The sequence below is a fragment of the Schistocerca cancellata genome, chromosome 3 (assembly GCF_023864275.1).
Source record: "Schistocerca cancellata isolate TAMUIC-IGC-003103 chromosome 3, iqSchCanc2.1, whole genome shotgun sequence".
Taxonomy (NCBI): Eukaryota; Metazoa; Arthropoda; class Insecta; order Orthoptera; family Acrididae; genus Schistocerca; species Schistocerca cancellata.
Window position 1 is genome coordinate 789,717,022 of NC_064628.1, and position 1,153,433 is coordinate 790,870,454.

General features: G+C 43.3%; 1 protein-coding gene and 1 pseudogene across 1 annotated transcript; one reads left to right on the forward strand and one right to left on the reverse strand.

Annotated features, from left to right (window-relative positions):
* The first annotated feature begins 273,934 nt into the window (after nucleotides 1-273,934).
* Nucleotides 273,935-938,871, forward strand: LOC126175844 (neprilysin-1-like). The gene is made up of 13 exons (XM_049922848.1): nucleotides 273,935-275,135; nucleotides 633,069-633,113; nucleotides 719,617-719,778; nucleotides 745,188-745,271; nucleotides 805,450-805,655; nucleotides 814,414-814,593; nucleotides 828,800-829,011; nucleotides 857,444-857,660; nucleotides 869,428-869,610; nucleotides 900,360-900,522; nucleotides 903,886-904,005; nucleotides 920,147-920,343; nucleotides 935,015-938,871. The coding sequence occupies exons 1-13, from the start codon at nucleotides 274,808-274,810 to the stop codon at nucleotides 935,285-935,287; spliced, it is 2,370 nt and encodes a 789-aa protein (XP_049778805.1). The 5' UTR covers nucleotides 273,935-274,807; the 3' UTR covers nucleotides 935,288-938,871.
* Nucleotides 925,272-925,389, reverse strand: LOC126177610 (5S ribosomal RNA; annotated as a pseudogene).
* Nucleotides 938,872-1,153,433: the final 214,562 nt, after the last annotated feature.

Sequence of the window (1,153,433 nt, forward strand, 5' to 3'; positions counted from 1 at the left end):
GTCGACTCCTGGAGCACCGTCTGTGGCCCCTTGGTCCTTGTAAGACATGTATGTTCTAAAAGGAGGTCTGATGGCCAGTAGTTCAGTGTAACGCTCCTTCAGTTCTCGCCTTCTGCGGGTATAATCTGTCTCAGTACCGTTTAAGGAACTTATGTATTGGTCCTTGTGTTTTACTATTGTATTATTTATTACAATACCTTGTAATGCCTACGTTAAATGTTATACATGTCTAGTTCTGGTCGTCTTCTGGAATAAATTTAGCAGTGTAGTGTTCAGTAGATGTTAAGGGTTGTTACAAAGTTTACCATCATCTTGTTTCACCCGTTTCGTGATCAGTTGCTTGTTTTTTTAAAATTAAACTTTGCTATTGTATTTGAGGTTTTACAGCAGGTTTCTAAATTTTTTATATTATTACCGTTCCTGGCGTGTAAGGCCTTCAGCCGTGATTGTGGTCATTTGCCTTAAAATTCTGATGTGGTATTTGTATTTTAGCAGTAAGCCTTAAAACCTTGTTTACTGCCATTCCTTGTGTCTGATGCCTTCTGCTATGTTTGTGTCGACTTGCCTTTAATATTCAATACCTGTAATTTGTAAGTTGCAGCGAGTTTTAAACAATTCTTAATTTATTGCCATTCCTGGCATGTAAGGCCTTCTGCCCGGACCACAGTGGTTTGCTTTTAAAACATTATCTGCTGTATTTGTATTTAATGGTGATTTCCTAAATTGTAACTCACTGAAACCACTATTATTTACACAGTTGTTTATTCCTTCATTAATAACGTGTGGTATTTACTCGTTTAAAAAAATTGTGTTAGCTGTAAGAGACAACCAATTATAATTGATTACGGCCCGTCCACAATCGTAACCGAATCCTGCCTTCCCTTGACTACCAGATTTCAGGTATCTTGGACCTGGTACGTTGGTGGTATGACTGTCTCAACGCTCACGGCGATTTTGTTTGATTGATGTACTGATGCTGGATTGTGTGGTCTTCGAACTGAAACTTTTTGATCCGCCCTTATAAATCTACATTTACAACTATTTTCTGCAAAGCACTGCGAAATGCACGCCTGAGGGTATGTCGCATCCTACCAGTTATTAGCACTTTCTACCGTCCCATTCAAGTGTGGGTCGCTGAAAAAGTAATTACTTAACGTCTCTGTGCGTGATGTAATTAGTCTAATTTTGTCTCAGCGATACCTATGGAAGCGATGCGTCGGGGGTTGCAGTATGCGGTATTCCTTAATTTATCACTTACATTTGGTGCTAAAAACTTCCTAACTAACGTGATAGTTTGCGTCTACCTTCAACCGTCTGCCAATTCAGTTCTTTCAGCATTTTCATGACACACTCCCGTGGCCTTAAAATACTCCGACAATTATTGCTGCCATTCTTTGTATCCATTCGACACCTCTGTTAGTCCTATTTAGTAAGGGTCCCGTACATTTGAGCAATATTTTACTATGGGTTGCAGGAGTGTTTTGTATGCAGTCTCCTCTGTAGACAGATTTCAATTCCCTAGTATTCTACCCATGAACTGCAGTCTACCACTTGCTTCACCTACGACTTAGATATGTGATCGTTCGATTTCATGTCACAAATCGTTGTACCCAGGTATTTGTATGAGCTGCGAAGTTCAAACACCTGTAGGCGAAAAGAAAAGCCGTCTAAAGATTTACGAAGAGACGTTGCGAAGAGACTGTATGCGAAAACAATAGCCGTCTAAAGATCTATGAAGTGGCGTTAGCATAGAGACGACCACAAAATCGCGTTGCAGTTGTAGACATATGTTTGTACAGCTGTTTATTATTTCAAAGGTGTTTTCACGAATATATTGAAATTAAATTTTTTCGATATTACACTGCAAACACAGTTCATTCTTTCTGTTTGTAACAGAAAACTGGCAAAATTAATATCCAGGCAATGCCGGATTTTTCAGCTAGTTACGTAATAACATTAATTAGAGATGAAAATCTTGCTATTAGGTTAAAATAAGATTACGCTGAGCGGGCAGAATTTCTCATACACTCATTTAAATCTTATTTGTGGATACATCTTGACTTGATGCTTAGCATACTAGTAATGGTAATTTTATGAAGAGGCGAGGACGAAGATTTATCAAAAGTTGAAGAATATTATTTATAAAAAATATCATCATCAGGCAAGAACTCGTAAGTGCGATTTCCAGGCAAAATAGACACTATCCTAGGTATCCATTTAGGATACCTTTTGCCCGAGACTCCGAAGTGATCCATATACGTAATCTCAGCCCTTAATACTCTTGAAGAATGTGAAATGGAGCCTATGAGTAATGGGGATAGTTTTGCTGTTGTCCTTACCGAACTGAGTTGAAAAACTGTAAAGTTTGTCAGTTTTTCTCCTGAGAGTGCGACCCAGCAACGCCTGCGCATCTGATTCAAAACAGTTCTCCGGCTGGCCGCCGGATGTCACCTCTGTGGTCGAAATTAACGGCGCAGCTGTGTCTACGTAGCAAGCCCGTAAAGGCCTGTCCTTCGCAATTTGAAATCCGTATATACCCATTTTTTGTCTACGACGAGTCACTTCAGAAACGACGGCCTAAAAATGTACAAACATTAAATTATGGTGGAAACAAAAGTGCAGTGAACAGTTACTCATTTTCTTCCATTAAACCGATAAAAAGTAAAGCGAATAGCCGTTGTTGTTGAAACTTAAGTGAAGGGAAACCAACATGAAGAACTAAATTTATGTACTCCGTATACTGTCTCTGGTCTTTAAATATTTACAGCGTTCGTATTTATAACAGCACATTAGTAATTTCGTCTTTTTTCCTCCTTTTAGTAAAATTGCTTTTCACAACAAATTTAATAGCTGACTACAGTGTGTCTTATTTGTGTTGAAGAAAAGGCTTGTGGATATGAAACATATAGTCATAATGCGTAAGGTCTCGAGTAACCAGTTTCGTAACTAAATTATCTTTGTAAAGCTATATCCATATTTTGTCTGACATACTTCACTTGTCTTTCCCTTCTTTACTTTTCCTCATTCTGGCTTTATGCAGTTTAGAGGTATTTTTTAACGCAAGTGCGTATGAACAATTACAAGCACTAAATTTATTTCCAACATTGTGTAATACTTTATCATTTCTTCTCAGTAACATCCCTTTTATATGTTATTAATAGGCTTTTTAACGGAGGGCACGTGAGTCTTACTGCGTGAAAGCTAATGACCGGCTTGGGCAAATTTTGCTTAGCCGTCAATACGGCTGACTCACTGAAACCGCTACGAATTATAGTAATTACTCACGACCTGCTTGGCTATTTAATTTATGAAGTCCGATGCGCAAGTGCGACAGTATTGGGCACTACAGATATTCGAAGCTAACACGTTCGTGAAAACACGAAACGAAGCCAGTTATTCCCGAAACATATAATATTTCGTGCAAATTGAAGATTTTCCATTCATCGTCAATTTAACTCTCCAGTAGAGTTAAATGTTCTACATCTGTCCAACAACAGGTGGAAAAATCTTTAATATTAACATCGAACACAGGTAATGTGGTATCAGTGTGTATCAATTTCTTTCATCAACACTTAGTAAACATTACATAGTGATATTTTAGCATCATCTGTGCACTTTTCAGAATCCAAACGCTGTCAGTCGAGATCAACTACGCGAAACGAAAATTCTGTCACATTACTTGTTTCTACACTACTGGCCATTAAAATTGCTGCACCAAGAAGGAATGCAGATGATAAACGGGTATTCATTGGGCAATTATATTATATTAGAACTGACATTTGATTACACAGAACTGACGTGTGATTACATAGAAGTGACATGTGATTACATTTTCACGCAATTTGGTTGCATAAATCCTGAGAAATCAGTACCCAGAGCAACCATCTCTGGTCGTAATAACGGCCTTGATACGCCTGGGCATTGAGTCAAACAGAGCTTGGATGGCGTGTACAGTTACAGCTGCCCATGCAGCTTCCAACACGATACCGCAGTTCATCAAGAGTAGTGTATGGCGTATTGTGACGAGCCAGTTGCGCGGCCACCATTGACCAGACGTTTTCAATTGGTGAGAGATCTGGAGAATGTGCTGGCCAGGGCAGCAGTCGAACATTTTCTGTATCCAGAAAGGCCCATACAGGACCTGCAACATGCGGTCGTGCATTATCCTGCTGAGATGTAGGGTTTCGCAGGGATCGAATGAAGGGTAGAGCCACGGGTCGTAACACATCTGAAATGTAGCGTCCACTGTTCAAAGTGCCGTCAATGCGAACAAGAGGTGACCGAGACGTGTAACCAATTGCACCCCATACCATGACGCCGGGTGATACGCCAATATGGCGATGATGAATACACGCTTCCAATGTGCGTTCTCCGCGATGTCACCAAACACGGATGCGACCATCAAGATGTTGTAAACAGAACCTGGATTCATCCGAAAAAATGACGTTTTGCCATTCGTGCACCCAGGTTCGTCGTTGAGTACACCATTGTAGGCGCTCCTGTTTGTGATGCAGCGTCAAGGGTAACCGCAGCCATGGTCTCCGAGCTGATAGTCCATGCTGCTGCAAACGTCGTCGAACTGTTCGTGCAAATGGTTGTTGTCTTGCAAACATCCCCATCTGTTGACTCAGGGATGGAGACGTAGCTGCACGATCCGTTACAGCCATGCGGATAAGATGCCTGTCATCTCGACTGCTAGTGATACGAGGCCGTTGGGATCCAGCACGACGTTCCGTATTACCCTCCTGAACCCACAGAGTCCATATTCTGCTACCAGTCATTGGATCTCGACCAACGCGAGCAGCAATGTTGCGATACGATAAACCGCAATCGCGTTAGGCTACAATCCGACCTTTATCAAAGTCGGAAACGTGATGGTACGCTTTTCTCCTCCTTACACGAGGCATCACAACAACGTTTCACCAGGCAACGCCGGTCAACTGCTGTTTGTGTATGAGAAATCGGTTGGAAACTTTCCTCATGTCAGCACGTTGTAGGTGTCGCCACCGGCGCCAACCTTGTGTGATGCCCTGAAAAGCTAATCATTTGCATATCACAACATCTTATTCCTGTCGGTTAAATTTCGCGTCTGTAGCACGTCATTTTCGTGGTGTAGCAATTTTAATGGCCAGTAGTGTATTACTGTGATTTAATAACAATGTAACTGAGAACATACTCGTTACTCTACGAATTTCTTACTATTTACTACCACGTAGAACAGTCTAAATGATAATGCTTCCTCCATTTGGTTTATTTATTTTATTCTGGCTAAACTATTGCAGTTTCAGTTTTCCAGACACTAATGAGTTATTTATTATTGTCCCTTCAAAACTAGATATATTGGCATTTCATGTCGAAGTACACACCCAAGAATACCGGTACGCATGTGACAGCGTGCGCTACCTAACACGTTCCAAAACGCCGCGCACAAAAACGGGCTTTCTCCGGGTCACATACCTCGGATTCTACAAGTTTATGATAGAAAGGTAGGATCAAGCGTTTCGAATAGCTCTTGGGCTAGGGACTATTTGCAAACCTAACAGAAGGATCGTCTTACTGTAACTACACTCCTGGAAATTGAAATAAGAACACCGTGAATTCATTGTCCCAGGAAGGGGAAACTTTATTGACACATTCCTGGGGTCAGATACATCACATGATCACACTGACAGAACCACAGGCACATAGACACAGGCAACAGAGCATGCACAATGTCGGCACTAGTACAGTGTATATCCACCTTTCGCAGCAATGCAGGCTGCTATTCTCCCATGGAGACGATCGTAGAGATGCTGGATGTAGTCCTGTGGAACGGCTTGCCATGCCATTTCCACCTGGCGCCTCAGTTGGACCAGCGTTCGTGCTGGACGTGCAGACCGCGTGAGACGACGCTTCATCCAGTCCCAAACATGCTCAATGGGCGACAGATCCGGAGATCTTGCTGGCCAGGGTAGTTGACTTACACCTTCTAGAGCACGTTGGGTGGCACGGGATACATGCGGACGTGCATTGTCCTGTTGGAACAGCAAGTTCCCTTGCCGGTCTAGGAATGGTAGAACGATGGGTTCGATGACGGTTTGGATGTACCGTGCACTATTCAGTGTCCCCTCGACGATCACAAGTGGTGTACGGCCAGTGTAGGAGATCGCTCCCCACACCATGATGCCGGGTGTTGGCCCTGTGTGCCTCGGTCGTATGCAGTCCTGATTGTGGCGCTCACCTGCACGGCGCCAAACACGCATACGACCATCATTGGCACCAAGGCAGAAGCGACTCTCATCGCTGAAGACGACACGTCTCCATTCGTCCCTCCATTCACGCCTGTCGCGACACCACTGGAGGCGGGCTGCACGATGTTGGGGCGTGAGCGGAAGACGGCCTAACGGTGTGCGGGACCGTAGCCCAGCTTCATGGAGACGGTTGCGGATGGTCCTCGCCGATACCCCAGGAGCAACAGTGTCCCTAATTTGCTGGGAAGTGGCGGTGCGGTCCCCTACGGCACTGCGTAGGATCCTACGGTCTTGGCGTGCATCCGTGCGTCGCTGCGGTCCGGTCCCAGGTCGACGGGCACGTGCACCTTCCGCCGACCACTGGCAACAACATCGATGTACTGTGGAGACCTCACGCCCCACGTGTTGAGCAATTCGGCGGTACGTCCACCCGGCCTCCCGCATGCCCACTATACGCCCTCGCTCAAAGTCCGTCAACTGCACATATGGTTCACGTCCACGCTGTCGCGGCATGCTACCAGTGTTAAAGACTGCGATGGAGCTCCGTATGCCACGGCAAACTGGCTGACACTGACGGCGGCGGTGCACAAATGCTGCGCAGCTAGCGCCATTCGACGGCCAACACCGCGGTTCCTGGTGTGTCCGCTGTGCCGTGAGTGTGATCATTGCTTGTACAGCCCTCTCGCAGTGTCCGGAGCAAGTATGGTGGGTCTGACACACCGGTGTCAATGTGTTCTTTTTTCCATTTCCAGGAGTGTATATTACAGTACAGGGTCAAAATTTGAATATTACTCACTTCCTACGGCTTAGAAACATAGAGCAAATCGGTTGATTCTTTTTGCATTACGGTCTTAAGGGGTTTCTGGGAGGACCAATTAGTTCATGGGCGGTTCCTATGTAAACTCGAAACAAGTGATTTTCATAATCTAAGTATCTTAATATCCAACCGTTGAAAATTGCTCAATTTTTGTTGGTATATTCTCCAGGCACTTACGTAGAAGTGAAATCTCCTCATAAATTTTTATCCGTTACTGAAAAACAACCCAAAAACGTGATTTTTAGCTACAAAATTGAGTTGCGGATGGCTGCAACTTTTAAAATATATTCTTAAGATACCAATCTCAAATAGCCTTGAAAGTTTTCTTGATATATTTATCAGTTTCCGAGATAGAAGGGTTTAAAGTCACCCTTCTTGTACAAGCGAAACACGCACGTAAAACCCGGTGTGAGACAAAATCGTAGTTTATAAAGTGACGTACCACGGAGAAATGTGCTGTAAAGTGACTCCGTTATCATCAGAAGGGTTTTGAGAACCCCATACTGTTATAGTACTAAAGCACGTGCAAAATTTATCTGCACGTAGAATCCGATGTGATGTGTAACATTATGTAGTTTTGTGTTTAAATTTCACATAAGTAAACTACCAAAACTTTACTGGCCATAAATTTCAATTCATGCCAGCGATACGCCCTGCTGTAACAGAGAAAAGAAGGGAACCAGCAGAAAAATTCTCCTTCTGAACCACAAAAAAGCGAATATGCTCCTGTTCATTGAAAGATTCTGACTGAAACGTGGGTTACCAGATGGCTCATTCTGTGTTCCTCAAATCTTTAAAATTTTTCCAAAAAACTTTGGCCTGCGAACATATTCGCGTTTTTTATGCTCAGAGAGAAGGAAACAGCGATAGTGGGAAGAGGCGGAAAAGCAATAAATACAAGAAGATAGCAGACGGTGGTTGTGGTATAGAAAGAGCGAAGGGGATGATGACGGTGAAAGAGAAAGAGAGGGGAAAAGTGGCAGTTGCATATAGTCAATAGTGAGAGAACAGTTCTAGAAAAAGAGTAAGTGCCAGTGGGCGAGGAATGAAGAGAAGGAGAAAGGGGAAGTTGATTATAAGGGACAGAAATTATGACAATGTCAACGACGAAGAGAGAGGTAATGACAGAGAAAAGAGATAGCATCAGTGGGAAAGAATGAATGAGACAGTAACAGTAAGGGAGATCAAGAGGGAGACCGTAGGGGTGAGAGGAGATAGTGTTAGTAGGCCAGAACGAAGGAGACTGGCCGGCCGGGGTAGCCGAGCTGTTCTAGGCGCTACAGTCTGGAACCGTGCAACCGCTACGGTCGCAGGTTCGAATCCTGCCGCGGGCATGGATGTATGTGATGTCCTTAGGTTAGTTAGGTTTAAGTAGTTCTAAGTTCTATCGGACTGATGACCCCAGAAGGTAAGTCCCATAGTGCTCAGAGCCATTTTTTTTAGGAGACTGTGGCTGTGAGACAGCAGGGAGTGACAGTTAGAGAGACACAAAGACGTAATGACACTGAGTCGGACTGAGTGAGTAAGAGAGGGCCAGTGGGAGTGGATGGGTATGAGCGACTTACAGCGGTAGACTAATGGCTGTGAGTGAGTTACAGTCAGGGGGGCTTCTCTGAGACTGGCGTAAGTTGCACGTTAAAAAAAGCGCGAGTATCTTAGCTTGGCAAAAATGTTTGGGAAATTTTTTAAAGGGGCTGAGGGTTGTAGAATGAGGCAGCCGGTACCCCACTTTTCAGTCAGAGTCTTTAAATGAACAGGAGGATATTCGCCTTTTTTGTGATCCGATAGGAACAATTTTCCGCTGGTCAAATTCATTATTTGATCATACAGAGATCGACACGTTAATGCCATTTGACTGTTTGTTACGGTCTTTTTTTCTTGTGCCTTTATTCCACATCGGCGCAAGATCAGCATGGCTGTTAACGTATCAGGAATGGTTAGTTAACGGGGTGGCCGGATGCCCTTCTTATCGCCACTCCGTTACCCCATGGTGCGGAATATATGTACCCCAACTGCCTGGGTATAGTGAAAGTGAGAGAAAGTTTTCGAAATATTTGAGAATCGTTTAACTGAGGCGGAACATGTGTATCAGCTCGGTATTCACCTGGTGCTATGTGAGACCAGACGTCCGGATTAATCCGGACATGTCCTCCTTTTTAGTTCTTTGTCCGGGGTCCGGGCGGATTTTTACAGTGTCCGGCTTTTTTGCAAAGTTGAGCGTAATACAGTTAAATTTACAATTCGTCCCGTTCTATTGCTCTTTCGTTAAATACTTTAACTATTGGCATAGCCTTCGTGATGAACACGCACAAAGGCGGTGTTAGTAGGTGATCGACCTATAAGCAAATGCAAATATCGATTATTTAAAATTTTCGTTTCGTATCTTCGCTTTGTATTGGCTTGGCTTCCTTTAGTGCACGAGTGATTTGTGAGTGTAATTTTTCACCGAGTGAGTTAGTAAAATATTTGGCTATGCCTAAACGAAAGTGTACATTTTCTGATGTCCTTTCCTGCAAATATCCGGCTTTCAAGAAAGGGAGAAATGAGTTTGAAGGGGAATGTAAGATATGTGGAGCTGGAACGTACGTCTCAGTGACCAATAAAGGTAAGAAATAACTCGACAGATTAACTGTCTGGTTTTATTTCATTGTTTCTTAGTTACTCAATTTATTTGTATTCGGAAGGTTAAAGTGCAGTTTACATGTTGTCAGCTGCTGCTTGAATTGTAGATGTTGGTAGCGGTGCGTCGAATGAAGGGGGGTGAATGATCTTACGTTTTTCGCTTTGTAAACAATTCCGTGTTGTTGACATAACAATTGACGCCACACTGTCACCACAATCAATGTTTTTAATTTTTTTATATTGCTCAGTTAATCACCACCTGACCATCAGTAACAATTAACTACTAGTTTTACCGGTAATTCCCGGCAGTCACGTGACTTGTCTAAAGCTGACGGGTGGTATCCTCATCTGCAGTTGACCCGTTTGATGTGTCCTCTTTTTTCTTCCTTTGTACTCCTATTGAAGCTGTTTGTCCTCCTTTTTAAACAATTGCATCTGTTCACCCTGCTAAAACCACATCGATGCTGGTAGGCACACTGACCGTTGTTGTTAATCCGCCGAACCGAATCGATCTGGGGCCACCGCATCTCCCCGGCACGAAAGCGGCGCTTTAACACGCACAGCTACCCCGGCGCGTTATTCATCGATTGTAACAGTTTGGTCAGATAATGGGTATGATCTTCTTGGCATGTACTTGGACACGAAATATAACTAATTTCGAAAAGACAATTATGAATCATGTGCCAATAGCTGCATTTCCGAAATTGCGACAGTGTATCCAGAAGGAAATAAATAGCAGCCAAATCGCGAAAGCCGTATCATTTAGACAGCGCCCCCTATTCTCGTTGATGATGTGGTCTCAAAGTTCTGCTATATAATCAAGAATATTCTTTGACTGTCCGTAGTCACAGAATGGATATTATCCGCAGGGTAAGAAACTAACAACTTTATTATTTTACGATACATTACTTTGGCAATCTAAATCCACATATCAATTTTATTATTGCAACGTGCTCATGACGGACAACAAGCGATGTATTCGCTGTTTTGCCGTAGTTTTATGTCTCACATTTCTCCCAGAAAAAGTAGTTTCTGAGTACTCGACAACACGTTGTATTTATTTCTTAAAAGAGTAAACCACCATTTGAGTGCGTATTATTATAGTTATCTTTTGTACTATCCAGATTTCTGCTTTTATGCCGTCATCGAGCACAACACTAAAAGATGTGAGACCATTATCGAGTCATGTATTTATGGCAATATAAAGCAGGTAAACAAGGCTAATACATGTCTTTAAGATATGACTTTCAAATAATGTCTTTGATAGTTACATCTTAAGCTGTAACTGTCAAAGAATGTCTTTGACCGTTATGACTTATATGTAAATTGAAGGTGGAGAAGAGGAGAAAGAAAAGGAAAGGGTGAGGATCACTGCTATCAGATGCTTTGGAACATTAAGGAGGAACAGCGGCGACGAGTGAAAAGCTGTAGCGGACGGGGAATCGAACGCAGGGTCTCCTGCTTACTAGGCAGTTGCGGTAAGCCCCTGTACGGTCTATCTTGACACACCTCACGACCGATCCACATTCGCACCACCTCCACCTATTCGCAGCCACTGTCCGATTCTTCCAGATTCACTCTCAGACTTCCATAGGAGGTCGGACGTATGTGTGCGACCCGCACAGAAGAAGAGGGATCCAATGCCCATCTAGACCGATCAGTTATGTGAATGCATGGTGTCTGTTCTTGGGACATGTTCGAAAGAACAAACACCACGCATTTATGTAAAAGATATGGCTTAATAATGTCTAACACCTTTTAGCGTTTTACTTGATAATGGCGTAAAAGCAGAAATCGGGGCAGTACAAAAGACACATATAATAATGCACAGTCAAATGGTGGTTTACTTGTGACTCAGTGTCACAGAAAACTTTTTATCGCTGTTTTAATTCCTTGACACTTGGATCTTAGAAATACGCAAAAAGGGTGTAAATCTTTTCATATCACTTGCGCAATTTACAGCCTACGTACAGAAAAGAACAAACCCTTCTCAAGAAAAAATTTTATGTTGAACTGTGTTACAACGAAAATTTTAGGAGTTCACAGAGGTAGCTTCTGTCAGCGTGTGATATACAATTAGTATGAATAGCACCTTCACATAAAGTTGGAACACAGAATAGCGCGCGAGTTAGTGAACTCATGTCGCAGCGATGTATCTCTAGTCCCTGTCATTGGTTTGCGGTTGTTCATAGGGATATATTTATAGGAAAAGTAAGTCAGGCACAACGCACGTCATTAAGTAAGCCGATTTTAACACTCTGAGGATTTGTGTACTGACATCGCAGTACTTTTAATCTCTCGTGAGAGTAGCTATTGGCAGTGATCACTTCTTAGAAAGGAACGCCAGTGCCTATTCAGTGTACACAATATGGAGAACACATGGGTGTTTGAGTAAATGTGTAGTGGGAAATAGTAATTCAAGTAAAATATTCCACATAACACGTGATAAATTTTTATTGGGTACAGAGATATAGCTGTTAGAATATAACACAAACATATTCCCACAGAAGTTGTTAAGCAAAGGCAAGTTCCAGCCTGATATTCAAAAATTCCACCTCGATTTCATTGTACTTTAGAATTCCCTTGACAGCACCACTTGTCTCTCTTCTCAGGCCATCTTCGCGTTCTTTTATGAGGCAGCACTATTCAAAATCCTAACGATCGTCCCTTGTGTTTACTTATTCTTTGTAGACATCGCATTTCAGGCATCCCCACAGGCAAAATATCTGAAATGACTTTGTTGGCCAAGAAACGTGACCATTTCTGCGCATCCATCATTCGGAGAATGTTGGGCTTAGATTATTTATCACCTTACAATTAGAATGTAAAGGACCACCAAGTCATGCTGGAAGAACTTGTCCGTTCTCGTAGCCAGAGGAACCCCTTCCAGTAAAGCTGGAGGCTCGTTTTCAAGCAAGTCTAGAAAACAAGGGCCCAGTGGGAGGACGTGGTAATATAATAGGCCTAATCAACTGATGGTCCATCGTATCACACTAGGCATTTACACAGAGAAACGTTCTTGAAAATACACTCCTGGAAATTGAAATAAGAACACCGTGAATTCATTGTCCCAGGAAGGGGAAACTTTATTGACACATTCCTGGGGTCCGATACATCACATGATCACACTGACAGAACCACAGGCACATAGACACAGGCAACAGAGCATGCACAATGTCGGCACTAGTACAGTGTATATCCACCTTTCGCAGCAATGCAGGCTGCTATTCTCCCATGGAGACGATCGTAGAGATGCTGGATGTAGTCCTGTGGAACGGCTTGCCATGCCATTTCCACCTGGCGCCTCAGTTGGACCAGCGTTCGTGCTGGACGTGCAGACCGCGTGAGACGACGCTTCATCCAGTCCCAAACATGCTCAATGGGGGACAGATCCGGAGATCTTTCTGGCTAGGGTAGTTGACTTACACCTTCTAGAGCACGTTGGGTGGCACGGGATACATGCGGACGTGCATTGTCCTGTTGGAACAGCAAGTTCCCTTGCCGGTCTAGGAATGGTAGAACGATGGGTTCGATGACGGTTTGGATGTACCGTGCACTATTCAGTGTCCCCTCGACGATCACCAGTGGTGTACGGCCAGTGTAGGAGATCGCTCCCCACACCATGATGCCGGGTGTTGGCCCTGTGTGCCTCGGTCGTATGCAGTCCTGAGTGTGGCGCTCACCTGCACGGCGCAAAACACGCATACGACCATCATTGGCACCAAGGCAGAAGCGACTCTCATCGCTGAAGACGACACGTCTCCATTCGTCCCTCCATTCACGCCTGCCGCGACACCACTGGAGGCGGGCTGCACGATGTTGGGGCGTGAGCGGAAGACGGCCTAACGGTGTGCGGGACCGTAGCCCAGCTTCATGGAGACGGTTGCGAATGGTCCTCGCCGATACCCCAGGAGCAACGGTATCCCTAATTTGCTGGGAAGTGGCGGTGCGGTCCCCTACGGCACTGCGTAGGATCCTACGGTCTTGGCGTGCATCCGTGCGTCGCTGCGGTCCGGTCCCAGGTCGACGGGCTCGTGCACCTTCCGCCGACCACTGGCGACAACATCGATGTACTGTGGAGACCTCACGCCCCACGTGTTGAGCAATTCGGCGGTACGTCCACCCGGCCTCCCGCATGCCCACTATACGCCCTCGCTCAAAGTCCGTCAACTGCACATACGGTTCACGTCCACGCTGTCGCGGCATGCTACCAGTGTTAAAGACTGCGATGGAGCTCCGTATGCCACGGCAAACTGGCTGACACTGACGGCGGCGGTGCACAAATGCTGCGCAGCTAGCGCCATTCGACGGCCAACACCGCGGTTCCTGGTGTGTCCGCTGTGCCGTGCGTGTGATCATTGCTTGTACAGCCCTCTCGCAGTGTCCGGAGCAAGTATGGTGAGTCTGACACACCGGTGTCAATGTGTTCTTTTTTCCATTTCCAGGAGTGTATATGCCCGCAGAGGTTTGTGGATTTTTGATGGATCATCACTGTGAGCTGCGATTGTTATTACGATGCACGGGTCACTCGCTCGGCAGCGCTGCAACCCCTCTCATAACTGCTGTTTGCGGGCGGTCCAACTAGGACGGGGCTACATCGGCAGACGACAGAATTTGAATGACGCACGCTGTCTAGGCCAGCATTAGGCAGTGCGAGCGCCACTGTAAGTATCCGGCCCTGCGGATCTGTTTGTTCCCGCATGCGACGTGATCGCAAATATCTCCTCTACTATCTCAATGCAGCCTGGGTAATTAAGGCGGTGCAATGCCGCTCCGTGCCGGTCTTTCGTCGACCTCTGGGCCAGGCAACAACTGCACCCGCAGATCTTCAGTCAGAACATTTTAGGAATTTTTTGCTACGTTCAACCTCATGGCGTTCGCCAACCACCGCCGATCGAGATAGCTGCTACTGTCTTTCACCATTGCATTGCATTGGCAATGACCAGGACTTGACTATTAGCTGTCATTTTATCTTGATACATAGTTCTTCTACTAAATGAACCTTAGACTGTATCTTCTTCAGTGAACATGTGAATTTCAGACTTCGACTATTACGGCTTCCGCTTAATTCGCATTTGTGTAAATTCAGTGCTAATTACAAACTATCATAAACTATAGTAGTGGTTAACATTTCCCAAAAGACGAGCTTGTGATTGATACATTTATTAATGAAGCAGTTCTATATTATTTACCTGGGTTTCGTTCTCATTGTGCACAAGACATATCAGTTGGTGACGATTTATCGGGCCCAGTGCCTCCTACGGCTCCAGTGCCAAGCTTTGACCCACATCAGATGACGGCGAAGATTTTTTATTCCCCATGTCTCCACCTACAAGATTTGTCCAGTACCAATTTGCTGTAAGGATTTCTCATGCCGTTGTGCCTCAATTGGCTCTGGTAACAAGTTTCGTCGCACAGCGAAGAGATATTTTTCTGTGAACTTAAAGTCTCGCGTACATTCTTCGCTCCAGGTAGACAGGTGTGCATCTGACACCTATGTCGCAAAACTTTGGTAGTGATTCTCTTTACCATCATTTTTAGTTCCCAATTGTTCGCCCTAAAGTGGAAGAAATGCCTCAAGTCCCATTTTTTGCTCTCCAACAATCTGCTGATGCAGAGATGCGTAATGAAACAGTTGGCAGAGACCTCCGTGACACTGTGGGTACCCAGTAAACCATCCTAGATGCTTCTCCAGACTCGGACATCTCCGGACACGTCTTCCACAGCTTTCTGCTTTTAACATTGCTCAACAAACTTGGCCAGTAAGATCAGGCACAGCCTTCGATACTCCTCCAGCGAGAAGCGCAGCCAGATAGCACCGCAGCAATTTTCTCCTTTTACAGCGCTAGAGCATGCATCCACATCTGCCTTCACGCAAAGTCTTTCGAAGGGCTGTTACCATCACGCCTCCAAAGTTTCGCCGATTCCCTCCCATATGGCCCATCCTATACCTCATCCATGCCCAAAACGTATGATCAAATCTTGTGTGTCTAATCTCAGGACACGAATTCTGTCTTTCCGCTCCAGGCATGATCACTGCATTCGTTTTCCTATTTTTCCAATCCTTTCGTAGTGAATTATGCCCTACAAGCATACCCATTTTCCCTACCAACGGGTTCCATATGTAACTAAGCCCTCCAGGCACAAAACTCTGCAAATTTCAAGTGCTTTTGCACTCATCTCTGTTCTCTCGGTACAATCACCTGAACTCAAGGCATAAAAAATTTACATGTCAAGTGCTACTGAACATACCTTTAACTCTTTTCCGTTTTCTGTGCTCATTAATGCCCTTCAGGCCCAACACGGTAATTTTTAACTGGCATCTACACTCAGTGTTGGCTTCTGAATTCCACAATTTTCATTTCCACGTATTCCAGCCCCCACATACACCCTCTGGGTATAACTTGCCCACGTCATTTTCAGAGTGTTTTCGCACCACTTTCAGCCATCTACTTCGCATTTGCGTAGTCATATGTTTTGTCTGTTTACAGCCTCCATCAAGATGGCTCCTGCTCGGTTGCCGCCAGGCTTGATAGCCAGTCCAGGTCTGCACACGCCAGTCTCGCGGAGGGGCCTGGATCCGAGCCTAGAGACACTGCCGCTAGACATACCAGCTACCTCCATTCTTCGACTACCAACACTGGACGCCAAGCGTGGTCACCCCACTATTGGGTCAAGCCGTGGGAGAAGCTACACACCTCCATCATTATCAACATGGAATACCTCTGACAAACACCAACACCTCCTCACCAGAGGATTTTCATGATCTTTTGTAGCAGACTCGGACATCCTGCCCACAGTTTCCTGGGTCATCATTTCAACAGGTGGGCTATGATTGGGCTCGAGATGGGCATCATTATCTAATCTTCCACAGTAGGGAGACATGTGTTGCATGGACTGCTCACCTGGCAGACCTGCAATCCCTCTGACACATCAGGTATGCGAGCAAGGGGTTACAAAAGCAGACGACAGAACTACAATCACGCATGCTGACTAGGCCAGCAGGCAATAGCGAGAGCGCTGTTAAAGGTTGCTGGGCCCTCTGACCTGTCTTCTTCCGTGAGCCAAATGATCGCAGATAGTTCCTCTAGTACTCCCATGTGTCCTAGGTATGAACGGCGGTGAAGTAACACACCCAGCCAGTCTTCCATCTAAGGGTTGGCCAGGTGGCTACTGAGGCCACAGTTCTACAATTCGAATCTCGTTAAGAATCTTTGCTATGTACGATGCAATGCCAGTGTCTGTCACTACTGGCCGCTGCATCGGCAGTGACCAAAATTTGGGTCTCAGCAAGCGAGTTCATCCTCGTACATAGTTCTTGTACCAAGTGCACCTTAAACTTTATATTTTGCTGCGACCAGCTGAAAATCAGACTGTAACTGTTCCACCATTACAGCCTTCTGCCTAATCGAGGTTCTAGGCGCTTCAGTCCGGAACCGCGCTGCTGCTACGGTCGCAGGTTCGAATCCTACCTCAGGCATGGATGTGTGTGATGTCCTTAGGTTAGTTAAGTAGTTCTAAGACTAGGGGACTGAGGACCTCAGATGTTAAGTCCCATAGTGCTTAGAGCCATTTGAACCATTTGAACCTAATCGAGGGTAGCGATTAACTTTTCCCCAAAAAGGAGATTTTGCTTGATGCATTGTTATAAATCTGTTCACCACTGTTTACCTGGACTGTGCTCTCATTGCGTCTCAACCGGAACAAGATGTATGAGTTACCGATAGCGTCATGGGTGAAAGTGACTGAATCAGTACACAGTGCTAACGTGATTACTCTGCTATTTGCAGTGAGCCAACGAGAAAATTCGAATCGTCTACACTCATCTCCTTCTTGAAGGTGTTGAATTTACTGTGAATGATAAGGACAGAGACCAAGCATGAACATAATGTCCTCCATAACTTCGTACGGGTAACTCTGCAGCTAGGAAATTGTCTGCCATATTCTCTACAAGCAGCAACTGAGTTCCTATTACAAAATTAGCACACAAATACCATATCATCATACTCAGCATTTGTAAATACATGTCATATGCTTTAACGACACAATCACAATCACCCTTGCAAAATACAAACGTAATATGATTTGTTTTCAACTTTAAATATGAAACTATTATCGTAGGAAGTGTCGGAAGAATCTAAATAGATTATCTTAGCTATTTTTATTTTATACTTCTGAAAAAAGAGCTTAAACCTAACACTTTATCAGAAGAATTAATACTTATGTAAGTTTTCTGCCATTTCACTGCATTCTATTGGTATACGAATATTATATTTGATTGATGATGTAGAAGATACTCATTTCTGCAAAACCATTCAAACAGCTCAAAGATCTTATGTATTATCGCCACAAAGGGCCTCAATATGCTTTCATGCCTGAGGGTGGTACGCTGACTTCCTATACTATATCCTCAAACCTAATGTATAGTATAGACAAAACTAATCACTGCAAGGGTGCATGTTGATAACTTTGAAAGCTTTATGTTAGAAATGTCTTGCATATTATGTATCGATGTGCGAGTTGTGAGAGACTTGCATTGTTAAATACATCTTTTCCACGCTGTCGTCTGCAAGGAAAGTCAGTCCTCGGTTATGCTGCATGTTTCAGGGGATAAAGTTCGATTCGCTCCCGGAATACCGGGTAATGACGCATCACTGGCTGCGAACACGAAATTCGATAGCAGTCGGCCTACTATGCTGGGAATGACACCTGCTTCTCCCATTTGTGAACGGACGCTTGAAAATATTAGTAGAAGAAACAGCTAAATATTTGTGACTCGGAAAAATAAAAATGTCATTACTCCTCGTTTCACTCGAAGTAATTTAAGCGGTACTCTTCGTTTCCTGCCTAACCATATCCTCGGAAATCGCGTCATTTTCGACAAAAACGGACAAATACTTCTAACAAGTAAGAACATAAATGTCACTGCCGATCGTTTCTATCACTGGAATACCATCTTTAGTTTTTTTTAAGTAGACGTAAGTCACAAACTTGAAGATACTCCTTCCTCAGGGACCGCGCTGTTATACGAAAATAACATCGAATACGGCAGAATATACTCTGTGGCGTACCCCCTATTGATGGAATCGAAAATTTTCCTTACGTGTTTAGCGCATCCGAACTTGGATGTACCTATTTGGAATCGTCGATCGAAGTGGGCACTGCAAAAAGGGACCTAATAACACACATACCCCAGTAATTTGTTAATTGTCTCCGTTAATTAGCCCTGGACACATTATCCAATTATCTGACTTAGTACACATTGTGGTGAGAAATCGGAACTATCGCGACTGCTAAAAACTTCAGCTACTACGGAACCTCTTCCTACCAATAAACAAACTGTCAAATTCACGTCAATATTTCCTTGCACAATGAAAAATGTAACTGAACAGTACTAAACTTCAAGGGCAAACTCAAATAAATCATCACTTCAGATATTAACAGATACACATGCACATCTACAATTCACAAAGTCGCGAACTTCTGTAATGTAGGATTGATATATTATCCATTAAGACAAACTTGTTGCGCCATGATTCCCTATCTAGCTTCAGCGGTTTCGATTTCAGTCAGTAACATGTTGTCTTGCCCAATGTTCTGCACTCTACAGAGTGCAAGACATCGTAGAAGAGTGATTTATAAACACGTATTTAAATGTATTCAATGATCAGCGGACACATTCGGGCGTTCCTTGACCACCGCTGCACTATCGCCGCGACATCGGCGCCTCGCTGCCAATAGCCGGTTACTGTTGCTACTGCGGCCCCAATAAAGCAGCGTGGCTCGAGCTATCATAACATTCTGAAAGAGTTTTAATCTATTTAACACACAGGAAATCTGCCAAATCAGCAGACGTCTTATTAAAAACCTGGAACTAGGCCGTTCCCGGGTTCGATTCCCGGCGGGGTCAGGGATTTTCTCTGCCTCGTGATGGCTGGGTGTTGTGTGCTGTCCTTAGGTTAGTTAGGTTTAAGTAGTTCTAAGTTCTAGGGGACTTATGACCACAGCAGTTGAGTCCCATAGTGCTCAGAGCCATTTGAACCATTTGAACTAGACCGTGTACTCAATTATTAAAAATAGGTCATGATGGTCGATATAGGCCATCCGTCAAAATCCGTATTACAATAATATTGTAAGTAGGCTGTTTAGGTTTTTATGTTGGTAACGCCATGTAGCGCTTTTTCTAATAATTTCTTTTTCTAATAATATGTTATTTATTTTGTAAAGATGTTTAGACATTATTTATTCTGTTCTGTTTTAATGCTCATGTGTGAAGTTAATGTGTCGAAAGTATTATCCTTTTATATTTATTCACTTATGTCATAATTCCTGTAACACTGATGTATATGTTTATTTCTGTTCTTTTGTAAAGCCTGTATTACTACAATTGTCATCTGTGTTATTATGTTCCTTAATGATGGTTTCTGTACCTCTGTAATTGTTTTCTAATGGCATAATTTTGTAATTGTATAGACACCAGTTCTTCAAATTAAGTTTCATTTCGCTGCACACGTTTCCGTTGGTCATGGTATACGCATAATATGTGAGAAGTTAAAAAAAGGGGACTGTTAGCGTTTGCATGTGTGTTGATAATTCAGCAAGAGACTGGTTAACAGCACTGCTGGTTCTAAGGACATTCCAAAAAGTTTGAGAGTGCAGAGGTGGTGGTTTATGGATTTGCTACATTATCTGCAAGACTCTTCGATGGTGATTGTGCTCCCGCACAGTCGCAACAGATGGCTGCTGGTCATCTCTACAAGGACTACAGTGCGTCTGCACCTTTGATGGCCCACCAATATCATTATCTCTACAAGGACTACAGTGGATGTGCACCTCTGGTGGCCCACCGATACAATAATCTCTACCGGAACTACAGTGGGTCTGCTCTGTGATGACCTACCTACCAATATTCTTCAAAAACTCGACTGACTCTGCTGTGGGTTTGCTCTGTTGTGGCCCATTACCTGTCTGCATGTCAAGAGTCAGCACTGTCTTTCCGTTGGAAGGGCAACACTACTTCTTCAAGACTGCATAGAAATCCACTACTTCCATGTGCATTGTCTTTTACTGCTCAGACTTTGTGCAATTCAATTACTACTGTGATGAATGATCAGGACTGTCTTTATGAGATCAATTTTTGCTTTTGACCAACATTGCATCAATAATTGTGTGCATTTCATGTATTTGTTAGCGTTAATATAAATTTTTTAAACAAATATGTATTGGGCACTGCCCAAAACAACTTGTAAAATTTTTGTGGGGAACATGGGGGCTACGTAAGCAGGCTGTTTAGGTTTTTATGTCAGTAACGCCATGTAGTGCTCTGTATGAAAATCACTGACCCCTCTGCGTGGAGTCTGTGACTGGTTGGCATTCTTGAAATATTCACTATTGTAGAGTTGGGCAGTTGGATGAGAACAGCGCGTAGCGATGCGCAGTTGGAGGTGAGCCGACAGCAGTGGTGGATGTGGGGAGAGAGATGGCAGAGTTTTGAGAGCGGACGATCTGGACGTGTGTCCGTCAGAAAAAGGAAATTTGTAAGACTGGATGTCATGAACTGATATATATATATATATATATAATGACTTTTGAACACTATTAATGTAAATACATTGCTTGTTCTCCATCAAAATCTTTCATTTGCTAACTATGCCTATCTGTAGTTAGTGCCTTCAGTAGTTCGAATCTTTTATTTAGCTGGCAGTATTGGCGCTCGCTGTATTGCAGTAGTTCGAGTAACGAAGATTTTTGTGAGGTAAGTGATTCATGAAAGGTATAGGTTATTGTTGGTCAGGGCCATTCTTTTGTAGGGATTATTGAAAGTCAGACTGCGTTGCGCTACAAATATTGTGTGTCAGTTTAGTGTTGATTGGAGTAAGTAAAGAGAGGAATGTCTGGGTACGTTCAGTTTTGCTCAGCTGTTTGAAAATCAAATAACGTAGAGGTTATCCAGCACTGTCATTCATAATTTTTCTAAGCGTATGTTTCAATATGAATGTCGCAAAATCTTTTACAAACTCGAAAGTGGAAAAAATTTAGTAAACTGTTGGATGCCAACCTATTTCCTTGAACTATGTCATTCGATATCTCTAACCACGAGAGCACGGTGAGCACATGCAACGATCAACAATTATATCATTCATCTTAGGATCTCCTGAAGGCTTTTATTGCCGTTGTGTCGTTAAATGATATTTGATTATAATAAATCGCACTGTGAGTGACGTATTTGTGACAAATCTTCAGTGCGCCATAGCCTTGAAACAGCAAACTGTCATAACAATAATTTATAGTACGAACACAATGAAATACGGGGAAATCCAATATGGTATCTCCAAATTTCTTCACTTGTCGACTGCTAACGAGTTTCGTGTTAACATCGAGTTGCACGTCATTTTGATGTCAGTTCCTGGTACGCCGGGAATGACACGAACGCTTTCCCATATCTGCAAGCAACACTTTGAAAGCAGAGTATTGTCAACTAATCAAGTGGCTTGGTGCCGAGTTTCAATAGGGTAGCATGCATTATCAACCATTCTGTACACTTTGTGATGTAATAAAATAAAAGTGATGTTGTTATTCAATGGTAAAGTTGGAATTTGAGATTTATTTTACTGTTTTATCAATCACAATTGGCGTAAGAATCATGGATTGACCATTGTCATCGCATTATGAAATGTGAACAGTCTTTACTTGCAGTTTCGCGTCTCTTGAGGCAGTCGCAGCTAGCGTGCTATTGATTAAGAAATTGCATTATCGTCTTTGTAATTACTTCATGATCGTAGTTACTATTATACCCGGTTGTGAAGTTATTGTTATGAGAAAAAAATTTCCTAAGGGACCAGAAAGTTCTTAAGGGCACAAAAACAACTGTAACATCACACAAAAATGGAATTCAACATTAAAGCTGATGCATGAAGACGATAAAACAGTTTTTTTTTTCAATGTAACACCCGCATTGGACTGCTGATTTTGGTGTCTGTACTCTTAGTAAGATGCATAATTAAAAGGAAAATAATACTCAGGAGATGATAGGAATGAGCCCTGATAAATGATTCAATATTTCCAGAACAAATATTTATTATAACTAAAACATATATCGTACCTTATGCTTAGTACAACAATGACGGTAGATTTTAATGTCCGTTTCATGTCCATTGAGCGCTCTTTTATAGAGCCATTGTCCTCTTGAGTCGCCCGTGGGTCGTCACGATAAGTTATAACAGTTCTTCTTTTTACACTTCACTCAAACTTAGACGGAACACGTTTTTATGCACTTAGAAAAAATTAGATCAGGTCGCCACAAATCTGCGTCCGTATACGTGTTTAGCCCTCAAGGCTTCATTTGTTCTCCAGCGAACAAAATAGTGAAGGATCGCATATCGATCCGTATTCTTGTCAGTTTATATTGCTGCTCGAAGATGACGAATTACATTATTTAGGAAATTCCACCGTCGCTATGCGACGCCTTATTATACATTAATGATTCTTTATAAACAAGCATTCACCTTTTGGCTGAAAGTGTTAACTGTCTGCTGTTTTAATGAAGCCAAAAATATCGAATATCAGAACTTCCTTACTACGCTCGGGGCTGGTGAAACGCTATTTGCGTCACACTGTAGCCAGACGATTTTATAATGCCGGGATATTATTATTTTCTGGATGACTTCAGATAAGTGTTTCTACACTGCAGCTACCAGGAGTTTTGCTAAGAGCGTTGTATGATTGTGTTACGTTGACATAACTCCATTTTACTTGAAATCTGAGGAGCAACTATGCATCCATGAGTGCAAGGTTAGGTCCCTTGGGTGCCGATTGCGTCTTTATCTGAATATGCAAGGATCAGCATCAGTCTTTCATTATGCCATCCACGGATGTAAGTCTGCTTTCACGTTACTTTCTCACTTAGTAAATAATATCACAGGGATCTGAGAATGTATGGGATTAATTTTGTGCTCTTTGTGAATATGGGACATTGTACAAGGGTTATTCGGAAAGTAAGGAACGATCAGTCGCGAAATGGAAACCACATTGAAAATCCCATGAAGTTTTGTACAGGTGTGTTGGGCAGTAGTATGTCCGTCGATCGCGTTACGCCATTCTTTTTAATTCTGAGCACACAGGGAGCACATAAAGGTACCTAGAACAATAGTGTCTCTCTACAAGGACCTGGTAAGAACTTTCGCCTGAAGCTATGCGGCCAACATTACATAACTGTCGTGTGGCTTCTTCTTCAAGACAGTTCTCAGCCGCATCCTGCAGGGGCAATGAAGATGCTCCTGCATTGGAAATGTTTGATTACCCACAATGAAGCCCATAATCGTTGTTGTTGTTGTTGTTGTGGTCTTCAGTCCTGAGACTGGTTTGATGCAGATCTCCATGCTACTCTATCCTGTGCAAGCTTCTTCATCTCCCAGTACCTACTGCAACCTACATCCTTCTGAATCTGCTTAGTGTATTCATCTCTTGGTCTCCCCCTACGATTTTTACCCTCCACGCTGCCCTCCAATACTAAATTGGTGATCCCTTGATGCCTCAGAACATGTCCTACCAACCGATCCCTTCTTCTGCTCAAGTTGGGCCACAAACTTCTCTTCTCCCCAATCCTATTCAATACTTCCTCATTAGTTATGTGATCTACCCATCTAATCTTCAGCATTCTTCTGTAGAACCAAATTTCGAAAGCTTCTATTCTCTTCTTGTCCAAACTATTTACCGTCCATGTTTCACTTCCATACATGGCTACACTCCATACAAATACTTTCAGAAATGACGTCCTGACACTTAAATCTATATTCGATGTTAACAAATTTCTCTTCTTCAGAAACGCTTTCCTTGCCATTGCCAGTCTACATTTTATATCCTCTCTACTTCGACCATCATCAGTTATTTTGCTCCCCAAATAGCAAAACTCCTTTACTATTTTAAGTGTCTCATTTCCTAATCTAATACCCTCAACATCACCCGACTTAATTCGACTACATTCCATTATCCTCGTTTTGCTTTTGTTGATGTTCATCTTATATCCTCCCTTCAAGACACCATCCATTCCGTTCAACTGCTCTTCCAAGTCCTTTGCTGTCTCTGACAGAATTACAATGTCATCGGCGAACCTCAAAGTTTTTATTTCTTCTCCATGGATTTTAATACCTACTCCAAATTTTTGTTTTGTTTCCTTTGCTGCTTGCTCAATATACAGATTGAATAACATTGGGGAGAGGCTACAACCCTGTCTTACTCCCTTCCCAACCACTGCTTCCCTTTCATGTCCCTCGACTCTTATAACTGCCAGCTGGTTTCTGTACAAATTGTAAATAGCCTTTCGCTCCCTGTATTTTACCCCTGCCACCTTTAGAATTTTAAAGAGAGTATTCCAGCCAACATTGTCAAAAGCTTTCTCTAAGTCTACAAATGCTAGAAACGTAGGTTTGCATTTCCTTAATCTTTCTTCTAAGATAAGTCGTAAGGTCAGTATTGCCTCACGTGTTCCAGTATTTCTACGGAATGCAAACTGATCTTCCCCGAGGTCGGCTTCTACTAGTTAACTATTCGTCTGTAAAGAATCCGTGTTAGTATTTTGCAGCTGTGGCTTATTAAACTGATTGTTCGGTAATTTTCACATCTGTCAACACCTGCTTTCTTTGGGATTGGAATTATTATATTCTTCTTGAAGTCTGAGGGTATTTCGCCTGTTTCATACATCTTGCTCACCAGATGGTAGAGTTTTGTCAGGACTGGCTCTCCCAAGGCCGTCAGTAGTTCCAATGGAATGTTGTCTACTCCGGGGGCCTTGTTTCGACTCAGGTCTTTCAGTGCTCTGTCAAACTCTTCATGCAGTATCGTATCTCCCATTTCGTCTTCATCTACATCCTCTTCCATTTCCATAATATTGTCCTCAAGTACATCGCCCTTGTATAGACCCTCTATATACTCCTCCCACCTTTCTGCTTTCCCTTCTTTGCTTAGAACTGGGTTTCCATCTGAGCTCTTGATGTTCATACAAGTGGTTCTCTTATCTCCAAAGGTCTCTTTAATTTTCCTATAGGCAGTATCTATCTTACCCCTAGTGAGATAAGCCTCTACATCCTTACATTTGTCCTCTAGCCATCCCTGCTGAGCCATTTTGCACTTCCTGTCGATCTCATTTTTGAGACGTTTGTATTCCTTTTTGCCTGCTTCATTTACTGCATTTTTATATTTTCTCCTTTCATCAATTAAATTCAATATTTCTTCTGTTACCCAAGGATTTCTACTAGCCCTCGTCTTTTTACCTACTTGATATTCTGCTGCCTTCACTACTTCATCCCTCAAAGCTACCCATTCTTCTTCTACTGTATTTCTTTCCCCCATTCCTGTCAATGGTTCCCTTATGCTATCCCTGAAACTCTGTACAACCTCTGGTTCTTTCAGTTTATCGAGGTCCCATCTCCTTAAATTCCCACCTTTTTGCAGTTTCTTCAGTTTTAATCCACAGGTCATAACCAATAGTCCATAATTACTTACTTTAAATTTAAAGGTCGCGTGTACTATTTCAATATAAGTTTTATAGAATTCTTTAAGCCGATTTTCCGAAGTATTGCATTATGGGGTTGTGTCACAGCTCTTGTCGGGGTGCGATATGTTCAGTGGTACATGTGCTTGTCTAGTCTTTGTTCACAGTAGCAAATGGTGCGAGCACAATGTACTACAAATAATCGATTTTCAGCTTATTGAACACCTGCCTTCAGCAACTGATGTATTTACTTTTTTTCTAGACAATATTCTGCCCAATTGAGGTAAGTCGCTGACTGCAGAGAAGATGAAAACACTACAGCCATGGAGACATCTAGATTTTAGTTTTCATTAACTCGTTCCTGTTGTCATTAGACGGTAGGTATACAAAGGACAGACACGTCCATATTTTACACGTCTTTCCGGTCCTTTCTGCAAGAAGAGAAGCACCTAGACTTACAAGGTGCATTTGGAATGTTGAAGATCTTTGGCTGTAATTTTCTTTTACTTAAACATTCAGGCCCCTTTGTCTACATCTACATACGTACTCAGCAAGCCACCGTCCGATGAATGGTAGAGGGTACCCAGTTCCTTCCCTGTTCCACTAACAGTGAGTGAAGAAGGCTATCTATTTGCCTCCGTAAGGGCCCTAATTTCTCGTATATTATCTTCGAGGTCCTTATGCAAAATGTGTGTTCGCAGAAGTAAAATTGTTCTTCAGTCAGCTTCAAATGTTGATTATCTAAATTTTCCCAACAGAGTTCCTCGAAAACAGCGTCACCTCCCCTCCAGAGATTACCATTTGAGTTCCCGAAGCATCTCTGTTATAACTGTGAGTTGTTCGAATCTACTGGTAACAAATCTAGCAACCCGTCTCTGAACTGCTTCGATGTCTTCCTTTAATGCGAATTGGTGCGAATCCCAAACTCTCGAGCAGTACTCAAGAATAAGACACACTACTGTCCAGTATGAGATCTCCTTTACAAGTGAACCACTCTTTACCAAAATTAACCCAATAGATCGAAGTCAACCACTCGCCTTCCCTACCACAATCATGACTTAGAGAAAGCAGCCATCGGGAAAGGGCTGTATTTGAAACCACAGAAGAAAGGACTAGGTCTCTGTTTCTTCGTGTAGAGCTAGTGCCATTCATCACACCAACTAGAAATTTTGCCTAATTCGCTTGTATCTCTAACAGCAACTCAAATTCGGTACCTCCTCGTACACCGCAGCATCGTCACCTTGTCCGACAGATGGTTTACGTATATAAAAAATAATAGCGGTTCAGTCACACTTCCCTGGGGTGCACCTAACGATACCCTTATCTCTGGTGAACTCTCGCCTTCGAGAGTAACATACTGGTTCTGTTACTTATCAAGTTTTCCAGTAACTCAGTTATCTGGGAACCTGTTGCATGTTCTCATAGCTTTGTTAATAGTCTCCAGTGGGGCGCCGTGTCAAATGCTTTACAGAAATATAGAAATATGGAATATGCATGTTGTCCTTAATCCACAGCTCGCAGTATATGTGAGAGCGGTGGTTTCCAAAACCCTGCTGATCTGGGAGCAAAAGCTGTTCGGTCTCATGGAAATTTATTATATTTGAACTGAGAATATATTCAAACACTCTAATTTTGTTTCGCTATGGACATTCATTTACTGTCTCATATTTCATTAACAGCGGCCAGATCGCATTTTTTTTATTCATGGGTCAAATATTATACAAAATGGGGATATTTCCTAGGCATTGTATAGGAATCGTTTCTTCTATGAAATCATAGGCAAACTATACAGAGGAGTACCTGTAGATGCTTTGAGGTTCATATGTGTTCTACGATTTTGTATTCATCTAAGTGAAGGACATGCAGTACTTCAAATCGCTCTGAGCAGTATGGGACGTAACTGCTGTGGTCATCAGTCCCCTAGAACTTGTTGTTGTTGTTGTTGTGGTCTTCAGTCCTGAGACTGGTTTGATGTAGCTCTCCATGCTACTCTATCCTGAGCAAGCCTCTTCATCTCCCAGTACCTGCTGCAGCCTACATCCTTCTGAATCTGCTTAATGTATTCATCTCTCGGTCTCCCTCTACGATAATTACCCTCCACGCTTCCCTTCAGTACCAAATTGGTGATCCCTTGATGCCTCAGAACATGTCCTACCAAACGATCCCTTCTTATAGTCAAGTTGTGCCACAAACTCCTCTTCTCCCCAATTCTGTTAAATACCTCCTCATTAGTTATGTGATCTACTCATCTAATCTTCAGCATTCTTCTGTAGCACGACATTTCGAAAGCTTCTATTCTCTTCTTGTCTAAGCTATTTATCGTTTCATTTCCATACATGGCTACACTCCATACAAATACTTTCAGAAACGACTTCCTGACACTTAAATCAATACTCGATGTTAACAAATTTCTCTTCTTCAGTAACGCTTTTCTTGCCATTGCCAGTCTACATTTAGAACTACTTAAACCTAACTAACCTAAGGACATCACACACATCCATGCCCGAGGCAGGATTCGAACCTGCGACCGTAGCGATCACGCGGTTCCAGACTGTAGCGCCTAGAACCGCTCGGCCACTCCGGCCGGCGATATGCAGTACTGAAATGTGTCAAGGCAAATAGGAAAAGGAAAAAGAGCGGCAGATTTGATCGCAGAATGAAAATACAGAAAGTTAAAAATAGCCGTATTAATGCAAAGTAGGTCCTCGAGTAAGCGCAAGCTCGCAGAACGGGCTGGCGCTAATCTGGGGGGCTAAGTTTAACCCCGCCGGATAAGGCGGACGGATATTTACGGCGACTGAGCCCCCCTATCTAGCGGACTATTCCGGGCCGCATCCGGACTACAGCCACGGGGCGCGTCCTCTCGTTTCGCCTCCCTCGACCCGCCTCGTAATCTCGGGACCGCCGACACCCGCCCACGCAAACATCAGCGGACGAACTGCCGCCGTCTCCCCCGTCTACGGAAGACCTGGGGCTGTCGCTGCCTCATCATGTTTGGGTCCTAAGAGTAGTTCGTCCGAGTGATCTAGTTCCAGTTAAGGTTGTTATAACTAACTGAAGCCATTTCGAAGATATTCTGTATTATTTGACATACTGTCACGTGACACACGTAAGAGGGCCGTTCAATAAATAAAACAATACATTTTTCTCAATCAGTTACGTTGAAAAAATGCAGAATTTATTGTGCAACATAGTGGAACATTCCCGCTTCAGAGGCTGTAGTTTAATGAAGTCCCAATATGTGGAGACGCTATTCGTAGCCTTCAAAATGGCGTGTGCAACGAAGATACGTTTCAAGCAGAGACTTGTCACTGAGTTTCTTTTGGCGGAAAAACAGTGCATCGTATAAGTTCTTAGACGCTTGCAGAATGTCTACGGATACCTGGTAGTGAACAAAAGCACGGAGAGCCGTTGAGCGAGGCGCCTGTCATCACCGCAAGGTCGCGCAAACATCTCCCACGCCCCGACCGGCCGCACACAGCTGTGACTCCTGCAGTGCTGGGACGTGCGGACACTCTCATTCGAGGTGAATCGACGGTTCACAAAGACCTCGCTACACAACTGGACGTCTCTCTTGGTAGTGCTGACACAGTCGTCCACCAGTTGGGGTAGTAAAAGGTATGTGCCCAGCAGCTTCCTCGCGTCCTAACAGATGACCATTAAGAGGAACGAAGGACCATGTGTGTGAAATTGCTTGCGCGACACAAGGATGATCGTGCCAATATTTTGTGTCGAACGTCGTCACAAACGACGAAACATCACTTCGAAATGGAATCAAAATAGCATCCCATGGAACGGCGACACACCATCTCAATTGGTAAGGTCGTGGCGACGATCTTCTGGGACTCAATAGGGGCTATTCTGTTTAATTTCCTCGCTCTGGTTCAACGATCAGCTCTGAAGTGTATTGTGCTACCCTCAGGAAATTAAAGAAACGATTTCAGCGTGTCCGTCGCCACAAAGAGTGCAGACGAGCATCTCTTCTCCACGACAATTCAAGGCCTCATACAAGTCAGCGTACCAGACCAGCTCACGAAACTTCATTGCAGATCTTCCTCATCCACCCTACAGCAGCCTATATCTCGCACCTTCCGACTTTCACCTGTTTGGCCCAATGACGGATGCACTCCGCGGAAGCAGTACGTGGATGATGAGGATCTTATTGATGCGGCCATACAGGCTTTTCCAGTTACGCGGCGTAAGGCCGTCGCATTGAAAAGAGATTTTATTGAAAAATGGGGTTTTGTAGCCGGAAGAGTGGGGAATAATGTGGTGTATTGAAGTCGTGTATAAAACGAACCTACTTTTAGAAAAAAAAAATGTGTTGCATGTCTTATTAAACGCCGCTCGTAGAAAAACTCAAAAAGTTTTTTTGGCATATTAAAAGTGCTCCATATGTCTGGAGTGTCTTAACATACTGATGTGAAGCGTGGACTCTGGGAAAGGAGGAGAAAAAGAGACTGGAAACAATGGAAATGTGGATATGGAGAAGAATGACGAAAACAAGTTGGGTAGACAGAAAAAATAATGAACAGGTCTTAAGAGAAGTGAATGAGAACAAAACACTGCTACATTATATAGGAAGAAGAAAATCAAAACTGATAGGGCAGATAATGAGACACAACCAGTTCCTAAAGAATGCATTTGAAGGAGAAGTTTTAGGGAAAAAACCAAGAGTTAGGCCAAGAGCAACGTATTTTAATAACATCAAAGAAGATATGGGGATTCGTATGAAGAATTGAAGAGGATGACAACGGAGAGAGGGAGGTGGCTACATCGACAAGGCATAGCCTTTAGCTCATGATGATGATGATATGTCCCCCTCTACTAACTATGTAGATATTAAGACGATAATCAAGTTCTTCCAGCGGTCGGCGCAATATGTTCCTATCAACCTATTGAGAATAACTGTTGGTTCGAGGTTGCATTTATGGAAGGTTTGTTGGTAGTGGAGGCGTTAACACTGCATTTTTCACATAACCCAACACAAAAAATCGCATGGGGCTAGGTCGCGAGAGCGTAGGGGCGATGATATGAATTGATGATTATCAGCCTCACTACGACGGATCCATCGGTTTCTCAATTTCCCGTTTTAAGTACTCACGATGATCGTGATGGGAGTGGGGTGGAACAGCATCATCTTGGTAGATGAAGTGCGGTCGGTCTCCAGTAGCAGCATGGGCCAATTTTCCACAAGAAATGGGACCTTAAACTTTCAACCGTGAAACTGTACAGAACGTATTAACTTCTGATGAATCTCGAATATGGTGCACCGTAGTTGGGGGTTGGGGGTTCTCTGTCCCTCACATTCGCACATTGTCCCTGTTCACTGCATCATTCACAAAAATGTCGCTTCATCACTGTAGATGAGTTTCTCACGTAAGCCGTCCTCTTCCATAACGTGTTGCAACTGTGCTGAAAATTCAGAGCGTCTGGTTTTGTCATCAGGAGTTAGGGCTTGCAGCAACTGCAAGCGGTAAGGCTTGAACTCCAGTCGTTTCCTTAAGTTCCCGCTCGCGGGAGACGCGCTGGGTAGCCGCGCGGTCTCGGGTGCATTGCCACGGTTCGCGCGGCTCCCCCCGTCGGAGGTTCGAGTCCTCCCTTGGGCATGGGTGTGTTAGTTGTCCTTAGCGTAAGTTAGATTAAGTATTGTGTAAGCCCGGGTCCCACAGGAACTTACCACAAATTTCCAAATTTTCCGCACGCGGTCAACCGTTTCTTCACTCACTGCAGGCCGATATGCCGATATCCCCCTGCATAGACATCCTGAAGTTTTAAACTGCACTTAACATCCAAGAATGGAGTTGGCAGTTGGTGAATCTTTGCTGAACTTCGTTCTGAGGTCTCGTTGCACTGTTACGACAGAATGATGTGAAAATATTTCAAGCACAACATACACTTTCTCGGCGCCTTTCGCCATCTTGCCCGACTGTTCACTGCCGAGCTGCCGTGGCACAAATCTAAAGTGCGGCTGCAAGAATACAAAACTTTTTGAGATTTTTCTGTATGAGTGTTGATTTTTGAGACAAAATGTCAGTTAAGGACGCACGTTTCTCCTAATTCAGGTCATCTTCAGATTAGTCGATAAATGTTCATAGCAAGTTATGGATATCAATGATAAAACATTCGCAAAAATAAATTGCCTTCGTCAAGTACAAGAAAAGTACTAGTCGCAAATATATGCCCCATGTATTAAAAGCATAAACGTCCGATAACCTTGTCGGGATGCGTAATGTGGTCCAGTGAATAAAAGGCAGGCGGAAGGTTCCAAATGATTGGAAAAGAGCACAGGTAGTCCCAGTCTTCAAGAAGAGTCGTCGAGCAGATGCGCAAAACTATAGACCTATATCTCTGACGTCGATCTGTTGTAGAATTTTAGAACATGGTTTTTGCTCGAGTATCATGTCGTTTTTGGAAACTCAGAATCTACTATGTAGGAATCAACATGGATTCCGGAAACAGCGATCGTGTGAGACCCAACTCGCTTTATTTGTTCATGAGACCCAGAAAATATTAGATACAGGCTCCCAGGTAGATGCCATTTTCTTTACTTTGGGAAGGTGTTCGATACAGTTCCGCACTGTCGCCTGATAAACAAAGTAAGAGCCTACGGAATATCAGACCAGCTGTGTGGCTGTTTTTAGCAAACAGAACACAGCATGTTGTTCTCAATGGAGAGACGTCTACAGACGTTAAAGTAACCTCTGGCGTGCCACAGGGGAGTGTTATGGGACCATTGCTTTTCACAATATATGTGAATGACCTAGTAGATAGTGTCGGAAGTTCCATGCGGCTTTTCGCGGATGATGCTGTAGTATACAGAGAAGTTGCAGCATTAGAAAATTGTAGCGAAATGCAGGAAGATCTGCAGCGGATAGGCACTTGGTGCAGGGAGTGGCAACTGACCCTTAACATAGACAAATGTAATGTATTGCGAATACATAGAAAGAAGGATCCTTTATTGTATGACTATATGATAGCGGAACAAACACTGGTAGCAGTTACTTCGGTAAAATATCTGGGAGTATGCGTACGGAACGATTTGAAGTGGAATGATCATATAAAATTAATTGTTGGTAAGGCGGGTACCAGGTTGAGATTCATTGGGAGAGTCCTTAGAAAATGTAGTCCATCAACAAAGGAGGTGGCTTACAAAACACTCGTTCGACCTATACTTGAGTATTGCTCATCAGTGTGGGATCCGTACCAGATCGGGTTGACGGAGGAGATAGAGAAGATCCAAAGGAGAGCGGTGCGTTTCGTCACAGGGTTATTTGGTAACCGTGGTAGCGTTACGGAGATGTTTAAGAAATTCAAGTGGCAGACTCTGCAAGAGAGGCGCTCTGCATCGCGGTGTAGCTTGCTCGCCAGGTTTCGAGAGGGTGCGTTTCTGGATGAGGTATCGAATATATTGCTTCCTCCTACTTATACCTCCCGAGGAGATCACGAATGTAAAATTAGAGAGATTAGAGCGCGCACGGAGGCTTTCAGACAGTCGTTCTTCCCGCGAACCATACGCGACTGGAACAGGAAAGGGAGGTAATGACAGTGGCACGTAAAGTGCCCTCCGCCACACACCGTTGGGTGGCTTGCGGAGTATAAATGTAGATGTAGATGTAGATGTAGATGTAGATGTAGATTGGGCCTGTACAATCTGTCAAATGGTAAACGTACTGAAAGCTTAGTGTGTATTTGGGAGCAAGTGCTTAGGAAAGTGCATTTCATCATAAGCTTTTTCTTGTTGTTGTTGTGACGATGGATTACCTACTTAGCGGATGAACTTAGGTGACGTGTCCATGAGATTGCGTGAGTGTTGGAGACGGTTTCTTGAATGGTTGGTTGATTAAGCTCTTTACGTAGGTCACGGATTCTTGCCCACGTCTGTTTTGCAAAGTCTGGACGGCTTTAAAATTAGAGGTGCTGGTTGTACCCCACTTGGAACGACCATATAAAATAACTGGGAGCACTTTTCCTGTGTAAAGATTCAGTTCCGTACCGAATTCATCTGAGAACTGACCAGTAGTGAGTATAGCTGGCGAATTTTGTCCTCTTATCCTGTACATGCAGTTTAGAAAGAAATTTACTGTCGAATGTGAGCCCAAGGTACTGGACCTGATTGCTCCATGGGATTTTCTGATGGTGGAGAACCAGCTTGTCTCTCAAATCCGGGCGGTGACGGTATACATCACCGCTCTCGTCTGCGTTGATAGTAATTGCATTTTCCTTGGCCCAATGTTCTACCATCGTGGGTTGACATAGGAGGCGAGCGAGAACCGCATTGCTCCTCCGGCTACTAGTCAGCAAGGCAGTGTCGTCCGCGAGCTGGGCGAGCAACACCCAAGACGATAGCGAAATACAGGGTTATTACAAATGATTGAAGCGATTTCACAGCTCTACAATAACTTTATTATTTGTGATATTTTGACAATGCTTTGCACACACATACAAAAACTCAAAAAGTTTTTTAGGCATTCACAAATGTTCGATATGTGCCCCTTTAGTGATTCGACAGACATAAAGCCGATAATCAAGTTCCTCCCACACTCGGCGCAGCACGTACCCATCAATGAGTTCGAAAGCATCGTTGATGCGAGCTCGCAGTTCTGGCACGTTTCTTGGTAGAGGAGGTTTAAACACTGAATCTTTCACATAACCCCACAGAAAAAATCGCATGGGGTTAAGTCGGGAGAGCGTGGAGGCCATGACATGAATTGCTGATCATGATCTCTCGGTTTTCCAATCTCCTGTTTAAGAAATGCCGAACATCATGATGGAAGTGCGGTGGAGCACCATCCTGTTGAAAGATGAAGTCGGCGCTGTCGGTCTCCAGTTGTGGCATGAGCCAATTTCCAGCATGTCCAGATACACGTGTCCTGTAACGTTTTTTTCGCAGAAGAAAAAGGGGCCGTAAACTTTAAACCGTGAGATTGCACAAAACACGTTAACTTTTGGTGAATTGCGAATTTATTGCACGAATGCGTGAGGATTCTTTACTGCCCAGATTCGCACATTGTGTCTGTTGACTTCACCATCATGAAAAAATGTTGCTTCATCACTGAAAACAAGTTTCGCACTGAACGCATCCTCTTCCATGAGCTGTTGCAACCGCGCCGAAAATTCAAAGCGTTTGACTTTGTCATCGGGTGTCAGGGCTTGTAGCAATTGTAAACGGCAAGGCTTCTGCTTTAGCCTTTTCCGTAAGATTTTCCAAACCGTCGGCTGTGGTACGTTTAGCTCCCTGCTTGCTTTATTCGTCGACTTCCGCGGGCTACGCGTGAAACTTGCCCGCACGCGTTCAACCGTTTCTTCGCTCACTGCAGGCCGACCCGTTAATTTCCCCTTACAGAGGCATCCAGAAGCTTTAAACTGCGCATATCATCGCCGAATGGAGTTAGCAGTTGGTGGATCTTTGTTGAACTTCGTCCTGAAGTGTCGTTGCACTGTTATGACTGACTGATGTGAGTGCATTTCAAGCATGACATACGCTTTCTCGGCTCCTGTCGCCATTTTGTCTCACTGCGCTCTCGAGCGCTAAGGCGGCAGAAACCTGAAGTGCGGCTTCAGCCGAACAAAACTTTATGAGTTTTTCTACGTATCTGTAGTGTGTCGTGACCATATGACAATGAATGGAGCTACAGTGAATTTATGAAATCGCTTCAATCATTTGTAATAGCCCTGTATCATTGACAAATATGACGAAGAGTAGTGGAGACAACAAAGAACCGTGACGGATGCCGTCTGTGTGGAGTATGAGGCTAAAGGCCGTCCTCCAGTCTTCACTAATGAACGCCTGCTATGCAAAAAGCTGTCGATAACCTTGATGCTGTAGTCCGGGAGCAGTCGTAAGTTCGCCAGTCTGAGTAGTCATATCTCCCGCCAGACTCGACCAGAGGTCATCTCCACGTCAAAAACAATTGCCGCCGTACTGGTGGCACATTAAGGTTGTATGCGATAAATTCCGAGACCCGAAAGAGCTGCAGTACTGTCGACAATGACGGTTGAATGGCAAATACTATCGTTATCGAGGACTGGTTGCCGAACTCAGTTCAATAGTAGCCTTTCGAGGATCTTCCAGACGGTCTAAATTAAGATCACTGGACGATAGTGTTCCAGGCGTGTTAAATCCTTCCCTGACGTTGGTACTGGGACCACATGGGCAGTCTTCCATGTAGCTGGTAAATGTCCTTGCAGCATACGGTTATTATAAATGTTCGTTAAGAGCACAGTTGACTTCCTCGGAAGACGTTTAAGTTGTTGACTGGTAATTCCATTTGGACCAGCGGCTCAGTGATTCCCAAGGTGACCAATGATTTGTTGTACTTCTGCCAGGGTAGTAAGATCTGTGAGCCGTGCTCACTCCCAACTATGCGTTTTCGTGAACTTCCTTGTCTATCTTTGGTTTCCTGCCCTTGTTGCAGTTAGTCATGATTCTTCTTCCTTCTACGTGTGGCAGCAGTGATGTGTATCGATATTTGCGCCGTGTACCATCTTTGGTTTTGTGCATATAGTTTCTGGCTAGGGGGTCTGCAGTGAGTAAGTCGGTTGCTGTGGACCAGGGAAGTTATCTCCGCACGGTGCAGTCGGCTGGGTCCGCTGGCCGTCTCTGCACAGTGTCGGAGCGTGTGTGGAGCTGTCCGATCGCTTCGAGCTTCGTGGTTCACTGACCCAGGACGTAAAAGTTTAGTAGTTGTTTCAATTACCCAAGCCACGTCCATTCATGTTGTGGTGGTTCGTTTTGGGCGAAGTTAACTACACTCCTGGAAATTGAAATAAGAACACCGTGAATTCATTGTCCCAGGAAGGGGAAACTTTATTGACACATTCCTGGGGTCAGATACATCACATGATCACACTGACAGAACCACAGGCACATAGACACAGGCAACAGAGCATGCACAATGTCGGCACTAGTACAGTGTATATCCACCTTTCGCAGCAATGCAGGCTGCTATTCTCCCATGGCGACGATCGTAGAGATGCTGGATGTAGTCCTGTGGAACGGCTTGCCCTGCCATTTCCACCTGGCGCCTCAGTTGGACCAGCGTTCGTGCTGGACGTGCAGACCGCGTGAGACGACGCTTCATCCAGTCCCAAACATGCTCAATGGGGGACAGATCCGGAGATCTTGCTGGCCAGGGTAGTTGACTTACACCTTCTAGAGCACGTTGGGTGGCACGGGATACATGCGGACGTGCATTGTCCTGTTGGAACAGCAAGTTCCCTTGCCGGTCTAGGAGTGGTAGAACGATGGGTTCGATGACGGTTTGGATGTACCGTGCACTATTCAGTGTCCCCTCGACGATCACCAGTGGTGTACGGCCAGTGTAGGAGATCGCTCCCCGCACCATGATGCCGGGTGTTGGCCCTGTGTGCCTCGGTCGTATGCAGTCCTGATTGTGGCGCTCACCTGCACGGCGCCAAACACGCATACGACCATCATTGGCACCAAGGCAGAAGCGACTCTCATCGCTGAAGACGACACGTCTCTATTCGTCCCTCCATTCACGCCTGTCGCGACACCACTGGAGGCGGGCTGCACGATGTTGGGGCGTGACCGGAAGACGGCCTAACGGTGTGCGGGACCGTAGCCCAGCTTCATGGAGGCGGTTGCGAATGGTCCTCGTCGATACCCCAGGAGCAACAGTGTCCCTAATTTGCTGGGAAGTGGCGGTGCGGTCCCCTACGGCACTGCGTAGGATCCTACGGTCTTGGCGTGCATCCGTACGTCGCTGCGGTCCGGTCCCAGGTCGACGGGCACGTGCACCTTCCGCCGACCACTGGCGACAACATCGATGTACTGTGGAGACCTCACGCCCCACGTGTTGAGCAATTCGGCGGTACGTCCACCCGGCCTCCCGCATGCCCACTATACTGCACATACGGTTCACGTCCACGCTGTCGCGGCATGCTACCAGTGTTAAAGACTGCGATGGAGCTCCGTATGCCACGGCAAACTGGCTGACACTGACGGCGGCGGTGCACAAATGCTGCGCAGCTAGCGCCATTCGACGGCCAACACCGCGGTTCCTGGTGTGTCCGCTGTGCCGTGCGTGTGATCATTGCTTGTACAGCTCTCTCGCAGTGTCCGGAGCAAGTATGGTGGGTCTGACACACCGGTGTCAATGTGTTCTTTTTTCCATTTCCAGGAGTGTATATTACCGTATTTCAAAGTCAAGTGTACCAGCAGAATTTTCTCCCTTGTGGCCATTAGCGTTCCGGTTACTTGCCCTAGCCACTAACGTAATTTCAGGCAGCGTCCTTTCCTCACCTGTTGTCGCTGTCGCGCATGGTGTGTAGTTTTGACAGCTAATACATACTTCATTGTGGTTTATCACGTTCGTAACCTTTTCTTTTTCTTTCAGGCTTAAACATTGTGGTCTTCTGCCTTTATAAGATTATAGTAGTATATTTTAAATTTTTGAAACTTAATTGTGGCCTTCAGCCGTTTGTATTGCACTTTGCATATGTCTGTTCTATCTACTTTGCCTTGAACCTTTCCACCTAGCCGTGATGTATGTATTTCTTGAAATTATTTTATTTGCTATGTTAACTGCATTTTTATCTTGTTGAGTTTTAAGCTTTCTATTTTGGAGGCCTTCAGCTGTGAAAGAGTAGCATTTGGTAAAGGTTCGGCTACGTGCCGCTTTAGTTGTAAAGCGTTATTAAATTACAATAAATTACAATTAGAAGATGTAACTGACCCATACTTATTTGACCCTTTCCACAATTCTACACTCCTGGAAATGGAAAAAAGAACACATTGACACCGGTGTGTCAGACCCACCATACTTGCTCCGGACACTGCGAGAGGGCTGTACAAGCAATGATCACACGCACGGCACAGCGGACACACCAGGAACCGCGGTGTTGGCCGTCGAATGGCGCTAGCTGCGCAGCATTTGTGCACCGCCGCCGTCAGTGTCAGCCAGTTTGCCGTGGCATACGGAGCTCCATCGCAGTCTTTAACACTGGTAGCATGCCGCGACAGCGTGGACGTGAACCGTATGTGCAGTTGACGGACTTTGAGCGAGGGCGTATAGTGGGCATGCGGGAGGCCGGGTGGACGTACCGCCGAATTGCTCAACACGTGGGTCGGCGGAAGGTGCACGTGCCCGTCGACCTGGGACCGGACCGCAGCGACGCACGGTTGCACGCCAAGACCGTAGGATCCTACGCAGTGCCGTAGGGGACCGCACCGCCACTTCCCAGCAAATTAGGGACACTGTTGCTCCTGGGGTATCGGCGAGGACCATTCGCAACCGTCTCCATGAAGCTGGGCTACGGTCCCGCACACCGTTAGGCCGTCTTCCGCTCACGCCCCAACATCGTGCAGCCCGCCTCCAGTGGTGTCGCGACAGGCGTGAATGGAGGGACGAATGGAGACGTGTCGTCTTCAGCGATGAGAGTCGCTTCTGCCTTGGTGCCAATGATGGTCGTATGCGTGTTTGGCGCCGTGCAGGTGAGCGCCACAATCAGGACTGCATACGACCGAGGCACACAGGGCCAACACCCGGCATCATGGTGTGGGGAGCGATCTCCTACACTGGCCGTACACCACTGGTGATCGTCGAGGGGACACTGAATAGTGCACGGTACATCCAAACCGTCATCGAACCCATCGTTCTACCATTCCTAGCCCGGCAAGGGAACTTGCTGTTCCAACAGGACAATGCACGTCCGCATGTATTCCGTGCCACCCAACGTGCTCTAGAAGGTGTAAGTCAACTACCCTGGGCAGCAAGATCTCCGGATCTGTCCCCCATTGAGCATGTTTGGGACTGGATGAAGCGTCGTCTCACGCGGTCTGCACGTCCAGCACGAACGCTGGTCCAACTGAGGCGCCAGGTGGAAATGGCATGGCAAGCCGTTCCACAGGACTATATCCAGCATCTCTACGATCGTCTCCATGGGAGAATAGCAGCCTGCATTGCTGCGAAAGGTGGATATACACTGTACTAGTGCCGACATTGTGCATGCTCTGTTGCCTGTGTCTATGTGCCTGTGGTTCTGTCAGTGTGATCATGTGATGTATCTGACCCCAGGAACGTGTCAATAAAGTTTCCCCTTCCTGGGACAATGAATTCACGGTGTTCTTATTTCAATTTCCAGGAGTGTAGTTAACTGTTCTGCCCAGCGTGTTTAGCGGGCGTCTCAGTCTGGTTCCAAACATCGAACACCCTCTGGAGTACTTGTACTCGATGTTTAGTCGTCACCATCATCCAGGCCTAAGGTGTTTTGGGCCTCGTATGTTGCTGCAAAACCACCTCCCTTGCCCAGAAGGTCGTGGCATTGTTGTTCTGGTCCTGAATGGCTAGTTTCAGTGAACGCCGTTGGCGTAACGATAGATCAAGGTGCCAATGGTTCAAATGGCTCTGAGCACTATGGGACTTAACATCTGAGGTCGTCAGTCCCCTAGAACTTAGAACTACTTAAATCTAACTAACCTAAGGACATCACACACATCCATGCCCGAGGCAGGATTCGAACCTGCGACCGTAGCAGTCGCGCGGTTCCGGACTGCGCGCCTAGAACCGCTAGACCACCGCGGCCGGCGCGAGGTGCCAATCACTGTGAGACTGTAGTATGAGGGTCTCCATTTTGTTTTCCCACACACCCTACCTATGCTCAACAGCTCGAAAATGGAGTTCGCATGACGACCTCTTCATTTGTCTTCAGTCTTTGGGGTTACAGAATCTTTTCCATTGTCTGCGAGCTCTATTTTTGAGAGACTTGAGTTCCTGCAACAGCAGGGAAAAGGTTTAGAGTATATGTCGTTCTGACCGATGCCTGCGGGAATGCTCTCTTGACCTTGCCAGCCAGGATTGAAATGGCGTCATCGATGGGTGCTGGGTTCAATACGTCTTCTGCCGATCGAACGCTGTTGCTAAATCAGGACGTGAACTGATGCCAGTTGGTGATGGTGGTCGCTGGGTGGCGGAAGTGTTCTAATACGTCGCTGATGCAGCCGACGGCAAGGTTGTGATCGGATGATAAGTACACAGCGGTGGTGACCTGGAGATCAGTACCGATATTCTTGAGCATGGCTGTGTTAACGGTTTGCTGGAATGTATGCTGGATCTTCGGGTCCAAGAGAAATTGCGCCCAGGCGTTCGTCTATGTCATGCATCCTCTCGCCTCGAGGGTTACTACGTTGGAAATTCCATGCGTAGTGTTTGGTATTAAGGTCCCCACGGAGGAGGACGTTGCCACAGGTGTCGAATATCGATGTAACGTGCTGTTCTTCGAACTGTCTGTTCGGACTTAAGTAGGCTAAAATCAGTGTGATGATGTTTTTGCTGATGAAGATGGCTGTACCTCCAACCCGGCCGTTGCGCCGGTATGTCCAGTACACGATCACGTTCTTCAGTTTGTATGACTGGTAGGACACAAATTTCTCACCGTCAAAATGAGGATATCCACTTTGTATCTGTTGATTGATTCCTCCAGTACTGGATTCTTCTTGCCGACTCTATTGCCATTGTATATAAAAAGTGAAAGGAAAATAAAGAAAGAAAAAGTATTTTCGTCCCCTGGAAGAACCGGAGGCCCTTTCTCTGGTCAGACACTGACTCAAAGTGATATTTTATTGTGTCACCTTCATATACCGCTTTAATGAGTCTAGTGACATGCTTCTTGAACTCAGCATTTAACATCAGATAGCGTATGGTATACTGGACCGTGACAGCCAGTATTTCCGCAGCTGAAGAGTTCGAAGCTTTCGAAGGTCCTGGGGAAGAGGTTTGTGTGTTCCCATCGGTGTCTGGCAGAGCAATAACTTCCATTGGTTCAGCACCGTTATGTAGCGGCTCGTATGTGTTCGACGTTGGGATAGGCGTCTGTTGTCTGTCGTTGTCTTCCGTGGGGTGCGAATTCATTCGTTTACACCCACTTAAGGTGCGCCATCTGAAATTGTTGCTTATCATCGTCGTTTCCATAAGGATCTGGGTCGATTTCCAGATGTTGGGATGTGTCCGAGTCGGACACAGCTTCCTTCCCAGAAAGACGTGGTCGTCATTATCGGAAATCTAGCGGCTGTATCTCTGGCAAGTTGCCGGCCGGAGTGGCCGTGCGGTTCTAGGCGCTACAGTCTGGAACCGGGCGACCGCTACGGTCGCAGGTTCGAATCCTGCCTCGGGCATGGATGTGTGTGATGTTCTTAGGTTAGTTAGGTTTAATTAGTTCTAAGTACTAGGCGACTGATGACCTCAGAAGTTAAGTCGCATAGTGCTCAGAGCCATTTGAGCCATTTCTCTGGCAAGTTGGTCTCGTCGTCGCCGGTATTCATTGGTGACGTGCTGGTCGTTGCTGACCGTTGTTGGCGCGGTTCAACGTCCAGTGCGATATTAACGGCGGCTGGATCGTGTTCCTGCAGAATAACAGTCCTACCCGTGGAGCTCTGCCTGGTTCCATATCTTAATCGTTGCCTTGGAGGACCTGGGCTTACCGGCTTTAGCCGAGCGGTCTAAGGCGCTGCAGTCATGGACTGTGCGGCTGGTCCCGGCGGAGGTTCGAGTCCTCCCTCGGGCATGGATGTGTGTGTTTGTCCTTAGGATAATTTAGGTTAAGTAGTGTGTAAGCTTAGGGACTGATGACCTTAGCAGTTAAGTCCCATAAGACTTCACACACATTTGATTTTTGCTTACCGGCTGCGCCCGGGTCATTCCCCGTTTTTGTCCTGCTAGAATCTACCGTGTCTGAATCCTGTGTTGTCAGTAGCAGTAGCCCTCAAGTCAAAGCCTGATCCGTCATAAGCGGAGCAGCCGATGGGGCCGTTGGCGGGGCAAGCACCATCGGATTCCTGGGCGACTGAGGCTGCTACTTCGCGCATGCGTGCAGGGCAATCCACTCTTGTATGCATCACGCACTAAACTGTGGGGGCACACTGAAAACTTTAACTGTCACTGTCCTACACCATGATGTTGACTGTTGCAGAGTTGGTCTCGAACTGGGGCTGAGCTCTCGCATGCTCGACACTGTATTGACCTCAGCACGAGGGCGCTTCTGTGCTGAAAGGGAGGTGTGGTCTTCCGGAGCCCCTCACACACGTAGTTCCTCATTGCAGCAAGCCCTCGCTAACATATGTGATATCGACTTTTGACGACTTTGGTGTGGGGTCACAGCGATCTCTGAACGATATCACACCCACAGTGTTATTAAATGAGTGGGAAAGTAACATTCGCCTTGATGTGAGTTGCTGTGTATGCGCTAGTTGAGAAGGGAATTCCTAAAGTCACTGCAAATTGTTTATGATTCCTAGATTCCCAAGGCGTGATCAAGGAACTTGATGGTGTCAGTTCATCTCTACATATTCACCCCTTAATGTGACACATTTTTCACAACGATGGATGACTTGCTGGAAATTTTTGTTATACAAGTTTGAATTATGGCTCTAAAGGAAACCTTCAGCCTCGAAAATCACATCACTACTCTGGAATTGCTTGCCACCCAATGATTCTTCATCAGATGACAGAGGAAGAAGTCACTGGCTGTGATGTTAGGAGACTATGAGGGGTGGGGGGGGGGGGGGGTAGAACGAAAATTAACAGAAACAAATCCTCTATGATCACTTCCTGCGACGCTTCGTCTTCATAGCCACTCGATAGCTCTTCTGTCTTGTGGCGGTTTGCCCCTTACGGCGACTTTCTGAATGGTGGTGAATCCTCATATTTTCACTGCTTGTCTTGTTCCTTTGTCATAGTAATGCAATCCGCCACGATAGCTGAGTGGTCAGCGTGACGGGCTGCCGTCCTACGGGCCCGGGTTCGATTCCCGGCTGGGTTGGGGATTTTCTCCGCTCAGGGACTGGGTGTTGTGCTGTCTTCATCATCAGTTCATCCCCATCCGGCGCGCAGGTCGCCCAATGTGGCGTCGAATGTAATAAGACCTGCACCAAGGCGGCCGGATCTGCCCCGCAAGGGGCCTCCCGACCACTGACGCCAAACGCTCATTTCCATTCATTTCCATAGTAATGCACACAGCACCGTCCACGGTGATAATGCAACTAAAGAAGTCTTCTGGATTGAAACTTCCTGGCAGATTAAAACTTTGTGCCCGACCGAGACTCGAACTCGGGACCTTTGCCTTTCGCGGGCAAGTGCTCTACCATATCAGCTACCCAAGAACGACTCACGCCCCGTCCTCGAAACTTTACTTCTGCCAGTATCTCGTCTCCTACCTTCCAAACTTTACAGAAGCTCTCCTGCGAACCTTGCAGAACTAGCACTCCTGAAAGAAAGGATACTGCGGAGACATGGCTTAGCCACAGCCTGGGGGATGTTTCCAGAATGAGATTTTCACTCTGCAGCAGAGTGTGCGCTCATATGAAACTTCCTGGCAGATTAAAACTTTGTGCCCGACCGAGACTCGAACTCGGGACCTCGGGCTTAGCCACAGCCATGTCTGCGCAGTATCCTTTCTTTCAGGAGTGCTAGTTCTGCAAGGTTCGCAGGAGAGCTTCTGTAAAGTTTGCTAGGTAGGAGACGAGATACTGGCAGAAGTAAAGCTGTGAGTACCGGGCGTGAGTCGTGCTTCTGTAGCTCAGATGGTACAGTTCGGCGCTAGCGGCCGTGCGAAGCGGAGGTCCGCTACTTCCGCCTGTGCGGCGTGTGCGACTGTTTGTTTACTTGTGGACTTAGTCTGCGCGCGGGCTAGTAACAACGATCATGGCGAACAAGTACAGGAAAACTACATTACGATTCAATTTCTGCAAAGACTACGAACGACCTTAGGCTTTAGCAGTGGAACGATTCATTCGAGAGGACGTCAAGATACCGCCAAACGATATTGTCGGAATTCATCTGTCCATCGTTAGTCCCACGGTGTATGTTAAGATGGTAAATGACGCGGCGTGTGAGAGAATTCTACAGGCGACAAAAGCAGGTCTCCGATTTTGCCATAGTGACGGGAATGTCGGCACGGTAACTGTAGAACATGCTGGACTGGGTGTACGGACAATACGTGTTTTTGAGCTGCCATTTGAGCTCCCGGCTGACGAAGTTATCGAGGCTTTTAAGCCATACGGCACGGTACATGGTCACACATCAGAACGCTGGACACAATTCGCCACGTACCCAGTTCTTAACGGAGTGCGACAGATCACTATTGATCTTCAGAAGCATGTACCGTCCTATCTGACAATTGGTGGTTGTCGGGCGGTGGTGATTTACGATGGTCAACCACGTACATGTTCTGGCTATGGCCAGGAGGGAAACCTCAGGTCGAACTGTATGCAACGGCGAATTACGCAACTGCCTTCAGAGGTGCGGGAGCCGTCGCCGGCGATGACAGTACTACCGATCACCTATGCCAAAGCCCTCACTGCGTCCGCTGATGACCGAAAATACACAGCCCCGGTGGAAGATCAAGATGGCACTCTCCGAAACCTTGTAGCAGATGTCGGGATGACAGAGGATGCTGCTCCATTGAGCATACACTTTACGGCGACCACATCAGATGAGACCGAACTCTCACCAAGCACACCGATAGTTCACAAAGCAGTTCCAGCCACTACGGATGCTGTTCCGTCTGGAACGCACTCTGTGACAACAACATCAGTTTCGACCGAACTCCAGCCAAATACAACGATGGGACTCGAAACACTTCCTGTTCCTACGAATGCTTTTCTGTCGGGCAGCCGTGATTCCCTACAATCTGAGGACACGGAAGGAAGATCACGCAAACAACGTTCCCCGAAAAGGAGGAAACGGCGTCGTCGCACGACATCTCCTAGTGATGACTCCCCATGCTCCGACGACGATGTGCCTGTGGACCAAGACGACACAACAACCTCTACAAAACGGATGAGGCAATGGAAACTGTTCGATCAGACCCGCAGCGGTCTGTCACATTGACGGTACCGGGACGTGGTGATGCTGAAGAGGAATCACAACCAGTTGGCTCTCCAGACGCAGATGCTGTGGCAATGGACACGAATATATCACTGCCTGCAAAGATGTGGTATGACGATATTGAGGAGGCGCCGGCCGACATACAGAGGCAGCCGGCACTCACGAAGACGGCCTAATAATTGCTGAAGGTGAAGGGAGAGGGCCGAGAGAACGTCTTCTAACTCAGCCCCCAGCGCCGATGCAGGGAGATGTTGTTGCGCATCGACAGAGTGGGATTCAACGCCATGCGAACCGTATTGCGACATTAAATATAAATGACGTGCGTTCACCGGCCAAAATACACCTACTGAAGGAAACGATTTGGACATCTGATGTGGATATTGCTTTGCTGCAGGAAGTCCACATAGCTGCACTCCCATACATCGCAGGCTACCAATCCTATTCGTCACATGGAGATCACAATGGGAGTGGGGTGGCAGTTTACGTGCGAGATGGCTTCCCAGTGGAAAACGTGTGTTACCTTCCGTCGGCCAGGGGAATGGCTTTCACGACGTTTGGGACACGCATTATCAATCTTTATGCACCGTCGGGAAACAATCGGCGGCGGGAAAGGGCACGATTTTATGCAGAAGACATTGCCCCACTTTTCCATGGACGTTATGAATGTGTAATAATTGGTGGAGATTTCAACTGCGTTCTCAGCCAGAAAGACCAATGGCCGCAAGCAAACATCAGCCAGGAGTTGCGAATCGTTGTCAACGACCTTGTACTTAGTGACACGTGGGAATTACGACATGGAGATGCACCGGGATACACCTATATGACAAGTCATTCGGCGAGCAGGTTAGATCGCATTTATATCTCACGGGCTCATGCAAATGATATCCAGGACGCGGAACGCTGGCCATTGGCATTTTCCGATCACAGCGCTTACGTCTGTACGGTGCTTCTTCCCCGTAGAGAGGTGTGGAACAGTAAGGCCCCGTGGAAATTAAACATTCAACATCTACATGATCCTGAATGCCGTCACCGGATCCTTGAGACATGGACGATGTGCGAGCGAAGGGTTGGAAGGTATGCGACGAAGCTTGATTGGTGGCTGACTTGTGCTAAACCGGCGCTTCGCCGTACGTTCATCGCATATAGCAGGGAGATGGCAGAATGGCGCCGCCGTACGACCGACTTTTATTTTGCAGCGCTGCGCGACCTGGACGATGGTCCGCCGGGACAGGACGTGTGGATCGAAAGCAAAAGGATAAAAGCTAAACTAGTGGCTTTAGCTCGGAAACATCTTCAGGGAACCATGGTGCGCGCCAGATGTCACGATACGATAATGCACGAGTTTCCTTCCATGCACCACGTCGTGAATGAACGAAAGCACCGACGACGCGTTTTGGTACGGGAATTAATTACCCGCGAAGACCGAAGAGTGACGCGTCAAGCGGACATTGTCTCTGCATTCGTCGACCATTACCAACACATCTATCGGGAAGAAGCAGCCCCTGTCAATGACCTCGAACGTATAGCCACGTACGTCTCCCGTACACTGACGGTGGAAGCCGCGGGAACCTTACTGGAAGCCATTAGTTGTGAGGAAGTACATGATGCGATCGCAAAGGGTGCGTTGATTCGGTCCCCAGGCATTGATGGACTTCCTGCTGAATTTTATCGAGAATTTCGTAACGAAATGGCACCGCGATGGACGGAAATGTACAACGAGATGTTAAATTCCGATGCGCCTATTCCACCGGCTTTTATGGAAGGCCTCTTGGTGCCAGTACATAAACCGAAGCCAGGAATTACGGTCACACATTATTGCCCCATCACCCTGCTTAATGTTGACTATAAGATCTTTGCAAGGTTGCTAGCGTCCCGATGTCGTATGTTAATTCGTAGCGTTCTCTCTTCAGAACAGACGACACCGGGTGGATCGGTGAATGTGCAAACAGCTACTGGCGAATGCCGTGATGTGATAGCGCTGGCGGAGGAGTGCCGGCTTAAAGCGGCGATGGTGGCGGTTGATTTTGACAGTGCTTTTGATAAGGTGCGCCACAACTATCTGTACGCTGTACTGGAACAAATGGGATTTCCAGACCGTTTTACTGGTCTCATTAGAAGGATTTATGGGGGCGCACAATCCTTGGTACACGTTAATGGGCGTATAGCAGGGCCCATTCAAATTCGACCGTCCATTCGCCAGGGCTGCCCTCTTTCGATGCTGCTGTTCGCGATAGCGTTGGAACCATTAATTGGGAGGCTAACAAATTCTCTTTCTGGGATGGAACTGCGGGGCTACACCTTCAAATGTCGTGCCTATGCGGACGACCTCCTGCTGCTCGTTCGTTCTGAAGAAGAGGTGAAGACGGTCCTTGAACTGTTGTTGGACCACAGTGTGACGGCGGTTAGTGCAGTGAACATGAACAAATCGGCAGCAATGCCGGTTGGAAGGGGCCTTACGCCGGAAGAAATCAGTCCGTTTCCTTATGTGCAACGATTCCGATACCTCATCTGTAAAAAACACTGCGGCAGTTAACTACCGACGTATTTTACAGACAACACGTACCATGGTCCGACAACATCTCCTACGGCGCCTTGATCCTTTGCAGCGAGTCGAATATCTGAACACTTATGTGGTTTCTCGAATGGTGCATATTTCGCAGATCCTACCCCTACCACTCACGCTCGGACGTCGACTTCAATCAGAACTAGGCTATTTTGTGATGATTGGATCGCCCCTCAAGGTGCGATACACAACGCTCACGCTCCCTACGGACAAGGGGGGACTCGGACTTACGAATGTTCACTGCCGAGCGACGCCTCTCCTTCTAGCCACGATGTACAAGCAATGGCGTAGCGGGCGTGATTCCCTTACATCCCGCCTACTGGATCTCCTAGTTCCAGCGTCCCTCACACCTCCGGTAGCGGTGGGCAACATTACGCCACATTTTGCGCATGTATCAACATTTATCGTGGAACTTAGTTATATCAGAGACGAGCTTCCGCGCACGAGACCACCATGCGCGAAGGATTTTTATGTTTGGCTGCTACGACGGATAAGTCGTAATGTCATTGAACTCAAACACCCCAAGTTGCATTGGCCGAAGATTTGGAGACATGTGCACCAAAAATTCCTTCCTACCTTCGTTCGGGCACTGTGGTTCTCTGTCACCTGTGGCAAGTTCAACACCAACCAACGACTCCATGCAATTGGACTAGTGGACACTACAGTATGCCCGAAATGTCGCCAAGTGGATGACGACCATCACCGCTTAACTTGTATCGCGGTGGAGGACGTATGGCTCCTAGGAAGGCAGATGGTGGCTTGCTACCTCCGTGTGACCCCGCAACATATTACACCTGCTTCCTTCTTACATCCGGAGAGTGACTACTTTCCGGCGACTAAATCACACTCGATCATCTGGGTCAAAGGTTGGACGATCGCGTACCTCTATGGGGATGCTGCCAAGTCGCGACTCGACTTTTGGTATTTCTTGCAGCAAGCCCACAATGAGGTTCATAGATGGTCACACTATCGGAAAACCTTTGCCAACTATCTTCAGGCAGTCTTCCTCGACCCCCCACGCAGTTGGAATGTGCCGGTTGCAGTCGGTGTGCCCATTTGACAGCTGATAATAAACCTCGCGCTTCTCTCACCGCTCCATATATAATGCACATACTATACCATGAAATGATCTACATGTTCCTTTTAACAGAGTGATCTTTCTGGAAAATAAATAAATAAATAAATAAAAACAACATCCCTGTTCCTTAACAATTGTCATTTGTTTTACAATTATTTTTTTGTTTTTTTTGTTTTTGCAGAGGATGCATTTCATTTAATGTTTGTGAAAAAAAAGAAAATTATTACTTCTTTCTAAAAAAAAAAAGAAAAAAGATGGTAGAGCACTTGCCCGCGAAAGGCAAAGGTCCCGAGTTCGAGTCTCGGTCGGGCAAAAAGTTTTAATCTGCCAGGAAGTTTCATATCAGCGCACACTCCGCTGCAGAGTGAAAATCTCATTCTGGAAACATCTTCTGGATTGGCCTGACAGAACTGCAACATTTCTGCCGTTACCCCAATCCGGCAAGCTATTTGATTGGCTGCGAACAATCAAGAGGGTTTGCGTCCAGTCCCACTGCATAGATGTAATGGTACTGGCTAGCATGTAGCTACTGAGTTGTAGCTGGATCTAACAGCAAACTAGAAAGTAGCATTATGCTTTAACTACACTTAGTTCATATACGTTTCAATACTCGAATCATATTTCCCAGGTAGCGTTCACATACTTGGTACTAGCGAAACCCGGCAGTATTTAGCAACTGACTGCTAGGAAGAAAACAAACAGCATGTTGTTGTGTGTACAGTTTATATACACAAACAGTTTGTCTAATGATTTAAATATCCTGCAGTCATACTTAAAACTCACTGCAAGAAAACGAACTGCAAATTTTCGTAGCAAGCACAGCACGGCATTCTCTTCTCGCACTTGGTTTTAACAGAAAATTTGTACATCGTGATGTAACAAATATTTAGTCTATGTCCATCTAAATTTTTGTTAAACATTGTGGTATAAAAAAAAATTAACCTCTATCAGTATGAATGTTTATTGCAGTATCGTCTTAAATTTTAGGTACCTTTCGAGATTTTTACGCAGTAAAAATATGTAGACTATGTCTAATCAAACGTTTATCAGAGTATTTTCTAAAAATCTGAAATAAATAAGTCAAGATTTTTCGAAATTTTTGCTAATAACATTTCCTCTTTATAGTCCGCCCCGATAGCTGAGTGGTCAGCGCGGCGGTCTGTCACGCCAAGGGGCCCGGATTCGATTCCCGGCTGGGTCGGAGATTTTCTCCGCTCAGGGACTGGGTGTTGTGTTATCTTCATTATCATTTCATCATCATCAGTGGAAGGCAACCGGAAACCACCACTGGAATCACTTCCCTAGACGCTCATGCGGTAGACCTCTCTGACGAGGCTTCCCCCATGACAAGATCTGCCGTAAAGTAGAACACGAACTTTTTTTTCCCCTCTTTAAGCACAATATTTACACGGGGTGTTCATTTTAACTGAAGTCATTAAAATATCTAGAAAATTACACATCGTATCGAAAGAAAGTTATAATTCCAATTTTCTTGTCTCAGCGGTGGTGGACAACTTTGAAATCTTCGATTGGAACCCCCGTTTTTATTGCAGCCTACGATTCTACTGCAGTATCTACAAACGTTTGTCTGAAGCATTTTCTTCGGTTCACCACAGATGGCACAGTAATCGGAGGAATGGAAATGAGTACACAAGCGTAATTTACAACTTTGTACTCAATGACCCTTGAATATCCAATGGCAAGTGGGACCCCGCCTCCATGCTGCGCAGGTAGGACAGGCAATTGGAAACCCCATACGCAACGTTTTAATCCTCCGACATATCGAACAGAGGACTGCTCGATGCGCCACCGTGGCCGTATAGCGAACTACGACATATAAAATCCAGTAAGTGCACTGCGACCGGAGCTCACGTATCGTGCAGACGTAGAACATATACCGGCTCTAAACTTTACAATACTCGTGCAGAGTTTATCGTCTGTATTCTTACCTATCGTTTGGAGAACAAACCTGCAAGTGGACGATGAATGTTGAAACCATAGAAGAAAAAACTGAAGTGATCCTGATTCACAGAGAACGTAGGAGAAATGTTGAGGCTGCTGTTTTCTTGTATGCCCAGCGTTTTCCAGAGAAAGCTCGCTCTCGTTCGTTCTTTTACAAAGTTGTGAAAGACTTTATGTCTGATAGCAGCGTACAGACCGGCTAAAGGAAGCGAGCAAACGCGTTACAGGAGAAGCTATATAAAATAGCTTCACTAGCGGCAGTGCACGATACACGTAACCCCACAGGTAAGCGCCCGGCAGTTACACCGTGATTCCAGTACGTCTGTGGGTAGTATTGTCACAATATTGCATCGGCATAAGTTTCGTCCATACCACGTGTCACTGCGTCAAGAGCTTCATGGTGCTGATTTCCATAACAGGGTAGTGTTTAAGAATGGGCATCGAAACAAATGCAAACGAACTCCATGTTCTTTGCAGAGGAACTACTTTCCGATGAGTCTACATCCATAAACCATGGCAGTGATAACCGGCATAATATGCATTACTGGAGAGCAGACAATCCCCACTGGTTACGGCAAGTTCACCGTCAGCGTCCTTCGTCGGTTGACGTATGGTGTTGTAACGCCGGAAATGCATATCCTCCTATTTCCATCTATTGTACTATAAATTTGTTTTCCTTATTTTTGTTACCTGAATGTATAACATTTCTGTGTCTTCGTATATTGTAATTGTTTTACTATTTGTATATATATATATATATTTATGCATTTATGTCGATGTATAATTGGTTAGTTTCGTAAATATTATTTGTATTTTTACGCTGGGTCTTGCCTAGGGAAAACTGCTATCGAACGATTACATCGATAGGTCGTGTGAAGAACGAAAGTGTTTAGGATCCTTGGTAGGGTTAACTCTGCCGCGTTGAGCGCGGGCAGAGCAAAGAGGGTCTGGCTGGAGTAGCGAGTGGAGCAGGTGTGTTGTGTGACGCTCCCGCGAGTTGCCGCGCTTTCGGGGTTTGGCAGTGTGTAATTGCGCTCGACTTGCGATGACAGTTTCTGACATGGCGTCGCGGACGGGAAGCATTAGCTGGCGCACATCAAGAGCCCGTTTCGTCTGGTGACCGTGTCGAGAAGAAGGCGCGCCAACATCCAGCTTCTGCAACAGCGACGGCCGACAATGAGTGACTGTCGCAACCTCCTCGATCGACGGCTTCAAACCTTCAATCAACCAACAAGGAAGACTGGACGCATGTAAAGTTTTAGAAGTGTATGGCAGACCTCAGCTTTTAAAACTGTTCAAATCACAAAATTACAGCAACCTAGCATGAACCTTTGTTGCTCATTGTCCCAGTTGCATTACCAAGCAGGGTCCCTTCCTTTTCCGAAATGAATCCGAGTGTTGTTGAAATTCAAACACCAGCATTAAAGTAATATAGCTAATTCTATTTCACTGCTTTAATTTCAAAGTTCAGTTAAAGTATTCATAGCTGGCTACAATATTCAGATTACACAAGCACAAATTAAGAGTGCGAGTTTTGTTACCATATTTTAGCTTACCTGTGACTGCAGCTCAGCATGGTACGTACTAAATTTTACTATTGTTAATTGTTCAGAATCATTTAATTCAAGTTCAAAGTTAAATCTCTTATTTCTAAATTGCGTAGATTCAAGTAGCTTTTGAAATGATTGTTGAGGTAGTGTTTAGGATCCTTGGTAGGGTTAACTCTGAATTTCGATGTGCTTCAGAAAGAAAGCTCACTGTTAACTTCAGTCACTAAATTAACTTTCGATTTTCCGGTTTTATTAATTCTTTTGCTAAATTAAGTCACAGTGTAACGAAATTTATTACTTCTGGCAAACTTTCAGTTTTTACACTACATGTGTCAACCTTCAGTTGCCACGCTTCTAGTGCTAATTATATGTGTAATAACCTTTCTTTTTCAGTTAATATAGTAATTGTCCTTAGGACTGGCGACCGTAATTTCCCCCAAATCTCAAATATCTAATTACCGCTAGTTGATTGTTAACGTAACGGCCGCACATTTACTTTCTTTATTAACTTTACCCCTTTTCAAAATTAATTTCCACCAGTTTCATTAGCATTTTTCCTTTCATTTAGATGTAACCCTTTCCTCCCTCTTTACCGACAAATTAACTTCGGTGACGATTGCTTTTCCCAAATTTCCATTAGGTACACGCGGTCCAATTTTTCACTGTCATTAAGGTCGATAAGTGAGGGGGAGGTTACACGTGGCGACCTAGTGACAGGACAATCTTCAAATTTGAGGTTGTCCTGGACACGAATTTTGCATTGTGCAAATCTCTTAACAAAGTGCTGGTTACGAACAGGCCGTCACGTCAGCGAGAATAAGTAGTGGTTGTAATGCTAATTATATTTGAGATTTGTCATTTATATTGAAAATTATTAAAATGAGTGAAGGCAACAATTACCAAAATTTGGTAGACTTGGATACGGAACAATCGGTCGAACAGTGGGAAACGCGCACCGCGGTACCCATTGTTCAGGGACAGGCGGCTAGCATGAAAGACGCGACCGCCGAAACGCAACAAAGAGCCGAAATGGAATTCCAGACTTTAGAAAAAGTTTCGGAATCGGAAGTGAAAATCAAATCTGAGTCCCTTGATTACGAATACGGGGGGACAATTAAAGAGGAAGCCGCTACGGAAGTAAAACCGGTAGTTTCCGGGAATTTAACTGATTTATTGAATGTTTTGATTAACGAAATCAAGAGTCAATCGGCAGAAATTAAAGCTCTGTCTGCCAAGCAAGAAGATCAGGCTGCCAAGCAAGAAGCTCAGGCTGCCAAGCAAGAAGCTCAGGCTGCCAAGCAAGAAGCTCAGGCTGCCAAGCAAGAAGCTCAGTCTGAAAAAATTGTACGGATGCTAGACAATCAGAACAAAGCTATTAACGTTGTTAACAACAATGTTGGAGTTGTTAACACAAAAGTTGATAAAATCAAAGAAGATATTGTTGTAATTAATACCGAAATCGGTAATCTTAAACAGGAAATGATAGGCGTTCAGGCGGAAATTGCGAGCATAAATACTCGTTTTTATTCCGAAATTAGCAGAATCGAGAAAAGTGTAGGAGAAGCAGTTGCTCCGATCATCGAGAATAAGGTGACGGAACAAATTCAATTAGTGAAAAAGGAGGATCAAAAGAAGGTGGAAACTTTAAAGGCTTTAGTATCCGAAGTAGATACCAAAGTGACGAAGCAGGCTAATACCTGCGAAGAAAAAAAAAAGGGAAGTAGAAACGCTTGCGACAACCACTTGCCAAGTAATTACGAGAGTGTCGGAATTAGAAAAGAAACTTGACGAAAAACAGAGCTATGTGCCAATCTGTGCACATAGTTCGGAATTGTTGACGAAAGAGGAGCGGTTCGACCCCTTGAAAAAAGGCGGTATACACGCGACGGATTTCATTAAGAATTGTGAAAGAGTTTTACCCAGATCATGGACTAATGAGATAAAAATTAATGCGGTTATTGATGTGCTGGCTGGTGATGCCAAGCGTTGGGGCTTAAACCTCAACATTACGAACCTAACTTTTGACGAGTTTAAAAATTTCTTTCTGGCTGAATACTGGTCAGAGCAAAAACAGCAAAGTGTCTGGCGCGAATTTGTCGTATCGAGGCCTTTCGATGCGAATTCGCGCGGTTCGATGAAGGAGTTTTGTGAGGGCTGGATCCGCAAGTTGGAATATTTGCGTGATCGCCGCACGGAATCCGAAATAGTCTGGGAACTCTACAAGAAGCTTCCAGATGATACAAAACGCTACGTAGGAAGCAATTACAGGACAGTAAATGATTTCCTGGAAAGAGTGGAGGACGAGGACAATTGGCGCAATAATCGCGACAGTGGTAGAGGCCGTGGTAACAACGGGGACCACAGCAACCACAACAACGATAACCATGGGAATAATGCATACCGCAACCATGGCAGCAATAACAATAATGGTTCGGACCGTAATAAAAATCGGTACAATGCAAATAATAACAGGAATGACGGAAACCAGTATCATACTAGCGTGATACGGGCTTCGCAGAATAGTAATAACGCCAGAGAGTGTGATCAGCCGCCTCAGCAGCATCCGGGGAGCGTATCTGCTGGGACGAGACAGGGAAACCATTAGCCGCGCCGGTGAGGGGCCGACAGGGCGTGGGGAAATTTTGGAGGCCCAATAACAAGAGAAAACCCAGGTGTCGCCGTTATGAAAATTCCGTATGGAATAATCAACGGCGGGAGAGCGTACCAGTGTTAAGAGAAAGGAGTGCGCCCACAAGTAGTAGATCAGCTGTATACACGGCAGTAGAAAATACATTCACTGTCAGTGAGAACAATTTAGGTAGTGTTCCGGAAATCGACTATAAAGTGGCAGCTGTAATACCCACAGCGGAACCGGAGATTGAGTTTAATAATGATTCACAAGTGTTCATAGAAGATCAGATGTCGGATAAAACGTCCGTCATCGAGCGAGGGGATGCAGAGAGGGATGAGGTCTGGTTAAGGAAGTTCGGTCGCTTATACGACGAACTAAGAGATTATAGGGGCCTGTATGAGAGAAGTGTTTATGGGGAGCGCGTGCAGGATTTTCCGCGTCTCGTCCCGCAGGAAGATAGTGTTTGTGAAATGATAGAAAGTTCTGGCCCTAACCGGCAGACTTTACCGAAAGTTATAGTGGGAGAAGTGGCCGACCCATCCGACGCAAAACTCCAGTTTAAACATTGCGAAATTATTAAGGAGAAAGATTACGAGAATTTTAGTGGAAGCCGGACACGATTGGTAGAAAAGCACGTAGATTACAGCGTTTATGAGGTTAGAGCTGACGTTATACGGTCGGACGATAGCAATGTGGGTTGCGCAGATCTAGAGGAAGTAATTGCAGAAACTGCTGGGCACATTCCTCCAGGTAGATTGGCGGATGACATCAATCTGGCCAAAGAGGAATCAACGAAGGTGACAATTAGTGAAATGATAGCAAAGCAACACTCACTAGTTGACGAGTTACAGGAAAAGGTTTCGGTATTGGAGGCGAAGCTACAGGCTAAGCCTCAGGACAAACGTGTTGAAATTAAAACTGTATGTGAAAAGAGGCTGAAAAAGCCGCCAGATAAGCAGGATTTAGGACCAAAGCCGGATGGTTTTTTTCTGGAATGACCTGGATATAGACGAGGATTTACTGTGGGAAAATAAAGAAACAGTCGAAGACAAGTGTAGACAGATAGTGTCTGTTAATATGCACGACCTACAACTAAACGTGTTGATTGACACTGGTGCAGAATTGAGTGCTGTATCTGGGAAAATATTTGAGTTACTGAAAGACAGACCTGGCATCGTAGTTATACCAGTAACAGGAGTGAAAATTATCGGTGCTACTGGGAAGGCCAGTAAACCGGTCACAAAACAGATTTTTGTCCACTTCGAGATATGTGGGGCACGATTTGAACAAGAGTTTGTCGTCGTGCCAGACTTAACTACAGAAGTAATTATCGGGCTAGATTGGCTATTAAAGTACCGTGCAGTGATTAATTGCGAAAGCAAAACTTTGACATGTACCTCACAAGATAAAACAATAGTAGTTAGCTTTGAAGAGGCAGGAGACGGTGTGCATAGGCAATACCAGCCTATACACATTGTTAACTGGCCGGATGACACTGACGTAGGAATGAATTTGAACTTCCGTAACGTGAGGAATCTCGGCATTGACAAAAGTGTAAGGTGAATTTGATGAGATAATCAAATTCCCTCCACGGATTGACATTAGTATTGGTGTGAAAAAAGATCGTTTGCGAGAAGTAATGAAGTTAAAAGCCGATGCTCGCATACATCGTCATGACGCTAAAGCGCGTTTTGCTAAGTTTGCAATCGGAGACTTAGTACTTGTAAAAGCTCACGAGAAAACGAGCGAGATAGACCATGAAATCTCTAAATTTAAGTTTTTTTATAATGGACCATATAAAGTCATTGGTATACCTCACACAAATGCTTATTGCTTAGAGTATCCTAGCTCTGGAAAACTATTAGGTATACGGAACGTTGTAGACTTGAAATTGTACCAACCTAGGATTGATTAATACCACAGAATGGGTAATTTGTACAGTATGTAATATAGAGTGTAAGATTTAAGGATGTGCCATGTTGCGATGCTTTTGCCTGACCTAGAGGTCATTAAAGAACTTGTAATTAACAAGTAATTAATTTTTGATTAGACGTTTTAACCAAGTGAAAAATCCAAGCTGCTAGTTTAAGTTTTCAGCTGAGTCACAGTAGATTAAGGAATGTAAATATGCTTTTGTAACTAGCTGTCAGATTTCATGAATGTGTGTTTTACTAGTCATTGCCGATGTACTTAGACGCTGTTTTAAGTTTCAGGCTAGTACATGCGTGTGATGATGGACAGTGTTGAGTTATCCACTGTGATAGTATTGAGAGACTCCTTGAGATTACTCGGGAGTGAGTTTTTCCGAAAGAATTCAGTGAAACGGACGTCCTGGAAATGCCGTTACACAGACGAGTGAGATCAAGCGTGCCGCACAGGCGGGCGCAACAATAGTGGCGAGGCGGAGCCGCTGTCGGCTCTTGTGCCGCTGTCGGCTCTTGTGCCGCTGTCGGCTCTTGTGCCGCTGTCGGCATTCTTTGTACTTGCGAGTACGGAAGGCGGAGTTGTTTTTCTTCCCAGACAGCTGATGTGAAAGAATTCTGCTGTCAATATTTATGTTTTTGTCGAGCTGCTGTATATTATTTCTTGTTTAGCGTGGGCTTTCATGGCGAGAGTATTAATTATGAAAAGGTTATATAAAATGTGTGTTCTATGTAATTAATAATTAATTTGCGTATTTTGATCTACCTGTTTTTATGACCATGTACTCTGATTAATTTTGTAAATAGTATTCCATTTCTTGATAGTGTCACGGATTTTGACGATTTTGGAATAGCTAAACCATTTTCTATATTTTCTATGAATTTTAATATGTTGTCAACCTGTTTTATTTTGATCAAGATGACAGAGTGGAATAAGATTAGGAGTGTCTCCACTCAATTATTATCGTCTAAAAATTGGTTTATGGTTAATTAGGCGAATGCTAAATTTTGTTGATGTTTTGAGCATATGCATTTCCGCTGTTTCTTCTTAGGGACATTTTCTGAGTCTTTTTAGGTTACACGAACATCCTCAGACAATGTGGGCACGTGTAACGCCGGAAATGCATATCCTCCTATTTCCATCTATTGTACTATAAATTTGTTTTCCTTATTTTTGTTACCTGAATATATAACATTTCTGTGTCTTCGTATATTGTAATTGTTTTACTATTTGTATATATATATTTATGCATTTATGTCGATGTATAATTGGTTTGTTTCGTAAATATTATTTGTATTTTTACGCTGGGTCTTGCCTAGGGAAAACTGCTATTGAACGATTACATCGATAGGTCGTGTGAAGAACGAAAGTGTTTAGGATCTTTGGTAGGGTTAACTCTGCCGCGTTGAGCGCGGGCAGAGCAGAGAGGGTCTGGCTGGAGTAGCGAGTGGAGCAGGTGTGTTGTGTGACGCTCCCGTGAGTTGCCGCGCTTTCGGGGTTTGGCAGCGTGTAATTGCGCTCGACTTGCGATGATAGTTTCTGACATGGTGTCGCGGACGGGAAGCATTAGCTGGCGCACATCAAGAGCCCGTTTCGTCTGGTGACCGTGTCGAGAAGAAGGCGCGCCAACATCCAGCTTCTGCAACAGCGACGGCCGACAATGAGTGACTGTCGCAACCTCCTTGATCGACGGCTTCAAACCTTCAATCAACCGACAAGGAAGACTGGACGCACGTAAAGTTTTAGAAGTGTATGGCAGACCTCAGCTTTTAAAACTGTTCAAATCACAAAATTACAGCAACGTAGCATGAACCTTTGTTGCTCATTGTCCCAGTTGCATTACCAAGCAGGGTCCCTTCCTTTTCCGAAATGAACCCGAGTGTCGTTGAAATTCAAACGCCAGCATTAAAGTAATATAGCTAATTCTATTTCACTGCTTTAATTTCAAAGTTCAGTTAAAGTATTCATAGCTGGCTACAATATTCAGATTACACAAGCACAAATTAAGAGTGCGAGTTTTGTTACCATATTTTAGCTTACCTGTGACTGCAGCTCAGCTTGGTACGTACTAAATTTTACTATTGTTAATTGTTCAGAATCATTTAATTCAAGTTCAAAGTTAAATCTCTTATTTCTAAATTGCGTAGATTGAAGTAGCTTTTGAAATGATTGTTGAGGTAGTCCAAGACTAACCGTATTTGACTGAATTTCGATGTGCTTCAGAAAGAAAGCTCACTATTAACTTCAGTCACTAAATTAACTTTCGATTTTCCGGTTTTATTAATTCTTTTGCTAAATTAAGTCAGAGTGTAACGAAATTTATTACTTCTGACAAACTTTCAGTTTTCACACTACATGTGTCAACCTTCAGTTGCCACGCTTCTAGTGCTAATTGTATTTGTAATAACCTTTCTTTTTCAGTTAATATAGTAATTGTCCTTAGGACTGGCGACCGTAATTTCCCCCAAATCTCAAATATCTAATTACCGCTAGTTGATTGTTAACGTAACGGCTGCACATTTACTTTCTTTATTAACTTTACCCCTTTTCAAAATTAATTTCCACCAGTTTCATTAGCATTTTTCCTTTCATTTAGATGTAACCCTTTCCTCCCTCTTTACCGACAAATTAACTTCGGTGACGATTGCTTTTCCCAAATTTCCATTAGGTTCACGCGGTCTAATTTTTCACTGTCATTAAGGTCGATAAGTGAGGGGGAGGTTACAGTGTGACATCATGGGGAACACACTCGCTGGTCCATATTTTATCGACGGCAGGTTGAATAGACACAAATATCGAACGTTTTGACCGGCCGCGGTGGTCTAGCGGTTCTAGGCGCGCAGTCCGGAACCGCGCGACTGCTGCGGTCGCAGGTTCGAATCCTACCTCGGGCATGGATGTGTGTGATGTCCTTAGGTTAGTTAGGTTTAAGTAGTTCTAAGTTCTAGGGGACTGATGACCACAGATGTTAAGTCCCATAGTGCTCAGAGCCATTTGAACCATTTGAATCGAACGTTTTTGGAACAGTAACTACCGGTATTACTGCAGTATATTGCCCTGGGCATTCCTCAGCGTATGTAGTTTCAGCATGACGGTTGCCCAGCGCACTGCGCAATTGAAGCATGGGAGGTATTAGACTGTGTTTACACTGGTCGGTGGATCGGCAGACGTAGCCCTATTAATTGGCCCGCTATGTCACCAGATTAGACATCACCGGATTACTTTCTGTGGGGATATTTAAGCGATAAGGTGTGCCAGCAATATGCCAACAGGCCGTGAAGACACAGTCGATCGCATCAGAAACACCTATGCTGACATTCCCGCAGATATGCTTCTGCCCTTGTACGGTCATCTAAAAAGCGGTCATCTTCAAGCTACACTTGAACATTTCGTCTAAATGGAAAAGTTCAATAACGGTCGCCTCGACCCACGGTCACAGTTACGCGCCGAGTAGTCCCCTGTTCGATATGTCGGAGGAATACAACGTTACGAATGTAGTTTCCAATTAGAAGTAATGAAATACTGGCCTGTTATACCCTCGCAGAATGGAGGTGAGATCCCACGTACCACTAGATATTCGAGGGCCATTTAGTACTATGTCGTAAATTACGCTTGTGCACCCATTTCTATTCCTCCGATTACAGCGTCATCTGTGGAGATATGAAGAAAATGCTTCAAACAAAACGTTTGTAGATTTTGCAGTAGACTCTTAATCTGCAATTAAAAAATGGGTGTGCCCATTAAAGATTTCAAATTTGTCCACCGCCACCGACGCACGGGATTGACGGGGGTCGCCTGTGGAATCGTTGGACCCCTCCGAGACAAACAAATTGGCAATATACCTTTTCTTTGATCCGATGTGTAGCTTACGAGATACTTCAATGTCTTCGTTTAAAATGAACTCGCTGAATATTATATGTATTAAAATATGTAGCCTATGCCGGTCCGAAGATCATGTAAAAATTTGAACTAAATCGGTCAAAAACTTTCCGATATTTTTGGAAACAACTTTTCCGCTTATATATTGTATATACATTTACGCAATGTATATATTAAAAATATGTAATCTATGTCTGCCCAAATGTAAAGGAAAAATCTGAAGTAAATCTGTTAACTTTTCAAGGTACTTGCTAGCAACATTTTCTCTTTATATACATTGCCGAAAAAAAAGTACACCTTATCAGAGGTTTCCAATTCATTCAAGATTTATTGTTGCAACAGTGTATATTGAATCATTACATACACAGATCTGTAGCACAAGTGATTCTGAGGTACAAGGTACCGACCCATGCTGAAAGACCCATATTAGTAGTCTCCATGGGTGGCAATGCAGGCGTTGACTCTGGCAGCCAGTCGATCTTACAGGTGGCGAATACTCTTCTGGGGTGCGTTATGTCACACCCGCTCGACCTGTTCACGTAGTTCTGTAAGACTCGTTGGTTCAGGAGTCGCAGGAGTGACTTCTCGTTCCATCACACCCCGGAAGAGCTCAATTGGAGAAATGGCTGGAGATCGTGCTGGCCAGAGAAGTCGCTGCACGAATTGCAGAGCACATTGAGTTTCACAGGCAGTGTGTGGGCGAGCATTATCCTGTTGGAACAAACCAGCACCTTCCTGTTGCAAGAACGGCGAAAGAATGGGTCTAATATTCTGCATGTATGAAGCGATAGTTACTGTCCCCTTCAGAAACACCAAAGGTGAACGAGAGTTATAGCTTATCGCATCCCAGACCAAACGAATGCACTCCACAAGACAGCACTCACTATGTCTACGTCGTATGCGCAAACGACCATCACTTGCATACAGGCTGTATCTACTTTCAACACTGAACACCACGGTGCACCATTCAATCTTCCAAGCGATCCTCTGACAACACCTGTCGAGCCGTGCATGTCGATGCCATGACATGATGGAAGACAGCCTAGATGTATGCGTGTCCGTAGTACCACCGCTAATAACTAGTTCGCAACACGTCTGGTTTCACAAGGCTTCTTACCCGTATCTGTACGATCTGCCACTGCTGCCCTTACAATACGATCCTGGCAGGGGTCTCTGTTGCGTTGGTATCCAGAACCTCTTATATGGGTGTGAGAATGTTCACGTGACCACTCATATCACCATCGTTGGGCAGCTGGCGTAATACGTTGAACTTGTGTGGCAGTTCTCCGAAATGACCATCCCACTACTCGCAAATCCACAATTTAATCCCCTGTTGTGGCAGCTTCTGCCACCGAATGTATCAGGATGACCAAATGTAGCAGGAAGACACCAAATGTAATGGGTGGGATCCAGGAGGTGCCATGTGCCGAATTAAAACTTGGCGAGAAATTTCCAAATTATTTATTTCTTTCCACTACAGTGCTCTATTCACCTCGGTCTGCATCACAGGGCCCCGAAATGCTGAGGAAGCACCCCAGAGCCCTGTGCAACGCAATGCTGTGTCGTGCCGGCCTTGGCCGGCTCGCTGAGTTTCGATGATGTCAGGATGGCTGCGCCAGCAGCCGACTCAGTGCTGCTCAGAGTGGGCCACCGGCTACCAGCTGCATCCTTCTCCTCGCCAGCGTGGCTGAGATCGTGGCGACAAACAAGCAACCCCTATCCGGCGTTCGAATCTACAGCCCTCGCCACGGGAAGTCTCCGGCGTGTGTCGGGAGCTGAGACGACTGCCCGCGGTAGCAAGCCGAAGAGTGGCCTGCCATGGACTGGGACGCAGGCACCCCATCTGTTGCTGCATTATGTAGCCCAGTGGTGTGATACGCCCCGCCATCCGGGAGAGCTGCCACACTTGAATGAATATCGTTAGAAAACGGCACCTATTTATACTCGGCTGTGCGCCGCTGTTTTGCCAAGCGTGCCGCTTAGTGTCACATATCCATAACACTTAGGTTGGCCAGTGGCCCTCTTCCGACTGTGACTTACACTATGGAAACTGCTGTGTGCGCCCTCTCTGGCAGTTCTACGCCACTATGGCCTCTATTTGCCTTCACAACTGCTGGCATGCGTAACTTACTACAATCCGGCCCACACCTGGCTGTAGCTCGTGCTCCGAATATCGCACAAATCTAACTTTCCCTATCCTAAACGGTGGTGCCGCTACATTATTCCCCTCTTCAGAAAGACCTGGTCCCTGGGTCGTCCTATAACTAACTCTTAAACTTGTTTGAATTGGCACTTAGTATAGTGTAACGACGTAAGTTTTTTTATAAATGGTTTTCTTTTGACATATGACCATGTGTAGACTTCGTCACCTACGTCAGTTACAACACACTTCAAAATTATTTATATTCTTTTTAAATTGTCTCAGAATGGTTCTTGAACGAAACTGTAAAACATCATTTGAGTCGTATGCGCAGAATTACGTCACTCAGTCCAATTGGTTTGCGCAAACTTTTTTTAAATTTAGATGTCGTTTGTTTCTCCTCAGAAATTATATTAATGCACGTTATCTGACTTAATAAATATTAGAACCACATTGAATAAACTTTCGAGATTCAAACTCGCGATGAAATTTGTCAAAAATTAATAATCTTGTCAAATATGTTATTAATTCATTCACATAATTCTTCATAAATAAATTCTCGGAACATGTATTTAAACTTTTGTAGCATCCACTAGTTTATTATCTTCCTACATATAGACGTGAACCTGAGCCTTGACAAGACAGGACTGAACATTTACAACATGATTAACTTTCTATGACGTCATTGTTCTACAAACATTACAAATTCTTATTTTTTTCCATTTTTTAGAAGCACGACGCAACAACTCGGTTTCAGGATCTTCTGTTGCTCTTTGGCTGTCGACCCGCGACGTATAGTGGCCAGCAATTTTCTCTCTGGTCCCGACAGTGAAGATGCTGTCTCCGTTCGTTGCGCCGCCCTCTCCGTACATGAAACATAAAAAATAAATACAAAACTTTAGATAATTCACAGCTATTACAAATATTACAAAAATACATAAACAAAACAATAAATTAAACTTATATTCACCTGCAAACTGGGCTGACACTGGTGGATGGGGGACGCTTCAATTTCACGTCCCACTACATTAGGACATACTTACTATTAGAAAACTTAGACGTGGTCTGGTGCTCCTAAGCACATGACATGAGGGGAAAAACATTAAAAAAAGTCCTTAATGGATGACCACTCCGCTGGACGCTCGTTCAACCCCTTACCTACACCCTTGGTATCCAATCTACTTGGAATTGGTTCTCCGCCTGATCAGAAAGAAAAACAACACACAACAAAGTTAAGGCTGCGATGACACTTGGCACAGAGGTGCTCAAAATGATCGTTATTTGCCGTTACCTTTCCCTATACTGAGCGACATGTAGACCAGGCTGTTTGGCTGATATGCACCCCTCTTGTTCTAAAATGAACTGGTTTACGGATCTCCACAGACCTGACTCAAGAGTTTGATTTGGTTTCTGGCCAGTACAGCTGTGGCTGCATAACATTCAATTGCGTAACTCCTGAAATTGACGCTGGCGGATGGAAGGTTGGTCCTATTATGTTATACTATGTTCCATTGATTAAAATTCCGCTTCCTTCGAGCTCTACACGTTTTGCTTCTGTAAACATTCCTTGGTCAAAACAACTTGCTACTATTACTAAATTCCCGTAGGTGGAGAAGATCCAGTTCAAGCTCAATTTTGGCTCCACGATGTCCCTTGGACAGTCTATTCCTTTCCCCCTAGCTAAAAATAACTGCACCGTGCATGTGTTCCACGTTCGTAGCTTCACAGATTCTCCTCCAACATTTACTATTTTTGATCCAAACTCAACACCCATTGTGTGACTACTTTCACCCTTAAATTTATATTATATGAACTGGTGCAATAAACACGACTTTCCTGGGTCCGCACTGTCGATAACTAAAAATGTAAACAGGAAATCGTACGACTCTGACGTCGTTCAACAAATATTTATTACGGCTTTGCCGCAAAATTTACTCCGACGCATTTATTTCTCCAGGACTGCGTTTGATTTCTCCTTCCACAACACTCCAAATACGTCAGACGCTACACTTCCCTTTTCAGTGACCTGAGAACAGGGATCACCATCACCCTTCCTCCTTCTTCAAAAGGACAGCTGCCCCTAGCAGGCCCACAATACTCGAAATCACATATAAAATATAATGCCTAATTAATCTATGCAAACCCAATGATACAGGACACTAAACCAAAAAACAAAAAACTACAAATACTCTACTACTTTCTAGATTGCAAAGCATACCGTACTTCATGCTGTACTCTATCTTCCCGGTTTTCTCTGCGCTTAGCACCTCTCTTCACTCTCTCTTTCTTCCTCTTTCCTTCCTGTGACACACCTTGAATCACATTTGGGCAACCCTTAAATGGCCGTAAACGCCCAAAGTGTACTATCTTTGATCTCGTTGACAGCTGAAGCTTAACATTAACTGGGGATGTGGTTTCAACAAGTTGGTGTGGCCCTTGATACCTCGTGAGGAACTTCTTCGTTTTCCCTTTTTGCGGGTAGGGGCTGGACATCATTACCCATTACTCCACTCTATACTGCTGTAAACATCCTTTCCGCCTCACTGCGCCTTCCTGCCTTTCCAAAGCCTTCGTATTTGCCTTTTGTACCCGTTTCAAAACATCCTGAACTGTTCTAGCGAATTGACGTACAGATTCAACGGTCCTTCCTTTCGCCCGTACTACCTCATATGGAGAAAAACCGGCATTTGTATGGACTTTTGCATTGTATGCGCATACAATATGCCTCAAATACTCGTCCCACTGATGGTGATGAGAATCCACATAAAACTCCGCATTTTTTCGATTGTTCTGCGTACCCGTTCTGTCCTTCCGTTGGCCTGTGGATGCAACGTGCTCATCCTCAACTTCTTCACGTTCAAGAATTTACACAGTTCCTTCATTAAATCCGACATGAAGTTGGTTCGTTGGTCAGTAATTATTGTATCTGGTACACCAAACATCAAAATCCAGTTGTTTACCAACGCTTGCGCGACCATTGCTGCCTGTTGATTTGGCATAGCCACCATCTCCACATACCTCGAAAAATGGTCTATTATTGTCAGAACGAATCTGTTCCCCGTAGGTGTTCGCCTAAAAGGTCCTAAGACATCAATTCTGAGCAAAGAGAAAATCTGCTCGCGGCACACATGGTATACAATTCTTGACATACTGATCCACATCTACTTTCCTACCTCTTCGCCAATACCTTTCCACCATTCTCCTATTCGTCACTCTACACCCTCTATGACCAGATGTGATCATGTGCTTCCTGTAAAACCTCATCCTCCAACTTCGCTGGTACTACTACCCTTGGACCTAACTTCGTTTCCCTGCACAGAAGACCGTACACATTAAACTATGGCTGTGTCCGATACAGTCTATAATCGTTGTCCGCGTCCTGTAATTTTCGCCATACCGCTAGGTCATAACCTACTTTTTCTACCTTCCTACTTAGTGCATCCGCATTACCGTGCTTCTTCCCAGGCTTCTGCACCACCTCGTAGTCGAATTCACTAAGCCTCACAGCCCATCTAGCGAGTCTAGTGGACGGATCCTTCAACGCCAACAACCACTTCAATGCAGCATCATCTGTCACTACCCGAAATCTTCTCCCATATAAATAACATTTAAAATACGTGATTCCATAGATTAGGCTAAGCATCTCCCTCTCTGTTGTTGAGTAATTCCTCTCTGCTTCATTCAACTGCCTAGACGCATAGGCTACAGGATGTTCTCTCCCATCAACTTCCTGACTAAGAACACACCCTAATGCTTGATTCGATGCATCGCATGCTAGTATAATCTCCTTTTCAAAATCTGGAAACACAATAACCGGACTTGATGTTAACACTTCTTTCAGTTTGTCAAACGCTTTCTGACGCTCTTCAGTCCATTCAAATTTCAGATCCTTCCGTATCAATCGCGTCAACGGCTGTGCTAAATCTGCAAAACCCTTCACGAACTTTCGATAGAAATTGCAAATTCCGACGAATGACTGCACTTCCTTAACTGTTTTCAGTTCCCGAAAATCCCTTACAGCCTGTAACAACCTCGGATCTGTTCGCACTCCGTCCTTACTGATAATACGACCCAAATATTATACTTCTTCCAGTGCGAAATGACACTTCTGCAGGCTCAACGTCAAACGAGCTGCTCTTAACCTCATAAAGACTTCCCTTAACCCCTGTCTATGTTGCTCCATAGCCCGCATCTCGTGGTCGTGCGGTAGCGTTCTCGCATCCCACGCCCGGGTTCCCGGGTTCGATTCCCGGCGGGGTCAGGGATTTTCTCTGCCTCGTGATGGCTGGGTGTTGTGTGATGTCCTTAGGTTAGTTAGGTTTAAGTAGTTCTAAGTTCTAGGGGACTGATGACCTAAGATGTTAAGTCCCATAGTGCTCAGAGCCATTTGAACCATTTTTTTTATGTTGCTCCATACTACTTGAAAACACTATAATGTCATCCAAATAGACAAGACACTGCCGTGGTTTCAAACCCCTCAAGACAATCTCTGGCAACCTCTGTAACGTTGCCGGAGCGTTTTTCAAACTGAATGGCATTCTGATGTTCTGGTAATGGCCTCCAGGTGTAGTGAAAGCAGTTTTTAGACGATCCTCTGGAGCCACCTCTAACTGATGATAACCACTTGTCAAATCCATCGTAGAAAAGTGCTGGCACTGTCCTAAGTGATCAAAAGTCTCCGATATGTTTGGAATGGGGTATGCGTCCGTTACTGTCTTATTATTGAGATATCGGTAGTCACAACAGAACCTGTATTTCTTAGTTCCATCCGTAGATTTTTTTGGCACAACGACAATCCCCGCTCCCCAGCAACTATTACTATGCTCTATAATACCGTCCGCAAGCTGCTGATCAATGAAATCCTCCGCAATCTGGTGCAAATACCTCGGTATTCTGTATGGTTTACGGTAAACAGGTGCTTCATTGCCTGTTGGTATCCTATGCTGAACTAATGGAGTTGTTGGTAATGGCCCTTGTGGAAAAAACAAATCCTTAAATTCCCACAATAATTCTTCCATATGCTCTCTTTCTCCTCCTAATTTTGTCACACAATGCAGTTCTATCAGCAGCTAGTGGTTGATTGCTTTGCCTACCCCTCGAACACCAGTCTTCGTCATCTGGCACATCCAAATTTGCTACTAAAACTCCTTTCCTGAAATTCGCGTCTACAACTCTAAAATTATCCACGTTCACGGGTACAACTTGCCCGTCGTTCCCCTCCTGTACGCGTACAAAACTACGTTTCACAAAACAACCCAGTCAACCCAAAACTTCATCATCCTCCAATGGTTCAATAACACATACTGTACCCACAGGTAGATTCGACTTACCCAAAGCGACTTCCCAGTGCCACTAGACACACACTCATGCGAATTAAGCCTTAATGCTAATGTACGCGGATCAATTGGTTTGTTCCTTACGTTGAACGCCCCTCGCGACAGCTCTGCACTGACAACAGTTTCCCTTAGCGGAAATAACATTTCACCAAGTTCCAAAAAAATGGTTCAAATGGCTCTGAGCACTATGGGACTTAACATCTCAGGTCATCAGTCCCCTAGAACTTAGAACTACTTAAACCTAACTAACCTAAGGACATCACACACATCTATGCCCGAGGCAGGATTCGAACCTGCACCCGTAGCGGTCGCGCGGGTCCAGACTGAAGCGCCTAGAACCGCTCGGCCACCAACGGCCGGCCAAGTTCCACAGTTCATTGTCCAAGGTCAATTTTGGCATGATGTTGATGCAAGAAATCTACTCCTAGGATCATGTCGTAGTCCTCACTTACCCATGGTACTCTCCATGTATGCCTTAAATCGGACTTTCCCTAAGAGAAAGTCAGCTGTCAAATGGTTCAAATGGCTCTGAGCACTATGGGACTCAACTTCTGAGGTCATTAGTCCCCTAGAACTTAGAACCACTTAAACCTAACTAACCTAAGGACATCACACACATCCATGCCCGAGGCAGGATTCGAACCTGCGACCGTAGCGGTCGCACGGTTCCAGACTGCACACCTAGAACCGCACAGCCACTTCGGCCGGCAGAAAGTCAACTGTCACCGACCCCAAATGCCTGACCTTCTTATCCCCCACTCCACGCAACCTATAACGTGGTGGGTCTAACTTCCTTCGTCCCGTTATATTCTTAGTAGCCACTGACACTTGCGCCCCTGTGTCCAACAAAATCTTAAACCTTTTAGCTCCTACGGATCCTGATACTGAACATTCCACATCTGCATACGTATTGGTAGCATTGAAATAAAACGGGAGCTCCCTTAAGTGGGTCTTGGGCCCCCTCTGCCGTTTAACGCTTGTCCACCTCTCCTATCTCCACTTCTCCATCCTCCACACTGCTGATTTCCACCCCTTCCTTTATGCCTGGGTGACTGGGTACATTGCCTCTGCACATGTCCCGTATGACCACATTTTATACTCGTCGTAAACACTGTTTGCCCCTCGCGTGCCCCTGTTGCCATGTCTATTTCCTCACATTGAATTGCCAGCTGAATGGCTGAATAAAAATCTTTCGGAGTCCCTTCACGCACTTTCCGTGACATATGCGCCGGTAACCCTCTCAAAAAAAACATCAAGTGCCCTTTGCTTCGCCTCCGCTTTATCGCTCTGACCTAACTCGTAAGTATACTCATTAATTTCCCTTATCCTTTCCGCAAATTTCTCCACTGTCTCCCCTTGTCTCTTTGTCATTGTACTTAACCTCTCCCTAAAGTACCGAGCGCTATTCTGTTTCTCGTACCTTTGTTAAAGCCCTTCCTTTAACGGCTTAAACTGTCCTGCCTTCCGTAAGGCCTCAGAACACCTTACGTATGTTTTCACTTCACCCGTTAATCTAATCTTGGCTATATGTAACAACTGCTCATCAGACCAATTATTCATCACGGCTGAAATTTCCAAGCCCTCCACAAACAAACGCACATCCGCAGATGCCTTGCCAGAAAACGGAATAATCAAACTCGCGGCAGCTGGATCAATCTCCTGCACCCTAAGCAACAACGACTGATCAGATGCTGTTTCCTTCTCACTTCTAGATGCTTTCATTTCTCAACTGCGTTTTGTCTGCTGTCAATTGTGCTACTTTTTCCATCAAAATCCGCACCGCTTCTGGTTCCGTCACACCCACGTCCCTAACCGCAATTGCGTTGCTTTCATTCCCAGTTAGTCCCAAAACAAAATGATCAAGTACAAAAATAATCTGACTTCCTACAGCTCTGTATCGTCATACTCAGTTTCATCAACCAATACAAAAGTAATCAAATGCCACGAAAAAAAATAAAATCTTACTGCTCCAAATACACTAACACCCAGATAGAAAAAAAAATACTATGCCCACGCAAAAGCATCTACAATGTGGCTTTTGACACTTCATGCTCAAAACACAAACAAAAAAGAATGAAAACGTCCAACACTTAAAAAGAACGATTTTATGAGCACTCGCCACATCTTGTCACTGCACTGCAGGTGGTGGGCTCAAACGTCGTACTGAACAGACGACGTCCGCAATTCTGACCCCAAATGTTGTGGCGGCTTCTGCCACTGAATGTATCAGGATGACCAAATGTAGCGGGAACAAATGTAGTGGGTGGGTGCCGTATTAAAACACGGCGAAAACTTTACAAATGATTTATTTGTTTCCACCACAGCTCTCCATTCACCTCAGTCTGCGCCATAGAGCCCCGCAACGCTGTGGAAGCACCCTAGCAGCATGTGCAACGCAATGCTGTGTCGTGCTGGCCTCAGCCGGCCCGCTGAGTTCCGATGATGTCAGGATGGCTGCGCCAGCACGACACAGCACTGTTCAGTGTGGGCTGCGGGTGGCCAACTGCATCCTTCTCCTCGCAGGTGTGGCTGAGGCCACTGCGACGACCAAGCGCCTGCTATCTGGCGTCCGAATCTGCGGCCCTCGCCTCGGGAAGTCTCTGGCTTGAGTCGGGAGCCAAGATGACAGCCCGCGGTAGCGAGCCAAAGAGTGGCCTGCCGCTGCCGCTGCCGCTGGATGGCTGTGGACCCTGCGTTGGCCGCAGAGGGTCGAACCAACAACCAACCGTGCAATGGGACACTGGCGCCCCATCTGTTGCTGCGTGCCGGCCGTGGTGGCCAAGCGGTTAAAGGCGCTACAGTCTGGAACCGCGCGACCGCTATGGTCGCAGGTTCGAATCCTGCCTCGGGCATGGATGTGTGTGCTGTCCTTAGGTTAGTTAGGTTTAAGTAGTTCTAAGTTCTAGGGGACTGATGACCTTAGAAGTTAAGTCCCATAGTGCTCAGAGAAATTTTTTTGTTGCTGCGTGTAGCCCAATAGTGTGATACGTCCCGCCATCCAGGAGAGCTGCCACACTTGAATGAATCTCACTAGAAAACAGCACTTATTTATACTCGGCTGTGTGGCTCTGTTTTGCCAAGTGCACCGCTTCGCCTCACATATGCATAACACTTACACTCCTGGAAATTGAAATAAGAACACCGTGAATTCATGGTCCCAGGAAGGGGAAACTTTATTGACACATTCCTGGGGTCAGATACATCACATGATCACACTGACAGAACCACAGGCACATAGACACAGGCAACAGAGCATGCACAATGTCGGCACTAGTACAGTGTACATCCACCTTTCGCAGCAATGCAGGCTGCTATTCTCCCATGGAGACGATCGTAGAGATGCTGGATGTAGTCCTGTGGAACGACTTGCCATGCCATTTCCACCTGGCGCCTCAGTTGGACCAGCGTTCGTGCTGGACGTGCAGACCGCGTGAGACGACGCTTCATCCAGTCCCAAACATGCTCAATGGGGGACAGATCCGGAGATCTTGCTGGCCAGGGTAGTTGACTTACACCTTCTAGAGCACGTTGGGTGGCACGGGATACATGCGGACGTGCATTGTCCTGTTGGAACAGCAAGTTCCCTTGCCGGTCTAGGAATGGTAGAACGATGGGTTCGATGACGGTTTGGATGTACCGTGCACTATTCAGTGTCCCCTCGACGATCACCAGTGGTGTACGGCCAGTGTAGGAGATCGCTCCCCACACCATGATGCCGGGTGTTGGCCCTGTGTGCCTCGGTCGTATGCAGTCCTGATTGTGGCGCTCACCTGCACGGCGCCAAACACGCATACGACCATCATTGGCACCAAGGCAGAAGCGACTCTCATCGCTGAAGACGACACGTCTCCATTCGTCCCTCCATTCACGCCTGTCGCGACACCACTGGAGGCGGGCTGCACGATGTTGGGGCGTGAGCGGAAGACGGCCTAACGGTGTGCGGGACCGTAGCCCAGCTTCATGGAGACGGTTGCGAATGGTCCTCGCCGTTACCCCAGGAGCAACAGCGTCCCTAATTTGCTGGGAAGTGGCGGTGCGGTCCCCTACGGCACTGCGTAGGATCCTACGGTCATGGCGTGCATCCGTGCGTCGCTGCGGTCCGGTCCCAGGTCGACGGGCACGTGCACCTTCCGCCGACCACTGGCGACAACATCGATGTACTGTGGAGACCTCACGCCCCACGTGTTGAGCAATTCGGCGGTACGTCCACCCGGCCTCCCGCATGCCCAGTATACGCCCTCGCTCAAAGTCCGTCAACTGCACATACGGTTCACGTGCACGCTGTCGCGGAATGCTACCAGTGTTAAAGACTGCGATGGAGCTCCGTATGCCACGGCAAACTGGCTGACAGTGACGGCGGCGGTGCACAAATGCTGCGCAGCTAGCGCCATTCGACGGCCAACACCGCGGTTCCTGGTGTGTCCGCTGTGCCGTGCGTGTGATCATTGCTTGTACAGCCCTCTCGCAGTGTCCGGAGGAAGTATGGTGGGTCTGACACACCGGTGTCAATGTGTTCTTTTTTCCATTTCCAGGAGTGTAGATTGGCCAGTGGCACTCTTCTGCCTGTGACTTTCGCCATGGAAACTGCTGTGTGCGCCCTCTCCGGCGGTTCCACGCCCCTGTGGCCTCTATTTGCCTTCGCAACTGCTGGCGTGCGTAACTTACTACAATCCGGCCCACACCTGGCTGTAACTCGTGCTCCGAATATCGCACAAGACTAACTTTCCCCTTTCCTAAAAGTTGGTGCCGCTACAACCCCTTTCAAACTCCTCAGTTGGCTGTAGAAGGCACGAGTTTCTTGCTTGCTTCACACGTTTGCACCACCTTGAGCTTTCTGGCTATGTGCATTTTGTATTGCAGACGGCGCTCTGGTAGCTATGTCATTACATTATCTGTTGGTGGACGACGCTGAAACTATTATCAGCACATCCACCATCCCCCAGGTGGGATAAACGAAGACCACGCTGTCCCTTTCCCTACATGTCAGTGTTGATATACCCGCATTGGAATCGCGCTGGTTTGCATAAACGCAGCAGCAACGCTCTAAGACATAAACATTTTGGTCGACCCAGTCTACGTTTGTCCGAAGTTTATTAGAGCAAGCATGGGGGCTTTATTAATTATTAATGAAAATGCAAATATTTTTTGTAGCTGTAAGTCCGATTACGCAAGTCTCGTAAACGGCTGGCCCTGACTAGTATTATTACGCAATCTGACTGCTTAGAATGACAACAAGAATGTAAGAAAATTTCTGTTAGCACAATTAATTAATTAAGTCCCCAGCAACTATAAAATCTACGAAGCCAACATAGCACAAGTGTAGCTGTTCTGTATGTGGTAGTATGACTCAACGCACATCTGGCACGGTTCTTCGTCAACAAGACAAGAATTTTTAAATACCAATTATACTGACGTGATAAAAGAAAATTAGAAATACTATAATTGTGCAAGAAAACCAAAATTACACTCTAATACAAGAACACACGCCAGATGCTTTGTTGACTGAACCTGTAATGACACATTATTCAGGTCACTGAAAGAATAAAAGAATAAAAGAAAATACCTCCATATATATTGACGAAATGCACTCTGACCATTACAATATCTCCATTAGAACAACATCTGCTATCTCTCCCATCAAACCACTGCATAAAACATGGAACAACACTCTCCACTACCACATCTCACTCTGACTTCACGACATGCAGTGTCCACCACAACTTCTCGGTAAGAACTGCCTGCCGCTACGTCTCAATAAGCACTGCCAGTGGAGGCGGCGGAACAATACTCTCTGGCGCGATCTTTGGCGCTGTGGCTCAGTGTAGCCACCTTTCATATGCCCTTCCTCCACGGGCTAGAATTTGATGGTATTTTTGCCAGCATTGGTGGTGAAGATACCACCAAATTCGTCAAAAAAATACAGACAAAAATAAAAGATAATATTAATACGTAAATATCATATAACTAGATAAAATTTTGGCTTTGCACTGACCTTACAATAGCCTAATATATAAAATACAGTAAGGAATACAAATTCTTTCATACATATGACTTTACATAATAGTTTACACGAATATCATGTGGTTAAACAATTCAATCGATAGCGTCAGCAATGACGTATATGAGCAGGTAAGAGTCTTATAGCTTTTCACAAACAGTAATACACAAAAATCAGTTTATACAAATATTCACCTAAAATGCTTTCATAACAAGTAGTTGACAGTTCCAGCAGTAGCACCCAGCATTGTGGAACAGGTGCAGACTCCAACAGGTGACATCATTTCAGTAGAAGCAGTTCATCAGTGGCACCCAGCAACGTCGAGTAGGTGCAGACTCCAACAGGTGATATCATTTCAGTAGAAGCAGTCCATCAGTGGCACCCAGCATTGTGGAACAGGTGCAGACTCCAACAGGTGACATCATTTCAGTAGAAGCAGTCCATCAGTGGCACCCAGCATTGTGGAACAGGTGCAGACTCCAACAGGTGACATCATTTCAGTAGAAGCAGTCCATCAGTGGCACCCAGCATTGTGGAACAGGTGCAGATTCCATCAGGTGACATCATTTCAGTAGAAGCAGTCCACCAGTGGCACCCAGCATTGTGGAACAGGTGCAGACTCCATCAGGTGACATCATTTCAGTAGAAGCAGTCCATCAGTGGCACCCAGCAATGTTGAGTAGGTGCAGACACCATCAGGTGACATCATTTCAGTAGAAGCAGTCCATCAGTGGCACCCAGCATTGTGGAACAGGTGCAGGCTCCAACAGGTGACATCATTTCAGTAGAAGCAGTCCATCAGTGGCACCCAGCACTGTGGAACAGGTGCAGACTCCATCAGGTGACATCATTTCAGTAGAAGCAGTCCATCAGTGGCACCCAGCATTGTGGAACAGGTGCAGACTCCAACAGGTGACATCATTTCAGTAGAAGCAGTCCATCAGTGGCACCCAGCAACGTCGAGTAGGTGCAGACTCCAACAGGTGACATCGTTTCAGTAGAAGCAGTCCATCAGTGGCACCCAGCATTGTTGAGTAGGTGCAGACAGCAGTCCATAATATTCACTATCACTGATCACACAGTTCATCAGCAGAAATTAAACATGTCCTAGTGGCACCAGTCATGTAGAAAAAGTACAAGTAACAGTCCATAATATTTACTATCACTGATCACACTGTTCAAGCATGAACAATAGTTTGAATAAACATACAAATGCTTTTACAATGCTCTTACACTAAACATACAAATTCTAATAAACACACAAATGATGTCAGGTAATTGTCATATTAACTATCACAAACATCAGTAAACCTATAATATTTATGGGTGTCAGTGCAAGCCACTACAAGCAAATAAAATAATATTTAGGAGATAGGTGGGTAGGATTAGGAAAGGAAAACACACAAAAAACACTCACTCATCTTTCATCCACATTAATTACTACTGTGTAATTGAATAGTGTTAACTGTGTAAATGCAATTCTGTCAAAATTTCGTGTTCATCATGTGTATCAAGTAGTAGTGGCAGCAATGTATCACAGTCAATAATAGTTAAGTCAACGTCATAGTCATCATGTCAAGACCAATGTTTGCCAAGCCAGATCAAAATGTACGGTTGCTGAACAACTGTCAGTGTGCCAAGATATGCAATGCTTCCTCTCTCCAAAAAAAAGTACATACTGCTTAGTGATTTAACAAAGTGTGTGTAGACAATATTCCTTCCATTTTAGTGTTCTAGTCTGCTATCTTCATCCTCCTTGTTCCATATAGACAAAAAAAAAAAAATGCACCTCACTTACTTTACCTCTTATATACCAAAACTCCAATCAACTTCATATAGTCTCAATACCTCAATAATACCTCTTCAATACCTCAATACATATAAACCTTATTGCCAGTATCATTTCACTTCCATAACAACTTTCCTCTACTCAGTCTCCTCGAATAAGTACAGATAAAATCCTAATGCAAACCTCATCATCCCATACAATCCGAAGACACACTGTCAACACACAACCTCTGTGTAATCCTTCTGACCAAAATCTTCTACTCATTATGAATTATAAACAAAAGAAATGCATACATGACCTCTAACAGACTTAGTTCGATTAACTCTCAGTAATTAAGTACGATTACGGAGTGTGAATGATCCTAATATTTCACAGTGTGTACACCACTTCAAGAATTATGGCAAACAGAAGAAACATGTGGACTATTTCTTGTGTCAAGTGTCACTTCCTATTTCAGTTGCTCACGAAAAATGCAGTGTAATAACTGTCAATGGTCTAACCTAGTTTTGGTATGTCATATCGTTAGCTTCCTTCCTATTAGCATAAATTTATACAGCTTCCATAAAACCTCCAGCTCATGTGACTTCTGTGATGTTTCTTGTACTAAAGTCGCTCGTCGAATTACTGCAGTTCATTTTCTTATGTTAAAATATAAGGCACTGAGCGTAAGCAAAACAAGCAATAGCGAGTAAATATACCAGTAGTGAACAGAATGTCAACAAGTGGATGCAACACAATTCTTGCAACGAGGCTCTGCCAAGCGAGCAATCTGTAATTAATACAATAGTGTGACCTAAACTCTATGTTCATTCACAGTATATCAGCATTCCTATATACCAAATTAAAGAGTAGTTGTGACGACAAACAGAGATGTATAAATATGCAATCCATACGCATAGCAGCAAACATATATCTTACGTACTAAACAGGTCATTGGCATCATATCATCATAAGCAAATAAATGTCCATATGTAATCTTAATAAGTAAACATGAAGGCGCAAGCAGATAAATCACAAAGTATAACTTACATACCTAACCACATCAGCACAATTAATCAGGTGACAATTATAATTTAAATAAATAGGCACAGCAGGCACATAATTAAAAAATATGACATCAGTGAAAAAGCAGTGCAGCCAAGCGATGCATAATATACACAAGTTACAACTCAGTTCATTAATAATCATTGTCAAAATCAGTTAACGTACGCAAGCACGTCGCTTCACAAGTAAATTCATAGAACATGTAATTAGCACAAAGTATGAATCACGTAATCGCGAGCAGTAAATTACGTCTAAAGTACGTACCTAAGTGGAAATATGTTACCTGAAAAATAAACTCAATTAATAGTTACCTTTTTTTTTAGTTTATTAGTTTCTTCTTGGAAATTACATTCTTCCTGAAAATTTCTCGATAGCAAGTCGTCTTAACATCGGACACGCACAGAATTTACCTGAAGTTCTTAAATATTTTATAGAACCGTATCCTGAAAAATACTGAATGTTAATAACAGAATTCATCAAGTCACTATAGCTTTATACTGAATTTAGTCGAAGAAATTAGACTGTGTATTTATTTACGGCTGTCAGTGCATTCGCACTGAGCGCTCGATCAGCTGTAGGCGCGTGACGTAGGAAGTGATTGTTTGCGGTCAACGACTGCCCTGTGCGGCGCGCAGACTTGACTGTTGCTTTGAGTATATGCCGCCGCCAAAACACAGCGCGGTATCCTTGTACTCTCTGCATGTTTACGTAAACTGTTGGTTTCTCGAAAGTATTTCATTCCACAAAAATTTTAACGTTTGATATATGATGTATTCCCTTAGAGCGTCGTGATTTAAGAGTTTCTACTTCAACAGTGTTATCATGAATAATTTTGCGAATTCTATATGGACCGTTATAAAGCAGAAAAAATTTGCGACACAAGCCTTTTCCTTTGTGAGACAATCGATGAGACTTAATTAACGCTTTTTGACCAACTGACAAGATTTTTAAACGACCAGGACGCTTAGCTGATTTCTCTCTTCTAGCAGCCGCAGATGCAATATTTTGTAGAGCCAGGTTGACAACTTCAGAATGCCGCAGTTTCCGTGAAGGCGGAAACGGAACGATTTCAGAAATGCGATTTGTCGGTGCTTTGTTTTTTAATATCAGTATAGGCGGTAAAGAAGTTGAGTCATTAGGAAGTTCATTCAGAATGTTTTGAAAAATATGAAGATACTGATCCCACGTTCTGTGATTCTGATGACAATAAAGACAACACAATTTATTGATTTCCTTCATCCATCTCTCTGAAGAGTTAGATTGAGGGTGAAAAAGTGAAATGAAGATTGGTTTAACTTTACGACGCCGTAGAGTACGAAGCCAAATTTTAGAACGAAACTGTGATCCATTATCTGATATAACCTTATCAACATGACCAACTTCTTTAAGAAAATGTTTGATGAAAGCGTTAGATACTGAACAAGCTGTTGCTTTGCGTAAAGGTGTAAAACACACATATTTTGATGTCAACTCCACTGCTACGAAAATGTACGCAAAACCATTAGTAGATCGAACCACCGGACCGAACAAATCAACTGCAGCCATGTCCTTTAATTTCGCTGGAATGATAGGAAACAACGGTGCTCTGTGAGAAACTGTTGGCGGCTTAGCCTTTTGACATAATTTGCATTTGGCAAGAACAAATCGAATACGTTTTTCCATATTATTGAAGTAGCAATTTTCTCGTAATTTATGAAAGCATTTTCTGGGACCAAAGTGTGCATAACTGAAATGCGTATACCAAATCAGCTTATTAACCCACTCATCAGGAATACAAACTAACCAAACAGAGTTGTCGACCGATTTTCGTTTAAAAAGAATTTTCCAGATAGATCGCAAAAACGAGGTGTGGCCAAATCGTCCAATCTAACAAAGCGTCAAAGACAATTACAGACACCAAGAAAACTACGAACATCACGTTTTGTGGTAGGAACAGCATAATTACGAATAGCGTCTAAATTCTCTGGATCAGGAAGAATACCTTCTGTAGAAATAATGTGACCGAGAAATTTCACCTGTGAACGACCAAATTCAGATTTTTCTAAGTTCACTGTAATGCCAACTCTTGCAAAAATACGTAATAATGAATCCAAAATTTTGTTGTGCTCACTCCAAGAATGTTTAGCAATAAGAATGTTGTCGACATAAGAAGTAATATTGTCACGAAGATAAACAGGTAAAATTTCATTTAGGCTACGAATGAATGCTGCTGAAGATACAGTAAGTCCAAACGGTAATTTCCGAAATCACTTTTGGGTAAAATAGTCATATCCGGTTATTTTTTATCTACTCTCTAGATAGATTGATAGTAGAAGAGTTGTTTTTTGACAGATGCAAAGAATAGTAAAAGAGTAGGCAGCAGTGCAGAAAACTGAAAGAGAAATAGCACTACTACAGCTGGGGGCCCTATGCTCGCTACGGCACATATTCACTTAGAGTAGTGAATCCCCTGAGGACTTTAATAGGTGCACATAAATTTCAGTTTGTGACTTAGTGGCAAATTTGGCGGAAGTGCGTACAGAAATTGAGCTAACCATGAACATGGATGTATGTCATTCTTAGAATTGCGGAAGATCTTAAATTTCCGAACAGTCAAAAAGTGTTTATGGTCAAAGTTTTCGCCTCGTGGCGACAAAGACCTACCGCATCTGTCCCAGTACGAATGTCGATTATTGTCAAGTTCGCGCGCCTGGCGCTCTCCTGTTGCATCCCGTAAATGAAACAAATTACTTTCTTCAAACCCTTCTGCTATCTGTGATTCTAAATTTCTTTTGCCGTCTTTTCCTACGATTTCGCCTTCAATTTGTTTGACTTGCTTTCGTAATGCCTCAACTTCCCTTTTAACGCGTTCATTAAATTTTCCCTGATTTTCAACATGTTTATTTATGTTCTGATACTCTTCGGTTTCTGCAAATGGCAATGGTGCTGTATCATCCGAATCTCTGTCCCCATGTAAACTAAGATTTGTCAGTTTATCTGAAATTTCCTCAACTCTTTCCGATAAGTCACCTAATTGTTCTTTCTGTTTATTTACGTCTTCCGTAAGTGTCGCGACTCGGGTTTCAGTATTGACACATTTGGTAGCTAGCTGTTCATATTGTTGTGTTAGGTTATTTAATCTGTCATTTGGTACGGATTCCTCGATTCTCTCAAATATTTCTTCCTTATCCTTTGCACGTTGTAAATTTAACTCTGAAAATTTCTGCACTATCACGCGATCTCTTTCTTCCTGTTCTCTATCCTGTTTCCTTTGTCTAATCTCTACTGCAATTAATCTATTATTGTGAGAATTCAAAATCGGTTGTACTTTTTCTCTGATTTCTTTCTTTAATTCATCTTTCATATTTTTGAAACATGTCCCTATTCGTGAGTCTAACCGTGTTTCCATTGTTTCCATATCAGTTTCTAATCGTGTTGCCAAAGTTTCCATCTGTGATCCCAGTGATTCTAACCGTGTTTCCATTGTTCCCCTATCTGTTTTTAATTCAGATCGTAACTGTGATCCCAGATTTAATATTGCACCCATCAACTGCTCCATATTAGCCGTTTCGAAATTCTTTTCGCCCCTAACATTTCCCGCAAAACTAACTTCCTTCTGCATAGCCATAAGGCCATCTGTGTTCGATACTATTCCAAAATCTTCTGTCGTTAATCTCGGATTCTGTGAATTTTCTGATTGAGAAAAATTTTGAAATGGTTCCGGACTATTTTCCCGACATATTACATTGTTTTCCACTTCATTATTCATCACACTGTTCTCCTGTGTTGGCGAGTTCGCCACGTTAACCATTTCGCCATTCTCACTATTCATCATTTTTGCCTTTTTCATTGATCGCGTAATCATTTACAAAACATACAAAACTCGTCACTGTACGAAAATTACACACAATGCCTCCTTATGTCCAACAATACCATTCACTCGAAATGTTTCCCTCAAACACGATTGACGAACAATTGAAATAATTGCACTAAATCGTCAAACGCGTATACAAGACAACAAATCAAATTCTAAAAAAAGAAAATACCATTAGAAGAATGACAATTACCAAATCTACACATGCAAAATAGACTACAATTACTAAACTACAAATTACTACAACAATGCTACGGTCTACTATTTTTACAATCAGAAGATTCCAAGGGACGATCCGAAGCAGCAGTCGCCACGTGCATGGGGGCTTTATTAATTATTAATGAAAATGCAAATATTTTTTGTAGCTGTAAGTCCGATTACGCAAGTCTCGTAAACGGCTGGCCCTGACTAGTATTATTACGCAATCTGACTGCTTAGAATGACAACAAGAATGTAAGAAAATTTCTGTTAGCACAATTAATTAATTAAGTCCCCAGCAACTATAAAATCTACGAAGCCAACATAGCACAAGTGTAGCTGTTCTGTATGTGGTAGTATGACTCAACGCACATCTGGCACGGTTCTTCGTCAACAAGACAAGAATTTTTAAATACCAATTATACTGACGTGATAAAAGAAAATTAGAAATACTATAATTGTGCAAGAAAACCAAAATTACACTCTAATACAAGAACACACGCCAGATGCTTTGTTGACTGAACCTGTAATGACACATTATTCAGGTCACTGAAAGTATAAAAGAATAAAAGAAAATACCTCCATATATATTGACGAAATGCACTCTGACCATTACAATATCTCCATTAGAACAACATCTGCTATCTCTCCCATCAAACCACTGCATAAAACATGGAACAACACTCTCCACTACCACATCTCACTCTGACTTCACGACATGCAGTGTCCACCACAACTTCTCGGTAAGAACTGCCTGCCGCTACGTCTCAATAAGCACTGCCAGTGGAGGCGGCGGAACAATACTCTCTGGCGCGATCTTTGGCGCTGTGGCTCAGTGTAGCCACCTTTCAAGCATCGCGTACAAATCTGAAGTAAATTGGGCAAGTACTTTTCGAGATATTCCGTCACAACGTTAAGCAACGCCTTTTCTTTATGAAATAGTAGAGATTCATGGTACTCAGCGCTGAAATGGGATATATTCGTTATAGAACACACGTTTCACGTAGATTTTACTACTGCTCTAGTGAGTTCTATAAAGTACCTTGCGCGTGCATGCTGCAAGTTTTATGTTTGAAATTGATAACGTGAATTTATTGGTAGTATGTTATACCTTAATCTGACTTAAAGAAAATGTGTGGGTTTTATCATTGGAAGAAGGCTGAACCCTCACATTGTATTGATAACTGTGAAATGTGTCTTGAATTTGAAACGACGTCCAAGTTGACATGTAATTATGCACAATGGATATTCTGTGCCCTACATGTTCCGCTTCTCGTGGAATCTTACAGTGATGAAATTACCCGCCCGCTAAAAGAAGATACGTTTATGTGCTAGTACGTGGAATCCATGTAGCATAGCAAATTACATGCTAAGACTGTGGCCGTGGGAACGATAGAGAGGGAGTTTCGGAAAAATGTGTTCGGGGCGTCTAAGAAATATTATTAAACGCACTGACTAAGTATTTGTATTAAAATGTGAAAGAAAAGAAAGTAACTGGGGTTGCAACTACAGACGCCTGTGTGAATTTAGGGTGTCCGGCTTATCTTAACCACTCCAAATAACTTTTGTTTTTTCGGTAGCAAAATAAAAAGTTTACCAAGCAAATGTTGTTTGGATACTACATTAACCAGCATGACTGCCTTTGTTATAACTCTGTTCGTTACGAAGACATGTAAACAAGTAGATGAAATTCGAGTATTATGGAATACTTCGGTAGTTGTATCTCCAAACTGAACTCATTCTTAGCTCTCAAACACGCTTTATCATAAACTTGAATTATTTGGCAGTAAGTATTTGTATTTCCCTTAACAAAATTAAAAAAAAACGTAGTGCCGAAAATAATTTTTAAAGAAAATTGCACTTGGAGCTTAATCTAAAATAGTCGGGAAATATGGAATGGGTTACAAAAATGCGGATCATCATGTAAATTTACGATTGATCTTTCGTTAAACTCTTAAAAAAATTTCTTATCAGTAACAGAAAAAAATAATTTGATTTGGTAACAAATTAATAACTTCATAACAAAGATTGAAACAGTTATATATTTATGTAGTGGAGATGATACGTTTTATATTCATCTATTTGCGTAAGTCACAACTCTAATCTTCGTTATCGGCAGCTGTATAGTCAAGGTAACTGGGCTTTATGGAATACCAAGTATACGTATAATCTTGAACGTCAGGACAAAACAACAGAATTAGCTGTATCCACAGCCACAAATCGAACAATATATAACGATCTCTCTTTTACTTAATAAACTGCATAATTGTAATCGTTAGTGTACATTTTAAATAATTATTGCATGTTATTTACTTACAGAGGGAAAAAAGAGTTTTTAAAGAAAAAATTGAACATAATTAAAAAAATTCGTAACAAATTATTTGTCTGTAAGTTCTGAATCTGCTTCAATAATCTGAAAAGGAGTCATTTAGTACTTTTCAAACATTTCACATCTCTGTCTACCAAAGTTTCTGATATAATGGCTCACCAATATTGCAATTTTAACATTGTAGGTATTGGGTATACTTACTTCCCTTAAGGATAAGATGTAATATACCATATTAGTATTAATACTGAAGTAGCCTAATCTCGATTGTGTAGTTGTAATGAAAGTTTGATCACTAAATCCGGTTTCCGCGTCTGTTATGTTTTAATGTGTTATGTCAGTCGGACAGTAGGCCCATACCAAGTCGAGTGGTAGGGACCACGTAACTAATTTAACTCTTTGGGCACAATGCCAAGGCTGAATAAGAAGTGTACAGGTGAGGGTCGAGGGTAGTGGTTCAGCACTGTCATGAAACAAGCGGTTCAAGTGTTTGGAAGCTGAATTGTCCGAAAGGGCTGCTGCCGATCGTTTTAAATTCCTTGAACTATGCAGCAAAAGCGATTGAAATTATTTTAGAGAATCAGGAGATATCTATGACTTCACGAATGGAGCTTTTCAAGTCAACTTTTGTAAGTTACGAAGAAATATTTGTGGCACAGATGAGAGATTTGCATTGAAGGTTAATGCAGCTACACTGTTCAACAGAATTAAAGGATCACTTTTGCGAAACCCCATCATTCCCACACTTTGCGACACTCTAGTTTGAAATTTGCCTCAAAGATGTCTACACCCTTCCCCTATAACGGTGTAAAAACATGCCACCCTACGACGTCATCCTCGGGCTCTGCGACGCTTCGAACAGCAAGATGTGGAAACATGCGGAAAAAAGGCCACAGCTCAAAAGTTCATCTGACCTGTGATGTGGGTTATTGATGTCGTACTGGCACCAGATTTCACCAGAAGTTTGTCCAATGCCACTATGGACGTGTCGCACGATCAGAAGGTTGTCACATCCTCTCTTACCCACACTCACTTCTTTTGACGCCTCTCCGATGGAGGTCAGAACTGCGACGCCCAGCGTTGAAGTCACGCGATTTTCTTAAGAGCGGCCGAGGAAAACATTCCACACACACCGCCGCTCAGAATCCGCACGAAAAGACCGCAGAGGGTGACATGAATGGCGTCAATGAAACCACCCCTTTCCCTGGGTCGTTGATTGGCACACATTTCGCGGCCGAAAACGACAGATCGTACAGCGATGAGCAACAGGAAAAGGCTCTTCAATACCTTGACACGGATGACACCATCGGACGTTTCAACTTTTCTTTAAGGGCATTATGGGGCTGCATGCCTTTCGAGCGTGACCTCACATCTTTGAGCGCAGCACAACCGTAATGTTTGCTCTCGTGTACGAGGTGCATTCAAGTTTTAAGGCCTCCGATTTTTTGTTCTAATTAACTACTCACCCGAAATCGATGAAACTGGCATTACCTCTCGACGTAATCGCCCTGCAGACGTACACATTTTTCACAACGCTGACGCCATGATTCCATGGCAGCGGCGAAGGCTTCTTTAGGAGTCTGTTCTGACCGCTGGAAAATCGCTGACGCAATAGCAGCACGGCTGGTGAATGTGCGGCCACGGAGAGTGTCTTTCATTGTTGGAAAAAGCCAAAAGTCACTAGGAGCCAGGTCAGGTGAGTAGGGAGCATGAGGAATCACTTCAAAGTTGTTATCACGAAGAAACTGTTGCGTAACGTTAGCTCGATGTGCGGGTGCGTTGTCTTGGTGAAACAGCACACGCGCAGCCCTTCCCGCACGTTTTTGTTGCAGTGCAGGAAGGAATTTGTTCTTCAAAACATTTTCGTAGGATGCACCTGTTACCGTAGTGCCCTTTGGAACACAATGGCTAAGGATTACGCCCTCGCTGTGCCGGAACATGGACACCATAATTTTTTCAGCACTGGCGGTTACCCGAAATTTTTTTGGTAGCGGTGAATCTGTGTGCTTCCATTGAGCTGACTGGCGCTTTGTTTCTGGATTGAAAAATGGCATCCACGTCTCATCCATTGTCGCAACCGACGAAAAGAAAGTCCCATTCATGCTGTCGTTGCGTGTCGACATTGCTTGGCAACATGCCACACGGGCAGCCATGTGGTCGTCCGTCAGCATTCGTGGCACACACCTGGATGACACTTTTCGCATTTTCAGGTCGTCATGCAGGATTGTGTGCACAGAACCCACAGAAACGCCAACTCTGGAGGCGATCTGTTCAACAGTCATTCGGCGATCCCCCAAAACAATTCTCTCCACTTTCTCGATCATGTCGTCAGACCGGCTTGTGCGAGCCTGAGGTTGTTACGGTTTGTTGTCACACGATGTTAATTAAACTGTCGCACCCACGAACGCACTTTCGACACATCCATAACTCCATCACCACATGTCTCCTTCAACTGTGGATGAATTTCAATTGGTTTCACACCACGCAAATTCAGAAAACGAATGATTGCACGCTGTTAAAGTAAGGAAAACGTCGCCATTTTAAGTATTTAAAACAGTTCTCATTCTCGCCGCTGGCGGTAAAATTCCATCTGCCGTACGGTGCTGCCATCTCCCGGACGTATTGACAATGAACGCGGCCTCATTTTAAAACAATGCGCATGTTTCTACCTCTTTCCAGTCCGGAGAAAAAAAAATCGGAGGCCTTAGAACTTGAATGCACCTCGTACAGGTTGGGAACTAGGAAACGTTCAAAACTATTCGTCCAAATTGGTAATTTGTGGTAAGGTCCTGTGGGACCAAACTTCTGAGGTCGACGGTCAACGGTTGCACACAGCTTAATCTAACTTAAACTAACTTACTCTAACATACACACATCCAACGGAGGACTCGAACCTTGGACGGGGGGAGCCGCGCGGACCGTGGCAAGGCGCCTCAGATCGCGGGGCTACCCCACACGGCTATAGGACAAAATTTGGACATGATCATTAGCAGCTAAGGGTACTTAGCAAAACCGTCGGTGGCACCAGCCAACTTTATTGAGAATATTAAAAATGTAACTGTAAAGACAGAATCTGCGACGAAGTCCCGTTTCAGGATTGCGTAGTATCACGCGCAAGGACAGCTGTGTAACGGCCGAAGAGCAGCAGCGTAGCCTGCCTACAAGTACCTAGGACTCCCATCACGGGTGCCATCTGTACAGGTACATTTTTGAAGTCGATCAACAAAGGCGTGTGGGAATGGCACCGACGGTTCTGCCGAAGGGGTGGGTAGCCTTAGAAGCGCACTTTGTTGTTGTATTTATGCATGTATCAATATCGCATCTTCCCATGGTCACGCCACACGAGGACGCGAAACTGGCAGGATGAAGAAGCATAAGCACCCTCCGCTGCTTCGGATTAAGTTTAAATTTCGTCGAAGGGTTTTGAATTGTCCCTAGTGGTTCCATCCTGTGCAGTCGCGCGCGCTCCAAACGGGTGCGATCATGTGCGATGGGGATGCATCTCCACAATATCCTTAGAGAAGGGTTGAAACGCCTGTACAAGCAGTGCCAAAGCTTCTGAAGAACGTCTTCGTGTTGCACATAACACTGCGAACTGTCGTTTTTGACTGCGAAATATGTGGGAATCAACGCCCAAAGGAAAAGGGTGATTTCGTTGACGCCCTTTATGTCACCCTATAGTGACTTTTTGTGCCGATTCGAAGCGGCGGTGTGTCTGGAATGCTTTTCTCGGTCACTCATAACATTTCAATGCAGGGCGTCGCGGTTCTTGCCACTATCGTATAGGCGTCAAAAGAAGAAGTGAAATTTGGGTAAGAAGTAATGTGACGACCTTCCGGTCGCGTAACACGTCCACGCTTGTATTGGGCAGAATTGTACTCAAATTTGGTGCCAATGTGACGACATTAACCCATATTCCACTTTACATGAACTTCTGACCAGTGTCCTCTTTCTTCACGTGTGTCCACACCTTGCTGTTTGAAGCGTAGTTGAGCCCGAAGGTGATGTCGCAGTGTGGCACACTTTTGCACCTTTGAGCCAAATTTCAGACTTAAGCGGTGCAATGGTTGGGAATTACGGGGTTCATAAAACTGACTCTTTAATTCTGTTGCGCGATGTAGCTAAGATTGAGTTTCAAAGGTTGGCCTACGATCTGACTGAAAATTTGTTATAGACTTAACAGAGAAGAACTTTGGCAGGTAACGATCTCTAAAAAAAGTTTATGAAGAAGCATCCAGAAATGTCTTACAGAAAACTTTGAGTTCACAAGTATCATGCTTTGTCACAGATTCAATCGACCAAAACTTTTTTTTATTATCTTGTACTTCTCATACATAAAAAGATTTATTTGTTTGTAAACCAGAAAAACGCCTTTTTTATCTAGAAACTTATATGTTGTTGTATGGCGCCTACTATTCGACACTCTTCTTAATATCTCCAATTGTCCTGGAAAATCTTTCTTTACTGTGCGTCCATATAATTAGAAACATTTTTTGCAACTTACACCAACAAAACTACAAGCAAAGAATGTGTGCAGTTATATAGTATTTCAAGACAAGAAAAATTAATTTTATACCAACTTTTGCTTAACACTGTTGTGGTTGATGCGGTGCATACGTTCCACTAGCGTAATACACAGTTTTGAGCGCTGGGGCGTCTACAGCTCATATCTGTCTAGTGCTAGCACGTAGTGACACGCTTTCGAAACTTGGAGAAAAATACTACGGACCATGAAGTGGATTTAGTGAACGCGGTGATGGACCAAATGGAGCACCGTGTGTTTGTACAGTGTCTGTTTCACGAAAAGCGGATAAAATCACCGTCTTCCCCATTCCAAGAATGTCTGAACTAATTGTACTTTCTTATACACTGACGCGCTAATGAAACTGGTACAAGCATGCGTATTCAAATACAGATATATGGGCCGGCCGGAGTTGCCAAGCGGTTCTAGGCGCTTCAGTCTGGAACCTCGCGACCGCTGCGGTCACAGGTTCGAATCCTGCCTCGGTCGTGGATGTGTGTGATGTCCTAAGGTTAGTTAGGTTTAAGTAGTTCTAAGTTCTAGGGGACTGATGACCTCAGGTGTTAAGTCCCATAGTGCTCAGAGCCATTTGAACCATTTTGAACAGATATACACTCCTGGAAATTGAAATAAGAACACCGTGAATTCATTGTCCCAGGAAGGGGAAACTTTATTGACACATTCCTGGGGTCAGATACATCACATGATCACACTGACAGAACCACAGGCACATAGACACAGGCAACAGAGCATGCACAATGTCGGCACTAGTACAGTGTATATCCACCTTTCGCAGCAATGCAGGCTGCTATTCTCCCATGGAGACGATCGTAGAGATGCTGGATGTAGTCCTGTGGAACGGCTTGCCATGCCATTTCCACCTGGCGCCTCAGTTGGACCAGCGTTCGTGCTGGACGTGCAGACCGCGTGAGACGACGCTTTATCCAGTCCCAAACATGCTCAATGGGGGACAGATCCGGAGATCTTGCTGGCCAGGGTAGTTGACTTACACCTTCTAGAGCACGTTGGGTGGCACGGGATACATGCGGACGTGCATTGTCCTGTTGGAACAGCAAGTTCCCTTGCCGGTCTAGGAATGGTAGAACGATGGGTTCGATGACGGTTTGGATGTACCGTGCACTATTCAGTGTCCCCTCGACGATCACCAGTGGTGTACGGCCAGTGTAGGAGATCGCTCCCAACACCATGATGCCGGGTGTTGGCCCTGTGTGCCTCGGTCGTATGCAGTCCTGATTGTGGCGCTCACCTGCACGGCGCCAAACACGCATACGACCATCATTGGCACCAAGGCAGAAGCGACTCTCATCGCTGAAGACGACACGTCTCCATTCATCCCTCCATTCACGCCTGTCGCGACACCACTGGAGGCGGGCTGCACGATGTTGGGGCGTGAGCGGAAGACGGCCTAACGGTGTGCGGGACCGTAGCCCAGCTTCATGGAGACGGTTGCGAATGGTCCTCGCCGATACCCCAGGAGCAACAGTGTCCCTAATTTGCTGGGAAGTGGCGGTGCGGTCCCCTACGGCACTGCGTAGGATCCTACGGTCTTGGCGTGCATCCGTGCGTCGCTGCGGTCCGGTCCCAGGTCGACGGGCACGTGCACCTTCCGCCGACCACTGGCGACAACATCGATGTACTGTGGAGACCTCACGCCCCACGTGTTGAGCAATTCGGCGGTACGTCCACCCGGCCTCCCGCATGCCCACTATACGCCCTCGCTCAAAGTCCGTCAACTGCACATACGGTTCACGTCCACGCTGTCGCGGCATGCTACCAGTGTTTTAAGACTGCGATGGAGCTCCGTATGCCACGGCAAACTGGCTGACACTGACGGCGGCGGTGCACAAATGCTGTGCAGCTAGCGCCATTCGACGGCCAACACTGCGGTTCCTGGTGTGTCCGCTGTGCCGTGCGTGTGATCATTGCTTGTACAGCCCTCTCGCAGTGTCCGGTGCAAGTATGGTGGGTCTGACACACCGGTGTCAATGTGTTCTTTTTTCCATTTCCAGGAGTATATGTAAACAGGCAGAATACGGCGCTGCGGTCGGCAACACATATATAAGACAACAAGTGTCTGGCGCAGTTGTTGGATCGGTTACTGCTGCTACAATGGCACGTTATCAATATTTAAGTGAGTCTGAACTTGGTGTTGTAGTTGGCGCACGAGCAATGCGACACAGCATCTCCGAGGTAGCGATGAAGTGGGGATTTTCCCCTACGACCATTTCACAACTGTGCCGTGAATATCAGTAATCCAGTAAAACGTCAAATCTCCGACATCGCTGCGGTTGCAAAAAGATCCTGTAAGAACGAGACCAATGATGACTGAGCCGGCCGATTTGGCCGAGCGGTTCTAGGCGCTTCAGTCTGGAACCGCGCGACCGCTACGGTTGCAGGTTCGAATCCTATCTCCGGCGGGCATGGATGTGTGTGATGTCCTTAGGTTAGTTAGGTTTAAGTAGTTCTAAGTTCTAGGGGACTGATGACCTCAGATGTTAAGTCCTATAGTGCTCAGAGTCATTTGAACAATAACGACTGAAGAGAATCGTCCAACGTGACAGAAGTGCAGCCCCTTCCTCAAATTGCTGTAGTTTTCAATGCCGGGGCAACAGCAACTATCAACTTGCGAACCATTCAATGAAACAACATCTATATGGGCTTTCAGCGCCGAAGGACCACTCGTGTATCCTTGATGACTGCACGACACAAAGATTTACGCCTCGCATGGTCCCGTCAATACATCTTGGGCTGTTGATCATTGGAAATATGTTGCCAGGTCGGACGAGTCTAGTTTCAAACTGTATCGAGCAGACGGACATGTATGGGTGTGGAGACAACCTCATGAATCCATGGACCCTGCATGTCAGCAAGGTACTGTCCAAGCTAGTGGAGACTCTGTAATAGTGTGGGGCGCGTACAACTGGAGTGATAAGGGACCCCTGATACGTTTAGATACGACTCTGACAGGTGACAAGTACGTAAGCATCCTGACTGATACCGTGAATCCAATCACGTCTATTGTGCATTCCGACGGACTTGGGCAATTGTAGCAGGACAATGCGACACCCCATACGTCCAAAATTGCTACAGAGTGGCTCCAGGAACACTCTTGTAGGTGTAACCACTTCCCCTGGCGACAGAACTCCTCAGACATGAACGTTATTGATCATATCTGTGATGCCTTGCAATGTGCTGTTCGGAAGAGATTTCCACCCCTCGTACTCTTACGGATTTTTGGACAGCCATGCAGGATTCATGGTGTCAGTTCCCTCCAGCATTATTTCAGACATTAGTCGAGTCCATGCCACGCCGTGTTGGCGGCACTTCTGCGTGCTCATGGGTGCTCTACACGATATCAGACCGGTGTACGAGCTTTTTGGCTCTTCTGTGTACATTATAGACATTACCTTGAAACTTTAGTACCCATCTCACTAATTCTGCTTGTTTGTGCATAACTTGTAAGTAGTGGGACGTACACTGATCAGAACATTATGACCATCTATCTAATAGCCGGTACGTCCACCTTTGGCACGTTTAACAGCGGCAACGCGCTGTGGCATGGAACCAATGAGATCTCTAAAGGTAGTTGGTACCACATCTGCACACACACGTCATCTAATTGCCGTCAATTCTGGCGAGGGAGGGGGGTCGATGAGGTCTGACGTCATGTTCAATCACATACTAGATGTGTTCGATCGGGTTCAGATCTGGCGAGTTGGGGTCCAGCATATCAATTAGAATTTGCCACTGTGTTCCTCGAACCACACATTCACACTATTTACCTTTCGCCATAGCGCGTTATCTTCTTGGAAAATAACACTACCGTCGGGAAACATGATTGCCATGAATGGGTGTACGTGATCTGCAACCAGTATATGATACTCCTTGACCGTCACGGTGCCTTGCAAGAGCTCCACTTGACCGATGGATGCCTACGTGAATGCTCACCAGAGCATAATGGAGCCGCCACCAGCTTGTCTCCATTCCATCGTACACCACAGTTCACCCGGAAGATGACGAATACGCGCCCTCCCATCTGCATGATGAAGAAAGTATCAGGATTCATCAGCCATGCGCCAGCGTCCAGTGCCAATAGTTACATGCCCATTTCAGTCGTAGTTCCGATATCGTGGTATTAACATAGGCACATGCATGGTTCGTCGGTTGCGGAGATCCATCGTTCGGAGTGTACTCTGCTTGGCATTTAAGTGTGATGTTAGGTCCGCCACAGTTCGCCGCCTGTCCTGTTTTACCAATACAGCCAGACTACAACATCCGACATCTGTAATGAGGAGTGGCCGCTCAACCCCACGACGTCTGGTTTCTCCTAGCTTTCGCCACGTGATGAAGACTCCACCACAGCACTCCCCGAATACCTGACAAGTCGTGCAGTTTCCGAAATGCGGAGCCTCTGCGCTATCACAATCTGCCCTCGGTCAAAGAGAGATAGCGTGCCTTCCCCATTCTACACACGGACAGCATCTCACTGATACTTCATGTACTGTCTGATTTGTAGTCATTCTTAGCCAGGTGAAGCTGCTATTATCTGGATGGGTTTATAACGATAGTAGGTGGGTGGTGATAATGTTATGTGTGGTCAGTGTACATGGCCCAGAAAACTTCATAGCATATAAAAAACGTTGGTATGTGGTATGTCAAAACCATCTTCAAATGTTGTGTTGAAAACGCGTGTGGTACTTCACGTTATTCATCGTCGGGAGAAAAAATTTGTTTCGGTACAGATTTGTTATATTTTGTACATAATTGCCATCCTGATAAAATAATTCCAAAAGTACACTACTGGCCATTAAAATTGCTACACCAAGAAGAAATGCAGATGATAAATGGGTATTCATTACACAAATATATTATACTAGAATTGACATGTGATTACATTTTCACGCAATTTGGGTAATAGATCGTGAGAAATCAGTACCCATAACAACCACCTCTGGCCGTAATAACGGCCTTGAAACGCCTGGGCATTGAGTCAAACAGAGCTTGGATGGCGTGTACAGGTACAGCTGCCCATGCAGCTTCAACACGATACCACAGTTCATCAAGAGTAGTGACTGGCGTATTGCGACGAGCCAGTTGCTCGGCCACCATTGACCAGACGTTTTTAATTGGTGAGAGATCTGAAGCATGTTTTGGCTAGGGCAGCAGTCTGTATCCAGGACCTGAAACATGCGGTCGTGCATTACCCTGCTGAAATGTAGGGTTTCGCAGGGATCGAATGAAGGGTAGAGCCACGGGTCGTAACACATCTGAAATACAACGTCCACTGTTCAAAGTGCCGCCAATGCGAACAAGAGGTGGCCGAGACGTATAACCAACAGCACCGCATAGCATCACGCCGGGTGGTACGCCAGTATGGCGATGACGAATACACGCTTCCAATGTGCGTTCACCGCGATGTCGCCAAACACGGATGCTGTCATCATGATGCTGTAAACAGAACCTGGATTTATCCGGAAAAAAGACGTTTTGCCATTCGTGCACCCAGGTTCGTCGTGGAGTACACCATCGCAGGCGCTCCTGTCCGTGATGCAGCGTCAAAGGTAACCGCAGCCACGGTCTTCGAGCTGATAGTCCATGCTGCTGCAAACGTCGTCGAACCGTTCGTGCAGATGGTTGTTGTCTTGCAAACGTCCCCATCTGTTGACTCAGGGATCGAGACGTGGCTGCACGATCCGTTATAGCCATGTGGATAAGATGCCTATCATCTCGACTGCTAGAGACACGAGGCCGTTGGGATCCAGCACGGCGTTCCGTATTACCCTCCTGAACCCACCGATTGCGTATTCTGCTAACAGTCATTGGATCTCGACCAACGCGAGCAGCAATGTCGCGATACGATAAACCGCAATCGCGATAGGCTACAATCCGACCTTTATCAGAGTCGGAAACGTGATGGTACGCATTTCTCCTCCTTACACAAGGCATCACAACAACGTTTCACCAGGCAACGCCGGCTAACTACTGTTTGTGTATGAGAAATCGGTTGGAAACTTTCCTTATGTCAGCACGTTGTAGGTGTCGCCACCGGCGCCAACCTTGTGTTAATGCTCTGAAAAGCTAATCACTTGCTTATCACAGCATCTTCTTCCTGTCGGTTAAATTTCGCGCCTGTAGCATGTCATCTTCGTGGTGTAGCTATTTTAATGACCAGTAGACCAGTAGTGTATTTAACTTTGAAAATCATAGGTTCACATGAAAAAATGTATCCAGTTAGTTTGAGGGACACTTGTGTCCCAGTTCACCGAGTTTCAAAGTCGATCTGCTTAAAAATGTTTCTTGTTGTGGAGGTATATTATTTATCACAGGGGTAGACAGGTTTGACCCTTTGTTTCTCAATTACAGGTATATGATAAACAAATTTTTACGATGGAAGTGTTCTCCTAATTCTTGCCGATGCTAGTCAGGTTGGACAGCCTGCACATTTTAGAACCGAAACAATGTGAGTACGGCACGCGGAGCGCGTAGGTTGGAATGTGCTGTGCAGCGGCGTCCGCCCGTGGCGGCGGCAGAGCGCGGGCCAGTAGACGGCAGACAGTAATCTGGCGCCAGATTGGACGGCGGCGCCGCGGGCAGCCGTAATCCGTCACGGCGCGTCATCGGCAATCCGACGCCCCGAGCCGCGCCAAGCCGCGACGCCAATCCCACAGCTCCGCGGGCGCCTTCCGTCGTCGCATGCCTCTGGACTCGAGAACACTGTGCCATACCGTATCTACACTACTGGCCATTAAAATTGCTACACCATGAAGATGACGTGCTACAGATGCGAAATTTAACCGACAGGAACGAGATGCTGTGATATGCAAATGATTGGCTTTTCAGAGCAGTCACGCAAGGTTGGCACCGGTGGTGACACCTACAGCGTGCTGACATGAAAAAAATTTCCAACCGATTTCTCATATACAAGCAGCAGTTGACCGGCGTTGCCTGGTGAAATGTTGTTGTGAGGAGGAGGAGGAGGAGGAGAAATGCTTACCATCACCTTTCCGACTCGCGTTGGTCGAGATCCAATGACTGTTAGCAGAATACGGAATCGGTGGGTTCAGGAGGGTAATACGGAACGCCGTGCTGGACCCCAACGGCCTCGTATCACTAGCAGTCGAGATGACAGTCATCTTATCCGCATGGCTTAACGGATCGTGCAGCCACGTATCGATCCCTGAGTCAACAGATGGGGACGTTTGCAAGACAACAACCATCTACACGAACGGTTCGACGACGTTTGCAGCAGCATGGGCTATGAGCTCGGAGACCGTGACTGCGGTTACCCGTGACGCTGCATCACAGACAGCAGCGCCTGCGATGGTGTACTCCACGACGAACCTGGGTGCACGAATGGCAAAACGTCATTTTTTCGGATGAATCCAGGTTCTGTTTACAGCATCATGATGGTCGCATCCGTGTTTGGCGACATCTTGGTAAACGCACATTGCAAGCGTGTATTCGTCATCGCCATAGTGGCGTATCACCCGGCGTGATGGTATGGGGTGTCATTGGTTACACGTCTCGGTCACCTCTTGTTCGCATTGACGGCACTTTGAACAGTGGACGTTACATTTCAGACGTGTTACGACCCGTGGCTCTACCCTTCATTCGATCCCTGCGAAACCCTAAATTTCAGCAGGACAATGCACGACCGCAGGTTGCAGGTCCTGTACGGACCTTTCTGGATACAGGAAATGTTCGACTGCTACCCTGGCCAGCACATTCTCCAGATCTCTCAGCAATTGACAACGTCTGCTCAGTGGTGGCCGACCAACTGGCTCGTCACAATACGGCAGTCACTACTCTTGATGAACTGTGGTCTCGTGTTGAAGCTGCATGGGCAGCTGTACCTGTACACGCCATCCAAGCTGTTTGACGCAATTCCCAGGCGTATCAAGGTCGTTATTAAGGCCAGAGGTGGTTGTTCTGGGTACTGATTTTTCAGGATCTATGCAGCCAAACTGCGTGATAATGTAATCACATGTCAATTCTAGTTTAATATATTTGTCCAATGAATATACGTTTATCATCTGCATTTCTTCTTGGTGTAGCAATTTCAATGGGCAATAGTGTATTTTATCAGGGAATTAAGTTGTAAATTACGAAGTGCGTTCAGTAAGTAACGCAACATATTTTTTTCTGTGCCATTTTCGGTTGAAAAAATGTGGAACTTATTGTGGGATATCGTAGACTATTCCTGTCTCAGCCCCTATAGTTTCATGAAGTTCCAATACGTGGCGGTGCTATAAGTAGCATTCGAAATGGCCCCGTGGCGGAGATGCTTCTAAGCAGAGACCTGTCATTTTCTTTTGGCGGAAAACCAGAGCATCGCCGATATTCATAGGTGCTTGCGCAATGCCTTTGGAGATCTAGCTGTGAACAAAAGCACGGTGAGTCGGGGAGTGCCTACTGTCATCATCAGTCACGCTAACCTGTCCATCTTCCGCGTGCCGGCCGACCACACAAAACTGTTACTCCTGCATTGTTGGAACGTGCGGACACACTCATTCGAGGTGGTCGGCGGATATCGATCAAACATCTCGGTGCACAACTGGCCGTCTTTTTTGGTACTCATAGGTGTGTTCCCGCTGGCTTCCTCAACACCTAACAGAAGATCATTAAGAACGACGAAGTGCGCGGACACAGTTTTTTGTCGAACATCGTCACAGGAGTCGCACCACAGCAGCTCTCCTCTGAAGAAAAAGTTCAAAGCCGCACCCTCAGCCGGACTACTGGGACTCTGATGTTCTCCTTCTTGGTGCAACGATCAAGTCTGAACTGGGTCGTACTATCGTAGGAAACAGCAGAAACGACTTCAACGTGTTCGTCGCATACCAACTTACTCTTCTCTATGACAGTGCAAGGCCTCACACAAGTCTACACAGCCGAGAGGAGCTCACAAAACTTCATTGGACTGTTCTTCCTCGCCCACCCCACAGCCCGGATCTCGCACTTTCCGACTTCCCTCCTGTCCGACCTCGTGCATGCCGCCCGGCCGCACACAGCTGTGGGTCCTGCAGTGTTGGAACGTGCGGACAGTCTCATTCGAGGTGGTCGACGGATGAAGATGAAACATCTCCTGCACAACTGTACGTCTGTGTTGGTAGTACTAACACGCTCATCCACCAGTTCAAGTACTCAAAGGTGTGTGCCCACTGGGTTGAATGAATGGCTCTGAGCACTATGGGACTTAACTGCTGAGGTCATCAGTCCCCTAGAACTTAAAACTACTTAAACCTAACTAACCTAAGGACACCACACACATCCATGCCCGAGGCAGGATTCGAACCTGCGACCGTAGCAGTCGCGCGGTTCCAGACTGTAGCGCCTAGAACCGCTCGGACACCCGGCCGGCGCCCACTGGGTTCTTCGCCGCATAACAGAAGGTCATAAAAACTCTTTGACCGGGTGAAGGATGCACTCCGTGGAAAGCAGTACAAAGGTGATGGGGAAGTTACTGATGCAGCAAGCTGTTTGACTACCGTGTCGACCAGTACAGTAATACCATGTGGGCATACAGGCCCTCCCTTGTAAAGTGATGCAAGGCTGTCGCATTGAACGGAGACTATGTTTAAAAATAAGGTATTGTAGCCAAAGGAGTGGGGAAAAATATGGTGATAGATTCCTGAATAAAAGGAACCCACTTTCAAAAAAAAAAAAAAAAGTGGTGCATAACTTACAGAAAGCTCCTCGTAAGATAAAAAGTACCAACCTTCCAATCTCTGTGTGTTCCCGAGACGAGGGGGAGACGGAAATTACTGAACATTATCTCTCCGTACAGCAGTAATTAAAGACCAGTTTAATTTTAGCAGATTGTGAACGGAACCCGACGAGGAGTCGAGCAGCGGCAGTTGGTGGAATAGGCCAGTCTTCCTCGTGCTGAGCGTAAAAACTCGTAGTTAACATTGCGGCTGCTGCACTATGTCGACCTCGATTAAGACCACACAGGGAAGGCTCTCTGCATTGTCCTACCACGTAGTGGTTACCTGTGCTCCACAAAAGCGCTTTGCATGTTCTTGCTCTCTGTTTAGTCCCACACTGCTTTCGTCTGATGCCTGTATCTTTGTTGGCCCACTGCCCTCGCTCTACACACAGGGTGGTAATAATTAAAGTGGAGCTACTCACAGAGTTCAGTGTGTGTTATGACTACCGTATGACAGCGCAACTTGGTAGCTATACTAATGCGTTAATACGGAAAAAACATTAGTTTCAATTTTGGCCACCAGGTGGAAATCTGTTGACGTCTCCAGTGCTCATATTGAACAAATTGTGTAAGTGACGGTTAATAATAAAATCAACATTTCTCAGTTGTTTGACCTTTTTTGCCCAGCTCCCGTACCTCAAATGGAAACTTTTCGACAGAGCGTGAGATTTGCCCCTGGCAGCGACAGTTGGAACTAATTTCTTTTTTTTCCAGAGTAGATCGGTTCCGCAGTAACACAGTAGAATATCTACCAAGTTTCGCTGCCATACGATAATTACAGCTCACACAGGGCCTCTCTGGTAGCTGCACATTAATTATTGCCACTTGGTACTTGCGAATCAGTTCGTCGATTGCGTGGACAGCGTAGTCTGTGGTCGATGTCGATGGCTTTCCTTCGCCACAAGTATCACCGATGTTTTTGTGGCTCTGTTGAAGATATTGGCAACATTTCACTACTATCGGACCCAACACTGCATGTGGTCCATACACTGCCACGATTCCACTGTGCTTGCAGTTTAGGCGTTTTGCCGACAAGTATATTACTGCCTAGCGTTCTCCCACTTTGCAGTAAACTTCCAGTTTCTGCAGAATTTCACTGCCACACTGTGGTGCACCTGTTCTCCCTACCGCAGCGGAATTCTGTCTGCAAAAAACACCGAACTGACGATTCCTCACTCTTGTTCCGCATCCGTCTTAGCGAGGGACGACATTTGCTACCCTCTATTTTCAAGGCCCTTCGTAATTATAATAGCATTACAATAATATTTTTAACTTATAGCGTACAGCATCCCATAGATTCTGAAGATTTCAAAGGCATTAGCTGCGCACGTCATGTTCTGCCGAAAATCGGAGTTCTTAGGCATTGCGAGCATGTTTGTATCTACGCGTCACATATTGTGGAGAACTATTCCCACTGAGTGTTAAATGCAAGAATGTGTGAAATTTGTAAAAAAAATTGCCAGTCTTGAGGGGACTACATTGTGTGTAAGGATTATAGCGCAAACAGGGCAGGTTACGAGGGGCCGAAGTACATGTCATGTTAATTGCCGCCTTCCCGCTGGAGCGACGCTGGAGTGCGGTCGCTATAATTGTAATAAAGTAAAGTACGTCTTCTAACAGTGATTTTTCTTTACCCAACAAGATGCACAAGTTTTAAAAAATCGTAATCTAACACAAAGACTGGTCCTGCAAAGCGGCAAAGAACTGAACGTTAGATCAATCCATAGAAAGCCTAATAAACCACAACTTTTTTATTGCACTTTAATCAACATTATAGATGTTTCTCGCATCCCAGTTTCCATCTCCTACCTTCACAATGTTCTGCCTGCAATTTTTCTCTAACACTCTCCCGACTCCATCTTCCCACGTTGTTTGCGGGTGTCCTCTTCTTCTTCATTTAATTGAAAACCATTCCATCATCTTCTTAGGCCATCTGTGTCACCCAGACTACCCATGTGCCCACACCATCTTTGCTTCGACTGTATCCATTAAAGTTGTGCGCAGATTCATGTTTTCACGTAAGTCTCCAATTTTAATTTTAGCCTCTAATGTCGACCTACAGCAATATCTTCAAAATCCAACCTCCATTGACAGTAAGTTCCTTTTAATCCTTTATTTCCCGTTTTTCTACTCCATATGTCTCCATACTTACTACAATAGTTTTTAAATATCTAATCTTTGTTTCTAAATTATGAAAAGGGAAACTGCTACTCACCATATAGCGGAGATGCTGGTCGAAAGCTTATTTGTGAGATTTTGTTGTGCCTATCTCCGACTCAGCATCTCTGCTATATGGAGTGTAGCAATTTTCCTTTTCATAATATTGTTGCATTTCATCCTGGATTTTCCATGGTTTAATCTTCGTTTCTGATATAATATGCGTGCTCCAAGAAACTCCATTTAATTGTTTGTTTGTTTGTCTGTCTTCACAAACGGGGTTCTTAATTTCGCTCGCACAGAACCCACCTTTGTTAAAAATGATTCCGAAATCATGGGCTGTGCGGCTGGTCCCGGCGGAGGTTCGGTTCGAGTCCTCCCTCGGGCATGGGTGCGTGAGTTGTCCTTAGGATAATTTAGGTTAAGTAGGACTGATGACCTTAGCAGTTAAATCCCATAAGATTTTACACACATTTTTTTGATTCCTAAATATTTGTAACAATCAACAGACCTTACTACCCAAAAATCTGTCGTCGGTACTTGAGACACTCTTCGAAAAACCAACTACTTCGTTTTCCCCAAAATTTATAGTTACAACCCATTTTAGACATTCTATATGCAATTCTTAAACGTTTAACGTGAATATTTTGTAGCCAGCAGTGTTGGTTAGCATTGTGCTGGGTGGTTATAGCTAAAGTGGAGCTGCTCGTGGAGGCCCAGTGTGAGCCGAAACTATCGTATGACAGCGAAACTTGGTAGATATGCTAATGTGTTAATGCGGAACCGATCTACTCTGGAAAAAAACATTACTTCCAATTTTGGCCACCAAGCGCAGATCTAGCGCTGTGTGCTGTTTATATGAGGGTATCACATCCATGCTGTCATTTTATATGTTATAACGTGAGTGAACAGCGTGGCTATCGATAAGAGACTGTGCGCTGTTAGTAAAACTGTTTTATGTGAACGACAGCAATTGCAGTCCAGCATTGTGAGAGTATCTACGACTGGAAGGTCTCAGGAGAGACCCGAAATCAATAAGTAGTTTAAACAAGATCATAATGAAACTGTAAAACACGGGTAAACTTGGTGGGGCACCTGGAATAAAAGACAAAAAATGGTTCAAATGGCTCTGAGCACTATGGGACTTAACTTCTAAGGTCATCAGTCTCCTACAACTTAGAACTACTTAAACCTAACTAACGTAAGGACATCACGCAGGATTCGAACCTGCGACCGTAGCGGTCGCGCGGTTCCAGACTGTAGCGCCTAGAACCGCTTGGCCACTCCGGCTGGCTAACAAGACAAAAGCGTCCTATCGCTGTGGAAGGTGTTGACGAGGTTCCTGTTACTGTAAGTGACCAAGCAGCACTTGCCCGGGTTAGTGCTACTGTTCTTGCAGTCTCACGAAAATTGTCCATTCCATGGTGAACAGTACTAATAGTTCTATGCTCTATTTAACACTGGTACCCGTACAAGATCCAGACGGTGGACCAACTGAGATGAGTAGCAATGGTCTTAATTTGCTCTTCGGTTTCTGGCACGGATCGAAGTTGATGACATGTTGCCGGGAAATATTCTATGGAGTGTGTGTCGTGGGGGGGGGGGTTGCACTACAGGGTGCAATGACTACACAGAAGTGGAGAATGCGGGATACTGTTAAACCGCGTGTTATGTACGAAGAGCCATTCTAATCGCCATATTAACTGTGTGGTATGGATCCATAAGCAGCATTATTCTCGGTCCGTTCTTCTTTGAAGAGAATACACCCAGAGGACCTGTTAGGTGTACCGTGACGGCTGCACATTATCGAGACGTGCAACATGTGATAAGGACACGTTTGCCAGGGGACTCGTCCGGTCTCTGTCTAACATGGAGGCCAGTATACAGGAAAGGGATCTCAGATTACACCAGAGCTGGTGCGAGCAACTGTTGATCAGGTCGTTTTACGGTTGCAGCATCTCGTCGACATCTCTGGTATTTGTGTAGAACAAATTGTGTAAGCAGTGGTTAATAATAAAATCAACATTATGGCTTTCTCATTTGTTTTACTTTCTCTGCCCACGTTCCGTTCCTAATTCATTAAATATGGAAACAATTCTGTACGCCTTTCTCGCGATCACAGCGCTGTATTTGCACCTGTTGGCCGAAATTCGAACTTATTTTTTCCAATGTAAATAGGTTCCGCATTAACGCTTTAGCACATCTACCAAATTTCGCCGCCATACGATAATTTCAGCTCACACTGGACCTTCGTGAGTAGTTGAACTGTAATTATAAGCACACGGTACTATGCAAGTTCAGGTGGCTACCCTGTGAGTAAAAACAATCACAAGCGTTAAACTTATTCTTCCCTTTGAAAGTATTTCGCTAAACTGAGTCAGATGCTCTTCAGTATAATAGCACTGAAACTGTCATAGGCAAATTTGTAGGTCATTTGGGGCTGTACAGGGTACAAAATTTATTTAGTACCCAGAGCAGGTATCTATGGTAGTAAGATCAAGCTTGAATACCAGATTCACTTACGTTAGTCGATACTGTGTCATGATTATGCCAGACTTCATCAATCACAGTGCCTGGGAAGTCGTAGCGAGAGACAGAGTCTCGGCAAGCTGCAACCGTGTGTTTTCAATGTGTGAGAGATCTGGAGATGGTGCTCGCCAGGGTAACAGCCCAACACCCTCTGTACTGAGAAAGTCAGGGCAAGAGATTTAAAAATACGGTTTAATAAAGATGAATTGGTAAGCATGTTGCTTTAAACCAGCGCTCGTCAAACCTTTCGCTTAAGAGCCAGTACTGACGTGAGAGGAGAAAGTACAAACTGGATCGGACTACGAAAAGGAGTAAGACAAGGATGCTCTCTATCACGTACTCTTTTCAACCTCTACTTGGAAAATATGATTGACCAATGCTCAATATATGTCAAAGGAGTAGAAATTGGAGGAAGAAGAGTAGGGCGTTTGAGGTTTGCTGATGACATGGTCCTTCTAGCCACAGGGGAAAAGGAATTACAGGATTTGGTGGACACCATTAAAACTAACAGAAAAAAAATATGGAATGAAAATTAACACAAATAAAATAGAAGTATTGGCACTAGGAGGAAATAAGGAAATAAAAATTATGCTGAATGGTGAAATACTAGAACAGGTGCAAAATTTTAAGTACCTTGGAAGCAAGATAGACACCAACTGGAAGTGCACCACAGAAAGTAAAACAAGGATAGCAATGGCAAAAGAGGCGTTTTATAAGAAAAGGAGAATGTTCTGCAGCGGTCTGGACAGAGAACTCTGGAAGAGACTCATAAAATGTCTTGTATGGAGTGTTCTTCCATATGGCACTAAAACATGGACCATGAGGAAGAAAGACAGAGAAAGGCTGGAGGCTTTTGAGATCTGGACATGGCGTAGGATGGAAAAAATAAGTTGGACGGACAGGGTAAAAAATGAAGAGATACTGAGAAGAGTGGGAGAGGAAAGACAGTTACTATATGTAATAAAGAGAAGAAAAAGAAATTGGATTGGGCATATATTAAGAAAGAGTGACGGACTGATATAAACAGTTTTAGAAGGTTATGTAGAAGGGAAAAGGAAGCGAGGAAGGAAGAGATTCCAGATAATGGATGACATGATGGACGGTACAACATACAGCTGCCTTAAGAAGGAAGTAATGGATCGCAGAAAATGGAGAGGCAAAGGACCTGCTAATATAGCAGATAACTGATGATGATGATGACTGACATTGTGCGTTGACAACTAGGGCAGCATGTCTACAGAGGTTATTATGTCAACTAGTATGTTAAGATCTCCCATTTGACTTGCTATAGTAACGGCCCCCAAGTACTGATCGTTAAAAGTCGACACCAATCAGAACACTTCGTGACGACTGTTCTCTATTCCAGATTTCGGCCACCCTCAGCGGCCACAAAAGCGTGACACAGCAATTGCCCGACGAATAGTTATTGTGTTGTCTGTGTAAGCGGAGAATTATCTGATTAATAACGGTTACTGTACTTGCAGGGTTATTCAGTGATTATGTTAAAAGCTTTCAGGGATGGTGGAGGTGGTTGAATGTATCAATTTGAGGTAAGGGATCTTGATCCAGAAACGACAGAGTCAACAGTTACGAGTGAAATTCTTTCTAACACCTCTGCAGTGGAATAATATACCGGTACTGTTGTCGCTGAGGTTGTGGGGTAGGCAACTTTCAGAGGGGATAGATACTATGGACAAAAACAAGAAAAAAACTTCTAATAAACATGGTCTCTAAAATGCATACCTTAAGAGCTATGAGCGCTAATTCACCTTCGATACTGTAAAACACACCTCTTTTAATGCAAGCTCTTTGGTTTGTATTTTTTTTATAGAGGCAGTATGAACCAATAAATATTGACTCTAAAATCATGTATTAAGAAGTATGGGCACTTGTTCAGTAGGAGAGATGTATTACACAGTAGCTCTTAAAATATGCGCTTTAGACCCCATGTTCTTCTTGTTGTGTTCCATACTTACAATTTTGGAAGTTGCCTACAGTCCTAGCAACAACAGTATCGGTGTCAGAGGTGTCAGGACGAATTCTGCTTATAGCTTTCGACTCGGTCCTTTCCGAACCGGCGTCCCTACCTCAAATTGATACATTTAACCTTCTTCATCATATCTGAAAGTTTGTAACATTATGGAAACACTGCGAATAAACAAATGCATTATGCAATGCGAGAAAAGATTTCATATCTTTACTAAATGTTTTCAATGCCATTTTTCTTCAACTCGTGGCGTTTTATTACAAGACACTTCATTTAATTTCGTTTTAGTTGCTACAAATATCTACTGCATTCGAAGATTACGGTCTCTGTAAGACTCATTGACGAAATCACGCTACTTCCGTGTCGCAGTTTGTATGATAGCAGCAGATAGATACGAATAGCGCATGTCCGTGACTTGTTAGTACAGGAAGACAAACAGTAAAACATTCTCCCTCTCACATGCTCTATCCCCCAAGTTCTTGCGCTAATTATCCCTCTGCCACTGAGGTATGTGATCAAATTTACTTAGCTCATGGCCGAATCTACCAGCCTCAATTAAAATTAAGGGCATCTTAAAACACTACTGGCACTGTAATTATTTATATTTGTTACTAAGCAGTAAAACTACACTATTAAAAAGCTCTTAACCTTAGTTCACGTTTTTGGATTTCGTTGTTAGTTGGTAAATGCATATTATTATAAAATACGGCTAATAACTGCGAGCCGAACGAGTACTTGATTCGCACTGTAGTTTGACGACCACTGTTTTAAAGCGCTTAAAACCCTGTGAGAATGGTTCTTCACATCACGCTCGTCATGCAACCTGCTATAGCATACGGCAGCATGTACTGCATACACACCAGGGGCTATCATACGGGAATGAACAGAATGAGACCGGAAATACCTAGACCTAGGGTCACAGTACGCCGCTGTACAAAAAGCCAGACAGTGCTGACACGCCTCATTTGGCTTTACGCTGAACTATCTTACGCGGTAAAATCGAATAGTTTGTTGTTATTGTGGTCTTCAGTCCAGAGACTGGTTTGATGCAGCTCTCCATACTATTCTATCCTGTACAAGCTTCTTCATCTCTCAGTACCTACTGTAACCTACATCCTTCTGAATCTGTTTAGTGTATTCATTTCTTGGTCACCCTCTACGTTTTTTACCCTCCACGCTGCCCTCCAATACTAAATTGGTGATCCTTTGATGCCTCAGAATATGCCCTACCAAGCGATCCCTTCTTCTAGTCAAGTTGGCCCACAAATTTCTCTTCTCTCCAATTCATTCAATACCTCCTCATTAGTTATGCGATCTATCCATCCAATCTTAAGCATTCTTCTGTAGCGCTACATTTCAAAAGCTATTCTCTTCTTGTCTAAACTATCGTCCACGTTTCACTTCCATACATGACTACACTCCATACAAATACTTTCAGAAACGACTTCCTGACACTTAATTCCATACTCGATGTTAACAAATTCTTCAGAAACGCTTTCCTTGCCATTGCCAATCTACATTTCATATCCTCTCTACTTCGACAATCATCAGTCATTTTGCTCCACAAATAGCAAAACTCATTTACTACTTTAGCGTCTCATTTCCTAATCTAATTCCTGCAGCATCACCCTATTTAATTCGACTACATTTCATTATCCTCGTTTTGCTTTTGTTGATGTTTATCTTATATCCTCCTTACAAGACACTGTCCATTCCGTTCAACTGCTTTTCCAGGTCCTTTGCTGTCTCTGACAGAATTACAATGTCATCGGCGAATCTCAAAGTTTTTATTTCTTCTCCATGGATTCTTATTCCTTCTCCGAATTTTTCTGTTGTTTCGTTTACTGCTTGCCCAATATACAGATTGAATAACATAGGGGAGAGGCTACAAACCTGTCTCACTGCCTTTCCAACCACTGCTTCCCTTTCATGCCCCTCGACTCTTATAATTGCCTTCTGGTTTCTCTACAAATTGTAAATAGCCTTTCGCTCCCAGTATTTTACCCCTGCCACCTTCAAAATTTGAAAGAGAGTATTCCAGTCAACATTGTCAAAAGCTTTCTCTAAGTCTACAGATGCTAGAACCGTAGGTTTGCCTTACCTTAATCTACTTTCTAAGTTAAGTCGTAAGGTCAGTATTGCCTCACGTTTTCCAACAACTCTACGGAATCGAAACTGATCTTCCCCGAGGTCGGCTTCTACCATTTTTTCCATTCGTCTGTAACTAATTCGTGGTAGTGGCTCTGAGCACTATGGGACTCAACTGCTGAGGTCATTAGTCCCCTAGAACTAGTTAAACCTAACTAACCTAAGGACATCCCAAACATCCATGCCCGAGGCAGGATTCGAACCTGCGACCGTAGCGGTCTTGCGGTTCCAGACTGCAGCGCCTTTAAACGCACCGCCACTTCGGCCGGCAATTCGTGGTAGTACTTTGCAGCCGTGGCTTAATAAAACTAATAGTTCGGTAATTTTCATATCTGTCAACATCAGTTTTCTTTGGGATTGGAATTATTATATTCTTCTTGAAGTCTGAGGGTATTTCGCCTGTCTCATACATCTTGCTCACTAGATGGCAGAGTTTTGTTAGGCCTGGCCCTCCCGAGGCTGTCAGTAGTTCTAACATGTTGTCTATTACCGGGGCCTTGTTTCGACTTAGGTCTTTCAGTGCTCTGTCAAACTCTGCACGCAGTATCGTATCTCCTATTTCATCTTCATCTACATTCTCTTCCATCTCTATAATATTGTCCTCAAGAACATCGCCCTTATATAGACCCACTATATACTCCTTCCACCTTTCTGCTTTCTCTTCTTTGCTTAGAACTGGGTTTCCAATTGAGCTCTTGATATTCATGCAAGTGGTTCTCTTTTCTCCAGTCACTTTAATTTTCCTGTAGGCAGTATCTATCTTACCCCTAGTTATATGTGCCTCTACATCCTTACATTTGTCCTCTAGCCATCCCTGCATAGTCATTTTGCACTTTCTGTCGATCTCATTTTTGAGACGTTTGTATTCCTTTTTGCCTGCATCATTTACTGCATTTTTGTATTTGTTACTTTCATCAATTAAATTTAACATATCTTCTGTTACCCGAGGATTACTGTTAGACTTTGTTCTTTTACCTACTTGATCCTCTGCTGCCTTCACTATTTCATCTCTCAAAGTTACCCATTCTTCTTCCAGTGTTTCCCCCATTCTTGCCAATCGTTCCCTAATGCTCTCCCTGAAACTCTCAACAACCTCTGGTTTTTTCAGTTTATCCTTGTCCCATCTCCTCAAATTCCCACAATTTTGCAGTTTCTTCAATTTTAATCTACCGTTCATAACCAATAGATTGTGGTCAGAGTCCACATCTGCTCTGGTTCCTGAATCTCTGTCTTACCATTATATAATCCATCTGAGACCTTCTAGTATCTCCAGGCTTCTTCCATGTATGCAACCTTCTTTCATGATTCTTGAGCCAAGTGTTAGCTATGATTAAATTATGCTCTGTGCAAAATTCTACCTGACGGCTTCCTCTTTCATTCCTTACTCCCATTCCATATTCACTTACAACGTTTTAGTCTCTTCCTTTTTCTACTCTCGAGTTCTAGTCACCCATGACTTTTAAATTTTCGTCTCCCTTCACTATCTGAATAATTTCTTTTATCTCATCATACATTTCATCAATCTCTTCGTCATCTGCGGAGCTACATGGCATATAAACTTGTACTACTGTTGTAGGCGTGGGCTTCGTGTCTGTCTTGGCCCCAATAATGTGTTCACTATGCTGTTTGTAGTAGGTTACCCCTTACCCACACTCCTGTTTTTTATTCATTATTAAACCTCCTCCTGAATTACCTCTGTTTGATTTTGTATTTATAACCCTGTATTCATCCAGAAAGAAGTCTTGTTACTTCTGCCACCGAACTTCACTAATTCCCACTATATCTAACTTTAACCTATCCACTTCCCTGTTTAAATTTTTTAACCTACCTGCCCGATTAAGGGATCTGACATTCCACGCTCCGATCTGTAGAACGCCAGTTTTCTTTCTCCTGATAACGATGTCCTCCTGAGTATTCCCCGCCCGGAGATCCGAATGGGCGACTATTTTACCTCCGGAATATTTTACACAAGAGGACGCCATCATCATCCAACCATATAGTAAAGCCGCATGCCACAGGGAAAAATTACGGCAGTAGTTTCCCCTTGCTCTCAGCCGCTCGCAGTATAAGCACAGCAAGGCCGTTTTGGTTAGTGTTACAAGGCCAGATCAGTCAATCATCCAGACTATTGCTCCTATAACGACTGAAAAGGCTGCTGCCCCTCTTCAGGAACCACACGTTTGTCTGGCTTCTCAACAGATAACCCTCCGTTGTGGTTGCATCTACAGTGCAGCTAACTGTATCGCTGAGGCATGCAAGCATCCCAAACCACGGCAAGGTCCATGGTTCATGGGAGGGGGGGGGGGGGGGGTACCGAACAGTTAAGTGAGCAGAATTTGTCCTCGATGAAAGATATGAAATCACATTGATGGTAAGACGGAGGCAACACGTAAATATTGTCAAACCACATACCTTAATGCTCTGGCGTCACGGTTAAAAGAGAACATCTCATCAGATTGAACAGGTAACTTGCGACGATGCAGAGCAAGTAAAAAGGAAAAAAAGTGCACTTAAAATACAAAAAAAGAAACGACGCACTGAATGGGACGGAAATCGGTAAATGGAGACAAATGAATACAATTTCTGAAAAATTAAATTGTTTGTTCAAGAGAAAGTGCTTCCCAAATTGAGCAAGTTTTGGTCCACCTCTAGCACTTATTAAACGAGCAGTTATATGAGACTTGACATTGATTGAGTTGTTGGATGTCCTAGTGAGAAATATTTGGCGGAGTTCTGTCCACTTGACGTATTAGATCGTCAAAATCACCAGCTGGCTGGAGAGCTCTGTCTACAATGCTCCAAACGTTCTCAGTTTGGGAGCGATCTGGCACCTCGATGGCTAATGTACGGTTGGCGAGCACGAAGACAAGCAGTAGAAACTCTCGCCGCGTATGGGAGGGTATTGTCTTGCTGAAATGTAAACCCAGGATTGCTTGCCATGAAAGGCAACTAATCAGAGAAAAGGATATTGTTCATATGTCGCTGTGCTGTAAGAGTGCCTTGGATGAGAACCAAAGGGGCCCTGCTATGAAAATTAATGGTTCTCTAGACCATTACTCGTGGCTGTCAGGTCATACAGCTGCCCGCACACGGCAAGAATTTCTATTGCTTTCTTCGTGCTTGCCAAGTCCTACCGTGGCAAGCAAGGCTGCCGGATCTATCCCTAGTTGAGATCGTTTGGAGCATTCTGGGCAAGATATACCAACCAGCTCTGGATTTTGATGATCTGATACGCCAGTTGGACAGAATTTAACACGATATCCCGCAGGAGGACATCCAATAAAGCTACAAATAATGCATAGTAAGGGCCAGAGGTAGACCAACGTGTAATTTACTTGCTCAATTCGCGAATCACTTTCTCTTGAATAAATTTTCCTGAAATTGTGTTAGTTTGTTAATCTGTAGTTGTACATCACGTCTACCAATTTCCGTCCCATTCGGATAACTCCTTCGTTGTTCCAGTTCTTTTACTTTTTTATTATTTATTATTTATTATACTTTGAATATAACGGGCTGCAGAATATCAGAATATTGAAGTATCATAGACGTCGTCTTTATCCACGCTGTCATCAGTGCCTTTTGGTTCTTCTCTCTATGAACAACGTACGACAGATTCACCACAACCCTTTTCATCTGGGCATAAAAGTATCGCTGGGCGTTGTCGCTGAGCGGTTCTAGGCACTCAGTCCGGAACCACGCGGCTGCTGCGGTCGCAGGTTCGAATCCTGTCTCGGGCATGGATGTGGGTAGTGTCCCTAGGTTAGTTAGGTTTAAGTAGTTCTAAGTCTAGGGGACTGATGACCTCATATGTTAAGTCCCATAGTGCTTAGAGCCATTTGAACCATTTGAACCACAAAAGTACCCATCATACAACTGATAGTGCCATTGATAATGACGTTGCTAGGGCTACACATGCTTCAGATGCTCCATTATCTATATTGAATTCGAGATATTGACAGAATGCACTTCAGAAAATACGGCCTGGCTATGAGCGTCCTACTCACCACTTGTTTAGTACAGCTTTACTTTCTCCTGAATATCATCGTGTGAGGGTATTTGTTACAAAGAAGTTGGATTGTTCAGTTGCTATTGCACTGATTTCGGATGAATTGACTGATGTAACAGGGAAAATTTCTCATCAACTTTATTATGACATCACCTCAGCCTATATTCTATAAAACTATATGACATGGTGACGAAACGGAAACTGCACAGTATATCGCTTCAGAACTAATTGAAGTTATTAATGACACAGGTATGGAGATGTTTGTAGTAGTGGTCATAGACAACGCAGGAAATACACTTACAACGTGAAACATAGTACAGGCGCAATGTCCACACATATTTCATGTAAGTTGTGTGACATATATGATTAATCTGTTAATAAAGGCCGTTATGTCACTGAGAACGCTGGAAGAGTGCCTCTGTCTACCAAAGACAATAGTAAGATTGTTTAATGAACGCCATGTCCCTGTGCTTTATTGAAAAGCAAGAGGAAATATAGTCATCACTCGGTGACACTAAAACTTCCATGACCATTGGGCAGGTACTGTAATTTGTGTGGAAAGTTTATGTAAGAATAAAGAGGATGTTTTAGAAACTATTGTATGCCCAAAAGTGCAGCGCAACAGAAAACTGATAGCGTCTGTGCTAGCAGACGAAACTTGGTGGCAATGTGATAGGGCATGGAATCTCTTGCGACCATTGTCAGGAGCAGTATGCAAGGTTGAAGCCGATAATGCTGTACCTTCGGGTGTCCATGAAGTCTTTGATAGCATTTCTGGAGAAGTAGAAGTTGTACTCCTAGAATGTAATACACTTGTAGGGTGTCACACAAATAACACACCTTCCATTGAATTCCTGAAACAATTCAAGTTAAATCAATACGTCGCACGATATAGTTACGTGAAAATGTACGAATTTTATTGATAGACAAATCGAATAAATAAGCCAGCATTTCATTAATATAAATCACTAATACTCTTACTAGTAATTGCACGTAAGTAATTCCCCAGACCCGAGCTACGAGACGCAGTTCTGAGGAAAGGAGGATCTTACGACAGCGGGACATCCAAAAGACAATACGGCCACAGAGCCACTGCGTAGGCCAGCACCACACCTGCCCTTGTCCCTGCTTTTAATGACTACTCTTTGAAAAGCCTTTCAGCAGTAACATGGCTGGAATGGCAGAAAAACGTCTGGAGAAGTCCAACTCTAAACACTGGTGACCCACACTGGCCACCTGCATAAAAACCCACGTGGAAAAAAATTGTTTGTCTCAGTATTACGTAGCAGAAGTTAAACTCTGTCCTACGAAAGAAACCACTCATTTGATAGGCTACAGAATCTCTAGTGGGTGGGGTTACAACAAGTAGGAACGCTCTGATTGGCCAGAAAGGAAAAGCGTGGCCACCAGCTTTGACACAGGCAAAATGCAGACACAAGAATACGCACTTCTCTTGTAGCAAATCGTCGAGTGTCTGAGCAACGCGATTCTCGCCGCGCTGAGGCGACTGTGAGAGTAATTACGTGAACACTTGTTAACAAGCTCGTCTTAACTCTTAAAGAAGCTAAACTGCAAAGTCTCCTAGTACGGAGAAGTGAACCAAGCACTGACAGTTTACGCTTGCGAGCGATTTGAGGACATTGACATGCATGCTATTCCAGCCAAATAGCGTGTACCATGCCAATTATCTTAGCTAGGGAATAATTAGGAGTCTCAGCTTCACCGAAGATGTAGGAAATGTATCAGACTGACGCTTAACAGTCGAGAGGGATTTAGAATAGACTCTCAGGTTCACAGCTCGCTCCGAGAGCAGCCGCTGCCGCTGCCGCGAAAGGTCAACACGCGCGCTCTCACTGAACCAGCCAGTGATATTCAATTAACACTCAGAACTACGGTCGTCTCCGTCTCTCCTATTTTTTTGTACATTCAACCATGACCTGTAGTTAAACATATTCACGATGGTCATGCTTAATTGGACGGAAAACAGGCGATATATCCGATCTAACGAAAAGGATTGATCAGTCACTGCAGAGTGCTTAATACTCTGAAGTTATTGAACTGTTTTAATTGTGTAGTTATATTGGCAGTGATATTTACCTACCCTATACTGACCCAATTAATTTTTGGGTATTTTATTTGTGCAGTTTTTAGTCTAATTAATATCGTTGGCCCCAATTGTATTTAATTGGTTTGTATTTTATCGACTCCCACTTACTATTAAAGAACCTTAAAATACTCAAGAATTTCGCTTCACAGTTGTGAAGACTCAATATCATTTTACCATTCAGTATGTATCATAATTATGATTACAGTAATGAAGTCATACTTAGAGAGTAAATAAACCTTAGTAACGAAAATCTAAGCTTTTCAGTTTTGCTAATATACAGTTATGCATGAACCTGTACACTGATTTCTGTTAGCAATTACGTTCCCTTTAGACGGAGTGTTGTGGAACTGACATTGGGATCATTGTCTGATTACATCATTGTCCATACTGCTGAACTCTTCTGAAATCTGCATGGTGAGCTGGTGTCTTCCGACCTTGCAGGCCACAGGATCAACACAAATTCCTAAAACACTCACAGAGCGTCCTTGCACAAATGTGGTATAAACCAGTCTCACACATGTTAGACACTTTCTACAATAGACAAGTATTCCATTAAAGATGTTGTGATCGTGAGGAACGAGTATGCATATTCACGCTGGGGTACTCTTTTTAAGGGGAATTGTCAGTCAGGAAGAGGAAACACAAGCCCCAGACGTCACTGCGATAATGAATGGTCTCGGGATACGACAGTGGCGTTATTATGGGAAATTTGGCGTCATTTCGGGCAGCCAAAGCCTTTTTCCAACGGAATGCTTTATGGATTGCAGGAAAACATGTATCTTCTTCTGTGTGGTGGAAAGGCTTGTGTACTAAACAAATCGTACGTTCACTGGCTTCTACAGTTTTGAATGTAGCACCTTCCTCAGCAGAAAGTCAGCGTTAAATATGATCTCACGGATGAATTTACACTCCATTACCAAACAGACTGTCTCCAGGTACAACTGAAAAACTGGTTTACGTACATTGAATCCTCAGGCAGAAGGTTGACACATAGGTCGTAGAATCATTCCAGTCATCATATGAAGACGAATCTGATTAATGTTATAAGAGACTATCACAAATTAAATTTATGTTTACTCCGGAGGTTAAACAGTCATTTCTTTGTTGCTGAACATTTTCACTGATAATTGTTTCTTCATATTTTGCTGTCATGTACAGCAGTTTATATGTGGTACGTGCTCGACAATGTTTTGCTATAATCTATTTTCCGTTCATAATATTTCAAGTATGGTTGATCCGTGTGCGGCTCGCGTTGATGGCGTTTATAGCTTGGCATCTTGTAATAGCGATAGTGGCGTCTTGTTTTCTTAGTGTGTTCACTGGCGCCACTACGTTTGCTCGCTTTGTCAGTCGACGATTTACACAGGGATCTTTCCCGTGCCTGACTTGAGAGGGGACGACCGTTGGTTGGTCGTTCAGTCGATCGTCGCAGTGGACAACGTGCGTTTGGTCTTCCGACCGCTTCTGGCTTCTCTGTGTTTGTGCCGACTTATAATTCGTCCGTGTTGTTTCACAGTGACTGGTTTTAATATTATGAGTTGTTGGTGGAATTGTTTTCCCAGATCCGTGTGTCTTGTGATTTAAATGAGCAGTTACACTCCTGGAAATTGAAATAAGAACACCGTGAATTCATTGTCCCAGGAAGGGGAAACTTTATTGACACATTCCTGGGGTCAGATACATCACATGATCACACTGACAGAACCACAGGCACATAGACACAGGCAACAGAGCATGCACAATGTCGGCACTAGTACAGTGTATATCCACCTTTCGCAGCAATGCAGGCTGCTATTCTCCCATGGAGACGATCGTAGAGATGCTGGATGTAGTCCTGTGGAACGGCTTGCCATGCCATTTCCACCTGGCGCCTCAGTTGGACCAGCGTTCGTGCTGGACGTGCAGACCGCGTGAGACGACGCTTCATCCAGTCCCAAACATGCTCAATGGGGGACAGATCCGGAGATCTTGCTGGCCAGGGTAGTTGACTTACACCTTCTAGAGCACGTTGGGTGGCACGGGATACATGCGGACGTGCATTGTCCTGTTGGAACAGCAAGTTCCCTTGCCGGTCTAGGAATGGTAGAACGATGGGTTCGATGACGGTTTGGATGTACCGTGCACTATTCAGTGTCCCCTCGACGATCACCAGTGGTGTACGGCCAGTGAAGGAGATCGCTCCCCACACCATGATGCCGGGTGTTGGCCCTGTGTGCCTCGGTCGTATGCAGTCCTGATTGTGGCGCTCACCTGCACGGCGCCAAACACGCATACGACCATCATTGGCACCAAGGCAGAAGCGACTCTCATCGCTGAAGACGACACGTCTCCATTCGTCCCTCCATTCACGCCTGTCGCGACACCACTGGAGGCGGGCTGCACGATGTTGGGGCGTGAGCGGAAGACGGCCTAACGGTGTGCGGGACCGTAGCCCAGCTTCATGGAGACGGTTGCGAATGGTCCTCGCCGATACCCCAGGAGCAACAGTGTCCCTAATTTGCTGGGAAGTGGCGGTGCGGTCCCCTACGGCACTGCGTAGGATCCTACGGTCTTGGCGTGCATCCGTGCGTCGCTGCGGTCCGGTCCCAGGTCGACGGGCACGTGCACCTTCCGCCGACCACTGGCGACAACATCGATGTACTGTGGAGACCTCACGCCCCACGTGGTGAGCAATTCGGCGGTACGTCCACCCGGCCTCCCGCATGCCCACTATACGCCCTCGCTCTAAGTCCGTCAACTGCACATACGGTTCACGTCCACGCTGTCGCGGCATGCTACCAGTGTTAAAGACTGCGATGGAGCTCCGTATGCCACGGCAAACTAGCTGACACTGACGGCGGCGGTGCACAAATGCTGCGCAGCTAGCGCCATTCGACGGCCAACACCGCGGTTCCTGGTGTGTCCGCTGTGCCGTGCGTGTGATCATTGCTTGTACAGCCCTCTCGCAGTGTCCGGAGCAAGTATGGTGGGTCTGACACACCGGTGTCAATGTGTTCTTTTTTCCATTTCCAGGAGTGTATTTTATTGCTGTCTGTGTACTGGATTTGGTGAGGGTTGAGAATGGACATCAGTTCGGCTGGGGCGCAGCAGCGAGCAGGTCCGTGCCGAGAAGGGATTTTCAAATCTTCTATTAATGACTTTGCTATGGAGGGTGCTTGGCTTCCATTGTACAGCACACATCGAGTGAGCTTACTTAGTCCTGTTGGTCACACGATGCGGGCCTGAGGAGTTTGCAAGAAGGTAAGGTTGGATGTAGTTGCGTCTATTTTACTAACAGAAGTGACGTTGCTATGTGCTGTTTTCTTACACGTCGTACCTTCGACGCATATCTACTTGTCATGTGATTTTTTTTTTTACAGTTAGCACAAAAATTCCCTACCCTTCTTCCTGCAGTCTGACATTTTATGTCCTGTGTTTAGGCATAGAAAACATCTATTAGTTCTTTTCAATTTCTGTTTTCTGTTAGTGAAGTCACTAGCTTTATTACATTCTTGGGCCCAATGGCCACGTTCTTCGCAAAAGACGCAAAATGGACCGTAGTCTTTGTTGCCCTTGGATAATGTTTATTTCTGATTAGCGTGGACATGAAGGGCTGCTGCTGTGGGGGTGTAAGTCAACATTTTATTCTCACAGCGAATCTTCTGCGAAGCAAGCGCTGCCTCTATTTCCGTTCCTATAAATTCCGACAACTGAAGTATGTCCCATTCTGAAAGTCTTCGTTACTTGACATGAATGAGCCAGTGTCGGCAGATATCACGAGGGAAAGTTCTGAGAATTTTCGGCGCTAATACGCGACGATAATCATTTACGTCCTCACTGAGCGTGCGCAAAGCTTGAAAGCTTCGGTTGCCCTCGATGAATGTAGAATTAAGGGATTCTGAATTCGGAAATGGAGTGGGTTTAATAGATTCAAAATAATCCAAGTCAACTTGTATAATTCTACTTTTATCGCCACAGTGTGCTATGAGGATTCTCTTGGTTGTTCCATATGAGCCAGAGATCACAGCAGTACCATAAACTGCCAGCCGTGGTGGCCAAGCGGTTCTAGGCGCTTCAGTCTGGAACCGCGCGACCGCCACGGTCGCAGGTTCGAATCTTGCCTCGGGTATGGATGTGTGTGATGTCCTTAGGTTAGGTTTAAGTAGTTCTAAGTTCTAGGCGACTGATGACGTCAGTTGTTAAGTCCAAAAAAATGGTTCAAATGGCTCTGAGCACGATGGGACTCAACTGCTGTGGTCATAAGTCCCCTAGAACTTAGAACTACTTAAACCTAACTAACCTAAGGACAGCACACAACACCCAGCCATCACGAGGCAGAGAAAATCCCTGACCCCGCCTGGAATCGAACCCGGGAACCCGGGCGTGGGAAGCGAGAACGCTACCGCACGACCACGAGATGCGGGCCGTTAAGTCCCATAGAGCCAGTGGCATCAACTAAATATTTTGGTTCCCTTTCTAAGCATCCCCGCAGAAATATGTGTTTATGAATGGTGGATATCGTGGGGTTTTGACCAATCGATTGCTGGAATTGTTCCACAAAAATTAGCAGAGTTCTCAACATTTCCAAAAAACGTCTCAAGTTTTATAGCGGCCAACCTGACATTAGGCGGTGGAACAACTGAAGTCACTGTCGTAACAGGTTGTTTATCACTGATGGTAGTGTGAGTCGTGGAATTCGTAAGTTTCTCCTCTATTCCCGTTGACGTGCGTACAATAGCGCGCTTGGCAGCGCCCATGTATTCGTCACATTTGAACACATCAGCAGCGTAATCAGCGTCATAGAGAAGATCGTGCATTTTGTCGTCAAGATCTGTTAATGTACACAACAGTACCTGCAATCGATCTGTGGAATATTAATAATCTTCAGTGGTAGTTGTCTCATTAAAGTTATGTATTTCGTTCAAAAACGTGTAACATTAGCTCTTGCACCCGTTCGTGCTCTTTTCAAGCGTTGTAACTGATGGTTGGTATCAGCTTTTACCGTTTCAGACATCGTGAAGTGATTGCAATCGTCTAAGGGGATGAAGATAGTACGTAGTTTGGTAAACAACTGACAGATGGAAGCACCCGTCATAAACAATCTACACGCGTAGCGTAAGATCTTCAAAATGGCTCTAAGCACTATGTGACTTAACATCTGAGGTCATCAGTCCCCTAGACTTAGAACTACTTAAACCTAACTAACCTAAGGACATCACACACATCCATGCCCGAGGCAAGATTCGAACCTGCGACCGTAGCAGCAGCGCGGTTCCGGAGTTAAGCGCCTAGAACCGCTCGGCCACGGTAGCCGGGGGTAAGATCTGACAAACCGTTAAAGCACCAATCGCACCGCTGCAATAGCAGTATAGAGGGGCAATAATGTAATCAGTTGCTGTTATAAGTGGCACTACAAAATATGTGGCGAGATAATTCTGTTGTGGCCGAGAGGTTCTAGGCGCTTCAGTCCGGAACCGCGCGACCGCTATGGTCGCAGGTTCGAATCCTGCCTTGGGCATGGATGTGTGTGATGTCGTTAGGTTAGTTAGGTTTATGTAGTTCTAAGTTCTAGGGGACTGATGATCTCACACGCCGGCCGCGGTGGTCTAGCGGTTCTACGCGCTCAGTCCGGAACCGCGAGACTGCTACGGTCGCAGGTTCGAATCCTGCCTCGGGCATGGATGTGTGTGATCTCCTTAGGTTAGTTAGGTTTAAGTAGTTCTAAGTTCTAGGGGACTGATGACCACAGATGTTAAGTCCCATAGTGCTCAGAGCCATTTGAACCATTTGATAATTCTGTTGAACTTAACTGTGTATACAGACGGTTGTCGCCGGAGATTTTGTCGCGTGGGGTGACAAACCCCTGCAGTGAGCTCCTCGTTGTATTTCCGCGTGAAGTACGTTAAAAATTATGTTGTCACAGCAGCAATCGTGAAAATCTCCGTGTTTCGGCACCAATTCGTATGTCGTGAATCACAGTAGCAGGCAGCGATTAGGAGTCTAACCAAATAATTTGTTTACAAGTCACAGAAAATACATGTAACGAAAGAGTTAACATGATATTACGTCTTAGAAAAAGTATCATTAATCGGAGATATAAATGTACCGAAGACTTCAATTGGCAACCTCTATAGTTATGACGTGACGAGACGCACTTAATTTTAGGTACTTTAATCAACATCCACATTTAAGTAATTTTGAGCCTCATTGTAATCACAAAGAAGGCAGAGTTAACTGTGGAAGAATCGCAGTATTCTAACTGACGAAAGCAAAAAAATAATGTTCAGGCATATCGCATAAAATGAAACAAGACCACAGACTCGGTTACAAAAAAATAAAAAGTTTAATCAGCGTTTTCAAATCAAATTAAGCGAAAATATGATTGGATCAAAACGTATTTTGTTCAGTGAAGTAGTTCAAAACGTATTTAATGCATTTTAAAAATAAGAATGGCGCCTTTATGCACTGGGAAATCACCTCAGTCATAAGTAATTATGGGACATAATAAAACACGTAGGTCCTACCGTCGAGAATTTTGACATTTTTTCTTGGATAGGAAGCGAAACGTTTTTCTGCTTCCTGTAAAATTATGGTCTGTGCACTTAATATTATTTGAAACGACGCTCCTCACATGGCCATGACGAATGCGTTATTTGTGCTCTTCGGAGCCTCCGCTTCCACACACGAATAGTAATCGTGATGAGATTTCGTCTGAAATCACGACTTGATACCACACTTGTATCCAATATTGTCGCTAGGCGCATCATTGTCAGCGTGCCTCTCACTGTTTGGGCGTCAAGGAAAGCCACAACAGCGGTCTCCGTGCTGACAATCGAGTGTATTCCAGACGCCTCCTCATTGTACGTGCGGGTACACATCTTGCTGCAAACGAGCTCATTACCTAACTCACGCTGCGTGACGTAGTTGTACGACCCTGCGCCACCGAGTGAATAGTACGTCTTGCTTTGTTCACCGGTACAGGTTAAGTCTCAGGTTCGTTATTGCTTGCGACAAATCTGCCTAGTGGATAAGGACTTGTAATGATTTCTTAAGTTGACAATCTTAAGGCCGTGTTGTCGGCAGACACAAGTGGTCGTAAAACAGCGGAATCTGTGCTTTCAGTGCAAACAGGCAATCCTACTCCATAATCGTATTTCGTCAAGTTAGAAGGCAGCAGTTTGTGTGTGCGAACCAAAAGCGATAAGAAAAAATACTGGATGTAAAGTGCCTGTTGAAACTTGTAGACTTCCTGAAAAAAAAAAGAAGTTGTCGATAATCGATTATTGTCTCTTTGTTAACGTCTCTGATACCATCAACACGTAAATTAAGTTTCACTCAGGGACATCGTGCCATTCAGTCATTAATCACACAGTAGCGCTACCTTTTAGACGCAAAGTGAAGCATACGTCCGCCTTGACATTCCTCAAAGCCACTTAAAAATGTATTTATGTAACACAGTCAGCCAGTGATTATGTCGAGCATCACAAACACCCGAACGCGCTTCTCCATAAATAGTTGTCAGCACTGTTCAGAGTTTTTCTGTACTATCTGACTATGAATATCTATTAGGCTTTAGGAAATCTGTAGTCTATTAGAAGCGTCTTTCACCGAACTCTCATCAAAATAGTTACACAAACTCCAATCATCGATTTTACAGATATGTCATTATGTTGATTGACTGTTCCATCGGCTCTTGATAGAATATTTTATACATCATGAATGTAAACACACACAACACTGGTGCAGTTTTCTACAGTATTTATTATTATTTCACAAACTAGTTTTCGGCTGTTAAGTCACCATCAAGAACAAAAGGTAAGTATGTGGTGCAGTGAAACTTTTTTGGATCAAATATTTTAATCTGAAGATGAAAAATTTTAATGATATGTTTAAAAATAAAACATTAGGGATTATTTCAATGTAAATGCGATATAAGCTTGTTTAACTAAGATAACACATATGACATATTGACAAATAAACTAAATATAAATTACAACAGTTGTTCATAGAAGTTTATTCTTCAATTTATTTCTTGTATGAACAACTGTTGTAATTTGTATATAGTTCATTAGTTGATGAGCCACATATTTGGTCGTAGTTAAATAATCTTACATCGCGTTTACACTTAAATAACCCCTCTTGTTTGCTTCCTAAATCTAACATTACCGTTTCTCATCTCTGGAACTGGAGATACTCTGTTGATGCACTAGTTTAAAATCTTTGATCCAACAAAATTTCATCGCACCACATGGTTACTGTTGTAGCTGATGATGGCGTAACACATGAAAACTGGTTTGTGAAGTAAATAGTAAATTTTGTAGAATATTACACCAGTGTTGTGTGTCTTTTCATTCATAATGTAATATGTTATTACCTGACAACTCATATGAAATTCTCTTACATAGTCGCTGGCCTTGGATCATTATTCCTCTAACACGTCACCGCAGCCTTTCATGACCAGAGAAAACTCCAAAACCACGTAACGAGCTACATACGTTTCACAGTAGCAAAATTCGGTAAAATCACAGACATTGTTTTATTTTTCGTGCTCGTAATAACTCGCACCCAAGAATGTTCATACTTCTTGTAAGATGTATGAGAATCTTCTCTTAGAACTTAAAACTGTTCGTCTGCTTTCTGAAAATTAACTCTCTATGTATTTCGCAACTAAATAACATGTTTTTTCATTATATCTGCTTAATGCATCGAATCTCCACGTTACTTCTCTTCAAAAACCATCTTCAATCACTACTAGTCATAGGACGAAGATTTTTTTTTTTTTTTACAGAGAACAACTTTTTAATGATCTGCTGATTAGCGCAGGTACAAAAGCATTAATAACATTTTTACATTTCACTTTATTTCAATTTTAATCAAAGGAATGGCACAATAATGTCCTCCAACTACGTGGAAGCTCTCTGGCCGCCAGTAGATCTGCAGTATCGTCCAGCTGCCTCTGTCGCCGCGACGCCCATAGCCGGCTGGAACACCTTTCCGTCTCTCATGATGGACATTAAACAGATAAAGCGCATATACAAAATCAATACAAAATTTCTGCAACATTAGCAGTGCCAGAGTGAGCGCCTCCATTGCCGCCCGTATTTCAGCATGGGTCCATAACTGGTACCTGAGAATCGCTTGTGCTATTGATCTGTAAATGTAAACGTTTCATATACTTCATATGCACTGTTTCAAGAATAAGTTTTAAGTGAACTGGAAATCTCTAAAAGGGTGTACTAATTTTTGTTCAGCAGTGTATGTTTCACCTGTTGATCTGCCGACAGGCTACTGCTAAATCGAGAATCATGACGCTGACTGGGAAAAGAATATATTCATAACTCCTGACGGCCTCTGTGAGTTTGATGTTATGCCGTTTAGACTATACAATGCTCCCGCCTCCTTAGAACTTATAATGAACAACCTGTTCCGATACCATTGCTATTGATATCTGGATGACGTTGTCGTTACTTCTAATACATTTGAAGAACTTCAACCATGTGTTCAGACTGCAGATCTCCGCCTTAATTCGAAAAAGTGCCTCTTTGTCGCCCAAGGAATAAATATCTTGCCGTATCTAGTAAATGGCGATGGAGTCCGCCCCAATACCGAGAAAATAACACCAATCACAGATTTTGCAACTCGTCTACACATTCGTGATGTAAGAAGTTTCCTTTGACTGTGTTCTTACGACCAGCGATTCATAGAGGTCTTATGTACCAAGGCATGTCCCTTGCAAGAACTACTGTAGGAGGATGCCAGATTTTCATGGAACGAGGTGCAAGGGAGATCTTTCCTTGTCCTTATGGAAGCCCTAACATTTTCTCGAGTTATAGCATTGTATGACTGGAATGCCAAGGCAGAACGTCACATTGACACTAGCTGGTTTATGATAGCGGCAGTTGTATTTAAAATTCTGGAAAGTGCTATAAGGAGTACTTTCCGAGGCGAACTACTCTACAACTGAGGAAGGGTAATTTTCAATGTTTTGGGCCATCAACAAGTCCTCGCCGTATTTATTTGGTGAATCATTCACCATGGTGCCGGAACGTTGCTGGGTAACTAGCCTGAAGAATCTATCGGGGCGACTGGCGACATGAGCAATGACACTTTAGGAGTATAACGTTACAGTCATATACAGAAGTGGACACAAACACAAGGACTCTGACCGCTTTTTAAGGAATCCTTTGGGGGAACACAAAGCGTGGACGATATCTCAGTCATCGCTGCGTTAAATGGCTTTGCTGCTGAACTGAAGGAAGAGCCAGCATTTCTGAAAACTATAGAAGCCTTGAAGAATGAAAAACCGAGCAAAGTAGGATTCCAATTAATAAACTGAATATTGCGTAAGAGTAACTACGATCCAGTGGAACAAAAATAGCTGCTCGTCATTCCAACGCATCCGTCATTCCAGTTCTGGTGGAAACTTCAAAATTTTTCGGTGTCCGTACCGCTGATGATTTAAACTGAAAAAATAACAAATTTTTGAACTCCTAAAACAACTTATTTCAGCCCCATTTGCACATCGAATCATTGTAAATTTTGTTGAAAACAGTAAGTTGACATATTTTGTATATTTTCATTCAAAAATGTCATATACAGTATTTTCTGGGGTAACTCAGCTTTCGGAAAGCATCTTCTTTGCTCAAAAACGTGCTTTAAGAATAATATGTGGTGCTCAACCACGATCATTATGCAGACATCTGTTTAAGGAGTTTGGTATCTTGACTAGTGCTTCACTGTACATTTATTCCCTCGCGGAGTTTGTTGTGAGTAATCCACTGCAGATCAAACGGAACGATGATGTACATAATTACAATACCAAAAAAAAAAAAAAAAAAAAAAAATCATTACTCTATATTACGGCTGCCTTAGCACAAAAATGGGTGCACAGTGCTGCCACCAAAATTTTTGATCACCTACCCAATGACATAAAATGTCTAACAGACAACCAAGTTCAACTTGAAAACAAACTGAAGAAGTTTCTCCTACAAGACTAATTCTAGAAGTAGTTCTATTACTGTAATGTATAAAATGTGGTAGGTAGTAATTACTAACTCACATCTGTATTCAGAAAATAAATAAAAATATAAAAAATTAAAAAAAACTTGTAAATGGTCTGCATGTAGCTATGTTTACGCACGAATGTTTCATGTGAGCATAAAACGGTTCGTTCCACATCATTACGATTAAACATACAAGTGATCGATGGAACATGAAACTAACCAACCAGTGCAATTACACAAACGTGTATCAATACTTAGCTGGCGTCCTCAGCGTAAATTTTATATTTAATGTCCCATGAGTGTTTAATGCCGCGCGGGATTAGCCGAGCGGCCTAAGTCGCTGCAGTCATGGACTGTGCAGCTGGTCCCGGCGGAGGTTCGAGTCCTCCCTCGGGCATGGGTGTGTGTGTTTGTCCTTAGGATAATTTAGGTTAAGTAGTGTGTAAGCTTAGGGACTGATGACCTTAGAAGTTAAGTCCCATAAGATTTCACACACATTTGAACATTTTTTGAGTGTTTAATCTGTAAACATTAGTCTGTCCACTAGGGCACAAGACGAATGGAGCTGAAGAGAGCATGAATGACGTTAAGTCCCTCCTGAACCCAACGATTCCATGTGCACGTGACTGTCTTGGAGTGTAAATGGCTTTCTCCTAGCTACTTTGTACGGTTTTGCTGAAGTCCTAATGATATGCTTGTCGAAGCATCTAGCGCACTTCATGACAGTTTGATGTACGTTGTATGCAACGTTCATGGAGCTGCAGTTTTAATGACCAGCAACGTATAAGGCGTCGCACTGACTGACGAGGCAGAAACTACACCGCGACTGTCTCAGCCTACGAACTCGCTCTGTTTTTTCATCTACGTACATGTTCCGGAACCCACCATACGGCGCATGGCGGTGGTTACCTTATACCACTACGAGTCATTCAAAAGTTATATTGAGTGGAAGGGCTAGGGTTAAGTGGGTATAATGTATTACTTTTCATGTTGTCTTTATTAAAATTTCAACAGCCAACAAAAACATTTCTTTAACGTAATTTTAAAGCTCCCACTAGATATTTATTTGTTAAAATTTTCAAATTCCAAAATTCCCAGTAAATATCAATTACAATGATTTCTCAGACGATTACAATAAGACAGAATTTTAAAACACTTAATTGCAACTCATAACTTTAGTATAATTTTATGACTCGGTTATCAAAGCTAGAAGCACAGCACAAACGATTTTAGAGGATGCACTCTTTTAATCATGAAAAATTTTTAACGAACAGCATACTGAAATTCACTCAGCTAACAACAACATGCTGTTATCCATGCCTGGACTAACTAGTTCAGCTACCAACTGAGGTAACATTACTTGTTTCAATATTAAAATTCGGCGCCGCTCTCAGTTTTCAAAACGGTCTACTCCACAGGTACGGAGCAAGCAGACAACTCTGCAGCTGTACAGCGAGCGGACCCTGCAGGAAGAACGAGCCAAATAGTCGATACTTCCGTGCCGCAACTTATGACGGTTTAAGGTCGACACAATGTTCCACCTTCGAATGGGGCGAGGGTAAAACGTGTGTAGTCTCCGAACGAGCCCTGATTTCTCTTATCTTGTCTTCCCGGTCCTTGGGTGAAATGTCCGTTGGCAGCTGAAGAATCGTTCCGCAGTCAGCCAAAAGTACTGGCCCTCTAAATTTTCTCAATAGCATTTTACGAAAAGAATGTAGCATTCCCTCCAGGGATTCCCACTTGAGTTCATGCAGATGTCCTACTCGCGTACTGATGGAATCTACCAGTAAAAATGCAGCAGCATGCCTCTGATTTACTTCGATGTGTTCCTTCAATCCGACCTGGTGGGAATCCCAAACTCTTATAGCGCTAGTGTTGTAGAAACGAAGTGGTAATATTTCTGAAAACTTCCGGCAGTTAATAGTTCCTTTATTATAAGATCATACGCTCGATTGGCATCGCTGTGATTTAATCGCAACCTCAAGTGTATACATTTATGACAAACAAAATGAGAATTATTATAGAAAGTACAATAATGGTAAAAAATAAGGTATTTGAACAAGAAAGATATGGGAACTAATACCCACATAACTAATTTAAGATTGGGTGATTAAAGATACACTGTCTCCCAACGTTCGGATGGCGTTCGAATTATGAAAACTTCTTAAATTGGATGGTTACAAAGTGAACCATCTTAAATTCCAATGGGTAGCCGGCGCAGGCAGTGTAAATGAGCCTCAGGTATGGACGTAAAAAGGAGTTCAAATATGACCCCAGAAGAAAACTGTACCGTATGAATTTTTTCAAATGGTTCAAATTGCTCTGAGCATTATGGGACTTAACATCTGAGGTCACGAGTCCCCTATAACTTATAACTACTTAAACTTAACTAACCTAAGGACATCACACACAACCATACCCGAGGCAGGATTCGAACCTGCGACGGTAGCAGTCGCGCGATTCCGGACTGAAGCGCCTAGAACCGCTCGTCCACTGCGGCCGGCTATGAATTTGTGTTTGGATAGAAAAATACAAATACTCACCAGTGATGAAAAATTAAAAAAAAATATGGCCGCAAAAGCTACATGGCGGCGACGTGACTATGTGTGAAGTAGGAAAACTAGGACACCATACAGACCAGTTGACTTAGTGTTCTTGGAACTACCGCTACGTAGTGTGGCAGGGAGAAGCAGCCAACAAGAAGTACGGAAATATGACGCTAGAAGGTGCAAAGATGGTAGAAATACAATTACGTACCAACCGAAGGCTGGTAATCGTCTCGAAATAAATTAAAAGAGGAGAAAGACAGAGTGTAGCACGACCACCTAGCCGCGCGGTCTAACGCACTGCTTTCCGAGCGTGAAGGCGTGCCGGTCCCCGGCACGAATCCGCCAGTCGGATTAGCGGCGAGGTCCGGTATGCCGGCCAGACTGTGGATGGTTTTTAAGGCGATTTTCCATCTGCCTTGGCGAATACTGGCTGCTTCCCATTATTTCGCCTGCGCAAACACTGGCTCCACCTACGTGTACACCATAATTATTTTACCACGCAAAACATTTGGGGTTACACTCGTCCGGTATGAGATGATCGCGAGGGGTATCCTCTGACGGCCGAAACGCACAATAACCCTGGTTTCGGCGTGGGGCGGCGGTGGGGTGGGTGGACTGCTGTAGTCTGTTGTGGGCTTGTGTACCACTGAGGGCTACAGCGGGGACGAAGCCACTCCGTCGGTTCTAGGTCCCCAGATTAATACATACATACATTCATATATACATACAAGACAGTGCGTAATATAACAATACGCAGAGGGGTATTACAGGGCGCGCGATAACATCTCCTAAGATAAAATTAAAAGTACCTTACAAAAACTTCCTGCAATAAAAACTTACGTACCTATAAAATGATTAAAATAGCAAGAAAACCCATCAGTATTAAATGGAGACATGTAACCTTTTCATTGTCATATAACAGTACTAGACATAGAAAGGAAAAATACATACAGGCGCTGTCAAAGAAGCATAAACTTCCTGTAGTAAACCAAGAGTAGGCCCTAATATAAAAAAGAAAGTCATCTATAAAAATGCTTAAAATTGTAACAAAAGCCAATAGGGAAACAATTAAATGGAGATAAATAATCGCTCCATAGTCATAAATTAATAATAGACGTAGGTAGTGCAAAACTCCTTTTTAGGTCCATACACTGCTCCTGCAAACCGCCTGCGCCGGTTACCCTTTGGAACTTTGGACGTTTCGTTTTGTAGCCCTTGAATTTAAGCAGTTCTGACAATTCGAACGCCTTTCGAACTTTGGGAGACTGTGTATCTTTAAGGGCCCGATGTTAAATTACTTCAGTAAGTATTTGTTCCCAAATCTTCCTTATTTAATTGCCTTATCTTTTACCAGTAATGTGCTTTCTAATTCAAATGGTTCAAATGGCTCTGAGCACTATGGAACTCAACTGCTTAGGTCATAAGTCCCCTAGAACTTAGAACTACTTAAACCTAACTAACCTAAGGACATCACACACATCCATGCCCGAGGCAGGATTCGAACCTGCGACCGTAGCGGTCGCGCGGTTCCAGACTGTAGCGCCTAGAACCGCTCGGCCACCCGGCCGGCTTTCTAATTCTTATTGTATTTTTCACAGACATATACACCTGAGGATGCGATCAAATGATCGCGAAACCGGTCTTGTATGATCCTATAATAATGGAATTATTACCAGGTAATGCTGCTACCAGAAGGTTTTAGAACATTTCAACCGTTAAAAAAATTTAAAACATTTCTGTTATACGTCGAAGCTGTGGATACCCAAACCGCAAAATCCTACGTCTCCTTCATAGATTAGCTGCAATTTCCTAAAATTGTCGCAACAAACTAAAACCGAGCACTCGCCGTGCCTGCTGCCGACCTTACATACTCGTTCCATTTCACATCACTTTGCAACGTTCGGCCTAGATATTTAATCGACGTGACTGTTTCAAGCAGAACACCACAATACTGTATTCGAGCATTACAGCATTGTTTTCATTCTCATCTGCATTAACCTACATTTTTCTAGATTGGAGCGAACCGCCATTCATCAGAGCAAACTGCCATTCATCAGACCGGACGTAAATTCTTATGTCACCCTGTGTCCTGCTACACTCAATCAACGATGACTACACCACTGCGACATTAGCTAACAGTTTCAGACTGCTGCTGACCATATCCATCACGTCATTTACGTATGCAGACAACAAGAGCGGCGCTAACACATCTCCCTCCACTTTGATGAACACTCGCCGTCCAGGACAACGTACTAGGTTTTATTCTTATAAGTCACCCTGTGTCCTGCTACACTCAATCAACGATGACACTTTACACCACTGCGACATTAGCTAACAGTTTCAGACTGCTGCTGACCCTATCCATCACGTCATTTACGTATGCAGACAACAAGAGCGGCGCTAACTCATCTCCCTTCACTTTGATGAACACTCGCCGTCCAGGACAACGTACTAGGTTTTATTCTATACGAAGTTTTCCAGCCACTTAAGTATCTGTGAACTTATTCCGTATGCGCGAACCTTTATTAACAGTCCTGCAGAGGATCACTGCGCCGATCACTTTTGGAACTCTAGGAATATGGAATGTGCCTGTTGCTCTTCATCCCTAGTTCGTAGGATAGTGTGCGACACATGACATTTTATGGGGTAGTTCATGCCCGCTCGTTACAGGCCGCATTTTCCACACGCCGCTGTGCAACGGTGCCGCTGGGCCATCAGATATCCACAGAGGAATTAATTCTCTCCCAAGCGATTTTGGGGAAACTGTTCTGTTAAAACACTGATAATTTCTCATCTTATAGTCTAACATTACTGCTTTACGATGCAATTGCTATTTTTTCTCGTTATTGGACATTATGACGCTTCGAATTTAAGAAATCAGTTCGTAGAGTTTGCACCGAGAAACGTCATTTTAGGCTCAAAAAATGGTTCAGATGGCTCTGAGCACTATGGGACTCAACATCTTAGGTCATAAGTCCCCTAGAACTTAGAACTACTTAAACCTAACTAACCTAAGGACATCACACACACCCATGCCCGAGGCAGGATTCGAACCTGCGACCGTAGCAGTCCCGCGGTTCCGGACTGCAGCGCCAGAACCGCTAGACCACCGCGGCCGGCTGTCATTTTAGGCCTGTTGTACTTAAGTTCATAACAAATGTCGCTTACATATCGAAATTATTGGGATGTTAAACCCATCTCAGTTTGAATTTCGGAGAAATGTAGGAACACGCGTGCCATTACTGAGTAAACGACGTAATTAGAAGATAGGTTAAGAAAAGGCAGACCTACGTTTATAGCATTTGTAGACCTCGACAAAGTTTTTGACAGTACTGTCTGGAACACTCTCTTTAAAATTCTGAAGGTGGTAAAATACAGGGAGTAAAAGGCTTGGAACTTGTGAAGCAACCAGACAGCAGCTATAAAACTCGAGGGGTATAACCAGTGGTTACGAAGGGAGTGAGAGACGGTTGTAACCTATCCTCGATGTTATTCAATCCGTACGCTGAGCAAGCAGTAAAGGAAACAAAAATGCAGAGTAGGAATGAAAGTCCAAGGAGAAGAAATAAATACTATGAGGTTTGTCGATGACTTCGTAATTCTGTGAGAAATAGCAAAGAACTTGGAAGAGCAGTTGAACGGAATAGACAGTGTCTTGAGAGGAGGATATGAGATGAACATATACAAAAGCAAAACAAGGATAATGAAGTGTAGTCGAATTAAATCAGGTGATTGCAAGGAAATTAGATTAGGAAACGAGGCACTTAAAGTAGTAGATGGGATTTGCTATTTGGGCGGCAAAATAACCGATGACGACCGAAGTAGAAAGGATATAAAATGTAGACTGACAATGGTAAGAAAAGCGTTTTTGAGGAAAAGAAATTTGTTAACATCAAATATAGACTTAAGTGATAGGAAATCGTTTTTGAAGGTATTTGTATGAAGTGTAGCCATGTACGGAAGTGAAACATGGACGATAAACAGTTCAGACAAGACGAGAAAACAACGATTGAAATGATGTCCTACAGAAGTGTGCTGAAGATTAGATGGTATATCATGTAACTAATGATGAGGTACTAATATAACTGGGAAGAAAAGAAATTTGCGGCATAACTTGACCAAAAGAAGGGATCGGTTGATAGGACACGTTCTGAGACATCAAGATCAAGGGATAACCAGTTTAGTAGTGGAGGGAAATGGGGGGGGGGAGAGTGGGGGGTAAAATCGTAGAATGAGATCAAGAGATGAATATAATAAACAGATTGAGAAGGATGTAGGTTGCAGTAATTATTTAGAAATGAATAGGATTGCACAGAACAGAACAGCATTGAGAGCTGCATAAAACCAGTCTTCAGATTGAAGACCACAACAACAAACCGTAATGTTCCTTCACTCATCCGATTATTTATTTTTTTATTTTTTTTATTTTTTATTATTATTTTTTTTTAGAACTGAGTGCAGAGAAGTATGTGTTTCCAACTAATGCTCTAAAGCTTTTATATTGTAGAGCTATGCCACACCACGTTGCACACGATGCTGCTAACAAACTGCCGCATATGCAATGGCCTACATATCTATACTAGCTGACAGACCCAGCGCTGACCAGATTTTCATTTGGCCCGTTTTCTTTTGGAAGGAGAAACAAAAAGAATTAACTGTATACAAGGTGTAATACCGAAAAATTTGTTTTCCATGAATTCGTGAAAATACCTTTGAAATTACAAAAGAGTGATACAAAGAAATGTGTGTAATGTACGTATGTAGAAAGTACAGTCGCTTTGCCTGTCTACAATATGATTTTGTAAACATGTCTTTGGCGAAGCCTCTTTATAGTGCCATGGACGGGTACTGTTTTCGCTTATAAAAAAAGTGCGCGAAAAATGCCGTGGGTGCTAGTTACGCAGTCGGCTGGGGAAGTACAAGGAAAGTGGCAGAGATGGGCAGTCGCTCAGAGCGCTGTAGGGGAAATGCTGAGCGCTGGAGGGGAAGTGCCATTCTAAACTGGAGTGTACATTTACATTTTTTGTGAATATTAAATGGGGCCCTCCACGTCCACACGAGCATGGTGACCATCAAAGATCTCTACTGTCACCTCTGCTTTCGTTAGTATCTAAAAAGAATTCCGCGGAAAATGCAGCGATTTATTTTCGCCTGACCTATTAACCATTTGTAACTTTTAGAGAAGCGTCATGAGTGACGAATTTTGAATAAAACCTACACCTTTCTCTGGTTGTCATAACAAAATGTTCATCTTTTGCCAAAAAAAGCTGTGTTTACACTGTCTCATTTTATTAACATGTTGTGCAGACACAATAGCGAGAGAATTCTGAAAGAATGGTTGTGCAGACACAATAGCGAGAGAGTTCTGAAAGAGTGGTTTATTAAAGTGAGCCACTGATGAAAGTCAAGTCAGTAGCTTATGATAAAGCACATCTCGGTACAAAAAAGGTGTAATGTCTTCACATATGTTGTTCTAAAACCCGTAGCATTTATCGTTTCACCAGGTATCAATGACCCGTGAAAATTACATTATTTCTCCGATAAAGTCTGTAGCCACTGGAATAATAGGTAGAGTATGAAGTTTTACATAATAACGATATGGTAAAATTCTCTCCTCTTCGCGTGCTCTCATTTTCCAAAATCTCATTGCGATATCTGAAACCATTTATGAAATAATAGGAATGCTGTGGATATTTTACTCTGGCTTTATCGCTGGCCCGGTGCGATCGAAAATGAGTGTGTTACATCAGATCAGTTGTCTCGAGATTGGTGACAGTTAGATACCGCTACCGCTACCCAGCTCTAAAGAAAAATTCATATGCAACAACATATTATGTCATACGTACAAATACAAAATCACAGCGACTCTACTTTTCATTGCACAGTCTTCCGAATTTCGCGCAGTGCCTTATTTTCATCTAAATGACAAAATAACTATTACTATTATCGAAATGATGGGCACATAATGATAAACCTGACATATAAGGCTGTAAGTAAAGCAAAAATGATCTTTTTTACCGAATAGTTCCCATAAAATCGTTTGAGAAGGATTGCAAGGATTCTGTCAAAGCTGACCGGCCAAAAGGTAGAAAACACTTATCGGCCTCTCCTTTAGAACAAAAGAATGAACTCGCCCAGCGCTTTGGGAGAAAACTGCTCACTGCGTATTGGCCACCGTATCCTGAACGAGCTGTACAGTCGTTCGCGTTTCACAGTTGAAAGCTGCCAAAAGTGTTGCCAGGTGTCACGAACTTTCTTAAATGACTCGACTGTGGAAGTGTCGTAGTAGTAAACAATAAATGTGGTAAAATTTCATGCAAGATGCAGAATTTTTTCAAACATTTCAGTGTTTATGATGTCATACCTCTTGAATTATCTATTGTACAATGATGTATTAGTGCAGGTACATTCAACGGCATATGTAGATACTGTCTGCGAAATATTCTGCTAATAGAGTTAGTAGAAAGAAGTAACAAATTTAAACTTCATGCATAATGTGGCAGTTTTTTACGCTTCTTACTGTTTATGACATCATATCTCTTGACATAAGTGTCATACAATCATATACATTTGTATATGCATTCAACGGCATATGTAGATAATGTCTTCAAACTGTGTTGCGGATAGAGTTAGTTGCAAAGAAGTAACAAACTTAAACGTCATGCACGATGAGGCAGTTTTTCACCAGTCTCATTGTTTATGACATCATATCCTCTGAACTATAATAGATAGGTGGTTCTTACCTCGACAGTGATTGTTGTCTGACACATTCTTTCGCTCGTGAAGTGATCTTCTAACCCTTTCATCTCATCCTCATCGACGCGCAAGTGGCCGAAATGGCGTCATATACAAAGACACTTAGACAGGGTCATCCTGCTGTAGCGCAAAAGAATCATTTCATATGTATTCCATCTTGCGTGTAGTGGTAAAGCTTAATTCACAAACCAACATCTGTGAACTGTTCCTCGTGAGTATATGTTAACACCAGTTTTTTTAAAAAAAAATGTAAGTACAGAACTGTTTTATAATGTTCAGTACATGCACTGTTATATCTGAAAGAAACGAGTGCTGTCCTCATTCCTTTGTCCTACAAATACACTACTGGCCATTAAAATTGCTACACCAAGAAGAAATGCAGATGATAAACGGGTATTCATTGGACAAATATATTAATTCTAGAACTGACAGGTGATTACATTTTCACGCAATTTGGGTGCATAGATCCTGAGTACCCAGAACAAACACCTCTGGTCGTAATAACGGCCTTGATACGCCTGGGCATTCAGTCAAACAGAGCTTGGATGGCGTGTACAGGTACAGCTGCCCATGCAGCTTCAACACGATACCACAGTAGATCAAGAGTAGTGACTGGAGTATTGTGACGAGCCAGTTGCTCGGCTACCATTGACCAGACGTTTTCAATTGCTGAGAGATCTGGAGAATGTGCTGGCCAGGGCAGCAGTCGAACATTATCTGTAGCCAGAAAGGCCCGTACAGGACCTCCAACATGCGGTCGTGCATTATCCTGCTGCAATGTAGGGTTTCGCAGGGATCGCAAGAAGGGTAGAGACACGGGTCGTAACACATCTAAAATGTAACGTCCACTGTTCAAAGTGCCGTCGATGCGAACAAGAGGTGACCGAGACGTGTAGCCAATGGCACCCCATACCATCACGCCGGGTGATACGCCAGTATGGCGATGACGAATACACGCTTCCAATGTGCGTTCACCGCGATGTCGCCAAACACGGATGCGATCATCATGAGCCGGCCGCGGTGGTCTCGCGGTTCTAGGCGCTCAGTCCGGAGACGCGCGACTGCTACGGTCGCAGGTTCGAATCCTGCCTCGGGCGTGGATGTGTGTGATGTCCTTGGGTTAGTTAGGTTTAAGTAGTCCTAAGTTCTAGGGGACTGATGACTACAGATGTTAAGTCCCATAGTGCTCAGAGCCATTTGAACCATTTTTTGATCATCATGATGCTGTAAACAGAACCTGGATTCATCCGAAAAAATGACGTTTTGCCATTCGTGCACCCATGTGCGTCGTTGAATACACCATCACAGGCGCTCCTGCCTGTGATGCAGCGCAAGGGTAACCGCTGGCATGATCTCCGAGCTGATAGTCCATGCTGCTGCAAACGTCGTCGAACTGTTCGTGCAGATGGTTGTTGTCTTGCAAACGTCCCCCTCTGTTGACTCAGGGATCGAGACGTGGCTGCACGATTCGTTACAGCCGTGCGGATAAGATGCCTGTCATCTCGCCTGATAGGGATACGAGGCCATTGGGATCCACCACGGCGTTCCGTATTACCCTCCCGAACCCATCGATTCCATATTCTGCTAACAGTCATTGGATCTCGACCAACGCGAGCAGCAATGTCGCGATACGATAAACCGCAATCGCGATAGGCTACAATCCGACCTTTATCAAAGTCGGAAACGTGATGGTACGCATTTCTCCTCCTTACACGAGGCACCACAACAACCTTTCACCAGGCAACGCCGGTCAACTGCTGTTTGTGTATGAGAAATCGGTTGGAAACATTCCTGATGTCAGCACGTTGTCGGTATCACCACCGGCGCCAACCTTGTGTGAATGCTCTGAAAAGCTGATCATTTGCATATCACAGCATCTTCTTCCTGTCGGTTAAATTTCGCGTCTGTTGCACGTCATCTTCTTCGTGGTGTAGCAATTTTAGTGGCAAGTAGTGTATGTAGTAACATGTACGACTATTTCCTTTAATGACATTGTTTTCGTGGATTAAATCCAGCTTAAGCATTTGTGATGGAACAGAAATTTAAGGTATCGTCATATTCAGTAATTCTGTGGCAGCTATCGATTCACGATAATTCGTGTTCTACATTCCTATGTGATTAACAAGAGTCTAAATTGAAAGTAAAATAATCCCACACCATTCATAAAGGAAATCTAAAACCGATTCCTATGTAGATGAACGTTTTTTTGGTCATCAGTCTACTGACTGGTTTGATGCGGCCCGCCACGAATTCCTTTCCTGTGCTAACCTCTTCATCTCAGAGTAGCACTTGCAACCTACGTCCTCAATTATTTGCTTGACGTATTCCAGTCTCTGTCTTCCTCTACAGTTTTTGCCCTATACAGCTCCCTCTAGTACCATGGAAGTCATTCCCTCATGTCTTAGCAGATGTTCTATCATCCTGTCCCTTCTCCTTATCAGGGTTTTCCACATATTCCTTTCCTCTCCGATTCTGCGTAGAACCTCCTCATTCCTTAGCTTATCAGTCCACCTAATTTTCAACATTCGTCTTGAAACGACCCCTTAGAACAATTTTAGAATTACTGTGCTGATAAACCTCTTACATTATTTGCTTTTCAAACAGCTGAGCAAAACTGAACGTACTCAAACATTCACTAAAGTGACACACAATATTTTTAGCGCAACGCAATCTGACTATCAAAAATCCCTACAAAAGAATGGCCCTGACTAACATTAAACTATACCTTTCACAAATCACTTACCTCACAAGAATCTTCATTACTCGAACTACTGCAATACAGCGAGCGCCACTACTGCCAGCTAAATAAAAGATTCAAACTACCGAAGGCACTAACTACTGATAGGCATAGTTAGCAAATGAAAGATGTTAATAGAGAACAAACAATGTATTTACCTTAACAGTCATAATATATATAGCAGTTCATGACATCCAGTATTACAAATTTCAAAACTCCGCCATCTCTCTCCTCACATCCACCACTGCTGGCGGCTCACCTCCAACTGCGCAACGCTACGTGCTGTTAACATCCAGCTGCCCAACACTACAATGGCAGACAACAATGAAAACTAGCCACAGACTGCACACAGCACAGCCAGTGATTTTCATACAGAGAGCGCTACGTGGCGGCGGCGTTACCAATATAAGAACCTAAACAGCCTACTTACAGTCTATAGCACCACATCTCAAATGCTTCGATTCTCTTCTGTTCCGGTTTTCCCACAGTCCATGTTTCACTATCATACAATGCTGTACTCCAGACGTACATCCTCAGAAATTTCTTCCTCAAATTAAGGCCGGTATTTGATATTAGTAGAATTCTCTTGGCCAGAAATGCCTTTTTTGCCATAGCGAGTCTGCTTTTGATGTCCTCCTTGCTCCGTACGTCATTGGTTATTTTACTGCCTAGGTAGCAGAATTCCTTAACTTCATTGACTTCGTGACCATCAATCCTGATGTTAAGTTTCTCGCTGTTCTCATTTCTACTACTTCTCATTACCTTCGTCTTTCTCCGATTTACTCTCAAACCATACCGTGTACTCATTAGACTGTTCATTCCGTTCAGCAGATCATTTAATTCTTCTTCACTTTCACTCAGGATAGCAATGTCATCAGCGAATCGTATCATTGATATCCTTTCACCTTGTATTTTAATTCCACTCCTGAACCTTTCCTTTATTTCCATCATTGCTTCCTCGATGTACAGATTGAAGAGTAGAGGCGAAAGGCTACAGCCTTGTCTTACACCCTTCTTAATACGAGCACTTCGTTCTTGATCGTCCACTCTTATTATTCCCTCTTGGTTGTTGTACATATTGTATATGACCCGTCTCTCCCTATAGCTTACCCCCACTTTTTTCAGAATCTCGAACAGCTTGCACCATTTTATATTGTCGAACGCTTTTTCCAGGTCGACAAATCCTATGAAAGTGTCTTGATTTTTCTTTAGCCTTGCTTCTATTATTAGCCGTAACGTCAGAATTGCCTCTCTCGTCCCTTTACTTTTCCTAAAGCCAAACTGAACGTCACCTAGCGCATTCTCAATTTTCTTTTCCATTCTTCCGTATATTATTCTTGTAAGCAGCTTCGATGCATGAGCTGTTAAGCTGATTGTGCGATAATTCTCGCACTTGTCAGCTCTTGCCGTCTTCGGAATTGTGTGGATGATGCTTTTCCGAAAGTCAGATGGTATACCGCCAGACTCATATATTCTACACACCAACGTGAATAGTCGTTTTGTTGCCACTTGCCCCAATGATATTAGAAATTCTGATGGAATGTTATCTATCCCTTCTGCCTTATTTGACCGTAAGTCCTCCAAAGCTCTTTTAAATTCCGATTCTAATACTGGATCCCCTATCTCTTCTAAATCGACTCCTGTTTCTTCTCCTATCACATCAGACAAATCTTCACCCTCATAGAGGCTTTCAATGTATTCTTTCCACCTATCTGCTCTCTCCTCTGCATTTAACAGTGGAATTCCCGTTGCACTCTTAATGTTACCACCGTTGCTTTTAATGTCACCAAAGGTTGTTTTGACTTTCCTGTATGCTGAGTCTATCCTTCCGACAATCATATCTTTTTCGACGTCTTCACATTTTTCCTGCAGCCATTTCGTCTTAGCTTCCCTGCACTTCCTATTTATTTCATTCCTCAGCGACTTGTATTTCTGTATTCCTGATTTTCCCGGAACATGTTTGTATTTCCTCCTTTCACCAATCAACTGAAGTATTTCTTTTGTTACCCATGGTTTCTTCGCAGCTACCTTCTTTGTACCTATGTTTTCCTTCCCAACTTCTGTGATGGCCCTTTTTAGAAATGTCCATTTCTCTTCAACTGTACTGCCTACTGCGCTATTCCTTATTGCTGTATCTATAGCGTTAGAGAACTTCAAATGTATCTCGTCACTCCTGAGTACTTCCGTATCCCACTTCTTTGCGTATTGATTCTTCCTTACTAATGTCTTGAACTTCAGCCTACTCTTCATCACTACTATATTGTGATCTGAGTCTATATCTGCTCCTGGGTACGCCTTACAATCCAGTATCTGATTTCGGAATCTCTGTCTGACCATGATGTAATCTAATTGAAATCTTCCCGTATCTCCCGGCCTTTTCCAAGTATACCTCCTCCTCTTGTGATTCTTGAACAGGGTATTCGCTATTACTAGCTGAAACTTGTTACAGAACTCAATTAGTCTTTCTCCTCTTTCATTTCTTGTCTCAAGCCCATATTCTCCTGTAACCTTTTCTTTTACTCCTTCCCCTACAACTGCATTCCAGTCGCCCATGACTATTAGATTTTCGTCCCCCTTTACATACTGCATTACCCTTTCAATATCCTCATACACTTTCTCTATCTGTTCATCTTCAGCTTGCTACGTCGGCATGTATACCTGAACTATCGTTGTCGGTGTTGGTCTGCTGTTGATTCTGATTAGAACAACCCGGTCACTGAACTGTTCACAGTAACACACCCTCTGCCCTACCTTCCTATTCGTAATGAATCCTACACCTGTTATACCATTTTCTGCTGCTGTTGATATTACCCGATACTCATCTGACCAGAAATACTTGTCTTCCTTCCACTTCACTTCACTGACCCCTACTATATCTAGATTGATCCTTTGCATTTCCCTTTTCAGATTTTCTAGTTTCCCTACCACGTTCAAGCTTCTGACATTCCACGCCCCGACTCGTAGAACGTTATCCTTTCGTAGATTATTCAATCTTTTTCTCATGGTAACCTCCCCCTTGGCAGTCCCCTCCCGGTGATCCGAATGGGGGACTATTCCGGAATCTTTTGCCAATGGAGAGATCATCATGACACTTCTTTCAATTACAGGCCACATGTCCTGTAGATACACGTTACGTGTCTTTAATGCAGTGGTTTCCATTGCCTTCTACATCCTCATGTCGTTGATCATTGCTGATTCTTCTGCCTTTAGGGGCAATTTCCCACCCCTAGGACAAGAGAGTGCCCTGAACCTTTATCCGCTCCTCCGCCCTCTTTGACAAGGCCGTTGGCAGAATGAGGCTGACTTCTTATGCCGGAAGTCTTCGGCCGTCAATGCCCACTATTTATCAAAATTTAGGCAGTGGCGGGGATCGAACCCGGGACCGCAGACGTTTTGATTATCTGAATTTTCATTACCAACAAGACACAAAAATGAAATATGCATACCATTAAAACGTGTAAGTTCTTCCCAACTCTTTTAAGGATATTAAAAATCATATTATACAGGCGAATGTCTTTAGTGAACAGAATAGAAGAAGCTGACTGAGGGAGATAGTGTCACACCTCCAGCATTGTTTTCAAAAAGTCCAACTTTTCAAAGTCAAATTTGGGACACGAAAACAAGTCGGTTCAGAATCACACTCACTTGCAGGATGTGTTATGTTTATGTCCTGGATGCGTCAGTTAAAACTCAGCCTTCATAGAAAAGATGTCGGTGATTTACGATTTGGAAATCTCATCCGTTTTCTTTGTCTTGCAAAACACAAGCAGAAACTACGCAGGAAAATCGAAAAAGAGTGCAACAACCTTTTTCTGTGAATATTTCAATGCAGCATAAATTCGCAAACTTCTACAGCAATTATAAATTACTGATTAAAAAAGTGAACTGTGTAATTTATCGTGTACATCTGTTGTTTTCTATGTCCTTCTCTAGTTTAACTAACGTTGCAAATGAGGCAAAATAATTTTAATGATTGAAAGCTTACATGACCTTATATGTATACTGCGATAACTGTTGCAAAAAATTAATAAATAAAATAAAATTAAATTAAAAAAACATGTATGATCACTGGACAACTGATCTGATATTATTTGTCAGTTCTAAAAACTGCTGCAACTAGAATAAGCACTTTTGCTTACTAATAATAATAATAATGGCGAGTGACGAGGGCCTCCCGTCGGGTAGACCGCTCGCCTGGAGCAAGTCTTTCGATTTGACGCCACTTCGGCGACTTGCACGTCGATGGGGATGAAATGATGATGATTAGGACAACACAGCACCCAGTCCCTGAGCGGAGAAAATCTCCGACCCAGCCGGGAATCGAACCCGGGCCCTTAGGATTGACAGTCTGTCGCGCTGACCACTTTTTTTTTTATTTACTGTTGTTAATACATTCTTAATGTGGTTTGACTCTATACCACAACAAAAATAAATGTATCTAACACCGCATCGTACTCTGAGAAAAAGAAAACAATATCTCGGCACGTTCCTACACCGAGGTAATGTATATTGGAAAAAAAAGTGCTTCATACAGGATGCAGAAGGGTATGTCGCTACTCTCTTTACGCTTCATCATCCAGGTACGTCTTCACGTATATCATGTTGTTCCACCGAGAATCGAACTTCGTCCTGTCAGCTCACTCGATGGGTATCTTCTCCTACCTGTTGATGATCCAGCTGCGTGGAGGGTCGCGTAGGGCACTCCCTAAGTAATTAGAAAAATACTGTCTGTATTTTGGGTTCCGTACGATCTTGCAAATGACGTTCTTGTAGGTAGTTCCAAAAGTCTAATACATCTTTAGGTCCATCGCGAAATAAGTAGTGTACCGCATGCGCACGGATCCACGTGACAGCGTTGGTCTTGGTGCGCGAGAAATACTGTTGATCCGGAAATAGTAGAAACCGAGGTGTAATGTGTTCCGGAGTCACTCGTAGAAAATAGGGCAAAATTTGTCGCACCAAGCGCCATACGTCTTCTGCCGCGCCACATGTGAGACGGTGTTCGTCCGTGTCTGGCATCCCGCAGTCTACGCAGAGAGGCGATTCCGCCATGTTTATCTTGTGGAGGCGTGATCGGGTGATCTGTTTACCATTGCTTGTGATGTACCATGTGGATCGGACGGCTGTGTCCAGTGAAACCGCGTGAATCGTCTTCCACACCACCTTCCAATTAACCTGAGGGCTTTTGGTCTCCACGATGTTTGGTGGGCGCCTCTGCTGTAGGACATAATATATATCCCGCGCCGACGCCTGTTTCGTCGGTGGTACTGCGATACGGACATAGCTGTGTTCAATGTAAAAGTTCCCGCAGTAGTAGAAGGGTGGGGGTATGTCTTGCGTCGTCAGTGGGGGCATAAGGGAGGGCGGAGCTAAGGACTCCAACAGCAAAACTGTCAAACTTCCCGGGTGGTGGCGCCACAGCTTGATGTGTGAGCTGACATACAGGGCCACAGCTCTGTCGTGGACATGGACTAGACTAAGACTTCCCCTTTCTGGGGGAAGGGTCTGTGACTCATAATTGACTTTGAAGAGCATGCCTGTACTGACGTAGGCTCCGAATGCCACTAATAGACGTCGAGCCATCAGTAACGGTATTGGGAGAACACGCGCTATGTGTGGAAGGCGCGATGCGAGGTAAACATTGACGAAGTGTGTCCTTTGGAAAATCTCGAGGGTCCGCAGACGAAGGGTGACGATCTGGACCCGAATTTTTTGTAATAAGCGGCGGTAGTTAAGAGCCGCAGTGCGCCGTATGTCGTTGTGAAACTCTATTCCGAGACATTTGATAGTGCCACGAAGCTGTAGGGGTTCGACACACGCTGGGGTCAACCCGTCTCCTATGGCCATGGCGACCGATTTGGCAACGTTGAGACAGCTGCCGGAAGCCACACCGTACGTGGTAATCCATTCTAGTGCGCTGTTGACATCGTCGCGATTGCGGAACACGAGAACCAGGTCGTCTGCATATGCTGTACAGCGAAATGTGACGTCACGTAGGGTAAGACCGGTGAGGCGTTGACGGGGACCACAGAGGAGTGGTTCCAGTGCCAGAGCATATAGTAACGTCGACAAGGGGCAGCCTTGACGCACGGAGCGGAAAATCGGGAGGGACTGCGAGAGACGCCCGTTAACGAGCACTTTGGAAGTCGCCCTTCGGAGGAGGCGCATCACGACGTCTGTGAATTGCTGTGGGTACTGCATGTGCTGGAGAACGGACGTTAGGTACGCGTGATCCACTCGATCAAAAGCTTGGCTAAAATCTAGTGATTCCAGCGCTCCCGGGATGCGGCGTGCCCTGGCTAGGGCTATTAAGTCACGGTATCGACACAGTGCTGTGTGGATGTTGATGATACCCCCTAGGGAAGTCTGATCTGGCGAGATGACGTATGGTAGGGTCGGTCGTAGACGGTTTGCTAATAGTCTGGTGAATATCTTCATGTTGCAGTTGACGAGTGTTAGCGGGCGGTAATCTTGTATTCGAGCCCCACCTTTAGGCTTGTGAATCGGTATAATTATTCCTTCTACGAAGGTCGCAGGGAGCGGCACCGCGGGGGACATAAGCTCTCGACAGATGTCTGTTAACTTGGGAGCCAGTAAATACTGGAAAGTTCTATAAAACTCCACAGGGAGCCCGTCGGGGCCAGGAGACTTACTCGCCGCCCCTTTACCGATGGCGTCGATAACTTCGTCTTCCGTAATGTCGTTCAATAATTCAGTTTGTAAATCCCGCGGGACAATGCCGTAAACCAGTTGTGAATCTGCTGTCACTGTTGTCGGGTCAGCACATTGAGCAGAATAAAGTCGTGCATAATGGTCGAAGAAGGCTGCAGCAATATCGCGTTGTGTGGTGTGATGATGGCCGTCCTCAGTGGTGATGGCATGTATCAGCGCCCGTCCTCGCAGTGTACGTTCTCGGATGACGTGGTACATGGTGGGTCGTGTGTGTGTGTGTGTGTGTTGTGGCTTATGGGCGTTTAACATCGAGGTCATCAGCGCCCTGACACACATTAAAAGGAACGAATGTGGACAGACCTAAGAAAACTAAAGCACACACTCAAAGAAAGCAGGGAAAGAAGGAAAATGCTACATAAGAAAGTAAAACCTAAGGAAAGAGGAGACATAGCAACAAAAATGTCACAGGAAATTGTTATTGGCTGGCCACTTACATAAAAAATGGGCGAGCTTGTCACACAGTGAGCAAATTAAAATCCTCTCCCTAAAATCTTTGTAAAAACATTTGACAGGGCACAGAACTTTAAAACTTTAACCACGTTCGTCCGAGTGTTGCCTAAAAGAGATGGCAGGTCCGCTGGCAAGTCAGCCGCGACCCGCTGGTCAGAAAATAAAACGCAATCCAATAAAACGTGGCGCACAGTGACCTGGACGCCACAAGCACCACACATTGGAGGGTCCTCTCGCCGGAGAAGGAAGCCATGCGTCATAGGGCTGTGGCCTATTCGAAGCCGAGTGAGGAGAACCTCGTCCCGTCGATGGGGCTGAAAGGAAGTACACCACACACGCGTTGTGGGCTTGACTGTTGTTGTTGTGGTCTTCAGTCCCGAGACTGGTTTGATGCAGCTCTCCATGCTACTCTATCCTGTGCAAGCTTCTTCATCTCCCAGTACCTACTGCAACCTACATCCTTCTGAATCTGCTTAGTATATTCATCTCTTGGTCTCCCCCTACGATTTTTACCCTCCACGCTGCCCTCCAATACTAAATTGGTGATCCTTTGATGCCTCAGAACATGTCCTACCAACCGATCCCTTCTTCTGGTCAAGTTGTGCCACAAACTTCTCTTCTCCCCAATCCTATTCAATACTGCCTCATTAGTTATGTGATCTACCCATCTAATCTTCAGCATTCTTCTGTAGCACCACATTTCGAAAGCTTCTATTCTCTTCTTGTCCAAACTATTTACCGTCCATGTTTCACTTCCATACATGGCTACACTCCATACAAATACTTTCAGAAATGACTTCCTGACACTTAAATCTATACTCGATGTTAACAAATTTCTCTTGACTATACGGAGCTTATTGTCAGTCACTTCCAGCCACTCATCCTCCCACCGACGCATGACCCGTGAGCTCAACAGCGAGGTCAGTGCGTGCAAGGGGATAGCACACTGAGATTCTTGTGGATCGAGACACGCCTCCTTGGCTGCGAGATCTGCCCTTTCATTCCCAGCAATGCTGACATGCCCCGGAACCCAGCAAAAAGCTACAACCTTCCCCAGTCGCTGTAGTCGGAGGAGGGCATCCTGGATGGTCTGGACAATTTTGTCTGCCAGATACAAACGTTGCAATGAGTGAAGGGCACTGAGTGAATCGGAACAGACAAGAAATGTAGGAGAGGAAGAATGTCTCATGTGCTCCAGTGCCCGCAAGATCGCAGACAATTCTGCATCAAAGACAGTAAAAGTCTGAGGCAGTCGGACCTTGAGGACACGATATGGAAAAACAACTGAGCAACCAACAGAATCCCCTTGTTTCGACCCATCCGTAAAAACAGCTACATAGTCGTGGTGCTCAGATAAAATGGCAGAAAATGCTGCATTAAAAACGGTGGCAGGAGTGCAATCTCTCTTGTACTGCAATAAATCTAAAATCACTCTGGGCCTCTTCAGTAATCAGGGTGGCAGGCGGTTAAAACCCTGGATTTGGGGTTGTATAGACTCCACATCAAGAGACTCTAGTACACGTTGCACACGGATCCCAAATGGCAACGTAGCCCGGGGACGGCGGGAAAAAAGGCGGTCCAAAGGTGGATGGGCAACAAGATGGTGAGCAGGCGAGCTGGGAGCTGCAAGAAACTTACAAGCCTGGCGCACCAGCAGGAGCTGCCGCCGGATGGTAAGTGGCGGCTCGCCAGACTCAGCACAGAGGCTGGGTACGGGACTGGTCCGATAAGCACCCGTGGTCAGTCGGATCCCAGCATGGTGAACAGCATCAAGGATCCGCAAATAAGATGGCCTCGCTGACCCATATACTGTGCAGCCATAGTCCAGCCGTGAACGCACAAAAGCACCATAAAACTGAAGGAGACGCGCCCTGTCCGCGCCCCAAGACCTGTGGCTGAGGCACTTGAGAATGTTCAGTGCCTTCAGCGTTCTGGCTTTCAAGTCACGTAGGTGTGGCAGCCATGACAACCTGGAGTCAAAAATTAGGCCTATAAACCGCACTGTGTCTCTAAAATGTAGGACAGTATCCCCCATATGCAAGGCAGGCAAAGTAAAAAGATGACGAGAACGATTAAAATGAACACAAACACACTTACCGGCAGAAAACCGAAAACCTGTCTTTGCAGCCCACTCCTCTAACTGCCGCACTGTTAGCTGCAACTGACGGCTCACGGTTGCAACACTGGAGGAGGAACAGAAAACAGCAAAGTCGTCCACAAATAAGGAGTACTGTACTGGACTCCTCACTGTAGACGTTATACTGTTGATGGCTATGGCAAAGAGGGTAACGCTTAAAACACTGCCCTGGGGGACACCGTTCTCTTGCTCAAAGCGATCAGACAGTGTGTTACCAACGCGGGTCCGAAAAAACCTCTGAGACAGGAAAGACCGAATGAAAATGGGGAGGCGGCCACGAAAGCCCCATTGATGCATTTGTGCAAGAATACAGTGTCTCCAAGTAGTATCATATGCCTTACTGATATCAGAGAAGATACCGATACAGTGATGCTGACGGAGAAAAGCCTGCTGAATAGCCGCCTCTAGGAGGGTCAGGTTGTCGACCGTGGACCGAAATTTTCGGAATCCACACTGAAAGCGGCTAAGGAGCTGTCTGGTCTCTAACAGCCATACCAGACGCCGGTTAACCATCCGTTCCAGGGTCTTTCCAACACAGCTTGTCAAGGCGATACTACGATAACTACCGGGACATGTGCGGTCCTTTCCTGGTTTGAGGAGAGGGATGAGGATTGCCTCCCTACACGAGATGGGGAACACTCCTGTCTGCCATATGAGATTAAAACATTCGAGGAGGATTTCCTTTGACGCCGCTGGCAGATGTCGAAGCATGGAGTACCGGATGCGGTCGTAACCCGGTGCAGTGTCAGAAGTCTCAGTAAGTGCCGATTCAAGTTCCCACATGGAGAAAGGGGAATTGTAGGCCTCAGAACTGTTCGACCGAAAGTCCAAGGTCGCTCTTTCGACAGTCGCACGGTAGCGACGAAACGCTGGATCCTGATTTGCAGTGGCAGTACTTTGTGCAAAATGCTCTGCCAGCGTCTGAGTAACGGCTCTGGGTGTTGTTTGGAGGCATCCCTGGTTCAGGACAGCAGCTATCGGTAAACGGCTATGTTTACCGGAAATCCTCCGGATGGCTTCCCATACTTTTGTGGAACAAGTGGAACGGTTGATGGAGTCCAGGAACACCTGCCATGACCTTTTCTTGCTCTCTTTAATGACACGGCGTGCCCTGGCTCTCGCGATTCGAAAGGTGGTAAGATTGACCGCTGTTGGGCGGCATTTAAATCGGCGAAGAGCCGCACGCCTGTCCCGGATGGCTGAACGGCACTCTTCTGTCCACCAAGGCACAAGGCGCCGCTTACGAGTGCCAGAAGACTGTGGTATGGACAGGTCAGCAGCATGATGGACCACAAGCGTGATGTGATCCACCCATTCCTGTACGTTATTGTGGCGGTCAAAGACAGCCAACCGAGTGAACAGTGGCCAGTTAGCCCTGCCAATCATCCACGATGGTGGCCGCTGTTCCAGCAATACACCATCCAGGAGATGAATGCGGATAGGGAAGTGATCGCTGGAATGAAGGTCGTCTATGACCTCCCAGTGAACAGAGTCGGTGAGGGTTGGAGAGCAGAAAGATAGGTCAATGGCTGAGAATGACCCTGTAGCAGTAGAGAAATGAGTCGGAGTACCTGTGTTGAGGATGCACAACACTTGAGATGTTAGGAGGCTCTCCAAAATTCGACCTCGAGCGCAAAGAGAAGTGGAGCCCCACAGGACATGATGGGCATTGAAGTCTCCCAGGAGGAGAAATGGGCGGGGGAGTTGGTCGATAAGATCTGTCAGAGCGTCTACGGTCATTGCATCCAGAGGGGGTAAATAAAGGGAGCAAACGGTAAGCCTCCGAGGTGAACGAATTTCAACTGCAACTGCTTGCAGGTCAGTATCCAGGAGGAGAGCAGAGGAGTGGTGGTTATTATTGACAAACACAGCGACTCCGCCTTTGGCCCTTTCTCCAGTTAGGTCATCTTTGCGATATAACGTATAGCCCCTTAGTACAGGAGCATCAGATGGTTTTAAATGCGTTTCCTGTAAACACAAGCACAGGGGGCGTTGCGTGCTAGGAGGTTCAGTTCCTCCACATGTGCCCGGAATCCATTCATGTTCCACTGTATAATGGGAGCCATCTATCAGGGTGGGAGTACCTTCATCCTCACTTTCTGTCGGGGAGGAGAGCCCACAACAGGTGGAGGCTCAGTTTTGGGGCGAGATGATTGCCCCAGTCTGACATCAACCTCCATCGCCTCAGAAGAGGAGTCGAGAGAGACGTCAGAGAGAATGACATCCACATCAGGAGACTGTACAACTGCAGTCTCCTTTAGTGGGCGAGTCTTCACCTTTGTCTTTGGCTTCGATGTTCTGGCCTGAGGTGGCATTGGAGCCAAAACCTCAGAAGCAGTAGGGGGTGTAGCAGCGCTGGGCAGTGCACAAGACTGGACCCGGGAAGGGCAGGAAGTTCCATGATGTCAGCTACCACGGCCTGGTCAGAAGGCCGGGGGGGGGGGGGGGGGGAGGAGCAGCAGGCGTCGCAGGAACGGCAGCAGCACACGTACATTGACAAGCGCAGGTGCTAGTGCTGACGGTAGCAACCTCCGTTTGTGTAGCGGCATCGGTTTTCAAGACTGGTTGTTTGAGAACGGAAGAAAAGGAAGCAGCGAACGTGGGCGGCTGCATGGACTTGTAAATTTTCTTCGTCTCACCATACGGGATGCGTTTTGTAGTTTTTAGTTCCTGGATCTTCCGTTCCTCAAGGAAAACTCTGCATTCCCTACTCCACACAGGGTGATCCCCAGAGCAGTTGACACACTTGGGAGGAGAGGAGCAACCAACTCCCTCATGGGCGGCTTTACCACAATTCCCGCAAGTGGCTTCCACTTTACAGCCGAGAGTAGTGTGTCCAAAGTGTTGGCATTTAAAACACCGCATGGGGTTGGGGTAGTAAGGCCGTACACTGAGACGTAGGAAACCTGCCTTCACATGCTCTGGCAATTTGGTACTGTTAAATGTAAGGATAAATGAGTCAGTCTTTATGAGAGCACCATCCACCCGTTTCATAATGTGTTGCACGTCGACAATTCCTTCCCGGGACCATTCAGCCTTCAGTTCGTCTTGGGGAATGTCAACGAGATCTCTGCAAGTCACAACATCTTTGCTGTAGTTCAAGGTGTTGTGAAATTAGTCTCTATCGCAAACTCCCCAAGAAATTGTGCCTTCTGAAGTTTCTGGACTTGCTGGACGCTAAATGTTTCAACCAAAAAGGTGCCATTTCGCAAGCGCTTTACAGATTTTAATGTGCCAGCAATACCTTCTAAGCCCTTCTGTACTTTTTCAAAACTCCCATCTTTTCTTTTAATTATGAAAAACATGTTCTGTGAAGCAGCATGCGTTCTGTTACTACTACCTGAATCAGGAGGACTGGCTACACGAGCCCTCTTGTTGGATTGGGTGTTAGAACCCACCAGCGGTCCACCCTTTCCGCTGGCAGGAGACGAATAACAGTTCGAGGGTTCCATCTCGGTCCCACGAGCAGCTAGGGAACTAGAAGTCCATCTAGACAGAGCCCCGCGTGCCTAGGTAAGCCTTATACAACTGGGGTGCGGCAGGTGCCCCAGAGGTTGCCCGCTTGCGACTGTTCCACCCCAACAGTCTGTCTTGTGTCCGCGCTCGGACGATCGTCCCTTCGAGGTGTCGGCGCATATAGGCTACGATCTGTGCTTTCGCACGCTGAACTGTCAGCTGTCGTTCCGGTGTAGGTGGCAAGGAGGCGCATTCGCGAAGGACGGTGAAATAAATATCAAGGGTCTGCCGCCTCCAAGCAGCAGTCTCACGACCATACGTAATAAAGGTTCGCCGTAGGGCCGGCTTGGCGCAGGTTAACCACCAACTAATCGATGTAGGATACGTTGGGAGGCGGCGGACGCACAAACTCCACGTATCTTCGATGGCGCGTCGACAATCCGGAGAAGCGAGATGAGCAAGGTTTAATTTCCAGGAATGTCGGCTGCGCCACACCCGTTGGCGACGAAGGGCGACGGCACATACACTCCTGAAAATTGAAATAAGAACACCGTGAATTCATTGTCCCAGGAAGGGGAAACTTTATTGACACATTCCTGGGGTCAGATACATCACATCATCACACTGACAGAACCACAGGCACATAGACACAGGCAACAGAGCATGCACAATGTCGGCACTAGTACAGTGTATATCCACCTTTCGCAGCAATGCAGGCTGCTATTCTCCCATGGAGACGATCGTAGAGACGCTGGATGTAGTCCTGTGGAACGGCTTGCCATGCCATTTCCACCTGGCGCCTCAGTTGGACCAGCTTTCGTGCTGGACGTGCAGACCGCGTGAGACGACGCTTCATCCAGTCCCAAACATGCTCAATGGGGGACAGATCCGGAGATCTTGCTGGCCAGGGTAGTTGACTTACACCTTCTAGAGCACGTTGGGTGGCACGGGATACATGCGGACGTGCATTGTCCTGTTGGAACAGCAAGTTCCCTTGCCGGTCTAGGAATGGTAGAACGATGGGTTCGATGACGGTTTGGATGTACCGTGCACTATTCAGTGTCCCCTCGACGATCACCAGTGGTGTACGGCCAGTGTAGGAGATCGCTCCCCACACCATGAGGCCGGCTGTTGGCCCTGTGTGCCTCGGTCGTATGCAGTCCTGATTGTGGCGCTCACCTGCACGGCGCCAAACACGCATACGACCATCATTGGCACCAAGGCAGAAGCGACTCCCATCGCTGAAGACGACACGTCTCCATTCGTCCCTCCATTCACGCCTGTCGCGACACCACTGGAGGCGGGCTGCACGATGTTGGGGCGTGAGCGGAAGACGGCCTAACGGTGTGCGGGACCGTAGCCCAGCTTCATGGAGACGGTTGCGAATGGTCCTCGCCGATACCCCAGGAGCAACAGTGTCCCTAATTTGCTGGGAAGTGGCGGTGCGGTCCCCTACGGCACTGCGTAGGATCCTACGGTCTTGGCGTGCATCCGTGCGTCGCTGCGGTCCGGTCCCAGGTCGACGGGCACGTGCACCTTCCGCCGACCACTGGCGACAACATCGATGTACTGTGGAGACCTCACGCCCCACGTGTTGAGCAATTCGGCGGTACGTCCACCCGGCCTCCCGCATGCCCACTATACGCCCTCGCTCAAAGTCCGTCAACTGCACATACGGTTCACGTCCACGCTGTCGCGGCATGCTACCAGTGTTAAAGACTGCGATGGAGCTCCGTATGCCACGGCAAACTGGCTGACACTGACGGCGGCGGTGCACAAATGCTGCGCAGCTAGCGCCATTCGACGGCCAACACCGCGGTTCCTGGTGTGTCCACTGTGCCGTGCGTGTGATCATTGCTTGTACAGCCCTCTCGCAGTGTCCGGAGCAAGTATGGTGGGTCTGACACACCGGTGTCAATGTGTTCTTTTTTCCATTTCCCGGAGTGTATATAGGCCTCGTGATCAGAAAAGGCTACTGGCCACACATCCGCGTCACTCACCGTTGCCGCGAGAGAACGGGAGACGTAAATCCTATCGATGCGACTAGACGAGTGACTCGTGAAATGGGTGTATCCCGGCCTATTTCCTCCGACATGTTCCCATGTATCTACCAGCTGGAGATCGCCGAAGAATCTCCCAAGTTCGGGGCACGGTGAATGGCGTGGCAGCTGATCTTTAGGTGCTTGGGTGCAATTGAAATCGCCCCCTAATATCAAGTCATCGTGCCTGCCCTGAAAAAGCGGTGCTATTCCTTCTGCGAAGAAGAGCGATCGGTCACGACGGCGATGTTTAACAAACTCAAGTGGCAGACTCTGCAAGAGAGGCGCTCTGCATCGCGGTGTAGCTTGCTCGCCAGGTTTCGAGAGGGTGCGTTTCTGGATGAGGTATCGAATATATTGCTTCCCCCTACTTATACCTCCCGAGGAGATCACGAATGTAAAATTAGAGAGATTAGAGCGCGCACAGAGGCTTTCAGACAGTCGTTCTTCCCGCGAACCATACGCGAGTGGAACAGGAAAGGGAGGTAATGACAGTGGCACGTAAAGTGCCCTCCGCCACACACCGTTGGGTGGCTTGTGGAGTATAAATGTAGATGTAGATGTAGATTCGTTCCGGAAGGGGCGTGCACATTGATAAACCGGACGCCTTGCACCGTTACGGCCATTCCTCTAGCGTCGGGGAGATATCGGACTTCGTCCGCCTCGAGGCCCTCTCTGAGGAGAATGGCGACTCCACTGTTAGTTGGCGAGGCGTGGGACACATGAGCCGTATAACCATACATACCCGGGAAATCAGCGACGAAGATTTCTTGGAGAAAGACAATGTCAACGTCTGCTCCATTGAGCATGTCTTGGAGCAGCGCCAACTTCGTACGTGTCCGAATGGTGTTAATGTTGATGGTCGTTAAGCGATAGGTCTGTAGATCGTCTCCTGCGGTGGGGGCTGCCGTCAGTGTCGCCGTAAAAGGTGGGGCCTGTGATCTGCTGGCCGCGTCCGCGCCGTCATCTGCTGCTACTCGGGAGGGGCTGAGGCGTGGGAGGAGAGACCCCTCTCCTCATCCACCACAGCGGCCGTAGAATTGTCTTCAATGTCATCCGCCCAAGGTCCGTAAGTTAACGGTGGCTGCGGTAGAACACTTGTGGGCTGAGTGATTAAGGGTGAATCCGCAGTTGGTTCCGGTTGTGTACCAACGGCGGGCGCTGTGCTGGCCATCCGTTTGTCCGAGAGAGCGGAATCGGGTTTGTCAAAATCAGAGTGACAGGTGAGGGCGATCTCGTGTCATCGATTTTCCTCGTCGTTCCGTCGGCCGTCCGGTCGTCAACTGGAGAAGACGTCCGCTGGAGGCAATCGTCTGAGGGTGTGCGACGTCGCTTTATATGTTCTCTCGGTGACCTTTGTTTGCGGACGTGGGTTTCTGTGTCCGAAAGAGTTTGTGGTTCCCGTATAGCATCCCCCTCAAGTAGAAAGGCAGAGGTCGGTACAACCCTAGCGTCGAGTTCCATTCTCTCGTCCGAATCTTCATGTGGAGTCGATGGGCGGCGTTCTTCAACCCTTGCAGATACCGTAATGGTGTTGGTCAATCCAGGACCGGCGACAGGTGCGCATTTTAACGCTTCCTGTCTTCCGGGGGGGTTTTCGTCTGTCATGACGGTCGATCGTGTCACCTCTGCGTAATTGTGGGGGAGGGCCGTGAGCGTAGGGGGTGGTGTCGTGTCATGCAATGGAAGTTGTGTAACTCGTCGTTGAATACACGCCGAGCGCACATGACCCTCCTGGCCGCAACCAGAACAAGTACGAGGTTGGCCGTCGTACATTATTATTGCTCGACAGCCACCTATGACTAAGTAGGACGGCACATGTTTCTTTAATTCAATTTTCACTTGTCGGACGCCGTTGAGGATTTGGTACGTCTCGAAGATGTTCCATTTTTCGGCCACGTGGCTAATTACCGTCCCATAAGAGCGGAAGGCTGAGGTAACGACGTTCGGTGGTACTTCGAAAGGGAGTTCGAAGACTCTTAGTGTGCGTAATCGTTGTCCAGCATGGTCAACAGTAACCTCTCCGATGTGACCATCGGAGTATTTGAACTTTAGAGTGTTCGCGCATCTGTTCACAACTGCGTGACATAACTCGTCATCGACCATCTTGACGTAAACGACGCTACTTGTGATGGATAGGTGTATACCGATGATGTGCTGTGTTGGTATTTGAACTTCGTCACGGATGAATCGTTCGACTTCAAAGGCTCGTGGTCGTGCGTAGTCGGGCTGGAAGCTGATCTTGATGGTAGCTTTTCTGTACGAATGAGCCATGGGGACTCAGTGTTAACGGACGCGAGTATTAGCTGCGGCGAGGAAGTAAACAAACTACGCGCGCTCGCGACTCTGCGGACGGGACGTAAACAAGACGTCCTCGCCGCTCACCGGCCGAAAGCAGACTGACCCCTAGACCACGCAGACTGATATCTTTCTAAATTTGTCTTTCCCAATTTATGTCGTTTTTCTAAATTAGTCTTCAACGTTAACTGACAGCTTTTGTTACCTGAGGCCTAAATGTCTTTCACATATATGAATCCGTTTCTCTTCGTTTCTTCATCTTCTGTAGCAACTGATAATCTTAATTCTTTTGTCCAGACCGTAGTTTATTTCTAGCATGCCACTTTTCCATACAGTTGTAGTCTTAGCTGTATCTGTGGACTGCGGATAACTTGAGATGTTGTGCCAGCATGCACGTATCCTCTTCTGTTTAAGTTTTCAGTCTATCGACTGACAGATACACAAAAAAAGTATTTGAGCTGTTTACACAGCTGCAAGAGATTTTGACATGAGTAATCCGCACTGTTGCTAAACTTCCATCAATTTCTGGAGATGGATTTGCGAACAGAGGGCAATGTCTGAGAACTCCTGGTACAAATGGGGTTGTTTTCAACTCATGCAGAATAATTTAATTATGTCCCAGCAGAATAACCATAGCGCATTGTACAGTAAGTTATTTTTGAGTGATTACATGATGGTATGGCATTATTGTCCAGGAGACCTTGTCTGCGGTTGTTTGCGTGTCTTTCTATTTGGCATCCCTTCGGCAACTTGAGCGCCTGTGAAAATGAGATTAAACGGTTAGGGTAACACAAATACCCAATCCCCATGCGAGAAAATTTCTAATACAGCCGGGAAGAACCCGGCACCCCTGGACTTAAAAGCAACAACACTACCCGCTAGCCGGTTGGGCGGCCGAGCGGTTCTAGGCGATGCAGTCTGGAACCGCACGACCGCTACGGTCGCAGGTTCGAATCCTGCCTCGGGCATGGATGTGTGTGATGTTCTAAGGTTATTTAGGTTTAAGTAGTTCTAAGTTCTAGGGGACTGATGACCACAGAAGTTCAAAATGGCTCTGAGCACTATGGGACTCAACTTCTGAGGTCATTAGTCCCCTAGAACTTAGAACTAGTTAAACCTAACTAACCTAAGGACATCACACACATCCATGCCCGAGGCAGGATCCGAACCTGCGACCGTAGCGGTCTCGCGGTTCCAGACTGCAGCGCGTAGAGCCGCACGGCCACTTCGGCTGGCACCTCAGAAGTTAAGTCCCATAGTGCTCAGAGCCATTTTTTGAACTAACCACTACACCACTAGCTGCGGTCATTAAATATTAACTAATGCATCACAAAGAAACTTAGGCTGATTAGCAAAAGGGTGACTTCATCTTTAAATGCATGACTTCCAATTGAATCATTCACATTCATTGTGACAAAAATACTGTTGACCAGTGTAATAGCAAAATCTGGAATATATATGGCGAAAAGTATGATTATGGCTGACTAAGGAGCATATTTTGCTATGTAGTGTACAAGCCTTCAAGCTCTGGTACCGTCATTGCAAATTTGACCCTCGTCTCAGTTGTGGATTCTGAATCGGTATTATAACACATACAAAATATTAGATCACTTCATTATAATTAGAACAAGATGAAGTACTTAACTTCGTAACGATTCTTAGCAACTGGAATGTCATACATATTTGTCACTGTCACTGAACACTAACATATCACTTGGTACAGGAAACAGCCTCTTCTCTCAAAGTGCAACTGTCTATAAACTTTGCTGTAGTTCTGTCTAATACAACTATCACACTGCTGGCAATGGAAAGACGATGATGTCATCTTCGGCGATAATTGCAGACACAGCAGAGTGACATTTTCGAGCTCCACGAGAAAGAAAAGTCATGGCTCGTAAGACACAGCAAGTGACACTGCAGGTCTTACTAGTGGCAGCAACGTCTCCTGCGAGGAGCGAGTAACTACACTGAAGCGCCCAAGAAACTGGTATAGGCATCCGTATTCAAATACAGAGGTTTATAACCAGGCAGAATACGGCGCTGCGGTGGGCAACACCTATTTAAGACGACAAGTATCTGACGCAGTTTTTAGATCGTTTACTGCTGCCACAATGGCAGGTTATCAATATTTAAGTAAATTTGAACGTGGTGTCATAGTCGGTGCATGAGCGATGTGACACAGCATCACCGAGTTAGCGATGAAATGGCGATTTTCCCGTGCGACCATTTCACGAGTGTGCCGTGAATATCACAGAACCCGTAACAAATCAAATCTCCGACATCACTGCGGCCGGAAAAAGATCCTGCAAGAACTGGACCAACAATGACTGAAGAGAATCGTTTACCGAGACAGAAGTGCAACCCTTCCGCAAATTGCTGCAGATTTCAATGCTGGGCCATCAACAAGTGTCAGCCTGCGACCCATTCATCGAAACATCATCGATATTTGCTTTCGGAGCCGAAGATCCACTCGTGTCCCCTTGACACAAAGTTTTATGCCTCGTCTGAGCCCGTCAACACCGACATAAGACTGTTGGTGATTGGAAACATGTGGGGTCGGATGAGACTCGTTTCAAATTGCATCGATCAGATGGACATGTACTGGTATGGAGACAACCCCATGAATCCATAGACCCTGCATGTCAACAGCCAACTATTCAAGCTGGTTGAGGCTCTGTAATAGTGTGGGGCATGTGCAGTTGGAGTGGTATAGGGCTCCTGATGCGTCTAGAAATGACTCTGACAGGTGACAAGAGCGTAAGCATCCTGTCTGATCACCAGCATCCATTCCCGTCCATTGTGCATTCCGACAGACTTGAGCGATTCGAGCAGGACAATGCGACACCTCAGACATGAACATTATTGTGCACATCTGGGGTGCCTTGCAACACGCTGTTCAGAAGGGATCTTCACCCCCTCGTACTCTTACTGACTTATGGACAGCGCTGCAGGATTCATGGTGCCAGTTCCCTGCTGCACTACTTCAGACATTAGCCGAGTCCATGCCACATCATGTTGCGGCACTTTTGCGTGCTCGCGGGAGCCCTACACGATATTAGGCAGCTGTACCTGTTTCTTTAATTTTTCGGTGTATTTTAGACGAATATAATAATTCTTGACATTGCATTTAAATGCATGCGAGCCTTCAAGAACAAAGATTAAGATTTTTAGTGGTTGCTTTTCAATTACATATTGATTTTCTGTGGGTCCTGTACGGACCCAAGCGTTCTAGTGTGACATGTCGGTTGCAGGGCCCATATTTCCCGTGGGCCACGGATACTTCGCTCTGACGTAAGAGAGCATGTTGCAACTGTGGCGTACGGGGCCCTTTAGGACTTGTCTACACCGACTTCGCTCATTCGTCGCTGCATTTGGCAGCGATTATGCTTACTTGTGGTTCCGTCGTGAGGTACGAATCTTGTCTTTTTAAATTTTTTAAAAATTTATTGGCTTTTAGGACATGTTCATACAGTCATTTCAAAAAGTGTAATGTCAATTATGGCTATACGAAAGGAAGGACGATACAATACCTAGACTCCGAGTGTAGAAAAATCTCCGACCGGATCGAGAATCGAACCCCGGGTTCCTTCCGTTTGACAAACTGCCGCGCCGACCATGCAGCTATCGAGGCATGCCTTGCCTTGCGACTTCGTTCTTCCAACACCACAGCTCTAGTGTGGGCCACCTAATGAAACCACTCCACTGTCAAACAATCGCGACAGTGTGGGGAACATCTAACGCGAAATTGTAGACTATGACCTATGTGGAATACTGCCCACTCGTCACTTATAGGGTGCCTACAAAGCTGTCTTCTCGGATAGCTAGGCAACATATAAGTAAATCATATTAATAGAATTTATTACATTAATTGAATTGACAATACTTAACTTAGTGTCGCAAGCAATTGGCGGCATCCAAATAATCATTGTCCTTCAATAAATACTGATTTCGTGCAAGCAGTTAAAATAAGGCACAAGTCTCAGCTAAACAGCTAGGATGACAGGTCGTCTCCTTGTGCAGCTCTTCTAGTGTGGCTCTTCTAGTGCGAGTCTACTGGTGCGGCCGAGGTTGGCAGGAGCGGCGCTTATATTCTCTCGGATAGAGAGGCCTCTCATGTCGTGGTCCGGTTCTAGTCAGCGTACTATTGGCTGACGTCGTCTCACAGCATTCCCTGCGGTTACGTTCCATGCCGACTTGCTGGCGCTGGAGGGTGGATGCTGCGCTGCAATGGCAGCTGTGACTGCAGCAACGTCAAGCTTCCGCTCGTATCCCGCCATCTGGCCTTCGCTCTGGCGGAAACGTTCGCCAGAAACCGACCAGAATGGTACGCGTCCACCTCCGGAGACCGAGAACCAGATGTAGAAGGCTGCGGCGTGGGCGGGTCCAGCTCCATCAGTAGGATGATGATGATGATGATGATGTCCTCCTCGCCGTGTCCGGCGACAACGACTCCGTCAGTCTTCTCTGTCCATGTTGTGGTAGGCTCGGATGTGACTCGCGAATCCGAATTTCGCTTTGAATATCCTGTTGCATGGAGCACAGTGAAGTTGACCAGCAGAGTTGTAAGTATACGTGTAGACAGGCTTGAGCTGAGGTTTTCGGAGCTCTCTTTTAGCATCCAGGTTCATTAGACGCTTTTGCTCGAATTGTTCGATGCTCTTATGTACAGTTGATCGCCACTCCGATCGGCGCAATGCTAGCTCCTCCCAACGGTTGCTTGGAATGCCACAGGCTGCAAGGTGGCGTTTAATGATGTCTTTATATCGCAGGTGTTGACCACCTTTCCTCCTCTTCCCGCACGAGAGCTGCGAGTAGAACACCGCTTTAGGTAGCCTACTGTCATCCATGCGTACTATGTGACCACTCCATCTCAGTTGATGTTTCATTATTAAAGCTTCAATACCAGCCAGTTTCACGTGGCGCAAAATCTCCGTGTTTGGGACACGGTCTTCCCATTTGATGCGCAGAATTGATCTCAGACATCGAAGATGAAATTTATCTAGCTTCTTAACGTCAGCTTTGTAACAGCACCAGGTTTCCGAGGCATAGAGTAAGGTGGATAATACTACTGCTTTGTAGACTGCAATTTTTGTTTGTAGTTTGAGATCATGTGATTTCCATACTCGGTCATTAAGCTTACCGAAGGCTGAGGCTGCGCTGGCTATACGCGCTGCGATTTCCGTTGTCAGGCTGTTGTCACTTGTAATTTGGCTTCCCAGGTATTTGAAGTTTGACACATTTTGCAAGGGTTTGTTATTTATCTCAATACTGGAGTCATCTGCATTAAGACCTCTAAGTGGCTGTCTGAGAACTTGCGTCTTAGTGATGCTAATGGCTAAGCCAAATCTTCTGCAGGAGGCATTTAGCAGATTTACGTAAGTCTGAAGAGTTTCGCAAGAATTAGCCATCATGCATACATCATCCGCGTAGAGAATCTCTAAGATGGATAGTTTGGTTACGCGACTTTTTGTTCTGAGGCGAGAGATGTTGAAGACACTTTTGTCTGTCCTTGTGTCGAGACTAATTTGATTACTACAGGCTTTGGTCGCGTCTCTCATAACAACTGCGAAGTAAAGTGAGAAGAGTGTGTGAGCCAGAATACAGCCTTGTTTTACACCACATGTCACAGGAAACTGTTCTGAGAGCTTGTCCTCATGGCAGATTTTTGCCATCACGTTTTCATGAAACTGCCGAATCAAACTGACAATTTTGTCAGGGCACCCAGTTTTCTTTAGTATGATCCAGAGAGCTTCCCGTGGGACACGATCAAAAGCTTTTTCCAGGTCTACAAAGCACATGAACAAAGGCCGATGTTGCTCTAAGCTTTTCTCTTGCATTTGTTTGACAACAAATATGGCATCCACTGTGCCTCTGTTTGGGCGAAAGTCACACTGGGTCTCTGGTAGCAATTTTTCTGCAAAGTGTGTTAACCGGGTGTTAATTATGTGGGCAAGGACTTTTCCCGCTGCTGAGAGAAAAGAAATGCCCCTGTCGGAGCTGCAGTCTCATATGTCACCCTTGCCTTTATAGATCTTGGAAATACAAGCATCTTTCCACTCTTGTGGAATCATTTCATACTCCCAAATCCTTAAGATCAGAGCAAACAATGGTTTCTTGATGTTTGGCCTCCCATATTTATATAGCTCTGATGGCAAGTTATCTAATCCTGCTGTTTTGTCATTTTTCAGCTTAGCCAGTGCTGAAATGAATTCATCGTAGGAAGGGGCATCCGCAAGTTGTTCCTCAACTGGCAGGTCTTCAAGTGCTTCTATATATATATGGAATATCGGTTGTCTGATGGTCGGGATTAAGAACGTCATTAAAATGTTCCGCCCACCGAGACAGGATGTCACTCTGTTGCGTCAGCCGACAACTTTTATCTTAGTTATAGACTGGTGCTATCTTCCCAACTCTTGGACCAAAGATAGTTTTCAGGGACTCAAAGAATCTGCCCGTTTGGTGTGTGTCGGCATATAACTGTATTTCATTTGCTTTATTTGCCCACCAACTGTCTTTGAGAGCACGTACCTTCACTTTCAGATTGTAATGCGCTGCTCTACGCTTGTTATCATCAGGGGTGCGAAGAGAGGTTCTGAAATCATTAATTAGCTTTCTGATCTCTGGATCTGAGTCGTCAAACCAGTCCTGGTGCTTCTTCTGAGGCTTTCCCAAGACTTCTGAAGCACAGCCACGCAGTCTGCTAGCGTATGCACTCCACTGTTCATCCACAGGGGCAAATTCAAATATCAAAAGGCCATCGACACCAAATTTTTCATCCAGTTTTGCTCTCATAGTCTGATCATTGGGCAAGATTTTGCAGGACAATTTTGTTGGTATTTTGTGTGAAGCTCGGCGTGGTGCCTTCAAAGTTATCTTTAATTTGGACCTCACGAGTCGATGGTCTGTCCATCCCTGAGCGCCTCTCATTGCACGTGTGACCAGTACGTCACCAAGATCTTTTTTCCGTACTATCACATAATCCAGAAGGTGCCAGTGTTTAGATCGCGGATGCATCCATGTCGTTTTATATTTTTCAGGCAGACGAAAATATGTATTTGTCAGACAGAGTTCGAACTCGGCACATAGAGTTAGAAGATCCAAACCATTCGAGTTGCATTTTCCAATCCCATGGCGACCGAGGACTCCATTCCAAGCACTGAAATCATTCCCAACACGAGCATTAAAATCACCAAGTAACAGAAGTTTATCTGCAGAAGGAATATCCCTAAGGACATGTCGGAGGTCTTGGTAGAACTTGTTCTTCTCTTCATCCGGAGATGGCAATGTAGGTGCGTATACATTGATAAAGTGAACATATTTCTTGGATGCCAGGTGAAGTCTGAGTGTTATTATTCTGTCACTGATACCTTTTGGTTAGTGAGCATGCCAATTTATTGCGTATGGCAAAGCCTACCCCACTTTCCGCCCTTTCAGTGGATGATTTTCCACTCCAGTAGTAAGTATAACCTCCGAGCGGTTCACATAACTGTTCAGAGTCACTAAGATGTGTTTCACTTATGGCGGTAATGTCGATGTTATATCTAGCCAATTCCCTTGCGATAAGTCCTGTCTTTCTCTCTGGGCACTGATTATGGTCGTTATCCTGTAAAGTACGGACGTTCCAGACTCCAATCATTAGATATTTAAGGTAACTGTTTATTTTATTATTTTTTTGACCGCATATGTTAGTGAACAAGTGACCGCAGTTTGTCACTTGTGCTGGGTTGAGACGGGCTATGTTTAGGCCACCTTTTCTAGGCCCCTCGCTGGATTAGGGAAAGCAGAGCGATCCTAAATAGGGCTGCTTTGTCGTCTGACGAGCTGCCGAACCAGTCTTCCCGTCTCTCACGAGTACCAGAACGACCATCACCGTCTGACCGCCTAACGTGCAGAGCACCAACTAAGGTTCAGGTACACCAAACCCTTGCCTCACCATCAGTACTCCATCGCCGCAGGACTTTCAAAGCTCATAGTCCATTGAAACTTTGCCGGAGTCATCTGCGCGTGAAGGTATTTAAAGTGGACAAGCAGTTGCGCAGATGCAGATCCACTCTCTCGTCCTCTGCCTCTGGTTGGCAGTGGATCGTAGGGCCGATACGACTGGCAAGAGGCAGGGGATGCAGTGAATGGCCATATGCCACTGGAAGTATCCTGACATACGCCCTTAAGGCACATCACAGGTGCCTTGCTTCGTCGGTACAGAAGCCGTGAGTGTTTACCTATCGATATTACCCGCCTCCTACACCGATGAAGAGACTGACAGAAGGGAAGAAGGAAAGGGAAGGGACTGGAAGGGAAAGGGAGGAAAGGACGGTAGGTCGTTGTGAGGCACACTTCGTCTGGCTCCTCTGCTGAGACCTGACCGGCTAGGTTGAACCTGCCAGTAGCTACGCTACCACCGGTATAGCTCTCAGCATCACAGGAACACGCAAACTCTCCCACCTGCACGGACAGTGCTACGATAAGGTGGTGCCTCAGTAGGAAGAGAGGAGGCGAAGACCTGGTCGCCATGGGGTCGTCCTGCAGTGTCGTGATGACTCTCTCTGGTGGCTGTTGTGGCTGCGCTGTCCTCTGGCTCCGTGAATCTGGGGGAAGAGACACAGAAAGGTCATTGTGCACAAGACAGTGGTGAAGCTGATTGTGATGTCGGCGCTGCATGCCGTCTAGACCTGAAAAATTATTCATGCAAGCGCCAAGTCGATGGACGATCTCGCCTCGCGCCCACCGTCTGCTGCCGCTAAAAACCCTGTAAAAGAAAATATCATGCGGTGCCAAACGATAATTGCGGCCTTCCTTCGGCTCCGGATGCTGAGGAGGGTGGAGTAGGTGGAGCAGTGTACGATAGCGGCGGCCCTGAAGCGATTCCGCCGGCGATGGTCCATCTCGTGGGTGCGAAGGGTAGGAGGAGAGAAACAGTTGCAATGATTGATCCCTGGTGAGTGTGGAGCGAAGTTTGGCTATCTGCTGCTTGATGGTTCGGACAAAACGTTCCGCTATGCCGTTTGACTATGTATTGAATGTTTCACTAGTTAGATGCTGTATGCCATTGCGTTCACAGAATGTTTCAGATTCATTTGATGTGAACTGAGGGCCGTTGTCCGACACTGTGACTTCATGTAAACCTTAGAGACAAAAATTGTCCTACGTGAAGTTGTCGAGTTCATTGGCACAGCAAATGGAAACTTGATGTAACTCTTCAGGCTTTCCCGGCGATCTAATGACACATCTTGGGTTGTCGGGTGTTCTGCCGGATATCAGCGTCGTACTTGCACGATATTTCGGTCACGTAGCTCGTGGCCTTCATCAGGTGCGACCTGAGACAGTCTCAGGCAGAACACCCGACAACCCAAGATGTAAAATGGAAACTTGCTATACGAGTCAACCACAATCAACCAACGAGTGTTCCAAAAAGGGTGCGCCAAGTCTATGTGCACACGTTGCCATGGTGATTGCGACTTGGGCCAAGCAGAGTATTTCTGTGGCAGAGCGGATTGATTTTCCGCCCATGCGTGACACTGTGAGGTCATGTGTTCTATTTGGGTGTCCATACCCTGCCAAGTACAGCGTCGACGCGCTAACCGTTTCGTGAGAACAATCCCCCAGTGTCCTTGGTGAAGTAACTGCAAAATTTGTTTTTGCAAAGCTTTAGGGGTCAACACACGTGGCTGTCCACTTTCATTTTGAACACGAATCACACCTAATGAGGCTACGCCGACGTGCAAATTATCGGTGCACTACAGAGTTCTTTATGCTAAGCAAAGAACGAGGCCAAGATATGCGAGTGTACATGAGCAAAATGTTCAAATGTTAATCAGCTTCCGTAGCCTGTGCAATTTTGCTATAGTTCAGCAGAAAAGATTGAAGCAATTCAGAATCCTGAGCATCGATGTGACAACAAGATGCAGCAGAAGCGTCACAGTCTTTATCAGGGCCAATCGGAAGACGTGAAAGTGCGTCCGCATTACCATATTGAGCTGTCGCACGATACACAATCTCGTATTGGTATTGACATAACAGCAAAGCCCATCTTTAGCGGCTGGTCCCGGCGGAGGTTCGAGTCCTCCCTCGGGCATGGGTGTGTGTGTTTGTCTTAGGATAATTTAGGTTAAATAGTGTGTAAGCTTAGGGACTGATGACCTTATCAGTTAAGTCCCATAGGATTTCACACACATTTGAACGTTACTAAGTAGAATTTTCTGCCATAGAAATAGAGGTGAAATTTGGTGACACCATATACAATAGCCAGAGCTTGTTTCTCAATTAATGAATAGTTGCACTGACCTGTGGACAACACTTTTGATGCGAAAGCGATAGCCCTGTCTTTATCCCCAATTCTGTGCGAAAGCACTGCACCGATTCTGTAAGAGGAAGCGTCAACTTGCAATAAAATTGGTATGCCAGGATGAAAGTGAACTAAGCATCGACCACTGAGCAATGCATCTTCAAGTTTTTGGAAAGCTACTTGGCACTTATCTGTCCAAAGAAAGGGGACATTCTTGCGACGCAAGCGATGCGATGGAGCCGCTATTTGTGCAGCATTCGCTATGAACGGAATATAATAGTCCATTTTCCTTAAGACTGATTGCAATTCTGTGACATTGCGAGGAACTGGCAAATCTCGTATGGCTAACAAATACGACTGAAGAGGACATACACCTTGACTGTTCAAGACATGACCAAGATACTGCAACTCAGATTTAAAAAAATCACACTTGTCCAGTCTAAACTTTAGTCCTGCATCAGATAATACACGAAACAAAGCACACTAATTTGCAATATGATCTTCAGGTGTACGACCTGCTACGACAATATCGTACAAACAGTTTGAACAGTTTGGTACTTTCGCAGTCAGCTGTTCCAAATACCGTTGGAAAGTGGAAGACGCGGAAGCACACACGCACTTCTTGAGATTCTTCATAGAGTGGTATTTGAAGGTATGCGTCGCGCAAATCAACTTCTGAAAAGCGACGACCAGCGCTTAATCTGTCCATGAGATCCTCTGGGTGTGGCAGTGGATAAGTATCAATCACAGTTTGTGGGTTGACTGTCAAGTCAACACAGAGGCGAATGCGGCCTGAAGGTTTGGGGAGCAAAACTAGTGGACTGATACGGGCGCAATAACTCCGCTATCTTGCAATTCTTTAAGTTCAGCCCCCAGTTTGTCTCGCAATGCAATGTTCTGGCCTGGCAAAATTTCGGCTGAGAATTGTGTTTCAGAGTAATATGTGCAACAAAATTGTTAACCATGCCTAAACCTATGAAAAAGAGTCCCGGGAATTCTTTTAGCAAGCTAGCTACACTGTCTTTTGCATGGAATGCAGACACTGACAACACATTGTCCTGAAAGTTAAAGCCAAACAAATCAAATGAATCAAGACCAAATACGTTCGCACAATCGCATGATTCTAGCACCGTAAAAGTAGTGCTCACGTACGTGAGCGATACATGGAAGAAGAAGTATATTTTCCGAGAACGGGAATGTCTTGTCCATTATAAGCCGTCAGATGCGTGCTAGTTTTAGACAGGCCTGGGGAGCCTAACAGTACATGTGTACGACGATTTAGCAATGTGACAGAGGCACCCGTGTCCAACTGAAATTTCACACGTTTCCCACAAAGCAGTAAATGAACAAAAAGTTTGTTGGACTGGCATATCACTCAAGAAACTGCTCGCCTGCCAGTTTTGCGAATGCCCGTTGCATAATTTGAATATATTGCATTAATAACATCGGCCTTGTGACTAGATTTTTGTGAGTGGGCCGAATTCCTATGTTTGTTCCGTTGCAAACATACGAATTCCCAAGTCCTTTCTGGCGACAAGCAGAACACTGAGCTTGTCAGGAGGGGCAGGCTTGGCATTTGTTGCATGAATAACACCGAGGGCAAGACTTAATTCGTGCGGTAGCGTTCTCGCTTCCCATGCCCGGGTTCCAGGGTTCGATTCCCGGCGGCTCAAAAATTGCTCTGAGCACTATGGGACTCAACTGCTGTGGTCATAAGTCCCCTAGAACTTAGAGCTACTTAAACCTAACTAACCTAAGGACATCACACACATCCATGCCCGAGGCAGGATTCGAACCTGTGACCGTACCGGTAGTGCGGTTTCAGACTGTAGCGCCTTTAACCGCTCGGCCACTCCGGCCGGCATTCACGGCGGGGTCAGGGATTTTCTCTGCCTGGTGATGACTGGGTGTTGTGTGATGTCCTTAGGTTAGTTAGGTTTAAGTAGTTCTAAGTTATAGGGGACTGATGACCATAGATGTTAAATCCCACAGTGCTCAGAGCCATTTGAACCAAGACTTAATTCTGTTCACCTGTGTAGCTGCCTGTTTAGCGAGCTGCTTATGGGAGATGGGGCATTGGTTACACGGTGTGGCGAGCACAAGCTGCCGCTGTATGGACCAATTGCAAACAAAGGACTCAACCCAACAAATTGCTGGCTGCTCAAATTTATTGGCTGACAGGGCACTTGAATCGTACTGATCATGTATTTGCACTACCTGCTGAAATGATGGATCAGACTGTTTCAAAATCTGTTCTCTGAGTTTGAACATGATCTCAGCACACGACATAACATCTGAATATAAAGCACCACAAGCACATTTGAATTTGCATTTTGTCGTCATACCCTGCAAATCTGTTACCCACTCATGATAAGTTGGTTCTGACCGTTTTTTTTTACAATTAAAGAATGAATACCTATCTGCTATCACATTCACTTGTTGGTCATAATAGATATTTAGCGAATCTAGAAGCCATTCATACGAAAGTTCACTCTGAGTGGCATTAGGAAATACACTCCTGGAAATGGAAAAAAGAACACATTGACACCGGTGTGTCAGACCCACCATACTTGCTCCGGACACTGCGAGAGGGCTGTACAAGCAATGATCACACGCACGGCACAGCGGACACACCAGGAACCGCGGTGTTGGCCGTCGAATGGCGCTAGCTGCGCAGCATTTGTGCACCGCCGCCGTCAGTGTCAGCCAGTTTGCCGTGGCACACGGAGCTCCATCGCAGTCTTTAACACTGGTAGCATGCCGCGACAGCGTAGACGTGAACCGTATGTGCAGTTGACGGACTTTGAGCGAGGGCGTATAGTGGGCATGCGGGAGGCCGGGTGGACGTACCGCCGAATTGCTCAACACGTGGGGCGTGAGGTCTCCACAGTACATCGATGTTGTCGCCAGTGGTCGGCGGAAGGTGCACGTGCCCGTCGACCTGGGACCGGACCGCAGCGACGCACGGATGCACGCCAAGACCGTAGGATCCTACGCAGTGCCGTAGGGGACCGCACCGCCACTTCCCAGCAAATTAGGGACACTGTTGCGCCTGGGGTATCGGCGAGGACCATTCGCAACCGTCTCCATGAAGCTGGGCTACGGTCCCGCACACCGTTAGGCCGTCTTCCGCTCACGCCCCAACATCGTGCAGCCCGCCTCCAGTGGTGTCGCGACAGGCGTGAATGGAGGGACGAATGGAGACGTGTCGTCTTCAGCGATGAGAGTCGCTTCTGCCTTGGTGCCAATGATGGTCGTATGCGTGTTTGGCGCCGTGCAGGTGAGCGCCACAATCAGGACTGCATACGACCGAGGCACACAGGGCCAACACCCGGCATCATGGTGTGGGGAGCGATCTCCTACACTGGCCGTACACCACTGGTGATCGTCGAGGGGACACTGAATAGTGCACGGTACATCCAAACCGTCATCGAACCCATCGTTCTACCATTGCTAGACCGGCAAGGGAACTTGCTGTTGCAACAGGACAATGCACGTCCGCATGTATCCCGTGCCACCCAACGTGCTCTAGAAGGTGTAAGTCAACTACCCTGGCCAGCAAGATCTCCGGATCTGTCCCCCATTGAGCATGTTTGGGACTGGATGAAGCGTCGTCTCACGCGGTCTGCACGTCCAGCACGAACGCTGGTCCAACTGAGGCGCCAGGTGGAAATGGCATGGCAAGCCGTTCCACAGGACTACATCCAGCATCTCTACGATCGTCTCCATGCGAGAATAGCAGCCTGCATTGCTGCGAAAGGTGGATATACACTGTACTAGTGCCGACATTGTGCATGCTCTGTTGCCTGTGTCTATGTGCCTGTGGTTCTGTCAGTGTGATCATGTGATGTATCTGACCCCAGGAATGTGTCAATAAAGTTTCCCCTTCCTGGGACAATGAATTCACGGTGTTCTTATTTCAATTTCCAGGAGTGTAGTTTGTTTATAAGGCGGAACACTGCACTTCCTAGCATGGATAAGAAATAGTTCCTGGTAGGTTGTGAGCGAGTACGTGTGCTTCAAATTATTGCAACCAATCGAGCCATTCCTCATCTTGCTCACGGAACTGGCGAAAATGTTTTATAGCTGTAGGTGTTGATGTAAGCGGTACTTGTTCCGTGGGGAGTGCAGCGTTGGCCAGTAGCTGCTGCACCGTGTTGAGCAGGGTAGATATTTGCTGAGTTTGGAACTGAAACATCTGCGTTAGCTGTGTTGCATCTAACACTTGCAGCTGTGGCGCCTGAGCAGGGGGTGGCCATTTTGGAAGAGACAAATGCAAGAAATAGACAAGGCAAGCAAGAAAAATAACTACAAAAGCAAAGAAATTTTCTGCAAAGCCCACCTGGAAACATGGATTAGCAAAATAGACTGTTAAAGCAAGTAAACGCCACTGCAACGTAAAGACAAGAGAGAATTAAGGCGCCAGAAACAGAGAAAAGAAAATTCTATGGCCGCAAGGCGCAGGGTTTGTTTGCAAATCCTTGTTGTGTCAGTGTGGGATCCTGCCCACTCGTCTTTTATAGGTTGCCTTGGAAGCTGTTTTCTCGAATAGACAGACAACATTCAAGCAATGGAGTTTATTACAGGAACTGAATTGACAATACGTAACTCAGCGGATATACAATGATGTGTTGCAAGCAATTGGCGACTTGCAAATAATCGATGTCCTTCGTTATATACAATTTTCATGCAAGTAATTAATACAAGACATAAGTCCCAGCTAAGCAGTTAGGATGACGGTTCGTCTTCCATTGTGGTTCTTCCACTCTAGTGCGGGGCTACTAATACGTCCGAGGCTCGCAGGAGCACCGCTTATAATCTCTTCGGATAGAGACCGGTCCTAGTTAGCATACTACTGACTGACGTCGTCTCACAACCTTCTCTGCGGTTACGTTCTGTGTTGACTTGCCAGCACTTGACGTTACACTGGAACAACCTAGTCGAAATAAATTCAGTAGCAAATTTATGTGACAAATTTGCACTAAATGAAATCCGCATTTTTCCATACGTTTCCTATAGACTGATTTATCACTACCTGCTACTTCATTTTAGGATATTAATAACTTCCTTGGAAATTAAAAAAAATGTTCTTACAGCAATGAAGGAACTCAGAAACAGGACAGGTATTTCAGCTATTTTACAGACGTTGATAAATCCTTCTTACGAAATTATGTGGTAGTAGAGTAAGGTGCTCTATTTTCAGGTGGTAGCGTAATTCCTGTTAGGTGGATATTTTCTCCCTGACAGTGCTGCTGATGTGGAAACTAGCTGAAATCCTTGTGCTTCCGCGACCTGCTAATTGCCGAGCACATCAGTCGCCTTCTGTGCTGGCATTTAATTTTTTCTTAGTATCTTAACATTTGACTGTAATATTTTGTAGACACAACGTTAAGATCCGAACTGCATGGTAAGTAGTTCGATATTTTAATCTTATTTATTAGTGACATATCACGTTTAATGAAACTTATGAGTAGCTTTTGTATGTAAGAATGCATTAAATGTTTCGGTAGTTCAGCCATGTTTCTCAAGCAGTACAGGTGCCTAATTTCAGATACTGCTAGGGTACCTAATTTCGACAATCTAACAAATAGATTTCACTTTTTATTTCTTTTGAGATGGCTGGAAAGAAAATAAAGTGTTGGGCAGAGGAAAATATGAAGAAGGCAGTGGAAGCCATTAGAAACAAATAAACGATATTTTAAAGGTATCTACAATTTTTCAAGTGCTAGACTCTACACTTTTAGATTATGTAAAAGCAGGAAGCTTGGAAGAGTAACTGGACTCTAGTATAACCAGAAAATATGCTTTAGGAATAACCTTCAGATCAAGACAAACTAAAATGGAAAAGGCAATTTTAGAAGAACTAGGGGAATCTTCAAAAAGGGGAAAGCATCAAAGCACCCAAAAGGCCAGTCAGAAGAACACAAAAATGCCTAAAATGAGTAGACGACAAAGAAAATCGACATGTTAGTTATCATCTGCTGAGGATTCCGAAAGTTCTGTTTCCCTTGTCTCGACAGATGATGAAGACAGCGCAAATGAGGAATGGATCTATTGTTCTGTCCCATACCAGGAAGATGGATCTGGAGAAGATTGGATGAGGTGTCCAGGATGTGTGCGTTGGCTGCATGAACTGTTTGCTGGGACTGAGAAATATGGCTGGAAGACGTACACATGTGAAACCTACAAATGATAGCCTCAGTGTAGCTATAAGTGTATCATTATTGTAATCAAACCGGTATATGTCACCACTGTTTTTTGTGCTTTTGTAATAAATCAATATTCGTATAGGTATACAATCTTGAATTTTCCGTGTGAAATAAACCTATTCGAAACTAAGAACCTCACTGTCTGAAATTGCTCCCTCTTTTAGTACACTGTCTTAAATGCGCAAGTTTATTGGACACAAATTATGAAATTTAATCTGTTGACTTTCGCTATAAAAGGTTATATGTAACCAAAATATATTATGTTTTACATACATCTGTCATTTTATGGAGCTTCCAGCTGATTTTTAACTAACCATATCCTTAGATTTCCTTAGCTATCCGAAAATAGGGCACCTTACGCTACGGTGCTACATTTGTCAAACTCTGCGTCGAATATATACGTAACACTACTTTTTATTCAAAATTAGGAGACCTTACTGTAACTGCCTGCCTACAAATCCAAAGGTCTGGAGTTCAGTTCTAGAAATTTTTCCGACTGTTTATGTGATAATTTTACATAAGGAAATATTTCGTGTATGACAAAAAAAAAAAAAAAACTACAAGGTGGTTTGGAAACCACTTTAAACTGAAACTGCTTCTACAACTGGGTGGGTGGTCGAATTTTCACTTTGGAGACAGAATGTTTTTAAAGTGAGCAGTTAACGACTGCGGAAGACCATCAGAGGGAAACAAGAAAAAGGAGACTCCTTTGTGGGACTACAGGATAAAGGAAGCAGTTAAAGAGAAGCAAATGGCTTGTTGGAGTCGGATAGACAGTAACTACTGAAAAGCTAAAAATATGTCGTAAGAAGATAAAAAGAAGGGCTGGGAAAGTTTCACTAAAACTTTGGAAGAGGATGTTAAGGGAAGGAGGAAGGTTTTGTGTAGACTGATAAAGGACAGGGCGAACAGGAGGAAAGAAACAAAATTTGCTGACCTATAGAAATGACAGATACTGAGACAAAGAAATGATATACTAAAAAGATGGGGGGAATACTTCTCAAAATTGCTGTATGGTAAATGCAGTGGGCTGGTAGATGAGAAGGAAGAAGAAGACAAAACCGAAGAAAAAGAACAAGAAAAGGAATCGCCTTTGTTAGGGCATACAGAAAAAGAAGATTGATAAAGCAGGAGGAGTGAATGAGGTGACCACACAAGTGATAAAAGTAGCAGGTATGATAGGGGTTACAGTGACTGTATAGAATATATACCATAATTGTAAAGAAGAAAGAAATCTCAAAACAGTGAGGAAAGCGTAAAATTTTCCTCATATTTAGGAATGTTAATAAAGAAGGAATGCAAGAAATACAGAGAGTTCACCCATACTGCGCATGTAGTTATGATTTCAGGAAAGAGAGCTCAACTTTTGACATGATTTTTACGTTAAAACATTTGATGGAGAAAACATGAAAATTTGGAAAAGTCATGGTGATGTGACTTACAGATTTTGTTAAAGTCCATGACAGTGTGCCTGCTCATTATTGATAGCAGGTGCTAGTTCATTAAGATCCACAATGTCCAAATTTGAGTAAGTTCCGTCAGTTAAGACGCTTCACTATCGTTAGAACTAGTCATTGTAAATTCGTTACTTGAGATGCGCAAATCAAAAATTAAAATTGCTTCTTTCATAATAGTTATACTCTATCATTGATAGTCCACTTTAATATAAAGTCGTCCCACGGAATTACGAAATGCCGCTGAAAATATTGAAATACGGACATTATATTTCAGTAATACCAAGAACCAGAACGACATTTATACGCACTTTCAGTAGTAAAAAAAATTGATATTTCAATAAATCAATGTTTTTAAGAGGATCATTTACCAACAGAGATATTTATTTAAAAACATCGAAGCAACGGGATATTATTGCTTTTGTGTATGATGTTTGCCACGTACTACTGACGTTGACAGCTCTAACACAGTTTTGACTGACAGGGATATACACTTATTACCATTTCTACAGGTGGGTATAACGTGACCTGCTATGACGTCTCTGTCACGGATAGCAAGGCAGACTCCATACGAAGGAATATATAACAATAACTACAAAAAATTAAAATAATATACGCACAGAAATAGTAGGTACGCATTGCTCAAAAGCTTTGCAAGCTATGGCAGTCGTTTTCTGCACTTATAATAAAATTGTCGCCTTGTCCGCCAAGTATTTATTATATTCCTCTAATCCTAACGCGTTTCACTATTAAGTCATTCTCAACAGAACCAAATGAAAAGAAAAAGCGCTCATTTAGAAACATACGAGCAACACCAATGGAATACAATATCTACACACCAGAACTTGCACCTACGAAAATCTACGTGTAAGAAAAAACGACGCTTACAAACAGTACGTTTCGACTTCCGTACATTTCAGTCAAATAGAGCGACATAAGGTTCGCAAATGCTAGAGGAGACACTGTTTCTCTTACGTGAGAAGTAACAAAGGGTCCGTTTCACGATATTGCCGTAGCGGACAAAAGGCACCACGCAAGCTAAGTAAACAGTAAGAAGTGCTGTTTTCTGATGTGACGCTGGTGGCACAGTCACTGTTAAACAGCACCAAGTCGTTTACGTCAACTGCTGGACTAATATTGGCTTTAGTACTTACTACCTCGCCGCTATGTCGTGAATGTTCTGACAGCTGCCAGTCTGGAAATAGTATGCAACTCTGAAAGACATGAATAAGCTCGTTGAGGCGTAGACACAGTTCTTTCCAAATGCCAAAGCGTCCGAAAGAGCATCTTCACTGATTTTATTGTTTCAGAGTGGAGGATAGTAGTTAACTAGGTGGGTACTCCTAACATCTTCTGGTATAGATAAGGAGAACTACTGTCGATCGCTGGTTCTCTGGAATATTTGGATTTGAGCGCGCGTTTTCCAGCAGGGCGCAATTACTGTTACGTTCAACTATGCCCAAGAGCTACCGGTCACGCGCCGGAATACGAGGTGGGACAAGGGATGCAAAATTATGACAAACATCGATATTCGATATGTCGGTGTACTTAGGAAATTATCGATGTTATAGAGAGAGCCTAGAAAACATCGGTGTATTGCGAACATCGAAGTTTTTTCAAATCCTTAAACCGAGCAGAAACTATTAGTTTCTATGTTTTTAGCGTAGTATGAAGTGTGCGTCTGAAGGAAAGTAAGTAAGTGCTGATAAACATTTTGATAAAGTGACAATCAACTAGTTTTTTTATTTGTATTATAAACGTTCAACTAACACAAGTCTCAACACAAGTACAGTACATAACAAGGTACATAATCGCTGAAATTTGTTTTTTAGTATTCTAAGTTGTATTTTACTGTTACGACTGTTTTGAAAGCCGTTTCCTCACAAACGATTATGCTATTGAGTTATTGTCGTTCGCTTGGATGTGACGTTCCTAAAATATGTAAATATTTCAAGGTGTACTAATACAGTCCTGGGAACACAGGGTTCATGCCCTCCCTCGTTTCAGTAGGATACCGAGTAATCAGAGCAACAGCTGAACCAATGTTCATTTAAACTACAGTCTCCTTCGTAGCAGTAGATGACGACTGCTTAAACTTTATACTTCCATAATCAGTAGTCTTCTCTTCTTTTTATGACTCGTCGGAAGAATCGGATTCCTTGCTGATTTTGTTGGCGTTTTCCGCGAATCTGTTTAAGTATGTGACCACTATACGCTTGACCAAAGGATCTTTAAAATATAATAAATTAAACCTTGGGTCCAACGCAGTGGCCAGTGCCATCATCGAGTTGTATTCGATTCTCAAATCATCTTGCCGTTTGTTTCCATAATTCACTTTTTAACTTGAGTACAGTCGTGTCTTTTGGTAAATTACTATTAAGGGTTGCATTCACGCAACTTATTAGCGGTATTTGGTACAAAGGTATACCATAATCTATATTAACCTTTTATAGATAACTTTATTCAGTTGCTCATGGCAATCGGAAATAATCCTAGGGAAATCCATTACCGAGATAAGGAGCAACCAATGTGTTAATCAAGCTCATAGTATCCCTGTGTGCCAAACTTCATCCAAATACGTTCAGCATTTTTAGTAATTTTTTAAAGACAACTCGAATATATAACTCACACATTACTGTACGGCTCATGTGACACAATACAATAAAATATTCCATGAAGTAAAAGAGGAACACACTGGTATTTAGCATATAATTGAGTAATTTCATTGACAGTAAGGAATAACTGTATTCCAAACACCAACAACAACTCAGATATAATGAGCAACAGAAGAGGTATGTACTTACCCTTCAAGAATTAAGATTACACCAGGCATTCATGGTTTTTAAAAAATTAGCAGTTCAAATTATTGTTAATAAATCAGTCTATCGCAGCACCCCTATTTCTAATATTACTAATTTCGCAATAAATCTATAAAAACAGCTAGGAGACAAGTAAACTGTGAATGGCCGCTGACGAACAAGAGCATTGTTTCAAACCTCACACATAAAAATGGTAGAAACCACCGTTCAAAATGACATGGATATATCGATGATTTGTACCTTGAAACATCGGTGGCGGACATCAATATTTTTTTGTTAAAACATTGGTTTCTAAAACATCGATATATTGTTTGTATCCCTAGATGGGGTTCGTATAGAGTTGCCATATCTAGCTGGGACCTCGTCGGGACACTCTGAGATGGGGATGTAGAAATGAAGTAAAAAATTTATTTAATTGATTACTTTTTATTTAGAACACAGTTACATGGAACTTGTTGCGGGAGAAGTAGTTGGTACATCACATTTTTTGGAAGCTTTCACTTTCTTTGGTCAGACTTTTTTCCCTTTTACGTATTTATAAATTTACATGCAAGTCAGCTTGTAGTTACACTGGCACTGTAAGATTGATGTCCCTGGCAGCAGTCTATTTCTTTCATCAGTACACTGGGCCGACGTCAGTGAAAATACTTCCTACAGTGACGTTGTGTGCGGGAATAGAAAACAAATACTTGCATAATTTTGGCACCAGGTATCTGCTTTCAGGATTTTCGGTTTTCTTAGGAAAGTAAATCCATCTTTCTTTCACGGAGTGTTTAGACTTACATTCTTCCCAGTCACGCTTGGTTTCTAAAAAGCTCTTCAGATACATATATTCCTGAAAACAACTGTCGTCTGAAATCTTCACAGCATTTTTAGTCAGGTATATAATAATGTCTTCAGTCATCGCCCATTCTGGGGATTCAGATAATGTCATCCATTTGTTAAAAGATGTAGCCCGTTTCTCTAAGTAATCAAATGCTATTGTACAGAAAGCCATTGTCGCTTCCTCTAATTTCGAAATCAAAATAATTATTTCTTGGTTAGGGTTCCCATTCTTTAATTTGTTCAAATTCATCTTGGTCTGCATGCTAATAAAATTTCCAGTTTTCCTTGCATTCAGACGTCTTTCAGTGTCGATTTATACTGTATATTTCTTATTTCAGTTATCGAGACTTTATTCTTCTCCACGATTTTTATATATTTTGTTTCAAACTGAGCGTAGTATGAATGCGGAAGCATGAACGCTCTTCTGAAATTATTTTACGTGGCCTGTCTTCGGCAACAAAAAATTGTTTTACTGGAATCCAAAGCTTAAGAATTCTCTCATTAGCGGGCAGTAATGACAGGCATCTTGCTTTTGAGTGAGAAAGAAGAGTCAGAAGATTGACATCAACGTATAAGCAGAACTCTTTCAGCTTCTCTGTCCTTACCGTGTCTATAGAAAAATAATAAAATATTTTCACGACTATTATTTCAATATCAACAGTTAAGACTCCAGTAGCGCTTGATACGTTATTGTAGAGAATATAGGTAGGGCTTCCGAATCCTTCTACATTTTTTCCTAGTTGTTCTTTAACTTGCTGAAACGCATTCCGCTGGCCGCGTCGATGATCCCCTGCAAAGTTGTTGTTGGTATTGGCATTGTCTCCACAAAAAAGCGATTAATTTATCTAATGGAATCTGCAATATCTTTAAGTGTCTAGACAACACATTGCAACTGTTTCTGATGTTTCATTATTCAGAGAATCAAACTTCAGCAGTTTCCGTTGGATTCCGTCAGTTTCAGTAAATTTCCTTTGACTCTCCGTGAAGACACGAAAAGTGGTAAAGTGTTTGAACTAGCAACTTATCTTACAGATCTGCTCCTCGCCTTGATCACTCCTATCATAAGCGTTTATTTTGGTAGATGTTAAAATAAAAATAGCAGTGGATGTGTGATTAATCGACTTCTAAGAATAATCTTACTACTTAGGGCCTCCTTTTGTTTATTCTTTTAATCCTCGGGAGCACTGCACAGACCAAATCCCATGTACCGTTGGTTTCTAATTACGAATAAATGCATTCAAACTCGCAGACAACACCCTAATAAATAATGAAAGTTAATGACGTAATTCACCCGCTCAATGTGATCAGCCTAAACATTATGACAGGTGTTGTAATTCACGCTTTCATTTGTGTGTCGTGCACTCGAAACGCTCTTTGGAGAGGATGGCGCAGTTAACCATCGGGGAAAAGAACAGCTCTTTAGAAAGAGCCTCAAGAGACAAAGCACTAAATCCGCCCGCCTTAATCTCAGCGCATTGTTAACTCAGGGTCCCCCTCCCTCTCCGCTATTGTGCCAACTTCGCCATAAATTTCTTTTCCCCGCATTTTTATGGGATAGCGCGTTCTCCTTATATTAATCAGCAGAGTGCCTTAGGCACTACGTTTCGCAGAGCAGATATCACGTTCTCTCTTTTGACGCTAGTGACAAAATCAAGAGTTTTCATAGTTTAAACTGCAGAAATTTGTTGTTTTTCTTTTTTATTTCGTTTATTTAACGTATAGCCTTCGACGTGATTCATTCAGCCAACCTTTGATAATGGTATTTGCTGTAAATGCTAGCCAGTCATGAAACACGAGGTCATCAAGACAGAAAGTACGAAAATGCGTTTCATGAGAAAAACAGTTCGATACTTCAGAAGCGAAGAGAAAAAAGGAGTTACGCGATCAGGAAATAAGTAAAGATAATAATTTGAATAGGGAAGTAGTAAAATACGATATTAACAAAAGCTTTTGAAAAAAAGAAACAGTCGAAGGTTTTGTGAAGTGATTTGTATGTTGTTGTGGTCTTCAATCCGAAAACAGGTTTGATGCATCTCTCCCCCCCCCCCCCCCCCCTACTCTGTCCAACAGAATTTGCCTCGATCCAAGAAATAAAATAGGTTAAACAAACATTTGAGGAACCTTTGAATGATGCTTGAAATCATATACAATAACTGAGATGCTCATACATTAGTAACATAATGAGAAAACTGACAAGGGAATGGTCCAGTTCGACATGATGAAAACTATCCTGAAATTTTTTACACGGGAATGAAATGCACTGTTAAAATTTTAGCTTTAAGGCGCTCTAATGTATTTTTTTTTTTAATGTTAGAGTTAAGCGTCGCCGTAACTAGGGGTTTTGATTGGAACCATGTAGGTCTTCGGCCTCTATGAATGTACACAATCTGATGAAAAGTATCCAGACCCCTAACTGAAAATGACTTACAAGTTCGTGGCGCCCTCCATCGATAATGCTGGCCCCTGGCCTTGATGACAGCTTCCCCTCTCGCAGGCATACGTTCAATCAGGTGCTGGAAGGTTTCTTGAGGAATGGCAGCCCATTCTTCACGGAGTGCTGCACTGACGAGAGGTATCGATGTCGGTCTGTGAGGACTGGCACGAAGTCGGCGTTCCAAAAAATCCAAAAGATGTTCTGTAGGATTCAAGTCAGGACTCTGTTTAGGCCAGTCCGTTACAGAGATGTTATTGTCGTGTAACCACTCCGCCACAGGCCGTGCATTATGAACAGGTGCTCGTAAGTGTTGAAAGATGCAGTCGCCATCGCCGAATTGCTCTTCGACAGTGGGAAGCAATAAGTTGCTCAAAAGGTCAATGTAGGCCTGTGCTGTGATAGTGCCACGCAAAACAAAAAGGGATGCAAGCCCACCCCATGAAAAACACGACCACACCGTAACACCACCGCCTCCGAATTTTACTGTTGGCACTACACATGCAGGCAGATGACGTTCACTCGGCATTTACCATACCCACACGCTGCCATCGGATCGTCACATTGTGTACCGTGATTCGTCGCTCCACACAACGCTTTTCCACTGTTCAATCGTCCAAGCGAGGCGTCGTTTGGCATTTACCGGCGTGGTGTGTGGATTATGAGCAGCCGCTCGACATTAATACAAGTTTTATCACCCCCCCGCCTAACTGTCGTAGTGCTTGCCTCGGGTCCTGATGCAGTTTGGAATTCCTGTGTGATGGTCGAGATCGATGTCTGCCTATTACACATTACGACCCTTCTCAACTGTCGGCGGTCTCTGTCAGTCAACAGACGAGGTCGACCTGTACGTTTTTGTGCTGTACGTGTCCCTTCACGTTTCTGCTTCACTATCACATTGGAAACAGAGGACCTAGGGATGTTTAGGAGCGTAAAAATATTAGGTACAGACTTATGACACGAGTGACACCTCATCGCCTGACCACATTCGAAGTCCGTAGTGTTCCGCGGAGCGCCCCATTCTTCTCTCTCACGATGTCTAATGACTACTGAGGTCGGTGATATGGAGTACCTGGCAGTAGGTGGCGGCACAATGCACCTAATATGAAAAACGTATGTTTTTGGAGGTGTCCTGATACTTTTGATCTCTTAGTATATAACCGCCCATCGGCTCATGTACAGGGAAGGTGTGCATTAGGGAGCCGGTCCTAGTTTGCCCTGACTCCTGGGGCTTCAACAGTCCGGTAGCAATGCCGGTTTCAATTTACTCACTTTTTGCCGCACGAGAACCTCTTACAACAGCGGTAAGTACAGCCATTGCTGCATGACGCGCGAATCGGCGAATAAGCAGACACAGCTGTCACAAGAGAACGTAGCATCCTGTAGCAAATACACATACGCGAATTTTGAGCACTTAAACCATGGCATATATGCCTCAAATCTTTAATTTTTTTAATAACTTGCAGTTCTTATCGTTAGCCAAACTGTTGCAGATGTAAGTGTTACACAAGTAACTAGCAGAGGAAATAAAATCAAGGCAGCGTATGATGTTGCATCACAGACGACTTCCGTCAATTAGAACATTGATATGTTGACATGAAGTATTTTACAATTCCTGCAGCACAGTTATTGTGATAATTTTTGAATAATGTATATTTTACTAACAACGAATCAGTTGATTATTTCCAACCGGCCGCGGTGGTCTCGCGGTTCTAGGCGCTCAGTCCGGAACCGCGCGACTGCTACGGTCGCAGGTTCGAATCCTGCCTCGGGCATGGACGTGTGTGATGTCCTTAGGTTAGTTAGGTTTAAGTAGTTCTCAGTTCTAGGGGACTGATGACCACAGATGTTAAGTCCCATAGTGCTCAGATCCATTTTTTTGATTATTTCCAGTAGTCATCACAAAAACGCGAAGTGTCTGTTAGATGACGAAAAGAAACGTTTTCTTTACACCTGGCACACCTGATAAAAGAAAAAAATTAATGTATTTACGCATGTAAATATCTACTTTTACTTACACAGAACTGGAATGGAGAAAGAAATGGTCGTGTCTGTTGTTCTACATGTTGTGTTGCGTAGCAGGCACACTTGATCAGATTCGTAAAACCTGGTGATGCCAACTGAAATTCCACAAATGAGTGACGTTTAACAACACTATACCTCTGATAAACCTGAAATGACAAAGGACTATCAGAAATTGTACTCTTCCACAATTTTCTGGAAAAATCATTTACAGTGTCGAACGAATCTTTTCGTCGTCCTCCTAAAGGCAGACGTGATGTTAGGTCCAGGCCAAGAGTCCAAAAAAATAAGTAAATTATTTGTTGTAACTGCAAAGACGACGTTCCAGATGTAATATTGGCTATTATTCTCTTCCATTTTTTCCAAATTTTGCTACGTCCATGACAAATAAACAGTCCTTGTTTTTAAATTTTTGGTTGCATAAAGCTGCGAAAACAGTAATTCACTGAATCTTATCACCGGCATTGTTGTGTAGGCATGCGTCAGAGCATTCATCTACTATACAATCGAGTTTGCCTTTCGCTGAAAATTGTAAATTGCAGTTTGCAGTTCTTGCACGAAATCTGACTAATTGGCTTATTACACTGCATCTTAGGGAATAACAAGAATCTTCGTCTTTACGTCAGCCACAAATTTCCCTGCAGTATTGCCTATGAATCACGTCTCCTCTACACGTTTCCTTGAGGTAAACTCTGCTAATTTTCCGACGTCTCTTTCCGTGTAACTTCCTGAATCTGTTTAACTAGGTCGAAGAAACATATAAATCAGTAATGTTAATTTCACTTGCAATGCAGAGGACTCTGTCACGTAGATCTCCATCGGTAACGGTGTATTGACTCTCATTCTTTCGAATAGTTTTTCTTTCACAATTTTATGATTTTCAATTGGCGTTGTTTCTTGCTTTATACACATCTTTATTCCATTTATACAACTTATATTCAGATTTTATGAAACGGAACCGGCTTTGCACACTGCTTAACTTTAAGCGTTTTGTTGCACCTTCGTTTTTTACAGCCTTTTCTTTCACATTGAAAGCTATTACCGTACATGTTTCTTCGGGCTAGTTTCTGTTCTGTTCCGTGATTAGCACAACAGTCATCGTTAGAACCACAATTCTGGTAATCTTCAATTATTTCCTGTTTCTTCTCATGTTTCCAGAATTGCTAACGAAATGTCGACATCATTCGAATGAATGTCCAAAAAATTAACGAATAAATGACACATACATAGGTCATCTGGAGAAGTACATGATTTCGACTGCATACCACTTTCTTCATATTTCAACTTTGCAACGTTAGTAGGCTTCCACATCACTGTGAAACTCTAGAACCTGTACAGACACAAGTGCTATATAGCTAACATATAAGAAGAAAACATAAAGAAAATTAATTCAGTTTTATCTACATTTCTGACAATTAGCGGCACTGCAAAAGCAACTGCTATATATTATGAGTATTAAACGAGTTGCAAATTCAAGAGAATAGTAACTTCGAACAACGGTGTCAGAGAAATTATCAATGGAATCTGAAATTCAGTTTACAAATTACGATCGCGTTTGCCGTGTTATTTGTTTCTTATTTGGCGTCAATGAAGGCTATGCAAAGCCCCCCCCCCCCTCCCCACAGTGTGGTGCGTATGCTGTCTGCCGGTGTATTATTCCCGTATAAAAAAATTTCAGGACAGATTTCGACATGTCGGGTTGGAAAGCTCCCTTCTGAGCGGAATTCCACTAGACAGATTTGCTTTATTACTCTTTCCAACTCGTAAGGTTCTAAGTTAAACATTTACCTTTAACTTCTCAATAGGCACCTCATTTGCTGTATGTGGTTTCAAGCATCATTCAAACGCGTATCAGATCTTTCTTTAATGCATTTGTCTGGGCATACAGCCCAAAAAGATAATGACACAGTACCGCTGGTAGCCGATGCAGGATCTCGTAGGGGCCAAGGCAACGAAAGCCGAAGCAATGTGAGGTCAGTATGACAACCGCCACCACGGCTTGTAGTCAACGGCAACTCGGGACGCGACCGTTGCGACCCGAATACCCGCTGATATGCGGCAGCCGCAACCCTGCGATTTCCATCATTCGACTCCGCTTTAACCATGCCTCGCTTCCTGTATATCTGTATAGAATGACGATTTACGATTCCGCTGCATGTGAGTGTGATTCCGAGTGAAAATCTGGTGTAAACCACATCTTGTTTTCGTTTTCCAAATCTGACAATGAATCATCAGGATTTCTGAAGACTTAGATGAGATGGGTTACTTCCTCCCTCAGTCAGCGTCTCCTCTTTTGGTCTCTAAAGACATTCACCTGTATATAAAGATATTCGGCGGCACAAAGCGATTTTCAGTTTACTTATGAGTATAAACTGTGTTGTTTTAATCATCTTGAAGCTCTTTTTTCCGTGTTTGCTTTAACAATACGTACGTTTTTGGTTAGGGTCCACCTTTAACAAAACACAATTTTTTTTTAACCCTAACATATTTCACTGCAGTTGCAGCGTCTGGCCAACCTTACTCACATACAACTAACTAACCCAGAAATAAATTTTCTAGAAAAGGCCCAAAATACAATGTCAACACACACATCACACACAATACAGTGGAGAATCTTATCACAGAAAGTGAGTACATCATAAAACAACAAGAAAGAAACAATAACCCAAACTTCAATGCAGGTCTGACAAGATAATTAGTCGCAGAAGAAATAAGATGCATAGTAAAGGCAAACAAAAACAACATATTGACAGGAACAAAACCCGAAGAAGAAAAAATATCCAGAAAAATAAAGGACAAACTTAAAAACAATGAGGCACTCATTACGAGATCAGACAAGGGCAGCACCATGATAATACAAGGAAAAAACCTTAAAATTTCTGGAAGGCAACAACATAACAAAGCTAACCAGTGATCCAACACAAAGATACCAGAAAAACACAATAACACTCCTAAAAAATATCTCACACATATTCACAAATCAGAAAGCAAAATGGTTGAAACAAAAGAACCCTCAAGCATCCACATTGAACAGCCTACTAAAGCTCCACAAGGATGGTATTCCGATTCGCCCCATAGCCAATTTCAGAAGTGCATCCCCATACCACTTAGCCAGAGAAATGCACACATGCTTACAGAAACATTACATACACACAAGTAACAGAAGCATACACAACACTGAAGAGCTGATACAACAAATCAAAGACATCAACATACCAACAACAGCCACACTCACATCAGTTGACATCTCATCCATGTAAACCAATATACCCACTACAGAAACCACCAACATCATCAAACAACAATTAGAAGAACAAGCCAAAATTCCCAAACCCCACTTAAAATAAATAGCTAGCATTCTAAAACAATTTTTCACAGAGCAAAACTATTTCTCATTTTACAATCAGTTCTACTCACAAGAAGACAGGCTTCCAATGGGATCACCAGTCAGTGGACTCATAGCCAACATGTTTCTCAGTCACATTGAAAATAAAATATTTGGAACAATAGTAAGACCCAAACAATATCGAATAATACAGGGTGGTCCACTGATCGTGACCAGCTCAAATATCTCACGAAATAGGCGTCAAACGAAAAACTACAAAGAACGAAACTTGTCTAGCTTGTAGGGGGAAACCAGATGGCGCTATGGTTGGCCCGCTAGATGGCGCTGCCATAGCACAAACGGATATCAACTGCGTTTTTTTTAAAAATAGGAACCCCCATTTTTTATTGCATATTCGTGTAGTACGTAAAGAAATATGAATGTTTTAGTTAGACCACTTTCTTCGCTTTGTGATAGATGACGCTGTAATAGTCACAAACATATGGCTCACAATTATAGACGAACAGTTGGTAACAGGTAGCTTTTTTAAATTAAAATACAGAACGTAGGTACGTTTGGCCATTTTATTTCGGTTGTTCCAATGTGATACATGTACCTTTGTGAACTTACCATTTCTGAGAACTCATGCTGTTGCAGCGTGATTACCTGTCAATAACACATTCATGTAATAAATGCTCAAAATGATGTCCGTCAGCCTCAATGCATTTGGCAATACGTGTAACGACATTCCTCTCAACAGCGAGTAGTTCGCCTTCCGCAATGTTCGCACATGCATTGACAATGCGCTGACGCCTGTTGTCAGTTATGGTGTGATGCTTCGACGACCAATCCACCTATCATGAAATATGTTACTCAATACCGCTTCAACTGCACGCGAGCTATGTGCCGGACATCCATCATGTTGGAAGTACATCGCCATTATGCAGTGAAACATCTTGTAGTAACATCGGTAGAGCATTACGTAGGAAATCAGCATACATTGCACCATTTAGATTGCCATCGATAAAATGGGAGCCACTTATCCCTCCTCCCATAATGCCGCACCGTACATTAACCCGCCAAGGTCGCTGTAGTTCCACTTGCCGCAGCCATCGTGGATTTTCCGTTGCCCAATAGTGCACATTATGCCGGGTTACGTTACCGCTGTTGGTGAATGATGCTTCGTCGCTAAATAGAACTCGTGCAAAAAAGCTGTCATCGTCCCGTAATATGTCTTGTGCCCAGTGGCAGAACTGTATACGACGTTCAAAGTCGTCACCATGCAATTCCTGGTGCAAAGAAATATGGTATGGTTGCAATCGATGTTGATGTAGCATTCTCAACACCGACGTTTTTGAGGTTCCCAATACTCGGGCAATTTGTCTGCTACTGATGTGCGGATTAGCCACGGCAGCAGCTAAAACACCTAGTTTGGCATCATCATTTGTTGCAGGTCGTGGTTGACGTTTCACATGTAGCTGAACACTTCCTGTCTCCTTAAACACGTAACTATCCGGCGAACGGTCCGGACACTTGGATGATGTTGTCCAGGATACCGAGCAGCATACATAGCACACGCCCGTTGGGCATTTTGATCACAATAGCCATACATCAACACTATATCGACCTTTTCCGCAATTGGGTAACGGTCCATTTTAACACGGGTAATGTATCACGAAGCAAATACCGCCCGCACTGGCGGAATGTTACATGATACTACGTACTTATACGTTTGTGACTATTATAGCGCCATCTATCACAAAGCGAAAAAGTGGTCCGACTAAAACGTTCATATTTCTTTACGTACTACACGAATAAGTTATAAAAAAATGGGAGCTCCTATTTAAAAGAAAACGCAGTTGATATGCGTTTGACCTATGGCAGCTCCAGCTAGCGGGCCAACCATAGCGCCAGCTAGCGGGCCAACCATAGCGTCATCTTGTTTCCCCCTTCAAGCTAGACGAGTTTCGTTCTTTGTAGTTTTTTCGTTTGATGCTTATTTTGTGAGATATTTGGCCCTGTCACTATCAATGGACCACCCTGTATGTTGGTACCGTTATGTAGATGACATCAACAAAGTATACCCAAAAATAAAATTCACCATAGGAACAGAACACGACAAGGGATTAAACTTCCTTGACCTCACAATACACAGACACAACAACCAACACCAATTCTCAATATTCAGGAAAGTGACCACCACCAGCACAGCCATTGACAAAGATTGTAATGATCCGATTAAACACAAACTGGCCGGCTTCCAATATATGCTACACAGACTGAACAAAACCCCACTCACTGAAAAGGACTACAAGAATGAATTACAGATAATCAGACAAATAGCAGTAGAGAATGGATATGACAGAAACACTATAGATAAATTGAACCACAAAATTAAAACAGAATTGAAAAGGACACCAATACACAAAAACAAAAGCCTCCTCATCAACTTACACATAGAACCCACATATGAGCACACATGATCAAGAAACACCCACAGTGACAAACAATTGGTTCACTCTCACCTACAGCAACAAAGCAGTCCACAGAATAGGCAACATACTCAAAAAACAAGGGGTAAAAATAGCCTACAGGACAGACACTTCAACACAGAGAAAACTAAGGACAACTGACACAAGCACAGACAAACACAACACATCTGGTATTTACCAACTAACACGTCAGAACTGCAAATCAGTTTATATAGGGCAGACAAGCAGAAACTTTTATACCAGATACACAGAATACAAAAGAGCATTAAAAAGTAACAGCTGTCATTCCACATTTGCTGAACATCTCATAGACAAGAAACGTAACCCAACAGACATCAATACTGATTCGAAAATTTTCAAATGCTGCAATAGCCCCCCACAAAAACTAATAATTGAAGAAAATTATCAGATACAAAAAGCCACAGCGGAAGGAAAACAAGTGATAAATGAATACACAGCTCTCTGCAATGGAACTCTGTTTTATGCCCTCAAATAATTATTAGACAAGACCAACCTATAGAGGTCTCACTCCTCCCCCCCCCACTCCAGCCACCCCCCCTCCCCCCAGCCACACACACACACACACACAAATTCACAGACACCTCTAAAAGATTCAGAAAAACCGACAGTAACATTCAACTGTTCCACTGTTAGCCATCTTGTTTTTACCCCTTCAGCTGTTCCACTGCCTGCCATGTTTGTTTTTACAGCTGGTAAACAGTGAAACAGTGACAGTGACAGTGGCAACTCAGTATGTAGTGTTTGACAGCGACGAATATGAGGAAAAAGAATACATAAGTCAAACATTATGTAAATTGACACACACACATAGAATTAATTAATTTCAGGCATAGAAATAACAATTTCAAATCGTAATTTTGGCTTAAACAATTTATCTACTTTAAGGTGTAAGTGGTTGCAGATGACAACCTGTGGAACGTAACAGTCGCTGTAGAAACACAGCACATAAGAAAAACCACAACATGTGGTAAAAAGGTATGAATTCATAACTTATGTATTGCCGGCCGCGGTGGTCTAGCGGTTCTGGCGCTACAGTCCGGAACCGCGGGACTGCTACGGTCGCAGGTTCGAATCCTGCCTCGGGCATGGGTGTGTGTGATGTCCTTAGGTTAGTTAGGTTTAAGTAGTTCTAAGTTCTAGGGGACTTATGACCTAAGATGTTGAGTCCCATAGTGCTCAGAGCCATTTGAACCATTTTTGAACTTATGTATTTTTTTTCAAATATCTGTAATTACGATTTTAAAACTAATAGTTACATGTATACAAACAGTAAAGAACATTCTTTATATTTAAGAGACGAAAAATAAAAGCCTACTGAAAATGCTGTAACCGCAGTGAAACATATTTGGGTTAAAAAACAAAATTGTGTTTTGCTAAAAGCGGACCCTATCCAAAAACATACATATGTGTTGTTTTATTTTAAGTACCTGGAAAGCAAATTTGTTATTTCATTATATTAAACAGAAAAGTTCGGTTTAAAAGTAGAGAGTATCCATAAAAGGATGTCCCAATTTCAATGGTGTATTATAAAAGTTTAATTTAGACTATTGTAATAAGGCTGTTTATGTGTTTGTATGTTGGCAGCACTATGTGGCGCTCTGCATTAATACATTAATAACTCTGACAGCGCTTTGTGCTCTCTGCAAGAGACTCTGTGGCTGGTCAGACTAGCAGCTGTAAGTTAATAGCGGTGATGGAGGTTGGAGGTGAACAGCCAGCAGTGACGAAAGTTAGAGATTAATAATTATCAATGTTGGAGGTTTGCAGTCAGGTTATCAATTTTAAAGCAGTCAGGCAGCGTTGTCCTTGAATATTGTGAGTAATTAATGAATAGGAAAAGTTTGAGTTCTGTGTGTCAGGGAAAATTCTGCAGGTCAGTGTTAATATGATAAAGAACATCAAAGTGACTCTTGCATTCAATTTCAGAATTAAACGACGTAGAAGCTGCACGTTCTCAGTTATTTCAATTGAAGTAAAAAAATTTAAATAAACAAGCTGCACTGTTTACAACAAATCATGCATCAAATTGAAGGTAAACAAATCTAGCTTTCCTCAGAAATGTTCAATATGTACGACTTTAGCTATATGACACACATCCAGCCTAAGTCCGGAGCAATGGAAGCAATAGCCACTTCTATTTTGCTTCTCAATCCGGTGAATCATTAGGTAGTGGCGGAACGGAGACATCATCTTTTATAAGATCCCAAAGGAAAAAATCATATGGCGTGAACGTGGGTTCCATCTGAAAAGAGCTATGTCGGATTGAGCACAACGACCAATACAATGATCAGGGACTTCGACATTCAACCACTCTTGTACAAACATGTGTTTATTGGGAAAGACTGTCAAAGTTTGGAGATTCACCTGACTGGAGAAAGAGGCATTCTTGCGGGGATAAGCCATCCCCGTTACGGTAACTTCAGCGAAAGTTGATGACAGTACACGGTGTACAAAACATTTAATTCTGGGGTAACCTTTTGACATTCACCAAGCTGATGAGGATGTTATGACCCCGGTGCGGACGTAATGGGTATCCATTTTACGTTCTGACTTATATGAACATTTGCCCGATCTCTGAACACACACGATCAACAAAGTCATTGAGCTGCGGCGGTGTTTTGCTATCTTTGGATCCTCTGAATAGCGTCCCTGTAGGAGGCACGAGTGCCGCATAGATTCGCTCGGCTTATCCCTGTTTTCGAGTGAGGAAAAGGCGGGGCCCGTGCCGCGGTTGGCGAGTTGGTGCTAGTCCGAGGCGGTAGCAGGTAGGGACTGAGGGTCCAGTCTGTTCACATGGTGGCCGTTGGGGCCTCTTCCTGTATGCGGAGTCAGCCGTATGCACGACAGAGTCCATTGTAGTTGATTTCTGGGTTATGGAGAGAGAATTCACCAGTAGTTTGCCTTCTCGCCGTGTGCAATTTGGATGTTAGCGGCTGGAATAGCGCTCTGAATGATGGCATATAGAGAAATACAGAAGTTTTGGTGTGTATTGTGTTTGTTCCCTCATTGAACACCACCGGTGGAGTTTGAAACACGAGGTTTTCTTGCAATTACTATAATCTGCACTGAAGAGCCAAAGAAACTGATACAGCTGCCTAATATCGTGTAGGGCCCCCGCGAGCACGCAGAAGTGACGTGGAATGGACTCGACTAATGTCTGTGCGGGAAGGAACTGACACCATGAATTCTGCAGGGCTGTCCCTAACTCTATTAGAGTACGAGAGGCTGAACCCCACGTTGCAAGGCATCCCAGATACGCTCAATAATGTTGATGTCTGGGGAGTTTGGTGTCTAGGGGAAGTGTCTGAGGCACTCTGTAGCAATTCTGGATGTGTGGGGTGTCGCATTGTCCTACTGGAATTGCTCAAGTCCGTCGGGATGCACAATGGATATGAATGGATGCAGGTGATCAGACAGGATTCTTACGTATATGTCACCTGTTAGAGTCATATCTAGACGTATTAGGTGTCCCATATCACTCCAATTGCACACGCCCCACACGATTACAGAGCCTCCACCAGCTTGAATTGTCCACTGCTGACATGCAGGGTCCACGGATTCATGTTGTCTCCATGCCCGTACATGTCCAGCCACTCGATACAGTTTGAAATGCGACTCGTTCGACCAGGCACCACGCTTCCAGTGAACAGTCCAATGTCGGTGCTGATGGGCCCAGGCGAGGCGTAAGGCTTCGATTCGTGCAGTCATCGAGGGTACACGAGTGGTCCTTCAGTTCCGAAAGTCCATATCGATGATGTTTCGTTGAATGGTTCGCACGCTGACAATTGTTGATGGCCCAGCATTGAAATCAGCAGCAATTTGCGGAAGGGCAGCACTTCTGTCCCGTTAGTACATCGTTGGTCCCTTTCTTGCAGAATCTTTTTCCGGACGCAACGATGTCAGAGACGAAATGTTTTACCGGATTACTGATATTCACGGTCACACGTGAAATGATCATACGGGAAAATCCCCACTTCTTCGCTACCTCGGAGATGCTGTGTCCCATCAGTCGTGTGGCAGCTATAACACCACGTTCAGACTCGCTTAAATCTTGATAACCTGCCATTGTTGCAGCAGTAATCTATCTAACAACTGTGCCAGACACTTGTCTTATATAGGAGCTGCCGACCGTAGCGCCGTATACTACCTGTTTGCATATATCTGTATTTGAATACGCATGCCTATACCAGTTTCTTTGGCGCTTCAATGTATTTGAGGCCGCGAATGTAACTTTGCTGATTTGGTTAGTGATTTCTATTTATGTGTGTATAAGACGTGTTCTACGTGCAGGTGGTTTGTTGAAATCTCGGAGCTAGTCTCGGGTTACATGTATGTTTACTTATATGGGCCACTGACTGAAGTGGTAAATTTGTCTTTGAATTGTTCTGCTCCGATTCTACTGGAGACAATGCGCACTGTTGTTTCGATGTGTTCTTTCTTAGCTTTAAGTCATTCCTTATCTCTAGTAAGTGTTGGGAAATGTTGAATTAGCTTTTGATGTTTTAAACAAATGTTCTTTTAAATTTGTTTTAGGTAGGTTTAAACCTTGAGGGTGTGCAACCTCAATCTTATCTGTAAATGTTAAGCCTAAAATCCCTGCCAGGCGGGTAAGCTTGCATCTATTATTCTGAATTTCAACAGAGCATTCGACGTCTGTTGGTAAATCTGCTACTGGTTATCACAAGTCTCTTATCCTTTTATATTACCAGTTTCAGTACAGTAATTGAAATTTCTGCTTGTAATTAAAAGGTTTAAGCCCTATTCAATTAACTTAGAGTTAAGTAATTGCTTAGCGAACGTTACGTCACTTTAAGGGCGTTATTAAGTCTTGAAAGGCCCGACGCTCTTATTGCCGGAGCTCTTGACTTTAATGTAATGTGTGTGCCATTTGTTGATAGCCTTGGCTTCTGAGACGTGACATTGAGATAGACGCGGCGCTTACCCGCGCGTACGTACTCCCGTTTTTCGGCTGTGCACGTACCTGGATGGCGTCTCCAGCGGCTGTTAGCTCTCGCTGGAGTTCTGATTCCAGCTGCAGCTGCTAAACAGGTTAAGTTTTCCGGATATTTTATTTGATGGGTGGTTTTGAGTAACTGTTTTTTTTCGAGCTCGCTCTGGCTTTTGATCTAACGTAACCAACCTAAGAATTTATTTTCTGTACTTGAGTTTACGAATGTTTACTGTACTTAAGTTTTTTAACGTTTAAATTCCATCTGTAATTCATTGCTCTTGATAGCTTGGCCTAACTTGGTTGCACACTTCTTGTAACTCGTTGGAAGATTACCAGACTTAATGTTGTAAATTTGCCCTCTTTCTCGGAGGACTGATTCTTGTTCTTGTTTGTTGTGTAATTTAATTTAGGAACCGTACTTAATTCCACTGTTATGCTTGTGTGGGTTTTATTTCATGTCTTTACAGCCGTTTGAAATTTTGCGTTACTTTTACTTGTTGTCTACTGAGTTTTAAGAGTGGCCCCTGCGGGGGGAAAGGTGGCTTCGGTCTACTTACTGTGATAAATATTAATTATTTCACTTATCTTTTTTCCGTTTTAAATTTGTTTGTGTAAGTGAAGCTTGTAGTTATAACTGATATTTCTCTTGTCTTATATACTGCTTACATGAAAGAAAGTTGTTGTTGTTGTTGTTGTGGTCTCCAGTCCTGAGACTGGTTTGATGCAGCTCTCCTTGCTACCCTATCCTGTGCAAGCTTCTTCATCTCCCAGTACTTACTGCAACCTACATGCTTCTGAATCTGTATAGTGTATTCATCTCTTGGTCTCCCTCTACGATTTTTACCCTCCACGCTGCCCTATAATGCTAAATTTGTGATCCCTTGATGCCTCAGAACATGTCCTACTAACCGGTCCCTTCTTTTTGTCAAGTTGTGCCACAAACTCCTCTTCTCCCCAATTCTATTCAATACTTCATCATTAGTTATGTGATCTACCCATCTAATCTTCAACATTCTTCTGTAGCACCACATTTCGAAAGCTTCTATTCTCTTCTTGTCCAAACTATTTATCGTCCATGTTTCACTTCCATACATGGCTACACTCCATAGAAATACTTTCAGAAACGACTTTCTGACACTTAAATTTCTCTTCTTCAGAAACGCTTTCCTTGCCATCGCCAGTCTACATTTTATATCTTCTCTACTTCGACCATCATCATTTATTTTGCTCGCCAAATAGCAAAACTCCTTTACTACTTTAAGTGTCTCATTTCCTAATCTAATTCCCGCATCATCACCCGACTTAATTCGACTACATTCCACTATCCTAGTTTCGCTTTTGTTGATGTTCATCTTATATCCTCCTTTCAAGACACTGTCCATTCCGTTCAGCTCCTCTTCCATGTCCTTTGCTGTCTCTGACAGAATTACAATGTTATCGGCGAACCTCAAAGTTTTTATATCTTCTCCATAGATTTTAATACCTACTCCGAATTTTTCTTTTTACTGCTTGCTCAATATACAGATTGAATGACAACGGGGAGAGGCTACAACCCTGTTTCGCTCCCTTCCCAACCACTGCTTCCATGCCCCTCGACTCTTATAACTGCCATCTGGTTTCTGTACAAATTGTAAATAGCCTTTCGCTCCCTGTATTTTACCCCTGCCACCTTCAGAATTTGAAAGAGAGTATTCCAGTCAACATTGTCAAAAGCTTCCTCTAAGTCTACAAATGCTAGAAACGTAGGTTTGCCTTTCCTTAATCTTTCTTCTAAGATAAGTCATAAGGTCAGTATTGCCTCACGTGTTCCAATATTTCTACGGAATCCAAAATGATCTTCCCCGTGGTCGGCTTCTACCAGTTTTTCCATTTGTCTGTAAAGAATTCGTTTAGTATTTTCCAGCTGTGACTTATTAAACTGAACCATTGACCTTGCCGTTATGGGGAGGTTTGCGTGCCTCAGCGATACAGATAGCCGTACCGTAGGTGCAACAACAGCGGAGGGGTGTCTGTTGAGAGGCCAGACAAACGTGTGGTTTCTTAAGAGGGGCAGCAGCCTTTACAGTAGTTGCAAGGGCAACAGTCTGGATGATTGACTGATCTGGCCTTGCAACACTAACCAAAACGGCGGCCTTGCTGTGCTGGTGCTGCGAACGGCTGAAAGCAAGGGGAAACTACGGCCGTAATTTTTCCCGTGGGCATGCAGCTTTACTGTATGGATAAGTGATGATGGCGTCATCTTCGATAAAATATTCCGGAGGTAAAATAGTCCCCCATTCGGACCTCCAGGTGGGGACTACTCAAGAGGATGTCGTTATCAGTAGAAAGAAAACTGGCGTTCTACGGATCAAGGCGTGGAATGTCAGATCCCTTAATCGGGCAGGTAGGTTAGAAAATTTAAAAAGGAAAATGGATAGGTTCAAGTTAGATATAGTAGGAATTACTGACGTTTGGTGGCAGGAGGAACAAGACTTCTGGTCAGGTGACTACAGGGTTATAAACACACCAAATAGGGGTAATGCAGGAGTAGGTTTAATAATGAATATGAAAATAGGAATACGGGTAAGCTACTACAAACAGCATAGTGAACGCATTATTGTGACCAAGATAGATACAAAGCCCACGTCTACTACAGTAGTACAAGTTTATATGCCAACTAGCTCTGCAGATGACGAAGAAATTGAAGAAACGTATGATGAAATAAAAGAAATTGTTCAGATAGTGAAGGGTGACGAAAATTTAATAGTGATGGGTGAGTGTTATTCGGTATTACGAAAAGGGAGAGAAGGGAACGTAGTAGGTAAATACGGATTGGGCCTAATAAATGAGAGAGGAAATCGCGTGGTAGAATTTTGCACAGAGCACAACTTAATCATAGCTAACACTTGGTTCAAGAATCATAAAAGAAGGCTGTATACATGGAAGAAGCCTGGAGATACTAGAAGGTATAAGATAGATTATATAATAGTAAGACAGGGATTTAGGAACCAGGCTTTAAATTGTAAGACATTTCCAGGGGCAGATGTGGACTCTGATCACAGTCTGTCGTTTATGACCTGTACATTAAAACTGAAGCAACTGCGAAAAGTTGGGAATTTAAGGAGATGGGACCTGGATAAACTGACTAAACCAGAGATTGTACAGAGTTTCAGGGAGAGCATAAGGGAACAACTGACAGGAGTGGGGGAAAGAAGTACAGTAGAAGAAGAATGGGTAGCTCTGAGGGATGAAGTAGTGAAGGCAGCAGAGGATCAAGTAGGTAAAAAGACGAGGGCTAGTAGAAATCCTTGGGTAACAGAAGAGATATTAAATTTAATTTATGAAAGGAGAAAATATAAAAATGCATTAAAAGAAGCATGCATAAAGGAATACAGACGTCTCAAAAAAGAGATCGACAGGAAGTGCAAAATGGCTAAGCAGGGATGGCTAGAGGACAAATTGTAAGGATGTAGAGGCTTATCTCACTAGGGGTAAGATAGATACTGTCTACAGGAAAATTAAAGAGACCTTTGGAGATAAGAGAACCACTTGCATGAACATCAAGTGCTCAGATGGAAACCCAGTTCTAAGCAAAGAAGGGAAAGCAGAAAGGTGGAAGGAGTATATAGAGGGTCTATACAAGGGCGATGTACTTGAGGACAATATTATGGAAAAGGAAGAGGATGTAGATGAAGATGAAATGGGCGATACGATACTGCATGAAGAGTTTGACAGAGCACTGAAAGACCTGAGCCGAAACAAGACCCCCGGAGTAGACAACATTCCATTAGAACTACTAACGGCCTTGCGAGAGCCAGTCCTGACAAAACTCTACCACCTGGTGAGCAAGATGTATAAAACAAGCGAAATACCCTCTTACTTCAAGAAGAATATAATAATTCCAATCCCAAAGAAAGCACGTGTTGACAGATGTGAAAATTACCGAACTATCAGTTTAATAAGTCGCAGCTGCAAAATACTAACGCGCATTCTTTACAGACGAATGGAAAAACTAGTAGAAGCCGACCTCGGGGATGATCAGTTCGGATTCCGTAGAAATGTTGGAACACGTGAGGCAATACTGACCCTACGACTTATCTTAGAAGCTACATTAAGGAAAGGCAAACCTAAGTTTCTAGCATTTGTAGACTTAGAGAAAGCTTTTGGCAATGTTGACTGGAATACTCTCTTTCAAATTCTGAAGGTGGCAGGGGTAAAATACAGGGAGCGAAAGGCTATTTACAATTTATACAGAAACCAGATGGCAGTTATAAGAATCGAGGGGCATGAAAGGGAAGCAGTGGTTGGGAAGGGAGTGAGACATGGTTGTAGCCTCTCCCCGATGCTATTCAATCTGTATATTCAGCAAGCAGTGAAGGAAACGAAAGAAAAATTCGGAGTATGTATTAGAAACCATGGAGAAGAAATAAAAACTTTGAGGTTCGCCGATGACATTGTAATTCTGTCACAGACAGCAAAGCACTTGGAAGAGCAGTTGAACGGAATGGATAGTGTCTTGAAAGGCGGATATAAGATGAACATCAACAAAAGCAAAACGAGGATAATGGAATGTAGTCGAATTAAGTCGGGTGACGCTGTGGGAGTTAGATTAGGAAATGAGACGCTTAAAGTAGTAAACGAGTTTTGCTATTTGGGAAGCAAAAAACTGATGATGGTCGAAGTAGAGAGGATATAAAATGTAGACTGGCAGTGGAAGGAAAGCGTTTCTGAAGAAGAGAAATTTGTTAACATCTGGTATAGATTTAAGTGTCAGGAAGTCATTTCTGAAAGTATTTGTATGGAGTGTAGCCATGTATGGAAGTGAAACATGGAAGATAAATAATTTGGACAAGAAGAGAATAGAAGCTTTTGAAATGTGGTGCTACAGAAGAATGCTGAAGATTAGATGGGTAGATCACATAACTAATTAGGAAGTATTGAATAGGATTGGGGAGAAGAGATGTTTGTGGCACAACTTGATTAGAAGTAGGGATCGGTTGGTAGGACATGTTCTGAGGCATCAAGGGCTCACCAATTTAGTATTGGAGGGCAGCGTGGAGTGTAAAAATCGTAGATGGAGACCAAGAGATGAATACACTAAGCAGATTCAGAAGGATGTAGGTTGCGGTAGGTACTGGGAGATGAAGAAGCTTGCACAGGATTGAGTAGCATGGAGAGCTGCATCAAACCAGTCTCAGGACTGAAGACCACAACAAAATCAACAACAACAGTTCGGTAATTTTCACATCTGTCAACACCTGCTTTCTTTGGGATCGGAATTATTATATTCTTCTTGAAGTATGAGGGTATTTCGCCTGTCTCATACATCTTGCTCACCAGATGGTAGAATGTTGTCAGGACTGGCTCTCCCAAGCTGTCTGTAGTTCTAATGGAATGTTGTCTACTCCCAGAGCCTTGTTTCGACTCAGGTCTTTCAGTGCTCTGTCAAACTCTTCACGCAGTATCGTATCTCCCATTTCATCTTCATCGACATCCTCTTCCATTTCCATAATATTGTCCTCAAGTACATCGCCCTTGTATAGACCCTCTATATACTCCTTCCACCTTTCTGCTTCCCTTCTTTGCGTAGAATTGGGTTTCCATCTGAGTTCTTGATATTCATACAAGTGGTTCTCTTTTCTCCAAAGGTCTCTTTAATTTTCCTGTAGGCAGTATGTATCTTACCGCTAGTGCGATAAGCCTCTACATCCTTACATTTGTCCTCTAGCCATCCCTGCTTAGCCATATTGCACTTCCTGTCGATCTCATTTTTGAGACGTCTGTATTCCTTTATGCCTGCTTCCTTTAATGCATTTTATATTTTCTCCTTTCATCAATTAAATTCAATATCTCTTCTGTTACCCACGGATTTCTACTAGCCTTCGTCTTTTTACCTACTTGATCCTCTGCTGCCTTCACTACTTCATCCCTCAGAGCTACCCATTCTTCTTCTACTGTACTTCTTTCCCCCATTCCTGTCAGTTGTTCCCTTATGCTCTCCTTGAAACTCTGTACAATCTCTGGTTTAGTCAGTTTATCCAGGTCCCATCTCCTTAAATTCCCACCTTTTTGCAGTTTCTTCAGTTTTAATCTACAGTTCATAACCAATAGACTGTGGTCAGAGGCCACATCTGCCCCTGGAAATGTCTTACAATTTAAAACCTGGTTCCTAAATCCCTGTCTTACCATTATATAATCTATCTTATACCTTCTAGTATCTCAAGGTTACTTCCATGCATACAACCTTCTTTCATGATTCTTGAACCAAGTGTTAGCTATGATTAAGTTATGCTCTGTACAAAACTCTACCAGGCGGCTTCCTCTTTCATTTCATAGCCGCAATCCATATTCACCTACTATGTTTCCTTCTCTCCCTTTTCCTACTCTCGAATTCCAGTCACCCATGACTATTAAATTTGCATCTCCCTTCACTAACTGATTAATTTCTTTTAGCTCATCATACATTTCATCAATTTCTTCATCATCTGCAGAGCTAGTTGGCATGTAAACTTGTACTACTGTAGTAGGCATGGGCTTCTTGTCTATCTTGGCCACAATAATGCGTTCACTACGCTGTTTGTAGTAACTTACCCGCACTCCAGTTTTTTATTCATTATTAAACTTAATCCTGCATTACCCCTATTTGATTTTGTATTTATAACCCTGTATTCACCTGACCAAATGCCTGTTTCCTCCTGCCACCGAACTTCACTAATTCCCACTATATCTAACTTTAACCTATCCATTTCCCTTTTTAAATTTTCTAACCTACCTGCCCGATTAAAGGATGTGACATTCCACGCTCCGATCAGTAGAACGCCAGTTTTCTTTCTCCTGATAATGACGTCCTCTTGAGTAGTCCCCGCCCAGAGATGCGAATGGAGGACTATTTTACCTCCGGAATATTTTACCCAAGATGACGCCTTCATCATTTAACCATACAGTAAAGCTGCATCCCTGGGGAAAGATTACGGCTGTAGTTTTCCCTTGCTTTCAGCCGATCGCAGTATCAGCACAGCAAGGCTGTTTTGGTTAGTGTTACAAGGCCAGATCAGTCAATCATCCAGACTGTTGCCCTTGCAACTACTGAAAAGGCTGCTGCCCCTCTTCAGGAACCACACGTTTGTCTGGCCTCTCAAAAGATACCCCTCCGTTGTGGTTGCACCTACGGTACGGCTATCTGTATCACTGAGGCACGCAAGCCTCTCCACCGGCGGCAAGGTCCATGGTTCGTTATTATATATCTGGTAAAAGAGAAGATTGTGGTTTTAATTATCATTCTGATTGTTGGAATACTTTGAAACAAAATGGTAATTTCTTAAGGAAATTCGCCCTTACACGTATCCTGTCCTTTGTTCATCATATGTTTGAGATAATTTCAGTCATCTTGCCGCTGCAACACTTCACTTGCAAAGTTATAACGTACACCATAGTTATTCGGCTTTAAGGAATGTACCACTGTAACCGTTATAGACGCAAGTGTAAACGTTTTGTTAAAACCTTCCACACTGACGTTCTCGGTAACTGAAGTTCAAGACTTGCTTTCCGAACTGACTTCTTTGGTATGGGAAGGTAAACTGCTCTGATTTTGTCAGTATCCTTTTAAGACACTTTTGGTCGTGTATTATGTATGCATGGTTTTGTTCTTTTGGACATGTCCGAAAGAACAGACACCATACATACATAAAACTGATACGTCTAGTAGAGCAGTCGATCCACCTTCTTCAAAGCGGATGCACAAATACGTCCGATCTCCTGTTTTAAGTCCGAGTAACGAACACGAGTGAAACGTGTAGGGACTGCGGGTAGGTGGCACTCGGTGGGAGTGTGGACTGGCCGTGAGAGTTGACGAAATGGTCCGCGCAGTTGCGATACCGCTGTGTCTTGGATGGCGCACAGGTTAAAGCACCTTCCTAGAAAGCAAGATATTCCGGGTTCGAGTACCATTTCGGTATACATTTTCGATCGTCGCCGCTGATTCCGCGTAATATCCAGCTGCAGCTGACAGCAGTTACCCTTCCAGTTGTGTAATTTTGGTCATAGCGTGATTTTCCCTTTATACACACATCAGGATGTTTCGAATGGACTTTCTCTCAACGGCTGTTATTGCCGCATGGGGGATCACAATTAAACCTTACACGAAGTATAATTTTAACTGAAATTACAAATTCTCCTCTTAGCAAACGGCAGAACACAAAACGCTGTTCGCAGAGGCGTCCCCATTGCCGGCCGCGGTGGCCAAGCGGTTAAAGGCGCTACAGTCGCAGGTTCGAATCCTGCCTCGGGCATGGATGTGTGTGATGTCCTTAGGTTAGTTAGGTTTGAGTAGTTCTAAGTTCTAGGGGACTGATGACCTTAGAAGTTAAGTCCCATAGTACTCAGAGCCATTTGAACCATTTTTAAGCGTCCCTATTCTACGTGTGTGTTGCTACGAACCGGAAAACAACAAATCAGAACTCGGACGTGAGATTATCTAAAACTGTTGTAGTTATTCTTTAATCGAGGCCCTGAACCAACACTTTACAACACCTTTTAATCTTTACTTTAAACTGACCTGTGTTTCGGCTAAATGAAAATGTAGGCTTATATTGTCGAGTGGGGCGGGGGTTGAACAGAAAAGACTAATCGTAAGTTTTTTTTTCCAGAACAAGACCAGATATTTGACGGAGATGATGAACCATCTTCCAATGCTCACTGTTCTCAACCCAAGAGATTACGTTATGGTTGAAGTATGGAAAAAGTAACAAATCACTTAGATTCTATGCATGCATAAAGTTTTGTTTAAAAGGCAAATGTTGTGTCGATGTTGTTTTGAAAAAATCAAGGCTGTTTAAATACATTTACTTTAACAGATTAGGGGTAATTTTTTGTTGACGAGATGTTGCTCGAAAGCTTTCGGTTACTTCTTCGGGTACCTACGAATTGTAGATAAAAAGATATGATATCAGTGGCTTAATATATTAACAAACAAACCAAATTCATCAGTTTAATGTTACAGTAACGTAATCAGAAAAATAATAGTTTATTTGGAAAACATAATAAAAAATCAGTGCAATATTCTTAGTTTTGAACTGAACAAACCTTTCTTTGGGCCAGATGATTCTAATTCTCTAGAAACAAAAGTAGATTTCGACATGTCCCGACTCGCTAAATGCACCAATAAATAGAAACAATAAAAAGATGAACAGCGCTGTATCAATTGACCTCTCTGTTTTATTTTATACGTTATAAAATCGTGAGGTAGGTCCCAAAACTAATTATAAGTTTAAAGTTCGGCACAAGACTCATACCCGGCTGGGGTGGCCTAGCGCTTCTAGGCGATACAGTCTGGAAGCGCGCGACCGCTACGGTCGCAGGTTCGAATCCTGCCTCGGGCATGGATGTGTGTGATGTCCTTAGGTTAGTTAGATTTAAGTCGTTCTAAGTTCTAGGGGACTGATGACCTCAGAAGTTAAGCCCCATAGTGCTCAGAGCCAAGACTCACAAAATTTTGATTTTAAGTTCCCTGCTTAAAATCATAATTTCCTTTACAGCTGAAAACTGTTTCTATTCACACCATTTTAAGTTATTTATATTCTCCCGCAAGCATTAATTACGTTTTTCTCAATGAAACTGATTTCATTCAAGAAATTAAAGCTTTTTGAGAAACTAGACCTCATGCTGGTCAATTTGATACCGCATTTATCCGTTATCTCTCTCTTCGTTTGGATATGAAAATTCGGAGACTAATCGACTGATAATTTGTAGAGAGTTTTGTTTTCGCTCCACCTATATATTTGACCAAAAAGACAGAACGTGAGACAAGACTCAAACGGCCAGTACCACCAAAGACGCTACCGAGCTACACTAACGTAAATTCCTGACACATCGGTACCGACCGACTACCATGTCATCCTCCAACCAATGGCGTCATTGAATGCGGTATGGAGGGTCGTGGGATCAGCACACAGCTCTCCCGGCCGTTGTCGGTTTTCATGAGCTGGAGTCGCTGCTACTCAGTCAAGTAGCTCCTCAGCTGACGAGGCGGAGTGCGTTCCATTCTAGTTCTCCCACCGAGGAAAAGTCCCTGAAAATATCATCAGTCGGCCGCTCTGCCCATTTAGCTGAGGAGGCGGGCCGTACCCACACTGCTGGAAGCTAAAATTTTAGCCCCATGAAGTCGGCTTCCAACAAACGTCAAATCGGTATGTAGGCCCTACCGCACTGCTGGATATGCGATTGATTATCATTTCAACGCAACCAGACGAAGCAAATAGGAGTAATGAAGGCAACATTCTGTATTGAAGGAGAGACTACGTAGTGGGTTTCTTATTCAGTAATCACACTTGAATGGTTTTTCTTCGTGAGAAGATAGTGTTACGCCTCGTGTAGGAAGCCAGCGTATGTCAGAACTCTACAACAGCAGGATCTTGGGGTATCAAGACTGGTTTATGATTCTGCGATATTTTATCCCGTGCTGATTGGTATACCACGTCTGTCAAGCGAATATGGTATCGATGGACAGTTCTCTACACAATGCAACATCACAACGGTCCCATGCATCTAGCGCCTGAGAGGACATGCACATTATTCGGTCGGCAATGGAGGGTAATACAGACAAGTCAAGTGCACTGATTCAGCAAAGAGCCTTCTTTGCAACAAGGTAAGAGTCCACACAATGCGGCGACGTCTGGAGGACTACGGATTGTTAGATTCCCTTGACGTGGCACAGGAAACAACATTGGACACATGAGTGACCCAAGTCGTCTTTCAGACGAGTCTTAGCTATGCGTAATGGATCACTATGGACGTTCCTTTGTGGTTAGTCATAAGTCTTCCGACTGCTTTGATGTGGCCTCTAACGAATTTCTCTCCTGTACCAACCTCTTCATCTTAGAGTAGCGCTTGCAACATACCGGGTGGTTATAATTAAACATTCCCTATTTAGCACGTTTTAACACGGAAAGTAATTACCGTACGAGGACCAAACTTGGTAGCATTAAAGTCAAGGACATGCAGAAGAGAAATCACGTAGAATCGTCAATTGAAACACTTTTAATATGCTGCTATGGTACATCATACTATCACATACCGGTACCATTACTGCTACAAAAGAGGCTCAATATGGCGCCCATCAGTGTCTAGAAGAGTCTGAAAGAGCAGGATTGCATTCTGCACAGCAGAACGAAGCATGTCCGTAGGTATGCTGGGTACCTCACTTGATATACTGCGCTTCAGATCGGCATACGTGTGAATATTCTCCTGGTAAACCATATCCTTCAGTTAGCCCCACAAACAGAAATCACAGGGAGTGAGACCAGGTGATTTTGCCGACCAAGCATTTGGAAACGATCGCCTGATAATTCGATCGTTTCCAAATTGTTTTGGAGAAGCAGGTGAATTTCACGAGCGATGTGCGGTGGAGCTCCATCGTGCGTGAAAATGTTGACTTCAATGCGTCTCTCTCTTGCAGGGCGGGTATGACATGCTGGCGAAGCATATCGCAGTAATACTGTCCAGTCACACTGCACGTCTTTGGTCCTTGGGCACCAACATGTTCATAAAAGAATGGTCTAATAACGAACGTAGTCGTGAAGTCACACCACACGGTGACATTTTCACCATACAGAAGAACTTAATGCACAGTTCCCGGAGGTGAAGATCCCCACACTTGGCCATTCTGTGTGTTCACCTCAGCCGTCAGAGAGAAATGAGCTTCGTCTGTCCATAGGATGTTCCAGGGCCAGCCCTTGTCAACTTCAATCCTTGCGAGAATGTGGAGAACGAAGTCAACACGTCGTTGTGCGGCCTGTCGTGCAAGCTACTGTACAAATATCTTAACAGATGTCCTACCAGTCTGTCCTTTCTTCTTCTTGTCAGTGTTTTCCGTATATTCCTTTCCTCTCCGATTCTTCAGAGAACTTCCACATTCCTTACCTTATCAGTCCACCTAACTTTCAACTTTCTTCTGTGGCACCACATCTCAAATATTTCGATTCTCTTCTTTTCTAGTTTTCCCACAATCCGGGTTTCACCACCGTATGATGTTTTGCTCGAAACGTACATTCTCAGAAATTTCTTCCTCATGTGTCATACCAGTACACTCCCCTTAGCCAGGAATGCCGTTTTTGCAAGTCCGTCTGCTTTTTATGTCCTTCTAGCTCCGTCCGTCATGGGTTATTTTGCTGTCTCGGTAGCAGAATTCCTTTATTTCATCTATTTCGTGATTACCAATCTTGATGTTAGATTTCTCCCCGTTCTCGTTTCTGCTACTTCTCATTACTTTCGTCTTTCTTCAGTTCACTTCCAATCAATATTCTATACTCATTACGCTATTCATTTCATTCAACACATCCTGTAATTCTTTCACTTTACTGAGGATAGCAGTGTCATCAGTAAATATTTTCATTGATATCCTTTCATCTTGAACTTTTATCCCTGTCTTCAACCTTCCTTTTATGTTAGTTATTACGTCTTCAATGTACAGGTTGAACAGTAAGGGCAAAAGATTACATACATGTCTTACACCCTTTGTAGTCCGTGCACTTCGTTCTTTGTGTTCCAGTCATATTTTCCGTTCTTGGTTCTTGGACATATCGTATATTACCCATTTTTCCCTATACATTACTCTTATTTTTCTCAGGATTTCGAACATCTTGCACAATTTTACACTTTTTTTTCCAGGTCAACAAAGCCTGTTAGTGTTCTTGATTTTTCTTTAACCCTGCTTCCATTATCAACTGCAACATCAGGACTTTACCTCTCCTGAAGCCAAACTGATCGTCAACTAACACATCCTGAATTTTCTGTTACATTCTTTTGTATATTATTATTGTTAGCTACTTGGATGCCTGACCTACTAAGTTGATTGTGTGACAATTCCCGCAGTTGTCGGTTCATGCAGTCTTCGTTGTCATACAGGCCCATTACGTGGCGTTATGATAGGGGTTCCATTGGGCACACAATACAATCACCTCTGGTTTTTACAGATAGCCTCGGATATCATAGTAAATTGGATGTCATCCGTTACGTTTCTGACGTGTTGTGGCGGGTGACGGGTTCCTTAAATTTCCGAGACGTCCTTCAACAACTTAACACAAGACCACCTGTTGGCCTTCTCTCCTCACTTACCTCTAAAGAGAGGATGTTTGCCTCTTTCCATGGCCAGCAGATCCTCCCGATCGGTCATGCATGCGAAGTATCTGGTCATGGCTTACCGAGAGAGCGATTCACCATCACTCGCCATCTACAATGATCTATGGTCTCTGGCACAGACTTAGAACAGCATGGAATAACGTACCCTCTCATTTCGACTCGATATCTAGTCATGTTAGAACAGTTGTTGTCGCCAGAGATGGCACCTCTACGCACTAAGTTTCGCACCCACTGATCCCTAAATCACCTACATATTTAATCTCTATTTTTCCTACTAGACTGTACATGCACAGTCTTTCTAGTGTTGCAATATTAATGGCCGGCAGTGTACAAAGAAATAACAAAAAGGAGGAAATGTTGACTCATTGTATGTTTGTACAGGATGTTTAAGCGGGGAAGTAACGCAAGAAGTAAACATCTATTTAAAAAAAATCATAACAGCCATGTTTATCAATGTACAAATCTAAAGCCGACTGGCGTGGCCGAGCGGTTCTAGGTGCTTCAGTCTGGAACCGCGCGACCGAAACGGTCGCAGGATCGAATCCTGCCTCGGTCATGTATGTGTGTGATGTCCTTAGGTTAGTTAGGTTTAAATAGTTTTAAGTTCTAGGGGGCTGATGACCTCAGATGTTAAGTCCCTTAGTGCTCAGGGCCATTTGAACCATTTTTCAACAGATCTAAAATTTTGCATGTGTAAAGCAAAAGAGCTGTGTTTTAACGGAAAAATATAATAAAATACGGAGGATTAATATTTTGTCAGAAATTTTAATTTTAATTTTTTATTGTCTTTTTTTATAAAAAGCCATAACTCAAATTCTAATCATGCAATTAATCTGAAAATTGTATTGTTGTGTCCTGAGAAGGTTAAACGACCACTGAACTACAGTTATTAATTTATGGTACAAATTGTATCAATAAAAGAGTTTTTAATTTGGCACGTCCAAAAATATTTTTTTTTTCACATACAATCATCAAAAATCAGAATTTAATTCCAGAATCTCGCATTTTTTAGTTTCAGGGAGACAGCAGTACGTTGCGGACAGTTCCTGAAAATTTCATGGCATTAGCGCATATACTTTTTGAGAAAAGACTTCTAATAAAGTGAAAAATGTAAAACAGAGAAAATGAGGTTCAAAGATTTTCTTCTCATACTTCTACATGTAATAAGCTTACCTCAAATTTAAAATCTTCCATACCGATACCCCTCATCCTCCAGGTTTCTCCTCTGTCCTCTTCGAACCTGCCTGGCCTGTATTTGCAGGTAAGACACTGATCTGTTAGCTCTTTTGACCCTGCTCTTGTTGATGGTGTACAATACTTTTGTTTTAAACACACTAGGATCTATACCAACTCTCTTCAGAACTTCAATTCTGCCATTATTTCCGTTATTGTAACATAAAACTGCATCATAGGCACGTATTTTGAGTACTTCAAGTCCACAGAGTGTCCTTTTTGAACACCTAATCCAAATTAAATTATTGAGGTTCTCATTTGCATTTTGTGTCTTTCCGTGAAGACATTTCCTCAATAAGTAAGGATTTGCAAGAAACCTGAATGTGGGCTTAATTTCATTAATAACAGGCTCTGGTAATGAGTGTTTATGCAAATACGTCTCATTTCTGTTGTTGAACTTACACCAATCGTCTTTCGGACACAGATTGTGCATTGGTGTTTGGTCAGTGGATAGTTTGATGTAAAAAATTGACCACATGGCACGCATCATTGCTTCTAAATTATGTGTGTTTTTCCTGATAGTTCTCCCATAAAATAACTGAAGAGAATCAGTTGCTTTCAGAGTAAGCCTGCCTTTTCCTCTTTTCTTCTCTTTCGCCTTTCTTCTCTTTCAGCAAGCGACGAAGCCTACCACCAAGCCTCTTTTGGATGTGGCCAACATTTCTATTGTTGTATTGTACGTATTTTTATATGTTACAGCTTTGAATGAAGAGGAGTATATCTAACACCATACTGGCCCTCAGATCTGGAGAACATCCTCACAACTGCAGCATGCCCCCACTTGAGCCACTACAATTTTTAGAGCATGCTACTGCATGCTTTTCTTGCCACAGTTTCTCACTGTCTTCATTGTTGGACATTTTCCTTGTTGCACACTGGTGGCTCTATTTAGACATAATTTATACATCTTAAACTTTACCTGAGTCAATACTAATAACAGATGCAACTCCATACAGAGATGTGTGACCCCTTTTCATTCAGGACCCGTCTACAGACACACATAGGTCAGTAACATTTGTAGGCGATTCACTGTCATGAATATCTACCCCAGGATCTATTTCTTTTTTGTTTATTTCCACCAATTCCTCCACTACTTTCGTCATAGAAACTTGGGCAGTATGGCATACAGCAACAGACATTTCTTTATTTATTTTTTCAAACCTTGTACAAGGTGGAGGCATGTTCAGAAAAACAAACAATAAATTACCTCCTTCCCTGTCCTGTCCAAGACATCTCAGAGCATATGCTAACCTAAAATTGCTAGGAGGAAGATGAAAATTCATAGCCACAAGGATTACAAATTAATTTAAAATCACAAGCTACTCCCACTCTTCTTTCTTCAAGAACAATCATGCATTCCGTATTTTTACAGCTAACACATGAACATGAAAACTTTATAGCCTGGCAGAGAAACTCTAAATCAGTAAGTCTGAATCCAGTGTAACCCCTATCAACATCATTCACGAACCTGTACAATTCTCCTGTCCCAAGTTTCGATGCTGCAGCTGAGAGCTTATGTTCGTTATTTCGAGCTGCTTCCTCTTTTTCCTTAGGAAACCGATTTCCATGAAACCTCCATTTCCTAAACACAGTTTTTCCACTGCCCATTATGCATAAATCTTTACATAATAATATGTGTTAGTACTGTCAAAACGTAAATAAACCACATGCAAGAAAGTTTTCAGGCAAAGATATAGATGCCATCCAGAGATGTAGATGTCAGCCAAAGATATCGAAAGAAAATAGTCTTCACACTGACGAAAATTCCGCTGAAGCAAGCAGTTTCCCAAATGTCGAAACAGGTGGGAGTGGCCGCCAGTGCAGACTTAATCAGTTTAACAATTTAAACGCATTTCTGAAGCTGCTATCACAATAAAACTCACACGCAACATAGATTAAACTGTGTAGATCAAGAAAATAATATTTTTGAAAAATCGATTTTTTGGCCCAAAATCCATTACATCCCCCCTTAAAAAAAAGTGTCGCATATTCATACAGGAGGTAGCACTGGTCAAACCAGAGCAAGAGTTCCTATAATGACATGTCTGGAAACCAATATCTGTCGAGATATGAACAGTTTTATACTGCACAGCACACTCAATAGGGTCACTTTTTCGAAACACCATTGCGACGGAGAAAAATAGAAATTTCGCTCAAAGTGCCTACAACCTTCTCTTGTAATGGTGCAAAAGCGTGGCTCCCTGTGACGTTACTCTCGGGCTCGGCGAGGTCGGCGAGGTTTCAAACAGTAATGTGTCGAACTATGAGAAAAAAAAAGACCAGAGTTCAAAAGCTCACGCCGACTGTAAAGTGGGTTAGTGATGTCTCATTGGTACCAAATTTTACCACAATTCTGCCCAACGCCGTGGTGGAGGTTTCAAAAAACGGTAAGGTCGTTCCAGTTCGGCAAAAGCACCTTTCATGGGCACTTTAAAAATGTGCCTGTATAGAAGAGCCAGTCACTGACCATTGGGCCCTAGTGTGACAGGTAGCCATTCCGTCACACCTGAACCGAGAAGCGCTATGTCGCTAAATTAGCAGTTGCTGGCCACATGCAAACTCTAAGACAGTGGTTCCCAACATTTGTTAGACCATTACCCACGAATGCAATTAGATATTAGCTACTATCTCGCCCTCCAACTGAAACGTCCCCTTAGAAAAATTATTGAATTACTGTGCTGATAAACCTCTTACGTTATTTGATTTTCAAGCAGCTGAGCAGAACTGAACGTACTCGGACATTTCGCTCTTTACCTATTCTGATCAACACTAAACTGACACGCAATATTTTTAGCGCAACGCGATCTGTCTTTTAATAATCCCTACAATAGAATGGCCCTGACTAACATTAACCTATACCTTTCACAAATCACTTACCTCACAAATATCTTCGTTACTCGAACTACTGCAATACAGTGAGCGCCACTACTGCCAGCTAAATAAAAGATTCAAACTACTGAAGGCACTAACTACTGATAGGCATAGTTAGCAAATGAAAGATTTTGATGGAGAGCAAACAATGTAGTTACCTTAATAGTGTTCAAAAGTAATAATATATATAGCAGTTCATGACATACAGTCTTACAAATGTACTGCCTCTGATGGACACACGTCCAGATCATCCGCACTCAAAATTCCGCCATCTTTCTTCCCCACATCTACCACTGCTGGCGGCTCACCTCCAACTGCGCAATGCTACTGCCCAACACTACAATAGCGACTATTGCAACAATGCCGACCAGCCTCAGACTGCACACAGCACAGCCAGTGATTTTCATACAGAGCGCTACGTGGCGTTACCAATAAAAAAACCTATACAGCCTATTTACATAGCCCCCATGCTCCCCACAAAAAATTTTACAAATTGTTTTGGGCCATGGCCTGTACAGATTTGAAAAAATTTTTCATAATTACAATAACAAAGAAACCAAATGCACACACTTATTGATACAATGTTGATCAAAAGATAAAATTTTCTTACAGTCTGTAAAGACAGTCCTGATCATTCATCACAGTAGTAATTACAGTTTTTTTCAGAAAGTCTCATTAGTAAAAGAAAATGCACATGGAAATAGTGGATTTCCATGCAGTCTTGAAGAAGTATTGTTGTCCTTCCAACGGAAAGACAGTGCTGACTCTTGACATGCAGACAGGTAATGGGCCACAGCAGAGCAAACCCACCGCAGAGTCAGTCGAAGTTTTGAAGAATATTAGTAGGTAGGTCATCACAGAGCAAACCCACTGCAGTCCTTGTAGTGATTATGGTACTGGTGGGCCACCAGAGGTGCAGACCCACTGTAGTCCTTGTAGAAATAATGGTATTGGTGGGCCATCAAAGTTGCAGACGCACTGTAGTCCTTGTAGAGATGGCCAGCAGCCATCTGTTGTGACTGTGTGGGTGCACAATCACCATTGAAGAGTCTTGGGGATAATATAGCAAGTCCATAACCACCATTTGTGCACTCACAAAGTTTTTGGAATTGTCCTTAGAAACAGCAATGCTGTTAATGAGTCCCTTGCTGAATTATTAACACAATTGCAAGCACTAACAGTCACTACTTCTCACATATTGTCCATATACTATGACCAACAAAAACGTGTGCAGTGAAATGTAACTTACAAGTTAATAGTTTGATGAACTGGTGTCAATTACAAATTTATAACATAAGAATACAATAACAAAGGTACAAAATACATCATTAAAGAACATAACAATACAGATAACATTTGTAGTAGTACAGGCTTTACAAAATAATAGAAATAAACAGATACATCAGTGTTACAGGAATTATGACACAAGTAAATATATAAAAGGCCTGAATAACTTTCGAAACATCAACTTCACACATGATCATTAAAACAAAACAGAATAAATAATGTCTAAACATCTTTACAAAGTAAATAACATATTACCAGAAAAATTCTACAATGTAACTCTCATCAGCTAAACACATAAATACAGGAAAAACACAAATAAACAAGGGTACACAAACACATAGCAGAATAACACAAGAGGAAAGGGCAGGGTTTGTTTTCAGTGTAACATTTGGTACTGCAGTCCAAGCCAAAACTTCATTCCATAGTTCTTTCGTCTTATTTCAACATTTGTTTCCACCAAAAAAATCCTATCCAAGCATGTTTTCTGTATTTATATGTTCATATATTTCTTACCTCATTATTTATTTTCCATTATCTTACCTCATCATTTATTTCCAAGAAAATCCTACCTAAACCTGCTGTCCCTAAGCCCTACTTTTTGTTCATATCCTCTTTCAAAATACTTTTTTTGGCCAAACCATTTTCTTATAGCTTCTCAATGCATTTCTTCCAATTCATCACAACTCTTTCTCTCATATAGCCTACCCCATCTGAAGCTAACTTAAATCTACTGAGCTCAGATGTATATACTAAGGGACGAGACAATGCAGCAGTACAAAACAATTAACACAAACAGAAATGACAAAAAATGCAAATTGGCAAAGCAAGCAGCAGTATATATAAATTAGCAGAGCAAATGCATATAAACAACTAATATGAGCCAATGCGCAGCAAGAGGAAAAATGAATCAGTAGTAAAACTGGCTTAACAGAGTAATACAAAGTGAAATTCAGTAGCCCTATGCCTGGAAAACAGCAGCAGCAAATACTATAACTTATACCTAAACATGACAAAGCTCAAGCAGAAAAAAATATTACAGTAAAGATGGCCATGTCTAATACCTATGTCACATCTTAACACTAGAGTGATGCATCACCTTGACTTACTCTAGCAGACAAGTTACCAAACCGTTAAAAAATTATTTTTGCAATTTCTTTGAAGGGAAATGTCTATTTGTGCTCTCTTTTCAATAAAAGTACATCATAAAATTATTCTTTACTGGGTCTGTAGACAGAAAATAGTGATATTAGTAAATCTATTAAATTTTATTTTAACCAATGCTGCAGTGCAGCTAGAAACTAGATATTAAACAAAATGAGCAATCTCTCAACTAGAAAGACAATAGATGTAAAATGTTTTTCATCATTTCATTAGGCATTTTAGTAAATATCATAAATTATGAGCTCCACAGTGTAATCACATGTTTTCAAGTTTGATCGTGTCGTATTTGCGATGCTTTCTACAAAGAAATGTCAATAGCGAGGATAATGGCCTCATTTTTTCTCCACCTGTGCCTCTGAAAGGCACACACTAATGGCTTTTTTCCAGGCAACTGTCGCACAGCTGGGTGCCCACGACGCATTACGTGAAGGTCACTTAACTTTCTTACCGAAATATTTACAACACCAGTTTGCACTACAGTGACAGTCTCATATAAGAAATTTCACAGTTCGAGAATTTGTGTTGCAAATGTGTAGAAACAAAATCCTATGAATATAACAGTGTCCAAAAAATTTCGCCGGCATTGTGATACATTCACGCATTTACACACATTTCATAACTCTTAAAGTATGATTCTTGGTTTCCAACATCCTTTTTCACAAATCAGAGTCCCTACCACTACTCATTATTCCTTACCTTATTACACATATTCGTCGACATTTCTTCAATATTACATCATAATAAATATGTATCATAATAAACATTCCTCAACAGCATAAAACATATTGTCGTCGCAATAATAACATCATAGCACCTCAGTCAAATCTCAAAAACATCATAGCTTTCTGCAATAATTTCAAAACCTAAAAAATTCTCTGCTCATTTCAGTAGTGTCATCTACCTCAAACGTACTTCAAAAACCATGATCCCATATCAAATACATCATTCAAAGCTCTAATAGTATTACAAAGGTTCCGAAAAAATATGAACAGTTCACACAGTACAGACAAAATACAGTTTCATAAGTGTGAAGTTATCCACTTGTGTAATTGTGTAAACACGTGTCACTGGTGTAGTAAAAAAAGTTTGTCTCTCTGTTAAATAATCAGATAGCTGTGTAATTCTGCGTTAGAGAAATATGGTACCGATGTGTAAAGTTGTATGAGCAAATACCATATTAGCTAGGGCTCCTTGTGCTTGCCAAACACATGGTACACAAAAGTAGGCGTGTACCCCCTGAAGATTAATGTAATTATACCCTCAGGTGTTACAGATTACAGCAATGGAATTAAATGTATCACAGAAAACTTTCTTTGTAATTCAAAAATCTTTAAAAATAAATGTTTTATGTACAAAATTAATCACTCAAATGTGTGTCCTGTAGCGCTAAATGTGCTTCTTGCTGTAAGATAATTCTGTGGAAGTGTCATAGTTATCGTCCTCTGTAAGCAAAGTTCTGCTGACATCAATGTACTCACCTCATCTTAAACGAAAGTGAAATGCTTTGCATATAGATGTTGTAGTTATTACATACCTTACCATGATCAAGAAAGTACTATAACGTATTGTTGTGCTACGGAAAAGGCTGTCTCATTGTAGCTATACTGCAAAAGTTACTACTAAAACATGTTTTACTTTCCAGAATAATACAGAAAAACTGTGCAGATATAAAACAGATCCACCGCAAAAGCAACAATGTAAGTTGTGTCACATATTAGTAGCGTCGTGATATAATCATGTAGCTATGAAAGAAACCAAATGCTAAGTCATCTTTAATCACACCGAATGTACCTCAAATAAAGAGTATCTTTTCAAGTAAACCAAAATGTTGCATTAAAATCTCATTAGCAGTATGTGTTCTAAGTATGTAAGCCTGATAGTCGTTACGTAATTGTGCAACTAACAAGCAAAAATGTACACACACAATAACACTGTGTCGTCTGTTCACTATAACAATGCATTCGTAATTACTGTCTAAATTTGTTCTCTAGGTTCTAGACTGGATAGTTAACTTCAAAACATTGTTGCATGTTCACAATTTCTAAGTGTGACAAAGAGTACTATTAACGTGAAGTGAAAGATTTTATAGCTAAGACTAAGTTAAAAAACAGATTATCTCGCAATAAACGGTTTTACATGTGAAATGTGGTGCAATCCTTTACTCTTCCTAGTATGCAGAGTTTCAACTTCAAAGCAATTATCACATTGTATTCGTCGGTAAGGAATGCTAAAATTTTTCTCAAGGTTAACGTCTATGTTATTTCTCTCTGACCTAGCCGGCGCACGTGGCTGCCTGCGGTGCGAGTCATTGTCTGTCTCTTTGTTGGCGCGCGTCGTTATTGGGATTAAGAGACCTAACTTCTACAAATTCACCTTGTCGAGAGGGCCCTGCCCTGTTTTAATCCCGCTGGTTCTGACGGAATTCAGGTTGGTCGTTATGATTATATCGTCTGTCGTCATGTCGGTAGATTCCATAATTTCTTTCTTGTCGGTCACGTGGTGGAGAATTTCTCCCTGAATCGTAATTGCGCGCTGAACTGTTGCATCTGAAGTTATTCTGTCTCCCTTGATAATAATTGTTTTGGTTCCCATATTGTCTGTTTCTATGGTTATCATATCATATTCATTACTACGGAAGTGCGATCTTTCTCTGTAACTATTATTCTGCCAACGGTTGTCATAAGGGTGGTGTCTGTTTTGGTCACGATTTGTGTTGTGAGAATAGCCTTGTCGTGTCCAGTTATTATTTCTCTCATCGCGGAATTGTGATGGATGTGACCTGTAATTGTTGTGTTCCTGTTTTCGCGTTCCGCGATTGTCAGTGTCAATTTCTAATTCTTTTAAGAGTCCCTGAAGAGCTTCAATGTCGTCTTTGCAGCGTCCTGCCAAAGTAATATGTCGTAAATGTTCAGGTAATTTGATTAAGCAAATGTGGATGAGTTCTGAGGGGTTGTATGGGTTTGACAGGTACTGATTCTTGTGTAACATGTCTTCAAAATATTTCACAAGACTGGAAAATTCAGATTGTTCGAAATGTTTCATCATTATGATGCTATGTTTTACCCGGTCTTGTGTAGCTTGAGACCAATATGCTGAGAGTGTTTAATGAATTAATGTGCTGATAAACCTCTTACGTTATTTGATTTTCAAGCAGCTGAGCAGAACTGAACGTACTCGGACATTTCGCTCTTTACCTATTCTGATCAACACTAAACTGACACACAATATTTTTAGCGCAACGCAATCTGACTTTTAATAATCCCTACAATAGAATGGCCCTGACTAACATTAACCTATACCTTTCACAAATCACTTACCTCACAAATATCTTCGTTAGTCGAACTACTGCAATACGGCGAGTGCCACTACTGCCAGCTAAATAAAAGATTCAAACTACTGAAGGCACTAACTACTGATAGGCATAGTTAGCAAGTGAAAGATTTTGATAGAGAACAAACAATGTATTTGCCTTAATAGTGTTCAAAAGTAATAATATATATAGCAGTTCATGACATACACTCTTACAAATGTACTGTCTGTGATGGACACACATCCAGATCATCCGCACTCAAAATTCCGCCATCTTTCTTCCCCACATCTACCACTGCTGGCGGCTCACCTCCAACTGCGCAACGCTACTACCCAACACTACAATAGCGACTATTGCAACAATGCCGACCAGCCTCAGACTGCACAAAGCACAGCCAGTGATTTTCATACAGAGCACTACGTGGCGTTACCAATAAAAAAACCTATACAGCCTACTTACACAACCCCTTCCTGTCTGTTGCCGCTCCCCTCCCCCACATTATATCAGCTTTAACATGGAGGTAAACTGTAGAATGAAATATTTTTCTTAGGACACTTTTATTTTTAAAATGATGAAAAATGAATGACATTTAGTTTGTGCGTGTGGGTTATAATGAATGGTGAAGGAATTAGTGGTGCATCGCAAGTGCTACCCACAACTCCTTCTCAGATAGGAAAGCTAACTATCCGCAGTGAGAGTATACACTTGTTACAAAACATGCATCCCCTGCATTACTTCACTCCATTGCGGCACTTGCTTGACCTGCACATTGCTACCCCACTTAAAATCAAACAAGTTCAGATGTGTGCTCTATACTTACTGTTCGGAAATCACCCGATTGATGCACTCCTTACTTGTGAACTGGCAGATATTGGACGACTAGTTACTGATGTGTCGTGCTGTCAATTAATTCATCTGTTTCGAAGCGAGAAAAGAAGCAGTTTCTTGACTACTGCATGTGCTATCTACAATTTGGAGAAGGTATTTCCTTGAGATACTTAGCATTTGTTACGTATATGTCTCACATTTATCACCAGTTACATACGGAACAAAGCATAAAGTATGTTTGCAGTTGATGGTCTGTGTAAGGAACCTACAACCTCAACCGCATTAATGCTACTATTGAACTTAAGTAATCAATATTAGAGTCTTAAAAAATTGTGATAACAGCAATGATCTTCTGAAAATAATTTAGTTTAGTGACTGAAATAATATCGAATAGTTTAGTTTTTACCCCTCAGCAAATTTCATTTTACTCCTCGGGGGCTAATTATGCACAGGTAAGGAACCATTGCTCTAACAAGTGTCGAAAGGGAAGCCTGATACACCAGCGTTAGTATTCAGTGACAGGCTGATTCGGTATAGGCACATTTTTAAAGTTGTCAACAAAGGTGTGCAGCTGGCACCGAGGGTAATGATGCCGATGTTTGGTTTGTGGGGCGCTCAACTGCGCTGTCATCAGCGCCTGTGCTATGTCCCAGTTTTTACGCAGTCCATTTTCTTTTCATAATCCCATCTAGTCACTCTCACTAATAACGACGATGATGAAACGATGAGGACAACACAAACACCCAGTCCCTGGACAGGGAAAATCCCCAACCCGGCCGGAAATCGAACCCGGGCAGCAACGCTAGTCCCTAGACACCGAAGGGGTGCTGAACTATGGGCATCTTAACATCTTAGAGGGACCCTTTGTCGTTTTGTTCACTTATGTGTCAATGCCAGACCACCCTCCCCCCCTCCCTACCATTTCTCCTCATTATCACAGGAGGGCGGGGGGCAGGAGGGATGAAAATGCATAAAAACACTCTGCTGCTTCGGATGACGTTCATATTTTGTCGAATGGTTCTGAACGGCAATTTCAACGCTGGGAATCGCGGCTCTGACCTTCATCGCAGAGGCGTCAAAAGAATCGGTGAAATGTAGGTAAGCAGGGGTGTGACGTTCTTCCCATCCTGTGAAACGTCCACGGTGGCGTTGGGCAGAATTGTGGTGAAATTTGGTGCCAATGTGACGTCATTAACGCGCATTACGGCTGACATGAACTTTTGAACTCTGGCCTTCCTTTCGCATGGGTTCACACCTTGCTGTTTGAAGTCTCGCCGTGGAACAAATACGGGGTTTGGAAAAAGGCACCCTATTAATGATCTTGCGCAGTGTAGTTGGTACGAGTAATGTGTAGAATTCCGTCGCGTACGACGTCTTGCTATTCATCGTGCGATGAGTCACCAGCGCTATCGGAGAACGTAACCTTTGCAGAACGACAACGACTGTGGTTTGTGCACCACAGGGCACCTCGTTTTCTGCGGATCTTGCCACGGGACCTTATCCCAACGTTTCATGGGCTCTGGATTTGTCGGGAAGGTACGACAGCATGGCCATCCCGTTCATCGGACCTGAATCCGCTGGATTTCTGGATGTGGGGCATTTAAAGGCATTAATATATGCCCAACATAACGTCAATTCGTAGACGTTACAGGAAAATATGACCAGTGCATGTGACGCAACCCGTGTGTAGCCAGGTATATTTGGAAGAAAGCGCTTTCACTGCGGGGAAGGGCTGAAGTATGTGTCAAGGTGTGTGGGAACCACATGCAGCACTGCCTACAGTGTCTACTTTTAGGTAATAGACAGATGGGAATGAGAGGACAGATTGGCCCATATCTCCACAGATGTTGGTTTCTGGACTTCTTAGTATAGAAACTTTTCTTCTAGTGTCGACCAGTACTACTTCCTGAAGAAATATGTGGCCCTTTTCTTTAAACAACATGTGTATGAATTAAGACGTATGAGGGCGGATCACTGATGATGATTTCTCGTAATAACTTTCTACGGCCACTGATGAAAATATTATTGAAAACCAAGGGAGTGAATGACTACAGTCTTTAGGTACATTCTTGAATGTACCTAAAAAGTACAGTAAGAAAGAAAAAGCCCTAATTTTTGTAAGTCCGGAGGAAATGTTCCTGTGCTATTGCGATTTTAGCTCCTTTTGGAACATACTGTCGGAACGTGCTGCAGACGAGAACTTCCTGACTGCTAGAGTGTAGAGAGAGAGAGAGAGAGAGAGAGAGAGAGAGTCTGAAACAGAGAGGAAGGAACGGCAAGGGGCGGGAGGGGAATGCTGAAAGGCCTTCTCTTTTTAAAAACTTCTCCAACTTCGTGGCACAGCTCCAGGTTCTCGTGCACCAGAGCACAGACCAGGCGGCACGGCTGTAAATCTTAAGGTTTAGTGCTGCTGCGAAATCTTAGACGTCGCTGATCTTACCGAACGAAGTAAGGAAAAGACGATAGATCCGTGGTAGTAAAGTGGAGATCACGGGGCTAAATCTCTTTCACCGGAAGAAAATAAGTTCTAAAATGTCGGCTCGTATTTTCCCTTGATACTTCACTACTGAAAAATAAAGTTCATGATTTCCAAGCTCCAACAAAAACAGTGAGTATATCTTGCTGCAGAACTCTGTTGTGTGGGGAGCAAACATGCCCATAAATGGGCTAACCATATGGCGCAGTGATACTTTCTTCAGTTTGTAGTACAAATTTCATCGCCAAAGGGATGCAAAAGTTTCAGACACCATTATTCGAACATCTCTCCAGCCTTTGTTTGGAGATTTCCAGGAAAAAGGGACAGAATTGTCAGTTGTGTAAGATATCGTCTTTTCTGTGGACTCACATAGCATTTGAATTTAGCAATGTTCAGAAAATAATTGTCGATAGACGTTCAACCCATTAATACGCTACAGTCATTTAAATTCGCTAACCAAGTACATGTTCCTTTGGGGAAAATTTCGGATGCCGTGTTGATCTGTAAACGACTGGAAAGGCTGCAGCAACAAAGAAAATTGTGCAGTCTAGTTACATGTGAAATAGTCCACGACACAACACCGTGCAGAGAACGCTAACGTTGCGTGTGGTGGCGTTTCTTGACTACTGAGTTATTAATTGTTATTGTGTTCATATTGAATATCATATGAATGCGATTCTCCGTACAAGAGCGGTAACAGCAGAAATCTAGAAAAAATAACATGCCTTCATCAAAAGCATCTGCCTACTGCAGAGTCCGAGTACATAAATGGGGGGAGGCTGCTAAGGTAAACTGCCCCGCCGGCCGAAGTGGCCGAGCGGTTCTAGGCGCTTCAGTCTGGAACCACGGTCTATAACAGTACTGTCCGTCTGATACTGCTATACCATAACCTTAAAGCTGGAGAAAGGTCGTGAAATAAAACTATCTTGTTAAGGCAATTATGGTATAGTGCAACAGAGGAGTGTTACCCTGGAAGGAATTTTGTTATGATGACCGTGTAGTACCTAACGGAGGTGGCTTATCGGAAGTGAAAGTCAGAATTACGTAAATATGCAAACAGTAACAAACAATAATTTACTTATCCACACTGTTCAAAGAAAAAAAACTGTCGCCAGTCTAATTAGGCATGAGAATGATTAACATTCTTGTTTAATAAAGTAGGTATGAGGAGTAATTTTAACGGATAAACACAACCTATATTTTGTCACACGCGAGTGCAATGAACTCAGACACCTGCATATATTAACGTTAAGATTGGAGTTGATAGCTAGAGCAGAACAAACTATTTGCATAAATATAACAGATAACTATACACGCTACTATCTTCAGGAGTTAGTCAAAGTGGTTTCAATAATGTTACTATGACAGTGCACTTTAGAATCAAAACTTGGACATAGGTTCAATATTAGGGGCTACTTTTCAAACATATTCCTATCTGACATAAAATTGTAAATGTAGTTTACTGCAGAATTATGAATTGATCACATATTAAGTCTCTCTCAACTAAATACTATTCTATGTAGAATGAAAGTTAAATGGAATTCACTAACAGGTTACTTCTCACTGTTTTTTGAATAAAGAAATTATTGTTTTCATAAATAGTGGTCTTTCTATTAATTGTTATTTATCATGAGCATAAAGGATAACCTGTGGATCCTATTACACAATTAATATGCTCTTTCAATACACAAAAGAAACAAATGCTTAGCAAGCATGAGTATATAACTTTCCACAATTGCTGTTTTCCACTTTTGCTACACTGAGACACAAAATTAGCATATTTGTAGGATACTGACTCACCTTTTGCGATTTACAACAGGCAGCAATGTGATCATTTACTAAGCAAAACTTTATAAGCCTCAGTCTTAAGAACTATTAATTTTGAAGTTGGCTACAACATATTAATAAGCAGTTTTAATAGAAAAATTATTTTCAGCAAGCATCAATCAGTTTAGTTCACTCTCTTGCCACATTAACTTTAACTTTCTTTTTACTATGTTCAAGAGGCATTAATTAGTTAAAACACTTGGCTTTAATGTTCTTTCAGCAAGGACACTCGGTAATCACTTTAGTTCCAACGGAGAGGAACCTGAGAGGTGTTATGATAAGGAAAAAAATCGAGGTAGGTACATAAATTCAGTTATAAATTACCTTATATTTGAGCACACTAACACATCTAATAAGCTGATCCTTCACTGTACATTACTATAGTGTTCCATTACAGTGATTGTGCAATGTGGTGGCGATTGCGTGTTGGTAGGTGGATTTGCAGGTAGAATTGCTGGACTCTGTCATTTCTTGGTGGCGATGATAGATACCAATTTCAGAATAATTCCAGCTCTTTATCCATCCATCCGAGGCATTGGAAAGCGTCAGGAAAAGCCTCTCTCGGAACAAGCACAATATATAACTTTTACAAGGGCAGTTCACAGTTTGGTAGCTCGTCCCGGCCTGACTCTTGGTTCCACCTTTTCTTCCTATGCCAACCACAATTTGCGCGCTACGTAGTTCCGTTCCCGAGGGGAACCACCACACCTTTTACATGTGACATAACTAAGAACCCTAAGTGAAGATCAGCAGATTACATAACAGCAAACAAACATTTTAAATAAAACAGAACATTTGCATATATTGGCAGTTCTACACAAAATTATTTAAATAAAATTATTTAATTTTAAAGATAACCAAAGAGATTATATGAGGAAAACAAAAGATCATTACAGAGATTATACTTCATTACAGTATCGAATTAATCGTACACTAATTACACAAGTTCAACGATGGGATGTTGAACAAAATAGAAAGCTAAATGAATCAACAAAATGTATGTAATGTCTAAGCTGATACTAAAATGTATAATTTCACGGCCGGAAATATCATGTCCATTATAATTATCCGGGCTGTTATGCCGTGGTCGGTTGATGAATTTTGTCTCAATTCCCAACGTTTCGTCTCCGACTGCGGGAGACATCTTCAAGGGGGTCCGTAGTGGAATGTACAGTTTTATGAGCAAACGGATGGCGTGGCTATGGGAAGCCCCCCCCTAAGTCCCGTAATTGCAAACTTCTTTATGGAGAAATTCGAAGAACAGGCCTTAGGTACTGCCAGCAAAAAACCAAATGTATGGTTCCGATACGTGGATGACACGTTTGTGCTGTGGAGACATGGTAGGGAGGAACTAAGCCGGTTCCACAAACATCTAAACAGCATAAACTCGAGAATTCAGTTTACAGTGGAGGAGGAGGTAGACGACAAATTACATTTCCTCGATGTGCTTGTTTTTAGAAACGAAAATGGTAGTTTGGGCCACTCGGTATACCGCAAACCCACGCACACGGACCGTTATTTGCACCGGGATTCGAACCACCACCCACAACAGAAGCGGGGTGTTATCAAGACGTAGCGGACAGAGCTAGAAATATTTGTGAACCTGAGTTGCTCGACGCTGAGATGGAACATCTCCACAATGCACTAATGAAGAACGGATATTCGTCCGCCGAAATAAAACGTGCGTTGAGGCAGCCACGCAGAAATCTTACTGACGTACAGGCTACTGCAAAATCTAAGGTTTTCCTGCCGTTTGTTAAAAATGTAACGGAAAGAATAGGGAGGATCTTGACGAAGCGGAATATTACCGTAATTTACAAGCCCACCAGGAAGATACAGGAATACCTTAAGCCTGCCAAGGACGCTCGCAAATCTTTGGAAAAAGCTGGAGTGTATAGGATCCCATGCAGCTGTGGTGATACGTGGGTACAACTAAAAGAACTGTTTCAAAACGTTTGGAAGCGCACAAGGGAAATTGTAGAAGACGAGAAACGGAACGATCAGCTGTTGCGGAGCATGCTTACCAGCCAGGGAACCACAATATTCGTTTCGAGGAGTCGCAAGTACTAGCGGCCACAACCGGATACTACGAAAGGCTCTACAGAGAGGCAATCGAAATCGCTAAACACCCAAATAATTTCAACCGAAAGGAGGAGGGCGTGAAATTAAACGGTATATGGATCCCGGTGTTAAAGAAGATGTGTACCACCCGTCCACTACTGGGTGATGGCAACGGCGATCGACGGCGACGGACAGCGGCCATTTTCAAAACACGTGACGTCACACCGCGGCGCGGGAGCGCGCGGACACGGAATTTAGCGGCAGTCAGTAGCGAGCCAGTGGGTGTGTTGAACCTTCCATCGACCTACGGACCCCCTTGAAGATGTCTCCCGCAGTCGGAGACGAAACGTTGGGAACTGAGACAAAACTCATCAACCGACCACGGCATAACAGCCCGGATAATTATAATGGACAATGTCTAAGCTGCGGAGTTACAGGTCGCACGTTCGAATCCTGCCTTGGGCGTGGATGTGTGTGCTGTCCTTAGGTTAGTTAGGTTTAAGTAGTTCTAAGTTCTAGGGGACTGATGACCTCAGACGTTAAGTCCCATAGTGCTCAGAGCCATTGGAACCGTTTTTTAAACCGCGCCATATACAGGGTGTCCCTCAAATATCGCGACAAACTTCGAGGAGTTGTAGAGGTTGTCTTAAGGGAAAAATCTAGGATAGAAATCCGAGTCTGGAAACGCCATCCAACGACGCTACAGAGTGTCGAACTTATAGGCATTGGCGCCTGCCACAAGACCACCCCTTCGACAGCAAACGAGACTACACACTGACGGACAGTTTGTTATGTAATTCAGTTGTTATTTGTTGTTTGTTATTCAGAGATCACGACTGATTTTCACGATTTCCAGTGGAAAAGATGGAACTGGCTGCTATGTAGAAAGGTCTTATCTCCAATAATGCATTGGTCTGTTGCCTTGGTGGGTGATGGTTTCAGATATCGATTTCTGTCTGCAGTTTATTTTTCTTTTGTAACTCGAAAACCATTGGAGATTTTAGAGGATTCCAGGAGAAAAATAAATTGCAAATAGAAACTCGTATCGAACACCGTTATCTACTGAGGCAACAGAGCATTGCATTTATAGGAGACAAAGTCTTTGTATGCAGCACTGGCGATCGTGGTGATCTGTCGTGATCACTCAATAACAAAAAGACATAGTTAGACGTCCCGCCTACGCTCCGACAGTATACAAAGCCACGTTTGCTGTCGATCGGGTGACCTAGTGACAGGCACCAGCACCCATAACTTCGACGCCCTGTAGCGTCGTTGTGTGACGTTTCTGGACACAGGTTCCTATACTCAATTTATTCCTCAAGGCACCCTCTACAACCCCTCGAAGTCTGCCTCAACATTTCTGGGACACTCTGTATATCCAAAAGTAGGAAGTGTATCGAGATGAGGTTTTTACGAAGTTAAAAGGACAACGTGGTGAATTTTCTAACAGATGCAAATGATTTTTAATATTTGTAGCTGCCGAATTGCGCCACCACATTCGCTTTTTTTAAAATCAAATGATATGCTTCCTCTGTGGCATTGGAAAGAGACCGAAGAGGACTACAACGACGTAACACTTTTCTTCTTCCTCCTCCTCTTCTTCTTCTTCTTCTTCATCTTCCCTCTTGATCGAAGTTCTTGATTTTTCCGCCTTTTCCAAGGTCTTCCTAAAGATCTGCTGCCCACTGGGTAATAATTCGTTATTAATTCTCGTATTCTGTCGTCTTCCGTTTCTGTGACATTGTCCTTTCAGTTGTTTCTGTATCCTTCGTCGGCTCATTTAGGCTCTTCATTCCCAGTTCTTCTCTGTTGTCAGCATTCCTCCTCTTTTCGGTCAATGTGTACCCAGTCACTCTTCTGAGAAATCGCATCTCTGATTCTTGTATTCTTTGCTCATTTCTTTTTCTTTTTGTTACGGCCCACGACACACTTTCATATGTCTTAGATACCAATGGCATCGTTTTAGCACTTAACTAAATTTTCCTTTCGACTGTAGTTCTGATACCTTTTCCGCTAACGTAATTAAGTCTCTCTACTTTCATTTGTATGTCCATTTCTACACTCCTGGAAATTGAAATAAGAACACCGTGAATTCATTGTCCCAGGAAGGGGAAACTTTATTGATACATTCCTGGGGTCAGATACATCTCATGATCACACTGACAGAACCACAGGCACATAGACACAGGCAACAGAGCATGCACAATGTCGGCACTAGTACAGTGTATATCAACCTTTCGCAGCAATGCAGGCTGCTATTCTCCCATGGAGACGATCGTAGAGATGCTGGATGTAGTCCTGTGGAACGGCTTGCCATGCCATTTCCACCTGGCGCCTCAGTTGGACCAGCGTTCGTGCTGGACGTGCAGACCGCGTGAGACGACGCTTCATCCAGTCCCAAACATGCTCAATGGGGGACAGATCCGGAGATCTTGCTGGCCAGGGTAGTTGACTTACACCTTCTAAAGCACGTTGGGTGGCACGGGACACATGCGGACGTGCATTGTCCTGTTGGAACAGCAAGTTCCCTTGCCGGTCTAGGAATTGTAGAACGATGGGCTCGATGACGGTTTGGATGTACCGTGCACTATTCAGTGTCCCCTCGACGATCACCAGTGGTGTACGGCCAGTGTAGGAGATCGCTCCCCACACCATGATGCCGGGTGTTGGCCCTGTGTGCCTCGGTCGTATGCAGTCCTGATTGTGGCGCTCACCTGCACGGCGCCAAACACGCATACGACCATCATTGGCACCAAGGCAGAAGCGACTCTCATCGCTGAAGACGACACGCCTCCATTCGTCCCTCCATTCACGCCTGTCGCGACACCACTGGAGGCGGGCTGCACGATGTTGGGGCGTGAGTGGAAGACGGCCTAACGGTGTGCGGGAGCGTAGCCCAGCTTCATGGAGACGGTTGCGAATGGTCCTCGCCGATACCCCAGGAGCAACAGTGTCCCTAATTTGCTGGGAAGTGGCGGTGCGGTCCCCTACGGCACTGCGTAGGTCCTACGGTCTTGGCGTGCATCCGTGCGTCGCTGCGGTCCGGTCCCAGGTCGACGGGCACGTGCACCTTCCGCCGACCACTGGCGACAACATCGATGTACTGTGGAGACCTCACGCCCCACGTGTTGAGCAATTCGGCGGTACGTCCACCCGGCCTCCCGCATGCCCACTATACGCCCTCGCTCAAAGTCCGTCAACTGCACATACGGTTCACGTCCACGCTGTCGCGGCATGCTACCAGTGTTAAAGACTGCGATGGAGCTCCGTATGCCACGGCAAACTGGCTGACACTGACGGCGGCGGTGCACAAATGCTGCGCAGCTAGCGCCATTCGACGGCCAACACCGCGGTTCCTGGTGTGTCCGCTGTGCCGTGCGTGTGATCATTGCTTGTACAGCCCTCTCGCAGTGTCCGGAGCAAGTATGGTGGGTCTGACACACCGGTGTCAATGTGTTCTTTTTTCCATTTCCAGGAGTGTATCATAAATGCGATAGTATTTCCTATGAAATTGAACGAGTATTCCGTGTTTATTTGTTTCATGATCGTTTATTTTTATTTTGTTGGGGATTGGAACTTGGCCGCTGAAAGTCATTACTTTTGTTTCCTGTGAAGACACTAGTGGATTATATAACGTAGCTGATGTCGATAAAATATGAGTAGCTCTTTGGAGCGAATTTTCACTGTCATCAATAAAATCTTGATTTACTTATCCGTTGTCTCCGCATGTCGTCAGGATCCAAAAATAATCAGAGACAGACTTTTCTTACAAACAAATTTGTCCTTATCACAGATTTTCCATTTTCTGCAATGATCTGTCGCACATAATTTCGATCTCGTTTATTACATGCAGAGATATTTCTCATTTGCCCATTATCTCCAACAGCTTTTGTCTGTTTACTTTATCGAAAACTTGTCACGTGGTCCAAGAATCGTAAGCGTTGCATGTGAAAGATCTACCTTTCCTAATAAACCACTGAATAATGTCGATACAGAGGTAAAAATTGACACACATGCTTGGAATGACATGGGGTTTTATTAGAACAAAAAAAAGTATTGCTAAACGCGTGAAAGATCTCTTGCGCGCGTCGTTTGGTGATGATCGTGTGCTCAGCCGCCACTTTCGTCATGCTTCGCCTCCAAGGTCCCTAGACCTCAGTCCGTGCGATTATTGGCTTTGGGGTTACCTGAAGTTGCAAGTGTATCGTGATCGTCCGACATTTCTAGGGATGCTGAAAGACAACATCCGACGCCTGTGCCTCACCATAACTCTGGACATGCTTTACAGTGCTGTTCACAACATTATTCCTCGACTACAGCTATTGTTGAGTGGTGGTGGTGGTGGACATATTGAGCATTTCCTGTAAAGAACATCATCTTTGCTTTGTCTTACTTTATTATGCTAATTATTGCTATTCTGATCAGATGAAGCACCATCTGTCGGACATTTTTTGAACGTTTGTATTTTTTTGGTTCTAGTAAAACCCCATGTCATTCCAAGCATTGTACCTCTCGATCTACATTATTACATGATTTATTCAGTTTTCAAATTTATACTGACTTTTTGATCACCCGGTATATTAAACAATTACTCCTAGTGTTGTGGATTGGCAAGACAGCCAACCAACTATGACAGGAAGCCGAAAGGCACGCGTTTAAGCTCACGCAGGCTGGCGTGAGGTCTGGAACAGGTCAGGGAAATGAGACTAGCAAAAATAGTACGTAGCTTCTGGAATACTTAACTTTAAACCATAATTGGTGAACATCGCTCTTGATGGTACATGTTTTACAGCGTCAATAGTAACTGGTAATGGCGCCTTGCTAGGTCGTAGCAAATGACGTAGCTGAAGGCTATGCTAACTATCGTCTCGGCAAATGAGAGCGTAATTTGTCAGTGAACCATCGCTAGCAAAGTCGGCTGTACAACTGAGGCGAGTGCTAGGAAGACTCTCTAGACCTGCCGTGTGGCGGCGCTCGGTCTGCAATCACTGATAGTGGCGACACGCGGGTCCGACGTATACTAACGGACCGCGGCCGATTTAAAGGCTACCACCTAGCAAGTGTGGTGTCTGGCGATGACACCACATTCCTCCCCCGCAAATCGGCGGACGGTTGTGGCATAAGGCTTCCGCCCGCCGTGGGGAGGACCCCATGTTGACGTATGTGACGAGGTGGGGAGTCTAACAACAGGCGAGGCTGTGCCACCCGCACCCTGCCATTCGGACCGAGGGGAGCTAGGAAACGCCTGAAAACGAGCACCAGGGTGAACGCCAACATGCGGTGTATGCGCCCGTAGAGAGACAGGAGGAGCCGAAGGGTCGACCTCCATCGGGCCGGGGCACCCGACGGGCGAAGACGACATATGGTCCGGAGCAGGCAAGAGTTCCATGGCGGGGGACAACTGGTCACGGGAAGCGATCGGCGGCGCGTAACCCAGGGAGGCGCCCGGCGGTTGCAGCGACGCGTCCACTGCGGGCGTCGCCATGGGGCAAAATTGAAGGCATTGTCGGTAACACCTGGGGCTGAGGCGAGCCAGTAGATGGGTCCCCAGGGCGCTGACCGGACGGCACCGTCGCTGAAAGCAGACGGGGAGCAGCAGATCCCGTGCGACGACAGAGGCGCAGCTGATTGAGATGCCGACGCACCTCACCAGAGGTCCCCAAAACCAGATACATAGCGCGGCCGACGCAGCGAAGAATGCGCCCTGCGAGCCAACGCCGTAAACCTCGATAGTTGCGGTAGTAGACAACGTCGCCTGGGGCAAAAGCAGGTGTCCGCCGCTGCACAGGAACCTGATGCGGCGCATGTAGCAAAGACATCAAGGTGCGATGAGGGCGACCGTGAAGCAACTCAGCCGGCGAGCGACCATCTCGAAGCTGAGAGCGATACGAGGACAAAAAGAGCAATAACGCATCCTCCCGAGAATGCGACTCTTTCAGCTTCAACATCTGTGACTTGAAAGTCCTGACCAATCGTTCAGCGGCACCGTCTGACTGTGGCGAAAACGGCGCGGACGTCAGATGTTGAATACCATTGGCCTTGCAGAATGACTGAAATTCTGCGGACATGAATTGTGGCCCATTGTCGGAAACAATACTCTGTGGAAGACCTTCATTGTAAAAGATAGCGGATAACGCTTGGATCGTAGCAAATGACGTAGCTGAAGGCTATCCTAACTATCGTCTCGGCAAATGAGAGCGTAATTTGTCAGTGAATCATCGCTAGCAAAGTCGGCTGTACAACTGGGGCGAGTGCTAGGAAGACTCTCTAGACCTGCCGTGTGGCGGCGCTCGGTCTGCAATCACTGATAGTGGCGACACGCGGGTCCGACGTATACTAACGGACCGCGGCCGATTTAAAGGCTACCACTTAGCAAGTGTGGTGTCTGGCGGCGACACCACATCTAGTCTCTGTGTTACTAACTTTAGAATATATTTTATACGCTGTGTTTGGGCAACGGCCTTGCCGCAGTGGATACAACTGTTCCCGGCAGATTACCGAAGTTAAGCATTGTTGGGTGTGGCCGGCAGTTGGATGAGTGACCATCCGGGCCGCCAGGCGCTGTTTCCGTTTTTCGGGATGCACTCAGCCTCGTGATGCCAATTGAGGAGCTACTCGACCGAATAGTACCAGCTCCGGTCACAGAAAACCATCGTAACGACCGGGAGAGCAGTGTGGTGACCACACGCCCCACCTATCTGCATCCTCATTGAGGATGACACAGCGGTCGGATGGCCCGACTGGCCACTTGTGGCCTGAAGATGGAGCGCTTTACCCCGTGTTTAGGAGAGAGATACTGCTACAGGTTTTCGTAATTACTTCTGTCTTCTTTCATGCAAGTAGGTATTATTGTAGCTAATTCCAAGTCCTCTATAATTTCCTTACTTGTCCAGCATCTTTTAGCATAGTTGAAAAATCCCAGTTTCTGTATGGGAGACGCATTTTTCATCAGTACTGTGTTAATTTTATCAGTGCCCGATGATTTTTTATTTCTCATTTTACGCACTGCTTCTTCTTATTTCTTAATTTCTATTCTGTGTACTGTTGTTGCTTCCTCTTCCTCCAGATTTTTATTTGCCTACATCGTCTCCGGTTGTCCAGAGTTTCTTACAGTAGTCCAACTACTGTGTCTTGCATATCACTTCTATTCTTGCATCATGTTTTATATTTTTATTCAATTTTTTCGTCATATCGCCGTACAGGCACGTGTTATGGGACATTTTGCGTCCTCGGGAGACGTGGGTGTTTCTTTACAGAGCTGTTGTTTTAATATTCCCCACATACAAAACTCCAGAGGTGAACGTGTAGGCAATTTTGATCCCCGAACGACAGATCCGTCGAACCGCAAATGTTCTCGGAAGAAGGTCAATAATTCTCTGCGCAGAAACGATGGGGCATCCGTCACGATGGTACCACATGGATTACCGCATGTACAGTGGAATCTATTTGGGCTGATGGAGGATGCACTCAATGGGTAGCCGTACGTGGATGATGGAGAGGTTACTGACGCAGCAAGATGTCTCCGACGTCGACCAATGAATTGTTACCATGTGGGCATACAGGCCTTCCCAGTATGATGGCGTAAGGCCGTCGCACTGAACAGAGATTATGTTGAAAAATAGAGTTTTGTTACCAAACGATGGGATGGGGGGAATAATAAAGTGCATTGGAATCCTGAATAAAACCAACCTGTTTTCAGAAAAAAATGAGTTGCATTACGTATTGAACATCCTTCGTCAATAGCTTTGAAACTGCCAGATAAGTTGAAAAACTAGTTCCCTTCTTTTACATCGGTAACTTTGCCCAGGAGATATTCGTCTTTTTTGTCTTGTGATATGATCATTTTTCATTAAGATATTTCTATTAGCTCACTTTGGGTCCTTGTAGTGCTCCGCAAGCTCTTCACAATGACTCTCGCACCTGTATCCTAGCTAAAATAGTTCCCATGCTACAACAGTCAATAGCTTTACACAAAGCTACCTCTTAACTACCACGCTCATTAGCCAGTGGCACGTTGATGTCACAGGCAAAACAAATACTGCTCGATAAACACGTGCTGGCACGATCTATCCTGTGTGGGCCCAACCACCGTTTACGCTTTATTAGTCTCGTAGTTATTAGCGATTCAAATGTGACGGTATTTTGTCATGTAATGAAGTCTGACCGACGAGCGAATACAAGTTCTCATGTGAAAAAAGTCACTTTGCTGCATTAAAAAGTCACAAACATAATTGGGCATGAACAAACGTTAAAAATTAAGTGCGCCTCGATTTGTTCCTTTTGTATCTTTCTGAGGCTGTCTGTATTAATTGCTTCATACTGCGGGGCACTTGGTGGTGTGATTCCGCACAAATGCACAAATTTTCCATGCTGATCTGAAGCCATACTCCAAAATGGAACACGACTCGATAAAAGAGCAACGAAATTCTGGTTTCTGGAACCGGGATGGAGGGCGACAGAAGATGTAGGAGTCGCTTCTCGGCCGGAACAGGTATCTCGCGTCTGCAGCATCCTGAAAGCGGGCTATAATTTACTTACTTTGAATAAAAACAGTCACGGTTAGTTAAATAGGGCTACTGCAAGAACATAAAGACCAGCGTCTACTGAAATGTCAAGGGTACCAACAAAAATATACTTTGAGTGGCTGACGCAAGCATTACACAGAACTGTATTTAGAATTCGAAACCTGGAGACCTTTCAGTGAAGGGCGGGCTTCATTAAGTACTAAATTATTCAAATAATGGCCACACAGATCAAATTAGGTGTAATGACAAGTCATTCAACTTAGAAATGTCATCATGTAACACCTTAAGCCGCTGTTCAATTTATTCTTTATTGTGTGACCGGTTTCGGACAAGACCATTATCCAGCACAGAGTTCCATCCATACACAAAGTCAAAAATATAATGTCGGATGATTCAGAGAGGAAGAACACTTATCAGTTGTTTATTACAGACAGACTATGAAAGATAGAAACACACTTCTCGTATCATTGGGTAGAGGAAGATTCAAAGTTTTGATACAGATGCGCTGTTGTCTGTTTGTAGAAAATGGCAATTACACCATGACAGACATCATATTGTGTGTTGGAATTTGCGCGACATCAATCCATCGTTCTAGTGCAACGTGCACTCCGCGGTCGATGCTGCAGAAAGCTGCGTCTACACAAGCACGTTAATAACTGACATACAAAATTCTTCGAAGTTGGCTGCATGTGCAAAGCGAAGAGCACTGGTGAGCCACACATGTCGGATGAAAAAGTCGAGCGTATCCGAGATGCATTCACACGGGGCCCTCAGAAGCCTACAAGACGGGCAGTCCGGGAACGTCAGTTTCCTCAAACATTTGTGTGGCGTGCTCTGAAGCGACGCCTACGTTTGAAGCCATACAAGATGCAGTTGTTGCACAAGTTGCGTCCCGGCGACCGGAACAGTAGGTACGAATTCTACTTTGCAGTTCTCCAGGATATATTTTTACGAATGACACATTTTTTTCGGATGAATCGCCGGTTCAGTTGTTGGGTTAAGTAAACCGCCATAAGGTAAAAATTTGAAAGTCACAAAATTTTGGCGTCGTCATCGACGTAAAAGAAAAAACTGGTTCAAATGGCAATGAGCACTTAACATCTGAGATCATCAGTCCCCTAGAACTCAGATCTACTTAAACCTAACTAACCTAAGTACACAAACATTTCCATGCCCGAGGCAGGATTCGAACCTGCGACCGTAGCAGTCGCGTGGTTCGGGACTGAAGCGCCTAGAACCGTTCGGCCACCGCGGCCGGCACGTAAAAGAGACTCATCCAAACAGAACGTGTTTTGTGCCATTTCTGTTCACAAAGCTTATGGTCACTTCTTTTCTGCTTAGGAAAGTATTACAGGAATTTCATACCTGGACACGCTGCAAACTGATTGTTTCCTGAACTTCACAAAGATGCCAATTATTTCATTTTTATGCATGACGGAGTCCCGCTTCACTTTCACATTGAGGTGCTGCGTTATCTTACCAGCATCCCACAACGTTGGACTGGAAGAGGTGAACAACAAGATCTTATCCATTGCTTCTGACCTCCCAGGTTACCAGATCTCGCACCTTGCGATTTCTTTTTTGTGGTGGTTCATAAAAATACAGTCTTTGTGCCACCTATGGCAGCTACTCTTTAACAGCTGAGAAATCCAGTTGTTGAGTATGTCTGTTCTATAATTAGGGATCTGTTGATTCGTACGTAGAATGTAATGGACTACCGTTCCGATGTTCCTCGAGCTACTCATGGTGCTCTTGTTGAATATATGGTATAATGTCTGTGCAAATATAAAACTATCAACCTTCTTATATTCACAGACACGAGCAATGTGTTTCTATATGCAGGGTGGTCCATTGATAGTGACCGGGCCAAATATCTCACGAAATAAGCATCAAACGAAAAAACTACAAAGAACGAAACTTGTCTAGCTTGAAGGGGGAAACCAGATGGCGCTATGGTTGGCCCGCTAGATGGTGCTGCCATACGTCAAACGAATATCAACTGCGTTTTTTTAAATAGGAACCCCCATTTTTATTACATATTCGCGTAGTACGTAAAGAAATATGAATGTTTTAGTGTGGTGTCACCGCCAGACATCACACTTGCTAGGTGGTAGCTTTAAATCGGCCGCGGTCCATTAGTACATGTCGGACCCGCGTGTCGCCACTGTCAGTACTTGCAGACCTAGCGCCACCACATGGCAGGTCTAGAGAGGCGGACTAGCACTCGCCCCAGTTGTACGACGACTTTGCTAGCGACTACACGTACGAAGCCTTACTCTCATTTGCCGAGAGACAGTTAGAATAGCCTTCAGCTAAGTCCATGACTACGACCTAGCAAGGCGCCATTAACCCTATCTGGAGAGAGTCTAACTTGTATCGTCAATAGCGATGTACCACAATGATGGAATAAAGTTAAGTATCCGAGGAGCTGCATACTTTTCTTTAGTGTATTCATAACTTATCCTGTTCCAGACTTCACGCCAGTCGGCGTGTGTGTACGCGTGCCTTTCGGCTACTTCCAAGTGGCGTGGCTGTCTTGCTACGCTACAACATTTAGTTCAAATGGCTCTGAGCATTATGGGACTTAACTTCTGAGGTCATCAGTCTCCTAGAACATAGAACTACTTAAACCTAACTAACATAAGGATATCACACACATCCATGCCCGAGGCAGGATTCGAACCTGCGACCGTAGCGATCGCGCGGTTCCAGACTGTTGCGCCTAGAACCACTCGGCCACTCTGGCCGGCAATGTTTTAGTTGGACCACTTTTTTCGCTTTGTGATAGATGGCGCTGTAATAGTCACAAACGTTTAAGTACATGGTATCACGTAACATTCTGCCAGTGCGGACGGTATTTGCTTCGTGATACATTACCCGTGTTAAAATGGACCGTTTACCAATTGCGGAAAAGGTCGATATCGTGTTGATGTATGGCTATTGTGATCAAAATGCCCAACGGGCGTGTGCTATGTATGCTTCTCGGTATCCTGGACGACATCATCCAAGTGTCCGGACCGTTCGCCTAATAGTTACGTTATTTAAGGAAACTGGAAGTGTTCAGACACATGTGAAACGTCAGCCGCGACCTGCAACAAATGATGATGCCCAAGTAGCTGTTTTAGCTGCTGTCGCGGCTAATCCGTACTTCAGTAGCAGACAAACTGCGCGATAATCGGAAATCTCAAAAACGTCGGTGTTGAGAATGCTACATCAACATCGATTGCACCCGTACCATATTTCTATGTACCAGGAATTGCATGGCGACGACTTTGAACGTCGTGTACAGTTCTGGCACGGGGCACAAGAGAAATTACGGGACGATGACGGATTTTTTGCACGTGTTCTATTTAGCGACGAAGCGTCATTCACAAACAGCGGTAACATTAACCGGTATAATATGCACTATTGGGCAACGGAAAATCCACGATGGCTGCGACAAGTGGAACATCAGCGAACTTGGCGGGTTAATGTATGGTGCGGCATTATGGGAGGAAGGATAATTGGCCCTCATTTTATCGATGGCAATCTAAATGGTGCAATGTATGCTGATTTCCTACGTAATGTTCTACCGATGTTACTACAAGATGTTTCACTGCATGACAGAATGGCGATGTACTTCCAACATGATGGATGTCCGGTACGTAGCTCGCGTGCGGTTGAAGCGGTAGTGAATAGCATATTTCATAACAGGTGGATTGGTCGTCGAAGCACCATACCATGACTCACACGTTAACCGGATCTGACGTTCCCGGATTTCTTTCTGTGGGGAAAGTTGAAGGATATTTGCTATTGTGATCCAGCGACAACGCCTGACAACATGCGTCTGTGCATTGTCAATGCATGTGCGAACATTACGGAAGGCGAACTACTCGCTGTTGAAAGGAATATCGTTATACGTATTGCCAAATGCATTGAGGTTGACGAACATCACTTTGAGCATTTATTGCATTAATGTGGTATTTACAGGTAATCACGCTGCAACAGCATGAGTTCTCAGAAATGATAAGTTCACAAAGGTACATGTATCACACTGGAACAACCGAAATAAAATGTTCAAACGTACCTAAGTTCTGTATTTTAATTTAAAAAACCTACCTGTTACCAACTGTTCGTCTAAAATTGTGAGCCATATGTTTGTGACTATTACAGCGCCATCTATCACAAAGCGAAAAATGTGGTCCAAATAAAATATTCGTATTTCTTTACGTACTACACGAATATGTAATAAAAATAGAGGTTCCTATTTTAAAAAACGCAGTTGTTATCCGTTTGACCTATGGCAGCGCCATCTAGTGGGCCAACCATAGCGCCATCTGGTTTCCCCCTTCAAGCGAGACAAATTTCGTTCTTTGTAGTTTTTCGTTTGACGCTTATTTCGTGAGATATTTGGCCCGGTCACGATCAATGGACCACCCTGTATTACAATTTGTCTGTAGTAAACAACTGAGATCTGTTCTTTCTTTTTTATCATCCCATATTTATAAATACTTTTCAGTCATAAAAAGGAGATGAATGGAGTGTATGGAGGTCGTTTGCGCGAAATTAAGCAAGGACGCGCAAGAGGACGCGCAAGAGAACAAAGTGTGGCGAAAAAGCCAGACGTTCGTGTAATTCACAAGCAAGTAAACAACGATCAGAGTTGCAAGACGAGGACTTACTGGGGGGAGATGCACAAATTGTCTGCATTGGCAGTTGACCCATAACTACGTTACTGTCATGGCACCAATACACGTGACTTATTGCAAACCCTGGCGTACGTTAGAGTTGGCCAAGGGCATGCTTCTTAAAAGGGAAACAGAGCCTGTAGTAGAAAACAAAAATTATGGTATGTTGCAACACCTGGATGGTGCAGGAGGCATGGAATGTTTAACAGAACATGGAATCAACAGATGAATATCCAAATACTGCAGACATCGATGATATTGCCTATCAAGTAACCGAACAACCAGATTATCACCTTGAATCATAAAGAGCAGTCAGTCTACTCTCATGGTGCTCACAAACTATGTGAATGAATAGCAGGTTAGAATGGTGGCTCAGCACTAAGCTCGGATGTCGACCATTCAGTTTGGTTTGAGATATTGTTCGGTCACAAGCTAGTTCAACAAACTACTAACATCTAACGATATTTCAGCATAATAGCACCTGTAGCATAGTTAAAGATCCGCCTTTCGCCTTCCCTTCCAAGATCACTTCGAAAAGGTTAAGCGCCACCCCTCCACTTTTGAGGTCACCACCAAGTTGGTTGAAAACTTTTCGAGATTGGGTAACGACGTTAACACTGACTTTGTCTTTGAATAGTAGTGTCGACCTCCTCTTTCTCCATACCCTCATGTAGCTTTGTCACATTTCTGGTTGGGTGTAAATTCAATATGTCGGATGAATCGCACTTATGTTACATAAAATTCAAGATAGTGGAAATAGGTGACTTTTAATAAGTTCAATGAAATATTGTTGGTGTGAAAAAATGCAAGATCTCGGAAATGGCGGGAATCTGGATAGGCGTTTTACATCTACTATTATGTTGGGGACAGAGCCCACTCGAGTTACTTAAAAATCGTATACAGTGGTACAACATTAATAATTTTTAATAATATCCCGATTTGGGTATACCCTTTCTCACACAGATATATCACCATATATCTGATGAAATAGGGTTATTTTACTGAAGAGCATCAGTAACTTAGAGATAAAAAAATCAAATGTAAAGCAAATAGCACAATACTCTAAGCTCAAATGGATGAAAAAATTCAATATGTGGAACCTAAATTCCTCACCTTGTTTGGAACAGTATTTCCAGCAGTCATGGTGCATTGCCATAAAAGTGGGCAACTATGTGTCACTTTTAGCAATTCTTGTAACATAAACTTAAAAAAATGTAGTGAAATATTTAATTACCACATATATGGTATGTTGAAGACATTATGTTTTAATTTGAATAGTAATAAACTTCTTTTATGCAGTGAGCTACTTGGAAAATGGAATATTAACTGTCGCAAGGTTAACCCTGCCCTCCAGCTTAGGACGATGTTGTGACATGAACTCTAAGACAAGTAAAGTAGAGCTAAATTAATCTTTCACGAAGCTGAACACACCTAGTGTTTTCTTACGACACAAAGCTATAACTCTGTTAAAAATTTGCAGAAAAACGTTTTTTCACAAAGTGTGCCAGTTTGATGAGATTTATTTTGCAAATATTCTTCAAATCCATGTAATTATAGACCTATACTCATTGAAACAAAATAAGAATAAAAAAATAACTAACTGAATTAAGCCAGATAATTAAACAAACCTGTCACAAAACTGTATCTGTTTAGTGGAAGTGAATGAGAAAAAAACCTGGCCACAACACCTACATCTAACACAGTATTCTGTAAGGAAGGTAGTTAAATCAAACTGTTAAACAACTGCTTCCAAGTTCAATGGTATCAGAGAAACAAAATCATACATTTCATACGATATTCTGAGTAACTTTATGCTACATTTAATTACAAACATCCAATGCAAAGTAAAGCATAGTCTTTTTAGTAAACTATTTATAAATGTCTTTAATTTCAGTTTCAATTTTTACACATGTTTCTACAAGTTATGTGCTGTCACAGAGTTACTTCTTTAATCTATGGGAATAACTTTGCAGTAGCTGAAGAAACTGTTTATAAAATTTAACTCTGACAGAATAGTCAGCACTTATAACTTATTTATATCGATGCCCATTCACCAGTCAGTTCTTCAAAGGTATTGGCAGTAGAAGAAAATTTCTAAAAAAATCTGCAAACATGTTTCTCCACCTACAAACAGACTATCCTTGTGACCAGTTCAAGTGCAATGCACCTACGTGAAACTTCCACCATTAATGGCATCATTACGCAAGAACACACAAAGCTATCTATTGTATATTATCCCACGTTAGTTTAAGAATAAAAGGCTATTGTGTACTGTTGTCACAAATTATTACCTTAGTCACAAAGTTGCCCACATTTGCAATATATTCTACATATATCATGGAGGTGTCATATGAGCTTTCATTTAATAACAATACTTCTTCCTCTATAGTTGCAAGACCTATAATTCAACTGAAATATTTTTTTACCCTCATAACTGCTCCAGTACTAGTAACCAGGATACCAACGACCAGTTTCGGCAGTTGTGGGTCACCATTGAAGCATACGGAGAATGTATTTTTTCACCTTTTTCATAAATTTCAAAGATACGTTTCATATTATTCAGAGGAAAGTAGGTTTAATTCACAGAATGTATATAGCGAAAACCAGCAAATACTAGATCTACATGTTTTTCATTTTTTAAGAGAAAAGGAAATGTGGTCTTCGCCCTCTGCTCTTCATTTCTTCTTGTCTGTCCTTAGCGAGAAGAGGTAAGTGTAATTGCTCTCTGTAATTTGTAATTATTATTGAATAATGAACTGTTAACTTCATACTTAAAAGGTATTTGCGAACTATCTGTAGGATCATTTAGTTGGTAACATTAATTTATTATATCAGTTTCTTTATGTTTCAGAGGAATACATATCAGGATTATGCACTCATTATTTGCAAGCAGAACGACCGAATGCTATGTTATATCGTTTCGTTTAAATAATGCTTACATACGAAGTCGAACCTGGACATCTTTTCTTGAAGTCTGAACTAATACTTGTCACCACATTTTTTACGCAAAAATTAATGCAATATCCCCACGGTCACAGATTGCTCTTGAACAATGAAGAGTGCAATGGCGGCCGTGGTCTGAGACTCCAAGTGAAGGCAATAGTATGGTAAAGAGTAATCCAGTGAGTTTAAATACAATAATTCAACTTTTGTGTGATGTACACTCCTGGAAATTGAAATAAGAACACCGTGAATTCATTGTCCCAGGAAGGGGAAACTTTATTGACACATTCCTGGGGTCAGATACATCACATGATCACACTGACAGAACCACAGGCACATAGCCACAGGCAACAGAGCATGCACAATGTCGGCACTAGTACAGTGTATATCCACCTTTCGCACCAATGCAGGCTTCTATTCTCCCATGGAGACGATCGTAGAGATGCTGGATGTAGTCCTGTGGAAAGGTTTGCCATGCCATTTCCACCTGGCGCCTCAGTTGGACCAGCGTTCGTGCTGGACGTGCAGACTGCGTGAGACGACGCTTCATCCAGTCCCAAACATGCTCAATGGGGGACAGATCCGGAGATCTTGCTGGCCAGGGTAGTTGACTTACACCTTCTAGAGCACGTTGGGTGGCACGGGATACATGCGGACGTGCATTGTCCTGTTGGAACAGCAAGTTCCCTTGCCGGTCTAGGAATGGTAGAACGATGGGTTCGATGACGGTTTGGATGTACCGTGCACTATTCAGTGTCCCCTCGACGATCACCAGTGGTGTACGGCCAGTGTAGGAGATCGCTCCCCACACCATGATGCCGGGTGTTGGCCCTGTGTGCCTCGGTCGTATGCAGTCCTGATTGTGGCGCTCACCTGCACGGCGCCAAACACGCATACGACCATCATTGGCACCAAGGCAGAAGCGACTCTCATCGCTGAAGACGACACGCCTCCATTCGTCCCTCCATTCACGCCTGTCGCGACACCACTGGAGGCGGGCTGCACGATGTTGGGGCGTGAGTGGAAGACGGCCTAACGGTGTGCGGGAGCGTAGCCCAGCTTCATGGAGACGGTTGCGAATGGTCCTCGCCGATACCCCAGGAGCAACAGTGTCCCTAATTTGCTGGGAAGTGGCGGTGCGGTCCCCTACGGCACTGCGTAGGATCCTACGGTCTTGGCGTGCATCCGTGCGTCGCTGCGGTCCGGTCCCAGGTCGACGGGCACGTGCACCTTCCGCCGACCACTGGCGACAACATCGATGTACTGTGGAGACCTCACGCCCCACGTGTTGAGCAATTCGGCGGTACGTCCACCCGGCCTCCCGCATGCCCACTATACGCCCTCGCTCAAAGTCCGTCAACTGCACATACGGTTCACGTCCATGCTGTCGCGGCATGCTACTAGTGTTAAAGACTGCGATGGAGCTCCGTATGCCACGGCAAACTGGCTGACACTGACGGCGGCGGTGCACAAATGCTGCGCAGCTAGCGCCATTCGACGGCCAACACCGCGGTTCCTGGTGTGTCCGCTGTGCCGTGCGTGTGATCATTGCTTGTACAGCCCTCTCGCAGTGTCCGGAGCAAGTATGGTGGGTCTGACACACCGGTGTCAATGTGTTCTTTTTTCCATTTCCATGAGTGTATATTACACTGATAATTGCATCGTGCCATCGCACTTGTAATGTACTTTTTCTTAAATGCATTCCATATGTTTTTAACATCTTCAGACATTTTTTCCAAATTTTATTCTGCCAGTAACGAAAAGTTAGATGTCACCTTGTCCCAGGAGGCGATCGAACGTATTCATCACAACCTTACCAACAGAAACAGTGCACGCATTCAGCCAGAGCGTGTGGAATGTCATACTAATAAATGGGCTCTTTCTGCGACAACATCACACACCCTCTGCACCTGCGAAGTTTCATTTCGTTTCGTCCTATCATTCCGAATTCTTCATGGTTTTGTCATACACTGTTATTGTAGTTCAAGTCATATGAACATGCAGCCTTATACACTGTAGCAAGTGCTACATACCATTCTGTGAGGATTATTTGTGATGTAATGGGGTTATCCCCACAGCCTGCCGCAGAAACGAGAAGGCATTCAAACTCTGCGTACACTACAAATGGTACAGGCTTCTTGCACGACATTTTCCTAAACTTTAAACAGTCGCCATCTCTACACGTAACTGATCCTGCGTACAGAAATCCCTCTTGTGCTCTGTTAATTGATGTTTTATATAAAATATATTGTGTGTGATTGCTTGCAGTCATTTGATTGGAAACAAGGCACTACAAGTTTTTGATCCAGCATTAATGTTGCTTAGGATCATCAGAGATGACCCAGCTTAATAGCACTTTTACAACATCAGCAGCACACATAAATCTTGAATCACAATGACTATCTTCTTCTTCTTCAGGAAGGTGAAGTTAAAGGACACCCTCAAACCTCCAAGTACGGTGTCGCGGAGTGTTTGTTAATATTGCCCATAGCAATAGCACATAGCAAGCTTTCGCATAACCTTTAACTGCATGGTCAAAGGTTCTGAGATACACTGTCATATCCAGATAGGTCATCCCAGATCGTTACAACGTTTTCTGTGATAGTTGTATGTTAACCATAAGGTTGCTTCTGTGATAGCAGAATGTTAACCATAAGACTGTTTTTTGCAGCTTGCTGAATTTCCCATCTCTGAAAAGTTTCTGTACTGCAGCGTTTGCCATTTGTGAATGCAACGAACGCTGTCTTAAATATGAATACTCTGAATTCATCATAGATGCCTTAAGCAACAATAAAGATATTTCCGAATTAAGGTACCATTGCGAAATGCTTTGGAGGTGCTACTCCCCTTTGTACAATTCCTGTGAGCTGTGTGTAATTAACCACGTGGTCATATAGTATTAATGTATAAACTGCTGTATTTCATGAGAAATTTTCTGAATAATTCGTATTTTACAGGTACATTGACAGGAATCGAATTTACAGATGCATTCTGTTTCAAGCAGTCTATCACAGCACTGAGTGCTAACTTCTTATATTCCCATGGATTAAGCATGCGCCTAAATCATCTTCTATCAGCCCATCATAGTATGAAGAGTGAAACCCTCGTATATATACATAACAGCAAGCCGTTAACGCTGTTACTTGAAGTCCTGTTGTAAATTATCATATGTGTAGAACTCTGAATTATATTAAACATTGGTGTTAGTTCACAGTCGTCGAATTCATTGAAATTAGGTTTCAGTTCATCTTTCTGTCAGTTTTCAGTCTGAGGATAATGAATAGAGGCGTTTCTAGTATAGTTTTAGAGCAGTTTTAGTAGTCCATGTTTATGGGGAGACATTCGGTAGCATGGGGTATTCAAACAATTTCCATGACAGGAAACTGAACTCTTGCACCCAATATCTGTAAAAGCTTTAAGCATTCCTCATCAATTACTTATATATGAGGTATCTTCCATATATGTCTACCAGTCATAATGTTGAATGTAGGCAGTGCCATCTATTGCACATCAAACCAGAATAAGTTCTTTTCTTACATTGATGACAATAACACAACACGTATCATACCATTGAAATATCGATGATCCAGACATTGTTACGTCAGGTGAGGGTTTCAGGGTTCACTTAATTGTTGATCGCTCTGGAGGGCCAGTATATCGGTCCATATGATACCTCTTTTACTTTGTTTATTAAGTTAGTCTGAGTGTACTAGAGATCGTGGTACGTGGTACCTATGCCATGTTAGTCGGATGGTTCTTGTGGCTGACGGCACCTCGCATTTCATCGATTTTTCTCTATAGCTTGCTGCGGTTTCCAATAGCTTCTGAGAATTTTCCATTCGTAATTCCACCCGCACGTCTGCAGTCCCTCTACATCTATTGGCACGAAGTATTCAACTGAGTACCACGTTTTGGAGAAACTATATCTGGGCTATTCGCATCTTGCTGGCTAGCACCCAAATTGAGATGCCATGACCGTAGTTCGGATACCACTGTTGCCTGATACAGTCGGATTTTTGTAGTTGTGCTTAATTTTGTGCTACTAGAAAAGAGCATACATTATTTAGCGATGCAAAGTGACTTATTTGTGAGGCTTTCGGTATGTTTGTCTAATTTGATACCCAAGTAAGTTGCTGTTTAGCTCCAGTGATTTCTTGTACCTTCAGTCCAAGAGTCATAGGTCAAGCACCTTGCATATAGGTTGGGAGTGGACCGGATACAGAACGATTGTCGATTTTCACTACTTGCACAGACTCCATAATAGTCAAGCGCTCGCATAATGAAACATTAAATCACTCCCTGCTACCCCATTCAGACAGCTACCAAGTCCCTGAATTTTTCCTAAAAAGGAGACTGCTAGCTTTTAACTCAGGGAGACGGATATCTTCCTGGATATGGGACTGTACCCGTAGGAATTTTTCAAACTAACTATATTTTATTTCTATAACATCTTTGCGATCTTTCAAAAATTCGTACACGCACAGTTGTCGGTCTGAAGGGCCTTAACCTCGGCGCACTTTTTCAGTTAAACTAACTTACGCAATCTCATTAATGACACTGACACTCAACCAAAGTTTATACTAGATAATCTACAGTTATACGACTATAAAATGGAAACAAAGACGAATAACTGAAAAACTTGACTAAACCCTCATACCAAATTTGATCACATCTTTGATCTACAGCGGAGCTCAATTTCAATCAAATATCGGTAAAATGCTAATAACGAGCGATCTGTTTGTCACAAAAGTATGAAACTCCAGCTCCTGTGGTATTAATACACTCTGAACACAAATCCGTAATCAAAATCATCACAGAATGTAGTCTGAATAATCAAAATGTTTTTTAACAAGAGTGGGGCCGTGAGTAACTTACCGCTGCTGAGTTGCAACAGCCGGACAATCCCTACTAACGGCCAAATAGACGTCGTATTCCAACAATAGAACATGTCTTTACCTTTCAGGGAATAGCTTCTATGGCACTAGAGGGACTGCAAAATTGTAGGGGAAAACAGAGACTGGAATATCTGCGACAGATAATACAGAACGTTATGTGTAGGTGCTGCTCTCAGATGAAGCTGTTGGTACAGGAGAGAAATGACTTGCAAACATATTCAGCTTCCAAAAAACAATACAAATGAACTAAATTATCTTACTCCCTAAACTGAAATTTGGTAGGAAGAAGTGTTCACAAATTGAGGAAGTAACCGCCTGTCTAACAGTCTACTTGAAAAGGTACTAGATCAGTTGCTCTAAATTGCTGAAAAACAGAAAAGAAAGACTGCATGCCTAAGGAAATTAAATTGTCAACTATAGCATTTAAAAATGGAAGCTATTAATTCCAAAACATCACAGGTCAGCCTTTTGTCACTATACGAGTTATTGGTATACCACGATAGGTAACTCAATGTCAGTCAGAAAAGTACAAAAATTCTGAACACAGGGGTATTTTATCGAGGCAATGATATTCATAAAAGGTCGTGTTGCTTTTAGGCTTTTAGGCTTTCACGACCGACTATCCATAAATGTGGTCGGTGGACTTGTGCTGTTCACGGCTTCAGTTCTTTATTGGTTTTTTTTTGAGTTGTCCGTTTACCATCGTCTAATGTTTCCTAAACTGAATTTTTCAGCAGCGCTGAAATATTAGCACTAACAGGTTCAGAAGTAGGCTTAAAAATCTAGGTGAAGTATATCAATAATATGTTTCGCTGATGACATAGCTGTTCTCAGTAAAGGTGAGGAAGAATGACGGGGCATGTTGAAAGGAGCGATGATGACAGGGAAAGGTGTAAATTTTAAGGAAGACGGAAGAGAGAAATTAGCGATAAATTGAAAATCAAAATTGCGGACGAAGTAGTATATAAGATGTCAGAATTCTGCTAGTTTGGACGCGAGGTAATGCTTGGCTTATTAAGAAAGGAAGAAATAAAAAGAGCACTAAGGCAAGGAAAGAGGCAGTACTCTTTTTAAGAAGTCAACTAGTTTCATAGGCCTTAATTCTAGGAAGCAAATTCTACGACTCTATGGACGGAGCTGAGCACTGAACGCAGATTTATCATGGACGATGGGCAAAGCAGAAAAGTGTCTCAGTTGCAGTGTCACAGAAGGATACTGAAAGTTAGATGGACTGATGAGGCAAGAAAACAGGAAGTTCTTCCCATATTTAGTGAGGAATAAAATATGTGGATTAAATCGACAAAAAGAGGGGTCAAAATGACGTGTCATGTTTTAAGACGTCAGACAGTAGCCTATAGCAGTACACACACTTGATTCTTTAAAAAAACTGAACACACCACGCATAAAACAGTTTCAAACGTCTGATTGGTCTTCAAATGATTTAATGCGTTAAAAATTTATATTAAGCACGTAAGCAAGAAAAGTTTCGAAAAGTTTTAAATTTGTGTGTAAAGGTTGTTGGAGCCCGCAAATTGTTCTCTGTCTCAAATGGTGTATGAATAGAGAGTCGCTATTTTCCGTGTCATGATTTACGCTACCTCAAGACAGATACAATTTTTCTATCTATAATACTTGTATTACTGTGTTAAACCTTTGCCAAATCCGCCCCCGCTAGCTGAGTGGTCAGCGCGACAGTATGTCACTCCTAAGGGCACGGGTTCAATTCCCGGGTCCAAGATTTTCTCCGCTCAGGGACTGGGTGATGTGTTGTCCTAATCATCGAAGTGGCGTTAAATCGAAAGACTTGCACCCGGCGAACGGTCTACCCGACGGGAGGCCCTAGTCGCACGACATTTACATCCAAATTTACCTTCCACATACAGTGAGATGACAAAAGTCATGGGACAGCGATATGCACATATGTAGATGGCGGAAGTACCGCGTACACAAGGTATAAAAGGACAATGCATTGGTGGAACTTGCCATGTCGATTTTCAAGAAGTTTTGGCCATAATTATGACGGAAGTTGTGAAATTCATAAATGTACTCAACCCCTATAGAATCGATATAAACATATTCTTTGTAAGTCTCTTTTTGAGACCACAATGTTGGACAGAGAAGTTACTTCTTTTAAAGAGACTAGCAGCCTGTGTTGGACGGTCTGGCAATGTACTCTGTTTGAAAAGGATAGAAACTGGCCTGCCGTGTAGTAGAGGCAGAGTTAATTAACGATTTGGATATAATGTGTTTTGAGGTAAAATATTGAGGAAATCAGGTGATATGAATGGAAGAATGACAAAAGCGCAATTTCTAAGGGAACCCAGTTTTTATACTGTTGTAATAGTATAGCTTAGAACATTGCGTATGGCTCGAGTTCACTGTAGAAATTTTATAATACAACACATGGATTTGTTTTAAACATGTTTAGAATGTTACTGTCAACAGCCGTTAAGTAACGTATTAAATGCATATTTGAATCATCAACAGTTTTTATTTTACACTCAAACATCTTCACGGATGAAGGGTTGAAATGGTTTAAGCCACAATACTGCTTTAGACATTACTTAACATGTGTAGTGCATACCATGGATGTAAATATATGACACAGGACTTTAAAGACAAACATACGTATACTAAATGTATACAGAGCAATACTGCTCTGTGTACACTCAGTATTCTTCTCTTTGCTTTCGAAGTACTGTGTCATACACTATGTAATCAAAAGTATGAAAATGACTTACATATTCCTGGCGCCCTCCGTCGGTAATGCTGGAATTCAATATGGTGTTGGCCCACCCTTAGCCTTGGTGGCAGTTTCCACTCCCGCGGGCATACGTCCAATCAGGTGCTGGAAGGTTTCTTGGGGAATGACAGACCCTTCTTCAAGGAGTGCTCCACTGATGATAGGTATCGATGTCGGTCGGTGAGGCCTGGCACGAAGTCGGCGTTCCAAAACATCCCAAAGGTGTTCTATAGGATTTAGGTCAGGACTCTGTGCAGGCCAGTCCATTACAGGGATGTTACTGTCGTGTAACCACACCGCCACAAGCCGTGTAATATGAACAGGTGCTCTATCGTGTTGAAAGATGCAGTCGCCATGTCCGAATTGCTCTTCAACAGTGGAAGGCAAGAAAGTGCTTAAAACATCAACGTAGGCCTCTGCTGTGATAGTGCCACGCCCCCTCCGTGAAAAACATGAGCACACCATAGCACCACCGCCTCCGAATTTTACTGTTGGCACTACACACGCTGGCAGACGACGTTCACCGGGCATTCGCAGTACCCACATTTTGCCACCGCATCGCCACATCGTGTACCGTGATTCGTCACTCCACACAACGTTTTTCCACTGTTCAATCGTCCAATGTTTACGCTCATTACACCAAGCGTTTGGCATTTACCGGCGTGATGTGTGGCTTATGAAATCCAAGTTTCCTCACCTCCCGCATAACTCTCATAGTACTTGAATTGGTTCCTGATGCGGGCCCTCCTCAACTGTCGACGGTATCTGTCAGTCAACAGACGAAGTCGGCCTGTACGCTTTTGTGCTGTACGTGTCCCTTCACGTTTCCACTTTACTATCACATCGGAAACAGTGGACGTAGGGATGTTTAGGAGTGTGGAAATCTCGCGTACAAACGTATGACACAAGTGACACCCAATCACCTGTCCACGTTCGAAGTCCGTGAGTTCCGCGGAGCGCCCCAATCAGCTCTCTCACGATGTCAAATGACTACCGAGGTTGCTGATATGGAGTAGCCTTCCTGGCAGTAGGTGGCAGCACAATGCACTTAATATGAAAAACGTATGTTTCTGGAGATGTGCGGATACTTTTGATCAAATAGTGTATATCTACATTCATGGAAGGCACTACACATTTGAAGTAATGACTAATGCAATATGGTGGCTTAAACCATTTTTCCCCTTCATCCGTGAAGATGGTCCAAGACCGAAACCGTTAGATGTTTGGGTGTAGAATGAAAACAGTTGGTCGTTCAAATATGCATTTTATACATGTGATTTTGTCTTCTTTTGGAAACAACTATCAAGAAAGTAATACTACACAGGAAAGTTTTTAAGAAATATTTTGCTAATTTGTTAGGTGTGAGAAATTTATGAAAGGGTGTATTGTTTTCATGGTTTAATGAAGGATCGTTAAACTTGGAGTCTTGTTCTCATTTGTCAGTCGTTAAGTTTAGTTCCTCATTTTTCGTTGTCTACTTCCATGATTATGTTTGCATACTCGCATTGCACGTCGCGAGTTGTATACTGAGAAGCGTTTTCTGAAAAGTGGTAAGTTATCGTTTTGCGTCGCACATCGCAAGTACGGCAAATGTAATTTGATTTTTGACAGTCTGAATATGTTCGCAATAGCGGCAGGTTGTAGAGCAGACGAGCGTGCCTTGCGCACAGGTAGGCCAAAAAATTTAATTACCATCAAGGTCCATGTCCATTGTAAGGCACAGTGATTGTCAGAGTGTATTTGTGGAAATAATATCATATCATTTGAGAGGAATAATATCAGTAGAAGATTTCAGTAAAGTGCTGTCTCGTAAATTTTCAGGCAGTTTTATCAGAAAGTTGGATGCGTTAATTTTTATGTTCATTTACTCTTTAATTACAGTAACAGCTTTTGAACAGTGATTGTTTGCGAGACTAAAGATAAAGATTAGCTATATTAAGGGCCAACATTTTAATCTCAGTCATTTGTTTTTCAGTCTGATGATACATATAAATTTATTTGAAAACTGACTGCTTTCTCGTAGGCGAATTGTTTAATATACCTGCTAATATGGATTTCGCATCTTACAGTGCAGAGTGTAAGGAAATCAATGTGAGACGTACGACAAACGCATCCGTTACGACAGTGCAAGTGCCTCTACTAAAAAGCGCGACATCGCCTGCGGCGGCTCTCCTCCGCTCGCTGCTCCCAACCATATCGGGTGGAAAACCGTGGCCTGGTCAGATGAGTCCCGATTTCAGTTGGTAAGAGCTGATGGTAGGGCTCGAGTGTGGCGTAAACCATATCGGGTGGAAAACCGTGGCCTGTTCAGATGAGTCCCGATTTCAGTTGGTAAGAGCTGATGGTAGGGCTCGAGTGTGGCGTGGACACCAAAGAGCATGGACCCAAGCTGTCAACAACGCACTGTGCAAGCTGGTGGTGGCTCCATTGCTGTGTATACAGAGGAGCTCCTAGGTAACAGGACGCAGCATGTTATTCTCAATGGAGAGAAGTCTTCCGAAGTAAGAGTGATTTCAGGTGTGCCGCAGGGGAGTGTCATAGGACCGTTGCTATTCACAATATACATAAATGACCTGATGGATGACATCGGAAGTTCACTGACGCTTTTTGCAGATGATGCTGTGGTGTATCGAGAGGTTGTAACAATGGAAAATTGTACTGAAATGCAGGAGGATCTGCAGCGAATTGACGCATGGTGCAGGGAATGGCAATTGAATCTCAATGTAGACAAGTGTAATGTGCTGCGAATACACAGAAAGATAGATCCTTTATCATTTAGCTACAAAATAGCAGGTCAGCAACTGGAAGCAGTTAATACCATAAATTATCTGGGAGTACGCATTAGGAGTGATTTAAAATGGAATGATCATATAATGTAAAGCAGATGCCAGACTGAGATTCATTGGAAGAATCCTAAGGAAATGCAATCTGAAAACAAAGGAAGTAGGTTACAGTACGCTTGTTCGCCCACTGCTTGAATACTGCTCAGCAGTGTGGGATCCGTACCAGATAGGGTTGATAGAAGAGATAGAGAAGATTCAACGGAGAGCAGCGCGCTTCGTTACAGGATCATTTAGTAATCGCGAAAGCGTTACGGAGATGATAGATAAACTCCAGTGGAAGACTCTGCAGGAGAGACGCTCAGTAGCTCGGTACGGGCTTTTCTCAAAGTTTCGAGAACATACCTTCACCGAAGAGTCAAGCAGTATATTGCTCCCTCCTACGTATATCTCGCGAAGAGACCATGAGGATAAAATCAGAGAGATTAGAGCCCACACAGAGGCATACCGACAATCCTTCTTTCCACGAACAATACGAGACTGGAATAGAAGGGAGAACCGATAGAGGTACTGAAGGTACCCTCCGCCACACACCGTCAGGTGGCTTGCGGAGTATGGATGTAGATGTAGATGTAGATGTAGATGTACAGGGATGGATTGGATCCCTGGTCCAACTGAATCGATCGTTGAATGAAAATGGTTACAAGTTTCCTTTAATTTACGTCTATGGTCACAATCTTTTCTGTTTAACAGATTACCGGTTTCGGTCTTTAATGACCATCATCAGATCTGTATCATAAAATCAAAGTCCTGATGCACTGCAGCCATAGTGGCATAGTCAACTGTTAAATGCGGATTCAGCACCAGCGTCGTCAAATACATATAAATCACATCACATGCACGAGTCACTCACCCCCCCCTCCCACACACACACCCAACCCTATAACCGCTTTTTTAATTGAGAACAATATTATCAGGATTATTCTCATATAGGGGAGAGGTGATCGATGATATCGGGAATAATTAATAGCACTGAAAAAGTTTAAATTAAATTTATCGCTATATAATCTAGTTAGAAAAACGCCCGCAGCAAAGTAGCGCCTCAGTGGAATCAAAGAGGGTTCAACGCTACTATTTTTCTTTCTAAATTCTACTATATTCTACTACACACATCAAAAAAAGTTTTGCATCACCTCTGTTCCGATTGTTCCGGAACGTGTACAGAAAATTGGAGTAGAGATCAACATGAAAACCACACATTGCATGTTGTACCACTATACAGCGAGACCTTCAGAGGTGGTGGTCCAGATTGCTGTACACACCGGTACCTCTCATACCCATTAGCACTTCCTCTTGCATTGCTACATGCCTGTATTCGTCGTGGCATACTGTCCACAAATTCATCAGTGCCCTGTTGATTAATTACTCAAAGACAGTCTTAATCGCATTTATTATTATTATACCGCCAACCTGTTTCAACCCGACGTAGGGGTCATCTTCTGGGCGTTTACACCATTGGTCGACTGCTGGTGGCGTCACTCCTGTCTACATAACGGCCGTTATCCCACGCATGTTCAATAGCCGGCCGGAGTGGCCGTGCGGATCTAGGCGCTATAGTCTGGAGCCGAGCGACCGCTACGGTCGCACGTTCGGATCCTGCCTCGGGCATGGACGTGTGTGATGTCCTTAGGTTAGTTAGGTTTAATTAGTTCTAGGTTCTAGGCGACTGATGACCTCAGAAGTTAGCCGGCCGCGGTGGTCTCGCGGTTCTAGGCGCTCAGTCCGGCACCGCGCGACTGCTACGGTCGCAGGTTCGAATCCTGCCTCGGGCATGGATGTGTGTGGTGTCCTTAGGTTAGTTAGGTTTAAGTAGTTCTAAGTTCTGGGGGACTGATGACCATAGATGTTAAGTTCCATATTGCTCAGAGCCATTTTATTATAACTAGTCGTTCGGTTCATTTTTAAAGATGAGTTCACTCCTAAGAGACGTAGTATTACACGCAAAACATCTGCCTTGTTCCAAAAAATGGCTTTAAGCACTATACTATATGCTCAGAGCCATTTTTGAACCTCAGAAGTTAAGTCGCATAGTGCTCAGACCCATTTGAACCATTTGAGCCATGTTCAATGTCTGGAGAACATGCTGCGATGTCGTTATCCTGAAGGAAGTTATTCACAAAATGTGCACGATGGGGGCGCGAATTGTCGTCCATGAAGACGAATGCCTCGCCTATATGCTGCCGATATGGTTGCACTAGGTCGGAGGATGGCAGTCACGTATCGTACAGCCGTTACCCTTCCATGACCACCAGCGGCGTACGTCGGCCCCACATAATGCCTCCCCAAAACAGCAGGGAACCTCCACCAAGCTCACTCGCTGGACAGTGTGTCTGACCGGGTTGCCTCCAAACACGTCTCCGTCAATTGTCTGGTTGAAGGCATAAGCGACACTCAACGGTGAAGAGAACGTGATGCCAATCCTGAGCGGCCCATTCGGCAACTGTACTGCGCTGCATAGTGTCGTTGTTGCAAAAATGGGTCTCGCCATGGACGTCGGAAGTGAAGTTGCGCATCATGCAGCCTATTGCGTACAGTTTGAGTGGTAACACGAAGTCCTGTGGCTGCATAAAAAGCATTGTTCAACGTGGTGATGTTGCTGTCAGGGTTCCTCCGAACCATGATACGTAGGTAGCGGTTATCCACTGCAGTAGTAGCTCTTGCGAGGCCTGAGCGAGGCATGTCATCGACAGTTCCTGTGTCTCTGTATCTCCTCTATGTCTGTACAACATCGCTTTGGTTCACTCCGACATGCCTGGACACTTCCCTTGTTGAGAGCCCTTCCTGGCGCAAAGTAACAATGTGGACGCGATCGAATCGCACTATTGACCATGTGGGCATGGTTGAACTACAGACAACACGAGCCGTGTACCTCCTTCCTGATGGAATGACTGGAACTGATCGGTTGTCGTCTAACAGGCGCTGCTTATGCATGGTTGTATACATCTTCGGGCTGGTTTAGTGATTTCTCTGAACAGTCAAAGGGACTGTGTCTGTGATACAGAATCCACAGTCAACGTCTATCTTCAGGAGTTCTGGGAACCGGGGTGATGCAAAACTTTTTTTGATATGTGTATTTAAACTACGGTCGGGTATTGCTAGTTCTCTTATCTTGTTTTCTGCGCACTGAATAAGTCTACGTAGCTGCGTCGTGCTATATAGCTGGCATTTCCGTGTGAAACGCTAAGAAGGGATGAGGGCGCTTCTGTTAAACTACAAGAAAAATGATTATAGTTAATTTATACAGGACAGACTTAACGTTGAAATTTATACTGATGTCTATGGAGATCCTTGCCGTAAGGTCACGGACTAAGAATATCTGAGGAATTGTGTGCGCGAGAGAAAGTAGCGCTCAGTATTAAACGTATTACATGGGGAATAACCGATAATAGGATCTGTGGACTATACGAAGGGACGTTAAATTGAAGATAAGAACGGAACTGGACACTTAGCTTTGTAAAAGTAATAGTGTTCGAAGTTTGAATGGCTGTATCGAAGTATAGTAATAGACCATTGTCCTTGTATAATATCTTTGACTGACGAACTATAAAAATCACGGACATTTTACTTACTTAACGCGATCAGGCCCAGAGGACAGCGTCCTGCTACAAGGTTCCTCCTCCACTTGCTTCTGTTTTGTGCCTCCTGGCGCCAATCATTCTCTATTGCAATCTGCAGCAAGTCATGGATTACATCCCTCCATATCTTCTTTGGCCTTCCTAGTGGGCGTCTTCCACAGGGAGTATAACCCACAGCTTTCAGAGGCGATTTTGCCGCGCGGGATTAGCCGAGCGGTCTCAGGCGCTGCAGTAATGGACTGTGCGGCTGGTCCTGGCGGAGGTTCGAGTCCTCCCTCGGGCATGGGTGTGTGTGTTTGTCCTTAGGATAATTTAGGTTAAGTAGTGTGTAAGCTTAGGGACTGATAACCTTAGCAGTTATGTCCCATAAGATTTCACACACATTTGAACATATTTGAACAAAGGCCATTTTAGTTGCCGTAATTGCTGAGAGTAATTGTAGCATGAACCCTCCTTTTCTCTATATACAAAACGCAATCATTCATGATCATTTAATTATTATTAAATGTTGTTAACAAAAAAATAAAGTGATTTCCACAATAGCGTGTGTATTAGTCAATGATAATCATAGGAAAGCTGCAAACAGTATCTCTGGATGATGGAAGTTTCAGTTATGAAATATTACGAAGTGTAAATTGTGGCTTAAAAGCTATTTAACATTTCATTTCCAATCTAACAGAAATAATACAAAATCAGAAACAGTGCGGATAAGTAGTAACATCGAAATAGGAAGCTGAAATAATAACTAACATCCAAAGACGTTATCAACTGTCTACGGTAACGCAGCAACAAATGAAGGGTGATCCACTGTGCAAAAAGTCACCATTAATTATTATTATGAAAAACCGAAATTCAGTCGCCGTTACAGTGAAGATGTTTGTGGCTGCTCCATCTGGTGTGTAGATATAACGACAAGTCGGGCACATACAGTAGATAACCACATCAATATCTTACGTCAGACAGGTCGACGACAGTTGATCGACGGTGTGCGGCTACACCCCCCACAACCACTGCAGGGTCACAGGAAAAGTGCAGGCGAGAGTTGAATGTGGTGCTGTCAACCTTACGAGGCCCTCAAGTCGAGACACGCAAGTCTTCACGCTGCAGAGAGACTGCACGGACGCACAGTACCTCTTACTGACAATACTTTAAATTGTTAAATTCGGTCAATAATTATGACATTTTGAAAGTCAAGCTTTACAACCACTGGAAGCCGGTAGACAGGCAACCTGCAATGGCGTTTGGGTGACTGCGCCCCGGGTTAGACGTTTAGTAATATTGATTGTATTAGAGACAGCTGTCGCGGGAGGAAACTATAGGGAAAGGCTCAGATTGGAACATATCCATCAGGTAATTGAAGACGTCGGGTGTCAGTCCGATTCTGAAATGAAGAGCCTAGTTCAGAGGACACAGTCGTAGCAGACCGCAACAAACCGGTGTTCACAGCAGGTGTGAAATCGTGTTTGCACATATCTCAGTGTCACGGCGTTAATGTTAGAAATAACAAGGTTGTCGCGAGTTCCGCTCCTCAGCACACTTTTGGTCTGTGCACAGGCGTGACCCAGTGGCTCACCCAACGCGAAAAATCCTTGAGTGGGATGACGCAGCTGTGAATGACGCGAGGAAGGTGCGAAAAGGGCACATCCTGGTCGTGTCAAGCGCTGGAGAGCACCCAGCTGTAACGTAACCACTTCAGCTGACCCCGTAACTTAATTTTGAACTTCATAACCGGTGTTTTTAAACTCTGCGACTGTTTCAATAATGGTTTAAATAATAAAGTTACTGCGCCAGTTACGTGAATTTTTTCAGTTGTTTTCTTTATCTACATCTATACTCCGCAAGACTCCTTATGGTGTGTGGCAGAGGGTACTTCTGCTACTACTGTCTTTCTCTAACTCCCCACCCCTTCCCCTCCCCTCCCCACTTCCATTCGTGGGAAAAATTAGGTTCGGTAAAGCTAAGTATGATACCCAATTTCTCTGATTTTGCATCACGGTCACCTCGCGACGCCTAATCGGAGGAACTAAGATATTGCGAGAATCTTCTTGGAACATGCGCCAACGGAATATCGACAGCAAATCTCTCCCTGGTACTCGACGCCTCTCTGGTAATATCTGCTGCCGGGATTTGCTGAGAATTTCCGTAACGCTCTTCAGCCGAGTAAACTATCCCGCCACGAAATTCTCCGCTCTTCGATGGATCCTCGCTATGTCTTCAATTAATCTTACTTGGTACGCGTCCCAAACTTATGAACAAATCTAAAGAATGGATTGCTCGAGTGTTTTGTATACCACTTCCTTCGTGAATGAATTAGATTTCCTTTTGATACTCCGAATGAGTCTCAATTTGACATCTTTTCCTATTATTTGTTTTAGGCTGTCGTGCCCCTACAGCTTTCTTAGAATGGAACACTCTGAGACAAGGATAGCGATGTACCACAAAGGAATTATCCAAGTGAGAAGAAAATTGGTTGATGTGATGTACATATAAAGACAAACAAATGATTACAGTTACAGTAAAATTGGGTGATTTATTCAAGGAAAAGAGCTTCACAGAATGAGGATGTCAGTTACGCGTTGTTCCACATCTGACCTTATGCAAGCAGTTATTCGGGTTGGCAATGATTGACAGAGTTGTTGGATATCCTCCTGAGGGATACCGTGCCAAATTCCGTCCAATTCGCACATTCGAGCTTCAAAATCCCGAGCTGGGTGGAGGGCCTTGCCTATAATGTTCCAAATTTTCTCAATCGGGGAGAGATCCGGCGACCTTGCTGGCCAAGGTAGGGTTTGGCAAGCACGAAGACAATCAGTAGAAACTCTCGGGGTCTGTGGGCGGGCGTTATCTTGCTCAAATGTCAGCCCAGAATGGTTTGCCATAAACACGACAAAACAGGGCGTAAAACACCATGCTGTAAGGGTGTTTCGCATGATAGCAAAGGGGTCTTCCTATGAAATGAAATGGTATCCCAAACGATCATCTTGGTTCTTGGACGGTATGGCATGCGACAGTCAGTTTGGTATCCCACCACTACTCGGGGCGTCTCGGGGAACGTCTGCGGACTGGAATCTTATTGACTGGAGTAGAATTGTCTTCAGTGATCAGTCGCGCTTCGACCTGAGTCCCGATGACCTGCGAAGACGTGTCTGGAGCGCTCCAGGCAACTGTGGGATGCTAACATGAATGTCGCCCAACATACGGCCTGACCAGACGAACAGGAGTGATAGACCAGGATGCCATTTCAGTTCATAGCAGGATCTGTTTGGTTGTCATCCGCGGCGTGCTTACACTACAGCGGTGCTTCGACTGTGTTCTACGCCCCGTTTTGTTGGCCATCATGGCAAGCCAACCAGTGCTTACATTTCAGCACACACGGCGAGAGTTTCTGCCTTGGCCAACAACGTCGCCGGCTCTCTCTCTCCAATTGAGAACGTATGTAGCATTACTGGTAGAACCCTCGAACCAGCTCGAGATTATGACGAGCTGCCAATTGGACAGAATTCGTCGTGATGTCCCTCAAGGGGACTTCCAACAACTCTATTAATCTATGCCCAGCCGAATAACTCCTTGCATAAGGGCCGCAGACGGACCACCGCGTTATTGACTTGCGAGGTGGCGCAGTGGTTAGCACACTGGACTCGTGGTCCGGAGGACGACATTTCAAACCCTCGTCTGACCATCCTGATTTAGGTTTCCCGAGATTTCCCTAAATCACTTCAGGTAAATACCTGGATGGTTCCTTTGAAAGGGCACAGCCGACTTCCTTCCCCGTCCTTCCCTAATCCAATGGGATCGATGACCTCGCTATTTGGCCCCTCCCCTCAAACCAACCAACCAACCAACTTGCTCAATTTATGAAACTCTTTCTGTTGAATAAATCATCAAATTGTTATGAAATCGTAGTCATTTGTTTGTCTGTACATGTTCATCGCATATACCGATTTCCGTCCCATTCAGATAATTCCTTAGTTGTGTGTCTTTCTTTGCCGTAGTGTGTATTTTACGGTAGTTACCGTTTCTAGTGATTTCTTGGCAATAGTGTAATCGAACAATGGTGGACCTCTTCATCTATTTATGCGCACTACGCTATTCCCTGCACCAATCGTCGACTGCCTGCAGGTCTTCCTGCATTTCGCTATGGTCTTCTGACGTTCCAACCTTCCTGTAGATAAAATGATGGAGCGCAAATAGTCCCCAACCCTATTCACTAGATCTTTAATGTAAATTGTTAGCAGTAGCGGTACTGTAAAGCTCCCTCTGGCACTTCTGAAATTTACTTTTGTCTATTTTATTCTGTTAAGAACTCTGTAAGCTCGTATTTTACTCACTGAAAGATAGTGCGGGACTGTATCGACCGCATTCCAGACCTTGTACCTCACATGACAACAATGTGAGAGCCTTTGTCTACGGTCTCTCTGTCTCATGAACGAAGAGAGTGAGCTGAGTTCCTTGTGATCTGTGTTTATGGAGTTCATGTTCATTTAAATAAATGAGATTTGCGTTCTCGTAATGAATGAACATAAAACGTTTCCCGTAACTGTGCGCGTCTATGTGATGGCCTGTCTTGAAAACAGGAATATCGTGCATATTTTTCCGATCGATGCTCCAGTGACCCACGATAAAGTACTGTTATAAGCGGAAGAAGTTCTTTCGCATAACCTTTGCGAAATCTACAGTTATTTCATCTAGTTCCTTTGCCTTTCCACCGTCGGGCAGTTTTACTTAATTTTGTTTTCCACAACAGCTTGTCTTAATATCTACCACTTCGGCATTAGTGCTATGATTGAAAGGAGAAACCATATTACGGCAAGCAAGTTCATTATTTGGCTTTACCTATCTATAATCAGTCACTGATCGTCTCAACAGATGATTTCCATCCGCTTGCTGACTTTACAGAATACCATAACATTTTACGATTTTTAGTCAGGTCATTTGGCAATATATTACTTTGAAATTCATTATATGTGTTTCGCACCACTCTACTCACCCTCGTTTTGATTTCAACCAACATCTGTTTATCTACCAGGTTTTGATTTCACTTAATTCGAAGTTGAAGCTCTCTTTGCCGTAACTTTCTAACATAGCTATTGAACCACGGTGGGTCTTTTCCGTCCCTCACAACCTTGCTCGGTACATATTCGCTTAAGGCATATTACACAATGTTTCTGAGTTTCAACAAACTGTTCTCCACATCTTCGTCCTGAAAGCTGAACATTTGATGATGACTACTTAGGTACTTTGCAACCAAAAATACTTTTATACCTTAAACATTTCTTACAGTACCCATAGTAATTGATACTATGACAGCCTTATGATCACTTATTCCGTCCTCGGCATTATCTTATACGGTGTCTGTGAAAAGCTGTAAAATGAAAATGCAAAAGCCTTTATTTGTAGTGGTGAACATAGGACAAGTAGAAGAGGGAGCGAGACACCAGTAGTTAGAGGGATTTACGTGCGTATGATGAATCCTTTCCCTCGAAACTTTTTTTCTCCTTCATACCTCCGATGTGTTACCACAGATGACGTGTCAGTGAACTAATTTATACTAAGACTGCAGTACACGTGAGGTGTTTAGTTGCTTCTATCGCTCTGAGTGGAATGCATAAGTTCTAATTAATGTTCACCAACCTGCAGTCTTCTATAGCTGTCCCCTGCGCAGAAAACAGTACGTAGGTCGTGAATCCGTTGTCTTGAGGCTGTAATAAACTCTTAGCGAGGAACTGATATTATGTAAATAATTAAATTTTCATTCAGTTTGTTTATACGGGATGCCAATCACTTTTTATTAGCAGAATACGAAAAACTGCACAATTATATTTCACTTTATGGATCACAAATAATTTCCATTCTTCACACTTTCATAGAAAATAAACAAAACAATGAACTGGCATTTTCGCAATTACTATAAAATTGTTCTCGGTTACATGTCCACCTAACCAGAGATTGCTGATTAAATCCTTAACCGATACCGACCACGACAGACAAACTGTCTGTCTTTCGAGAATGCCGAACCACCTCTGATCTTACAGCCGAACCGCTTCGCCCCCCACCCAAATCAGGCGCGATCCGAAGATCTCTGAAATGCTTCATCTGCCTTTTCGTTTAGCTATTGCTTATTACTCAGATCGTAACTAACATTTTTGAAATAATGGAATGACAGTCTGCTGTTGAGAGATGTTTTTATATGAAATGCAAGTAAATTCGCAGTTTACTTTGTGTAATATTAATAACAGAGCTATATCATTTTGGCGTGCTACTTTCAAACGCAGCAGTCAACCGCGGAGGGCCACAATTTAGGCGGTCTTTCTCACGATAACCGTACCCAACAAACCATCTGTCATTGGTACCTCATACCACATAACGTCATCTTCCCACTGCTTCCTTCTCATCTGCTCTAAGAAGAGTTACTTGTAGCTGAATGTGGCGACTGTAAAAAAAAAAAGTGGTTCAAATGGCTCTGAGCACTATGGGACTTAACTGATGAGGTCATCAGTCCCCTAGAACTTAGAACTACTTAAACCTAACTAACCTAAGGACAACACACACATCCATGCCCGAGGCAGGATTCGAACCTGCGACCGTAGCGGCCGCGCGGCTCGAGACTGTAGCGCCTAGAACCGCTCGGCCACTCCGACCGGCGGCGACTGTAAAGCCAGAAGTATTACAAATATTAAGGTTCCAGTTGAAATTTCCCTGGTTAAAGATGTTCTCTTTATGAAGTGAAAGAAGCCCCAAAGAAAACAATTTCACTGCGCGATTTGATTGCTCTGGGACTGGTTCGCCACAGATACACATACTTAGCACAACGGACACTCTTTGAGGCTGAAATGATTTACTATTGATAACTACTCGTAAGTAACTTTACCATTACTAAATCTAAGTTTGGATCCCATAAGCACATCTAGACTTCACTTAATGAGCAGGGTATATACCAAAATCTAGAATTCAGTCACGTATCTGTAACAGTTGTTGAGAGTTGGTAATTTAACGTTATCATAAAACATAGTATAAGTCTGTAGAGGTAGCAGCTACCCTGATGTTAGAGACCATCTTACCTTCCGTTACCTGAAAATAATTTACTAAAGTGAATGAATTCTTTGCTATGTGAATAATTCATACTAGAGAAGTGCTTCCGATCGAACTATTGATTGAATCAAAGACTCGAGATCATTTTTTCCATTACTTCTGGACTTATTTCATTTAATTTTCGGTCCTATGAACATAAAACGTTTACACAGAACGATACAATTAATGTTACTTAACACGTGTGGTGCCCTAGGAACAGTCATACAAAGAATAGACCCTTATTGCAGATTTGAAAAACACATAAGATACAAAATTATTTGGTGAATGTAATACCGGCTTGCTGAACCCAATTACAAATAAAGTACAACATGTAAACAGAACAATATCAGTCCCACGTTAATCGTAGCTGTGGATATCACTCTGCTGTTCTTTCAACATCAGTTCCTAAGAAATCGCACTATTACAATGCGGCTCATCAAGAACGAAGTTGTAAAAAAATATCGTCTTGTGTTCTAAAGTAGATGCATGGAGAACAACTGTATACAATTCCGATTATAACTTCACCAATGCAGACCCACAGCTGCTTTCATACACAGCTCTCTCTCCTCCTCGGTATAACGCAATTCAGCCAAACTCATTAGTGTACCAAATCCCACACAGGAAATGCACACCTACACTCAAGAACTGTGTCGAACAAAATAACACGAAGAAGAACGCTCTGCATCTGTTCAAAATTTAGAAGCCATGTGGAGTGCCTCAGCACCCTTGCTTCTCATTGGCGAAGGCCTTTCTCGCCTCGTAGATAAACTAGCATAGCAGAGGCTGCAGTGTATCTACGGAAATCGGTCAGTGAGACCAGATATGACAGCAAACATTGCTCGCCAGTAGGACACACGTTATAGACATAATGCATGTAAGTTGGCAAATACAACACAGAACCTTGAAACTTCGTGTTTGTTAGTTTTTAGAAGATCTAGACATTGTCTTCATACTTTGGTTCTTTACCTGTCTATTCGATGTAGTTTTCAGGCCAGACATCCAGAACAATCTCACATGAATCACTTTCTGTGGCATCAGTTTTAATTGCGTTACTCTCCTATTCTATTCTGTTTGTTTGTATGTGTAGCACAGCATGTTTTCTTGAAGTTACTTTGACTTTTGAGTTCTTTGAAAGTTAACATAAAATACATCCAATACTCATAAAAACATACATGACTGTGGAACAGGTAGATCCCAACTCGAAGAAAAATTAAAGAAATTAAAACTCTGTGCAGAATCAGAATTCGAACCCAGAATCCTACATTTCAAGGGCTACAGGCATTGCTCTCACGACTGTTCTATTTTTTAAACTGTTTTGAAAAACATTGAAGTGAAACAGTGTACAAATTTGTTATTGATTGTAACTCCTTCTTGAGAACATTTTCTCTGTGATAGTTGATATATTGTTTGAACTGATTTTAGATGTAGATTAAATAAATTAAACAGCAAAACTGCGGAAATATTGTCACAGAATAATATTATTTGTTATCCGAAAATCAGAATTTCACATGTAGTTTATGAAAATGAACATATGATATTTATGTTAAGGAAATAAATGATTTGTTCAGATTTTTTGTAGAGGAAAGTAATTTGTCTAAACGTTTGTTTAACTAAGCTTTATACTTAACAAAAATAAGACATGAAATACGTTATTTTCTTCACTATCTTACAAAAAATATTAATTCTATACTAAATAATAGAAATGCAGTATTTTTTAGACTCCAATAGAGATTGATCTCTTATATTTAGCCTAAAAAAAAAAGACTGCAACAGAGACTGGAATCTTATATTCAGTCTAAAAAATACTGCATTTTTAAGTCTATTTGCTTTGTAGTTTTTTACAACTGTGTTTTTTTGTTTTCAAATGTCTTATTCCATCAGTTTTTTATGTTACGAGTTTGAATGTCAATTCTTCAACATCATTTTAAGTTCTTTACCTATGTCGAGAGTCACAAGTAGATAATTGTGCACTGACGTTCCATATCAGGCTCCGAATCATATTTGTAACTCTAATGTTGCAGTGATAAAAAACTTGTTAATTCATGTGTGTCAGTGCCCTTGAGTTTGCGAGGAAAAATGGAAAATTACTTACATGCCAGACAAAGGCACTGTGTTTAGCATCAGGGAAAAAATCTCCTATCTCACAAGGAAATTTGGTAGATGTTTATCATGTTTTTGACGGTTTTTATGATTACAGAGTTCCTTTTTTTCTCACCCAGTTCCAAAAGGCAATCTTTTTATTGCTTAATGTGAGCCACATTCGCTTCAGTTTTAAACACTTCAAATAAAGCTGAATGGGGTAGTTTAATTTTGTAGTTCTTAGCAAGAGGTGGGTAGTTTTTCGTAATGACGTCTAGTCAAAGAAGCTCTATTACTTATGAGAAAATCTTTGCTTGGACATCTCTACAAAGTTGCGAGCAATTTTGTGTAAAGATATTTGATTGCCATGGATTGCTTAGGAGCGCGTTGGTCTCATTGTGGGGACACTTGCTGAGGCTTACCCTAGTGTGTCCTCTCCTATGCAGCTTCGTTGTATGTAGCAGATGCGGACATCCCTGTAAATTTGATAAAACGGCGACCTGAAACTAAGCGCCGACACGGTCGGAAGATTTTTTTTCTGTGAAGCTTCTTGGGGCTTCTCTGCGCACCTTGTTAGTTTGGTTGAGGAATATTGTCCTGAAATGCTGCTACGGATTATTCAACATCAATCCCTCTTTGATACGTGAGGTGACTGCGTTGAACAAAGGCAGTCTGAGCAAACTGAACCTCCAGAGATGACACGCCACCATGGGAAGTATTAGACTAGCATACTTTTCAGGTGCCGGTACGACTTCACTGGCACGACTCACAACCCTCCCTCACAGGTTTACTCCCATGTCTCTGTCCTATCTTCCAAACTTCAGAGAAGATCTCCAAAATGCAGGGGTTGGGAGTTAGTTAGAAATCTGTACTAGGAACAATCCATTATAAAATCTGACAGTCGTAACATCCCATCAGCTGTAAAATGAAAGATACTGGAAGTTCATAAAATGTTTGTTCGACTTAAAACACGAACGCTCTCAAATGTGCGAAGTGCGTTTGTACTGGCATGCAACTTTTATGGGACGGGACGCAATGCAAGCGATATGTTCAGAGTGTCACACTTCAACACGTCCAATCAAAATTATTTAAGGTTCAAAATTAATGTCTATTAAATTAATCTGTTGTTTGTTGTTGTGGTCATCAGTCCTGAGACTGGTTTGATGCAGCTCTCCATGCTACTCTATCCTGTGCAAGCTTCTTCATCTCCCAGTACCTACTGCAACCTACATCCTTCTGAATCTGCTTAGTGTATTCATCTCTTGGTCTTCCCCTACGATTTTTACCCTCCACGCTGCCCTCCAATACTAAATTGGTGATCCCTTGATGCCTCAGAACATGTCCTACCAACCGATCCCTTCTTCTGGTCAAGTTGTGCCACAAACTTCTCTTCTCCCCAATCCTATTCAATACTTCCTCATTAGTTATGTGATCTACCCATCTAATCTTCAGCATTCTTCTGTAGCACCACATTTCGAAAGCTTCTATTCTCTTCTTGTCCAAAGTATTTACCTTCCATGTTTCACTTCCATACATGGCTACACTCCATACAAATACTTTCAGAAATGACTTCCTGACACTTAAATCTATACTCGATGTTAACAAATTTCTCTTCTTCAGAAACGCTTTCCTTGCCATTGCCAGTCTACATTTTATATCCTCTCTACTTCGACCATCATCAGTTATTTTGCTCCCCAAATAGCAAAACTCCTTTACTACTTTAAGTGTCTCATTTCCTAATCTAATACCCTCAACATCACCCGACTTAATTCGACTACATTCCATTATCCTCGTTTTGTTTTTGTTGATGTTCATCTTATATCCTCCCTTCAAGACACCATCCATTCCGTTCAACTGCTCTTCCAAGTCCTTTGCTGTCTCTGACAGAATTACAATGCCATCGGCGAACCTCAAAGTTTTTATTTCTTCTCCATGGATTTTAATACCTACTCCGAATTTTTCTTTTGTTTCCTTTACTGCTTGCTCAATATACAGATTGAATAACATCGGGGAGAGGCTACAACCCTGTCTTACCCCCTTCCCAACCACTGCTTCCCTTTCATGTCCCTCGACTCTTATAACTGCCATCTGCTTTCTGTACAAATTGTAAATAGCCTTTCGCTCCCTGTATTTTACCCCTGCCACCTTTAGAATTTGAAAGAGAGTATTCCAGTCAACATTGTCAAAAGCTTTCTCTAAGTCTACAAATGCTAGAAACGTCGGTTTGCCTTTCCTTAATCTTTCTTCTAAGATAAGTCGTAAGGTCAGTATTGCCTCACGTGTTCCAGTATTTCTACGGAATCCAAACTGATCTTCCCCGAGGTCGGCTTCTACTAGTTTTTCCATTCGTTAATCTGTAGAAGCTAAATTTCTCTGTCATAATTCTCACCACAGAATTAATTTGAAGTAGATCTATCTAATCAGTAGAACACTTCAGAAACAGACTTCAGATAATCGCCGTAAAAATCTTCAAACTACTTTATTAACACGAAGCTGCCTGGCAGAAAAACATTCACAGTTCATAATTTTGAAACCTTCCGTGGATTAGAGAACTGAGGGACGCGGGCTCGACGTAGGTTCAGTGTCGAATAACTCTACACTTGCTGTGTGTGCTGTTCTTAGGTTAGTTAGGTTTAAGTAGTTCTAAGTCTAGGGGACTGATGACCTCAGATGTTAAGTCCCATAGTGCTTAGAGTCATTTGAATCGTTTGATCTACACTTTCACAGTTCCCGTAATGGTCAAGCGTTCGTCTCATGAAGAGCTCAATCGCTTCCCGCTACCCAATGCAGGAATCTGTCAGCTTCCTGTCTTCTGTCTATAAGCTGTGCCCATAGGAATTTCTCCAAACGACAAAACTTTATTTTCACGACTTCCATATGACACTTCAAAAAGTCGTACTTTCGGCGATATCGGTTTAAAGTGTTTCAAATTTGCCACATGTTCCTCATTTGAACCGCTTTACATAGTTCCATTAATCATTTTGACTCCCGGCCAAACCTTATAGCTAATAATCTACAATTATAGCTCAAAAACGAAACAAACACGAATTAAAAAAATGTGCGTGAAATCTTATGGGACTTAACTGCTAAGGTCATAAGTCCCTAAGCTTACACACTACTTGACCTAAATTATCCTAAGGACAAACACACACACCCATGCCCGAGGGAGGACTCGAACCTCCGCCGGGATCAGCAGCACAGTCCATGACTGCAGCGCCTTACACGGCTCGGCTAATCCAGTGCGGCTCAAAATCTTGCCACGGGAACACTTTCGCAATTATGGACGGCTATAGAGGCAGTATGGCTCAATATTTCTGTAGAGGACTCTCAACGACTTGTTGGATCGATGCCGCGTCGAGCTGCTGTACTACACCGGACGAGAGGAGGTCCAGCACCATATTAGGAGGTAGCCCATGACTTTTTTCGCTTCAGTATAAATTAAACACAGTGTCTCTCTCCTACGAGTCGTCACGCGCATTTTCTCTGGCGCTTCAGCAGATATCTGCAATCTGGTTTTCGCATTGTGTAGCTGCAGTCGGCCTAAATAATGCCCATTATGTATTTCATACGACGGGAAGTCTCGACAGAACGTCGGTTTATTTCCTTTCACAAACAAAATGATTTTCATAGCGGAATTTTATGTGCCCATTCGATAGAACGGTCTTTGATTAATCTAGTGCGGTACTTGTGTTACTGATATATATTGTCAGGGACAGTAAAACCCGAAGAATAATCAATCAATACTGCAACAGCGACAGCACTGCCCCGGCCCGCATTGACTGCTAACGCCGAGCACGCAATGCTACTGAGTCGCTGTTGGAGTCCAACGCAACCTTACTACCGGTGCTACTGGTAAAACTCGACCTGGTAGAAAGATTACCGTCGCTTATCAAGTCATACAGCTCCTGCAAGTTACCATCTCTAGTACAGGTTTAACAAATTCGTGTGGTCCACGAAATTAAAGGCCCCTGCGAGTTACTGCTGGGGTATTAATAATTTCAAGCGGGTGGGTTTAACCAACGGGTTAAAATTAAAGAGCAACGGATAACGCAATCTTTGGAACCAGTACAGAAGGCAGCTATGCAGGGCTTAATAGGCAGCAGAGAGCTTTTATTTACTTTAATTTGTCGAACCAGCGTGCCACTGAAGTAGTGACTAACTTTCACCATATTGTTTATGATGAAGGGAGGAAATAATCAGTCGACATTAAAGATTAATCGATATTTATTTAATACCTGTGGTGTCACCGCCAGACACCACACTTGCTAGGTGGTAGCCTTTAAATCGGCCGCGGTCCGTTAGTATACGTCGGACCCGCGTGTCGCCACTATCAGTGATTGCAGACCGAGCGCCGCCACACGGCAGGTCTAGTCTAGAGAGACTCCCTAGCACTCGCCCTAGTTGTACAGCCGACTCTGCTAGCGAAGGTTCACTGTCTACATACGCTTTCATTTGCAGAGACGACAGTTTAGCATAGCCTTCAGCCTTGTCATTTGCTACGACCTAACAAGGCGCCATATTCAGTTACTATTCTGAACAGATAATATTGTGAATCATGTACGGTCAAGAGCGACGTTCATCATTAATGGATTAAAGTTAGCTATCAAACTAATTACGTCCGCTTTCTGAATTCTAATTCCTTGTCATGTTCCAGACCTCACGTCAGTATAGTCCTTCCCTCCTCATGCCAGCCTGCGTGAGCTAAAACGCGTGCATTTCGGCCTCCACTAGTAACACGGTGTTGGCTCTTCAGCCAACACAACAGTACCTATGGGATTTCAACAACTAGCCATGTATCTGTTGGAATATACATCATCACAACTGGTCTCTCTAGTTAACATGATTCACTTTCGCCACGTAATTAAGGAAAGGGAGAGAGGAGAGCAGACCTGGCCTCAGTTGAATTTTATGCAGGCACCAATTATACTTAAACCCATGCGTTCTATTGATATGACGTTCACGTACTACAGGTCACACAGAACAAGTTCAGCAAAGACACTACCAGCAACCTCGGTCAGGGAGGAAGAGTGGCTGCCCAAATACACTACTGGCCATTAAAATTGCTTCACCACGAAGATGACGTGCTACAGACGCGAAATTTAACCGGCAGGAAGAAGATGCTGTGATACGCAAATGATTAGCTTTTCAGAGCACTCACACAAGGTTGGCGCCGCTGGCGACACCTACAACGTGCTGACATGAGGAAAGTTTCCAACCGATTTCTCATACACAAACAGCAGTTGAACGGCGTTGCCTGGTGAAATGTTGTTGTGATGCCTCGTGTAAGGAGGAGAAATGCGTACCATCACGTTTCCGACTTTGATAAAGGTCGGATTGTAGCCTATCGCGATTGCGGTTTATTGTATCGCGACTGTGCTGCTTGCGTTGCTGGAGATCCAATGACTGTTAGCAGAATACGACAGGCATCTTATCCGCATGGCTGTAACGGATCGTGCAGCCACGTCTCGATCCCTGAGTCAACAGATGGGGACGTTTGCAAGACAACCATCTGCATCAACAGTTCGGCGACGTTTGCAGCAGCATGGACTATCAGCTCGGAGATCATGGCTACGGTTACCCTTGACGCTGCATCACAGACAGGAGTGCCTGCGATGGTGTACTCAACAACGAACCTGGGTGCACGAATGGCAAAACGTCATTTTTTCGGATGAATCCAGGTTCAGTTCACAGCACCATGATGGTCGCATCCGTGTTTGGCGACTTCGCGGTGAACGCACATTGGAAACATGTATTCGTCATCGCCATTCTGGCGTATCACCCGGCGTGATGATATGGGGTGCCTTTGGTTACACGTCTCGGTCACCTCTTGTTCGCATTGACAGCACTTTGAACAGTGGACGTTACATTTCAGATGTGTAACGACCCGTGGATCTACCCTTCATTCGATCTCTGCGAAACCCTTCATCCAGCAGGATAATGCACGACCGCAAGTTGCAGGTCCTGTACGGACCTTTCTGGATACATTCTCCAGATCTCTCACCAATTGAAAACGTCTGATCAATGGTGGCCGAGCAACTGCCTCGTCACAATACGCCAGTCACTACTCTTGATGAACTGTGTTATTGTGTTGAAGCTGCATGGGCACCTGTACCTCCACACGCCATCCAAGCTCTGTTTGACTTAATGCCCAGGCGTATCTAGTCCGTTATTACGGCCAGAGGTGGTTGTTCTGGATACTGATTTCTCAGGATCTATGAACCCAAACTGCGTGAAAATGTAATCACATGTCAGTTCTAGTATAATGTATTTGTCCAATGAATACCCGTTTATCATCTGCATTTCTTCGAGGTGTAAAAATTTTAATGGCCAGTACTGTATTTCAATTTTCGTAAGGGGGTAGCGAGTGGTGCGCTTGACTATGACTGCCAATTTTTGTTTAACCCTCCGTTCGGAAACAACAACACGTTACTGAGCTGGGAGTGGAGGAGGGGAGAACATTTACTATCATATGGCGGGAATATTTTGAAAGTCTTTATCCCATCCATGAGCATTAAAATCTGAACTTTTTCTAGATACTAGAGTTTAAACCACATACTTTTTGTGACGCACTGCAGTGTAAGCAAATCAAATAGTTATGGGGGGACAAGATACATTTACTATCACCTTTGTACTATTCCATACATGTGACCAATCTGCGGTAGCAAACAAAAAAAACGCAAAAATACCGACACACAAAATTATTCCTTCCCTATGTTACACTCACGCATTATCGTGTAGTTATTCACTTGTCTACTGTACATTTTCAGAAACTGCACTTTACCAATGTGGCTGTTGCTCCAACCGACTACGTGGTGGGAAACCAAGTACTCATAGAAAACATATGAAAAATAAAGAAAATCCCCCAAAATATACATTAAATGAGTTAACTTATGTTACGCGCAGAGCAATAAAACGACCGTGAGCTAATTGCTCATGGTGCGTGCCTGACTGAGGTACAAACGCAAAGTTCTAAATGAAATTTGACTAAATTACCAAAATATACTCCCATATGGGGGCTTCGTGGTCGACTCACACCTGATTCACACCTGGACTTTAGTAACAGATTTGATACATTCTAATACCTTTGTTCATATTTCCATATGTCGAAAGCTGCGTCTGCGACGTCAGCCCAGTGCCGATACCCAGGAACAAGTGGACCTGCAGCCACATCGCCTAGCCGTTGCTCGTTCAAAAGGTGTTGGAGGGGGTGGTCCGCCAACCTGACAGAAGGAATACTCGTGCTTTCGCGACCTCTCTGACCTGACTTGCACACTTTCTTCGCCAACGTTGTTCACCTTTAGGGGTTGGTACTATCCTACCACCGAACCACTCTACTCATGCAGTGCTACAACTTCTGACTATAGCTTTCTGCTACTTCACATAATTTCTCATTCATACAGCCCAGGTCGCACAAGGGAAAGGATGCAGGGAAACGTGGCACACACGAAACAAAAATAAATAAATAAATACCGCTTGGTCCATTCTCTCCTGCTTGGTACGTCCTGATTTATTTCTGCAGAGCAAAAACACTCTCGCTATAATTCTCCTGTACCGGGATTTATTGAGAAAAATATGAAACGGGACAATAAGTTCCGTTTCAGGAGTGCGTGTTTTACCGTCTTTGTTAACACATATCGATAAAACTAATATCGGACTAGACTAATTTAGGAGCGCCGTATCTATCGAATGGGCACGTAAAATTCCGATTGAAAAATAGTTTTGTTTGTAATGCGAAACAAACCGATCTTTCTATTGACAATGGGCGTCGCATTACACATGTGACGAGCAGTAATTCTTTGGGCTGTCTCCAGCTACACAATGCAGAAAGGAAATAGTAAAGTTCTGCTGAAACACCAGGAGACACACCCAATGTAACAAAGGAAAAATTTGGATTAGTTTCTCTGCAAAGGTTTCTTCTTGTGCAATGCTATGGTAATATGATACTGCAAGAAGGACTCGAATATATTCACGGTCATCGGATGTTCTGATACTTGATTATGCGTATTACAGTAATATAAAATAGGGAAAATTTTCTGTCTATATATTACGTACTCAGCGAAAGTAGCCTGAACAATTCTTATAATGCTATGGAAATTATGTTTTGTGAACTCTGAACCGCCGGCCGTTGTGGCCGAGCGGTTCTAGGCGCTTCAGTCTGGAACCACACGACCGCTACGGTCGCAGGTTCGAATCCTGCCTCGGGCATGGATGTGTGTGGTGTCCTTAGGTTAGTTAGGTTTAAGTAGTTCCAAGTTCTAGGGGACTGATGACCTCAGACGTTAAGTCCCATAGTGCTCAGAGCCATTTGAACCATTTGAGCTCTGAACTCAAGGGAAGATCTCGTTTCATTGACGCTATTTTCGTGTCCGTTCTGATCGGCGATGTCCGAAATGTTTTTCTCGGCCACTCATTTGAAAACAGCATGATTTCAACGCTGAGTGTCACGGTTCTCCCCTCCATCGTAGAGGTGTCTAGAGAAGGGGTTAGATGTGGCTAAGGAGGGCGATGTGACGACCTTCCCATCGTGTGACACGTCCGCAGCGGTGTTGGGCATTACTGTGGTGAAATTTGGTGACAATGTGACCTCATTATCCCACCTTACACTTCACACGAACTTCTGAGCATTGGCCTTCTTTCCGCACGTGTCGACACCTTGCTGTTTGAAGCGAAGTCAAGTCCAAGACTGACGTCGAAGGATGCCGTGCTTCTGCATCGTTGCAGAGGAAGGTTGTAGGCACCTTTGTGCCAAATTTCACATTTCTGTGTCGCAGTGGGGGAAAATGACGGGGTTTCAAAAAAGTGAACCTTTAATTTCTTTTGCGCAGTGTATATAACTTTGCCTCCCTGGGCTCAGTTATTCAGAGAGAGACCAGTTCTACAGAGGAAATATGGATAATGATGGTGCTTCTCTCGGCTCTCCGGGTGGGAAGGAGCGCCTGGTCCCTGGCACGAATCCGCCTGGCGGACTTGTGTCGAGGTCCGGTGAGCCGGCCAGTTCAAATGTTCAAATGTGTGTGAAATCTTATGGGACGTAACTGCTAAGGTCATCAGTCCCTAAGCTTACACACTACTTAACCTAAATTATCCAAAGGACAAACACACAGACCCATGCCGGAGGGAGGACTCGAAACTCCGCTGGGACCAGTCGGCCAGTGTGTGGAGGGTTTTTAGGCGGTTTTCTGTCTGCCTCGGCGAATGCAGGCTGGTTCCCCTATTCCGCCTCCGCTACACTATGTCGACGATTGCTGCGCATTCTCCACGTTCGCGCACACCACCATTACTCCATTACTCTACCACGCAAACATAGGGGGTTACAATCGTCTGATGTGAGAACCACAGGAGGCCGAACCGCACAAGAGAGTGGTTCGGTGTGGGGTGAAGTGGACTGCGGTAATCGTCGTGTGTGGGGTTGTGGACCACTGGGGCTACAGCGGGGACGGAGACTGTCCGTCGTTTCTAGGCCCCAGATTAACACACAATACGATACATGCAATACAGACTGCGCTGAAATTTGTGGTGTTCCAGTTTTTCTTTATGGGACTGAAACTTGAACAGAAATTGACAGGGATCACAAAAGAATTGTGGACACACAGGAGGTTGGTGAGGATATCATGACTGGATAAACGAACCGATAAATCAATTCTTCAAGAACGAAGGGTAAAGAAGAGATTGTCCTGTATTTGTTTCCAGCAAGCACATAATTGGAACGTTACGAGGGTAACATAGAAAGACGACGATCCAAGGCAAAGTTGAAGGGAAAGGATTACAGGGGAGATCACTGTCGATGAATGCACCACACAAACCAAAGATTTCGTGAACTATTCCGAGATGGAGAAGACCGGGATCAATGGAGACAGACTGTTTAAGAGGATCGTATGACAGATTACCAAGTTTCAACTGTGAAAGATGGAATATTGATGATGTACTTTCTGAAAGGCAAACATACGAAATAACAAGTGGTTAAGGCTCGTCACACCCGTAGTGAGAGATAGAGCAGTACTACAATGAGGTGACAATAGTCAGGGGAAACCTCCTAATATCGTGTCGGACCTCCTTTTGTCTGGCGCAGTGCAGCACCTCGACGTGGCATGGACTCAACGAGTCGTTGGAAAATGGTTCAAATGACTCTGAGCACTACGGGACTTAACACCTGAGGTCATCAGTCCCCTGGACTTAGAACTACTTAAACCTAACTACTCCCGTCGGCTAGACCGTTCGCCGGGTGCAAGTCTTTCGATTTGACGCCACTTCGGCGACTTGCGTGTCGATGAGGATGAAATGATGATGATTAGGACAACACAACACCCAGTCCGTGAGAGGAGAAAATCTCCGACCCACCCGGGAATCGAACCCAGGCCCTTACGATTGACAGTCTGTCACGCTGACCCCTTTTTTTTCATTTTGTTCGTTATTGATCGTTGTGTTTGGTCGTTGCGGACGTCGCAAGACATCCTGTTAAAGTTCGGTGGTTGATCCTTCCACTCAGTTTTTTTATTACACAGGCCAACCGGCTCTCTGACCGAACACGCTGAGCTACCGTGCCGGCTAGCCTAACTACATAAACCTAAGGACATCACACACATCCATGACCGAGGCAGGATTCGAACCTGCGACCAGAACCGCTCGGCCACAGCGAGCAGCAAGTCGTTGGAAGTCCTCTGCTGAGCCGGTCGGGGTGGCCGAGCGGTTCTAGGCGCTACGGTCGCAGGTTCGAATCCTGCCTCGGGCATGGGTGTGTGACGTCCTTAGGTTAGTTAGGTTTAAGTAGTTCTAAGTTCTAGGGGACTGATGACCTCAGAAGTTAAGTCCCATAGTGCTCAGAGCCATTTGAACCATTTGAACCTCTGCTGAAATTTTGAGTCATTCTGGCTCCATAGTTGACCATAATCGAGAAAGTGTTGCCGATGCAGAGTTTTGTGCACGAACTGACCTCTCGATTATGTCCCAAGATGTTTGATGGGATTCATGTCGGATGATTTGGGTGGCCAAATCATTCTCTCATTGTCCAGAATGTTTTTCAAACCAATCGCGAAAAAATGTGACCCAGTGACATGGCCCATTGTTTATCATCCATAAAAAATTAATCTTTCTTTAAAGACGAAGTCCTTGAATGGCTGCAAATGATCTCCATGTAGCGGAATATAGCCATTTCCAGTCAACGATCGGCTCATTTGCACCAGAGCACCCAGTCCATTCGATGTAAACACAGCCCACACCATTATGGAGCCACCACCAGCCTTGTTGACAATCTGGATTCATGGCTTAGTGGGGTCTGCGCCACACTCGAACACTACCATCAGCTCTTACGGACTGAAACTGGGTATCATCTGAGCAGCGCACGGTTTATCAGTGCTGTAGTCTCTAACCGATATGATTCTAGCATTCTGCGTGGTGTCTGTTGTTCTATGTCGAGTCTCCCTATCACTTTCGCGCAACTACGCTCTGAGCGTGGTTTTTAGGGAATTGACTAGTTTGAACCTGCGACCTGTTGCTGGTAATGAGACGCCAGACCACACATGACATGTAGAGTTCAGAAGAGTTCAGTGAGACTAGCGATGGTATAACCAAATACTTAATGATTTCAGCGTCAGCTCCACTGCACTCCCTGTAAAAGAATCTTAATACTAACTAAATTTAGTGGAAGGGGTTCAAGGCTTTCCTATTTTTAGTTAGCTGGTAAAACAACGTCGAAAAAGCAGTTAAGTTTACCATTGGAAATTTTATTCTACTCACAAAACATTGTTTATAAATTGCACTATTGATGAAAGGAAATGTTTTAATACAGGATGATAAAAACCAACTGCGTTCAACAAAAATGTGAACGAATATTCCCTGAATGGGTTTCCAAGTTCTACAATGGATCGAAGGATGACCTATGCCATATCACATCTATAATCTAGGTTTAAATTAAGTTTCACAAAAGAGAAAACTATCAAAATGGTCTACAGTGACCCTCAATTATCTGTAATTACTTATCTAACTTGTCGTAAATTACAGTGGCTGATGTGGCTTCTCAATAATTATATAACAGAAAAATCATCGCGTTTCAGTTTTTAACTTACGTAGCAAATGTGAATATCATGAGCTTTAATTGACGATCGACACTAGTATTACGCAAAACGGGGGTGTAACAGATGAGACTTCTGCAGTTCTGAGTGAAGCTTTATGCGCTGTTATGCGGCATTGCGTGCGTTCATTACCTTGTCGTTGGTAAGGCAGTGTTAGGGGGCGTCGGTCGGCACAGCTCCACGCACCTCGCCGACTCTGAAGCAACTCCTTCCTAACTTCTCCTTACTACAATTTACTGAAGTTGGTTTAAAAAAAAAAAACTATCTGGCTGTGATTTCATCTGACCAATCAGGGTCTCAATGTTAACCTTAAGCACCACCTACAAAAATTCTGTCTATCCAATGAGGAACGTTATACTTTTCGTGGTGGGGCAATGTTTTTAACGTTTGCAACGTAACAGAGCGTAAAAGCCTCACGCTAAAACTTGCAGCTGGTGTGGCCCTTTTAGTGTTATCGTAAGATCTATACTGTTCTTCTGGAGGGCTCTATCTTTTAACATGGGCTGGGGGGTGGTCCTGGTGGTTAGCTGGCAACGGGGGTGTCCATCCCTTATCGTAGGGCCTTCTAGCTTAACACGGTTCTGCTCTCGGCTTCTGTTCTCGTTTATTCCCTCGGAACTGCGTCTGTCTCACGGTGGGAAGGTATGACATGCATTTAGGCATTCTTGTGTTAGTCTGTGTTATTCCATTTGCTCACTCGCTACTCGTATTACTTTGGTTAATTTAATGTCACGATTTATTCGGAGCTATGTGACATACTACTGGGTTTGCTTATCATGTCAGGGTTTTCATGGAAGGTGTTGGATTTGCCTGACACCTTACATGATCACGAGACCAGGAAAGGCGCTGCAGTCGATGTCGTGCTGTTAGCGAAGCCACCTGCATCGGTCGTCTGCTGGTACAGCCCATTAATGTCAAATTTCGTCACACTGTCTTAATGGATACGTTCGTAGTACGTCCCGCATTGATTTCTGGGGTTATTTCAAGCAGTGTTGTAGCACTGACAATACGCAAATGCCTCAGCTCTCGATCGTTAAGTGAAGTCCGTTGGCCACTGCTTTCTCTGTGGTGTGAGATGATGCGTGAAATTTGGTATTCTAGGTGTACTCTTGACACTGTGGATCTCAGACTATTGAATACCCCAACGATTTCCGAAACGGAATGTCCCATGCGTCTAACTCCTACTACCATTCTGAGTTCAAAGTCTGTTACTTCCGACGTGCGGCTACAATCACGTCGGAAACCTTTTTACACGAATCACCTGAGTATAAATAACTGCTCCGCCAATTCACGACCCTTTTATACAATGTGTACGAGGTAGCACAGCCATCTGTATCTGTGCATATCGCTATCACAAGATTTCTGTGACCTCAGCGTGTAATTCGATACGTTGGCAGAGAAACTCAGCAGTTCGAATGCAGGGGCCAGCTGGCGTAGCAGTTGAAGTCTTTGGAGCAGGGTGGTCAGTCGCTCAGTGTTTGTTTACTTCTGAGCGACGCGAAGTGCGCACCCCACGGCCGCCGCAGGGTGGCGACGCTAGTGGGGGCTGCGGCCGGGGATCGATGCCCCCTCCCCCTCCGCCTCCTACTGTGCGCCGCCCCTCCCGCGGCTACCCCAGCCACCTGCGCGCCGCGACTCCGCCGCCGCCTCCGCCGCCGGCGCCGCCGGCGCCAGCTCAGTGCAGCCGGACGCTCGACACAGCCTGCCAGCCCTGTGCGATGTGGTCGCGCGGCCCACGGCCACACGCTGCGCGGGTCGCCGAGCCAGCCCGCGGGCACTCCGTCTGACTGCGCCCGCCGCAGGTCTTTAGCGCTAATTGGATACGGCGACCGCGCGACCCGACTCCTGCCACGGACGCCGCCGGCGTCTCTGTGACACGTCGCGGTCGCACTTGTCACGAGTGAAACGGACCGTGCGCGTAAACCAGTCAGCCGACTGACCCGATTAGACCACGCGGCTGCTGCGGCTTTCGACCGGCGCGTCCAGCGGATTCCCGCGCCACGTACCCTGTCCCCCCTCCTCCGCGCCCCTCCCAACCCTTCGCGGCCGTACCCCCTCCTACGGCTCCCCTCCACGGCCAGAGTGGTGCTGGAGCACGTGGCGCGCGAGTTGCAGAAGCACCGCCGCTTCGCGAAGCGCAGTGTCTACCCGGCTGCCGCAACACGCAGCGGCAGGTGTTTAGTAAACCCCGACGCTTCCACTGCAATTCCTAGAATGCACGTTTTGGACTGCACATTGCTGACAGGAGCATCATACTGCGTTTCATTGTAAGAGAAGGCGAAGTGATCCAATTTAATTCCTGGCGATTTTGTACAAATGGGTGAGCAGAGTATGTTGGCAGCAACTGAACTTTATGTTGATAGGCTGTAGATCACTCTCTTGCTTTCTGATCGAAAACGACTGCAGACTGAAATGCCTAGGAGACAATTCTTAACACCGAGCAACTAGTACGTCAATAGCGTTTTTTGCTGGTATTTTACTAGCTCTGCGAAACATCTCCAGCTGGCAATGTGCTAGATTAACAATAGTGACGACGCTAGACGCTTGCAGCATATCCTGGGTAGCAGACCTGTTTCAGTGATGCTGGAGAGATAGCTAGGAGGAAAATAGCTACAAAGAAAAGACCTCCGCACAGTTTTATTACGATCGAATCGAAGCGAAAAAGTGCTAAACTGTTTACAACGCGCAATGCGTCGGAGGTGATCATGGGAAGGGCAGAGACAGTATACAGAGTTCTGCAGCGTAGTTTGAGGGAAGTGTGAACCCCTGGAATGCTGGGAACCCGCCGAAGAGCGTGCTGAGCGGTGTGCCATGGAGGACGCCAAGCGTTCCTCCGCCAACAATGGTTTTCTGCGCGACGCGGAGAAAGAGACACTGCTGAGGGACGGTGGGTCGAGGCCCGCGGCCGGCGGAGGCGGCGCGCCCGCCCCCGCAGTCAAGTACGCTCCCGCGGGGGCTGTTGGAGCGGCAAGCGTCGTAGTGGTGACGGCGGGAGGCGGCGCCGGCGGCGGCGGAAGCGGAGGCGGCGGCCACACGACGCTGGAGCGTTGCCTCGCGGCTGCCGTGTTAGCCCTGTTCGTCGCCTGCCTCGCCTTCTTGGCGCTCGCCGCGCTATCTTGGTCCTCCTGCCAGCGCACAGGTAGGCCTAGCCTTGCCTAGCCTAATCTATGCTAGCCTAGCCTTCACACGCTGCATGCCCGCACCCGACATCTGCCCGCTGGTGGTGCAGGTGGTATCCGTCACCTCTCAAGGTCAAAGCCGTGTCACGTGATCTTTGGGGAGACACGCTATTTCTTGTGTAACTTAAAGAGCGAAGGAGAATGGGTTTTAATAGAATATACTTCTTTTATAGCTGTCTCTTTGGTTTATTTAACCATACAAGCAACAGCTTTATTCGAGTTGAAAACTATTTGCAAACAACAATCAATAAAACTGCTCAATATATTACGTACTGGCTATCGCAGTTACTAAGTATGTATAGATATTCCTGGAAATTGTGTTAGGACGCACATTTCGGCTCCTCATTGCGACTTCGCCCACGTTGAATGTATGAAACTCGAAATTATAATAAATAATATGTAATGTAGTCAAATTAAGTCGGGTGATGCTGAGGGAATTAGAATAGGAAATGAGACAAAGTATTCGATGAGTTTTGCTATTTGGGGAACAAAATACCTGATGATGGTCGAAGTAGAGAGGATATAAAATGTAGGCTTGCAATGGCAAGGAAAGCGTTTCTGAAGAAGAGAAATTTGTTAATATCGAGTATAGATGTAAGTGCAGGAAGTCTTTTCTGAAAGTATTTGTGTGGAGTGTAGTCATGTATGGAAGCGAAACATGGATGATAAATAGTTTAGACAAGAAGAGAATAGAAGCTTTCAAAATGTGGTGCTATAGAAGAATGCTGAAGATTAGGTGGGTGGATCACGTAATTAGTGAGGAGGTACTGAATAGAATTGGGGAAAAGAGGACTTCTTGGCACAACCTGACTAAAAGAAGGTATCGGTTGGTAGGACGCGTTCTGAGACATCAGATCACCAATTTAATATTGGAACGGTTTCTATTAAAACCGACTCTGAGAAAGAAAACAAAACATCACATTGTTGCCCATACAACTTTTTGAAAACTATACATGTACGGAAATTTTGTGTGTGTGTGTGTGTGTGTGTGTGTGTGTGTGTGTGTGTGAATTCCTAAGGGACCAGACAGCTAAGGTCATCGGTCCGTAGACTTACACTACTTAAACTAAATTACTCTAAGAACAACACACAGACACACCCAGGCCCGAGGGAGGGCTCGAACCTCCGGTAGGAGGGGCCGCGCAATCCGTGACATGGCGCCTCAAACCACGCGGACACACCGCGCGGCGAAACTTTTGTTTAAATGTTTGAAAGCCCAGCTATGGTAGTTAGTACCGACTGCGAGAAAGGATACCGAGACGCACATTTTCACAGCACAGCTGAGGGCAACATAACATTTTATTTCTCGCGCTCGGTTTTAACAGAAAACCTGTACGTTGGGGGATATATGATGATGATGATGATGATGAGGTCCCATACTCCGAGGAGAGTTGGAGGACGATGCAGGAGACCCGCATCGCCGACTAGGCAAGGCCCTCGCGGAGGTGGTTTGCCAATGCCTTCGTCCGACCGTAATGAGGATGAATGATGATGATAATCACACAACAACACCCAGTCATCTCGAGGCAGAGAAAATCCCTGGCCCTTCCGGGAAGCGAGAACGTTACCGCAAGACCACGAGCTGCGGACTGTGGGATATTCAGCCGGACGTAGGATATATACACTACTGGCCATTAAAACTGCTACACCACGAAGATGCCGTGCTACAGACGCGAAATTTAACCGACAGAAAGAAGATGCTGTGACATGCAAATGATTAGCTTTTCAGAGCATTCACACAAGGTTGGCGCCGGTGGTGACACCTACACCGTGCTGACATGACGAAAGTTTCCAACCGATTTCTCATACACAAACAGCAGTTGACCGGCGCTGCCTGGTGAAACGTTATTGTGATGCCTCGTGTAAGGAGGAGAAATGCGTTCCATCACGTTTCCGAATTTGATAAAGGTCGGATTGTAGCCTATCGCGATTGCGGTTTATCGTATCGCGACATTGCTGCTCTCGTTGGTCGAGATCCAATGACTGTTAGCAGAATATGGAATCGGTGGATGCAGGAGGGTAATACGGAACGCCGTGCTGGAACCCAACGGCGTCGTATCACTAGCAGGCGAGATGACAGTCATCTTATCTGCATGGCTGTAACGGATCGTGCAGCCACGTCTCGATCCCTGCGTCATCAGATGGGGACGTTTGCAAGACAACAACCATCTGCACAAACAGTTCGACGACGTTTGCAGCAGCATGGACTATCGGCTTGGAGACCATGGCTGCGGTTACCCTTGACGATGCATCACAGACAGGAGCGCCTGCGATGGTGTACTTAACGACGAACCTGGGTGCACGTATGGCAAAACGTCATTTTTTTCGGATGAATCTAGGTTCTGTTTACAGCATCATGATGGTCGCATCCGTATTGGCGTCATCGCGGTGAACGCACATTGGAAGCGTGTATTCGTCGTCGCCATACTGGCGTATCACCCGTCGTGATGGTATGGGGTGCCATTGGTTACACGTCTCGGTCACCTCTTGTTCGCATTGATGGCACTTTGAACAGTGGACGTTACATTTCAGATGTGTTACGAACCGTGGCGCCACCCTTCATTCGATCCCTGTGAAACCCTACATTTCAGCAGGATAATGCACGACCACATGTTACACGTCCTGTACGGGCCTTTCTGGCTACAGAAAATGTTCGACTGCTGCCCTGGCCAGCACATTCTCCAGATATCTTATCAATTGAAAACGTCTGGTCAATGGTGGCCGAGCAACTGGCTCGTCACAATACGCCAGTCACTACTCTTGATGAACTGTGGTACCGTGTTGAAGATGCATGAGCAGCTATACCTGTACACACCATCCAAACTCTGTTTGACTCAATGCCCAGGCGTAACCAGGGCGTTATTACGGCCAGAGGTGTTTGTTCTGGGTACTGATTTTTCAGGATCTATGCACCCAAATTGCGTGAAAATGTAATCAGATGTCAGTTCTAGTATAATATCGTTGTCCAATGAATAACCGTTTATCATCTGCATTTCTTCTTGGTGTAGCAATTTTAATGGCCAGTAGTGTATATATCTCCTACGTCCGCCCGAAACTCCTGTAGTAGAGTATTCTATAACAATTTGAGGAAATCGATTAAGAGCCTCTTGAGGTTTTGCTAGCAATGTTCCCAGGATGTCCGTCCCAAGTATCAGGTGTGTTTTCTCAGATATATTTGCAATGTCGTTTTGCTTTGTGTAGCTGGCTCATCACATCTTTCATGCAACGTCCAGTGTCGATGGAAGGCGTCGGTTTGTTTCCCGTTCGATAGAGTGGCCCCACGTTAGTCTAGTGCGATATTTGTTTTATCGTTATCTATAACGGGGACGGTAGATTCCGAAGAATAAGTAGCACTGTAGCAACGACAGGATAGCTTTGGCCAGCGCGGGCTGCTACAGCCATGCAAACAGTGCTACTGAGTTGCTACTGGATTGCTGTTTATTCTATGTGTTTTACTGTCTCTATGGTACATATCGATAAAAGAACTATCGCACTGGACTAATCTGGGATCGCTCTGTCGAATGAGCACGTAAAAGTCCTCTTTAAAAATCATTTTATTGGTAACGGAAAAGACACGACACTTCCCGTTCACACTGGACGTCGCGTGAAAGATTTGTTGAGCGCTATTTGTTTGGCTGACGCCTGCTACACAATGTAAGAAGGAAATTGCAAATAACTGCTGAAACACCAGAGAAAATCGCCTGAAGACTCTTGGGGGAGACGCTCTGTATAACCTACGGCCATCTGAATTTTAATTAGAGTACCTTGTATAAATTTGAAGTAAAACGCTTGCCAAGACTACTCTGCAGAAGTTTCGCTGGGAAGCCCTTACACATCTCCCATTCGGTCCCAATCTCTCCCCACACGTTTTCCATACTTTTGGAGCCGTGAAGAATCGCATTCGAGGCCGTCGATTTGCTACAGATGAAGAGGTGCATATCTTTGTAGAATCACGGTTCCGTAGGTAGCCGTAAACATATTTCCGTTAAGACAGTGACCGTCTTGCCATACAATAGGATAAATGTATTAACAGCTATTGCGATTACGTTTGAGGTAATGCACAGTTTACTTTCGTTTTTTCTATTTGTCTCGTTTTCATTTGACTGTCCGTTAATAGATGAGCATAAGATGGGAGATATGATACTGGGAGAAGAATTTAACAGCCCTGGAAGACCTCCATCCAAAAACGGCGCCTTCGTTTAGATGACATTCCTTCTGTGTTATTGGTATCCTTGGCACAGACAGCTATGAGAAAACTATTGAACGTGGTGTGCAAGATGTTTGACAAAGGTGAAGTACCCTCAAAGTTCAAGAAGAATAATTCCAATTCCAAAGAAAGAAGATGCTGACAGGTGTGAATGCTACCGAACTATCGATTAGCAAGTAGGCCTAATTTTTGGAAAATACTGAGATGAAATATTTACAGAACAATTGAAAAAACAGGCAGAAGCCGACCTCGCAGAAGATCAGTTTCGGTTCCTCAGAAATGTAGGAACACGCGAGGCCATACTGCCTCTGCGACTTATTGTAGAAGATAGGGTAAAGAAACTCAAACACCCATCTTTAGCGTTTGTGAATCGAGGGAAATTGTTTAACAATATCGACTTAAATATATTCTTTGAAATTTTAAAGTGAAAGAGATAAAAGACAGGGAGCGGAACGTTATTTACAAATTGTACAGAAACCACGCTGCAGCTATGGTAGCTGAAGGACATGAATGGGAAGGAGTTGTTGAGAAGAGGGTGAGACAGGATTGTAGCCAATCCGCTGTCTTACTCAATCTGTGTATCGAACAAGAAGTAAAGGAAACCAAAGAGAAATGTAGAGAGTGAATTAAAGTTCAGGGGGAAGAAAACAAACTTTGAGGTTTGCCGACTACATCGTAATTATGTCAGAAACAGCAAAGCACTTGGAAGAACAGTTGAAGTGAATGAGTAATGTTTTGAAAAGTAGTTTTAAGACGAACATCAACAAAAGGAAAAATGAATCAGTCGATACTGAGGGAATTAATTAGGGAATGATACATTCAGATTAGTAGATAGGTTTTGTAATGTGGACATAAAAATAACGGATGATGCTCAAGAAGAGATGATATAAAATGCACAGGTCTGAACAGCAGAATACAACACTCAAGTGAAAAATGACTTGCAGAATAGCGCGAAAAAATTGCGACTATGATTAACTGTGGAAGTGGGACTTAAAAGAGATTGTCGCGTTAGAACAATATCAAAAATAAATCTGTATTTTTATGCTCACAAATTTTCTGTGGTGCACGGTTTAAAGCCTCTAGTCTAGCTTGCGCATGTTCAGTTATACGGGTGGTTGCTGAATGAAGTAAAGGGATATTTGGGTACTCAGATAAGCAGTACTTTAGATGGAGCCTGATTCACCTACTCTGAATAAGTAAACTCCGGAATATGCATTGTTATACATCAGAAAGTCCACATTAGCGCGTTGAGCAGACTTTGCATGGTGATAAGGTTGGTGACTTGTTCGCAATTTCAGGGGCAGTTTTATTTTGGCTGCCCTGTACTAGCAATAAATATTATGTACGAGATTCATTGTTTCTCTGACAGTTTTACTAAGGTTGTCTTCTTGGGTTATCTCTCCAATAAAAACATTGGTTTGCAGCAACGTGTGGACAAGATTCCAGCTCATCACCTTGAGCTGACATTAGAGTCTCACATAAAGATGACTTGACGCTGCGTAATTCTCCAGTAAGGATTAAAAAGATTACAAATATTTGAATTTATATGTAGTTATCAGTTCGTTCCTCACAGTTTTCTTACTCTTGACTTATAACTTACATCCGGTGTTACTATACTGCACTTCACTAAATACATTTTCGCATTACGTGAGGTCCTAGTTCGAATTAAAGGTTCTGAGGTCGAGTCCCGGTTAGGCACGCAGCCTTACTCTCCCTGGATGTTTCAAAATAGCGCACACTCTGCTTCAGAGCGAAAGATGAACTCCATCTGCAGGAGCAGCCTGAGAACATAGCCCGATCTTTCCATAATCCTCCTAAATGGATGGCGGTCGGAACTGACTAAGATGATTTCAAGGGCGAGTAATTTTCTTATGATGGCCGGTGCTTCCCAGAATCCATTGCAGAGAAATTTTTAAAAACCATGCCAGAAGCAGCAGCTATTTATGGGCCGTCTTCTGACAGGTTTCATGTGGCCGGTATGGACTTCCTCTCCTATGCCAGCCTTTTCATCTCAGAGTAGCACTTACATCCAACATCCTAAGTTATGTGTTGGTATGTTCCAGACTCTGTCTTACCCTACAGTTTTTACCCTCTATAACTCCCTCTAGTATCATGGTGTTATTCGCTGATGTCCTATCATCCTGTCTCTTCTTCTTCTTCTTCTTCTTCTTCTTCTTGTCGGTTTTATACATATATTCTCCTCCCCGCCGGTTCTGCAGAGAATGTGCTCATTCCTTACTTTCAATAGTCCCGTTAATTTACAAATTCATCAATTCTTTTCTTTTCTCGCTTTCTCACAGTCCATACAGTGTGTAAGAAGGCTGTTTAGATTTCATGTTGGTAACGCCACGTAGTGCTCTGGATGAAAATCGCTGACTGCGCTGTATACAGTCTATGGCTGGTTGGACTAATTGTAGGAATATTCGCTAGTGTAGCATTGGGCAGTTGGGTGTGAAGAGCGTGTAGCGTTGGGCAGTTGGAGGTGAGCCGCCAGCAGTGGTGGATGTGGAGAGAGAGATGGTTCAAATGGCTCTGAGCACTATGGGACTTAACTTCTGAGGTCATCAGTCCCCTAGAAGTTAGAACTACGTAAACCTAACTAATCTAAGGACATCACACACTTCCATACCCGAGGCAAGTTTCGAACCTGCGACCGTAGCGGTCGCGCGGTTCCAGACTGTAGCGCCTACAACCGCTCAGCCACTACGGCCGGAGGAGAGAGAAATGCCAGAATTTTGAGAGGTTACCATGAGCAGACGATCTGGACGTGTGTCCGTCAGAAAACGGAAATTTATAAAACTGGATGTCATGAACTGACTTTTGAACACTATTAAGGTGCCGGCCGCGATGGTCTAGCGGTTCTAGGCACTCAGTCCGGAACTGCGCGACTGCTACGGTCGCAGGTTCGAATTCTGCATCGGGCATGGATGTGTGTGATGTCCTTAGGTTAGTTAGGTTTAAGTAGTTCTAAGTTCTATGGGACTGATGACCACAGATTTTAAGTCCCATACTGCTCAGAGCCATTTGAACAATTTGAACCACTATTAAGGTAAATACATTGTTTGTTCTCTATCAAAGTCTTTCATTTGCTAACTATGCCTATCAGTAGTCAGTGTCTTCAGTAGTTAGAATCTTTTATTTAGCTGGCAGTATTGGCGCTCGCTGTATTGCAGTAGTTCGAGTAACGAAGATTTTTGTGCCGGCCGCGGTGGCCGAGCGATTCGAGGCGCTCATTCCGGAACCGCGCGACTGCTACGGTTGCAGGTTCGAATCCTGCCTCGGGCATGGATGTGTGTGTTGTCCTTAGGTTAGTTAGGTTTAAATAGTTCTAAGTCCTAGGGGACTGATGACCACAGATGTTAAGTCCCATAGTGCTCAGAGCCATTTGAATCATTTTTTGAAGATTTTTGTGAGGTAAGTGATTCGTGAAAGGTATAGGTTATTGTTACTCAGGGCCATTCTTTTGTAGGGACTACTGAAAGTGAGATTGCGTTGCGCTAAAAATATTGAGTGTCAGTTTAGTGATGATCAGAATAAGTAAAGGTAGAACTGTCTGAGTTCGTTGAGTGTTGCTCAGGTATTTCAGTATCAAATAACGTAGAAGTTTACCAGCACAGTCATTTTTTACATTCAAAGGGGAAGTTTCAAGTGCTGTGTTGCTACGTACATTCTCAGAAATTGCTTCCTCAAATTAAGGCAGCTTCCAATGTAGCAGAATTCGTTCACTTGATCTACTTCTTGGTCACCAATTTTGATGTTACTTTCATTGCTAATATCATTTCTGCTACTCCCTATTACTTTCGTCTTCCTTCGGTTTACATTCAAACCATGTGTTCGGTAGACAGTTTATTCCATTTAACAGATGCTGAAATTCTTCCTCATTTTCATTGAGGACAGCAATGCTATCAGCGAATCTTAAATTGATATCTTTTCCTGAATTTTAATCCCAGTCCTGAGCCTTTGCTTTTATTTCCATCATTGATTCTTCGATGTATAGATTGAACAACAGTGGCGAAAATTGCAATTATGCCTTTCACTCATTTTAAACCGAGCACTTCGTCCTCGGTCTCCCATTATCCATTACTCATGCTTAATAACTAAAGCAATGTTGGAAGGAGAGAAAATTTTAGTGACTGGAAAGAAATTACGACTGGAATTCTACAGGGTTCAGTTTTAGGTCCACTTCTATTCCTGACACAGGGTGAACATCAATAAAACCGACAAACTACAGGGACGGATTCCTGAATGGAAATGGAGGAACAAAGATCCTATGAACATACGTCCGGAAACGAAGGTGTACTTGCAACGACAACAAATCGACCCGAAACACAGCACAGAGCTGCATCGCATCCGCGTCACAACAGATGTTCAAATTGGGCTCTATGGGATGCAATCGTCGCATCATGGGCTTCCAAATGCTTTCGTACGTCCGGGCCTCTCTCCAAATAGCGTCACAGGCTTCGTGAAAACGCTGTTTAAGGGTCTGCACATCAGGAACTCGTTCAGCATACACAACGCTTTTGAGATGCCCCCAGAAATGAAATTCCACGGGGTTTAAGTCCGATGATCTAGAAGACCATGCTACAGGGTCTCCGCGTCCTATCCAACGTCCGGGGAAGATGTTGTTGCGGTATCGGCGACCTGTAATGCGGATGTGGGGTAGTGGTCCGTCACGCAGAAACCACACAACTAGTCGCATTGCCAAAGGCACATTTTCAAGCAGCCCAGGCAGAGTCTTTCTCAGGAAATGCAGGTACGTTCCTATGTCAATGCGTTGTGGAATAATAACCGGTCCAATATATGGTCGTCCAGAATTCCTGCCCACACATTGATGCTGGACCGATGCTGATGAGACGCCTCAACCATTCCCCGACGGTTGTGCGTAGCTTACAGATGACGTATGTGCAGCTTGATGATGCAGTTCTGGTAAAAGTTGCTTCGTCGGCAAAGAGGACTGATGACAGAAATCCCACAATTGTGATGGTCTGGTGTAAAAAACATCAACGAAATCCTTCCCATAGAGGGAAATCCGCTGCTGATAATCCTTGAACTGGTTGCAGGTGATAGGGATAGCAGCGGTTGCCGTGCAGGATACACATAATCGTTCTTTGCCTTACACTATGTTGGCGGGTCACATACCTGGAACTTGTACTAGGGTTCGTCTCAGTATCCTGTAGAACCGGATCCTTCAAATATGGTGTACGTACAGCCCACCGCCTGTCTGAAAAAAATGGTTCTAATGGCTCTAAGCACTATGGGACTTAACATCTGAGGTCATCAGTCCCCTAGATTTAGAACTACTTAAACCTAACTAACCTAAGGACAACACACACATCCATGCCCGAGGCAGGATTCGAACCTGCGACCGTACCAGTAGCGCGGTTCCGGACTGAAGCACCTAGAACCTCTCGGCCACAGTGGCCGGCCCGTCTGTCTGAAAAGACACATGAACGCACAAACGCCCAAAAAGGGTTTTAAATGTTGTGTGATGTGACTGGTGTCTGAGAGGGACCTGTTTTTGTATAGCAGTGCTGCCTCTTGACCGTTTCCATCTGGTTGGCTCTTCCCCGATATGAAAACCGGACCATTCTGCTGCTTACAGTACGTTGCGTCAGTAACACAGCCTGCAACATGCAATGAACACACGGCCCGTGCTGAGAGGAACTTTCATTCGCCAGTGCTATCTACTGTGGCAACAATACATTTACGGACCCATTTTCATAGAGCCTTTTTCCCTCTTTTTCCAGTCAGGAATCTGTCCCTGCAATTTGTCGATTTCATTAATGTTCATTTTGCGTATCTGAATGATCTTCACCTTCACATTCATCGAGTAGAATTGCTACTTTTGGAAACGATACTAGTGTTATAATAAATCCGATTAGAGAGGAAGTAACATAGGAAATTGATATTTTTCAATGAATTGTTAAATGTTCCTCTCAAGATGGAATTTCGTGAAATTTTGGGAACTCACATAAATAATCATACCGACAATGGATGTGCCACATGAAACAGGGTAGAATTCTCCAAATTTTTCGAGTAATGTTTGCAGCAATTTTAATCTATTTTTGTTTTAAATTATAATTACAGGAAACAATAACAAGAAGGCAGTATCTTTTCGCGTCCACAGACTGTCGGCTAAGTATCTCTTTCTGACCGGCGATCGTCGGCTCCCAACGAAATATGCTAGCACACGGCCGTGTTATTGCGATCCCTGAGCGTTCAAAACGAAACATAGAAAATAAACGTTTTGGTATTATTTTGCATATCACAATGGGTGCAAACTCCGTAATTATGTTGTAAAAAGAAGTATTTACCTTATATCGTTCAGACAGCAATAGGGTGTCGAAAATTCTGTCGTACTAAAATCTTAGTGAGTTTTGTGTTATTCTTTTGCTACGGTCTTTGAAATGTATTGCTGTTTTGTTGTTGTGGAGTTCATAGGCGGAAGTTGCTAAGAGCCAGTCGGAGGTGTGGTGGGATCTTGGAATCTTTCTGAGAGTGGTTGGGTTGATAAGGGGGTTTTAATTATTGACGCTGGAGTAGTTAGTTTAGCCCTGTCTCTCCAGTCAAAGTGAAACTGGCGACCTTATTTACCTGATAATCCAAAATATAATGACCACTGACCACCGCAATGTACGACGCCATCTGATGGCGCTGCGGGCACGTGACGCGGTAACAAAAGTACGTAAGAGGAACAGAAACGGACGGGGGATTACCATAGCGAAGATACGTGCTGCAAATGGGGAAATCCATTGAGATAAGCGACTTTGACAAAGGAAAGATTATTATTACATAGAGTCTGAGAACGAGTATGTCGAAAACGGCGAAGCTGGTCGAATGTTCACGTGCTACTGTCGTGATCATCTACGGAAAGAGCTAGAATTACCGTGAAACTTCCATTAGGCGCTAAATAGTTGGACGTCCACGACTCTATACAGAACAATGGATTCGGAGGGTTGTTTGCTCTGTAAAATAGGATAGATGGTAGTCTGTAGCATCTCTGCCGAAAGAGCACAATGCTAGTGTTTCGGATCACACCGTTCATCAAACATTGTTGAACGTGGAGCTCCGCAGCAGACCACCCCTACGTCATCTCATAGTGACCCAACAACATCGTAAGTGACGATTGCAGTTGGCACGGGACCATCGGGATTCGACCGTCCATCAATGGAAACGTGTCGACTCTTCGGGTGAATCACGTTTTTGCTACACTAGGTCGATGGTCGTCTCCAGAAACGCCGTGATCGAGGTGAACGGCTGCTCGAAACATGCATTGCGCAACGACACAGGCTGGCGGGAACAGTATTACGCCATGTGAAACATTCTCCTGCGCTTGTATGGGACCTGTGATCGTAATCAAATACACGCCGACAGCTTCATGCTTGAGGTCTTCCCCGACGGCGACGTCATCTTTCAGCAGTATAATTGTCCGTGTCTCGGAGCCAGAAGCGTTCTACTATGATTTGACGAGCATTCTAACAAACACAAGTTGATGTCTCGGCGATCAATTTTGCCTGATGTAAATCCTAAGGAACCCATCTGGGTCACTATTGGGCACCATCACCGCAAAAGCAGATCAGCGGCCCGTTGTTTACGCGAATTACATGACTTGTGCGTACACGTCTAATGCCACTTGTCTCCTCAAATCTACCAACAAACTGTCGGATGCCTGATATGTAGAATCAGTGATGTATTTCGTTCCAAAGACGAACAACAAAACTATTAAGCAGGTGGTCATAATATTTTGGCTCATCAGTGCACATTGGTCTGATAGTATAGCAGAGCAGAGACTTAATCCGGGCCCGCCAATGAACGTCTCCGGTGAAATCCGCGGAGCCGTAAATAGTGTAATTTGTCTTGCAAGTCCCATAACGATACAAGTGTGCGTGAGTTCTGGCCGCGACCCCGAGAGAAATTTCGCGCAACGTCACGTAGGCTCCAGTTTACACACTAAACTAATCTCCAGGTTGCTAAAGGAATGCTTCAATGTGAGAAAAAAACACAGTAATCATTGGAACATGGACATGTCCCATACTATCCAAATCCGGATGTGAAGGCTTTCACCGATCATCGATCGGACTTAACCGGATAACGTTGCTGATCAGCAATAGTCTGATTAAAATTACTTGGCAGGTGACGTCTGTCAGTTGCCGCTACATTGTTGCCACATCGTCTGCCGGCTACCGCTCGGTTATAGGTGACACACAAATGCCGTTAATGTATAACGCAGAGCCATGTTCGAAGCGGCCGCCGCAAAGTACGATGGAAATGCGAATACGCTGTCGATAGCTGATTTTAAGTGACCAATGACTGAACTGCGGTAGACGACGAGTATTGTAACCCCCAGTTTAAACACATGCCCTAACCTCAACACAACCTCGTGATGTGCAACACATTCGAGAAAACGGCGGTCAACAATCTGCAGCAGAAGTAAAATCACGAACGCTTTGTTCACGGTGATTAAAGCTAATCTCCACGAGCAAACTCAAGACAATATCAATGGCTAAAAGAGGGGTGTAATTTCTCGCCATTGTTGGTTACTTGAAACTATCCTCATATGATTACAAGAGTTGCCACATTGCCAAACGATGAACATTCCTGGATTCCTGGTGAGCATTTGGGTGCAGGTTATAGGCGACATAGGCAGATTCCAAACGTAAAGAGAAGGATAGGAAGAAAAATAAGAGCAAATAAAAAAGCCATTATGATGATTAAGATGATGCGGCATAGTATTAGAAATAAAAAAACATATTTAAATCAGTTAATTGAATGAAAGTAATAATCAAAGTCTTTTGATTAAATTCAGAATTAAAAACAATTTCGCTGTACTTGACGAGATTCGAATCTACGACCTTCTACATGTCAGGGGTATATGCTAACCATTGTACTGTGCCACTACATTGTATAAAACTCTTGTATTAATACTGTGGTGATCCAGTCGCAATGATGAATTGCAGCCTTCAAAAATTGGGCCTATTGCGATCTTCAAAAACTCGGCTTCACGCAATGTCGTGCGAATCTTATCTAATGTAATCAGATCTCTGTGATTGTAACCGTATATGTGACGCTGAAATGCACCTCAAGAAAGAAAGCCGGACAAGGAGTTGGAAATGAACTGACCTGTTGTTGTGGCAGTTCGGCAACGGCGAACGGTTCAGGCGCGAAGTTTCTTTCCTTTTGTTTTACTCCCTCACGTTTGCTTCCTTGCCTGTTGCCTTAGTGGTTAGATGAAAAAACTAAATCACGCCAAAAGAAACGGTAATTTCATTTCGCACAACGGAATAACGACTTTTAAGCAGAGAGGTGTTGAAAAGTGTTTGGTGGAGCGCATATAGCACTCAGGCACATTACGCCAGATTCAATTACGACGTGATGAATTATTGAAAGAGGGCACTATGTGACCTATCCTATTCTTTCTCCTAATGCCAGTTCAGATGTGGGAAAAATCTCGGGAATGTTCGGGATCCGTTTCCATACGTGGTGAAATGCGCCCATAATTTACAATAATAGTCATCTATTTCTTAAGACAATGTCAAATGGTTTGGACCATGCGGGAGACCTGCACCGCCGTTTTATAATTCCATTCACATCATTTACAACTACGACGAAGATGCAATAGTTTGTAATTCAGTTCGAAATGTCAAAAATATACTCGTTGGAGGGTATCTCAGGAAGTCGTTTGTCATACGGGAAATATTTTACTTCCTCGCATTCATTGCAGATACACAAGGAAAACATTCCTTCCTACTAATTACTGTTCTTTATAGCGAAGCAATGGTGACAGAGTAAGGAAGGAGCACTGCCTAACACGGAACGAAAAATCCTACGATTTATTTAATCCAGAAGCACACAAAACAACCATAATAACCGTATCCTAAGATGACAGAGGTGAAGTAAACGTAATCGAAAACGAGAAATCACAAAAATAACATAATCTAACACTTTCCTCACGAGACCAGACAAAAGCACTAGACTAGCACATCCGCACATTTACCCGGATCAAAAAAATGTTCAAATGTGTGTGAAATCTTATGGGACTTAACTGCTAAGGTCATCAGTCCCTAAGCTTACACACTACTTAACCTAAATTATCCTAAGGACAAACATACACACCCATGCCCGAGGGAGGACTCGAACCTCCGCCGGTACCAGCCGCACAGTCCATGAGTGCAGCGCCTGAGACCGCTCGGCTAATCCCGCGCGGCTACCCGGATCAGCCAAACGTGCCTGCAAAACAGCGCCGCTAAGAAACTATTCCCTGTCTTCAAGAGTGGGGAGGAGAGATTACTTTTTTATCCTCGTCCTCGACTGTCTCCTTCCCTGCTGTGCCGACTACCATGAAAAACAGAGAGCTGTTCCTCTGTTCACGATGTAGATCGGAGAGACTCGTTGGATTAGAAATGTCAGCCACTCTCTCGCTCCAGGATTCACGTGTTTCTAATCTTCTCATGCTCTGTTCTTTTCTCTGTCGTGTCTAAAACGACGTTGCCTAGCGAACGGTCTCTTGTTTAAAAGAGTTGTCGGGAAAAAGATTCGTTGGATCTGAAACGTCCAACAAACTCTCTCACTGCCTATTATGCGTCCTTTCCCTTCTCTACCTCTAAGCTACATTAATTTTCAAATACACGCTCAATCATTTCATGACGATCACTCGTGGGATACGGGGAAATGAAAATAGCATCCATAGGAATAAATAAAATAAAACACCAGGTGTAGAAGCCTGAAACCTGAATTTCCCTATAGACGGTGCTAGCCGTCGGTGTAGGGCCCGTGAGACCGCGTCTGCAGCGCCGTATGCTTCCTGCAACGGCTGACGACGAATGTCAACGCACAGTAACCCAAGTTCCATACATCGGAATCTGTTTCATCTACGAACTACGATTTGCGGACAGCATTGGTTTTCTGTTACCGTTTGAAGAAAACTGCTGCAAAATCACATCGAATGATTGTCGAAGCTTTCGGCGAACTTGCTCTTGGGAAAACACAGTGTTTCGAGCGGTTCAGGAAATTCAAAAGTGGGGATTTTGACGTGAGAAACGACGAGCGTGGGAAACCACCGAAAAAGTTTGAAGACGACGAATTGCAGGCCTTATTGGATGAAGATGATAGTCAAACTCAACAGGAACTCGCGGAATAATTGAATGTGAAGGAATAGCCGTTTCTCTTCGGTTGAAAGGTATGGGGAAGGTGCAGAAAGTGGGGAAATGGATTTTGCATGAACTGAATAAAAGGCATCAAGGAAATCGAAAGACCACTTGTGAAATGCTGCTCGCCAGATACGTAACAAAGTCGTTTCTACATCGAATAGTGACAGGTTATGAGAAATAGAGAATCTTAAGCTTCGTAAATCATGGGTGAATACAGGCAAACTATCTACATCCAGTGCAAGACCAAATTGCTTTGGAAAGAAGACAATTCTCTGTGTTTGGTGGGATCAGAAGGATGTCATCTATTATGAGCTGCTAAAACCTCGTAAAACCGTTAACACTGATTACTGCCAATAGCAAATGATCGATTGGAATCGAGCGTTACGACCGGAATATGGAAAAAGGCAACACAATGTCATATTGCTCCATGATGACGCCCCATCACACCCAACAAAAGGGGTCAGGCAAACGATCGAGGCGGTCAGTTGGGAAGTACTAGAGCATGCGGCTGATTCTCCAGACTTGGCTCCGTCGGATTATCATCCATTTGCATGACTGGGACATGCTTTCGCTGAACAACGCTTTTTAACGCTTCAGTTCGTATGAAAATGTACTAAAATGGCTCACTAACTGCGTGGCATTCCTAGCCTGCCAGAGAGGTCGGAGAAATGTACAAATAGCAATGGGGATTATTTTTTAATAAAACACTGTTTATCAAATGGTTCAAATGGCTCTGAGCACTATGGGACTCGACATCTGAGGTCATCAGTCCCCTAGAACTTAGAACTACTTAAACCTAATTAACCTAAGGACATCCCACACAACAAATGTGTAATTACTGCAACCAAATTCCAGTTTCATACTTCTGCACCTAGTAGTTTGATCTATCATCTCTCCAGAGGTTACTGTCGACGGGACGTTAAACATTAATCTCCTCCTCCTCCAACAGTTTAGTGTAGTCTTGCCAGGTTAGAATTTGGTGTGGCAAGCTCGATAACAGCGCAATAAACGTGTCGCTCAGGTGACAAATTGAGTCAGGTTATCATCATCTCAGCACAGACATACCACATACCACTAGGTTTGATGTGAGGCTTTAGGCCTAATGGAATTACTAATAAACAGGCAAATGCTCACTAACTGAAATAATAAATTCCAAAGTTTATAGGGATGCCATCCATTTATTATTATGCACATTGCGTGAATAATATTGTATGGGTATCGTACGCCTACAAGAAACGCACGCTAAGCTACAAATCATTCTTATTATTAGAAAATATAATTCATTCTCACTTGCAAACATAGTAGCAAATATTGTTAACATTTCACAAATCAGATTACACTTTCCTATAATCAGTTATTCCCTGCGCTGTTTGCAGATTTGAGATCTTAGACACACGCGGCAACACATCCAACCTAGTACTTCGGTCCCGCCTTCCACTACTGGACCGTTTAGCGCGAATGCGAATAATAGATAATTGTGAAGATGGTTCGATGAACCTTCTGCCGGGCACTTAAATGTGATTTTCAGAGTATCCATGTAGATGCAGATGTAGAATCGCTTCGCTAGGCGGTAATTCCCAGCGAAGCCGATAACACATGAAGTGATTCGGCTTCTTCTGGTTGATCAAATATTCCTAAAATATGTTAATAAAATGATAATATGATCATGTAATTATAGCTTAATGTTAAGAGGTTGTCCCCTACTATTATAAAAGAAACCTGAACGATAATGTAGTTATAAATTAATGAACAAAATATGAAATCTGGCGCGTAGGATAGAGAGTATTTTCTCCATATTTTATCACAGCAACAAACCAGATCGCAAGACGGTTCAAGAATGGTTCAAATGGCTCTGAGCACTATGGGACTTAACATCTATGGTCATCAGTCCCGTAGAACTTAGAACTACTTAAACCTAACTAACCTAAGGACATCACACAACACCCAGTCATCACGAGGCAGAGAAAATCCCTGACCCCGCCGGGAATCGAACCCGGGAACCCGTGCGTGGGAAGCGAGAACGCTACCGCACGACTACGAGCTGCGGACCAAGACGGTTCAGTTGGATGAATTTCCCTCGTAGGTGTAACTGTAGTAGCATTTGTTATTCGTACCTCAGTCAACTTTACGACGTCACGCCCCAGCTGCTGCATCTTTGCTCACCTGCCGTGTGGAACGTGGGATTAAAGCTTATGCCAGAAATGTCACAATGTGCGTCATCTCTGCCGTAAGTTGCCAGTGCTGTTATACAACACTGCTTCATGACTGACGCTTTTCTCGTACAGACGACCACAGACGGGTCATCTGGTGACACAGCACTTCTGCTGTCAAGGTGTGGCTTCAAGGCCCCTCTTCCGGAGGACCAGTCCTCTATTGTTCCACGAGAGGATGAGACAAGTCACCCACAATGTCTCGTAGTGTGAGAGTGGTGTCAGGCAGCGTCTACCAAAGACCTTTTTTGGAGCTATTTTATTGGCTTTGATATGTACAATCACATATAGGGCACAGGTAAAGTAATGTGAACACCTGTACTTACTTGGGAATGGTTTATTAATAAGGGGTTGGACCCCCATTTTCCCGTAATACAGCTGCGATTCTTCTTGGAATACTGGCATTTAACGATTGTATAGCCTCCAGTGGAATGTTATGCCACTATTCGATCAGAACCTCTGCTAACTCCTGTAGAAACGAGAGAGGCGGAAATATGCTCCGGAGTGTGCGCTCCAATGCCGCCCTCAAGGGTCCGATAATGTTCAAGTCTGGGGACTGTGCTGGCCAGGCTCCTTATACCGTGATTGTACTATCCTGGGTGTGTGAATGAGTGCATTATCGTCCTGAAATATGTCATCATTGTTGGGGAAAAACATTTGAATCGTGGGGCGCACCTGATCAACTATAATGTTCACATAATCGTTGGCTGTAACACAGCCTTTGAGAGTAATGATGGGACCAGTAGAATACCATGATATGGCTGCCGACGCTATCACCCTTACATCTCCATGCTTAACCTTGGAATCAAGCAATCAGGATTGTAGGCTTCTTTTGGCGTTCTTCAGACGTAATCCCGGCCCGATGTTGGAAATAACGAAAACGTTGATACGTCGGACCATATGACGTGTTTCCACTGATCAGCCGTCCAGGATTTATGCTCCTGACGCCGTGTTTATGCTTCTTTGCGTCTCGCCATTAATGGTTTCGGTCTAGCAGCTCGTCCATGAATATTCGCTTTATGGAGTTCTCGGCGGAGAGTATCGATAGGAAACGGGGGCTCGAATATGGATACTGAGCTCTGCAGTCACTTTAGCCGCTGTAGTTTTGTGTTGTTTTGACACAATTCGTGTTAGCGTACGACGATATCTATCATTTAGTTTTCATTTGCGCCTGCTATTACGTTTACAAAATGATCCCATGTTTTGTGTAAGCTGACATGATTGTTGAAACAGTTGCTCTTGAAATATTCAGTAATTTGGCTGTCATGGATACCGATGATCCAGCTAATCGAACCACCACAAACTGCCCTCTATGAAACTCTGTTAGGTCTTTGATCGACCTCGGCCTCTGAATGTTAATAAAAAGTATGTACTACTCCTAAACAGCCTGCACTGATGCCTAATCCGTTCTGAAAACCCACAGTCCAACGCGACACGTGCCTTACCTCCGTTGTTGATTGTCAAACACAACCGTCACATTACTACCACTGTTCACATTATTTTGCCTATCCCCTGGAGTTATCTACAAAATATGAGACACGCTCTGGTTTACTCACACAATCACAGCATCGTGTATTCATGTCACATACACCATTCCATTCACAAATGCAGTGGCCCGTTTGTCACGATGCCCTTGAATAACACTGGCTAAGATTATGATTCTCATACAAACACGATAACACATACATATAAAAAAACATACTATACACGCATATCCTACGAGGGTTGGAACTCAAATAGTGGCAACTATTTATTCATAACCGGTACAAAAAGAGTCACATGTTTGCACCTGTTATTGTCCTTCAAAGTAGTCCCCCGCGTTGTGTAGAACGCGTTGCCAGCGGTGTGGAAGGAGTAGTATACTGTTTGCAGAGTCTGTTCTGTCGATGGTGCGAATGGAGTGGTCTACTGCCAGTCGAATCTCTGGAATAGTTGTGAAGCGAATGCCACGAAGTGGTTCCTTCATCTTCGGAATCAAATCAAAGTCACAGGGACTTAAGTTCGGGGAGTATGGTGGATGGTACAGTACTTCCCAGTCCCATCGACCGAAAAGAGCAGCCACAGCTTGCGCTGTATGCGCCCGCGCATTGTCGTGCAAAATGATGAGTGTGTTGCGCAGAAAGTGTCGCCGATTCTTTCACAAAGCTGGTCGCAGATGATGCTCCAAAAACGAACAGTAATACTGTGCATTGGCGGTCTGCCGTGGAGGAACGTAATGCGTTAGGATAACATCATCACAGTCGTACACGAGAATCACCATCACTTTCACCATACTGGGGCTCTGACGCAACTTTCGAGTTTCGCGGCGACCCATAATGACGCCATTCGTTGGATTGGCGTTTCCGTTTTGGCTCGTACGATGTGGCCTATGTCTCATCCAGTGTTGCGATACGGCGTAAGAAAGCCTCTCCTCCGCGCTCATAGCGCTCCAAGTGCCTCTGAGCAGCGTCTTAACGCATCCATTTCTGCATTTCCGTCAAATTCAAAATGGTTTCGATGGCTCTACGCACTATGGGACTTAACATCTGAGGTCATCAGTCCCCTAGACTTAGAACTACTTGAACCTAACTAACCTAAGGACAGCACACACATCTATGCCCGAGGCAGGATTCGAACCTGCGACTGTAGCAGCAGCACGGTTCCGGACTGAAGCGCCTAGAACCTCTCGATCACAACGGCCGGCTCCTTCAAGTCATGCGGAACCCATCGTGATGCAATTTTTCGCATGCCCAGGCGTTCCTTCAGGATACGAAGCACAGTCGTATGCGCTAATCCGGTTTCGTGGGCAAGCTCATGAATCGTATGGCGTCGCTTAATGTCCAATAACGCGGCAGCAGCATGCACGTCTTTTTCAGAGACGCTAGGACTATCTGCCCGATGCATGTCTGCCAGAGTTTGCCGCCCTTCGTTGAAGGCTTTTTACCCAACGTGCCACTGTTCTGTACGGCAATGCCAATTCCCCACATGCCTCTTGAGGACCTTGATGACACTGTCATGCTGTATGACCTCTGGCACATTTAATCTTGATCCAACTCCGTTGTTCCTGTTTCGAAAACATAGTGACACCGTTGCGTTAGACCGCTGGCTCACAAGTGACTGTGTTTTCCTCGATTGTGCGCACGCCGGTGACGTGGGACGAGCGAGTCCATTTGCTCGGAAGTAGGGTTGGTATGTCAACAACGTGTGCTATCAGCGACAAAAAATGGTTCAAATGGCTCTGAGCACTATGGGACTTAACTTCTGAGGTCATCAGTCCCCTAGAACTTAGAACTACTTAAACCTAACTAACCTAAGGACATCACACACATCCATGCCCGAGGCAGGATTCCAACCTGCGACCGTAGCGGTCGCGCGGTTCCAGACTGTATCGCCTAGAAACGCTTGGCCACTCCGGCCGGTTATCAGCGACAATAGAAATTCCATTGCATAGTGTCTCCACAGCAGTGTTGCCACTATTTAAGTTCCAACCTATGTACATTAAAGACTCTTGCCACGTTTTTGTTTCTATTTGTGAAAGCTAATCACATGCACTGCTATTTCGGGGTCAGTGTCGACAGCGGAAGTGTCCTGTTCATGTCCAGGTCATTCCTTTATAGCCACTGGGCCGCAAACACCTCTAGCGTGGGCCCAAGAGGTGAGCCAATCGCGTGGCTCTGGAAGACATGTGGCGGCCGGTGGTGGTGGTTGGGGGCGGGGGGGGGGGGGGAGGGAGGTGTGGTGAAAGGTGGGATTTGGGCATCGAGTCCTGGTGCTGACTATCTCTTCCGCACGCTGCCTCTGCTGCTTCCACATCAGAGCTTTCCTGACGAGAAGATCTGCAAGGTCCTTGACAAAGGTAAAATGCCGAAGACTAATGTTTCGGCGGCAGATCGCAGAGTTATATAAGCCTTCCGTAAGGATAATGACAAGAAAATGTGTAAAGACAAGGATGACTCCTCAACAAGTCAGGACTGGACAAGGATACGGCCAGATGCTGCACCTCAGAGCACCGGTACCATCACGGATTTATGTCAGTCCGATTCCTCTACGTCCGATAGTGGGTGTTATAAATTTGCCAACATATGGAATGTCCAAATACCTAGCACAGCTATTAAAACCTCTCGTGGATCACTGTCCACACTAGATCAAGAAATCTACAGAGTGTGTGAAAGAGCTTCAAGAGATACATCCAGACAAGAGATATATCCGGACGTCTCTTTTCGTGTGGTTACCCCTAGAAGATCCCATGAAATTACTAGATAGTCACTTTGACAGCGATATTGTTTTGACATGTGCCCACCTCCAGCTACTGCGAGTGTAGTGGAAAATTCTATGATCAGACAGACAGAGTCGCCATGAGATCCCCTCTAGCGACAGGTATCAGTAGCCTGTATGTGAAACACTTCGAGGAAACAGCTTTCGAAACTGTGCACCTGAAACCAAAAGTGTTCTACAGATATGCGGACGACATATTTGTGGTTTGTCTGTATGCTGAAGAAAACCTACAACAATTCCTGTTTCACCTTAACAACATGAACGACAACGTCAGATTCACCATGGAGATGGAAGAAAACGGATGCATACCATACCAAGACAGTCTGATAAACGAGAACCCTGATTTCACTCTGTGACATTCCATCCACAGGAAGGAGACACACATGAACCCGCACCTAAATGCTTATAACTGCCACCATCCAGTGTAACTTGAATCTGTGCTCACCGCCGTGGAACACGAAGCGCGAGGCGCAAGCGACAAGGGAAGTCTGCCTAGCGAGCTGTAGCACCTGCACAAAATCAAATCAAAATGGTTCAAATGGCTCTAAGCACTATAGGACTTAACATCTGAGGTCATCAGTCCCCTAGACTTAAAACTACTTAACCCTAACTAATCTAAGGACATCACAAACATCCATGCCCGAGGCAGGATTCGAACCTACGACCGTAGCAGCACGAAATCTTTCGCAAGAACGCCTACTCGACGAAACAAATTATAGTCGAACAAGAAGAAGAAAGAAAATAATCCAGAAGAAGAAGCCAAGCGTCTGGCGTTCCTTCCGTATGACAAACGGGACAGTGGTTCCAGCTGAGCTCCGGATGGGATGTGGCGTTAGCAACGAAGTGTCAGGAACGCTGTGACGTTAAAGCGGCGAAAACAGCGGGCGGAATAAACAGGTAGAATCAGGACTCGACATGCGAACCCTTCTCCACGACAATTGATCTTGAAGAATGTACATAGTTCTGTTTTCACTTGTAATATGTCATGTCGTGTCGCGTTAACGACAATTTCAATTTAGCGTTTTCGCACCCAAAAAATCAGACAAATCATTACACATTTACTTCTGTACTAAAAAAAGTTTGAATATATAACGATTATGTGCGTGACACTGGCCAGCTATTAATAACTTTTATTTACTTTCCAAATCACTGTATAAAATTAAAATGTTTGAAAACAATTAGTTTATTTTACGGAATTAACCTCTGTAAATATAAGCTGTTATAATAAGCATATAGAAAAAAGCCTTAAAACCAAAATTAGTCAGTCAACTTACAAAAATCATATCCAACTACCTTAGAAGTATGTAAATTGTACGTTCAATTTGCTTTGTGTCGAGAATTTGGGCGGAATTGGCTATTAAAGTTTTATCACAGTCTGACGTACAGTCATTCACTGTTGTGCAATTTGTTACTATCTGACAGTTCAAGACACACTAGCGCCCCTAGTAGCAACAGTGCCATTCGTCAGCTGACTTCATACGTACCTTAACATTGATGTTCGTTTTATTCTTTTTCTATCTAATTGAGGGAACAGTTATATTTTTGTGTCGAAACCGCTAGTAAAATTTCAAGAGATCTTTATAATCGTAAAATAATCGAAAACAGAGGCAAAATACATGAATGAAATGATATACCCTACTGTTTCTCCAGTAAGAAGTTCTCTCGAAATTGAATAAAACTGCTGCTTAACCCACTGAAAGCGAAAGGATATAAGCACAGTATTTCATCCATAAGAAGCGTATATTTCTGTTGTTGACTGTTTTTATGATTTCTTTAACACGCAACCACTTTGCACGAAGTCTAAAGATTTGCACATTGTACCATTACACTCGATTCTCAAATTCACGAATATTTCTGTAGTAAAATTACTTCTTCTTCAAAGGACGACTGTGTTGAAAAATTCGGACATATGTGGCTTGATTTAGCGAAAATTGCGGAATTGGTTTGTTTTGAGTCGGGAAACAGTTTTATTGTTTTCTTCGTTTTATAATCACGCGTGTGTGGTAGCTTTCTCTTCAGCTACGGTTATGGTGGCTTACTTGATATAATATAGGCACAGCATTCCAATCTAATTTCCTATTTTACGCTTTCTTAAATGAGTTTAATTGGAAGTGTAATGAATAAAACTTCACGTTATTATGTAGAAGTCTTTCTGCAAATCATTATGTCTCCTTCTGATTACCATCTACTTCTTGTTCCTGACAGGCCGCGGTGACCGTGCGGTTCTAGGCGCTTCAGTCCGGGACCGCGCTGCTGCTACGGTCGCAGGTTCGAATCCAGCCTCAGGCATGGATGTGTGTGATGTCCTTAGGTTACTTAGGTTTAAGTAGTTCTCGGTTCTAGGGGACTGATGACCTCAGATGTTAAGTCCCATAGTGCTCAGAGCCATTTGAACCATCTTGTTCTTGAAAGGAAATGTTATTCGTCACTAAATATATCTAGGTTACGAGAAAATCGCAGCTAAATAGTCCTGTAATGTGCTGTTTAGTATCGCTTAGGAAATCTGTAGAATGACGGATTTGAAGTTAACCATTTGCTATTGCTACAGTTTATTGCGGTACGAATTCTCCTTCTTGTACAAACAATGTTACAAATCATTATAAACATTGTTATTCAAGTTCATCTGACATTGTTTTCAAACGTACGGTTACTGGCCGTCAGCTGGGTTGTTGCCGCAATGTATAACAAAAATCAGCAGGAGTGTTGCGACTGTACACTATCTGATCGAAGGTATCCGGACATCTATTAGTAGGCATTAATATGGGAAGTTTCTACCCTTCACTTTTATTTATCTAGGAAAATCGCCAAAGAGCTATGCAATTGGAGAAATTATTTTATTTTATTTTCGGCAATTCAATATGCTATTTTCAGGCCCTTTGCGCACCTCATTTATAGACACTCCGGAACCGCGGGACTGCTACGGTCGCAGGTTCGAATCCTGCCTCGGGCATGGGTGTGTGTGATGTCCTTAGGTTAGTTAGGTTTAAGTAGTTCTAAGTTCTAGGGGACTTATGACCTAAGATGTTGTGTCCCATAGTGCTCAGAGCTATTTGAACCATAGACACTCAAACGATCGAAATCGGCATACTGAAGCCATCAGTTTCTGGGCGTCGTGAATTCGTATTTCAAGTGTTTCCAGTAACTGACGGCGTCAGTATGCCGATATCGATACACTTGAGTGTCTATACATGATGTGCAATGGGGCCTGAAGATAGCGTACTGAAATGCCGAAACTGGTTGTAAAAATAAAAAATAAAAAATAACTTTTCAAACTGCACGGTTGTTTGGTGATTTTCCTTACTAAACATTGGCTCTAAGCACTATGGGACTTAACATCTGAGGTCATCAGTTCCCTAGACTTAACTACTTAAACCTAACTAACCTAAGGACATCACGCACATCCATGCCCGAGGCAGGATTCGAACCTGCGACCGTAGCAGCAGCGTGGTTCCGGACTGAAGCGCCTAGAACCGCTTGGCCACAACGGCCGGCTATTAAACATTTTCCACCCGTTGTCCCTCGACGAGAATGGATCAACAGAGATTTTAACTTTTATGGCTACTTGAACTCTGCTGGAGACATTTTCAATGAAGTATCTTACTGTCTGTGGAGGAGTGTCAATCCATTCTTCCTCAAGATCCGAAACCAGAGGAGGCAGTGATGTTGCACGCTGAGGTCTGGAGCGAAGTCGACGTTCTAACTCATTCCTAAGATGTACCACTGGCTTCAGGTCGGGACCCTGGACAGGCCAGACGCTGCTTTATGACAGGGTGCATTGTCATGCTGATGGTAACAGTCATTACCTCCGAACTTTTCAGCTACGATACGCAGTACACAGTGCTCTAATATGCGGTAATATCCTTCCACATTTAGCGTTTTCTTAAGCGAAATAAGGGGACCACACACTATTCGCGAAAAATACCTCCATATCCTAACACTACCTCCTCCGTACTTCACTGTTGGCACTACATATGATGGCTGATAACGCCGTGCACGCATTCGCAGAAATCTACCATCGGATTGCCACAGGATCTAGAGTGATTTATCACTCCAAAACACTCGTTTCTTGTTTCCTACTGTCCATCACCTCAAGCCTCACTTAGCACTGACTACAAAAAGATGTGGCTTACGAGGAGCTGTTCGACCATTGTGCCACATTCTTTTTAAACGGACTGCTGGTAGCCCTTGGAACTCACGAATTATTCGTTCTGCTAACTTAATGTGACTTTTTACAACTATTCTCCGCTATGCTCGATGGCCCCTGTGCGACTGTACATGAGGTCTGGCTGGTCATGGATTAGCCGTGAGAGTCCCTTTGCGTTTCCATTTCACAATCACATCACCAACACTCTACCTGGTCAGCTTTAGAACAGTTGAAATGTCCCTGCTGAATTTTTTAGCTACGTGACGTTCGATGACTAGTGCACATCCTAAATCACTGAGCTCTCCCAGCCGACCCATACTGCTGTTAGTGATTCTCTACTTTTCGTGCCACCTTTTACACTGGTGGATATGCTTCTCGTGATACCTAGTGATCAATTCCACATTATATATGAGTATCCGGATACTCTTGATGCGATAGTGTATAAGTCACAATCACTTGTCAGCGTGATTCCAACGTGAACTCCTTTTCCAACTAGATGTCTAGCCTGCAGTTGAAATCTTTGAAAGTTTGTGAAATGTTGCACTTACTTCAACAGTGACTGATGGTACGTCACACCCTAATGCTAGTCCTGTGATAGAAACGACGGATGAGAGAGACAATGTGCTGACCTACCTCCAAGACAGCTCTGAATGTATTTTACTTTGCCGTAGGAATTGCTTTATATAATTTACTCGAAAAGCTCAGGTCATCGAAATGTTTCCGTGACGTTCCTATTAGTTCTGCTCATTCTTGACTCCAAAGAATGGATGACTGATTCTGAATTTCTTGACATCCAGAAAGGCTTTTATCGTGATTCCATACTGTCACATTGTAAATAAAATACATGCATCTGGACGGTTCGAAAAGTTATGAGGCTGGATTGAATTCTTTCTAAGAAGTAGAGTCACAAGATAGTATGATAGGGCAGTTACTATTTGCTGCATTTATAAATGACCTGGAAGATAATATATGTAACTCTACAAACCTAATCACAAACTACACAATGTTACACAGTTCTGACATCGTTACAAAATACAAAAAGACTTCAGATATCAGTACCTGGCCGAAAGGTCTTGAAAATAAATAATTGTGAGGTAATGCGCGTTAGTAGACGAAAACATCCTACATCATTTCACTGCGTGGTCGGTGATCAGTTCAAAATGGTTCAAATGGCTCTGAGCACTATGGGACTTAACAGCTGTGGCCATCAGTCCCCTACAACTTAGACTACTTAAACCTAACTAACCTAAGGACATCACACACATTCATGCCCGAGGCAGGATTCGAACCTGCGACCGTAGCAGTCGCGCGGTTCCGGACTGCGCGCCTAGAACCGCGAGACCACAGCGGCCGGCCCGGTGATCAGTCGTTGGAATTACACAGTAGTATTTAAGAAGATCCGACCACATGCAGGTTTCCTGCACTCTCATATAAATTTATAAGCTATACCAATCGACCCACGAAAGTCAGAATTGTGCTGGGAACTATTAAAGAGTATTAAATTTCCTGTAAACGTGGTGCAATTTTACCGTTGAACTTGGAGATTTTGTGTAAGAAGATGGATGGTCAGATCGTCAAATTCCAGATTTATGGGTCTTCTGACGCGAACTACATGTGAACGACAGGGCACACATACACATTGTCAACGTTCTAGTCGACCATGTGTTTCTACTATAAGGGAGAATCGCAGTAATTGCGCTAAGTGTGTCATAACCACATCTGCGCCTACCGTCCGAGAACAAGTACTGAACTCCCAAAACATCCTGTGTCATTCTGTACCACTGGCCGGAGACTAGCAGCAGCCGGACTAGGGAGTTACCGTCCCATGAGTAGGTTCGGATTAACACCACTGTACGTACGGCTGCGTATTATGTGATGCTGTGACTGGGGAGGATAGACTGTTGATGCACTGTCCTGGATGATCATCGTTGTTGACGACCTGGGGAGAGGTCTCTCTCTTCCAAAGAGTTGGAGAGGCACTGGGGTGTTACTATTGGCGCCATAGAGTGGGGATCCATCGGGTGTGACTTCAGGTCACCGCTGGTAGTGACTGAGGGAACTGTTGACGGTCAATGGTACGTCACAGACATCATGCGTCCTCATGTGTAGCCTCTCGTGCGACAATATGCTGGTGACATTTTTCAACAGGACAATCCTCGTCCACACATGACACTTGTCTGACTGAATTGTCTGAGTGATGCTGATGTACTCCCGTGGCCGGCATGATCCTCAGATATGTCCCATACAAAGTAGGAGTGCGGCACGTCTCACGTCAATTCTGCCCCAGGACAGCAAGGACCAGTTAAAACAGATGTGGGCTAGCATGCATTGGGAGAGGATACAACGTCTTTGGCATATTTTTCCCCCCCAAAAAATCAGTAGATATACCCAGGCCAGAGATGGTGCTACGTCATAACGATAAGTGGGCTCATACTACCAAGTTCTTCGTAAATTTGTCTCCAGTTTGCAGTCACCAAAATAACGTGACATATCCTCTCAACCCATTAAATTTCACTTCATTTTCTCTTCCCTTTCTGACTGCTCCACGTTTTGTCAGGTTATATATATATACCGGGTGATCAAAAACTCAGTATAAATTTGAAAACTTAATAAAACACGGAGTAATGTAGATAGAGAGGTAAAAATTGATACACATGCTTGGAATGACGTGGTGTTTTATTAGAACAAAAAAACACCCCATTTTGCTAGACGCGTGAAAAATTTCTTGCGCGCGTCGTTTGGTGATGATCGTGTGATCAGCCACCACTTTCGTCATGCTTGGCCTCCCAGGTCCCCAGACCTCAGTCCGTGCGATCACTGGCTTTGGGGTTACCTGAAGTCGCAAGTGTATCGTGATCGACAGACATATCTAGGGATGCTGAAAGACAACATCCGACGCCAACGCCTCACCATAACTCCGGACATGCTTTACAGTGCTGTTCACAACATTATTCCTCGACTACAGCTATTGTTGAGGAATGATGGTGGATATATTGAGCATTTCCTGTAAAGAACATCTTTGCTTTGTCTTACTTTGTTATGCTAATTATTGCTATTCTGATCAGATGAAGCGCCATCTGTTGGACATTTTTTGAACGTTTGTATTTTTTTGGTTCTAATAAAAACCCATGTCATTCCAAGCATGTGTGTCAATTTGTACCTCTCTACCTACATTATTCCGTGATTTATTCAGTTTTCAAATTTGTACTGACTTTTTGATCACCCGGTATATATATATATATGTGTGTGTGTGTGTGTACGCCAGTGCAGCTGTGAAATGCCTTGACCAATTTCAGACAAACTTGGTACACAGGTGAATCACCTGAAACTTGCACTGCAGATATTGCGGTACTGGAAAATGCTAATATGTAGTTTTCGTAAAATGGATTGGTATTCAGGAGCTCGTATTGTTAGCCAATAAAAAATATTGTATTAAAACTTAGAAAGTGTGTTTTTTGTGTAGTTATAACCTTTTTTTACATTGAACAATGTCTATTGACGCTAACAAACTAAAAGTAAGCTAGATAAGAATGTCAGTGGTGTTTGTTGTAGGAGTCTAGTTCGAGTCGTTTACGAGCTATCGTATTTTGAAAAGTTAACACGCCGACACTGGTTTGTGCCATTCAACCTATGTACTTGCCAGGTATGAAGTTTGCTTGCAGTGTGCTTGTGTGTTCCTCGACTGCATTGCGACTTGCTAGTCAGTTAGTGTGTGACGCTCCAAGCAGTAGGTCGTGAGTGAGCGAAGGGATTTACCAATGCAGAAAAAACCGACATGCTCATGGTGTGTGGATAGTGTAGGAAGCATGCAGTCCCTTCTTGTACGGTGTATGCGGCAAGATATGACAACAGACGTCAACATCTCGGCAATTATTTATCAATCTCTTAAACTAGTTACGTGAAAGTGGTAGTGTAACACCTAGACAAAATAACAGAAGGAGACAAGTGACGACAGAAGAGGAGGAAATTAATGTTCTTCCTCCTGTTGCTGCTGGTGCGCATGTTAGCACCAGCGGAATCGCACGAGGAAGTAGCACCGGTCAGGCAAGTGTTCAAAAATTGTTCAAATGGCTCTGAGCACTATGGGACTTAACATCTGAGGTCATCAGTCCCCTAGACTTAGAACTACTTAAACCTAACTAACCTAAGGACATCACACACATCCATGCCCGAGGCAGGATTCGAACCTGCGACCGTAGCGGTCGCGTGGCTCCAGACTGTAGCGCCTAGAACCGCTCGGCCACTCCGGCTGGCTCAGGAAAATGTCCTATGCATTCTCCATTGACGTAGGTTCTATCCCTATCACATCTCTCTTAGTCGAGAGAGGCGTGGAAACGATTATGAGAATCGTGTTATTTTCTGTACATGGCCATTAACACAGGATACTCCAGATGTATCATATATCTTGTTTAGAAGTGAAGCCACGTTTACCAATCATGGCCAGGTAAATCGCCGATGCAAGACTTCGTCAGTTGGAACGTCAGCATCTAAGGAGTGTAAACTTGTGGTGTGAGATAGTGCACACAGCTCATAGGCCCGTTTTTCGTAGAGGAAACACCGAACGTAGGTAAGTATCGTAGACTCCTAATAGACCATCTTCCACACATGCCTGAATATGTTCTTCTGCAGACTAGGAGGAACATGTGTTGCCAACATTATGGCTGTCCAGTCCGTAGCGCACGAAGTACTACAGAAAATCTTCACGAATTATTTTTAAATCGCTGAGTTGGACGCAGGGGACCTGCACCTTGGCCGACCTGTTCGTCGGACCTGACGCCCGTAGATTTTTTCCTGTGGGGAAAGCTGAATAACGCTGTCTACGAGAACACAGCAACTACCGCTGATGATATGAAACGACGTATTACTGAAGCCTGCTTGCATAGAAACGCCACAGGCTTCATATGTCCTGTGGCCTCTCAATAATTAAAAAAGATCTTGTGTTCCAGCGATGTTACACGTCCAGTATTATTAAGTAACCCATGAGAGGCGACAGTACGAAGGCGCTCTGTGGCTCCGTAACGAATGTATATGGCCTAGAATTTAGTCATATATTCTGCATGAAAGGGACCAGGCCGAGCAACGTTAAAGTTCCTGATATGCCTGCAAAATATCTTTCTGCAGTCAGAGACCCCAGTTCTTAAGGGTTTCTTGATGAAAATCACTATCAATTCACTGTGGTACGTAGTATGCAGATGTTGCACACTTTTTTAGTAGGCCCTGCTAGTTCGGTGAAATATCGTCTTCCCAGGGCTGCAGAATTCAACAAAATGATACCTAAGGAGGAATGGTCAGTATCTAGGAATACGACACGAACGATCATTTGAAGCGAAAAACTGCAATAAACATGGACTCTGAAGTGTATATCTTAAGCGTTATGAGCGCTTCATCTCTGATACTGTGAAGTACATCCTTCTGCTGAACAAGGGTTCATTACTGTTAAAGTATGTATTTTAGAACCCATGTTTACGACTTTTTTAGCTTCGAGTGATCGTTCGTGTCATGTCCCTGAATATGACCATTCCATCTGGATGACCCTGTATATTAATAATTGAAAACCTGTAGTTGCTTTCTCAAGAGTTGGTTCGCCCTAGAATTTGCTTCTGGAGGGAACTCTAGAAATATTGTATATAATCAAGTTTTGTTTTAATTAATATTTACTAATGTCCAGGATTCTGCAGCAATTGTGTGGTTCACCAGCTTGCAGAGAATCGTCCAAGTTGCAATATTGATTTTCTTTATTACTTGATGGCTAGTTTCGAGCCCAAGTTCATTATCAAACCACTCACTAGAAAATGCAGTAACATGCATTGCTACAGCTACGTGACTGTTCACTCCAGTTAAACACATCTCGTAAATTAGTGCAGGGCTGAACGTCATCCACATAACTAGTTATGGTGAATGAAGTTCAACCCTTTATTCATTTATAAGATGCGTTTAACTACAATGAATATTTATGTAGCTGTCGTAATGGATATTACTGCATAGCTTGGTGGATGATTTGATGATTTGCTTAGGCTCGAATCTGAACATCAAGTAATAAAGAAAATTAATATTGCAACTTGGACAGTTCTCTGCAATTTATTGCACAAGCAGGTTAATTAACACTTTTTATAACTTTGATACTGTGTTGAAAACTAGAAAATAAACATTAGAATGATTTTATTCCGTTTCCTAAAGAATAAACAATGGAGTAACAAGTCAAGGCCTTGGTCTCGTAATGTTTGTGTGTGGGCGAGTGGTTGACGGAATGATCACACAAATGTACCACTCTGTTTCGAACAGCTAACACGTTCTGTGGATATCAGCATCTTTGTCTTATTACGATCAACATGAGCCTAATGAAGTTGTTTTTCACTTGGAAGCGCCTTGTGTCTTCTAATGAACTGATTGCTTAGATATTTGTTTTTGCCCACGAAAAGGCGTGTGACCAGCTTCCTTGCTGACAAAAACAAATGGGTGTGTGTGTGTGTTTGTGTGTGTGTGCGGTATTAGATCGCAGATCAGAGAGCGCGCAGTGGACTATCAGTCGGGTTGTCAGGCAAACCCTACGTGTCGTGCAGCCAAATGGGAATTCATTAATTCCCAGCGGCGGGGCCAGCGTGAGGAAACAGACAAGAGTCATTTAGGGCGCCGTCCACACCATTTATTTGCCTAGCAGCACTTGTGAAACCGCTCCGAATTTAGTTCAACGACTCGTTTAATGAACTGGCTTTACTCCTAGATTGTGTTGTTCTGCGGGGAAAAAAGATCTACACCCCTGATCACAATGAAATCGCTAAATATTCATTCGAAACTGCGATAACAATCAGCTTGTCTGGAAGCAGGGGACAGAAAGCTAAGCTAGGTTTTTGTTGAACTGAGATCATAAGAGACAGAGCACAACGTCGACCGGCCGGCCTGTGTGGCCTTGCGGTTCTAGGCGCTTCAGTTTGGAACCGCGTGACCGCTACGGTCGCAGGTTCGAATCCTGCCTCGGGCATGGCTGTGTGTGATGTCCTTAGGTTAGTTAGGTTTAAGTAGTTCTGAAGTTCTAGGGGACTGATGACCTCAGATGTTGAGTCCCATAGTGCTCAGAGCCATTTGAACCATTTGACAACGTCGACCGAAACACTATTATCCACACACTATTGCCTCACAGATTCTGTTGATAGGGTGTTTAGTTATGATGATAAACAATCATCGTCTCCGAACCGTTCCTCCACTGAACGCAGTGGAGAACGCAGAAACGAGATTGCGAATATCAGCTGAAATGTCAGAGAAAATGCGCCTGACCGACCGTAGGAGACACGCCCGATATAAGGCAATGTTCTGACTGACTCATCATGATCCACCCACAAATCACTAAGGACAGGAACTTGATGTGTGGAGAGGGTGTGGATCTTATACTGTAAGCATCGCTTAAGAAGGAATTGTCTGAAATTCCTCAAGTGGTGAAATGGAGGATGAAAGGCCTTTTGAAAGTATATCTCTATTAAGGGAATTCTGAAGCTAGAACTACGAAAACTGATGTTTGGTTTCTCAGTCAGAAAATAAAAAAATACGTGTTCCAGCATTTTTGGAAATTCGACCACTAGGGGGTAAAATAGATGGTGTATGTTTTTTGAAAATAAATAATTACTAAAGAACTACTAAAGGAATTCTGAGGTTTTATCTACGACAATTGTTATTTTACTTCTCGGTCAGAAATAATAATAATAAAAAAAACGTGTTTCAGTGTTTCTGGAAATACAATTGCTAAGGGAGTGCCATAGGGGATGAAAATTTTTAAGAAACTATTTCGTTACATTAAAAAAATATTTAAAGCAAAATTTATGGAAATTGGTATTTTACGCTCGTTGAGATATAAAGAAATATTTGTTAGGAGATGAAAGTTGCTATGGGAATATCTCCACAAGAACGCAAAAGCCATGATTAACACGAAGATTGGACTCCTGTGCCACAATCGCTTTTTGGTCAGAAGTCCGAGATCCACAGTGTCAACAAGGGTGTGCCGAGAATACCAAGCTTCAGGCATTACCTCTCACCATGGACAACGCAGCGGCCGACGGCCTTCACTTAACGACCGAGAGCAGCGGCGTTTGGGTTGAGTTGTCAGTGTTAACAGACACGCAACACTGCGTGAAATAACCGAGAAATCAATGTGGGACGTACGGCGAATGTATCCGTTAGGACAGTGCGACGAAATCTGGCGTTAATGGCCAATAGCAGAAGACGATCGATGCGAGTGTCTTTGTTAACAGCAAGACATCTCCTGCAGAGCCTCTTCTGGGCTCGTGACCACATCGGTTGCATCCCAGACGACTGAATAACCGTGGGCTGATCGGATGAGTCACTATTACAGTTGGTAAGAGCTGACGGTAGGGTTGGAGTGTGGCGCAAAGCCCAAGGCGCCATAGACCCAAGTTATCAACAAGGCAATGTGCAAGCTGATGATGGCTCCATAATGCCGAGGGCTGTTTCACATGGAATGGACAGGGTCCTCAGGTTATGCTTGGCTACTTCGAGAATCTTTGCAGCCATTCATGGGCTTCATGTTCCCAAACAACGATGGAATTTTTATGAAGGACAATGGGCCATGTCACTGGGCCACGGTTGTTCGCGACTGGTTTGAAGTACGTTATGGGCAAGTCGAGCGAATGATCTGGCCACACAGATCACCCAACCTGAATCCAATGGAACATTTATGGAACTTAATCGAGAGATCAATTCATGCATAAGTCCTGCGGGTGAAACATTTTCGCAATTGAAATAAAAGTTTTCTGGGTATAGTACCGCGTCATAGTGTAAAAACTACTGGTGCTGGAGAAAAACCAACGTTTCGGCCACGATTGCAGCGGCCTTCTTCTGGGTCTAATGGTGCGTTCTAGCTACGCAGTGTCCTTTTTATTTAGTTGTTAGTGTTCACTGCGCATGCCATTAAGTCATAATTTTAAAAAGGTAGTTAGTTTCATTGGTCACTTAAGGGAGATTTAGAGGGAACTTTATTTTAACAGGTTATTGCGGTGGAGGGAGAACGTGACCTCTGTTGTCTGTTGGCTCTCGTGTTACGTACCATGACTGGTGGTCACCGTCAAATGAGAAGTTTGCAGCTGTTTACCAACTGCCGGACGTCGGCCGGTAGTGCTGGTGCCTCGTGTTGACAGTGTGGTCTGTTGGGCTCTGATTGCTGGCAGCCAAGATGAGGCAAGCCTGTCCATCCTCCCTGTTCATGTTGTTAGGGTGTTTAAGTATTTCGATGGCCTCTCTGACTTTGCGTTTCGTCATAATTGGCTGCTTGGCCAACACACAGGCTTCGCTGAATTTTATTTCTATTCCGCAGTCTTGCTGGTGTTCTGCCACTTCGGATTTGTTGTGTTGCCCTAGACGAATATAACGCTCGTGTTCCCGAATGCGCGTTGCTATTGGCCTACCAGTCTCGCCGATGTATGCCTCTCCACATTCGCATTCCACCTTGTAAACGCCTGCAGTGTGTAACGCATCCACCTTGTCCTTAGTGGAGCCTAGCACGTCCTGGATCCTATGACCACTATAGAAGACAGGCTGCAACCCAGCGCGGCGAAGGTGTTTGCCTATTCGGTCAGTAACGTTTTTCATATAAGGTAAGCGCACTGTTGGCTGTAGTTTGCCTATTTATTGCTTATCTTTTTTGCTTGTGTTCGTCGACAAGGCTGTGTTTATCGTCTTATGGCTGTAGCCATTGGCTAGAAACGTTGTGCGTAACGTTTTAAGCTCAGGTGTGATGTTTTGAGCATCACTTAGGCGCTGCGCACGGATTGCCAAGGAAAGAATTACAGAGTTCTTCTGCGCTGGGTGGTGGCAGGATTGGGCGTGCAGATACCTGTCTGTATGTGTAAGCTAGCGATATACTCTGTGCCCCAGTGTGCCCTCCGTTCTCCTGTACACTTCGATGTCTAGAAATTGGATAGCACCATTCTTTTCTACTTCCAGCGTGAACTGTATCCTCCCGAGCATATTGCTCAAATATTCGTGGAACTTGTGTGCTCCGTTTCACCATGAGGCCATATAGCAACTTTCGCAATTTCTGCAGGAACATCCAACTACTTGTTGAGTCCATGCCACGTCGCACTGCTGCTCAACTCCGGGAATTAGGAGGCCCGACACGATATTAGGAGGTATCCGATGACTTTTGTTATCTCAGTGCATATCCACCTTTCAATATCTCCAAAAATTTTAACTTTAAATTGTGTGTCTTTCTCAGTTGAAATGTGTTTGTCGTTTTACCATCGACACCAAAGTCTTCGAGTTTCTGAACAGCGTAATTCATTTATATGGTATTACCTGGCTTTATTTTTGCCGGGTTTTTGGCGCTTTCCCCCCTGCCAAATAGCGTGCGCTTCAGCTCTCACGACCCGTATGTCGAAGCGCCGGCGTCCGCCCCTTTTATTGGCGCGGCTGGATTGGGCCGCTTCGGAATGTAAAGCCCGAGCACAATAAGCGACCTCTGAATGGGAGTGCCGGTCGGCGCCCCTTCTGACCCCGCGCTTCGTGATCGGCAGCTAAAAGCAGTCAGCGCCTGTTTGGAAGTGCTCGATGCCGCACCGCCAGAATACTGCTCTCCAATATAGGGCGCACCGCCATTTGCGCCGTCTGGTCTGCACGTGCACTTCGAGACAATTCTAGCGCTCGAACAGTAAAAACATCTGGGATAAACTTAGAGCAAAGGAAGGAAGGCTTCATGAGCGAACACACTGCAGGGAGAGAGACAACCGCCGTAGAGTTCGGCCAAATCTGTCGCCTCGACTGAAAGAGGAATATGAAGCACACTGCTTGGCTCCGAAAATTGCGTCAAAATTTTACTAGACAAAAAATTATCCCCCCCCCCCCCTCCCCAGCCCGCTACCGAGCGAGGTGGCGCGCTGGTTAGCACATTGGACTCGCATTCGGGAGGACGACGTTCAAAGCCGCGTCCGGTAATCCAGATTTAGGTTTTCCGTGATTTCCCTAAATCGCTCCAGGCCAAATGACAGGATGGTTTCTTCGGAAGGGCACGTCCGATTTCCTTCCGTACCCTTGACACAATTCGCGCTTGTGCTCCATCTCTAGTGACTTCGATGCCGACGGGACGTTAAACCCAATCGTCATTCCTTCCTTCCCCCGCCCACTCCTAGGAGACATCACCATAATGGCCTAATATCATATAGCACGGCTTCCAGTCTTGACAATGGCCTCAATACGGCGGGGAAAAGAGTCCACAATCTTCTTCACTTATGCCATACCCCGTTACAGCTACCCATTGGTGATTAGATCCCGTAGATACCGTGAAGTAAGGAAGATACGAGAGAGGTAGTGATGGAAGTGAAGTTGTGATTGCGGGTTGTGAGTCGTGCTTGGATAGCTCAGTCGGTAGAGCTCTTTGCCCCAAAATGCAACGGTCTGACATACGACTTCAGAAGAGCATACAGATCTAATATGCCAGAAAGTTTCAAATCAGCGCTGAATGAAAATTAAATGCGGAAACAGTCCTCTAGTCTGTGGCTAAGCCATTTCTCCGCTACCAGCAACCATTCCACCCCTGATTTCTTAAAGAATCATATTCGCGTGTACGAAGACGTGCTGAAAAGTAATGCCTCCGAATTTTTTTACATGAAACTCCTAAGGGTTTTCAAATCAAACAAACGTTCCCAGAATGAGACTTTCACTCTCCAGCGGAGTGTGCGCTGATATGAAACTTCCTGGCAGATTAAAACTGTGTGCCGGAGCGAGACTCGAAGTCGGGACCTTTGCCTTTCGCGGGCAAGTGCTCCTTTCTTTCAGGAGTGCTAGTTCTGCAAGGTTCGCAGGAGAGCTTTTGTTAAGTTTGGAAGGTAGGAGACGAGCTACTGGCAGAACTAAAGCTGTGAGGACGGGGCGTGAGTCGTGCTTGGGTAGCTCAGCTGGTAGAGCACTTGCCTGCGAAAGGCACACAGTTTTAATCTGCCTGCAAGTTTCAAAACAAACGTTATTAACATTATAAATCATTATTTTTCAAGTCTGCATATTTGCAGTCCTCTGCCGCTAGTGAGCTCTGAACTGTAGCTTGTAACCTGGCGGTGTGTAACGTAGCTATGTCGGTGTGTGAGAAACAGCGTGCACCCTCTGTATCAGCATGACAATGGCAGAGCACACTCGGGCGCTGCGACATCTGCAACAATCCGACGCATTGGATTCACTGTCATCGATCGTCCGTCACAAAGTTCCATCCGATTTTCATCTGTTACCAAGACTTAAAGTACACCTTCGAGGACTCCACTATGATAGTGATGAAACGGTGCAAGCACTGGTGTGACATACGGCCGGGAGAGCGATGTGCTGACCACATGCCCCTCTATACACGCATCCAGTGATGCCTTCGGGTGAGGATGACACGGCGGCAGGTAGGTACCGTTGGGCCTTCATGGCCTGATCGGGGGAGTCTAGCTTAGTTTTAGAAGGTATCAATAAACTGGTCTCTCGTTGAGAAAAATGTGTTCGTCGCCAGGTTGACTATGTTGAGAAATGAATATATAGACATGATGAATAATGATGTGGAATGTTAATAACGTTTGTTTTATTCAAAAAGCTTTAAGAGTTTTCACATAAAAATTTTCACCACACCTCCGTATAACAGAACTTCAGACGTCTGATTATTTTGATGTCTTAAATATTTGACGTTAAGTATGTTCCATCTTTGTGGTTGAAGACGCAAAATTCTAAGAACTGCACCAGAACATTCTCCATAACTTGCGCTCCGTTTTTAGCAGAAGCTAGTTTTTCAGTAGCACCTCTGACACCATATCTCCTGAACTATGTGGCGTACAGTGATATAATTTTGCAGGTACATTCAGCAGTGTATACGAATACTGTCTGCCAAACGAGTTTGGAATAGAGTTGAAAGTAAGGACGTAACAAATTAAAACGCTATGTCTGATGCTGAAGATGTACTGTATAAACAGCGAAAATGTAATAAGCGGTAAACTTTTTTTCCTTCCGTTATTTTGTGGGGAAAGACGGGTGGCGTGTCATCGAGGAAAAGTTTCGAAAAGTTTGAAATTGTTTGTGAAGTTTGATAGAAATCGCTAAGCGTTCTCATTCCCAAATACTGGATGGACTTGGGTAATTTGGGCGCAATGAGTTAACGCTTCCACAACACATACACACAAACACACATATATACATACATACATACAAACACACACACAGGTTGTTACTTTAATACTTGACTTAATGTGCTAAAACCTTAAGCGCAATATTATATCTCTTAATGAGTAACAACATTCTAAATTTTTACATTCGGTCAGTAACTTTGTGAAATACTGGAAATAAAATTTTCGTAGCCCCTGGGAGCCATTAAATAGGCATACTGCGACCGATTGACAAATTTAGTCCTGTAGATACCATACAGTATCTTCTACTAGTGCTAGTCCCACAAGATATGCAGGACAACTTCTGTGAAGTTTGGAAGGTGGTAGAGGCACTGGCGGCAGTACTGATTGAAGGCAGGTCGTGAGTCCTGTTTCGATAGCTCATTCGGCGGGGCTCTCGACAGCGAAATGCGAAAAGTCAAAGTTCGATTTCGGATCCTGCAAACAGATCCCACAGAAGTACCAGACCGCGGAGATGATGATTTCTACGTTTTGCACTTTTCCAAACGGTCTAAATATATGTATACTTCTTTTGATCCGCTGTGCCTTTCAGAACGATGAGATCACAGAGCGAATATCACGAAATATGGGATTACGAGAGGTGCTTTAGCATGCAGTGGAGTTGGGATGGGGTGTCTGAGAGGTCGTGATACCAGGAATGTATGCGTGCAGCCCTGTGACCATGGACGTCGTCAGCATCCTCAATATGAATGTAGAAGAAAGGGCGGCACATGGCCACCGATAATATTGGAATAAAAATCGTGGTTCATGGTCGCAGAAAATTGAATGAATGGGCCTAGTCATGAAACGAAATACACTTCACAGCAGCATAGAACCACCTACAGCCTGAAGTAAACCCTCTACACACTAAGGCAAAAAAAGGACGCATCACGAAGGAATTACCCGAATGAGACGGAAATCGGCAGATGTGAAATACATATAGAGACAAACAAATGATTACAATTTCAGAATAACTGGATATTCATTTAAGAGAAAGAGCTTCATAAACTGGGCAAGTCAATAATGTGCTGATCCACGTCTGGCCCTTATGAAAACAGTTGGGGTTTGGTATTGGTTGACAGATTTACTGGGTGCCCTCTTGAGGGATATCGTGCCAGATTCTGCCCAACTGGCGTATTAGGTCGCCAGAATCCCGAAGTGGCTGGAGGGACCTGCCCTCATGCTCCAAAAACTTTGAGGAGAGATCCGGCGACCTTGCTGGTCAAGGTGGCGCTTGGTAAGCACGAAGACAAGCGGCAGAAATTCTCGCCTTATGGGGTGGGCATTATCTTGCTGAAATGTGAGCCCAGGATGGCTTGCTATGAGGGGCAGAAAAAGGGGCGTAGCACATCGTCGAAGTCCCGCTGTGCTATAAGGATGCCGCACATGACAACCAAACGAGTCCTATAAAATGAAATGGCACACCAGTCTGTCACTCCTGTTTATCAGGCCGTATGTTGGGCGACAGGCAGGGGCGTCTCCAGACATGTCTTCGCTGGTCGTCGGGGCTCAATACGAAACGGGATTCATCGCTGAAGACAATTCTACCCCAGTCAATGAGATTCAAGGCCACAGATGTGTCAGCAGACGCCGCAAACAATAGTGGGATACCGACCTGATCGTCGCCCGCCACATGGGCCGACTATCAGGACTGGTGCTCTGGAGTGCCATTTCTTTTCACAGCAGGACCCCTTTTGTTGCCACCCGCGGCACATTTATTTACAGCACCATGGTATGCCCTTCATCGCAAGCTATTCTGGTCTTACATTTCACCAAAATAATGTTAATCCATACACGGCAAATGTTTATACTCCCTGTCTTCGTGTTTTCCAAACCCTTCCTTGGACAGCAAGGTCGTCAGATCTGTCCCCAATTGATAACATTTGGTGCATTATGGGTAGGCCACTGCAACTAGCTAGGGAATTTGACAATCTAACGCCCTAATTGTACAGAATTTGGTATGATATCCCACAGGAGGGTATTCAATAAGTCTGTCAATCAATGTCAAGCATTACTGTTTTCATGAGGGACAGTGGTGGACCAACTGACTTGATTAGTCGGTGAAAATCTTTCTCGTGAATAAATAAATTTTTCTGGAATTATGTTGATTTGTTTGTCTGTACATGTACATCACATCTTTCGACTTCCGTACCGTTCGGACAATTTCTTCATGATGTGTTGCTTTATTATGTATGAAACTGTATAATTTCCATTTCATTTATAACAGTAATTTGTAAATTGCACTTGTAGAGCTGTGGTCCCATGGCAGTTTTTGTTATAAAAAATGAATATTTTTGACCAATCTCAATATGTTCTTCCAGTTGATGTTCTTCATCCTTCTATATAATTTACGAATAGTGCACTCAAGAGCAAATTTAAGACATTGTGATTCCCTTTATACAGGGTGGTCCATTGATCGTGACCGGGCCAAATAAGCGTCAGACGAAAAAACTACAAAGAACGAAACTTGTCTAGCTTGAAGGGAGAAACCAGATGGCGCTATGGTTGGCCCGCTAGATGGCGCTGCCATAGGTCAAACGGATATCAACTGCCTTTTTTAAAAATAGGAACCCCCATGTTTTATTACATATTCGTGTAGTACGTAAAGAAATATAAATGTTTTAGCTGGACCACTTTTTTTGCTTTGTAATAGATGGCGCTGTAATAGTCACAAAGATATGGCTCACAATTTTAGATGAGCCGTTGGTAACAGGTAGGTTTTTTAAATTACGAGGTGCATTCAAGTTCTAAGGCCTCCGACTTTTTTTTTTCTCTGGACTGGAAAGAGATAGAAACATGCGCATTGTTTTAGAATGAGGCCGCGTTCATTGTCAATACGTCCCAGCGATGGCAGCACCGAACGGCAGATGGAATTTTACCGCCAGCGGCGAGAATGAGAACTGTTTTAAATACTTAAAATGGCGACGTATTCCTTACTTGAACAGCGTGCAATCATTCGTTTTCTGAATTTGCGTGGTGTCAAACCAATTGAAATTCATCGACAGTTGAAAGAGACATGTGGTGAGGGAGTTATGGATGTGTCGAAAGTGCGTTCGTGGGTGCGACAGTTTAATGAAGGCAGAACATCGTGTGATGAACAAACCAAAACAACCTCGGGCTCGCACAAGCCGGTCTGACTACACGATCGAGAAAGTGGAGAGAATTGTTTTGGGGGATCGTCGAATGACTGTTGAACAGATCGCCTCCAGAGTTGGCATTTCTGTGGGTTCTGTGCACACAATCCTGCATGACGACCTGAAAATGCGAAAAGTGTCATCCAAGTAGGTGCCACAAATGCTGACGGACGACCACACGGCTGCCCGTGTGGCACGTTGCCGAGCAATTTTGACACGCAACGACAGCACGAATGGGACTTTCTTTTCGTCGGTTGTGACAATGGATGAGACGTGGATGCCATTTTTCAATCCAGAAACAAAGCGCCAGTTAGCTCAATGGAAGCACACAGATTCACCGCCACCAAAAAAATTGCGGGTAACCGCCAGTGCTGAAAAGATGATGGTGTCCTTGTTCTGGGACAGTGAGGGCGTAATCCTTACCCATTGCGTTCCAAAGGGCACTACGGTAACAGGTGCATCCTACGAAAGTGTTTTGAAGAACAAATTCCTTCCTGCACTGCAACAAAAACGTCCGGGAAGGTCTGCGCGTGTGCTGTTTCACCAAGACAATGCACCCGCACATCGAGCTAACGTTACGCAACAGTTTCTTCGTGATAACAACTTTGAAGTGCTTCCTCATGCTCCCTACTCACCTGACCTGGCTCCTAGTGACTTTTGGCTTTTTCCAACAATGAAAGACACTCTCCGTGGCCGCACATTCACCAGCCGTGCTGCTATTGCCTCAGCGATTTTCCAGTGGTCAAAACAGACTCCTAAAGAAGCCTTCGCCGCTGCCATGGAATCATGGTGTCAGCGTTGTGAAAAATGTGTACGTCTGCAGGGCGATTACGTCGAGAAGTAACGCCAGTTTCATCGATTTCGGGTGAGTAGTTAATAAGAAAAAAAATCGGAGGCCTTAGAACTTGAATGCACCTCGTAAAATACAGAACGTAGGTAAGTTTGAACATTTTATTTCGGTTCTTCCAATGTGATACATGTACCTTTGTGAACTTATCATTTCTGAGAACACATGCTGTTGCAGCGTGATTACCTGTAAATACCACATTAATGCAGTAAATTCTCAAAATGATGTTTGTCAACCTCAATGCATTTGGCAATACGTGTAACGACATTCCTCTCAACAGCGAGTAGTTCGCCTTCCGTAATGTTCGCACATGCATTGACAATGCGCTGACGCATGTTGTCAGGCGTTGTCGGTGGATCACGATGGTAAATATCCTTCAACTTTCCTCACAGAAAGAAATTCAGGGACGTCAGATCCGGTGAACGTGCGGGCCATGGTATGGTGCTTCGACGACCGATCCACCTGTCATCAAATATGCTATTCAGTACCGCTTCAACCGCACGCGAGCTATGTGCCGGACATCCATCATGTTAGAAGTACATCGCCATTCTGTCATGCAGTGAAACATCTTGTAGTAACATCGGTAGAACATTACGTAGGAAATCAGCATACATTGCACCATTTGGATTGCCGTCGATAAAATAGGGGCCAATTATCCTCCCTCCCATAATGTCGCACCATACATTAACTCGCCAAGATCACTGATGTTCAACTTGTCGCAGCCATCGTGGATTTTCCCTTGCCCAGTAGTGCACATTATGCCGGTTTACATTACCGCTGTTGGTGAATGACGCTTCGTAGCTAAATAGAATGCGCGCAAAAAAGTCTGTCATCGTCCCGTAATTTCTCTTGTGCCCAGTGGCAGAACTGTACACGACGTTCAGAGTGGTCGCCATGTAATTCCTGGTGCATAGAAATATGGAACGGTTGAATCGACGTTGATGTAGCATTCTCAACACCGACGTTTTTGAGATTCCCGAATCTCGCGCAATTTGTCTGCTACTGATGTGCGGATTAGCTGCAACAGCAGCTAAAACACCTACTTGGGCATCATCATTTGCTGCAGGTCGTGACTGATGCTTCACATGTTGCTGAACACTTCTTGTTTCCTTAAATAACGCAACTATCCGGCAAAAGGTCCGAACACTTGGATGATGTCCAGGATACCGAGCAGCATACATAGCACACGCCCGTTGGGCATTTTGATTACAATAGCCATACATCAACACGATATAGACCTTTTCCGCAATTGGTAAACGGTCCATTTTAACACGCGTAATGTATCACGAAGCAAATACCGTCCGGACTGGCGGAATGTTACGTGATACCAGGTACTTATACGTTTGTGATTAGTACAGCGCCATCTATCACGAAGCGAAAAAAGTGGTCCAACTAAAACATTCATATTTCTTCACGTAATACATGAATATATACTAAAAATAGGGGTTCCTATTTTAAAAAACGCAATTGATATCCGTTTGACTTATGGCAGCGTCATCGAGCGGGCCAACCATAGCGCCATCTGGCTTCCCCCTTGAAGCTAGACGAGTTTCGTTCTTTGTAGTTTTTTCGTTTGATACTTATTCCGTGGGATATTTGGCCCGGTCACTATCAATGGACCACCCTGTATAGTAAGTAAATGCCGCTCTCAAGTGCTATTTAAGATACTATTATTTATTTATTTAATATGCTAATGCTACCTTAACTGCAGATTTATTTAATTGTCAAATGCCAAAAAAGTGGACCACTACAATATTTTGTCCGATCTAATGTACTCAAGCCAATGACATATTAGGAAATCTTTGATACCAGCGGTATAGGTTCATGGTTTAAAAAAAAAAAAATGATTCCATAAAAATCTATTTTCGTAAAAAATAATTATTTCATGCTTAAATATCTGTATTCCACATATTTAAAATACAGTTGAAATATTTTACTTGAAGTTTTGTAAATATGTTTCTATTAATTGTGCTACATGTGTACCGGTGATTGTCTCTGACGAAGATGTGAACTCTTTGCTTCGTATAGTATCTGTGTTCTTCTCTATTGTTGACAGATTTGGCCGGAAGTGGTTGATAATGGAAGCTGAATCGTTTGTGAGGCTAAAAAAGGCAGATGTATTACCGGTTGCCCTCGCCCAAACTATGCCGTTACAATATGCCAAATGCTTCAGAATACAGACGTTGAAAGTTAAAATGCTTTAATTCATTCATTACGTCGAGAATTACCAGATTTTCACAATCCTGTAATTGGTGAATTTTCTCCTCACTAGAAGAGGATTTGCGCACGTATCATGCCTCCAAAGAAGACAACGAAGCCAACATCAACACAATCAGCTGAGTAAAATATCTTTCCACATGAGGATGTGTCTTTCGTTGCAGCTCACTTCAAAATAATGACTGGCGTCTGATTTTAAGTTTTGTTTTGTTAGTTTTGGGACGCAAGAACAACTAAGGTCATAAGCGCCCACATCATAGCCTTAGATCATCAAGAAGCAAAAGAACTTAAAAGTGACTATACGTTAAGCCTAATAGACGGAAGCAAAGCGAGCTAAGAACAAGGACAGAGGAAGGTCCACAAAATACCCTGTAGAGACAGTGGAGGTCCCGAACCAAAGATTAAATATCCTACACCTTACTGCTACGACGGTAAAAAGTAAAAAGAGGTCGGCAGTCCGCGATTGGTTCTCTAAACCGGCCGTTAACTCAGACGGCAAACGTGCATGAGGAAGTAAGTGGTTAAAAAAAGGGAATTCCGTCTCAAAATGGCGGACCGTCAAAGGTTGACGACAACGAGCACAAAGTGACGGGTGATCACCACTTAACAATGGCAATGGCTAAAACGACGATTCCCAATACACAAACTGGCTAACATGATCTCGAGAGGGTCGAGATGTGTTCGACCAAGCCGCTGGGAGAAGTTCCCAGGAGCTTGTTTCCGTAAAGAGAAGACCTGTGGTGACGCCAAAGTGACACCACTTATCGAGAGACTGAACAACGTAAATCATCCGAAGTGACGGAAAAAGCCAGCGAACCGAGGTAGGAGGACTGCAGCCTTAGCAGCAGCGTCAGTAGCCTCATTTTCCGTCAGACCGATATGACCAGGAACCCACATGAACATCACAGTGGCTCCGTCAACAGCTAGAGAATGGGAGTTTTCTTGGACCCGTTGTACTAAGGAATAGATTGTGTACAGCACACAGAGGCTATGAAGGGCATTGAGAGAATCAATGAAAAAGCCTTTCTCGCCGGGTGTACTGGGTGGCCTGATATAGGGCAAAGAGCTCTGCTGTAAATATTGAGCAATGTTCTGGAAGCCGACACCGAAAATGGTCGGTGCCAATGACGAAGGCACACTCGACACCACAGTCAGAGCCAGCAGCGTACAGTACTATCGCTAAGTTCCGTGCGAAGGTCTAGAAACTTACAGCGATGGATGGAATCCGGTTTCCTTAGAAGTGAATGAAGTCTAAGATGAATACGGGCCGCCGAAGGAAGCCAAGGTGGTGAAGGATTCGCATCTATCGTCAATTTGGCAGGTAGCGTGAAGATGCTGGATCAATAGCCGAAAGCGGAGGTAACAGAGAGGAAGGACGCGCCTCATACTGGCGGATCTGGTTTGAAGTCGGGTCATTGAATATTCAGCATTCAAGAGGCATATAGCACCGGTGAGATTAGAACAGACTTTTACAGACACTAAGATATCACCAAAAAGAATACACCAGTAACCCCACCGGCCGATTGTTTGAAGAATCGAACGCCAGTGTATAAAATAGCTTCAAACGTTTGAGTGCAAATGAGTTAATTTGTTAAATATATCGCTGAGTGCTCTCATTACCTTCGTGAGTAAAATCTCGGTAATTTGCACTCTTTTTTAAGAAAAACTAGTTTCGGACGCATCTCAATATTTATGACGTCATATCTCTCGAATAAGGAAGATTATGGTTTAACATACCGTCTACATCGAGGTCATTAGAGACAGAGCACGAGCTCGGAATAATTCAAGGATGGGTAGGAAATCGGCAGTGCCATTTCAAAGGAAACGCCTCAGCATTTGCCTGAAGTGATTTAGTGAAACAACGGAAAACCTAAATCTGGGTGATCGTACGCCAATTTAAAACATCGTCCTCCCGAATGCGAGTCCAGTGAGCTAACCACTCCACTACCTTGCTCGTTTTGAACTACGTTTCGTACAACGATATATTTTTGTAGGTACATTCAGTGGCACATGTGCATACTGCAAAATCTGTTGCGAATTCAGTTAGTAGTGTATAAGTAAAAAAATTAAAACCTTACGCCTGATGCTGAAGTTTTACTGCATAAAAAACAAAATTATACTAAACAATGAAGTTTTTTTTCTTTTTACTTTGAGTATTTAGTGAGCGAGAGTGAACGAGAAAAAGTTTCGGTAAAGTCTGAAATTGTGTGTGAAGTTTATCGGGAGTCGCTAAGTGCTCTATTTCTTAAATAATGAATGAGTGTAGTCTGGACAATTTGCACGCCGTCATTTTCACTATCTCTAGTTTCTAACTTTAATACCTGACATGTTGTGTCAATCATCTGACGTAAGATTGTAGCTCTTAAATGAGCAGATTATGACAGCATTTTAAATGTTTCATTTCAGTCAATAATTAGACAAAATACTGAAAATCAAACATTTGTTGCCCCTGCAGGCCGTTAGATAGATATCCTGCAACGGGGCTGACATTTTTACAAGGAGAATTTTTGGGGGTTATCGATGTGCTTGGGTTGACTAATAGGAGTTCTGAACTTCACGTACCACACACATAAAGCAGATACAATAATCCAGCGTATTTTTCCTTGTTAGCGTTTAGTAATAAAGGTTACAGAGAACACAACATTCATGTCGTCATAATCAAACAAACATCTTTTGAGATTTGTGTTGAGTACTACATTTGTAGAAAATTACGGATACCGATGAACTGAAAACCCACAAAGAGAGATGGCGCACTGGTGAGATACTGAACTCGCGCTTCGGAGGTCGACGTTGTAGTCTTTCTTCAATCAGGACTGGTGCCTGGTCCCTAATTACCTCGTCATCAGTGGAATATTAATCCCTAATCTTCCTGTCTTCTTTCGTTCCAGCGCCGGACACACTGCTATGTGTATACTCAGGAGCAACTGAATTACAGATGACTGCTGTGTCGGAGAACGAAAAAACCGGAAAGTAGATTAGGGTTTAACACTTCATCGACGAGGAGACCATTAGAATGAAACACAAGCTCGGGATGAGGGAAGCAACGATCCCGCCATTCGCCTTAAGCGGGTTGGGAAAACCACTGTAAACCGAAATCTGGATGTCAGGATAGGGACTTGAACAGTCGTCGTGCCCATTACAAGTCCTATATCATAACACTATGTCATCTCGCTCGGTTTGTAAAAGGAGAGGAGGAGGGACACAGAGACAGAGAGAGAGAGAGAGAGAGAGAGAGAGAGAGAGAGAGAGAGAGAAAGAGGATGAACGCTCCTGTCGTCGTGGCAAATCGAATATTCTGGCACGTCACACCGTTATATAATTTCATAATAGATTATCGAAGCAAAGTCGATCACGAAAACATCAGCATGAAACTCTTTGACCCTAACCTAAATTTATATCACGTGAATTCGTTTTTTTCTTATACATTAGAAATATTTATGTCAACAGAATAACGTTAAACATTTGCCGGTTGCTTGTTGATTTCACAAATACTGAAAATCGTTCTGAAACTGAATTTTAGGATTCCTATAAGAAATCCGTATTTCGAATGTTGAAACTAGTTTAATTCATCACTCCATATTTTGCTAGTGTGGGCTGAGGATCCGTAACAACTAAGGACCATAATAAGATGGTAGGTTTCAAGGTAGACCTGCTCATTTGGGCAATTCCACAACAGTATGATGTATTTGCAAGGAAAACTGTGGTGCAGTATTAAAATTCAGTTAAACGAGTGTTTTGAAATGTAACGTTCGTTCAACTGGTTCTCGAGGCCAAACGATCATGTTTAAAACATACAAATGTAGCCCAAACGCATCAGCCGAATTAATATTACTATAATATAAATCATAGTATTAAATTACCCTTAACTTCTGAAATATTACAAACTTGACCATTATAAGTCCAGTTTTGAAAGCAGCACGAAAATTCCATTAAGGTAAGGCAATACACTTAACGTATCGTTCCCCAGTTTCAGGACATGAAGATGCTGTGTAGCCTGAATGCTACTGAGCAGAGGCAGGATTCCATCGTGCGAGATTTGTGCACTTTTCAGTCATCTCCGCCCAATATACGTGAGTTGACCGATCTGCGTGAGTTGGGTCCTGCCGTTGAGTGATCATTGATCATTGTGGCACCCCCACGCTCTCGGCGTCTCTTGGTGTCTGTGGCATCGGGCAATAAGAAAATTATACATGACCAGAAAATGTCTCTATACGAGATTCTGTGCAAGAAGATCTCTCGCAGCTGCAAGCGCTGTTGCCAGCTTCCAATTGTGAAGCGCAGACGGCCGCAGGCAAAAGTAATAGTCGTCTGCAAGCTATGGCGTAGTCATAGAAACTTATACAAAATCACATTACGTGACTAGTTGAGAAACACAAACAAAGCAGCCGCACCAATCCCACTGCAACTGTTATGGATCTTTCTCCGCCGACTTCACTGTAGTTCAGCTGCTCATGACATCCAAAAATCATGAGATACTCAGTAACATGATATGTTAGAACTGTATTCCTCACTAGTACTGTTAATAAATCGCAATGTCTGTCTGATACGTCAGTTAAGAAAGAGAATGGAATATAAAATGAATAAAATTATGTAAAAGATCAGAATAGACAGAGAACAGGAAAACAAACTGGACTTTCTAGAAGTAACAGTAGTTATAAAAGGGCTCAACAATGATTTGGTCATTTTCAGAAAAGGTACAACTGCATTAGATCATCTGCACAACTAAAAGATATATATGCCATTTATCAAACGCAGCCACAGCGAAAAATCCACACTAAAAAAGGGAAAGACGCACAATGACACAAACAGCTATTGATATGATAAGGTCCCAGTAGAAACGACGAACAAAACATTACACAAAACAGTCAGAATAACACGACTAAACTACAACAAACTCTTTTAGTTACACCCACAAATAACATAAAAACAGTACAGAATGTGGAGGGGAGTAGTACAAATGGTCCATGAAAATGTCAGACACTAAAATATGAACATATTCTCACACAGGAAGCAGAAAACATCCCGGAAACATACGGTTTTCCTATAGCTTTCAAGACAAAGACGAAATGACAAATTACACTTGCCTATCTACAGGGCCCAAAACATAATAAAAAGACAGACTTGTCATTACATAATAATAATACTAATTCTGAGAGAGTACGCTCCGGATGGAGTTGGGAAACATAGTACTTTCTTACTCATATATCTCGCGAAGTGACCACAACGACACAGACCGAGAAATTATAGCTAATACGAAGATTTACCGACAATCATTTTTCCATCGTGCCCTTCGCGAATGGAACAGGGAAGTGGTACGTGAAGCACTCTTCGTCACACACAGTAAGATGGCTTGCATAGTATAGAAATTGAATAATAATAATAATTATAATAATAATAATAATAGCAAAATACACAAAGCAATCACTCATATAAATACATCGGCTACACCACTGCAATTTCATAACCACTTCTACAACCCCTTAGATCACATAACATCAACAGATACGAAGAAAGTAAATTGGAAAAAGAAAACACTACATGGCAAGCACCCATATCATCTAACACAGCCACACATCGATCAAGACGCATCCAACACATGGCTAAGAAAAGGCAATATATACAGTGAGACGGAAGGATTCATGATTGCAATACAGGATCAAACAATAAACACCAGATATTACAGCTAGCATATTATTAAAGATCCCAATACCACAACAGATAAATGCAGACTTTGCAAACAACAAATAGAAACAGTAGATCACATAACAAGCGGATGTACAATACTAGCAAATACAGAATACCCCAGAAGACATGACAATGTAGCAAAAATAATACATCAGCAACTTGCCATACAACATAAACTAATAAAACAACATGTTCCCACATACAAGTATGCACCACAAAATGTACTGGAGAATGATGAATACAAATTATACTGGAACAGAAGCATTATAACAGATAAAACACCACCACATAACAAACCTGACATCATACTCACCAATAAAAAGAAGAAATCAACACAACTAATCGAAATATACATACCCAATACAACAAATATACAGAGGAAGACAGGAGAAAAAATTGAAAAATACATCCAACTGGCTGAGGAAGTCAAGGACATGTGGCATCAGGATAAAGTTGACATTATACCAATTATACTATCAACTACAGGAGTGATACCACACAATATCCACCAGTACATCAACGCAATACAGCTACATCCAAACTTATATATACAACTACAGAAATATGTAATTATTGATACATGTTCAATTACCCGAAAGTTCCTAAATGCAATGTAACATATACCGTACAGTTAAAAGGAAGTCACGCTTGATCAAGGTCCGCGTCACTTTCTATTTTTAACAAGACCTAAGGTCTGAGAAAGGAAAGAAGATAATAATAATACCTAATAATTACAGTTATTATTATTAATAGTTATAAAGCGCCCATCAGTTCGGTTTCATGACTGTGAAACCGCATACGAGGGTGTAAAGATCACGTAAAACAGTGTGTAAACAAAAGTAACTACATAAAGGCAAATTAGAGCCGTAGCGCCGTTTCTAGAATATACCTGATTGTTATTTATGTTTTACCCCTTACTGTTAGCGATCGAATACAATTTGTTAAATGTACTATCACGTGCTTAAGTCAGACATCAGGGGATATATGGTGTAGATATCTCTTCTAATTAGTTCTAGAAACAGAACAATACAAAGTTGCTATTCAAATTTACAGCCAATGATCATGCCTTAGCAACGTCAGCTAAAGAGGTATGTTTTCAGGTAAACGTTGTTAACAGATTGTAAAATCAGTACGTGTCCTCTTAGAATTCATTGCTAATGTTGCAAGGTAGTGAAGACTGACGAATCACACAGCAAACCTTTTACGCATTAGCAACAACAAGGCTTGATAAAATGTACGTATCTACTTACTTCAAAATTGCTTTCTTATTTGCCAGTAACTTATATCAGTTTCATCCGACAGTTCCACGTTCTCATACTGTTGCCTTTTTTTACACCCAGCACCCAGCAGTCTAAATGAGGAAACCTATCTCAAGCGACTAACGTGAGCAAATGTGTCGATACAACACAGGTTAATCCTTACAAGGACTAAAAAACAGCAACTAGGAACCAGTCACTGTCAAAAATAGTATTTATTAAAAACAAATAGCATCGTTATAGGTTTCGAACTGAAACATTCGCTGTCAGACGCCTGTTAACGTTTGTAATTTATTTAGCTCCTGCTGAATATAAGATGTCGGCTGTTTTTGGTTGTGGCAAACGTGATAGTGCGCTACAGCACGGTCAGATACTAGAATATGTGTATTTCATATGACAACCGTACAAATAAGAACTGAGTTAATTTCGTGCTACTTACATCGAAAACACTGTGTTCTGTGGCAGTCGACAGTTTCTGGAGAGGTCTGCATTTTTTCGATCACAATGTGCAGTGTGATCGTATTTCATTCATAGCTCATCTATACTGCGTCAAGGAGGCATCACTTTTGATAGGAATGCTCATCGGACTCAAAGTGCACTGTTCGAATATTGTTCCTAAGTTTGCAGACGTAATAAAAAGTGTAAAGTTTCTGTTTGCTTCACAGTAACTACTACATGTACCTGAAAATATGACTGCTTATCGTTTACCAGTTATTACTAACAAGCAAGATAGCATTTTTTACCATTTTCATCTGTAAGACAATAAAATAAAAAAAGGTTTCAGTTATCACAACACATTACCCGTTGTCTGTTTCCAGTCAACGTTTCTTCAGTCTTTTTTACAATACTTATTACTCTAAAAGTCCAATTCTGGCTATAACTAAACAACAATATCTGATTTACATCTCGATCTAAAAATCAATAATTCCTATTACAAGATTGTCTCTGGTTCCGCTGCTGCTCTCTGCTGGCAATTGTTTTTAACTTCTCGCCTGAGCTGTTTCATCACATTGTCCATAGAGCGCGACACCATCGTGTAATCAAAACATCTTTCAGCATACTTAGAAAAAAAAATACTTTTAGAATCGTATCAATAATATTTTAGAATATTCGTTCGTAACTCATTTCCATTACGTTACACTATACGCTGGATAAAAAAAAAGAAAGAGAGTAATTGTGTTTTGTTCGGTTATGTCAGACGAAATACGTCCTAACGATCTCCTACAAAAATCGCGTAAAAATGTGAAACTCACTTATGATACAGATCTCCATAGTGTCTAAGCGTGGCAAGAAAATGATCTTAATATTAATTAAAAGTTAATTAAAAGTTATATTCAATTTTCTTAACGGATCAATTTTTTGCGTCCGAGAAACATCTTCAAACTTGTCATATCGAGAAAAAATAGGCTCGTTTAAATACTTTTTTTCGTTGATTCCAAACTATCTTTGTCGCCAACGGATCATTCCAAAGTTTTCGTATCACATTGCATTTGATCTCTGTGAGCTTCGGAAAATGGAATTTTATCAAATTTGTCCATATTTAACAAGTACTAAGTTTTTGCAGAAACCCTATAAAAGTTACGAAATTCACTTACGGTATAGATCTCTACCAGTTACACATCCCCTGCGCCCCAAATTCTTCAAAAAATCTGACTCCCAATCTGCAAAACAGTTTCAGAGGTCTAATTAATTTACAAATCAGTCAATGTGTTAAACATTTGACACGCTAAGTATGCTCATTATAAAACACTAGCTGAGTGTAGTTTGTATAATTTGCGATCTGTTTTTAGGAGATTTGGTTTTTCACTCATCTCGATGTTTATCTGTATGTGTATAAAAGACAATGTCCTTACTGACTGACTCATCATCGTCCAGCCCAAACAGCTGGGAACGGAAACTTGAAATTTTGAGAGGGTGTCAATCTTATACTGCAAACGTCGTTTAAGAAGCGATTATTCGAAATTCCAACCCTAAAGGGGTGAAATAGGGGAGGAAAGGCTTTTTGAAAATATGTCGCCATTAACGCAATTTTTAAGCTAAAACAACGAAAATTGGTCTTTGGTTTTCCAGACAAAAAAAAAAAAAAATAACGCGCTCCAGCATTTTTGGAAATTTAACTACTATGCGAGTAAAATAGTGGGTGAAAGGTGTTTTGAAAATAACTCGTTATTAACGAACCACTAAGGCACTTTTAAAGCTACGTCTATGAAAATTGGTGTTTGACTTCTTTCAGTGTTATTGGGAATTCAGTCCCTAAGGGGTGAAATAGGGAATTAAATATTTCCTTATATTAAATATCATTAGAGCTAAATGTATGAAAATTTGTATTACACATCTCTGTTGGATATAAAAAAAATACGAGTTAGGTGATGATAGTTCCTTTGGGAATATCACCACAAGTAAGCAAAACCCATGATTAAATAAATCCTTGGACTCCAGCTACCAGAATCGGTATTTCATCAGGCGTACATTCGGAAACGACCATGCTTTTAGGCCTTTAGAAGGTGTTGCAGTTTGTAAGCAACATAAAAATTCGATTAAAGAAAAACCAAAACAATCCGTGCACACCATAGCCTACACGAGCGAAGCAGCTAGCGCCAAGCAGGTGACGACATATCTCTTGGACTATGTGTGTTACAATGACATAATTTTGCAGGTATATTCAGTGGTATATGTGGATACTGTCAACCAAACGTGTTGCGAATATAGTACTAAAGAAGTCCTAAATTAAAAGTCATGCCTGATGCCGAACTTTTATTGCCTGAACAGCGAAAAACACAGTAAGCGGTAAACTGGCTTCCTTTCATAGTTTTGTGGTGAGGATTAGCGAGAAGAAGTTCCGAAAATATTTAAAAATACGTGTAAAGTTTGTCGAAGTAGCTATGTGCTCGCATTCTCAAATACTGGATGAGTGTAGTTTCGGTAATCTGTGCGCCGTGCGTTATGCTGCCTCCAGACATATATAAGGTAATGAGACTGACAACAAAATGCGAAAGATTTGGCAGCGATGTGTTGTTACAGGTGTGTTCGTCCCTTCCAGACGCTCACTCCCGAGTTTCGACTCCGTACAGACATGAAGTAGTTTTCGGAATGCCATCAATGAAGTTGCGTTTTTTGGTGTGTTACGAAAATGGAACAGTGGAATTTTGAGCAACGTTATGCTGTCAAGTTTTATGTTAAACTTGGAGAATCTGCGAATGTGACATTTGAAAAGTTGAAAAAGGCCTGTGGGGAACATTCCTGATCACGAGTACAAGCTATTCGCAGGCATAAAGACATTTTTGGAAGGCCGAGAAGCACATTGAAGATATACCTTGCTTTGGCGCGTTCGGGAGGACGACGGTTCAATCCCGCGTCCGGCCATCCTGATTTAGGTTTTCCGTGGTTTCCCTAAATCGCTCCAGGCGAATGCCGGGATGGTTCCTTTGAAAGGGCACGGCCGACTTCCTTCCCCGTCCTTCCCTAATCCGATGAGACCTATGACCTCGCTGCCTGGTCTCTTCCCCCCAAACAACCCAACCCCAACCTCGCTCAGGGAGATATTGAACTTCAAAAACAGACGAACGTGGGAGTTCTCTTGTGAGATCAGACTGACGTTTAACAATAAGAATGATGGGTGATCTGCTACATTTAAACACTTTCACCGTACATCAAATTTTGACAGATGTTTTGCACGTTGGAGACGGATTGTGCATCATGACAACACCTCATGTCACGCAACCAATTCCACCAAGAAATTTTTTACCTGAAAAGTAATTTCTGTTGTTAAACACCATCCTTTTCACCTAATATGATGCTTTCCGACCTTTTTCTTTTCCGCAAATTGAAAAATGCCTTAAAAGTACGTCATTTCGGAACTCTGTAGAACATTCAAAAGAATGTGACCGACATGCTTTCAGCCGTTCGCAGTATCAGCACAGCAAGGCCGTTTTGGTTAGTGTTACAAGGCTAGATCAGCCAATCATCCAGACTGTTACCCCTGCAACTACTGAAAAGGCTGCTGCTCCCCTATTCAGGAACCACACGTTTGTCTGGCCTCTCAACAGATACCCCTCCGTTGTGGTTGCACCTACGGTACGACTATCTGTATCGCTGAGGCACGCAAGCCTCCCCACCGACGGCAAGGTCCACGGTTCATGGAAGGAGGATAAAAACTATGCTAGATAAAAAACAGTTTCATTACTTTCCCACACACCTCGCATACATTTTCTGGCTCTATGGCTCTAAGCACTATGGAACTTAACATCTGAGGTCATCAGTCCCCTAGACTTAGAACTACTTAAACCTAGATAATCTAAGGACATCAAACACATCCACGCCCGAGAGAGTATACGAATCTGCGACCGTAGCAACAGCGCGGTTCCGGACTGAAGCGCCTAGAACAGCTCGGCCACAGTGGCCGGCCCTCAATTTCTGACCTCGATACTTATTGTGTTAAATTTTAATGTGCAGTTATAAACAGATTGTAATAGCATTTTAAATTTTTAAATTATTTCAAAAAATTACGCGAAATATTGAAAATCAATTTTTTGTTGCCCCTGGATGCCATTAGGTACGGAACCGGGTGACTGGGTGACGGGGAGACAGTTTCAGCGTTATGGTATAGGAAGCGGCGTTATGCGTCCTACGCAGAGAGTTAAGGAGAATACCATGGGACGACGCCAGGGTGTTCTTTGTCTCTGTGCAACACCTTAGGCTCCAGCGTGTTCCTGTAACTGGAAAACAGGAGTGAACACTACACCCAGCCACTGTTTCTGTTTTTGATTCTGCCTAGTAGAATTTATACGCCCGAAAAACTATCGCTGGTGCTTCGTAACGGAACCTTACGGTTCCTCAGTAACCTCACCATGCCTAGAGCCGTCCTCTCACTGGGCGTAAAAACTATAAGTGGACGAGGATCAGATGACGTCACAGCGTGGAATTCCATATTTCACCTCATAGCGAAGCGTGAAATGATGAATGTGACATATTAGATTATCATCTCATGGAGAGAAACGTGACCGTTGAGATGCGGCGTTAGTTTTATGTCACAAGCAGAACCTAGCAGCCGCTGTATTGTACAGAGATAAACTCTGTACTTGGTGGGTTTTTTAAGCCGGCCTCACACTGGACGAGCCGGCTAACGTTTACGTGGACGCGGGCAACACATTCGATCTCAGGAGAGACAACGGAGCCGATACACGTGACAAGCTGATTAACGTCATCAGCGATCTCCATCGGCCGTTGTCTGCTTTATTCGGCTTGCAGAATACAGTTTCATTACGCAAATGGACCCGCGTAAAACAACTACGTTGACTCAGTTAGCGATCGTCGAAGAAGAGTGGAGAAAATCGCGAAAAAATTTCTTCACTCATCGATGGTTTGAACAGCTAATTGCTGGTAGAGGAACACTACATACTGCTGTTCAACGATCTAAGATACATACTGGTACAAGTTATTCCCTCAGTCAACTAAATTTTTATGTCGTTTTCGGATTTAAATTGAATATAGTTAAGGTATAGTCTCTAGTGTCATTTCGCACGTGCATAATATCCATATTCTCGACGTTGCATTTACTATTAACACTCTGAAGTAACGTATTAATCTCATAGATTTCGATATCGAGGTTCGTTTTGTTGGTTGACTGGTTGATTTTGGAGGAGGGGGCCAAACAGCGAGGTTATCAGTCCCATCGGATTAGGGAAGGACGGGGAAGGAAGTCGGCGTGCCCTTTAAAAGACACCATCCCGACATTTGCCTGAAGCGATTTAGGGAAATCAGGTAAAATCTAAATCAGGATCGCTGGATGCGAGTTTGAACCGTCGTCTTCGCGAATGTGAGTCCAGTGTGCTAACCTCTGCACCACCTCGTTCGGTCGATTCGTTTTGGAATTTCATTCGACTGAAGAGGAGATTTATTTTAAGCTGCTCGCCACCACTGAAGAAGAATTTATCGGCGAGATACAAACATGAGGCAGTCCATTAACGCAGATATAGGTATATATATTTTACAGGAAGTTTCATAATAGCAAAAACTTCCAGTGTGTAACTAGTGAGACATAGACTGGCAGTCACGTTAAGATTTCTGGCCACTGGGGATACATTAGAGACGCGAACCTGCAATCTTGCTCACTACAACGCGGAGCTGACTATGCTGTCCACTGCGCTACAACTTCGATAGAGACGAACGTCATTATTTTATATTTAATACGCAAATTATACCAGAAAGACGCGCTGTTGATATATCATCATAATGCCGTAGCACTGAAACGGTATGCTTCTGTAGCACGCAAATCATAGCGCTCAAAAAAATCAAATACAGAAAGTCTTTACCAACCCATCTGTTGTTTCCTGTCATTTTATGATAACAAATCGTAGCTAAAACGACGCGTTTTCGAGAGTCGAGAGGTCCTTAATTTGCTAATGTACTGAAACAGCTTATATTCAGACCATATTTTATGCTTCCAGTGTTAGGGCGGATAACTTGTGTGCAGTGAAAGTATACCATTTCAGTGCTACGGCGCAATTATGATCTATCAAAGGCGTGTCGTTTTCGGTTAAATCTATCATAATTAAACATCAACTAATGACATTTGCAGGTACAGCCATTACACACATCTTATTACTAAGGCCCTAGAAATTAAACCTGTAAGGTAGCTTATAACGATGTGAACGATGTAGAACGTAGCAGGTTCACTTATGGCTACTTCCAAATTCAAATTTTTACATTTTCAGTTCTGAATTATTTCACATCTTTCTTACCTTCCGCAGCTCGTGGTCTAGTGGCTAGCGTTGCTGCCCATGGATCACGGGGTCCGCGTTCGATTCCCGGCTGAGTTGGGGATTTTCTCTGCCCAGGAACTGGGTGTTTGTGTTGTCCTCATCCTTTCATCGTCATCATTTGTGACTGTGACTAGATTGTATTGTGAAAAAAAATGGACTGTGTAAAAACCGGGACAGCACGGGCGCTGATGACCGCGCAATTGAGCGCCCCACAAACCAAACATCATCATTTTTCTTGTTAATTTAATAGAAGTATTATATGCAACAGTCGATATTAATTATTTAAATAATTCATTTGCTGTAATTCTTATTGCATACGTCAACGACTGAAATGTTTTTCCAGACGCCAGATGTCATAACGTGACTGCCGGTCTATGTCAGAAAGTAAACACGCATTACACGCTGGAAGTTTTTGTTATTTTCAATCTCTTTGTAAATGTATATACCTTTTTTTGGTTTTATTAACTGCCTCATTTTTGTATCTCACTGGTAAATATCTTTCTCAGTGATCGTGGCCACCTCAAAAAAAAAAAAAAAATCTTCTCTTCCATTCGAATGAAATTGCGAAACGAATCCCGCTCTTGGAAGCTATATGAAAGATGATGGTAGTCAATACAACATTGAAAATATGGATAATACGTACGCGCAAACTGACATTACACACTGTACTTAAGTTACATTCAGTTTTAACCCGAAAATTCTACAAAAATGGTTCAAATGTCTCTGAGCACTATGGGACTTAACATCTGAGGTCATAAGTCCCCTAGAACTTAGAACTACTTAAACCTAACTAACATAAGGACATCACACACATCCGTGCCCGAAGTAGGATTCGAACCTGCGACCGTAGCGGTCGCGCGGTTGCAGACTGAAGCGCCTAAAACCGCTCGGTCACACTGGCCGGCGAAAATGCTACGGAGATTCACGTGAGTTAATGAATAATTTGTATTAGCATGGATGTCACATTGCTGTACAGCACTACGTAATGTTTCTCTATCAGCAGTTCGCTGTTAAGCCATCGACGAATCCAGAATCCTCTTCGCAATTTTCTTTACTCTTCTTCTACAACCGCCAGTAGAGTTAACGCAGCTGTTTTATGCGTCTCCACGTTCGTAAAGAAACTGAGTGTTGTACGCATCAGGCCGGCCGTGGTGGCCGAGCGGTTCTAGGAGCTTCATTCCGGAACCACGCGGCTGCTACGGTCGCAGATTCGAATCCTGCCTTGGGCATGGATGTGTGTGATGTCCTTAGGTTAGTCAGATTTAAGCAGTTGTAAGTTTAAGGGACTGATGACCTCAGCTGTTAAGTCCCAAAGTGCTTAGAGCCATTTGAAGCCATTTAAGCATCAGATGCAAATACGAACAGTGATATCCATAACTACAACACTTCACGAAAAAATGGCTTTTATTACCCTTTACTAAAGATGTCAGTGGGTCAGAAAAGAAGTTCAGTATGCAGTAACAAAAATTTTTGATTATTGTCCAGTACCATAAAAGTCTGACAGCTAACACAGCAAGTTTTAAAGCCAATCTAAAATCATTTTTGGTGGACAACTCCTACTCCATCGAATAATTTGTATTTACAAACCCGAGCAGGACTAAAAAATAATGTTTTCATTAATGTTAACAGCATGTTACCTTGTATACAAGCAAACTGATTGGTTCAACACCATATAGATTAAAGAAATGGACAACGGAATATGTAACTAACTAACTAACATGCTGTATGTAAACTGAAAGTGTCGTGGGGGGGGGGGGGAGGAAGGAAAGGGATTACTGATGTCAGCTGTATCGGGACATTACCCAGAATCAGCTGAGGCTAGTGAAAATGTGCACCGGACGAGGATTCGAACCTGGGATCTCTTGCTTACTAGGTAGGTGCGTTAACCACTGCGCCATCCGGGACACAGCGTTATCGCAACTGCGCGGACTACCTAGGCACGCCTCACGGCCGACCACCGAGCGCCACCTGTCCACAGTCCCTGCCCATATCCTCCACGCTCACTACTCTGACAAGGGGATAAAAAAAATGGTTCAAATGGCTCTGAGCACTATGGGACTTAACAGCTGAGGTCATCAGTCCTCTAGAACATAGAACTACTTAAACCTAACTAACCTAAGGACATCACACACACCCATGCCCGACGCAGGACTCGAACCTGCGACCGTAGCGGTCGCTCCGTTCCAGACTGAAGCGCCTAGAACCGCTCGGCCACTCCGGCCGGCTGACAAGGGGACACTGCATACTGTAAATCACGGATTTTGATGCGCTTCAAATATGTTGTGGAGTAACTTACCATGAGTACCTAACTATACGGTTTTTTAGCGGTTTTTGAGAAAATATATTTTGAAGTTCATTGCTCACTTTGTATATCCGTAACATTACATACATTCCGAGCAAGCCAGCGATAAAAGCTCACGGCTACCGCGTTGGAGGTACTGTGTTCGAATCCTGCACATGTACTTTCTTTTTTCAAAATCGACCGAATTTTTCAATTTTATTTCAACGAATATCAAAAACAGTGCAAGGTGTGTGAAACTCATATTCAGTTATTATTTTTTTCAAATATTCATTCCGTTTGTGGTTCGCAATTGGAGTTCCAAATGTTCGTACAACGGTCGCTTCTTGTATTACATGAAATTGATCTCCGCCCATTATCGTCCCCTCTCCCGTGAATACCGTTAGCCGTAACGGGAACCCCAGCTCCTAGTTGCGCCCAATGAGGTTGCGAGTTGCATTCCTTTAAGTTCGCATCTAACTACAGCATCAGTTGCTTGCAAAGCGTCTCTAATGCCGTGTGTTAGAAAAATTCTGTGAAATGGAAGAACCAAGTGTTTCTGCAGTAGAGCAGCCAGAAGAAGATCCACAAGTAGTGGAGTTGAACGAAGAATCAAAAGACGAAATCACAAATGCCAAAAATACGCCGTAAATCTACACCGCGAGCAGGATTCGAACACGGTACCTCCAGGGCGGTAGCCGTGAACCTTTACCGTTGACTTGCTCGGAATATATGTAATGTTACGGGTATACAAAGTGCGCAATCAACTTCAAAATCGATTTTCTCAAAAACCAAGGCCCGTCGCTAAAAAACCGGAGTCAGGTACTCAGGGTAAGCGCCTCTACAACGTATTTGAAGCGCATCAAAATCCGTGATTTACAGTTTGGAGGGTCCCCTTATGATATTCCCCCAGGATGTCGGACGTATTTGTGCATCCACACTGAAGAAGGTAGATCCACTGTCCATCTACGCAAATACGGTGTCTCTTCTTCCGGACATGTCCGAAAGAACAGTCGCCACGCGTTCATATAACTGACGTGCAGCTGGGAAATTCTGCTAGAAAATGCTAGGGTCGCAAATCACAAAGTGGAGCACGCTCTGTGCGACATAGAAGCTTGTTTCAGAGCATGCAGTAACCACAATGGATCCTATGCCTGGTGTGAGAAACATGCACCTCTTGAGGATGGCTTAAATTAACGTGGAAATCAACGCTAAGTGTTCTAGATGCCACCCAGTGCCCGTCCTACTGGTAGACACGGCAGAGCGACTTTGGTGGCTAGAGCATCACATGGCACACTGCTCCTTCTCACCGTCATCGCCCCACCACCCTTTTCTTATCTGCACACCACTATAAAGTAGCTGGTGTCCATCCTATGACTACTTTCATAACACAATGTAACTAATGCGACCGAGCGAGGTGGCGCAGTGGTTAGACTCTGGACTCGCATTCGGGAGGACGACGGTTCAATCCCGCGTCAAGCCATCCTGATTTAGGTTTCCCGTGATTTCCCTAAATCGCTCCAGGCAAATGCCGGGATGGTTCCTTTGATAGGGCACGGCCGACTTCCTTCCCCACCATTCCCTAATCCGATGAGACCGATGACCTCGCTGTCTGGTCTCCTTCCCCAAAACAACCCAACCCCAACTAATGCGAAAGTAAGTTCTTCTGGAATGGTTCACTGAGATCTGTCAGGCAGAATGATTTCTGCAGCAGAAGTGTTAACACAGTGACAGCTGGCTGTGCCGGGCTACCACTGGTGTATTTCTGGCTGAAACAGCCGAGATCAGTAGATCTCCAATACCACCTCCTTAAAATCGGACTATACAACTAAGGTCTGCGCCGTCATCTGTCGTTTGGAAAAATGTGTCGCTTTTAAGGGTGAATACACGATGCTATCAAAAGTATCCAGTCACCTATTAGTGGAGATTGATATCGGCTGTGTTCGTCCTTCGCCTCTAGGACGCCTTGAACTCTTCTGGAGACACTTTCATAGAGGCATCTTAATGGCTGTGGGGAATGGCAGTCCCATTTTTTCTCAAGAGCCGAAAGCTGGCAAGGCAGTGATGTTGTAACAAAGAGGACATTCCAAGCAAGCGCAGAGGTGTTCCATTGAGTTCAAACCGAGGACTCTGGGCACTTGAGTCCATTTCAAGATGTTGTGCCTCACACATGATTCTTTTTGCTAGGGTGCATTATCGTGCTGATAGATACAATAATCGTCTCCAAACTGTTCCTCTACTCTATGCAGCACACAATGCTATAACGTGTTTTGATATCCTTCCACATTTAACGTTTTGTTAAGCGCCATGAGGGGACTACACCCTAACCATGGAAACAACCCACCTACGATATCAGCACGTCCTCCGCACTTCACTGTTGGCCTACCTACACATAATGGCACGTAACTTTCTCCAGACATTCACCAAAGCCAAAGGCTCCCATAGCATTGCCCCAGGATGTAGTGTGATTCATCAGTCCAATCACTTGTTCCCAACCATCCACTGTCAGGGGCGTAGCTCGTTACATTACTGCAAGCACCGCTTAACATTGATTACAGAAATGTGGGACTTATGAGGAGCTGCTCCACCAATGTTACCTATTCTTTTCACAGTCGTTTAGCTGCTGGTACCACTTTGAAACTAAAGAGTGATTCCTTCAGTTGACTTCATTAATTGTTTACAGCCACCCTCCGTGATGCTCGACGGTCCCTCTCTGATGCTGGCCGGTGTGGCCGAGCGGTTCTAGGTGCTTCAATGCGGAACCGCACTGCTGCTACGGTCGCAGGTTCGAATCCTGCCTCGGGCATGGATGTGTGTGATGTCCTTAGGTTAGTTAGGTTTAAGTAGTTCTAAGTTCTAGGATGTTAAGTCCCATAGTGCTTAGAGGCATTTGAATCCTCTCTGATAGTACGTGAGGTCTGTCTGGAGTTGGTTCAGCTGTGGTTGTTCGTTCGCGCTTACATTCCAAATGGCTCTGAGCACTATGGAACTTAAAATCTGAGGTCATCAGTCCCTTACACCTAGAACTACTTAAACCTAACTAACCTAAGGACGTCACACACATCCATGCCCAAGGCAGGATTCGAACCTGCGACCGTAGCAGCAGCGCGGTTCCTGACTGAAGCGCCTAGAACCGCTCGGCCACAGCGACCGGTGCTTACATTCCAGAATCACATCAGCAACAGTTCACTTGGGCGGCAATAAAAAGGTGAAATGTTCGTGATTTATGGCTTTATGTTGTATGCTGTATGTTAACCGGGGACCTAGAAAAGACGGAGAGGCTCCGTCCCCGCCGCAGCCGCAGTGGTCCACAACCCCACGATGACTACCGCAATCCACTTCACCCCTCCGCCGCCCCATACAGAAACCAGGGTTATTGTGCGGTTCAGCCCCCAGTGGACCTCCCCAGGGAACGTCTCACACGAGACGAATGTAACCCCTATGTTTGCATGATAGAGTAATGGTGGTGTATGCGTACGTGGAGAACTTGTTTACGCAGCAATCGCCGACATAGTGTAGCTGAGGCGGAATAAGGGGAACCAGCCCGCATCCGCCAAGGCAGATAGAAAACTGCCTAAAAACCATCCACAGACTGGCCGGCTCACCGGACCTCGACACAAGTCCGCCGGGCGGATTCGTGCTGGGGACCAGGTGCTCCTTCCCGCTCCGGAAAGCCGTGCGTTAGACCGCTCCGGAAACTGGGCAGGCTGATTTATGGTTACTCGGGTGACATCCAATGGTTAGACCATGTTACAAGTCACTGAGCTTTCTTGAATGAGCCATACAGCTCCTATTGGTTCTCTATTGACAACACAATACTCCCTGCCTGCTTTTAATCTGGCGGGTCCACCTCACGTGACATTGGCATGTTAGTTCTGCTTACATAGGGGTGACCGGATACTTTTGATCATGTAGTGTATGTAGAGAAGGGCCAAAACCGTCACCAGTTCAATGGTCGCAGGTTGACTTCTTGTTAGGCCGGTATTACACTATCAAATTTCTTTGTCCAATATCTTAGTCCAATATCTTTGTCAAAGATATTTGATAGTGTAATTGGGACTTTGTCAAATGTCGTCCAATATTTGATCAAATCTAGGGCCTCGCTGTATATTTGATCAAAGAAACCGCTTGTCTTCTGTTCACTGCAATGTGACATGTTACCACATGGAGCGCTAGCATCGCTGCAGCGTTGTGTCGTCTGTAGTGTTTTTATAAACATTGGCGGTAAATACAATTGATGTGTGCCGACAACTACAAAATTAATAGAGATGTATGAAGCTGGTGGGGAGCTTTACAACGTGAGGCACCCTGAATACAAAAATAGATTAAGGAGATTGGAGACCTGACCTGACCTAACCTAACATAACCCTCTCCTGTAGCAAGGAATCGGAGTGTTACAGTGAGACTGTCTTCTGAAGATGTAGCAGTTCTTAAAGTGAATATTGTGCTTTGTGATATGAGGATACACTTCATTGAGCTCATCCATTCTTAAGTAATTGGTGTATGACTTGACGTCTTCCACTGTAAGCACATTAACAAGTTTTGTTGAATGCTTTTATCGTGTCGTCGTAAAACCCACGGCTTCACCCAGATTAGATTACTTTTTCGTTCCATAGATCCGTGCTGAGGAGAGCCTCGTGGATGTGGAACATGTCGATTTTTTTAAGCTGAAATAACAATACTAATAGTATGAATAAATACATCATTTGTTTCTATTAAAAATTTCGCCAATGGAGTAGAAGGAGTTAGCCAGTACTAAGTCTTTCAGGCTCCTTTTAAACTGATCTTTATTTCTAACTAAATTTTTTATGTTTCCTGGCAAATTATTGAAGATGAGTGTTCCTGAGTAGTGGACCCCTTTTTGAACTAAAGTAAGTGCTTTTAAGTCCTTGTGCAAATCATTTTTGTTCCTGGTATTGTATGTATGAACTGAGTTGTTTGTTGGAAAAAAAAGATGCATTATTTACGACAAATTTCATTAAGAAGTAAATATACTGAGAGGCAGTAGTTAGTATACCCAGTTCTTTCAAGAGGTTTTTGCAGGAGGTCCGTGAATTTACTCCACAAATAATGCGTATTACACGCTTTTGGACCTTGAAAACTTGTTTGACTTCAAGATTTACCCCAAAATATTATCCCATATGACATTATGGAATGAAAGTATGCAAGCTTTTTCATTTTTATGTTGCCTATGTCTGCTAACACTCGAATTGCAAATACAGATTTGTTAAGGCCTTTCTGCAGTTCTGTGGTGTGCTCCTCCCAACTGAATTTATTATCAAGTTGTAATCCCAGGACTTTTAAGACTGTCAACCTCGTATGTATGGTTCCATTTTTTCCCCCACTTCTTTTCCGCATGTGCACACAATGCAATTGGAGTACGTAGAACTGCTGCGGTTAATAACAAGTTGTTGTCAGCCATCTTGAACTTTGGCGAAAAATTTGATGACAGTGTAATACCCCCTCTAGCGCTACGTCAAAGATCTTTGTCAAACATATTGGACGGAATATTGGATCACATCTTTGATCAAATCTTTGACAAAGAAATTTGATAGTGTAATACCGGCCTTAGGGAGGCAACTACCCGACGTGGCTGCGAAGTGTACCCCGCTCTGCGAACAGGGCTCAGTGGGAGATTTCGCGCGACGCCAGCTGGTGGTGCAGCCTGTGGGAATGCCGCAGCTGACAGCGCTGGTGACGCCGCCCGTAGCTCTACGCTACGCCCTACGCTACGCTACGCTGCATCGCATCGCATCGCTCGCGGCGGGCGGAAATCGAAATCCAGCGACGGACTGGTGGCGCGCGATGGACGGCGCGCTCGCCTCCCCCCCCCCCCCCCCCCCCTGTCTGCAGCCGGTGCCGCGCTCGACCGTAAATTCCGCCCCCTGCACACAGCACTCACCCACCTCCCAGTGAGAATCCCGCCACAGGGCACTCGGCAAACGTTCGCACCACCCACTGAAATGGAAGAACGCGACTGCAAACGCTGCTCTTTACGACCTCTGCTGCTGGATATTTCGTAGAACTGCTTCGATATGGACCTCTTCATAATAAGGAAACTTCATCAAGTTCCCAATTGTCCCGTTCTCTGTTCAACTGCATAAATGCGACGATTTGAAATTTAAAAAAAAAAAAATAAAAAAGAAGCCTGAAGGATTCTGATATAAGTACAAGGGTTGCTCAGAAAGAAATGCACCGCAAACTTTTTTCTTCCACAATTATTTATTGAACATAATGAGAATTACCATCTGCCGCGCGGGATTAGCCGAGTGGTCTCGGGCGCTGCAGTCGTGGACTGTGCGGCTGGTCCCGGCGGAGGTTCGGTCCTCCCTCGGGCATGGATGTGTGTGTTTGTCCTTAGGATAATTTAGGTTAAGTAGTGTGTAAGCTTAGGGACTGATGACCTTAGCAGTTAAGTCCCATAAGATTTCACACACATTTGAACATTTTTTTGAGAATTACGCACAGGAAAGAATGGTGTTTTATCTACATACCCTATTTTTCCACACTCTCCATCCCGCTCTATGGCATTCCTCCAGCGCGAAAAAAGGGCCTGTATGTCCTGTCGGTGTCATTCCTTGTCCTGGTGACGGAGCCTGTGCTTCACTGTGTGAATTGCATCCACACCTCCTTTGCTAATTGACAGATGTAGCGCCAACTGCCGAGTCGTAATGAGTTCGTCTTCGCGAATGACAACATCGGCTCGCTACAACACGTCAAGTGTGACAGCCGTGGATGGTCTCCCCGACAGCTGCAAATGGTGGATCTCCGCCGTGCCGCATTCTGATGACGTCACCCTCCGTGCCCAGCGACTAACGGTACTTCTGTCGGCAGCAGATGCTCCATAGACTTTACACAAGCGTTTGTGAATATTCCCCGCCGTTTCTTTCTCTGCAGTGAGAAATTCAATGACGACACGTTGCTTGTAACATTCATCACTTACAGACGCCATTTTGAAACGGTCCTGCAGCTACGCTATCTGTCGGAAGTGACGGAAACTTGGCGCGCTCACTCAGGAGCTTCAAATAATTCATACGTAACGTTTCGCATTCGAATCTTTGTTTTCGGATGAAAAAAAAAAAAAAAAAAAAACGCGGTGCATTACCTTCTGGGTAACTATCATAATACGAACACTTACGAGGGCTGATCGGAAAGTAAGGAACGATAGGTCGCGAAATGGAAACCACAGTGAAAATCAAAACTGTTGTAACATTTAGCTACACCCGTGCTTCACAACATACGTGCTCGCGGAGCAAGCTGTGAGCAGCAAGGCGCGAGCACGGAGCAGCGCGAGCACGCTACCCCCACTACCGGACCAGAGCGGAGAGTGGGGAAAGTCACGTGGGGCACACAGCAGCTGCCGCCAGTCAATGTAAATCCGCGGCCACCTGCAGGGATATCACTCACGAATTATTACTGCGACAAATGAAACAAATAAAGGAGAATGCCACATAATTTTATTAGCTTAGTGTATGCCTCTACATTCGCATTAATTTGTGAACTGTTACACAATAAAAGGTGTCACTGAAGTGTGGGATTCTCGGTTATCTTGTACTTTTTGCCCTTTACAATTGCGTCTATGTTCGGAGTAATTGTTCTTGTGCATTTTAGGCGCAGCGTGCAATTTAAATTTCCATCAGACAATGCGTTTCTCAGGCGCGTCTTGTTACATTTCATTGCAGAGAACAGTTGTTCACAAACATACGTGGAACCGAACATTGATATTATTGTAGCCGCCAGTTTGTGCAAACGAGGAAATCTATCCTGAGGGAAGTGTCTGTAGAATTCCAAAATGTTTTTCTTGTTCTGAAATTTGTCTCTATATTCTCTGTCACACTGCAGATCAATAATTTCTTGCTGCAGCTCAGGACGTATCTCTTAAATATTCGCGGAATATGGAGAGAACAGATCAGAATCACTGTCTAGTGCTGTCAGATCTTGAAAGCGCTGATCAACTAAACTATGTGAATAACGTTCACAGTCTTTGTGAACATCTTGCATGGATGATAATTTAGGAAAATGAGCTAGGTTTCCTGTTTCCAGCTGACTCACCCAAAGTGTCAATTTCATTTTAAAAGCTCGTATTCGATCTATGAAATGAGTAATTAGCAGATCTTTACCTTGTAGTAAAATGTTCAAAGCGTTCAGATGGCTAGTTAAATCTGCTAAGAACGCGAGATCACATTCAAACGTGCGCGTGCGTTTCCCCTCCCTCCCCTCCCTCCCCTCCCTCGCTACTCCGCGACCTTCCACCTGCTCGCGAGCACGTGCCTGAGCAGACGCGGGTACTCGCGCTCAAAACCGGCCATGTTGTTAAACCCTGAGCTACACCTTCCAGCTACTTCTCTACATAGTACCGCTCCGCGTTGTACAAATCTCCCAATATTCTCGTCATAGAAGCCAGTCTGCTGTGCCTTCCTGCAATGTTGTTTTCACAGCTAGTAGTTCATTTGAGCGGAAATAAAAATCAGAGGGAGCCAAGTTCGGGCTATATGGTGTGTGATCAAACACTTCCCATCGAAAACACTGCAGGACGTCGTCGTTGCCCCTGCAATGTGCAGCCGAGAACTGTCATGAAGAAGGAACTGCATGACAGTTCCCTTATGTGGGACTGCATGAAATCAGATGAAATCTGACGGCAGGCACCCATACTTGGCGGGAGACACTATTTTCTAGGCATATTTACGAGCTCACTGTGCGCTCAGAACTAAGAAAAGCGACGTGACGCTATGTACGGGCATACTAGAGACACTGCCCAACACATTTGTGCAAAGCAAAAAAAAAAAAAAAAAAAAAAGGTTCAAATGGCTCTGAGCACTATGGGACTCAACATCTTAGGTCATAAGTCCCCTAGAACTTAGAACTACTTAAACCGAACTAACCTAAGGACATCACACACACCCATGCCCGAGGCAGGATTCGAACCTGCGACCGTAGCAGTCCCGCGGTTCCGGACTGCAGCGCCAGAACCGCTAGACCACCGCGGCCGGCTGTGCAAAGCTTCATCGGATTTTCACTGTGGTTTCCATATCGTGACCGATAGTTCCTTAATTTCCGAACAGCCCTCCTACGCTTAGAAGATATTGTTGCAGATGTGACACATACTTAACCAGCAGAAGATCTTGCGGCTATCCTGAGAGTCGAAACCTTTTTTTTTAAATTTATTATTTATTTTTCATAGTCCAGCTTCATCATGACAACGATGTGCCGTTACACTTTTTTGTGTACTTCATTTTTTGCACATCTGGTCACAGTCTTCAACCTTCTTAAGTATGACTACCTACGATCTCTTTGTCAATATGTACTGCTTTATTTTCAGTGTGTCGATTATACATTCTTTAAGCTGTGTTTTAACCCATTTTAGGTCTTGCTTCCAGCTGTGTGTATTACATATTTCCATTAGCCGTCGAAGTTTGTGTGGGGTTGAGCAGAATGTAGTCGGGTGAGGTATTTTCCAGGGATACATTTTCCTTCTTCAGTTACCCAGTCTAAACCAACCGAAACTTCTTCTCTGCCACTGAAAATAGTTTTTATGACATAGAATTTCCTTGTCTGAGTGCTCTTTCATTTCTATATTTCTCACTACATTGATCAATTCTAATGGAAGCTGCAGCACTGATTTATTGCGCTTCATTACACTCTCATTAGTCTTCTTTCTCAAGGTCTATCAGTAGATATTTTATTGAAAATGTCTCTGAAGATTTTTCAAAATCTGTCAACGCGAGTCAGATATTTCCTATTAATTTCCCTGTTCTACGATTTCCTTCGCGGTTTGCACGTCATCTTTCTAGTTTTTTGTCTTATCTCCTTAAGTAAAACAGCCACAATTTCGTTCAAATTCTAGAGAATAGTTTTCCATCTCAGACATTCCGTAATGTATTTAGCAAGTTAGTTTTGTATTAGTTTGCCTCCTCCTTTAATCATCTTCAAGTGCCTTTCTTTACTTCGTCCTCCGTCGACTTTATAAACGGAACATGACATTACGTTCAGAACATCGTTATTTTCATTAGCAACTATTTGTGTGAAAATGCCTACTGTGTTTTACGTACGTAACTTCATTCCTATATTCCCACCGTACAAACTTTTAAGCATGATCTATGAGAGCTTGCACAGTTTTGTGTGTCATATTGGTTTGCTTTTTATTTATTACTTTCCCAGCTGCAATCTCAAATGATGAAGTATCATGTCTGCCCAAGACAATTTCCGCTTTAATTGTTATACTCTAATTGTTGTGAATTATTTCCTCTTTTTCAGTTGGCTTGTTACATTTGAAATTTCCTTTTCTTTAGCCTTCTTTGTGACTGCGACATATTCTGCTGCTTTCAAATCGCCTGGCTGCACTTTATAATACTTCTTATATTTTTTATAAATTATCATAATATACAGTTTTACCTGATAACTTATGAGTCTGCTCCTTCGCAGTTTTCTATCTACTTTGACTCTGCATACTGCGAATCTATGATCACTGGAAGTTATAAAGTGGTTTAAGACTTTTACACCCTGTGCAATCACTTTATTGTTCGATAAGATATTACCAGTATCCATTTTAGTTCTGTACGTCCTTCCAAAGCTACATTTACTATATTTATTCTTCTAGAAGAAAATGCGAAGATAAAATATTTTGTTTCTCGCAAACTCACTGATTTCTATTATATCTTCTAACACATTCGAAGTTTTTTGCTGAACTATCATTCTTTAGTTTTCGTCCTTCATCCGCATAAAAACGGCACATTATCTCAGTGTGGTGGATTTGTCATCATTCAACACCTCCGTTATCTTTGTAGATGTCATCTAGCTTCTCATCAGCACATAAACATGTAGGATGGATATACCTGAATGATTTCCATGTAATATATTTTGTTTAGGTTTAAAATAAGCATCATATACAACATGAGATTCCTTAAACATCTGTAATATTGTTTTTAATTTTTTTCTTTTCAGTACAGCTTAAAATTGGATTTCCTCTTTGCTTTTTTCCTCTGTCAGAAGACGTATTTCCCAATTTAAATTCTATTTCATCTTTGCTGATGCACTAACTGTGTCCGATTTCATTTAACTTCTCTACCAACGCCGGTACACCTGCCTTCTGATTCTACAGGTCCACAAATTATTATTCCTAAAGAGAAATTTGATGGCCTGTGTTATTTTCTAAAGACTGAAAAATTACTCTACTAAGAGCTGGGAGATGAGCACTTGATTACGGCAGCTTAAAAACTGGTCATCTTAGATTTTCTTCATATACAGAGGATTTTACAGCCAGTACCCAGACGTCAGTTTCATAATGCAGTGCTATGCACTTCTATAAGTAATTTCGAAAAAATCGCCTTTGAAGATTTCTGAGTGCTGTTAAGTAAGAATATTTCGAGAATTTTAACAGAACCGCGTGTAAATGAGTCATAACATAAAAATCTTGTAACTGCAAAGATGCTTGTTCAGATCCTGCAAATAGCGACATTTTTTCAACAAATTTGAATTTTATATTTGTTATCCCATGTAAATGTCAGTTAGTTAAAAATGAATCATAATTTATTAATAAAAAGACCATCTTTAGATTTTTAATTACTTATCACATGAAAATACACTACTGGCCATTATAATTTGCTACACCAGGAAGAAATGCACATGATAAACGGGTATTCATTGGACAAATATATTATACTAGAACTGACATGTGAGTACATTTTCACGCAATTTGGGTGCATAGATCCTGAGAAATCAGTACCCAGCAATAACGGCCTTGATACGCCTGGGCATTGAGTCAAACAGAGCTTGGATGGCGTGTACAGGTACAGCTGCCCATGCAGCTTCAACACGATACCGCTGTTCATCAAGAGTAGTGACTGGCGTATTGTGACGAGCCAGTTGCTCGGCCACCATTGACCAGACGTTTTCAATTAGTGAGAGATCTGGAGAATGTGCTGGCCAGGGCAGCAGTCGAACATTTTCTGTAGCCAGAAAGGCCCGTACAGGACCTGCAACATGCGGTCGTGCATTATCCTGCTGAAATGTAGGGTTTCACAGGGATCGAATGACGGGTAGAGCCACGGGTCGTAACACATCTGAAATGTAACGTCCACTGTTAAAAGTGCCGTCAATGCGAACAAGAGGTAACCGAGACGTGCAACCAATGGCACCCCATAACATCACGACGGGTGATACGCCAGTATGGCGACGACGAATACACGCTTCCAATGTGCGTTCACCGCGATGACGCCAATACGGATGCGACCATCATGATGCTGTAAACAGAACCTAGATTCATCCGAAAAAAATGACGTTTTGCCATACGTGCACCCAGGTTCGTCGTTAAGCACACCATCGCAGGCGCTCCTGTCTGTGATGCATCGTCAAGGGTAACCGCTGCCATGGTCTCCGAGCTGATAGTCCATGCTGCTGCAAATGTCGTCGAACTGTTCGTGCAGATGGTTGTTGTCTTGCAAACGTCCCCTTCTGTTGACTCAGGGATCGAGACGTGGCTGCACGATCCGTTGCAGCCATGCGGATAAGATGCCTGTCATCTCGAGTGCTAGTGATACGAGGCCGTTGGGCCGAGGCCGAGGCACGGTGTTCCGTATTACCCTCCTGAACCCACCGATTCCATATTCTGCTAACAGTCATTGGATCTGGACGAACGAGAGCAGCAATGTCGCCATACGATAAACTGCAATCGCGATAGGTTACAATCCGACATTTATCAAAGTCGGATACGTGATGGTACGCATTTCTCCTCCTTACACGGGGCATCACAACAACGTTTCACCTGACGACTCCGGTCAACTGCTGTTTGTGTGTGAGAAATCTGTTGGAAACTTTCCTCTTGTCAGCACGTTGTCGGTGTCGCCACCGGCGCCAACCTTGTGTGAATGCTCTGAAAAGCTAATCATTTGCATATGACAGCATCTTCTTCCTGTCGGTTAAATTTCGCGTCTGTAGCACGTCATCTTCGTGGTGTAGCAATTTTAATGGCCAGTAGTGTAAATTAAGAAGTGATACAGAAATGCAAAAGTCTTATTGGTAAAAGAAAAAAAATTATATATATATATATATATATATATATATATATATATATATATATATATATATATATCAGTAGTAAGGTTCATGTATTGTGTAAGGCCCGATGCACAAAAGCGAGTAACAGTCGTGCGTGCTCCCAGTGAGATGGCGGCGTCAGAAGTCCTGCCACAGCATACGCGGCGACATCGTGGCGGTAGTTGCGCAGCGGCACTAGACTGGAAGCCATCCAGTAAGGACGTAGAAGAAAGGAGGAAGTGTTTGCTTATTTAGTTTACGAAGAGATTAAGAAACGCAACAACGAGTTTTGGACTCACCCATCGGTTAGTTCACGGCTGCTGAAAGGAGCCTTCGTGACAGTTTAGAAGGAATGTACATTCATTTGATGAATCAACAGTAAACCAGTATCTGTAACGTCAATTGTTCATCTTTTCCAGGTATCTGCAGATATACATATAGCTGCACTGTGATTGATCTGCATTATCAATACAGAATCGGCTACAAAACACCGTGTAAAATAGTAAGGGAAGTTTGAAAACCTGAGTGAGAAGTCTTGAAAAAAAGGTGCATACAGAAATTCACAGACAATAGGTGGCTGAAAAATACTAGAGGATGTGGAAAGCATGGTACGTGATATGAACAATGAAATACCACCAACCCAAGGAGAAAGTTTGCTTAACAGTAAAACAATTTATTTGCTCATAGCGTTATAGACAATGCTGGCAAAGTACCATGACAAGACAAATCTATCGAAATCTGATCAGTACAGTCGAAGCGAACTCTGAATGAATTTATTCACGAACGTGAAAGACTATTCAATTTATATCACTACTGTAATGTGTACTAGTATGTATTTTGTGGCTGCAGTACAATAAAGCATTGATTATACTGAATCGGCTGAGGTAACAGAATTTACTTTAAACTATTAACTGAACTATTGTTAACTGAACATTTATTCACTCAGATGAAATGGCTCTCGCCAGGCAGCTAAACGCTCCCGTGTCGTGTGTTCGCGAACTGCGATGGCGGCTCCATTGTTTCACGTGCACTGCCTGAAAACACTCGGGAAAGGCACTGTGAGCCCACGATAATAAATCGCTCGAGCCTAAGGTGATTTCTTGCATCGTCGAATGGGGGATCTAACGATAATTTCAGGAAGACTGAGCTCTTAGATAGTAAGCTATTACTAGAGTTGCGCTGCACCAAAACTACGGTTCGATGGTTTTGGTACATTACATAAATAAGGTAGTAGATTGTAGGATTTCTGGTAGTATTGGTAGCGTTGATAGGACAATAAACACAAATCATTGTGTAAGTCAGAAAATGGGAACCAGTGACCTCTCTTTCTTTTTTGTTCGTCTGTTTGCTTTGCACATAATTATAATCGCACATATTTCACTGTTAGTGCAGTGTGTATTTTACACCCTTACAGACCATCAGCTGCACTATATAAGTAAGGGAAATTAGTTGATCGTGTAACTTCTGTGCTTTTATGTAACCAAAGCAAATGCTTCTCACGCATGTACAGTTTACATGCACAAACATAAGAAATAAAATGTTCAAATGTGTGTGAAATCTTATGGGACTTAATTGCTAAGGTCATAAGAAAATATATATAACTATTTTTGTTATTCTGTACTCAACAAAATGTTCTTGATCTGGATCAAAGGCAAGAGTTTGCTGCTATTATAGACAAATGCCAAAGTTACTTATTAATAACAGAAACAGGTTTTATATAGTTTGACGACAAACTGAAGACACGTTTGATTTATTGTTGTTTGGCGCTTTCTTTGAATTTTTACTTTTTGTCGAGGACATTGGGTTTTCTAGCGCTGTATGATAAATCTGTATTCTTTCTTTATTTTTACTACAATCTCCGTCTTGTTTGACATTACAGTTTTTGAATAAAACCTGAATTAGACATTGACAGTTTCGGTTTTGCTATAAATACTATTTGTTTTTAAATAACAGACAGTACGATAACTGTGTGGAACGAAAGTGCTCCGTGGGTTAGGCGGCCCTTTATACACTGAAGAGCCAAAGAAACACGTACATCTGTCTTAAATATCGTGTAGGGCCCCCGAGAGCACGTAGACGTGCCGCAACACGATGTGGCTCGACTAATGTCTGAAGTAGCACTGGAGGGAATTGATACCCTGACTCCTGCAGGGATGTCCATAAATCCATAAGAGCACGAGGGGGTGGAGATCTCGTCTGAACAGCACGTTGCAAGGCATCCCAGATTTGCTCAATAATGTTCATGTCGGGGGAGATTGGTGGCCAGCGAAAGTGTTTAAACACAGAAGAGTGTTCCTGAAGCCACTCTGTAGCAATTCTGGACGTATGGGGTGCGGCATTCTTCTTCTGGAATTCCCAAGTATATCGGAATGCACAATGGACATAAATGGATGCAGGTGATCAGACAGGATGCTTACGTACGTATCATCTGTCAGAGTCATATCTAGACGTATCAGGGGTCCCATATCACTCCAACTGTACACTCCCCACACCATTACAGAGCCTCCACCAGCTTGAACAGACCCCTGCTGACATGCAGGGTCCATGGATTCATGAGGCTGTCTCCATACCTGTACACATTCATCCGCTCGATACAATTTGAAACGAGACTCGTCCGACCAGGCAACATGTTTCCAGTCATCAACAATCCAAATTCGATGTTGCGGGTCCAGACGAATCGTAAAACTTTGTGGCGTACAATCATCAAGGGTGCATGTATGGGCCTTGGGCTCCATAAGCCCACATCGAGGATGTTTCGTTGAATGGTTCGCACAGTGACACATGTTGATGGCCCAGCATTGAAATCTGCAGCAGTTTGCGGAAGGGTTGCACTTCTGTGACGTTGAACTGTCCTCAGTCGTCGTTGGTCCCGTTCTTGCTGGATCTTTCTCCAACCGTAGCAATGTCGGAGATTCAATGTTTTACCGGATACCTGTTATTCACGGTACACTCACGAAATGGTCGTATGGGAAAATCTCCACTTCATCGTTACCTCGAAGATGCTGTGTCCCATCGCCGACTGTAGCACCATGTTCAAACTCACTTAAATCTTGATAACATGCCATTCTAGTGATAACACAACAACCGCAGTGCCGTATTCTGCCTGTTAACTCTGTATTTGAATACGCATGTCTTCTTTGGCGCTTCAGTGCAGTGAGACTACCGTAGTCATTGTTTACTTACGATAGTCTACGGTAGCCTACGGTACTTTTACAACTATAACTACCACACAGCCAGAAAACGTGCTTACATGTGTCGCCTAACGTTCCGCCCACAGCGGCGTCATTTCAGAGCAGCAGCATCCGCCAGCAGTTTGTTTCAGAATCTAATGGGCGCCGTCCTAGCTACCGACCGCTGGCTTCTGAGAAGTTGTCGCTAGGACACGGCGTGCGTGGCCTTATTCCAGGCAGGCCAGCTGGTCAGCTGCTCGTTAAAGCCCTTCATTAGCTGGCGTCTCCGCACATATTTCCACGGCCCGCTTGCCTCATTGATTTACCGCCATGTGTGCGGTTTCTCGTCGAGAATGCCGGTTCTGCTGCATAATTCATAGCGCACGCTTCACGTGACGAAGTCTGGTAATAAGTCAATTCACCGGCCGCACACTGGGCTTGCCAGGACGACTGGTGTGTCCTTGAAATTTTGTTTGTCATGCCACGTCGTTATTTGGAACCTTCTGGCCGTAGTATGTGCGACGATGATTGCAAATAATTAGTCGCATTGAATCTTGCTGTAATTCCCAGTAGAAAAAGTACTTTATGCTTACTCATTTCCATTCTAACTAGTAGTTACCAGCATACGGCCATTTACGTTGTGTATTTTCCAGTTCTATAAATACGAAAGTGTACCTATAATTGATCTGTTACGTGTGAAATGTCGAATTGGTCCCATCCTGGCTGACGACTTGGTTTCCATTTCGTGTAGATGAAGTTAACAGCGAGTTTTTACGTTAAGGTGACAAAAGCCTTGGGATGCCTCCTAAGCCGGCTGGAGTGGACGAGCAGTTCTAGGCGCTGCAGTCTCGAACCGCGAGACCGCTACGGTCGCAGGTTCGAATGCTGCCTCGGGCATGGATGTGTGTGATGTTCTTAGGTTAGATAGCTTTACGTAGTTCTAAGTTCTAGGGGACTGATGACCTCAAATGTTAAGTCGCATAGTGGTCAGAGCCATTTGAACCGTCTGATGCCTCCTAATATCGTGTTGAACCTCCTTTTGCCCAGCGTAGTGGAGCAACAATACATGACATAGACTCAAAAAGTCATTGGCAGTCCCCTGCAGAAATATTCAGCCATCCTCTCTCTGTAGCCGACCACAATTGTGAAAGTGTTGCCGATGCAGGATTTTGTGCACGAACTGACCTCTCTATTATTTCCGGTAAATGTTCGATGGGACTCACGTCGGGCATCTGGGTGGCCAAAGCATTTCCTCGAATTGTCCAGAACGTTCTTCGAACCAATCTCGAACAATTGTGGTCCAGCGACATGGCGCATTGTCATCCATAAAAATCCCATCGTTGTTTGGAAACATGTCCAGGAACTCAATGAGTAGTCTCCACGTGGCGGAACATAATCATTTCCAGTCAGTGGTCGGTTCATTTGGATCAGAGGACCCAATCCATTCCACGTAAACACAACCATTCACCATTACAGAGCCACCACTAGCTTGCACAGTGCCTTCTTGTCTTCGAGGGGACTGCACCACTCTCGAAACCAACCGAGCCAAGGCTTCCCAGATGTATGTCAGGAGATCAGGAGAGGCGCTGCAGGCGATGTCGTGCTGTTGGCAAAGGCACTCCCGTCGGTCGTCTGCTGCCATAGCTCATTAACGCCAGATTTCACCGCACTGTCCTAACGGAGATGTTCGTCGTGCGCTCCACGTTGATTTCTGTGTTTATTTCTCACAGGGTTGCGTGTGTGTCAGCACTGACAACACCACCCAACCGCCGCTGCTCTCGGTCGTTAAGTGAAGTCCGTCGGCCACTGTGTTGTTTGTGGTGAGAGGTAATGCCTGAATTACGGTATTCGCGGCACACCCTTGACACTGTGGATCTCCGAGTATTAAATTCCCCAACGATTTCCGAAATTTAGAGTCCAATGCATCTAGCTCCAACTACCATTCCTCGTTCATAGTCTGTTAATTCCCACCGTGCGGCCATAATCATGTCAGAAACATTATCATATGAATCACCTGAGTACAAAAAGTGCATCGTCTAACAATAGATGGAGAATGTTATTCACGATACACTAAGAAACCGACAACACTATTCACTCCCTCTGCATTTGTTGTATAAAATATTATGAAAAATCAGATTTGTCAAAGATATTATAAAACTGACAGATTCTTGGTATTCTGGCTATGCTAGTAGGATGGCTTCAAGTGGACTTTACTGTTCACTGGTATTTTGAGTAAACTCGCAATATCCTCGTATTGAATCGAGAGTAACCAGAAAAATTCCTCCCTGTTTACATATCTCTGTATTTGAATACGCGTGTCTCTATCAGTTTCTTTGGCGCTTCTGTGTATGTTAGTGAAGTAATATTACTAATATTCCAAAGTTGTTCAAAGTAACTTATCGTTTCTTCGCCTTCTCGATGCTTAACCGTTTCATCGAGGTTGTTATGACAGACGTGAGCTTCTTCCTTCGTTGACAATAGTGCTGCCCTGCCGAGGCTTAAATTTAGCGAATGGAGATATGTGGTATTTGAACAAAATGCACATTTCATTTGTGCGCATTTAACAAAGCACTTCTGTTGTAGCTACACAATGGAAATCCTTTTGGCAAGAGGTTATCGGAAAATCGGGTGTTCGTCTCGCTAGGTCATATGCAGAACATCTGCGACCCTACAAAAACAGCTTTTTTGTCTGTATGGCAACGGAGAACCGTTTTCTCACATCTTGCTTTAATTTTTGTGTTTTGATATTTAGTAACAGAATATTAACGGCAGCTATAAAATGTTACGTAATTAGTGTTTTATTTTTCAGTATATTTTTGGAGAAGACGAACGTAATCTTGATACAAACGCTGTCACGGCTACTCTCAGATTTCAGGTATCGAAAACATCATCAGCGTTAGATTTAGTTCGTGAATAATTGCTTTAAATGTTTTACTGAACGATTTGACCAGCTAGGACAGCACATGTAAGACATTATGCCCAATATTTGCGTATCTTGCAATATTTTGTTAGTCATTCACTTGTTATCTTTCTTTGTTCCAACGACTGTATCAGTGCACCTCTTTTCCTGGCTGGCTTCATCCTCTTTCCAGAGAATTTCGAATTTAATGATTCGACTGCTGAGCTCTTCTTTCGTTTTATCTACTGTGATGGCAGTGTTTATTGTGCCTTCTTGATCTGCTTATCAGACCCATATTTTAAAATTTATTGATTACAGACTGAATTTTTGTAATATCACTGACGCAACGTATAACATATTTCTGAGAAGCGAAAGACCATGTAACACAATATGTAAAGTGACGAGCACATGCAACTTTCAGCGGTATGCAACATTACCTTTCGTTTCTGTAAGTACGCCTCAGTTTGCATAAGAACAGATGTAAAACGGGTAAGTACTGCGCAACACGATGTAAAACTTGAATGTGACTCCAAAATGTGATGCCGGCCGTTGTGGCCGAGCTGTTCTAGGCGCTTCAATCATGCACTGTGCTCCTGATACGGTCGCAGGTTCGAATCCTGCCTTGGGCATGGATGTGTGTGATGGCCTGAAGTTAGTCAGGTTTAAGTAGTTCTAAGTCTAGGGGACTGATGACCTCAGACGTTAAGTCCCATAGTGCTCATAGCCCTTTGAACCATCCAAAATGTCTGTGCACGACCCTGCGCTCGACAGAATTGTAACAGAGCTAATTTTCCATGTGATGGTGAAAGCGTGACCGCTGAACCCCGTACTAATGGATCAGTTAATAAGCAATGATTCATGTAAGATACTAAAGTTTGCACCCGTGAAAAGTACCAGAAGTTGAATTTACATTACGAGATCCTGTTGCAACCATGGTAAACAGGGTGACTGAAAAGGCTGCACATAAATTGAAGAAGCTGACAGTGGAGACGAAATACGACAACTTTGGAATTATCATCTCGGAAGTAATCTAAAGGCTATGGAATGTCAGAAACAGTCAGATATTCACTTCTCACAATCTTAAGATTAGCGAAGGTCCCAGGTTCAAGTCTCGGTCTGGCACACAGTTTTAATCTACTGGAAGTTTCAAGGTGATGTACTGTTTACTCAACAGTGTTGTAAATTACTTAACAAATAACACCCTCCGAACATGCTTTGGAGGCCCAACGGCACCGACCAGCCACCATGTCATCCTCAACCCTTAGGCATCGCTGGATGCCGATACGGAATGGCATTTGATTAGCACTCCACTCTCCCGACCCTTGTCAGTTTTCGTGACCGGCCGCTGCTTCTGAGTCACGTAGTTTCTCTATTGGCCGCACAAGGTCTGGATGCACCCCTCTTGCCAACAGCACTCGGGAGACCTGGACGATGACCCATCCAAGTGGTAACCAAGTGCGACAGCGCTTAACTTTAATTATTTGACGGGAACTGGTGTTACTGCTGCGCCAGGGCCCTTGTCTGTACACTTTTTTTTTTTTTTTTCAGTCTACTGACTGGTTTGATGCGGCCCGCCACGAATTCCTTTCCTGTGCTAACCTCTTCATCTCAGAGTAGCACTTGCAACCTACGTCCTCAATTATTTGCTTGACATATTCCAATCTCTGTCTTCCTCTACAGTTTTTGCCCCCTACAGCTCCCTCTACTACCATGGAAGTCATTCCCTCATGTCTTAGCAGATGTCCTATCATCCTATCCCTTCTCCTTATCAGTGTTTTCGACATATTCCTTTCCTCTCCGATTCTGCGAAGAACCTCCTCATTCCTTACCTTATCAGTCCACCTAATTTTCAACATTCGTCTGTAGCACCACATCTCAAATGCTTCGATTCTCTTCTGTTCCGGTTTTCCCACAGTCCATGTTTCACTACCATACAATGCTGTACTCCAGACGTACATCCTCAGAAATTTCTTCCTCAAATTAAGGGCGGTATTTGCTATTGGTAGACTTCTCTTGGCCAGAAATGCCTTTTTTACCATAGCGAGTTTGCTTTTGATGTCCTCCTTGCTCCGTCCGTCATTGGTTATTTTACTGCCTAGGTAACAGAATTCCTTAACTTCATTGACTTCGTGACCATCAATCCTGATGTTAAGTTTCTCGCTGTTCTCATTTCTACTACTTCTCATTACCTTCGTCTTTCTCCGATTTACTCTCAAACCATACTGTGTACTCATTAGACTGTTCATTCTGTACACTACAAAAGGTCTAAAAAGTCAACCATCACACTCAGTATAGCTTTAACATCTTCCTAGGAAATTGTGACGCACGCTACCAAGTACATCAGGCACTGTACGCATCTCATCAAACATTGTTGGCATCCTGGCGAGAGGTTTTCTTTCGTCGAGAACTGGTGGTACGCAAGAGGCGCTACATCACGGAAGCGTGGTGGTCATGCGAATGGACCTTAACTTGAGATCCAAAGCCTGGAATACATAGCATTGAGTGTGTCTGGTACTTACACAGAGAAATGAGAAGGTACTTCGACTGGCTGCATCCACATCTGAGGACACGTGTTAAGTGCTACATCCTCTAACAGTTATATAATTTTTATGTTTATATGTCATGTGGGGTAGAAAATGACTTTTATCTTAATAATATGTATATTTATATATGTGTTTGGAGAGAGAGAGAGAGAGAGAGAGAGAGAGATTGATTTTGATTGAGACTTTAAGTCGTAACTGGTACCTGAATTTTGGTTGCTGCCTCCTTAAATGATCAGCTTCTGCACCAGTTTGTGACGTATTAGAATTTAGAGGAAGTTATTGTTCTTTAAGATTTAAAGTACGATTCTGTTGGTTACGTGTCCGTATTGCGGATAGCTTCGTGCGAAAGTTTTCGCAGCTTATCATACCTAAGGGACCAAGTAAATAAGATCAAACAGCAATCTGCTTTTCGTGAGGAAAGGAGATTGCTTGGCACACAAACTTCCTTCAAACTACACGTCCTGCTACATCATAATTGGTCAGTGGAGTTCAGCACCATACTATTGTACAAGAACATAATCCAATTACTGTAATTAAGAAATTATGAGACTTTGTTACTTATTGAATGAAAACTATAGAGAATGCATTTTCTTTCCTGTATTTTAGTAAACTTTGTACACTCACAATTCTGTCGATTGATAGACGGCGACGACAATGCAGTTCACCTCCTTTTCCAAAAATAAGATATTTCTGTTCTTCACTTCCAGAAAATTTATATACATCAATGTTCGGCAACTCTTACACATACTTTAACGGTTGTATCACTCAAATAGCAATTTTCATAAATGTAACAATACGCTCTGAGCAACGGCCTAGCAACACGTCCTCTTTCCACAAGATACAGATTAACAGTCCTCGCCGGCCGGAGTGGCCGTGCGGTTCTAGGCGCTACAGTCTGGAGCCGAGCGACCGCTACGGTCGCAGGTTCGAAACCTGCCTCGGACATGGATGTTTGTGATGTCCTTTTAATTAGTTCTAAGTTCTAGGCGACTGATGACCTCAGAAGTTAAGTCGCATAGTGCTCAGAGCCATTTGAACCAACAGCCCTCTTTTTTTAAAATAAATCAATTGTCTTTTTTTTTAGAGCCCATACTCAAGGATTCACAACTACTATCGTTGAGGGGATTGCGCGCTAAAAAGTTTCTTGCTGTCCAGCTGCGCTTCACTTCACTTCAAGTAACTTCAAGTACTTTTTAAATCAAATGTACGCTATTTACACACATTACTGATCTTCTCAGAATAAAATTAGGCACAAATTAGTTAAGAAAAGGACACATAACATTACAAGGGGCGGGGGAGGAGGAAGCGCGACGGGGGGGGGGGGGGGGGGTGCATCGACACAGATTTCTCGACCGGTCCGGTGATCATAAACTTTGTGGCTCTGGAAAGAGAGGTCTCGCAGGTGCAGATTTTTTTTTAAAAATAAAGATATAAACATCGCTATCCTTCCCCACATAGTACAAGTGGACAGATCCAAACATAGGGTCATAGGGTGACGCCAGAGGGGGAACTGGACTTTAACGTAAGAGACATAAATACATGATGTCAGAAAAAAACATAGTGGTCATCTCGACCTGACTACTACAATTATTCACACAGATCTATGTGAATAATAGCTTGGGGTAAACATGTAAGTGGTTTTTCATGTAACTGAAAGTCGGTCAATGGGCAAGTTGAGGCTAGTTACTACGTGTAGCATGAAAAACATGTTTATACTCGTATATTCTGGAAATAGTCAACAGGCTCAGACTGGAGAAACAAAAACATCTTTTGTCTGACAGGCAGGCATGGACCCGTAGGGGAAACAAACACCTTTTGTCCCAAGTGTGAACAGCATGCTATGCGAGCTCAGACTGGGACGAGAGCTAGAAAAAATTCAGGAAATCTAGCAACAATGCAGACAGTCCTAGTATTCCAGGTCAGCCATCTTGAATCGCCATATTGGTTTTCGACATAAGAATGCATCATCTTCGATTTCCTACCTTTTTATTCTTAGGACAACAATCCTACATCCACAGTGACATCATAAGAGTGGGGGAAAACTGGTAGCACAATTGGCCTGTTTGGTATTTCCTATCAAATTTAAAATTTCCCACCATTTTATACACAGGGCAATTGGCCTATTAGGAGAATTGTGGGATGACATCATAGGTATAGGGCGATATCTGGCAACAGCGCACTCTATCCTAGAACCTGCAATGTCCTACTATTTACCTTTTGTCCTGCAGCTTCATGATGAGTATGCTGTGGACAGTCCTATCTTCCAAGATGACAACAGGCGCATTCACAGGACTGGTTTGAAGAACGCTGGTCCACAGCTCGTGGTCGTGCGGTAGCGTTCTCGCTTCCCGCACCCGGGTTCCCGGGTTGGATTCCCGGCGGGGTCAGGGATTTTCTCTGCCTCGTGATGACTGGGTGTTGTGTGATGTCCTTAGGTTAGTTAGGTTTAAGTAGTTCTAAGTTCTAGGGGACTGATGACCATAGATGTTAAGTCCCATAGCGCTCAGAGCCATTTGAACCATTTGAAGAACGCTGTGGAACTCTGTTGCACCTTTATTGGCCCACTAATTTACCTGACGTTAATCGAACAGAAAATGTCTGAGAATATTTGGAATAGCGAATGAAACGTAGTAATCCACATCGCTACAATTCTGGTAGCTCTACGGGCTCTGCCCCAGTTGGATGTGACATACCAAAGATACTCTCTTCCTCACTCAACTGAGGGCATTGTCAAGCCTAGAGGCATATTAAACGGTATTAGCTGTATGGTCATGGACCAGCGTGCTTCTTTTTACATTGACGACGTATAAAATTCTAATTGAAGGTATTATTCTATGTGCGACTTTCAGATATGGTCTTCTGGTGAAAGTCTAGCGTGGTGCTGATAACGAAAACTTACTGGCCCGCCAATGGCTGACCGTGCAGGGTTGTTTGCAAATCACTGATAAACCACGCGTAAACGATAGACTGATGTGAAAAAAGAGAACGATTGTTATGTAAACATGACGGGATGGAATTACAACTACAGCACGTCCTGATGTTCATGATAAGCTGTCAGTTGCAGCTGTTGACGTTAACTGTTACGACACTACATACGTTCGCGTGTTTTGTTGGTAAAACTGTGTTCTCTGTAATTACGTAAGAAACGTGACGTAAATCCAATGATACACCGAGCGAGGTGGCGCAGTGGTTAGACACTGGACTCGCATTCGGGAGGACGACGGTTCAATCCCGCGTCCGGCCCTCCTGATTTAGGTTTTCCGTGATTTTCCTAAATCATTCCAGGCAAATGCCGGGATGGTTCCTCTGAAAGGGCACGGCCGACTTCCTTCCCTAATCCGATGAGACCGATGACCACGCTGTCTGGTCTCCTTCCCCAACCAACCAACCAACCAACCAACCAATGATATGGAAACGGAAAGAGAGGTTAATTTGTAGAAACGAAACGTCTTACTTTCAGGTAAAAGTTCATGTATATTACATTTCTTCATAACCCTACCAGTAAATTTATCAAAGAAAGACTAGAAGTAAGACTTTGACGTCCCGACGATAGCGAAGTCATTAGAGACACAGTACAAGCTCGGATTACGAAAGGAGGGAGGGAAAAGGCGGTGCCCTTTTTAGAGGAACAATCCCGGCATTTCCCTGGAGCGATTTAGAGAAAAATTTATCATGCTCTGCAGAAAATATCTTTGATTTTTGGATTCATTCGATGTTATCAGAGTGTCTGTGTAAAATGACACAGAGTTGATCGTTAAGCCTTTGTTTCTGTCTCTAGCGGAGTAATTTGGGATCTACAAAGAGAACCCTTTAAAGGGTACTAAAAAGTGATAAATTCCGCCCTTGACGGAAATGCTTTCCAGGTTTCCGCTCTTGTAATTGCCGAACTGCCATGCATTTGCCACATTTATATTGCCGCATGCTGTGCTTCGACCACAGTGGAGTGGCGGTTATTTAGATTAGATTAATACTAGTTCCATGGATCATGAATACGATATTTCGTAATGATGTGGAACGAGTCAAATTTTCCAATACATGACATAATTAAGTTAATTTAACAACATACTTAAGTTAATATAACAACTCTTTCATTTTTTGTGCTTTTATTTTTATTTTTTTTATTTTTTTAATTTATATCTAAAAATTCCTCTATGGAGTAGAAGGAGTTGTCATTCAGAAATTCTTTTAATTTCTTCTTAAATACTTGTTGGTTATCTGTCAGACTTTTGATACTATTTGGTAAGTGACCAAAGACTTTAGTGCCAGTATAATTCACCCCTTTCTGTGCCAAAGTTAGATTTAATCTTGAATAGTGAAGATCATCCTTTCTCCTAGTATTGTAGTTATGCACACTGCTATTACTTTTGAATTGGGTTTGGTTGTTAATAACAAATTTCATAAGAGAGTATATATACTGAGAAGCTACTGTGAATATCCCTAGATCCTGAAATAAATGTCTGCAGGATGATCTTGGGTGGACTCCAGCTATTATTCTGATGACACGCTTTTGTGCAATAAATTCTTTATTCCTCAGTAATGAATTACCCCAAAATATGATGCCATATGAAAGCAACGAGTGAAAATAGGCGTAGTAAACTAATTTACTAAGATGTTTATCACCAAAATTTGCAATGACCCTTATTGCATAAGTAGCTGAACTCAAACGTTTCAGCAGATCATCAATGTGTTTCTTGCAATTTAATCTCTCATCAATGGACACACCTAAAAATTTGGAATATTCTACCCTAGCTATATGCTTCTGATTAAGGTCTATATTTATTAATGGCATCATACCATTCACTGTACGGAACTGTATGTACTATGTCTTATCAAAATTCAGTGAGAGTCCGTTTACAAGGAACCACTTAGTAATTTTCTGAAAGACAATATTGACAATTTCATCAGTTAATTCATGTTTGTCAGGTGTGATTACTATACTTGTATCATCAGCAAAGAGAACTAACTTTGCCTCTTCATGAATATAGAATGGCAAGTCATTAATATATATTAAGAACAACGAGAGTGTCCGGTTCGATCCCGCCTCATGCAATTATTTATCACTGGGCGATATTGGGATTTACTAATTAATAGAATATTGTAATCTGCTAGAGCATTCTAGTGTGTATGAACAGAAGCACTTTTTGCTGATGAGCAACTTTAGCTGCATCTGTACTTCCGTGTATGTTTAATAAACGTGCTTTAAATGTGAAGTGTTAGTTCTCGTTGACAACAGTGCTACCGTGACTGGTAGTCGATTCTGGAATCTACATGATACAGTTTGGTGGGAAGGCTGGGTATCTCGCCGTTGCTCCAAAAATACTTTGCGTTAAGTCGTCGTCTTCACGGACAGGACTTCTAATACGAACGGTATATACGTCTCACGGTCCACATTGTGAGGCTACCGATGAATACAAAAACATCGGATGACCAGATGCACATCAGGCAACCATTAATGGTTCGGCAAGCACTGGCGAAAATCCATCAGAGTGGATGAAAGAATTCAACCGTGCCACTAAATGCAACATGTGGGACAACTTAATGTGTCTGTCAAACAACTATGTGTATCTCAGCGCCACAGCCCAGCAATGATTTGAGAATAACGAGAAAAAGCTCAAGAGCTACGACAAATTACACTCGGAAATTAAATAAACAATTGGTGGTAACCAGCAACGTATTCGCACAGCCGAAGAAAAACTGAAAATGTAGCCCAGGGCCAAGAGTAGAGGAGATATTCGTATATAGAGATTATTTTGTCGCTGTGTCACACAACGAAATCGAATATGATGAAAGACGCAAAGACATAATGAAGGCTGTGGCAAAGTTCGTCTATTATTCGATTATTCTGAAGGATGTCGCCACAACAGGCGAATGCTTTAAGTGGTACTAGCAATGGCAATGGCAATATAGTAGAAAAAGACTTACCGAAAGGCATCTGACAGATTTCTGAATATTATTTATTCATATTTCTGTCACAGTTGCATAAAGTTTCGTGTTGGTGACCTACTAGGCAGGGCTTTCGGGCTAGTGAACTTGCTTTTGTGAGCAGCCAGTCTTCCCATGCTTCATTATGTAGTACAAAGGGGATTTTCTTAAGCTGCAGTACTAACATATCCATTGTTACAGATATTACGTACCCTTCATCGTAATCCACTAGCCAGCGACAAAGTCATCCAGCTCTGAACGTCCAGTCTCAAACCACTGGCTACATTTCGTTACTTTCGGTACTAGTCACCACCATGGCAATATATGCAAATGTGTTAGAAACCTGAAAAAATAATAATACAATCGAAGTTGCTGGTGTGTTAACCAACAAAATGTTGGAAGTATAAAGATTTCTGCGTGCTTTACCGACGTCAACAATGCACCACCAGGAGGAAATCTTATAGTTAATACAGCAAATAGTAAGATAAGAGCCAGGACGATTTATGACTGTTGATAACAAACCCAGAGCGCAGAAGCAGCAGCGTTGATTGTTGAACCCCGTCAGGAGAAGATAGCATCGCTAATCCAAGAAGAGTTTATCGGTAATTGGCATCAGTCCGACAAGACAAAGCAGCATGGGGAATTGAGTCGGAAACCGAGGTCCAGCAGACAACATTTGACTTTCTAGACGACGCGAATACAACCAGCTCCCCAGCCAAATCAATTGCCGCCCAGTAAAAGGGACATTTGGTTAACAGAGGAAAACACGACGGTACATTACCTTTGTGGACGCCCTGGTCGTGCCGTACGCCATTGTAAAGAAAGGAGAAGAGTGATCGGCGACTATAACGGGACACAGCGTTAAATAGCAGGCCACACTACTCACCTGCAGATGACAACAGGAACACAGACGTTACCGGTCACAGTAGAGAAGGCCCAACCGCCCACACAGCTACCGAAAAGCAGGAAGACTAAACAAGCCGACCATCTACGGAGGTGAGACCGTCGCAAATGAAAATTCTCCACTCACGACAGTTGACTAGGTCTTGGGAAATAACATCGATAATATTATCGACGAGCCAACTGCCCAGGCACCGGTCGATTCTGCGTCTGATTGTCTGTGATATACCATGCTTATCGTCGCCAGTGAGAGCAGATTGGGTTCCAAGATTCTAAGCTCAATCTGTTGAAGCGCCAAAGAAACTAGTATAGGCATGCGTATTCAAAAACAGTGATATGTAAACAGGCAGAATACGGCGCTGCGGTCGGCAACGCCTGTATAAGACAATAAGTGTCTGGCGCAGTTGTTAGATCTGTTACTGCTAGTAAAATGGCAGGTTATCAAGATTTTAGTGAGTTTGAACATGGTGTTATAGTCGACGCACGAGCGATGGGACACATCTCCGATGTACCGATGAAGTGGGGATTTTCCCGTACGATCATTTCACGAGTGGCCATCCTGATTTAGGTTTTCCGTGATTTCCTAAATCGCTCGACGCAAATGTCGGGATTGGTCCTTTGAAAGGACACGGCCGACTTCCTTCGCCGTCCTTCTCTAATCCTATGAGACCGATGACCTCGCTGTCTGGTCTCATTCCACAAACAACCCAACCCAACCCAACCCATTTCACGAATGTACCGTGAACATCAGAAATCCGGTAAATCTCCGAAATTGCTGCGGCCGGAAAAAGATCCTGCAAGAACGGGGCTAACGACGATTGAGGATAGTTCAACGTCACAGAAGTGCACGCAAATTGCTGCAGCTTTCAATGCTGGGCCACCAACGAGTGTCAGGGCTCGAACCATTCAACGAAACACTATCGGTATGGGCTTATGGAGCCGAAGGCCCATTCATGTACCCTTGATGACTGCACGACACAAAGTTTTAAGATTCGCCTGGGCTCGTAAACACCGAACTTGGATTGTTGATGGCCGGCCGGGGTGGCCGAGCGGTTCTAGGTGCTTCAATCTGGAATCGCGTGACCGCTACGACTCCTGCCTCGGACATGGATGTGTGTGATGTCATTAGGTTAGTTAGGTTTAAGTAGTTCTAACTTCTAGGGGACTGATGACCTCAGATGTTAAGTCCCATAGTGCTCAGAGCCATTTGAACCATTTTTTTGGATTGTTGATGATTGGAAACATGTTGCTTGACACATGTTGCCTGGTCGGGCGAGTCTCGTTTCAAATTGTATCGAACGGATGGACGTGTACAGGTATGGAGACAGCCTCATGAATCCATGGACCCTGCATGTCAGCAGGGGTCTGTTCAATCTGATGGAGGCTCTGTAATGGTGTGGGGCGTGTACAGTTGGAGTGATATGGGATCCCTGATATTTCTGGATACGACTCTGACAGGTGACATGTACATAAGCATCCTGTCTGATCACCTGCGTCCATTCATGTCAAAAAATGGCTCTGAGCACTATGGGACTTAACATCTATAGTCATCAGTCCCCTAGAACGTAGAACTACTTAAACCTAGCTAACTTAAGGACATCACACAACACCCAGTCATCACGAGGCAGAGAAAATCCCTGACCCCGCCGGGAATCGAACCCGGGAACCCGGGCGCGGGAAGCGAGAACGTCTATTCATGTCCATTGTGCATTCCGACGGACTTGGGCCATTCCAGCGGGACAAGGCGACAACCCCACAAGTCTAGAATCGCAATAGAGTGGCTCCAGTAACACTCTTCTGAGTTTAAACGCTTCCGCTGGACATCGAACTCCCCAGACATGAACATTATTGAGCATATCTGGGATGCCTTGCAATGTGTTGTTCAGAATACATCTCCACCCTCTCGTACTCTTACCGATTTATAGACAGCCATTCAGGATTCATCGTGTGAATCCCCTCCAGCCCTATTTAAAACGTTAGTCGAGTCCATGCCACGTAGTGTTGCCGCACTTTTGCGTGCTCGCGGTGGCCCTGCACGATATTAGACAGTAAGTCTCTCTGGTTCTTCAGTGTATGACCACGTGCTTAATATCGTGTTGCTCCACCTTTGGAGCCGGCCGCGGTGGTCTAGCGGTTCTGGCGCTGCAGTCCGGAACCGCGGGACTGCTACGGTCGCAGGTTCGAATCCTGCCTCGGGCATGGGTGTGTGTGATGTCCTTAGGTTAGTTAGGTTTAAGTAGTTCTAAGTTCTAGGGGACTTATGACCTAAGATGTTGAGTCCCATAGTGCTCAGAGCCATTTGAACCATTTTTGAACCACCTTTGGAACACAACACAGCAGCGGTTCTTCATGAGATGGATTCTACAAGTCCTCGGCAATTTTCCGGAGGTATGTGACACAAGATGTCTACGCAATTCCTGTGAATTACGGGCAGGTGGTTCCTGGGCGCAGAACTAGCGCCAGATAGCGTGCCACATCGGTATCACATCGGACGAATCTCGTATCCGAAACGTTTCACTATCATGCTGGTCAGACGACTGTAGCAAGATTCTGGCCTTCTGAAATGGACAGTTGTCCTGACAGAACATGCCATTACCCCCGGGGAAAACATAAACCATGAAAAGATGCAGGTGTTCTGCAGTAATGTTCACATAGTCCAGAGCGGTTATAGCGCCTTCAGTGAGTGTCATAGGTCTCATGGAAGGCCAACTGAATGTCCCTCATAGCATAATACTAACGCCTCCGGTCTGTTTGTGTGGCGTGCTACATATCTGTATTCCGAGCAGCCGTTCCCATGGATGGCGGCGTATCACGATACGCTAATCCGAGAACAATTTATCCATCATTGGGACATATCTCGACAAGACAAACCAGTATGGGGAATGGAGTGGGAAACCTAGAACCAGCAGACAACTTTTAACTTTGTCGACGACGCGAATACAACCAACTCCCCAGGCAAATCAACTGCCGTCAGGGAAAACATCAACCACGGAAAGATGCAGGTGGTCCGTAGTAATGTTCACGTAGTCCAGAGCGGTTGTAGTGCCTTCAGTTAATACCATAGGTCCCATGGAAGGCCAACTGAATATCCCTCATAGCATCGCTGTTTCAGTGGCGTGGTGCATATTCCAAGCAGCCGTCTCCTCGGATGGTGGCGTATAACGATACCCAGTAAACTAATGAATGTGGTTCATCCGACCAGGCAACCCGTTTCCATCGATCCACGGTCCAATGTCGGAGATCCCGTGCCCACTGGAATCGTAATTAAAGATGTCGTTGGGTCAGGAACAGCTTGCTAAGGAGCCACACTAAGGAGCCACACGTTCAACAATAAGAGCTGACTGGTGTGTCCAAACAATTGAGCCTACGGCAGCGCTGTATTCTGTTGTCAAATCTGACACAAATCGCCTCCCACCCTGCTTTACAGAGTGGGCAAGCGTCCGTGCGCCACGTCCTGCAATGAAGCATCGACATCCAAAGCCTTGTCGCCTACTCATGGTTTCCACCACCTCCAAAGATGCTCAAGACAGTAGCACGCGAACAAACGACCAGTTTTGCCGTTTCCGAGATACACGTTCCCAACTGCCGCGTCATAATAATCTGCCCTTTGCCAATGTCGCTTTTGTCAGTCCAGTCCATTTCCCCATGTGTGGCCCGCATCACATAGAATGATTCCCCACTCCAGACTTCCGTTTATATACTTTCCATACCGTGTCCCTCGCCCACAACAGCACCAGGCGGCATTTAATCTGGCGTTCGGTACTGGTCATAATATTTTGACTCATGAGTCGATATGAATCTCTGTTGTGAGAAAAAAAAAACATTATTAAAGGGAAACAACTGCCTCCACGAACTCTTTGCCTTCGACGCGAACCTTACGCATTTACAACTCTTTTCAGAAGATTCTTGTCACAAACACACTAATACTCATACGAAATAGGGAAACAATGGTCGCCGTGGTGACAATCCATGGTGCTCCAGGGGTCGTCACACTGTCCGTGTGGATAGTCGTCTTGCTGTAAATAACACCATTATGTGACTCAAGGCGAAGCCCACGAGAAACCCAGGCCGTAGCACTTACGTCACAACACGTGACACTGCAGGTCCTACGAGTGACAGCAGCCGTCTCCGGATGGGAGCGGGTAGCTATTTCAAATGAGTAGTAATTCTTGACTGGGCGTTTATGTGCATGCAAGCTCTCGATAGCACACAAAAAAGGCAAGACCTTTAGTGGCTACATTTTCAATTTACATATTGATTTCCCGTGAGCCCTGCACGGGGCCGAGCTTCCGGGAACTGTTGAGAACAAGACGATTAGTGTGACGTCACCGTTGCGAGGCTCAGATTCCTCGATGGCCCCAGACTGAAGGCACGTGACGTGGCCCTACGATTCAGCATGGTCGAGAGAACAATATGTCTCCTCTTCTTACTCGAGGCAATACACGATCTCCTGACAAACAAACAACATTCAGATACCATTTCTGAATAAGAAACCTGGCGCACAATCTTTGTTATACAGGGTGTTTATAAAATCACTTCCGGTTTTCCATTTAAACACTTTATTCAAAATGGTTCAAATGGCTCTGAGCACTATGGGACTCAACTGCTGCGGTCATAAGTCCCCTAGAACTTAGAACTACTTAAACGTAACTAACCTAAGGACAGCACACAACACCCAGCCATCACGAGGCAGAGAAAATCCCTGACCCCGCCGGGAATTGAACCCGGGATAAACACTTTATTATGGGCTATAAACAACACGAACATGCTTTGAGACATTCTTTAATGCAAACTGAGTCATTTTAATCTAATGGCCTTTTAAATATAATCACAAGTCATATCGTTCCCGTGCAGCCCGAAATACGCTTGCTAACGTTGCTGTGGTTTTTTGTTCTGCAACTTCAAAAACGCAGTTTTTCAAGTGCTGAGAATTATTCATTTTCACATGATACACCTAGGACATGATAAATCCCCAGACAGAAAAGTTCACGGGGGTGAAATCGGGCAAGTGAGTGCTCAAAGTCTTGGCGATGCACGGCATGCCTATTACCTTAAAAAGTGGCATTCCCGCACATAGCCGGTAATATGGACATCATTCATTACAATTCTGAGTGCAAAGATCGGTGCCTGTGCTCTGTCTTTGAGGTGATCCAACTTGTTCATAGACTACAGTACCCGAAATTTCATACTTGGTCGACTACGGTTTCAAAATTATCAGTACGTGACATAAGTCAGTAGGTGACAGAAGTCATGGAATACCTCATTATGTCATGTCGGACCTCTTATTGCTTGGCGTAGGGCAGCAACTCGACGTGGCACGGAATAAGTCGTTGTAAGTCCCCTGCAGAAATAATCAGCCATGCTGCTTCGGTAGCCGTCCATAACTGCGGAAGTTTGCCTGTGCAGGCTATTGTGCACGAACTGTCCTCTCGATTGTGTCCCAAAAATGTTCGATGGGTTTCATGTCGGGCAATTATTTGCTCGAATTGTCCACAATGTTCTTCAAACCAGTCACGTACAATTGTGGCCTGGTGGCGTGGTACATTGTCATCCATAAAAATTTCATCGTAGTTTGGCAACATGAAGCCCATGAATTGATGCAAATGGTCTCCAACTAGCCGAACCTAACCATTTCCAGTCAATGATCGCTTCAGTTGGACCAGAGGACCCAGTCCATTCCATGCAAATACAGCCCACACCGTTATGCAGCCACCAACACCTTGCGCAGTGCCTTATTGACAATTTGCATCCATGCTTTCGTGAGGTTTGCGTCACACCCGAACCCTACCATCAGCTCTTACCAAGTGTAATCGAGATTCATCTGACCAGCCGACGGTTTTCCAGTAGTCTAGGGTCCGAACGATATGACCACGAGCTCAAGAGAGGCATTGTAGGTGATATTGTGGTGTTAACAAAGGCAGTCGCGTCGGTCTTACGCTGCCATAGGCCATAAACGCCCGCTGCACTGTCTTAACGCATTCGTACGCAGTACGTCCCACATTGATTTCTGCGGTTATTTCACGCTTATCATTACCCCATGACTTTCGTCACCTCACTGCATGTGTTAACCGTTACTGTTTTCTCAGCAAACATGAACGTATGTATGTGAATTTCTAAGGGACCAAACTGCGAGGTCATCGGTCCCTAGACTTACACACTACTTAAACTAACTTGTGCTAAGGACAACACACACACCCATGCCCGAGGGAGGACTCGAACCTCCGCCGGGAGGCGCCGCGCAGTCAGTGACATGGCGCCTCTAACCGCACGGCCACTCAAAGCCGCAAACATCAACGTTCCATACACTTTTGATACTGTAATTCTCATCCACATATTTATCTTTGATGTGTCCCGTTGCTGTTTCTGTAATGCATCAGGCTGTTCATCTTCCCAAATCCTATAGTTACACCTACACACACGTCCACAAGTGTGAACTGTTGAATCGTCGCTGAACGGAATGTGTTGCATTACACTTGTATTTATAATGGCATAGAATAAGTCGTAGCACATAGCTTATCTTGTGACAAAGTCGTCGTCTTCAAGTTTATGAACAATTTGAATGTGGTAGTTGCGACGCTGGATTCGCGTGCGTGATAACGCGGTTCAGATATCTGTTTGGTCATCCAGAGTTTGGTTTTCTTTTGTTTTCAAGTTGCACAGGTCACATCAATATTCAAGAAAGTTAGTAGGAGTAATCCACTAAATTACAGGCCCATATCGTTAATGTTAATACGCAGCACGATTTTAGAACATACATTGTGTTCGGACATTATGAATTACTTCGAAGAAAACGGTCTGTTGACACACAGTTAACATGGGTTTAGAAAACATCGTTCCTGTGAAACACAACTAGCTCTTTATTCCACGAAATGTTGAGTGCTATTGACAAGGGATTTCAGATCGATTCCGTATTTCTGGATTTCCGGAAGGCTTTTGACACTATTCCACACAAGTGGCTCGTAGTGAAATCGCGTGCTTACGGAATATCATCTCAGTTATGTGACTGGATTTGTGATTTCCTGTCAGAGAGGTCACAGTTCGTAGTAATTGGCGGAAAGTCATCGAGTAAAACAGGAGTGATTTCTGGCGTTCCCCAAGGTATTGGTATAGGCCCTTTGCTGTTCCTTATCTATATAAACGATTTGGGAGACAATCTGAGCAGCCGTCTTAGGTTGTTTGCAGATGACGCTGTCTTTTATCGACTAATAAAGTTATCAGAAGATCAAAACAAACTGCAAAACGATTTAGAAAAGATATATATGAATGGTGCGAAAAGTGGCAATTGACCCTAAATAACGAATAGTGTGAGGTCATCCACATGAGTGCTAAAAGGAACTCGTTAAACTTCGGTTACACGATAAATCAGTCTAATCTAAACCCAGAAATTCAACTAAATACCTAGGTACTACAATCACGAACTACTTAAATTGGAAGGAACACATAGAAAATGTTGTGGGGAAGGCTAACCAAAGACTGCATTTTATTGGCAGGACACTTAGAAAATGTAACAGACCTACTAAGGAGACTGCTTACACTACGCTTGTCCGTCCTCTTTTAGAATACTGCTGCGCGGTGTGGGATCCTTAGCAGATAGGACTGACGGAGTACATCGAAAAAGTTCAAAGAAAGCAAACACGTTTTGTATTATCTCGGATTATGGGAGAGAGTGTCACAGAAATGATACAGGATTTGGGCTGGAAACCATTAAAAGAAAGGCGTTTTTCGTTGCGACGGAATCTTCTCACGAAATTCCAATCACCAACTTTCTCCTCCGAATGCGAAAATATTTTGTTAACACCGACCTACATAGGGAGGAGCGATCACCACGATAAAATAAGGGAAATCAGAGCTCGTACGGAAAGATATAGGTGTTCATTCTTTCCGCGTGCTATACGAGATTGGAATAATAGAGAATTGTGAAGGTGGTTCGATGAACCCTCTGCCAGGCATTTAAATGTGATTGGCAGAGTATCCATGTAGATGTAGAAATGACACGGTCGATTTTCCCCTCTCCGGTCTTGTACTCCATCTCTGATGACCCCTTCTTCGACGGAATGTTAAAACCTGTTTTTTCCTCGCCCATGTGTCTGTGCAGCTTTACGAGGGAGAAACAATGTACGGTCCAATGAAAACCACCGTCGATGATATCTGTCCATACATTCATGCGGAAGTTTTGCTGAAATCCATTAGACTGTGTGGCGCGGTGGCTTGGCTCATACAAAATGTGACTGTTTGGATCGTATTAGTGTGAATGCATTTCATCGCAACCATGTCTGCAACAGTATCATTTTTAAAGAAACTAACCTGGCATTTACCTCTAGCGGTTTATGGGAAGAAAGAACGGGAAATCTAAATTTCTATGGCCGCACCGAAATTTGAACCACCATTACCCCGAAGGTAAGTCCAGCGTCGTAACAGTCACGTGGTTCTCCTTGGATTAATTGCCACCTTGAACATTTTTGATTGTGATGTACAGACGGTAGCAGAGCCAGGATGGGGAAGGTGTAGGCACATTTATTTTGTCCAAGCCTTGTTGACACAAATTTATTATTTAACAATAATTGGTTATACATCCAAGTTAATACAATTAACAGTTTAAAAGGAAATTTTAGCAAATAAAAAAAATTGTTAAAACATTCTCTAGAAGAACATGTAGCCCCACTCTGAAACATTACATAAAGGCACTGTTAGTAAAAGATATTATATCGTACAATAATGCAACATGTACAAGTATTAACAATTACACCAGAGAAGTATTGAACTTGTGATTTGTACCACATGTAAATCAAACCTTAAAAAAATCCAATTTGGCAAGAGTGCCAAAAATTATCTACTGCCTGCTAAAAAAATTTTTTTACCTCCTGATTTCACTTAAGCTTACGTAAACCCTACACAAATGTCAATGTCATGTGACATCAGTTCACCTTTCGTGACAAATACACAAAATTTTTAAATTATTTTATATCAGTTAAGTAAGCTACAAGACAGAAATAACATTAACGACTGGTGACATGAGTAAACACTTCAAGTTTTCAATTTCACGACGGTTGTGTTATCTAGCAAATCTTCATTTAAATACTCCCCCCACGTGTTCCACAATCAATTCAGTCAGTCAGTCTCGAGAAGAAACACAACTTAATACACAAATATGGCAATATCAAGAAATAGATGGGTTTATCCCAATCAATATTAGTAGAATTAGGAAATTTGCAATTTAAACGCACCAATTTTAACAAAGTCTAATGTAATAATAATTTGGACAGAACTTTCATAAAATGATCGATGATAGTGGATACCGTGCCATACACTATGAAACAAATATCAGATCAGCGCACACTCCGCTGCAGAGTGAAAATCTCATTCTGGAAACGTCCCCCAGGCTGTGGCTAAGCCATGTCTCCGCAGTATCCTTTCTTTCAGGAGTGCTAGTTCTGCAAAGTTCGCAGGAGAGCTTCTGTAAAGTTTGGAAGGTAGGAGACGAGATACTGGCAGAAGTAAAGCTGTGAGTACCGGGCGTGAGTCGTGCTTCGGTAGCTCAGATGGTAGAGCACTTGCCCGCGAAAGGCAAAGGTCCCGAGTTCGAGTCTCGGTCGGGCACACAGTTTTAATCTGCCAGGAAGTTTCATATCAGCGCACACTCCGCTGCAGAGTGAAAATCTCATTCTGGCACTATGAAACAAATTAAGAATTATTCACAGTAGACACCTGGCGCATCATGATATTCTCTGAAGTATTTCAAATCACAAAATGTTGGCTACAAGTACCAACCCCATAATAAAGTAATGATCATGAAATATAATAAAAGAATATGAAAATTTCGGCCTTAGCCAGGTGACGAGAACCACACCAATGCAGTTTCCTGTTACACTCGAGTGCTAGGCCCAACACACAACAGCTGGTCATGGAGAACCACGCTAAGCAAGCGAGCATTCCGTCCTCCCCACATGCTCACAAACAGCCACACTCGTCGCAGTCCTTAATCGCCAGGCACCCGTTGACTCCCCGCCGCTTCCGTCCTGTCGCCATATACCGACCGAGCCGTCCTCCCAAAACAGTTGCTTCGCGCACCAGCGCCAACGGCGCTCAGCGATCACGCCCCCTATCGCTGCGGCGAAATCAAGTGAAATAATCTCGCGGGTAAATAAAAAATGCTGACCCGTGACACGGCTCAGTGATGAAACGTGGCCTCAACACAACTGCGCGGCAACACATCTTGCAGTTTCCGTCCGAGACAATCTGGATGCAGAATGTGGGGATAGTTGGGTGTACTTCAAGGTGTTTCACATGCTTGGCTGACAAGGTTCCCGGACTTGAATTCCTTAGTCACTTTTGGGGCAACTTGAAGTCTTTTTGGTTACGATAGCTCTGGTGTACAAACCTCTTGGATTAGTATATGACCCAGTCCTGTGAGCCTCTGGAGCAATTTAATGTGTTGCTTCATCACCACTCATGACGAGATTTTTAAATAAAAGGGTAAGGTACAGTTATGACACCGGAAATGGAAGTACGGTAATTGAATCTTATCGATGATTACAAGTGCACCTGCAATTCTGTCACTTCTTCCTGCTTTTCGTTATGGACAAATTATGGTTTATCTGCTAAAACTGCCTGCCTCCATGACCACTCTGTATCGGAGCTCGCAACCTACAGCAGTGGTTCAATAGTGGCTTGTCTGAACTTCTTAGTGACAGGTGGAAGGGCTACAGAAGAAAACAGACACATTTCAACAGAGTTCAGGCTCCATATATTGACCTCAAACACACGGGAGATGGTGAGGTAGCCACTGGAACGGCCACGCATCCTCAATTCTGGGCTACAATTGGCACAAACAAAATATCGGGAAAACAATATTTTTTTAAAAAAAAAAAAAAAACATTGTTCCAGCCTTTCGTCTACATCTACTCGACTACTCCACAATTCACAGTTAAGTGCCTGGAAGAGCGTTCATGGAACCACATTCAAGCTATTTCTTTACCGTTCCACTCTCGTACACGGGGCGGGAATAACGAATACTTAAATCTTCCCGTGTGAGATTTGACTTCTCTAATTTAATTACAATGATAATTTCTCCATAAGTAGGTGGGCGCCAATAAAATATTTTCGAGTTCGGAGAGAAAAATTGGTGACTGAAATATCATGAAAAGATCCAGCCGCAACAGAAAACGCCTCTGTTCTCATGAGTGCCACATCAACTAATTCATATCCATGACATTCTCTTCCGTGTTTCACGATAATTGAAAATGAACTTCTTCGATGTCTTCCGTCAAACTTATCTGATGTGAATCTCAAACCGTGAAGCAATACTCAGACAAGGACCGACAAATGTACTGTAGGCAATCCCTTTAGAACAGCTGTTGCACTTTCTAAGTGTTCTGCCAACAAATCGCTGTCTTTGGTACGCTTTCTCCACAACGTTATCTACGTGATCATTTCAATTTAAGTTACACAGGTCTGCGACATAAAAAATTGTTTCAAATTTATTCAGTGATTTTTATAGTGTTTTCAACGCTGATTTCGGGAAAAACAGTGAAAAAAAATTCCATCACGTACAGTTATTTCACAAACTGCTTGTCTAGTTTTAACTTTTTTCGATATTTCAGCACTCTATTGAGTTTGAATTTTGGTTTTTACGATCTCCATAAACTGTTATTTAGCCGTTTTTATACCAGATACACATAAAATAAAGTGTAATTAGGAGAAACCAGCAGTATTTTCATGTCAGTGCCTGTCTCTCACGCTGCCCCTTCCCCCGCCTTCACCAAGCAGTGAGCTTCTGCCATTGTCCTTCAGTTCTCAGTACCTCTTCACTCTGTGCTGTTCACGTGTTGTTGTTACTAGTGCTTTAAAGTAGTGACTGTTTTCTTACATTGTGAAGTTGTTTTATGGACAATGGACAATGGCTACCAGAGGATGTATAAACTCGCCAGATTGCTTCTGCTACGTTTGTGGTAACTATACCGTTAAAAAGCAACAAAGGAACATTTCCGATTTTGCTGAAAGGTATTTTTCGGCTATTTTGGTATAAAGTAAGGAGATCAAGATAAGCCTCGGGCCCCACACAAAGTTTGTTCAGTGTGTGTTGAAGAACTGAGGCAATGGTTTCAACGTAAAAAGCAGTCCTTACGTTTTGGAATACCAATGGTTTGTAGTGAGCCCAAAAATCATAGTGATGACTGCCCATTTTTGTTCTTTCAACGTTCGAGGTTTCAATTTGAAAAACAAAAAGGATATTTCTTACCCTAACACTCAATCAGCCATTCGCCGTGCTCCTCATGGCCGTGAAGTTGTTGACTCCGGGTACATCCTTTTCTTTGTATCGATCGAGGGAAAAGGAGTTTGTATCTTTCTTCTCTCAAGAAGTCGACCTGGTGCTTTGCAGTGATGTTCCTGGGCCTGTGGCACGTTTCAAAACAGAATATGCTCCTGATGAGCGGAGGCTTTTTATTGATTCATTAAAAAGAAGCCTTATAGCAGTACTTCTACACAATGGCAATAACTGTGCATCTATACCAGTTGGTCACTCGGTTCACTTAAAATAATGTTACGAAAACCTTGAACTGGTTTTAAGCAAACTCTGCTATTCAGACAACAAATGGACACTATGTTGTGATTTAAAAGTGATTTCAATGCTGCTTGGTCAACAAAGTGGCTACACAAAGTTCCCTTGCTTTCTCTGTGAATGGGACAGTAGAGGCAGAAAGCAACACAACATAAAAAAAAGCTTGGCCCTTGAGAGAAACCTTACAGGTAGGGAATAAAAATGTTGAGAGGAAAAGCCTTGTGGATCCCAAAAGGCGTTACTTCCACCACTTCACATTTTGTTGGGGCTAATGAAACAATTTGTTAAAGCATTGTCAAAAGAAGCGGAGTGATTCAGATATCTTTGTCGGACCAGACATTAGAAAACTAATGACAGATCCCAACTTTGTGGACAAAATGGAAAAAAAAGAAAAGGCAGCATGGACATCTTTTAAATAAGTTGTTACCGGTTTCCTAGGAAACAAAAGAGATCCACACTACATGACAATCGTCGCAGACATGCTCGACAACTTTAAGGAGCTGGGCTGTAACATGAGCATTAAAGTTCATTTTCTCCACTCACATATTGACTACTTCCCTGCAAACCTTGGTGATGTACGTGAAGAGCAGGGTGAAAGATTCTACCAAGACATCAAAGAAATGGAGAGAAGATATCAAGGAAGATGGAACGTCAACATGATAGCGGACTACTGCTGGATGATAAAAAGAGATGATCCTCAACGAGCCCACAGCCGGAAAAGCAATCAAAGAAGCTTCGACAGGAAGCGAAAGCGTTATTACAAGGACTTATGAGCTTAAGGAGAACCGGAAGTGTACTGGAAATGTAGTTTAACACATGATTTATAAAGAAAACAAAATTTTATAACGTTGTAAAAATGTGATAAATTGCTTAAATTTTGTTATTATACCCAAAAATATTCCCTTTTTTGAGAGAAAACCTGACGTGATAGAAAAAAAATGGATTGCATTTTTCAAATCAACTCTAAAAAGTACATAAAAGTCTGTTATAAATTTTAAACAACTTTCAAAAAATATTTTTTGTAGACATGTGTTATTGGTAATCGTTATCCTTAAGTATTTAGTTCAATTGACAACCTTTTTATTTGTGTGATTTATCGTGCAACCGAAATTTAGCGGATTCCTTTTAGTACGTGTGGATGACTTCACACTTTTCGTTATTTAGAGTCAACTACGACTTTTCGCATGATACGGCTCTCATTTAAATAATTTTAACCTTTTGATGACTTTATGAGACGGTAAATGACAGCATCATCTGCAAATAATCCAGGAGCACTGCTCAGATTGTCTCCTAGTTAGGAACAGCAGGCCTATAATCCTTCATTGGGCAACAACTGATGTCACTTCTGTTCTACTCGATGTCTTCCCATTGCCTACGAACTGTGACCTTTCTCATAGGAAATCACGAAACCAGTCGCACAATTGAGACGTTACTCCGTAGGCGCCCAAGTTGATTATAAGTTGCTTCTGAGGGACTGTGTGAAAAGCGTCTGGAAATCTAGAAGTATAGAATCAATATGAGATACCATGGCGATAGCTCTGTTTACCTCTTATAAATACAGAGCTAGCTGTTTTTCACAAGAACGATAATTCCTGAGTTCTTATTGACTATTTGTCAATAAATTGTTTTCTCCAAAGTAATTCATAATGTTCGAACACAGTATATGTTCCAAAATCCTACTCCAAAGTGACATTAGTGATGTGGGTCTGTAATTCAGCACATTATTCCTATTTCTTTTCTTGGGTACTGAAGTGACCTGTGCAACTTTCCAGCCTTTAGGTACAGATCTTTCGTCGACCGAGCGGTTGTATGTAATTGTTGCAGCATGAAGCTCTTGTATCAGCATACTCTGAAAGAAACATGACTGATATGCAGTCTGGACCGGAGACTTGCGTTTAGTAAGTGATGTAAGCTTCTTTGCTACATCGAGTATACATATTTCTAAGTTAGATTAGATTAGATTAATACTAGTTCCATCGATCATGAATACGATATTTCGTAATGATGTGGAACGAGTCAAATTTTCCAATACATGATATAATTAAGTTAATTTAACAACATACTTAAGTTAATATAACAACTTTTTCATTTTTTGTGTTTTTTATTTTTATTTTTTTTATTTTTTTAAATATTTTTTTGTTTTTTGTTTTTGTTTTAAATTTATATCTAAAAATTCCTCTATGGAGTGGAAGGAGTTGTCATTCAGAAATTCTTTTAATTTCTTCTTAAATACTTGTTGGTTATCTGTCAGACTTTTGATACTATTTGGTAAGTGACCAAAGACTTTAGTGCCAGTATAATTCACCCCTTTCTGTGCCAAAGTTAGATTTAATCTTGAATAGTGAAGATCATTCTTTCTCCTAGTATTGTAGTCATGCACACTGCTATTACTTTTGAATTGGGTTTGGTTGTTAGTAACAAATTTCATAAGAGAGTATATATACTGAGAAGCTACTGTGAATATCCCTAGATCCTTAAATAAATGTCTGCAGGATGATCTTGGGTGGACTCCAGCTATTATTCTGATTACACGCTTTTGTGCAATAAATACTTTATTCCTCAGTGATGAATTACCCCAAAATATGATGCCATATGAAAGCAACGAGTGAAAATAGGCGTAGTAAGCCAATTTACTAAGATGTTTATCACCAAAATTTGCAATGACCCTTATTGCATAAGTAGCTGAACTCAAACGTTTCAGCAGATCATCAATGTGTTTCTTCCAATTTAATCTCTCATCGATGGACACACCTAAAAATTTGGAATATTCTACCTTAGATATATGCTTCTGATTAAGGTCTATATTTATTAATGGCGTCATACCATTCACTGTACGGAACTGTATGTACTGTGTCTTATCAAAATTCAGTGAGAGTCCGTTTACAAGGAAACACTTAGAAATTTTCTGAAAGACAGTATTGACAATTTCATCAGTTAATTCTTGTTTGTCAGGTGTGATTACTATACTTGTATCATCAGCAAAGAGAACTAACTTTGCCTCTTCATGAATATAGAATGGCAAGTCATTAATATATACACTCCTGGAAATTGAAATAAGAACACCGTGAATTCATTGTCCCTGGAAGGGGAAACTTTATTGACACATTCCTGGGGTCAGATACATCACATGGTCACACTGACAGAACCACAGGCACATAGACACAGGCAACAGAGCATGCACAATGTCGGCACTAGTACAGTGTATATCCACCTTTCGCAGCATTGCAGGCTGCTATTCTCCAATGGAGACGATCGTAGAGATGCTGGATGTAGTCCTGTGGAACGGCTTGCCATGCCATTTCCACCTGACGCCTCAGTTGGACCAGCGTTCGTGCTGGACGTGCAGACCGCGTGAGACGACGCTTCATCCAGTCCCAAACATGCTCAATGGGGGACAGATCCGGAGATCTTGCTGGCCAGGGTAGTTGACTTACACCTTCTAGAGCACGTTGGGTGGCACGGGATACATGCGGACGTGCATTGTCCTGTTGGAACAGCAAGTTCCCTTGCCGGTCTAGGAATGGTAGAACGATGGGTTCGATGACGGTTTGGATGTACCGTGCACTATTCAGTGTCCCCTCGACGATCACCAGTGGTGTACGGCCAGTGTAGGAGATCGCAACCCCACACCATGATGCCAGGTGTTGGCCCTGTGTGCCTCGGTCGTATGCAGCCCTGATTGTGGCGCTCACCTGCACGGCGCCAAACACGCATACGACCATCATTGGCACCAAGGCAGAAGCGACTCTCATCGCTGAAGACGACACGTCTCCATTCGTCCCTCCATTCACGCCTGTCGCGACACCACTGGAGGCGGGCTGCACGATGTTGGGGCGTGAGCGGAAGACGGCCTAACGGTGTGCGGGACCGTAGCCCAGCTTCATGGAGACGGTTGCGAATGGTCCTCGCCGATACCCCAGGAGCAACAGTGTCCCTAATTTGCTGGGAAGTGGCGGTGCGGTCCCCTACGGCACTGCGTAGGATCCTATGGTCTTGGCGTGCATCCGTGCGTCGCTGCGGTCCGGTCCCAGGTCGACGGGCACGTGCACCTTCCGCCGACCACTGGCGACAACATCGATGTACTGTGGAGACCTCACGCCCCACGTGTTGAGCAATTCGGCGGTACGTCCACCTGGCCTCCCGCATGCCCACTATACGCCCTCGCTCAAAGTCCGTCAACTGCACATACGGTTCACGTCCACGCTGTCGCGGCATGCTACCAGTGTTAAAGACTGCGATGGAGCTTCGTATGCCACGGCAAACTGGCTGACACTGACGGCGGCGGTGCACAAATGCTGCGCAGCTAGCGCCATTCGGCGGCCAACACCGCGGTTCCTGGTGTGTCCGCTGTGCCGTGCGTGTGATCATTGCTTGTACAGCCCTCTCGCAGTGTCCGGAGCAAGTATGGTGGGTCTGACACACCGGTGTCAATGTGTTCTTTTTTCCATTTCCAGGAGTGTATTAAGAACAACAAAGGACCCAAGACTGACCCTTGTGGAACGCCATTCTTGATAGTTCCCCAGTTTGAGGAATGTGCTGATCTTTGCATATTATGAGAACTACTTATTTCAACTTTCTGCACTCTTCCAGTTAGGTACGAATTAAACCATTTGTGCACTGTCCCACTCATGCCACAATACTTGAGCTTGTCTAGCAGAATTTCATGATTTACACAATCAAAAGCCTTTGAGAGATCACAAAAAATCCCAATGGGTGGTGTTCGGTTATTCAGATCACTCAAAATTTGATTGGTGAAGGCATATATGGCATTTTCTGTTGAAAAACCTTTCTGGAAACCAAACTGACATTTTGTTAGTACTTCAGTGTTACAGATATGTGAAGCTACTCTTGAATACATTACTTTCTCAAAAATTTTGGATAAAGCTGTTAGAAGGGAGATTGGATGGTAATTGTTGACATCAGATATATCCCCCTTTTTATGCAAAGGTATAACAATAGCATATTTCAGTCTATCAGGGAAAATGCCCTGTTCCAGAGAGCTATTACACAGGTGGCTGAGAATCTTACTTATCTGTTGAGAACAAGCTTTTAGTATTTTGCTGGAAATGCCATCAATTCCATGTAAGTTTTTGCTTTTAAGCAAGTTTATTATTTTCCTAATTTCAGAGGGAGAAGTGGGTGAGATTTCAATTGTATCAAATTGCATAGGTATGGCCTCTTCCATTAACAGCCTAGCATCTTCTAATGAACACCTGGATCCTACTACATCCACAACATTTAGAAAATGATTATTAAAAATATTTTCAACTTCTGACTTTTTGTTCATAAAGTTTTCATTCAATTTGATGGTAATACTGTCTTCCTGTGCTCTTGGTTGACCTGTTTCTCTTTTAATAATATTCCAAATTGTTTTAATTTTATTATCAGAGTTGCTGATTTCAGACATGATACACATACTTCTGGATTTTTTAATAACTTTTCTTAATATAGCACAGTAGTTTTTATAATGTTTGATAGTTTCTGGGTCACTACTCTTTCTTGCTGTCAGATACATTTCCCTTTTCCGGTTACAAGATATTTTTATACCCTTAGTAAGCCATGGTTTGTTACAATGTTTCTTACGAGTATATTTAACTATTTTCTTGGGGAAGCAGTTTTCAAATGAATTTACAAAAATGTCATGAAATAAATTATATTTTAAATTGGCATCAGGTTCACGGTACACCTCATCCCAGTCTAACTGCTGTAGGCTTTCCCTGAAATTTGCAAATGTTAAATCGTTTACTGAACGTACTACTTTGGAGGACTGTTTAGTATTGCTGAATGGAGCTATGTCATATATTGTAGCTAGCTGTGCACCATGATCAGAAAGACCATCCTCAACAGGCTGAGCATTTATCTGGTTAAACTTATCTTGGTCTATAAAGAAGTTATCTATCAGTGAGCTGCTATCCTTTACCACCCGAGTAGGAAAATCAATAATGGGTGTCAAATTGAAAGAACCGAGTAATACTTCAAGGTCATTTTTCCTATTACCCTCTTTCAGAGAATATACATTGAAGTCCCCACAAATAATAATTTGCTTCCCCCTGTCTGACAGATAGCACAACAAGGAGTCCAAATTTTTCAGAAATAGATGAAAATTTTCTGATGGGGACCTATATACAGTTACAATTATAAATGTGCCTTTATTTAATTTAAGCTCACAGGCACATGCTTCTATATGTTTCTCTACACAAAACTTTTTTGTTTCTATACTTTTTGCACAATGATAACTTTTGACATATATGGCAACTCCTCCTTTCTCCATATTTTCTCTCATTACATGTGCAGAGAGCTTATATCCACTTACATTTACCTTATCCATATCAGTAACAATGTGATGCTCAGACAGGCATAGTATATCTATTTCATCCTCAGCTTCTAAATCTTCTAAACAAACCAGAAGCTCATCTATTTTATTCTTTAAACTCCCAATATTTTGACGAAATATACTTACATTATTTTTAATTATACTTTTATGAGAACCTTTCCTTATTCTAACATTTGCAGTAATCTCCTGTCTGAGTTTCTCATTGTGCTTAGGCCTAGTTGCTATACCAGTGGTCACATGGTGTTCAGAGAGGCAAATTATGTCAACTGGGTTGGGTGACTTTAATTCATCAATGCAATTATCTAGGACTGAGATACAACTTGGTGGAGATAAAATTTCTGGTGATTGGTGATCCAATGTGCTAGAATTGTGCTGTTTAATTTCTTTCCTTAACTGAAGATTTGTTTCAATCCTGACCTCTCGTAGAACTTGACATCTTTCCGTCTTACCTATCCTAAAAAAGGTGCTGCTCGAACACCTGTAACCACTGGTATTTTACCATTCATGGCAGTGCCTCCCCCCCCCCCCCCCCGCTTAAATTTCCTGCTATTACCCCAGCCAGTTTCCCCTTCCCTTTCCTGTTGAGATGTAGGCCGTGCCTGGTATAGTCCCACCTACTGAGAGAATCAACAGGAACCACACCAATATGAGCCCCCGCACCTGACCCAAGCAGCCGTTCCAACTCCAAATTAACTCTCCCAACAGAAGAGTTCAAATGAGGCCGGTCATGGCGTCTCAGGACAGATACAAATTCAACATTGGTGTGTCTCGATGCCGACGCAATCTTTACCAGGTCACACTCTATACTATACCCAGGATCTCTGTCGATGCTGTTCCCTGGCCCTCCCACAGTAACCACGGTGTCTTCCCTGGTAAATCCTTTACAGAGTGAACCTAAATCCTCTGTCACCTGATCCAGACTAGCACTTGGTTTGAAAAAAATTGTGACCTGGTATTCTGGTTCTAATTCCTCCTGTAGAAGTTGGCCTACACCTCTGGCATGAGAACTGCCTAACAACAAAACTTTCTTCCTTTTCGATGGCTTTCCTACATTCTTTTTCAATTTCCTATTTAAAGTTTGTTGTGTCCTGTCTACAACTACCTCTGCTTGAGGCTCATCAGTTTCTAACTGAAGCAACAGGTCAAACTTATTTTTGACATTCACCACAAAACTGTCAGACTTAGTTCTAGGCCTGTTCCTTCTGCTACCTGTTGCCACTTCCCACGTCTCTTTGCCCTTCTCCCTCCTTAACCTGTCGAGATCTTCCCTAGCCTGATCTAGCTCAGCTTGAAGGGCAGCAATTTTCCCCTCGTGTTGTCAGCTGTTCTCGATTCGAGCTCTGGAATATTTCCTTCGTTTCCTTAGAGAAAATTAGTAGATGCATCGAGTGCTTAAACCAATCGGAAGAAAATGAGTAAGCGATTACAGGGCCAAAGGAGTGGCAGAAGTGGAAGATACATATGGGGAGCGCGTGGGGCGCCCTCCCCCCCCCCCCCTGCTGGGCCACCCACATTGTTACCCGCGCCGCCCCCACCAGTCAGCCCCCACGCTATTCGTTCGTTTCTTTCGTCAGTCGAATTCACTGAATCTGGCTATCGAGTAGTTGTACTTTCCTATCTAGCACCCGCGTCCGTGTCATCGAATTTTATACGTTTCTGTCTGGCACATAGATAGCTAACAATACCTACGAGAAAAGTCGCGGCCATTCTAGTGATCTCGATACGTTATTCTGTCTGGCATTTGTTCGAGAAAAATTACGAATATTCTACTCTTTTCTTGTACAGAGAACCTTTGATACGTAGTGTTATAAATACGGACTATCCGCTGAATAGGAAGCTAGTTTACATTCAGAAGCAGAAATATTAAGACTGAAGAATGAATAAGTAAAAAGTCCTAGTGTCTTTAGCGCCCCTCCTTGAGGTTTTTCTGTATCCGCCACTGAGTGGCAGAGAGAGTGCTTGAGGACGTTACTTAGCACAGAAGCTACGGTTAGCTGGCGACTGGGTGCTTGCAGAACCGGACGCGAACGGATATAGTTAAGCGTTCGCCTAAATAGCGCACATCTTCTAGAGATGTGACCGAATGTCTGTTATCAGTTGGTGGAGACACTACGGAGTTTTTTTTATTGTAGCTTATGGCTACATCACGAGAAATAGTGTTACAGTTATCTAAAACTACAAACTATTATCCAGGCAATGAATATAGTCTCTTGATCCCTCCATCATCACCAGGAACACTGTTGAATCGCCGGGGAAAGCTGACGGTGGACATTCTTGAATGACATGGCGAACCATCTGCTTTTCAGTGGTACAGTCACTACTTGGAGCAGTTATTTTCTTCCACTTGCAGAAAGAGTCGTCACACCTTCCAGCGTTGGTTCTTATTCCGTGAAGATCCGAGCAGATTTTGCGTGGCAGTTCAAAGCCAAGTGGGTTGGTCGAAAGAGTGGCATTAACTTGCCATGGGTGTCTCAACAGTCATCAGTATTAAAGCCATTTCTAACTAACATTATTGTGGTTTCCACGGCTGAGTTACTAGAGCGAAGCCTATCTGCGGTGATGCTTTAACGTCTGTATGAACAGGGGGGTTAGGATTTTTCTGCAGTTTTCTGTACTCCAGTACAGGTGCACTTTCCCGTCACTGAGATGGAGGTGGTATATGGCTACCTATGGGCAGCCAGAAAGCAGGTGCATCTAATAGCGCACGTGAGCATCACTCATCCCTCACTGTGGAGGAACTCCACAAGCAAAAATTAGTTTCTTGTAGCTAACTTAACCAAGACTGGCACTGGCCTTCCTGAGGTGAGGTAGTATGGTGGAAAAGACTCGCTGGCTTTTAAGTTGGTTATTCTGCATTGGCACCAGTCCAACGGCCCTGCGGGATGGAGATCTTTCGCGGAAGTGTGGCGATGAAGCAAGTATGAATACAACGGCCACTGACTTCCTTTTCAACTAATACCCATCTTCGAACCATTTTTAATAAATTGATTTCCAGTAATCAAGCCCCTACCACACAGTAGCGAAGAAGTGAGGCAGCTGTTCCCAAATTGAAGCCGCCATTTGCAGGACGATTATAAATAGTGGCTTAGAGATTTGAAGAGAAGAAAAGCAAGCAACAAAATTAAACAGAATTTACTTCACAGCTCCTACAGAGTAATAAAGTCTCTCTTAAATGAATAGTTATCCAGTTTTCAATGCCTACTCTACATTAAAAGACGAGAAGTTAAAGTCATATATTCAAGAATGTAGGATCCGTTTCTCACAGGTAGGAGTCACGATAGTTGCATGAAACTTAAGAAGTAGCAGAGAGTGACATTGTTTTATCATTTACTAGCTTTTTCACTTTCGATTCTTGTTTAATATTTCCTTGCATATCCATTGCGTCTATATTTTACACTTATTTTTCGGCCTGTAATTTATTTTTGACATGACACAATTTTATCTCCCTTTCATTCCACAATTATACCGTATTTTTCCTTCAGTTAGCTTGTAATTGAATAAGTGTGAGTTCCAGTATACGAAGGCTATTCGGAAAGTAAGATCCGGTAGGTCACAATAAAGAAACGACAGAGAAAATCCGATGGAGTTTTACACAGAGATGTTGGGCAGTGTCTCTAGTGTTCCTCTCGATCGCATCTCGTCGCACTTCTCAGATCTGAGGACACAGTGAGCACTTACGCCTAGAACGTATTCCGTGAAGTGTGGGTTCCCGCTGGGAGGCTTCGCCTGATTTGATGCAACCCCACATAACATATCTGTCATTCATTTCCTTCAACTGCACACTACAATTCTCGGCCGGACATTGCTGGGACAATGAGGAAGGCGCTGCAGAATTCTCGATGGGAAGTGTTTCATCATCCAGCCCAGACTTGGCTCCCTGTGATGTTGATCTCTGTTCACATAAACCGACCGCTGGCTATGAAGACAACATTTTGGCACAGACAAAGAACTGCAGGCCAGCGCAGAGAAGTGGCAGAAAGCACTGGAGCGTGTGTTTTATGTCGAAGGTATTGGAAAGTGGGTACAACGCTACTACAGATGTTTAAGTCGGAGCAGCGACTATGTAGAGAAGTAGCTGGAAGTTCTAGTAAACTTTTGCAAATAAAACATTTTTGATTTACACTGTGGTTTCCATTTCAAGTCCGATAGGATCTTAGTTTCCGAATAGCCCTCGTAACTAGAACAAATCATTTCATTTTCACACTTTTTTCTAACAGGGATACAGATTCCTTATGAACGTTATTTGTATCGGTTAAGTACTTGCGTATTCAATGTTTTATGAGCTATGTGATATCGTTTACTAAGACCAAACACAGCGCTGCCCTGCAAATGGCTACTTCGTTAGGGGAACGCTGCAATAGACCCAGAGAGCGGTCTAGTTACTTTTAATAAATCTATGCCAGAAATTTAAAAAAAGGTACGAGGACTTTCCCTGGCAACACGACTGTCAGTTCTGAACTGTCTGGAAAATAACTTTTTCGGGGAAATTTGCCTATCAATTTTACCAGCTCATTCATTATGTACACAGTCAATTTGCGGTTGCATTCGTTTAGTTCGTAATCTGTTCCACATCTGGAGTCTGCGTTTGTATTCTGTATTAAATACATATTCCTTAACTTTTTTTAGTAAAGACAGGGCGCTAGAGAAGTCTTTTGTTCACGAAGTCCCTATTAATTCGGAGTTAGATCTAGTTGCAAGGATTATACTTGTGGAAGGAACTATTCACCGTATCCTGGAATATTTGATAACATTAATCAGGAGTTCTTACATAGATACAATTTCTGCAACGAACATGGTGGTCTTAATCGGGTTTTGCATTGAAGTAAGTCAATATGAGTGCCAGAGTTAAAAATTTGAGTCAGTTCTGATTTTCTTCGAACGTGGAACAGACGATATCTTTATACATTTTCCTCTATTTGACTTATATCTAGTATATCTTCTCTAGGAGTGTGTAGCAGAAGCTGGGGAATGTGCGCTGTATGTAATTTACTATGCATGTGATCAAGAACCTGTATGCGTCCTTACTGTTTTATATCTCACGTTCTTAGACAAACTTGGGCATATGAACAGAAACATTTCCAAATATTCAACAGTACCTGCGTAGTTGTGGAACGTAGATGTTTAGAAGAAGCTACGCCCGAAAATATTTCGGCATTGCTGCCCCAACAGTGAATTCATTTCGATTCCAGCGTTCCGGAGCGTACGTTCTGCAGCGGTGCGACGATTCTCGTGTGCCTGTGCAGCAGAATATGGCGTCAGTAACAGCAGCACGCACTAAATTCAATTTGCATACATTGCATTTGCATGCGTTTTCTACTCACATTGCACATGAAACAGCATGGAAGTGGGGCAGCTGTGTTGTACTCTGCAGAAATTGCCCCAATATCGGAAAGCCATCGAATTATTAAGTAGCTATGCGGCCTGCTGCCAACAGCTTCATTGGATAACATTTGACCAGTTAATTAAACTAGTGCGCTAAATATCGAATTGTATTAACCGAATGTCGCTGCGAGCCCGTTGCGTATTCCACCAGGTTGTTGCTAATGGAATTTCTAACCTGCCAGTTGTAAGCAGCAAACCTGTTTAAATGAGTTTTTATTTATGAGAACAGCCATCAAAGGTAGTCGTTTACCGCGTCTCTGCAGTGCATTAGAGAGGAAAAAAGTTGCTGAGATTACTTTAGGCAGAAGTACTAATGGTAGACACAAAGTTCTAATTTTCACCTCCAAAGTGTAAGGCTATATAATTCATTTTTTAAATGTACGCACATAGTAATGTTATGCATGTAGCAGATGTTAAATAAAATGTCCTCGTGGTTAATGAATATATTTGAATTACACTTTGAGCGTCTACGCTGTATGTATACTACAAATTATTTATATATTTAATTATTAGCAGGTTCCTCTGTTTTGAGATACAACAGGACGAGAAACGTTAACATTACTGGTTAAAATTTCTATATGAGGTAGTCGTAATTTAGGTGTTGATTGCCTGCGTTGCTTAGACAGCCAACGATAATACACCGATGGAAAAAAGTCGCAAGACACAAAATAATTAATGTAGAGTAATGAAATTTTGCGAATACGTTAGTCTAGGTAACATACAGTACTGGCCATTAAAATTGCTACACCAAGAAGAAATGCAGATGATAAACGGGTATTCATTCGACAAATATATTATACTAGAACTGATATGTGATTACATTTTCACGCAATTTGGGTGCATAGATCCTGAGAAATCAATACCCAGAGCAACCACCTCTGGCCGTAATAACGGCCTTGATACGCCTGAGCATTGAGTCGAACAGAGGTTGGATGGTATGTACAGGTAAAGCTGTCCATGCAGCTTCAACACGATACCACAGTTCATCACGAGTGGCGTATTGTCACGAGCCAGTTGCTCGGCCACCATTGACCAGACGTTTTCAATTGGTGAGAGATCTGGAGAATTCGCTGGCCAGGGCAGCAGTCGAACTTTTTCTGTATCCAGAAAGGCCCGTACAGGACCTGCAACATGCGGTCGTGCATTATCCTGCTGAAATGTAGGGTTTCGCCACGGGTCGTAACACATCTGAAATGTGACGTCCACTGTTCAAACTGACGTCAATGCGAACAAGAGGTGACCGAGACGTGTAACCAATGGCACCCCATACCATCATCACGCCGGGTGATACGCCAGTATGGCGATGACGAATAGACGCTTCCAATGTGCGTTCACCGGGACGTCGCCAACACGGATGCGACCATCATGATGTTGTAAACAGAACCTGGATTCATCCGAAAAAATGACGTTTTGCTATTCGTGCACTCAGTTTCGTCGTTGAGTACACCATCGCAGGCGCTCCTGTCTGTGATGCAGCGTCAAGGGTAACCGCAGCCATGGTCTCCAAGCTGATAGTCCATGCTGCTGCAAACGTCGTCTAACTGTTTGTGCAGATGGTTGTTGTCTTGCAAACGTCCCCATCTGATGACTCAGGGATCGAGACGTGGCTGCACGATCCGTTACAATTAAATGGTTCAAATGGCTCTGAGCACTATGGGACAACAGCTGTGGTCATCAGTCCCCTCGAACTTAGAACTACTTAAACCTAACTAACCTAAGTACATCACACACATCCATGCCCGAGGCAGGATTCGAACCTGCGACCGTAGCAGTCGCGCGGTTCCAGACTGCGCGCCTAGAACCGCGAGACCACCGCGGCCGGCGATCCGTTACAGCCATGCGAATAAGATGCCTGTCATCTCGACTGCTAAAGATACGAGGCCGTTGGGATCTAGTACAGCGTTCTGTATTACCCTCCTGAACCTACCGATTCCATATTCTGCTAACAGGCATTGGATCTCGACCAAGGCGAGCAACAATGTCGCGATACGATAAACCGCAATCGCGATAGGCTACAATCCCTCCTTTATCAAAGACGGAAACGTGATGGTAGGCATTTCTCCTCCTTACACAAGGCATCACAACAACGTTTCACCAGGCAACGCCGGTCAACTGCTGTTTGTGTATGAGAAATCGGTTGGAAACTTTCCTCATGTCAGCACGTTGTAGGTGTCCACACCGGCGCCAACCTGGTGTGAATGCTCTGAAAAGCTAATCATTTGCATATCACAGCATCTTCTTCCTGTCGGTTAAATTTCGCGTCTGTAACACGTCATCTTCGTGGTGTAGCAATTTTAATGGCCAGTAGTGTATATCTAGGAGACATGGTTCAAAGCAAAAATCTCACATCTTTTTTTTTCTCATTGCTGCCAAATACATTTTTCATTCTGATCCTATGATTGAACATCTATCAAGAGAGAATTAAAAATAAGTTTCTCCATTTACATGCAATCAAATATGCAAAACTCAATTATTACTTTTGAAATGTTCACAGCTATATTTGTCTTGTGAGGTCCTGGGGCCCGACAGTGGAGAGTGCAATCCGCATATCACACTCATGTGCTCAACACACAAACGTTACGCAAACTGGTGTAAGACTTACATCGCATTAACCAAGCAAATTGCTAATTAGAGTAATTGAAAATTCTCTGTGATCTCCAAACTGAATGCAAATGAGAGCATTTCTCATTAATCATGTGTCATGCAAGTTAATTTAATTTCCGACTACACACTTATATATGTAACGTTCCATGTAGCGGCTCCTGCTTTACAACGCAATGCCACCACAGTGAGAGTGCAATTCAGAAGTGCGGAGGAAATAGATCATATTTCTTATTTTACGATGGTCGCCTGAACTGTTGAGGATGGAGAAAGGAAAACAAATCAAAAATTTTAATCTCTGAGTTTATTTTTTCCAATTTTTTCGCAATCAGGTGAATGTTTTCTTGTAATTAACATAAAACAAGTCCTCAATGAAAGACAAATTATCTCTGAAAATGTCTAACAAAATTGTATTTCGTAATAAAATGCAAGTTGATGTGCTGAAAAGTACAATAAATGATTGTTTGAGTGAAGCTCACTTGCGACAGACTGATCTACTAACATGTGGTGGACGCCTAAAAGTTGAATAGAAGATTGTTATGGAACCGCGATTGGCTTTCTGAATTCTGTGCAACTCACTAACGTAAGTTAAAAACAGATCAAATATCTAAGCTACGGAATGAACCCCAAAAATTGTGAGATGTTCAGAGAACAGGTAGCGCTAGCGCTAAAAAGCGACAATTACTCGAAGCACTCCTTGATATCACCCCATGGCCGCGGGTCACCACACCGTCTTCCTGTCTTGTTGACGTTCCTCTTCCAGAAACTCATTGCGTGGAGGGGAGGGTTGACAACTTTCGCCGCAGTGGCGACCAAGAATTACGCTGCACACTTTAAACCGTCGGGGAAGCCTGCCAAAATTTCTCCACTAACGGTTACTACGTGCCGATTAGCTGACCAGAGGCTACCCACGCCATAGCACCTATGCTAGTGACCCGTCTGATTGGACGACGATGTCCAGAGCGCTAGATTTTGGAATTTTAGGACACTGAAAATGGCAAAATGTCGGTGTGTTACCATCAGCCTACAGGATGTGCCGATGGACATCGCCAGCAGTACTCAGGGGATCTGCAGTCGCTCTTCTCTGATTCCTAAAGTCCGTACCGCATTGCGGGGAATTGAACTCCGACAGTTTGTGACCCAACAGCTTTGCAAACCAACAGCCCAACAGCGGATCCTGAGCCATGCCGTGTTCAAAGTAGTGAGACGACCCATTTCTCTCACCACAACCTCTCAGGCCTGCCTCAAGGAAGAGAAATTTGCAACTCTTCCTCCAGGAGACACTAGCTATGTATTTTCCTCCATCACAGTTAAGAACATTCAGTTGGCAAATGTACACAGAAGAGCCAAAGAAACTGGTACTCCTGCCTAATATCGTGTAGCACACAGAAGTACTGCAACACGACGTGGCATGGACTCGACTAATGTCTGAGGAAGTGCTGGAGGAAAATTACATGAATCCTCCAGCGCTGTCCATAAATCCGTAAGAGTATGAGGGAGCATGTTGCAAGACATTCCAGATATGCTCAAAACTGCCCATGTCTGAGTAGTCTGGTGGCTAGCGGAAGTGTTTAAACACAGAAGAGTATTCCTGGAGCCACTCTGTAGCCATTTTGGACGTTTGGGATGTCGCATTCTTCTGCTGGAATTGCCGAAGTCCATCGGAATGCACAATGGACATGAATGGATGCAGTTGATCAGACAGGATCTTTATGTACGTGTCACCTGTCAGAGTCGTATGTAGACTTACCAGGGGTCCCATATCACTCCAACTGCACAGGCCCACACCATTACAGAGGTTCCACCAGCTTGAGCAGTCCCCTGCTGACATGCAGGGTCCATAGATTCATCCAGCTGTTTCCATCCACTCGATAAAATTTGACTCGTCCGACCAGGCAACATGTTTCCAATCATCAACAGTCCAATTTCGTTGTTGACGAGCCCAGGCAAGGCGTAAAGCTTTGGGTCGTGCAGTCATCAAGTATACACGAGTGAGTCCTCTGCTCCGAAAACCCATATCGATTATGTTTCGCTGAATGGTTTGCACACTGACACGTGTTGATGGTCCAGCACTGAAATCTGCAGCAATTTGCAGAAGGCTTGCACTTCTGTCATGTTGAACGGTTCTCCGCAGCGATGTCGGAGATCTGATGTTTTACCGGATTCCTGACATTCACGGCACGCTTGTGAAATGGTCGTACGTGAAAATCCCTACTTCATCGCTACCTCGGAGATGCTGTGTCCCATCGCTCGTGCGTCGACAATAACACCACGTTCAACCTCACTGAAATCTTGATAACCTACAATTGTAGCAGCAGTAGCCGACCTAACAGCAAGTGCCGTATTCTGCCTGTTTACATATCCCTGTATTTGAATACGCATGCCTATACCGGTTTTTTTGGCACTCCTGTGTACTTATGATTGCAAAGCGATATGTGAATGTTCTGTCGCACGTTATATTTTTACAAACGCTTAAAATGGGTTTATAGAGCACCAGAGAATACAACGCGATGTCGCGTATAAAAAACTTTAAGTAGGAACATACATGTTGATCTGATTATAGCCACCGGCCGGTGTGGCCGAGCGGTTCTAGGCGCTTCAGTCTGGAACCGCGTGACCGCTACGGTCGCAGGTTCGAATCCTGCCTCGGGCATGGATGTGTGTGATGTCCTTAGGTTAGTTAGGTTTGAATAGTTCTAAGTTCTAGGGGACTGATGACCTCAAATGTTAAGTGCCATAGTGCTCAGAGCCATTTGAGCCATTTGATTATAGCCGGAACGAGAACTGATCACAGCATTAAAATCATTGAATAGATTATTCAAGATTCATTTTGTTTCATTGTACAGCCGTATTCGCAGCAGGAGATTTGGCACGGCTTCGAGTTTGTTCCCGCGGTGGACGGCCGTCGACTGGGTGAATACCAAATCCGGCGACAGGAAATTCAGGCCCCGCGTAGAGACCAGGTGTCAGCGCTCTCCCGATCTCTGCAACTTACGTGGAATTAAAGAAAACAGTTTATAAATTTACTTTAAACAATTATAAATATTAAAAAGCCATTAACATTAAAATGCAATATACCACATGTCATGTTTAGAATATATCGTGCAGTAGGCCAATTCTTTAGTGATACAGCACAAAATGTATATCACTACAAGGTCCATGATTGCAATGCTGGTACAACTGTAATTCACACGCCACAGTACCCTATCACGCCACTAAACCAGCTGCAACTAAATTTCGCAGTCATTGTCACTTTGCCAATGGGTTGCGCCATTTTAGTTTGTCTTCTGTAGTGGCATGCTAAGGTACTGTGGCGCGAGCCTTTCTATGTGTACTAAGTCTCCAGATATGGAACTGCAAGCAAACACAGAATTAGCTATCGTACAGCTCACTCGATCTTTTCAGAACGACAGCCTCTCCCATTGCACCAGGCAACCTCCCGTAGAAGATTCGTGTGTACAGTGATACCTTTGTCGACATTAAGGGATAACTACTGAACAACTCTCCTGTGTTGCCATTAGTTTCATGAGAAATTAATTTAGAGACAGCTACCCAGCAGCGCACAGTACTCAACTTTGTCCTGAAAACGGCACTGTCCCGATGTAGCATCAACATTACTAGACACTGGAAGTCCTCGGGAAACCATCCTGAACGAAATTCACTCAACAGCTGGTCAGAACATGTGTAACATGTCCAAATTGGGTCCAGATTGTATACTTGCATGATCATGTCCCACACATGCTCAAGAATATTGAGGTCTCGTGACACTTGAAGAGGTGAGGAAAGTAGGAGCACAAGAGCTCACCATTCTAAAGCAGACCGCGGGGGTGGCATGGGGCTGTAACGTTGTCAGGAGGCTGGGTGGCCGAGAGGTGAGACTAGATGGCAAACTGATGAGGCTCAGAAAGAAGTGGCTGTCAAAATAAACTCTTTATTTCCAATTTTGATTCAGTGGCGTGGTGGCGAGTCATTCCAACCCCTGCTCCACACGATTGGGCTGTTGGTCGGTCAGCTGGAGCCTAGGGTCCGTCCACAGGCCTCGAACCTGCTTTGGTGACATCTGCACTTGGCGCCGGGCTCACGGCTATGTTGTCCTAGACACAGCACAGATGTCAGTCGCACGTAGTAGAACCTAGCAGATGAATGACCGGCCTGGACAGCCAATGTGAGGAGCAAGAGATACACAGAACGTATTGTCGGAAGGTGGCTGCTGTGACTGAGGTGCGATTCGCTGCGTCCTGGAAGGAGTCTGGCTGCTGCTGGTAGACTGGACCGACAGGCCCGCTGCTCTGTAGCACCAAGTCCAGAGGGCACAGTGAAGGAAACAGGTACCCTGATGGGTACTTGAATCCATGGCTGTGGCTGGTAGCTCCATGTCATATCTTCATTTGGCACAGTCCTGCGTCTGCGTGGTACTGCTGGACTGAGAATGAATCTGTTACGAAAATCAACGATTATCTATATCAGATAGCAACGCAATTTTTGTGCTGCTGTGCCGCTCTGCCGCTCCTGGTCACGTACTCGGCAACACCAGCGAAACCCTAATGATGGAGACATCACTACGCCTGAGCTGCACATTGTCTCTGTGCTGCCAAGCTATGCCCTGCGAGGCTAGCCCGTCTCTCAATACTTTTATGTGCTTCTTATCTTATCCGCAGTGTTGGTACAACGCGTACATCAGTCACTGGCGGCTGAAGCAACGTTCCACCGACCACTTTCACAAATTTTACGCTTAAACTGGTATCGGCGCTACATTTTTTGTTGGTACGAGAAAGATGAGACGATGCAATGTCTTGCTGAAAGTATACGCCGGTGCGTAGGTTCTGGAGGCAAACTAACTGATACACACGATCATACATATATATCGTTTGCCAGTGAGCGATAACGACAGACACATCCAATGTTAACATTCGCCACTGAGAAAGAAAGGGTCATATGATGATCCTCAGAGAGGCAGTGAGCAGCATAGCTGGAAAGATTTTTCTTCCTCCACAAATAGTGGCCCTCTTCCTCACGGATATACACTGAAGCACCAAATAAACTGGTATAGGCATGCGTATTCAAATACAGAGATATGTAAACAGGCATACTACGGCGCTGCGGCCTATATAAGACAAGTGTCTGGCGCCATTGTTAGATCGGTTACTGCTGATACAACGGCAGGTTATCAAAATTTAAGTGAGTTTGAACGTCGTGTTATAGTCGGCGCACGAGCGATGCGACACAGCATCTCCGAGGTAGCGATGAAGCGGGCATTTTACCGTAGGACCATTTCACGAGTGTACGGTCAATATCAGGAATCCGGTAAAACGTCAAATCTCCGACGTCGCTGCAGCCGGAAAAAGATCCTGCAAGAACGGGACTAACGACGACTGAAGAGAATCGTTAAACGTGACAGAAGACAGAAGTGCAACCCTTCCGCAAACTGCTGCAGATTTCAATGCTGACCCATCGACAAGTATCAGCGTGCGAAACATTCAACGAAACTTCATCGATATGGGCTTTCGGAGCTGAAGGCCTACTCATGTGCCCTTGATGACTTCAAGACACAAAGCTTTACGCTTCCTGGGTCCGTCGGCACCGGCATTGCACTGTTGACTACTGGAAACATGTTGCCTGGTCGGACGAGTCTCGTTTCAAATTGTATCGAGCGGATGGACGTGTACGGGTATGGAGACAAAGTTATGAATTCATGGACCCTGCACGTCATCACGGGACTGTTAAAGCTGGTGGAGGCTCTGTAGTGGTGTGCAGCGTGTGCAGTTGGAGTAATATGGGACCCCTGATATGTCAATATACGACTCTCACAGACGAAATGTACTTAAGCATCCTGTCTGATCACCTGCATCCATTCCTGTTCATTGTGCATCCCACGGACTTGGGTAATTCCAGCAGGACAATGCAACTCCCCATCCGTCCAGAATTGGCACAGAGTGGCCCCAGCAACACTCTTCTGAGTTTAAACACTTCCACTGGCCATCAAACTCCCCCGACATGAACATTATTGAGCATATCTGGGATACCTTGCAACTTCCTGTTCCGGAGAGATCTTCACCTCCTCGTGCTCTTACGGATTTATGGACAGCCTCGTAGGATTCATGGTGTCATTTGCCTCCAGCACTACTTCAGACATTAGTCGAGTGCATGCCACGCCGTGCTGCGTCACTTACGTGTGCTCGCGGTGGCCCTACACGATATTAGGCTCTTGTACCAGTTTCTTCGGCTCTTTAAGTGTATTAGAGTTGTGTGTTATGCGTATGTGTTGAGTGTATTTGAGTGTAATGGATGTATGTGTAGTGTGGTGTCACATTTTTGTTTCTGACGATGATGAGTTGAGGGAAACAGTGAAACCCATCGCCGGCACATAACCTACATACCATCAAGACGGTCACCAGGCTTGACGTCCCCATTCGACGGATGGATCACCGTGTCGTGTCCTCAGAGGGAGTAAGAAGGACACGTTTTCATTGCAAGGACTTACCTCGATCGACGTCATCGGTGGGCGACTTTCGCGTGGACATCTCAAGGAATCTCTGGTTGAATTAAACTCCCAGTAGCAGAGTACACAGTATGCTCTGTGAGTAAATCGGAGAAAGACGAAGGTAATGAGAAGTAGTAGAAATGAGAACAGCGAGAAACTTAACATCAGGATTGCTGGTCACGAAGTCAATGAAGTTAAGGAATTCTGCTACCTAGGCAGTAAAATAACCAATGACAGACGGAGCAAGGAGGACATCAAAAGCAGACTCGCTATGCCAAAAAAGGCATTTCTGGCCAAGAGAAGTCTACTAATATCAAATACCGGCCTTAATTTGAGGAAGAAATTTCTGAGGATGTACGTCTGGAGTACAGCATTGTATGGTAGTGAAACATGGACTGTGGGAAAACCGGAACAGAAGAGAATCGAAGCATTTGAGATGTGGTGCTATAGACGAATGTTGAAAATTAGGTGGACTGATAAGGTAAGGAATGAGGAGGTTCTACGCAGAATCGGAGAGGAAAGGAATATGTGGAAAACGCTGATAAGGAGAAGGGACAGGATGATAGGACATCTGCTAAGACATGAGGGAATGACTTCCATGGTACTAGAGCGAGCTGCAGAGGGCAAAAACTGTAGAGGAAGACAGAGATTGGAATACGTCAAGCAAATAATTGAGGACGTAGGTTGCAAGTGCTACTCTGAGATGAAGAGGTTAGCACAGGAAAGGAATTCGTGGCGGACCGCATCCAACCAGTAAGTAGACTGATGGCAAAAAAAAAAAAAAAAAAAAAAAAAAAATCAGAGATCAATGAGAGTTCACTTCTGGCTCTACTGACTGTAACTCATCCGTATACGACTCACTCACCTCTAACAATCAGCTACTTCCTATTTCGCTGCCCTGGGACTATCTGCTCAATACTACCTCTTTCCTGACACAGTTGTAAATATTCTAACACCTCAGCCTGTCGACGATAGGCACATGGGTAACGTCACAGACGACTACCAACTGCGCTCTCCTTTTTGTTCGGGGCGACTCACCTCTTTATAGCGCTCACCAAGTTGCTGAAACACTCCCTCTGACGCACATCGTCGGCAAAGGAGTGTACAATACCATATTTGGGGCAACGCATGATGCACTTCTGTCACTGTGACGGACTGCGCTACGGGTCCTGGGCCCGTCTCCACATGCGTATAATCTATGTATTGTCCGACATCAGCCTGTCTCCATTTGAATAACCGATTGCGCCAACGCTTCTGCCGTCTTCTCTGGGCAGCTCCTAGCTACAACTTGAATGTAATAACCTATTTTCTCCCTGGAACCTACGACAACCGCCAAGAGTGTTACGTGCCCTCATTTCATGTGATACCGTGGAGTGGTTTGGAACTTAATCAAGGACATTGGCAAAAAGTCTCCCGTTGCTGGTAAAAACTGGTAGCGAAAATTTCTTTACAGCACCTGCACTGGAACCGGCTTACCTTCGAATCGAGCGCCGCCACACAAACATGCGTTAACTACGTCGGCTACGGAGGTGCGTTCCATATGAAAACATCTCCTTCACATGACTGAACGTCTCCCTATTTGCGAGCAATCCTATGTGGCTGTCGAAGTATTGGTACCCTGCCGCGGGCGTGTACCAATATGTACTCCAGCTTCGAGTCCACACTTAGAGTGTCCGACAACAATGTTCGTAGCTCCTTGTTAATCTCTAGACTCTGTGACTTGCTTTAAGCAGAGTTAACAGTGTACGCCCGTGGTTCTACAAGCAATTTGTTGTGGATGAGATGGCTGCTCATCGATTGCTGTTGTCCAGTAGTGGACTGGTGAGTCATTTGTTGCACTAACAAGGGAACATTTCCAATTGTCAATAATCGATAATCATCAAAATTGGCGGGTGTGTAGAGGAGGCAAAATAGTGCAAAACGTATTTTTTGTTTGTGCCAAATTTCACTTTTAAGGGGAAAAATACGCCCCATAAGGTAATTTGGCATTTTAGCTTTAGTTTTTCATATAAAGATTGTTGTGTAATTAGTGTTCTTGAAAAGTGTATAATTAGCTTTTTCAATATGAAATTTTCAAAATACTCCACCACCACTAATTAATTTTGGAAAACGTAAACATTTGTTACAACGTAAAGACGCTTTCAAGACACGTACGTCCCTGTGTAATAAAGGTGGATAATGAAATACGTTTTCTGGAAAGTAAGCTGTACACAGTGTACTGTCGGAGTATTTTAAAGATACCTAATTAAAATACCTAAACATTGATTGCTATTCTAATGATTTGACATTTGTTTTATCTTTTAAATTTTTATATTACGTTTTACATCCACATATTTTTTTTTGTTTTTTTAAGTTTACCAGCTCAGATACGTGTATTTTTTAATTAAACATTTTCATTAGTATGATAGAAAATAATTATAATAATGATAATCTGTAAATAAATATAAACACTCAAAACTTAAAGTTTCTTTATAATATGCACATAAAATGAACGAAATTTCTTCGCGATTTTTATATGACGGAGAACACAACATAAAACAAAATTCAGCCGGATTCAAATTCTCACGAGTGATTCTGTAAATACTCTGATCTGTATTAGGCATATTTCAGTACACTGGTAAGCCTAGGTGAAGAGAATTGTCAATGTACTAACGACTGAACCTTGATTATATTGTTTCTCAAGTGTAGACTGACATCACATCATTCAAAAGAACTAGATCTGAAAGTCTTATCACAAAGTTCTTCCAACATCGAAAGACGCATACGTTCCAAAGCTGTGCCTGTGTCGTCGAGCCACACGAGCAAGTTCCTTTTACACTGACCACCGCAAGACTCTAACAATAATACAGCTATTTCTCCATCACTGGGAAAGAAAACTTCTTTCAAATACCTTCTGACCTGGTTAGACGTTTGTTTAGTAGACTTCAATGCTGTCACGAGGATATTTGGAACTTCAAAAAGAGATGTCAAGTTCTCCATCCAAACTCACGATTAGCTTCTTTTAGAACTACGAAAATCCAGGTGACCACGGTGAAAAAGCCGTTTCGAGCGTCGTTCCCAAGGACAAGAAACATGTGACGATCCCAAAGGGCTCGATGACACAGCTACAGCCGTGGAACGTATACGGCTTTCCATGCTGTAAGAACTTTACAAGAAGATTTTCACGTCTAGTTCTGACGAATGATTATGATGTCAGTCTCCACGTGAGAAACAATACGATGAAGTTGCAGTCACTAGTACTTAGTCAATTTTCTTCGCCAAGGCTAACCAGAACACGGAAAGGTGAAGAAATTTCGTTTATTTTATGTGGATGGTGTAAGTAAAAAAGAAGTAAGTAAAAAAGAAAAGGTTATAAATTAAGCATCTCCTTACAGACTATCATCACTGTAATTATTTTCTATCATAATAATGACGTATTTAATATTTTCAATCAACAAATTATACATACGTGAAATGGTAAACTAACAAATGAGAAGAACTATGAATGCAGGTTCTTAATATTTTCAATCAACAAATTATACATACGTGAAATGGTAAACTAACAAATGAGAAGAACTATGAATGCAAAACGTAAAATAACAATTTCATACATAAAACAACTACAAGTAAAATAAATAGCTAGAACAGTAATAATTGTTTAGATATTTATTTTGGTACGTTGAAAATACTTCGCCAGCACATTGCGTACATCTTATGTCCCAAAAACGGTATTTCAGCATCCAACTTTATTACACAGGGATGTTTGTGGCTTCAAAGCTTCTTTAATTTGTGTTGTAACAAAAGTTTTTATTTTTTAAAAATTAATTAATGGTGGTGGTTATTTTGCAAGATTTCAAGTTATTAAAAAATTGATGATACAGTTTTCAAGGACATTAATTATATATCAACTTTTATATGAAAAACATTTGAAAATATCATCATTTCAAAGATATTCTCTCTAAAGCTAAAAAGGCAAATTACCTTTCAGGGTGTGTTTTACCCCTTAAAAGTGAAATTGGACACAGACAAACAAAAAAAGCCTATTGCGCTGTTTAGCTCACGCTACACATCCGCAAAGTTTCATCTAGATCCTTTATTGACACTTAGAAGTGTTATGTTGTGAGGCTCGGTTATTCTTTGTACAGTCCAAGATGATCGACGGTGACTTCTGTCATATCCTCTAGTGACCCCTTGAACGATATGTGATACAGCCTTTCAAATTCCTTAAGCTCGCGAAGTTTGCTGGTATTTGTATGAACGTCTACTATGTCTGATCCGATAAGCTCAGCGCAGTTATTTGTCGTTCTTTTTACGCGCCGGCGTGCCAATAGGGAACGACAGGGAGAGAAGGCTGTGAGAAGTCAGCGAATCGCACACTGTCCGACCCCCCTTCCACAACGACAGCGGCTCCTAGGCGAAGAGGACGTACGCGCCGCGCCCGACTGGTGGCGGCCAACTTGGATAGCAGCGTCAACATTAGGCACTTCGATTACAGTTCAGGAAAGAAGCAGTCACTACAAAGACTCATTATTTCGTATGTCACCCTTTGTTTGTGACACATTTGTGTAATTGCCAAAGTTAAGTATCTGAAATTATCTTTTTGTAACAATTATCTTTTTGCAATAAAACGCATTAATACGACCAGAGGTTGAAAATACCGCTTCAGTCGTAAATTTCGTTTATTATCACGGCCGGTTTCGGGGTCTCATAAGCCCATCCTCAGGTGTCGCAACTGTACTGCGGGCCGAGCGCCGCGGTGGACGTGTACTAGGCGTGGGACTCGCTGTTCTGCGCTCATAGGTAGCACACCGGTTTGATGAATATGCATTTAAAAAGAAAATCACGTTCACGAAGGGACGAATTCTGACAAAAACACAGTCATTTCCCTGAGTTCACTGGCGTTTAAGAAAACACGAGATCTGAAGAATTAATTGTGGCTTGGTTCAAATGGCTCTCAGCACTATGGAACTTAACTTCTAAGGGCATCAGTCCCCTAGAACTTAGAACTACTTAAACCTAACTAACCTAAGCACATTACACACATCCATGCCCGAGGCAGGATTTGAACCTGTGACCGTAGCGGTCGCGCGGTTCCAGACTGTAGCGCCTAGAACCGCTCGGCCATCCCGGTCGGCAATTAATTGTGGCCTCGAAAGAATCCCAAGAATAGTTTCCTAAACATTTTAGGGACGCTTTCAATATAACAGCTGTTTTCGAGACAATCTGCAGTTTCGCTTGTAAGCACCCCTGTGCATTTGAAGAAGGAAGTGGTTGACCTGCAATATTAATCCCGCTCAAAAGATAAATTCTTTTGCGTTAAAACTGTCCCAGACGTCTATGTCATTTTCTCCAGGAAGAGCTTCCCTGTCTCCGTAATGAGGTTTAGAAGGTAATAAAATACGTCGATCAGAAATGGGTGTGAAAGACCTTTTCGATTATCAAAACAAATAAGCCACGATTACGTGGCAACTGCGTGCGAATATCTACGAAATTGTGTGCATCTGTCCATATATCGACAGTTCGTACACATAAAAGTTATATTGTGTCTTCGGCATGCCAAAAATAATTAAATAATGCTAAAAAGTCGTTTTGTTCGTGATCCATGTTGTCGAGAATAAAATTAATATTAAGTATACAACCAAGATGTATGCACTGCCATTTAGATGAGGCCGCCTTCGCAGTCCCCCCTTCTTCCTCCTTCCTTATGTACAGACAGGTGGCGTGATATTGGAGGAAGTTTGCAGGAGGCGAGACAGCTATGGCACGTGCGATAGAGCTCTTCTCGCATGCCAAATTCTTGGCTGTCTTTGTACTACAAAGTAGTTGTCTGATTTTTTTTTTTTTAACAGTAAAGTGTCGTCCTTTGGCTATTCCAACAAGGAGTTATGGCAGCTCTCATATGGATAAATGTGAGATAATGGTTATAACAATGGGGAAGAAGCATGTAGTATGTGATTGCAAGATTAGTGCTGAATATGTTCAGCATGACACATTGTCTAAGTAAAATGGGACGATTTAGTAAAATTAGTATTGCAGATGAGAATGGAAGACTCCAGTTTGTTCGAAGGGATCTGGGAAAACGTCTTATAAGAAATCGAATATGAGATGCTAACGAGATCAATTCTAGAGCTTTTTTCCAGTGTTTGGAGGATTTATCAAATAGGCAGACAATACACATCAGCCGAATTCAGAGACATGCGGATAGGACCGTAACAGGTGAATGTAGCACATACGAAAGTGTAACAGAAACGCTCAGGGAAAGTGAATGAGAATCCTTGGAAGAAGTTCCCACAAAACACTGTTGCATACATTTAGAAAATTCGTATTCGAAGAAGCTTTTGCAACCATTATGCTGCAACGAATGTATTCTATGCGTAGGGATCGTGGGAACAAAATAAGAGACATTAGCGCGCGTAGAAAAGTATGCACAGTCACTTTTTCCTCGCCCAGTATGCGAATCGAGTGGAAAAGAAAATTGATTATGTTGATAGGATATATCCTTCGCTGTGCACTGTGCAGCAGCTTGTGGAGTATTTATGTAGATGTAGATGTAGAGTTCAAGCATGTCTTTACGAAGACAAGATTAGTATTGCTGCGGAGATTATCGCGACGGAAACCTAGTGTAAAAAGTTGCCGGTTAACCTGCCGTGTAAAATTCGGATAAAACTTCAAGCTTTCGATGACTACTTCCACCATCACCGTAAAGGGTTAAGTATGTCGTGAAGACTTACATACCCAGACTACTGCATCTGACTTGCTAGATCATATCGCAGTGGTGGGACGCCTTTAGGTGGCGCCCTCTACGTCCACAGATTGCGCTCGCTGTCCAGCGTCTCTAACAGCGCCACCCATTATATAAGATGGTAAACTACTCGAAGCCTTTCGCCTGTGCGTTTTCTTTTTTGCTAAGTGCATAATCGGTATCTCTGTTGAAGCTGTTTTCACAGTCTAACCAGACTCCTAATAATTCGATGCAGAATTCTAGTATGTTCAAACATAATCTTGTGTTTATTTAATTTTCTGTGATGGGCCACCATCTATTTTTAAAAATTTCTATATTTAAGGTGACTTTGACTTTCAGTGCAGTCACTCGCTGATCCGCCCCATCCTTTACTACGCAAATGTTGCATGGATATCTGCTCTCCAAAGTTCTATAAGTCCCTCCAGATCCTCGAACTCCATGCACTCCGCTTCTCCTACAAGAATCCTTTACCAACTCATAAAATTCCTGCGTTCTGTCACTCACATTGAAGACCTCCAAATAATCTACACCATCCGCAAACTTGACTCCAATAATCCTATAGTTTCTCCTCTTCTTTCCAATCCTCATTTACTGCCGCACCTTTAGCATCACATTCCACCAACCCTACACCTACTGTCCCCATGGCTCTTCACCCATTTACCCCTCCGAGATCATGAACTTTATCTCGGCATTTACACATCCTACGAACTGTAAGATCACTCCACCCATTCGAACTCATCGGGGCTTCCTCTCCCTCCCACCCCCCCTCCCCCATACGTTTCATTAGCTCCTTTTTTCCCCATCTGCCTCTCTTTCCCCACCCCTACCCCCTGTTTTCTCAACAACTATTAGCGTCACCAGTCTCCCCCCCCCCCCCCCCCGTCTGTTCCACCCATTCTTCTGTCCCAACAGCCACTCCTACCCCATCGCTGCTACGCGCCAGTCTTCATTCCTTATACTACCACATTCCTACCTTCCTCATTGACAAACATTTCCCCCTTCTACAACAGACTCCATATCCCACTGAAGGTCCTTCCGACCCTTAATGACAGGAAAGTGCTTCTTCTACATATCAGTGTTTCTACATCAGGTTATAAATGTCGTAAATGTGCGCTTATTGTGTTTCATCTTACCTTCTATTATTACTATTTTAACCACCATTGCAAGAGGTCATATCTAACCGATCCAACAACTGCGCCAGACACTTGTCTTATAAAGGGTGTTACAAAAAAGTACGGCCAAACTTTCAGGAAACATTCCTCACACACAAATAAAGAAAAGATGTTATGTGGACATGTGTCCGGAAACGTTTAATTTCCATGTTAGAGCTCATTTTAGTTTCGTCAGTATGTACTGTACTTCCTCGATTCACCGTCAGTTGGCCCAATTGAAGGAAGGTAATGTTGACTTCGGTGCCTGTGTTGACATGCGACTCATTGCTCTACAGTACTAGCATCAAGCACATCAGTACGAAGCATCAACTGGTTAGTGTTCATCACCAACGTGGTTTTGCAGTCAGTGCAATGTTTAGAAATGCGGAGTTGGCTGATGTCCATTTGATGTATGGATTAGCACGGGGCAATAGCCGTGGCGCGGTACGTTTGTATCGAGACAGATTTCCAGAACGAAGGTGTCTGACAGGAAGACGTTGGAAGCAATTGATCGGCGTCTTAGGGAGCACGGAACATTCCAGCCTATGACTCGCGACTGGGGAAGACCTAGAACGACGAGGACACCTGCAATGGACGAGTCAATTCTTCGTGCAGTTGACGATAACCCTAATATTAGCGTCAGAGAAGTTGCTGCTGTACAAGGTAACGTTGACCACGTGACTGTATGGAGAGCGCTACGGGAGAACCAGTTGTTTCCGTACCATGTACAGCGTGTGCAGGCACTATCAGCAGCTGATTGGCCTCCACGGGTACACTTCTGCGAATGGTTCATCCAACAATGTGTCAATCCTCATTTCAGTGCAAATGTTCTCTTTACGGATGAGGCTTCATTCCAACGTGATCAAATTGTAAATTTTCACAATCAACCTGCGTGGGCTGACGAGAATCCGCACGCAATTGTGCAATCACGTCATCAACACAGATTTTCTGTGAACGTTTGGGCAGGCATTGTTGGTGATGTCTTGATTGGGCCCCATGTTCTCCCACCTACGCTCAATGGAGCACGTTATCATGATTTCATACGGGATACTCTACCTGTGCTGTTAGAACATATGCCTTTACAAGTAGGACACAACATGTGGTTTATGCACGATGGAGCTCCTGCACATTTCAGTCGAAGTGTTTGTACGCTCCTCAACAACAGATTCGGTGACCGATGGATTGGCAGAGGCGGGCCAATTCCATGGCCTCCACGCTCTCCTGACCTCAACCCTCTTGACTTTCATTTATGGGGGCATTTGAAAGCTCCTGTCTACGCAACCCCGGTACCAAATGTAGAGACTCTTCGTGCTCGTATTGTGGACGGCTGTGATACAATACGCCATACTCCAGGGCTGCATCAGCGCATCAGGGATTCCATGCGACGGAGGGTGGATGCATGTATCCTCGCTAACGGAGGACATTTTGAACATTTCCTGTAGCAAAGTGTTTGAAGTCACGCTGGTAGGCCGGCCGCGGTGGTCTAGCGGTTCTGGCGCTGCAGTCCGAAACCGCGGGACTGCTACGGTCGCAGGTTCGAATCCTGCCTCGGGCATGGGTGTGTGTGATGTCCTTAGGTTAGTTAGGTTTAAGTAGTTCTAAGTTCTAGGGGACTTATGACCTAAGATGTTGAGTCCCATAGTGCTCAGAGCCATTTGAACCATCACGCTGGTACGTTCTGTTGCTGTGTGTTTCCATTCCATGATTAATGTGATTTGAAGAGAAGTAATAAAATGAGCTCTAACATGGAAAGTAGGCGTTTCCGGACACATGTCCACATAACATATTTTCTTTCTTTGTGTGTGAGGAATGTTTCTTGAAAGTTTGGCCGTACCTTTTTGTAACATCCTGTATAGGAGTTGCCGACTGCAGTTCTGTATTCTGCCTTTTCACATATCTCTGTATTTGAACACGCATGCCTATACCAGTTTATTTGGCGCTTCAGTGTATAACGCAAATGGGAAACGGCATGTATCGCACTGATCCGTACTCCGCTAAGAGAAATGTGTGGACCCAAACACAGATCCTAAAGTCGCTCTCGGTATGCCATCGCAAAAAAGGTTAAAAACATCGTAGATGTGGAAATATTAACCGTGCTCATACTAAGAATTGCACTAATTTCAACTGACTTACCATTCACCTACAAAAGGCTGCAGTTTCCGGAAAGATTAGCGTACAGTAAGACTATCAATGAAGCACAAGGCAAATACTCCAGTGCTGCGTAGCGTTTTCAGCAGATTCGTATTTCTCATAGAATGTTGGGACAACTAGAAGTATTATTTGTCTTTTTACCCGAAAACAATACACCGCATATACACTCCTGGAAATGGAAAAAAGAACACATTGACACCGGTGTGTCAGACCCACCATACTTGCTCCGGACACTGCGAGAGGGCTGTACAAGCAATGATCACACGCACGGCACAGCGGACACACCAGGAACCGCGGTGTTGGCCGTCGAATGGCGCTAGCTGCGCAGCATTTGTGCACCGCCGCCGTCAGTGTCAGCCAGTTTGCCGTGGCATACGGAGCTCCATCGCAGTCTTTAACACTGGTAGCATGCCGCGACAGCATGGACGTGAACCGTATGTGCAGTTGACGGACTTTGAGCGAGGGCGTATAGTGGGCATGCGGGAGGCCGGGTGGACGTACCGCCGAATTGCTCAACACGTGGGGCGTGAGGTCTCCACAGTACATCGATGTTGTCGCCAGTGGTCGGCGGAAGGTGCACGTGCCCGTCGACCTGGGACCGGACCGCAGCGACGCACGGATGCACGCCAAGACCGTAGGATCCTACGCAGTGCCGTAGGGGACCGCACCGCCACTTCCCAGCAAATTAGGGACACTGTTGCTCCTGGGGTATCGGCGAGGACCATTCGCAACCGTCTCCATGAAGCTGGGCTACGGTCCCGCACACCGTTAGGCCGTCTTCCGCTCACGCCCCAACATCGTGCAGCCCGCCTCCAGTGGTGTCGCGACAGGCGTGAATGGAGGGACGAATGGAGACGTGTCGTCTTCAGCGATGAGAGTCGCTTCTGCCTTGGTGCCAATGATGGTCGTATGCGTGTTTGGCGCCGTGCAGGTGAGCGCCACAATCAGGACTGCATACGACTGAGGCACACAGGGTCAACACCCGGCATCATGGTGTGGGGAGCGATCTCCTACACTGGCCGTACACCACTGGTGATCGTCGAGGGGACACTGAATAGTGCACGGTACATCCAAACCGTCATCGAACCCATCGTTCTACCATTCCTAGACCGGCAAAGGAACTTGCTGTTCCAACAGGACAATGCACGTCCGCATGTATCCCGTGCCACCCAACGTGCTCTAGAAGGTGTAAGTCAACTACCCTGGCCAGCAAGATCTCCGGATCTGTCCCCCATTGAGCATGTTTGGGACTGGATGAAGCGTCGTCTCACGCGGTCTGCACGTCCAGCACGAACGCTGGTCCAACTGAGGCGCCAGGTGGAAATGGCATGGCAAGCCGTTCCACAGGACTACATCCAGCATCTCTACGATCGTCTCCATGGGAGAATAGCAGCCTGCATTGCTGCGAAAGGTGGATATACACTGTACTAGTGCCGACATTGTGCATGCTCTGTTGCCTGTGTCTATGTGCCTGTGGTTCTGTCAGTGCGATCATGTGATGTATCTGACCCCAGGAATGTGTCAATAAAGTTTCCCCTTCCTGGGACAATGAATTCACGGTGTTCTTATTTCAATTTCCAGGAGTGTAGTTTATATCGATATCAGTAACCCCTTACATCTGATACTTTAAACAGACGAACTCCCACTCTAAAACGTCATATTTCGTGAACTAAGCATCGTACAACGATATAATTTTGCAAGCGTTGCGAATAGCGTTACTAATAAAGAAACAGTAAACTGAAACGTCGTACCTGATGCTGAAGTTTTACTGCATGAACGCAAAAAATGTAGTAAAAAAAAAAAAAAAAGAAAGGTCCGCCCGGATGGCCGAGGACGTTAACGCGTCACTTCAGGGATTCAGGGAAGCGACCGTGCCAAGTGTCGAGTTTATCTGTAGGCAGTTTTCCACCGCGACTGTAAATGTTCTTGTTTTTTGTTATCTTTGTATGTTGTTGTAAACTGGACTGGTTGCCTATTCTTAAACTTTCGTATATGTCTGTTTTGTAATGTTAACTGAAACAAAGCAGGAATTGTGCCTACGTAAACGATATCTGATAAGCATCACGAAACCAATCTGAAACTGTATAACTGTACTGCAATTTCCTTTTACCGAAAAACAATTAGAAAACGCTAAACTGTGTACTAAATAAGGCGTCCCGTGAAATCATATATTGTACAATGCATACAACATTGCTACAATGTGTGACGTCACAGTACGTGACTTGCAGTTTCAACACACCAAACTAACAGAATAAAGATTCTACATGAAATTACTAGACGAATTTTGAAATAATAACTGCCGAACATGCTTCTGTTAAAATGCCCTGTAAATTAGTGCACTCACAGTGTCTAAATAAAATTCCAAGCATTAAGTGACACAAATGCAAATGTACCACTGCAATGTAAAAATAAGACTGTCTGCATAAGAAATCAAATCTGAGCACCTCTTTATCCAAACTGAACCTGATAAAATTTTCGAAATGCAAAAATATGTAATAAAAATGGGTGTTCCTATGTAAAAAAAAACGCAGTTTAAATCCGTTTGACCTATGGCAGCGTCATCTAGCGGGCCAACCATAGCGCCATCTGGTTTCCCGTTTCAAGCTAGACGAGTTTCGTTCTTTGTAGTTTTTTCGTTTGATGCTTATTTCGTGAGATATTTGGCCCGGTTACTATCAATGGACCACCCTATATATGTAGGGGTAGTCACGTGAGACCTTACACCCCTTTTATTTCGTGAACGGTTTGACCTATCGAAACGCGTTTTTCGGCAAATGTTAGAATGTCCAGGGGAACGTATTGTATTGTTTGGCTAATGTTTCTCAGCGCTGGTATCAATGGAGGTGTAGAAGTAAGTACGTTTTTTTAAACAGTACCGTATACTTTTTATAACTGTATTCGATAGCTCTTGAGAAGACAATTACAGTGACATAGCGTCAGTTACTGTTGGCATCGAAACATGTGGTAAAAAATAATCGAGAATTGTCCTAGAATTTGAGCGCAAAGCGGCCCGAATCGACGTTAGCGATGCAAACACCGCCAAGGAAACTCTCGTGCTACGCTGTATAAGAACGTCAACACATTTGCCTGTTTAGTTGTCTGCACTGCACGCCGCTCATTTCTGCTTCAACATTCGTTGCGTTCAGACATATACACCAAATGAGGAGCAGTTGGATATACTTCTTTTATTTACTGAATGTAAAAGAAATGCCGTAAAAACAGTACAGCGGTATTCAGCTATCTGTCCGGATCTCCACGTACGACGTATCAGGCAAGTGCACGAATTATTAAGGAGCTAGTGCGGTCAAGTTGCTTGAACGTCAAAAAGAGGACAATAAAGAAGACTGCAGTTGACAGAGAACACGAAGAAGCTGTTCTGTCTACCGAGCTAATGAATCCTCACAGTGAGCAAACTAACATTTACGTTTAGTTTTGTTCTACAATATTACTTTTATTGTTAACCACATCTTGCACAGGAAGCAAAAACGGAAAATTATTCGCCTACTCTATGCCCCACCTGCTTCCCCATCCACTGTCTGCAAGAAATGGTGTACACTACCATTTCTGGGTCAGGTATCACAGATTTTAGCCAAAGCACTGAAATCCTGCAAGTATAGGCTTTTCTACTGTCAGGAACAGGACAGCCCAGTGTGTTTTTAATAGCAAAGATAAGATCCAGTTATTAGGCAACAGTGGGGTATACAAAATCACCTGTTCTAATTGTGACAAATTTTACATTGGTCAGTCAGGCAGAGACATATCAACTAGGCTGGCTGAACATGAACGCAGCTGGAGGTTGCAGAATTCAGACTCTGCATTTGCTGAGCATGTACTGAGTGAGGGTCACAACTATCATCCCAGTGTCACACGTACGTCACTTAGAAAACAAAGGCCATAAACTCAACATGCTGGAAGCCCTGGAAATTAACAAACATGTTGCTCACAGTCCACATCTCATCCTAAATGGTCAGACACAGCTCAACACTTCCCCTCTCCTAAACTTCATATAATCATCTATGTTGTTCATTACTTCCCACACACTCTCTTCCAACATATTCACTTTAAGTTGTGTTGTTGAAGTTGTCTTTGTATTGCATATAGGCTGTAGTTTCAATAGTTAAGGCTTTCTTTTAACTGGTACTTGTATTACTGTCCATGTTTAACACCCCTTGTAGCTGTCTCATCAAATACTGTTCATATTTTACTTTGCTTATTTATTTAATTAAAAGTGTTACATAGCCACTGCTTTGATTATAATCTTAATATTAAAATGTAGTACCAGCACACTCTCAAATTGTAGGTTCCCTCAAACACCTCCATTTTCCTGCATTTATTTATTTCTGTTTATCTTAGTGATATTGCTTAAGTTCCTTAAGTATTCTGATAATTGTCTTTTCTTTTAATTGGTTTGTGTATCACTCTCCATGTCTCATACCTCATGATGTAGCCTCGTCCAGTACTAATTTTATTTTATTTGTTTTGTTTATTAATAGAAACTGTTATGTAGGCATGCTATTCCTATTTTGTGCTAACGGTTTTCCTGTCTACTCCATTGTTATTTATGTACTGTTCAATTTTTACCATTTCATTGCAAAGATGTTACTTACTGTATGTTTCTACTTCAGTCTAGACGTGTTACTTCTCTTCCAATGTTGTTTGCAAATATTGTAACTTCTTTGGTGATAACACTCAGTAAATGTCTGAAGATGGCCTTGTAACCCCAAAACCGGTTAACAATAAAAGTAATATTGTAGAACAAAAGCAAACTGGTGCTTTTCATTTATTATAATGTTGTTCTACCAAGAACCGACGAAAGATTCTGTTAACATAATATTTACGTTTTTATATATATAGATAGAGAAAATGAAATTTTTGCTACCCCTGGGAGCCATTAGCTAGGCACCCGCAACTTGGGCGGTGTACCATTTTAGCTGTTTAAAAATGAAGATACTTCGAATACATTAGATGTTATACAAATTAGATGATTAATTACACATTTTTTCTGCAGTTTAGGAAACTAGTGGAAAAAAGAGCAAGCAAAACAGGTCCAGTTCAGCTAGTACTGAGTAGAAGCTAGTGCGAACTGCATCAAATTCCAGGAGCCGACCAGCCTTCCGGGCGCCGCTACGCTCGCTCCCGGCAGGCGGAGCGGACGCGGCCACGGCCTGCCCCGGCCGCCGGCTTATCCGGGGAAGCGGCTCCCGCCTCGTGTTATACCAAACTGGGCAGCAGCAGCGGCCGCAGGCTGACGTCGTAAATCCGCGCCGCAACCTGTTCTGCTGCTCTCGTTTTGTTTCCCCGCTGTTATCTCACAAACTGAAGACGCTGGGGGAAGAATGCCGGTGGTCACAGACGCTGTTGCCAGCTCGCAGCCCCACGGCCGTCACCAGTCCGAAAGGACGGCACGGTCGCTTTTCCCGTTCCAGCACGTCGCCTAAGGAAGCAACGGGGAACAGGACGTGTCAAATGATCCTTGACACCGTATCGCCGTAAATTCCGCAGCCGTAATCGTCTCACATGCGCCCTAGTTTCCGAGTGTCGTTCTCACTGCCGATACTTTTATACGAGGGTCACTTCAAAAGAAATGCACACTATTTTTTTTAAAGCCATCTTTTATCCTACATGTTTGAAAGTTTTACAGTGTTTAGATACATCCTTTAGGAACAATATTTTCATTTCTCCAAATAATTTCCATCCCTCTCAACTGCCTTACGCCATCTTGGAACCAGCGCCTGTATACCCGCCCGGTAAAATTCTGGACTAATCTGTTGGAGCCACTGTTTGGCAGCGTGCACAAGGGAGTCATCATCTTCAGACGTTATTCCACGAAGAGAGTTTTCAGTTTGCCAAAGAGATGATAGTGACATGGAGCCAGGTCAGGACTGTGAGACTGGTGTTTCAGTGTTGTCCATCCGAGTTTTGTGATCGCTTCCACGGTTTTGTGACTGACATGTGGCCGTGCATTGTCGTGCAACAGCAAAACATCCTGCTTTTGCCGATGTGATCGAACACGACTCAGTCGAGCTTGAAGTTTGTTCAGTGTCGTCACATATGCATCAGAATTTATGGTGGTTCCACTTGGCATGATGTCCACAAGCAAGAGTCCTTCGGAATTGAGAAACACCGTAGCAGTAACTTTTCCAGCAGAAGGTATGGTTTTGAATTTTTTTTTTCTTGGATGAATTTGCATGATGCCACTCCATTGTTTGCCTCTTCGTCTCTGTTGAGAAACGATGGAGCCATGTATCATCACCTGTCACAATTCTTCCAAGAAATTCATCTCCACCATTCTCGTACTGTTCCAAAAGTTCGCTGCATACCGTTTTTCTTGTTTCTTTGTGAGCCACTGTCAACATCCTGGGAACCCACCTGGCAAACCTTTTTTAACGCCAACACTTTCAGTATTCTGCAAACACTTCCTTCCCCTATCCCAACGTAGCGTGACAATTCGTTCACTGTGATGCGTCTGTCAGCAGTCACCAATTCGCTAATTCTCTGCACATTGTCTGGAGTGTGTGCAGTACGAGGCCTGCCGCTGCGAGGACAATCCTCAATATTGTAGTGCCCGTTTTCATCACGTAACCTGCTTGCCCACCGACTAACTGTACTGCGATTGACAGCAGCATCTCTATACACCGTTTTCAACCTCTTGTGGATGTTTCCCACTGGCTCGTTTTCACAGCACAGGAATTCTATGACAGCACGTTGCTTCTGACGAACGTCAAGTGTAGCAGCCATCTTGAAAACATGCTGTGACGGCGCCACTCACGGGAACAGGTTGAACTAAGTTTTAAAACAAGCGGGAAGGATGTATCTACACACTGTAAAACTTTCACACATGCATTTTTACAAAAATAGTGTGCATTTCTTTTGGAGTGAACCTTGTAAATGCCGAGTGTCTCTCCTACGAGATGTCAGGCGCTTTTCATCCGGTGTTTCGGCAGATGTTTGCAATTTAGCTGTTGCAGTGTGTAGCTGGAGTCACACAAACAAACGGTGCTCATCCCATCTTTCATGACGCCCAGTGTCGGTTTGTTTCCCATACAAACAAAATGATCTTAAAGCGGAATTTTTCAGGCCCATTCGATAGACCAGTCCCGAGTTACTGTAGTACAATATTCGTTTTAGCGATATGTATTATCAAGGACAGTACAACCCGAAGAATAACCAGTACTCAAGCAATGGCGGCACAGCCCTGACCAGCGCCAAATGCTGCCCAGGCATGAACCGACAAGCTAGAACGCTGGCCGGCCAACTGGAAAACAAAACGGAACGCCGCCAAAACGCAGTTAATCACTTTTAACCATAGAAACGCAGCACAAAACAAGAAACAAGAACCTGCAGAAGCAGCAGTTATATTGTGGGGACAAACCATAAAAGCAAAGGACACAGCCAAATATGCAAATACATAAAACTGCAACCAGTCACTTTGTTTAATAGGTATTTATTATGCCATGAACGGGTTTTAGAACCTTTTCAGGTTAATCTTCAGGTGGTTTTCTGGAAGTTACATCACTATTTCTATCATTATGCTGGGTGCTGGCTCTGTGACAAGAAGATGGGACACGCCTTAATGTATCGCCATGACCACTGTTTGTCTGTCGGTATCTTCTTCTGATAGAGCCACCACCCAGAATTATGCTAGAAATGGTGATGTAACTTCCAGAAAACGATCTGAAGATGAACCTTCAAAGGTTCGAAAACAAGTTCATGGAATAATAAATAAATGTTCAAAAAAACTGACGGGTTGCAGTTTTATGTATTTGCATTCAATTAACAGTCACAGGTTCGTAAATATCCTTAATGGATTGGTCTAACCACAGTCAAATACTTAGGGCTCACCCTGGAGGAATATCTCAGTTGTAACAAAAACACCAAGACCGTCACAGATAGAGGAGAAATGAGACCAAACAAGCACCGGATACTAAAATGAAGACACAGTCGTGCCAAAAACGACACAATAATATAGACGTATAAAAATGTTATGCGCCCAGCTTTGGAATACGTGGCCCCGATCTGGATGGCAAGTCAAACAAACGCACTAAAACTCTTGGCAACAGTAAGGAAAATACTCAGGATCGCCACCAAGAACCTCAGCGCAACAAACTACGTGGTATATCGAAACACCAATATCAAACCAGTAAGCCAAAGATGCATACAAATTACGGCGAGAATCAGCGAACTGTTTGCTAAACAAAACTGCGACCACAAAACTACCGGAAGAGACATACAGAGAGATCAGATTCTCAAAGAGAAAATAGCCCTATCTGCCCAAAGGCTACCGACACACCAGCAACAGCAGCTATAAATGCAACAGAGATAGAAGAAGACACGAAAGTACACCTAACAAGAACACTCACACAAGATGAACACAGAAGAGTGAAAACACAAGGAGATAACTAGTAGAACTATTCAAATAAGGATACAAGGAAACGCAAATATACAGATCCTTGCTCAGGTTTTAGGAGGGGTTTCCCTCTAGCACTCTGGCGTATGGCAGGGTCATACCGTACTCTCCCGCGTGAGCGGGAAAGAAATTCAAATAAACAGCACACAAGAGATGTTAGCAATACAGAAGGAGAAAATAGAAAATTAGGACAATCCCGTCTGAACAAATAAAATGTGCCAACAGCATAACTTAAGTTAATGTAAGGCACCAAAGAACCCTATGTTCTCCATGTGCTCGCCTTTCCACATCTGAGGTTGGAATGAAAGCTGAAAACAAGAAAAAAATAACACAATGCAGTAGCGCTGCTCATCCGTTGCTGGAGTACTGGCTATTCTTCGAATTTTACTGTCGGTAATACACATCGCTAAAACGAATATGGCACTAGTCTAATTTGGGCGCATGTAAAACATCCGTTTCAAAATCGTTTTGTTTTTATCAGGAAACAAACCGACGCTTTCCGCCGACGCAGAGTACCACATGAGAGAAGTTTACAAATACACTGCTTGACAAAACAAGCTACCCCCCCCCCCCCTAGATGACATGATTGGATGTCAACGAAAGTTTGTACATACCATCATCGGGTAGATAAATTATTAGAGTTCAAATTTTCTCTGACATTTAGGATAGCCACCATACTGTATTATTGTTGTTCGTGTTCATTGTCGTTACCAGACCTCGTAGCGTATATAAGAGGCGTGAACAGAGTCAGATGGTGAGTGATGGCTGTAAAAGACACGGGGATGCCGCGTACAAGTATGGGTCAGTGTTATCAGCACCTGACAGAGAAGCCTCATTATGGGTCTCCATTTGGACAGCTGATCGAATCTTGCAATATCCAGATTTGCGGGCCATTTGGATGACACAGAGTCGGGATGTTGGAGTGCATGGGAGAGTAAAAGGCAGGGATTTACGTCGTCAAGATTCCGGTCTATCACGTGTGACCACCACATCTACTACACACCAAGCACGTCGTAACTCCTTCACAACTGCGCCTGCCGTCCGAGAACAGATAATGCACATCCTCCAATTCTCTGTCATCCCGCACCATGTTCGGATACTAGCAGAAGCCGCACTATGGAATTACCATCCAATACGCAAGCTCTCGTTAACGGAATAACACTAACTGATGTCATTCGAGTCGTGCAGTAACCGCGAAGCATGGGTTACTGGTCAAGGGCGTCGCCTTCTGTTCAGAGATTAATCGCGGCTCTCACAACCTCAGACGACCATCGCCGGCGATAATCACGGAGACCTTAGAGGTCCTTCTCTTCCAATGATTTACAGAGGTACAGCTGCGTTACTCCTGGCGTCACGTTGTGGGGAGCCATCGGGAATGACTATGTGTCACGGCTGGTAGTGATTGAGGGATCTCTTAAGGGCAGAACAGTATGACGCAAACATCCTGCGCCCTCAAGCCACAGCATCGTAGTGTCAAACAGGACAATGCTAGTATACACACGGCAAGTGTCTCTCTGTTTCTCTTTCGTGACCAGCAAGATCTCCAGATCTGTCCTCAGTAGAACATGTGTGGGACTTACTTGGATGTCAACTCTGTCTCAGTGCCCGTACCCAGAATATCAGTTTGTGCCAGTGTGCCTCAGGAGAAGTTACAGCAGATTTGTGACACTCTCCATAACCGAATCAGTGCATGCATCCATGACAGAGAGGGTACAACGTCATACTGATATGTGGGATCATATTGCCGAATTCTTCGTAGATTTGACTCAGTTTTGTTGATACGTCTCTGTGGAGTCGTTTCGTAAGACGCTTGTGTCACTGGACTCTGTGCATCCTATTCTGTCCACCGCCTGATTGCGGTTTAATTTATTAACTCTCCCAGAAAGAATGAGCAACCAAACTAAGGCTTATTAAATGATATTATGTTTGATTTTTTTGTGTTCCATAGCAAATCATCCCCCATTCGGATCTCCGGGCGGGGACTACTCACGAGGATGTCGTTATCAGGAGAAAGAAAACTGGCGTTCTACGGATCGGAGCGTGGAATGTCAGATCCCTTAATCGGGCAGGTAGGTTAGAAAATTTGAAAAGGGAAATGGATAGGTTAAAGTTAGATATAGTGGGAACAAGTGAAGTTCGGTGGTAGGAGGAACAAGACTTCTGGTCAGGTGACTACAGGGTTATAAACACAAAGTCAAATAGGGGTAATGCAGGAGTAGGTTTAATAATGAATAGGAAAATAGGAATGCGGGTAAGCTACTACAAACAGCATAGTGAACGCATTATTGTGGCCAAGATAGATACGAAGCCCAACCTACTACAGTAGTACAAGTTTATATGCCAACTAGCTCTGCAGATGACGAAGAAATTGAAGAAATGTATGATGAAATAAAAGAAATTATTCAGATAGTGAAGGGAGACGAAAATTTAATAGTCGTGGGTGACTGGAATTCGAGTGTAGGAAAAGGGAGAGAAGGAAACGTAGTAGGTGAATATGGATTGGGGCTAAGAAATGAAAGAGGAAGACGCCTGGTAGAATTTTGCACAGAGCACAACTTAATCATAGCTAACACTTGGTTTAAGAATCATGATAGGTTGTATACATGGAAGAACCCTGGAGATTCTAAAAGGTATCAGATAGATTATGTAATGGTAAGACAGAGATTTAGGAACCAGGTTTTAAATTGTAAGACATTTCCAGGGGCAGATGTAGACTCTGACCACAATCTATTGATTATGACCTGTAGATTAAAACTGAAGAAACTGCAAAAAGGTGGGAATTTAAGGAGATGGGACCTGGATAAACTGAAAGAACCAAAGGTTGTACAGAGTTTCAGGGAGAGCATAAGTCAACAATTGACAGGAATGGGGGAAAGAAATACAGTAGAAGAAGAATGGGTAGCTTTGAGGGATGAAGTAGTGAAGGCAGCAGAGGATCAAGTAGGTAAAAAGACGAGGGCTAGTAGAAATCCTTGGGTAACAGAAGAAATATTGAATTTAATTGATGAAAGGAGAAAATATAAAAATGCAGTAAATGAAGCAGGCAAAAAGGAATACAAACGTCTCAAAAATGAGATCGACAGGAAGTGCAAAATGGCTAAGCAGGGATGGCTAGAGGACAAATGTAAGGATGTAGAGGCTTATCTCACTAGGGGTAAGATAGATACTGCCTACAGGAAAATTAAGGAGACCTTTGGAGAAAGGAGAACCACTTGTATGAACATCAAGAGCTTAGATGGAAACCCAGTTCTAAGCAAAGAAGGGAAAGCAGAAAGGTGGAAGGAGTATATAGAGGGTCTATACAAGGGCGATGTACTTGAGGACAATATTGTGGAAATGGAAGAGGATGTAGATGAATATGAAATGGGAGATACGATACTGCGTGAAGAGTTTGACAGAGCACTGAAAGACCTGAGTCGAAACAAGGCCCCCGGAGTAGACAACATTCCATTGGAACTACTGACGGCCTTAGGAGAGCCAGTCCTGACAAAACTCTACCATTTGGTGAGCAAGATGTATGAAACAGGCGAAATACCCTCAGACTTCAAGAAGAATATAATAATTCCAATACCAAAGAAAGCAGGTGTTGACAGATGTGAAAATTACCGAACAATCAGTTTAATAAGCCACAGCTGCAAAATACTAACGCGAATTCTTTACAGACGAATGGAAAAACTAGTAGAAGCCGACCTCGGGGAAGATCAGTTTGGATTCTGTAGAAATACTGGAACACGTGAGGCAATACTGACCTTACGACTTAACTTAGAAGAAAGATTAAGGAAAGGCAAACCTACGTTTCTAGCATTTGTAGACTTAGAGAAAGCTTTTGACAATGTTGACTGGAATACTCTATTTCAAATTCTAAAGGTGGCAGGGGTAAAATACAGGGAGCGAAAGGCTATTTACAATTTGTACAGAAAGCAGATGGCAGTTATAAGAGTCGAAGGGCATGAAAGGGAAGCAGTGGTTGGGAAGGGAGTGAGACAGGTTTGTAGGCTCCCCCCGATGTCATTCAATCTGTATATTGAGCAAGCAGTAAAAGAAACAAAAGAAAAATTTGGAGTAGATATTAAAATCCATGGAGAAGAAATAAAAACTTTGAGGTTCGCCGATGACATTGTAATTCTGTCAGAGACAGCAAAGGACTTGGAAGAGCAGTTGAACGGAATGGATGGTGTCTTGAAGGGAGGATATAGGATGAACATCAACAAAAGCAAAACGAGGATAATGGAATGTAGTCGAATTAAGTCGGGTGATGTTGATGGTATTAGATTAGAAAATGAGATACTTAAAGTAGTAAAGGAGTTTTGCTATTTGGGGAGTAAAATAACTGATGATGGTCGAAGTAGAGAGGATATAAAATGTAGACTGGCAATGGCAAGGAAAGAGTTTCTGAAGAAGAGAAATTTGTTAACGTCGAGTATAGATTTAAGTGTCAGGAAGTCATTTCTGAAAGTATTTGTATGGAGTGTAGCCATGTATGGAAGTGAAACATGGACGGTAAATAGTTTGGACAAGAAGAGAATAGAAGCTTTCGAAATGTGGTGCTACAGAAGAATGTTGAAGATTAGATGGGTAGATGACATAACTAATGAGGAAGTATTGAATAGGATTGGGGAGAAGAGAAGTTTGTGGCACAACTTGACCAGAAGAAGGGATCGGTTGGTAGGACATGTTATGAGGCATCAAGGGATCACCAATTTAGTATTGGAGGGCAGCGTGGAGGGTAAAAATCGTAGGGGGAGACCAAGAGATGAATACACTAAGCAGATTCAGAAGGATGTAGGTTGCAGTAAGTACTGGGAGATGAAGAAGCTTGCACAGGATAGAGTAGCATGGAGAGCTGCATCAAACCAGTCTCAGGACTGAAGACCACAACAACGACAACAGCAAATCATGACCTCTATTTATTACGTTTTCCCTTCACCCTACCCTATGCGTCCGGGAATGTGAGTGAATGAGTGTTTTTGCGTGTGGTTTCGGGTTTCTTTTGTGGGGGACGCTGAGTTGGTTGTCATCTGCTAGGAGCAGGTGATGTTTGCTTCTCGTTTGGAGGGTAGCACAGGATAACCAACTTAGGATGGCAGTACCTGGACAGAGAGATTTACCCCTTTTAGTCTGAGGTTGGTTTGTCTGTCAGGCTGGTAGCGGAAGTTTACACCTCTGGTAGCTTCATTTGCACCGGTAGTTAGGCGAAGCTCGGTGGAGAAACGATACTGCAGCTAGCGCTTAGTGAGTACAGTTCGTAGGTGCTAGAGAAGGTTTCTGCTGATAGGAAGTAGGTCAAATTAGATCTTCCCTATGTTAAACTTATGGAATATTCAAGTACTTCAGCTTAACTGAAGAGTGTGTAGTTATGTATTTTCGGAATGTGGCATAATTATTTTGTTAAAAAAATCGGCGATGATGGTGGTTGAAATTAGCGTTGCCGAATTAATTTTATTTCGTGGCGGCAAAATCATTCTGATATTGCACCATTAAAATTTCTTACAATTGTGCTTGGTTTAATGTCTAATTTCTGAACATTTAACTCGTAATTAAGTTTACCACGTGCTAAAGTTCGTCCGTTCGCACGCGGCAGGCGCGGCTTCTACATCGTATATCTACTCTACAAAACCTTGCGAATCGGATAAACCTCATTCCAAGCTAGTGCATGAGCATAATGGTGATAGTTATCTCTATGAACTGTTTCTGTCGTGGGTATGTAGATGGAATGATTGAATTATCGTGTACCACTTCCCTCTTGCGTGTTTTTCCTTTTTCATTGCGCTACTCTACCATTTTTGGGAAATATTTAGTTAAATTTTTTTTATTCAGGCACCAGTTATGTGTATTCATAGGATGCGCATCAAATTCAGTCATGAAATAAATGTGCTACGTAAAAGATAAATTCTGCGTCCTTTGTCTTTCTCATAGATGCCACTTTTCAAATTAACATTTTATTTCCTGATTTTTGTAAAGTTAATCTGTTTGCTTGTGATGAACAGAAAATGGGAGACAAAATCAAAGTGAACGGTGTTCTGTCTCAAAATTAAGGAATTCACATTTAACAAAACAAGCTCATTGATGTACGACATACAATGCTGTTCATCTTGTCGGTTTCTCTGAAAAAAAAAATTGCATTCTTATAATTAAATTCTTAATTAAATTAAACTGATAATTTCCAGTTCGGTCTTTTCTTAATTGTTAGGAAGGCCTTGGGCTGGTGGTGACCCTGTAATGTTTTTAAATTTAAAATTGTCCTTATGAGGTGGCTTAACCAGAAATTGCGCTCAAAGGTTACATTTCCATTACTCTTGGTACGTAACGTATGTCGAGCCTTGGGTAGGATCGGTTTACAGTTCTACATGCATACTATACATTGTAATCACTGAAATAACCTCACATGCCCTCTCAGCTCTCTCATTTCGTTTCCGCCTCCCCTTCTGGATGATTTACTCTTTTTGTCATACTCAGTGTGAAACATTTTCTTTGTGAAAATATGATTCCATGTTGGCCATTTACTTACCTGGATTTAAAAAAAAATCTGCAGCAAAATTCGATGAATGCAAGCCAACCACGTTAACATAATCAGACTATTACGATCATGTTAACTGAATTCTCCGTCGGTTCTTCGTAGAACGTTATAATAAATGAAAAGCGCTGGTTTGCTTTTGTTCTACTGTACTACTTCTATCGTGTTAACTGGTTTTCGGCTTACTAGCCATCTGCAAACATTTACTCACTGTTGTCGCCAAAGAACTTACAATGTTTGTAAACGACTCTGGAAAAGAAGTCACACATCTAGATTGAAGCAGAAGCTCATAGTAAATGACATGTTTGACATTATGGTGCTATTTCAATGTGAAAAGTAAAAAATTTGAACAGTAAATAAATATAAATGAGTAAACAGGTAAAAGCATTAACATAAACCTGGAACAGCGAGACTACATTAACAGTTTATATTAATAAACAAAACCAATAAAATAAAATAAAATTAGTACTTGACAAGGCTACTGCATGGAGAGTAATACACAAAACAATTAAAAGAAGAAAGAATTATCAATGTGACTACAGAATATTTAAGGAACTTAAGCAATATCAATAAGATAAACAGAAATGAATAAATGCAGGAAAATGGAGGAGTGCGTTTACGCCGTCAGATTTATTTCTGTTCAAATTTTTATTTTTTACATTGTATTACCATCACAATCCGCCACGGTAGTCGAGGGCGCTAATGCGCTGCTTGCTGGACTCGAGTAGGCGCGTCGGCCCCAGATCGAATGCGCCCGCCGGATTAAGACGAGGGCTGGTGTGCAGGCCAGCCTGGATGTGGTTTTTCGGCGGTTTTCCACATCCCACTAGGTGAAAACCGTGCGGGTCCCCACGTTCCGCCACAGTTACACGATTCGCTGACATTTGAAAACGTACGCACTATTTCATGGCTTACACTAGACACAGACAGCTGGGGTACACTAATTCTGTCCTGGGGGGGGGGGGGAGGGGGGGATTTGGGGTGGCGTTAGGAAGGGCGTCCGGCCACCCCGTGACACCAACATTGCCAAATCCCTAGTAACAAGGCCGACCCCGCGTTGAAGCAGGACAAAGGCACAATGTCAAAGATGTTATTTACTGTACGTTTCTGCTTCAATCTAGATGTGTAACTCCTTTTCCAATGTCGTTTGCAAACATTAGTCAGTAAATGTCTGAAGATGACCTTATAAGCCGAGAACCGGTTAACACAATAAAAGTAACACTGTAGAACAAAAGCAAACTAGCACTTTTCACTGATTATTACAATCATGACTTCAACTCCTATGAGTCGTTACATGTGACTTCGAAGTAAATCAAGTTGCAAGGTAATATATATATATATATATATATATATATATATATATCTTGTTACTATCAGAAGACGAGATAGAATACACTTCAATGGAAACAGCCTGTCACAATTAAAAACTTAAAAAAAAGAAAAGTAATCTCACAATTTGATTCGGGACTGCTTGAATCAAATTGTGAGATTACTTTCGTTTTTTTGCTGCTTGAATGCAGCAGTGAGGCTGACTGTGAAAAAGGAGCCCTAGTCAGATGTGCATGTTAGTCTGTTTCTCTTAGCTGTGAGCACATCACTAAAATCCCACAGCTGCACATTCAATCTAAATAGATGTGCAACAGTATCAGAAGAAAAAAGCTTGTTGTTCATATGGAGCAATTATTTAAAACAGAGAGAAATATAGCAATAAATCAGAACACTAAAATACGTGTGTTTCTGTTCCTATTATATCGATTTTTTGTTGTTCACGTTGCCAAAGTTCCTCTCCTAGACCTTAATTAGGTGATCATTCAAATATCTCTCGTGCTGAGAAGCACAGTTTTGCAAGTGAATGGCTCATACCAGTATTTTCTGAATGAGCGATGTATATTCCAAGCACATTTTCGTCGTGCGGTTCTGAGCGCTGGAGATCATGTACTTTCAATGTTAGAAGGAAGTAGCGATTGTCAACTTTTCTAACATTGTGGTCAATGAGGGGTAAGTTTTCCTTCGATTTCAAATTGAAGTTATAGGTTGGGATGTTGGCTATAATCAACGAAATTCCAGCTCTGTCTGATTATTAATTACTGAGAAATTTGCAATTTAGCGCAAAGAAAGTATCCAGGGTTTTAGTCCACGGAATGGCGTAAAGCCCAGCAGTGCGGGTCTTTGTCCCATTTAAAATAAACATTAATAAAAGAAAAGATGATTTCATAATGAGAATACTTGAAATAACACTTTGTAACTTTAGTATTCAGTAGTCGAGCTACCCAATGCAATAATGAAAAAGTCTCATAAAATTGAACAAAATACTTGTACAAAAATTATGTTTACTTCTTCATGAGGGGAGGATTACTAGGGTACCCTGGAAGTGTTCAGTGAGCGAGGCTAAGCTATTTAGGTACCTAGTAAATAGTGTACTTTGTTAGATCCTTTGCCGGCCGGAGTGGCCGTGCGGTTCTAGGCGCTACAGTCTGGAGCCGAGCGACCGCTACGGTCGCAGGTTCGAATCCTGCCTCGGGCATGGATGTGTGTGATGTCCTTAGGCTAGTTAGGTTTAATTATTTCTAAGTTCTAGGCGACTGATGACCTCAGACGTTAAGTCGCATAGTGCTCAGAGCCATTTGAACCATTTTTTGTTAGATCCTTTGAAAAATTGGTTGCGTTATGGAACTGTACTGTGTTCATGGCTGTGGGTTTTGATAGTTTCATTACCACATTGTCAGTGACACTGAATGAGTCTTCCTGTGTCACGGTTAATTTATAGGTTCCTGGAAGCTTTTCTGGTTGGTTGGTTGTTTTGGGGAAGGAGACCAGACAGCGAGGTCATCGGTCTCATCGGATTAGGGAAGGATGGGGATGGAAGTCGGCCGTGCCCTTTGAAAGGAACCATCCCAGCATTTGCCTGGAGCGATTTAGGGAAATCACGGAAAACCTAAATCAGGATGGCCGGACGCGGGATCGAACCGAAGCTTTTCTGTAAATCGCACCTTCATAGCCACCCTCCTGGTAAATTGAAATTATACTGGTCACAAAGAGCCGAGAAAGGCTTTTGGTTTTCCCTGCTCTTTTACTACAGCTATCACTAAACGATAAGGAAATATAATTCTCCCTTGAAGTCCCAGTCTCTAGTTCCTTTTCTTCGGATGCTTCTTCACCGAATCGGAAGTCCATATCCACAAATTAGGTGAGTTCTTGTTACAAGCTGAGGAGTCTGAATTTGACTCTGAAGAATAATCAGCTGGCTGCTTGGCCTCATTTTTTTTCACTGATATAGTGAAATGTACCTTACGTCATTCTGTTTCTGTAGCACGTTGTTTTCTTTCTTTGGTACGTGTTTCCTTCTCAATAACAAGCTTTGCTCGTACTTTCCCCACGGATTCGTTTTCCGTTCGTTCCTTTCTGGGTGTCTACGTTTTAGTGTTTTACCTCGACGTTTCCTATTAATCATTTTACGCAGCGCCTTGATATCCGCAGGTGAGATAATCTCACGCAGTGTGGGTTGAATCTCATCTCTTGAGAAGGTTTTCATTGAGGAATTGGGTCGTCACATTGTTGGAACTGAGGGGATTTACCATATTTCGTCATTTTCTGAAATGTGCGCCTTGTTGATTTTGGGGATCAACTGGAGCAATTATTTCGACGCGCAAGTGAAGGTTAAATGCAGTAATGACAACGAGTAATTCGTTGATTCTTCTTTTCAAACGTTACAGTACACAGTGTTCTAGTAAAACATCTGAAAATTTACAAGTAAGTAGTAGAAAACAGACTCACCTCATTTCCTCATCTCTGGAGGAGCCTTCCGGCACGGACTTTCATGGATAATAAGTTACTGGGTTGGTTCGTAGCGTTTTTCCATAAGTTCAATAAACAAAACAGATACACATCATAGAGTCTTCTGTCACCAGAAATATGTTCTGTTTACAATAGTATGCTAACGCTGGTGTAACTTTTCGATCCCGCTACTGTAGAAATCACGTGGTTTTGAGGCGAAGAACTCTTTGAGCCATGTTCAGAACGCATTTTCATCCGTAAAGAAGTTTCTTGGAGCGGAAAAGATGAAAATCTGAGGCCGAAATATCAAATGAATAAGGCTGATGCGGAATGACTTCCCAACCCAACTCTTGTATCGTTATCGTGGAGTATCATTACTTCACGCAGTCTTCTCTGGTCGTTGTTCTTGGATTGCTTCCGCGATACGTCTCGTTCCAGTTGTTGACAATAACTTCCAGATGGTTACACCACGGGAAAGCAGTTCGTAGTAGACCGCATCGTCGATGTTCCACCAGATTATTATCTATTATAGATACGCGCACATATTTGTACGGGGAGTTGCTGCTTTGTTTGGTCTCAGGCATTCCTTTCTTTTCCTTACGTTAGCATAAAGACATCACTTCTCGTCACCAGTAACGATACAGAATAGGAATGTTTGGTGTTGTTCACGAGCTAGCTGATGACGAGCATTCAGAGATGCACATATGGCCACCCGCTGCTTTTTGTGATATTTGCTTAGAGCATGTGGTATCCATACACCCGATTCCGCATTGGATGCAAATGTTACACGATGGTGGAATGATCACAGTTGACCACATTCACCAGTTGTCGAGTACACTGGCGTGGATCATTGTCGATTAATGCCTTTAAATGATCTTTATCAAACACCGAAAGTCTTCATGAATGTGGAGAGTCACTAATATCAAAACGATTTTCTTGGCGTGCTCTGTGCAACACCATTATCCCCATTCACGGCATATATCTTTCTGGTTGACTCCACTGGCCTCGGGCATGGATGTGTATGATGCCCTTAGGCTAGTTAAGTTTAAGTAGTTCTAAGATGACCTAAGATGTTAAGTCCCATAGTGCTTAGAGCCGTTTGAACCATTTGACTCCGCTGGTGTCATATCTCTATTGAACTCAAACAGAGGAAATGTTCCGATTTCTACGCTTGGCATTCCATTTCCTAGCTTCAACAACTCCACTCACAATTTTCAAATGACAAAATGACGATGTTGGTGTTGTTATGGTCTTCAGTCCAGAGACTGGTTTGAGGCAGCTCTCCATGCTACTCTATCCAGTTCAAGCTTCTTCATCTCCCAGTACCTACTGCAACCTACATCCTTCTGAATCTGTTTAATGTATTAATGTCTTAGTCTCCTTCTACGATTTTTACCCTCCACGCTGCCCTCTAATACTAAACTGGTGTCCGCAGCTCGTGGTCGTGCGGTAGCGTTCTCGCTTCCCACGCTCGGGTGTCCGGTTTCGATTCCCGTCGGGGTCAGGGATTTTCTCTGCCTCGTGATGACTGGGTGTTGTGTGACGTCCTTAGGTTAGTTAGGTTTAAGTAGTTCTAAGTTCTAGGGGACTGATGACCATAGATGTTAAGTCCCATAGTGCTCAGAGCCATTTTGAACTAAACTGGTGATCCCTTGATGCCTCAGAATATGCCCTACCAACCGATCCCTTCTTCTAGTCAAGTTGTGCCACAAATTTCTCTTCTCTCCAATTCTATTCAGTACCTCCTTATTAGTTATCCGATCTACCCATCTATTCTTCAGCATTCTTCTGTAGCGCTACATTTCGAAAGCATCTATTCTCTTCTTGTCTAAACTATTTATCGTCCACGTTTCACTTCCATACATGGCTACACTCCAGTCTACATTTTATATCCTCTCTACTTCGACCATCATCAGTTATTTTGCTCCCCAAATAGCAAAACTCATTTACTACTTTAAGCGTCTCATTTACTAATCCAGTTCCCGCAGCATCTCCCGATTTAATTCGACTACATGCCAGTACCCTCGTTTTGCTGTTGTTGATGTTCATCTTATATCCTCCTTTCAAGACACTATCCATTCCCTTCAACTGCTCTTCCAAGTCCTTTGCTGTCTCTGACAGAATTACAATGTCATCGGATATTAATCCATGGATATTAATTCCTACTCCAAATTTTTCTTTTGTTTCCTTTACTGCTTGCTCAATATACAGATTGAATAACATCGGGGACAGGCTACAACCCTGTCTCACTCCCTTCCCAACCAGTGCTTCCCTTTCATGTCCCTGGACTCATAACTGCCATCTAATTTCTGTACAAATTGTAAATAGCCTTTCGCTCCCTGTATTTTACCCCTGCCACCTCCAGAATTTGAAAGAGAGTATTCCAGTGAACGTTGTCAAAAGCTTTCTCTAAGTCTACAAATGCTAGAAACGTATGTAAACTCAAATAGCAACAGTGGACTACAATAAAATGACGATCCATAAATAGACCCATAACAACAGCAATACCAACATGCAAATCAAGAACGCTACGAAGTTAAGCATCAACCTAATACAATAAGACACACCTGCCACTTGGTGCGGGTGTTTACCTCACCTGCAACTTTACTCCCACGTACCCTAACTGTTCAGGCGCGCTTAAAATCCGATTCCAGCTTCGCAGATTACCTTCATGTTACCACATCAGCTGGCTCATAAATATCAGTACACTTTTAACAATCTGCTACTCCTCTTCTTAGAACCAGCTGCACGGCGCACGAAGTAATTGCACCATTGTCGGCGACAGAATTGTTAACTGACGGACCCGGATCTATTCTCAGAACACCAACTTTAGCTAAAAAGTTTTTGAAAACCAGTTAAACAGCCATTCAACCAGAACATCTACATCCTCATCTACACGGATACTCTGCAAATCACATTTAAGTGCCTGGCAGAGGATTCATCGAACCACCTTCACAATTCTCTATTATTCCGATCTCGCATAGCACGCGGAAAGAATGAACACCTATATCTTTCCGTACGAGCTCTGATTTCCCTTATTTTATCTTGGTGATCGTTCCTCCCTACGTAAGTCGGTATCAACCAAATATTTTCACACTCGGAGCAGAAAGTTGGTGATTGGAATTTCGTGAGAAGATTCCGTCGCAACGAAAAACGCCTTTCTTTTAATGATGTTCATCCCTAATCCTGTATCATTTCTGTGACACTCTCTCCCATATTTAGCGATAATACAAAACTTGCTGCCTTTCTTTGATCTTTTTCGATGACTCCGTCAGTCCTGTATGATAAGGATCCCACACCGCGCAGCAGTATTCTAAAAGAGGACGGACAAGCGTAGTGTAGGCAGTCCCCTTAGTAGGTCTGTTACATTTTCTAAGTGTCCTGCCAATAAAACGCAGTCTTTGGTTAGCCTTCCCCATGACAAAAAAAAAAAAAAAGAAATTGTTTCAAATGGCTCTGAGAACTATGGGACTTAACATCTATGGTCATCAGTCCCCTAGAACTTAGAACTACTTAAACCTAACTAACCTAAGGACATCACACAACACCCAGTCATCACGAGGCAGAGAAAATCCCTGACTCCGCCGGGAATCGAACCCGGGAACCCGGGCGTGGGAAGCGAGAACGCTACCGCACGACTACGAGCTGCGGACTCCCCACGACATTTTTATGTGTTCGTTCCAATTTAAGTTGTTCGTAATTGTAATACCTAGGTATTTAGTTGAATTTACGGCTTTTAGATTAGACTTATTTGTCATGTAACCGAAGTTTAACGAGTTCTTTTAGCACTCATGTGGATGACCTCACAATTTTCGTTATTTAAGATCAACTGCCACTTTTCGGACGATTCCGATATTTCTTCTAAATCGTTTTGCAGTTTGTTTTGATCCTCTGATGACTTTATTAGTCGATAAACGACAGCGTCATCTGCAAACAACCGAAGACGGCTGCTCTGATTTTCTCCCAAATTGTTTATATAGATAAGGAACAGCAAAGGGCCTGTAACACAACCTTGGGGAACGCCAGAAATCACTTCTGTTTTACTCGATGACTTCCCGTCAATTACTACGAACTGTGAGCTCTCTGACAGGGAATCACACATCCAGTCACGTAACTAAGACGACATTCCATAAGCACGCTATTTCACTACGAGCCGCTTGTGTGGTACAGTGTGAAAAGCCTTCCGGAAATCCAGAAATATGGAATCGATCTGAAAACCCTTGTCAATAGCACTCATCACTTCCTGTGAATAAAGAGCTGCTTGTGTTTTGCAAGAACGATGTTTTCTAAACCCATATTGACTGTATGTCAATAGACCGTTTTCTTCGAGGTAATTCATTATTTTCGAACACAATATATGTTCTAAAATCCTGCTACATATCCTCGTCAACGATATGGGCCTGTAATTTAGTGGATTACTTCTACTACCTTTCATGAATATTGGTGTTACCTGTGTAACTTTCCAGTCTTTGGGTACGGATCTTTCGTCGAGCGAACGGTTGTATATGATTGTTAAGTATGGAGCTAATGCATCAGCATAATCCGAAAGGAACCTAATTGGTATACAGTCTGGACCAGAAGACTTGCTTTTATTAAGTGATTTTAGTTGCTTCACTACTCCGAGGATATTTACTTCTACGTTACTCATGTTGGCAGCTGTTCTTGATTCGAATTCTGGAATATTTACTTCGTCTTCTTTTGTGAAGGCGTTTCAGAAAGCTGTGTTTAGTAACTCTGCTTTGGCAGCACTGCCTTCGATAGTATCTCCATTGCTATCGTGCAGAGAAGGTTCAAAAATGGTTCAAATGGCTCTGAGCACTATGGGACTGAACTTCTAAGGTCATCAGTTCCCTAGAACTTAGAACTATTTAAACCTAACTAACCTAAGGACGTCACGCACATCCATGCCGGAAGCAGGATTAGAACCTGCGACCGTAGCGGTCGCGCGGTTCTAGACGCTAGCGCCATCCCGGCCGGCTGCAGAGAAGGCATTGATTGTTTCTTGCTAACATACTTCACATACGACCAGAATCTCTTTGGATTTTCTGCCAGGTTTCGAGACAAAGTTTCGTTGTGGAAACTGTTACAAGCATCTCGCATTGAAGTCCGTGCTAAATTTCGAGCTTCTGTAAAAGATCGCCAATCTTGGGGATTTTGCGTCTGTTTAAAGTTTGCATGTTTGTTTCGTTGTTTCTGCAACAGTGTTCTAACCCGTTTTATATACCAAGGAGGATCAGCTCAGTCGTTTGTTGATTTACTTGGTATAAATCTCTCAGTTGCTGCCGATACTATTTCTTTCAATTGAAGCCACATCTGGTCTACACTTATATTATTAATTTGGACTGAGTGGAGATTGTCTCTCAGGAAGGGGTCAAGTGAATTTTTATTTACTTTTTTTGAATTTGTATATTTTTTGCTTATTTTTGGCTTATTATTGTGGTGAGAAACAGAGACGGAAAAAAGTGGTGTGTTCTCAAAGCCCTGTGGCTCTTTTTGTTTGACGACAGGCCTCAGTCTAACAAGGATCTCGGTTGTCTTCTTCGCGAAAGGTGGAGGAGGTGGAAGTGGAGGCAATTGAGGCTGCAGACCAGGGGATAGCGAGCGGTGCAGTGGTAGCCAACTGCTGCCAATTGGGCAGGGGCCGAGGGGAGACGAACTCTAGCAGCCTGGCCTCAGCGCCGACACGGGGACTGGGAGACGGGCGGTGTAACTCAGCCACTGTGTGTGGGTGTGAGCGCCGCAAGCGGCGTGTCGGGTAACAAGCCAATTAGGCGGGGCGCCGAGCCGCCGGGCCGACGTCCCTTCAGACGGAGCGCTCGCACCCCACGGGGTGGGCGTCTGTACCTCTACACACCGCCCTCCTCGCTCGTCATCCCCCCAGGGCTCTTACTGCGACACGTGCTGCCTCACTTCTCCTCCCCGCCCTTCTTTATCGTCGTGGCTCTTTATGCAGGAAGCAACAATGACAAAAAGGTACAGCAAGACTTTGCTGCTCACATTTGTAAACCTGAGACATACTGGGAAATCTTAGCACCTTGGATTCCAGTCCCATGCACAGAAATAGTATCTAAGGGGGGACGTTGATGTCAGTTTTCGTGTCGTAACGGCGACCGGAACAGTCGCGGCGTTGAAGTGATGGAAACGCGGCAGGACCCGCGGAGCGGCCCGCAAACAACAAGACAACGGAGAGGACGGACACGACCAACGAAGGACCTTACGACAACAACAAGGACGAGACTACAGAGTCAAGAAAATCGATCTAGACAACCACGTACACTCTTAAACAAAACACGAAAGTAAATACGCCGTCTAAGGCGAGGCGATAAGTCCAGAGACGTACGCAATGTTTCTTTATTGAATTTCGATTCCCCCCGAAGGGGGCGGGCTGGCAGCAGCTTAGTATGCCGCTCTTCAGCCTGCAGACTTTGTTTTAAAAAGGTGAAGATAATATATAATAAAAACAGGCGATAAAATCGGAGACTGAAATGATTGTTGTTGTTGTGGTCTTCAGTCCTGAGACTGGTTTGCTGCAGCTCTCCATGCTACTCTATCCTGTGCAAGCTTCTTCATCTCCCAGTACCTACTGCAACCTACATCCTTCTGTATCTGTTTAGTGTATTCATCTCTTGGTCTCCCTCTACGATTTTTACCATTCACACTGCCCTCCAATTCTAAATTGGTGATCCCTTGATGCCTCAGAACATGTCCTACCAACCGAACCCTTCTTCTGGTCAAGTTGTGCCACAACCTTATCTTCTCCCCAATCCTATTCAATACTTCCTCATTAGTTATGTGATCTACCCATCTAACCTTCAGCATTCTTCTATAGCACCACATTTCGAAAGCTTTTATTCTCTTCTTGTCCGAACTATTTATCGTCCATGTTTCACTTCCATACATGGCTACACTCCATACAAATACTCTCAGAAACGACTTCCTGACACTTAAATCAATACTCGATGTTAACAAATTTCTCTTCTTCAGAAACGCTTTCCTTGCCATTGCCAGTCTACATTGTATATCCTCTCTACTTCGACCATCATCAGTTATTTTGCTCCCCAAGTAGCAAAATTCCTTGACTACTTTAAGCGTCTCATTTCCTATTCTAATACCCTCAGCATCACCCGACTTAATTCGACTACATTCCATTATCATTGTTTTGCTTTTGTTGATGTTCATCTTATATCCTCCTTTCAAGACACTATCCATTCCACTCAACTGCTCTTCCAAGTCCTTTGCTGTCTCTGAGAGAATTACAATGTCATCGGCGAACCTCAATGTTTTCATTTCTTCTCCATGGATTTTAATACCTATTCCGAATTTTTCTTTTGTTTCCTTTACTGCTTGCTCAATATACAGATTGAACAACATCGGGGAGAGGCTACAACCCTGTCTCACTCCCTTCCCAACCACTGCTTCCCTTTGATGTCCCTCGACTCTTATAACTGCAATCTGGTTTCTGTACAAATTGTAAATAGCCTTTCGCTCCCTGTATTTTACCCCTGCCACTTTCAGAATTTGAAAGAGAGTATTCCAGTCAACATTGTCAAAAGCTTTCTCTAAGTCTACAAATGCTAGGAACGTAGGTTTGTCTTTCCTTAATCTAGCTTCTAAGATAAGTCGTATGGTCAGTATTGCCTCACGTGTTCCAATATTTCTACGGAATCCAAACTGATCTTCCCCAAGGTCAGCTTCTACTAGTTTTTCCATTCGTCTGCAAAGAATTCGTGTTAGTATTTTGCAGCTGTGTCTTATTAAACTGATAGTTCGGTAATTTTCACATCTGTCAACACCTGCTTTCTTTGGGATTGGAATTATTATATTATTCTTGAAGTCTGAGGGTATTTCGCCTGTCTCATACATCTTGCTCAACAGATGGTAGAGTTTTGTCAGGACTGGCTCTCCCAAGGCTGTCAGTAGTTCTAATGGAATGTTGTCTACTCACGGAGCTTTTTTGCGACTCAGGTCTTTCAGTGCTCTGTCAAACTCTTCACGCAGTATCATATCTCCCATTTCATCTTCATCTACATCCTCTTCCATTTCCATAGTATTGTCCTCAAGAACATCGCCCTTGTATAGACCCTCTATATACTCCTTCCACCTTTCTGCTTTCCCTTCTTTGCTTAGAACTGGGTTTCCATCTGAGCTTTTGATATTCATACAAGTGGCTCTCTTTTCTCCAAAGGTCTCTTTAATTTTCCTGTAGGCAGTATCTATCTTACCCCTAGTAAGATAAGCCTCTACATCCTTACATTTGTCCTCTAGCCATCCCTGCTTAGCCATTTTGCACTTCCTGTCGATCTCATTTTTGAGTATTCCTTTTTGCTTGCTTCATTTACTGCATTTTTATATTTTCTCCTTTCGTCAATTAAATTCAATATTTCTTCCGTTACCCAAGGATTTCTACTAGCCCTCGTCTTTTTACCTATTTGCTCCTCTGCTGCCTTCATCTCTCAAAGCTACCCATTCTTCTTCCACTGTATTTCTTTCCCCCATTCCTGTCGATTGTTCCCTTATGCTCTCTCTGAAACTCTCTACAACCTCTGGTTCATTCAGTTTATCCAGGTCCCATCTCCTTAAATTCCCGCCTTTTTGCAGTTTCTTCAATTTTAATCTGCAGTTCACAAGCAATAGATTGTGGTCAGAGTCCACATCTGCCCCTGGAAATGTCTTACAATTTAAAACCTGGTTCCTAAATCTCTGTCTTACCATTATATAATCTATCTGAAACCTGTCAGTATCTCCAGGCTTCTTCCATGTATACAATCTTCTTTTATGATTCTTGAATCAAGTGTTAGCTATGATTAGGTTGTGCTCTGTGCAAAATTCTACCAGGCGGCTTCCTCCTTCGTTTCTTACCCCCAATCCATATTCACCTACTACGTTTCCTTCTCTCCCTTTTCCTACTGACGAATTCCAGTCACCCATAACTATTAAATTTTCATCTCCCTTCACTATCTGAATAATTTCTTTTATTTCATCATACATTTCTTCAATTTCTTCGTCATCTGCAGAGCTAGTAGGGATATAGACTTGTACTACTGTCGTAGGCGTGGGCTTCGTGTCTATCTTGGCCACAACAATGCGTTCGCTGTGCTGTTTGTAGTAGCTTACCCGCATTCCTACTGCTTTATTCATTATTAAACCTACTCCTGCATTACCCCTATTTGATTTTGTGTTCATAACCCTGTAGTCACCTGACCAGAAGTCTTGTTCCTCCTGTCACCGAACTTCACTAATTACCACTATATCTAACTTTAACCTATCTGACATTCCACGCTCTGATCTGTAGAACGCCAGTTTTCTTTCTCCTGATAACGACGTCCTCTCGAGTAGTCCCCGCCCGGAGATCCGAATATGGGGGACTATTTTACCTCCGGAATGTATTACCCAAGAGGACGCCATCATCATTTAACCATACAGTAAAGCTGCATGCCCTCGGGAAAAATTACGGCTGTAGTTTCCCCTTGCTTTCAGCCGTTCGCAGTACCAGCACAGCAAGGCCGTTTTGGTTAGTGTTACAGATCAGTCAATCATCCAGACTATTGCCCCTGCAACTACTGAAAAGGCTGCTGCCCCTCTTCAGGAACCACACGTTTGTCTGGCCTCTCAACAGATACCCCTCCGTTGTGGTTGCACCTACGGTACGGCTATCTGTATCGCTGAGGCACGCAAGCCTCCCCACCAACGGTAAGGTCCATGGTTCATGGGGGTAGGACTGAAATGGTAACATGGCGAAAAAATCGTGGAACTTAAAACATAGAACAAAGGGACGATGACGCCAATAAAATACATATGAAACAGACAGGTAAAATAATAGACAGACAATTAAAAAAAAACACGGCGACAGTCTGGTTTCTGTTCGCAAAAGACATAAAATTCACACCCAACGACAGCATGGTTTCTCTTCGCAACACTTGGAAAGACGAAACAACGCTGAACATTCACTGGAACACTGCACTAAAAGGTTGGCAAATATGACGTACCACACCCAAGAGCAGGTGGAGGGGAAACTGGACAGATGATGGGAAAATAAAAAAGGGGGGAAGGAGAGGAAAACCGAAGAGGGGAGGGGGGAAAGGAGACAATGGTGGATGAGGCCCCATAAGAGGGGTTGGGGGTGCTGGGCAGACGCGACAGGGAGTGGAGAAGGCAGAGGAGGGGTATACAAAAGGACTCGGGGGGAGAAGGGAAGTAGGGAGAGATTAGGCAGGGAGAAACACAGGATGCTAGGGGGAAAGAGAGAGCCCAGGGAAAGGACAGAGGAAAGGAGGGGGGGGGTAAGAATCAGAGTTGATAGGAGGGATAATGGAGGGAGAGAGGGCATCATCCGGGATGGGGAGTTGATGGAAGCCACTGTGGGAAAGGAGATGAAGGGTGTAGAGATGGAGGGTAGGAGGGGCACAACAGTGAAGGCGTGGCAGGGGGCGCGGATGGGAGAGGAGAGGAGCAACCAGGGGGTGAGGGGGATCAAAGCGGCGGGAGGTGTAGAGTATGCAGTGATGTTTGAGGAATAGGAGTAAATGGTGGAAAGGAATGAGGTGATAGAGGATCTGCGTGGGGGATGGGAGGTGTATATGGAAGGCGAGGCGGAGTGCATGATGCTGAAGGATCTGGAGGGACTTATAGAATTTGGGGGGGGGGGGGTGGCTGAGCTTTTTTTTCCTTTATTGATTTTCAATTCAGGGCGTGGGCTGGCAGCAGCTTAGTACGCTGCTCTACAGCCCACAAACTTTTATTTTAAAAACGGAAGAAGAAAAGAAACGAGAAAAACAGGCGATAAAACGGTGACGTCAAGTGTAAAATGGCGGAAAAATGCGGAAAGTTAAAAAAGAAAGCAAAAGGGGTTGGCAACGTTAATAAAAGACACAGGAATCAGACAAGTATCATAGTACACACTCAATTAAAAAAAACACAGCGACAGTCTGGTTTCTGTTCGCAAGAGATAAAAGGCACACCCAGTGACAGTAAGATGGCCGTTCGCAACACTTCCAAAAAACACAACACGGAACTCTCACTGTAAAACACTCACTGTAGAACACTCACTGTAGAACACTCAGTGTAGAACACAGCACAAAAGTGGCGACACAAAGATGACACTCCCGAGCCAAAGGCAGATGGGGGGGGGGGGGAACCTGGAGGAGGGGGAAGAACAAGGAGGGAGGAAGGAAAAAAACGAAAAAGGGGGGGGGAACCAACGAGGGAGAGGACTAATAAAGGGGGAGAAGGGCAGACGCGAGAGGGAATGAGAGGAGGCAGAGGAGGGAAATGTAGAAGGACTCGGGGGAGAGAAGGGGAGGTGGGGAAGAAAGAGGATGGTAGCAGGGGTGAGGGAGCCCGGGAAAAGGACAGAGGAAAGGAGGGGGAGTGAGGATCAGAGTTGATAGGAGGGATAAATGGAGGGAGAGAGGGCATCATCCGGGAGGGGGAGTTGATGGAAGCCACTGTGGCAAAGGAGATGAAGGGTGTAGAGATGGAGGGTAGGAGGGGCACAACAGTGAAGACGTGGCAGGGGGCGGGGATGGGAGAGGAGAGGAGCAACCAGTGAGTGAGGGGGTTCAAGGCGGCGGGAGGTGTAGAGGATGCGGATATGTTCGAGGAATAGGAGCAGATGGGGGAAAGGAATGAGATCATAGAGGATCCGCGTGGGGGATGGGAGGTGTATACGGAAGGCGAGGCGGAGTGCATGACGCTCCAGGATCTGGAGGGACTTATAGAATTTGGGGGGGGGGGGCAGATATCCAGGCAGGACTGGCATAACAGAGGATGGGACGAATTAAGGATTTGTAGGTGTGGAGGATGGTAGAGGGGTGCAACCACCATGTCCGGCCAGAGAGGAGTCAGAGGCGGTTGTGGGCTTTGGATTGGATGGAGCGGAGATGAGGGATCCAGGTGAGGTGACGGTCAGTGGTGAGGCCAAGGTAGGTGAGGGTGTGGGTGAGGCGGACAGGACGGGCGCAGCTGGCTGAGCGAGAGGCAGGCGCTTAAGTACTCTGTCGGGGACGCCGCTATTGGCCGCTGAAACCACGTGTTCCACTGTGGCGCCCTCACGCTAAATGCGGGCCAGGAGGCGCGCGCTGCCACAGCTTACGGCGTGATGGTGCAGAGATCTCTAGGGGTCTTCGACCTCCATGGCGTCTGGCGGGGATTCAAATTCCGCGGCGCGCGGTACCAGATTTCGATTTATTTTTTATTTGTTAGTACAACTCATGGACAATAAGTACCCAAAGTTTCAATGTTGAAATCGCATCCGAAGTGTCTGAAAATTAATTAAAAGTGTGACGCGGCCTCCCTGCCAAGCCCACGTTTTGAAGCAGCACTTCAATACCAGCTCAGTGAACAACGATTCTGTGTATTACTTTCAACCAAACGTGTGGGGGATACATCTAGAAGGCTGTGATGCATACTCTTTGGCTTTATAGATCATCTTTGGCCGATCCTGCACTTCCCAAAAAGTGCGTTCATTGCAATACCCAAAATCCAGATCAGTCTCTAAATTCTCTTATATGGAAACGATGCTCTAAAAACACATTTGCATCTGCTATAGTTGTCAGAGTTGCAACTTATGAAGCAATTATTGTATTTAATGCTGGGAACGTCGGGAGGATGAAGGTATTAGAAAGAATGGACTTCAAGATAGGAAATTTTACTCAAGACATCCTGAGAAAAATAGATTCACAGTGCGTCTCTGCAGCTGAAAAGTCAGTTGAAGACCTTGTAAAAGAAAGATGACGGACAACAAGAAAACAGAAGAGAAGCCTTTGGGGGAGAGACGACCCAGAGAACAAATGTGGTTCAAATGGTTCAAATGGCTCTGAGCACTATGGGACTTAACTGCTGTGGTCATCAGTCCTCCAGAACTTAGAACTACTTAAACCTAACTAACCTAAGGACATCACATACATTCATGCCCGAGGCAAGATTCGAACCTGCGACCGTAGCGGTCGCGCGGTTCCAAACTGTAGCGCCTACAACCGCTTGGCCACTCCGGCCGGCACAAATGTGGTGCCTTCTGAAGAAGTGACATAAGGAAAAATGTTAGGTTGAACTTTAAATTACGTTTCCTGAGAAATTTGTTTTTTAATGTTTATGTACCTTTGCCTCAGATTCTATGAATACTAGAATTATGAAATTTTGTACACATATTTCTGTAAACCTCATAAACGTTGACTCAAGAGAAAATTTTGAAATTATGATTGTAAGCTGAGATATGGGGCAAAGTGCTTGGAATTTTGCATGAATTTAAAATGGTACTTGTGGAATTATAATTAAAAATTATGGAAATTCTCCTATTTGACCTATTCCAAAAACATCATAAGAGAAGCTTACAACATATAAAGAGATGAAACAGAGAAATTTTTGTATGAATCTCTTGAATACTTTCTGAGGAAAAGGAACATACATAATGTTTTGAAAATAAAACATCAAATTTCATTTTTAAAAAAGTTGAATACATATAATCAAAGGATTTTATATGTAAATGTGTTACTTTCATGTAAAGCATAATACAAAATGTCATTGCCATATCTCCAAAACAGTGGATTTTTCGCAATTTTGAAATAGTGTGTTTTTCATCAACGTCGCCCCTTAATTAATCACAAACTAATGCAACAGGTGAGAATTGTACCTAGAGGGCAGTGTACCTAGGAACTCATGATGCCCTTCGGTCGGTACTTTAGTCACTGATTTTAGAATCACATGAAGAAATACACACTAGACACTACATGAACATTCGACCTGGAATCTCATTGATTGGACCAGAATTGTCTTCAGTGATGATTCCCTCTTCGAATTCAGTCCGTATGACCGGCGAAGACGTCTGGAAGCGCCACGACAAGTGGTGGGGTACCAACCTGACTGTTGCGCGCCAAGCCGGCCGGTGTGGCCTTGCGGTTCTAGGCGCTTCAGTCTGGAACCGCGTGACCGCTACGGTCGCAGGTTCGAAACCTGCCTCAGGCATGGATGTGTGTGATGTCCTTAGGTTAGTTAGGTTTAAGTAGTTCTAAGTTCTAGGGGACTGATGACCTCAGATGTTAAGTCCCATAGTGCTCAGAGCCATTTGAACCATTTTTTTTTTTGTTGCGCGCCATACGGCTCCAGAACGAGTGATGGGCCTGTATGCCATCTCATTTCATAGAAGGATCCCTTTAGTTGTCATCCGCTGCACCCTTACAACACAATACGTCGAGAATGTTCCATACGCCGCTTTGTTGCCCTTCATGGCAAGCCATCCTGGGCTAACATAATGCCCGCCCGCCCACAGCGAGAGTTTCTACTGCTCGTTTTCGTGCTTGCCAAATCGCACCTTGGACAGCAAGGCCGCCGGATTTCTTCCTAACTGAGAACGTTTGGAGCATTATGGGCAGTCTGCTGCAACTAGCTCGCGATCTTGGTGATATAGTCCGCCAATTGGACAGAATTTGGCACGATATCCCTCTGAGGGAACTCTGTCAATCTATGCCAAGGCGAATAACTGGTTTTATAAGCTCCAAAGCTGAACCATCGTATTAGGTCTTGCTCAGATTGTGAAGCTCTTTCTCTTGAATGAATCATCCAACTTTTCCTGAGATTGTATCGCCGGCCGGAGTGGCTAGCGGTTCTAGGCGCTTCAGTCTGGAACCGCGCGACCGCTACGGTCGCAGGTTCGAATCCTGCCTCGGGTATGGATGTGTGTGTGGTGTCCTTAGGTTAGTTAGGTTTAAGTAGTTCTAAGTTCTAGGGGACTGATGACCTCAGATGTTAAGTCCCTTAGTGCTCAGAGCCATTTGAACCATTTGAGATAGCAATGATTTGTTTGTACATGTGCATCACATCTACCGATTTCCGTCCCATTCGGATAATTCTTCGTGTGGAGAATTGTTAGCATATTGCAGTCCCGTCAGCAACTGTGATAGATTAATATTTTGAGAAATCAGCCTCAGTTGCACAAATTTTCCGGTCTTTACCAGGTTTCGGCTAAATTAATCTAGCCTTCTTCAGAAGCATAAAATTACTATAACATGACAGAGTTGACTGTGCGTTACTCTGGCATCTTATAGTAATTTTATGCTTCTGAAGAAGGCTGGATTAATTTAGCCGAAACCTGATAAAGATCAGAAAATATGTGCAACTGAGGCTGATTCCTCAAAATATTAATTTTTCTTTTTTTTCTTTTTTTCCCCCCCTAGAATTCATTTCATATTCTACAATTTAAGTGCTCCGTGATATATTAAAGCTTTCTGGAATATATTATTAACTCTTCAGGTATAAATTTTATGGCGAATAAAATGCTGTGTATTTTAGAGCTATTTATGTAATACGTTCAGAGTTAAGCCGTATTTCGTTGATCGTGCATCATACTGTACCTTTAAGCAGAAGGTCTTTTACCACAGAACATATGATGACGGCAAGTGAACTGACTTTCTTCAATGTGCAAACAAGTTTACCGGTCTTGAAAATGGAAATTTGTATTAGTTTGCAACAGCTGTTTCAAAATGTATGCAACTTGTAATACTTCAGCTTAATTTCATTTCACTTACTGGTTATTGTTATGTAGTAGAGTATTGACATGACTTTCTCCATTTCAGTGCTTTTAAATTTCAATCTATGTTCCTAGGTACATGACCATGCTGTTCCTTGGAACATGTTTTACGTTTGGAAAAACCTTAATTTTCTGGAATAATTTTTGTAACTATGTAATGACATAAAAAGTGAATGGCATCATTTAAAAATGAAATGAAAAATATATTAAACTTCCATCACAGGGAGAAGTCTGAAAAGTATTGCAAGGTACAATACTCTCCCTTACAGTTAATTACACTTCCAATGATAGTAATTATCACACTGTCAATTAACCACTCGATAAACTTAGTCCGAAAATTTATACTTTAATGTTAATTTTCTCGCGCCGTTTGGATTGACAGACGTGTTGCCCAGTTAAATTAAATATGATGTCGCCCGAAGAATGAGGGACCTCGTCGAAGCTGGTATCTCACGGCGGAACCACAAGTAAGGAATGTCAGTATCAGTGAAATTCTCCAACGGCAGTGTAACTGAGATGTTATTTTATTTTATTTTAACGACAACCAGTTTCAGCATTCCACTACGCCATCTTCATGCCCAATATGCATCTCCCAGAATAAACGATAATGCCATTCAGTACCATATATCCCTGGATTTCGCGAATTCAAACCGTTTCAGAAGTGGTACGAGGGACGTGGAAGTTGTCTTCTGGCTGCGGCGGTCGCTGGAACAACGACTTGGAGCAGCAGAGCCGTCAAATGTTTCTAGAAGGGGTTCCGTCTGTCGAAGAGTAATAATTTGTGAGCGCAAAGACTGGTTCGTTCGTACAGATGCAATTGCTGCAGAAAACGAAAAAAATACTTAACTTTTTCAGGGAACGCCTTAATTGTAGCTTCGATGATATTGTTCATTTTTTCACTGAAAGCCTGGTGCTGTTGCTAACTCGTGGTGGATTCATATTTCGGAGAATAATTACATACACGCCCATTTTCAATGGTAATAAGTACAGCGGCATGCTTTTGACACGAAGTGACTTAAAAATTCAGTTGGAGAATTGTCTTCATTTCTTACAGTATCAATGGACTAATACGTTGTCGCTAGGCCTAGTGTTACGGTTTGAATGCTGAAATTGATGCCATTAGCGCTGTTGTTTTCGGCTGCTAATTTAGCACGTACTCTGAGCCACTGATGATTTTTATAATTTTGAGCGATTAGCTGGTCCGTGGTTCTGTAATTTTACAGAAGTTTGTTGGCAATGTGATAGAATGAAGCGCCAAAGAAACAGGTATAGGCGTGAGTATTCAAATGCAGAGATATGTAAACAGGCTGAATACGGCGCTGCGGTCGGCAACGCCTATATAAGACAACTAGTGTCTGGCGCAGTCGTTAGATCGGTTACTGCTGCTACAATGGTAGGTTATCAAGATTTAAGTGAGTTTGAACGTGGTGTTATAGCAACGCACGAGCGATGGGACACAGCATCTCCGAGGTACCGATGAAGTGGGATTTTCCCGTACGAACATTTCACGAGTGTGTCGTGAATATCAGGAGTCCGGTAAAACATCAAATCTCTGACATCGCAGCGGCTGGAAAAAGATCCTGCAAGAACGCGACCATGACGACTGAAGAGAATCGTTCAGCGTCACAGAAGTGCAATGCTTCCGCAAATTGTTGCAGGTTTTAATGCTGGGCCAACAACAAGTGTCAGCGTGTGAATCATGCAACGAAACATCATCGATATGGACTTCCGGAGCCGAAGGCCCAGTCGTGTACCCTTGATGACTGCACGACACAAAGCTTTACGCCCCGCTTGAGCCTGTCAACATCGGCATTGGACTGTTGATGACTGGAAACATGTTTCCTCGTCGGACGAGTTTCGTTTCAAATTCCATCGTGCAGATGGACGTTTACGGGTATGGAGACAACCTCATGAATCCATGGATCCTGCATGTCAGCAGGGGACTGTTCAAGGTGGTAGAGGCTCTGTAATTTTGTGAGCCGTGTGCAGTTGGAGTGATATGGTACCCCTGATACGTCTAGATTCGACTCTGAAAGGTGATACTGCATCCATTCATGTCCATTGCGCATTCCGACGGACTTGGGCAATCCCAGCAGGACAATGCGACACCTCACAGGTACAGAATTGCTACAGAATGGCTCCAGGAACACTCTTCTGAATTTTAACTCTTCCGCTGGCCACCAAACTGTCTAGACACGAAACTCATTGAGCATATCTGGGATGCCTTGCAACGTGCTGTTCAGGAGAGACATCCACCCCTCGTACTTGTACGGATTTATGGACAGCCCTGCAGGATTCATGTCCGTTCCCTCCAGCGCTACTTTAGATATTAGTCGTGTCCATGCCACATCGTGCTGTAGCATTTCTGCGTGCTCACGGGGGCCCCAAACGATATTAGGCAGCAGGGGCGCCGACTTATTAAAATTATTGGGGGGGCGCGTACTGGGGGGTTTTGCCCCGGGAAATTTTCTGAATTTTAGAAGAAAAAGCTAGTTTTAAAGTTTTTTAAGTGTTTTAGAGTCATATGATCAACATTATAACCCCGAAAACTGGACTCTCGATAATTCGGCTCTCCGGGAACCTCAACAAGCCTAACACATTTTTTGGATTTGAAAAAAGAAACAAAACATAAACACGCGCCGTATTTTCGTAAAAAGCTTATTTAATTTACAGAATGGTGAATATATAGCTCTGAAAAGATTGAAATTATATTTAAATAAATCCTAACCTATTATTTAAAAAATGGTGCAAATGACTCTATGCATTATGGGACTTAACATCTGTGGTCATCAATCCCCTTGACTTAGAACTACTTAAACCTAACTAACCTAGGTACAACATACACATCCATGCCCGAGACAGGATTCGAAGCTGCGACCATAGCAGCAGCGCGGTTCCAGGCTGAAGCACCTAGAACGGCTCGTCCACAGCGGTCGACTATCATTAAAGAATAAAACATAAATATTGGTGTCGCACAGTAATAGCACTTTGATCAATAAGTGAAATAGCTAATTTAAGCTTACTATGAATAAGGCTCAGGGTTCATTAAATAAAAACAATATCTCAAAGTTAATGCTTTAATACAGTTAATACAGTATGCGTAATACTTTCTGTCAAAAAGTATGTAAATAGCGAGTTTTAATCGGGTCTTACACCCTAAAAATATTGAAGTATTTGAAAATAACTAATACAGCACTAAACTAGTACTAATATTTCGAAACTAAAAATTTAACATTATGTATGAGTTTAATTCTCTGTTGTATTAAGATTTTTAATATTGCTCTAAATGCCATTATTAGGGCTAGAGTGTCTTTAGAAAGGTGCAAATGTCGACCGCCTGAGTGGATTACTGAGTATGAAGTCGTTGATGACTGGCCGGATATCCAATTCATGATGAAAAACAGTCAAGGTGTTCAACCCCTTATATCCCAGTGTTGATTGGAGATATGACTTCAGACGTCTAAGGTCGCTAATTGACCGTTCTTCTGTTGCTGTCGTGATTGGAACTACTTGGAGAAGCTTAATGCACTTCACTACTTCACATAACATTTCTCCAACTGCAGGCCATTGTGTAATGTACTTTCTTACATCACACATGTTTTTAAGACCAGTTGTTTTTTATTAGCAATATCGGCTAACATATTCAAGTATAAGCGCAGTCACTCAGTGTATAGGTCATTTTAGAAAAACACAGTTGATTTTTCCAAATTTGTTTCACATCTGTTTACTAAAAGCAAGCACTCTTGTTCAACTGCAATGACCTGTGTGAGTCCAGTTGAAGCAAACCGCTCAGTAAAACAAGATTGCACCGTTTCACAAACTTCAGTGAAAATAGCTTTGTAGTAGGCCTTTGGGATTTTGAAAGTGTGCGGTGAGCTGGCTTCGTTGTTTTCACACTTCTTTGGTATACTTCGATTCCGAGGAAGCGAAGGATCATCTACTTGTGAAGGTTTTTCTTTTAAACACAATTCCCAAAAGTGTTCAAAACTATCGCGCCTTCCATTCAACATACAAATCAAGCCTTCATATATTTTTTCCACATCAGCAACACTTAGATGAGGGTACTGAAATTTTTTCATTGACATCCTCTGCTGGGTTCATTGCATAGCAATAAAGATGTGAAAAGAAATAAGTCTTGAATTGTAACATTGACTCAAGGTCGCCTGCACATTTGTAACCTACCTCTGCGAAAATGTTTCAAAAAACCCTAGAAGTTCTTCAAAGTTTTGCAATATTCTCAAGATACTACTCGCGTAGTCCATCGAGTCAGGCAAAGGGGTCATAGACCAGCTTGGTCGTTGGCGCTCTCACAGCGTATGCTTCTGAAAAGTCCCATCCTTTTGTTGGATTCCCTAATGCCACAATATTCCTCGTAGACGTAAGATGGCGGAGACTGTCTACAACTGCCAAGTTTAAACCGTGAGCAGTGCAATGCACATAACATGCTTTTGGTTGTATATCCAAAACTAACTTTCTTAGTCCTTTGAACATATTCGAGGCACCATCATAACACTGTCCTCTTAAGTTATCCATTGACAAGACGACCAAAAACGTCTTTTAAAATACTAAGCGGAGTTTGTGATTCAGTGTTGGGAGTCTCGTATAAGCCAAGAAAGTCTTCCTTGATGATTAAGGAATCATCGTCAGTACGAATACAAAATGACACTTGTTCGTGAATCGAAGAATCACTTGTTTCGCCAACCGTAATCAAAAAGTGTTCAGTCTTCTTGATTGAAGCCAATACCTTTCTCAACACAGACTTTCCTAGTACATCAATGATCTCATTTTGAATATCGTGGGATGTCCACTTATACCCTGAAAGCCATGATCAATCTTTAAACTCAGGTGTGTCATTCTTTTAGTGTTCCAACAATTGAAAAAAAATTGAGTTTACACCTTCGTGTTCTCTAATTGCTAGTCCTTGTCAGCACAGAAATTGCACGGTAGTAAAAATTGTCTAAAGAGCTAAACGGCCTTTTTTTTCATATCACTACCCAACTGTTCATTCAATTGGAAACCACACTTCGGTTAGTGATAGAATTTAGTTTCAGAACACCTTCTTTATGCGTAAACGTATTTCATGAAGACGGAATTTTTCCAAAGCCTTTTTCCAGTTAGAAGGCCCTACGCAAGTAAAGCATCTTCTTTTTTTGAAGAAAATTGTTATAGATTTTTGGCATCTGCCTCTTTAAAGGTTTTGCAAAAAACTTTTTCGGTAGATGCTTCATATTCTAGTCATGTATATTTGATCAACCAAGACTTCTGAAATGATCTTCCCTTACTAATCATCGATCGATATGAATAGTAATCCATGGTACTGAGTTTTTTATTCGTTTCCTAACCATTCTTTTATCAATTTTATCTTGAAATGGTATCGATCTTCTGCTTACCAAAATAAAATCGCATATTGCAATCCATCACATGGGAGACGAATTTCTGAACATTACCATTTTTGCGATGAAGAATTATAAACCCGATTTTTTCGCCAAACATAACGATAGCCACGTTATGAATCGTTGGTGCACTGTACCATCTTTGGTGCTGGCCGATAGATGTTTTTTCTCTGCTATCTACAACTCTGTAATTATCAGCTGGCACTTGTTCAAGGGCAATTCTGAACAATCGAATTAATTCGCTGTGTTGACCGAATAAAGTTTGAAATGCAGCGTCAAATTCCAATTTAATGCTAGTATTAAATCGACAACGTTGATAGATTTGTTCATTAGTTTTTCGCTTCAAATGAATTTGAAAAACTTATGATCTGCGATTGGCAGTAGTAGTAGTGATCCTGTACGATGATCAATTTGCCCTTGCACTCTGAATGTTGTCATGTAATTCTCGCGCACGGTATTTGTTGCCCCGAAATATGTCATTTGGAGACATGAATTGTACTTTCGAATGTTCGTCAAGGATTGGTTGGATTGCATTGTGTCACCTGATGCCAACGTTTCCAATGTTTCATTCTTAAATTTGAGGGCACCATAATACACGCATAACTTATCCATTTTTCAGATACGTACACTTGGATGAAGACTGTAATCTTAATTCGCATCGTAGCGGAATGCAGCAAGATGTAAATCACCAAACAGTGTTCGTTTGCATGGAGCATTGCGTATTTGAGCGATTTCCAATTTTGCTTCCCGTTGCTCTCTGATTCTGGAGTTTGGAATACCGCTTCCTTGTGTGCTTAAGGTGTAGCTCAAAGAAACATAATTGATTTCACAGAGAAAGTACAGCTTTGTGACCATTATTAAAAATCCACTTGTAAAAAGAAAAGAAAATACCGCTACGGTCGCAGGTTCGAATCCTGCCTCGGGCATGGATGTGTGTGGTGTCCTTAGGTTCGTTCGGTTTAAGTAGTTCTAAGTTCTAGGGGACTGATGACCTCAGAAGTTAAGTCCCATAGTGCTCAGAGACATTTGAACCATTTTTGAAGCTGTGGTAGGAGGGGGAGGAGGAGGAGATTAGTGTTTACCATCCCGTCGACAACGAGGTCATTAGAGACGGAGCACAAGCTCGGATTAGGGAAGAATGGAGGAGGAAAGCGGCCGTGCCCTTTCGAAGGAAGCATGCCGGAACTCGACTTCAGCGATTTAGGAAAATCACGGGAAACCTAAATCAGGATAGCCGGCCGCGGGTTTGAGCCGTCGTCCTCCGGAATGCGAGTCCAGTATGATAACCACTGTGCCACCCCGTTCGGTAAAATGGCTGTGGTTTTTATTACCCAGTGTCAACCGGCAATTGTAACTTCACGATGGTTGGTTGGTTGTTTGGGGAAGGAGACCAGACAGCGTGGTCATCGGTCGCATCGGATTAGGGAAGGATGGGGAAGGAAGTCGGCCGTGCCCTTTTAGAGGAACCATCCCAGCATTTGCCTGGAGTGATGTAGGGAAATCACGGAAAACCTAAATCAAGATAGCCCGACCCGGGATTGAACCGTCGTCCTCCCGAATGCGAGTCCAGTGTCTACCCACTGCGCCACCTCGCTCGTAACTTCACGATTAACACCACTTGTTGTGTCACACACAAACTGAAATGTTGTTTTTTTATTCATTGCAGTAACGTCACGCGTGCACTCTCATACACTAAAAAAACACAAACTGCCGCATAACTAAATGAACGTAGTTCCTGAAACGACTAGCGCACCACCTACTGTAAAATGGATGCACTAATTCAAAAAACTTGGCGAGCGTGTGCACAACTCATCAAAGTTTCATTGCTGGAACGACTCGAACGCCACCTGTTGCTGCACCTATTGCTGCACCACGGCCATAGAGTGAGAGGATTTGTATTGTAAATGGTTGTACCAATTCTGAAACCTTCGCAGGCATGCGCACAGCTCAGCGACGTTTCATCACAATCGAATAAACTCAACGGCCCTACCTCACAGATTTCCTTTCACCAGTAGCTCCCTTTCCAAACTTCACAAAAGTTCTCCTGAATACTTTGCAGGACTATCTCTCCTCGAAGAGATAAACATTGTGGGGAAATGCCTTGGGAATTGTTGGCTGAATGGATCGTTCACTCTGCGCAGATTAAAACCTTTTGCTATACTGGAACCAGTATACTTGAAGTATCTAGTGTTAACCGAAACAGGAAATTAAAAGCGATCATATGGTATAGTCAAAAGTGTGTGAGTTATGCCACATGAGGCACAATGTTTAATATGTTTACACTAAGGCCTGGAAAAACAAAGACATTATCGTTTGAAGCAATCGATTAACTATGGTTTATGTCCTTGCTCTCGGCCTTTCAGTATGGAAAGGCTTGGATCAGCGTGAATTTTATCAGATTCGAAAGCCAGTTGCCAATTCTGAATTTGTGACATTTTGTTGCTAGACTTTTGTAGAATTTACGAACGCACTGCGAATGAAGTGAAGAAAAACCGTTATTACACAAGTAGGAAACATTGTATATTTTTTTAATGAATTTAAAAAGAACACAGAAAGGTAGCCGATGGTAAGATTGTAATGTAGCTGCCAATATTTGGTAGTATTGGAAAACACGATACCCATTAACAGATAACTCGATATCATGTATATTTTTTCGCATCTACGTTAGTTTACTAACAACACATGCATCTTTTTATCACTTTGAGCTACAATTAAATGTTGTCTTTATAAGTTATACTTTTTGGTTACTTTATCATGTTAGTTTCGTCAAAAGTTGCGTGCAAATAAAAGATATGGATTGTTTCAATAGCTTCCGAGTAAACTTTCAGGAATAACAAAAACGTTATTTAAAAATCTTTTATAAAGATTTGTAAAGATACCAATGTATCCTTGTGAAAACATTAATAATTATTTTAGAATGAATTTACATCTGAAATAATCAACACTAAAAATGATTCGTAAGTGACAAACCGTTATGAATTTTTCTAGTTAATTTTCGATATTTACAAACAACTGTTCTTTCAAATACTGATGTTGGAATTAAATTATTCAAAAGCACTACGGGAAGTAGTAAATTAGGTGCATATGACCTTCTGACAATGGAGTCAACTATTATATTATTAAAAATTTTGTAAATGGCTCAGCCATGCGTAACTTCAGGACATCATTTGAGTGGCAGTATGTAATGAGCTCAGAATTGTGTTAAAATGTCGCTGTTAACTTGCTAAGTGAGTCGGAGTTTGTGACTGAAGGTATCAGCAACTGACTTGTGCCTAGAAAAAAAGTGAAACGTAGTGAAAAAGAGGGTGTCACATTATTGCTGTATGGTAATAGCCCAAGCAAAGTTTATTCTGCGTAGAAGTTGACTAAAATAAATTTTGGTCGTCTTGTCAAGAAAACCAAATTAATCCAATTCTATGAAATTATTTAATTTTTGAAAATGCAGAGATGAAATAGGATTACGTAGGAAAGTCCAAGCAATTGCCGTGGCAGCAGCGAGCAACCACTAAATTTCGATGCAACGGCTGCAAATGAGCGTGCACTCGCAGAAAACGCACTTTCGTGTTTAACGGCAAATTACAAGGCCGGCAGTAACACGGGCTCGCTGCAGGTGCATGTTTTACTGCCGGCTGCGCCACAAATTACAGCGGACGGCGGGCAGCAGGTGTGGGGATGATTTGTCGCCGGTAGGAGCGCGCGACACGCCGGGCCGGCGCGAGGAGCGAGCGGCGAGTAAATTAGTCAGCCTCGCTGCCGGCAGCCGGCAGCCCCACCACCCCGTTAATTACACTGCGCGCCAGCGCTGCAGGCAACACATCCTGCTTCACTGCGTGGCGGGTAGTCCGCTTTTCAGGCGCTCGCTCTTTCTCTGTCAGCTACACGAAAGCTGTAGCGCATTCTGACCAGTTACGAGTAATGCGAAACATCCAGAGTTTTGTCGTCACTTAGAAAAATATCTCAAGAATCTGACGCGGGAAAGACCTCAAATACAATATTACACCGTAGCTAAAGAGCAATAACATGCATGCTACTCGAAATTGACATGTGACATAGCAAACGTTAACAATGACGAAGAGATTAGTATGGGATAGTAAAGTTAAGAATATCGTTCAACAGAAAGCCCACAAAACGCAAAACACGTAATTGTGCAAAAAATTATTGCTAACTGTTCAGAAACGTTAATACAAAACTGTCCGAAAGCAAAGCTTTTATAACGAAAGCTGTTAAAAGGAATCCAGCAGTAGTAACATTGGGCTAGTGGATAATTTCGTAGCGGGTTTCCGTTGATTAACACAACAGATACATATAACAGAGGCTTTAGTCATCTATAATTTATTCTGTTTCACTATTAGGGGAACACGAACACGCAAAGCGAAAGCCCTACGAACTTACACACCAAACTAATAATTATTGACTGAACTAAAAAATTTTAAATTCATTCGTAATCTACTGATTACTTGAATGTTTAACACAGTAAATCAGGTATTAAAATTAGAAAATGCGTATGTATTTTCAGGCAGTGTAACTCAAGGCGCTCAAATTACCCAGACTATATCCATCCAGTACTTAAGAATAAAGGTGCCACTTTCAACAAACTCTGCACATAATTTCATACCTTTTCTAAACTTTTTCTCGCTCACAGCCCAAGAAATTTTATACATCGAAGTTCGAGTCTTTAAAAATCTTGGGTGAATTTACCGTTTACCTATCTATCCAACTGCGTTTATATATCTTGTATGACAGCAGCAAGCTGTGAGTCTTCGTCGTGACGTTTGAGAGATGAGCCTTATCTCGAAGAACATCGTCATGTTTGACCTTAGAATATACTTTTGAAGCTAGTAAGAAAAGGGCGTCAGCAATATTGGCCTGTAATTCTTTGCATCCGGCAAAGATCTCTGATCTCTGATTTCAAGACAAGGCTTATTTTCACGTATTACGATTGCTTTGAGGAATAGATGGATTTTTCTCTTTTCTCCTTTTTGTATTCACTTATACCATACTTCGCAGATTTTGTTCGTTACCACTTTCGTACTCCTTTGTACAAGATTTATAAATCTGAAATAGTTTTTTCTGCTTAATTTTATCTGTAATGGATGCTGTTGAACTTCGTGACTTTTGCTTTAAAGGGTAATGTTGTTGGAAATCCGTCATTAATCAAAATTGAAGCCGGTTTGTATAAGAGACAAACGTTTTTGTTCATCACGATCAGATAACAGCAGCTTACAAAATTTCAGTAGTTTCCTTAAGTTAGAAGGAAATCAAAAGCATTTCAGTAGTTTGCTTAGCTTGACGTGAAATTCGAGAGTTGGGTCACTCCGTATTTCATGTATATTGTTTTTATTGAAAAATTTCAAGGGTTTTGTTGTTATATTCAGATTCAAATATTAGGTTGGTGCATAAGTTCGTAGCGTTTTTTTTTTTTTGCCTGTTGGTATTCCGCTTGCTATGGATTTTTTTATCGATTGTAATTTTTTATTTGTAGTTCGCTATTGCTATTTGAGTTTGCGTATTGCCATTTTGTCTTTTGGAGGTAGTGAGTGAGTTTTAGATGCTAGAAAATGGTGTGCCAAGAGCAGAAATCGGAACATATCCAACATATTCTTCTGTTTGAGTTCAATAGGAGGTGACAGCAGCGGAGACAGCCAGAAAACTTTGCATTGTGTGTGGAATTAATGCCATTGGGCAGAATATAGCAAGAAAATGGTTTTCTCGCTTAAAGGAACATCGTTTCGACATCAGTGACTCTCCACGTTCAGGAAGGTCGTTTGATGAAGATCGTCAAAAGCATGATCCACTTCAGTGCACTCGAGAATTGGCAAGTGTGATGAATTGTGATCATTCCACCATCGTACGACATTTGCTGGCAATGGGGAAGGTTCAAAAACCGGGTGTACGGCTACGGCGTGCTCTAAGCCAAAATCACAAAAATCGGCGGGTGGCAATGTGTGTGCATCTCTACTTGCTCGTCATCAGTTGGCTGTAAACAACACCGATCATTCCTATCCTGTATCGTTACTGGTGTTGAAGAATTGTGTCCTTATGCTAACATACGGAAAAGAAAGGAATGACTGCGTACAAAACAAGCGGTGACTTTGTAAGGGGTCCGTGGGCCCTTACTGTAAGTTTGCACTCGGCACAGGTCGATAGGGCAAACAATCGATTGTGTCGTGTTGCTAGAGCGAGTGTGAGTTGAGTCAGTCCCATGTTGCGGGCCGAGCTGTGTGGAGGCCAGTTGTTGTAATGCAAGGCTTTACCGACAAAGGGATTGGCCATCGCCGCGGTTTAACCCCTTTGTGCTAGAATAATACTGGGAAAGTGAAGTAGTATGATTACGAGAGTGATCAGTGATATTTATAGTGCCGATATTTTGATTTCGCGTCTACCGCGCCGGCATCATTTTGGATTGCAGTGTTGGATTGCAGTGATGGATTAGCGTGTGACGATAATGAATAACAAAGAAGCCTGTGCTGAGATTAGCCGTAATTAGATATGTATGACGAAGGCAGTGGCTGTCTCCTTCTCTTTGTGTTTTTGAGACGAATATAGGTTCTTGACTAGTGAAACTGTGTTGGTGTTCTCCTTGTTACCAGACATTTCATTATTACAGCATTTGAGAAGGACAGACTGGAAAGTAACAACTCCGTAGCAGTCAATTCCGATTGCCAGCCCCATTAGGTACACGGTCACATTAATTAATAATTATTGGGCTGCTATCAGATCAGATCAGATCGGGTCGAAAATTTAAATCGGAGGTGTTACAACTTACCCGTACAAAGACGTGCGCGTATCCACAAAAGATAATGCCACGCTTCTGGTGGAACAGCGGCGCAGTAGGGTACTTCGAATAACTTTCCCGAGATGTAACCATCTGTGCTGACATTTATTGTCAACGAGTGAGGAGAGACGTCTTGCGCACGCAGTCCAAGAACAACGACGATGAGGACTGCTGAAGTAATGTTACTCAACGCTTGTGCCCGTCCGTATACTTGTAGACTGACAAAAAACACTACTTAGGAGCTGGGTTGGGAATTCGTGCCATACCCAACCAATTTCATCTTTTCCGCTGGCTATCAGAAAACCTTCAGGGAACTTCCTTTCCGGAAGAAAATGCGCTCCAACATGGCTCGAAGAGGTCTTCGCCTCAAAACGAAGTGATTTCCGCAGTCGCGGAATAGAAATGGTACCCCAGCGTTGGCAGACTGCTGTAAATAGTGGAGAAGAATATGTTGTTGGCGACTAAAGTTTCCGTACGTCGAGGAAGCAATGATGGAAATAAAAGAAAGGTTCAGGAATGGAATTAAAATTCAAGGTGAAAGGATATCAATGATACGATTCGATGATGACATTGCTATCGCGACTGAAAGTGAAGAAGAATTACATGATCTGATGAACGGAATGAACAGTCTAATGAGTACAAGTATGGACTGAGAGTAAATCGAAGAAAGACGAGAGTAATGAGAGCATCGGGATTGATTGTCACGAAGTAGGTGAAGTTACGGAATTCTGCTACGTAGTCAGTAATATAAACAATGACGGACGGAGCACGGAGGACATCAAAAGCAGACTTGCAATGGCAAAAAGGGCATTCCTGGCCAAGAGAAGTCTGCTAATATCAAATATCGGCCTTAATTTGAGGAAGAAATTTCTGAGAATATACGTCTGGAGTACAGCATTGTATGATAGTGAAACATGGAATATGGGAAAACAGGAACAGAAGAGAATCGAAGCATTTGAGATCTGGTACTACAGACAAATGTTGAAAATTAGGTGGACTGATAAGGTAAGGAATGAGGAGGTTCTGCGCAGAATCAGAGAGGAAAGGAATATGTGGAAAACACTGATAAGGAGAAGGGACAAGATGATAGGACATGTGTTAAGACATGAGGGAATGACTTCCATGGTACTGGAGGGAGCAGTAGAGGGCAAAAACTCTAGAGGTAGGCGGAGAAATAGTTCAAATGGCTCTAAGCGCTATGGGACTTAACATCTGAGGTCATCAGTCCCCTAGACAGAACTACTTAAACCTAACTAACCTAAGGGCATGTCACACATCCATGCCCGAGGCAGGACTCGAACCTGTGAACGTAGCAGTGGCGCGGTTCCGGACTGAAGCGCCTAGAACCGCTTGGTCACAGCGGCCAGCAGGTAGACGGAGATTCGAATACATCGAACAAATAATTGAGGACGTAGGTTTGCAAGTGCTACTCTGAAATGAAGAGTTTAGCACAGGAAAGAATTTCGTGGCGGACCGCATCAAACCAGTCAGAAGACTGATGATTTAAAGAAAAAAAAAAAAAAGAACAGGTATCTCTGTTGTGAACTTAAGGGAAAAATGCTAGGAATTTATGCGCCAACCCAATGTATGAAATAAAATCAAAGTTCGTTGCACCTGGAAGTCATTAGACCACCTGCAGCTTGGTCTGTGTGGCCGTCCTTGTCATTTACTGTTATAGGTGTCTTCCGATATTTCCGAACGGCTTTTGACATTGTACCACATCGTCCGCTAAGAACCTAGAGACGATCATAGGGAATGCAACAGCCTTGATGAGTATTTGAGTAGTAGAACTCAGGATATCTTATCGAGCGGAGTATGTTCAATAGAAACTGCATTAACAGCCGACATAATAGGACCTCCAGTGTCCTCAATATAAACTGCCGGAAGAAAAATAGTGCACCTTTTTGAGGTTTCCAATTCACTCAAGATATATTTTTGCAACAGTGCATATGGAGTTCATGAAATGATTACATTTACAGATCAATAGAAAAAACGATTCTGCGGTACTAGACATTGACCCATCCTGAAATACACATATTAATACGTGGTGTAGCCTCCATGGTCGGCAATGCAGGCGCTGACTCTCGCATCCAGTCGATCGGACAGATGGCGAATACAGTCCTGGTATACGTTATGCCATGCCTGCTCTAGCTGTTGACGTAGGTCTGTAAGAGTTATTGGTTAATGAGTCGCACGAGTCACTTCTCGTCCCTTCATATCCCACACATGCTCGATTGGAGACAAGTCTGGAGATCGTGCTAGCCAGCGAAGTTGCTGCACAACTTGCAGAACACGTCGAATTTCACGGGTAGTGTGTGGGCGAGTGTTATCCTGTTGGAACTGCACATTTCCGTCCTGTTGCAAGAACTGTAAAAGAATGGGTCTAACAACATTCTGAACATACAGAGCACTGGTTAGCGTTTCCTCCAGCAACAGAGAAGGTGAACGAGAGTTGTAGCTTATCACTCTCCAGACCATAAGGCAGGGGCGGGCAAACGTTACACGCGGCTCATGAGCGCACAGCGCTGCACGTGTGCTGCTCGCGTGCAATCGTCGACTGGAGCAGTGGCGACAGCCGGCAGGTTGCGGCAGTGTAGTACCAGGCTAAGCTGCGGACGTTGATGCGTAGCGACCACTACGTAGTCAACGTTGTATTTCAAGAACCGGAAAATGCAGAGTGAAATAAGGAAACGGAGAAGTGGACATTTGCTATCTTTTAAAAAGTAATGGGAGAATCATTTTTTCTTTGTGCAAAAACGTGAAAATTCAAAATGTTTAATATGTGGCAGTATTCTCGCTGGTCAGCGGAAGTTTAGTATTGAAGGCCATTATAACAAATTTCACAAGGACGAGTACAATTTATTGTCGGATTCTGAGCGGATGAGGAAATTGACTGAGCTTAAGATGAGCGACCTGACGATACTAGATGAATCTGTCGTAGTTGCTGTGGTCACGAGAGATCTGCGACTTCCTTTCGTCATGTCTCTCATGTAACTGATTTATCATTTTATGGAGCAGTTTTCAATTTTTCAGGACGACAACAATAATAGCCCAGCGGTACGAGCTTAACATAGCGAGAGCTGGAAAACCATTTGCTGAATTAGTAAGTGTCGGTTAAGAGCAAACATCAGTGATGAAAATTTAAGTAACTGCTTGCGTTTGTGTGTATGTAGAAATTTTGTTCCACTCCACCTGTGATAATTAAATAAAATGTATCGTAGGTAATAGGTACTCTTTCAAAACACGATATCTTTCAAGCACTACTACTACTAATCTTATTCCTACATTCAATAAAGCAAGCTAGGAAACAAAACGCATTGCAGAGGAAGGAGCGGACAAAAGGTATGGTGGGGAGGGGAGATAAGCGGGCGACCAGCTTGCCCCTGTGTGCACGCAGAACACCTGTTAACTGCACGCGTGCAAGTGCACCGCACACGTGCAGGATTCCTGCCCGCCCGTGCCATAAGGCTTGGGATGGGCCAGCGTGTCTTGGAAAAATGCAGTCTACGAGATAGCGCTCACCAGGTCTATGTCGTACGTGCAAACGACCATCAGTTGCATGCATGCAGAACCTGCTTTCATCGCTGAAGACCACGGCACTCCGTTCCATCTTGCAAGTGATCGTCTGGCGGCACCAGTCGAGATGTGTACATCGATGCTGTGTCGTGAGTGGAAGACAGGCCACAGGTGTGAGTGCCCGTAATCCCATCGCTAATAACGGCAAGAGCTGACAAGTGCGAGAATTATCGCACAATCAGCGTAAAAGCTCATGCATCGAAGCTGCTTACAAGAATAATATACAGAAGAATGGAAAAGAAAATTGAGAATGCGCTAGGTGACGATCAGTTTGGCTTTAGGAAAAGTAAGGGGACGAGAGAGGCAATTCTGACGTTACGGCTAATAATGGAAGCAAGGCTAAAGAAAAATCAAGACACTTTCATAGGATTTGTCGACCTCGAAAAAGCGTTCGACAATATAAAATGGTGCAAGCTGTTCGAGATTCTGAAAAAATAGGGGTAAGCTATAGGGAGAGACGGGTCACATACAATATGTACAACAACCAGGAGGGAATAATAAGAGTGGACGATCAAGAACGAAGTGCTCGTATTAAGAAGGGAGTAAGACAAGGCTGTAGCCTTTCGCCTCTACTCTTCAATCTGTACATCGAGGAAGCAATGATGGAAATAGAAGAAATGTTCAGGAGTGGAATTAAAATACAAGGTGAAAGGATATCAATGATACGATTCGCTGATGACATTGCTATCCTGAGTGAAAGTGAAGAAGAATTAAATGATCTGCTGGACGGAATGAACAGTCTAATGAGTACACAGTATGGTTTGAGAGTAAATCGGAGAAAGACGAAGTTAATGAGAAGTAGTAGAAATGAGAACAGCGAGAAACTTTACATCAGGATTGATGGTCACGAAGTCAATGAAGTTAAGGAATTCTGCTACCTAGGCAGTAAAATAACCAATGACGGACGGAGCAAGGAGGACATCAAAAGCAGACTCGCTATGGCAAAAAAGGCATTTCTGGCCAAGAGAGGTCTACTGATATCAAATACCGGCCTTAATTTGAGGAAGAAATTTCTGAGGATGTACGTCTGGAGTACAGCATTGTATGGTAGTGAAACATGGACTGTGGGAAAACCGGAACAGAAGAGAATCGAAGCATTTGAGATGTGGTGCTACAGACGAATGTTGAAAATTAGGTGGACTGATAAGGTAAGGAATGAGGTGGTTCTACGCAGAATCGGAGAGGAAAGGAATATGTGGAAAACACTGATAAGGAGAAAGGACAGGATGATAGGACATCTGCTAAGACATGAGGGAATGACTTCCATGGTACTAGAGGGAACTGTAGAGGGCAAAAACTGTAGAGGAAGACAGAGATTGGAATACGTCAAGCAAATAATTGAGGACGTAGGTTGCAAGTGCTACTCTGAGATGAAGAGGTTAGCACAGGAAAGGAATTCGTGGCGGGCCGCATCAAACCAGTCAGTAGACTGATGACCAAAGAAAAAAAAATAACCTTTTCGCAACAGTTCGTGTTGACACGTCTGGGATCACAAGCCTTCTTATTTGTACTGCCGTAGCAATACGATCTGCCACTGCTGCCTTTCCAATACGAAGATACTGGCGCGCATCAGTGCTGTGTGGACGTCCAGAACCTCGCCTACAGGTGTAAGAATGTTCACGTGACCACTGATACCAGCATTGGTGCACAAACGAGCATGTCCAACTTGTGTGGCAAATCTCTGAAAGGACCATCCCGCTTTTCGGAAAGCCACGATTTGACCACTTTCAAACTCGCTCAGTTAGCTGTAGGAAGCACACGTGCATCCCTATTGCACGGCTGCCTGCTTGCTTCACACGTTTGAACCACACTGAGCCTTTTAACGTTGAGCATTTCCTGTTAAAGGGTAGATACAGATAGCGCCTGGTAGCTATGCTAATACGCTGTTGGCGGACGATGTTCAGACCATTATCAGTACAGCTACTATCCCCCAGGTGGCATATGTCGTCATCGGATCAAAACTGACGCCGTATTTGCAGTTGTACTACTTTTTCCCCGGCAGTGTATACAAACGATGATCAGCAGTACTATCAGAATGTTCGCTGACGATGCTACTATGTACACACCATTGTCGTCACTGGACCGTCGTAAAGGGTTGCAGAAGGAACTGAAGCAAATTACCACAGGGTGTAACGAAAGTCAGCTCTGTAAAAATGGATTAATTCGGAATAATGACTATAGGAAAGTGGAAGAATCCGATAGTATCCGATAACAGGATTAGTAGCGTACATCTGGAGTTCGTTACATAGCTTAAACACTTAACAGAAAATTAAGAAGGTATATTAAATATGATGCACACGTGAGAACAGTACTAGAAAAGTCGAAAAGAAGCCTTCAATTTGCTGGAACAGTTTCCGAAAAGTGCAGTACGTCTGTAGTAAGAAATGTATACGAAGAAGAATATCAGCCGTAATAATGGAATAATAAGGAATACACATAACAAGCTTTTCAACATCTTCTGCAAACGAAAATTCCTCCTGCTTCCCAAAAGTTCTGTTGAAATTTCATATGACTCCAATTGAAATCTCAATCCAAACAGCATTTCCGATTAGCTTGACAGTCAGTGACTACACCTCTTTCTTTTTTGTAAAGGGACGTATACCCAGGACTGTAGTGACAAACTGTGGGTGCCAGTGTAAGCTCTATATAATGTGTGACCACAACGAATATGCTGGCTATGAAACTGCCGCTTTTGTGTGGGTGTATATTTTGTTCATATATGAAGTCCTTTTGAAAGTATTAAAACTATATTAATTTTGATACATAAGCTTAGTTAAATAATGAGAAGCTCCTTATGTAATTTGCTACAATTAATAGTAATATATTACTTGAAAAGAACACGCTTCGCCTAATAATTTTTTCCATTTTTTTTAAATGGAAAAAATCACGTTTTCTTGAGTTGTCTGTGAGAGAAACACGATTCTTTTAAATTCACGCACCATTGGTATGTCTGACCTTGTGCTTTATTGGATAGTTATGCTGTACGATAATCTTATCGACAGTTGAAGCGTTTTAAATTTGAATGAAAATTAGCTGAAATGAATGTAATTCATGGTATGAATACTGACTTGCCTTTTTCTATTCCTGTTGATATTTCCGCTTATATGACTTCGTTTCAAGCCTTTTTCGCGGAGGTATACCCGTAAAAATGAGTGAATTCATGAATTCTGTTACGAAGTCTGATCTTTGGAGTTAGCTGATTATTGTAACAAAAGATTAATGTATTTTTCTTTCCCTGGTATGGTGTCCCATAGATGATTTGTTTGTTGTAGCTCATATAATCATTATTTGTTTACGTATTTTCTCCTATACATGGATATACTTTTTGATGAGTTGTTTTTATGTCTTTAGAACGTTGCACAACTCGTACTTTAGTGGATTTTACGGAGTGGGGATCAGTGCGACATTTGTCGTTTCCGAGTTTTATTCTAGAAATTCGAGAATATACTAGGGTCATTCGTTAACATTTAAAATATTCGGAAGAGCTCGAGAACATTATAGGACAATCCCGAATAGTTCCCTTTGAAATATACATTTATTCCAAAGAGACAGAGAATGCCCTGTGACCAGCTCGATGTGCTGGCAACCACTACAAACATTCGTATCTCCTGAACCACAAGAGCTGCACTGCACTGTACTGCACAATCACTATGCTGCACAACGAGAGAAACAAGCAAAGAATCAGACACAAAAAAGCAGTGATTGGTGATGGTGATTTTGGGGGTATCGTCAATTTCACACTCAAAACATTTTGTATACATATGGATTTAATAAAGATCCATTTTTTTTTAAATAATCCCATGGAGCGCATATTACTTGCACAACTTCTTTTTACAGATTGTATACGGTATTTTGAAACAAATCACATTTGTTGAATCATACGTAACAAGTCATAAAGGGTATGTGAACCAAGGAACAGGCGAGTGGTAATACAGCGCCACAGAAACTGCTATAAGCATGCACATTAAAATACCGAAATATGTAAACAGGCAGAATACGGCGCTGCGGTCGGCAACGCCTATATAAGAAACAAAGTGTCTGGTGCAGTTGTGCATCGGTTACTGCTGTCACAATGGCAGGTTATCAAGATTTAAGTGAGTTTTAACGTGGTGTTATAATCGGCGCACGAGCGATGGACACAGTATCTTCGAGGTAGCGACGAAGTGGGGACTTTCCTGTACAGCCATTTGACGAGTGTACCATGAATATCACGAATCCGGTAAAATATCAAATCTCTGACATCGCTGCGACCGGAAAAAGATTCTGCAAGAACGGGACCACAGACGACTGAAGAGAATCTTTCAGTGTGATAGAAGTGCAACCCTTCCGCAAATTGCTGAAAATTTCATGCTGGACCATCAACAAGTGTCAGAGTGCGAACCATTCAACAAAACATCATCAATATGAGCTTTCGAAGCGGAATGTCCACTCGTGTACCCTTGACAACTCCTCGATACAAAGCTGTACTCCTCGCCTTGGCCCATCAACACCGACATTGGGCTGTTGACGACTGGAAATATGTTGCCTGGTAAGACCAGTCTCGTTTCAGATTGTATCGAGTGGATGGTCGTGTGCGGGTAGAGACAATCTCATGAATCCCTGGATCCTACACGTCAGCAAGGGATTGTTCAAGCTAGTGGAGGCTTTGTAATGGTGTAGAGCGTGTGGAGTTGGATTGGTATGGCACCACTGATACGTCTAGATACGACTCTTACAGGTCACACGTACCTAAGCATCCTGTCTGATCACCTGCATCCATTCATGTCCACTGCGGATTGCGACGGACTTGGACAATTTCAGCAGGACAATGCGAGATCCTACACGTCCAGAATGGATATAGAGTGGCTCCAGTAACACTCTTCTGAATTTAAACGCTTCCGCTGGCCACCAAACGCCCAAGACATGATCATTGTTGAACATATCTGGGATGCCTTGCAACGTGCTGTCCAGAAGAGATCTCAACCCCCTCGTACTCTTGCGAATTTATGGTTAGCCCTGCGGGATTCATGGTGTCAGTTCCCTCCAGCACTACTTCAGACATTGTTCGAGTCCATGCCATGTCGTGTTGTGGCACTTCTGCGTGCTCACGTTGGCCGTACACGATACTAGGCAGTTGTACTATTTTCTTTGACTTTTTAGTGTATCTACTCAGTGTGTTTGAAGTACAGAGAATTTCAATTGCGCAGGTGCGGATTATTCTGTTTGCGTTTTATTCGTGCGTAGTTAGTCGATGTTTGAAGAAATAAAAAACGAAGGATGAAGTATTCTGGTATAATTAGAATATTTTTGCTTGTGATACACTGTTATCCATGTGACACCTGTTTTATCGCCGGAAGACGTTACGAGCTCTAATCCCACTGTCGAATACCCCTTAACTACATCCCTGTTGTCTCCCATTTAATTTTCAGGGAAATGCCGAGACGCCACCTTTGTAACAGGTTCGCGGCCGATTTCCTGTCTACATGTTTGCCTGGTCCTTTCCCCACGATAATTTCCAAAACGTTGTTTCGTACGACTTTCAAATATGACATGTAACTAGTTTTGTAAGAACAGTAAAACAGCAGTTCACGGTAATAATATACGTATTTTGGGTTATCCGTATTTTGGGTTATCCGTATTTTGGGGTTATCCCTGTAGTCTCGCAACCACATTAACCTCTATAGCTGAGAAATTACTCACTATACCACCTCTTCCTATACTTGGATCATCTGAAAACGGAATAATATTTGCATCTCCTAACAATGGAGGTGGAACCCATTCATGTGTATCAGAAGCTACAAAAGACACAAAATAGAACCTTGCAGTACACCATATCATATTGCTTCAAATTAATTGTTATCATCATTTACATCAGGGGGTGGGCATTTTTATTCATTCCGTCTCTTTCAAAATTGCTCAAGTTATCTCTTTACTCGTCTTCCTAAAAATCTTTTGCCTCGTGGTTTGTATTGTTTTATTGATCCTCACGTCTGGCATAAGGTTTATAAGTTCTTTCTACACTCCTGGAAATGGAAAAAAGAACACATTGACACCGGTGTGTCAGACCCACCATACTTGCTCCGGAAACTGCGAGTGGGCTGTACAGGCAATGATCACACGCACGGCACAGCGGACACACAAGGAACCGCGGTGTTGGCCGTCGAATGGCGCTAGCTGCGCAGCATTTGTGCACCGCCGCCGTCAGTGTCAGCCAGTTTGCCGTGGCATACGGAGCTCCATCGCAGTCTTTAACACTGGTAGCATGCCGCGACAGGGTGGACGTGAACCGTATGTGCAGTTGACGGACTTTGAGCGAGGGCGTATAGTGGGCATGCGGGAGGCCGGGTGGACGTACCGCCGAATTGCTCAACACGTGGGGCGTGAGGTCTCCACAGTACATCGATGTTGTCGCCAGTGGTCGGCGGAAGGTGCACGTGCCCGTCGACCTGGGACCGGACCGCAGCGACGCACGGATGCACGCCAAGACCGTAGGATCCTACGCAGTGCCGTAGGGGACCGCACCGCCACTTCCCAGCAAATTAGGGACACTGTTGCTCCTGGGGTATCGGCGAGGACCATTCGCAACCGTCTCCATGAAGCTGGGCTACGGTCCCGCACACCGTTAGGCCGTCTTCCGCTCACGCCCCAACATCGTGCAGCCCGCCTCCAGTGGTGTCGCGACACGCGTGAATGGAGGGACGAATGGAGACGTGTCGTCTTCAGCGATGAGAGTCGCTTCTGCCTTGGTGCCAATGATGGTCGTATGCGTGTTTGGCGCCGTGCAGGTGAGCGCCACAATCAGGACTGCATACGACCGAGGCGCACAGGGCCAACACCCGGCATCATGGTGTGGGGAGCGATCTCCTACACTGGCCGTACACCACTGGTGATCGTCGAGGGGACACTGAATAGTGCACGGTACATCCAAACCGTCATCGAACCCATCGTTCTACCATTCCTAGACCGGCAAGGGAACTTGCTGTTCCAACAGGACAATGCACGTCCGCGTGTATCCCGTGCCATCCAACGTGCTCTAGAAGGTGTAAGTCAACTACCCTGGCCAGCAAGATCTCCGGATCTGTCCCCCATTGAGCATGTTTGGGACTGGATGGAAATGGAAATGAGCGTTTGGCGTCATTGGCCGGGAGGCCCCTCGCGGGGCAGGTCCGGCCGCCTCGGCGCAGGTTTTATTACATTCGGCGCCACAGTGGGCGACCTGCACGCCGGATGGGGATGAAATGATGATGAACACAACACAACACCCAGTCCGTGAGCGGAGAAAATCTCCGACCCAGCCGGGAATCGAACCCGGGCCCGGAGGACGGCAATGCGTCACGCTGACCACTCAGCTACTGGGGCGGACTGGGACTGGATGAAGCGTCGTCTCACGCGGTCTGCACGTCCAGCACGAACGCTGGTCCAACTGAGGCGCCAGGTGGAAATGGCATGGCAAGTCGTTCCACAGGACTACATCCAGCATCTCTACGATCGTCTCCATGGGAGAATAGCAGCCTGCATTGCTGCGAAAGGTGGATATACACTATAATAGTGCCGACATTGTGCATGCTCTGTTGCCTGTGTCTATGTGCCTGTGGTTCTGTCAGTGTGATCATGTGATGTATCTGACCCCAGGAATGTGTCAATAAAGTTTCCCCTTCCTGGGACAATGAATTCACGCTGTTCTTATTTCAATTTCCAGGAGTGTATCTTGTCATCATTTCTATCTTCATCCATTGAAGTGTTTGCAGCCATGTATCAAGGAAGTTCATTTAAGATGCTTCTAGTCTCTTTTGATCTCTTTCGCATCCATAGGAAAGTGAAGGTATAGCCATAGCGCTATAGATCTTCAATAGAGTATCTGTGATTTCCTTTCCCAAAGCTCTGTATATCACTTCATAGAAATAGTTGAATAGATATAGCATTTTGTATTTCAGTATTCGCCCCGTATGTGATATTGTACACGACATATTTAAATGTTTAACTTGCTGTATGATCTGCTTGTCAACTTCGATCTTACTTCACATGGATGATGCCCTAAAAATGTTACTAATTTTCTCTACGTAACGGAGATGTTCTGGTTGTATTATCTACCTTATTTACTTCAATTAGAAACAGCCGGTCATAGGTCATTTTCTTTCTGACTAACCATTAATTGACCGTCAGCAAAATGCAGTGTACTAGGAACTACATTATTTATTCCAAAATATTTTACTATCCATGCATGCATCTTCGACTTAAATGTATTATGAAGAATGGCTAAACGGGGACACATTTGTCTAACTCCTTCGTTTCTTTCAGCCAAATTACGTCTGCTGTCCGCTGTTTTTATTTGTGTTGTTGTATTATTCATATATAAACCATATAGGGCTCTTATAAGATGAAATGGCATCCGCTCTATTTGTTTCGGTTTACTTCATCACACGCCTTTTCATATCAGTGAAGCCGAGAAAAGTTGGTAAATTGATTGAAGGTGTTCTTTTGTTAGTTGTGTCATAGTGGGTCTCTGAAAGTATAGTTTCAGCGATTGGGTGAAGTCGTTTTGTGGAAATTCTAGCATAAATACGTAACACGTATTTACAAGGCTAATACCCTGTGGTTCTGTTTCAAGTTCTGAGTGTCTATTGTCATGTAATCAACATGGAGCTGATCCACATTGCTTTCTGTAATGCAGATCAGGTAACAGCCATTGTGTCCGCTAACGATTATACATTTGCTTGGTCGCCAAAGTTCTTTGTTTATTTTTAACTTCTCATGACGCGTTTCATGTTATCCCGTAATCATATGTGTGACACAAAAATACAATTTAAGATAAATAGAATTGCAGTAAATGCCCTTGCTTCCTCCTTCCCGTATATTTTAAGCCTTAGATTTTGTCGTTCAGTGTTACACGCTGTGCAATTCGATGGCTTGTTACAGTAATGTTTGCATTATTTGTAAATATCTGGTATTAAATCGTGGTTCTATAAGGTATTTAGAACTGCATTATGTGTTTCCAAGAATACGTTTAGTGAAAAATAAACTGCTTTCGTTTGGCAAATTGCAATGTAAATATAATGGCAGTTGAGACACTACAAATATTTTCAGCCGTTGGGCTGTATATGGCCGACGTCCTTTGTAATTCGAATGGTATCCCCTATTCCCATCATTGAATTGCATTAATTTATTGTAATTTGATTTACCAAGTATCAGCTGCATTTATATACAGCAGCTCCTGTACTATTTTTTGTATAACTGAAATTAAATAATACATATACTTTTAATAAGCGTTGACATGTCAGAGATATGCCTGTTGTCGTAGGCATTTTGATGTCTCTAACGACACGCAGTGGCAAATATTGTTTACCGTATAGCATGTTGTGCTGCCTGGGCTATGATGTAATGGAATAAGTGATAGGATATTGTGTATCGATGTTAATGTATGCTTCATTGTAATTTTTTTTCTATTTTGTCTTACATTGTAGTCTTACGTCAGAGATTTGACCATGGGGTAACCCATGGGATGACCCGAAACGCGTCATAAGACGTTACTGCATTATGTGTTTCCAAGAATACGTTTAGTGAAAAATAAACTGCTTTCGTTTGGCAAATTGCAATGTAAATATAATGGCAGTTGAGACACTACAAATATTTTCAGCCGTTGGGCTCTATATGGCCGACGTCCTTTGTAATTCGAATGGTATCCCCTATTCCCATAATTGAATTGCATTAATTTATTGTAATTTGATTTACCAAGTATCAGCTGCATTTATATACAGCAGCTCCTGTACTATTTTTTGTATAACTGAAATTAAATAATACATACACTTTTAATAAGCGTTGACATGTCAGAGATATGCCTGTTGTCGTAGGCATTTTGATGTCTCTAACGACACGCAGTGGCAAATATTGTTTACCGTATAGCATGTTGTACTGCCTGGGCTATGATGTAATGGAATAAGTGATAGGATATTGTGTATCGATGTTAATGTATGCTTCATGGTAATTTTTTTCTATTTTGTCTTACATTGTAGTCTTACGCCAGAGATTTGACGATGGGGTAACCCATGGGATGACCCGAAACGCGTCATAAGACGTTAAAAATCTACATTCACATCTACGTAATTACTCTGCAGTTCCCAATTAAGTGTCTGGCAGAGGGTCATCGAAAGCTTTCAAGCTATTTTTTTACCGTTCCACTCTCGAATGGCGCGTGGGAAAACTGAGCACTTAAATTTTCTCTTATTTTACCATGATCATAATTTCGCCCTCTGTACGTGGGCGCCAACAGAATATTTTCGCAACCGGAGGGGAATCTGGTGACTGAAATTTCACGAGAAGGTCCTGCAGCAACGAGAAACGGCCTTTTTTTAATGATTTCCACCCCAAATTCTGTATCATGAGCGTGACACTCTCTCCAGTATTTAGCAACAGTACAAAACTAGCTGCCCTTTGAATTTTTCCGATGTCCTCCGCCAGTGCTGTCCGTTGAGGATTCCACACCAGCAGCAATATTGTGGAAGACGGTCTACAGGCGCGGTGTAAGCAGTCCCTTTACTAGACCTGTTTCGTCATCTAAGTGTTCTGCCAATAAATCGCAATCTTTGATTTTCTTTACCTACAGCGTTTTCTATGAGATATTTCCAATTTAAGTTATTCGTAATTGTAATCCCTAAGTAGTTAGTTGAATATTCAGCCTTTAGATCAAGAAATAGTTTTTGGTGACAGAGACAAGTGAATCCTCATTAGTGCCAACACGGTCGCAGAGCCCTTCAAAGCCTTCTTATGTAAGGTGATGAAGTACTGCGTCCGCTATATGGTGATGTTTTATCTACTGCATGAAGGTATCACGCTTCCCAGCACTGCTCACAGATCAGGCATGTTAAATGAGAAACTGTTATCAGGTAACAAATTAATCTACAGACTCTAGTTGTTCGAATTTGAATTAAGCATGAACGCACTGCCTCTGCTGCACTGAAGAGTCAATGACGCAGGCTGACACTGCCTGTGTCGGTGTTGATTGTGTTACGCCGCCTCCACGTAACATCACAGGGAGGTTCGTACAGTGTGTAAACTTTAAGATGGCAAACCTCTCCCTAGTCCTGAATCGCCAGAACTCGGTAAACGTCGGGAGGCTTCGGTAGGCACGCAGTTTCGACTGCTGCCAACATTACGTAGCTGACTGTGTTGTACAAGGTAGCCATTGTCGTCTGCTTCGTTATTGTTTTGCGCTGTACTGTTCTGCGTGTTTTTATTGTGCAGTTGTGCTAAAGATTGTCAAAATGAGTGAAGAGGCAGTTGCTGGCCCATCTCGGGAGTCGCCAACAACCCCTACCGGTAGGCCTACGGTTAGAAGGAACCAGTATTATATAGCCATGCTCGCAAAATTATATTGCGTGTGATTGAATGCTGCGAAAGGGGAAAGGGAGTAGAAAAAATTGCTTCTCCCCATTTACAAATCTTCAGTGAGAGCTGCTACATACACAGGACAAAGCATGCGTAGCATTGGAAGATTCAAACAACTTTCCAAGAATCATCCTGGCGTATCACCACAAACGCCTGGCAAGAAAAGGTGAGTTTCCATTTCAGATATTTTGTTCGCGATCACTTTGAAGGAATCACCAAAATTTCATTGCAATCGGATGAATGGTTTTGGAACGCACATAGGGCAGACATACAGGGTGTTTCAAAAATGACCGGTATATTTGAAACGGCAATAAAAACTAAACGAGCAGCGATACACCGTTTGTTGCAAGATGCTTGGGACAACAGTACATTTTCAGGCGGACAAACTTTCGAAATTACAGTAGTTACAATTTTCATCAACAGATGGCGCTGCAAGTGATGTGAAAGATATAGAAGACAACGCAGTCTGTGGGTGCGCCATTCTGTACGTTGTCTTTCTGCTGTAAGCGTGTGCTGTTCACAACGTGCAAGTGTGCTGTGGACAACATGGTTTATTCCTTAGAACAGAGGATTTTTCTGGTGTTGGAATTCCACCGCCTAGAACACAGTGTTGTTGCAACAAGACGAAGTTTTCAACGGAGGTTTAATGTAACCAAAGGACCGAAAAGCGATACAATAAAGGATCTGTTTGAAAAATTTCAACGGACTGGGAACGTGACGGATGAACGTGCTGGAAAGGTAGGGCGACCGCGTACGGCAACCACAGAGGGCAACGCGCAGCTAGTGCAGCAGGTGATCCAACAGTGGCCTCGGGTTTCCGTTCGCCGTGTTGCAGCTGCGGTCCAAATGACGCCAACGTCCACGTATCGTCTCATGCGCCAGAGTTTACACCTCTATCCATACAAAATTCAAACGCGGCAACCCCTCAGCGCGGCTACCATTGCTGCACGAGAGACATTCGCTAACGATATAGTGCACAGGATTGATGACGGCGATATGCACGTGGGCAGCATTTGGTTTACTGACGAAGCTTATTTTTACCTGGACGGCTTCGTCAATAAACAGAACTGGCGCATATGGGGAACCGAAAAGCCCCATGTTGCAATCCCATCGTCCCTGCATCCTCAAAAAGTACTGGTCTGGGCCGCCATTTCTTCCAAAGGAATCATTGGCCCATTTTTCAGATCCGAAACGATTACTGCATCACGCTATCTGGACATTCTTCGTGAATTTGTGGCGGTACAAACTGCCTTAGACGACACTGCGAACACCTCGTGGTTTATGCAAGATGGTGCCCGGCCACATCGCACGGCCGACGTCTTTAATTTCCTGAATGAATATTTCGATGATCGTGTGATTGCTTTGGGCTATCCGAAACATACAGGAGGCGGCGTGGATTGGCCTCCCTATTCGCCAGACATGAACGCCTGTGACTTCTTTCTGTGGGGACACTTGAAAGACCAGGTGTACCGCCAGAATCCAGAAACAATTGAACAGCTGAAGCAGTACATCTCATCTGCATGTGAAGCCATTCCGCCAGACACGTCGTCAAAGGTTTCGGGTAATTTCATTCAGAGACTACGCCATATTATTGCTACGCATGGTGGATATGTGGAAAATATCGTACTATAGAGTTTCCCAGACCGCAGCGCCATCTGTTGTTGACAATTGTAACTACTGTAGTTTCGAAAGTTTGTCTGCCTGAAAATGTACTGTTGTCCCAAGCATATTGCAACAAACGGTGTATTTCTATCGCTGCTCGTTTAGTTTGTATTGCCGTTTCAAATATACCGGTCATTTTTGAAACACCCTGTACATACATTCATTTTTATATATAGAGATTGACAGTTACGTTGTAGTATATGACCTGTTTAAGTATATTTAAATTTTATAATTAATAGTTTAACATTGCGGGGAATGAAATAAAATGAAAAAAAAATTGCGAGATGTGGGAATCGAACTTTTTTTTTTTTTTAAATCTCATCATTTTGTTCGCTTCATCTGCTCGGGGCGGACCTCGTAAGACGTCCATTGAGGTTCGTAGTTGATCGATTAACTCAGTTTTTTTTATTACAGAGGGCACCTAACCCTCTGACCGAACACGCTGAGCTACCGTACCGGCTCCTAATCAATTGCGCTACGCATATAACGGTGACCTAACTGTTGAAACATTGTTGATTACTGTTTTCGGGCGTTCGGAGATCAACTCGCCAAAGTTTCATTATATATATATATATATATATATATATATATATATATATATATATATATATATATATATATATATATTAATGTACATGACGATTTCAGTTTCGTTTACGAACAGCATTTCGTGTAAGCATGACGCGCAATTTGTAGTGCCAGCACTGCAACTGGTAGGTGTGCCTTGTCCCCCCCAACGGCTCCTCTCCCCTCGCCAGCCAACGCTTGCTTTCTCCTCTCCCCGCACTACCCTCACAACTCTGCCGTCTTACAGTTAACACACTGTAATGTTCTCTCGCAGGCTAGTGGCGCGTAGGATGCAGCGGGCGCCGGCCGCTGCGAGGCATTGCGCAAAGAGCTGTTGCGGCTTTCACCAGCTGGCGCGATGAAATGTGGAGGCCGATCAATCACCGCGTCCCAACGGCCAGCCGCTGGCCGCCGGCTGCCACTCAGAAGAGCGTGGGAGAGTGCGCCGAGGAAGGCAGCGCACGCAGGAGCCTCTGCCCGCAATTGCTCCGTTCGTTCTGTTGTAACAACCTCTCCGTACGTCTTTGCAGATGGCCGGCACACAAATACACACATACTCATATACACTGGAGCGCCAAAGAAACTGGTATAGGCATGCGTATTCGAATACCGAGGTATGTAAGCAGACAGAATATGGCGCTGCGCTCGGCAACGCCTGCCTATACAAGTGTCTGGCCCAGTTGTTTGATCGGTTACTGCTGCTACAATGGCAGGTTATCAAGATTTAAGGGGAGTCGTACCGCCCTATCTCGACAATGTTAAATTGACTAGATAAATGCCCCGTTTTCTCAGGAACTGTTGAGTTTATAAATGTGGAGTTTTTATCACTTGTTCTCTCATATTTTGTGACTGTATTGCTCTATAATCACTTTAAAACGAAACTGGAAAAAAGTTATGATTTTTCCCCTAACATATAATTTTTTGGAGTAAATTTGCACAATTTTAATTTCTTGAATTTTAACTATTAGGGTAAATAATACTAAAGTAGAGCTACAACATTGTTGTACTATCTATATTGTGTCGTAAATAATTCACTGATGTAGATTCGGAAGTTTCTGAGAAAAAGGGGCTTCTATACTGAAAAATTTCATATTGAGAAAATTGCGTTTAAAGAAAAAATTTTAATATACAGCCAACTGATACATAAAACAATATCTTCGAATCCTCCTGGATGGTACTCCTCATCTCCTCCTTCATCTTCCTCGCCCAGTGCTGCCCTCCTTCTCTTGGATCTGGCGTCTTCTGACATATTGTTTGTTGCGATCTCTGTCTTCATGATTCGCAGTTCGTCCGAGTCCATCACACTTTTAGTGGTGTTGTAACCTTTATGAATGCCAAGATATTCCATATCCTGTAGTCTTCCAGAATAGCCATCATTAAAAGTAAGAACAGCATCTAAAACCCCAAGTTCAAAGACTGACCTTCCAACAAACACATTTTTTGGTATCCTTGACCATACATTGTTAAATGATTCATTCGCATTTTGTATTTTGATCTTGAGACATTTCTTCAACAGCTCTGGTTGGACAAGATCCTGAAACACAGGTTTCATGGTAAGCATAACAGCATTTTGGATAGTAACTTTGTGCGAGAAACCGTCTATTTTACCCTCCTTTTTTGCCTTCTAGTATTTACACCATTCAGTGGAACATAGGTTGTGTATTGGTTCAGCATCTGAAGACAGCTTGTGAAAATGAATTGCCCATACAGCTCTCTTCATACCATCTAAATTATCTGTGTTACTTCTAATAGCCATACCATAATATTGTGTAATTTCATCGATTTGTTTGTCAGTCAGTCGACGTCTTATACTTAGACCATCAGATAACTTGGTACTTACCAACTGCTGTTTGAGTCTATGTAGTCTCGTGCACATCCTCTTTTGCACATGATTAATGCACTCTAGTTTTCTAATTGACAAATCACCATAGGGTTTAATCTCCACCACTGCCTTATACGATCGTGAGTCTCCATCCCCAAGAAAACCCATGTAGCAAACAGCACTGTCATGCTGGGAACGTTGGAACATTTTCACTGCAGAAGCAACCTCCATCTCCCCACTAGTTCCTTCATAGTTTCTCTGACAATTCATTTCATGCTTAGTTTGCTTTTCAGTGCTTTTGCCTGCTTGCCTACAACCCTGACAGTACATGGTCAACACATCAACATCCAACACTTTCCCATTGTCGATGATGATAATACATGCGCATGAATTCTTTGACTGGAAACCTCTTGTTTGCCAGGATCCGTCGAATGATATTGCTATGTCAGAACTACCATTTTCTGCTACAGACTGCCCTGCTGCTGTAGTCATTGACTCCATAGCACATGCCTTGACACTACTTCTTACTATGGAGTTGTATTTGATACACTTTGTAGGGGCACTAGGGAGGTTCAGCAAGCCACAAAGAACCTTACCAGCGTAATGGCCTTCTCCTATGCATCTCAGTCCATAGAAGTAGCTTAGATTAGTGTCAAAAAGTCGATTCTTTACACTTACTTCTGAAGTCTTGAAAGTCTTTTCGCTTTTACAGTTCAAACACATTATTTGTAAAGTGCACACCAGACCATTGCATTGAGATAGCTTTTCAGAAATTTCCATTTCCCCTCCACATATACGATAACACAATATTTCACACAAAGCTGAAATAAGTATATGGAGATTAATAATGATATTGCAGTTTGTTTCACTGTCTGAAGCTGCGTTGTATTTTACATCATAACCCAGCAGTTTTTTCTTGGAAGCACTCGGAGGAGTAGAAGGACTGTCAGTATTTACAACCAAACTATCACGCCCTTCGGCGCTAACCACTCTTTTTACTGCTGCTGTATTTGTTCTGTAGTTTTCTTTGTTTCGTATTTTTTCTAACACTCCTTTTGGTTTAGTCATGACGAAAACTATCACAGGAAACACAAAAACTAAAACGCGGCTAGTGGATAACTGTTGTTCTCGAGCACAAAAAAATGTACAGTTCGAAGAGTTTACTGCGAAGTACCGCCAGTGTAGGCAACTTATGAAACGGACAGTTCTCTACAAAACAAAAGAAACCACAGCCTTCTACACTATATAGTTCCAGAGAAAAATGCCAATATGCGAAATGATGGAAAACAAAATTCTCGGAAATGTCATTGCATGATTATTTTCAAATATTTATTTAAAATAGCAAATAATCGAATATTTCAATAAAACCAACACCAAATTAAGCACAATCATCCTTATTTTCATAATTTGCGTAAAAGTAAAAATATCAAATTTTGTCATCTTGTCCCCTTAAGTGAGTTTGAACGTAGTGTTATAGTCGGCGCAAGAGCGATGGGACACAACGTCTCCGAGGTAACGATGAAACAGGGACTTTCTCGTACGACCATTTCACGACGTTATCTGTCCTGCAACACCGTTATGATGACGTGTCGATCTTCTCTGGGGGTGGTGCTAGCTGACCCATCTCGTCGTGTTCTATGGCCTTCCATGGGCCATTCTGCACACACCCGTTGCACTGCCGGAACACTTCATCCCACATCAGCAGAAATTTCCCAGATGGATGCATTGCTCTCTCTCATGCCAATAGCTCACCCTCTTTCAAACTCACTGATTTGATGGTACGGTTTGTGCATACACCTGCAAGGCATCCTGCAAGTCTGCTCAAGTCACCCTGTTCATCTACTTTCGGTTTATAGCAACGATGACAGCTGCAGGCACATTTTACTAGCGGGTAGTCTTGCATTGTGATACCGACGTTGATGTTGAACTTGCGGGCTGACATTTTTCAAATGTTAATCGTTTCTGCAGAACACATTAATGTACATGTCCTGTGAATAGGAACATCCTATCTAGTGGTTCAAGGGGTTTTTATGAACACGATTGGGCGCAATGGCTATAAGTGCAGATATTTTTATATGTGGTACTCTAATATGAACACCCATCAGTGTTTTTTCTCTCTCTCTGCAACGAACATTCTTTCCATAAACACATCATACACTTTACGACCTTATTTTTTCTGCATGGCCGTAATCCACCACAAGCTGGACTACATCTGTCACTATAGACTGCACATTTTGCGTCCAAGCGAGTACAGTTCAACATTTAATTTGCCTTACTTTCAGTTTGTTAATGTCAGTAGTCACTGTCCCATTTAAAAATGTGTACGATTGCTCAAAAAATACGCTTTATAAGAATTATTACAATCTGTTGACTGGCTAACAATGCGATCCCCTGAGTACCAATCCACTCTGTGAGAACCGCTCATCAATAGCACTTTTCAACTTCTGCAATATTTGTAGTACAAGGTTTAGTTGATTAACCCCGTATATAAAGTTATTATGTTTCAATCTTCGAAGTTTCAAACCAGCTCTCTTCTTTTCTCCATAGATTCCTTTCCTTTCTTCAGTCCGCTTTGTCCCTGATCTAGGGCTGACTTGGCAGTACTTCCGACCACAAGCTATTTTTTGTCTGCATAGGTTTCTGTTGGAAATGTTTAATGCGATTCTAAATCCATTTTGACATGCTGGATCCATGATATGATTCTGAGTTGTTCAGTTTTGTAAGTAAGTCTCGTTGTTGAGAATCTGTGATATGTCCATAAAATTTCAGACTTCTTTTTCTGATGTCTATAGTTTATCGCGATTGAGTACCTGATTTTGAGATGTGTGGACATATAATTTTTGTTGCGGATTTTGTAGATTTTATCGTAAGCTCTTCTAAGTTTTTGGATCCGAATTTTCTGTTACGTTTTCTCACTCTCTGCAGATTCTAGAACTCCGCCTAGTAAGTATGGAACTCTTTCAATTTTTCCATATTTTGTGGTCAGTTCTTGAGTACTGTGTTTTGAGCAGATGTACTTGGTTTTTTGGAAGCACATAGAGTTCTTTCAGCGCATTCCTTGAGAGTCACTTCTGATTAATTTCTGTCATTTCGTCGTCTGCTAGTATTGCCAGATTATCTGCAAAAGCTAAGCAAGAAATCTGGAAGTCATTTTTACGTCTTACAAGTCGTATGAGTTTTCACTAGTTTTGGGTTTAACTTAATTTTTCCACTCTCGGATGACCCGGTCCAAAACGATATTAAAGAGGGATGGAGGTAGACTGTCTCCTGCCAGACGCCGCATACAGGATGAGTCACTAACCATTGCCACCAATAATAACTCCGAAAGTATGATAGGAGCTGAAAAGTTGTGGGACAAATGTTGCATGGGACAACGGGGGACATAATATGACGTTGGTTTTTTGTTGCTGGGTGGAATCGCTTCAGAGATATGAAGGTGAACTTTGTTTTTGAAATGGGATGCTATAGTTGGGTATTTATTTTCTGATACCGGCTATCGAGACGAATCCAACGATATGTAAGGTCTTTGAAGGTCAACGAAGGTCACAAAGGTGGCATGAACGTCCATTTACAGAAGATGTTCGAAGTGGTGACCATTGGTATCAATGAAGTGCTGCAATATCCTTATCATGTATTGACTGGTATTCCTTATCACTTCGGCACTTATCGAAGCACATGCTCTGACAATTATCTCTCGTATATCGTGAAAATAGCAAATGTTCGCCGAATACGGCGTATCTATCTAACGTGCCGACATGTAAACACCTTCGGCGGTTTCGCAATACAACATTAATAGGAACGGTAAGACTAGTATCGTCGAATCAATTGAATGTGAATGATGTATTCCTTCGAAGAACAAGTCGATATGCTTCTCATTTACGGAGAATGCCAACGAAATTCAGTGAGAGCTAGAGACTTATACGCTGAAAGATATCCTCAACGTACTCACCCTACACGTCGTACATTTAAATATATGTATGATAAATTGAGAACAACTGGACCTTTAACTCATCGGAAATATATCCGGAAAAGGGAAGTTACTAACGAGGGAACAGAAATTGGTACTCTTGCCACTGTGGTTCGAGATCCTTGTGTTAGTTCGCGTCAGATCGCGAGGGAATCTGGCATGAGCTATAATAGTGTTGTTCGTATTCTGCATCGTCATAAATATCATCCTCACCATATCAGTCTCCACAAAGAATTAACTGGTATGGATTGTAAGCGTCGCATTGAATTCTGCCAATGGGCTCAACTTCAGATTCAGATGGATGATACATTTATTAATTTGATTTTATTTACTGACGAGGCTACATTCACAAACCATAGAAATGTTAATTTACATAACATGCAACTGAAAATCCATGTTGGCTGCGCCAAGCTGCACACCAAAAACCGTGGTCGATGAATGTATGGTGTGGGATTCTGGAGGACAGACTTAGAGGTCCCTATTTCATCGAAGGAAATCTTAATGGTAGGAAGTACACCACATTCCTGCAAGAAACATTAGGTCTGTTATTGGAAGAAATACCTTTAAGAACAAGGAACAGAATATGGTGTCAACACGATGGGTGTCCGACACAATTTTCTCTGAAAGTTAGAAATGAGTTGTAGAGACAATTTCCAAATCGTTGGATTGGACGCAGAGAGAGGTGTCGTGGCCGGTTTGTTCGCTAGACTTCACGCCCCTGGATCTTTTCTTGTGGGGATTCGTAAAAGACATTGTTTATAAAGACGTTCCAATTACTCCTGAAGATATGCGAGAGAGAATTGTCGCTACGGTCGCAGGTTGGAATCCTGCCTCGGGCATGGATGTGTGTGATGTCCTTAGGTTAGTTAGGTTTAAATAGTTCTAAGTTCTAGGGGACTGATGACCTCAGAAGTTAAGTCCCATAGCACTCAGAGGCATTTGAGAGAATTGTCAGAGCTTCTACTTTGATAAGTCCCGATGTGATAAGGAATACCACTCAATCCATGATAATAAGATTGCAGCATTGTATCGATACCAATGGTCATCACTTCGAACACTTTCTGTATATGGACGTTCATGCCACCTTCGTGGCCTTCGGTGACCTTCAGAGTGCAACCTGAATTTCTGCCCCTCCTTGGCAGCCCGTTGAGGATATGGTCCTAGGGGGCCCCATTACATGCCCGACATTGGAGCTCCCAGCTACCACTACTCTCAGCGTCTGTGACTGCCCAGATCTTACAGGCTGAGATGCTTCTCTCGAGGCAGGGCAAGCGACTGTATCTGGCTGTTGCTGTTCATTAGGCACAGACAATGTCTGAAACCTGCTTACCAGACGAACTGCGGAAGGCTTCGGTTGGCCCCTCAGAAAGTCTTTCGCTACCTGTCACACCCTGGAACGACCTCCCACTCGACAACAGGTGAGGAGTTGTGACGAATTAAAATTATTTTTATTGGTTGTCGCATCATGGCGATATAATTACATGGTTTCAATCTTTTGTAATAGCAGCCGAGAAGTAAAATAAGGAAAAGAACGTGATATTTATCATTGTAAGTAAAGTCTATGTTGATGCATATGTTCTAGAAAAATCCGTACTGTATCAAGCCATGCAAGTATTAGCCAGAGACGGCAAAGTTCATCTGTGCATCGCTGGCAGAGCTTGGCCGCTCCAGAGATCATCCTGGGCGAGCTGGTCGCAAGAAGAGCTACTGACGACCACGAGATTCTCTATTTTAATTGTTGAGAAATAACGGTAGCACCCTGTATTTGTCTGAATTAATAGTGACCCCCCCCCCTCATGAACCATAGACCTTGCCGTTGGTGGGGAGGGTTTCGTGCCTCAACGATACAGATAGCCGTACCGTAGGTGCAACCACAACGGAGGGGTATCTGTTGAGAGGCCAGACAAACGTGTGGTTCCTGAAGAGGGGCAGCAGCCTCTTCAGTAGTTGCAGGGGCATCAGTCTGGATGATTGACGGATCTAGCCTTGTAACACTAACCAAAACGGCATTGCTGTGCTGGTACTGCGAACGGCTGAAACCAAGGGGAAACTACGGGCGTAATTTTTCCGGAGGGCATGCAGCTTTACTGTATGGGTAAGTGATGATGGCATCCTCTTGGGTAAAATGTTACGGAGGTAAAATAGTCTCCCATTCCGATCTCCGGGCAGGGACTACTCAGGAGGACGTCGTTATCAGGAGAAAGAAAACTGGCGTTCTACGGATCGGAGCGTGGAATGTCAGATCCCTTAATCGGGCAGGTAGGTTAGAAAATTTAAAAAGGGAAATGGATAGGTTAAAGTTGAATATAGTGGGAATTAGTGAAGTTCGGTGGCAGGAGGAGCAAGACTTTTGGTCAGGTGACTACAGGGTTATAAATACAAAATCAAATAGGGGTAATGCAGGAGTAGGTTTAATAATGAATAAAGCAGTAGAAATGCGGGTAAGCTACTACAAACAGCACAGCGAACGCATTGTTGTGGCCAAGATAGACACGAAGCCCACGCCTACGACAGTAGTACAAGTCTATATGCCTACTAGCTCTGCAGATGACGAAGCAATTGAAGAAATGTATGATGCGATAAAAGAATTTATTCAGACAGTGAAGGGAGACGAAAATTTTATAGTCACGGGTGACTGGAATTCGATAGTAGGAAACGTAGTAGGTGAATGTGGATTGGGGTTAAGAAACGAAAGAGGAAGCCTCCTGGTGGAATTTTGCACAGAGCACAACTTAATCATAGCTAACACTTGGTTCAAGAATCATAAAAGAAGGTTGTATACATGGAAGAAGCCTAGAGATACTGACAGGTTTCAGATAGATTATATACTGGTAAGACAGAGATTTAGGAACCAGTTTTTAAATTGTAAGACATTTCCAGGGCCAGATGTGGACTCTGACCACAATCTATTGGTTATGAACTGCAAATTAAAACTGAAGAAACTGAAAAAAGGTGGGAATCTAAGGAGATGCGACCTGGATAAACTGACTAAACCAGAGGTTGTACAGAGTTTCAGGGAGAGCATAAAGGACAAGAACGGGGGAAAGAAATACAGTAGAAGAAGAATGGGTAGCTTTGATGGATGAAGTAGTGAAGGCAGCTGAGGATCAAGTAGGTAAAAAGACGAGGGCTAGTAGAGATCCTTGGGTGACAGAAGAAATATTGAATTTAATTGACGAAAGGAGAAAATATAAAAATGCAGTAAATGAAGCAGGCAAAACGAAATACAAACGTCTCAAAAATGAGATCGACAGGAAGTGCAAAATGGTTAAGCAGGGATGGCTAGAGGACAAATGTAAAGATGTAGAGGGTTATCTCACTAGGGGTAAGATAGATACTGCCTACAGGAAAATTAAAGAGACCTTTGGAGAAAAGAGTACCACTTGTATGAGTATCAATAGCTCAGATGAAAACCCAGTTCTAAGCAAAGAAGGTAAAGCAGAAAGGTGGAAGGAGTATATAGAGGGTCTATACAAGGGCGATGTTCTTGAGGGCAATGTTATGGAAGAGGATGTAGATGAAGATGAAGTGGGAGATGATATACTGCGTGAAGACTTTGACAGAGCACTGAAAGACATAAATCGAGACAAGGCCCCGGGAGTAGACAACATTCCATTAGAACTACTGACAGCCTTGGGAGAGCCAGTCCTGACAAAACTCTACCATCTGGTGAGCAAAATGTATGAGACAGGCGAAATTCCCTCAGACTTCAAGAAGAATATAATAATTCCAATCCCAAAGAAAGCAGGCGTTGACAGATGTGAAAATAACCGAACTATCAGTTTAATAAGCTACGGCTGCAAAATACTAACGCGAATTCTTTACAGACGAATGGAAAAACTAGTAGAAGCCGACCTCGGGGAAGATCAGTGTGGATTCCGTAGAAATATGGGAACACGTGAGACAATACTGACCCTACGACTTATTTTAGAAGCTAGATTAAGAAAAGGCAAACCTACGTTTCTAGAATTTGTAGACTTAGAGAAAGCTTTTGACAATGTTGACTGGAATACTCTCTTTCAAATTCTAAAGGTGGCAGGTGTAAAATACAGGGAGCGAAAGGTTATTTACAATTTGTACAGAAACCAGTTGGCAGTTATAAGAGTCGAGGGACATGAAAGGGAAGCAGTGGTTGGGAAGGGAGTGAGACAGGGTTGTAGCCTCTCCCCGATGTTATTCAATCTGTATATTGAGCAAGCAATAAAAGAAACAACAGAGAAATTCGGAGTAGGTATTAAAATCCATGGAGAAGAAATAAAAACTTTAAGGTTCGCCGATGACATTATAATTCTGTCAGAGACAGCAAAGGACTTGGAAGAGCAGTTGAACGGAATGGACAGTGTCTTGAAAGGAGGATATAAGATGAACATCAACAAAAGCAAAACGAGGATAATGCAATGTAGTCGTATAAGTCGGGTGATGCTGAGGGAATTAGATTGGGAAATGAGACACTTAAAGTAGTAAAGGAGTTTTGCCATTTGGGGAATAAAATAAATGATGATGGTCGAAGGAGAGAGGATATAAAATGTAGACTGGCAGCGGCAAGGAAAGCGTTTCTGAAGAAGAGAAATTTGTTAACTTCAAGTATAGCTTTAAGTGTCAGGAAGTCGTTTCTGAAAGTATTTGTATGGAGTGTAGCCATGTCTGGAAGTGAAACATGGACGATAAATAGTTTGAACAAGAAGAGAATAGAAGCTTTCAAAATGTGATGTTACAGAAGAATGCTGAAGATTAGATGGATAGATCACAGAACTAATGAGGAGGTATTGAATAGAATTGGAGAGAAGAGAAATTGGTGGCGCTACTTGACTAGAAGAAGGGAGCGATTGGTAGGGCATATTCTGAGGCATCAAGGGATCACCAGTTTAGTATTGGAGGCCAGCAAGGAGGGTATAAATCGTAGAGGGAGACCAAGAGATGAATACACTAAACAGGTTCAGAAGGATGTAGGTTGCAGTAGATACTGGGAGATGAAGAAGCTTGCACAGGATAGAGTAGCATGGATAGCTGCATCAAACCAGTCTCAGGACTGAAGACTATATTTACAACAACAATAGTGCTGAAGGGGTTTTAGTAGGTCACTACTGAGGAGCTAGCGACGTACGTGTTACTACATGTGACTCAGGACACATTTACAAGTTTCGTGATCGATACCTATCTGGCGCAAAAGGTATCGATTATTTCGTCAGTGTGGAACTTTCCGCAGTTTCATTGAAATAGTATAGGAAGCTGTTCTTGGACTGAGTTGTGTTTAAAATGTTGTGTTTGAAGTGTGCAGTAACTGGTCTAGGGCATGATGAGAGTAATTATTTTCTGAATTTTGTCAGAGTTAGACTACTCGTATTTTTCGTGACATTTGACGAAAAGTCGACTGATTTTATGTTGGTACGTGCTTAGTCAACAGTTGCTTGTACGCTATGTCGGTATTTGATATTATAAGTCGCGAGTCGTTAAAATACGACGGTAGTATAGTTCTGACTTACGCCAGTGGAGCTGGGTGTTGCAATTGGTTAGGGACTATTTATGAAGGCTCACTTTAACTCAATTGAGTGTCAACAGTGACTGTATGCTTTTGCGTGTATAAATTCAATTAGCTCTGAACACTATGGGACTTAAGACCTAAGGTCATCAGTCACCTACAACTTAGAACTACTTAAACCTAAGTAACCTAAGGACATCACACACATCCATGCCCGAGGCAGGATTCAAACCTGCGACCGTAGCAGTCGCGCGGTTCCGGACTAAAGCACCTAGAACCGCTCGGCCACCGCGGCCGGCTTTGTGTGTATAGAATCGTGCTACGGGATAGTAACGTTGTTATGTATGTGGAGTTATTGCTTACCCAGCATTATCCTCGTAGCTTTTCTGGATCTACGAATCCAGCACAGAAAAACAAGGATCAGAGGTGAATTATTATACACAACCAATTCTGATCGTACGTATCGTTAGTGATATAAACATTGAGACCACATTGCCCTATTTGAATCATTTTAAAGCCGAAATTCGATCTGTTACCCTTATTTCAGTAGTAAAAGTAACGAGCGACTTTACATTTTGTATGTGGGTAAGTGAGAGGCCAGCACCTGAAGAGAAATTTTGAAAATCTGAAGTTTACGTTGAGATATAAAACGTTGTTGGCACCTAGGATTTATTTTGAGCTTTTTGGTATTTTCCATCTCTCTTAGTGTGGGGCTATTAGTTTTTTGGCAGTCACTCACTTACAATCGACGTTTGATCATTGTAAAAGCGCTTACATTTAAAGAGAAAAGAAAATAAACTTTCATTAGTCAAAAATAAATTTTAATCCCAGAGTTATCATTTACCCACGACGATCTTTCGATCACTGATTTTGAAAAGGAAGGAATTTAAAAGAACAGCAAAAGTTATAGTTCTGACAATTAGCAAGTAGCGCAAGCACGCTCATGTCAACGATCAGATCAAGACAGTTGAACTGAGAATAGTAAATCAAAGAAGATCATTTTCAAAGACTAGAGCCTAATCTCTTAAAACATTAAAACGATTTCATTAGCAGTTTTCATTGAAATATTACAATCTGTTAAATACAAGATTTGGCGAGAATATTTCTAAAAGGTCTACTAGAGGAATAAACTAATATGTATCTAAAGATTATGTTAAACATTCATGAGTAGCGGAGCTAGTAACCAGAGGTGCTGCTTAAAAAAAAGTTTATTTGCGTTGTCTTAATAACAATTTTTATGTCTGGAACTGGATGTCAAAAAATATTACGAAAATACTTTAATTCTAAAACTTTCCAATACTTTAGGGATTGTTAAGTGATTGATGGTATATAAATGTTTAAGTCTAAACTGTCATGATACTGAGGTCATATTTTAATGCGAGAAAAGGTATTTTAGCTATTTAGTGGAATATTGCTACGTGCCAACTTATGTATCCATATGATACGTATATTCAGTAAATTCTTCACAGAAAGAAAAATACAGAGACTCGGAAGTTTGAATAAATTAAATGATACAACTGAACATCAATTATTACGTTATTTACTGCTGAGTAGTAATTAAAAGTGTATTCAAATATCACTGACGAGTGTTATAGTCAAGCAGTCGCTTCGTTAATACAGTGTTGACTTGTTCACTCATTCCATAATATATATCGATGTTTTTTTGTGGATAAGCTTAAACTAAATAAGATCCACACAATCTAAGGTGTTTTATAGTGCTTTGAGGTAGAATTACCGATTCGATCAAACATACGATTACTTATTGATCACATTGTTGCTCATACAGTATTTTTATGAATCTGTGCTCTTCTGAGAATTTGTATAGAACTCTGCTGCGCCTCTCCACGAGTAATTATAAATTTCACTTGCTTTATATTTCTTGCTAGATTTTTCGTGTGCTGGGATGGGGTGGTGCCTGAACATTTTAACAGGGCTAGTTACTTGGACACTAGTAGGCTTCAATTCCAGTACAGTGCACTGTCAACCTCTGCTCCCCAGGGTGCTACCCATTTGCAACAGCCTCAAGCTGCATAGCCGAAGCCAACAGTGCCTGGAGCCGTGAGTGGAGAGTCACCAACTCAGCTCACATGTGAACATAGCAGTCACAGTCCCTATCCATACTAGAGAGGGCGTGATTGAACTCTTTACAAAAGAAGAATACAGATACCTGGAAGTCTGAATAATTTAAGTGCTACAACTTAACATCAGTTACTATATTATTTACTGCTGAGTAGTAATTAAAAATACACTCAGATATCTCAAACGAGTGTTATAGTCAAGCAGTCGCTTCGTTAATAGTGAGTTGGCTTGTGCACTCACTCCATTATATATTGATATATTTTTGTGGATAAACTTAAATTAAATAAGATCCATATATTCAAAGATGTGTTATTAAAGTGCGTTTGTGTGCATGGTAAACAGAAAAACACACAGGAAATTCGCTTCTTATTAGAAGTTGTGACGACTCACAAACGGAACGGTGTGCTTCGATCCGCTGCTGTAGGGACAGAAGCTACCACTCAACTGAAGAGAGTAAGAATAGTAACTGGCCCTTCAAACTAAAACAACCGTATGTTGCGACGCTGTGTGCTACACATACCCGCAGATCCCCTTCCCTTCGTCCATAACAAGACGATCACTCGTCACAGTCATTCGCAGGACACATTTTACGCTTCATAATAGGTCGGAAAAAGGCAATGACAAACCATATCCGCTAGAACCTTGCCTAGAATGGCTGTGCAGGACTCCTGCATCTGCTAGCCTATGCCTATTTCTTGGGTATGGGTCTACTTTGACTTGATCATTTGTACTCTTCGTAAACAGAAGCGATGTGTGTTACTTTCCAGTTTCATGGGACTATTCGCTGAGCAATGCATTTCAGATAAGTATGAGCTAGGAGAGGCGGTAATTCTGCGGCGTATTCAGTGACAAACTATTAGTCCTTCCCGCAAGGCATCATGACTTCTTCGTTTTGAGTAGTCTTAATTCTTTTTCAATACCAGCACTGATTATTACAATATCTTTCATTTTGTACATGTGCACAGCGGTCAATAAATTAGTGAGGCAGTAACATGTTTATGTTCTAGGTTTCGCCCACTGGTTGTAGCACAACTCCTCCTGAAGTCTCCTTTCTGCAGGGAAATATTATTTGTTGTTCATTAAGAAGTCCCTAATCCGAAATGGACGGAAGCGACCGTAGAGGCAAATGTCTTTCTGCAAAGACTGGACTTGAGGTGACACTGATTTTGTCGTGTGCCCTAAAGGGACTGGAGTGATGGTAATTACCCTTCAACTTTGTCCTTGCAACCACTTCGTATGTCGTTCGACGTTTAATTTGCATATCACACTACTCAGGTCGAATTTCAGTGTGATTAACTTGCAAATGGCCTAGATATGCAAATTAATTGCCATAACTAATTTTGCATAGCCCCGATGACCTCATATATCTTAAGGCCCTTGAGAACTAGTTTGAACCGTCAACAATGATTTATTATAACAATGAGCTATCCTTTAAATAGTCCAGATTGTCCTCTTACTAGCCTATAGACCGACTGATAAAAAACTCATAAACTGCAAACTCCGTGTTTTCCCGTTTTATCCCAACTAAAATTAAAACATTTTATCTTGAACTGGTAATGAAGTGCTGTTTTCCTGATATCTGTTGCACAGATAACGCAGTGTGATCCAAAAAGATATTACAAACTGTAAAAGACAGCAACACATTGTGCATGCCACTTGATAGAGGAAGGTTCAAAGTTTTGACACAACTGCGCTGTTGTTTATTTGTGACAACGTTGCGAATTCACCACAAGAGAAATGATAGATTGAATTGGAAGAGGTGGACAAGATTTTTTTCGTTGCTTCTGTTTTTTCTGTGGTGGTACATAAAAGACGGAGTCTTTTTCCCATTTGTGGGAGCTTCTCTTTAAGATTTGAGAAACAGAATTATTGCAGCTATCGAGATTCAATAAACAGGTGCCTGTTGATTGGTGCGTCGAATGTAATGGACTATTGTTTCGATGTTTCTCGAGCAATGCGTGATGCTCATTCTGAGTGCCAAGACAAAACTTTGAATCTTTCTCTATCTAGTGATATACACAATGTGTTTCTATCTTTCACCGTTTATGTGCGGTAAACAATAGAAATCTGGTCTCTCGTTTCGAAGCATCCTGTATTCCGTTTAGGATGCGAGCTTGTTTATTCGAAGATATTTAGCATTTCAGGTGATTCCCATGCCCATCAGGTCCACTTGAAAATGGAATACAAACAATTATATGACAGATGGGTGGCTGACAACAGCGAAAAGTTTGTGTTCTTACAAGAGCTTTATTTTGCATTTTTCAGGCAAAATCGCGCTTTTCTTTATTTCAATAAACCGTAATAAGATGGACATCGTAACACAGCGGTCCGGATATTCAGTGTAAGCACCTCAATTAACGTCGCAGGAAAGATGGCTGGCCTAACTGAGCTATTATCATTAAACACTGATGTGCAAAACTAAAGGGCATTTTAAGTGGAATTGAGTGCACACTGCCCACAGTGCAAGGTAACTTGTTTCCTATTGGAGGGGTGCTTTTGAAAAGAAAATCGCGTTGTAGAAGTGGCATACTCTGACACAGTCCAGTTGTCTAAGCTCAGTGGGGTTAAAGAAAATGCGGGGTTTGAAGAATTCATTGCGGCCTTGAAATAATTACAAGGATAGTTTTATAAATATTCAGAGGAAACTGTCAATCTTACATGTTTTCGAGTTGTGGTGTCAGTTGAAAGCGCCCCTGCGCATGTGCAGATGTAACTGATTGAGCTGGAACGTAATTGCAGCTTTACTGACAAATCTTTTTACATTGAAACTGTCCAGGACGTCTACGTTGCTTTCCCCAGGTAGAGTTACCAATAGGGTTGCAGAAGTTCTACAATATTTGTATCGACATATTTGTCTGAAACACCTGTTTTCGATTACGAAACTAAATAAGTCACGATTACGTGGCAGCTTGAGTTTCAAAACTCTGTCCGTACGTCGCCAGTTTGAACCAGACAAACATATCTTCAGCGCTCCAGAAATAATTAAATAATGCTGAAAATTATCTGTGTTGCTGAGAAATGTTAAATATAAAGCTAAGTCATATGCACTGCGTTTTTCACTGCCATTTAAATGTGACACATACGCATATTCCCCCTCTTCCCCCTCCTCGCCCTCAAACAACATGGTGTGGTGGTGGGGGAAGGTGCCGTGCGGGATTAGCCGAGCAGTCTGAGGCTCTGCGGTCATGGACTGTGCGGCTGGTCCCGGCGGAGGTTCGAGACCTCCCTCGGGCATGGGTGTGTGTGTTTGTCCTTAGGATAATTTAGGTTAAGTAGTGCGTAAGCTTAGGGACTGATGACCTTAGCAGTTAAGTCCCATAAGATTTCACACACATTTGAACATTTTTGGTGGGGGAAGTGTGCCAGCCAGTCTGAGTACTTGGGCGCTCGTGTTCACGCAAGGTCCGCCAGCCGAAATCTTCCTGCCCCTGGTCTAGATCTTTCTTCTCTTTTCCATGCCCTCCTCTCTACTGGACCACGCAATACGTTATTAAAAAAAAAAAAGCTAAATGCGGCGTAGAACAGACTCGGAATTTTACGCCCCATTCTTAGCATGTATAGTGCCAAATAAGTTACTGAAGTTTTGTGTCTGTCATTCAGACATTTTTATTAGGAGTTTAACACATCAGAGTCACTAAATAAAGAGCCACTCAGACTGTTTGTAGCACGGCCAGGCCGGTTTAAAGGAAAATTTTGGAGGGCCCTTCTTATAGAGTTGACAAATTGAGAGAAGAGAAGCTTGTTGACAATATCCTTATATAAAAGAAAAATGTCTAACCAATTAAAAGGTGTGTAGGCATATTAATCGGTTTGATAAGTGTTACGAAAAGACACCACAAACAAATAATATTAAGTGGGAGTCCATGAGAGAAGAGGACGTTTTTTTTAGAGAACGCTACTGACAAAATTCAGAGAACATTTGCTCTGGATTGCAGAGGTTCAACTGCTTGTAACAAACATCCAGCGACAGTATAAAGTACCTGTCGCCCATTTCCAGGAAACATTCAAAAATTGCCATTGCTTACATAATTGGTTCGAACAGTTTCAGATAGTGTTGTGCCCTAAGAACTTAATTTTGAACTAAACCTACAGTACTATTGTATTTCAACATTTTTAACTAGACACTGAATGTTTTTGAAGATGATTTCTTTGATACCGAAAAAAGCACGTCAGTTGATTGTAATAATATGGGTGCCACCTTTTAGGTTCAACGATTTCTTATTACATCATTATACGATTAAATGCATCCTACCCAACCTGTTAGCAATAAAGCTAGAAAATGTTCTCATCTGCTTTTTTATTCATGTACAAGCAGTGTAGGTTTGACACTGAAAATTAAAAATTTGAAATATAAAAAATCTGGCCTCAGAATGGATAATCAGGAAAAACCAAAAATTGCTTATTTAACTCTGGCGCCATTTATAACCTTTTCTTGTGTATAATACTTACCATGTTAATGGCTTTATTTTGATTATTTTCTCGTTTTCTATTTTTTAATGCTGACTGGCATAATAAAAGCTGAACTTTTGAAATCTATATTTTAGGTTGTTTGGGTAAAGGATAATCCAGAAGCGACGAATTTAAAAAACCATCCATAGAAACCCTGAGACTGGCCAGTAAAACCAACTCTTAACTGCTTAAGACTGAACCAAGACAGTTTCATATGCTCAGTTTTTTACAAACTATTGTTTAATCATGCCAAAAAGGACTGCATAGTTAGTAACTCTACATCTGTCTTTTCACTGTGTTGCAATTATACAGTACGAGAACATCCAAAACTATAGAGAGATGACCATTACGACCTTGATATGTCTCAAATTTTTTTTCCCTTTTAACACACAAACTGGTACTTCTCCTTGGTGACTGGTGTATTTTGCTCCAAAGATGAAACGTGGTTCAACACACGAACAATGTAGCACGGCCGTCTACTACGACAACGGTCCCGTCTAAAACTGAATATAATCCCAGAAAGCCTCGGTGGAATTTCTTTGCCTGCAGATTAATAGAAAACCACTTTTGTGAATAAGATGTACGGTAGGGGAATGAGATGTGCCATTTTCAGAATTGGATAAGGATGTTATACAGTTATCTACAGACTTTTCTTAGTTTGTTATCTGTGTTGGGACGGCCCCTTTCTGCAAATCGATAAGGGATTTATGAGAAACTGACAGAGGAAAAATTAGGGACGCTACACCAGTGATATCCAGCCAAGAATCAGCGAACAGTCACCGTACAAGAAAACGGTGTAATTTACTGTGAATAGCCTGACAGACAAACAAACCCATATTATACAGTATAATGCTAAACATAGTATGCTGTTAGTAGCAGCACTGACAATCATTTTTAGAAATCCCAAGGAATTTTGTAATGAATAAGAAGTCTGTATCCCAAGTGCCCACATTTGCGTTCGTTTATGCCTTCGTAATGCACTGCACAGTAGCTCACAGAGCATTTACTGTTTATTTAGATGTAGATTTTCGGAGATGGAACGTTGGCTTGAGGCGTCAGATACCGCGTCACATGTGAAAGAAAAGATCATTTGGAGAAGGATGTCCAGGCATATCTTTGGACAGAACGAAGCCAAAGTAAAACGATTTCATTTATGAAATGCAGTATGTGTGATACGCACTTTGGAAAACAAATACTCGTGTTATTTGTCAACCATATAAAAATACATCCGGGCTACAACATGTAGGAGGCCAGAGACGCCGAAATATGCCCTGATCTTCAACGCAGATTACGTTGAGAAAATTAAAACCTCAAGTTGCTGTTAAGCTCCGGTGGAAAGGCAAACAGTGAATGGCGCTACCTATTGTGTGTGCATGTGCGCACGTTTACCAGGCAGGACGTCCATTACTTATTCAGTGGCACGAACGCCGCGGCAGTTGTTTTTCGAACTTCACAGGGCAAAGACGCAGCGGCTCGAGTGGTCAGCAAACGACCACACGTTTTCACGCTGACGTTGATCCCAGGTGTAAACTGTCAGGCTGTTGCTTCACACTTCGGCTAATTTAAACGAGAATGGCGCTGCGATGATGATACTAGTAGTAAAGGAACAAATATAAATGAAGGAAGGAAGGAAGTGTAGTTGTGAAACAGCTATTTCCACAAATACACATTATCAGCTATAGATTCATATACGCAATTTGATTAAAAGTATCAGGACACCTATTAGGGGACATTAATATGGAGTGCGTCCACTTTTCGCCTTTATGAATTCTGTTGGGGATACTTTCAGTCAGGTGTCTCAATGTCTGTGGAGGAATGACGGCCCATTCTTCGTCAAGAGCCGAAGGCTGAGAAGGTCTGGAGCGAAGTCTGGAGCGGTAGGGCATCATTAGGTTGTCAGAAAATACAAGGGGAGTACAACATTACAATTAATCAGGCGTGGACCTGTCCTGGACTACTGTGAAAGCAAAATAAGCTTCAAACACCGACCGAATAAAGCTACATAGAGAAACGTAATGTAGCTAATGTCAAAACGTCAGAAATTTTCTGCCAATAATCATCCGTCAGAGAAGGTATAATACCGAATGATACGTACTAAAAGGCAACCTACACGGAAAAAAAATTAGTAAATAAAAGCATCGGGATCAGGCATGAATAAAAAACGAAGGAGAAACCGAGAAATGCGGATAACCTCGTGAATGTTACGACACGGATATCAGCGCAGAACAGAACCTCGAGCGCAGACTGTAAACACAGCCGTACTCTAGAATGGCGTCTGATACACATAGCGCATACATATGAATGATAGAAGCTCATGCAAGGGCTTTTAAAATTCGGTTTAAGGAGAATTTGCTCACGAAGAAGAGACAGGCTATGCACGATTCCGCCTTCGATAAGCACCTTAAATCCAGTGGATACCAGCCACCTCCACTCGGAACCTTGAAGATTTTACACCACGCCCCCAAAGGAAGGGTGGTCAGTTTGCTTTGGGAGATCGAAATCGCTAAACATTCACACTATAAGGAGGAAATGTTACTCAATGACCAGATATCAGGCAAAAACCAGGTTTTCTATGATTGCATGTTTCCCATTTTTAAACAATATATTAGTTTATTACCAGCGCCTTGGTCGTTTGTTAATTGTGTGCAGTTGTATATTATCTTTTTAGTAATGTAACCTTTTAGCCTTACATGTGTAGTCAAATCTTAATTTTATTGCTTTACGTATTCATTACCCGTATACACTACCCTTGAGCATAGTTGTCTTCTGGCAGTGATTAAGGTGTTGCTTACTATCTCAAAGACAGAAACAAACAAAATTGCATTTTATCATTCCTTTGAGGCACTATGATAACCACAAAGGCATGTACAGTCTGTCACCAATTTTGAGCAGAGTTATAGCACATAATCTTTCATGAATTTTGGAACAGAGCAAAGAGGTTTTTTTCAGCTCCGTTGAAGTGGCACAGCATGGTGTAATGCATTTGACTGTGACAAGGTACCATGTCACGTATGGTAGACAATGTTGAATACAGCTCTTACATGGAGATGGGAGAGTTGTGTGGTTCCTCACTGTTGCAACTATAACTCCAACTGTTTACTTTGTTGATAATTCTGTGCAGGGCTGTCTTTAACCTGTTGGAGGCCCTGGGCATATTAGGATAATGGGGCCTCTATGACCTCGACAGAGCACTATTTTTTATCAGAATAGACAAAGAAAGTAGATAAGCAAGGTTCTAGATGTATTTTTATTTCTTTGCAGTCATATTAAATGAATAGATAATATAATATAACCCACAAAAGTAACTCTTTTAGCACGCAGATGACACTGTAATTTACCGTCTAGTAAAATCATCAGACGATCAATTGCAATTACAAAATGATCTAGAGAGAATTTCTGCAAAAAGTGGCAATTATCACTAAACAAAGAAAAGTGCGAGGTCATCCAGATGGGTACTAAAAGAAATCCGATAAATTTTGGGTATACGATAAATCGCACAAACCTAAGGGCTGTCAATTCGACTAAATACCTAGGAATTACAATTACGAGCAACTTAAATTGGAAAGACCGCATAGATATTATTGTGGGGAAGGCGAAACAATGACTGCACTTTGTTGGCAGAACACTTAGAAGATGTGACAAACCCACTAAAGAGACAGCCTACATTACACTTGTCCGTCCTCTGCTGGAATATTGCTGCGTGGTATGGGATCCTTACCAGGTAGGATTGACGGAGGACATCGAAAAAGTGTAAAGATGTGCAGTTCGTTTCATGTTATCACACAACAGGGGTGAAAGTGTCACTCATATGATAGGCAACATGAGGTGGCAGTCACTGAAACAAAGGCAGTTTTCTTTGTGGTGAGATCCATTTATGAAATTTCAATCACCAACTTTCTCTTCTGAATGTGTAAATATTTTGTTGACACCCACCTATGTAGGGAGAAATGATCATCATAATAAAATAAGAGAAACCAGAGCTTGAATGGAAAGATTTAGGTGTTCCTTTTTACCACGTGCCATTCGAGAATGGAATGGTAGAGAAGTAGTATGAAAATGGTTCGATGAACCCTCTGCCAGGCACTTAAGTGTGAATTGCAGAGTAACCATGTAGATGTAGATGTAGATGTAGATGTCTTTGTACGTAGCTTTAGATCTAGCATGTCCTGCACTGTGTACATTCCCATATGTTCTATTACGTTTTTATTTATTCCTCAGTTTATCCATTACTATTTGAATTTTACGCCTTTATCACACTGCACATCGATGGCAGCGCCGCATGGCGCCTATCATTATTACTAGCCCAATGCTTTGCATGAGTTCCTACCATTCACATGTATGGACTGTGTGAATATGGTTGGGCCTCTGGCACCGTTCTAGTGTACGGCTGGGATTACAGTCTGGGCACGAGGTTCTGTTCTGCGCTCATATGTTTGCCGTCGCCTTCACGAGGTAATACGCATTTTTCGGTTTGTCCTTCTTTCTCTACACCTGCCCGATCCCTGTGCCTTTATTTACTAACTTCTAATATTTTTTCCCTATAGGTTGCCTTCTAGTACATTTTATTCAGCATCACACCTTCTTCGATGGATGCTTTTTGGTAGGAAATTGCTCATGCTCTAACGTGAGTTATATCGAGTTTCTCTATGTAGTTTTATTCATTGGGTTTTTTGAAGCTTATTTTGCTTTTATAATAGTCTAGGACAGGACCACGCCGGATTAACTGTAATTTCGTACTCCACTTATATTTTAAAACAACTTGATGATGCCCTTTCCGGACAAACGTGTCGTTCTCCAGCTAATAAAGAACGTTGTGCAACCTACGACTATTTTTTAAATAGTAACAATAGAGGGGCCCTGGACCATTACGCCAAGATGGAATGGAATAATTTTCAACGTTCCAACTCATCCCAAAGGTGTTCCATTTAGTTGGGTTCGAGATTCTGTACAGTCCAGTCTATTTCAGAAATTTTTTAGTTTCAACCTTTTGTTATTACAGGGCCAGTAACCATTCTTAATATATCATGAAATGTTTGTTAACAAATCTCTCACACTTGCAGTACATATTTTGTGACTAGTTTCGAACCGACTGGCTCATACTCAAGTCTGACCTAATGAGGTTACAAAAAATGGCGCATAACTACCGGTGAACAGTGAATACAAACGCATAATTACAATACAAACAGATCAAACGTAACCGAAATTAATTATTTGAATTATTCAGACATACCTGCAATGACAGAGCCTGATCTTAATAGCAAACATCAAAATGGCAATACATGCTTTACAAAATGCTCGCAGATCACTGTCACAATCAACATGTTTCTGAAGCTTTCTGGCAAATTAAAATTGTGTGCCGGACCGAGGCTCGAACTTGGGACCTTTGCCTTTCGCGGGCAAGTGCTCTACCATCTGAGCTACCCAAACACGACTCACGATCCCTCCTCACAGCTTCAATTATGCTGGGTAGCTCAGATGGTAGAGAATTTGCCCGCGAAAGGCAAAGGTCAACAGTTCGATTCTCGGTCCGCCACACAGTTTTAATGTGCCAGGAAGTTTCATATCAGCGCACACTCCGCTGCAGAGTGGAAACATGTTTCTGAGGGGGTCGAGATCTCTTCTGAAGAGAACTTTGCAAGGCATCCCAGATATGCTCAATAATGTTCCTGTCTGGGAGATTCGTTGCCAGCGGAAGTGTTTCAGCTCAGAAGAGTTTTCCTGGAGTCACTCTGTAACAATTACGGACGTGTGGGGTGTCGCATTGTACTGTTGGAATTGCCCAAGTCCGTCGGAATGTACAATGGACATGAATGGATGCAGGTGAGCAGACAGGATGCTTACGTGTCACCTGTCAGGTGTATCAGGTCTCCCATGTCACTCCAACTGCACACGCCTCACACCATTACAGAGCTTCCACCATCTTGAACAGTCCCCTGCTGATATGCAGGGTATAAGGATTCATGCAATTGTCTCCATACCCGTACACGTCTATCCGCTCGATACAATTTGAAACGAGACTCGTCAGAACAGGCAACATGTTTCCAGTCAACTTTAGGATTGGTTTTCGCAAAGAGCAACATGAGTAGCTAAGCAGATACAAAATTATTCATGTCGAATCTTAACATAAAGACATGATCCATTGGAAACTGCCTCCTTTGCCAGCTGGTCAGCCTTGTCATTGCTGGTTGTATCACTGCGGCTGCTACTTTTACTGTCTGACTGTGGCTTCTTCGTACTATAAGTTCCTGTATTCTTTTCATAATACACTCCTGGAAATTGAAATAAGAACACCGTGAATTCATTGTCCCAGGAAGGGGAAACTTTATTGACACATTCCCGGGGTCAGATACATCACATGATCACACTGATAGAACCACAGGCACATAGACACAGGCAACAGAGCATGCACAATGTCGGCACTAGTACAGTGTATATCCACCTTTCGCAGCAATGCAGGCTGCTATTCTCCCATGGAGACGATCGTAGAGATGCTGGATGTAGTCCTGTGGAACGGCTTGCCATGCCATTTCCACCTGGCGCCTCAGTTGGACCAGCGTTCGTGCTGGACGTGCAGACCGCGTGAGACGACGCTACATCCAGTCCCAAACATGCTCAATGGGGGACAGATCCGGAGATCTTGCTGGCCAGGGTAGTTGACTTACACCTTCTAGAGCACGTTGGGTGGCACGGGATACATGCGGACGTGCATTGTCCTGTTGGAACAGCAAGTTCCCTTGCCGGTCTAGGAATGGTAGAACGATGGGTTCGATGACGGTTTGGATGTACCGTGCACTATTCAGTGACCCCTCGACGATCACCAGTGGTGTACGGCCAGTGTAGGAGATCGCTCCCCACACCATGATGCCGGGTGTTGGCCCTGTGTGCCTCGGTCGTATGCAGTCCTGATTGTGGCGCTCACCTGCACGGCGCCAAACACGCATACGACCATCATTGGCACCAAGGCAGAAGCGACTCTCATCGCTGAAGACGACACGTCTCCATTCGTCCCTCCATTCACGCCTGTCGCGACACCACTGGAGGCGGGCTGCACGATGTTGGGGCGTGAGCGGAAGACGGCCTAACGGTGTGCGGGACCGTAGCCCAGCTTCATGGAGACGGTTGCGAATGGTCCTCGCCGATACCTCAGGAGCAACAGTGTCCCTAATTTGCTGGGAAGTGGCGGTGCGGTCCCCTACGGCACTGCGTAGGATCCTACGGTCTTGGCGTGCATCCGTGCGTCGCTGCGGTCCGGTCCCAGGTCGACGGGCACGTGCACCTTCCGCCGACCACTGGCGACAACATCGATGTACTGTGGAGACCTCACGCCCCACGTGTTGAGCAATTCGGCGGTACGTCCACCCGGCCTCCCGCATGCCCACTATACGCCCTCGCTCAAAGTCCGTCAACTGCACATACGGTTCGCGTCCACGCTGTCGCGGCATGCTACCAGTGTTAAAGACTGCGATGGAGCTCCGTATGCCACGGCAAACTGGCTGACACTGACGGCGGCGGTGCACAAATGCTGCGCAGCTAGCGCCATTCGACGGCCAACACCGCGGTTCCTGGTGTGTCCGCTGTGCCGTGCGTGTGATCATTGCTTGTACAGCCCTCTCGCAGTGTCCGGAGCAAGTATGGTGGGTCTGACACACCGGTGTCAATGTGTTCTTTTTTCCATTTCCAGGAGTGTAAGTTCTCTGGACTAGTTCCTTGATTTCAGTGCTTTCACTAAGGACAATGACTCTGTTAATATCAATAACTTTTTTACTGGAGTTCTTATAACGATTTTCAGTGCTGTTATTATCACGATGCTTCGACTGTAAACATAGAAGATTCTCGAGAAACCTGAAACACTTTTCTTTCCGAAATCAGGGGATGCGGAAAGGAACACCGTTCATGACTTTCACCTCTTATTATCGCTTCATCTGTGTAATACGAAAAATAGTCAGACCAACGTACGATTCATTGTAAGAGAGACGTCTCGAATTACATTTCCTTCTCTTATATTAGTTGAACCCCGAAACATTATTACAGAATTTCATACTCCATCTACATTTACATTACTCGGCAAATCACACAGAGGCTACATAGAACCACTTTCAAAGTGTTTCTCATTGTTCCACTCTCACATAGAACGTGGGAAAAATGGTCAGCTAAATCTCTTTGTACCAGTTCCGATATCTCTTAGTTATGTACGATGGTCATTTCTCCATGTGAAGGTGGCAGTAAAGAAAATATTTTGGCATTCTCAGGAACAAACTGATGATAAGAATTTCGTGGAAAGATCTCGCCACAACGAAAAACGCCTTTATTTTAATAATTGCCACCCCCAGTCGCTAATCATATCCGAACTTCTTTGAACTTTTTTGATGTCTTCCGTCAATCTCATCTCCTAAGGTTCGCATACCGCGCAGAAGCTTTATTGGATTTGTTGCATATAAGTCTTCCGCCAATGAAACGAAGTCTTCGGCTCGCATAACCCGCACTATTTTCTGTGTAGTGGTTTCAATTTAGGTTTTTCGTAATTGTAATTCTTAGATATTTAGTTGAATCTATAACCTACAAATTTATATGATTTATTGTCTAATCGAAATATAACTTAATTTCTTAGTACTCTCGTGAAGGACCCAACACTCCTTATCGTTCAGAGTCAACTGCCGCTTCTCGCACCATGCGGATGTCTCTTATAAATCATTTTGTAATTCGTATTGATCTTCTGACGAGTTTACTAGACTAGACATGACAGCATCATCTGCAAACAAAGAGGACTGCTCAGATGGCGTCCCAAATCATTTATATAGCTAAGGGGTTATAACACTCCCTTGGGGAACCATTGATATCACCTCTTCTTCACTCGATGACTTCCCGTCAGTTGCTACGAACTTTGCGTTTTCTGACAGAAAATCACGAGCCCATTTGCAAAACTGAGACAATGTTCCTTACGCACAGAATTTGATTAGAAGGCGCTTGTAAGGAACGATTTCAAAAGCGTGCTGGAAATCTAGAAATATGGAATCAACTTGAAACCCCCTGTCGATAACACTTAGATTCGTAGGCAAACAATGCCAGTTGTGTTTCATAAGAACGATATTTTCAAAATCAGTGCTGGCTGTGACAAGAAATCGTTTTCTTCTAGGGGTTCCATAAAGTTCGAACATCGTACACGTTCCAGAATCTTACTGCGAAATTGTCAGTAACATGCATTTATTATTCAGCGGATTACTTTGATTTCCCTCCTCGAACAGCGAGTGCTAACACAATGGATGATAAAAAAAAGAAGTGAAACACCCAAGAAATACGTTCAGATGTCAGTCTAACTTTGTACATATACACACCACCAGTGGGTACGTAAATCATTAGAGCTGCAAGTCTGTGACAGATTGGCTACCAGGGTGCATTAGTTTTGTTCGTGTTTAGTGTTGTTACCATGCTTGGTGTGGTATGGAAGGATCGTGAACATCGTCAGGTGTTGAGCGATCACTGTCATGGACACTGAGCTGCCGTGTACGTGTTTGAGGTAGCGTTATCAGCAACTGACAAAGTTTGAAAATTTTGGCTCGCCGTTTCGCCGACTGGTCGAATCATGCAATATTCATATTTATCGGGCATTCGGATGTGATATTGGTCTGATGTTGGTCTACTTGGAAATCAGACGTCAGGCATACTGGTCGACAAGTCTCCAATCGACCACGTTTGACCACAACAAGGGAGGATCACCGTAATATGCACCGAGCGCATCATAGTCCCTTCGCATCTGTACCTGAAACCCAAGAACAAGTAATAGACTACCTGCAACATTCTTCGTCATCCCAAACCATTTATCGAAGCCTAGAAACAGACCGACTAGGTAATTAATTCCGATACGTAGCCTGCAGTTAACACCACAACACCAACGACTATGACAGGAAAACATGGACTGACGATGAACTGAATAGTTTTGAACTCAGCCATGAATGTCGGTCCTGCTTCACACCGGATGGCTCTGGCATGGGGAGAGGTCCCATTTTTTTGACCACTTGGCACAACGGTACATCTTGAGCGTGCCGCGTCCTCATGTGTCACCTCTCATGAAACAATATCATGGTCCTATTTTTCAGCAGGACAATGGTCGCTTAAACATGGCTTTTGTCTGCATGAATTGTCTGGGTGATGATGAGGTACTGCCGTGGCCAGCAACATCCCCAAATCTGTCCCTAATACAGCATGTGTAGGACCAGCTGGGACGTCAACTTTGACTCAGTGCCATTGTCCAGGCTATAAAGAACCAGTTACAACAGTTGTGCGCCAGATTATCTCAGGAGGGGATACAATGGCTTTATGACATCTTTCCCAACCTAATCAGTGTATATATCCATGGCAGGGAGGGTGTAACGTCATACGTAAGTAGGCTCATACTGCCAAGGTGTTTATAAATTCAACTCGATTATATTATCACTGAAGTTCCTAAGATATACTCTCGTACCATGAAGTTTCATATCATTTTCTCGTCCTCTTCTTGATGTTTCACATTTTTGTCAGACAGTGCGGATGGTTCAACGTGATTTAATTTAGATTTGATGCTGCCAGGTTTTGGACTTGTATTTTCGTTTAGTACGGACGCAAATGCCAGTATTTTTAGCTAAGCTTTTAGGAAGTACAATGACGGATAAAAATCGCATCACAGTGAATGCAGAGTACTGAAATTTAGGAGATTCATTTGTCTAGGTAATACATTTAAGTGATTAACATGCAAGATAACAGGTTAACGCAAGTGCGAGATGTTGTTGTGTTGTGGTCTTCAGTCCTGACACTGATGCAGCTCTCCATGCTACCCTATCCTGTGTAAGCTGCTTCATCTCTCAGTACGTACTGCAGCCTACATCCTTCTGAATCTGCTTACTGTATTTATCTCTAGGTCTCCCTCTAAGATTTTCACCCTCTACGTTGCTCTCCAACACTAAATTGGTGATCCCTTGATGCCTCAGAACATGTCCTACCAACCGATCCCTTCTTCAAGTCAAGTAGTGCCACAAAGTCCTCCTCAATTCTATTCAATACCTCCTCATTAGTTATGTGATCTACCCACCTAATCTTCAGCATTCTTCTGTAGCACCACATTTCGAAAGCTTCTATTCTCTTCTTGTCCAAACTATTTATCGTCCATGTTTCACTTCCATACATGACTACACTCAATACAAATACTTTCAAAAACGACTTCCTGACACTTAAATCTATACTCGGTGTTAACAAATTTATCTTCTTCAGGAACGCTATCCTTGCCATTGCCAGTCTACATTTTATATCCTACTTCGACCATCATCAGTTATTTTGTTCCCCAGATAACAAAACTCCTTTACTACTTTAAGTGTCTCATTTCCTAATCTAATTCCCTCAGCATCGCCCGGCTTAATTCGATTACATTCGATTATCCTCGTTTTGCTTTTGTTGATGTTCATCTTATATCCTCCTTTCAAGACACTGTCCATTCCGTTCAACTGCTCTTCCAAGTCCTTTGCTCTGTCTGACAGAATTACAATGTCATCGGCGAACCTTAAAGTTTTTATTTCTTCTCCATGGATTTTAATACCTACTCCAAATTTTTCTTTTGTTTCCTTTACTGCTTGCTCAATATACAGATTGAATAACATTGGGGAGAGGCTACAACCCTATCTTACTCCCTTCCCAACCACTGCTTCCCTTTCGTGCCCCTCGACTCTTATAACTGCCATCTGGTTTCTGTACAAATTGTAAATAGCCTTTCGCTCCCTGTATTTTACCCCTGCCATCTTTAGAATTTGAAAGAGAGTATTCCAGTCAACATTGTCAAAAGTTTTCTCTAAGTCTACAAATGCTGTAAACGTACGTTTGCATTTTCTTAATCTGTCTTCTAAGGTAAGTCCAAGGTCAGTATTGCCTCACGTGTTTCAATATTTCTACGGAATCCAAACTGATCTTCCCCGAGGTCGGCTTCTACCAGTTTTTCCATTCGTCTGTAAAGAATTTGCGTTAGTATTTTGCAGCCGTGAATTATTAAAGTGATAGTTCTGTAATTTTCACATTTGTCAACACCTGCTTTCATTGGAATTGGAATTATTATATTCATCTTGAAGTCTGAGGGTATTTCTCCTGTCTCGTACATTTTGCTCGCCAGATGGTAGAGTTTTGTCAGGACTGGCTCTCCCAAGGCTGTCAATAGTTCTAATGGAATGTTGTCTACTCCCGAGGCCTTGTTTCGACTTAGGTCTTTCAGTGCTATGTCAAACTCTTCACGCAGTATCATATCTCCCATTTCATCTTCATCTACATCCATTTCCATAATATTGCCCTGAAGTACATAGCCCTTGTATAGACCCTCTATATACTCCTTCCACCTTTCTGCTTTCCCTTCTTTGCTTAGAACTGGGTTTCCATCTGAGCTCTTGATATCCATGGAAGTAGATCTCTTTTCTCCAAAGGTCTCTTTAATTTTCCTGTAGGCAGTATCTATCTTACCCCTAGTGAGATAAGCCTCTACATCCTTACATCTGTCCTCCTGCTTAGCCATTTTGCACTTCCTGTCGATATCATTCTTGAGACGTTTGTATTCCAAGATAAGCCATTGCAAATGTGAAATGCTGGTACATTAATAACAGGTATAACAGGCGAAATATTGAATGCAAGTATGCAAACGTGCATGCATTGCTGTGTACAGGTGCCAGATGTCAGTTTGTGGGATGGAGTTCTATACGTGTTGTACGTGGTCGGTCAATGCCGGGATGGTTAGTACTGTTCGTTGATGACTCTGGAGTTGTTCCATATTTGCTGGATGGATACAGATCTAGTGGTCGAGCAGGCCAAGGCAACATGTCCACACTGCAGAGCATGTTGGGTTACAACAGCGGTAGTGACCGAGCGTTATCCTGTTGGAAAACACCCCCTAGAATGCTGTTCATGAGTGACAGTTCGACAGGTCGAAACACCAGATTGACTTACGAAGTTGCAGTCATGGTGCGTTGAATATGCACAAGAGTGCTCCGTCTATCATACGAAGTCGCACCACAGATCATAACTCGAGGTGTAGGTCCACTGTGTGTAGTACGCAGACAGTCACTTTGCAGGCCCTCAACTGGCTTTCTTCTAACGAAAACACGGGTATCATGGGACGGAGGCAGAACCAGCTTTCATCATAAAACACAACAGACCTCCACCCTGCCCTCCAGTGAGCTCTCGCTTGACACCACTGAAGTCGCAAATGGTGGCGGTCTGGGGTCAGTGAAACGGACGGTACAGAACATCTGGCTCGGAGCTGTGTTTGAAGTAACATATTTGTAACCGTTATGTCATTAGGGCGCCAGCTGCTGCACAAAGTACTGCTGCACATGCAGCACGATGCGGCAGAGCCATACGCCGAACACTTTGGTCCTCCCTTTCAGGAGTGCCACGTGGCTGCGCTCTCTTCTTGCGACTGTACATTCTCGTGGCCAGCGCTGCCACTAATCATGTACAGCGGCTTCATTCCTGCACCATCGGAGAAGGATCATCCAGCTTCTTGTAGCCCATTACACGCCCTCATTCAAACTCACAGAGGAGGTGATAATGGCATCTTTGTCGCTTTAAACTCGTTCTTGGCTATCATCAGCTTACCACGTCCAATTCAAAAGTAACTAACAGTGAAATCCATTACCGCGTGTATTTAAAGCAAACATCATTTGCATCCTATTAGTGACGCTGCTATCTCCACTCTTACGCGACTGGCGCGAAATTTTAACAGACATCTTCTTTCAGAATTATAAAGACGCCAACTTTCCTTTGCGTCGCGATTTTTTTCCGTCGTTGTGCGAGGGTGAGTCAAATGAAAACCTTAAATATTTTTAAAATATTATTTATTGTGCTGAAGTGGTACAAAGCTGCATCAATTTTCAACATAATTTCCCCCACGCTCAATGCAAGTCCTCTAACTCTTACAAAGTGCATACATTCCTTTAGAAAAAAATTCTTTTGGTAGTCCGCGCAACCACTCATGCGCCGCGTAGCGTACCTCTTCATCAGAGCGTCTTTGAATGGTCCAAACATATGGAAATCACTTGAGGCAAGGTCTGGTGAGTATGGTGGATGAGGAAGACACTCAAAATGCAGGTCTGTCATTGTTGCAACTGTTGTACGGGCAGTGTGGGGCCTTGCATTGTCATGTTACAAAAGGACACCTGCTGACAGCAATCCACGTCGCTTTGATTTGATTGCAGTCCGCAGATGATTTTTTAGGAGATCTGTGTATGATGCAGTGGTGACATTGGTCCCTCTAGGCATGTAATGCTCCAAAATGACGCCTTTTTCGTCCCAAAAGAGAGTCAGCACAACCTTCCCTACTGATGGTTCTGTTCGAAACTTCTTTGGTTTTGGTGATGATGAATGGCGCTATTCCTTGCTCGCTCTCTTCGTTTCCGGTTGGTGGAAGTGGACCCAGGTTTCGTCCCCAGTAACGATTCTTGCAAGGAAGCCATCACCTTCTCGTTCAAAGCACCAAAGGAGTTCTTCACAAGCATCAACACGTCGTTCTCTCATTTCAGGAGTCAGCTGCCGTGGCACCATATTGCAGACACTTTGTGAAACTGGAGCACATGATGCACAATGTGGTGTGCTGACCCATGACTAATCTGTAAACATGCTGCAATATCATTCAGTGTCACTCAGCGGCTTTCCTTCACGATGACTTCAACTGCTGCTATGTTCTGTGGAGTCACCACTGGTTGTGTCTGATCTGGACGAGGAGCATCTTCCACTGAAGTCACACCATTTGCGAACTTCTTATTCCATTCGTAGACTTGCTGCTGTGATGATGAATTTCAGTAGATTTCACACCTTCACTACGCAAAAACCGAATAACAGAACGCTGTTCTCCCCTGGTGCAAGTCGCAAGTGGGGCGGACATCTTTATACCGATAGTGCGACGGTATGTGTGCATCTGCACTATACTGGCACCTACAGGCCATTCTGCACGCTGTTTGTAGCACGCGTTCCAACTTAGAGGATAACGGAGTGAAATTTGGTTTTTTTATTACAAATTTAAGGTTTTCATTTGACTCACCCCCGTATTTATCTGGTACCGATTGTGTAATCGGTCATGTGATGTACGGAAAGCAGGAGAAAGTTTAGTCTGGGTAGCGGGACAGGGGTGTGGACCCCAATGCAGTGCAGCGCCTGCGCCAGGTGAGTGAGCAGCCGGCAGGAGCAGTGGGGCCCGCTGGGGGTGGATGGCGGTCTGCATTCCGGCGGCTTACCTCCGGCCAGCCCCACAAAGAGCCCGGCGCCGGCTTCGCCGCCACCCCCGCCGCCTCCACCGCCGCCGCCGCCACATTTCAAGCCATTGATTAGCTGCATCCAACGGCTTAAAGCGGAGATGTCCACGGCGGGCCTCCAGCAGGCGGTCATTGCCAGCAGAGGGACGGCTGGCGCCGCGAGACAGCGAGCACATGGCTTCAGAGCACTGTCTGCACACTTGCGCTCCACGTCTGCCGAAGTTCACGTTAATTACTTCGCTGAAGGATGGAGAGTCTTTCTAAGTCAATTACTCATCTACAGCGGCCGTTCATTCATGACAGTGGCGAGATTGGACTGAGCAAAAGTTGGGACTTTGTACGGGCGCTGATACCCGCGCACTTGAGCGCCGCACAAACTAAACGTCATCGTCATCATTATCATCACCGTCGCCAGACGTGACACGATGAAGCTGATCTGTTCCCAGTTCAGAAGGTGGCAATGAGAGAGCTCTGCCCTGTTTCGTATTGTTATTGTAGGCATCGGTCTGAAGGCTTCGTTGATGCACATCTCCAGGCGAGTCTATCACTTACAATTCTTTTCACATCTTCAAATCTCCCGCAACTTTCGTCCATCCGAACCTGTTCACTGCGGTCAGGTCTTAGTCTGCCTCTACTAAATTACTACAGCTCAATTCCTCATGATGTATCTTGTCACCTGTTTATTCCTTTAGTTAGGTTGTGCCATAAAACTTTTCTCTTCAGTTCCATTCAGTATCCGCTCACAACTTTATTCTGAAGTTTTAGTGTCTCAGTTCCATTTTTTCCCCCTCCACTGCTTGTGTCGGGATCGCAGCGCAAATCTCAAGAGCTCGAGTACAATAATAAGTAATAAATAATGAGTATCGATAGGTAGGTACAAATTTCGCCAGGCTACATTAAATGTCATTATACTGCCACTAATTTATGACGCACCACGAAGAAATTATCCGAATGGGATTGAAATCGGTAGATGTGATGTTTATGAGACAAATAAATCATTACAGCTTCATAAAGAAAAAGAGGTGCAGCCGCTCCAAGTCCACACCGCCATGATGGCCAACTCAAAAGGTCTACTGCCATTTCTGCATAAGGGTTAGTTTTCATTAAAGTGAGGTATCGCAGGATGTGGGTACTGCGATGTTTGCGTACGTCTGGTTAAGGTTAACCAACAATAGGCGCTCATCTGGAGATAGATGGGTCGAAAGTCGAGCGAAGGGTAGCGGTTTGAGGGGCAGAGGAAAAAAAAGTGGCAAGGCAAGAGCCAAGGGCAAAAAACCTCTGCGATAGTTAGGTCTGGTGGTAAGAGCAGTAGTGTATGTCTTGCTGCCTGCGATAGCTCATGCAAAGGTACGCTTTGTTAGTAGTGGGTATCACGCATGTCGATAGCTTTGACGTTGTGTGGTGCTGCTGCTCGGCGGCTGCCACTGGGTGACGGTGTTGAACTCTCAGTCAGGGTCAGCAACCTGCAACAGTTAGATTTATCATCGTTTTGTGTCCGATAGGTCATATATCAGATGCACAGTGTAGGGTGATATGGGCGATTTGTTTGTGCGTCAGTGGACGAGCTCGTCGGTTCATAAAAATTGGATGATTTGTTAAAGAGACAAAGCTTCACAAATAGAGCAAGTCAGTAACGCACTGGTCCACCTCTAAGCCTTACGCAAGAATTATCTTCCTGACACGTAAGCCCAGGATGGCTTGCCGTGAATGACAACAACACGGAACGTACAATATCATCAAAATCCCGAGATGATTGCAAAGTCCTGCCCGTAACGCTCCATAAATTCTCAATTGGGGAGACATCCGGCTACCCTGTTGGCCAAAGTAAGGTCTAGTAAAGCACGAAAACGAGCTGTAGAGACTCTCAGCGTGTGTGGGCGGTAATGCTAAAATGTAAACCCAAGATGATTTGCCATGAAGGGCAACAAAACGGAGCGTACAATATCATCGACGGACCGCTGTGCTGTCAGGGTGTCACGGATGACAGCCAAATGGATCCTGCCGTGGAAACAAGTGACACTGCAGACCATCATCTTGGTTGTCGACGTGGTATCCTACCACTGTCCGGGGCGTATCCAGATACCTCCGCTTTGATTATCAAGACTCAGCTGGAAGCGAGGCTCATCACTGAAGACAATTCTGCTTCAATCAGTGAGATTCCAGACCGTCTAGGTCCGCCTTGTTGCCCTTTGTGGTAAGCCATCCTGGCCTTGCATTTCAGCAATACGATGTCCACCCGCACATGGGAGAGTTTCTATCGTTTGTCTTCGTGCTTGCCGAATCCTACCTTGGGCAGAAAGTTTGCTGTATCTCTCCACAACTGACAACGTTTGCAGAATTATGGGCAGGGCCCTCCAACCAGATTGGGATTATGACGTTCTAGCGCGGCAGTTGGACAGAATTTGGCACGATATCCCTCAGGTGAACATCAAACAACTCTTTCGATCAATGCCAAGGCGAACAGCTGCTTGCATAAGGGACCAACGCGTTACTGATTTGCATGAAGTGTGAAGCTCTTCCTCTTGAACAAATCACCTAGTTTTTCTGAAACTGTACATGTACATCAAGTCTACCCATTTCCGTACAATTCGGGTAATTCCTCCGTGGTGCGTCTTTATTTTTCTTAGAGTGTAAATAATAGGACAATAGTCTCTACAAAGTATAAAATGTGGTTTATGTTACAGATAGCTACATAATCTGCTAAGCAGACAGCAATACTTCGTCATAGGAATAAAACAGTTTTAATGTACCAGAAGGCTGTGAAATGACAAACGACAGAACCTATATGAAATGTGTAATCAATATAGGTTGTTCAGAGTAGAATTTATCCTATGAAAATACGGAGTGCACGAAAGGGAAAGTTAAGAAGCGTTGTAGTCGATAGATGGGTACCATGTGTGCATATGCTGCTAGTAAACTTACGTTCGAAAACGGTTCTTATGCTTGTGAGCAGCTCTGGAATGTGGAGAAGGCCGCAGGAGATTTGTATCACATGGGCTAGGAAAGGAGTAAAGGAGATAATATGTATTACTTCAGTAAACACCAGTTTAATTCACCTGAAGGTGCTCAATAAGATCGCTACCAACTTTGACAGATATTGTATATCGCTTGATGTCTTGCCAAACCTTTAAGATTCTCGGCATACCAGGATGACTGCAAATATGGCTTGTATTCGTGTCGCAAGTTTTTCATGTATGCCCAGAAATGGAAAAATCTTGATATTAAACTTAGATATAAGATGCAGTCAATGATATTTACAGTTGTATATTTATTTCGACCGCACCAAATAAGTGTTTGTCCACATGCAAAAAAAAAGTATGTAAAACAAATATTTAGCGACATTAACCACCATGACTGCCTTTCTTGTATCTTTGTCCAAGAAGAGCAATATTTCTTTTTTAAATAGCAACCTTTATTTTCTTATTCGGTAATTCAGTTCCTCTCATCAAGACCTGTTCAAATCCGTATCGAAGTGTACAGTTTACGTAAACAGGACGCTAGTAAAAACGTAACACAAAACTGACTTGGACTCCCGTATATTAACACACAGTGATTTTACGCGGATAACGTAACTTGCTGCAGTTAACAGTATGCAAATAGAAACAAAAGTAAAACGTGCGTGGATGAAAATGAGCACCTAAATCTGCTCGTGCGAGCTCTGATCTTTCTTATGTTTTCACGTATGATGAAGGTGGTGATAGAAATTTCGTGAAAATATCTCGCCGCAACGAAAAAATTGTTTGCCTTAATGACCCCCATCCGTACTCGCTTATAAGACTTGTGACACATGTAACGGCGAGCGCTTGTAGTTGCAGTTCTGATTACTGCAAAATTGATTCTGATTACTCCATAATTGTCGCCATGTTTTTTCCTATCACTTTGTGTTTTACGTTACTTGTATAACCATTGTTGACAGACTGCACTTTTCTGTACCCCACGTGAAGATCATCCGCAGTGCAGAATGAAACCGGTAGTCGGTAATAAAAAGTTCTGAGCCAGACAGTTTCTGTTTATTTATTAATAAATAGTAATATTTCACAATACAGTTGAACCGCATCATTTCGAAATTGCAGCATGCAAGAAAGAAACGCATGCATTCACACAGCTGATTGCGTCTAATAACCACTCACACAGCATTCAGACGTACACGTAGCAACAGTATATAGATACAGTAAATACTGCTATCAAACAGTACATATTGCTACCAAATAATGGCAAATCAGCCGTAAAGGTGCAATGTTTCGTGTTCATTTTAAGTATACTTTTCAATGAAATGCAGCATCAAAATTAATATAAGAAAAAGCCTTCAATATCCAAGTTCGCATAAATCAGTCTTCATTCTTAACAACCATTATCGACAGTTGTATCTGTTATTTTCTGGTCTTCAAAGAAGTTTTCTCATAAAACGTGTTCCATTTTGAGATAGTAACTCATGCAACATTGTCATTATCGTAGAAAAAATACAGCAGATTATATACAGTTTTGTCGATACTAAAAACATTTACAGTTAAGAAATACCTTGTGCTTTGGGCATGTTCGCATACGTAGCACTCGCAGAGGTTTATTATTTCTTAAAACGCACAATATACAGAAAAATGCACATTTTACATATTTTTATGTTTGTGTAACATGTTACATACATCGTGGATGCACCTTAGGCTTTTTACCAGTTTTATTGTCAACAAACCATGATGACAACATGAAATGAGCTACTAACTCTCGGTGGAACACGTTTTACAACAAGAATTTCTTTAAGACTAGAAGATGGAGCTATAGCTATCGAAACCGGTCGTCAACAATAAAGATTAATTCATACGGTCTTGTGGAATGAAGGGTTTTGCCCCAAAAAATGGCTCTAAGCACTATGGGACTCAACATCTGAGGTCATCAGTCCCCTAGACTTAGAGCTACTTAAACGTAACTAACCTAAGGACATCACACACATCCATGCCCGAGGCAGGATTCAAACCTAGGACCGCAGCAGCAGCCCGGTTCCGGACTGAAGCGCCTAGAACCGCTCGGCCATAGCGACCGGCGTTTTTACCCAAAAAACCGTACATCGCTTCTTCTACGTTCTCACTCAAGAAAATTGAGTGATACTAAGGCGACTGCAAAGCATTAGAAAAAGAGCTGTGGTGTTAAGCATTTTGGTATTGGCAAAGTAAATTTAATGTGGTACGAGGTCCATTCAAGTTCTAAGGCCTCCGATTTTTTTTCTAATTAACTACTCACCCGAAATCGATGAAACTGGCGTTACTTCTCGACGTAATCGCCCTGCAGGCGTACACATTTATCACAACGCTGACGCCATGATTCCATGGCAGCGGCGAAGGCTTCTTTAGGAGTCTGTTTTGACCACTGGAAAATGGCTGAGGCAATAACAGCACGGCTGGTGAATGTGCGGCCACGGAGAGTGTCTTTCATTGTTGGAAAAAGCCAAAAGACACTAGGAGCCAGGTCAGGTGAGTATGGAGCATGAGGAATCACTTCAAAGTTGTTATCACGAAGAAACTGTTCCGTAACGTTAGCTCGATGTGCGGGTGCGTTGTCTTGGTGAAACAGCACACGCACAGCCCTTCCCGGACGTTTTTGTAGCAGTGCAGGAAGGAATTTGTTCTTCAAAACATTTTCGTAGGATGCACCTGTTACCGTAGTGCCCTTTGGAACGCAATGGGTAAGGATTACGCCCTCGCTGTCCCAGAACATCGACACCATCATTTTTTCAGCACTGGCGGTTACCCGAAATTTTTTGGTGGCGGTCAATCTGTGTGCTTCCATTGAGCTGACTGGCGCTTTGTTTCTGGATTCAAAAATGGCATCCACGTCTCATCCATTGTCACAACCGACGAAAAGAAAGTCCCATTCATGCTGTCATTGCGCGTCAACATTGCTTGGCAACATGCCACACGGGCAGCCATGTGGTCGTCCATCAGCATTCGTGGCACACACCTGGATGACACTTTTCGCATTTTCAGGTCGTCATGCAGGATTGTGTGCACAGAACCCACAGAAATGCCAACTGTGGAGGCGATCTGTTCAACAGTCATTCGGCGATCCCCCAAAACAGTTCTCTCCACTTTCTCGATCGTGTCGTCAGACCGGCTTGTGTGAGGCCGAGGTTGTTTCAGTTTGTTGTCACATGATGTTCTGCCTTCATTAAACTGTCGCACCCACGAACGCACTTTCGATACATCTATAACTCCATCACCACATGTCTCCTTCAACTGTCAATAAATTTCAATTGGTTTCACACCACGCAAATTCAGAAAACGAATGATTGCACGCTGTTAAAGTAAGGAAAACGTCGCCATTTTAAGTATTTAAGACAGTTCTCATTCTCGCCACTGGCAGTAAAATTCCATCTGCCGTACGGTGCTGCCATCTCTGGGACGTATTGACAATGAACGCGGCCTCATTTTAAAACAATGCGCATGTTTCTATCTCTTTCCAGTCCGGAGAAAAAAAATCGGAGGCCTTAGAACTTGAATGCACCTCGTACTACAATGAGGTGACAAAAGTCATGGGGTAGCAGATGTAGGCAGTATCGGGTACACAAGGTACAGAAGAGCAGTGCATTGACGAAGCAATCATTTGTACTCAGACGATTGATGTGAGAAGGTTTGCGACGTGATTATGGTTACACCAAGGGAATTAACAGACCTTGAACACGGGATGGTTGCTGGAGCTAAACGCACGGGACATTAAATTTTGGAAATAGTTAGGGAAATCAGTATCAATAATGTGCACAAAATACCAAATTTCAGGCATAACCTCTCACCACTGGCTACGCAGTGGCGGAGGACCTTTATTTAACGACCGATAGCAGCGGCATTTGCGTAGAGCTGTGAGTGCTAACAGACAAGCAAGAGTGCTTGAAATAATCGCAGAAATCAATGTGGGACGTACGACGAACGTATCCTTCAGGACAGTGCGGCGAAATTTAGCGTCATTGGGCTATGGCAGCAGACGACCGACGCGAGTGCCTTTGCTAAGAGCAAGGCATCGCCTGCAGCGCCTCTCCTGGGCTCGTGGCCGTATCGGTTGGACTCTAGACGACTGGAAAACTGTGGCCTGCTCAGGCGAGTCCCGATTTAAGATTATAAGAGCTGATGGTAGGGTTCAAGTGGCGCAGACCCCACGAAGCAATGGACTCAAGCTGGTTAACAAGGCACTGTGCAAGCTCGTGATAGCTGCATAACGTCGTGGGCTGTGTTTACATGGACTGGTTCAACTGAAGCGATCAGTGGCTGGAAATGGGTATATTGGACTACTTATTGAGACCATTTGCAACCATTCATGGACTTTATATTCAGCGTTTTATATATACAGGGCTATTACAAATGATTGAAGCGATTTCATAAATTCACTGTAGCTCCATTCACTGACATATGCTCACGACACACTACAGATACGTAGAAAAACTCATAAAGTTTTGTTCGGCTGAAGCCGCACTTCAGGTTTCTGCCGCCAGAGCGCTCCAGAGCGCAGTGAGACAAAATGGCGACAGGAGCCGAGAAAGCGTATGTCGTGCTTGAAATGCACTCACATCAGTCAGTCATAACAGTGCAACGACACTTCAGGACGAAGTTCAACAAAGATCCACCAACTGCTAACTCCATTCCGCGATGGTATGCGCAGTTTAAAGATTCTGGATGCCTCTCTAAGGGGATATCAACGGGTCGGCCTGCAGTGAGCGAAGAAACGGTTGAACGCGTGCGGGCAAGTTTCACGCGTAGCCCGCGGAAGTCGACGAATAAAGCAAGCAGGGAGCTAAACGTACCACAGCCGACGGTTTGGAAAATCTTACGGAAAAGGCTAAAGCAGAAGCCTTAGCGTTTACAATTGCTACAAGCCCTGACACCCGATGACAAAGTCAAACGCTTTGAATTTTCGGCGCAGTTGCAACAGCTCATGGAAGAGGATGCGTTCAGTGCGAAACTTGTTTTCAGTGATGAAGCAACATTTTTTCTTAATGGTGAAGTGAACAGACACAATGTGCGAATCTGGGCGGTAGAGAATCCTCACGCATTCGTGCAGCAAATTCGCATTTCACCAAAAGTTAACGTGTTTTGTGCAATCTCACGGTTTAAAGTTTACGGCCCCTTTTTCTTCTGCAAAAAAAACGTTACAGGACACATGTATCTGGACATGCTGGAAAATTGGCTCATGCCACAACTGGAGACCAACAGCGCCGACTTCGTCTTTCAACAGGATGGTGCTCCACCGCACTTCCATCATGATGTTCGGCATTTCTTAAACAGGAGATTGGAAAACCGATGGATCGGTCGTGGTGGAGATCATGATCAGCAATTCATGTCATGGCCTCCACGCTCTCCCGACTTAACCCCATGCGATTTCTTTCTGTGGGGTTATGTGAAAGATTCAGTGTTTAAACCTCCTCTACCAAGAAACGTGCCAGAACTGCGAGCTCGCATCAACGATGTTTTCGAACTCATTGATGGGGTATGCTGCGCCGAGTGTGGGAGGAACTTGATTATCGGCTTGATGTCTGCCGAATCACTAAAGGGGCACATATCGAACATTTGTGAACGCCTAAAAAAACTTTTTGAGTTTTTGTATGTGTGTGCAAAGCATTGTGAAAATATCTCAAATAATAAAGTTATTGTAGAGCTGTGAAATCGCTTCAATCATTTGTAATAACCCTGTATAAAACGGTGAAATTTCTATGGGTGACAATGCGCAATGTTACAGGGCCACAACTGTTCGCGATTCGTTTGAAGAACATTCTGGATAATTAGAGCAAATGATTTAACCTTTCAGATCGCCCGACGTGAATCCCATCGAACACTTGTGATACATAATCGAGAGGTCAGTTCGTGCTCAAAATTCTGCACCGACAACACAATCGCAACAATGGACGGCTATAGGGGCAGCATGTTTCAATATTTCTGCAGGGGACTTCCAACGACACTATGCCGGGCAAAAGGAGGTCCGACACATTTTTAGGAGGTATCACATGACTTTTTTTATATCGATGTATTTTTAATGCTTATTCCAGTTTCTCTGCATGGAGTAATTACTTTCAGAGGCCGACAGAAAACGGTCTAAATGAAAACACGAATTCGCTTCGTACTTAAGTCTGAGACATTGATGAGAGACCAAACTTACAAAGGCGCTAGGCTCTGTCTAAAGCAACAGATCACTGCCGACGTATTGCGGCACGCAGGCGTTATGGTACGTGTTGATTCCGTCGCCTCCAGCCACGCAATTAAACGGCCCAGCTTCTGCACTGCATTGCACGCCCTTCATACATCAATGAGCCTTTGCAGCACGCTTATTGCACATTAGAATCAATACCATTCCTCTCGTCCATCTCAATGGAAAATTAATCTGGGACGCTGTCTGTGCTCCTAGCTCGAACAGCGCCACACGCTTCAGGCACCAACAATCGCGAATTTGAAACGACGGCAAACCCCTGACGCACTCGCAATAGGAAACACGTGTTACAAATTTCACCCACAGATAATGTCTTGAAACATGTTATTCTTGTTTCATCCTTGGGGAAACTAAAACAGTAATCGAACGTATGCATTTGCCACTTCATAGGTACTAGTACAATACTTCCCGCTGTGACTGATATAAAATGAGCATAATACTTGTTTAATGCAGACGAAATGACTCAAATTGTCACGCATAAATCTTACCTGTAGGCGAATATCTTTCAGAATGTCTCTACATTCAACGGATTGACTGTCAGCATACTCCCACGCTACTGATTTTATCTATCACTCCTATAGTAAATATAATGTTACAAAGTCACGTAAGTAGTCATTAATGTTAGACTGTGTTTCAATGATAATATTCACGTGTAGCGCCTGTTACTGACCATTAAAATTGCTACACCACGAAGATGACGTGCTACAGACGCGGAATTTAACCTACGAGAAGAAGATGCTGTGATATGCAAATGAATAGCTTTTCAGAGCATTCACACAAGGTTGGCGCCGGTGGCTACACCTACAATGTGCTGACATGAGGAAAGTTTCCAACCGATTTCCCATACACAAACAGCAGTTGACCGGCGTTGCCTGGTGGAACGTTGTGATGCCTCGTGTAAGGAGGAGAAATGCGTACCATCACGTTTCCGGCTTTGATAAAGGTCGGATTGCAGCCTGTCACGATTGCGGTTTATCATATCGCGACATTGCTGGTCGCGTTGGTCGAGATCCAATGACTGTTAGCAGAATATGGAGTCGGTGGGTTCAGGAGGGTAATACGGAACGCCGTGCTAGATCCCAACGGCTTCGTATCACTAGCAGTCGAGATGACAGGCATCTTATCCGCATGGCTGTAACGGATCGTGCAGCCCCGTCTCGATCCCTGAGTGAACAGATGGGGACGTTTGCAAGACAACAACCATCTGCACGAACAGTTCGACGACGTTTGCAGCAGCATGGACTATCAGCCCGGAGACCATGTCTGCGGCTACCCTTGACGATGCATCATAGACAGGAGTGCCTGGGTTGGTGTACTCAACGACGAACCTGGGTGCACGAATGGCAAAACGTCACTTTTTCGGATGAATCCAGTTTATGTTTACAGCGTCATGATGGTCGCATCCGTGTTTGGCGACATCGCGGTGAACGCACATTGGAAGCGAGTATTCGTCATCGCCATACTGGAGTATCACCCAGCGCGATGTTATGGGGTGCCATTGGTTACACGTCTTGGTCACCTCTTGTTCGCATTGACAGTGGACGTTACATTTCAGATGTGTTACGACCCGTGGCTCTACCCTTCATTCGATCCCTGCGAAACCCTACATTGCAGCAAGATAATGCACTGCCGCAAGTTGCAGGGCCTGTACAGGCCTTTCTGGATACAGAAAATGTTCGACTGCTGCCGTGGCCAGCACATTCTTCAGATCTCCCACCAATTGGAAACGTCTGGTCAATGGTGGCCGAGCAACTGGCTCGTCAAAATACGCCATTCACTACTCTTGATGAACTGTGGTATTGTGTTGAAGCTGCATGGGCAGCTGTACCTGTACACGCCATCCAAGCTCTGACGCAATGCCCAGGCGTATCAAGGCCGTTATTGCGGCCAGAGTTGGTTGTTCTGGATACTGATTTCTCAGAATGTATGCACCCAAATTGCGTGAAAATGTAATCACATTTCTAGTATAATATATTTGTCCAATGAATACCCGTTTATCATCTGCATTTCTGCTTGGTGTAGCAATTTTAATGGACGGTAGTGTAGTATGGTAACTGTTATTCCACCTTCGCGACACACTACGCGATCAAAAGTATCCGGACACCCACAAAAACGTAAGTTTTTTTATAATAAAGTGCATTGTACTGCCACCTACTGCCCATATGAGCGATCTCAGTAGTCACCAGACATCGTGAGAGAGCAGAATGGGGCGCTCCACGGAACTCGCGGACTTCGAATGTGGTTACGCGATTGCGTGTCACTTGTGTCATACGTCTGTACGTGAGATTTCCACACTCCTAAACATCCCTAGGTCCTCTGTTACCGATGTCATAGTGGAGTGGAAACGTGAAGGGACACGTACACCATAAAAGCGTATAGGCCGATCTCGTCTGTTGACTGACAGAGACTGCCGACAGTTGAAGAGGGTCTAATGTGTAATAGGCAGACATCTATCCAGACCATCACACAGGAATTCCAAACTGCATCAGGATCCACTGCAAGTACTATGACAGTTAGGCGGGAGGTGAGAATACTCGGATTTCATGGTCGAGCGGCTGCTCATAAGCCACACATCACTCCGGTAATTGCCCAACGCCACCTCGCTTGGTGTAACGAGCGTAAGCATTGGGCGATTTAAAAGTGGAAAAACGTTGTGTGGAGTGACAAATCACAGTACACAATGTGGCGATCCGATGGCAGGGTGTGGGTATTTCGAATTCCCGGTGAACATCTGACAGCGTCTGTAGTGCCAACAGTAAAATTAGGAGGCGGTGGTGTTATCGGGTGGTCGTGTTTTACGTGGAGGTGGCTTGCACCCCTTGTTGTTTCGTGTGGCACTATCACAGCACAGCCCTGCATTGATGTTTTAATCATCACCTTGCTTCCCATTGTTGAAGAGCAATTCGGGGATGGCGGCTGCATCTTTCGAGCACCTGTTTATAATGCAAGGCTTGTGACGGATTGGTTACACGACAATAACATCCCTATAATGGACTGGCCTGCACAGTCCTGTCCTGAATCCTATAGAACACCTTTGGGATGTTTTGGAACGCCGACTTCGTGCCAGGCCTCACCGACCGACATCGATACCTCTCCTCCGTGCAGCACTCCGTGAAGAATGGGTTGCCATTCCCCAAGATACCTTCCAGCGCCTGATTGAACGTATGCCTGTGAGAGTGGAAGCTGTCAGGAAGGCTAAGGGTGGGCCAACACCATACTGAATTCTAGCATTACCGATGGAGGACGCCACGAACTTGTTAGTCATTTTCACTCAAGTGCCCGGGTACTTTTGATCCCATAGTGTACGAACGAAAAGTAACTTTTCCTACTTTCACGAATTTCAGTTTGCATACCACAGCAAGACAGTTCAAAATAAATGTTTGAAAACGGGGAAAAGTTTCTGCCTTAGCGCAAATGATAAACAAGAACGTCAGAGTCAGGCGATTCCTTCGACTTGGTGTTGGTGACATGCGCATTACGTTACGCTGACTCCATAAACATTTCTATTCTTATATAAAGCCATAGTGTATCCCTCTGAAACAATCGTATATGAGGAACATTAAGTTGATAAATAACAGGCATGTGAATTTGAATATGAAATAATCTACAGTAGTGTTAAATACTTGATTTCAGCTTCGCTGTTGGTGCACGATGAAGTTGCTGGACGTTATTTCATCGTAATGATTAAATGCCATCACAACAAACATATGCGCAAAATCATTGGTCACATCATCTGTCTTCTCCCAAAGATGTTCATCAAAGTAGTTCTACTCAATAGATATACACTCAAGCGCCAAAGAAACTGATATAGGCTAGCGTATTCAAATACAGAGATATGTGAACGGGCAGAATATGGCGCTGCCGTCGGCAACACCTATATAAGACAAGACTCTGGCTTAGTTGTTAGATCGGTTACTGCTGCTACAATGGCAGGTTACCAAGATTTAAGTGAGTTTCAACATGTTGTTATCGTCGACGCACGTGCGACGGGACACAGCATCTCTGAGGTAGCCATACGAGCATTTCACGAGTGTGCCGTGAATATCAGGAATTCCGTAAAACATCAAATCTCCGCCCTCACTGCGGAAGCAAAAAGATCCTGCAAGAACGGGACTGAAGTGCAAATCTTCCGCAAATTGCTGCAGATTTCAATGCTGGGCCATCAACAAGTGTCAGCGTGAGAACCATTCAACGACATGTCATCGATATAAAGGCCCACTCGTGTACCCCTAATGGCTGCACGACACATAGCTTTACGCCTCACCTGGGCCCATCATCACCGACATTGGACTGTTGATGATTGGAGACATGTTGTCTGGTCGGACGAGTCTCGTTTAAAATTGTATCGAGCGGATGGACATGTACGGGTATGGAGACAACCTCATGAATCCATGGACCCTACATGTTAGCAGGGGACTGTTCAAGCTGGTGGAAGCTCTGTAATGGTGTGGGGGTGTGAAGTTGGAGTGATATGGGACCCCTGATACGTCTAGATACGACTCAGACAGGTGACACGTAACCATCCTGTCTGACCACCTACATCCATTCATATGCATTGTGCACTCCGACGGACTCTGGCAAATTCAGCGGGACAATGCGACACGCCACACATCCAGAATCGCTACAGAGTGGTTCTAGAAACTCTCTTCTCAGTTTAAAGACTTCTGCTGGCCACCATGCTCCCCAGAAATGAACATTATCAAGCATATCGGGGCTGTCTTGCAACGTGCTGTACATAAGAGATCTCCATCTCCTCGTACTCTTACGGGTTTATGGACAGCTCTGCATGGTGTCAGTTCCTCCCAGCACTACTGAAACGTCTCCTTTGGAAAATTATGAATGACTGTGCTGATAAAACCTCTTAGGTTATTTGATTTTCAAACAGCTGAGCAAAACTGAACGTACTCAGACATTTCTCCCTGCCGCCGTTGGATAAGCAGCTGCAGCAGCAAGTCGTATACTCCTAGCTCACTCATTTGTTACATAGTTTAATTCTTAATTTATTTGCGTGTTTTTGGTACTTGCATTGTTTAATTCATAAATTTCGGGCGTATTATAGTATTTGAGAGTTGTAGCATCGCGTTTTAGTACCTGAATAGTGCAAATTCGCGTAGTCGTCTGTCTTCTGTTTTTTTTTTTTTTGAACGGCCAGTGTCGGTTGGTCACAGTCAGTGTGCTCCCTGCCGCCGTTGGATAAGCAGCTGCAGCAGCAAGTCGTATACTCCTAGCTCACTCATTTGTTACATAGTTTAATTCTTAATTTCTTTGCGTGTGTTTGGTACTAGCATTGTTTAATTCATAAATTTCTGGCGTATTATAGTATTTGAGAGTTGTAGCATCGCGTTTTAGTACCTGAATAGTGTAAAATCGCGTAGTCTCCTTCCGCCGCCGAGCAGTGTGTCGGCAGTGCACAAGTGGCAGCATTACTGCATTTACTAGGCAATCTTGTATTTTAATAACCGTTTAAATTTTGTGTCGATTTGTTTGCGCTCTCTGTAGATTAGTTCAGACGTTCTTTGCACAACAGTTTTTAGCATGGATAGGGACTGCAACTGCTGTGTTCGGATGCAGGCTGAGTTGGCATCCCTTCGCTCCCAGCTTCAGGCAGTGTTGGCTTCGGTCACACAGCTTGAGGCTGTTGCCAATGGTCATCACTGCGGGGGTCCGGATGGGGGTTTGTCGGGGACAGCCAGCTCGTCCCACGCATCCACCGATCGGACTACGACTGTGGTTGCCCGGGATACTGCCCGCATTGAGGCTGATCCCTCACCTGTGGTAGAGTGGGAGGTCGTCTCAAGGTGTGGCAGGGGGCGAAAGACATTCCGGAGGGCTGAGCGGAAGGCCTCTCCAGTTTGTCTGACGAACCGGTTTCAGGCTCTGTCTCAGGCTGATACTGATCTTCGGCCTGACATGGCTGCTTGTCCTGTTCCAGAGGTTGCCCCTCAGTCTGCAAGATCCGGGCGGTCGCAGAGGGTGGGCTTACTGGTAGTTGGGAGCTCCAACGTCAGGCGCGTAATGGGGCCCCTTAGGGATATGGCAGCAAGGGAGGGGAAGAAAACCAAAGTGCACTCCGTGTGCATACCGGGGGGAGTCATTCCAGATGTGGAAAGGGTCCTTCCGGATGCCATGAAGGGTACAGGGTGCACCCATCTGCAGGTGGTCGCTCATGTCGGCACCAATGATGTGTGTCGCTATGGATCGGAGGAAATCCTCTCTGGCTTCCAGCGGCTATCTGATTTGGTGAAGACTGCCAGTCTCGCTAACGGGATGAAAGTAGAGCTCACCATCTGCAGCATCGTCGACAGGACTGACTGCGGACCTTTGGTACAGAGCCGAGTGGAGCGTCTGAATCAGAGGCTGAGACGGTTCTGCGACCGTGTGGGCTGCAGATTCCTCGACTTGCGCCATAGGGTGGTGGGGTTTCGGGTTCCGCTGGATAGGTCAGGAGTCCACTACACGCAACAAGCGGCTACACGGGTAGCAGGGGTTGTGTGGCGTGGGCTGGGCGGTTTTTTAGGTTAGATGGCCTCGGGCAAGTACAGAAAGGGCAACAGCCTCAACGGGTGCGGGGCAAAGTCAGGACATGCGGGGACCAAGCAGCAATCGGTATTGTAATTGTAAACTGTCGAAGCTGCGTTGGTAAAGTACCGGAACTTCAAGCGCTGATAGAAAGCACCGAAGCTGAAATCGTTATAGGTACAGAAAGCTGGCTGAAGCCAGAGATAAATATTGCCGAAATTTTTACAAACGTACAGACGGTGTTTAGAAAGGATAGATTGCATGCAACCGGTGGTGGAGTGTTCGTTGCTGTTAGTAGTGGTTTATCCTGTAGTGAAGTAGAAGTGGATAGTTCCTGTGAATTATTATGGGTGGAGGTTACACTCAACAATCGAGCTAGGTTAATAATTGGCTCCTTTTACCGACCCCCCGACTCTGCAGCATTAGTGGCAGAACATCTGAGAGAAAATTTGGAATACATTTCACATAAATTTTCTCAGCATGTTATAGTCTTAGGTGGAGATTTCAATTTACCAGATATAGACTGGGACACTCAGATGTTTAGGACGGGTGTTAGGGACAGAGCATCGAGTGACATTATAGGAATATAAAAAAAGGGAGGAAGGTTTATCTGTTTAGCAAGAGTAATAGAAGGCAGATTTCAGGCTACCTAACAGATCAAAACGAAAATTTCTGTTCCGACACTGACAATGTTGAGAGTTTATGGAAAAAGTTCAAGGCAATCGTAAAATGCGTTTTAGACAGGTACGTGCCGAGTAAAACTGTGAGGGACGGGAAAAACCCACCATGGTACAACAACAAAGTTAGGAAATTACTGCGAAAGCAAAGAGAGCTTCACTCCAAATTTAAACGCAGCCAAAACCTCTCAGACAAACAGAAGCTAAACGATGTCAAAGTTAGCGTAAGGAGGGCTATGCGTGAAGCGTTTAGTGAATTCGAAAGTAAAATACTAGGTACCGACTTGACAGAAAATCCTAGGAAGTTCTGGTCTTACGTTAAATCAGTAAGTGGCTCGAAACAGCATGTCCAGACACTCCGGGATGATGATGGCATTGAAACAGAGGACGACAAGCGTAAAGCTGAAATACTAAACACCTTTTTCCAAAGCTGTTTCACAGAGGAAGACCGCACTGCAGTTCCTTCTCTAAATCCTCGCACAAACGAAAAAATGGCTGACATCGAAATAAGTGTCCAAGGAATAGAAAAAACTGGAATCACTCAACAGAGGAAAGTCCACTGGACCTGACGGGATACCAATTCGATTCTACACAGAGTACGCGAAAGAACTTGCCCCCCTTCTAACAGCCGTGTACCGCAAGTCTCTAGAGGAACGGAAGGTTCCAAATGATTGGAAAAGAGCACAGGTAGTCCCAGTCTTCAAGAAGGGTCGTCGAGCAGATGCGCAAAACTATAGACCTATCTCTCTGACGTCGATCTGTTGTAGAATTTTAGAACATGTTTTTTGCTCGAGTGCAATGTCGTTTTTGGAAACTCAGAATCTACTATGTAGGAATCAACATGGATTCCGGAAACAGCGATCGTGTGAGACCCAACTCGCTCTGTTTGTTCATGAGACCCAGAAAATATTAGATACAGGCTCCCAGGTAGACGCTATTTTTCTTGACTTCCGGAAGGCGTTCGATACAGTTCCGCACTGTCGCCTGATAAACAAAGTAAGAGCCTACGGAATATCAGACCAGCTGTGTGGCTGGATTGAAGAGTTTTTAGCAAACAGAACACAGCATGTTGTTCTCAACGGAGAGACGTCTTCAGACGTTAAAGTAACCTCTGGCGTGCCACAGGGGAGTGTTATGGGACCATTGCTTTTCACAATATATATAAATGACCTAGTAGATAGTGTCGGAAGTTCCATGCGGCTTTTCGCGGATGATGCTGTAGTATACAGAGAAGTTGCAGCATTAGAAAATTGTAGCGAAATGCAGGAAGATCTGCAGCGGATAGGCACTTGGTGCAGGGAGTGGCAACTGACCCTTAACATAGACAAATGTAATGTATTGAGAATACATAGAAAGAAGGATCCTTTATTGTATGATTATATGATAGCGGAACAAACACTGGTAGCAGTTACTTCTGTAAAATATCTGGGAGTATGCGTGCGGAACGATTTGAAATGGAATGATCATATAAAATTAATTGTTGGTAAGGCGGGTACCAGGTTGAGATTCATTGGGAGAGTCCTTAGAAAATGTAGTCCATCAACAAAGGAGGTGGCTTACAAAACACTCGTTCGACCTATACTTGAGTATTGCTCATCAGTGTGGGATCCGTACCAGATCGGGTTGACGGAGGAGATAGAGAAGATCCAAAGAAGAGCGGCGCGTTTCGTCACAGGGTTATTTGGTAACCGTGATAGCGTTACGGAGATGTTTAACAAACTCAAGTGGCAGACTCTGCAAGAGAGGCGCTCTGCATCGCGGTGTAGCTTGTTCGCCTGGTTTCGAGAGGGTGCGTTTCTGGATGAGGTATCGAATATATTGCTTCCTCCAACTTATACCTCCCGAGGAGATCACGAATGTAAAATTAGAGAGATTAGAGCGCGCACAGAGGCTTTCAGACAGTCGTTCTTCCCGCGAACCATACGCGACTGGAACAGGAAAGGGAGGTAATGACAGTGGCACGTAAAGTGCCCTCCGCCACACACCGTTGGGTGGCTTGCGGAGTATAAATGTAGATGTAGATGTAGATGTACTTATTCTGATCAACACTAAACTGACACACAATATTTTTAGCTCAACGCAATCTGACTTTCAATAATCCCCACAAAAGAATGGGCCTGACTAACAATAATCTATACCTTTCATGAGTCACTTACCTCACAAAAATCTTCGTTACTCGAACTACTGCAATACAGCGAGCGCCAATACTGCCAGCTAAATAAAAGATTCTATCTACTGAAGGCACTAACTACTGTTAGACATAGTTAGCAAATGAAAGATTTTGGTAGAGAACAAACAATGTATTTACATTAATAGTGTTCAAAAGTCATAATATGTATAACAGTTCATGACATCCAGTCTTACAAATTTCCTTTTTCTGACGGACACACCACACACGTCCAGATCGTCCGCTTTCAAAATTCTGCCATCTCTCTCCCCACATCCACCACTGCTGTCTCTGTTCCACAACTGCACAACGCTACACGCTGTTCACATCCAACTGCCCAACACTACAATAGCAAATATTCCAACAATGCAAACCAGCCACAGACTGCACACGGCACAATCAGTGATTTTCATGCAGAGCGCTACTTGATGTTACGAACATAAAAATCTAAACACTCTACATACACTGCTACAGACATCAGTCAAGTCTATGCCACGTCGTCTTGCGGCACTTCTGCGTGCTCGCGGGGGTCTACACGATATTGGGCAGGTGTACGAGTCGCTTTGGCTCTTCAGTGTACTGTGCTATGAAATCAAAGTTGATTTAAAACAATTTACAGTTATATTACAGATAAGGTTAATATTCGTGGGAAATGGTGTTTCAGTAATTAATTTTACAGGAAGCAGGTGAAGATAAGATAAACATCAAAGAAAGTCGTTGAGAATTGCATTTATTGTGTCTTTCTTTTCATTTAGTATGTCATTTGATTGTTTTATGTTAGAACGTTTCTGTAGTTTCTAGATATTAATGTCAGTAACTGGTCAGTCTTTGTATAGCTTTCATTTCTTTAGAACGTAAAATTTGCATCACTGGCGGTATGTGTAAAAAAAATTGTAATTTCCTTATCAACAACCCCATTTGCTGTACACGTTTGTATTTTGTAGTCTCCTTTAAGTTAAAATATGCAACTGTACTATCTTACATTGTTTCATTTTGTACTTTTCTGAAGCTGCTTGCGCTATCACAAGGATGCACGAACCTACACAGAAAGACACTTCTAGAAGCAGTAAAATTCAAATATCGGAAGATTGATCCAGGGTATCCGAGATGTCATAGTGCATAATTTAAAATAGTTATTTTTACTTGTAGTTTCTTCTTTTGATTGATTTCGTAATGCATTTCTTATTAACTGCGAGAACATGAATCAGAAATAATGACCGTGAAGTGCTTAAAGTTTACACTGAAATAAAAAAAATCAGACTGTTTTCTAGTAAGTGCGATAATTACCTCGACTAATGATTTTTAAGGTATCGGTTGCTAACGAATGCCGTAGTCTGCTGGAGCATAGCCCATAAGCGCCTGCTAAGGTGTTTCCAGTAGATTAAGTGCTCCATTAAAGCGGAAGTGTGCGTCTTCCAATATTTTAGCGCCGCTGGCTCACGTAAAACCCGCTCGGAGCCAATATCGACGTGTCGGCACTTTGATCGTCAGACCGCGTGCGATACTCAAGAGGAAAGGGGAATGCCTCGTAGGAGATATTCTGTGTCAGGGAAACGGAAGACGTCTCGCAGAAAACTGCAGCATCGAATGTTTTCCTCGCGTGACTAGAGTTGCGCACTGAAAAAACTACGGTTCGGGAATTCTGGTACACCATGTAAATGACGCAGTAGATGTTAGGATTACGGATAGTATTTGTGGCATTCGTAGAGAAAGTAACGTAAGTGAATGTAGAAACTGGGAGCCAAAGACTTCTCTTTGTTTTTTCTTCGTTTGTTTGCTTTGCACTTATCAGAACTGCAGTTAGGTCAGAGTAAGTTCATTGTGCACTTCATATCCTTAAAAAATGCAAATTGCGTTTTATAAGTAATATAAATTAGTTGATCGCGTAGCTTCGGCGCTTGTATGTAACTAACGCAATTACTTTTGGCGCAAGTACAGTTTATAGCCACAAACAAAAATTTATTATTATTATTATTATTATTATGTGCGATTAGACCCTGTTGGATCACGCAAAGCATCTTGATTCTTTATCGTGTTTTTTTCCACACTGCTCTCATTTTTTCTGCATGGGCTCGCTTCCTTTCCTCTGTTCATTTTGTTCCTGCTTTCTTCGGAGGTTCGTTCTTTGACTTAACTTCCCATCTGTCAACTTTCTGCTTAAATACATTTCTGTTCAAAATATCTGAATAATTTATCTGAGCATTTTGTAGGTCCTATTTTGACCTCTTGTATCCAGGGTATAGTTTTAAGTCCTCGTATGTATTTAAGAATTTTGTGCGTAAGTCTTGTTTTGGGAAGCATAGAGACGTGCACATAAAATTTTAATCGCCGTTTTCTAATGTCTAATGCAAGGTTGGACAAATTCTCTGTTGTTCGACGAGACTGTAGTCTATAGCCCTCTTTTGTTTTCTTTGACCCTAGTATCTTTCTGATGATTTTATGTTCTTCCTTTAATAAGTTTCCTAGGTCAACTTTTATGTGGACTGTCAGGATTTCACTAGGATACAGGACTTCAGGTTTCACTACTGTATTATAGTGCCTAATTTTAGTATTTTTGACAAGCATTTTTTATTACAACCCTGTAGGTTCTTCAATAGGCTCTCTTTAGTTTTTGGAGGCGAATGTTTTCTGCTATTTTCTCTCGCCCCGTAGGTTCAAGGACTTAACCTAAGTATTTAAAATATCGACTCTATTGATATGATCGAATTTTGTAGTTAAGTTTTGGGTGTCAGTTTTTGTAGCAATGAACTCTGACTTTAGGAAAGATATTTGCAGACCAACTTTCTCTGCACATTCTTTAAGGGTTTCGACCTGTTCGATTACTGTTATCTCATCATCCGCTAGTAAGTCTATGTCGATAGCAAAAGCTAAACATGAAGTTCTTATGTCATCCTTGACTCGCCCCATCTGTATATGTTTCCAGCAGTTTTTATTCTTTAATACCTTTTCTCATTCGCAGATGATCTTATCCAGCACAAGGTTGTATAGAACAAAAATTTATGTAGTTATTATTGTTAGTTTGTACTCCATGGAACGTTCTTCAGCATGACCAAAGGCAAGAGCTTCATGTTATTATTTATCAGTGCGGAAGTTCCTTACGAATATCAGAAACATATATTACATGACTTGAAGTGATGCTTGATAGGGACATCTAGTAAGATACTGATCACATACGCAAATAAAGCGATCGAAAGGGGGAACGCCGATTGGTGTGCAACACACCTAACGTACAGGCAACGCAGTTACGAGCTTACGCACCGCGGCTATAGGAAAATTACCATAGGTTATGCTTACTTATCATAATCTACCGAAACCTCTACTAGTGGCAGTCGTTAGCCAGTTAATTTTTCCCAGCACGTCATAAAAACAACCCGCAGTAACCGCATTGTAGTTTATTATTATCAGTTGAAATTGGTTCAAATGGCTCTGAGCACTATGGGACTTAACTTCTGAGGTCATCAGTCCCCTAGAACTTAGAACTACTTAAACCTAACTAACCTAAGGACATCACATACATCCATGCCCGAGGCAGGATTCGAACCTGCGACCATAGCGGTCGTGCGGTTCCAGACTGTAGCGCCTAGAACCGCTCGGCCACTCTGGCCGGCATTATCAGTTGACAGGAAAATATTACATGAAATGCATTTTCAGGAGTTCATCACTTGATTATTTTGCTAATTGATGTGTTTATAGAGGGTGACTATGGACAAAGTTTCGGAGGTTGTACAGATATTTTAAGAGGTTTTTGTTATAAGGAACCCGTTGTCCGCGTTGGGTCGACACAGTGATGGCATTTCGTTTGGACAACAATGGTTTGGTCGTCGTGATCTTGCTCGATAGTCATTGTGATAAAAGTGTACGTATTTGGTCTGAGAGTTGTTGCATTACTCTGTATGTTAAGTTGTAGGCTTTGATGACTGATTTTTAAAAACGTTTTTCAGTGTTGTGCAGATATTTTCACAGAAACAATGCTATTACTTTGGCCCAACAGAGACTTTATTCATTAACATACGTTTAGAAAAAAAAAAAAAAAGAAACAGAACACCTTGAACGGCTATAGATAGGATGTTCATATTCAATCGATATGTATATTTGTAGGTCGTATGTTCTGCAGGAATGATTAGCATTTCAGTCACCTCGGTTCAGCATGTGTTCTGTTGCCTAGTAGGCACAGAGCCCGCCATCGGTTCTGATAACTTGACCGTGCGTGATGGCATCGACGCGTATAAGGCGCGAATGGCGTCCTGTGGTATAGCCATCCATCCTGCACTCATCTGATTGCAAAGTTCATCTGTGATGGTTGCCATTGGCATTGGGTCACAGTGCTGCAGCCATCGTTTCACCATACTCCACACATTTTCGATTGGCGACATTCCTGGTAATGTGGTAAGCCAAGGAAAAGGGCTGACATCCTGTGACACCCATGAGGCACGTGTTCGTGCAGCAACATATGGTCGTGCATTGTCTTGCTGAAAAAGGGAGTCTGGGGTGTTGAGCACAAAGGGTATGGATAAGTGACATTCACGTAGGTCACACTGGCCACAGTACTCTGGACACGAACCAATTATGATTTGCGGTTGTACCCAATAGCAACCCACACTATAAGGACTTGAGTTGTCGCTGTTGTACGTCTTAAGCGAATGCAGTTACTGTGACGCCGCTCTCCGTGTCTTTGGCGAACCAAAAATGCGGCCGTCATTTTCAAACAAACAGAACCTTAATTCCTATCTGATGCCATTCCCGTTCCCAGTGACGTCGTTCCACACACCACTGCCGTCTAGCATATTCCTGCACGTAAGGCATGCCGTAATAAACGGCGACGGACTGCCAGTCCTGGTAGTGTACGATGTGTTCTACCGTTGCAACAGAGCCGAGGAGGACGCAGATTTGTCTTGCAGTGCTATTCGTATGTGTTGATCTTTCCGGGAGGTGGTCTCGGTGCTGCCACATGACCCATCTCGTCGTGTTCCACGGCGTTCCGTGAACCATTCTGCACACACCCGTTGCACTGCCGAAGCATTTCGTCCCACACGAGCAGCAATTTCCCGGATGGATGCATCACGTTCTCTCATGCCAATAATCTGCCCTGTTTCAAACTCACTGATTTGACGGCACGGTTAGCGCATACGTCTACGGGGCATCCAGCACGTCTGCTCAAGTCACACTGATTCATTACTTTCCGTTTATAAGGACAACGTGAGCCGCAAGCACATTTTACCGGCAGGTAATGTTGCGCAGCGATATCGATGTTGATCCTGAACTCGCGGGCCAACATCGTTCAAATACTAATCATTTCCTCAGAACATACTAACGTCCTATCTCTAGTCGTCCAAGCTGTTCGTTTTTTTTCTGAACATTCTCGTTCACTGTTTACAGCAGTCTGCCAACGCTGGGGTAACTTTTCGATTCCGCGACTGTAGAAATCACGTGGTTTTGAGGCAAAGAACTCGTCGATCCATATTCGGAGCACATTTTCATCCGTAAAGGAAGTTCTTTGAAGGTTGTTGGCTAGGGAGCGGAAAAGGTGAAAATACGAAGGCGCAGGATCGGGTGAGTAAAGTGAGGGCGGAATGACTTCCCAACTCAACTCCTGTATAGTTTTTTTTATTATTTTATTTTATTATTATAGTGGAGTAGCATCACTTCACGCAGACTTTCTGGACATTATTCTTGGATTGTGTCTGTAAGACGCCACAGTTATTGACATTTCTTTTCATTATGTTAGCACCAAAACAGTATTTCTCGTCACCAGTAACGATACAAGATAAGAACAATCGGGGTTGTTCACTCGCCAATTGATGACGAGCAAGAAGAGACGCACATATGGCCAGCAGCTGATTTTTGTGATTTTGGCTTCGAGCATACAGTACCCATATGCCACATTTTTTAATCTTCTCTTCCCACGCCCGGGTTCCCGGGTTCGATTCCCGGCGGGGTCAGGGATTTTCTCTGCCTCGTGATGACTGGGTGTTGTGTGATGTCTTTAGGTTAGTTAGGTTTAAGTAGTTCTAAGTTCTAGGGGACTGATGACCATAGATGTTAAGTCCCATAGTGCTCAGAGCCATTTTTTTAATCTTCTCCATTACATGCAAATGTCGCACGATGGTGGAATAATCACAGTTCATCACATTTGCCATTTCTCGAGTACAGTGGCGTGCATCGTCGTGAATTAATGCGCTTACACAATCTTCGGCAAAGCCTGAAAGTCTTCCTGAACGTGAAGGTTCACCAATATCAAAACGACCCTCCTTGAAACGTGAAAACCATGTTGTTGCCGTGCTTTGTCAAATGGCGCTACCTCCATACAGGGCGCATATGTTTCTGGCGACCCCGACTGCTGTCATCCCTGTAGCGAAATCAAACATAAGAATATGTCGGAAACGTTCCGATTTTTCCACAGCTCCATTCTCAATCTCGAATTGGCAAAATGAGAATACGAAAAATCACATAAATAAAAATGACATTCGATGAGTAAACCCTTAGCATCCGGAATACTGACACGCACAACAAAAACACTACGAGGTTATGCTGCAAACTAATAATTTGGGTAATAAACCGAATAAAAGATAATTACGTAGTGACTAAAGAAAAAAATTGTTAAATGGCTCTGAGCACTGTGGGACTTAACTTCTGAGGTCATCAGTCCCCTAGAACTACTTAAACCTAACTAACCTAAGGACATCACACACATCCACGCCCGAGGTAGGATTCGAACCTGCGACCGTAGCGGTCGCGCGGTTCCAGACTGAAGCGCCTAGAACCGCTCAGCCACTCCGGTCGGTCGTAGTGACTTCAGAAAGTAATTTACACATGCAGTCCCACGCTAACACCATTGCGCAAAAAAAGTGACGCACTGTCAGAAGAGAGTCCCTGTTTTGGGTTTCGTACAGAGACGTTTCAGCTGTTGTACGGGTGAACTGGCGTGGCAACTGCATACGTACTCCTAAGTGGAAGTACACGGGGCAGTACGATTGCTGTTAGCAGACCGTCTAAACTGCACACAGATTCACCGTGAAATTCTGACGGTACATGCATCAAATGCAGTGCCTCGTCCATCCGTAGTTAAATGGTGCCAACTATTTGAACAAGAGCTTGCAGACGTGGGTGATGGTGGTCGGGAAGAAAGGCCATCGACATCGACCCCGGATGACGATGTTCACGCAGTCAAGGTACTGATCCTCAGCAGTCGCAGAGTCGCGATCGCGCACATTGCTCAGCAAAAGCGCACCCAAACAAGCGATGCTCATTACATCGTCCGAGATCGTCTGCAGTACCGGAAGCTGTGATCGCGCTTGGTTCCACCAGTACACAAGAGTGGGAGGTTTGTGGCGCCTCTGGCGCTCAAACCCTTGAGCATTAATCTGTGAATATACGAGGAGCATTCAATAACACATCTATTTGCTCGACAAATTTCCTTTGAAACAATTAAATGCGACATTTGTTGTGGGACGACGTGGAATATTCCCCTTTCAGCTCCTGTAGTTTCATGAAGTTGCGATAAGTGGCGGTGCTATACGTAGTCATCAAAATGGCGTCTGAAATGGAGGTGCGTTCCAAGCACAGAGCTGTCACTTATTTCCTTTGGCTGAAAACCAGAGCGTCACAGATATTCACAGGCGCTTGCAGGATGTCTACGGAGATCTGCCAGTGAACAAAACTACTGTGAACAGTTGGGCGAAGCGTGTATCATCATCGCAACAAGGCCGCTAGACCTGTCCTATCTCCCGTGTGCCGGCAATGGCTCCTGCAATGCTGGAACGTGCGGACACTCTCATTGGAGGTGACTGACGGACGACGATCAAACACGACGCTGCACAACTGGACGTCACTGTTGACAGTGCTGTCACACGCGTCCACCACCTGCGGTACTCACAGGCGTGTGCCCACTCTGTTCCTCGCCGTCTAACAGAAGACCATAAAGAACAACGACGGATCACCTGTGCAGAGTTGCTTGCGTGTTACAAGGCTGATCGTGACAATTTTTTCTCGAACATCGCCACAGGCGATGAAACATGGTTCATCATTTCGAACTCGAAACAAAACGGCAATCCATGGAGTGGCCTGATCTCACACCTCTGACTTCTATCTGTTTGTCCCAATGAAAGATGCCCTCCGTGTGAAACAGTACGTGGATGATGGGGAGGTTATTGATGCAGCAAGACGTTGCCTACGATGTCGACCAGTAGAGTTGTACCATGTGAAATTAAGGCCCTCCCCGTAAGGTGGCATAATAACATCACACTGAACGGAGATTATGATGAAAAATAGGATTTTGTAGCCACAAGTCTGAGGAATAATATGGTGTATAGGAAACCTGAATAAAACCAACCGCCAGTCAGAAACTAAGTATGTTGCATTACTTATTGAACGCCTCTCATAACTATGATAAACTGCATACAAGTTTTGGATGGCGAGGGTACAAGTTTTCTTTTCTTTTGGTTGCTGTGAGAGTAATTTTTGTAGTACTCCGAGATTAGGTTCTATTTATTCACGTGGAGTGTTAGGGGGACGTTTACTTCGCCTAAGTCACGAATATTAGTCAACAATTTCATTTAAAAACAGGAACATTAATGGCCATCTTCAATAGTGCATACGAGGGGCGTTCCATATTGATCTACACTTTACTTTTCCCATAATTCATGTTGTACCATTTGACTCATCTTCGCAGTTGCAAATATGTAGTCCAATCGTAAGTGGCAGGACAATCATTACAAGTGTAATCCATGCACAATTCAGCCACTTTTCCCAACTGCTGTCATTACGTGAGCGGACAGCATGGTATGTGAACTTCAAGGACAATGCCGGACGACTCAATTTTTGTGGGACAAGGATGTAAAAACTGCTGGTATTGACTGGCGACTGATGACAATGTGTGGAGAGTGAGCACCATCGCGAAAAGTGCTTTTGCAACACGACAAAGCTCGTCTCCATACAAGTCGGAAAACCATGGCTGCCGATGCTGAAATGGGCTTCCAGGTATTGCCAAACCCACCGTACTTTCCTCAGTTGGCCATTCCTGAGTACCACTTATTTTGGGCCATGAAGAAATCTCGAGACGGACATCATTTCGCACATTTCCGGCAACTGCGAGAAACTGTTCTACGGTGGGTGCGACAGACTCAAAACAGCGTTTCGAGGAGAACCTACAAGAGTTAAAGGGTACAAGTATAAACGAACTGAAGAGATACCAAGACTCGTCATTGGACGATTGGAATTTCGAAAGAATTACGTTACTTGCTGTGAAATACATCGTCAAATTTGGAGCTGTTATTTTTAAATGCACTTCTGCCATGACTTTTGATGATTCATTTTGAACACGAACAGGATTATCGTAGCTCATTTCATCACGTCGTCGAATACAGCACGGAACTCGGTGGCCTGTGTTGGCCACAAGAGGGCGTGTCTTTCGCAATTAAGCTTTCACGCTGACGTGTTGCCTTATCTGCTACATGCGCAGCGTGTGTGCCAAGGGAGGAGGACCAGCCATTTATCTCCTCCCTTCTGCCCTTCACACGCACACACAAGTCACACACACGCGCGCGCTGGTTCCTCCCCCCCCCCCCCCCCCCCTACTCACACACACGTGCAAAGGCTCTCTCTTCTAATGAAAGGCAGATTCCACAACAACAAACCACAGTACGTTACGGCGTAAACTTCCTCTTTTTTTTACTCTGATGTGCTTACATGTGACATTTCGTTTTGCATGAAACTGGTGCATAGCAACGCCGCAGTTACAGTGAAATCCCACTCATTCTGCTCTAAGAAATGCAACTGAGTGCTCTCCATGTGCAAATATATGCACTAACAACTGGACTAGCAGGCAGTATATTTATTGTTCTTTTTAAATGGTTCTTTTCTTTACTTATTCAGCGTAGTATCTAACTAAGAGCATACTGTTCCAGAATAACCGAAGAGAGTGCAAGTATGAGAGTTTGCTATACCAGCTGATGAACAGGTAATGCGTACTCTCGGAACACAGCACATAACCAGCACACCAGCTAGCTTGCTGTTATTAATCGTTCGCATTAAGAAGACCCTCGGCGCGCTGGCAGACGAGAGTACGTACGTGTTTTGATAGAGGTCAGAAGACGGTGTATGACTTCGGACGGCTATTGTCTTGTTTCTGGTCGCAACGGACCTTATCTTTCAATACGATATGCAAAGAGTATCTGCATCGGACACATCAATAAATTTTAACCGTTTCTAACTCAGCGACGTACACTGTAAGACCAAAAGAAAGACGAACCACGAAAGAATTACCGGAATTATCCAGGAATCTGAATGACTGTAGTAGAATTATCTTCTCTGATGCGTCTCGCTTCGAACTGATACCCTGTGACATCTACATCTACATCTACATGGATACTGTGCAAATCACATTCAAGTGCCTGGCAGAGGGTTCATCGAACCACCTTCACAATTGCAAAAACAGACATAATGTCTTATGGGATAAACAGCAATCACTGATTTTATAATGTTACTTAAAATCCGTCTTGATTGCAATTTTTTTTTATTATTCATATGAATAAAAAAAATTGCAATCAAGACGGATTTTAAGTAACATTATAACCTTCACAATTCTCTAATATTCCAATCTCGTATAGCGCGCGGAAAGAATGAACACCTATATCTTTCCGTGCGAACTCTGATTTCCCTTATTTTATCGTGGTGATCGTTCCTCCCTATGTAAGTCGGTGTCAACAAAATATTTTCGCATTAGAAGGAGAAAGTTGGTGATTGGAATTTCGTGAGAAGATTCCGTCGCAACCAAAAACGCCTTTCTTTTAATGATTTCCAGCCCAAATCCTGTATCATTTCTGTGACACTCTCTCCCATATTTTGCAATAATACAAAACGTGCTGCCTTTCTTTGAACTTTTTCGATGTCAGTCTTATCTGGTAAGGATCCTACGCCGCGCAGCAGTATTCTAAAAGATAACAGACAGGCGTAGTGTAAGCAGTCTCCTTAGTAGGTCTGTTACATTTTCTAAGTGTCCTGCCAATAAAACGCAGTCTTTGGTTAGCCTTCCCGACAAAATTTTTATGTGTTCCTTCGAATTTAAGTTGTTCGTAATTGTAATACCTAGGTATTTAGTTGAATTACGGCTTTTAGATTAGACTGATTTATCGTGTAACCGAAGTTTTAACGAGTTCCTTGTAGCACTCATAACGATGACCTCACACTTTTCGTTATTTAGGCTCACTTTTCGCACCATTCAGATATCTTTCCTAAATCATTTTGCAGTTTGTTTTGATCTTCTTATGACTTTTTTAGTCGATAAACGACAGCGTCATCTGAAAACAACAGAAGACGGCTGCTCAGATTGTCTCCCAAATCGTTTATATAGATAAGGAACAGCAAAGGGCCTATAACACTACCTTGGGGAACGCCAGAAATCACTTCTGTTTTACTCGATGACATTCCGTCAATTACTACGAACTGTGTCCTCTCTGACAGGAAATCACAAATCCAGTCACATAACTGAGAGGATATTCCGTAAGAACGCAATTTCATTACGAGCCACTAGTGTGGCGCAATGTCAAAAGCCTTCCGGAAATCCAGAAATACGGAATCGATCGGAAATCCCTTGTCAATAGCACTCAACACTTCACGTGAATAAAGAGCTAGTTGTGTTTCATAGGAACGATGTTGCATGGGGGCTAAATTAAAATTAAATATGAATGCAAATATTTTTAGTAGCTGTATGTCCGATTACGCAAGTCTCGTAAACGGATGGCCCTGAGTAGTATTATTACGCTATCTGACTGCATAGAACAACAACAAAGAATGAAATGAAAATTTCAGTTAATACAATTAATTAATTAATTAAGTCCCCAGCAACTATAAAATCTACGAAGCCAACAAAGCACAAGTGTAGCTGTTCTGTGTGTGGTAGTGTGACTCAACGCACATCTGGCACGGTTCTTCTTCAACAAGACAATAAATTTTAAATACCATTTATACTGACGTGATAAAAGAAAATTAGAAATACTATAATTGTGCAAGAAACCCAGAATTACACTCTAATACAAGAACACACGCCAGGTGCTTTGTTGACTGAACCTGTAATGAAGCATTATTCAGGACACACAAATAATAAGAAAATAAAGAACAGTAGTTAGTTACCTTAATTTATATTGACGAAAAGCACTCAGATCATTACAATATCTCCATTGGAACAACATCTGCTATCTCTCCCATCAAATAACTGCATAAACATGGAACCACACTCTCCACTACCACATCTCACTCTGACTTCACGACATGCAGTGTCCGCCACAACTTCTCGGCCAGCACTGCTTGCCGCTACGTCTCAATAATCACTGCCAGTGGAGGCGGCGGAACAATACTCTCTGGCGCGATTTCTGGCGCTGTGGCTCAGTGTAGCCACCTTTCAATGTTTTCTAAACCCATGTTGACAGTGTGTCAATAAACCGTTTTCTTCGAGGTAATTCATAATGTTTGAACACAATAAATGTTCTAAAATCCTTGCTGCATATCGACTTTAACGATATGGGCCTGTAATTTAGTGTATTACTCCTACTACCTTTCTTGAATATTGGTGTGACCTGGGCCACTTTCCAGTCTTTGGGTACGGATCTTTCGTCGAGCGAACGGTTGTATATGATTGTTAAGTATGGACCTAGTGCATCAGCATACTTCGGTAGGAACCTAATTGGTATACAGTCTGGACCAGAAGACTTGATTTTATTAAGTGATTTAAGTTGCTTCAAGTGACCAGCGTAGACGTGCCTGGGACGCGCTGGACAGCCGTGGTATACCAGCCTGAAAGTCGTCCTTTTACCGAGCGAGGTGGCGCAGTGGTTAGCACACTGGACTCGCATTCGGGAGGACGACGGTTCAATCCCGTCTCCGGCCATCCTGATTTAGGTTTTCCGTGATTTCCCTAAATCGCTTCAGGCAAATGCCGGGATGGTTCCTTTGAAAGGGCACGGCCGATTTCCTTCCCCATCCTTCCCTCACCCGAGCTTGCGCTCCGTCTCTAATGACCTCGTTGTCGACGGGACGTTAAAACACTAATCTCCTCCCCCTGAAAGTCGTCCACCAAATGGCCGGACAACCACGAGCGATGCTACGGGCGCCATTTCTTTTCATAGCACGACCCCTTTGGTTGTCATCCACGGTATCCTTGCAGTACAGCGGTACGCATTCGGGAGAACGACTGTTCAATCCCGCGTCCGGCCATCCTGGTTTAGATTTTCCGTGATTTCCCTAAATCGCTCCAGGCAAATGCCGGGAGGGTTCCTTTGAAAGGGCACGGCCGAATTACTTCCCTGTCCTTGCTTAATCCGATGAGACCGATGCCCTCGCTGTCTGGTCTCCTCCCCGAAACAACCCAACCCAACAGCGATACGTCGATGATATTCTACGCTCCGTTCTGTTGCCCTTCACGGCAAGCTATCCTGGGCTTACATTTCAGAAAGACAATACCTTCCACACAGGTGTGAGAGTTTCTACTGCTTGTCGGATCTCTCCCCAATCGGGAATGTTTGGAGCATAATGGGAAGGGCCCTGCAACCAGCTCGGGATTTTGACGATCGAAATCCCCAGCTGGACAGAATTTGGAACGATATCCCTCTGGATCTACAGATTTCTGTGCCCCGAAAAAGCTGTCAGTAAGCACCGAGGGCATTCTACTTCTGTCGATAGAGCTACTCCCTTCAGCCACCGAACAGTTTTGTGCAAAGAGTAGTTTGTGGTCCCCGCAAAAATTACGTAATTATAGTAACAGCTGCAGCACCCACATTGTCATCTACAATAAACGCAGCCAAAACCTCTCAGACAAACAGAAGCTAAACGATGTCAAAGTTAGCGTAAGGAGGGCTATGCGTGAAGCATTCAGTGAATTCGAAAGTAAAATTCTATGTAGCGACTTGACAGAAAATCCTAGGAAGTTCTGGTCTTACGTTAAATCAGTAAGTGGATCAAAACAGCATATCCAGACACTCTGGGATGATAATGGCATTGAAACAGAGGATGACACACGTAAAGCTTTTTCCCAAGCTGTTTCACAGAGGAAGACGCACTGCAGTTCCTTCTCTAAATTCTCGCACGAACGAAAAAAATGGCTGACATCGAAATAAGTGTCCAAGGAATAAAAAAGCTACTGAAATCACGCAACAGAGGAAAGTCCACTGGACCTGACGGGATACCAATTCGATTCTACACAAAGTACGCGAAAGAACTTGCCCCCCTTCTAACAGCCGTGTACCACAAGTCTCTAGAGGAACGGAAGGTTTCAAATGATAGGAAAAGAGCACAGGAGGTTCAAGTTTTCAAGAAGGGTCGTCGAGCAGATGCGCAAACCTATAGGCCTATGACATCGATCTGTTGTAGAATTATAGAACGTGTGTTTTGCTCGCGTGTCATGTCATTTCTGGAAACCCAGAATCTACTCTGTAGGAATCAACATGGATTCCGGAAACAGCTGTGTGAGACCCAACTTGCTTTATTTGTTCATGAGACCCAGAAAATATTAGGTACAGGCTCCCAAGTAGACGCTATTTTCCTTGACTTCCGGAAGGCATTCGATACAGTTCCGCACTGTCGCCTGATAAACAAAGTAAGAGCCTACGGAATATCAGACCAGCTGGGTGGCTGGATTGAAGAGATTTTAGCAAACAGAACACAGCATGTTGTTCTCAATGGAGAGATGTCTACAGACGTTAAAGTGACCTCTGGCGTGCCACAGAGGAGTGTTATGGGACCATTGCTTTTCACAATATATATAAATGACCTAGTAGATAGTGTCGGAAGTTCCATGCGCCTCTTCGCGGATGATGTTGCAGTATGCAGAGAAGTTGCAGCATTAGAAAATTGTAGCGAAATGCAGGAAGATCTGCAGCGGATAGCCACTTGGTGCAGGGAGTGGCAACTGACGCTTAACATAGACAAATATAATGTATTGCGAATACATAGAAAGAAGGATCCTTTATTGTATGATTATATGATATCGGAACAAACATTGGTAGCAGTTACTTCTGTAAAATATCTGGGAGTATGCATACGGAATGATTTGGAGTGCCGGCCGTGGTGGCCAAGCGGTTAAAGGCGCTACAGTCTGGAACCGCGCGACCGCTACGGTCGCAGGTTCGAATCCTGCCTCGGGCATGGATGTGTGTGATGTACTTAGGTTAGTTAGGTTTAAATAGTTCTAAGCTCTAGGGGACTGATGACCTTAGAAGTTAAGTCCCATAGTGCTCAGAGCCATTTGAACCATTTTTTTGATTTGAAGTGGAATGATCATATAAAAGTAATTGTTGGTAAGGCGGGTGCCAGGTTGAGATTTATTGTGAGAGTCCTTAGAAAATGTAGTCCATGAACAAAGGAGATGGCTTACAAAACACTCGTTCGACCTATACTTGAGTATTCCTCATCAGTGTGGAATCCGTACCAGGTCGGGTTGACAGAGGAGGTAGAGAAGATCCAAAGAAGAGCGGCGCGTTTCGTCACAGGGTTATTTGGTAAGCGTGATAGCGTTACGGAGATGTTTAGCAAACTCAAGTGGCAGACTCTGCAAGAGAGGCGCTCTGCATGGCGGTGTAGCTTGCTGTCCAGGTTTCGAGAGGGTGCGTTTCTGGATGAGGTATCGAATATATTGCTTCCCCCTACTTATACCTCCCGAGGATATCTCGAATGTAAAATTAGAGAGATTCGAGTGCGAACGGAGGCTTTCCGGCAGTCGTTCTTCCCGCGAACCATACGCGACTGGAACAGGAAACGGAGGTAATGACAGTGGCACATGAAGTGCCCTTCGCTACACACCGTTGGGTGACTTGCGGAGTATACATGTAGATGTAGATGTAGGCGAAGTGATAATTCACAACTACGTTAATATATCTTCTTCTTCATATCAAGGTTTTGCCTCTTTCACAGCGTTAACCGCTTATTTCGATTTGTTTCGTCTTCTGGGCGGAGGCTAGCGATCTTTATCCTCATGACTTTAGTTGTGTCACTTCCGTTTAAGCGAGCACGGCTGCGCAGTGGTTACCACGCTGGACTCGCTTTCGGGAGGACGACGGTTCAAGCCGCCTCTGGTCATCGAGTTTTAGGTTTTTCGTAATTTCCCTAAATCGCTCCAGGATAATGGCACGACCGATTTCCTTTCCCATGTTTCTGTAATCCGAGCTTGTGCATCGTTTCTAATGACCACACTGCCGATAGGACGTTAAACTCTGATCTTCCTTCCTTCCTTAAGTCCTGTTTAGTTCGGATACATTGTCGACAAGCCATTATCCCATATATTTTAATAACTGCTAAATTTTGTGTGTGAGTATATTCGTTACTCCTTCACGTTGAAACGTCTGGACAGATTTGCAAGAAATTTGGAATGGAATTAGCTTTTGCCCTGAATTAACACATAGGCTGCTTTTAAAAGTATGTGGTACAAGAAAGCAGTGGAACAATAATTAGTCTTAAAAAAGGCAATTTACTCTTTCACCTTTGAACTGCGTCGTGTTTGTCAAAATGCTTTTACTGTTTAATATGTCCTACGTAATACGATTCAACGTAACGAATACAATGCTTATAGAATCCTCAAAGTGTTTAATCTATACGTTCATACAAGTCCGTTGCATTTTAGCCGCTGAGCGTCTAGCGTATGTTATAGCTTCTGAGCTGTTATTTAAGTTCTGTACGAATCAGAGACGTCGTGCCCTTAGATGTAGCGCGTGGCAGGCTTTGGTTGTGGCTGCATTCGATTATGATTTGCGAGCCTGTTCGTTGATAACTGGCACACACGTGAGGGCAGATGACGTTGTTGCACGTACAAATATTATAAAATTTTCTCTGCACCGAACTAGAAACTGCTTACTTTCTTTTTTCGTCGCGTTAGTATGTTTTTTACTCCTTCACGCTGACACGGCTAGACTGAATTGGACGAAGTTTGGAGTGGAAATAGGTTACCTTTTATTCCGAAAAATCACTATTCCCGTGGGATGGTGCATGTGTCTAAAATTTCATCAACAAAATTAGCTATCATCCCATCAAACTTGCCTTTCGGTTCAGATGGTTGCAGTTCTCTTTCAAAGCGGCCTTCTCGATCACTTGTATAAACAAGAATCAAGGACAAACGTTGGAAGTGGCAGGTATTCATTTTCGCACGGACAACTGTACGTTGGCTGCTCGCGTGTATCAGTAAATTTCTGAAATTCCATACGCACAAAGACAATTGTGATCTTTTCCGTGCTAGGCACGTCACAAACGGTAGTGAAATTATTTACTCCTTTTCTTGGCAAATATTGCAATTAACTACTCGGTCGAGTAATTAATTTTTTCCTTATGTAAAAGAGTGAGTTGTAAGCCATATCTATTTGTTAACTTCTCCCATTGTCTCGAAATTTGGTATTTTTTTCCGACGTGCGGTGTGCTGGGCCGCAAGTGCTCGCAGCTCAAAAACTCCAAGAGACAACTTTTGTGATAGCGCATAGCGAGTTTTGGCATTAACATATTACTTACAAATAACACAACAGTCAAAAAGACGCTAGTCCTATTACCCTACATATGAAAATTTTGTGGATTAACATTGATAATGCAAGCGGCCTTGACGCCGTGCTAGCAGTCGTCCCCTTTAAATCACCGAAGTTAAGCGCTGTCGGTCTGGGCTAGCATTTAGATGGATGACCATCCGGTCTGCCGGGCGCTGTTGGCAAGCGGACTGTACTCAGCCCTTACGAGGCACTTGATCGAGAAGTAGCGGCTCTGGTCTCGTAAACTGACAACGGTTGGGAGAGCGGTGTGTTGGCCACATGCAGCTCCATACCCGCATCTAGCGACACCTCTAGACTGAGGATGACACAATGATTAGTGCCGGCCTTTGTGGCCGAGCGGTTCTAGGCGCTTCAGTCTGGAACCGCGCGACCGCTACGGTCGCAGGTTCGAATCCTGCCTCGGGCATGGATGTTTGTGATTAGGTTTAAGTAGCTCTAAGTTCTAGGAGACTGATGACCTCCAATGTTAAGTCCCATAGTGCTCAGAGCCATTTGATCCATTTTTTTTAACAACGATTAGTCAGTACCGTTGGGCCTTCCGAGGACGGAAAATAATAATCTAAAATATTAATTCATATTTCACAACATAAAACTGGAAAATGATTTTTTATAGGAAGTACAGGATGCTGAGGCTTGGTTAGAACACAAATCTACATGATCAGTGACCTACAAATATCTGTTTCTGTCAAAACTGTGTACCTATGTTTTGGCCTCTTAATGTTCCCCATCCTTCCCTCACCCGAGCTTGCGCTCCGTCTCTAATGACCTCGTTGCCGACGGGACGTTAAACATTAATATCCTCCTCCCTCCACTGTAATTTAGACTAGAAATCGCGCAGTTCCGGCACTAAATAAAATTTAATGAAAACAAAATATGATTCCTTTCCACAAAATAAATTACTAATAAATTTTATATTCAAATCCCCTTCTGGCTGCTTTTTACAAAATCAAGTTCACTCGGACCTACATCAGAAATACCCATATTGCACAACAGCTTTGTCACATGCGTTTATATAATTTTAATAAAATGTCACACTCTCACTTTCTATGTCCTTCATTCACTCTCTGTTTCTCCAAAACACTCACACGACCAAAACACGATAAAATAATAATTTTCTAAAGTACTTTTAATTACGTGAGAAATCTGCGGTAATGAAACTAAAGAAAATTCCAGAAAATTAGATTATATGAATCTATCCTCTTGGTTGTAGTTTCAATTGATACTTTAGATGAAAAAATTACACTCTTATCTCCGTTTTACGATTCCAGCACAGTTATTTGTGTTTTAATTAAAAAAGTATATCTGCGAAAAAATTGAAGTTATTGATTTGAAATTTTAACAATATAGTTGTGTTATCCACAGAATTTAGTGTACTAACAAGGGAACCTCCCCATCGCACCCCCCTCAGATTTAGTTACAAGTTGGCACAGTGGATAGGCCTTGAAAAACGGAACACAGATCAATCGAGAAAACAGGAAGAAGTTGTGTGGAACTATGTAAAAAATAAGCAAAATATACAAACTGAGTAGTCCATAAGCAAGATAGGCAACATCAAGGCTAATGTGAGCTCAGGAGTGCCGTGGTCACGTGGTTAGCGTGAGCAGTTGCGGATTGAGAGGTCCTTGGTTCAAGTCTGCCCTCGAGTGAGAAGTTTAATTTTTTATTTTAAGAGAATTATCAAAGTTCAGGCACTCACACATAATCAACTTCGCTCTCCAAAATTCCAGGACATGTTCAGATTTGCTTGGACATATGCGGGATTTGACGGTATACACACGGAAAAATTTGAAAACGTTAAAAACATATGTTTTGACAGAGCACAGGGAAAACTGTGCGACTGTGAAACTGTTGCATTCATTTGTTGCAGTTTATGTGACAAACTCTTATGTTTTCATCACTTTTTTGGGGGTGATTATCACATCCACAAGAAAACCTAAAGCGGGCAAGGTAGAAGAATCTTTTTACCCATTCGCCAAGTGTACAAATTAGGTGGGTCGACAACATATTCCTGCCATGTGACGCACATGCCGTCACTAATGTCGCATAGACTATATCAGACGTGTTTTCCTGTGGAGGAATCGGTTGACCTATGACCTTGCGATCAAATGTTTTCGGTTCCCATTGGAGCGGCACGTCCTTTCGTCTACTAATCACACGGTTTTGCGGTGCGGTCGCAAAACACAGACACTAAACTTATTACAGTGAACAGGGACGTCAATGAACGAACGGATAGATCATAACTTTGCGAAAATAAAGAATGTAAAATTTTCACTCAAGGGAAGATTTGAACCGAGGACCTCTCATTCCGCAGCTTCTCACGCTAACCATGGGACCACGGCGCTCCTGAGCTTACCTCCTCCTTGATGTTGCATATCTTGCACATTGACTACTCAGTTTGTATATTTTGCTTATTTTTTTTCATAGTTCCACACAACTTCTTCCTGTTTTCTCGATTGATCTGTGTTCAGTTTTTCAAGGCCTATCCACTGTGCCAACTTATAACTAAATCTGAGGGAGGTGCGATGGGGAGGTTCCCTTGTAAGTATGAAAAAGATCGATTAATATTTAATAGTACTTCTTCAGATTCGCAATGCATGCACCGTTAGGCCGGTATTACACTATCAAATTTCTTTGTCCAAGAAATTTGATAGTGTAATGAGGAACTTCGTCAAATCTCGTCTGTGGTCAAATAAATTTGATCAGATCTAGGGCCTCGCTGTAGATTTGACCAAAGAGGTCGCTTGTCTTCTGTTCACTGCTATGTGACATGTTACCACGTGGAGCGCTGGCATCGCTGCAGCGTTCTGTCATCTGGAGTGCTTTTATAAACATTGCCGGTAAATACAATTAGTGTGTACTGACAACTACAAAATTAATAGAGATGTATGAAGCTGATGAGGCGCTTTACAACGTGAAATAGATTAAGAAGACTAGGGACCTGACCTGACCTGACCTAACCTAACTCTCTCCTGTAGCAAGGAATCTGTGTGTTACAGTGAGCCTGTCTTCTGCAGATACAGCAGTTCTTAAGTGAGTATTGTGCTTTGTGATATAAGGATACACTTCACTGAGTACATACTGATATGTATGCTCATCCATTCTTAAGTAATTGATGTACGACTTGACGTCCTCCGCTATAAGCTCACTTAACAAGTTTTGTTGAATGCTTTTATCGTGTCGTCGTAAAACCTACGGCTTCACCCAGATAAGTTTCCTTTTTCTCCCCCGCATGTGGACACAATGCAGTTGTGGTACATGCAACTGCTGCGGTTAATAACAAGTTGTTGTCAGCCATCTTGAACTTTGACGAAAAATATGATGACAGTGTAATATCCCTTTTTAGCCCCACGTCAAAAATCTTTGTCAAATATATTTGACGAATATTTGATCAAATCTTTGACAAAGAAATTTGATAGTGTAATAACGTCTGAGACAAGTAGACGGCTCGCTCGGCCCAGTAGCCAGTCAGCTGTGCCAGCGTGAGAACCAAAATCTGCTCTCCTTCCGGTTCTACGGCAAGCTAACCTTTCAATGCAAGATGACGTAATAATTTGCTACGTTACATGGTCTTGAGGAAGAATGAGCTGCCATTCGCCCACAGATTGAATGTTTCCCAGAAGAGTTAAAGCCGTCATAAAGTCATAGGAGTCTGGATAATTCTGATTAAACACTGTATCTCTAGTCGAAAGCCTTGTTTCGTTACCTCGAATCATTTGTCATACACTACTGGCCATTAAAATTGCTACACCAAGAAGAAATGCAGATGATAAACTGGTATTCACTAGACAAATATATTATACTAGAACTGACATGTAATTACATTTTCACGCAATTTGGGTGTATAGATCCTGAGAAATCAGTACCCAGAACAACCACCTCTGGCCATAATAACGGCCTTGATACGCCTGCACATTGAGTCAAACAGAGCTTGGATGGTGTGTACAGGTACAGCTGCCCATGCAGCTTCAACACGATACCACAGTTCATCAAGAGTAATGAATGGCATATTGTGACGAGCCAGTTGCTCGGACATCATTGACCAGACGCTTTTAATTGGTGAGAGATCTCGAGAATGTGCTGGCCAGGGCAGCAGTCGAACATTTTCTGTATCCAGAAAGGCCCGTACAGGACCTGCAGTATGCGGTCGTGCATTATCCTGCTGAAATGTAGGGTTTCGCAGGGATCGAATGAAGGGTAGAGCCACGGGTCGTAACACATCTGAAATGTAACGTCCACTGTTCAAAGTGCCGTCAATGCGAACAAGAGGTGACCGAGACTTGTAGCCAATGGCACCCCGTAGCATCACGCCGGGTTATACGCCAGTACGGCGATGACGAATACATGCTTCCAATGTGCGTTCACCGCGATGTCGTCAAACACGGATGCGACCATCATGATGTAAACAGAACCTCGATTCATCCGAAAAAATGACGTTTTGCCATTCGTGCAGCCAGGTTCGTCGTTGAGTACACCATCGCAGGCGCTCCTGTCTGTTATGCAGCGTCAAGGGTAACCGCAGCCACGGTCTCCGAGCTGATAGTCCATGCTGCTGCAAACGTCGTCGAACTGTCCATGCAGATGGCTGTTGTCTTGCAAACGCCCCCATCTGTTGACTCAGGGATCGAGACGTGGCTGCCATGCCATGTGGATAAGATGCCTGTCATCTCGACTGCTAGTGGTACGAGCGCGTTGGGATCCAGCACGGCGTTCCGCATTACCCTCCTAAACCCACCGATTCCATATTCTGCTAACAGTCATTGGATCTCGACCAACGCGAGCAGCAATGTCGCGACACGATAAACCGCAATCGCGATAGGCTCCAATCCGACTGTTATCAAAGTCCGAAACGTGATGGTACGCATTTCTCCTCCTTACACGACGCATCACAACAACGTTTCACCAGGCAACGCCGGTCAACAGCTGTTTGTGTATGAGAAATCGGTTGGAAACTTTCCTCATGTCAGCACGTTGTAGGTGTCGCCACCGGCGGCAACCTCGTGTGAATGCTCTGAAAAGCTAATCATTTGCATATCACAGCATCGTCTACCTGTCGGTTAAATTTCGCACGTGTAGCACGTCATCTTCGTGGTGTAGCAATTTTAATGGCCAGTAGTGTACATTGTGAAATGCATCGGTATCGTCAGCTAGTTGAACCGATCGGACAGCACTCGCACAGCAAGTGTAGCCCCTGTACAGTAGCCTTGTCAGACTCCTCATTGACACACGAGCTTACAGTTCCGCAGTACCCTAGCAGTGAATCGGCGCCTGTCATTTCCTTTCAACCGCAACTGAACTCGTGGGAGCATTTCATTTCCTAGCCCGCTGCTTTGTTACTCGCAGGTTTTTGTTTTGTTCTTTCGGCGACGCGTCGTGCCTTTTGAATACGCTCGTCTTTTGATTTGTCTCTGCTTCAAGCTTTGAATCACCATTCATTGGCAGCAGCAGATAACTACGAAACGTTGTGTCAGCCTTATGCATGACTTTAAATTTCAGTACACATTTCAAGCGGAGCCGTGTTTGCATTTCCAATGAACTGTAACAGTACCACCACAAGCCCTTATCTTTTACCGCATCCCGCTGAGCCAGCAGTCACATTAGACGGTAATTATCTAGTCACCACCAATCAACTCAATTCAAGAGACATTTCGCTTAAGATATCAAACACAGCTAGCGCGTGATTATATTTCGGCAATGAAACTGTATTACCATTACTTAGGATATTTTGTTATTTGACATACCAGTTTCAAGGATGATGTTTAATTTGATGTACGAACTTCTTTCTGTAGCAGAGAAGAGAAATCTCTTTCTCCAAGAGGTCATTGGACGCAAAAAGTGGCTCTGATATCATAAACGTTAATTACACTTCTCTGGTGAGTTACAAAAACTTTCGTGTAAGTTTTGCCGAAGCGTACGTTCAACGATTATAGAAGGCTTGCTTATCACGCTGCCAGAAGTTTATTTCTTCGCCGCTTCATTGTATATTTCAATGAATGTTTTGGAACTGTAGATAACCTTGAAAGGAAGGCAGAAATTATGAATTGGAAAGTAAAATAATATGAACATTACGCTAATGTTACAATACCGTTCTTTCGGGAATCAGGAGACAGGGTCTGTCCTATTTGTAGATGATACAGGCAGCGTTGTGAAGCGCATCAGAGGAGAAAATTAACAGGAAAAACAGTAAATGATGTTTTTATGAAAGTCACTGACCGGTTTGGAACAAATGGGCTAGCTTTGAACTGCGAAAAACCACAGCTCATCCAGTTTTGCACTGTCAAAAATATCCCCTTCGCTTTGTCTTAGTATACGACTAGAAATAGACAGGGTAAAAGTTCTAAGTTCTTAGGTGTGCCTATTGATGAAAACTTAAAATGGACGAAATGTCATATAGAACACATGCTTAAAAATCTAGTTTCGATTATTTTTGCCGTAAGAATAACTGCCAATTTTGTGAATATAGAAGTCCGTCATTTGACGTATTTTGCATATTTTCATTCGCTGATGTTTTCTGGGATTTTCTGGGGAAGCTCCTCACTTACACAAAAATTATTCATTGCAAAAAGTAAAGTAATTAGAATTAAGTGTGGGATCCACACAAGTACGTCTTGCAGGCATCCCTTTAAGCACCTTGGATTATTAACCACAGCTTTTAGAGCAAGGCTGCTAAAGCTTTTAGCTTACCTTCCCCGCATTGGATGATGCGTGCGCACACGCACACACACGCACACGCACACACACACACACACACACACACACACACACACACAAAAGAGGTGTGGAGTCATGAGAGGAAGAATAATATCGTGTAGCTGGAATTTCAACTTGAAAATGTTCAATTTTTAACTTTACATAAAAGGAATTGTATATAATTTTATTCTATCGATTCTAACTTCCTGGACCGCATCGATACTTGTTGTGGGCTGCAAGCCGTCCGTCGGTTGGACAGCCCTGCTTTAGAGCGATATTTATAAAAACAACGCTATAAGGAGAAATGATCTGCTTTCCCCTTTAATCAATATAACTTTGGCACAGGAATTTGTGAAATATGCAATTTTAAAATTCTTTGAGAATCTATCCATGGGTACAAAATGACTGACAGCAGATGTGTTTTTTAATGTATATTAAAGATTTTGCCCTTAGTAACTCCTCCTATATGATAGAGCAATTCTTTAACGGAAATAATTAGTCCTTTATACAGAAAATAAAACCTACAACTGCCCAGCATGAGCTTTTTCATTAAAAAAAGTGTTCTGTGTTTGTCCAGCTGACACGTCGACATTATGACGTTTATCATGAATATGATTTATGGAACATGTAACCAATATCCAACTAACTTCTTTTGTTATAAAACTACACAGCCTTGCAATTTATTTCTCTATGAGGTGGTGGTAAAGCGAAAGAGGTGATTACAATCCGAGGGAAAGTGGCGCGTACAATTACCATCAAGGCCAGCTCCAGGTAAACACAACTCAATAGCTTGATCTCAACGGAGAGGAGTGATCAGATGTGTACGCGCTTCGGGTGCGATCCATTGTGAAGTATTGCTCAGTTGTGTGGGATCCTAACCAAATAGGAGTAACTGAGGATGTTGACCGTATGTAGGGAACTGCAGTACAAATGGTCACGTATTTGATTCACTCATCAGGAACCGTCACGCAGATGCTGACATAACTGTAGTGACAGACGTTTGAAGATAGACGCAAGCAATCCCGTGAATGCCTACTTACAAAATTTCGTGAATTAACTTTAAGTAAGGAATATACTACAGCCCCACACGTATTGCGAAGACAAGGTTAGACTAATTGCAGTATGCTTAGAAGAGTCTAAGCAATGATTCTTCTGTTGCTCCATATGCGAATGGAATCTTAGTAAATGGTACAGTGTGAAGTACCCTCTGTCATCCACTTGCGAAGTACAGTTGTAGATGTAGAAGGTCTGCAGAGGATCAACGTCGATGGTACTCGGAGTTGACTTTCTGAACAGGTAAACGTAATGTACTGTACGTGAACTGGAGGAAGATGCATTATTGTTTGAATAAACTGGAAACAATAACCAGTGTCAAATATCTGGTTCAGATTAAACGTGGACAGAACAAAACAAATCTAGTTCTAGAAAAGGTAGATACCAGATAGAGATTCATTGGAAGATCCCTCAGGAAGTACATCTACGGAGGAGGTATGTGACAAAACTCTCATTCGATAAATTCTTGGGTATTACTGGCTAGTTTGGGACTTTTGCCAGGTTGGTATAATTGAGTAAAAAAGCAAAGATTCAAGGAAGAGCTGTGCATAGAGTCACTGTACCGTTAAATAGTCATCAAGTTGAAGTTATTATTGATTTTAAGTTCTTATTACTCCCACATAGCTTTTGCAAATATCGTAGATCGGTCTTCTGCCTCCGTATTTTATTGCGATTCATTCTTAGCACGTAGAGTTTACAACATGCGCAGCGGCCTTACCAGTCTAGAGCTTACAAAATTTCCCTGGAAGACTTTTCCTACAACTGCTGAGTGCAGGGTCCCTACCAGCTTTTTCTGAGACCAACTTGATATTTATCGAATTTCTCTTCAGTAATAATTGCAGACAACCTGAAGAGAAAGAAATATCGCCAGCAAGTGGACATGTTCCTGGACGGAGAGTCCTGACCCTTTTCAGTGGTGAGAGCAAAAACAGTTTACTTTCAAAAAGTAATTTTGTTTGAATATACAGGGTGTTTCACAAGTCATGTTACACACCTCTAAAGGTTGTGGAGGATACTTAGTAGACAAAGTTTTACCCAGTCTGGAAACGGTTCATTTCCATGTTACAAGGAAAACAAGAGCTATTCAGTCACGCTCTAGATGTTTCTTACGCAGTTCGACTATTATGGAAGGATAATCACATACATGACTTTTCCTATGACACGATGTCACGTGACGCCCTCTGCTTCCATCTGCCTTGTTCTCATGCTTCCTGGTGATGCGTCAGTTGACATGCGCTGACTACTACTGCAATAGTGGGATGTCTCAGTACACGTTTGCAGAGTTCAGTGATATGTTGTTAATTTACGGTGAAGCTCGCCCTAACGGGACTTTTGTATCACAAGTATTTTCCAAGTCATGTAACTCCACCTCATTCCATGTTTGCCATAGCAGAACAACAGCTGCGAGAAAGTGGAACATTCACAAGCGATAGAGCAAACCGTCGTGCTCCAAGAAAGTGGCTCACTGTCGTATTGGAACAGAAAGTGCTTCATCAAACTGAAGAGTACCCAACGACGAACACTCGAGCCGTTGCACGTCACTTGCACGTGCCTCACCCATCTCTCTAGCGTATTCTGCATGAACAGCAACTCCACCCATATCACGCTCAGAAGGTACAAGCCATGCTCCATGCGGATTTTATGCCACATGTCAATTTCTGTACAAGGATTTTACACCGTTGTGTAGATTTTCCTGTTTCCAAGGAGAATTTTGTTTACCGACAAAGCATAGTTCAACAGGGAAGGTGTTCTGAACGCTCGAAGTAGCCGCATTTGGGATCGAAAATCCCAAAACCAAGTGTAGACGAAGATTTCAGCACATCTTCGGCATCAATGTCTGGGCAGGTATCTGCCATGGTCGTTTGATTGGGCCGTACATCCTGCCTCCCCTCATAACGACTGGAAGATACTTGACGCTCCTGCAACACGTGCTGGCGGAGTTTTTGGAAGATGTGCCGCTGAACTTTCGGCACGAATTGTGGGTCGAACACGATGGCACCGCAGTACGTTTTGCAGTTCGCGTCCGAAACCATCTGAACATAGTCTTCAGAGACAGGAGGAGCGGGCGAGGTGGACCACATACTGGGCCAAGAAGATCCGCAGATTTAACCTCTTTGATATTTTTCTTTTTGGGCCATATGAAAAGTCTTGATTACGAAAGCCCTACCCAGTCGGAGGAAGATCTGGTTGTACAGATCATTGCTGCGGCAGAAGTGATAAACCATACACCACTCGTGTTGGACAGAGTTTATGCAAACTTAATGCGTAGACACAATGTATGCATCGAACTCGGTGGTCGTCATATCGAACAGTTATAATGTCTCAGTAAATGGGAGTGAAATTTGTACATCTTGTTTTCCTTGTAACATGGAAACGAACTGTTTCCGGACATGAGTTTCTGTGTAAAACTTGATCTACTAGGTCCCCTCTACAACCTCTAGAAGTGTGTAACATGCATTGTGAAGCATCCTGTATATTCCTCACTTTCGGTTTATTGTTTCCATTCAGTACATGAAAATACTGCACATAATATTGGAATTGTGAATTACTTGTTAATTCGGAAGTACTGCTCTCGTAGATACCCTTCTTATTCCCAGTTTGTCCCATTCGCCTCCGAACGTGGCTTACATTTGTAACATAAACCATATAATAGTAAAATTTTAACGGAAAACAATTTCAGTAGAATGACTGCAATTAATTGCTCTTTCTCTATGTGTATGATTAAATAACGATGATAATGAGCTCAATTAAAACGAAATTAGTTCAGCGTAATGGGACTAATAACAAACGTTATTTGCATCGAGGAGAGCTTTTAATAATTGTATTAAGTTCTGTTAGCAACAGTATTTTATGGTACTCCATCGGATTGCAATTAATTTTCAACAGAATTTCAAGTATTTAGAGAGCATATGTTTTCACTGTGCAACGAACCATGTCTCTAGAACTTTAAATTTAATAAACAAGCAAGGGTTGTTTTCAGAAAAAGTCTGATGTCAAATAATATTTTCCCTCTGTTCTTCTCCAAAAAATTATTCGCTCTTAGTCACTGAAGTCACAATAGTCATGAGATGCCGATAACCACATATAGATGGCAGTAGAATCGCTTACACAAGGTATAAGAGGGCAGTGCATTGGCGGAGATGTCATTTAGATTATTCACGTGAACAGGTTTCCGATATGATTATGGCTGCACGAAGGGAATAAACAGACGTTGATCGCGGAATGGTAGCTGGAGCTAGACGCATGGGACATTCCATTTTGGAAATCGTTAAGGAATTCAGTATTCCGAGATTCACAGTCTAAACAATGTGTCGAGAATACAACATTTCAGGCATGACCTCTGACCACGGACAATGCAATGACGACCTTCACTTGACGATCGAGAGCAGCAACACTGCGTGAAATAACCGTAGAAATCAATGTGGGACGTACGACGAATGTATCCATTACGACAGTGCGGCGAATTTGGCGTTAGTGGACTATGGCAGCAGACGACCGACGCGAGTGCCTTGCTAACAGCACGACATCGCATACAGTGCCTCTCTTGGGCTCGTGACAATATCGGTTGGACCATAGACGACTGAAAAAACGTTACCTGAGTCCCGATTTCAGTTGGTAATAGCTGATCCTAAGGTTTGAGTGTGGCGCAGCCCCCCCGAACCCATGGCCCCATGTTGTCAACAGGCACTGTGCAACCTAGTGGTGGGTCGATAATGGTGTAGGCTGTGTTTACACGAAAGGACTGGACCTTCTGGTGCAACTGATCTTATCATTGACTGGAAATGGTTATGTTCGGCTACTTGGAGACCATTTTCAGCCATTCATGGACTTCATCTTCCCAAATTCGTCATCATGCCACAATTGTTCGCGATTGGTTTGAAGAACATTCTGGACAGTTCGTGCGAACGATTCGGCCACCAGATCGCACGACATGAATTCCAGCGAACATTTATGGTATATAGTCTCGAAGTCAGTTCGTGTGCAAAATTCGACATCGGCAACACAGTAGCAATTATGGACGGCTATACAGTCAGCATGGCTCAGTATTTCTGCAGGGGACTTCCAACGGCTTGTTGATGGTTCAGATGGTTCAAATGGCTCTGAGCACTATGGGACTTAACATCTGAGGTCATCAGTCCGCTAGAACTTAGAACTCCTTTAACATAACTAACCTAAGGACATCACACACATCCATGCCCGAGGCAGGATTCGAATCTGTGTCCGTAGCGGTCCCGCGGTTCCAGACTGTAGCGCCTAGAACCGCTCGGCCACCCCGGCCGGCCGGCGTGTTGAGTGCAGGCCAAGACGAACTGCTGCATTACGCCCTCCGAAGGAGGTCCGACACGATATTAGGAGCTATCCCATGACTGTAGTGACAACGGGACGACATGGAAGTCGGAGTTTTGTATCTTTTCATATTCATTATACGTCAGATTCATAATTCAGATACCAACCATCAAACGCAGTTTAATGGAACTCTCGAAGATTCTCGATAAAATCGCCTTTAAAATTTTCCGATCGTTTTTAGTATGCTAAAGCAACGTCAGGTTTTTCCGGAAAGGTCGGGTGGCTGTGTGTTAGAATGCTCGACCACCGCGAGTATTGTACAGGTTCAGCTTCCAGCCCCGGCAAAATTTTGAACGAAAGTGCATGTTTCATGAACGTTTATCGGTCTTAAGATACCTAAGGACGAAAAAGAATGTATTTTTTTCAAATTTATACAATCTTTTATAAAAGATGAGTAATTAAGAATATATATTTGCAATAAGAAAGTATTTTTCAAAAAGGAGCAATTAGGTACCTCTTATTTAGCATGTATTTGACGAATTTTGTATTTGCAAGACGTAGGTATTAGAATTTAACGAAAGAAAAAAAAGGAACAGTAGTGACCGAAACGAAACACGAACCAGCGATTACAAATCTCGAGCGCTACTGAATATTTTCCAGCTTCATGTATTCTAAACATCACGGAATTGATACCAGAACCGGCATCTCTGTTTGAAAATTTGCATCAGCCGTAAATCGAACCTAAAACCCCTGTGTGTCATCTGAACATTCTACCACAAAGCCACATCGCCTATCGAGAGGAATCGACCTTGCTTTAGCATATTAATGACGGTCGGAAAACATCAATGTCGATATCCTCGACAATTTTTGAGAGTTGCATCAAACTATTTCGAGTGATTAATATTTGCGTTCTGAACTTCAGGTACCATAAATATAAAAAATTACAAAAATCCATTTGCTGTGTGATCCCCTCGTGAGGCAGAGTAACTTTGCCTTCTGCTCCACAATCTTCCGTAACGCTCAGTCATGTGAAACATCTTTAGGGCCCAAAATTTGGACAATTAGGGGAAATGAACATGGATAGTGAGAAGTTGAGCAGTTACTGCATGTTACAACGCTATTTCCACGCAGTCCGGAAATGTGTTACTTATTGTAAGCGCCCCCACCATTTGTATCGTAATACAGTTCTATAGTTCACTCACTGTTCATGTAATTTGAAGATAATCGCATCTTTCGAAGGGAGAAAACTTAGAAACAGATAACACGTCCGACAAAGAATGGAACTGCGTGCCTTCTGCCTGCGACGTGTCTGTGATTAACAACCACACAAAATTAATAACCAGTGATGCAGTAAAAGACAGTTTTCACCGATTTAGTTTCAGAACCTTTAAACAACAGGACAGGCCCAACTTCTTTCTTCACACTCACACTGATCTAAATCACAGATCAAAGTCCGTTTATTCCAGAGTGGTCAGAGTTCGTTCAGTTTGGTTCACTACGAATCCGATTATAAAGAATTTATAATACCATTGTGTGAACATAGGAACGTGTAGGGGCTGTCTGATGCTGATGCTGAGCCGTTTCTCCAGCAACGTGCGCTGGGCGGCGAGTGGTCTGCAAAGTACTGATGTAGATATAAATGCGAAGATGCCTGTTGTGCCACCTGACAGTTGTCCCCCTTTTTTTTAAGTCTCACAATAGATTAGCGATTTAAGGAAGCGTCTTAAACGGTTCACTTCAGTTTACTATATTCAGATACTTGAATCAGCACTATAGTTGCCGTCGGATCTGCCGTACTTCACAGATCAGGCGGGAGTCCGACCTCCACGTTCAACGATGGGGCGTGGATGTCCTTACCGCCCACTCGTAGTTTCACTGTCCTATCCACTGTCCATAGAGGCTCACAGCAGTAGGACATGAACAACCGACCAGCTTTGTAGTTTCCAGAAGATGGTTCTTAGACGTCGGCACATCACAATATTCCTCTGTGAAAGTCGCTTATGTTTGTGGGTTTCTCCATTTGCCGCCAATACACTGATGAATTAAAACATTATGAGCACTTGTTTAATAGCGTGATGTTCCACTTTTAAAACACAGTACAACAGAGACTCTACTTGGCATGGATTATACAAGTCCTTGACAGGATTCCAGAGATGTGTGGCACCAAACGTCTACGCACAGGCCAAGCAATTCCCGCAAATTACGTGATGAGGTTTACGGGCACGCAGCTGGCGTCTGATATGTGTTCCAAAGGGTCCAGATCAGGCACATTTGCTGGCCGAGACATCAATTTGAGTCCACAGTAATACCCCTCAAACCGCCGTAGCTCGGTTCTGCCCTTGCAACACGGTTAGATATCCTGCTGGAAAATGTCATCGCCATAGGAGGAGACTTCAAGCATGAAGCGATGCAGGAGGTCCACAATAATCTTGACGTTGTTCACTGCCTTCGGCTACCACCACAGATCCCAGGGAAGGCCAGTTCACTGTACTCCATAGCATAATTCTGCCCTCCCTGTCCTGCGTCTGTGGCGCGGTGCATGTTACGTGCAGCCATTCGTCTGGATGACGGCGTGTAAGGATCCATTCATTCGACAGGCGACACGTTTCTACTGATCCACGGTGAAAACACAATGAAGCTGTGCCCCCCGCAGTCATAGCTGACGATGTCGCTGGGCTAACACAGGAACGTGTAGGGGTCGTGTAATGTGGAGCTCCACGTTCAATAATGGCCTTTGAATGGAGTGCTCCGAAACACTTGTACCTGTACCAGCATTGCCCTCCGTCATCAGATCTGCCACAGATCGCTGCCTATCCTGGATTACACAGCGGGCGATCCTCCGGCGTCTGCGTTCTGTGATGAGACATGGGCGTCCAGTACAGTATGGTCTACTCGTTATTTCACCACCCTTCAACCACTTCAACCCTTCAACTGGGCGTCCAGTACAATATGGTCTACTCGTTATTTCACCACCCTTCAACCACTTCAACCCTTCAACTGGGCATCCAGTACAGTATGGTCTACTCGTTATTTCACCACCCTTCAACCACTTCAACCCTTCAACTGGGCGTCCAGTACAATATGGTCTACTCGTTATTTCACCACCCTTCAACCACTTCAACCCTTCAACTGGGCGTCCAGTACAATATGGTCTATTCGTTATTTCACCACCCTTCAACCACTTCAACCCTTCAACTGGGCGTCCAGTACAATATGGTCTACTCGTTATTTCACCACCCTTCAACCACTTCAACCCTTCAACTGGGCATCCAGTACAGTATGGTCTACTCGTTATTTCACCACCCTTCAACCACTTCAACCCTTCAACTGGGCGTCCAGTACAATATGGTCTACTCGTTATTTCACCACCCTTCAACCACTTCAACCCTTCAACTGGGCGTCCAGTACAATATGGTCTATTCGTTATTTCACCACCCTTCAACCACTTCAACCCTTCAACTGGGCGTCCAGTACAATATGGTCTACTCGTTATTTCACCACCCTTCAACCACTTCAACCCTTCATCTGGGCGTCCAGTACAATATGGTCTACTCGTTATTTCACCACCCTTAAACCACTTCAACCCTTCAACTGGGCGTCCAGTACAATATGGTCTACTCGTTATTTCACCACCCTTCAACCACTTCAACGCTTCAACTGGGCGTCCAGTACAATATGGTCTACTCGTTATTTCACCACTCTTCATAGATGGGCACGACAGTAGTACGTCAACAGGCGATCAGCTTCAGCATTTCAGAGATTTTAGTTTCCAGCCGCAGCGCCACAACAATGTGCCCTTTGTAAAAACACATTATATCAGTGGATTTTCGCATTGGCGACCCGTATCTTCGCTATAATTACTGCTCGTTCGCCTCTCTTCCGCTCCATTCTTTCCTTACTGCATCACGTGCCCTGGAGGCATTCAACCTCGCGGTGGGCAGTGGTCGTAATGTTTTGGCTCATCAGTGTACAGCTCACAGATTAATGTGGCCACTGAGTAACCGCGTTTTGTAGCGCGAGACGTGGAGGAAGAGAGTCCGTGAGGCTCTGGAAGGTACAGACAGGGATGTGGAGTCATGTCGACTCCAGTTCCGTGGCCAGCTACAGTAGGTTTCTCGGTTGAGGGTCTATAGCGCGAAGAGCGCGATCGAAGTAGTCCCATAGAATCTCGATTGGGTTTAAGTCCGGGGAATTTGGTGGCAAGTTGAGAACTCATCCTGGTGATCTTCGAACCAGGCACATACACTGTGAGCTGTGTGACAATGCATTGGCCTGCTGGTAGATTCCATCGTGCCGAGGAAAAACAAATCGTATGTAGTTTTGAGTTTGAAGTTCTCTAACGCTATAGATACAGCAATAAGGAATAGCGCAGTAGGCAGTACAGTTAAAGAGGAATGGACATCTCTAAAAAGGGCCATCACAGAAGTTGGGAAGGAAAATATAGGTACAAAGAAGGTAGCTGCGAAGAAACCATGGGTTGTTGTTGTTGTGGTCTTCAGTCCTGAGACTGGTTTGATGCAGCTCTCCATGCTACTCTATCCTGAGCAAGCTTCTTCATCTCCCAGTACCTACTGCAACCTACATCCTTCTGAATCTGCTTAGTATATTCATCTCTCGGTCTCCCCCTACGATTTTTACCCTCCACGCTGCCCTCCAATACTAAATTGGTGATCCCTTGATGCCTCAGAACATGTCCTATCAACCGATCCCTTCTTCTGGTCAAGTTGTGCCACAAACTTCTCTTCTCCCCAATCCTATTCAATACTTCCTCATTAGTTATGTGATCTACCCATCTAATCTTCAGCATTCTTCTGTAGCACCACATTTCGAAAGCTTCTATTCTCTTCTTGTCCAAACTATTTACCGTCCAGGTTTCACTTCCATACATGGCTACACTCCATACAAATACTTTCAGAAATGACTTCCTGACACTTAAATCTATACTCGATGTTAACAAATTTCTCTTCTTCAGAAACGCTTTCCTTGCCATTGGCGGTCTACATTTTATATCCTCTCTACTTCGACCATCATCAGTTATTTTGCTCCCCAAATAGCAAAACTCCTTTACTACTTTAAATGTCTCATTTCCTAATCTAATTTCCTCAGCATCACCTGACTTAATTCGACTACATTCCATTATCCTCGTTTTGCTTTTGTTGATGTTCATCTTATATCCTCCCTTCAAGACACCATCCATTCCGTTCAACTGCTCTTCCAAGTCCTTTGCTGACTCTGACAGAATTACAGTGTCATCGGCGAACCTCAAATTTTTTTTTTCTTCTCCATGGATTTTAATACCTACTCCGAATTTTTCTTTTGTTTCCTTTACTGCTTGCTCAATATACAGACTGAATAACATCGGGGAGAGGCTACAACCCTATCCCACTCCCTTCCCAACCACTGCTTCCCTTTCATGTCCCTCGACTCTTATAACTGCCATCTGGTTTCTGTACAAATTGTAAATAGCCTTTCGCTCCCTGTATTTTACCCCTGCCACCTTTAGAATTTGAAAGAGAGTATTCCAGTCAACATTGTCAAAAGCTTTCTCTAAGTCTAAAAATGCTAGAAACGTAGGTTTGCCTTTCCTTAATCTTTCTTCTAAGATAAGTCGTAAGGTCACTATTGCCTCACGTGTTCCAGTATTTCTAAGGAATCCAAACTGAGCTTCCCCGAGGTTGGCTTCTACTAGTTTTTCCATTCGTCTGCAAAGAATTCGTGTTAGTATTTTGCAGCTGTGGGTTATTAAACTGATTGTTCGGTAATTTTCACATCTGTCAACACCTGCTTTCTTTGGGATTGGAATTATTATATTCTTCTTGAAGTCTGAGGGTATTTCGCCTGTTTCATACATCTTGCTCACCAGATGGTAGAGTTTTGTCAGGACTGGCTCTCCCAAGGCCGTCAGTAGTTCCAATGGAATGTTGTCTACTCCGGGTGCCTTGTTTCGACTCAGGTCTTTCAGTGTTCTGTCAAACTCTTCACGCAGTATCTTCATCTACATCCTCTTCCATTTCCATAATATTGTCCTCAAGTACATCGCCCTTGTATAGACCCTCTATATACTCCTTCCACCTTTCTGCTTTCCCTTCTTTGCTTAGAACTGGGTTTCCATCTGAGCTCTTGCTGTTCATACAAGTGGTTCTCTTATCTCCAAAGGTCTCTTTAATTTTCCTGTAGGCAGTATCTATCTTACCCCTAGTGAGATAAGCCTCTACATCCTTACATTTGTCCTCTAGCCATCCCTGCTTAGCCATTTTGCACTTCCTGTCTATCTCATTTTTGAGACGTTTGTATTCCTTTAACCATGGGTTACAGAAGAAATACTTCAGTTGAGTGATGAAAGGAGGAAGTACAAACATGTTCCGGGAGAATCAGGAATACAGAAATACAAGTCGCTGAGGAATGGAATAAATAGGAAGTGCAGGGTAGCTAAGACGAAATGGCTGCAGGAAAAATGTGAAGACATCGAAAAAGATATGATTGTCGGAAGGACAGACTCAGCATACAGGAAAGTCAAAACAACCTTTGGTGACATTAAAAGCAACGGTGGTAACATTAAGAGTGCAACGGGAATTCCACTGTTAAATGCAGAGGAGAGAGCAGATAGGTGGAAAGAATACATTGAAAGCCTCTATGAGGGTGAAGATTTGTCTGATGTGATAGAAGAAGAAACAGGAGTCGATTTAGAAGAGTTAGGGGATCCAGTATTAGAATCGGAATATAAAAGAGCTTTGGAGGACTTACGGTCAAATAAGGCAGAAGGGATAGATAACATTCCATCAGAATTTCTAAAATCATTGGGGCAAGTGGCAAGAAAACGACTATTCACGTTGTTGTGTAGAATATATGAGTCTGGTGATATAACATCCGACTTTCGGAAAAGCATCATCCACACAATTCCGAAGACGGCAAGAGCTGACAAGTGCAAGAATTATCGCACAATCAGCTTAACAGCTCATGCATCGAAGCTGATTACAAGAATAATATACAGAAGAATGGAAAAGAAAATTGAGTATGCGCTAGGTGATGATCAGTTTGGCTTTAGGAAAAGTAAAGGGACGAGAGAGGCAAGTCTGACGTTACGGCTAATAATGGAAGCAAGGCTAAAGAAAAATCAAGACACTTTCATAGGATTTGTCGACCTGGAAAAAGCGTTCGGCAATATAAAGTGGTGCAAGCTGTTCGAGATTCTGAAAAAAGTAGGGGTAAGCTATAGGGAGAGACGGGTCATATACAATATGTACAACAACCAAGAGGGAATAATAAAAGTGGACGATCAAGAACGAAGTGCTCGTATTAAGAAGGGTGTAAGACAAGGCTGTAGCCTTTCGCCCCTACTCTTCAATCTGTACATCGAGGAAGCAATGATGGAAATAAAAGAAAGGTTCAGGAGTGGAATTAAAATACAAGGTAAAAGGATATCAATGATACGATTCGCTGATGACATTGCTATCCTGAGTGAAAGTGAAGAAGAATTAAATGATCTGCTGAACGGAATGAACAGTCTAATGAGTACACAGTGTGGTTTGAGAGTAAATCGGAGAAAGACGAAGGTAATGAGAAGTAGTAGAAATGAGAACAGCGAGAAACTTAACATCAGGATTGATGGTCACGGAGTCAATGCGGTTAAGGAATTCTGCTACCTAGGCAGTAAAATAACCAATGACGGACGGAGCAAGGAGGACATTAAAAGCAGACTCGCTATGCCAAAAAAGGCATTTCTGGCCAAGAGAAGTCTACTAATATCAAATACCGGCCTTAATTTGAGGAAGAAATTTCTGAGGATGTACGTCTGGAGTACAGCATTGTATGGTAGCGAAACATGGACTGTGGGAAAATCGGAACAGAAGAGAATCGAAGCATTTGAGATGTGGTGCTATAGACGAATGTTGAAAATTAGGTGGACCGATAAGGTAAGGAATGAGGAGGTTCTACGCAGAATCGGAGAGGAAAGGAATATGTGGAAAACACTGATAAGGAGAAGGGACAGGATGATAGGACATCTGCTAAGACATGAGGGAATGACTTCCATGGTACTAGAGGGAGCTGTAGAGGGCAAAAACTCTAGAGGAAGACAGAGATTGGAATACGTCAAGCAAATAATTGAGGACGTAGGTTGCAAGTGCTACTCTGAGATGAAGAGGTTAGCACAGGAAAGGAATTCGTGGTGGGCCGCATCAAACCAGTCAGTAGACTGATAAAAAAAAATAAAATGTAGGGGTAGAATGGTACCCAAAGATAGATGCGTACTTGTGTTGACTCACTGTGCCTTCCAGAATGTCGAGATCACCCAGGGAATACCACGAAGGGATTACCACGAGAACATTCCCCAGACCATATTGCTCCCTACTCCGGCCTGGACACTTCGGACGATTGTTGGAGGCTGTTTGCTTTCAGACTTTTCACGCTGATAGAGAATAAACGTGATTCATCTTAAAAGGCCACCTGTCGCGTCTGTCGCGGTACTGTCGTGCAAATTGCAGCCTTCGCCGCTGATGAACAGCAGTCAGCATGGCTGCATGAACCAGGTGCCTGCTGCGGTGGCCATACGCAGCAACGTTCGCTGAACGGTTGTTGACGTGAGGCTGATCGTAGCTCCTTGTTTCATCTGGCCCGTCAGTTGCTCAAGAGTTGCACTATTCACCTGTAAACGTCTGCGCAGACCTCATTCACCCCTATCATCTATGGCTCGTGGTGCACCATAGTCCCTCAGCTCCGGTTCTGGATAGCGCCATTTTGCTTTTAAGGTGTACTTTTACTGCGACGGCAAACGAATAAATTACAAAGTAAGGCGTTTCGGAAATGATTCCGACCTTGGCCCGAAAGCCAATTATCATGTTCTTTCGGACGTCAGCTAAATCGCACTGTTTCCGCATCAGGACGACAGCGTTGTTTTCCGCGTCCCCCGGCACGCTTTATATACCATCCACTGATGGTGCTGCTACCTGCCATCAGTGAGTGGTTACTGCGCGTTGACGTGGAACGTAGACGGTTGTTACATGAGTGAGACTAAACCGTTTAGAATGTTCCCGCATTCCTCTCTGCTCTGTTAATGTACAAGGTGGTTATAATTAAACTTTCGCTATTTGAGCCAGTGTAGAGGGAAAGCTCTTTGCCTTACTGGTACTCAACTTCATAGGAATCAAAGGAATACGGAGAAGTCCACTTTCCGCACCAGGATTGATGAAGATGATTCGGAAGTTCAAATTAACCCTTAAATATTCTCGCTGATGTTCCGAATGCCCCACTTGCCCTGCTTATTCTTTGAAGAAACTGTGTTTCTGAACCTTGGCTACTTACTTATCATATCAATGAAGTTTGCAAACTTGCCTTGTATGGTAAAGTTTCCATTTATATTCATTGCTTTTCATTATGTTATTACTGAGCCCTTCTTTGCTGATCAATTTGTTTACAAAGTAAACTCGGTGTATATCTACAACAGCTATAAATAGTCGAACTTACATAATTTTAGGCCCTAAAGTGGTAATCAGAAGGATGGTGAGTGCAGTCCTAAAGCATCGACTGCACACCGACCAGCACCGCGCCGCGATACGGCATCAAGAAGACGCTGATCGACGTGCCAATGGAAAGAGCGTCCAGGGCCACATCTATAGGAAGGCACAGTTCAGCAGCTGCTGTCAACGTCTACTTAACCAGCCGCCGACTTCGGTAGCGTCAATACTAAGTAACTGAAAAACGATACTTAGCCTGCGTTCTGGGAGAAATATTATTGGGTAAAAGTAACTGCAAGTAGGAGGCAAAGGGACATCAAACCACCTCGAACCAAGAAGTTATGTTTCTGTTCTTTTTGAAATAAAGTCTCCTATTAATTAGAAAGTTTAGTGTACACATCATTTTGGGTTCCTAACATCAGCAATCGCGTCTTCACTCCTTTGTTTGTGTCCGTGATAACTCCCACAGTAGCAGACACAATTTGCTGTACACAGCACATCATGTGAGCAATAAAGAAACAAAAAGAGGCGATGTTACTTTAGGGTTAACAGAGCGATTTGGGAGTTGCTGTTGGTAGAGGCTGAAATTGTTGAAGCAGCTACTCCTGTCATGGCTGAGCTTACTACACACAATGTGCGATCTTCAAGAAGTGCACAAGTGTGTCACGACAGTTGAACTCCCGTGGTCCACTGTTCGAAAATTACTTGCAAAAAAATTGTCAAATAGTTTCCCTAGTGCGATTCCAGGCTGCCATGGATGCGGATGATCGTCACATTGGGCATCGTCTGTAATCTGGAACGTAAACATGGTAAGCAATTAACAAATGTTACCTCTCTCATGTAGAAATTAAAATGTGTTTGTTTCAATGGTTTACTCGCTATTCCTCTTTCCCATGTCTTCACAAATGCTCCCACAAAGTTTCACTATCCTATGATCACTCATTTTCATGGGAGCCATCTCAAGCTGTTTGAATTACTCCGAAGAGCCTAAGAAGCGTATTCAAGTGCAGAGATATGTAAACAGGCAGAAGACGGCGCTGCGGTCAGCAACGCCTATATAAGACAACAAGTGTCTGGCGCAGTTGTTAGATCGGTTACAAAGGCAGATTATTAAGTGAGTTTGAACATGGAGCTATAGTCGGCGAAAGAGCGCTGGGACACAGCGTCTCCAAGGTACCGATATCGTGAATGTCAGGAATCCGGTAAAACATCAAATCTCCGACATCGCTGCGGCCGGAAAAAGATCCTGCAAGAACGGAATCAACGACGACTGAAGAGAATCGTTCAACGTGACCGCAGTGCCACCCTACCGCAAATTGCTGCAGATTTCATTGCAATCAACAAGTGTCAATGTGCGAACCATTCAACAAAACATCATCAATATGTATTTTCGGAGCCGAAGGCCCAATCGTGTATCCTTGATGACTGCATGACACAAAACTGCCTCGCCTAAGCCCGTCAAAAGCGACACTGGTTGTTGACTGGAAACATGTTGCCTGGTTGGAGAAGTCTCGTTTCAAATTGTATCGAGCGGATAGACGCGTACAGGTATGGAGACAACCTCATGAATCCATGGTCCCTGCATATCAGCAGCAGACTGCTCAAGCTGGTAGAGACTCTGTAATGGTGTGGGGCGTGTGCAGTTGGAGTGATACGGGACCCTGATACGTCTAGATACGACTGTGACATGTGACACGTAGGTTAGCCTCCTGTCTGATCACCTGCATCCATTGATGTCCATTGTGCACTCCGACAGACTTGGGCAATTCCAGTAGGACAATGCGACACCCCACACGTCCAGAATCGCTATAGAGTGGCTCCAGGAATACTCTTCTGAGTTTAAACACTTCCGCTGACCACCAAACTCACCAGACATGAACATTATTGAGCATATCTGGGATGCCTTGCAACGTGCTGTTCAGAAGAATTTCCACCCCCTCGTACTCTTACGGATTTATGGACAGTCAATTCCCTCCAGCACTACTTCAGACATTAGTGGAGTCCATGCTTCATTGTGTTGATGCACTTCTGCGTGCTCGCGGGGGACCTACACGATATTAGGCAGGTCTACCAGTTTCTTTGGCTCTTCAGTGTATAACCGCCCTGTGCATTCTTTTCCGCCTCACGAGCCCACGACGCCACCAGGCGGCATTGAATCCCCCAGTGAGCTTAGAGAGCACGTAGAACTAGTTAGTTAGTCATACTGTTCTTATCCTACCGTAACTTTTTCAGTCACTGGGTCTGCCCAAGTGATGCAGTTTCAGACTTATTTTGTTACCTGTTTCGAGGTAAACTTACGAGAATCGATCTTGTGGCTGTATGTCGCATGTGTGGTTGTCAGTGAGTCACTAACGGCTTCATTGAGAGCCTCTTGGGTGTCGGCTGGATATCGCATTTAGATTTTTCATTTTACGTTATTGGTTAATCTTGATCGTTCATTCGTGCCAAATGTCCAGTAAATTTCAGTCGTCTTTTCTATGCCATGGGTCTCTCTCTGATAAAGTCGAAAGCTGGCTTGGTGAAAGGATGGTGAGAATAAGGGTACATCTATTTCGGCCTAAGTGCCAACACTCAATAATTTTCCGGAAAATAATGGTGAAACCTCCGACGCGACTTTGTCAATCCACTAGGAGAGCGAAAAACCAAGTAACGTAATAGCGCCCCTTGTTAAAATCAATGTTCTTTTTTTTCCTTTTGTTGTCAAATATTTTTGTAGCATCGTAAATAACAATGGAATTATTGACAAAAGAGATAAGCATTTCAAATCTTATTAAAAACATAATGTATCATCACAATTAACAGTAAGTGAAATTTAAAAATATAAAAATTCTTGTATTTGAGTTTTCTCTTTTTACTTTTACGCTTCACTAGAACCGGCGAATTCATGAAAGCATTCAAAGCATAAGAATTCAGAGCACCGCGAGCGATGTGCGAAACAAAGTAAGCGCAGACGCTTTATTTTGTGTATCATTAGAATAACAATATCGCGATATACCGATAATTTCACGGTGAACGACGCATATCGATACATTTTCTCCAAAACTGGAGCCTGCAACTGATTATGGATGAAGGCCGGTATTTTAATTGCAGCGCTTCTACTAGTGATTTTGCTTTGCTGTACGATGAGAGTAGGGCACTGCTGTAATCGGCGAGTATAATTCTTCACCTATCAGTAGAAGTAGAAGTCGGAAGCTTTACATAATGACATGCTCTTTGGCGGAAGTATCATTTACGAAAATATCGGTATTCCAATTTCGTCGACAAAGGGCCCATCGTATGAGGGATGATCGTTTTGTCCAGCCCACGAGTCAATAACGTACAGAAAGGGCTCCATTTTTACATAAGATCACAAAAACGTGTTTAGAAACAGATGATAGTGAACTTTCCAGGTTTTGTGGCTGTTGCGTAGACATTTTGATGCCGTTCCATTAATTTGTTTTCGTCTTGATGGAATCGCTAACTTATCGGAGACAAACGAAAACTGTTGGTAGCAGTTTTCTGGATGTGACATTAATTTCATTGTGTTTCACGATGTGGTAAAAATATTAATGTAGCTTACTTCGGTGACAACAAAAGAAAAAAAGCATAAGATTAAAGCCGAACAGGGGGTGCAAAATTTCGAGCCTGTGCTGTTAGCCACTGCGATACCAACGATCTTCGTTTAAAGAAGTGCGAGAAGCCTGATGAAGCCACATCGAAAGTGTCGCCGTCATTTCTTCGGAAACTATTGCGTGTTGGCACCCAAGCCAATATCAGGCCAATACCTCGAACATGGCTTTGCTGCAAAATCCTTCAACAAATTCTCAGTTCGCGTATGTTAAATTTATTTCAAATGTTCAAATGTGTGTGAAATATTATGGGACTTAACTGCTACGGTCATCGGTCCCTAAGCTTACACACTGCTTAACCTCAATTATCCTAAGGACAAATACACCCATGCCCGAGGGAGAACTCGAACCTCCGCCAGGACCAGCCGCACAGTCCACGACTGCAACGCCTGAGACCGCTCGGCTGATCCCGCGCGGCAAATTTCCTTGAGACGGAGAAGCTTCTGTCCATGAAACAGCACCACTGTAGAAAGTGCCGCTCATGCGAAACTCAGCTTACTCTTTTCTGGCGTGATATACTGCGAACCATGGATTAAGGGCGACATGAAGGGTCCACACTCCTAGATTTCCGAAAAGGGTTTGACTCCGTGTCCCTCCACAGACAGTTAACGAAGGTACGAGCTTACGGGATAGGTTCTCAGATATGTGAGTGGTTCGAAGACTTCCTAAGGAATAGAATCCAGTATGGTGTCCTCGACGGCGAGCGTTCATGAGAGAGAAGGGTATCGTCAGCAGTGCTCCAGGGCCGGCCGGTGTGGCCGAGCGGTTCTAGGCGCTTCAGTCTGGAACCGAGCGACCGCTGTGGTCACAGGTTCGAATCCTACCTCGGGCATGGATGTGTGCGATGTCCTTAGGTCAGTTAGGTTGAAGTAGTTCTAAGTTCTAGGGGACTGATGTTAAGTCCCATAGTGCTCACAGCCATTTGAACCATTTGAACCAGTGCTCCAGGGAAGTGTGGTAGGACCGCTCTTATTATCCATACACACAAACAATCTGATGGACGGTGTGGGCAGCAATCTGCGGCTATTTGCTGATGATGCCGTGTTATACTGGAAGGTGTTGTCGTTGAGTAGGAGGATCTACATCTACATTTATACTCCGCAAGCCACCCAACGGTGTGTGGCGGACGGCACTTTACGTGCCACTGTCATCACCTCCCTTTCCTGTTCCAGTCGCGTATGGTTCGCGGGAAGAACGACTGTCTGAAAGCCTCCGTGCGTGCTCTAATCTCTCTAATTTTACATTCGTGATCTCCTCGGGAGGTATAAGTAGCGGGAAGCAATATATTCGATACCTCATCCAGAAACGCACCCTCTCGAAACCTGGACAGCAAGCTACACCGCCATGTAGAGCGCCTCTCTTGCAGAGTCTGCCACTTGAGTTTGTTAAACATCTCCGTAATGCTATCACGGTTACCAAATAACCCTGTGACGAAACGCGCCGCTCTTCTTTGGATCAAGATGACGTACAGTAGATAGAATTTCTAGTTGGTGCGATGAATGGCAGCTGGCCCTAAATGTAGAAAAATGTAAGTTAATGCAGATGAATAGGAAAAAGAAACCAGTAATGTTCGAATGCAACATTAATAGCGTGCTGCTTGACAGAATCACGTCGGTTGTATATCTAGGTGTAACGTTGCATAGCGATAATAAATGGAGCGAGCATTTAAGGATTGTAGTAGGGAAGGTGAATGGTCAACACCGGTTTATTGGGAGAATTTTAGGAATATGTGATTCTCCTTTGAAGATCAGTTCTTGATTACTGCTTGAGTGTTTGGGATCCATACCAGGCAGGATTAAAGGAAGACAGCGAAACAATTGAGAGACGGGCTGCTAGATTAGTTATCGGTAGGTTCATCTACATCTACATCTACATATATACTCCGCTAGCCACCAAGAGGAGTGTGACGGAGGGCACAATTCGCCCCGCCCCCCCTACCCCGTTCCACTCGCGGATCGCGCGAGGGAAAAACGACCGTCTGAACGCCTTACTGCGATCTCTAATTTCCCTTATATTTGAATGGTGATCATTGCGCGATTTGACAGTTGGTGGTAATAATATATGCTCTACATTCGGCGAAGATCGGATCTCGGAATTTAGTGAGCACCCCCTTCCGTTTAGCGCGTCGTCTATCTGCAAGTGTGTCGCACTTCTAACATTCAGTGAGATTTGTAACGCTCTCGGGATGGCTAAATGTACGAGTCACGAATCTTGCCGCTCTTCTTTGGACTTTCTCAATCTCTTGAATCAGACCCAACTGGTAAGGGTCCCATACAGACGAACAATACTCTAAGACTGGACGAACTGATGTATTGTAAGCAATTTTCTTTGTGAAGGACTGCATCGCTTCAGGATTCTAACAATGAACCGCAATCTAGAGCTCCCCTCGCCCGTTACTTCTGTAATCTGATCATTCCGTTCGAGATCATATCGAACAGTCACACCCAGATACTTGACGGATGTTACCGCTTCCACAGATTGGGCATTTACTTTGTATTCGTACATCAATGGGGATTTTCGCCTTGTTATACGCAGTAGGTTACACTTACTAATATTGAGAGATAACTGCCAGACATTACACCGAGCATTTATTTTCTGCAAATTTTCATTGATTTGTTCACAGCTTTCGTGTGATACTGCTTTCCTGTAAACTACAGCATCATCGGCAAACAGTCTAATGCCGCTGTCAGTACCACAGTACCATCAACCAGGTTCGAACAAAACGCAAGTGTCAGGGAGATGCTTCGGAAACTCAAATGGGAATCCCTGAGCGAAAGGCGATGTTCTTGTCAACGAACGCTTGTGAATTTAGACGGCTGGCATTTGGAGCTGACTGCAGAACGATCGTACTGACGCCAAACCACATTTCGCGCAAGGACCACGAAGGTAGAGGGCTCGTGCGGGGGCATATATATATATGGTCGTTTTTCCCTCGCTATGTTTGCCAGTGGAACAGGCAAGGCAATGACTAGTAGTAGTACAGAGTGCCTTCCGCCATGCACCGTACGGAGGCTTGCGGAGGATCTACATCTACATCCATACTCCGCAAGCCACCTGACGGTGTGTGGCGGAGGGTACCTTGAGCACCTCTATCGGTTCTCCCTTCTATTCCAGTGTCGTATTGTTCGTGGAAAGAAAGATTGTCTGTATGCCTTTGAGTGGGCTCTAATCTCTCTGATCTTATCCTCATGGTCTCTTCTTGAGATACACGTAGGAGGGAGCAATATACTGCTTGACTCCTCGTTGAAGGTATTTTCTCGAAACTTCAGCCAAAGCCCGTACCGAGCTACTGAGCGTCTCTCTTGCAGAGTCTTCTACTGGAGTTTATCATCTCCGTAAAGCTTTCGCGATTACTAAATGATCCTGTAACGAAGCGCGCTGCTCTCCGTTGGACCTTCTCTATCTCTTCTATCAACCCTATCTGGTACGGATCGGACGTGCGGTTCTAGGCGCTACAGTCTGGAACCGCGAGACCGCTACGGTCGCAGGTTCGAATCCTGCCTCTGGCATGGGTGTGTGTGATCTCCTTAGGTTAGTTAGGTTTAAGTCGTTCTAAGTTCTAGGGGACTGATGACCTCAGAAGTTGAGTACCATAGTGCTCCTAGCCATATGAACCATTTTTGGTACGGATCCCACACCGGTGAGCAGTATTCAAGAAGTGGACGAACAAGTGTACTATAACGTACTTCCTTTATCTGCTTTACCGACGATTAATTTTATATGGTCATTCTATTTTAAATGACTCCTAATCCCTACTCCCAGATAATTTATGGAATTAACTGCTTGCCGGCCGCGTTGGTCTAGCGGTTCTGGCGCTGCAGTCCGGAACCGCGGGACTGCTACGGTCGCAGGTTCGAATCCTGCCTTGGGCATGGGTGTGTGTGATGTCCTTAGGTTAGTTAGGTTTAAGTAGTTCTAAGTTCTAGGGGACTTACGACCTAAGATGTTGAGTCCCATAGTGCTCAGAGCCAATTAACTGCTTCCAGTTGCTGACCTGCTATATTGTAGCTAAATGATAAAGAATCTTCCTTTCTATGTATTCGCAGCACATTACACTTGCCTACATTGAGGTTCAATGTGGATGTGTGTGGATGTAGAAGCCGAAGTACGCGTCGCTTTATTTTCATCCTTCTATCACCGTGCCAAGTTCGACGGTGTCAGAGAGAGACATATGGCAGGTTCGCGGTTCCAAAAAAAATGGCTCTGAGCACTATGGGACTCAACTGCTGAGGTCATTACTCCCCTAGAACTTAGAACTAGTTAAACCTAACTAACCTAAGGACATCACACACATCCATGCCAGAGGCAGAATTCGAACCTGCGACTGTAGCGGTCTCACGGTTCCAGACTGCAGCGCCTAGAACCGCACGGCCACTTCGGCCGGCTTCGCGGTTCCGTCAGGGAATACAGTTCTCCTGAGCTTTTACGCATCCACATACCGCCTTCGATTTTGGCTCCTGTTTTGATTATTGTTTTGTTTTTAGTTCACAGTAAAGTTATGTTTTTTAGCCTACATATTCCTTCCCGCACGCTTTGGCAGATATGCGGGGGGAGCAAAACGTTTTGGCGCATTTTATGTGAATGATCGGACGACGCCGAAGGAGGGAACGTAATAAAGTCTGGCGCGGCTTCTGGTAACGTAATGGAAGTGGGAAGGCCACTTCATCGCCGGCCCGTCATATTTACCGAGTGGCGGCGCCGAGGAAACGGGGTCAGCCGTAGGCAGAAGGCAGGCAGAGCGGAGCGCGGGCCCGCAGCCCCCACGGCTGCGACGCGTTGAATGGAGCCTGGGGACGGCGCGCGGCATGCATATTTCATGGCGCCGCCCCGCCTAGCCCCGCCTTCTGGAAACGCTGCCCCCTGCCAACCGCCGCCATCTCCACACCGCTCCCTCCGTAAGTAAATACATCCAACTAGCTGCCCGCCTACTGCTCCCTCGGAGCGCTTCGTTACGCGCAAACTCCCACAATATTACTTTAAGACCGATGAGCTGTCATCTATGCTAAAAGACTGCTCTGGTGCCAATACAAATAATAAAGTCCATTAATTAAAGACACAGTTATTTGATTTAGTCTAGCCCCCTGTTGCCCACACTGAAACTAAGAAGACAGCGATGCAGTTTCGTGGCCTTAATGTTGACACTAGGAGTCCTTGGCATCGTTAATAGACAGTGCTACGCCTTGCAACGTTCACTGAGCAAATTCTCTGTCGCGTATTTCTTCTACAGCGGTGTTAAACTATCGTAGGCTGCCGTAAGTAAGTGTAAAGAACTGTAGTTTCTGAGGCCCGGTTAGCCGTGCGGTCAAATGCACTGCTTTCCGGTCTCTGGCACGAATCATCCCGGCGGATGAGTGTCGAGGTCCGGTGTGCCGGCCAGTCTGTGGATGGTTTTCCATCTGCCTCGGCGAATGCGGGCTGGTTCCCCTCATTCCGCCTCAGTTACGCTGTATCGGCGATTGCTGCGCAAACACTATCTCTACGTACGCGTACACCATAATTACTCTACCATGCAAACATTGGGGTTACACTCGTCTCGTATGAGACGTTCCTGCGGGGTCCACTGGGAGGCGCACAATACCCCTGGGTTCGGTGTGGGGCGGCGGTGGGGTGGGTGGACTGCTGTAGCCTGTTGCGGGGTTGTGAACCGCTGAGGGCTACGGCGGGGACGAAGCCTCTCCGTCATTTCTAGGGCCCCAGTCCCATACAATACGGTAGTTTCTCTAGTAGTTTGGTCAGTTAAGATCGTAACTGCGTTGCTTGAACGTTAGGTGTGTTGCATACCTATCGGGCGTTACGTCATTTCGATAGCTTTGTTTACATATGCGGCCAGTGTCTTACTAGAGTTTCAAGAAACTGGAATCGGTGAACGGTCTAGAAACTGAGTGAGGATATATACAGGGCTGTACAACCTGCAGAACATTTTTGTTCTACATACTTATCCCCCTGTCCATTATCTAAAAATAAACTGTATTTATGGCAAAATTGAAATTGTCAATGTTTAATTCAGGTTTTATTCGAGAATTGTTGATTTGCAACGTAAAACAGAGGGATGCTGAGCTGGAAAACCCAGTTTCGTCAAAAAAGATAAAATTAAAAAAAAAAGCAGATCAAAAACATATAAAACACCATTTCAAAACTTCGTTGAGCTTATATAAAACATTTTTCTCTTATTCATATCTTATGAATAATAAAGATAGCCGGCCGGAGTGGCCGAGCGGTTCTAGGCGCTACAGTTTGGAACCGCACGACCGCTACGGTCGCAGGTTCGAATCCTGCCTCGGGCATGGATGTTTGTGATGTCCTTAGGTTAGTTAGGTTTAAGTAGTTCTAAGTTCTAGGCGACTGATGACCTCAGCAGTTAAGTCCCATAGTGCTCAGAGCCATTTTTAATAAAGATAAACTCTGGCCTTTGACCATGATGAAGAACGTCCTATTGACTGTAAAATAAAGATTTTTTTATGTTTGTGCATGTAAACTGTACTTGCATAGAAAGTAGTTGATTTCGTTACATAAGAGCGCAGTAGTCACGCGGTCAATCAAGCTCTATTACTTCTAAAATGCAATTTATTTTTTGTAAGGATTAAACAATGGACTAACTTCGAACGATGTGCAGTTCTAATTATATGCAGAATACAAACAAACAAACAAACAGGAAACAAAAAGAATTCTACGGTTCTCATTTTTTCTCCCTTACATTTCTTTACGTTCTTTTCCTAACAATGCTACCAATGCTACAGGTAACCGTACCATTTACTACGTTGAAGTACTGCACCGAAATTACCGAGCCGTAGTTTTCATAGAGCGCAACTCTAGTCTTCTGCCTCCTACGCGAACACTGTTAAAGCCAATGTCCGGCTTTATCTTCCTCATCCTTTCTATACCGCCCAACGGCCTCGCCGCAGTGGTAACACCGGTTCCCATCAGATCACCGAAATTAAGCGCTGTCGGGCTGGGCTAGCACTTGGATGGGTGACCGTCGAGAGCGTGTGCTGATCACATTCCCCTCCATATCCGCATCCAGTGGCGCCTGTGGACTGAGGTTGACACAACGGCCGGTCGGTACCGTTGGGCCTTTATCGCCTGTTCGGGAGGAGTTCAGATCATCCTTTCTATATTGTTAACATTAAAGCATTTACCGAAACAATCCTATAAAGCTCCAGACACTGTGGGTTCTATTATTTTCATCTTCATCATTTTCATCATCAGTTCCACCATCTTCACATTCATCTACCTCATCGACTTCATGTACCACTATGTCTTCGTTTTCAGTGTCACCATTAACAACACAATCATTATTTATTTAAATATTTATTTATTTAACCTGATTGGATTAGGGCCTTCAGGTTCTTTTACTACTGATCATGGTTCCCATACACACACATATTTTCATCACAGCTTAACTGAATACAAAAAAAGTCTATAGATTTCTCAGTTCAAATATTTCATCGAAACCGTTCAACAGACTGGCGTAGAATAGAATGGCTATATAAGTCGTTGACGAAAAAAAGGGACAATCATCAAACTTACAAAAGGGGTGGGAAAAAGGCATCTTAAAATACAGAAAACTGGGACACTGCAACAGGTCACCGAAAACCAAAGTCCCTTAATCGTGCTGAAACTGTCGTTTTAAAATGGATACAAAAGAAAGAACGAAAAATAATCAGAAACGTTCTGGGCCCAAAATACTCCGAAGAGGGGTCATGCAAAGAGAAAAAAGGAAGTTCAAAAGCATACCAAATTAAAGGTGGATACAAGAAACGCAATCGATAACTATACAGTGTGAAAGAGTGGAACTGCCCAAATTTTTGGAATTCTACGGTATTTTCACAAGGGAAGTGTGTGGCTTCAAACGCTCAGAATAGCACGAAAATGTGTTTTAGATTATAAATCGTTCATCCAGAAACAGTGGTATGAGACATTCGTATGGGAAACTGCGCTTCTTATCACGAGAGATATTTCAATAACCTCTTACTCGAAATGTAAAAGGAGTACTTCGGGAACGCGGAGGAACGAAATATCGATGTAATAGGACCAAAACACATTTCAATTTCATGACTTATTGCTGTATTTGTCTCTGCTTAAAATAATTGTAGTTTACACTGTCTGAACAAAGAATTTTTTTACTGACTTCATAATGTTGCACAGCTATTCATAGTACAGGTGTGTTCAAGGCAAAGTGGAACAGAACAATATTTACATCTGACTAAAGCCACTTTTTCAAATCCAAATTACTTTTACATTCAAGTAGTGCAATATCAGACACCACGTCTGAAAATGCAAACACAGTAATTTGGTGTTTGATACTGGACTGTTTGAACGCAAAAAGTCAGATGTGGATCTTGTTCTGTTCCACTTTTCTTTCATCACATCATTCAAATCTCACAACTGCACCTTGAAGACTGAAAAACTGTGCAACACTATCACGTCAACAGAAAAATTTGTTGTCCGGACCGTGTAATCTTTTTAATCAGACGGCAACACAACAGGAGTCTACCGCACGCTTTTTTTCGCTTTCAAACGCCAGCAGGGAAGTGGCTTATTCGCCTCCAGTAAGACGTGGAGGAGCGGTGCAGATCTCGAGCTGAAGGAGTCACTTCAGAACGCTGCAGAGAACCACTCCACACCTTGGCCAAACCGCAGCGTGTACACCAGCTCTAACATAGAGCTTCCTGCGGAACGTGCGCCAAGTCTAGTAGCTACGGCCTTCCTGTCAGGTCGTGCACGTAGAGTCGGTAGACACGATCGACAACACGCAAATGTTCTTTCCTGACCACTCGTCTTGGCGATTCTCACCACATTTAAATTTTTTTTTTCTTCACTATTGAAGCTAAATCCACCAGGACGAACTTTTTAAACTGTCGGAAAGCCCAGTCTAACTGCTTCGAGGCTCAAAAGAAGTTTTGATTTGAATTTTTTGTTTAATTATTGACCAAATTTAAAAATTTATAATCCTGTCATACTCTTATGCATTAAGAGAACTAACCTTACGTTAAAGATATGACACAATAAGACAACTTTTGAAGTTAGAAACTATGTATAATTCTTGACACAGCGTAAATTATCTAGAATATATTCATCCAGTATTTGAGAATGAGAGCAGTTAGCGACTTACAACAAACTTTACACATAATTTCACATTTTTTGAAACTTTTTCACGACCGACAAAATGAAGATAGGCACAAGGCTGGCGCTTAATATATTTTGCTGTTCATGCAGTAAAATTTCGTTATCAAGCATGACGTATTAATTTATTACTTTGCTTTTACTACTTCTACTCGCAAGACTTTTGCAGGCAGTGTCCACATATACCACTGAGTGTAGCAGCAAAACTGAATCATTCTACGACACATATCTTAGGAGCTATGAGATCATAATCATTGAGGTGCGTGAAAAACTAACTTTTCTGAAAACAAAGCGTATATTACTGACTTTGCTATTATACCTTGCTTTTCCTATGACCCAGTCAAAAATTAACTGTCTGACCGTATGCACTATTTGCCAAAAAGGTTTTACGCGAACATATAGGGGGCTTATTACTTTTGTTTAGTTTACCAATTTTGGTTTTGATTTTTTCGTAAGTTGTGCCTGAATAATCCGACACCAATAGAACCAACATAATTAGGGTTTTGCTTCTGCAACCAAAAGGTTTTACATGCTTAACATCAAATACTTAGCACATTAACTGATTTGTAAAGCAGTGAGACGTTTGAAGCTGCCGGCCTCTGAGGCCGAGCGGTTCTAGACGCTTCAGTCTGGAACCGCGCGACCGCTACGGACGCAGGTTCGAGTCTGCCTCGGGCATGGATGTGTGTGATGTCCTTAGGTTAGTTAGGTTGAAGTAGTTCTAAGTCTAGGGGACTAACGACCTCAGATATTAAGTCCCATAAATTTAACGTTTGAAGCTCTTTTATCCATGGAAATATGATTCTTTAAAGAATTTGGGTAGGGAGTTATTGGTAGTGAACGGATTGTAATAAATATACACATTTAGTATACATGTATACATTTACATGTATATAGTATATATGCTGGTGTTTTATGGCGATCAAATTCTGGAGGTAAACATATTCTCGCATTAGCAATGGGTGTTACGTACGAGGTGCATTCAAGTTCTAAGGCCTCTGATTTTTTTTCTAATTAACTACTCACCTGAAATAGATGAAGCTGGCGTTACTTCTCGACGTAATCGCCCTGCAGACGTACACAATTTTCACAACGCTGACGCCATGATTCCATGGCAGCGACGAAGGCTTCTTTAGGAGTCTGTTTTGACCACTGGAAAATCGCTGAGGCAATAGCAGCACGGTTGGTGAATGTGCGGCCACGGAGAGTGTCTTTCATTGTTGGAAAAAGCCAAAAGTCACTAGGAGCCAGGCCACGTGAGTAGGGAGCATGAGGAATCACTTCAAAGTTGTTATCACGAAGAAACTGTTGCGTAACGTTAGCTCGATGTGCGGGTGCGTTGTCTTGGTGAAACAGCACACGCGCAGCCCTTCCCGGACGTTTTTGTTGCAGTGCAGGAAGGAATTGGTTCTTCAAAACATTTTCGTAGGATGCACCTGTTACCGTAGTGCCCTTTGGAACGCAATGGGTAAGGATTACGCCCTCGCTGTCCCAGAACATGGACACCATCATTTTTTCAGTACTGGCGTTTACTCGAAATTTTTTTGGTGGCGGTGAATCTGTGTGCTTCCATTGAGCTGACTGGCGCTTTGTTTCTGGATTGAAAAATGGCATCCACGTCTCATCCATTGTCACAACCGAAGAAAAGAAAGTCCCATTCATGCTGTCGTTGCGCGTCAACATTGCTTGGCAACATGCCACACGGGCAGCCATGTGGTCATCCGTCAGCATTCGTGGTACCCACCTAGATGACACTTTTCGTGTTTTCAGGTCGTCATGCAGGATTGTGTGCACAGAACCCACAGAAATGCCAACGCTGGAGGCGATCTGTTCAACAGTCATTCGGCGATCCCCCAAAACAATTCTCTCCACTTTCTCGATCATGTCGTCAGACCGGCTTGTGCGAGCCCGAGGTTGTTTTGGGTTTGTTGTCACACAATGTTCTGCCTTCATTAAACTGTCGCACCCACAAACGCACTTTCGACACATCCGTAACTCCATCACCACATGTCTCCTTCAACTGTCGATGGATTTCAAATGGTTTCACACCACGCAAATTCAGAAAACGAATGATTGCACGCTGTTCAAGTAAGGAAAACGTCGCCATTTTAAGTATTTAAAACAGTTCTCATTCTCGCCGCTGGCGGTAAAATTCCATCTGCCGTACGGTGCTGCCAGCTCTGGGACCTATTGACAATGAACGCGGCCTCATTTTAAAACAATGCGCATGTTTCTACCTCTTTCCAGTCCGGAGAAAAAAAATCGGAGGCCTTAGAACTTGAATGCACCTCGTAATTCACCAAAGTAATTGACAAATACTTCCAGCAAGAAATACAGTTCGAATGCAGGAGAAATGTGTCACGCTCCATTTTTCATCTCACTATTAGACGCTCGACTGCAATATCCAGATACAGTACTCGATGTTCAATCTCATTACGTTGAGATTGGGTGTTCGAGGTGGCCACGTTTGTTAGCTTTCATTGTGAGCGGATTTACCATGCATGATACCAAAAGCTTCTGTAAGCAGCGTACTGTTAGTACACATGAAGAGTCTGCAAAATTATACGGCTATACCGTATGAGGGGGCGTAGCGATAAGACACTGTATTCGGATTCGGGAGGACGACTGCTCAAGTCCCCGCCCGGCTCTCCAGGTGTAGCTTTCCCAGGATTTCCCAAAATCGCTTAAGATGGGTGGTCGGAATAGTTTCTTCGGGAGGGCACTGCTGATTTCCGACCTTATCCTTAGCCCATCCGATTTTGAGCTCCGTCTTCTATGTCTACGTCGTCAACTGGACGTTAAATCCCATATTTATTTTTTCCTTCTGTGCCTATTATGCAAAAATCAATAGCTATTGTGCATTTACAATTACGTAAAATTGTAGAACTTATGAAAGCTCGTTTACTTTCTAAATTGTTTCTGTTCAACATCTCGACTGGCCCCTAAATCAACCCATCTTAATTCCACAAAAAATGAATGGGGCTATTTGGAACAGCCGGTGAAATGTAGCATTCACCATGCTCACACTCTGGTAGGTCTAGAGGATCTGATCATCGAAGAGTGACTTCAGCTATTCACCGTCTTATCAAAAGTATCCGGACATCCCTATGTAAGGCGGAGTTCACAGCTATGTGTCACGAAGTCGTTTCCGCTTCTATAAAAGAAGGTGGGGAATATTATGTTGTCAGCAGAGAACTAGAAACAGCAGTATGGGTCGGTTGCAAGAGCTCAGTGACTTCGATTGTGGACCTGTCATCGTGTGTCACGTAAGTAACAAATCCCTCTGGGACATTACAGCTTTTCTGGAAGTGCTCAACGTTAAACGGAAAAATGAAGGAATAAACACAGTTAAACTAACACCAGGCAGACTTCATGTGCTGAAGCGCTTGCAGACTGGGATTTTCGAACATTGAGGGGGGTGGGAGGGGTGTTGGAAAAATACATCTGAAATCAACGGCGCGAATCACCTTTGAGTTAGAAAGTGCTCCCAGCAGTCCAGCTCGCATTTTAAAAAGACAGGGTCCAAAAACCAAGCAGCTCCTCGTAAGGCACGTATTTCTGTAGCCACTGTTAAGTGATGCCTGAGGTGGCGTAAATTGCGACGTCATTGGACAGTGGATGACTGAAAATGAGTGACATGGAGTAATGAATCACGCCATACTCTGTGGTAGTCGATGGAAGGGTTTGGGTTTGACGAATGCCTGATGAAGATTACTTGTCATCATGTTCAGTGCCAACAGAGGAGGTATTGCGTTATGCCTTTTCAAGGTTAGGGTGTGATTCCCTCATTGCGGTTCAGCAAAAGCTAAATGTGGGAGGTTGTGAACATGTTACAGCATTTTGTAATGCGTGGAGTAGAGGAACAATTCGGAGACGGTGGTTCTTCCTGTCAGCGTTACGACGCATTCTGTTATAAAACAGCGCCTGTGACGAAATGGTTTGACAACAATAAAATTGTTGAAGTGGACTGGCCTGCTCAGAATACCGATCTGAACCCAATGGCAACTATGGCGATAAGCTAATTCGTCGACTTCACTCCAAACCGCAGCATCCGACATCACTACCTTCTCTGGTTTCAACTCTTAAGGATGAATGGGACACCAGACATTTAGACACTTCATTGAAAGTGTTTCCAGCAATCCTGTACTGTTTACTATGTTTATTCCTCGATTCATTTATGAAATAATAATCGAAATTAATAATGTAACGAAAACTAGTAGGAATTCATTTTTTAAGAAAAATTGTAAACCCTTTGGAATATAGTTATTTCCGCACAGTGTGAGAGTCGTAAGCTTGCCTCTGATGTGACCTGACGTATTTTTGTATAATAGGTGCGAACAATGTAATTTCGGCTTTTTTAATGTGAAAAACCAAAATACTGTATGATACACTAAAATGTGAGAAAATCAGTGGAAAATATATTTCTGTAAAAAATTCTGCAACAACAATCTCCAAATTTATTTAGTTCAAGCCAACCGTGAGGATCTGATGTTAGATTTTAAGCTTTAACAATCAGACCCCTAGACAAGAAGAAATGGAGCCATCTCGGTATGACAAGCTAAGTAAACTTGAAAGTTTATTGTAATCTTCGCTTCCTTAAATCTTCGTAAAAGACTTTGCTTATTAATTACTTGGACTGGGCATTGTTTGATATGGACAATAGATGGAAGAAGGGAGGAGGGGGAAGATTACAACCTGGATCACAATGAAAAAGGTATCGACAACTAATTAACTACTTGTTTAGAGGACAGGTACCACAGCAACAAGCAGTCAGAGAATGGGGCTGGTCACACGTTCAGTTCTGCTCATCGTTCTCATATCTCAGTTGCCAGCTGCTGTAGACCAGTGGTCATCAAACTGCATACTGCTCGGATCAAGCGTTCGTGAGACCCGCGGTTCTCAGCTGCATTTAACAATAATATGCTTCAAGCAACTAACAGCAGAATCCAGAAACGTCAGCTAAAGTTTGAGCTTAAAGAGTGTAGGTTTCTTGCCCAGTAACAAACAAAAATATACAGAAACAGTAATATTTTAAGATGTGCTAAATTGTAATTGACTTTGGTAAATTCGGCCGTGAGCTAACCGTTAAGTTCGGCGCTCACCTCAGTGGTAGAGTGGTATGTAGATCGGCCACTGCGTGCTTTAAGGAAGTGAGAGGCGATACGTTTTATTGTGTGTTATCCAAAGCTGACAACTCACGAGCGTGCCCAAGTACACCGATCATCTGCTGTGGTAGAAGTGTCAGTCGAAAGTAACATACAGATTAGACACATTTATCGTCAAATGTGGTACATGTTTGGAGCTAGTAATGTGATATCAAATGAAGGCCATCGTCATATAATGCAATGAGTAAAAGGAAAACGAGATTCTAAACATTTAGTAAACACTTGTGATCGAGTCTCATATTGCAGTTACCGTTATTAATTAATATACCGTATTAGGTTGTCAGTTAATAGTAATATCGGTTGGGGAAGGTTTGGGGTAAAGTGGCCAAGACGGGAAAAGTGGCCATTGCTTATTTTTTTTTGTCCCGAAGAACGCTGTTGCCCGCCGAGAAGTGGTGAGACTAGTTCTAATACACATAGCCATTGTTGTCAGTGAGATTGACTGAGTAGCTTGCTCGTCTGCTTTTCGTGAAAACTTTTTTGTTTTTGAGTCGTCTGATGTAAGATAAGTCATTTATATTATTCTTATTACCTCACTTGTAGGGAGAGTAATAAGTTTCTACAGTATCATTGTTTAAACAACGTCTTTTGGCCTACAAATGCAGTTACCGTCCGTTTATTTCAGTTTGATAGTTTTTTCTGTGGATCACTAAGGCCGAAATGGCGTCCGATCGGAGAAAGCGGACGCGCAACTCGTCGGGAGAAGTGGCCAACATGTTAACCCCACTCAGATTTGCTTACTTCCAAGAAACACGCGTAACACAACAGATATAACTGACTGCTAAACCGTTTTATATAAAAAGCAGCTATCTCCCGCAATTCTATTCCTTTGTGAAAATTTTGAATTAATTAAGTTATATTATTTAAAACCGTCGCTGCCATTGACCCTCCCCCTTCACGCCTCCCACCCCACTCCTTTCCATGTGGCCGAGGTGTTGCTCTACGCCGGCCGGAGTGGCCGAGCGGTTCTATGCGCTACAGTCTGGAACCGCGCGACCGCTACGGTCGCAGGTTCGAATCCTGCCTCGGGCATGGATGTGTGTGATGTCCTTAGGTTTAAGTCGTTCTAAGTTCTAGGGGACTGATGGCCTCAGAAGTTAAGTCCCATAGTGCTCAGAGCCATTTGAACCTTTTTTTTTTTTTTTTTTTTGCTCTGCAATGTTGATATTGGCTCCTAGGTAAAAGTTTTGACGACCACTGCTGTAGACAGTTATTAACGACGTTTGCGACCAGTAACGTAACAATCGTCAACAGAAAAGTGATAGGAGTAATCCCATCTCCTAAACGAAGCGAATACTGAAATGAATTGAATGTAGGATATCAAATTAAACGCCTTTCACCGTCTCTAATGACCTCGTTGTCGACGGGACGTTAAACGCTAACCACCACCACCAAACGCCTTTCAGCCGTCTCCTTTCGAGAATTAATTTATTTGTCTACCAGTTTCACCGATTTACTACGCTATCTTCAGGCCCCTGACCGACGTATAGGAAGATTCCACCTCGGTTCTGATGAAAACAGGAGCCAGTAATACTGGTATTAGTACACTACTGGCCATTAAAATTGCTACACCAAGAAGAAATGCAGATAATAAACGGGTAGTCATTGGAAAAATATATTATACTAGAACTGATATGTGATTACATTTTCACGCAATTTGGGTGCATAGATCGCGAGAAATCAGTACCCGGAACAACCACCTCTGACCGTAATAACGGCCTTGATATACCTGGGCATTGAGTCAAACAGAGCTTGGATGGCACGTATAGGTCCAGCAGCCCATGCAGCTTCAACACGATACCACAGTTCATCAAGAGTAGTGACTGGCGTATTGTGACGACCCAGTTGCTCGGCCACCATTGACCAGACGTTTTCAGTTGGTGAGAGATCTGGAGAATGTGCTGGCCAGGGCAGCAGTCGAACATTTTCTGTATCCAGAAAGGCCCGTACAGGACCTGCAACATGCGGTCGTGCATTATTCTGCTGAAATGTAGGGTTTCGCAGGGATCTAATGAAGGGTAGAGCCACATCTGAAATGTAACGTCCACTGTTCAAAGAGCCTGTCAATGCGAATAAGTGGTGACCGAGACGTGTAACCAATGGCACCCGCACCATCATTCCGGGTGATGACGAATACACGCTTCCAATGTGCGTTCACCGCGATGTCGCCAAACACGGATGCGGCCATCATGATGCTGTAAACGGAGCCTTGATTCATCCGAAAAAATGTTTTGCCATTCGTGCACCCAGGTTCGTCGTCGAGTACACCATCGCAGGCGCTCCTGTGATGCAGCGTCAAGGGTAACCGCAGCCATGGTCTCCGAGCTGATAGTCCATGCTGCTGCAAACGTCGTCGAACTGTTTGTGCAGATGGCTGTCGTCTTGCAAACGTCCCTATCTGTTGACTCAGGGATCGAGACGTGGCTGCACGATCCGTTACAGCTATGCGGGTATGATGCCTCTGATCTCCCTCTCATCTCCCGAACCCACCGATTCCATATTCTGCTAACAGTCATTGGATCTCGACCAACGTGACCAGCAATGTCGCGATACGATAAACCGCAATCGCGATAGGCTACAATCCGACCTTTATCATAGTCGGAAACGTGATGGTACGCATTTCTCCTCCTTACACGAGGCATCACAACAACGTTTCACCAGGAAACGCTGGTCAACTGCTGTTTGTGTATGAGAAATCGGTTGTAAACGTTTCTCATATCAGCACGTTGCAGATGTCGCCACCGGCGCCAACCTTGTGTGAATGCTTTGTAAAGCTAATCATTTGCATATCACATCTTCTTGCTGTCGGTTAAATTTGCGTCTGTAGCACGTCATGTTCGTGGTGTAGGAATTTTAATTTCCAGTAGTGTAGATTTGTTGTTGATACAGCGGTACCATCAACTGTCGAAGATGGCAAGCATAAATCTACTAAAACCAGTATTGCTGGTTCCTGTTCTGATCGGAACCGAGGTGGAATCTTCCTACACGTCGGTCAGGGGCCTGAAGATGGCGTAGTAACACGCTGAAACTCGTAGCCAAATAAAACAAGTTAGGAAACTAGATGGGTGAAAGGTGTTTAATTTGACGTTCTGCACCGAACAGCCGAGTCTCGCTATCTGTGAAAAGATGGACATACAGTACAGAGACTTTAATTTACGCAGACCGGAAACGCCCGACAACATCGCCCTTAATATGCGCGATTGTGTATCACTTTGTTATTTTGATCAAACAATAATTTTTTGTTCGCTACGATTACGTAAATTCAGCTGGCTGTGTAACAATCACACACAGTGGTTACTCAGCTACGGAAGCGAATGTCGGCGTTGAAGCGGAAAGGATCAGCTGCCGTAGTGCTGTTGGTGGAGGGATTGGAGAGCGGTGGCGCGTCCACGGCCACGTGCGTGTCCACGCCGCCGCGCAGGCTGGCGGCTCGCGCTCTCGTCTGGCTGCGAAGGGGCGGGGAGGTCCAGGAGGAGGAGGAGGAGGGGGAGTGTCAGAGGAAAGAGAGTGGGGGAGGGGGGGCGCGTCGGCCGCCGCGTCGCCTCGGCCAGCGCACGCGCACGCGCGCCGCACGCAAGGTCGTATCGACCGCGCGGCGCGGCCGTCCTCGACACGCCGCCGTGGCCGTCGCCCCAGGGCACACTCGCACTCCAGCGCGCCTCCGGCACCCTCCCTCCCAGCTGCTCCGCCCTGCACGAGCAACACTGCTTTCTCTGGCCTCTTCCTCTGGAGTACATCCAACCAGTACGGCGCTGCAGCTACGGTCTTTGAGTCGGGCGTCTATTTTTCCAAGTTGTAAAAGGTTGTACAGTCCCACTGCGGTGCCAGTAAATGTCTCCTTTCACGAGATCATTCAACTTTAAATTCCTTCAGTCGACATACGTACGTTACCTGACAAAAAAGGGAAACATTTAGATGGGAAGGAGTAACCGAAATGAAATTTCATGGGTTGAGGTGGGATCTGATGTTATTTCAGTGCTTACAATAGCGAGTCAAATATATGTAGAACTCGGCAATATAAGCCCACGTATCAGTACCACGTTCAACCCCTTGCAGGATTTCGTTGCATGAACTGACCTCTCAATTATGCCCTATTAATGTTAGATCGGGTTCATGTCTGACGACCTGGGTAGCCAAATCATTCGCTCGAACTGTCGAGAATGTTCTTCAAACCGGTCGCGGTGACATGACGCACTGTCATCCATAAAAATTCCATCGTAGTTTGGGAACATGAAGTCCGTAAGTGGCTGCAAATGGTGTCCAAGTAGCCTAACCCAACCATATGCAGTCAATGGCCGGCACAGTTGGACCGGATATCCCAGTGCATGCCATGTAAACACAGCCATAACCATTACACAGCTACCACCAGCTTGCACAGTGCCTTGTTGACAACTTGTGCCCACGGCTTCGTGAGGTATGCGCCATACTCGAACCCTACCATCAGCTCTGAAATCGGGAGTCATCTGACAATTGTCCAACCAATAGGTCACGAGGTGCTTCAGCAGATGTCGTGCTGTTAGGAAAGACACTCTCTCGTCGATCGTCTGCTGTCATAGCCCTTTAACACCAAATTTCGCCTTACAGTCCTAATGGATGCTTTCGTCATACGTCCCACATTGATTTCTGCGGTTATTTCGCGCGGTGTTGCTTGTCTGTTAGCATTGACAATTCTGCGCATACGCCGCTGCTCTCGGTCGTTAAGTGAAAGCCGTCAGCTCGTGCATTGTCTGTGGTGAGAGGTAATGTCTGAAATTTGGTATTCTCTGGACACTCTTGACACTGTGGCTCTCGGAATATTGCATTCCCTAACGATTTCGGAAATGGAATGTGCCATTCGTCTAGCTCCACTTACCATCCGCGTGCAAAGCGTGTTAATTCCCATCGTGCGTGCATACTCATGTTAGAAACCTTTCGACGTGAATCACTTATGTGTACAAATGACAACTTCGCCAATGCACTCCTCTTTTATAGCTGATGTACGCTTCACTACCACCATCTGCGTATTTGCATATCGCATCTCCATGAGTTTCATCACTTCAGTGTAAATGGCCATCGATATCCTGGATACTGGCTCTGGGACAGAGTGACATACGTGCCACTCCCAGACGTGTTCTATCGGAGAAAAATCTAGGGACTGTGATGGCCACAGGAGTATCTGAACATCATGCAGGTGGTTCATAGAGACGTGCCGTGGGTGGGTGAGCGTTGTCCTGTTGAAAAGTGGTACCACGACACTGTTGTGTGAAACATAACACATGAGGATGAAGGAAGTCCGTGATACACCGTTAAACCGTAGGAGTTCTCTCATCCTGTACCAGCCATGACCTGAAGAAATAGCCAATGGCTTTCCACACCTCGACGTCAGGAGTGGTGCCACTTTGGCGCTCCAAAGCATTAGAATCATGGGACCTTATCCCAGGTCTTCATACTTCTTGTTCACAGCACCACTCCAAACGCAGCTGCTCGTATTATGCTGTTAACAGCAGCCTACAAATGGTTCAAATGACTAAGCACTATGGGACTTAACATCTGACGTCATCAGTCCCCTAGACTTAGAACTACTAAAACCTAACTGACCTAAGGACATCACACACATCCATGCCCGAGGCAGGATTCGAACGTGCGACCGTAGCAGCAGCGCGGTTCCGGACTGAAGCGCCTAGAACCGCTCGGTCACAGCGGCCGGCCACCAGCCTACACATGGAACAATAATTGCCTAGTCTGTCTGCTGCTAGTCTCTGACCAGTGATGTGGGACGGCACAGAATGTTGCACGGACTACATTACTTGTTTTCGGATGGAGGGCGAGATGTGAAAGGGATATGATGCGCTTGGTCTACAATGCGGCAGTCCTCCCTTGTGGTGGTCAGATTGGAACCTTGACGTTCCCACACTGTCACATCTAAGTGCCCCACAAATATGGGTCCTGCAGAATTCGACCAGCCCACCAAATGGAGACCTGCAACGATGCCCCTTTCAAACTCTGTCAGGTCTCGCACGAGTACACGGCATCTCCCTGGACTTCAAATTGATCACTCAACAGCTGACGTCGTTCACATACCTTAACAGCCCTGGTAACTGCACTAAACATGAGCAACATTGATGCACCCTAGTAGCCATCTGGTGGCCATTCTACCTGTCACATGAAAACTGCAACTCGTATCTTAGTTACATAAGCGCTCCTGATGCGTAAGTGTACGAAGTTATGCGACTACTTTTGGGTGGTTCACCATTTCTTGTCAGGCAATGTATGAAAAACATTCCTTTCGTGATAATGTCCACACACTACATTCCTAGTACCCCTGCCGATTACACTCATTACTCAGGGCAGACAATCTTACCGAGTCCCGTAAGAGTTCGGGCAATGCGTGTGCATCCAGCACAGAAGGGGGAGGTCAATGGCTGGTTAGCCTTAACTATAAGAAGATGGTATCTGTTCTTTCGGACATGTGTGTGGACATTAAGTTGGAGATGTAGGTCTCACGGGGAGGGTGCAATGGATAAATCCATGCAGTCGCACTATCCTCTGTGCCCTCGGTGGCTCAGATGGATAGAGCGTCTGCCATGTAAACAGGAGATCCCGGGTTCGAGTCCCGGTCGGAGCACACATTTTCACCTGTCCCCGTTGATGTATATCAACTCCTGTCGACAGCTTAGGGTCTTGATTTAATTATCATTTCATTCTAAGCGAGCTTCATGGTCATCGATGGTATCTGTTCTTTCGGCCATGTCCGAAAGAACAGATACCATCTTCATAAAGGATTTACTGTCTCCTAGCGGAATGGTCCCTTTCCAAGAGTGTTTTTAAGTATCTTCGTTGAGCGTAGGTGACTGCAACGGATGTGTGTGTGTCCCGTGTTTGTGTTCTATGATGATCGTAGAAGGAGAAGGTGAAAACCGGTGCGAGGCTTTACATCCGCATCCGCGTGACAAGTCACTATCAACAGTTACATGCCCCGACTGTATGTCACATCGTGGAGATGTTTGTGTAATACGGGACGTTGGCGCGAAGTCGGTTGACGGGATCTTCACGCCACCACCTCCCCTTCGCTTGCCGGCAGTATACTACACCTCCTCCAGGATAGCAACTGACCACCTCTGAACTGTGCGACACTGCACAGGCCTGCTTCGGCGACCTCGGCTCTAGTAACTGTCATCACCGAAGTTTGGTCATAGAAATTCTGGAGTCGGGGGAAATTTTAATCGTCAATATTTAGCCATCATGGTGAAGGCAAGTAGTAGCGCACCAGTTATGTTCGCAAGATTGCAACAATTTGTAAAGTAAAAACTCCAAACGTTCTTGCAGTTTCTAGTATAACAACGATCGTGACAGCGTTGACGATGAAGTATCTTTATAATTGTGCCGTTTATCTCGAATCTGATTAATTTCGAGAAGAGTACGCTGTATGCCAGCAACAGATTTCACTTTCTCACTTTCTTCCATTACATACTCATCCACATGTGCAGAACACTTCACCGCATATTGATAATCAAAAAATGGCTCTGAGCACTATGGGACTTAACATCTGTGGCCATGAATCCCCTAGAACTTAGAACTACTTAAACCTAACTAACCTAAGGACACACATCCATGCCCGAGGCAGGATTCGAACCTGCGGCCGTAGCGGTCACGCGGTTCCAGACTGAAGCGCCTAGAACCGCACGGCCACACCGGATGGCTATTGATAATCCTTCAGTTATTCTCACACTTACAAGTGCTCTTTATTTTTATGACCGGTACTATACGCCCTATAATATTAATTGCTGCTGTGTAGTATGACGGATAGTTCAAATTTCAGTTTTGGTCATTATTTGTGGTGTCAAGTGTACGCAGTACTAGCATATACAAGTCGGAAACACATATCTGAGCGCAGTTCCTTGGTTGCGGATTAGGCCTGTGGATATTGGTAATCTGAACCATTCCCTGCTTTGAAATCAATGTTCCATATTTAGTCTTTGAATATGGAGACATACTATTCCTATAAGCGTTAGAAGACACTCGTATTAAAGCTGCGCCTCGTCAACAGTTCCAAGAATTGTTCACTAACACAATAGCCCAAGAAAATTTACATTTGTATATTTGTCCCTCGTTTCGTTTTTCACAATCCTTTCTTTTCCTGAAACTCAACGTTCTCGTATAACATAATTCTTTAAATGTTCCGGTGTATACAGGTGATGGTCACTGCTAGCTGTTAAGTTTAATGGCAATATATAACGAAATGATTGTGCCATTTTCTCCCCATTAATGTTTGAATTCCTTCAGTGGCTGTTCGTAAGAATGAGAGGGTAGCCATAAAGTTTTAACTATCACTGCGAAAAATAAAGTTACGTGATTAATTCTGTGTTTGCCTGTTGATGGATTTCTGCAGACCTGGTGAACATTGAACCAAAACAAAATGGTACAGCCCGCTGACAAAGTGTAGTATTATGTAATAATTCGTGTCCTGCATTTGAAAGAGGACAACGCAACAACAGTCCACGGTGACCTGGTGCATGTTTTCTCTCTGAAGAATCGCGAGTCACATGGCATGAGGAGGCCTATAACAATCGAGACTGCAATGAGAAAAGTGAAAATGGATCAGTTTGCAGCATGTTTCACAACATTTTCAACATGAAAACTATCGCAGTGTACTCGGTTCTACAACTGCTCACACACACATTCAAAAAGCCCGTCGAACCGAGACAGTAGCGGAAATGGATCATTGCTATTGTTTAACTATGACGCCGAAACAAAGTAGCAAAACAAACACAGGAAACACGTGGATTCACCATTCGCCAATGCCGAAAAAGACAAAAACTCAGCCAGCAGCGCCCAAGATGGTGATGATGATGATGATGATGATGATGAGTGCTTTTTGGGATTGCTATGGTTTCGTGCTAAGTCATCCATAGTTGGGAAGAAAGTGTTTCATTGAAGGGTGTATATGTAAGGAAGTATTAACACCATCAACAAATGTGATGGTCTCAGCTCGATTTTTTCAAGATTTTAATTACAACTGTATGGCTACCCTTAATACAATTGTAAATTTGACGATAAAGTTGCTTCCTTTTTTGCGCCGGTGTTTGTTTATTTTTACATCATCTGTAAACTTACTCCTCAAACTGCTGATGTTAGACAATTTTTTTATCTTATTATCAGACAAACTTACTTGCGGGGAAGTAATTTACCGAAACAGTATTTCACCACCAAAAGGAAGGAAGGTTGTGAAATATAGTTTCTCTTTCCAGGGTTAAATCCCAGGTCACCCAGTATTGTCTCATTGTGCGACAACATGTCGTACATCGAGGTGACAAAAGTCAGGGGATAGCGATATGCACTTATACACGTGGAGGTACACAAGATGTAAAACGGCAGTGCACTGCCGGAGCTGTCATCTGTACTCTGGCGATTCAGTGGAAAGATGTCCGGTGTGATCCGGACTCACGACGGAAATTAACAGACTTTGAACGCGGAATGGTACTTGGAGCTAGACGCATGGAACAAGCCATTTCAGAAATCATTACGGAATTTAGTATTCCACGAATCGCAGTGTCAAAACTGTGCCGGGAGTACCAAATTTCATCCATTATCTCTCACCACGGACAACGCAGTGGCCGGCTGGATTCACTTACCGCGGGCGTCGTCGTCTGTGTAGAGTTGTCAGTGCTAACAGACTAGCAACACTCCACGACATAACTGCAGAAATCAATGTAGACGTACAACTAACGTATCCGTTAGGGCCCTGCTGCAGAATATAGCGTTAATGGGCAGCAGAATACCGACGCGAGCGCCTTTGTTAACAGCACGACATCACTTGCAACGCCGGTCCGCTCCTGACCATGCCGGTTGGACCCTAGCCGACTCGATTTCATTTGGTAAGACATGATGGTAGGGTTTGAGTGTGGCGCAGGTCGTACAGAGCCATGGATAAAAGTTGTCCACAAGGCACTGTGGAAGCTGGTGGTAGCTGCATAATGGTGTGGACTGTGTTCACATGGAATGTGTTGCGTCCTTGATCCAACTGAACCGATCATTGACTTGCACTGGTTGTATTCTGCTACTTGGGAAACATTTGCAGCCAATCATGGACGTGGTCCGGGCGGAGGTTCGAGTCCTCCCTCGGGCATGGGTGTGTTAGTTTGTCCTTAGGATAATTTAGGTTAAGTAGTGTGTGAGCCGATCATTGACGTGAAATGGTTGTATTCTGCTACTTGGGAAACATTTGCAGCCCTCACGGACGTGGTCCCGGAGGAGATTCGAGTCCTTCTTCGGGCATGGGTGTGTGAGTTTGTCCTTTGGATAATTTAGGTTAAGTAGTGTGTAAGCTTAGGGACTGATGACCTTAGCAGTTAAGTCCCATAAGATTTCACACACACACACACACACACACACACAAGGACGTCTTGTTTCGAAACAACGATGTCATGTCACCAGGCCACAATTGTTCGCGATTGGTTTGAAGAACATTCTGGACAATTCGAACGAATGATTTGGCCACCCAGATCGCCCAATATGATTTGAACTGAACATTTATGGGACATAATCGAGAGATGAGTTGTTGCACAACATCCTGCACCGGCAACTCTTTCGAAATTATGGACGGTTATATAGAGAGCATGGTTAAATATTTCAGATAGGGAAGTGCCAACGACTTCTTTTTTTTTTTATAACTGAGCTATCTTTTTTTCGGCTCTTTTTTTATATTCTGTTTTTAATACATTCTTAATGTCGTTTTACTTTATATCACAACAAAAATAAATGTATCTGGCACCGCATCGTGCTCTGAGAAAAAGAAAACAATATCTCGGCACGTTCCTACACCAAGGTAATGTATATGGGGAAAACGAAAAAAAAGTGCTTCATACAGGATACAGAAGGGCATGTTGCTACTCTCCTTACGCTTCATCATCCAGGTACCTCTTCACGTATATCATGTTATTCCACCGAGAATCGAACTTAGTCTTGTCAGCTCATTCAATGGGTATCTTCTCTACCTGTTGATGATCCAGCTGCATGGAGGGTCGCGTAGGGCACTCCCTAAGTAATTAGAAAAATACTGTCTGTATTTAAGGTTCCGTACGATCTTGCAATGACGTTCTTGTAGGTAGTTCCAAAAGTCGAATACATCTTTAGGTCCATCGTGAAATAAGTAGTGTACCGCATGCGCACGGATCCACGTGACAGCGTTGGTCTTGGCGCGTGGGAAATACTGTTGGTCCGGAAATAGTAGAAACCGAGATGTAATGTGTTCCGGAGTCTCTCGTAGAAAATACGACAAAATTTGTCGCACCAAGCGCCATACGTCTTCTGCCGCGTCACATGTGAGAAGGTGTTCGTCCGTGTCTGGCATCCCTCAGTCTACGCAGAGAGGCGATTGCGCCATGTTTATCTTGTGAAGGCGTGATCGGATGATCTGTTTACCATTGACTGTGATGTGCCATGTGGATCGGACTGCTGTGTCCAGTGTAACCGCGTGAATTGTCTTCCACACCACCTTCCAATTAACCTGAGGGCTTTTGGTCTCCACGACGTTTGGTAGGCGCCTCTGCTGTAGGACATGATATATATCCTGCGCCGACACTTGTTTCGTCGGTGGTACTGCGATACGGACATAGCTGTGTTCAATGTAAAAGTTCCCGAAGTAGTAGAAGGGTGGGGGTATGTCTTGCGTCGTCAGTGGGGGCATAAGGGACTGCGGAGCTAACGACTCCAACAGCAAAACTATCAAACTTTCCGGGTGGTGGCGCCACAGCTTGATGTGTGAGCTGACATACAGGGCCACAGCTCTGTCGTGGACATGGACTACACCAAGACCTCCCCTTTCTGGGGGAAGGGTCAGTGGCTCATAACTGACTTTGAACAGCATGCCTGTACTGACGTAGGCTCCGATAGCCGCTAATAGACGTCGAGCCATCAGTAATGGTATTGGAAGAACACGCGCTATGTGTGGAAGGCGCGATGCGAGGTAAACATTGACGAAGTGTGTCCTTTGGAGAATGTCGAGGGTCCGCAGACTAAGGTTGAAGATCCGCAGTGCGGCAGTGCGGCGTATGTCGTCGTGAAACTCTATTCCGAGACATTTGATAGTGCCACGAAGCTGTAGGGGTTCGACACACGCTGGGGTTAACCCGTCTCCTATGGCCATGGCGACCGATTTGGCGACGTTGAGACAGCTGCAGGAAGCCACACCGTACGTGGTAATCCATTCTAGTGCTCTGTTGACATCGTCGCGATTGCGGAACACGAGAACCAGGTCGTCTGCATAAGCTGTACAGCGAAATGTGACGTCACGTAAGGTAAGACCGGTGAGGCCACAGAGGAGTGGTTCCAGTGCCAGAGCATATAGTAACGTCGACAAGGAGCAGCCTTGACGCACGGAGCGGAAAATCGGGAGGGACTGCGAGAGACGCCCGTTAACGAGCACTTTGGAAGCCGCCCCTCGGAGGAGGCGCATCACGACGTCTGTGAATTGCTGTGGGTACTGCGTGTGCTGGAGAACGGACGTTAGGTACGCGTGATCCACTCGATCAAAAGCTTGGCTAAAATCTAGTGATGCCAGCGCTCCCGGGATGCGGCGTGCCCTGGCTAAGGCTATGAAGTCACGGTATCGACACAGTGCTGTGTGGATGTTGTTGATACCCCCTAGTGAAGTCTGATGTGGCGAGATGACGTAAGGTAGGGTCGGTCGTAGACGATCTGCTAATAGTCTGGTGAATATCTTCATGTCGCAGTTGACGAGTGTTAGCGGGCGGTAATCTTGTATCCGAGCCCCACCTTTAGGTTTGTGAACCGGTATAATTATTCCTTCTACGAAGGTCGCAGGGAGCGGCACCGCGGGGGACATAAGCTCCCGGCAGATGTCTGTTAACTTGGAAGCCATTAAATACTGGAAAGTTCTATAAAACTCCACAGGGAGCCCGTCGGGGCCAGGAGACTTATTCGCCGCTCCTTTACCGATGGCGTCGATAACTTCGTCTTCCGTAATGTCGTTCAATAATTCAGTTTGTAAATCCTGTGGGACAATGCCGTAAACCAGTTGTGAGACTTCTGTCACCGTCGTCGGGTCGGAACATTGAGCAGAATAAAGTCATGCGTAATGGTCGAAGAAGGCTGCAGCAATATCGCGTCGTGTGGTGTGATGACGGCCGTCCTCTGTGGTGATGGCATGTATCAGCGCCCGTCTTCGCAGTGTACGTTCTCGGATGACGTGGTACATGGTGGGTCGTTCCGTTGCGAGTCTGTCTTGTGTTCGCGCTCGGACGATCGTCCCTTCGAGGTGTCGGCGAATATGGGCTACGATCTGTGATTTCGCACGCTGAACGGTCAACTGTCGTTCCGGTGTGGGTGGAAAGGAGGCGCATTCGCGAAGGACGGTGAAATAAAAATCGAGGGTCAGCCGCCTCCAAGCAGCAGTCTCACGACCATACGTAATAAAGGTTCGCCGTAGGGCCGGCTTGGCGCAGGTTAACCACCAACTAATCGACGTAGGATACGTTGGGAGGCGGCGGACGCACAAACTCCACGTGTCTTCGATGGCGCGTCGACAATCCGGAGAAGCGAGATGAGCAAGGCTTAATTTCCAGGGATGTCGGCTGCGCCACACCCGTTGGCGACGAAGGGTGACGGCACATATATAGGCCTCGTGATCAGAAAAGGCTACTGGCCACACCTCCGCGTCACTCACCGTTGCCGCGAGAGAATGGGAGACGTAAATCCTATCGATGCGACTAGACGAGTGACTCGTGAAATGGGTGTATCCCGGTCTATTTCCTCGGACATGTTCCCATGTATCTACCAGCTGGAGATCGCCGATGAGTGTCCCAAGTTCGGGGCACGGTGAATGGCGTGGCAGCTGATCTTTAGGTGCTTGGGTGCAATTGAAATCGCCCCCTAATATCAAGTCATCGTGCCTGCCCTGAAAAAGCGGTGCTATTCCTTCTGCGAAGAAGACCGATCGGTCACGACGGCGATTCGTTCCGGAAGGGGCGTACACATTGATAAACCGGACGCCTTGCACCGTTACGGCCATTCCTCTAGCGTCGGGGAGATATCGGACTTCGTCCGCCTCGAGGTCCTCTCTGAGGAGAATTGCGACTCTACTGTTAGTTGGCGAGGCGTGGGACACATGAGCCGTATAACCATACATACCCCGGAAATCGGCGACGAAGACTTCTTGGAGAAAGACACTGTCAACGTCTGCTCCATTGAGCATGTCTTGGAGCAGCGACAACTTCGTACGTGTCCGAATGGTGTTAATGTTGATGGTCGTTAAGCGATAGGTCTGTAGATCGTCTCCTGCGGTGGGGGCCGCCGTCAGTGTCGCCGTAAAAGGTGGGGCCTGTGATCTGCTGGCCGCGCCCGCGCCATCTGTTGCTATTCGGGAGGGGCCGAAGTGTGGGAGGAGAGACCCCTCTCCTCATCCACTACAGCGGCCGTAGAATCGTCTTCAATGTCATCCGCCCGAGGTCCGTAAGTTAACGGTGGCTGCGGTAGAACACTTGTGGGCTGAGTGACTAAGGGTGAATCCGCAGTTGTTTCCGGTTGTGTACCAACGGCGCGCGCTGTGCTGGCCATCCGTTTGCCCGATAGAGCGGAATCGGGTTTGTCAAAATCAGACAAAGTAAAAGGTGAGGGCGATCTCGTGTCATCCATTTTCCTCGTCGTTTCGTCGGCCGTCCGGTCGTCAACTGGAGAAGACGTCCGCTGGAGGCAATCGTCTGAGGGTGTGCGACGTCGCTTTTTATGTTTTCTCTGTGACCTTTGTTTGCGGACGTGGATTTCTGTGTCCGAAAGAGTTTGTGGTTCCCGTATAGCATCCCCCTCAGGTAGAAAGGTTCAAATGGTTCAAATGGCTCTGAGCACTATGGGACTTAACATCTATGGTCATCAGTCCCCTAGAACTTAGAACTAAAACCTAACTAACCTAAGGACAGCACACAACACCCAGCCATCACGAGGCAGAGAAAATCCCTGACACCGCCGGGAATCGAACCCGGGAACCCGGGCGTGGGAAGCGAGAACGCTACCGCACGACCACGAGATGCGGTCTCAGGTAGAAAGGCAGAGGTCGGTACGACCCTAGCGTCGAGTTCCATTCTCTCGTCCGAATCTTCATGTGCAGTCGGTGGGCGGCGTTCTTCAACCTCTGCAGACACCGTAATGGTGTTGGTCAATCCAGGACCGGCGACAGTTGCGCATTCTAACGCTTCCTGTCTTCCGGGGGGGAGGGGGGGGGGGAGGGGGGGTTGTCGTCTGTCATGACGGTCGATCGTGTCAAATGGCCCTGGAGCACTATGGGACTCAACTGCTGTGGTCATAAGTCCCCTAGAACTTAGAACTACTTAAACCTAACAAACCTAAGGACATCACACACATCCATGCCCGAGGCAGGATTCGAACCTGCGACCGTAGCGGTCGTGTGGTTCCAGACTGTAGCGCCTTTAACCGCTCGGCCACTTCGGCCGGCTCGATCGTGTCACCTCTGCGTAATTGAGGGGGAGGGGCTTGAGCGTAGGAGGTGGTGTCGTGTCATGTAATGGAAGTTGTGTAACCCGACGTTGAATACACGCCGAGCGCACATGACCCTCCTGGCAGCAACCAGAACAAGTACGAGGTTGTCCGTCGCACATTACTATTGCTCGACAGCCACCTATGACTAAGTAGGACGGCACATGTTTCTTTAATTCAATTTTCACTTGTCGGACGCCGTTGAGGACCTGGTACGTCTCGAAGGCGTTCCATTTTTCGGCCACGTGGCTAATTACCGTCCAATAAGGGCGGAAAGCTGAGGTAACGACGTCCGGTGGTACTTCGAAAGAGAGTTCGAAGACTCTTAGTGTGCGTAATCCTAGTCCAGCATGGTCAACAGTAACCTCTAAGATGTGTCCATCGGAGTGTTTGAACTTTAGAGTGTTCGCGCATCTGTTCACAACTGCGTGACATAACTCGTCATCGACCATCTTGACGTAAACGACGCTACTTGTGATGGATAGGTGGATACCGGTGATGTGCTGTGTTGGTATTTGAACTTCGTCACGGATGAATCTTTCGACTTCAAAGGCTCGTAGTCGTGCGTAGTCGGGCTGGAAGCTGATCTTGATGGTAGCTTTTCTGTACGAATGAGCCATGGCGACTCATTGTTAACGGACGCGAGTATTAGCTGCGGCGAGGAAGTAAACAAACTACGCGCGCTCGCGACTCTGCGGACGGGACGTAAACAAGACGTCCTCGCCGCTCACCGGCCGAGAGCAGACTCGTCGACTTGTTGAGTCCATGCTGCGTCGAGTTACTGCACAACGCCGGACAGAAGGATGTCCGAAATGATATTGGGAGATATCCCGTAACTTTCGTCACCTCAGTGTACACACTTTGCAAGCCACTACACGGTGCATGATAATAGATACCTTGTATCGTCCTCTTCTGTTCCACGCGGAAATCGAGCAACAAAAAAATGACAGTCTATGTTTTGGAGCGAACCCTAATTTGTCTTATCTTTACGGTCCTTAGACGGAGTAAACGTTGGCGGCAGTAGGATCGTTCTTCAGCCAGCCACAAATGCTGATTCTCCAAATTTTCTCAGTAGTGTTTTGCGAAATGAGCATCGTCTGTCATCCAGGCACTCCCATTTGATTTCACGCAGCATTTCCATAAAAGTCGCGTTTTTGTCGAACCTACAGGTAATAAATCTAGCAGACCGCTTTTGAGTTGCATCGATATGGCGGAGCGGTTCTAGGCGCTTCAGTCTGGAAGCGCGCGATCGCTACGATCGCAGGTTCGAATCCTGCCTCGGGCATGGATGTGTGTGATGTCCTTAGGTTAGTTAGGTTTAAGTAGTTCTAAGTTCTAGGGGCATGATGACCTCCGATGTTAAGTCCCATAGCGCTCAGAGATTTATGAACCATTTTTGCTTCGATATCTTCCTTTAATTCGATCTGATAGGGATCCAAAACTCTTGAGCAGTACTTCTCCATACGCGGTCTCCTTTATGGACGAACGATACTTTGATAGAATTACGTAAATATATCGAGGTCGACCAGTCGCCATGCAGCTTTACACCTAGATATAGAGTCGACTTGTCTGTTTCTAGCAGAATACCCCTAGTACTACACTGCTGGCCATTAAAATTGCTACACCACGAAAATGACGTGCTACAGACGCGAAATTTAACCGACAGGAAGAAGATGCTGTGATATGCAAATGATTAGCTTTTCAGAGCATTCACACAAGGTCGGCGCCTGTGGCAACAACTACAACTTGCTGACATGAGGGAAATTTCCAACCGATTTCTCATACACAAACAGCAGTTGACCGGCGTTGCCTGGTGAAACGTTGTTGTGATGCCTCGTGTAAAGAGCAGAAATGCGTACCATCACGTTTCCGACTTTGATGTAAGTCGGATTGTAGCCCATCGCGATTGCGGTTTATCGTATCGCGACATTGCTGGTCGCGTTGGTCGAGATCCAATGACTGTTAGCAGAATATGGAATCGTTGGGTTCAGGAGGGCAATACGGAACGCCGTTCTGGATCCCAACGGCCTCGTATCAGTAGCAATCGAGATGACAGGCATTTTATCCGCATGGCTGTAACGGATCGTGTAGCCACGTCTTGATCGCTGAGTCAACAGATGGGTATGTTTGCAAGACAACAACCTTCTGCACGAACAGTTCGACGACGTTTGCAACAGCATGTACAATCAGCTCGGAGACCATGCCTGCGGTTATCCTTGACGCTGCATCACAGACAGGAGCGCCTGCGATGGTGTACTCAATGACGAACCTGGGTGCACGAATGGCAAAACGTCATTTTTTCGGATGAATCCAGGTTCTGTTTACAGCATCATGATGGTCGCATCCGTGTTTGGCAACATCGCGGTGAACGCACATTGGAATCGTGTATTCGTCATCGCCATACTAGCGTATCACCCGGCTTGATAGTTTTGGGTGCCATTGGTTACACGTCGCGGTGACCTCTTGTTCGCATTGACGTCTGTTTGAACAGGGGACGTCTGTTTGAACAGTGGACGTTACATTTCAGATGTGTTTCGAACCGTGGCTCTACCCTTCATTCGATCCCTGCGAAACCGTACATTTCAGCAGGATAATGCACGACTGCTTGTTGCAGGTCTTGTACGGGCCTTTCTGGATACAGAAAATGTTCGACTGCTTCCCTGGCCAGCACATTCTCTAGATCTCTCACCAATTGAAAACGTCTGGTCAATGGTGGCCGAGCAACTGGCTCGTCACAGTACGCCAGTCACTACTCTTGATGAACTGTGGTATCGTGTTGAAGCTGCATGGGCAGCTGTACCTGTACACGCCATCGAAGCTCTGTTTGACTCAATGCCCAGGCGTATCAAGGCTGTTATTACGGCCGGAGGTGGTTGTTCGCGGTACTGATTTCTCAGGGTCTATGCAGCCAAATTGCGTGAAAATGTAATCACATGTTAGTTCTAGTGTAATATATTTTTCCAATGAATACCCGTTTATCATCTGCATTTCTTCTTGGTGTAGCAATTTTAATGGCCAGTAGTGTAAATTCAAGCATTAGATGATTGTCTTTTCTGCTGAACTCTATACTCATGATTGCTGAGTTTAGCTCTTTAGCTTCCGAGAGGCGGACCTGCCATTACAAAAGGGGGCTGGGAGTGTTGTGTTGTCAGTACAGGAGCAGCAACAGTAGGATGGGTCGGTGAGAAGAGCCCAGTCACTTCTAATGTGGATTAATCATTGGATGTCATCCGTCTAACAAATGCGTGAGGGACATTTCAAGCTGCCCAAGCCGACTGTTGGTGATGTGATGGTGAAGTGGAAACGCGAAGAAAGGACCACAGTGAATCCAAATCCAGGCAGGCCTCTTGTACTGACGGACAGGAACGGTTCATGTTTGTAAAAAGTCGCATATAGTCAGCAGAAGGTATCACTCGTGAGTTCCAAAATGCTACCAGCAGTCCAGGTAGCACTGTGACTGAGGGTGGGGGTGGGGATGGGGTTACAGTGGTCGCGCAGCTCCTCATAAGCCACTCTCTCTTGTATTCAGCTCTGAGGGAAGCTTGAGGTGGTGTAAATAGCGACGCCACTGGACAATGAAAGACTGGAAACGAGTGTTTTGGAGTGGTGAATCACGCCATACCCAGTCAGTAGAGGAACAATTCGGAGAGGATGATGTTGGAAACAGAACTACAACGCACCCTATCATAAATCAGCATTTGTGAAGTAACGGTTTGTGAATAATAACATTTCTGAAATGGACTGGAGAGTACGGACGTAAAAGACCGCCCTGTTGGCCGCACGGCTTTCCGGGCGGGAAGGAGCGCCTGGTCCCCGGCAAGAATCCGCCCGGCGGATTTGTGTCGAGGTCCGGTGAGCCGGCCAGTCTGTGGATGGTTTTTAGGTGGTTTTCCATCTGCCTCGGCAAATGAAGGCTGGTTCCCCTTATTCCGCCTCAGCTACACTATGTCGGCGATTGCTGCGCAAACAAGTTCTCCACGTACGCGTACACCACCATTACTCTACCATGCAAACATAGGGGTTACGCTCGTCTGGTATGAGACGTTCCCTAGGGTGGTGGAAGGGGGGGGGGGGGGTCCACTACGGGCCGAACCACACAGTAATCCTGGGTTCGTTGTGGGGCGGCGGAGGGTTGAAGTGGACTGCGGTAGTCATCGTGGGGTTGCGGACTACTGCGGCTGCGGCAGGGACGGAGCCTCTCCGTCGTTTCTAGGTCCCCAGTTAGCATAACATAACATAACGGACGTAAACCTAAGGGAACACCACTAGGATGAGTTAGAACGTTGACTTCACTCCAGACCACAGCGTCGAACATCACGACCTTTTCTGGTTTCGGCTCTTGAGAAAAAATTGGCTGCTATTCCTTGACAGACATTCAGACACAAATGATTCAAATGGCTCTGAGCACTATGGGACTTAACATCTGAGGTCATCAGTCTCCTAGACTTAGAACTAATTGAACCTAAATAACCTAGGGACATCACACACATCCATGCCCGAGGCAGGATTCGAACCTGCGACCGTAGCAGCCACGTGGTCCCGGACTGAAGCGCCTAGAACCGCTCGGTAACAGCGGCCGGCTCATTCAGACACACTGAAATTGTCCCCAGCAGAGCTAAGACATCAGGAAGGCGAAGGGTGAACATATTAATGTGCAGCAATAGGTGTTCTGAGACTTTTGATCATGTAGTATACACTTATCTAGACTTGCTCCTATGATTCTTTCCTTTCGCCATTCTTGCAACTGCAGTTTCCAACAACGACCCATTTGTCGACTCTGCACTGACGTAAAAACAAGACAAATTGTCCACAAATAAGAAAAAAGACAGCCTGTCGTTTTCTAGGAATCTAAAGCACATGAAGCCTTGAAAAGTTAATTCTTGCCGCTCTTATCACTCCCTAAAATGCTGTTTTTGCAGAAAAACGAAACAGGTGTGCAGTGAAACCTTAGAGATTTCGCAGGCTTCAGCTGTTTAGTAACGGCGCCGGTTTACTTCTTACAGCTCACTTTTGTCAGTGGAATCGCAACAACGTGCACGGGACAGGTTTCAGAAGTTAAGAGAAACGAGAATTTGTTGACTGACGTCTGCGCCATTAATAGATTGAGGTTATCGAGAAACGTGGATCTGGTTTTTCCCTCGGACGTGTTATCCTCTAGATATTTTCGAACAAGCAGTTCTGCGCAACCGTGACAGAAGAGTGTCAAGCGCTGCTAAGCCGGATTTGCTTGCGCAAAATGAGCAATCGCGAGAAACGGTCCTAGGGTCACGGTATCGAACGATAAGTATCAATATTCTACTTATTAGTAGTATTACAAGAAAACTATTGTATTCGAAAAGTATCGATACCTTGAGGTTTTTTCGCAAAATGGTTACAGTAGATACAGTACACTGGTTCCAGTCCATTTCTGTTTGTATGATCTATCTATGACAGAGAGAGATAATCGAATTTCACAAGTTTAAAAAGACTAATAAAAACTTTAAATCAAGAAATGTATATATTATCATTGTAGATTACAATTTTTTTAAATGTAGAACTTGAAATATGAAATTACATAACAGATGATAGGAGCTGAATAGTACTTAATCTTTCCATTCCTCTTCCGTATAGAGATGATTGGGTGTTTGTGTTGTCCTAATCATTTCATCATCATTCATGAAAGTGGCGAGATTGGACTGAGAAACGGTTGGGAATTTGTACGGGCGTTGATAACCACGCAGTTGAGCGCCCCACAATCCAACCATCATCATCATAACCTCTAACCAGCCATTTCGCAGATAATTTATTAAGCGTCTTTTATAACGTGCTGTCTGACTGAAAATACGTGCTCGGAGGGCACCGATGTCTGTGGAATCATCGAGTACCCGTTGGCTAGTTTTTACAACTGGCGGCTGTAACTCATGTCTTTACATTGTACCAAAGGATTAGGGCACAGTGATGATACGGATTATGCGAAATAAACGCTCATTCCAAATTTTTCTTAAGCCAATGCAGGTTCAAGAGAAACGAATTTTTTTTGTGTGCTGTGTGCTAAAGTCTTACGTTAACTCCAAAAGTCACGCACTGTATCAAGAGAAGGATCACTGTCTGGTTCATTGCTGCTGGTGCCAGCGGCAGCAGCAAAAGCTGTTGCTAATAAACGTCTTATTGTAGATATTGCCCATGAGACTAGTAAAATTAACTCCGAAAAGGGGGTTTCTCTTCCAAACATTTGCCTAGTTCTTGAAATTTAAGCACGCAAGTAGGTGTCCCGATTTTTGAGTGGAGCTCAAGCCACAATGAAAAGAAAATTTCTGACTTGTTCTGGCTTTTTTTCAAATTACTTCGAAACCAAGAGTTTAATCGAAAAAGCAAACGTTACCAAAAGTGCAGAGCACCACATTCAGCGTTGATTATGTACCAAACCTATATTATTAATTAAGTTTTTCTGTAGAAAAATTATTAGAAAACGGTAATCTTTCACATTTTTCGAAAAGTACTCCTTTCGTCGCTACAAAACGCCCAGCATCTGAGCATTGACCAATTTGATGCAAAGTTTTGCAGGAGGAAAATAGTAGAGTATCAAATTGTATTTTCAAAGAAAGTTACAAAATACCTGGGTAGTAAGTAGATATCGCTATTTTTCAGTTATAGGTCTAAGTAAATCACATGGTTAATGACCAACATCCGCTTTCTATTTTCTGTTCAGTGAATTATTCCAATATTCACTTTTTTATTTTTTTTTCTAGTGCATAATCTCTAACCTAAACGTTATCGAGATAATAGTTTTGAAAATTATGAAATTAGTAGAGTAATATTATATAGAGGACAAAAAATGTTTATAAAGGTATTAGTGTAAAGAAAGACGATATGTTTATTATTTTCAGGAGTAGAGTAATTTACTTCAATCAACAATAAATTGTATTACATATAAGTATACAAAATTGCGTTAAAGTAATGTAATAATGGTTCAAAAACCGAAGGTCGGAAAATTTTTTGACAGAACTTTGGTCTGATGTGACACTCGAACAAGCCTTAATGCGTATAATGAAAAGGTGTGGTGATTTAATGCATGGTAGAGAGTTAGCAGCACTCTGACCAGACGGACTGCTTCGATGCCTGCAGCAGTTATTATCATTGACCAACTTGAGCATTTTTGTGATGTTTCATTTGCAACTACTGAGCAAAAAGGCTCTGAGCACTATGGGACTTAACATCTGTGGTCATCAGTCCCCTAGAACTTAGAACTACTTAAACCTAGCTAACCTAAGGACATCACACACATCCATGCCCGAGGCAGGATTCGAACCTGCGACCGTAGCAACATATGGCTGCAAGAAATACAAGAATACTAAGAAATGCAGCTAATGCCAAATAATTGTATGATTTTCGTCACATGACGATTTTGCTCTTCATGAGCATGTAATGCCCATTAGTACTGGGATAGAAGGTGATAACATCGATTGCCACAAATCTGATGACCTTGGCAGTTTAAGCATTCGAAAGATTATTGTTATCAGTTTTGACTGTGTGAAATTTCAATAAACGCGAGTCCGATCTCTGAAGTATATGAAGTCTAAAATCACAGTGCATAGTGGCCGAGAAGGTTATTACAATCAATACTAAAATGATTTTTCGCAGCATCGCGCTCAAAAAATAAATAAATAAATAAAATAAAAAAAGAGGAGCTTCAGCACTATTTTGAGTACAAGTTAACCCCATATCCTGTGTCTATGTACGACAACGTAGGTATGTAGGTATGCGGGAAACATAAAGTTGTATCATGCCTTTAACGACACAGTCGACTTCGAAAAGGCGTCTACAGCCACGTTTAATGAAACAAAGTCAGTAATCATGGCAAAAGATTTCCTTCTGTCGAACGAACAAAATAAAAATGGACTCATTCCTTTATTGACTGCACAACTTGCAAGTGAGCAGTTTAATATTAAGCTACCTGCTGAGGAATCTGATACTCTAATTGTAGCTACTTCACGTTGCTCAGCGCTCCAACTGTATTGTTGTCACTGGACAGAACACCGACCTTCTTGTGATTCTGATCACTTCAGCCCCATTGTCGTCTAACATTCTTCTACTAAAGCCAGGCAAAGGCAGATAAGGCGACTTAGTCTACAGCCCCCTAAATTTCAAGTTGTCCCAAGTTGTCTTCGTGTCTTCAGTGGATGTGATACAATTTCGTTGTTTTTCGGCAAAGAAAACTGAAATTTCTCAAGGTGTCGGTAATTAAAAACAACCTACAAACAGGAGCAGAGATCTTCAGCAATTTCAGTGCAATTGCTATGAAAATTGATGAAGCTGGACAGAAGTTCATAGCAGATCTATGCTGCAAAGATGAAATTAAGGTATTAAATGTGCTTCGCTATCAAATCTTTGAAAAAAGTGTATCAAAGGCATCATCCAACATCTCCTTTTTGCCTCTTTCAAAGCAGGTACTCGACAGAATTCCGTAAGAACGTATTTGCAGCTGCTAGTTTGGAAAAGCAACCCACTAGATCCACTGCAATTGGACTGGAACTCTTCAGAATTATTTGCTTTATTTTTTTTACTTCAACACAATTTTATATAATCGTATGTAACTCAACTGAATGGTAACTCAATTATGTTTCTTTATGCCTAATAAAAAAATAATAAACCTACCGTATTTCTTGCCACTTACAACCCTGAAACAATTTTGTTGTCCTTCATATAATATTATTCTACTAATTTCGTAGTTTCCAGAATTATTATGTCGATAACGGGAGGATTAGCAACAAAAATAAAAAAGTGAATACTGGCATAATTCATTACCTGGAAAGTAGTAAGATTATGTTGACAGTTAACCACGAAGTATACATATAATTGAATAATGGCTATATTTACTTACCAGCTAGTTTTTTTGTCACTTTCTTTGACTTTATGAAAACACAGTTTGATGCTTTACAACTTTTCACCTGTACAGTTTTGCGTAAAATTAGCCAGTTCACATTTTCTGCACGTTTAATAGCGAAGAAACGAATGTTTTTTTCTAAAAGTGTGAAAGATTGTAAGTAGACTGTTTAGGTTTTGATGTTGGTAACGCCACAAAGCGCTCTGTATGAAAATCACTGGATGTGCTGTGTGCAGCCTGTAGCTGGTTGGCATTGTTGTAATATTCGCTATTGTAGTGTTGGGCAGTTGGCTGTTAACAGTGCGTAGCGTTGCGCAGTTGGAGGTGAGCCGCCAGCAGTGGTGGATGTCGGGAGAGATATGGCAGAGTGATCTGGACATGTGTCGTCAGAAAAAGGAAATTTGTAAGACCGGATGTCATGAACTTATATATATATATTGTGACTTTTGAACACTATTAAGATAAATACATTGTTCGTTCTTTATCAAAATCTTTCATTTGCTAATTATTCCTATCAGTAGTTAGTGACTTCAGTAGTTAGAATCTTTTATTTAGCTGGCAGTATTGGCGCTCGCTGTATTGCAGTAGTTTGAGTAACGAAGCTTTTTGTGAGGTAAGTGATTCATGAAAGGTATAGGTTATTGTTAGTCAGGGGCATTCTTTTGTAGGGATTATTAAAAGCCAGATTGCGTTGCGCTAAAAATATTGTGTGTCAGTTTAGTGTTGATCAGAATAAGTAACGAGAGTAATGTCTGAGTACGTTCAGTTTTGGGTAGCTGTTTTAAAAGCAAAAAACGTAGGGGGTTTACCAGCACAGTAATGCACTAATTTTTCTAAGGGGACGTTCCAAGATTACCGTTTTCGGACGTAGCTTTTCTGTAGAAAATTTAATCAATAAGCAAAGCTATGACACTCAACCCCTACAGAATTTAGTGATCTAGAATTTTGGTAACCTTGACTTTTTAGATTAAATGCTTAGTTCAGGAGTAATTTGAGAAAAAAAACAGAACAGTTCCGAAATTCTGGAGGTATTCTTTTCATCATGGCTGAAGTTCCACTGCAAAATCGTGGCAAACTCAGCTTATTCGTATAAAAGGCTCACTTGGGCGGTTAAAATAATTTCCAGAATTCCGCTAATATTTGGAAGACGAAACTCTAACTTACTCGTTCCACTGGCACAAGCTCTGGGATCACGAAAATGTATATTTTTTAATCTTAGGTCAAGCAAGCAGGGCATGAACATCTTCAGTTTGTCCAATTTGTTTATTTAGTTCATCTTTTACTGCATCTGCTACACTGTTATCGGTGCTTAGATCGGGCTTACTTAAATAATTTATTTGCGGTTTTAAGCGGGTGGCGTTTAGTGTAAGCCACTGCTTAGCTGTTTCGTAACACGTTCTAGTAGCTTCTAAATATTAAGTAACAGTTTAATACTGATATTTAGCATCGCAATTTGATGCACTATAGGAGGTAGTTCATGTGTCAAAAGTTTGGGTAAAAAATAAAAACGTAATAAATCACTACTAGAATCATTTGATAGGATACCTGGTATAAATCACTGGTATCAGTAAAAGAATCAGTTGAAAAAAAGTATCTAGTAAAAAAGTGTTGGTATCGAGATGAAAGTACGCGATGTCAAGAATTATCGATATGCTCTCCACACAGGGCGGTTTTCGGCAACCTATTTTTGCGTGCGTGTGCACTTTAAAAACGGAAGTGCAAAAATAAACACACATAACAAAATAATGTTTTACCTCTTCTCGCGAATTGTCGGGAATGTTTCAGACACAGTTGGAGTCATCATTTTTTGTTGCTTCTAAGAAAAAGTGATGATTGTTTTATAAACACTTTGCTTGGTCAGACCATCTTTACAGAAGATAGCTTTAAGAAATGCTTCTTTCGCAGAGAAAAAAGGAAATAAGTACCGAGTGAGTACTGGGGAAAGGAAAGAGAGCCATGACGGACTACTATCCGACGGGAAATAACGGAGCTCTACGTCATAACCACACAGAGGTGATGAGGTTGTACTTCACACTGTCCAAATGCTGGTAGTGGAAGACGTGTTCATCGTGGAGTTTAAATGATAAAGGAAGGAAGGGTGACAGTGTACGTTTGATGATCACTGATTCTTCTCGAAGGTTTGCCTGTAGTCGCATACGAGAGCAGGTTTATAAGGATGAAAAAGTCCATAATTTTTAAACGCTAATGAACCACAACCACATAAAGTTAAGCTTGTTTGTTAATTTAATTACGCATTTCGGAAAGTAGTTTTCATCTTCAGATTGTAAATTTTCGATTGCTTCACTTGTGCTATTCTGTTACACCCCAATTCAACATAAATTCTGAAGCTATGTAAAAACAAAATTGATGTAACTTTCTCTATAACAAAGCTATACAGTGATAGGAAAAAACGGTTGGAAATAACACATAAAAAATTACAGCTTTTGTCTCACATTTATGAGTACAATCATATGCTATTACTTCATGTTTAATAACCAAATTCATTATCATCTCTGTACCGTGTGACACAGATATAACAACATCATTCTTCACTATTTGCTTGTGAAGATTAGCTAAATAAAACTAGTCGTTTTTTAAAATCTCTTTCAACGGAAATTACATAAAAAATGTTGCACAGGACTTAATGCTGAACTGACTTGGCAGAAAACAACACACGTGAAGTAATTGAAAATATGCCTCCTAAACACAGAGGTTTCTCTCCAAAACGAATGGCGAAAACTAAAGCAAGCTTAACCGAGACTATTTACCATGTTCCATTTTTCTTTCAACTTCGTAAAGTTACAGACTCGGACTAAATCTATGGTTCTATAATAATAATGTTCAAAGTTAATAAAATTTTTGTAAAAATAATAATTTGTTTTTAATATAATTTCCGTTGAGCTCAGTACAACTGATTCAGCAAGATTCCCTCAGAAACCCTAAAATGTTTGAACAAAATTGCTACAAGAACAACGACAACCAACGTTCACGTCGTTTAACAGAATTCTCCAAATTTTTTTTCTAAATTTACGATACGTGTCATTCCATTACCGTTAAATTCGTAACCTCATCATGAAGTGTTCCAGTGCCTTTGATGAAGACATATGGCGAATGTTAATGTTTCAGTGTCAAAGTTCTTTAAGAAGAATGCGTGAAAACATGAGTGTACTGGTTGTCAGACCAGTTACCAGTGGAGCGTAAAAATGATTAGCTGACATGCAAGCAGAAGGCAGCGATAAGTCTAGGTCCATGTAGTAAATGCCAGAGTGAAGTTAAATTTGATGGAAAAGCATTCGCCGGTGCATGTGGGCGTGACGTGCCGCCTGTAATGCTAATGAACCTGTCTCAGATTTCAATACTTAGGGACAGCGTCGCCTTAATGGATATTTGACGGTTGCACAATCAGCCGTCTAGGTCGATGCCCGAAGATTTAGCACACCAGTCAGGTCCGTCAAGAGAACCGCTCTTACAGCTAACAGATGGAGCAGACACGGTTCGAATCAGTGTTCCGTGCTAACGACTACTTGTCTGACGGGTAGGTCCGCGAATGAATAAAAGGATGGAGAACTAATGTTTAGCGTTTCTTCGACGACAACAACGTTATTACAGTCGAAATCAGCCATGCTCATACAAAAGAACCATCCCGGCATTCGCCTTTATGCAGCTAAGGGAAATCACTGAAAACCTAAATCTGGATGGGCTGTCGGGGGCTTGAACTTCCGACCTCTGGAATATGAGTACAGTGTCTTACCACCGAGCAGCACCACTAGGTCACGTGCGTATGCTTTTTAGGCAATTTACGGCATTTGGTTGCACGAAATCAACAACGCGAATCTGCAAAGACAATGTGCACTAAGGTGGCACTTGTCATGGGATAGCGGTATGCACATATAGAGATGGCGATAGCGTAGCGTATACAAGGTGTAAAGGGACAGCGCATTGTCGAAGCTGTCAGTTGTACTCAGGTGATTCTTGTGGAATGGTTACCTACGTGATTATGGCTGCACGACGAGAATTAACAGACGTTAAACACGGAATGGCAATAAGAGCTTGATGCATGGGACATTCTATTTCGGAAGTCCACAACGTCAAGGATGTGCTGACAATACCAAATTTCAGGCACTACTTCTTACCATGGACAACGCAGTGGCAGATGGTCTTTACTTAACGACCCAAGCAGCATTGTCGGCGCTAACAGACACGCAACACTGTGTGAAATAACCACAGAAATCAATGTGGAACGTACGATAGACGTATCCGTTGATAACGACGTTCGGATAATCAACATATCACTAGTGATTAATATTGTATTCCAAATGTAAGTAGCATAGTGCACTTCAGTAATTATAGTTATGATTAACGCTATTGTGATTTCATTATTTGTTTAATCCATGATCCTAAAATTTCAACATTATATTTAAACTGTAATTTCAGTATTTATCTCATTTTAGCTGAGAAATAACGTGGCCCACGAACGTCCTTCTTACGGCAACGAAATTCTCAAAGCATTCGTCCGATGCCACCTTATCATGGTTTAAATATATTCACTGATTTTTGAATATTTCCATCCATCTCAATTAGATTCAACAAAAATTATATAAAAAAACTAAAATAATATAAATAATCATATTTACATACATGTATATATTTTTTAATTTAATTACTTACATTGGACGGTGCGGTGAAATTCGGCGTTAATGGGCTACGGCAGAAGACGACCGACGTGTATGTCTCTGCTAACAGCACGACATCGCCTACACCGTCTCTCCTGGGCTCGTGGCCGTATCGGTTGACCGAATACGTGGGCTGGTTAGATGAGTCTCGATTTCAAGTGGTAAGAACTGATGGTCCGCTTCGAGTGTGGCGCAGACCCCATGAAGCCATGGACCCAAGTTGTCAACAGGGCACTGTGCGAGCCGGTGGTGGCTCCATAATAGTGTGGGCTGTGTTTACAAGGAATACACTGGGTCCTCTCGTCCAAATGAACCTACCATTGACTGGAAATCGTTGTATTCGGCTTCTTGGAGACTATCTGCAGCCATTCAAGGAATTCATGTTCCAAAACAACTACGGAATTTTTATGGATAACAATGCGCCATGTGACGGGGCCACAATTGCTCGTGATTGGTTGCAAGAGCATTCTGTACAGTTAGGGCGAATGGTCTGGCTACAGAGATCGCCTGTCATAAACACAACAAACATTTGTGGGACATAACTGAGAGGTCAGTTCGAGTACAAAATCCTGCACCATCAACACATTCGCAGTTATGGACGGCTATGGAGGCAGCATGGCTCCGTATTTCTGCAAGGGACTCCCAACGACTTGTTGAGTCCATGCGGCGTCGCGTTGCTGCATTACGTCAGGAAAAAGGAGTGCCGTCACGATATTAGGCGGTATCTAATGACGTTTGTCATCCCGGCGTATATGCGCATTTTGTTAATGCCTTGGAACCTCCCCATAGCTAATCTAAGGGAGTAAGTGTAGGTGAATTGAAAAGTCATGCTACTGGACCTCTTCGACCAACCCATCACCAATTAATGTTTATGTTAGACATTGTCGTAAGAGGCGCAGAAAATAAGGTACTGTCCCATCTGTTGTCTTTCTCCAAGGTAACGATCTGCAGCAATGTGGGTAACTGATCACAGTGGAATTGGTGAGGAACAATACTTGTTAGTTTCTCCAGTAAAGTGTGTGGCGCTTTGGGTCTGTCACTGTCAATTCATGCTCACATATGAGTGCTAAATCGAAACTGATGCTTTGTGTCCACGGTCTCTCGAGGATTTGGACCTGACCACACTTCGGTGTTGTGATAATTTATTATCCCATTTGTATGACTCCTGCCTCATCTGCAAATCAAGCTGTGGACTGTGCAACTTTGCATTCCATCTTAGAGTCCATTGGCAAAACTGTTATCTAATATGGTAATCTTGTGGCATGAAACCTAGAACACTTTATAAATGATGTGGCTAAAGTAACTGCTTGTGCAGAACAGGTCGTACAAGTCTTCAGCAGGCTCGTTTTTTCGTACACTTATTCCAGGATCATTTTTATACTCTCCACAACACTCACCACACAGTATTCGGCGTGCGAACTATTCTACACGTACTAAAATCCCTTGTCATTGTTGCAAAACATCCACCAACATCGTGGTGAACATTTGTCAGATGGAGTACGGTGACGCTATTGAATATGTCGTTCGGCGCACATGGCACCTGCACTTCTATTATACCTGTTGGCCACATTGTACCAGAATACCATAGCTTCCATTTCGAATAGGACACCATCTCACTGTTTACGTTGTTCACACTCATTTACTACTCTTGTTCTGATGCGAGCACTACCTGAAAACGATGTGTAAGATGTGGCTGAAGTAGGGGAAAGTTTTAAGTGGAATGTCTGACAACATCACAATCACATGACTACATCTACATCTACATCTACATACTCCGCAATCCAGCATACGGTACGTGGTGAAGGGTACCTCGTACCACAACTATCATCATCTCTCCCTGTTCCACTCCCAAACAGAACGAGAGAAAAATGACTGCCTATATGCCTCTGTACGAGCCCTAATCTCTCTTATTTCATCTTTGGGGTCTTTCCGCGAAATGCAATTTGGCGGCAGTAAAATTGCTGGTTCTCTAAATTTCGTCAGTAGCGATTCACGAAAAGAACGCCTCCTTTGCTCTAGAGACTCCCACCCGAGTTCCTGAAGCATTTCCGTGACACTCGTGTGATGATCAAACCTACAAGTAACAAATCTAGCAGCCCGCCTCTGAATTGCTTCTATGTCCTCCCTCAATCCGACCTGATAGGGATCCCAAACGTTCGAGCTGTACTCAAGAATAGGTCGTATTAGTGTTTTATAAGCGGTCTCCTTTACAGATGAACCACATCTTCCCAAAATTCTACCAATGAATCGAAGACAACCATCCGCTTTCCCCACAAATGCCATTACATGCTTGTCTCACTTCATATCGCTCTGGAATGTTACGCCCAAATATTTAATCGACGTGACTGTGTCAAGCGCTACACTACTAACGGAGTATTCAAACATTACAGGATTCTTTTTCCTATTCATCTGCATTAATTTACATTTATCTTTATTTAGAGTTAGCTGCCATTCTTTACACCAATCACAAATCCTGTCCAAGTCATCTTGTATCCTCCTACAGTCACTCAACGACGACACCTTCCCGTACACCATAGCATCATCAGCAAACAGCCTCACATTGCTATCCACCCTATACAAAAGATCATTTATGTAGATAGAAAGCAACAGCGGACCTACCACACTTCCCTGGGGCACTCCAGATGATACCCTCACCTCCGATGAACACTCACCATCGACGACAACGTACTGGGTTCTATTACTTAAGAAGTCTTCGAGCCACTCACATACTTGGGAACGAATCCCATATGCTCGTACCTTAGTTAGGAGTCTGCAGTGGGGCACTGAGTCAAACGCTTTCCGGAAGTCAAGGAATATGGCATCCGTCTGATACCCTTCATCCTAGACTAAGAAGGAAGGGCGTTCAATAATTAACGCAACACTTTTTTCCGCGGCCAATTTCGGTTGAAAAAAGCGGAAGTAGTTGTGGAACGTCGTGGAATATTCATATTTCAGCCTGTATGATTTCATGAAGTTACGATGGCTGGCGGCGCTAATTTAGCTTTCAAAATGGCGTCTGTAACGGAGGTGCGTTCCAAGGAAAGAGCTGTCATTGAGTTTCTTTGGCGGCCAACTGGTGCATCCCAGATATTTACATGCGCTTGCGCTTGCACAATATCTACAGAGTCCTGGCAGAGAGCAAAAGCACGGTGAGTCGTTGGGCGAGGCGCCTGTCATCATTGCAACAAGAGCGTGCAAACCTATCCAACCACCTGCGTGCCAGACGGTCACTCTTGCAGTGTTGGAAGATACAGACACTCTCATTCGAGGAGACGGGCGGATCACAATCAAACATCTCGCTGCTCGACTGGAATCTCTGTTGGTAGTGCAGACACACTTGTCCACCAGTCAGGGTACTCGAAGGCGTGTGCCGTTGGGATCCTCACCACCTAACAGGAGACCATAACGAGCACGTATTTGGCCCAATGAAGGATGCACTCCACAGGAAGTAGTATGTAGGTAATGGGGAGGTTATTGATGTAGCAAGACGTTGGCTCTGACATCGGCCAGTAGAGTGGGCACAGACGCCCTCCCAGTAATGCGGCGTTGAATGGAGGTTATGTTGAAAAATATGGCTCTGTAACCGGAAGCAGAGTGGGGAATAATTTGGTGTATTGGAATCCTGAATAAAGTCAACCAGCTTTCAGAAAAAAATTAGTTGCATTTCTAATTTAACGCCCCTCATAATAGAGTACTGAATCCTGTTGAGTGAGCAGCAGTCATTCCCAATACACGCGGTTCGGTCTCACTCGCTTCCAAGCAGTCGAGCACTCTGAGGGTGCGATCTAACGGACGCGTGGCCTGTTTCGCGTGGCTAAGGAAACATGGCAAGTACACTACTGGCCATTATAATTGCTACACCACGAAGATGACCTGTTACAGACGCGAAATTTAACCGACAGGACGAAGATGCTGTGATATGCAAATGATCAGCTTTTCAGAGCATTCACACATGATTGGTGCCGGTGGCGACACCTACAACGTGCTGACATGAAGAGAGTTTCCAAACCGATTTCTCATACACAAACAGCAGCTGACCGGCGTTGCCTGGTCAAACGTTGTTATGATGCCTCGTGTAAGGAGGAGAAATGCGTACCATCACGTTTCCGACTTTGATAAAGGTCGGATTGTAGAATATCGCGATTGCGGTTCATCGTATCGCGACATTGCTGCTCGCGTTGGTCGAGATCCAATGACTGTTAGCAGAATATGGAATCGATGGGTTTAGGAGGGTAATACGAAACGCCGTGCTGGGTCCCAACGGCCTCGTATCACTAGCAATCGAGAGGACAGGCATCTTATCCGCAAGGCTGTAACGGATCGTGCAGCCACGTCTCGATTCCTGAGTCAACAGATGGGGACATTTGCAAGACAGCAACCATCTGCACGAACAGTTCGACGACGTTTGCAGCAGCATGAGCTATCAGCTCGGAGACCGTGGCTGCGGTTACCCTTGACGCTGCATCACAGACAGGAGCGCCTGCGATGGTGTACTCAACGACGAACCTGGGTGCACGAATGGCAAAACGTCATTTTTTCGGATGAATCCAGGTTCTGTTTACAGCATCATGATGGTCGCATCCGTGTTTGGCGACATCGTGGAGAACGCACAATGGAAGCGCATATTCGTCATCGCCATACTGGCGTATCACCCGGGGGGTGGTATGGTGTGCCATTGGTTACACGTTTCCGTTACCTCTTGTTCGCATTGACGGCACTTTGAACAGTGGACGTTACATTTCAGATGTGTTACGACCCGTGGCTCTACCCTTCATTCAATCCCTGCGAAACCCTACATTTCAGCAGGATAATGCACGACCGAATGTTGCAGGTCCTGTACAGGCCTTTCTGGATACAGAAAATGTTCGACTGCTTCCCTGGCCAACACATTCTCCAGATCTCTCACTAATTGAAAACGTCTGGTTAATGGTGGCCGAGCAACTGTCTCGTCACACAACGCCAGTCACTACTCTTGATGAACTGTGGTATCGTGTTGAAGCTGCATGGGCACCTGTATCTGTACACGCCATCCAAGCTCTGTTTTGACTCAATGCCCAGGCGTATCAAAGCCGTTATTACGGCCAGAGGTGGTTGTTCTGGGTACTGATTTCTCAGGATCTATGCACCCAAACTGCGTGAAAATGTAATCACATGTCAGTTCTAGTATAATATATTTGTCCCATGAATACCCGTTTATCGTCTGCATTTCTTCTTGGTGTAGAAATTTTAATGGCCAGTAGTCTAGATACATCAAATACAGCACGGGGCTTACGGCAACGTCGAAGCCTTTGCGATCTGCGTGATATCCGCGTGGAAGTGCAAGCCGAGCGAGCAGCTATACCATCAGTCGACATAGGGTCCCTCGTATTTGGCAACGTCCGCCAAGCTGTGCGAGGTTTAATCTTGTGTCATAGGGGGCGATTTTTGTCGCTGCTACTACTTGCAGCCAGTTCATGTAGCCATCACTAGCTATTCACACCGAGCTGTTGGCTTTTGCAACTAGGTAGTAACCAGTCAAGTGTCATATAAACCTCATTTCTCGCTTGCAAGATGCGTGAGAAAATAATGAGATTGGTTTTTATCTACCAACATTTTTATTTTTTCAAACAACAGTATTGTTCCCTGCGGAGGAGTTGTTGCTCCCAGCCTTGGTAGCAGCGCTGAAAGGCTTCAACTGATAGGGTTCTTAGTATGTCGGTCACATTCTTAAAAGTTCTCTGGAGTCGCAAAATGACTCTTTTTAAGATATTTTTCAATTTCGGGGGAAAATAAGTCTCTAGCATTCAGAGCAGGTAAATAGCGGGGCTATGGAACAACAGGAATGCTTTTTGAGTTCAAAAGCCGGCCGGTGTGGCCGAGCGGTTCTGGGCGCTACAGTCTGGAACCGCGCGACCGCTACGGTCGCAGGTTCGAATCCTGCCTCGGGCATGGATGTGTGTGATGTCCTTAGGTTAGTTAGGTTTAAGTAGTTCTAAGTTCTAGGGGACTGATGACATCAGAAGTTAAGTCCCATAGTGCTCAGAGCCATTTGAACCATTTTTTGAGCAAATATTCCGTGTCATGGAGCGTTATCAGAGTGCAGCATCCACTTGCCTGCAGTGTTCGGCCTCACTCGGTTCACCGTTATCCGGAGCCCTTCAACGATATCTTAGTAAAACACTTCGTTGATAATTTGTCCTGCAGGAACAATCTCACAAGACCAAGCACAAGTTCGACGTTTTCCTCAGTTTTTGAAGCTGAAGGTCTCTTTGAGCGACGTTCATCTTCAACGTGTTCTGGCCTTCCAAAAATGATTCGTGCCAGCGAAGAAATTGTGTTCTTGATTAGGAATATTCCCCACAGGCGTGTATCAACTTTTCCAACATTGCGCTCTGGGGATCCCCAAGTTTAATACAAAACTTGACTGGTATAACGGTGTTCTAAATACTGCTGTTCCATTTTCGTAGCACACAACAAAAACGTAACTTAACTTATGCCGCTCTCAAAACTCACGAGATGGCTGTGCGGAGCTGAAACTCATACTGAGCATCTGGAAGAGGTGAACACACTGGTCTATACAAGTGAACACCCTACAGCATTGCCAGATCGCTCACACTGTTGTTAGTCTTATTACTTTTCTCATTTTTTTTTTTTTTTTTTTTGGTCATCAGTCTACTGACCGGTTTGATGCGGCCCGCCACGAATTCCTGTCCTGTGCTAACCTCTTCATCTCAGAGTAGCACTTGCAACCTACGTCCTCAATTATTTGCTTGACGTATTCCAATCTCTGTCTTCCTCTAGAGTTTTTGCCCTCTACAGCTCCCTCTAGTACCATGGAGGTCATTCCCTCATGTCTTAGCAGATGTCCTATCATCCTGTCCCTTCTCCTTATCAGTGTTTTCCACATATTCCTTTCCTCTCGGATTCTGCGTAGAACCTCCTCATTCCTTACCTTATCAGTCCACCTAATTTTCAACATTCGTCTATAGCACCACATCTCAAATGCTTCGATTCTCTTCTGTTCCGATTTTCCCACAGTCCATGTTTCGCTACCATACAATGCTGTACTCCAGACGTACATCCTCAGAAATTTCTTCCTCAAATTAAGGCCGGTATTTGATATTAGTAGACTTCTCTTGGCCAGAAATGCCTTTTTTGGCATAGCGAGTCTGCTTTTAATGTCCTCCTTGCTCCGTCCGTCATTGGTTATTTTACTGCCTAGGTAGCAGAATTCCTTAACCGCATTGACTTCGTGACCATCAATCCTGATGTTAAGTTTCTCGCTGTTCTCATTTCTACTACTTCTCATTACCTTCGTCTTTCTCCGATTTACTCTCAAACCACACTGTGTACTCATTAGACTGTTCATTCCGTTCAGCAGATCGTTTAATTCTTCTTCACTTTCACTCAGGATAGCAATGTCATCAGCGAATCGTATCATTGATATCCTTTCACCTTGTATTTTAATTCCACTCCTGAACCTTTCTTTTATTTCCATCATTGCTTCCTCGATGTACAGATTGAAGAGTAGGGGCGAAAGGCTACAGCCTTGTCTTACACCCTTCTTAATACGAGCACTTCGTTCTTGATCGTCTACTCTTATTATTCCCTCTTGGTTGTTGTACACATTGTATATGACCCGTCTCTCCCTATAGCTTACCCCTATTTTATTCAGAATCTCGAACAGCTTGCACCACTTTATATTGTCGAACGCTTTTTCCAGGTCGACAAATCCTATGAAAGTGTCTTGATTTTTCTTTAGCCTTGCTTCCATTATTAGCCGTAACGTCAGAATTGCCTCTCTCGTCCCTTTACTTTTCCTAAAGCCAAACTGATCGTCACCTAGCGCATTCTCAATTTTCTTTTCCATTCTTCTGTATATTATTCTTGTAAGCAGCTTCGATGCATGAGCTGTTAAGCTGATTGTGCGATAATTCTCGCACTTGTCAGCTCTTGCCGTCTTCGGAATTGTGTGGACGATGCTTTTCCGAAAGTCAGATGGTATATCGCCAGACTCATATATTCTACACACCAACGTGAATAGTCGTTTTGTTGCCACTTCGCCCAATGATTTTAGAAATTCTGATGGAATGTTATCTATCCCTTCTGCCTTATTTGACCGTAAGTCCTCCAAAGCTCTTTTAAATTCCGATTCTAATACTGGATCCTCTATCTCTTCTAAATCGACTCCTGTTTCTTCTTCTATCACATCAGACAAATCTTCACCCTCATAGAGGCTTTCAACGTATTCTTTCCACCTATCTGCTCTCTCCTCTGCATTTAACAGTGGAATTCCCGTTGCACTCTTAATGTTACCACCGTTGCTTTTAATGTCACCAAAGGTTGTTTTGACTTTCCTGTATGCTGAGTCTGTCCTTCCGACAATCATATCTTTTTCGATGTCTTCACATTTTTCCTGCAGACATTTCGTCTTAGCTTCCCTGCACTTCCTATTTATTTCATTCCTCAGCGACTTGTATTTCTGTATTCCTGATTTTCCCGGAACATGTTTGTACTTCCTCCTTTCATCAATCAACTGAAGTATCTCTTCTGTTACCCATGGTTTCTTCGCAGCTACCTTCTTTGTACCTATGTTTTCCTTCCCAACTTCTGTGATGGGCCTTTTTAGAGATGTCCATTCCTGTTCAACTCTACTGCCTACTGCGCTATTCCTTATTGCTGTATCTATAGCGTTAGAGAACTTCAAACGTATCTCGTCATTCCTTAGTACTTCCGTATCCCACTTCTTTGCGTATTGATTCTTCCTGACTAATGTCTTGAATTTCAGCCTACTCTTCATCACTACTATATTGTGATCTGAGTCTATATCTGCTCCTGGGTACGCCTTACAATCCAGTATCTGATTTCGGAATCTCTGTCTGACCATGATGTAATCATACATCTCGTATAATGCCGATGAAACTTAATCGTATAGTTTTGAAACTATTAATTCGTTCGGTTTGTGCTGAGTTGAGTAAACATTTGTTAAGTGCAATATGAATACCTCGAAAAAAAAAATAAAAAAGTTAAAATGGATTCGCAACTGGATTAGTCGAAGAGAGAAATGCGTGTTTCTTTGTTGCTTTTGAGAGAACTACCTTCGAAGGATCCACTTGTCTACAGAAATACGAGTTGTGTACGGTTAACTGAAGAAAGGTCTGAAGAATTACACTAATTGGTTACTCCCCAACTTATGAAAAATGTACTTTGATGAAAAGTGCGATTCCCTGTAAGACCAAACGAAAATAGCTCTGTGTTACTTGGCAAGTAGTGGTGGTCTGAAATCTTTTAAGTATTTATTCAGAGGTCTTTACAACAAAATATCTTTCTGCCATATATTTTCAATCCATTTACAATGCCTTGGTACCACTCATCACGGATTTATGGTTATTTGTGTACCTTATTCATTCTAAATATGTTTTTCTAGGTTAAGTGAAGACATGCAATTGAACAGAAAACTTTATTGCTTTTCTTAACATTTTTTATAAGTTTTATAAGTTCAGTTTTCTGAACTACATTAAGAAACAAATAGGCGCAATTAAAACGAACTTTGATCAGTATCATGCGTAGAAACGAAACAAATAAAAACCAATGAACAAACCAAAAATGTTGAACTCCACGTTTGATAACAAGAGAGCGACTAGCGACTGAAATGTCAGACGAGGAGAAACATCGCTGTGTAGAGGCGAATAGGTCACATGACCGCCTCGCACGGCTACTAGATTGAACATGCTCAGACCAGCCGCCGTTAGTTTTTGACAGCTGCTAGTCGAGTCATAAACAGTGAGTACTTTGTCACATGAAGCGATTAGTCGCTGCTGTACAAGTTCAAATGGTTCAAATGGCTCTGAGCACTATGGGACTTAACATCTGTGGTCATCAGTCCCGTAGGACTTAGAACTACTTAAACCTAATTAACCTAACGACATCACACACATCCATGCCCGATGCAGGATTCGAACCTGCGACCGTAGCGGTCACGCGGTTCCAGGCCTAGAACCGCTCGGCCACACCGGCCGGCGCTGTACAAGTAACCCCGATAAAAATCACCCCGTCTCACACAGCATTCGGTCTCACTCTCGCACGCTGCAGCTGCCTAAATAGCATGCGGATCGGGCACGCGCTTGCAGTGCTCTACTAGCAATAAAACGCGAGCCACCAACTTGACCTCGTATTTTAAGAAAAAATCAGCCATAGCAATTGATCACACCCGAAAATTTGGACCATAATATTGCCCAGTGGAAAAATGCTCCTGTACGAGCACGAAAAATGCGTATTATGTTCCTGTTCATTTAAAAGACTGACTCTAAAGTGCGATCCCAGCTGCCTCATTCTACCTTCCTCTGCACCCTGAAGAATTTTACCAAAAATCTGGCATCTCAACATATTCGTGTTTTTTTAAACATTCAACTGACCTCAGACTCCGACAAGATCCTCTAACTGTGACTCACTCAACACCCACTAGTTCGTCGCTTAAGTCGCTCATGCCCATGAACTCCCAGTTGTCCTTTGTCACTGACTCATTCAGCCCAAATCATTGTCAGTGTCTCTTCGTGTCTCTCTATCACTGTTTCCTGTATCATAGCCACAGTTCTCTTCACTCTGTCCTGTTACTTCAATCTCCTCTCACTCTTACTCTCTTGTTCTCTCTTACTCTAATATCTGACTCCTTCCTTCCTACTACTGCTATCTCTCACTATCTCGCTCTTCCTTGTTGTCATTCCTATATACGCTGTCTCTCATCATCACTGGCTCTCACCCACATTCACTTTCTCTTTCTTTTTATTCCTCCCTCCCCTCTCCCCGTGGCGTTGTCTCCTCTCTTTTCCTTGCACTGTTCTGTCACTGTCACCTATGTTCCACTACCAGAGTGTCCTTCCCTTTCCCTCATACTGCCATTGTCTCCTTCGCTCTTTCTACAACACAACAACTGTCTACTGTCATAGAGTATTTATTACTTTTCCGTCCCTTTGCCGTTGCCACTGTCTTCTTCTCTTTCGGCATAAAAAGCGTGGATATGTTTGTACGCCAAAATTTGACAAAATTTTTAAGGGTGCTGAGGAAAGTAGGACGAGACAGCTGGTACCCCACATTTCAGTCAGATACTTTTAAATAAACAGGAACATATTCGCATTTCTTGTGCCCTGATAGGAGCATTTTTCCACTGTTTCACTTCTTTCCCCATTGCAGGACGGCGTGTAACTAGTATGGAAAGAAATGTATTGGTCAGTAAAATTTAGGTCGTACTTAAGTTAAATTGAAGTAACGCAAAACTAATTTTACACCTCAGACTGCATTTTACGTGCAAAAAAACTGTATGTGCCTCAGTACTACAGCTTGGGATTTACAGATGATAACAGAGACACTTTATAGCATATTTCTCCGTGCTATGTCATTTTGTAAACAATGTTTTAACCCCACACCGGATTTTACGTTTACGAGTAGGGAAATTTTGATTCTCTGTATCTCGGGAACGAATAAAGATATGAAGAAAGCAATTTTCTGCTGTTATTTATTATTTAGATTGTAATGTTGGCAATGACTGCTATTCTCTTAAACTGTTCCCTTTGGTCCATGCTCCCGCTACATTTGACTTCCATTCATACGCATGCACACTCATACAGGATGGAACAAGGAGTATACATATAAACGGCGTGTGACCTCTTTGTGAAATGATGAAAAAAAATAAACAAATGCGTCAATATTCCTTTACCCAGCGAAGTATTGAAGCTGCTGGCAATCAAAGAAAAACTTATATCTCGATATAGAAAACGTTATTACTTCCTACTGTAAACTGAGGCAAAACGAAAGTAACGCCTCACTATACTCGATGTTAACAAACTTCTCTTCTTCAGAAACGCTTTCGTTGCCATTGCCAGTCTACATTTTATATCCTCTCTACTTTGACCATCATCAGTTATTTTTTGGTTTCTGTACAGATTGTAAAATGCCTTTCGCTCCCCGTATTTTACCCCTGCCACCTTCAGAATTTGAAAGAGAATATTCCACTCAACATTGTCAAAACCCTTCTCTAAGTCTACAAATGCTAGAAACGTAGGTTTGCTTTTCCTTAATCTATCTTCTAAGGTAAGTCGTATGGTCAGTATTGCCTCAGGTGTTCCAATTTCTCTACGGAATCCAAACTGATCTTCCCCGAGGTCGGCTTCTATCAGCTTTTCCATTCATCTGTAAAGAATTAGCGTTAGTATTTTGCAGCCGTGACTTATTTAACTGATGGTTTGGTAATTTTCACATCTGTCAACACCTGCTTTCTTTGGGATTGGAATTACTATATTCTTCTTGAAGTCTGAGGGTATTTCGCCTGTCTCAGTAGTTCTAATGGAATGTTGTCTACTCCCGGGGCCTTGTTTCGAATTAGGTCTTTCAGTGCTCTGCCAAACACTTCACTTCACGCAGTGGTTCAAATGGCTCTGAGCACTATGGGACTTAACATCTATGGTCATCAGTCCCCTAGAACTTAGAACTACTTAAACCTAACTAACCTAAGGACAGCACACAACACCCAGCCATCACGAGGCAGAGAAAATCCCTGACCCCGCCGGGAATCGAACCCGGGAAACCGGGCGTGGGAAGCGAGAACGCTACCGCACGACCACGAGATGCGGGCCCTTCACGCAGTATCATATCCCATTTCATCTTCATCTACATCCTCTTCCATTTTCATAATATTGTCCAAAAGTACATCGCCCTTGCATAGACTCTCTATATACTCCTTCCACCTTTCTGCTTTCCCTTCTTTGCTTAGAACTTACCCCTAGTGAGATATGCCTCTACATCCTTACATTTGTCCTCTAGCCATCCCTGCTTAGCCATTTTGCACTTCCTGTCGATCTCATTTTTGAGACGTTTGTATTCCTTTTTGCCTGCTCCATTTACTGCATTTTTATATTTTCTCCTTTCATCAATTAAATTCAATATTTCTTCTGTTACCCAAGGATTTCTACTAGCCCTCGTCTTTTTACCTATGATCCTCTGCTGCCTTCACTACTTCATCCCTCAAAGCTACCCATTCTTCTTCTATTGTATTTCTTTCCCTCATTCTTGTCAATTGTTCCCTTATGCTCCCCCTGAAACTCCGTACAACCTCTGGTTTAGTCAGTTTATCCAGGTCCCATCTTCTTAAATTCCCACCTTTTTGCAGTTTCTTCAGTTTTAATCTACAGTTCATAACCAATAGATTGTGGTCAGAGTCCTCATCTGCCCCTGGAAATGTCTTAAAATTTAAAACCTGGTTCCTAAATCTCTGTGTTCCCATTATATAATTTATCTCATACCTTCTAGTATCTCCAGGCTTCTTCCACTCTTGAACCAAGCGTTAGCTATGATTAATTTATGCTTTGGGCAAAATTCTACCAGGTGGCTTCCTCTTTCATTTCTTACCGCCAATCCACATTCACCTACTACGTTTCCTTCTCTTCCTTTCCCTACTATCGAATTCCAGTCACCCATGGCTATTAAATTTTCGTCTCCCTTCACTATCTGAATAATTTATTTTATCTCATCATACATTTCATCAATTTCTTCATCATCTGCAGAGCTAGTTGTACTACTGTAGTAGGCACGGGTTTCTTGTCTATCTTTGCCGCAATAATGCGTTCGCTATGCTGTTTGTAGTAGCTTACCCGCAAATTGGTAAAGACATGAAAATTTTATAGATTGTTCGAGATCTGAATCTTAAGAATATATCGTAAAAATTTAATCAATTTGCTGTTCATAGCCGTTTTGGAATCCTCGGCTGGGATTCTGGTTCGCTGGTGACAGCGAAATTATAATAAAATAACCATTTTCTTGTGGTTTTCCGAGGGACCGCCCATGTATTAACGGTGCCACCCTAAGTCCCATCAAGCCAACCGTAGATCACGTCAAGTGCAAAAAGAACCAACCGGTTTGCTCCATTTGCCTGTGCAGGAGGAAGTGTGTCATTCTCATATTTTGACACTTTACTGTACGATAGTGACACCAAGACGATCGCTCCGTTGGGTACAGAAATGCTGTCGCATGGACACCGATACGCACTTATGATTTTATGGAAGTACAGCTTTTAAACTTCAACTTGCAGTGTAAGCACAAAGCATGTTACCAATATGAAAACAGTATTTCTCAAACCAGTTATTCGCTCCACTATATGGTAATTCGAGCTCGGGCAGCTGCAGTGGGGCGGAGAGAGTGACAAACAAACAGTGCGCGCGACAGTTTAAAAGCTGTACTTTCAGGAAGCCATAACTGTGTACTGTCCCAATTACGACACAAATTTTCACGCAGAACGGATTGCTTTATCTGATATCTAGTTATAATGTGCTTTTTTCTCCTTAAAATATGAAGTCAGGTTGGTGACGTTTCCGTAAAAGCATACAGACAGGCACAACCAAAAAATTAAGTAATGAACATCAACAGCCAACGGTACTGAGAACTGTTCGCTCACGATATAGGTAAAATGATACACTTCTGAAAAAGAAATTCTTTTTGGACATAAATTATTGTTACTTTTATTCTTGTTTCGACCAATGCTCTTATAACAATTTGGGGCATTTTAAAGTCTCTATATATTGTAACAGAAAATCGGAAATTTGGAAATTTGTGTTAAGTTCTATGGAACCAAACAGCTGAGGTCATCGGTCCATAGGCTTACACACTGCTTAATCTAACTTTAACTTACGCTAAGGACAACACACACACCCATGCCCGAGGGAGGACTCGAACCTCCAACGTGGGGGAGCCGCGCGAACCGTGGCAAGGAGCCCTTAGACCACGCGGCTATTGTAACAGCAAGATGGATGCAAACGCGCGGAGCGTTGTGCGTGAGTTGGTGTACAGTTTTGAAATATATATATGTATTGGGATATACTACGTTGAGACAATCTTAAGAAAACAGCAATAAAATACCACATTTTGTAAATACAGACCAGACTCGAACATCAGTGTGAGTACTCGAGCCTTCGAATCCTGCCTCGGTCATGGATGTGCGTGACGTCCTTAGGTTAGTTAGGTTTTTTAGTAGTTCTTAGGGGACTGATGACCTCAGAAGTTGCGTCCCATAGTGCTCAGAGCCAGTACTCGAGCCGATATAAAAACACAAACTAATAACCACTGATATGGTAGACTCAAACCATCCTTCAACGTATCAGCCATAAACTTTCTCAATAACGCACAAATAACTAAAAATTCACGTATGCAACAGAAAATTAACCATTAACTGACATTAACAAGAAACCAGTCAAAAGGCCACAGAATTACTCACTCTTGATATGCGCATTAACCTTATAAGCGTGAGAAATGGATTTAACGAAACCTCTGAAATCTAGCAATTCTCAAAGTGGAAAATTAATAATTAACATCAACGCATTAGAAAACTCTTAGGAAAATCACAATATCAAACAGTCAACAAATCAGTCTTAGCGAAATAATCGTACATTGCCACCATCTCTTTGAAATGCACCGGCTTCAAGAATCCACAACAGGGAAATAACACGAGTGTATTGAAATGGTTCCGTCGAATACATCGTCACACCGAATATCTCCTGAATAAGTGTACGCTAAAATATTACCCTAAAGTTTAAAAGACAAAACGTATATTAATCTCTGCGTGGTGATAAGAGGCCGAGTTCCTCCGACAGCCACAACGTGTCCGCACCAGATGTGTCTCACGGAAGTTGCACGACTTCCGATATATGCTGCTTTTCCAGCGTGACGTCCGTCCAATACTTATAAATGCAAGCGAGTAGCCTTAACTTGTCTGTGTGTTATCGTAAATACAAACCTGGGAATGTGAACTGACAAATGTGATACTGAGCTCAAAGGCCCATCACTTACATGAAATTGAAAAGAATCCCGTGTGTGTGTATGTGTGTGTGTGTGTGTGTGTGTGTGTGTGTGTGTGTGTGTGTGTGTGTGTGAAAACCTATCTTATTCATAAGCAAATGAATAAGCAAACCAATAATTTCACGCTCAGTAGACTTGGTCAGTGGGAAGTATTTGAAAAAACTTAACTGTATATAAAAAAACTGTAAGTCGACCTGTATAAGGATGTGACGTGAAATATACAAAATTTCTGCACTTTCCTCTGGCCCTGGTAAAATAAAGGAACTGACAGTACCTACATTACGCAAAAGAAACGAAACAGTCACCTATTGTGAATCTCACCTGCAAAATAAAGTACTAGGAGAAACAGCAACGCAGCCCTACTCCACAACAGGTAAAAAAATATTGCTAAAACTAACTACAGTTGATCCAGGAGAACTGGGTTCATAATCTTGACACAGAATGCCAATAAAACACATGACTCAACCTTTAAGTTCTGAAATTTCAGTTAGGAAGGAACTTACGAAAGAAAACAATTGTAGACTCTAATATGAAAATTCATTTAAGCTAATAACATCCATGGAATAGCAAATTAAATCAGAAGAGCAATCAATAGAATAATCATAAAAAATTCGACTGTAACGAGGGTGAAGTGGACCAACAATGCAAGTCTACAAAACTAAAAACTATCTTTTTACCTCATCAAATAATAACTTGTTCTTCATTTCAAAGCCTTTTTTTCCGTGTGCTATGCAGCCTTTGTTCTGAGTCATCATTCCCCCTCGTTATAAATATGCAACTCACATAGTCCCAAAAGTGCGTCCATGCAGTACACTGTACGCTCAACGAATAACCCGCCTGCTGCACACCGCAGCTATCCACTACTGACTGTCAAAGAATGTACGACTCCACAGTGCTGCCATCGCAGACACGGATACTGTTGCCTAACAACTGTTTCTCTGACCACAGTTCTTCAAATATATCATTTTCCTTTACAAATACCCACATCATAAAAAGTTTTGCATCACCCCGGTTCCCAGAACTTCTGAAGATAGAAGTTGTCTGTGGATATTGTATCATAGACGCAGCTTCTTTGACTGTTCAGAGATGTCACTAAACGCGCCCAAAGATATAAACAACCATGCATGAGCAGCGCCTATTAGACGGAGGGGTCCGACAGCCGATCAGTTCCAGTCATTCCAGCAGGAAGCAGGTACACGGCTCATGTTGTCTGTAGTCCAACCATGCCTAGACGGTCAATACCGCAGTTCGATCGCGTCCGCATTGTTACTTTGTGCCAGGAAGGGCTCTCAACAAGGGAAGTGTCCAGACGTCTGGGAGTGAACCAAATCGTTGTTGTTCAGACATCGAGGAGATACATGTAGCCAGGAAGTGTCGATGACATGCCTCACTCAGGTCGCCCAGGGGCTACTACTGCAGCGGATGACCGCAACCTATGGATTATGGAGGAACCCTGACAGCAACGCCACCATGTTGAATAATGCATTTCGTGCAGCCACAGGACTTCGTGTTACGACTCAATCTGTGCGCAATAGGCTGCATGATGCGCAACATCACTCCCGACCTCCATGGTGAGGTCCATCTTTGCAACCACGACACCATGTAGCGAGGTACAAATGGACCCAACAACATGCCGAATGGACCGCTAAGGACTGGCATCACGTTAGTTTCACCGATCTGTGTCGCACATGCATTTAACCAGACAATCGTCCGAGACGTGTTTGGAGGCAACCCAGTCAGGCTGGACACCTTACACACATTGTCGAGCGAGTGCAGCAAGGTGGAGGTTCTCTGCTGTTTTGGGGTGGTATTATGTGGGGCTACGTACGCCATTGGTGGTCATGGAAGGCGCCGTAACATCTGTACGATACGTGAAAGGCATCCTCCGACCGGTAGTGCAACCATATCAGCAGCATATTGGCGAGGCATTCGTCTTCATGGACAATTCGCGCCCCCATCGTGCACATCTTGTGAATAACTTCCTTCAGGATAACGACATCGGTAGACCAGAGTGTCCAGCATGTTCTCCAGACATGAACCCTATCGAATATGCCTAGGATAGATTGAAAAGGGCTGTTTATGGACGACGTGACCCACCAACCACTCTGAGGGATCTACGCCGAATCGCCGTTAAGGAGTGGGACAATCTGGACCCACAGTGCCTTGATGAACTTGTGGATAGTATGCTACGACGAATACAGGCATGCATCAATGCGAGACGATGTGCTACGGGGTATTAGAGGTACCGTGCGTACAGTAATTTGGACCACCACCTCTCAAGGTCTCACTATATGATGGTACAACACGCAATGTGTGGTTTTCATGAGCAATAAAAATGGCTGAAATGATGTTTATGTTGATCTCTCTTCCAGTTTTCTGTACAGGTTCCGAAACTCTCGGAACTGAAGTGATGCAAAACTTTTTTAGTGTGTGTACTAACATATCCAACAGCATCATCAAAAAATAGCCATCTTACACAAGTCTGAAAGCAACAGAATGGCCCACTAAATAAACGGTATCACTTCAGCCAGGGCTAATTCACGCCTCTGAGTACAACCGTCACACACCGTTTTCGGAGCTGTTCCGTCAAACCACCAGGACTGATAGCTTGGGCACGTAATTCCAGGGACCAGCAGCAAGTCCCAACGCACAGTCCACAGTCCGTCCAAGTTCACTGTCACGTCGTAACTGTCCACCTCCGTCACGGCTAGGACACCACTCTTCACCCGCCACCATGTCCGATAGCGCGCGCCGGCGCCAAGCGTCGTCGTCATGCCATCGGGCCGTTCAGACCATTGCATCCTTACAGAATGAAGAAAACACAAAACGGACGGCACCACCATGCAGGATGTCTCTTGTTGCCCGCCCCGTTGGCCGTGCGGTCTAACGCACGGCTTTCCGGGCGGGAAGGAACGCCTGGTCCCCGGCACGAATCCGCCCGGCGGACTTGTGTCGAGGTTCGGTGAGCCAACCAGTCTGTGGATGGTTTTTAGGCGGTTTTCCATCTGCCATGGAGAATGCAGGCTGGTTCCCCTTATTCCGCCTCAGTTACACTATGTCGGCGATTGCTGCCCTATCAAGTTCTCCACGTACGCATACACCACCATTACTCCACCACGCAAACATAGGGGTTACACTCGTCTGATGTGAGACGTTCCCTAGGGGGGCGGGGTCCACCGGGGGCCGAACTGCACAATAACCCGGGGTTGGGTGTGGGGTGGCGGAGGGGGAAGTGGACTGCGGTAGTCGTCGTGAGGTTGTGGACCACTGCGGCTGCGGCGGGGACGGAGCCTCTGCGTCGTTTCTAGGTCCCCGGTTAACATACAATTCAATACATACAATGCCTCATGTTTTTATGGTTTTGCGTAGTTTGAGACTGTCAACAGCAAAAAATATCACCGGAGTGAATAGTGCACAGAAAGAGGACTGACTATAAAAGATGATTCCACTAATTTGAAATCCCTGGAACATATACTGCAAACCGTTGGAGCATTGTGAATTCTAAGCCTCCAATCTCAACAACAACAACAACAACAACAACAACAAAATAATTTCAATATGTATTTTGACGTTAAGGGTAGGAGCAGCAGCTGAGAAATAATTAGCATCGAGGAGACTGGTAAGTAGAAAGTATGGGCTGTGAAGAATGTAGAGAAATACTTGGGATGACGCGAAATTAATAGGCGATTGCAGCTTTGTACTAGTAAATTATGTGAATGAGGAATAATATAAATCCACTCCTGGAAATTGAAATAAGAACACCATGAATTCATTGTCCCAGGAAGGGGAAACTTTATTGACACATTCCTGGGGTCAGATACATCACATGATCACACTGACAGAACCACAGGCACATAGACACAGGCAACAGAGCATGCACAATGTCGGCACTAGTACAGTGTATATCCACCTTTCGCAGCAATGCAGGCTGCTATTCTCCCATGGAGACGATCGTATAGATGCTGTATGTAGTCCTGTGGAACGGCTTGCCATGCCATTTCCACCTGGCGCCTCAGTTGGACCAACGTTCGTGCTGGACGTGCAGACCGCGTGAGACGACGCTTCATCCAGTCCCAAACATGCTCAATGGGGGACAGATCCGGAGATCTTGCTGGCCAGGGTAGTTGACTTACACCTTCTAGAGCACGTTGGGTGGCACGGGATACATGCGGACGTGCACTGTCCTATTGGAACAGCAAGTTCCCTTGCCGGTCTAGGAATGGTAGAACGATGGGTTCGATGACGGTTTGGATGTACCGTGCGCTATTCAGTGTCCCCTCGACGATCACCAGTGATGTACGGCCAGTGTAGGAGATCGCTCCCCACACCATGATGCCGGGTGTTGGCTCTGTGTGCCTCGGTCGTATGCAGTCCTGATTGTGGCGCTCACCTGCACGGCGCCAAACACGCATACGACCATCATTGGCACCAAGGCAGAAGCGACTCTCATCGCTGAAGACGACACGTCTCCATTCGTCCCTCCATTCACGCCTGTCGCGACACCACTGGAGGCGGGCTGCACGATGTTGGGGCGTGAGCGGAAGACGGCCTAACGGTGTGCGGGACCGTAGCCCAGCTTCATGGAGACGGTTGCGAATGGTCCTCGCTGATACCCCAGGAGCAACAGTGTCCCTAATTTGCTGGGAAGTGGCGGTGCGGTCCCCTACGGCACTGCGTAGGATCCTACGGTCTTGGCGTGCATCCGTGCGTCGCTGCGGTCCGGTCCCAGGTCGACGGGCACGTGCACCTTCCGCCGACCACTGGCGACAACATCGATGTACTGTGGAGACCTCACGCCCCACGTGTTGAGCAATTCGGCGGTACGTCCACCCGGCCTCCCGCATGCCCACTATACGCCCTCGCTCAAAGTCCGTCAACTGCACAAACGGTTCACGTCCACGCTGTCGCGGCATGCTACCAGTGTTAAAGACTGCGATGGAGCTCCGTATGCCACGGCAAACTGGCTGACACTGACGGCGGCGGTGCACAAATGCTGCGCAGCTAGCGCCATTCGACGGCCAACACCGCGGTTCCTGATGTGTCCGCTGTGCCGTGAGTGTGATCATTGCTTGTACAGCCCTCTCGCAGTGTCCGGAGCAAGTATGGTGGGTCTGACACACCGGTGTCAATGTGTTCTTTTTTCCATTTCCAGGAGTGTATGAACATTTCAACAGTTATGAAATATAATGAACGTGTTGACTAAAACTGGTTGAGTACGACGAATAAAAAAGTGTTTATAAAGAGTACTATACGGCATTGCCCCGTACCTAGCCTGCGTTTATAGTGAATCCCTCGCCCAGCACCAAGTCCCAAGCCACTGGAAGAAAGAGCAGCTTACTCCAATTTACAAGTACTCTGAAAGGACGGTCCAGCAAAATTACAGACCAATATCCCTAACTTCGGTTTGCTGCAGAATTCTTGAACATATTCCCAGTTCGAATACATTAAACCTTTTTGAGTGTGAGAAGCTTATGTCCACGAAACAGCATGGTTTTAGAAAGCATCGATCGTGAGAAACTGAGCTTGCGCTTTTCTCACATGATATACTGCAAACTATGGATGAAGGTCAACAGGCAGATGCCATATTTCTAGATTTCCGGAAAGCATTTGGCACCGTGACCCATTGCAGGCTGCTAACGAAGGTACGAATGTATGGATTAAGTTCACTCGAAGACTTCTTAAGTAACAGAACCCAGTATGTTGTTCTCGATGGCGAGCGTTCATCAGAGACAAGGGTATCGTCAGGAGCACCCCCTGGGAAGTGTGATATACATAAATGATTTGGCGGACAGGGTGGACTGCAATATACGATTGTTTGCTGAAGATGCCGTGGTGTACGGTAAGGTGGCAAAGTTGATTGACTGTAGGAAGGTTCAGAACGACTTAGACAAAATTTCTAGTTGGTGTGATGAACGGCAGCTAGCTCTAAATGTGTAAAAATGTAAGTTAATGCGGATGAGTAGGAAGAACAAACCTGTGATGTTCGGATACAGTATTACTGGTGTCCTCCTTGACGCAGTCAAGTCGTTTAAATATCTGGGCGTAACGCTGTAAAGCGATATGAATGGGAACGAGCATGTGAGAACTGCCAGCCGCTGTGGCCGAGCGGTTCTAGGCGCTTCAGTCCGGAACCGTGCTGCTGCTACGGCCGCAGGTTCCAATCCTGCCTCGGGCATGGATGTGTGTGATGTCCTTAGGTTAGTTAGGTTTAATTAGTTCTAAGTCTAGGGGAATGATGACCACAGATGTTAAGTGCCATAGTGCTTACAAGGGAGAACTGTGGTAGGGAAGGCAAATGGTCGACTTCGGATAATTGAGAGAATTTTAGAAAAGACTGTTTCACCTGTAAAGGAGACCGCATGTAGGATGCTAGTGTGACCTATTCTTGAGTACCGATCGAGTGTTTAAATCCGTACCAGGTCGGACTGAAGGAAGACATCGAAGCATTTCAGAGACAGGCTGCTAGATTTGTCACCGGCAGGTTCAAACAACACGTAAGTGTTACGGAAGTACTTCGGCAACTGAAATGGGAATTACTGGAGGGAAGGTGACGTTCCATTCGAGAAACACTATTGCGAAAATTTAGAGAACCGGCATTTGAAGCTGACTGCCAAACGATTCTACTGCCGGCAACATGCATTACGCGTCAAGACCACAAATATACGAGAAAGCAGGGCACGTAAGGAGGCATACAGACTCGTTTTTCTCTCGCTTTATTTACGAGCGGAACTGGAAAGGAAATGACTTGTAGCGGTGTGAGGTACTCTCCGCGACGCACCGTACATTGGCTTGAGGAGTATCTATGCAGTTTTACTCGTAGATGTAGATGTCAAAAGAAAAACTTGAGGGTACAACACTAACTTTTGTATTAAGAGTCGTGCTATCGTTTAGAACACTAATGATGTGAACAAAGTCAGGATGAATACTTTAGCAAAACAAATTATCAAATAACGGCCCGAGATAGTTGTCCGAAGTAATATTTTAGTTCCATATTCCAACAACAGCTTCCGTTTAACAAGGATACATTATTCGAAGCCATTTAATATCCACCCGTTTCATCTTACTTCTCTCAGTCCGATTACAGTTTGTAATCTTACAGAAAATTGTTTGGTAGGGAAGAGCAGACCAACCATCAGAAATTCTTTACTTCAGTTTATACAGTTTTATACAGAAATGTCAAAAATATTCTAGTCTCATGTAGGTGAGTGCACGTACATCATCATGTGGCACTTACTTCAATAAATGAAACTAACTTTAAAGTGATTACTATTGCCTGAAGCTTAATTCCACAAACTAATTTTTCAGGCGCAGTAACCGAATTATTCTGTATTCTCTCTCTCTCTCTCCCTCTCTCTCTCTCTCTCTCTCTCTCTCTTTTTTTTTTTTTTTTTTTTTTTTTAGTCAGCTCACAGCGGAGTATGCGCTGATATGAAACTTCCTGGCAGATTAAAACTGTGTGCCGCACCAATGTAGAGTGATAATTTCATTCTAGAAACATCCCCTAGGCTGTGGCTAAGCCATGTCTCCGGAACATCCTTTCTTCCAGAAGTGCTAGTTCTGCAAGGTTCGCAGGAGAGCTTCTGTGAAGTTTGGAAGGTAGGAGACGAGGTACTGGCAGAAGTAAAGCTGTGAGGGTGGGGCGTGTGTCGTGCTTGGGTAGCTCAGTTGGTAGAGCACTTGCCCGCGAAAGGCAAAGGTCCCGAGTTCGTCTCGGTCCGGCACACAGTTTTAATCTGTCAGGAAGTTTCAGCAGATATTTGTTTCTCCCTTTCCTGCCAGCTGCGGTAAGTGACAAAGAAGCTGAACCTTCAATTTGAGCAACTCAAAACACTCATTCTTGCTTTACAACTTTTGCGGCTGCTGTATCTTAGTTTTTGTTGCGAAGTCAGGCTATGTTTTATAACGTGACCTTTCTCTGTTCCAGATGAGACGAGTAACATCTGTCTCACCGAGGAATGCGTGCGGACAGGTGAGTACCTCGCAGTACGCCTTGCTAGTTGATTACACTTGTTCGTGCTGCTTAGCAATAGAGGTGTCACAGGGCAAAAAACATTTTTCTTGAAACCCATCTATCACTTCGGTACAACCTATCAACCTTGTTATTCGTCTATAAATAGCATCTTTAATGTGGCGAGCTTGTTCACCAGTGCCTCACTGAGGGTTGAGAAACGTTGTTTCGTTGGTTTCAGACCAGCAACTAATCCGTTGTTTCGTTTGTTTCAGACCAGCAACTCGTAATCTAATTGGGAACTCAAACACTTGCTGAAAGACATCATATAACGTGTGAGCTTGTCACTCATCATGCCTAAATCACATGTTTCGCCATGTTTTGTATCGTAGGTACTATATCTTCTACAAACATATGCACTAATATACTTAATAAGTGGAACGCTCTTTGCTTGTTTGCGGTATTGGAAAATACCTTCCATCACTTAACGTTGGATGAAGGGTTCCATTTTATGATGTTACAGCCATGTCGAGGGTACATGAAATAATTACTATAACATTGATGTTTAACGCTCCTTTAATAGGTTCCTTGGTAATTTCCCAGAGCGAATTAAAGCTAGTATACGCATTCCGCGGTTTATACTTCCACAATTCCGTAGCGCAGAGGTAGCGTTAGCACCTACCTACCCCTCAAGGGGGCCCGGGCCCGATTCCCGGCAGGGGACTGATTGTTGTGTGTTCCTCATCATCATTTTCATTATCACTGACACGCAAGTCGCCGAAGTGGCGTCAACTAAAAAGACTTGCAATACGGCGGTCGAACCCCGACAAGGATATCCTGGCCAACAAATGCCATAAGATCATTTTATTTCACTTTTACAATTAAAGTGATAATGGCGTTAACCCACTGCGATACGATCTGCTTCGTCTAACCTTTCCTCTCCGGCAGTTGTCATCTCTTAACGCAAAATTATTTTTTTTTATGTAGCATAGTTTTGACCAGATCGTTCAGTAGCTACTAGGGATTTATTAAACTTCATTCTTTAAGGCGTCACCCTTGGAGCAGCAATCGTGACAGAAGGATAGTTGTATTTTATTTGACTGCATACATCCAGCATTTTGTGACTGGCTGTAATTGCCTGACCCCTCAGGTAACAGCAGTCGGTGCTGTTGAGGATAGAACCATAGCAACAGTCACTATTGTATGGCGAATTTTATAGAACGCATGAGCCTACGGTATCGTTTTATTTCTCGCACAGTCGACATTCCTATTGTTCTGGATTCCGTCACAGTATGTAAGAAACTGGAATTTCTCACTACGGTGGATGAATTTCGACAACTACCTTCGCGTAAACGGTAGAAATGACATTAAATACGCGAAAATAAATGCATGATGTTTACTTTTAGAACTTTGTGAATTGTATAGTTTTCTCACATATACTACATTTGTATATTGTCCACTGCTTTGAAATATAAATACTAACTCTACGACATAAAAAATACAGCAATTGATGCAAATAATTTAGAGATGTATTGTATAGATATTTGACAATACATGTACCATCTTTAACCTTTCAATGCTCTCTCTGCCGTCACAAAACCTTGTATACCACTTAAAAACGTTGTTACGACTCATTTCCTCACAACGACAAAAGGCTTATACCGTTTCAAAAGTGTTCATGGCAGTTTTTCCAATTCCAAATAAAACTTTATTTTCACAAGTTCTCCATTGCTCCTTTCACGTCCGAGGTTGAAAACATACTGTTAAATTTCGGTTATTATAAGTAGTTTGTGATGCCAGAGCTATTAAATTTAAAACTGAAAGCCGGCCGGGGTGGCCGAGCAGTTCTAGGCAGTACAGTCTGGAACCGCGCGACCGCTACGGTCGCAGGTTCGAATCCTGCCTCGGGCATGGATGTGTGTGATGTCCTTAGGTTAGTTAGGTCTAAGTAGTTCTAAGTTCTAGGGGACTGATGACCTCAGAAGTTAAGTCCCATAGCGCTCCGAGCCATTTTTTAAAACTGAAAGTAGTCTAAACAACATGTTAATTAATTGAAGCAGCCGTTCAACATGGAATGAAATGAGTCACCTTCCCTATCGGACAGACTGTGGACTAATCGAAAGGCTATTTACATTCAGCTTCTGCAGAAGGTCGTGGAAATATGCTCTGTGCACGCTATTCCTGGGTACCTTCATCCCAGAAATTGGTTTACAGTAACAACACTTAACATATATGTACTATGTGCTGTATCCGTTGACAACAGCAGAGGAAAGTGTCCTCATTTACTTAGCTGAATTCTGTAGCTGCTTCGCAATAGCAAAGAACTTGCAATAAAAGAAATGTGTTTCACAGTAACGAAGATGAATAAGCACTCGTGGCTCGTAAGGTATACATTTTAGAGACTTGGTCATTTTTGTCTTGTTTTGGTCCATACTATCGCCTCTAAAAATATGCAGTACTTTTTTCTACAACCTGTATTTCAGATGTACTAAGAAAAGACGTGGCCCTTGCATGGAACCTTGAGGAATTTTGCACGTTATTGTACAGTTGGACACATTCTCACTTACTGATATGTGACCTTCCAAAGTAATTTTGTACTAGGTATTCTTTGTGTAAGAGCGAAGTTGTCATGCTTCTTTTGGGTTTTTACGAAAAGAATAAATGAAATTCATCATCCGCCACAATATCTTTTGCTGCTAATGCTACCGGCTTCTGCGTATGAATCCCCCATTTTCAGTTACGTATCAAAGTCATCGACAGAGTCTACTCACAAATTAACTTAACATTATTAAATTGACATGAATGTTTTAACAGTGTAAGCTTTTCAATAAATACAGAACTTACATGGTAAGAAAGAATAAGAAACTAACCTTCTTGTATACTTGCCCCACAGATATCAATTAAATATAATTAACTGTGTCAATTAAAAAAAATGTTTCAAATGGCTCTGAGCACTATGGGACTCAACTGCTGTGGTCATAAGTCCCCTAGAACTTAGAACTACTTAAACCGAACTAACCTAAGGACAGCACACAACACCCAGCCATCACGAGGCAGAGAAAATCCCTGACGCCGCCGGGAATTGAACCCGGGAACCCGGGCGTGGGAAGCGAGAACGCTACCGCACGACCACGAGATGCGGGCTGTCAATTAAACCTTTAATCCTCAAAACCTCAGTAATTCAGTGCACAATACAGCAACAGTTAATTATAAGACATTACCACGACTCAAAGCTCAATGATAATGATACTTAATAAACTTGAACTGAATAACCGCAGTCATGTCAAACCGTACAAGTTAAACTTTACGCCTAAATATAACCTACACCCGAATCATAAATACCTAAAGGAAACACCAAAATGACTAAGTATATCAACGCGCAATTAAAGCTCAGTTACTCTCTTATGGAGATTTTCACACCGTAAATCTCAATTTTTCCAAAAACCGTGTCCAGTCACAAATGTAATCCTTTAAGAACATGACAAATAAAGATTGGCTGTTGATAGAGAAAATAACAAAACAAAAAGATTGAAAAAAAGTTTTACTGTTAAGAAAATAATTTAATTTCCGTAAAATAGCTTCGTGTAAGTCATACCTGTAGATGGATGCCATACTGCTGCCATTATCAGCATGGTGAATTATTCCAGACCTTTGAGTAACGTCAAAGAGGCTCTCCTGACCGTCTTTTAATTGACTGACGAGGAACCCCTTGAATACAAGGTCGTAGAAGGCCAATGCTGTTTACGGCATTCGACGCTCCACATACTGTCTACCATGCTAACACCATACTGGTTGCTAATGGCAAGAGGGGGCGGGATTGGAGGTATCTCATGGTGAACACAGCATGAGGCTACGGTGCGTAGTTGAAGTGTTTAGTCGACAAGTAACTCACAGCAGTGCTACAGTGCTAGTGGTGTTGATACAAGCAGTGCAATGGCAACGATAAACAAAGGAAACATTGCATTGTATCTACAACAACAGTTGCCGAAGTTACAATTCGTCAAAAAGGAACCGAAGGGATTTCACAGAGAGAGGAATAAGCGGTAGATGAAATAGGAAGCGGAGCTTCCTGATAGTTTGAAACTGAATGCTGGACCGAGACTCGAACTCGCAACGTTTGCCTTTCGTGAGCAAGTGCCCTACCATCTTGACCGCGAAAGGAAAAGGTCCCGAGTTCGAGTCTCGGTCCGGCACACAGTTTTAATCTGGCAGGAAGTTTCGTATCAGCGCACACTGCGCCGCAGTTTGAAAATTTCACACTGGAAACATCCCCAGGCTGTGGCTAAGCCATGTCTCCGCATAATCCTTTCATCCAGAAGTGCTAGTTCTGCAAGGTCTGCAGGAGAGTTCCTGTGAAGTTTGGAAGGTAGGAGACGAGATAACAGCGGAGTTAAAGCTGTGAGGACGGGTCGTGAGTCGTGCTTGAGTAGCTCAGATACTTTCCTTAGCGCGTAACGTGACAGTGTTGGAACAGAGAGGATTTTATTTTGGCGAGAACGAGTATTTCTTCTGTGCTGTTTAGATAGTAGTGCAAAAGAAGGAATGCAATGATTGAGAAGACGATGGAGCAAACATACAGTATGATACTCTTATCGGCACGTAGCTATTATAATTATTCGTAGGCAGGAGTAATATTGTATGAATAGTGTAAGTCTCAAATGTATCGTAAACAAGCATTCAATTCCAGTTCTAGCTTGCGTGAGCATTCGTACGAGAATCCTTGAAGAATGAATTGTAAATTTGTGGTAAGACCTTATGGGACCAAACTGCTTAGGTCATCGGTCCCTAAGCATACACACTACTTAATCTAACTAACCTACGCTATGGACAACCACACACCCATGCCCGAGGGAGCACTCGAACCTCCGACGGGGGGACCTTGAAGAATAGCATCACGCTAGTCAAGTTTGGAAGCATTAGTGGCAATACGAGCGTCTGTTTAAGATCGAAAGGAAATCCTTTTTTATATTTCTGTAGTGAATGATGTGAGGCTGACGCCATGTTAGAGACTTCAGTTGTGTTTTCAGTCCAGTCTATGTGATTTTTTTGCATAAGAGGAATAGGTTATTTGTGGGCCGTTTAGCGTTAAGGGTGGAAATATCCCTTAACTGCATGGTAATAAGTCTTTTGTGAGGGACTAAGATTGCTTGCGAATTAGATGGGTTAAGTTGCAAACACATGTTCAGCACCCACTCTGATAAGACAAGTAAATCACCGTTTACATGCTAGATGGCTGGTTCATTGGGCTTGTACTTAGATGTTATTGAAGGTCATCAGCTTATGAGTGATATTAGCAATGAAAAGGTGCACTATCATTAACAAATAATGAGAAAAGTAGTGGGCCAATAGTGATCCTTCTAGGATCCCTGAAAATACATCCCTCCACTGTGACCTATTAGTTCCCATCATTACACACTGTTGGCGGGATGTAAGGTATAAGTGAAATCGTTGCGCAGCACTTGAAAAAATATTTTGCCCTGTGTTTGGAAGTAAAATTTCAAAGTTACCAGTATCGAAAGCTTTTCCAAAATACGAAAAGCACGCAATAGTCGCCCGATGTTTGTCCAAAGCTTTTTTCATTTTGTCAGTCACTTTTACAAGAGCTGTCGTCGTGCTGATATTTTGCCGGAAACCAGACTGATATTCATCTGAAAGGTTATCTGATGTTAAATAATTACTAAGCTGTTTGTGTACTACATATTCTAATGCCGTGGATAATGCTAGTAGAATGCATATTGCCCTATAATCCAAAGGTTGCTTGTCATATTCCTTTTCTGGTAATGATTCTGTAAATCCTTGCTTCCAGGCATGTTAGGAATATGCTGACGGTCATAAATTAGTTAAAAATGTCAGTTATTTTACCTCTTTCCAAAACCTCTTCATTCTTTAGCTGTGTTCCTGTTTCCTCTCCTATGCCCATATTTTGTCGGTTTTCTTCCTTTCTTTAACTTCAAATTTCGTGTTCATAAATTTGTTTCTGAATCCGTCTCTTTCATTTGTTATTTAAATACTGATCCTTGCTTGTTTTAGGTCTTTTTCTATTTCTTGAAACCAATCAATTTTTTTTCTTTTACCATCTCTGTGTGCTACTCCAAATCTTTTTCTGAGGATTTTACGTTCTATTTTTTTCTGTCTCTATGCTGGCTGATGCTCCGATTGTGGTCGTTCATAAAGCGCAGAATGCTTCTGGGTAGCATAACTGTACTGCATTGCTTGAGTTTAGCCTGTCTTGAAATATTTCTTTTATTGTAGTTCGTCCATGTCAGTTTGTACGTTTTCTGAAGTTTCTCTGTTCTTTGTATGTTGGATGGCTTGTTTGATCCTCCGATTTGTATATATTCCCCAATATATTTGAATTTTTCCACCCTGTTAACTTTTCTGTATTTCGTGTTCATGGATTGATAGTTATTGTTATTCTTCCTTTCTGCATATTGCGATTTCTCATACGATGTCTGTTTTGGCAGAGACTTCATGTAGGTATTCCAGTACTTCTTGTGCTTCTTGACTGTTGTTGCTGAATCTTGCCAGGTCATCTGCAATTGCCAGGAATTTTATGATCGACTTGTTTGCACACGTTCTTCCTAACTGAATTCCTTTACTTTTTTCTTTCTATTATTTGAACATTTCATCCAAGGCGATGTGGAATAAAAGAGGTGAGAGAACATATCTCCTTGTCTGACTTGGTAATTAGCTACCTTTGTATCAGCTTGTGGCTCTAGTCTTTTGAGTAATGCCTTGGAGAGAACTTCGCAGGTGACCGGTAAAAGATACTTCTGTAATTATTAGGGGTCTGTATTGTCATCCTTTTTGTGGAGTGGGTGAATCAACGCGACTTTTCCATTCCTGAGGAATTTTCTCTGAATTCCATATTTCTGTAAGAATTTCATGGATCTACTTTGCGACGATTTGGTCTTTGAGTTTCCATATCTCGGAAATAGTGCCGTGTTCTGTTGGGGCTCTCTTGTTTTTTAGTTGCTTTATAACCTGTTTTATCTCTGATATTAAAGGCCGAGACGTGTAACCAATGGCACCCCATACCATCACGCCGGGTGATACGCCAGTATGGCGATGACGAATACACGCTTCCAATGTGCGTTCACCGCGATGTCGCCAAACACGGATGCGACCATCATGATGCTGTAAACAGAACCTGGATTCATCCGAAAAAATGACGTTTTGCCATTCGTGCACCCAGGTTCGTCGCTGAGTACACCATCGCAGGCGCTCCTGTCTGTGATGCAGCGTCAGGGGTAACCGCAGCCATGGTCTCCGAGCTGATACTCCATGCTACTACAAACGTCGTCTAACTGTTCGTGCAGATGGTTGTTGTCTTGCAAACGTCCCCATCTGTTGACTCAGGGATCGAGACGTGGCGGCACGATCCGTTACAGCCTTGCGGATAAGATGCCTGACATCTCGACTGCAAGTGATACTAGGGCTTTGGGATCCAGCACGGCGTTCCGAATTACCCTTCTGAGCCCACCGATTTCATATTCTGCTAACCGTCTTTGGATCTGGACCAACGCGAGCAGCAATGTCACGATACGATAAACCGCTATCGCTATAGGCTACAATCCGACCTTTATCAAAGTCGGGAACGTGATGGTACGCATTTCTCCCCCTTACACGAGGCATCACAACAACGTTTCACCAGGCAACGCCGGTCAACTGCTGTTTGTGTAAGAGAAATCGGTTGGAAACTTTCCTCATGTCAGCACGTTGTAGGTGTCGTCCCCGGCGCCAACCTTTTGTGAATGCTCTGAAAAGCTAATCATTTGCATATCACAGCATCTTCTTCCTGTCGGTTAAATTTCGCGTCTGTGGTACGTCATCTTCGTGGTGTAGCAATTTTAATGGCCAGTAGAGTAATTTACTGGTAATATACGTTCTCAAGGCTACTCAAGTACTTGCAGTGGGACGATTTTTCTCTCCATGACACTTTTAGTCGTACTTGATTCTCATTCTCATTGTTACGAAGTATGCGTGAGTTAATCTCTTTTCCTCTGTAATATTAGCATGATTGTTTTTCGTATTTATAGTAAGCAAGTGAGGAGAAGATGAAAGTGAAGAATGATATAGAGGTAATGGAAGAACACAACTAGCAGACAGACCTAAAGTATCCCGAGTATTGCTACTTACAAACTTTCAAGAACAGGCTTTAGATGATGACTCTAGGAATATATTACGACCCGCGACATATCACTCGTGAGGATAAGATTATATTAATTACTGTACGTAAAGTCGCGATTAAGCAATTGTTAATATAACACTGACCGCTTTTCTAATTTTAAATAAATATAAATTCAACGAATCAACATTAATCTTTTTTTAAAAAGAAGTTTTATTTAAAAAGCAAAAAAAATTAACACCGTTGCTTTGGCAAACTGATCCATCAGCTTTTACCCAGTTATTAGTGAAAATAAAAAATACCTGTTACAACCGAAACCAAAGAAAGAAGAAAAATTACCGGTTTCGGTTTTAACCGATCGGTTTTTCCATCGCTACCGCGCGAATGTTCCACTAGAATTACGTTACAGTCAAATATTAGAGACGTTTGCAATTGTTCGAAAACGAACGCAGCCGTTGGAAACTAGCTGCCATTAAATATTACCTACAACTGTTACAGAAAACTGAATAAATAATTAATAAATTAAGTTCCTGGTCCCTTATGCCAACGCAACGTTGGAATTTCTCGAACAGAAAAGTGTCTACCATACATATCCAAATACAAACACTTATCTGATTGCTATAAAAACACAATACTCATTATTTAGTAGGCGCACATAATCCGTTTTTACTTTATTCTTTGCGTCTTCTTTCCTGTGTATAAACTTGACCAATAAGTGTGTAGATGCCTGTATATATGCATTATGATTTTTTTGTTCTTAAATGGTAATATCAAGAAATGTCCAAGATCCGTGTAAAAGTGATTTACAGCTGACTCAATCTATTACTACCACTACTACTTCTACTACCAGGTGTTCAATAACGTCGAAAAAACCGCTATTTTTCTCCTTCAATACAGCCGACAGTTTCACCGTTAGACTGATTCTTTTACTGTTGTTTGATCTGTTTAAACTTTTACTTGTGCGCGGTGTAGGCTTTTTCTTTTGATGGGTATTATAAAACGTAAAACAGGTAGTTCACCTCTTCAGTCGGAGAATACTCATTTTGCGGCCTTTCAAATAAAATGGTGAAAGGATGTGAGGTGGTGGTCCTCAACTACGTACCCTCAGACTCAGAGTTGAAATATTAAAAGTTTTGGCTGGTTTCGTTGTCTAGGGGCTGGGATACGTAGTTGTCGCATTACAGGCCAAATACTACTGAGTCTACAGTGTACAATACGAATACACACATGAATCGAATGGTCGAAGTTTCCTGTCACTCGGGCATCCGCCAATGTAACGTAGAAATTTATAAATAAATGACTGAAATTAATAAAATCTGCAGGTACTATCTTAACGATTTTAAATGATGAGTATGATAGTAGAAATACTTTTGAGAAGTTGGTATATTTCTACAAAACACTTATTGGTGTCGATGGTCCAGCAACTAAATAAAATATAAGTTGAATAACAGAGAAACAATGGATTCACACTGCGCGTAATTAGTTATGAACGACAACATAGCTCGCGAGATATTCACTTCTGAACGCATACTAAGTCTTCACTGTAGAAACTTCGGAAATCTCACAAGTTCACAAGTCCGCCCTCCGAAGTATTTCTACCTCTCGCGACCACGTGCAAACCGCTCCACACTCCAAGTCTCTCTCGCGACCGTGCGTCCCTCGCGCCGTTCTGTTCCAGACTATCTCGTGTCCTCTCCCGTCCTCTTCTCCCACTTCCATCCAGTCTCCCCATTCACGAGCGCTGTGATTGGCTGGAGCGCTCCCACCATGTCTTCAAGCCAACGCAGATTCACAAACATAATGAAACCCATTCTAAATATTGGAATTACATTTAAATAACTTGAAATTAAATAAATATTCCTACGGCTGCACCATAAACACGCTCTAACATACCTTATTAAACACATGAACAAATTAAATAAACATGTATCATAGGAACAGCAAGCAAAAGTAGGCCAGTAGCCAAATCTCTCTGTGCTTTCTAAAAAACAGTAAATATTTGACCAATTTCTTCGTGAATAGTATATATCTGATATAAACAAAGACATAGATGAATAAATATATTTATAAGCATGCTGCTACCGATTTTTCGTGTAACTGTGGAGTACTTATGGCCTGACGCGATCGATAGTAATCGGCAACTTTGCCCTCCAATAACTCATGTACTATGTCTGTAATTTATACCAATTTAGGGTTACACTAAAAGCTTTCTAAATACACGTCGATCGACAAAATCGGATGAACCGTTTAGATTCGTTGCTGTGTGTTACTTGTATAATTTACAAATACTAAACTTTAAACTAATAAAGATATGGAAAATCTGATTACACCATCAGAATCATCGTGCAAATAATGGCAATGTACATGTTTCTTTTTAAGGTGTCATGATTCCTCTGGCTACTATTAATTTCTATATGAACTGCGAAATGTCTGCCATTACGGTTTCACAAAGTCCGCCATCTTTGGCTCTCCCGGTGTACATGTCTCTTTCATCGACACAGCGTCACCAGCCACGTGCTCGGCCTGGACCACACACTGGGGCTACCCGTCTTGTCCGCCACATGTTTGCTGCCGAGCCCCGGCTTACCGAGCAGTCCGTGCGGAAACGCCAACTCCGAACTTACAAGGGAACCTCCCCATCGCAACCCCCTCAGATTTAGCTATAAGTTGGCACAATTGATAGCCCTTGAGAAACTAAACACAGATCAATCGAGAAAACAGGAAGAACTTGTGTGGAACTATGAAAAAATAAGCAAACTGTACAAACTGAGTAGTCCATGTGCAAGATATACATCAAGGAGAGTGTGAACTCAGGAGCGCCGTGGTTAGCGTGAGCAGCTGCGGAATGAGAGGTCCTTGGTTCAATTCTTCCCTCGGATGAGAAGTTTACTTCCTTTATTTTTGCAAAATTATGATCTGTCCGTTCGTTCATTGAAGTCTCTGTTCACTGTAATAAGTTTAGTGTCTGTGTTTTGCGACCGCACCGCAAAACTGTGCGTTTAGTAGACGAAAGGACGTGCCTGTCCAATGGGAGCCTTGCCGGCCGGAGTGGCCGAGCGGTTAAAGGCGCTACAATCTGGAACCGCACGACCGCTACGGTCGCAGGTTCGAATCCTGCCTCGGGCATGGATGTGTGTGATGTCCTTAGGTTAGTTAGGTTTAAGTAGTTCTAAGTTCTAGGGGACTTATGACCACAGCAGTTGAGTCCCATAGTGCTCAGAGCCATTTGAACCATTTTTTTTCCAATGGGAACCGAAAACATTTGATCGCAAGGTCATAGGTCAACCGATTCGTCCACAGGAAAACACGTCTGATATATTCTATACAACACTGGTGACGGCATGTGCATCACATGAGAGGAATATGTTGTCAACCCACCTAACTTGTACACTTGGCGAATGGGTAAAAAGATTCTTCTACCTTGCCCGATTTAGGTTTTCTTGTGGATGTGATAACCACTCCCAAAAAAAGTGATGAAAACGTAAGCGTTTGTCACATAAACTTAAAAAAAAAGTTACACTTTTCACCCGAGGGAAGGCTTGAACCTAGGACCTCTCTGTCCGCAGCTGTTCACGCTAACCACATGACCACGGCACTCCTGAACTTGCTATTTCCTTGTTGTTGGTTATCTTGCGCATGGACTACTCAGTTTGTGTATTTTGCATATTTTTTCATATTTCCGCACAACTTCTTCCTGTTTTCTCGATTGATCTGTGTTTAGTTTTACAAGGCCTATCCACTGTGCCAACTTATAACTAAATCTGAGGGGGGTGCGATGGGGAGGTTCCCTTGTTAGAATATTTCCAGGGCGCCACAATTCGCCCATCACCTCACAATTTGCAGAACAAGTCCTCATGCAACCTTCGCAGTTAATCGAAAAAAAAAGTAGAGTCAGACAGTAAAATTAATATGAAGAAGACACAAATCTACTACTACAACATCAATGAGCGCAGAAGAGTAAATTAGTTTCCGATGTTAGCAAACGACGACACTGGCTTTCCACCTATCAACATCAACGCCACAATTTTCTTCCGAAGAAACATTGACGGCCTGCATCAGCCAACGGAAACCAAAAGAGGTCCATCGCGGGAAAAAATCGGGCAGTCGCAGATTTTTGTGCATTGGTAAGGATGAGTGTGATGAACAGCATACTGAATACGATATCATAAATAGATACCAGCCACACCGTCGTCTCACAATTGGCAACGAAAAGAGACGTTCCCATCGCCAGTAGCGGCCCCGCGGGGACCCGGCGTATCCAATGATGCGGACCCCGGAGCCACGCCTTGAGCGCCCTCTGCCACCACGATATAGGGTACCAGCGGCAGCTACAAGGCCACTCTCAAAAGTCTTTGATAATCTTCAGTCTTAGTCAGCCTTCGAAATTAGCTCGTGCAATAGTTGCCGAAGCGTCACACTGCACGACGCTCTTTAGTCGCTTCTTTTAATAACTGGTTCTTTTGACAGGAAGTGCAAAATGACTAAGCAGGGTTGGCTAGAGTACAAATGTAAGGATGTAGAAGCTTATCTCACTAGGGGTAAGATAGATACTGCCTACAGGAAAATTAAAGAGACCTTTGGAGATAAGAGAACCACTTGTATGAACATCAAGAGCTCAGATGGAAACCCAGTTCTAAGCAAAGAAGGGAAAGCAGAAAGGTGGAAGGAGTATATAGAGGGTCTATACAAGGGCGATGTACTTGAGGACAATATTATGGAAATGGAAGAGGATGTAGATGAAGATGAAATGGGAGATACGATAATGCGTGAAGAGTTTGACAGAGGACTGAAAGACCTGAGTCGAAACAAGGCCCCCGGAGTATACAACATTCCATTGGAACTACTGACAGCCTTGGGAGAGCCAGTCCTGACAAAACTCTACATCTGGTGAGCAAGATGTATGAAACAGGTGAAATACCCTCAGACTTCAAGAAGAATATAATAATTCCAATCCCAAAGAAAGCAGGTGTTGACAGATGTGAAAATTACCGAACAATCAGTTTAATAAGCCACAGCTGCAAAATACTAACACGAATTCTTTACAGACGAATGGAAAAACTAGTAGAAGCCGACCTCGGGGAAGATCAGTTTGGATTCCGTAGAAATACTGGAACACGTGAGGCAATACTGACCTTACGACTTATCTTAGAAGAAAGATTAAGGAAAGGCAAACCTACGTTTCTAGCATTTGTAGACTTAGAGAAAGCTTTTGACAATGTTGACTGGAATACTCTCTTTCAAATTCTAAAGGTGGCAGGGGTAAAATACAGGGAGCGAAAGGCTATTTACAGTTTGTAGAGAAACCAGATGGCAGATATAGAGTCAAGGGGCATGAAAGGGAAGCAGCGGTTGGGAAGGGAGTAAGACAGGGTTGTAGCCTCTCCCCGATGTTATTCAATCTGTATATTGAGCAAGCAGTAAAGGAAACAAAAGAAAAATTCGGAGTAGGTATTAAAATCCATGGAGAAGAAATAAAAACTTTGAGGTTCGCCGATGACATTGTAATTCTGTCTGAGACAGCAAAGGATTTGGAAGAGCAGTTGAACGGAATGGATGGTGTCTTGAAGGGAGGATATAAGATGAACATCAACAAAAGCAAAACGAGGATAATGGAATGTAGTCGAATTAAGTCGGGTGATGTTGAGGGTATTAGATTAGGAAATGAGACACTTAAAGTAGTAAAGGAGTTTTGCTATTTGGGGAGCAAAATAACTGATGATTGTCGAAGTAGAGAGGATATAAAATGTAGACTAGCAATGGCAAGGAAAGCGTTTCTGAAGAAGAGAAATTTGTTGACATCGAGTATAGATTAAGTGTCAGGAAGTCATTTCTGAAAGTATTTGTATGGAGTGTAGCCATGTATGGAAGTGAAACATGGACGGTAAGTAGTTTGGACAAGAAGAGAATAGAAGCTTTCGAAATGTGGTGCTACAGAAGAATGCTGAAGATTAGATGGGTAGATCACATAACTAATGAGGAAGTATTGAATAGGATTGGGGAGAAGAGAAGTTTGTGGCACAACTTGACCAGAAGAAGGGATCGGTTGGTACGACATGTTCTGAGGCATCAAGGGATCACCAATTTAGTATTGGAGGGCAGCGTGGAGGGTAAAAATCGTAGGGGGAGACCAAGAGATGAATACACTAAGCAGATTCAGGTGGATGTAGGTTGCAGTAGGTACTGGGGGATGAAGCAGCTTGCACAGAATAGAGTAGCATGGAGAGCTGCATCAAACCAGTCTCAGGACTGAAGACCACAACAACAACATTTAATAACTGGATTTTATTGCTGTTTGTTCTGTTCTAGAGTTTTTTTGCTGGACCTGGAGAAAGCTACATGTAAAATTTCAGTTTGCTGTTTTTACCTGTTGGCTAATCATTTCTGCTCCTGTCCAGCTTCCATATGACGACAGCTGCTGAAACACTCTGTAGCGCACGTCTCCTTACCGTTGTGTACGAACCAGTAGACAACATTAGAAACCCTGACTGGTGGGATATGAGCGTGAGGGTGGGGGGACGTTTGTAGGTCAAATTTTATGTTTTTCTTGAATATCTCGAAACCCGTGGTTTCTAGCGAAAATGTTTCCCAGTACAAAATTAAAATACACTAAGTTTCCTACAATAAAGTCAGATTCATTTTTTCTCTAGAACTAATAGTTTCTGCGTAGCAGGGGATGGAAACATTGCAAATAGTTGAAAAAATATTTTAATGGTATAACATTGATGTTGATAATAAACAGTTTATAGTTAGTGAAGTGGGTTAAGAACAGATATGAAATGTGTGTATCGCATCCAAGTGCAGTAGGACCGTATTATAGCCGCTGTAGCCGAGCGGTTATAAGCACTTCATTCCGGAACCGCGCGACCGCCACGGTCGCAGGTTCGAATCCTGCCTCGGGCATGGATGTGTGTGATGTCATTAGGTTAGTTAGGTTTAAGTAGTTCTAAGTTGTAGAGGACTGATGACCTCAGATGTTAAGTCCCATAGTGCTCAGAGCCATTTGAGCCATTTGGACCGTATTAAGGAATGAACTGGAGGTGTGGCGGCTGGAAGGGGTGGGGCAGGATAGAAGCGTCAGAGGAGGCAATTCGCCAAATTGCCATTCATGCACTTCCCTACTTTTTTTAGGTCTGCGAAATGAAGAGCGAGCAGGTGTGCCCCATTTTCTCTACCACGCTACGCCACAAAAAGCCAGTAAACGATATTTCGCGAAGCTATACCGACACTTCTGCAGCTCGGAGCGCAGTGCACAGACACTCCCGAAGGCGATGTTTATCTTCCGCAAAGTGTGTTAACACTACGTTCAATACACATATGAGTTGTTAATAACATTAACGATGGAAAAGCATATGAAGTGATTCTACGTAAATCGCGGTCATCCTGTACGGTAGCTGTAGCGTTGTTAAAGGGAAGGCGACTTCCTCCACCACCAGGGTTGCTCGAAGTTTACGAACAGATGATACCTTACCAGCACTTTCTGCTCAGTTATCTTACGTCATTAGACAAAATAACTTCACTGAGCTTATATATTGTTGTTGTTGTGGTCCTCAGTCCAAAGACTGGATTGATGCTGTTCTCCACTCTATCTTCTCTCTGTCGGAGGTTCGAGTCCTCCCTCGGGCTTGGGTGTGTGTGTCGTCCTTAGCGTAAGTTAGTTTAAGTATGGTTAAGAAGTGTGTAAGCTTAGGGACCGACGACCTCAGCAGTTTGGTCCCATACGACCTTACCACAAATTTCCAAATTTTTCCACTCTATCCAGTGCAAGCCTCTTCACCTACGAATTTCTTAATCTGCTTACTGTATTCATCTCTTGGTCTCCTACGATTTTTACCCGACACGCTTCCCTCCAGTACTAAATTGTCGATCCCTTGATGCCTCAGAATGTGTCCTATCAACCGATCCTTTCTTTTGGTCAGTTTGCACCACAAATTTCTCTTCTCCCCAATTCTCTTCAGTAACTCCTCATTAGTTACGTGATCTACCCATCTAATTTTCTGCATTCTTCTGTAGTACCACATTTCAACAGCTTCTATTCTTTTCTTGTCTAAACTGTTTATCGTCCATGTTTCACTTTCATACATGGCTACATTCCATACAAATACTTTCAGAAAGCACTTCCTGACACTTAAATCTATACTCGATGTTAACAAACATCTCTTCTTCAGAAACGCTTTTCTTGCTATTGCTAGTCTACATTTTATATCCTCCCTACTTCGACCATCATCAGTTATTTTGCTTTCCAAATAACAAAACTCACTTACTTTAAGTGTCTCATTTCCTAATCTAATTCCCTCAGAATCACCTGATTTAATTCGACTACATTTCATTATCCGAGCTGTTTACATAGTGGTGTTATTTTCAGTTTATTAAATGAGTACTTTTGCAGCTGTTATGTCAGCTTTTATGTAAAATATGTTAATATAAACAATGGCTAATAAGTGCTTAATTCGTGAGTGTGATGTCAGTGACCTACGTAGTGCTGGTGGGAAACCGATCGGATCAAATGTGACATCTTGCTACCGTCAGTTGTTGACAGAAAACTGCAAAGAAATGTAACTGTGTTTTAGCCACTTCGTGGACAATTAATGAATGAGCAGAAAGTCACTGCATTTCTCTCACCTCTAATTGTGTTACTGGTAGACTGCATAAATCTCTTATAGTCATAAATTGCGGAACAGATAGGTAACTTACATCTGTTACAGAGAGAGCCAGTTTAAGCGTCTGGAACTCTTCAGATATTTTGAGAGCTGAGGATGTGGAAATTAGCTGGTACCCCTCATGCTGCGAAAAGTATTCCAACCACTGATAGTGAAGATACTAAAATCAACATTTTAGAATATACGTTGAAGCGCCAAAGAAACTGGTATGGTCATGCGTATTCAAATATAGAGATATATCAACAGGCAAAATACGGCCCTGCGGTCGACAACGCCTAGGTAAGATAACAAGCGTCTGTCGCAGTTGTTAGATCGGTCGCTGCTGCTCCAGTGGCAGGTTCTCACGATTTAAGGCTGTTTTAACGTGGTGCTGTAGTCGGCGCTCGAACGATGGGACACAGCATCTCCGAGGTAGCGATGAAGTGAGGATTTTCCCCCACGATCATTTCACGAGTGTACCGTAAATATCAGAAATCCGCTAAAACATCAAATCTCCGACACCGCTGCTGCCGGAAAAAGATCCTGCAACAACGCGACCAACGACGACTGAAGAGAATCGTTCAACGTGGCAGAATTGCAACCCTTCCGCAAATAGCTGCAGATTTCATTGCTGGGCCATCAACAAGTGTTAGCGTGCGAAACATTTAACGAAATATCATCGATATGGGCTTTCGGAGCCGAAGACCCTCTCGTGTACCCTTGATGAGTGCACGACACAAAGCTTTAGGAGCCGGCCGAAGTGGCCGTGCGGTTAAAGGCGCTGCAGTCTGGAACCGCAAGACCGCTACGGTCGCAGGTTCGAATCCTGCCTCGGGCATGGATGTTTGTGATGTCCTTAGGTTAGTTCGGTTTAACTAGTTCTAAGTTCTAGGGGACTAATGACCTAAGCAGTTGAGTCCCATAGTGCTCAGAGCCATTTTTTGAACAAAGCTTTAGGCCTCTCCAGGGCCCGTCAACATCGTCATTGGACTGGAGACATGTTGCCTGGTCGGACGAGACTCGTCTCAAATTGTATCGAGCGGATGGACGTGTACGGGTATGGAAAGAACCACATGAATCCATGGACCCCGCATGTCAGCAGGGGACTGTTCAAGCCGGTGGAGGCTCTGTAATGGTGTGGAGCGTGTGGAATTGGAGTGATATGGGACACTGATACGTCCAGATACAACTCTGACAGGTGACGCCTACGTAAGCATCCTGTCCGATCACCTGCATCCATTCATGTCCATTGCGCATTCCGACTGACTAGGGCAATTCCAGCAGGACAATACGACACTCACAACTGCTACAGAGTGGCTCGAGGAACTTCCTTCTGAATTTAAACACTTCCGCTGGCCACCAAACCCGCCAGACATGAACATTATTGAGCATGTCTGGAATGCCTTGCAACGTGATGTTCCGAAGAGGTCTCCATCCTCTCGTACTCTTACGGATTTATGGATAGCCCTGCAGGATTCATGGTATCAGTTCCCTCCAGCACTACTTCAGACATTACTCGAGTCCATGCCATGTCGTATTGCGGCACTTCTGCGTGCTCGCGGGGCCCTATACGATATTAGGAAGGTGTACCAGTTTCTTTGGATCTTCACTGTATATTGCCAGCGTGTTAGACTTACGATTGGTTCTTCATTGTGTGGTAGACATTGACAGGTGCAGCCGCGCAGCCTCTTTAACGTAATACGAGTAGCTCACTTAAGAGCTGCAAATAAATACTTACTTAACAAACTGAAAGTAACTTCACTATATAAGCACGAACTCAGTGAAGTTACTTTGTGTACTGTGATGAGAAAATTCAACAGATATTTATGATAAGCTGCCGTATGGAATGACCAAGAATCAATTTCCCCTGTAGCAGTCTAGAAAGTGTGCAGCGATTTACATGGATTCTGTCCATGTCCTTTTCTTACGTTTGCATTATTATCAATTCTCATATCTGTATTCCACGTAGTTTAACGTACTTTGTGGAAAGTTAACACCCCTAGGCATGTCTACACATTGCATCGCCAGTGATTTGTAAGTCGAGCTGCGGAAGGGTCGGTATGACTTCGTGTAACACCCTGTAGTTGCTTTTGTGACGTGCGATTAGCGTGGTAGAGAGAATGGGGAGTTAGCTGGCCGCTCATCAGTTTGCAGTCCTATCTTCCCTCGCGCTCCTAAATTCCACCCGCCTCGTCTTTCCACTCTCAGAATACAGTTTATCCCTTGATTTAGTTTCTAATACTCCCCGACGCTCCTGTACGAACATTTGCGAACAATCGAATTTTTCCGCTAATTTTCCTTCGTTCTAGTGACGTTCCTTCGCCTCCCGTTGCGGTACGAATCGGAAAGAAGCCAGCACAGCTTCCAGGTGTTCTCCCACAGAAGCCGTGTCGTCCATAACGATCGCGCAACAGCCACAGCCAATGCCGTATCTATTCGAGGATCGAACTCTTTCAGAGACAAAAACATGTATAAGAATGAAGTCTAAAAGTAACAATGTACAAAAATCAAACGCTGGCTGCTGCGTGTGTCGTTTCCAATGAGTGTTGATGCCTCTACGTTTAATGCGCTCCTGAGTGCCCAGTGGAGACGAGTCCTGCGTTTTACCTCTGTAAATTAAAACGAGCATGAATATCCTAGCCCGCTGTCTTGACCGATGTCTAAAGTCTTAAACTCTTCTTTTACTTCGGACATCGAGTATGATTGCGAAACTCCCGTGCATGTTAAGTTATCCTAACCCAGAAAGCTAAAAAGTGAGCTGACCACGCCTTTAACATCCATGCTACGAGTTTCATGTACACAACTTAAATAGATATTTTAGAGGGTGACAATTATTGAACTCTATGAAATAAAAGAGTCGTAACTTCTGAACGGTTTGCGTTACGACGTTCAAACTGCACGGTTAGCCGCGGGGCATGATGGGAATTAGTTTGCGCATGCGTACACGCCATGTTGTTGTCGGCCATTTGCTCGTGAAAATTTCACTGCCTGAGCGTGTAGCACTTGTAAAGGCCTACTATGCGAGCAATAACAGCCCAACTGCGGCTCAAAGGAAGCTTGTGACCGAGTACAAGCTGAAGACAACTGGTCCAGCTGTGCTAACAATCAAGAATTTGATTCGCAAGTTTGAGGGAACGGTTAGTGTTCGTCATGACAGTGTTGACAATGCCGGCCGCAGTGGTCTAGCGGTTCTGGCGCTGCAGTCCGGAACCGCGGGACTGCTACGGTCGCAGGTTCGAATCCTGCCTCGGGCATGGGTGTGTGTGATGTCCTTAGGTTAGTTAGGTTTAAGTGGTTCTAAGTTCTAGGGGACTTATGACCTAAGATGTTGAGTCCCATAGTGCTCAGAGCCATTTGAACCATTTTTTTTTTTGTTGACAATGGCGGCCGTCCAAACAGGGTGAAAACCTCTGAAAACGTCGAGAAGACACGCGCTGTGTTTCAAACAAGCCGCAGGAGATCGATCAGACGAACTACAGAGCAAGTGGAAATCAAGCGGGAGACACTACGATTATTGGAGACCTGCATCTCTTCCCATACAAAATTCAAACTCATCAGCCATTAAGCCACAGGGCGATGCAAGAGCTCTCCACAGAATTGACGAACAGGACTTTGCTGTGAATATTGTTTGGTTTAGTGACAAAGTCCACTTTCATTTGGATGGGTTCGTCAATAAGCCAAATTGGCGCATTTGTGGGACTGGGAATCCGCATTTCACGACCGAGGAGTCTCTTCACCTGCAAAGGGTGGATGTGTGGTGTGCAATGTCCAGTCACAAAATAATCGGTGCATTATTCCTTGATAGGACGGTGACTACAGAATGGTACATGGAGGTTTTGGAAGATGATTTCATCCCCATTATCCAAAGTGACCCTGATTTCGACAAGACGTGGTTCATGCAAGACTGAGCTCGACCCCATCGAAGCATGAGAGTGTTTATGTTCTGGAGGAGCACTCTGGGGACCGCATTCTGGCTCTGGGGTACCCAGAGGTCACTGGCATGGGCCTCGATTGGCCGCCACATTCTCCGGACCTGAACACATACGACTCCTTTTTGTGGGGTTATATTAAAGACAAGGTGTACAGTAACAACCCCAAAACCACTGCTCAGCTGAAAACAGGCCATGCAGGAGGTCATCGACAGCATCGACGTTCCGACACTTCAGCAGATCATGCAGTTTCGCTGTTTGTCTGCGCCACATCATCGCTAATGATGACAGGCATATAGAACATCTCACGACCTAAATCCGAATATCTGTAGAGACGTTTACATATCGAATAAAGGGCGTGACCCTGTAGTTTGTAATTAATTTTATTTTTTTTCCATAAAGTGCAATAATTGTCACCTCGTAGTAGCCCTAGCTATAGATCCTAAAGTAGGGATTCGCACATAGAATAATTAATTTGAAGGAAATATGTCTAACAGAAAGATTATATCGTTTAAACACATTATTTAATCCACTGAAGCCATCAGTCATATACATAAATAATGAAAAAATTTGAATGGTTTGCAAACACAATTTCCAGACATCTAATCAGTGACTCGAATTGATAAGCAGTGTTACTGAATTGGACGAGAAAGTATGGCCTACTGACGCTGACGTCTATCAGAAAATCAACCCCAAAGCCAGTTAATCTCGCACCAGAAACAATGACTTAAACCTAGTGTTGCAAAGATCAAACATTCAGCACATCAAGGATGAATTTGGAGCAGGTAATCGTACAGAAGTCCTCAAGCGAGGACCAAGATTGCCATTTGATGCTGCAACCGTTCGAATGACTCTCGATCGAAGACGGGTGTCCCTTGCCACTTCTGCAACTCCAGGGCCTGCTTGTCAGCTAAAATGAGCTGATCTCCATCTCCCATGTACGCAGCTGACGTGCACAAGATGCGCACTGCAGCACGTCCCCGTAAGAAGACTACATGCTGTCCTTCTTTATTATCTCACAAAAAATATATTTTAATGGTTCAAATGGCTCTGAGCACTATGGGACTCAACTGCTGAGGTCATTAGTCCCCTAGAACTTAGAACTAGTTAAACCTAACGACATCACAAACATCCATGCCCGAGGCAGGATTCGAACCTGCGACCGTAGCGGTCTTGCGGTTCCAGACTGCAGCGCCTTTAACCGCACGGCCACTTCTGCCGGCTATATTTTAATCTGTCTGCCTGGAATGTAATTACAATATTAATGCCAAAGTCTGTTATATGTAGCAGAGCGCACTCCTTTCTGGCAATGAATTTCTGCAACTCGTCCAGTTTAGTATTCTTCTACCCGATGTCCAACTGCTAAGTTCGTCGTAGGCTACAGTTCAGAATTAAATTATACTACTTGTAATAGACCGTTTGGAAGTTGTCGCAGCAACGACATGATTCTGGATTACAATCTAGTAAGCATTATCAATCCTAGGAAAACTTCGAAAGGATTAAAAATTCACCCAAGAAAGTTCTGACTGTGCGCAGGCTCCAAGACTGCTACCGAAAGCCATCTGTCCCAGCGTCTATTCCGATACGCAACACATCGGGATTCATATATTCTGTATTACTGGAAATAAAAAAGAGTACTTGCCTTTTCACATTAAAAAATGATATAATCTCCTACATTCTTCAGATACGGCCGCAATTATCCTTTCTATCTACTCTGAAGACCCAAAGAAACTGGTACACCAACCTAATATCGTGTAGGACCCGGCGAGCACGCAGAAGTGCCGCAACACGACGTGGCATGGACTCGACTAATGTGTGAACTGGAGGGAACTGACACCACGAATCTTGCATGGCTGTCCATAACTCTGTACAGCACGAGAGGGTGGAGATCTCTTCTGAACAGCATGTTGCAAGGCATCCCAGATATGCTCAATAATGTTCAGGTCTGGGGAGTTCGGTAGCCAACGGAAGTGTTTAAACTCAGAAGAGTGTTCTTGGAATCACACTGTAGCAATTATCGACGTGTGGGGTGTCGCATTGTCCTACTGGAATTGCTCAAGCCCGTCGGAGCGCACAATGGACATGAATCGATGTAAGTGATCAGATAGGATGCTTGCCGGCCGGTGTGGCCGTGCGGTTAAAGGCGCTTCAGTCTGGAACCGCGTGACCGCTACGGTCGCAGGTTCGAATCCTGCCCCGGGCATGGATGTGTGTGATGTCCTTAGGTTAGTTAGGTTTAATTAGTTCTAAGTTCTAGGCGACTGATGACCTTAGAAGTGAAACGTCCCCTTAGAACAATTTATACACGACTGTGCTTAACCTGACACACAATATTATTTAGCGCAACGCAATCTGACTATCAAAGATCCCTGCAAAAGAATGGCCCTGACTAACATTAAACTATACCTTTCAGAAATCACTTACCTCACAAAAATCTTCGTTGCTCGAACTACTGCAATACAGCGAGTGCCACTACTGCCAGCTAAATAAAAGATACAAACTACGGAAGGCACTAACTACTGATAGTCTTAGCAAATGAAAGATTCTAATAGAGAACAAACAATGTATTTACCTCAAGATTCATAATATATACAGCAGTTCATGACATTTTTCAAAACTCCGCCATCTCTCTCCCCACATCCACCACTGCTGGCGGCTCACCTCCAACTGCCAACGCTACGCGCCGTTCACATCCAGCTATAGCAATTCATGACAACAATGGCAGGCAACAATGCAAACTAGCCACATACTGCACACAGCACAGCCAGTGATTTTCATACAGAGCGCTACGTGGCATTACCAACAGCCTACTTACATAAAGAAAACATAAACAGCCTACTTACATAGCCCCCATGCTCCCCACAAAAAATTTTTACAAACGGTGTTGGGCACTGGCCAATACAGATTTGAAAAAAAATTTTCACAATTACAGTAACAAAGATATAAAATGCACACACTTATTGATACAATGTTGGTCAAAAGCTAAAATTTTCTCACAGTCCATAAAGATAGTCCTGATCATTCACCATAATAGTAATTACAGCTTCTCATTAGTAAAAGAAATTGCACACAGAAGTAGTGGATTTCCATGCAGTCTTGAAGAAGTAGTGTTGTCCTTCCAACGGAAAGACAGTGCTGACTCTTGACATGCTGACAGGTAATGGGCCACAACAGAGCAAACCCACAGCAGAGTCATTCGACATTTTGAAGAAGATTGGTAGGTAGGTCATCACAGAGCAGACCCACTGCAGTCCTGGTAGAGAGTATTGGTGGGCCACCAGAGGTGCAGACCCACTGTAGTCCTTGTAGAAATAATGGTATTGGTGAGTCAGCAAAGGTGTAGACCCACTGCCGTCCTTGTAGAGATGGCCAGCAGCCATCTGTTGTGACTGTGTAGGTGCACAATCACCATCGAAGAGTCTTGCGGACAATATAGCAAATCCATAACCACCACTTGTGCACTCACAAAGTTTTTTTTTTTTTCTAATTGTCCTTAGAACCAGCGATGCTGTTATCCAGTCCCTTGCTGAATTATTAACACACGTGCAAACACTATCAGTCCCTACCTCTCACATATTGTTCATATACTATGACCAACAGAAAAGTATGCAGTGAAATGAATGCTTACAAGTTAATAATATGATGAACTGGTGTCAATTACAATTTTATGACGTAAGAATACAATTACAAAGGTACAAAATACATCATTAAAAACATAACAATACAGATAACATTTGTAGTAATATGGGCTTTCCAACAGAATAGAAATAGACATATACATCAGTGTTACAGGAATTATGACATAAACGATCAGAATAACTTTTGAAACATCAACTTTACACATGAACATTAAAACAAAACTGAATAAATAATGTCTCAACATCTTTACAAAGTAAATAACATAGTATTAGAAAAATTCTACAACATAGCTCTCATCAGCTAAACACGTAAAGACAGGAAAAACACAAATACACACGGGTACCCAAACACATAGTGGGATAACACAAAAGGAAAGGACAGGGTTTGTTTCATTGCAGTATTTTGCAAACAAAACTTTCTTTGCTTCTTGGAGATCTCCCTTCGTTCATCAACATTCCCAAAAAGTCCTATCTATACCTCCTTCCTGTATTCTATTCATATTTCTTTCAAAATAATTATTTCTGATTGTACAATACTCATTGGGGCCCAAATCTTTTTCATATAACTTCTCATTGCATTCTTTACCTATTCTCCATAGTCAGTTTCTTATATAGTCTACCCCCTCTTAAGCTAACTTAAATCTACTGAGCTCAGATATATATACCAAGGGACGAGGCAATGCAGCATCACATAACAAATTAACACAAACAGCAATGCAAAAAAATGGAAAATTGCAAAGCAAGCTACAGTAAATCTAAATTACCAAGAAATGCAACATTACAACTAATATAAGCCAATGTGCAGCAACAATAAATATGTCAGTAGTAAAACTAGCTTAACAGAGTAACACAATTTAAAATTCAGTAGTACTATGCCTGGCAAACAGCAGCAGCAAATTATATCTAAACATGACAAAGCTCAAGCAGAAAAATATTACAGTAAAAACAACAATGCAGAAAAGGAAAATGTATATTCACATCTTAATGTCTATGTTACCATGTACTTGAAAAGAAAACTATGTGTCCAGTTACTGTTACTAGTCCCTTCTTATTGTTCTTTCCTTTCCAAGTGCTCCTTTTTTAAAGAATGTGGATTACAAAATTATTATTTAATAGATCAGAAAGTGTTCACATTAGCAAATGCATTTTATTTTATAAAACTAATGCTGCAACACAGCTGGAAACCAGATATTAAACAAAATGAGCAATCTCTTAACTACAAAGACAATAGATGTAAAATGTTTCTAATCATTTCATTAGGCATATCATAAATTACGAGCTCCACAGTGTAATCATATGTTTTCAAGTTCGAGCATGTCACATTAGCGATGAAAGGCACACCCTAATGGCTTGTTCTCCAGGTGTTTGACACAGCTGTGTGCCGACGACGCACGTGCAGGTGGTCACTTAACTTTCTTACGGAAATATTTATTTAGCTGGCAGTAGTGGCGCTCGCTGTATTGCTGTAGTTCGAGTAACGAAGATTTTTGTGAGGTAAGTGGTTTGTGAAAGGTATAGTTTAATGTTACTCAGGGCCATTCTTTTGCAGGGATTTTTGAAAGTCAGATTGCGTTGCGCTAAAATTATTGTGTGCCAGGTTAAGCACAGTCGTGTATAATTGTTATAAGGGGACGTTTCATATGGCGACCCTGCCAGGATACCTCACTGGAATCTTCTGATTTTTTCTTGTAGTTTGTGTATTTAGTGTAGCTTTTGTTTATTGCTAGCGCGTAATTGTAGAGAGAATCTCCTTTGTAGTTGCAGTCTTTCATTGTTGTAATGTAAAACAGTTGTGGCATGCATGTAGATTTGCACCAAGTATTTCGCAGCTGCGCTTGTAATTAACTACATGTTATTTTCAGTGCTATGTTAATGTGTTCTCTTATTTTTGCTATTCAAATTGTGCTTTTCTGTGTTATCGTGTGAAATATTGTGACAATAATGGCGTGTGAAAAACGTAACACTCGGCTCCAAAGTAAACTGAGAAATGACAGTGAAGACGAAAGCAGTGTGTTGGCCCCACCATGTAATGAATTAACTAATATTCAAAATAGTAATTTGGTAACTGTGCATAGGGAAATGGAGCGGGCGTCAAACAATGGCGTAGGCAGTGAAACAGGTAGTGAACAGGGAAGCAATATCGATCGATCGGTCGGCAACAGCTCGCCTCAGGAATCCGAAATGATAGGACACAATTTTGCAAATACTGTAGATTCAGGTTTTGCGTCCTCACCGTCTTCTCAAATGAGTCAAGACACATTTTCCGCTTGTCAAAATGTGAATGTTGCCGGTGCAAATTCACTGCCGAAAAGCACTGAGGAACATGTTTCAGACACCAGTGCATTGTTATTACAGTTAATGCAACAAATGGGACAAAGGCTACAAAAGTTAGACACAACGCTTGAACAAAATCAGAAACAAATGGAACAAAACCAGAGACAAACACAGCAACAGTTACACACAATGGAACAAAATCAGAGACAAACACAGCAAAAGCTTCAAAAGTTAGACTCATTGGAACAAACTCTCGAACAAACACGTGAAGATTTAACTGCTGAGTTACATAACATTGAATCGAAATGTCAGAAAGTGTGTAATGACGTAAAAACACAAATTTGTGAGCATTTTCAACCTATTTTTTCGCGGCATGAAAATGCATTACAGAATCACGAAGCAGCCATAAAAGAACTGCAAACCATTGTTCATGAAAATCATGAGACCTTGTGGGCTAAAATTGACTCAGTTGCATCTACCGATTCGGTTACGCAACTTGCAAAAACTCAGGAAAACTTAAAGGACACAGTAGATTCGATTTCAACACAAATGGACACTCTGAAGCTTGGTTCAGAAAAACACACTGAGGAAATGTGTTCATTATCAGAGAAAGTAGTTGAACTTTCGGATCAGCTAAATAATTTATCTACGAAGGTAGATGATAATCTGAATGACGCAAAACCGGTAGTCTTTAATGACACAGAACAGAGCGAACAAATTAGGAAACTGAAACAAAATCTGAATCAAATTGATACGCAACACCAAAGAGAAATCCGGGAAGTACAAGATCAGCTGACACAGGTAATACAAGAATTACGTATTTCAGAAGACACTCGCGCTCCAACACGGGAAGAGGAACTTAGAAATACGCAAAAGCCACAAAATAATAACACAGGGCATTTCGGTAATTATGAAAGAAATTGGCAAGGTACACCGAATTTTGAGATGGAACCGCCGACACGACGTAACAATGACCGAGATGCTACTCGACGACACTATGATTTTGACTATAAGCTGTTCATTACTACACGTAAATTCAAAACGTTTAAGAATTCTGCCAACGACATTCATCCACAAGCGTGGCTCCATCAATTCTCTCATTGTTTCCTTCCCAACTGGTCATTGGAGCACAGGTTAGAATTTATGTGTGGCTACTTAGAGAATGAACCAGGTGTAAGAATGCGATCGGTCATTCACGATTGTCACAGTGAAGGAGATTTTTATCATGCCTTCCTCTCAGCGTATTGGTCTCAAGCTACACAAGACCGTGTAAAACATAACATCATAATGATGAAACACTTCGAACAATCTGAATTTTCCAGTCTTATGAAATATTTTGAAGACATGTTGCATAAGAATCAGTATCTTTCAAACCCATACAGCCCCTCAGAACTCATCCGCATTTGTTTAATCAAACTGCCTGAACATTTACGACATATTATTTTAGCAGGACGTTGCAAAGACGACATTGAAGCTTTTCAGGGACTGTTACAAGAATTAGAAATTGACACAGACAGTCGCGGGATGCGAAAACAGGAAAACAATCACTACAGGTCACATCCGTCACAATTCCGTGACGACAGAAACGATAACTGGACGCGACAAGGCTATTCTCACCACACAAATCGTGACCAAAATAGACACCACCCGTATGACAACCGTTGGCAGAGTAGTAATAATTACAGGGAAAGATCACCTCTCCGCAGTAATGACTATCACAGAGACAATCAGAGAAACAGACAATATGGGAACCAAAATAATTATTATCAAGGGAGACAGAATAACTTCAGACGCAACGGTCCAGCGCGCAGTTACGATTCAGGGAGAAATTCTCCACCACGTGACCGACAAGAAAGATACTATCGAATCTACCGACATGACGACAGACGATATGATCGTAACGACAGACCTGAATTGCATCAGAACTGGCGAGATTTAAACAGAGCAGGGCACTCTCGTCATGATGAATTTGTAGAAGTTAGGTCTCCAAATCCCAATAACGATGCGCGCCAACAAAGAGACAATAGGCAATGACTCACTCCGCTGGCAGCGACAATACGTACTTATGAAACTGACGACGCAGCTGCCGTAGCTAGTAATTACGTAAAAATGGAAGACATTAGGGACATCTTACTCCAGGAACACGACGTAAAACATAACAACATTGCATATCCTGTGATTCACATTACTGTAAATGACGTAAAATTTACGGCAGTACTTGACTCTGGCAGTCCCATTTCAGTAATTAGTGAAACAGCTTTTAGCAAATGCAACAAATCGAACGATTGCCCCACACTTCCGTTACGTAAGATTAAATTACAAGGTGCAATCTTTGGAAAAAGTGTAGATGTACGCCAACAAACCAATTTAGAATTCTTTTGCCAAAGCCACAGCTTCTCTATGAACTTTTTTATTGTTCCATTATTGTCGACGGAAATTATACTGGGAGTAGACTTTTTGAATGAATACAAAGCAGTCTTAAGCTTTCATGATGCTGAAATAAGTTTAGAGAAAGAAGGTGAGTCAATAGCTTTGAAATTTGAAGACTGGCTCTCAAACCATGATGAGGAAATTAATCGGCTTTACCTTCTGTTAGATAACAGTTCGGAATTTTCTACGGAACTAGACACTAACAATCACTATGCAAGTACTGACAGGGATGACATCGACGGCATATTTGAAATTAATGAGTTAATTCAGAATAAAATTCAAACAATTGAGAATTGTAATGACACTGATAGGCAGGACCTTTTTGAGATTTTACAAGCACATTCCACAGTTTTTACTCACAAAACAGGAACAATCAAGGGATTTCAATACCAATTTCGTGTTCGTGAGCATATTAAATTTTGTGTTAGACCATACGTAATTCCAGCACATTATAGGGACCGTGTTAGAACAGAAATACAATATATGCTTGACGAGGGCATTATTGAGCCTGCAGTAAGCTCATACAACAATCCGTTACATGTTGTTGAGAAGAAAAATGGATCGATCAGACTTGTCTTAGATTCGAGACAAATCAATACTATCATTATTCCTGAAACAGACAGGCCGCAGACGATGGAAGAACTTCTTCAAAATTTTAATGGTGTAAAAGTGTTGTCTTCCATTGATCTCAGATCCAGCTTTTATCAGATCGAACTTCATCCAGAATGCAGAAAATACACAGCTTTCCTTTGTTTCGGCGTTTGTTATCAGTTTCGGAAACTTCCTTTTGGTTTGAACATTTCTTCGGCAGCATTCATTCGTGGGTTAAATTCCATATTACCTGAGTTCTTAAAACGTCACATCACCTTATATGTGGACGATATTCTAATAGCAGAAGCTTCATGGGAACAACACTACCGCATCCTCTACAGTTTGTTACGTATTTTTGCAGAATCTGGAATTACAGTTAACTTGGCAAAGTCTGAATTCGGTAGGTCAAAGGTGAAGTTTTTGGGACATATTATTTCTTCTGAAGGCATTCAGCCGGATCCTGAAAAGTTAGAAGCAATCAGAGCCATTCCAGTTCCATCCACAAAAAGACAAGTCCGCAGTTTTCTAGGTCTCGTAAATTTTTACCGTCGTTTTCTGAATATGCAAATTCTAGTTACACCAAAACTTTGTTCTCTCACTGGAAAAAATACTATTTGGAACTGGGACGAACAAGCACAGTTGGAATTCAATTCTTTGAAAGAAACGTTACTTCATGCGCCAATACTAGCTCGTCTAGATCTGTCACAAGATTTCTGCCTTAGCACGGATTCTTCTAAAGTCGGTCTTGGTGCCCACTTATTTCAAAAAGCCATAGAAAATGACACTACTGTTCAGAAAACCATTGCTTTTGCTAGCCGAGTGCTAACAAAATCTGAAAAAAATTATTCCGTTACTGAATTAGAAGCTTTAGCTATCGTTTGGGCATTTAACAAATTCCGTTTCTTTCTTTCTGGTAAGCGCGTAAAAGTATACAGTGATCATCGTGCATTACAATTTCTTATGTCTTCAAAATTAAATCATGATAGGTTAAAACGTTGGGCATTGTTTCTGCAAGAATTCCGCTTCACAATAGTCTACATTCCCGGCAAGGAGAACATTGTTGCGGACGCGCTGTCACGCGCACCGGCTGGGCTTGAGAAAAGTGACACAGAAGGCAACCTCGAGAAAAATTTCAGTATTCTTTACATTCAGAAAGTCGCCTTTGAAAACTTCATCACCACATCTTTAAAGGACATTGCTCATGAACAAGATAAAGATCCGATTTGGAAAGACATCAAAAGTAAATGGCATGAAAAGACACACACTCAGATTCGGCATTATTACCTGGTTAGAAACAACATACTCTTCAAACGCTGCACTGTTGATGACAAGCTATGGGTACTTTGCATTCCAGACGATTTTGTTAATAAGCTCATTCGGTACATTCATTTCAGCTACGCACATTTTGGCCCACGAAAATGTTATCATATTCTTCGAACGACTTGTTATTTTAACAATATGGAAAAGCGAATTCGAAGAGTCTTGTCTATTTGTAAACTTTGTCAAAAGGCGAAACCGTCTACTATCTCACATCGTGCTCCGTTGTTTCCAATTATTCCTTCTAAATTAAAAGAATTTGCTGCTGTTGATCTTTTGGGACCCCTTGTCAGAACATCGAATGGATTTTCGTACGTTCTAGTCGATGTTGAACTTACTTCAAAATTTGTTTCTTTCACTCCGTTACGTAAAGCCACTAGACGGTCTGTATCCAACGCCTTTGTTAAAAATTTCTTACGTGAAGTTGGACACGTTAGTAAAGTCATTTCAGATAACGGACCGCAATTCAGATCTGCTGTTTGGTCACGCATGCTTCGGAATCATAAAATCAAACCTGTTTTTATTTCATTGTATTCACCACATTGTAACCCGTCTGAATGGATTATGAAAGAAATCAATAAGCTTTGCAGACTTTATTGTCACAGAAAGCATCAGCATTGGGACAGATATTTACACTTATTTCAAAATGTGCTGAATGAAATGCCTCATGATTCCACTGCTTTACCACCTACTCTTGTACTGAAGAATGTAGAACCTCCGAACAGAATCAGAGAGCTTGTACCTTTCCCGAATACACGTAAACTTCGACACAAAGACATAATTGATTTGGCTCTTAAAAATATAAAATCTGCAGCAGACAAAAGGAGAAAACTAAACGGTAAAGCAAATGCAAAGAAATTATGTATTGGTCAGAAAGTTCTCATTAAAGCTCATTCATTGTCACATAAGAAGAAACACTTGAGTCACAAATTCTTTCTAGTTTACAATGGACATTACAGAATCCGACGTATACCACATGATAATTGCGTTGAAGTTGAAACTCTGCGTACTAGGAAGAGTAAAGGTTTACACCACATTTCTCATGTAAAACCATTTATTGACAGATAATCTGCCTTTTAACTTTGTCTTTGCCATAAAAGTTAAATATCCAGCCAAGAACCTAGAGAAATTATTTAAACAGAAATTACGAATGCATTGTTTTTGCGAACAGACGACACAGTGTAATTGTGTGTGTACATTCTTGCTTGTTAGTTGCACGATTAGAACATTTACCAGTACTGCTAATGAGATTTTAATGCAACATTTTGGTTTACTTGAAAATACATTCCGGATTTAAAGTACTTTCTGTTAGATACCAGATGAGACAATGGTTAGTTTATGTGACAGCTACACGATTTTATCACGACGCTACTAATGAGTGACAATTTACAATGTTGGTTTTGCGGTGTTTCTGTTTTATATCTGCACAGCTTTTCTGTATTATTCTGGAAAGTAAAACATGTTTTAGTAGTAACTTTTATGGTATAGCTACAAGGAGACAGCCTTTTCTGTAGCACAACAATACGTTACAGCACAGTACTTTCTTCATCACGGCAATAAGCGTAATAAGTATGATATCTATACGCAAAGCATTTCACTTTGTTTATCACACTTCCACAGAGATTATCTTACAGCAAGACGCATGTTTAGCGCTACAGGACACGTATTTGAGTGATCAATTTTGTACTAAAAACATTTATTTTCAAAGATATTTAAAATACAATGATACAAAGGTTTTCCGTAACACATTTCATTCCATTCTTGTAATCTGTAACACCTGAGGGTATAATTACAATAAACCTCAGGGGGGTACACGCCTACTTTGTGTACCATGTGTTTGGCAAGCACAAGGAGCCCTAGCTAATATGGTATTTGCTTATACAATTTAACACATCGGTACCATATTTCTCTAACACATAAATTACATAGCTATCTGATCATTTAACAGAGAAACAAACTTTTTTATTACGTCAGTGACACATGTTTACGCAATTACAGACTTGGATAACTTCACACTTACGAAATTGTATTTTGTCTGTACTGTGTGAACTGTTCATATTTTTTTGGTACCATTGTGATACTATGAGAGCTTTGAATGATGTATTTGGTAAGGGAGCATGATTTTAAAGTACGTTTGAGGTAGATGAGACTATTGACATGAGCAGAGAATTTTCTTTAGGTTTTGAAATTATTGCAGAAAGCTACGACGATTTTGAGATTTGACTGAGGTGTTATGATGTTATTTTTACGACGACGATGTGTATTATGCTGTTGAGGTATGTTTATGTCAATAAGATGATGCTACCATATATGAGGAATGTGATTACGTGTTTATATGTATATGAATAATGAAAGAAGTTAAGGACTCTTGACTTGTGAAAAAGGATGTTGGAAACCGAGAATCGTACTTTAAGAGTTATGAAATGTGCGTGTAAATGCGTGAATGTATCACAATGGCGGCGGAAATTTTTTTGGACAATGTTATATTCATAGGATTTTGTTTCTACACATTTGCAACGTAAATTCTCGACCTGTGAAATTTTTATATGAGACTGTCACTGTAGCGGAAACTGCTGTCGTAAATATTTCCGTAAGAAAGTTAAGTGACCACCTGCACGTGCGTCGTCGGCACACAGCTGTGTCAAACACCTGGAGAACAAGCCATTAGGGTGTGCCTTTCATCGCTAATGCGACACCCTCGTTACTTGAAAACATATGATTACTCGCACTTTGTGCTAATTACTGAAATGCTTATGAATTGATGGGAAATATTCGTACATCTGCACACCTGATTATGACAAGTGTCTTTCTCCGAGAGTTGAGTGCTACTGACTTACGAAATGCCACATGACTATTGAATGATATTTTTATGCTTTGCTTTTCATAGTTGCTTATTTCATTTGATGTCTGGTTTCCAGCTGTGTTGCAGCATTGCTTTTATAAAATGAAATGCATTTGCTAATGTGAACACTTTCTGTCAACAGATCTATTAAATAATTATTTTATGATCCACATTCTTTAAAAAAAGGAGCACTTGGAAAGGAAAGAACAATAAGAAGGAACTAGTAACAGTAACACATAATTTTCTTTTCAAGTACATGGTAATATTTTTTTACAATAAGTTGTTATGGTGCACCACTTTAATTACATAGACATTAAGATGTGAATATACATTTCCCTTGTCTGCATTATCGTCTTTAGTGTAATATTTTTTCTGCTTGCGCTATGTCATGTTTAGGTATAAGTTGCTGCTGTTTGCCAGGCATAGTGTTATTGAATTTGACTTTTGCTAATTTATGCTGCTAGCTTTGCCAATTTGCATTTTTTGTCATTGCTGTTTGTGATAATTTGTTATGTGATGCTGCATTGCCTCGTCCCTTGGTATATATATCTGAGCTCAGTAGATTTAAGTTAGCTTAAGAGGGGGTAGACTATATAAGAAACTGACTATGGAGAATAGGTAAAGAATGCATTGCGAAGTTATATGAAAAAGATTTGGGCCCCAATGAGTATTGTACAATCAGACATAATTATTTTGAAAGAAATATGAATAGAATACAGGAAGGAGGTATAGATAGGACTTTTTGGGAATAATGATGAATGAAGGGAGATCTCCGAGAAGTAAAGAAAGTTTTGTTTGCAAAATACTGCAGTAAAACAAACCCTGTCCTTTCCTTCTATTATTCCGCTATATGTTTGTGTACCCTTGTGTATTTGTGTTTTTCCTGTCTTTATGTGTTTAGCTGATGAGAGCTATGTTGTAGAATTTTTCTAATACTCTGTTATTTTCTTTGTAAAGATGCTTAGACATTATTTATTCTGTTTTGTTTTAATGCTCATGTGTGAAGTTGACGTTTCAAAAGTGATTCTGATCTTTTATTTTTGTACTCATGTCATCAGTCCTGTAACACTGATGTATATGTTTCTTTCTATTCTTTTGTAAAGCCCCTATTACTACAAATGTTATCTGTATTGTTATGTTTTTAATGATGTATTTTGTATCTTTGTAATTGTATTCTTATGTTATATTATTGTAATTGACGCCAGTTAATCAAATTAAGTAACTTGTAAGCATCCATTTCACTGCACATGTTTCTGTTGGTCATAGTATGTGGACAATATGTGAGAAGTAGGGACTGTTAGTGTCGTGAACTGCTGTATGTATTATGAATCTTGAGGTAAATACATTGTTTGTTCTCTATTAGAATCTTTCATTTGCTAAGACTATCAGTAGTTAGTGCCTTCCGTAGTTTGTATCTTTTATTTAGCTGGCAGTAGTGGCACTCGCTGTATTGCAGTAGTTCGAGCAACGAAGATTTTTGTGAGGTAAGTGATTTCTGAAAGGTATAGTTTAATGTTACTCAGGGCCATTCTTTTGCAGGGATTTTTGGTAGTCAGATTGCGTTGCGCTAAAATTATTGTGTGCCAGGTTAAGCACAGTCTTCACTTTGACACATTGAACGATTCTCTTCAGTCGTCGTTGGTCCCGTTCGTACAGGATCTTTTTCCGGCCGTAGCGATGTCGGAGATTTAGTGTTTTACCGGATTCCTGATGTTCACGTTACACTCGTGAAATGGTCGTATGGGAAAATGAGAAATCCCCACTTCGTCGCAACCTCGGAGATACCGTATTCCATCGTTCCTGCGCCGACTATAACACGACGTTCACACTCACTTAAATCTTGATAAGCTGTCATTGTAGCAGTAGAACCGATCTAACAAATGCACCAGACACTTGTTGTCTTATATAGGCGTTGCCGACCGCAGCGCCGTATTGTGCCTGTATAGATATCTCTATATTTGAATTCGCACGCCTATACCAGTTTCTTTGGCGCTTCAGTGTAATTTAATACGACTATCAAATCGCCAAATTTTTTTAATTTCAGATTTTACGAGTGCGCTAACTTTCAGCAATACATTCATTTACCTTCAGACAAACACCGAATGCACGTCTGTTCAACCAGAGAACTAACACCAGAGTGTCAAATTACAGTTTCTTAATTGCTTCATTACGAAGTCTAAAGAGAACCACTGCTCACCACAGAGCTCATAGCTTCTCTCTTGCAGTCAGAGGTTGTCTGTTACTTAGAACTTTTTAATTAAAGTTTAGGCGACACGGACGTCACCGTGTACTCATTAGATTGTTTGAAATCTCATGCGATGCCACAGGAATTTCTTTCACAAAAACGTAAACTCTCGTTCCCCACAGCAGGAAAATTATTAAGGGAATGGTATATTACACTCCACAATTCCCCAAGGACTCTCTCCTAAAAGTCCTTAAAATCTACGGATTCTAAAGCCCTGTTGTCTTTTCCCGCCTAACCGTGCTTGCATGCCAATAGCAGGAAATGCAAAATACAGGTGTCCAATAGCGCGGACCTTTCGGCATATGAAATCTCACCACACTCAATGTGTCGCGATCTCACACACATCACGCCACAAAACGCCCTCCTTCTACTAAAAAATTGGCCGCTACAGCGGAGTCTCCGTGACGTCAGTGACTAATATACAGGGGCACATTCTCGTGACCAACAACTATACTCTGTTCATCATAAGAATAAAGCAAACACGAACACGAAAGCAAACAAACACGAACGTGATGATTGGTCAGAAGCCATACGAGCGAAAACTGGTGTTCCTACGGCCTTGGAAGTAGGTCCTACTTACGTATTAGATAACTTATTACTAAGTCACGGTAAACGTAACTTTAAGATAGTCTAATGTATTAACAGCCGTCAACGTTTTTCTTAATCACGCTTTAACTACGTAGTTTTCATTTCAAAAATCGTATACAGTCATAGTCTTTGTACTGCTGTGTTCTGAGTCGCGCGGCATTAGCCGAACGGTCTTGGGCGCTGCGGTCCACAGCTCGTGGTCGTGCAGTAGCGTTGTCGCTTCCCGCGCCCGGGTTCCCGGGTTCGATTCCCGGCGGGGTCAGGGATATTCTGTGCCTCGTGATGACTGGGTGTTGTGTGCTGTCCTTAGGTTAGTTAGGTTTAAGTAGTTCTAAGTTCTAGGGGACTGATGACCATAGCTGTTAAGTCCCATACTGCTCAGAGCCATTTGAACCATTTAAGGCGCTGCAGTCATGGACTGTGCGGCTGGTCCCGGCGGAGGTTCGAATCCTCCCTCGGGGGGCATGGATGTGTGTGATGTCCTTACGTTAGTTAGGTTTAAGTAGTTCTAAGTTCTAGGGGACTGATGACCTCAGCAGTTAAGTCCCATAGTGCTCAGAGCCATTTGAACCATTTGAACCTCCCTCGGGCATGGGTGTGTGTGTTTGTCTTTAGGGTATAGGTTAAGTAGTGTGTAAGCTTAGGGGCTGATGACCTTAGCAGTTAAGTCCCATAAGATTTCACACACACTTTTTTTTGTGCTCTGACTGTTGCGTTGTTAATACGCAGTATGAAAACGGCTGAGACTGCTTCCTGCTTCGTAGTGAAACGCTCTTGTGGAACGCGGCTAAAAAATGCCGAGAAATGGGTTGCAATTGTCGTAGGCTGGAATAAAGTGTTTATGCAGCCACTGAAGGTCGTATTAGTTCATCTGCAACTTTCAGACACCATAGTTTGGCACAGTCCACATGACGTGTTTAAATTAACGTTCCACATGCTATAATTTGCCAATTGCCAAGTTAGACAGTCCATCTGCTGTTAATATTCATGGTTCACGATAACACTGTTCCCGCGAAAACAGTCACAGTTCACAGTTGCCACATTGGCTGTTAGTGTTTTAGCCTACGTCATATATCGTAGTCAAGAAAATGAGCGATATTAAATTCACAGTTTATGTAGTGCAGCTCAATTCTAAACCGACGACAATACTGTCTGTTCACGAGTGCATTGTCACTGCCAAAAGCATCACTCTGCGAAAACCAATAGCGTTTGCGTAATACCACGTCCGTTTAGAATACCCATCACATTGTCAAATTTCAAACCGGTCTAACACAAGAAAGTCCGATATTAATATCGCGCTAAACGCACGCCATCACTACACACAGTAGTTGCTTTCGTATCGCTAGGCTCATGCGCAATCCGCGACTGACTGCTGCACACTGTTCGACCCGACAACTATCGATACCTCACTCGCTGCACACTTCTACCTACTGCATTCTGTTTCGCACGAAACATTTAATAAAACTATTTGAAAGATCACCAGAAAAAAATCCAAGTCTTTACATAAGGAACTCGTATAGAAAATAGCACAGTAAACATAGTCATACACAGACTTCATGTTCTATACACCCATCATCACAAATAAAGTCAATTACAAAGCTTTACGCATTAATTGATAAATCCAATTCTCTATTATTGGCCTCAAAGGTTTTCTATACTTTTATTCCTCTTCTTATTTATAAAACTCCGCCATTCGTAGACAGAGTTGCATCATAGTACTATTACCGCTTTGACAAGAAACGTAAGTGGAAGGGGCACATTCTGACTCTCCAGGCTCACCAGTGAGGGAAGAGAAGTGAGGGAATAAATGAAGAAGGAAAGAGCACGCCTCACGCAGTTCACTGCAGCAGGCGCTGACATCGCTAAGCAGATCAGCGATCTGCGCCGGGACTAACGCGATTTACGGCAGCGGGAACGAAATTACAGCAGCAGGCAGCACCCCCTGCCGCCTGGCCTCGCAGCGGACCGCAGCTTCGCGCCTCCTCGTTCTGTCCAAAGTTTAACCAAGAACGATGTCGTTTGTGGCTGTTGTTATGATACAGTGCGGTGACAAAAGCCGTGGGATGCCTCCTAGTACTCCTCTTGTCATTAGATGGTAGGTATACAAAGGACAGACACGTCCACATTATACACATCTTTTCTACAGGAAGAGAGGCACCTACACTTGCACGTTGTATTTGGTATGTTCAAGATCTTGGTTGTAATTTTGTCTTACTTTAACTTTTAGGTCCCCATATCTACATCTACACTCATGCTCATAAATTAAGGATAATTGCAGAAAGCGGTGCCACACAACGTGGCATTACACAATACTGGCGCTAATAGCAAAGGCACATAGGGAACACACACGACCCTGATCTATAAGTCCACGGTATTGGTGATAAGTTGAGAAACCCGTCCCCAAACACATGTGCTACAAAACGCCACTGTTCCCTGCGCATGTACCCCGACATCAATATGTGATATCACCATGCACACGTACACAAGCCGCACAACGGGTTGGCATACTCTGGATCAGGTGGTCGAGCAGCTGCTGGGGTATAGCCTCCAATTCTTGCACCAGTGCCTGTCGGAGCTCCTGAAGTGTCATAGGGGTTTGGAGACGTGCAGCGATACGTCGACCGAGAGCATCCCAGACTTGCTCGATGGGGTGTAGGTCTGGAGAACAGGAAGGCCACTCCATTCGCCTGATATCTTCTGCTTCAAGGTACTCCTCCACGATGGCAGCTTGGTGGGGCCGTGCGTTATCATCCATCAGGAGGAAGGTAGGGCCCACTGCACCCCTGAAAAGGCGGACATACTGGTGCAAAATGACGTCCCGATGCACCTGACCTGTTACAGTTCCTCTGTTCAAGACATGCGGGGGCGTACATGCACCAATCAGAATCCCACCCTACACCACCGAACCACGACCTCCATACAGGTCCCTTTGAAGGACATTAAGGGGTTGGTATCTGGTTCCTGGTTCACGCCAGATGAAAACCCGGCGAGAATCACTCTTCAGACTATACCTGGACTCGTCCGTGAACATAGCCTGGGACCACAGTTCCAGTGACCATGTACTGTGTTCTTGACACCAGGCTCTACGGGCTCTACTGTGAGCAGGGGTCAGTTGAATGCACCTCGCAGGTCTCCGGCTGAATAAACCATGTCTGTTCAGTCGTTTGTTGACAGTGTGTCTGGGGACAACTGTTCCAGTGGCTGCAGTAAGGTCCCGAGCAAGGCAACCTGCAGTACTCCGTAGCCGCCCTGCGGGCACTGATGGTGAGATATCGGTCTTCTTGTGGGGTTGTACACTGTGGATGTCCCGTACTGTACCGCCTGGACACGTTTCCTGTCTGCTGGAATCCTTGCCATAATCTTGAGATCACACTTTGTGGCACACGGAGGGCCCGTGCTACGACCTGCTGTGTTTCACCAGCCTCCAGTCGCCCTAGTATTCTACCCCTCACAACACCAATATGTGATCTTTGAACCATTTTCGACAAACAGTCACCATTAGCACGTCTCAAAACGTCTGCACACTTACTCGCTGCATCGTACTCTGACATGTACCAACACACTTCTGCGTATGTGGACTGCTGCCAGCGCCAAAGTGCGACGACAGCAGGTCAAATGCACCCCATGGTCATACCCCGAGGTGATTTAAACCCGCAAACCGCCCACCAGAGCATTGTTTCACCATGTATCAGCATTATCCTTAATGTATGAGCATGAGTGTACATACACACTCCGCAAGCCACCGTCGGTGGGCGAAATGTATGCCACCAGCAGTAGAATCGTTCTGCAGTCAGCTGGGAACACCGCTTCTCTAAATTTTCTCAACAGTGTTCGCGAAAAGAACGTCGCCATCCCTACAGGGATTCCCACTTGAGTTCTCGAAGTTATCTCCGTAACACTTCAGTGTTGTTCGAACCTACCAGTAACAAATCTAGCATCTCACCTCTGAACTGGTTTGATGTCTTTCTTTAATGCGACCTGCTGCGGATCCCAAACACCCCAGCACTATTCAAGAACAGGTCGCACTAGCGTCCTATACTTGATCTCCCTTACAGATGAACCACACTTTCCCAAAATTCTCCCAATAAACCGAAATCGACCTTTCGCCTTCCCTACCACAGTCCTTACAGGTTCGTTCCGTTTCATTTAGCTTTGCAACGTTAAGCCTAGATTTTTAAGCGACGTGACTAAATCAAGCAGCACATTACTAATGCTGTATCCGAACGTTACAAGTTTGTTTTTCATTCTCAGCCACATTAACTTAGATTTTTCTACATTCAGAGCTAGCTGTCATTCATCCCACCAACTAGAAAATTTGTCTAAGTTGCCTTGTATCAACCTGCAGTCAATGAATCTCCACATCTTCCTGTACACTATAGCATCATCAGCTGTAATATACTGATTATTCCTTGCCACTGTAGAGTTATGATGAAGCTGTGAGAAAGGAGGACAGGCGCTCCAAGGCGCGGGAGCAGAGATGATGCTGAAGGCAGACGAAACTAGGAGAGATATCGTTACATGAAGTAAACCGTAAGGGGAGAGCCTTGCGAAAACGTAGATGTCCCCAGACGCGGTCACAGGGCGCTAGTTACTCTTCAAGGAATTAACATGTAACTTCATATGTCGTCTAGACGCTGTGGTAGGTTGCCACTGTAGAACTTTGTAACCAACAGGCACGTATTAGCGATAATGCCAGCTTGACACGAGCCCTGAGAAGAGCAACGTGAGTAGGCACACAAGGGTTAGAAAGAGAGCGAAAACGCCAAAAAACTGTTGACGTAGCAGTCTCTATTCCGGGGAACCCGAGGGGCGGGGCTAAATGACGTATAACAATAATGTTGCAAACCTTATTTGGCAGAGCAGTTACGTTTAGCTTTGAGCTGAATAATGATGATACCAAATACAGACTTAGTTAGTGCAACTGCATTGACATCCCCGCCTTAGGAGCAGTAGAGGAGAACTAACTAAACCGTGATTGGCAGGCGCCTGCAAGAGACCTGCGGGATTGGCTGGGTGGCTTTAAATGGCAAAAACAGTGCCCGCACGCGACTCTTCAAAACCCCTACATTCCGCATTTTGGCGGAGTTCTCAGTCAGACGATGTGGGCGCCGAATCCGCGTCCGTCGACTCCAGTCTCGGTCCAGCTCCGCGTAAATCTGTTCTCTCACTTGGAGTGCCTCAGTGAACAGTGTCACATTCCGTATGTTTTGTTTTGCAAGTAAGTTGTTGCCCTAAGATGATGCTAGTGTTTGCTGCTGTGGTTAGCATCCACTCCTGGGACTTCTGCACTGGCTTCTGTTGTAACAGTGTTTTTCATGCTTTTTCTAACCCTAGAACTAGCCTCCAGCGTATTAGTTAGTCCTGTCTGGAATAAACAACTATTTCAAAACCCTGTTTGTCCAAGAGTCTCCACAACGAGTTCATTGCGAAGACTCGCCACCTGCATTTCTAGTAAATGCCTGTATCAGTGTTGGCTCAGAAGAAAACAATCAAATGCCTTCACTGTGATTTATCCTTCTTCTTCTGCTCTGTACCGCTCTGGAGCGCAGACTGACCAGTAACCCCTTTTCTCCCTCTCCCACCTATGTCAGGACACGACACAGCAAACAACCGCAGTTTGTTGCCCATCCCTCAAACAAATAATTTATATACATAGAAAATAATAGTGGCTCCATTACACTTCCCTGGAGCACTCCTGATGATATCCTTGTCTCTGATGAACACTCACGGTCGAGGGCAACAAATTGGGTTCTATTACTTAAGAAGTCTTCGAGCCACTCATATATACACTCCTGGAAATTGAAATAAGAACACCGTGAATTCATTGTCCCAGGAAGGGGAAACTTTATTGACACATTCCTGGGGTCAGATACATCACATGATCACACTGACAGAACCACAGGCACATAGACACAGGCAACAGAGCATGCACAATGTCGGCACTAGTACAGTGTATATCCACCTTTCGCAGCAATGCAGGCTGCTATTCTCCCATGGAGACGATCGTAGAGATGCTGGATGTAGTCCTGTGGAACGGCTTGCCATGCCATTTCCACCTGGCGCCTCAGTTGGACCAGCGTTCGTGCTGGACGTGCAGACCGCGTGAGACGACGCTTCATCCAGTCCCAAACATGCTCAATGGGGGACAGATCCGGAGATCTTGCTGGCCAGGGTAGTTGACTTACACCTTCTAGAGCACGTTGGGTGGCACGGAATACACGCGGACGTGCATTGTCCTGTTGGAACAGCAAGTTCCCTTGCCGGTCTAGGAATGGTAGAACGATGGATTCGATGACGGTTTGGATGTACCGTGCACTATTCAGTGTCCCCTTGACGATCACCAGTGGTGTACGGCCAGTGTAGGAGATCGCTCCCCACACCATGATGCTGGGTGTTGGTCCTGTGTGCCTCGGTCGTATGCAGTCCTGATTGTGGCGCTCACCTGCACGGCGCCAAACACGCATACGACCATCATTGGCACCAAGGCAGAAGCGACTCTCATCGCTGAAGACGACACGTCTCCATTCGTCCCTCCATTCACGCCTGTCGCGACACCACTGGAGGCGGGCTGCACGATGTTGGGGCGTGAGCGGGCGACGGCCTAACGGTGTGCGGGACCGTAGCCCAGCTTCATGGAGATGGTTGCGAATGGTCCTCGCCGATACCCCAGGAGCAACAGTGTCCCTAATTTGCTGGGAAGTGGCGGTGCGGTCCCCTACGGCACTGCGTAGGATCCTACGGTCTTGGCGTGCATCCGTGCGTCGCTGCGGTCCGGTCCCAGGTCGACGGGCACGTGCACCTTCCGCCGACCACTGGGGACAACATCGATGTACTGTGGAGACCTCACGCCCCACGTGTTGAGCAATTCGGCGGTACGTCCACCCGTCCTTCCGCATGCCCACTATATGCCCTCGCTCAAAGTCCGTCAACTGCACATACGGTTCACGTCCACGCTGTTGCGGCATGCTACCAGTGTTAAAGACTGCGATGGAGCTCCGTATGCCACGGCAAACTGGCTGACACTGACGGCGGTGGTGCACAAATGCTGCGCAGCTAGCGCCATTCGACGGCCAACACCGCGGTTCCTGGTGTGTCCGCTGTGCCGTGCGTGTGATCATTGCTTGTACAGCCCTCTCGCAGTGTCCGGAGCAAGTATGGTGGGTCTGACACACCGGTGTCAATGTGTTCTTTTTTCCATTTCCAGGAGTGTATGTGAACCTCTTCGATATGCTTGCACCTTCGTTGACAGTCTGCATTGGAGCACCGTGTCAAATGCTTTCGGAAATCTAGACACATCAGATCTACGATATTCCAGGGCCGGTGTTGTTCAGAAGTATGATGCAAAGTGTCGTCAGATATTCATGTATGTCCGAAGGAACAGGTACTGGAGCGACGAAAGCCGTTATGAATTACTTGAAATGTATTCGCATGGACAACCATCAACTGTATAATAGAATGACGACAATGATAATCGTTGCCGGACCGGGACTCGAACCCGGATTTTCCGCTTATCGCGAGCTGTGGCCTTACTATTTTTTTCTTCTTTTGTTAACTCATTTTGTTCGTTACAGTTCGTTGCAATTGTTCGTGGCAGACGTCCCCTGACGCCCTTTATTGTTCGTTCTTGATCCGTTCACTCCATTTTTTTTTTATTACAGAGGGCAGCTAACATAACAAACGCTTTTTCACAGGTCAGCACGTTACCACAGTCCTTGCGAATAGGTATGTACCATTAGGCTCTCCGTGCAAATCGATGTTAGGGATATTCCCCTGTAATTTTGCGGGTCCATTCTATTGCCCCTTCTTACAGTATATACAGCAGTCATGTGTTCTTTTTTCCTGTCGCCTGGGACTTTCAGCTGCGCAATACATTTGCCATAGATGCAAGTTAGGTAAGGAGCAAAGGTCGAAAAGTACTCTTTGTAAAATCCGAATTGGGATTCTGTCCGGACCTGGCGACCTATACAGTATGTCTTCAACTCTTTCAGTTGTTTCTCTATGGCAGAGATGTTTATTACTATCTCGTTCATACGAGAAACTGTTCGATGGTCAGTAAACCGCAGTGTGACCAGTTGGTACCGAGCTGCTTGATCACATGTGCTTCTGCCGCAACTGAGTGTCATGCGCCCCGTGGCTTCCGTGGTGAAAGGTTGCATCATCGATATCAAATCGAGCGTTTTCACACAGTCGTATAACAACCATCCACGTCGTACCTTGCTAATAACCACCAACCCGATTGAGAAGGGACTTGCACAGCCGTATTTCATAGGTTCATTGATAATGATACGACTATCTGAGTTCTTTATCAATCGGGACGGCGGCTCCCAGTCCTGTCACACAAAAATTTCATGCTCTACGAGGTGCATTCAAGTTCTAAGGCCTCCGATTTTTTTTCTCCGGACCGGAAAGAGATAGAAACATGCGCATTGTTTTAAAATGAGGCCGCGTTCATTGTCAATACGTCCCAGAGATGGCAGCACTGTACGGCAGATGGAATTTTACCGCCAGCGGCGAGAATGAGAACTGTTTTAAATACTTAAAATGGCGACGTTTTCCTTACTTGAACAGCGTGCAATCATTCGTTTTCTGAATTTGCGTGGTGTGAAACCAATTGAAATTCATCGACAGCTGAAGGAGACATGTAGTGATGGAGTTATGGATGTGTTGAAAGTGCGTTCGTGGGTGCGACAGTTTAATGAAGGCAGAACATCAGTCAGCTCAATGGAAGCGCACAGATTCACCGCCACCAAAAAAATTTCGGGTAACCGCCAGTGCTGAAAAAATGATGGTGTCCATGTTCTGGGACAGCGAGGGCATAATCCTTACCCATTTCGTTCCAAATGGCACTACAGTAACAGGTGCATCCTACGAAAATGCTTTGAAGAACAAATTCCTTCCTGCACTGCAACAAAAACGTCCGGGAAGGGCTGCGCGTGTGCTGTTTCACCAAGACAACGTACCCGCACATCGAGCTAACGTTACGCAACAGTTTCTTCGTGATAACAACTTCGAAGTGATTCCTCATGCTCCCTACTCACCTGACCTGGCTCCTAGTGACTTTTGGCTTTTTCCAACAGTGAAAGACACTCTCCGTGGCCGCACATTCACCAGCCGTGCTGCTATTGCCTCAGCGATTTTCCAGTGGTCAAAACAGACTCCTAAAGAAGCGTTCGCCGCTGCCATGGAATCATGGCGTCAACGTTGTGAAAAATGTGTACGTCTGCAGGGCGATTACGTTGAGAAGTAACGCCAGTTTCATCGATTTCGGGTGAGTAGTTAATTAGAAAAAAAATCGGAGGCCTCAGAACTTGAATGCACCTCGTACATAGCTGACGTAGTTCTACAATTTTAGTGATATCAATGAAGCGAGTTTTCGCTATGGAGAACGCGCAGCACAGCGCACTGAGCTGCAGAAGGAGCACATGCGCTCAATCTCAAGCAATGCCTGCACAAAGACAACTGGGTACACCAGGGGCATGTGTCACTGGAGTCTCAAATAGAGGAGCTCTCTTCATTTTCGCCAGTATTCACCAGAAGACGGTCATAAGGCTCTGTGCCGATATATAGTGACACCATGTTACAAACGTCCGGCAGTTCGCCCGAATTTTCATGGAACAGTTAAAGGTTCACCGTCCATTTGACCATCTTCTTCTGTGCGGATGCACAGACAGTGCCCGAACTCTTGCGGGAATCGGCAACGAGCCGCGAGTAATGAGTATAACGGGCAGGGGCACTATGAATATAGTGCGGGACAAGTTGGGAATGTGGTTCTCACGGGAGGCGTACCAGAGATAAGTCCCTGCAGCCGCACAATCCTCTGTATCCCCGGTGGGTCAGATGGATAGCCGGCACGGTAGCTCAGCGTGTTCGGTCAGAGAGCTGATTGATCTCTGTAATTAAAAAAAAAAAACTGAGTAAAAGGATCAACAAACGAACTTGACCGCATCTCATGTGACGTCCGCAACGACCAAACACAAAAAAAAGATGGATAGAGCGTCTGCCATATAAGCAGCAGATCCCGGGTTCGAGTCCCGGTCGGGCACACATTTTCAACTGTCCCCGTTGGCTTATATCAACACCTGTATGCAGCTAGGGGTATTCATTTCATTGTAGTTAAGGAATAGCCAAATCCTTAAGGGACCGGGCATTCCATTCGTTGAACATTATAATGTTGACAATGCAATTTTTGACGATTTACGCGTGTGCGCTGATCAGTAGTTGGTCGGAGTCGATCTTGCCAGTAGATCGCGTTAATAGGGAAGTTCAGAGGTAGTTTGTCCACACAACACATGCGGGACGTATGCTGTCCGGAGTCTCTCTCATCACAGCGTATTTTTGGGAAGAAAAATAAACCAGTAGCACTTTTCAATTGAAAATAATGACACTGTTTAATAGTCAGTGCTCATTCTAGTGCAGTATTTTTAAATTACTGCAAATAGAGAGGTTGAACAAAAATATGGAAACACTGCTATAAATGCGTGTTTCGACAAAAATGCACATGCTAGCCGATCATGCAGCTGCGATATCGTATTTGACCACGAACAGCACCTGTGCAATGTCCCAATATGTTGCAACTGTCGGTCGTGGCCAGAACAGTGTTTTGTGTTGTTGTGACAGCATTACGTCGGAACTAAGTGAATTCGAACTTGGGCGAATTGTTGGTGCTCTTTTGATGGCTGCTTCCGTACCCAAGACAGTCGAAGTGTTTGCTGTCTCAAGAGGCATCTTATCAATAATTTATCCCGCATACAGGGAAAGCGGTAAAAGATCATTCGTTTACTCACAACGCGGACGAAATTGTGTGTTGAGTGACAGTGAGCGACGGTCGTTGAACAGGTGTATGACGAAAAATAAGAGGACGACAGTTGTAAAGGTGCCGCCAGAAGTGAATGTCGCACTCGCGAATCTTGTCAGCACCAAACCAACACGAAGCGAGCACCAAAAACAGGGAACTGCATGCTGAGCTGTAATCTCAGAACCATACGTCAGCGATGCAAGTGCTCGCAGCAGGGAAAAGTGGTGCCGAGACCATAAAACCTGGGCTATGGAAGGAAGTCACTTGGTCAGACGAGTCTTGCTTCACACCGTTTCCAAATTCTGTACGAGTTTGCGACCCAGGAGTGATGCACGGCGGGGTTCAGTTATAATTTCGGCAGCCATATCGTGGAATACCATGGTCCCACGGTTACTCTGCAAGCTCGCAGAGCTGGTCAAGTTCATCCTAGAGAATAATGTTTATTCCCGAGTGGTGATGCTGGGTTCCAAGACGACAGGATACATTTTCACACAGCGCCCCAACGTCCAGGACTGGATTTGTGACCACGAAGGTAAATTGTCGCACCTGCCCTGGCAGCTACAGTCAGCCTTTGTGGTCCATTTTCTAGAGAAGTGTTCGTTATAGGTATCCACCTCCACCGTCGTTACCTGAGCTTGCCAGTATTATGCAGGAAGAATGGTATAACATTCCACTGAAAGCCGTACAGGACCTGTTTTTATCCATTCCGAGACGAAGCTATTTAGGTTGCCAAAGGTTTTCCAACACTGTATTCGGCGTGGCAATGTGTTATATTTCTGGCGTTTCCATATTTTTGTGACTCCCCCCCACCACCACCATCCGTGTAAATTATTGGTGCCAAATTGGATGTATTTTCGAAAGCCCGAAGAATTCTTTCGATGTAACTGTTCTCAGTAAATTTCATTTTACGTATTACATGTTGACACAAGATCTTCAATTGCATTTTCTGTTCCACGTTGATCTGATGTGCATTATTACGAATTTGTACCACAGTATTGTCGTCGGGGGTTATAGGCTGCACATTGTGAAGAAAATTCTCCTTAAAATCGTTTGTTGATGTACTCTCATAACAAGCGATGTAGGCCGTCAAGTGAAACAGTCGGCCAATTAGATTATCCTCAAAGCCTGGCAGGTATTCGGTTGAATAAAAAATTTTAAGTATAGTTTGGTTCGTCCGCAAGTCGTGGTCTCGCGGTAGCGTTCTCGCTTCCCGAGCGCGGGGTCCCCAGTTCGATTCCCACCGAGGTCAGGGATTTTCACCTGCCTCGAGATGACTGGGTGTTGTTGTCTTCATCATCATCATTACGGTCGGAGGAAGGCAATGGCAAACCACCTCCGCTAGGATCTTGCCTAGTACAGCGATGTGGGTCTCCCGCATCGTCCCCTACGCTCTGTCAAGGAGTATGGGACTTCATCATCATCATAATTTAGTTCAGATTGTACTGTTTTCTTTTTGCGATCATGTTTTATGTTCTGCTGTGTCCACCTCCACATACGGTACACAACACAGAGGGCGCCACCAGCCAGGCATTCTCCAGCACCATGTCAATAACCCGATCAGATACCACACGGAGGGCGCACGCAACTGGACCACACGACTTACAGATAGTCTGCTCCTTCTCCCAGTAGTTGCCAGCCGCAACAAAGAGTGCTCATACGAGGAACTAACTTTCCTCATCCACAAAACAGATAGCAGATGGACAACATTGTTCCGCCGTTCGTGCATAAATGACGATTCACAGTTTCACTCGGAGAGCTGCCAAGCAGTTATTCCTGTTCTAGCAGCCACCACCAGTTGTAGATCATCATGATACCTTTGCACATACCACTTTCTCGAAACGATACACCATTACAGTTCGGAAGGTCTGAGTAGCAGAATGGACCGATTCACACACAGTTGCACTTACATTGCATATTTACTTTCCAAGAACATCGCAACACACTAATTTGTATTTTGCACCCACACAATGCATTAAGAATTCTTTACTAAAGCCAAATATTACTTTGGACACAATAGTAGGTTGACCAACTGCCAACAAAAGTAATTTTCATTGAAAATTATCATTTTTGTCCTTTAAAGAAAAATTTTAAGAAAATTATTAAAAGTTAAGTTTACAAAACTTGAAAGTTTTGAATATCTTTTGCAACAAGGATGATTTTTAACATGGTTCTGCATCTCAAACGTGGACTCGATTTTAAGCAGTTTGAACAAATTCAAGCATCTCTCAACAATGCAAAGTAAATTAACATTATGTGGAATCTGCAAAAGAATTCGTACTAATAATATATAATCAACAGGAAGTAACTTGCGCTGTACGCGGTTGATGCGAGTTACACATTAATGACATAACATGTAAACCCAGCTGTGGTAATAATTTACAAAATCTAGCATACAGTAACTATGCTAAAGCTATCCCGGCAACTTTGCTTTGTTTGCTACTCGCTCACAGACAATTAATGCCACTGAATAATATGTTCACGTCATAATTCGTACAAGGGAGGCACGCATTAGCTAAACTCAAATGACATACATGCAGTCCACTTCAAAGACACATCACCGTGTAGCCTCGACGCCTAATTCTCTCTTGGGGCCCATTGTATGTGTATTCCAAAAGTGGTGATGAATTAAATTCCAAGTTACATGTTGCAAGGCAGACCTGTTCGACAAGACGTATCACTAACCAAGGCATGAATATAACTTCAACCAACACCCGTTATTCGAAGTGCAATTCCATCACACTTCACATCAAGAGAAAGCAGAGTACCGTCACAATATTGTACCTTATAATTCACTGCTGCTGAACACACGACTCACACATCTCGTAAACAACTACCACAGTCCATACTATCCACTCTTGTACTTTTCCGCATGAAATTCGTCACAGCAACAAAACAGCTCCAAGACCCACTGTCCATCGGCATGTGCTAGCGGCTTCTAAAGTAGCTGTCTCTTCTTCACAAGCCACAACAGCTCTCTCACTGGAGACGGGCTCACCGTAACGACTATTCCCAATAGAGGACTTCCTACAGACAACTGATCGAGTGGCCGATTCAAAATACGCGCGCCAATCAGTAGGCGCAGCTATAGCCCATCCACTGTCAACGAGCCATCAAAGGACTGTAACCACCGTGTCAAACTGTTTAACGCCGCGCGGGGTAGCCTTGCGAAGGCGCCTTGCCACGGTTCGCGCGGCTCTCCCCGTCGTAGGTTCGTCCCCCCTTGGGCATGGGTGTGTGTGTTGTCGTTAGAGTAAGTTAGTTTAAGTTACATTAAGTAGTGTGTAAGCCTAGGGATCAATGCCCTCAGCAGTTTCGTCCCATAGAACCTACCACAAATTTCCAAAATTTCAAACTGTCTAACTTCCCATAGCTCGAACAGACTCTCAGCCGACAGCCGACACACTGAGGTGACAAAGTCAGGGTCTACCTCCTACTATCGTGTCAGACTCCTTTTTTTCGGCACAGTGCAGCACCTCGACGTGGCATGGACTCCACAAGTCGTTGGAAGTCGCCTGCAGAACTGCTGAGCCATACTGCCTCTATAGCTAACCGTACTTGCGAAAGCTTCGCTGGTGCAGCATTTTGTGCAAGAGCTGACCTCTCTATTATGGCCCATAAATGTTCGATGGGACTCTGGGTGGCCAAATCATTCGCTCGGACAGACCAATTCTTCTTCAGACCAATCACGACCAACTGTAGCCTGCTGACTTCGTCATTCACAAAAATTCCATCACTGTTTGGGCACACGAAGTACATGAACGGATGCAAACGGTCGCCAACTAGCCGAACATAATCATTTCCAGTCAATTATCAGTTCAGCTAAACCAGAGGACGCAGTCCATTCCATGTAAACACAGCCCACATCTTTATGGAGGCACCACCAGCTTGCACGATGCCCTGTTGTTAACTTGGGTCCATGGCTTCGTGGGGTCTGCGCCACACTCTAACCCTACCATCAGCTCTTACCAACTGAAACTGGGAGTCATCTGATTAGCGAAGGTCCTCGCGTCGGTCATCTGCTGCCATAGACCATTAACGCTCCATTTCGCCGCACTGTCCTAACGGATACGTTCGTCGTACGTACACATTGATTTCAGGCAGTGTTGCTTGACTGTTAGCCCCGACAATTCTATGCAAACGCCGCTGCTCTCGGTCGTTAAGTGAAGGCCGTCTGCCATTGCGTTGTCTGTGGTGAAGGGTAATGCACACTTTTGACACTGTGGATCTCGGAATATTGAATTCTCCAACGATTTCCGAAATAGAATGCCCATGCGTCTTGTTCCAAATACCATCGCGTTTTCAAAGTCTGTTCATTGCCGTCGTTCGGTCACAATCACGTCAAAAACCTTTTAACATGAATCGCCTGAGTCCAGAAGACAGCTTCGCCAACGCACTGCCCTTTTATACCTTGTGTACACGATACTACCGCCATCCGTATACGTGTATATCGCTATCCCATGACTTCTGTCACGTTATTGTAGGTTATCAGTGAAGAAATTTAATTCAGTCTATATATCCGCATCACACTAAGGTTACTATTATTACAGTATAGACTTCTTATAAATGATTGTTCCCTGTTTCACATTATGTTGCCCTTATTATTTCTGTTAGAGTATTAATTGCTCTGTGACGAGTATACTTCCAAGCGTGCAAGCACCTTCGGTACATCTGCATATTATTTTATGTTAGGCGCCACACTTATTTCGTCAACATAACATGTCGTTTTCGCTAATTTCTATTTCAGACACACTGTTACTTACACAACGTTTGTTCTCTATGTTTCAACGTGTTTCTGTAAAGTTTTCTTGCATGTATAAACCTTTCAGATATGCCAACAATTTCGTTTTCTGACGCTGAATGCTGCAGTGTTAGGTTTCGCGCTTCCATCACCAAGCGCAGCGTTGATTAGGCTTCCCAAACATTGTGTAGCAACGTTATACTGTGTGGCACACAGATTTGGAGTATGTCGGGAAGCTTTCCTCTGTCCAGTATTCTAAACGTCATAGGATTAAAATACGACGCCCTTTACTTTCTAAAATAAGCTGTAATACAAGGTGTTCGTAAAAGAACTTTACCAGCTTGGAAAGCCATACAAACTAATTTGTATGGCATACAGACGTAGGCGCTGACAATGCAGGAATTATGGTGGCAAAAAAATGGCTCTGAGCACTATGGGACTTAACATCTGTGGTCATCAGTCCTCTAGAACTTAGAACTACTTAAACCTAACTAACCTAAGGACGTCACACACATCCATGCCCGAGGCAGGATTCGAACCTGCGACCGTAGCAGTCGCGCGGTTCCGGACTGAGCGCCTAGAACCGCGAGACCACCGCGGCCGGCAATTACGGTGACAGATTGTATGTTATCGTCCAAAGATCGCGATGCCACACCAAATTCAGCAACGCATATCGATACCACTGATTTCGCTGCAATCCTCGACAATGAATGGCAGGCGCTCCTGAAGACCGCTCCTCTCCATCAGCACTGCAGCGCCCTCGCACAGAAGTCAGTATAGAGCCGAACTTGAAAGCGGGACATCAGATGAAGAAGTTAACATCATCGAGTAGGATTCAGACAGAAACATGCTTTGGAAATATTGAACAATGTACTTCAAGGAAACAGTTTGTTAACTAGTGCATGAAGTGATGATTTAATACTCAGTGACAGCTGTAAATTATCAAGCACCCCTGTGGCACAGAATTGTATCAAGCAAAGTAAATATTTTCATTCATTCATACATGTAATACAGTGAAGTAATATTTCAAATGTTGTGGCTCCAGTAAGCTATCTCCCGGAGCAATTAAAGCTCCCACAGTTATGGCCAAACGTTTGTTGTTTTGTGTGGCCATAATAGCTTGAGCCAACAGCTATGAAAATAGACAAGTGAGTTGTGAGCAACCAGTGTTAGTGGATGTGCGAGCCTTGTTTCACAAATCACAATGAAACAACATCTCTAAACCAAGTGTTCAAGATATCATCCAGATTTAAGAAACAAATGAATCACAGATGTTGGCTGCGAGTGAACATTGATGTAAATCAATGGGGAAAGTTGAAAATTTGTATCAGACCGGGATTCGAACGCGCATCTCCTGCTTACTAGGCAGTTGCTCTGACCACTACACCACCCGGACACAGTGGTCATCGCAAATGCACGTACTATCCCAGCACGTCTCTAGCCCGACCCAAATTCTCAACTCATCCAAATACGACTGATATAGTGCCGCTTGCCCATTATCCCCAATACTCGCGGCATTTCGTCTGTTCCCGTTAGAGCTCGAGCTTGAAGAGATCATTGGCCGTTCCCGTCTTAATTAAATATTTGTCGTATCTGTTAATTCGGACATGGCCGAAAGAACAGACGCCTCATATGTGACCACCAGAATGTTTTGAAGAAGAGAAATGTGTGGAAAATATTTCCCACACACCTTTACTCACAAACGAAAACAAAGACTGTGGACGCTTGTCGCGGCTTGATAGATTTACAAAATGCTGAGAGTAATTTTTTTAAAAAAATCATCGTGGGTCAAGAAACTTGTGTTATCAATACGAACCTACCACTAAAAGATGAAGTGCAGAAATTCATATGAAGGGGACACAAAACACCGTTGCAGAAACAACAAAAAAAGCATGCCAAATTTAAACGAAAGCAAAATCTGCAAGACTGGCGATCTTTTACAGAAGCTCCAAATAGCGTGTACTTTCTGCAAGATGCTTATAATAGTTCCAGAACGAACCTTATCTTGAAACCTGGAACAAAATCCAAATAAATTCTGCTCGTATGTCAAATATGCTGGTCACAATATATGCAAGGCATAATCGATGATTTCTCTGCGCTATAACTATGGAAAAACTATCGACGACAGCGTGTCAAAGCAGAGTTACTAAACATAGCCTTCCGAAATTCCTTCACCAAAGAAGACAAAGTAGATATTCCACAATTCGAATCAAGAACAGCTGCCAACATGAGTAACTTAGAATTAGATATCCTCGGAGTTGTAAAGCAACTTAAATCGCTTAAACGCCAGTCTTCCGATCCAGGCTGTACACCAATTAGGTTCCTTTCAGAGTATGCTGATGCTATAGCTCCACACTTAACAATCACATACAATCGCTCGCTCGACGAAAGATCCGTACCCAAAGACTGTAAACTTGCACAGGTCACATGTGTGTTCAAGAAAGGTTGTGGTGTCACCGCCAGACACCACACTTGCTAGGTGGTAGCTTTTAAATCGGCCGCGGTCCGCTAGTATACGACGGACCCGCGGGTCGCCACTGTCAGTAATTGCAAACCGAGCGCCGCCACACGGCAGGTCTAGAGAGACGTCCTGGCACTCGACCCAGTTGTATAGCCGACTTAGCGAGCAATGGTTCACTGACAAATACGCTCTCATTTGCCGAGACGATAGTTAGCATAGCCTTCAGCTACGTCTGTTGCTACGACCTAGCAAGGCGCCATTACCAATTGAAGGAGATTGCACTTATGTATAATCAAGACCTATGTTCTCCAATTATGGAATAAAGTTAAGTATTACTTCAACGACGTACTTTATTTGCTATATTAATAACCTTGTAATGTTCCAGACCTCACGCCAATCTGCGTGAGCTTATCGCGTGCATTTCGGCCTCCTCTAACTACAAGGTGTTGGCACTTCTGCCAACACTTCAAAGGTAGTAGGAGTAATCCACTAAATTACAGGCGCATATCATTAACGTCGATGTGCAGCAGGATTTTGGAACATATATTGTGTTCGAACATAATGAATTACCTCGAAGAGAACGGTCTATTGACACACGGTCAACACTAATTTAGAGAAGATTGATGTTGTGAAACGCAACTAGCTCTTTACTTACACGAAGTGCTGAGTGCTACTGACAAGGGATTTCAGATTGATTCTGTATTTCTAGATTTCCAGAAGGCATTTGACGCCATACCTCACAAGCAGTTTGTAATCAAATTGTGTGCTTATGGAATATCGTTTCAGTATTGTGACTAGATTCGTGATTTGCTGTCAGAGAGGTCACAGTTAGTACTAACTGACGGAAGGTCATCGAGTAAAACAGAACTGATTTCTCGCGTTCCCCAAGGTAGTGTTACAAGCCCTCTGCTGTTCCTCATGTACATAAACGATTTAGGAGACAATCTGAGCAGCCATATTAGGTTGTTTGCGGAGAATTCTCTCCTTTATCGTCTAGTAAAGTCATCAGAAGATCAAAGCAAATTGCAAAACGATTTAGAAAATATATCTGTACGACGCGAAAATTGGAAGTTGACTTCAAACAATGAAAACTGTGAGGTCATCCACACGAGTGCTTATGGGAATCCGTTAAACTTCGGCTACTCGGTAAATGAGTCAAATATAAATTCAACTAAATACCTAGGAATTACAACTACGAACAACTTAAATTGGAAAGAACAGATAGAAAATGCTGTGGAGAAGGCGAACTAAAGTCTGCGTTTTATTGGCAGAACACTTAGAAGATGCAATACATCTACTAAAGGGACTGCCTGCAGTACACTCGTCCGTCCTCTTTTGGAGTACTGCTGCGCGGTGTGGGATCCTTACCAGACAGAATTAACCGAGTACATCGAGAAAGTTCAAAGAAGAGCAGCACGTTTTGATCGAGAAAAAAATGTGAGAGTGTCACGGACACGATATAGGATTTGGGCTGGACATCATTAAAACAAAGGCGTTTTTCTTTGTGTCGGAATCTTCTCACAAAATTTCAATCATCAACTTTCTCCTCCGAATGTGAAATCGTTTTGTTGATGTTGACCTACATAGGGAGGAACGATCTTCATAATAAAATAAGCGAAATTAGACCTCGCACGGAAAGATATAGGTGATAGTTTTTTCCGCGTGCTGTTCAAGAGTGGAAATTTGAAATTTGTGGTGAGTTCCAATGGGACCAAACTGCTAAGGTCATCGGTCCCTAGGCTTACACACTAACTTAATCTAACTTGAACTAACTTAGGCTAAGGACAACACACACAGACACCCATGCTTGACGGAGAACTCGAACATCCTACGTGGGTAGGCGCGCGGACCACTGCAAGGCGCCTTAGATCGCACGGCTATGCTTCGATGAAGCCTCTGCTATACACTTAAGTGTGATTTGCAGAGTATCCATGTAGATGTAGAACGTTTTGGCGACATAACCGACATTCAGGACAGTGTGGCGCGCGATATGAATAATATCAAGAATTTTCTGACAGTTTCACATAGTTTGTACAACAGTTCTGTGCGTTGTACTCCAAGTGGACGGAAACCTCGAGCATTAAAACCACCATCTTCAATTTTCTCTGTTTTTTATTAATCCAGTCTCTAAACTGTTTGAACGGACGGGGTAGATTATACACTCCTGGAAATTGAAATAAGACCACCGTGAATTCATTGTCCCAGGAAGGGGAAACTTTATTGCCACATTCCTGGGGTCAGATACATCACATGATCACACTGACAGAACCACAGGCACATAGACACAGGCAACAGAGCATGCACAATGTCGGCACTAGTACAGTGTATATCCACCTTTCGCAGCAATGCAGGCTGCTATTCTCCCATGGAGACGATCGTAGAGATGCTGGATGTAGTCCTGTGGAACGGCTTGCCATGCCATTTCCACCTGGCGCCTCAGTTGGACCAGCGTTCGTGATGGACGTGCAGACCGCGTGAGACGACGCTTCATCCAGTCCCAAACATGCTCAATGGGGGACAGATCCGGAGATCTTGCTGGCCAGGGTAGTTGACTTACACCTTCTAGAGCACGTTGGGTGGCACGGGATACATGCGGACGTGCATTGTCCTGTTGGAACAGCAAGTTCCCTTGCCGGTCTAGGAATGGTAGAACGATGGGTTCGATGACGGTTTGGATGTACCGTGCACTATTCAGTGTCCCCTCGACGATCACCAGTGGTGTACGGCCAGTGTAGGAGATCGCTCCCCACACCATGATGCCGGGTGTTGGCCCTGTGTGCCTCAGTCGTATGCAGTCCTGATTGTGGCGCTCACCTGCACGGCGCCAAACACGCATACGACCATCATTGGCACCAAGGCAGAAGTGACTCTCATCGCTGAAGACGACACGTCTCCATTCGTCCCTCCATTCACGCCTGTCGCGACACCACTGGAGGCGGGCTGCACGATGTTGGGGCGTGAGCGGAAGACGGCCTAACGGTGTGCGGGACCGTAGCCCAGCTTCATGGAGACGGTTGCGAATGGTCCCCGCCGATACCCCAGGAGCAACAGTGTCCCTAATTTGCTGGGAAGTGGCGGTGCGGTCCCCTACGGCACTGCGTAGGATCCTACGGTCTTGGCGTGCATCCGTGCGTCACTGCGGTCCGGTCCCAGGTCGACGGGCACGTGCACCTTCCGCCGACCACTGGCGACAACATCGATGTACTGTGGAGACCTCACGCCCCACGTGTTGAGCAATTCGGCGGTACGTCCACCCGGCCTCCCGCATGCCCACTATACGCCCTCGCTCAAAGTCCGTCAACTGCACATACGGTTCACGTCCACGCTGTCGCGGCATGCTACCAGTGTTAAAGGCTGCGATGGAGCTCCGTATGCCACGGCAAACTGGCTGACACTGACGGCGGCGGTGCGCAAATGCTGCGGAGCTAGCACCATTCGACGGCCAACACCGCGGTTCCTGGTGTGTCCGCTGTGCCGTGCGTGTGATCATTGCTTGTACAGCCCTCTCGCAGTGTCCGGAGCAAGTATGGTGGGTCTGACACACCGGTGTCAATGTGTTCTTCTTTCCATTTCCAGGAGTGTATTTTGAATGACGTAGTTCGCTAGTATGGGTCACAGCACCACTAATGCTAGCGACAGTTATAGCAAAAAGGACTGCCCTCTCTGGTCCTGTGCATGCTCCCCGTGTGCTTTTGTTTGAAAGATCAAAGCCTGCGACAAGTGTCAACGTTATTTCCATACCGAGTACGGTAGAGATCCTGTCAGACGGCCTACCAGTTATGGGAGGCATGGCAATTTTGTTGGAACTGACTGCTTGGTAAGCCATAAATGTGACGATGTCCAACAGCAAGTGAAGCAAAACTTTGTTAACTGTTCTGTGAGACGGACCTGGTGTGCCTCTTGGAAGCTGGGCGTCTCGCATATAGCTGTTCGCTGTAAGACATTTTCGTCTCAAACTATAGAAATTAACGATGGAGTAAGAACTCAAAGATAATGATAGGTTGCTCGTAAGAAATTAGCGGGGAAATGTTACATCGATTGGATGAAGACTAAGATTTCATCGGAAACGTTATGTTTAGTGATGCTCCACTTTTCTCTTAAACCTACGACAAACCTTGAAACGTGTGGGTGATAGCTCAGAGGTCAATATCTTTCGTGCTTCGAGAAAGAGAAATGTTTATGTTCCACTCCTTTTCCAGGAGAAAGCAATCAACAACATAGCGTACTTAGATGTGTTGGAAAACATTGTAATCGCGCTGATTGGCGACGATGGCCAAAAACACAGTGTACACTTCATGTTAGAAGGCGCACCACCGCCGATTACCTCAAGAACTGCTTTCGAGGTAAACAGATTGATCGAGGTGCGTCGACTGTATGGTTCCTACTTTCATCAAACCTCGCATTTTTTGTGCGACTTCATAATGTATGCCGTGTTTGTACCACCGTTACCCTCTTCTCCGGTAGAGCATAGCAAGAATCTATGTCGCAATTGAAGAAGTAACGTCCAACATGCTGCAACGAGTTTATAAAAAAATAGACTCCAGATGAAATTTTTACCACATAACCAAGGGAAGTCAAGTTCAGTCTGTTTAGTTATAACATAAAGAAGTAATGTACTTTACGGAAAAAATCAGGTCTCTACTATTGGGGAGAAGTAACTTGGGTAAAAATCGTAGAGAGAAGCCAAGAGACGAATGCAGTAACGAGATTGAGAAGGATGTACGAGATGCATTCAAGTTCTAAGGCCTCCGATTTTTTTTCTGATTAACTACTCACCCGAAATCGATGAAACTGGCGTTACTTCTCGACGTAATCGCCCTGCAGACGTACACATTTTTCACAACGCTGATGTCATGATTCCATGGCAGCGGCGAAGGCTTCTTTAGGAGTCTGTTTTGACCACTGGAAAATCGCTGAGGCAATAGCAGCACGGCTGGTGAATGTGCGGCCACGGAGAGTGTCTTTCATTGTTGGAAAAAGCCAAAAGTCACTAGGAGCCAGGTCAGGTGAGTAGGGAGCATGAGGAATCACTTCAAAGTTGTTATCACGAAGAAACTGTTGCGTAACGTTAGCTCAATGTGCGGGTGCGTTGTCTTGGTGAAACAGCACACGCGTAGCCTTTCCCGGACGTTTTTGTTGCAATGCAGGAAGGAATTTGTTCTTCAAAACATTTTCGTAGGATGCACCTGTTACCGTAGTGCCCTCTGGAACGCAATGGGTAAGGATTACGCCCTCGCTGTCCCAGAACATGGACACGATCATTTTTTCAGCACTGGCGGTTACCCGAAATTTTTTTGGTGGCGGTGAATCTGTGTGCTTCCATTGAGCTGACTGGCGCTTTGTTTCTGGATTCAAAAATGGCATCCACGTCTCATCCATTGTCACAACCGACGAAATGAAAGTCCCATTCATGCTGTCGTTGCGCGTCAACATTGCTCGGCAACATGCCACACGGGCAGCCATGTGGTCGTCCGTCAGCATTCGTGGCACCCACCTGGATGACACTTTTCGCATTTTCAGGTCGTCATGCAGGATTGTGTGCACAGAACCCACAGAAATGCCAACTCTGGAGGCGATCTGTTCAACAGTCATTCGGCGATCCCCCAAAACAATTCTCTCCACTTTCTCGATCATGTCGTCAGACCAGCTTTTGCGAGCCCGAGGTTGTTTCGGTTTGTTGTCACACGATGTTCTGCCTTCATTAAACTGTCGCACCCACGAACGCACTTTTGACACATCCATAACTCCATCACCACATGTCTCCTTCAACTGTCGATGAATTTCAATTGGTTTCACACCACGCAAATTCAGAAAACGAATGATTGCACGCTGTTCAAGTAAGGCAAACGTCGCCATTTTAAGTATTTAAAACAGTTCTCATTCTCGTCGCTGGCGGTAAAATTCCATCTGCAGTACGGTGCTGCCATCTCTGGGAAGTATTGACAATGAACGCGGCCTCATTTTAAAACAATACGCATGTTTTTATCTCTTTCCAGTCCGGAGACAAAAAATCGGAGGCCTTAGAACTTGAATGCACCTCGTAGATTGCAGTAGAGCCTTGTAGAGGATAGAATAGCATGGAGGGCTAATTTTAGCGTGGCTATTTCGTAAAATTGAGCGTATACAAAGCTTAACGCAGCTCCTACATCGTCAATATTATTGCACACTATTTCCTAGCAGTGAGAGATTGTGCAATAATGTTGAGCATATTAAAAATTTTTGAAATATACTGCGCTGCCTGAGAAAAATTGTATCCGCTATAAGATGTACTGACAGTACCCTCCCCAGTCGTTCGTGTGCTTCGTTGTGTTTGCTGTTGTGTTTATCTACAAGAGTAAGTTCAAAATAAGAAGAAAATGCAGTCTGCATTCCTTGCAAGCAAACTATGTAAGTGTAGACGAAATCTGGCTTAAATTAAAAGAAATGGAATTGACGGCAATTGAAAGTTTCATACCAAGTAAATTAGGAACAGATACCTTAAGGTATACAAAATAGATCGCGACACTAGTGCAGAGGTAACGAAAAAAGCATGTAGATATAAAGGAACTCAAAATCTACAACACTGGCGATGTTTTACAGAAGCTCGAAATTTAGTGCGGCTTCCAATACATGATGTTTTTAGTAGTTTTCTCAATGAAACTCTGTCTGGAAATATGGCAGAAAATCCAAAGAGTTCCTCGCTCAGCGAAAGATAGGCACTAGGCACCTAAAAACTGGAAAGTGTACAAACCCACCAGTCACAAGAGAGGAAACAGAAGCAATTCGCCGAAATGTAAACCCATACTATTGCCATCGATTTGCAGTAGGATTCTGGAATATGTACGAGTATATTGCCTCCTCCTACAAAGTCTTGCGAAAAGACTTCGAAGGTAAAGCTGAGTGATTCAAGCTCTGACGGTGACTTATTAACAATCGTTCCTCCGCACGCTATTCGGAACTGGAAAAGGTAAACGGTGAGGTGACAGTGGTACACAAAGCAAGTCCCTCCTCACACCATAAAGTAACTCGCGGAGTTTAGATTGTCGTGCAGATGTAGATAGTTCGCAATTGCAGCTATCTAACGCACGGTAATGGTAGCGTGAGATAATCCACTTCAAGCTGTCATGATTTAACTGAAAAAACTGCGTCAGTGGAAACATGCACACGTCACACGGAATTAAATGAGCAAGATGCTTTCTATCGTGAGCTAGACGAAAATATCAGGAACTGACAGAACACAGTTCGGATTTAGAAAACCGTACTCGAAAATTCATGCGAAATTAGGTCCACGTATGAACATCCTACCTGTTGTTACGCTTTAAACTGTTGGTTTGCGCAAAAATTAAATAGATCTTAATGTACCAGACAAGTTGACGGTTCAGAACGTAATAGAATAACAAGACAGATGAACGATGCCGTAGATGTAATGCTATCACACAGAGAAATGGCACAGAGATGAAATATTTATAACAGAAATTTAGCTCATGCGCCATATATGTTGTTTTGATTAAGTTTATGTCATTTAAGGAAGTTGCTGAAGACTTAATTGATATTAACAATTTATGTTCAAAGTGAATAGCGTTGCTGCACTTTTGTACATGTAAGATTTTCTGTACTACTGTAAATAACATTGTTTAAGTGATATCATTTTCCGGTTTTGGCTGCAACTTTTTTAGGTTGGTTGATTTGGGGAAGGGGACCAAACAGCGAGGTCATCGGTCCTATCGGATTGGGGAGGGAAGTCGGCCGTGCCCTTTCAAAGGAACCATCCCGGCATTTGCCGGAAGCTATTTAGGGAAATCACGGAAAACCCAAATCAGGATGGCCGGACGCGGGTAACTTTTTTTTGTTTTGTTTTTGTTTTAAGCTTCTTGTATACATGCAGATATCATAGATGTCTGAGACCTGAAAAGGACTGTGGAACCATACAGTTTTATTTGAAGAAAGGCGTTACGCCTAGGTATCAGGTAGGATCATCCGTTTCGTTCGATGCTGAGACGCTATTCCAATACGGCTGGAGAGCCTCTGCAATACCTTTAGAGCTTAGGGGTGGGCTGAGGCGTGGATGGGAATTTGAAATGAGGACGGAGACGTGCTAGGGTAGTCCGCACAGTTATCACAAGAATAAAAATTAAACTGTTAAATGTAACCTGTTTGTCAGTTGGAATAAACTGACAAACATGCTACATTTTTACAGTTTAGTTTTTATTCTTGTGATAATGTCAATTTGACAAGAACATTTTTGCTCTGACGTTTTTCACCTATGATATGATTACATGTAAGTACACTTTTTGTACATTTTATGGAAGTAATCGTATTAAGTATTTTTGAGCCATGTCATATTTTCTTCGTAATCCTATGTAATTTTTATTCTGATGAAGACCGCCTTAGTACTGTGGAAACCATGGTCAAATTGACAACAGTCTTATGCAGCCAAGGTGGCTGTAATTAAGTTAATGCACGGTTGCTCAACTTCAGCCAATAATAGTGTTTAAAATTTCAAAAACCCTTACAAGTCAAATACAGAGTTAGAGTGTTTGAAATGAGATACAGCTGTTTGTATGACCATGAACTTTATATTTAAATCTATAAAAATAAGAAATCTTCAAATGAACCGACTATAGATATCCTGGGTTAGGATCTGTAGTTGTAGAGCGCTTCAGACAGAACTTGCAGAATATCATTAGCAATTTTCCTGATCATGCCGTTGTAATAGGGGACGACTTCAACTTACCACGTGTAGATTGGGAGTGTTACGCCATTAAAACTGGTACCAGAGAGAGAATCGTGCGGCATTGTTCTGGATGTCTTGTCCATAAACTATTTTAAGTAGATAGAGAACCAACTCGAGAGGGTAACGTCTTAGACTTCCTGGCAACAAACAGGCCTGAACTTACCGAATCAGTTAACGTAGAGGAAAGTATCAGTGAGAAAGCGCAGGTCATTCCCGTTTTTAAGAACGGCCGTAAGATAGATCCACACACTTATAGTCCTATATCGTTGATTTCAATGTGTTGTAGAATTATGGAACGTGTTTTATGCTCAAGAATTAAGACTTTTTGTAAAATGAACACCTGCTCTATAAAAATAAACACGGATTCCGCAAACAGAGATCCTGCGAAACTCAGCTCGTTCTGTTTGTCCATGACATCCACAGCGCAGTGAACAACGGCGCTTATGTTGACGCCGTGTTCCTTGATTTCAGTAAAGCATTTGACACCGTCCCGTATTGCCGCTTATTAAAAAAAAAAAAATACGAGCTTACGGAGTATCGGAGCAGACCTGAGATAGGATTCAAGACTTTCTTGCAGACGGAACCAAACACGTCGCTCTTAACGGAACAAAATCGAAAGATGTAAAGGTAATATCCGGAGTACCACCGGGAAGTACGATAGAACCGTTGCCGTTTACAATATATAAAAATGTTCCAGTGGAAAGCGTCGGATGCTCTTTAATGCTATTCGCAGATGATTCAGTTGTCTATACATAAGTAGCAATGGCAGAAGATAGTAATAATATGCAGAACGACCTGCAGAGTATTAATGATTGGTACAGGCTCTGGCAGTTGACCCTGCACGTAAAAATATGTAACATATTGCGCATACATACGAAAAGAAATCCACTACTGTACAGCCGTGTTAGAAAAGCGCTACGTGAGCAAAGAGCACTTCATCTGAGATTCGAGAGAAGTAAAAACCTAGCTGACAAACAAAAGCAGAACGAAGCGAAAATGAGATAAAGGAGAGCAATGAGAGAAGTGTTCAATGATTTTGAAAGTAAGGAGTTGTCAACCGAGTAAAAACCCTAAGAGATTTTGGTTGCATGTAAAATCAGTACGTGGGTCAAAATCACCTATTCATTCTCTCAGCGACTACACCGGCACCGAAACGCAATATAACAGCTGGAGACAGCGTTTTCCATAAAATATCCTTAAGTAGAATGACCGTATAAAGCAGATACTAGAAAAAGCAGACATCAGACTTAATGACATCGGAAGAATCTGAAGGAATTGTAGCTCAATCACGAAAGACGTGGCTTATAAGGCGCTTGTTCACCCGATTCTTGAGTATTGTTCATCTATCTGGGATCCCTAACAGGTAGGGCTGATAGAGGAGATAGAGAAGATCCAACGAAGAGCGGCGCGTTTCGTCGTGGGGTCGTTTAGCTGGCGAGAGAGCGTTACGGAGATGCTAAACTCCACTGGCAGACTTTACAACAGGGGAGTTGTGCATCACGGAGAGATTTACTATTGAAAATCCGGGGCAGCATTTTTCAGAAGGAGTCGGAGAACATATTACGTCCACCTACGTACTTCTCGCGTATTGACCATGAGGAGAAAATTCGAGAAATTAGTGCCAATAGAAATGGTTCAAATGGCTCTGAGCACTATGGGACTTAACTTCTAAGGTCACCAGTCCCCTAGAACTTATAACTACTTAAACCTAACTAACCTAAGGACATCACACACATCCATGCCCGAGGCAGGATTCGAACCTGCGACCGTAGCAGTGGCGCGGTTCCAGACTGTAGCGCCTTTAACCGCTTGGCCACTCCGGCCGGCTTAGTGCCAATACAGAGGCTTGCCGACTCTCATTCTTCCCACGCACTATTCGCGAGTGGAACAGGGTTGGAGGGATCAGAAAGTGATACCGAAAGTACCCTCCGCCACACACCATTAGGTGGCTTGCGGAGTATGTTGTAGATGAGGATGTAGATGTAAGTCAGAATTACAGTATTTGCAGTGAGATGCAGGTGTTTGTATGCCTGTAAACTTTTTATTTAAATTTAAAACAATAACATACCTTCAAATGAACTGAAGTCAGCAGTCCTTTTGAAGGTTTGTTATTGTTTTAAATTTAAATATAAAATCCGTTGTCATACAAACAGCTGCGTCCCATTGCAGATACTATAACTCTGTATTATCTTAGTCCTGGGTATTCATGTTAATGCCAATCTTTATAACAGTTTTTACTCATAAATTGACTGTATTATACGTTAGTATACGAATCGAAATAAGATATCAGATCACTTGAAGTTTGTTCTTGTAGTAATTCATTTATTTTTTTATATTATGCTCTCATGTTAACCCCAGTCTGATTAAAGTATGCCGGCCGTTGTGGCCCCGTGGTTCTAGGCACTTCAGTCCGGAACCGCGCTGCTGCTACGGTCGCAGGTTCGAATCCTGCCTCGGACATGGATGTGTGTGATGTCCTTAGGTTAGTTAGGTTTAAGTAGTTCTAAGTCTAGGGGATTGCTGACCTCTGATGTTAATTTCCATAGTGTTTAGAGTCATTTGAACATTTTTTTTGATTAAAGTATTTTCTCGTTTGTCGACTTTAATACATGTAACCAAGAAAAAATTACACCTCTGAGCAATGTAGACCTGTGCCATATCTTTTTGTCAAAATCTTAGTTACAAGCGACAGTTGTATGGCATATGCTGTATGCTGGCAAAGTATTCCTATCACGGTGAAAATGCATACAAATTGTGTAAAAGTGTGTGAGATAAACAATATTCATGGCGATTCATTAAAGCGTGTTCCATCTTCTTGTGACAGAGCATTATGCTAGAAAGAGTGACGTAACTTCCAGAAAACCTTCTGAAGATGAACGTGAAAAGGTTTGAAACCCGTTTCATGGAATAATAAATAACTATTCAGCAAAGTGACTGGTTGCATTTTTACGTATTTACTTTTTATATGCTCTATAATCGTACGTTGGTTAGTAGTCGGCTATGTGATACAGTATCGAATACCTTTCTGGAATGCAGGAAGACAAAACCTATCTATTCACCAGCATTTATTGGTACCAAGATGTCGTCCACAATTAAAACGAAATGTGTTGCATTAACACTAACGTTCTTCAGAAGAATTATGCTTAGCATAAATTAATTTTTAGGGAACCTTTACATTTTATTGTGTAATGACGGCCTGTAGCTTAAAAATCGAAGAAGAAAGTGTATGGCCAGCTGCCTCATCAAGTGGTAGGATCCGGACAGCTTTATATACAAAGTTGTAGATGCAGAAACGTTGCAGTTTGAATGGAGCGTGATTATTTCACAAATAATAACTGAAACAATGAGAAATAGCACAGCAGAATTAATATTAACAAAAAGGATACAAATTACAGTGGAATATTCCCAGGTTCGCAGAATAAATAATGCAGTATAGACCAGCACGGAAGCGCGAGGAGAGGGCAATTGTTTGTCGATTAATACGGACAATAACGGAAACTGTATCGCTATATGAATTTCTAACCGCTATAAAACAATACAGTGGCGTTATTTGTAGTTCAGATGTGAAATCCATGTTGACAATTGCCGCGGCGTGCGAAGTAATCTGCATTTGATTTGCACAGTGAATTGCGCGCGCTTAATGCAGACTTTTCAGATAGCTGTGCAGCACAGCGCGCACACACCAGGCTGCAGCGCAAAAGCGCATTTTGTCGGGAGAGAGAAATGGACGCCGCAAAAAAGGAACGGCCGCGGGTAAAGCGAAAAAGCGGAACCGGCAGCGGAACCGGCAGCGGCAGATAATAGAGAGCGCTGCTAACGATCTTGTGAAGCTTGAGCTCTCCATCCTGATGAGAAGAACCTGGCAAGCGGAATGGGCTATTGTGTCCCCCAGGGAGCTTTTATTTACTGCTACGCCGTGAAGGAGGAGCGTGCGGTTGCAGACGTGTAAGACGAGGAACGCTAACACGTGTTCCTGCTCGTTCACAGGCATGAGTGATGAAACGTAGCATAAAAATAAAAGTATGTCCCCAAAGAAACATGTTAGATCTATGAACTGTGAACTATGAACTGCGAGGTGGACGGCTTTTTCGTCGTATCATAATTTCTTCCTGCACCGCTTCTAGATGGAGAGCAGCGAAGAATCGTAGTCTAGTTTCATCTTCGCAGTCTCCACAAGAACGATACATGCGAGAGGCGGGAGGAGGGGGGATCATTGCGATGTAGTGGTACGAGATTGATATGCTAATTATATCCTAAAAATAGTATTTCTGAATTTTCTAAGTAGCCTATCAAGGCATACTATAGGCATCTTGCTTCTTGAAAGTGCCAGGGGAAATTAAAAACACGACTGTGACCATAGGCGATTGTTGTCTTCAGTTCGATGCACCCTCTTTCGAATCCTGAACGATTTGAGCGGAACGTGAAGTGGAAGTGGTTCAAATGGTTCAAATGGCTCTGAGCACTATGGGACTTAACAGCTATGGTCATCAGTCCCCTAGAACTTAAAACTACTTAAACGTAACTAACCTAAGGACATCACACAACACCCAGCCATCACGAGGCAGAGAAAATCCCTGTCCCCGCCGGGAATCGAACCCGGGAACCCGGGCGTGGGAAGCGAGAACGCTACCGCACGACCACGAGATGCGGGCGTGAAGTAACAAACGTGTTCTAAACAATACCTTTCGCAGAGTGAACATTATTTCCTAGTATCCTGCTAATGTAATAAAGCCAGCAATGTACTTTAGCTACAGCTGAGTCAAGTATTCGTTCTATTACACTCCATCAATTCACGCATTATTTTTCCAGTCATAAATAACCACCCTCTCTCACTTATTGATTCTGTGCTCAAACGCTATTACAATTTTACGTTTCACGAGAGCAAAAGTTTATACAGTGCTGTATATTAAGAGCCGCCTCTCACAATCTTGTCATTGTGGGTGCATGTGCTCCTGAAGTTGCGGTTATTATTCTACACTCTATAAAGGAATCTCTTATCTATCTTTGTTCTCTATATTAAGAGCCTTTGGATCATTTTGTGCAGAATTGAATGGAGATTACTACAATTTTTATCGGATGTAGAAAAATAACTATAGCGTCACAAGAGAAGGTGATTTCAAATAAAACACAACCGATTTCGTGCTTCGGTCCATCTTACAGGTAGTTTACATTCCTGTACATGCTTCCATAATCAGTGTTGGAGATCACTGTTTAAATCAAAAACAAATAATGTAATGGTGATTAAATAGACAAAGTAAACATTTGGAAATGGCTAAGCGACAGGTGTTGCAAAATATTATAAAACTTACATATTGCTGGTGTTACCTGTAAATTAGTCAACGTGCTAATCGTTGGTGCTACCATATTATTTATTTGGCGTTTTGGATGGTAGTAACTTCAGAATTACATGCATTCACAACATCCAACATCTCGTGGGTGCATGTGCTCCTGAAGTTGCGGTTATTATTCTACGCTCTATAAAGGAACAGTCATGAAGTTGAGCTGCATCCATTATGGATAAAATACATTTAATTTTTATCGGGTAAGAGTGTGACATTATTGCTAATACTACCCGCCAACTCTTTGATGTACAACGTGTACAGCAATGGTCGTACTACACTTTCCTGTGCCGCACTTGTAATTAACTCTCCACGTAAGATTTAAGACAATATTAATTGTTTTAATTGCTGTTGTAATCCCATACACTGGGCTAGCTTTGAGATTGTACTCAAGACTTTGTTGCAGATAGAACTCACTACGTCATTCTTAGTGGGACAAAATCGACAGATGTGGAAGTACGAGGAGCGTTCGGAAAAGATTCACCGTAGTAGCTTTCTGTACTTTATTTATTAATGAACATGAGTCAGTGTACATGCGATCTGTCAATATTCTCCCCAGCGACGCCAACATACCGCTGAGACAAACCTTGTAACTTCATTATTGAGTCACGGAAACATTTCTGCCAGCGATTCTTCGTTGTTGCTTAACCTTTTACACCACAATGCGTTTTCCATATTACCGAATAAAGCATAGTCAGACTGAGCGAGATCCAATGATTATGCCGAGTGTGGCGGAACAATGAACCTCAGTGATGTCAACTTCGCTCATCATTCCTGTGCGGATGGTGTCTCATAAATAAGAGCTTCTTGGCCACTAACCGCAGTTAAACGTTTAGGAAACCTGTTGTTTTGACTTCTTCTTTCCGTTAAAACGATGCGGTCCATCTTTCTCCCTCATAGTCACCTTCCATCTTCTCCATAGCTTTCTCTACTTAACTACAAATTAGCGCTCTCTTACATCTACATATATACCCGGCTAGCCTCGAAGCAGTGTGTGACGGAGGGCACAATTCGGGACAAAATCATATTTCCCCCCCTCTGTTCCTCTCGCGGATCGCGCGAGGGAAAAACGACTGTCTGAACGCCTCAGTACGAGCTCTTATTTCCCTAAAAAAAAAAAATTGTTCAAATGGCTCTGAGCACTATGGGACTTAACATCTGAGGTCATCAGTCCCCTAGAACTTAGAACTACTTGAACCTAACTAACCTAAGGACATCACACACATCCATGCCCGAGGCAGGATTCGAACCTGCGACCGTAGCGGTCGCGCGGTTCCAGATTGAAGCGCCTCTAACCGCTCGGTCATACCGGCCGGCAATTTCCCTATCTTTGAATGGTGATCATTGCGCGATTTGAAAGTTGGTGGTAATAATATATCCTCTACATCCACGGTGAAGATCGGATTTCGGAATTTAGTGAGCAGCCCCTTCTGTTTAGTGCGCCGTCTATCTGCAAGTGTGCCCCACTTCAAACTTTCTATGAGATTTGTAACGGTCTCGCGATGGCTAAATGTACCAGTCACGAATCTTGCCGCTATTCTTTGGACCTTCTCAATCTCTTGAATCAGACCCAACTGGTAAGGGTCCCATACAGACGAACAATAATACTCCAAGACTGGCCGAACTAACGTATTGTAAGATATTTCCTTTGTTGAAGGACTGCATCGCTTCAGGATTCTACCAATAAACTGCAATCTAGAGTTCGCCTTACCAGTTACTTGTGTAATCTGATCATTCCATTTGAGATCATTTCCAATAGTCACATCCAGATACTTGACGGACGTTACCGCTTCCAAAGACTGGGCATTTATTTTGAACTCGTACATTAACGGGGATTTTCGTCTTGCTATACGCAGTAGGTTACGCTTACTAATATTGAGAGATAACTGCCAGTCATTACACCACGCATTTATTTTCTGCAAATCCTCATTGATTTGTTCACAACTTTCGTGTGATATTACTTTCCAGTAGACTACAGCATCATCGGCAATCAGTCCCAGGCCGCGGTCAGTACCATCGTAGATCGTTTATGTAAATCGTAAAAAGCCAAGGACCTATTACGCTGCCCTGGGGCATACCTGAAGTTACGCTTGTTTCTATTGAAGTCACCCCGTTCAGGACGACATCTGCTCCCTGTCTGTTAGAAAACTTTCTATCGAACCGCATATCTCATCGGATAGACCGTAAGCGCGCCCTTTTTGTAGCAATCCACAGTGCGGAACTGAGTCGAACGCCTTTCGAAAGTAGAGAAATATAGCATCAACCTGGGAGCCTGTTGTATATCATGCACAAAGATGGCCAGCTGTGTCTCGCATGATCGCTGTTTCCCAAAACCGTGCTGGTTTTCGCAGATGAGCTTCTCAGGAGTCTAGAAAGGTCATTATGTCTGAACACAAAATATGTTCCATGAGTCTACGAGAAATCGATATCATTGAAATTGGCCAGTAACTACGTGCATCCGATTTTCTTCCCTTTTTATAGACTGCTATAACCTGGGCCTTCTTTCCGCCGTTCCAGTGATCTCTGATGGATGATGGATAAGAATGGTGCTATATTTGTGTCACAGTCAACATAAAATCTTACGGGGATACCGTCTGGGCCAGATGCCTTCCTGGCGCCTAACTGTTTTACAATCCCAGATACACTACGCACTATGTCAGCCCTCCTTTCGTTTGTTCGATAATTGAAAGGGGGAATGGTGCTGCAGTCCTCTACCGTAAACTAGTTTTTGAAAGCTAGGTTTAGAATTTCGGCCTTCTGTTTATCATCGTCAGTTACCCGTACTGTCAGCAAGAGAAGGTACTGAATTTTTGTATCGTTCATAGATTTTACGTAAGACCACAATCTTTTGAGGTTACTTTTAGAATCTGCAGATAAAATATTGCTTTCAAAGTTAAAAGAATCTCTCATAGTCCTTCTGACAGCTGCTTTCATTTCAAATAATATCTGTTTGTCAGCGGGAAGGTGACTACGTTTAAAACGACTGTGCAAAATTTTCTGCTTTCTCAGCAACTTCCTAATATGTTTGTTGTACCAAGGTGGATCCTTTCCCTCCCCTATATTTTTGCTAGACACATACTTCTCTAGCGCATGGTGGACAATACCTTTAAATTCCGACTAAAGATGCTCAATATCTTTGTGTCCAGCGGTGACTGCTTGGAGCTGACTATGAAGATATTCATTAATGGCACTTTTATTTGCTTTCCCAAAAAAGAAAACTCTACGCTATTTCTTTGGTTTTTTTGCAACTTCCACTGACACAGAAGCCCAACGATATTGTGGTCGCTAATACCTTCTTCTAGATTAGCTTCCTCAAAAAAGATCAGGTCTGCTTGTCGCGAAGATATCTAATATGTTCCCATCTCGAGTTGATTTTCTAACTAATTGCTCAAGCCTGTATGTTGAGAGCGCTCCTAGAATAACTTCACACGAATCTTTGCTTCTTCCCCCTGTGATAAACGTGTAGTTTTCCCTGTCAATGGATGCTAGATTATTACTATACACACTGTTTGCAGCTGCCTTATAACATCTGCTGGATGTACTAGAAGCAGTTCATCGTCTTAGGGAAGGACATGCCAGCAGTTTGAACGGCATTAGTAAAACAAGGAATTAAACAATTTTCGAACGCCCCTCATACTTGGAAATTGGAAATTTGTGGTAAGGTCTTATGAGACCAAACTGCGGAGGTCATCGGTCCCTAAGCTTAATCACTACTTAACCCAACTTAAACTAACTTACGCCAAGGACAACACACACACACACACACACCCATGCCGGAGGGAGGACTCGAACCTCCGTTGGGGGGAGCAGCGCGAGCCGTGACAAGACGCCTGAGACCGCTCGGGTAACCTGTGCGGCCCCTCGTACTTTCAGGGTGTTTCCCAGTGGAATGTTATTGCGTCGTTACTGTTCTCAATATATATAAATAATTTGGTGGATTACGGTGGAATCTTGGTGTGGCTGTCCGAAAATGCGTCTATTGCGTGTAGCAGAGTCGCAAGACCAGATAGTTGTAGCGAAATTCAGAAAGACCTGCGGGGGAGCGACCTTTGGTGCGGGGACTGCCGGTTGATTCTCGACATACGTAAATACATTATATGATCAAAAGTAACCGGACACCTCTACATGTCGTCGAATTTATCACTAGACGTCACGAGAGGATGACTCGCCAGTGTAAAAGGAAGTGAGGAGAGTCATGTTGTCAGTAGAGAAGCAGTAACAGTGGAATATTTCGGACAGGAGAACACAGCATCTTCGAATGTGGACTAGTAATTGGACTTCACCCGAGTAACAAATCCATCAATGATATTTTAACCTTTCTAAAGCTGCCTCAGTTGGTGAGGTGATTCCAACAAGAACAGCGATCATCGAGCATTGCAGAGGATGATTATACAAAAAAAAATCGAATAAAATCAGCAGAATGAATCACTCGTGAGGTCTACACTACTACCAGCAGTCCTGACAGCACAATGACAGTACGTATGGCACTAAAAAGAATGGGGTACAGTGGTCGTGAAGCACCTCGTAGGCAACACATCTTGTAGTCAATTGTAAGCAACGCTTCAGCTGGTGTAAAGAACGACGCTGCTGGCCAGTGAATGGCTGGGAGCAAGTGATTTGGAGTGATACATTGCTCTATATCAGCCGTTGTCAAACTATGGCCTACGGGCCGCAAGCGCCCCGAATCAAGTATTCAAGCGGCCCGCGGTTCTCAGCAGTATTTTATAATAATATGCATCTAGTAAGTAACAACCAAATCCAAAACGTCAACCGGCCGGCCGCGGTGGCCGAGCGGCTCTAGGCGCTTCAGTCCGGAACCGCTCGACTGCTATGGTCGCAGGTTCGAATCCTGCCTCGGGCATGGATGTGTGTGATGTCCTTAGGTTAGTTAGGTTTAAGTAGTTCTAAGTTCTAGGGGACTGATGATCTCAGATGTTAAGTCCCATAGTGCTCAGAGCCATTTGAGCCAAAAAGTCAACCCACGTTAATATCTTCTTAAGAGTGTAGTTTTCCTGGTCTGTAACATACAAAAACATTTACAACGACAGTAATATTTTACGACATGCTTGATTTGAACTAACGCTGGTGAATTCGAACGTGTGCTAAGTTGGATTGGATTGCGTTGTGTGGGGGAGGAGACCAGACAGCGAGGTCATCGGTATCGTAGGATTAGGGAAGAAAGGGGAAGGAAGTCGGCCGTACCCTTTCAAACGAACCATCCCGGCATTTGCCTGGAGCGATTGCGGGAAATCACGGAAAACCTAAATCAGGATGGCCGGACACGGGATTGAACCGTCGTCCTCCCGAATGCAAGTCCATTGTGTTAGCCACTGTGCGACCTTGCTCGGTGTGCTAAGTTGGCTGCATACCTCGTAGGCAGAGGGGTTAGTAGGGCTGCTGACAAAATATCGATATAACGGTATCTTTCAGAAAGTATCGATCTGCGTCGGCACACTTTTCCCCGATATATCGATATCAAAAGGGCAATATCGAGTGCTGATTTTTTTATCTTATATTACATTTTTTTTTACAGTTGCAAGAAATGAACCCTCGATTACTACACTCCTGGAAATTGAAATAAGAACACCGTGAATTCATTGTCCCAGGAAGGGGACACTTTATTGACACATTCCTGGGGTCAGATACATCACATGATCACACTGACAGAACCACAGGCACATAGACACAGGCAACAGAGCATGCACAATGTCGGCACTAGTACAGTGTATATCCACCTTTCGCAGCAATGCAGGCTGCTATTCTCCCATGGAGACGATCGTAGAGATGCTGGATGTAGTCCTGTGGAACGGCTTGCCATGCCATTTCCACCTGGCACCTCAGTTGGACCAGCGTTCGTGCTGGACGTGCAGACCGCGTGAGACGACGCTTCATCCAGTCCCAAACATGCTCAATGGGGGACAGATCCGGAGATCTTGCTGGCCAGGGTAGTTGACTTACACCTTCTAGAGCACGTTGGGTGGCACGGGATACATGCGGACGTGCATTGTCCTGTTGGAACAGCAAGTTCCCTTGCCGGTCTAGGAATGGTAGAACGATGGGTTCGATGACGGTTTGGATGTACCGTGCACTATTCAGTGTCCCCTCGACGATCACCAGTGGTGTACGGCCAGTGTAGGAGATCGCTCCCCACACCATGATGCCGGGTGTTGGCCCTGTGTGCCTCGGTCGTATGCAGTCCTGATTGTGGCGCTCACCTGCACGGCGCCAAACACGCATACGACCATCATTGGCACCAAGGCAGAAGCGACTATCATCGCTGAAGACGACACGTCTCCATTCGTCCCTCCATTCACGCCTGTCGCGACACCACTGGAGGCGGGCTGCACGATATTGGGGCGTGAGCGGAAGACGGCCTAACGGTGTGCGGGACCGTAGCCCAGCTTCATGGAGACGGTTGCGAATGGTCCTCGCCGATACCCCAGGAGCAACAGTGTTCCTAATTTGCTGGGAAGTGGCGGTGCGGTCCCCTACGGCACTGCGTAGGATCCTACGGTCTTGGCGTGCATCCGTGCGTCGCTGCGGTCCGGTCCCAGGTCGACGGGCACGTGCACCTTCCGCCGACCACTGGCGACAACATCGATGTACTGTGGAGACCTCACGCCCCACGTGTTGAGCAATTCGGCGGTACGTCCACCCGGCCTCCCGCATGCCCACTATACGCCCTCGCTCAAAGTCCGTCAACTGCACATACGGTTCACGTCCACGCTGTCGCGGCATGCTACCAGTGTTAAAGACTGCGATGGAGCTCCGAATGCCACGGCAAACTGGCTGACACTGACGGCGGCGGTGCACAAATGCTGCGCAGCTAGCGCCATTCGACGCCCAACACCGCGGTTCCTGGTGTGTCCGCTGTGTCGTGCGTGTGATCATTGCTTGTACAGCTCTCTCGCAGTGTCCGTAACAAGTATGGTGGGTCTGACACACCGGTGTCAATGTGTTCTTTTTTCCATTTACAGGAGTGTATTTTATATATGACATGTAAGTACTGCCTCTGTCGTTTATCGTTATTCGGTACTTACACTCTTTATATAAAAATGACATACCCTATAGCTCTGTGACTATGTTATAGGCCACTTTAATTGTTTTCAATTCTGATGAAGGCACTCCTGGTAGTGTCGAAACCAGGTTAATTAAGTCTAAAAATACTCATTTCTTGCAATTGTAACCCAGAAACGGTCTCTGAACGTGCAGCCATGTTTAAAACTTTGCATTTTTTTACAATTTTCGGTAAATATTTGAAATTTGTCGTTTGAAATTGTAGTAGAACATAGTTTTACTTTGATTGTGTGAAGGAGTCTTGGTAATTGTTGAGATTTCTTCGCGTCCAATCTTTCTCTTTGTCTATGGCACAAAAGAAGTCCGTTTGTACTGCCAGGGTGGGGACGCTGTGAAGGCAATAACAACAATTTTTAACGCGACTAGTGTGCTAATTCTTCACATCGGCGTTCTTCATAAACAGATGACGAACAAACATCTGGATGACAGGTTTGGTGTTTGCGCAGGGGGAAGACGTGTGAGTGGAAATGCTGAAGTAGTCGGCGCTCGGCGGTACGGGCAGAAATTGCAACGTTCAGCCTCACCATTCAATTTTGACGCTGCAGCTGCTGGGTCGCTGTCGTTGGCAGAAATGAAAAAATAGGGAAGTCGACATTAAGTGTTGCAGACAAATCCGATGTATGACGAAACCGAACAACGAACCCATCGGACACATTTTATTGTGCCACTTACACGCAGTTACAATTTCTTGCAAAGTGGTTATCGGCAAGCGCGAACGCGCATCGTTTTCCTTTCAGGTCTTGCTTTAACGGGGACAAGCAGACCGCTAGCTTGTTGATGTACAGAATATCTAATAATAAATCAGTACTTAAATATACAGCTCTAAAACCGGCAGTATATTTACAATGTGCAGCCGATAATTTCATAGGCGGTAGGTCGATATCTTTACCGTCGACACGTCGATATTCTTTTTCGTCGTATCGAGAGCCCCCACTCCTTAAATATCGATGTATCAGAAACCCACTTTTTAAAATATCAACACTCCTAGTACGTAGCGCGATCACTCTGGCGCTAGAGGATGTGACAGGGGGCATATTTTATTGTTTAGCTTCCACTATTGACGACTTAAGAAGCGTATGCGACTCGCGCGTAACAGATGCTACGATACAAATTTCAAACGCAGGTAACATAGGTTCGTGGTCGCGTGTTACAGAGATGGTCGTCTTCCCATGGAGTAAATGTTTATTGAAACGAATATGAAATTAAATTAAGGCTGTCGTAATAAAAAGTAATGAGAAGAACAGAAAATGAGATTAAAAACATTTAGTAAACATTTGTGATCGTGTCTCATATTGAATAATGCAATTAAACGTAAGTATAAAATTACTGTTACAAAATAATTAACCATTTGCTCCCATAGACAACACAACAGCACTTCGTCAAGAAATTACGGTACCAAAACTTTGGGATCGGTGAGGGTGGCAGCAATCTGAAACACGATGTTTTCCGATCGTTGCCGATTTCCAACGGTCAGTATTTGGAAGCTGGCCGTCAACTTATCACACCGTTATTATAACTAATCTGTTGGGTGCTCATAACATACTAATTTAAATGGGATACCATGTAATAATAAGACCGGTACTTATACAGCCCGATGTGCCGTGCCGCAACGTCGATATTGGCTCTTGAGCGAAACCCTATGATAACCACTGCCCTATATTCTGTGACATTCCGATGGAAGAGTTTAGGTTTGGCAAAAAGTTGGAAAATGCTGTAAGGTGCAAAAAGTGAAATGGTGTGTTTTTCGTGGTTATGGTGAGGTCGCCAGTGTATATCTGTGTAGCCATCAGTGGTTCACAACTCGAAAACAGTCTACAGCAGTCCACTAACCCACCGCCGCCCCACATCGAACCCAGTGTTATTGTACAGTTCGGCCCCCGGTGGACCCCCCCCCCCCCCCTCCCGCCTAGAACGTCTCACACCATACGAGTGTAGCCCCAAATGTTTGCGTGGTAGAGTAATTATGGTGCACGCGAACTGGAGACAGTGTTTGTGCAGCAATCGCCGACAGAGTAAGTGAGGCGGAATAAGGGGAACCAGACCGCATTCGTCGAGGCAGATGGAAAACCACCTTAAAAACCATCCACAGGCTGGCCGGCACACCAGACCTCGGCACTAATCCACCGGTCGGGTTCGTGCCGGCGACCGGCACGCCTTCCCGCTCGGGAAGCAGCGCGTTAGACCGCGCGGCTAGCCGGGCGGACCAGTGACGTCCCCTACTTGCGCTTAAGGAGACTAGAAATGAGGTCGAATGTGAACATATTTTACGGCACTTTAGACGGACAGTTCAGGAACGAGGATTGTATCAGCATGACAGTGCACCCTGTGATAAAGCAGCAGCTGTGAGGCAGTGGTTTCTGGACAGTAACTTTCCTGAAATTGTCTGCACAGAGTCTCAGCTGAACACAGTAAAACACGTTTGGGATGATTTAGAATGGTGCGTTAGACTCTAGCGTCCCAAATCACTACTTTCTATGGTTTTGGCTCCTGAGGAAGAATGGGCTGCCACTCCTCCAGACATTCAGACACCTCATTGAATGTGTTCCCTGCAGAGATCAGGCTGTTGCAAAGACGAAGCGTGGACACTAATAGATGTCCGGATACTTGTGGTCGGATACCGTGTTCACAGCGAATTGTGCACAGGTAGGAGGAAAGACTCGCTATTCTTTGATGAGACGATTGCCAGAAAGTCTTTGGCAACGCTCGGAACATTAAGCTATCCAGGAGCGTCCATTCGGGGAGATTTGAAGTGGAACGGCCAACCAAAACTTGGAAGATCCATAGAAGATGTAATGCACCCACAAAACTGATACGTTCAATAGAGGAGACAAAGAAGATACAAATAAAATCGGTGCATTTCATTACAGGTTACTTTAATAACGACAAGAGCACCACGCGAAGCTCCAAAGGCAAATGCTGCAAAAGAGGCGTTGTACTTCACGGAAATGTTCTGTATTAAAACTCAGGCAACATATTACTTTCTCCTACAAACCTCCTGCGAACTGGCCATGACGAGAACAAAGAAACTCGAACTCTTGTGACATTTTTTTCAGGCATCATTTTCAAGTGGAACAGGACTGGGCGAAGTGAGGGATGGGGTAGGGGAAGGAGGGTGTTAAATATGAATCTATTGTGCAGCATTAGTGCTGTTATGAAGAAATAGATACTAGTATCAGCTGCCTGATACATTCTGTCTCTCCGAATCTGCATTACTAAACTGCTAAACGGTCTTCCAGTGCCACTTGCAGAATGCCTATCTAAGTCTTCGAGGGACAACAAAAATTGTTTCTCAGCATTTCATACAATTACTGAATTTTCAGTATTTCACATAATTACTGACCAATTTTAAAAATTTAAAATGCTGTCGTAATCTGGTCACAAAGACATATAAACTATTCTTAACGGTTTGACACAACAACACAAGTATTAAAGTTAGTACTCTGTACATGCCTTGAACAGTTTACGGCGCTCCGTGTTGTCCTAATTATGTTCAACCAATATTTCAGAATAATGACACTTAGCGACTTACAGCAATATTTACAAATAATATTCAACCTTTTCGAAACTTTTTCTCGCCGATAACCCCAACAAAATAATGAAAGGAAAATTGTATCGGCTACTACATTTTCGCTGTTCATGTAGTAAAACTTCAGCAACAGCGATGAAGTTTTAATTTATTACCTGTTTACTGCTGACTATATTCACAACGCATTTTGCAGCCAATAATCACATCCAGGGTGAATCACCTAAAACTTGAATCGCAAATGTTGCGGAAATGGAAGCCTCTATTTATGTGCGGTTTTCACAGAATGGACTGATAGTCAGGGGCTCGTATTGTTAGCCAATCAACAGATTGTAATAATATTTATAAAGTACATTTTTGTGCAAACATACACTTTTTAAATGAAACAATGCCTCTTAACATTAACAAACTAAAAGTAGGGTAAATTATAATGTCAGTGGTGTTTGTTGCAAGATTCTAGTATCAGTCGTTTATGAAATATCGTATTTTGAAAACTGCACACCGATACTTGTACAATGCCAGTGGTAGCACATATAAAATGTTCAAATGTGTGTGACATCTTATGGGACTTAACTGCTAAGGTCATCAGTCCCTAAGATTACACGCTACTTAACCTGAATTATCCTAAGGACAAACACACACACCCATGCACGAGGGAGGACTCGAACCTCCGCCGGGACCAGCCGCACAGTCCATCACTGCAGCGCCATAATACGTCGTTGCATATCATCGGGTATGCCCTTGTGGACAGCGTCTTTCAACTTTTCCCCACATAAAAATTCAAATCTGGGGAATGGGGCGGCGAAAATACAGATCCTCCGGGCTGGACAGTCATCATCTTGGTACCACAATTTCCTCTTGGTCCGCACAATGACCGTCTTCTAGCATCCATGAAAGATGACCTCCTAGAACGCTGCGATACTTGTGCGCGTTCAGTGCATCGTCTATGAAAAACGGGCCTATTAGCTGATGTGTCACTACCTCACTTCATACGTTTACACTCCGTGGAAGCTGACGTTCTACGTGATGAAGCCAACAGCGATTGTCAACAGACCAATAATACATATTTTGCCCGTTTACCTGGCCATGATTGGTAAATGTGGCTTCATCACTAACCAAGATACATGATGCATGTGGAGCATCTTGTCTTACGGCCATGTACAGATATTAACACGGTTCTCAAGCAGCTCCTGATGGACAGAGATGTGATAGGATAGAACCTACGTCGATGCGGATCAACTGCAGGAGCAGAAAGACCATTAATTGCCCCGCTTCTGTTGTCAGTTGCTTCCTTCTGTTACTTTGTCTAGGTTTGAAGAGGTTGATAATTAACTGCGAGATGGTTTGACGCCTATTGGGATATTCTGCCGCATACACCGTCCAAGGACGAACTGCAGTCTTCCGACACTCTCCATACACCATAAACATGTCGACTTTTTCTCAAGTCGCAATGCACTCAAGGAATACAGAAACACACTGTAAGCAAACATAACAACATCGCACCAGGCAACTATGGAGACCGAATGGCGCAAACAAGCGTCAGTGTGGAAACTTTTCAAAGCACGAATGTCGTAAACGACTTGCAGTAGAATTCTGCCATTCTAATTTAGCCCACCTTTATTTTATTACTGTCAATAGGCAATGTTCCATTTAAAAAACGTTTATGTTTGCACAAAAAGTAGAAAGTATCCTTACAGTCTGTTTATTGGTTAACAATACGAGCTCCTGACTACCAAACCACTCTGTAAAAACCGCACATCAGTACCACTTTCCATTTTCGCAATATTTACAATGCAGGTTTTAGGTGATTCACTCTGTACACCACTACACCTGCAAAATTATATCATTGTACGACACAAAGGTCAGGAGATATGACGTCATGAACACTGAGATGCGTGGAAAATTAGCTTCTCTTAAAATGGTGCTGTTTCATACGTGGAAGTTCGATGCTTTAAAGAATCCGGGGTGAAGGAATACTGATTGTTTATAAACAATGACACTTGTGGTTACCGCAATGCAACGGCATGGGTAAGCTATTTATGTCTACGACTGATTCTGCAGTATTCTAACGTCTTTAACAGATAACTGTCAAGATCACACGAAGGCGTCGCGTTTTGCTCAGCCACTACATCGTTGTGGTGTAAAGAAAAAATTATTTATTCTTGCTGATGGAATCAGCTTTTTACCTTTTTAGCAACAGCAATTATTGGCAAGATAATTAATGTAAACCGTCTCCCAGAATTCCTCTACCAGTTCATTCAATGCTCTGTTAACAGTGACCATGTCTGATAAATATTTCTGTTAACATGAGACTATTAGAGGCAGGCTGTAATCTAATTCTGAGTCTAAAGCAAAGCCGTTTCCATAAGTGGTGTACGTTTCAATGAACTGCCTAAAAGCCGACCATGAAGTACTGTACATGCAGATAGTATACTATAATACCTATAGTTAAGATTTAGTACATTAATATTATATTGAATTACTTTGCATATAGTCTGACTTTGCCTTTACATATTACGAAGTATTACCTTATTACTGTCATTACTTTTAAATCAAACTCACCTATGGTAATTATGAGGGTTGGAACTTCAATAGTGGCAACTATTTATTTACACCTCGTAAAATATAGATAGTGTTTCAAAGTTTGACTGACCTTCAGAGTGGTCACCAGCATTGTGTATAACCCGTTTCCAGCGATGTGGAAGTCGTAGGACACTCTTAGCAGTGCCAGTTGTGTTGACAGTTTGAGCGGCGCGGTTTATTGCCCGACGAATTTGTAGAAATTCTGAAGCGAATGCCGTGAAGTGTTTCCTTCAGTTAAGAAATCGAGTTGAACTTACGAGGGCTGAAGTCAAGGGAGTGCAGTAGCTGGTACAGCACTTAGCAGCCCCATCAGTCAAACAAATCAGTAACAGCTTGCAATGTACGTGTTTGAGCATTGTCCTGCAAAATAATGGCCAGGTCCTGCAGAAAGTGTCATCACTTCTGTCTCTATACTGTTCATTTTTTCATTTTTGAAACACAACCTACGACCAGCTTAGAGGCAGAAGTTATGACACTTTCTGCAGGACCTGACCATCATTTGGAAGGACAATACTCAAGCACGTACAGTGCAAGCTCTTACTGATTTGTTTGACTGATGGTTCTGCTAAGGGCTATACCACCTACTGCACTCCCCTGACCTAAGCTCTCGTGAGTTCAACTCGATTTCTAAACTGAAGGAAACACTTCACGACATTCGCTTCAGACCTGCTACAACGCAATAGGCCGCACCGCTCAAACTGTCAACACAACTGGCACTGCTAACAGTATCCTACGACTTCCACATCGCTGGCAACGGATTATACACAATGCTGGTGCCTACTTTGAAGGTCAGTAAAACTTTCAAACACGTATCTATTTTGTTCTAGCTGTAAATAAATAGCTGCCACTATTAAAGTTCCAACCCTCGTAATACGTTTCTGGTTACATAATAATATGGTTTCTGTTGGTTATTTATTACGGAGTGAACCACAATTTTTAATTTTTTGTATAGTATGCGAATTGATACTATTCAAAGTTCATCTATAAATAGCTAGTTTCACATATTTTGCGTAGAGCATTTGCGTTACTAAACGTTGAAATTAAGGTCACAGACCTTACTTCCTTACCCGTTGTACAGTTAAAACACTGCTGGTTCATTTTTGACTTCCCGATGCATTTACTCATAATTCCACCAGTGAGACATTTGTACTTGCTGCGTCAAAATACCGGATTCACATAAAAAATTCCCACTAATTAGTGTTCACTATGAGGTACAATTGTGGTTTGTATACGAATCAATACATTTTAGCTTCTGGAAAGTAGGTCGCTAGAGGGAATTACCACCACATCTGCACACACAAGTCACCGAATTCGCATAAATACAAGGTTTCGTCTTGGTTTTCCCACGTGTTGAAGACACTCATCACAGCACTCCTAGCCGGCCGCGGTGGCCGAGCTGTTCTAGGCGCCTCAGTCCGGAACCGCGCTGCTGCTGCGGTCCTAAGTTCGAATCGTGCCTCGGGCATGGATGTGTGTGATGTCCTTAGGTTAGTTAGGTTTAAGTAGTTCTAACAAGGGAACCTCCCCATCGCACCCCCCCTCAGATTTAGTTAGTAGTTGGCACAGTGCATAGGCCTTGAAAAACTGAACACAGATCAATCGAGAAAACAGGAAGAAGTTGTGTGGAACTATGAAAAAATAAGCAAAATGTACAAACTGAGTAGTCTATGCGCAAGATAGGCAACATCAAAGAGAATATAAGCTCAGGAGCGCCGTGGTCCCGTGGTTAGCGTGAGCAGCTGCGAAGCAAAAGGTCCTTGGTTCAAGTATTCCCTGAGGTGAAAAGTTTATTTTCGCAAAGTTATGATCTGTCCGTTCGTTCATTGGCGTCTCTGTTCACTGTAATAAGTTTAGTGTCTGTGTTTTGCGATCGCACCGCAAAACCGTGCGATTAGTAGACGAAAGGAGGTGCCTCTTCAATGGGAACCGAAAATATTTGATCGCAAGGTCATAGGTAAACCGATTCCTCCACAGGAAAACACGTCTGATATATTCTATACGACACTGGTGACGGCATGTGCGTCACATGACAGGAATATGTTGTTGACCCACCTAACTTGTACACTTGGCGAATGAGTAAGAAGATTCTTCTACCTTGCCCGATTTAGGTTTTCTTGTGGATGCGATAATCACTCCCATAAAAGTGATGAAAACATAAGAGTTTGTCACATAAACTGCAACAAATGAATGAACAGTTTCACAGTCGCACAGTTTTCCCTGTGCTCTGTCAAAACATATGTTTTTAACATTTTCAAATTTTTCCGTGTGTAGACCGGCAAATCCTGCATATGTCCAAGCAAATCTGAACATGTCCTGGGATTTTGGAGAGCGAAGTTGATTGTGTGTGAGTGCCTGAACTTTGATAATAATCTGAAAATAAAAAAAATTAAAGTTTTCACTCGAAAGAAGACTTGAACCAAGGACCTCTCGCTCCGCAGCTACTCACGCTAACACGGGACCACGGCGCTCCTAACTTTGCAATATCCTTGTTGTTGCCTATCTTGCGCATGGACTACTTTGTTTGTATATTTTGCTTTTTTTTCATAGTTCCACACAACTTCTTCCTGTTTTCTCGATTGATCTGTGTTCAGTTTTTCAAGGCCTATCCACTGTGCCAACTTATAACTAAATCTGGGGGGGGGGGTGCGATGGGGAGGTTCCCTTGTAAGCTCTAGGGGACTGATGACCTCAGATGTTAATTCCCATGGTGCTCAGAGCCAATTGAACCAATTGAACAGCACTCCTCGAACACCCAACAAGTTGTGCCGTTTCCGAAAAGCTCGTGCCGAGCCTCCGGGCCATCACAATCTGCCATAGGTCAGTCTCAGATAGATCGTGCGCTTTCGCCATTTTGCACACGGACAGCACACTCGCTGGTACTACATGCACCGTGCGTGTGTCTGACTAGCAGTCATTCAGCGCCAGGTGACGCTGCTATCGCCTGGACGAGTTTATATCGATAGTAGGTCGCTCTGTCATAAAGTTATGGCTGATCAGTGTAGGTCACAAAGAGCCACAGCATATATTGTTACTACTAACAAGGGAACCTCCCCATCGCATCCCCCTCAGATTTAGTTATAAGATGGCACAGTGGATAGGCCTTGAAAAACTGAACACAGATCAATCGAGAAAACAGGAAGAAGTTGTGTGGAACTGTGAAAAAATAAGCAAAATATACAAACTGAGCAGTCCATGGGCAAGATAGGCAACATCTAGGACACTCTGAACTTAGGAGCGCCGTGGTCCCGTGGTAACGTGAGCAATTGCGGAACCGGAGGTCGTTGGTTCAAATCTTCCATCGAGTGAAAAGTATAATTCTTATTTTCAGTTTATGTGACAAACTCTTATATTATCATCACTTTTTTGGGAGTGATTATCTCATCCACAAGAAAACCTAAATCGGGCAAGGTAGAAGAATCTTTTTACCCATTCGCCAAGTGTACAAGTTAGGTGGGTCGACAACATATTCCTGTCATGTGACGCACATGCCGTCACCAGTGTCGTATAGAATATATCAGATGTATTTTCCTGTAGAGGAATCGGTTGACTTATTACCTTGCGATCAAATGTTTTCGGTTCCCATTGGAGAGGCACGTCCTTTCGTCTACTAACCGCACGGTTTTCCGATGCGGTCGCAAAACACAGACACTAAACTTATTACAGTGAACAGAGACGGCAATGAACGAACGGAAAGATCATAACTATGCAAAAATACAGAGAGTAAACTTTTCACTCGAGGGAAGACTTGAACCGACGACCTCTCGTTCGGCAGCTGCTCACGCTACCACGGGACCGCGGCGCTCCTGTGCTCACGTTATCCATGATGTTGCCTATCTTGCCCATGGACTACTCAGTTTGTATATTTTGCTTATTTTTTCACAGTTCCACACAACTTCTTCCTGTTTTCTCAATTGATCTGTGTTCAGTTTTTCAAGGTCTACCCACTGTGCCAACTTATAACTAAATCTGAGGGGGGTGCGATGGGGAGGTTCCCTTGTAAGCAACGTACGTCCAATGTTGCTGGCACTGAGAGGGAAGTCTTGTCGGAGACTGTAACGATAAGGTTCTGACTTGTGTTAGCTTAAATGATGCAGCCAACACGTAAAATTTCACTCACCAATATTTATTGTTTATGTAATTCTGCAGTGATCAGATAAAAATTTTATACGTAGAATCGGTCATTCCAGGCTCAACGTTTGCTTTATTTACGATTTCAGCCTAGCGTAACTTACGCTGCATTAGTTGCTTTTTTCTTATAAGCTTCTTTCAACAACATATACGCAAAAGAGGAAAGCCTGTATAAGCAATTATTCTGCCGTAATACCCGGTGCTAGAGAAAAAAACAAATAATTGCACAAACTGAAAGCTGTATTATTTTATAACTATGGTAACAGGACTGCCATTCCTGGTGGACGCGGCATGACATCACAAGACATAGTATCTCCACCCGGCTATCGGTGTGATATGATCCCTTTGAACAGTCAGTTTATTTCCATGTTGCATAGTCCAGTCACTATGATCCCGAACAAGCTCAGCGGCTGCAGCTATAGAAATAGTGTGTGCACCAGTATCTCAGAGTCCTACACATGGGGGTCCTGCAGTTGTAATTTGCTCTAAGTGTATCAGTTCGCACTATTCGAGCTTTCCTTCAACGCGGCTCGTATTTGCGTGTTTCAGCATCGTCGCTGCTGGCCGCCATGGACCGGTCGGCCAACCCGTGCGTGGACTTCTTCCAGTACGCGTGCGGCACGTGGAACAAGAAGCACGTCATCCCGGAGGACCGCAGCAGCATCAGCACGTTCGAGGTGCTCGCCGACCAGCTGCAGGTCATCCTCAAAGGTCAGCCTCGTGCTCGTTATATTTATTTTGTACAGACGTAAATAATACAATTCACTGCCATAGATGTCGCCTTCGGATCTGGGATGTCAGTCTAACTCTTGGCATCTGTTAACAATCCATACACAGCGTAGAGGTCAGCTCCTTGCTCTAGAGCGGGGTCCCAGGCGGTCGGTAGGTTGGTGCAGGTCCCTTGCAGTGATGAGTAGCTGGGAGTTAAGGGCCAGAGGTTATCGCTGGTGCCTTGCTTCAAAACACCGCGCCTGCGTCAAAAAACATGTGGTTGACAGGGGTGGCAATTCCCACGTCTGGTCTCTGGGCTGCCAGGCGGAGTGGCCGAGCGGTTCTAGGCGCTACAGTCTGGAACCGCGCGACCTCTACGGTCGCAGGTTCGAATCCTTCCTCGGGCATGGATGTCTGTGATGTCCTTAGGTTAGTTAGGTTTAAGTAGTTCTAAGTTCTAGGGGACTGATGACCTCAGCAGTTAAGTCCCGTAGTGTTCAGAGCCATTTGAACCATTTTTTTTGTTCTCTGGGCTGATAGCGTTGAAATAAGAATGAGAGGGCAAAAGGACTTGAGTTTTGGTGATGCAGGCCTCCTCCAGCTACCTGATCAACCCTAGTGAAATTGGCTAGTAGAACATAGGGTACCATGGGGCAGTCTGAGGTAATAGAGGTTCGTCATTCGTCGTTCAGTAATTATCGCTCTCGAATACAACACACTTGAGATCCTCCAAAGAGAAATAATTCGTGGATGTGCGTCTTGGATGCCACCCGACCTGTAAAACAGCACGAGAGTACCGTCCGGTACAGAGTACAGTCCGGTAAAATATCAAATCTCCGACACTGATGCGGCCGGAAAAAGATCCTGCAAGAACGGGACCAACGACGACTGAAGAGAATCGTTCAACGTGACAGTTGTGTAACCCTTCCGTAAATTGCCTCAGATTTCAATGATGGGCCATCAGCAATTGTCAGTGTGCGAACCATTCAACGAAACATCATCGATATGGGCTTTCGGAGTCGAAGGCCCACTCGTGTACCCTTGATGACTGCGCGACACAAGTCTTTACGCCTCGCCTGAGCCTGTCAATACCGACGGGAAACATGTTGTCTCGTCGTTCGAATATTGTTTCAATTTGTATCAGGCAGAGGGACGTGTACTGGTATGGAGACAACCTCATGAACCCCTGGATCCTGCATGTCAGCAGAGGACCGTTCATGCTGGTAGAGGCACTCTAATGGTGTGGGGCGTGTGCAGTTGGAGTGATATGGGGCCCCTGATACGTCTAGATACGACTCTGACAGGTGACGCTACGTAAGCATCCTGTGTGATCACTTCCATCCATTAATGTCCATTGTGCATTCCGACGGACTTGGGCAAACCAGCAGGACAATGCGACACCCCACACGTGCAGAATTGCTACAGAGTGGCTCCAGGAACACTCTTCTGAGTTTAAACATTTCCGCCGGTCAGAAAACTCCTCAGACATGAACATTATTGAACACTTCTGAGATGCTCCTCGAACTCTTCCGGATTTATGGACAGCCCTGCAGGATTCATGGTGTCAGTTCCCTCCAGCACCACTTCAGACATTAGTCGAATCCAGGCCATGTCGTGTTCTCGTGGGGGTCTTACATGATGTTGGGAAGGTGTAACAGTTTCTTTGGCTCTTCAGTGTATAAAAAGAAGCAGTTGCTTTCAATTAAAAATATGAAACTTGAGACGAGAAATACATTTATGAAAAGCTATGGTTGTAGAACATTTGCCTGTGAGCATGCTTATTTATTTTCCTTGACCGTATAAATAAGCCAGAAAATTGAGCTGAAACGGCCCTATCATTAATTCTGAAAAGGTCTCCTAGCGTGCGCGGTTCATACAGCAGGTGGCACTGCGACAAGTGAGTGAGATCTTGCACAGCAGGTTTACTTCACCCACAAGGAGGCCCCCACTTCTGCATGTTGGTCTCATGCTGTTCAAAGTCCTCCACACGGTGTAGGTATTCCCACTGTCAACTACCACCGTCATTTCTCTTGCGCGCGTGCACAGGTTCTCCAGTTCTGTCCTTCATCTTTCCATGTGGTGTTTCTGATGGTTACCCGCTGAAGACTGCATTCCACCCAGGAAGCTTTTCCTGTATCTCTGGCGTCTCCCAGTCAGCTGCGATCCTTGTATTTGGTGGCGGAAATTGGTTTACTTTCCTCATCTGACGCAGACTCTTGGCGCATCCGAGAGGGTGCAATGCAAATGAGCAGGTACAGTTTCTGCAGTATTGCCGCCTTCAGACATTCCGTTGCAACCTCACTGATTTGTTCATTGCAGTGTCCGTCTTCTACGCCTGTGGAGACACGCTCCAGAGCGGAGCAGCGTACTTGGCAGCGAACACGGACTGTGCTCTAAGTCGTGGACCAGCATCCCATGTCCTGCTCGCCGGTAATCTGATCATGTTGTTGCCGGCACCGACCTTACGTTTGGTGAAGATGCAGTGTTTTCTGATCGTCAATGCGCGATCGAATGCCCCACCGAGGTTTATCAGCTAAGGGCAAAATTTGAAAATTTGTGTTAACGTCTTAAGGGACCAAACTGCTGAGGTCATCGGTCCCTACGCTTACGCACTACTTAATCTAACTTCAACTAACCTACGCTAAGGACAACACACTGACCCATGCCCGAGGGAGGGAGCCGAGCGGACCGTGACGAGTCGCTTCAGAACGCGCGCTACCCCGCGCGGCAGCTAAGAGCTTTACATTGAGTTTGCAACGCACTAGCCTGCAGTCACTCCTTAGAGCTTTGGCAGTTCGAAGGGTTTATTAAATGCGTGACCAGTTTAATGTTCGTTGTCTACGTTTGCAACTAGGGGACAGCCGGCCGAAGTGGCCGTGTGGTTAAAGGCGCTGCAGTCTGGAACCGCAAGACCGCTACGGTTGCAGGTTCGAATCCTGCCTCGGGCATGGATGTTTGTTATGTACTTAGGTTAGTTAGGTTTAACTAGTTCTAAGTTATAGGGGACTAATGACATCAGAAGTTGAGTCCCATAGTGCTCAGAACCATTTGAACCAACTAGGGGACAGCCACACCCTTGCTGCAGTGCTTTGTAAACTGTTCCGTCAACTTATACTAATATTATCGACTGCAGCTAGGGTTATGGTCAGTGGTGTCAATAATGTTCCAAGCACCATCTGGTTACCGTTTGGATACAAATTGTTTATTAAACTTTTGTTTAATACCGTGAAAGAAACAACGACAGATATAGTCACTAGTTAGACTACGAAAGTCGCACTACGTTACTCTTCTGAGTTGAAGTTCATGAAGCTGTGTGGAAAAACTGAAAAGTCCAACCGCGACGCTGTTTAAGTTAAAGTCTACGAAAATAACCGTCGAAAAATTCTTAAGTCGAAACGCGATGCAATTCAAACTAAAATTTCACTACGCTCGCTGTCGAAAGTTTTTTTTTGCATTTCAGAATTTCTGCAGAAAAATTTGTAAGTCCGAACACGATGCTGCTCAGAGTAACGACTCCACGACGCTGACTGTCAAAACTTTCCTAAGTTTCTAAATTGCTGATCTAAAAGATTTCAGTCACCTTAGTCACTACCGGCACTTACGTCCATCCCTGCAGATCGCTCACTTTGACCTTATTAGAAAGCCCCTTCTCTCTCTTTGGCTGTGCAGGTTAAATCCAGTGCTCTATACTTGCATTTCCTTTGTATGGGGTTTTAATGCTTCCTGTTTCTGTGTGGCTGGTCCCGGCGGAGGTTCGAGTCCTCCCTCGGGCATGGGTGTGTGTGTGTCTGTACTTAGGTTAATTTAGGTTAAGTAGTGTGTAAGCTTCGGGACTGATAACCTTAGCAGTTAAGTCCCATCAGATTTCACACATTTGCTTCCTGTTTCTCCTCTCTTACACTAGAGCAGTTTATGAAGGGAAAAGAAAAAATTATCCTGTGTTTGCTACGAGACTGTTCAGTGTTGTAACGGGTGGGGCTATCGACTGGGCCCCTTCCTCTATCCCTGGTTGCCCGGATTTGCAATAAGCTTGATTTCTGACTGCTGCGAACTTTCGTAAAAGTGTCGCGCGGTCAGCTTGAATCGTTCCCGCAACGTCGTGTATTCCCGTGATGGAAGATCACGAGGAAGGTGCGTGGCAGCGAGTATAGCTCTGCCTTGCAGCTCTTGGAGACGACGGATTTGATTGTCGACTACATTTTCGTACACTACGTCGTCTTATCCTTGCACTTGTCGGACAAGTGCCCGATATAGCGTGATGCCGCAGCGTAAGAGCAGAGTGGACTGAGTTCAGTAAGGGGTGCAGCGCCCGTAGACGGCCAAGTGGTCTCTGATATTCTATTGAGGTGCCCGTCTATGGTCAGCCCCAGATACTTCGAAGTATGAGGCCATGGAATGGGGCTTCCCACGATCTGCATTGGCTTAAGAACCAAAGGCACACTACGCTGCGTGATAATCACAGTCTGGCTTTTAGTTGCATTAAACTTCAGACGACACTTAAAAGCCCAGACTCCTAGGACGTCGCATGCCGTCTGCAAACAGCGCAGGACGTGTACCCTAGGCAGCTTGCGTAGAGTTGGTGTCGTCCGCATGGAGTACCAACGCCACTCTCTGTCTTCGATATATTTGAGGTACTATATACTAACTTGGCAAAAAATCCTAAGAAATTTTTGTCTTATTTTAACGCGGTAGATGGATCAAAACAAAATGTCCAGACACTCTGTGACCAAAGTGGTACTGAAACAGAGGATGACAGACTAAAGGCCGAAATACTAATTGTCTTTTTCCAAAGCTCTTTCACAGAGGAAGACTGCACTGTAGTTCCTTCTCTAAATTGCCGCACAGATGAAAAAATGGTAGATACCGAAACAGATGACAGAAGGATAGAAAAACAACTAAACTTGCTCAGAAGAGGAAAGGCCGCTAGACCTGATGGGATACCAGTTCGATTTTACACAGAGTACGCGATGGAACTTGCCCCCCTTCTTGCAGCGGTGTACCGTAGGTCTCTAGAAGAGCGTAGCGTTCCAAAGGATTGGAAAAAAGCACAGGTCATCCCCGTTTTCAAGAAGGAACGTCGAACAGATGTGCAGAACTATAGACCTATATCTCTAACGTCGATCAGTTTTAGAATTTTGGAACACGTATTATGTTCGAGTACAATGACTTTTCTGGAGACTAGAAATCTACTCTGTAGGAATCAGCAAGGATTTCGAGAAAGACGGTCGTGTGAAACCCAGCTCGCGCTATTCGTCCACGAGACTCAGACGGCCATAGACACGGGTTCACAGGTAGCTGCCGTGTTTCTTCCGCAAGTTTTCGATACAGTTCCCCACAGTCGTTTAATGAACAAAGTAAGAGCATATGACTATCAGACCAATTGTGTGATTGGATTGAAGAGTTCCTAGATAACGCTGCATGTCATTCTCAATGAAGAGAAATCTTCCGAAGTAAGAGTGATTTCAGGTGTTCCGCAGGGGAGTGTCGTAGGGCCATTGCTATTCACAATATGACCTTGTGGATAACGTCGGAAGTTCACTGCGGCTTTTTGCAGATGATGCTGTATTATATCTAGAGGTTGTAACAATGGAAAATTGTACTGAAATGCAGGAGGATCTGCAACGAATTGACGCATGGTGCAGGGAATGGCAGTTTAATCTCAATGTAGGCAAGTGTAATGTGCTGCGAATACACAGAAAGAAAGGTCCTTTATCATTTTGCTACAATATAGCGGCAACTGGAAGCAGTTAATTCCTTAAATTATCTGGGAGTAGGCATTAGGAGTGACTTAAAATGGAATGACCATATAAAATTAATCGTCGGTAAAACAGATGTGAGACTAAGATTCATTGGAAGAATCCTAAGGAAATGCAGTCCGAAAACAAAGGAAGTAGGTTACAGTACACTTGTTCGCCCACTGCTTGAATACTGCTCACCGGTGTGGGGTCCGCACCAGAGGGGGTTGACAGAAGAGATGGAGAAGATACAACAGAGAGCAGCGTGCTTCGTTACAGGATCATTTAGTAATCTCGAAAGCGTTACGGAGATGATAGATGAACTCCGGTGGAAGACTCTGCAAGAGAGACGCTCAGTAGCTCGGTACGGGCTTTTGATTAGAGCCCACACAGAGGCATACCGACAATCTTTCTTTCCACGAACAATACGAGACTGGAATAGAAGGAAGAACCGATAGAGTCACTCAAGGTACCCTCCGCCACACACCGTCAGGTGGCTTGCGGAGTATGGATGTAGATGTAGATGTAGATGTAGATACAGGGAGTACGGCAGGGGACAGACGCCTGTGGCACTCCCGCTAGGATAGGCCTCGGTTTTAATACCCCCTCCTGTGTGGCCGAGCGGTTCTAGGCGAATCAGTCTGGAACCACGCGACCACTACGCTCGCAGGTTCGAATCCTGCCTCGGGCATGGATGTGTGTGATGTCCTTAGTTTAGTTAGGTTTAAGTAGTTCTAAGTTCTAGGAGACTGATGACCTCAGATGTTAAGTCCCATAGTGCTCAGAGCCATTTGAACCATTTTTAATACTCCCTCTTCATTGAAAGCAAGATGTCGGAGGGAAGACGCGATGAGTTTGATTTGCAGTGTCGGTACGAACAGTAAAAACAGTCTGGAAAGGGGCCGTCGTGCCAAATGTAGTCGAAGGCCTTTGAGACGTTTAGAAGCGTCGCCCCGCTCCAAGCCGCCGGTGACGTCCTCTTCAAGACGCAGTACTTGCTGTTGCGAACTATGCCCGTGCCGGAAACCAGACTGTTCTGGCGCTACTGATTCCTCATTGCTGGTGTATACCACGAGTCTTTTAACATACAGTCGTCCGAAGACATTTACAATGGCAGGAAGGAGACGTATAGGCTTGTAATTCTATGGCAGTCTTCCATCTTTTTCCTGTTTAGGGATGGCAGCTACCTCTGCGTCTTTCCGAATACTTCCTTACAATATCAAGTCTGTGGTGGAACGAAGAACGGCAGATGGTGGCTGTTTCAGCATTACGTATTCCACTTGATCACAGCCTCAAGCCTACCTAGGGTTTAGTGAGTTGTTCCACCTCCCCCTCATAGCAACATGTTCAACATTTCCCGCAAGAAATACCGGTAAAAGTTGCTGCACTAGACGAGCGTGTTCTTCATCTATCACATCCTTTACTGGCGCGAAGTTGCCTGTGAATACGTCAGCCAGGACAGTAGGCTTGGCGTCAGGATCGCAGACAACTCGGCTTGCAGGGGAGGGATACGTTGCCCCTTCCTAAGAAATTGTTTCGTTGTCCTCCAGGCAGTGTCATCATCAAGGTGAAGTGTGGCCAAATTGCCTGCCGAATCACTATTTCTACGATCTACCAAAAAAAAAAAAAGTTCAAATGTGTGTGAAATCTTATGGGACTTAACTGCTAAGGTCATCAGTCCCTTAGCTTACACACTACTTAACCTAAATCATCCGAAGGACAAACACATACCCATCCATGCTCGAGGGAGGACCAGCCGCACAGTCCATGCCTACACCGCCTCAGAGCGCTCAGCTAATCCCGCACGGCTGATTTTCCACCGCCACCTTAATCTCAGGCCTCATCAGATTTAGGTGACGTTTGATGGCAGCAGCATGTGTCGTCAGTTGCCACTCTCGGAAGACTCTGTTTTGCGGGAGATTGCTTCCTCCAACCCAGCGGACAGCTGGCGAGATCGATATCTCGCCTATTCCGTTCCCGTGGGTGACGAAACATCTGCTGTCTGTAATATCAGATCAGTTCATTGACGAATGGTTTTGGTCAGCTCCAACGGCATTTGGGTCTGGAACAGCATTGAGAGAGTTTTGCAGGCTCACTCTGGGCTCTTTCCAGTTCACTTTGCCTACGCCGTTTTAATGGCTTTACGCTAGTGGTCGTCAAAATTTTTTCATCAGGAGCCAAAACTGTCATTGTGGAGCGGCAGCTCCAGACACATATATGTTGTTCTTATTATTAATAGGTAATCTACATAAATTACTATGCTATGAGTGCCAAGTAGACTAACTACGCTAAGTTACGATAAGTTGGCTGCTGGTCCCCAAGTACTGATCGCTGAATGTCGGCATACTTCGTGTTGGCTGTTTATTGTTTCAGACTGCTGCCCCCCTCAGGGACCCCAAAGTTGTGATACCGTAATTGCCTGACGAAATGTCTTGTGTTGTCTGTGTGAGCGGATGATTTACTAATTAATAACTTATTTAAACGTATTATGCAACATGAGACACGATCACAGATTTTTACTAAACATACTGAGCGTCATTTTATTTCTATTCATTTCACTGTCTTACAACAGCCTTAATGTAATACAATATTCCTTGCTATAAATTTGGGGCGCATTTGAAGATAATAAGCTCTGGAAAGCGCATTCGCGAATCCATGTTACTTCCGTTTGAAAATTATACTACAGCAGCTGATCAATACGAGTAGCACATGCCCGTGAGTTGTCAGTTCTGGAAGGCAGGGAATAAAACGTTCCCCCTCTCACTTCCTGTTCGCAGCTCATGGTCTAGTGGCCTAGCGTTGCTGCCTCTGCATCACGGACTCCCGGGTTCGATTCCCGACCGGGTCGTGGATTTTCTCCGCTCGAGGACTGGGTGTTTGTGTTGTCCGTCTCACTTCATCATCATTCATGAAAGAGGCGAGGCTGGAGTGTGTAAAGGTTGGAACTTTGTACGGCTGCTTATAACCGCGCAGTTGAGCGCCCCACAAACCAGACATCATCAACATCTCACTTTCCCTAACCTCGCAGTGGCCGCTCTGCTTATCTCTCTGCCCGCGAGGTAATCGACCAGTTTCACTTAGCTCTCGGCCAAATTTACCAACGTCAATTAAAATTCAGCACATCTTAGAATATTGCTGTCTCCATGTGTGTTTTTTTCGTTAGTGAGCAGAATTCGCTCAGATGGGTATCTATGTTACTAAACGACTACTTAGGCACACGGTGATCCCGTCCAAGATATTTTCATAGCACAGTAACACAATTTATGCAGTTTGGAACTGTGTGTCGACTTGAGGGAGCGAAACTCACGGCCTTCAAATACCCAGCCTACATTCACTCAGTATTTGAGAATAAAGAACATGTTGCGAGTTCCAACAAACTTTACTCCTAATTTCAAACCTTTATGATACTTTTTATCTCTGTTACCCCCACAAATCGGCGAAAGGAAAAAAAAGAACTTTACCATTTACTACTTTTTTGCTATACATGCAGAGAAACTTCAACGTTAGGCAAGACGCTTGAATTTATTACTTCTTCACTACTAACAAGGGAAACACCCCCCCCTCCCCCTTCGTGGTAAGATGGCGCAGTGGATAGCTCGTCAAAAACTGAACACAGATCAAGCATTAAAACAGGAAGAAGGTGCACTGAACTGTATAAAAAAAAAAAAAAAAAAAGCGAAACAATGAATTGTCCCAGCCCGAGATATGCAGCATCGTGGGAATCGGAATGCCGTGGTGGTTATGTGGTCACGGTGTTGAACTACGAACCGGCAGACCCATGTTCGAATCTCCCAAATGCTTCAATTCTTTTCACGTAATTATGAACTGTCCGTCTGGTCATTGACGTGTCTTTTCGCTGTATTCAGATTTGTCTCTATGTCGTGGTGTATCTCCCGTTTGCAACAGCGAAGTGTAAAGAAGGGACCTCCAGACGTGCGTACCTCCCATTTGTTCTACGAGGTGCATTCAAGTTCTAAGGCCTCCGATTTTTTTTTTCTAATTAACTACTCACCCGAAATCGATGAAACTGGCGTTACTTCTCGACGTAATTGTCCTGCAGACGTACACATTTTTCACAACGCTGACGCCATGATTCCATGGCAGCGGCGAAGGCTTCTTTAGGAGTCTGTTTTGACCACTGGAAAATCGCTGAGGCAATAGCAGCACGGCTGGTGAATGTGCGGCCACGGAGAGTGTCTTTCATTGTTGGAAAAAGCCAAAAGTCACTAGGAGCCAGGTCAGGTGAGTAGGGAGCATGAGGAATCACTTCAGAGTTGTTATCACGAAGAAACTGTTGCGTAACGTTAGCTCGATGTGCGGGTGCGTTGTCTTGGTGAAACAGCACACGCGCAGCCCTTCCCGGACGTTTTTGTTGCAGTGCAGGAAGGAATTTGTTCTTGAAAACATTTCCGTAGGATGCACCTGTTACTGTAGTGCCCTTTGGAACGCTATGGGTAAGGATTACGCCCTACCTGCCCCAGAACATGGACACCATCATTTTTTCAGCACTGGCGGTTACCCGAAATTTTTTTGGTGGCGGGGAATCTGTGTTCTGGCGCTTTGTTTCTGGATTGAAAAATGGCATCCACGTCTCATCCATTGTCACAACCGACGAAAAGAAAGTCCCATTCATGCTGTCGTTGCGCGTCAACATTGCTTGGCAACATGCCACACGGGCAGCCATGTGGTCGTCCGTCAGCATTCATGGCACCCACCTGGATGACACTTTTCGCATTTTCAGGTCGTCATGCAGGATTGTGTGCACAGAACCCACAGAAATGCCAACTCTGGAGGCGATCTGTTCAACAGTCATTCGGCGATCCCCCAAAACAATTCTTTCCACTTTCTCGATCATGTCGTCAGACCGGCTTCTGCGAGCCCGAGGTTGTTTCGGTTTGTTGTCACATGATGTTCTGCCTTCATTAAACTGTCGTACCCACGAACGCACTTTCGACACATCCATAACTCCATCACCACATGTCTCCTTCAACTGTCGATGAATTTCAATTGGTTTCACACCATGCAAATTCAGAAAACGAATGATTGCACGCTGTTCGAGTAAGGAAAACGTCGCAATTTTAAGTATTTAAAACAGTTCTCATTCTCGCCGCTGGCGGTAAAATTACATCTGCCGTACGGTGCTGCCATCTCTGGGACGTATTGACAATGAACGCGGCCTCATTTTAAAACAATGCGCATGTTTCTCTCTCTTTCCAGTCCGGAGAAAAAAAGGCGGAGGCCTTAGAACTTGAATGCACCTCGTACACAAGTTCCATTTTGGAAGTTTTTTACTGTTGTATTCCTTTGTTGTAACACTGTTTGTCGTTTTTCTTTCTGTGAGAGGTCTAAGCTGTATCTCACCTCCTCTCACTATTCCATCACATTTACCCTGCGACGGTAATATATTCTTTCCACATGACTCATATTCTATAACCAATATATAATATGACAATTGCCAAGTCTGCAGAAGGAGAACAGACACGTCAATGATCGGACGGGAAGTTCATAAATTTCTGAAGGCGAAAGAAATGGGGCACTTTGTAGTCCAACACAACCACGACGTCGTTGTTATTTGAACTCGTTCGATGTTGCACATCTTGAGCTTGGACCATTCACTGTTTCTGTTTTGCTTTTTTTTGTCACAGTTCAGTACAGCTTCTTCCTGTTTGCAAGCTTTATCTGTGCTCGGCTTTTGACGGGCTATCCGCTGGACCATTTTACTACTAAACATGAGGAGGGTGCGATGCACTGTTTCCCTTGTTAGTCTATTCGCTACATATTTGGAGACAGTATGCACATATACCACTGAATGTAGATGCGAAATTATATGATCGTCCGATACATAGTTCAGCAGATAAACATTGAAATGCTTGAAAAACTAGCTTCTGCTTGAAACGGATCCCAAATTACACAGACTATACCCCATCCAGTATTTCGTAAATTAGAGCACTTGGTGACTTCCAACAAACTTTAAGCATAATTTCAAACAATTTCTAAACTTTTTCTTGCTGACACGCTTAACGTTAAATATTTAACGCGTTAACTCCTTTGTAAAGTAATCAGATGCTTGAAACTGCTTTATACATGGGAGCTCAGTTCTTTACAGAACTGCAGGTTTACTGCTTATTATAAAATAAAGTTGAGAACCACGGACCGTAGCAGTGCTTCACTGGAGCCGCATGCGCCCCGCGGTACGTAATTTGACGACCAAAGCTCTACGCCATTGCTCTCCACCTCGAAGATGATTGTGATATAGTCCGACGATAGATCGCACCTTGTCGTGGCGGCTGTGAGGTGTCCGACACGCTCCAGTGTCGCTATGTCAAGCACATCAGCACGGCTGTGGTTGTTGGGTTAAATACGAGGGCTGTCCAGAAAGTAAGTTCCGATTGATCGCGAAATGGAAACCACAGTAAAAATCAGAAATGTTTTATTTGTAACAGTTAGCTACACCTTCCAGCTGCTTCTCTACGTAGTCGCCGTTCTGATGTAGACGCTTGTCGTAACGTTGTACCAACTTTCCAATACCCTCGTTATAGAAGGCAGCCGCCAGTGCTTTCCGCCAATTCTCTACGCTGGACTACAGCCGGTTGTCTGTGCCAAAATGTTGTCTTCATAGCCAGCGGTTCACGTGAGCAGAGATGAAACTCAGAGAGAGACAATTACGGGCTGTATTGTGGGTAATCAAACATTTCCAACTGGAAACGATGCAGGAGTCCCTGCAGAATGCGACTGAGAATTGTCTTGAAGTAGAAACAATACGACAGTTATGTAATGCTGGCTGCATAGCTTCAGGCGAAATTTCTCACTAGGCCCTCGTAATTGGCCTGAGATACTATTTTCTAGACATCTTTAAGGGCTCACTGTGAGCTCGGAAACGAGAAGAGCGACGTGATGCTATCTAGGGTCATACAAGAGACACTGCCCAACACACCTGTGCAAAGCTTTACCGGATTTTCCCACTGGTTTCCATTTCGCGACCGATTGGAACTTACTTCCTGGACACCCCTCGTACTAGGGACATGTGGCCCCACGATGACCATATTATGCTGTCTAGCGACTCGCTGTAGACGACACCCACTCGTACTTGTCATCTCGGAATTCCATTCCGATTGTTTGGCACTGAAGTCCCCGGCGACAAAGAGTTTTCCGCTTAAGAACGTCAGTGCCACGAAATCTGTTGGGTCGAGGAGACGTCGCGGTGGCCGATATGCTGCCACAGAGGTGATTTGGCCTAATGATGTTACTGCGACAGGAGTGGCTTCAAGTTGGTGAGTTGCGGCAGCTGCGCAATATGGTGCCTGCGAGAGGTCTTAAAATAGATAGCCGCACTTTCTCCTGCCGTCAAACAGATCAGCAGGTCGTGTAGTCGCTCTTCTGGTAGCTCCGTGCCGTAATGTGACAGATAAGATCCGCCATATAAAGTTGACATAATCTTAGTCGAAAAGGCTAGTTACTGGAAGACGTAGTTTTTCTCTGGTGGTACGTACACGGAGATGAAGCACTACTGGGGTGTGCGAATAGATTATGTTCACACCCGGCCTGACGAAGATCTCACTATCGTGCGGGTCGTGTGGTCACGCTATGATAGGTTCCATGCCAAAGGTGTTGGGTCGATGTCTCGAAGAAACTGCTTCGAATTTCCTGCCCTACGAGGACATCGTATACGTGATCCTAGCACATACCAGCTTTTAAAATACAAGTTTTTTTCAAAATGAGTATACGGGTTTGAAGGCTTTGTAGCGTTTATTACATTCAACTTAGAATTATAAATAATACATAAAATGAAAGGGCATCTCATACAGTTTTTCTTACAATTTGTCAATGTGAACATCATTCACCCACACATCTAGGCGATAGGTGAGCACTTTCCAAACCTTAATCGGTGTGTGTGGAATGGTTTTTGCAACAATGCTGTTTATATAAGTTCTAAAGTCGGGTAGATCAGCTTGTGGCCGAGGCACATACACACGATCCTTTATGAACACCCTAAGGTAAAAATCGCATCGCGTCAGTTCCGGTGTAAACGTGGATGTTACGTAAAACAGGCTCTGTCATTCGACCCCTTACGGCCAATCGAGCGGTCGGACACAACATCGTTTAAAAAAATTGAGTACTGAGTTATAGCAGTGAGGTGGCGCATCATCTTGACGCCAAATAAACTACTAAGAATAATCATGGTTTTATTATTTAAGCAAATAAACCTATTTTTCATAAACCAGATTTATTCAGCCAGAAATGTAAGAACTGAAATTAAATTCATAATATTCTTATCTTTCCTATCTCTAGGTGGTTTACCACCATTTCTTGGATTTCTACCAAAATGAATTGTAATACAATCGTTAATAGAAAACACAGTTCTGTGGTTCAGCTTCTTCCAATTAAGGAAAGAGCTAGAGCTATACGCATAAAGATAAGAAACACCAGTTGCAGTTGCTTCAGCGAAAAAGAAAGGACCATAAAGTTTCCGCCGCGGTATGGCACCACAAACATTTAATTTAGTGAAGTCTCGTTGCAGCTGTACCATCTCGTGGGGACTTGCTGTCCCTCAGACGCGTACATTACATAATTTGGTGTCTCCACTTAGGTGAGACGTCGATTTATCACTGAAAACGACAAGATCCAGAAAATCTTGATCGTCATGGGGCAACATTTCGTTTGCGAAGTTAGCTCGTAAACTGTAGTCTGTAGGCTTTGGAGTTTGTAACAGCTGTAAACGGTAAGTATGTAGTTGTAAGCGCCTACTTAGAAGTTTCCACACAGATGTCGCTGGAACTGCTCATTCACGACTAGCCTTCCGAACTATTTTTTTTTTTTTTTTTGGGCTACGCGCGAAAGATTCTCACTCGTCCAACACGTTCTTTAGTAACTCTTGGTCGAAAGAATCTATTACCTCATTAAATTTCGTCAAATGTTCTGCTACATGAAAAATCAAAATATCGTTGTCTACTACTGAAAAAGCTGTTAATACGAATGGTACCCAAGACTGGCGTGGTTTCTCGATTTGAATACGCATATTTTGTCACTGTTGTCGCTGTCTGCTAGATAAAACGAAATAGGTCTTTCTAATATTGGAGCAGTTGTAACACACGCCAAATAACCGAGACTATTTTGGCACAAATGACCATTTTTATCTACCTCATTTACGTAAGTAAAACGATACAATATAATTCACGAAGTACCAATATCAAATGCACATTAGGCCTACTTCGAGCAAAAAGTTATATGTTAGGAAATAGTTTGAGATTTTATTCATATGCTCCACTTTCTCAAGCATCAGATCGAAAAGTAGTACTAGTACGAAATTTTTATATAACTCTCGAATCGTCATATTTTTCCCTATAATTTCTGTGATGATCCCGTTTCTTCTACTTCCTATTTCTAACAAACAATCTTGTCATCGCTAATTCTGTAACTGTTCCTGCCATTGTCAAAACTTATTCTCCGGTTAATTTTACTAACCCTGTCAGGGTCACTGGTTCAGTTGTCCAGTGTTTATTCTGCTGTTAGGCGTTATGTCTGTTCGTACAACGCTTTTTGCCCGCTATTCCGAGAACAGAACTTAAGCGTCTGTTACCTGGGGACTGTACAACTGGACCTTAGTACTCGTAGTGTAGCGACCTGGCAAAAATTTTTTGTCAAAATTTCATTTTCTTAGCTACACCGAGAAAATTATATGATATACTCTGTTCTCTCCCGGTGACGTGAAACAGAAAATATAAAGACAGTTATGTAGCTCAGTTAACAACTTTGAAGCTAATATGTTAAAGGCATCAATTTAAAAAATAAGACAAACTCACGTGATGTCACTCAGCTCTCTAGGAACGTATTGCGGTAAACGTTTTGGCAAACTACACGAACACTTTCCTGGAGCCAACCTGGTGGACAGAGAGAGGGGGGAGAAGGGGGACATGCAGGAGGAAGATGGAAGGTGTAGAGGCGTATTGGGTAGGTGGAAAACGATGAGGTCGGAGAGGAAATGAACAGAGAGAGGGGAGACGGATATGGTCAGACGGAGGGTCGAGGAAGATACGGTCAGAGAGAATGGGGAGAGGACAAGGAAAGGGAGAGAAGGTGAGGGAGATAGAGAGTCGCAGGAGGAGGCGAGGAGGCGAACAGATAGATATGGGATGATGAGGTAGACAGATGGGGAGAGGAAGAGGTGGACACTGAGAGTAGGGGTTTACTCACGAGTATTTTAATGCGTTTGGAAGCTAATCACACATTAAAAATGGGTTAAAAAATGTAAATGTCGTGTGACTGGGGCTTCGCTTTGGGTAGACCGTTCGCCTGGTTCGTTTTGATATGACGCCACTTCGGCGACTTGCGTGTCGAAGGGGGTGAAATGATTATGATTAGGACAACACAACACCCAGTCCCTGAGCGGAGAAAATCTCCACCCCAGCCGGGAATCGAACTTGGGCCCTTAGGATTGACATTCTGTCGCGCTGACCACTCAGCTTCCGGGGGCGGACAAAAATGTGTTCCACAGATGAAGAAGTATAGTGCTAAATTATGGTGGACTGATCCTCGTAAGTCTGCCTGATAAACGCTTACTATTCAGTGATTCATTTGCCTCCTCTCTTGTTACCTGTAGTTGCATGTAACAGAATTGCCTCGGAACACTAGCTCTAAAATTCTCCATAATTATCTACAAAAATGAAATTATTTAACAGGCGAACTATAGACAGGAAATGCTTATAAAATATTTTGCACGGCTGAGGCTTACCACTAACACCACTATTCTCCAACAGAAGAGCTGTGGTGTGTTGTTTACCCACATTCCGCCGGATAATTCTTTAGCGATATCTTTTTTTCATTCTGAGTACTAAGCGACATTTTTCAGCACATTGTTGTATTGTCTGTCGTGAAATTCTGTACCTCGGCTGTGACTGTCCTTCGTTTTGTATTACAGCTCCCGTTTCCACCTACATGATATTCAAATTCCATTAGTTATCCAAATGGTGTGCTTATTACCACTGCATTTCTTCCACCATTTTGTTAATTGGAAAGATATCTCAAAGGAGATAATTAAAGTTTGCAGAGCTCTGTCATATCCTGGTATTAGCTCCATATTGGAGTGAATTACTTAGTTTTGCTACCAGTTTCAAATATAAACAATCGCCCGCACATTAAATGCTATCACCTTAGCATCCACACATAGATTACTCGTATTTACATGGAATTCTGATGGCACTAAAGGTAATTACACTCTATGTCGCTATAGACAATCAAGCCGCCTGGTAAGTATTAAAGACAGATGAATGTGAGGGGTTTCTTGAAGCTCCTACAACACCATTTTCATGAGGACTATTGTAGATAATGATTGCTTGAGAGAAACACATCACTAAACTGCTTTCATTGGCCCATTGTCCTCAGTGTCACGTTTATACATTTTCTGATATTTTTGTCATTGTGCATCAGTGAGAAAGACATTTTATTACGACATCCAGACTTCGGCTATTAATTTCGATTGTTGTGACTGCGATCTGTATGTGTCTCGAAATCAGAATCTGCTTTCGTTTTATGTGAGAGTGGTTCGTAATTTAAATTCATAGACTTCCAGGGCCAGTGTCAGTTTTTTTCCTTAATCTTCTATTATACATAATAACCCCCTACCTTATAAAATTAGTGGGTCCTAAAATTATTAAAATTACTTTTTGCAGCTGGTTTACAATGAACTACAAGTAGTGCTAGTACTTTTATTACAATGGGCAAGATACATTACTGTTGACATTTGTCTACTTACTCTAGTGATATACTTAAAAACTAACCTCTACACTACCTGGCACTGGGCAGGCCCAAGATGTCTTGACTATTGTTTATTTTCTTATATCTAAGTCATACTTAATAGGAAAACCTAATCCACGTCAAATCCGGTGCGTTGTCTAATTCGGAGTTGTTGTACTCCACCTAATCCTAGACGTCGCTGATTTCGACAGTAACAGCTGTCGGCCTGTCCACGCCCAGGAGGTACGGGATTGGGGTGCTGTAATACATTATTATTTGTCGTTAATCGCGGTTGTCCCTCACATATTGTAGAAGAACCTTTTGTGATACCTCGTTGGCCAGGTCGTTCAGTACTCGAAATGTATCCTCGTGTCGTAGCAGGGTAAAGGTGTCGTGGTTCGATAGTTGCTGTCTCATTCTATTGGGGGCACTCGTAAACCACATGGTCGAGAGTTGCACCACAGTCGCACGAAGGCGTAGTCCTTCTCCCAAACCGACACGGGTATATCGGGTAAGGCCCTGGACCAGTGAGAAAATGGAACAGTCCCCTTGTCGGCTTAAAGTATCACGAACCTAATCGTTCTCTTACGTCTGGTAGGAATTGTAAAGTTCTTCGTTCGGTGCTATCAGCTTCCCATGCTTCCTGCCACAACTCTACACCCCTTCTCTTGATTACACCCTTATACCCAGCCTGAATACCCAGAATATCCCTTGTTTTCCCGATCTCTCCCTTCTTCGCCCAGAACTATGCAGCCTGTTCCCTAATTCTGAGCACCGAGCGAGGTGGCGCAGTGGTTAGACACTGGACTCGCATTCGGGAGGACGACGGTTCAATCCCGCGTCCGGCCATCCTGATTTAGGTTTTCCGTGATTTCCCTAAATCACTCCAGGCAAATGCCGGGATGGTTCCTCTGAAAGGGCACGGCCGATTTCCTTCCCTAATCCTATGAGACCGATGACCACGCTGTCTGGTCTCCTTCCCCAGACAACCAACCAACCTAATTCTGATATCAAGGAAGCAAAGCCCCATTATTACCAACAAGGCCCCACCTGGAGATGTCCTGTAGGCCGCAACTGACCTTAATAACATATTTCTCTGTACCGTTCTCACTGCCATGGCAGGCACCACCCTTGTGAGCCTGTGTGCCCAGACTCTCGAGCCATAATCCACTATTGATGTTAGTATACTGTTGTGATATAACTTTATTAGTTCAGGGGGGAGATAGTAACTTTAGTGTCCAATGCATATGAAGTTGTTAAGCACTTTAAGGCACTTTTAGTTACAGCTTCAATGTGCCTTGCGGAGTTCCACCTTTCGTCAATGATAACTCCCAGGTAACGCGCCTCTCGTCGTCGGAGAACTGGTGAGCCCTCGATTCTAACCGTTGTATTCCTAATTAATTGTCCTTTCAGCAGAAGATAGGGTGACTTATTTGGTGATATTTTCATTTTAGTGTTATGGCACCACTGTTGTAATATATCCATAGCCCTCTCAATCTTTGGCTGGGTGTCTTCGCGGCTACGGCCACCCACCAATAGGAGGAGGTCATCCGTGTAGGCTATCACCTTTAGTACATCTTCACTCTGTTGCATACTGTCCAGTAGCGGTTCCATGTGGATGTTGCAAAACAAGGGGCCTGATACAGAGCCCTGGGGGCAACCCTTTATTATTGATTTTCTAACCCTCCCGCTAGGGGATGATAGCCAGACCTCCTGATCATCGTAATAACTCCTCAGACGACCGTATAGTGGCCCTGGACAATCCTCCTCCTGTAAACAGTAGAAGAGTGAAGGCCACCACAAGCGGTCAAAGGCGCCACCGATGTCCACCATGATGCCAACTATGTACTTGAACGAGGCTGAGTCACAGACCTCGGCGATTGCGTCAGCTGCCGACCACCGACACCTAAAGCCGAACTGCCTGTCACTCATCCCGCACAGTACTCGATGTGCAGCCAGTCTGTCAGCCAGCAGTTTCTCGAACAGTTTTCCGAAGAGATCGTATAAACATATCCGTCTGTATGACTTGGTATCAGTTGGATCTTTTTCTGGTCCTTTCTTTATTGTGACCACATTTGCTGTTTTCCAGATTTTGGGAAATTTTTGCAATCTGAGGCGCTCGTTGTACAATTTTGTGTGAGGAACCTCCGCAACAATGCCGTCTGGCCCAGGAGCTTTTCCTCTCTTTAAAGATTTTGTTTGGGCAGCCACCTCCTCTTCAGGCTGTCATTTGTATATCCTACAAGACCAGCTATTCTCATGTGGCGCTGGCCCTCCGTTTCCCCTTCCTCTCTATCGTCAGGCAACGGGGAATGGAGGAAGACCTCAGCAGTTTCCTGCCAGGATTCCGTCATCCTGTCCTCATATATGACTGTGGATAATACCATTGGAGAACAAATCTTCTTCCTCACCAACTTATAGGGGATTCCCCATGGGTCTCTCCGAATCTCCTCCTGGAGTGTTTCCATTAGTTCCCTATATTGTTGCAATCATTGTTTCCTTTCCCACCAGACGACATCGCGCAGGAAGTGCCTCCTTACTCTTCTGACAGACTGTCGCATATGCTCCAGTTCGGCGGACCATGGTGACAGAGGCCACTATGGCCATCCTCCTTGTTGGTATGGCTACCTTCACTCCTCTAGTAATTGCCCTCACCAGCTCTTCAGCGTACCTATCCACATTTATATTTTGGTATTGGTTACCTTCTGGTAATGCAGGAATTTCACACTCCCTTGCTAGGCGCTCCCAGTCTATTGTAATTCAATTACACTTCCCACCCCATGTTTCAGTGGCACCTTCTGTTACCTAACATGAATGTAATCAGATTGTGGTCACTTGTGGTGGCCTTATCTTCTACTTTCCCATTTCTCACGATGCTTACGGCGTTAGGTGTTGTAAGTGATACATCGTGCCTTGTCCCCCTCCTGTTGTATAGGTCGGAGGGTTACCAGGTTTGTTGGCCACCACAAGTTGCAAAGCCATAATTGTTCCTTCCACCTTGCCTCCGTTTGTGTCTCTTGTGCTACTGAACCATAGGGGGGATCTTGCATTTATGGCAGCAGTCACTAATCACTTTTCGGTCCCTCAACGCCGTGATTACCCGAGTGATGGTTCAAATGGCTCTGAGCACTATGGGACTTAACATCTATGGTCATCAGTCCCCTAGAACTTAGAACTACTTAAACCTAACTAACCTAAGGACATCACACAACACCCAGCCATCACGAGGCAGAGAAAATCCCTGACCCCGCCGGGAATCGAACCCGGGAACCCGGGCGTGGGAAGCGAGAACGCTACCGCACGACCACGAGATGCTACCCGAGTGAGATGGTTCAGATGCTGCTCGATGTCGTCTCCATATTGAAAGTACATATTGACGAGAGATAGTACTCAACTGGAAGATTGTATCTCCACGACGTTGCAGTGACTGTTTGATAGCTGCGAGATAACTATTATTCGCAATGAAACTTTCTGGCAGATTAAAACTGTGTGCCGCACCGAGACTCGAACTCGGGACCCTTGCCTTATGCGGGCAAGTGCTCTACCAACTGAGCTACCCAAGCACGACTCACGCCCCGTCCTCACAGCTTTACTTCTGCCAGTACCTCATCTCCTACCTTCCAAACTTTACAGAAGCTCTCCTGTATTATTCGCAATGCTTTGTTCGTTATTATTATCGCCGCTCTCGGCTCATCTCCGCTACTGACTAACTGCCATGTCGCGGCTGCAAAAGCTATTCGCCTAACTTGGGAATATGGCTCCTGCAGGCGGAGCACATCTAGTCTCTTCTCCACCACCTTGCGCAGCTCCTGCATCACTAGTGTGCTATTACGTGTATTTAGCTGTCCAATAGCTATTGTAGTCATTATGGAAAGTAGGTATGTACACGATTTTCTGGCCAGTTTTTTCACCAGTCGAACGCAATGCGCCCATTAACCAATACTGATTTACAAAAATCTCATCTAAATCAAACTCTTCACCTCTTCTTACGAATACTTTCTTGACTAGATCTCGCAGCGCTCCTAAGTCGGAGATTCATTGACTTAAGCTGTATTCTGTCAACAGCCTCCATCACCGAGAAGTTGACTTTCCTGCCATATTTATGCCGCACCCGGACCACATGTCGCAACGCAGTGGTCAGAGTAATCGGCTGCTCCAACCTAGTTAGTTGCATGGAGTGTTCGAGATTTGGGTACACTTTGACAGGGTCTACAGGTGGTATTCTAACAGGAGAGGATTCTTGCATAGATGGAGGCACACTAGTACTTGTTATTGTATTTTCCTGGATTGCATATTGTCCCTCAAAAAAATGGTTCAAATGGCTCTGAGCACTATGGGACTTAACATCTGTGGTCATCAGTCCTCTAGAACTTAGAACTACTTAAACCTAACTAACTTAAGGACATCACACACATCCATGCCCGAGGCAGGATTCGAACCTGCGACCGTAGCAGTCGCGCGGTTCCGGACTGAGCGCCTAGAACCGCTAGACCACCGCGACCGGCGCATATTGTTCCTCTCTGCACGTTTCGCTCCTCTGCATCAACACTGGTCAGGCCACAACCACAGGATGCCCTTGCTGCTATTAGTCTTCAGTCATCATATGTCCCCGGCTTTGGGAGGAGGAAGCTTCAGCTGGTGTCGGCAGCTCTGTTTGTATTCCAGTGTCAGTTTAAGTAAAATCATTGTCAATGTAAGTTCGCTCCGTTATTAAACGCTAAAGTACGAGGGCTGTTCGGAAACTAGGATCTGACCGATCACAAAATGGAAACCACTGTGAGAATCAAAAATATTTTATTTGCTATAGTTAGCTACACACTACAGCTATTTCTTTACATAGTCGTCGCTCCGACTTAGACATTTGTCGTTGAATGGTATCAGCTTTCCAATACCTTCATCATAGAAGGCAGCCGCCCATTCTTTCCACCATTTGTTTACGCTCGTCTACAGCTTGTTGTCTGTGCCAAAATGTTGTCTTCATAGCTAGCTGTTGATGTGAGCAGAGATGAAACTCAGGACGAGCCAATTACGAACACAAACACTGCAGGAGCATCTTAATTGCCCCTGCAGAATGCGGCCGAGAATTGTCATGAAGAACGAGACGCATGACAGTTATGTTATGTGAGCTGCATGAGATCAAGCGAAATCTCTCACGAGGCCCTCATATTTTGCGGGAGACACTATTTTCTAGACATCTTTACATGCTCAATGTACGTTCAGAACTGCAAAGAGCGACGTGCCGTGATCGACAGGAATACTAGAGACACTACCCAACACATCTGTGCAGAACTTAATCGGATTTTCCTGTGGTTTCCATTTCGCGACCGATCGGGACTTAATTTACGAATAGCCCTTGTAGGTATACCAACAACGTCTCGACTGTTTTTGCAGCGGTCCTCTGCAGAGTGATTAAACTGCAGTTTATTGGAAACCTCCATGACGAGCCAAGGGGGAAAAGAGTTAAGAACAGTAAAAGGTTTTTTATATACACGGCCAGAAAAAAAATGCAACATCCTCGAGGGTTGTGTTCAGTGGCACCAAGGTATAATATGTGCACACTGAGGGGTTGTAGTATTAATGATTTATTTGTCATCGTCATCGGCGATAGGATGGCACTCAGGAGCCCAGTCTATGCACCCTCTATTTTGATTCTGCAGCCAGTAGCTATGCTCAGTATGAGTACATACTACTGTTATGCAGCTTCAGTCATTTGAACGAGATCGGATTGTTGGTGTCCAGGAAACTGGATGAAAGTATCGACGGATTGCTGCATATGTTGGGCACAATGCATCGGTGGTGTGTCGCTGCTGTCAACAGTGACCTGTGGAACGTTCCAACATTCGTAGACCAGGTTCTGAACGTCCGCGTAGTACGGATGCACATTAAGATCGACGCATTGCATGAGTAACACTAGCCGCCCAAACGTCATACAGGGACCAAATCTGGCCACGTGTTGCACCTTCCGTGTCATCAGGTACCATTGGGAACCGTTTGCTTGCAGCAGGATTAAGAATGAGCGTGTCACCGGCCAGGCTTCCACTGACACCACGACACCGCCAAGCATGGATACTCTGGCGTCGTGAAAGACTTGATAGTAGAAGGACGCATCGTTGTCTTTAGTGATGAAAGCAGGTTTTGTTTGCATGCGAGTGATGGATGTACACGTGTATGGCATAGGCCTGGTGAGTTGCCTATTGCAGAGTGCCATCCCAGGTTTCATGGTGTGGTGCGGCTATCAGCTACAACTCCCGAGTACATTTGGTGTTTTTGCAGGGTAAAGTGGCATTTAACCGCTAGATTAGACAGGCTTTTATCTCCGTGCTACGTTATTTCTTTGAGAGGAAGGTGATGTGCTTTTTAGCAGGGCAATGCACGTCCACATACGGCTGCTGCGACACGACGTGTTCGTTGTGGTGTATAACAATTAGCCTGGACAGAAAGGTACCAGATCTCTCGCCAAGTGAACACATATGGGACATGATGACGCGGGAAGTTACTCGTTCCCTAGGGCCTGCAAGTACTATTGCCGAACTGCAAGAAAAGGCGCAAGATGAGTGGCACAATGTATGCAGGATGCCATTCGCGACATTGCTGTTCGCGTTGGTCGAGATCCAATGACGGTTAGCAGAATAGGGAATCGGTGGGTTCCGGAGGGTAATACGGAACGTGCTGGATCCCAACGGCCTCGTATCACTAGCAGTCGAGATGACAGGCATCTTATCCGCGTGGCTGTAACGAATCGTGGTTCAAATGGCTCTGAGCACTATGGGACTTAACTTCTGTGGTCATCAGTCCCCTAGAACTTAGAACTACTTAAACCTAACTAACCTAAGGACATCACACACATCCATGCCCGAGGCAGGATTCGAACCTGCGACCGTAGCAGTCCCGCAGTTCCGGACTGCTCGCCTAGAACCACTAGACCACCGCGGCCGGCAACGAATCGTGAAGCCACGTCTCGATCCCTGAGTGAACAGACGGGGACGTTTGCAAGACGACAACCATCTGCACGAACAGTTCGACGACGTTTGCAGCAGCATGGACTATCAGCTCGGAGACCATGGCTGCGGTTACCCTTGACGCTGCATCACAGACAGGAGCGCCTGCGATGGTGTACTCAACGACGAACCTGGATGCACTAATGGCAAAACGTCATTTTTTCGGACGAATCCAGGTTCTGTTTACAGCATCATGATGGTCGCACCCGTGTTTGGCGACATCGCGATGAACGCACATTGGAAGCGTGTATTCGTCATCGCCATACTGGCGTATCACCCGGCGTGATGGTATGGGGTGCCATCGGTTACTCGTCTCGGCCACCTCTTGTTCGCAATGACGGCACTTTGAACAGTCAACGTTACATTTCAGATATGTTACGACCCGTGGCTCTACCCTTCATTCGATCCCTGCGAAACACTACATTTCAGCAGGATAATGCACGACCGCATGTTGCAGGTCCTGTAAGGGCCTTTCTGGATACAGAAAATGTTCGACTGCTGCCCTGGCCAGCACATTCTCCAGATCTCTCACCAGTTTAAAACGTCTGGTCAATGGTGGCCGAGCAACTAGCTCGTCACAATACGCCAGTCACTATTCTTGATGAACTGTGGTATCGTGTTGAAGCTGCATGGGCAGCTGTACCTATACACGTCAACCAGGCTCTGTTTGACTCAATTCCCAGGCGTATCAAGGCCGTTATTACAGCCAGAGGTGGTTGTTCTGGGTTCTGAATTCTCAGCATCTATGCACCCAAATTGCGTGAAAATGTAAGCACATGTCAGTTCTAGTATAATGTATTTGTCCAATGAATACGCGTTTATAATCTGCATTTCTTCTTGATGCAGCAATTTTAATGGCCAGTAGTGTATATACTTCATTAATATATAGTGTATACTGAGTACGTTTTTGATCTGGAGCCTGAATGCGATTTCTGAAATGTTGCAGGGGTACTCGAGGAGCCCATCAACGAGCTGGACAGCGAGGCGACGCAGAAGGCTAAGCGCTTCTACAACTCCTGCATGAACATCCGTAAGTACACCACGGCTCACTGTAGCGGTAGCAGTAGCGCCGTGGCACTAACCGTAGGTGAGCAAGCCCCTTCATCTGCCAGTAGCTACTTCCATTCCTGGCTCTAAATACACATATGTATAATATGTCCAACACAGAAAAGATTCTATTTTTACTACTTACTGTATGCTATAACAAGGCAAGGTTTAGGAAACAGCGTTAGTTTTCGTGTCCATGACGATAGCGATATCCTGAGAACAGGTAAACAAAAATGGCCGTAGGCTGTGTACATTCATTAAATGGAAATATAGTGCAAGAAATAAAAAGAAAAAAGATACATTGAAGCGCCAAAGAAACTGGTCCAGGTATGCGTATTCAAATACAGAGACATGTAAACAGGCAGAATACTGCACTGCAGTCGGCAGCGCCTATATAAGACAACAAGTGTCTGCCACAATTATTAGATCGGCTACTGCTGCTACAATGGCAGGTTACCACGATTTAAGTGAATTTGAACGTTTGTTCTAATCGGCGCACGAGCGGTAGGACACAACATCACAGAGGTAGCGATGAAGTAGGGATTTTCCCATACGACCATTTCTCGAGTGTACCGTGAATATCACGAATCCGGTAACACATCAAATCTCCGTCATCGCTGGGGCCGGAAAAAATCCTGCAAGAACGGGACCAACGACGGTTGAAGAGAATTGTTCAACGTGACAGAAGTGCAACCCTTCCATAAACTGCTGCAGATTTCAGTGCTCGGACATCAAGAAGTGTCAGTGTCAGAACCATTCAATGCAGCGTCATCGCTATTGGCTTTCAGAGGCGAAGGCCCAGTCGTGTACCCTTGATGACTGCACAACATAAAGCCTTACATCTTGCCTGAGCCCGTCAACTGCGACATTGGACTGTCGATGAACGGAAACGTGTTGCCTGGTGGACCCAGTGTCTTCTCATATTGTATAGAACGGATGGACGTGTACGGGTACGGAGACAACCTCGTCAATCCACGGACCCTGCATGTCAGCAGGGGACTGTTGAAGCTGGTGGATGCTCTGTAATTGTGTGGGGCGTGTGCAGTTTGAGTGATATGGGACCCCTGATACGTCTAGATACGACTCTGCGTGGTGATACGTACGTAAGCATCCTATCTGATCGCCTAAATCCATTCATGTCCATTGTGCATTCCGACGGACTCGTGCAATTCCAGCAGGACAATGCGGCACTCCACATGTCCAGAATTGCCACAAAGTGGTTCCATGGACACGTTTCTGAGTTTAAACACTTCCGCTGGCCACCAGACTCTCCAGACATGAACATTAATGAGAATATCTGGGATGCCTTGCAACGTGCTGTTCAGAATATATCTCCACCGCCTCGTACTCCAACGGATGTAGGGAGGGCCCGACAGGATTCATGGTGCAAATTCCCTCCAGCACTAGTTCAGGCATTAGTCGAGTCCATGCCACGTCGTGTTGCGGCATTTCTGTGCGCTCGCAGGGGCCCTACACAATATTAGGCGCGTGTACCAGTTCCTTTGGCTCTTCAGTGTAATTTGATCGATGGGGCCAGGAAATCGGTAAATTCGCATTCTAAGCATTCTATGTTGCTTACCTTGCCACAAGTGATATACATGAGGCAAACGTTCGCTGAAATGTAGTAGCGTCGTCCACGAACAGCTTCACGGAGCTGATAAAAGAAGAAAATATGATGTTGCTCGACTCTTCCTAGAAGAACGCTCGACGGTAAACTTCTCCGTGGCGAACAAGGCCTCTACTGTACTGGAGTTTATTGAGCACCTGCCTAACGTTCACGCGCTTACTAAACGATCTTCAAACGAAACTGTCCCGCTCGTTTAGTAAGAGTAGTGTCTGGAGATAAATTTAAACTCACTGTTGTTGATACTGTAATAAAAGTCGGCGAGTGGGAAGCCTGCTGCTTCGGCTGCAAGGAGAGTGGCTGGATGGATGGCGGTGTCCGCTGATAGTGAGGGTGTCTGGCCGCTCGCAGTGTGACGACAGACCTGGGAACGATGGACACAGAGAACTTGCCCCACTCTCGGATATGCTTATCAAGACGCCTTGCGACCCGCAGTCACTGGAACCCGTGGCTGGTCTGGGAACTCCGAGGCTCTTTTGAAAACCCGGAATGGAGGTGTGTAGGAGGTTTCCAAGTCTTGCTGTCGCGTAGACAGTAATAGACGTGGCTATCGGGCCGCCGTTATATCGGTAAATTCGTACAAAGGAGCAAAAGAGGTAGTGGGGGTACCAGTGACCAATGACAGTTCGTCCTTGAGTTTGTTTATGAGACAGCCATTCGTAAGAGACCGGGAGAGCGGTGTGCTGACCCCACGCCTCTCCTATCCGCATCCTCCGCTGAGGATGACACGGCGGTCGGATGGTCCCGTAGGCCACTCGTGGCGTGAAGACGGAGTGTATTCGTAAGAGGGCAGAGACCTAGGCTTATGTACCAGACTACAGGAGTGGAAAGAGTAGTGAAGGCAGTGAGGTTCGTCCGTAGTCGAGGCCGGTGTGAAGTGGCGGCGGCGGCGGCGGCGTGAGGAGTCGAAAGCACCTTGCAGAAAGAAGGTGGCAGGTCAGCAAGGTCAGGTAGAGAACGGAGAGGCGCAGCGCTCACTTCAGAGCTAAGGCGCCGTAGTAAACTTTCTATAGTTTCACTTATGGGTGGGAGCAAATGCATTTCTGTTGAGTAGACTACTATAGGACCGGTAGTTCGTGGGTTTTGAAGGACTAAGGGTGGAACAGGGTCTAGTCTAAATCTTATTGGTCATAGTGTAAAGAAGCAAGAGACTAGAGAAGGACTTATTTGTCGAAGTGTAAAAGGATGGAAATGGATATTAAAGCATGTAAACAGAAACCCTTTTTAATTTTAATTTAAACTGCCATGTCCTTTTAACAGTTAGTCTCTCCACCTGCAAGTGTTAACTGTCCTTTGTGCCGTCCTGCCCTTTCTAAGATCCGTCATAATCTTTGTGTGATGATAATCATGGCTTGTGTGTATTGCCTGTATTTTACATTAGTTTTCCAACTGTCAGATGGGCCACTGATTTTTGTTTACAATGATTTCCCTTGTCTCACGGGATGAACCTCCAGTAGTGTGGCTGGCAATCGAAAATAATAAGAGTTTTCAGTGTTGGACGAGTTGATATTAAAAGCTACCGAGATCAATTGCATTTGAGTTGATTAAGTATCACTCTTAAGGGAGGGAACATTGCAAAACGTGCCTATCTTCATTGGATCATCTATGTGTTTCTATTAAGCAACATGATAAAGGCCCCAGGTTGATGAATTATACTCAAGAATCGATCGACGAGTGTTTAGTAAGCTACTTCTTTCGTGGATGAATTACATTTCCTTTAAATTCTTCCAGTGAATCTCAACATGGCATCGGCTTGTCCTACAGTTACTTTTATGTAATCATTCCATTTTATGTGGCTCCGAATGGTACAGTAGTTAGTGATTGCACAGATTTGTAGCTGAGACGCCCTGCTAAACCCGCAGGGCAGGACAAGCAGTAGGAATTGTGGAAGGGAGCCAAAATGACTGGCTGTCAGTTACACTCCAAACATAACAGTTTATTTAGTTGCCCAAACATTAAAGCGCAACTTCTAAGTTCGACTATCGACATAAAACGTCTTTACTTCTAAAACGGCTGAAGGCCCATGAATTAAATACAACTGCTATAATAGTAATAATAATAATAATTATTATTATTATTTCTATTTTTCTCAGACCTTAGGTCTGGTTAAAAATGGAAAGTGACACGGACCTTCATCAAGCGTGACTTCCTTTTACCTGTACGGTATATGTTACATTGTATTTAGGAACTTTCGGGTTATTGAACACGTATCAATAATTACGGATTTCTGTAGTTGTATATATACGTTTGGATGTAGCTGTATTGCGTTGATGTACTGATGGATATTGTGTGGTATGACTCCTGTAGTTGATAGTATAATCGGTATAATGTCAACTTTATCCTGATGCCACATGTCCTTGTGTTCCTCAGCCAGTTGGATGTATTTTTCAATTTTTTCTCCTGTTTTCTTCTGTATATTTGTTGTATTGGGTATGGATATTTCGATTAGTTGTGTTAATTTCTTCTTTTTATTGGTGAGTATGATGTCAGGTTTGTTATGTGGTGTTGTTTTATCTGTTATAATGGTTCTGTTCCAGTATAATTTGTATTCATCATTTTCCAGTACATTTTGTGGTGCATACTTGTATCTGGAAACGTGCTGTTTTATTAGTTTTATGGCAAGTTGTTGATGTATTATTTTTGCTACATTGTCATGTCTTCTGGGGTAGTCTGTATTTGCTAGTATTGTACATCCACTTGTGATGTGATCTACTGTTTCTATTTGTTGTTTGCAAAGTCTGCATTTATCTGTTGTGGTATTGGGATCTTTAATAATATGCTTGCTGTAATATCTGGTGTTTGATTCTGTATTGCAATCATGAGTCCTTCCGTCTCACTGTATATATTGCCTTTTCTTAGCCATGTGTTGGATGCGTCTTGATCAATGTGTGGCTGTGTTAGATGATACGGGTGCTTGCCATGTAGTGTTTTCTTTTTCCAATTTACTTTCTTCGTATCTGTTGATGTTATGTGATCTAAAGGGTTGTAGAAGTGGTTATGAAATTGCAGTGGTGTAGCCGATGTATTTATATGAGTGATTGCTTTGTGTATTTTGCTACTTTCTGCTCGTTCTAGAAAGAATTTTCTTAAATTGTCTACCTGTCCATAATATAGGTTTTTTATGTCGATGAATCCCCTTCCTCCTTCCTTTCTGCTTAATGTGAATCTTTCTGTTGCTGAATGTATGTGATGTATTCTATATTTGTGTCATTGTGAACGTGTAAGTGTATTAAGTGCTTCTAGTTCTGTGTTACTCCATTTCACTACTCCAAATGAGTAGGTAAATATTGGTATAGCATAAGTATTTATAGCTTTTGTCCTTCCTTGCTGTCAATTCTGTTTTCAATATTTTTGTTAGTCTTTGTCTATATTTTTCTTTTAGTCCTTCTTTAATGTTTGTATTATCTATTCCTATTTTTTGTCTGTATCCTAGATATTTATAGGCATCTGTTTTTTCCACCGCTTCTATGGAGTCACTGTCGTTATTCAATATGTAATCTTCTTGTTTAGTGTGTTTTCCCTTGACTATGCTATTTTTCTTACATTTTTCTGTTCCAAAAGCTATATTTATATCATTGGTGAATACTTCTGTTATCTTTAGTAATTGGTTGAGTTGTTGATTTGTTGCAGCCAGTAGTTTTAGATCATCCATGTATAGCAAATGTGTGATTTTGTGTGGGTATGTTCCAGTATTATTGTATCCATAATTTGTATTACTTAGCATGTTGGATAGTAGGTTCAGAGCAAGACAGAACCAGAGAGGACTTAATGAGTCCCTTGGTATATTCCACGCTTACTCTGTATTGGCTGTGATGTGATATTATATGAATTTGTTTGGATATTAAGTGTGGTTTTCCAGTTTTTCATTACTATGTTTAGGAACTGTATCAATTTAGGATCTACTTTGTATATTTCCAATATTTGTAGTAACCATGAGTGGGATACACTATCAAAAGCTTTTTGGTAATTAATGTATGCGTAGTGTAGCGACCTTTGTTTAGTTTTAGCTTGATATGTCACCTCTGTATCTATTATCAGTTGCTCTTTACATCCTCGTGCTCCTTTGCAGCTGCCTTTTTGTTCTTCATTTATAATTTTGTTCTGTGTTGTATGTGTCATTACTTTCTGTGTAAGGACTGAAGTTAATATTTTGTAGATTGTTGGTAGGCATGTATTATTATTATTATTATTATTATTATTATTATTATTATTATTATTGGGACAGAAGGCTCTAGGCTTTAAATAATATTTAAGGCCAAGCGATGTAAGTCTTGACTAGTCAGGTAGACTAAGTTTATAAAAGCGGCTGAAGGCCCATAAATTTAAAACAACATAACTACAATAACCTTTCAATAGGCAGAAGTCCCAAGCTTTATGACCAATAAGAAACCTTACTTCAAACGGCTGAAGGCCTTTGCTTAAAAAAAAAAAAAAACTGCAACCAATTTTCCAAGGCAGAAGGCCCAAAGGTTTCAACCTTAAATAGTATTTAAGCCCAAGTGATGTAAGACTTGATAAATAAGAATGTTAAAACTTAAAGTGGCTGAAGGCCTATGCCTTTTAAAAACAATACAACGACCATAAATTTTCAACAGGCATAAAGCCCACAGCTTTATCTTCCAAAAGGTAGTATTTGATAAGTAGGATGCTTAAAACTTAAAGCGACTGAAGGCCCATGCTTTTAAAAACAGCCGGCCGGGGTGGCCGAGGGATTCTAGGCGCTACAGTCTGGAACCGCGCGACCGCTACGGTTGCAGGTTCGAATCCTGCCTCGGGCATGGATGTGTGTGATGTCCTTAGGTTAGTTAGGTTTAAGTAGTTCTAAGTTCTAAGGGACTGATGGCCTTAGAAGTTAAGTCCCATAGTGCTTAGAGCCATTTGAACCATTTCTTTAAAACAATACACTACAGTAAATTTTCAACAGGCAGAAAGTCCAAGCTTTATCTTCGGACAATGTAAGACTTGCCCAATTTAGAAAAAAATTACTTTTAAAACGACTGAAGACCTTTGATTTTAAAAACACAATTACAAGCATAAAAATTCCAATCATCGGCTATGAGTCATTAAAAATACACAATTAAACGCCAACAAGAAAGGCAGTATAGGCAACGGCGCCCAGAAGTTTCCAGGGGGCTCGGTCTGCCCTTGAAATCTTAACGTCCGCTTAGGTGAGACTATACTCGATCCGCCAGTAACACAACCAAGGGACAGTCAGGGACGCACCAACAAAACGACTTGCTAACCACCGACCAGTATACGATAATTCCAAAGCCAAAACGTTACAGACATAGCCGCCCACAACCAAATATACATTAAGCTGTCAAAACTACACACCGTGTTGGACAGCAACAACAGGTGAGGAAAGGACGCTGCCTGAATTTACGTCAGAGACCAGGGCAGGTAACCGGAACACTAACGGCCACAAGGCAGAAAATTCCGCTGGTGCACTTGAATTTCAAACGACAGATATAGTTAATTCCACCACACAGCAGCTAAATCTTCACCAGCTCGAACACTCGCTGTTGCTCCCAGGAATACCGTCTACAGCGAACCACCAACCAAGGGGACAACATGAACAGACGTGGCTTCGGTAGTTAAACCACCACTCAACTTTCATGTCCTGGGTCGGTGAGCCACGAACCTTGTAGCACTCGGAACAGCCCCCACACGCTCCGACACTGCATAGAGACTGCCAGCGGGTCCGGCCGACTGCGCCGCGCGGAGACTTGCTTACTGATCTGCTCCAACCGACCGACTCACTGCCTGTACGCTGACAACATTTAAAACAAGTTGTCAGTGGAAATGACACCAACTACACACACAGTTTGACAAACACTTGCACGAAGACTTGGAACGACACTCAGCAATGGCTGTGCAATCACGAAGACAAATCGGGAATCTATACAGACACACAGCGATCGGCGAACCAATTCACGTCGTCCAATAGGACGACCGACCAACGATCCACGAAGACCGTGCCCGGCTTAAGTGATGCGTGGTGACAACGGTTGGGCGAGCCATGGACGTCCAGGCATCACTGCTGCTCCAATCCGACTAAACTAATGCCGCATTCCAACTCCACGACTGGCAGGTCCGAACTGCCCTCCTGGCGCGTTCCATCTGACTCTACGACGGACGACAACCGGGAAGTAATAACTGTGCAGTGAAGACAACACGTGAGGGCTATATCGATAGGCGCTGTTGCTGCCGCTGACGGGCAGACAAAGCAGCAACTTAGTGACAACAGAAACTAAAACTAACAAACGAGGTGGCAACACGAAAAAAGAAAACCAGGAGGTAAAATAAGAGATGGCTCGATCGCGAGCCACTCGCGGCTCAGTAGCCAATAGCGTAATCGAAAACTAATTGCTCTCTTCTCCTATGCATCCCCAATATATTAGTTTCATTTATATTCAGAGCCAAATGCCAGTCCTTGCATTTCGCTGCAGTGTTCTAGCACTGCAGCTTTCCTAAAAACAATATTATCGCCGGTAAATAGCCCCATGGAACTTCCTACGTTGTCCACTGCATCATTTATAGAGGGCCTCTATCCTAAAAGTCGTCAGGCGCATTTTCTCTGGTGTTTCAATAGATATTTTGAATTTCGTTTTTACATTGTATAGCTGGAATCAGCCCAAGCAAATAGTTCTCATCATGAAACTTCCTGGCAGATTAAAACTGTGTGCTGGACCGAGACTCGAACTCGGGACCTTTGCCTTTCGCGGGCAAGTGCTCTACCGACTGAGCTACCCAAGCACGACTCACGACCCGTCCTCACAGCTTTACTTCTGCCAGTACCTCGTCTCCTATCTTCCAAAGTTAACAGAAGCTCTCCTGCGAAAGGCAAAGGTCCCGAATTCGAGTCTCGGTCCGGCAAACAGTTTTAATCTGCCAGGAAGTTTCATGTCAGCGCACACTCCGCTGCAGAGTGATAATCTGATTCTGGAAACATCCCTCAGGCTGTGGCTAAGCCATGTCTCCGCAATATCCTTTCTTTCAGGAGTGCTAGTTCTGCAAGGTTCGCAGGAGAGCTTCTGTAAAGTTTGGAAGGTAGGAGACGAAGTACTGGCAGAAGCAAAGCTGTGAGTACCGGGCGTGAGTCGTGCTTCGGTAGCTCAGATGGTAGAGCACTTGCCCGCGAAAGGCAAAGGTCGCGAATTCGAGTCTCGGTCCGGTACGCAGTTTTAATCTGTCAGGAAGTTTCATATCAGCGCACACTCCGCTGCAGAGTGAAAATCTCATTCTGGAGTTCTCATCATGTCTTTCATGTGACCCCTCATTTTCGATGGAAAACGGCGAATTGTTTCCCGTTAGAAAGAAAATGATTTTTAAAGCGCAATTTTACGTGCCCATTCGACAGAGCGGTCCCAGATTAGTCCAGGGCGATATTCGTTTTATCCATATGTATTAATAGGGACAATAAATCTAGAAGAATAACGAGTAACGCAGTAGCGACAGTACTGCCATGGCCCGCACTGAATGCTAGCGCCGAATATCAGCGCTACTGAGTCGCTGCTGGAGCAATAGTTATTCTTCGTGTTTGACTGTCACTGTCAATGATGATGATGAGATCCCATACTCCGAGGAGTGTAGGGAACGATGCCGGAGACCAGCACCGCCGATTAGGCAAGGTCGTAGCGGAGGTGTTTGCCATTGTCTTCCTCCGACCTTAATGGGGATGCGTGATGATGATAAATACAACACAACAACACCTATTCATCTCGAGGCAGGGAAAATCCCTGACCCCGCTGGGAATTGAACCCGGGACTCAATGCACGGGAAGCGAGAACGCTACCGCAAGACCACAAGCTGCAGTGTCAACAGATAAAACAAATACCGCTAGACTAATATGGGTCCACGCTATCGTATGGATACGAAAAATTGCGCTTTATAAGTCATTTTGTTTGTATTGGGAAAGAATCCGACGCCTGCCGTCGGTACTGGGCGTCGCATTAAAACGTGATGAGTATCATTTTTTTGGGCTGACTCCAGCATCACAATGCAAAAGCGACATTGCAAATATCTGCCGAAACACCACAAAAAATGCGCCTGACGACCCTTAGGAGAGACACCCTGTTTCTTTCTTATACAGGAACATTTCCTTAGGGTATTTCCACAAAGACTTTCACATTGTCCATTTCGAACCGTTAAGAACAACGTGCTGAGTTCTATCAACAAGGACGTCCTGAATCCAGCCATTAATCCGGTTTGATGTTATTATTCAGCTTATCGCTAAAACAATTTGTCTACGAACTTCCAGCACACTGAAGGAGCCGTTGGTCAGCAACCGCTGTTAATCAGCACAATAAAAAGCCAGTCCAAAGTTGCAAATTTTACTTTTTTTTGTTCACTCGATGACTAGTTTCGGGCCGAGATCCATTTTCAAATCATCGTAACATAGTGAAAAATGGTATTTCCGAAGATATGTAAACCATATCAAAAATATGGAGCCAACAGATGCAGCCCATACAATTATCTGTACTTTGGAGTGGTTTATCATTGTACTGACACAATTTTTTATCGTCAACAGGAACATAAAGATATAATGGGCGATTTTTCCACTGTGTACAAACGCTAGGGATTGATCGACGAGGGGATACGAAACAAAAAAGGTCTCATGAACTTAAGTCCGGGAATCTATGGTTTCCATAGCAGAGACCATTTATTCAACCATCCTTTGTTACAGAGACTGCTGGTTAATACGCGCTGTACCATGAAGCCACAGCTACAGTCTGCATGGTTTCCTCGTAATGGGTGGTACTGTTTCTCATACGTCATGCCCTAGCGCCTTTTCCTGACACAATAATTGGTAATCTTGTGTCCGATTCACTTCTCTTGCTGACTCCCCTCGTAGTGGATGTGCTACAGCGTTGTACAAAATGGTTCCGTATTCCAGTCGAGAGCTAGCCGACATGGTGTTTACTTACGGAAAGGTAAATCGCAATGGACGACGGGCAGCAAGGTTGCATCAGGATACCTATCCCCGCTGACGACAACCACAGCATTCAGTGTTTGCAACAGTGTTTCTCCGTTTTTCTGAGGCAGGGTAGTTTCAGAAAGCAGGAAATCATGAAAGACGTACCCGAAATGTTAGTACACCAGACCTGCAGGAAAATGTGATTAACACAGTCGAAGACGACTGCCTTGTCAGTACCAGGCAGTTGGCCTGCCAGTACAGGGTAAGCCAGACGACCGTGTGGAACATTCTCCTTGACAACTGTTACTACGCTTATCACTTACGGCGAGTGCAGGGCGTACAAGCGACAAACTTTCCACACCTGGAGCAGGTATGTCACTGGTTTCTTCACCAGGCAACCACGATACTGGGATTTGTGTCATCCACCCTATTCAGCGATGAGGCCTCCTTTATGCGGAGTGGTATCTTCAACTTTCATGACAGTCATCTGTGGAGTAGTATGCAGACACACTGTTACATCTTGACTCGAGTCAAGATGGTGTACTCAGTAATGAAACAAAGCAGTAGGCTCTGCCAGAAATATGGACTCTTAGACAGTGTGTCTAATAGTATATTTTAATACGGCAGTATGACATCTTAGGCAATTTATAACACGTAAAACACTTGATAATGGCACTTTGAAGCCGAAATCACGATTGTGTAAGTGTAAATGTAACACTGTAAATACACAACAGTCTAATGGCGGTACTGACTTTAAAGAAATATATTATGACTGGGTTCCCGCATTATGAAAAAATTATAAAATAAATTTATGAGATGGTTTTACATTGTAGTTTTATCTTTTCATGTACCAACATAATGAAAGCCGTTATTCCACACAAGAAATGACAAACGGGAACATATTTCATGGTCTGGCAATTCGAAGCCACCGTCGATCCTGTGTCTTGTATCTACATCCACATATGCATGATTACGCTGCAATTCATACCTAAGTGACTAACTAGAGGGTTCATCGAACCACCCCTAGACTGTTTATCTACCGTCTCACTCTCCAACAGCGCGTGGGTAAAGCAAACACTTTCATATCTCCGTGCGATCTCTGATTGCTCTTACTTTATTACAATGATCGATTTCAAATGGCTCTGAACACTATGGGACTTAACATCTGTCCCCTAGACTTAGAACTACTTAAACCTAACTAACCTAAGAACATCACACACATCCATGCCCGAGGCAGGATTCGAACCTGCGACCGTAGCAGTCGCGCGGTTCCGGACTGAAGCGCCTAGTACCGCTGGGTCACCGCGGCCGGCGAAGATCGATTTCAATACGTATATGGGCGTCGTACTTTTTACAAGCGTTCCGTTTTAATTTTATTTACGTAATGGTTCCCCGACGGGGCGACGCTTGGATCAAAATATTACTGGTTATATTGAAATTAAAGGCTCAATGCATATTTTTTACTTTTTAGTCGCCTTTTGGGTATTTTTTAAATTTTTAATTTATGTTTTATTTCATGCTGTTTAAACGTTATAAATTTATATTAGACCCGATACGATCGACACTTGGTCCCCACAATCATACAGTTACTTTCCGGGACGAAACACGAAACTGCTATGCGAGCTCTTGCCTCGCCGAAATCTGCATAGATGTATTTTCATAAATATTATCACAGTAATAAGATTTTGGCAATGCGATGTCGCACGTGCGGTTATGAATTTCAATCTGTAATTATTATTGCGACTTTTGTCTTTTCTTTTATATTTTGTTCGCTTATGCGATTTGCATACTTCTTTTTTTAATTCACACATATATCCATTTACTATGTTTTAGTACATATTTCGATAATTTAGGTAACAGTCAGAAGAAAGTGGTCTGCCATTGCGCTCTCTTGTAATAGCCTTGAGCTCGTTGGTGACGCACCGCATCCTGTACTCGTCCATCGCAAAGTTATAACACCTGTTGACGGGCATGTAAGGGCCAGAAACCTGTCGTGTTTAAGTACTGAAAAATAAAAAGAACTGGAGCGGTATTTTCAGCCAGTGCTCTGCCTAAACTATTAGGGAAAAATCATTTGATTTAGTACTGAATTATAGACCTCAAGAAACTCCAAAAAAAGTCTGCGAGAGCATGTGTTTATGTTCTACAATTGAGTCACAATCATCCTTTTTCTGCTTTGTAGGTGCTGCAGAGAGCGGCTTCAAAAGACAAAAATCATCATTTTTGGTCAGCTGTGAAATCTAAACATAAATTCTCGCCGACTTTTCTTGAGCTCTACAATCTGGTAATTCGTAACTTGATGTAGCTCTTATGTATTACGTAGCGTATACCAAGAGAGACAGCTGGCGGAAAACTTTTTTACTTAATTTCACTGATGAAACCTAGACAGCTGAACGGACTTTCATGGGACATAATTAAGAATCATCCCGATTAAAAAAGCTTTAAAATAAAAAAACAACATCTTTTAATCGGACCTTTCGTTTGGAAGGTACGACGGCACGGAGAGATACACAGATGCACGAGTACACGTTAAACCCGTAACACCCCTCTATTTGCAGTCAAGGGTTCTACATCTACGTCTACATAAATACTCCGCAAATCACATTTAGGTGCCTGGGAGAGGGTTCATCGAACCACCTTCACAATAATTCTCTTTTATTCCAATCTCGAACAGTGCACGGAAAAAAACAGCACCTATATCTTTCCGTGCAGGCTCTGATATCCGTTATTTTATTATGATGATTGTTTCTTTCTACGTAGCTCGCCGTCAATAAAATATTTTCGCATTCGGAGGAGAAAGTTGGTGACTGAAATTTAGTGACAAGATTCCGCGGCAATGAAAAACACCTTTCTTTTTAATTATGACCACCTCAAATCCTGTAACTGCCCTTCTTTGAACTTTCTCGATGTACTCCGTCAGTCCTATCTGGAAAGGGTCCCACACCGCGCAGCAATATTTAAAAGAGGACGGACAAGTGTAGCGGAGGCAGTTCCTTTAGTAGATATGTTAAATTTTCTGCCAATAAAGCGCAGTCTTTGATTAGCCTTCGCCACGACATTTTCTGTGTGTTCCCTCTAGTTTAAGTTGTTCATTATTGTAATTCCTAGGTATTTAGTAGAATTTAGATTTGACTGATTTATCGTGTAACTGAAGTTTAACGGAATTCTTTTAGCACTCATGTGGATGATCTCGCACTTCTCGTTATTTATGGTCAATTGCCAATTTTTGCACCATACAGATACCTTTTATAACTCGTTTTGCAGTTTGTTTTGATTATCAGATCACAGTATCTGACGACAGCGTCATCTACAAACAACCTAAGACAACTTCTCAGATTGTCTCCTGAATTGTTTATACAGATAAGGAACAGCAAAGGGCCTATAACACTACCTTGGAGTTACGAGGGTGACTCAAATGAAAACCTTAAATCTGTAGTAACAAATCGAAATTTCGCGCCGTTATCCTGTAAGTTGGTAAGCGTGCTACAAACAGCGTGCAGAATGGCCTGTAGGTGGCAGAATAGTGCAAATGCACACATACCGTCGCAGTATCAGTATAAAGATGGCCACCGCACTTGCGACTTGGACCAGGGAAGAACAGCGTTCTGTTATTCGGTTTTAGCGTAGTGAAGGTGTGAAACCTATTGAAATTCATCGACGAATGAAGGTTCAGTACTGTGATGCATGTTTGTCACAGCAGCAAGTCTACGAATGGAGTAGGAAGTTCGCAAATGGTGTGACTTCAGTGGAAGATGCTCCTCGTCCAGGTCAGGCACAACGAGTTGTGACTCCACAGAACATTGCAGCAGCTGAAGCCATAGTGAAGGAAAACCGCGAGTGACACTGAATGACATTGCAGCATGTTTACAGATTAGTCATGCCTCAACACACCAAATTGTGCATGATGTGCTCCAGTTTCACAAAGTGTCCGCAAGATGGATGCCACGGCAGCTGACTCCTGAAATGTGAGAACGACGTGTTGACGCTTGTGAAGAACTTCTTCGGCACTTTGAACGAGTAAGTGATGGCTTCCTTGCAAGAATCGTTACTGGGGACGAAACGTGGGTTCACTTCCACCAACCGGAAACGAAGAGAGCGAGCAAGGAATGGCGCCATTCCTCATCACCAAAACCAAACAAGTTTCGAACAGAACCATCAGCAGAGAAGGTTATGCTGACTTTCTTTTGGGACGAAAATGGCGTCATTTTGGAGCAGTACATGCCTAGAGGAACCACTGTCACCAGTGCATAATACACAGATCTCCTAAAAAATCATCTGCGGCCTGCAATCAAATCAAAGCGACGCGGATTGCTGTCAGCAAGTGTCCTTTTGCAACATGACAATGCAAGACCCCAGACTGCCCATACAGCAGTTGCAACAATCACTGACCTGCATTTTGAGTGTCTTCCTCATCCACCATTCTCACCAGACCTTGCCCCAAGTAATTTCCATATGTTTGGACCACTCAAGGACGCAATGGGAGGAAAGAAGTTCCGTTCTGATGAAGAGGTACGCCACGCGGTGCATGAGTGGTTGCACGGATTACCAAAATAACTTTTTTCTAAAGGAATTTATGAACTTTGTAAGCGCTGGAGGACTTGCATTGAGCGTGGGGGAGATTATGCTGAAAAGTGATACAGCTTTGTACCACTTCTGCACAATAAATAATATTTAAAAAAATATTTAAGGTGTTCACTTTACTCACCTCGTAAAAATGACTTTCACAAGGCTACACGTTTTTCGTAACTGAACGTTCAATTCTTCAATGCAGTGCCCTGGCATCCTTTAAGCTACACGTGCCTCCCGGCTAGCGGTAAATGAATATGAGCGATAGAGGCAGCCAGTGTTGTGGACTGGCAAGACAGCCAACCCACAGTGACGGGTAGCCGAAAGGCACGCGTTAAAGCTCACGCAGACTGGCGTGAGGTCTGGAACAGTTAAGGGAAATTATAGTAGCAAATAAAGTACGTAGTTGATGTAATACTTAACTTTAATCCATAATTGGTGTAAATCTCTCTTGACTGTACATGCTTCAATACCTCAATATTAACTGGTAATGGCGCCTTGCTCGGTCGTAGCAAATGACGTAGCTAAAGGCTATGCTAACTATCGTCTCGGCAAATGAGAGCGTAGTTGTCAGTGTAGCATCGCTAGCAAAGTCGGCTGTACAACTGGGACGAGTGCTAGGACGTCTCTCTACATCTGCCGTGTGGCGGCGACCGGTCTGCTATCACTGACAGTGGCGACACGCGGATCCGACGTATACTAGCGGACTGCGGCCGATTTAAAAGGCTACCACCTAGCAAGTGTGGTGTCTGGCGGTGACACCACAGCCAGACCATCGACTGCGTCTCCTGGCATTCGTACGCAATTGAAAATTAAGCTAATCTGGTCCTAGACTAGGCAGACTCACGTTTTGTTAAGTAAACGACCGCGCGAAACTGCATGTAATTCCTTCCGGAAGTCAAGGACCATGCAGCCAACCTGGGCACCTTTGCCGGCGGCACGCTCATCCTCTGGCGACGCCCCTGCGCTCGGAACACCTGTTGGCAGCGTCTCAGACTCGGCCGGCGTCGCGAGTCGTGCCACCGCTTAGCCGGCTGGCGCTGCGCCCCTGGCGTCGTCTCTATTAGTGGTGCCGCCGCAGATGGGGGCGGCGTGGGAGGTGGCGCGAGCCGTCATTGATTGGCAATCAGGCCGCTAATGACGGGCCATCAAAGCCCGCGGCCGCCTAAATTTGTTTCGCGCTAATTGAGTCACGCAGATCGCCTGCCAGTCACAGCTGCCGCGGCTTAAAACCGGCCGCGCGTACCTCGTTATCGGCCTCTCGCTGTGACGACCGCGGCACGTCCGCTCGCCATTGACGGCCAGAGTCCTCACCGCCGTCCCGCTCTGTGAATTAGCGCCATTTGCAGCGCTACAGGGTCGACCGCAAATTCACGCACGAGCAGGAAACCGCCATCAATTCCGTCTGATTGATATCGCCGAAAATCGCCATTGAATGTGATTGATATCGCTAAAAATCACCAAGTACGTGACTAGCACAAGTCTGTTTAAGCGATTATTACTTTAATCCCTAATGATCAGGCGGGACTTCTCAGTCTCATTCTAAAAAGCTCTATAAAGGTTGGAGCATACGTTTGCAGCTTTTTTGTTTTGCTAGCTGGTATTCCTGTTGCAATGGGATTATTTATCGATTGTCATTTTCAGCGGCGGCTCGTGAGTATACACTCTGGGTGCTCAAAAATTTTTAGATTCAGTTAAATTTGAGAGTGTGAAGCTAGTAGCATCTGCTGTATAACAGTATTAGTCCAGCGGTCTGGGGCGCTGCAGTCCTGGACTGTGCGGCTGGTCCCGGCGGACGTTCGAGTCCTCCCTCGGGCATGGGTGTGTGTGTGTGTGTTTGTCCTTAGGATAATTTAGGTTAAGTAGTGTGTAAGATTAGGGACTGATGACGTTAGCACTTAAGTCTCATAAGATTTCACACACATTTGAACATTTTTGGGTTATGCTTATCAACACCTTCATACACTGAAGCGCCAAAGAAACTGGTATAGGCATGTGTATTCAAATACGGTAGAATACGGCGCCGAGGTCGGCAACGCCTCTATAATACAACAAGTGTATGGCGCAGTTGTTACTGTAGATCGCCTTATTGCTGCGACAGTGGCAGGTTATCAAGATTTTAAGTGAGTTTGAACGTGCTGTTACACTCGGCGCACGAGCGATGGGATACAGCGTCTTCGAGGGAGCGGTGAAGTGGGGATTTTCCCGTAAGACCATTTCAAGAGTGTGCCGTGACTACCGCGAATCCGGTAAAACATCAAATCTCCGTCATCGCTGCGGCCGGAAAAAGATCTTGCAAGAACGGGACCAACGACGACTGAAGAGACTCGTTCAACGAGACGGAAGTGCAACTCTTCCGCAAACTGCTGGAGATTTCAGTGCTGGGCCATCAATAAGTGTCAGTGTGCGAACTATTCAACGAAACATCATCGATATGGGCTTTTGGAGCCAAAGGCCACTTGTGTGCCCTTGATGACTACACGGCACAAAGCTTTACGCCTCACCTCGGCCAGTCCTCACCGACATTGGACTGTTGATGACTGGAAACATGTTGCCTCGTCGGACGAATATTGTTTGAAATTGTATCTAGCGGATGAACGTGCACAGGTATGGAGACCACCTCATGAATCCATGGACGCTGCATGTCAGCAGCGAACTTTTCAAGCTGGTGGAGGCTCTGTAATGCTGTGGGGCGTGTGCAGTTTGAGTGATATAGGACCCCTGTCACGTCTAGATACGATTCTGACAGGTGACACGTACATAATCATCCTGTCTGATCACCAGCATCCATTCACGTCCATTGTGCATACCGACGGGCTTGGATAATTCCAGTAGGACAGTGCGATATCCCACACGCCCAGAATTGCTACAGCGTGGCTCAAGGAACACTCTTCTGAGTTTAAACACTCCCGCTGGCCACCAAACTCTGCAGATATGAACATTATTTAGCATATCTGGGATGCCTTGTAACGTGCTGTTCAGAAGAGATCTCCAGCCCCTCGTACTGTTACGGTTTTATGGACAGCTCTGTAAGATTCATGATGTCAGTTCCCTCCAGCACTACTTCAGATATTAGTAGAGTCAATGCCATATCGTGTCGCGACTTTCTGCGTGCTCGCGAGGGCCCTACACGATATTAGGCGGATGTACCATTGTCTTTGGCTCTTCAGTGTATAGCTGCAACCACCCTAGAAGGAAAACAAAGACAGAGGATGAGATGGTCAGATGAAGTTAACCGACACCTCATGTTCTGTTATTACCAAGCAACAAACCTAGGAACCAACACAACTGGAATCAGATCACAAGTATACACAACATTTATTACCAGATACCCAGAATTAAAATTTTTAACAGAACAACGACTAGCTGTTCAGATTCGTGTAATAATCAAAAATAACAGGATACCCCAGTCAGAATTAGAACACATCAAACAACAAGTACAACAAATACTGGAACAAAATAATGTGCAATCAGAAGAAGAAGAAAATACAGTAATGGACTCAAACATCCGAGAGCAAACAAACAAAGAACAACACACATCAATTAAACAATCAGAGGAAAACAAAATTTTAAGACAGACACCAGAACAAGCACAAGTAGAACACGAAGTGACACACATGTTAGATATAGAAGAAAAATTTCAGCTGACACATAGAATACAAAGACACAAATACAGACATTAGACCATTCTTGCATAGACCGCCAAATAACCCACAAGTCGAAACAACAATAACAACTATCAACACAATCATACACAACAAAATAAATGAAAACTCAACTATGGAAGAGTTACAACTACTGATTTATATAGGAGCACTCACTACACTAAATATACACACTAGGCAGAGATCAGAACCAACCAACACACAGAAGAAACCCACAAAACCAGCATGGCAACACAGGCTACAGATCAGAATAGAAAAACTGAGAAAAGACATTGGACAGCTAACACAATTCATAAGAAATGAAATATCAGAAAAAAACGAAAAAGGTTAGGTAAAATCTCACAACAAGAAGCGATAGAGCAATTAGATGAAAAGAAGCAGAAATTACAGGCATTGGCCAAACGACTTAGAAGATACAAAAAAAGTGAAAATAGAAGGAAACAAAACCAAACATTCAACACAAACCAAAAGAAATTTTACCAGACAATAGATAACACACACATTAAAATAGACAATCCACCAAGCGTAACAGACATGGAACACTTCTGGAGCAACATATGGTCAAACCCGGTACAACATAAGACGCATGCACGGTGCATACAAGCAGAAACAGACACATACAAGATGATACCACAAATGCCTGAAGTGATAATTTTGCAACATGAAGTCATCCAAGCAATTAATGCTACTCACAATTGGAAAGCCCCTGGAAAAGATAAAATACCAAATTTCTGGCTAAAGAAGTTCACCTCAACACATTCACATCTAACTAAATTATTTAACTGTTACATTGCAGACCCATACACATTCCCCGGTACACTTACACATCGAATAACTTATCTGAAACCTGAAGATCAAGCAGACACAGACAACCCATAACATGCCTACCAACAATATACAAAATATTAACTTCAGTAATTACACAGAAATTAATAACACATACAACACAGAACAAAATTATAAATGAAGAACAAAAAGGCTGTTGCAAAGGAGCACAAGGATGTAAAGAGCAACTGATAATAGATGCAGAGGTGACATATCAAGCTAAAACTAAACAAAGGTCGCTACACTACGCATACATTGGTTACCAAAAAGCTTTTGATAGTGTACCCCACTCATGGTTACTACACATATTGGAAATATACAGAGTAGATCCTAAATTGATACAGTTCCTAAACATAGTAATGAAAAATTGGAAAACCACACTTAATATCCAAACAAATTCAAATAATATCACATCACAGCCAATACAGATTAAGCGTGGAATATACCAAGGAGACTCATTAACTCCTTTCTGGTTCTGCCTTGCTCTGAACCCACTATCCAACATGCTAAATAATACAAATTATGGATACAATATTACTGGAACATACCCACACTAAATCACACATTTGCTATACATGGATGATCTAAAACTACTGGCTGCAACAAATCAAAAACTCAACCAATTACTAAAAATAACAGAAGTATTCAGCAATGATATAAATATGGCTTTTGGAACAGACAAATGGAAGAAAAATAGCATTGTCGAGGGAAAACACACTAAACAAGAAGATTACATATTGGGTAACCACAGCGACTGCATAGAAGCGATGGAAAAAACAGATGTCTATTTTAGCTAGGATACAGACAAAAAATAGGAATAGATAATACAAATATTAAAGAAGAACTAAAAGAAATATATAGACAAAGACTAACAAAAATACTGAAAACGGAATTGACAGCAAGAAACAAGACAAAAGCTATAACTACTTATGCTATACCAATATTGACCTACTCATTTGGAGTAGTGAAATGGAGTAACACAGACCTAGAAGCACTCAATACACTTACACGATCACAATGCCACAAATATAGAATACATCACATACATTCAGCAACAGAAAGATTCACATTAAGCAGAAAGGAAGGAGGAAGAGAATTTATCGACGTAAAAAACCTGCATTATGGAGAGATAGACAATTTAAGAAAATTCTTTCTAGAACGAGCAGAAACTAGCAAACTACACAAAGCAATCACTCATATAAATACATTGGTTAGACCACTGCAATTTCATTACCACTTCTACAACCCTCTAGATCACATAACATCAACAGATACGAAGAAAGTAAATTGGAAAAAGAAAACACTACATGGCAAGCACCCATATCATCTAACACAGCCACACATTGATCAAGACGCATCCAACACATGGCTAAGAAAAGGCAATATATACAGTGAGACGGAAGGATTCATGATTGCAATACAGGATCAAACAATAAACACCAGATATTACAGCAAGCATATTATTAAAGATCCCAATAGCACAACAGATAAATGCAGACTTTGCAAACAACAAATAGAAACAGTAGATCACATCACAAGCGGGTGTACAATACTACCAAATACAGAATACCCCAGAAGACATGACAATCTAGCAAAAATAATACATCAACAGCTTGCCTTACAACATAAACTTATAAAACAACACGTTCCCACATACAAGTATGCACCACAAATTGTACTGGAGAATGATGAATACAAATTATACTTGAACAGAACCATTATAACAGATAAAACAACACCACATAACAAATCTGACATCATACTCACCAATAAAAAGAAGAAATTAACACAACTAATCGAAATATCCATACCCAATACAACAAATATACAAAAGAAAACAGGAGAAAAAATTGAAAAATACATCCAACTGGCTGAGGAAGTCAAGGACATGTGGCATCAGGATAAAGTTGACATTATACCAATTATACTATCAACTACAGGAGTCATACCACACAGTATCCACCAGTACATCAATGCAATACAGCTACATACAAACTTATATATACAACTACAGAATTCTGTAGTTATTGATACTTGTTCAATTACCCAAAAGTTCCTAAATGCAATGTAACATATACCGTACAGTTAAAATGAAGTCGCGCTTGATCAAGGTCCGCGTCACTTTCCATTTTTGACCAGACATAACGTCTGAGAAAAGAAAGAACAATAATAATAATAATATCCTTAACTTATCTGTCAGAAGAAATAATTGTTTTTGTTTAATTTTGTTCTTTTGTACATAGTTAGGTACAGGTTAGGGCAATAACGAAATAATATAAATGCTTTTCAACTCTCTGTTTCGCACTTTTGTGTAAGTGGGAGTTTCCGTGTTTCTCAATTTTTCGGAAAAATATTGCGACGCGGCACATTACTTTTCTACCACCCTGTCAGTGTCCAGCAACGTTCATTTGTCTAGCTAAAAGCTGTAGTAGAAAATACTAGACCACTACTGTCTATTGCAGGTCGCAACATACATAGAGTTGTCCGGTAAATGAGATGTGGCTAGCGACTGAAATAAAAGTTTTAACTTGGCAATCTAAATTTTCAGGTGTATTTTCACGATAAAGATCATAGTTCATACTGCCAAGTCCGTACTAAGTGGCAACACAATGTTAAGTTCACACGCACACGACAATCACACATGTAGCCAGTTTATGGTATTTACACCCGTTACCGAAATTAACAGAGTTCACCGGATCGTTTAGTTATGAAAATGCTCGCTCAAATGTTGTGCACTCTGCTCTACACATAATACCTGTTCCAGTCTTAGATCGCACAACACGCCACGCGGTTTTAACTAACAGTCAAATGCAATAATTTTGATATTCCGTCCGAAATTCCACACCACTTATTATACCGTTCACTTAAATACACTTTGTACTACTTCGCGAACTCGTAACTAGCACAAAGTCTTGCCCTGAATATAACAATTTATTACAGAATGACCGTTTGGCATAATAAATTGCATTTGATGCCTTACATAGGTTAGTGTTGCTAATTTTTTTTAAGACCACTTACGTTAGTAAACCTCTATGTGTGCTCCCTTGGTAGCTCGGAGAATGTCGAGGCAGTATTCCAGTTCCAGCCAGGTGTTTCGTAACATGTGTTCTGTCACAGTACCCACAGCAGCTTGTATCCTAGCCTTCAGTTCGTCGACATCAGCAACTGGTGCGACGAAGACTCTGTCCTTCATATAGCCCCAGAAAAAAAGTCAAGGGGCATAATGTCTGGAGACGGGGTGGCCAGGGTGTTGGACTGTTCCTCCCAATCCACAGATCCGGAAATGTTTCATCCAGGAAATCACGCACTATGAAAGCCCCACATTTAGAAGAATATCAACCACGGATAATTTTCCAGCAAGATGGAGCACCTCAGCCCCCTCCCCCCCTCCCCCACTGGCCTTTAATAGTGCTTGGCAAACCACTAAGAAGTAGTCATGTTCCAATGTCCCTTCTGATATGTCTGTTTAAGCAGAAGAAACTAACGATTAAAGTCCGAAAACAATTTATTGGACTGTTCAATTAACCAAAACAAATTCTCCAAGTATAACACCAATACAAACTGTGATCCGTCTTCGAATCACAGCTACATACAAGAATAATATAGAAAACAACTGAAATAATTTCCTACTAGTCTCCGTCAGAGACTTCTCCAATATACCAAGCCTAATCCAGAGATCAGCGAGAAGATCCAAGCCAGGCTGCTGGGGTGGCAGCTATCCAAGTCTGCTGGCAGTCGACGAACTGCCGATGTGCGGCCGAGCGCCGGACTTTAAGGTGCTTCGGTGGATGAGTACCTCGGAACTATTTTCCATCACGTGGTTTGACGTGTGAAAATAGTTCCGGGATCTGCAGCGACCTCTTCTTTATGTTTATGTGGGCTGGTAGTGGCCCCTGGCGGCCGCTGGCGTCTTTGCTGTGTTGTTGTTGTTGTTGTTGCCGTTCATCAATATTTACTGTCGGTTGTGTAGTGCTTCGGTGTGCCTGCGAAGTGGGCAACCTGCGGCTGCAGGCTGTCAGTTTGGTTGCTGATACTCTAGGCGCTGTGGTGTCTGGTGGAGAAGGCCACAGCACCTTCACACTCCAGGGTCACTATGAATCTTCTTTTAGTCTGAATTTGACTTGAGGAAGTAATCAGGAACAGACGAGCGCACATTTTTTGGGACACTGTGATTTTATCCAAAGGATCAGGAATTATTCAACCTTAGGTTTTCCAACTTTCCTAGCTTAAGTATGCGTCCCTCACTTCTTGCAATCTTAGGAAGATCATTTTTTTGCATTAAAAATGTCCCGGCAGACATAAAAGCCTAAATCAGCAGAATTTACGTAATATTTATTTTTTGTATGGCTTTTAGCGCCGGAAGTCTCCAAAGAGACGCCTTTGATGCAGTTCTTTTCAACCAAGCAGAGGAGCTGCATGTTTAAGGGAATCGGAATCTGTCAGGAAAGAAAGGTATTCGGAAGGATTGTCTTAAACCTACAACAAAGGCCGAACATCGTCATTTGCGTAAACAGAAAATGGGAAACCAGAGAAAACTAGTTTCAAGATTGCCAGCCGATGGATTCGAATCATGTCGTGTCCTGAAGCCAGGGATTGCTACCTCAGCGGCTGAACACGCAGAACTACCCCAAGTCGGTGGAGAATTTGGAAAACTGGTTGTTGTACGTTGCTTTAAAACAAAACAAAATAAAATGCATCACAACAAAAGATTGAATTCTGACACTGCCTGTTTTTCTCTGAATTTTGCATGTTTAGCCATTTGATAGTGCATGAACATGAATCCATGCATATTTTAAGATTTATTTGTGCACAGAATTGCTGGCTTCAGTTATTACAGTACTACAAGAGCGTAAATACGAGGGTTGCCCAGAAATTAATGCACCGCATTTTTCTTCAACAATTCTTTATTGGACACACACGAAAGAATGGTGTTCTATCTACCCACCCTATTTTTTGCGTAATCTCCATCCCGCTTTATACCCTGCCTTCAGTTTGAAACAAGGGCATGTATGCCCTGTCGGTACCAATCCATGTCCTGGTGGTGGAGCCAGTGCTTCATCGTCCTCAAAATGTCTGCCAACTGCCGAGTCGTAATGCGTCTGTCCTCGCGAATGACATCAGCTCGCTGCAACATGTCAGGTGTGACAGCCGTGGATGGTCTCCCCCACCGCCGCAAATCGTGGAGCTCCGCCGAACCGCTTCTAATGACCTCACCCTGCGTGCCCAGAGACTAACTGTACTTCTGTCGACAGCAGATGCTCCACAGACTTTGCACAAGTGTTTGTGAATATTCCCCACAATTTCTCTCTCTGCAGTGACTAATTCAATGACGGCTAGTTGCTTGTAACGTGCATCATCTACAGATCAAATTCTGAAACGGTCCTGTAGCTCCGCTATCTGTCGGAAGTGAAGGAAACTTGGCGCGCTCACCCAGGAGACTTGAAATAATACACACGTAACGTATCGCATTCGTAGCATTGTTTCTGGCTGAGAAAAAAAATGCGGTGCATTATTTTCTGGATAACACTCGTAGATGTTAGACAAAAGGGGAAGGGAGGGATGCACGGCGCAGTCGACTCGGTCGAATTCAAGGAGCCCGCTGATCTTTCAGAAGCGAACGAACCACAGAATGTGCTTTCATCCCGTATCCCTTCTGCTCTCCACAAACCCCTCCCTATCGTTCGGTATCGGGACCCATTTTCATAACTGAGTACCGCCCGGGTGACCAGATTGGGCGATATTTTGCCATTGGAGCTGCTAATGATAGAATATTGAACAAATTTTTTAAAGAAATGCAACAATCGCCGTTCGGGCGGTATTTTTGTTGATCAACGCGATTTTTGGGCGATACAGACAAATCCAACTGTATTTTTGTACACTGATTTTAAGTTAATGTTATTCGTAATGATATTTACCACTCGGCTGCCTTGTGAAATAATGAAATGTTGCAACCCCAAAGTTCTACCGGCCTCCAAATAACGAATTCAGTGCTATCATTAAACTGCTATAGATAGGTAATTAGGCTATTAAAGTAGTGCGTACACATTTTTAACGTGCCATAACGCTACCGGATAAATCAAAATCGATTTTCCTTTTCTACCTCGTTACAAACTAATCCTAATGGGAAACTATCTGAACACCACACAGCACAAAACAATAAGCGATAGCACTTACATTAAATTCAAGTGCGGGTTAACTGGATTGATTAACAAAGGAACAACTGAGCTCAAGCAAGGCCAACAAATGGCCTTGGCTGCAATAGGGATTGGCGATAGCCGATAGTGCTATGGTAGTATACATCGTTTAAACCTATCGTTGGCCTTGCTGACTATCGATAGTGCACATCCCTTTTTCGACGTTTGATTGAAAACCAAAATATCTTCCAGTTTTACTGCACGGCAGCTAGGTCGTGTGTAATTTCGTTTAGCTGATAGAGAGGGGGTGGGGGGGTTCCGGACTCCTGGACCCCCCATTTGGCTACAGCCTTATATCCTCTATCCATTAGAACTCTCCGTGCGAATTTTCCATTGGTGGAAACGGTGCCGGAAGTCTTTCTCTGTAAGCTCGTTGACGACACATGCCGCTTTGTCTTTCATTGCTTCAACGGACTGAAATCTCGTTGCTTTTAATGCAAAGTTAAGCTTGGGGAATAGATGCGTCACATGGTGCAAGGTCAGGAGGAAAGGTGGACGGTCTAGTAGTGGGATTCTGTGATTCGCTAGAATCCTCTTAACAGACAATGCGGTATGAGCCAGTGTATTGTCTTGATGCAGAACCAGTGACTTGTTCTTCCACAATTCGGGTCGTTTTTTACCTTATTTTCCCACTGAGTTGAGCAAGAAGCTCAAGGTACTAATGTTGCCCTTCAGGCTCCCAGTCAAGATACAAAAGTCCTTGACTATTGCAAAAAACATCGCTTTGAATCTTTATTCGCTCATGCGAACTTTTTCGCTCTTCATGAAGTTGGGACCTTCCAGTGGGTCTGGTTTCTGGATCATAAGTGAAAAACGAAGATTCTCCAGATGTTATCAATTTTTCTAAGAAATTAGGATGATTTTCAGTGGTATTCAGATTGTCAGTACAAAGATTTTCACGAGCATCTTTTTGTTCATCGTCAGAATTATTGGCACCAGTTTCACACACACTTTTCTCAAGTCAAATTGATTCTATAAAATTTGCCTTACGCATCCTTCGTCAATGCCTACACTTTCAGCAATCCACAGAATACCCAACCGAAGCTTTTATCTAATCATGTTAGGGTGAAACCTCTCGAGAAGACCACCACTTTAAGCAGACCCTTGTCTAAACGATCATATTTTTAAGAAACTTTCATAAGACCAATTCATCTTTATTCCCTTTCATCCCCTTCCTCCACCAACGATCACTCTTTAGATGACAATGTCTTCCCTTTAAAACGACCACAAACAACCATAGAAGAGGGAATTAGCATACTGTCTTATTGTTAGGTTTCTCGTCGACAATGTTACAGAACAATCTCTAAATTTTTTTTGTCATTTGTACTTCTGATAGCAAACAGTTCTGTTTTTCCGCTGAAGGAAACAGTCATGGCTACTTCAAATGAAAGAAAACTTGTCGTTCTTTTTACTAGAACTCCGAATTTCTGTCATTAGAGACAGTGAAAAATGAAAATCTTAGCGTCAGTTAACGAGTGAGTGTAATTTCTGGATAAAGTCACGTACAGAATACAAATGCAAATCGTGGCAGATATGTTAAGGAATGGGAAAAAGCGCAATAAAGCCATAGAAAAGACGCTGGCAACCATTTGAAGACGTTAATAATGCTATTTTACAGTGGATGGAGCACGCGCCAAAGTATTGCCTATAAGTAGACCGATGCTACAAGAAAAGGCTCTTACATTTGTTTCTGATCTTAATCCTAATTTCGGTGCAAGCAACGGCTGGTTTGAACCGATTTCGTGTACGACACAGTATTGTTTTCCGAGCAGTCTGTGGAGAAAGTGCAGAAGTTAATAAATATGTTATATTCGACTGGGAATTGAGACTTAGTGTAATCCCAAGTGCCTGTTGTGCTAGAGGCATTTACAACATGGATGAAAATGGTCTATTTTTGAAGCTATTCCAGACAAAACAGTAGCTGTGAAGGATGATTAGTGCAAAGGCAGCAAAATGGTAAAACAAAGATTAACGATCGGTCTTTGTGCCAGCCTCTGCGGTGAAAAAGATCAGCCACAAGTGATACGTACAGAAAATCGTCCACAGAGCTTCAGAAACAATGACATGAAAATAAAAATGCATGGCTCACGTGTGATATTTTTCGTTCTTGGCTGAATAAATTAAATTCAAAAATGAGCATTCATAAACGTAAAATCCTGCTGTTCGTAGATAATGCACCGTTTCATTGCAGCGAAAAGTTACTAAATATGGGAAGTAAAATTTTTTCCTGCCCATACAACATTGTGTGTTCAGCCTCTTGACCAAGGAGTGATCCGGTCTTTCAAATTAAATTACCGATAGTAGCTCCTCCGTTGCCTAGTTGCGCATATGGACAATACCACATCTGTCTATGACCTAGCTGAGACTGTGGCCGTAAGTGTTCCTGTCAGCTGGACTAAAAGTGCGTGGAATGAAGTGAAAAACGAAACAGAAAAGCTTCATTCATTCAGCTTTCAGTCTTCACTAACTGTGGGCGCTGGAGAAGAAGAAGGTGGCGATGAACCGGTAAATATCCGCAGTCACCTGTGCGATGCTGCCAATTTTGAATTGGACATTTATGCAGTGAACGAAGAAATTGAAGATGTCGTCACGGAAATAAACCCATTTCCTCACTGTAGTGACAACCAAAACAGTGATAGTGAAGATGACGCAATTCCTGTAGAGGCAATCCCATTAGGCGATGCTTTACATAATACTGTTGGAACAAAGTCCCCTGCTTATGAGCTTTCCAACCAGAAACTGATGTACGTACTATGTGAGGTGGAAAAGGAATATGAGAATGTGATAGCAAACAAACGTGTGAAAAAGTGTGTGCAGATGCAAATTTCCGCGCATTTTGCTATGTACATGATTAGGTACGTGCTGTATTATTATTACGGTTAATAACACGTAACATCTTTCATTGTGACAGTTGCTGTCATTAATTGTGTTTAAAAGATTATGTTCAGGATCACATTTTACCTTATCCATCTTTTAAGAAGATCACTCCTCCAATCGAACACTTTCTCATAAAAATTCAAGTGGTAGGTTCCAAGAGGTTTCGCTGCAGCTACTTTTTCGATATTTTCAACAGTTTTTGATGTTGAAGGGCGTTCCGGGCGCGAGTCATCTTCTACATCCACATATACGTCTACGTGATTACTCTGCTATTCACAATAAAGTGCCTGGCAGAGGGTTCAATGAACCATGCTGTCTCTCTACCGTTCCACTCTCGGACGGCACGCGGTAAAAACGAGCACTTAAATGTTTCTGTGCGAGCCCTGATTTCTCTTATTTTATCGTGATGATCATTTCTCCCTATGTATATGGGTGCCGATAGAATGTTTTCGGAATCGGAGGAGAAAACTGGTGATTGAAATTTCATGAGAAGATCCCGCCGCAACGAAAATGCCTTTGTTTTAATGATTGCCACCCCAACTCACGTATGATGTCTGTGACACTACCTCCCCTATTTCGCGATAATACAAAACGAGCAGCCCTTCTTTGTACCTTTTCGATGTCATCCGTCAGTCCCACCTGATGCGGATCCCACACCGCACAGCAATACTCCAGAATAGGGCGGAGAAGCGTAGTGTAAGAAGTCTCTTTGGTAGACCTGTTGCACCTTCTAAGTGTTCTGCAAGTGAAAATGGTTCAAATGGTTCTGAGCACTATAAGGTCATCAGTCCCCTAGAACTTAGAACTACTTAAACCTAACTAACCTAAGGACATCACACACATCCATGCCCGAGGCAGGATTCGAACCTGCGACCGTAGCGGCCGCGCGGTTCCAGACTGTAGCGCCTTTAACTGCTTGGCCACCACGGCCGGCGTTCTGCAAGTGAATCGCAGTCTTTGGTTTGCTCTACCCACAATATTATCTATGTAATTATTCCAATTTAGGTTACTTGTAATTGTAATCCGTAAGTATTTAGTTGAATTTACAGCCGTCAGATTTGTGTGACTTATCGCGTAATCAAAATGTAGCTGATTTATTTTAGTACTCATGTGAATAACTTCACACTTTTCTTTATTCAGGGTCAATTGCCACTTTTCGCACCATACAGATATCTTTTCTAAATCATTTTGCAAGTCGTTTTGATCATCTGATGACTTTACAAGACGGTAAATGACAGCATCATCTGCAAACAATCTGAGACGGCTACTCAGATTGTCTCCTATGTCGTTAATATAGATCAGGAACAATAGAGGGCCTATAACACTTCCTTGGGGAACGCCGGATATTACTTCTGTTTTACTCGATGGCTTTCCGTCTATTACTACGAACTGTGACCTTTCTGACAGGAAATCACTAATCCAGTCGCACAACTGAGGCGTTACTCCGTAGGCACGCAGTTTGGTTAGAAGACGCTTGTGAGGAACGGTGTCGAAAGCCTTCTGGAAATCTGGAATCTGGAATCAATTTGACATTCCCTATCGATAGCACTTATTACTTCATGAGTATAAAGAGCTAGTTGTGTTTCACAAGAACGATATTTTTTAAATCCTTGCTATGACAATAAATCGTTTTCTTCTAGGTGCTTCATAATGTTCGAATACAGCATATATTCTAAAACCCAACTGCAAATCGACGTTAGTGACATAGGCCTGTAATTCAGCGGATTACTCCTAATTCCCTTTTTAGGTATTGGTGTGACTTGAGTAATTTTCCAGTCTTTAGAAACGGATCTTTCTGTGAGCGAGTGATAATTGCTAAATATGGAGCTATTTCATCAGCAATACTCTGAGAGGAACCTGACTGGTATACAGTCTGGACCGGAGGCCTTGCCTTTATTGAGTGATTTAAGCTGCTTTGTTACACCGAGTATATCTACTTCTATGTTTCTCATCTTGGCAGTTGTCCTTGATTGGAATTCAGGAATATTTACTTCGTCTTCTTTGGTGAAGCAGTTTCGGAAAAGCGTGCTTAATAACTATGCTTTAGTGGCAATGTCATCAGTGACTTCACCATTGTTATCGCGCAGTGAAGGTATTGATTGCGTCTTGCCACTGGTGTGCTTTATGTATGACCAGAATCTCTTTGGGTTTCCTGCCAGATTTCGAAATTATTAAAAGCATCTCGCATTGAAGTACGCGCTGTATTTCGAACTTCTGTAAAACTTTGCAAATCTTGGGGATTTTGCGTTCTTTTAAATTTGGCATGCTTTTCCTCGGCCACCTTGGAAACTCTTGAACCAATCAAAAACTCGCGTACGTAATAAACAGTCTTCACCATACACTTCTTTTAGTGAAAGACAGGTTTCGGTAGCACTGTTCCAAATTTCATGAGAAACTTCACGACAGTTCGTTGCTCTGTTGTTATAATTATCATGTTTCATGCAAAACAGTATAATACTGTAGCTCTTACAGGAACACACGCACTTACGGCCGCACTGATTTACCTACGGACACCAGGCAGTCGCATTCGGGTGAGAAGGCTTCACACTTCACAGCTATTGTTCGTTCGTCTTTGGCGCATGCGTACTTACTCTGTGACAGCATCAATCCCATTTGATAGCCACACCTCACATATTAGGCATCAGGAGAATACTTCCAATTAGTTTCCAGAAGGCGAAGAGATTTTTCACTTTCAAATGAAATTCGAACACAAAATCTTGGAGCTCACGTCCAGATTTTATTGCTAGTCCTCCGAGATGTGAATAGCGTGCTATTTATACCACATAATACAGGCCTCATTCTAAATGTTCACAATGAAAGATGTTTTTTGTGCCAGTGAGAGGAAATACTGTATTCATCAATACCACTTCCCATGAAATAACGTTATTGATGATTATACTATATGACCTAATGTGATTCTCAAGTCCCTTTAAAAATGAAATGATGATGAGGTTCCATACTCCGAGGAGCGTAGGGGACGATGCGGGAGACCCGCAGCGCCATAGTAGGCAAGGTCCTAGGGGAGGTGGTTTGCCATTGCCTTCCTCCGACCACAATGAGGATGAATGATGATGATGATGATGACGACACAATAACACCCAGTCATTCCGAGGCAGGGAAGAATCCCTGACCCCGCCGCGAATCGAACCCGGGACCCCGTGCGCGAGAAGCGAGAACGCTACCACAAGACCATTGTCCAAAATCGTATTTCTTTGGTTTTCTTCGTGCTATAGAATTTTCCGGGCCGCTATGATACAAAAAATTGAGAATCTTCAAAAAAAAAAAAAAAAAAAATTCAGGCCATAATGGGTACCAATATTTAAGTAAGGTCATGGTATTACACCTACATAAGGTAACATACGTTACAAACATTTACAAAACAAGCCAAATTATGAACGTGGACGATGAGATGGAACGAATAAATTGTTGCATTGATCGAATATAGATAAATAAATTGGCAATTTGGTTTTTCGGATGTGTGCAATAATTCAGAATTGTTCGATACACTGGTACTCATACCGTAGCATATTGACTATAAATTTATTTTGTTGCCAAAAGAAGTTATATACTGCACATACGTAAAAGTAAATCATGTGAAATGAAGTCGAATTCAGTCAGCTGAAGCTGAGGAATACGATTGGGAAATGAGCCACCGAAAGTAGTAGACGAGGTTTGGTTCTTTGAGCAGCAAAATAACTGACCACGTCATTCGTAAACAGCATACGCAGAGTGGCAATAACAAGAAAATCTTTTCTAAGAAAGATAAATGTGTTACAATTAAAATGTTAGAAATTCTTTTAGGAAAGTACTTCTGTAGAGTATAGTCTTACAACAGAAGTGAAACGTGGACGCTAAACACTAAGGACAAGAAGAAAATGAAAATGTTTTAAATGTCACAGAATAATGCTGAGGAATCGAGGGGTTGAGTGAGAAACTAAAAGAAGTTGTTGTTGTTGTTGTTGTGGTCTGAGGATTGGTTTGATGCAGCTCCTTCACGATATTGTGTCTTGTGCAAGCCTCTTCATCTCTGCTTAAATACTGAAACCTACCTACATTTGGTCCTGCTTACTATAACCAAGCATTGGTCTCAGTTGCCCTCTCCCCCTCCCCCACACACATACACAAACACTTCCTTCCATTACCAAACTGACGATACCTTGAGATTGTGTCCTATGAACCGACCCCTTACTTTAGTCAAGTTGTGCCATAAATTCCTTTTTCCTCAATTCGATTTTGTTGTGTTTGACTTCATACACAACAGTAGGCAGAGGTGGGCTACAGCGTTTTGCGGCAGACGGCGTCGCAGGAAAAATAAACAGGAGCAGAAAGGATTAGTGAACAAATAACACAGCAAACAGAAGATTTACTTAACCCGTATTTCTCCAGCTACTTGAAGACTCCATACAGATAATGTGACAAAAAACAGACCATTTGTGTCAACGTCCACAAGGAAAAGTCTCTCTGCACTAAAGCACAAACTATGAAGACGCAGCCGTCACAAGGCGGCATCTGCGTGGCGTCCCTTAGAGAAGTGGTTCTGAGTGCGAGTGGGTGGGTTGCAGCTGTCGACAGTCCTACGAGGGTAATCCCAAAAGTAAGGTCTCCTACTTTTTTATAAGTACAGAACTCTGTTTGTGTGGCAGTTGGTCACACTGTTATGAAGAGTACTTCACGCGTTTTGTGTAAACATGCGCACGCCGCGCTGAGGCGCTCAGTCTTGGCTAGGCAGCCGTTGAGAATGGAGCTCCCGTTGGATGTCACCGTCAAGTGCGAATTGCGCGCAGTTATTAGGTTTTTCAACGCAAAGGTCAATCGACGGAAGTGTATGGTGACTCGTGCATGGATGTCAAAAATGTTCGTAAGTGGTGTAGAGAGTTTGCAGCTGGTCGGACCGAAATTCACGACGAACAAAGGAGCGGGAGACGTTGAAGGTTGAGCAAAGCATGCATGAAGATCGGTGGATCACCATGGATGTTTCCTGCACGTTGGTTCCTGAGGTTTCCCGAAGCACTGCTCACAGAATTTTAAGGGAAACATTGAACTACCGGAAGGTGTGCGCAAGATGGGTTGCCACGCATGCTGACTGAGGACCACATGCGGCAACGAGTTGATGCTTCCCGCGCATTTCTTCACCACCTTACAGCCGAACAGGGCAACTTTCTGGATTCAATTGTCACGGGTGACGAAACCTGGGCATACCACTTAACACCTGAGACCAAGCAACAATCAAGCCAATGGCGACATCCTTCTTCGCCAAAGCCACGGAAATTCAAACATAGTCTGCCGGTAAAGGAATGACAACCGTTTTTTGGGATTGGAAAGGAGTATTGTTGGTCGACTTTATGCCCACTGGGACCACAATTAACGCTGACAGGTACTGTGAGACGCTGAAAAAACTCAAACGGTCAATTCAGAACCGGAAAAGAGGAATTTTGAGCAAGTGCGTACACATTCTCCATGACAACGCTCGCCCACACATCGCTCTGCGCCGACCGGAGTGGCCGAGCGGTTCTAGGCGCTATAGTCTGGAACCGCGCGACCGCTACTGTCGCAGGTTCGAATCCTGCCTCGGGCATGGATGTGTGTGATGTGCTTAGGTTAGTTAGGTTTAAGTAGTTCTAAGCTCTAGGGGACTGATGACCTCAGAAGTTAAGTCCCATAATGCTCAGAGCCATTTGAACATCGCTCTGCAAACTGTTGTTCTCCTGCAACAGTTTCAGTGGAACATAATCACCCACCCACCCACCCTACATCCTGACTTGGCGCCCAGTGACTATCACCTGTACCCTAGGTTAAAAGAACATTTGGCCGGAAAGCGATTCAGCACTGACGACGAGGTGAAAGAAGAGGTTCATAACTTTGTGAACAGCATTGGGCGGGCTGGTATGACATGGGCATACAAAAACTGCCACAGCGTCTACAAAAATGCATCGACAGAAAAGGTGATTATGTCGAAAAGTAGATAAATGTTCAAGCTGTAAACTGATGTAAACCATTGTAGAAATAAACAGGTCTATGTACTTATAAAAAAATAGGAGACCTTACTTTTGGGTTTACCTCGTATATTGTGACGGCAGAGAACGCTCGAAGTACAGAGCTGCTGGAGGTGTGACTCAGTGGGTGTGCAAAATTGAGTCCGCCTGGTTCGTAGCGACTACTATCGGCGTCAGACGGAAACTTGCAACTGGGTTGCTATGACGCCAGTGGGGTCGTGTCAATACGTGATACCACAGATTTAGTACCTCCTCATTTGTAATTCGATTCTCAACATTCTTCTGCAGCACCAATTTTCAGGCTAGTCAAGAGGTACTGAAGAGAACTGCGGAAAATACTTACTTTGTGGCTAAAGGAAGAGATGGGCTGATACGACTCATCATCCAGAGCTATCAAGGAATAATTAATTTTCTAATGGAGAGCAGAGGCGGAGGTGATGTAAGATTGTGGAGTAACAGTAATATTTGAATATAAAAGCAGGTTTCAATGGATATGCAATACAGTTACCATGCAGAGAGCTGAATTAAATATCTTAGAACTGATGAACAAAACAAAAAAATTTAAGCCTGTCAGTTTTTCGCCCGTATTATGATATTACAGCTACACAATTCAACGTATGTGACCGGCGTTTATAAAATTTGACGGCTGTGATGTATGTAGGGTCGATGGTAATAACGGTGGTAGCTATTATATCGGACAAACCTGCCACTCTTTTGATGGAAGGTTTACGGAGCATTTACAGCCAAGTAACAAAACTGCCTTCGTATCACACGTAGCAGAAATCAGCCATATTATATGGAGCATTGAGAAAAGTATGCGTATTCTACCCCGTGCGAAAAAAGGTCGTGCCCTCGATTTATTGGAAGAGCTTGAAATTTATGAAGCCAATAAACAGGAGCTACCAAAAATCTTCAAGGGGCAACGAGATATTACACCCAGTGCCTATTTTACATTGATTACTGAACGCCTCTCTCTCCTTACATAGTACAGAGGGCATCACATATTTGCTCCATTTTCTTACGTTGTTCTTGTTCTTCTCGCATTCGATTGTCCCTTCTCTGTATACGTAATACATTTCATTACCAAGATAATCTTATTAATTGACTGCTATTTTATTTCATTATACTTTTCTTGGGAAGACGTGTTGCAGGGTACGTGAAGCCCTCTGGCGGTTACGTTTCTCCGACTTCTCGCCTATGCTGCATTATGGCGGTTACGCCATTACTTACTGTAGTGCTTTGTTTTCATCCTTTTCGCTTCTTTCCCTTGTTATTCTATCAAATTTATATTATTTTATTAGTTCCACTCGCTTGTTCTTGTGTACATTATCATTTTTATCTAAAATGACCATAAGACCGTCTCAGAATCACATATTATCACTTAATTATTTCCTTTTAACAACTTTAAATTTAGCTTTATTAGCGTTTTTAACTATTGCGTTTTATCACCGTAATAACGTATACATTTGGTAAGCCCACTGTAGACTTTACCTATTGTACCCTTCATTTATTGTGTTTTGTACAGTTTCATAATCGACGAATATGCGCAGACTTAAAGTAGCGACACCTAACGAGCTTCCGCCACAAACATATGTTATGGCTACTGTACTGCACTGTAGATTGTTACGAACAGTAGCGCTATTGACATATGATTCGACGGGCCCTGTGGCCTAGTTTACACTATATCTTAAATTTGATGCTAAGCCGATTTTGTGTATACGTTGTGACGATGCCACTATGGCTTTACTATGTTAGGACATGTAATAAAACAGGTATGCCTCGTCATATTTTAAGCGCTTGTTTCCACATCCATGAAAGCAATAATTTTTCTTTATGGCACAGTTTATTGTCTTAAGATGTCATTTGTCTCTTAGTTGTACTGCATTTCCCATTTTTACTGCAGATCTGAAGATAGTCGTTGCTGACCGAAACCGTTAGTCTAAGAACCAAACCTTTTGCCAACATTGACGGAAATAAAAGAAATTTATTCTAAGTTTATGAAAAGCCTAAGAATAAACACTTTCCAAAGCTGCGTCCTGCAAGATACCGGTTATTTCTTTTCTCAGAAAAGAAATTCTATAGACACGGACAAATGTTTATAATAGTATGAGTGTGTGAAGAAAACTATGAGAGACTGAAAGCTCTAAATATAAATGGGCGAAGAGTTCAAGTGGTTATGGAAATGTACTGAGGCAGAGCGGCATAAATAAAAAGTTGACCAGTAAAGTCAAAATATCAAAAAAATATCGACTCAGGTTTGTAGTGTGTCGCCCTTCTTGCTCAGTTCGTATGCGGATGTGCTTTCTGAAGAAGGAATGTTAACAGTGGAAAAATAGTTGTCCCTATCAAGGACGTTAAACTTTTTTCATTTCGTTATGCAGATGATCGTTATTCACTTGCGCGAAATGAATAGGTCCCTCTGTTTACGATTCGACGTTCATTTCCGGAGAATAAAAATATCCTGGCTACAGATACGTTTCACAAAGACTGAGAATATTATACTGAACAGTGACATTAGGTTTGATATATGCGCCAGTGATGTCATTTCTTTTCTGAGAAAAAAAATAACCAAAACCTTGTCGGACACAGCTTTGAAAAGCTTTTGTTCTGTGGCTTGTTTTACAACCTTACAATAAATTTCTTGCATTTACGTCAATCATGACAAAATGTTTGGTTCTTAGACGAATAGAAAAAACTAATATTATTTGCACATATCGATTAAAAGTGACCAGCAAATACAGAATGATCCAGAGAATACAACAAACCAGAAGAATAATATGATGTTAACACTTTGATTTGGAGAAATATGCTCATCTCAAATAAAAGTAAGAAAAAAATGGGTAGGTTGCTGATTGAATCTACCCAACGTTGTGGATCAGAAACATAGACTTTATTGCGATGTAGTTAGTTATATGTTTCACAGATCCTTTGAACGACATTTTTATCGAAATGATATGAAACTAGTAAGTTTACAGGATATGCCTGCATAATTAACATCAATGAACATACTATCGTCCAGTCTTACTCATGCATTTATACTCAAAACAATGTTTTCATCAGACTACCAGTTATTAAATAATTATACGTGTAAAAAATGGAAGGAGTTGGGAGTTGTCCACAAAAAAAAAAAAAAGATTTTAGGTTAGATTTAAAACTTGCTTTCCTACCTTTAAGGCATTTTATATTATTAGGCGAATGATCAAAAATTTTTGGTGATACGTATTGAAATTTCTGAGCGACCCACAGCCTTAATAATGGATAATAAACATCACTTTTTTTGTATATATGTTGCAAAATACATTGAAAATGCCTAACTTCTTGAAGAGGTATGCTCAAGATGACGGTGGATGAACTCCAAATATCATTCATACTCTTCGCTTTTGTGCAATCATTACTTCTTTCCATGTGAAAATTATCGCAAAAAATTCGTGCTTAAGATGTTATTGACTGAAAATATGAATCAGTTGTTGGCAGTAGTGGGGCCAAGTTAACCTACTGATCTCTGCACCCCCCCCCCTCAAGAAACCTCCCCCCCTGCTACAAGTATTAATTAATTAACCCCTCAATATGGAAGTGTGTTTGCGCTGAACCATTATTCCCTCCCATGTAAATTGTCCAGTTGACTGCTTCTGCACATTTCAGGCCTTTATTTAGTTGAGAGAACATCGATTGTGGTGTGTGCATCTAGCAGGTGAAAGACGGGCGGAAGACACGATTGCAGGTTCTCTAGGCATGAGAAACACCTCAGGGATGATTTCGAATCCGTTACATCATCGACATCGGTATTCGCGAGTGGAAATATTAGATCTAGACAGGCCTTTATCAATAAGTCACCATTTCTCGCACATGTAAGAAACAAAATTTTTGATTGATGCTCTAATAGGCTTCTTTGATTTTTTGAAACAAACTCAATTTTGCCAGCTAAAACAACAGATTCGTCTTGCAGTGATCCTGCTCCTGTTCCAAAGTGTTTGACAGGTACAGTGCTTGCAACAGAAACTTAAAAATGTGCTTAGACTACAACAGCTTTGCGGTTCTCCACCCATATCCCCGCGCCCCGGTTCCCGGGTTCGATTCCCGGCGCGGTCAGGGATTTTCTCTGCCTCGTGATGACTGGGTATTGTGTGATGTCCTTAGGTTAGTTAGGTTTAAGTAGTTCTAAGTTCTAGGGGACTGATGACCATAGATGTTAAGTCCCATAGTGCTCAGAGCCATTTGAACCATTTGAACCGACATGTCACCAGGCGTTTGTGGGAACTAATCAAACTACTAATCACGTCAGAAAAATTATGTATGTCTAGTCATAAGTGAAGGATGAATTTGACGTGGTGATGTAAGGGATGATAGATTCATTTCATAAACTGCTCCACAATATAGCAATGCAGGGGCTCAACTGGACTTGCTACATTGTACAAACAGGACAGGCAGTATGGCTGTAACAAAACATCTCCTCATCAGCAGCCCTAAGCTTATCCTTGCGTTTTCCTTTGCAATATCGACAGTGACGTTGATTACAGTACACTAACTCATATCACTGATGTCTTTCCAGTCCTTTCTTCCGCAGGAATGTTGTTGATTATCACACAGTGCTAGACGCCCATGCTTTGTAACACTTATTTGAGGGAGTCTGGTAGGATGCAGCACCTTCCGGAAGCACTGACTGGAAAACTTAAACGTCAGATACTTTCCTAAGATTGAAGAGAATCGAGACACATAGCTGATGTGTGTGTGTGCATACCATAATTTTTTCGGGCGCTGTACACATACACTCCTGGAAATTGAAATAAGAACACCGTGAATTCATTGTCCCAGGAAGGGGAAACTTTATTGACACATTCCTGGGGTCAGATACATCACATGATCACACTGACAGAACCACAGGCACATAGACACAGGCAACAGAGCATGCACAATGTCGGCCACTAGTACAGTGTATATCCACCTTTCGCAGCAATGCAGGCTGCTATTCTCCCATGGAGACGATCGTAGAGATGCTGGATGTAGTCCTGTGGAACGGCTTGCCATGCCATTTCCACCTGGCGCCTCAGTTGGACCAGCGTTCGTGCTGGACGTGCAGACCGCGTGAGACGACGCTTCATCCAGTCCCAAACATGCTCAATGGGGGACAGATCCGGAGATCTTGCTGGCCAGGGTAGTTGATTTACACCTTCTAGAGCACGTTGGGTGGCACGGGATACATGCGGACGTGCATTGTCCTGTTGGAACAGCAAGTTCCCTTGCCGGTCTAGGAATGGTAGAACGATGGGTTCGGTGACGGTTTGGATGTACCGTGCACTATTCAGTGTCCCCTCGACGATCACCAGTGGTGTACGGCCAATGTAGGAGATCGCTCCCCACACCATGATGATGGGTGTTGGCCCTGTGTGCCTCGGTCGTATGCAGTCATGATTGTGGCGCTCACCTACACGGCGCCAAACACGCATACGACCATCATTGGCACCAAGGCAGAAGCGACTCTCATCGCTGAAGACGACACGTCTCCAATCGTCCCTCCATTCACGCCTGTCGCGACACCACTGGAGGCGGGCTGCACGATGTTGGGGCGTGAGCGGAAGACGGCCTAACGGTGTGCGGGACCGTAGCCCAGCTTCATGGAGACGGTTGCGAATGGTTCTCGCCAATACCCCAGGAGCAACAGTGTCCCTAATTTGCTGGGAAGTGGCGGTGCGGTCCTCTACGGCACTGCGTAGGATCCTACGGTCTTGGCGTGCATCCGTGCGTCGCTGCGGTCCGGTCCCAGGTCGACGGGCACGTGCACCTTCCGCGGACCACTGGCGACAACATCGATGTACTGTGGAGACCTCACGCCCCACGTGTTGAGCAATTTGGCGGTACGTCCACCCGGCCTCCCGCATGCCCACTATACGCCCTCGCTCAAAGTCCGTCAACTGCACATACGGTTCACGTCCACGCTGTCGCGGCATGCTACCAGTGTTAAAGACTGCGATGGAGCTCCGTATGCCACGGCAAACTGGCTGACACTGACGGCGGCGGTGCACAAATGCTGCGCAGCTAGCGCCATTCGACGGCCAACACTGCGGTTCCTGGTGTGTCCGCTGTGCCGTGCGTGTGATCATTGCTTGTACAGCCCTCTCGCAGTGTCCGGAGCAAGTATGGTGGGTCTGACACACCGGTGTCAATGTGTTCTTTTTTCCATTTCCAGGAGTGTATATAAACTGCACTGTTTGTCTGAAATGCTTGTATGTCGCAGTGTAAAGTTACTGTGGCTTATGTTCCGGCATGTGCAGAGAAAATGACTGTGTGTCCTATCATGAGGCAAGTATAGATTCAGCACATCGAGAGCTGTAAGGGGAAAAATATATATATTACGTGGAAAATTATGTGCACTATAGATATTGAGATTCGTTCCAGAACCATGGCCATGAATATGAGACACTTCCAGTACATCGCTCAGTGTCAGACTGCAGCAGCAATCCTATTTACTTTCAGTTACACTGATAAATAAGTTTCTGGTTCCCAATATTCTTGTGAGGCTGGAGGTAGTAGAAGCAAGCCAGCAGGTCGGGGCCGAAAACAGTATCTCAGCTGACGCCTTTGTTACGAGCTGGGTCTTATGCCAGTTCAGAGAATCTGAGAAAACTTATGACTTATGACAATTTGGCTTGGGGCTCCCCCTGGACAGGTAAATAGTGAACTAATACCCAGTTTGCGTTGAGTCGCCTTCAGGACCACGATTGTCGTGTGTATAATCTACAGAAATTTGAGAAGACTCAATATGACGAGTACTTGCGTATTGATAGCATTCAAACTCTTATTACTCAAGTCCTCCTGGGGTGAGGGATCGTCCATGGCCGCCTGGACTCTCTCTGGCTAACACACGCTTCTGCAGCTGCAGTCATGGGCTACGTTTATGGTGGAAATTCCCTGTGTCGGCACTGCACTGTGGCACGGTGAGTACGTGGGATGTATTTGACGATCTGTGGACAATTTTTGCTGGGTTTTAACTGTCAGTGCAATATGGCGATCTGTACAAAATAGTTTTGCCGCTGAAAGTCTCGTCTGCAGAAAACAATGGTGGACGGTGCTCTCTGACTGGCAGTAGCAGTAGTTTGATGGGTAAACTCAGTGAAGGGTGGGCTGCCTCGTTAGGATCATCAGGAAGAATGCATTCTGTGTTATTTGGGACCACTTTCGTTAACAGGTCCTGTTAGGACAAGAATTTCCTTTCAGACAAGCTGAGACATCATGAAAGCTCCTACAAAAGCGACTGTTAACTATTTCTATGACACTTTATGATTCCTGGGTAGGGACTGATATGTAATGGACAGGCTGTCCCATTAGAATCGCTAGGAACAATGCACCCTGTGATATTCTGGGAATCATTGGAACAGATTTCTATAGTGCAACCTGTGACGTCAGTATCCATAGGTAGAAAGGGATTACACCAGCGGCAGCGCCTAGGTGAACACGTATTTTGACAGGTATTTCTCAGGAGTCATGTATCAGAGGGATGTCGCCACCTCATCCTTGCGGGACCGGAATTGACACCTGCACGTGATTCGGCAGCTGACAGTCACGTCGTCACTTTGTGGGGAGCATGTGCAATAGCGTCCTGTGCGGTTCAGTGGACAGGGGATGGTGGGCAGTGCGTGCTTCGCGATCGAAAGATTTTTAACTGTGTGTAATTACATGTGATGTGTGTTTCATGATGGTATTCCTTGTGCAGTCGGAATAAAAGAAGAAATGCGATCAATGTAATTACTTCTCACAAGACTTGCATCTTTCCAAACAGCAGATAATGATGAGCAAGAGAAATCCAAGCCCTACAAACTGTTTTTTTTTTTTTTATAAAAAGACAATATACCGTTGAATTTCCCGTTGCGAGATCCTTTCTCTCCACCACAGAGCCGCCAATTTCCAGATAGAGGAGGGGAAGTGGGAAGGGGGTGAGGGGGGCAGGGATGGGGTGGCGGGGGTGGTGATCGATTTCCTGAAAAATTCTTTAGATAAATAAATAAACTATAAACTATACAATGCCTTGAATCCCCTAAATTGTTTTAATAAACATTGAGTAAATTGTTTAAACAGTATTCCATGCACAGCAATCGATTTCCTGACTAATTATTTAACTAAATAAGTAAGCTATATTACATACACTGCCATAAATAACTGAACAATATTCCATTCATTGTCTGAATTGTTTAAACGATATTCCATACAGTGCAATCGAATTGTTTCCAAATGACCGATCAACTGAGTCTTTTTCCTGCCAATTTCTGAGAGGGGGGGGGGGTTACCAGGTAGGGAGGGGTTAATTAATTGATCAGTTTAATTAAGTAGTCAATCAAATTGATAAGAGTGAGGGGGCTATTCGAATAACCCGGACCTCAAAGTTTACTTGTAGCAGTGAGGTGGTATGTTTCTTGAGGGGGGATGGAGGGGGGAGGGTTCAATAGGTTAAGGACCTGCCAATCAAAGGGGAACAACAGGTTAGTGACCTGTCAATCAAAGGAGATCAATATGTTTGCTCCTGAATCCATACCTGCCCCTGATGTAGGTAACCCACACTAACAAAATGTGCTGAAACGAACTTAGCGCTACTACTGTTGGTATGAGTCTGTCTGTTGTATACAGATCTGAATATAGCGTCTTTCCTAAATATTAAGGGCGAGTCCATTTTCAGAGAACCAGTTAATAAATCTTAGAAAAACATCACTAACAACTTTTTCTTTTGTTCTCTCGCTAGTGAGATTAGTTATAACATGAATTATCGTTTGGAAAAAACATCTGTTCTACCTGATGAACACCAAGTGGAAGACATTCTCATAATTATGTAAGAAATAGAAGTAGACTCAAATTTAAACCCTGTGGGATTTCGTTATTGTTAAGAAATTGGAATAAACTCATTAAATCCTGTGGGAGTCGATCATTTATTTCCAGCCACTAACATTTTCTCTTCTTCCAGCCGTGATGAATTATTCAGCACAAAATTTTGCATTCTGTTTGTTAGGTAATATTCAGACTAGTTGTTTGCAAAATTATCGATTCCATAAAACATTAGTTTTTGTAACATAGTCAACACAGACAGCTTATAACGATGACAAAAAATATTATTTAAGGCTTGTAATATTTGGTGAGTGGATGAATAAATAGTATTCTATGTTCGGCATCCCTTCTAGAATCCAAATTGTGATGGGCTAAGTAAACTGTTTCTACTTAAATGTGCGAAAACGTTCTGGTATATTACTTTTTGGATATTTTAGAAAAAGATAACAATAACGAATCTGATGACAATTATTTAAGTCTTCCTTGTCACCTTTATTATAAATAATTTAACAATGGCATACTTTAATCAGTCAGGAAAAATTCCCTGTGCCATTGATGCATTACATGTGACACTAAGGACGTTATTTATTAAGTGGAAACAAATTCCCAGAAATCTGTTTGGAACTCCAGCAGCAGCACAGAAGCTTTTTTGGAGATCTTTTAGAATTATATTAATTTCAGTAAAGGATGTTGTTGCTATTTTGCGTAGCTTCTAGTTTTGTGGAATGACGTTTTAACTTGCTTCTTCAACTGAACCATTTAACCGTATTTTTGTTCTTGCGTCCTAAAAATGATTGTTGAAAATACTCGCAGTTTATGAATTATCAGTCACAACATCGTCATTCCGTTTAATTGTGATAATATCTTGAGCACTGACTGGTTGTCCTGTCTCCTGTTCGATAAAATTTCATACATGTTCAGTCTTACTCTCTGCATAACTAATTTCTGTCGCGATGTGCATATTTATAGACATTTTAAACTTCCTTTGAATTTTTCGGCACTCTTTGCAGAATGCAAGTGATATTCTGGCCTTCATATAAATTTCCCTTTTCCTCTTACATGATAGTTATTAACCTTAGTTATTCACAGATTACATGTCTTAGACTTTATATAGAACCTCTTAAGGAAAGCTATTTTCAGATAAGGCAATGTACAGAGTCGACAGAAAGACTAAGGAGGAAATAAGTGCAAGAATGAGCAAGGATGAAATGGTAATCGACTGAATTGGAAGGTGATCGGTATATTGGTATGGACATTGGTAGAGGACACCAGAGCAACGAGCAACGTTAGGAAGGACTTCATTCGCATACTGATTCTTCTTTGCAGGTCTTCACCAGGATGCAATGACCGAGCAGGGAGGGCGCAGTGTCTGAGACTGATTCACAGAAAGCCTTCAGGTTTAAGTTCTTCCCTAAATCGTTGCCGGCTCCTCGTTTCCATACATGTGTTTTCAAAATACACCCTGTCCGATTTTGCTGGATGAACTGTTGTCTTGAAATCTGCATAAGGAATCGCATGCCAACCTCCAAGTGCGTCATTTTTTCTTCACCCTGTATAGGCCTATATAATATATAAAAGGGCAAGCGATGTTCGCAAAAAAACAAGAAGTTCTTGAGCGATTTACTTCAGATTTTTACACGATACTCTAACAAACATTTGGATAGACACAGGCCAAATTATATTCTAATATATATGAAATATAAACGTCTATAATATACAATAAGGAAGAGTTGTTAACAAAAATCTGGAAACCATATTGACCGACTTACTTCAATTTTTACACTATACTCTAATAAACATTCATATGGACATGGAAGCAAGGCTAAAGAAAAATCAAGACACTTTCATAGGATTTGTCGACCTGGAAAAAGCGTTCGACAATATTAAATGGTGCAAGCTGTTCGAGATTCTGAAAAAAGTAGGGGTAGGCTATAGGGAGAGACGGGTCATATACAATATGTACAACAACCAAGAGGGAATAATAAGAGTGGACGATCAAGAACGAAGTGCTAGTATTAAGAAGGGTGTAAGACAAGACTGTAGCCTTTCGCCCCTACTCTTCAATCTGTACATCGAGGAAGCAATGATGGAAATAAAAGAAAGGTTCAGGAGTGGAATTAAAATACAAGGTGAAAGGATATCAGTGATACGATTCGCTGATGACATTGCTATCCTGAGTGAAAGTGAAGAAGAATTGAATGATCTGCTGAACGGAATGAACAGTCTAAAGAGTACACAGTATGGTTTGAGAGTAAAACGGAGAAAGACGAAGGTAATGAGAAGTAGTAGAAATGAGAACAGCGAGAAACTTAACATCAGGATTGATGGTCACGAAGTCAATGAAGTTAAGGAATTCTGCTACCTAGGCAGTAAAATAACCAATGACGGACGGAGCAAGGAGGACATCAAAAGCAGACTCGCTATGGCAAAAAAGGCATTTCTGGTCAACAGAAGTCTACTAATATCAAATACCGGCCTTAATTTGAGGAAGAAATTTCTGAGGATGTACGTCTGGAGTACAGCATTGTATGGTAGTGAAACATGGAGTGTGGGAAAACCGGAACAGAAGAGAATCGAAGCATTTGAGATGTGGTGCTATAGACGAATGTTGAAAATTAGGTGGACTGATAAGGTAAGGAATGAGGAGGTTCTACGCAGAATCGGAGAGGAAAGGAATATGCGGAAAACACTGATAAGGAGAAGGGACAGGATGATAGGACATCTGCTAAGACATGAGGGAATGACTTCCATGGTACTAGAGGGAGCTGTAGAGGGAAAAAACTGTAGAGGAAGACAGAGATTGGAATACGTCAAGCAAATAATTGAGGACGTAGGTTGCAAGTGCTACTCTGAGATGAAGAGGTTAGCACAGGAAAGGAATTCGTGGCGGGCCGCATCAAACCAGTCAGTAGACTGATGACAAAGAAAAAAAAATGGACATAGATGATGTTGATGATGATTGGTTTGTAGGGCGCTCAACTGCGCGGTTATCAGTGCCAGTACAAATACCCAACCCTTACTCAGTCCAGTCTCGCCACTTGCATGAATGAAGATGAAATGATGAGGACAACGCAAACACCCAGTCATCTCGAGGCAGGTGAAAAATCCCTGACCTCGCCGGGTATCGAACCCGGCACCACGTGCTCGGGAAGCGAGAACGCGACCGCGAGACGACGAGCTGTGGACATGGACATAGAATACAAATCTTTTTCTTAACAACAATGTGCAAGTTATGTGTTAATACCAACTGGAAGGAAGCTAATGTGCTCTGCTGTGCGTGTTGTTTTCTTTTCTTTTCTTTTTCCATTCTCGCAGTCATTTTTGACTACAATAGCAGGGCATTTAAACCATTAGACAAATTATTTCTCCTGTATATATTCACTCTTCTTATGCACACAGCTATGTGCTATTTTGTTTTCTTTCCTGCAATCGGTTTTAAAAGAAAACAGGAAAGCGGTATTTATGGTTTATCGGCGTATGACTAGAACACTACTACGGAATCATAATCGTCTGAAACTTCGAAATCCTATCCGTTTGAGGATTAAAACAGTGCGAAATACTGTCACTGAAACAACTATCCTCACAGATCCGAACGCTGCACAGATCTCTCATATACCGTATGGCAATCGTCACAACCAATTCACCCACTGCTTTTAAGGAACCAATTCCAAATCAAGGTATCGTTGGCAATAACAATAAAAAAGACTTAAGGTAAATGAAAAATGGGGAAGAGGAGATAAGCAGAGAGGGGAATGGGTGAGGAAACGGACAAAGAGAGGGGGAGGGGACGGAGGAGATTAGGATGCACAGCAAATTACGAAACAGATTTCAAATTGCGAAGCATTGTCGGGTTCACTAGTTGATTGTAAGTGCCAGTATCGTCACTCGCCTCTATAAGGAAATTTTATCCAGTATTGTGACGGAGTATTGTTTTTTGTTGGATTTATATAAGACTATCCATAATTTAGCTACAAGATGAAAAATACCCATTGACTTTCATTGAAACAGCGCCATACATTTCCTCATTTTTTATAAAGTGTCGGCTCCCAGCTTACAGTGACTTCCGTTTGGGCCGGCCGATGCGGCCGAGCGGTTCTGGGCGCTACAGTCTGGAACCGCGCGACCGCTACGGTCGCAGGTTCGAATCATGCCTCGGGCATGGATGTGTGTGATGTCCTTAGGTTAGTTAGGTTTAAGTAGTTCTAAGTTCTTTTCTTTCTTTTGTAGTTTGTAAGTAAATCACAATTTTTATCGATTATTGGCTTCATTTGTGTGATTAGAATATTAGCTGTTTGTATTTGTTTCACGAACCACAAGCAATAACCGACGTATTTACGAAATTTAATTTCGAGCCTATGCGCTAAACTTCGTCCACCTGTTCGCTGAACTAACAAGATTGTAAACACGGTAGCTGTAAGGTACGCTCAGTTGGTGAGATTATTGCCCGCTAAAGCTAAGACTTCGGGTGTGTTGGGTTGGGTTGTTTGTGGGAAGAGACCAGACCGTGAGGTCATCGGTCTCGTCAGATCAGGGAAGAATGGGGAAGGAAATCGTCCGTGCCCTTTCAGAGGAACCATCCCGGCATTTGCCTGGAGCGATATAGGGAAATCACGGAAAACCTAAATCAGGATGGCCGGACGCGGGATTGAACCGTCGTCCTCCCGAATGCGAATCCAGTGTGCTAACCACTGCGCCACCTCGCTCGGTCGGGTTTGTTCTGCGCCACGGACGGAAGCTTGTAATATACCAGTTCAGTACTGATTACACAATGAGTTGGCCATAGAATGGACGTTTGTCATTATTCTACATTGAAGGATATATTCACTTTACTAAAATACAGTTCTTACATAGCTGATTGTCTTGAAGATTACACCGTTGTCTTCTTATAGAGATATGATAATTTCGGAGTTCTGCTTTCTATGAAGAACATCCACTGATGCTAGGTTTCTGAAAGTCCGGCAAATCTCTGTCTACGAAATGAAATAAATATCTACACTTTGAATATTTCTATTTTAACTGTTCAGACATCGGAATAACAAAATGTAGCATTCATTCTCTTTCAAGAGTTATCAGTTACAACCACAAAGTCTGCTTTCTACCGCATTTTGAACACATGTCTCCGTTCTCCACAACTTCTCGCTAAGTGTTCACAAAGAAGAAGTACAAAGATAACTTTCAAAGCAAAGAGGTTCACATCGTCGTCAAAGATGTAACGAATAACTATGAACCAAAACTTGGTAGATTTAAATATACAGATTTTTACGTTAAATCTTCAAAATTTATTCTAAACATATGGGATGTAAATAGTTATCTATGAAATAATGAATTTATTGTCTGTAGTTTTATACAAACATCTAAATTTATGAACCTAAATTACCGATACCTGATGAGAATTCTGAATGTCTCAGGCTTTGACGTGCAAGTGCACCCAACCTAAGATCGAAATTCGCAATAACATTTGGCATATTTTGGCTTTTTATCGTTAACAACATTAGGTATAAAAAATAAATATGTGATGAAAAGGCAAAATACCCTTCCGAAATTGCTCCTTTGTGAAGGTTGTCGACTCTTCACGTAACATGTTATATTTTGAGTTAAACGACTTCCCGCCTGCAGGGCCGTGATAAATTACTCAGAACACACTACGCTTCAGAGCAAAGGAATTAGTAACAATTGATTCCAAAGTAAATACTTCAGTGGTCTCTCAGTGTCTGCAGTAAACCCAGTATCTGCTGTTTGCAAATCTTGGCTGCACAAGTATAGCGACATACAGAGCTGGAGTCAGTGATATTGCCAAATCGAGCCTTGGTCTGCGAAAATTCGAAATATGTTTTCACAGGAAATCCACTCGTGGGTTCCGCGAGCAAGGCAAGCAATATCATAACCGTACGTGACCTGGAGTGGAATTCCGGAAAGAAGGAAGGGACGCTTATTGGAATGGCGACAGATGTCTCAGAAGAAGACTCCAATATTGCGTCCCCCAACGCACTGTAACAGAGGAGAGGAGGACTGGTCCAATATGGATACTTCTTGGAATCGTCTGCTGCGAATCCTACCACTATATTAATGTACCTTGTATTACAATACTTCCCGGTGCGACATTGTTATTGTTAGAATCTTCAGTCTAAAGACAGATTTGGTGCGACGTCCCATGCTGGGCAGTTTTATACACATCTGGTCAGCTCTGCATGACTGTTGTAGACTACAACCTCAAGAAACTGCTTTTTGCATTCAAGACTTTGTCTCTTTCTACAATTTTTTCACGCCACACTTCGCTTGACAAACAAATTAACTATTCTTTGATGCCTCAGGCCGTGTCCTGTGCCATTAGATCTCTTCTGCTCAGTTCGATTCAGTGCGTCTTCATGAGGAGTTATCCGACGTACCCACGTACTCTTTGCCATTTTATTGTAACACTACATTGTAAAACCTCCTGCTCTCTTCCAGTCTATACTGTACTTCACCTACGTTTCTCTTCCCTGTAAGATTACACTTTAGGCAAATACTTTCAGAAAATACTACCTGACTCACATGGGGGCCCGGAGAAATTTTTCCGAGAGAGAGCATATTTCCAGTTTTCATGTAAGTGAGTCTGCGAGTTTGAAAACGCAACATTCCTCAAAACCTGTATTTGCAAAGAAATCCGGAAGACTTATTGTACGTCAAAAGATCAATAGTTGTCTACATAATATTTTAAAGGGAAAAAGACCACACAGGAATACCTGAAAATGAACAAGTAGATGTGCTAGCAAGGCAACCATCTCTGTATGGAGCTATTAAATACGATAAACTCGTCCTCAGAGATATGATACCCATGCTCAAACTGTGGTTGCCATCCGGGTGGAAAGAGGAATGGTCGAGGGCATCTAAAATAAAAGAAAGCCATAACGTACTAACTCATCCCACAATTCCATTCGTACCATGGGATAATAAGGCACAAACATCGAGAGACTACACGACCGTTATAGCACGACTGAAATTTTATCATCGGAAGTGGGACAAACACCTCTGTCGGCTCAGCTTAAGCGCCACCCGTCCATGTGTTTGCGGAGAGCGAGAAGATCCATATATTGCTACAGTGTCCTCGAAACACATATCACATAAACGTACTTACCAGTAATTTTCGGGCTCTTGGTCATCCGCTCCAAAGAAATCTCCAAACATTGTTAGCATCCAACGACACAAATGGTTCAAATGGCTCTGAGCACTATGGGACTTAACATCTGTGGTCATCAGTCCCCTAGAAATTAGAACTACTTAAACCTAACTAACCTAAGGACATCACACACATCCATGCCCGAGGCAGGATTCGAACCTGCGACCGTAGCGGTCACGCGGTTCCAGACTGAAGTGCCTTTAACCGCACGGCCACACCGGCCGGCTCCAACGACACAGCAACGTACAAAATACTCTACGAGTTAGTCAACAATGCCGACATCTCGATATAGCTCCCTGGTCTGCTGATCTAATGCTCTTGGTAATTAGAATGCCAATGAAAAATCAAAACGTAGTTGACGATATTACCATATGCTGCTCTGTAGCATATGGAACACTCAGGCTACGAATATATGTCACTATGAACCTCCTAGATGTATGTGTCTTAAGATTGGTGTATATATAAGTATGGCTGTACTCCCCAAATCTGCTTCTTTCTGAATCTGTGTTCTCATGTTCTGTCTAGATAGTACTTATAGGACTGCACAGATAATTCAGTTCTCTATCCGCAGTTTTTGAAAGATTTCTTACTGGACATATAAATGAACATTTTATTATTAATTTAGATACATAGTCGTCAACAAGGATGGAATTGGGAATATCGCTAAAATATACCAACGGCGATTTATTATTTATTATTGTTTTACCAGTAGGATTTGTACTGCATACTACTTCTGCATGTGCTATGTTACGAGCATTTTTGTCTTGTTTACCTGTTTGAGTATACAGTCGATGTAAGATCTGTTTTATTTCTGTGAGTGTCCTTTGTTAAGCCTATGTAACTTCGTTCCAGGGTACGACTTAAACTAATGTATACTCTCACTGGCAAAACGAAGTTTCCAGTGATGAGATAACTGCATGGGCACGTTCCGAAAGCCAATAATTTAAAAAAATATATTTTAATTGTAGATTATTTTGGCACCACAAAGATAAGTATATTTCGACAGTATATGCAAAGTACATCTTCGTTATTAATATGAATATGGATGCCTTCTTTTTGATTCAACAATGTGGAATTACATCCTCAATTGTTTAAATCCAGAGTATCCAAAGATACAACCAGAGAATAGTAACAAAAATTAATACCGTTCCCTTTACTAAACCGAAAATAAAAAATTGGAAACAGGGAAAAAGTCAGCACGATTGAGAAAATGTCAGATTAATTCTTCTCGATGCGGACGAACAGGGAATAAACTTTGAAATAGTCTTATTCAACTTTGATGCCTGCCGCATCTTTGTTTGCTTATAAAACTTCATATCTGATCACTTTAACGTATTAATGGCATTACTTTCATGCTTTATAGTCTTTATTGTGAATGGCATAACTGTACGCGGCTTACAGTAGAATTCCTGAAAGAAGATGAGTAGGAGAAACAAAGCCATCACGTTCGAATACAGCATTAGTAACGTCCAGCTTGTCATCGTTACGTTGTTTAAATATCTGGGCGAAACGTTGCAAAGTGATATGTTGCCTCGTCACTAAACACTAAGTGTGTAAGAAAACCGTCATCCCCATCTTGCCAAGAACGAAGTTACAAAACTCCACACGTTGTTGTTTGCAACCTTCACGAAGAGCTTGCAGTAGCTGAATTTTGTATGGTTTCATGTGGAAACGTCGACGCAACACATGCCAGACGGGCATGGGGGCATGTTGATCTGTCGAGCTGCAAGGCGAACGGATTTCTGCGAACTCCTTGTGAAACTATGGCGGATGCGTTCGACGAATCAGACACTCGCGGACGGCCCGGCGATTTGCTTTTGCACAAACAATCTGTTTCTCGGAGTTGTTCATGCCATCGTCTAAGTGCTGTAGGAGGACCCACACCACACCTAGTACGAAAGTCACGCTGAACAGTTATTACTGACCCGCACTGCGCAAAACGTAGAACACAAAACGCTTTCTGTTGTCTTGACACCATTTTTACTAAAACTGATGTTGACGTACACTGCTGCTACCTAGCGGGAAACATCTAAAACTCGAGAGTCTGTTCTTTCCAACAGTATGTTGGTCACACACGTATCTCAAATAACATAATAGTTACGATTTTTTAAAATTTGATGATTGTTTTTGTTACATTCTGTATATTAAAATTTTCAGCTTGGTAATGTGAGCTCCCTTATCGGTATGCTCTGGCCTTGCTGCATGCACTGGAAGGGTTGTCATAAAGCCGTTGTATTCTCTCGTGCCCCACATCTGTTGTAACTGGTCCTTGATGTCGTCAATAGCGACACTGGGACTGGGCTGATGTCCGAGCAGGTCCCCACGTATGTTCTATTGGGACCACATCTGGATATCATCACACAGACACGTGCCTTGTATGGAGGAGCAATGCCGGCCGTTGTGGCCGAGCGGTTCTAGGCGCTTCATTCCTGAACCGCGCTGCTGCTATGGTTGCAGGTTCGGATCCTGCCTCGGGCATGGATTTGTGTGGTGTCCTTATGTTGGTTAGGTTTAGGTAGTTCTACGTCTAGGGGACTGATGACCTCAGATGTTAAGTCCCTTAGTGCTTAGAGCCATTTGAACCATTTGAACCACTTGGAGGAGTAATGCCCTCTTGATAAATAAAGAGACCACGAATCTGTCACGTGAGGGGTGAAGCTTGAGTACACAGTGTACCTGTGACATACTGCCGTGATGTGCAGTCATGTCCGATGTCTGCGCACACCACGACGTCTGAAGCAGCACAGCTGTGCCTCTCCAAAACAATGGAAGAACGGAACCTCTCCGCAGGTTGCTGACATAACATGCTGATGATGGTCGTCCAGGGTAGCACAGAATTACAATTCTGCCCCAAAAACAAAGACACCATTCATCAGCAGTCCATCGTTCCTGGTCACAGCAACACTCCAAACGCACCCGTTTGCGTTGTGGTGTTAATGCCAGCCTACGCGTGGGATGGTAATTATGTAGTCCAGCTGCTGCTGGTCTCCGAGCAGTGGTGAGTGGTGACACTGAATGTCGCAGGGAGTCCGTTACTTGTTCTCATTTTCTCGGATGGCAGGCCAGATGTGAAGGGGCATAATGTGCTTAGTGCACAATACGGCGATCCCCCCTTGTGCTAGTCAGACTTCATCAACCAGAACCTTGATGATGAGTATGCCTGCCCCCACGTTCTCATTCGGTCCAACACCCGGACACAATCACACACGAATGTCCCACAAACTTGGATATTGCACGACGACAACAGCCGGCCAAATGGAGACCCACCGTGGGGCCCTTCTTAAACACTGTCAGTTGCTGATAACGTTGTCTCGCACGAGTACCTCTGGCACCTCCGTCTCGTTCACAGTGATAACTCAACCTGTGACGCCATTCGCGCCCCTTGCATACCCTACCACATCTGGTAACCACGCTAAATAAAAACATCACTGATGCAGTCTGGTGGGTCTTCTATCACAGCCAATAGCAGCTCTTAATCATTTACATACCTGTCGATAGCAAGTACAAGTACGAAGTTACACTGATTTCGAACCATGTCATCCGGCTGCTTCACATTTTTTGTGAGGCAGTGTATGTAAATCAATAGGGGCATTACTCCTTGATTTTCCGTATTAGACATCGCTGTTGAGTTGTATCTTATAGCTTTGCCACGGTTGAAGGCAAAGGCATCGATGACAGAGACTACGGTCATAGTTGATTTGACAATTCTTCCGCAAGCGGCGCTAGATACACTATGTGGTAGTCTATCACGCAAGCCAGACGCCTGAGGAACTAAGAAAACGGCGATGTAGCCGGCCGCAGGGCAATCGGAAGTTCTCTTCGGGCAGCCATCCCAAGCAGATCTGTCTTCTCACCGCCACGGCCGGTAGATTCGAAGTAAAACATCGCTGTGCTCTGGGGGACCTTCCCGAATTCGTCGTCTGGTCCTGTTGTACTGCTGCGAGCCTTTCTCAGCAGTGCTCGACTAGAGGTGATAGACTCTGAAGCATTTCCTCTGGGTATCTGTGCTACCGTTGTCCATGGTGTGTGGAGCACGCAGAACTTGCTCATGTTATTACCAAGTGCCTCTGCTTGCATTCTGCGATAGACGCCGACCTTTAGTGGTATGATAGAAGCTTTAGGAAGTTGTAAAGTACCGTGTTAACATTATTTCAGACATCTTTTTAAAATAAATTTATTGACAAGAAATTCCTACTCAACATTTACAAAAAAACATATTGCCCGACCTTTTTTATTATATTTTTGAAAGGTAACCATTGCAATATCCTTGATTAAATATTAACTTTTATCCAGTACTGATGGCAAATAATGGTGATACAATGATGCCAAATTTAAGGTCAAGACAGTTACAACGAGATCAATTAAAAGTTTCAGCTAAAACTGGGTAACTACTTGCAACTAAATTTTATATCCCCAACCCTACCTTAAAAATCCATATACTAAACCCTTAAATAGAATTTATGACGATAAACTGACATCAGTTCAAATTTCAAAGCAATCAATTTAGGAACAGAAATCAATTTAGGAACAGAACTGAAAATCCACAATATCAATTACAGGGAGAGCCATACTCACAATTTTTTTCCACACCAATTTCACTCGTAGCACAATTTAATATTTACTCAAGTACTGTACGGAAGCACCAGACAATTTCAAAACAAGCCCAGGCGCAGAGCGCCTTCAGATCAATGCCAAATAAGGATGCGCGAATTGCTCAGTTACAAAAGGTGATCACGTAACTCAAAGATTGATATGGAGCATTACAATTCACCCACGGCTACCTCAGTAGGTTTACAGTACCGAGGCGTGCGATCATACTTAATTTCACACTTCATTCCTGCGTACAGTTCTTCGTAATACAGTAAACACGTCATTAAATTGGCATGATAAGACCTGAAACACACGTCAGTTACTACCGGTCCCACACGTACACGTAACACCAATCCCGCCCACGAGGGCAGACTCAGTGACACCCTTGAACATGAACACATGAAGTAAACAGATCACCAGCTATTGAGTAGTAGAATTACTCCGCATGGAGTGAACAAATACTCGTCCATCAATGCAACTGGGGTGCAGCGATAGTGCAGTGAACGCTGCACAGACTTTCCAGCCTTACTTTGTCCGACAGTGTCTTCTGGACAACGGACACATGATGCGAAAGCGTAGCCATCATTCACTGTCAACACGTCTACGAATACCAATACAGTGATAGCGAACATTTGAATCCAGAAGAGGTGGTTCATTTCAAACAAATGGCCCTTAACCCCAGCAAGGCGAACCGCGCGACCGCTACCGTCGCAGGTTCGAATCCTGCCTCGGGCATGGATGTATGTGATGTCCTTAGGTTAGTTAGGTTGAAGTAGCTCTAAGTTCTAGGGGACTGATGACCTCAGAAGTTAAGACCCATTGTGTCCAGGGCCATTTTTGAACCCAGCGAGGCCGCGCTGTGACTCATGACTCCAGATCCTTTCAAGATGTTTCCGACACAAACACGGGTCAGTTCCCAGCACCGGCCCGGCCCGGCTCGCCACCTTCGCTGACCCGCACGCGCCGCTTAGCGGACCATCCACACACGGTAAAAATGGCTCTGAGCACTATGGGACTTAACATCTGAGGTCATCAGTCCCCTAGAACTTAGAACTACTTAAACCTAACTAAGCTACGGACATCACACACATCCATGCCCGAAGCAGGATTCGAACCTGCGACCGTAGCGGTCGCGCGGTTCCAGACTGAAGCGCCTAGAACCGCTCGGCCACACCGGCCGGCGACAGCAATCTCCGGTTGCTTGCTTATGATGCCGCGGTGTGCGGTAAGCTGTCAAGTTGAGTGACTGTTGGGAGATACACAATGTGATCAAAAGTATCCGGACACCCCCAAAAACATACGTTTTTCATATTAGGTGCATTGTGTTGCCACCTACTGCCAGGCACTGCATATCAGCGACCTCAGTAGTAATTAGACATCGTGAGAGAGCAGAATGGCGCGCTGTACGAAACTCACGCACTTCGAACGTGGTCAGGTGACTGGGTGTCACTTGTGTCATACGTCTGTACGCGAGATTTCCACACTCCTAAATATCCCTAGGTCCATTGTTTTAGGTGTGATAGTGAAGTGGAAACGTGAAGGGACACGTACAACACAAAGGCGTAGAGGCCGACCTCGTCTGTTGACTGATAGACCACCGACATTTGAAGAGGGTCGTAATGTGTAAAAGGCACACACCTATCCAGACCATCACACAGGAATTACAAACTGCATCAGGATCCACAGCAAGTACTATGATAGTTAGGGGGAGGTGAGAAAACTTGGATTTCATGATCGAGTGATTCCTCATAAGCCACACATCACGCTGGTAATTGCCAAACGACACCTCGCTCGGTGTAAGGATCGTAAACATTGGACGATTGAACAGTGGAAAAACGTTGTGTGGAGTGACGTATCTCGGTACACATTGTGGCGATGCGATGGCAGGGTGTGGATATGGCGAATGTACGGTGAACGTCATCTGCAAGCGTGTATAGTCTCAACAGTAAAATTCGGAGACGATGGTGTTATGGTGTGATCGCGTTTTTCATGTAGGGGGATGGCACCAATTGTTGTTTTGCGTGGTACTATCATAGCACAGGCCTATATTGATGTTTTAAGCACCTTCTTGCTTCGCACTGTTGAAGAGCAGTTCGGGGATGGCGATTGCATCTTTCAACACGATCGAGCACCTGTTCATAATGCACGGCCTGTAGCGGAGTGGTTACACGACAATAACATCCCTGTAATGGACTGGCCTGCACAGAGTCCGGACCTGAATCCTATAGAACACCTTTGGGATGTTTTGGAACGTTGGCTTCCTGCCAGACCTCACCGACCGACATCGATAACTCTCCTCAGAGCAGCACTACGTGAAGAATGGACTGCCATTCCCCAAGAAACCTTCCCGCAACTGATTGAAAATATGGCTGCGAGAGTGGAAGCCGTCATCAAGTCTGAGGGTGGGCCAACACCATACTGAATTCCAGAATTACAGATGAAGGGCGTCAGGAACCTGTAAATTTTTTTTAGCCATGTGTCCGTATACTTTTGATCGCATTGTGTATAAGAGGACTTAGGCAAAATTCCCAATTCGTGTGAGGAATGGCAGTTAGCCCAAAGTGTGTAAAAATGTAAGTTAACACGGATGAGTTGGAAGATCACACCTGTAATGTTCGGATACAGTATTACTAGTGTCCTGTTTGACACAATAAAGCCGTTTAAATATGTGGGCATAACGTTGTAAAGCGATATGAGTTGGAACGAGTATGTGAGAACTTTGGTAGGCAAGGCGAATGGTCTACTTCGGTTTATTGGGAGAATTTTAGGAAAGAGTGGTTCCCCTGTAAAGGAGATCGCATATAGGACGCTGGTGCAATCTATTCTTGAGTACTGCTCGAGTGTTTGGGATCCGCACCAGGTCGGATTGACGGAAGACATCTACGCAATTCAGAGGCGGGCTTCTCGATTTGTTACCGGTAGGTTCGAACAACACGTAACTGTTACGGAGATGCTTCCGGAATTCAAATGGGAATCCCTGAAGGGAAGGTGAAGCTCTCATCGAGGGACACTATTGACAAAATTTAGAGAACCGGCACTTGAAGCTGACTGACGAAAGATTCTACCGCTGCCAACATACATTACGCGTAAGGGGCCACGAAGTTAAGATACGAGAAATTAGGGGTCATACGGAAGCAGTTGTTTTTCCTTCTCTCTATTTGCCAGTGGAACTGGAAAGGAAATAATGAGTAGTTGTACAGGGTGTCCTCCACCACGCACCGTACGGTGGCTTGCGGAGTATCTGTGTAGATGTGGGTATAGAAGATGTAGATGTGGGAGCACAAAGTCGGCAAAATAAGAAATAACGTCAAATGTCAGCTCATTTATACTTTATTTTCTTTTAAACAACTTTTTGTCGGATACAAGGATTTTGCGATTGATGTTGTATTAATGTACTCTCATGCTCATAAATTAAGGATAATTTCAGAATGTGGTGCCACACAACGTGGCACTACACAAAACTGGCGCTAATAGCACAGGAACACACACGACACAGATCTGTAAGTCCACAGTATTGGTGATAAGTTGAGAAAACCGTCAAGAAACACATGTGCTACAAAACGCCACTGTTTCCTGCGCATGTACCCCGACATCAATATGGGATATGATCACCATGCACACGTACACAAGCGGCACAACGGGTTGGCATACTCTGGACCAGGTGGTCGAGCAGCTGCAGGGGTGGAGCCTGCCATTCTTGCGCCAGTGCCTGTCAGAGCTCCTGAAGTGTCGTAGGGGTTTGGAGACGTGCAGCGATACGTCGACTGAGAGCATCCCAGACGTGCTCGATTGGGTTTAGGTCTGGAGGACAGGCAGGCCACTCCATTCGCCTGATATCTTCTGTTTCAAGGTACTCCTCCACGACGGCAGCTCGGTGGAGCCGTGCGTTATCATCCATCAGGAGGAAGGTGGGACCCACTGCACCCACAGGCTGGTGCAAAATGACGTCCCGATACACCTGACCGGTTACAGTTCCTCTTTGAAAGACTCGCAGGGGTGTACGTGCACCATTCATAATCTCACCCCACACCATCAAACCACGACCTCCATACAGGTCCCTTTCAAGGACATTAAGGGGTTGGTATCTGGTTCCTGGTTCACGCCGGTTTAAAACCCGGCGAGAATCACTGTTCAGACTATATCTGGACTCGTCCGTGAGCATAACCTGGGACCACTGTTCCAATGACCGTGTACTGTGTTCTCAACACCAGGCTTTAGGGGCTCTCCTGTGACCATTGGTCAGTGGAGTACATCTTGCAGGCCTCCGGGTGAATAACCCATGTCTGTTCAGTCGTCTGTAGACTGTGTGTCTGGATACAGCTGTTCCAGTGGCTGTGGTAAGGTCCCGAGCAAGGCTACTTGCGCCGTCTGCGGGCACTGATGGTGAGACATCGGTCTTCTTGTGGTGTTGTACACTGTGTACGTCCCGTACTGTAGCGCCAGGACACGTTTCCTGTCTGCTGGAATCGTTGCCACAATCTTGAGATCACACTTTGTGGCACACGGAGGGGCCGTCGTACGACCTGCTGTGTTTGACCAGCCTCCAGTCGCCCTAGTATTCTACCCCTCATAACGTCATGGATATGTGTTCTTTGAGCCATTTTCAACACAAAGTCACCATTAGCACGTCTGAAAACGTCTGCACACTTACTCGCTGCACCGTACTCTGACATGCACCAACACACCTCTGTGTATGTGGACTGCTGCCAGCGCCACCCTGCGACGACCGCAGGTCAAATGAACCGCATGGTCATTCCCTGAGGTGATTTAAACCCGCAAACCTCCCACCAGAGCGTTGTTTCACCATGTGTCAGCATTATCCTTAATTTATGAGCACGAGTGTATGATGTGTAGTAAATAGTGCAGCTCTAGAAGCGTTTGCTGGTCGGTGCGGGTGGCAGTGGTGTGTGGGACTGAAGCGCGTGGTGGCGGCGGCGGTGTTGCAGAGCAGATCCGACGTCTGGGGGACGAGCCGCTGCGCGGGGTGCTGCGCGCGCTGGGCGGCTGGCCCGTCACCGACGAGCAGTGGGCGCCGCCCGCCTTCAGCGTCGAGGTGCTGCTGGGCCGCCTCCGCGGAGAGTACAACGAGGGCGTCCTCATCGAGCAGTGGGTCGGCCCCGACGACAAGAACTCCTCCGTCAACATCCTGCAGGTACTCACTCACTCACTGGCGGCGCTCCGACACTGAGGTGACGAAAATCGTCAGATACCTCGTAACATCGCGTCGGACCTCCTTTTGCCCGCAGTACTGCAGGAACAGACGTGGCGTGAGTTCAGCAAGTATCTTCAGAAATACCTAGCTATGCTGCCCCCCCCCCCCCTTTTTTTTCTCTTGTATGTCCATTTTTGTGATTGGAGATCTGGGAGACTTTGGCGCCTCACTCATGTAAGAATATGAAACACCTGTGGTTATGATGTCATTTATTGTACGGCTACCAGTTTCGGTACTTTTTTGCACCATCTTCAGGCCTGAGCAGATACTCAAAGGGTTAACACCATCCGTATACACGATGCATGGGTGGCCAACATCTACAAGTTGTTTTCGCAGACTACCTGTAACCGCGATGTTGTTTCTCCTACCATCAACTATCAACTCTCATACATGCTGCCTCTGTAGCCGTCCATAAATGTGAAAGTGTTGCAGGTACACAATTTTGCTCACGAACTGATCACTCAATTATGTCCCACCAATATCCGTTGGAACTCGTTTCGGACGATCTGGGTGCCCAGATCATTCCCTCGAATTGTCCAGAAAGTTATTCAAACAAATCGCGAGCAGTTGTGGGCCAGTCAGATGTTTCGAAACATGAAATCCATGAATAGCTGCAGATGGTTTCGAAATATCCGAACATAACCATATTCAATCATTGAAATGAAATGAAGTGATCGTATGGCATTGTTGGCCGGGAGGCTCCATGCGGGGAAGTTTGGTCGCCGTATTGCAAGTCCATTTTAGTTGACGCCAGTTCGGTGACTTGCGAGTCAATGGTGATGAAATGATGATGAGGGACACACAAAAAAACACCCAGTCATCATGAGAAAATCACTGACCCCACCGCAAGACCACGAGCTGCGGAGATCCAATCAATAATCGGTTCCGTTGGACCAGAGTCCCCAGTCCTTTTCATGTAAAAACAGTCCATATCATTATTTAGCCACCACCAACTTGCACAGTGCCTTATTCACAACTTGAATCAATGGCTTCGTGGCGTCTGCGCCACACTCGAATCCTGCCTCTTACCAACTGAAATAGTAACTCATCTGACCATGCAACGGGTTTCCGGTAGTCTAGGGTCCAACCGACATGGTCACGAGCGCAGGAGAGGTGCTGTAGGCGATGTTAGCAAATGCACTCGCGTCGATCGTCCGCCAAATTTCGCCGCACTGTCCTAACGGATACGTTCATCGTTCGTACCACATTCATTTCTGCGGTTACTTTACGCAGTTTTGCTTGTTTATTGGCACTGTCAACCCCGCGCAAACGTCGCTGCTCTCGGTCCCTAATTGAAGGCCGGCGGCTACCGCGTTGACTATCATGAGCGGTAATTCCGGGATTTTGTTCTTCTCGGCACACTCTTGACACTGCATATCCTGTATAACTTAATTCGCTAAACATTTTCGAAATGGAATATTCCATGCGCGTAGCTCCAGCTACCACTCCGCGTCTCAGTAGCCTTAATCACGTCGGAAGCCTTTCTACATGAATCACCTGACTACAAATAACAGCGCCGCCAATGCACTGCCCTTTTATACCTTGTGTACCCGATACTACCGCCATCTGTAAATCCGGATATCGCTGTCCCACTACTTTTGTGAGCTCAGTGTATGACGGCATAAACTCTGCTGGGGTCCCTTTCATTGAAGTGTCTCAATCTTTGTGGAGTAATTATAGCTCGATCTTCATCAAGAGTCCAAATTAGAGAAGTTAGTGATGTTGGATTTTCGGTCTGGAACGTAGCAGACGTTCTAACTCTTCCCAAAGGTGTTCCACTAGGTTCAGATCGGGACTTTGCACAGAACAAGCCTTCGACTCAGTATGGCATAGAGGGCTACTCTACAAGTTGTACACACAAGGGTACCCCGGGAACATAGTTCAGCAGATCAAGACCTATCTCACAGAAAAACTTTCTCTGTCAAAGTAGAAACTGCCACCTCCACCAAGAGGCGTATTCGTGCTGGGGTGCCACAGGGATCGGTCCTGGGGTCCGTTTTGTACAGTCTGTTCACTGCGGACACACCAGTGGCCCCCTGGTGCACACCGCACAGTACGCAGATGACACAGCCTTCTACACACGAAATGCAGACAAGGACCTGGTCATCCGTAGCCTATAAAGGGCTTTAGATGACACAGAAACTTGGGCCTGTCGCTGGCGCATCACCATCAACTCTGAAAATACGCAAGCTATCCTGATCACCCGGAGGCTCGGAAGGCACGGACCTGCTCAACGTCCCCCCCCCCCCCCCCTCCAACTTCACCTACACGGAACCCAACTCCCCTGGCGCAGAACCGCCAAGTACCTTGGCGTAACCTTGGACTCTTGTCTTACGTGGAAACCCCACGTAGACGAGGTCCACAGGAAGTTCTGTGCCAGAATGTCCATCCTATACCCAGTCCTCATCTCAACCGGCTTCCTTCCCTGCTCTGTAGGAGTCAATGTTTATCAGGCCCTGATACGGCCAGTAATGGAGTATGCGTGCACTGTCTGGGGATACGCGGCGAAGCAGCACCTGGACAAATTCCAGAGGCTACAGAACCGCGAACTCAGGACGGCAGTGCATCTACCCATCGGATTCCCTACCGATGATCTGCACGTCGCAGCTGAAACCCCACTCTTGAAAGAGCGTTTCCAAGATCTGGCAAGGGCCTTCTTTGAAAGATCTTCCAGATCAGGAATAGTCCTCCTCCACTCCCTAGGTCGGTGTCTGTCAGTAGTGGTTTATCTTGTAGTGAAGTCGAAGTAGATACTCAGTGCGAATTGGTATGGGTGGAGGTTATACTTAACAGCCGAACTAAGTTAATAATTGGGTCCTTCTACCGACCCCCAGACTCCGATGATACAGTTGCTGAACAGTTCAGAGAAAATTTGAGTCTCGTAACAAATAAATACCGCACTCATACGGTTATAGTTGGTGGGGACTTCAACCTTCCCTCGATATGTTGGCAAAAATACTTGTTCAAAACCGGTGGTAGGCATAAAACATCTTCCGAGATTGTCCTAAATCCTTTCTCCGAAAGCGGGCCGGTGTGGCCGAGCGGTTCTAGGCATTTCAGTCTGGAACCGCGTGACCGCTACGGTCGCAGGTTCGAATCCTGCCTCGGCCATGGATGTGTGTGACGTCCTTAGGTTAGTTAGGTTTAAGTAGTTCTAAGTTCTAGGGGACTGATGACCATAGATGTTAAGTCCCATAGTGCTCAGAGCCATTTTTTTTAGCTTTCTCCGAAAATTATTTCGAGCATTTAGTCCACGAACCCACGCAAATTGTAAATGGTTGCGAAAACACACTTGACCTCTTAGCCACAAACAATCCAGAGCTAATAGAGAGCATGCGAAGTTCAGAAAAACGCGAAATCCCGAAGATTGGCTAAAATTTACAGACGCGCGAAATTTGGCACGGTTCTCAATGCGTTTTGCCTTTAATAGGTTCCACAACGAAACATTGTCTCGAAATTTGGTATAAAATCCGAAGAAATTCTGGTCGTATGTAAAGTACACAAGCGGAAAGACGTAATCAATACCTTCGGAGTTACTGAACGCAGTTTTCCGAAATTCCTTCACCAGGGAAGACGAATGGAATATTCCAGAATTTGAAACACAAACAGCTGCTAGCATGAGTTTCTTAGAAGTAGATACCTTAGGGTTTGCGAAGCAACTCAAATCGCTTGATAAGGGCATGTCTTCAGGTCCAAATTGTATACCGATTAGGTTTCTTTCAGATTACGCTGATACAATAGCTCCCTACTCAGTAATCAATACAACCGCTCGCTCAACGATAGATCTGTACCTACAGATTGGAAAATTGCGCAGGTCGCACCAGTGTTTAAGAAGGGTAGTAGGAGTAATCCATCGAACTACAGACCTACATCATTGACGTCGGTTTGCAGTAGGGTTTTGGAACATATACTGTATTCAAACATTATGAATCACCTCGAAGGGAACGATCTATTGATACGTAATCAGCATGGTTTCAGAAAACATCGTTCTTGTGCAACGCAGCTAGCTCTTTAGTCGCACGAAGTAATGGCCGCTATCGACAGGGGATCTGAAGTTGATTCCTTATTTCTGGATTTCCGGAAGGCTTTTGACACCGTTCCTCACAAGCGACTTCTAATCAAGCTGCAGGCCTATAAGGTATCGTCTCAGTTGTGCAACTGTATTCGTGATTTCCTGTCAGGAAGGTCGCAGTTCGTAGTAATAGACGGAAAATCATCGAGTAAAACTGAAGTGAATCAGGTGTTCTCCAGGGAAGCGTCCTGGGACCTCTGCTGTTCCTGATCTATATAAATGACCTGGGTGACAATCTGAGCACTTCTCTTAGGATGTTCGCAGATGATGCTGTAATTTACCGTCTAGTAAGGTCATCCGAAGACCAGTATCAGTTGCAAAGCGATTTAGAAAAGGTTGCTGTATGGTGTGGCAGGTGGCATTGACGCTAAATAACGAAAAGTGTGAGGTGATCCACATGAGTTCCAAAAGAAATCTGTTGGAATTCGATTACTCGATAAATAGTACAATTCTAATTGCTGTCAATTCATCTAAGTACCTGGGTGTTAAAATTACGAACAACTTCAGTTGGAAAGACCACGTAGATAATATTGTGGGGAAGGCGAGCCAAAGGTTGCGTTTCATTGGCAGGACACTTAGAAGATGCAACAAGTCCACTAAAGAGACAGCTTACACTACACTCGTTCGTCGTCTGTTAGAATATTGCTGCGCGGTGTGGGATCCTTACCAGGTGGAATTGACGGAGGACATCGAAAGGGTGCAAAAAAAAGGGCAGCTCGTTTTGCATTTTCGCGTAATAGGGGAGAGAGTGTGACAGATATGATACGCGAGTTGGGATGGAAGCCATTAAAGCAAAGACGTTTTTCGTCGCGGCGAGATCTATTTACGAAATTTCAGTCACCAAATTTCTGTTCTGAATGCGAAAATATTTTGTTGAGCCCAACCTACATAGGTAGGAATGATCATCAAAATAAAATAAGAGAAATCAGAGCTCGAACAGAAAGGTTTAGGTGTTCGTTTTTCCCGCGCGCTGTTCGCGAGTGGAATGGTAGAGAGATAGTATGATTGTGGTTCGATGAATCCTCTGCCAAGCACTTAAATGTGAATTGCAGAGTAATCATGTAGATGTAGATGTAGATGTAGATGACATGTCCCGCGACAAGCACAAACGCCCAATGACGATCTTCGACGACTAAGTGGAAGAGAAAATCCTTATATCCAATTCCTAAACCTCCTCCCTCCCCCATAATATCAATCATTTCGCCAACCTCAGGCAAGCACCAGACACACACAGAACCATCATCACATCTCGCAGACACCCAGAAATTACAGAAATAACCACACACACAAGTACACAGTGGAGTAAAAGCAGAAAGGCTACAAATTCCCCTACACACTTCCCCAAAGAGGGGAAAGTATTAGATGAGAGCGAGAGTTTGGACAGGACAGTCCATTTGAGCAATGCTGTTGTCCACAGACAATTGTCTCAAAGATACTGCTTTATGACAGGGTGCACTGCCATGCTGATACAATCATCGTCCCTGAAATGTTCCACAACTTTCTGCAATTCAATCTTGTGTGATGTAATGGGATTGTGGCTGGTCGAAGACTTGAAGACTGCCGTGGATTTAGTTAATAATTTTATAGGTGCCTTATTGCCACCATCTTCAGGCTCCTGTACAAATCTACAACATCATCAAGTTTACGATAGAAATCTAACCCGTTGAGCAACAGCAATTGTTATTATTTAAAATAAGTTTGACGTACATATGCAGTAATAGAAACTATAAAAAAGAGCCACACACCATTACAGAGCCTCCACCAGCTTGAACAGTCCCCTGCTAAGACGCAGGATCCATGGATTCACGAGGTTGTCTCCATAACCGTATACGTTCATCCGCTCAATACAATATGAAATGAGACTCGTCCTACCATGCAACACGTACCAGTCATCTACAGTCCAATGTCGGTGTTGACGGGCCTAGGCGAGGCGTAAATCTTTGTGTCGTGCAGTCATCAAGCGTACACGAGTCAAGCTTCCGCTCCGAAAGCCCATATCGATGATGCTTCGTCTAATAGCTCGCTCGCTGACACTTGCTGATGGCCCAGCATTGAAATCTGCCGCAGTTTGCGGAAGGATTGCATTTCTGTCACGCTGAACGATTCTCTTCAGTCGTCGTTGTTCCCGTTCTTGCAGGATCTTTTTCCGGTCGCAGCGATGTCGGAGATTTGATGTTTTACCTGATTCCTAATATTCAAGGTACACTCGTGAAATGTTCCTACGGGAAAAATCCCCACTTCATCGCTTTTTCTGATATGGTGTGTCCCACCGCTCGAGCGCCGACTATAACACCACGTTCAGACTCAATTAAGTCTTGATAACGTGGCATTGTAGCAGCAGTAACCGATCTAACTGCACCTGACGCTAGCTGTCTTATAAAGGCGTTGCCAACTGCAGCGCCGTATTCTGTCTGTTTACGTATCTCTGTATTTGAATACGCATGCCTATACCAGTTTCTTTGGCGCTTCAATGTACATTTTGTGTATGCGATACTACCGCCATCTGTATATGTGCGTATCCCCATCCTAATTAATTTTTGCCTCAGTGTGTGTTACAAATACGGCTTTAAATAAAATGGTGAGACAATGGAAATTTATTTATTTAATCGTATGGTGATTTTATACAATATACAGTCGACATAAGGCAAATGATTTTATGCAATATACATATAAGACAAGATTAAACCTTAAAGCCCGTGTTTTTCAACCAGCTAATTAAGCTGAGTGTGAGAGTGAACAAGTCATCGGGACTTCCAGGGTATGAATGAAGTGGGCAGCATTGGACTAAATGTTCAATTGTCTGCTCTTCTTGATTACATTCACACATTGGTGAACTGATCCAGCCCCATTTGTACCTGAAGTAGCTAGTAGCTACAACAACCATGTCCAGTCCTTAACCTGTTGAGGCGGCACCGAAGTTTCCTCGGTAGGTCAAAACCTTTTGGCTTCTTTGTGGGATCAAGGTGATGGGCTCTTGTTCTGAATGTTTTTGTTGACCATTCATACTTCCAGTTTTCATTCAGATCAAAACTATCCGCGATGAGTTGTCCTGCAGTAATACTTGCTGGTCTTCTTGATCGCAATCGTTGCTGCGGCGGATGACAGAATTCCTGGTGCAGTGGTAGAGAAGGTGATGCAGAGATTTTCTTGGCCTCCCTCAGCAGAGCTTGTTTCCGCCTTAAATGAAGTGGAGGGATGTGACTCAGTACAGGTAACCAGTGGCATGGGATTGATTTTATGGAACCATTAATGCAGCGCATTGTGTCGCTAAGTTTTGTGTCTACCTTCTTCACATGTACACTTTCCAACCAGACAGGTGCACAGTACTCGGCAGCAGAGTACACAAGACTGATGCCAGTTAAACGCAGGCAGTCAGCAGAGGTTCCCCAGATGGTACCACTGAGCTTATGTAGTATGTTGTTCCTTGCAGCAACTTTATGGGAAAGCTTGGTGATGTGCTCTTTGTAGCTCAGGGTTCTATCTACAGTGATTCCGAGATATTTTGGGAAAGGATTGTACCTCAACGTTTGTCCATTGAGCAGAACTCTTGGTTTGTAGTTCGCAGCACGATTCGCTAGATGGAAACAAGTTAATTCGGTTTTTGATGTGCTTGGGATCAGTCTCCAGGTCTTAAAGAAAGCTGACATCTTCTCCAGATCCTCCGTAAGAATTCGTTCACCATCTTCGAAATTACTGCTCTGTGCTACCAGTGCAATGTCATCAGCATAGATGAATTTAGCTGATATTGTGGTTAGTAAATCATTAATGTATAAATTGAATAGTGATGGGGCTAAATCAGATCCCTGTGGTAGTCCATTATTTAGTTTCCGTTTGTGGCTTTTAGAGCTGCCTACAAACACTTCAAATTGCCTTTCACAAAGCATTCTGGATATTAGATCCACAATTTCTCGACTTGGTACAACTTGCAGTAGCTTGTAGATCAGTCCCTGTCGCCAGACAGCGTCATACCTGGCTGCCAGGTCAATGAAGACAGCTGTTGATTTCAGATGGCCTTGAAAATCTGCTGCAGTATGGGTAGTCAGGGCAAGAACTTGAGCGGTGCAGCTGCGTCCTTGCCTGAAGCCAGGTTGTTCAGGAGGGGCAGCAGCCTCGATGAATGGTGCTATTCTGGTTAGGAGGACTCGTTCCAAAAGTTTGAATATACAACTGAGCAGTGCTATAGGGCGGTAGCTTTCTGGGCTGTCTTCAGGCGGAGGTTCGAGTCCTCCCTCGGGCATAAGTGTGTGTTTGTCCTTAGGATAATTTAGATTAAGTAGTGTGTAAGCTTGGGGACTGATGACCTTTGCAGTTAAGTCCCATAAGATTTCACACACACTTTTTTTGCAGGCTTGCCAGGTTTGAGAGTGGCTATAACTTTCGACAGTTTGAATTGTCTGGGAAGTTTGTTCTCTTTGAGTCACTCCCGTACGTATAACCTAAATTACCGTACACGTGACCCCTGGGTGGTGCTAAACGGGCAACAGTGTCATAGGTGATATACAATGGAAATGAAAACGACTGAAAACTGAGAAGACAGTTGTTGTGACCGAAGTTGCATAAAAGACTAACGCTTAGTTTTCGTGAGCGTGTTTCCAGAGAAAAGTGTGGACTGTGTGCTGTGTGCAGCTGGACCAGATGACGCTGGCGCTGCCGAGCCGCGACTACTACCTGAAGGCGAGCTCGGAGGGCGACCTGCGCGCCTACCACCGCTACATGACCGAGGTGGCCCTCCTGCTGGGCGCCAACGCCAGCCGCGCCGCCACCGAGCTGCAGAGCGTCATCGACTTCGAGCGCCGCCTCGCCAACGTCAGTACCAGTTCCATAAAACAAATTATCTTCTTTGGAAAGAATGTTTCAGTGTATATGTTTATGTTGTTGTTGTGGTCTTCAGTCCTGAGACCGGTTTGATGCAGCTCTCAAAGCTACTCTATCCTGTGCAAGCTTCTTCATCTCCCAGTACCTACTGCAACCTACATCTTTCTGAAACTGCTTAGTGTATTCATCTCTTGGTCTCCCTATACGATTTTTACCCTCCACGCTGCCCTCCAATACTAAATTGGTGATCCCTTGATGCCTCAGAACATGTCCTACCAACCGATCCCTTCTTCTAGTCAAGTTGTGCCACAAACTTCTCTTCTCCCCAATTCTGTTCAATACCTCCTCATTAGTTATGTGATCTACCCATCTAATCTTCAGCATTCTTCTGTAGCACCACATTTCAAAAGCTTCTATTCTCTTTTTGTCCAAACTATTTATCGTCCATGTTTCACTTCCATACATGCCTACACTCCATACAAATACTTTCAGAAACGATTTCCTGACACTTAAATCTACACTCGATGTTAACAAATTTCTGTTCTTCAGAAACGCTTCCCTTGCCATTGCCAGTTTACATTTTATATCCTCTCTACTTCGACCATCATCAGTTATTTTGCTCCCCAAATAGCAAAACTCCTTTACTACTTTAAGTGTCTCATTTCCTAATCTAATTCCCTCAGCATCACCCGACTTAATTCGACTACACTCCATTATCCTCGTTTTGCTTTTGTTGATGTTCATCTTATAAATAATAATTTTGGTTGTAGCAATTGTAATGGAAAATGACTGTTCGCTTCTGATAATTAACACTGCCACCACCCTACAAGGCCTGCATTAACCTATAATACAGTGTGTCCACTTGAAACGTCTCTAATTATCAAATGCAATTTTAAAAACTTTGTGACATAGATACTTGTGGTTTGTGCCCTCATGTAAAGTAACTCTAAAACTTTTGTACAAAAAACACAGGCCTGCAAAAAAATATTTTTTGGAAGTTGTTTGAAACTTGATAACTCACTTTTATGTACTGGGTGATCAAAAAGTCAGTATAAATTTGAAAACTGAATAAATCACGGGATAATGTAGATAGAGAGGTACAAATTGACACACATGCTTGGAATGACGTGGGGTTTTATTAGAACCAAAAAAAATACGAAAGTTCAAAAAATGTTCGACAGATGGCGCTTCATCTGATCACAATAGCAATAATTAGCATAACAAAGTAAAACAAACCAAAGATGATGTTCTTTACAGGAAATGGTCAATATGTCCACCATCATTCCTAAACGATAGTTGTAGTCGAGCAATAATATTGTGAACAGCACTGTAAAGCATATCCGGAGTTATGGTGAGGCATTGGCGTCGGATCTTGTCTTTCAGCATCGCTGGAGATGTCGGTCGATTACGATACACTTGCGACTTCAGGTAACCCCAAAGCCGATAATCGCACGGACTGAGGTCTGGGGACCTGGGAGGCCAAGCATGACGAATGTGGCGGCTGAGCACACGATTACCAAACGACGCGCGCAACTGATCTTTCACGCGTCTAGCAATACTTTTTTTTTTTTTACTTATAAAACCCCATGTCATCCCAAGCATGTGCGTCAATTTTTACCTTTCTATCTACATTATTCCGCGGTTTATCAAGTTTTCAAATTTATATTGACTTTTTGATCACCCGGTACTTTTCAGCACTGATTTCAGAAATGCAATTCATATTTTTCTATCACGTCAGATTTTCTCACAAAAAGGGAGTATTTTTGGGTATAATAACAAAATTTAAGCAATTTATCACATTTTTTCCAACGTTATATAATTTTATTTATAAATCATGTTCTAAACTACATTTCCAGTATACTTTCATTTCTCTTTAAGCTCATAAGTCCTTTTCGCTTTCTGTCGAAGCTGTGGACTCGTTGAGGATCATCGCTTTTTATCACCCAGCAGTAGTCCGCTATCATGTTGACGTTCCATCTTCCTTAATATCTTCTTTCCATTTCTTTGATCTCTTGGTGGAATCTTTCGCCCTGCTCTTCACTTACATCACCAAGGCTTGCAGGGAAGTAGTCAAGATGTGAGTGGAGAAAATGAACTTTAACGCTTCAGAGCCATTGAGGAACAGGGCGAATGGCTGATTGAGTGTTAGGGTAAGAAATATCCTTTTTGTTTTTCAAATTGAAATCTCGAACGTTGCAAGAACAAAAATAGCAGTCATCACTATGATTTTTGGACTCACTACAAACCATTGGTATCCCAAAACGTAAGGACTGCTTTTGACGTTGAAACCATTGCCTCAGTTCTTCAACACACACTGAACAAACTTTGTGTGGGGCCCGGGGCTTATCTTGATCGCCTAACTTTATACCAAAACAGGCGAAATATACTTTTTCAATAAAATCGGAAGTGTTTCTTTGTTGCTTTTAACGGTATAGTTACCACAAATGTAGCAGAAGCACTCTGACGAGTTTATACATCCTCTGGCAGTCATTGTCCATAGTCCATAAAACAACTTCACAACATAGGAAAATACTCACTACTTTAAAGCACTAGTAACAACAACACGTGAACAGCACAGAGTGAAGAGGTACTGTGAACTGAAGGACAATAGCAGAAGCTCACTGCTTGGTGATGACGGGGGAAGGGGCAGCGTGAGAGACAGGCACTGACATGAAAATTCTGCTGGTTTCTCCTAATTACTCTTTATTTTACGTATGTCTAGTATAAAAACGGCTAAATAACAGTTTATGGAGATCCTAAAAACCAAAATTCAAAATCACCAGAGTGCTGAAATGTCGCAAAAAGCTAAAACTAGACAAGCAGTTGGCCGGCCGGGGTGGACGAGCGGTTCTAGGCGCTACAGTCTGGAACCGCGCGACCGCTACGGTCGCAGGTTCGAATCCTGCCTCGGGCATGGATGTGTGTGATGTCCTTAGGTTAGCCAGGTTTAAGTAGTTCTAAGTCCTAGGGGACTGATGACCTCAGAAGTTAAGTCCCATAGTGCTCAGAGCCATTTGAACCATTTTGACAAGCAGTTTGTGAAATAACGTTACGTGATCGAATTTTTTCACTATTTTTCCCGAAATCAGCGCTGAAAGCACTATAAAAGTCACTTAATAAATTTGAAAATTTTTATGTCGCAGACCTGTGTAAATTAATGCGCTTCTATGTGGGCTCCTTTCGTAAGCTGTAAAATGTCTGGACGATGCTCTATCTCAATCCCTGTGCGTTCCAGTATGTATGGGATGATGGACGTTACTGCATCCATAATTCTTAGGCGGAGGTCACCGAGGTCACGTACAGGCGGGAGATACACAATGTCTTCCACTTAACACCAGTGGAAGGAAAATGCAGAGACAGTTACGTCTGGAGATCGCGTGGCCGCTTTGGTGGTCCATCATGTGTTCCTCATCCCTATAGAAATGTTCGGTCCAGGAACTCAAGAACATGTAAACTTCAGTGCGGTAGTGCACCATCCTGTTCGAAGATCGCTTTCGTCTGAAGGCGAAGGAAATGAAGGACAGCGAGTTGCTCAAGCATGTGCAGAGAAACTGTTCCTGTTACTGTAAACACAGTCTTCGGCGGCCATAGTGCGACGTTTCGGCCACTGTTGCAAGTGACTTTCCTTAGCGCTTTGTGCTGAGCTGAGTCGAACAATTTTATACACTCCTGGAAATTGAAATAAGAACACCGTGAATTCATTGTCCCAGGAAGGGGAAACTTTATTGACACATTCCTGTGGTCAGATACATCACATGATCACACTGACAGAACCACAGGCACATAGACACAGGCAACAGAGCATGCACAATGTCGGCACTAGTACAGTGTATATCCACCTTTCGCAGCAATGCAGGCTGCTATTCTCCCATGGAGACGATCGTAGAGATGCTGGATGTAGTCCTGTGGAACGGCTTGCCATGCCATTTCCACCTGGCACCTCAGTTGGACCAGCGTTCGTGCTGGACGTGCAGACCACGTGAGACGACGCTTCATCCAGTCCCAAACATGCTCAATGGGGGACAGATCCGGAGATCTTGCTGGCCAGGGTAGTTGACTTACACCTTCTAGAGCACGTTGGGTGGCACGGGATACATGCGGACGTGCATTGTCCTGTTGGAACAGCAAGTTCCCTTGCCGGTCTAGGAATGGTAGAACGATGGGTTCGATGACGGTTTGGATGTACCGTGCACTATTCAGTGTCCCCTCGACGATCACCAGTGGTGTACGGCCAGTGTAGGAGATCGCTCCTCACACCATGATGCCGGGTGTTGGCCCTGTGTGCCTCGGTCGTATGCAGTCCTGATTGTGGCGCTCACCTGCACGGCGCCAAACACGCATACGACCATCATTGGCACCAAGGCAGAAGCGACTCTCATCGCTGAAGACGACACGTCTCCATTCGTCCCTCCATTCACGCCTGTCGCGACACCACTGGAGGCAGGCTGCAAGATGTTGGGGCGTGTGCGGAAGACGGCCTAACGGTGTGCGGGACCGTAGCCCAGCTTCATGGAGACGGTTGCGAATGGTCCTCGCCGATACCCCAGGAGCAACAGTGTCCCTAATTTGCTGGGAAGTGGCGGTGCGGTCCCCTAAGGCACTGCGTAGGATCCTACGGTCTTGGCGTGCATCCGTGCGTCGCTGCGGTCCGGTCCCAGGTCGACGGGCACGTGCACCTTCCGCCGACCACTGGCGACAACATCGATGTACTGTGGAGACCTCACGCCCCACGTGTTGAGCAATTCGGCGGTACGTCCACCCGGCCTCCCGCATGCCCACTATACGCCCTCGCTCAAAGTCCGTCAACTGCACATACGGTTCACGTCCACGCTGTCGCGGCATGCTACCAGTGTTAAAGACTGCGATGGAGCTCCGTATGCCACGGCAAACTGGCTGACACTGACGGCGGCGGTGCACAAATGCTGCGCAGCTAGCGCCATTCGACGGCCAAGACCGCGGTTCCTGGTGTGTCCGCTGTGCCGTGCGTGTGATCATTGCTTGTACAGCCCTCTCGCAGTGTCCGGAGCAAGTATGGTGGGTCTGACACACCGGTGTCAATGTGTTCTTTTTTCCATTTCCAGGAGTGTATATTGGCTATGCAGTCAGTAGCCCAGAAGAATTTTATTGACTGTTCCTGTTTTCTCGACGAAGAAAAATGACCCAACTATGCCACCTTTCGTCAACGCACTTCTAACATTCTCCTGTGCCCGAAAATCTTAGATGTTTTCCGAACCCCAGATGCGAATGATGTGCGACTAACCTTCCCACATGTGTGCAAGGTTCCTTCGTCAGTGAAAAACAGTATTTCGTAGACAGTTCAGGTTTTACCCGATCCAGTTCAGCATCTCAATAGCAAATTCGAGGCGAAGTCATTTCGCTTCAGTGATTGCACAATTTTACCTTTTAAGCTTCTGAGCGAAGTCTTTCATGCCGCAGCTTGTGAACTGTTGAGAGAGGGATGGTGAGCTCTTGAGAACCTTGTTGAACTGACTGTGCTGGGCGTGTTTGGAAAATCTCTCTGATATCTACCATTTTATCAAATGTGCGTTTGCTGCCAGAACATGACCGTCTGTTCACACTCGCTGTGGGTAGGAACTTGTCATAGCAAGACTTAATTGTCTTAACGTCTGGTGGCTCCTTTTGGTATTCACGTCGGAAATTTCTTTGGACTGCAATGGATGACTTCGTTTCCGCGTACCACACAACGCCTTGGGCCCTCTCTTGAGGTGCAGTCGTTTTCGGAAATCGCCTCAATCAAAACAAAAGGTACAGTTTGGAAAAAAAAATCTGTCCAAAATCTTTTAAATTTCTTTAACTGAAGCTGCAAACACTGAAGGTCTATGTCTCATACTCCTTTTTATTTTATTTTTTTATTGCATTAGTGCGGATTGCCTGTGCTACATTTCGTGCGATTCCTGTAATGTACAAATAACGAGAAACTCAGATGAGTTATAAGCAGGTCAACACTATAATAGGTTTAGGTATGTCACAATGACGGGTCTTTCAAACGACGAGGACTCATTGACAACTATTTCATCAGTTATGAACCTCCACGAAACAATCACCAAACTTAAAGTCAAAGACTAATGGAAAATGATACAATGAAGACTTTCATGGCCGGTGTTTACTTCAGTTAAAATTTCCGGACGTCCTTAGAGAGAAAACGGTAGCTGCAATTTCCATTTCATCTCTGAAGATAACTCTCGCAGATAGGAACGAAACATTAGTAAATATTTTTGTTCATCGACGACGGCCTCTCACCTCGAAATTGTTAGCTGTGGTAAAGCGAATTTTCTACAACCATCCTTCTCACTGAGCTAAACTTATTTATCATTGATTTTTTTAACACCGTGGCTGAGTATTATCTGATTTTTATTTGCATCAAAGCGGAACGAGTCACTTAATGAAATTTTCTCACTGAACTAAACTTACACCTCATGGATTTTTTTAGCACTGTGGCTGAGTATTATTTTATTTATAGCTACATCAAAGCAGAAACAAGTCACTGAGTGAAATTTTACTTTACAACTAGTTTCAGGTCATTTCAGATTAATTTTCAGATCAGAATGCAGAGGTTTACACCGTTATTGTCAATGCACCATACTGGATGGTAGAAGTTGCTTCACTACGGCAAAGGATAGTAAACAGTTTTAGCTGCCTCAGGAAATGGCTGGTTGACAAACCTACCCTAGCCAATCGGCATGAAATGCCCACCTTAAAGATCAGACTTTTGGAACGCACGTGTCTGAAGCGTAACGTTCAGTGCGATGGTCTGGTCGCTCTGAGATCCGTCTGTGTTCGTGTTCTCCCTACGACGCTGCACTTTTTTCTGAACACAGCTTATATACTATCTATTCAAAAATAGCCGGGTAGATATCAGTGAACGGAGCGCGTATACCGTTCGCCATTATGACAGCTTGAACTCTGCTGCGTATACTTTCGGTGAAGTGTGTAAATGTCTGTAGAGGAATGCCAGTTCAATGATCCGCAAGTGCCGAAACCAGAGACGTGATGTTGGACGCTGTAGCCTGTAGAGAATTCGACGTTCTAGTTCATCCCAAATATAGTCCATTCGGTTTAGGCGTAGGCTAGTCCATGCCGGGAACGTTATTATCCACAAACTATAGCCTCATATATACTGCTTTAGGACGGGATGCAGTCATGCTAATGCAGACAGACATCATCCCCAAACTATTCCTCTACTGTACGTAGTTCACAGTGCTGTAAAATAAGTTCAAATACTTCTGTATTTAATTTTTTCTTAAGCGCAATAAGGGAACTCCACTTTAACAACGAAAAAAAAAACATACTGTAACACTACCTCACACGTGCTTCAGAGCTGCCACAACATAATTATGATGGCAGGTAACGTTCTCCAGGCTTTCGTTAAACACAAACTTCTCCATCGGATTGCGGCAGGGTATACAGGGCGTATCAAAAAGGATGGTGCAGACTTACACGGCTGAAAGTACACAACAATACCCTACTGGCCATTAAAACTGCTACACCAAGAAGAAAAGCAGGTAATAAACGGGTATTCATTGGACACATATATATTATACTAGAACTGACATGTGATTACATTTTCACGCAATTTGGGTGCATAGATCCTGAGAAATCAGTACCCGGAACAACCACCTCTGGCCGTAATAACGGTCTTGATACGCCTGGGCATTGAGTCAAACAGAGGAGGAGGAGAGGAGGGAGGAGATTTAGTGTTTAACGTCCCGTCGACAACGAGGTCATTAGAGACGGAGCGCAAGCTCGGGTGAGGGAAGGATGGGGAAGGAAATCGGCCGTGCCCTTTCAAAGGATCCATCCCGGCATTTGCCTGAAGCGATTTAGGGAAATCACGGAAAACCTAAATCAGGATGGCCGGAGACGGGATTGAACCGTCGTCCTCCCGAATGCGAGTCCAGTGTGCTAACCACTGCGCCACCTCGCTCGGTGAGTCAAACAGAGCTTGGATGGCCTGTACAGGTACATCTGCCATGTAGCTTCAACACGATACCACAGTTCATCAAGAGTGGTGACTGGCGTATTGTGACGAGCAAGTTGCTCGGCCACCATTGACCAGACGTTTTCAATTGGTAAGGGATCTGGAGAATGTGCTGGCCAGGGCAGCAGTCGAACATTTTTTGTATCCAGAAAGGCCCGTACAGGACCTGCAACATGCGGTCGTGCATTATCCTGCTGAAATGTAGGGTTTCGAATGAAGGGTAGAGCCACGGGTCATAACACATCTGAAATGTAATGTCCACTGTTCAAAGTGCCGTCAATGCGAACAAGAGGTGGCCGAGACGTGTAAACAATGGCACCCCATACCAACACGCCGGGTGATACGCCAAGTGTGGCGATGTCGAATACACGCTTCCAATGTGCGTTCACCGCGATGTCGCCGAACACGGACGCGACCATCATGATGCTGTAAACAGAACCTGGATTCATCCGAAAAAATGACGTTTTGCCATTCGTGCACCCAGGTTCATCGTTGAGTACACCATCGCAGGCGCTCCTGTCTGTGATGTAGCGTCAAGGGTAACCGCAGCCATGGTCTCCGAGCTGATAGTCCATGCTGCTGCAAACGTAGTCGAACTGTGGCTGCACGATCCGTTACAGCCATGCGGATAAGATGCCTGTCATCTCGACTGCTAGTGATACGAGGCCGTTGGGATCCTGCACGGCGTTCCGTATTACCCTCCTCAACCCACCAATTCCATATTTTGCTAACAGTCATTGGATCTCGACCAACGCGAGCAGCAATGTTGCGATACGATAAACCGCAATCGCGATACGCTACAATCCCACCTTTATCAAAGTCGGAAACGTGATGATACGCATTTCTCCTCCTTGCACGATGCATTGCAACAACGTTTCACCAGGCAACGCCGGTCAACTGCTGTTTGTGTATGAGAAATCGGTTGGAAACTTTTCTCATGTCAGCACGTTGTAGGTGTCGCCACCGGTGCGAACCTTGTGTGAATGCTCTGAAAAGCTAATCATTTGCATATCACAGCATCTTCTTCCTGTCGGTTAAATTTCGCGTCTGTAGCACGTCATCGTTGTGGTGTAGCAATTTTAATGGCCAGTAGTGTTGAAGCACAAATGTCCCAATAAACACGTGGCCGCAAACGAGCCGCTTGCGAGATAATCAAGACAGTATGGTTCCAAGCCGCCACTGACGGCATTGGTTGTAACGTCGTCCGGTTTCCCCCTTGCGCAAATGCCGTTCACGAATCACCACATCAGCAACGTTTCTCACTGAATGTGTGGTTAGGTGTACTAGACGATCAACTCATTGGGCCACACATTCTTCCACCACAACTTCATGGACGGAGGTACCTTAGCTTTCTGCGGCGTCATCTTCCAGGAGGATGTTCCCCTTCAGCAACGTCAGAGTATGTGTACATGCTTGATGGAGCTCCGGCTCAATTTGCTGCTGGTGAAAGACGGCATCTAACGCGCATATACGGCCAAAGATGGATAGGTCGAGGCGGACCTGTACCTTGGCCTCCAAGATCACTTGATCTAAATCCTTTGAACTTTTTGTCTGGGGTCACGTCAAAAGCAAAGTGTACAGCACACCCGTTAAGACTGTTGAAGAACTGGAGCAGAGAGTTGTACATGCTTGTCAAGAATTCCGGAATGATCCAAGGGTTTTCGAAAGGATTCGAAATTCATTACAGAGACGGGCACAGTATTGCATCCAGATACAAGGAAAACACTTCGAACACCTCTTTAACAGGTACCCCATACGTGAAATGTGAACTAATTGCGATGCACAACCCAATAGTAAATTCTAAGTTTCAAATTAATGTGTACTAACTAGGGCGACGTTTACAATGACGTCAGTGGCGGCTTGGTACCATACAGTCATCATTATCTCGCAAGCGGCTCGTTTTGCGGACCAGTGTTTACTGGGACATTTGTGCTTCTATTATCGTGTACTTTTCGCCGTGTAAGTTTGCGTCATCCTTTCTGACACACCTGTAGAGCGATGTATCACTCCAAGTCACTCGTATCCGGTCACCTCAAGCACGGCTTAGCACTAACTATGGAAATATGTGGCTTATGAGGACCTCCTCCTGTTCTTTTTAACTCCCTACCCAGAATCATCGTGCTAGCTGTACCTGTGAAATCTTTGGAATTCACGAGTGATTCCTTCTGCTGGTGTCATGCGATTTTTATAACCACCGTCCGCAGTGTTTGATGGTCCTTGTCTGTCAGTATATGAGGTCTGTCTAATCTTTGTTTAACTATGGTTGTTCCTTTACGTTTTCGCATCATACTGGCAGACGACTTGGACAGCTTTACACTGAGGTCACAGAAGTCATGGGATATCTCCTAACGTCGTGTCGTACGTCCTTTTGCCCGGCGTAGAGCAGTTACTTGTCTTGCAAAGAACTCAACGAGTCGTTGGGAGTCTCCTGCGGAAATATTGTGCCATACTGCCTCTACAGCCGCCCATATTTGCGAAAGGATTGCTGTTACACGATTTTGTGCGCGAACTGACCTCTCGACCACGTCCCATAAGTGTTCCATGGAATTCATGTCGGGCGATCTGATTAGTCAAATCATTCGTTCGAATTGTCCAGAATGTTCTTCAGACCAACCGCGAACAATTATGTCCCGGTGACGTAGCACATTGTCATCCACATAAACACAGCCCACACCGTTACGCAGCCACCACCAGCTTGCACAGTGCCTTGTTAACAACTTGGGTCCATGGCTTCGTGGAGTCAGCGGCACACTCGAAACATACCATCAGCTCTCACCAACTGAAATCGAATCTCATCCGACCAAACCACGATTTTCCAGTGGTCTAGGGTCCAACCAATATGGTCACCAGCCCAGAAGAATCGCTGCAGGCGACATAGTGGTGTTAGCAAAGGCACTCGCGTCGGTCGTCTGCTGCCATTGCCCATTAAAGCCCACCGAGCGAGGTGGCGCAGTGGTTAGCACACTGGACTCGCATTCGGGAGGACGACGGTTCAATCCCGTCTCCGGCCATCCTGATTTAGGTTTTCCGTGATTTCCCTAAATCGCTTCAGGCAAATGCCGGGATGGTTCCTTTGACAGGGCACGGCCGATTTCCTTACCCATCCTTCCCTCACCCGAGCTTGCGCTCCGTCTCTAATGACCTCGTTGTCGACGAGACGTTAAACACTAATATCCTCCTCCTCCCATTAAAGCCCAATTAGGCCGCACTGTCATAATGGATACGTTCGTCACACGTCCCATATTGATTTATGCAATTATTTCATGCAGTGTTGCTTGCCTGTTCGTACTGACAATTCCAAGCGAACGCCGCTTCTCTCGGTCGTTAAGTGAAGGCCGTCGCCCACTGCACTGTCCACGGTGAGAGGTACTGCCTGAAAGTTTTTATTCCCGGCTCACTTGTGGCAATGTGGATCTCGGAATATTGAATTGCCTATCGATTTCCGAAAGAGAATGTCCCATGCATCTAGCTCCAACACCATTCTGCGTACAAAGTCTGTTAATTCCTGTCATTCAGCCACAATCACGTCGGAAACCTTTTTACATGAGTCACTTGAGCTCAAATGACAACTCTACTGCCGTTTTATACCTCATTTAGTCGATGCTACTGCAACCTGTCTTTTTGCACATCGCTATACAATGTCTTTTGTCACCTCAGTCTATATGGGTCAAAACCTTCCTTGATGCATTTGCTAGTCAGGTAATATCCAAGAAGCAGTCCGGGGTCGAAATCACTGAGATCTCCAGCCTGAATGATACTACTGTTTCTGCTTCTTTATTGATCACGCAATACCCCCTCTCCCCCCCCCCTCCTGACTGCTATTATACCGGCGGGTCCGCCTCCAGTGACATCTAGTGGTTAAATCCGCATTACGTAGGGGTGTCCGGATACTTTTCAAAAATGGTTCAAATGGCTCTGAGCACTATGGGACTTAACTTCTAAGGTCATCAGTCCCCTAGAACTTAGAACTACTTAAACCTAACTAACCTAAGGACATCGCACACATCCATGCCCGAGGCAGGATTCGATCCTGCGACCGTAGCGGTCGCGCGGTTCCAGACTGTAGCGCCTAGAACCGCTCGGCCACTCTGGCCGGCGATACTTTTCATCAGATAGTTTAGATTACATAAAAGGTTCTTGCAACACGTATTGCATTTGCCACAAGGAATCAATGTGTATTTGGCCTAAATGTGATTGTATTGTTCTGGTCGCCTGAGGGTGAGGTTTATGGCTCACAAAATCTACAGGGTGAACCAGAACTCCACCGCCAAACTGTCAGAGGTTATTCAGGGATACCTTCTGAGTATTTTATTGCAAGGGACCTTCGGTCGCCGGCGACTCATTACAGAGTTATTGCATTTTGTTCCAATTAACTTTTTATCCTCATTGCATTGAAAATAGTGCACAACACTGCAAATATCGATGGTATTCGCTGTGTGTCTTGTTTCCTTTTGCTCACGGTGCCTAGTGTTGGTTAAGAACAATAAAGCGCTACTTACCTCGTTGCCCTCAAGTCTGCATTCAGCACTGCTCCGTTCAGTGTAGTTTTGTTTCTCGGCCGTGTTAGTTGTGCATTGACCGTGATATACCGCAGTACTACGGATAGGTTTACTGATGAGGGTTTGGCCGATATGCAGCTCGTGTGTGGGCCGACTGAATACAATGAGAGAGCAGCACAACGACACTGAGCTGGACTATCCCCGAGACGGCAACCACATCACAGTACTCTGAGTGTTGTTCCCATTATGCTGTTTTGTGTTGTACGTTTTGGTTATTGCATATTACAGGCTTCTTCACTGTTGTGAATGTATTTTCACAGAAACAAGTGTGATAGCGATAACAAACCGAGTAAACCATAATCACATTATCACTCTGTAACGCTCCGCTGGAGACAGTGGACCCTTTATACCGAAATAGTCGGAAGGCATCCTTGAACAACCTCTGAAAGTTTTTCGGTGGAGTTTTCCTTCACTCAGTATAAATTAAATTTAAGGAAAGTACCAATAACCTGTGACTAGTAGCTGTTACAGTAAATCTACGTATCAATTTTAATATTCAAGATTGAAAAGCAACTAAAACGGAGATAGAAGCAGAATTTTTGTCTTTTTTTATTTATTTGAAATTTACATTCCCTCCCAAGGAGGAAGACTGGATAACGGCTAGTTGATTCATTTCCATGTTTGAATAAAAACAAATATAAATACTTCAAACAACTTTAGAAAAGAAATGGTTGAAGCTTGGTGACATTCTTGTTATGTGAATGTTTTTCAGTCCTGTAGAGATTATGATGTAATAGGTTCGTTCCTAGTGACTTTCTATGTCAGCGATTTGGCTCCAGATGAACAGAAAGATTTACATAAAAAGTATGTGGGATAAATGTTGGGAAGGGTCAAGAGGGTGTATGTAGGTCCTATCACTACAGTCTTGACTGGAAAAAGTGGATTGGAGCCTTCTTTCCGAAAAGGAAGAGATGGGGCAGGCTGTATTTGACAACACGGCTATATCTCAAATTTATTTATTAATCTGGGCGATAAAGGCTGTTAAAATTGCCCTGAAAAAGTATGTGGAGTGTATGGAGAAGGTTGGATGTGGCGACAGAGAGGACTACGTTCTTAATGACACCGGGAGACAGTGTGGTCAAGGAATTCGACAAAAGACTGCCGAAGGTATTCCGAGTGTAAAGATGTTGTGGGAACTTTATTACCTGGTACAGGGGAGCGCGATCGGATATAGAAAGCGAATAGAGTGCGTGTAATACGCATGGTTCGGGACGGGATGGATGAGGGTGTTGTAGATATTTATAATGGTCGTGATATTTAATTCCCACGTTCGGCCAGTAGCAGTTTTAGTGTGTTACGAGTTTTCGTTTTGACGGTCAGTACATGGGGGTTCCAAATTAACGTCTGATCAAGTCCAGTTGTACAATTGGAGATTTTGTGGTTTTTTGTGACATTATTAGGATGTTGTTGTAGGGGTTATTGATATGAACAGAGAGTTGAATGGACAATAACGATAAGTGTGTCGTTAGCATGTTAATTACCTATACAAGAGGGGTTTGGGTAGGAACACAAGCTGTCTGTACGAGATAAGGCGACGATGAAGAGACGAATTCTTGAGGTAAATCTGTATTTGGGTGGAACATACGGGATAGTGCCTCGTTTACGGCTGAGTGGGTTGGTGTGTGTCCGTTGTGCGCAGGCGTCGCTGCCGGAGGCGGACCGGCACGACACGAGCGCCATCTACCGCAAGCTGACGCTGGCCGAGCTGCAGGCCGAGGTGCCGCAGCTCAACTGGCTCGAGTACCTCAACGCCTTCCTCGAGACCGACATCGACGACCAGGAGCCCGTCGTCAGCTACGCCATGCCTTACTTCATCGAGATGGGCCGCATCCTGCAGGAGACTGAGCGCAGGTCATTCCCCTCTCATTCTGCTCCTATTATTTCTGCTGTATAATATCTGAGTGCTTTTTAGGACGTCGACTCCCTTACCATCTGCTCCCGTCCTGTCCGCTTCTCCCCCACCATCACCTCACCCGGGTCCCTCATCTCCACTTCCAATCCACAGCCCACAACCGCCTCTGACTCCTCAAACTCCTCTCTGGCCGGACATGGGGGTTGAACCCCTCTACTATCCTCCACACCTACAAATCCTTAATCCGTCCCATCCTCTGTTATGCCAGTCCCCCCTGGATGTCCGCCCCCACCCCCCAAATTCTGTAAGTCCGTCCAGATCCTCGAGCGCCATGCACTCCGCTGCGCCCTCCATATTCGCCTCTCGTCCCCCACACGGATCCTCTACGACCTGATTCCTTTCCCCCATCTGCTCCTATTCCTTGAACATATCCATGTACTCTACACCTCACGCTGCCTTGATCCCCCTCATCTCGTGGTTGCTCCTCTCCTCTCCAACCCCTGCCCTCTGCCATGCCTTCACCGTTGTGTCCCCCCCCACCCTACCCTCCATCTCTACAGCCTTCATCTCTTTTCCCAAGGTGGCTTCCGTCGACTTCCCCTCCCAGATGACGCCCTCTCTCCCTCCATTTACCCTTCCTAGCGCCTCTGATCTTCACCTCCCTCTCCCTTCCTCTGTCCTTTTCCCGGGATCCCTGCCCCGCTTCCATCCTGTTTTTCCCCACCCACCCTCTTTCTGCCTCCCTTCTCACCCCTGAGTCCTTTTGCATTCCCCTCCTCTGCCTTTCCCTACTCACTCTCACATCTGCACTGCTTCCCCCCCCCCCCACTTATGAGCCCTCTCCATCCATCGGTTCTCCCTCCCCACTTCGTTTTTCCTCTCCTCCCCCTTTTTTCCCCCTCATCTGTTCAGGTCCCCCCCCCCCAATCTGCCCTTGACTGTGGTGTGTCATCTCCATGCCGACTTTTTAGTGCAGTGTTTCCAGTGACTGTTAACTGTTGTGCATTTTTTCCAAAGTGTTGCAAACGGAACTCATACTGTCGCTGCGTGTGATTCTTATATCTCTTGTGAACAGAAACCAGGCTGTCGCCGTGTTTTTTTAATTGTCTGTCTACTATTTTACCTGTCTGCTTCCTGTGTATTTTATTAGCCATCGCCAACCGTTTTATGTTTTAACTTTCCACTATTTTCCACCATTTTACAATTTAAGACAACGTTTTATCGCCTGTTTTTATTGTTTATTATCTTTTTCTTATGTTTTAAAAATTCTGTAGGCTGAAGAGCGGCGTACTAAGCTGCTGCCATCCCGCCCCCTTCGAGGGGAATCAAAAATCAATAAAAGAAAAAAAATAGGACGTCGAACAGTCGCCGTCTGTCAGACTGTTTGCGGTCGACAGCGACAGAGATACGCAATTCGGGGAAATCTTAGAGGAAGTGCCCAGAAGGGCAGGAGGAAAAAAAGTGAAACTTCGCAGGTTGAGAGGGTATGTGATGCTGCTTAGATAATAACGAAATAGTCAAATTTATAAAGAACTTCACAGTAAGAGCCCTTCTTACCAGAATGACACTCAGCTTCTCAGCACTTGACAGAATTTGAAAGGGGTCTCGCTGCGAGTCTCTATTTCGTCAGCTGGTCGAATCGTGCAACATCCAGATTTGTAGGACATTCCAGTGTGACAGTGGCCCTCTGTTGTACTGGATGAGAACGTGAGGGTAGGCATATTCGTCGTCAAGGTTCGAGTCCACCATGTCTGATCACCACAGGGAGAATCGCCGTATTGTGCACAAAACACATTGTAACTCCTTCACAACAGCGTGTGGCATCCGAAAACAACTAATGGACACTCTGCAACATTTTGAGTCGCCCCGCACCGTAGATCAGAGACTGGGAGCAGCTTGACTGGGCATTTACCGGTCCTGCACGTGGAGAGGTGTCGTGACTGGGAACCATGTACTACTGGCGAATGGCTTCGTATTATGTTCAGGCATGAATCGTGGTTCTGCATAACCTTGGATGACTATCGTCGGTAGTATGGTGGCGAAATAGAGAGAGGTACTACTCTTCCAGTGTTCTGGAGAGGCACAGCGGTATTACCTCTGGCTTCATGAAGTGGAGGCCATCCGGTGTGACTATACATCATGGCTGGTAGTGATTGAGGACCTACAACAGCACAGTGGTACGTCACGGACATCCTGCTTCATCATGTGCTATCTTTCATGTGACAGTATCGTGGTCCATTTTCCAACAGGACAATGCTCGTCCATACAGGGTACGTATCTCTATGAATGAACTGCCTCCGTGACGATCCGTAGATCTGCCCCTATAGAATATGTGTGAGACCAGTTCGGAAGTCAACTCCATCAAAGTTCCTATATGTGGGATATCAAGGACCACTTATAACAGTTGTGGGCTAGCTTGCCTCAGGAGAGGATACAATGGCTTGGTTTCACGACACCTTCCCAATTGAATCAGTGCATAAATTAAGGTTAGCGTGGGTGAAACGTCATATTGATAAATAAGCGCATTCTGCCAAGTTCTTTGTAAATTTGATCCGGTGTTGTAATCATTGTCATAACATCACATAGCCTCTCAACTCATAAGGTTTCTCTTCTTTTCTTCCTTCTTGTCTGGGTGCTTCCCTTTTTTGTCAGGCAATATTATTCATAAATGTTAGTACATTAAATCATTTACTTAAAATGTTAGTATTACACACTTTAATGGGTACTGTGTTTCACCACCTCTTAATTTAGTAGCATGCAGTGGAAAATAGGTAATGGCATAATTTTTTTATGGAGTGTATATCCATACAAAAAGTTGGTAGTTTTTTAACAAAATTGTATATTTAATCTTGTTGATTGTGTTGCAGTGTACATATGTTTCTGAGTTGGTTCTGATAACTCATCTTACAGAATGGCAGTGAACACTGCAAGTTTGTAGTTAGCCTTGATACATTAGTATTTCAACTGACATAATAATAGAATTCGTATCTTGTTTTAACATTTATAAGAAGTTCTGACCCTGTCATTCATATCTTAGTTTCAGTTTAATGTAAAATCAACTGTTGGTTTCAGATCGTGAATCTCTTTTATAAAATGTATAATAAATGCTGTGGTCTCCAGTCCAAAATCTGGATTGATGAAGCACTCTAGGCTACTCTATATTGTCCAACGTTCTTCACCTCCAAATAGCTACTACAACCTACATCTATTTGAACCTACATACCGTATTCATTGTTTCGTCCCTTTCTAAAATTCTTACCCTCCATAATGCCCTACAGTACTAAACTAACTTTTCCTTCATGAGTCAGGATGTATCCTATCAATTGATCTCTTCTTTTACCCAAGTTATACCTAAATTTCTTTTTCTCCAATTTGAGTCACTACCTCCTCGTTACCTACTCCACTTGGCCATGTAATCTTCAGCATTTTTCCGTAGCACATTATTTCTCGTCTGCACTGCTTACTGACAAAGTTTCCCTTAAGCGCTGGGCTACACACCAGAAAATAGCTTCAGAAATGGTTCAAATGGCTCTGAGCACTATGGGACTTAACTTCTGAGGTCATCAGTCCCTAGAACTTAGAACTACGTAAACCTAACTAACCTAAGAACATCACACACACCCATGCCCGAGGCAGGATTCGAACCTGCGACCGTGGCGGTCGCGCGGTTCCAGACTGTAGCGCCTAGAACCGCTCGGCCACTCCGGCCGGGAATAGCTTCAGAGAAGGCATCCTAAGACTTACATTTATATTGGATGTTAACAAATTCCTCATTTTCAGAAATGCTTTTCTTGCTATTGCCAGTCCATATTCTATGTCCCTTCCACTTTAGCCATTAGCTGTTATTTTGTTATCATTAACAAATCTCACCTACTGTTTCTATTGTCTGATTTCCTAACTTAATTCCCTCAGAATCACCTAATTTAATTCGACTACACTCCTACGACGATGTTTTAATTTTGTTGATGTTCATCTCCTAAGTTCTTTTCGAGACATCCATTTCGCTTAGCTTTGTTGTCTCTGACTGAATTACACTCCTGGAAATTGAAATAAGAACACCGTGAATTCATTGTCCCAGGAAGGGGAAACTTTATTGACACATTCCTGGGGTCAGATACATCACATGATCACACTGACAGAACCACAGGCACATAGACACAGGCAACAGAGCATGCACAATGTCGGCACTAGTACAGTGTATATCCACCTTTCGCAGCAATGCAGGCTGCTATTCTCCCATGGAGATGATCGTAGAGATGCTGGATGTAGTCCTGTGGAACGGCTTGCCATGCCATTTCCACCTGGCGCCTCAGTTGGACCAGCGTTCGTGCTGGACGTTCAGACCGCGTGAGACGACGCTTCATCCAGTCCCAAACATGCTCAATGGGGGACAGATCCGGTGATCTTGCTGGCCAGGGTAGTTGACTTACACCTTCTAGAGCACGTTGGGTGGCACGGGATACATGCGGACGTGCATTGTCCTGTTGGAACAGCAAGTTCCCTTGCCGGTCTAGGAATGGTAGAACGATGGGTTCGATGACGGTTTGGATGTACCGTGCACTATTCAGTGTCTCCTCGACGATCACCAGTGGTGTACGGCCAGGTCCCAGGTCGACGGGCACGTGCACCTTCCGCCGACCACTGGCGACAACATCGATGTACTGTGGAGACCTCGCGCCCCACGTGTTGAGCAATTCGGCGGTACGTCCACCCGGCCTCCCGCATGCCCACTATACGCCCTCGCTCAAAGTCCGTCAACTGCACATACGGTTCACGTCCACGCCGTCGCGGCATGCTACCAGTGTTAAAGACTGCGATGGAGCTCCGTATGCCACGACAAACTGGCTGACACTGACGGCGGCGGTGCACAAATGCTGCGCAGCTAGCGCCATTCGACGGCCAACACCGCGGTTCCTGGTGTGTCCGCTGTGCCATGTGTGTGATCATTGCTTGTACAGCCCTCTCGCAGTGTCCGGAGCAAGTATGGTGGGTCTGACACACCGGTGTCAATGTGTTCTTTTTTCCATTTCCAGGAGTGTATATCGACAAACCTAAGGTTTTTATTTTTTTCTGCCTGACCTTTACTCTCCTTTTCATATTTCTCTGTGGGTTCCTTGACTACTTGCTCAGTGTAGAGATTAAATAACACTGAGAATAGATTAGAATCATACCTCACTCCCTTCTCAATACTGTTTCCTTTTCACGCCTTTCGAATCGTATAAATGCAGTCTGGTTTCTGCTTAAGTTGGAGATAATATTCTGCTCCCTGTATTTTATCGCTAATACCTTCATAATTTCAGAGTGTGTGTTTCAGTCAACATCAAACACTTTCTGTAAATCTACAGATACTATAAACGAAGGTTTGTCTTTCTTCATCATACCTTCCAATATAAGTCATATGGTCAGTATCACTTTGCATGCTCTTAACATTTCCCTGGAACGCAAACTGATTTCATAGAGATCGGCTTCTACTAATTTTTCTATGTATATGTGAATAATTCGTGTCAGTATTTTGCAACCAGGATCTATTACACCGATATTTCGATAGTATTAGCATCGGTCAATACCTGAATTTTTTTGGAATCGGAATTATTACGTTATTCTTGAAGCGGGAGGGCATTTTGTTTGTCTCAGGTACCTTGCACACCAAATGGAGTAATACTGTCATAATTAGCTCTTCAAAGAATCTCACTAATTCTAAGGAAATTTTGTCTGTTCCAAGAGTTTCTTTACGACTTAGGTCATTCAGTGCTCTGTCAAATTCGTCTCGTATTATCATACTGCCCATTCATCTACTACCTCATACCTTTCTATGATATTGCTTTCAAGTACGTTTCACTTGTATAGCCTCTGTGTATATTGTTTCCACCGTTCAGCCTTCCGTTTTTCCTGAGTATGTGCTTACCATATTCGATATTTATACATGTGCTCCTCTATCTTTAATTTTGCCACAGGCAGCATCAGTTTTTCACTAGTTATGCCTGCTTCTGCAGCCTTGTCTGGTTAGGCATTTTTGCACATTCTGTCAATCTCATATATGACGTGTTTTTTTTCCCTTTGAAATGCTTTACTCTGCCTCGTGATGACTGGGTGTTGTGTGATGTCCTTAGGTTAGTTAGGTTTAAGTAGTTCTAAGTTCTAGGGGACTGATGACCATAGATGTTAAGTCCCATAGTGCTCAGAGCCATTTGAACCATTTTTGAAATGCTTTATTTCCTGCATGTTCATATTATTTCTTTCGCCAGTTAAATTTAATACCTCCCACAACATCCAACGATTCCAGATCTATGCGCTATATTTTTACCTATTTGATCTACTGCCTTCATTATTTCAGTTTTGAAAGCTAACCATTCATCTTATATTTTATTCCTTTCTCCTGTTTCACCCAATCAGTGCGTTATGCTCCTTTTGAAATTCTCAATAACCTCTGGTTCTGTACAGGGTAACAGCCATTCAGGAAATATTGTAGGGAACTGGTTTAAAAATTTTTATTTCAAAGCGCCTCTCCTTCCGTTGCGTACTTCAGTTAGTTGTTCGACCTCCTAGACTGGCCTAAACCTAGTTACTTTACAAGTTTTCTCCGATAGCAACTTTCGCTGTGCCTACGTGACATAATTTCCTTGCCTTTCAGAACCGAGGCAGTTCTGTACAGTTAAAGCTGCTGACAAGAGACGCCCTAAGCCCTCTGCTGTAACTGCTGGCGAATTCACGCCATCGGTTTTAGCCAATAGCGTACGTGGGATACAGGTCACGTGTGTGGGTACTGGAGGATTCTGCACTGCGGAACACACTCTTCTCTCTCTAGTCAACCAGACCTCGAGCAGAACAGACGTCTTTCTTAGGAGGCAGAGTCTCCCGTTACCGACATCAGTTAACAAGAAGCGGCTCCCGCTGCCCACTTCATTTAGTTGTTCGACCTCCTAGACTGGCCTAAAGCTGGTTACTTCCGACGCTAAGAGCGCCCTTGTATACCGCACACTGAAATATACACTACTGGCTTCAAATGGTTCAAATGGCTCTGAGCACTATGCGACTTAACTTCTGAGGTCATCAGCCGCCTAGAACTTAGAACTAATTAAACCTAACTAACCTAAGGACATCACACACATCCATGCCCGAGGCAGGTTTCGAACCTGCGACCGTAGCGGTCGCTCAGCTCCAGACTGTAGCGCCTAGAACCGCACGGCCACTCCGGCCGGCTCACTACTGGCCATTAAAATTGCTACACCAAGAAGAAATTCAGATGACAAAAAAATTGGACAAATATATTATACTAGAACAGACATGTGATTACATTTTCACGCAATTTGGGTGCACAGATTCTGAGAAATCGGTACCCAGAACAACCACCTCTGGCCGTAATAACGGCACTGATACGCATGAACATTGAGTCAAACAGAGCTTGGATGGCGTGTACAGGTGTAGCTGCCCATGCAGCTTCAACACTATACCACAGTCCATCAAGGGTAGTGACTGGCGTATTGTGACGAGCCAGTTGCTTGGCCACCATTGACCAGACGTTTTCAATTGGTGAGAGATCTGGAGAATGTGCTGGCCAGGGCAGCAGTCGAACATTTTTTGTATCCAGAAAGGCCCGTTAGGACCTGCAACATACGGTCATGCATTATCCTGCTGAAATGTAGGGTTTCGCAGGTATCGAATGAAGGGTAGAGCCACGGGTCGTAACACATTTGACATGTAACGTCCACTGTACAAAGTGCCGTCAATGCGATCATGAGGTGACCGAGACGTGTAACCAATGGCACCCCATACCATCACGCCGAGTAATACGCCAATATGGTGATGACGAATACACGCTTCCAATGAGCGTTCACCGCGATGTCGCCAAACACGGATGCGACCATCATGATGCTGTAAACAGAACCTGGATTCATCCGAAAAAATGACGTTTTGCTATTCGTGCACCTAGGTTCCTCGTCGAGTACATCATCACAGGCGCTCCTGTCTGTGATGCAGCGTCAAGGGTAACCGCAGCCATGGTCTCCGAGCTGATAGTCCATGTTGCTGCAGACGTCGTCGAACTGTTCGTACAGATTGTTGTTGTCTTGCAAACGTCCCCATCTGTTGACTCAGGGATCGAGACGTGGCTGCGCGATCCGTTACAGCCATGCGGATAAGATGCTTGTCATCTCTACTGCTAGTGATACGAGGCCGTTGGTATCCAGCATGGCGTTCCGTATTACCCTCCTGAACCCACCGATTCCATATTCTGCTAACAGTCATTGGATCTCGACCAACTCGAGCAACAATGTCGCGCAGCAATGTCGCGATACGATAGACCGCAATAGCGACAGGCTACAATCCGACCTTTATCAAAGTCAGAAACGTGATGGCACGAATTTCTCCTCGTTACACGAGGCATCACAACAACGTTTCATCAGGCAACACCGGTCAACTGGTGTTTGTGTATGAGAAATCGGTTGGAAACTTCCCTCATGTCAGCACGTTGCAGGTGTCGCCACCGGTGCGAACCTTGTGTGAATGCTCTGAAAAGCTAATCATTTGCATATCACAGCATCTTCTTCCTGTCTGTTAAATTTCGCGTCTGTAGCACGTCATCTATGTGGTGTAGCAGTTTTAATGGCCAGTAGTGTATTTGCTTATTTTACCTAATTTCCTGTCTGTCATTTAACGGCAGCCCTGGATGCCCACTTACAAGTCCTGACCGTTCAATCTCCTGTACATTGTCGTAATAAGCCGGACGTCGCAGCCTCCTTCGCTCTTCCCTGTCCATGTACACTTCTTTCAATTCATTCAGTTCTCATCTACAGTTTAAAATTTATTTCGATATCTATGTGTTGCTGTTACGTAATGAATCTGAAACTTTCCAGGTCTCTTTATACAAACATCTTACATGATTCTTAAACCAAGTGTGCGTAATTATTAAATGATGCTTCGTGCAGACGTTTGCCTGGCAGTTTCCACTTTCACTGACGTTGACGTGCTGTTCCACATTCCCACCTACTAGCCCTGACTGTAGTGCACACCCGTCATTTCAGACACTGAATACATAGTTGTGATGCGACGTGATGGAAGTTGCTATGAGGCAGAACAAACGACAATCAGAGAAAAGAAAACAAATGTCACGACCAATTGTAAACAGGAAAGTCGATTAAACACACACATTTGTGGTAAATTTCGCAGCCACGAGTCATTTCAGGAAATTCCTTTCATACTTTCAAACGAAAGATTGTCAGACCCATATTCATAAGTACTTTTTGTAATGCTTTGACGTCAGGAGAAAATTCGTGAAGCTTGTGACACATATTTTTTATACAACCTGTATAGAGTTGAAAATGTTAGCACAGAGTAGAATGCTGTGGAGACGTACTCGTATTAAAACCTGTCTAAACACAAAACACAGCCCTTAGAAAAGTAGGAACCGAAATACATTTTTAGAGACAGAGAGGAAGAAACGAGCGCTGTGTGCGGTGTGGTGGCGTGTCCCCTGAGGGGGAGGCGGCGCCGTGGCGTGACCAGGGCAGAGGGCGGCCCCGGGGAAATCACGGTGCTTTGTCTTCCCAGCGGGCCGCTGCCGGGCCCAAAGCAGAGGCACGCATCGCCAGCATCACGCGGTTCTCCACACGATCCTTGTTTCCTCTATATTTTAAATAAACTGCAAAAAAAAGTGTTGGTGGATCAGCACAACGCCAAATGTTGTGGGCTTAGATTCAAAGGGACTAAGAAATGAGATGAGAAGCCTTTTGAAACTAAAAATTAATTTTGCTGTACAATAACCAAAGTAAAGACAACCTTGCATCGCCTGTTTTTCATTTCATTTTTATTTTCCCAGTACTATGTCTATTCGGGAATGTTGTATACATATCATAAACACATCATTAGAATACAAATTGAGGGCCGTTTTTCCAAAACTCGCTTTATGCAAAAAGTTGAATTTTACAGGAATCGAATTTATTTAACAAGCAAGTTTCCAAGGAAAAATTGTTTACTATTAGCAAAGTTTGTACAGTTTTGAACATATTTTAGGACAGTATTTGCAGATACATAAAATTGTAGATAGCTTAACAACCACTGTGAGTAGAAAAACAGTTTTTTTTTTTTCAAAACTCGCTTTATGCTGAAACTAGATCAGTGCTATCTAAATATTAAATGGCAGTTTCAAACATTAAAGTTTTGGTGTAATATTTGGTTTTCTTTTCTAAACAAATTCAGGGGACTCTTGGTCCTCATAAATTCTCTGTGAGCTGTCATGACCTTCATGCTTCTCACCACTTGCAAATTTTATGTCGTCGTAGAAACTTGCAGCATTCTTAGGAACAGTAAAGAAACGCATTAGCTTCATTACATCCTTCCTCTTTTCTGCACTCACATAGTTTTTCTTGGGAATAATCACAGCACCTTTCATGGCTTTGAACGAAGCAATGTTCTTCTTCAATACATCACAACATACTTCTGATCCAGAGAAATGAGTACTTTTAACAGCACATTGAATATTACCACTGGTTTGTCTGTATGTTATTGCTCATACATCCATCATTTTGAAAGGCACGGTAGACTTCAATATTTCCTTAGAAATCTGCTTGAAGTCGTAAGAAAACCAGTCTTTTCCCCACACAAGCACCTTTCCAAACTTTGCTAGAATACTCTTGTATTCGTTAGGTGATATGATCTCTTCTTTCTTCCGATATTCCTTCTCAATTCTACCAAATACACGATCTGGTGACATGAAACTATGTCCACAAATAGGGAAATAGTGGGTAAGTTGAGAGAACACTTTAGTGTGTTCCATAAAATGTGCCAGCATACAGAGCATTATACACTCCTGGAAATTGAAATAAGAACACCGTGAATTCATTGTCCCAGGAAGGGGAAACTTTATTGACACATTCCTGGGGTCAGATACATCACATGATCACACTGACAGAACCACAGGCACATAGACACAGGCAACAGAGCATGCACAATGTCGGCACTAGTACAGTGTATATCCACCTTTCGCAGCAATGCAGGCTGCTATTCTCCCATGGAGACGATCGTAGAGATGCTGGATGTAGTCCTGTGGAACGGCTTGCCATGCCATTTCCACCTGGCGCCTCAGTTGGACCAGCGTTCGTGCTGGACGTGCAGACCGCGTGAGACGACGCTTCATCCAGTCCCAAACATGTTCAATGGGGGACAGATCCGGAGATCTTGCTGGCCAGGGTAGTTGACTTACTCCTTCTAGAGCACGTTGGGTGACACGGGATACATGCGGACGTGCATTGTCCTGTTGGAACAGCAAGTTCCCTTGCCGGTCTAGGAATGGTAGAACGATGGGTTCGATGACGGTTTGGATGTACCGTGCACTATTCAGTGTCCCCTCGACGATCACCAGTGGTATACGGCCAGTGTAGGAGATCGCTCCCCACACCATGATGCCGGGTGTTGGCCCTGTGTGCCTCGGTCGTATGCAGTCCTGATTGTGGCGCTCACCTGCACGGCGCCAAACACGCATACGACCATCATTGGCACCAAGGCAGAAGCGACTCTCATCGCTGAAGACGACACGTCTCCATTCGTCACTCCATTCACGCCTGTCGCGACACCACTGGAGGCGGGCTGCACGATGTTGGGGCGTGAGCGGAAGACGGCCTAACGGTGTGCGGGACCGTAGCCCAGCTTCATGGAGACGGTTGCGAATGGTCCTCGCCGATACCCCAGGAGCAACAGTGTCCCTAATTTGCTGGGAAGTGGCGGTGCAGTACCCTACGGCACTGCGTAGGATCCTACGGTCTTGGCGTGCATCCGTGCGTCGCTGCGGTCCAGTCCCAGGTCGACGGGCACGTGCACCTTCCGCCGACCACTGGCGACAACATCGATGTACTGTGGAGACCTCACGCCCCACGTGTTGAGCAATTCGGCGGTACGTCCACCCGGCCTCCCGCATGCCCACTATACGCCCTCGCTCAAAGTCCGTCAACTGCACATACGATTCACGTCCACGCTGTCGCGGCATGCTACCAGTGTTAAAGACTGCGATGGAGCTCCGTATGCCACGGCAAACTGGCTGACACTGACGGCGGCGGTGCACAAATGCTGCGCAGCTAGCGCCATTCGACGGCCAACACCGCGGTTCCTGGTGTGTCCGCTGTGCCGAGCGTGTGATCATTGCTTGTACAGCCCTCTCGCAGTGTCCGGAGCAAGTATGGTGGGTCTGACACACCGGTGTCAATGTGTTCTTTTTTCCATTTCCAGGAGTGTAGAATTCTTGTTCTGGCTGCCGAGTCTGAAAAAAGCTCAAGTGTCAATCTCCTCGTACCAATATTTCTAGTTCTCACTTCTAAATAATTTAAGAGGAAATGTTGTAGTGCAGAAGCGATTTCATTTGCACCTCTTCCAGCTCCTGTTTCACACCAAATATACTGAAATACGTTGTCGTTATCTTGTTTTGGTTCATGTATCACCACAGTCAGGTTATAGAACCATACCTGTCGTGTGTAAAACACTTCTCCAATAGAGAGCTTTGGCAGAGGTTGTGTGGTGTCACCGCCAGACACCACACTTGCTAGGTGGTAGCTTTAAATCGGCCACGGTCCATTAGTACATGTCGGACCCGCGTGTCGCCACTGTGAGTGATCGCAGACCGAGCGCCACCACACGGCAGATCTAGAGAGACTTACTAGCACTCGCCCCAGTTGTACGGACGACTTGGCTAGCGACTACACTGACGAAGCCTTTTTCTCATTAGCCGAGAGATAGTTAGAATAGCCTTCAGCTAAGTCCAAGGCTACGACCTAGCAAGGCGCCATTAACCATTTATAGAGAGAGTCTCACTTGTATCATCAAGAATGCTGTATACAAATGATGGATTAAAGTTAAGTATTCCAGCAGCTACGTACTTTTCTTTATAGCATTCATTACGTATCCTGTTTCAGACCTAACGCCAGCCGGCGTGAGTAAACGCGTGCCTTTCGGTTACCCGTCACTGTGGACTGGCTGTCTCGTCAGTCCACAACAGGTTGATTTTGTTGCATGTCAAAGGCCACTTTTACAATGTCTTCAGAGTACTTGTTCATGCTACTGTGGAATCTCTTTGCACGAGCCTTATGGAAATGCAAGTTAATTTTACATACTTCCTGAAATTGTTTGGTTTCTGCGACCTTTATTTTCAGTTCAAGCTCCTTGCATGTTGAAAAGGTGTCACCGTGAGGATTACCGAAGCCGAGTTTAAAATTCTTATAGAACACAGTCTTAAATTTTGACACAGAACAGATTTTATTACATGCTTCTCTTTGTTCTTTGCAAAAATTTTCCCACATTATATTTACATTTAATGTTGGGCGCAAATCTACTCAGTTTCCTTCTGCTATAATGACACTCTCTACGCTTATACTTCAAAATGTGCGCTTTCACTTGTTGGGTCATAACTACGTCGGCTTGAGTTTCTCTTGAGCCACCTCTTCGTTCCGGTAATGCACTCCCATGTTCTTGATTCTGCCAAGCAATCCGGGCTAAGCGATCCTGCGATACACCTGTTATTTTTTGAAATGTAGCAGCACAAACTGGTACTTGGGACCCATCTCGAAGTTTTATTTTATACTTGATAGACACTGATTCAGTGGGATCCACAACATACCTACCTGGTACTGATATGTCCATGTATGACAGAAGGAATGCCTCTTGCTTGCTCTTGTCTCCTGCAGAATATAACAGATTATTGAAATGTTAAGTCCGCGTAACTGAGTTTGCCTGCATGACAGTCTTTCCCTCCACTGTCCGCAGCTCGTGGTCGTGCGGTAGCGTTCTCGCTTCCCACGCCCGGGTTCGATTCCCAGCGGGATCAGGAATTTTCTCTGCTTCGGATGACTGGGTGTTGTGTGATGTCCTTAGGTTAGTTAAGTTTAAGTAGTTCTAAGTTCTAGGGGACTGATGACCATAGATGTTAAGTCACACAGTGCTCAGAGCCATTTTTCCCTCCACTGTTGCTTCAGTCACTCCTTTCAGCGTGCCGGCAGTCAATATCAGGCGCAGTATTTTGCTGTAAACATCGTGATGATTTTGCTCTGGAGATGTTAGTCTGCTTTGTTCCTCTTCTTTGCCGCCCACCAAGTGTTCCACTCACAGGAGTATTATATTCACCATCACTTTCCATCGTCACTATAAACACGAGTCTAGTCGTCTACACGCAACTTCCACGAAACGGCGATAACTGGTAACCAAAACACATAACAGCTATCGTCAACAAACGGAGAAATACTGCCTGTGCAAAGTACGTACACGCGTGCGGCAGCGGCTGACTGGGGCTCCCATCAGCATCTGCTCCATGCCCTGCCATCTACCGCCAAGCACAACAATTTCTCCAGGAGTGCTATTACACAGTCGGAAAGGTACTTGGCCTGACATCTATGGCACAGCAAACAAATTATGAGAAGACGCAGCACTACCTATAACATCTTTGGCAAAAAAGTAGCATAAAGCGAGTTTTGGAAAGACCCCAATATATGCACGAGGCGAGTTTTGCAAAAACCGGGCTGTATTCTCTGTGCTATAAGTGCAGAATAAAGCAAGTTTTGCTTAAGCCGACTGCACAGGCGTGTAGAGCTAGCCGAACAGTATGTGTTAAGGTAAAAAAAAACCTATTTTAAATGTTTTTTTATGGCATAAAGCGAGTTTTGAAAAAAAGATCCTCAATTAGAAAGTAACCATTTACTGCAGTCTGCCGAGGCCAATGGCGTTGTCGCTTTAGGAACACCGGCTCCTACCTGATCAACAATGTTAAGCAATATTAGGCCTGGTTAGTATTTGGATGTCTGTGTCTGGATACACCAGGTGCCGTTCGCGCAAGAACAACACTTGCACTATGCTCGTGGTTCATACGACATTATTTTTGTCAGTTATTATAGTCAACAGAATAAAATCAGACTAAACAGAATAAAAATGGCACCTACAGTGTTTAACCAGTTAGCTATTTATGTTTTGATTTAGTCCCTTTCTTGGGCTGTCTGTTGTTGGCCTGATACATTATAAAGTAGATAAGAATTAACACTATATAAGTACAAGTAAAAATAGCAAGTATCCGATAACTGAAAACGACATATAATAGAATGGTTTACCACATTACCGGAATTGAAAGCTGTAGGCGTGATATTTGGCAGAGTACAAATATCAGTATACAGCCAAGTCATTAGTAGTGTGGCAGTGTATGTTAGGTGCAGAAAAGTGCTGAAATCAGCAGTAGCACTTTCTTTTTCAGTGGAGTCATATTACAGCTGCTACAAATGCGTATGTCATATTCTGCTGACATCAGCAACCGTACTTACTTACCTCCAAAGTCATTCCAGGAATCATGTCATCCAGCCGCGTGCTGGGTGTGGGGGCAGGTGGCCCACCGCCGCTGCACTTCTGCAAATTTTGCACCCCCACCGTTCCACTCTCCCTCCGTGGGCTGTCCTCCTCCGTGAATCCCGCCGCCTCTATCGCTCCTTCCTGCACACTCGTGACAGGGATACTCTCCAACGCCACCGGCAAATACAGCGACACGTATGGAACCTTGTTACAGCAACGAAACGCCGAGAGCGGCGCCAGACCCACACATGACTCAACGCCACCCTCCCTCTCAACTCCTCCTAGTACTGGTCCATCTTCTATCGCCTTAATGGTTCCCATTCTGCTCCTCACTACCCCCTTCTCCATAACGACCGCCCCTTTCAGACGACCTCAGTAAGGCCAATCACTTCGCTTCCCACCTTTCCAAGGTCTTCTCCATCCCAGATGATCCCCACTTTGATCATTCTCTTTTCCCCACCGTCATAGAACGCGCCGATACCTCGGTCACTCCACTTGCTTCTAGTCTCCAGTACTTGGGGCAGTTGCCCCCCTCTGACATCAACACTCCAATCACAGCACAAGACATTATACTTATCCTCCGATCCAAATGTAACACAGCCCCTGGTCACGACTGTGTCACCTACTGCCACCTTAGAGAAAGCTCGTATTCTTTCCTGATGCCCTTGACCATCTCTATAACGTCATCCTCTCTACTGGCTTCTACCCTGACCTGTGGAAGACTTCCCGCGTCCTCTTATTCCTCAAACCCAACAAACCCCCTTCTACTGCGCCTCTTCCTATCATCCCATCTGCCTCACCTCCCTCTTCAGTAAGGTCTTCGAATCCATTCTCTCCCACCATATCCATCAGCACCTTAATCAATACCACCTCCTCCCCGTTACCCAGTGTGGCTTTCGCCCCTCCTTCTCCACTTAACCTCGTTCACCTTCTCTCCCTCCATCTCAACTCCTGTCGCTCCATCATTTTTGTTTCCCTCGACCTCCAAAATGCCTATGACCGTGTGTGGCATCCTGGTCTCCTCTTCCAACTTCAAACCTACGCCCTGACTATCAATTTTGTCCGTCTGGTCGCTTCCTTCCTCACGCTCCATCCTTCCTATGTCACCCTCCACAACACCAACTCACGTATCTTTTATCCCACTGCTGGCGTCCCCCAGGGCTCTGTCCTCTCCTCTCTCCTTTATCTCTTGTATACGGCTGATATGCCCAAGACACCCCCACCTTCTCCAGTATGCTGATGACACTGCCTTCCTTGCTCTCTATCCCACACTTCAATGGTCCCAACGCACCCTCCAAACCCACCTTAACCAGTTCACCACTTGGTGTAACCAGTGGTTCCACTGTCACAACCTCTCCAAAACCCAGGCAATCATCATAGGCCGCACAACCCGCTCCTTCTGTATCCATGATTTCTCCCTCACCCTTTATGGTCATCCCATCCAACTCATCCCCACCCTGAGATACCTTGGCCTCACCCTCGACCGTCACCTCACCTGGACCCCTCACCTCCAGACCATTCAGCAGAAAGCCCATTCCCGCCTCCGCCTCCTGAAACTCCTGTCTGGCCAGACATGGGGATTGCATCCTTCCACCATCCTCCACACTTACAAATCCTTCATCCGTCCTATCCTCTGTTATGAGAGTGTTGCCTGGATCTCTGCACCCAACCGCTTTTACAAGGCCCTCCAAATCCTTGAATGCCATGCGCTCCACCTTGCCTTCCGTATCTGCCTTCCTTACCCCACACGGCTCCTGTATGAACTCATCCCCTTCCCCCACCTCCTCCTGTTCCTCCAACATCTCCACATCCTTTACGTTGTCTGCAGGCTTGATCCCCCCCACCCCCTGGTTTCCTCCTTCCTCTCCACCCCCTGCCTGTTGTCGCGCTTTTATCGCTGTGGCCCTCCCTCTCCCCACCTCCACACCCTCCATCTCCTTCATCAGGGCAATTTCCAGCACCTCCCCCTCCCGGATGATGAACTTCGCCATGACATATACGCCCCTTCCTTCCAACCATAACCTAGCCTTGTTCCCCCCCTCCACAGGGCCCCCTTTTTTCCTCCCCCCTCCTTCTCCTTAGAGCGGATTTTCCGCCCTCTCTGGCGCGCCCCCCGCCAATCTCCCCCCTCTCTTCCCCTCCCTCTCTTCTTCCCTTCTCCCTCATCTCCTTGTGCCTGGCAAATCCTCCATTTTGATCATCGTCCATGTGGCACGTCAATGTTGTGTTTAGTGGTGTTTCTCCTGTGCATTGAGAGGTGTGATTTTAATTGTGTGTTGGCCGTGTACTTAGTGTTACTGTCAGTGTTCGTTATGTGCTACTCCATCCATCGATACTTTTATGCTCCGGTCATACTGCACCTTGTTTTTTTTTTTAATTGTCCCAGTGTGTGGTTTTTTTGTGTGTGCTACTTTTTTACGGTTTTTATCTCCATTTTACAGTCATTCCTTTATTGTCTATTGTCTTCCATGATGTCCCCCTTTTCTGTATCTATGTTCACCGTGTTTTCTCCTTTGTTATTGTTAAATGTCTTCTATTGTTTGTTCTATGTCTTTTGGCTGAAGAGCAGCGCATATGCTGCTGCCAGCCCGCCCCGATGGGGAATTGAAATACAATGAAGGACAAAAAAAAGCTAGGAACATTATAAACGAAGCTATTCATTGCCAATAATTGCAATTGTTACAGATGACACAGACCTACCAAAAGCAATGTAAATAATAGCAGTTTGTATTCAATAGAGTCCGTAAAAGCTTTATAGACTGTATTCGTCCGTTATTATTGCTGATAGTATTATAAAAAGTATGTCAGCAGCGCTGTTCACATAGTGGAATACATAAAGTGAGTATTCGAATTGTGCAGTTGCATTTCCACAAACAGTGGTTCGCAGGAACAAAAGCCAGTAACCAACTACACCACCCCAAACACACACACATAACATAGTAGTCTTATTAGGAAAGAATAAGGTGTTATCTATTATCAAATATTTTACGTAGGCACCAGAAGAACGTGTACGTGTTTGGAAACACGTGAGCAAAGATGGTAACAGTGAGAGATGTGGCATTTCCGAAGACAATATCAGAATCGATATCTCAGAAAAAGCGACTACCACAATATATTTCTAGATGTCTCATACTTTTCATGCACAAATTAAGTATTGCCGCATCTAAAGTATCTGTATAATTAACTATGTTTATTGCAAAATAAGCTAAATCGCGGCGAAAATCCGATTTCTTACGCCTTGCATATACAAAGAGGTATCATAATAAGCTTAACGCCTAACGCAAGACTTTGTATGGCTACCTTTCATTGCCTCGAATCCTAAACAAATTCCACAAAAATGCCACACACATATTAAAGTGATGTTATTTTCTATATCGAATAGACATATGGAGGTGGGTATGTGAGTGGTTGTGTTCTGCAACAACTTAGTGGATCATAACTGGAGCCCGCATCTCGTGGTCGTGCGGTAGCGTTCTCGCTTCCCACGCCCGGGTTCCCGGGTTCGATTCCCGGCGGGGTCAGGAATTTTCTCTGCCTCGTGATGGCTGGGTGTTGTGTGCTGTCCTTAGGTTAGTTAAGTTCAAGTCGTTCTAAGTTCTAGGGGACTGATGACCATAGATGTTAAGTCCCATAGTGCTCAGAGCCATTTGAACCAAGCCATTTCATAACCGGAAATGACAATAGAGCTTCTTCCAGATCATATGCTGCCCCAGTTGGAATATACGCTTAATATCAATCCCTCAATCACATCGTTCACGTTAGAACTTCCAATAAGCAAAGCTTAAACAAAATTGCTGTAAATATTACGGGGTATGGTACCTCGACATTGCAGTGTAACAGCTTCACACTGACGATTTGCAGTAACGAAGATATCGACGTCGTAATACAGGAAAATCAGAGAAGACATAATTTGATTACAGCAGTAACAGCAGTATGGAATTACGAATAACTGCCGAAGAGATTTAATTATATTCCATAACAGAGTAGTTGAAAAGGATGATACAGATGGTTCAAATGGCTCTGAGCACTATGGGACTTAACTTCTCAGGTCATCAGTCCCCTAGAACTTAGAACTACTTAAACATAACTAACCTAAGGACATCACACACATCCACGCCCGAGGCAGGATTCGAACCTGCGACCGTAGCGGTCACGCGGTTGCAGACTGTAGCGCCTAGAACCGCTCGGCTACCCCCCCTCCCCGGCTGATACAGATCATCAAGTACATACCTAATCAGCCTTGTACAGGGAAATACCACAGGACCCATTCTTTAGTGGTCTCCAGCCGGATATGCTCCGTCACGTGTATGATCACTTTACCAACGATGGTGCCCGTTCGTGGACTTGCAATTTGACATACATAATAATTTATATAAATTTTACTCTATAATTGGATGTCACCCACGTTAAACTGTCAACCCTAACTGTCTTATCGTATAGCATAACCGTAGGCGTCGCTATAATGCGAGATGTCACCTCCAACCGAACACTACGCTCCACCTGGGAACAACTTTATAGAACCACAGAAACAGTCTCGTTCCGTTAATGTAGATTTAGAGTGTAGTTTCATGAGGTAGAATACGTGCACTGCGTATAAATCTGTGGCATTATAGCATGTTTCGGAAAAAAAAAAATGCCAGCGCATAATAACGTCACGGGATAATTTAATGATAAATTCCCGCGATTCGTGTGATAGACTACCAGACTGCGACAGACAGTTTGTACCGCTGACGGTACTGGCGAGAGCAAAGCTTTCACTATTTTAATATAGCACGTCTGTCGGAGTCAGAGTAGATTATTATAGCTAGCTGTAGGCAGATAGACTACACTCATGTGACAAAAGTCATGGGATAGCACTATGTACATATGCAGATCGCTGTAGATCACGAACACAAGTTATGAAATCGCAGTGCAGTGGCAAAGCTGTCATTTGTATCTGGTCACTCATGTGCAAAGGTTTCCAGCTTGATTATGGCCGCACCACGGGAATTAACAGACTTTGAGCGAAGGATGGTTGTTAGAACTAGATGCATGGGACATTCCATTACGGAAACCATTAGGGAATTTTGTATGCCGAGATCCAGAGTGTCAAGAATGTGCACCGAACACCAGATTTAAGGCTTTGCCTCCCACCATGGAAAATGCAATGGTCGACGGCCTTCACTTAACGAACGAGAGCAACGACTTTTGCGTAGAGTTGTCAGTGCTAACAGACAATCAACACTGCGTGAAGTAACAGCAGAAATCATTGCGGGACGTACGACTAACGTATCTGTTAGGACAGTGCGGTGAAATTTGGCGTGAATGGGCTATGGCAGCAGACGACCGACGCGAGTGCCTTTGCTAAAGCACGACATCGCTTGCCGCGCCTCTGCTGAGCTCGCCACCATACCGGTTGAACGCTAGACGACTGTTCACGGTTGGTTTCAAGAACATTCTGGACAATTCGGGCGAATGATTTGGCCGCCCAGATCGCCTTAAATGAATCCCGTCGAACTTTTATGGGACATAATCGAGACATAAGTTCGTGCACAAAATCCTGCACCAACAACACTTCCGCAATTGTGGACGGCTGTAGTGGCAACATGGCTCACAGTACTCCTGCAAGGGAGTTCCAACGACATTTTGAGTCCATGCCAATTCGAGTTGCTACACTACAACGAGGGAAAGGATGCCTGATACGATGCTAGGAGGTATCCCATGACTTTTGTCACCCCAGTCACCTTCTAGGCGTGCTGTCCACGAGACGTTGCTTCTAAAACCTGTCTCAGTCTTCGACCGTGGCCCTCACGTTGTCATTCAGTGTTTGAGGAGTTCAATTAGTTCCCTGCAAGATCAATCGGGTATACTCTTGTACGCTATTCGACGAGATGGCGCTCGGAATTCGTTCATAATCGTCGCGAAAGACGAAACCAAAGCCGAAATGTTGACTCTAAGGCCGTACAGTAAGTTGAAACTTCCTATCCTGATACTGTACGGCCCGCAAATTGTTCCCGGTAGCCATGAGGGCCATCCGACATTTGCGCTATGGACACTTCAAGGGGCGTCCGATATCTGTGCTGTTGACACATCACAGTCTATTATGTATTGTTTTTGAAGGTAGCTTCACTAACGTCGTTGCGTGAATGCAAACCGTTTGCAAACACGTGCTTCACACCCATCCATCATTCAAGACCTCTTATAGGTTGAAATGCTGATCATTGGCTCCTTTTCTGAAAATTGTTTAAGATTTCCTATGGCATTTGTAATTTTGGCCCTAGGGGTCTGGGACATCGTGTGTATAGTCTCTTTCCTTTCCTTCATATATGAACGTATAGGGGCATAGAAGTGTCTAATATCTATCATTAAATTGCCACATAAAGAAAGAAAAAATAACGAAATTTTACTTATCGTGGGTATATAGTTTAGTAGGACGATTACATTATTAAATTTGTAGGTGATTTGGGCTTCTAAAGGCTGAGAAATTCAGTTCATACAGCTGCCATCACAAGCAACAACAGTGGCTCTAACTTGGCTGAGCATCAATATCAGATACGGGGACTTTATTCGACGTTCCAAGGCTGCTTCAACTCTTATTGCCAGAGATCATCAACCGTAATGACTGATTGATGCTGTTGTGGACTGGCAAGACAGCCAATCCACAGTGACGGGTAGCCGAAAGGCACGCGTTAAAGCTCACGCAGACTGGCGTGAGGTCTAGAACAGTTAAGGGAAATTATAATAGCAAATAAAGTACGTAGTTGAAGTAATACTTAACTTTATTCCATAATTGGTGTAAATCTCTCTTGACTGTACATGCTTCAATATCTCAATATTAACTGGTAATGGCGCCTTGCTAGGTCGTAGCAAATGACATAGCTGAAGGCTATGCTAACTATCGTCTCGGCAAATGAGAGCGTAGTTGTCAGTGTAGCTTAGCTAGCAAAGTCGGCTGTACAACTGGGGCGAGTGCTAGGACGTCTCTCTAGACCTGCCGTGTGGCGGTGCTCGGTCTGCAATCACTGACAGTGGCGACAGGCGGGTCCGACGTATACTAACGGACCGCGGCCGATTTAAAGGCTACCACCTAGCAAGTGTGGTGTCTGGCGGTGACACCACAGATGCCATACATGTCTTTCAACAATCCAGGACCAGATGTTTTCAGTAAGTGGGAGGTAAGGAAACATGATGGACAGGTCATCATCCGAACTCTCTGTGTATCGAGATGGGAGGAAAAGCACGGCCAGTATCTGGTCTTGCGTTATTTTGTTGGAACATAATGTCACAGAGATCTGGAAGTTTTGGCACAGCCACCGGCTTTAACGCGTCAAAATTGTAATGACTGCTGACACAGTTGCCACTTACGTGAACGAGAGGTGATCACGTTGTGTATCCAGAGCCATCCAATACTATCACGTCGGGTGCTGCGGTCGTATGACGATGATGAATGCACTCTGGGAAAGTTCGTTTTCCTCTGTGTCATAATTTGGAAGCAATAAACGTTAAATACGACTCGCGTACATTAGAAAATTCGCCATATTGTCTGCTACAACTTAGCAAGAATCACAGCTGGACACACACACACACACACACACACACACACACACACACACACACACACATACAAGAGGGTTTTAGGGACAGGTCCCTTACACCAAACTAAGAAAAAATGTCTGATAAACAAGGGCTCTAAAACCCACACCTTAAGATATATGAACACTTGTTTATCTCGGATGCTATGAAACATCTCTTCTACTGCAAGCTCTTTGCTTTTCATATTTTGCGAGGAGGTAGTATGGACCAAAACGAGAAATAATATCTATAATCATGGGCTCTAAAAGACATACCTTAATGAGTAAGTGTTCAGAAGAGATGTGTTTCACTCTTGCGAAGATGAACAAGTGCTAATAGCTCTTAAGGTACGCATTTTAGATTCTATATTTAATAGATACCTTTGTCTTGTTTTGGTCAATACTTCCTCATACCCGAAATATGGAAAGCAAAGATCTTGCAATAGAAGAGATCTGTTTCATCGTAACGAGGTCGAATAAGTGCTCATACCTTTTAAGGTGTGCATTTTATAGCCTCAATTTACTCAACATTTTTTTATTTATTGCTATAGACCTGTCCTTAAAGTTTGTTGGTGTTTTCTTGGGACACCTTGTATACATAGAGACATGGTGTAACGGGCATAAGAGTAGATATTTCCGTTGGTGGCTGAGGGCGGTGTAATCAACAACACTACATCAGTATTTTCTTCATTTGCAAACTAATAATTATAGGTATTACGGGTAGTATGTTTACAGCTTGATTAGTATCTCCAAATACATGAGGCAACAGCAACACATTATTGCTTATTTTCCCCTGGATGGCATGTGAGGTGTTGAATTGTGGTCACGTGGACGCTAAATGCTTAGTCTATACTAACACGCGAAGTCCACTGAGTGGTGCAGTCACAACGGCGCACAACAGGTCTTAAAATTTGTGACGTGTTTGTGGAAAGATTGTTTTGTGCAAAAAAAAAAAAAAAAAAAAAAAAAGGCAACTCTCTGATGCGTGTACTTATTAGTTCTGTATACGCACTAGTCTGCCTCAGAACTCACGGACGAAAGTAACTTTCGCATGATGTGTGACTGTTAAGTAAAATAGCTCGATGAAGGGCCACGGGTAGAAAGAATTGCTATAGAACAGTGCAGTAGTGTACGGTTCGGTACGCTACGGAAGATAATTGAAATAAATACGCAATGAATCGAACATAAATGACAGTTTTGTTCAAATACATTAATTACCCTGAAGTAACAGCGACTCTTGATGTTTTCCTGGACATTACAAAAGGGTGGGTGGGGTGTGGTTCTTAATAGGGTGTGTGATCACCACGAACGGAAATGCATTCTTTGCAACGTGCTGCCACGCTGGCCACAAGGTTGTTACGGCGTTTTAGTAGTACGACGGCCCATTCTTCCACCAGTGCGTTTGACAATTGCTAGACGGTTGTTGGTGCATGTGGACGTGGTACAAAACGTCTCCACAACGCATCCAATAGGCACTCGATGGGATTTAAGTCGGAGCGAATGGGCAGGCTAGAACATCCGCCGAATATCCTCTTGTTCCAAATTCTCCTCCACCCGCCCTGTTCGATGCGGACGCACATATTCTAACATAAAAATGAACTCATGGCGAAATGCATCAAAGAAAAGACGTCGATGGCGAATGAGTACCTTGTCACGATGACGTTGACTGGTGAGATTTGGAGGTCAGTAAGCTCATGCATCATTATGCCTTCTCGCCACACCATAACAACTATACCACGAAAATCTGGAACCGCGCGACCGCTATGATCGCAGGTTCGAATCCTGCCTCGGGTATGGATGTGTGTGATGTCCTAGGGTCAGTTAGGTTTAAGTAGTTCTAAGTTCTAGGAAGTGAAACATGGACGATAAATAGTTTGGACAAGAAGAGAATAGAAGCTTTCGAAATGTGGTGCTACAGAAGAATGCTGAAGATTAGATGGGTAGGTCACATAACTAATGAGGAGGTATTGAATAGAATTGGGGAGAAGAGGAGTTTGTGGCACAACTTGACAAGAAGAAGGGACCGGTTATTAGGACATATTCTGAGGTACCAAGGGATCACAAATTTAGCATCGGAGGGCAGTGTGGAGGGTAAAAATCGTAGAGGGAGGCCAAGAGATGAATAAACTAAGCAGATTCAGAAGGATGTAGGTTGCAGTAACTACTGGGAGATGAAGAAGCTTGCACAGGATAGAGTTGCATGGGGAGCTGCATCAAACCAGTCTCAGGACTGAAGACCAGAACAACAACAACAACAACAACAAGTTCTAGACCACGAAAACGATCATGTCCGACATAAATGGACGCACCCTCGCATGACGATAAGTGGAACATGTAATCCACCAAGGAACAGTGTCAAACATGAACCTTGCGGCCAGCATGGTAACACGTTGCAGAGAACGAATTGCCGTCTGTGATGATCACACACCCTGTTAAGAACCATGTCCCAACTTTTGTAATGTCCATGGAACCATCATGAATCGCGGTGACTTCGGTGTGATTAATGTCTTTCAATAAAAGTGTTATTCCGGTCTTGTCATTGCTTCTTTCTTTTAGTCATCCTCTTACTTTACTGTAGCTGGTCTTTCTATGTATCGTCCAAGTTTTCTCGAGCTATATCCCTTGACAGTGATCCATAATACCAAGGTTACCTTCGTCCCTAAATTTTGCATATCAGTATATTTGGGGTGGCATATCTTAGCTTTCTCGCCGTGTATGTAATGGCGATTAGTGTACAGGCTGATACAAAAGTCATGTCCCATAGGACAAATATAATGAGGGAAAACTCCACCGACAAACTTTCATAGGTGGTTGTATGGACCAAAACAAGAAAAAAATGTTTAGTAAAGACGGCTCTAAAATTCATAACTTACGAGTCATGAGCACTTGTTCATCTTCCCTGCTGTGAAATACATGTTATCTACTGAACAAGTGCTAAAAGCTGTAAATATATGTATTTTAGATCCTTTGTTTACTGAACATTTTTCCTTGTTTTGGCCCATACTAGCACCTCTCAAAATATGGCAAGCAAAGATCTTGCAATAGAAGAGATTAGTTTGACAGTATCGAAGGTGAATAAGTTCTCGTAACTCTCAAGGTATGCAATTTTAGAGTCCATGTTTACCGAGCATTTTTTCTTGTTTTGGTCTATGCTACCACCTAGGAGTTTTTCAGTGGAGTTCTGTTTCATCCTGTTTGTCCTACGGAACACGACTGTTGAATCACCCTGTATGCACTGAAGTGACAAAAATCATGAGATACCTCCTAATATCGTGTCGAACTTCGTTTTGCCCGGCGTATTGCTGAAACTCGACGTGGCATAGGCTCAAGTCGCCTGCAGAAATATTGAGCCATGCTCTTTATAGCCATCCATAATAGCGAAAGTGTTGCCGGTGCAGGATATTGTGCACGAACTGACTTCTCCATGAAGTACCATAGGTGTTAAATGGGATTCATGTAGGATGATCTGGATGGCCAAATCATTCGCTAGAATTGACGAGAATGTTGTTCAGACAAATCGCAAATAACTGTAGCCCGGTTACATGGCACATTGTCACCTATGAAAATTCCATTAAGTCCGTGAATGAGTGAAAATTGTCTCCAAGTAGCAGAACATAATTATCTATAGTCAGTGATTCGTTGAATTGAACAAGAAGAGACAGTCCATTCCATGTAAAGAAGGCCCACACCATTATGGAGCTACCACCAACTTGCACAGTGCCTTGTTGACAAAATGGTTCAAACGGCTATGAGCACTATGGGACTTAACTTCTGAGGTCATCAGTCCCCTAGAACTTAGAACTACTAAAACCTAACTAACCTAAGGACATCGCACACATCCATGCCCGATTCATGATTCGAACCTGCGACCTTAGTGGTCGCGCGGTTCCGGACTGAAGCGCCTAAAACCGCTCGGCCACTCCAGCCGGCCCTTGTTGTCAAATTGGGTCCATGGCTTCGCGGCGTCTGGGCCGCACTCGAATGCTACTGTCAGCTACCAACTGAAATCGTATCTCATCTGACCAGGCCATGGTTTTCCACTCGTCTAGAACCCAACCAATATGGTCACGGGCCCAGGAAAGGCGCTGCAGGCGATGTCGTGCTGTTAGCAAAGGAACTCGTTTAAGTCGTCTGCTGCCATAGCGCATTCACGCCACATATCGCCGCACTGTCCTAACGGATACGTTCGCCGTACGTCCCACATTGATTTCTGTGGTTCTTTCACGCAGTGATGCTTGTCTGTTAGCAGTGATAACTCTGCGCAATCGCCGCTGCTCTCGATCATCAAGTTGTTCGTGGTGAGAGGTAATGCCTGAAATTAGGTATTCTCAACATATTCTTGGCACAGTTGATCTCGCAATATTGACTTCCCTAAGGATCTCCAAAGTGGAATGTCCTATGCGTCTTGCTTCGACTACCATTCCGTGCTCAAAGTCTGTTAATTCCCGCCGTGCGGTTATAACCACGTCGGAGACCTTTTCACATGAATCACGTGTGTACGAATGACTGCTCGTCTTTTTTTTCCTTTATTGAATTTCGATGCCCCCCGAAGGGGGCGGGCTGGCAGCAGCTTAGTATGCCGCTATTCAGCCTACAGACTTTGTTAAAAATATGAAGAGAATAAATAATAAAAACAGGCGATAAAATCGGAGAATTAAATAGTAACAAGGCGAAAAAATCGTGGAACTTAAAACATAGAACAAAGGGATGATGATGCTAATAAAATACATACGAAGCAGACAGGTAAAACAATAGACAGACAATTAAAAAACACGGCGACAGTCCGGTTTCTGTACGCAAAAGACATAAAATGCACACCCAGCGACAGCATGGTTTCTGTTCGCAACACGAGAATGACGAACAACACTGAACAATCACTGGAACACTGCACTAAAAAGTTAGCAAATGTGACATACCACAGCCTAGAGCAGGTGGGGGGAAACTGGGCAGATGATGGGAAAATAAAAAAAATGGGGGAAAGGAGAGACTGCTCGTCCAATGCAGTCCCCTTTTATACCTCGTGTACGCGATGGCACCGCCGTCTGTATACGTGCATATAGCTGTCCCGTGACTTTAGTCACCTCAGTGTGTATCATGTCGGAAACCTGTCTTCCGCTGCGCCGTGTGGGCGCGCGGTTTGATGCATCATGTCACGGACTGCGCGTCCCCTCCCGCCAGAGGTTCGACTCCTCCTTCGGGCATGGGTGTGTGTGTGTTCGTCTTGGCATAAGTTAGTTTAAGTTAATTTAATTAGTGTGTAAGTCTAGGGACCGATGACCTAAGCAGTTTAGTCCCTTAGGAATTCACCTACATTTGAACATTTGTCTTCCCTCAGTAGCTTCGTCTCTCAGTCCCTCTTCGTTGCCGGTGATGAGACGTTAGGCAGTTTCGGAAAAGCGGAACCAGGAGAAATCACCGATTCTTTTTTCATTTCCAGACCGGACGACAGTGCTTTATCTAGATAAGCACACCATTACTGAAATACATCTTCATATCGTACATATCACTTGTCATGGATGTGGTTGGGTACGACAGACAGCCGGGCGTGATACGAGGTTTGTGTTGTGGTGCGCAGGGTGATCCACAACTACGTGCTGTGGCGGCTGGTGATGGACATCATGCCGCACATGATCGACGACTACCAGCAGAAGCGCGTCGAGTTCCGCAAGATCCTGCTGGGCATCCTGAGCGAGCGCAACCGCTGGAGCCAGTGCGTCGAGTGGACCAACAAGAAGCTCGGCATGGCCGTCGGCGCGCTCTTCATCCGAGACAACTTCAACCACGAGAGCAAGGTCTGAGCCTCTGTAGCGCATGTGCTTCCACACACGTTGTAAAACTGTAAGAATGGTCTCCAGGAAATTAAGCAGTACCGTGACGCGCATCCGGGTTCAGGGAATAAAATAAATCTGACGGCTCTTATTGATAATACCTCACTTATTACATATCATTTCAACATGTTTATGGATATTAGAGTTTAACAGCGATGAAAAGTAGTCTACAAAACGTTAAATTATTCGCAGTTGCGAATATGGAAAACCATCAGCTGTGTAATGGAATGACGACAATGAAAATCTGTGCCTGTACGGGACTCGAACGCGGATTTCATCTCGTGCGCCGGCTATAACGTCGGGTTCAAACTACGTAAATCTTGATAACAAAAAAATGGTTCAAATGGCTCTAAGCACTATGGGATTTAACATCTATGGTCATCAGTCCCCTAGAACTACTTAAACCTAACTAACCTAAGGACATCACACAACACCCAGTCGTCACGAGGCAGAGAAAATCCCTGACCCCGCCGGGAATCGAACCCGGGAACCTGGGCGCGGGAAGCGAGAACGCTACCGCACGACCACGAGCTGCGGACAAATCTTGATAACCAACCATTGTAGCAGCAGTAACCGATCTAACAACTGTGCCAGACACTTGTCTTATACAGGCGTTACCGAACGTAGCGCCGTATTCTGGTTGTTTACATATCTATCTGCATTTGAATCCTGCATGCCTATACCAGTTTTTTGGGGCTTCTGTGTAGTATAAACAGGCCTTTATATGGGAGGAAAACAGCCTTATAAGAAAGGTAAGGAAAATCGTGAAATTGTAGGGAACTTATTACTGTATGACTGTGTACATCGAAGCAGTCAAAGTAGTTAATTTATAACTGAATGACGGCTGCAGATGCATCTAATGAAATTAATAAGAGTACTTCACTATAGCCGACCGCTATGGTGGAGTGGTTCTAGGTGCTACAGTCCGGAACCTGATCATATGGCTATCCGTGCACTACTCTTGGCCACACCCAAACTTTCATACGTCGTCAGACATGTGTTTACAAGCTGTACGCGTACATCAATTATGTTGTTGTTGTTGTGGTCTTCAGTCCAGAGACTGGATTGATGCAGCTCTCCATGCTCCTGTGCAAGCTTCTTCATCTCCCAGTACCTACTGCAACCTACATCCTTCTGAATCTGTTTAGTGTATTCATCTCTTGGTCTTCCTCTACGATTTTTACCCTCCATGCTGCCCTCCAATACTAAACAGGTGATACCTTGATGCCTCAGAATATGTCCTACTAATAGATCCCTTCTTCTAGTCAAGTTGTGCCACAAATTTCTCTTCTCCCCAATTCTATTGAATACCTCCTCATTAGTTATATGATCTACCCATCTAATCTTCAGCATTCTTCTGTAGCACCACATTTCGAAAGCTTCTATTCTCCTCTTGTCTAAACTATTAATTGTCCATGTTACACTTCCATACATGGCTACACTCCATACTAATACTTTCAGAAAAGACTTCCTGACACTTCAATCTATACTCGATGTTGACAAATTTCTCTTCATCAGAAGCGCATTCCTTTCCATTTCCAGTCTACATTTTATATCCTCTCTACTTCGACCATCATCAGTTATATTGTTCCCCAAATAGCAAAACTCATTTACTACTTTAAGCGTCTCATTTCCTAATCTAATACCCTCAGCATCACCCGATTTAATTCGACTACATTCCATTGTCCTCGTTTTGCTTTTGTTGATGTTCACCTTATATCCTCCTTTCAAGACACTGCCCATTCCGTTCGGCTGCTCTTCCAGGTTCTTTGCTGTGTCTGACAGAATTACAATGTCATTGGCGAACCTGAGAGTTTTAATTTCTTGTCCATGGATTTTAATTCCTACTCCGAATGTTTCATTCGTTTCCTTTACTGCTTGCACAACATACAGATTGAATAACATCGGGGATAGGCTGTATATTACTTGAAAGTCGCTTGTCCAAAGTCGGTGGATAAATGCATTCATGCGTGTCCAAAGGAATACTGCATCTTAATTCGGGATCACACAGACACTGCAATATCGTATTTATCCGCAACACCGGACAAGCGACTTTCAAGTAAAATGTCTCCCCTGTATGGGAATATACGTAATGGATGTATGAGTACAGATTGTAGCACATAGATGGATGACATATGGAAGTTTGGGTCTGGCTAGAAGTCATATCCAGGTAGCCAAATGGTAAGGCGACCGCTCGCTATAAGCGGGAAATGCGGGTTCGAGTCCCGGTCCGGCACAAATTTTCATTGCCGCCATTCCATTATACAGCTGATGGTTATCCATATTCCCAATTGCGAATAAATTTAACGTATTTCATAACGGCTGTAGCCGCCTGAGTACCTGTTCCTTCGGATATGCATGCATGTCCGAAGGAGCATTGCATCGTATTTCGGAAGAACGCAGGCACTACAGTACCGTAAAGCCTATAAAGCCGGCCGGAGTGGCCGTGCGGTTCTGGGCGCTGCAGTCTGGAGCCGAGCGACCGCTACGGTCGCAGGTTCGAATCCTGCCTTGGGCATGGATGTGTGTGATGTCCTTAGGTTAGTTAGGCTTAATTAGTTCTAAGTTCTAGGCGACTGATGACCTCAGAAGTTAAGTCGCATAGTGCTCAGAGCCATTTGAACCATTTGAAAGCCTATAAAACAGTGTCTTCGAATTTGCAAATGACTAAGTAGTGTGGATATTTCGCTACTCACCCTTATAGTCTCCTGCCTATGATGCCAAAAACACGCCCAAACACTTGATTTGGTACGGCAGTGGCTTCATGGCGAAACCTGCCATTACATACGTCCACTATACGTGGTTCGTTTCCATACGTCCTAGATTTGAGGTATCACGAAAACACGAAACAAACCAAGTGTGCTTAGGTGTGAGGAATGTGCAGGCCAAACAGTTTTAACATTAACAGTTACGAGAGCAGGGAATTTAACCTTAAAAGAATTCATCTCGATATAATCTGTCTGATCAATTCCGTTACCTTATCTTACTGGAATAACATTCCGTTGTTATTTGGGTGTCCTGTTCTTCGTTCGGATACCACAATTTTTTCAAATATTTCCCCGAAATAGGTATCCACCAATTACGCACTTCGTCATAATTCCATCCCTTTGTATTGTATTGTAATGGATTGTATGTTAACCTGGGACCTAGAAACGACGGAGAGGCTCCGTCCCCTCCGCAGCCGCAGTGATCCACAACCCCGCGACGATACCGCCGTCCACTTCACCCCTCTGGCGCCCCACACCGAACCACCCTTTCAGGGTTATTGTACGGTTCGGTCCCCGGTGGACCCCCCAGGGATCGTCTCACACCAGACGAGTGTAACCCCTATGTTTGCGTGCGAGAGTAATGGTGGGGTACGCTTACTTGGAGAACTTGTTTGCGCAGCAATCGCCGACATAGTGTAGCTGAGGCGTAATATTAGGAACCAGCCCGCATTCGCCGAGGCAGGTGGAAAACCGCTTAAAAACCATCCACAGACTGGCCGGCCCACCGGACCTCGACACAAGTTCGCCGGGCGAATTCGTGCCGGGGACAAGGCGGGCTTTCCATCCTATACTATCATTTTGTCAAGGAGACGTTCATGCATGCTTTTAAGGTTTTTATCTATCTGACTGATCCAGTTCAATGGACTCATCATCACTTCAGGTGTTCGTTCTGAAAATATTACGAGTTTTGCCTAACTTTGGGGCTTTATCTGCTGTACCACGGGAGTTTTAAATGTGAACCGTGGTTACGAGCTGGTCGGTTGTGACAAACCCGTGCGGCGTGTCTTAGTCGCTAACTGTTTTCTGGTGTTCTGATTGTCGATGGACGACCCTTTGGGTTTACATCTGAAACTCTTTCTCTGAAATTAGACACACATAACAAAATTGTGTTAGGGACGGGACACGCCCTCCTCCATTCACATTGAAATAGTGCTAGAATGGACGCTGAGCTGCAACGCAAGAATCACCAGTTTAGAAAAATGCTCCCATGACAAATGCACGCTACTTCGCGGGCACAGATCCACAGCTACTGAACTGCATCACATGGACAACAGTAAGGCGCTATGCGAGAACTAATATATTCTGTAATAAATAAATATGATGCAGTGCGTGTAGAGAGACGAAAATATCATCGTTTGACGTCACTGAAATCGTTCACAGCTGCCAACTACTTGTCATTATCTTTACAGAGCGAATTGAGGGAGGACGAGCACGTATTTGCAGCTGTGGAGAAAGGAGGTGTCAGATTGAGATTTATCAGGCGAATCCTAATGTAGAGGGTTGATGAGTAATGAACGCTGCAGGAGAGAGGGGGAGGGGGAGGGCGAGGCTGAAGAACCGCTCTTGTGGTTTGTCAGGTTGGCATTCGGCTCTCCAATCTGGACGCTATGGGCTCTATGGGTTGGTGAGGGCTACAGGAGCCCGTCAGATGAGTAAGGTGGCAGCACAAGACAGACGGCATACATGAAAAGTCGCTACCGTTCGTTCCAAAAATCTTGAACAGCTACAGGTGCACGTCCCTCTCTGGAGGCACAGCCTGGCGTCGGTCCATGGCGACAGTCTTCCGCCGAGTGGTCAGGCGTCGATATCGCGTTCCACGGCGGCGAACGTTGTGGCTGGAAAGGCAGTAGCTGCTACACTTTAGGCATCTTCCTATGTGAGCGAACTGTTTCGATCGCGCAATCATATCAGACACTCGTCAGCGGTTCAATCGTCCTACATGAGAGCACACACGCGCAACATCGTGCGACTCACGTGGCGACGAAGCGGACGCGATCAGTCGGTTTGCTACGAGGTGCATTCAAGTTCTAAGGCCTCCGACTTTTTTTCTAATTAACTACTCACCCGAAATCGATGAAACTGGCGTTACTTCTCGACGCAATCGCCCTGCAGACGTACACATTTTTCACAACGCTGACGCCGTGATTCCATGGCAGCGGCGAAGGCTTCTTTAGGAGTCTGTTTCGACCACTGGAAAATCGCTGAGGCAATAGCAGCACGGCTGGTGAATGTGCGGCCACGGAGAGTGTCTTTCATTGTTGGAAAAAGCCATAAGTCACTAGGAGCCAGGTCAGGTGAGTAGGGAGCATGAGGAATCACTTCAAAGTTGTTATCACGAAGAAACTGTTGCGTAACGTTAGCTCGATGTGCGGGTGCGTTGTCTTGGTGAAACAGCACACACGCAGCCCTTCCCGGACGTTTTTGTTGCAATGCAGGAAGGAATTTGTTCTTCAAAACATTTTCGTAGGATGCACCTGTTACCGTAGTGCCCTTTGGAACGCAATGGGTAAGGATTACGCCCTCGCTGTCCCAGAACATGGACACCATCATTTTTTCAGCACTGGCGGTCACCCGAAATTTTTTTGGTGGCGGTGAATCTGTGTGCTTCCATTGAGCTGACTGGTGCTTTGTTTCTGGATTGAAAAATGGCATCCACGTCTCATCCATTGTCACAACCGACGAAAAGAAAGTCCCATTCATGCTGTCGTTGCGCGTCCACATTCCTTGTCAACATGCCACACGGGCAGCCATGTGGTCGTCCGTCAGCATTCGTGGCACCCACCTGGATGACACTTTTCGCATTTTCAGGTCGTCATGCAGGATTGTGTGCACAGAACCCACAGAAATGCCAACTCTGGAGGCGATCTGTTCAACAGTCATTCGGCGATCCCCCAAAACAATTCTCTCCACTTTCTCGATCATGTCGTCAGACCAGCTTGTGCGAGCCCGAGGTTGTTTCGGTTTGTTGTCACATGATGTTCTGCTTTCATTAAACTGTCGCACCCACGAACGCACTTTCGACACGTCCATAACTCCATCACCACATGTCTCCTTCAACTGTCGATGAATTTCAATTGGTTTCATACCACCCAAATTCATAAAACGAATGATTGCAGGCTGTTCAAGTAAGGAAAACGTCGCCATTTTAAGTATTTAAAACAGTTCTCATTCTCTCCGCTGGCGGTAAAATTCCATCTGCCGTACGGTGCTGCCATCTCTGGGACGTATTGACAATGAACTTGGCCTCATTTTAAAACAATGCGCATGTTTCTATCTCTTTTCAGTCCGGAGAAAAAACATCGGTGGCCTTAGAACTTGAATGTACCTCGTATTTCCGCGCGATGTGGACGCGGTTTGTGATTTATGTTTTAAATTACAATGACTGAAATTTTGACGAATTCTGTTCAAGAACATTGTGTACATCTACTTACATCTGTACCCTGTAAACCACTGTGAATTGCATGGCAGAAGGTATGTCCCATTGTACCAGTTATTAATTAACACTTTTTCCCGTTCCACTCACTATTTCTACGCAGGGAAGCTTTTTCTGATGGCTGCAAATATCATGCAACCATACGCACGACTATGAGAAGTGGCACTAATTTCATATGAAACTATTTTAATTATTATGTGTGTTGGGCATTTACGTTGATCAAAAGCATTATTTTGGCAATCAACTGGCGAACCTAGCACTGTATCATAAGAGCTGAAGTGCACCGTGTCATCCCTCTCTTGTACCACGTGCGAAGGACCACAGTTACCATCCGTGTGTGAGGGCTATCCACAAAGCCATAAATTAACGTCCATTAGTGTATACATAAAATAATGGAACACTTAAAGCAAATTTATTAGAAAAAATCTCAAAACTGCACCTCTGTATTGCTTCTCTAGGTGATCAACTTCCAGATTTAAGCATTTACCGCACCATTCCAAACTTCGCAGAAGCTCTCCTGTAGACCTATCAGAACAAGCACTCCTGGAAGAAAGCATATTGCAGAGACGTGGCTTAGCCACACCCTGGGGGATGTTTCCAGAATGGAATTTCACTCTACAGTGGATGTGAATTTTCCTGGCAGATTAAAACTGTGTGTTGGATCGAGACTCGAACTTGGGACCTTCGCCTAAACGCGGGCAAGTGCTCTACCAAGAGCACTTGCTATACCAAGAGCAATTGCCCCTGAAAGGCAAAAAGTCCAGAGTTCGAGTCTCGATCCGGCACACAGTTTTAATCTGCCAGGAAGTTTCACATCAGCGCACACTCCACTTTAGAGTGAATTTCATTCTGGAAACATCCCCCAGGGTGTGGCTAAGCCACGTCTCTGCAATATCCTTTCTTCCAGCAGTGCTACTTCTGCTACGTCTTCAGGAGAGCTTCTGCGAGGTTTGGAAGGTTGAAGACAAGGTACTGGCGGAATTAGTGCTGTGAGGGGAGGTGGTGAATCGTGCTTGCGTTAGCTGAGATGACTCGAGAACGGTAGCTCAGCGTGTTCGGTCAGAGAGCCGACTGGCCTCTGTAATACAAAAAACTGAGTGAAAGGACCAACAACGAACTTCCATGGATGTCATGTGACGTTCGTTACGACAAAAAAAAAATGGTAGAGCACTTGCTCGCGATAGGCAAAGGTTCCGAGTTGGAGTCTCGGTGCGACACACAGTTTTAATCTGCCAGGGAGTTTCATATCAGCACACACTCTGCTGCAGAGTGAAATTTCATTCTGGATTTACCATAAGTTGTCAAATGTGGCCCCAGGAGTTTTAGAATTGATCCGAATTCCCTAATTATTCAGTCACATTCTCGTCGCAAACATTTCGTGAAATCTGTGATAAGGTGTCCGATAGTTGAGATGAAGTGAAACTTCGGTTTCCACGGTTTTTGTCATCAGTTTACTTTATCAATTGCTTGTTGATTACAGACGGATGGCCACTTGCGTTGTCGTCATCAGCTATCTTATTGCTCTTTTATACAAGTGTCACTGATGACTTATAATATCTTCACTCAACACATTCCGTCGTCATTGAACACAAACTTTGCAGTCAGTGTCAACAGTGAGCGGTGCTTTTGCACTGAAACTCCTGTTACACAATAAATTTCACGTCTGAAGTTTTCGACTGCAATGCCAGTTGTGAGCTCCTAATGCAGGATAACGAGAAGCGATGAGGTTTTCTCGCGCTCTCAACACTAAACCCACTAACTTGCTTGCACCAGTGTAGCGACTATTCCGTTTCCCAGAATTCTCTGCCTGCTGCAAGAAGGTAGGAAGGACCGTTACAGTTTGACGCCCTGTCGACAACGGCATCATTAGAGACGAAGCACAGGCTCTATTTGAGGAAGGATGAGGAAAGATATCACCCGTGCCCTTTTCAAAGAAATCATTCCGGAATTTGCCTGGAGCGATTTAGAAACATCAAGGAAAATCTAAATTGAATGGCCGGCGCTACAGGAAAACGAAGTTTACTTTCCCCATACCCTCGTATACAGAGTGTCTCAAAAGTAACAATTCATTTTCATGAAAAACGTGTTTAATACGGCAAACATATGCCTGTACAACAAGGTCACATATGAGGCATTAAAATCGTTGAAGTTCAACGTGACCACCCTGCATCTCAACACAAAGAGGCCACCATTACGCCGTAGTCCAAAAAGGTTGTGTAGTTGGCCAGGTGTGACCCTGTTAACTGCCTCCACAATCTGATCACGCATTTGGTGCAGGTTACTGATTTTAATCCTGTGCACGTGGGACTTGACGTAACGTCACGCGAAAGGACCATGGCCAGGAGCCGAAACACTCGGTGAGCCTCTACCGATCCACCGCCCAGGAAATGTGCGCTTGAGGTAATCTCGAAGAACGACGGCATAATGGGGAGCAGCCCCGTCCGTCTGGTACACAACTAAATACAGAATTCCCTTAGACTCCAAATACAGCGTCAGGAACAGCTCAAGCATGTAAGGTAAACGGTATCTGATATCGTTTGCTCTGAAAAAAAAGTCGTTCATGAATCGTAGTGTCGATCATCGATAGCCATACGCTCAATTTCGGGGTGTTCTATCCCATTCTTACACCTCGTAAGGGTTGTTGTCGGCCCGTGTCCAGCAGGTGTGACGGTTCGCAAAACCGAATGTGTGAAACGTGGCCTTATCAAAGCAGAGGAAGTTATGTAACAGCTTTTCATTTTCCACGGTCTCCAAATGGTCAGTCTTATTTCCTTACGGGTCGCATAATCTTCCTACTCTATGTGATGCAATAGCTGGATGCGATACGCCGTCTTCTTCAGCTTGAAACGGAGAGTACTCCAGACAGGAGTTCGTGGAATGTACAGCTCACAGCTCAACCGGACGAAAAGAAGCACGTACGCTCCTTCCAGTGGCCTCCTCAATGCTGTGTACTGCGTTGTCAGAAGATGATGGTCGTCCAGGACGTTCCTCAGTATGCACACTTCCTCTTTGTCTGAATCTGTTGAAAAGAAGTCTGATATTGATCCTTGTTACTGGCTCTTTCCCTTATCTTTGACGGTAAAGCTGTTCTTTATACTACACTCATGCTCATAAATTAAGGATAATTGCACAATGTGGTGCCACACAACGTGGCACTACACAAAGCTGGTGCTAATAGCATAGGCACAAAGGGAACACACACGACACAGATCTGTAAGTCCACGGTATTGGTGATAAGTTGAGAAACCCGTCCCGAAACACATGTGCTACAAAACGCCAATTTTGCCTGCGCATGTACCCCGACATCAATATGTGATATCACCATTCACACGTACACAGGCCGCACAACGGGTTGGCATACTCTGGATTAGGTGGTCGAGCAGCTGCTCAGGTATAGTCTCCCATTCTTGCACCAGAGCCTGTCGGAGCTCCTGAGGTGTCGTAGGGGTTTGAAGACGTGCAGCAATACGTCGACCGAGGGCATCCCAAACGTGCTCGATGGGGCTTAGGTCTGGAGAACAGGCAGGCCACACCCCGCCTGATATCTTCTGTTTCAAGGTACTCCTCCACGATGGCAGCTCGGTGGGCCCGTGCGTTGTCATCCATCAGGACGAAGGTGGGACCCACTGCACCCCTTAAAGGCGGACATACTGGTGCAAAATGACGTCCCAATACACCTGACCTGTTTCAGTTCCTCTGTCAAAGACATGCAGGGGTGTACGTGCGCCATTCATAATCCCACCACACACCATCAAACCACGACCTCCATAAAGGTCCCTTTCAAGAACATTAAGGGTTTGGTATCTGGTTCCTGGTTACGCCAGATGAAAACCTGGGGAGAATCGCTGTTCAGACTATACCTGGACTCGTCCGTGAACATAACCTGGGACCACTGTCCCAATGACCATGTACTGTGTGTTCTTGACACCAAGCTTTACGGGCTCTCCTGCGACCAGGTTTCAGTGGAATGCCCCTTGCAGGTTTCTGGGTGAATAAACCATGTCCGTTCAGTCGTCTGTAGACTGTCTGGAGAAAACTGTTCCAGTGGCTGCGATAAGGTCCCGAGTAAAGCTACCTGCAGCACTCCATGGCTGTCTGCGAGCACTGATGGTGATATATCGGTCTTCTTGTGGTGTTGTACACTGTGGACGTCCCATACTGTAGCGCCTGGACACGTTTCCTGTCTGCTGGAATTGTTGCCATAATCTTGAGATCACACTTTTTGGCACACTGAGGGCCCGTGCTACGACGTGCTGTTTGATCAGCCTCCAGTCGCACTTGTATTCTACCCCTCATAACGTCATCAATATGTGTTCTTTAAGCTATTTTCAACACACAGATACCATTATCACGTCTGCACACTTACTCGCTGCCGGCCACTGTGGCAGAGCGGTTCTAGGCGCTTCAGTCCGGATCCGCGCTGCTGCTACAGTCGCAGGTTCGAATCCTGTCTCGGGCATGGATGTGTGTGATGTCCTTAGGTGAGTTAGCCGGCCGCGGTGGTCTAGCGGTTCTAGGCGCTCAGTCCGGAACCGCGCGACTGCTACGGTCGCAGGTTCGAATCCTGCCTCGGGCATGGATGTGTGTGATGTCCTTAGGTTAGTTAGGTTTAAGTAGTTCTAAGTTCTAGGGGACTGATGACCACAGATGTTAAGTCCCGTAGTGCTCAGAGCCATTTGAACCATTTTGAACCTTAGGTGAATTAGGTTTAACTAGTTCTAAGTCTAGGGGACTGATGACGTCAGATGTTAAGTGGCATAGTGCTTAGAGCGATTTGAACCATTTTGAACTCGCTGACATGCACCAAAACACCTCTGCGTATGTGGACTACTGCCAGCGCCACCGTGCGACGACCGCAGGTGAAATGCACCGCATGGTCATACCCCGAGCTGATTTAAACCCAAAAACCGCCCACCAGAGCAATGTTTCACCATGTATCAGCATTATCCTTAATTTATGAGCGTGAGCGTACATTGAGCATCTCAGAGACCTGTGAAACGTGGACTAGTTACAAATGTTTTCATGCACAAGAGTCATTGCGTTTCGGACACCCTAAATGCCGAAACACGTTTGTTTCAGGCAGAATGTACTGTGGTACATCCGCCTCCACAACAAATAATTAAACCTGCCCTCAAGCTGAAGATTGCTTTGAAGACTGCAGTGATTTACTAGGCATGTTACTCTTGGACGTGGTAGAGCCTTCCCATCTTCTGACCTTTGACCTATCGAACTACGATGGAGTCTGGCATGTTCACGTTAAAAAGTCACTGCGGAGGTTGAAAGAAGCGATAAATGAAACAAAAAACAAACCTACGACTGATTGAGGATCGAACCATAACACATTGTGGCACATTTTGTGCTACATCTGTATCTTATAGCAAGTTTGTTGAAATATTTAGTCTTGGTTTTGATCCTAGAATCATTACCCTACCCCTACCCGCTCCACACTCAATTGCAAGTACAAACACACACTGTGGTGTTCTCTGCCGCACGGGCCACTTACGCGGCAGCTGCCTTGCGCTGTGTGCAGGAGACGGCGCTGGAGATGATCCACACGATCCGCGAGGCGTTCAACGAGCTGCTGGCCGAGAACCACTGGATGGATGACGAGACACGGGCCGTCGCCAAGGAGAAGGCGGACGCCATGAACGAGCGCATCGGCTACCCGGAGCTGCTCACAGACCCCGACGAGCTCAGCAAGGAGTACGTCATGGTGAGTGCACGCCGCCAGTCATCATAATTATAACAACCATTCTGATGCTGTTCATATCGATTCCCCATGGTTTTATTACAATAATAAGCATAACCACCAATTCCGCATGCACTGTTAGATGAAGGTCATCTCTAGACTTCTCAGTTATCTATGCTGCTTCTTCATGTCTTCCAATGTCATCTATCCACCATCCATTAGGTCGCCATTTCGGCCTGTTATTATCTCTTGGAATCAAGCAAAGAACTTCCCCAGTCAATCTGTCGTCCATTAAACAGGCTACATATTGTGCACAACTGCCTGATGAAATCTCCAAGGGCTATGTGGTATTATGTTGCCGCAATGTTTCGACGAATTTGCAACTCGTCATCTTCAGGCGAAGTGTTGGGTTCGTTTCTGGATCGTTCCTTTATTGCTACTGCTCCACAGACTCTTCTTCCGAGGACGAAACGGGTGGCTCCACTCGCATGACCACGGAAGAGATCTCGCTGCATCCGGTGGCGGGATGGCCCTCCAGCGGGGAGGTGTCTGGACTACCTGTCTGTTCTCCCCTGCTGCCTCCGCCGGTTTCACATTCCTGACGTATTACTGGTAATGCCTCATCCCATACGCAGCCCAGTTAAAAACAGCTGTCCCGGTTGACGTGACTGTCGTTTACTCTTACTTCTAGTGCCTCTTTGATGACCGAATCACAAAACCAGTATGGCGCGGCCCAGCACCTGTGTCCGATCAGAAATAAACATGTGGCCTTCGATGATGCTGTGCTGTGCCACTGTATAGTTGTCGCTTTGGCCGAGGTGAACCGCTCTTCACATGACCTGAACAGTGTTCCGAGATGTATCGCTGTGTCTGGCCGATGTGCTGTATGCCACACTCGCAAGTGATGCTGTAGCCCTAGTTGGTCGCGCCCTGTGTTTGGGTAGGTTTCCTCCCCGCCTTATGGCCAGTCAGTCCACCACCTGCCGCGACATCTCTTCTGGAAGCCCCCGTTGGTCCTTCGGCGGACGAATCTACGGGCCAGCTGCTCTAAAGGGACAAACGGACATGAACCCAACGATTTGCCTGCAGTAAACGTTGCGGCAACACAACGCCGCGACTTGGCTGATAACTCGTGAAGATTTCACCAGGGAAATGGGTCTTAAAAGACTGCGGTCCAGTACCGCTCCACTCTCTTCCACTTTCGTTGCAATCACAACAGCGTCTTTTACTCTTGTTTGTTTTCCTCTCTCTTCTTGTAATTCCTAGTGTGTGTTTCTCCGTTTGCACATTGATAGTTCTTAGCTTTTTAAATATTTTTCGAATTAAAAATCCACCTCTTACCGATAAAAATCAAAACTGATAATACACACAAAATGTAAACTTTCCGTTCCCCACACAATGGAATTTTCGTTTCGAAATGCCTTCACAAACAAAGACGAAGTAAATATTCCAGAATTCAAATCGAGAACAGCTGTCAACATGAGTAACGTAGACGTAAATATGCTCGGAGTAGTTAAGCAACTTAAATCACTTAATAAACGCCAGTCTTCCGGTCCATACTGTATACCAATTAGGTTCCTTTCGGAGTATGCTGATGCATTAGCTCCATACTTAACAATCATATGCAACCGTTCGGTCGACGAAAGATCCGTATCCAAAGACTGGAAAGTTGCAGAGGTCACACCGATATTCAACAAAGGTAATAGGAGTAATCCACTAAATTACAGGCTCATATCGTTAACGTCGTTATGCAGCAGGATTTTGGAACATATCTTGTGTTCAAACATTATGAATTACCTCGAAGAAACCGGTCTATTGACACACAGTCAACAGAGGTTTAGAAAACATCGTTCCTGTGAAACACAACTAGTTCTTTATTCACGTGAAGTGTTGAGTGCTGTTGACAAGGGATTTCAGATCGATTCCGTATTTCTGGATTTCCGGAAGGCTTTTGACACAAGCGGCTCGTAGTGAAATTTGCTTGGTTGTGGAATATCGTCTGAGTTTGGATTTGTGATTTCCTGTTAGAGAGGTTACAGTTCGTAGTAATCGACGGAAAGTCATTGAGTAAAACATAAGTGATTTCTGGCGTTCCCCAAGGTAGTGTTATAGGCCCTTTGCTGTTCCTTATCTATATAAACGATTTGGGGGACAATCTGAGCAGCCGTCTTAGGTTGTTTGCAGGTGACGCTGTCGTTTATCGACTAATAAAGTCATCAGAAGATCAAAACAAATTGCAAAACGATTTACGAAAAATATTTGAATGGTGCGAAAATTGGCAGTTGACCCTAAATAACGAAATGTGTGACGTCATCCACATGAGTGCTAAAAGGAATTCGTTAAACTTCGGTTACACGATAAATCAGTCTAATCTAAAAGCCGTAAATTCAACTAAATACCTAGGAATTACAATTACAAACAACTTAAATTGGAAGGAACACATAGAAAATGTTGTGGGGAAGTCTAACCAAAGACTACGTTTCAATGGCAGGACATTTAGGAAATGTAACAGATCTACTAAGGAGACTGCCTACACTACGCTTGTCCGTCCTCTTTTAGAATACTGCTGCGCGGTGTGGGATCCTTATCATATAGGACTGACGGAGCACATCGAAAAAGTTCAAAGATGGGCAGCACGTCTTGTATTATCTCGAAATATGGGAGAGAGTATCTCTGAAATGCTACAGAGTTTGGGGTGGACATCATTAAACCAAAGGTGTTTCTATTGTGACGGAATCTTCTCACGAAATTCCAATCATCAGCTTTCTCCTCTACGAAAATATTTTGTTGACACCGACCTACATAGGGAGGACCGATCACCACGATAAAATAAGGGAAATCAGAGCTCGAACGGAAAGATATAGGTGTTCGTTCTTTCCGCGCGCTATACGAGGTTGGATTAATAGAGAATTGTGAAGGTGGTTCGATGAGCCCTCTGCCAGGCACTTAAATGTGATTTGCAGAGTACCCATGTAGATGTAGATAGCTCCATTTAGTTAACCGAAATTATTTGAGCAATTTTTACTCTTCCGTTTATTTCTATTATACCCCAGTCGCTGTACTCAGCAATGGCAGTAATGGCAATTGAATCTCAATGTAGACAAGTGTAATGTGCTGCGAATACACAGAAAGATAGATCCTTTATCATTTAGCTACAAAATAGCAGGTCAGCAACTGGAAGCAGTTAATACCATAAATTATCTGGGAGTACGCATTAGGAGTGATTTAAAATGGAATGATCATATAATATTGATCGTCGGTAAAGCAGATGCCAGACTGAGATTCATTGGAAGAATCCTAAGGAAATGCAATCCGAAAACAAAGGAAGTAGGTTACAGTACGCTTGTTCGCCCACTGCTTGAATACTGCTCAGCAGTGTGGGATCCGTACCAGGTAGGGTTGATAGAAGATATAGAGAAGATCCAACGGAGAGCAGCGCGCTTCGTTACAGGATCATTTAGTAATCGCGAAAGCGTTACGGAGATGATAGATAAACTCCAGTGGAAGACTCTGCAGGAGAGACGCTCAGTAGCTCGGTACGGGCTTTTGTCAAAGTTTCGAGAACATACCTTCACCGAAGAGTCAAGCAGTATATTGCTCCCTCCTACGTATATCTCGCGAAGAGACCATGAGGATAAAATCAGAGAGATTAGAGCCCACACAGAGGCATACCGACAATCCTTCTTTCCACGAACAATACGAGACTGGAATAGAAGGGAGAACCGATAGAGGTACTGAAGGTACCCTCCGCCACACACCGTCAGGTGGCTTGCGGAGTATGGATGTAGATGTAGATGTAGCCTAAATACAAACACTGAGTACAGATGTTATCCTTTTCTTATACGCTCGTATTTACTCAGACTTCGCGCCAGTTGCATAAGAGTGGCGCTAGTAAAGTCACTGTGAGGATACAATTCAGATTTGCTTCAAACGGTGGTGAGCGTTAGTTACCTCTGGGACTGGACGTGGTAAATTGATATTAGTGAAGAATGGCTATAAGCCGATAAAGAACGGGGTCGTGTAACAGCTCTGCCAGAAGCTGGATATTCCTTTCGCGATACTGCAGAAAGGCTTGGCAGACATGTAGTCACTGTACGTGAATACAGGCATAGAGCAAATATCTCTGGAGTGAGCACTCACATGCGCAGAACAGATTTTATGTTGTCAACATACATTGCCGGCCTGGTCGCGTGATCTCGGGACGTCGTGTGTTTGTCCGTATAGCGCCCTGTATATTTAGAATGTCACTACATCCCTAGAACAGACGGATTCTTTTCGTACGTGTCGTGGATTATTTATATATATTGCGCAGACATATAACAGTATCCATTTGATACCGGGAATAAACCAGCTACGTAACTTTTAAGGGCAAGTGATATTACATTCAGCTTCTTTGCGATAGGTGTCATAGTTCAGATGCACTCAATTTTTGGTAGTTTTTGGTATGATACCGCACTTTATAGTATTACAGAGCCTGACGTACATTTTTGCAGTGATAAGTCCTGCAAAACGACTTGACAGTACGTTAGTACTTTCGGACGAATTTACCACACATTAGCGATTATATCCCTGCTAATTCGTCCTTCTTTCTTGTATTTCTGCGTATTTATTTTCTCGTTTTTGCGACCTAAAGCACAATTTTTCTTACTGGTGGCACTTTGAGGTATTTCTTTAACGCATTTTAAGTACTTGCTCCCAGTTCATTACATAAATAGTATACTGCGTAATCTGTATACATAATTGACAAGTCACTGATAAATGCGTGGAGGATAGTTACTATCCTTCCTTTCACATATTTTTCTTTGCATCCGTAGCAACAACAGTAATTCACCATCGCTATTACACTATCAACAAACGGCGAAACACGACAAAATCTCTTGGTATTATAAACTTCAAACGCTGCAGAAAGCACACACGCACAGCGAAGTCCCGAGATCACGTGACAATCCTGGTTTAATGTTGACAACATGCGCAGAACGCAATGCTCACTCCAGAGATATTTACCCTATGAATACAGGCAGCGGTGGTCATGAGAATGTACGGCGGTAAGTGACCTGGGTTCCGGACGGCCATGTGGCACTACCGAGAGGAAGGATCATCGTGTCCGGTATATGGCTCTGGCGCATCGCACTGCATCTGCAATGGCATTCTGAGCAGCAGTTGTCACCACAGTGACAAAATGAACTGTTAAAAAACGGTTACTTCAAGGACAGCTCCGTGCCAGACGCCTTGTAGCGTGTATACCCACCACCACCTAAAGAGAAGGCCGCGGCGCGCTCTTGTGACGTCACGCAAAGCGGGCCGGGGTTGGCTTGGCGCTGCGCTTAAAGAATCGAGACGCACGGCCTGCAAATCATTGTCAAACGGTTTTACAGAACCTATTCCGTAAAAAATAATTAATTTCTGATATACTTTTAGCTTTATATGGCAGCTTCATGATGAAGTGCCAATCATTTCGATAATGGTCATAACTATTGTGGTATTTCACAGATGAGTATCAAATTTGAGAACGTTGCCATCAAAAATAGGGGTCGCTATGAATTTGTGTTTGATGCATATTACACATTCTATTGCTGAGTATGAAATACAGATGAGGTTTTGAAATTTTTGTAAAACTTTGGATCAATATCTGCTTCCAATCTCGAAAAAATTGAGCATCTGCAGCAACTTCACTTCCGATCGCAACGCGCGGGAATGAAATATTCATAACGCCTGTCATGTCTCGTAAACCGCTGGAGATAACGAAACGAGATCTTGGCAAACAAGAGGAGAGTACTTTGCCGAATGGTTAAAATAAGTAACTTTATCAATCGCGATATAGCAGAAACTATAGTTTATAATTCTTTTTTACCGGTAATGTAATTGCATAAGACTTATCAATAGCCAGTGAAAACGTACGAGTGCGGGATGTAAATAATATTGCGATATACATGGTAAAACCAGATACATTTGTGAAAAATGCACTGTGATAAAGTACATTCTTTCTGGACCAGACAACTATTATTTACACTCACTTGAAAAATTCTGCACTAATACAGTGTATAATATTAAATTCCTCTGCCTTCAGTATCCTAAATAAATTTTGTGTAACTGTTTATAGAGCTCCCTCAGGAAAGCTGGGTACATTCCCCAAGCAAACAATCACTTTCAACTCACCTCACAAAAACAATTATGCGTTGTTATTGTAATGTAAATTTTCTTTCCTGTAAAAATATGGCAGATTTTGAGCATAAGTCAACAGTGAAAATCTACAAATCTTCAGCAGACATTTGCAGCAGTTGGAATGAAACAATGTGTCAAGCTAAAAACGTCAATAATAAATTCAACCTATTTCTAGATTAATTTGTTCCATTGTTTGACACATTGAAAAATAACACAGATATGCTTCATACAGAGAGATCGCTTTTTAAACATGAAAACAGCAGTTTCAACATTCGTTAGCACTCATGCTAACTAATGCGAGAGTGAAAAACAACACCTACTCACAAATAGAGAATAAAATGTATCGGTAATGCGTAATAAAATACGAACTGTAGAGAAATTTAAACACGAATAAAAAGTAACACGAGCCACAAATTTATATTTCGTTTTAAAAATCAAAATAAAGCCACTTGATAACGAATACTAGGCCTATTTACTGCGAACTTTTGCTCACAATTTTAGTCAAATGTATCCAAAATGCAAGATATTCCACCAGAAAAAATAACAATTGTACTAGGTATATAGTTTTTACATACCTTCGTGTCCTCAGTGGGTTGGAAATTGTCCCGATGAATCGCTGAAAGACATTTCCAACGCAGATTCGCATCTTTCGGAAAGGAAAACAACATTACTTTTGGTCGAGTTCCGTAATTCCCACGACACCTTGGCACACAACACTTGTAAACCATGTTCACAGTAGCTTCACTACACGTAAACACTGTAATCGCTAGTTTTAAGCATGAATATAGCACTCGATCCAACAAACGTGTAGATAAACAAACGCTTCGAAACACAACATGGTGGCCCGCTTGGAGTGACGTCACGACCTGCTATGAATTTCGCGCCGCGGCCTTGTCTCTAGGTGGTGGTGGTATACCACGGGCCTCAAGCCATCGCCATTTGTAACTTCAGTGGTGTCAAGCGAGAGCTCATTGGAGAGCAGGGTGAAGGTCTGTTCTGTTTTATAATGAAATCTCTTCTGCCTCGGTAGGCCAGTCGAGGGCTGTCAACCAGTCTGTGTGCATGCTAGACACACAGGACATACGAGGTGCATTCAAGTTCTAAGGCCTCCGATTTTTTTTCTAATTAACTACTCACCCGAAATCGATGAAACTGGCGTTCTTCTCGACGTAATCGCCCTGCAGACGTACACATTTTTCACAACGCTGACGCCGTGATTCCATGGCAGCGGCGAAGGCTTCTTTAGGAGTCTGTTTCGACCACTGGAAAATCGCTGAGGCAATAGCAGCACGGCTGGTGAATGTGCGGCCACGGAGAGTGTCTTTCATTGTTGGAAAAAGCCATAAGTCACTAGGAGCCAGGTCAGGTGAGTAGGGAGCATGAGGAATCACTTCAAAGTTGTTATCACGAAGAAACTGTTGCGTAACGTTAGCTCGATGTGCGGGTGCAATGTCTTGGTGAAACAGCACACGCGCAGCCCTTCCTGGACGTTTATGTTGCAGTGCAGGAAGGAATTTGTTCTTCAAAACATTTTCGTAGAATGCACCTGTTACCGTAGTGCCCTTTGGAACGCAATGGGTAAGGATTACGCCCTCGCTGTCCCAGAACATGGACACCATCATTTTTTCAGCACTGGCGGTTACCCGAAATTTTTTTGGTGGCGGCGAATCTGTGTGCTTCCATTGAGCTGACTGGCGCTTTCTTTCTGGATTGAAAAATGGCATCCACGTCTCATCCATTGTCACAACCAACGAAAAGAAAGTTCCATTCATGCTGTCGTTGTGCATCAACATTGCTTGGCAACATGCCACACGGGCAGCCATGTGGTCGTCCGTCAGCATTCGTGGCATCCCCCTGGATGACACTTTTCGCATTTTCAGGTCGTCATGCAGGATTGTGTGCACAGAACCCACAGAAATGCCAACTCTGGAGGCGATCTGTTCAACAGTCATTCGACGATCCCCCAAAACAATTCTCTCCACTTTCTCGATCATGTCGTCAGACCGGCTTGTGCGAGCCCGAGGTTGTTTCGGTTTGTTGTCACACGATGTTCTGCCTTCATTAAACTGTCGCACCCACGAACGCACTTTCGACACATCCATAACTCCATCACCACATGTCTCCTTCAACTGTCGATGAATTTCAATTGGTTTCACACCATGCAAATTCGGAAAACGAATGATTGCACGCTGTTCAAGTAAGGAAAACGTCGCCATTTTAAGTATTTAAAACAGTTCTCATTCTCGCCACTGGCGGTAAAATTCCATCTGCCGCACGGTTCTGCCATCTCTGGGACGTATTGACAATGAACGCGGCCTCATTTTAAAATAATGCGCATGTTTCTATATCATTCCAGTCCGGAGAAAAAAAATCGGAGGCCTTCGAACTTGAATGCACCTCGTACACCTAGAGATATGGCCTGGGGTGCGATTTCATATTATAGCAGGAACACTCTGATCGTCCTACACACCCTGACTGCTAATATGTCGGTAAATCTGGCGATTCGGCCTGTTGTACTGCCATTCATGATCATCATTGGAAATCTGGAAAATATTGTGGTAAGATCCTGTGGGACCAAACTGCTGAAGTCATCGGTCCCTAAGCTTACACACTGCTTAACCTAACTTAAACAAACTTAGTAAAATTTCACGAGATAACATTGTGACACTCATTTTTCTCTGACATTTTGTGCGATTCGATCTTACAGCGGTCGTAGCCGTAAATTGTTAATTCCACGTTTCAGTATCTCTTGCATAGCCAACGACTTGAATTAAATTTCGTAAGATGTAATTGTGGAACTGAACGCTATTCAACAAGATAGCTAAAATACGCAACAAACGGTATCACATATGTAAATAATACATATCAATGTTTTCGTGGGGCTGTATCACAGAGGCTGAAACACTAGACTAACTTACACACTAGATCATACAGTATGCTTTTTTATGGTAGAAAATCAGTAAGCGCTGTAATCACTTTCGGATAGTCGTGACGGAAGGTTGCGCTTACGTGACGTATCACAGAAGAACGTTTTCGTGATGTTATTTTTATGCAGATGTGAATAAAACTACCCATGACCAAATCTCATTTTCAAATGTCCTTGACGACTTACTGCCTTTAGACTAGGAATTTTATGGGTTTGTAGGTTGCAGCTGCGTGTGTTGCCTTCCAAAACTACTTTCGACATGTTCTATTCTTCTCGCTGTCAATACGGATTTCTAGAAGTCAGAGGACTCTGAAATTCACTATGCGTGGTACGTAACTCATTTTTAGTTGTCCCCTTTGGCAACTGTTCAAAATATTCATTAACAGTTATTCCACAGCGACTCTAATCCAGTGTAATTCTTCTACTTTGTTGCTTTATACGTTTCATAAGCTCTTCTAATATTTTTACATCAAAATAGCCGTTTTCTTGCTCCAATTTCTGGCTTCAAGCGCTTTCACCACAGACGTCGAATTGACAAGATGAAAAATTTAACACAAATTGTTGTAACTATCTTAGGTGCATTACATTACAACTATATTTCAGGAACACTGCACTCAGAAAGTATTACTACTTTCTTTGAAATCACGCCTACCTTTCTATTTGTGTCTCACAGTAATAAATTCCGTCAGTTTTGATAACAGAGCCGTTATCAACCATGGAAAGTAAGTGCGTGGTGCAGGACAATGGACAAACAACTCCTGCGGCCATTACACTGGTCACTGAATGGGACCTAGTCAGTACCTTGTTTCTACAAAAGTTAGAGAACATTCCATCGCAGACAAAGAGGAATTTGTAATATCTACATGATCTGAGCACAGCAAAATGAAACTTCATAATCAACTATGGCTACTACAGTATTACTGAAGAAAGTATTGTTACAAGCTGTTATGACTTCCTTGCACACCGTGTCGTTCTTTAGTGGATACAGAAGCGAGGAATAGAAGCTGTTCATGGGCAGAGAATTCAGATGTTGATTTATTCCACTTTTAACGTCAAATACGCTGAAGCTCCAAAGAAATTGGTATAGGCATGCGTATTCAAATACAGAGATATGTAAACAGATAGAATACGGTACTGTGGCCGGCAACTCCTATACAAGACAACAAGTGTCTGGAGCAGTTGTTAGATCGGTTACTGCTACTACAGTGGCAGGTTATCAAGATTTACGTGAATTTGAACGTCATGTTGTAGTCGGCGTACGAGTGATGGGACACAGCATCTCCGAGGTAGCGATGAAGTGAGGATCTTCCCGTACGATCATTTTACGGGTGCACCGTGAATATCAGGAATCCGGTAAAACTTCAAATCTCCATCATCACGGCAGCCGGAAAAAGATCCTGCAAGAATGGGACCAACGACGACTGATAAGACTCGTTCAGCGTGACAGAAGTGCAACCATTCCGCAAATTGCTGCAGATTTCACTGCTGGGCCATAAACGAGTGTCAGCGTGCAAACCATTCAACGAAACATCATCGATATGGGCTCTCGGAGCCGAAGGCCAACTCGTGAATCCTTGATGTCTGTATGACACAAAGCTTCACGTCTCGCCTAGGCCCGTAAACATCGAAATTGGACTGTTGATGACTGGAAACATGCTGCCTGGTCGGAAAAGTCCCATCTCCATTTGTATCGAGCGGTTGGACATGTACCGGTATCAAGACAACATCATGAACCCGTTGACCCCACATGTCAGCAGGGGAATGTTCAAGTTGGCGGAGGTTCTGTAATGGTGTGGTGCGTGTGATGTTGGAGTGATATGAGACCCCTGATACGTCTAGACAGGACTCTGACAGGTAACACGTACGTAAGCATCATGTCTGATCACCTGCATCCATTCATGTCCATTGTGCATTCCGACAGACGTGGACATTTCCAGCAGGACAATTCGTCACCCCTCACGACCAGAATTGATACAGAGTAGCTCCAGAAACACTCTTGTGAGTTTAAACAGTTCCGCTGGCCACCAAACTCCCCAGACATGAACATTATCGAGCATATCTGGAATGCCTAGCAACATGCTATACAGAAGAGATTTCACCCCCTCGTATTGTTAAGGATTTATGGACAGCCCTGCAGGATTCACGGTGTCAATTCCCCCCAACACTACTTGAGACATTAGTCGAGTTCATGCCACTTCCTGTTGCGGCACTTCTGCGTGCTTGCGGGGGCCTTACACGATATTAGGCAGATGTACCAGTTTCTTTGGCTATTCAGTGTATAGCCGATAATGATGATATTCAGTTACTGAGCACTATAGTCTGAATTCTAATCGTAAATCCAAGCCATGGCCCGTAAAGAGAATTACCTCTATGTCAGATAAGTGACCTGGCCATAGATACTTAATGCTACCTGCGCATGACCATAATAGGTCTCTAGTCACTATGTGACTTGAATTTTTGCCGCACAATATCTGATCAAGTGAACATCCGCAACTGAGGAACATATTAGTAGAATAAAAATCCGCTTCAGTTGCCAATAATTTCTTAATTTATTGCACGAACGGTTTCGATGCGTAAAGCTTCATCTTCAGGTACCACCAAATAATTATGGGAACATAAATGGTTGGCGGTCGGACCAGTCAGTCATTGGGAGGGCAGGGGGGGGGGGTCACATCCGCGTCAAACAAACGTATGGGAGCATAGGACCAGGAACCACAGCGGCCGCTTGGACAGGTTTTATTTTTACTGGAATGGATTTGCATATCACACTCTACACAACATGAAAACACAAATCCATTCCAGTAAAACAAAACCATCAACATACACGTGCCCAGGTATATATAAAATCAGTTGTAATGGCTGTGAAAAATTCTATACAGGTGAAACAGGACGAAACAGGACCAAGCAGTGAAAACACTACATGTAATACCTATATGTTGTTGTGGTCTTCAGTCCTGAGACTGGTTTGATGCAGCTCTCCATGCTACTCTATCCTGTGCAAGCTTCTTCATCTCCCAGTACCTACTGCAGCCTACATCCTTTTGAATCTGTTTAGTGTATTCATCTCTTGGTCTCCCTCTACGGTTTTTACCCTCCACGCTGCCCTCCAATACTAAATTGGTGATCCCTTAAAGCCTCAGAACATGTCCTACCAACCGATCCCTTCTTCTTGTCAAGTTGTGCCACAAACTCCTCTTCTCCCCAATCCTATTCAGTACCTCCTCATTAGTTGAATGATCTACCCATCTAATTCTCAGCATTCTTCTGTAGCATCACGTTTCGAAAGCTTCTGTTCTCTTCTTGTCTAAACTATTTATCGTCCATGTTTCACTTCCATACATGGCTACACTCCATACAAATACTTTCAAAAACGACTTCCTGACACTTAAGTCAATACTTGATGTTACAAATTTCTCTTCTTCAGAAACGCTTTCCTTGCCATTGCCAGTCTACATTTTACATCCTCTCTACTTCCACCATCATCAGTTATTTTGCTCCCCAAATAGCAAAACTCCTTTACTACTTTAAGTGTCTCATTTACTAATCTAATTCCCTCAGCATCACCCGACTTAATTCGACTACATTCCATTATCCTCGTTTTGCTTTTGTTGATGTTCATCTTATATCCTCCTTTCAAGACACTGTCCATTCCACTCAACTGCTCTTTCAAGTCCTTTGCTGTCTCTGACAGAATTACAGTGTCATCGGCGAACCACAGACTTTTTATTTCTTCTCCATGGATTTTAATACCTACACCGAATTTTTATTTTGTTTCCCTTACTGCTTGCGCAATATACAGATTGAATAACATCGGGGACAGGCTACAACCCTGTCTCACTCCCTTCCCGCTACTGCTTCCCTTTCATGCCCCTCGACTTTTATAACTGCCATCTGGTTTCTGTACAAATTGTAAACAGCCTTTCGCTCCCTGTATTTTACCCCTGACACCTTCAGAATTTGAAAGAGAGTATTCCAGTCAACATTGTCAATAGCTTTCTCTAAGTCTACAAATGCTAGAAACGTAGGTTTGCCTTTCCTTAATCTTTCTTCTAAGATAAGTCGTAGGGTCAGTATTGCCTCACGTGTTCCAACATTTCTACGGAATCAAAACTGATCTTTCCTGAGGTCGGCTTCTACCAGTTTTTCCATTTCCATATATCAGCACCTGCTTTCTTTGGGATTGGAATTATTATATTTTTCTTGAAGTCTGAGGGAATTTCGCCTGTCTCATACATCTTGCTCACCAGATGGTAGAGTTTTGTCGGGACTGGCTCTCCCAAGGCTGTCAGTAGTTCTAATGGAATGTTGTCTACTCCAGGGGCCTTGTTTCGACTTAGGTTTTTCAGTGCGCTGTCAAACTCTTAACGCAGTATCATATCTCCCATTTCATCTTCATCTACCTCCTCTTCCATTTCCATAATATTGTCCTGAAGTACATCGCCCTTGTATAGACCCTCTATATACTCCTTCCACCTTTCTGCTTTCCCTTCTTTGCTTAGAACTGGGTTTCCATCTGAGCTCTTGATATTCATGGAAGTGGTTCTCTTTTCTCCGAAGGTCTCTTTAATTTTCCTGTAGGCAGTATTTATCTTACCCCTCGTGAAATAAGCCTCAACATCCTTACATTTGTCCTCTAGCCATCCCCGCTTAGCCTATTTGCACTTCCTGTCGATCTCATTTTTGAGACGTTTGTATTCCTTTTTGCCTGCTTCACTTACTGGATTTTTGTATTTTCTCCTTTCATCAATTAAATTCAATATTTCTTCTGTTACCCAAGGATTTCTACTAGCCCTCGTCTTTTTACCTACTTGATCCTCTGCTGCCTTCACTATTTCATTCCTCAAAGTTATCCATTCTTCTACTGTATTTCTTTCCCCCATTCCTGTCAATTGTTCCCTTATGCTCTCCCTGAAACTCTGTACAACCACTGGTTGTTTCAGTTTATCCAGGTCCCATCTCCTTAAATTCCCACCTTTTTGCAGTTCGACCATATATATAAATAAAACTAACTGAGTCAGCGCTACAAATACAATACGGAGATATATTTGACAGCTGCAACGTCAACGATGACATGCGGAAATAAGTACTCGGCATACTGTTACGAAACGAATTAGATATATAAAGTAAAAATTGTATACAGTAATAGCGCTATGTAATTGAAGATCGCTTGAAAATGACTATGCAAACTAAATAAATTTATCGCCTATCTGTACAACTCTTGAATAACGCTTAAAAAAATGGCAGTGTCCTGGTATAAATAAAGTGTCTTTAATTATTTTGGATAATTAAAACAGGAAATGTTTGAATTAATGATCTCCAAAACACACAATTATTTAAAAATTCTGAAAATTTTGGAAGTATTTTCGCCCACTTTTAAATCGAAATGTAAAGACGTTCTCCCCACCCTACGCTAAGTAAGAGAGACTAGAATGCGCTGATAGAGCAGGAAGTCTTCAAATCCAGAAAATGAAGAAGAGCTCGCGGTCCCCGCCTCACAAAAGCCGCTCTCGTTCTGGAGTGGCCTCATTCCGGGTCTCAGACGAGAAGCAGCCCCGCTATTCAGACCAAAGCCTCGGTCCTTCTCATTACCATCGTTTGCGGTGGAGCTCACTCTGCAGCACGCCGCTGCAATTGGAAATTCTTTCTCTCGCTTCAGTTGCAGTCCTATTAATCAAACCATTATCTCTTCGAAAGGTCAGGGAATTTCACAGAGCCTAATATTTTCATAACTTCTAAATGGGAATAAAGACGAAATCCCGAGCCACATGTCAAAATAACATCCTTTAACTTCTTATCATAAAACAATTATTAGTCTTATGTTGATAAATTGCAAGTTATGTCCATGTTCGGATACAGTATTACTAGTGTCCTGCTTGACACAGTAAAGTCGTATAAATATCTGGGCAAAGCGATATGAAATAGAATGACCATGTGAGAACTGTGGTAGGGAATGCGAATCGTCGACATATTCTTGAATACTGCTCGAATGTTTGGGATCCGTATCAGATTGGATTGAAGGAAGGCAGCGAAGCAATTCAGAGGCGGGCTACTAGATTTGTTATGGGTAGGGTCTAACAACACGTAAGCGTTACGGAAATTTTCGAGAACACAAATGAGAATCCTGGAGGAAAGGCAATGTTTATTTCGAGAAACATATTTGAGAAAATTTAGAGAACCGGCATTTGAAGCTGACTGTCGAACGATTCTACTGCTGCCAACACACATTGCGTCTAAGGAGCAAGAAGATACGAGAAATTAGGGTCATACGGAGGCTATAGACAGTCGTTTTTCCCTCGCTCTATTTGCGACTGGCACAGGAAAGGAAATGACTAGTAGTGGTTAAGTACCCTCCGCCACGCACCGCACGGTCTCTTGCAGAGTATCTATGTAGATGTATGTGCAACTGAAAAAGCCGATTTCACCATGGCATAACGCGTTTTGTCTTTATTTTTTTTTTAAAGACATCATCAGCAACTGCCGGCCGGAGTGGCCGTGCGGTTCTAGGCGCTACAGTCTGGAACCGAGCGACCGCTACGGTCGCAGGTTCGAATCTTGCCTCGGGCATGGATGTGTGTGATGTTCTTAGGTTAGTTAGGTTTAAGTAGTTCTAAGTTCTAGGGGACTGATGACCTCAGAAGTTAAGTCGCATAGTGCTCAGAGCCAGCCATTTCATCAGCGACTCGAAATATACTGCCTCACAAAAGAAAAAGTGAAACACGCAGAAAACATGGTCGGATGTAATGTAGCTTCGAATACGTACACACCATCAACAGGTATGTTAATTCTGTGTAACAGGTAGATCGGCCACTGGAGTGCATTTAGTGTTGTTCTTGTTTAGTGTTGTTAGTGGACCTCGTAGGGCATATAAGTGTCATGAACAGTGTCAGATGCTGAGTGATCACTGTGAAAGACATTGACATGCCAGGTAGTCTTCCAAAACAGCCCGACCAGCAGCTGACAGAGTTCAAAAGATTGTGGGTCTCCATTTGGTCGGTTGGTTGAATAGTGCCTGACCCAGATTTGTGGGGCATTCGTATGTGACAGTAGCCCAATGTTGTGCTGCATGGGAAGGTGAAGGCAGACATAGCCGTCGTCAGGGTTCCAATCATCCACGTCTGACCACCACCAGGGAGGATCGGCGTATTGTGTGTCAAGCACATCGTAACCGCTTCACATGTGCACCTTTCATCCGAGAAGAAGTCCCATCCGACGACGATGTGTCATTGGAGATGGTTCACAAACTCCAATTAAAAAGAATCGGACAGAAAATAGGTCGTATCCTTTTCAAAGGAACGAAGAGGTATTCGCCTTACGCGATTAAGGCTAATCCTGGGAAAACCTACACCTGTATGATCAGATGGGATGTTCTACATATCCTTCCGAATGTGAGTCCATTGTATTAGAGTCCTTGCACGATGCAGTGGCTGATGCGCAGTGACCAATTTGCGTCCAAGGCGCTGGGCGAGTTTGTTCTTTTGTTCGAAAGAGGAGGCGGTTAGTACACTACTGGCTATTAAAATTGCTACACCACGAAGATCACGTGCTACAGACGCGAAATTTAACCGACAGGAAGAAGATGCTGTGATATGCAAATGATTGGCTTTTTAGAGCATTCACACAAGGTTGGCGCCGGTGGCGACACCTACAACGTGCTGACATGAGGAAAGTTTCCAACCGATTTCTCATACACAAACAGCATTTGACCGGCGTTGCCTGGTGAAACGTTGTTGTGATGCCTCGTGTAAGGAGGAGAAATGCGTACCATCACGTTTCCGACTTTGATAAAGGTCGGATTGTAGCCTATCACGATTGCGGTTTATCGTATCGCGACATTGCTGCTCGCGTTGGTCGAGATTCAATGACTGTTAGCAGAATATGGAATCGGTGGGTTCAGGAGGGTAATACGGAACGCCGTGCTGGATCCCAACCGCCTCGTATCATTAGCAGTCGAGATGACAGGCATCTTATCCATACGGCTGTAACGGATCGTGCCGCCACGTCTCGATCCCTGAGTCAGTAGATGGGGATGTTTGCAAGACAACAACCATCTGCATGAACAGTTCGACGACATTTGCAGCAGCATGGACTATCAGCTCGGAGACCATGGTTGCGGTTACCCTTGACGCTGCATCACAGACAGGAGCGCCTGCGATGGTGTACTCAACGACGAACCTGGGTGCACGAATGGCAAAACAGCATTTTTTCGGACGAATCCAGGTTCTGTTTACAGCATCATGATGGTCGCATCCGTGTTTGGTGACGTCGTGGTGAACGCACATTTTAAGCGTGTATTCGTCATCGCCATACTGGCGTATCACCCGGCGTGATGGTATGGGGTGCCATTGTTTACACGTCTCGGTCACCTCCTGTTCACATTGACGGCACTTTGAACAGTGGACGTTACATTTCAGATGTGTTACGACCCGTGGCTCAACCTTTCATTCGGCCTCTGCGAAACCCTATATTTCAGCAGGATAATGCACGACCGCGTGTTGCAGGTCCTGTACGGGCCTTTCTGGATACAGAAAATGTTCGACTGCTTCCCTGACCAGTACATTCTCCAGATCTCTCACCAACTGAAAACGTGTGGTCAATATTGCCCGAGCAACTGGCTCGTTATAATACGCCAGTCACTACTCTTGATGAACTGTGGTATCGTGTTGAAGCTGCATGGGCAGCTGTACCTGTACTCGCCATCCAAGCTCTGTCTGACTCAATGCCCAGGCGTATCAAGGTCGTTATTACGGTCAGAGGTGGTTTTTCTGGGTACTGATTTCTCAGGATCTATGCACCCAAATTGCGTGAAAATGTAATCACATTTCAGTTCTAGTATAATATATTTGCCCAATGAATACCCGTTTATCATCTGCATTTATTCTTGGTGTAGCAATTTTAATGGCCAGTAGTGTATTTGCCACCTTTCGGCCAGTTGACGATGACAGAATAGAGACGCACACCCTGCCATCTTTGTCACACGGTTTCTGCAGAAACTATTTAATAAAAAAAATCATTTTCGGGTTACCTACAGCTTTATATGTCAGGTTCGTGCTCATCATTTCGTTAATGGTCATAGTTATTGTGATATTTATGTGGAAGTAAGACACTGAGCGAAATTCGAAAAAGTTTGCAATGAAAAGCAGGGGTCGCTATGATTTTGCATTTGGTGCATATTATATAAAATGTTACTTTGTATGAACCTAACATACTGAATTTTTCTTTAGACATGGGTGATGGTCTCTCTCTGTCATCAGTCTTTAGAAAATTGATGTGATGTAGTACACTCATTTGCCATCGCACTCTGACAGCGATAAAGCCACAGTGAAACATTCACAAGATTCCAAATGCTTCCTAAACGGTTAGAGATCTCGAAATGAGATTTTAGCAAATGATAACACACAAGGAGGAAAGTATTTTGCTGTAAGGTTATTATGCAAAACTTTATACTCTACCGTGTTACTCTGCCATATTATTCCGCTAATTACAGACTTTTTCGATGAAATAATGTAATTTTAAGGGCCATCGATATCTGGTGAAACGAGAAATGCTATGGGTTTTGGAACAACGTAAGTGAAGACTTAGAAGTTTAATTTTTATCAAGGATAAGCTTTTTCAGAAGGTACTGACCTTACTTTTCCTGAGTTTTTCACTTCATAAACCACTGTTTCTATATTCTGTCGCAATTGCGTTTGCACAACGTGTTAGTGAGGTGACACTGTGTAAACTCCTCTGTGTTATGGCAAAAGAAGCCAATTTTAACATGGCAACAAGAGAAACATGTAAGGTTTACTCAAAATTCGCCACTCATGGCGCTTCTCCAAAAGTTTCAAATGGTTAACAAGCCGGACGAAAATATATCGCTGCTTTTGTTGCATTTTCATCGTAATTCTTTTTGGATGCTAAACGTAGTAGAGCTGACAGTGGATCTTTTTGAATGGTGACCATGCAAGTGTAGATGTGGAGGGGCTCCATTTAATACGAGGGTCGTTCAGTAAGTAATGCCCCACATTTCTTTCTCAGAACATATTTATTGTTAAGAGTCAGAATTTGGAGACAATATACACTCCTGGAAATTGAAATAAGAACACCGTGAATTCATTGTCCCAGGAAGGGGAAACTTTATTGACACATTCCTGGGGTCAGATACATCACATGATCACACTGACAGAACCACAGGCACATAGACACAGGCAACAGAGCATGCACAATGTCGGCACTAGTACAGTGTATATCCACCTTTCGCAGCAATGCAGGCTGCTATTCTCCCATGGAGACGATCGTAGAGATGCTGGATGTAGGCCTGTGGAACGGCTTGCCATGCCATTTCCACCTGGCGCCTCAGTTGGACCAGCGTTCGTGCTGGACGTGCAGACCGCGTGAGACGACGCTTCATCCAGTCCCAAACATGCTCAATGGGGGACAGATCCGGAGATCTTGCTGGCCAGGGTAGTTGACTTACACCTTCTAGAGCACGTTGGGTGGCACGGGATACATGCGGACGTGCATTGTCCTGTTGGAACAGCAAGTTCCCTTGCCGGTCTAGGAATGGTAGAACGATGGGTTCGATGACGGTTTGGATGTACCGTGCACTATTCAGTGTCCCCTCGACGATCACCAGTGGTGTACGGCCAGTGTAGGAGATCGCTCCTCACACCATGATGCCGGGTGTTGGCCCTGTGTGCCTCGGTCGTATGCAGTCCTGATTGTGGCGCTCACCTGCACGGCGCCAAACACGCATACGACCATCATTGGCACCAAGGCAGAAGCGACTCTCATCGCTGAAGACGACACGTCTCCATTCGTCCCTCCATTCACGCCTGTCGCGACACCACTGGAGGCAGGCTGCAAGATGTTGGGGCGTGTGCGGAAGACGGCCTAACGGTGTGCGGGACCGTAGCCCAGCTTCATGGAGACGGTTGCGAATGGTCCTCGCCGATACCCCAGGAGCAACAGTGTCCCTAATTTGCTGGGAAGTGGCGGTGCGGTCCCCTACGGCACTGCGTAGGATCCTACGGTCTTGGCGTGCATCCGTGCGTCGCTGCGGTCCGGTCCCAGGTCGACGGGCACGTGCACCTTCCGCCGACCACTGGCGACAACATCGATGTACTGTGGAGACCTCACGCCCCACGTGTTGAGCAATTCGGCGGTACGTCCACCCGGCCTCCCGCATGCCCACTATACGCCCTCGCTCAAAGTCCGTCAACTGCACATACGGTTCACGTCCACGCTGTCGCGGCATGCTACCAGTGTTAAAGACTGCGATGGAGCTCCGTATGCCACGGCAAACTGGCTGACACTGACGGCGGCGGTGCACAAATGCTGCGCAGCTAGCGCCATTCGACGGCCAACACCGCGGTTCCTGGTGTGTCCGCTGTGCCGTGCGTGTGATCATTGCTTGTACAGCCCTCTCGCAGTGTCCGGAGCAAGTATGGTGGGTCTGACACACCGGTGTCAATGTGTTCTTTTTTCCATTTCCAGGAGTGTACGTCAACACGTCATGTGCATGTCCTATTTTTTAACGTAGTCTCCATCACGCTCTATGGTTGTTCGCCAACGTTGTGGAAGAGGATGTATACTCTGCTGGTAAAAGCTCTTGTCCTGTAGGCGTAGCCATGTTTTCACTACAGGAGTGATGCTCCCGTCATCTTCAAAGTGTGTTCCCCATATAGAATCTTTAAGCAGCCCAAAGAGGTGGAAGTCCAAGGGTGCCAGGTCTCGACTATAGGGTGGATGAGGCAATGATGACCAACCCAATTTGGCGATGTGTTCCCGGTTTCTCGACTTGAGTGTGGGCGTACATTATCGTGTTGGAGCAAGATTTATGCTGGATTCTTTTCCGACTGAACTCGTCGAGAACGGTTCTTGAGTTTATTCGGAGTATTCACGTATGCCTCTGAATTGATGGTTGATCCTCTTGGCATCACATCCACGAGAATGACCCCATCACAATCCCAGAAGACTGTCACCATGACTTTTCCAGCAGAGGAGGGGGGGGGGGCAAGGGGAAGGGGTGTCTTGAATTTCTTCTTTCGTGGTGAATGAGGATGATGCCACTCCATGGACTGCCTTTTTGTTTCTGGTGCAAAGTGGTGCACCCAGATTGTGTCCCCCGTAACAATCCGTGTCAGAAGGGCCTCTCCATCAGTCTCAAAACACTCCAACAATTCAGATGAAATGGCCTTTCTTTGAATCTTGTGGTCCGCTGTGAGCATTCGTGGAATCCATCGTGAGCACCTATTTCAATATCCGAGAGTCTCGATCACAGCAGATGCACTTCCAATGCTGACTGACAACAGTAGAGACAATTGTCGATTTGTGATGCGCTGGTCGGTGCGAATAATGGCATCCGCACGATTCAGCATGTCTGGAGCAATGGCTGTGACAGGACGCCCGGAGCGAGGCTGATCATGGAGCTCAGTTTCTGCATTTCCTGAAGCTGTAATTTCTTTAGCCATTGCCCAACAGTACTCCTATCAACTGCAGCATCGCCATACACTGCACGCAAACGTTTATGGATGTTCACCACGGTTTCTTCTTCTGCACACAAGAATTCAATAACAGCACGCTGCTTGTAACGTGAGTCGTATGTGGACGCTATTTTGACGCTGTACTACGGCTCTGTCATCTACCAGAACGGTTCGAAACTTCACCGACGCACAGAACAAACATCAAATGTGAAGCACCAGCAAGGACATTGGTCTATGTATATTAAAGGCTTCTTTGAAAAAATGTGGTGTATTACTGTTTGAACGACCCTCGTATTTCCAAAAAATATGAGCGTAGGTTTCAGTTTAAAATGGCTCTTCCGCTCCAGCGCTCGGCATTTTCCCTACAGCAACTACTGGTAACCCCCACTACTACTGCTGTCCCACGCATTCCCTGCCGACTACACACCTACCGGCCACGGTGCACGAAAATGGTTCAAATGGCAATGAGGACTATGGGACTTGACATCTGTGGTCATCAGTCCCCTAGAACTTAGAACTACTTAAACCTAACTAACCTAAGGACATCACACACATCCATGCCCGAGGCAGGATTCGAACCTGCGACCGTAGCGGTCACGCGGCACGGTGCACGGGGCGGACTCTTCCTATGCGCCCACTAACTCACCCTGCAAGCCTCACCATTGCATTGCTTATACTGAAGCTCCTCATAACCTGTTTTAACACGCCTAGAAAATTTTATAACTTGTCTGTCATATTACAGCACTATCTCTAACATCTTTGCATATAGTTCCCAAAATCAGACACAGGTGTCGATGATTATATTTTCCTATTCCGAACACGCCTGTTGTAGTGCACACAAACTCCTGCAAACTCCTGTAGTTATCTGAACTATAACTCCCTTTACGAATAACCCCACTCGTACACTAGATGTAGATATACTGTACATGTCATGAAAGATACCACCTTTACTCTACTGCTCACATAAACAGATATTCTAAAATGCACTAGTGCTTCAAATGGCTCTAAGCACTATGGGACTTAACATCTCAGGTCATTAGTTCCCTAGACTTAGATCTACGTAAACCTTACTAAGCTAAGGACATCACAAACATCCATGCAGGATTCGAACCTGCGACCATACCAGCAGCATGGTTCCGGACTGAATTGCCTAGAACCGCTCGGCCACAGCGATCGGCACTAGTGCTTCATCTTTTGGTGTGGAACATATTGTCTCAGTATAGTATTTGCCAAATATATCTACTGGGCTATTATAAATGATTGAATCGATTTCATAAATTCACTGTTGCTCCATTCATTGACATATGGTCACGACTCACTACAGATGCGTAGAAAAACTCATAAAGTTTTGCTCGGCTGAAGCCGCACTTCAGGTTTCTGCCGCCAGAGCGCTCGAGAGCGCAGTGAGACAAAATGGCGACAGGAGCCGAGAAAGCGTATGTCGTGCTTGAAATGCACTCACATCAGTCAGTCATAACAGTGCAATGACACTTCGGGACGAAGTTCAACAAAGATCCACCAACTGCTAACTCCATTCGGCGATGGTATGCGCAGTTTAAAGCTTTTGGATGCCTCTGTAAGGGGAAATCAACGGATCGGCCTGCAGTGAGCGAAGAAACGGTTGAACGCGTGCGGGAAAGTTTCACGCGTAGCCCGCGGAAGTCGACGAATAAAGCAAGCAGGGAGCTAAACGTACCACAGCCGACGGTTTGGAAAATCTTACGGAAAAGGCTAAAGCAGAAGCCTTACCGTTTACAATTGCTACAAGCCCTGACACCCGATGACAAAGTCAAACGCTTTGAATTTTCGGGGCGGTTGCAACAGCTCATGGAAGAGGATGCGTTCAGTGCGAAACTTGTTTTCAGTGATGAAGCAACATGTTTTCTTAATGGTGAAGTGAACAGACACAATGTGCGAATCTGGGCGGTAGAGAATCCTCACGCATTCGTGCAGCAACTTCGCAATTCACCAAAAGTTAACGTGTTTTGTGCAATCTCACGGTTTAAAGTTTACGGCCCCTTTTTCTTCTGCGAAAAAAACGTTACAGGACACGTGTATTTGGACATGCTGGAAAATTGGCTCATGCCATAACTGGAGACCGACAGCGCCGACTTCATCTTTCAAAAGGATGGTGCTCCACCGCACTTCCATCATGATGTTCGGCATTTCTTAAACAGGAGATTGGAAAACCGATGGATCGGTCGTGGTGGCAGTAAAATTGTACAGCAGTCAGCCTCAAATGCTGGTTATCTAAATTTCCTCAGTAGCGATTCACGAAAAGAACGCCTCCTTTCCTCTAGAGGCTCCCACCCGAGTTCCTGAAGCATTTCCGTAACACTCGCGTGATGATCAAACCTACCAGTAACAAATCTAGCAGCCCGCCTCTGAATTGCTTCTATGTCCTCCCTCAATCCTACCTGATAGGGATCCCAAACGCTCGAGCAGTACTCAAGAATAGGTCGCACCAGCGTTCTATAAGCGGTCTCCTTTACAGATGAACCACATCTTCCCAAAATTCTACCAATGAACCGAAGACGACCATCCGCCTTTCCCACAACTGCCATTACATGCTTGTCCCACTTCATATCGCTCTGCAATGTTACGCCCAAATATTTAATCGACGTGACTGTGTCAAGCGCTACACTACTAGTGGAGTATTCAGACATTACAGTATTCTTTTTCCTGTTCATCTGCATTAATTTACATTTATCTACATTTAGAGTTAGCTGCCATTCTTTACACCAATCACAAATCCTGTCCAAGTCATCTTGTATCCTCCTACAGTCACTCAACGACGACACCTTCTCGTACACCACAGCATCATCAGCAAACAGCCTCACATTGCTATCCACCCTATACAAAAGATCATTTATGTAGATAGAAAGCAACAGCGGACCTACCACACTTCCCTGGGGCACTCCAGATGATACCCTCGCCTCCGATGAACACTCACCATCGAGGACAACGTACTGGGTTCTATTACTTAAGATGTCTTCGAGCCACTCACATACTTGGGAACCAATCCCATATGCTCGTACCTTAGGAGTCTGCAGTGGGGCAACGAGTCAAACGCTTTCCAGAAGTCAAGGAATATGGCATCCGTCTAATATCCTTCATCCATGGTTCGCAAGATATCATGTGAAAAAAGGGCGAGTTGCGTTTCGCAGGAGCGATGCTTTCTAAAGCCGTGCTGATGCATGGACAGCAACTTCTCTGTCTCAAGGAAATTCATTATGTTCGAACTCAGAATATGTTCGAGAATCCTGCAACAAACCGATGTTAAGGATATTGGTCTGTAATTTTGAGGATCCGTCCTTCTACTCTTCTTATATACAGGCGTCACCTGCGCTTTTTTCCAGTCGCTCAGGACTTTACGTTGGGCAAGAGACTCGCGATAAATGCAAGCTAAGTAAGGAGCGAACGCAGTAGAGTACTCTCTATAAAACCGAATTGGAATCCCATCAGGACCTGGCGATTTATTTATTTTTAACCCATTCAGCTGCTTTACAACCCCTAGGGATGTCTATCACTATTTCCTCCATACGGAAATCTGTACGAGACTCAAACGGCGGTATGTTTGTACGATCTTCCTGCGTGAAAGATTTCTCAAACGCTAAATTTAAAATTTCAGCTTTCGTTTTTCTGTCTTCCGTTGCCAGGCCAGACTGATCAGTGAGTGACTGGATGGAAGCCTTCGACCCGCTTACCGATTTTACGTAAGACCAGAATTTCCTTGGGTTTTCAGCAAGATCTTTTGCTAAGGTATGACGGTGGTAGTGGTTGAATGCTTCGCGCATCGCTCTTTTTACTGCAGCACGAATCTCTACTAACTTTTGCCTGTCCTCATTCTCCTGATCTTTCTTGTACCGCAAGTGCAACTGCCTTTGCTTCCTGAGCATTCTCCGAATTGCGCTGTTAAACCACTGTGGGTCTTTTCCGTCCGTAACCCACTTTTTCGGCACATACTTGTCCAATGCGTGATTTGCAATGTGTTTAAAATTTGCCCATAATTCTTCCACGTCCATCGTACCGGAAGTAAATGAAGTCGATTCATTTACTAAGTGGGTTGCTAACAACTGCTTATCTGCTCTTTCTAGTAAGAATACTCTCCTAGCGTTCATGACCGACTTACATAGTCGTAATGACAACATCATGATCATTAATCCCTGTCTCAACACTGACACCGTCGATGAGGTCTGGTCTGTTCGTGGCTACCAGATCTAAAATATTTCCATTGCGCGTTGGCTGTCGATTTAGTTGCTCAAGACAGTTTTCGGATAATGTGTTCAAAAGTAATTCACACGACGGCTTGTCTGTACCACCTGTAATGAATCCATAGACATCCCTGTCTATTCTAGGTAGGTTGAAGTCGCCTCCGACTAATATAGCATGATCCGGGTACTTCTGCGATACAGAATGTAGACTCCCTTTGAATTATTCTAGAACTGTCACGGTGGAACCTGGTGGCCGGTAATAAAACCCCACAATTAACTTTATTTCCCCTAGCCCTGTTAAACGTGTCGAGATAACTTCAAAATCACACTCTACTTCGACATCAGCGACCTTGGCAGCGACATAAATAGATGGCAGGAAGAGAACCCTGTACCACAGAAAGTGGTTTCTGTTAGGAGGTGGCATGCTTGTACACAGCACCTATAAATCCTCGCCACAGGGTCAAATAGGGTTAGCAACAGCTAAACGAAAATACGAGAGGAGTTCAAAAAGTAAGTTAGGCATTATTATGGCCTAAGGTGTAGAAAAATTTCCGCTATTAGTCACAATAAAAGATTATTTATTCGTTACACGACCGGTTTCTGGATTGTGACCATCCTCAGGTGTTTATAGATTCATGTACATGTTTATAGTGGTGGAGATCATTGTTTGAATACAAAGAAAATTATTTACTGGTGATTAAACAGATACAAGTGGAACAATTGTAAGTGGTAAGGCAGCATCTGTCGGAAATATATCTGTACTTACATAAAGATGAAGCATCATTATTATAATTACGCTGTGGTAACAGTTTTTTTTCACTCAGTTGCACATCTGTTACCATTTTCACGTCCATGTTTAAGTTTCTTTTAAAAAGCTGAAGACCATTTGCAGCTATTTATGGACTTCATATTCCCCAACGACAATGCCATTTCATCGGCCCTCAATTGTTCGTAATTCGTTTAAAGAACATTCTGGACAATTCGAGCGAAAAATCTGACCATCCAGACATGAATCCCTTCGAATGTTTATGGGACATAATCAAGAGGTCAGTTCGTGTATAACGTTTTGCAGCGCCAACACTCTCGCAGTTATGGACGGCTGTAGAGGCAGAATGGCTGCGTATGTCTGCAGGGGATTTTCAAAGACTTGTTGAGTTCGTGCTTGACCTGCCAGGGTAGCCGAGAGCGCTAATGCGCTGCTTCCTGGACTCGGGTAGGCGCGCCGGCCCCGGATCGAATCCGTCTGGCGGATTAACGACGAGGGCCGATGTGCAAGCCAGCCTGGATGTTGTTTTTAGGCGGTTTTCCACATCCCGCTAGGTGAATGCCGGGCTGGTCCCCATATTCCGCCTCAGTTCCACGGCTCGCAGACATCTGAACACTTTCACACTATTCCATGAAGTACACTCGACACAGAGAGTTAGGGTACACTAATTCCGTCCCGGGGGTATGGGGTGGCTGCAGGAAGGGCATCCGGCCACCCCTTCAACATTAACATGCCAAATCCGATTAACTATGGCACCCTGCGTAGCTGCGGGACAAGGCTCAAGCGACAGATAGATAGATGGAATAGTGTGTGTGTGTGTGTATGCTCGTGAATGGTTACACACTATGTATGTGCATGTTTTGTGGCCAGCCTTGATTAATTTTGAGTCGTCTGTAGTCAATAAGTGTGAGCGCCTTTATTTATTGTGAGATTGTAGTTTGTTTCTTGAATGGAATTCTCTTTGAAAACAGGGTTTTCAAGTATGGCTTTGTTTAGTTTCATTTGGTGGAAGGCATATAAGTCTATAGGTGTGTGCGTTTTAGCTAGATAGATGTACAGGTAAAGCGGAATATTTGATTCCAGTTGTGTGATTTTGAATTTTCTTTGTCCTTTCTGGGCACATCGAGCGCCCAAGTTCCCGGGTTCGATTCCCGGCGGGGTCAGGGATTTTCTCTGCCTTGTGATGACTGGGTGTTGTGTGTCCTTAGGTTAATTAGGTTTAAGTAGTTCTAACTTCTAGGGGACTGATGACCATAGATGTTAAGTCCTATAGTGCTCAGAGCCATTTGAACCATTTTTTGACACGTGGAGATGTGTCAGTTTTCGAGTATCTTGTTTTATGGTGGAGCGTCTTGTACCGATATATTCGTTTGAGCTAGCATAGATTAATCGAAATATTCGATTCCAATTTTGTTTTCTGTATTTTTTTCTTTTGGTTTATTCTAAGGGAATTTTTGTGCGCGATTTTTTCTATGTTTTTATTACTTTGATATGATCTTAGTTTCACTGTCTTTTTTTCAGTTTATACCCGCACCAAATCCCATTTTTCACACTGTTATCACGTTAGTTTCGTTTCATTAGCTGACTGACATATTTCAGGTTTTTTTATGTTTGTTTTCGATCGTAGTGACCTAACTTGTGGTCGCCACCTCCAAGTATGTAATCAGCCTGTCATTAAATGTTATCTGTGGCTGTCTTACAATCTTATCTAAAACTATGCTGTTTACTTGAAATATGACTAAGTTACCGTGAATTATCGAAATTCGAGAATGTCGACTTTCACCGTTGAATGTCAACAGATACCAAATATGTCGGTGAAAGATCGAATATTTCATTACATTGTTGTTCATTCGGACCCTCTCCGTTGTGTGTCGACAATCACAGATTGGCTCTGGCGGTGGTCCAAAACAGAAGAGTCAAAAAACAAGCGACTGGCTCTCTCCCGCCAAATCCTTTTTTCTGCTCTGTTAGTCTTACGCAAGCTTTGATAACGCGAGCAACGTTATCTTAATTTTTTTCCGATACCCTATTTTATACTAAATGGATACTGCAGTAAATCGTGATCTTTTTCATGAAAAGTTAAATGCATTAATTCGAGTAAACGAGAAGACAATTGTTTTTATGTTTCTCACTTTCTGAAGTGGTTTCTGCTAAAATTAAATGCAACACGCCTTTGGATTACAGACGATTAAAACGTTTTGATGTTTTAAAAATTAATGATGAAGAGAAGTTAATTGTACCATTAAAACCAGGGGAAACGAACATACAGTATTATGTTACCAATGAAGAATTGTACGGTATACTATATGAAACTCACATCAGAATAGACCAGGGAGGAAGAACACGTATTCTTAAAGAGTTGCAAGTTAAATACAAAAATATTGCATATGAAGTTGTAATGTTGTATTTAAATTTATGCAAAGAGTATCAAATGAAACACAGTGCACCTAAGAAAGGTATTGTTGTGAAGCCAATGGTTCTGAATTAAACTCAAATGTCAAGTTGATGTGATAGATCTGCAGCCAAACAGAGATGGCGAATATAAGTTCATAATGGTGTATCAAGATCATTTAACTAAGTTTGTCCAGCTACGACATTTTGAAAATTAAAAGAGCTGAAGAAGTAGCGCATCACGTCCTTTCAATATTTTTAACATTTGGTGCACTAGCAATATTGCAATCAGATAATGGTAGAGAATTTAGTAATCAAGTCATATCCGAAATATGCGCTATGTGGAAAGATGTTAAAATAGTTCATGGAAAGCCTCGTCACAGTCAAACACAAGGCTCAGTTGAAAGGGCCAATCAGGATATACATAATATGCTAACTGCATGGATGAACGATAACGATACAAATAAATTGTCAGATGGTTTATCCTTTGTTCAATTTGCCAAGAACGCTACATACCACGAAGGAATACGCCAAAGTCCTTATCAAGCCATGTTTGGCGTTAAAGCAGAAAGAGGCATAGCATCGTCTTTTTTGCCTGGCGAACAAATAGCAAATATGAAACTGAAGAACAACTCGAAGAAATTGCCAATACTTCTGAAACCGAAGAACAGCTTGAAGAAACTGTTAATGCTCATAAAAAAAATTTGAGCGGTGGTCATACCGAAAACCATATTCCAAAGAAAACTACTGAAGAGGACCTACAACCTACAACGTCTTCACATCAAATTCTGTCTGAAAACACGAGTTGATTTCTAAAAAAAAAGAGCGGCCGCGAACGAAAAGCTTCCACTGCAAGTAACAAAGATGTCACGAACCTCACAAAAACAATTTCCTCCTGCTCAAATTGGTGATAATGTACGAATGCAAGTCCCTGATGTCGACCGTGGTCGTACAGATAGCCGAAATATGTTAGCGGTTGTTTTTGGAATAGAAGACTCCAACTTCTATAAACTGGCAAATAAAAATGGTACCCTCAAGCAGCTTTACACACGTAATCAGTTCGTAACTTGTAAAGAAAAGTTACTTTCCATAGATGATATTTTTTTTTCAAGAAATGTCGCTGAGAGAAGCAGCTGGAACTAATCCGAGAAGCGGGGGACAAGGCTATACACGCTGTCATTGCAAAAGGAAGTGTTCCACTAATACATGCAGTTGTAAAAGCAAGGGACTCTTGTGCAATTTAAAGTGTCATAATAATTTAAGTTGTTGCAATAAATAAGATTTGAATCACATAAGTAAGTAATTTTTTTATAACTATTATTTTCTTTTCTCGTGTAGAATGTACTGTGTATTTTAAATTCTTGGTCATTCCTTTCAGAAAGAGGGGCGAAAAAGTTACGTCACCCTTGTAACGTTTTATAGCGACTGAATTACGGAGAAGAAAATATAAATCTCCAGCATGCTGAACATTCACCTTTAGTGCATGGTGAATTTCAACATTTACCGGTGTAAGTCATAAATAAGGGTATTTAGCAAATATTTCGGACATACACTAAGCGACTATGTGAATGTTGACATTCATCGGTGAAAGTCGGCATTCTCCAGATTTCGGTGTTTCACTGTAACAACATCATGGATGAAAGAAAACAGGTGGAATCGGACCATGCTCTAATCTCGGAAATGCCCTCCCAGATATTCCCAGCTGGGGTCCCCTATGCCCCAGTATCGATTAGCTTGTTATTTAGCTGATAATGATTGCGCTGTTTGGGGGTCGGAAGTCGAACAGTCCATTCTGCCCTCCAGATTCACGCCATATTTTACTTTAAATGCATAGCAATGTCTTTCTGCAGCTGAACGTGACGGAGGACCAGTTCCTGGTGAACATCCTGAACGTGCTGCGGTACGACGCCTACCACAACCTACAGAAGCTGCGCCAGCCCGTCAACAAGGACAAGTGGTCCACAGAGCCCGCCGTCGTCAACGCCTTCTACAACCCCAACAAGAACGATATAGGTAAGAGGCACTCTTTCCTTCTTCCTGGTAATCTCCTTCTGCTGGGAAGCACCTGTGACAAAGCTTTTTGTGATGTAGTTTGTAACGTGTAAGACATTACTCACAAGGGAACCTCCCCATCGCACCCCTCTCAGATTTAGTTATAAGTTGGCACAGTGGATAGGCCTTGAAAAACTGAACACAGATCAATCGAGAAAACAGGAAGAAGTTGTGTGGAACTATGAAAAAATAAGCAAAATATACAAACTGAGTAGTCCATGTGCAAGATAGGCAATATCAAGGATAATGTGAGCGAAGGAGCGCCGTGGTTAGCGTGAGCAGCTGCGGAACAAGAGGTCCTTGGATCAAGTCTTCCCTCGAGTGAAAAGTTTAATTCTTGATTTTCACTTTATGTGACAAACTTTTATGTTTTCATCACTTTTTGGGAGTGATTATCACATCCACAAGAAAACCTAAATCGGGCAAGGTAGAAGAATCTTTTTACCCATTCGCCAAGCGTACAAGTTAGGTAGGGCGACAACATATTCCTGTCATGTGACGCACATGCCGTCACCAGTGTCGCATAGAATGTATCACTCGTGCTTTCCTGTGGAGGAATCGGTTGACATATGACCTTGCGATCAAATTTTTTCGGTTCCCATTGGAGAGACACGTCCTTTCGTCTACTAATCGCACGGTTTTGCGGTGCGGTCGCAAAGCACAGACACTAAACTTATTACAGTGAACAGAGACGTCAATGAAGGAACCGACAGATAATAACTTTGCGAAAATAAATATAGTAAAATTTTCGCTCGAGGGAAGACTTGAACCAAGGACCTATCATTCCGCAACTGCTCACGCTAACCACGGGACCACGGCGCTCCTAGCCTCAGATTATCCTTGATGTTGCCTATCTTTCACATGGACTACTCAGTTTGTATATTTTGCTTATTTTTTCATAGTTCCACACAACTTCTTCCTGTTCTCTCGATTGATCTGTGTTCAGTTTTTCAAAGCTTATCCACTGTGCCAACTTATAATTAAATCTGAAGGGGGTGCGATGGGGAGGTTCCCTTGTCAGATGAAATAATGCACCGTGATCCCATATCAGTCGTAAGGAGATCAGTATTACAACAAGACCAATACACATTGTCACAAACAAATCGACTCACTTTTTAAACTCTCGCCTTAATACTATAGTTTCTAACGTTGTTTTTCTGCGCGACATGCTAACCACTACGAATATTTACATGATACACTCACATCGACGTCACATAATGTCCTGTATTTATAAGGAGACATCCTTGATGCTGGTTTGAGTGGAACAGACACCTTACACCTCTCCTAACGTATTATACACTGAAGCGCCAAAGAAACTAGTATGGGCATGCGTATTCATATACAGAGATATGTAAACAGGCAGAATACGACGCTTCGTTCGGCAATGCCTATAAAAGACAACAAGTGTTCGGCTCAGTTCTTAGATCGGTTACTGCTTCTACAATGGAAGGTTATCAAGATTTAAGTGAATTTGAACGCGGTGTTGAAATCGGCGCACGAAAGATGGGACACAGCATCACTGAGGTAGCGATGAAGAGGGGATCTTCCCATACGACCATTTCACGAGTGTACCGCGGATATCAGGAATCCGGTAAAACATCAAATCTCCGGCATCGCTGCGGCCGGGAAAAGATCCTGAAAAAACGGGATCAACGACAGCTGAAGAGAACTGTTCAACGTGACAGAAGTGCAACCCTAGCGTAGCATGCGAACCATTCAACGGAAAATCATCGTTATGGGCTTTCGGAGCCGAATGCCCACTCGAGTACCCTTGATGACTGTATGGCACAAAGCTTTAGGCCTCGCCTGGGCCCGTCGACACCGACATTGGACTGCTGATGACTGGAAACATGTTGCCTGGTCGGACAAGTCTCGTTTCAAATTATAAAATGGATCTCAGCACCATGGGACTTAACATCTGAGGTCATCAGTCCCCTAGAACTTAGAACTACTTAAACCTAACTAACATAAGGACATCACACCCATCCATGCCCGAGGCACGATTCGAACCTGCGACCGTAGCGGTCGCGCGATTCCAGACTGAAGCGCCTAGAACCGCTCGGTCACAGCGGGCGGCTTCTAATTATATCTAGTGGATGGACGTGTATGGGTATGGAGACGACCTCATGAATCCATGGACGCTGCATATCAGCAGGAGATTGTACAAGCTGGTGGAGGCTCTGTAATAAGTGTGGAGCGTATGCAGTCGGAGTAATATGGGACCCCTGGTACGTCTAGATACGACTGACAGGCGACACGTACGTAAACATCCTGCTTGATCACCTACATCTATTCATATACATTGTGCACTCTGACGGACTTGTGCCATTCCGGCAGTTCAATGCGACACCCCGCACGTCCAGAATTGCTCACAGAGTTGCTCGAAGAACACTCTTCTGAGTTTAAACACTTCAGCTGGCCACCAAATTCCCCAGACATGAACATTATTCAGCATATCTGGGATGCCTTGCATCGTGCTGTTCAGAGGGGATCTCCACCCCCTCGTACTCTTGCGGATTTATGCACATCCGTGCAGGATTCATGGTGTCAGTTGTCTCTAGGACTACTTCAGATATTAGTCGAGCCCAGGCCACGTCGTGTTACGGTACTACTGCGTGCTCACGGGGGCCCTACACTATATTAGGCAAGTGTACCAGTTTCTTGGGCTCTTCCGTGTAGATACCTGATTTTTCTGCAAGAAATATTTAAGAGGTCCTGGAAAATGTGGCACTGAAACATTCTTGAAGGGAAGTGCTTGCAACACGATGGCGCGGCAGCTGATTTTAAGGTCTCCCTTCGACAACATCTCCACGCGATATTCAGGTAAAGCCTGATTCGTCACTAACATTATGGGATTTGACTGCTTTAGTCGATTACTTGTGAAGCTACATAAGGAGTCTTGTTTACGAGATCCCTGTATATCCAGAGATAGACCTTGATACGTGAGCTATGGATATGGAAGAAATAATTCACCATTCATGAAGTACTTTTTGTCTCGGTGTGTCATACCTGATAGCGCAGAAAAAATCTGTGGAGCGAACCTGCTCGTCGTCATATAGAAGAGCTTTTAATTACATACGTAAGTAACATCAATATTAATTAGAGAGTTAAAATATGAGTCGATTTTGTTTTCCTCCTAATACGCAAACGGACTTCTTTGGCTGATTATTTCACACGTTAAATGATACAATCTACATCATCTGTACAACTGATAAAAGTGTGCAGTAGGAATTCGATACAAGTTTCCGCGATGTTTCAGAGAGCGGCATGCGCTGCAATCCTAGACTGAAGGCGCTTCTGAAGGAAGGATTTTCTGTGTTTCAGTGTTCCCGGCGGGCATATTGCAGCCGTTGTTCTACAGCCAGCACTTCCCCAAGTCGCTCAACTACGGCGGCATCGGAGTCGTCATCGGCCACGAGATCACGCACGGGTTCGACGACAAGGGTAAGTCCTCAACTGAGTAGCGCATTTCTGACGGAAAGAACAACGGACAAGAAGTGCCAAGGCAGATTACAATGACAGGCGCAAACACTATGAGCACTGCCCGCTACGAGACTGAATTCCGCCTGGAGGCATGGGGCACGTGACGCGGTAAGGAAAGGACGTAAGAGGCGAAGAAACGAATAGGGGAACGTTGTAGCGACGGTAAGGGAGGCAGATGGCGAAATCCAGTGGCATTAGCTTCTTTAAACAAAGGAAAGATTGTTACGGCCGAGCGCCTCGGAAAGAGGATCTAGGAACGCAGATGTTACTCGGCTGTTTTCATTGTGAGCCTCTATCGAAAGTGGCCTAAGTACGGTAAAACCACAAGTAGACGATAAGGTGTGGGACACCCACGCTCGGTCGCAGCCTTGCCCGATCTGTAAAGCAAGATAGGTGTTGACCTGTGTCAGATCTCACGACAGAGGACATTAACGTTTGGAGCACACTCTTCAACGCACATCGTTGGGTATGGCAATCCACAGCAGACGACCCGTATGTGTCCTCATGTTCACACAACGAAATCGTGAATTACGATAGCAGCGCGAACGGTATCATCGAAATTGGACCACGGATAAATGGAAACTTGTCGTCAGGTCAGATGAATCACGTTTCGTGATACATCAGGTCGATGGTCGTGTGGGGATGCAGTGGCCTCCAAGGGAACGGCTGCTCGAGACATGCACCGCGTCATGGACGTCGGCTGTTGGGGGCAGTGTAATGCTATTGAAGACGTTGATCTAGATCTCCATGGGTGCTATGGTAGTAACCCAAGGCACCAACACAGCAGCAGACTACGCAAACACTGTTGAAGACTTTCTTCAACCCTTCATGCTTGATTTCTTGCCCCACGGCGGTTGCATTTCCCAGCAGGATAACGGTTCGCCTTACAAGACGATAATCCTGATATAAGATTTTCAGGAGGATAATGATGAACTCACATTGATGTCTTGGCGGCCGAATTCGCCTGATCGATGAACACATATAGGACGCTATACGACGCCAGTTGCACATCCACAAACTACCAGTTATTATTTTATCGGAATTCCGTAGCTTGTGGTTAGACATCTGGTGCCACGTACCTCTGGAAACCTACCATGGTCTTATCGAATCCATGCCGCGCAGTATCGCTGCTGTACTGCGTTCCAAATGTGGACCAACATGTTGTGAAAGCAGTTGGTCATACTGCTTAGGCTCATCAGTGTGTGTGTGTGTGTGTGTGTGTGTGTGTGTGTGTGTGTGTGTGTGTTACACGTCCTGCTACTTCTTTAACTCAGCACTGTAAATTAGTTTACACATAATCATTGAATGGAGTCTTCCAGCGTACACCACGCATGGACCAAAATCTGTCTTCTGGCATCTATTTTGAGATTTTCGTCATTTCTGTGTTGAAGCCATGTTCGTAATTTCTGTGCTGAAGGTGGCTTGGGTACCTCCTCTGCATTCGACTTTTTGTCTCGTGCCAGCTGTCACATGGCTGTAGCAACTATCCCGATCGCTGTGTTCAGTACAGATATATGATATAATAAAAGCAAACATAGGAACCAAATATCGTTTGAAGAAGGTTAAAATTTATGTCGCTCCATGGATAAGCGGACATTAAATGTATTGACACAGACAATGACATAGCAAGGACGGCCACTCAAAGAGGTACAAGTATTAAACTGCTACCAAAAATGGTTCGAATGGCTCTGAGCACTATAGGACTTAACATCTTAGGTCATCAGTCCCCTAGAACTTAGAACTACTTAAACCTAACTAACCTAAGGACATCACACACATCCATGCCCGAGGCAGGATTCGAACCTGCGACCGTAGCGGTCGCACTGTTCCAAACTGAAGCGCTTAGAACCGCTCGGCCACCTCGGCCGGCAAAACTGCTACCATCAGACCTAATGTAGAGTCTTATACCACAAGGAAGCAAGGGAGGGGATCTTGTTATGAGTATTATCCTCTTTCTACAACACAAATACATATGTGGATTAATACAGTTCTTTATTTACATGAACTGAACAGTTTACTTCGCTTGAATAGAGCCCATGTGTTGTGGTACAAGCTCATCAGTAATAGTCCTTTTGCAGACCGATGAAAAAGCACAATAATTCTGGTTGAGGTGAACTGGTCCCACTATAGTTACTAATCTGATCGCTATGGACTGTTGTACCCCCGTGATGAACTAAACCAGCTCTGTGAATAAACTGTCAGATGCCAAACTGGATGACTGAGTGAGTGCGTGAGTGAGTGAGGACCTCTGGTCAGCTGCATGCTGTCAAGAGAGCGTTGGTGGCGTGTTGCTTGTCGGTGTGTCTCTGCCCTTTCTCGTGATAGGTGTGCTTAACCCAGCACCAACTAATCGATCTTCGCTTCATCTTTGCTGACCAGTGTGCTGGCAATAGCTTACGCCACCACACCTAAAGGTTACTTTGCAAGGAGGAGCAAAACACCAGTGCAAAGAGTAATTTCATGACTTAAAGGATGGGAAATAGAAATACCTTTGTACACTTCTGGCCATTAAAATTGCTACACCACGAAGAAATGCAGATGATAAACGGGTATTTATTGCACAAATATATTATACTAGAACTGCGGTCGTGTATTATCCTGCTGAAATGTAGGGTTTCGCAGGGATCAAATGAAGGGTAGAGCCACGGGTCGTAACACATCTGAAATGTAACGTCCACTGTTCAATGTGCCGTCAATGCGAACAAGAGGTGACCGAGACGTGTAAACAATGGCACCCCATACCATCACGCCGGGTGATACGCCAGTATGGCGATGACGAATACACGCTTCCAATGTGCGTTCACCGCGATGTCGCCAAACACAGATGCAACCATCATGATGCTGTAAACACAACCTGGATTCATCCGAAAAAATGACATTTTGCCATTCGTGCACCCAGGTTCGTCGTTGAGTACACCATCGGACGCGGTCCTGTCTTTGATGCAGCGTCAAGGGTAACCGCAGCCATGGTCTCCGAGCTGATAGTCCATGCTGCTGCAAACGTCGTCGAACTGTTCGTGCAGATGGTTGTTGTCTTGTAAACGTCCCCATCTGTTGACTCAGGGATCGAGACGTGGCTGCACGATCCGTTACAGCCATGCGGATAAGATGCCTGTCATCTCGACTGCTAGTGATACAAGGCCGTTGGGATCCAGCATGGCGTTCCGTATTACCCTCCTGAACCCACAGATTCCATATTCTGCTAACAGTCATTGGATCTCGATCAACGCCAGCAGCAATGTCGAAATACGATAAACCGCAATCGTGATAGGCCACAATCCGACGTTTATCAAAGTCGGAAACGTGATGGTACGCATTTCTCCTCCTTATTCGAGGCATCACCACAACGTTTCACCAGGCAATGCCAGTCAAGTGATGTTTGTGTATGAGAAATCGGTTGGAAACTTTCCTCATGTCAGCACGTTGTAGGTGTCGCCACCGGCGCCAGCTTTGTGTGAATGCTCTGAAAAGCTAATCATTTGCATATCACAGGATCTTCTTCCTGTCGGTTAAATTTCGCGTCTGTAGCACGTCATCTTCGTAGTGCAGCAATTTTAATGGCCGGTAGTGTACATCGCTTCGGAGCATTTGCTCAACACAGTGCAGCAAATAAAAAAGTTATAAGGCAAGTGTATATTGTTTACGCTTCAACGTGAAATCCTTATTAATAAACTTACTACTGGAAGCCACAGTCAACATTTAACGTAAACATGTCGCACCAAATACTGTGGTGGATCAGTCAGTATAGGTTTAAATCCTAAAGTGCCTCATGGAAATGTGTCGGAATCTTGCTGTTCATTTCCACAAAAGATTAGTCAGGAGATCTCTTTGAATTCGAACGTGGACCAGTCATTGGATGTCACCTGAGTAACAGATCTATCTAGAAAATTTCAACCTTTCTAAAGCTGCACAAGTCGACTGTTGCTTATGTGAGTGTGAAGTGGAAATGCGAAGGAACTACCAAACCAAGACCAGACAGCAGGTAGACGACATGTTTTGACGGACAGGAACCGTTGAGCATAGCAAAGGATGGTTGTAAAAAATGGCATGAAATAAGCGGAAGGAATAATTCGTAACTTCCAAAGTGTACCAGCAGTCCAGCTAGCACACCTACTGTCCATAGGGAGTTAAAAAGTATGAAGTTCACTGCTGGAGCAGCTCCTCATAAGCAATACATTTCTGTATTCAGTGTTAAGCGATGTTTGACGAGGTATAAAGAGCGACGACACTGGGTAGTGAGTGACTGAGAACGAGTGATCTGGAGTCATGAATCAAGCTATACGCTGTGGCAATCGGATGGAAGGATTTGGATCTGGCTTCTTGGTGTTGGGGCCTATCATTTACAACTCGAGGTCAGATTTGGTGTTTCTGCAGGGTAAAGTAACCGATTTTCGCACAGGCTGTTACCCTGCGCTACTCCTATTTCTTCGACAGGACCGCGATGTACTTTTTAACAGGTAAATATACGTCCACATACCGATGCTGGGACTCAACGTGCTCTTCTTCGTGCACAAGAACTGCCCAGACCAGCAAGATCACCAGATCTCTCGCCACACATATGGGACACGATGAAGTGAGAACTTACTCGTTCTCCAATTCCTGCAAGAACCATTGCGCGAATTGCAATAAAAACCGCAAGAGGTTTGGGACAGTCTATCACCAGATGGCATTCGGCACCTTTATGACCGTTTTCATGCGAGAATATGTGTCTGTGTTGCCGCCAGAGGGGGTTACATTTGTCACAGAGTGATGTACTTCTCGCAAGTGAGAGACTGTTTGTTTACTCTTAGGACAATGTATCTTTGACTTGTATTGCATGTTCTGTGACTATGTAATAAAGTTGTTAGACTGCTAATCGCTGCTCTACTGTGATTCACGACATAAGAATTTGGTGCCGAAACCCGGGATATACTTTGCCCGAGACAACTTCCATGATTGCCGTAGTGAACCGAATTCTGGACGCACGTCACGCGGCAATACTACGACGGGGTTTACTGCAGCGATTTGTTACACCACGCAACAAGCTCTTCGACGACAACCGCCATCATACACAGCTAAGTTCAATTGAATTATCACGCAACATGTTTTGTAGTGCCGTTTGTAAAGGCAACTGATTACATTATTGCCGCTGCGTACTGCTATTGTAGCTGTTCGATTAGCGCTTTAACGAGTTATCAGATCCTACGCTACGCCTGTAGATTGTTTATGACTAGTGCTGCCATCTAGCGACCATCAATTGAACTACTTCGACTAGCGATCCAAAGATAACGCCTTACTAGGACCAGCTGATCGCTAGCCGACACTGCTTTAAACTTTGGAGTAATCGGACGGAATGGACGTGCCAGACCACAAACCAGAAGCGCAGTTACACTCTCTAAAGAGAAAACGTATGAGAGAAAGAGCAAACATTACTCGACTCGTAGCGGAAGTTGCAAGGTTGTCCGCACACATCGGAAATCGCGGATTATAAATATTACAATGACAGATTGGGAAGCGTTCTGGACCGCCTCGTTAAATTAGATTAGGATATTCACGAGTTGTTAGACGATGACGAATACGAAGAAGATGTTCTTAAATGCGAAGATTATATAGACACCGCGAAACTCACAATTTCTCGATTGTCTCACGAAATAGAGAAACAGCTTGCGAAATCGGCAGCAGACATAAAGATTCCCGACAATCCGCCGGTACAATCTGTAACAATGAGTGTTCCCACAGTTTCAGTAAAACTCCCGCCGATCAAACTTGAGCCTTCTTCAGGCGATATTGAGACATGGGCGCGATTCTGGGAGCAGTTTGAGCAGTAACTACAATCAATAAACACATTTTTCTTCGCGGCTATCTCTCGGGAGAACCAAAGCATTTAGTGGACGGTATTGCGGTGACGGCCGAGACGTACGCAGAAACGAAGAGGCTTCTCCGAGCGCGTTATGGCAACAAGGATCGAATAATTCAAGCCCACTTAAATTATCTCGAAGCCATAAAACCAATTAAGCTGTCCACCCCAGAGGAACTTAATTCAACATTCATTGAATGCCAGCGACGTATTCAAGCTCTGCGGGCACTTGGGGAAGACGTGAACGGATACGGTCGAGTCCTCGCGCCGAAAATTTTACGCGCTTTTCCGGATGATATATGCCGCCGCTGGATAATTCACGCCAAGCGTACAGGAATATCCGAAGGGGACATTTTGCAACTAATGGAGTTTCTGAACGAGGAAGTCGACGGGGCGCTTACCACGCAGAAGATCCGCGGTGAATTTTCAAGCACTTCTAGTAACCTTCCCACAGCGTCCACACTTCACGTACACGCGAAATCTAAAAGATCGACTCCGAAGGATACCAGCGTAAAGGAACCATTCTGCGTCTTTTGCGAATCTGGCGGTCATTGGGCGCAAGACTGTAAGAAGATCGTACGCGTTAATGATCGAATAGATAAATTGAAACTAGCAAACAGATGCTTTCTTTGTCTGCAACGTGGGCACAAAGTGTCAAATTGCAAAAATAAGGAAAAGGCTCGGTGCGTTAACTGTAAAACACTGCATCATAAGTCCATTTGTGAGGAACGAAAGGATATTAGGGGTCCTGCGGGTCAGACAAACGTTACTTCCGTGGGAAAGGTATCTGTCGCTCCCCACGGATACACGTACCTTCAGACAGCCCAAGTATGCGTCTCAGGTCCTACAGGATTGAGCAGGACAACGCGATGTCTACTGGACGCAGGCAGTCAGTCCAGCTTCATAGCAAAATCGCTGATTGATGATCTCAAACTGCAAACGGTAGATCGACAAGAACTAACCGTTTGTTCCTTTGAATCAAACCCTACACGCCCACGCCACCGCAGGCTTGTTCAGTTTAATATGAAGGGGCTTTGGCAGAATTCTTCAGTGCCACTTACTGCCTTCGAAAGTACTCACGTTATTTCTCACCAGCCTTCAGTTCCACACCATATAAAGAGTTTACCAGATGCCCGTAAGATTAAGCTAGCAGATCCGAAAACCGATTCAACAGAAGATCTTCCCGTGGAGATTCTTGTAGGAGGCGATTTTTATTGGAAGATAGTGAAGCACACCTCCCCATGAACCATGGACCTTGCCGTTGGTGGGGAGGCTTGCGTGCCTCAGCGATACAGATAGCCGTACCGTAGGTGCAACCACAACGGAGGGGTATCTGTTGAGAGGCCAGACAAACGTGTGGTTCCTGAAGAGGGGCAGCAGCCTTTTCAGTAGTTGCAAGGGCAACAGTCTGGATGATTGACTGATCTGGCCTTGTAACAATAACCAAAACGGCCTTGCTGTGCTGGTACTGCGAACGGCTGAAAGCAAGGGGAAACTACGGCCGTAACTTTCCCGAGGGCATGCAGCTATACTGTATGATTAAATGATGATGGCGTCCTCTTGGGTAAAATATTCCGGAGGTAAAATAGTCCCCCATTCGGATCTCCGGGCGGGGACTACTCAAGAGGATGTCGTTATCAGGAGAAAGAAAACTGGCATTCTACGGATCGGAGCGTGGAATGTCAGATCCCTTAATCGGGCAGGTAGGTTAGAAAATTTAAAAAGGGAAATGGATAGGTTAAAGTTAGATATAGTGGGAATTAGTGAAGTTCGGTGGCAGGAGGAACAAGACTTTTGGTCAGGTGAATATAGGGTTATAAATACAAAATCAAATAGGGGTAATGCAGGAGTAGGCTTAATAATGAATAGGAAAATAGGAATGCGGGTAAGCTACTACAAACAGCATAGTGAACGCATTATTGTGGCCAAGATAGATACGAAGCCCACACCTACTACAGTAGTACAAGTTTATATGCCAACTAGCTCTGCAGATGACGAAGAAATTGAAGAAATGTATGATGAAATAAAAGAAATTATTCAGATAGTGAAGGGAGACGAAAATTTAATAGTCATGGGTGACTGGAATTCGAGTGTAGGAAAAGGGAGAGAAGGAAACGTAGTAGGTGAATATGGATTGGGGCTAAGAAATGAAAGAGGAAGCCGCCTGATAGAATTTTGCACAGAGCACAACTTAATCATAGCTAACACTTGGTTTAAGAATCATGATAGAAGGTTGTATACATGGAAGAAACCTGGAGATACTAAACGGTATCAGATAGATTATATAATGGTAAGACAGAGATTTAGGAACCAGGTTTTAAATTGTAAGACATTTCCAGGGGCAGATGTGGACTCTGACCTGTAGATTAAAACTGAAGAAACTGCAAAAAGGTGGGAATTTAAGGAGATGGGACCTGGATAAACTGAAAGAACCAGAGGTTGTACAGAGTTTCAGGGAGAGCATAAGGGAACAATTGACAGGAATGGGGGAAAGAAATACAGTAGAAGAAGAATGGGTAGCTTTGAGGGATGAAGTAGTGAAGGCAGCAGAGGATCAAGTAGGTAAAAAGACGAGGGGTAGTAGAAATCCTTGGGTAACAGAAGAAATATTGAATTTAATTGATGAAAGGAGAAAATATAAAAATGCAGTAAGCGAAGCAGGCAAAAAAGAATACAAACGTCTCAAAAATGAGATCGACAGGAAGTGCAAAATGGCTAAGCAGGGATGGCTAGAGGACAAATGTAAGGATGTAGAGGCTTATCTCACTAGGGGTAAGATAGATACTGCCTACAGGAAAATTAAAGAGACCTTTGGAGATAAGAGAAACACTTGTATGAACATCAAGAGCTCAGATGGAAACCCAGTTCTAAGCAAAGAAGGAAAAGCAGAAAGGTGGAAGGAGTATATAGAGGGTCTATACAAGGGCGATGCACTTGAGGACAATATTATGGAAATGGAAGAGGATGTAGATGAAGATGAAATGGGAGATACGATACTGCGTGAAGAGTTTGACAGAGCTCTGAAAGACCTGAGTCGAAATAAGGCCCCCGGAGTAGACAACATTCCATTGGAACTACTGACGGCCTTGGGAGAGCCAGTCCTGACAAAACTCTACCATCTGGTGAGCAAAATGTATGAAACAGGCGAAATACCCTCAGACTTCAAGAAGAATATAATAATTCCAATCCCAAAGAAAGCAGGTGTTGACAGATGTGAAAATTATCGAACAATCAGTTTAATAAGCCACAGCTGCAAAATACTAACACGAATTCTTTACAGACGAATGGAAAAACTAGTAGAAGCCGACCTCGGGGAAGATCAGTTTGGATTCCGTAGAAATACTGGAACACGTGAGGCAATACTGACCTTACGACTTATCTTAGAAGAAAGATTAAGGAAAGGCAAACCTACGTTTCTAGCATTTGTAGACTTAGAGAAAGCTTTTGACAATGTTGACTGGAATACTCTCTTTCAAATTCTAAAGGCGGCAAGGGTAAAATACAGGGAGCGCAAGGCTATATACAATTTGTACAGAAAGCAGATGGCAGTTATAAGAGTCGAGGGACATGAAAGGGAAGCAGTGGTTGGGAAGGGAGTAAGACAGGGTTGTAGCCTCTCCCCGATGTTATTAAATCTGTATATTGAGCAAGCAGTAAAGGAAACAAAAGAAAAATTTGGAGTAGGTATTAAAATCCATGGAGAAGAAATAAAAACTTTGAGGTTCGCCGATGACATTGTAATTCTGTCAGAGACAGCAAAGGACTTGGAAGAGCAGTTGAACGGAATGGATAGTGTCTTGAAGGGAGAATATAAGATGAACATCAACAAAAGCAAAACTAGGATAATGGAATGTAGTCTAATTAAGTCGGGTGATGCAGAGGGAATTAGATTAGGAAATGAGACACTTAAAGTAGTAAAGGAGTTTTGCTATTTGGGGAGCAAAATAACTGATGATGGTCGAAGTAGAGAGGATATTAAATGTAGACTGGCAATGGCAAGGAAAGCGTTTCTGAAGAAGAGAAATTTGTTAACATCGAGTATAGATTTAAGTGTCAGGAAGTCATTTCTGAAAGTATTTGTATGGAGTGTAGCCATGTATGGAAGTGAAACGTGGATGATAAATAGCTTAGACAAGAAGAGAATAGAAGCTTTTGAAATGTGGTGCTACAGAAGAATGCTGAAGATTAGATGGGTAGATCACATAACTAATGAGGAAGTATTGAATAGGATTGGGGAGAAGAGAAGTTTGTGGCACAACTTGACCAGAAGAAGGGATCGGTTGGTAGGACATGTTCTGAGGCATCAAGGGATCACCAATTTAGTATTGGAGGGCAGTGTGGAGGGTAAAAATCGTAGGGGGAGACCAAGAGATGAATATACTAAGCAGATTCAGAAGGATGTAGGTTGCAGTAGGTACTGGGAGATGAAGAAGCTTGCACAGGATAGAGTAGCATGGAGAGCTGCATCAAACCAGTCTCAGGACTGAAGACCACAACAACAACAACAGCGAAGCACAATTCGCCCATACGCACCTCTGAAACCTTAGTGTTAGTTCCTTCTCTGTTTGGCTGGATACTTAGTGGTAACAAGTCACAAGCCTGTGTTCATGCAACCGTGGTAAATTTTGCTCAGACTGACCGATCTCCTCTGCACTCTGACAATGATTTCAGACGCTTTTGGGACTTGAAAACTATAGGGATTACTGCCGATCAGGATCTACCTGTGAACAACAAGGATACGAGACTTCTTGAAGAGTTTAGAGCATCTTTCTCTATAAAGGATCATCGAGCAGTCGTCACACTTCCCAAAATGCAACATAAAGTGCTTTCGAGTAACAGACCTATCGCCGAAAAACGATTCAAGCGCCTCAGGGAAAGATTTCAACGTCAAGAGACATTTAAGCAAATGTATTTCGATCTTATGCTAGACTACATTACGAGGGGGCAAGTAGAGGTCGCTCCCACCCCACTCTCAGGAAAGGACCTATTTTATCTCCCTCATCATGCAGTGAGGAAGGAGAAATACGGAACCACTAAGTGGAGAATAGTCTTTGACGCCTCATCTCACGAAAAGGCATATGGAGCAGCTTTGTACATTCGTACTGTCTACGTCGTAACCCATTTAGTCTGTAGCAAGAACAGACTTGCTCCTATTAAGAAGGTGACTTGCCTCGACTCGAACTTTTAGCAGCAGTAGTTGGGACCAGACTATTGTGTTACTTTTGCCGCGCAACAGACTTTAAAATTGCCCATGCGATATTGTGGACGGATTCTACAATAACACTAAGTTGGATTCGCTGTGATCCTAACAGATGGAAGACCTTCGTTTGTAATCGGGTAACTGAGATAGAAACACACACGACTCCCACGCAATGGAAACACTGCCCAGGACCAGACAATCCTGCTGACCACCTCTCACGTGGACTCCTCGGCTACCAAATGAATTCTTTGGACATTTGGTGGCATGGGCCGCCTTGGCTTACACGCCCTCCGGAATGCTGGCCAAACGATACTGCAACGATGGTACGACTTCCTCCCGAAGAAAAGAGGAAGAAAACCCAGAGCCAAGTTTTGTCGATACCTACGCCAACCAGCCTTTTGAACTTACTTAAATTCAGCTCGTACTGGAAGCTCATTCGTATCACAGCATGGACTCTCCGTTTCCTACACAACATTCGTCAGAAGAATAAATCTTCAGGGGAACTTACAGCCACCGAATTATCAGCTGCCAAAATGTATTGGATTCGAGTGGGCCACAGAGATTCCTTCCCCAACTAATTACATGCACTTCAGAATAACTTACCGCTGCCAAGAGAGTAAAAAATCGCACGATACAATCCGCTCCTAGAAGATGGACTGATACGTCTAGGAGGTCGACTGCAGTGCACTAGCCTAAATAGGGAACAAAAACATCCTGTACTCCTTGACGGTTCCCACCACTTCACACAACTGGTTATTCGAGAGACACACATCCGCCTCCATCACTTTGGTGTTCGTTCTGTACTATCCGAACTGCGAACTGAATTTTGGATCCTTAGAGCTCGTCAGGCCATCAAAAGAATCCTACACTCATGCCTCGCATGCAAGATCTTGAAGAATCCACGAGGGCAACAGATCGAAGCACCGCTGCCACCTGAACGAGTTTCACCTGCCAAACCATTTGCTATAACCGGAATAGACTTTGCTGGCCCACTATTCATCAAAGTGGGGAAGGAAACGCACAAGTCATATATCACTCTTTTCACATGTGCTACCACACGAGCTGTACACCTCGAACTCTGTACAGACTTGTCAACGGACAAGTTTCTTATGGCACTTCAGCGATTCGCCGGAAGACGCGGACTACCCCACACGATATATACAGATAACGCGAAAACATTCCACGCCACGAATATGGAACTAGCCCAACTTTGGAAGGCATTAACCACCACAAAATCTTATCAGTTCCTCGCCCACCACGGTATTACTTGGAAATTCATTGTCTCCCGTGCGGCTTGGTGGGGAGGATGGTGGGAAAGAATGGTGGGCAGTATAAAGCGTTGCCTACGGAAGGTATTGGGACTCGCAAAGCTCACTGAGGAACAACTGAACACCACCTTGATCAGTATTGAAGCCGCGGTGAACTCCAGGCCCATCACAACAGGAGATGATTGTGATGCACTCACACCATCCCATTTTCTGACGGGAGAAAAACTTACGACTATTCCGATGGGACCAGAGCCTTTAGCGAGCACGAATTTAAAAAAGGAATTCCAACTGAGACAGCGACTCTGTGACAGTTTTTGGAACCGTTGGGTTAAAGAATACCTACTGGAGCTCCGGAACTACCATGAAGTTAAACGCCCATCGGGACGAGTCATCCCCTTTCGCCCTGGCGACATCGTGCTGATCCAAGAGGACCTTCGTCTGCGACATATGTGGAAGAAGGCCAGGATAGAAAAGGTACTACCAGGAAGAGACGGCAGGGTAAGAACGATAATACTCCGGACACCAGAAGGTCACATCATTAGTCGTCCTGTGCAGCTGGCCGTAACTTTGGAGGTCGACCAGGGTGGGAAGGATGTCACAGAGTGATGTACTTCTTGCAAGTGAGAGACTGTTTGTTTACTCTTAGGACAATGTATCTTTGACTTGTATTGTATGTTCTGTGACTATGTAATAAAGTTGTTAGACTGCTAATAACTGCTCTATTGTGATTCACGACAACATTGTGTACTGATACAGTTGTCTGGGCAGTCTTTAATGTGACATGTTTGTTTCATTTGGTCTGAATTTGTTATCATTCACTTTTGCAATGACGAACTACGTGTCACCTCATTTGTCAATAAAATTACCGTGTCCATGATGCTGTCGCATTTTTATTTTCTGTCATTATAAATGTGTGACGTAGGGTGGATGCCTAGCATTGCTCTTTGTGGGATCCTGCCCACTGTCTAGGAAGCTGTTTCCTCGGATAGCTGGACAATATACGAGCAAATCATATTAATGGAGTTTATTACAGTAATTAAATTCACAATACTTAACTTCCGTTTTTACATGATGGATCGCAAGCAATTGGCGACAAGCAAATAATCAGTGTCCTTCGCTATATACAATGTCCATGCAAGTTAATCACACAAGTTAATATGGATCACAAGTCACGGCTCTTCTAGTGCTCTCTTCTATTCCGGGTCCAGTATGCGGCCGCGGCTTTTATTCTCTTCGTGTAGATGCCGCTCCTGTCGTGGTGACGTCCTAGTCAGCGTGCTGTTGGCTGACGTCGTCTCCCAACCCTCTCTGCTGTATCGTTCTTCATCTTCGCGCTGGCGCTTGCCGTTAACACTCTTGAGTCCAGTACGCCATGTCTGTAGTCCAGCCTCAGTCGTAGGCCACTTGTCGTTCTTCCAAGTAGGCTGTGTCCCGTAACTTCCGGAGGACACTGCAATACCGAAGTGTTGCGTATAACACTGCTGTACAGTAACACAGCGACGTGACTGAAAATACAGTACAACACAACTCGAACCACACAACTGGCTGCGAACTACCTAATGCCCAGACTAATGTATAACTAAAATACCTTCTATGAGCAAGCGCTGAAACCAAGATTGCCGATCTTTTACAGAAGCTCGAAATTTAGCGCGAACTTCAGTGCGAGATGCTTATAATAGTTTCCACAACGAAACTTTGTCTCGAAACCAGGCAGAAGATCCGAACAGATTCTGGTCGTACGTAAAGTATGCTAGCGGCAAGAAACAATCAATGCTTTCTATGCTCGATAGCAATGGAAATACTACCGAAGACAGTGCTGCCAAAGCAGCCAAACAGCCTCCCGAAATTCCTTCACCAAAGAAAATGAAGCAAATATTATAGAATTCGAATCAAGAACAGCTGGAAACATGAGTAAAGGAGAAATAGATATCCTCGGAGTAGTGAAGCAAAATAAATCACTTAACGAAAGCAAGTCTTCCGGTCCAGACTGTAAACCAGTTTGGCTCCTTTCAGAGTATGCTGATGCAACAGCTCCATATTTAACAATCATATATAAAACCGCTCGCTCGACGAAAGATCCGCACCCAAAGATTGGAAAGTTCCACAGGTCACACCAATATTCAAGAAAGGCAGCAGGAGTTAATCCACTGAATTACAGGCACATGTCATTAACGTCGATATGCAGCAGAATTTTGGAAGATATATTGTGGTGGAACATTATGAATCGCCTCGAAGAGAATAGTCTATCGTTCTTGTGAAATACAACTAGCTCTTTACTCACACGACGTGTTGAGTGCTATTGACAGGGTATTTCAAATTGATTCCGTATTTCTAAATTTCCAGAAGGCTTTTGATACTGTACCACACAAGCGGCTTGTAGTAAAACTGCGTGCTTATGGAGTATCGTCTCACAATTAGTTATGTGACTGGATTCGTGATTTCCTGTCAGAGAGGTCACAGTTGGTAGTAATTGACGCAAAGTCATCAAGTAAAACAGAAATGATTTCTGGCGTTCCCCAAGGTATGTTGTTGTATTATAGGCCCTTTGTGTTGCTTATCTATGCAAACGATTTGGGAGATAATCTGAGCAGCCGAGTTAGGTTTATTGAAGATGATGCTGTCCTTTATCGTCTAGTAAAGTCATCAGAAGATGAAAACAAATTGCAAAACGATTTAGAAAAGATATCTGTACGGTGCAAGAATTGGCAATTGACGCTAGATAACGAAATGTTTGAAGTCAACCACATGAGTCCTAAAAGGAATCTGTTAAACTTTTATTACACGATAAATCAGTCAAATCTCAAGGCCGTAAATTCAACTAAATACCTAGGAATTACAATTACGAACAACTTTAATTGGAAGGAACAGATAAAAAATGTTGTGGGGAATAGAACCAAAACTGCGTTTTATTGGCAGGACAGATCTACTTAAGACATTGGCTACACTACGCTTGTCCGTCCTCTTTTGGAGTACTGCTTCGTGATCTGGGCTGCTTACCAAACAGGATTAACCGACTACATCGAGAAAGTTCAAAGAAGGGCAGCATGTTTTGTACTATCGCGAAATAGGGGTGAGAGAGTATCACGGACATGATACAGGATTTGGGGTGGACACCATTAAAGAAAAGGTGGTTTTCGTTGCGGTGGAATCTCCTCACGAAATTTCAATCACCAACTTTCTCCTCCGAATGCGAAAATATTTTGTTGACTCCGACCTACATAGTGAGAAACGATCATAATAATGAAATAAGCGAAATTAGAGCTCGCACGGAAAGATATAGGTGTCCTTTTTTTCCGCGCGGTGTACGAGATTGGAATAATAGAGAATTTGAAGCTCTTTTGACTATTTTTCGACTGTGACTGTCTACATGTTTCGAGGTAACCCTCATCTTCAGGCTAAATGGCATTACAAGTTCTTTTTGTAATGTCCTTTAGCCAGAAGATGAGGTTTACCTCGAAACATGTCGCTAAATAAATAAGTAATACAACAGTTGACAAAGTTTGTGACTGGTAGCGGTTATTTAAAAAAACACTTTACATAATAGAGAATTATTGGGAAGGTGGTTCGATGAACCCTCTGTCAGTCACTTAAATGTAATCTGCAGAGTATCCGTGTACATATAGATGAAGATGTAGATGAAACCTCAGAAAGTATCGGTTTCCGGACCCACTTCTATTCAATCTGTTTTTCCTCTCGCGCTGAGTGCTACCACCTCACAGAATATTCGACACCTGTTTGACTCCCTGGATGTACTTGGTGAGCCTGGTGGCCGGGCTGACGGCAGTAACTGTGTTGCAGGCCGGCAGTTCGACAAGGACGGCAACATGATGCAGTGGTGGAACAACGCTACGGTGCGCGCCTTCCGCGAGCGCGCGCAGTGCATCATCGACCAGTACTCGCGCTACAAGCTGGACGAGGTGGGCCTCTTCGTCAACGGCCGCATGACGCAGGGCGAGAACATCGCCGACAACGGCGGCCTCAAGCAGTCCTTCCGGGTGAGCGCCCCCCATCTGTGTCAACGCGATGTCTAATGCTTTTCCAGCTTGTAGATTCCATCACTGAAGCGTGATTGAGAAAAGGGGTGCAAATTGTTCATATACTGCTGGCATAGTCCCGTCATTGGACTCAAAACGTCTTACAGCGATTACTATTCTCAGATGTGAAAACAGGTAGAACTCTGAGGCTGTCAAACCTCATAGGATGGATGTTACAATAACTAAGACAAATTTCTCAATTTTCCCTTTCCTTTATTTATAGCGTGTGGTTCCTGAAGGGGGGCAGCAGCCTTTTCAGTAGTTGCAGGGGAACAGTCTGGATGATTGACTGATCTGGCCTTGTAACACTAACAAAAACGGCCTAGCTGTACTGGTACTGCGAACGGCTGAAAGCAAGGGGAAACTACAGCCGTAATTTTTCCCGAGGGCATGCAGCTTTACTGTGTGGTTAAATGATGATGGCGTCGGGTAAAATATTTCGGAGGTAAAATAGTCCCCCATTCGGATTTCCAGGCGGGGACTACTCAAGAGGACGTCGTTATCAGGAGAAAGAAAACTGGTGTTCTACGGGTCGGAGCGTGGAATGTCCGATCCCTTAATCGGGCAGGTAGGTAAGAGCATTTAAAAAGGCAGATGGATAGGTTAAAGTGAGATATAGTGGGAATTAGTGAAGTTCGGTGGCAGAAAGAACAAGACTTTGGTCAGGCGAATACAGGGTTATAAATACAAAGTCAAATAGGGGTAATGCAGGAGTAGGTTTAATAATGAATAAAAAAATAGGAATGCGGGTAAGCTACTACAAACAGCATAGTGAACGCATTATTGTGGCCAAGATAAATACGAATCCCCCGCCTACCACAGTAGTACAAGTTTATATGCCGACTACCTCCGCAAATGACGAAGAGAGTGATGAAATGTATGATGAGATAAATGAAATTATTCAGATAGTGAAGAGAGACGAAAATTTAATAGTCATGGGTGACTGGAATTCGATAGTAGGAAAAGGAAGAGAATGAAACGTAGTAAGTGAATATGGAATTGGGATAAGGCACGAAAGAGGAAGCCGCCTGGTACAATTTTGCACAGAGCATAACTTAATCATAGCTAACACTTGGTTCAAGAATCATAAAAGAAGGTTGTGTACATGGAAGAAGCCTGTAGATACTAAAAGGTTTCAGATAGATTATATAATGGTAAGACAGAGATTTAGGAACCAGGTTTTAAATTGTAAGACATTTCCAGAGGCAAATGTGGACTCTGACCACAATCTATTGGTTATGAACTGTAGATTAAAACTAAAGAAACTGCAAAAAGGTGGGAATTTAAGGAGGTGGGACCTGGATAAACTGACAGAACCAGAGGTTGTAGAGAGTTTCAGGGAGAGCATTAGGGAACGATTGACAAGAATGGAGGAAAGAAATACACTAGAAGAAGAAGAGTGGGTAGCTTTGAGAAACGAAATAGTGAAGGCAGCAGAGGATCAAGTAGGTAAAAAGACGAGGGCTAGTGGAAATCCTTGGGTAACAGAATAGATACTGAATTTAATTGATGAAAGGAGAAAAAAGAAAAATTCAGTAAATGAAGCAGGCAAAAAGGAATACAAACGTCTCAAAAATGAGATCGACAGGAAGTGCAAAATGACTCAGCAGGGATGGCTAGAGGACAAATGTAAGGATGTAGAGGCGTATATCACTAGGGGTAAGATAGATACTGCCTACGGGAAAATTAAGGAGGCCTTTGGAGAAAAGAGAACAACTTGTATGAATATCAAGAGCTCAGATGGAAACCCAGTTCTAAGCAAAGAAGGGAAAGCAGAAAGGTGAAAGGAGTATATAGAGGGTCTATACAAGGGCGATGTTCTTGAGGACAATATTATGGAAATGGAACAGGATGTAGATGAAGATATAATGGGCGATATGATACTGCATGAAGAGTTTGACAGAGCACTGAAAGACCAGAGTCGAAACAAGGCCCCGGGAGTAGACAACATTCCATTAGAACTACTGACGGCCTTTGGGACAGCCAGTCCTGACAAAACTCTGCCATATGGTGAGCAAGATGTATGAGACAGGCGAAATACCCTCAGACGTCAAGAAGAATATAATAATTCCAATCCCAAAGAAAGCAGGTGTTGACAGATGTGAAAATTATCGGACTGTCAGTTTAATAAGCCACGGCTGCAAAATACTAACACGAATTCTCTACAGATGAATGGAAAAACTGGTAGAAGCCGACCTCAGGAAAGATCAGTTTGGATTCCGTAGAAATGTTGGAACACGTGAGGCAATACTGACCCTACGACTTATCTTAGAAAATAGATTAAGGAAAGGCAAACCTACGTTTCTAGCAATTGTATACTTAGAGAAAGCTTTTGACAATGTTGACTGGAATACTTTCTTTCAAATTCTGAAGGTGGCAGGGGTAAGATACAGGAAGCGAAAGGCCATTTACAATTTGTACAGAAACCAGATAGCAGTTATAAGAGTCGAGGGGCATGAAAGGGAAGCAGTGGTTGGGATGGGAGTGAGACAGGGTTATAGCCTCTGCCCAATGTTATTCAATCTGTATATTGAGCAAGAAGCAAAGGAAACAAAAGAAAAATTCGGAGTAGGAATTAAAATCCGTTGAGAAGAAATTAAAACTCTGAGATTGGCCGATGACATTGTAATTCTGTCAGAGACAGCAAAGGACCTGGAAGAGCAGCTGAACGGTTTAGACAATGTACTAAAAGGAGGATATAAGATGAACATCAACAAAAGCAAAACGAGGATAATTGAATGTAGTCGAATTAAATCGGTTGATGCTGAGGGTATTCGATTAGGAAATGAGACACTTAAAGTAATAAAGGAGTTTTTTCTATTTGGGGAGCAAAATAACCGATGATGGTGGAAGTAGAGAGGATGTAAAATGTAGACTGGCAATGGCAAGGAAAGCGTTTCTGAAGAAGAGAAATTTGTTAACATCGAGTATAGATTTAAGTGTCAGGAAGTCATTTCTGAAAGTATTTCTATGAAGTGTAGCCATGTATGGAAGTGAAACGTGGACGATAAATAGTTTAGACAAAAAGAGAATAGAAGCTTTCGAAATGTGGTGCTGCAGAAGGATGCTAAAGATTAGATGGGTGGATCACATAACTAATAAGGAGGTACTAAGTAGAATTGGGGAGAAAAATTTGTGGCACAACTTGACTAGAAGAAGGGATCGATTGGTAGGACATATTCTGAGGCATCAAGGGATCACCAATTTAGTATTGGAGGGCAGCGCGAAGGGTAAAAATCGTAGAGGGAGACCAAGAGATGAATACACTAAACAGACTCAGAAGGATGTAGGCTGCAGTAGATACTGGGAGATGAAGAAGCTTGCACAGGATAGAGTAGCATGGAGAGCTGCATCAAACCAGTCTCAGGACTGAAGACCACAACAACAACAAGCTGATTTCCGTCTTGTTTCGTGAGACTGTGCAAAGGTTTCTTAAAGAATGCTTCACCTGTTCTGCTACGACATGTGCCTTTAACTGTGTGACAAAACACATGCTTCATATACGGTGGATCTTCTCCTCATTTCAGTTGCTGTTCGTGTGCTTCTAAATAACACATCGCGTGACGGATAGGTAGAGGCGGACCAATTCCTTTTCCTCCTTGCTCTCCATACATAAACCCACTAGTCTTTCTTTTGTGGATGCATTTGAAATCTCGTGTGTACGGAACCCCGGTACAAGATGTACAGACTCTTCGTGATCATATTGCCGAAGGCTGCAAAACAATATACAGTTCTCCGAGAATATATAAGCTCAACAGGGATTCAGTGCGACGACGGGTTGATGCATGGATCATTCTAATAGAGGGAATTGTGCACATTTCAGTCAGTAAAATGTTCCATATTCAAAGAGTTTGCTGTAATGCTAGTACATTCTCTTTCTCTCTATTTCTCATGTTTACTGTGATTATGAAGAGAAGTAGAAAATGAGCTGTATAGAAAATGAGCTCTAACATTGAAATGAAGGGTTTCCAGACACATGTCCCTTTAATATGATTTCTCCTGCTACGTGTGAGAAATGGTATCTGAGAGTTTGGCAGTACCTTTTTGTTACACTCTATATGTTACCGAGACATGAGTAAAACGTAAACACCACTAGGGTTTAGGCCTTAGGCCTGTTCCAACTTGGCCGACTGCTATCTACAGTATAAGGCAGTACGAAGAGCGATCTGCACTGAGATGACAAGTCACGGGATACCTCCTACAGTCATGTAGGACCTCCTTTTTCCCGACGTGCGGTTCGAAACCCACAACCGCTTAAATTTTGATTAATAATCGGAATTTACGGTTGAAGACTTCCGTCATAAGAAGTCACCCTAATTCTGTCAACGGCCTTGTCAAAGAGGGCGGAAGAGCGGATAGAGTTTCAGGGCACACTCTTGTCCTTGGGGTGGGAAAACTGCCCCCAAAGGCGGAAAAATCAACACTGACCAATAGCATGAGGATGCAGAAGGCAATGGAAACCACTGCATTAAATACACATAACGTGTATCCACACGACATGTGGCCCGTAATTGAAAAAGTGTCATGATGATCACTCCATTGCAAAAGATTCTGGAATAGTCCCCCATTCGAATCTCCGGGGCGGGACTGTTAAAGGGGAAGTGACCATGAGAAAAATATTGAATAACCAACGAAAGGAAAACGTTCTACGTGCCGGGAGGTGGAATGTCAGTAGTATGAATGTGGTAGCACTCCGTCTTCAGGCCACGAGTGGCCTACCGGGACCATCCGACCGCCGTGTCATCCTCAGTGGAGGATGCGGATAGGAGGGGCGTGGGGTCAGCACACCGCTCTCCTGGTCGTTATGATGGCATTCTTGACCGAAGCCGCTACTATTCGGTCGAGTAGCTCCTCAATTGGCATCACGAGGCTGAGTGCACCCCGAAAAATGGCAACAGCGCATGGCGGCCTGGATGGTCACTCATCCAAGTACCGACCACGCCCGACAGCGCTTAACTTCGGTGATCTCACGGGAACCGGTGTATCCACTGCGGCAAGACCGTTGCCATTGAATGTGGTAGGGAAGCTAAAAAATCTGAAAAGGGAAATGCAAAGGCTCAATCCAGATGTAGTAGGGGTCAGTGAATTGAAATGAAAAGAAGACAAGGATTTATGGTCAAATGAGTATAGGCTAATATCATCAGCAGCAGAAAATGGTATAACGGGAGTAGGATTCGTTACAATGGGAAGGTATGGCAGAGAGTGTGTTACTGTGAACAGTTCAGTGATAGGGTTGTTCTTATCACAATCGACAACAAACCAACACAGATAACGATAGTTCTGGTACACATGCCGACGTCGCAAGCTCAAGATGAAGAGATAGAGAAAGTGTATGACGACGTTGAAAGGGTAATACAGTATGTAAAGGGAGATGAAAATCTAATAGTCATTCGGGGCTGGAATGCAGTAGTAAGGGAAGGAGCATAAGACGAGGTTACAAGAGAATATGGGCTTGGGACAAGGAATGAGAGAGGAGAAAGACTGAGTTCTGTAATAAATCTCAACTAGTGATAGCGAATACTCTGTTGAAGAATCACAGGAGGAAGAGGTATACTTGGAAAAAGCCGTATTATACGGGAAGATTTCAGTTAGTTTACATTATGGTCAGACAGACATTCCGAAATCGGATACTGGATTGGAAGGTGTACCCAGGAGCAAATGTAGACTGAGATCACAATGTAGTAGTGATAAAGAGTAGGCTGAAGTTTAAGAGATTAGTCAGGAAGAGTCAATACGCAAAGAAGTGGGAAACGGAATTACTAAGGAATGACTAGATACGCTTGAAGTTCTCTAATGCTGTAAACACAACAGTGAGGAACAGCTCTGTAGGCAGTACAGTTGAAGAGAACTGGACATCTCTAAAACGGCCAATCATAGAAGTAGGAAAGGAAAACATGGGTACAAACAAGGTAACTGCGAAGAAACCGTGAGTAACAGGACAAATACTTCAACTGATCGATGAAAGAAGGAAGCACAAAAATGTTCAGGGAAATTCAGGAATACAGAAATATAAGTCGCTGAGGAATGAAATAAAAAGAAAGTGTAGTGAAACTAAGATGAAATGTCTGTATGATAAATGTGAAGAAATAAAAAAAAAGTGATTGTAGGAAGGACTGACACAGCATACAGGAACGTCAAAACAACCTTCGGTGAAAATAAATGCAGAGGAGAGGGCTGATAGGTGGAAAGAGTACACTGAAAGCCTCTGTGAGGGGGAAGATTTGTTTGCTGTGATAGAAGAAGAAACAGGAGTCGATTTAGAAGAGATAGGGGATCCAGTATCAGTATCAGAATGTAAGAGAGCTTTGGAGGAGGGAAAATCAAGTAAGGCAGAAGGGATAGATAACAAATGTAATGTATTGCGAATACATAGAAAGAAGGATCCTTTATTGTTTGATTATATGATAGCGGAACAAACACTGGTAGCAGTTACTTCTGTAAAATATCTGGGATTATGCGTACGGAACGATTTGAAGTGGAATGGTCATATAAAATTAATTGTTGGTAAGGCGGGTGCTAGGTTGAGATTCATTGGGAGAGTCCTTAGAAAATGTAGTCAATCAACAAAGGAAGTGGCTTACAGAACACTCGTTCGACCTATACTTGAGTATTGCTCATCAGTGTGGGATCCGTACCAGGTCGGGTTGACAGAGGAGACAGAGAAGATCCAAAGAAGAGCGGCACGTTTCGTCACAGGGTTATTTGGTAAGCGTGATAGCGTTACGGAGATGTTTAGCAAACTCAAGTGGCAGACTGTAAGAGAGGCGCTCTGCATCGCGGTGTAGCTTGCTGTCCAAGTTTCGAGAGGGTGCGTTTCTGGATGAGGTATCGAATATATTGTTTCCCCCTACTTATACCTCCCGAGGAGATCACGAATGTAAAATTAGAGAGATTCGAGCGCGCACGGAGGCTTTCCGACAGTCGTTCTTCCCGCGAACCATACGCGACTGGAACAGGAAAAGGAGGTAATGACAGTGGCACGTAAAGTGCCCTCCGCCACACACCGTTGGGTGGCTTGCGGAGTATAAATGTAGATGTAGATGTAGAACGTTCCCTCAGAATTCCTAAAAACATTGCGGAAAGTGGCAATAAAACGACTATTCATGTTGGTGTGTAGAGAGTATGAATCTGACGACATACCATCCGATTTTCGAAAAATATCATCCACAAAATTCCGAAGACTGCAAGAGCTGACAAGTGCGAGAATTATCGCACAATCAGCTTAACAGTCCATGCATCCAAGTTACTTACATGAAAAAAATACAGAAAAATGGAAAATAAAAATGAGAGTGTGTTAGATGACGATCGGTTTGGCTTTAGGAAAGATAAAGTCACCACAGAATCAATTCTGACGTTGCTGTTGATAACGGAAGCAAATTTAAAGAAAAATCGAGACATGTTAATAGGATTTATCGACGTGGAAAAAGCGTTCGACAATGTAAAATGGTGCAAGATGTTTTAAATTCTGTGAAAAATAGGGATGGAGCAAGGAGGACATCAGAAGCAGACTAGCATCGGCATTCTTGGCCAAAAGAATTCTATTAGCGTTAAACATAGGCCTTGATTTGAGGAAGAAATTTCTGAGAAAGCACGTTTGGAGCACGGCATTGTATGGACGTGAAACATGGACTGTTGGAAAACCAGAACAGAAGAGAATCGAAGCATTTGAGATATGGTGCTACAGACGAATGTTGAAAATTAGATGGACTGATAAGGTAACGAATAGCGGGTTTCTGGGCAGAATCGGAGAGGAAATTAACATGTGGAAAACACAGACAAGGAGAAGGTTCCAATGGCTCTGAGCACTGTGAGACTTAACTTGTGAGGTCATCAGTCCTCTAGAACTTAGAACTACTTGAACCTAACTAACCTAAGGACATCACACACATCCATGCCCGAGGCAGGATTCGAACCTGCGACCGTAGCGGTCGCGCGGTTCCAGACTGTCAGGGAGAAGGGGCAGGATGATAGGACATCTGTTAAGACATCAGAGAATGACTTCCATGGTACTAGAGGGAGCTGTAGATGGTAAGAACTGTAGATAAAGACAGATATTGGAATACATCCAGCAAGTAATTGTGGACGTAGGTTGCAAGTGCTACTCTGAGATGAAGAGGTTGACACAGGAGAGAAATTCGTGGCGGGCTGCACCAAACCAGTCAGGAGACTGATGACTCAAAAATAAAAAGTGCAGCAACTGGACGTGGCATGGACTCAACAAATCGTTGGTAATCCCTAGCAGAAATAACGAGCCATTCTGCCTCTGTAGCCGTCCATAAATGCTAAAGTGTTGCCAGGAAAGGATTTTGTACACGAACTACCTCTCGATTATGTCCCGGAAGTGTTCAGTGCGATTCATGTAGGGTGATTTTGGCGACGAAATCATTCGTTCGAATTTCCCAGAATGTTCTTCAAACCAATCGCGAACAAATGTGGCCACGTGACGTGACGCATTGTTTTCTATAAAAATTCCAACCATGAATGGCTGCAAGTGGTCTCCACGTAGGCGAACATTACCGTTTCCAGTCAGTGGTTGGTTCAGTTGGACCACAAGGCCCAGTCCGTTCCACGCAAATACAACTCACACCATTATGGAACCACCACCAGCTTGCACAGTGTCTTGTTGATACCCTGGGTCCATGGCTTCATGGGGTCTGCGCCACGCTCGAACCCTAACATCAGTTCTTACCAACTGAAATCGTGACTCATCTGACCAGGCAACGGTTTTCCAGCCGTCTAAGATCCAATCGATGTCTGATGAGGAGCCCAGGAGAGGCACTGAAGGCGATGTCGTGCTGCTACCAAAGGTACTCGCGTCTGTCGTCTGCTGCCACACCCCATTAACACCAAATTTCACCGCAGTGTCCTAACGGATACGTTCGTCGTACGTCCCACGTTGATTTCTGCGGTTGTATCAAGTAGTGTTGCTTGTCTGTTAGCACTGACAACTCTACGCAAATACCGATGCTGTCGGTCCTCGACCTTTGCGTTATCCTTGGTTACAGGTATGGCTTGAAATTTGGTATTCTTCGCACACACTTGGCACTGCAAATCCCAGAATACTGAATTCCCTAACGATTTCCGAAATGGAATTTCCCACCACCTAGCCTCAGCTACCATTCAGCTGTTAATTTCCGTCGTGTGGTCATAATCATGTCGGCACCTTTTGACATCAATCACCTAAGTGCAAATGTTAGCTCCGCCAGTTCTCTGTCCTTTTATACCTTGTGCACGCGATACTACCGCCTTTTACATACGTACATATCGCTATCCCTTGACTCTTGTCACCTCAGTGTATGGTCGTGGGACGTGTGATTATTGTGTTTCCAACCCCTGCAGTTTTTATTGCCAGTACAGCAGGGGTTTCCAAACTTTCTCTTTAAGGAAACACTTTGAGAATCCTCAGTTTGATGGCACACTTTACAATCGGAGCTAAGGGAGAGGGGTGGGGACAAGTTAGTTTCGCGCTGAATGACTAAATAGTTTTCAGGTTTCACGACAAATGCCTGTGCCTAAACTTACTACCAAACAACATTCATTCAATAATGTCTTGTTCCATCGTATTCTCGTATAACTTATCGTTGAGGATGGAAGTGTTTGTTGCATCTAAGCGTATAAGGACAATATGTAGTGTCCACTCTAGAACCTCTTGTACGCAGCCCTTTAAACGGGTGGGATTACTGAGGACAGAGTTACAGTGCATTTACTCACTTGTCAGGTTTGTTGACAAATATAAGTTGCAGCTTGGAAACAACAGTAACGTTAACAAATAACCTGGTGTACGTAACTTAAGGGCGAAAGTAACTTTTTCATTATCTGTCACTATCAAGTAACATAACTCGATCGAACTTGCGCCATACATAGAAAGAACTGCTGCCATATACTGCAGAAGGTAATAAAAAGAAATACGCAGTGAGACGAACAGAAATCGCAGTTTGATTAACAGACAAAAATTAAACTGAAGTCGCCACGACTCCTGGCCGGGTCGAAGATTTTCTCCGCTCGGAGACTGGCTGTTGTCCTTACGTTCGTATCGTCATAATTGATATTCTACTGTTGATATGGCTGCATGTGCATGACCCAAAATCCAATGAATTAAAAAAAAAAAAAAAACAGCTGCTGGATAGTCGTTCCCGCGACTTAAATCCTAACGAGCTGGTGTGGGATGCGTTGGGGTGATGCACTGCAACACGTCCACTTGCACCAACGACCATACAGCAGTTTTCAACTGCACTCGTGGAGGAATGGATCGCCCTGTCACAAGAACTCCTTTAACAGTCTAGTGGCCTGCGTGAGAACATACATGGCAGAGCATGCATTGCCATCTGTGGTGATCACATACCATATTAAGACTCATTCCCGCTTTGCGTACTGACCAGGGAATATATATAAATGACCTAGTAGATAGTGTCGGAAGTTCCATGCGGCTTTTCGCGGATGATGCTGTAGTATACAGAGAAGTTGCAGCATTAGAAAATTGTAGCGAAATGCAGGAAGATCTGCAGCGGATAGGCACTTGGTGCAGGGAGTGGCAACTGACCCTTAACATAGACAAATGTAATGTATTGCGAATACATAGAAAGAAGGATCCTTTATTGTATGATTATATGATAGCGGAACAAACACTGGTAGCAGTTACTTCTGTAAAATATCTGGGAGTATGCGTGCGGAACGATTTGAAGTGGAATGATCATATAAAATTAATTGTTGGTAAGGCGGGTACCAGGTTGAGATTCATTGGGAGAGTCCTTAGAAAATGTAGTCCATCAACAAAGGAGGTGGCTTACAAAACACTCGTTCGACCTATACTTGAGTATTGCTCATCAGTGTGGGATCCGTACCAGATCGGGTTGACGGAGGAGATAGAGAAGATCCAAAGAAGAGCAGCGCGTTTCGTCACAGGGTTATTTGGTAACCGTGATAGCGTTACGGAGATGTTTAACAAACTCAAGTGGCAGACTCTGCAAGAGAGGCGCTCTGCATCGCGGTGTAGCTTGCTCGCCAGGTTTCGAGAGGGTGCGTTTCTGGATGAGGTATCGAATATATTGCTTCCCCCTACTTATACCTCCCGAGGAGATCACGAATGTAAAATTAGAGAGATTAGAGCGCGCACAGAGGCTTTCAGACAGTCGTTCTTCCCGCGAACCATACGCGACTGGAACAGGAAAGGGAGATAATGACAGTGGCACGTAAAGTGCCCTCCGCCACACACCGTTGGGTGGCTTGCGGAGTATAAATGTAGATGTAGAATGTAGATGTAGATCAGAAATCACAGTGACTTCAGTGTAATTATTGTCTTTGAATAAAAGTGTAAGTTCTGTTCATTTCTTTGCGTATTTCTTTCGGTTGTCCATTGTACTATTCTGTGACAATTACATCTATCTTTCTATATTAACGCGCCACCCACTGATCTAAACAATAACTTCAAACACAAACTGAAATAATACGTGAACGAAAAGTTCTCTGGTTTCCAGCCGTGTCAAGTGATTAAAATTACTTGAGCTTTCGTCCAAGCGCCCTTTGGCCATTGTCGAGTTGTATAACTGTCAGTGGGTTGCTGGTGCGCCATTGTACACAAACACATACACACACACACACACACACACACACACGCACACACGCACACGAGGCGGGCTATGACGTCACTGCTGCTAGCGGCATCGCCATATATGTGCATACGGCGTTCGATGTACCCACTTCACACGCAAATGCTGGATCCGATTCCGAGCTCAGCTGCAGGCTACCGTCTCTATTTGGGGTGTTGTCGGATTTTTATTTCAATGGCTACTGTAACTACACAGTCCCAGAAGCCGTTAGTGCGAGCTACGACAGAAGTTTCGTCTAATTATATCCGGTGAACTTTTTATAAATCACGCTCAGCTAAGTCGGATTTATCGGAGTAGCGTAGGCCAGACATCATCTTATACTACTTCCTGCATTGTACGATAGTTCGTTCTTTTTGTCCAACTGAAGATTCGCCACATTCACAAGGTATCTTATTGACTTCAGGTGTTCTGAGACCTTCTGCGTCTTTAACTGGTCTCAGATTTTTATCAGAAGCTTGAAGATTGATTTGATCTTGTTTCTTCCCAGCAACCTGCTTATCTTGCCCAACACGGAAGCCACAGAATGGAAAGAAAGCAAGTTTCTTTTCCTGCTCCTCGTCAGTGTTCTTACTGCTCGAAATCACTTCATTTATTTGATGAGCGTTATAGTCGTTGTTCCTGAAGACTTTTCAAAATGGTTCAAATGGCTCTGAGCACTATGGGACTCAACTTCTGAGGTATCAGTCCCCTAGAACTTAGAACTACTTAAACCTAACTAACCTAAGGACATCAAACACATCCACGCCCCAGGCAGGATTCGAACCTGCAACCGTAGCGGTCTCGCGGCTCCAGACTGTAGCGCCTAGAACCGCACGGCGACTCCGGTCGGCTGAAGACCTTTCGTAGGTCGCTCGGCTCATGGGGCAGGTTATCAGATTCTGATATCATTCTCGCACGATGCACCAACGTCTGGCAGTGCTCTTCTGTGCCGGGTGATAGCCACAGCGTTTATACAAAACCCACCTACACGGATCTGTACTCGCGTACCACCATCCATCATCACCTGGAACAGAAGCGCACTCAGTTACAAACGTTGGTGCGTCTTGCAAAAATTTTCGCTTGAACTAAGCTCTCGATTATGTCTCATAAATGTTCTACTGGATTAATGGCGGACGATCTGGGTGGACACGTCATTCCATCGAATTGTCCAAAATATTCTTCCAACTAATTGCGAACAACTACAGCCCGGTGACATGGAGCACTGTCATCCATAAAAATTTCATCGTTATTTGAGAACATGAGGTCTGTGAATTGCTGGAAATGGACTCCAAGTAATTGAACATAACCATTTGCAGTCAATGGTCGTTTCAATTGGATCCGAGGGCCCAGTCCATTCCATGTATACAAGGCCCATACAGTTATGGGGTCACTACTAGTTTGCACAGTGCCTTGTTGACAACCTGGGTCCACGTCTTCGTGGGGCTGCGCCATACTTGAGCCCTACATTCAGCTCTTACCAGCTGAAATCGGAACCCATCGAATCAGGCCACAGTTTTCCAGTCGTCAACAGTACAACCGATATGGTCACGACCCCAGGAGAGGCGCTGGAGGCGATGTCGTGCTGTTAGCAAAGGCACTCGCGTCAGTCGTCTGCTGCCAATGTCCATTAACGCCTAATTTCGCCGCACTATCCTAAAGGATATGCTTGTCGCACGTCGCACATTGATTTCTGCGGTTATTTCGAGCAGTGTCGCTTGTCTTCTGTTTGCACTCACAAGTGTACTCAAACACCGCTGCTCTCGGTCTTCGGAAATTACGTTGTCCACGATGAGAGGCAATGCCTGAAATTTGGTATTCTCGGCACACACTTGATACTGTAGATTCCGGAATATTGAATTCCCTAACGGTCCCGGAATTTCCCACGTGTCTAGGTTCAGCTACGATTCTGCGTTCCCAGTCTGTTAATTACCGTCGTGTGGCCATAATCACGTAGGAAACCTTTTCACAGGAATCACCTGAGTGTGAATGTCAGCTCCACCAATGAACTGCTCTTGTACCTTGTGTATACGGTACTACCGCCATATGCACCGGGTGATCAAAAAGTCAGTATAAATTTGAAAACTGAATAAATCACGGAATAATGTAGACAGACAGGTACAAATTGGCACACATGCTTGGAATGACATGGGGTTTTATTAGAACCAAAAAAATACAGAAGTTCAAAAAATGTCCGACATATGGCGCTCCATCTGATCAGAATAGCAATAATTTGCATAATAAATTAATACAAAGCAGAGACGATATTCTTTACAGGAAATGCCAAATATGTCCACCATCATTCCTCAACAATAGCTGTAGTCGAGGAATAATGTTGTGGACAGCACTGTAAAGCAAGTCCGGAATCATGGTGAGTCACTGGCGTCGGATGTTGTCTTTCAGCATCCCTACAAATGTCGGTCGATCACGATACACTTGCGACTTCAGGTAATCGCAAAGCCAATAATCGCACGGGCTGACGTCTGGGGACCTCGGAGGCCAAGCATGACGAAAGTGGCGGCTCAGCACACGATCATCACCAAACGACGCGCGCAAGAGATCTTTCACGCGTCTAGCAACATGGGGTGGAACGCCATCGTGCATAAACCCCATGTCATCCCAAGCATGTGTGTCAATTTGTACCTCTCTATCTACATTATTCCGTGATTTATTCAGTTTTCAAATTTATACTGACTTTTTGATCACCCGGTATATGTGCGTATTGCTATCCCATCACTTTTGTCACCTCAGTGTACTTAAACGGCGAATCCGGCGTGCAGTGGCAGAAGACGAACTTCCGTCTCAGGCCGTCGGCGCTATACACGCCGTAATTTGTTTGTTGGTGAATTGGGCGGGGGGTGGGGGGGGGGGGGGAGGGCGTCAGACTGTCTCGTGGTGATCATGTCCAACCAACTGCTCGACAACAAAAATTGGTCGGTCGGTTGGCCAAAGTGCTTACACACGCCCAATTTTGGTTGGTAGGTCGGTTTGTCCATGAGCAGAGCCCTTTAGTTGCCCACTGGTGTAACGGAGGCGGTGCGATGTTTCAGGCTTACCGCAAGTGGGTGTCGCGGCACGGCGAGGAGCCGCTGCTGCCCGGCATCAACTTGACCCACGACCAGCTGTTCTTCCTCAACTACGCGCAGATCTGGTGCGGCTCGATGCGGCCCGAGGACGCGCTCACCAAGATCCGCTCGTCGGTGCACTCGCCGGGCCCGGTGCGCGTGCTGGGACCACTGAGCAACTCGTGGGACTTCGCTCGCGCCTACCACTGCCCGCCCGGGTCTCCCATGAACCCCACCAACAAGTGCTCCGTCTGGTAGGCCCAGCTGCTGCTGACCTGTCGCGTCAACTGTGTCGCTGCTCACGTCGAACAGCTTTCAGTTCACTGAAGCCACACGTGTACCTGATATCAGGGTGGACTAATAGGACACCTCAACAACCCTAACTTCCAGGAGTTCGCGCCCTACGTCTCTCTGCCCACTCCCGCAATGGCCCTTCCTTCCCACGCTCTATGAATCTGCTGCGTGTGAGAGCTTCTGAGGTGACTTATCCTTCTTCACTATAAAAGTACCGTCTTTTATGAAATCACTGTATTGTCTGCAGACTGTAAGGGATATGATGTGCAACTAATTCCGCAAAAATTTCGGCATACAAGCCGTCAACTTCTGAAGTGCCTTGGGACAGGTCTTAATCTAAACTCGTGCCGTAATACTAGACATAATCATAGCTAATGACAGTACACAAGATCTTCAAGTGTAGCATTGGTGTTACCTTGCATAAACTTCAAACCATTTGGAAATGTCGTTTATGCAGATCGTGGGAAGAAGTGGACATCATAAACAGAAGGGGGACCTCACTTACGGTGCAGTGTACACCGTAAGTGAGGCTGGCAGATTTCTCACAATGTCACAGTCGCCTATAATTGGGCGCTATTTACCTGCCATTTTTTCAAGGCCCGACTACAGCATTTCTGCCATATTGAATGGGTCATTACCCTATTACCAGGATTACACCCAACCTGTGATGTCATCATAATGTGGCAGTAATGCACACTACAGTATAAGTGAGATTCACGTACTCCTAGCATATCTCTTACTGACGTCTGCTGAAAATGTTCTTATTTCATGAATACAATACAACAAACCTAAGGCGCCAACTGGAGTAAATATATCGAAAAATACTGTCTTTTAGATGAGTGTTATTAACATTATTTTGCCATAGCTGAAAGAGTGAGTACATAAATAAAAGAACGCCTAACTTAATCTTGAAATGTAAGAGAAGATTCTTTTATGGATAAATTTCCTATTTGGGGATAAAGCAGGGTATTTGCTATAAAAATTACACCAGCAAGTTTCACAAAGGACAGGAAAGCTGCAAAAGGTGTCATGTTAACAACATACTTACTCTAATCGTATTCGACCGACTAAAGGTAATCAACACTTTTTTTAATCGACGTGGATACAGTTCAGTTCCATTTCTAGGTGTTCTTCCTACACTGTACCTGAAGTATCCAGCAATAGCTGCTAAACAGAAATTTTCGCGATAAGTGCGTATTGTCTTATAGGCCTCAGGACCACAGGTATTGGCTTGGGTTTAATTATTGGCTTCACCATTTACCTCCTGCAATGGATGACAGCCAGAGCCACTGGACAACCAGGTATGATTTTCTGAGACTAAATTTTTTCCCAAATTTAATTATTACTATAGAATAATGGATAGAGGAATATAAAATATTTCTGGACGTGAAACAAAAGTACCAAGAATAGAGGAGGTCTCAAATTTTACAGGTTGTAAGTAGTAGCATTAATAAAACTGATACTGCTTACTATTTCCACATATGTGTTCAGAACGCTCTTCAACTCTACTAACAGCTGTCGGCCAGCGTTTGGATAACATCGCAATGCGGTGGCAGTTGTGCAGATACGAAGATCATTGTTCGATATGCCATCAGGAACGAGGTTTCTGGAGAAACACAGAAAACAAAAACACAATGGATAAGGGTTGAGAAGGAAAATTGACATTAAAAAAAATCATTTCAACCTGTAGTAGTTTTGAGAAACCAAAGAGAATCTAAATTTCAGTGGCAAGGCAAAACTCAGTTCCGTTAAACGTGAATCCTTTCTAACAAGTAAACAGATTAGCTCTTCTGGCTATTGTGACAAGTAAACTGTTCGAAGATTTTTATTTAAAAGGCAATTAACGTCTATACCTACCTCAAAAACCTCTGATGGTTTCTCCTGTGACGAAATATTAGGTATGTAATTATGCTTAAGACTATGCCCTAAAAGAAATCACCAAGGCAATGTCCATAAAACTGACAAACAAGAGAAAATATTAACTTTAGAGCCACTAAATTATGGAACTTGATAAGAGAAAAAATTTACAATGTGTTTTATGTTAATAACAGTATAAAATTTGGAAGCACTCTAGTTCACTGTTTTCCCTTTAATAAACAGTTAGCATTAGTATAAAGTTTGGGATACCCCCTGACACATATTTTCACAATAATATACATAGGTGTCTTAAGTGAAAAATGGTAAAAATTGCATCACAGTGTTCAGCGAAAAATACAAAATTTGACAAAGTTAAATACATTTCTTCAACCATACTTATCAACATCAATCCTGTCTATAGAAGAGAGTTACAATAATAAACGTGTGTTTCGTCATGGATACAACTAAATCGGAAAATTGTCTGAGACACATACATAATTTAGCATTTTGCACCCTTAAAACGTGAATTATAAAATGTTTACACATTCTGACAGTGACAGAGAAGATTTTATACATAGGGATTTATTCTGTATAATAAAGGAAAAAAATAATGAGGACTGAAAACAATTTGAGATTGATGAACTTTTTCATTGCATGTCAAATCTGAATTTAATTAGGTCACTAATACACTGGGTGATGCACCAACTATTTCAGAAATGATTGTGGAGCTCTGCGTATTCAATGTGGATAAACTGATCCTAACTTCTACAGAGTTCAAAAAAGATAGATGTAAAACACATCATTGTTGTATGAGAAACCATCTCAAGCATGTTATGGGTGACAATAATTTCGTTATCTGTTGTGCTAAATTTCGAGCAAAAATGCTTCTCAAAAGTACACATCTCACATTTTTACTGGTAAGCTCAGCCTGATAACTGTTGGTATCTTTCTCATAAAAAATTTGTTAGCAAGTCAGTTTGACACAAAGAGAAATTAAGTTGCTCTCATTCTCACATTCATTTTGTGTAATATTTTAAAAGCTCCTAAATGATTAAAATATAGATGGTGGAGAAGGGCGACAGCGAATTAAGATAGCCTTCTTTGTTTAACTGAAATTATAATACGAATTATAGTGCTAACATCCATCTCATAAAATAGCCAAATGGAAACCTGTAAATGGTCTTTAATTGTATTTTTTAAATAACAGAAAGGTATGAGCGGACCAACCCGTTTTTTCTACTCAAAAATTCGTCAAAATGGGAACATTTTGACACTCACAAGTGATACACAGATTATTCCGAATCTTCTATCTGTGCAAGCCTTTCTGATATTTTTCATTTTTAGGATGATGGATGTACTTTAGCAGGCTCTGTCACGTGCTCATAACATTCTTATTAATCTTGGTCAGCTAACTATGTGCAATTTTCATGTTTCATTAGACTACAAGACCATAAACTCAAAATGTGTTTGAATCTATATGTAAGCTTGGGACAGTCCTTATGTCAGTTACTGAAACTAATTCCTTCGTTTTATATAAAGAATCTGATGGATTTTCTAGTCTGACTGGAATTTATTTATACAGCCTTTTTAACAAAATAACACAAAAGTGATCCTTCTCGGTGGGCAAGTTAGCTACTGTACTGCATCCATTCAGTTCAAGTGCTAAAATTCATACTTGACCTGGTAGTAGTATTACAATCAAAATATCCACGGGTATGCTGCCGGTCTATAGTGTCCAACGGGCACAATATTTCGGCAATCAAACATGTCGCCATCATCAGGTGAACTGACGGACTGAGCTCCTGTGAACGTACCGGCACGGAGATCCGTACGCTATGGCTGCTTAGAGGGAACTGGGTTCGGTCGCGGCGGCGGCCGATTTAAATACCCTCCGCCCGCGGCGCGCTCCCTCCGCCGTCCGCGCCCAGCGCCACGGTCGCGCGGTGGAACAGATTGCGACGGCGTCTGAGATGACGTCGGTGTGATGGCTCTGTCCGCCGTGGTCGTCACAACTATACGTCTGCTCGATTTACTCTTGATTAACCCGATCGCTAGTTCCCAAGCCTTGCTAAGATTATAGCCATAGTCCCGGTTTATGAGGTCGTCATTGGTGCGAATTTCGATGGCCTCTCTAACAACGCTGTCCCAGTATCTCGACGTCTGTACCAGAATCCTCGTGCGGTCATACTCCACGGGAGTATGACCGCACGAGGATTTTGGTACAGACGTCGAGATACTGGGACAGCGTTGTTAGAGAGGCCATCGAAATTCGCACCAATGACGACCTCATAAACCGGGACTGTGGCTATAATCTTAGCAAGGCTTGGGAACCAGCGATCGGGTTAATCAAGAGTAAATCGAGCAGACGTATAGTTGTGACGACCACGGCGGACAGAGCCATCACACCGACGTCATCTCAGACGCCGTCGCAATCTGTTCCACCGCGCGACCGTGGCGCTGGGCGCGGACGGCGGAGGGAGCGCGCCGCGGGCGGAGGGTATTTAAATCGGCCGCCGCCGCGACCGAACCCAGTTCCCTCTGAGCAGCCATAGCGTACGGATCTCCGTGCCGGTACGTTCACAGGAGCTCAGTCCGTCAGTTCACCTGATGATGGCGACATGTTTGATCGCCGAAATATTGTGCCCGTTGGACACTATAGACCGGCAGCATACCCGTGGATATTTTGATTATCAAATACGCCGGGAGAAACTCAAGAATCACAGTAGTATTACAGTTCTGGTGTCAGTTTGCAGGAGAAAACCTTTCATTTACAAATTATCAAGGCATGTTATACTCCAGTTCTTAGCAAATTACGAAAGAAAGCTTTTTCCAACACTATAATGTCAATAACTTCATCATATTCATGAAAGCCTATTCCTCCTTTAAATTTTGTTAAAATGAAGTGAGTTTATGTGCTGTCTCCAGCTGAACCTGTAGGTTGTCACATGGGACTAATTCATGCTGTACCTATGGGAATCGTCAAAGAACACTTTTGATTTAAGAGCAGTGCTTATAGTACAAAGTTCTAATTCTGAAAATGTGGTGCCTTACTTTGTGTGTTCAAACATAGTAATTAATTGATTTGAATGTTTTTCATTAATGTATCAAATTAACAGTCATTTTATTGAAGTGCTCCATGTTTTCAGGAAAGTGTAAGTGGGCAACATATTAATGCCCAAAAATGTTACAGAGGGTAATTCTGTCTCTCTGACAAATCAAATTTTAGGAATAATTGAAGTATTCTCATTTATTACAAGTACATGACTGAATACACACCTATAGTAATTTGTTAGATGCTTTGTTGTGACTATTACTCAGTAATCAAGTGATAAAACATAGGATTCATAGCTTGTAGCAGAGCATAACTCAGTATTAATTACACAACTAATTGTGAATGTTGATAATAAATAACTCCCCTGATATTTGGACAAAAGACAAATAGTGAACTTACACACCAGAATTCAGTCACAGTGAAACCAATATAATTGAGAACAGATAGAGATGATTCAATAAATACTAAAACATTTGAAGTATTTCACATAAATATGCACTTACTTGTCAGTTTGTAGGTACTAAATCAGTGGTTATTAGTATTACTTTGATATCACATTTAAATGCTTGTGAGATAGAAATATGTGCTGGATCTATTGTTACACGTTCTGTATTGTTAAAATAAGTTCAGTTTCTATTTTTACACAACCTCTTCCATAATTTTGTTTTGTGATATATTTATTGATATTTTATTTATTTAATACAATATGTGCCGATTTTCACAAGTTTATAAATAATCAGGCACTAAAACAACTGTTCTAATCTTTTCTACTCATTATTGTTGATAACACAAGTGAACAGTGAATGACATAGCTCAAATGATAGTCGAAAATTTTGCTTATAGCATGAAAAGGTTATTTTTCTCATCTCTTTCGTGGGGTGACCTCTAAGGTAGTCCAAACAGACAGTAATGTGCATTTATGTGTACAGACAACTTAATATTTGGTCTGTAGACAGAATTCTTGAGAAACTGTAACAGTTCAACCCCCTAAGTTATGCAGATACTTGGCCTTCACATAGTCCATATTCAGTGTTGCTTTTAGAGTTATGCTCTGCTTCGAAGGACACTACCAATCATAAATTTTTTATCTGCAATAGATATAAGATCTGCTTAAGTTGATTATACATACAGGGAATATAGTTTATTTGTAAAGAGAGTCTTTTAACATTTATGTAAATCTGATGGACATTCCATTATTACTATTGGGGAAATACACAGAGAAAAACAGATTTTTAAATACTTGAGAAAGACAATTCCATTACACATTTATGAGTAAATAAAAAAGTAAATCTTGACCTGCAAATGCGGCATCCCATTGTGGATATGTATTGCAATAATACAAAACCAACAAAACAATTGTGATATTTAATGATTTAGATTTTTGGATGAATATCTGTATGTGTCAACACAAAACATAAAAGGACTGATGTGTTAATGTAACTTAGCACTCAAAAATATTTTCAGTGATACATCATCATAATTATATATATATAAGACTTAATCCACATATCACTGGAAGACTTTTCTTAGTATTACAATTGTCTAAAGTAATTTCCATGCAGAATTTTAACATGGCAGCTTGAAATATGACATTCATACAACAAGTGGCCAACTTCCATTTATCACAAGTGACATTTATACAAATATATGCATCATGTACAAGTAATTTATTTATGTCATTTCTCAACACTGTTAATCCTGGAGGCATTAAAGTAACTAATTTATTCATATTTGCATACAATATTTTGTTACTGTATATCTGAATCATAAACAATCTTTGTCTTCTACCCTTCACTGCATTCCTCTAAGATATTTTCCTGTATGGTCATCAGGATTTTTGCAAATATTTATAAAGCCTAGAAGAATTTTGCATGATCATTTGTACAGCTTAGCTTCAGCAATGTTAAATAAACTGAATGCTAAAGAAATCGATGATACTTCTTGTAAATAATCTTGCAATTTATGATATTGGCAAACTGAATTTTATGTTATGATATGCCTAAGTAATGTGGTCTTTAAATTGTTCACATACTTCTGAGTTCCTCACTAGGAATAATAATAAAATAGCTGATAGAGACAGATATAGGTAAAAATTTAAGTTTCTAAATACCAACTCTGTCTTTAGGCATATAACAATTGCTAAAAACCTGTTTACAACATGGAAATAATATTTACATATTAAACATACTTAGAAAATCTGCCTGACAGATGTATAATAAAAATAATGTATATTTTCATATACAATTTTCACAAAGATGAAATGACTAGGAAATTTAATTTACATTGCTGTATTTTGAAAATTAAAACATGTGTGAATAACAGCTTATGAAGCATATTGTTAATATATGGAGACCACCATCTTTTGTGCTTGGTACTCCTGGCACTGGTGTCAATGTGTTTTCAAACAGTATGTCACAATTTAGAAAAATGCCTTTGCATTTTTTCTTTGTTTGAACTAACAATTTATGCTCTGTTATTAGTAGACCAACAGTTAAACATCATTTACTGATATGGAGTAAATGTTCCCTATCTTTGGAAAGTCTACAAAGAGATGCAACAGACAGTAAAGTGATAACACAAATGTCAGGCAATATGTGACTAGCCAGCAGTTACAAATGGCGATAAGATATTTACATTTCTTGCTATTATTATAGATTTTGTGATATTGCAAGGAAAAAATTAATTTCATTCATTTTTTATAATTATGCAAACTAGACAATAGCAGTCCCTTCTTTCATACAGAGTAACATATAACCATTTTCAGATGATTGTAGATGTAAATTTGGCATGTATTTTCCAAGAAAATCTCTTCCAGAATTGTATCTTCACAACAGAAACCTGAGATTAAAAACCAGTACCTACATTGGAATATGTTGTATTCATTTCTGCTATTGGTAGCACATACAACCACTTATATGTCCTTCTGTTTTACTTACACTGATAATTTAAATTTCCAATACCACTACAGATTTTTCAGAATTGTTTGAGCTTATTGATGAAAGAAATTATTTACAAAGGTCCTTGACAATCTGCAAGATAAAGAAAGGATTTGTACTTAGCAGCCAGCAGACTATTTTTGCCCACTGGTTTGAAGAAGAGATAAATGCACTAATTTTGAGGATAAAAAGTTATTAGAAAAATACAGAAATAATAGCATTCATTGAATAATTTCTTTTTGTTTAAGATGTTGCACAAAAGCAAAATATGTTAGCTATGTTTCATAGGTCATATGTATGTACCCTACTTTCAGTCACATCAAGGACACATAAAGGATGCTGGGTAGATAATGATGAAACTATAACCTTTTGTGATTGGTACTCCCAGCACTGGTATTGATATATTATTATTAATAAGCCAACAGTTAAACATTTTAGAAGCCCTACAAGAAAATGGAGCCAACAGTATTGTAGTGAGTGAGTGAATGTGTGTGTGTGTGTGTGTGTGTGTGTGTGTGTGTGTGTGTGTGTATCTAACAGCAGTAAACTGTTAAAGAAAAAAAGACCCTAAATGTTTAATTTTATGTGTTAATCTTCTGCGTTATTTTTTAAGTAAACTGTTAAAAGAAGAAGAGAATCTAAGTGTTTAACTTTATATGTTAATCTTCTACATTTTTTTTTTACTTTTGGACAGTTAACTGTAGTATCTAAGTACAGGATAGAGTACTTGTCATAAGAGATAAATAAGATCAATGTGGATATTTCAGTGACATCAGATATGTGAAAATTAAGAAAAATTACAATTAAAATCAAATCATGTGTTTTACTTCATAGGAATAGACCATACGAGCAAATCAAGTGAAGGTTTTATTGTGGACAAGAAAACTAAAAATATTTTACTTATATTGAAGGTATTGCAGAATATCTAGACTATTTTAAAAAATAAACAAAGTCTAGTCCATGATAGCTGTGAAAGTACATCCATCAATAGGGTCACATTCTTATTATGAGTGAGGAGAAATAAATTAAGAGCTGACAAATGGTGTAAACCCTGTTATAAGATCATAATGAAACATTTGACTAATAAGGTACAATAAACACTGAAGACTGGTCCTCGAGTGTTAAACATCAAATGTGCTTCCAGAAATGACAGCTTCAATAGAAATTGCTGAAAAGATAAACATGTTTGCCCTTTACACATCCTCATTGAATGAGATAGTGAGAAAATGGAACTACAAATGAAAGAAAGAAAAACCATAATTCGTTAATTTATAATCAAATAATAATGAAACTGTAAAACGTGATAATCTCAAATCACTTCAAAATTGGAAATTAAAATATACTTTTAACAGGGAGAGTAAAAAGAGACATAAAGCTAAATAGAAGCAAAATGCGTATTAAGAGAATTTGTCCAGAAACTGGGAGCTATAGAGAAGAGTGGGGGAATTTGGCACAACAGGTAAAATGACACATCAATATGTCTTTAAATATTAGGGTTAGTCTTCCCTGTTCGGTACTGCCATCTGGTGGTTTGCTATACAAATATGTATACAGACTGTGGGAATAATTGTTACTTGCCAGTTTTTTGCACAAGAAACAAGAATGTGTTTTATCTTTGTTTCTTCTAATATTTGATGTCTAGTTTCTAAGAGGTAACCTATACCCGTGTTATGTTAAAATAAAAGTTTTTGTTGTTATGGCTATCTCTGCACAATCACACTCACGATTATGTAAGTATTGTTTCTCTTAAGCAAAACACAAGTGTGGGACTATAGTTTGATAAGCCATGCTGGTTGGGGTGATTTGATGCACAGAGGCCAAGTGCGTCATTTTACTCTACTTCAGTTTCGCGCTAATGAAAGTAAGCAGCTAGATGAGATTTAATGTAAGTCAAAATAGGGTAATGCATCGCTTTTATAAAAATGGGTTCCTCTACTCATATGCTGCAGACATACACCCACAAAACAGAGAGAGCTTCTTGGACAGGTGAATTAAGAAATGCCATCAGTGCTGTTCATAATGACGCTTCTAATAAACAGAGCGCCATCCAGCACAACATACCACAACATACACCTGTGTCTAGTATGTGGTGAATTCAGCAAAGATGACGAGGAATGATACTGGTGTATTTATTGTGCTTTTTCGAGTCATTCTGAATGTAGTGGGTGGGACAGTCCTGAAAACTATAGCTGTGACTCCTCTCTGAAGAGGCATTAGTAGTTTTACGAATATCCAAGAGGCCAATTACTGAATAAGCATATACTCGAGTCGTCTTCTTCATTTTTGTTGCTATTTTATTAAAAAATTATTATCGCTTTTTTCCACAGTTAATTAAATTAATAGTTTGCTATTTTCGTTTTGTAAACTATATTGTTCAGTGTTTTGTTAAATGAACATATTATTCAGTACATATATTTTGTACTATAGGATGCGTGGAATTAAATACATTATAGCATTCCTTACACTAATTACCCCACTTACTGATTCATTTTACCTGGTACATCGGGTAAAATGACGTAATGCAATAATGTCATAATCATCAGTTTTTTTCTAAAACGTGTAGCTATATATTTACGGTTTAAAGATATGTTACAGTACGTATTTACAGCAAACACATGCAGCTAATGCTATACGAAAATATAGATATTATAGAATAAAGGTTATAGTCAAAATGCCTTAGGTACACCGGATTCCCCATTTTCCACTACTGGACTATATAAAGCAACAAATTCAGCATCATAAAAAATAAAAGCTATGAAAACAGAGCAAATTGGTGAATTATATGAAGAAGTTGTCATTTAAAAGAGCAAGTGATGTTGCACATATGAAGGAACTAAAAGAAAACAAAATCTCTCATGAACTGAGGCAGCTATTACAATGATCAGGATTTCAAGCAAACACTAATAGGAACATGGTACCACGTGCTGTACTAACGAGAAGTGTGATATATATATATATATATATATATATATATATATATATATATATATATATATACAGGGTGAGTCACCTAACATTACCGCTGGGTATATTTCGTAAACGACATCAAATACTGACGAATCGATTCCACAGACCAAACGTGAGGAGAGGGGCTGGTGTAATTGATTAATACAAACCATAAAAAAATGCACGGAAGTATGTTTTTAACACAAACCTACGTTTTTTTAAAAATGGAACCCCGTTAGTTTTGTTAGCACATCTGAACATATAAAAAAATACGTAATCAGTGCCGTTTGTTGCATTGTAAAATGTTAATTACATCCGGAGATATTGTAACCTAAAGTTGACGCTTGAGTACCACTCCTCCGCTGTTCGATCGTGTGTATCGGAGAGCACCGAATTACGTAGGGATCCAAAGGGAACGGTGATGGACCTTAGGTACGGAAGGGACTGCAACAGCACATTACGTCCACATGCTAACACCTTTTTATTGGTCATTTTTCACTGACGCACATGTACATTACCATGAGGGGTGAGGTACACGTACACACGTGGTTTCCGTTTTCAATTATGGAGTGGAACAGAGTGTGTCCCGACATGTCAGGCCAATAGATGTTCAATGTGGGGGGCCATCATTTGCTGCACACAATTGCAATCTCTGGCGTAATGAATGTCGTACACGCCGCAGTACATCTGGTGTAATGTCGCCGCAGGCTGCCACAATACGTTGTTTTATATCCTCTGGGTTTGTAGGCACATCACGGTACACATTCTCCTTTAACGTACCCCACAGAAAGAAGTCCAGAGGTGTAAGATCAGGAGAACGGGCTGGCCAATTTATGCGTCCTCCACGTCCTATGAAACGCCCGTCGACCATCCTGTCAAGGGTCAGCCTAGTGTTAATTGCGGAATGTGCAGGTGCACCATCATGCTGATACCACATACATCGCGTTTCCAGTGGGACATTTTCGAGCAACGTTGGCAGATCATTCTGTAGAAACGCGATGTATGTTGCAGCTGTTTGGGCCCCTGCAATCAAGTGAGGACCAATGAGGTGGTCGCCAATGATTTCGCACCATACATTTATAGTATACGGTCGCTGTCGCTCTAGCTGTCTGAGCCAGCGAGGATTGTCCACGCACCAGTAATGCATGTTCCGTAGATTCACTGCCCCGTGGATTGTGAAACCCGCTTCATCGGTAAACGGGTAGATCTGCAACGCATTCTCTGTTAATGCCCATTGACAGAATTTCACTCGACGATTAAAGTCGTCACCATGTAATTGCTGATGTAGCGACACATGAAACGGGTGAAAGCGGTGACGATGCAGTATGCGCATGACACTACTTTGACTCAGTCCACCGGCTCTCGCAATGTCCCGTGTACTCATGTGTGGGTTCATGGCAACAGCAGCTAACACACCAACTGCTCCCGCTTCTCCTGTGACGGGCCTGTTACGGACCCGTTTGTGTGGTACGACCATACCTGTTGCATACAGTTGGAGGTAGATGTTTTGCAATGTGCGGCACGTTGGATGCTCTCTGTCCGGGTACCGTTCTGCATACACCCTGCAGGCTTCAGCTGCATTTCGTCGACACTCGCCATAGATGAGTATCATCTCCGCCTTTTCAGAGTTCGAATACACCATGGTGTCAGTTCCTACAACACTACACTATCACAGACGTCTGGTAACACGGTGTACTACAGTTGGTCTGCGTGCGGAGACGAATGCAGAATAACAATAGCAGCAAGCTCTACATGCGGACACTGCGACAGCAAGACCAAACCACAACAGTGCCCTACAGCCACACTTGTAAACACGGTCGTCATCGTAAACATGTCCCTGCAGATGCTGCTCGCCGAATGTGGCCCGTGTTTGTTACAAAACGCAACTGAACGTCGGAGGTTTCAAGCGTCAAGTTTAGGTTACAATATCTTCGGATGTAATTAACATTTTACAATGCAACAAACGGCACTGATTACGTATTTGTTTATATGTTCAGATGTGCTAACAAAACTAACGTGGTTCCATTTAAAAAACGTAGGTTTGTGTTAAAAAACATACTTCCGTGCATTTTTGTATGGTTTGTATTAAACAATTACACTAGCCCCTCTCCTCACGTTCGGTCTGTGGAATCGGTTCGTCAGTATTTGATGTGGTTTACGAAATATATCCAGCGGTAACATTAGGTGACTCACCCTATATAATATATATATATATATATATATATATATATATATATATATATATATATATATATATATATATGTATATATATATATACAGGGTGAGTCACCTAACGTTACCGCTGGATATATATATATATATATATATATACAACTATTTTCAAGAAATGATGGAAGAGATTTTGAAAATTTTGTGTGAGGGCGTGCATTATCGTGTTAGAGCAAGATTTCTGCTGGATTCTTGTCTGATCGAACATGTCTGAAACGAATCTTGAGTTTTTTAAGAGTCTTCATGTATGGGTCTGAATTGATGGTTGATCCTCTTGGCACCACATCCACGAGAATGACGCCATCACAACCCCATAACAATGTCACCATGACTTTTCCAGCAGAGCGGGTCGTCTTGAATTTCTTCTTTTGTGGTGAATGAGGATGATGTCACTCCATGGACTGCCTTTTTGTTTCTGGTGCAGAGTGGTGCACCCAGCTTTCGTCCCCCCTAACGATCCATGACAGAAAGGCCTCTCCGTTAGTCTCAAAACGCTCCAACAACTCAGATGAAATGGTTTTCTTTGAATCTTGTGGTCCGCTGTGAGCATTCGTGGAATCCATCGTGAGCACCTCTTTGAATATCCGAGAGACTCGATCATTGCAGACGCATTTCCAATGCTGACCGACAACTGTAGAGCCAATTGTCGGGTTATGATACGCCAGTCGGCATCCGCACGATTCAGTATGTATGGAGCAGTGGCTGTGACAGGACTTCCCGAGCGTGACTGATCATGCAGCTCTGTTTCTGCATTTCTTGAGCCTGTAACTTTCTTTAGCCATCGCCCAAATGCACTCCTATCAACTGCAGCATCGCGATACACTGCACACAGCATTTATGGATGTTCACCACAGTTACTTTTTCTGCTCACAACAATTCAATAACAGCACACTTGTAACGTGAGTCTTCTGTAGACACCATTTTGACGCTGCACTACGGCTCTGTCGTCTGCCAGAACGGTTCGAAATTTCACCAGCGCACAGCATAAACATCAAATGCGAGGCACCAACAAGCATATTTGTCTATGTATATTAATAGCTTTTTAAAAAATGTGGGGCATTATGTATTGAACGACCGTCGTATTTCACACATATTATGTCTGATTACTTTCCCACCTGCATCACAACCCCTTGCCCTTCTCCCACCGTCTGTACTTCTTCCCCCACCCTCCTCATAGCCTACCCCTCTTCCAACTATCTCCTCACAGACTCTCCCACTTCCACCTACCTCTTCATTCCCTCTCCCTGCCACTTCACACCTTTCACCTGCCACCAAGGCCTCACATTCCTCCCACTTCTCCCTGCCACTCTCCTCCTCACCCCTCTCTCTACCAGCCTCCTATTCTTTCTTCTTTTTCTGTCCAAATCCTCCTGCTTGTTTGAGTGAGGTGGTGCAGTGTTTTAACCCACTGGGCTTGCATTTGAGGGGATGAAGATTCAATACCACGTCCAGCCATCCTGATATAGATTTTCCATGAGCTCCCTAAATCGCTTCAGGTTAATGCCGGGATCGTTCCTATGAAAGGGCACAGCTGACTTCCTTCCCCATCCTTCCCTAATCTGATGAGACCAATCGCCTCACTGTTTGGTCCCCTACCCTGTATTATCTAACGAATCCTACTCCCTTTCTTTATCCGTCTCCTCCTTCCCATCTCTCTATCCAACACATCCCCAGACTCTTTGTGTTCATTTCTTCCTGCCCTCTTTCTATCTCCTCCTCCTCCTTCTCCCTGACCATCTCCTGCTACCCTCTCTCTGTTCATTACTACTCTTCATCTCTCTTTCCATCTATTTCTCTTCCCTCTTTCTGTGAAACATCTCCCCCCTCTCTCTGACTATCCTGCTCCCTCTCTGATAGTATCCTCCCCCTCATCTCTTCCCATATGTACCTCCCACTTATCTCTGTTCATCTACTCCTTCCCCATCTCTGTTGGTTGGTTGGTTGGTTTGGGGAAGGAGACCAGACAGCGAGGTCATCGGTCTCATCGGATTAGGGAAGGACGGGGAGGGAAGTCGGCCGTGCCCTTTGAAAGGAACCATCCCGGCATTTGCTTGGAGCGATTTAGGGAAATCACGGAAAACCTAAATCAGGATGGCCAGACGTGGGATTGAACCATCATCCTCCCGAATTCGAGTCCAGTGTCTAACCACTGCGCCACCTCGCTCGGTCCCCATCTCTGTCAGTCTCCTACTTTGCCCTCTCAATCTGTCTCCTCCCACTTTCGATCTCCTCCTCCCTGTTCTGTACCTATCTACACCTCCCCCTCTCCCCACCTTTCTATCCCTGTCATCCTTTACATCTCTCTGTCCATTACTTCTCTGCCCTGTATTTCCATCTCCCTCTCCTCCCTCTTTCTATCAATCACCTCCTCCTGTCTGCCCACCCTCTCCATCTCTGCCCCTCCCTTCTCTGTCCTCCCCCCCTCTCCCTGTTCATCTTCTCCACCTCACTGCCTACGTCCAACTCCTGTTATTCTCTCTCTCTTTGTCTCTCCGTCTCATCCCTCTCTCTGTTCATCTCCTCTTTGCCTCTCTATCCATGTCCTCCTCAATTCTCTCTCTATCTCCTCTTCCCCCATATCACCCCTCTCTCTGTTCATCTCCTCTCTGCCTCTGCATCCATGTCTTGCTCAATCCTCTCTGTAACTGTCTCCTCTTCCCACTCTCTCTATCCATTTCCTCTCCCTTCTGTCCATGTCCTTCACCAACTCTCATTTCATCTTCTCCTCCTCCCTCTCTCTGTGCATCTCTCTCTTGTGCATCTCCCCTCTCTGCTCATCTTCTTTTCCTCTCTGTTCATCTCCTCCTCCTCACTCTCATTTGTTCATTTTCTCCTCCTCTTTTCATCTCCTCCACTTCCTACTCTATGTCCACCTCCTCTTTCCCTATCTCTCCTTCCATCCCATTCTTCCCCATCTCTCTGCCCATCTTGTCTTTGCATCTCTGTGCTTCTCCTCATCTGTCCTCTCTCTGTCCACCTCCTCTTTCCCCATCTCTCCTTCCATCCCATCCTTCCCCATCTCTCTGCCCATCTGGTCTTTGCATCTCTGTGCTTCTCCTCATCTGTCCTCTCTCTGTCCACCTTCTCCTCCCCCTCTATCTTTCTATCTCCTCCTCCTCTCTTTCTCTCCATCTCGCATATTTATTTCTTCTTCTCCCTCTCACAGTCAATGTCACCCTCATCCCTCTCTGACTTTCTCTTCCTCCCAACAAGTCTTACCATCACACCCTCCTCTATCTCTGTACAGCTCGTCATCACCCTCACTCTCTCTGTCTGTTTCTTCCCTCCATCGCTGACCATCTCCTTCTCCTCCCTCTTGCTAATCTCCTCATCCAACCTGTCTCCTTCAGTCTTGTCTTCACTGCTCTGTTCATCTCTTCCTCCCCCTGTCTATGTCGATCCTTTCTGCCCTCTTTCTCTATTAACAGCCTCCTCAACCCTCTCTGTCCATCTTCTCCTTACCCATCTCTGTGTCATCATGTCTTTCCCCTCTTTCTTTCCATCTCCTCCTTCCCAATCTAAGTGTCATCTCCTCCTCTCCTCTCTCGAGTTTCATTGTTTCCTTCCCATCTCATGGCAAATCTCCTATCCCTCCCCTCCTTGTACACTTTTCTCCCCTATTTGTAACAATTTCCTAGTCCCCCTCTCTTTCCATTCTGCCTCCCCATCTCTCTGTCCACTTCCTCCTCCTCTCTTTCTTTCCGTCTGCCCCTTCTCCTCTTTCTGTCGAACTCTACTCCCCTCCCTTACTTTCAATTTCCTCCTCCACACCCTCTATCTCTATCTGCTCTCTCACCCCCACGCTGCCCAACTCCTCCTCCCTCTCTCTCTTCGAATCTCCTTCCCCTTCCCCCTCTCTTTTAATCTCATCACTTCCCTGCCTCTCTGTCCTAGTCTCCCTTCCCATTTCTCTCTTTATCTCCTCCTCCTCCATCTCTCTGTGCATCTCCTCCTGCCCCTTTTCTCAATCTCCTGTGTCATCCTATTTTAGACTCCATCTCCACCCCCATGGGAATTTGTTCTTACTCTCATTATATTTGCTTCCACACAACTGTTTTAGGAGGAGGTGTGGAACACTGCAAACACACTAATACATCTTATTTTCTTTATCTCATTTTTGTTGTGCGATTGTCCCACATCATCTCAGCTATGGCATGGTTAATAACGGATTTGGCTTGCTTAATTTATTTTATGACCATATGCGCTTCCTGTCGCAACCCAGTTACCCCCTGGGATGGAATATTTGTTCAAATGGTTCTGAGCACTATGGGACTTAACATCTGAGGTCATCAGTCCCCTAGAACTTAGAACTACTTAAACCTAACTAACCTATGGACATCACACACATCCATGCCCAAGGCAGGATTCCAACCTGCGACCGTAGTGGTCATGTGGTTCGAGACTGAAGCGTTTAGAACCGCTCGACCACTGCGGCCGGCGGAATATTTGTACCCCAACTGTCTGCATGTAGCGTTATTCATGCGAAAGTGAGCGACAGTTTTGTAAACATTTGCGAATCATGTAACTGAGGAGGGATTTGGGTACCAACCTGCTACTCAGCTGGGAAGAAGTGGGAAACCGCCCAAAAAACACATCCAGACTGGCCGGAATACCAACGCCCATTGTTAATCCATTGGGGAGATTCGATCAGTGGAGACTGCATCTCCCCTTCGCAGAAACTGCACTTTGACATGGATGAATATCTGAGTAGGTCTACAGAGAGATACATCAACTTTTATAAATGTACTATACCTATGGCTCCATCTATGTTCACATTGTCACATATATTGCACTCATCTCCTCCTGCTCCCTCTTTCCAACCATGTACCTCTACCCTCTCTTTGTTCATTTGCTCCTCCCTCCTCTGACGATCTCTACATTTCCTCTGGCTCTGGCCATCCCCACTTCGCCTTTCACTTTGTATAGCCCCTCCTGCTCCTTCTCTCTGTCTATCTCCTCCTTCCTCTCTGTCTTCCTATCTCCTCATGCCCTGTCTCTTTGTTCATCTCCCTCTCACTTTCTTGCCATCTGCTCCTCCACTCTCTCTGTCCATCTTATTCTTTTCTCTCTCTCTGACCATCTCCTCCTTCCACCTCTCTGTGCATCTTTGCCTGTGACATCTATCTGTCCTTCTTCTCCTCTCCCTGTCTTTAGCCATGTCCTCCTTCTGCCCCCCCCCCTCTCTCTCTTTGCTCAGGCATGCCCACCCAAATGCTTGCCCCCCTCCCCCCCCCCCGAAATGCTGGCTGATACTACTCACACAACATGCGGCATGCAGGGCAACCTAGATGTCAGATCTCACCAACCCTTTTACCCTTCCCCCCACCCTATCCCTAGAGAAGCTAGGTGATTCTTACCCCTTCATGCTTCTTTCCAGACAATATGTTTTCTGTGTGCCAATTTGTTGAAGCCAATCCATTGGTTTAGGAGGTGATGCAGAACATACAAATACACTCAGATCCATCCATTTTCATATTATTGTATTATATGACAAGGTAGTGTGGGGTAACATCTCTGCAGATGCAAATAAAATCAACTTACTGCAGGCCATAGAAGTCAGCAGTCTTCATATTTTAGATGATGCATCTCCTATAGTGGTTTCTATGTCAAAACAAAATACCACTGCTATATACATCATTTGTTTTCAACACATGATACATCAAAAAGATTCTGATCACTTTACAGTGGTGATAATAATAACAATTTATGTCTGCTGTCCGTAAATACTTCACCCATCTTCCCCATGCAAAACTGAATAGCCCTTTAAGTTACACCATACATCAATGTTATCATAATCAGTTAATGCACTGGTGACATATTGTCACTTTGGGTGTCATATGATGCATTGCTCTTACTTTAAGACAATGCACACACTTCCATCTCTCAGAAGATAAACTACCACATTATCATCATCATGATCATCAAGGGCCTTCCTCATGATTGCTATGATTCTAGCATCTCTAAGACAGTAATAAAATATCATTTTCCGTTAAATGAGAGAAGGTTATCACTGGTTATACATGTGCAAATACAGATCTGATCTCAAAGTCAATGATAAGACAAGGGGGTACATATCTGGTGTTAGGTACACATCTGGGCGACTTATTTTCAGGGTCACTACCAACCCCCTCAGAGAACCACTAAGAATTGATAGAGGTCATTCCAGGGAACCCCAACCCCTCCCCTCCACCCTGTCTCCACTCACGTCCCTCCTCCCCCTCTAGCTATCCCACCCTGCCACCTGGACCAATGAGATTGAAGCACTTCTCCCCATCTTCATCTTTTATAACTGGGGCCCTTGAGTAGGTGGGATTCACTGTGAAACCACAGGTAGAAAATGATGCTGTGTACATTTGTTAATAGCAGATTACTTTAAGCCATGTCACTTGTGGTTTTTTTGTTAATAACAATTTAATATTACGTCATTCAAGCCACCAGGAGAGACCACACCCACACGAATTTTACGAATTTCTCCACATTTGCTGCATCTTTCCAAATATTATGTGTTTGATCGAATCACGAGAGTTCCATCCCATTGCTGTCGAAACTATGTCATCATTGTGTCGACATCATGATGCTCTAAGCCAGTCATGATGTCATATGTGATCACCATAACATAGTGTATGAGTTAGAAACGATCACATTGTTGGAAATAATGATGTCATAGTAAATTCTATGACTACTGGCATTTTACAAATTGCCAAACAAAGGTATAGTATGTACAGGAAATATCACACTGTAGTAGATAAACCGAAATGTCATACTGTAATAGATAAACCCATGCTAAGTCACCTCTGCATTACTAGATTGTGAGAAATCATAGCAAAATTATATATAAGAATTAGTACAGTCTACAAAATACACGTCTAGAGACATGTCATTGTTCCAAACATGATTCTTCCGAATTATTAGATGTCTCGCAGAATGTTAGTCCATCCACACAGCTACGTGAACAGTGTGCATCCATCACTCAAGTGAGGTCAGCTTCGTGAGAATGCCTAGCGGAAATATCTTAGCTCAATTATAAACTCTTACAGTGCCATCCCTACAGTACTCGGGTGTGTTACAATGAGTTCGTTATCATATTGGTGGAAATAATGACATCATAGAAAAATTATGATGCTTACAACCAAACATACTGTGAATATAAGAAATAACACAGTTCTACGAAAAATACGCACTTAGAGAGTTGAGAAGTATCTCAAACAATCCCCAAAGCACCTTGTAGCGTAGAGCACTCTTCGAACTATGATGTGTGGATTACAGCCGCAAGCTCCAACCCAGCAACGCCCGAGAAAGTTGCATAATTATAGGTGTAATCGTCCCTGACTTGGTTCTCTCTGGACCAATAAACAACAAGCTTCCCCTCCTACTGTAACCATCATGCTTTTAAAACTAGCGCTTATGTGCTGGGGACCCAGTTTCAGCCAAACAGACAGATTGAAGACATATAATTATGATATCTAGACAAAATAAAGCCGGCAATATTATTAGTATATTTGACATTTAATGGAATTTCGACTGACCTATAGAATTCCACCTATCATATGCAGTATTTAAAAAAATTACGGCTACGGGAAACTTACCTGTGCATTACAAATGAGTGACATCACATATACATGTATGCTTTGATAGCTGTAAGTTAATGCATTACTACTAACTTGCCATCACACAGTATTTATACAAATAATCCCTGCAATATTAGTAGTATGTGGCGATGCTCTAAGACTCGCAAATAGAATCCAACAAGCACACTATGATGGTGAGATCTGCCAGGGCTCCCAGGCAGAATGTAAAGATATCTAACGCTCTCAATTGTGCGTAAAATCTCTATAGGAGACGTAAATAGATATGTAGTATATATACACATCCCTTTCAACCAAATGATACTGTGCAATGGCCATAGTGCAGCAAAAATAGACTATTTCAAATCACAGAGCTCATGACACCTCTCTAATACACGATAAAATGCTAACTAAGAGAACTGTAAATTTCGAGCGTCATCTGTCAATAAAGCTATTCAACACAGACGCACCACAATCAGGAATTAACTTGCGAGCAACACACAATGCAGTGAGGGCTGGAGAAAACGGGCTGCACATACCTGATAACAGCAGAAACACCACCGTCTTTTCTTGATTCCTGCAACCACTGCAAGGCTCCGCGTGACTCTCACGCGTTGCAACGTAAATGAAAACTCTAATCCTGGGGAAGAACCACAACAGTCTTAAAATGCAGTCATTGGCTGATGGTAAATGCCGGAAAACATCCTACGCAAGCTAGTGAATGGGAAGAATCACCGACCTAATAATTGTTCAGAATTCCTTTCAGCAGCTCGCAACACGTGCAACTGCTTTCGCCAGGTAACTCACGTCGCCTCTGAAGATGGCCGCCAGATATACACTACTGGCCATTAAAATTGCTACACCACGAAGTTGACGTGCTACAGACGCGAAATTTAACCGACAGGAAGAAGATGCTGTGATATGCAAATGACCAGCTTTTCAGAGCATTCACACAAGGTTGGCGCCGGTGGCAACACCTACAACGTGCTGACATGAGGAAAGTATGCAGCCAATTTATCATAAACAAACAGCAGTTGACCGGCGTTGCCTGGTAAAACGTTGTTGTGATGCCTCGTGTAAGGAGGACAAATGCGTACCATCACGTTTGCGACTTTGATAAAGATCGGATTATAGCCTATCGCGATTGCGGTTTATCGTAACGCGACATTGCTGCTCGCGTTGGTCGAGTTCCAATGACTTTTAGCAGAATATGGAACCGGTGGGTTAAGGAGGGTAATACGGAACGTCGTGCTGGATCCCAACGGCCTCGTATCACTAGCAGTCGAGATGACAGGCATCTTATCCGCAAGGCTGTAACGGATCGTGCAGCCACGTCTCGATCCCTGAGTCAACAGACGGGGACGTTTGCAAGACAACAACCATCTGCACGAAGAGTTCGACGACGTTTGCAGCAGCATGGACTATCAGCTCGGAGACCATGGCTGCGGTTACCCTTGACGCTGCATCACAGACAGGAGCGCATGCGATGGTGTACTCAACGACGAACCTGGGTGCACGAATGGCAAAACGTCATTTTTTCGGATGAATCCAGGTTTTGTTTACAGCATCGTGATGGTCGCATCCGTGTTTGGCGACATCGCCGGTGAACGCACATTGGAAGCGTGTATTCGTCATCGCCATACTGGCGTATCACACATCGTGATGGTATGGGGTGCCATTGGTTACACGTCTCGGTCACCTCTTGTTCGCATTGACGGCACTTTGAACAGTGGACGTTACATTTCAGATGTGTTGCGACCCATGGCTCCACCCTTCATTCGATCCCTGCGAAACCCTACATTTCAGCAGGATAATGCACGACCACATGTTGCAGGTCCTGTAAGGGCCTGGATACAGAAAATGTTCGACTGCTGCACTGGCCAGCACATTCTACAGATCTCTCACCAATTGAGTACGTCTGGTTAATGGTGGCCGAGCAACTGGCTCCTCACAGTACGCCAGTCACTACTCTTGATGAACTGTGGTATCGTGTTGAAGCTGCATGGGCAGCTGTACCTCTCCTCGCCATCCAAGCTCTGTTTGACTCAATGCCCAGGCGTATCAAGGCCGTTATTACAGCCAAAGGTGGTTGTTCTGGGTACTGATTTCTCAGGATCTATGCACCCAAATTGCGTAAAAATGTAATCACATGTCAGTTCTAGTATAATATATTTGTCCAATGAATACCCGTTTAACATCTGCATTACTTCTTGGTGTAGCAATTTTAATGGCCAGTAGTGTAGGAGCCCACACGCACAGACAGAAATGTTTTCTGGCTCTCCAAAACCTGTATGATGATTACCTTAAAACTTTCTAAAATTATTTTTATTAGACGGCTCTTGTATGTCGTTGGACATTAATATTCTGCCACGAATCCACCCCACTCCTGGTTCTCATGCATCATTAGAGTTCTAACAGTGCCCATCGACAGCTGTTATCAGAGTCAAGTTCAGAGCCTGATGTTGCCGAGATGAGAACGCTGTAGATAGGTTATTACCAAGTCTCGTTTTCGTTCTCTTGGAAATCGGTAAATGTGATAACCCGTTTGGAAAACGCCCATAATCCTTACATGAGATGTTTTCTTTTTATAGCGCTCTGCTGGTTAATTTTTCTGAGACCATACGCTTAAGATAAGGTGCGTGATAATTATATCCCACATCTATTAATCCAATCAGGTCTGGACTCAGACTGATGAGTAAATCCCGTATATTTGTCGTAATACACTACGAAACCGTAAACACCTTTCACATGTGATAAATAATTCTAGGTTCAATGAGTAATCGTAGGTATTCATTTATAAAACCACACTGACATGAGCGCTGTCTGGTGGAACCATAACACATACGGAAAGGCTACGTTTCTGCAACCATAGCTGTGAGTGCATAATACAGCACGCTTCCCAGTCTTGATATTATAGAAATCAATGCCCCAGGCGAACTGATTTCGGTCATCCGGCAGAGTAACTTTGAATTCCACCATAAAATCGTCTACAAAACAACTGCCAGTACCACTGTTTCATGTTAAAAAATGGTTCAAATCGCTCTGAGCACTATGGGACTTAACATCTGTGGTCATCAGTCCCCTAGAACTAAGAACTACTTAAACGTAACTAACCTAAGGACATCACACACATCCATGCCCGAGGCAGGATTCGAACCTGCGACCGTAGCGGTCACGCGGTTCCAGACTTAAGCGCCTAGAACCGCACGGCCACACCGGCAGACTGCTGTTTCATGTAGTCGATGTCCACGTTTAAAGTAGAATATCGTGACATGGAATTGCGTCCTGCCATAATTGAGTTGTCCATTAAAACTATAGTCTTCCACAACATCTAGCTAAAAATTTAACACTCATGTATTCTTAATTTAGTAGCTATAGGAAGAAAAGACGTCAGGAACACATTATGAACATCACATGTGCCAGTATAATACCCCAGTAGGCAAAACTGCAGCTTGACCTTAGGATTACATATACCAAAACTGTAATAAGTAATGGTCTAGGTCTGCCCGCCATACATTGCCTCCTTTATGGATAAGGAAGGAATAATTTATTCTATATCGTTACCAGCAAGACAGTCAGGAGTCTCCTTTGCATTCTCAGATTTAACGTCGGTAGAATTTCCCACATTCTTAACACTCCCAAAACAACATCTGAGAAGGTATTGTATCACAGACAGATTTGCTTAAGACGAATAGACAGTCATCCGCCCAGAGATAGTCCACAGCAGAACTGTCAGCATCGCTGTTTGGTAGCTCATGTAATGTAATTCCAGATTAAATAATTAAAACTATAGATATACAGAGCATAGTTTTATAATCAATTACCGATCTTGATTACCTGAAATATATGTACATCCATACAAGTCAACAGTAGTTACTTTAATTCTCTCGCAGATGCTGGTTTAGATTCCACATCACTCAGTCTTAGTAATCGCAAATGTATAGGGCAAACACTGGAACGCATCTTACCATAGCAATATTATCACCAACAGCAAATGCTTTTTTTACTGTTGATGTTTATTCATACTAGTAGGACAAACGTTCGGGTAAAGGTCATGATAACAGCACTTCCAGTCATGTGATCCGATCTTACCTTCTAAATGTGATTTGACTTGCAATCCAATTACACTGTTTTCTGTGTGCTGCAAGATGGATACCCCTGCCCATGGGGTCCAGCAACGACAAGAAACTTGCATAGTGCCTCTCTGTCCACCAAAAACTCATACTTAGCGGTGTATATTTACTAAAGTTAGAAAGAAGTATGTAAAAAAATGCGAGATGCCACTTCCAAGGTCAACAACCGTATAGAGTTTCGAATTCGATGAGTTCGGGCACACATGGAGTACCCTCTCCTTTAACATGACCATGCCAGACCTCACCCATGCGTTGCCACATCTGTAGCAATCCAATTCCATGGGTTCACTGTCATCGATTACCCTCCATGCAGTCCTCACCCATTAGATCATCTGTTTCCAAAACTTAAAAAACACCTCTGAGGAATGCACTTTGATAGTGATGAAGCGATGTGAGCAGAGATGTGGTTGTGGCTCAGTCTACTAAGTCAGACCTTCTGCTGTGACGGTATCAAGAACCTGGTTTCTCCTTGGGTGAAATGAGTTCATTGCCAGGGTAGCTGTGTTGGGAAATAAATATGTAGGGATAATTGGATGCATTACTTTTCAACACGCCCTCGTAGACCTAAGACGGGTATTTTGATGAAAGAATATGCAGACAGTCTAGATTTCGGTCCTCAGTCCTGAAGCTATACACCCTCTGTAGCTGTAGTAAACGTCTCAGAATACATGATTTCATACACTGAAAAGCCAAAGAAACTGGTATGGCCCCCGCGAGCACGCAGAAGTGCCGCAACACGACGTGGCATGCACTCGATTAACGTCTGAGTACTAAAGCGAATTGACACCATGAATCCTGCAGGTCTGTCCACAAATCCGTAAGAGTACGAGTAGGTGGAGATCTCTCCTGAACAGCACGTTCATGTCTGCTGAGTTTGGTGGCCAGCGGAAGTGTTTTCATAATGTAACATAAGCGACTACAGAAACCCCTTCAAAAACTGATCATTCCTAAACAAGCAGTTGAGTGATGTTGATTCGGAATTACTAGAGGGAGAGGAAAACAAACCAGTTGATTAGATAGCAGACTGGAACAGAAAACTTGATTGGAATCTTAATGAAAAAGAAGTGGGGGTGGGTGAAGCACATGGCCGTGCAAATGGATGTAGGATTTCAAGATATCACAGAAGTCTGTTGAGAAAACAACCTCAAGAAGATAAGTAAATGGTATATGCGATGCGGTCTTTCTCGGCGTATTCCACTTATGAATTCTTCTCGGGTTATCAGCCGAGTTGTGGCGTCGTCTTGTCGCAACGTTTCAATGAGTTTCGTATCCATCATCTTCCGGCGAAGTGTCGGGATGCTGCCGGCTCACTCTCATCTGATACTTTCCCCTCTTTGGGGAAGTGCTTTGGGGAGTTTGTAGCCTTGCGGCTTTTACTCCTCTTGTGTGTTTATTTCTGTGATTTTGGTTGTCTGTGTGATGTGATGATTGTTCTGTATGTGTCTGGTACTTGCCTTGTGTTGGCGAGATGATTGATATTATGGAGGAGGGAAGAGGAACAGGAATTGGTGGAACGTTAATTCTTTTTTGAATTGCAAATTCCTTAACCTTTAATATAAAGGGAGTGAAAGGACTTGACCCATACAGTGACCATTTCATTTCAACATATTTATTTGCATCATAGATAAATGATTAAGAGAATTACAATCATAAATCGGATAATAATTTCTTTAAGAAACGCCATTCAGGCAAACTTTACAAACTGCTTGTTATATAAATCCACAAATGAATTAATCTCTTTGAAAACATTTAAAAACCCGCCACTCAGGCCAATTTTATAAACTGCTTGTTGTATGAAACCACAAATGAATTAATCTCTTTGCAAACATTTAAAAAACCGCTACTCGGGTCAAGTAAATCATTTAAAATACACTTTACATCAAATAACCAGGAAATCAATTATTATTTCCACATAGATTGAAAACCGCACATACCGGGCGAGATATTACCAAACAACTTTACAAAGTTATAGACAGTTTGATCAATAATAACCCAGTTATTTCCCCATCAAAACTGACATACGCAACTAAGGCTGAATTGCACCGCAATTTTAGAAAACGGTTTCAATTAAGACACATTCTTGTAGAAAGCCCTCAAAATTCTTAAGACAAATATTTAAAACATTTAACCCGGGCAACCTTGCAGAGCCACCACAGGTTTTAGAAAACTGCAGCTTGTACAATAACCGAGGCCCGAGATTGTGAGACCGCGACTTGGCCACGAACGGTGGAGGCGACTGAGTACTTATCTTCGAATTTAGATGTGGACTCCGTTTGTTCTTCCACCCCGTTCAGAACACCGAAATCGGAACCAAACAGCACACGCGAGCTCAGGCGAAGTCCACCGCCAATACGCCCGCTAGTAATTTAAAAGGGGAGGCTCTGCACTTCGGTGGCCCACTGCTTCCGATCTCTGAAACATAAATCAGAAGCAACAACAGGGAACCAAACATCCTTTCCTTCACCTCAATACTCAAACTTATACAGAAAACTACTTCCACAAATTTGACAATAATAAAACTGATTTCATTCTTTTAAGCAGAACCACGTACACGAATGATGCAAACGGAACTGGCTCATTAAAACCCAAGTATCACATGGAGCACCTTATGTGGGCCTGTAAGGTACCCCACGGCAATCTTTACACACGGAATATAGATCGTTCGGTAAGGCTGCGTACACGTATCGATGTTTTAGACACTTGCCAACTGAAGTAAGAACAATACTATCAAGGAGCGAAGCACACATTTAATAAGGGGCATGAAATATCACATCACAGTCCTAGCAACGCTTTGCTGCCTCAAGAGCAATCATTATATTTCACTAATCGTTGGTAGGACTTGAATTACTTAACTTGATGCCAGCTGCTGGATCAATGTGGCGAAGACACCAGACGTTGCTTAGTCCGACAGTAACAGCGTGTTCCTTCATGGAAGGGGGCACGTGCATAGCTTCACGAGGTTGCCAAGAAGCCACAGCGCCGGCCCGCTGTTACTAACCCCAGCACGATCAGGCGCCAACTGCCGCCCGAACTCAGTCAGGCACACCGTGCTCGCTGTCGTCTCTCCAACGTCTCGCTAATACGCGCACTCCCGCGTGCCGTGCCCAGTGTTGTTGTCACTTTCCAATCTGTACTGCCCGCTATATCCTGAGCCGGCCCAGGCTGGGGTGCCACAGGGATCGCTCCTGGGGCCCGTTTTATACAGTCTGTACACTGCAGACACACCAACAGCCCCCCTGGTGCACACCATACAGTAAGTTGACGATACCGCCTGTTACACTCGTAATGCGAATAAGGACCTGGTCATTCGTAGGTTACAAAGGGTTTTAGATAACACAGAAACCTGGGCCTGTCGCTGGCGCATCACCATAAATCCTGAAAAGACACAGGCTATGTTGATCACCCGGAGACTCGGGAGACACACAGAACCCCCAACGCCCCCCCCCCTTTCACCTGCACCTACATGGATACCGACTCCCCTGGCACAGATCTGCCAAGTATTTCAGCGTAACCTTGGACTCGAGACTAACGTAGAAACCCCATATAGACGAGATTCACAGGAAGGTCTGCGCCACAATGTCCATCCCATACCCAGTCGTCAACACAGCCAGCTCCCTTCCCTACTCGGTAGGACTAAACGTCTATCAGGCCCTCCTATGGCCAGTAATGGAGTATGCGTGCCCTGTCTGGGGATACGCGGCAAAGCAGCACCTGGACAAACTCCAGAGGCTGCAGAACCGAGCCCTCAGGAGGGTACTGTATGTGCCCATGGGATTCCCCACTGACGATCTGCACGCCACTGCTGAAATCTCACTGCTCAAAGAAAGATTCCAGGATCTGGCAACGGCTTTCTATGAGAGCTCTTCCAGATCTGGAAATAACCTTATCCAATCCTTAGGTCGGTATGACATGTCCCGCAACAAGCACAAACGCCCCATAACGATCTTCGACGACTGAGTCGAAGTCAAAAATCCCAAAAATCTCCAAATCCTAACCCCAATCCTTAATTCTTAAAACACCCAACATCTCACCAACCTCAGGCAAGTACTAGATACCACCAGAACACCAACACAACACACAGACAGCCAAAATAGTCAAAGACAATCATACACTCACAACACACATTCTGGAGTAAAAGCCAACAGGCTACAAACTCCTCTATATACTTCCCGAAGGAGGGGAAAGTAGAAGGTGAGAGAGAGAGAGAGAGCATCCCAACACTTCGCCAGAAGATGATGGGTACGAAACTCATTGAAACGTTGCGACAAGACGACGCCACCACTCGGCAGATAACACGAGAAGAATTCATAAGGAAATGGTATTAGAAGAAAGGCAGAAGCTTGCTGAGGTATTGTAATTGTTGTTGGTGATAATGATAATAATAACAGTGACGATGATCATGATGATGACTCTGCAGTTCACGTTTCCATATCATTGGACTGTGTTCCAAATTAATAGTTACGAGATTCCCAGTAAATCACAATTACTCTTTGACCTTAGCTGGTACAGGACAGTGGCTCAGAAAAAGCACCTCCAGAAATGGGTTTGCATTCATACTATTCATCGAATTAATGTCGTTTATTATTACAAATTAATAATTACGAGATTCCCAGGTAATTACTGTTACTCTTTCACCTCAGCTGTACAAGAGAGTGGCACAACTCAGTGTCTCAAGAACGTCTGCTTCTACAGAAATTTGTGCTTGATACAATCAAACGAAACTGTATTTTACATACAATTTGATACCAAAGCTACTTTTCTATGTAGCCAACGTTCACATTTACGCTCTTGCCATATCTTTTTACTAGCTTTCCTGTGCCTTTTGCATACTCAGTTGCCGCCAAGTTGTTTAACCACTGGTTAACGGCTTTTTGAAGTTCATCATTACTTCTATAGCGTTGCCCACTCAAAAAGTCGTTCAGTTTGGGGAATAAGTGATAATCACTCGAGGCTGAGTGCGTTAGTATACGTCGGACCCGCGTGTCGCCACTATCAGTGATTGCAGACCGAGCGCCGCTACACTGCAGGTCTAGAGAGACTCCCTAGCACTCGCCCCAGTTGTACAGCCGACTTTGCTAGCGATGGTTCACTGGCTACATACGCTCTCATTTGCAGAGACGACAGTTTAGCATAGCCTTCAGCTGCGTCATTTGCTACGACCTAGCAAGGCACCATATTCAGTTACTACGAATGTATTCTGAACAGATAATACTGTGAATCATGTACCGTCAATACCGACGTTCATCATTAATGGTTTAAAGTTAAGTATCAAACTAATTACGTCCGCTTTCTGAATTCTAATTCCTTGTCATGTTTCAGATCTCACGTCAGTATAGTCCTTCCCTCCTCACGCCAGCCTGCGTGACCTAAAACGCGTGCATTTCGGCCTCCACTAGTAACACGGTGTTGGCTCTTCTGCCAACACCACAGCTGCATTTATGGTCTCACCTTTACGCATGTGGTCGACGAGCAGGACACCCTTACGAGCCCAAAACACCGTGGTGTTCAAAATTTGTTTTGCTTTTTTCAGTTTCGTTGGAGATGTGAATGATGCCATTCCATGGATTGGTCTTTTGTTTCTGGTGTGAGATGTGATATCCAAGTCTCATCACTAGCGACTGAGAAATGTCAGTGCAGTTGCCATTCACTTGGTTTTGTGTTCGTATGACCAAATTCGAGAAACCAATCTGGCACACACATTTTTGTAGCCCAGATCTTCAGTAACAATTTCGTACAACACAGTCCTTGAAATGTCTGGAAAGAATGAGTGCAGTTCATTGATTGTGAAATCGACGCTTCGTTCATCGCTTTATCATAAACCTCAGTTATCTGTCTATAAAATGCAATAGATCTGACTCTCTGCTTTTTTAAAAGGCAGATAACACTGACACTTGGAAGGACGTCAATTTTGTCAGACAGCTAAGCAGTAAGCAACCGTCTTTGATCGTAGCTGCCGCCAAACTGCAACGGATGAGTACCAAGGTCAGTGGTCTGTCGATGGTGGTTGTGGTATTGGTGGTGGTGGTGGTGGACGCTGTCACGTATCAAAACAAAACATTCTTTAGTTTCCAAATGACCCTCTTATACACTAGATCAGAGTAGAGGCCAAACACGAGAACGTGGTTCATTGTCGATTTTTTCAAATTTTCTACATGCTTTCAGAAGACGGTGACACAAGACGCAAATCGTAAATCAATATTGTGATCAAATAGGCGATAAATAGACTGTCTTACAAAAAAAAGTGAAGCACCCGGAAGAGGAGGAGAAAATCAAATAAAATTACATGGATGGACAGGGTAGCATATACTTCAGTTTCGTCGTTTCGTGGGTTCCCGAGTCATGTCTGAAATGAAAGTTTTGGCAGCTGCACATCGCACGAGTTGTGATGAAGTTAAAGCATGTTGCGTAGAATCGCTGCATAAGAAAAAAATAAGAAATGTGTTTCGATTCGCGACTAAACGAAGAAAAGACGTCAGGTCGGTGGCTCAGCATCCTTGCTGAAATAATTTGTAAAGGAAGACCCAAGTTCTTTTACTTATCTTAGAACGACACCAAAATTGTTGGCGTTTCTTCTAAATAGAATCAACTATGCGATACGTAATAAAGATATTGTAATGCATGCAGAACTGAAATTACATATCACATTGCATGCATTACAATCGAGAACACTCGGCATGCTATAAGATGTGGTTTTAGTTGGTGATGACGCTTTTTTATTAACACCGATAATTATTAACAGTAATAATTTTAACATTAGCAGCAGTAATTATTCGGAGCTGGCCGCATTAAGAAGAGAATGGTTTGCAAACTACTCTCTTGAAGATATATCTGTACAGTAGCAATATTTCAAAATTCAAACATTTGTGAATGGGGACCACTGCTGCGACGTTTTAAATAGATGAATATTGAATACAGAATGTAGCTTCTTGATTTGCGTAGCTCCCTCCTGTCAACAATATTCCTTAAAAAAAAAAAGAGTGGGCCAACTCGAACAATGGGATTTTAGTGTTGTAAACAAGAGCATTTCTGGAGCTAGATTTACATTTGCTTGTATTTTTCTTAATTCAATTGTATATGTGCTCCTAATTAAATAAATTTTGCCCTGCGGCTCAAACTATCTATGTACTGATCGCACATGACGTTCTCAGGAGCAGCAATATGTTGTTTATTTTTGTAAGCAGCGTAACTGAAATCCCACAAACACCAATGCAAAGCATAGATATCCAAAAAGCGAACATTATTCTCCGTTCCCCGCTTCATATTTCAGTTTGCCTACACGCTACGAACACACATAACGTCAAAACACATGCAGCTAGTGTCGCCGAAGTTGGAACACGCCGAAACTGAAACTTCCTGGCAGATTAAAACTGTGTGCCCGACCGAGACTCGAACTCGGGACCTTTGCCTTTCGCGGGTAAGTGCTCTACCAACTGAGCTACCGAAGCACGACTCACGCCCGGTACTCACAGCTTTACTTCTGCCAGTACCTCGTCTCCTACCTTCCAAACTTTACAGAAGCTCTCCTGCGAACCTTGCAGAACTAGCACTCCTGAAAGAAAGGAGAGCTTCTGTAAAGTTTGGAAGGTAGGAGACGAGGTACTGGCAGAAGTAAAGCTGTGAGTACCGGGCGTGAGTCGTGCTTCAGTAGCTCAGTTGGTAGAGCACTTGCCCGCGAAAGGCAAAGGTCCCGAGTTCGAGTCTCGGTCGGGCACACAGTTTTAATCTGCCAGGAAGTTTCATATCAGCGCACACTCCGCTGCAGAGTGAAAATCTCATTCTGCACGCCGAAACTGTTTAGTTTCACCGAATAGTTGCGCACTGGCCGGTAGCGCAGTTGCCGGCAACCTAGTGGCGTCGTGTAAACTAGGCTTTACAAGCAATGTACCGTCATTGAATTTCTCACTGCAGAGAAAGAAACTGTGGGGAATATACACAAACGATTGCGCATAGTCTAAGGGGCATCTGCTGTCGACAGAAGTCCAGTTAGTCGCTGGACACAGAGGGTGAGGTCATCAGAACGCGGTTCAGCGGAGCTCCACGATTTGCAGCGGTCGGGGAGACCATCCACAGCTGTCACATGTTGCAGCGAGCTGATGGCATTCGCGAGGACAGACGCATTACGACTCGGCAGGTGGCGCCGCATCTGTCAATCACCAAAGGAAGTGTGTGTGTGCAATTATCCGCACTCTTGGATATTCAAAAGGGGGGGTCCCGCGGTGTCTAACGGTGGATCACAAATCACACAGAAAAAACATTTGTCTTGATTTGTTAGAACGTGCCGGCCCGTGTGGCCGAGTGGTTCTAGGCGCTTCAGTCTGGAGCCGCGCGACCGCACCGGTCGCAGGTTCGAATCTTGCCTCGGGCGTGGATGTGTAACTGTGCGTCTCGTCCATACGTAGGCAATGTATTAGGATATGCAGAATGCAAAACCTCGGGTGAATACCCTGTCTGTAAGGGAGCGGTAAAAGGTGGATGGCAGGCGAGCGCGGGAAAATGCGCGCGGGCACTGCACGGCACAACGGGCTCAGCAGTTGGAGTTTGGCATTGGTCTGAGCAACACCTTCTGGAGCGAGGAGGCTCTCCTGGAAGACGTAGTTTCACTGAGCCTCGGGAATGCCGTTCCAAATCCCACACAGCATGGCAAAATTCGATAGGCACTAAATGGAAAAGTATTGCGACGCTAAGAAGAATTAAAATGCCGATACGTCAAGAGCCATAGCTGTGGTTGTATGTGTGCTCTGTGCCTCGCCATCTCGCCGCTCGCCAACCGCCGCATCGATACAAGCAGGTTGAAACTTTTAGTACTGTATTCGTATGGACTATAGAGTGAACTGTTCAATAATAACCTAAATTTTACCAGAACTTTTCCCTCATTTAATTATCCTCACAACTAACCTAGACAGGGTCCTTTCCAAATGTTGTGCAATCCGAGTGTCCCGAAATGAAAAATTAAATTTTGTGTTAATAATAGTTACTTGCAGACCTAGTTATGTTAGAGTGGTGTTTAAAGAGCTGTTTTATTAACGAACCAGTAAATGAATAACGAAGGCCTAACGAAGTTGAAAGATAACTTTAATATTGCTATAGTAATGAAGTTTAATTGTTTCGAGACAGATATAAAGGTATTTAAATGAGAAGTAAATAAGATAAAAAGAGTAGTAACTCATATACTGGAAATCTTGAACGCATGATAATTTCAGTAATCAATTTTTTTAATATAGTGATCATAACAGTTTCAGGGTCCTTCCCCCCCTTTTTATTCATTTGAATTCTGAAGTGTTCCACATTGATTTGACCAGAAAAAGTTAAAGTCAATATATATGTCAAAATTTATCATTGTTTTATCTTTATCAAAATTGACATTTTGTGTGTGGTTCGAAAGTGCTATTTCTAGGGTAACCTATGCCCGATTTTAATCAGATCAATAGACAGTACGAAGTTTTGTAGTATACGTTATAGTGTAGTGTTATGTATTCATGGTTTTTCCATTCAGTACAGAACGTGAAACTATCAGTTCAATAGATTTTCTGGTTCTAAAATTCTGCTATATTATGCAGTGCTACTACTTGTTGTTTTGCATGAATATATGTCAATTTGTACAGGGAAGAAACTCAGTTAATGCCTAATTAGGCTGGCGACTGTATTATTATCAAATTGGTAGCATCTTCAGTGTTGCTTTTGGTACATACTGACGTGTAATTGCATTTTGAACTTACTTGACGGATCATTGTTATTACACAGTGGGTGTAAGTCTGATTTGCCACCATTCAGGTACACGCGGTCAATATCTGTACGAAAATCCTGTCTCGTAAGGTGAACCCCGCTCACTTACCATAGTACAGGCTTTAATGAGTATTGTGTGCCCCACGCGCACGTTACAAGTTCGCCATTTTGAGCCAGAAACAAAACGATAGTCGATGGAATGACGCCATTCCCAATCCCCACAGAAGAAAAAATTCAAAGTACTGCCTCCGCTGCTGAGGTTACGATCACCGTGTTCTGAGATTGTGATGCTGTGATTCTCATTTATATGATGCCAAGTGGCGGTACCCTTAATTGAGAAGCATATGTCAACACATTAACAAAACTCAAGACGCGCTTCCGGCGGCTTCGGTGCCACAGCAACCCAGGAGATGTTTTGGCGCAGCACGACAATGCTTGGCCTCACACAAGTATGAGGACTGCTGAACACATCGCAAGACAGGTTTGGAGAGTGTTACCCCATCCACCCTACATCCCTGACTTAGCCCCCTCGGTCTTCCACTTGTTTGGGTCATTAAAGGATGCCATTCGTGGAATACATTTTCAGGACGATGAGGAGGGGATTAACACAGTGAAGCACTGGCTCCGCCACCAAGACAAGGATTGGTACCGACAGGACATACACGCCCTTGTTTCCCGCTGGAGGAAGACCATGGAATGGGATGGAGACTACGAGGAAAAAGAGGATGCGTAGATAAACACCATTCCTTCATGTGTGTAATCCTCATTATGTTCAACAAAGAATTGTTGAAGAAAAAATGCGGTGCATTACTTTCTGGGCAACCCTCGTAGTTCACAACTGTCAGGGGGTCTTCATTCACCATCCTTCAGCCAGTTTCCATACATGCTCACATCAGTACTTAAACAGCTCCGGCATTCCGAGATGCTTGTTTCCAGACGCCAGGCCACAATTATCTCTCCTTTGGCAAACTCGCTTAATTAAATGGCTGCCCCTATTTGTGGTCCTATAGTCAATAGAATGATTCGTCATTTGTCTCTACTAAACTTATATACTTATCTTTACAGTGCCACATACTGCCAACGTCTCCAGATAGCATTCAGCCTTGCGGTGGGTAGTACTCAAAAAGTTTAGGCTCATCAGCGTGTATACAGGGTGGTCAGAAACAGTATGTAAAGCTTGTAACTGTGTTGCAGGGTAGACTATGCTGAGATGTACAAAGTGAGTATAATTAAAGTTAAACTTTCAAATCGGTGAAGAAATAACACCACTGGTCAGAATGACGCCAAATTGCATCGAAATATTATCGGAGAAGGGGGAAAACGTATGGCAGAAAAAAAATAAATAGTTACAGCACCATCCATTGCTGTATTTTGTGAGTGTCATAATTTAATAGTGGTCGACTACAAATAACAAAAGAATCATACAACAATGCCTAAGGTGTACGACTGACATTAAATTGTACTGCTTAGTGTGTACGGGTGTACAGATGTGATTACTGTTAGTTACGTAAGCCCATCCACCACGGCAAGGTCATGTCACATCGGATGGGAAAAATCGAGTTTTAATTGTCCTGAGGCCACAAACCAAAACCGCATAAAAAGCATCAATAACATCGGTTTTTAATTGTTCTGAGGCCAAAAACCGCATAAAAAGCATCAATCAAAATGAAATCGGATTATTAATTTCCGTGTGACTGGCGCAAAACATGTTCAATATGCTGTCCACCGTTTTCTGCAACAAGCTGAAATCGAGAAACAGCATGTTCCACAACTGATCGAAGTGTTTCCGGGTTCACGTTCAGAATATGTTGTGCAATGCGTGCCTTCAATACAGCTACGTTTGCACTCAGAACACTGAACACAACATCTTTCTGATAGCCCCACAGCCAGAAACCACACGGATTAAGATCAGATGATTGGGACAACCAAGCTGTAGGAAAATGGCGGCTGATAATTCTAGTATTTCCGAAATGGCGCTTCAGCAGCTGCTTAACTGGATTTGCAATGTGAAGAGGTGCTCCATCTTGCATAAAAACGATCCCATTCACACATCCACGCTGTTGGAGAGCTGGAATGGTGTGGTTGCGCAAAAGACGCTCATAGCACTTCCAAAGTCGGTACAGGTAAAAGGACTGGAAGCACCCGTCTCTTCGAAAAAATGTGGCCTTTTCAGGATGAAGTGGTACTGCTTGATTTGCCTGTGGATTTTCCGTTTTTCCGTTGCCCATATTCGACAATTTTGTGTATTGACATATCCTGTCAGATGGGAGTGGGTTTCGTCTGTCCACTACGGCCAGTCATTGTCCACTTCCATGCGAGCAACAAATTCTAAAGCAAACGACTTCTTGCTGGCAGCTCAACAGGAAACAACTCGTGCACATGGGTAATTTTGAATGGATAGCAAAGAAGGATGTTTCGTAGGAATTTACGTACCGTGCTCACGGGTATGTCCAACGTTCGGGCGATTCTCCATGCACTACACGTTTGCACACCACCACTCGTCTCCTCCTGCATTGCTGTGGCCACTGCTTCCACTGACGTCGAATCAATTCATTTCCTCTCACTACCAGGTTGCACACCAAAAGAACCCGTCTTTTCGAATTTCCGAATAATTTTTTCCAGACCCACGGCAGTCATCGGACCAACGCCTTTTTTCAAACCCTTCAGTGTCTGTAAATTCTGCAGAACGACGTGTGCACAGCCATCATTCTTGTAATACAGCTTTACAAGCAGAGCGCGATCCTACGTTGAAACAGTCATGACGAACGTCGAAGACGCGAATGGAGGAAAAGCCGTGTACCCAGTTTCTTTTTTTCCTTTATTGTATTTCGATTCCCTCCAAAGGGAGCGGGCTGGCAGCAGCTTATTACGCTGCTCTGCAGCCTACAGACTTTTTAAAACGTAAGAAAGTAGATAAGAAACAATAAAAGCAGGCGATAAAACGGGGACTTACATTGTAAAACGGCGGAAAATTGTGGAAAGTTAAAACATAAACAAAGGGTTGGCAAAGCGAATAAAATACACAGGATGCAAACAGGTAACATAGTAGACAGACAATTAAAAAACATGGCGACAGTCTGATTTCTGTTCGCAAGAGATATAAAATCACACCCAGCGACAGTATGATGGCCGTTCGCAACACTTCAGAAAAGACACACAACACTGAACACTTACTGCAAACACTGCACTAAAATGTCGGCACAAAGAGGACAAACCATAGCCTAGGGCAGATGGGGGGGGGGGGGGGTGGACCTGGACAAATGAGGGGGAAAACAAGGAGGGAGGAGAGGAAAAACGAAAGGGGGGGGAACCAAAGGAGGGAGAGGACTCATAGGGGTGGGAGGGGCAGGGCAGACGCGAGAGGGAATGGGAAAAGGCAGATGAGGGAAATGCAAAAGGACTCGGGGGAGAGAAGGGGGCCAGAGAGAGGGTAGGTGGGGAAAAAAGAGGATGGAAGGGGGGAGAGGGAGCCCAAGAAAAGGATGGAGGAAAGGAGGGGGGGGTGAGGATCAGAGTTAATAGGAGGGATAAATGGAGGGAGAGAGGGCATCATCAGGGAGGGAGAGTTGATGCAAGCCACCTTGGAAAAGGAGATGAAGGGTGTAGAGATGGAGGGAAGGGGGGACACAACAGTGAAGACGTGGCTGGGGGCGGGGATGGGAGAGGAGAGGAGCAACCAGGGGGTCGGGGGGATCAAGGCAGCGGGAGGTGTAGAGTATGTGGATATGCTTGAGGAATAGGAGCAGATGAGGGAAAGGAATGAGGTCATAGAGGATCCGCGTGGGGGACGGGAGATGTATACGGAAGGCGAGGCGGAGTGCATGACGCTCAAGGATCTGGAGGGACTTATAGAATTTGGGGGGGGGGGGGGGGCAGATATCCAAGCGGGACTGGCATAACAGAGGATGGGACGGATTAAGGATTTGTAGGTGTGGAGGATGGTAGAGGGGTGCAACCCCCATGTCCGGCCAGAGGAGTTTGAGGAGTCAGAAGCGGTTGTGGGCTGTAGACTGGATGGAGCGGAGATGAGGGATCCAGGTGAGGTGACGGTCAATGGTGAGGCCAAGGTAGGTGAGGGTGGGGCTGAGGCGGACAGGACGGGCGCAGACTGTAAGGGAGAAATCCAGGAGCCGGAAGGAGCGAGTGGTACGACCTACGATGATTGCCTGGGTCTTGGAAGGTTTGATTTTCAGGAGCCACTGGGTACACCATGCGGCAAAAAGGTCAAGGTGATTCTGGAGAAGGCGTTGGAACCGTTGGAGGGTAGGAGCGAGGGCGAGGGTGTACCCAGCGTGTTTATACCAACTTCAATAGGTCGTGCACATGACAGATCTTTTCATTTACGTATTCTGACACATACAGCCCCATCTATTGATCAATTTTCACACTATTTTTTTATTCATCTGCCATACGTGTTCCCCCTTCTCCGATAATATTCCATTGCAATTTGACGTCATTCTGACCAATGGTGTTATTTCTACAGCGTATTGAAAGTTTAACTTTAATTATTATCACCTTGTACACTGAAACTAGTATAGGTATGCGTATTCACATACCTTACGCAAACAGGCAAAATACTGCGATGCGGTCGGCAACGCCTATATAAGACAAGTGTTTGGCGCAATTGTTACATCGGTTACTGCTACAATGGCAGGTTATCAATATTTAAGTGAGTTTGAACATGGTGTTATAGTCGGCTCACGAGCTATGGGACATGGTGTCTCTGACGTAGCAGCGAAGTGGAGATTTTCCTGTACGACCATTTCACGAGTGTACCGTGAATATCGGGAATACGGTAAAACATCAAATGTCCGATATCGCTGCGGCCGGAAAAAGATCCTGCAAGAACGGGACCAACGACGATTGAAGGGAATCGTTCAACGTGACAGAAATGCAACACTTCTGAAAATTGTTGCATATTTCAATGCTGGGCCATCAGCAAGTGTCAGCATGCGAACCAATCAACGAAACATCATCAATATGGGCATTCAGAGCCGAAGGCCCACTTGTGTACCCTTGATGACTGTAGCTTTACGCCTCGCCTTGGCCCGTCAACACTGACTGATCATCTGATGACTGGAAACATGTTGCCCTGTCGGATGAGTCTCGTTTCAAATTGTGTCGAGCAGATGGATGTGTTCGGGTATGGAGACAACCTCATGAATCATTGGACCCTGCATGTCACCAGGGGACCGTTCAAGCTGGCGGAGGCTCTGTACTGGTGTGGGGCGTGTGCAGTTGGAGAGATATGTCCCCTGATGTGATTTGGTATTAAAAAAATAACATAAGAACATATTACAGACTGCACGAAATAAGGGAAAAAGAATTTTCAATATTTTGAATGAAAATAAAATCATTATTGTGACAGTCTGCTTTGACTACCAGCAGAATCAACCTTTACCCAAACTGTCCACTGGACAAGTCTTTTACCCCAGACAGGTCTCGTTGTATAGTTGTACAATCTTAAAATATTCAGAAAAGAAAGCAAACAAAGTACTTAAACACATATGACTTGAGACTGTCTCAGGGAAGGGGAGCAAATAAATTGCACCTGCTGTGAAAGGCTATTTAAATTCTTTAGAGCATATTATAATGAAAAGAACACGCAGAAAGTCTCAGGCTATTTTCCGATTCTTGTGGCCCCAAACCAAAACCTCCACACCGGTGTCAATGCTTATGAGTTACATTGAAAGCTCGAACGTATTTAAAGGATTTCACCATTATTTTCCAACATGTGGGCATACCTACTTGGCTTTGGTCAGTGTTTTGTATTTATTGAAAAAGAACTGGGAAAGCATGACACCATCACTCTTTCTCAGAATGTTATGATATTAAGGGAAAGTTGGGAACCTTAAAGTTTGAGGTAAGTGCTGGTATAGTTACAATATAAAATCAGTCTTCAAATTGTCTTTTAAGAAAACTGAGTTAAGATAACTACATTACGTAATAAAACGTAAGAGTGGGGCACAACGCCTGCTTGAGCAGTAGACATTGAGCTGCTGAAGCCTGGAAAAAGAAATGCTTCAGTAATGTCTGAAGTACCTCAACTTCCATCGGGGAATTACATGAGCTAAAATAAAGCTAATTATATGAAGAAATTGATGTGTTATTTTGAAAATAATTCAGACGATAGTAAAGAGTGCTGTTCAAAACTTGTATGAGGGAATGCTCATGATTCTGAATGCAAAATTCTGTGTTATGGAGAACCTTTGCATTAAAGGGGACTCTGTTTCAGTATTGTTTTGGATTTCACACAACAGAAAATCTATAAACATTGTGATCAAAATACGTTCTATTGTATCAGCTGATATTTAAAAGTTTTTTAGTAGGTTTAAGATGAAACAGATTTTGTTGTTGTGGAAACTGGTTCACGCATTAACTTAAAAGAAACATATATATTTATTAATACATTTTTAACTTCTTATCCTGATATTATTCACAGAATGTAACGTACTAAAGAGCCCATTAAATTTAAATTCTTAGAATGTATTTTTATAATATCTAGCTTACTAAAGTAAAGAAGAAACATAAATGACAAAACGGATATGTTGAGTTTTGTAAATACTTGTAACTTGCATTATTTTTTTCTCAATAAAGGCCATTAATTGCGAACTTCAATTATTCCTTCATCAAACCCTGTCTACATGTATGTCACATTAATTATTTGGATCAATGATACTGAGTATAGCTAAAACTACCACTCCTGTAAAATTATGTAAATGACGTTTGCTGACTTTTGTTGAAATGGCTCTTCAAATGTATGTGGCTGGCCGCTTGAGCTTACGCGTGCAACGGCCTGGTTGGCTAACTTAAATATTAATTAACTTGGATACGACGCAGCCTACCAAATTTTTTTTTAACAGTTATTTCTCAGCACAACGCACTTACAAGGGTTCCAGACTGCTTCTGATCACCCTTTATATGCTTGAACATGGATCGAAATTTGTACTGGTTGGTCTCTTGGGAAATGTAAGAAAATTTTATGTGAATCTAAAGTTCGAATTTGTGGTCATGGAACATACATAGCGGTTGGGAGAATTTTTGGTTGGAAGCCGAGGAGACCAAGCGGAATTCATAACTGCTCGCTTTCGATGGATTTGCACGCACGAACAGCAGCGTAATTTAATTCCGCATTCTCTATTTGTTGTTTCGCTTATCGCTACGAGATTGATGCGTAATCGTATCATGTATTATGAAGCCCGCTGTTTCATTAGTTGGCGGTTGATGAGGTTTTCAATAATCCCGAAGCCCGTCAGATTAACTCCGCTGAGAGAATTATACTGCTTACTCGAAGCCCTTCATTATTATCCAGTATATTATAACGCTTAATCTTTCATTAACATTTCTGTTTGAATTACCTTGGAATACATTGTTATTGGTTATCTTTCGTTCTTTTTAAACTAAATTATTTGTTCTACTTAACATTGTAAAGTAACTAAAGAAAAGCTTTTTCTTGTTGATAGCCGCAATAATTCCTTAAACAATTTTATTTTCAGTCAGAATCGCGAACAACATTTACAGCTTTTACCGCTTTCGATGATCACATCTTCAGATATCTAGAAACACACACACACACACACACACACACACACACACACACACACACAGAGGGAGAGAGAGAGAGAGAGAGAGAGAGAAATAGTTCACTTCTATATACTACAATATTAAGGAAACAAAGAACTTAAAAATAACATTGCTAAAATCCTTAGCTTATCAGTAATGAAGAAATACCGTACGTCAGTCACGTTAAATCCTCTTGTTGTGGACCTTGATCTGTTTGGGACTCAAAAGTGTTCACTGACCTCCCGCAGCTGAACACGCAGGAAAAGAGTCTGTAGCGTGGACAATGTGTTTTCAATTACAAAAAGAAATAAACAGCAGAAACAAAATTCTTAATGGATGTTATAAAATATTCCGGTAGTCTCTCAAACTTTGATGACGAGTGAATTACGTAGATATTAGTGTCAGTGGAGTCGAGAAAGAGTTGAAATCGAAGAAATTCAACAAAGCTCCAGGGCTCGAGGGAATCCCTGTCAGATTCAATACTGAATTGGCAGCTGAGTTAGCTCCTCCTTTAACTGTAATCTACCAGAGACCACTCAAACAGTAAACCTTGTCCAGTAGGCCTACTTGGGGAAAGTGCAGATCAGGCACGTTCACAAGAAGTGTAGCACAAGTGATCCACAATACCGCACCCTATTAGTTCGTTTCTTTCGTCAGTCGACTCGACTGAATCGAGTTATCGAGTAGTTGTACGCGTGTCCGCGTCACCGTATTTTATACGTTTATGTGTGGCACATGGATAGCTAACACATACCTAAGAGAAAAGTCGCGGCCATTCTAGTGATCTCGATACGTTATTCTGTCTGGCATTTGTTCTTTATTATTTATTTGTCCGTGGATCATTTCTTACAACGATATTGGACACTTCATGTTTACATAAATCTCGCATATACATAGCTAGTTACGAAAAGATAGTACATATACATATATTTTATAGAATTTTCACAGACAATGTAATTAAAGTACATTATAAAAAATGTATTCTGACACACTGTTTAACTTTTCATTTCAAGATATTCTTTAACACTGTAAGGGAAAATATTGATCAGATGTCTTTTTAATTATCTTTTAAAAAGAGTCATGCTTTCTATCATTTTTACACATTGTGGTAAACTGTTCTACAGTATGCGCCCAGCATCTGCAGGTTTGTGGCTATTACCTGTCTTAGAGTGGTAATAACACACTTTAGACGTCGAATATCCATTTATTTAGTACAGGAGTAAGCGAATACAACATGGTAGTACAAACGCAGCGCCCCAAGTGAACATAGACAAAAATAAATCAAAGATAATCGAGTCCAAAGATATGGCGCTTTAAGCCAGAGGCGCCACAGAGCCCCCCCCCCCCCCCCCAACCATCTCACTTCGGAGCATGATGGAGGGAAGCTTTCTCACTCGAACACAAAATCATCGTGCCAGCGCGGCGGTTGAAAGCGGCGTCCAGTGCGTGAAGTGGGCGCATCAGAAACCGCGCCAACAGAGTCACATGTGTCAGACTGCTGCGTAGGTGGCGGAACGTTGCTCGAGGTCACGTCGGTGGCGTCAGGAGGCATGGAGGTGAAAGCAGGCAGATCGGGAGCGTCAGAATGCGGTTCAGAGAGGGACCACGCCAGTTTTAAGTGGTTAACAGAAACTGTTTGAGGTCGTCCATTGAGATGTATTATGAAAGTATTGACTCCGTGACATAAGACGTGGTGTGGGCCCGAATAAGGCGGTTGCAATGCCGCATGCACGGAGTCGTCATGCAGCATCACAAATTCACACGATGCCAGCTCCTTGTGGACGAACACTGGTGGTGTGGTATGAGGGCGAGGCAAGGCGGGGTGCGGCGTAGGCGAGCGACGTGTGCACGCACCCGTTCCACAAGGGCCGGAAGGTCGATGGCGTCAGCCACAAATTCTGCTGGCAGGAGGAGGGGTCCTCCATATAGGATCTCCGCCAGCGGTGCATTCAGGTCCTCCTTATGAGCGGAACAGATGCCGAGTAAGACCCAAGGGAGGGCCTTGGACCATAAACCACTGTGGCACATGAGCGCGACTTTTAGAGTTCAGTGCCATCGTTCAACCGGGCCATTCGCCTGGAGGTAATAGGCCGTAGTGTGGAAGTTTGAGACACCGCAGAGCTCGCACCATCTAGCAAAAAGTGTGGACTCGAATTATCATCCCTGATCAGTAGGGAGTGAAAGAGGGCAGCCAAATCTCACGCAGATAAGAAAATGTGTCCTATGGACTCTGCTGTTATGTTGACGAGAGGGACTGCCTCGACCCAGCGGATTATGCGATCGATTATAGATAATATATGTTTGTACCCCTCGGAAGGGGGGAGTGGACAGACCACATCGATGTGGACATGCCGAAGGCGTCCCCTTGGGACAGCGAACTTGCCTAAAGGAGGCTGCACGTGTCTGCAGACTTTACTACATTGGCATGGAACACACGCGTGGGTTCAAGTGCGGCAATCATGCCACACGCCGGGTCAGACAAAGCGTTCAGTGACTAGTCTCGTCATTGCTCGCATTCTGGGATGGACGAAGTTGTTTAAAGTGTTGAAGATCCCATGCCAAAGAGCGGGCAGTACCAAGGGGTGGGGGGGAGCCCATAGATTTGTCCCAAGGGACCGGGATCAACGACCTGTGCACGTCGAAAGCTAGGATAGCGAGCAACTCGTTGTCCAAAACTAATCGCTGTGTATTGATGTCTTCGGTCTGGGGTCAGGCAAGGCCATCTAACTTCAAGGGTGCGGTAAGCACCGAGATACAAGATTGTCAGCTACAACATTTTCCATACTGTGGCTGTAGCAGGCATCTGAGGAATGTTGGCAAATATAGTCCATATGCCGGAAATGCGGCGGAAGGTCCTTCACTGGGTTGCCATTGTGTCCATGAGAGGCTTGTGATCTGAGTAGATAGTGAAAGGGCACCCATCGAGGTCGCTCCAGAAGTTTTCGATTGCCTCATAAACTGTGAGAAGCTTGCGATCGAAAGCCGACCACTTGGACTGGCTCCTGGTTAGTTTTTTTGAAAAGAAGCGGAGCAGCTGGACGGAGTCAGCGGTTGCTGTTGTAAAACAGCACCCACAGCTGACTTGCTTGCATCATTTGTAATAGAAACACGGGCCTCAGGATCGGGGTGGGCAAGAGTGACGGCTTTTGCAATTGTAGTTTTGAGATTACCAAATGCATCGAGCATGGGTTTGGTCCAGTCCAACTTTTGTTTCCCTGTGGTATTTTTACCGATGAGAGCATAGGTAAGGGCCGGTTGGACGGAGGCAGCCTGAGGGATATGGCGTCGATAAAAGTTTACCACACCCAGAAAATGATGGAGTTGAGCATAATCTTCAGGAAGAGACAGTGTGAGAAAGGTTTCAACACAAGAATCCGTTGGTCAATGGCCACCGGCTGAGACATTACGGCTAGAAAACTAACATGTAGAACAGAGTTGAGATTTATCGTGGTTGATCACCACACCATAGTCCGTGAGAGCCAAATGAGCTGCATCAAGGTGAACTGGTGCTCCTCAGCAGAGGAGAAAAAAATCAGAATGTCATCCAAATAAGCAAAACCGAATGGCCTAGGTAGCAAAATGGAATCAATGAACCTTTGCCATGTCTGCGCAGCATATTTCAAGCCACAAGGCATATAACAGTATTCCAGTAGGCTGAAGGGTGTGATGATGGCCATCTCCAGAATGTACGGCAGGTGCATAGGAATTTGGTGATACACCTTCGAACGATCTAAGACAGAGAAGAACTTCAAGCCATGCAGTAATTGCATGGATATGAGAAACGAAATAGTTATCGATAATTGTCCAAGCATTAAGGGACCTGTAGTCCCCAGACATGTGTAATGAGTTGCCCATCTTAGGAACAAGGTGGATAGGTGAATATCAGGTGCTGTCCAATGGTCGGAGCACCCCAGAAGCCAATAAATCCTGAACGATTTCTTTCACACACGGAAGTTTGGAAGCGTTAAGATGCCTACTTTTATAATGTACAGGTGGGCCATCCATGGTGCGGATTGTATGACAAGTGCCATTGCTGATGGCCAATACCCATGAAGGGAGGCAGGAGGGGGGGACGAGAGGGGGGGTCTGGTGTGATGACAGTTCACTGACCTTGGCGGGATGGAATGGCATGAGTGGGGCGTTGGCAGCAGACGACAACGGATGTCATGGTGCGGTAGGCATGCAGTGTGAGGAATCCCATGAAGCAAGAACATGAGAGTCCTATAGATTTGCCTGCAACAATGTCGACACGGCAGCAGGTGGAGGGAAATTCGACACAGGAACGATGTAGTGTGAAGGTGCAGTAGATGTGAGTGATGGCTCTATATGTTGCAGTTCTGTTGACAGGTTGTGAATCATACTCCTTTTGTGTGATAATTCAGCAGAGGCACTGACAATGCGAGTGGGTAATGCCTCATTATGTGTGCGGAGCTAGTCAATTTGTGTACGCACATCCCATAAATCAGAGAGGCATGCAGTAATATGCTTGAGCAGAAATGCAAATGTGGAAAGTGTAGCCAAGGAGACAGAGAGCGGAGTTGTACTGAACTCGTTCGAGCACGGAATGGTAGAACCAGACACATGGCAGAGTGTGGCGGCCTGCAGGTCTGGTGAAAGTTCGTAATGCTGTAGGAAGTCCAACCCAATTACAGGTTCATCCATGTCGGTAATGTGGAAAGTCCAAGGGAAGGTAGAGACTGGTGATAGGCAAAGCGACATCTTGATGGAGCCAAGCACTGCAATAGAAGAGTGATTTGCAATGATCAAAGCAAGGTTAGCAGGAGAAAGCATGTTGCCCATGTGCTTGGCCGGGATAATACTGATGTCGGTGCCAGAGTCGATGAGAAAGCAAATGCCCGATGAAAAGTCCGTGACGTAGCGCATTGTGCCACTGGAGCAAATGGTGTGGTGTCAGATAGTAGGTACCATGAAGGATCGTGGTGGGACATGGTACCTAAATGTGCCCACCGGAATCCTTTGGGTACGTGTAAGGCACACGGCAATTGTGAGCAGCGTCCCCGCAAGTGGCATGGTACCAGCATAGCAGATAAGCTTGGAGGCGAGGCAGTGCGGAGTGGGAGGGGAACGCTAAGATCATTCCATACTTCACCTAAGTTTTTCACTTGAAATTGCTTAGATAGCAAAATCTTGATTTTTTTTTTTTTTTTGTATTTTGCTTTTGCTTTTACAACAAACACAATTATGTTGTTGTTGTAGTCTTCAATCTGGTGACTCATTTGATGCAGGTCTCCATGCTACTCTATCCTATGCAAGCCTCTTTATCTCCAAATAACAATATATAGGTCATATAATTTACAGTCATCAATACATATAAGATATAATCATATTTACTCAATATCTTGTGGCAAATTAAAACAGTGTGCCAGATTGAGACTCAAAATCAGTACCTATGCCTTTTGCGGGCAAGTGCTTTACCAACTGAGCTATCCAAGCACAATACATGACCCATTCTCATGACTTTACTTCCCCCAGTACCTCATCTCCTACCTTGTACAGGGTGTGGCTAAACCATGCCTCCACTATATTCTTTTTTCCAGGAGCGCTAGTCTTGCAAGTTTCGCAGGAGATCCTCTACAAAGTTTGGAAGGCAGGAGGCAGGATACTGGTGGAAGTAAAGCTGAGTCATGCTTGGGTAGCTCAGTTGGTACAGCACTTGCCTGCAAAATGCAAAGGTCCTGAGTTCAAGTCTCAGTCCGGCGCACAGTTTTAATCTGTCAGAAGTTTCATATCAGTAAATACTCCACTGCAGAATGAAAATTGATTCTGGAATTGTTTTTACTTCTTTTAAAACGTTGACTTTTAAAAAACTCATCCAAATAGTCATATACCATGGTCAGCAACTTTCTGTGATACCATGTTATGCTTTGAATAACTTCCAAAAATTTATTTATTTAGCGCACATATTATTACATTCATGATGCTGGACTTGTCAAAGTACAGAACAGTATAAAATATTACATATTTACATAATGTACAAAATCTTATCATTGGTATCAACACATCTTTATAACAAAAACATTATTCTGCTTATTGGATTATAAAATTATATATGTAGATTCAGATAGAATAAAAGCTAGAGAAACCCCTTGGTTGATTTTACCAAAACTATTAAATACCAGTACTTTAGTTAACTAGGCATAGTAACATATGGCACAAAAGCTAGGTGCATAATTAGATACATACATGGATGAAAGAAGTTCGGTTTTATCTAGGAATGGTTGATAATTATGAATTTTTATTTAGAGAGCTATGAAGCAGACCTACAGATTTGAGCAAAATTCCAGGTATTCATTACTGCTGTAGAAACTTTGTTTATTAGTAGATTTTTTTAGTTCTTTTTGAATGAATTAATGTTTGGCATTTTTTATGTTATTTTTACAGAATTTTTGGTCAGTAAACAGCACTGTCCTGATATATTGATTTTCTGTGCACATCCCTATAAGAGTCATCCTGTTCCTTGTTTGATAGTTGTGGATCTCACTATTCAAAACTGAAATTTGATGGTTTTAATGAATCAGATGCTTTCAGATATAAATATAGATGGCAAGGTCATGATTTTTAATTCCTTTAAGATACCTCTACATGGTGCTCTGCAAGAACATCACTTATTAATCTTACAGCTTTCTTTTGGAGCTTAAAAGACTGCTTTGCAAAGGAGGTGTTTCCCCAGAACACAATACCATACTTCAGGAGACTATGCATGTATGCGTAATAACCACTTAACACTGTTTTGGTATTGCAGCAATCTTTAAACACTTTTAATATGTAACAGTACTTGCTTAATTTTTTGTTAAGCATTTCTACATGTTTTTTCCCAACTTAGGTGCTCATCTACTGGTAATCCTAAAACTTTTATGTGATTCATTTGCTGAATTTGGCTATTTGATAATGTGAAGTTTACATTGGTCCTATTTTTGTCCTTAATGGTTGAAGCCGGCCGCGGTGGTCTAGCGGTTCTAGGCACGCAGTTCGGAACCGCACGACTGCTAAGGTCGCAGGTTCGAATCGTGCCTCGGGCATGGATGTGTGTGATGTCCTTAGGTTAGTTAGGCTTAAGTACTTCTAAGTTCTAGGGGACTGATGACCACAGATGTTAAGTCCCATAGTGCTCAGAGCCATTTGAACCATTTTTTTACATGGTTGAAGTTCATCCATACAGTTTTCTTCTCATTGACAACTAGACAGCTATCTTTAAACCATTTTTCTGCCACTTTTTGCTGTATTGTTGACTTTTTGCTGCATATCATATTCATTCTTCCCTTTTATAATAAAGCTGGTATCATCAGAAAATAATAGGGTGTCAGCTGTTGAAAACTGTGCAGTAGGTGATCAATAAAAATCAAGATTAACAATGGTCACAATACCAAGACCTGGGGCACCCCATAATTAACTCTTCTATATTCAAAATGGGACACATTTCCATCCTGAGAAATTTGTACTCTTCGTTTCTTATCAGTTAAATATGACTTGAACCACTCATAGCAAATACCATGGGACACCATAATTATACAGTTTTACAGCAGTAGATTATGATTTATAAGATCAAATGCTTTAGAAAGGTCCAAAAACAACCCACAGATCAGTTCCTTGTCCTCAATAGCTTTGTAAACAAGTTTTAGCAAACTGAAGAGAACAGTTTGTGTAGATCTGTGTTTTCTAAAACCATTCCGTGCATTTACAAGAATTTTATTTTGTTTAGTATGTCTAGCAATTTTTCTTTCAATTATTTTCAAAAACAGAGATAATAATGATAGTGGTCTGAAATTTTTAATGTCAAACTTGTCACCACTTTTATAAACTGGTATTACTGTTGACTGCTTAAGTTTACTAGGAAACACACCAGTTTCAAAATAGTCATTGATTATGCCCACAAGTTGAGAGACATCATTATTGGTACTATATTTAATAATTTTTTCAGGAATACCATCAAATCCGCAGGTCATTTTGCTATTTATTTTGCTGACAGCAAAATACCTCTTTGGGTGTTACGGGATACAGGTACATTACCCTTTCATTTATTGGAGTTAATACACTACTGGCCATTAAAATTGCTACACCAAGAAGAATTGCAGGGATCCAGGTACATTATCCTTTCATTTATTGGAGTTAATACACCACTGGCCCTTAAAATTGCTACACAAAGAAGAAACGCAGATGATAAACGGTATTCATTGGACAAATATATTATACTAGAGCTAACATGTGATTACATTTTCATACAATTTGGGTGCATAGATCCTGAGAAATCAGTACCCAGAACAACCACCTCAGGCTGTAATAACGGTCTTGATATGCCTGGGTATTGACTCAAACAGAGCTTCGATGGTGTGTACAGATACAGCTGCCCATGCAGCTTCAACACGATACCACAGTTCATCAAGAGTAGTGACTGGCGTATTGTGATGAGCCAGTTGCTCAGCCACCATTGACCAGATGTTTCAATTGGTGAGAGATCTGGAGAATGTGCTGGCCAGGGCAGCAGTCGAACATTTTCTGTATCCAGAAAGGCCCATACAGTACCTGCAACATGCAGTTGTGTATTATCCTGCTGAAATGTAGGGTTTCACAGGGATCGAATGAAGGGTGGAGCCACGGGTCATAACACATCTGAAATGTAATGTCTACTGTTCAAAGTGCCATCAATGCAACAAGAGGTGCCCGAGACGTGTTACCAATGGCACTCCATACCATCACGCTGGTTGATACGCATTACGGTGATGATCAATACACGCTTCCAATGTGCGTTCACCGTGATGTTGCAAAACACGGATGCAACCATCATGATGCTGTAAACAGAACCTGGATTCATCCGAAAAAATGACGTTTTGCCATTCGTGCACCCAGGTTCGTCGTTGAGTACACCATCGCAGGCAGTCCTGTCTGTGATGCAGCATCAAGGGTAACCGCAGCCATGATCTCCAAACTGATAGCCCATGCTGCTGCAAATGTCATCAAACTGTTCGTGCAGATGGTTGTTGTCTTGCAAACGTCCCTATCTGTTGATTCAGGGATCGAGACATGCCTGCACAATCTGTTACAGCCATGCAGATAAGATGACTGTCATCTCGACTGCTAGTGATATGAGGCTGTTGGGATCCAGCACGGTGTTCCGTATTACCCTCCTGAACCCACCAATTCCATGTTCAGCTAACTGTCATTGGATCTCAACCAACATGAGCAGCAATGTCACAATACGATAAACTGCAATCATGATAGACTGCAATCCGACCTTTATCAAAGTCAGAAATGTGATGGTACACATTTCTCCTCCTTACATGAGGCATCACAACAACATTTCACCAGGCAACGCCAGTCAACTACTGTTTCTGTATGAGAAATCAGTTGGAAACTTTTCTCATGTCAGCACGCTGTAGTGGTCACCACCGGCGCCAACCTTGTGTGAATGCTCTGAAAAGCTAATCATTTGCATAGCCCAGCATCTTCTTCCTGTCAGTTAAATTTCACGTCTGTAGCACATCATCTTCATGGTGTAGCAATTTTAATGGCCAGTAGTGTACCTTTGTCATGGGGTTATCTCTAGCGGTGATCAGATTTTGGGCTACATTAATGTAATGATCATTAAATATATTAGCTATTAGAAGTGGATCATCAACCATTTCATTTCTGTGTTTTATGGTGATTTTATTACTTACTGTATGATTACTAATAACTTTCCACATAAATTTCATTTTGTTGTTACGCTTTCTGATATATGAAACATTGTGCTTCTTTTTGGAGCAACTATAGCTTCCCTATGCCTTTCCCTATAAAACTTTACATATGGTTTCAAGATAATATTTTGCTTTGCGCAGTTATATAGCATTGTGAGACTTTCTGATGACTCTTTGATATCACTTTTATCCATGAATTTGATTTTTTGTTTATTTTCATTCTCTTCAGAGGGAATGAAATATCATAGCAGTATTTATAATTTGCCCCCCATGAACCATGGACCTTGCCGTTGGTGGGGAGGCTTGCATGCCTCAACGATGCAGATAGCCGTACCGTAGGTGCAACCACAATGTAGGGGAGGCCAGACAAACATGTGGTTCCTGAAGAGGGGCAGCAACCCTTTCAGTAGTTGCAGGGGCAACAGTCTTGATGATTGATTGATCTGGCCTTGTAACACTAACCAAATATGCCTTGCTGTTCTGGTATTGCGAACGGCTGAAAGCAAGGGGAAACTACAGCCATAATTTTTCCCGAGGGCATGCAGCTTTACTGTATGATTAAATGTTGATGGCGTCCTCTTGGGTAAAATATTCCAGAGGTAAAATAGTCCCCCATTGGGATCTCCGGGCGGGGCCTACTCAAGGAGACGTTATCAGGCGAAAGAAAACTGGCGTTCTACGGATCGGAGTGTGGAATGTCAGATCCCTTAATTGGGCAGGTAGATTAGAAAATTTTAAAAGGGAAATGGATAGATTAAAGTTAGAAATATTGGGAATTACTAGTAGAATTTTGCGCAGAGCGTAACTTAATTATAGCTAACACTTGGTTCAAGAATCATAAAAGAAGGTTGTATACATGGAAGAACCCTGGAGATACTAAAAGATTATATAATGGTAAGACAGAGATTTAGGAATCAGGTTTTAAATTGTAAGACATTTCCAGGGGCAGAGTGGACTCTGACTACAATCTATTGGTTATGAACTGTAGATTAAAACTGAAGAAACTACAAAAAGGTGGGAAGTTAAGGAGATGGATGGGACCTGGATAAACTGAAAGAACCAGAGGTTGTACAGAGTTTCAGGGAGAGCATAAGGGAACAATTGACAGGAATTGGGGAAAGAAATACAGTAGAAGAAGAATGGGTAGCTTTGAGGGATGAAGTAGTGAAGGCAGCAGAGGATCAAATAGGTAAAGAGACGAGGGCTAGTAGAAACCCTTGAGTAACAGAAGAAATATAGAATTTAATTGATGAAAGGAGAAAATATAAAAATGCAGTAAATGAAACAGGCGAAAAGGAATACAAACGTCTCAAAAATGATATCAACAAGAAGTGCAAAATAGCTAAGCAGGGATGGCTAGAGGACAAATGTAAGGATGTAGAGGCTTATCTCGCTAGGGGTAAGACAGATACTGCCTACAGGAAAATTAAAGAGACCTTTGGAGAAAGGAGAACCACTTGTATGAATATCAGAAGCCCAGATGGAAACCCAGTTCTAAGCAAAGAAGGGAAAGCAGAAAGGTGGAATGAGTATATAGAGGGTCTACACGTCCGCCGCTCATGGTCTCGCGGTAGCGTTCTCGCTTCCCGAGCACGGGGTCCCGGGTTCGATTCCCGGCGGGGTCAGGGATTTTCACCTGCCTCGAGATGACTGGGTGTTTGTGTTGTCCTCATCATTTCATCATCATCCAGGAAAGTGGCGAAATTGGACTGAGCAAAGATTGGGTAATTGTACGGGCGCTGATAACCACGCAGTTGAGCGCCCCACAAACCAAACATCATCATCATCATAGAGGGTCTACACAAGGGCAATGTACTTGAGGACAATACTATGGAAGTGGAAGAGGATGTAGATGAAGATGAAATGGGAGATATGATACTGTGTGAAGAGTTTGACAGAGTACTGGAAGACCTGAGTCAAAACAAGGCCCTCGGAGTAGACAACATTCCATTAGAACTACTGACAGTCTTGGGAGAGCCAGTCGAGACAAAACTCTACCATCTGGTGAGCAAGATGTATGTCACAGGTGAAATACCCTCAGACTTCAAGAAGAATATGATAATTTCAATACCAAAGAAAGCAGGTGTTTACAGATGTGATAATTACCAAACTATCAGTTTAATAAGTCACAGCTGCAAAATACTAACGCGATTTCTTTACAGATGAATGGAAAAACTGATAGAAGCCGACCTCAGGGAAGATCAGTTTGCATTCCATAGAAATGTTGGAACACCTGAGGCAATACTGACCCTACAACTTATCTTGTTGTTGTTGTTGATGTTGTCTTCAGTCCTGAGACTGGTTTGATGCAGCTCTCCATGCTACTCTATCCTGTAGAAGCTTCTTCATCTCCCAGTACTTACTGCAGCCTACATCCTTCTGAATCTGCTTAGTGTATTCATCTCTTGGTCTCCCTCTACAATTTTTACCCTCCACACTGCCCTCCAATGCTAAATTTGTGATCCCTTGATGCCTCAGAACATGTCCTACCAACCGATCCCTTCTTCTTGTCAAGTTGTGCCACAAACCCTCTTCTCCCCAATTCTATTCAGTACCTCCTCATTAGTTACGTGATCTACCCATCTAATCTTCAGCATTCTTCTGTAGCACCACATGTCAAAATCTTCTATTCTCTTCTTGTCTAAACTATTTATCAGCCACATTTCACTTCCATACATGGCTACGCTCTATACAAATACTTACAGAAACGACTTCATGACACTTAAATCTATACTCGATGTTAACAAATTTCTGTTCTTCAGAAACGCTTTCCTTGCCATTGCCAGTCTATATTTTATATCCTCTCTACTTTGACCATCATCAGTTATTTTGCTCCCCAAATAGCAAAACTCATTTACTACATTAAGTGTCTCATTTCCTAGCCTAATCTGATACCCTCAGCATCGTCAGAGTTAATTCGACTACATTCCATTATCCTCGTTTTGCTTTTGTTGATATTCATCTTATATCCTCCTTTCAAGACACTGTCCATTCCGTTCAACTGCTCTTCCAAGTCCTTTGCTGTCTCTGACAGAATTGCAATGTCATCGGCAAACCTCAAAGTTTTTATTTCTTCTCCGCGGATTTTAATACCTACTCTGAAGTTTTCTTTTGTTTCCTTTACTGCTTGCTCAATATACAGATTGAATAACATTGGGGAGAGGCTACAACCCTGTCTCACTCCCTTCCCAACCGCTACTTCCCTTTCATGCCCCTCGACTCTTATAACTGCCATCTGGTTTCTGTACAAATTGTAAATAGCCTTTTGCTCCCTGTATTTTATCCCTGCCTTCTTTAGAATTTGAAAGAGAGTATTCCAGTCAACATTGTCGAAAGCTTTCTCAAAGTCTACAAATGCTAGAAACGTAGGTTTGCCTTTCCTTAATCTATTTTCTATGTTAAGTCGTATGGTCAGTACAGCCTCACGTGTTCCAACATTTCTGCAGAATCCAAACTGATCTTCACCGAGGTCGGCTTCTATCAGTTTTTCAATTTGTCTGTAAAGAGTTTGCGCTAGTATTTTGCAGCTGTGACTTATTAAACTGATAGTTTGGTAATTTTCACATCTGTCAACACCTGCTTTCTTTGGGATTGGAATTATTATATTTTTCTTGAAGTCTGAGGGTATTTCGCCTGTCTCATACATCTTGCTTACCATATGGTAGAGTTTTGTCTGGACTGGCTCTGCCAAGGCCATCAGTAGTTCCAATGATATGTTGTGTACTCCCGGGGCCTTGTTTTGACTTAGGTCTTTCAGTGCTCTGTCAAACTCTTCACGCAATATCGTATCTCCCATTTCATCTTCATCTACTTCCTTTCAATTTCCATAATATTGTCCTCAAGTACATCACCCTGGTATAGACCCTCTATATACTCCTTCCACCTTTCTGCTTTCCCTTCTTTGCTTAGAACTGGGTTTCCATCTGGGCTCTTGATATTCATACAAGTGGCCCTCTTTTCTCCAAAGGTCTCTTTAATTTTCCTGTCGACAGTATCTGTCTTACCCCTAGTGAGATAAGCCTCTACATCCTTACATTTGTCCTCTAGCCATACCTGCTTAGCCATTTTGCACTTCCTGTTGATCTCATTTTAGAGTCGTTTGTATTCCTTTTTGCCTTCTTCATTTATTGCTTTTTTATATTTTCTCCTTTCATCAATTAAATTCAATATTTCTTCTGTTACCCAAGGATTTCTACTAATCCTTGTCTTTTTACCTACTTGATCCTCTGCCACCTTCACTACTTCATCCCTCAGAGCTATCCATTCTTCTTTTACTGTATTTCTTTCCCCCATTCCTGTCAATTGTTCCCTTATGCTCTCCCTGAAACTCTGTACAAGCTCTGGTTCATTCAGTTTATTCAGGCCCCATCTCCTTAAATTCCCACCTTTTTGCAGTTTCTTCAGTTTTAATCTACAGTTCATAACCAATAGATTGTGGTCAGAGTCCACATCTGCCCCTGGAAATGTCTTACAATTTAAAACCTGATTCCTAAATCTATGTCTTACCATTATATAATTTATCTCATACCTTTTAGTATCTCCACTTCCTCTTTCATTTCTTAGCCCCAATCCATATTGTTTCCTTCTCTCCCTTTTCCTACTCTCGAATTCTAGTCACCCATGACTATTAAATTTTCATCTCCCTTCACTACCTGAATAATTTCTTTTATTTCATCATACATTTCATCAATTTCTTCATCATCTGCATTGCCAGTTGGCATATAAACTTGTACTACTATAGTAGGTGTGGGCTTCGTGTCTATCTTGGCCACAATAATGCATTCACTTTGCTGTTTGTAGTAGCTTACCCGCACTCCTATTTTTTTTATTCATTATTAAACCTACTCCTGCATTACCCCTATTTGATTTTGTATTTATAATCCTGTATTCACCAGACCAAAAGTCTTGTTCCTCCTGCCACCGAAATTCACTAATTCCCACTATATCTAACTTTAACCTATCCATTTCCCTTTTTAAATTTTCTAACCTACTTGCCCGATTAAGGGATCTGACATTCCACGCTCCGATCTGTAGAACACCAGTTTTCTTTCTCCTGATAACGACGTCCTCTTGAGTGGTCACCGCCCAGAGATCCCAATGGGGGACTATTTTACCTCCGGAATATTTTACCCAAGAGGACGCCATCATCATTTAACCATACAGTAAAGCTGCATGCCCTTGGGAAAAATTATGGCTGTAGTTACCTTTTGCTTTCAGCCGTTCACAGTACCAGCACAGCAAAGCCGTTTTGGTTTGTGTTGCAAGGCCAGATCAGTCAATCATCGAGACTGTTGCCCCTGCAACTACTGAAAAGGCTGCTGCCCCTCTTCAGGAACCACACGTTGGTGTGGCCTCTCAACAGATACCCCTCCGTTTTAGTTGCACCTATGGTACGGCCATCTGTATCGCTGAGGCATGCAAGCCTCCCCACCAACGGCAAGGTCCGTGGTTCATGGGGGTAGGCGACTTATCTTAGAAGAAATATTAAGGAAAGGCAACCCTACATTTCTAGCATTTGTAGACTTAGAGAAAGCTTTTGACAATGTTGATTGGAATACTCTCTTTCAAATTCTGAAGGTGGCAGGGGTAAAATACAGGGAGTGAAAGGTTATTTACAATTTGTACAGAAACCAGATGGCAGTTATACGAGTCGAGGGGTATGAAAGGGAAGCAGTGGTTGGGAAGGGAGTGAGACAGGATTGTAGCCTATCCCCAGTGTTATTAAATCTGTATATTGAGCAAGCAATAAAGGAAACAAAAGAAAAGTTCGGAATAGGTATTAAAATCCAAGGAGAAGAAATAAAAACTTTGAGGTTTGCCGATGACATTGTAATTCTGTCAGAGACAGCAAAGGACTTGGAAGAGCAGTTGAACGGAATGGTCAGTGTCTTGAAAGGAGGATATAAGATGAACATCAACAAAAGCAAAATGAGGATAATGGAATGTAGCCGAATTAAGTCGGGTGATGCTGAGGGAATTACATTAGGAAATGAGACACTTAAAGTAGTAAAGGAGTTTTGCTATTTGGGGAGCAAAATAACTGATGATGGTCAAAGTAGAGAGGATATAAAATGTAGACTGGTAATGGCAAGGAAAGCGTTTCTGAAGAAGAAAAATTTGTTAACATTGGGTATAGATTTAAATGTCAGGAAGTCATTTCCGAAAGTATTTGTATGGAGTGTAGCCATGTATGGAAGCGAAACGTGGATGATAAAAAGTTTAGACAAGAAGAGAATAGAAGCTTTCAAAATGTGGTGCTACAGAAGAATGCTGAAGATTAGATGAGTAGATCACATAACTAATGAGGAGGTATTGAATTGAATTGGGGAGAAGAGGAGCTTGTGGCACAACTTGACTAGAAGAAGGGATCGGTTGGTGGGACATGTTCTGAGACATCGAGGGATCACCAATTTAGTATTGGAGGACAGTGTGGAGGGTAAAAATCGTAGAGGGAGACCAAGAGATGAATACACTAAGCAGATACAGAAGGATATAGGCTGCAGTAGGTACTGGGAGATGAAGAAGCTCGCACAGGATAGAGTAGCATGGAAAGCTGCATCAAACCAGTCTCAGGACTGAAGACCACAACAACAAAATTTATAATTTGACAGTAACGTGTTGATTTTTATATCCACAGAACTATTGCTTTCCATATCCCAGTTTACTTCTTTGAACATTAGATTAAAGAGCTTAATGCTGTCACCATTAATTAATCTTCTCTCAATATATCTCCTCTTGTTACTTTTCTCATGAGATTTCTCTAGAGTCAGTTTAACTGCCTGATGATAAGAGAAACCTGTATCCAATACCTCAGATTTAAAGTCACATTTTGATTTGTCAATGACTATTTGGTCTATAGTACTTTCTCTTTTTCTGCTGTATCTGGTGGTATCATCTACTATTTTGTGACATCCATTGTCAAACCAAATGTTCAATTGAAATATGTTGTTCATAACATTGAAGAAAAGGTAAAGGACTTCAATAAATTTGACTGTGTTATTGTTCTGGCTGAAACAAATGATGTAGAATCAGATATCAAGGATTACCCACTCACTGTGAACTTGCTACTCACAAAAACTATGAACAGTAAAGTAATTCTGTGTATAGCACCATACAGATTTGACAGGGTGGACTGGAACAACAAAATATACAATATGAACACATTCTCAATGGAATATGATGCCCAGTACAATCACACTAAGGAACTAGATGTTAATCTGTTTTTAAGGAGGACTGGTTATACGAAGCATTTGCTACATTTGGTGCTGAAAGCGAAAGAAAAACTATGCAGGAATCTTCATTTTTCAGTCATGATTCAGCCCACCACACTGTCACTGATCTCTGTTACTGCTTGCAACAGGCAAATCAGTCACTCGCTGGAACTGTATGCTTACAATATGAGAAAATAACAGAAGATGAAACCAAAAAATTAACAGTAAATATGCATACTATGGAATGAACAAGTGACAAGGAAGCAACACTCAAGACAATATCACCACAGTATACGAAAATAACAGAAGAAGAAACCAAAAAGTTAACAGTGAATATGCCTGCAGTGAAATGAACAAATTACAGGGAACCAGCATGGAAGACAATATCACCATGTAGAAAGACTGAGGAGGAAGCTGTACCAGAGTGGACAGAAGTCAAAAACAACAGATCATGATGAAGCACCAGGCAGAAGTTAGCATCCAAACAACATACGAACAATTTTTTATGGCCCAATCCACTGCAGAAGAAAACAACTAAGAAGAAGTCCAGGACTCCCAGGAAGTAAAAATCATGTTAGAAGCGAAAAGAAGACTAGGGCCTACTCTTCAAAGAACAAACCAGGCAAGAAATATATCTCTCATCAAATTGAAAAATTCTTTAACTCTCCTATGTCATAATGTACAGGGCTTAACCAGTAAGCAATATGAGCTAGAGGTCCTTTTGAATGGTTCATTGAAGAAGATTTCTATCTTGTGTGTAATTGAAGACTGGCTGCAAGAAATACAAAAATGTGCACTGGAGATTTCAGACTTACAGTTGGTCAGCAGCTTTTGCAGGGAAACATACAGAAGGGGTGGAGCATGTACATATGATATTAAATCAAAGGAAATTATGTTTAAAAATGTTTGCTGTATTGAAAAAACGATTTTGAATATTGTTTATGCGAACTAACAGTCAGTAAAATTATAATTGCCTGTATATATAGCTCCCCATCTGGCAATTTTGAACTGTTCTCTGAAAATTTGGAAAATCTTCTGAACTATCTAAATAGTCAGTCAAAATACATAATTGTGCTTGGGGATTTCAATGTTAATGACAAAATATGTATCCATCATTACAAGCCAGAGATAAATTGCAATGTATGGAATGGAAGCATCCAAATTTGCCACGCAAGAAAAATTTCAAGACCCAACTGTCCGCAGGAAAACTGATGCTTACATTTTTTGGGACGCACAAAGTCCAGTACTGGAATATTATGGGGAAAGGGGCACAACATTAAACAGTGTATGTTACAGTGAGATGCTTACTGCCAGGCTCCATAAACTCAAATTTGAAGTACTGGAGCATCCTCCATATAGTCCCGATCTTGCCACTTCTGACTATCACTTGTTTGGTGCAGGCATTAAGGGGCTGTTGATTTGCCTCGGACGAAGCAGTGAAAGAAGCGGTGCATTCCTGGCTTGCAGCACAACCAAGAACTTTCTTTTATGAGGGCATCAGGGAGCTTGTACAACAATGGGCCAAGTGCATTGAAACGCAAGGAGACTATGTCGAAAAATGGTGTTCTTGTAAGTTACCTATTTGATTACAATACAATTCTATAGCTACTTTGCGTATAATAATTGACTTACCCTCGTAAATTCCAGCACAATTATGCTACACTACAGTCAAATATTCTCTAAAGACAAGAATTAACTGAAATTCATTCATTCCCTTGGTAGGAACCCAGGAGAAATCTTCGCAATTAGTGAAGGTAAGTATTAAAAGAGTGAGGTATGTCATGATAACACCCATTTATAAAAGTGGAGATAATCAATAGAACTCTAGCTACAGAACCATCACCCTTGAATTTGTATTCACAAAATATTTTGGAATATTGTAACACTGAACTACGTTTCTAAGAATAACCTGTTGACAAACATCTCAATTGGCTACTGTAAAGGTTTCCCTGCACAGGAAGGAAAATATGTTCTTAAAAATTCATTTCTGGTAGAACTAAACAAGAAATATTACTGTTTGCACTTCATGTTATCTTGCAAAGGTTTTTAATTGCATAGATAATAAAATTTTCATAGGGAAACTTAAATCATATAATGTTAAGGGCAATCTCCTTTCGTGGCTGGAGTTGTATCTTACAAGTAGAAAGTAAAGGGTTATTATATCAAATGGTAACATAGGAACAAGACTAAATTAGGAAATGGGTAAACATCAAATACGGTATCACATAGTGTTCAGTGCTTGGTCCTATTGTGGTCATGATCTACACAAATACCTTGTAAGGAATAGAGAGGACTCTTCAAAACTGTGACACTTACTGATGACACAGTTATATCGATCAAGGATCCAAATACATCAGTACCAGACACAGCCAGGATAATAATGGAATGGGCTTGAAACATAGCAAGTTGTAGAACTTCCTTTATCTGTTATATTTTCTTCTCCAAAGAGGAGTTAAAATTCTTTCTGTCTCTTATCCTATATCTAACACAGCTGCACATGTAACATGTAATATGTACAGATATATTTTGAATTGTTATTTATGTGAAATTCCATTAAATCTACAGTCCAATTGTTTATGCTTATCTCCTTGATTACAACTGGTTTTACTAGAAGCCATAAGAGTTATGGCTAACTGAAGTTACAAGATAGTCTTATGATGAGAAAAATTTTGAGCTAATAGATGGCATAGGATGTATTGTTACCACTCATTCAAAAGTAGACATTCCCAACTTTTTAAGGACATATTTTGAATTATCTGAAATTAATTAACTTGTGGAATAATGGAGATTAAAAGTTCAGACCCTAAAAAATTCAATTGCTTATTTTGTGTTAATGCCTTCAATGTTCTGAACTCTGACAATATATTTTTATTAATAATTTTTTGTAGTTGGATAACACATTTCTCTAATTAATTCAGTTAGTAATTAAGATTTTGACTAACTTAGGATCATAGCAGATTTGTTTCAATAAGGATGCCACACCTGTAAATAATGGGTTTCAGAGTAGGGACGAATAATAATGTTCCATGTACTTTTATGATTCACTACCCTGAAACATTTTTCTTAAGCCAGATAATAGCAAAGTCTTAATAGTTCATGCAGAACAGTAAAATCTAACTTAGCCAAATATCAAAACATTAAGTAGTTTCAGAAATCACATCATATTCTTAAGCCTGTCTTTAAATAGTCACATCTTCTCCAAAATTGCCAGTCTATGACCACTGAGTAAACAGATGGATATCTCTATGTCAGTTCATGTTAGTGATTTGGTTCAGTAAGTGAACACACAAAAACTATGTCAGTTAAAATGACAATCTGAGCCCCCACCTCATAGGTACAACAAATATGTATTGTAAAGAGTATGAAACATTGTAATATCTTCATGTCTTAAAATTTTGGGCAAGTGAGTAAATACGTAACCCAAAAGTGCTAATGAACCACATACCATATGTAATGAACAGTGTGATTAATTTTGTTGATTACATTTCAAGTAATTTCTACTACTTTCATGTGTTTACCACTGTGTATTATGCCACTGTGAAGGTCAACAAGTACTGTGTCTCTGACTAATAATTGACTTAGTTCTCCTCTGAATATGTTTACAAAGGAAGAGATGTGTGTCTCTTTACAAATGGGATCTGCAAAACTGGAAATGGCCATCAACAATGTTACAGAGCTAATAAAATACAATGAGCCACTTTTAAAATTCACCTGTTATCCGGTTACATCATTTGGCACTTCCTTCACAGTTAGCAGTTCATACAACATCTTTTCAATACATCACAATCTGATACTTCAAGATTCATGAAAACGAGCTCAACAGCAGCAACAACAGGTAACAGGGTACCAAACATCGCAGGCTCACAAATAGTTCACAGGGTAGCAGCTAAGATCTCTGCTCCTCAGTGTAGTGTAGTGTAGTGTTGTGTTGGGCTGTGAATGCTTATTTACATTGCACTGTTAAAATATCTTTGTGCCAGCCACCAGAGACATTGTGTTCCTATGAAGAAACAAGAAACCTTTTACCTTCCTTTTAATAAATCTTAGTAACAGGCTAATTGCATTGTCAGTTCTTTTTAGGGATAATTCTACCATAAACTAAAACTTCTCAAAGCTGTATTCTCTGTCAACAAGATTTGCCTTCCTGTACACAGATGAACAAAATATTAAGAATTGTTCTTGTTCGAGAGTGTCACAATTCGAATGCCAGCTGACTATATTGAAACATGAATGGTAAATTGGTCAGACAGTCTCTCATTCACAGCCACTCCAAAACATGTGATCTCAACATGATGAGAACTGGAAGGACAAGTTCATAACATGATAGAACCACTAAGCCTGTACGTGTGGTCTCTATGCTCACTGCATGCTTACCATTGTAATGGATGTGGGAGATGTGTTATTTTCTACTGGATTTGTCGATACCAAATTGTAAATGTTTTCTTATATTTTTGTCAGAATTTTTTATTGTAATTTGCCTTATAATATGCTAATTTACTTATATTTTTGTGAGTGACAGCATATTGATTACTATTAGTAAATGTGACGAAGAATATCAAAGAGACTGGTTACAAGTGGAAGCTTGTGTGTTGTGTAAAATGTCTTTGACACTGGATTTGTCTTTGACTGTAGTCAGTCAGCAGTGAACTCTTCGTGTGTGTTGATGGTAGAACAGTGTGCAGGTCACTGTTATAAATAATTTGCTAGTGAACAGGAAAAAATGAATTATGTTACTATTTTTTATATAAACTTTAAGAAGAAACCACATTCAAAGAAATGGTATTTGAAGCACCAAAAATGAGGCAAACGCATTGAACCAGGTCATTTCTGCAGCTGACAAAACTGCATTGTGGAATCATACTTCCACTAGACGACTGAAGCCAAGACAAATATCATCTTGTAACCATTTCACAGAAAAGGTACTGTCATGAAATATGCCAAATTTAAGTAAATAAAAATAGTGAGCATATTTCACCATCCTTCTGGCCACATAATCCGGCATTGTGGTTCATGCAAGTGGAAGCCAGTTTTCTCTATGGAAACATTACAGTGGATTCCACCAAATTTGTGATCATGGTAAGTCATCTGGACCATAAATATGCCACAGAGATTGAAGATGTGATCAATGCTCCACCTATGATGGATACTTACAAACAACTGAAGATGGAACTGATCCTTAGGGTGTCTGTGTTGAAAGAAGAATGCATCCAGCTAGTTTTGATGCAAGAGGACATTGGCAACTGGAGAGCAATGCAATACTTGAGACACTTATGAAATAAGGTTGACACTGGCACCATACATGATAGTCTTCTGTGTAAATTCTGGAGTAGCCATCTGCTGCATTTAATGAAAGTTATTATAGCATCTCAGTCCAACCTGGCCTTGCATGCAGTGGCTGAATTGGGCGATAAAATATTTGATGCAATAATGCCCACACTGGTAACTGCAGTGACGGCATCATGAAACAATTTGTCGATGCCTGTGGTTACATGTGCCAATTATGACATTCTGGCTGCCAAAGTAGATTTGTTGACTAAACAGAATGGTAAATTTTAATTCGTTGGGATCACAGCAAAGACAGAGACTGTTGCCTCAACTATCTCCTCAATGCTGGGACAGGCCTACATTGTCCATTAGGACCACAAAAGATTTGGAGACCAGGCTTTTAAATGTGTGGGGTGGTTATAATTAAAGTGCAGCTAGTCATGGGAGTCCAGTGTGTGCTGTAATTATCATATGGCAGTGAAACTTGGAAGTTATGCTAATCTGTTAATGCAGAACTGATTTACAATGGAAAACAAATTCCTTCCAAGTAGGACCACCAGGTGCAAAACTGGCACTGCACACTATTAGTATGACAGTCACAATGTCAGTTGACAAACTATAATAAGTGTGAACAGCATGGTTATTGGGAAGGGAGATGGTGCACTGATAATGAAACTGTTTTATGCAAACAGCAGCAATTACAATGTTGCAGTGAGAGAGCACCACCAATTAAAAGATCTGAGGAGAGGCCGAACATAATTAAATGGTATAAAGAAGTCATAATGAAATTTGAAAACATGGGTGAGCTTGGTGTAGTGCCAGGAAGAGTAAATTAAAGACAAGTTGCTGTTGCTGTAAATAACCATGCAGCACGTGCCTCAGGTAATGCTAGTGTTCATACAGTGTCAAAAAAATTGTCCATCTCATGGTCAGCAATACAGAAAGTTTTGTGGCCTATTTTACTCTGGTGTCTGTACAAGATCCAGTCAATGCAGCAACTGGAATCTTGTAATCTGCAGCAACATTCTGAATTTGCTCTTCAGTTTCTAGCATAGATCAAAGTTCAAAGTTCATGACATGTGATCAGATAATATTCTATGGGATGATGAGTCACATTTTACACTATAGGCTGCATCAAATACACAGAACTGCTGAATTTGGGCTACTGTTAAACTACATGTTGTGCTCAGAGAGCCATTGCACTCGCCTTATGTGACTGTGTGGTGCAGATCCACTAGAACGTTTATTCTTGATCTGTTCTTCTTTAAAGAGAATACACCCAGACGGCCTGTCATGTGTACTGTGATGACTTCATGTTAAGAAGATAATAAAATTCAAAAACATGGATGGACTTGGTGTGGCTCCTAGAAGATGGAGGTATCCTATCCCCATGCAAGTTATTGATAAGGTTGCTGTGTATAATATATGATTCCTGCTTTGGAAGAGCAGAGCTATGTAGGAACCTCTGTTTTCATGCAAGAAGGGGCAACACCTCATTTCACTCACCCAGTGACAGATCTGCTTAATGCAACCTTTCACAAACATATTGTCTCCAAAAGTTTTCCAGATGCGTGGCCTAAAAGGTCAGGTGATCTGAATCCATGTGACTTTTGGCTGAAGGAATATCTAAAGAACATGTTTATCTGCAACACTTTCAGTCCCTACCTGATCTGAAGGCCAGTATACAGAGACACATAGCTTGGATTCCACAGGAATGGCTGCGAGCAACTGTTGATCATGTTGTTTTAGAGGTGCAGCATCCCATCAACATCTCTGGTGCTTTTATTGTAAGGGGCAGTTGATAATAAAAATTAAATTATGCCTTTCTCACTTTTTTGACCTTTCCTACCCATTTCCTGCTGCTAATCCTTCCATATGGAAACATATCTATACATCTGTCTTGCATTCACAATTACACATTTGCACCAGGTGGCCCAACCCTCTGGTGGTAGGGGCTGCGCAATTCGTGACATGGCACCTGACTTAGATATTTGAATGGTTATAACAGTACAGCATAGTTTTGAACACTGTCAAATGTATCTTTGGTCGGTTGCAGATTAACTTCCTTGGCCATAAGATCTCACCATCTGGATCTCTACCTAGACCTGAGAAAATTGAAGGCATCTTGCAAACCACACAACCAAGAACCTTTAAAGAATTGTGTTGTTTCCTCAGTGTGCTTAATTTCTATCATTAACACTTGACACATGTGGCAATATTGCAAGAATCATTAACAGCCACACTAACTGGCCCCAAGAACAAAAGCAACTTGCCAGTTTCTTGGACAGACAACATCATGTGCCCTTATGAGGTAGCCAAGCACAGTGCAGTGGATGCTGCATTACTTGTGCACCCAAGCTGAATGGACACTTGGTGTTAGTGGTCAATGTGAGCCAAACAGTGACTAGCATGATGCTACAACAACTGTGGGATGGCACGTGGTGTTTGCTAACTTTCTTCTCCCAGAAGCAGCTGTCGTCACATTGTAAATAGAGTGCTTATGACAGACAGCTTCTGACTATCTATGAGGCTTTTAAATACTTTTGGTCACAACCAGAAGCCTGGTAGGTCACCATTTACACTAACAATAAGCCACTTACATATGCTTATATTGCTCCCCTCGGTAGCACAGCCAACTTGTACAGAAAGCCTAGTTCATCATGGGTGTTTGACACATTTCTGAGATAGAGAACATAGTAGCCAACTGCCTGTCCTATGTCAGCATCATCTCACATTCAACTGACATTGCCCAACTTGCCAAAGCACAACAGACAGATAGAGAACATAGTAGCCAACTGCCTGTCCTATGTCAGCATCATCTCACATTCAACTGACATTGCCCAACTTGCCAAATCACAACAGACTAAACAAGAGCTACAAAACTGGACTTCCAATTAGTTGATGTTCCTGGGGTTGACATCAAGTTATATTGTGACATATCAAACATTAAAACTTGTCCTTTCCTGTCAACCACATTCTGAAGATGTGCATTCAATAGGCTACATAATCTATGCAAACCTGGAGCCTGAACAACAACTAGCCTAGTCTCACCCTGCTTTTTGTGACCAGGCATCCAAAAAGGTTGCCAAGAATGGAAACAAACATGAATCAGATGTCAACACAGCAAGTTAACCACCATGTGCATACACCAGTTTGAGTCTTTCTGGACATATCCATATTGATGTTGTAAGCCCTTTACCTCCATTCAGTGGCCAGCATTACCTATTGACAGTAATCAACCGCTTCACTCACCGACCATAAGCAGCACCAGTGGATAACATTTCAGGAGAGACTTTAGTTTCCACCTCTGTTTCCACCTGGATGTTGCATTTTCTCTGTCATCCTCTGCACATCACAAATGACCTTGGATGCTATTTGAAGTGCTTCCTGCCCACCAAGTTCACTAAATTTTGTGCCACAGTACACAATAAGTCCACAAGTAACCACTCAGCCAGTAATGGGATGATACTTTACTTGGCATGAGAAATACCTACAAACCAGTTTTAGATTCTTCAGTAGCTCAATTAGTAAATGGCAGAGCATTACACCTAAAAGAGTTTCTGGATGCAAATTCCCTACAGCTACCCAACCACAACAAGCGCAAATTTATTAATTAACTGATGAAACACATTTCTCGCATTTGTCCTCAACAAGCATCAAGGCACAACATGATTTCCAGCTACTAGACCAGGATCTAGATAAGTGCATGCACATCGTGCTTCATACCAATGTTGTTAAGCCTACACTACAACCACCATATGCAAGCCCACACAAAGTCACAAGACAGGGAGCGTGCACTATCAATGTACTTGTTAACAACAAGCCCCCTAGTGTCTCTCTTGACCAGATGTTTTTCAAGAAGAGCTGCCTACTGGTGTACCATGATGCTCACATACTGAAACACCAATACCAACACCAAAACCTTCACAAGCTAGTGCAGACAGACCTCCAGCATGTACAACAAGATTGGGTTGACGTGCCCACTTCTCTGAGTGCCTGATGTAGCAGCTGAGATCACCACTCCTTAGTGTAGTGCAGTGTTGTATGGTGCCACAAGTGCTTATTTATATTGGGCTGTCAAAATATTTACATGGAATCCAACAAAGGGGCTGCACACAATGACATCACACTTACTCTTAGACTGAGCCTTTTACCTTTCTTGATAATAAATAATTCTTAGTAACTGATCAGTTGTCTTGTCAGTCTTTTTAGTGATAATTCTACTGTAAAGTAAAACTTATCAAAGTTGTATTCTTTGTCAACAAGATTTGCCTTCCTGTGCATGTGTGAACAAAGTATTAAGAATTGTTCTTGTATGAGAGTGCCACATTTTGTACTTGAGCCAAAAGATTTTGCAGAAGCCTCTTCAGAAGCCTTTAGGTACTTACACTAATATGCCAAAACATTTACTCTCTAATGGTATTTGGATTAATAATAAGTTTTATATTGTGATGTGGTAGTCTCCTCAGGGAGTCACACCTAGTGATACATGGCTGGTGACCACGGGGCCCCGAGCTGAGTCCTGGCATTGCTTCCACTTACTTATGCCAGGCTCCTCACTTTTATCTTTCCTATCTGGCCACCCTCGGCCAGCTCTTGTTCTTTTCCGACCCTGACGCTATTAGGTTTCGAGGGCTAGGGGTCTTTCATTTTCCAACCTATACTTCTCATGCAGCGTCTGACCTGGAGCGGGCGGCTGCAAAAGGCGTCTGTATCCCATGTTAGGGGTGGCCTCCAGAACTGCCGAAGGCAATGGAATACCACCGCAGATTATCTTCCCTGCATAATGCAGTCTCCATTTTATGCACAAAAAATGGCTTCCTCTCACATTAAATCAGTGTCCAGTGGTAAAGTAGTCCCCCATTCAGAACTCCGGGGGGGACAACTTGAAAGGAGGCAAAAAATCAAAACGAGAATTGGTACCTGGAATGTCAGAACTCTGCTACAAGCAGGAAAACTAGAAAACCTTAAAAGAGAGATGGAAAAGAATCATATGGACCTCGTAGGAGTTGCTGAGGTAAGATGGAATGGACATGGAGAGTTGCAGTCAGATGAATATGTATTCTACTACTCAGGAGGAGAAGTAAAAGGAATTAATGGAGTAGGAATGATTATGACAAAGGAATTGGCTAAATGTGTGGAATATGTAGACTATGCAAATGACCGGGTTATTGGTGTAAGGCTGAAAGGAGCACAAAAAGATTTACTGATTGTCCAGGTGTATATGCCAACTTCAGAACATGATGACCAAATTGTAGAGGAAACGTACAATGTAATATAGAGAATAATGGCCGAAAATAAAAAATGCTACAAAATAGTAATGGGAGACTGGAACGCCATTGTGGGAGAAGGGAAAGAGGGAAACATAATAGGCAGTCATGGTCTTGGAAAGAGAAATGACAGAGGTGAATGGTTAATTGACTTCTGCAGGGAAAGGCAGCTGATAGTGGCAAACACACGGTTCAAGAACTATAAGAGGAGGCTCTACACTTGGAAATCACCAGGGGATAAATACAGAAACCAAATCGATTTTATACTGGTAGAAAAAAGATACAGGAATGGAATCAAGGAGGTGCACATATTACCAGGTGCAGATATTAATAGTGATCACAACTTACTTATGGCAGAAATAGAAATAAGAATGAAAAAAACTGAAAAAGGCAACGATGGTGAAGAAGTGGGATCTAGAGAAGATAAGATCCAACAAAGAACAAATTACAGAAATGCTGTCTCGGGACTTTCTAAACACATTACGAGACAAAGAAGCACCTGATAACGCCAACGAGTACTGGAATATGCTGAAAGAAGGAATCATTAAAGCAGGACAGCAAAATATAGGATATGTAAAAGGGAAAAGGTCAAAAAAACCATGGGTCACACAAGAAATGATTTCCAAGATGGAGGAGAGAAGAAAATTGAAAAACAAGAACACTGAAGATGCAAGAAAGATATACCGAAGGTTAAATAACAAACTGTGAAGAGAAACAGAGCAGGCTAGGAAAAAATGGCTAAAAGAGGAATGTGATGAAATTTAAGAAGTGGACAGGAAGGGAAGATATGACTTACTATACAACAGAGTAAAGACTATGACATGGGAAAAAAACAGAGCAGGAAGTGGTGCTATGGAAATTTTGAGTAAAGACGAAGAGGTAGTGTACAAAGATCGTGACGATGTCCTCCAGAGATGGGAAGAATATATAAAAGAGCTATATGACACAAATAGCAAACCGGAAACTCTGGAACTTGAATCACACAGCAGTGTAAGTGGTGAAGAGAAAGGACCGACCATCATAATGGAAGAAGTAAAGTCTGCCATTGCTGCAATGAAAAATGGCAAAGCAGTAGGTACAGATACAATACCGGGAGAAATACTAAAATGCTTGAACCACAATGGAATAAAAGAAATATTGAGGTTATGTAATAAAATATATGTCAGTGGTGAATGGCCTGAGGACTTTTTGACAACAGTAATGATTCCATTACCGAAAAAACAAGGAACCAAGAAATGCAGCGAGCACAGGACAATCAGCCTCATTTCACATGCAGCCAAAGTGATGTTAAGAATAATTAATAAAAGACTTGAAAAAGTAATAGAGGAGAATCTCGGCAAGGAGCAGTTTGGCTTTAGATGGAATACGGGCACCAGAGATGCAATAGGGCTCCTACGAATCTTGGGAGAAAGGTTTATTGAAAAAGGAAGAGACCTGTATATGTGCTTCATCGATTTAGAAAAGGCATTTGACAATGTAGTTTGGGACAAGCTGGCGACTATAATGAGGGAAAAGAGAGTGGACTGGAAAACCAGAAGACTTATAAACTCATTATATCTTAATCATAAAGTTTCAGTTAAAGTGAGAGGAGAAAGTACAAACTGGATCAGACTAGGAAAATGAGTAAGACAAGGATGCTGTTTATCACCTACTCTTTTCAACCTCTACTTGGAAAATATGATTGGCCAATGCTCATTAGATGACAAAGGAGTAGAAATTGGAGGAAGAAGAGTAGGGTGCTTGAGATTTGATGATGACATGGTCCTTCTAGCCACAGGATTTGGTGGACACCATTGCAACTAATGGAAAAAAATATGGAATGAAAATTAACACAAATAAAACAAAAGTGTTGGCACTAGGAGGAAATAAGGAAATAAAAATTATTCTGAATGGAGAAACACTAGAACAGGTGCAAAATTTTAAGTATCTTGGAAGCAGGATAGACACTGACTGGAAGTGCACCACAGAAATTAAAACAAGGATAGCAATGGCAAAAGAGGCGTTTTATAAGAAAAGGAGAATCTTCTGCAGCAGTCTGGACAGAGAACTCAGAAAGAGACTCATAAAATGTCTTGTATGGAGTGTTCTTCTATATGGCACTGAAACATGGACTATGTGGAAAAAAGACAGAGAAAGGCTGGAGGCTTTTAAGATCTGGATGTGGCGGAAGATGGAAAGAATGAGTTGGATGGACAGAGTAAAAAATGAAGAGGTACTGAGGAGTGGGAGAGAAAAGACAGTTACTAGATATAATAAAGAGAAGATAAAGAAATTGGATTGGGCATATATTAAGAAAGAATGACGGAATGAAAAAAACAGTTTTAGAAGGTTATGTAGAAGGGAAAAGGAAGCGAGGAAGGAAGAGATTCCAGATACTGGATGACATGATGGATGGTACAACATACAGCAGCCTTAAGAAGGAAGCAATGGATCACAGAAAATGGAGAGGCAAAGGACCTGCTAATATAGCAGATAACTGATGATGATGAGTACAGTTGTCATCTTGTGTGGTTAATGAAAAATTTCTAATAGTGAATGCCAAGAAAAATTAAAATTCTATACTTCAGATACATCAGTTTACACGTACATCAGTGTTGTATTAACATAATAGCTTTTGATACGATCTGATATTTGTGTTGCTGAAACATTAGATGTATTTGACAAAATACATACTGATAAATTGCCATCCCATTCATCCATATTCAATAAATAAATGACCTTTGCAAATTTGTGCAGGAATAACAATCATTATCATAATGAATGACCAATTATATATTAAATGCAACATCACAATGCCTACGAGAGAAAATACTCAATCCTGCATTGTAACTTTAAGCAAAAGAACAGTATTCCGACGAAGAAAGCAACATGCTGCTGTTATTGAGTTGAATGGTAGTGCAGCAGAATCATTTACAAAAGATAAGGACTAATAAAATGTAAGTGTAACTGATGTATTTCTCAAACCGAAAGTGGTATGTCGCCATTGGCACTGCCAGTAACGACATCTGAATACAATGAATACAACACTCTTATGCACACAGTAAACATGATGTGTCGTCTGCATATCCAGCTTTACCACATTTACGTAAAATGTTAGGGATAGTAGAAGAAAATGTAAATAAAGTATGTAGAATAATAGGAGGACCATTCTGTTGTAAACAAAACGTGAAGAAATACAATGATCAACTCTAATCCTTGTAGGTGTCAGTCTACAGATTTCACAAAAACTGTAAATCCTGCGAGGACTCGACATATAAATATAACATCTTGCTAGTGGTGCCTGAAAGTATATTCCAAACTCATTTTTGGATTGAACATCGACTTACCTACCACATTATGCTTAATGTATGCCTGATACCTTCTGCTTTCTACTTCAAATCTTCTTTCTTGTTTCTACTTTATTCTCCAAAAATATTTAATTTTTTCTTTTTTTTTATGCAACGTGCACCATTTGTCTAAAAAGTTCTGAGGCTGATTTTTTCCTTGACATATAAGTGACATCAGCATAGTAACTACAGTGGCAGCTTGAACTAACAAGTGTATACAACATATGTGCATTCACCCAGTTGGTTGTGAGCAGGCAGTGTTAAGGGGCAGACGTGCCACCGTAGTGTGTCAACATTGTTGTATCATAAGTAGCAATACAACAATATCTCGAAATAGAGTGTTCAGGATATTCTCCAGAATGTTTTTAAGACGAGAAAAGTATGTGCAAAGTTTGTCCTGCACACTTTGACTCCCAGAAAAAAACAACACATGGATGCCTCGGTGATTTGATTGCAATGCAATATGCAGACAATTCTTTTCTGGAAAATGTTGTCACCAGGGTTGGTGTTATGAATTTGAACATAGCACAAAGTGACAAATTGCACATGTGAAGGGTAGATACTATGACTACATAACTGATATCCAAGCCAGTGTGATTCACAAGTTTAACAGCACCCTAAAGAAGGACTTTTCAAACAGTTTCATGTGATTGTATGGATGTTTTTACGAGTACATTGTGCTTAAGTGGGGACAGACTGTAGAATACCTGAAGCATAACAGCAAACCTCATAATTTTTCCTATGTTGTTGTGGCAGGGTACAGTTTGAACTTACAATGAATACCTGAATCTTATCACCTCTCATCAGTGATCTTCTCACTTAATGCTAATACTCAGTTATAATCACCAAATTCTATATGAAAAATCACACATTTTAGATAAATCAACATCAGATAATGGTTGATAATCAAAGTCTTTGCAGTTAGTTCCAAATTGCCCACAAAAATCATTTCTATATTCTTCCCATAAATTCTGCTCTAGCCATGAATTAAATTTAAAAAGTTTCTGGTTTGTATACAGGATGGTCCATTGATAGTGACCGGGCCAAATATCTCATGAAATAAGCATCAAACGAAAAAAGTACAAAGAACAAAACTCATCTAGCTTGAAGGGGGGAACCAGATGGCGCTGCCATAGGTCAAACAGATATCAACTGCATTTTTTTTACAATAGGAACCTCCATTTTTTATTACATATTCGTGTAGTATGTAAAGAAATATGAATGTTTTAGTTGGACCCCTTTTTTTGCTTTGTGACAGATGGCGCTGTAATAGTCACAAATGTATAAGTATGTGGTATCATATAACATTCCGCCAGTGCGGATGGTATTTGCTTCGTGATACGTTACCTGTGTTAAAATGGACCGTTTACCAATTGCGGAAAAGGTCGATATCGTGTTGATGTATGGCTATTGTGATCAAAATGGCCAACAGGCATGTGCTATGTATGTTGCTCGGTATCCTGGATGCCATCATCCAAGTGTCTGGACCGTTTGCCGGATAGTTACATTATTTGAGGAAACAGGAAGTGTTCAGCAACATGTGAAACATCAACCACGACCTGCAACAAATGATGATGCCCAAGTAGGTGTTTTAGCTGATGTTGCGGCTAATCCGCACACCAGTAGCAGACAAATCACGTGAGAATCAGGAACCTGAAAAACGTCGGTGTTGAGAATGCTACATCAACATCAATTGCACCCGTACGATATTTCTATGCACCAGGAATTGCATGGTGATGACTTTGAACGTCGTGTACAGTTCTGCCACTGGGTACAAGAGAAATTACAGGACGATGGCAGATTTTTTGCAAGCATTCTTATTTAGCGATGAAGCATTATTCACCATCAGTGGTAACGTAAACTGTCATAATATGCACTACTGGGCAACAGAAAATCCACGATGGCTGCAACAAGTGGAACATCAGCAACCCTGGCGGGTTAATGTATGGTGTGGCATTATGGGAGGTTGGATAATTGGCCCTCATTTTAGGTACATGTATCACACTGGAACAACCGAAATAAAATTTTCAAACATACCTACGTTCTGTATTTTAATTTAAAAATCCTACCTGTTACCAACTGTTCGTCTAAAATTGCGAGTCATATGTTTGTGACTATTGCAGAACCATCTATCACAAAGCGAAAAAAGTGGTCCAACTAAAACATTGATATTTCTTTACGTGCTACACTAATGTGTAATAAAAAACAGGGGTTCCTATTTAATAAAACGCAGTTGATATCCGTTTGACCTATGGCAGCGCCATCTAGCAGGCCAGCCATAGCACCATCTGGTTTCCCCCTTCAAGCTAGACAAGTTTTGTCCTTTGTAGTTTTTTTGTTTGACGCTTATTTCGTGAGATATTTGGCCCGGTCACAATCAGTGGACCACCCTGTATATTGTTCACAGTCAGTATCTGATGAAAGAGATGTATTAACAGATGATGCAGTATTTTGCTGTATCTTTGCATAACGGAGCAAAAAGTATGACATTTTTAGCATTCAACACTCAAAATGGTTGACTGAAAAAGGGTTAATATATGTATTTTACTTTTTTCAAAAGACGCCTTTATGTTGTGTGTGTTGAAAATAACCGACGTGACAAACTGTACTATATTTACTGCAGACCTCCTGTCACCCTGTAGTTTTGGAGTAATACCACTCAGTTTACTCACAATGCACAGAAATTGTTGTGGAGAAATGGTATAACAATAACTTCCACTTCCACTGCTTGAGAGTACCAGACGCATTCTTCTTCTCGTGCCACCTCAAAATCACCAGAAACAGCTGGCAACAAGAAAAAGAAAACTAGGAGAAAGAAGTGCAGTGAAGGAGAGTTTCTAGAGACATGTTTTCAATGAGAGATCCAACTTGTTCCATGCCCCAGTGAAGGATTCCTGTGCTACATGTGACTCCTTAAAGATGAGAATTTTGACTGCAGAAGAGCCACTTAAATTGGCATTAGTGCAAAAACAAAATGAACATGGGAGAAAGCAGATATAGCATAGCAGTGTGTGGCTGAGGACACCAAACCCAGTCAAGGCAATGTGAATATCATAACCATAAGTTTTGATCTCCAGAAAGCATTGTCTTTCCCTAAAGTTTCAATATCAAAACGTTATTGTTTGAATAACTTATATGTATACAACTGCAGCATTCATGATCTCAAAACGGACAAGGCTTTATGTACATTTATGATGAGACTTCGGCATCAAAAGGCTCCCAAGAAGTAGGTTCCTACCTTCTAAATCATGTAGAACTCCATACCCACAATGCTCATTACGTAACAGCATACAGTGACCCAGCAACTGATCAAAATCAGAATCCGAAACTTGCACAATTTGGATAGAGAGTGTAAAGAACTCAAGAAATGGGATCTGTAGAGTTGCCCATAAATATTTGTTATTGGGACATTCCTTTCCGCCAAACAATCAGGATTTCAGAGTTATTGAGACAAAATCAAGATCTGCTCAAATTTTTGCTCTGGATGATTGGTGTAATGTCATTCAAAAGGCAAAGAGAAAACAACCCTTTACAATTTGTAGAATGGCCCTTTATGATTTTGGCTCAACAAAGGATCTAGAAGAAAGTGTGACATTTAGAAAGAATAATACGCCAAATGGAAAGTTCAATTGGCTTCACATTCCCTGGCTTCTTTTCCATAAAGAGTGCCCACATCTCATTTTATACAAAGAATCTCGTGATGCAGGAATCCCTTTGAAAACTTTGAATATTAAAACTTCACATCATGCTCGTGGCCATCCTCGCTTGTCTAGTGTTCATCTCATCCGTCTAAACAATGCTGTGTGACCTGTCACCAAGGCAAAAATGTAGAGACATGATAACACTCCCCCCCCCCCCCCCCCTACATCCCTCGGGTGCACTACGCTTTCATCATCCAGCTGACAACTACAAGTTTGGCTCAGGAGTCTGGACGTGGGCATGTTGGCTGTTTAGCGGCAGATGATGACGTGAACAGTGAAGTTGAGTAAACAGACATGCTCCATTATAAAGTGTCTCAAAATATCAGCACGACAAGAATTACAGTTTAAGAAACTTCACTATTTAAAAACAGTAATTTGTAATCTGTTGATGAATGCACTGCTGAACTAAACTAAAATGTTTGTAGTAAATGTAATTATAATATTTCATTTGTACATTTCATCAAATGAATCGCAAGTTATTGTAAAGCATGAATTTACATTAAACAAAGTGCAAAACTTTTCATTTCTCAGAATTAGGAAAAACTGAGTTATACGACTTTGACTCTCAGCAGTTCGTGTGTGTGTCTCAATGGTGAACTCCACATTTGCTCTCATTTATCTCCTTTATAATATAGTTAAAAAGATCAACCTCAAAGTTTCTTGCAATAAATAATGTAATGTTTTTGGATCTCTATAGCTGTTACTTTTACTAATAAGCACATCCAAAACTTGCAACTTCATTGTTTATCTCTCAGCCTTGTATGGCCTGAAACATTTTTTGCCATCTCGTATCTTTTCAGATCACATTTGCACACAGTTCCTATTTAATTATGAGTTTCCTCACAAGTGCAAAACCAAACTGTAACATAAGCTTCCATATTTCTCTGGAACAATAGCAATCATTTTTCATTTACATAACAGTTATAGATGCAATTTAAAGAACAACTTCATTTATCACATTTTTTTTGTGACCTGTGAGGTGCAAAATGTACAATATTGCATTGTTTACAAACTTTTAATGTTAAAAGTAGTTTGCCATGACACACTTTGGCAACACAATGCCATTTTCAGAAGCCCATATACACTCCTGGAAATTGAAATAAGAACACCGTGAATTCATTGTCCCAGGAAGGGGAAACTTTATTGACACATTCCTGGGGTCAGATACATCACATGATCACACTGACAGAACCACAGGCACATAGACACAGGCAACAGAACATGCAAAATGTCGGCACTAGTACAGTGTATATCCACCTTTCGCGTCAATGCAGGCTGCTATTCTCCCATGGAGACGATCGTAGAGATGCTGGATGTAGTCCTGTGGAATGGCTTGCCATGCCATTTCCACCTGGCGCCTCAGTTGGACCAGCGTTCGTGCTGGACGTGCAGACCGCGTGAGACGACGCTTCATCCATTCCCAAACATGCTCAATGGGGGACAGATCCGGAGATCTTGCTGGCCAGGGTAGTTGACTTACACCTTCTAGAGCACGTTGGGTGGCACGGGATACATGCGGACATGCATTGTCCTGTTGGAACAGCAAGTTCCCTTGCCGGTCTAGGAATGGTAGAACGATGGGTTCGATGACGGTTTGGATGTACCGTGCACTATTCAGTGTCCCCTCGACAATCACCAGTGGTGTACGGCCAGTGTAGGAGATCGCTCCCCACACCATGATGCCGGGTGTTGGCCCTGTGTGCCTCGGTTGTATGCAGTCCTGATTGTGGTGCTCACCTGCACGGCGCCAAACACGCATACGACCATCATTGGCACCAATGCAGAAGCGACTCTCATTGCTGAAGACGACACGTCTCCATTCGTCCCTCCATTCACGCCTGTCGCGACACCACTGGAGGCGGGCTGCACAATGTTGGGGCGTGAGCGGAAGACGGCCTAACGGTGTGCGGGACCGTAGCCCAGCTTCATGGAGACGGTTGAGAATGGTCCTCGCCGATACCCCAGGAGCAACAGTGTCCCTAATTTGCTGGGAAGTGGCGGTGCAGTCCCCTACGGCACTGCGTAGGATCCTACGGTCTTGGCGTGCATCCGTGCGTCGCTGCGGTCCGGTCCCAGGTCGACGGGCACATGCACCTTCCGCCGACCACTGGCGACAACATCGATGTACTGTGGAGACCTCACGCCCCACGTGTTGAGCAATTCGGCGGTACGTCCACCCGGCCTCCCGCATGCCCACTATACGCCTCGCTCAAAGTCCGTCAACTGCACATACGGTTCACGTCCACGCTGTCGCGGCATGCTACCAGTGTTAAAGACTGCAATGGAGCTCCGTATGCCATGGCAAACTGGCTGACACTGACGGCGGCGGTGCACAAATGCTGCGCAGCTAGCGCCATTCGACGGCCAACACCGCGGTTCCTGGTGTGTCCGCTGTGCCGTGCGTGTGATCATTGCTTGTACAGCCCTCTCGCAGTGTCCGGAGCAAGTATGGTGGGTCTGACACACCAGTGTCAATGTGTTCTTTTTTCCATTTCCAGGAGTGTATTATGTTTATATGTGCGTGTCACCTCTAATGCACAATATAACTCAAAGAGAGGTTCGTTTGATAGGATACATCCTGAGACATGAAGGAATTTTCAGTTTGGTATTGTGTTTGTGTGTGTGTGTGTGTGTGTGTGTGTGTGTGTGTGTGTGTGTGTGTGTGTGTGTGGTGGAGGGGGGGGGCAGGGGGTAGAAATTGTAGAGAGAGACTGAGACATGTATACAGTAATCAGATTTAAATGAATGTAGGTTGCAGTAGTTGTGAAGAGTCTTGCTCAAGATAGACTAGCATAGAGAGCATCTGTTTTTCAGTGTGTCCTGCATACTTCTTTTCAGTGCTATGGCTTTTACTGGGGGTGCCAATTAGAATATTTGATGAGCTGTAGATAGTAATTCCATGAATTTCACTGCAGCTGAATGCATGTTTCATTACTAACAAAAACACTAAGTCATAAAATCTGCCATAATGTTAATATGTATGTATAATAATGTCTGTGTTTTTTATAGCTACAAATGGACAGATTACTCAGCAAGTTATAAATGTAGACTATACGAATTTATTTATGAATAGGATGATATGCCAGACTAAATAACCAGAAAGGTCAGCATCTTAGAAAATAAAGGCTACACAGGTATAGGTGAAAGAGGCAGTTATTTAAAGGAGGTACTTTTGTAAAGATTAGAAGATTTTACAAGTAGAAGATACCAAAGGAAAGAAAATCCCAAGTCGTGCAAGGCAGCTATAAAAGAGGAAGCAAGAGTTTCTAGCACATGACGTAATACAAGGGAGTACTGATAAGTCCTTGGCTTTATAAATAAAAAATGGTGTTATGGTTTTGAAAAAGAAATTATTTACTCAACATATTCCCCCTTGAGCTCAACTCATTTATAGCATCTTTGTTCCAGCTTGTTTAACCCATGTTTTTCTTAGGGGAAAAAATCTAAATAAATAAAAGAATTGTGCTGCAAACTAATCATCTACAACCGTTCTGGCTTCCTCAGTGTTTAGAAATCATCTTCCCTTGAGATGTTTCTGGAGGTTTGGGAACAGATAATAGTCTGAAGGGGCCAAGTCAGGTGAATGGGATGTATGTCTGAGGATTTCAAAGTGAAGATCTGACAGTTCTTGCTGTGTGAGGCAGGGCATCGTCTTGCAGAAACAAGATTCCTTTTCTCGGCTTTTTTTGATGTTCAGAGACCAATCGTTGCTTCAGTTTGTTTAGTAGTTCAACACAGTACTTTGCAGCCATGGCTTTACCAAGATGCAAGTAGCCAACACGTATAATTCCATCTTTATTCCAAAAGACTGACATGAGCAACTTGTCTGCTGATCTTTGTGTTTTGAACTTCTTTGGATGTGGAGAACTACTCCGTGTCTATTCTTTAGTCTCTGGATCATATGTGTATATCCATGTTTCATCCATGGGGATGAGACGCTTCAAAAATCCTGCAGGATCCCAGTGAAACTGGACTGAAAAGGTATTATGAAGCAACTCTGGCTCATGAGTTTAGTCTGCACTGAGACATTTGGTAACCCATTTTGTACCTGCCATATCATGATAAATTTGTTTGGCCGTTTTCTCTTGAAGAAGAAGAAGAAGAAGAAGAAGAAGAAGAAGTAGAAGAAGAAGAAAATACATACATAATCACAGCCAGGCTCTCTTTCATTGTGAATTCCCTATTTTCTTGCTCCATGTTCGCTTCAAATCTGCACAGAAAAATAAAAACTAATGTTTCTGCTATGCAATTAATAGATATAATGTAAAGAATAAAGTTTAATGCCAAAACATCAGAATTAATCTATAGCAGGTTTAACTAGTAAAAGCTGATGACTTATCAGCATCCCCTTGTATGTGGAAATAAATATCACTGTTCAGAAATATCTACAAGAAGAGGTGAGATGAACAGCGAATATTTGATAAGAGAAAAAATGGAAAACACTGAAAGTATGAAGAAAACAAAGCAGTGGATTCTCTCTGTAATATGCAAGGTTTTCACTAAAATTATCATCAATTGCTTATAAAAACATTGGTTTTTAAGCTTGGAGAGGAACAAGTTGACCTCAGAAGGGTCATTTGCAAGTGACAAAATTTTAAGAGTGGACTCATGATAATGGATTACCACTTTATGTGGGATTCATGTATATTGCAAAAGTCTTTGACTCAGTTAAAATGAAATCTTCCAGCAAACTGTGTTAGGATATTGAAAAATTTAGAATTGAAAGAAGAACCTAGAAGGAAATCGCATATCACCAAAACTATTCTGCTAGAGAGAAAGTTTTCAATCTTTGATGTGGAAAAAAAATTGTATATGCCAATCTGTACTTTTCTTTTGGTAACATTGTATTATTTACCTCTGGTACAGATGATAAACATCAACAACAATTTGTGAAACTTAATAGACCAAGTTCAAAAGTAGGTTTGAAAATAAGATTAATAACATGTAAGAAAACTGGGCTATACAAGAAAGGACAGGAAAAGGGCAAATGACAGCTGGTCTGTGACAAAGGTTAATGACATCTTAGAGACAGTAGGTTCCTCAAAATGGCAGTGGGCTGGCCACGTCGCAAGAAGAAAAGACAACAGATGGACGAAGCTAGTACTGGAGTGGAGTCCGAGAGAGCACCGGAGGCCTAGAGGAAGACCACCAGACAGATGGGACAAAGACATCAAGGAGATCACTGGTAACACCTGGCAGAGAACTGCCCAAGACCGTTCCACTTGGAGAAGACTGCTGAAAGCCTACCTGAATCCATGACTTGAAGAGGCCACATCATTTAATGATTGAATTGGCTGCTGCTGCTGCTGATGATGATGATGATGAAGAAAACTGGAAAAATTAACAATATAGTCATAGAATCAATTGGTGATGGACAGCAAAAGAAATAAACAGAAGAGTAAATATTATCTGAAGTGCTTTCAATAAACTGAATAGGATTTTTGAAATGAAGATTCTGATGTATGTAAAAAGGAAAGTTTACAATCTGTGTGTTACCATTTTTGATTCATAGCAGTATCACATAAATGTTTAAAAGAAAGAATCATTCAAAAACTGAGGTTTGCTCAGTGAGCAGAGAGAGGTGCATCTTGGAAATTACTTGGAAAGATAGCAAAACAAGTAAATGGATCAAAGAATGGTGTGCAGTGGAAAATATAATTATAAATAATGAAAATCAAGTAGAAGCAGGCAGAACATACAGTCAGGCATATGTGTCGCACATATACCGTGGAAGTTCTTTATTGGATTCCAGAAGATGAGAAATGATTGTGATGACTACCTAATGGAAAGTGGGTGGACAATTTTTGAAAACTTGCAGGTTCAGTGGTTGCCTGTAGCTGAAGACATTTTTACTGTGCACTGGATGTCAATTTTCTGCTAAATGTTTGTGTCCATAGTAAGGAAGTGAGAATTTTTAGAGTGCCATAAATTAATTGTGTGTTCTCCTCAGACATAAGTCAGTCTTCCCATGAAACATTATAAAAAGCACAACTTGATGCAAAATAACAAATGTTAATACACTTTATAATTAACAATATGTGAGCTTATGCAATGTGCAGCTGAAATGCATCACACCAAACATTATTTGTTGGTTACAGTAACTAAAGTTGAAAATGTGTTTAGTTTTGTAATTTAAGACGTAAAACATATTACAGAAACTGTCATTGGCATTTTATTTGTATGCGTCTCCGTGCAGGGGTTCTTACTGTTTTTAGCCAGTAGTTATTTCTGAATACCTATGTTTGTTTTCCTGATATATTGCTCTTTCAGAGAAGTGAGTTGCTTAACTGAATTATTCATCATAGTGGAACAAAATATTTTCTTCAGAAATAGTTGATACCATGTTAATTGTTAGTTATTGGGTTTGTTACTGCATTTTCATTTTGTATAGTATTAGTAAATTATTCTTAGCCATGTAACACTTAATACAACTGATCAACATATTTTCATATCGTAACGAACATATATTTAAAATTATATTTGGCTTATGGTGCATCAGAGTTAAAATTTTAAGTATAAGGTAAAATATTATGTATTGTTATTTTTTCTTTTAGATGATTGAGACAGAATGCTTCAAGGAACTAAATGTATTTGGTCCAAACAACACTGCAACTCCAGACCTTATCAGTGATGCTTTACCAGAACCTGATAAAAAAGGGTGCTTTCCTTTTAGGAGAAAGGTATGTGTGTTTCTGCTGTTAAACTCAATGATAAAAAATTTTGTAGGGCACTGCAGCCCAAAACTGTTAACATACATCACTGAAAAATCTGATGCAGCTTGATCCTTATGGAGAGGCATTTCATATTTAAATTACCCTTAATGCTAGAAGTAATGATGCCCTACAGTTTCCTCTTGAAAGAGTGTATATGGTAATGAGTGCTTCTTTTGCTGCTGTACATATACAAGTTGTAAGAAAAATAGCCTTGAAATTATATGGGAATTACACAGAAATAGTGGTCTCCATGATAATTTTAGGAAGGAATGTAAAAGACACCAAGGGATCTCTGTGTTAAGAGAGGCTGCAAGACTGAAGGAGAAGGAAATTTGATTAATCTGTAGTAGTGGTTGCTCTGAAACTTGTCACTTTTTGTTATCAGCCAGTTGTTGTAATGAGTACAGTTAACTAAGTTAGCATTTATTTAACCAGATATTTTCCTGTTGTACTACATGACATGTGCAAGCAAATTGGTTAATTTGTGTTCCATTGTCAGTTTAATTTATTATTGTATTATCCAAAAACATGGATTAGTTTTTTGTAACTTCGAAACTCTGTAGCTACACTCACACTACCATCTGACAAAAAATTGAGAAAGCAATCATATCAGTTCATCAATGCTTCTGTTGATTTTTCCCCCTTTACATGTCCTATATCCTAAAGAGATCTGTGGATGAATAAAGCTGTTGCTACTACTACTACTATTGCCTTCGTAGTTTTATGTAAGTCAACTTATTTTAGTGTGTTCAAAGTAGGCGATATAATGAGATGCAGCAATGTGAATGCCAGAAAAATTTTGGGAACAGACTTTATTGTTCATTCTTCATTGTCTTCTAATAAGAGAATCACATTCATGTTCAGTTACGTGACATGCAAATTGCAACACAGCTTTAATTATTCATGTAGATCTTGTATTACTAATTTCTGTTTAACCACAATGGTTAAAAAGTGAGAATGAAAACTGATACTCTAAATATAAAGGTATTCCAAAAAAGTAATAAGTATCTTACATGCAGTAGGATTTGAAACATGAATAAATGACCAAAAAAAAATTAATATTCTCTCAGAACAACACCACCGTATCTTCACCTATAATTAATTGAAACATTATATTAAAAACCACAGTGTTTATTAGGTCATCGTCCTGTTAGAGATAGTGTGATCTTCATTTTCCTGTAGCTGCTAACCAGAGCACCAACCCCGGTATGAAAGAATCTGCTGTTTAATCTGTTATTTGATCCACAGTATCATATGGCGTTTGTTACATAAGATTGAACACTGCCAGAGGTGTATGTCATGTAAAGTGCCAGAAACAAATCCTATGATCAACCAGAGATCAAACTCCAGCATTTTGGCCGCAAATGGCAACTAACACCTGTTGGTAATGCTACATCGGATCAAATTCTCACTATATGTGAAATGATGTTATGTATTGATAACTTTCATACCATATATGAATGTCATCATCTAAAGGGTTAAAGGTGCAAATTTATGCTTTTGTTGATTTTGTTCACAAACACCCTTCTATCCACCATGGAGAATGGTACATTCCTTCCAGTATTATATGTGTTAGTTTGTAAATCTTGTAATGCTTTGAGGACTACTCAAGGCATATGTCCTTTTTGGCTGACTATGTGCAGTTTCTGGCTCTCAGTATTGCTGAGTCATGTTCAGATGTAGTGTACATTGATTTGTAAATTATCAGTGGAGTAACCTTTTTGTATATTGCACCTACCTTTCTTCAGGCAGATTAATTGAAACAGATTCATTGTTGTCATTTTACATGCATGTATAAATATTAATAATAGAGACTGTGGAACATATGACATTTCTGGAACCAAAAACCATTAGTCCCTTATGTGGTTCCGATATATTGATGATATATGTTCTGTGTTAAAGCTGAGCTGTCAAATTTTATAGAACATATAAGTCCATTGATATAGTTGAAATTGAGCTGGTACTATGCTTATCTGATAAAATTTTCAGACCACCACTATAATTCACTACATGTTAAGTCCATCAACAGTACATGCACATTGACAATTGGTATCCTTACCATGTTACACAGTTATCAACCAGTTATAGAATTCTGCTGCTGACAGTATGCCAAAGTGCTGAAGAATGTCATCAGGCAGGTTAAAGCAATGCATTACAGCAAAAGAACAAGTAGATCTCAATGTTGCCATCTTCACTGTGAGTAATACCCATACTAACATTTAGTGAAACCCTGAAGCTTGATTACTTTGCTTACTACACACCCATAAAGAAGATTCTTAGCTCAGAAAAAGGACAGAACAGTCTATGGTGCCAGTTTGTGACTTTTATGGAGGTCGCTGTGCTAGCAGTTAAAGATTCAAATACACCTTGATGAACATATGGTAATGGAAAGTAAAGTCCTTGGTGGATGGGATATCTGTAAAATGAATAGTTGAAGTGCCAAGTCATCCCCAGGTACTATATGACTGAGAACACTGCTAGCTTTCAAGTGAACTGCCCTTACGAGCTGTAGGGTACACATGTATACACACCTGTACTACTGCATTGTTCTGGTTGACCACATTGTGCTAGCAATGCAGTTGGGGTGAGGGTTTTGTGTCACGGGGGTTGCAGAGAAAGGAGACCAGGGGCCTGGGATAGAAATGTGACACCAGTGAGTTCGTTCTGGCCCCAGGCAGTAGGAGTTGTGCTCAGTGCACTATATGACGTGTGACGTGGGGGAATAATTTTTTTTTTTGGGGGGGGGGGAGGGGGGGACAATGGAAAATACGGAATTAAGGATACTCTGGAGAAGAGGATGAGTGAAGTTATGGTCTTGGGGCAGGAGTGGGTGTTCGCATGGGGCAGGGTTTAATGAAGATTGAGGTCAGGAGGATTACAGGATTGGAGGATGTGTTGAAAGGGCAGCTCCCATCCCCATAAGTCAGTGAAGTTGGTATTTTGCATGGGAGGGGATCTAGGTGACATAGTTTATGAAGCAGCCATTGGAATTAAGTACATTCAGTTTGGCAGTGGCCATTCATTCAGGTGCACAAATAGTTTATGGTCATTCCAACATAAAATGCTGTGCAGGAATTACAATGGAACCGGTATGTTACATCACTGCTTTCACAGGCTGTGTTAAAGCTTAAAACAAGTTTTCCACCTGGATTGTCATCAGAAATTAAAAATATGTATGTTTAGTGCAGGCATCTTACGTCTGTTGCACCATTCTCAAATTATGTAGTAATATGCATGTCAGAGGCATTTCAATAACCTCCACCCCTCATATTAATTTTGGCTAGGATTGCATTGAGCACAGGAGCACACTTACAGTAGTGAGCAGCAAGAGATAATGTCAGCATTTGTGCTACTGTTAACAGTATATAACTTGGACCAGTTGACAGCAAAACAGGCTACTTTGTTTTTTCACATTATCTCTTGATGGCACTTACCACTGTGCATGTGCTCAAGTGCTTGATGTGTGCCTAACCAAAATTAATTAGTGGGTTGTACTGAAATGCCTTTAATATGCATCATAGTATATCACTTGAAAATGGCACAATAGTTGAAACAAGCCTTTAATGAACAATAATAAATTTTAATATTTCCTGTCCTGTCCTGGTGGAACAGTGACTTTAGCCTTTAACAGAATCTTGAACAGTTGGGAACACAGTGTAAAGAAAATGATTTCATAGGCTGCCCTGCCCCACATAGAATAAGACTGTGACCAGACCGAAATAAGATATCCTGTGTGTGTATCAGACAGGTCTTAGACCTACATCTGGCACATAGTTATGATGCATGTGGCAAATGCCATATTTACTTCCAACACCATGCCATGTAGGTCAATTTGTTGATCTATTTTTGGATCCAACAGCCATTAGAGGGCATACTTCAGATTTGTAAGTCAATCGTGCTCACTTCACATCTCTTGTAGAGACAAATTCATCAATGTTTTCACAGCTTATTTTTTGAGACTGAGTTACAAAGGGATGTTCAACCATTAATTCTATAAAAATGCTTTGCAGTGGATATTCCAGTGTGTGTCACAGACATAATTTCTGATTGAATGGTCAGATAAATAATCCAGAACAGTTGTAAGCAGCTCATTATTGTGCTTTCGTATGTAAATGGATGACTTCCACTGCATTTTTATGGGCAAGAATGTAGTAGGGTAGGTTTGGGTCACTGTAATTCTTACTTATGAAATGTAACACAATCATATAGTTTGGAAAACATTGTGTTTCTTTCAAGTTAAAACAGGGATATTCCCAATATTCTTCTATGGTCAGAGGAACCTCTGTGTGTGTAACAACATATTTGCAGTGAAATTTCAAATCCCATCACATGCTGAAGTCAGAACAAGTAGCAGTACACTCTATTTGAGGAACTTTTTTCTCTTGATAAATGAGTTCTCTTGGTTGTAATATGACATTTTGCACTTGATGCACACTTTGTTGTTATAACTCCAATGTCATCATTGACCAGGTGACAACTATTGTTTTGTACATTTTTGGTAATTTACCTCAGTTTGCAGCTTAACTAGCAAAGACTGTAGGAGCATTAGAAGTTTGAGTATTACATTTCTGATTGTGCTCGTTATTATGGTTTAGCAGAACACACACTAACAACATTGCCAAACTCACCCGAATGCACTCACCCACATTTAGAATGTCATCACATCTGCAGGTGGGTGCCTAAGGCTGACTGTGGTTGTAAGGGGGGGGGGGGAGAAGGAATATGTACTTACATTAGATAAAGACTAGTAGCTGAAAAACCTATTAGATTTTTGTACTGCAATATGTGTCTTTGCTACACCAGTCAGATGTAATTGAGTGGTTGCCTTTTCTAATTTTTGCCTTTGTTCTTTTTTGAGTTTCATTAAATAAGAGAAAAGTCAAGTAATCTCATAACACCGTGCAACAATGAAAATGTAAATCGAATGAAAATAGCCAATTCCTACCAGTTTTAATGTGCTGACCATGAATGTCACAAAGACAATTCAAAATTAGTTCTGGTTTTCATTTTACACCGTTGTATTATGGTGAGATAATTACATACAGATTTTTATGTTAAGTTCAAAATCAAATATTATAATGGTTTGTCAGAGACATAATAACTAGTAACAGTGGATTATATTACTGTCCCTGGTCTTACTTGTGTGCAATATTTTGGATATACCAGTTTTAGTGATCCTTTTGTCCCATTCCTCTTCAACTTCAGTGACTTTATTAATGAAAGTGGTTGCACTGCTATTAGGTATGCAATTAAGGTATACTAAATATTGCTGCTTTCTCTTTGAATGTGATAGCTGAGCTCACGCATCTCATTACAGTAAACATGAATGGCCCACCACAGAAACTGTCTTCCACCAGGTATAAAGAACATTCAGAGTGTACCTCTAGTAGACCATGAAAAGATTCTGCTCCCGCCCTTGCACATCAAGTTGGGTCTCATGAAAAACTTTGTTAAGGGAATGAACAAATATGGTGCCGTGTTTAAGGACTTCAGGCAAAAATTCCCATACTTAAGTGATGCCAAAGTAAAGGAGGGCATCTTCGTAGACCCACAGATTTGAGAGAGCTTTTTGGAGGCCATACTTTTGATAGAATCATGTAAGGTGATGAGAAGCATGCATGGAAATGTTTTAAGACAGTCTATTTACAGTTCTTACGGAACAAATGAACAATAAATTACAAGGAGATTGTAGATAACATGTTGACATCTTATGAAAAACTTGGTTGTAACATGTCATTGAAAACGCATATCTTACATGGTCATCTTGACTTCTTCCCCAAAGATTGTGCTGGAGTAAATAATAAACATGGGGAGCGATTTCATCAAGATATCGCCACATTTGAGAAGAGGTATGCCGGAAAGTGGAGCCCTACCATTTTAGGAAATTACTGCTGGACTGTCATAAGGGATGTTCCAGAGTATGTGTATAAATGTCAAGCCAAGCGAAAATGGTCATCTTTTGAGTTTATCTCTGAACAAAATATGTAATTGTATGTACTGTACATATGGACATTTAACATTTGTAATTCTTTATATACATTTGTGACCAGTTAATTTATACATTTTCTTTTGTGCTTTACATAGTTCTGGTGAAAAGTAGATTTACAAAGTATTTTCATTCATGTAATATTATTTTCATTTTTCTTAATATTTTACTTTTGTACTTCCATAATGGCACTGAAATTTATCAATGCAAAACACACAACATAATTCAAGTAATTATTCACTTAAAATTTGTTATACTAAATCTTGGAACACGAATACATATTTAGTTAGTGAGTTATTTATACAAAAATGTAGATTACTTAAAAAAACTAGAGCTAAATATTCAAGAAGATGATTTTGTATCATTTTATACTGAAATAAACTTAACTAACTCAAAATCGTGCAATTTACACAATTTCACTTCAAATTTGTTAATCGATTTGTTTTGCAATTTTTTGTTCTCAGAAGAAGCAGTCTGCTCGCACGTGGCCTGTGACTGTGGTAGATCAGACACCTGCTGTGCCAACAGAAGAAGTCAGAAGCTGATGACTGTTGAGCAATAGTTGTGCATCAGCAGGGCAGCTGTAGATTTCTTACCTATGTTCAGACTGAAGAATATGTCTGCAGTACCTGTTAATAGTGGCATATGAGATGTGTTATCTCCTGGCCGGTTTACGGTTCATGTAGCTTTTATACATGTTAAGAACACCAGCATTACTCTATTATTGATAGCTCATGAGCAGTGATGTTAGGGCTTGAGATTTGACTCTGTTACTGTTCTTATGGTGTGACATTTCACCAAGATTTTATAGACGAGTTTTGATTATAATGTTATTTCTGTGTGCCATAACATACAAGTTTGAGAGTTAGATTGCAAATGTAAAATTAGCCATACTTTTTATGAATATGTAAAATGAGATTCAGTAATGCAGAGCTATTTCTTACAATGCTTTAAAACAACTCGTGCCAACTTTGGTTACATTTACATTTCTCTGCACCCTGTTACATTACTGCTGTGACTCACAGAGGTCTGTTTCATCACTTTGAGTTACTTTTTAGATTTCATGTTTAGACAAAATGTGCTCTGCTAAATGCAGAGTTGTGAAAGCTTATGTTTTTTGTTCCAGGTGAGACATTATTTTGCTGTTAGAATGAACTATTCACCCTTTGGACAACATGAAACAAAACTTTTTGAATTTGTTGCAGTTATTTGTATATTTTGTTAACAGATTTCAATGAGACACGGTTTTGCTGTGTGTTGAATTAAATGCTGTTAAGGGAAGAAAAATCATAAGTGCAAATGGACAACTTTGAATGATAGCCTTAAGACTAGTGGATTACAGTCATAAGCATTAGGATTCATTTTCCTGATTGGATGAGAAACACCAGAGAGACATCCATTTTTTATCTACCTTTTAAAAGAGCATTTATACTTTTTGTTGTATTATCAGAATCCAAGTAAAATGTTAATACTTTGGAGTTCATTGTATAGTGATGCATAGAAATGATATTAAAGCATATTGTGAGGGAGTGACTGAATTAGTGTGTATTTTTGAAAAGTAAAGTTTGTGTAGTGCATACAAATAAGACAGAGAGAATCTGTACTGATGTAAATGTGTTCCTTAGAGTCTGTGTCTCGAATGAAATTGTTTGATTGTTTCATTTCATAGAGAAAGACTGCGCGTATGAAATGTGAGCCGTGTAGGCTTATTTTGTAATGTAGCCATCTTTACAGTACATATTGCATATAATCAATATTTGGTTAAATGTCAATTGAATTAGGTGAAATGCACAACAAAACTTTATATAGTGCCAATGTCATTCATTACAGTAGGTATTTATAAATTTAATATAATACTGATTCCTCACTTTGAAAACTTTTTTAGTTGCGTTTTGTCTATTCTGATTCATTTTGTTCAATAGCATTTATTTGCTGTATGCAGGATACTTTACAAGCACCATAGAAACTTAATGTTTCATATGTTTCAATTCTCTTTAAATGTAATATATTTCATCACAGTTTACTTTACTGTTTTGAGGGTCTTCCCCATTTTTTACAGAATTTCCTCCAGTTTTGTCACAGCATAGTTTTTAGTTTACACGGGTTAAAAAGCTCGAAGCTGTGTTGTCACATGGTCTTAAATAACTAAGCCAACAGGCACTTGGAAAACATTAATGTAATGGGGAACTCTGTGGGCTACAAAGCATATTACTTAAGATTTGTATACTCTATAATTTAAGGCTCAACGTTTGGCTGACATTATTTAAAAACACTTCTTGTTTTTGAGAGGAGCTGTATTGTCATTTGTGTGTGTTGCTGTTTTCTGATTTGCTTGCTTTTTTTATATGTTAGTGTCTTTAGTTAATAACATGAGCACATGCAAGTAATTTTAAGCAACAAGAACTTGAAGAGACATAGTAAATGTAAAAGGCTGAAACCATGAGCAGACTTAATAGCCAGAAGCTCAGTATAGTGAAAACCAGAACTTGATGTAGTGTAATTTCTCATTTGTCTTTCTTGTTTTCATGATGCATCATGTATAAATTATGTAGTCCAGCCATAAGTAACATTATTATTGCACACACTAAAAAGATTGAATCTGAGCCCTTTCATTTCTAAATATGATTGAATTGTACAGTTATTACATCAGTTGTGCTAAATTTTTCTGCAAAGTAACATTTACCCAAAACAGTAAACAAAAATAAGAGGGATTGCTGTATCCTCATTCCTATGTGTTACTCAGGAAAGCTTTCTGCTGATGCCAGTCGTAGTAGTTTATGTTCCTCATATTTGTTGCTAGTTATCGCAGTTTAGTGGCAGATATGTGTGATATTAACTGATGTTGTTTATAGGTATTTATTGAAAACAGTATCATGCATATTATTTAGCTTGTCTAACTTTTTCCTTGTGTTTATATTTACATCATATCATTTTGTCTGTAATCTGTGAAAACTTATCATGGTTTTCAATTATCTTATTACCATGAATTTGATGCTGTAGATACTACACAAATATATGTTTGTAATTTGTACAGATTGCACATTTCATCGCTGTTATGGGCCACCAAATACGAGACATAAATCTTCGTTTCACTTTGTTTCACATGTGTTAATCATATCCTAGTCATGCATTGTTCCCTTATTTTGTATTTGTTCAGCTGTTTGCACGTGAATGCCATTATCACTTAAGTAATGTAATTTCAGTTTTTCTTTTGTGACAAATGTCTAATATAGTTTTCTTTTTTCTGAGTGTATTATGCCATATTGTACTTTGCGTAGTTTCTTTATATGAGAGATGTGTCTCTTAAACTTGTAAACTCACCAAGAACTATTTATTCATTTACTTTTATTCACATTTTCCATCCCTTTTGTTCATTGGATTGACTGTTACATTTTGATGCAGTCTTCTCATTAAAGACGATAACTTGCTGTAACACCCTGAAAATACTCTTTACAGAAACGGTTTCAGGTTTTCCCCCAATATGTCTTGTACTTCTTAGAACATTGCAACCATTTATCTCAACTTTTTTGGAGAATAGCAGTTTAAGATTAAGTGTTTGAAAATTGATTTCATTCTCTAATTTCTGCTGTATGTAAAATTATCCCAGCTTGTGGAAGATAGATGTGAAATATTATGTCCTGTATTCTAAATGTGTTTGAAACTAGGTTTCCGTTCACTCAGGTCTTCCATAGCACTGTTGATAAAATTTAATTTGGGTATTCTGACTTTTACTTTCCTCCTCAGTTGTATGTGTAAATTTTCATTGTAATCGTACATTTTGTGACAGGTTATTTGTGTCAGTCACAAAATATTTTTTCAGCAAATCAAGCTAACTTAATTGAAAGCTTCTGTTCCTGATGCCCTTTTTCATTGTATGATGATTGGCAGAAGAATCTCTTTTCTATTTTTGTAGGAAATTCTCTGGTTGTAAGTAAGTATTATTCAGTATCTGCTACACATTGTCTTTCTTTCACCTTTTAGTCTGTACTGCACCATAACTCCTTCACTATCTTATAAAGAATTGAATTCTTTTTAACATTCATAACAGCCACATAATTCCTCATTCTGTGCTTCTTTTTGTCATTGCTACACATAGCTTGTTGCGTAGATGATTTACCCATTAATGTTGTAATGAATTATCCTTCTCTCTTTTTTCCTTTCTTTTTTCCCCCTCCAAATGCAGTAGGTTCGTGATTTGAATGGTTATAAGATCTGTACAGCATTGTAATTGCATCTCATGTGTAATGGACTGATATGTAGCACAGAACAGAAAACAGTATTCAAACTAGCTTTCGAGCTCTTGTTTCTTTTCTAGCAAACCTCCACACATTCACACACACAACCACACAGGCACTCTGACACACATTCCTGTGGCTGCAAGAGTGTGCATTTGGGTGTCTGTGTGGCTGTATGTGTCAGTGTGTGTACTTTTTCTAGAAAAAGAGCAAAGCCTGAAAGCTAGTGTTAATACTGTTTTCTGTTACATATATTGCACATATGTGCACTATAAATGACTGGTTGCCTTTCCCTATTTTACGCACTGATCCATCTAAAAATTTCCGTTATTATAATGTAAGGTTATGGAATTGGTTTCATATGAAAATAGTAATTACAAGCATAATAGCCAATTAATTACTTTAGTTTCATATTCAGCTATTTGCTAGGGAACTTCATAGCCAAGTTGCATTTCTCAGGTTGCTACATGCATTTTAAAAAACATTGTTCCTTACACTGTTTGAGTAACATTAGGTATCATATGCCCATCAGAGGCTTCAATCTCTCTCTCTCTCTCTCTCTCTCTCTTGTGTGTGTGTGTGTGTGTGTGTGTGTGTGTGTGTGTGTGTGTGTGTGTTGTCCATAGAAATAAGTGGAAAAGAGATATTGCCTCGAGTGAAATCGTTTTAACATTATGGTATCTAGTCTTGCTGGGATGAAATGTTTCACAAATTGCTAATGGATGAGTGATTTGCTGGTTAAATGTGTTAATACTGATCAGAGGATCTTGTCACATCTATTGGGTTTTTCAAAAGACGAAGGAATGCAGTTTTGTGCATAATTCATTTCATAATTATATTAAGATGTCAGCCTCTCAGGTACATAAATGCAATGGAATATGTGCAAACGCTTAAGACTATAAAGTTTTGTAGCTTCTACATGGTTCTATTATCAGTATTATTCCTGAGGAGCTATCCTGGAACTATATCGTGCTCCCATGACGTCCACTTCGGAGTCCTTTGCAATGGTACACAACATTCCTTCCTTGCATGAGATTTATAGAAGGATCAACTCTTAAACTAGTAGTTAGTCATCATGCAAAACATTAATGCATGATTAAGTTTTGAGATGTAGATAATTGAATTTTAAATTCAGTGTGGCCTGTTGCCATACTACAGTTATGAACTTTCTCTAATTTTACTATATATTACATTTTTCATTTCTATTTAATCTACAAAATTATAAACTGCTATGTAGGCAATGTCAATTTAATAATAACTGATTAACTGTATCGCAAAAGTTGTATTTATACATATGAATGACTGAAGAATCAGTGCAAAATATCCTAACTTCATTGGGTGCCATCACTTTTTGCTCCCTATTCTTCCAGTTAGTACAAATGATTCTACATTTCTTTGTACTAATGAAATAGAATTTCACTGTGTGAATACTATTTGGCTAATTCAACTCCTTGTATTTCGAAAGTAGAAAGTATTTATATCCACTGTATGACATCGTGTAACGAACTGGTTGATATTTGTTGTGGTTTACTCATGTTAACTTAAGTGATAGTGTAATATGCTGTAACACTGTATTTAGATGGGAAAGGTACTGGTCACAAGATCTTGAAGTACATATATTTCAAATACAGTAATGTGCCAAAGATTGATTGTATTGTTCCAGTGGTTAGTTTAGCACACTTTTTTCAAGAGCTTGAAAACTCAGGATCATTTCATTTAAGTTTTTTTTATTAGTTTCTTACAGGTATGTATCTTATTTTGGGAAAATTAGGTTTTCAGAACATCTTATGTGCAATGTAGCACATTAATATGTGTAAATGTACTGTAGGTCGAGGGTTATGACTTCAGGATGGGCAGGGACCGTGATGTACATGTGTGCATGTAAAAGCACAGGCATTTGTGTACTTGTATGAAAGTGCATGTTTGATTATGTGTCTGCTAATACACTCATACACGTCCATCAGAAATTGAGACATAAAGCTGTTATAGATGCTGACTTCCTTAAACCAGTGTAAGATTTTGTTTGTTTCCATTCATCTTTCAAGTATCTGCTCATAGGTAAAAAGTTATATAACCCCAATGTGCCATGAATTGTAATATAATGGTCTGTCCTTGCCATACACTGTGAAAATAAAAAATCTGTCTACCCATATTTTTGATGGTGCATTGTTGGATTTATAGTAAATTTTCTGTTACTTATCTGCGGTATTTATGCCTTTGGTTTTGCCAGTTGATGCCCAAGAAAAGTATTTAAACATGAATAAAATCAGCCTCAGTTTTCCAGTGGAAACCTTTGTTTCTGCTCTTCTTAAAGTGCTTTGCCTTCTAAAACTTTAGCCACTTTTGCTGTAGAGTAGCCAACATTAGCAGAAAAATGCATATTATAGTTATGAATGATTGTGATTATTTATTTTGCTCGTTGGTTGTTTTATATGTAGTTGACTTAACAATGTCAGCCGATGATAGACAGAGTTTCGTTAAATTCAAGTAATGGACTTTTAAGGGTGCAGATTTGTTAATTCAGTTTCACCAAAAAAAAAAAAGAAAAAAAAAATCAGTTGCTGTGTATAGTTGTGCAAACTCAAGTCATCAAAATCATTAGATTCCATAAGCTGAATAATATTTATGGGTTAAGAAGACTAAAATTAGCTGCCTTCAAGTCTCTATTGTTAATTTTGTATTTGTAAGAAATTCTTTTGTTTTTCACTGCTCCTGAAATGTTGTCCACTTGTTTAACTTTCTTATTTATAGAATATCTTACATTTAACACTAAGATCGGAACAATATTTGCATCAACATGGCTTAAAATAGGATGTTAAATGTGCCTCATGCCAGTAAGTTAATTTCTCCGTAATATTCTGTGCATTTTGCATGCTGAGATTGTATTGAAAACATTTAGACAGTAACATAGCTGACATTCAAAGTACATCATGCCTCATGATGTTATATAAGCTTTGTATAATAAGATCCAGAAACTGAAGAAGGGCCTTGTTTATTGAGTGTGTGCGATGTAAGTTACACCTTGATTTTTCTCATACTTTAAGTACTTGAAAGTCTCTTTAATCCAGAACTAAAGGCAGACAAACTATTTTCTTCTCTTTTTTGTTATACTGGACATCTGCTGGACCTCAGTTTCATTAAGGATCTAGAAGGAATCAGCCAAGAATCAGTTGATGGAACTGTCAAGAATCAGTTGAAGTAATCATTTTGGCATTCAGTTGGATTCACAGGAACAAAAAAATCTATTGAAAGACCTGCAGAGTTTTCCTAAAAGAAACTCAAAATGCAGTCAGATTATAAGTTAATTATTTGTGTTTATAACTAAAATTGAGATTTAATTTCATGATCCACATGTAAATACTACATTTACAAAGATATACATGTCATTTACACATATAAATTATGTGCTTGAACACTTTTTTCGTAAAATTTTGATTAGAGCCTCATTTGGATGCAGAAACGTATGACACTGATTTTTTTATTTAGTAAATACTTGTTGTCACTGTATAGGTGTTTAACTATACTTGTTTGCAGTAATACTTTATTTATTGGGGGGCTTACACTCGGTGCAAGTACTTTTAGTTGATTGGGCAGGTCTTGTGTTATATATCGTAAACTGTGACTGTCTCATAGAGGTGACTGCGTTGAGTATGTGACTTGCGCAGTGTCATGTTTGCATTATTGTTGTTGATGATGAGAGAAGACTACTACTCTCAAATATCATCAAGGGAAGTTTAAGATCTCCATCCAGTGAACAGGCCACCATCAACAATTCGTTTGGCCAAATTTACAGCACAAAGGAAATTAAGTAAATGAGCAATTAACCTTTGACTTTTATATTTGCACATGAAGTTCTTGAACTCAGTAGCAGTCCATACAACCAGTATAAGAGGAGGTTTATAATTTTAACTAAATCAAGTTACAACTTGATTTTTCTCACACTTAAAGTACTTGATAGTTTCTTAAGTGAGCCTAAAAAATTCTAGGACTGAAAGAACTTGTAGTATCCAAATTCCTGACAAGCCTCCGCTATAATTTTAAATCCTTATCATTGTTTCAAAATGAATCGTAACATTTCCCATTGTCTTCCGAGTGAGAAGAAGAAGAAAGGTGATATTGACACACTAATGGCAAGAGGCACATTTAGTGTATATCCTCTCCAAAATTTTTGTGACTTATCTTTGTTATTTAAAAGAAATATTAGAAGTGTAAAGATACCACTCCACCACTGAAGTTACTTCTGCAATTTGTTAGAAAACTGTTTACAGTTTTTTATTATAAAATATGAATTACTGTCATATGTGGATAGTTCAGTTTGAAGTCTGTTAGTTTGTATGAATTGTGAACATTTTGCGATGATAGGTAGAAGGCATATGTATTTCCAATAAGCTGCTCATTGCTTTGATATTGTTTAGTACTTCCAAGACCTTACAATCTGTTGTGCAACAGGCTTGACGGTACTAGAAATAGATGTACCAGATAAATCCTGTTGACATTATTATTATTATTATTATTATTTTTCTTTCCTATCTCAGACTATTATTATTATTATTATTATTATTATTATTATTGTATTGGGGAGGGGGGGGGGGGGAGAAGTTAACTGTTAAAGGAAATGAGGTAAAAGGAAAAATATTGTTTTGTGTATGAAATTATTATATTTGTTGCATTGTATAAACTTGATTTTATTGTATTTTAGAGATACATTTATAAGCATGTCTCTATCAACTTTTATTTAAGATTACTATCTTTTTACTAGTACAAAATATTTTTCATTGCTCAATTCTAATAAATTTTGTATATACTGCTGGTCAGTACTCACTGATATATTGTGTATATTAATGTGAAATTTGAATATAAAAGTATTTATTTGGTACACAAAGTACTACTTGTTTCCAAGTCTTTGTTCTTGCCATTTTTACTGTAATCATATCCTCATTTTAACTTATTATACTTTTCCTTGTATAAAATAGGTATGTTTTCTGTTTCATGTTTCCTCTTTATGAGTGTCACACTTTTGTTCATATTTTGTCTGGGCTCTTTATTTCGATTGCTCTTGTGTTCTTTATACAGGACTCTTTGAAATAGACCCCTGTCCTATTATTTGTTTATCAAAACAGTAGCACTTTTATTATCCAGCTTCTTCAGTTCATGTTTGCTATATTCTTCGTGTGGGTCTCTGAAATAGAGCATTGTTCCATCCCTTGTCTTACCAAAAGCAGTAGTCTTTTTCACTTTGGTGAAGCGGAAGTCCTATAGCTTTTATATTCTCGCCTTTGCCCTTGTTATGATATAATGATGGATTATAGTACATTATTTTATAGGATTTCATCATGTGCTCAACTACCCCAGCTAGCAAGTCTTTACCTTGGTACTGACAGGCCCTGATTGTGTAATGTTTTGTGAGAACGTATGACATGATTTTTTTGATATGAGTGTGCTTAGCTTGGTTTCATTTGGTGCAAATATACAGAGCAAAACAGAAGGAGACAATGTAAACAAGTATTAAGAAGACAAACTAACTAAGGTTTTACTGAATACTCAACACTGGACATCATACATTATTTTCATTTACATTAAGTCTGCAATGTGTTTGTAGGATAGTTATAGAGGTACAATGCCACTTATATTTGAAAATAAATTTTTCAGTTTTGTATAAAATCCACATCATTTTTTGTCTTAAATGTTTACATTATTGTAGGATTTTGTATTTCATTATGCACATTTGAAAACATTTTCTTCTTTCATCTCTATGGATCATGAGTTTTCTTAAATTGATAAATGTAATGTTTTGATCTTAAACACTCAAGAAGGTAAACTGTAAAGTTTAGTCATTAGATAAACCACACTACTGAGGATGAATATTTAATCTTTATAGTTTGTTAGGAAAATGTTCATTTTAATTTCATCTATAGCTGTGGCATTCAGTATCACACATGGTACTGAAGGAGGCTACTAAAATGTATTTAAAATTTACATAATGAAAGGAAATTTATGAAGACAATGAGTACTCCAACATCTTTGCCATATTCATTCAAAAGTTAACTACTGCTTATAAATTTGTTACTAAATATATTCATTAGCTATATGCACAAATGACTGCACTCAGCTTGGAGTGATCAACAATTTGAAAATTTTTGTGTGAATAAACTTGAATTAGGGAAGTGCATCAGGTTACATACAATGCACATTTATACATAGGAAAGGTGCTCAATATGAAATTTGGTGATTTAATATGAAAACGTATAATCAGTTATCAAGAAGCAAATTACAGTGGTGTCACTACTATCTGTGAAGAAATTATTTTGTTGGATTCATGCATCAAAAATATAACAATGTATTTCATATTTGCAGAGATAGAGTGTTCCACAATTTGAAGACAACTGTGATTTGTGTACGTAGTTTCCCTACGTCATTCTTCAAGGCATGTGTACACTTGTATTTTGATAGAGTTGTAGAAATTGCATTGACTGCCAGGTGCATTTTGCTATTGTGTGTCAGGGAAGACAATGCCAGAAGCTTGTTGTAACTGGGTATATAAGACAGTGCAACTCACCTGATAATAGCAGATTCATTCATTTAGCAGTTCTGACAATGGCAATGAGAAGTGGTCTGGAAGTACTGCATAACTGCAGAAACTAAACAGAACTCATTTAAATATATATCAAAATTTATATTGACTCTTTTATTGAACACATGGTCGAAACCTCATATCATCTTATGGCATGTGGCACTAATAATATTTCTTTAATGGCAAAATGCAGTCATATTGGTCCCTGTGCTAATGCAGTGCTTGATTAAATACCCATTTTTTGCAATAAATTAGAATCATTAAACAGGATTTCTCTGCTAGGGTTCAATAAGTTTTCCATACCTGTAACAAAATGCAGAGGTAATAGAAATTTTGTGTGAGTGTGTGTGTGTGTGTGTGTGTGTTTACTCCATGTGTTTTGTGTGTGTGCTCCATTCTTGTGGAAAATAGTGTATTTTAATATTTGTTTATTCTTTTCTGATTTCCATGACTTTTACTATGTAATACAAAGTGATTATTATTATTTTATTATGTAACATTATGGACTTTTTTGCATATTTAAGTGCCTTCTCATTCAGCACATGTTATTCGCAAATTTGTGGAAAACTTTTAGTGTACATTCCACTCTAGTATAAGGAGAAAGAGATGTGAGGATTGTTAAAAATTTTGTATCTATAGTAATATTTAATTAGCTGTATTATTGCTGCTTATCTGGTATAAAAATATTGCATCTGTTTTCTAATTTTATTGAGATAGTTTGTAAATTTCCCTCCCTTGTATATTAGAAGTACCTGTATGCTTGAGCGTGATGTGTACTTTTATCAGATAGCCTATATTTTTAGCATGGAGTTCTGTTTTGTGATTAAGTTGTTAGAAAAGACTATTGCAATAAACTTATTTCTGTAAGCTGCAGCAACATAGGAAACTGTAATTAAGCTTAGTTCCTTCAACTGTAAAAATACAGTAGTACTGTATTGACCTATTTTTAGTAACTGGATTCAGTGTTCCACATTGCTGCAACTCTCACATATTGTATTATATATTAATGGGAACTAATCCATAACACTGGTAATAAACGTTCGTGCACTCAGGACATACTGTTACATCATTTTTTTTAGTTGTTTTCCTTACTTAAGAAAATGAAATATTGTGTTAAAACTAGGTGGAAACTTGTTACAGGATCTGTGTTTACAAGCTGTCAACTTCTTGCAGGCACAGTATATAATTATAAAAAGGATGAGCTCATTGTACAAGTATTATGCTCTCTTAGCATACCAGAACTTAAATTAGAATCTGTACTGTAAATAAATTACTGCATCGCTTAGAAATTAACACGTGTGTAAAAGAAAGAATTTATAGTAATTCAATTTAGGCTGCATGCTCATTCTCTCTCTCTCTCTCTCTCTCTCTCTCTCTCTCTCTCTCTCAAACACACACACACACACACACACACACACACACACACACACACACACACACAGAGAGAGAGAGAGAGAGAGAGAGAGAGAACATTCATGGATTATGTATCAACATTTTAAGACATGGTGGCTGTGATATTTGGACAGTTAATTGAGGAATTGTGAGCCAGGGAAGGTACTGACTCTGGCGTGATAGGACGATTTAAGAAGCTACTTTTAGAAATCTTCTCATAATAAGCCATTTTAGAATCCATGGTATTTATCTGTGCATAGTGTAAACACAGAAAACTGGAACCAATCTTTCTTTCTCCCCCCACCCCGCCTTTCTTTGTAAAATGTTCATTTATTCCCCTAACTAGTTTTCAGTCCTTTTCCATCTCGTCTTCAGCTGGAGCTCATGGAAGTTACATGTTCATTGCATCATGTTGTGAAAATAATCTTGTAACTTCTATATGCCCCATCTGAAGAAGAGCCTGAAAAGGATAGAAAACTAGTTAATGGAATAAAAAATAATTCTAAGAAGCGACTGATTTTTCTGTACTTATATTCAATAAATAGTCATGGGTTCTACATTTTTAGTGAAAAAGATTAATCAAAGCATAATTCTACACATACAGCCCATATGCACGTAGAAATGACAAGTAGTGATAATTCAGAACTCCCCTCTCGCCTGATTAAGTGTGGTATACTTCAGCTTGCTCCCCTATAGCTTATTATTGACTTCCTGCCAGTGGCCTATATTTATACACATCCATTTATTTGTAAAGGTAAAAGTAGTTGTCTGCATTGAACTGCAGTAGTTGACTTGAAGTCTATTTCACACCACAATACTGTTTGCGATTACCTCTGTACTTGAGGAAATATAAAGAAGTGATTAATATTCTTTGAATATCAAATTAGTTCTGTTTCTTTGGATTTGAGAAGCTAAGAAAGAAAGAAATTAGGGACGTAGTAGATTAGGATACACTTACACAGCTTCAATGTCTTTTCTGAAGGTCAAAACCATTTTGGCCATTTTCAAATGCAGCTTTCATGTCTTCAGGAGCAGGGATATGAGATTTGACTAATTTTTCCTGTATAGTCTGTGAATGAGAGTGTTACACTGATAGAAAGTACTCTTCGCAAATATTTTTTCTGCCCCTATAATCAGGTATTCAATTAGTCATATGTTTAAACCATGTTCTGTGCCAAGTCATACATGATGATTTAAATGCCCCCCCCCCCTTCCCAACACACACACACACACACACACACACACACACACACACACACACACACACACACACTACACACACACACACACACTATACACAAGGATGTAGTTTGCTGTCTCTCACATTAAGAGATGTTTAGATAATTAAATGTACTTCTTGTTGTTAATATAAAAACTGTTAGACATCTTCTTACTTTCAACAGTTGACTCAGGAATGCCAGATTTTGTTTATACAACATTTATACCAAAGACATATGCAGCGAAGATAACATCATAAAAACAGATGCCGTGCTTTTAAAGGAAGTGGCTTTTGGTTAACAATTGTTTTTGCCATTATTTCTCGTATACCTTTCTGTTAGTTTCCGCATATTCAGGTTTGCAGTCTCAGTGTATTTTCAGAAGTCAAAACCAATTTGGCCATTTTCAAATGCAGCTGTAATATCCAGCTTCAAAATAGCAATAGATGCTCTTTGCCTTAAATATGGTGGCATACATGTCATCAGTAAGGTACAATGTAAGTAGTTACAACTGCTTTTATAAGATATATTGTAAGAATTAACATTTTTCAACTTAAATAAGTTTTTTGATGTTGGATATTACAGCCTGCATTTGAAAATGGCCACAGGCTGAAACCTGCTAGTAATGGAAAGTAAATGTTGAAGTAAGTTCATTGTGTTCCAGTAATTTAGACAGTCAGTTGCATTATTGAACTTCTACTGTTGAAATAGACACACAGTGACTGCCGATAAGCTTCATATTTGACATTGTGCTCCTAATATACTTTCTCTGCTGGCCTGGCTATTTCATTTTGTTACATTACATTGTATCAGCCTATTAATAAATTAGTGAAATCGAAGTGAACTAGAAATTAGAATATAAATGGAAAACTTGGTTTAGTTTGGAGAGTTACATACTGGCTCACAGCGGGCCGAACAGCAGAGACAATGACCGTGAAGTCAGCAAGTTCCACATAAGCGGGCGCTGTCGATTCAGCCGTCAGGGCATCGCCCGACCGGCTCACGTGTTTCTCAGTGGTCGCATGTAAGCAAAAGGCCCTCACCTACATCCCAAGAGCCAATGACCGACGTTAAGAAGATTCTTCGAGAAGCTTTTCAACGTGACAGAAGAGGCAATGACCGGCTCACGTGTTTCTCAGTTGTCGTATGTGAGCAAAGGCCCTCGCCTACATTCCAAGAGCCAATGACCGACGTTAAGAAGAATCTTCGAGAATCTTTTCAACGTGACAGAAGAGGCAATGGCCGTGAAGTCGTTCACCTCCAGTAAACTGAAGTGAATAAATACGCGAGACGCAGTGGGCCCGGGAGATGTAGATGAGATGTAGATGAAGACGAGAGGAAGACGAAGGCGAAGACGGAGACGAAGACGGAGACGAGCGACGAAGAAGACGAAGAAGAAGCGTAGCAGTTGTTTTAAGTGAGTTTCGGTGCTGAAGACCGTCATGCAAGAAGAGACTACCTCATGCACAGACGCACCAAGTCCGCCGCTGTAATGGAATAGCAAGCAGCAGCCTCAGTGTCAGAAGAAGAAGTTAAAAGGTATTTTGAAGTCTGATTTTACATACCCGGGTGACTCGTGAGGACGGGAAGGAGACGGCCTCACTTCAGCAGTCACCTGTGAGCTGGGATGAAGACCTGACAGCCGAAGACTGGCAAGCGGGAGTCCGTGGTTCGAGTCCGGGACACTGGCCTTCCCCCGCCGCGCCGCTCCGCTGGTCGACGCACAACACACGCGGCCGCTTAGAGAAGAGAAACACTGGGACGCCACATTCAAGGTATCACCATCCGATGCACGACGTCGCTCGCAATAATTAAACAGGCCACCTCGCGCTGCGCGTCTCCGGTCAGCTGGGCGAGACGGCGACACGAGATACACACCGCTACGCGTAATCAGACGCCGCCGCCGCCGCCGCCGCCGCCGCTGCCGCAGCAGAAGGCTACGCAAACGACACGGCTGCCGCTCTCCGAACCAGAACGTCCAGTAAGATAACAGCTGTACGAAACTTTCAATAAAAGTTATCTTTTGTAAAAATGATGTTTCATTCGACCTCATACCCGAGCCAAGGAAGAACCCACCCTGCCCACATTTTGTAAGAGAGAAAAATTTATTTATTTAATATTTTCACCCTGACAGAATGCTTGAGAATGCTCATCCTGACAATTGACAGCATCAAAAGAGAAAACCCAGTTACATTGAGTGACAGAAGTGTCACATTTAGTAACCACAACTGTTACATTTGATGTCAGAAGCCGTAGTAGTTGTTACATTTGGTGTCAGAGAAAAAACCCTTGGCTCAATATGAGGTGTGAATGACAGTCACTAAAGATCCACAGTTAGTATTGTTTAATGTGTGAAAGGATAGAGGTTTGCATAGCAGTCGTAATATTTTCTTTCTTTAGAAGTGTATATTCTCTCATGATTTTAAGAGTTTGTCGAAAATTTTTAAACATCTTTTTAATTCAGTGTAGTAAGATTGTGTAACTAATAGTTGTAAAATGATGACACGAAATCGTACAAAGTCAGAGTCAGCACCACAAGTGGTTTCTACTGAGGAAGCTATTCAGAGCTTAGTTAATCAAATAGCACAGCTTAAAAATGATAATAATGCATTATTCAAACAGTTGTGTGAGGTTAGGCAAACCAGTTCAGTCCCTCCTACCCTAGATTCCTCAGCAGCGGCCTTGGTAACTCCTTTTTCAGGTAAACCTGGCGAAGACATAACAGCCTTTTTTGATGATTTAGTAGCAGCTGCAAAGTTAGGATCATGGTCAGATGAACAGCTCTTACAAATGACAAAGTTAAGATTGCTAGGAGAGGCTAAAGCACACGTATTATACCATGAAGAATTACGGAATGCTCCAACATTTGAGGAATTGAAGAAAGGATTAGTTAAACGTTTTCAAAAACAGAACAGCTGTAGATTTTATAGAGAAAAATTACACACTATCACTCAGAAGCAAAACGAGTCATTAGAAAGCTTTGTAGATAGGATTAGAAAAGTTAATATTAACACCTATCAGTTGACAACTAGTGATGAAGCAAATAAAGTTATTTTACAAGAGGCAGAAGATAGAGCTCTCGATACATTTTTACGTGGGTTACCTCCTGAAACGTCCCGTCGTGTCAGGGCAGAGTTTCCTAAGAATTTAGCAGAAGCTGTATCTGTGGCGACAGCTTTTGAAGAAATTGACATTGCCACCAGATACAAGGAGAAGCGAAATGTATTTTCAGCAGGAGTACGATGTTTTAGGTGCGATCGACAAGGCCATATAGCAAAAAACTGCAGACAACCTCAATGCACTAATTGTCAAAGAATGGGTCACACATTCAAGGAATGCAGGTCTAAGAAAGTTTTTGGAAATAGAAATCAGTTAAACTCAAACGGGAATGTCGGAGCCGCCGCCAGGCATTCCCAATAAAATTTCATGCCATTAAGGCGAATGTGAAGGCGGAATGCTGGTTATCTGCTACCATACGGGATAAAGAGGTAAGGATACTGGTGGATACAGGCGCAAACGTATCAATAGTGAGTAATGAATGTATTGGAGAAAAGAAATATGACCCTCCAAGGTATAGATTGAGTGGAGTAGGAGGAGGTACAGTGAAGTCATTAGGATGTACATCATTGATTTTCTATATTCACGGTGTACAATTTCAAGAAGATGTAGAAGTGGTAACAAAGATAACTGACGGGTACGACGCGATCCTAGGGTTGGATTTCCTGAATAAACATCACGCTAAAATTGACCTCAGACAGCAAACTGTAGAACTTAGCGGAATAGTATTTCAGCTAGGTGACACCGCTGCAAAGGGCCCTCTGCCGCAAGATTTCCCTAACCGGAAGGCGAAATCAACTACACTGCGTGCAACGTCCTTGAAGGTTGATTCGCGGGATCAGATACCATCTGGCTCAGGAAAACTTCTCTGGATGACCGTTGACCCCGAGGTACCTATAAATACAGTATGTCTAATAGAGCCACTAGAGGAAAATGAGGAATTAGATGTATCACATTGTTTTGTACGTAGAAGTGTTGTACGGGTTCAAGACGTTGAGGGAGAAAGAAAAGTACCGGTACATATTGACAATTTTGGAGTGGAGGACAAAGAGTTGCATAAGGGAATATTAGTAGCTACAGTCAGTACTTTTGAAGAAGAAGATTTCATTTGGTCAGATATTAATGATGGTCAGAAACCAGACGCCTATAAAACCGCATTACGCCAGAAGATTGAGCATTTGCAAGGAAAGGATAGAGACACGATAGAAGCAGTTTTAGTTGAGTTTCAAGATTTATTTAATGCAGAAGGTCCACTGCCAGCAACAGATATCACACAGCATAGGATCCCAACAGGAAATAGCCCCCCAGTTTATAGAAAGCCTTATAGAGTTGCGCATCACTTACAGCCAGTACTGGATGAATTTTTAGAACAGCATCTAAAAGATGGAATCATAGAATATTCTGATTCGCCTTATAATTCAAATATTGTAATTATTCCAAAGAAGTCTCCCGACGGTACGAAACGATATAGATTTTGTTGTGACTACAGACACCTTAACAAACAAACTATCTCAGATGTTTATCCTCTTCCAAACATTACAGATATCATTGACAGTTTAGGTAACAGTAAATACTTTTCAACAATCGATTTACGTAGCGGATATCATCAATTGGAAGTTGCACCTGAAGATAGGCATAAAACAGCATTTTCTACCCCTGGAGGCCACTGGCAATTTAAAAGAATGCCTTTCGGTTTGAAAAATGCACCAGCAACTTTTCAAAGACTACTCGATGGAGTATTGCGAGGACTAAAAACTCAGCAATGTTGTGTATATCTAGACGATATTATTGTATTCTCCAAAGACATTAATGAACATGCTGTGCGTCTGCGTAATGTTTTTCAGAGACTTAGAAAAGCTAAATTAACATTAAATATGGAAAAATGTAGTTTTGCATTGACAGAGGTTACATACCTAGGGCATGTCATTAGTGAAAAAGGAATTAGAACAGATCCTCGATTAATTTCGGCAGTTAAGGACTTCCCAACACCACAACGCGTTAAGGAAGTACAAAGTTTCATTGGTCTCGCATCGTATTACCGAAAATATGTTCAAAATTTTGCTGAAATTGCCCGACCCTTAACCCAATTATTGAAAAAGGGTGCAAAATTTCATTGGTCTGAAGATTGTGAATCAGCATTTCAAACCCTTAAAGATAAGTTAACACACAGTCCAGTATTAGTCTACCCAGATTATAACAAAGAATTTATTTTATCCTGTGACGCAAGTGGTCATTCAGTAGGAGTTGTTTTGAGTCAGAATATTAATGGCGCGGAACACCCCATAGCCTACGCTTCGAGACAACTAACAACAGCAGAAAGAAATTATTCCACAACAGAGAAAGAATTGTTAAGTGTTATTTATGGCATCAAATACTTTAAATGCTACTTGTATGGTAGGAAATTCAAGGTTATTACCGACCACGCAGCTTTAAAATGGTTGCTTGGGTTAAAGGATCCATCTAGTCGTCTCACGCGTTGGGCCCTATGTCTTTCCGAAATGGATTTCGAAGTTATCCATAAACCAGGCAAAAAACACACGAATGCAGATTGTCTAAGTCGGAAAATAGCACTTTTGGAAGCAACAGGCCGAGATACTGAGGACTGGAGAAAGGCACAAAATGAGGATACAGAATGCAAAAAATATGCATCTCAAAAACAATTTTGCTTTGAAGATGGTGTATTATGCCGTAAAACAAAACTTGGACCGCGAATTGTTGTTCCCCAACACCTTAGACAAGAAATAATGGCAGAGGCCCACGATCATATCCTTGCAGGACACGGTGGACAACGGACAACCGAAAGACGTGTAGCAGAGCGATTTTGGTGGCAAACCAGAAAGCAGGATGTTGCGCAGTACGTTCGTAATTGCATTGCGTGCGCACAACGAGCTGAACTTTCTCGTTCAAAAATACCCTTACAGAGGCTCCCCGAGGCTTCATGTCCATTTCAAATCTGCGGAGTGGATCTCTACGGGCCATTTCATAAAACACCTGCTGGTAATAAGTATGTTCTTACAATTATAGATCACTTTTCACGCTATCTAGCTATGGTGAGTCTCCCAGATCAGCAAGCAAATACAGTTGCCCAAGCTTTAGTTAACAACTGGATACTTAAATTTGGCGTACCTGAAGCTATTATCACAGATCAGGGATCTAATTTTATGTCTGAACTAATGAAACAGCTATGCCACTTACTAAAAATACGTAAATTACGCACCACTCCGTTACACCCTCAGTGCAACGGACGCACAGAAAGAGTTCATCGGACAATTGGCAAGATGCTTAGTTATTATATTAACGAACAACATTCTAATTGGGATACGTATTTACCAATAATCGTGTCGGTATACAACGCCAAAACGCATGAAGCAACTGGCATGTCACCTTATGAAGTGGTCTATGGGAGAAAAATGCCGTCCCCTTTTGATGTAATCAGGCAGAAAAACGGAAAAGTCGGAGAAACAGTAAGAGATTTCAGTCGAATGATGAAAGATGTATGGAAAAAGGTTCAAAAATCTAATACAAAGGCTTTGGAACGACAGGAAAGATTAGGTAATACCCAAGTTAAATATCCAAATTACAAAATCGGTCAGTGGGTTATGCTTTCAACTCCTTACGTAGCGAAAGGAAAAACAAAGAAATTTGTAACAAACTACAGAGGTCCTTATCAAATTATTGAGATCACGTCACCAGTCAACGTTAAATTGCAACTGCCCACCAGAACTACTGTTGTGCATGTAAGTCGTTTAAAACCTTTTAAGGGCGCTCCAGATGTAATTCCTTCAACAATAGTGTCTGCTTTTCCGAAGGGTGGAGGAAGTATCCGAAAAGGAAAAAGAGTGGCCAGGCCAGCACAACATACAGACATGGCACCATACAATCTTCGACCAAGAGTGCGAATGTCCTAGTGGAATCTCAGTAGACTGTAGATAGTATACATATGTAAATAATTAATAAATGATAATGGTTTATTTTTTAAGAAAAAAAAGTTGACCGTAGAAACAGGTAGATCTTGTAGTTAACAATGTATTCCTTCTTTTTCTTGTTTTTGTTTTTACTAGGTTGGTAGGTCCATAACCATGTTGTTTGCTTTTTTCAGAAAACGCCATGCAAAGCATTTCCTGCACAAAACCTGTCCTACCTCAATGACTCCCTTGACAGTTCCCTTCTGAAGTCATTAGATACGCTCATAAACTCACAGCAAGACAAAATTGATGCCCATGTTATGATGCAACATGTCTTAAAATTAAAAGGTGAACACAAAACTAAAATTATAATGCTAGGAACGGGTATATCTGGAACCTTTGTGTTGGTGTTTCTGCTTTGTACAGTTTTCTTTTATTTAAGACGAAAAAATAAGCCAAATAACAATATACCACTTCATCAAATCCCTGTTAATTGGATACCACACTCTTAACTGGTGTACTTCAGTAGTTACTTTTGAGCATTAGTGTATTAATTTTGTTTATTGTACTTCATTCTTCATTAAACAGTCTCTTGTTAAAATAAACAATACTATAGAATAGATATTCTTGCATTAGTATAGCGTAGATTAAACAGCTGTTGCTATGTAATTTTCTAAGTGAAAAATCTATTTTTTGTTTATTCATTCTCATCAAGATTTGTTACTCTTATTATAACCATTTATGTGTAAACTATGTGATTCATGAGCGCACAGGGCTTTTATAAAGTGATACAGTATTTTCAACATACTTAATGTGACGCATGTGTAAGTTGAGAGTTTTCAGTGCTTGTGTTTTTTCCGTGTGAAGAGTGGAGGAATGTTGAGTGGTAAATTCGAGGGCGAATTTCTCCGAAGGGTGGAGGAATGTTGAGTGGTACTTAAGTAAATAAATTAGTGAAATCAAAGTGAACTAGAAATTAGAATATAAATGGAAAACTTGGTTTAGTTTGGAGAGTTACATACTGGCTCACAGCGGGCCGAACAGCAGAGACAATGACCGTGAAGTCAGCAAGTTCCACATAAGCGGGCGCTGTCGATTCAGCCGTCAGGGCATCGCCCGACCGGCTCACGTGTTTCTCAGTGGTCGCATGTAAGCAAAAGGCCCTCACCTACATCCCAAGAGCCAATGACCGACGTTAAGAAGATTCTTCGAGAAGCTTTTCAACGTGACAGAAGAGGCAATGACCGGCTCACGTGTTTCTCAGTTGTCGTATGTGAGCAAAGGCCCTCGCCTACATTCCAAGAGCCAATGACCGACGTTAAGAAGAATCTTCGAGAATCTTTTCAACGTGACAGAAGAGGCAATGGCCGTGAAGTCGTTCACCTCCAGTAAACTGAAGTGAATAAATACGCGAGACGCAGTGGGCCCGGGAGATGTAGATGAGATGTAGATGAAGACGAGAGGAAGACGAAGGCGAAGACGGAGACGAAGACGGAGACGAGCGACGAAGAAGACGAAGAAGAAGCGTAGCAGTTGTTTTAAGTGAGTTTCGGTGCTGAAGACCGTCATGCAAGAAGAGACTACCTCATGCACAGACGCACCAAGTCCGCCGCTGTAATGGAATAGCAAGCAGCAGCCTCAGTGTCAGAAGAAGAAGTTAAAAGGTATTTTGAAGTCTGATTTTACATACCCGGGTGACTCGTGAGGACGGGAAGGAGACGGCCTCACTTCAGCAGTCACCTGTGAGCTGGGATGAAGACCTGACAGCCGAAGACTGGCAAGCGGGAGTCCGTGGTTCGAGTCCGGGACACTGGCCTTCCCCCGCCGCGCCGCTCCGCTGGTCGACGCACAACACACGCGGCCGCTTAGAGAAGAGAAACACTGGGACGCCACATTCAAGGTATCACCATCCGATGCACGACGTCGCTCGCAATAATTAAACAGGCCACCTCGCGCTGCGCGTCTCCGGTCAGCTGGGCGAGACGGCGACACGAGATACACACCGCTACGCGTAATCAGACGCCGCCGCCGCCGCCGCCGCCGCCGCTGCCGCAGCAGAAGGCTACGCAAACGACACGGCTGCCGCTCTCCGAACCAGAACGTCCAGTAAGATAACAGCTGTACGAAACTTTCAATAAAAGTTATCTTTTGTAAAAATGATGTTTCATTCGACCTCATACCCGAGCCAAGGAAGAACCCACCCTGCCCACATTTTGTAAGAGAGAAAAATTTATTTATTTAATATTTTCACCCTGACAGAATGCTTGAGAATGCTCATCCTGACAATTGACAGCATCAAAAGAGAAAACCCAGTTACATTGAGTGACAGAAGTGTCACATTTAGTAACCACAACTGTTACATTTGATGTCAGAAGCCGTAGTAGTTGTTACACTATGTTTCATGACATTAAATAGTTATTTCTTCACCTACAAACATTGATGTTGGCAATATTAGATCTATTGATTAAATGTATTAAATAAGTATCAGTATAAGTGAAGGTCAGGCTATCAGATCCCAGTCAACCAATTTTTCTGACCTACATCTCCAGCAAGTCAGTGACTTGAAAAAACATGGAAGGACTCACCAGGACTAATATACTTGAAGATGCTGGAGTCTGTACAGCACGGGAGCATCAGATTGGCCATGGGAGCCTACAGGACAAGCCCTATACTGAGCTTATGCACAGAGGCAGGTGAGCTGCCTCTATCTGCTTGGCAAACATTTCTTGTGGTTAAACAAGCATTCGAGCTGTGTTCATTTCCAATCTCACTGACTTTCCTCTGTTACAAGTAACATCTGTGTTCCCTGGGATGACTCTAGAAATTGCATGCAGGGAATAATAATGTTCAGTATAGAGGCAAATTCTGGAAGAATCCTGGAGATACTAGAACGTATCAGATAGATTATATAATGGTAAGACAGAGATTTAGGAACCAGGTTTTAAATTGTAAGACATTTCCAGCAGCAGATGTGGACTCTGACCACAATCTATTGGTTATGAACTGTAGATTAAAACTGAAGAAACTGCAAAAAGGTTGGAATTTAAGGAGATGGGACCTGGATAAACTGAAAGAACCAGAGGTTGTACAGAGTTTAAGAGAGAGCATAAGGGAACAATTGACAGGAATGGGGGAAAGAAGTACATAAGAAGAAGAATGGGTAGCTCTGAGGGATGAAGTGGTGAAGGCAGCAGAGGATCAAGAAGGTAAAAAGATGAGGACTAGTAGAACTCCTTGGGTAACAGAAGAAATATTGAACCTAACTGATGAGAGGAGGAAATATAAAAATGAAGTAGGCAAAAAGGAATACAGACGTCTCACAAATGAGATCGACAGGAAGTGCAAAATGTCTAAGCAGGGTTGGCTAGAGGACAAATGTAAGGATGTAGAGGCTTATCTCACTAGGGGTAAGATCGATACTGCCTACAGGAAAATTAAAGAGACCTTTGGAGAAAAGAGAACCACTCGTATGAATATCAAGAGCTGAGATGGAAACCCAGTTCTAAGCAAAGAAGGGAAAGCAGAAAGGTGAAAGGAGTATATAGAGGGTCTATACAAGGGTGATGTACTTGAGGAGAATATTATGGAAATGGAAGAGGATGTAGATGAAGATGAAATGGGAGATATGATACTGCATGAAGAGTTTGACAGAGCAATGAAAGACCTGAGTCGAAACAAGGCCCCGGGAGTAGACAACATTCCATTAGAACTACTGATGGCCTTGGGAGAGCCAGTACTGACAAAACTCTACCATCTGGTGAGCAAGATGTATGAGACAGGCGAAATACCCCCAGACTTCAAGAAGAATATAATAATTCCAATCCCAAAGAAAGCAGGTGTTGACAGATGTGAAAATTACCGAACTATCAGTTTAATAAGTCACAGCTGCAAAATACTAACACGAATGGAAAAACTGTTAGAAGCCGACCTCACGGAAGATCAGTTTGGATTCCGTAGAAATATTGGAACATGTGAGGCAATACTGACCTTACAACTTATCTTAGAAGGAAGATTAAGAAATGGCAAACCTACGTTTCTAGCATTTGTAGACTTAGAGAAAGCTTTTGACAATGTTGACTGGAATACTCTCTTTCAAATTCTAAAGGTGGCAGGGGTAAAATACAGGGAGGAAAAGGCGATTTATAATTTGTACAGAGACCAGATGGCAGTTATAAGGGTCGAGGGGCATGAAAGGGAAGCAGTGGTTGGGAAGGGAGTGAGACAGGGTTGTAGCCTCTCCCCGATGTTATTCAATCTGTATATTGAGCAAGCAGTAAAGGAAAGAAAAGAAAAATTCGGAGTAGGTATTAAAATCCATGGAGAAGAAATAAAAACTTTGAGGTTTGCCAATGACATTGTAATTCTGTCAGAGACAGCAAAGGACTTGGAAGAGCAGTTGAACGGAATGGACATTGCCTTGAAAGGAGGATATAAGATGAACATCAACAAAAGCAAAACGAGGATAATGGAATGTAGTCAATGTAAGTTGGGTGATGCTGAGGGAATTAGATTAGGAAATGAGACACTTAAAGTAGTAAAGGAGTTTTGCTATTTGGGGAGCAAAATAACTGATGATGGTCGAAGTAGAGAGGATATGAAATGTAGACTGGCAATGGCAAGGAAAGCATTTCTGAAGAAGAGAAATTTGTTAACATCGAGTATAGGTTTAAGTGTCAGGAAGTCATTTCTGAAAGTATTTGTATGGAGTGTAGCCATTTATGGAAGTGAAACACGAACGATAAATAGTTTGGACAAGAAGAGAGTAGAAGCTTTCGAAATGTGGTGCTACAGAAGAATGCTGAAGATTAGATGGGTGGATCACATAACTAATGATGAAGTATTGAATAGAATTGGGGAGAAGAGCAGTATGTGGCACAACTTGACAAGAAGAAGGGACCGGTTGGTAGGACATGTTCTGAGGCATCAAGGGATCACAAATTTAACACTGGAGGGCAGCGTGGAGGGTAAAAATCGTAGAGGGAGACCAAGAGATGAATACACTAAGCAGATTCAGATGGATGTGGGTTGCAGTAAGTTCTGGGAGATGAAGAATCTTGCACAGGATATGGTAGCATGGAGAGCTGTATCAAACCATTCTCAGGACTGAAGACCACAACAACAACATAGAGGCAAAGCTGCATTTAATGAATCTTGTGTATCTCTGATAAACAGAGCACCATTGTGGCTGTTAATGAAGCCTAGTATAATATTAATCTTGACAGGAGTGCAAAGAACTGTTTACTCCAAACTATATTTTTAAGGACATTTTTACCATTTTAAGTGAGTGCCATGATTTTAACATTGTATACACTAATGAGACCAAATGGAGGGGGGGGGGGTCATTACTGGTTGTTCTGTCATTTGTCCTGCCTGTGTCTTCAGAATCCCCCTGCCCCATGAGTTTACTATACTTTATGCAGAAATCTATGCGATTCTTAAAACTATACAAGATGAAACATGATTGTGCTTTGAAAATCCTGATCTGCTTTAATTCACTCAGTGGTCTGCAGACCACCCAGCATAGGTACTCAGCACATAAAATTGTCAAGAACAGATAGGATACCCTTCTCCAATTGCAGATACAGAGATTAGTAACAGGACATGTGAGGATTTGTGGCCAACAGATAGCCAGAACCACAGCCAAAAAGGCTTGCACCCTTCCAGACATAATCCGCATTCCTGTTTCTCGGCATGCTGCCTTGTCATTGCTGAGAAGGTCTGTCATGAGCCTGGGCTGGGAATGATGTGATAGATAACAAACTGCGATCATTGAAAGAGACTATAAGATCAGTGAACACCACCTTCTGGCCAGTTAGAAGTGATTGAGTTTGCTTAACACATCTTCAAATAAGTTGGAGACTCCTGACACGTAGCTTCCTTCTCAGATGGACCACCTGTTTGTGATATGTTTGGCATGCTGCTTACAGTTTGCCACATTTTAACTGAGTGTAGTTTATATAATGATTAGAGGGTATAAGCCAGTTTATTAGCACACCCTCTTCAATTTTAAGTGTAATGAGATGAGTGTGCCACATATTCTAAAATTTTGTGTTTTATCTGGTCTTCTACCCAAGCTGCTAGACAGAATGTTTTGGTGTGTGTAGAGGTCGGTTGGGTCACCCTGTTATCATGTTAATGGTCAGCGAATCATGTCTTCTGGTCTTGCTACTCAACTTGTGCAAAAGAACTGCTACCCTGTTGACAACTTGTGGCTAGCTATAAGTGGAAGCCCCTTAATGGGCATGCATCTGAGTACACTGAATGGTTGCTGGAAGAGCTAACTATCAACAACTTGGTTTGATGTTTGGCACCAACTAGCAACAATCTTGACTAGAAGCAATCTTGAACTAGAAGACTGGTATACAGGTGCCTGCCATTTATAACACCGTCCTAACAGTCTTCACTGATTGGTTACCTGGAGGGTTTTCATTGGTCATTGGTGGTGATGTTCAAAGTGTGGCTCATGATGGCAGCAAGAATCTTCAAGGCATTGGCTCTGACACTATTAATAAGCTATGAGCTTGGAGTGCCAACCCCCCTCCCCCTTATCCCCCCCCCCCCTCGAAACACCTCACTGTCACCGTAATGACTATTTCTGCAATGATGGTGGGGAGAGGTGTGGATGCAGAAAGCATTGAGGAGACTGGAGCCAAAGCTGTATCTGGTGCTGAGCTCCTGTCCACACCCCAGTATTTGACTTGAGACTTATGCAGAATGCCACTGAGAAATGAGAGAGGGGGTGCACTCCTGCATCTAGCAATGGTGTAGTGTGTTCTGGTGTTCTAATTGCAACAGCATCTTGAAGTGATTCAGAGCCTCAAGACTGGCTGTGGAATGGAGGGGACCAAAACTTGTGGCGTCTGCTGCCCGCTTGCAACAGATGAGGTTTACGGTCCTTATCGATCAGTTCGGGGCCAGCTACTGGTGATGCAGGACCCCAGACAGCCAGAGGGGATGTAGGCTGCATCATCTGGGGAGCAGTGAATCTCGGAACAAAGAGTCTGTGGCAAGATCATGGAATTTACTATGCAAAGTTGATTCAGATTCCATTGCTGCGATCTGCATGGACCATGTATCAGAGCAACTTTGCGACAGTGCCACATTCCCACTGCTTTTAATTACTGTATGATCTGGAAAAAAGAAAAAGAAAAAAAATGAGTCATAAAATTGATACATTGTCTGAGTGGATAGAGTAGGTGCCGGCAGCTGAGGTGGGTGCAGCAACTGGAGCAACGTGCGGTGGCACCATTCATGAAACAACTTCACCAACGATGCATCGTTGTGAAGCTGGGAGCAATAGGGTTACAAGAAGAGCAGCAAAGCTCGGTCCTGGTGGATGCGTAGTTTATCCATCTGTTGCTTAAAAGTGCAAATGAAGCATTGCTCTACTCCATTGGAATGTGGATGAAAGGGCATGTTGGTAATGTGACAAATCACATTGGCTGTACAGAACTCCTTGAAATTCTGCAAACACAAATTGAGGTCCGTTGTCAGTCACAAGCAACTCTGGTAGACCCTCAAGGCACAATATGGATTGCAAGGCTTGAAGGGTGCCACATGCCTTTGTAGGGTGCATGGGAACCACAAAAAGGAATCTGCTATATGTAAACCAATGAGTGTTCCAGTACACTCCAGCCAAGACCAAATTCAAACATTGCCTAGGCACTTCAGGCTGTGGCCAACAAAGAAATGAGGAGAGGCTGCCGGGTGTACCACACAAACATGGCACTGGCACTGAGCCATCGTCTGCTGTATTTGCGAGTCCATGCCAAACCGTGTTCAATGTCAGTGAGGTAATTGTTTGTTGTGAACCATGCCCCAGTGACCCTGATGAAGGAAACTAAAAACATGTCTCTGGCATCACCACACGTGATTGTTCTGATTCAGTGCATAGCAGTAAGACACCTTTTAGCATAGACACTTCATGCCAACAGTATCAGTGAACCACTAGGCTAACAATTTATTTCACAGTGTAAGGCCAATCAGTGCAAATATAGCACAAAAGAATCTGCAAGTCCGGATCTGCTGCTGTTGACTGGGTGATCTTCCCATGATCTGATGGAAACTGGTCCACCGTGTCTGAGTCGTGCATCAATGTGGCAACAAGATGCTTCTGATGTGTCAAAATCTGCATCCTGTCCCGAGTGTGTTTTCATTGTCATGCTTGGATGTGGGCCCATACATATTTCATATTGATAGTGCAATAAGATTAGAGCCCAATGTTGTAATTTCTGTCCAGTGATCCGGAATGGGCTTCGCCAGCTTGAAAAATGACTGCAAAGGCTTGTGGTCAGAGCCCAAGTAGAACTTTATTCCGTACAAATACTGATGAAATTTAGTCAGTCCACAGATAATGGCGAGTGCTTCCTCTATTTGCAAATAGTTGATCTGCATTTTTTTATGCAATTTGGAGGTGAAGCAGAACCAATCCTGTGTGAGAGTACAGCACCAGTGCTGTACAAAGATGCATACGTGGCCAAGACAACAGGTTTGGAAGGATCGAAATTAACTAGTCAACAGTCACAGAGCAAAGCATCTTTGACCTATCGAAAAACTATGTGACATTCCTGGGACAACACAAATGGTACATTCTTGCATCAAAGGTGGTGTAATGGTGCCGCAATCTGAGCTGCTCTTGGAGTGAAATGGATGTAATACATCAGTGTTCCTAGAACTGACTGTAACTCAAGTAACGTTCCTTGGAGTTTTGGGGTCACAAATGGCATGCAAGTGCGACTGCATTGGATGAACACTGAGAATTAATTGCGTGCCCTAAGTACTTGATCTCAATATGAAAGAAGACACATGTCTGTGTAGCATTTAAAACCTGCTTCTGATAGCACTTGGAACAGGGTGCACAAATTCCTAAGGTGCTCATCTGCTATGTGACCTGATATCGCCATATCATCCAAATAATTGTACACACAAGCACAGATACAGTTAATTTTTCCAAATAGTACTGGAAAATTGATGGTGCAAGCGTACTTCTGAAAGGCAAATGAAGAAACTTTCAAGAGTCCCCTTTGTATATTGCTGACAAACACTTGCTGTAACTGTTCATCTAAAGGGATCCATAAGTTCACCAGGTCAAGGTGAAGGAAATGAGTCAAATCACTTTTTTGGGATTCGCTTTTTCTTTAAAGTCTGCACAAATACACAGTCTGCTTGAAGTCTTCTTGATGAGCACTAACGGAGATGCCCACAGACTGGCTGTGATGGGTGCAATAATGCCACTGTCCTGCCACTGTGAAAGTTCCTGAGCAACACGTACAACGGAAGCCTTGTAGATATGAGACTGTGCAGTGTCTTATGCACAACAAAAGTAGAAGCTTTGCCTAGGCCATCAGCAAACAAGTCTTTGAATTCAGCACACAACTGAACAACACTGTCCTTCAAACCAAAGGATGTAACTGACAACACATTGTCTATCACATGCAACCAAAACAAATCGAGACCAAATATATTTGCACAGTTCCATGAATGTGAAGCCTGAAATTTCACAGTCTGTGCCAGATTCCAGCTAACACAAGATCCACAAATCGTTTGTTAGAGTGGTATTGCACCAAAGAAGAGGCTGCTGATTTCTTGAATTGAAAATTGCTATACTTCTGTATCACACTAGAAGCTCTAGTTGAGCAAATTTTGATTTCTGTGGGTGTATATTAGGAGGGGTCCTTCTGTTTCTGTAAGATTGCTTCTGAACACATCCGTTCTTGCCACATGAAAAACAAGTTGTGTTTTGTGATATGAAGTGATGCTTACGTTCTGACAAGGGAACCTCCCCATTGCACCCCCCTCAGATTTAGTTATAAGTTGGCACCATGGATAGGCCTTGAAAAACTGAACACAGATCAATCGAGAAAACAGGAAGAATTTGTATGGAACAATGAAAAAAATAAGCAAAATATACAAACTGAGTAATCCATGAGCAAGATAGGCAACATCAAGGAGAGCGTGAACAGAAGTGTGCCTTGGTCCCGTGGTTAGCGTGAGCAGCTGCGGAACAAGAGCTCCTTGCTTCAAGTTTTCGCTCGAGTGAAAACTTTAACTTTTTATTTTCAGACAATTATTATCTGTCCATCCGATGCGAGGTAACTGCGCTGTAGTATGGGGACGCTACACCTAAACAAACATCGAAACACGCGTCAGTCGACTACAGCGCACGGAAGAGAGAGGAATCAGTTGACCTATGACCTTGCGATCAAATGTTTTCGGTTTCCATTGCAGAGGCACGTCCTTTCGTCTACTAATCGCACAGTTTTGCAGTGCAGTCAAAAAACACAGACCCTAAACTTATTGCAGTGAACAGAGACGTCAATCAACGAACGGACAGATCATAACTTTGCGAAAATAAAGAAAGTAATATTTTCAATCGAGAAAAGACTTGAATCAAGGACCTCTAGTTCTGCAGCTGCTCACGCTAACCACGGGACCACGGCGCTCCTTAGCTCACACCCTCCAAGATATTGCCTATCTTGCACATGGACTACTCAGTTTGTATATTTTGCTTATTTTTTTCATAGTTCCACACAATTTCTTCCTGTTTTCTCGATTGATTTGTGATCAGTTTTTCAAGGCCTATCCACTGTGCCAACTTATAACTAAATCTGAGGGGGGTGCGATCGGGAGGTTCCCTTGTGAGAAGCAGGCAAGACTCCATGCTAGTACCTTGCTGGCCTGGCCTTTTATGTGACTGGCTATGCTGAACCCAAGTAGGGCACTGTGCGCTTGACTTGGAAGCAGCCTGTTTATGTGGCTGCACAAATGTTTATTGATTGAAAACTATACACGGCATTGCCACAATATTCTCGATTGTCAGTAGTTTGCAAAATTTGCTGCAAGGAAGGGCTGTGATACTTGAGAATATGTTTCCGTATTCTATTATCAGACTTGTCTCAGTCACATTTAAACTTACACTGTCTAGTAAACCATTGTGAGTCTGTCACCCACTGTCTACAACTTTGTCCTGACTGCTTCTTTAGTCTGGAAAATTTAGACCTGGCAGCCGCCACATGGATTACTGCATCATAGTATCTATTCAAAGCACAGATTAATTCCTCACAGTTCACAAGTTCTGGCCGCAAAGTGGGCTGCCAACTGCATTTGAATGTAGCCTCCCATCACCTCGGTAAGCTGCATCATTTATTGTGTCTGGAACTGAAGAAGCTGTGTTAGATCTGCAATGGTGCCAAACACACTTACAATTGTGCCATTGTTGAGTGCATGCCATTGTTGAGTGCAAGGCTGGTACGTGTGGAGCTCGGGGTAGTGAGGCGGTCGTGGCAAAACAAATATACTAAAGCTATAACAATATGTGGCAGCACAAACAAGTAACTTGAACAAACTGGCAAGCACAGCTCTGAAACAGAAATATCCACAAGCCCAATGGTAAAAGCAGAAACAAAAGTGTTCGGAGTGATAAAAGAAAGTAGGTGGCAATGGGAGTGAAATGATTTGGTGTTGTAGATTTGTCGAGGCTTGTTGCCAGACATTACAATGTGAATTGGCACCTGCTACATTCCGAGGAGCCAAATGTTACACCCTTGCTGCTGAGATAAATTTGTGGAGGGTGGGAAAGGATTTGTCACCGTAGGAATCTGGACGGACAAGCAAAAGATTAGTAGACATTGTTGTTGTTGTGGTCTTCAGTCCTGAGACTGGTTTGATGCAGCTCTCCATGCTACTCTATCCTGTGCAAGCTTCTTCATCTCCCAGTACCTACTGCAACCTACATCCTTCTGAATCTGCTTAGTGTATTCATCTCTTGGTCCTCCCCCTACGATTTTTACCCTCCACGCTGCCCTCCAGTGTTAAATTTGTGATCCCTTGATGCCTCAGAACATGTCCTACCAACCGATCCCTTCTTCTGGTCAAGTTGTGCCACAAACTTCTTTTCTCCCCAATCCTATTCAATACCTCCTCATTAGTTACGTGATCTACCCATCTAATCTTCAGCATTCTTCTGTAGCACCACATTTCAAAAGATCCTATTCTCTTCTTGTCCAAACTATTTACCGTCCATGTTTCACTTCCATACATGGCTACACTCCATACAAATACTTTCAGAAATGACTTCCTGACACTTAAATCTATACTTGATGTTAACAAATTTCTCTTCCTCAGAAACGCTTTCCTTGCCATTGCCAGTCTACATTTTATATCCTCTCTACTTCGACCATCATCAGTTATTTTGCTCCCCAAATAGCAAAACTCCTTTACTACTTTAAGTGTCTCATTTCCTAATCTAATACCCTCAACATCACCCGACTTAATTCGACTACATTCCATTATCCTTGTTTTGCTTTTGTTGATGTTCATCTTATATCCTCCTTTCAAGACACCATCCATTCCGTTCAACTGCTCTTCCAAGTCCTTTGCTGTCTCTGACAGAATTACAATGTCATCGGCGAACCTCAAATTTTTATTTCTTCTCCATGGATTTTAATTCCAACTCCAAATTTTTCTTTTGTTTCCTTCACTGCTTGCTCAATATACAGATTGAATAACATCGGGGATAGGCTACAACCCTGTCTCACTCCCTTCCCAGCCACTGCTTCCTTTTCATGCCCCTTGACTCTTATAACTGCCATCTGGTTTCTGTACAAATTGTAAATAGCCTTTCGCTCCCTGTATTTTACCCCTGCCACCTTTAGAATTTGAAAGAGAGTATTCCAGTCAACATTGTCAAAAGCTTAGTAGACATAGAGCACATAGAGCAGCTTAGTAGACATAGAGCACTTTAAATAAATATACTGTAATCGATATGTGCAAAAGAACTGCTACATGTTTAACAACTTGTGGCAGACACAGCTAGCTGTAAGCAGAGGCCTGACTAAGTGCACTGAATGTTTGCAGGTAGAGCTAACGTATCAACAATTCTGTGTAACATTAGGCACCAACTAGCAACACAAGTAATTTTGACAAGATGCAACCTTGAACTAGAAGACTGGTGCCCGAGTGCCATTTGCTTATAGCACCATCTTGGTGGTCTTCGTTGGTTGGTGTTCTGTAGGTTCTTCATTGGTGGCGATGTTCACCGCTTACAGCGCCCAAAGGAATCTTCGAGGTACCGGCTTTGGAAGTATCAATAAGCTGCAATACAACAAACCGGTTTTCACTTTTGCACCTTTCAGAGTAAAAGTGTGTGCTAAAGTGAGAATAAGTGTGAGAGTGCAATCATGATCATTGTGGCATTCTTGCATATCTGCATCGTTTATGATTTAACCTACTTCATCCTGTGCAGTGATTAAAAGGGTACTGATAACCATGGTGTTGAATACCCTAAACAAACACACACACAACAACAACATCTCTAGTGTAGAGAAATTTTGACGTTCTTGTTTACCCATACTCTCTTCTAAATGGAAAACTGTAATGCCTTGTTGTAATTTACCGGTTGATCAAAAAGTCAGTAGAAATTTGAAAACTTAATAAACCACAGAATAATGTAGATAGAGAGGTAAAAATTGACACACGTGCTTGAAACGACATGGGATATTATTAGAACCACCCCATATTGCTAGACGCGTGAAAAATCTCTTGCACGCGCCGTTTGGTGATGATCGTGTTCTCAGCCGCCACTTTCGTCTTGCTTGGCCTCCCACGTCCCCAGACCTTAGTCCGTGTGATTATTGGCTTTGGGGTTACCTGAAGTCGCAAGTGTATCGTGATCGACCGACATCTCTAGGGATGCTGAAAGACGACATCCGACGCCAATGCCTCACCGTAACTCCGGACATGCTTTACAATGCTGTTCACAACATTATTCCTCGACTACAGCTATTGTTGAGGAATGATGGTGGACATATTGAGTATTTCCTGTAAAGAACATCATCTTTGCTTTGTCTTACTTTGTTATGCTAATTATTGCTATTCTGATCAGATGAAGTGCCATCTGTCAGACATTTTTTGAACTTTTGTAGTTTTTTGGTTCTAATAAAACACCATGTCATTCCAAGCATGTGTGTCAATTTGTACCTCTCTGTCTACATTATTCCATGATTTATTTAGGTTTCAAATTTATACTGATTTTTTGATCACCCGGTAGATTCCACATTAACTTGTTGGCCCCCTCATACCTCTTTGGGAAAGCAGGTTTACAGGCTGCAGCGAAACATGGATAAACTGCTCAAAGTAGGATCACACCTTGTGAAGAAATATAGTATTTATTCCAACATTCAGCTCACTAAACGCTTCACTTTCTCCCAGTCGTCAAGAGAAATATTAAACTTTTATCTCATTGGGTGTGTGCTTCATTCAAATTAATTTGCTGATGAAAGAAACAGATCATGGTGTTTAGAGGTTTTCTATTTTAATATAAAGCCTATTCTTTAATTATATGTCATAATTATATTTTGCAACAAAACAATATGGTTGGAGGTCTTTGTAGTTTTTCTTGTCGGTATTTGATTTTTGGTTTCAAAGATATTAATTAATATATATACTAGAGGTTTTTACTGTCTGCAAAGATACACCTACACTGTGAGTGAGGACAAGAGGTTTGAGCACACTCATTGTGGGACCTCTGTTCACATTGTCATTTTTGATATTTGTTTTAGGCTGTTATCAAAACTGGAGCTCTCCTTAATTTTCAGTGCTCCTTGGCTGTATATAGTCTGGTGCATTTTTGTTAAATGCCCAATCAACCAAACATATATGAAGTGAAGCAGTCAACTGATCATCAAATTTTTATTTTTTATTTATTTATTTATTGTAAAGAGAGATACTGAATTCAACAACATATTTCTTTAACCATTGAAAGTGAAGGAGCATATGTCTTCCAAAACTTTGCCAACTCTGAATGAATTTCCATATGGAGAAAAGAAACAAAGCAAGGGATTTTATAATAGAGCCTAATATTCCTATTGATTTTTTTGTGAGAAATAAACAGAACTGTTCTACAGATCAAGTCGGCACTTGACTTGTATTATTATGCTACACATACCAACACAACAAAACCAAAGTTTCATTTGTATGAAAGCCATCTATGTGCGAAATGGACAACTTTCAGTTTTATGCTCAAAAGAATCCAAATTACCATCTCTCTTTACTACCATCACTAGCTGTAGTGCTTTTTCCCACTATGGAGTTTGGTTGGGCCATTGGGGCTGAAGACATTGGACTTCCACTCAGGAGGATCCAGACTCAAATTCCATCTTACCACAAAAATGTAAGTTCACCATTTTCTCAAATTATGTAAAAATGGTTCCTTTGAAGAGGTCTTAGATGATTTCCTTCCCTAATCAGAGTAATGCTCAGTTTCTAATGATATCATTACCATCTCTTTCCCCTTTCACTGCATTGTATCAGTATCTGATCTGGAGGTGGTCTTCTTGGCATGTAGTCAGTAAAGGTAAATATGACTTATTGTCGCAGGACAATTCCAGTGTGTCAGAATTTTGTTGCAATAAAAAGAGAATGTATTCTCATTTGTTGCCCAGGAAGATCTTGATGGAACAGTAGGGTCTTAAAACAAATGCCAAGAGGTCTAAGGGAAGCCTTCTGGGAGAAACCTTGACGTCACAGCAAGCAGTCAATCCTCTGAACGTAAGGCAAGTCATTGATTACCCCATTGTAGACAAACTACTTCCTGCACTTAATTAGAGTAAAAGTGTAGTGCCCTGCAGTGATTCCATCTATTTTCACACTGTAGAACCTTTCAAGAGGACCAATGAAAGTGTCGTCAAATGAGTTGCACCCCGCATATGGCTGCATTTGGAAAACATACTGTATTTACTATTATTTGTTACTCTAAAATCCCATGAGGTATTTGAAATGGTAGAAGTTTGAACACAGCATTGAATGGTGTAAATATCAGCCTACATGTGGCAAAATGTGGTCAGGCAGAACACACAAAAGGACAGGTGTGCTCTCCTCATTGAACTATGTGATAACTATCAGACAGGTCATCCATTATGAAACAGGAAACACCCAGTATTCCAGGATGAGAGCAAATTACAAGAATTAGTGTAGTAGCTATTTTTCCAAGGATCATTTTAAGATGATTTAAGATTTGTCAGCATAATTTGAGCAGGAAAAAAAGTAAGATTTATAGACATATAAATACATACTCAAGCAATCAATGAGGAGAGGAGAAGTGGTGAGCCATGGCCTGTTTTAGGGAATGATTGCGGCATTTGCTTGCAGTGACTTAGATTCACACCCAGAGATGCTTTGATGTTTACACATACTTCAAGCAATTCTATATAATAAGATGGGGAAATGGTTACACAAAGCTTAGTCTTGAAATATTAGTACCGCCCTCCGCCTCTTCCCTCCCCCCCCCCCCCCCCCCCCTCCCACCACCATCCTCCACCAAATTGACTGGCAGACAGGCAGATTGGAATAGGTTGATAGATACTATTAACTATTGGTTTAATTCCTATGTCAAACTCTGACAGAACAAAATATTCACAAAAGCACAACTCTCGCACACATCGCCACTGTTACCTCCAGACACCAAATCCCAACTGCATCTGAGATGAGTTGTGATGTTTGCTGGGAAAGGTATTGGGGTTCCAGAACAAGTGTTGGATGGGCGAGGTGAGAGATTGCAGGGCAGGGGCAGGGGAAGATGCTAATGCTGCCTGTGGGAGTGTGCAGGGACCAATACAACATCCGGAGGCTGTGCTGGGGCTGGGGAAGGGGGGGGGGGGGGGTGGAGGGGGGCAGGGGGGGGGCAGCAGAAAAGGGGAGAGGAGGCAAAAGGACTCTATAGGTGCACTGTGTACTGGTAGGATAGAAAGCATATGGACAACTGGAGTGGCAACAAGGAAGGGGATAGGCAGTTGGAGGACAAGGACTGGTGAAGGTTGAGGTTACAGGAACAAAGGATACGTTTCAGAGAAAGTTCCCATTGCATATATTCAGACAAGCTGGGGTTGCTGGGAAAAATCGAGATAGCACAGTCTGTGAAGTAGTTGCTAAAGTTGAAGATTTCCAGTTGGGTGGCATGTACAGTTCTCACATTCACTTTGTCCATGCATTTTCATCACACTATCCATTCGCGTTGCAAATGCTCATCTTTGGGAGAACCAGGGTAAATAATGTTTGTCTTTCGAGCAGTATTGATGGATTGTGCCATGGTGCAGTTTGTGAGAGACATGAAACAATTATTTTCTGTAGGTACACACCACCATTTCCGGGTTCTGCTGTATGCATGGTCATGAAAGTCCTCAAAGTGACTTTAAGATGTGCAAGGGTATCTGGGGATTTTGTGCTTACCAGGCATCGAAATGGCTTACCTTATTTTTTATGTACATTGAGCTCAGCTGCCACCATTTCTCTCTCCAAGACCCTGTGTAGGCCCTTGTCTTGATCAAAAGCCAACTGCATTTGTTTCCACAGCTATTTACAGTCTTCTGGGCTGGACCATGGCCGGGGTAATGCATCAAGACCGCACAGTGTGCCATATGCACATTAACCAGTTGTGACCTCGACATGGTCCTCTTCCTAGGTCCGGTAGTCTAACCATCATCTTTCATTTCAGAGGCAGAGTTTTACACAATGCCTTTCCCAGACACTGCTGGCCTTTATTAGCCCCAGCCTGCTGCTGTCTCCCTGCAGGGGCCCTCAGCTACTCCACATGCCACACTAGCACCAACACTGATGGAGGGAGACCAGCCCCTTCCATGTTGACATGTGCTACCACCTATCCTGCCCTTTAGGCATTGGGGGAAATGCTGCATCGAGGTCTTGTCCCTACTCACCAACAACCGGCAATACAGGCGAGTTATGCAGGCACAGACCTTCCAGGGGACAGCTCTCCAATTGCCAGACAGGGGATGGCCACACTTGGCAACCCAAGTGCCACCAGAGACACGGGGTGGACCTTTTCTTTTTCGTGGTCCACGTGACCAAAAGCAGAAAAACAGCATGCTGGTGCCCAGGCAGTATTTACATCAAGCCTGGGCTATGTTCTGGGAGTTTCCTGGTCCATGTGCTGACTGTGAAAGCATACCCACAACCAGGACCAGGATCTGGAGCTACTGCTACGATGATGCCACCACTGCCCATATCAACCTTCACAATGAGGAGCTGCCTGCTATGTACCTACACCTTTCATGGCTGCCTATGCCATGACCAGCAGTTGGCTTTTTTAATATTTGCCTTTTTTTCGATTGGCTATCTGCTAAACTTAAACTTTTGTTCGTCCTCACAGTAATTTAACTTTTGAATGGCCCTTTCAGACTTTGATTGCACTTAGTGTATGGACATTGGATTTTGGAACCTTTGGTTTACTGTGACCTTTTCCGGCCTTCAACTTCCCGATATTAATATTGTTTCAATACTTGAGCAAGTGGCACATTTTCAATTATTGTGTTCCAAACCAACTCCCATTGTGGAACATTGTTTGTGCATGTTACAATAAACTTCGTATTTATCTTATACAGGTATTTTATCTGTGCTGCCTTTGGCGGACACATTACTAACCACCAACAATATCTCCACTTTGACAGCTGCCAACTATTCCACACCAAAAAGCCCCTCCATACAGTCTAGCAACACATGGTTATCACATCTATAGTGATGAGCAGCTCCTCTCCACATATGCAAAGAGTCTCACTGAGCTCTTCAAAGACAAAAATTATACTCCCCATTTTCACCAGAAACCAATCTCCGGTACTTTTTCTCGCATCATCTACCATCTCCGACATACCCACTGTGATCAGTTTCTTTTTTGTTTGAAGATGTGGACAATCTGTTTGTGATATGACTGACTGTTAAGTTTATGGCAGCTGCTGCCAGATGCACCTGGAAGTCAAAGTATTCTAACAAACTGGACTTCAACGTGTCATAGGACAGAGTGTGGGGTTCCAGTTCTAGATTAAGTTTTAGCAGAGAGTGGAAAACATCAGGGCCCATTTATGCCAGAAAGAAGGTGCACTGCTGAGTATGACCTCTGATGCTGTGAATTGTTCCATGCTTGTGACATAGTTTGCCCATGGCTTGATCTTCTTGTTGAACTGCTGGAATGGTGGGGGAGGGGAAGTGGGGTGGAAGCCCATGACCCTGGAGTTGATCCCGAAGAGGCTGTTGGAGAGCTCTGAAGGTGACATGGAGATGGCCACCAGCTGCTTGTGGATGCACTGCATGTATTGGAACAGTAACATCTGGACAAAGACAGCCAAAAACATATCTTGTCAGCAACTGATGTGCCCGCCGAAGGCAGCGCTGGCATAAAATGAATATGAAGTTCATTGTAACACATAAACAAACTTCTTTGATGGAAGTTAGTTTGGAATTCAGCAATTCAAAACAAGTCACTTGTTCAAATGTTGAAAGAACAACAATATTATCTGAAAGTTGAGGGCCTGAAAATGTCACAGCAAATTGAAAGTTCCAAAATCCTATGTTCATACACTAAGTGTCACTATCAAACTCTAGAAGGGGCTTCCAAAAGTTAAATTACTGAGAGGACAAACAAAAGTTTAAGTTTGGCACATTGCTCATGAAAAACAAAGGAAAATATTACAAAATCCAATTGCCGACCACAACATTGGAGGCCATGTCTCTTCAGTGTAGAAGCTATGAATGGTGTAGTTCCATAGCTAGGAGCTTCTGGAGGCGAAGATCAATGTGGATGGTGTCGTCTCAGCAACAGCTTGAAAATGAGATCTTGATTGTGGGAATACTTTCACAATCAACTCCTGGCACAGGAAACTCATTTGGAGCAAACTAGGGACTGATGACCTCAGCAGTTTGGTCCCTAGGGAATTCACACACATTTAACCTTTTTTTTTGGGGGGGGGGGGGGGGGGGGGTGGCAGAGCTCTGGAGTGCAGTCGAAGTGCTGCCCTAACTGCTGCCTTGGTGCCAGGATACTGTAGATGCTTTTTTCCATCATGTGGCTCATGGAGGAGAAAATGTCCTTGGGTTCAGTGACCTCTGGTTGCACTAAAGTTGCTGCCTGGTGGCTGGGTGGAGTGCGGCCATCCATTGTGTGGCATCTACAGAGCTGTGCAAGGTCTGTGCCCACATAACCCATCTGTATTGTTGGTTTCTGATTGAGTAGGCGCAAGGCTTCAACATAGAAGTTAGTAGGTTTCATGTGGACAGAGGCACAGATGTAGCCATCCTTGGGGCGAAGGTTGACACCAAGGATGGCGGCTTGTTGGGCTGAGGAGGACCAGGGGTGGCAAATGGGGTAAAGGCATTAAGATTCTGGAAGAATGTGGATAGGGTGTCCTCGCCCTCAGTCCAAATCATAAGTATGTCATCAGTGAATCTGTACTAGGTGAGGAATTTATGGATAGTTAGGAAAGATTCCTCTAGATGGCCCACGAATTGATTGACAAAGGATGGAGCCATGCGGATGCCCATTGCTGCACTATGAATTTGTTTGTAGATGCTGTTTTCTAAGGAGAAGTAACTGCGTGTGAGGATGTAGTTGGTCATAATGACCAGGAAAGAGATTGTAGCTTTGGAATCAATCAAGCAATGGGACAGGTACTGTCCACTAGTGGCAAGACTGTGTGTATTGTGAATGTTAGTGAAGAGAGATGTGGTATCAATAGTAACAATCAGGAATCCGGGTGGCAAAGGAACAATAACTGTGGACAGTCAGTAGGGGAAATTGAGTTTTTCATTTAGAACAGTAGGTTAGTGGTAATAAGCTGAAGGTGTTGGTCCACAAGGGCAGACATTCCCTCTGTGGGGACACAGTAAGAAACCACAATGGAGTGTGTAGAGTGGTGGGGTTGAAGAGAGAGAGAGAGACTCTCAGCGGAGAGGTTCTGATATTGTCCTAGGGATTTGAGAATGAATAGAAACTGTTGCAGGGCTTGTAGATGGATGTTAATGACAGCTTGTGGAGTTGTTCTACCAGGTAATCCGTGCAGTTCATAACTACAATGGCGGAGCCGTTGTCAGCATGTGGGGTTGTAAGGTCAGGATCCAGTTTTGGGTGGTGGTTGTGGTTTTTCCTGCAGATACGAGATTGGTTTCCCTTTTGGTCTTTGGGAAATGATGGTAATGCAAGGCTCAAGGTTAGAAAATTCTGGAAAGTTAGCAGGTGATTATTTGGGGTTATTGGAGGTGGATTATGGTTAAATGGAGATGTAGGGTTTTAGGTTGAATCTAACAGGTAGGGTTAGCAGCAAAGAGGTGTTGCTATCACATGGAATGGGGTAAGTAGAGGGGGCTTGTAATAAGCCCAGAATGATTAAATTTGGGAATTGGTCAAAATTAAGGTCTTTGATAAGGACTGATAGTTCTGTTAAACTGAGACTTGTGGACAGCTGGTTCATGACTGTGTGATAGTTCTGTTCAACCTTTGGGTTCTTTGGGGTGGTGGGAGGTAGTTTCTGAGTGTGTGTCAAATATAATATGTCTGCAAGCAAGGGTTTGGCAGCTATGAAGGGGTGCGGATGAGATCTGATGGACGCTCTTGTAGTGGTGGTTGTGGGTAGTGGTAGTCCAAGTTGGAACTATGAGATGAAGAGATTGAATAGTCTTTTAAGGTGTGTTGAGCATATTGTTCTCGTTCATGGAGGGCAAAGGTTTCAGTCAGGGAGAGAGGGTGTTGGAGTTTGGGGTTGCAGAGGCTGTGGATCGACCGAATTTGAATAGATAGAGGTCGTTGTGGAAGGATGGGTTGCAGCTGGATATGTTAATTTGATGGTCACACTGTTTGAGGGAACTCTGTGAGGCAGGCAGCAATAAACGAGGAATAGTAGGTGGGACCAGGTTATCTCTAGGAACAGGGAAACTTTTCTGTAATGGTGTAGATGGAAGGAACAAGGATCCATAACGGAGAATAAGGAAACATATAAGAATATGTAAAAATACATGGGAATTAGCGATCAAAAATGGAATGAATCGAAAGCTGAGGGTTGCATACATTTGAAATCAAAATGCTTCTGCTACATCAGTGTTACATTGGTTTCCTTCCCCCCAGCTGTAATTGCTTGAGTATGATAAGTCAGAGAGTTGGTGGCATTTGGTCACTTTTTACTTGTTAACTCGTTCCCTCTTAGTAAAGCGTGGAGGAGTGTAGAGCAATGATATAGCACAGAAGAGGAGTGCACGATCATGCTGATGTAGAATGGCACTGACATGGTGAGAAAGGCCAGCTATCATGATCAGGTGTCCTCCAATGAAGCTCTGTTTTGTAAGACTGTGGAGGGTGTAAGACAAAAATTAAATGATGCAGTGTACACAATTGCAAATTTGCTCTATAAGAGGAAGAGTGATATCTAGAAAAAGTTTGATGGTGCAGCCCACATTTCACAGGGAAAATAAACATAGTTTGTACAATGCAAATAAAATGGTTCTCTTCTCATTTAGTAAGAAGGTAAGTCAACAAGTTCTACACTGGTTTTGATCAGGAAATGTTCTGACACCTCACCCAAGAATCTTACTTCGGAGGGTGTATAGAGGTGTGTGTGTGTGTGTGTGTGTGTGTGTGTGTGTGTGTGTGTGTGTGTGTGTGTGTGTTATTTGATGAGGTTTAGGATTTTTGCATCAAGCGCTTATTCCTTGAGGAAGATAAAAGGGGTATGTTTGTACATGTGTGTATATACATGTAAACAGAACAATACTCACTACTAACATGATTCACTGCTAATATGTTGGTCAGTAATAGTCATGCCCAACATTTGTGTATGTAATGAGAGTGACACAAGTCCTTGGTTATACTTACAAATTCATGTATTCGTCCACCTTTCTACACTGATAAAGTCCACTTGTACCCAACAACAGATCCATGTGATAAGGTTGCAGTTAAATGGGCAGCAGCAGAAACTGACGAGTTGAGTCTTTGAGTGTATGGAGATGGCAAGTTCAGAGATGATAGCAAAGGATCTGCTGATGAATTATACAACCTCATTCCTGATATATAGTAGGAACACCACAAAAAAACAGTACAAAACAGATGACGTATAGTGAAAAGAAAGTGATTTGAGGGGGAGGGAGGACCAGCTGTTAGATATGAGGTGCAATAAAGTATGTGTGATTCCGGGAGTACCAGGAAAACTTGTGAAAATACGCATGGGCGAAAAGAGGTAGTGGGATCAGGGCTGGTTTGAGAATATATTTCTGCACACAAATGACTTATCATTTGGCACCACCCCTCCCCCCATTCCTTTTATACACTGTCGGCCAGGTCTGGTTTTGCTACTGACCATGATATGCACTGTATACAAATCTTGCACTTGTGCCCCTGGTGGCTACTACTAATTTTGATACGTCTTGTATAAAATTCTCGCAGTTGTTGCACTCCTCTCAGCTTGTCACCCCAATCAGGGGCTTGTGTTGCATGGACCTCAAACCAGCCCTGGATGGGATTGGTTGGAGGGACCAGGCAGAATGTAGGGACAGAAGGTGCTGCACCTACAGTCTGTGGGGGGCACATAGCTGTTCATTGTGCATGGATCAGAATGTATGTGGAGTGTTGTTTTAGTTCTCACTTTTTTAATTAATCTGTGCTATTGTTTTCTAAGTAATCTTTAATTATGTAATATACATTAATTAAGTAATAACTCTTGACTGCCTATATAAATAAATTTAGTTGAGTTATCTCCTTGGTCAAAGTATTATATAAGTTTAGTATCCAGTTAAAAATGCTGGTATGATTTTTTCATTTGTTTTATCTAGCTAAGTTTCCAGGTTCATCTGTCTTTAACAAATGGAGAATAAATACAAGTCTTTACTGATGGTTGTACCACAAAAATAAATATAATTTCCAACCATCACTAACACATGAAAAATTCAAACATCCAACTAATGTACACAACTGGAAGTGTCACAAGTTCTCAGAAATACACAGTCCAAGAAAGCAACAAATATAATCACAGTCCGAACTACAACTCAACTGTGAAGTTTTATTACAAATAAGTCCGGACTTCTCTCTGACTACTTATTGTTGGGCACAAATTATCTCCAGTACAAAATTACAATTGCTGTATTCTTAATGATAATTAAAATTAATTACACATGAAGATACACATTTCTGTGCCGATTAATTTGATTTATCACAGTTAAGCTATGGTAGTTCATCCACAATCAGTGAGTTAGCAAGTTTGCACAGTTATACTACATTATCAATAGTGCCAAAAAATTATTACTATCAAACAATGTGGAACATCATTCTTCCCAAAAATTCCTTCCTCTTTCTGCTGGTACAGGCAGGCTACTCATAAATTTAATAGAATTTAAGTTACAGGTGATTTTGGTTACAATTTCAGTATGCTCACCAGCGGATATATATACATATGGTTGCAGATGAATTGGCATGAGTCTCATGGAAGAATGGTGTATAAAGCTATTAGAGAGGATGTGTAGAACCATTGACCCAGGTGTTTACTTGCTGGCACTGATAGGATGAGCCAGTCAGTTCTTACACTGAGACTGACTAACATAGACCTTGCTTTTGCATCATGCCATGTTCTTGGTCCTGTGTGTTAGGTGTTTTGATCATTCATGCTGGTAATGTATTGTGCTCGAATTGTGTGCTTTTCTCCATGGCAGCCTCTACTCAGTGTCTAGACACTCTGCAGCTCCATAGATTGACACGCACATCGAGTTTTTCCTCTTCCGGTGTCCAGCTCCCCGGCCTCCGGGTCATGCACTCACCGTTGGCCGGAACACTGATGTTTGTACTCTTTTTCTTTTTTATTTTTCTTCATAATGTTAATTTATGCCCAATGGGCCCAGCACACTTGCAGTGCTGGCAGGAACAGTTGCACCTTCAGAAACAAGTGAGCAGGAATAGCTTCAGGTGCTGCACTTACAGAATGCAGGATTGATGTGCTCTCATGTCATGCCAATGGCCAGGTGCCTGTTCACCACCCCTGAAGCCTTTTGCTGTTTTCGACGAGTCTTTGGAAGGTGGAGAATTACCTGTGCCTGCTCTTGCTGTCCTGTTAGGGAAGGCGTATCACAGATCCAGCTGATAAGGCCACCTTGTTGTTGTCCAGGAAGGTTGTATGAAACTATGCACCACTGGAGCACTCTACCATATCAGAGAAACTTATGTTTAAGGATCTCTGTCAGTTGCTCACACAGTATTTTGGACATCAAACTGATATGGTGGCAGCACGGTTGCACTTTAATCAGCATCACAAATGCCCTGGGCAGTCATATGAGGCCTGGATCACCTACCTACAATATCTGTCACACAGGTGTCAGTTTGAGTATCCCCAGTGTGCTACCTTGTATTTAGACTTGCTAATTAGGGACATGATCATATGATTAGCATCCAACTCCAAGGTCAAAACTAGGTCATTGACCTCATCTGATTCATCTTTAGCTAAAGTTGGCAAGACTCACATGATCTTAGGGCAGTGCAAGGGATTTTCTTACTGACAATTGGCAGGTGGCGAAATAAGATACATGCAGAAAACTGCCCTTGGTACCATGAAGGGTTGGCCTGGAGACCTTCCCTTCCACTGAGCTGCCATGTGATGAAGCCATTGACGATTCGAGTGCAGTGACATCATGGCATTGCCTGTCTTTACCCGTAGTGAGCTGCCAGGTACAAGTAAATTGAACAGATGTGACCACTATTAGTGACATTTGCCAGCCCCTTGGCATTGCTCTCCTTTCATGTCTGTTTCCACTCAATGGGCAAGTCGTTGGCCCTGCCCTGATTTTCATTTGTTGCATATGTTCATAGCATTTTTGTTGTGCATGTTGCTAGTCCAGTTGCTATGTGTTTATTTATTGATTGTCATTTTTTCTTTGTAGTTCACTTTCACTTTTTGAGTTTACATATTGCCATCTGGAGATAGTGAGTGGAGCTGTGGATGCTAGAAAATCAAGTGACAAGTGGAGAAATGAACATTTCTGACATATTCTTCTGTTTGAGTTCAATAGAGGGGTGACAGCAGTGGAGACAGCCAGAATTATTCACGCTATGTATGGGGATAATGCCAATGAACAGAGCATTGCAAGAAAATGGTTTTCTCATTTTAAGGAGGATTGTTTCAACATCATTGGCTCTCCACATCCAGGAAGAGCTTTGGTATTTGATGAAGATTCTTTAAACACATTAATCCACAATGATCCGCATCAGTGTGTTTGAGAACTGGCAAATGTGAGGAACTGTGATAATTTCACCATAGTGTGACATTTGCATGCAATGGGGAAGGTTCAAAAATTGGGTGTATGGATACCACATGCTCTAAGCCAAAATCACAAAAATCAGTGGATCACCATATGTGCATCTCTGCTTGCTCATCATCAATTGGCCCGTGAGAAACACCAACCATTCCTAGCCTGTATCTTTACTGGTGACGAAAAATGGTGTCTTTATGCTAACGTAAGGAAAAGAAAGGAATGGCTGAGCCCAAACAAAGCAGCAACTCCCTGTACAAAGACATACACACATCCACAAAAGATGTGCAACAGCAACATTGTGGTGTACTATGAATTGCTTTTCCTAAGTATCACTATTACTACTGAAATTTATTGTCAACAACTGAGATGTCTTGCAGATGCAATCCAAGAGAAATGACCAGGTAGAGTGCGAGAAGTGATCCTACTATGTGATAATGCTCACTTGCATTTTGCTAAACTGACAAAAAAAGCTATACAGGAGTTGGGTTAGGAAGTCATTCTGCACCCACCTTATTCACCTTGTGCCCTCAGATTTTCATATTTTCCACTCTTTGTCAAACAACCTTCAAGGAACTTCCTTTCTAGATGAACATGGTCTCTGAACATAGCACAACATGTTCTTCATGTCAAAACCACTCAATTTCTACAGTTGCAGAACTGAAAAGTTACTTCAACATCAGCAAACTGTTGCAAATATTCAAGGAGAAAATATTATTGAGGACTAAATTCTCTGTTGTGTGTATGTGTTGTGTTTATTATACATTTGGAAAAATGCTACAAGCTTATGCACCAGCACAATACATTACCCACATGTAGATACCAAGTGTGGTGTATGGTGGAAAGCAGACCATTTGATGTCAGTTTGTGACTGACGGTGAGCCACAGTATGGTCAACGGAGGCCCCAGTGTTTTCCCTGGAATCGGAAGCTGTCTCCAAACCCCATGAGCCCCAAGCATATTCTGCTAACACTGGTTACGGGCAGGCTACCAATTGAGTTTCAAGTAGACATGGAGGCAACAGTCAGCCCAATTAACTTAGATATGCAAAGCCTTTTCTGCTGCCTGCATTCCAACAACTGCTTGATTAAGAAGTTTCTTACAGTAAACAGTGTACCCCATTGCTGGGTAAGTTCTCCATCTCAGCAAATTATAAGAATGTTGTTAGTGGTAAATTCACTGTAGTATTTATTATTTTGGAAGTAAGTAGACAGGATCAATGCTTTGCTGGAATAAGAAGGCTCAAATTGAATTAGGCTGCAGTAGTTACTCATACACGAAAAGACTGGGACAGGATAAACTAGTGTGAGGAGCAGCATTAGAGTGCCCTTTGGACTGAAGAACACAACAGCGGCTAAGAGCTGAGTGTATACAGGAACAGTGAGTCATCACAAGCTATGGACTGTTACATACTAATGATTTAAGGAGATAACGTGCTGATGAAACTCTGTATTTGCTACACTGTCATTTATGTTTAAACATAACAAGGGTTTTCTCACTTGATGCTATTTGTTATCTTCATGTTCAGTGTTACTTTATTGCCTACTGTCCAACTGTTAACATCCTTGAGGTCTACATTTGCCTTCTTAACTAGGAGTTTTCCTGGTGTATCTGTGGCTGTATTTTAACTACTATCATGAAAGAGAATTGTTTTTCATTGTGTTTTACTGTCTGCGACATCATCGATATATATACCAAGAACAAATCCAGTCCTAATATATGTACTACACTGAGAAATACCAATGTTAATGTTTATTGAGCCTGAACATTGTTGACTAAAAATTAAGCATCATCTGAAGTGTAGGCTTTTTGTACCTTTTGCGTGTTATTTTCCAGGTATGATTGGAATCTTTCATTAGCAATTCTTCTTATACCTAGTGCTTCTAGTTTCTTTAACAATAACCTGTGAGCAGGTCTAAAAACACGCTACTAACACACTCATTACTACTGGGAGAATTAAGTACCACTTTCATAAACTCTGTTATGATCAGTACTGTATTTCTGCAAAGTATGCTTTGTTAAGAAGGTTGAGAATAAGAAAATTGGTCTGTAGTTTTCAGTATGTTCCATTTTATCTTCCTGTAATTTGGGTGCTTAGATACTCTAAGAAAACAGCTGAACTAAAAGACTCTTTTATTATGTCTGTTGATACTTATAGTTTATTTTTTGTGCATTGATAGGTTTCACATGTTCTGTTGCAGAAATAAACAAATATCTTGGAAATTTGTCATTTTATACATGAAATAATTCTGTTGTAATGTTTACTTATAATATTTTTACTCACTGATGTATGATAGCCTGCATTGATTTATGTAACAGTCTAGCACAAATAGAGAAAGCCTGTAATCTAATTGTTTTTTGTCATACTGCTAATATTAATAAATAATACATTTAGAAGAACTGAAGATTAATTTTTTTTAGTTCATCTATGTTAAACTCACTGCATAGAAATATTAGAATATTTATACATTATTGCAATGCTACATCTTAGTCTGTATGTTTTCTTCTTAATTTCAGCACTACACTTTGTTTTCCTTTTCTTTCTTTCAGGAAAATTTGATATTCCAATTTACATTTGTCCTCTTGCCAACAACTACTGTTTCACCTTGTACCACCATCCGTAGATGAGGTGTTCCTTGAGTTTTCTTTTGAAGGTGCTCTGTTCCTTTATACTCTTGATGTTAGATGGTAATCTGTTATAAAATGAGCTTCCTGCAATTTTAGGGTCCCTGTTTGTCATTTTCAATCTTTTTCTGCAGATGTGGCAATTTTCTCTGGTTCTTGCGGTGTGGTCATGAAAGTCTCTGTTTAGAGGTGCTGTACAATTTACCATTAGAAGAAGTATTGTCTGATGTATGTACAAACTTGGTACAGTTAATATTTTAAATTCCTTGAATTTATTTTTGCAGTATTCCCGAGGTGTTACTTTGCCTATACATCTAAGAAGTTTTAGGATTCTTTGCACATGTACATCTGCTGCATCACCTCATATTGGGTTGCAGTATAATATGTGTGGAAAAATAAGTCCGTACTACATTCTAAGCAAGGTTTCTGTGTCCACCGCATATCACATTTTTTTCATTAGAAATATATTTGTACTTATTTTGGAAGAGATCTTGTCAATGCGGTTTTCCCTTGTTGGAAATTTGTCCACATTTATATATCCCCAATACACAGAGAAAATTCCTCTGCTCTGTTGGTTCTGTTTGTTTCAAATTTGTACACATAGTTTTCTTCCTGTTGATCAATACGTTATTTTCTCTAAAACACCTTTCTGCCATTTGCAAGCTCTCATTGACTCTTTTTTCCAACTCCCTCATTGAGTGACTACATACTAGCAAAGTTGTGTCATCAACATACATGAGCACTTTTTCATTTACAGCAGTGGGCATATCATTTATATATAAAATAAAGAGCAGAGGTCCTAGTGCTGAACCCTGAGCTACTTCATATTTTACCTGCAGAAAATCAGAGTAGATATTTCTCTCTGTATTTCCAGATCTATGTTTAATTTCAATGCACTGTTTTCTGTTTCCAACAAACTTTTTATAATATCAGCAGCTTTCCCTCTTATGCTATAGCAGTCCATTTTCTGTAAAGACTTTTATGGCAGACACAGTTAAAAGCTTTTGAAACATCTAAATAGATACTAGATACTTTCGTTTGATGACCCAATGCCTCACTAATGTGAGTTATAAAGTTTGTCACTTTGGCCTTGGTGGATCTTCCCTTTTTAAATCCATGTTGTGCATCATTTAAAATGTTATGCTTCTCTATGAAATTTATAAATCTATTTTTAATCACTGCTTCTACCATTTTAGACAGAACAGGTGTGATCATTATGGGCCTATAGTCTCTGGGCTCTTCTTTATTACCTCCTTTGAATGCTAGCACAACTTTACTCATCTTTAAACATTTCAGGAATACTCCTTGCTTCATTACTAAATTTACCAGGAATGCTAGAGGCTTAGCAAGATATCTAGCACAGTGATTGACTGTTTTGCAGAGATGCCTTCAAGTTCCAGTGATCCAGTTTTTTTTTAAGAACTTCTGATTCATCTGTAGGGAGGAGGTATAAACTCTTGGCCACCTTTTCGGGACTTTCCATTCTTTTTGGTACTGATGTATCTTGTTTTAGAAGTTTCTCCACTATAGCTATATAGTGCTGGTTGAAAATATTGCACACTTGTTATGGATCAGTCACTTCTTTCCCTTCCCTTCAGTGCTATATTTGTATCTTTCAAGGCATGTGATTCTTTTGTTTTCATTTATATACGTCCAGACTGTTTTAGAGATGTTAGAAGAAGATTGATTTTTCTGGCTGGCATTTGCTTCTCTTATCTTTCTAGTTCATGCTTTCTTCTTACATTTGTAAGCCTCATGACTGACCTGACCATTTCCTTTCTGATATGTTTCAAAGAGTTCAATCAGTTCATCTTTTTTTAATTTCTGTGGTGAACCATTTTTTGTTTGGTTTACTCCTAATAGTTCTGCATATGTGGTGTCTTAATACAACACAGAAAGATTCCTAGTTCTTTTCTACACTGTACTCTATGTACATATCATCCAACTTTTCTTCTTTTATCAAAAATTCTAGCCTGCTCAGATTTCTAACATCAGTTTGTTTAAATTCAGCCACTACATTTTCCTCGATTTTTATGTGCTCTTTCAGCTCAAATGTTTGTCCAAAAGTGTCTGCAACTACAGTATTTATAATGTGAACTTTTTGTCTGTGTGTCTGTATGTATATTTGACAGAACATGGTCTATTAATGTGCTAGATTCTTCTGTATGTCTTGTTGGATTTGTTGCACGAAAACCGGAGATAGTATATCCTTATGATGTCTTGTGTAGCCACTGACTTTAAGCATATCTATATTTAAGTCACCAGCTATTATTACATAAGTGTACTGTTTCATGACTTTATGCAGTAACACATCAATTTCCAATAAACATCTTTTAATGCATGAGCTAGGTGATCAGTATATTCCCATTACAAGGAATTTTTCCCACATGAACTTTATTTGTACTGCTGCTGATTCAAAGCAAAATTGTGTACAGTTTGTGATCCTCTGTGGAGAGCAATCCCCTGTTGTTGGATGTATATTTAACATTTTGATGCAGTATTTTTAAATTTAATTTCTTTGAATCTATTTCTCTACTTGCTATACTGATTTTTTCCCTACCTCTGGATGTCAAAAATTTTGATTCTTTTGTGAGGGCTTCCTGTTCTTGGTGCTTCTTAACATGGGTCCAGGTGCTGCTGCTGCTGCTGTCAGAAGATCTACTGCTGGTGTTTGCACTGCTTTTGTTGTTGATACTGGAAATACTATTTCCCTGGACACTAGTGTGATGGCCCTTTACTCTCAAAAAAGCTTCTTGCTTGTAATCTAGGGCAATAGGATCCTCTTCTTTTTTAGGTTTGTCAAATAGTTCACTCAGCTGAGGAGTGCGTGTAAGCTATGTATGCATGTCTTCAGAACAGATTGGCATTTAATCTATGCCTGATGACATTATTATTATTATTATTATTATTATTATTATTATTATTGTTAGTCCTGACTTCTTACTCTGTTGGATATATCGTCACTGTATTGACTATGTAATTCATTGTGGGTGCCATACCTGCTTTAAGGATATTTGTTGGAGCTTCTCAACAATACCTGAAAAATAGTCATTTATACAAACCGGTAGTTACTGTGGATTGTCTATTAACTTACTCCCATCTTTGATTTGTATGTTATTGTATTTGTGGTTGCCTTTTTTCCAATTTCTTGTTTTATGATGTCTCATACTGTTCTATTTTTTATGTTACATATTATTTTATTGTTAAATGATTCTTCTTTTGGGTAGCAGTAAACTCTAATATATATTTTTCTATGTGTTACTAATTTATGAACTTTGTATTAGTATAGTGCTTTTGTAAAGATCTTAGATATTTAAGTGTTTCAGATGACTTTCTAATACCCATAGTTTGTTTACCTTAGCTGCTGCTTCTGCTCCTGAAGTGGCCGCCTTCTGAAATTATTTATTTAAACAATGTGCAGAATTTTGCATCTACACTATTTTCTGTACACACTTCATCACAGCTTTTGTTTCCAGACCCTTAAAAAGTATGTATTTTACAATTTTGTAGCTTTTATGACTGTGTTATATATCAAAAGCATTCGAAATGTTTTGGAAGTTTTTACCAATTTCATCCTTAACACTTGTGTTCACATCTCCACATAAGGTTATGTTGGTATTAGAAGCTGAGATTCTGTACAACATATTGGTTAATCTGTAAAAATATATCTCCAGGTAGATGGGCACTATACACACAAAATGATTAAATTCTTATGGATGGCAAGCTTAGTTCACTAAATGTGATCAGATTTTACCTATCTTTAAAGTACATCGCATTTCTGATAACCCCCCCCCCTCCTCCCTTTTTAACAGTCCTAAAGTAATAACTGGCCCTTTGACATGATGATACCATTACTTGCAGTATTTCATGTTTGTATACCTGTTTTCTGTAATGCATCCACTGTGCTGTTCCAGGTACTTTATTTTATTTTTAATAGACTACATATTTGGATGAAGGCTTAATAATTGTGAATACAGTTGTATCATGTTAGTCTTTACTATTTCTTTTTCTTTCCACTTACTGATGAGTGTGCTCTCCAGTGTGGTTCATTGTCTTCTCTCTACCTGTTGCCATAATCTCCAAACTGGTTGAGACATTTATCAGGCAGGGGAACCTGATATCATGATCTGTCCTAAAAAGTAAACTGCTACATCTCTTACCAATGACAACAAGGGTTTGTCCATGTGCAGCTTGTGGGGACTTTGCAAGTGATACTGGCAATGGAGAGATAAGACTCTCTGACCAGTGCACCAGTGGCCATGAGTGGAATATCTTGAGAGGAGAGTAGTGTGCTTTGAGATTGACACCTGTATGGACCATATCAAACTGTACTGCTTTAAATAATAAAGTGAATTTTATCTGCAACCGAGCCATTATTAATCATTGTCTTTATCCTTTTCTGGGGTAAAATTCACATTGGTGATCAGTGATAACCTTGTGCAATTTGGACCCGTCTGCATTCTGCAAACCAGCTACTGCACATTGAAGATGAAGTCATCTCGCAACTATCATGTACTTGAATTTTTACAACAAGGCAGTGACTTTCATACAGATGAATTCACTGCTTTGCATTAACATGTACAATAGCTGCTGCTTGTGAAAGAGGAAAATGAAATGTTTCAGAGCAATGCTATATGTCTTATTGTGCTATCTACAGTACTGAACAAGGGGTACGTATGGACAATCCACTGGGTGACTTTGTCCGTGACTATAAACTGCGTGCATACCATGAGGACAGTGCAACAGACTGCTGTAAATGCAAATCATGGTATGTCCTCCAATACTGTTGTGCTCACCACTCCACATACATATCCAATCAATCTGTTCATACTGCACAATGTGGTCCAGCTGATTTGACAATTTATCGACATCCTCACCAATGTTAAAACTGGGCCATGTCCAGAAATTGAGAGTTGGTCCTATCGTGCCTTACTGGACACTGTCGTAACCACAAGCACAGTTGCACATGAAGGGCACCCTGTAAGCTTTAGTTCACAGCTTAAGTTACCACCATTCCGTCCAGACCAAACGGTTATGTGGTTTGCGATTGCTAAGTGCATACTTGCCACCCACGCCATTTCCAACAAGAGACAAAAATTTGTTGCAATACTGTCCAACTTAGATGAACATGCAGACATTATCAGTGATATCATTATTGCATCCCCAAATGACAACAAATACAGTGCTGTGAAGTCAGCACCACTCCAACGCCTTTCACTGACACTGGAGCAGCAATTAAAACAAGTTATACATGACGAACGTCTGGGAACCAGGACACCTTGCAACTTTAGTGCTTGTTATGTATTCTTGTGGACATGAATCTCATGCCCAATCACACACTTTGAACTCTGCATATCATCAAACTGCCATTCAAAGTACAAATAGAAATAATTTTCCACAAATGAAAATCATTGGAACAGAAACTAATATTGGTAGTTAGGATTTTTACAGTATTACAATGTAGACAATGTATCATTGTCATCAACGACAGTGCTCTGCACCTGAGACACACAGCATCTACGTCACGCCAAGCAGCAAGAAGCAGCCAAACTGACCCAACTACACCTGACTGCCACCGAGAGCAATGTCAACCCCACCCATGGGGCAGCAGCCTCCAGACAATATAGCATGCCCTCGCACAGACAGCAACAGTGCCCCATGCAGGGCCAAGGCTGTGGCTCTGCTGGCTTCAAGCACAATTTGGTGACACAGTGTGGAACTGTAAACCTGTGTGTGAGCACCCAAATGAAAAGTGTAATTGGCAATAGGTGTGCAGAATAGTAACAGCAGTTCAATGGGCCTAACTCTGCAATGCATCAGCAAAACATCCTGCTCACTGCCTTCTCACCAGGGTGGCAGACTCTACATCCTTGACCACATTCAGAACCACTATTTCCCCATTCACATGAGTTCAGAAGTGAGAACCTCACCTCCTGAACACTTACCAGCAATGACAGACGTATGTTCCATACACTTACCAGTGATGATGAACGTAGCTGCTGTTTAACTCTGAGTATTGAATGATCGTATTATTTGCATCTATGCATCCTCACCTCACACCTTAGATCTCAGCTTTGAGGATACATTTCTGTGGAACTTTCCCATTGCAGATGTCAAGGAACTGGTGCTCAGGGTTGATTTACTCTGCCTCATTTCTCTCTCTCCAGATCTAAGAGGTGGCTCACTTCAACATAAGGTCAGTCTATCCCCTACATCATCAGCTCCAACAAAAAATTCACATGGTGATGGAGGAACTTGCTATTACGCATTCCCACTTGGATAACATTACAATGGAACAACCTCAACTTTCTGATTCCACTGACTTCAGTGAGGCAAGGCACACACAGCATCATCCAACAGGGACACCTACAATGGCAGTACACATGGCAACACCTGCACCACATGCAATCCAGGTTAATATGGTTCACCCTGTCAATGTTTCTTCTGCATGTATTCCACCACGTATCTGCAAGTGCTATTTACTCAGAGTACTGTATGAAACAGTACTGTCCATAAAATTATGACCACACCAGTCTACCTAGTCCAATATAAGATGTGGAGACCAGTACCAGACAAACTTCATGTGGCTAAAGCAATTGTTGATGAACTATCACAAACTGGCATTGTGAGACCTTCCTGATAATTCGTATACTTCATCTACAAATGAGTAACCTAGACAGATGGTACTATTAGGCTATGAATCGACCACCAGGCTTTGAACTCCCACATGTTGCAGAATAGTTATCTGATTCGAAACATACAAAAGTGTGTGTGTGTCTACGCAGATCTCAAGTAGAACATTCAAAAGGCATCTGTTATAACACCCTTTGGACTATATAAATTTCTGTATATACTTCATGGCCTCAAAAATGCAGCCCAGATATGGAAATGATTCATAGACATTATTCTGTTGAAATGACATTCTGGATGACATTCTGATTTTCTCTGCTTCACAGGAAGATCATAAACTGCATCCAAAATAAGTTCCTTATACTCTTAATGACTCCAGTTTCATCATCAATGGTGGTAAGTATCAGCTTTGCCAACATCAAGTTACATTGGCCTCAGGACTTCCATGAATTTTGCTGTTTCCTCGGTGTGTTAAACTTCTACTATTGACATCTGGCACAACTGAATAAAGTACTATCAGGGAAGAACACAACTGGAAAACACAAGATTAGAATTGGCTTCATGAATGCAGCATGCTTTCAACAAAATCAAGGATTTTCTTACACACACTACGACATTAGCACAACCATTCCTAAAAAAACTGACAACCATTTCAGACGTGAGCGACTTTGCCATCAGAGCAGTGCTGCAGCAGGAAGTGATTGGCATACAACAACTCCCATGCTTCTTTTATTGCAAAATGACAGACTCTCAGCACCAGTGGTCAGCCCGTGATAGCAGTATATGAGGCAGTTTGTCAGCTTAAAGATGACATCAAAAGACTCCTGTCCCTGACAGTTCTCCCATTTGGACAACACAGCACAACTCACAATGGATGTCAGACACCTCCACAGAGCAGACAATGTTGTAGAAGACTATCTGTTGAGAATCAGTGCCCTTTCTATGCATACTGAGTATGACAAATTATCATAGGTGCAACTGCATGACAAATTATGGACCTTCTTCATGACAATACAACTAGTATACATATAGAACAACATTCAATCCCTGGACCCATTATATAAGTGTTGTGTGATGTTTCACAAAACTGGATCTGACCTCTTGTACCTACACTTATGAGAAAGATCATATTTGACCAGTTACACAGTCTATCTCACTCCAATGTATGCCTATCAATGCAATTTGTAACATTTTTTGTGCGGTCCAACATCAAAAAAGACTGCTGAATGTGGATGCAGACACGTATGGCTTGTCAGTGCAGCAAAGTTTATTGTCACACACAGCCACCACTCGCTCCTATGAGATACTGAAAGATTGATTTCAGCACATCCATCTCGATCTGGTAGATCCTCTCCCAGATTCTGAAGGCTTTTGTTACACACTGTCTGTCACTGACTGTGTGATGTGATGGGTTATATCCATGGAGAACATAACAGCAGAAACGATGGCAATAATATTTGTTGATATATGTATATCATACTTTGCCTTTGACCAAGGGCATCACTTCAAAGTGGCACTATTTAATGAACTGTGTAACCTTTGTTGTGTACACCATTATTGCATAATGGATAATCACCTGCATAGCAACAGATTTGTGGAGCACTGGCACCATACACTTAAGGCTGCACTCGTATCATGATGGCCACTGAACTGAGCATTACCATCGATGTTGCTAGGTGTACGTTCCACGTAGAAAGACCTCCACATCTACCTGGCAGAGGCTCCACGCAATGGGTTGCTTACTCTGTCCACAGACTCTGTGATGCCTATACAGCCACAAGAGATCAAGGAGCATCCTGCTCTCATAAAACAAGTTAAACAGCTTGTTCCATGGCTCAAAAAACATTACCACCACAGATGCACAGCCCACTGAAAATTTTTGTTCATAAAGCACTGGCAGACTGTGACTGTGCCATGTTACTGGATGGCGCCATGTGATCTCAACTCTGCAGCCTCCTTATTCTGGCCCCCACTAAATCGTCAAATGAGGTACCATTTCTTTTGATACAGTTCTCCATGGGAAGCATACCACCATGACTGTCAACTGTTTTAAACCTGTTTGAATCTTGTGCAATGTTACTCATACCAATGATGTGGAGGCCACACAGCTTGATGCCACCACTCATCATTTCAGAACCCAATCGTGCGTTGTCCACTCTGAATACTGACAACACATTCATGGTACAACCTGATATACAGCAGCAATTCCTGCAAGGTGACATCTTGGTCAAGTTGGCAGATAAATTCCTCATGGTTGAAGGGAAGAATGAGAAATGGAAAGCTGACAACAGCTTTATCACCAGACATCTCACTTGCAGCTCCAAACTCTCAAATGATGTAGATTTAGCAGCAATTACATCCAGCTCTTCTACTGAGGGTTTTCTTATCATTATGGCATCCAGAAAACCATGATCACTTGCTGCCATTCCTACAGATGCTAATGTCACTGCTGCTTCCACCCCACCACATGCACAAACCAGCTTCGCACCGGCACAGAGCATGTCTGGTGTGGCCTTCCATTTCAACCTCCACCCCACCTCAGCCAATACCACCTACATTCAACAATACAATAACAACAAATGACAGTGAAATTGAAAATGTCGGTCATCCTATTGACTTCTAACTTTACCCTTTAAATGCTATGGACACAAACAACAGCAATGTTGTAATCTGTGATGCTACCATGATTACAGTAGACAAAATGGCTTCTTAATTTTCACTGGGATGCATTTTCTACATGGTGAGAATGAAAGGAGTGATAGTGCAGATTCATTAAATTACACTTTTCCTATGACACAGACACCTAATGGGAATATAACTGAACGAAACATGGTGGGCACACCCTGTACCATGAACATGATGCAATTAATGCAAGAGATAATGAGATACTTTGATGCAAAATTCAATACACAAGCATGACAATTCAGTGATTTAAAAATAATTTTACAAAGGAACAAAAGCAAACATTTGACCAATTTGCTGAAAAACAAACACAAAATTTTAACACTCTTAAAAATGAACAAAAACAGGCAATTTATGGTCTTAAAGTTAATTTAACACAGCAGTTTGCTGACCTGAATTAACAGGTAAACTTGTAAACATAAGAAAGGAATTAAAAGCAGAGTAGCTCACTGACTTACCCCACAATATAAATAACTTGAATCAAAGAGTGTCATCAGTAGACAAGACACAAGGCCAATTGGTAGATAAGTTAAAAGGTGTAAGTGATTAGATTAGATTAGATTAGATTAGATTAATACTAGTTCCATGGATCATGAATACGATATTTCGTAATGATGTGGAACGAGTCGAATTTTCCAATACATGACATAATTAGGTTAATTTAACAACATACTTAAGTTAATATAACAACTTTATTTTTTGTGTGTTTTTTATTTTTCTTTACTTTTTATTTTTTTTATTTTTTTTCTTAATTTCTATCTAAAAATTCCTCTATGGAGTAGAAGGAGTTGTCATTCAGAAATTCTTTTAATTTCTTCTTAAATACTTGTTGGTTATCTGTCAGACTTTTGATACTATTTGGTAAGTGACCAAAGACTTTAGTGCCAGTATAATTCACCCCTTTCTGTGCCAAAGTTAGATTTAATCTTGAATAGTGAAGATCGTCCTTTCTCCTAGTATTGTAGTTATGCACACTGCTATTACTTTCGAATTGGGTTTGGTTGTTAATAACAAATTTCACAAGAGAGTATATATACTGAGAAGCTACTGTGAATATCCCTAGATCCTTAAATAAATGTCTGCAGGATGATCTTGGGTGGACTCCAGCTATTATTCTGATTACATGCTTTTGTGCAATAAATACTTTATTCCTCAGTGATGAATTACCCCAAAATATGATGCCATATGAAAGCAATGAGTGAAAATAGGCGTAGTAAGCTAATTTACTAAGATGTTTATCACCAAAATTTGCAATGACCCTTATTGCATAAGTAGCTGAACTCAAACGTTTCAGCAGATCATCAATGTGTTTCTTCCAATTTAATCTCTCATCAATGGACATACCTAAAAATTTGGAATATTCTACCTTAGCTATACGCTTCTGATTAAGGTCTATATTTATTAATGGCGTCATACCATTCACTGTACGGAACTGTATGTACTGTGTCTTATCAAAATTCAGTGAGAGTCCGTTTACAAGGAACCACTTAGTAATTTTCTGAAAGACAGTATTGACAATTTCATCAGATAATTCTTGTTTCTCAGGTGTGATTACTATACTTGTATCATCAGCAAAGAGAACTAACTTTGCCTCTTCATGAATATAGAATGGCAAGTCATTAATATATAATAAGAACAACAAAGGACCCAAGACTGACCCTTGTGGAACCCCATTCTTGATAGTTCCCCAGTTTGAGGAATGTGCTGATCTTTGCATGTTACGAGAACTACTTATTTCAACTTTCTGCACTCTTCCAGTTAGGTACGAATTAAACCATTTGTGCACTGTCCCACTCATGCCACAATACTTGAGCTTGTCTAGCAGAATTTCATGATTTACACAATCAAAAGCCTTTGAGAGATCACAAAAAATCCCAATGGGTGGTTTTCGGTTATTCAGATCATTCAAAATTTGACTGGTGAAAGCATATATGGCATTTTCTGTTGAAAAACCTTTCTGGAAACCAAACTGACATTTTGTTAGTACTTCATTTTTGCAGATATGTGAAGCTACTCTTGAATACATTACTTTCTCAAAAATTTTGGATAAAGCTGTTAGAAGGGAGATTGGACGGTAATTGTTGACATCAGATCTACCCCCCTTTTTATGCAAAGGTATAACAATAGCATATTTCAGTCTATCAGGGAAAATGCCCTGTTCCAGAGAGCTATTACACAGGTGGCTGAGAATCTTACTTATCTGTTGAGAACAAGCTTTTAGTATTTTGCTGGAAATGCCATCAATTCCATGTGAGTTTTTGCTTTTAAGCAAGTTTATTATTTTCTTAATTTCAGAGGGAGAAGTGGGTGAGATTTCAATTGTATCAAATTGCATAGGTATGGCCTCTTCCATTCACAGCCTAGCATCTTCTAATGAACACCTGGATCCTACTATATCCACAACATTTAGAAAATGATTATTAAAAATATTTTCAACTTCTGACTTTTTGTTCGTAAAGCTTTCATTCAATTTGATGGTAATACTGTCTTCCTCTGCTCTTGGTTGACCTGTTTCTCTTTTAATAATATTCCAAATTGTTTTAATTTTATTATCAGAGTTGCTGATTTCAGACATGATACACATACTCCTGGATTTTTTAATAACTTTTCTTAATATAACACAGTAGTTTTTATAATTTTTGATAGTTTCTGGGTCACTACTCTTTCTTGCTGTCAGATACATTTCCCTTTTCCGGTTACAAGATATTTTTATACCCTTAGTAAGCCATGGTTTGTTACAAGGTTTCTTACGAGTATATTTAACTATTTTCTTGGGGAAGCAGTTTTCAAATGCATTTACAAAAATGTCATGAAATAAATTATATTTTAAATTGGCATCAGGTTCACGGTACACCTCATCCCAGTCTAACTGCTGTAGGCTTTCCCTGAAATTTGCAATTGTTAAATCGTTGACTGAACGTACTACTTTGGAGGACTGTTTAGTATTGCTGAATGGAGCTATGTCATATATTGTAACTAGCTGTGCACCATGATCAGAAAGACCATTCTCAACAGGCTGAGCATTTATCTGGTTAAACTTATCTTGGTCTACAAAGAAGTTATCTATTAGTGAGCTGCTATCCTTGACCACCCGAGTAGGAAAATCAATAATGGGTGTCAAATTGAAAGAACCGAGTAATACTTCAAGGTCATTTTTCCTATTACCCTCTTTCAGAGAATCTACATTGAAGTCCCCACAAATAACAATTTGCTTCCCCCTGTCTGACAGATAGCACAACAAGGAATCCAAATTTTTCAGAAATAGATGAAAATTTCCTGATGGGGACCTATATACAGTTACAATTATAAATGTGCCTTTATTTAATTTCAGCTCACAGGCACATGCTTCTATATGTTTCTCTACACAATACTTTTTGCACAATGATAACTTTTGACATATATGGCAACTCCTCCTTTCTCCATATTTTCTCTCATTACATGTGCAGAGAGCTTATAACCACTTACATTTACCTTATCCATATCAGTAACAATGTGATGCTCAGACAGGCATAGTATATCTATTTCATTCTCAGCTTCTAAATCTTCTAAACAAACCAGAAGCTCATCTACTTTATTCTTTAAACTCCCAATATTTTGATGAAATATACTTACATTATTTTTAATTATACTTTTATGAGAACCTTTCCTTATTCTAACATTTGCAGTACTCTCCTGTCTGAGTTTCTCATTGTGCTTAGGCCTAGTTCCTATACCAGTGGTCACATGGTGTTCAGAGAGGCAGATTTACACACTGTGGTGTTCTGCCTACTCATCTAATAAGGGGTGCCTAGGAAGCTGTTTTCTCAGATAGCTAGACAACAATTGAAGCAAATAATATTAATGGAGTTTTATTACAGTAAACTGAATTGAGAATACTTAACTTGGATTTATAATGAGGTGTCACAAACAACTGGTGACTTTCAAATAGCCAATGTCCTTTGACATATACAATTTCCATGCAAGCAAATCACACAAGTTCATAAGTCACTGCTATCGGGTTTGTATCACAGTTCATCTTCTAGTGTGTCTTCTAGTGTGGCTGAGGCTAACTGGAGTGGTGATTATATTCTCTTTGTATACGTGCCACTCCTATCGTTTTGTCGCCCTAGTCAGTGTTCTATTGGTTAACGTCATCTCTCAGCCTTCTCTGCTGCAATATTTCGGGCTGATATGATGGCGCTTGATGTTACATCAGAACATTCCTCCCGCCCAAAGCAATGGACAATCATATCATGTACGGAGCGTGACAGCAGTGAGGGAGGCTGGAGGGTGGACACTGCACTGGAATGGAAGCTGTAGCTGTAGGGGACATCAAGCTTCTGGACATACCCTGTTCACAGAATGTTTCAGATTCATTTGATGTGAACTGAGGACCATTGTCTGACACTATGACTTCAGGTAAACCTTCGAGGCAAAAATTATAGGGCAACACCTGAATTGTGCTATGTGACATTGTCAAGTTCATTGGCACAGGAAAAGGAAACTTGGTATACGAGTCAACCACAGCCAACCAACGAGTGTTCCAAAAAGGTCCCGCAAGGTCTATGTGCACACATTGCTGTGGTGATTGCGACTTAGCCCAAGCAGAGAATTTTTGTGGTGGAGCAGACTGATTTTCTGCACATGTGTGACACTGTGACATCATCTGTTCTATTTGGGTGCCCATACCTTGCCAAGTACAGTGTCGGTGCACTAACTGTTACGTACGAACTATCTCCCAGTGTTCTTGGTGAAGTAACTGCAACCCTTCTTTTTGCAAAGCTTTACGGATCAACACACATGACTACCCACTGTCATTTTGAACAAGAATCACTTCTTTCTATATAGTGAGGCCATGCCGATGTGCAAAGTATTGGCACACTAAAAAGTTCTTTATGCTATGCAAGGAATGAGGCCAATATGTGTAAATGTGTGTTAGCAAAGTGTTCAAATCAGCAGAGAAGATTGAAGCAATTCAGAAACCTGAGCATCAATGTGACAAGAAGATGCAGCAGAAGCATCAAAGTATGTATCAGGGCCAATTGGAAGATGTGAAAGTGTGTTTGCATTATCATGTTGAGGTGTTGGATGACACACAACCTCATACTGCTATTGAGACAACAACAAAGCCCATCTTTGCAAATTTTGGGCGATTCATACAGGAATCAGTTTCATTGGATGAAACAAGGACTGCAAAGGCTTATGATCCATTACTAAGTAGAATTTTCTGCCATACAAATAGTGGTGGAATTTGGTGGCACCATACACAATAGCCAAAGCCACTTTCTCAATTTGTGAATAGTTACACTGAGCTTTGGACAACACTTTTGACACAAAAGCAGTAGGCCTGTCTTTATCACCAATTCTGTGTGAAAGCACTGCACTGAAGCCATAAGAGGAACTGACAAATTGCAATACAACTAGTTTATCAAGTTTGTCACGAACAAAGTGAACTAGGCATCGATCACTGAGCAATGCATCCTTAAGGTTTTGAAAAGCAACTTGGCACTCATCTGTCCAAATAAAGGGGACATTCTTGCAACACAAGTGATGCAACGAAGCTGCAATTGTACAGCATTCAGTATGAACTGTATACAAGCTGGTCCATTGATAGTGACCAGGCCAAATATCGCAAGAAATAAGCATCAGATGAAAAAACTACAAAGAACAAAACTCGTCTAGCTTGAAGGGGGAAACCAGATGGCGCTATGATTGGCTTACTAGATGGCGCTGCCATAGGTCAAACGGATATCAAATGCATTTTTTTAAATACGAACCCCCATTTTTTATTACATATTCATGACTTCAGCCGTCGCACGGACGCCAAAATGGAAAATATTGAAATAAACGATATCGGAATTGAAAAACAACTGCTATCACTTAGTAGCGGAAAAGCATCCGGACCAGACGAGATACCCTTAAGATTCTACAGTGATTATGCTAAAGAACTTGCCCCCTTTCTATCAGCAATTTATCGTAGATCGCTGGAAGAACGTAAAGTACCTAGCGACTGGAAGAAAGCGCAGGTCGTTCCCATTTTCAAGAAGGGTCATAAATCAGATGCGAATAATTATAGGCCTATTTCGCTTACGTCAATCTGTTGTAGAATAATGGAACATGTTTTGTGTTCTCGTATTATGACGTTCTTAGATAATACAAATCTCCTTCATCATAACCAACATGGATTCCGCAAACAGAGATCATGTGAAACTCAGCTCACCCTATTTGCCCAAGAAATTCACAGTGCCGTAGACACTGGCGAGCAGATTGATGCCGTATTCCTGGACTTCAGGAAGGCATTTGATACGGTTCCGCACTTACGTTTAGTGAAAAAAATACGAGCTTACGGAATATCGGACCAGGTTTGTGATTGGATTCAGGATTTCCTAGAAGAAAGAACACAACATGTCATTCTTAACGGTTCAAAATCTGCAGATGTAGAGGTAATTTCGGGAGTACCGCAAGGAAGCGTGATAGGACCTTTATTGTTTACAATATACATAAATGACTTAGTTGACAACATCGGTAGCTCCGTGAGGCTATTTGCAGATGACACGGTTGTCTACAAGAAAGTAGCAACATCAGAAGACTCGTACGTACTCCAGGAAGACCTGCAGAGGATTAATGCATGGTGCGACAGCTGGCAGCTTTCCCTAAACGTAGATAAATGTAATATAATGCGCATACATAGGGGCAGAAATCCATTCCAGTATGATTATGCCATAGGTGGTAAATCATTGGAAGCGGTAACGACCGTAAAATACTTAGGAGTTACTATCCGGAGCGATCTGAAGTGGAATGATCACATAAAACAAATAGTGGGAAAAGCAGGCGCCAGGTTGAGATTCATAGGAAGAATTCTAAGAAAATGTGACTCATCGACGAAAGAAGTAGCTTACAAAACGCTTGTTCGTCCGATTCTTGAGTATTGCTCATCAGTATGGGACCCTTACCAGGTTGGATTAATAGAAGAGATAGACATGATCCAGCGAAAAGCAGCGCGATTCGTCATGGGGACATTTAGTCAGCGCGAGAGCGTTACGGAGATGCTGAACAAGCTCCAGTGGCGGACACTTCAAGAAAGGCGTTACGCAATACGGAGAGGTTTATTATCGAAATTACGAGAGAGCACATTCCGGGAAGAGATGGGCAGCATATTACTACCGCCCACATATATCTCGCGTAATGATCACAACGAAAAGATCCGAGAAATTAGAGCAAATACGGAGACTTACAAGCAGTCGTTCTTCCCACGCACAATTCGTGAATGGAACAGGGAAGGGGGGATCAGATAGTGGTACAATAAGTACCCTCCGCCACACACCGTAAGGTGGCTCGCGGAGTATAGATGTAGATGTAGTACGTAAAGAAATATGAATGTTTCAGTTGGACCACTTTTTTCACTTTGTGATAGATGGTGCTGTAATAGTCACAAACGTATAAGTATGTGGTATCACGTAACATTCCTCCAGTGCGGACAGTATTTGCTTTGTGATACATTACCCGTGTTAAGCCGGGCGGGGTGGCCGAGCAGTACTAGGCACTACAGTCTGGAACCGCGCGACCGCTACGGTCCGCAGGTTCGAATCCTGCCTCGGGCATGGATGTGTGTGTTGTCCTTAGGTTAGTTAGGTTTAAGTAGTTCTAAGTTCTAGGGGACTGATGACCTAGGATGTTAAGTCCCATAGTGCTCAGAGCCATTTTTGAACCTCTGTTAAAATTGACCGTTTACCAACTGCAGAAAAGGTTGATATCGTGTTGATGTATGGCTATTGTGATCAAAATGCCCAACGGGCGTGTGCTATGTATGATGCTTGGTATCCTGGATGACATCATCCAAGTGTCCGGACCGTTCGCCGGATAGTTAAGTTATTTAAGGAAACAGGAAGTGTTCAGCCACATGGTAAACATCAACCACGACCTGCAACAAATGATGATGCCCAAGTAGGTGTTTTAGTTGCTGTCGCAGCTATCCGCACGTCAGTAGCAGACAAATTGCGTGAGAATCGGGATTCTCAAAAACGTCGGTGTTGAGAATGCTACATCAACATTGATTGCACCCATACCATATTTCTATGCACCAGGAATTGCATGGCGATGACTTTGAACATTGTGTACAGTTCTGCCACTGGGCACAAGAGAAATTACGGGACAATGACAGATTCTTTGTACACGTTTTATTTAGCAAGGAAGTGTCATTCACCAACAGTGGTAATGTAAACCGGCATAATATGCACTGTTGGGCAATGGAAAATCGATGATGGCTGTGACAAGTGGAACATCAGCAACCTTGGCGGGTTAATGTATGGTGCGGCATTATGGGAGGAAGGATAATTGGCCCCCCATTTTATTGATGCCAATCTAAATGGTGCAATGTATGCTGATTTCCTACATAATGTTCTACCGATGTTACTAAAAGATGTTTCACTGCATGACAGAATGGCGATGTACTTCCAACATGATGGATGTCCGGCGCATAGCGTGCATGTGGTTGAAGCGGTATTGAGTAGCATATTTCATAACAGGTGGATTGGTCATCGAAGCGCCATAGCATGGCCCGCACGTTCACTGGATCTGATGTCCCCAGATTTCTTTCTGTGGGGAAAGTTGAAGGATATTTGATATCGTGATCCACTGACAATGCCTGACAACATGCGTCAGCGCATTGTCAATGCATATGCAAACATTACAGTAGAAATGTGATACATATTGGAAATCCTAATAAAAATTTGCTGTTTAAATAATTAAAACGAAAATTTTGAAACAATAACTGAAAAAAAATTGGAAAGTACTCGGGATAGCAGCTATACATCTGACATCCACTGACAAGGTCAGTTTCTTGCCCAACATTGTCGAGCACAGAAAATTTATGTTTTTCTGATGATTTTGAGCACAGAAAATTCATGTTTTTACAATGTTGTTGAGCACAGAAAATTCATATACACGAAGTATTGTCATTTTTTTAGTTCATCCCGTGCACACCCACATCTCTCTCACACACACTTAACACTTTGCAGGCAGGTTTCATATGTTTTTGTGCTTTGTTTTTGAGCGTCTTTCATACCGTTGCATTATGCAAAATTTCTGTAGTGTCCTTTCCACATACTATACACATGACAAAAATAATAAAAATACAGCTACAAGAATAAACTTATGCTGTTCATTTGCTGACATGCCATTATCATTGCTTATATACATTACAGTCTGATTATCATTTTGTTTAGTACATTTTGTTAAATTATAATTTTGTTACATTGTTCAATTTCAATTATATGAGTACACTTCTTGCTCTTGGTTGGTTTTACATTCTTTACATAACATTCATACAATAATAGATTCTTTTTTCCTTTATGGAATAAATTGACATACATTTCATTTCCAATTTACAGTGACTTCTTGTCGGAGCATATTTATCAAGTTCAAAGAATTAAAGAAGTAAACAATAGTCACTACAACAGACTCTACGAGCTGCGTAAGTAACTACATGTAGCCTCACCTCTCTAGCATTCTCCAGCAAGGGTATACACACTACAGCGTTGAGGAAATTTCACGGAAAGGCATTTATGCACTCAGTTACAACTCATTGCGGAATTGCGGAAAATGACGAGGGCATAGGCATAAATTGACCGAATATACACCGAAATGCAGGGAAATTGCAGTACTACTTGCATATCTTCTGGTTCGCGCTGAACAATTTGCACATGGGAACAAGAGGAATCCGGGAAAACGATGACATCAAAATGAGGGGAATGAGGGAGGTGGTCAATTTCTTTTCCACTGAGGCAGTATTATAGTGTATGTCTATTGAGGTACCAGTGATATACGCGAGTTGACTACTGTATTTGGTGCTTTTCAGGATGATAGAGAATCATTCACCTCTACATTTACTTGCAGCTCTAAAGAATAACAGAGAGTGGACGGGTTGATTGATTTAGAGCTGTAACGAGATGCGATTTAATGGCTGACTGATTCATTCTAGAGAAGGAGAAGTTGCTGTAGATCACTTTTTTCCCAGTGTTCTGTTCGGAGGCATCGGTCACGTGACATGGCCAGCGTTCTACTCGTATACATCTATGTGTTCTGTATGTGCTTTAAAGCACTGTCTACTTGCAATCGTTAACGGTAAACCTGTCAGTCGTGAGAAGAGTTCCATCTCATGTGTGATGAAACTTGACACATTCCTCTAAACAATACTTGATTTTTTGCGACCCCTCCTGTCGCATGTAAAATCGAGTCTTCAGCGTAATAACTAAGTTAGCAGTAGGAGCTTGTGAGGCGCTGCAATCCCCGTGTACACATTTGCCTGACAGATGTGCTGTTTACAGAATGACTCGTAATTTTCACATGTCGGATACTGATGCTGTGCGTTTATGTGTTTCCTTGTAGGATGTATCCGCCGCTACTAACTATCATTTTATATAGGCCTGATGCATGCACTGTATAATTTCTGAACCGTGATCAGATGTGAACAGTGGACACTATACGTCTCCGCAAAGCTATATTGTGCTCGTGTCATGCAAGGCAATTGTTTTACGGATGTAGTTTTTTCGTTTTACGATCCGATAAGATAGTTCAGCGTAGAGATACTGGGAAGGAGGATGTACGTCTGTTAGGTCGGAAACGTATACGATCTAACATTATAGCTAGTTTTTAAGTGGAGAACGTTGTAGTCTTAGGAGTGCGTGTGTTTTGTTCTCTCTGTCTTACCAATACCTTCCAGGTACCGATCCTAGACCCAAAAAAAATACTTTAGAGTTGATAGCTTGAATGATTTACGTAAAAATGTGTGGAACTCCATTCGTCTGGAACTCGATCGTGTATAAAAATCAGTCGTTTATTCTTCTTCTTAACTGTATGCTGTTTCATCAATGCACTTTGAATGTTACTATACATCGATAAGGGGTGCTAAGCTCCTCTACTTGGTCACATCTCAAGAAATCTCATGCACTTGGATGGGTTAGGACTCGGAAAGCTCTATTCATTCACGAGACGTGGAGTGTAGCGGTCTTCTGATTGGTTGCATATTAATTCAGTGACGGTGCTGCGGGGCGGGTTGGCCAATGACAATATGATGATGGTCTTTTGCCTAAGACGGCGAGAATGCTCAGTGACTCCCACACGCAGAGAAATGGATCGTAAATTAAGTATGTGGTGTCACCACCAGACACCACACTTGCTAAGTGGTAGCCTTTAAATCGGCCGCGGTCCGCTAGTATACGTCGGACTCGCGTGTAGCCACTATCAGTGGTTGCAGACCGAGCGCCGCCACACGGCAGGTCTAGAGAGACGTCCTAGCACTCGCCCAGTTGTACAGCCGACTTTGCTAGAGATGGTTCACTGACAAATTACGCTCTCATTTGCCGAGACGATAGTTAGCATAGCCTCCAGCTACGTCATTTGCTACGATCTAGCAAGGCGCCATTATCATTTGCTATTTATCTTGTGATGCATGTACCGTCAGACCGATGTTCACCAATTATGGATTAAAGTTAAGTATTCCATCAGCTACGTACTTTATTTGCTACTATAAATTCCCTTAACTGTTCCAGACCTCACGCCAGCCTGCGTGAGCTTAAACGAGTGCCTTTCGGCTACCGGTCATAGTGGCTTGGCTGTCTTGCCAAGTCACAACAAAGTACTATGCTCGAGATCTTAGAAATATGTAGAGCGCACTCTGGTATACTTTGATAATTTATGTGTTCGAGAATTAACTGTGAATGTGCTTGCCGAATGACCATCTATCCATGTTCGCTATAATACTTGCAAAGTAGAGAAGGGATTCTTTAGTTATGATACTGAAATTGGGGAAACATGCTGCCACATGATTGGCTGGTGTTGGAGTTAATGTAAAATTCTTCGCATTATCAAGTGTGTTGCTTAATATTAGAGTACATTGGCAGTGTCTTTTTCATCGCTTCCTTGCATTGGTTATCACATAATGATTGAGTTAGATCGCTTGTTTGAGTTTGGGAAGAAGTTTTGTGGATGGGTGACAACTTCTGGGTGTTGCTAGCAGCTAAACAGCGATCGCATACAGGAGTGCAAAATTAAGAATAACTCGAAATGGAACGTGGAGCCATCACCTATTCCATCACTGTGACATATGAGTTTAAATGTAGAGGTCGTCAATCACTTTCGGACTATAGTTTGGAAACTCTCCACAATGTTGCCAAACTATTCTAGTTTCCTTATGTTGTAAGCGTGTTTTATTTAAAAATGATCCATTATTATGCTATCTGCCGTAAGAATATTATTTATACCCTGCGATGTCTAGTTTTCTGTGAGAGGTCATGGATCAGAGAGTCTTAATGTCATTTGATCTGACACAGACCTCGAAGTCATGGCAGAAAACGAAATGTTTGGCAATGTACAAAAGTGTGTTAGAAAACAGTGTTTGAATCAGGACCAGATGGAGCGTGTCATACGATAATTCGCTTAGAGTATAAGTGATGAAACTTTAAAGTGGTCTCTGTGGTGTCTGTATATTTAATATGATCGTGTCCACATAGGCAGCTGCAGTTTGAGGTCTCGGACTTGGTGAACCGTTAGGAATGCCTGGATGGCTGGACGCTACGCTATTCAGGGGAAGTATTGTGAAATCTCTTTCTTCGCGCCGGAGGCCCACCGTAGCTATATGTCATTGCACTCACATCGACGCCTAGGTGACTTGTAAATAGGATGAGCTCTTATAGTTCGTAATTTTTTTATGTTGGGGTGAGTATAGAATAACAAAGATAGCATGTCGGAGATCTGTAGTACTTGTATCTAGTTTGGGAACGTACGACATTGCGCGCATTTCCATCGAATGCTCAAAACACGGAACTGTTGCAATAACGCAGCTCGATCTGTTTCTACAGGGGTTGCAGAAAGATGTTGGACATGTCTTTCTCCGACTTAAATTGGAACTAGCACTTGCGGAAAGCTGTAGAAATGGGATCAGTTGCAGGACATGTAGGGGGTGATTAAAACCATGTTGTAATTTTACTGTAGAAGCTAGGTTTAGGAAAGGTGACTCGTTTAGAGATATGAGAGTGCGACAAATACGATTGAGTAGTGGTTGTAATTCGATACAGGCATGTGTTTGAATGGAGAGAGGGGATTCTAAATGATTGACATCATTTTGAACATATACCGGAACAGTAGAGATCCGAGAAGCTAGTGTACATTTTTCTTCTTACGACCTCAGTCAGCACATCATCTACTACTACTGTTTGTGTTCCTTCTCAATCAGTCATCGCCTATAACTCGGTGTATATATAACAGAACCTCTGATATGATGTCGAGACAGAGTGCGCAACAAATACTAAAGAATTATCTAGTTGGGTGTGGTGTGATAGAGTCACAAATACCGTGTACATACCACGTTCCTTAGCCGAATCACTTGCAAAGCTCAGTGATTTTATCCCTAGGCTGCATCCTCGGCTCTTAATAGACACATTTCTACAATCATCATCACGGTATTTATCTGGAAAACACCACCTCATTCAGAGGTAATGTCGTACTTTGATTCGTAAAGCGGGGTTACTTTTTAACACGGATGCTTGTGTGCACCTGCAGAACTATGACTGATTGTGAGTAACATGCAGTAGTTGTTGGGATCAGGATTTTTTTCTTTATCATCTGCTTGATTACGTCTAGGACACGGCGGTAGAACTCGAAAGAAAAACTTAAGAGACATGCACACCCATCGTTGATTTTCGGTCAGTATTATTTGGTATCGTATGCATCCAGTTATTAACGAGGTAATATTATACTTAGTATTAGTGCTGGGTGTGTGATATGTTCGCATTTGAGCATCAGGTTTATAAAGTATATGTGTTTGTGTAAAGGAAATGCCTATGTGCTGTTGTACGAAGGGTATGGATTTGACTTGGAGTACAGTGATAGCGAAGGGAAGAGTATGTCTAGTCGTAAGGAGGGTACAGCTGTTTCCAGAGCCACTGCCGACAAGAGGGTGTATTTCAGATACTTCTCTCATTCTCAATTGCTGTTCAATACACAGCGCGATAGTAACATTTAATTGTAAGTATAATGATAAACATATATGAGACCAGTTTTCCGGAATGAATCTGTGTATGAAAAGTCTTTGGAGGTAATGATTCACGTTTCCTGTTAACAGCAGCATCCGTGCGAATGTAGAGGCCTGTTGGATTGTAGGAATGCATATGAGTTAACTTTGCCCTTGTCTAGACGGCCAGATAGCGAACTAATACTGAGTGTGTGTTGAGCGGCTTTTGTGATCAAGTGGAAAATTGAGAAGATGGTATGATTGTGATGGAGTGTTATTCCCGCCCATGTAAATTGTTCAGTTGACTGTTTGTGCACATTTCCCGCCTTTATTTAGTTGAGAGAAGATCGAATGTGGTGTGTGGAAGATACGTTTGCCTGTTCTCTAGACATGGGAAGGACCTTAGTTGGCTTGTAAATTATATGGATGATTTGGACTATGTTAGATCAGAGAGATCAGTATTCGTGGTTGGAAAAATGATTTTTCATATGTTTGTTTCTAGTTACTCAGTGGTCTAGAGGACGCTCCACGTAGCTAAAGTTTAGTGTTCGTAGAGAAATGATTTGGAGTCTACATGTCGGGGAATTATGTTGCGTTAGCTATCGCGAGGTAAATAAATTAGTGAAAACAATGTGAAGTGAAGTAGAAATTAGAAAATAAATTAAAAACTTAGTTTAGTTTAGAAGAATTACAAACTGCGGACAAAGCAGCAGTGGCAATGTCCGGCGCTTGCAAGTCAGCATAGCACGTTTAGAAGAAGCCATCGCCCTCCCCACATAAGCGGAAGCTGTCGATTCAGCTGTCAGGGCATCGCCCGACAACCTCACGTGTTTCTCAACTGTCACATACTATATTCCAAGAGCCAATGACCGACGTTAAGAAGATTCTTCGAGAAGCTTTTCAACGTGACAGAAGAGGCAATGACCGTGAAGTCGTTCACCTCCAGTGAACTGAAGTGAATAAATACGCGAGACGCAGTGGGCCCGACGAGAGTAGCAGTAGTTTTCAGTTAGTTTCGGTGCTGAAGACCGTCATGCAAGAAGAGACTACATCATACACAGACGCACCAAGTCCGCCTCTGTAATGGAATAGCAAGCAGCAGCCTCGGCGCCAGAAGACAGAAGTTAAAAGGTATTTGAAGTCTGATTTTTACGTACCCGGGTGACTCGTGAGGACGGGAAGGAGACGGCCTCACATCAGCAGTCACCTGTGAGCTGGGATGAAGATCTGACAGTCGAAGACTGGCAGGCGGGAGTCCGTTGTTCGAGTCCGGGACACTGGCCTTCCCCCGCCGCGCCGCTCCGCTGGCTGACGCACAACACACGCGGCCGCTTAGCGTAGAGAAACACTGCGGCACCACATCCAAGGTATCACCATCCGATGCACGACTTGGCTCCCAATAATTAAACGGGCCACCTCGCGCTGCGCGTCTCCAGTCAGCTGGGCGAAACAGCGACATGAGATACACACTGCCTGGCGTAATCAGATTCCGCCGCCCATGCAGCAGAAGGCTTCGGAAACGACACAGCTGCCGCTCTCCCGGCAAGAACAATCGAGTAAGGAAAGAGTTGTACAAAACTTTCAATAAAAGTTATCTTATGTAAAAATGCTGTTTCATTCTACCTCATATCCGAGCCAAGGAAGAACCCACCCTGCCCACATGTTGTTAAGAGAGAAAAATTAATTTACACTCCTGGAAATTGAAATAAGAACACCGTGAATTCATTGTCCCAGGAAGGGGAAACTTTATTGACACATTCCTGGGGTCAGATACATCACATGATCACACTGACAGAACCACAGGCACATAGACACAGGCAACAGAGCATGCACAATGTCGGCACTAGTACAGTGTATATCCACCTTTCGCAGCAATGCAGGCTGCTATTCTCCCATGGAGACGATCGTAGAGATGCAGGATGTAGTCCTGTGGAACGGCTTGCCATGCCATTTCCACCTGGCGCCTCAGTTGGACCAGCGTAGGTGCTGGACGTGCAGACCGCGTGAGACGACGCTTCATCCAGTCCCAAACATGCTCAATGGGGGACAGATCCGGATATCTTGCTGATCAGAGTAGTTGACTTACACCTTCTAGAGCACGTTGGGTGGCACGGGATACATGTGGACGTGCATTGTCCTGTTGGAACAGCAAGTTCCCTTGCCGGTCTAGGAATGGTAGAACGATGGGTTCGATGACGGTTTGGATGTACCGTGCACTATTCAGTGTCCCCTCGACGATCACCAGTGGTGTACGGCCAGTGTAGGAGATCGCTCCCCACACCATGATGCCGGGTGTTGGCCCTGTGTGCCTCGGTCGTATGCAGTCCTGATTGTGGCGCTCACCTGCACGGCGCCAAACACGCATACGACCAGCATTGGCACCAAGGCAGAAGCGACTCTCATCGCTGAAGACGACACGTCTCCATTCGTCCCTCCATTCACGCCTGTCGCGACACCACTGGAGGCGGGCTGCACGATGTTGGGGCGTGAGCGGAAGACGGCCTAACGGTGTGCGGGACCGTAGCCCAGCTTCATGGAGACGGTTGCGAATGGTCCTCGCCGATACCCCAGGAGCAACAGTGTCCCTAATTTGCTGGGAAGTGGCGGTGCGGTCCCCTACGGCACTGCGTAGGATCCTACGGTCTTGGCGTGCATCCGTACGTCGCTGCGGTCCGGTCCCAGGTCGACGGGCGCGTGCACCTTCCGCCGACCACTGGCGACAACATCGATGTACTGTGGAGACCTCACGCCCCACGTGTTGAGCAATTCGGCGGTACGTCCACCTGGCCTCCCGCATGCCCACTATACGCCCTCGCTCAAAGTCCGTCAACTGCACATACGGTTCACGTCCACGCTGTCGCGGCATGCTACCAGTGTTAAAGACTGCGATGGAGCTCCGTATGCCACGGCAAACTGGCTGACACTGACGGCTGCGGTGCACAAATGCTGCGCAGCTAGCGCCATTCGACGGCCAACACCGCGGTTCCTGGTGTGTCCGCTGTGCCGTGCGTGTGATCATTGCTTGTACAGCCCTCTCGCAGTGTCCGGAGCAAGTATGGTGGGTCTGACACACCGGTGTCAATGTGTTCTTTTTCCCATTTCCAGGAGTGTATTTAGTATTTTCACCCTGAGATAATGCTTTAGAATCAAATGCCCGTTGCAGAAATGCTCATCCTGCCAATTGACTAGCATCAAAAGAGAAAACCCAGTTACATTTAGCGTCAGAAGTGTTACAGTAAAGATAGTACGGTTTATGTTATGGCATGACTAGAGAGGATGACTGTATGTCCTATTGTGAGGGATATATAGATTGAGCAGGTTGATAACGATGAGGGTATGAGTGAGAATTTTTAAGTGGCTAATTATACTCGCTATAAATACTGAAGTACAGTCGTCAAGACGAGAGATTACATGTACATTGATTAGTGTCAGAGTGTAGCAGGAATAATAATATTTAATTGTAGTTACAGTGGTAAATATGTTCCTGGCTTGCAATATTGTTGTGAGTCTGGTATGTATTTGATAATGGCAAGACAATTTTGCGGGTTCAACTGTGAATGCAGTTTAGTTATCTGTGTAATATAACAGCTGAAAGCATCAGAAAGAATAGGTGGATGGTGCTTTGATACCGGCTGCATAAGCAATTTGGCGTGTAAATTGGATAAGAGCAAATCAGAATGCTCCATTGTTTGTGCTGGGATATAGGGGTCTGAACATAGCGGAGGGAACGTTTGCATATGTTGAAATCTGGAGGGGAAAGACGTTAGGAGAGGTGGCATGAGTGCATTCGATGTTATTTTCGTAAGGAGGTTCTGTTAGAATAGGAATTTATGTGTATACAAGCTGGAACATATAGAAAGCTAGCATTAACTATTTCTCAGAGAATATACAATTCCGGAGAGGACGAGTTGGCTATTATTTTTCATTACAAAGCAATGTGACGTAAGAATAAGATTGGGAGTGTTGTTACATGGCGAGCAGCAACGGCGACGTTTCGCCGGCAGACGCGGTGTGAGCCTTGCTGTGGCAAGCAAGCACAGCTGAACACGACATGTATGTTCCGTTAGATGGAAGCACGCTGCGCTATTCTGCCATCTGCGGTAAAGACAATGCTGGCTTGAGGTGTCTGGAGTATGGGGCTGCACCTTGCAGTTCTGTGACGTGGGTATAAGGTAAACTGTATAGACGCAACTTTCACCTGCGTTCGGGGTCAGCTCGCAGCTGCATTCCCGCTCTATCACGTCAGCACGTGCGTCTAGGCGAACACGTATTTGGACAGGAATTTCTCAGAAATGAAGTATGAACGAGATGTGGCCGCTTGCGGGACGCGGGCAGGGGCCTTTGCTTGCTTTGACAGTTGACGGCTACGCCACATCGTTGGGACTGTCTGTGCACTCCACTGGCAGAGGGTGCTTCTGGGCATTGATTGAATTATTTTGCGAACAGGTGTGTAGGCTGTGCTATGAGTTATTTGGACAGTTTGCGAGTACTGAGCGTGTCTAGACATATCTGTGCTGAATTATTTTCGATGAATGTGAATGTCTGTAATTAAATTATCTGTGTAAATTAGGAGTTGCCTGTGTGACTGCAGAGTGTGTATTGTGAGCGCAAGGATAAGATGGAGAGTGTTTTGCCTCAGTATGATAAATATATTCGATCTCTAAATAAAATGTTCGAAAGTAAATAGAGTGGACTCCTTCCTTACTCCACCCCAGCAACATAACGCAGCCTGAGTAATTTTAGCATAATTGTCGCCCCTACAGACCACAATCTGGGATTAGGTCATAGGAGGGATGACAGTACGATCTGATGACAGTAATGTGTATTATGTCAGTTGGACAGTAAATCTCGTGGTGGAGACACTGCATGTAAAATAAAGACTCGTGTTCAGATCTGTTTTCCCACCATTTCGCCCCACCATCTTGGATGACGTCATGTGCTGTGCATGTTAGTACAGTGCATGTTAGCACACGTTAGCCCACCAACATGTGTCAGTAAGGGGACATGGTGATGGGTTGAGGATCGTGGTGGAGACTTTAACTATTTGATTCCAACCCCAGGTGGGTGTGTCATTGGTGAAAATTGATTCCAAGTCCTAGGTTCTGTGAAGTCGAATCATGTGACTAATGTAGTAGCCAATAGGAGTGCAGCATTCTAGGGGTGGGGGGTGCTAGGTCATGAATGAACACTGCGCTGATGGTTGGAAAATGTGGAACTTCTCAATTGGTCATTGAATATTGAACTTGTAAATTGACTTATTGAATATGATTAAAATTGAAATGGAATTAAGTACTTACGTAATTGATAGGTTAGAAGCGTGATGTGGTTGTTACTTTAGTTAGCATACTTACAGAAGACTATGTCCCGCGGGAGTATAAAGGTGCAGGCTTGAGGTTGTGATGTAAGCGATCACTCGCGGGCTGCTGACACGCGCGTCTTATTAACGCGCACGAGAGAGAGAGAGAGAGAGAGAGAGAGAGAGAGGGAGAGAGCAGCCAGTCTTGTGTCAACACCCAACTTCACGGTAGCGCCCTCTGGTGGCCATGATATGCACTAAGTCATTTGGGTTCTGGAGCTCGTGGTGATGTCACTGGGTACAGCCATCTTGAATAACGCTACTTGTATCATGATCTGACATCAGGAGAGCACTGTCTGGTCGCACTGATATGAACTAAGCCAGTTGGCCTCTGGAGCTCATGGTGAACACACTGGGTACAGCCATCTTGAATAATGCTACTTGCATCATGATCTGATGTCACGGTGGCGTCCTCTGGTGGCGACGATATGAACTAAGCCAAGTGGAGTCCAGACCTAGTGGAGAACACACTTGTCTGGTTAAATAATAGAGACAAGTCCTTTTTTCCCGCCATTTTCTTTGCTTAGTGGAGAGAAGTGTGGTGTGATGCATTATCATGTTGGAATTTGAACTTAGCACCATTTTTCTGGGCGAGGGAGGCATGGCACTTTCCCGCCAAAATTCAAATTTCCTGCCAAAATCCGCCATCTTGATTTACGTCAACGCCGCCATCTTGGATGACGTCATCGCCGCCATCTTGGATAATGGTACTTTGGAATAGAACTGGCCTAGACCCAATACTATTGCATACAACATGCTCCCTGCTGAGTAATGCCGACTCCAGTAGTTGTCTCGCTATTTGGGTGGGAGCAGGGCTATTGCATAAGTCTTGAGGCCATTGTCAAAGTCATTCTGCTAATGTACATCTACCATATTTCGCAGCTAAGGTCACCGCAAGGAACCTCTCCTGGGAGGCCAGTAGTTTGTAACCGATGCACCGCTGCCCGTTTACTGTAACCCTTGAACCCTCACATTGATGATGCAACACAGCAATTTCTTTGTGACTGCTTACTACAGGTTCCCTTCCTACTTCCCTCCAAGAGGCGAATGCCACCCTCAGGATTTGTCTCGCCATTAGGCAGGTGCTGGCTATTGCATAAGTTTCGAGAACATTGTCAGAGTCATTCTGCTAGTGCACATCCCTGATACAGCTCTAGACCGGCAGGCAATGTGCAGTAGATATATTTATAGCCTCGGACGTCGGTATTCTTTTCGTCGATAAGGTGATACTTTTTAGATGTGCTGACGGTTGACAACAATACTTTTTTAAATATATCAGATTCCCGATACTTTCAAAAATGCCAATAGTCCTAACCAGTGCCGAATACAGAAAAATATCATGGAGGGGGCACTAAAGATGTCTTGAGCTACTTTTACTTTTACCATAATAAAAAATAATCAAGTCACATGCAAAGTATGAGAAAGTTTTATTTCAACTGATTATACACACATACAAATACCTACTGCGAAATCGACAAGCCAATACGTACCTAACGACGTATAATATAAGGGCGAGGTTCCAGTGATGACATCATCTGGCAATTTATGCCTGTGGAACCTTTATTGTCGATTCCATTCCTTTCTAGTGCATTTGATAGAGAGCCTATATAGAAACAGTGCGTTTTTTTGCAATTTTCTCGAAATTCACTATTACTGTACATATACACATCAATAGTTTGCTATATCTAACTGGTATTACGAATTTGGTAATGGATACTATTTTTACATTATTAATAAAAATATTATTAAGAGTGTTGTAACAATATTTTTACTGAGAAATTATTATGAATTACTGTTGTTAATACTTCACAATCAATTGATAACTCTCACTCTTGACTAATTTTCACACTTGCACTTGCTACAACTAGGACTTTTTACTTATTCTATCTCTAGTCTTAATATACCTGCTTCTGAATGTAAACTAGCTTCCTATTCGGTGAATAGTTCGTATTTATAACGCTACGTATCGAAGGATCTCTGTACAAGAAAACAGTGAATTGTTGTGTACATAGTTCCGCGTAGTCAGCGTGTACACAACTTTCCCACTAGAGCGCGCCCCGCTAAGCACAACAGCGCAGGCGCAGCGCTCGTCTGTCTCCGCACTACGAGATGGCGCTGCCTTAGAGACGGACCAAATTCTGCTTCCGCCGATCCGCGTATTAATATGTAACGCAGCCAATGAGATTGCTGCTAACGTAGAACCTTTTCTCCTCAAGGATCACACCCGAGCAGTGATACCTGAATGCGCGAGGTATTATAACGAGTGTACAGATCTCCAATTAGTCAGTCTGCATTAGTCTGCATTTGTCTGCACCAGTCTGTACCAGTCTACATTTGTCTGTACCAGTCTATAGTCAAGTTTCAGTCTGCGTCTAATAAGATTACCATACTCCTGTACATAGCCATGAAGATAAATGAATAGACACTTTGTCAAGTATCAGATATATGTGAGAATAAGATTAACGTACCAAGACCAAAGGAACTTCAGATCGTCAGTTGTAAACAGCATCCAGAATCAAGTTACGTAATGTCTATGCTTTTTATTATTTTAATAAATGTGTGTCAAAATTAATCAAGTTCTGTTTAAAATTGGTCACTGTCAATCTGCTACTCTAAGCGTGCAAGTGGCATTTCTATTGTCTGACCTAACGGCAGAAGATAAACACGCCACGATAAGACCACGAGACATATTGCTGACACTCGCCTACTTCGTTATAGTGAAAAGTCAAATAATCGGATGGTGTGTGTACCGAAGGTCTTACAGTTCGCACACCACATGAATATTCGCGACTTTTCTCGAACAAATGCCAGACGGAATAACGTATCGAGATCACTAGAGTGGCCGCTACTTTTCTCGTAGGTATATGTTAGCTATCTATGTGCCAGACAGAAACGCGCGTGCTACATAGGAAAATACAGCTACCCGTCGAGTCGACTGACAAAAGAAACGACGAATACCGTGCGGGCTGACTCGCGGGGGCGGCGCAGGTGGCAATGCGGTCGGCCCAGCAACGGGGCTTGTGGGGCGTCCCCCCCCCCCCCCCCCACCCGCTCACCCACCGGCATAACGTATCCGCCTCTGGGCCTAGCCCAGACACTTGGAACTTCATTCAGGGTGCGGTCTGCCCCCTTGTAAGGGGATGCCAACGATGCTGCTGACGCCACGGCGCTTGCCCCAGCACACTGCATGAGAACAACGCTCTCGCCAAACATAACTCGCGACCTCGCCGACCGCAAGCGAAAGTGGAGGAGAAAGGGCACTAAATGGGACAAGTGCCGGGTAGGACCAGTGTCAGAGTAGTGCATCGCCATCAGAGACAGTCATAAAAGGGCTTTGTGACTCAAAAGTTAGCAAAGTGAAAGGAGAGAAGTCTCCAAGTCAAGTGCAAAGCAAGGTAATTGAATGAGATAAAATTTTGTAAAGAGTTCTTCGAGATGGGACAGTCACCTCGAGGATCGAAATTACGGTAAAGTGTGTACTGTAGAGGAGCTCAGTTTCGATGTAAATAGTTTAGTTTGACTGAAACTGATTTTGTTGTATCGAGGTAGTGCCGGAGGATAGAATTTCTTTAAGGTACTGTTCGTTTTATTGTAAATAATTTCAGTGTCGACGTATTTTAGGAAAGGATTTGAAATTTCTTTAATGTTTGAATATTATTACTGCCAGTAACGTGTGTAACTCAGAGGATACTGCACCCTTAATGACGTGTTTCTGACCTGTGAGATCGCTTTGTGGGGGCGTTGCAGAGCAAAGAGAATGTGTTTACACTTCGCGACGTGCAGTTGCAGCTGTAGTGGTTCTAAAGTACTGACAAACCTATCTGTGTACTATATTCTGTTACTAAATTTAATACTTTTCAACGGTTTCTAGTGCTGTTTCTGGAGAAATAACGGGTGAATAAACTTTCGGAATCTTCCGCTCCGTGCGTTTCATAAAGTTGTTCGCGCGTTGTAGTCATTTATTAAATTTAGTACGGTAGTTTTCAGGCGGTGTTTCTTGATTTTTCTAGTGAAATACTTCATGTAAAAACTTTCGCTCATTGTGTTTAGTTTCGTTGAGTGTTCCGGTGTAGACTTCAATTTTTTGTTTTACACAAGAAGTTTTCCTGATTGTGGTATTAATTGTGGTTTAGTATTAGTAATATAAGGACTTTCTTTCTTAGTACAGAGCAAAATTCGAGATCACTGTTGTTCTTTAAATCGTTCTACTGTAGTAACTGAACTTAGGTAACGTAGACATATAGATTTTTCAGTATTTGTAAATCTTTTACTACGAGTGAAAAGTGTGGGCTTTGACGTAGGTTTGAAAGTATTGGGTTACGGTGTGAGATCTAATTAAAGTATTTTCATTGGGGGGGGGGGGGGAGGATACACTGGGGAAACCAGTGAGCATTCTAGCGAGATCCTCTCCTGGAAACGCAGAATTTTTAGCAGAAATAAGTTAATAGAGGAGCAGTAGCGAAAGGTCTGTGTTCTTGAGGTGCAGTTACAAATCGCAAACGAGGTAGGTTGAGGAGGGGGAAGAGTGTTGGGGTGTGGCAACGCAGTTGGTAAGAAGACTGCTAGGAGGAAGAGATATTCAGACAGCTGTATTTTGCGTATCACCAATAGAATTGACCAACTGTCGGATTTTAATAGGAAGGAACCTCTTGTAGCCATACGTGTAGGAAACATGCAGCACACCTCAGTAGCTAAAAACCCTAAGACAGCCACAGTTTCAAATAGAAGGAGGTTCTGCTACTAGGGAGTTCACATGGCAGAGGTGTAGGCAAGCAGGAAGTGTTGGGGAGTGAGTACCAGACCACCAGCATTGCGAAACCTAGTGCAGGGTTGGCGCAACTGACAGTCAACTTAGGGGAGTTATGAAGAGTTTTGTGAAAGAAGATCGGGTAGTGAATCGTGGGTGGAGCTGGGCATAGTTTTGATATGTAGAGGGAGTATGATTCAGGTGGTGACCTAGAAAAGAATGTTGCTGTTAGGCGTGTTAACATGGGGCTCGAGAAGGCATTGGTGGTTGAGAGCACGGTTCAGGTTTTAGCGGTGCCTGTAGAGCCTATCGATAGATCGGGTTTTACAAGGCGTGTACTGCACTTCTATAGGTATGGGAACGGGACGTTGCCGGCCGTTGTGGCCGAGCGGTTCTAGGCGCTTCAGTCCGGTACCGCGCTGCTGCTACGGTCGCAGGTTACAATCCTACCTCGGGCTTGGATGTGTGTGATGTCCTTAGATTAGTTAGGTTTAAGTAGTTCTGGGAAGTTCTAGGAGACTGATGACCTCAGATGTTAAGTCCCATAGTGCTCAGAGCCATTTTTGAAATAGTGTGACAACTCAGAGGCTTCCTTTGCCAGGATACAGATTAGCTGGCTGTTTTTCAAGGATTTCTTTGTTGAGTAGGGGCGTGGTCATGTACCTTAAAAGTAGTATAACATTTGAGTCCATAGATGTATCGAAACACTACATTGAACACGTATTTGAATGTCGTGGAGGAGTAGTTGAATTTAATGAAACTTAACTTTTAATTATAGTTATTTATAGGTCCCCAACTCTGACTTCGTAATATTTCTGCTCAAGCTAGAGAGGTTTCATGGTCCACTTTATAGGAGGTACCAAAAATTAGTTTATGTTGTAACTTCAGTATTCATTTTGCACATAATTGTGCAAGAAAAAGGTTGTTGCAAGATCTCTTACATTCATATGATCTCATGCAAACTGTATTTCTTCCAACCAGGGTGCGGGTGAACAGTAGCACAATCATAGATAATATTTTTATTCATTCATCGTTACTAGATGGGCATTCTGTCAGGGTGAATGACCTTTCAGGCCATCATGCACAAATTTTTGTACTCAGACAAATGTTGTATATAATTCCAAACTATACAGAAAAACTAATCCAACGGCAGAAGAGTGTATATTAAATGTCATTAATGAACAAGAGTTGCAGGACAGATACAATGCTTTCCTTAACACATTTATCATGCTCTTTGAATGTTGCTTTCCATTAGAACGTTGAAAACAGGTCACTAGCAGTAAAAGGCAGCCTGGATGGCTGACTAGTAGGATAAGAATATCATGTAAAATAAAATGGGAATTATACCAAAATGTTGTAAGTAATCAGAAACGAGCTAAGTAGCCCATTACAAGCAGTACTGAATGGTACTTAAAAATGTTGTTAGGAAGGCAAACAGAATGTGGTAAGCAAAAAGAATTGCTAATTCACAGTGAAAAATTAAAACCAAATCGTCAATCGTGAAGCAAGCGTGTGGCCAGCAGCATAATGTCGAAGATATTAAGTCAGTACGTAGAAAAAATGTTTCTGTTATTGATAAGACAGATATAGATACAGTATTTAACAATCAGTTTCTGAACATATCTGGTGAATTAAATAAAAACTTAATTTCCACAGGGAATCATATAACTCTTTTGGAAAATGGCTTTCCGACACTGATATCTGAAATCTCCTCCATGATACTGACGATGGGGAGACTGAGTCATTAATTAAATAACTGAAGACTTAGGACATTCATGGATATGACAAAATATTTAGCAGAATACTAAAGTACTGTGCTGCACACGTTAACCTTGTACTTAGCCATTTTTGTAACTTTTCATTGAGGAATGGTAAGTTTCCTGAGCGATTAAGGTACTAAGTAGCAAAGCTGCTTTATAAAAAGGGAGAAGGGGAAAAGAGATAATGTAGAGAATATTAGACCTGGAATGAGATTTTCACTCTGCAGCAGAGTGTGCGCTGATATGAAACTTCCTGGCAGATTAAAACTGTGTGCCGGACCGAGACTCGAACTCGGGACCTTTGCCTTTCGCGGGCAAGTGCTCTCCCATCTGAGCTACCCAAGCATGACTCATGTCCCGTCTTTCTTTCAGGAGTGCTAGTTCTGCAAGGTTCGCAGGAGAGCTTCTGTAAAGTTTGGAAGGTAGGAGACGAGGTACTGGCAGAAGTGAAGCTGTGAGGACGGGGCGTGATTCGTGCTTGGGTAGCTCAGATGGTAGAGAACTTGCCCGCGAAAGGCAAAGGTCCCAAGTTCGAGTCTCGGTCCGGCACACAGCTTTAATCTGCCAGGAAGTTTCAATCTTATACCTGTTTCTGTGCCATCTGCGCTTGCTAAAGTATTACAAAGGCAGTGTGTGTAAAGATAACTGATCATTTCATTTCACATAATTTGCTGCTAAATGTTCACTTTGCTGTTAGAATATAGCATTCACAATTGTCGAACGACTTCTCTTTTCTCTGTGAGGTAATGGGTGGATTAAACAAAAGGTTTCGAACGCTGCGCACCTTTTTTGATTTAACTAAAGCATTTGATTGTATTGATCACAAAATATTGCTCCAAAAGTTTGGCCATTGCGGAATATGTGGAGTAGCTCACAATAGCCTGACCTCTTACTTTAAGAGCAGGCAGTAACAAGTCATTCTCCACAGTTCTGAGAACGACTGTGATGTGGGGTCCAAGTGGGGCAGGTTAAACTGGGGTTGGGGGGAGGGGGGTGCCCCAGAGATCAGTGCTTGGGCCACTCCTGTTCGTCATTTATGTAAACGATATGCCTTCTAAAATATTTATCTTTGTTGATGACACTAATGAAGGATGCGTGCAGCACTGCCCCTGTTTCAGATAGCGCAGTTAAAGACTTAAGTTCATGGCTTGTAGAAAATAAACTAACACTAAATCACAATAAGACTCGATTCTTACAGTTTTTAACGTACAATTCAACAAATCTTGACGTTCTAATTACACAGAATGGGCAGTGAGACTGAAATGTTCAGATAGATAGTAAACTGTTGTGGATCTTGTTGAAAGACTTAATGCTGGCGTTTTTACTATCAGAACAGTATCTGAAGTAAGTGCTAGTTCGACACGAAAAGTAGCCTACCTTGATTACTTTCATTCACTTATGTGAATGAAAGTATGGTAGACACATCAAAAAAAGTTTGCCGCGCGGGATTAGCCGAGCGGCCTGGCGCTGTAGTCATGGACTGTGCGGCTGGTTCCGGCGGAGGTTCGAGTCCTCCGTCGAGCATGGGTGTGTGTGTGTTTGTCCTTAGGATAATTTAGGTTAAGTAGTATGTAAGCTTAGGGACTGATGACCTTAGCAGTTAAGTCGCATAAGATTTCACACACACACACACACACACACACACACACACACACAGACAAAAAAAAAAAAAAAAAAAAGTTTCGCATCATCCCCGTTCCCAGAACTCCTGTACTGTATCACAGACACAGTCCCTTTGACTGTTCAGAGATGTCAATAAACACGCCCAAAGATGTAAACAACCATGCATGAGCAGCGCCTATTAGACGGAGGGGGTCCGACAGCCGATCAGTTCCAGTCATTCCACCAGGAAGGAGGTACACGGCTCGTGTCGTCTGTAGTTCAACCATGCCTAGACGGCCAATACCGCGGTTCTATCGGGTCCGCATTGTTGCTTTGTGCCAGGAAGGGCTCTCAACAAGCGAAGTGTCCAGGCGTCATGGAGTGAACCAAAGCGATGTGGTTCGGACATGGAGGAGATACAGAGACACAGGAACTGTCGATGACATGCCTCCCTCAGGCCACCCAAGGGCTACTACTGCAGTGGATGACCGCTACCTACGGATTATGGCTCGGAGGAGCCCTGACACCAACGGCACCATGTTGAATGATGCCTTTCACGCACCCACAGGACGTCGTGTTGCGACTCAAACTGTGCACAATAGGTTGCATGATGCGCAACTTCACTCTCGACGTCCATGGCGAGGTCCATCTTTGCAATCACAACACCATGCAGTGCAGTACAGATGGACCCAACAACATGCTTAATGGACCGCCCAGGATTGATATCACGTTCTCCTCACTGGTGTGTGTCACATATGCCTTCAACCAGACAATCGTCGGAGACGTGTTTGGAGGCAATCCGGTCAGGCTGAACGCCTTAGACACACTGTCCAGCGAGTGCAGCAAAGTGGAGGTTCCCTGCTCTTTTGGGGTGGCATTATGTGGGGCCGACGTATGCCACTGGTGGTCATGGAAGGCGCCGTAATGGCTGTATGATACGTGAATGCCAATCTCTGAGCGACAGTGCAACCATATCGGTAGCTTACTGGCGAGGCATTCGTCTTCATGGATGACAATTCGCGCCCCCATCGTGCACATCTTGTGAATGACTTCCTTCAGGATAACGGCACCGCTCGACTAGAGTGGCCAGCATGTTCTACAGATATGAATACTATCTAACATGCCTGGGATAGATTGAAAAGAGCTGTTTATGGACAACGTGACCCACCAACCGCTCTGAGGGATCTACACCAAATCGCCATTGACGAGTGGGACAATCTGTACCAACAGTGCCTTGATGAACTTGTGCATAGTATGGCACGACGAATACAGGTATGCATCAATGCAAGAGGACGTGCTACTGGGTATTAGAGTTACCGGTGTGTATAGCAGTCTGGACCACCACCTCTGAAGGTCTCGCTGTGTGGTCGTATAACGTCCAGTGTGTGGTCTTTGTGAGCAATAAAAAGGGCGGAAATGACGTTTATATTTATCTCTATTCCAATTTCCTGTACAGGTTCCGGAGCTCTTGGAACCAAGGTGATGCAAAACTTTTTTTGATGTGTATATTATATTTTGCGGTAACTCTTCCCATTCTCAAAGGGTATTTTTGGCTCAGAAACCGGCGGTTCTGGCAATAAGTGGTGTAACTTCTCGAACTTCTTCTCGGCTCCGTTATTCCAGATATTCTGACACTGGCCTCTCAGTATAGAAGGAAGAGCCAAAACATTACGACCAATGACCACCGCGACTTTGGATGCAGCCTAATGCCCTTGTGGGTATGTGATATGGTAACAAAAGTACCTAAGTGGAGCAGACACGGACGGGAGAACACCCTAGCGAAGATGTGGGCAGCAAATGGGGAAATCCATCGAAATAAGGGCCTTTGACAAAGGCCAGACTGTCATTTTACACAGGCTGTGAACGAGTGTCTGGAAAATGGCGAAGCTGGTCGAATGTCCAGGTGCTACTGTAGCGAGCATCTGCGGAACGAGGTAGGATAGTGAAACTACCACTAGGCACTAAATGATAGGACGTCCACAACGCTTCACAGAAGGTGGGTTTCGGAGGCTTGTCTGCTTTGTAAAGTAGGACAGATCGGGATTCGACCGTCGAGCAATGGAACGTGTCAGTCCTTCAGGTGAATCATATTTGTGCTACACTAGATCGAGGGTTATTTCCACAAACACCGTCATCGAGGTGAACGGCAACGCGAAATGTGCGGCGCGCCGCGGACACGGGCCGGTGGGAGCAGTATGTTATGGGAGACATTCTCCTGCGCTTGCATGGGACCTGTGGTAATAACCGAAGACACGCTGACAGCTGCGAACCACTTCCATCCCTTGATGCTTAATGTCTTCCCCGTCGGCGATGTCATCTTTCTGTAACTGTCCGTATCGGAGGCAGAACCGCGCTACAGTGGTCTGAGGAGCACTATAATGAACTTACGTTGATGTCTCGGTGACCAAATTCGCCTGATGTATTACTATGGAACGCATCTGGGTAGCTATCGGGCTCCACCACCTCGTACGCAAACCAGTGGCCCGTTATTTACGCGAATTACATGACATGGTAAACCCCGTAGTCTAGGGGCCGGCACGGTAGCTCAGCGTGTTCGGTTAGAGGGTTAGCTGCCGTCTGTATTAAAAACTGAGTCAACGGCTCAACACTGAACTTGAATGGGTGTCATGGTACATCAGCACCGAACAAATGCAACGAACAATATGGAACAAAATGAGAACAAAAAAGGGGTAACGTTTTTGATTCATAATCAAAATGTCTTCGGTCCTGGGTTCGAATCCCACCGCCGCTTAAATTTTGATTAGTAATCAGCATTCGCGGCCGAAGACTTCCGGCATAAGAAGTCACTCCTCATTCTGCCAATAGCCTCGTCAAAGAGGGCGGAGGAGCGGACAGAGGTTCAGGGCACTCTCTTATCCTAGGGGTGGGAAACTGCCCCTAAAGCCGGAAGAATCAGCAATGATCAACGGCATGAGGATGCAGAGGGCAATAGAAGCCACTGCAGTAAAGACACCTCACGTGTATCCACAAGACATGTGGCCTGTAATTGAAGAAGTGTCATGATGATCTCTCCATTGGAAAAAGATTCCGGAATAGTCCCCCATTCGGATCTTCGTGGTGGGACTGCCAAGGGGGATGTCAGAAGCGTGAACGTGGTATGGAAACTTGAAAATCTGAAAATGGAAATGCAAAGGCTCAATCTAGATATTGTAGAGTTCAGTGAAGTGAAGTGGAAAGAAGACAAGGATTTCTGATCGGATGAGTATAGGGTAATATCAACAGCAGCAGAGAATGGTATTAAAGGAGTAGAATAGGAAGCTAGGGCAGAGAGTGTGTTACTGTGAACAGTTCAGTGATAGGGTTGTTCTTATCAGAATCGACAGCAAACCACCATCGAAAACGACAGTTCAGGCATACAAGCCGACGTCGCAAGCTGAAAATGAAGTGAAAGTGTATGAGGATATTGAAAGGGTAATACAGTATGTAAAGGGATATGAAAAGCTAACAGTCATGGGAGACTGGAGTGCAGTTGTAGGGGAGGGTTAGAAGAAAAGGAGAATATGGGCTTGGGACAAGGAATGAGAGAGGAGAAAGACTAATTGAGTTCTGTAACAAGTTTCAGCTAGTAATGGCGAGTACTCCCTCCAAGAATCACTAGAGGCGGAGGCACGCTTGGAGAAGGTCGGGTGATACAGGAACATTTCATTAGACTACATCTTGGTCAGACAGAGATTCCGAAATCAGATGCCGGATTGTAAGGCGTACCAAGGAACAGACATAGGCTGAGATCACAATATAGTAGTGATGAAGAGTAGGCTGAAGTTTAAGACAATAGTCAGGAAGAATCAATACACAAAGAAGTGGGATACGGAAGCAGTAAGGAATGACGAGATACGGTTGAAGTTCTCTAAGGCTACAGATACAGCAATAAGGAACAGCTCGGTAGGCAATACAGTTGAAGAGGAATGGACATCTCTAAAAAGGGCCATCATAGAAGTTGGGAAGGTAAACATAGGTACAAAGAAGGTAACCGCGAAGAAACCATGGGCAACAGAAAAAATATTCCAATTGACCGATGAAAGGAGGCAGAGCAAAAATGTTCCAGGAAACTCAGGAATAGGGAAATACATGTCGCTGAGGAATGAAACAAATAGGAATTGTAGGGAAACTAAAACGAAATGGCTGCAGGAAAAAATGTGAAGAGCTCGAAAAAGAAAAAAAGAAATGATAGTTCAAAATGGTTCAAATGGCTCTGAGCACTATGGGACTTAACTTCTGAGGTCATCAGTCCCCTAGAACTTAGAACTAATTAAACCTAACCTAAGTACATCACCCACATCCATGCCCGAGGCAGGATTCGAACCTGCGACCGTAGCGGTCGCTCGGTTCCAGACTGTAGCGCCTAGAACCGCTCGGCCACCCCGGCCGGCAAAAGATAGTTGGAAGGACAGACTCAGCATACAGGAAAGTCAAAACAACCTTCGGTGACATTAAAAGCAAGGGTGATAACATTAAGAGTGCAACGGGAATTCCACTGTTAAATGCAGAGGAGACAACGGATAGGTGGAAAGAATACATTGAAAGCCTCTATGAGGGGGAAGATTTGTCTGATGTGACAGAAGAAGAAACAGGAGTCGATTTAGAAGAGATAGAGGATCAAGTATTGGAATCAGAATTTAACTGAGCTTTGGAGGACTTAATATCAAATAAGGCAGAAGGGATAGATTAAATTCCACCAGAATTTCTAAAATCATTGGGAAAGTGGCAACAAAACAACTGTTCACGTTGGTGTGTAGAATGTATCAGTCTGGCAACATACCATCTGACTTTCGGAAAGCATTATCCACACAATTTCGAAGACAGCAAGAGCTGACAAGTGCGAGAATTACCACATAATCAGCTTAACAACTCATGCATCCAAGTTGCTTACAACAATAATATACAGAAGAATGGAAAAGAAAACTGAGGATGTGCTAGATGACGATCATTTTGGCTTTAGGAAAGGTAAAGGCACGAGAGAGGAAATTCTGATTGGTCTAGAGAAAAGGGGGTGGGAAAGGGAGTGCTTGGAGCTAAATTTGTTAGCAACATTTATGTCCAAGGGCGTCGGTGCATTACGACATGTTTGCTGTGGCGGACTGTCCCCTCCCCAAATGATTGAGTGCTATTCGTGCCAGCCACTAGGTCGCTTGCGTCGGAGGTGAATACACGTACATATTGTTTAAACAATGCAATTTTCTCCGCCACACCTGGGGAGTTGGTCTGGTGTAGTGTTAGGCAGACATGTGACGCTCTCCCATTCGCGAGTCGGAGTTCCATACCCTACCGCCATTATCCAGTGAGAACAGCGGAGGAGACCCTCCTAATCCAGGTGTGTATTTGTAGCATTCTTCGAATTTCCACCGACATGTTGGGATCTGTTTGCTGTTACTACAGCGGGCGTGAGATTTCTCGGCCAGAACTGATACAAAATCGGTGTGAGCCACCAGGTTGGGAATGACTGCGCCCCAACGTTCTCAGCAAATGCTCGGCGTGTCGCGATCATATTCCAAGCAGCAGTTTCTGCGGCTATGCATCCACAGTTTGGAGTCCGAGGGGTAGTCTACCCTAGGCGAACTAATATTCGCTGTGGCGTATCTCTAGTTGCGTATTTTGTACCGCTGTACAGCATCTGAAACAGTATCTCCCATTCGACGCATCGGAATTCTATTATCACTTCACACAACTAGTAACGTAATAGTGGTTTGGCAGTGTTTCACCTATCGCAGTGTAGTATTTCTTATAATATATCTTTTGTTAGAAATCGATAGTGCTTATAGAATTTGCTATGACATAATTTCTGCAATGCATTCGTTTCTATCACATACAATATGACGTCTCACACACATGTATACATTCACACTAGTGATGGAGTCCTTGCTTAGCAATGATAAATAAATCAGACCCATGCAGCATTGTGAGTGCTTGAGGGCATCAAAACGTTGACGCGACATCGGAACAGTGAGGTGGATGTTGTGTGGTTGGACACAATGTGTATAATTATGGGAAACACGATAAAATTACGAAAATGGGTGAAAAATAAGTAAACATTGGGGAAGATACCAAAAATAGGGAAAGTTAAGAAAAATTGCTGAATAATGTTATAATTTAGAAACCCGTTCACTACAGAGCACAACTGACTCGGCTCATGCATTTCAGCTGTACATACAGAGAGAAAATTATTATTGATAATCTGCTGTTGCTTATAACAAACCTGCACTTCTATCACGTAATGCTCAGACCTCAAATGAAGAGGCCTATGGGCAGGTGAGCTAGATATGAGCGATGATAAGGAGGAAAGGTGCTTGATCCACATTGGTCTATTGGGGCTCCCGCCATTTATTGTGCTCCCGTTGGCTGAGAGAGAGCCCCTGCCATTTTTAGTTCACGCGATGAATATAGAGTTACAACATGTACAGACAAACAAATAATTACAAATTCAGGAAATGTGGGTGATTTATTCGAGAGAAAGAGCAAGTAAGTAACGCGCTAGTGTATCTCTGGCTGTTATGCAAACAGTTATTCGGCTTGGAACGACAGAGTTGTGGGATCTCCTCCTGAGCCGGCCGCGGTGGTCTCGCGGTTCTAGGCGCGCAGTCCGGAACCGCGCGACTGCTAGGGTCGCAGGTTCGAATCCTGCCTCGGGCATGGATGTGTGTGATGTCCTTAGGTTAGTTAGGTTTAAGTAGTTCTAAGTTCTAGGGGACTGATGACCACAGCTGTTAAGTCCCATAGTGCTCAGAGCCATTTGAACCATTTGAACCATCTCCTCCTTAGGAATGTCGAGCCAAATTATTTCCCACTGGAGCTTCAGATCGTCAAAATCCCTAGCTGGTAGGAAGGTCCTGCCCATAATACTCCAAACTTTCTGACCTTGGAAGAGATCTGGGGACCATGCTGGCCCAGGTAGGGTTTGCAAGCACGATACATGCAACAGAAACTCCATCTGCATGCAGGCGGCCATCATATTGCTGAAATGTAAGGTCAGAATAGCTTCCCACGAAGGGCACAAGAACGCGGCATAGAATATAGTCGATGCGCCATTGTGCTGTAAGGGTGTCGCAGGTGACAACCAAAGGGGTCCTGCTATGAAATGGAATGTCATCCCAGGCCATCACTTTGTCGGACTGTACGGTGTGTGGCGGACAGGTCGGTATCCCACCACTCTCCAGGATGTCTCCAGACGTGTCTTCGCTGGTCATCGGGACTTACTTCGAAGTGGGACTCCTCACTGAAGACAATTCTACTCCAGTCAATGAGATTCCAGGCCCGAATGAACAGCGAAGACGTATCTGACGACGCCCTGGACAGTGGTGGGATACCGACTTTGTAACGACAACTGTGCATATAATAATTTTTTTTCTTTATGAATTTAGATGAATTAATGTAAGCAATGTTTTGAATTTCTTTTTCTTTTCGTGTCATGTTAAAGAAACTGTAAGCAACTTTTGAAAATGAATGTTATTATTTATGTTAGATTTCAAGCAATGTGATAATCAAAAGGAAGTGTACTTAATGTTAAAACTATTGTAAGATGTCAAAATTGTAATTTATACACTTGGTCCATACGTAGGAAAGGTATTAAGATATGTGAAATAGAAAACCTGTGGTGAATACCCTACCTGTAGGGGAGCGGGAAAAGGTGGAGGCAGGCGAGCGCGGGAAAACGCACACTGGCGCGGTTCGGCACAACGGGCTCAGTAGAACAGTCGGAGTTGGGCATCGGTCAGAGGAACACGTACCGTATCGAGGAGGCTATCCAGGAAAAGTGGATTCCATTGAGCCTCGGATGTGCCGATCCCGACGACTTCATGGCATGGCTATATTCTTGGGCACAAAATTGGAAAGATTATGACGCAAGGAAGAAGGAAAGTGCCGATGCAGTAAGAGCCTTAGCCGCGCTTGTATGTGTGCTGTGCGTCTCGCTATCTCGCTACCCGCCATCCGCCGCACCGACTTGCACAGGTCAAACATTTAATTCATCTTTAGAATTGTATCTGTATGGACCAGTGTCGAAAATGTTTCTAACTGTTCAATAATAATGTGACTTTTACCAGAATTGCCCTAACAATTAATCATCCTTATCACTGACCAAGACAGGGTCCTTACCACATATTGTGCAACCCGAGTATCCCGAACTGAAAGTTTAATGTTAATGTTAATGAGAATTATCAGCAGACAAATCTATGCTATAAAGAAGTTTAAAGTTCTGTGTGTTAATGCAAATGTTAGTAAAGAACAACAGTTTGATTAAATTGGAAGATAATTTTTTGAATTGAGCTAGCAATGACACTTAATTAATTTGAGATAGAAAGAATGATAGTTAAATAATCCAGAAGTGAGACAAAAGAGTAGTTATCCATAGATTGATAATTTTGAGTGTTAATTTACCTTCAGTACTTAATAGTGTCAGTATAACGACCATAACAGTTTCAGGCCCCCCCCCCCTTTTTTCTTGTCTGTTCTTTCAAATCTTGAAGGGTACTGATCAGATTTGAACAGCAAAGTTAAGTTCTATATTAAACCTAAGTGTATTAGTGTTTTTCCAATTTTAATAGTGCCATTGTATGTGTGCTTTCAAAATTGCTAAATCTAGGGTAATCTATGCCCGATTTCAGTCTGATCAATATACAAAATGCAGTTCGTAGTAATCATTGCTGTGTGGTGTTGTGTAATTTTAGCTCGTCCAAATTAGTACACAAGAAGAAAACCTTAGTTCAGTAGATTCTTTCTGGTTCCAAATTTTGCCATAAAACGCAACATTACTACGTGTTGTTATGCTTGTACATGCACCCACTTGTACAAGGAAAAACTCACTCAATGCCTAATTATGCTGGCGACCGAATTATTAATCATTGGTAACCTCTGCTGTGTGTACTTCTTGTCCGTGCGAATGCAGAATTGTACTTTACATTTGCTTGACGCATCACTGTAGTTACTGACTGGATATAAGTCCGAATTGCTTCCAATTAGGTACACGCGGTCAACTTATGTACTAAAATCCTTGTTTATAAGGTGAAGCCCGTGAACTTATTACAGTACCGGCTTTGAAGAGCTAACGCACGCCCGAGCGGGGACGTTATAAGTGTCTAGTGGGGCATGCTGCGTAACTGCGAGCGGGCGGTAGCGTTACAACTTGACTGTAGCCCGCCTTACGGCCCAACAACCAGACGTGAAGGTCTGGGTGCCATTTCATTTCATAGCAGAAGCCCTTTGGTTGTCATCCGCGGTACGTCGACAATATTGTACGCCATGTTTTGTTGCCCTTCATGGGATGCCACCCTGGGTTGACATTTCAGCAAGATAATGCCCGCCCGCACACGACGACAGTTTCCACCGCCTGCCTTCCTGCTTTCCGAACCTTGCATTGGCCAGCAAGGCCGCCATATGTCTCGTTGATTGAGAACGTTTGGAGTATTACAGGATGTGCCCTACAACCAGCTCGAGATTTTGACGATCTAACGTGCCAGTTTGACAGAATTTGATACGATATCCCACATCTAAAAACTCTGTCAATCAATGTCAGGCCGAACAACTGATTGCATAAGGGTCAGATGTAGACCAACGCATTACCTACTTTCTCAGTTCGTGAAGCTCTTGATGAAATCATCCAAGTTTTCTGTACTTGTACGTCACATCTGCCGATTTCCTTCCCAATCCGATAGCTGCTTCATGATGCGTATTTTTTTTCTCTTGCAATATATATATATATATATATATATATATATATATATATATATATATATATATATATATATATATATATATATATATATATATATATATATATATATATATATATATATATATTTGGAAAAACCCCGCCCGCATCTCGTGGTCGTGCGGTAGCGTTCTCGCTTCCCACGCCCGGGTTCCCGGGTTCGATTCCCGGCGGGGTCAGGGATTTTCTCTGCCTCGTGATGGCTGGGTGTTGTGTGCTGTCCTTAGGTTAGTTAGGTTTAAGTAGTTCTAAGTTCTAGGGGACTTATGACCACAGCAGTTGAGTCCCATAGTGCTCAGACCCATTTGAACCATTTTTTTTTTGGAAAAACCCGAAAAATCCGGAACTGCATTGCAATGAAAGGGATAAAACAAAATAAATAAAATGATTTGTTAAAATAAAAACGTAAGTTTAATGATGGTACCACAAGACGCTGTACTAGTGAATTTATTCAGAGAACACTTGCAGTCAATGGAATCATTGATGGAGATTCTTTAGGGTATTCAGAAATTCAGGGAACAGTATTGTGTGCACCATGTACGAGAGACTTGGCAGGCCTGTGTGATTACTAGGACAGGAAGCATCCGGAGGTAACTGCAACTCATGAAAACAGTTCAGGACACCGAGACTGAGTCCTTAGTCTTAAGAACAGAAGCTCTGCTCTGACCAGGATAGATGGAAAATTGTTCCCACAACCTGGAAATAAAGTACAATGCTGGCATTATGTGTTACAAGGAGTTACTACTGTTGTTAAGAATCTTTCTACTCGAATTCTGTCTATCTGTCGTCATGATGAAGAACATAGAAGTGTTCATAATGGCAGCTTGTTAATGCGTGTGGACCTTATTGCTGAATGTAGACCATTTCTTGCCGGTCATCTGTCGCAAAAGAAGGGTTCTGGAAACGCTACATACGAGGAATGAATCAGAACCGTTGGGAAGAAGGTAGTTGACGAAATAGTGACAGAAATAATTGCAGCTAAATACACTCCTGGAAATTGAAATAATAACACCGTGAATTCATTGTCCCAGGAAGGGGAAACTTTATTGACACATTCCTGGGGTCAGATACATCACATGATCACACTGACAGAACCACAGGCACATAGACACAGGCAACACAGCATGCACAATGTCGGCACTAGTACAGTGTATATCCACCTTTCGCAGCAATGCAGGCTGCTATTCTCCCATGGAGACGATCGTAGAGATGCTGGATGTAGTCCTGTGGAACGGCTTGCCATGCCATTTCCACCTGGCGCCTCAGTTGGACCAGCGTTCGTGCTGGACGTGCAGACCGCGTGAGACGACGCTTCATCCAGTCCCAAACATGCTCAATGGGGGACAGATCCGGAGATCTTGCTGGCCAGGGTAGTTGACTTACACCTTCTAGAGCACGTTGGGTGGCACTGGATACATGCGGACGTGCATTGTCCTGTTGGAACAGCAAGTTCCCTTGCCGGTCTAGGAATGGTAGAACGATGGGTTCGATGACGGTTTGGATGTACCGTGCACTATTCAGTGTCCCCTCGACGATCACCAGTGGTGTACGGCCAGTGTAGGAGATCGCTCCCCACACCATGATGCCGGGTGTTGGCCCTGTGTGCCTCGGTCGTATGCAGTCCTGATTGTGGCGCTCACCTGCACGGCGCCAAACACGCATACGACCATCATTGGCACCAAGGCAGAAGCGACTCTCATCGCTGAAGACGACACGTCTCCATTCGTCCCTCCATTCACGCCTGTCGCGACACCACTGGAGGCGGGCTGCACGATGCTGGGGCGTGAGCGGAAGACGGCCTAACGGTGTGCGGGACCGTAGCCCAGCTTCATGGAGACGGTTGCGAATGGTCCTCGCCGATACCCCAGGAGCAACAGTGTCCCTAATTTGCTGGGAAGTGGCGGTGCGGTCCCCTACGGCACTGCGTAGGATTCTACGGTCTTGGCGTGCATCCGTGCGTCGCTGCGGTCCGGTCCCAGGTCGACGGGCACGTGCACCTTCCGCCGACCACTGGCGACAACATCGATGTACTGTGGAGACCTCACGCCCCACGTGTTGAGCAATTCGGCGGTACGTCCACCCGGCCTCCCGCATGCCCACTATACGCCCTCGCTCAAAGTCCGCCAACTGCACATACGATTCACGTCCACGCTGTCGCGGCATGCTACCAGTGTTAAAGACTGCGATGGAGATCCGTATGCCACGGCAAACTGGCTGACACTGACGGCGGCGGTGCACAAATGCTGCGCAGCTAGCGCCATTCGACGGCCAACACCGCGGTTCCTGGTGTGTCCGCTGTGCCGTGCATGTGATCATTGCTTGTACAGCCCTCTCGCAGTGTCCGGAGCAAGTATGGTGGGTCTGACACACCGGTGTCAATGTGTTCTTTTTTCCATTTCCAGGAGTGTATTATACTGCTATTGTTGAACCAAGTCCTGATACTGCATACAATGATTACTTAAGCTGTCTGTGGTGTCATGGCAAAAAACTGCGATTAGCAGAAGAGCGTAGTGTTGAATTTACACCCGATTCACGACGTGGTGGCGAGGACCTGGCTGACGAGGTACTCCACTTTCTTGACAGATACTAATTGGACAGAAGGAACTGTAGAGGACAATACACAAAACATGACAGGTATAGGATGGGTATAATTAAAGTGCAGCTGCTCACAGAAGTCCAGTGTGGGCTGTAATTATCATATGGCAGTGGAATTTGGAAGATAATCTAATGCGTCAATGCGGAAACGGTTTACACCGAAAAGGAATTAATTCCAGTTTTGCCCATAGGTGCAAATCTGCAAGAAATACGTATAGGAATGTAGTGGATTAGGAACGGAATGTGGGCAAAGAAAGTCAAATAAGTAAGGATGGCATAACGCTGATTTTATTATTAAGTGCTGCTTACACAATTTGTTCAATATGAGTACTGGAGGCGTCGAAGAGAGGCTGCATCCATAACATAACTTGAACAACAGCTGCTCGCAGCAGTTCAAAAAAATGGTTCAAATGGCTCTGAGCACTATGCGACTTAACTGCTGAGGTCATCAGTCGCCTATAACTTAGAACTAATTAAACCCAACTAACCTAAGGACATCACACACATCCATGCCCGAGGCAGGATTCGAACCTGCGACCGTAGCGGTCGCTCGGTTCCAGACTGTAGCGCCCAGAACCGCACGGCCACTCCGGCCGGCTCGCAGCAGTTCTGGTCGGGTCCAGGCCACGTGTCCCCGTGTAAAGGCCTTCATATTAGGTAGAAACCGAATTTTTTCTTAGATAATCCCAGAGCCGAAAGTCGTCTGGATTCAGATCAGGTGATCTTGCTGGCCGTGCATCTGGAAAACCTGTGAAAACAACACGTTCGTAGAATGTTGCATTAAGCAGATCCTTCAGTGGGGGAGCGACATGACGTGTTGCTCCAACTTGCATGAAAACAGTGGTATCCACACAAGGTGCGCTCTTCCGCAGTAGGAATCACATGCTCTACCAGCAGGTCTCGATAACGTGCAGGCGCCACAGTAGACCCGACAGGGCCTGTTGTTGTATTCTCTTCAAAGAAGAACGCATCAAGAATCCACACCACACAGTCACATACGAGTGCAGCCGCTCCTCGTGTACAACAGACGGTTTAACAGTACCCCAAACTGGGCAATTCTGTTTATTCACTGCTCCCTGTAATGTAAAATATACTTCGTCATTCCATTGAATATTGTCTGGCCACATGTCATCAACTTCAATCTGTGCCAGAAACAGAAGAACAAATCAGAAAGTTGCTGTGGATCGTGAGGTTTCAGATGCTGCCCCTTCTGAATCCTGTATGGGTATGAGTGTAAAATAAATAGCAAAACTTTCCGTAGTGTTGCCCATGAGATGGATGATTCTCGCGGCGCTGCTCATGCACTGGCACTTCCAAGGGCACATGCTGCGTGCTCAGTTGCATCAACAGCAGCCTCGTCAGTAACTTCCACTGCGATAGGAGGCCTTCTCCTGCCATATAAAAAACAGCCGTGTTTTCGAATTTTATTACCCTCTTCATTATACCATGTAATGACATCAGACCTCTCCTCAGACCTTTCCGTTAGCGATACTCTCTTAATGCAACACTGAAATTTGCTGCCGCTCGCATAAAACAGTTTCACTAACAGTGCACGTTCTCTCCTCTCGATAGCCACACTGTTCACTCACGCTGTGGCTTGCAAGATGACAGCGTGGATGTCATACCGTCATACAAACCGTTTACAGCACCAGGTTTGCACCTGGTGGACAAAACTGCAGTTGCAGTTTTCCGATGTAAATCAGTTTCGCATCAACGCACTAGCATATCTACCAGTATCGTTGCCATAGGATAATTACAGTCCACACTGGACCTCCATAAGTATTTGCATTTTAATTATAACCACCCAGTATTTACCCTGACTTGCAAGCTACAATTAAAGCTGTCTCTCTCTACGCTTACTTTAGTGGGCTCAAGTGCAGCAAAATGTTGTAATCATGCCACTCCTTTTTCTGACATCTTGTGATAAATGCAGGATGTCCATCAACGTTTACCCTGACAACAAAGCAATGTAAATATTTATCGAATACAACAAATGAAACATTTGTTATACCACTTAGACCTTTGCTCATTCAGTTTCGAACATTACATAAACATTTTAATACAGGTAATTGACTTCAAACACTGAAATAACTTCACCATGTGCACTACTGGTAACAAGCAAAATATCAAGCCAGTATTCAATCTCTTGCCACACATTTTGCAATATGTGTGGTGTGATTGTGCTAATGGCTTCTCTGATGCGGTGTTGCATTGTAGCAGTATTAGGAACTGCTTGTTTTTGTACACATATCCCCAAAGAAAGAAATCTAAGGGGGTAATGTCAGGTGATCTCGGCGGCCACGGAACTGGGCTGTCTCTGCCTGTCCACCTGTTGGGGAAGCTTTTATTAAGAAAACCTCGGACTTCCAGAGTCCAATGATGGGGAGCGCCATAGATGATAGTGTCTTGTATATCCTGTAGATGGAGGACGGCTTAACTCACCGTCGAGTCTAGGCACTTATATGCACTTATGTTGATTTCAAGGAAGAAAAATGGGCCAGTCACTCGATCACACATTGACCCATACCAAAAATTAACATTTCGAGTGTCCCGAATGTGTTCTCGTACAATATGAGGATCGTCTGATCCCCAGATCCGGACATTATGTCGGTTAGCTCTGTCATAAACATAAAATGTAGCTTCTTCGGTAAAACACTCAAGAAATCACTGTCATCCAAACGGTTCAGACTGTCCATTGCTAATCGTTCATATTTTGGGCCATCATCTGCTTATAACGCGCGAAAAATTTGGCCCTTGTATGCATACAAATTAAGAAGCTTGCGAACCACTCGAAGATGCCGCGTAGCTTGTCTAATCGATTTCTGTGGAGACCTCGTGAATGCGGTTTGAACTGCCTGCATAGACTCCCCCGAAAAAAATGGTCTGCCGCTGCTTGAGGTGATTTGTTTCTATAACGGGACACAAACTTTCGCTACACTGTATTCGGTGATTTAGTTTCTACCAGCCACATAACACACTGTTTTTTTCTCTGGCGGGGGAGGGGGGGGGGAAGCCAATTTTTACAATGTAGCTCACAAGATGCTCCTTCTCGCAAAAGTGTTGAATGAGAAACAGTGCTATAGAAACTTAATGGGTTCCCAAGTAGACTAGTAACAAAAAGAAAAAAGGAAACGTTACCATCATAAATATAATAAATACTTAATCTTGAAATTGGGGTAGAAATTTATGAACACATTGTATTTAATTCTTTCAGTGGTTCTAGTCAGCGATGGAATCATGAAGCACATTTTTCGCCAAAGACAATTTGACGTAGACTGCCTCCTCTCTTCACTATCAAGGTGTGTGTACGTAGCATCAGTTTACTCTCCTCCTTCAGAACACGCAATTTTATTGATTTTACTCAGTACTCTTTTGGTGGTATTTGTCTCTAATTTTATGTATTCCCAGTCCGTAACTCTATACCCGCGACGGTATAAATTCACGCCTACATTTGACATTCCAACGATCATTTCACACATCATTGCTTCCAATTGTGACGTCCAATAATTATAGGTTTGGATTATTTAATGAAATTTATCGTCAAAAACATAACATACTTGTTTATGCACGCAAACTACTGTGCTGTGTCGGTCTTTTTTTTACTTCAAATGGTTTTAAAGTGTATGAAGCAAATTGTTTGAAGACGTATACTAACAATTTAACCTATAGTTCCTGTCGCACGTCTTCTGAAGCAACATTTGCGGAATCTTTAACACGTGATATTCTCCACTAAATAACTCCTGAAGCAGAATGAGATTTTCACTCTGCAGCGGAGTGTGCGCTGATATGAAACTTCCTGGCAGATTAAAACTGTGTGCCTGACCGATACTCGAATTCGGCAAAGGTCCCGAGTTCGAGTCTCGGTCGGGCACACAGTTTTAATCTGCCATGAAGTTTCAACTCCTGAAGCAGTTCGTGAAAGTGCGCCAGGAAGGCAGGGCAGCTTAGATCCCATGGCGGAATGAAACATCACGTGCTAGTTCCTTTGTCATCCGCGAAGCAAACTGCAGCTCTGTCTCTCGCCACGATCTTTTTTTACACCGTATTTCGAGTCAGCCTGCTACTAGCTTTGTGGCACCGTCAGTTTGTGTGTGTGCATCTGCCTTGTATCCCTTACATCACGATCACGTGATCGAGCATTGAATATTTATTGAGCAGTATTTCTGTATCGATTCCCTGTCAGGTATTCTGGCTGTGGCCGGCGCTCAGCGCCAGAGCACGCCCTAGCGCCGCCGCCGCCGCTTCTCAGGCTGTCGTCTGTGTGGCGCGGTCCCCGGGGTGCGTGGCTGGGGCGGCCTGCGGGGGTGGCGAGACGCGAGAAAGTTCTTGACGTATGTTTCAGCGATCTGTGACGGTGTAATTACACGTTTCCTTTCGTGATCGGAATGCAAAAGGCACCGGAATTGTTTAAATATCCTCACACTGCGATCGAGTTCCTGACAAATTTTTTAAATAAACTGTATTCCATACACCACGTTGTATCCCATTAATTTCTTTAAATAAGCAATATTCCACATATTGTCTAAAGCGTTTAAACAATATTCCATATACTACAATAGCTCAATCAATATTAACAGAAGGGGAAGGTAGGCAAGGAAAGCTGAGTGATATCTATGTAATTAATAAATTAATTAGACAATAAAATTGATACAGTGATACGGGGAGCTATTTGAATAACCTGAAGCAGCTCGTGAATACCGAAAGTGACACAACTGAGCCATTTGTCGCCATTTTTTCAATCAATTTAATTAATTAGTAAATTAATTTGATACAATATGTGATCAAAAGTATCCGGACACCTGGCTGTGCAGGATTTAGTCCACGTGGCTGTTAGTGCAATAATGGAAGGAGCCTCCCTATTAAACGCAAGCGCCATGTAAACATTATGGTAAGAAATTTTTTGATAAGATCAGCGAGACCCAACGTATACCCACTTCGCCAGTGAGAACCGCAAGATTTTGGGAACTATTTGTGCGAAATCATGAAGTGCGAAGTGGCAGGCGCAGCTTAAATTCAATATAGGTAATGTTGCACTGAAATGCACATTTCTAATCATTAAAAGCTTAACTGTGAGTTGCATAACTGGTTAGATTTGATGCATTATAGGAGCAGTATTAATAACCTTTCATGTGGTGTATCTATTGAAACCTAGAGCACAGCATGGCAGATACTGCCAGTGTCACTGGCTACACATACTACAGAAATAATTACTGTGTATCAACAATATACAGTCTCAGTGTTTTGATGAATGAAAGTCGTCCTCTAATAGCAAGGATTTGTAATCGACATATCAGAAATAAATAAAATAATTGTGTCGGTAGTTAACTAGTATCGACCTGAGGGCTTCATACTGACAAATCCTATTATCAGAGAATTCCAGAAACTACACAGTTTTCCTTCTTGGGGGCAGGAGTTATCGGTTCAGTGTACTTTCTTTTGCGCGAAATGTCAGTGCCGGAGATTTCATTACAGAACTGGACACAGTATTAGGACCAGAATTGCTCGACAAAGTGATGTTCTATGTGAATGATTTTTAATAGCTACATCTATACATGAGAAGCAGCTGGAGTCAATAGAAAAGATACTACATCAATGTGTACACTGTGGAGTCACAGTTAAACTAGAGAAATCTGAGTTCAGAACAGACCAGCTAAAATTTCTTGATCGTATCGTACCACCAAGCGACAATGTACTGGACCCAAATAAGAAACAAGCCATTAAGAGTTTTCCGCCATCAAGAACACAGAGACAACTAAAAGCTTTTCTTGGCCTCACCTAATTCCTTAGAAGACTGCTGAACAATGATAATTTACTAAAGATTTCAAGAAAGAATGTGCCATGATATTGGACATAGGAATGTCAGCAGCAGTCAATAAAAGTAAACATGCCTTAGTCTATTCAAAAATATTACATCATCCAGACATGAGCAGACTCTTGCATTGCATTTTCGGGTCTTCGATCATGTTTCCTTCAAACTATAGAAGAAAATGGAACATCTGAGGTACATACAATGGGTTTTGCCTGCAGAATGTTAACAGAGTGTGAAAGGTCATATTCAGCAACAGAATTAGAGCCTCTGGACATGGTCTGGGCTTTCAAAAAATTTCTTAATCACATATATGGAAAACACGCAAAGATATACTGTGATCACAAAGCTTTACGCTTTCTACTCGGTTGTAAATTGTTACACCCACATTTGGTCAAATGAACGTTATCAGTGCAAGAACACAACTTCGAAACATTACACATAAGTGACGAGGATAACATTAAAGCTGATGCTCTGACTAGATTACCTGAAAGCTTGCCAGACTTGGCACACGTAGTGGAAAAGATGTCCAATTTTAAGGTGCACCTGATTAAACATGCTATACACAGACAAAATTTACAAACTTCCAGCATGCTGAAATAGCTATGGGTCAGCAACTACTGTTAATCAGTAAAACGAAAACACCAGTCCAAAGTTGCAAAGTTTACTTTTTTATTCTCGTTTCGGGCCGCGAGCTATTTTCAGATCATCATAATAAGGTCAAAAATGGTATTTCTGAAGATGTGAAAACCATGTCAAAAATGTGCAACGAACAGCTACAGTGTTTTCAGATAACTAGTTACCCAAACATAATTGCAGCCAGACATGAAAATGCTTTGTTCGCCTTACCCACAGTAAACCATGGCACAGAAACCGATTATAAGCAATTAATTAACCATGTGAGTAGCCATTTGAAGGCCTTAGAGGCTCTTAAAGCTGATGTCCCACTACACGAAGTCATACTTTTGGAAGCAATTCTGACCGGTTTGTGACATACAGATCGTCATGAGCGGGAGACAAAGATTTCTGTGTCCAGTTTCACCACATCGAATCAACCGATAATTTTTATGGAAAAAAGGTGTCAGGTTCTTGATCAGACTCAGGGATATCATCTCAAAGATCCGCAAGAAACTGCCGGTAACTCAAATCAAACGAGGCACATGAGGAAGGCACATCTGGCTAATGCTGATGCTGTTGGGGCAAGTCAGTTTTGTAATGAGCCACATGCTATCAGCAGGTGCAAGGGGTTTCAAGCGCGAGATATCGACGAGCGTCGGGCATTTGTAACAAGAGATAAGATTTGTTTTTTGTTAATTAGCACTGGTCACTTCTCGAGTAAGTGCAAGATTTTTCCTCGTAAGAACTGTAAGGGAAGGCACAACGTACTTCCCAAAAGTCAGCTGCTTAATAGAACAGACAGAATGGTGCATATGGAAGCCACTCCTTGGTCCATCATATGTAACATAAATTGTAATGCTTCGTTGGCAACCGCTGTTGCCAACATTACAGACAGCATGGGTAACCAGCAGTCCACTAGGGTGCTGCTAGATAGTGTGAGCCAACTGTCCTTTATATCTAAGGGTATGGCAGATAAATTAAAATCAAAACGAAATAAACAGTCGTTTTCTCTAAATGGAGTAAACAGAGCCTTTCCAGCCTCAGTGTGTTTTACCTGTGACGTTGAACTGTCGACTAGGATTAGCGATTTTCATATTAGAACTACTTGTGCTATTGTGGACAGATTCACCAGTGACTTACTGGCAAGCTATACAGAGTGGTCCATTGATTGTGACCGGGCCAAATATCTCACGAAATAAGCATCAAACGAAAAAACTACAAAGAATGAAACTCGTCTAGCTTGAAGGGGGAAACCAGATGGCGCTATGGTTGGCCCGCTAGATGGCGCTGCCATAGGTCAAACGGATATCAACTGCGTTTTTTAAAAATAGGAACCACCATTTTTATATTACATATTCGTGTAGTACGTAAAGAAATAGGAATGTTTTAGTTGGACCACTTTTTTCGCTTTGTGATAGATGGCGCTGTAATAGCCACAAACGTATAAGTACGTGGTGTCACGTAACATTCCGCCAGTGCGGACGGTATTTGCTTCGTAATACATTACCCGTGTTAATATGGACCATTTACCAATTGCGGAAAAGGTCGATATCGTGTTGATGTATGGCTATTGTGATATAAATGCCCAACGGGCGTGTGCTATATATGCTGCTCGGTATCCTGGACATCATCCAAGTGTCCGAACCGTTCGCCGGATAGTTACGTTAAGGAAACAGGAAGTGTTCAGCCACATGGTAAACGTCAACCACGACCTGCAACAAATGATGATGCCCAAGTAGGTGTTTTAACTGCTGTCGCGGCCAATCCGCACATCAGTTCAGTAGCAGACAAATTGCGCGAGAATCGGGAATCTCAAAAACGTCGGTGTTGAGAATGCTACATCAACATCGACTGCACCCGTAACATATTTCTATGCACTAGGAACTGCATCGCAACGACTTTGAACGTCGTGTACACTTCTGCCACTGGGCACAAGAGAAAATACGGGACGATGACAGATTTTTTCCACGCGTTCTATTTAGCGATGAAGCGTCATTCACCAACAGCGGTGACGTAAATCAGCATAATGTGCACTATTGGGCAACGAAAAATCCACGATGGCTGCGACAAGTGAAACATCAGCAACCCTGGCGGGTTAATGTATTGTGCGGCATTATGAGAGGAAGGATAATTGGCCCCCATTTTATCGATGGCAATCTAAATGGTGCAATGTATGCTGATTTCCTACGTAATGTTCTACCGATGTTACTACAAGATGTTTCACTGCATAACAGCCGGCCGGAGTGGCCGATCGGTTCTAGGCGCTACCGTCTGGAAACGGCGCGACCGCTACGGTCGCAGGTTCGAATCCTGCCTCGGGCATGGATGTGTGTGATGTCCTTAGGTTAGTTAGGTTTAAGTAGTTCTAAGTTCCAGAGGACTGATGACCTAAGAAGTTAAGTCCCATAGTGCTCAGAGCCATTTGAACTGCATAACGGAATGGCGATGTACTTCCAACATGATGGATGTCCGAAACATAGCTCGCGTGCGGTTGAAGCGGTACCGAATGACGAACGTATTTCATGACAGGTGGGTTGGTCGTCGAAGCACCATATAATGGCTCGCACGTTCACTGGATCTCACGTACCCGGATTTCTTTCTGTGGGGAAAGTTGAAGGATATTTGCTATTGTGATCCACCGACAACGCCTGACAACATGCGTCAGCGCATTGTCAATGCATGTGCAAACATTACGGAAGGCGAACTACTCGCTGTTGAGAGGAATGTCGTTACACGTTGACGCTGACGCTGGAAAGACGAGCCTATCCTTGGCTCGAGGTGGTGCAGTTTAGACAAAATTTGTCATTCCTGCGGTTCCTAACAGTGGGCGAACCAATGTTAGCTAAAGCGTGGTGCCGTGTTGCGGTGGCAATGACGACTGCGGGTATAGCAGCGGATACAGGGCGCGAAGGCGTCCTATTGCTCTCCCTTTCACATCACGGATGACAACATACGTCAGCGCATTGTCAATTTTGCCAACATTACGGAAGGAGAACTACTCGCTGTTGAGAAGAATGTCGTTACACGTATTTCCAAATGCATTGAGGTTGACGGACATCATTTTGAGAATATATTGCATTAATGTGGTTTTTGCAGGTAATCACGCTGTAATAGCATGTGTTCTCAGAAATGATAAGTTCACATTGGAACAACCGAAATAAAATGTTCAAACGTACCTACGTTCTTTATTTTAATTTAAAAAACCTACCTGTTAGCAACTGTTCGCCTAAAATTGTTAGCCATATGTTTGTGACTATTACAGCGTCATCTATCACAAAGCGAAAAAAGTGGTCCAACTAAAACATTCATATTTCTTTACGTACTACAAGAATATGTAATAAAAAATGGGGGTTCCTATTTTTTAAAAAAGCTACTGATACCCGTTTGACCTATGGCAGCGCCATCTAGCGGCCCAACCATAGCGCCATCTGGTTTCCTCATTCAAGCTAGACAAGTTTCGTTCTTTGTAGTTTTTTCGTTTGACGCTTATTTCGTGAGATATTTCGCCTGGTCACAATCAATGGACCACCCTGCATAAACCACTTTCTGATACTGAGTTCAAAAAACTAGCCACATTAGACTTAATTCTTGGTACTGAAGTTTACTTTGATGTTGTGCGCAGGGAAAGCCCTGAGAAAGCAAATCATCCATCACTGATTGAAACTAAATACAGCTGGATTTTGTCTGGTAGGATGCCTTCAACTTCATGCAATACGCCTGTTTCTACTGTGATATCGTGCTTTGTTAGAAGTGAGAGTTTAGGCGCCAAACTGCAAAGGTTTTTGGAGCAGGACAAAATGTGTGAGGCTCACTTTCAGTGACACACAACTCAAGATGAAAGTGGGAGGTTTGTGGTTCGGAGCCAGTGAAACCTGACTGTGAACCCTTAGGCGAATCACGGCAACAGGTCTCTCGAGGACTGAAGCATCCTGAGAGGACATTTAAAACGCAACCGAATCTAAATGTGGAATATGCTGCATTCACGTGTGACTATATTGACTAGGACACATGGAGGTCTCTAATTCTCAGGATATTGTTGGTTCAAGGTTTTATCTTCCACGCCATGTTGTCTTCAAGGAATACAGCGCCATTACCAAATCGATGCTAGTATTTGATGGCTCTGCTCCCAGTTCTAATGGAGATGTCTCAATGATATCTTGATGGTTGGTCCCACTATCTAACCAGATTTATTTTCCATTATTATAAAATTTCGCTCATTTAACGAGGCCATGTATTACCAACTGTCTTTCCATCCTTATAGTAGTAACTTTCAGAGAATTCTGTGGTGAGAATCACTGTGTGAGCTGATACAAGAATATGGATTGTCCACAGCCACTTATAGAACCGCTCGTGCTGCCTTTATTGCGACTAGATGTCTCCAACAGTTGGGTTTCGAAAATCAAAATGGCAGCGTAAACTTTGTTGTCTAGTTTCTATCCGGACGACTTCCTAGGCGAGTCAGCAATGGAAGCTGAAACTCAGGAACTTCAAACCCAGGTGACTCAGCTATCTGCTTCTGGATGGTTACTACTGAGTAAATGGAGCTCCAGTAGCGACAAGGTTGTGGAACAAACTCCAGTGCAGCACACAGAAACGTCGTTGCATTGTAATCTCATTGATGGAGAAGCAATAAAAACATCGGGAATCTTATGGTACCACAGCTCTGATCCATTTCAGTTCCACGCGCAGCTGAAGAATCATCGGTGCTCAAAGATCGCCTGTCTACAATAGCATTGATTTTTGACTCATTAGGCCTTTTGGGCCCATTAGTCACAAGATGAAGCTGTCTTGCAGCGCTTGTGTCAACTAAGTCTTGATTTGGATGAAGTTCTTCTATCCAACCTAGCTGATGAATGGAATGTCGTCCTTTATATGTAACTGCCTTCTCGAACTGATATTTTTATTAGGAAGCAGGTCATTCCCTGTCCTCAATACGTTAAATGCTAAATTTCACGTTTCTGTGATGTTTCACAGTTCTCATATGATGCATGTGTATACATTATATGTGTTCTTCCCAACAACAAGATTGTAGTTTCATTGGCTGTGGCCGAATCTCGTTTAGCCTCTGTCAAACAACAATCTCTTCCGTGACTGGAATTATGAGATGCTCCTCTTCTTGCTCGACTCATTCATATGTTGTCCAGTGCCTTAGACATTGTAAACAGTAGCGATATCCATTGGACGGACTCCGCAATAGTTCGAAGCTGGCTGCAACGTCGTCTCAGTCACTGGAAAACCATCGTTGTTACCAAAGTCTCTGAAATTCAGGAACTGAGTTATTTCCAACTGGAGACACGTCAAATCAGAAGACAATCCCGCTGATTGCTTATCACGTGTCATCAGCGCTGCACATATGGATTTACTTTTGCAGTGGTGGTCTGTCCCATCATGGCTATTCTGCTGTGACCTGGACTACAGCACTTGTCCTTCACGCGTGATAGAAGATGCGACAGAAAGGTGTGTGTAGTTGTCTTTGATGTCTGTTATTAAGCTTGATGCTGAATTGTCGTGCAAATATTCCTCTTTCAAGGAAACCAACAGGGTTTTGGCTTATGCACTAAGGTTTGTTAACAATACAAGGCTGCAACAAACAGAGAGGATAACTGGGCCACTCACCCCACAATAATGCCAAAACGCTATCAAAAGAGCCTTTCGCATAGTTCAACATGATGATTATGCTAGTGAGATCGAATTGTTGAAGGCCAGTTCTTCTATTCCTCATAATAGCGAATCAAGAGATTTGCATCCATCAATTGATCCAGAAGCTGTTTTATGAGCTGGAGGGAGGCTGATGAGTGCCAACGCACCGTACGATGAGCGACATCACACCATCATAAATTATCATCGTGTATGTATATGAATATTTGTTGTATGCTGTGTCATAGTTTTCGCTTTCTATGTTGCGTAGGAGGTTTTGAATTCCCTCGTTCGCAACACAGTGAAAGGAGTTATCGGGAAATGTTTGAAACCCTTGAAGTCCCAGACTGCAGTTCAACTTATGGGCCACCCACCAGCATCTAGAGTAAACCAGTCTCGTCCATTCCAGTGGAGTGGATTATGCAGGCCGTGTTACAGTGAAGCATGGTGGAAGGCGGAGTAACATTACTACCAAAGCCCATATTGCTTTATTTATTTACGTGGGAACCAAAGCCACACATCTAGAGTTAGCGACTTGGTAAATAGATCATTTCTGGCTGCTCTCACGTGATTCATTGCGAGAAGAGGAAAACCTCACTTGTATAGTGATAATGGTACCACATTTGTAGGTGCTTTCTCTGTGATAATGCTACAGTTGAAAGTGTAGTGAACTTTTCGACCTCAGACAGTATCATTTAATATTTTACTCCACCTCGTGCGCCCCACGTTGGTCGATTGTGGGAAGCAGTAGTCAAATGTATAGTCATATCTCAAGCGTGTCATTGGCAATACAGTACAGACATCTGAAGAACTGACAGGTAGAAGCATGCCTAAATTCAATGCCGTTGTGGGCTCTCTCTCTCTCATGACGTATCCTTGAGATTTCTGTCAACAGGTTGCACAGGTGACAACTTGTACAGCAGCTGCATCAGCCGGGCCACTGAGTACCTGCATCAGCTGCAGCAACACAGTAGATCGACACAGGAAGAAGCATGGTAGCCCCAGATCGGCGATCATGTGCTCCCTTGGTATGGAGGCCGGGTTGGGTATCGTCGAGCAGCTGTTCCCTGGACCTGACAAGTGTGTCCGTGTAGTTGTGGTGAAAACTGCTAACGGGGAGATCAAGAGGAGTATAGCAAAATCTGTTGTCGATGTTGATTTCCTAAGTTTCACGTGCTGTGTGAAAGTAATACTTTTGTTGCTTTTATGTCTTAAATGTTAGTACCTTTACTGTCTCTTATGCAATATGACATTAATATTAATAGTTTTTTTATGTATTGCACGTTAGTACCCTTCATGTTTCATATGAAGTGTGATAGTAATATTTTGTTGGTGTGTGTATTCTAATTCTTAGAGTATTTCGCCAGCCGTAGTGGCCGAGCGGTTCTAGGCGCTGCATTCTGGAACCGCGCAGGTTCGAATCCTGTCTCGGGCATGGATGTGTGTGATGTCCTTAGGTTGGCTAGGTTTAAGTATTTCTAAGTTCTAGGGGACTGATGACCTCAGAAGTTAAGTCCCATAGTGCTCAGAACCATTTGAACCATTTAGAGTATTTCATTTTTATATGTCTTGATATTGTCTCTAGTTAAATTTTTTATTTTTTTTTTCTTGTTTGGAATTTACGTTCTCACTTTGTTATGTGTTAAATTCGTGTTTATCTTGCGAAATGAGACAACTCAATTTAGAGTCGGAATATGGTGTGTTCCTTAACTCACTTGCCACTCTAAGTGCCATCTAGCCGCATTGTGGGAACTGGACAGTCAGTCTGCCCAGTATAATCCTCTCCCAGTCAGGAAATATTGTAACATCATGTGTGTGGAACAGGACTTCACAGGTCTTTTCTCCCCTCAGGTACTGCCAGACAACCATTGAGAGCGAATGCCTCAGGTAGCCTGGAGACATCGCAGCCAGCAGACGTATGTCTCGACCACCAAGAGACACAATTTGTAATGTATCCATTTTTCACTTTGTGCACTTGTGAGGAAGTACGAAATAAAGTACTTCCACGTAAAGGTTGTTGAAATCACTGGGGAGTGGAAATAAGGGGAGGGCAGTGAGTCCTTCAGTACTACACATTCTAAACTGAAATGTACGGATGCACGACCAGAGGCCTACAAGTGAACTGCATACAAAGCCGGATGAGCGACTGTTCTAACCAATGAAGAGCAGCTGAGCAATGATGACTTCAACGGATGGCGACCCCGCAACAGAGGCGGCATAGTAGCAACAGCGATCGCCTAAACGCCGCGATTCCAGCCTGGCTGATGTCACAGAATTCCACGCACACGTGCCATCTATCGCATAATAACGATTGCAACCTTCCGACATAGAAATACAACAAAATCTTGTTTTGTAAAATATTGTTTCGTTGTTGTGGTCTTCAGTCCGAAGACTGGTTTGATGCAGCTCTCCATGCTACACTATCCTGTGCGAGCCTCTTCATCTCCTAATAACAACTGCAACCTACATCCTTCTGAACCTGCTTATTTACCTCCCAACATCCCTGCAGTACTATACTGGCGATCCCTTCGTGTCTCAGAATGTATCCTATCAACGAATCCACTCTTTTGGTCAAGCTGTGTCTCTAATTTCTTGTCTGCCCATTTCTATTCGGCACCTCTTGATTAATTACGTGATCTGTCCATTGAATCTTCAACGTTCTTCTGTAAAATCACATTTCAAAAGCTTCTATTCTATTCTTGTATAAACTGTTCATCGTCCATGTGTCGCTTCCATACATGGCTACACTCCAGACAAATGCCTTCAAAAAAGACTACCTAAAACTTAAATCTGTATTAGATGTTAACAAATTTCTCTTCAGATATGCTTTTCTTCCCATTGCCAATCTACATTTTACACTGATCAGCCACAACATTATGGATACCGGCCTACTATCGGTATAAACCCAAGCTATAGCAGCATCACTTGGAAAGGAATGACTGTTAGTCAGACACACGCACAGTGCATGTTGTATCAGTAAGCATCCTGACCGTGTGTAGAATGGGGAAGGCGCGCGATCTATCTGAGTTTGATCGAGGGAAGGTTGTGATGGCCCAGAGATTTGACACGAGCATTTCGGAAACTGCACGACTTGTCGGGTGTTCGAGGAGTGCTGTGGTGAGTGTTTTTAGCACAAGGCAAAACCAAGGTGAAACCTCGTCCAGACGTTCTGGGATTGGGCGGCTACCCCTCATTACAGATTTCGGACATTGCAGGCTGGGCAGACTGGTAAACCAGGACAGGCGACGAACTGTGGCTAAACTAACATAAGTCTTTAATGCTGGGCGGAGTACAAGTGTGTCTGAACACACAGAGCATCGAACACTCCTAACAGTGTGCCTCCACACTGACGACCCACGCATGTGCCAATATTAATGCCACGACATTGGCAACTACGACTGAAATGGGCCCCTGACCATCGGCATCGGACATTTCCGCAGTGGAGAGAGTTGGATGCTCTCGTGGATTCCAACGCCTTCTTCATCGGGCCAATGGGAAGGCGCAAGTTCGTCGTCTTCCACGAGCACGGCTCCGTGACACCTGTACAGCAGGACGGATACAAGCTGTCGGCGGCTCCATTACGCTCTGAGGATCAGTCACGTGGACATCCACGGATCCAGTGGAGCACATGCAAGGCACCATAACGGCCAAGGAGTATGACACACTGGTTGCAGACCATGTACACCCATTCATGACGATCATGTTTCCTGATGGCAGTGGCACTTTTCAACAAGGTAATGCGCCATGTCAGAAAACCAGGAGTGTGATGGAGTGCTTCGAGGAACACAGCGGCGAGTTCCATTTGATGCGGTGGCCCCCCAACTCGCCAGATCTAAACCAGATCGAAAACATCTGAGATGTCATTGAATGTGTCGTCAGAGCTCATTGCCCCACTCCCCAATATTTACGGGAATTGGGTGACCTGTGTGTGCAGATGTGGTACCATCTCCCTCCAGCGACTTACCTATCATTGCTTCCATGCCATGATGGATCACCACTGTTATGCATGCCAAAAGTGGACAGACCGGTGGTTAGGTAGGTGGTGATAATGTCCTGGCTGATCAGTGTATATCCTCCCTACTTCCACCATCATCAGTTTCTTGCTGCCCAAAAAGCAAAACTTATCTATGACTTCGAATGTCTCGTTTTCTAACCTAATTCCCTTATCATCACCTGATTTAATTCGACTACATCCCATCATCCATGTTTTGTTTTTGTTGATGTTCGTTTTATAACCCCCTTTCAAGACACTGTTCTTTCGCTCAACTGCTCTTCCAAGTCCTTTGCTGTCTCTGATACAATTACAATGTCATTGGCAAATCTCAAAGTTGTTATTGCTTCTCCTTGACCTTTAATTCCTACTCCAAATTTTTCTTTGATTTCATTTAGTGCTTGTTCAATGTACAGATTTTATAACATCGTGGATAGGTTGCAGCCCTATCTCACTCCCTTCCCAACCACTGCATCTCCTTCGTGTCGTTCGACCCTTATTTTATTTATTTTTATTTACACGACTAGTTCCGTAGGACCAAATTGACGAGCAAATCTCCATGGTAATGGCACGCGTCAGTGCATGAAACTACAACACAAAAATAATACAGACAAAATAAAATGTTTTTGAATCGAATAAAGAGCAAACCATAAGTTTAGTAAACACAATGAGCAATATAACATAAGAAGCAGCTTAATTTTTGAAGGAACTCCTCGACAGAATAGGAGGAGTGACCCATGAGGAAACTCTTCAGTTTCGATTTGAAAGCGCGTGGTTTACTGCTAAGATTTTTGAAGTCTTGTGGTAGCTTATTGAAAATGGATGCAGCAGTATACTGCACACATTTCTACACAAGACTTAAGGGCCGGCCGCTGTGGCCGAGCGGTTCTAGGTGCTTCAGTCGGAACCGCGATGCTGCTACGGTCGCAGGTTCGAATCCTGCTTCGGGCATGGATGTGTGCGATGTCCTTAGGTTAGTTAGGTTTAAGTAGTTCTAAGTCTAGGGGACTGATGACCTCAGATGTTAAGTCCCATAGTGCTTAGAGCCATGTTTTGAACGAAGTAAGAAGGGCCTGCAAACAAAGTATTCGAAGTATGTTGTGGAAGTAAAGAGACGTGCTTATTTTACATCTACGTGACTACACTGGATTTCTCAGTTAAGTGGCTGACAGTTCATCCAATCACCTTCAAGCTATTCCTCTATTATTCCACTCTCAAACAAAGCACGGGAGAAACGAGCGCGTAAATACTTCCGTGCGAACTCTGATTTCTCTTATTTTATTACGCTTCTCATTTCTCACTATGTAGATGGGCGCCAAGAAAAATATTTTTCAATTCGGTGGAAAAAGTTAGTGTTGGAAATTTTACGAGAAGATTCTACTGCAACGAAAAAATCCTTTGTTTTAGTGATAGCCATCCCAGTTCACATATCATATGCATGGCACTCTCTCCCCTATTTTGCGATAACACAAAACGAACTGCCTTTCTTCAAACTTTTTCGAAGTCCTCCGTCAATCCTGTCTGATGCGGATCGCACGCTACACAGCAACACTCCAGAAGAGGAAGGATAGGCGTAGTGTAAGCAGTCTCTTTAATAGACCTCTTGCGTTTTCTAAGAGTTCTATCAATACATTGCAGTCTTTGGTTTGCTTTCCCAACAACATTATCTATGTGATCGTCCCAATTTAAGTTATTCGTAATTGTAGTCCCTAAGTATTTACTTGAATTCACAGCCTTTAGATTTGCGTGATTTATCGTGTAACGCCTACCCCCATGAACCATGGGTCTTGCCGTTGGTGGGGAGGCTTGCGTGCCCCAGCGTTACAGATGGCCGTACCGTAGGTGCAACCACAACGGAGGGTTATCTGTTGAGTGACCAGACAAACGTGTGGTTCCTGAAGAGGCGCAGCAGCCTTTTCAGTAGTTGCAGGGGCAACAGTCTGGATGATTGACTGATCTGGCCTAGCAACACTAACCAAAACGGCCTTGCTGTGCTGGTACCGCGAACGGCTGAAAGCAAGGGGAAACTACAGCCGTAATTTTTCCCGAGGGCATACAGCTTTACTGTATAGTTAAATGATGATGTGGGCCTCTTGGGTAAAATATTCCGGAGGTAAAATAGTCCCCCATTGGGATCTCCGGGTGCGGACTACTCAAGAGAACGTCGTTATCAGGTGAAAGAAAACTGGCGTTCTACGGATAGGAGCGTGGAATGTCAGATCCCTTAGTCGGGCAGGTAGGTTAGAAAATTTAAAAAGGGAAATGGATAGGTTGAAGTTAGATATAGTGGGAATTAATGAAGTTCGGTGGCAGGAGGAACAAGACTTCTGGTCAGGTGAATACAGGGTTATAAATACAAAATCAAATAGGGGTAATGCAGGAGTAGGTTTAATAATGAATAAAAAAATAGGAGTGCGGGTAAGCTACTACCAGCAACGTAGTGAACGCATTACTGTGGCCAAGATAGACACGAAGCCCATGCCTATTACAGTACTACAAGTTTATATCCCAACTAGCTCTGCAGATGATGAAGAAATTGATGGAATGTATGATGAGATAAAAGAAATTATTCAGGTAGTGAAGGGAGACGAAAATTTAATGGCTCTGAGCACCATGGGACTCAACTGCTGTGGTCATAAGTCCCCTAGAACTTAGAACTACTTAAACCTAACTAACCTAAAGACAGCACACAACACCCAGCCATCACGAGGCAGAGAAAATCCCTGACCCCGCCGGGAATCGAACCCGGGAACGAAAATTTAATAGTCATGGGTGACTCCAATTCGAGAGTAGGAAAAGGGAGAGAAGGAAACATAGTAGGTGAATATGGACTGGAGCTAAGAAACGAAAGAGTAAGCCGTCTGGTAGAATTTTGCATAGAGCTTAATCATAGCTAACACTTGGTTCAAGAATCATAAAAGAAGGTTGTATCCATGGAAGAATCCTGGAGATACTAGAAGGTATCAGATAGATTATATAATGGTAAGACATAGATTTAGGAACCAGGTTTTAAATTGTAAGGCATTTCCAGGGGCAGATGTGGACTCTGACCACAATCTATTGGTTATGACCTGTAGATTAAAACTGAAGAAATTGTAAAAAGGTGGGAATTTAAGGAGATGAGACCTGGATAAACTGACTAAACCAGAGGTTGTACAGAGTTTCAGGGAGAGCATAAGGGAACAATTGACAGGAATGGGGGAAAGAAGTACAGTAGAAGAAGAATGGGTAGCTCTGAGGGATGAAGTAGTGAAGGCAGCAGAGGATCAAGTAGCTAAAAAGACGAGGGCTAGTAGAAATTCTTGGGTAACAGAAGAAATATTGAATTTAATTGATGAAAGGAGAAAATATAAAAATGCAGTGATTGTGAGATACTGCCTACAGGAAAATTAAAGAGACCTTTGGAGAAAAGAGAACCACTTGCATGAATATCAAGAGCTCAGATGGAAACCCAGTTCTAAGCAAAGAAGGGAAAGCAGAAAGGTGGAAGGAGTATACAGAGGGTCTATACAAGGGCGATGTACTTGAGGACAATATTATGGAAATGGAAGAGGATGTAGATGAAGATGAAATGGGAGGTACGATACTGCGTGAAGAGTTTGACAGAGCACTGAAAGACCCGAGTCGAAACAAGGCCCCGGGAGGTTGTATACATGGAAGAATCCTGGAGATACTAGAAGGTATCAGATAGATTATATAATGGTAAGACAGAGATTTAGGAACCAGGTTTTAAATTGTAAGGCATTTCCAGGGGCAGATGTGGACTCTGACCACAATCTATTGGTTATGACCTGTAGATTAAAACTGAAGAAATTGTAAAAAGGTGGGAATTTAAGGAGATGGGACCTGGATAAACTGACTAAACCAGAGGTTGTACAGAGTTTCAGGGAGAGCATAAGGGAACAATTGACAGGAATGGGGGAAAGAAATACAGTAGAAGAAGAATGGGTAGCTCTGAGGGATGAAGTAGTGAAGGCAGCAGAGGATCAAGTAGCTAAAAAGACGAGGGCTAGTAGAAATTCTTGGGTAACAGAAGAAATATTGAATTTAATTGATGAAAGGAGAAAATATAAAAATGCAGTGATTGTGAGATACTGCCTACAGGAAAATTAAAGAGACCTTTGGAGAAAAGAGAACCACTTGCATGAATATCAAGAGCTCAGATGGAAACCCAGTTCTAAGCAAAGAAGGGAAAGCAGAAAGGTGGAAGGAGTATACAGAGGGTCTATACAAGGGCGATGTACTTGAGGACAATATTATGGAAATGGAAGAGGATGTAGATGAAGATGAAATGGGAGGTACGATACTGCGTGAAGAGTTTGACAGAGCACTGAAAGACCCGAGTCGAAACAAGGCCCCGGGAGTAGACAACATTCCATTGGAACTACTGACGGCCTTGGGAGAGCCAGTCCGGACAAAACTCTACCATCTGGTGAGCAAAATGTGTGATACAGGCGAAATACCCTCAGACTTCAAGAAGAATATAATAATTCCAATCCCAAAGAAAGCAGGTGTTGATAGATGTGAAAATTACCGAACTATCAGTTTAATAAGCCACAGCTGCAAAATACTAACGCGAATTCTTTACAGACGAATGGAAAAACTGGTAGAAGCCGACCTCGGCGAAGATCAGTTTGGATTCTGCAGAAATGTTGGAACACGTGAGGCAATACTGACCCTACGACTTATCTTAGAAAATAGATTAAGGAAAGGCAAACCTACATTTCTAGCATTTGTGGACTCAGAGAAAGCTTTTGACAATGTTGACTGGAATACTCTCTTTCAAATTCTAAAGGTGGCAGGGGTAAAATACAAGGAGCGAAAGGCTATTTACAATTTGTACAGAAAGCAGATGGCAGTTATAAGAGTCGAGGGGCATGAAAAGGAAGCAGCGGTTGGGAAGGGAGTGAGACAGGGTTGTAGCCTGTCCCCGATGTTATTCAATCTGTATATTGAGCAAGCAGTAAAGGAAACAAAAGAAAAATTCGGAGTAGGTATTAAAGTCCATGGAGAAGAAATGAAAACGTTGAGGTTCGCCGATGACATTGTAATTCTGTCAGAGACAGCAAAGGACTTGGAAGAGCAGTTGAACAGAATGGACAGTGTCTTGAAAGGAGGATATAAGATGCACATCAACAAAAGCAAAACGAGGATAATGGAATGTAGTCGAATTAGATCGGGTGATGCTGAGGGAATTAGATTAGGAAATGAGACACTTAGAGTAGTAAAGGAGTTTTGCTATTTGGGGAGCAAAATAACTGATGATGGTCGAAGTAGAGAGGATATAAAATGTAGACTGGCAATGGCAAGGAAAGCGTTTCCCTAAGAAGAGAAATTTGTTAACATCGAGTATAGATTTAAGTGTCAGGAAGTCGTTTCTGAAAGTATTTGTATGGAGTGTAGCCATGTATGGAAGTGAAACATGGGCGATAAATAGTTTAGACAAGAAGAGAGTAGAAGCTTTCGAAATGTGGTGCTACAGAAGAATGCTGAAGATTATATGGGTAGATCACATAACTAATGAGGAGGTATTGAATAGAATTGGGGAGAAGAGGAGTTTGTGGCACAACTTGACAAGAAGAAGGGACCGGTTGGTAGGACATGTTCTGAGGCATCAAGGGATCACAAATTTAGCATTGGAGGGCAGCCTGGAGGGTAAAAATCGTAGAGGGAGACCAAGAGATGAATGCACTAAGCAGATTCAGAAGGATGTAGGTTGCAGTAAGTACTGGGAGATGAAGAAGCTTGCACAGGATAGAGCAGCATGGAGAGTTGCATCAAACCAGTCTCAGGACTGAAGACAACAACATCGTGTAACGGGAATTTAAAGGATTTCATTTAGTACTCATCTGGATGACTTCATACTTTCCGCTATTTACAGTCCATCGTCAGTTTTTTTCTGCAATAAAACAACAAATTAGACAGTTTTTCAAACCAGGCCAGATTCGATCTTACATTTGTCTGTTTCTTGGGTTCACTCTGACAGAAACTTCTTCCGGATTCAGACTACATCACCATTAATGACTGGTATAGGCTCTCTTCTCCTTCAATTGATCGGTTTAATAAATTAATTGAGTTTCAAGTGATATTTTGCAGTTTTCATGGGCGACATATTGCTATATGTGACGGACTGATGCAAAAGATAATTTCTACAATATCTTCAAAGTTTCCCGAAATTCATCGCAAAATGGTTTCTCTCTACGTAAGACCAAGAACCTTCGTTAGAAAAAGGCATAAGTGCACACAAACTGAAACAGGGAACTTATAAAATTCCCCATGAAGCAAAATCTTGAGTGAGTTGCTTCGTGATCTTCCTGAATTACTGTGTTTTACAGTGAACTCTAGCTCTTAATTTTAAATCTTTCAACATGGCTGTTATTGTGATATGGAGGTGTTCATTTATTATAATTTTAGATTTAAGCGATGCTTAATAATGTGCATCAGTTCAGCGGTAGTACAGTATACCTGCGGACGCCAATCGCGTTAGCCAGTAGCAGCACGCCGGAATGGCCTATCTGATTGGTTCTAGTTCCCTTGAAACTCACATTTGTCCTCTAGCCAGTCTTACTTCGCCATTTCGCACTTCCTGTTTGCATTCCCTTTCGCCTGCTTCATTCGCTGCATTTTTAAATTTCCTCTTTCATCAATTAAACTGAATCTCGTGTTATCCAAGGATTTCCACTAGGCATTATGTCTTTAACTATTTGATCCTCTGTTGTTTTCACTATTTCATCTCTTAAAGCTACGCATTCGTCTTCTACTGTGTTCTTTCTCCTGTTCTAGTCAACTGTTGCCTGATGCTCCCTCTGAGGCTTTCAGCAACCTCTGCTCCTAACAACAACCGCCCTGTTAAATTGTAAGAAAGGTAGTCAGCCGGTGTCGTAATTTGGAAATATGGGTTAGTACGAATATCGCGTAATAAATGTTTCGCGTGAAGCGCCGTTGCGACATAGGCAAAGGCCAGTTGTGGAAACTAAGCCACTGAATGTTAAAAGTAATGTTATTAATGAATACACCCGACTGACTACACAAAATAAAAGGGCACGTACATTCGTGAGTGAGTGCTTCAAAATAAGAATTAATACTGTTAGGGAAATAGGTTATAAGTATAGTTACGTTGTTACACACTCAGTTGTATGCGAACGCAAGATCGGGATAGAGGCACGTACATTCTGAGTACTGTACCATCATTTCCCGTGGCCTGAGTATAAAGAATTGTGGTTTTAATTTATTGTATTTTATTTATTTACGTCCTGAATCTTTGTGGTACATATACCATACCTTAGATGTTGGACAAAATGACATTACATTAATATACTGTTACATTGATTGTATACATTACATTTATAAATTGTTACATTTTTATATTGCTTTATTGTTATATTACATTTTTTATATTGTTACAACCAAAATTAACTTATTTTCAAGATACTATGTTACTGAGTAAAAACAGTTTTCCAAGAGATATGATGTTACAGATTTTTTAAAGCTATCGATTTTGTTTATGGCCTTTAGGTTACTTGGCAGATTATTAAACAAATGTGAACCTGAGTGATATACACCTTTCTTGCACAGTGTGGTATAACAATAATGTCTGTGTATGTCACTATTTGCCCTTGTATGGTGTTCATGTACAGATTTATTTTGAATAAATACATTTCCATTTTTAGCATGCTTTTTTTTAGGAACATTACAACTTCTAGTATATAGATACATGGTAGGGATAGAATCCCCAGTTCCTTAAAGAATGGTTTGCATGATTTTCCGCTGTTGGCATTTTTCATTATCCTCACAATCCTTTTTTTGTTTCCAGAATGTGGTTATGCTATGAGGAGAATTTCCCCAGAATATGATGCCATATCTCAATAGGGAGTGTATGCAAGTGTAATACACTGCTCTAACTGTTTCAGGACTTGTGTTGTTCCATATAATCCTCATTGCATAAGTCATTTTGGATAGTTTAGAATTTAACGAAGTGATGTGGGAATTCCATTTAAGATTGTCTTGTAAGTAGAAGCCAAGAAATTTTGTTTCAGTGACACTGTTAATTCTTTGGTTTTCCATTGACATGTTTGGTTTTAATGGGTTTTTATTTTGTTGTGTATGGAAGTGTAAGACGACTGTTTTTTGAGGGTTTATCAGTAATTTATTCCTCATAAACCACTCTGAGACATTTTCACTTGTGACTTTAGCATTTAAACTTAGAGCCATTTCATTTTCACCTTCAATTAATATGCTTGTGTCATCTGCAACTAGCACTGGTTCGGAGTGTTGAACGTGTAGGGGGAAGTCGTTTATGAAAATTAGGAAGAGAAAGGGTTCCTAAAACTGAGCCTTGTGGTACACCGTGAGTTAATGTGGAAGGTTTCGATTGATAAGCTTGGAGTTCGTTTTTTCCCATGTGTTTTACCTCTGTTATCTGAGAGCGATTTTCTCGGTAGGATTTCAGCCACTCGTGTGGCAGGCCTCTTACACCATACCACTCTAACTTTCTTAGGAGAATTTCATAGTCTATTAGATCAAATGCTTTTGTTAAATCCAGGAAAATCCCCGAAACATTTTTGTGATTATCCACTGAATTTAAAATACGATTTATGAGGCTAAAAGTGGCTGTTTCAGTACTGCACTGAGGCCTGAAGCCATGCTGACATCCTGAAATCATATTTTTTTGTTAAAGAAATCAGTTAGTTGTAGCAGAACTAGTTTTTCAATGATTTTTGAAAAACCTGATAGGAGTGACACAGGCCTATAGTTGACCATCTGCTGCCGATCGCCCTTTTTGTAAAGGGGTACAACTTTCGCAGTTTTTAACTGTTGTGGGAAAATACCACTTGATAGTGAAGAATTACATATATCTAGCAGTGGTGCGAGTATCTGTTCAGCTGATACTTTTATAATATAGTCTGGCACATCGTCGACTCTGGCTGAATATTTATTTTTTAATGACTTTATGCTGTTTAACAGTTCTTCCCTACTTATTGGTCGGAGGAACATGGATGTATTTGTTACACTATTTCCAGAAATTTCCTGTAATATTTTGTTTGATGTTTTTCCCATTTGTTCCTTCGCTAACTCACGAGCAATATTGGTGTAGTAAGAATTGAAGTGGTTAGCAATTAATTTTGGATCAGTGATCTTGCTGCCCGCCTGTGACAATACAATTTTTTTGTGTGTTTCCACCTTTCCAGTAAGTCTCTGTACCGTATTCCACATTGTCTTAGCTTTGTTTGATGATTCCATAATAAGTTTGTCTTTTTCTCTTAATTTTGCTTCACTTATTGCACGACTCAGAGTTAACTTGTATTTTTTGAAGTAGTGAGCAAATTCAGGGCTGCCACCTGTTTTTGATAGTGCAAAAAGTTCTCTTTTTCTTCTACATGATTCTTTGATCCCTGATATAATCCAAGTTTTGGGTTTGCTGGGGCCTTTAGAAATTATATTCTTTTTTGGAAATGCAATTTCGAAACAATCTCTGTAAATTTCCATGAAATTATCCAGCTTTTCATCTGTGTTGTAACTGTTGTAGATTTTATTCCACGAGTGGGTACTTAGCATATGTTTGAAGTGCTCAATATTTTGAATGCTGAATTTTCTCTTGTAGATAACACTTCCATTCCTAGACAAATCAACACTTCCGCATACGGCAAGTCGCTGTGCATTGTGGTCACTGTAGGCAGTATTAAAGTTTTCTGAGGTGTGCATGTCAGTGTTTACAAAGATCGGATCAATAAGTGTAGCACTAGTTTTTGTTACGTGTGTAGGGGAGTTTATTTTAGTGCACAGGTTATATTCTTGAATAATATTAACGAATTTTTCTCTTTCGTGGCTGTGTGTTAAGAGGTCAATATTAAAATCGCCACACAGAACTATAGTTTTGCAAGTATTTTTAATTAAAATGCATTTATCCACCTGAGTAAGAAAATGATCGGACTTCGTAATTAAATGAAAAGAAAGATTGCAGGTTCTGAATGTCGTGGCAAATATGACATAAATACTGAAATTGGGCACGAAGGGAAAGAGATAAACACATTCACGCACCTCTATAGTTGAGCAGCGCCGTCGTGAAGATCGTCGCCTCCACCTAAATTCTCCATCCAAAATTAAAATAATAATAATTACAGGAGCTGGGATCCATGGTATGGTAAATGAGAAACTCATATTGTTTCAGAAGTTGCTTTCATTATTTGGCATAATTTTACTTGACAATACCGAGCACTTCGATTATATGTCTAATTACCAGGACATGAGAACAACGAATGGTAACTGTTACTAAAACTAATAAACGAAGAGTGTAAATCTTCTTTCGTCCGTCAGTGTTAAATCCTTTTCAAATTAATCTTGGTATGAGTGTCGAATAATTATCTGTACATCAGCAAGAAAAATAATTATTGTTTCTTTACGTTATTCACGTCCCATCACCTTAATTTCTTATCTTCTTCCAATTTCTTCAGTTTTAATCGACATTTCATAACCAATAAAATGCCAGAGTCCACATCTGCCCCTGGAAAAATCTTCCAATTTAATATTTGGTCCCTAGATCTCTGTCTTACGATTATATAATTAACATTAAACCTTCTGGTGTCTCCACGTATATGCCCTTCTTTTATGATTCTTAAACCAAATGTCAACGATGATTAAGTTACGCTCTGTGCAAAATTCTTCCAGCCAGCTTCCTCTTTCATTCCTTTCTCCCAGTCCATATTCACCATCTATTCTTTCTTCGCTTCCTTTACCTACTGTCAAAAACTAGTCCCCGTCACAATTAAATTTTCGTCCTCTTTAGCTACCTGAATAATTTCTTTCATCTCATCATACATTTCTTCAATCTCATCATCATCTCCAGAGCTAGTTGGCATGTAAACTTGTACTACGGTAGTAAGTCTGGGCTTCGTGTCTGTTTTGGCTACGGTAAAACGGCCACTGTGATGTTCACAGTAGCTTACCTGCATTCCTATTTTCTTATTCACTATTAAAGCCACTTCTGTAAAACATACTTATCTAATGTGCTAACTGAAATCAAAACTGTATAATACGATCACAATGAAACATAAAGAAAAGTCGTTCTAGAAAATACCTTTAAATTCATCACCTTAACGCAAATGAACTCTAAATTTCAAGGTACTATTACAAAACGTCAAGGAAACCTACTCAAAAATTAATTCTTCTTATCTTGCAACTAAAAATACTAAAAATATTCTTTGCCTTTTCACAAACTGAGCGCTTATTCCGTGGCGTTTTCCAAGTTAAATAAATGTACCAGTTACTGAAAGTCGTGTAATCAAAAATATTGAAAATAAGGAAGTCTGAGGATTCAGATTGGTGTTTTTAGTCCGGTTTCCTCAATACGCTCCCAAACTGGTTAAAAAACCAAAATATCTGCCCAGACTAAGGACAAAATGTTTCCAGACTTCCTGAATGAGTCATTAAACGCTCAAATGTTTTGCGCAAATAGTAGGTTTTGTTAACTTTTAAGATTGTGTGAACGAAGGAATCTGCGTGTACTCTAGTCAAGTAACCACCCCAAACTTCCATTTTAATAATTTCAGCCGAATGCTAGATGTGAAGTGCTCTTATACGGTAACATGCAGAATTCAGGAGGTTAGTGAAGCGTAAATTAAAAAAAAGACGTTTCAGTCCCTCCTTCTTTACGCAGAAACTTTCAAATCGTTAAACCTCCATGTCAATGATTAACTAATAGATTTTAATGAAAAATTCAAAAACTGTATGTATGAAACGTAAAAAGGAAATCTCTGTAGCAAAAACTACGTTAATTTTTCGATATAAACAAGTGATTTTAGAAAGAAACGGAGACTTTTTCTTTCTATGATTCACCTCTGTTTTGACATTCGATGTACTAAAAGGTAGGTTGCCGAAATCTGTATGTCATATATTTTTTTGTGGAACATAAGGTTATCAATCATAACTGTCTGTGTCTGCAGTGAACCTTTTAGCACCTTCATATTGAATTTCTTTAATGATTTTATATTTTCCAGATAGATGTATCACGTAATTGTGGTCACGTTATTTGAATGCGAAACGAACTATTCCTTATCGCGACGTGCCGTTTAAGCATATTATTCTCCACAGGTCGGACCTGAAGATCTATTTTTACGAAGTCCGATCGAATATTTAGTTTTTATGTGGAATACACAGTAGTGTTTTACGGTCAACGAGCCTTCAAACAGCGATGGTCGCTGGTGTTCAGTAACAACCAAGGTCTAATACACCGAAAGTATGTAACATCGATGGCCTGAAGGTTAAAAAAATAGTAATGGTTCAGTGTGCTAAAAGGTTTAATTATATATACAGGGTGAGTCAATGAAAAATTCAAAGACTATATGTACGAAACGTAAAAAGGAAACCTCTGTACGAAAAACTACCTTAATTTTTCGAAAGAAACGGAGACTTTCTCTTCTTATGATTCACTTCTGTTTTGGCATCCGCTGTAGTAAGCCTCGATTGCCCAAATCCCTATATTACATATTTTGATGGAATAATAAGAGTATCATTCATAAATATCGGTGTTGCAGTTATTGTAGTGAACCTTTTAGTATTACCATATTGAATTTGTTTAATGATTTTATATTTTTCAGGTAGATGTGTCACGACATTGTGGTCGCGTTACTTCAAAGCAAAACGAACGACTGCTTATCGCGTTGTGCCGTTTAAGTATGTTCTTCTCCACATGTCGGACCTGAAGATCTATTTTAACGAAGTCCGATCGAATACTAACTTTTTACGTGGAATACACAGTAGTGTTTTACGGTCAACGAGGCTTCAAACAGCGATGGTCGATCGTGCTCAGTAACAACCAGGATCTAATACGCCGAAAGAAAGTAACAGCGATGGCCTAAAGGTTAAAAAAATTGAAACGGTTCAGTATGCTAAAAAGTTTAATGATATATGCGTAGATGTGCATTTGTAAAATATCTTTCCCGTGGCAAACTCATAACCATTCGCAGAATATTTTTTATTGATCTGAATATTTCTCTCAGTTTTACCTCCCAATAAGGAAAGAAACGTTACGGTAGACGCTAGTCTGCCATCTTCCTTACAAAAGGCGAAAATCGCGTTGATTAAATTTCCTTCATAGGTTAACTGAAACTATTTTCCATAGCCTAGCGAATTATTACAGCTAACACCTCATCCATAACTTAAAACGCTGCACAGTGCCAGAAACCAAGACTCTTCATATTAAAATATACATCCGGTATCGACAATCATGACTGGAAAATCTGCCCTTAGAGTTCTCTACCACAGTCTAATATTATGTTAGACTGTGTTCTCCACTAACTTGTAGATTGCTACATCTGTCTGATTTGGAGATGTGATCCATGTCGATTGCTGGTACGGAAGGCGCTAGGGTCGATTCACGTGGTGTCTGTGCAAGCGGCGGTACCCCATTAACTCTCACGGTGTTGAGTGCCGCAGTTCGACCTTTCGGTGCGCGGCTTTCGTTTGCGTGGAGAGTGTGAGCAGTTGTACCAAGAGTTTATGGTAAAATGTGCGTATTCTGGACGGGAGTTCCGTTTCTGGGTGTTCGGCCGCCTGCCGCGAATCTTTTTATTTAACCCCAGTTCGGCGACGGAGACGAGGACTTTAGCTACGAAGGCGGTTCTCCGTATTCCACGAGCAGTGTGTCCTGGGTCTGTATCTGTTTGCTGTCTGACTGCGTAGTTCACGGTAAGTACGGATCATTCTTTGCTGATGCGCCTCACAGCGCAGCTGTTAGAGAGTATTCCCTGTTTATCGGCGGGCAACGGAGAAGCTAATGCGTGATGTCAGTGCTTGCTGTGTTTAGCGAACTTTGGTTTAACTCCTTAGAGAATTTTCACTTTCACTTAAAAATGTGAAAAGTTAGTTGCTTCGGCATTCTCTTAGTAGTGAAACTTGGTGGAGTAAGTGTTAATTCGGGATTTTTGACGGTTTGTGCAATAATTGCTTAGGGACATTTAGCTTCGTTGTTGCGCTCTGTAGTCAAATGTCGCAGAATTTTCATTGCATGGATTACTTACTGGAAAGATTAACCACAGTTGGCAATGGTGTTGGAAGACGAGCGCAAAGGGTGTCCCGTAATTACAAGTAAATAATGGTGCGTAACGCGTTGAGCCGGCCATAGCTTCTACAAATAGCTATTGCGTGGCGGCTAGAACGTTTGTTTATGGCGGAGTAGTGGTCTAGGGTAGCGTGAAGATCCCCCACCCCCGTACGATATAAAACACCTTTCACTAAAATCAATAAACGTAACTATTTTTACCGTGCTGTGTAACTTGTCAAGTATATATCCTGTTTGCGAGAGCTTTTCGACAAAAAGTTTAACAAGATGCCAGCAGTTATCGAATTTTCGCCGCTCATGTTCAGTGAACATAGTTTTATTATAATTTATCCCACTGTGTCGTGAGTTTCCACAACTATAGAAACTACAAAGGTAAAAAGAAAGTATCACTCTTAATTACCAAAAAGGGAGTGTTGTCGCATCTTTCATGAAGAGATTAAGATGGGAATGTATTCCACCCACAACATAAAAGTGGAAGCTCAACGAAATGATAGAATTCTCCGGTTCGTCTACGGACAATGTGGACTGTATGCTTTTATGTTGTATTTTAAGGAACTGCCATAAGAGGACGAAGTATGGGGATAAATTTTCGCATCCGTGTGCCTCTTCCAATGTGAAGACAAAGCAGCATTAACGAAGTTATTAAGTTTCATATACCATTCGAAGAAAGTTGTGTAATTAGGTTTTAAGAAAATT

Coding starts and splice junctions, on each gene's coding strand:
- LOC126175844 (XM_049922848.1), top strand. CDS start 274,808: ATGGAGGACGCCAAGCGTTCCTCCGCCAACAATGGTTTTCTGCGCGAC. Junction 719,779..745,187: donor GCTGCAGGTCATCCTCAAAG/GTCAGCCTCGTG, acceptor GAAATGTTGCAG/GGGTACTCGAGGAGCCCATC. Junction 900,523..903,885: donor CCCCAACAAGAACGATATAG/GTAAGAGGCACT, acceptor TCTGTGTTTCAG/TGTTCCCGGCGGGCATATTG.